The sequence below is a fragment of the Argiope bruennichi genome, chromosome 3, assembly GCF_947563725.1.
Source record: "Argiope bruennichi chromosome 3, qqArgBrue1.1, whole genome shotgun sequence".
NCBI lineage: Eukaryota > Metazoa > Arthropoda > Arachnida > Araneae > Araneidae > Argiope > Argiope bruennichi.
In genome coordinates this window covers 13,776,085-14,929,517 of record NC_079153.1, presented here as the reverse complement: position 1 = coordinate 14,929,517, position 1,153,433 = coordinate 13,776,085, and the positions used below count along the sequence as shown (strand labels likewise).

Sequence of the window (1,153,433 nt, the reverse complement as noted above, 5' to 3'; positions counted from 1 at the left end):
ATATGTATTTATTTTACCTCTAGATCATTTGTAGATAGATACCTTTGATCCTTATGCATAATATATTATATATATTACTGAAAAATACTTCTGCTGTGCAAAGCAGCTCTGACAATAAATGTCGTATTGATAAACCTAGATTGTTCAAATGCAGATTAAGTCTCTCTTCTGCTTTCTTCGAAATACTTTTAAGATGATTTATTACATCATTGTTTTAGTCAAATGTTGGAAGCATTTTCTTTCCTTAGATCACAACTGGTCGATTAGATGAGGTTATGTAATGTAACAATATATTCTGAAGTTTATGTTTCAAATTTACAATTATCTTATATACATTAAAAATACACATTACTCTTATATTTCAAATTTACATTTTTTAAACAATTTTGATATTAACATTCGTTTAAGACAACCAGAGCAATTCGGATTATTTCATATCGAAAAATCACAAATACAGAAGTATAAAGAAAATAAATTCTATCCAGAGGAAATTATAATCATGATCGGAGATATTTCTGAAAATTGCTAAAAGAAACACGGGGCAAGAAAAAAAGGTAAAGCGGCAATTACATGAAAGCAATTATTGTACATAATTATTTTCGATATCATAAGAAAAATAGAGCGAAAGAGATAAAGAGATAATCGAAGATTCTATCATTTGAAATTATGAATCTATGAAATCGATTAATATTAATTGCTTGTAAAGCACAACACGAATTTCTGGGACATAGAGGGTGGCGAGTCTTGTTATAAGATTCCATTTCGAGACAACACGCATTTGATAACAGTAACATTTAGAAATGCCTTGAGAACAGATTCAAATTGAGATAATTGAATTTCTATGGCATGAATCAAGTTGTCAAGCTGCATAGATCAAGCTGCAACATTTATATCCAAAAGACATCTTAAAATATCGCCAATTAGTTTTCTAAAATAAGTTAAAACCCAAACCGATACACACTTGTTGAAACATGAAAATAGTTCAAACAAAAATTATTCATCAAAATTCATAACTTTCTTGATATATATTCCTACGTCTGAGTATATATTTTTTAAACTTTTATATCAAAAGGTTAGCATAGTATTTATATCAAAAGGTTGTCATTATAATTAGACGTACACCGTTCCAAGGTTTGCATTTTTCTCACATAAAAAACGATGCATAGATCAAATATAGCATTTACAGTAAAGTTCCATCTTCTTCATCATTGATAAATTGTACCTTGTATTGCATTCTGCTGATGATTTTATATGTCATGATTTTACATTTCCTATTTCTTTTAATAATAATTATAAGAAATTAAATTGATTCTAAAATTCCGTATATTGATTATAGACCAAGAAATCAACTATTGATTTTATTTACATTTTCAAAAAAATCCAGAGAAAGAAATTCAAGTGAAGCCACAATAACACAATACACTAATACAATAACACGATACATTATATCGTATGCCATTATCAACTAGTTGTAACTTATTTTACTCTGAGCTGTGATGCCATATATTTTCTCCTTCTATAAGATGTAAATGAATAATGGAATCCAAAGTGAAGTTCATGAACCCTATTTTGCATGTAGCATATAAAGTTGAAATTATCTTTTGGCTTACGGTGACATTCAAGACCGTGAACGCTCCAATCACAATGCTCTCCCACAAATACTTATGGCATCATCATAAGTTTTTATTTATGTCTTCGTGACTGTAGTAATGCTTTCGTATATGTGTATAATAAATGTGTTTAAAATACATAAAGATTGTTGAAAACTTCTATGAGGGATAATAGTAGTTAATTTAGGCTTCGTCTTTGTTAACGGAATTTTTATAGCAAGATTTAGGAAAAATAATTAAATAGAAGGCAATTTTTAATATTTTTCAACTTGAACAAAATATTTTTTAATAAATTTGAAATAAATAAAAATACCAGCTTAATATTAAATAAAATGCATCTTAAATAATTTTTTGGAAACTTGTTTCTGTAAAGATGGAATTATGCTTGTCAAAAATATGGCATAAGTCATAAAATAAAAAGTATATAGATGTGAAGTGTAAATAGAAATGAAATATTGCCTTTGAAAAGCTTAATGAGAACATTAATATTTTGAGTAATAATTTTCATGATAAGATATTAATATTTAGGAAATCTAGAAACATTTATTTATATGTATGAATCCTAGCCGACATTATTAAAGTGAAAATATTAGAATAAATAAGTAACTTAAAAAATTACATTTTTCATTTAACTCATTTGAAAAAAAAAACTATTATTTTTGTAGCATTCTAAAATGATTTGATTTCTTTGTGTCTAAGAACTTTTATATCTAAAAAAAAGACGCTATTTCATTTTACACGAAATTTTGTCATCTTGGAATACTTTAAGAATTATGATTCTAAATTGCGCCTGTCTGTTGTGGTTTATTATGATTTATCTGTTTACCAATTACTGCTGAATTAGATTTGAAAGAAAAGTAATAAGAGTAATAAAGAAATAAGGAGCTATTTTCGAAAGCATTTATCTGAAAAGAAATAGGAAACAAGACTGTAAGAGATTTAATGATTCATGGACCATTTTTAAATGACAGTTTTCTTACGTTTCTTTGCCAAAAGTTTTAAAACATGATTCAGAGTGAAAAATGTTGCATTAAATTTGATATGATGTTTTTATGCAAATTACATCCATTTTAAATGATGTCTTAAATCAAATGATTTAATTCTTTACTTGATGTCAACAACCACATTAATTTTAGCCATTCTGAAGTTTATTTCACTTTAAAATCAAAACAATATTTTTAATAATTAAGTAAAAATATTATAGAATATAATTTATAAAAGTCAATTTATATTACCAATAACTCTTAAGAAAATAACGCATTATTTCAAAAACACTTAAAATCGGTTTGCCTCGTAATATAAGATAAAAATAGCTAATGGGCTGTAACGGAAGAGTTAATTCATTTGTTTTCATCGGTGTCTTCATAAGTTCCATACATTATCAAAGTATTAATTGAGGTATCTGATGGCAAGTTTATGTAATAAATTTCGCATACCTTATGAAATAATAATTCTTAAAACTAGTATATACTGATTTTCTTCTTTATAACTAATTGTATTTAAACAGGTTTAATATATATAATTAATTGCAGCATTTTATGTATTTTTATTATATTAATACATTTGAAAATCATAATTAAAAAAATTAGTTTAAAATACCATATTATAAAAATTTTCGAAATGATTGTATATTCGTTAAAAAAAACACTTTTGGGATGGAAATTCATGGCATTTGTTTATTTTTACTAATTAATGGCTCATTTTAGGCCTGAAAATATCTTTGCTTTTATTTTACTTACACTGACAACCAGAGAAAGTTTATCAATGAAAACTGACTCCCTAATTAATTCATACATTTTCTGTGACGTGTTTTCAGCTTATGAATAGAGCGAAAGTGTCGCACTGACTGTTATTGAAAGCCTAATTACAATATGAGGAAAATTTGATTTATTTATTTTATAAATTATTTGTAGTAATGTTATCTTAAGCATTTAAATAATATTTTTCAATTGATTCTCCTGAAATTCAATCAATATGCATCTAAGTAATTTTAAAAAGGTGATGTTATTTCATTAATTCAGAAATACAGTAACATTAATTTGAGCCCCTCAGGTACTATTCCAACTTTGTTACAGCATATGGAGTTACCAATACCATGAGGAAAATTTTAAGACAAAAGCCGGGATAAAGTCATTTCTGCAATAGAACAAGAGATTCAAACTACAAAGTTAAACGCATTTTTCACTTATAAATTGGGTAAATAAAAAGTATATACCAAATGAAATGCATAGTACTGCTTAAAAAATACAAATTTATAATGGCTAAACAACAGAGCTATATGAAGGGCAAGAGAGCTATATGAAGGGCAAGAGAGCTATATGAAGGGCAAGAGAGCTATATGAAAGGGTACAGTCTCCTACCATCAATCATGCTTTCATTCTGCATACGATTTTTAATGTCTTTCATACTTGTGGATTGTTATAAGGAGAAAATGGAGAATTAATCAATTATGACCATTTTTCATACTTTACTTTTGTTATTATTGTCTTTAAGAGGCAATTCATTAATTCAGAGGAAACATTTGAATTGGTAAACGTCTTTCTTCCCAGATAAATATTTCTAACGCCTATTTATTGCTTTTATTCTAAAATAAATAATATTTTATTTTCATAAATATATTAAATTCGTAAAAATTAAATAATGATAAAACTACAGGTAATGATTTTTTTATAATATTCAGGATTATTTTTAATAACATTCTGCATTGAAAATAATTTTGAAATATATCATTGCATTTACAATTATTATTTCATTTCATTTCATGTATTTCTAGTCTAATAACTCAATTACTTTTAAACAGAAATTTTAATCAAATTATTGTTTGTACAATACATTTTATTGATTATCAGCATTTTATATGAAAACATAAAAATAAAATTGTAAACGCTTTTGTTTATAACTTAAAACAAAGGTCGTTAGTTGAGATAATGAGAACAACTTTAGGTAACAGCGTTATTCAAATGTATGATTCCTTTAAAAATTTTGCATATTTTTTTCTAAAGGTGCTCTGTCATCGCAGTAAATATATATTTTCTTCAAAACTCTCTCTTTGCATGTTAATATAGTCTACAAAATGTTGTTTTTCTAAAAATATATTTAAAAGACAATACGTAACAAATTTCATACTTATAAAAGTTCGATACATTTATGTGAAAAAATAAGCATGTATTAAATGTAAGTAATAAATCATTTTTCTTTTCTCTGTAAACAAATTCGTAAAGAAGGAGATACGAATTCATCTTTCCTATAAAATCCTTTTTCGTTCTTTTGATTGATTGATTCCGTCATAAAAATATCGCATTGACAGTCGAATTGTTTAAATGTTTAGAGTGATTGTTCAAAGAAGTCAGTTCTTGCGTTCTTGTAAACGAATAATGAAATCACTACCATTAAAGAAGACTATTTTTCTTTTTGTTGAATATTTCTTTTCCTGCATTTAAAAAAAATATATATTATTTTAATTATTTGCAATTTTGTCAAGAAGGAGATGGGAAGATACGCATATTTTATTTTTGCCTCTTCTTGGCCAAAATAAAATTCCCCTTTTTGGCCAAATTTTATATTTAAAAGCCAATTAACTGAGTTAGTTAATTTTTAATTACATTCCTTAATTTGCAAAGAGCTAAATGCAACAATTAATATCTTACATTTAGTTTAAAGATTTCAAACTTTCACGAAATTTAAGTTTTTGTTCTTTTATCAATTATTAATTTAAATTTAACAAATATATTTAATATAGATTAAAATTCATTTAAATAATTTATATGACTGAAATAAAATCGTTAACAATCGAATGATTTTTATATTTTATTCTTTATTCTGATTATTGTAGGTTTTCATATGCAACAATTGAGAGTTTCTTTCGTTCTTCAAAATGCAACACGATAAATATCAATCAAGTAGCTTTTTGAGATATTTTAGAGATCTTTTAGTTAAAACCGCACATAAAATTTATATTTTATAGTGACTGTTCGCAATATTTTTTAAATATAAAGTGTTCAAAAAGGTGATAATATTTAGTTGAACAGTCAAAATAGATCGTTCGATAGTTTTTAGTTTTATTGTATTTGATTCCCGATGGCATTACTATGATTGTGTCGGCTGCTAATATTCTGTTTTGCCTTTTGATGGCCAGTTATTTTGTTTGGTGACTTCTTAACGGATCTAATGCCTTTTGATGGATTTTTTTAGTCAGTGATCATTCTTCCTGAATGTGGTTTGAAGCTTTCATATACATGATATTTTGATTATATAACTTTAATTAAAATATCCTAACAGAGGTATTTAAATAAAAATCAATTTTGAATGTAATCATGTATATATCAAATAACAGTATTAATTTTTTTCTTGAAATTTAATTTGCTACTTTTGCGGTTATTCTATATCAGTATCAATTTTGATATTTATTCGTTCTTGTTGAGAGGATAAATTAGAATGTGGTTCTTCCTGAATGTGGTTTGAAGCTTTCATATACATGATGTTTTGATTATATAACTTTAATTAAAATATCCTAACAGAGGTATTTAAATAAAAATCTATTTTGAATGTAATCATGTATATATCAAATAACAGTATTAATTTTTTTTCTTGAAATTTAATTTGCTACTTTTGCGGTTATTCTATATCAGTATCAATTTTGATATTTATTCGTTCTTGTTGAGGGGATAAATTAGAATGTGGTTCTTCCTGAATGTGGTTTGAAGCTTTCATATACATGATGTTTTGATTATATAACTTTAATTAAAATATCATAACAGAGGTATTTAAATAAAAATCTATTTTCAATGTAATCATGTATATATCAAATAACAGTATTAATTTTTTTTCTTGAAATTTAATTTGCTACTTTTGCGGTTATTCTATATCAGTATCAATTTTGATATTTATTCGTTCTTGTTGAGAGGATAAATTAGAACAATGCACGTTGAAAAGATCTTAGATGAAAAATAATATAAGTCAAAAGGAATGCATATTTATTTAGAATATTTATCCAACCATAATATTTTCTTCATGAGAAGTTTTCAGTATTATGGTTGGTTCCCGGCATCCTAGTTGATATAGTAATGGTGTGAGGTGGGCTTATTTTAACAGTGATGGAACGTGCCTCCTACGAGAATGGTTACAGTATGGCTCGATGATTGTTGTCCGAAGGAATCAATCATAACATCGGCCTAAACTGGCACGACGATCATATGGATATTCCATATGCCTTCGAGCGCATCTTCAAATATTCCATATAAATTTTTAATCTGGTGAATTGAAACATTTTAATAGGATTAAAAGGTTTTAATTCTTTATTTTTATGTTTAAACAAACTATATATTTTTATGTTAAAACATAAAAATTATTTTCTATATATTTTTATGTTAATCAGACTTTTGCCCTCGGGTGTTCAGGAGTTTTTACCTTTAAAAGCTACTGCACCCCCACCCCTTTCCTCTGTAATGCGGACACGACTTCATCATCATTTAATTTCATCATCATAAACTTTTTTAATATTATCCTACTCAATATTAAATTTCAGTTATTAATCTCATTCTAGATTTTTTTTATTTAATGCTTATAAATGATGATAAGAGTATGATATATTTAAAGTGATTCTAAGAGTATGACATATTTAAAGTTAACACATTAAATGTAAAATAATAGTCATTTCTTCTCAATTTAACAAAGTTTTAAAATCGATATTTGAAAATACTTTATTAGAAAAACTTTTGCATGCTTTTTCAAAAATGTAGAACGTTAAACATTTGTTTGAAAATCTATATTCTTTATTTTTTTTCAAACTAATTTTTATGTCAAACATTTAACATTTAATTTGACAAAGAAATATCTACTTGAAGAAGAAATTTAAAAAATAAAACATCAATTGCAGGATGGATAAATTACTACTGGTTGAAATTTTATAATGCAATAGAAATATGGTGGCATGCATTGCAAATAAAAGAGAAAAACATAGACATTTTTCATTACCAGCTTTAAATCCTTTTGCAACTCTGTCCTAAACAAATTATACAGAAATTGTATTTCAATTTGATATATACTGTTACTACACATATCAGTAATTTAAAAGCTCAATTATCGATTTAAATTCAATTTAATCAATATCTCAGTAAGGTTATTCAAAATGTATTACTCCAGCTATAAAAGAAAAGAAAATCTTTCCTAAAATAGTCCTTACTATTTTATATGCCTTCCACAACACAACTGTATCATCGCATAATTAAAAGGAATTTATTTGTCTAAATAGAGCAAATTTCTCTCCGCATTGTGTAAAACGTAATGTTGATATTATTATTTAAGCATTATTGTTAAGCATAACCCGTAGATTTGTGAATAATAATAAAAATGTTGACTGTCTTAAAATAAGGATATTCAGAGATTTATGATTCAGTCAGTCAGAGTTGTTCTCAGAAGAATGATACATGAGGCTGTCAAGATTGTTTTACTGAATATGATTTGCATGACTGCATAAAATTTAATCTTAATAAATATTTTCAGATATATATTTATCTACAATAAAATAAAAAAAATACTTACGGCATTTAAAACTTTTTAAAAGTAAAATTGAATTGTATGATGAATCAGAGAATTTTTTTCTTCAATATTTCTTTGTTATTGTTTAAATTATTAAAAAAAATTATATGTCATACTTAAAATTTTGATGTTGAAAGATTCAATTTTCAGTAGTTATATTTTTAAAAATTACGTTTGGTTTCAGCAAAAAGGTTTTTTATAAATTTTGAAAATTTCCTCACTTTTGTTTGAATTTCAAGTACAAATTTCACACAAGCTGACAGAAAATTAGAGATCTAAAGATTACAACAAACATCATACTGTAAAGCTTCTATATCAGTGTGAATTATATGACTATCAAAATTTGAAGCTTAAAAATATTTTGCTGAAATTTCTATTAAGAGACCAAGTTACATAAAATATACTGAAAATTTCATATAATACTAAAAATTAAATATATATATATATGTATATAAAAAAATTAGAGAACGTTTGTCATGGCAAACCAGTTGGTCGTCAAATGCGGCTACATATTATTATAATTTAATTCGTTCAACAGTATATTTTTTAAGAAAACATTGAATTTAATTATAAGCATTCAAAGTTGAAACCAGCAGAACTGATCTAGCAAAAATTTTCTCTCATGCTCTCTAATAAACGTATTTTTGTGTTATTAAATGTGTGGCATTAACGTATAACAATTAAAAAAAATTAGCTAGGTTTGGGGCGATTAATTACTTGGACACCGTTAATAAACCAACGGGAATGGTCTCGGAAAGTTTCTAGCATACTCTTAAAAAATGTCTTATCGTCCTTCCTAAGTATAAAATTGTGCCCCCTATTGCCTTACATACCGCAATTGTTTACCGCTGTTGCTATTGTCTTACCACTATTGTCGTATAAGGCAATCGAGTCAATAGAGCACTGGGGAACAATAATTACATAATACATATCTAGGGCATGAATCTAGTATTTTTAATGATTCTGGATGCATTTTTAGCTTCTTGAAACCGAACTTTCACATAGGAACTACAGTAGCAATCTATATACACTGAAATCAAGACTTTTAATGATTTCAATCAGTGCATTTATAAGTTATTTAGTTCAAATGCATGCAAAAGTATAGCCGATAACCGGACAACACTTTAACATCAACATTTGATAATAATCAATACTATAGATGCTAAAGTTATATACCAAATCTTATTCGCCTCTTTTATTTTTGCCAGTTAAAGAGGCAGACAGACAGACTTCCTTTAGTGCATTTAGTTCAAAGTTTTACAAAAATTTACAAATGTAATCTAAAGTTCGGAAACAAAATTTCATCCATTTAGCTCAAATCAATTTTTAGTTATTCTGTTCGTATAAAGATAGATAGACTTAATATTAAAAATATGTTTGTTTGTTTTTTCAGATTCAAGGAAGTCTGTGCGTAGAGAGTAGTCAAAATTCTAGAATATTCACGGTTAGTATACTTTCAGCTAAATAAATAGTTGACTATTTATTTTGATTTTAAGGAATCCTAAAGCATGAAATTACACTTTAAACAGAAAAATGACTAATCGTCTTATCTTATTTTAACTACTTAGACGTCTTCAATTAAAACAAAAATATATATGCTATCCCTCTACTGGTCCAACCAAGAATTCACAGAAATGTTAGGTGTTTGTAATGATCTATAGCCTTGTCACGAATTTAAGTAAAATAATACATTTTTTTACAGTAATCATACAGAGGTTAATTTATCCCCTGGTTTTCTCGACGTCGAAAGTACAGCTAAAAAAATTTTTAAGGTCACAAATTATCTCATCATTGGACCCGATTTATAAAGAGAATTTTTTATGAACAATAATATTTAAACGCAAAATACTTAAACAAAATATTTTTAAACATATATTTTTTAATTGAATGAAAATAAGGTTACTGAAGTTCTAATACACTTATAACAACGTCGCTAAAAGGAAACATTATTTTTTTTTTCCTTTTTTTTTTTACTTAGAACTTATTTGAACAACACGATGATCTTAATGAGCATTTCATAAAATAATTACATATTAATTGCCTAGCATTTTCACCTTCTTTTTATGTTTTATCAAAAGATGATCGTCAATTAATCATAGTTAAAATGTTCTTTTTAAGTTCATATACTGATATGCACTGTTAATTACTTTTTACGGGGAATGGAGGAAAGATAATTAATAGCTTTTAATACAGGATATTTAGTCAGTTTATAGAGTGTATGTCAACGAAATTCCTATTTTCCAACGATTAAAAATTTGTTCTTATGATTATTAGATATTGTATGATTTATATTTAATTATTTTAATTAAAATCCGGCATGCAATGAGTCGGTTAATAGTGTTAAAGGATATAATATATATGGTACAAAAAATAAATTTTCAAAATTTTAAGAAAAACAATAATTGTTTGCTCGTTTTAAATCCACCATATTAAAATAATTTTCTTTTGTATGATTTTAATGATAAAGCTGTATTTGGAAGTCTTTTATTTTATTATAGCAGTTATAACATATAAATTCAATTCAATAAAGTAAAAGATGTTAATGTTTGAAAAATATGCTTTTTAATGGAAAAACAATAAAAAAATTGCACATTAAATTCGCCACTGCCAAGCGTCCTCCTGGTGTTGAGAGGAAACTTGTGGAAGGTGACATGCCAGTTCAGGTGTCGTCCTCGTCATCTGACCGCGGTTCAAAATTACGAAATACGGTCCAAAATGGTCTTAGTGTTGCTTTAAAACTGAACTGAAGTGACTTTTTTTTTAAAAACTGAAACGATAGTAGAATAGAAATATTTAATGATGAAATAGAGAATAAAATAAAGATTTTTGAGTAGAATTGTATTGCAGATTAATTCCTAAATAAATAAAATTTATTATCTTATGAATTATTAAATTAATGAAATTGATTACTCAGCATTCAGTATTTTCAGTAACCATTTGCGGAATTAAAAAAAAGTATATTATTTTTAAAAAATGAGTTGAAATATCATTTTCATTAAAAATTGAAGTCTTTTTGCTGTCGAAGTAAAGTTGAAAAATATATTCTTCACAGTTTATTCAAATATATTTTAAACAACACTAAAAGAATAACAAATTCTTTTTCAAACTTATAATTGAGGATTATTGTTACGTAATCATGTAATTGTCGTAACATTTCATATTCATTGAACACTTTAGCATATTTTAACCTCTTCATTCATACTTTCTTTAATTAAGATTGAAAATCCACTACACAATTTACTTGTATTTATTTTACTTGTTATTTACTTATTTGTTGTTACTTATTTATTAGGCTTATATTACTTGTCTATTTTTTACTAGTTATTTTACTTATTGCATCATTGTATTGATACTTTCCTTAATTAAGCTTGAAAATTCACTACATAATTTGCTTGTACTTATTTTACTTGTTATAAACTTACTTGTTGTTACTTATTTATTATACTTATATTATTTATTTACTTGTTCTTACTTATTTTAGACTCTAAGTGAATGAACTTTCGGTGACACCGTAAAACAAACTGGAAGTTTCATTGATGCCTAAAGCAGTGAAGAAAGTTTAAATATATTTTGGATTCATCTTAAGATCTGAGTGAGCACGAAATACTTCCGTTTTTTTATTTATGAGCATAGTCAAAAATATTATTCCTATAAATGTAAAATTCAACTTCAAAGTGATACCAAAAATATTTTATCATGACTGTATTAAAAATAGATACACATTGCTATCTCAGCCTAATAATCTTGAACTTTTCCCTTTCGCTCTGAATTTTACCTACACCAAAATATTTTTGAATCACATAACACAATAGAAAGAGGCATGCTTCTATTTTCTGTTTTTATATATTCGTTGAAAAGAAAGCTTAAAAAATAAATAAGCAAACAAAATGTATGGAAGAAGTGTTCGAAAATAGAAAACCCGTATTATTCTTCTTCCAAACAAAACAAATTTGAAAAATATTTCATAGCAGAATGCTAAACAGATATCGCTGAATATCGGAACATCTTTATGGGTTTATTTATTTTTTTATTCATTCTTTTGCTTTCATTTCATTTTCTTTTCGAAAGATCTATTGATTTTGAGAACTCGTAGTTCAGAGAGAGGAATCCTTAGATTCTTCTTTTGAAGTTTGTGTTTACCCAAAGTCTGTTGGAGTTAAAGTTGGAATCTTTCGTATTCAATTTATTGGTACAATCGTAAACTAAGGTTGCTCGTTTTTTGAAGCTGACTTTCAAGATTAAATCGCTCATCAACATTTTTTTTATTTATGGTGCCAATTTCAGGAGGTTTTTATTATAATTATTACAAAGGATTTTGAAAAATAGTGTTTTTATATAATAGATTTAAAAAAAAAGATTCATATTTTTTAAAATTATATTATCTTAAAGATGTAAAAAATATTTATTTGGTATGAAATAAGAATGCTTTCTTTGTCAATTGGTTTTAACTGTAGTGGGCAAAATATTATAAAAAAGCATTTTGAACAAAAATACTATTTTAATGGTTTTTGACTATCACACCACTTCCCTCAGAGTATCTATCACCTTAACATTATAAATTAGAGATAAGAAAATTTAATCAAGATGATAAAAAAGTTAGAGGAATAATATTTTTTCCAAAAAATAATTTAAAAAAGGATTAAAATTGATGAATGATTAATTTAGATATTAAAAAATGGAATTGAATGATTAAAAAAGGATATTATTTCACGTTTATTATCAACTATAAAACATTTATCTTTGTGTACTCATTCTAATACAGTATCATAAAATACTGAAAATTTTAGAAAAATATATTTTTATATTTTGATTATTAATTATTCCCTTATATTGAAAGTAACAACCTCTAACACTTCATACTCTTATTGACATAATAGGAATTTGGTAATAATCTATTATATAGTAAACAATGTTTAAAATTGCAATTCTTATAATTGTAAGTTGCGTTAAATAATGTAATTTATAAAATGATCAATATTTAACAGCTGTTTCTGGTTAATGATGTCTCGAATTGTGTCATGCAATATTAAGCCTAAAGTTATTCCAGTTTCATTAAAAAATTATAATATGATTATCTTGAAACTAATTTTTACAGACATTTGAAATATTAAAAATATCCGAATGCGTTTGCTGCAATTTTCAGAATGGAAATTAGTTAAAATGAAATTGTGTGTTAGAAATATAAGAGCTTTTAAAATAATTTCAAGAAAAGTTGCATTAAATACAATGAAATACAAGTAAAAGAGCAATCGCAAACACCAAAAGAAAGGGTATGGCTAGCATCCACAACAGTGCGCAACAAAAGCAGAAGTAAGAAAGGGACGAAACATATGATCACTAGTCTTATATAAAATGAGATTTCCGGCCACGTGTCATTTCAATACTTGTGTTGACCTTGGAAAGGGCAACTGATGGAGCAGTAATTTTCACACATCTTCAGTTCAATTAAAAATTGAGAATGTGATCAGAAAATAATAGAATAGACTGACTTTAACATGGCTGAATTGGGCAAAAATTTAGGAAATTAATTTTGATAAATTAGATGCTAATATATATATATATATATATATATATATATATATATATATATATATATATATATATATAACCAAATTAGTAAAAATATCAAGTTAATATTAGCAAAAAGAATAAATATAGATTCGATATTTATTATTTTTGTTAATATTAACTTGGTATTTCTACTAATTTGGTCAAGCTCATCTGTATTTTATTAGAAACAGCATTAGCGATCTCTAAATACAATTGTATCTTTTTTTACTTTTACTCAGAAATAATCTTTATTTTTTTCAGAAATATATTTTAATTTTCATTATATTTCATGTACTTTTGATTTTCCTATTCCTGCTTTTAGTTGGAATTAAGCTGCATTTGCTCTTTCCATTATTTGCAAACTTTAAAAATATTTTTGGAATTATCTTTTTGAATTTTCTTTTTGGATTTAAACCTGAGATTCCCAATTTTTGAGGTAAAGGAGATATTTCTTCATTATATTAAATAAAATGAATTATGCAAGGGTCTAATTAAGAATTTATCATAGCGCATGGCCCTTCGCGCGTTTCACCAAGGGGCACTGTGGATAGCTTTGTATCCACGAATAAAAAGTTACTGGCAGAATTGTTTTATTCGAAAAATCTTAAAAATTCAAAAAAATATCGAGTCTGCTGAAACAAAAGGGGTAGGACCTGTCCATTAAAGAACAAATTAATAATGAAATTTCAAACTTACAAATATTCTGTAAATATAAAAATCTTATTCATCTCATAAATTGTATAGAATGTAAATTGAAAAGGTTAAACGAGCACTTAACTCAATTTAAGAATTAATAAACATTAGAATCTGAACTACTAATGAATTTCCCAGAAACTATTGCAATATAGAAGTTCTGATAAGAGAATAATTGATTTCATACTAATATTTTGGCACAGCAAAAAATAGTTTGTCAGTTACATTTCCACTAACTCAACAGATGTAGTTGTTACCCTACAATTATTTATTAAATTGAATGACGAAGTGATTTTATGCAGTAAGGACGCGGAAAACATGATAAAAGTCTTTTTTGTAGATATTTGTAGGTTGTGAACTTTCTTTTATAGTTTATATTATGTAATTATAATTTTCGCTGAAGTTCGAGATTGTAACTTATTGTTTTATTTCTGTAAAAAGTGGTTTATCTCTAAGGACTCAATTTCGAGGATTTTCGGCTTACGAAGGGTCAATATTGTTGGAGAAAAGTCAAACTCCTCACAGAAAAAAAATCCCTTGTTTGAATCCCTGCCTGAGGGTGACCCTTGAGAAAGTCTTTAGGCCGGATTCTTAATTTTTTTGTTTTTGCTAATATTAACTAGGTATTTTTACATAGCTGGTCATGTTCACCTGCCTCTTAGTGGCAGCAGCATTAGCGCTCTCTAAATACAATTGTATCTTTTTTAGTTTTATTCACAAATAATTCTTATTTTTTTAGTTTGTTTTCAGAAATAGTTTTTAATTTAAATTTTCATAATGCCTATATTTTTGATTATTTTTTAATATTTATACATATGATTTTAATAATAACTGAAATTATTTGCCATCTCCAGTGAAATTCTTTATATTATCTTATTTCAGAAATAGATTTTCTTTGTTTGTTGAAATTGTAATTTGCTGTAGAAAACAATGATATCGTATTACAACTTCTAAATCTATATTTAAGCTGTTATTCACAATTTTAACTAAAATGTTTTTTTTTCTTTATAATTTCTTAAAAAATTATTAATAATGTATGGACGAGATTGACCTTGTCTGATTTTTAAAAACCCAGTTTCATACTAATGATGCTCGCAGGTTTAACAGGAAAAACTTATGTTTATTCTTCAAATGTATCTTATTTAATTTAATGATAGAGTTATTTTTAATGATATACGAAAATGAAAAACTGTTTTAAAAGAAAAACTTTTAACTTAAACACTAATTCTTCAAATGTATCTATTCTATTGTAACTACAGAATTAGTTTCAATGATATTATAATAATGGAAAAGTGTTTTTTTTTTCTTTTGAAAAAGTAAAATTTTATGACTTTTAATTTTTAAACTTTACCACTGATATTAACATACAGACAATGAAATGTTAAGATGCTTTGGTATTTAATAATGATTTTCTCTGACTTAATTAATTAAAGATCGATAATAATTTTATTATCTCTAACTTGATTACGTAAAGATGGTTGAGACAGTCTCAGTTTACTTTTTTATAATAATATTTCTTATTACTTTTCTAATAATAATGGTATTAAAGTTTTTTAGATGATTTTGCTGTGCTAGTATTGTTTTGGTAGGATTAATTCTAATTTCCAAGATAAAACGAAAAAGAATTATCAATATTGAAACAATTTAATTAATTAACGAAATCATTAATTAATCAATTAAATTATTAATTGAATCAAATAATTTAGTCAAATATTTTTTTTGAAATCACTTAATTAATTAATGAAAAGAAATATCAATATTCGAAATTATTTTAAATGTAGATCAATAATGAAATTTAATCAATGCAGTAAATCAACTTAATACTAAAAAGTAATCAGTGCATAAATTATGACATAAATCGATGAAGAAATCATTCTACTCACATATTGAATATAAGTATAAAAAGAAAGAATAAAACCTCATTTTTTTATTAACTTTTAAACTATAAACTTAATAACTTTTAAAGTTCATTAACTTTTATTTACTTTAACTTCTCTATTTTTAATAACTTTTAAAATTTATAGCCAAGGAATAAAATTTAAATAATCATTAATGAATGAAAGAAGAAATATATTTCAACAAATCAAAAATATTAATGGCAATGATAAATAAAATATTAATAGTATATTAACAAACTGTGAAATGAAAAATGATATTTGCTCAGGAGCTATTTTTAGATCAACACAAGTAGACCAATAATGTTCCTGGTAACATATTTTATGCATTTTAATATCCTTTCTTAAGTTTTAAAGATTGGACGAGGATGAATTATGATTAACACTGTACGGTAACTTACATTTCAATATTTTATTCGAACGATTTATTAAATGTCTGCAATCTGCTCTATCCCCCCCAAGGGGAAACTAGTTAATAACATTGCTGTAATATAAAAGTTCTTTACTATAAATAAATTTTTGAAGGGTTTCATCTTCCACTGTCCAGTAAACAATTATTTTAACATCAGATAGTGTTAAAATAACTGGGAACGACATTTCGGAGATTAGAATAACCTGGAAAATTCTTCTTTAATCTGGGAACAAAATTCTGGACTTGTAATGTTCTTGTATTTGTACTTTTTTATGTTTGAATTAGAAATTGAATACTCCTATCTTAAATATTAAAATAAAAAAAAATGTTTAAAACAATAAACACATTTAAATAACAGCAATAATTGACTACTGACATCATTATTTTTTTTAAATATGCATATTATAAATTTGCCTTGGTAGGTCATTTCTCTCATTAATTCATTAAATTTTTTTTCAGAGACTGTTATAGTGTTGTCATTATTATTTCACATTAATTTCAAATATTATATTCAGTGTTTTATTTATCTTCGTACAGGAAATAACAACAATTAAAAAATCCTTTAAAAGAATATCCTCGCTAAGTAGGAGGACACACTTACTACTGACCCGGCCGAACCGACAGTGCAAAATTCTGTACGGCTTGCCCAGTTTCTATTACAAACAAGTGTTGCAAAATGTAAAACTGGTTATAATGAAATATATCCAAGTCCTACATCTTGCACTCCTCTTTTGAAATAGAAACTGGTAAAGCAGTGTATAATTTGCTCGGTCGGTTAGACCGGGTTAAGAGTGAAAGGATTAACGATTCTAATTTAGGTAATTCCATTTACTTGTAACCTATACAATCTTACAAATTCAGATGACAAAAGTAACAATCAATGTAAGGATTAACAGACTTTTTTTTTCCATGGCATTCGCACAACAAACTGCAATCTATCATCTTATGGTTTTTTTCCAGAGTGGTAAATTTCTAAAATCCTTGAACAAACTTTGCTTGTAGCCTAGGACTTATTTTGTTGGTCAAGTCAAGGTCGTATAATTGTGAGTACTTGTTACCCCTTTGAACTAGGAATTGTAATTCGATGTAAAATTTTTCAGCTAATGAAAAGACTTGCTTAATGCTATTAAAACAATATTCACTGTAGTTTTAAGTTGACTTTTACTGAAAAATTAATCTACATCTTCTTACTATTCTTTCAGTATTTTTTTTTAAATCAAAAGTACAAAAATAAATAAATAAAATGCCAAAATGATGCAACGTCCTGAATGGTAAGTGAGAGGCATCATCCGAATGCAAAGGGTTAATATTTGATTTAGACAATTAATATACTCCGAGCTTATATATATATATATATATATATATATATATATATATATATATATATATATATATATATATATATATATATATATATATATATATATATAACTAAAGTAAATAATAGCAATCATTACCTGTAGATATGAAATTTTTAAAATATAAATTATTTAAAGAAGCGGGAAACCAATTATAAGTTTTGGAAGTAGCATCCTGAAAACCTCTTAAAACTAGCAAAAGCAATAGGCAACAAAAAGAATAATCATCTTTTCATTCAAATATATATATAAATTATATAAATAAAAAAAGCATTTTTATTTGTTTAGATTATATTTAGAAAATAATGCTGCCTCAAACATTCGAACAAAAAATTGTTTGTTGAATTATTTTTGATCCCAAACGATATTTAAACGTTCTTTTTCTAAATCAATCATATCAGTGATTGTATGATAATGTTTTTATAGGCCTGGAACAAAAACATATTTGAAAAACCTTGGGAATAGGCAAAATAAAAGATATTGATTCTTTTTAAATGTTTTTACTGGCTTTCCATCAATTTGATCTTTCTTCAAATAAAAATTATATTTTCTTTATTTCAATAATCTGTTCGGTATAAAGACATCTGAAGGGATACAGTTAAGACAACTAAAAAAAAAAAGGAAAATGAATAGAATAGATATTTTTGTCTTCGCTGTGAAAAAGCTTCCGAACATAACAATGATTTTAATGTCAAAAGCTTAACTTCGTCTTCCGAATCCGACTTAACCTTTTTAGTGGATTTGGGATAATCGCGTTACAAAAAGAGTGGAGAAATTGTTTCTGCAATATTTAAAAGACATTCTTTTGTTTCTACAAAACGGTTTTTCTGGCCTCTCATTATTTGCATTTTATTGCAAAGAGAAATGATAAAAAAAAATATTATATTCATTCTCCCCTTAAAGATATGAAAGTGGATTAGCAGAATTGGGTTAACGCTGTTCTAAAACGCGATGTTTTTACTAGCCCCATTTTTTGTTCATAGCTATTGACTAAAAATGACGAGGACGGTATAAATATCTTAAATATAAAAAGTGGAATAATGTATGTGAAAATTAAAAAATGAAAATGTTTTAAATCTTTTCTCCACCAAAAATAAAAGAGTTTGATTATGTGTATAAAAAATCTTTTGTCTATATAACTGTATTTTTATGGCTTACTAATTCCAAAAGATGGCAATAAAATTTTTATTAGGATACATTTAGAGAAAAAAGGATATTCACAAACCGATAGTTAAAGTGAATTAATTTAGCGTTTCATTAAGAATATTAATTATAAAGTAATATGTAAATTAATGGTAAATACATATGTGTATTCATTCCTTTCGTATAATCGTTAATTTGTAATTTTCCAGTGTTATTGCGTATATTTAAAAAAGAATAATTGAGTTATAGTTATACTACCAAAGTTGAAGAAAACCGGCCGTATATTAAATTATGACAGTGTTATTTGTGTAATTGAAAAAATGTCAACTTTTTAGTCTGTTGATAATTTTTTTCTATAATTCATGTAGTAATGCGTTTTTAATAATTTTTATTTGTGTAAAAATTTTAAATGTTCTTTACTTAAATATATTTGTTAGAAGCATCATGTATAAGCACATGTATATGCTGTGTGAAAGTATAAAGAGAATAGCAGAAACCTACATCTAATTACATCGAAGAACTAAATGTTGCATTGAGAAAAAAATTTCCAAAAAAAAAATGTATTCACGTATCAAATATTTTAGTGATCATATTTAAAGTTATTTAAAGGTAGCAAAAAATCAAAAAATTCTTTTTTGATATTTATATAAATTTATTTCATTATTTTTTCCAAACTACGCTATTATGATGACCTTATAATTTTATGATGAAAAGAAAATTAATTACACCTTAAACACATTGATTAAAGAACACCTTGTATATGATAGTTCATGTAGTTAAAGGCAATAATATTTTATGACTTCACTGTTTGGAAGATATTTAATGCATCAAAGCAGTTTCAGGGGAAAGTGTACATCTGAAAGTGATAAAATTATTTAGGATAGAACGTAGATAATTTTAGAAAAAAAAAATGGATAGATATGCAAACAAAGAATTAACCAGAACAGTTTTTGAAATCTACTAAAATTACTGAAAATTTAATTATTTTTTTGGAATAACCAACAATCTGAAGTGAAAAGTTGAAACACATTAAAATGCAATTCAAAACCACATCTACTTCTACAAGTCAAATATTTATTTCTTTTTTTGCCCGACTTTTGAAGTCAATGTTGAATTTTATTTTAATGAAAAATTGTTACACCTCAGATATTTAAAAGTGATTTAAAAATCCGCTGAAAACAAATACAAATTTATAATTTGACATGAATAAACATTAATATTCACAAAACCATAAGATAATAGGAAGTTTATACGATGTATATGTGACAATATTTTACTTTTGGCATGAATTTTTAATAGGTTATGAAAAGACAATTTTAATAATCTTAACTATTTTTTATATTTAACTCACGTGTTTATTTTTAGTTCTATACAGCTTTTATAAGCTTAACGGTGGAGTTTATTTTTAGTTCTATAGTGCGTATATGCTTAAAGATAATGTTTATATCATAGAAATTTGATAATTTCCACAAAAAAAGTAGAATCTAGTAAAAATTATTATTTTTTGTTTGTTTTATTAACTGAATATTTAAAAAGATTTTTTAAAACTTCTTTCTTTCAAGGAGAATCTATAGAACAAAATTAGGTGGGTTTTTTTCTCTCATAATTTTTGAAATTTACAAAGATTGACATATCCTAAGAATGAAAATATTTTGAGAGTCGCCTATGTAAATTACTCATACAACAAGGCTCATAAAACGTTTGCTAATTGTTTTAGGGAAAATAGTTCAGACTGAGTTAAAAGTTCATAAACCGCTTAAATTAAAGCATTTATATATTGTATATTTGAAGTTATTAGTCTTAAAAATAATGCTTTGTTTTTAGAAATATACAGTCATTTTATGTTCAAACTATAAGACAGAAGTTCAGATCCTAAACAAATGGTTTTCATGGTTTTGAAACGAATATAGTTTAAATTTACAACAAAATATAAAATGTTTAGAAATTTCTGCCCTCAATTCTTCATATATTAAAAAAATAGACATATTTTGTGTGAAGTTATAAATTAATATATTTTCGCACCATTTCCAAAAATGTAAATCAATTTATATTTCAAATATTAATCATTGTTTTATTATACAATAAAATATTTTCTCCGGTATTTTTAATGAAACGTATGCATGCAATGAGTTGACATTACAATTGAAAAAATATTTCATGCATGATATTTGTTGTTGTTGCTGTTTTTGATCCCAGGTGGTATAGCTGCTCTATACCACCTATATGAAATCAAAGATCTCTAAAAAATCCAAAAACAAAAGCGGATCTCTTAAAATCTCAAAAATAGTAAAATTTTAATATTTAAGAATAATGATATTTAAATATGCAAAATTAAATTGTTTGAAGATTTAATATTGCATATTTAAGATTTTAATTTGTATTTGAATCAAGATTTGCTTCATTATGTATTTGATTAACAACAAAATTCAAAACGAGACTATAAATTTATTTAATTAAAATCATAAACTATTTCTTATCGATTCATTATGGTAATTTTTTTCTTTAAGCGAAAGGTAAACTTATTTTTCATTTCGAATTGGTATTGAAATTTGGAACTGGAAATAAATAATTAGTTTATTCTTCTGAAAATCACCGTGATATCGAATTGTATTAATTAGTTGATATACTAGTAATTATTTTCCAACATAAATTGTTAAAGTAATATATTGACTCATAAAATACGAACTTTCCAAAATTTAAAACTCTATTTTATCACAAAGTGTCTCCCAAAGTGTGTGGAATCATATAAATGGGGATGATAATTTTCCGATCTGGTAGTTGTTTCTTGCCGCCCTGAAATGTACATGATGACATATGGTCAACCAATGAAGAGACATGTCTCCTAAAGAAGGAATTATACCGCTTCCAATGATGACCCGTAGGATAACCATCTGTTGTTTTTATTCAATTTACCCGAATGCCTACATGCAAGGAGGCGTAGCTGGTAGTAATTATCAAAAAGTTGTTAAAATACCTAAGTAAAATCAATTTTTGAAATATCGAAGTTAAGTAAAACTGCTTACAAATTGACTTTTCATAATTTTTTTCAACAAAATTTAATATTAGATTTATTAGGTTACTTGTACAGTTGTTCGTGATTATCAGCAGCCTTATATGAGCTTTATATTCTCATTTTCTTTCATTTCAATAGATTTTGTTTCAAATGTCAGTGATAGATACAATCTGCCTATTAGGTTCTCATATATCTTTGTTTCACATAGAGATATCATTTATGAAATAATATGGAACTTCATACTTCTTAAAATTTATTTTGTGTATTAAAAATCTCATATTTCTGAAAAGGATAATTTCAATCTCGTAATTAAAATGTCATTGTCCGTAGGATTTAATACATTTTCTGCGCTATATTTTTGTTAGGATGACTGGAATATTAAAAGAAGAAGTGATATTAAAAGAAAAAAAATAAGAGAATAGTTTCAAAATAGTTCCAACATATATATATATATATATATATATATATATATATATATATATATATATATATATATATATATATATATATATATATATATATATATATATATATATATATATATATATATATATATATATATATATATATATATATATATATATATATATATATATATATATAATTTTAAATTATCAAATCAGTCGAACTGCAATCAATCGAACGAATCTGTAATCATTCATTTAATACCCGTTTAAGTATTTCAAAATAATGTAAAGAAGAATGCGTTTAGTTTTGTGGTTGTCCAAATTTTTCTTTCTTGGCATTTACAATACCAATCAATTGTGTTGTCTTATAGGGAAAGAAATATTTTACGTTAAACATGTATTAATATTACTGCTTTATAGTTAATTAATGTTTATTTAAGAGATGCGTCTAAAAGACAGAAGTAAAATCCATATGTATAATTAATTGTATAAAAACGTAATGTATTTAGATCTAAAAATATGTAAAATATAAATGTATAACTTTGTAGAGGTACAGACAAGAATTCAGGGCAGATATTCTTAAATAATATGCCGTAACTCGAAATGTGATTCTTACATTAGGATCACTTAATATTAGAGTCCTATAAGAGTTCTCAAGAAATATATCAATCACATATATTTTACATCTTATAAAAATATTGAAGTAAATAGAAATAAGTACGTAAAATTATTTTGTATAAGTTGTGTAACTGTATGTAATTCATATAAGCAATTAAATACTGATTATATGAATATGAGGGCATTTAGATTTTGTACTACCTCTTATGCAACAGATTAATAAAATATTATACTGAACGTTACATTTACTAATTTTAGTAAATGTAACGCTCCGTTGGGTAAGTGTTGTATATTGCAACTTAATTTTTTTTTTAATTTTTAGAAAGAAAAGTGCCATTAAAATGTCCTAAAAATTAAAAAAAAATACTTTTAAATGCATATATTCATGAGAACAATTAGGAATTTTTATCATGAGAGGGACACAAGGTAATAATGCGTTTTTGAAATAGAAAGTTCAATCACTTTTTAAAATGTATCTCAATTAGCTCCTCTTTTTACACCAATAAAGAATTCTTACATTTTTCAGCATAATATTTTAATATTTTAGTGCATGCTTAACTACCTTAATAAAGCCTGACACTTGCATTGTTCATAAAACTCTTAGAAAACAGTAAAGTAATTTCACATTTATTTAATTGAACAGGGAAAAAATGCAGACATTTAAATCGATCAAGTACTGACAGGATTTTTTTTCTTAATTGCGATATGCACATATATCGCAATAAATAAAATATATAAAATTTTTATAGATATGTAAATATTTTTAAACAAGGTAAACAGTTTTTTTTTAATTAAAAATATTCTTTCTTTATCTAAAACTGAACAAAAAAGAATATTGATAAAATTGAATGAAATCAAAATAGTAATTAGACACACAGAAACATAGTAATAGTATAAATATTTTTTAAAAAATAGCACAGATTATACATTACAGTTTTTTTTTATTTTACTTTTTAAAGTTTTTGAAACACGCAATCAAAAAGAATAGTTTTATTAAAACTTTAATAATAAATTACGAATTATATATTTTAAAATTTTTCTAATATTGCAAAGTGCTACATTACGATCTCTTATTTTATCAAATATAAATTGGATTACCAATAGTCAATTGTGTAAGAAATTTCATATGCTTCAATTTTTCTTATACACTCCACACACTTATACAAAAATCTGTTATAGAAAACAAGAAGTATAAAAGGTGAGTGTTTTTGCATGAATTCATTGCATAAGAAAAGGTTGCTATACAGAAATTGAAAGCCAACGAAGCTGGTTGCAACATATTTGGGATTTATATCCAGTTCCCATAAAGCATGAAATTCCTTTTTCAACTCATTCCGAATAACCAATATAAAAGCTATTTTCACGGGAATGCCGAAAATTATTTTTCATCATGAAGATTTCTATCTCGGAGGATTCCTATCCTTTCTTAATAATACCGATTTTTTTCTTTCATTTTGATATGTTACCTATCAAGATATATCTTTAAGCTGATTTACACAGTAAGAAAGGAAGTATGATTGAATTATCCATTCTTATATATTAGTCGAAGAAAACATCCAGAAAAGAACTAAAAAAAGATTATTTCGCAGTAAGTAAAGTCATTTTTTTCCCGCAAACTAACCTTCTATTTGGAGGCAGGATGATAAACAGATATCGATGAATATCGGAATATCTTTTTAGTTCTATTTTTCTTTTCTTTTCTTTCCCTTGCATTCGAATTCTTTCACAAAAAATCTATTGATTTTGGGAATCAGTAGTGGATAAAGAAAAATACTTAGGTTCTTTATCTGATTTGTTTGTTTAATAAAAAGCTTTTTTAGGTATAATTGGAATTTTGTAGTTTATATTTTTTAGCAAGAATTTAAGATAGGATAATTCTCTGATTCGGATAAATTAGGAATTTCTTCTCACAATTAAATGATCTTCAATTTGCTTTCATGCTTGATTCTTTTGTGAAGTTTCATATTTGTCTCGTTGTTTTAAACTTGTCTCTGTTGTGCACTTTCATATTTGTCTCGTTGCTTTAAACTTATCTCTGCTGTGTACTTTCATTTTTGTCTCTGTTGTTTTATACTTATTTATGTTTTGTACTTTCGTACTTGTATCTGCAATTTCATACTTATTACTATTGTGTACTTTCCTACTTGCTTCTGTTGTATACTTTCATATTTGTCTCTGCTGTTTCATATTTATTTCTGTTGTGCACTTTCATACATGTCTCCAAAGTGTACTTCTATATGTCTTTTCCTTTTAATGTAAATCAAAATGAATAGTAGTACTTTAAAGTAGTGTTGGTGATTGAATATAGTAGTTGAATGAGTAAAGTCATTTATCTTTCAGTGATGTTCATTTTTTATTGATGTAATTAGTATTTATCTATTTAGAATCAAGAAGATTCACCATTTTTAGTTTAAAAATATTGTATAAGTGTAATGATTCAAAGCTTGTAACCAAAATCGGTTAATATGTTTTTGAAAAAGTGTATTTCTGGAGTTTTAAAATGTTGATTCATTTCGTAATATTATAAATAAGCTGGAAGAAAATTTAATCAAGAAAGTTATATACCGGTGTGCAAAATTTCCGTAAAAATTTTAAAATCTGTAAAATTAAGCAAAATAAAATACGGTTTACAGCTTTAGCATCGATAAATCACATATTTTTTTTTAGGTAAGAAAAAAAAATAATTTAAAAAACAGCCGATAATTAGAGTTAGTATGAACGAATTAGTTTGAAATATCCAAATGAGAGAAGCGATTGTAAATACTTATGCTTTTGATCCAGAATCTGCTCTCTGTTGCATGCTATGTAAGTAAACGCGGATGCTATGTGGAAAAGATAAATCTTTGTTGCTGAAGCTGTTTTACCTGAACCAGTAATCAGCAACAGTTACACTGCGTAAATTCCGACTTCAAAAAAGTGTGAAGAATGGGAAATGACCTTTAACAGTGGCAGGCCCCATAAAGCTTGTTCAGCGATTTGAGGAAACCGGATCGCTGGATGATCGTGTAAGGTCCAGACGACCAAGTCTAAGGCAGACACGTTCAGCGCACGTTGCAGCTGAAATGAAAACAATAGCTTCCGAAACCGCGGCAGGGACTATCATACCCTTGAGATTACCAAAATCTTCGATACGCAACTTTCTTTAGGGAATTCTTAATCAGTATCCATACAAATTGCAGTCTTATCATAAGCTTTTAGCATCGGATACTGTAGAAAGAGAAGCATTTGAGAGGTGGGCACTCTCCAAAATTGAACGATACCTCCTGAGTCTTTAACATATTATGGACAGATGAAGCTCACTTTAACTTTATGGCGATGTTTACATATAACGGTCGCCTCTGGGCAATGTTAAATCCATGAGCGTACGCTGAGAAACCACTACATTCTCCCAAAGTCACAATGTGGTGTGGGTCCACAGGTTCCTTCATCAAAGGACTCTTCTCCTGTGAAACACAGTGTCCGGTAAATGGGTGGAAAATGCTGACAGCTCAGTGCTATTTAAAGCTTCTGCGCGAAAAGGTCGTTCGATGTTTGCGGGGAAAAGATGCGCTTTCTGCTGTTACGTTTATGCAAAGTAGAGCAACCAGTCACACTGCTATTCCAGTCAAGGAATTCCTGATACAGACGTTCGGGGAAGAGAAAATCATTAGTAGATGTTGCAAGTTTCCATGACCTTCTCGGTCACCAGATATGACACCATCAGACTTTTGGCTATGGGGAAATTTAAAATCCCGGCTGTGTCGATCCCGTCCATCCAATCTGTCGGAATTGAAAGATTCAATCCGCCGAGAGATGTCATGTATACAGCTGGGCATGCTGCACTCTGTCGTTGTTGGATTTGTGACAAGCTTGTAATGGGTAATCAATTGTTTTGGTAGACATGTTGAACACATATTGCAATAATAAATGATTTGATAAACGTTTGTTATTTCCGTTTCTATTCTTTCACTTATGTACGAAAAGCCACCTGTCGGCTATTTTTGTTAATATATATATATATATATATATATATATATATATATATATATATATATATATATATATATATATATATATATATATATATATATATATATATATATATATATATATATATATATATATACCTAAAACAATCCCGACAACTTATTGATATTAAATCTGCAAATCGTTTTTTATTTTGCTTAATTTTACTGGTTTTATGAATTTTTAAAGTTTTTATGAACTTTTTGCTCTTTCAGTAGTACATTTAATAAATGATTGTTTTAATTATTACTATTAATCTGGTATCTTTTTTTAGAATTTTTTTTTTCAAGGACCATACATGATTGTCAAATCACCAGTGATGTATTTGTTCTTTATTTATAAGTTTATTTTTTTACTCCTGTTTCTAACATTTTCCCAAATGAGTACACTTTACTTGTTTTTCCCATCATAGTATTTGCAGATCCTTTTGATTATGAGTTCAGTGGCTTTAAAGTTTTGTTGAATGCATTTCAAAAAGAGTACAATATCTTAGATGCCATAATTCACTTGACATGTTCTTCAAAATATTAACATTGCTTTAGAAAATATAGACGATTAGTAATTTTTGGGAGCGCGCTAATAAATTTTTCATGGCACATATTATAAATTAATTCATAATATTCTGAGATTCTTGCCATTATAGATGCACTTTAATTCAAACAAGGAAACAAATCATTAAATATCGGAAGAAGTAAAACGATTGATACTTTATTTTTAATTTCAGGTTAACTTCAAAAGTAAACTATATAAATACGATCAAAAGTTATAAAATTGATAATTGCATCATTAAAATTAAATAATAATAATAATAATAGATTTATAAGCTTTTATAATACAATTTTAGAAACAAAATTTATGGTTATCTGTATGCATTTAATGACATGACTATTAGATAAGCTGTTCCATTAAAATAGAAAATTTAATGTTCTTTTGTGTTGAATCTTCACCACAAAAATAATTTTAAAATGAGAGAACATGTATAAATTAATAAAAATTTATTTATCATCCTCAATCCAGACATTAAATTAGTATGATTTTTGGTATTAAAACATTTTTATAAGCTCCAGATTAATTATTTATAATTAAAACTGGCTGTTAATTTCCTATTTTTGCGCATATAATCTCTTAAATGGAATCTAAATCCATTAAAAGCATCATTTGGCGAGCATATTAATTCCTAATAAACGATTAAATATTCCCACACGAAGTTAAACTGTCTATTCATTTCAGATATTAAATAGCTACTTTTAATTCATCCGAAGGAAATTAGCTATTCCAAAACCAGGGAGCAGCAATAAAATAAAATGCGTTGACTTACTTTAAACATATTTTTTCTTGCCACTGATCAATCTCACCTTCTTTCAAGAACTTATTTTTTCTTCATTTTTCTATTGTGTCCGAACCAGAAACGTGCTGAAAATAGACAGAAACTGCTGAAAAAGAAAGGTGAATATAATAGGAATTTTTGCCTTTGGTGAGAAGTGGGCTTTTAAATAGGATAATGATTTAAGCATTATAAGAAAGAATGAAAGAGCTCCCTGCAGAATTTCGTTTCTCGAATAAGACATCACCTTTTTACTGGATTGGCGATAATCGCAATAGGTTAAAAAAAATTGTTTCTATACTTTCGGAGAACATTAATTTTTTTTTCTTCAGAAATATTTTTATTCCTTTATTTGCCTTTTTTGGCACAGAGAATGATAAAAATATGATCTCGTGTTATTCTGTTCTCATTTTCAAGCCATAATAGAAATTATTCAGTGAACGTATATGCTGTAACAACGTGATAGCGTGAAGAATATTAGATTTGCGCCCTTCAAAATGACGAATTATATCTTGAGCAAATGCGTTGCGTATCGTATATGAATACAAAGTCAAATTGAGTATTCAATTTGTAAGGGCGATCCTTTGTCTTTTTCTGCTCCATAGATCGAATGTTAATAATCCCAGATCATATTGTCTCCCGAAATATCGCTTAAAAAATTTGAATTTTTTTGCAAAGGCAAATAGCAAATATAAGAGCTAATTAAAACAAATATGAAGGAAAAATAGTTTTGTTGTTAATATTATTTAAAAACATTTCTTTGTTTGCGCCAGCTGCCGAATTTCACCAACAACATATCCTTATTTATATTTTATACATAAATTTCATATTTCCGTGTAAAAAAATCGTATTTTATGAATCGATATTTCGGAAGGAATAATGATTCATCTGAAAAATTTAGCATTAGGTCTATGGGGCAAAAAAAAAAAAAAAAAAAAAATAACGATCATCCTTGAAACATTTCTTGAAATACACCGCTCTTGTGCGAGTAAGCCTAGTTGGCAGCGCATTGTGCTGCAGGTCGAACGGTCTGTGTTTAAATCCCTCTGGGTCCATAACTGTCAGTCGAGACTTTTAGGTTTGCATAATTTCTGCAGATTTGGAAAAACACTTACTCATATTCGAATCCCTGTACGTATTCAAAAAATGAGTACATGCATTTCTCAATTTTAAGTCTATTGTACTCGGAGCTATTATAACAACATGAAGTACTCAAGAATGAGTACACTTTACGTATTTTTAAGTATTCTGTTTAATGTGCGCCTACCGGTCAATCTACCATTATCAAATCGGGCTTTGGCAAGGATTCCCAGCCACTTCACGAAATAGTCAGCCAAGTAGAATATATAATATTAATTGCAGATACTTATAGATGCTTACACACACACACATATATATAGACGTGTGTGTGTGTGTGTGTGTGTGTGTGTTTGCGTGTATATGTATATGTATATATATATATATATATATATATATATATATATATATATATGTTATAGTGCCTGTAATTATTATTTTAGCTTCTATACAGACTATTGACGCAACTGATTTTTTTTCTCTTCTGTTTGGGGAAGCTGTTTTTTTACTTGAAAGGCAAAGCAAAGGCAAAGAAATGCGAATTATTTGGGAATGACTTTAACTATAACTTTTCCATTAAGTCAGATATAATGATGTATTATGTCATATACATCATTATATCTGAGTATTTCCATTAAGTCGGAAGCAGAATCTGCGAGAATATAAATAAAGCTCTTCCTTTTAACACACACAAAAAAAATGGCTGAGACGTTGTAATTATATCTATCCCATATATCTACTTATATATTTTCATTGTCCGTTTTTTGATATTTCTGATAAATATTTCCTTCAAGAAATCCATTTCATAGACTTTTTTGCGCTTTCGTTTTACGTTAATTCAATTTTAGATACATGCGAAACAATAACAATCCAAAAAATATTTGCATTCTGAGATGAAAAGGTATTATATTTTTAGCCACGATTTTCAAAACTATTTCTTTAAAATGTACAAAGTAAAACAGCAATTCTTGGCTCATAAGATTTTGACAAGATGATAAAACTTTGAATTGCTTGAGTGCTACGTACCTAATTCAGGCTACAATGTCACTGACGGAGTTTGTTTGTATGCCGTTATTAAATCTAATTCTACAATTCCTTTCTTGTAGAGTTAGATAGAGAAATTAAAATATAGTTTTGTGAGCCAACTATCACTTTTTTTTCTACTGAATAAATATTATTCAATTTTATATTTAACCACTCAGATTATTTTATGCCAATTGAATTTAAGATTATCTAATGATTACATATGAATTCTAATCAAAATAATCAATCCAGTACTACTTACACGACCTACTACGACCTACAAACTTATAAATGTATTAGAATTTTAATAAATAATTTTAATTTAAACTCTTGCTAATAGTATGTCTCTAAAAGGTCAAGAAAATTAAAAATATGTGAGTGTTGTGACGTAAGCAATCTTGCAGATAAACAAAAAATTACTGACGGAGAATCTACTCTGCAATATGACCAACCAAATACCATGAACTCTTTTTTCATAAATGAATTTTATTGAAATTTACTAACAGTATTAATATTAATTTCAAGTACAATACATTGCATAAGTCATCAAATAAAAATAATCAGAAAATTTAAGTAAATTACTCAGCAAAAATCTAAATGTCACTTTTATAATTTATTGTGCAATTTGCTGACTTTTGATAGTTTTTGTTGTGATTCTGTGATATATTATTATTTTTCATTTGCATATTAATTCTTTCATCGTTTTTTTCTCTATTTACTGCATTGGCAAATAGGAAAAGTGTATTTTTTATATTTTTATTGTTGTCAATAATTAAAAGAATTTTAAAATAATTACATGTGCCTTTATAAGGATTATTTCTTTCATAATATATGCATCAACTAAACTAAACACTTAAATCTAAAAGTTTTTGAAATTTATAATATACTCATAGAAATTAATCATCATAAATCTGTAGCCAAGCATTTTTGTTGTTAACTTCCAAAATCATGAAGAGAAGAAAATAAAGTGAGAAATGTATTTTTGAAGTCAATATAATAAAAAAAAATTAATCGTTTACTAAAAATATAACATTTTTCATTTAACATCTTTTCTGTCATAGCTGATGGAAAAGTTCTCTCCAACCATGGTAACAACTAAGAATCACATTTATCAAATTTTCAATTAATTATATTCTACATAAAATGTGTGACAAATTCTGTTCTGACGATACCGTTACGAACTGTAGCTGTTTTATTAATAAATCATTCATCCCTTATCTCCAAATAAACCGATAAAATGTTTAGAAAATTAGAAATAAAATTTTAAATAATGTATGAAAACTACCAGCATAAGATACAAATAAATAATATGACGGAATCTTTCCATTGCATATCAAATCACATTTTACGAACATATTTTTTTTTTCTTTCTTCTTGCCAATTGATTTCATTTTTTCAAAGTAACATCTTCGAGTTAAATTTTGCCATTTGAATGACATGATTTGTTGTCCAAGAGAAATGAGTTGATGCTTTCCAGTTCTTTTCTCTTCTTTTTTAATTGTTAAATCTGAGCTTTAGAGATACATCTGGAATGTTCTATTTTTTTTTTTTTTAATCATGTGAGAACATGATGTTGTTTTAGTTACGGGGTTTTGAATAATTGAAGGGAACGAATAATTGACGCTCGAAATCGCGTAGGTAATGAATAAAGCATAAATGGAATTATTCATTTTCATCTGATTCACCTGTTTTCACCAGTATTACATTATTATTATGCATGCTTCTTTGAAAGCAGATGCGTTTTTAAAAGGTTGACCTGCTGTTTGAGTTTTGACCATAGTAATCCTACGGGGCTATAGAAGACCCCCATGGAGTTATCTACTGCTCATGCGCAGACGGTTTTCGTTATATCTCTTAAACTACATATGTTAGAGACATGGGGTTTTCACTTAAAAGTACCCTCGGAGTTTCTCTAAGCTCCCAAAATTTTGGATCCATTGCGCATGCGCAGTGAGGATTTTGCTTAAAATTAGTCAAATCAATGTTGGATTGCTACCATAGAGTTCCTATGTGTCTCGGGATGTCGATGACGTCAATTTCCGGTCGGACTGGAAGTTGTTATATCTCGGCTTCTATGCAACATAGAGATGAGTGCGACTAGTCGAAACATTCGTCTCTATGAATAAAGTCGAATGACACTTTTACCGAAACTCGGCTCTCGAAATTTACAAATTCGATTTACAGTGTATTTGCTCGTGTCGTTGGATAGTACTCGCCGAAATGCACGTAATCATACGAGTTTCACGTTGCTACTCTGAGTGATTCACGAGTTGCTGACTCTCAAAGTTGTAAAAATTTGAATTTTTGAGCGAGGTTTCCAACCTCATTTTTGCAAAAACTCTCTTTACGACTGACATCGATACACTCTAATCGATATCCTCTATCGAACGATGCCACATTTACGTCGCTTACATTATTAGAAGCTAAGAAACGGAAACGAGAACGGAAAAAGAACATGATGTAGTTTTGGTTGGGGAGGGGTGAAGCTCGAATTTGCTTAGGCAAAGAATAAATCATAAATGGGACGTCCTAAGCTTTCCCCCGATGAAGCCTTGCAAAGAAAAAAAGAAAGGATAGGAAAGAACAAACAGAGGCCGGAACAAAACCTTCAAAGACAAAATCTTCAATCAACAAAAACGAATGATGAAAATTTAAAATTAGAAGCTGATCGAATTAAACATGATTGTAAAATAGCTTTACAATGGGAACGAAGAAAGCTTAAACATATACAGTGAGGTGTAGATTCTCAATAACAAAACTCAATTTCAAACACAGAACGTGTTAATTTGGATTCTGAATCATAACCGTCAACGTTCAAAGCAAAACATCTTCATTTCGCTTTTGAGTTTCAAATATCGCTTTCTTGCTCTAAGCAATTCATTGAAAAAAATGTTCTCACACGATAACTTGAAATTTGCGATAGCAGATTTCATTTTTTTTTCTTTCGATTCTTATATATATTTTTTTTTTCAACTTTTCTTCATACCACTTTGTTCCTTTAATCATTTTATACTCAGAATTTTCAAATTCTCCCATTATAAATTTATGTCTAAGGGAAAGTATTCGACCTTAATTTTGTTTAAAATCAAATACGGTCAAATAAGGTCAAAATGGAAATTGCATTAAAACGATAACCATCCAAAGAAAATAACATTTTAGTTTTTTTTTTTTTTTAATAATTGTGAATGATTATATATTTATAAAAGCATGCAAGAACTCTTATCGTAAATTATAAGAAAAATTATCTTTCTTTATTTTATATTCTCATATACATGCTTTAATTAAATTATATAACGATTATATAACAAGACATTATCTAGATAATATATTGATTAAGTGAATTGTACTATAATGTGGGGAATGAATCCCCGCTAGGTAATTTGTTTCCCGGGCATCATCTAGGTAAAGAATATATTAGCATAATCCGAATTCTTTAAGTGGAAAAATTAATTTCTTTCATCTCTTTCCGCCCGAATTCCTCTTTATATTTTCATTTTTACTTTTTAAAGTGGTTGTGCGTATCACAAAAATCAAATGCTTTGTAATTCAATCAATTATTTTCACCAAAATCTTAAACCATAACTTTTTTCTTAAATGTTTTTTATCATGTTTGCGGAAATTCATTTACATAATTGTAATAATAATTTTAAGCCATTTAATTAATTATCTCTGTTTTATTTATCCAATAATTATTCAACTTTATTCTTTCGATTTTAAAACAATAAATAAAGAGTGTTATGTTTTATCTATTATTTGTATTTTTAGTACAACCTCCTAATTACTACTCTAAATTAATCCGATATATTACTTCGTTTACCTACCTATGAATTTAAACGATCATAAACCGCATCGTTACGTTGATATTCAATAATTTATAAACGTTAATATCATTGTTCAAGAAACGCTCTCATTTTCATTTTATAAATCAATTGTAAATTTATTTTTCAGATTATCCAATTAGATTAGTGTCAGTTAAACGGACTGCATTTTTCTGGAAATAATTGTTACAGAACTACATCGCGAGACTACATATCAAGACCAATCACTCACTGAAAATCACTGGATATTGGCAAGTTACGAATGTTAAATATTGTTTCTTCGGGCAAACAGTTTCATTTTAAGGAAAAGACTTTTACAGGCAAGTCAAACGCACGTTGAATGAATATTACGTCGATAGCTTCTAAGGTGGCAAATTGAATCTTTAGCAGAAAAGAAAAGTTATCGAATATGTTTGAATCTTGGCGATATCTTTATTAGCAGTCAAGATCTGGAACCATTTAGAGAATTCGATACACTATCCCACAAACTATAAAATTTCCAGAGACAGGGCTGGAGCCCTCAGTCGAAATGAATTTTCTTCTTGAATTGTTGTAACTTGTAACACTTTTACAAGTCCGCTGATGAACTGTCAGCGATTGAAGCCGAGTGCGCAGTAGCTTCTGTGGGCAAGGCCCCTGAGCACTCGAGGGGAGAAGTCTGACTTCCAGCTCATACGAAGATGACACACATATTATCTTGCAGAACCCCTATTTACAAGGGTGGCTCTTTCACACGTCTCACAAATAGAACAACCATGCTCGAACCAGGAGGCCCAGATCACGGAGAAGACGCGCTACCCCTATACCAGATCGCTGGCTTTTTGAGCTGTTGATATCTGGAGAAAGCTCTTTGTTGCATTCTGATTGTTTGATATTGATTACTTACATGCTGAGTTATGGGCTATCTTTGTGTACGCTTTGTATTACTACCTATGCTTAATGTTTCTACAATGAATAAATTGCCACTATCTGCCGTTAAGTCTATTGGCGTTTCCACTGAATTATTCGCAACTGATGGAAATTCGTTTCATGAAATACTATATTAATCATCTACTTCTTACTGCGCAAGAGGTATTTTTTTACTCAGTCTAAAGATTATTTATAGTATGATGTGCATTTTAGGTGAGATTGTAAATTTATGTCTATTTAATTTTTCGGCAATAAAAATTGATATTTCTATGAATGTTCAGTTTTGGATATAATTAAATTCTTTCGAACAGCAAGGTGAAGAATCGGGATTCAAAATTTACAGAGTAATACAAAATTGATCAATTATAATGTATAATGTCTCCTAATATCTATAGTGAAAGCTACAATTGTGTAAAACATGAATTTGTAGGTTAGATACACTTTCGTCAAAACAAAAGTTTATACTGATTATTTTTTTCAATCTTTTACAATCTTTAAAAATAAATTTGGTAATATAAGAAAGGAAACATGTAATTAACTTCGCAAATCAACACACATTTATTTACTACGAGCACGGAATGGATATTGATTATGGTTGTACATTAAATATGAAATAATGGCTAATTTTTTCAACTATTACTTTCTTTGTTTATTTAAAACCAATTTAATACAGCATTGCTTTCAAAAATTGTTCATTTAACAAGTTTAATATTCGATAACATTTAATCTTTACACTCTTGACACACATCATTTAAAATTACTTCACAAGCGAAAATTAATTAAAAATTCATATGTAATCCATAATCTAGGCTTCTGATGTGCTGTGAGTTTTTAGTATTTAATTATGATGCTAATCTCTTTGTAAGCTCTGAATTAATTATAATGAAATCTCAATTTATTTCCGCTTTATTTTAAAGCCCTTATCTCATGAAATTATTTTAAATGATGTGGAAACAATTTGCCCAGCATATTGCAAATCCTATCATTATTTAATCGATCTTACCCAAAATGAAATTTGCTATCTATATGAAATAGCAAATCGATTTTTTTTTTTTTTTTTTTTTTTTTTATAAATGAAAGTTTTTTCCTCCTAAACTTGAAAGAAATAGTGCAATAAAGGAAATATGCTCTTTCTAAATCATCAAAGATTTGATAAAATATTTTTGTCAATATATATTTATAATTAACAATCTTCAAATTATTTGTTCAATTACATTTTTTTTAAATTAATGTCATAATTTTTTTCAATCAGAAGCATCCTGGAAATAGATATAGCAAAGGAAGGAGGACGATGAAATGGTTAATATGACATCAAATGATGAGAATACTTCTTAGCTGGATAATTGAATTAATTAAAATTAATTAGTTAATTATTCGCAACAAAATAAAGATATCTACAGATCTTTGTTTTCCGAATATGCCATTGCTATTTTAGCGGATTAGTTTGAATCGGATTATAGAAAGGTTCAAATAGATGTTGTAGTTTCGGGCAGACTGTCTTTTGTTTTTATATAAAAAAAAATCCGCTTTACAGTATGTTTTATATTATTTGAGCAAGAATCAAAAACCTATAATCTACTCTTTCCTTACTATCTCAAGTATAGGATACGAAAATTTATTCTTAAATAATTGAAGTGGTATAATATCTAATTACTTACTACATATTTTGTATATCAAAACACGTTCAGGAATATCGATTAATGTATAAATAAACTCTTGGATGAATTTATCGTTTTAATTGATCCTAATTGATAATAAAACACTATTAAAAAACATGTCTTGCATAAACAAAATTGAACAAGATATTTGTCTTTTTGAATTATTTCATTTTCTTGGAACGTAAAGGGCATCAAAAGCAGATAGATTTTAAATAAGTATATGTTTGTTTTATTTCATCAAGAATAATACAGCAGCAAAATGTATAAAATAACATATACATTTACTTCATTTCCTTAAAATTACGCATATATAAGAAAATATAAAACCTTATTGCATCTGTGGAAATAATTCAAATAAGAAGATGAACTTATTTTTCTTATAGAATACTTTAAGATATTAACAATGTCGAGTTGTTACTTACAGCCAATTTTTTTGTCAAATCTTTATTCCTTTTGCAGAATTCAGTTCTTTCGATGAATCCCATATTTAAATTTTCTATTCGCTTACATTATCTCTGTATTATTTTAAAAATAGTTCAATTATTTTATACATTGCACGTTTAGAAAACATTTTATTTAATTGATTAAAGATTTACGATGAAAAAATCCATCATCTAAATAGTTAATATCTTAGGCCTTCTACTGTATCCATTCTTCTGCGATTTTGCGATATGCCAAGATATTATAGGAAAATATTCGATATTATTTTTTTAAGTAATTAATTGAGGCTAAGAAAGCATGTCTTGGTGTGGATATGATAGCGAAGTATGTATATAGTACTAATGGGCATATTGAATTTTTCAGCAGCTGATAATTTAGAGAGGATAAATGAGTGTCATCGGAATTACATTTAAAGTCAGTAGGAGTGGTCTGTCTAAAATGTTTTCGCACATTCTCTAATAAAGATATCATCCTAGTGAACGCCTTGCGTAGAATTGACATGAAATAATTAAAAAATATTGAACTTTTCCGTAAATTTAGCATTTTTATTCAATCTATTGTATAATTCTTCGCAAATATTTCGGCGATTAAATCATGCCATGTAGTTAATAGTGTCCGAAAAAGGAATTTGTGTTTTAGACACGTTTTCCAACCGACTGGAACAGAAATGTGATATATTGAAGTCATTTTGGTATTGAGTTATCACATTTCAGTGATTCTGAAAGTCCAGATCAACAGGTGGTCTACCTTTTGTAGGATTTTTTTATACTTTATCCTCGATACTTTAGATATAAATCCGTGTATCTAATTTTATTTATCTTGGTTACCTTGTTTTGTAGTATTTTGTTAACTCATACAGACAGACAGATTTCCTCCGAACGGATTTTGCTCAAACATTGTACAAATGATGAAATTCGATGAAAAGACCGCTTACCAAATTTTATCAGTTTAGTTGAAATCTTTCCTCAGTCATCATTGTTACATTGAGACCAAGCGCCAAAATGGTGTTTTTAAAACTAAGGGGAGGCTAAGACATGGGGAGTCCTCCAAATCTCTAAATCGAATTTTTTGAAGATTATAGTACTTTCTCTATATTTCACATTCGAAAACGTTTGAAAAAAAGCAAAACAGTGCATGCAAAGCAGATAGAAATGTCATGTACATGTCTTAATCCTTTGAGGGCATCATTTTTATTTATTATTTTATTCTAAACAATCAATCACATGATGAAGTTGCATCATCTGACAATAAAATATTTTACTCCTAGAGAATTTTTTCCTCCTCTTAGTTTTCTCACTACTGAGTAGTACCACTCCTTAAGAAATTTGAGTATCCTCGAATTCCCTTGGCAGTGTGTCACTTCTTGTACTTCTCGTTTACAGTAGTAGTATAAATTATATTTAATAGATCTTTTTTTTTTTTTTGTCATATGCCAGACAGATATTTGAAACTGAGATAGTAAAGAAATATTTTCGTACATTCAATCACCAAATTTGACATTATTTTACATTACTTTTTATGGCTATCATCCACTTGAAACTTTATAACAAAGCTGGCCTTCTGCATTCTACCAATAAAATCTTTGTGTCTTTCAAGGTTTTTAGTACAAAATAAACAGAAACTTGTTTTCGGTACATGTGTTTACAATTACTCAGTTGCTACAAAGGTACCAGATTGAAAAGTCCACTAGTGGACATTACGTTTAGTGAAAAATATGTTGTTTATAAATTATTCCACAGTAAAGCAATACGGATTTTCTTTGAACATTTCAGCACACCACTTACCCTGAGAAATACTCGGTAAATCTTCAAAAGCAACTGGAAATTGTAAAGTGAAATAGATAAATATTTCGAGAAAATGCAGTGCAATAATTGTTAAAAAAGGAAAAGATAAACAAATTAATAGCGTGATTTTGCATAAACTTAAACGTTGCAAAAGAAAGAATATATTAGCTTTCGATGAAAATAAACTCAGAATTGAAACATTCTTTTAAATATATCTGAATGTAAGTAGAATTATTATTTCTTATGAAATATATTTATTTTAATGTTCTGTGAAATATATATATATATATATATATATATATATATATATATATATATATATATATATATATATATATTAATTTGAGCTTATATTTAATCATTTTAGCATGCTAGTTAATGACAATTAAACATATTTACTTGAGCAAACTAATAATGAGAACTAAAAACAACATCTATAAACGATCTGTTTCCTACTGACTTGCAAATTTTTAAATAACGGTGGAATATTTTTTCCACATTTTTTTCCGATTTTAATAACGAAGGAGGAAATTGCATTTTCATGAATTTATTTGTTCTAAATATATTCTTTGAATCTTAAAGATTTCTTTTGCAATAAACATTTATTCATATATTTTTTTTTATTTCAATAAACGTTAAAAAAAATCATTGTTTGAAAAGGCCTGAATTTAAAGCAATTTTTAAAAAATAATCTAATTAATTTTAAATTTTACTCTTTTTTTATGAATTTAAGAAATATTCAAATGTATATTAAAATAAATTTTGTGATAAATTGACAAGAAAAAATTTATTAAAAAGATGTGGGATATATGTTGCCCCATTCTCCTTCAAAGTGTTAAAGAAGACAATTCACTTGTATAGAGTGTGGAATCAGCATCATTAGCAATGTCAGTACAAGATGAATATTAACACAGAATTTTTGCATTCTAGTTAGACTGGGTTTTTTGTTATTATAAGAATCTAATTCAAGTTCATATAAGAACGGCTAAGGCAAAAATAATTCTATTGGAAGATTTGACCATGCTGAAGATTGATAGAAGTGACTGTAATCATAGTCAATAAATCTGAATTTTATGGAGATGGCGTAAAAATGAATTTTATTTATTATAGTTGAAGTATTCAATATCTCCAGGGTGAAAAAAAAGACAAGGTATGTTCACTATAATATCAAAGTGATTCTGAACAATATTCTTTGATTCTAATGGCTTGGTCGCCCCAGTGGCATAGCCATTTCTAAGAGATGCTATCAAGAATTTCTTCATCGCCTTCTTGAAGCTTGAAGATGAAAACGATTAAACCTTTGGACTGCAGGCAGGCGGCAGCTCCATCAAGGTGACCGATCCTATTTATCAAACATTTAATGCAAAATTTCTTAGTTACCTGTAAAATGTGTGTTTTGCCAGGCTCCATAGTCTCTTCCAGTATTGTTTTTATGGTTTTTTCTAACATTTCCCGAAACTAAAAAAGAATCTCTTGAAAGGGACCTTTTCAGAGACGATATGTCATAGGGGCGGATCTACTGTTATCTCAAGGGAGTAATTCCAAACTTATTTCTGACTATGGTAAACTCATTGGTAGATGTGTATGACTGTTTAAGGATATCAGTGTTACCTACTAAGTACAGGGGTAGGTAGTAGGCATATCTACCAAGGGGAATAAATAAGATTGTTACATTTAAATAAAACCTTCTTTATGAACCCTGCCTTAAATGTTAAGTTCGAAAGAAAAGGGATATTACCAAAATGTTGGTTTCTTAAACTTACGCAATTTCTGAATTAGAATATAACATTTTGGCCAAATGATGTTACAGCAACTGCAAAGAGGTATTTTGGAGGCACCTTAGGTAAAAACTGATGAACGGAAGGCACACCATATTTATTATAAGTACCGTGAAAGATACGGGAAAATAAATACGATAAAAAAATATCAGATTATGCCTAAGCGATGTATTGTATGAAAGCACATTGAAAAAGATGCGCTCACAGCAGTGAAAATATTGAACTCGGTGCAGATGATCCTAAGGTTAATTTGTAAAATATTGTTTTCAGAGAATTCTATAAAGAATAACATTCCTTCCTTTGAGGTATTTTATTACTCGATTATAAACGAATTTTGCCTAACCATGTTTCTTGCTTTCAGTTCGCTCTAAACAATTCTAAAATCTCATCTAATGATATCTTTCTAATTAACCCTTTTGCAGAATGCATTTTTTCTAGCCTTCTATAATCTGCATATACAATTTCTATTTATTATGAGCATACGTGAAAATGAAAAATAAAATAATAAAAAAATAATGACTATTTTGTATATCTGTTTCTCTAACTCTGTGATGGCAACAAGAATTTTAATACCTGATGAATGCACGGAAATCGTCAACTTATCTCCATGAAATTTTTGAAACTTTATTATATATAAGGTTTTAAAATTTTATGTATAAAATGATACATAAAAATCATTATATATAAAGTTCAGTTTTATTATGCTAAATGTAAATGGGCATCTGTGGAAAGGGGATATCCCCAACTGACTTCAGCACGGAAAATACGGAAGCAAATTTGCATTCAATAATGATCAGTTACAAATGCCATCCTAGAAAAAGACAAATACGAAAAACAATAGAAAAAAATTACAGTGAATTAAAAAAAAATAATTTAATTCTTTTACAAAAAAATTAACGTTTTATATTATAATTTCCATTCTATTATAATTTTCCATTGGAAATTGGCTGACAAAAGGCAAGATACTCACAGTGAATAATTGGGTTTATCATTAACCAAGAACGGTAACTTTTGCAATTATTTTTATATATTATAGTCTGTGTATTTTCTGTAAGCGGTTCAAGGTCACTTTTTTACCGCGTTACTGGTACTCTACAACCAATAATAAGGTAAAAAAATGTGACCTTGAACCGCCTACAGAAAATACACAGACTATAATATAAGACGAATATATAAAATATAATGATATATTTATATAATTTATACGGAATTTCTATTATTTATATACATAAAAATATTAATAAAATATTTATATTTATAATTAATTATAAATATATATATTTATATTTATAACTAATTAAGATATAAATCTATTTGACAAAATTTTATTCCGAATTTGTTTTAAGTACCCTCAAAGAAAATTATTCATAACAAAATCCACATTTTCATAAAATATTATTTATTCAGTTTACATTATTCAATTACATATAACGAGATACGTAATTTACATATAACGAAAATTGTATGAAAAATAAATTAATGCATATATAAATTTATATATCTTCAATAAATTTGAATTATTTTGAATAGCTAATGAATATTGCACATTTAGTCTCTAAGGACAACCAAGTTGCTTGCTTATTGAAACGTTGGAATAAAAAAACAAGACAAGGAAAATTCCGTGAAAAATCTTCATAGACCTTTGAAGAAGAAAAGAAAAATGAAAATATTCTGAACGAATATTTTCTTTACATTTTTGTAATTACTTAGCCATCGTTCTATTGAGCTAATAAATGCATTTATTTTTTGTTTTACTTGTAGTATCAAGTGAGGGAAAACTATTGTGTATATTTCGTATTAAATAGCAAAGTATATTTTTATGTAGTTATCCTTTTGAAAGAGAAATTGTAGCAGGCATCGGCTCTAATCTCAATTTGATGATGATTGAATTGATTTTTTTAATGTATCTTTCAATTCCTTAATAATTTTCTTAATTTTTGTTTGAAATTATTTAAGTAAATTAAAGATGGAAGAATTCTAAATTTGAATATTTTGATATAACATAGTTAAGTATCTATCCATCATCTTCCAACATATTAGCCTTTATCATTTATTGCTTTTGCAGGCACATGAAAGTACAAATCAACAGCCAGTCAATATATTTTGTTCAAAAGTTAATAAAAAATTTAATTTTGAGATTATTAACTTGAATATCAAATTTTCTCTATCTAACACTTTCCATTTTGTAATTATCAGATTCATTTGTACTCAAACTACCAGACAAAAAAAAACTTTTTCATCATGGATTTTATTAAAAATTTGCTAAAAGATCTACAGATTTGATACAAATTCCAAAAACTAATTTCTTTATGTCTCTCTCAAAACTTTTTTAAGCTATCGAGGTCAAAAACAGAGAAACATAATGCCATAAAATACTTTTTAATCTCAAGAAACATGAATAAAAAAAAATTAGAAATGTTTCGGTTTTAACATATCATACTTTGAGTCCGATATTTAGGATTATTTTTTTCTAAATAGTTAAAGCATTATATCTAAAATCTATTATTTTTTCAAGTAAAAATAAATGAGTAAATGTTTTTTTTTTTTGGTAATTTAAACAAACTAGTAACAATTCCAAGTTAGAAATTTAAGCAATGATTAGTAATATAAACATTTATATTTTAGATTAATATTTAGAATAAATGGAATGTTTATATATATATATATATATGTGTGTGTGTGTGTGTGTGTGTGTGTGTGTGTGTGTGTGTGTGTGTGTGTGTGTGTGTGTGTTTTGTAGAAAGCAAAATTTCTTATACTTTAATGGTAAATAGATGTCACGTTATACTGATGGAGAGCTACACATATAAATATAAATTTTAACAGCTTCAGTATTTTTACCTTTTTAAATAAGGTTATCGAAAGGACGTTATTAATTATACTGATAGAATGAGAAATTTGTATTCTAAAATTTTACGTTAAAATTTATGTAACGCATATTTGATAGCCCATATCTGATCACATAATCCATATTTGATTATATTATATTAAAATGTAATATATTATTTGCTCGATTTAAGGATAAATTCATAATGTCTAATGCATATTTGATTCAAAAATTTGTCCCCATAAAGTAATATTCAACAACAAAATGTATATGAAATATCGTGTTTTAATATTCCATCTTGATCGAATAAAAATGCTGAACACGTATCCAAAACAAAAGTGATAAATCATTCTTCCTTTCCTTGTAAACAAATCAATAAATAGTCCATGAAATCTTAAATAAAGTTTTCGGAAAAATATAAAAAGCTCTTTGCATATACACATGAATAATTTGATAAAGTGTTCTCAATGCATATCAAATCATTTTTTTTTTCAGTTCTGACCTTTTGGGCGCATAGTTAAAAAAATCAAAACCTTGTCACTTATATATTAATATGGATTGCCATAAAGAATACAATTCATGCCGTTCCAGTTAAAGAATGAATATAATTTCTTGGAAAACACTTACCGTTGTAAATATTCCGACCCCTGCTCTCAAGAAAGTTTCAGATCGAAATTCTTTGTAATTTTTTCGTGAAGAAAAGAATATTTATTCTTGCATTTTTTTCATGGCGTCGATCATTTTATTTAATAGGCAGTTGGGTGGAATAATTTTTAGATGTCTTGTATTATTATTTTACTTTTATTTTGCTATAAGATGGAGATAACAACATAAATGGTTCTTTTTTACATAGGATCTGTTATTTTCTTGGAGCGATTTCTTTAGTTTACTGATGCTTTTTTTCCCTGCAGTCAGAATGCAGGCTTAACTTTTTTTTTTAATAAATTCTGAATTCTGATTCTGATTCCTCAATTTAGCATAATAATTTTTGAAGGACCGACACTCAAAACAGGAAAATTTGCATTAATTCAGGGAAATTTTATTCTTTTTATTGAAAGCACCAGTTTTTTTTCTGATAGGAATCAAAGATTTAATTTTTATGTTTCTTTATTATAATTTTTTTTTCTGAATTGCTAAGCAACACTATTTCACTAAGTGCGTAAAACAGTTGTCATTTTAGAAATATAAAAGACCCTTGATTGAAAGTAAATTAAAATTTCTCAGTATTTCCTTACTTGAATGATTTAGAAAAAAATGTAATAAGATACAAAAATTATAAGCATATTTTATTTTTTTAACATAGATATGTATATATATATATATATGTAATGATAATTTAAAATTTAATTTCATACTAATTAATTTCCAAAGTTTTACCTTAATCCAATCCATATTAACTTCATTCTAAATTATTCTCTTATTTCCTTATCCCATTCCACTTTTTCTGTTTAGTTAATTCAACAGAAGCTTTGTAAAAGTGCCTAAGTCAGCGGTTCCCACATACCGAGTGAAGGGATAAAAAATAGAAATTCATGTCAAAATCTCATGGAATATAATCACGTGGATAAATATTTCATTAACTTTTCCTCTATTCGCTCATGTGTTTTTCTGTATTAACGTGCCTCGTCACTCCTGCTTGAACATAAATTATGCCTTATGTTTACATATTTTACATAGGCTATTTGAAAATAAATTCCAATAGTCATACATTTTGGCTTCTTCCAATTTATTCATAAATCAATTGAATGAGAAAAGATGAAGATACGAAACGGAATTTTATATATTCAACTTTTCAACCCAATCTTGTCAATGCCAATGGAAAATTTGTAAAATATCATTTTAAGTAAATGAATTCAAAGAATATTGCTTGCTTAGTGCAAAGTTTGTAAAATTGAAATTTTTGTAAATTGTCACCTGGGATAGAGTTAGGATCGATAATATATATTTAATGATGACATGATGATTTGCAAAGCTAAATTTTGTTGAAAGTGTCAAATATAGAATAAACCATGACAAATACTTGTACTCAATTTTAAAACTGAATCAGAAAATAAAATAACGTCATTGTAGCAAAATGTTGAGTTTATGATTTTGTGACAAAATCATTGAAATATTCAGAACATTATACTAATAAATAAGAAATGAAAGGAAAATGTTTAATCGGAGAACTTTTAAAAACATTGTTGAGGATGAAAGGAAAAATAGGAATATGAGGGATTAAATTATAATTTCACCAAACATTATTTGGCGTACCAGGATATGGAACTAATTCAAATCATCAAAATTATTATATCTTTGTTCAAATTAACCCAGTTGATGATTTGTTTTGTTATTTATTAAATTGTAACTTTGATGTTCTTCTATGATCAATTTGATTGTTAATATGCTATGAAAATAGATGTTGGTCATTAAGATACTAAACTCATTACTTCATTCGATCATTTATTACCTTAATTGATAAATTATTAGATAAAAATTCATTAGTTATCAGAATGATATGACAAAAGTTATTGTGTTTGCCACCTTAACGTAATTAATAGTTTTGTTCCCATATCTATGTCTTTAAGTCTTACTCATCAATCTTCCATAATTTTTGAACAATAAAATGGTTCATCGTTTCATTTTTATCTAATTATAAAACAAAACGACAGAAGTCATTACTTCAAAAAATCGTCTTTCAAGATTTCTCTTCTAAAATTCCTTTGTCTTCATAAGCATGAACCATGGAAATTTAAAGGTACGATGTTTATGTGCTTCGAACTTTGTTCATCTAGATCAATGTCTAAAAATGATAATTAATGTACTGCTATAACTAAATTATAAAATATAAGGTAGTCTAATAAATAATTTAAATAAAATTTAGCAAATATATTTCGAATTCTAAGAAAATATTACTGTTATTTAAATTAGCTTCATTCTAATGATGGCACATACATGCTTTATTGTATTGCAAAAGAGTAACTATATGAAGCAAAATGAAACACTATGTTTAGAAGAAGATTACAGTCCTATTTTAAAATTTAAATTGTAAGATTGTATGAATACAGCTCGTTTGCTTCATTTTAATACAAAATAATGCTGAAACGAGACAAACATAGGAAAATGCATGCTTCCTTCCATACTGATGAAAAATGTTTCTGAAATTTGATTTAATGGAATCAAATCTAACGGAACTATAAAATATAAGCGCAATTATTTTTCACCAGATGTTATGAGAGCATAAATATGTAAATACATTCGAAATATTTGAGGATTGAATATTTTAATTTTGTTTTATAATACGATTAAAAATAACGCATGAGTGGTTATATGAAATGTCTGAAATAAATAAATGACTAAAAGGCATATTTGCTAATAAGTATTTTATCATCGCAGTTTTGATATAATAGTCCAAGAATAAAAAAATTAATTACTTAAGTGCTACAACATTTAATTAAGTCTAGACCTCTTCGCTTTAACTAATTCTAGAATTTTTCAAGTGTAAAATAAACTTAGATTTTCGCTTCAAACTTATGCAATACATTATGTATGAAACTTCCTATTCTTTTCACGGATGATAGTAATCTCAGGAAATAAATTATTGAAGTATAAAATGCACTGATATATTCAAGAAATTCTTTACTATATGCATATAAAAAAGAAAAAAAAAGAATTCAATTTTTGGGATCAGTGAAAAATCTATACAATACATTAATAAGTAAAAACAGCATAAGTATAGCATTTGTGTGAAGAAAAGTAAACTACAGAACAAGAAAATGTCTACTATTAAAGATTTCAACCAACGTTCTGTAAATGAAGTGTCTGGAAAGCGAAAATATATATTATTTTCCGTTAAATTGCCTCAGTATTAAAGAAAACCACATATTTTAAAGATTTCACTGAAACAAAGAATGGTTTCCCTGACAACTAAATTATATTACTATTATTTTAAGAAGTAGATGTATATAACAATCAATTTGTTGCTTTTTAAACAGCAGCTCTTTCGTTTCTGTTCTCTTTAAATTTTAATTTCTTTCTAAAATATATTTATAAAAGAAATTTTTGTTGATGATTTCTGCTATTATTGTAACATGGCCAACAATCGTATAAATTGTTTCATCACATTGTCATTATCTATTGTATTATAATTTAATTTTATTATTTAATAACCAATTTAAAGAATGTGAGTATGTATAAATGGCATTTTGTTAGCGTAATGAAATTTTTAAAAAAAAATTCGTTGCATTCCTTTTGTTAGTAATTTTACAATGAGGCGTTGTATGAAATATTTTATATTTATATTATTCAAAAAATAAATAAAACAATATCCTAAATAACTCATTCGTAACCTTTTCTTTATTCCTTTCGGATCCAATAATATGGACGACATCATTTCAGCATATTTTACTTTTTTTGAATAAGGGCTGGTGCTGACAGTTCTTTTATAAAACACTCAAGCCACTTTCATTCATGGATTAACCTACTTTGTAATAGATATTTAAAAGATTTCTTTATTTTGTCTTATTTTGTATTTTAATCAACATTCAGATAATTTTAATTCTTTGCATTATTTTATTACATCATGGATGGTGGATGATTTAATTTGAATTAGAAACGTATAATTCGGAAGAAATATATTTATTACAAAATATTAATTTCGTGCTTTTTAGTTTTTCTACTTTTTTAGTTTTTACTTTAAAATTATTTCCTGTAAGTATTTAGGAATCAAAATTCTCTAGAATCCATCATTTCGCAAAGCCACTGATGTGGATTCAAAATTTAATTAAATTAATCTATAAACTCTATACAATAATACTACAGTGTATTATTCCTCTTAAAATTTTCAAACTAAATTCTTCATAATTTAAATATTATTCATATATCATTTCAAATTATTTCTTCATAGCATAAATCATTCTATTGAATCCCTCATTCGTTTAGTAACATAGTTTAATATTGAGATGTTTTTAATATATTTATTAAAATAATATTTAGTTTCACGTTACTTAAAGTTTGCAAGCTTTGTTGCAGATGTTTGTGCTTTTTTATTCATTCAGTTGTATTAAATATTTTCTAAAAAATACATTCGTGTTAAGATTATTTCTATTGTTATAGTTCAAGTGTTTAAAAGAAAAGCGAATTAAATTTAGAATTTAAGAATGAAAATAAATTTATTGAACAATACTTTATAAAAAGAATCTAATTTAAATTTAAAAAGAATTTATAGGTTTAAATTTATGCAGGCTTTAAAAAATTATATTTTCCTGAATTCTTACATTATAAACTATTTTAATTTATAGAATCTATCTACTTTTTTTATCGAAGATGAAACTTTCGTTAAAATTTCCATATATCATTTTTAATGAATTAAAATCTTACCAATATTAGCATGAGTGGGAGTTCATAAATGAAACCAATCGATACGTTTCATTTTCTCACATGAGTGGATAAGTAATTTATTGTAAGAAATAATTCACGAAGTGAAATGCAAATCAGGAAACAAGCTAATTTCAAATGCAGAAAAAAATTAAAAAATGCACAATTTTACACTTAATGAAGTGAAGTGAACTCAGAATTTTAATTCTCCCTACGGTCAATTTACTGAACCCTGTTCATAGAAAAAATTTACATTATTCTTCTATTTTAACTATTTCATTTCTTTTTTAATTGATTTCTTCTACTTTTTTACTCTGAGTATTCAATATAGCAAGATATTTTTTTTTTAGAATTTTCTGCTAGATTGTTTATTTACCAAACAAGAAAAAGAAAAAGTATGAATATAAAAGATAAATAAATATTACTCGGGTGAATTAAATTTATTCGCTTGGCTGAAAGGTAACGGTGGAAATCGGGTTGTAAGGCGAATATCGGGATTTAAAAAGGAAAGAGAGGAAAAACAACCGAATAAAAAAAGAAATATGTAGTTTCCACATTTTGATCATGAAGTAAATGAAACGCGAAGTGAGAAATCAGGCTTTTACAATAAACAATTTATAAGAAATATGTAGATTTCGAATTGTAATCAGAACTGGTGCTTTTAAATGTGTATTTTTCAATCATAAAATCCTATACCTTTTTCAGTATAAAAGAGGAAAAAGAGGAATTGCTTTAATTTGCTTTGCAACATGCAGGTAGCGGATCACCAGCTTCTTATTTAAATATTCTAAAACTGCATTTATTTTTATAATTTTAAAAAATTAACAATAACATCTATTCCTTCCTTCAAAATAATTAAAACAATTAAGCTTAATGTCAACTAAACACCTAATCGACTGTTGGCCATGTTTGCCTAGTAGAAAACTTGACACAGTTCTTACCAGTTTAATAATTGGCTGCATAAGGCTCACGCATAAACATTGCTGTTGGGGGAATTTCTATCCCGATGTACAGTGTGTCAGTGTCCTATGACGGTTCTTCATAGTTTAATAGAAAGTCCACAATTTAATAACCAACACATTCGCTGCTTTCATTCTCCCCACATCAAATGAACAGGTGTTCTTCAAAAAGTTCCCCATCCCCATCTTTTTACCTATTAAAAATTGATTGGCTTTTGCTTTTAGATATGATTACTAAATAATTTTTAGATTGTATTTTGCCATGCGACTATTTTAAGCAAATTTTACAGGTTGGCAAATCTCGGAAAATGACACAATTTAGAAACGCTTTAAAATGAGATTAACTCCTACCTTATGTTTGGCGTTGTTTAATCATAAATGGTTCTTGCACCAATAAACCCAATCAAACCAAACCATCTTTCTGTGAAAAATTGTTATTCGATATAAGTCTTTTAAAGATAAACGTATAAAAACAGGGCGTGAATCGAATTGCTAGTCAAATCCTTAGCCCCATTTACCAGAGTGAAATACGTGAAAATTTCCCTGTTCATAATCTTTTAGAAATCACATTCCCACAATTTGGGCAAGATTGCTTTGGGTACATTGATTCCGAAAACAAAAATGTATATATTCAAAATTATTTTCCTCAAATGTTGAATGCCTTTTTTAGGAAAAGCTCCATGTTTACGTCTCTTATAGAAATAGGCCTAAAATGCAAATTTTATTTTAAAATGCAAACACTTAATCTAACATTCCACTACTAAATATTATTTGTAATTTCTTCTGCTTTTTAAATAATAAACATGATTATTTATCCAATATGAAAGTAAGTGTGAAATAGCAATTTGGTAAATATCTTGCATTATTTATAGTTTTATATGTATTTCTCTATTTTGCAAATTTAATTTTTTAACTTATGTTATTACTTCAAAAACATATTCGAACATTTTTAAGTGATTTCTTAAGCCATTCAATATAATAAATGTTCTAAGGAATCATACATATATTTTAAAATTTTTGCATGAAATCAACAATAACATAACGATATCAGTTATGAAGTAAATATTATCATTTTTAATGTTATGGTTACTTTAATTTTTTGTTCATTTATTTAAAAATCCTTAAATGAAGCTAAAATGCTTTTATCTCCTTAGAAAGAAGAAAAAAGAAGAGTGTGGAACGTTATTTCTCTCAGTGGATTTGTTTGACGCTTAGCTGCACCTGAGACCTTAGAAGTAAATGATGAAGGTTAAGCAAAAATTTTCATAGTTGTTGATCTTATATAATATTTAAATTGCTTGGTAAACAGTAGTTTATATCTTTCCTCTATCAAAGCGCAAAACACTGACGTTATCAAATTTATGAGTTTTGAAGAAACTGAAATTTATTTATAATCTTATTATATTTGGAATCGCTCCAAGTTAAGAAAAACGGAGAGAATATTTATTTTCTTTTAAAGCGGATATGTTGAAATATAATTTTCTTGCCACTGGAGCTAAATTGCAATTTGAATTCAGAATAGGGGAATAAAAAAGCTAAATAATAACGAAAAAAGAAAAAAAACTAATATTAAACAAGTCCTCTAAATAATTTTCTAATTCTCTCAGCGCACTTGGAGAGTGTTCTTTACTTTCTCATAACTATATTCGTTCATTAATCTCTCCGCATGCAGAATTATTTAAATCAATTGCAACAACTACAAATGGCTATAATTTTCTCATAAGCACCCAAAAGAAACCATTGGTTACAATATAAAAGTTAACTTAAAATTGTGCTTGCATAATTAATAATTGAACTTTGTAACTTTCTAGATAGCACAGACAGCGTTTTTGCATCTGTCCATTTTACCAGCATGGAAAGTATTTTCTGTGCAAAGTTTTTATCTTTAGTTCGTTAACTGTTTAACGTGAAAAAATAGGCTACCAAATAAGATGTTATATGTCAATCTAAATTACATCTCAATGAAATAAAAAAAAATATGAGGCAATTTCAGAAGATCTAAATAGCTACATGCAGAGCATGTATTTGTATATCAAACAAGCCTTAACGTTTGTACACATAATTAGTCACTGAATATGCCATTTTATCAATAGATATTACTTACTTTTGTATGCTGTTGCATAAGAATATGTGCATACAAATTACTTTATAGCCTGTAATCGGTTACCCGGACCCGTACAAAATTACATGGAAAAATTTGAATGACTGGAACGCGGCTACAGCATCACTGGCGGGAATTGTTGTTGAGTCCTTAGGGCCATCACCGGCCACGGTATAATCCTTCCTTCGGGAAGTAAGTCACGTCATCGATGGGAGGCAGTCGAACCCCAACTTTTTCTGTACCCACCAGGATGACGAGCACAAAGCCCCATACCGGAGGTTTTTCAACCTCAGTTACGAGCTGCGCCCGAGTGGGAACAAATTACTTTATAAATAAAGTTTTGAAATCAGATAGTATTAACAGCATTTTCACAAATATCAAAGTTAGAGTTTTTACAGTGAGAAACAGAATCTCTGTACGGAAAACAACATTTATTTACATAATAGGTTGCATTATTCTTATCTATAATTTCAGCAATTCAGAAAAAAATAAACTTCGATATATTTATCTTTATAATTGATGACTGCATGAGATGCATTCGTATTTTTGGCTCTTTGGAGATCAGAAAAATGGAAAATGGTGTTGTAATGTCATTCACATATGATGAAATTATTTTTTATTATGATCATTTTTCTGATTGTGAAGTTTACGTAGGAACTTTGATGAGGAATATAAAAGAGCAAAAAAGGAACAGAACATGATTTCTGCATCATTTGTAAACATTTTTTTCGAATAATGCTGATGTTATGCAAAGCGAAGAAAGAATCCTGAAAACAATTTGACCAATGACGCTAATGGGCCACTTGATACTCACAGCATTAGTTTAAACACTTATCAAAGCATATGTGTTCATCATTAAAAAATTTTTAAAAAAACTATTTAAAAACATTTTATGTAAATAAGAAAATTCTTTGTAACTTTAATCTCTTAAAGCAGTCTGTAGTATTTTTATCTTATAAATTTATCATTTTTAGCATAATTATTGAATTGAAGAAAACAGTGTTGGTATAAATGAATCTTTAAGAATTTTCAATACTTTTCAATGATATGTGATGATTTTTTATTTCCATTTCAATGATATGTGATGATTTTTTAAAAATAATTTTGGTTATTACAGGAATTGCAAAAAAATTTCATAACTTAACTATACATAACTTTATTTAACTATATAGAAATAAAGCCGATATTTACTTTCACTCCTGAATGTTGTTGTCCTTTTAAAAATATTGAACTTTTTTGTAGCATATTATGTTTTTTTTACTTCCACTATAACTCAATCTTAAATTGTATCCAAAGGTACTGACAAATGCAGTAAGTTAGCTTGAAGAGAATATTAACTTTCTTTACATGCAGCTATAGAGAGAGAAAAAAAAACTTCTTTTTTCTTTGACCAGACAAAATATAACATCGCAAAGTATTCCATCACATATTTATTTGGCTGAAAACAGAAGCTGTCATGTCTGAAGGAGACAGGAAATGTGTCTTAAATCTCAGCAAAAATCTGAATTGATTGATTTTTTTTTATTCGAGGACGCTAGATATTCTATCATATTCCCCACAATCATGAAGTTATCGGAAGATATAGTCTGAGCATTTTCATGGTTTGACAATCAGAAGTAGTTTGATAGAGCCAGGTGTTGTTTTATTTTTTTTTTGGATAGACAATAAATCAAAATAAAATTGTTTATAAAGCATTATTAGCTAAAAATATTAAAATAAAATTTTAAGTGTCAATTTTATATTATTATTTAAAGTTATTGTGAAACCTTCTTTCAGAAACCTTTCCAACAATGAAGTCAGAAAATGTTAAGTAAAGATTGTTTCGTTCAAAGTTATGTGTTTCTAGTTAAAAACTTATTATTGCCGTTGTATCTCGATTGCGAATTCTAAACATCCATTTGATCATAATGTCATGATTTTAGAAATTCAGGCAATGGTTTGATTGGTGTTTACACTTTGTTGAATTTCTTTTAGGCATTTGAATATTTTTTATTAAAAATGAGTAATTTATGATCCTTATTATAATGATGTTTGTGTTTATATTACAAGTGCTTGATTACTGAGATTATTCATTTAGTAACAAGAATACACTGAAAGTCTAATCTTTCAAAAAGTATTTAGAGAAATTTTTAATTTATAAATACAAATAATAAGAAAAAAATAATATGTTATTAAAATTTTAAGAAGAGCAAGAAGTACTGATAAATATTAATTTTTCAAATCTCAATTTAACCAAAACTATCACAATTTTAATTTCAAATAAGAATACCCTTATCACTTTCACGCACATTATGCTGGCTTTCTCAACATCATAATACCAGCCACGGTTTCATTTTTCGATCAATTTCTGAAATAGTGAATAAACGTTTGGAGCTCTTAATAATCATATAAAACCATTATTTTTTGTATTAAAAAATCAGCTGCAGATTTAAATTGGATTTTAATGTAAAATTTTATAAACACGAAGGCACAAACTCGTAAGCAAATAGGTATCAGACGATATTTTATGAAATTATATGTTGATAAAATAAATATAAAGTTTTACAAATACGACGGCACAAACTCGTAAGTTAATGTGCATCCCTCGATACATTTATGAAATTATATGTTTGTTAAATAAATATAATATTTTATAAAAATGACATCACAGACTCGTAAATTAATGTATATCTATCGATACTGTTATGAAATCATATTTTAAATAAGAATTCAAAATTTAGACTTTACCCCGAGAATATAAGTTGCCTTAAAATAACATTTTTAATAGTTTTTACAACATGATAGATTCTAGAGATGTTTCACAACACATTTTATTTCTTGGACTTAAAATATCGAATTCCAGCACTCATCATTCGAGGGTTCTGAGTATCTTACAAAAAAAATCATTTTAAATCCATACAAACTGAAGTCTCCCTGGAGGAAAATAAATATACGATCTTGAGAGCATTTATTATAAAGTACTTTTTAAAACATGAGATACGGAAAGAAAACAGAAACGTTTCATGTCTTCGGGGAAAGGAGTTTTGGAAAAGGAACTACTCACAAAAAAAATATCATGAAAAAGTGGATTTTGAGAAAAGAATTCGGAAGCTTCAACGTATTGTAGTTTTTTGTTTTTTTTCTTTTAAGTCATTGCAAAAGTTTCTATCATTTTTAATAGATGATACTAATGATGTTATTTGCATGAGATTTTAAATGACATAGTTGCTTGTAAAATACACTGCAAATACACTTTTAAAATGAGTAGATGATTTGTTGAAATATAAATAATATGTATCTTAATCTACTGAGGATCATAAAATTCAGAGAAAATAAAAAGTGAGCTTTACAGGAACAACTATATGCTACAGGATGTATATTACCGGAAGAGATTATAATTTTGAAGAAACTATAAATTCTCATTGTTTCTTTGAGGAAGTTTATGATAAATATTATTATACAGCTGTAAGTCTATGTTAAATTTTCTAATTCAATAAAATTGTAACAGAGGAACGAGAAGTTTATGAAAGAAATTAATTCTTTCTAAATTAACTTGTTATGCCTCAATGCATTAAAACCATTCAAAATCATTTTGAACCTTCTGTAAACTTCAATAAATAATAATTTTTTTAAAGAAAATACTTTTAAACATTTTATACTTCAACTTAATGACTAATAATAGCCTAATTAGGAAATATTGTACTAACGTTATATTAAATTTCTATCCGCAAGATGCATCAAAGTTAATGGTTACAGATTTCACATTACCCTGCGTATAGTTTCTGATATCGAAATTAAAAAATCCTTTACAGAAACTCCATAGTAAAAAATACAGGTAGTGTCTTTCGTTCGGTGGTGGTCCGCTGCACACATTAAGAAGTCACAAATATTGAAATCCGATGGGTTTTTTTTTCCGGAGTGTTAGAAAACCAGTAAATCAAAAACAATATATAAAAAAAATAATAAGAGTAATAAATAAAATTATAAAAATAATAAAAAAATAATAAAAACAATTATAAAAAATAATACAATAAATATATAAAATAAAATAAATCAGAGAAAGTGGTCTCCCTGGATCTTTCTCGAATACTCTCCAATAAAGGTCTGATCTTTTTCCCTCCCCTTATAAAATTGTGCACCTTAGATAAGATCGGAGATGCCTTGTATGTCATTGGCGAACATTAGTTACGAAATATAGATCTTTGGCGTGGTTCTAACACTTTTACTGAATCTACTGTGCTAATAAATATTTTGGAAAGCTTTCACTCGATCGATTGTCGCCAAAACTTGTCACGGAGTTACAGTTGTAGTTATAAGATCATATACCGAATGTCATTAAATCATTGCGCTTATGAGATAGTGCAATTACATGTATACGGAATTACGAACAGGCAGACTGTCAATCTTTGACATTTTTGCATCAGAATTGGATAAGAATCTACATTTTACATTGTACCAAATTTTATTAACGAAGCTCCTCCCATTTTGAAATTATCGAGCTCCCTTATATTTGAGCAGAGAGGCAGACTTTCTTTTAATGGATTCTATTCAAAATTTGAGGGAAGTCTGAAAATTTGGTCTAGAATCATTGTAGCGTTCTTCAGTTATTGTGTTCAAAGATGGATAGACTTAATATCGAAAATGTGTTTTCAAACACAGGTTTAGTTGGTTCGTTTTTTTTTTTTTTTCGAAGAAGGAGATATGCTTGATTAAACTGCACCAAGTATATCGAACTCAGGGAAACGTTATACGTGGTGATCTGACAAAACCATAAATTCTTATTTTTTGACAATTATATTTTTTTCCCTCTAAATTCACGATTCTAGAAAGTAAAATATAGTGAAAACAAATTTTCACTACTTTACTTTACCAAATGTAACATATCAGGTTATTAATATTAGTCAATGTCACAAAATAATATTATACAAAATTAATATTACTGCTTTGTAAGCTTCTCTTTCATTAACATCTGAATTTGGTTAAATTACTTTACTATATAGGAATTAGTTGCATCAATATTTATATGTTTATGATAATGTTTATTATTCAGTACACTTCTTTTTTATTTATATGTTGTAATTGAAACCGATCACGATTTGATGGAATTATTAAATGATAATTAACTTAATTATATTTATACAAGAAGCTATTTAACTATTTCCTCCAATACTGTGCAATTTTATAATTTTTTGGAGTCATCTATTTCAGCTTTTGAAATAGAACAAAGTAATACTTTGAAGTTTCAGCGGCATAATATATAATCATAATATACTGTAAAGTCTCGATCCAATAACAGGTAGCGTTATGATCAAATTCTTTATTTACAGCTTTATTACATAAAAACAACTCTTTCTCATCTAGGTTAAATGAATGATGCTATTTATAGCACGAAATTTAAACAAGAATAGTTCCTCGAACAAATTTGGAGAAAACGCCTTCACAAGAACAGCTAACAGGCGGTTGGCGTCTCAGGCTACTGCAGGGTTAGCCCTAGGAATCCACCGAATTTCCTTCGGCTTGAATTTTTCTCAGAAGTCCACTTCATACCAAGCTCCTCTCTCTTCTTCCGAAAAATTTCACCTTTTATCTTTCTCTCAGACTCCACCTTTCCTGTCCACTCCCTGTTACCCAATCACCGTTCAGAACAACCTGAATCGTCTCTGGTCGCCCGTGGGAAATGTCCATTGATGATCCACCCTCCACAATGGGAAAAATGAAGGACATCTGGACATCTGGAGGGTTTGACACTCTCGCCTTTCGAAGACACGATTTATTTCCCTGGGAAACGCACGCGTGGTTCCTTATCTGGATTAGCACTAATTGGCCAGACGACCGTACTTAAAAGGAGGGTCTTCCATTTGGCAATCTGGAGGCACTTAACACTGTGAGAGTTTCGTTGATGAAGAATGGCCCGGAATGTAAATTATCGAGTGTGGGAAAAAGGAATGTCACAGTAGTCACCCAGGGAAGAAGCTGAATCATTACAATACAGTATACTTGAATAGGGGAAAAAAACCAGTGACCCAATAAAATTGCACAATTCATAAGAACTCTGAAGATATAGATCAGAAAAAACAGCTCATAACTAAATAGTTTTCATGAAAAAAATAATTACAAAATAATCCGAAATTAAATTTCGAATAATATTAAAGCAGCGTTTTAATGAAATATACAAAATTTTATCAACATGTCAATAAACAAAATTTACTTTTTAAGATTATACAATATACCAAAAAGTGAGTCTATAAAATCATTTCATGATGCAAAAATCCATAAATTTTTTTCACAATATCTAGAATGTATTACTATGACTTATTACTTATCATAATATCATTTAGTCTTTCACGAGAGGGATGATCCAAAAAAAAAATTACAAGCAGCAGTATTTGGAAAATAGAAATTGTGGATGGGAATACAGATGGATATAGACAGATGGCGTTAGTTGTATTAGACTGGTCATTTGAGCAGATAGTGTTAGTACTGAGACCTGAAACAGCGACAGCAATGGCAAGACGTCTAGAGAAGTGGTCTCACATTAATTCCAACCGTTATTGAGGAGCCTTAACAAAATTGCGTGAAGCCATCCGACGCAAACATTCTGGATTTCTGACGGAAGGCGTCATTATCCTGCATGATAATGCCCGGCCCCATACAGCTCGCCAGACTTAGCGATTGCTGTAAACGTTTAGGTGGGAGATCTGGAGCCACACCCATACAGCCTCGATTTGGCTCCCAGTGACTATTTCATTTTTCTGGCATTCAAGAAATACTTATCCGAAATGAGGTTCATATCAGACGGTGATGTTCGAAAAGGTACCGAGAACTAGCTCAATAGCCAGGGGCCTGATCATTACTTCTTAATTATCATTTGTATCCTGTGACTATTTTTAAAAAAGCATTTTTCCTTTGCCTTGCAAACTTTTTTTGGATAACCCCTCGTAATACATGACAAAATATTATTCTTATGTAAAAGATAGTAAATTATCCAATGTTTTGCATAACCATTACTTTTTTTGTCTGGGCAATTTTATATTGTACTATTTTTCGGGAATATCAATCCATTTACAAATTTATCGACCAATTTTGAAAAGAGTAGGTTTTGGTAGAAATGCTCTTAACCCGTTTTTCTGTAAGTATATGCAATCAAGAAACATGAAAAACTAAGAGTACCTCTTAATCGACACCTTGAAATAATATGTAAAACCCCTTGCGAACATTGACTTATTTAATGGCATTTCACGACTCCATTCTTTTTCAATGTAAAATGTGCATATTAATATATTAAAAGTAACTGTGATAAAATTATTACCACTGATAAAATATTACCAGTGATTAATAATTACTAAGCAAATATTACCATTATGAATGGGTTTTATCGCATTTTTCTAAAAATATGATTGTGAATAATCATCGATAATTATACATAATCAACGAATTATGGATTTCAGAAACTAATCGGTAATTTTGGTAATATTCAATAATTTATCACATTTACCAAGTTTAGTGTTAACTACGAACAGTCACGGGTAAATATACATAATCACCGGATTAATCACAATTGCCATCACATTCACAGGACGGAATAAAATGTTGGCTCAAGGTCTTTTGAGATATGCACTCAAGAATCATATGAATAATAATGATTAAACTCTAACAGTTATGGTTATAGTGACAAAAAAATTTCTGATAGCAACACCAACTTTTTATGGTTGAAATTTTTCAGCACAGGCAAAAAACAATAAGTAGCGCAGACTACTTAGTTACGGGTTGTTTCTAAGGGGCTGTATTACTGGTACTCTTATGATTGAGATGTTTTTTACAGGAATCATATCATAATGGGTCATGAATAAATAAATTTAAAAAAAACAGAATTCTTTCTTTCAATTTGTGACAGTATATTTTTTTTTAATTTTGTGCTTTGTGTAGTTGTTATATTGTCATTAATATCAGACAACATAAGAAATAAAATCTCCATAAGGTAATATGAGAATATGGAAGGAAATTTTTAAAATTCTGATTTTGCAGAATCAAACAAATTTCATTAGGTAAATATAACATCTTCAGAAAATTATTATTATAATTGGTCCTCATGCTTTGTATAATTGTTATATTGCCAATAATATTAGGCAATAGAGAAAATTAAATCTCCATAAGGTAATATGAGGATATGGAATGAAATTTCTTAACATTTATTAAATTCTGATTTTGTAGTGTCAAACAAATCTCATTAGGTAAATATAACATATGTAGGAAATTATATATGTTCCTTATTTGTCCCTACCCAGCACATTTTGTAGTGACATCATTTTAAGGTAAAAATCTTTTCGGCTTACCAAGCTTAATTCTCAGGCCAAAAAAGAAATACTATACCAAGAAAGTCCATGGATTTATTTTCCTTTTATGATTTGATGCAAACATCACATGAAAACAAAACCTCGAAGAGGGAAACACCGAATGTTCATTTCATTCCTAAATGAAGACAACTTCAACCGTAAAACTTCAGTTTTAAAGTCAGCATGGCTTTCGCAATGAGCTTGCATAACGACTACAAATGCTGTTTATCTATCAGCTGGAAGGGAATAGCTGTTGTTTTCCAGAAATCTCCGTTGCTGTTGATTTCATGAAACGGGGCGCTTGTAAGGGTGGATCCAAAAAACAGAATAAAAAAAAATCAGCAGACGACAAATCAGAGCAACACCAGGAAAATAAAGAAAAAAAAAGACATAAAATAAGAGTAAAATAGAAAGAGTAAAAGGATTTTTCTAGGCGACAAGATGCTCAAAGCTCGAAAGTTCTGGAAATAGAAGTAGGTGAAGAAAAAAAAATTCGTCTGTATGAATCAGAAGAAAGGGGGTCTTTCGTTCTCGCTTTTCCAGAAACTAGGCCAGAAAACGTTCTTATTATCTCCGAAATCCATTATCAATAAACGTTCTTGACGAGCGAGGACAAATTCGATGAATCGATAGTTCTATCCTTTTCTTTCTCTTCATCGATTGGAAGCGCGCAAAGGGGAGTTTGCACCCGCGGAGAATTTTAGGATAAACTCGTTTATCAAGTTCTTACTAAATTTCTACCTGTGAAAAAGGGTGGAGGGCGTGTGGGAATGGTGCGATTTAGAAGAATTTCGCTGTGAGAGGGCCATGTCGAGCTTTGTTTATGGGCGAACATTTATCAAAACGGCATCTGCTATTTACGTTTCTGAAATCAATTATTCGAAACACCCCTGTGCCGTTTCCTCTTGTCTGACGCCTGAGCGATATGGTAGATAACCATTTGGAAGGATAAAAAATATCGCAGAAGCTCAGGGAAGGGTGTGTTTTATAAATATTCCGATAATTTGGGTATTTTATTAACTGCTTCGCACACTCAAAGTTAATCTTATTTTTTATGCAAATAAAGAGATGAATTGTGCATAAGTGGGTTCAAGAACACTTTTAACTTTTTTTTATTATTTTGAAGCATATTTTTCCTAATAATAAATTCCTTTTCCTGGAATGAGTTTATTGAGTCGGGCATGTGTCATTGAGATAAGAACTATTTTAAAAGTTTATCCTAAGGTTCTTTTCATCCACCTATTTTTCTTCATTGTCATTATTTATTAAATATGCAAATGTTATACTTTGTATAGTTATCAGGAACTTTTGTTGTATCTAAACTGCTGTTTTTGACATATTGCTTAAGTTAGTTTAATATATTTATAAACTTTTGTTATGAAAATATATTCTCTATAGAATTTACACTCACTACCCGCCTTTTACGACCAACTTGTTCTCCCAGATTATTGAATTCTTTAGGCTGTTAAATAATTAATATGAAATGCATTTATTTAAACAAAATTTCACCTTGTTTTTAGATAGGATTAAATTACATGACTTGCATCTGCTACTATACATCACTGTGGGGTCAAATTAAAAATTGGATTTTATTTCTTAGCTCAGTGGAAGTGATAATTCTGCAAGATTAATGCCTAAAACAAAGCAGTTTTTAAAAACATTTTAAGACATATTATCATAAATCAAATAGACGCGATTGAGTGGATCAGTTCCAATTTCATTATAACATTAAAACTAGACCTTAAGTAAATTATATTTAAAGAAATTATATTTAATAAATTTGAAATCTGCTATCACAAATTTCAAGTTATCGCATGAGAACATGATTTTTTTAAGTCACGTGATGTCAATCCGACAGATAAACAACATCATGTGCTTACATGACTCATATTTCGCATTTACCAACATTTAGAAAAGTAACAGTTTTGACCATCTCAAGCAATCGAGAACCAAAAAGGTTTTTTCTCGAGGCCAAAATTTATTTTTTCCTGAAACCCAAGTTCAAACCGGTTTCAAACAATCACTTGATTATCAGACTAAGTATTCGTCGATAGTTAGAAAAAAATTGGGTTTTTTTCACCTCAAAATCGTTTGAGTTCCAAACTCTTTTTAATTTCTTACGACCCTACCCTCTATTGGTCAGACATGAGAATCAGGTACATGGCGGACATTCCCGCCAAGTTGTAATTTTTTATTGGTGATAAGTCTCAATGTGTGGCAACCTTCTTTATCATTATATATTAACCCTAAAACCGAAAAGTTGATGCCTCGAAAGCGATAAATCTCCAATTTTCTGCATGTGCATTTAGAGGACTCAAAATCCTCAAACGAAATTTTTTTTACATGATAATAAAGAAAAAAAATCGCACATAATTAAATTTGATATCATTAAAAGCGCATTACTTCGAGTTTGAAGATAATGCAAAAATGTGTGTTTTAGTGTGTTCATAATTTTGAAAGATATGAATATCTTTTTGCATTGGCAAGTCTTACGATTATTCATCTCGATTTTGTTAATATTATTTTTCTCTCAACTGTTAAGCTAATTGCAATTTATGGTTAGAAATTGGCGTTTAGAGAAATCGATAACAGTGGACTTTATTTGAGTGATAAAATAATGAACATGAATAATATGGATTTGAATACTTTACTTCTCAAAGAATAATATTATGGATTTCACCTGGTTCTATTGTAATGGGTGTAGCATGTGAGAACACAATCAGCAGGCATCAGTAGAAAACAAGAACGATGTTTATTAAAGACAAAGACACAGACAACAAATACACAGACGACATGTACAGCCGAGACGATCACACAGGACAGCACACAGCAGAGCACTACAGCAAACATTAGCCCACAAGTCGTAATCAACCACAACACACAAAGGGCCAGACGGAATACAGCAGGAGAGGGTATCCTCTGAGCTTCACTGTATGGTCTTTCCAAACGGCTGCAACTCTCCACTGTCTCCTCGCTTTAGTTGCCAACTAGCTATTTCTCACAACTACACACGACACGACACGACGTTACTTTCACAGTAGACAACAGGACTCGGCACACAACAATTCAGCACTTGCCCCCACAACGCTATCACTCCGCCGTTGCTTTGCTATCCTCTCGAAGACTCGTTACTTGTCTACGACTGCGACTACGCTTTAAATTACCACCATTGCAGCTTGAGACTACCGTCTTTTATAGTTCCCGAGAGGTGGGCAGAGAACCCTCTGGGCCAATCAGGAGTATCTGGGTGTTTCTCAGTTAATATTGGATGGATCATGAGAATTCCCCAAGTTTCCAGCATTACCCATTTTGCCACCAAAGTCGCCGTTTTGTCGCCAATCTATAAGATAACTGACGCGTCACCTCATCAGCTTCCATAGGTAAAACGCGATGACATTATGCTGGGAAGCAAAATTACAGGTTCGTACCAGTAACTTTTAATTCAACGTTGCAGGATAAAAAAAGGTATTTTTGGTCATACAAGCAATTGAAACAGAATATGATGTGAATATGATGCGATGAAGTAACAAAATAATGGCTTGTTCTTTTTTTCAGACGCACTCGCACCACTAATTCTGAGTTGTATATTAATTTAACCCTTCAGCAGACGCACCTATATTTTGAACATCCCACGCGCGACGCGGGGTTATTTTAACCCCAAATTGTCAAGCATTTACTCATTATCTTATTGGCTTTACGTATAAAAATAAAATATGATCAGAATATATAAATGTTTTTCCATGGAAATATGTTCTTATTTAAGATACAGACCCGAGTTTTAATAAGAAAAGCCTAGCCCCTATTCACCATACCTTTTATGTATTAATTTCCATTTTTCCCTGACCATTCATATAAAACTTATTATTTTTAATGTAAGTAGATTTTCCTGTATTAAATTATTTAAATAATAAGAAAAATCTACATTTTACATTTGAAATCTTTTTAAATATGCCGTTTAAATATAAAAATTCACATTTCAAATTTTAAACATTCATATAGAAAATTCACTTTTCAAATTTTAAACATTCATATTGAAAATTCACTTTTTAAATTTTAAACATACATATTGAAAATTCACTTTTGTCTTTAGATTTTATAAACATACTTAAAAAAATACTTTTATTATTCACAATAAAATGAATTGATAAAATAAATTTCAAAATAATATATTCATATGATAAAAGAATTAATTTTATATAATGATTTGTTTCCTTTTCTTACTAGCAGGAAAGGATTCGGTCACATTTTCTAGAGTACTCTGAATCTGTGTTTTGTTTCAGTTCCGTATTACGATTATTTTCCAAAATTTCATAAATATATGGTGAATCAGAGCTATCATCATTGCGTCTATAAGTAGAAAGACTTACGGGAAGATCTCTGAATCAGTGCGGTTAGCTGAATTATTCAAAACATTAAAAAACGCTAGCATTCGTAGGAATCAATTTGACACCTACCCTCTTGTAAAAAATAAAATATATTGTTTCATTGATTTCTGTTGTTTTAATCTTCTTTTTCTAGCTTCTTCATGAAAGTATAGGAAGAAGAAAGCATAAACTTTTATAAATTACCAGAATTTCTAAACAAAAAAAGAATGAAAATTTCTAAACAAAAGCGTCAAAAAGTCCCTGTATGCGTGCTGACCGGTTAATAAAATTCTCAGAATATATCCTTTTGGAACACCATCACTAGAGTTATAATCTTATTCTCATAATATTCTAGAAGACAAAACTGGATATGGTACTTAAAGTGGGTAATGTTGTTGTCCCGTATTTTACAAAAAAGTGTCTGGTTGCCCACAGTTGTTCGATCATAATTTGTTTTGTTTCCTTTTTTTAATTTATGCAACTATAACAAATAAGAAAATTTAAAAAAAATGACCATTTTGTAATTTAAAAGTAATACCTTAAGCAATTTTTCTCGAAATAATTTATTTACAATAAATGCAATGTTAAACTGAATATTTGTATTATTCATTTACAAAAATTATCTTTCCATTTAGGATGGTTTTAGTGATAACTTTTTCTTGTATTGTTTTTATTATATGTTCTGGGATGAATGGCAAATAAAGATATTCATGTTTTTCCTTTGGAATTTTAACCACAGAATCAATAATAAACATGGACATATTTTGGCAAATATGTCCATGTTTATTATTGATTCCAGCTCCTATTATTGTATTTCGGCCATAAGAAAATAATGATGCATGAGCCACCATTACCAAGCAATCATCGTGTCAACGTCATGCTAAGCATTATCATGGCACCCCTTATGTACATACAAAGCACCTAAAAACTTATGTACATCAGATCATCATATGCATTGGATCGACAGAGGAATGCTGTCTTGATTTCGTGACCTTCAGATTTTGAAACTATGAATTTGACTAAAATAATACACACGTTCTCTTACAAATTGCAAAAGAAATGATTTGGATTTTTTTTTATTTATTTGAGATTTGTTTACAATTTTAACTAAAAAAAATGTTCTTTTTTTTTAACTCATATTAACCAACTATAAATATGTAAAAAACATATTTAAATGAAATTTCTAACTCTAAGCTTAAATTAAAGTCAGGTGCTTTATTAACATTAAAAGTAGATAGAAATGTATTTTTTTTTCTAAATATATAAATAATAGAAAAGTTTCAATAAATATTTTAATTTGAAATGAAACGATTATTTCAAAAAATGCATAATTTGAGTTTAAATTTTTGCTACATTTCAATATTTCAGAAAAAAAAACAAAGAATAATAGTTGTAAAATTTATGCAATGAAATTTACAAGCCGACATGTTTTGTATTTTTTTACCTAAGAACTTCTCAATTTTTTTAAATCAATAAAACATTTTCATTACAGCAGCTAGGAGAAAAATCTTTCACACTTAATTTGAAAGATAACGTCTAAATATTCTAAAGCTAATTTAGTAATATCGTGGAATTAACAGAAAAAAAGGACCAGAATGTTTTATGAATTGCATTTCTAATAAATGAAAAATTGGAAAGTGTGAAGAAGATGAATTAATATAAAGGATTTCTCCAAATATGAAATAAAACAAAGATTAGAAAATATTCAAAAATAAAAAATTATATGAGATTTTCGATATGTGATAATTAAATACTTTTGTAAAATATCGCGCGTGGAAGACGTATATAAAGAGAGTATAGAAAGAAGGCAATAATTATTCCGTTAATACTATATCCAGCATAATCCCTCAATTTCTAAGCCGTTAGAAATAAATATATGTAACTTAAAATAAGAAATGATTTTTAAAAAATTAGGAATTATATTTTAGATTGTTTAAACCCTTAAATGCATCCCTGGAAAGATTTCCTAAAGTTACGTCATATATTGTAAAACATATGTTAATGACATTTTATCTATATCTTAATAACATTTTAATAACTTTTTTTAACAAAAAAAACCTTTCCTTTTGATCAAAACTGGTACAGTTATAAACCTTTGGATTTCAAAACCTTTGCCTAATTAGCAATAGACTCAACGATATAGCTACTTCGAAGCATAAGTTAATATGAACTAAAATCGTTTAAGATAAGTCTATTCAAAATATTTTTAAAATATGGCCTGTATTAATCTAAAAAAATGGATAATTTTTTGTTTAAATTGTTATTTTGATAAGAATACTAATCTCTGATAAAGTAATAACATGTAAAAATTTATATTCGTAATTATTCAATAATGCATTCATTCGGTCAAACAATATAAAATATAATTCCTTATGCCATTTAAACTATTTCCCCATATGTAAATATATACGCATATCTAACTGTTTAGAAATTAAATGTTGGGTCATGATTAGAGTTGCAACACTAAATAATTAAAGTAATAGAATTTTATCACAGTGTTATTATTCTTATTTAGTTTGTGACATAATTTATTTCAAATAGCCTATTTCAGATCTTCAGTTCTTATAAAACATTCCAGCTGAAATTCTGAATTTCAGAATTTTAAACCCAAAGAATATTTCCAAGTTGGCGAAAAACTAAAACTTACGACAATTGTACAAAACAATATGCTGCTCTAACTGAAAACGAGAAAATTTAAAAGAAATGTGAAATTTATTCATAAATCTGAATACTTCTGGGCGCAGACGTTGGGAAATGGTTTATATACAAAAATATGAACTGTCTTTTCTAAAAATGGACAGGGGGTATATTGAGGGGAGAAACGCGATCAAATCACGGAACCTGGGTTGCTGACGAACAAGATTTCAGTTAACGGAAAATCCTACTTTTACTTGGGACGAAAACGGAAATTTTATGAATTTAAGATATTCCATAACTTTTGCAGGCTCTTCGTTCCCTGATATTTCATAGTGAATTTTGAGAAAACTTTCTACTATTTATGTTCAATATTTATACCCACATTTTGAACTCAAAATATATTTCGAGGCTCAAGAAAATTCTTGAATAAAATTGAATATATCTAATACTGAAAGTTTCCTACGTACAATCTGTCTAAAAATATGTGTACACCTTAAATTACTATTGCACAGTTACATATTACAATAATTATATGTAATAATGTTTCACACCTCAGGTTAAATAATACGAATTAGAATTCTATTGTTAAAAGTATCACGATTCTCATTAAGTGACAAAGTATTTTTTCTTACTGTAATTGAATTAAATTCTTTGAAGAAGGGTTACAAATTTCAAAAGAAAAACACAATCCAATTATTTCCATAATATTTTCAGAATCAATTTCTATTAAAGTCAATTTCTATCGTTAAATGGAATTTCGAAGTGTAAATATTTCTTCATAATTATTCATGATCCAAGAAAAAAAATATTTCCATGTAAAAATGATCGCTTTAAAAATTAATCCTGGATTATAAAAGATCAAATCCATTTTAATTAAAAAATATGCATTATTATGAAATGAATGATAAAAAAAATATCATAAAAGTTTGCACATATTAGCTGGGCTGCAATGTCCTCGTGTTAATGTTTCGACTGCGTAATTGGAGTGCACCAAATTCGAGACCTGATTCTGCTGAAGAACCGCTATGTAATCGAATCTGGTGCCCTTTAAATTTGTCGACGTCAAACTCTTCCCGCTGTTGTTGTGCTGAAGTGTTGCAAAATAATCTCAAATCAGACATCATCCTCGTCATCTGAGTGGGAGTCAAAATTAGAAGTGCCGTTCTAAAGTAGTCATAATGCTCCAATAAAACTAAGTGTTAAAATAATTAAACTAAACTAAGGTATATATTAGTAAGGTAAGTAATCGAGTAAAGTTATATATCTTCAGGTGCATCGTACTTTGCAATTGTGAGCCCTTAATTATTTAATTGTAATATATATATATATATTTGGGATGAATTTATCTTGTTCTTGCATTTTCAATTACAGAAATCCTTCCTGAGAGGCAACGCCAATATAAAGCTTTCATTATCTCAGCTCCTTTATTAATGAAATGGAATTAATAATGCAATGCAAAATAACAGTTTTGATTTAGAGAAACAGTTCCTACGTAAATTCGAATAACAAGAATGGACAGAATTTAGATGAAGATTTCTCAAGAATAACAGAATTTCAAAATTGAAATATAAACTGCATCACGAAATATATTTGTTTGATTTTTTTTTATATTTGTAGATATTCTATCAATCATTTTTAAAGTATGTGGAAACCCTATTCTCTAGAAAATGATAGATTTCCAAAATAAACAATGGAACTTTACCCCAATAGAAGCCCTTTAACATTGAAATATGCTTCATCTTAATACTTAGAAAGATGATTGTCTGTACATATGTTAGAAATCTATAAAATAAGCTACAAATATTGGAATGGATATAACATAACATGCACGTAAAACTACAAAATTTGGAACTGATATTCTTAGGAGACTGGCGAAGTGCACCAAGTAGTTCTTTATTCGAAAATTTAATTAAATTGTTAATTACTTAAAATTATTAAAATTTTGAAGTAATTGTTCTATAATTTCCGAAAGAATTATCTTGCAAAATTTTAATTTTGTTTTAAAATCATTTAAAACAAAATATAGTAGAGAAAATTTAGACATCTACAAGAAGAACAAAGACTCGACTTTTCAACACTACGTAAGATTGCGTAAAATTAATTGTTAGATGTTAAACGCAGTTGCATTTACTGTGATCACGGGACAAGTGAGTTGAATCCATTAGCAGTCAGTATAATTATTTTAGCCACAAGAAAAATTTTGATTAAATGAAATTATTTTCAATATGCGATTCATGTAACTTTCAAAAATGTCATGATATAATATTACTTTAAAAAATTTCTACAATTACCAACAATATCAGATAATCTCCAACAATAAATAAGAATTTTGAATATTTCTTGATTAAATTTCACTCCAAAAAGAACAAGTTTTTTTTTTTTTTTTTTTTTTTTTTTTGCCATCGTTAGCAACAATAATTTTAGTAAAAACATCGTTTGGCAAACTTTCATAATTTCATACTAAATCTTATGTAATTCTTGTTAAGCATATTTTATATCTAAAAAAAAATGTCATTAAAATAAATTTTAGAGACAAAAAAAATTAAAGCACTACATTCAAATCGAAAACAACAACTAAATGCAATTCCCGATTCAATTTATTCTTAGTAATTCACTATAGTGACATATTTTACCGATTTAAGGTAGTTTTTCTTTAATCCTCTGTTGTCATTATTTTTTCGACGAAGTAGGATTTCATTTTATTTTCTTCAAAACAATCTTTTCATAAAGCTCATATTGAAATTTTATTCATTTCATGGCGTTTAAGGATTTCGAAGGATATCAAATTAAACCCTTCTTACATTCATCGTTTACTAAATTGAATTTGTTTATGCATTTCTTAAAAGAATGGGGAGGGAGATGAGACAATGAAAAATAAAGTTCTTAAACCCAGTTTATCAGAAACACTGAGAATAAAAAAAATATTTATTTTTAGAGAATATTTAATCCGAATATTCTTTTAGCTACCAGTAAATGTTGCATAGGCGGATTTATCTCTTTATACCGAAAGATTAGAATGATTTTTTAACATTATTTTATATTTCGTTTTGAATTTTTCCTCAAACGCTTATCTTATTCACCTAACTTTAAAACTAAGATAGGATTTCTTACTCTAAACTAAAAAAGAACGCTATTTTATTACTTTGTGTTCGGGTGTTTATTAGAGAAATTTATTAAGAATGTAGGAAAGATTTCATGACAGAATAATAACTACGTTGGCTAAAGGGCTTAAGTTTTTCTCTAAAATAATTTGTTTTTAAAAAATACTTTCAAAACATAGCTGAAATGATAAAATTTTGATGCTTCACATGTTCTTTTTTTCCGACATTTTCATTAGCTTGTTAAAATATTCATAGAACAATGTTTTATCGTAATGCATTCTCTTGGTTTGGAGAGCAGAATAAAAATTAACCTAATTGGCTCTTTTAATCGATATTGTATAAATATATAAATTATCACCATAGATTAATAATGTTAGCCTGCTGAGCATTTTGAAAATCAATCACAATTATTATTTTAAGTTCAGTTATAAAATAACGTTATCAAGAGAGCATTATTTTTGTTACATAATATTGCTTCAACTAGAAATATAATTCTAGCTACAAAATTAGGAAAGCGGATTTATTTATTCCTGAAACGAAAATTGATTTAAAACGAAGATGCATTATTAAAAAAAATCTTTATTTGAAAATAATTAAAGATAGAAAATGATCTTTTAAAGTTATGCAGGGTGGTTATAATTAAACTTTCCCTTCACAATGCAAACGGATGAAAGGATTGTAACGAAATTTGATATATAGACTATACATGAGATGTGCTCACGGAGTTTCGAAAAAAAAAAATTGTTGGCGCTGCCGAGCTTTTTTAATTCTTATTTCTCATCAGAAAAATTAATAAGGCAAAGACTGCCCTTTTAGTAAATAAATGTAAACGAAAATAATTGGCATGACACCATATTTAAATTTTTTTGACAACATTTAACTGACTTAGGACGAAACATAACATATATGAACACTATTACAAAATTTAGTACGTGAATCTCATAGAGCTCTTAACATCCATCTCTCTCCTCTCTCGGCACCGTCTCTCCCCCCGTCCTTCTTCTCCACCCTCTTCCCTTCAGTTCGTTTTCTGGTTCTAATCATCCGCAGCGCCCTCACAAATATATTTCAAAATATCCACCAGAGGGGGCCTTTTCAGGAAAAACATTAAATTTAACACAACAAACGACCAAAACGGAATACAGAAGCATTATTAGCAATCCAGAACAAGAATTATGAGTAAGGAAATGTAAAACAGGGAAAATCTGTCAGCTCTAGGAAAAAATGTCGAGATTTGCGGAAGAGGAAGCTTTATGTAAAACAGGTTAGGGTAAGAAACGTTTACAGTCGTTGTCATGTTTTTTCTTTTTTTTGTTTTTTTTTGTCGATGTTTCCGGCTGTAATGACGACGGTATCTTGATGTGACAGTGTTGCGACGTTGAGTGACTTAAAGAACTCCAAAACACTTCATGTGCGAAGCACCACAGCTGATCATTTACGATCTGCTGTTGAAGACACTGCCCAGCGACTTCAAATTTAGTAGGTGAATGAGGGTGGTTACATGTAGCATCTTTCCCTACATCATCCTGGACACGATTAATAACTTCTCCTCTTGTGCAATTTCATCCTAATCTGTTCTTGTTTCTAATACACTGAACTGATTTTTTTTTTCTGTTTTCCCCTCTCAAACAGCTTACTGTTTTTCTTTTTTTTTTTTTCCTAACCTAAGCTTAAAGTGGTTCGATGACAAAGTAACCAGAAAATAATCAATAAATTTTAATATTGACAAGTATTTCTAAATTCCGTTTTGGTCGTTTATTGTGTTAAAATTAATGTTTTTCTTTTTAAAAGTGCCCTCTGGTGGGCATTTTGGAACTATTTTTTTTTTCGAAATTCTGTGAGCGCATCTCGTGTATAGTCTATATACCAATTTTCGTTGCAATCCGTTCACCCGTTTACGCTGTATGATGCTATTTATAGGAAAAGTTTAATTATAACCACCTTGCATGTTTCCAATTTAACGTTTCAAGTATAAAAGATGATGTTAAATATAATTGTTTTCCTTTTATAATTGCATAATTTACTGATTCAATTGTGTTATTTTATTTCTTGTCATAGAAAGTATTTAGAAACACTATTTCAAGTTAGTATATAGATTATGATGAGAAAGTAATCCTGATACGATAAGAACTTCATTTCGAGCACTCACAGTTAGATCATGAAAATGCTTCTAATGCATTGATATAGAACTTTCTATGTATTATAATAAATATTTTTATTAGATAATAGTCTCGACTTATTAGATAAAAGGGTGAACGATTATCATTATTGTACTTTTTTTATATTAATAATGAAATAAATGTTATCCTACGAAATAATTTCCAATGCAAATTTATGTGCATAATGGGATATCATTTTTAAGAAATCTGGCATATAAAACTGAAAATTTAAAAAAATGACTTCAATATATCAAATAATATATTTAAGAAAATTTAAATGACATTTGTTACTTTGGTGATAACAAAATTAATCAGCAATAAAATTCAATTACCTTAAGAATACAAAATATATATATGTTCTTCCGGAATTAATCGATTCAAACTTCAGAATTTTTAGTAAGTATATTAAATTTAGCGTTTAGAGAACTGTGAATGAATACAGTTATCTGAGGCATTTATTTAAATTCATTGTTAAACAATTTAAATAATTAAAAAAACATTTCAATTTCAAAACAATTTGACATAAAATGGAATAAAAGTATTATTTGAAATCAAGAAAAATGTACTAACCCCTATAAATCTAACCAAGGATTGAATGAAGAATAAAAATTGCTATCTTCAGCCAAGAAATATTGATAAAACCATGCATTTATAAAATAAAATGTTTTTCTGTACCAAAAATGTAAATCCCCTTTTAAAGTTAATATTTAATGATATGTTTCATTGATTTTTGGTAATCTTATTTAGTTTATAATTCAGCTTGATATGGCATATATTTTGAATATATAGATATGGTCATATCAAGTGTTTTTAACAGCTAAAATATATTCTGTAAAACTCCACATCATTACCAAACATTGTAAATGTTAAAAAATATGTCATGTAAGTTGGTTAGAAGGTTTTGATATCCTTTGGATTGTTTGTAAATATATCGCAGAGGCAGGACAATTATCACAATGAAATACGTTAAAGTTGTGATTTAAATAATGTCAAGATATGCATGACAATTAACACATTGAATAATGAGATAACTACCCCGAATTTCCAGTTATCACATGGATTTGTGACCTAAAATTTATATAAATTAATAAATGTTGGAATATTATGGATAGTAACTGTTTATGCAGAAAACGTATATAACTTTATAAGGGTCTTTTATTTTAATTTTAAGCTAAAAAACATCCATTATATTTTCCTCCCTATTAAACACGCAATTGAATCTATTATTACATTCATTTTTGATGATATTAGCCCAATCTGCTCAATCTTCAAATACATTATTGTAATGTATTCATATAAATAGAATGATACACACATTTACATCCAACTCTGCTATGAAAAATGAGTCTTGTTTATGTTATCGATTAGCTTTAATTCAATCGCAAACGTCCGCAATTCTCTGCAAATGCACTTATCTATTCAACTTTTATTGCGGACGTTTTTATCGCATTTCATTATTGTTTATTTTTATGTTCCGATAACGTCAGAGACGGAAGCTAATGGTCTCGTTTTTAGATAAATGTTTATGTTTCGCTTATAAGGCATGTTTTATGTATTATTCTTGTTTTGATTTTTCTGAGCAGATTTGTTACGATTTCACAATTCCGTTAGATTCTGTTTTTCCTGTTTAGTTGTTTCGTCGAATGTAGTATTTATTCAAAGAATTAAACTTGCACAATAAAAATTTAACTTTCTAATAATGAGCAATAATAGCTATGCATTGCAGTTCTACAGAATAAATAATGGTGGTGTTTATAATAGTCTGAATCGTAGTTTTGTTTAGTGATATTAACGCCCAGTTTGAAAGCTACACTAAAGCCGTATTGAGAGGGAACCTGGTAATTTTGAACACCGATCAGATGAAGAGGACATCACCTGAACTGGCACTCAATTCTCTAAACTTCTACACCACATCAACAAGCGGATGTTTGTCCCACAACGTCAGATTAATATGCATCAGGATTTAATACGCTATTGATCTTTATTGGATTTGGGTTTTGAATTTGAATCACTCCGTTTCCGTGATCAAGACCTTATCTGCGGCATTCAATAATTTGAATGATAGGGTACATATTAAATTAATGCAATACAATTTGCATTTGGCCCGATTGCCGAAATCTTTCAAATTTACTTAATTAATTATGTTGAAGTATAATGCATTTTTCTATTCTCTATTCAAAGTAAGGGCGATGTCTGGTGTTTTAAAACGACGCATATTAAGCCTTGAAGAGAGAGAAAGTAAGGAATATGTTATTGTTATGATCATGGTAAAATGTTCATAAAACTATCATTTCTTTCTATAGGATCAAGAAATTAGATATTTTCTCTTTAATGGCGGATTCCAAATCCATAAAAATGCATTACATTCCTTCATATAATATTATCCGATATTGGATTAATATTTGTTTAAGAGAATTAGAACTCAAAACCAAAATTCAATTACTTGGTAATTCTCGCAAAGTGCATACTCCCAAAAATGAGGAAATTATTAAAATTAGTTATTATGTCATTCCCGCATCTATGCTCAAATATATTTGGCGAAAATTTAATGCATAAGCGAAAATGAAATTTATTTAAAAGTTAAGCTATTCAGATGAGACAGGAATATTTAAATATTGTCATAATCCTATTTTATTTCTGTTTAATTGGATGAGACTTTCTGCATTGAAAATGCTATTTTCATTCCACTAAGCTTCCATAGAACTCTTCAGTTCCTCATGGCTTAACGGCAATTTTATATCGAATTATAACATCTGTGAATGATTTAATTTCAAATTATGAGTTTAAAATTATAATAATTTAATGCGCAAACTACATTCCGCACCCCAAATTTTGGGTTTTAATCTGAAATCAATCATTTAGTCAATGACTTTTCGAATCATCAATGGACCAATAATATATAAGGTATCAAACATAATCACTTCGAGCAACTTTAATTTTACACTCTATTAAATTTCGTAAAGATAGTTAAAAAATAATCATTTCAATGCTCCCAAAATTATTCTCAATCAAATAATTCAATTTTAATAATCAAGCCAATCAAATAATTTTTTTCAGATTACATCTAGAATTAAGAATACTGTTCTAACATTCTTTCTTTAAAAATTGTATTATTTCAAAAAATATCTCAAAAAAAAATTATCGTTACTTTTATATATATTGAAAAAAAATATCATTTCAGAAGACAAAAGGCAAGGATAAAAGAGACTTTACACATTCATCTATCGAATGTTCTATCATCCATGTTATCTACTTATCGATACAGATAAATGAAATTAGAAGAACAAATTTTAGAAGTAAAAAAAAAAAAAAATAATGAATGTACGGAAAATGAATTGACAATTTTACAACTGGTGATAAAAAATTTTTACATACTAAAAATCGTTTGGATAAAAAATTGTAGTAGCAATATAATTTTCTTAAAAGGAATGACTATTTCTATTCGCTTACATTTTCCATTACAAATCAAAAGACTGAAATTCGAATTATTTTAACCCAAGCTTTATACAAAGAATAATTTCCAGGTATAACAAAACGAGAACATTTAACTTATTATATGGTGACTATGTGGTGAATTTCGTATCGCAAATTTATTCATTTTCATATTACATTACGAATGATACAAGTACAAAAAACATTCTAGCTAGCACATCATTTTTTTTATTCATTCAGAAAATAGTTTATTTCTTCTAACAAATCTCTTATATCAGTAAATAAATTAAATTAAATTAATTAGATGTAATAAACAATGGTTTGAGGTGCAAAATGCAGAAAGTGCACATAAAATGCATAAGGTTATGCAGAAAATGTTTCATTTTATTGCATAGTTTTTAATATATTCAGTTTATTTCAGCATTTGACGGCACTAATTAATTTTTTTTTCTTAAAAAGAATATGGAAGATGACTTTATAAAATTAAAATTTTTCATAGCGTGAAAATGATTTTTGTCTATACGAAATTCTGTAATTTCAATTATTCTTTTAAAACAAATATTTTGCTCTAACCACAATAGAGTGATAGGAATGAAAAGATTAGAGTCAATCTTCCAAAACTGATCTGAAATACCCATATTCATTTTAACAGCAATCCATAGAGAATGCCATAATGCCTGCGAATTTATTTTTATCTTCTGTGAAACGATATACAAAGATTATTGATGACTTGGTTTGATACAATCCTTATACTTTCTCCATCACTTTACGATAAGATACTCTTAAATTAAGCTTCCATTCTGACTTTTTATCTATCAAAATTCATCAAACTTTTCCTCATCATCTTCTGCGGGCATTTCTTATATTCACTTTTTCAACCCACTCCTCTCAAAATACAGACGGATTTCTGGGCCGCCCATAAAGAGGCACTCAGGCCCTCTCCCATGACTATTTTCCCAGCTATCAACCGTCTTTGAGGATGGACTCTGTGGATATCATCCATCAAACGCTTGAAGGATAGTAAGAGATCATCCATTCTGTGGAGAGTGGGAGAGCAGATGGTGGCATAACTCATCCTGAAGAAGTCGTCCGCCTCACTAACATCTGGAATAAAAGGGACGGGAGGACGCAAATTTATGGTCCTCCCTCTCCCAGGAGACGGTTGCAGTGACAGTGGAGAAAAATATTGCGAATTATAATGCTTCCGCTGTCGATCCCCTCTGTCTGCGTCAGCTCAAAATGATAAAAGTGTAATTGTCAAAACCTGCCAAGCGCTAATAATAAAGATGTCGCCGGCGTCTGGAGACGCATCGGGATCTTTCATGGAGCTGACACTCTCGCTTTGGAACATCTTAATTAAAAGGGTGTATTAATATTAATAAGGGTTTATACTCATGATTGATGTAGCATTTTATATGAAAATTCCCCTGGTAAATATGTTTAAAATATTGAACTGGTGGCACTTCGTGGAATTCCGGGGGAAGTAAAAATGGAAGTTTGCTGTTCTGATCATTATTAAGACTTTTAGAAATAACATTTATCAATGGAAATATTTGGCACTCCTAGTCAAGGAAATGGAGATTTTATGGTACTTTTCGGTTAGCCGGGCGCAAGTGAAAAATAATTCAGAATTGCACCAAAAAATACCATCAAGTCCTTAGCCAACCTGAGTACAAGACCAGAGTAACAGTTTTTTGTTGTTGTTGTTGTTTGTTTGTTTTGGCGACGCTTTATTTGGCGAGTTTCCGCTGTGCTCGTCTAACCGAAAAATACCGATTAAAAAAAACATTTTACAAAACATAAAATTAATGGCTGAATTCTGCAGGAATCGTTTTTTTTCGAATATCTTTATGATACATAATTATGCTGCCACAATTTAATATTTATTTTAAATGCAACTTAAAGGGTCTTGCGGAATTTAAAACTTTTACCAATAGAACTATTTATTTTTATTTTATTTTACTTTTTGTTATTCAGATATTTATAGTCAAAGAATAAAAATGTTTGTAACTCAAAATAATTGATAAAATACCAACATTGAAGAGCAATTTATGCATTTAGACCATCATTCAAGCATCCCAAATGGGATGAAATATCGTTCCTATAATCTTACAATAACAGAATACTATATAGAATTTTGAAGAATGTTGTTAATATTTCCCATTCATTCTTAGTACAACTAAGGTTTGTTCTTTGAGGTTTGTTGAGGGTGCTGTATTGTTATTACAATTAGATAAGTACTGAAATACGCCTAGAAGACTAGCTATATTTAACCTATTGATAATTTTCAGTATTATCAATATAATTCCTATAATCAATTCATGATTATAGGAAGAACGTGTAAGTAACGTTTAAAATAATGTTTAGCAAGGTGGTTGCATACTGATGCTTATATGAATTTAAAATATTAATTCCACTCCAAATTTTTTGAAGGGTAATAACATTTAATAGACAAATTTGAAAAACAAAATATTTAATCATTATTTCTCCCACGATTGAGATTCTTTATATATATTTAATATAAATATATAATTTTTTGATAATTTTCTCTGGATGAATCTCGAATTTTTTGAAAGTTTAAGTACAACTTAAAAACAGACATATATTCTAAAAACGTATTGAGCTTAATGAGTTGAAAGTAATAAATTTATCATTACTTGTCTAAGGTAGCTGGTCTACGAAATAAATGAATCCCAGGGTAATTTTTTAATCATTCGTCCAGGATATTACTATCGTTATTTAGTTCTTTAAAAAACTGTTTCCTTGTATAACATTCCGTTTCATGAACACTACAATTATACACCCTGAGCAATAATCATGCTTTTAAAAATGGATCGCTTGGAAACGGCAGCAAGAATCAATCTCTCTATCACAGAAAGTATCATTTCGCCCTGCGTGACGTAAACAATTACTGTGACGTAAGATACATTTTTCAAACTTTCAACAGAATTTGGGAGTGACGAACTCATTAGGTAAGACATCAGAATGATCACAGAAGCATAATTTCGCCCTCAGAAATAATGGAGATGGGATTGCTACAAGGATTTTTCCGAGTATCATTAAGGGAATGTACGGACGCTTAAGCCTAGTATTTAATATGGTATTTTATAAATTAGTATTATAATTTTTGCTGTGTTTACATTTGTTTCTAATGATGCTATGATGTAATATGTTTATTTAGAGAGATTATAATCTATTCATTTGATTGATGATGCTTGAAAAATAAACACGAAATGGTTATGTTTGGAATTACTGTGGATGTTTACAGATTTTGAATGAATTCCTTCAATATATTCGTGTCTTTTGTGACAAACTAATATGAATACTGATTTTTTAATCACATTACATTTTAATAAAACTTTTTTTTATTTCTACTTTTTGCCATGGAAATGTATCATATATATATATTTTTACTTTTTTATTTAATATAAAACTAGTTTAATCATTACTTAGGAAATTTACTGAGAGGCATGGTAATATATTTTAAAGTAGATTCAGAACTGGTATTAAAAAAGTTCGTTTCTTTCGAAGTTCTTTTGTCTTAGTTGCCTTATTTGAAAATATGAAATAAATAAATAAATAAATAAATAAAATAAAGCAAACACATATTCGAGCGCGCGCAAACACACACACACACGCATACATATATATATATATGTGTGTGTGTGTGTGTGTGTTTCATGTCCATCCTCTTAATTCTGTTAAATTAAGTTTATATTAAATAAATAAATTTGAATGATCGTAGTACTTTAAATAAACAAATCATAATAGTGTATTTATATAGTTTACTTATACTTCCGTTTTAATAACTGTATTTTTTAAATAATTTTTCTTGATATGGGTTTATATTTACTTATTCTTATTTAAAGTTATCTACATTTAATTTCCACAGGTAATCTTTGCATATTATAGTCAAATATTGATTTGCTTGAAATTATTAAAAATAAATTTGAAATGATCGTAATGCTTTAAATAAATAGTTCTTAATAGTGGATCTATGTAGTTTACTTTTATACATTTAATTAAACATATTTTATAATAATATTTCTTGATATGGGCTTATACCTATTTTTTCTGCTTTTATGGTTATTTATCTTTATTTACCACCAATAATATTTCCATATTATTATCAAATATTGATTTACTTGAAATTATTACGAATGAATTCAAATTAAGTTTTATATTGCGATGTAAGCATGATTTTATGTTGATCTCATTTCTGATTATTATTTTCATCATTTCTGAAAAGTTCTTTTTTTAAAAATTTATCTGTAAATTATTCACATATTTTAAACTTTACCTTCCCAAAATATTATTATTTCGAGAAGATAAATGTTTATTTTTGTTGTCATAGGTAGATGTCATATTATATTTGCAAATCTAGGTAAATGTCTATTTTTGGTTATATAGGCAAATGTCATATTTTATCTGTAAACCTCGGCAGCTGTTTATTTTTGTTGTCATAGGGAAATGTTATATTTTATTATAAAGCTAAATTTTCTCTCATCTGCCATATCAACAATGAACTGCTGATAATTCAATTTTGGGAAGGCATACATTTGGAATCAATATCTTATTCCAAAGAATACCTACCATATATTTGGCCTATTTTAAAAAAAAAAAAATTTCCAGTATCTATGAAATGGTCTTTAGTTGTGCCTTAAAAATATACAGAGTGAGATGCTGGCTTCGGTGCCATTTAAGTCTTTTCAACTTGTGCTAGAATTACAAGCATACACAATAATTCTTATGTTCAAATAGTGTTAAGCTGAATTATTCTTAATATTTCTTCGTTAGTGGCCGTTCCTGAAATTGTAAATTGTACAATGTCAGCGATATCATATAACAATGTACGAACTGTGCAATATACTTTATAATACAATATAGCTTATATTCCTTCAGAAAAATAATGTTATACATTTTTTTTTATTAACACACCTCTAAGAATAGAACTCTGGAATAAAAATGGGCATATTCGTTAGTGGATGCTTATATTGTAAATTGTACAATATGTCGATGTCATGTGTTATTGTACGACCAGTGCAATATACAGTTTTACACATTCTATCAAAAAATAATATATACCTTGAATATTTTATCATACAAATTGATGAGAATCTCCATCTTATTTTACTCGAAACGGTAAGATTAATAACATGGCCAACCAATAAAATATTCTTGTCAACTGCTGTTGCTTCATTACATCAGCGGGATCATGTAACACGAATAAGAAATCCCACTTCTCCGAGGATGTCGTTTTATTTCCGTGTTTCCAGTTGCTATAACGATGTCCATGCGTCGACCTAACTGGTATTCGGTTTCTCTGATAAGCGAGGTTCTCTAAGTGCCCACGGCTATCGGAAATAGTATTCTTGGCCATCCATTAATCGAACGGCTGCACTTCACAACGACTCCCTCTCAAAGAAAAGCTCTAAGAGGCTTGCTTTGAGTTAGCCCCAATAAGACGGGGAAGCCCTTCACGCACAAACAAAAAGTCCATGTACATTTATTCCAGATTGCGTCGTTCCTTCGGAAGGGATACAAAAGGTACAAGTCATTTGAGGATCATCGCATTTCATTTTTATGCCTTCTTCTTACTTACCAATGCAGGCGCGTCAACAAATATTCATTATTTTTTTTCCATTTAATATAAGATGCAAGCAGTATGGAATAAGAGATATATAAATGAAATCTTCAATTAGATAAATCTTTACCTAAGATCATCTCAGATATCCGCTTCTCTTTTCGCTCTACGCAGATTAGAAAAATCTCTACTTTCTATAACCAATTCCGTAAAGTAATCTGTTTAACTCTTTCGCTATTAAAGCATTGAATTACGTAACTCTTATATGGTCTTGCATATAAATAATAATTTTAAAAGTTTCAAAAATATTAGTACTTATTTTATGCATTTTATATAGATAGTAAGTTTAAAAAAATATATATTTTTGGATCTTAAAATGTCATTCTTGACAGTAGAACAGAGAAATACTTTTCCATTTTAACCCGTAAATGGAGACACGAATTTCTTCACGTGGCCAGAAACACGGAGTCAAAATGACTCCATTGTCATTTTTTTTTCTTTTTGTCTTTTGTGAACAGCATTTGATTTTATTTTGGAAACTCAATACATTCTGGAAATTATGTAGTTACCAAAAACATTAAAAATCTTAAACGTTATAACATTAAATGTTGAAATGATGTTATTAAGAAAAACCTTAACAATCTTTTAATGAGTATCTACTTCATTTCGATATTATGGAATTACAATAATGTTAATAATCATTAGAATTCAACAAACAAAAATAAGGAATACAATATTTTAAAATATTATTTCAAGAATCTTCCTTTGTCGTTTTTGCACTATTCAAATTAAAAGCAGTTTCAGAAACATGGAGTCAATGCCTACATAAATAACAACAAAAACTCTGAAAAAGAAAACACGATTATTGGTGGCTATTCTTTGATACGCGGTTACACACGGTGTTCATACTGTCTTTTGCTAATATACTGATGAACGAACAACTTGAAGGTGCTGAGGAGATGATTGTATTCAAAGACAAAATACCACATGATAATCAGAATTAATGAACAACGCGGAGTCACTTTGACTCCTGTCTCCAGTTACGGATTAATCTCTGCTATATAGAATTATATAGAATATATTGCATTTTTCAGTTATCCACATGACTGCCTGTCATCATCTATCACAATGTCACCACACAATTTTCTTCATTAATAATTAATTATGTTTATCATACGTAAACAGATACCATAGAAAATGTTGAAAAAATTTCTTTAAGGGGTTTAGAAGCTTTGTAGATTTTTCCTAGGAATGATAAAAAGATTTAAAAAAATAATTTGTACAGAATTTGATAGCTGTTTCTTTTAGATTGGATTGAAAAATTTTATTTATAAAATGAAATTCACATACCTTACTTTCAAAAGAACTATTTAAATAAATAGTTATCTATTACAGATTTAATTAAATTGTCATGTAAACCCCTAGTATCAATGTTATGAATATTTTACAGTCCATATAAAAAACATTTGGATGTACTGCTGTTTATTCTTAAATTAATTATGGTACAATAAAACTGTAAATTCCCTGTCGCTCTAAAGATATATTCTTTTTAAATATATCATATATTTTGCCTCTAACTCACTCCAATTCAATTTTTTTAAAATAATAACACTCGATTTCGAATATACTTCTCCAAATTTCAATCGTTTCATTGCATTTTATAATTTATCGTAAACTGCTAATTAGTTAGTAGCAATTGAAATTTTGAATCCCTTATATTAAATGAAAATTGCCATTTTTAGTATATTTCTAGGTATAATGAATCTTTATCATTCTTACTTTACATTAAATTATTCAATAAATGAAAATGTATACATTTTTATTAATTTTCATATTTATAAATTGATTTTTTTAATATTTATTCACAAAAAATGTAATGTAAACAAGCTGCTCCTGATTGTATCCTTCTTTTTGAATTAGTTTATATGTAACAATAATCAAATGCTTTCATACGGCATGAATTTTTGCTCTGTTTGGGGAGATCTCGACTTAAAAAAAGGAATTTGCTGGAAGGAATTAGGAATTATTAAAAGAGTGTAGTAAACATACTATGTCTTTCACCCCTTTTTTAAGATTTTTTCATCTTTTAAAATAAATTTAAAACGACGAATAAAAATCTATACATGTGAAAAATTCTTTTCAGCTTCCATTTCAAAGGAAGTTTCTTTTGTAACAAACTATTATAATTATAAAAATAATTTCTGAAGTTTTTAATAAAGTACGAATCTATATAATGTTAATTCTATGAACAATGTGAATAAAATATTATTGAATAAATAAAAAATCAACTTCTTGTATTTGAAATATTCAGTGATACTAGACAAATATCTTTACAAAATACTCTCTTTTAAGAAAGGAAACAAATGATTTAAAATGTTTCAATAAATAAATTTATTTTATTTTTTACTCTTTCTGGAAAATGAAAAATTAAGTTGGTTAAAAAAATCTTCAAAATGAATAAAAATACCATGTGGTCGAAACATTATCGTGTAAATCTTCAGCATTTTGTTATTTCAGTTTTAATTATTAAGAAATGTTTCAGAAAATAGGCATGCATATTTTATTTTTTCTTATCTACAAAATATTTTTTTTTATTTAAGCATGTTTTGCTTATATTAATTCCAGAATTTATTCAGAAATTTTTAACATCCTTTTAAAAACACGATTGACATTGTTATTTATTTATTGAATAGCTTTCATTTAACTGAATGAAACTATTTAATTATTGAGTAGCTTTATGTAACTGAATATGCAAATAAAAGCATTCATTTTGAATTTTTATTTAATCATGTTTCATCTTTTCAAAGAAATGAATTAAAAAAAAACGTTTGTTTTTGCTTAGAGCAAAGTTAATGTTCTCACAACTGAAATAACTGAGTTCATTAAAATATTAATGGAGTGATCTATTTGCTACGTTTGCTAGTATTAAAGCATGCCCTAATTTTTTTCTTGTATGTTTCTGATTACCATGATGTGCCTAGAATGATTTAGATATTTTGGTCACTATACAAAATTTTTTACAAAACGGAAATTACCGTTTACATTTGGAAAAATATGAAGTTTATACAAATGTAATAATTTATCTCATCTATTATACGATTGCAGTGAACATATTCCATTGATGATTGCTTCCTTGCTGAATGATATATTTCGAATGCTTTTTTATAGATTACGAAACAGTAAGAGTTGATCAAAAACTTTCTTTTTATCAGAATATACAAGATGAGGTGATTGTATTCGAAATTAGCATTAATTTCGAACACACAGACAATAATTTGCCTCTAAATAATAAAGGAAGTACATAGTCAAATTTTAATCAATTACAGATACAGAAATACAATTTTTACAGAAAAAAGATAATTACAAAATTAACTAAGAGACGATTAATTCATTTTGTTATTATATCATATTTATTTATGGAAACATATCTAACCAAACCTAAATATAAATATAAATATATATATATATATATATATATATATATATATATATATATATATATATATATATATATATATATATATATATATATATATATATATATATATATATATATATATATATATATATATATATATATATATATATATATATATATATATATATATATATATATATAAACTCTGACTGTAAGGGCGACTTTTGCTTTTGTTACACAAAATTCTCCTTCTGAAGCAACATGAGAACAATTTTTGAGAGTTCGCCTTCACTACTCTGCGGCGACATCCCTTTTCTAATTTTCCACTCCACATCAGTGAAATAATGCTTTCCCCTCAACACAGGTTTAACTTCTCGAGACTAAAATGCGAGTAGTATTTATGGTGGCATTAGTTTGGAAAAATCAAGACCATGTTTCCAAAAAACTCCGGCCCTTTTGGTCTCTGCTGAAAATTCTGATACAAAAAAGTCGAGATGTGGTCCCAATATAAAGTCAAATAATTTGCGTTGTTTTAGTTAATAATTATGCTTCAAATCGATTCAAAATATCTGTGAGTTTATTGAAATTTATCTATGTTTCTCCTATTTATTGGATAAAGATACAATACCTTTATTTTAACAAATATAAGATTTAATAAATATATATGATATATAACCTGTCAAACTTATCACTAGATGTTGTGAAAATACTTATAGTAACTTAATGGAAGGCTATTATATTTTATTTATAATATAAGAGGATAATTCGAAGTGGTAGATTTTAACATATTAATTATTTGGAATAATGAAAATGGTAATTTTCACTATTCGCTGATAAATTAAAACTACTATTTTCAAATAGCAGTTTTAATTTCTATGCGAAATGTCGATAGAAACGAAATTAAACATTCCTGAAAATGTTCAAATAGTGTAAACAGCATAAAAAAGTGGGCTAAAGGTAAGATTCAATAAGATAAATTTTATACATTTTTACAATTTTTATGACTTATGTTACGTTTTTGGTGGTTTTTTAAAAATGTTTTTCACTATATTTTGAGGGATTCTGTATTATATTCTCGAGTTCCAATTACATCTATAACTCTTCTTTAAAAATTTCAATAACAGTGATGAAGATTTCAATTGGTTCATAATTTGTTTTTATATTCTATCATTCGTATAGATTTCAGCACCACTTTGCATAGGAAAAAAGGCATGTGTACTCATCAGTTTCATTTTTACATATTAACAGCATTAATTTTAGCATTTCATGTACTAAATATTGCCGTAACCATACGAGCATATGTAAAGAAAGTAGCATATTCACATCTTTTTCTATAGAGTTTCAGTCAATAATCCATTCATCCATTGGCATTTAACTATCCATAAAATGGCTTTTTTGCGAAACGAATATCATCTTCTTGGAAGTAAATAAAAATAGTGAATCTCAAAAAGAATCTATTTCATAGCAACAGATCAAAAATTAGTATAAGATCTATGATGTAACATGTATTATTTTTCTTTTTATTAATAAACATTTCTCTTTTAAATAATATTTCTTTTTAACTCTACTCTAATTTTCCATTAAAATACAAGAAATTTCAGAACATTATTACCATTCGCATTGTAATAAAGAAATTTCAGAACATTTAATACCATACGCATTCTAATCAAGAAAATTATTTCCATATTAATATTGCGTTATTTCTTGTTGTACCATTTTATTTTTGCTTTATTGAGTGATGAATATTTTCTCCACTGGTTCCATTAAGTTATATTAAGTGGTCCTCCAGTTGGCGATATTTAAAATTCTCATATAAATCCAATGATTGTAAAATTAAAGAATTTAAGTTCTGCAAATAATTATTCAACTTCAACGTTTTATTAGTCTAGAACGAATTGATGCACCGGCGTCCTGGCATAGGGGTAGCGCTTCTTTCCCGGGTTCGAGCATAGTTGTTCTTCTTGTGTGTTCTACCTGTGAGATGTGTGAATCTGCCCCTCCCTGTAAATAGTGGTTGTGCAAGCGAATGTGACGAATGAAGTAGCTAAATCGTATTCTTGGCCGTAGTTGGCGCTATTGAAAATATAAGAGACATTATCCCGTCTTAAATCGGTGACAGATAACTGCCAGTTCAATCTAGGTAAAGATCTTAGGCTTCAATTCAATATGTCACAACACAACAACAATGAGTTAATGTATAAAAATGTATTTAAATTATCCTGTATAAACAACAATTGATTAGGTAAAAAATACACTATATTGTATTTCATGAGTAATGCGGAACATCCAGCTGCTTGCAGGAAAACAAATAATTTCATTCAGAATAAAAGATGTAAAATAAATCATGTTGCCAATACCTTAACGATTAAGAATTACTTTATTATTATAAATAATCGTGATCATATTTCAAAAACAAAACTTCAAAATAATCGCTACCCGTGCAGCGTGTTTTCCCTAACACAAACGGAAAGATTTTTCCGTTGCGTCCTCCCACTCGTCCTCCCCTAATGAATACCCCTATTCCACCAGAGAAAACGAGCGTATTCTTTTCCGCGTCTGCCAACAAATGCACTTTTGAATGCACGGCATTCTGGCGATTCCGAAACGAATTCCGCCCTAAATAGGTTCGTTTTCCGCCAACTCCCTTCCCGGGGGACGAACTGTGCTTGTCGTTAAGGCGACGCAGATTTTGGAGTTATTTAGGAGCACCAGAGGAGTTTGCCGGAATAAATCAGCCAAGCAGAAATTCCCAAGTATTTGTCGCCGAATTAGGGACTTGTTTGGAGTTCGGAGGGAGCTGCAGTTGTTTCCTTTTCTGCGGACTCTGCGAGAAATCGAGTTTCGGACTTCAGTTGAATCTTGCAATGGATGGGGAATGCCTGTCATTTTAATCCCACCTGAGCCGGTTACCCTTAGTGGGGAGAGAGAGTTAGTGGGTACTCTGTGAAAGCAAGTGGACAGTTGTGCAATTGTTAGTATATTTAAATAGATTTCGGTTGGGTTGAGTGTGATGAGAATTTGTTGGGAGGCTCTCTATGGTTGAAAATTGTTCTTAATAGGATAAGTCTACAGACAAACAGAGTTAAAATTAAGGTCATGAGAGTCATGAGATGAAATTGATTAAGTATTGTCTGTTCCTGGAATCAAAATTGAATTCACAGTCAGCTAGAACTGACTTTCTAATGGAATATTGGATGAAAATTTAATGAATATTGTTGAAAAGTAATCCAATGTCAGATCTGAACTTTTCGATGAGTCTAGACATAGCAATAGGAAATTGCATTTCTATTATTTAATCATTAGGTTCTGCAACTTATTTTGAGTGTATCTTAGTAAATAAGTTTATGTCATAAATCTAATATAAAAGCAGAATTTGCATTCCTCATCAAATCATAAATTAAATTGTAATGTTCTCTATTGTCAAAAACTCCTACGCTTCTGTTAATCAGAGTTTAAAATAATACTTTAGCATGTTCTGATAATTCGTGAATTTCTCCCCATGCTTCCAAGTATGCTTTGTGATCAATAAAATTCTTTGTATTTAACTGATAACATGAGCTGCAATTTTTAAATTATCAAATCACATAATTTTGCGATGACAAAATTTAGGATTCATCTTTTTATCTCACTAATTTATTATCTCATGTTTATATGATATTTGAAGCCCTTACCTCAGTTAAGATTTCACTTGCTACCATTATTCTCTAACTTTAAATGCCCTTGAATGCTATGTCATAAAGTTAGTTAATGTGTTTAATCTAAATTGGTGAACGCATATATTTTTAATGGGTAAGTTTATAAATTAGTGAATAATTGTTTTTTTATAAATAATGTATGTAAAAGTTTTGGGTATTCCTCGTACAAGTTTATTTAATATTTGAATTATATCTCTAATGATTAATTAAAACAAATAGTAAATCTTATAAATTATGATTTAAATCAAATAAATCATTCATAATTTCATTCTTCTGTCCAGATTCAAAATTTTGTAATACATATATTTAATTTCTTTCAAAAGTTATTTTTGCAATTAAATTAGCATCCAAATTATATTCACATTGCAATAAATAATTTTGGAAGAAAAATAAATCATTAATTCTATTGTACTTGATAATTTTAAAATCAAAAATGTCTCGATAGTATTTTATTTTTTGAATTTTTCAGAAAAAGGAAATGGAATTAAATGTGTTTTTAAATGCCTAATATATACGATACATTATTCCAATAAAGCATTCACTTTGATAAATATTAAGGTTCATTTAATTATAGAAAATTAATATATTGACTATGAGAAAAGACATCTTTTTTTTACATTAAATAGTTTATTCAAATTGAATGATTACTTTACTAATACTTTATTAAGTTTGCATTATCTTTATTATAAAGTCATAAATTAAAAATGATAATTATATCAACATGTAGCTTAATAAGTTGAATAGTACATAGCTATAATAGTACAAGTTGTCCTCTGTATGCAGGCACAATTTCTTTAACAGTAATTGCTAGTAAAAAACCTTTTTAATCGTCAATTTAATGAGTTGTGCAGAATTAGTACTTTTTTTACAGTATTCGAATTTAAAATCTTCCTGTATGATTCTTATTCCTTATATGTCGATTGCTGTAGTTTTATGGGGTATGTTTTTCTCTTTTGAACTTTTCATATTAGTATAAGGTTTTCTTGATGTCTAAACAATGTTGCTCGGAATTTTGAATATGAGTTGAATCATATATAATTGTCTTGGTGAAGTATTTTTTTAAAAGTTATCATGATAAAGAAATAGCATTTCTTTAAAAATATTGGATTAAAACTTTCTCTTAATAGTATGTTAAGCTGATTTTAACATTTTTTTTATTCATCTTATTTTTTAATTTCACCATCTAGGAGAAACTTTGAACAGATTTGAACAATCATTCTTTTCGTTTTCCATAGTAAGTAGCAATATAATTTGTAATCATTTTTGCAAATATATGCTTCATCAAGAGTCACAATGTATTTCGATTTATCTCTGTTCAATATTTTCATAGAACGTTTTACAATCTGTTCCGTGGTTAGCCGGATGCCTCAGTAAAAGAAGACAAGCATTTTGTTTTTAAGTTCTAAAACTTTAATTTTTTTTTAATTATTGTTGTTACAGACGTTTTTAAAAAGTTTCAACTTGATTTCTGAGTTTGTAGATTTTATCTTGTTATAAACGATTTAAATTTAGAAATATTTGCAACGGTACATGCCTTTTCCGGGTTTTCGTTTGGATTCCTTTTTCCATCCAGAAACAATGATTGATGGCTTTTCCGTTTCCGATTAATACCGTTATTTATTTCACAATTTACCATTTTGATACCAAGTTATTCGTTCTTTTTTTAAATTATGAAATATAAACATTCTTCTTCGGAAAGCGCATAAATATATTCTTGAAACCCCTTTTTGTTTACAGGTGATATTTTGAAATAAGAATATATTTTAAAGTATTAGATAATATTTCTAATTTTAAATAAAATGTAATTAACAGAAATTTTTGTTTTAAATCGTCTATTTTTTTCAATTCCTTTATCATTCAAACAATTTATAAATACCCGTTATAGAGTCTAAAACTATATTGATATTGTGCAAACACTTATAATGAACGTGTGAATTAATTTCATTAATATCGATTCTGCAAAGTTTAATTCCGCATGGTGGATTATATTATGACTTTTCATTAAAATAATATGTAAAATGAATAGAATATGTAAAACACGTATTAAGTAAAAAAAAATATATAATCGTCTAATTCAAACCTCATCTACACAGGGAAGCATCGCCAGTACCTCAGCTGGGGTTAATCGACCTATGCTAACCAACAGATGCCACTGTGCACTGCATGTCGATGCTTCTCCATTATTAGGTGTTTCATCGGTGATTGGTTAATCCTCCTGCACATGATATTAATCTAACAGAATTATATTATATTGGAATTGCATCCGTGTAGAGTTGTAGAATTCATGTGTCTGTTGTATGCTAAATATGACAAAGTAACCACACACATTTGATATTCTAATACATTTCAATAATATTATGTGATTCTTTTTCAATAAAAATAATCTAGGGCTTGTGTTTTTTATAAATATGTGTTTTTCTTTTATATAGTGTTTTGTTTGAGATGTTTTATGGGCACCTAAATAGCGTAACGTGCTGCAAAATTTTGTATAATATTGCTTATTATTATGTAATATTATGTTATACAAGGAGACTTCAAAGGCCGTCTTTTTTGTCCATAATATTGGTTTGCTTTGTTTTGAACTATTAATATGGCTGGCTTAAAGTTGCTGTTTGATAAGAATGAAATAGGTTTTTATGGAAATTCGAATTTTATGAAATCTACAAATTATTGTGCATACGAAAAGTGCATGCAGTGTAAATGAAATGTTTTCTTAGGATTTAATTTCCATGGGGATAAATTTTTAACTTCAGTTTTAACATTGGCAAAATGTTTTTAAAAAACAACGGAATTAATTTCAGTTCCATCGAAACACTAAAAGCATCTTTACATAATTTTTATCATGTTAAATTTAAAAAAAATATTAAAAGGAAAAAACAAATTTTACTGAAAGGACAATGATATTATTAAGAAGATATTTGTTTTAGTTTGAAAACTACTTAAAAAATCATACTGTCAGGTAATATTTCAGGAAGATATAGCTGAAAACATTAAAATACTTGCTTGATTTTCAATTGTATTTAAAAAAATTCCTTTGAATTTCGAAAAATCGCCAATGACCATGCATTTGTTCGGAAGAGTATATGTTCCAAATTTCTTCAGGATCGGAAAAAAACTGTAAGTTTGTTTAAAGAAATATACAACCAAATATACCTCTTTATATAAATTGAATATGTAACGTAAAACGATATTGCAAATACACTCATATCCATAAATTAAGGAAAATTCAGAGTCACTCGGAAATCGAACTCTCTAATACATATATCACCCGTAAATCTTCAAAAATCATATGAAAATTGCAGGAAGCCACCAGATGACCCCGATAGCATCACAATGACGAGATTGGAAGAGAGTGATGTATAAGGAATACAGGCAAAGAAGTAAAATTGTTCGCAAGCGCTTCATAAGCCTTTCAGTGCAATAACCGCATAGTTATGACACAAAGAACGCATTTGGATGATTTTTTTACGTGGTAGAATTATCGGCCGTCTGGAATGTAGGCGTACCCAGCTGGAAGTATCTGAGGAACTTGGAATCGCCCAGAGTGTCACCTCCATGTTTCGACAACGATTCCAAGATGATAGCAATGTGAGAAGACGTTACAGTACAGGTCGTCCCCGAGTTACAAGGTCCAATGAGGACCGGTATTTGACAGTTACTGCCAAAAAACAGAGGAGCACAGCATCAGCCATTGCTACGACAGTTTCAAGGCAGACCGTATACAGCCGCTTAGGGCAGATTGGTCTAGGCCTGTCAGATGTGTTCCACTTTCTGCAATTCGCTGTCACCCTGGAGAAGAGAGCATGCATTGTGGACTCCACAACAGTGGACTTGTGTGATGTTTTCCGATGAGTTCAGGTTTAGATTGCAGTGTAATTCATATGGAGAGCGCCAGGTACCCGCTACCAACAAGAGAACATCATTGAACGACACCGTTACGGTGGTGCAGGATTGCTCGTTTGGGGAGGAATTATTCTAGGTTCCAGAACTGACCTGCATGTTCAAATTGGAACCATGGCAGGCCAAATATATTGGGTCGTCATTCTGGAACAACATGTACGTTTGTTTCGTGTTGCCATGGGTGCAGAATTCGTGTTTATGAAATAAGAACGCCCGTCCTCACCTCGCAAACATCATAAACGAATGACTTCGATCGGAGGATATTATCCGTATGGACTGGCCAGCATTCTCACCGGACTGGAACCCAGCAGAGCATGTATGGGACATGCTTGGCCGACGAGTTGCAGCTCGTCAACTACCTCCTATACGTCTACCGGAACTTCGGATGCTTGATGAGTGGTGTATTATTCCCCATAATCAGATCTATAATTTGATACTCAGCATACCTAGGCGTTATACGGACTGTATTGCTAATATTATGTATTAGCCATCATACCAAACCATGTAATATTGGTTTTTGTAAATAGAAGTGTTTTTTTTTTAATAATTTGATCCAGGGAGCAAAAAATCGCAATTTTTATTAATGATATCAAACATATAGCATCTTTTTTACTCTTTACCTGCTGTTTAATAAATAAGCTTTAGAAATAAGTCACATTTGTTCTGCTTCTGACTCTTTCTTTTCCTGAACTTGCATTATCCTTAATTTATGGACATGAGTGTATTTTTTGTTATCTTTCAGATCTTACAATATCTTAGTGTTCCTCGAAACCTGTATATGTTATTGCACTACCGATCTGTTCTCTTAAAGTAATACATTTGATTTTTGCGATGTCCTTCAGCCGAAAATTTTAAATCACTAGCTTTCAAAAGTGACATTTCCTTTTTGCATTTACACAAATATATATAATTTTGAATATATATTGTACATATTTTTGATTCCACATATAATATCACTTATTTAATATCTAATTTTAATGCTTTCTTTAACTAAAAAGTTACATTTGATATTTTCTATATTCGTATTACATAATTTAGATAAGTTTTGTAAAAAAGATAAAGGATAAAGAGCTTAGACTTATCATGAGGCAAATATTTTTTTTTTCTATTTTTGATGTGTACATAACACTAATTCCCAAACTTAAATATATATACTAACTTGATCCCCGAAATCTTCTTATTGAAGACAAAGGAATTTCATTTATTTTATTTTTTCATACTTTTCAGCTCCATATGATATTTGTTAGATAATATTGGTTGATATAGTTTAAAATTCTGGTAATTCTAATTATTATATTTTGTTTTATTATTTGTACATTTTTCCAGATTTTCAATACTTTTTGAATAAAAATTAATTTACAACTATATTAAATATTAGTCCCAAATTTAGCATGAATTTAAAAATTTATATTTTATTTAGAAGTTTTGGTTTTATGAAATATTTCGTCTTCACACCACTTAATTCATAAAAATAAATTTCAAGGTTCAGTGACAGGATTAATAAAAGTTTCAAAATTATTTCGGACATTTCAGTCGACATGGCTTACATTGCCATGTTAGAGCACTCTTGTAATTCAGGGAGGAAAATTAGAAATATATATCACCATTGATAAATGTGGGTAGAAAAGAAAATACTACTTCTCAAAATTATCTGGAAAATATATATTTTGTTTTAAGAAGTTGCTGTATGAGAAATTCATTTTACATGCCATCAATTCATAGTACAAAATAATGAAATAATGCAAGAGTATGAAAGAAAAATTCATTTCTTAAATATAATTTCTTTTAAATGATTCTCGTTTTTTTTAAAATCAAACATCATAGCGGAATGAATATAAGTTTTAATTAAAAATAAAATAATGGAATGTGTTTAGCTTTAAAATATTTTTGCATCAATTTTGAGTGCAGATTGTTAAAGATATTAAAAATGAAGAAAGTAAAATATTAAAGAAGCAGATATTGACTCATTATATGTTTAATCCCAAACACATACCTGAATAATTAGAAGTATGAAAATTTAATTTATAGGAAGAACAATTTAATTTATAGGGAAACAAATTAAGTTTGAGGATAATGTACTACTTACTGTTAAAAGTATTAAATTGATAACCTTAGAGAAAGGTATTTCAATAAAATTATCCAGAAAAATTACAAAATAAAACACAGTAACATTTAGCTTTATGTTTTATGTCTTATTAAAAATAATAATTGATTATGAAACTTTCCCTGTTTAGTTAATCTTTATATCCTCTGCAAAGTGCATCATCTTGTGTGCATCAAGGTGCTTCGCTCAAAGGTTAGATGAATCATATTTGTACCACAAAATAGCGGTTTTAAAAATCAATTCTGAAAAAGCTCAAGTAAAAAAAAAAAAAATAAATAAACTTATGAGAAAACAAAGTTGATAGAAATGAAATATCACTTCTTATGCTGGGACGTATTAAAAAATGATTTCATTAATTAATTCAGCTATGTTTCAGGTAATATTTTAATTACTGTCTTTATCTTAATTTTTTTTGAATTTAAAATTTATATTATTGAGATTTTTATTAAAAATAATTAATTTAAAAAAGATGAATATAGTTTTTATCATCTTTCGATTTGCTTACAATACTTTCGTTATAAAATTATCTAAAAGATGGCAGCACAAGACGAAGTATCTCCGTATCTCCGTTTATCGGGAAATGTTCAAGGATGGAATCCGGGAGATTCAGAGGAAAACGTAAATTTTATAAGATATCAAAATTAATTTAGTTTCAGGACAGTATATATATTTTTCCTCGTAATTATTTATAGTCTTATTACTCATTAAATGTTTTTGTTGATTTTTTTTTAAATTCTAATATCGCATAAATTTAGACTGAAATAATTTTAGAAACCAGAATTGGGCTAATCGCATACTAAAATATACTGCATAGTACTGCCATCTTTATTTCAATAAATGACACAAAGGATATTTATTCCGAAATGCGAAATTAAGAATCAATTTCTTTTAAAGCATTGTTTGATATACGAGTTATTTAACCTTTTTTTTTTAAAATGCATTCTTTCTTGAATGTTAATGATAGAAAAACCCGAATTTATATTTTTCCTGTGCAAGGAATTCACTAAATTCGAATACATTAATTCGTCATCAATGTTGAAATTTAACTTTTTATTCGTTAGTTTTTTTGTTGCCAATTACCCTAGGTGAAATTGTCCTCAATCATTAAGTTATTAAATCAGAAGATAAATTTATTAATATATTCTACAGGTAATCCAATTGTTTGGTTGATAAAAACCATCACATCATTTTATCCGCCTTAACTGTAGAATAAGTGGAAGAAAGGCACTAAAAACAATTGAAAAGAGCATATAATTTAAAAAGTTGATCCAAATGACTGTGAAATATTTCAAGACGTACCCATCAAAACAATATAAGAACGTTTAGCTTCATATACAGGGAGATTTGCATTAGACACACATCAATATAATAGGTAGAAATTTCATGAAATTGAGGAGGTTACTTGCGATATGCAGCAAACGAGAATTACTGAAAAGTTTCATAATATAGTAATAATGATTTCATAATGATAATGTAATAATAATATAGTTAAATAATTTCTCAAATAAATTAATAATCATTTAACTTTCTAAGCATGCATCTAATGATTATTATTCCAGTTTTTAGTCAAAAGATATAATGATTTTTCTTTTCTATTAAAAAAACTATATCAGTTATAATTATAACTGATATAGTTTTCTAATAGAAAAAAAAATTGATTGTATAGAACGATCAACTTTCATCTTCAAGGCTAAATTGTAAAGAGTAGATCAGAATTATGAATTAGATAATTATGAATTAGAATTAAGAATTAGATGCATCTAATGGTTATTACTCCAGTTTTCAGTCAAAAGATATAATGATTTTTTTTTTCTATTCGAAAACTATATCAGTTATAATTATAACTGATATAGTTTTCTAATAGAAAAAAAAATTGATTGTATAGAACGATCAACTTTCATCTTCAAGGCTAAATTGCAAAGAGTAGATCAGAATTATGAATTAGATAAAGTTTTGAAATAATAGATTGTAAGTAGTTTAATACTATATATTCATTTTAAAATTATTATGAATCAACTGCTGATGACTCAACATATTTAGGAGGTTGCCAGGAATGATATAGACTGGTAGAGGGAAATAACCAATTACATTTGTTTTAACAACTTCACAAATCTTTGTTGTTTGAAAAAAAAATTAAGTCAAAGTTTATCTATTTTTCTCAGATCTAAAAATTGACTTTTTTTTTTTTTATTGTCGGTTCTTTGTATTCTATCGTTTTGTGTTTCGATCTTTTTCTTTCTTTTTCCTTTATTAACTGATAAAATAAATAAACATTGATGTCTGCAATGATTGTGATAATAGATAAGAATTGTGATGATAAGGGATTATATTTATATAAATAATCCAACAAAATAATCCATTGCCAGGTGTAATGGAAATAAGATTTCTTCTCTTCTTTTTAGAATTTACTTTTATCATAAATCACGTATACACCTCTATAATAAGGAACAATAAAAAATCTTTTAAGGAAATATATTTTAAAGGCCTTTTTCATGTTTTTTTTTTTTTTTTCAAAATTTTGCACACTTTGCTTAAATATAGTAAATTTAACTATTTTTGTTGATATGTATAAGTATCACAAAAATGCTTCGCCATTTTTGATTTCTTCTTCTCTGCCCTAAAAATGTATGAAAAAAGATTTATATATAGAGAAATTTTAAACACTTTTTAAAGTCTAGATTTTTTATACTGAAGAAAGTATTACACTACTAAATCTGTTATTACTTGGTGATACGAAAAACAATAGATCTAAAATGTTACTTGACATTATTAACATTCACCAAATGGATATCATATCAGTATTTAGCAATCAAACAGTCAAACAAATAAACTTTAGAAATTAAGATGCAGATATTTTTAATTTTTTTATTTCTTTATATAATAATACAATTATTTTAAGATAAACTTTTGCTATACATCAAATTACCACTTCAATATTTTTAATCAGAAGAACTTATTTTTGTTATTCTTAAAACAAAATATTCTTCTAAACATTTATTTTCATGGTAATATATTGATGGGACAAGCATACATCCCTATCTTTAATTTGAGATTTATAAGAAAGATATAGTTTACACGAACATGCGAAATGAACTATTTGAAAGAAGAAGCCTTCAGAATGTTTAAACCCAAAAAGTTTACAGATGACTGAAAAAAGATGGATATAAGTAGCGAATTATTCATAACAAAAAAGAAATAGTTTAAGACATTATAAAATTGAATTATCATTTGTTAATAATCAAACATCGACCACTATGATCTGTCCTGAGGTACACGAAACACTCTGAATGACCGAACCGCCTAGTCAGCATTCGAAGGAACTAAGGGTTTTCACCAGCTAAAGTACACTTTTCCGGAGGGAAGTACGTCCCATCATTGGTAGGAGGTAGTTGACCCTACATCAGTATTACACCAACAAAGGTGGCGAGAAACAAAAGTTTTTCATCTTCAAATGTGAGGTGCAGCCCTGCAGAGATCAAATGTTGATAAAATGAATATTAAAATTGAGATAGTATAGAAGAATTAGGTACTGGAATCAGCATCCTCTTCATTCCAGTTTAAACCGATAAATTTTAATTCACGCTTTTGCAGCATATTGATACATTATCTTGTTTATAAACATCTACTTCAGTCTGATATACAACAAATGTTAAGACATAATTAAAAAGCATTTAGAATTAAAATAAACTTTCACTTGCGCCTATTTTGTTATTTTTTTTCTATAAAGACGTATAATGGATGAAAGCTAAGGTTTATTATGTTTTGACATCATTTGTAACAACAATTTTATCTTAATTTCTTCTGTGTTCTGGCAACTTTTCGAATATGATGTCAATAAGTTCATCATAGGAAGTCCAACAAATTAATCATGGTGTGAAATTGTTGTAATATATTGAATGATATATTTATTCAAACACTGAAAGAAAGCATGTATAAAATGACCGCTTTCTGTTTTATACTGTTCAGAAAGCCATTCAAATTGAAACGTCATCCACCAATTTCCAGAGCGTTTTATTAATAAATCGTGGCAGGTAGGCCATTTTAATATTATAATATACTTTTCTAGTTTCATCTTTTTTCTACGATTAATACTGCTAATAAAAATCAAATAAATGTTATTGAAATGATTGATATCGGAGTAGACATAGTTTCTCGTTAATTTCGCGTGCATAACATCATTTACAAGAAATTCTGTCTTATTTAATCTAGATTCTAATTCATTTATTTAAATCTTTATTCAGTGGTTTAAGCAAAACATGGCTTTTAGATATTTCGTCATACATTTATTAGTATTTTACGATTTTGTTTCCAGTATAATCAGCACCGGGAAAAGTTTTCCCGACTTTTTTTAATTAAGGTGTATGTACATACTTTAAACTTCAAAAATCGTTCAAAATATCGAATTTTTTTTTTATTGCTTAATATTGTTCTCTGATCCTTTATCTTTCAAACGATACCAAGATGTTGTCAATATTCGAAATATTTCTCGAGTTATAATTATTTTTCTTGTGGTGCTTTCATTAAAAACTCTAGTTAAGGTGTTTTTAAAACTCATTTTATGAATAATGATATTTTTACACTATGTTGCTCCATTCAAACAATCATAACTCAACAAGAAATTAACCAAATACAGTTATTTATATATCAAAATAACCTGTATAAAATAGCGGATGATTTGTGCAGCAATCAAAGTTATATTTATAGAATGAATAGCTGTTTTTAATAGCTGTTTAAATGTTAAAATTACAGAAAAAATCTCGCTTTTTCTATTCATCGTTGATGAAAAAATTGTTTTAAAAAAACTATACATTTTTATAACTTGATTGCGGCAGAAAACATGAAGACTAATATTAGGCATCATTTCCAACTAGAATTGTGTGTCTGTACAAATTAGAATTTAAGATATCATATTTCAAAAAATAGGCTAATTAGCGCATTAAATATTATTTAATTAATTAATATTTAGTTCAATATGGTTTTTTCTCACTGAAATGAGTTTAAACATATATTAATAACATACTGTGAAAAAACTGGATTTTTAAAGTTAAAATTAAAAAAAAATCTTCAAGTGTGTACGTACATCTTAATAAATATTCCGTCATTTTATGAAATCGAACCAGGCTGCACATTTTTACCTCCGAAATTATACAAAATCTATCTATAAAAATATTTTACAAAGTCTACCTTCTAAATTTAAGTCAAATAGAGTGTACCAGTGCGCATAAACCAACATTCGTCTTTATTATAAGTAGTAATTATTACATTAAAAAACTTTTTTTAGGGTAAGATTTATACTAACAAACCAGTTTTAAAATAAATTGATTCATGGTATTTTCTAAACATCTTTATAACTGTTTCATTTTTATTTTTATAAATTCTTTCAAAATATATGGTTTTGTGTTTTCAATTTTATACTCCTTCTTTTCACAATATATTTGGCATCGATTTAATAATATTTTAAAATTCTTTATTAAGCGAAATTGTTTTCAAATTTGTCTAACATTTAGGGAATTTTAATTAGAATAGCAACAAATATTCTGAATTGGATTAAGATTTATTGTATAATTCTGTCGTAAACAAGTGGCAAACATTTTTCAAAAATGTCCAAATTTTTTTAACATTTGGTATATTTTATTTTATTATTTTTATATCAATTTTAGAACGGATTTCATTAAGTTGACTATTTTATGAATTTATAGGGTACCAATACCGAAATATTTTGATTCCAAACTAAATTTTTCCATTTGATTATAACATCAAAAAATCTATTAAATATAGATAATGATTGCAAATTTTACGCTTTGATATAGCGAATTATCAATTTCCTCCACAGTTTCTTAAAAAAAATTATAGAAAGTATTTTGACTTTTTGAAGGTTTATAAGAATGAATTTTTAATTGCCTTCACTTCTTTCATCTATGCTTGAATATTACATTTTTAAGTACTCATTTTCTTCACAACATTATTAACCTTTATAGTCCAATCGAATTATCTTTAAAAGTATTATGACGAGAAAAAAAAATCGTAACAGTACTCTTGTTGTTTGAAATTCTTCAATTGACCATTAAAATTAGCCACTATGTGTGCCGGAGGATATTATATTGGATAAAGGAGAGAAAGGAGTAAAATCAATTTTTCGCGCTTATATAAAAGATTATTAATTTGATTGGAAATTAAAATGAAGTATTAAAGTTATTAAAATAATATATATAATAAGCTATTGAATGTCAATATAGCTTAATTGAGTAAAAAAGAAATTTTAAAAAGCTACTTTAAATATTTATTTAAAAAAGCTTAAAAAATTTTTTTCTTTAAAAAAAATCTTTTTATTTTTTAAAAATATTCTTCAAAAATTTAAATTTTTAAAGAATAAATTTGAAATCTATCTATCTATATCTATATATATATATATATATATATATATATATATATATATATATATATATATATATATATATATATATATATATATATATATATATATATATATATATATATATATATATATATATATATATATATATATATAATTTTCGAATTTTTTTAATAATTTTATTTAATTTTGAATTGGATAAAAGGAAACACATGGCAAAAAATTAAGATTTTTTTTTTTTTTTTTTTGCATAAATCAATCTTATAGAATTATAGAAAGTCCACGAAAAATGCGTGTAAGTACTTTTCTTTCAGCTCAAATTCGTGAATAGGATAAATCTTGTATTCTAAATATGTTATTCAGTTAATAGTAGGAGAACAATGTCTCAGGAAAATGTCAAAAAATACATTTTCGATTAACATTTTGTTTCAATTAAGAAGTCAATTCCTTTTCAGATACCTTACATTCGCGAATAAAATTATTTAAGGTTTCTCGACAATGAGAAACCGATGTCAGGTTTTCATTTCAAGCTTAATTTTTACAACTGTCTTAACGTTCCTTGACATATGGATTCGTACTGGTATATTTATGAATTCGAACAGATAAAAAAATGGTAATAGTTATTCTTTCGTTAGGTAAAGATGAATTTTTCGACAAACAATGCAAATGTCGTTCTCAGAAATTTTTATCTGGTATTTTCTTTTGTGTAACCCATTCTTAAATGGAATTACAAATTTTACTAATGTATATCAAAATTTAAATAATTTTCTAAAATTTATCCCTTTTTTATAAATTTATTTAAAATATCTTGATGTTTGTGGACTCATTATGAGAGAAGTTTAATACTTTTAATTTTTCCCTCTTACATTAATAGCCTCTGTATTTAAATGAGAAAAACTAATGTTATAATTTTCTTACCCACTCCCCCCCCCCTTTAACATTCTGATAATCTGGAGAAAATATAATGACCTCTTCTGGATGGCTAGCCAAACAGATTGCTGTTATGTATTTTTTCCCTTCCAAAGTAACAAAATTAAACTGGGCTATTACTTTGTAAATATAATTTATAAAAAACAAATTGTATGCTAATACCTAGTTTTATATAAAAATAAAATCAACACAAAAAGCTTTAAAAGTCTACACTTATTAGGTTTATGAGAAGTGCGTTTTATTTTTAGTTTAATAATTTTCATCATTTTATAGATTTAAATATAATTATTTTTTGAAAATATTTACAATTAATTATTTTTTCTTGCAAGTCAAAGTTTTTATATAACTGATGATTCATTTCTTTAAATATTAAACGAATTTTTGAAACCTATTTCTAAAATTTTAAATCTTTGGCACTTTAGAAAGTGAATGCAAAATATATTTTTAAAATCCCCTTTTACAAACAGGAGTTACAAGTTCAGTTAAATTAAACTCAAAATTAGCAAAAATAAAAATAATAGCTTTTATCAATATTGACATCTACCGTTATTTTGAGCTGCGTAAGAGTGGTTTGTCGTTAGAGGAATATCAATTGTTGCGAAAAAAATATCACAACTGTTTTACCTCCAGATCCATTACTAATAAATTAGCAAGTATTAAACGAGATTCGGTCCTCCGATATCTAATGTTTAAGTTCCGTATTTTAATAATACTATATAGGAGTATTTTAGTATAAATTTGATCTATTATTCTTTTAGAGGAAATTGGAATTAAAAGAGTATGTCGACTTGATTTATTTACACAATAAAAATAATTTATTTGCAAATGTATGCAAGTTGTTAGCGCTATCTCCTAGACGAGTTAACTCGCTAATATATCTCAAATTGCACATATTTGATGCAATAATTATTGATTTTCGTTTACTTTAATGAACTGCTTAAGAAATGTACAGTAATTAATTATTAATGAATATATATTTTGAATTTTAATTGTGTATATACTGCTATTGGAAGGAGAGTAATCATGATGATATATTTGTAAGTAATTTTGTAAGTGTAATTTGTAAGTAAGAAGTATTTTGTAAGTAATTTGTAATTAAGAAACTGTAAGTACTGTAAGTAAGAAACATAGTTACATTATTTTTTTTCTCTATTGCTGGTTCCGACATTGTGTATGGAACTTGAGATTTGTTTGGGAACGTTTGGATTCACCACAAATAAAACAACAACAACAAAAAGATCATAAAACAAAATTTTTACTATGCCTACAAATCAGGATAGTTTTCTCCTATCAGTGGGAAAATTAGGTACAAAATAAGTTTAAAAAAAACGTGACAAAGAAAGAAAGCAAGCAAAAAGAAATGTATAAAAGGAAAACATTCTTATTAGTGAGAGAAGAAACTTTATTAAATTTATTTCCTTTTTAAGTTTTTATTGTTTATTTTATTACTCATTATTACCAATTTTATGAAATCTTGAAATTCATGAAATTTTCATTTAAATAACTGGGAATTCCAGAAATACTAAAATAAAACATTAAATAAACGTAGTTGTGAAAATTTTAAGACACCTTCTTGAAAGGAAAATTGTGAATTTCGATCATTAATTTCCATTTTTAAAAACCTGAAACATGATAAATTATTTGTTAATAATACAATTCATTGAGTATGGAATTGTTTGTGAACTGGATGGTATATAAGGATACAATGTCAGCGTAAATGCCGTCATGGATTTAGACCTTGAGTTACATACTAGTTATGAGTATTTTTCATCCATTAATCTTAGCAAATGCCTTATTACATCAAGTCACACTTCTTTCCTTTACAAAATTCTATGATTCACTGACACGTTTTGATCACTTATTTGCACCTGAATTTACTATTATGTTTGTTCCTTTAAAATCCTTTCTAATTTAGGAGACCAAAAGCAGCTGTTATGCCACACACGTTCTTTATTATTTGTTTTGATTTTTATTATCATACCAGAACATGATGTTGTTTTGGTTTGGAGTTGATCGGGCAGAAAACTGACGGTTTATAGCATTTGAAGCATCTGTTTTTCGCTTTTAGGGTTATTAGAAAATGATAAAGAAGATTGTATGCTTCATAAGTTAATAATCTCCATAATTTTTTAAGAATTTTTTTTAATGTGCATGAATATTTTTTAATTCAGCATATTGTATGGATTTTTCTGTTTCTAATTGAAACGAATTAAAAATACGAATATCGTCATATAGTCTGTTTTTATAGACGCCATTATATTCATACAGAATACTTTTTTTTAAGTATTCCTGCTGTACTGATTATTCCAATGTACTGATCACTTTGACTTGATCCCAAAATAATCGTTACAAGTGCCATTCAGGGTAATTGCAGCTCGCGAATTGAGCTGAAAACTGCACGAACGACATGTAGTCTCTCTAAAGCGTACAAGTATTAATAGAACTTATAGGACGAAGACAACTAGTTGTATCACTGATTGCTGGTTGTAGAACCGCTGGTAAATGAAATGTCACCTTAGAAACTGCTCTCACGTCCATCATCCATTATTAGCTCATGAGACATATTAAATTTAAGTGTTATTTTGCAGTTATATTTTTAAAAAAAGAAGTGTGAGTAGAATCGGGGAAATAGCAAGAACGGCATATAAGAAAAAGATATAAGATAAAAAAAAAGATAGATAAAATATGTCGATTTAATTTTTATTATTCATAAAAAGAGATCGTTTTAGCAGTCCAGAAGTAAAGCTTATTTGGACGTAACTGAAGAAAAAGAGAATTCTTGGCACGGTTTTTGAAGAAGGCCATTTCAGAATTCGATTTCAATAGAAGAGCAAGGAAAAAATTCTCTAAAAGACACAATTATCTTAAATGATTCTACTCCTTTATGAATTTCGCTATTATTCATAAGCTGTTAGACCCACTGAGAGGTTCCTTTATAATTCTGAAACGATATAACCAGTCAGAATGCAACCAGTCGCGCAACCACTTGTTCTCGACTATTAGTCATTACAACCAGGATTAGGCAGTCTCTCTATTGATAACTGTTAGAACCAATTAAGATTATTAAACAAAACTGAATACATCCCGATTTTTTTAATGAGACAATGCAAAAATTTTCAATTAATGTGATGAAAAATTTATCATTTATAAAACAGAATAACTAAAATGATAAAACAAGAAATTTTATAAAAATATATAGTAAATTTCATCACCATTGTAATTTTTTAGATAATGAAATGATTTTATTTACACATAAGAGCTACAAATTATCTTTTTGTGAGGTACGCTTGTTGATTTAATAATATATAAAGCTTGTTTTAATATTTTCCCTATAAATAGAAGGCGTTAGATTTAATAAGAATGTCTTTGTGTATCCTATTTCTAAAAGAAATCTGTCCACCTTTAGCAAAATGCTCCATAAAAACTATGTTCGATTATTTCTCTTGAATATGTTTTGTCGTGCATGAGAAAGATCAACAATCTGCAAATTGCTTGATGTTTCTCTTTCACAGCATCGATTTCTCGCATTGATCCCTAGAATATGATTTTTTACAAAATTTAAGATAGAAAATATTAGATTTATCATTAAACTTATTATTATATTCTAACAGTTTCTGCAAAGAGAATTTAAAATGATATTACCAAAATCAATTTTTCGTGCCCGACTAAACCAAAGAGCGAATGAAAAAGCACATATTTGCAATAGAATCGATTTTTACCACTACACTTACCGAAATTAATATTTTTATCATCACTATAGCTGACAAAGATCCACCCTTCTTTTAAACTGTCTGAAAGCACAGCAAACACATTTCCCTACAAAGTTTTTTTAAGCTTTCATTTACCATATTGATAAAGAGTGATGCCAATCTTGAAAAAGGCGTACCCAATATTTGCAATAATAAACGCTTCATGTGCCATGAGGAAAAGCAGACTCATTTTTATTCTTTAAGAAAATACCGACTTCATTTGCTTCGTATTTTATCGGCGTTGGTCTAATTACTTAATTCGGTCGATAGTCACGCCTACGTATTAAGGCTTTTTCCAAACAATATTTTACATAGAAAAAAGGACGTTTTTCTTTGTTATTGTATTCATATGTTATAGCTGTTTTCCACTCTTTTTTTTATGTCAAAAGAGCAAATATAAAGAGAGATATTAGTTGTGATCGAGTGGCGATTTTATTTGCAGTTCTCTTGTGAACTCTAAGCACTCATTTTCAGCTTTTAATGTGATGAAATTAGTATTTTCATGTGAATATGTCCTTTTAACAAAAATTAAATTGTTGATTTATTTTAAATAATCATAAAGAAGATAAGAAAAATGTTGAATAAAAACATCTTTCAAGTTCATTCCACTATTTCTACAGGTTATTTTAAACCTCTCAGTAAGATTTGATTATAAATTCCTCGGAAAATGGAACATTATACATATATATCGTAGCTATATTCTATTCTAGAATATTTCCATAAAGCAAAATGGTGTTTTTTTTTTTCTTCGGGAAATATTATTCAAATGCATTTTCCTATTATTCTATTGTATTTATTTATCTATACGAGTTTTGCATGGACAAATATCTTTAATATTTGAACCAAAATTTGAAATAAACGCATATTTCTTTTGAGAAATGTTACTTTAGTTATCTTAAGTAAGGCATTTTTTTTTAATAATGACACCTAATTTTATCATAAATTTCAGATTAGAAAATTTTCTAATTCAAGCATTCAAAGCCATTTAGTGTAAATAGACTTCAATCTTATTTGAATTCACAGTTGCTAACATAATCAGTATTTTATTCTTTCAAACGTTTGAACAAATAGTTTATATTACAAATCCCCAGAAACTACAGTAATTCAAAACACATAATTAGATTTTCCTTTGATTCAAAAGAATCGTAGAATAAAAGAATTCTAATTAACTTACCCAATTCCTGAATCAGGCATAAAATAGAAAAAAAATCTATCATACGAAGATATTTTTTCTTATATTCTTTGCTTCGAAATTCATTTAGTAATAAACTGCTTTAACTCTTTATTTGGATATGCTCTTAATATTTAAAATTTGCCAATCTCAATAAATTATGTTCTTGCTTAATATTAAAATTTATATTCTTGCTTACTTTAAAAATTTTAATAATATGCTCAATAATTAAAATTTACATTTTTATATTCAAAACTTGTTTCAATTTTTTCTGATATTGTAGAATATTATTACAAACATTTTGTATGAAAGCTAGAGAGTGAGATTAAGAAAATTGTTTGAGAAAAATTATAGTTTTTGGGCACGATTATTCATAGTAACGTGAACAAAATTTATTAAATAATACCACTAAATTAGGTGCCGGGGTCCTGCCATAGGGGTAGAGCTTCTTCCTCGTGGCCTGGGCGTCCTGGGTTCGAGTCGCGGTTCGGGCATGGTTGTTCTTCCTGTTTTGTCTGTGAAGTGTGTGAATGTGCCCCACTGTAAAAAGAGGTTGTGCAAGCGAATGTGATGCGTGAGTAGCTAAGACGCACTCTTGGACCTAGTTGGTGCTAATAAAACAATAGACGCTCCCTTGGCTTAAAGTCACTGCCTTCGTCAGCGAGCTTGTCCATGGCAAGTGCCATTATAAACAACAACTAAATTAGGTAATAATAGAGTGACTGTGCTTTAAGGTTTTTAATTATACTGTGTTTTTATTTATGACTGTGCATTAAGGAATCAAAAGGTTTTTCAAACTGTGTGTTACTGGAGCTGTGAAAAAAGTATACATTTTTCGGTAACTGAGTTTAGATATATTTGATGAATATTAAACTTATTTTCTTTTAGTCGATTTACAGTCTTTAAACCACTATTTTTCAACTTACGTTATCAATTAATAGAAGATATGTCAATTAAGTGCCAATTTCATCGCTAAAAACACCAAATTCCTATAAATAAATTTGATACAACTAATGTTCTTAGTAGACAGCATGTTGCACAATAGAATGGAACGAAAAAAATCAACCTTTTATTTTTAATTTGTAATAGCACAGTAAAGTTGCCATTTGGTGTAAATAAAATAAATTAAAAATATGAAAAATATTGGAGTATTTTTGAGGTGCCGCAAGGACATTAAAGTTTCATGAAATTGAAATTTTTGCTGCATTTTAAAGGCTTTATTTTTTTGTTAAGAAATAATCAACTTGTGATTTTTAATTTGTAATAGGGCCAAAAATTAGACTTTTTGGGTAGATAAGATAAATTAAAAATATAAAAAATACTGGAGTACATATTGAGGTGACGCAAGGAAGTGAAAGTTTATTAAAAAATACACTTTTTGGAACTTTTTCAATGATTTTTGGATGTCACGATTATAAAATATTTTTAAATAGGTGTTTTAATATGAATAGAAATATAAAAAGAATTTTACTATTGCACTGTTCTGGCATCCAGGACACTTAGTCATCACCGGAGCGGATGTTATTGAGGGGAGGCGGATATATGTCTGGATGTGGTGACAATCTTAGAGCTGATGTCGGGCCAGCAACTTTGCCGTGTTAAATTGAGTTCGCGTCTCCGCTCCGCCTACTGTGTAACTGATTAACAAAACTGATTTATTAGTTTGTGTGCTTGTGCGCTTTATTGTGAATAAAAATAGGTCAAACTAAATTAGAGAAGAATGTCGACAAATGTCGAAATGTCCTATTTTTGGGAAATTTGGGGATTTGCTTGGAGTTGCGAACTGCCTACATACGAATCTGTTATGAAGTGCTTCTGTTATATTATAAAAAAAAACCTCAAAATTGCTTCAGAGAAGGATCCTTCTGAAATTGAAAACGTAAAACTCTGGGGGGGGGGTCATTTACCTCATTTTCAAACCATGAGATCATGTTGACGTAATATTTTGCATCAAGTTTTTCTTTGGGACTTTAAACTTCGTGAGTCCACCTCTACTTTCTGTTCTTGCTTTTAAAACACGTCATAATCCAAGTTCTCGTGGAATTTTATTTCATCACTTAGCATAGACAAAAGGATATTTTCTGGAGCAGCAAGTACTCAGTTCTTTAAATAATCGGGCCTATAACGTTCTTGAAATTGTCTTAGACATATTTTGAATATCAGATAAGGTTAAATAGATGTTTGGAACCGTAAATATATGAAGGTTTTAACTTAAACCGCACAATCACAAACGCTTTCACAATGTACTCAGCCAGAATATTAAGATATATTTGAAGGATCTAGTTGCTTTGACTTTTTTTGTAAATAACAGTGCTTTACTTCAGAGATGTCATTGTCGCCAGTAACCATTTCTGACATGCTAGTATTTTTTGTCCGTTCTTGATAAAATTTAATTATTTTTTTTTAGTTCTTTACTTTTCTTGTTTCTCTCCTCTTTAATACTCTTGTGGTAGCTAAATAAGTATCAATATACATCTAAAACCATCATTTGTAATGATATATATACGAAAAATTCATAAAAATATTTTCACAAAGTTTATAAGTTTTCAGTTTTTGTTATGAACTTTAAACTTTTTGCGACACCAAGGTATTATAGTATTGCAACCAATTCTTTTTGAATCTAAATGGCAACTTTTCTCCACTATTACCAAAATAAAAACTAAATAAATATTTTTAAACCCAATTTTAAAATTTGTCAATTGTTCAACGTTTTAACAAACTTTAACCTCTTTGATGCACCTCAAGATGTTGTATTGCAATCAAATTTTTCAAAATTCTTTTTTAACCTAAAAGGCAACTTTTCCCCATTTTTACCAAATTAGAATCTTAAAAAAAAAGAGTTAAAACCATTTTTGTTCTACCCTATTGCATTGGGACATTACATCATATTATTCAATATTGAACAAAATCATACAATATTGTATGGCTAAATATAAAAAATATATGTATCCCTATATGTATATATAGGGATACATATATGTATTCCCTATGTATGTACTAAGGAACACATATAGTTTAGAAAATCTTGCTTTTGTTTTATTTCTAAATAACATATACGAATATTGATATTCAGTTTTAAAAATCACATTCCATAAAGATTGTTAGAATGTAAGAATTTTTGTTAGTATATTTTATCATTTACAAAAAAGAATCGTACATTTTGTCTCATTATCATATATAATTTATTAGAATTCCTGACGATAAATTATTTTAAAAGTTTGAGGAGTTTTGGGAATTATCTGGAAGACAAAATAATATATAACGCCTTAAATTATTGGCGGAAATATTGTTTAGAACAGCTCTGAATAACACTTTTGGTGTTGGAAGATAAGAGTTACGATGCTAGACTAGACAGGGACAAACCAGACATAACAGAGTCAGCAAGACAGATCATTATAATATCAAACAAGAAAATATTGACAAATCAGCTATGAAAATAACGAAAACTTATTATGTTGAAATATTGAGATGATAGTTTGTTAGATAAAAAAAATGAAAAGAGTGAAAAATGAGGTTAACGTTATAAGGAACATAATTTATTCCTATAGTTTATGTTCATATTTTATATAATTCCTATAATTTATATGAAGTTAAAAATATTCTAGAAATGGGTGCTGATGGGTAAAATAGACAATGTTTCTATCACAAGTGTTTTAATTTGTAGTTTAGGAATAGTTTATTTAAATTGTTACAAAATTTAAAAAAATATAGAGAAATATAAAATGCCATTTATTTTTAGCAAAGTAAAAATAAAGAATTAAAGAAGAAAAATATTTCGACTAGCAACATTTTATTTTGACAGATTTCATTGTTAAAAATTCTTCCATGAACTGTTTACACAGTGATTGTATACAAAATAGTTTTCCTTAAATTAAAAAAAAAAATAATATTTAAAAAATACATTTTTTTTGTGTGAAATGTTTGAATATTTGAGAAGATAATAGATACGAAATACTTAAAAATGTGTAATAGAAATGGTTGAAAAAGTGAAAAGTAAGAACATTTATAATGAAAAAGTGTTAGATATGAATATTTGTCAACATAAAACAGACATAAATTATAGAATTTTGAATAGCTTAGGCAAAAATTTCACGTTCTAATTCCATGAAAATAAAAACTACTTTTGTATTAATCTTGATTTTCAAATAATAAACTTTGGTATTTTTCTTTCGCTGGCTTCGTCTCTGGTGTCTTCAAGAAAATTTCCATTTCAACATGCTTCGGCGGATTTTGGAGATTTTCATTCTGGGAATCTTAATTTGTCAGATGAATTTTGAACACTGAATGAGCTTTGAGAATCTTTGTCTGATTTTTTTGAAATCTTTTTCATTTTTTTTTCAAATGTTTGCTTCAGTATTCAAGAGAATGTCTCAAGTCGACAAATATGGAATAAATATGAATTTCTTATATGTCACTTTACTAGCATTATTGTTGAGTTCTTTTGGGAGAGTTTAAATACGGATCCATGTTTGAAATCTTGAATCATAATAGACGAAAATGTATATCAAAATGAGCTTAATTACCCACATAAATATTACAAATATAGAAATAACATTAACACAAAAGTAACAAGGGAAGGGTGATTTACAGAAATTTACATTTTCCAAAGCATATTAAAATGTTTATTGAAATAGTGATGTTAGTTACAACTGCAACGATAACAACATGCAAATGTTGGCTCAAGAAGAAAATATTTTTTGTCCTTCATTTCTCAATGAAATTTATAGACGCATATACACGGAGAATTTTAGTTACTAATTTTAGTCCAAATGTATCACTATTTAAAACAACTCATATTTCAGCAAATTCCTAACTAAATTACAGAAATCCGAAACTGCTCAAGATTTGTTCAAGTGATTACAAGTAGTTGAACAAACTTAACCTTATTGTTCACAACGTCAAACATAAGCATCTCATCTCAGTTAACTTTAATTTGAAACAAGTATTCTTCAAACGCATGAATCTTCTTTAATTCATTTAAGAAGACCTGGGGTGAATAAAAGTTTAATGAAGCAACTTCTCTCATAACGAGGCTTAACTTGTGACTACATCTGCATTTTGCAGAACGAGTTTAATGAGAGTAACGAATATAAAATACTTACCCTAAATTGGGAAGAAGTATGCATGTTTAATTGCATAGTAAATGCACGTTAAAGTCGCTTTATTTTAAAATTTTCTATTAAGATAAAGCAGGGCAAGAACGGTATTGTATAAAAGACTGGAAATATAGTGTAAATTTAGTAGAAACAGAGAGAATACAACAAATTATGTGGGAAAATATATATCAAATTTAGTTCAATTTTTTTATTAACGTCTCTGTTAAAGCAGGATAAGAGCTATTTCGGAAATGACCTCATAAGTTTAAACAGCTAGCAGATAACGACGTCACCATCCTTTGGCATATGATTTAGTAAGTTTCCGCGCCACACCAGCAGAAAGCATTGATGGATTTAACGCTCACGAACCTGACCTACATGATGGTTCTTCGGTGGAATCTGGTCTCCTATCTGGAATTTTCTGGACCTGAAGCCGAGATCTAACCACCAGGCCACCATGGCTTGAAGACCTGACATACATGACGGTTCTTCTGTGGAATCTGATCTCTTATCTGGAATTTTCTAGACGTGAAGCCGAAATCTTATCACCAGGGCACCACGGCTTGAAGACCTGACCTAAATGACGGTTCTTCGGTGGAATCTGGTCTCCTACCTGGAATTTTCCAGACGTGAAGCTGAGATCTAACCACCAGGCCACCGCGGCTTGAAGAGAATATTGAAATACAAATATCATTTAAAATCTTTAAACAAGCAAAACCAGAAACAAAAAAAGAAATTAGTTACTTGATCTACGAATATGGTTGGTAATTTATTTATATTTGGCTATACTTGGTTATTGGATGAAAGAAATTGTTAAAAGAAAATATGAAGCCACGATATCTGAAAATCGAATGAAATTTGATGCACAAGCAAAAATATGTTAAACAACTTATCGAAACTTCTATGTTGTTTTCTATTAAAATAAGACTAGAGTCAAATTTTCATATACTCGGCGCATTCTAGAATTTAGAAACCTTATACCGATTTATTCATTGTGTTTTGCATTCTCTTCAGTTTCTGTCAATGATTTTATGCATCCAATTGAAAAGAAGGCCCCTAAAAAATGTTCTTCATTGATGAATTCTGAAAATAAACCTTAATTTTAAATCAATCAAATTCCAAAAAAGTTATTAAACAATTGTCTTGTGCTAAAACTCTACTATTTAAGAAAAAAAATCAAGTCAACATATTTTCATCATAACATTTAAAAAAATCCGGTATGAAACAATGGCTTAAGCAGTACTAGTGATGTCTGCTTCACTTCAATAATGAAATGTATTGTTATGAATTTGGCATTGAATATTTAATAAAAATAATTTAAAATTATATAGTAAAAAATTATTTTGATTGAAAACACAGTTTTGATAATTTATTTCATGTAAAAATTAGTTTTGCAGTATAATCATTTTTGTATGAAATAATAGCGGAAAAAAAGCCCAAATTTAACTCAATTTTAATTAATTAAAATTCTATTCTAAATAGCACTCCATAGCTCAGATTCTTCTAAAAGAGTAGAAATAAAAGATTAATATTATCATGAAAAAGTGTTTTGTGTGAGAGTTTGATCATAGGAAGGACAACATAATAATTATTTATTCAAATATCATTTAAAAACTATTCGGGCGAAATACTTCCTAGATATTATCGGAAACTCATGCATAATTATATAAAACAATGTGTTACAAAATAATTATAATAACAAAAATAGTTTAATATATAATATTTTAATATTAAAATAATCAATATGATTTTTATATAAAACAATCAAATAATTTATTGAAAGAAGATATATCAGTTGATATCAGCATTCAATTAAAAAAATATCAAAAATATTCAAAATTCTATTTTAAGTCTACATATTGCCATTATTAGCTTTATTTATTAATTCTATATATCTTAAACTGACTTATAAAGTCACTATCTCATTTTTTTTTCATCCTGTGATTTCAAACTGTAATGGAAAATGGCAATTAATTTTAGCCCATTTTTCATATTTTTAAATGTCGTTCTTAATTTTATCTATAATTGGATATATATGAATAGATACCTAAGATAATATTCTTGGATATGATATACGTTTGTTTCTTTTGGTATGGCATTCCGATTCAGCGTGATTAGCAAACAGAATGTAAGAAAAAAAAAACTTTGTAAATTTGGATTATATTTTCCTGATTTCATAATGCAATAAATATGCTTCGAGTAAAAAAATTATTTTCGCAGATGAATTTGGTCCAAAGCTGATACATATCTAAAATTTCGATATAAATATCAGATGCTAAACTTATATATATATATATATATATATATATATATATATATATATATATATATATATATATATATATATATATTTGCATTTATGAAGTTACCGTTGAACATACATATAGGGAAATATAATAATAAATTAGAATAATTCTAAAACTTATATTTTTATTTTTGTAAATGGTAATATTAAAACGATCGAAATATTTAATTCGATATTTGTGACAATTAAAACACTGCCACTTTGAATATTTCCGAAACAAGGTAGAGAAGTCCCCCACCCCTTCCTCGAAACATACATTTATATTCTCAAATACATTTGTTTACCCCCTTCACCCACTTAAATGTGTTTACCTTGGATAAGGCCGTAAATAAACTGTATGGCAATGGTGAACAATTGTTTTAAAATATAAATCTTTGCCCAAAATCTAGTATTTTTACTGAAAGTATAATATACGTAATAATACATATAATAATAATAAGTATCTTGCATTCGTTTACAATGATGGTGTAACAACATTTCATTCGGAATTTCAGTTATAATCACAAGATGACATTCAAAAGTTGATAGTTTCAAGTACTTGGATTCATAAATGATCGCGTTTACATGCATGTGAAAGTACAGATGAGCAAACGGCTAATTATTTCACAGATTTAGCTCAAAATTTAAAAATATCTATATTTTAGATGTTAAATAATTATACTTCATTTAATGTATTTAGCGCTTTGATATTTTGAGTTATCGAATTCATTTGTATTCAAGCAACCAAACGGATAGACATCCTCTGAATGATTTAGTTCAAAATTTGATAGAAATATATAAATTTGGACAGAGACCATATATCATCTCTCTAGTTCAAAACCTTTTTGAATTGCCATTTTCACACATAGAGAGACGCAATGCTAAAAAATATGTCTTTTTGCAGGGAGTTTTAAAATGAAGGGATTCGTACAAATCATGAGTTCAAATATTTTCAAGATTGCAATATTTTTCTACACCTCTTATGCGAGAGAGTAAAAAAAGTAAAATAAAATCTTTCTTTAAAAGTTTAATTATTCCAAAACAACTGCATATTGGTGAGGGGAGATAATTTTCCGATGGGCTTCAAAAAATCATGCTTTAAAAGTTTAAGTATTCCAAAAGTATTGCATATTGCTGAGGGGAGAAAATTTTCCGATGTTCTTTAAAAAATCGTGCTTTAGAAGTTTAATTATTCCAAAACAACTGCACATTGCTGAGGGGAGATAATTTTCCGATGTCCTGTGACATTCAGCTTCGCATATAGAATATGCCAAAGATTGTTTCATGCACTTACATATGCGATGGAACTGAACTAACTGATTCAAAGTTAATGTGAACAACTAGAGTAACTAGGAATAACGCTAATTAAAGCCTGGAGGGGTAATTGGCTTTCCGCCTTCACCGGTATTTATCTGGCTTAACAATACATATCTACTTGCGCGTTCTGTATGCCATATCTGAACGCAACATTTCTCTGATTAAAAAATTGAGATTTTCCTTTATTAGAGAAATTTCAGACTTAACTTAAACGCCTTACTTTTATCCAACTTTTCTTATAATTTTGCTTCCCATTTAATATATTTTCCACAAGTAAGTTCTTAGATCCTTTTATATAATCTTATTATAACATTTGATCCAAAAGTAGAATAACCCTATTAGGAATTTCCTTCTCTTTGGCGAACACATACAAACAACATATATTTTCTTTTGTGAATGCCAATTTCTGAGAGCACTTGGTTCTAAAAGCATTTTAAGATGGTTCAATATCATTTTGATTAACTCTGTATGGCAAGATTACCTTAATATACGAGATAATTTATAAGACATGAAAATAAGAATTATATGCTTAATGAATTTCTTTTACTTCGAAGATGAATTATTTGATTTTATCATAGACTTGAGTAAAATATTAATTATTACAGGGTCAATACATTACCTATATAAATATTTTCGGACAAACTTTAGATTTTAAAATTATAATCAAATTAATCTTTAAAATAAACAATATATTAATCCTCAAAATCAATTTCTATCAAGAATTTATGAATATACGCAAACGATCCGCTACCACAATTTTTAAAATTCACATTTATTCATCGCATCTAGTTAGAAAAAAAAATATTATATTCTTTAAAACTGAAATTGCATAATTTACATTTTTTTTGTGCTTGTTATTAAATGTAAATCAAGTATTCAATTATTTAAGAAAAAAGAGAAAATTCAAGTTTGGAAATAACAGAAGTTGTTTAAATACTCTTTAAAAATATTTTCTATTTCTATTAGCTAAATATTAACATCGAAGATCATAATTTTATACAACAACATAAATCCATTATTAAAAATTATGGCTCATAAAAATGTTAAATATGCAGCATATGAATACTCTCTACATTTAATCAATTCAAATTAAATTTTTCCTTCGATTTAAAGTTGTTTTATGTAATAAGTTTTACATAATAAATTACCTAAATAATTCATAAAGACAACTTCTGATTGACGCATTAGTTTCTTCATAACAATAGAACATCATTTAATCATGATAATTCAGATAATTATATTATGTTAATTAATTTATACATCTTTTCATGTTTAAACACTTTGTAATTCTTTGAAAAGATTTTAATAGGAAATAATAATATTATTTTTTTTTACTACGCGCATAATTAATTACTAAGTATACACGATTTAAAGATAGTGATAAATAAGCTAAATAATAAAACCATTCATAAAATCAAAAAAAAAATTCTCATCAGTATAAATTAATAAGTTTAATTCTTGATTTCGTACATTTCCGAAACAATTCCAATAATTTTGTCATAAATATAAGAAATCAACATCTAGTTTTTCAATAAAAATGTAATATTAACTATGGAAATAATAAGTAACACAAACACTTGTTATTGTGTATCGTTTTAAATGACTTAACTTCTAATAACTTTCTGTTATTTGTGCTGATAATGAAAGAAATTTGTGTGTTAGCGTGTGTTCCTTACAGACTAAATTGTTCGATCTACAGATAAAATTCGGCTCAAATATAGCCTGGTAGAAAAAAATGTACACAATGAAGCTAATATTTTGAAATTTTAACTGCAGTTTAAATTAAGAAAAAAATCATTGCCTTTTATGGCAAAGTTTTCCAAAAGAATTTAAGGAATTTTAACCCTTTTTTAATTAATTTCCAAGTGAAATTACACAACAATGAAAGACAGAGTGTAATTTGAACGTAAATTATTGGAATAACAATGTTCTTATTGACATTATAATGGCACATCAATGTCATAGATATTTCTTCGAGGATTAAGAATATTAAATTATAATTGAAGCAATAAGAAATTTAATTTATTAAAGTTAAATAACATTTAATCCAAAAGTTTTTTTTTAAAATCAATTTTCTTAGTAAATAAGGTGGTTACCAAACATGGCTAGTAAAGAAATAAACTGTTTTAATGTACACAAATAAAAATAAAATTCATTTTAATTCTCTCTTAATAGAACTAAAAATACAATTTTAATCAATATTTTTTAACTTGATTTATTTTCCAAATTTAAGTAAGTAAGCAAAAATCAATATTTTTTTTCCGATATTTCAACATTCACCAAACAAAATCAAAATAATTTAATGTATTGCCATTTTCAGGTAAAGTATCTCATCAAAAATGTTTTTTCGAGTTAATTTGATAATAAAACCAATGAAGTTATCCTGTTTGTTAACTGTCTCTTGACCTTATTTTACTTCAATATAAATATTTTGATTGAAATTTTGTCTTTTAAAGTTAACGTAAGCAGTTTCTGTTATTCGTTTCAAATGAAATTCAAAAGGAAATTTCCATAATAACTCGCAAAATATTCTAATGCCGTGCCATACTTTCATAAACAATAATATATTTGAATCAAAAAACACCATTTTCATTTGCTTATTCTCATTTATTTTACATGGTGTCGTTAATTATTTATCCAAATCTGATGAACTGATGTGCATACAGCAATCTCTAGTAAATAGTTTTTTTTTTCTATTTTACTTCCACAGTTTGAAATTTTTATTTTCCTTAATTACGAATTTTAAATGCAAATACATTTTCTTTCAAAACGTATTAATATAATAAATCAAACTGATTTAAACACGTGAAGTTATGCAGATTCCTCCTTTCATGCTACGTTCGGCATTGTTGTCCACAATCTCCCGAATGCAATGCGTTGTCGCCTGCGAAGGTGAACACGTTGAAAACCTGTAATTATAACCTTCCATTCCAATAAAAGCTTTTTTTCTCTTTCCTCTCTGTGTTGTCATTAGTTCTTTATAATGCTCTTCTTTGCAAATGCTTTACGGAGGCAATTTTCGTCACACGCTAATCGTTCCAACGCCATTTGTGGTTTTTCAATACGCTGATCAATTTGAGCAAGGAAAAAGTGGGTGTTGCCATTCGAAAATTTCAAAATTCTCTCACTGTAACCGTAACCGTGAACCCTGCGTTGTTTAGAATCATCACAATCTCCAGCGCATACCTTCAAACAACCATGTCTGAAATTTTGGTTCGATTGGTTGAGCGGATAGGCCGCTAGGGCTTCATATATAGGGGAAGTTTTTTTTGGACCACCCTGCATATATATATATATATGCATTTAAAGTATTATAGGTTTTAAAATCTATATTGTCTTAGTTTCTGTTATCATAATTAAAAATACTATCGACATTATTTCCATTGAAAAGTATTCCTCTCATCACTTAATAAAACTTACCGAGTTATGGAACTCGTTACCCTGAGCCAAAGATTGCCTATATAAATGGCTGTGTGTTAGCCAGTGGATAATCTTTTATGCTATTATCGAAATCATTTATAAAATTTGAAATTCACATCTTCAAATTTATGTCAATTTTAATCTAAAAGCATGGAAGGTTTTCTTGTTCAAAAAATGTGTCAAATAGTAAGAAGGCAGGGAGACTAAATAATAATTTATATAATTGTCCGACTTAAATATATTGTCTTAAGCATAAAATTAGATTCTTTACGTCAGTAGAACATTTTCTTTGCAGGAACTATATGTCCTCCTTTACGGTGCATTAATTAGTTATTAAAACATGATTATAATGAATACCCTAAATATATCAATCTAGTACCTGTAACTGCTATGAAGTATCTCTGTGTAGCTATTCACCCATGATAGAATGAATATTCTGTATATTTCAATATAATATCTATAAGTACTAAGAAGTATCTCTATGCAATTATTGGCCTATGATTAGAATAAACACCTTGTATCGGCCAATTTATTTTCTGTAAAAGCTATGAAGTATCCTGTGTAGTTATTAGCCAATGATTAAAATGAACATCCTGTATATATCATTCTTTTATTTGTTAATGCCTGAAGTACTTTTGTGTAGTTACAAGTGTCTATTGCATTCAAGAAGAATGTCGAAAGATATTTAACATCAGTATCCTTGGCTGCGAGGTTTACGAGAAGAATATACAATTCATCCATTAATGTAATTTGCAATGCACAGTCGAAAAACAGAATCATTTTTATTGTTTAATATCGAAGCATAATAAACGCACTTATTTTAAATGTGAATCATTGTTATAAAAATATTTACTTCTGTAAAATGCTTATATTTATGATTCAATGCAACATTTTTCACCTTGAAACAAGATCAATAATTCCTCATTTTATCATTTGTTTCTAAACATTTCCATTTAAATGTTCCTTTTAAGAAAGATATATCATTTCAAACAAAAATCAGCATTGCGTGATTTAACTTCACAATCATATTATAGATCTATAATTGAATTTGTATTGAATGTTTTTAAATCTATATTAAATCATTAACAATACTTGGCAGGGATTCTTAAATCAATATAACTTTGTATTTTTTTCAGTTCATCCTTTCCATTCATTTTTCGGACCGCGTAAATTGTGAGAGAGTTTAATATAATTCTTCCAAATCTTTAAAATCAAAATTTTTCTGGAAAAGTAGAAAAAAAAATCCCATACGTTTTAAATATATTTGTTAATAACTACAAATTTCTTCATCTATCAGTATTTGTGAAATTAATATCAATATTACAAAAACACCAATTCATTTTTTTAGATGTCAACTTCTCCATATTTATATATCTATGATTGCCATTAATTTGAAAATTCTCACTCAAATGATTTATTTATAAGAAAGTCGCGTGTTTCAAGCAACTTAACTTTGCTTTCTGTTCTCTACAATCTGATGATCGCAATTTTTTTCGACATTCTCTATAGTTTTCTCTCCTTCAGGTCCATTTATCATTTTCAAATAGACAGCTTACGCTTATCGGCGGCATGTTTTCTTTCTATTTCTAAAGACAATAATTGTATTGAACACTTTTTGAAGTAAAAGAAAATAGACTTGTGATGATCCAGCAGAATCCCACAATGTCTTAAAGGTTACTTTTAACCCTTAAAAGTTTTGAAGTATTTCGTAATGTATTATTATTTTTTGTATTTCCAAAATTTGATTAAACGCTGCATGAGTTGATTCAGGAAGAATTTATATTCTTGGCGGTTTGTTGGTAGTATTGTATACGATCGCTAGGTAATGTGAAAATGACAAATTAGTTTTTCCCCTTTACAGGCGATTAAAAGAGAAAAATTACTCTTGTTCACAACAGCGGATTCTAAAGTGAAATTCGGCATACAAATTTGGAAAGAATACAGATGTGTAATCTCCTTTTTTTTTAAATTTAAATTTATATATATATATATATATATATATATATATATATATATATATATATATATATATATATATATATATATATATATATATATTGCTCAATGCTTGGAAAAATAAACGCAAAGGCGTTGAAAACATAATTTTCTATTTTCTTCACGTGTATTTCATACTTCTGTGCACCCTTTTTTCATGTTCATCTAGAAGGAATATTAAGCATTTTTTTTTACTAAGGTAATATAGTATTTACCATCTTAACATTTTTAAGGTTTAATGTTTGGAATTATATTTTAATTGAATTTAATGTAGTAGAGTATTCTATAATTGTGCTTTAATAAAAAAATGTGTGTTGTTTCTAATTTTTTTGCGAAATTTAAATTTAGGAAAAATTTAACTACTTTGAATTTTTTTAATTCTTTTTTAAATATGCAGATATTTCTACTATTTTTTTCAAGCAGCTGCTTTAAAACTTTCTGTAAAATTCCTCTATTTAAAGATTTAAGTTTTTATAATTTTTTTTATGTAAAATACATACAATAAATTCTGAAAATGCATTAATCCACCTTCCAAAGCACGTCTTAGAGCTAATTCCATAGAAAATTTGATAGAACATATATTTTAGAACTTTTCCAAAGAATTTCACACCATTATTTTAATTGTGTGTGTCTTTGAAAAATATTATATAAACAAAATCGCAAGTAAAAAAATGAATTTTAAAATTTCTTTAATCAATACTATGCTATAAAATCTGTCTAACTTGCTAGTAACCTTTATAAAATGTTAATTAATTTATTGTTTAAAATAAAAAAATCACAACAAATTATTGAAATAAAATGCCATTCTTGTGTATTAACATATAAAAAAGTCGATGAATGTTCCAGTATTTCACAAACATTTATCCTAAAAAAATAAACACATATCTCGCAGTTGTTAAAGGAATTATTATCGCTACAAACATAAATTAAAAACATATATTAAAAGATAAATATCTTTGTTTAAAATTCTGTAATGAGTCGAAAATTGCAAACTAAATATATATATATATAGCTTAGAACTTTGATTCTTATAAGGAAAATAGGATGTGGTTACAAAACTAAGTAACTTCCTTCATTTCAGTTTAACTATATAAGTTTGTAAATGATATAAAAAAAAATAATAATTCATCTTTTTTTATTGAGGTCTGTTTTAAGCAGATGATCTGACAAGTGGACGTGGCAATACTATTTTCACCCCTCGTACCAAAAATAATAATAAAAATTATTAAAATTAATAAAAAATCTATAAATTAATAAAAAATTCTGATGCAGCTCTGAAATTTTAGAGATTTGTTTAGAAAATATACTTACATGAGCCTTTCAAAAATGTTTCGATTTTTTTAAATAAATTTTTAGGTACTGTGGTGCTTTAAACTCTCTTTAGACTCTATGGGATCTACTGATTCGAATCTCTCAGGTTATCTACCAGCATTTCAACATTTTCCATTCCCATATATTAGTTTACCCATATATCTTAGCTGTAACCATAATTTGTATCTTTGTCTATATAAAAGACATATTGACAATAAACTTCAGTATACTCATGTCGACATGAAATAAAAGAGATTCGCTTTATCCATCATCTCATGCACCACAATGTGTTAGCATCTGACAGATTATGCAGGTATAATATGTTTCCCTAAAAAACAGGCCCATTTGAGTTAAAAAATAATTTGAATAAATTAATTAAAATAAATTTTAAAAAAATGAATACAAGAAAAATAAATTAATAAAATAAAAAAATAAGTGAATAAAAGCAAAAATAAAAAATAAAAAAAAAAACTATATGAACAAATATACAAAACTGGAGAAAAATTAAAATTAAATCTAAGATCGCAAATTTCAAGTCATCATGTCAGAACACTATTATTTTTAAGTCATTATTTGTCTTAATTAATTTAAGTCATTAACTAGTTTTTAAACCGATTTGAAACAATCACGAGACTTCTCTATCGGTCTCTATCCCCCCCCTCTCTCTCTCTTAAAAATATTGTCAATATATATATATATAATGACAATATTTTTAAACTTTCATTTTCAATTTTTCTACCTGGCAAACAAAGTTTTGGAGCTCGACCGATTTTGAGAGGAAATAACAGCTATGACGTCATAGTTCTTCAATCTTTTAGAAAGACATCTGCTTTCAAAGAAGCATGCATAATAATAATGCAATACTGGTAAAAGCAGGTAAAACATATATACGATTAAAAGATGATGATGAAAATTGACATTTTAGATTTTTATTCATTTCCTACGTGATTTCGAGCTTCAGTATTCATTGCTTAAGTGATTTAGTGCTTCAAAACCCACTTACCAAAACAACATCATGTTCTCACACGATAATAAAAGTAGAAAATTGAGCCATAATGTATTATTTTCAATTAAAAGTGAAAAGAAGAATTCTTGCATGATCTGTTTTCTTATTTTGGTTAGTGGATGGAAGAGGGGTGGGGGATGGCTTTTAGAACTTGCAATCACAAATTGAAAGTAAAAGCCGACAGGCATCCATTCAAAATTGGTTTATGTGAAACCAGATTTTCTGAAGTTGCCGCTTCGCAAACAGAAGAGCCTTTGCCAGGAAATCAGTTACAAGACTGCTGGACAAAATGCCTGAACTGTAACTACTCACCGTCAATGGGGCATCTGTCTCAGGTTCTTTTTCATTTTTTCTCTTTCCTTTGTTCTTGTGGTTCATTGAGTAGAATGCTGATTTCTTTGTCCGCGATCTTCGTTTTCTATTGGATTAAAAGCAGCCAGTCGGTCTGTTTTGACCAGATAAGCATCGGGTAGAGGTTGTAGTTTTTTTTTTTTTTTTACTTGTTTCATTCAAAGAACATTAGTGCAGTTTGAATGTATATCTTTTGTTTTGGCATCCAAATAAATGGTTTTAATTTTTTGTTTATTACAAATTTAAAATAAAACAGGGATTAGCTAAGGTAGTTTAGGGGAGTGTATGCTTCATTGTTTAAAGTATTGTTACTAATCTAAATTATAACAAGAATTAAATTTGGGATTTATTTTCAGGCAATGCTTGATTTTTTTTTTCAATTTTGAAGGAGTATAGAAATTGCCTTAATAAATGTTCATAAAAAGTAATATAGTTTTCATTGATAGCCAAGCATTTATAATAAAGTATTAATTATGTTTCATTCTGGCTCTTAAAATAAGCTTTTGAAACACCATGGTTATCATAATAAAAGAGTTTATTTGAATTTAAAGCATTTTTGCAGAATTTAAAAGAATTTGTTGTTATTGATTCAATATTTTAAGAAGCACATGCATATAAAATCATAATTTAAAATAACGTATCTGAAGGTTTATTCCTAAGGAGACAAATTATTTCTATGAAACAACCGAAAATACTTGCATATAAATAATTTTTCTCCACTTCTTACTATGTCTTTCTTCTAAGAATGTTGCTTGTAATAAATAATCTTCTGTCTACATCCATAACATCAAAATAAAGTAATTTTTTGATGGTTTTCTCTAATTGTATTCTTAATTTTTTATGTCTGGCATCTTTAATTTTAGAAAAAAAGATTTGGTTTGAGTAATTGAACACATCTTTCCAGAACATACTTGGTAGAGTTCTGTTCTGATGTTCGCAGCTAATGAAAATATAGTAAATTTTCGTTCTCTTAACCTCAATTAAATAAATAATATCGAAATTCTAATCATTGTTTAAAATGAAAATGCATAAACATATACTTTATTGCAGAAAAAGGAAATTGGCCAATGTTTGCAAATTATCTCATATATTAACAGATGAAAAATTATGTATTTCTTAACGTGACAAAAATAATTTTAAGTGTCTGCCTACATAGAAGACTATCACCAGATTTCCCCATCCTTCGCTTTGTATGCCATAACGCTTCATAATTTAATATCTTCACAGCGATGAATATTAGAGTATCATAGTTTTTGCACGTAAACATAATCTTGAATAAAAAAAAGATGATCAAAGTTGATACATATTTGTTTTAGACTCTGTAGACATTTAAAGTCATCCTCTTGCACAAATCGCAACAGAAACTTCGCTTTTATTTCAAGTTCATTTTGTAAGTACATTTTTTTTCTCTTGAGTATTTCCACAATGCAAAAGAAAGCGTCATATTGCTAAAAATAGTGAAAAAGGATAATTAATGCCTTTTCAAGCTCTGCTTAGATTTGATTTCGTAGAGCAATAGATGTTATAAATGTCCAACTTTCTAACATTCAATCTTTTGCACGAGTTGTTTTTTTTTTGTTTGTTTGTCTATTTTATTTGCTCCTAAAAATGATATTCTTCAAATTACCAGCACAATATCATTTAAATTAAAGGGAAAAAATACTTATTTTTGTTTAAAGAATATTATACGGACATTTGTGTGTGTGTGTAATGATATTTTAATATCTAATTTAATCCAAATTAATTTCCTAAATTTTTGTATAATTCGGACCATGTCGGGGTCATTCTAAAGTGTTCGCTCGTTTCCTGATCCCATTCCACCGTTGAAGCTTTGTAAAAATGATGTGCCTTCAGTTCCACGTGTCAAGTGAAAATGTTCCCTTTGGTGCCCTTATCCAAGGTCAACACGAGTATCGAATTGACACGTGGCCGGAAATCCAATGTTACATAAGACTAGTGATTATTTTTTTCGTCCCATCCTTACTTCTGCTTTTTGTTCCACCCTGTTGTGAACGTGGTCTGTCCACGCCTGCTTGTAAATAAATTGCTTTCCCGGTATATATATATATATATATATAATTATTATTATTATTATTATTATTATTTAAAAAAAATTCAGATTTTTTTTAATTAAAAAACTATTAAATAAATTATATGTTTATAATACAATGAATAAATGAATGCCATCTTCTCATTTTTAACACCTTTAATGACAGTTTAGACGGATTTGAATTATCATTTACGAATAAAATCGTTTCGCTTCTAAACGTCTAAAATATTATTATACTCAGGCATTATAATGATGTTTATGATGATAAAGTATACCGCCTTCTATGGTGAGAGGAGAAAAAGTATTGCTCTTTAGCGTTTCTAAGAGAATTCACTGAAAGATTTATGTGCTTCCTCAAAGAAAAAGGATATTCTTTTTCAGTTTAGAACTGAATTTTAAATTTACCAGGTAAATTTATATTATACTAAAGGAATCATAATTTCTGAATAAGGAAGAGTTAGAATGAAGCTTATAATAATGGCGTATATTCACTTTCAAATTATGGTGTAATTGTTCAATTGTTAATTATTAGATGAGTTAAAGGAGTACTGATTTGCGGACAGGTTTCATTTTCTTTATTTTCTACCAAATTTCGTAAGCATAACTTGGTGCTCATGGATGATTCCATAAAGCATTTTCAGGTGCAACATTATTGACGACATTAATATTGTGTTATTTTAACAGCTTTACTTATTCTAGTAATTGGGTACAGGACTTATCTTACAGGGATAAATATTATGATGGCTTCATTTAATACAAAAAAACCCATTAAAACAAATATCTAAGAAATATATTTCATTTGATCGTTTATTTATGGTTACGTAATTTCACTCTTTGAGTCTTAATGAAAATACGTCTATAATAAACAAAAACTTTCTTTCTTAGCTTTGAACAATGGAAGAAAATTAAGAAGAGATGTTTACTGAAACAATGATTATCGTTAAAATTATATTTGTACAATAAAATATACTGTTAATAACCATCCAAATAATAGTTTTCAAATTTTGTTAAAATTGAGGAAATTGTACAAGGTAACTAAAATGGCTTAATCAGAAAAACATTTCTTTGAGTTTTAAATTAGAGCAAGCATTAATTTATTGTATTTATGTATCCAAAATTTATGTCGATAAAAATTTTACATCTTCTGACTTAATTTTTAATTTTTTAAAATTGCGAAAAAATCCAAATGCACATCCCTAAAATCCAAAGTACATCTACGCAAAGTTTCGTAGCTCTGTCAAATACCACTACACACACGTACATTCTTTTTTATTATTAGCAGATAGGAAGTAGTTATTAAAAATTGATACCATTTGGAACCATTGTATAATTAGTTCAAAATCTTGAAAATAAAATTCATTTCTAAGGCCTGTTAAAATCCATTATAAATTGTTTGAAAATATTCAATTTTCAAATAATTTATAACTTTATGCCAGTGAGATATAATATAGCTGCTTACTTAATTTTTTAAAAATCACATGTTTAATTTATAGTACAATTAATTGAAATATATCAAGATTAACTAATCTTTGAATATCTCACAAACAATATCTTATTTCTATCGACATAAAATTTCATGTACGGGAACTGTCAGAACTCAGCACTTATCCATGTTGTCCGATACAATATCCGGTTCAGCCTTTGTGTGTCATTTCTATTATTTACGGAAAAGGCATTCTCAAAAGATCTAGGATATATTCTAGAATTTCTTTTTCTGGTTTCTGAAAGCAATGAAGAAAAAGTTTTGTTGCATCGAATACTTTGCAAACGCAGAAGCAAATCCTTTTATATTTCCAGATAGCTCCCCTGTCATACGATGTGAAAGTGCAAAAAGTAACAAAATTGCTAGTGTACTTTCATGAATAATTCTTTGTGTTGTGTGTGTATTATTTCCTTCTATGTACTATTGAATAGAAGCAAATTCAGAAGTTTTCAAATATATCTAATTCAAAATAGCATAAGTAATAAAAAGGAATAGCTTACTTTTTTTCTTTACTTTCGCGTATATTAAGTATAGAGGAAATATTGTAATTTTAGAAAAACACGAAATCCAGATTATGATGTCTCTTCATATTTCAGACCAACTTGATTCCAAAAATCAATTTTTGACACATTGTCTTTTTATCTGTTAGCAGAATAACTCAAAAACATTTGAACAAGATGGATCAAATTTGGTATATGGATTTCGGGCAAAATGTGAAGTTTTCTTTTAAATTTTGAGCGACATTTATTCACAGGAGATCTATTTGGTTGGTTGTTCGAGTACAAGTGTACTCGATAACGACAAAATGGGAGCGCGGTACATAAAATTTGGCACATCGATTTAGCATCTAAAACTACAGATTCCTCTCAAATTTTGAACCAAATCTTAGGTTGTCCATCTGTCTATTTATACTTAAAAGTATATATAAACGAAATAATTAATAAAGGAAGGGATTTAAATCAATGAAATTCTACTATAGCTATAAGTCCGTATCAATGGGTCGAAAAAAAAAACAACGTCCAAAATGCGTATTTTTGCGGTAGATTAAATAAAAATGCTTTACTAATGACAAAATTTTTTATATATCATAACTATAGTGCAACAATGCCATGCAAGATATTCGCATCCTTAACCAAGTTCCATAATTTTATGCTGGGTAGTAGGGATTAAAATATATATATATTGAATTTTCCGAGAAAATTTCGGGATGACCACTGCCACTGGTTTATAAAAGGTGTATTAAAATATATTTAAAACGATATCGACTTCAGGAAAGTAACAGTTACGCGCATTAAAAGTGGTGTATTATATCTTGCATGATTCACGAAAACAAATGTATCCTTACTATGAAAACTAGGTTAGAATGCGAATAAGATCAACATACAGTCGTAATGACTGAATGTTGTAACAAATGTTGTAATGACTGTATGTTGTAACAAATGTTGTAATGACTGTATGTTGTAACAAATGTTCTAATGACTGTATGTTATAACAAATGTTGTAATGACTGTATGTTGTAACAAATGTTGTAATGACTGTATGTAGCAAAAATGTCATATATATATAGACTACAAATAAAGAAAATGAGTTAATGTAGCATATCGGTGAAGCTTTTATAGCAATTAAAATTTAGAATATATAGGTTATTGATGATATCTTATGCTCTTTTGATATCAGAGCCATAAAAATATGCATACAGAATTGATATTTTAAAACGATATTGACTTCAGGAAAGTAACATACATGCATTAAAAGTGATGTATTATTATAGTATCTTGCATGATGCACGAAAACAAATGCATTCTTACTATGGAACCTACATTAGAATGCGAATAAGATCAACATGCAGTCATAATGACTGTATGTTGTAACAAATGTTGTAATGACTGCATGTAACAAAAATGTCATATATATAGACTACAAATAAAGAGAATGATTTAATGTAGTATATCGGTGAAGGTTTTATAGCAATTGAAATTTAGAATATATAGGTTATTGGTGATATCTTATGCTCTTTTGATATCAGAGCCATAAAAATATGCATGCAGAATTGATATGTTAAAACGATATTGACTTCAGGAAAGTAACATACATGCATTAAAAGTGATGTATTATTATAGTGAAAACAAATGCATTCTTACTATGGAACCTAGATTAGAATGCGAATAAGATCAACATTCAGTCATAATGACTGTATGTTGTAACAAATGTTGTAATGACTGCATGTAACAAAAATGTCATATATATAGACTACAAATAAAGAGAATGATTTAATGTAGTATATCGGTGAAGGTTTTATAGCAATTGAAATTTAGAATATATAGGTTATTGGTGATATCTTATGCTCTTTTGATATCAGAGCCATAAAAATATGCATACAGAATTGATATTTTAAAACGATATTGACTTCAGGAAAGTAACATACATGCATTAAAAGTGATGTATTATTATAGTATCTTGCATGATGCACGAAGACAATTGTATCCTTACTATGAAACCTAGGTTAGAATGCGAATAAGATCAACATACAGTCATAGTTGTAATGACTGTATGTTGTAACAAATGTTGTAATGACTGTATTTGACAAAAATGTCATATAGACTACAAATAAAGAGAATGATTTAATGTAGCATATCAACTTGGAGAAGGATTTATAGCATTTAAAATTTAGAATATATAGGTTATTGGTGATATCTTATGCTCTTTCAATATCAGAGCGAAAAAATATACATACCGAATTAATATCGTTCATCAGTAGAAAATTCATATATTTTTCTGATTCTCAAATTATTTTGATTGTTTAGTTACAAATTTGAAAATATTTGAATTTCTTTATTTTGAGATTTATGTTCATCAAACGGGATAAATAATTGGAAACTTGTTGATGATCCCTCGATATCTTGACAGAAGGGATTGTTCAACTTCCTTTTTTAACTGGCAGTGATCTTAACATTTGGATGGATTTCCTTAATCTTTCCAATAAAATGCCATCCAAATGAGTACCCATTACATCAATTTGTGCTTTTCCAACATAGACTGTTGATTTATCTCGACTAATTATAAAGGAGATTGCATGTATCTATCTCTCTGTGTGTTGGAGTTATACAGGAGAGACAGACATAGATATGGCTTACTTATATATTGGAAGACGGGATATATATTTCCTAGCATTGCTAAAAATAGTAATTAAAATTTTCCAATTGAAAATTAAGCTATATTTTGAAATTTTTCCCTGATAACTCCCTAAGTATTTCTGTACAATATAAATATCAAACCAATGAACTTTTTTTGAGTGATATCAATTTAATTTTGATGAAATTTATTTCAGTATTTCTATATATTTTTGTAATATTTTTACAAAGCTTAGAAGAATTCATTTTATTATTAAACTGAAATTAAAATAATCTTTTAATTTTTGAAAGCTAAAAAAGGAAGAATCGATTTAACATTAGCGTAGGCTTAATGCAAAAAATGTGAAGTTATAGTACTTCATATGTTAAATGAAGTATTATTCTGAGAGTCAGTTATTTAATTGCACTATCATGTCATGAAACTGACCTCTATTAGGTTAGGTTGTGCATACAATGAAGAGAATAGGTGTAAGGCTTTTAAAATAGCTTGGCTTTGAAAATTTATACGGCTTATACAATTTGAAGTCCACAAATGTTTTCTTACAGAAATTATAAAATCAAGTTATGAGGGAGTCAACTGAAGTAAACACAACATACATTCTCAGCAGAACAACTGGTTTAAAAAAGCGGCTACATTAAAGATAAAAAGCTGTGAATAATGACCCCCTCCCAGATCTTTCAAGGAAGTCCTTTCAATCTATCTCTACCACATTACAACCAGTTCTTACAATTGAATTCTTATATCATTTTGTTGTATCCTTTTCTTTTTTGAAATTAAGAAAATATTATCTTCTCAAAAGGTAAAATAATGGTCAGAAAAGGTGAAACTCAAATGGTCAAATGTCCACGGATACTTTTTTCATCTTCTATATCTTGTTTAAAATATCGCGAATTTTAGAAAAAATCAATCATGAGATACAGCAAGATATAAGCCATTCAACTAAGAAATAATTAACGAATTTACATAAATGTGCTTATGGATATTAAACATGAAGTGAAACATGCATGAAAGAAACAATGCGTTTTATATTCCACAGATCGCAATTCAATACATCGAGTAAATTCCGAAAACGAATAACTTACTGTGCATTTAGTTTATTTTGATTACCAACGAATGCAGAATGTAAACTTCTAATATTTTTAAAATTACGAAAAATACAAATCATTATGTTAATTTACTGTATTGAATTAATCAATTAAAATTGAAAATCTGAGGTTGCTTAGTAAAAATATCAAGAAATATAAAAAGATAAACATGATTTTAAGAAAAGAGCATTTAGTTTGGAAATTTTTTAATTTATTCCCACATACATTTTTTTTTCAGTGGAAGATTGTTTTCAAAATAACAGTGCAGACAAACATCATATTTGATTTTTCTGATTAACTCTGGCTTATTCCAGCTTCGAATTGTAGTCGCATTTCTGATATTTGCTATAAACTCGTACTGGAAATATCGAAAATAAATGCTTTACAGCACTTTAAATGTTTGTTGTCAATTTTCTTTTCACCGATTCATTTTCTTTTTTTTCAAAACGTATAGAAAAATAAAAAGCATTTGGTTTCAAAATATTATAATGTAATGAGTTGATGATAATTATAGATTGATGACTCAGAAAAACTTACTAAATATTAATAGATCCATGCACATTTTCTGAATTCTCTATTGATGGATTAAAGTTCCTTTTAGGAAGAGTGGTGGAAGTTGAAACACTTACAAAAAGGTTTCAGAAACCGCCTTTATTTGAAGATAATTCAGTTATCAGCATGCCTTTTTAAGTTTTTTGATGATTTTTGTGATTAAAAGACCAAGTAGCATTAAAAATGTAATATTTTAAAGAGCTGAAAAGCAATTAATTATGTAAAGTTTTATGATATGCTGAATCTCAAGAGCAGGAACTGATTGATAGCAGATAGTTAAAAAGGCACATCATTCGTATATAATAACAGTATATTCTTACAAGTAAGTATTGCACTTTTCAAAAACACCTTTAAATGCCAATATTTTTTTTTTTAATTTCGTTCTGGTAAATCCATGAAAACATTTTGCAACAAATTCATTGACTACACACGATTTGCAATTCTTTTAGCCCATTACATGGGGTAGGGGGTGTATCATCTTTAGAATTACCTAAATAGGAATTATTTCATAAAATTATTTGTACATGAATAGAATACTAACAAAAACATACAATAACTGAGATTAATAGTTTGAAGGTACTTAATTAATAAAGCATTTATTTATATTAATTAGTAGATAAATTTTCGGTATTTTTCTGTCACACACTCACAATTGTCATAAGAACTGACCATCATTACAATAATTAGCTCATGAGATTAATTTTAGTGGTTATATAATCAGTCACAGGACGATATCATAATATTTAATTTCAATTTGGCTAATTTATAACATTATTGTCTTTTGAGCACTGTATTCAAATAAATTTTATATGCAATTGAATTTCATCTAGGCCCCCACCTTTAGAATAAAAATTATGTTTAATTGCCAGATGCATTGTAAGGGTGCATCTGACAATTATGTATTGTAATTGTCAGGTTAGTGCCAATAATATAATTCTCGGAAAAATTCGGTTGTCTATAACAAAGAAGAAACTACAGAGAAAATTAAGAATAAACATTTTCATATCATAGTGACAATAAATATAGGATACCGGATATAAGAACAAAGTATTCAACTGAACATTGATTAGATAAGTCTTTCTGTTCGATATCATTTTATTCAAATAAAATTTGATGGTGAAAAGGTCACATGAAGATTATTCAACATAAATTTTGCCACGGATAGTTAAATAATTTAGATTAGGGTTTCATAACCCTAATTTATTCTTTATTACTTTCAAATTAAGTGTGATTAAATTTACCGTAAAGATCTCAAAGCTCGCAGTGATAACTCTCTAGAAAGTACTCGGAAATGTGACTTCGCTCAAATACTCTTTCACTTGACTGAACTATGCCTCTCATCTGTGTGCTCTCTCTCTTTTTATAGTTCCTGCGATAATGCATCGAATGTTCTAGACAAATATTGGAACTCGAGATTTAATGGAAATATTACCTAGATGCGCAAGTATTTCAGAACCTTCATTTTTTGTCGCTAAATAGTCTCCTAGTTTGTCACCAAGGTCGAGGATTATTGACTCAGTATACATCCATAATGCGTTAGAGTTACATGTAAATCTCATTGTCTAACATTTTAAATAATTACGCAGTTAATCAATATTACAAACTTGCATCAGTACTGAAGAATGAACCTTAAATAATAATTAATAAACCAGTCATCACGTACATGCTACTGAAAAAAAAATTAATTGTTAATTGAAATTTGTGAAGAATTTTTCTTTTATTTGCAAATAATGACAGATAAATTTATGCATTTGAACAATTTCACTAAATCAAAAAATATACAGCTGAAATACTTATTATCAATATAACGAAATATCAATAAAAGGAAAATAAATTAAAAATAATTGTAAGTAAATAGATATTTCATTTTATCTGAGAATGATAAGAAAAATAACTAAAGTTTTGGATTTAATTCTAAAAACAAATATGGTCTCAAAAAAAAAATTAAATCAAATCTCTTTCTTCGCAAACATTCATCAAAATATCTCTTTACAAGCGATAGTTTTATAACTCAAACATATTTTTCATAAGAGTTTTCTTACGACTAAAGTACATATCCTTGCCATCTAGAGAATTTTCAGTTTACTTACCATAATTTTTAAAAGATACATTCAAGCGCTTTTCAAAATTTTAGAAAATTTAAGTACCTTGAAGACAGAAAGAAAAAATGTTCAAAACTTGTTCTGAAAAGTAGTATTACATTCATCTCTATAACCACAATAAACTTATCATTCAAAACATATTGCCATTGACTTTTTATTTACCAAAAAACATCCAAATCTTGTTAGTTAGAAATCAAACAAGTTTCAAAAATTCAAAAAAATATGGGTTGTTCTGATAAGTTCATGAAACCTGCCAGATCTCTTTTGAATAATGGAATCCTATCATGCAAGGCAAACATTTACACTATTCAAACGAATGGCAGTGCTGTATATGGTTTTTTTCAAACATATTCAAGGTTTATTATTCCGAATTCACTCAAGCTCTTGCAATTCCAAAAATTGGAACCGAAGTTTATTACAGATATGTTTCGTTACATGAATTCGTCTTTATCAAATGCCCCCCAGGTCAAAGAGCGATGTTTACTGTTAAGGCTCTCGATATAACTCTTAAAACTATAAAAATAAGAAAAGCAAAGCATCTTACTTCAAACGAAATATCCTTTCATCGGTTCTCTTCAGTAAACGATGGCGTTCGAGCAGTTATGATTGCGGTGGAACTCTTGTCAAAGGACTCCAAAAGTTCGTTCCTCTAACGAATAAAATTTCTCCTGACTGTACTCTCCCAATACATAAACAATTTCTATTTTTTCCCTCTCTTTCTAAGTAAAAAGATGAAATACTTTCTGCCTTCACAATTTTTACACAGCAAACTCTTTTTTTATAGAAAGATCTCTCCAAATTTCTCTTTCTCGATATTTTTTTTAAAATGCTAAATTTAAAATTCTTTTCAGAAATTTTCCCTGCTATTGATTTTGTTTAAAAATTTTCTTTGATTTCATAAAATTCCTGATTTTTGCCAGAAAATAACTGGGAATCATGTTTTATAACTTTTAAATCTTAAAGAATAATTTAATTAAGAAAATGTAAGATTAAACGATTCAGTTCTAACTATCTATTTGAAACTTATTTCTTTTACTGTTCATGAGATAAAATTTTTAAGTATTAGCTTAGTCTTAAATTATATTTTTAATTTTTAAATGTAGCAAAAATATTAGAAAAGTAAAAACGTTGCTAGGAATTGCATCTATAAAAACCACTGAAAAGATTTTTTTGTTATTAAATTACCCTTTTATATTAGTCTTACTCAATTTAAATAAGGTTAGAGATTTTTGATATGAATAAAAAAATATATATCTTATCATGAGAGCATATTACAATTGTCTTACATCTTATAATAGTTAAAAACATTTTGTATTTAACTTTATTTACATTTATATTGTAAAGGAAAATAAATTTGCCAGCTTTTATTGAGAAAGTTAAGTCACAGAAAATGCATATATTTATGTATCCATTATTTTTATATGAAATGAGGACAACGAAGTGCATTCTATAAATTTGAAATTTAAATTTTATCTCTAAAATTCTCTCCTGAAAATTTTATGTTCTTCGAACATTATTATGTTTTTATTTCTAATGTTCTTTAACGATGTTTAAGGTTTTCTTAGACTCTATTAGAGTTTCAACTCTATTTAGAGTTGAAGAAAACTTTTGCGTTCTTCGATCATCATTATATGTCTGTGTATAAAATTCTTCAATGATGTTTAAAGTATTCTTTAAATATAGTTGATGCAAAGTTTTAAATTAACTATATTTAAAGAAATCCGTATCAAAATTTAACTATTACAATATCTATCACAGAATTCTCTATTCTAAAATATGAATTTCAAAAATGCATTGAAATTAATAATCTGCATATTTAAATTATGTTAAAAAATTGTAGAGGTCTTCAAGAAGTCACACATTTGAAAATTAGTATTTTAATAACTATTATGTTGAAAAATAATTAATTAATAAATTTTGATTACATATTTTCTACTTTTGTATTTGAACCTCAAATATTTCGAAATTTATTTCGGTTAAAGTCAATATTGCTACACCTTGAAAAAAAAAAAACTTTTTCCTATGTTTTTAAAATAATATGACATATGAAGAAATGCGATTTCACAAATATTGTTTGTAATATTTCATGCAATATGTTCTCTTTCAGCAAATAAATATACTTTAATAGAAGCTTACCTTTTTTCTAATTCTTCTTTTTATGCAGAAGAGATAGTAAAAGAAGAATTCTACTAGACTTTCATGGAAAGAGGATAAAAAAGAAGAATTTCTTTGAAGAATTTCAGAATTGAAGAATTTCAACTATATTAAAATACTGTATTCTTTTTTTAAGGTTTAACTAAAGAAAGCGGAAGTACCTACATAAAATATAAGCCCACCATTTAATATTCATGGAAAAAAATATACTAATTTCCTTTTCTGTCACATCAGCATTTATTTAGAATTAAAGCTGCCGCCCATGAAAGAAAAGAAAATTTAAGCGGAATAACTTAAATTTATTTCTTCTTCAACTTCCTGCATTATTTTGTCACTCGAAGGTCAATGATGCTCTTGGAATATATGGATTTTATTCAGATATCTGGATTACTCCTTTTCTTTTACTCTCTAAATTTAAAACTTCCTTCAACTGATTCAAAAGTAATTGAAAGTCCTTTTAGTTATATATTAGATTTTAATTGGTTCATTAAAATATGCTTTTAGAAAATTCCCTAAAAATGGCTACTTTGCAAAATTACCATGTTTTAGAAAATGAGAAGTATTAAAAGATTAATATTTAGATTTTGTTATTTTTTTTTAGTTTCAAAAAAATGCTTTTTTTTTTGTCATTTCTATTTTTATTATAATTGAATACCTACAAGAAGTTTCTCACAGGAATTCATTATGCAAACACCTTCTTATCACTTTGTTGAAGCTAAAATTGAATTACAGTTTGAATCGTAATGACAATTATCTTCGAGATATGTGGTTACTAAGTTTTTTGCAGTATTCAGCATCAGAACAACAACCTTTGGAGATAGGCCTATTTTTTCCCTTGGGAAGTGATCAGCTGGTCTTTAATGGAGCATATTGTTACGAATTTTTAATATTACTTCCCAGAAATGATAGTTTTATCACAAAGAAAACAGTATGGCAGATAGTTCTGTTGATTGCTGTATGGATGCCGGATCAATCATAATACATAACTCATTGATAACAAATTTGGCGACTTAGCGACTTTGGCGACGATATGGAATATTTTAGAATCGTCAGGAATCTTGGCGATAGGTCCATTAGGACGCAATTTAAAATAATCTTACTAAATTCTTCTCTATCCTGTATCGGGAAGTATAAAAAACATTGAGACCGTGCTAGAGTCAGTCATTTGTCTTCAGCTCTAGTTAATAGTTTAACGCATTCCACATTGATTATGCTGCTTGCTTTTTACTATTTGTTGGAAGTGCTCCTATTTATTGCTTGCGTATTTTATCTGCTATATATTTGTGTCTTCGTATTTAACTAACGTCCTTATTTGCCAATGAGGACTGTTGTCTGTGTTACCATTCCCCCACTGCAAAGAATTTTGCGGAATTTTTTGTGTAAAACTTTTCCATAAAAATCTATACATCATTCATTGAAAGAAGAGGAAAAGACGTTCACTGAACATTTAAAAATAAACAAATCTTCAAAAAGGAAAACACTGATACCAATGAAGTTATGAATTGTATAGCAGCTATTAAGCTATCTGATTTTAAGTACAAGATATTAATGATGCCTAGAAATAGGTACATTTTAATGAAATGTAAATAGTGAATATAAATAATCAGTTATGAAGTATGATTTAGGATTGAGGGAGGAAAATCACTGAAATCTAGCCTCTAAACCTGTAAGCAATTCAAAATTAAACTTTTAAATTGTTATAGCCAAACTTGCTGTTTTCCAAACGTTGTGAGCTTTACCCGAGTCAACGAAATTTGTTATAATTCAAAAGTGGTATTATAACATAATCTTTGGGAACAACAAATTTATAGGGAATTGCATGAAATTGTTATGTATAGAAAGTACATAACTTATTTATTTAAATTTTACAAGGTTTTTATTTATTTTTAATTTACTTCCGTTGCTCGCATAAAGGAAATCTTAATCTTAAGGGAATTTTCAAAATTCCCTTTAGTAGAGAAAGGATTTCTTACTTGCATAAAGGAAATCATACTTCATTTTCTATGTTGTCCTTTCAAACTTAGTAATAAACATAAATTTAGATGATTCTTCTAAGCAAATTTTAGGAATCTCAGATACAGCTTATGAGTACAGCATTCAGACATAATTTCTTTGAAAATTTCTGATTTAAATTCTGATTTCTGATTCTGAATATTTCTTTTTTTTAATTTCAAATTAAAACTTGAAATTTTGAAAATCCAACAAACATAACTTTGCTGTTTTACTAATTGTTATTTATATCATTACTGTTTTGCATATACTAATTATTATTTAAATAAATCATTTTTTCCCTGTAATACTTTTCTTCTTTTGATAAGTGGTAGTCTTCATTGACACAACATATTCAATATGTATTATTTTATTTATTACTGAATGTCTCTGATGAAAATATTGATTTTTGTTCCAGCATGCAGGTACTTATATTTTACTTGTCACGTTTTAGTAGTTGTATTTAATATTCATGTTATTTATAGGAAAAAGATTCGACTAACGTAGTCTAGAAACAGTTCAAGAATTTCGGATGGAATCCATATTCGTCGTGCTTGTTTCCTTTGCAACTGATGTTTCCTAGATGAACAGAACTTTATTCTTTAAAATGCTTCCATTCTTCGGCAGAAAAAATCCCCAATTTTGGATAAAAAATATTTTATGCTATTTTATAGTGTATAGAAAAATTCTTCCAACATTTCAAATACGTAAACAAATCTTATGTGATAGGCAACAAAATTTATATTTAAAATACATCATTTAAGGAAAATAAAGTTTTTCATACATCATTATTTTCTGTTATATATTTTAAATATGAGAGACCGAAGAACGTTGATATGTTGAACAACTGGACCAAGTAAATAAATGACTTAGTTTATTATCATATTATTCAAACATCAACACTTTGCGGCTATTACAACACTCCGCACTGCTAAATAATAAAACTTCGCTCAGTCAGTGTCAGCTCTTTTTTGTTTGTCAGATCGTGTTTGTGTATTTTGTAATAACATTTAGTTTTGAAACTTAAGATCTCATTGACTATTACGAAATATATTTGCCTATTTACGGTTACACAAGACTGTCTTAAGCAATATATTTTAAAATCATTTTTTATTGGTATTGTTTCCTTGCTATTCTTGTCAAAAAGCAACAATATTATTTTAACCTTTTTAATTGGCGTAAACAGACGATTTTATCATCTTATCTCATGTACTTTTTTTTTCGTTTATTGCCTATTTTGTGCTCTTTTCTTGACCAAACTAAGCCCATGTCTTTTTCGTCATTAAATTTATCAATCCATATTGTAAGTCGTATGGACCTCTAAATACATATAAAGAACATTTAAAACAACAAATGGTAGAGGTTCTGTATGCAAAAAAGGAAGAGTCAATAAGAAGCTGGAATTTATTTTCTGTCACTCATGAATTAAGTTGAAATTTCTTGAGAAAATACAATGCGGTTCTGTTTTTGCTATTTATCAGGACACTATTACGGAATATTACAAAAGCTACAAGCTATGTGTCCCAAAGAAATATTAGTTTTAAGAGAGTTATTTATTGTCAGAATTTAAATAGCAAAAAAATCGATTTTCATGAAATTAATTTGTTAAGAGATATAATTTTAAAAACAGTAACCGTTTTAATGCATATTATTCCAGAATACTAAACAACAATGATTAATTAATAAATGTACTATTTTATATCCTTTGAAAATAAATATATATTCGACTTTTATAAGATAGCATTAGAGTCCCAGGTTTTTTGATACTATGGTAAGATGACATTTTTGCATTATTTCATTAAAATAAATAAATATATATATATATAAATTGATTACATTGAAATAAATATTTATTCTACTAAGAACAGTGTATGAAAATAACAATCTAATAATATATGGCAAAAAAAAAAAACATTAACTGAAGAAACAAAATTTATTAAAAAATTTGCTTACTAATAGCTATGTAAGTTAGCTACAAAGTCGTCATAGCTACAATAGCTTTGTAGCTTACTATAACTATGTAAGTTACTTTGTAGCTATGACTTTTTTTCCCGCGCTTAAATACATCATGGAGAATGCTTTCATCGAATAGCTAGTTTTTTTAATGTTCTTTTTTAAGGCTTCGGTAAGAATATACTATGTTAACATGTATCACTTATGCATTAGATACAATTGAGCATTTATAATATACAGAGTCTAGACATGAAAGTAAAAATGCAATTATAATAAATGACGGACACCAAAAACGTCAAAATTAATTCTCGTGTTAAGGCACAAAATATATTACAGCATGCAACAAAGTTCTAATACCATGTATCAGGTTTTGAAGCGGTTACAGATAGTCCAAAGATAATAAATCACATGCAATAAATTACAACTTATTTTTTTAACTTATCACCTTGTAACGTCAATATTATGGGCAATATACTCTTAGATGCTTATAATAATAAAGAATATTGTAAAGAAAATATCAAATTATATGAAATGAAAAATGCTATTCTTAAATACTTACTTTTCATGGCTGAATTCCATTGTCGTAATTTGTCAGAATATTGTTGTATCAATAATTATAATAAATATTAATAATTGTTGTATCAATTATTTATCAGTCAGTCCCTAGTTGGTGCTATTAAAAGATTACTTTTCTCAATTAGCTTATTTATAAACATTTATTTTATTAAATGCATTTCATTATAAGATTTTTTCGTTCAATTTTAGTGAGTTCATTAGTAAACGAACATAAATTTTATTCCTCAAAAGTTTTAAATCAATACCACCTCAGAGGTATATTCATTTTGATATCTATCAAATTATATTTTTAAATTTTTATAATATATTTTATTGAGGAAAAGAAATCAATGTAATGTAAAACAATGGCACATGAATCCAAAGATTGTGACACATTTCTTATTATTTATATACATTTATTAAAATATTTCTATTTCTTAATGACTTTTGCCATCCGGGATGCTAGTTCTCTTTACATTGAAAGAGAAAAAAGTATTCGAAGTCAAGTGTTTTCAAAATAATTTAAAAGTATCTAATGTAAATTTAAAATAATCAAAAAGACATTAAAACAACATTTTATGTGAGTTATACAGCATTTTGAGCCATCTCACTGATACAACTTTTGATTTTTTTTGTGTAGCATATAAATTGTTCAAATATCACTTTTGTTCAAATATAACATATTGACTAAAAATTAATTTCTCTCCGCAGTATCAATCTGCATCTTTGTCGCGGCCTTGTAGAAGATCAAATAAAGCATAAATCAAAGAAGTTCTTTTATCTCACTTTTATAGACATTAATTGATTAATTACAGGTAAGTTTTTATAAGAGAAACATTCTTTTAGAAATAAACACGCTTCATCCGCCGTATTTCTTCAAGTAATAGCAATTAATTCTCCCCGAAACGTATTTAAATTCCAAAAGAAAGAAAGATTAACGGTCGGATAACATTTACCAAACAGGACACTCAAGGATAAAGAAAAAGGACTTATACTATTTAAATAAGCGATTAGGGAAATACGAAATAAATACTACGAAAGTTCTTCTTTTTTTTGGTTTGTTTAAGTGGTACACTAATAAATATTAACTTTAGCTTAATATTCGTCTTAGCCGATCTTTATTGAATTCCGATTTGTTAGTCGATTTCAAGTTTTATTCTATCTTGTTGAAGTAGGACAGTAAGAGCATTAACGAAGCATTGAGCAAAATATTAATTGAAGATTTTTTATAATTGTCTGGATAATTCAATACAGGCGGAACACAGTATTTCGAAATTTTAAGTTACAGTTTATTTCATATTTACATAGACGTTGCAATAATTAAAGCAAATACATTTCTTCATTCTAACTCTAAGCGCTCTCTTTAAGGTGTAAACTACGGTAAGATGATGTTCTATGCCATTATATTAAGCTGCATGCAAATAAACATTTTTTTTAATAAAATGTGTTTAGTTATGTTCATTTATGCCAGCAACTAATGCCTTGAATCGTTAATGTATAGATTTAAAGTTTCAGCAACTATTTTGAAAGCCACAAGACTTCCAAAAAATCTATGCCATCACGCTAAGAAATACGGAACTTTTCTTACGCAAATGATAATATGATGGTAATGATTGATTTTTTTCTCAATGTAATATAAAATTAAACCAAAGTGCGGACTTTTTTTTAAAATAATTTGTAAGATTTTATGTATATAATCAATTACAGCTAATGGAACAAAAATTAAGAAAACAAACTTTTCTGCTCTATTTTTTAAGGATGGAACTATAAATCACGTGAACAGGAAAATTCTAGAAGCTCATATTTAATTATTCAAAGAAGATTTCTTATCTGATATCCGTGAGATCTGTTTCAGCTGTTTCATAGAAATTTTGTTTTATATAGAATTTTAAAAAAGAAATTGATACAAGAATATGATTGACAGTACGTATTTAAGTAATCAAAATGATTAATCATTCTTTTTGTTGCAAGTTCCATATCTTCAATGCTTTATTTAGACAAAGAATAAAAAAAAAGTTGTAAATTGTGAGGGCTTTCATCTGAAGTTTAAAAACACGCTTATAGCAATCGATTTGTTGAGTTTTCAATTATTCTAAGAATTTGAAAATTTATTTTTCTTCTTGTGTACAACCAACCTCGCCACCACTGAAGTCGCAGTATCGACAAGATTTGTTGTGAACGACTGCTATCTTAAGCATACTCTGTCGATAACATAGACCGATTCACCAAACTGACATCCACTCCGAGGCAAATGGATCTAGTCACCAAGTGGTCAATCACTGACTTTCCTCCTCATCTTCCTGTTTACCAATTTTTCTATTAAACAAAGAACAGACCATCACTTAAAGGAAAATCTCCCCGAAATTCTCATTTCGAAACAACATAAATCCAAAATCTTTCAAACTTTCAAACAATTTTTAAAGCCTGACAATTTTTGACATCGTGTCCTTGGGAGTTTTAAGATGATCTGGTGCCAACAGTACTGTACTTAAGTCACAATTTTCAACTTTCAGATTCTTTCCTAATTCTGAGATTTCTATGCATTTCTTTAAATAATGCTAAACAGTAACGATTATTCCATAGATGCATTTATTTTATTGAATTCTTCCAAATCTTTGAAAATGTGCATCAAATCTCCCATGTCCTGGTATAATTTGGATTATCAATGGATGGTATCGTCTTATTTTTATTTCTGTTTTAGGAATAAAGTCAGAAGCTGCTCTTTCTTTTATGGACATATACCATCTGTCAAACTATTGTAGTTTTATTTCCTCTCTTAATTCTCATTTTAAGACACTATTTAATTTGGGCAATTATGTCAACACTCTGTTTACAACAAAATAGGAAATCTACAGTGTTCTGACAATCAAAAATTCCATCTATCAACGAAAGTTTCAGCAATTAAACACAAAGCAACCGACACAAACATGGAATAATTTCAAAATATGACGCAACAAATACAAAGGAAAAAGGATGTACTTGAAATACAAAACAGAAAGAGGGTAATAAAAATCATTGAGATCTTCCGTATAAAAAAATACAGCAATTAAACGTTAAGGTAAACCACATAAACACGGAAAAATTTAAAAATATTGATAGAAAATAATACAAAAATTTAAAAAAAAATCTGGATTGAAAGAACTGCAAAAGACCAACAAAATCCATTAAGACTGCCGAAATAAAAGTAAAAATGTTTTGTAATTTTCGCTACTCTAGACAAAATATATCCATCGGCTGCTTTTAATTTGACAGAAAAAAGACGAGGAGAAAGCAATCAGAGTGCTTTTCATTGATTCATAAGAATAAAAATAGAAAAAAGTGAAAATAAACCAGAAATAGAAAATAAATCAATAAAACTGCTGTCTCTTATGATAAGAATTTGATTTACAGTAAAAATTGTGCGTTTTTGTGATTTTAATTTTAATGATGAACCGTTTTTCGTGATTTATTTTCAAGCCAATCCATATCTATTTTAGTTCAAATCCCGAAATTAAAAATTGGAAATGGACAATTAAAAGTGTATTTCAAATTAGAGGAAAATAAGCAAATGTTAAGAAGTAACCGCCATTGGCGACCATGTTATTTAAAATGAATTTTAGTTATTCTCTTATATATTACTTGATAATTATATACTTGTATAAATTAGTCTCAATACCAAATACAGCAGCCATTATTTTATAACTTTGCAATTGTTCTATTCTTTTTGTATATATATGAAACTTTCCAAGAGAGTCAATTCTCATTATTACATTGCTTTATTAGAAATATAAATGACGATTCATCTCTCTTCTAATTATTAAAGACTTTAATTTTGTTTTTTTTATTCCACATGTGAACTGCTTAAAAGAATAAACAAAATACTTTTATATATATATCAACAATAGATGACAAACTTATGCAACAATGCTTCATTGCAATAGCGAAATATATAATCAGGAAATATTTTCAAGACATCTGTATTCGTATTATTAAAACGAACATTTTGAAATAATAAAATTCTCTAAAAATCCGATTTTTGCAATAATACTTTCCGAATTATAAAAGAAAAAACTTCAAATATTGGCTCAATTTTGAATTAATTAAATTTTGTTTAAATTTTTAAAACATTCACTCAGAGATATCCATTAACATTAACTGAATCATATATCCGTATTATTTGGTGATTCTATTTTAACCAGTCTATTCTGTAGAAAGGCAGCATACAGACACACACACACACACATGTATATATATATATATATATATATATATATATATATATATGCTTATAATAAAGCTCAATGTGTGTGTGTGTGTGTGTGTGTGTTGGCGCTCTACAGGTCAGATCATTTGACATACAGCTATCAAATTTGGTACATGTATACCTTAGAGGTCGGGAATGTGCACCTGGGGTCCCTTTTTTTGAAATTTTAATTTCTGTTTATTTTCTTAATGTTTTATGCATTTAAAATTAAACATTGTTAATTAATCCATGTTTCACATTCATTCTGAAGTACTTTTGAATTAAAATAACACAGAATAAAGGAAATTAAAAATGTATAATCTGCAAAGCGTTACCCCAAATGGCGTAGAAAAATTCACGCACTTGCGTTAACGTAACTGGCGAAGAAAATTCACGCATGCACATTGTTTTCTGACTGTTGACATGGCAACCAACGGATGATTTAAATTATTTTTAGGTTAGTTGCATGCTTTTTTAAGTAAATTGTATTTATGTTAGTTATATATTTTTTGTATATGCTTATAGTTTTAAGTACATCGTTTTTTAAGTAGTTTTTTTTAACCTATTTTCAATGATTTAAATTATTTTTAGGTTAATTGGATGCTTTTGTAATTAAATTGTATTTATGTTAGTTATATACTTTTTTGTATATGCTTATAGTTTTAAGTACATCGTTTTTTAAGTATTTTTTTAAACCTGTTTTCGACCGATTATTTTAAACGATTCATTTTATTTTTTTAGTGTTTGACGCATTTAAAATTAAACATTGTTAATGAATCGATCTGTTCATGATGAATCTGAGAAATTTTTGTTGACAAATTCTTGAGATATTACATAAATTAAGAAAGATATTCTTTAGTGCCCATAAAGTCTAAACGTTCAGTGACTCTATTATCAGTAATCATAGTATTAAAAATATGCTTTGTTTCAGTAAAAAATATTATTATATTAATTGCAGATTAATCATTTACACTTTAATTTAAAGCATAATTTCTACGAGGGGTAACAGAAAATTAGAGAGATACATATCAGGCTATGACTGAAGGCCCTTATAATATTATGAATGAATTATATGACTATCAAAATTTGAAGTTTTAAAATATTTTGCCGAAGAATCTATTAAAAGTTGGAATTGCGTAAAATATTTAATGGTACGACCGGAGTTTAATCTCCTGCTTGGAGCAATTTTTAAAAATCGCCAACAATGACCTTGCGAAATGTTCAAAAGCAAAGGAGCAGATGTTCAATTATAATGCATAATAAAGATTGCCAGCTTTGGAGCGTTATCGCAACTTGGCGAAGAAGTGGGTTAAACTCCGGTTCAACCTATTTAATTATTAAAATTTAAACGAACATTAAGATTGGCGAACCGGCTGGTCGCCAAAGGCGGCTAGTATATATATATATATATATATATATATATATATATATATATATATATATATATATATATATATATATATATATATATATATATATATATATATTGCATATCTAATTCATTTTATAATGAAATCCCATGTGAATACAATAGATAGCTCGAATATAGGGGATTGTTAAATAATATTAGCTTTAGATGACATTATATTTCACCTGCTGTCCTGTTAGCTGAGTTCTATATAGCCGTCAGCGGATTTCATTTAATTGCGAGATTTAATAAATCAAAATAATGTTGAGATATGTAATAATATTCTTCATCATTTGTAAATTTCATGTATTATATTCTAGATAGCAACAGTTAGCTTATTTTTTTGTATACGACATGATGTATTCATATTTTCTTTTTCTTCTTCTTCTTTTTTTTTTCTTGCTTTCTTTTTCTAAATGATGTAACATAAGTAAAACGATGTAACGCTAACATTCAATAGTAATTACATAAGGTAATCAAATATGTCTGAGCTGTCGCAAATGGAATGTCCCAAACTCCAGAATTAGTCGTTGCATGGAAACTGTGACTAGGTTGTTTAGAAATATCGAACTAAATTTGTCCACAACTATGATGGACCATTTAGAAGTCGTAAAGGAGAGGATCTAGAAGTCAAATGACTCGAATTTCGGAGCGATTGAGGCCAAAATGATCTTAAGAAGTATGCTAAAGCTAATATTTTCACCATGATAGTTCTTATGATTTGTATGACTAATGAAATGCTACAAAAGGTCATGAAACTGGAATTATTAGAGGTGCTTGGTAAAGCTATACAAGAGCTTCAAGAACTCATCTGTCACCCAGCAATATAATATTAACCAGCAGTATTTTGATTTTCGTTGGGGATATAAGGGCATTGCATCTTATCTATCAAAACTCAATTTGGAGAATGACCTAAACGGGAAACTTGGAAATGAGAGGGATAAGATATTTTCAGGAGCACCGCTAATATGCAAAATACTAGATACTCTTCGGCAAGTTGTCAGTTGTACGAGTTTAATTCTTGAGTGGCGGTAAAAGTATCTTATATATATGACTACGCAGATCGACACTCACTAAAGAGAAGTGAAGAAGGATTGCAATTCAAAAGCAAATAATGATCAAGGAACATTAGTTATCCATTTAGAATTCAAGTAAAGAACCAGGGATAAAAACAATATTAAGTGCATGCTGTCTTCAGAAAGAGCATTGGACCAGGATTTAGAAGAAATTAATGACAGTGGAAAACCTTAAAAGAGTCAAGTATTTCTAACTCTATAAAGGGAGAGATAAATCATTCATCTGGCAATATGACACTCTTGATTTCAACTGAAATAATTCAAATGATTGGCCCATGGACGTTCAGGCCTCAAAATGTTTGGCAAATAACTATGGGCATTTTTTTTTTATTTTTAAATGTTTATCTCATTGTTAAATAGTAGAAACGGAAAGTCATGCCATCCAATGGTAAAGAGGGCATCAAATCTTCTGCATTTGAAAATAAGAAAAGCAATTTAAACATCAAGGAAATGATGATGCGTGCTTCAAATCTGCAAACATTTGCTTTTTATTTGGTAGAAATCACGTTATTTACATTTTCTTAAAAGAATTGTCTCTTAAGAATGAAGGGGATACAGAATGTTGCTAGCTGCCTATTCAGGAGCTTATATGATGGCATTAGTTCCTCTAAATCAAGTCCATATAAACAATGACCGTAAGTGATATCCTCGAAAACTGAATTCCCTTAAATAAACAGCCTGTAAAATCCGTTTTAGAAAATGCTTTGAACATAAAAGTAAAATAATATTAAGAATTTTAGGAATCTCATGTATGTAAAGAGGAATCATTTTAATTTGAAGTTAAGGAGACGAATTGCAAAAACTGGAGAAATGATCTCAATGGATATTTGTAGTCCATTTTACCAGCCTCACAGAAAATTTAATTACTCTGCCGTTTTTAAAAACGACTTTACGAAATTAAATTATTGTACGTCGCTGGATAAAAATTTAGAAGTCAATGTTGCTCTTTAAAATTTCTTTGTGCACGTTAAAAATTTAGAATACAAGATAAAGGAAGTTCTCTACAATGATTATATAGATCTTGACGATGCAACCGTAAGACAGATATTCAAGAAGTCTAGAATATCGCGAAGGTTCATAACACCATAATCTCCACAGCAAAAAGGCTGCTCTGTAAACGACAATCCAACAGTTGTTGAAATCGCTCGAATTCTAAAGAAATTAAATGAGATTTTCATAATATATATGGCCAGAATTTGTCAGGGCTCCTGTTTATATCTTAAGCAGAATTTTCAAATCTTGATTTTTGGATTTGAGTCTCTATGAAGTATAAAATGTGAAATGCCTAATATAGAACATATGTATAAGCTAGGGTTTATATGCTAAGCGCGTACTCAATTTCAAAAAAGAAGAAAATTGGACAAAAAAGTAACTAAAGGTTGCCTTGGTTATGTTGTAGTTAAGAGATGTCTTATTCATATTTACAAAAATAGGGCGGTAATTTGTTCCTGCGTTTAAAAAAACGTCATCCAAGAGAGAAAACGCAACAACTTCACTATTTTGTGGAGTTAAAGTCAAGAGATCTCAAGGAGATGAAAGTTAACTTGTAGCAGCTGAATACTTCATAATGAAAATGGATACAGAAAACGAAAAAGAAAATCGACACTGGAAACATGTATCAACGCTATAATCATCAAAGAACTATCACATGGAAAGAATTTTAGGAAAATTCTGCAAAAAATACAAGTAAAAAGAATTCCAGTTGACTAATGTCGCTCAATCATGAAAAATTAAAGATTTCTGGAAAGTTTAGAAATGGCTTTAACCAGAACTGAAGCAGCACAATGGAGTTTAGCCAGGATAGGGAAATTAAAGAATTTTGAAAGGAACAATGATGGATTGTAATTCATATGCTAAAATAAAAACATAAAATGCAAATGGGTCTTCCAGAACAAGATAAAGAACAAATTCTGATCAGACAAAAACGAATAATTGCCAGGAGATAAGACAAAAATAGAAGAAATAGACTGCGCAATGACATTCTTTTTTAGGTGGAAATTTTGTTGTAGGTTTTTATGCGATTGATACATTTTCAATATCTAGTTTGAAAGCTGCCATCCTAAACGTTGTCAGCTCTAAAGCTATTTTTAAAGTTAAGGTTTTTGAAGAAATACATTATATTCTTTCAATCATAATTGAGAGGGGAAAGGGATAGCCCAACGATTCTCAACCAAAGTGCATGCTCTGAAAATCTGTTGCAATCAACTGGGATGTTGAAGTCTAAAAAAGTATCAACATTCTTGCATCGATTTATGAGAGGCATGCAGGTATCTGAAGGCAATATGATAAATACTTTTCCGGGTGTCAACCAAATGTAAGAGGAACTTTTATACCTAGTGGGCAAAAACCAAATACAAGATCAAACGGATTTTTGCTATTACCCATTTGAATCCATTCAACAACTGCCATTATAAATAACATAAATTTAGTGTACAATGCATATTTTAATACAAATACAAGAGACTAAATTAACTTTTCAAAAATCAGAGATGATTTTAAAAGCGCTCTGCTAATTGAACTGGCAACAAGAATGATCATTGATCGTTTAGTGATATGTCCGTTGCAAAGAACAAATATTTCTACAATAAAGGCAAAACGGTGTACTATATAGCAAAGAAAATCGATGATCAATGCCACTGAGGAAGCATTGGGGCTTTAAAATATTTTCCGCGAAATCTCGGGAGAATACTTTATAGCCATATTTACGACAATATAACAGATATTTCATCCCACAATTGTGACCAACTGGCGCTCAATAGTTTTGGAAATAAAACACATTACGTCACAGGGAAATAAATACTTATAACTGAGTTAAGTTTTTCTTGTATGAAAACCAAAAAAAGAGCTGATAGCATTATTGTGAAAGCTATCAAGTTTGACAAGGTCCGTTAACATAATTACAAAAAATTTTGAAGAGTACAGTTATGTTGTAACAGAAACATAGTGAGAGACTAATAGGAAGTGAACCAAGAGGGACTGTTTCATCTTGAGATTTGTAATTATATTTTTAATTTGCATATTTTTTGTATTAAATTTTATATTGCACTAGTTAATTAATTTATTTTTGATGTGTGAATTTTATGTTCATATTTTTGTTCTGCACAATCTTTTTTTTCCAAACAATGTAACTTATATTTGATATGAACTTTCATCATTAAATACTGAATGTTTTTCTAGTTCCTTATTTATTCTTTTAAATTATTGCCATGAGACAAATATTGTGGAGGATTTGAATTACATTTCAATGGAGTCAATTCGATTGAAAGGGCAGTTATGAATATAGTATGTTTTATAGCGGTATATATATATATATATATATATATATATATATATATATATATATATATATATATATATATATATATATATATATATATATATATATATATATATATATATATATATATCGAAACGCATGTTCTCTTCTAATAGTTCATATATTTTTCATTATATAAAGATACAGATTGAAATATTCAATTATGGATGCAAATTTTTTTGCATTACAAGAACATGAATTGACTCATTTGTAGAAAAACTCACCCAATGTATTCGATAAAAAGCTTTTAGTCAAGGAACCATTTTAATACTTAAATTATTGAATTATGAAACAGAATGTAATTACGTAACTGAAAATATATTAAAATAGTCAATTTAAAAACATTTTTCGATTGAATTATTTGATTGTTAAGAAACTCAATAATTACATTATAGTTTAGCTGAACGTTGTTATGGTGACTTATTGAGAACTTTCATTTTAGTCTCACAAGAGTATTTATGTGCTGAATTGTAAAAAGTAAAACAGAAATATTTATAGGAAAGCAGCCTTTAGGGAAAAAATAAATAGAAATAAAAAAATCGTTTCATAACTTCACTTATACATCATTAACTTGAAAACCATTTGTATTATGTATGCGCATAGAAAGGAGTAATACATTGATCGTTTTGTCATTTTGAAGGAAAATCCAAAGTCGAATTTTTTTTATCGATATCGACTTTTATTAATACATTTTTAATTTTCTATAAATATGAAAATTAAATCTACTTAAAAATAAAATTAGAAACCAATTTTAATGTTTATTGAGATAACAGCTAAATATATTTATTTTTATCTGTTTGTGTTCCAGGCTTATTTTCTTCTGAAAATAGATTCATTTGATTTAAATTTATATAAGTTGTAAAAAGGATATTTTCATTAAAAATATTTATGTTTAAAGCTTCGGTTATCATTTCAATGATTATGATGAACTATGTGATTTCGCTACAATAATAATTTGTTTGCTTACAGATATTTATATTCAAATATATCAACAACATTTGAAATATTATAGAAATCGCATCAAACGCATTTTCGGAGACAACTATGCATAAAATTTATAATAATGCATATAATATGCAAATATGCAATTATATATAAAATGCAGAAAAATCTTTATAATTATAGTTTTATTCATTTCATACTGTAGTATTTAATTAAAATTCCTATACAACTGAACGGTATCTGATGAAGATGAAATTATTTTGTTTTTCAAGTAAAATTACAATTTGTAATTTAAAGAAAAAGTTATATGGAACTCGGTATTCTAGAAATGTGTTATAATAAATCTTAACTAAGTCTTTAACTTTAAACTTCAACCTTAAGAAACGGAAATAATATGCGAGCATAGTTATATCCTTAAAAGAAATTAAGATCATTTTTGAATCCGTAATCATAGTTTAAAAATAAAAGATTAAGAAGAATTCCAGTTTGTTTTATCAATTAATTTACAAATATTCAAATTTCTTCATTATTTAGTAATTTAGGGCAATTAATGTTATTTAAACACCAATAAAATTGAAAACACATGCAAACAATTTCATTTGTCAACCTTTAAAATAATTCTTGTTTCTTTAGAAAATAAAGTAAAATTTTTAAGAATATGTTTTAAAAAAGAGCAATTAATATAAAGAAATTTATTCACATTTTGAACGCTTTTCCACAAGTATTACATTAAGTTATCCTTTAGCACTCATAGTAGCTTCATTTGTGGTAATTAGTAGGAAATTAAGCTAATTTTAGAATAATAAGAGAAATACATAATTATTTTAATATTCAAATAAATGAATTTATATTTTGCCATTTATGCGTAATTGAACAGTGTATTTAAACTTTAAAAAGAATTTGCACTTTTTAAAAATGTAATATTGCAAATGAAAATACCTTGTTTGATTGCAACATGATGTAATATAGTGCTAAGAAGCTGATAAGGTATAATATGAAAAAAAAAAGAACGAAAAACGCTTCAAATGAGGATGATAAAAGAATGATACATCCCATGATCGATAAATCAATTTTTTGCTTTGCATATATAAGGTATTAAGAGAAAAAGTATTATAATTTCAAATGATTTGAACTCGAAATTTTGTAATACAGCAACAAAAATTTATAATTATAATGTAAGATGATTTAGATTTAAGGACCAAACAGCAATCTAATATGTTGACTACAGACATTTATTTATAAATTTATTTCTTTACTTTTAAATTCTGCAAGACAATCCAGATACTTTTTATGACAGCAACAGCCAGTACTTGTTCCGGCAGATACTTTATTTAATTAAATTTTATATTATCATATCTCCGAATTTCAGGATAAAAAAAAATATCACTCTGTGAATTAGTTCTTAGGAGTATAACCTGGCATCAAAGGAATCATAAACCCGTTGTCATCAAAAAACTTGAAGAGAGCAAATTTCTAACATTTCGGACACTTGAAGCCTTCAAAAGTTTTCGAAAGTAATGCATCTTTTCACACACACACACACACACACACACACACACACACACACACACACACACACACACACACACACACACACACACACACACACACACATATATATATATATATATATAATTTACTAAAACTGCAAGAAAATAGAATTTTACATGTTATTGTCAAATTGATAATATACTAATTTTAATCTATCGTTGAGATTTTGTTAAATTACATGCTATTTTATTCCATGACACGCGTTTTAACATTGTCGTAGGGATTAGATATATTAATTTTTTTATTACAATTAAATATTTTTAATTTTTGATAGATAAATTTAATAGTATGCCTGAAATAATTCTGTATTACAATTTATAGATTATTCATTTAAATATAAAAACTTTTTATAAGTATTATTGTAAAACATAATTATAAGCATTTATTTCAAACTTAATAGTTTCCAATAACAATAACATATATTATAAATTATTAACATCGATTATATCGAGGAAATTCGTTAAAATGACAGGTCAAATTAAAAATTATACTTTTTTTTATATTTATATTCTTCGTATATGAGAATGTAAAAAGTTTTATTGTTCTTTTTTATGAAAATGTTAATATTTGCCATTGAGAATTCAGTTACATTAATTGCTTTCTAAAAACATAAAAACAGCAGCTTTTAAAACTTTTCTGCTTGTATTGTAAGTTTAAGTTCTCCAACACAAAATTAATTGGTCGATATCAAATTACTGATAATTATTTAGGGACTCAATATAGACACTCAAAAATGGAAAAAATTAAATACAATATTCTTTTTGAATTATGTAAAAATTTACTTTGGGAATTTTTATGCGATATTCCATTTAGAGAGAAATAACATTACGATGAGTTTGATTATCTTTAGCTTTCACTAATATTAGAAACTGTGATAAATTTCAGATTATTATTTACGCATCAAAATAATCCCTGTCTTAATGAAAGCTGAGAGCTGTCTGTCAGAATGATTTATTAACTGTAATTTTCTTTCAACTCTTAGTTCAGGATTTAATGCAGCTTATTTGAATAAAATATTTATGAATAAATTATCTTTTTATAACCCTGAGTAATTCATAAAGGCTTTATATGAAGAAAAATTATGATTAGTGTAAATATAAAAAGTGATTCATTCCCTTATTTGTTATCATATATATAAACTAAAAATAGTATTAATGCAACTTAAGTGTTAATTCTTTTTCAAAGAAAACCATTCCAATGGGAACGGCTTTCTCAAGTACTTAGCTAATATTTTCCTACATTACTATGAGAAAAAAATAATTAAATAGAATTTAATAAACGGGTGGAGATATATTGATGACCTACTTTAGATTAACTTCGACAATACTAATATTGCTACTAATTGCTATCCGAAAGATTTAATTCTAACGGAAACAAATAAAAATCAACTTGAGGCTACCTTTCTGGATTTAAAAATCGAAATTGCTAATGATAAAACAATAGTTGGTATATACGATAAAAGGGATGAATTCAACTTTAAAATAACAAAACTATGTAACTACCATTCCAATCTAAACTCTAAAATTTTCAAAAATCTAATTTTCTCACTAGTTAAGAGGATTAAAAGGGTTTGCAATAATAAAAATTCCTATATTGAAGCATCAAACAACCTCATTAAAAATTTAATTAAAAATGAATTTCCTAGAAATTACTGTAATGTCAATTTTTTAATTAAACAAGGTATGGTTTGGGATTAAACCTTTGGCTTAAATAAAAATAGATCTTTCCTTGCATATTAGATCACTCAGTAGATGACGCTGGGAGCCTACAATTTCTTACCTAATTTACCGTTAGTGTATTTTAAAAAGCGGGAATCACAATCGATAGCTTAAAATTTCCTTGACTGCTGATGGTAAGTGCTTGCCTTTTCGTTTTACCGTTAGTGCTATTTTATGATATTTTTGTCTATATTGTTATTTTTGTTATTGCATTTTTACTTTGTAGTGGTTATTTTCTTCTAATTTGTTGTTTTGTATTTTCCTTTCTGTTAAAATGGTATATCTCTTGGGCCTAATTTCAGGGGATTTTCGGGTCACGAGGAATCATTATTAGACCTTTGTCTGGATTTCCTCACAGAAAAAATCCCTTTCTTTGAATCCCTGCCTGAGGGTGACCCTTGAAAAGTCTTCAGGCCGGGTTCTTTTTTATTTGGTTTATTTTTTTTTTGGTTTATTTGATTTTCCTATTAACTTGATTTTAATACTTTTGTATCAATTCATCTGTGTTTTAGAAGTAGCTGCATTTGCGCTCTCTAAATACTATGAAGTTTCTTTCCTTTTCCGGTTTTAGTTTGAATAGGTAATAATTTTTAATTGCGATTTCGAAACTGTTTTGTTTTGTTTTCAAACTATTCTTACTTTAGATTGGTTACTTATATATATATATATATATATATATATATATATATATATATATATATCAATTTTTCATTTTGCTTTCGAATGTCGTATCAAATATTTTTTGGGTTTAGATTATTGCAGTATATATATTGTAGTATTTATTTTCAAGAAAAATTTAGACATAAAATTTGCGGAAAATATAGAAAGTATCTCCATTCTGGAATACGAAATATGAGGATGAAAAGATATGTTGCAATTGTCAGGAAATCAGTATAAATCATTCGTGCATATCTTTGAGTTTTAAACACAGCTCGAGTCCGATAAACAAAACTATTTAGAATTATGTTTGCCTTTTTTTAGGAGCAATCTGTCAAAAATGCAATAATTTAAAGAAGGGAATTTTTGTTCTCTATGCATTGAAGTTGCAAATTTCTTTCAAATTCAAACAGAAATTGTGTACAGGAGCTATTTCAGTCTGTTTGACCATTCTTAAAAATGAATTTTTCGTGTAAATTCTGATTTAGGATTGATCCACTTTTAAAATCAATGCAAACGATATAACAAATATTTAGTTTATTATACTGTATAAAACCTATATATATATATGTATGTCCAGAAACAACATTTTACATCCGTAGAAAAGTAATGAATTATAATTAAAATTCTTTAAGTTAAAAAATCTCACTAGTATTAAATGAGAAATAATACGTATAAATGAATACCAAATATTAAAAAAAATGTAAGTGTTAAATAAAATCAGAGAGTATTCATTTTTATGTTTAGTACTAATTCAAAAAAGACATAAATTAGGAGTTCCTTCTTTCTGAACTATCTATCAGTTGCAAAAACTCTTCAAACTTTATCATGCGATGATTCCTGAGAAAGTTTCCCATAATTTGTCATATAAAATCGATATAAATTGATCATATTAATAGTATCTTTGCATTAATATTATATTGATTACATCAACTGAACTAATATACAGAAACTACGTAGAAAATTCTAGTAAAGTAGCATTAAGCTCTTCTAGCTCTAGTGTGCTTTTATTCTCCAAAAAAAACTCAACAGCAAAGAAGAAATTCTCTAGTACTTTGCAATTCCGTATATTCTTTCTTCTTAGCAGTACGGATCATTTTTGGTATATGGCAGCTTTCTGCTTGGTAAATGCTATCGAACCATTAATAATTTTCACATCGAACTGAACAAAAAACGTAAGAAGATTAGTTAACAATACTAGGGGAAATAAAACGAAAGTAGCTCTTTCTTTCTGAAAGAATATTTCTTTGATAAAAGCTTGCAGATAATTAATGGCTATAATGTTGGAATGAAAGGAATATTTTGATTTGTGTATCCAGTATTATTCTCCAAATGTCTGGTATTTGCACAGTTAAAGTGTTAAATTAGAATGAAAGTTATCTATTAATCTGTGTATACTTTGAGACAAAAGAATTTGAAAAGTCTCTATACTGTAAATGTGTTTAATGAATTCGGATGACTGATTTTAAATAAGTTCATGATTCTTTTCACAGAAAATGAAAAATATTCTTTCAATAAGTCTTTGAAATGAAGAGATTATTGAAGCGTGTAAAAGAATCATACTACCTTTATAATTTCCAGAAGACATAGATCATCAAGCAATATTGTAAACATATTTTTAAAATTCCTTAACATTATTTCCGCATATTCTTTTCAATATATAAAGGATTAAACATATCTGTGAAAATAAGTTCATTTAAGCGAAATATGTAAATTTTCCTAAAAAGGAATTATTTTTAATCAGCGAATTGGAAAAGAAATTTAATTTTTATGAAAGTCATTTCAAAAAGATTTGTTAAATTGAAAGCTTTTTTCGAAAATTTAACAAGTGTTTTCATTCAATATCGTATATATGATGGATTTTCTAAGATGGCAAAAAATTTTATGTTTGTAAATTGTTAATTCGTCTAGAAATTACACAATATTGAGCAGATATTAATTGCTAAACATCAAATTAACAATTTCATTTCCCGGCTCTGTCCTAATTATTTTTATAAGTTGTAGAAGGGTTAAAAAAGGCTTATAAGAAGGGTTCAAACAATTGAGTCAATTTTTTTTTTCGCAGATCTTTTATTCAGATATTTAATTTTAAAGAAATGAGCTTTTAAAAGCGAATAGCATTTTTGTGAATGAAAGTGAATTTATATTTTTGAATAATAAATGATCCCATCCATGCATTCTAATACTTTTTAATAGATAGTTTTACATTCATATGTATAAATTCAATCTAATCCTCAGCTTTTGAATGAGCATAAAAGTTAGGATGCCTGTTTGATAGTATAAGGAAATTTTACCTTGAAAAAATATAGGGTGTTCATTAATTGTTGTCGGGGTTTCCGCACCTCATAACTTTCGAATAAAAAATATTACGCAAAAACCGATTTCGTATTCGTAAATTACAACTCAAAGAATTTTATTAATGATATTAAAGTGTAAAGCTTGCACAATTTGCACTTTGTAGGCATTCAGCTGAAGGCGATTATGTATTCGTAAATTTGCTGAACAAATTTTGACTTTTGATAATCGTGCGGGTTCTCCGAGCCCCATATTCTACAGTTATGTTTAATCACTTTTTCTGACACATGAAAAGTGGATTCGTCACTGAAGAACCATTTCCGAAGGTAATTTTCATCATCCTCAATTCGAGTCAAAATTTGTTCAGCGAATTTACGAATACATAATCGCCTTCAACTGAATGCCTACAAAGTGCAAATTGTGCAAGCTTCACACTTTAATATCATTAATAAAATTCTTTGAGTTGTAATTTACGAATACGTAATCGGTTTTTGCGTAATATTTTTTATTCGAAAGTTATGAGGTGCGGAAACCCCGACAACAATTAATGAACACCCTATACTGTGCATGAGAATTTAGGTAACATTCCTTTAACAGCAATACACAAGCATAAGATGCCTGTTTGATAGCATAAGAAAATGTTGCAGTAAAAAAACTGTGCACAGGAAATTACGATACACTAGCGTAGGGTATCTACTTGATAGCATAAGAAACTGTTGCAGTAAAAAAAAAATGCACACGAAATTTGAAGTGACATTTATTTCACTACGATGCACAAGCTTAGAATGTATGTTTGATAGCATAAGAAAATTTGCAATAAAAAAATGATGCGAGTGATTTGAGATGACATTCCTTTCACGACGACGCAGAAGTTGGGTAAACTTGAAACAATGGATATTCTTTGGTGCCTGATCTTTAATTTACGCCTATCCAGTCCTAAATCTCACCGTAGTGTACCTCAGAAATGAGGATAAGAAACTTCAGGCATGATGGTTGGTTCTCGTCAGTCCAGTGGATACAGAAATGGTGGGGGATGGTTACCTCCTGTCGATGAATCGACACACTTCCCTAGTGAAGGGTTGTAGCGTGTCAGTGATATCTCTTAAGATTCAACCACAGTTCCCGCCAGAATTGCTGTCGCGGTGGTCCGGTCATTCAGATTTTTTCCGTGTACCTTCGGACGGGTCGAAGTAGCCGGTTAAGGTTACCCTATCCAATTCCTAACCCGAGGCCCAAATATTTACAGGAGAAAAATATCGACTCGAACTCCAATGTGTTCTTGTTTAGCAACGTCTGCAGAAGTAATAGTTTTAAAATTTATTGAACTATGACTGAAAAATGAATGACAGGCATTATATGTAAATAAATATTGCAAATATAACACATCTCAATCTTCACGCAAGGTTATATCAGTATTCTTAGGCCATTACAAGAAGTGATGTCTTTTTAAATATTTAATCTATGGACTGCAATGTATTCACGTAAATTATGAGAGAAGTTGTGAATGTTAAAGTTATGAATTGAAAATGGAAGACGCAATGAGAGACACCATGAGAAAAATGCAATGGAAAATGGAAGACGCGATGAGAGAAACACCATGAGAAAAATGCAATGGAAAATGGAAGACGCGATGAGAGAAACACCATGAGAAAAATGCAATGGAAAATGGAAGAAGTTATGAAGGAATGGAACACGCTATGAGAAAAATGGAAGGGAAAATGGAAAAAGCTATGAGATAAATGGAATGAAAATTGGAAGATGCTATGACAGAAATTGAATGAAGAGAGGAAAGAAGCTATGAAAGAAATGGAATGGAAAATGGATCAAGATGTGTGAGAAATGGAATGGAAAATAGAAGAAATTATGAGAGAAATAGAATTAAAATAGAAGAATATTCAGATATAATCTCATATTTATTAGGTATTTTGAATTATATTGTGCAATTTCAGATTAAGAAACTTTTTATAAATTTCAATTTATGATGTTTTTTGAATTTTAGAAATAAATTGCTTATTTATCTTTAAAAACATAAACGATAATAATTAATAATCGGAAATGGTTTATTTAAGCAACAACATAATTCAAACGATATAAACTAAGAAACCCAACATATATTACCTGATAAAAATGATTATCAATGTAACATTCCTTCAACAAAATAAAAATCTAGATTTGTGAAATGAATTGAATTAACGAAATAATGCGTACATATACAATATACTCAAATAAAGTGAGTTAAAAAAATTCTAACTACTACTTTATTCGTCACTTTTCATGTAGTTTGTAATTTATATTTTCCAGTTACATTTATAGCGCTTTTTACATACATTTTTTTGTACGCTCAATATATAATTTGCTCAAACAAAAGGAATTAATGAAACTTATAATTGCTTCTTTATTAATCATTTTTCAAGTAATTAATATTTTTTTTTCAATTACATTTATGGAACTGTCTACAGAATTATTTTTTCTATGCTCAACATATAATGTCCTCAAACAAAATGAATTAAAGAAAACTTATAATTGCTTCTTTATTCGTCATTCTTCAGGTTGTTTGTAATTTCTATTTTCCAGTTACATTTATAGCGCTTTCTAAAGAAGTATTTTTTATGTTTTAACAATGGAATTTAAATGTAAAATGATTTAAAAAGAGCATCAATTTATTTTCAAATGCATTAAATCTTGAGTTTAATCATAATTGAGTTAATAATAATTGAGTTTAATTAATGAGTTTAAATCTTGTAAGATAAAAAAAATAGAATTTTGAATTTTAGAAAAATAATGACATATTTATGTTAAAAGTATTAAATATAATAATTAATGTTTAGAATTGGAATTTTTAAGTAACAACATGATTCAAATTATATGGACTAAAAAATGCAATGTATATTATCTGATAAAAAATGATTATCAATATGATTTTCTTTAAAACAAAATAAAAATCTAGATTTATGTACTGAATTTATAGAAATACATATATAATGAGCTCAAACAAAATGAATGAGTAAACTTCTAATTGCTACCTTATTCGTCACTTTTCAGATCATTTGTAATTTCTATTGTCCAGGTACATTTATGGCTCTTTCTAAAGAATTTCTTATAAGCTTTTACAATTGAATTGAAATGTAATATGATTTAAAAAGAGCACCAATTTTTTTTTCAAATGCATTGAAATGAGTTTAAATCTTTTAAGATAAAAAATTAGAATTTTGAATTAAAAAATAATTACATATTTATGTTAAAAGCATTAAATGTAATTATTAATGTCTAGAATTGGAATTTTTAAGTAACAACATAATATAAATTATATGAACTAAGAAATGCAATGCATATTATATGATAAAAATGATTATGAATATAATTTTCTTTAAAACGAAATAAAAATCTAGATTTACGTAATGAATTTATAGAAATACATATATAATGAGCTCAAACAAAATGAATGAGTAAACTTCTAATTGCTACCTCATTCGTCACTTTTCAGATAATTTGTAATTTCTATTGTGCAAGTAGATTTATGGCTCTTTCTAAAGAATTTCTTCTAAGGTTTTACAATCAAATTGAAATGTAATGTGATTTAGAAAGAGAACTCAATTATTTTCAAATGCATCGAAATGGGCTTAAATCTTGTGAGGTCAAAAAAGAATAAAAATCAAAACCCTTGCATCAAATCAATACAATTCAGAATATTCAATGAGATTCAAAAGTGAAGAATAATGTGAGAAATTCGGAGAAAAAGTAGCCGTAGTTTATTCAATCTAAATCTTCTTTTCTTCCACTCATGGTCGGTAACTTAAGTTCTAAATAAATGCTGATGTGTCGAGAAAAGAAAATTATTGAACTTTTTCCCATGCATATTGAATCGTAAGGTTTATATTTTATGTAGATGCTGCCATTTTCTTCAGTTAGATTTTAAGAAGGAGAAAAAAAGAATGGGAATTTTTAATATAGTAGGATTTATTTGCTCCCTCTCCTTCCATCTTCTTCACAATTCAAATCTCGAAAGATGAAACCAGAAGAGATAGGAAGGCGAGGAAACAGCTGGATAATATTTTAGTGGTTTCTGAATTTGAAGGAGATTAGCGGAGAACGTGACAGACTGTCTCTGTGAAATAAGATTTCGGCATCTGTGTAACAGAAGTGCTTTTATTTTATTCGTTGCGAAAGCAATGTTCGTGGACGGCGCAGAAATTTATAAATAAATCAAAATAATATTGTTTCGATCTTATATAAAATTCTAGAAAAGTAAATATAAATATGCTTTATTTTATGTGCCATTGTTTAAAATGCAACGTTAGCTATTTTTTTTTTAAATATAGTACAAGGATTTTGAAAATGACATATTTTAAAGAAGAATTTTGATTTAAATATATCCTTATTTTAGCAAATCGGGAATTTAAATAAAGCTTGAACTTTTATAACAAAACAGAACAATCTATTTTTTTTTTGCATTGTTTTCGTTTTCCCATGTTTTTCTTTGAATACATTTATTTATTTACATATGAATTTATATTTCTTCATGATTTTTAAATGTTTCTATTGTTTTGAAATACTTCCAACCGTTTTAATATAATTTAAATTTCTTTTCAGTGCCAAACAAAAGGATTTTACAAATCTGAAGTCCAGTTTCTTTATCATAAATTATATATTTAATGTAGCATCAGATATAATTTATGGTAGCGTACGTTTCCCTATCTACTTCAGAATAGAAAGCTTTTGGCCCTGAAGTTTATTTATGCAATTCGCATATTCTTCATAAATTTGCATTACACTCTATATAGGAATTTGTTACTCTTCTACTGTTGTAAGTTCCAAATAACAATATGTTACCCTTCTACTGTTGTAAGCTCCAAATAACAATATGTTACCCTTCTACTGTTGTAAGCTCCAAATAACAATATGTTACTTTTCAACTGTTGTAAGCTCCAAATAACAATATGTTACTTTTCAACTGTTGTAAGCTCCAAATAACAATATGTTACTCTTCAACTGTTGTAATCTCCAAATAACAATATGTTACTCTTCAACTGTTGTAATCTCCAAATAACAATATGTTACTTTTCAACTGTTGTAATCTCCAAATAACAATATGTTACTCTTCTCTGTTGTAAGGCTCCAAATTAAAATATGTTACTCTTCTATTATTGTAAGTATAAAATATATGTCTTTCAACCCTAATCAGTAAAATTTTCAATTATATTTCTATAATTTTGAGGAAATTTTAATAAATAGATTTCTTAATAGACGATTCCTATTTCGAAGTGATAGTTTTTTTTTTTTTTTTTTTTTTTATAAAAGTGATTCGTGTTTCTTTAAGATTGTGCGAATATAATAATTACAAATTCTTCCTGTTAATGATTCATCAGGAAGAAATCTGTGCGTTTGAAATATCTTTACTTTCTTTTCACCTTAAAATATGATGATCAATTTTTTTGGCACAGTCACTGGTTATCTTTCTTTTTTCGATCCATTTGCCATTTTAAAGCAAATGATTTCTGATAGTTGAAAGTCTTTTTTTTAGTTCTTCCTCGAAGGATGATAAATGTAATGAAAGTCTTTAGAAGATGGAAAATGGTATTGATAATCTTCCACAATGTTTCAAAAGATATTTTCATCTACAAAAATTCTAATCAAATATTGAAAATCGCATTTTGAAGAAAATTACTTTTTTTTTCTATTCTACATTTGTTCAAGAGATGAAAGAATTGCCTCTGAAAAAAAATTTGTCACGCTTTTGAAGTTTTGTTTCCGTTGCTATGTATGACTATTTCGAAATACCGAAACATCTTGATTCTAGTGCATTTTGTGAGAAACTTAGGTATAATTATTAAATAAATTTCGAATATTTCCATGTTTTTTTCCATAGAAAACATGGAAAGTATATTTTCTATATTTTGTAGTTTCGATTACGGAGAGTGTGTGGAATTATAGTATCTGATTTCTTGATTTGTTTTTCTTTTTTCTTCTCTCCTAAGATTTTGTAAGATGAAACGAAGTGTTTTTATAATATTATTTTGTGCTTCCTTTGTGCTTCTCTTTCTCACATCTCATTGTCTCCGTTCTTGTTTCATTAATTATTTGTAAGAGAAAGTATGTAATGATTACATTATATTCACATACATACTTTATTTATCCCTCGGGACCCTGATATTACTGTACATATATACGTTTTGAAAATCTTTGTGAAGGAAACATATTACAAGACATTTTTTTATGTTATTTTGCATTATTCAACTATTACTCATGATTTTAATAAATATTTCCATTTCTTTATTATTTTTCATCTTGTATTTTTTTTTTTTTTACTATGACACAATATAATAGCTTTGCAATTGCTTTATTTTGAAACTGGTGTCTAATTTCAAATCCAAATAAAACGTTGTATAATTTATTAATGAATCCTTAATTTTATCTTTCTTTCTAACCTTATTAATACTTTGATGACCTTTCAATGCACCCTCCTGTTTGATTATTGGGCGTAACCTAGCCATTTTTGGAAAGAAGGTGACATTCAAAATACAAATTTTAGCTCCTTATACCCTATATAAGAAAACTACTTAACATTCTTCACTCCATTTTTTCTACTTAATCGAAGGATTTTTTTCTTTGGCTTCTTTCATAAAAATTTTCAAATATTGTATTGATTTTTATTTGCTTCATTTAATGTAGACTGTATTGGCTGCTTTCCAAATATTATATGGATTTTTATTTGCTCATTTTAATGTAGTCTGTATTAGTTGTTTTCCAAATATTACTTTGATTCGTATTTGTTGAATTTAATATAGATTGTATTAATTATTTTTCGAATTGAATTCCATTGAACTTTATTTATTGAATTCAATAACACTGATAATGTTTTTTTTTTTTTAAATCTTTTTCAGTCTGCATTTTTTTTTTCTGAATTCCATTTAGGAAGTGAATGAATGGATATAATTTCCGAGAAGCAATTCATTTGATCAATATTAATTTCAAACTTTTATCTTTCCATGAAATATGTTTTTTCGCATTGCATGCTGCATTCTCGGAGATTAAAAATATATTAGAATTCATGAACAGCACTTTCGTTGAGCAGTCTCTTTATGAAATATTTTTGCAAAAACAATAATTGTCCAATGCTTCTTATAAAATAAAAGTTTTGAGAAATAATATATATCTTTCATTATAATGGAATAGATCTGATAAAATTGAGTGTGAATTTTGATAGTAAATTTATGGTAAATTTCTTTTGCAAAAACAATAATTGTCCAATGCTTCTTATAAAATAAAAGTTTTGAGAAATAATATATATCTTTCATTATAATGGAATATATCTGATAAAACTGAGTGTGAATTTTGATAGTAAATTTATGGTAAATTTCTTGTATTCATCTTTATGCAGGCTCGTTTTTGGAAAGCTTAAAATAGGTGAAAGATCTAAGAAAAAAAAAGACAATCACTTGATTAGTGCTTTAAAAATATAATCATTTGATAACTTTAAACCACTTTCTAGGTATGAAGGACATTTTTAACATAAAAATGTTAAAAATATGTTTAGTTAAGTTCTGAAAATGGATTTCAAATTTCAGAAAACAAACAAGAAATTCCTATTGTGGATTATCTGGAAAAGATCAAGAAGGCTAAAATTGCTTTATTTAAGATAAAAATTAGAAATGTTATGCTATAAAAGTTATACTATTCACTCAAGTAAACTTTTGTAACTATTTTTTTTAATTCTCTTTGCTCAATAGCTCACCATGCTATATTAATTCCAGCACTGATATTGTAAAAAATGGGCATTCATTGAAATTAGCTTATTATAAACGACCTTTTTGGGAAGAGCTGTCACAAAAGTGAGGCATCATTTATCAATAACCAATCAATTATATTAATAGAAAAGAACCGTAAATACTCACTTTTAATGCAGTATTTTTCTAGGGCACTCTTTTATTTTTTTTAGTTGTGCTTATTTGCTAGCACCTTGATTTCGTTTTCCACAGTGTTAGCTTAGTATTAGATTAGAGGAAGCAAACAATGATATAATATACAGATAGACTTCTGGCATGGCAGATAATTTTGACTTTTCTATTTCTTTTACATGAATTGATTTGATTGAACAAGTTCTCTCCAGTTTCCATTTAATGAGCTTGTTTGTTTCCAGCTTTCAAAACATGATTCTGTTTTTATTTGTCCATAATTTCCTGAATAACACTCTCGCTTGAGCTTCAAACAATTCTTTGTTAATTGAAATTATAATTACTTTATTTGTAAAAAAATATTATAATATTTATTTATATGAAATTATAATTTTTTATTTGCACTAGATATTACTGACATTTGTTTCGAGTGTGGATGGATAGCTATTTAATTTTCTCTAACATTTAAAACAGATTTGTTGATAAAATAAAAGAAACTACCCTATTTTCTTTATCTTATTTTATCTCACATTTTATTTCAAAATTGCATATTTTTGAAAATATTTTCTATCTTGTATGCAAGTGAAAACGACATTTTGGTTTATAATCTAATTTTATTTTAAAGTTACTACTTAGAAGAAATGATTCAACTTAAAAATTAGAAATAAAAAAATACCCCATTTCTTTATCCTATCTTATCTGACACTTCCTTTTCAATTTGCATATTTTTAAAAATATTGCATACCTTGTATCCAAGCGCAAACGATTTTTTTTATGAACTATAACTAATTTTATTTTTAAGTTCTGACTCAGAAGAAATTATTCAAGTTACAAATTAAAACATATTTTAAGCGATTAAAATAATATTTGTATAAAATCTAAAGTTAGTATTTATAGAAATTTAATTTAAATTTCGGTAAAATTAATATTTTAAAACTAAAAAAAAAAATATTCGCGAAAAATATTGTATTTATTTTATTCTCTGAAATGTAGTTTGTTTATGAAATACAAAACAGAGATCAGAGATTTACTTTGGAACTGCAATTTGCTTCATATAAAAGAAAATTGAAGAGTGAGAAGGAGTAGTCAGTTAGTTATAAGAATCTGGTCTTCCTACTGGAGTAATTGGTCATCTCTCCCGGATGAGAAAGAGTATGAAGAAACGGGCTCATTTTTTTTTCTTTCTATTTCGGGCGTAATTTTAACGAGTTGGATGATATTTCTTGAAGTTGCCTCCGTCAAATTAATAAATTTTAGAGAAGCCATTCTCACAATAATTAGTAGCTTGGAAGTTTAAAACACTAGTATATCATTAATTATTTTCACATACAATCTGCAATTAATGTTTGTTTTCGAACAATTATTTAATATTATCACAAAAATAATATAAGTATGAATTTGAATAATTTTTTATTGTTTATGAATTTTAATATGTTCCATTTTTTCCCCCTGAACGAACTCGAATTATTTGAAAGTCAGTTATTTTTAGGGATTTTTTTTTGAGGATTTTTATAAATATGCTTTTATTTAGTTTAAAACTTTTCTTTATTTTTATAGATTATGCAAAGACTAGAAAATAACTGAAATAGTCATTTGTGATTAAAGAATAATTGCCCTTAATCATTTTAGTTGTAAAAGATATTTATTAAAAAAATATTAACACAAATTACCTATACTCGTTTCGTGCATGAAGTAATTTTCACAAATATTACTTAACAGGCCATTGTGGGAAATCATGTAATGTTTCTATTTGGAATGTCATTGTTAAAGATAATGCCCCGAAGAAAAAAGTATGTCATTTTTATTCATTCCATAAATGATATTTAAAAAGATTAAATTAGTATAATAATATGACTGAAATGTTACTATGAAGCTGCTGTGATGTCATCAAAGTGCAGCCGAGTGAGTAGGCCAAATTTGTCTTTTAAATTTGTTTATTTATAACATCACAGTCGGACAAAACACATAACATAAAAAAAAACACATTCTCAACATATAAACAATGGGAAATTACAATATTTGTAATCATACATTACAATATTTGTAAATCCATTCCCACTACCATTATCTTACTCCACAAGATAGAACACCACCACAAGGCATCAATGCTTTTTACTTTCAACACCACATAACAACATCGCATAGCACAACAACACGCTGACTCTCACTGAAAAAAATCTTCCTCTGCCAAAGATACTACAGGTGACATGTCATCATATTTTTGATCTACACTACGGTGCTGACATCTATCTTCTGGTAATTTTCGAATCAAATTCTTTTCACTGCTAATGACACATATGATTTAGCATTAAATACTAAATTATTTTAATAAATGGCGGTTTATTCATTTAAATAAGGTTAATTTTGTTTTGATTAATGTTCCATTTTGAAATAACACTACTTTCAGTTAATCGGTAGTAATTTGGAATCTCTGCCAGATAATGAAGTTAGAACTATATCTGGTATTTGCCCTTTTCTAAATGAATATTCTTCTTTTCATTTTTTAAAAATCTAAAGTTGTTATAAGAAATGATTTTCAGAGTTTTCTTATTGAATATGTTACCGGTGCATGAATTCACAAGTCTAGAACAATTTCTGTTAGTAATCAGAATTTTTCAATGGAAATTATTATAAAGCTTTTTTTACAAGTATTGTTAATAGTCCATTTGGCAAATAAAAATTTTATTGAATACTTGGGAACACAAATTTCAATTAAAGACATATTTTTTTTTTATTGCATGTACTTTTATTTATTCAAAGGATTCACATTCCATTTCTGAAAAAGCGCTCAGAGTTTTACTCTTTCAATTATTCTATATAAAAAAGGACAATATAATGGCGATTTCAATAAAAACTTGTAAGAAGTACATAAATAAAGTATTTTTCATTCATCCAAGACTTAAATATATTTAATGTAAATTTAGTTAAACATAATAAATTTTCTATGTAAAATTTCGTTAGTATAAGATATCGTTGTAGCAGAAATTTCAATTACTTACATTTCTTGTTTCATTCGAATAAGGAATTTGCAATTTCCTATCAACTTTACATTTTTAATTCATAGAAATAAAATGAAATGAACTACCTAATATATGGAAACCTTTTCAAAATATATTTAAAGCAATAAAAAGTGTTTTAAAGTTTATCTATATAAAAAAATAGATTTATTTTGTTTCATACTATTCGAACCTCTTCCTTTATTTTACATATATATTCCCAATTAAAGTTCCCTTTTCGCTTGAGCGAACACACATTATTGTATGGTAGAACGTGTAACAATATAGATATAAAACTTTAAAAATATATTTTCAGAATAATATAATTAACAACAACTTTCGCAATTTCTATAGTCTTTGCTTCATTTCAATATGGTTCATGAATATGGGATTTTATTCTCATGATTTATTAAAAGATGTGAATGTTATATTTTGAGATTCATGAGAATCAGATTATTCGAGATCAGTCATACGAAATAATTTAAAACAAAAGTTTAGACGGTATTCAATTATCTTCCTTTAAAATTGAAAATGAATAAATACCAGTTTATATGTTTTTTTTTTAATTCTGTTGTAGGTTTTAAGCTCAAGGATTCTTGAAGAAGATCAACGAAGGCAGAAATCGAAACACTTCTTTAGATCCAGACATTAATTAATCACTGTTGAATTTTTATGAGGAGCATTCTTTCAGAAATGAACAAACTTCTTCCGCCCTATTTCTTCTTGTAGTGCTAATTAATTCTTCTCAAACTTATTTATTCTTTAAGAAAAGAAGATTGACGACTCGATAACATTTACCAAACAGGAGAATGGTGAATAAGAAAAATGGGCAGTTTGGCCAAAATGAATTATTTTGAATCTATGAAGTAATATATAATATGGTTTAGTTTCGGTTTGTGCACGTACTTGAATCATTAAAATTAACAGTAGCTTAAAACTCAGTTCTCGTTGGCTTTACCAGACATCTTTGAGTCAGGATTTGTTGGTAGATTTTAAGTAATATTTTCCTTTTGTTAAAAATTTATCAAATGGATTGTAAATATAGTTGACAAACTGGAATTTTAATGTTTGCTGATATATCTAAAAAAGGTTTCTATATGTTAAATTATGTTAATTTCCGTATTCTGAGACTTTTCAAACTTTAAAGCATATATATGCATTGTTTCAGAAAACATTTTATAATAATATTAATATTTGTCAAGTGTATGCGTTTTTTTTATACTAATGTGATGATATATAGTAATACACTTTTAATACACATAGTTTTTTCATGGTAAACTTTACAAGAGAACATATTTTAGCTAAGTAATGAACTAACTATAGAATAGAATGTTAATCTTTAGATAACAAACATGGATTTTTTTTCTTAAGACAAATATTTGTAAATAAAAGTATTTGCATTCAAAATTTATGCAATAATTTTAAAAAAAATATTTTTTAAAAAGATTTTACATATTACATTTATTACAAATTAAAAAATAACATATTAAAAACTACAATTTTAACTAATTAAATTGATATTATGAATGTTTTTTCTTTCAGAAAATTTGTAATTTGATTAAATATTAATTTTCCGAAATCTCATAGTGTATATATATATATATATATATATATATATATATATATATATATATATATATATATATATATATATATATATATATATATATATATATATATATATATATAATATTTTTCGCATGAGGCAGTGATTTAAATGATAAATTCAGATTTTTGTCCAATAAACAATGCTTTTAAATCAAAGTTGCGTACGCGCATTGAACATTTTGATTGATTTAAATGATAAATTCAGATTTTTGTTCAATAAACAATGCTTTTAAATCAAAGTTGCGTTCGCGCATTGAACATTTTGATAAAAGAAGAAGAAAACGTTTCTTTTAAAGCGTAAGATTCGTAAGGTTAGTTGAAAAGTTAGAAAGTAAAATTCTTTGATTTTTTCAAAACTGATGAATTATATTCAAAGAAATTGTATAGTTCTAAATAACCATATACTAATTCCAATATTCTAATATCCTAAATAAACATAAACTTACATAAATTAATTCGAATATTCAAAAGATTTTTTTTCACACCTATCATAATTGTTATTGTAAAACATATTATAATTGTAAAATAACGTAGCGCAGATTTTCGCAACAGTGCAACAGCGTAGACTTCCATATTAATTTTATGGAAAATATTGCTGTATATTTTTTGGTGGTGCTGTGAGTGAAAAAAAAAACTTATTGGGATAAAGAATAGTATTGGGGATTTCATCGTATATTATTGATAAAGCTATTATTTTTAAATTTGAATTGAATCATGTTTTACTTGCACATGCTCAACTTGTACCACTTGTGTGCAACATAATAAGATGCAATGAATTCTGTAATTTATTTTTTAAATTAGGATAAGCATTTACCGAAATTAGGATAGTTATATAATAAAATGGTTTTCCGAAGAATTCTTATATTAAAACATATGGTTATTAAAATGTTTCACTAAATTTTTCAAAAATAGCATCTTAAACAATATTTTTAAATAAACATTATTGAAGTCAGCAAAACAAATAATTCTTTAATTTCTAATCGACTTGAATATAGTTCTTTTTTAAGAAGCCAAGCTTGCTGATTTTTTTTAGTGTAAGAACCTTAAAAAAATAGAACAAAAAATATTTCCTATGATACGTGTTAAAATATTTATTTTCCTTTCAAAGTGTTCATCTATTAAATAAAAGGAAACGTTTAATATTTTTTGAATCTCAAAAGTCTAGCAAAGTAATTTAAAGAGCAAGATAAATCACTGAAAGGTTTTGATAATCAGAAACCATGATTTAAAAGAAGTTTTTATTATTCAATTCCCATCTCATTCTCGCTGTCAAGTAAAAAATAAAAAATAAAAACTGGATTGTAAAAAGCTCATAATAAATACAGAAACAAGGTATAATACAAGAATTACAAAATTGAAAGAGGATCATAAAAATCCAATTAATGGATCTGCATAAAAATGCCAAAAATCTGCAGTCTGCGCCAAATGCTTATCTGAACAAAACAAATTCATTGGTTGTTCCTAATCTAATAGAGAACAGAAATCGTGGACAAAGAAACAAACTTGTACGAAATGAGCCCCAAGAACCAAAAAAGGACCCAAGACAAATGCCCCATTAACTGTGAGTAGTTAAAGTACAAGTGTTTTCCCTATTGGTCTAGTAATTTGATTTTTTAAGTGTTTCTCTTTTTTAGAAACAGCGATTTCAGGAAATCTTGTTTCAAATAAACTAATTGTGAGGAGAAAATCTTAAAAGAAGAAAAAACTTTTTGAATATTGATCTCTTAATGTTACAAATCCGTCTCAACTTTTTTTGTGAGAACTTAACAAACGATAAATTAAGAAAAAAAAACAAAAAAAAAAAAAAAAAAACAAGGATTCAAGTAACGGTTTTTTTCCTTTTATTTGAATACATAAAATTAATAATATTTCGAAAAATGTGATAATAACACTAAAACACTTCTATCTTAGCTTATGGTGATTTAAATCATCTTTAAAAAACTCGATGTATTGCATTATTTATGAAATGATCATTGCCTTTTATCTAGTCATTATAAAGTCCATTTGGTTTGAAAAATCTGCCCAATTGGTGCTACGTTTTCTGAAGTGAGTGGGTTAGAAACTGATCGTGGAAGACTTATTGTAGGATATATGCCGGATTTCGCCGGACGGCTAGATAATAGATTTTCATATCAACATCAGTATCAAAAGCTATTGCTGTTCGGAGACTTTCTTCTCAATCGACATCTATATGACTTCCAAGGGAATTACTTTTTTTTATAACCACTTCAAACCACAGTTAAGCCCTTTCTGTCCTTTATATCACTTAAATGTGTTTTATGCTCCTCTCTGAAATCATTCATTTCATATAGTCATAGATTTTTTAAGATTTTAGATTAAGTAAGTTTCTACTCCAATCATTCTTCGCTCATTGTCTCAAGACACAATTTCAATTTTTAATACCTATATGCATGTGTGTGTTTGCGCGCGTGAGCGTGTGTCCGTGATTGTGCGCGTGTGTTTTGTGTGTATGTGCGTGCGTGCGTGTGTATGCATGTTTGTATTAGAATATTTCAATACTCTAGAAGGCTTTATGCATTAAGACCAGTAATATATTTCCAAAAAAAAAAGAATCTACCACCAATGCAAATAAAATTAATATTTCATTCTTCTTCTGGTGTACAAACTATTATCAAGGGAATATATAAAGCTTTTTTTTTTCCTGTTATTTTCCAACCTTCCCACTGAAAGCGCCCAATTGTGTTTGTCATACATTTGATTTATTTTCAAATCTATCTTTAAAAAAATCGTTTAAAATATTTAGGTTTTAAATATATTGTATGAGAATTATATTTTGTAAAAATAACGATTTAAAAGTATTTAGAAGATCAACTTTATTTAAGATTAAGATATTAAGATTAGAATAAGATCCATTAAGATTAGAATATGATTTATACATGCGTACACTGAGAAGAAAATTGTGCTGTAAAATTATATTGCTTCAATTTTTCCCATGTTATTAATATGTGTATCATGTAGTAATTCTATCAATAGATTTCTATTTTATTCTAAAACCAATCCAAGTATATTATTACCTAGATTAATTGCTCGTTAGAGCAAATAATATACCAGTCTTGATACAAAAAATACAAATTTTATGAAGCATAAAAATGAAAGCATGAGCTCTATTAAAGAATAAGTAATTTTATTTCTTGTTAAGAGTGCAAAGCATTAACTACTAAATAGCATTTCATTGACAAATTAATAGAAAATGATAGTAATCAGAAACAGTTTATGTTTGTAACTAAGCTTCTTAAATAGATAAGGAAAAAAAGATAATTCATCGTATTTTGCAATTCTATAATCACTATTTTTGGCACCATAAACCCTTTTTCTTTATACACCAACTTCTTGCATGGCAATTGTTATCAAATCTTTAATCTTCTTCTCCTACAAGAAACGTTTGGAAGAGTTAATTAGCATTACTGTAAGAAGTAGGACCGAAGAAGTCTGCTTATTTTTGAAAGGACTTCTCTTATAAAAAATTAACTGCAATTAATTTATGTCTGTGTAGTTGAGATAAAAGAAATACTTTGATTTATGTCTGTGTCACCCTTTTGTAGGTGTTTACCTGCAACAAAACTGCTGAATATCAAATATCAAAAAGAAACGATTTTATATGTGTACATTTTGAAGGAGAAATGATTTAAAAGTTTTCATTCTTGCGTCCATAATTATTCTATTTCACTTATTTTAAATATCCTCATAAAGTTTTGTGTACCTCAAAATTAAATATTTAAATATTTTAACAAAGCTTTAAAATTAAATTCATTACTGAAGTATAAGAGATGTATTTAAAGAGGGGAAAAAAACCTGAGTTTCAGATACTTGAAAACCATTGACCATTGCAGTTTTTTTAAACACAACTTTCAATTCATATTTTGCATTTTTGTTTATTAATCAAACATAAAAGCAACAATATATGCTGAAAAAAACGACCATTTAAACAAAATAAGCTAATGCTCCTTCATTTCTTAATGTGAAATTAATTATTTTAATCACATCGATGTAAAAATTAATTTTTTATAGAAATCATTTTATGGATTCTGTGGTTATTTTAAGAAGCATCTACAAGTGACACAATACTGTTCACGCTTTCTACAAAATTTTAGCACAATTTTAATTCAGTGATAAATATGGTAGTCAATGTTCATATGACTTCCAGAAGGATGCAGTGGTTTGGGAATAAATTCTGAATTCGTGATCGGAGAATTCTAGATTCGATGCCCGATTCCGCCGAAGAATGACTGTGTAAACTTATTTAGTGCAAGTTAAATCTATCGGAACCCAATGTCCTCCGGCTAATGTGATGGGGAAGATTGGAAAGTGGTACCAGCTCATGCCGTCCAATTCATCTGGCTGAGGTTCAAGATTACAAAGTTCTTCCAAAATAGCTCTTGCATTGTTTAAAAGGACACTTTAGTATAAATAAACCAATTACCTGACTTAGAATGGAGAATTAAACAATTGCAATCAGTGGTGAATTAAACAATTGCAAATCTTTAATTGCTATCGGAAAGTACTGTTTAAATTAAATATACAATATTTATCAATAACTCATTGCATTTACATCTCACCTTTTTGAATACCAGAAGGTGAAAAAAGTACTTGAAGATTTTATGGCTCATAAAGGCTCAAGAGCGGGAATCAATTTTTATTAGTTTGCTCCAATTCAATTGAGGAAATGTGTTTTAAACCAAATATTTATTGTATCTTACAACTTTTAAATCCGAAAAATGGGCTTTTAAAATAAAAAAAAAACTGACTGTCTTGATGAAAGATCTCATCTTTTTACTCGGAAATATTTAATCACATATAAATTATTTAATTTATTGTTTCTTTCAATAACCATCGAAATTTCAAATAATATAATATTATTATTTAAAAAATAATGATTCCGTAATATCTCGTTGGAACTGCAAAATCCGAAATTACTTTCCTTGTAATTAAAAATCAACTTGAAAACTGAATTATAGGGCGATTGTTTGCGTCTAAATTAAGTACTTTAAAAGTTAGCACAAACGAAAAAATAAACTCTTAAGAAATTAAATAAAGGTTAAATTATGAATCAAAGGAATGAATGAAAGATATTTTTCATATATAATATAAATTTAAAGGTTGCATTTATTATATTATTTATAAGCTCTGAAGTTACATTTATTTGTAAACATCATTCCCTACATTAATAAGTTTAAGTATTCTATGTCTTTAAGTACCTCTGAAACATATTTTTACGTAAGTTTTACAAGCTCTGTTGAGCTCTAAGGAATTCGAAAGAGTCAATACATTTAAGTATAAACTCAAAGCTTAATACATATTACAAAAAGTTGTAAATGAGGTTGTAAAAGTTGTAATTAAAAAAAAAAAGGAATTGACATGTTGAATACTGAGCCCTGATGAATTAGCAATTGACTATAGATTGTACAAGCTTTTTATACTCCTGTATGTATAACATAAAGTGCATGGCACACTCATGAAGTACTTTTGTCACAGATATACGCAATTGTATTCCATTGTGAATAATGACTTCTAAAGAATTCATTTAAAATATTTTATTCCACTGTCTCAAATTCATCAAAGAAAAGAAGACAAGTTATTGAACATTCACAGCATGCATGTAATAAAACTCAAAAACAATTGTAAGGTGTACAACTGAGGGATTTAAAAAAATATTTAAATTAATTTTTCATGCCTATAAATTTTAAAAAATGAATCATAACAAAGTTTGTTATTACTATGCATATTTATAATATCTATGCTGCAGAATAACTTCGTCCAGCTGAACTAAGATGAAATTCAAATTTCTCCTACGCAATAAAAATATTTATGTTTTACGATATTTTAACGAAAAATGTTTTTTATTCAGTTATACAGCGTACATTGGAACAAAAATGTAATAGGCGCAATCAAACATTATAAAAATCAAGTATTTAAGTATTACGTAACCTTTTTTGACACTTTCGGTAGCTTGTTATATTTCTGCATAACAGGCATTTTTATGAAATATTTTAGAAAAGATTTGTTTTTCATTTTTACTTTCCAATTTAAGTTTTTAATGTACTTTAAGGGATATTCAACAATATCCAATGCATTGAAATTAGCATACTCTTTGAGAAGACTATACTTAGAAACCAAGAGATCTGCATGAAATCAATATAATTCGAAAATATCCAATGACATTTGAGAGCGAAAAATAATGGAATAAAGAAAGAGAAGGAGTATTCATAGTTTATTTGGCCTGAATCTCTCTTTTTTTTCTGATTCAGTCACTAACGTAGGCTCTAGATAAATGCTGAAGTGTCAAGAAAAGTAACTTATTATGCATTTACCCATGCATATTAGATGGTGGAACTTATACTTTATGCAGATATTTCCGGTTTCTTAAATTTAAGAAGTGAAGAAAAAAGAATGAAAAATTTTAATACAGTATGATTTCTTTGATCTTTTCTTCTCCCGTTTCCACGATTCAAATCTCGTAAGAGAACTCAGCTCAAATAGAAATGTAAAGGAACAGCTTGATAATATTTTAGTGGTTTTTCAATTTGAGGTAGATTGCTACAAAGAGTGACACATTGGCTTTCCGAAATTGAGCGCTTTTAGAGGGAATATTATATATATATATATATATATATATATATATATATATATATATATATATATATATATATATATATATATATATATATATATATATATATAAATTTCCGTCACTGGGAAAACTATTTTTCTGCACTTTTCAATGGTTATTTATTAAATTAAGATAAATATGTTTCGAATCTAATGATGATGCCAAATTTTCGAATGGCAAGGGGATTCATTCTTGTCTTATATTTTATCTATAATATAACTAAATATAATTTTTTCATTTTTTTTTGGTATAAATGTATGCGACAAAATATATTTGTTCATAACATTTTTTTTCTTCATTTAACTGCTTACAAATGAATCAGTAATGATGTTAATTGCGCAAACAGTGAGTCATATTTGATATACATTTTATAAAATAATTTTTAAATGAATTATGAATTGTACTATATTTTATAATATATTATAAGTAAATATAATTTTTTGTTATTTTTTTTTCTATAAGTATTGTATGCGACATAAAATATTTGTTCATAGCATTTCTGCTTTTAAATGAATTTTCTTCGGAAAATCATGGATTTTAATTAATGAGGATTGCATAAATTTTCTGCTTTCTTATGCTTCTATATTTTTATTAATTTTAATTTAATTTTTATGTCTTTACCTTCACTTTCCTGCGATATTTTAATTTATTGTTTAATCATCTTTTTTTCTCTAAGTACTTTATTTCCATCATGAAAATATGTACATTATAAATTTCGGATTCTTTTAAAATATTTCTACCATATTTATTGTAGCAGAATTGTGAAAATATAAAATTTTAAAAGAGATTGAGAAACATGACGATAGTGATTTACTTAAACGAATAGCCTTGGAGATTTTGTTTGCCTGTTGGTACCAATGCACTTGTTTTGATGTCCTCTTTTTATCTTGAATTTTATAATATCACGTACACGATTTAATTTCCACCACCGAACTCAAAGACTTCTGGAAAAAAATGCTATTTATAATTTAAAGAAATTGATTCGAATTCTTTTTGAATATGTTAGTTTCATGAAAATTATTTTCTGGTAACTGTGAGCGGCGTTATTTATCACACAAGAAAATGCACCTAGTTCCCTATTAATCTTACATTTAAAAGAATTTGATGTTCCTGCATTCTGGTAACTAGAGAAGTTTCTTTTATAGTATCATTCCGATACTAAATGCTGATGCAACATACATTTATATTTGTTTGTCTTTAACGATTTACAATACGAATAATTCAGAGATAAGTGAAAATTTTCAAATAATTATGAACAAAAAATAGAGATTTTTTAGGTATATAAACATGACTTTTAAGTTAGAAAAATAATTTATTTCTTAAAATAATTAAACACAAATTTATGCAAAATATTTATCAAGCCAGTCGTTTGCAAGCAAGCAAGCATTTGTCCATCTTTCGAGCAACAAATGAATCATGCGAATTAAAAATTCTTGTTGTTTAAATGTAATCCAGTCACGAAGCCAATTCTTTATATTTGCCAGGGAATTGAACTACCCTTTCGATAAAGGGCTGCCTGCATGGAACAAAACCAATGGTAGTCTGAAGAAGCAACATCTGGCAAATATGGCGTGTTACGTAATACACCCTAATGAAGTGATTTAAAGTGTCTTTCATTCTTCAAACAACATGTAGTGAACAGTGGAAGTTGTTGGAAACAATTTTTTTCATATATCTTAGGATGAAAAGGATCTGCATGCTTCTCCTTCAAAACTATGTTCAAATTGATAAACTGTAGCTTGTATCAAGAATTATATATCAGAAAGAGCCATAAAACCTATCGTACTTGGAGAGAAAAAATGGTATCTAAATATTATTTCAAGTGGCAGCAATTAATTATAAGGACAGTAACTAAATATGATAAGTTTAGTTTTTCTATGTTTCAGACGTCTGTGACAGTTTTCATTTTATAAACTTTGCTTGGAATAATTTATTACAATGAAATTTACATTATCAAAGCATGCTTACTTTATTTTCTATTTACCATAAAAATTACTATTATATAACCATATTACCATTATATAAAACCCATTAAATTACTATTATATAAAAGTATTTAAAATTTTCGAAGCGTCAGAAATGATATTTGTCTTGATCCTATGGGATCTTTCACATTGTTGAATTGAAAATTTTCAACTATAAAACTCCTAACTTATTTTGAATAAAAATGCTATTTTTTCCAACATTTAATCAAGAGTTAAATGCGTTGGTACCGAAAGAGTTCATCACATCCTTGACGTTTCGTTTCTGGTGATGTAAACAACTGCGAGAAAACATCAAAACAAGTTACACAGCTTGTAGGAAAAATTGGTTCGCTTCCATATCGTGTACTTTTCAGAGAAAATTGAGTTTACATATTCATGGAGAGCGTGTGAAATTGTATTATTTCATTTCTGGAAAATATATTTTTTTTTGTTTCACAATTCTATTTTTGGAAAATGCACGCAAGTGTTATGAAAATTCACCATTCGCGATTTTCTTCAAGCTTGCCTTTTTTCATATATATTTGCCGTTATTTATTTTGTTCATAAAATATAATGATGAAATGTTTTTGTTAAACTCTTATTTTTACTAGATGTTTTTTTTTTTCAATTTTGCGATGCATTTACATATTTTTGAAAATGATTATTATAAAACAGAAACTATAAAAATAGTTATTGTGTTTGTTTCTTTCAAAAACTACATTCAGATTACAAAGGTGCTAAGGATTTTTTTTGCAAGTAATTTACTATATCTTAGCACTTATATTTGGTATTTTCTGTTTTTACACCAGTGAAAATATATATACTAATAATTATAAATTGATTATATAGATTGTTTTGAACCTAGTCAGTGATTTCGACACTTTTCTAAATTGAATTACGCAGATTAGATGAAATCATAGAATATCATAAATGGCATCATAATTATGTAACTTACAATGATTAACAATTATTTTCCTTCATTGTGTTTGTAATCTTTTTCGAAATTCTTATCAAATAACAAAGTTAAGAATATTATGAATCAGCAAATTATGCTTTTGTATAATATTTTATCAAAAATCATACACATGTTTCTTTATATCTTTCCTTTGTCAAAAAATGCATGAGGGACCCTCTATATGATTTTTGAAAGCTAGACACTGATTAATTCCGTTTCTAAATCTTAGGACTCTCTGGATTTATACAAGAAGTTTTTATTGCTGCCTTTCTTTTACTACATAAGTTTATTTTACTTTCTCTTCTCTCATTTCAAAATTTATTTAACTAATTCGCCACTATTTTTTTTTAATTTTTTTTTTTTTTTTTTTTTTTTTTTTTGCAAAAAGCAAAAATATAGATGAATTCTATCCCAAGAATTATTTTTTTATTATTATCTTGGTTTTCAAGGTATTTCAATTGGTAATTGGTTCCAAGTTAAACATGCGTTTTTAGGGCAAAATAATTTAAAAATAATAATCTTAAAATAACTTTTAGATGAAATTATCAAAAGTCACTGAAAATTGCTATTATAATGACTATTTTTGCAAAAATGTATAATTGTTATACAGAATGTTATACAGAAAGAATATTGTTACGAAACTTCCGGGGTTCGTTTGGATAGTGGGAGTTATATGGTGTGGAGAACGCTCAATCAGCAGTAGAAAAGAAACAACGACGTTTATTTACACGAAGACACACAGGACAGCACAAAGACGACAACTATATACAGCACAGAGAAGACAATTATCCATAGCCGCGAGACGTGCAAACAGCAGTACACAACAAGACTCTACTGCAGACAGTAGCGCACAGCTTAGTTCAGCCCTAGCTTGACTTTGTCGCTGCTCTGCTAATCCCTGGAAGACCAGTTCTTCATCGTCGATTCCGACTACTCTCCTCTGTCAATTCCGACTACACTTCACCGTCGATCCCGACAACTTTTCTCTGTCGCTTCGGACGACGACTACTCTGGCAGATGCGGCTGCCTCCTTTTATAGGTCTCAGGAGGCGGGGCTAAAAGCCTCTCAACCAATCAGGAACTTTCGAGGCGTGTCTCGGTTCCTACTGGACGGATCGGGAAAATTCTCGATGTTTCGGGTACCGATGTTCGTCGCCAAATCGCCAAATGGTCTCCAAGTTTGTTGTCAAGCTCTGGGGCCTCCGACGAGACACCCGTACTCCGTCCAACGCAGATGACTGTAAAACATTCTTTCTGATGATGGAGCCAACTATGGTGGGAAGCCGCATCACAGATTCGTAACAATATAATAGTTGAATACAATAGTTGTTGTAAAGAAAAATTCAAATTTGTAATGTCAGGGATTTTGTAATTTAAATAAGTAGAGATTACGGGAATTTGTTTAAAGTAAGTTTAAAATGATTGTTTAATATCATGTTTCATAAAATAATAAGAAAAACAAATTTATTATTATTATTTTATTATTTACTAAATATTTTAAAAACTTAATGATTCATAATTTTAGAAAAAAATTGAAAGGGGAAATCAATGCCATTAACTCAAAGAAGAAGAATTGTTTTTTAAAAAAAATGAAATAAATCCATAATATATCTTAAAATTATCAGATAGAAGAAAAAAAACTGTATAAATCGATATTTCCTAATCCAGATTAAAGTAATCTACTATTCTCATTTGCTCAGTGGTCATTTACGGAATTGTAATTTCCGGATTGATATTGTAAAGTAAAAACATCCATTGAAAATTAATTTAGACGAAAAGAAATTCCCTGAAATTGCTGTTTCAAAAGAAGTGCCTCATTTTTCAACAAACCAACTACTAGGCTAACAGGAAAGAGCCTTGCACTGTAACTATTCATTGTTAATGGAGCATTTGTCTCAGGTCCTTTCTAAAATTTCCCTCCTTTGTTCTTGTGGTCCGCTGATTTCTTTGTCCGCTGTCTTCTTTTCTATTAGATTAGAAGGGACCAATGGATCTGCTTTGTCTAGATAAGCATCCTATGGGATTACAGATTTTCCATTTTTTTTATTCAAAGAAGTTGAATGGATTTTGCTGATACTCCTATACCTTTGTTGTTGCTTTACTTCTTTCCTGTTGTGAGCTTTATAAAATTTAATTTTCGAGTTACTTCGTGCCTCGAAATATGTGGGTATCCTATATTTTTGATTTGCAACATTGTTAATATCCAAATCCTCTCAATACGATCATGAATTTTAATTATGGATTAAAATTCAGTTTTAACTTTTACTTCAATTTAAATGAATTTGCAGCATTTTTGTAAAGTTCTAATTTTTTATCCATTTTTCTGTCCTTTCTTATGTGATGTATTTTTGACTCATCTTACACTTCCTCTGGAGGAATATCATTCATTTTTGTTGAATAACATATTATTTTATTAATTCACTTAAATTATTTACCTGCTAATCGATGAATATAATTAAATCTTGATCCATACTCGAAACACTGCTCGGAAATCAATTTATAAATAAAATGATACTTATAAAATGAATTATAAATCAAGAATTTACAATGTAGAAAAATCTTTAAATAAACAAGAATGTTTTGTTTTAAAACACAATGTTAAAATTAACTGCAAGAAAAAAAAAGCGTTCATATTTAAAGATTATTTTTTCCTTGTATAGTAAACGAAATACAAACTATGCGTTTCTCCCATTTCAATTATTAATATTTCAAAGAATCATCTGGTGATATTTGTAACTAAATACCAGTTTTCAAATACCTGAAAGAATAGTTTAAAATTTGGGATACATTTCTGAATGCTTTTGCTGAAGTATGTGCAAATACATGCATCATTTCAAAATAGATAATTTTTTTTTTATCTTAGTACAATTTAGAGTTACTCTTTCACTTGAAACGAACAAAAATATCGTTTTTAATTATCTGCAAAAGATCAAAAATACTAAAATGGAATTAAGTCAGATGAAAAGTAAATATTTATGCTATAATAGTTTTACTATTCTTCCGAACAAAATTCTGTAGCCATTTTTTTAAAATTTTCTTTGCGCAATGACTCTTAATGAAATAATAATTCTAAGAAATTATAAACTCATGAGCATGCATCGAAATTAGCTTAATATAAAAGACTTTTCTCAAAGTACTGTCGCAAAAATAAGGCATCATTTATCAACAACCAATCAATAATACTGACAGAAAATAGCATTTGATGCAGAAATTCACAATTAATGCAGTGTTTCTCTCAGTTTTTTTCTTTTTTTTTCATTTCTGGTTACTTTTGTATTTGCTCATTTGCTAGAACCTTGACTTTTCACCACAGTATTAACTTGCTATATGATTAAAGGTAGCAAATAGATATATTGTTTCCAGATAGACCTCTAACAAGAACAGAGAAGTTTGATATTTTTATTCTTTTTACCTGAATAGATTTTGTAAAACTAGTGCTCTCTTGTTGCCACTTTGTAAGTTTATTAATTGTCAGTTTTACAAAAATGTTTTTTAAATGTTCCATAGTTTCTTAAATAATACTTTCGTTTGATCTTCAAACAATTCTTTATTAATTGAAATTTTATGTAATTACTTTATTTGGAAATCTTATACGTTTCATACAATTCGATTTTAATTTTTCTGACATTTTTCTCGAGGGTATATTAAGAACTATTCAATTTTAAATATGTAGTGAAGACTCCAAAACTTAAATAAACTTTCTCGATAAAATAACAGAAACTACCTTATTTTTGTATCCTATTATTTTATTTTTAAATTCCATATTTTTGAAAATATTAAGTATCGAGCATCTACACATTTCTACGTTCTGACTCAGAAGAAATAATTGTAACTTACAAATTAAATCTTGTTTTAAGCGAATAAAATAATAACATGCATATAAAATTTAATATTATTATTTTACATAAACTTAATTTAAATTTCTGTGAAATATAAAAGTAATATAAATGCTTATAACTTTTAAGGTTGTTCTAAAATATTATGATTTATCCAAATTACTCAAAGAACTCGAATTATTTGAAAGCCAGCTATTTTAAAAAGGTTATTTTTTTAAATTTATATATACAATTTTATTTACTTTATTTCCTTATTTTGATAGATTATACAAGGACTAGAAAACAGCTGAAATGATCCTTTGTGATTAAAGAATAATTGCGTTAAATATTTTAGTTGTAAAAGATATTTCCTTATTAAAAACATAGCACAAATTACCTATACTCGTTCCGTGAATGAAGTAATTTTCACTGATATAATTTAACACAACATTGTGGGAAATCTAAAATAATTATACTTGGAATATCTATGTTAGAAATGATGTACCAAAAGGAAAAAGTATGTCAATTTTATTCATATGAATTTAAGAATATTTAGAAGATCCTAAAAAAGGCTGAGATCTAAAGAAGAGATAGATCTTTTAAAATGAAAATTTTACATAAATATTATTTAAAAGGATTAAATTAGTATAATAATGTAATTGAAATCTTACTATGACGCTGTTATTGATACATGTGATTTAACATGAACTACTATATTATTTTAATGATTGGTTGTTTATTCATTTAAATAAGGTTACTTTCACTTAGATTAAAGTTCCGTTTTGAAATAACACTACTCTTAGAAAATCGGTAGTAATTTCGAATATCTGCTAGTCAATGAAGTTGGAACAAAGTCTGGCATTTCCCCTTCTCTAAATGAACATTTTTGGTTTGTCTAAAGTGGTTATAATAAAGGTTAAAGGTTATAATAAATGCTTTTAAGTGCTTTTTTATTGAATCTTGGTTGAATGAAATTATTACTGGTGCCTGAATTCGTCTAGAACAGTTTCTCTCAGTAATCAGACTTTTTTCAACGAAACTTATTATAAGTTTTTTTTGCAAGTATTTTTAATAGTCCAACTGGAAAATAAATATTTTATGAAAAAGTTGGCAAGCAAATTTCAGTTATAGACATATTTTTTTATTACATATACTTTGATTTATACAAATGATTCATATGTTGATACTGAAAAGCACTCAAGGTTTTATTCTTTCATTTATTCCTCATAAAAGAGGGTTATTTTATGAGGAAATTATTGAATTATTCATTTATTCCTCAAAAAGATGGCTCTAAGTTTTTATTGGCGATTCCACCAATAAAGCATTTTTCATTCAACCAAGATTCAAGTAAATTTAGTTAAAAATAACACATTTTCTATGTAATATTTTGTTAAAGAAAGACATCTTTCCAGAAGAAGTTTCAATTATTTGCTTTTTTTGTTTCTTTCAATTTAAGTCTTCATTATTTCATACAAATTCCAGATTTTTCATTTCTCGAACTAAAATGAAGTATACTATCTAATACCTGGAAAACTATTCAAAATATATTTAAAGCGATAAAAGGTCTTTTAAAATATATCTGCATTAAAAAATTCGATTTATTTTCTTATTTCGTTATTCAAATGCTGTCAGAGATTTATTCTGTCATTTATTTCTCGTGAAAAAGGGCACTATGTTGGTGATTCCTATAAAAACTTACAACAAATTCATCAATAAATTATAATTTGTTCATCCAAGACTCAATTATATTTAATATACATTTAATTATAAATTATTAGTTTTCAATGGAAAATTTTGTTAAAAAAGGTTATCGGTGAAGCAGAAATTTCAGTTACTTACATTTCTCGCTTCTTTCAATTAAAAACTTTATTTTTTCCTATAAACTTTACATTTTTGATTCCTGGAATTAATATTAAATATGCTACTTAATACTGGAAACCTTTTCAAAGTATATTTAAAGCCATACAACATGTTTTAAAATTAATATACCTAAAAAATATCTTTCATTATTTTACAAATATATGCCCAAGTAAATTTCTCTTTATTGATTAAACTAACATACATTATTATATGGCAGAAAATGTAACAATATAGATATATATATACAACAATATAGATATAGATAGTAACAATATAGATATATTTTAAGAATAATCTAACTAACATTGACTTTCACAATTTCTAAAGTATTTGCGTTGTTCCATTATGCTTCTCTAATATGGGTTTTTATTCTTATGACTTATTAAAAGATGTGAATATTTGATTTTGAAAATCACGGGAATTTATATGAGATTATTTGATATCAGCCATACGAATAATTTAAAACAAAGTTTAGAAGCAATTCAGTTCACTTCTTTTGAAAATAAAAATGTGTAAATACCAATTTCTTGTTATTATTGAATGTGTTTTTAGCTTTGTCGCAGGTTTTAAGCTAGTAGAAAGCTAGCAACGAAGACAGAAATCGAAGCACTACTTTATATTCAGACGTTAATTAATCACTGTTGAATTTTTATGAGGGACATTCTTTCAGAAATAAACAAACTTCTTCCGCCCTATTTCTTCTTCCAGTGCTAATTAATTCTTCTCAAACTTATTTATTCTTTAAGAAAAGGAGATTGACGACTCGATAACATTTACCAAATAGGAGAATGGTGAATAAGAAAGATAGGCGATTTTGTCAAAAAGAATTGTTTTAATCTATGAAATAATATATTATCTGGTTTATGTTATGGTTTGTTCAAGTAGCTGAATCGGAAAAGTTATTTTTAGTATCTACAATCCTCAGTTCTAGTTGGTTTTACCAGAGATCATTGAATTTGGATTTATTAATAGATTTAAAATAATATTTTGTTATTTGTTAAATTTAATAAAATGAAATTTATCAAATGTATTTTAAATGTAGTTTTAAATATAGAATATGTGTTAACTTGTTTAAAAATTCCGCTATATTTTAAATTATGTTGATTTCTGGTACCTTTTATTAAAATTGAATCATATGAATTGTCTCAAAAAGCACTTTACACTACCGTATATTTGTTAAGATTATTCCTTTTTGTTTTATTCTAATATGATGACATATCATAAGAAACTTTTTTGCTGTAAAACCACATAGCTTTTATGTTAATTTTACCAAACCTATTTATTGATAATATTTTTTTGGTAAAATATAAATCAAAAATGCAAACATTATGAAATTTAATTAAAAACATTTTTTTCTGAACCGAACTAATAAAAGATGCATTGTATTTAGACAACGCTAATGCTGCTACCACTAAAACACGATGAACTTAACCAAATTAGATATAAAAATTAAGTTTAATGCAAAAAGAAAGAAATGATGAATCCGGCCTGAAGACTTTTGCAAAGGTCACCCTCATGCAGGGATCCTTTTTCTGTGAGGGCTCTGATTTTCGTCTAAAAATATTCATTGCTTCTTTTTTTAATTATTTTTTGCATTAAAATTAATATTTATATCTAATTTGATATATTTTTGTAATATATTTATGTATAAAAAATTGAACTAATGCAATGAACTAATTATAACATAAAATCTTTAGATGACAAACATGTACAATGTATATTTACATTCAGAATATTTGCAATAATTTTTTAAATTACTATTTTTAAAATTATTCATTAAATTGTAACATATTCAAAATTACAATTTATAACTCACTAAGTTGATATTATGAATATGAATATTCTTTTAGAAATAAAGTCTCCGAAATCTCACAGTATATATGACAGTATTTTTTTTTTAATTTTTTTGCAAAAGATAGTAATTTAAAAATTAAATTCGGATGCTTATCCATTAAACAATATTTTTATATCAAGATTGTATTCACGCAATGAATACAACCTTGATTCGTTAAAAGTGAAAACTTCGGAATGTTTGTTGAAAATAAAATTCAACTTTATTCTCCTTTTGGAACTGTTGAATTACATTCAAATAAATCACATATTTCTTAAATTAATTCGGATATTCAAAAGAAATTTTTTCACTTCTGTTAAGTGACTGTAAAATGATATAGCATAGACTTTCATAGCGTAGAGATATCACAGACGTCTTAAATGCACATTTTTTTTTTTGGGGGGGGGGAACATTGTTCCTTTGTGTTTTATTTGTATTGCTAGGAGTGAAGAAAAAAAAAAACCTATTGGGATAAAGAATGTAAAGGAGGATTTCATCATATATTTCATAAATTAATTTATTTTTAAATTTGATTTGAAACTTTTTTCACCTATTCCCAATTCAATTATTTTCAGCCCAATATATTGCTGTTGTTTCTAATGGCTCTTGTCTAGACAAGCCCACTAACTTTAAGAAGTCAATTAAAACCCAATATACTAAAGGGATGATGATTCTGTCACTTTGTTTAAAATTATGAACAAAAAGTAAGACAGTTTTGCTGTAAACTTATATTCCGAGTAGCTCTTATATCAATTATTATTGTATTAATTACTCCTATAAAAATTACAAAAAATTATAATTTGTAATCAGATGCTCCTTTTTTTATGACCTATGAAAATAAATTGTTGCGTATTGAAATTTTTCACCATATTTTTCCAAAATAGTATTTGAAACAATATCTTTATTTAAATTTTATTGAAGTAGACAAATTATATAATTATTATTTATTTTATAAGCTCACGAAATAACTTGAAAATGATTATTTTTAAGAAACCATGCTTTCTTGACTTTTTATTTTAAGAATAGAAAGAAAATAAAACAATAAAAAATTTCTATTATGTATGATTCCTATAGTGTTTAAGTATTTATTTTCCTCTCATAGTGTTTATACATTAAATGAAGAGAAACTATTTATCTTTTTGAATCTCAAATTTGTTTAAAAACTAAATTATAGAGCAAGAAAAATCCATGAAAGGTATTAATAATAAGACCCCATGATTTTAACGAGGTTCTAATTTTTTAATTCCCATCTCATTCTCGCTGTCAAGGGGTAAAAATCAAAAATTGGACTAGAAAAAGCTCATAATGAACACAGAAATAAAATGGTATACTAGAACTGCAAAATCGGAAGTGTATCATAAAAATCAATTAATGGATTTGCTTGAAAATATAAAATTCTGTAGCTTCAACCAAACGCTTATCAGAACAAAACAAATCCATTGGTTGCTCTTAATCTAATAGAGAGCAGAAATTGTGGACAAAGAAACAAACTTGTATGAAATGAGCCCCAAGAACCAAACAGGACAAAAGACAAATGCCCAATTAACTGTGAATAGTTAAAGTAAAAGTGTTTTCCCTATTGGTTTATTAGTTTGATTTTTTTTAAGTGTTTCTCTTTTTTAGAATCAGAAAATCTTGTTTCAAATAAACTAATTGTGGATAGAAAAGCTTACAAAAAATGTTTGAATAATGAATTTTTTAATGTTATAAATCTGATTAAATATTCTTTTGAGAACACTTAACAGACGATAAATTTAAAAAAAAATCAGTACAAATGTTTTTGTTCCATTCATTTGAATATATAAAATTAATAATAATTTGAGAAATACGATGATAACACTGAAACACTTCTATCGGAGCTTGTGATTATTTAGATCTTTAAATAAGCTTTTAAAATCTAAATATATTTCAATACTTATGGAATGCTTACCGTCTTTTTTTTTCACTCATTATAAAGCCCATTTTGTTTGAAAAATCTGCTCAGTTGGTGCTACGTTTTCTGAATAGAGTGTATTAGAAATTGACCGTGGAAGACTTATTGTTGGTATAGACCAGATTTTGCAGGACGGCTTGATAATAAATTTCCATGTCAACATCAGTATCAAAAGCTATTGTTGTTCGAAGACTTTCGCCCTAATCGATATCTATATGACTTTCAATGGAATGACTTTTTTCTTTTATAGCCACTTCAAACCTTGATCTTTTATATCACTTAGATGTATTTCGAGTTTCTCTTTGAAATCTGTTTTCGTCGATTTCGCATTGTTTTATTTAGGGTCATAGATTTTTGAAGATTTAGAATTAAGAAATTTCTACAGAAATCATCAATCACTCATTGCTTCGAAACTCAATTTCTATTTTTATATTAATTAGTTTTATTTTGTGTTATACATTTTTTAAACTGTATATTTTTAATATGGTATAGTACAAAAAAAAACTTCATTTTAAACAAGAATTGGATCTATAGATTCTTTCTGGAATGAGAGTGAGCTTACAGGATTTAGGATTACATTTTAAATAAAATTGAACCATGTGAAGTATAAAGTCATGACAAATATTTTCATATGCCATCACACTTCTGTCAGGAAACTTTAATCAGGAGCGCCACATTGTTTATTAATTTTTAAAATGCCAATTAGATTTGAAAACTGATTCAGCTACTCATGCTTATGTTTAGCATGCGTAATAAGCATGAATTAAATCTACTTTATTATTCAAGAAAGGTTAGAAAAAAATTCTGGTTTGGGAAAATTTCTTCTTTTATTAATATTATATGAAAATTAAAATAATTAGCTTTCTAGGGACATAAATTTCAATTGTACTGGCTGGATCTCTAAATCAATAATCGCAGTTTCAATTAAGTTTAATTTAAAAACAATTTATAACAATGTCTTGTTTTTCTTTGAAACACTAAGTATATTTTATTGATTCGCTGTATCTATCATTCCCTGGTTTTTGTTTATGTCCATTACTACACCACTTTCCCCTGATCCTAATTAGTTTTTCAAATATAATTTTCATATAATTAACAACTATACAACTTACTAATACATGTATTCAGCTTTTTCTTAGGTACATATAGTTAAAGTAGACGTAAGCAAAGTCGTGAGTACAGCAGCTAGTAGGCAATAAATTCCAAACCTACATTTTTTGAATAAATTACATCATTACGTATACAAATTAAATACTACTTTTAAGTGCTTTCTAATTTTGCTATATTGATTGAATAAAACTTTTATTTCAGAATTGGATGTTTGAACGTCATAGCAAACTGAAAAAAAAATGTAATGACAGTTTTTTTAATAAAACTATTATTTAGGGAAAAATGAGACAGATGAAAAACTATAATTTACATGACCGCGCCTTTTTTAATTATGAAAACTCTTAACCATTGTTATTGCATCTGCTTGACATCATGGTTTTTTTTATATTTTTACTATGACTCACACTTAAAGGAAATATGGATTTTTATTTACACTCATTTTTCTTTCTTATAAATGTGAGCTTAATGTCTTCATTTTAAAAACATAAAAAATCCATACATAGAAAATCCATATCCATATATAAAAACATAGAAAATCCATATCCATATATAAAAACATAGAAAATCCATATCCATATATAAAAACATAGAAAATCCATATCCATATATAAAAACATAGAAAATCCATATTTCTTTTATAAAAATAGGTAAATGGATTTGTTTTCAGTTGTATTTGATCATCTATTAGATGAAAACTAATGCAACAATATTTTACTAAATGATAGAGAGTTAGTTACATGTTTTGAATTAATAAAACTAACATGCGGACATGTTTTCCTTACGCTTTTATATTTAAAGTTGCAATTTCTCTTAAAATGTTTCCTCTCAAACTTTTAGAGATATCTTCAAAAATTAAACTTTCTTATTGTATTCAATTATTTATATCAAATATTTATTATATGCAAAAAATTATAACTAATAAATATTACAAGAATCCGATGATCTATTGTTACTTTACATGAATTTTAAGAAAATAAAACGTCAACAATGAGAATAAGTTTTATTTTACTTTATAAAAGAGATATATTAATATGTCTGAATGATGACTTCAATCAAATAATACTTCTTTGAACTTGCAATTAACCCTTTTCACTCGAATGTCTTCTCTCAGAAACCATTAAAGAATATCTTCTCTCAGAAACCATTTAGTATTTTATTTATTTATTTATTTTATTTTAATTGTTAAAAATACCTACAGAATGTTAAAAAGATATAAATTCATTTTCCATGGAAACTCAAGTTAAAACAGTTGCCTATATTTATTTTTTGCTGTAATAAACAGGTCCATGTATTTAGTGAATAATTATGCATCGCATCATCTTTCCTAGTGCAAAGGGTTAAAGTTTGCTTTAAATATGTAGTAGAAACCACATTAGCGTTAATTGTCTTTCAAACCAAGCACTATGAAAAAAATTTATGTCAAGGATGTCTTTAAGGTAGCACCAGTAACATACTGAATTTGGACGAATCCGTATAATATGGCTTTGAGAAAATAGGTTTTCTTTTTGTAAAATTGGAGAAGAATTTAGCAGGAATGCACTAGTTCTAAAGGGCAACTAAAAGCAAAATTGGAATTTGCCACCATTCGTGCTATAAAGTGTTGGCAATCCTATAAAAAGTACATTTGATAGCTGATAATTTAGGGTTAGTAAAAATAGAATAACATAGTAGAGCAACGTGTTTTAATTGTTGAACAATATTTCAAAAACAATAAAAGCCTCTCGGCCTCAATTCGAAAATTTGAGAGTTAGTCCCCTAGATTTAACACCATTGGAATTTTTTTAAGGGTTTTGTTGAAGTCAGAGGTCTATTCCAACAAACCCCCAAGCGCGTGTGCATTGAAGAAGGAAATTCAAAGCTGCATCAACTATATTGCTGCCACTTTTCCCACCGTATAGTAATTCTGTCAATAGTTTTCTATTTAATTTTAAAATCAACTAGGCTAATTGCTAGATTAATTGCTTATTAGAACTGACACAAATAATATACCAGTCTTGATACAATAAGTACAAAACATGTTATGAAACAAAGAAATGAACGCGTGGAATCTATTAATAAATAAGTAATTTTATTTCTTGTTAAGAGTTCAAACCATTGGGTACTAAATAACAATTCATTGACAACTGCGCAGAAATTGAGTTTTAAATATCTATTCATGTTTGAAATTAAGCTTCTTAAACACATCAAGGAAAAAATAAATTCATGGTATTTAGAAATTCTATAATCACTATTTTTAGCACCATAAACCATTTTTCATTATCCACCAACTTCTTGCTTGGTGGATGTTATCGAATCGTTAATCTTCTTCTCTTGGAACTAAAGTAAGTGTTGGGAGAATTAATTAGCGCTACTGTAAGAAGTAGGCTGAAGAAGTCTGTTTATTTCTGAAAGGACTTCTCTTATAAAAATTAAGCTGTAATTAATTAATGTCTCTATAGTTGAGATAAAAGAAATACTGTGATTTATGTTTGTGTCACACTTTTGTAAGTGTTTACCTACAACAAAACTGCGGGTTAAAATATTAAAAAAAACTAGATGTCATTTTGAAGGTGAGATGATTTAACAGATTGTATACTTTTGTTCCCAATTATTTTATAAATTTAATTCTCATAAATGTTTTTTCATGTTTAAAAATCAAATATTTAGATATTTTAACAAATCTTTAAAATGCAATTCAGATAATTGAAGAATGAGAAAAAAAATTAAGTTTCAGATACTGCGAAAGCCATTCATCATCGTAGTTTCTCTTAAACTCAATTTTAAATGCGCATTCTGCATTTTTACTCATTAATCACACATTAAAATAGAAATATAATGGTGCATAAAAACGGTTGTCGAAAACACAATTATTTAAGCAAAATCAATCAGTTCTTCTTTGTTTATAATTAGGACCTTAAATAAATTATTTTAGTTCTCACAATGAAAAAAGGTTTATTTTTTATATAAATTATTTTAATTAGTTTTGATGTCATTTTAAGAATTATCTGCAAGTATCTAAAATACTGTTCACGCATTTAACAAATTTTTAGCACAGTTTTAATTCAGTGACAAATATAGTAACCGAGATTCATCTGACTCTGATAGGGTCGCGGTGGCATGGAGATAAGGTCTCGATTCGGGATCGGAGGATTCTAGATTCGATGCTTGATTTCGTCAAAGAATCGTCGTGCAAATGATTCTAGTCTTCGTTAGATCCATTAAATTCATCCATCAAGTTAAATCAATTTGGAGAGTGGATGCCAGTTCAAGTGCCTTCCTCATCATCTGACAGTGGTTCAGCTTTACGAAGTATGTATCAAAAAAGCTCTAATGTTGATTTAATGTAGCATTTCATTAATATTATTAAACCAATTTTGTGACTCCTTATGAAGTAATGGGGAATTAGTTAATGGATTACAAATCTTTATTTGCTTTTGAAATGTGCTGTTTAAATGAAATATAAAATATTTAATATTTATGCCACTTTATCATTCAAAATTCATTGCATTTATATTTCGTTTTCTTCTGAGAACTATAATACGAATAGAGCATTTGAACATTTTTGGATTAATTAAAACCCAAGAACATGAATCATATTTTATATGTTTATTCTGATTCAATTCCTTAAAGGTGCGTTAAGCCCAGATTTGCTGCGTCATTTTTAAATCCGAGCAATGTGCTTTTAAAATTGAAAAAATGAATATTTTATGTAAAGGAGATTTTTAATCATTTATCCTTATGAAGTCGAATCAATAGAGATTCAAAATCTAAACAAAGCACAAACACGCCTTTTCTGTGATGACTCAATAATCCTACAAAAAAAAATGTTACTCATCTCTCGATGTCACAGAAATTAAAAAAAAAAAAATGTCTCATCAAAATAGATTATAGAGTAATCAAATTTTGATCTAGCGACACTTCGACATCAGATTCAAAGCCAAATAAACAGAGGAAAGAAAATTGCTAATTCAGATTTAAACAAATTTTTCTTTCAAAACAACATCTGTAACAACAGCAGGCAGAAATATACAATTATTTGATTTTTAGTCCTTTATTTGTTGAGAATACATATAAATCATATCAGTTTTCCCATGGTATTGCAAACGTTTTGAGACCCACTGGGACTTGGAAGTTCATTTCTATGAAGTTTATTCTTCAATTGTTGGATAGCAGCAAAAGCTTATTTCCCTTTGGAAGTTTACTAGAGGCACGAATATAAGATGTTTTGAGAGCAAAATCGATTCCTAGAAATTGAAAATGTGTTTGAATTTATAAAATACTTCATTGTTTTGGATTTAGGTAAGCTTTTGTTTTTCTCTTTGTTTTATGTTTTTTATTACTTTTATGCACACAATTATTTTATAAAAAATATTTAATTTCTTTTCTTTGTCAAATCACGTTTGAAGTTTTAAATACTATAAAATAATGTATTATTATAAATTTAAAAAATAAGGCTTCCGTAATGTTCTGTTGGTAGTTCGAAATCTTTTTTCCATGCACTTTATGACCTTTCTGAAGACTTATATTAAAAATTGAATTATTAAGAGTTTATTTTCCTCTAAATAAAGTATTTTAAAAAGTAGCACATATTAAATAAACTTTTAGGAAATTCAGTAAAGCACTGTTAAACTATGAATCAAATGAATGAGGGAAAAATATTTTTCACATATAATATAAATATATAATGATTACATTTATTAATTCAAATCGTAAAATTCTTCTAGTAATATGTTTAAATATATTAAGATTTTATGTACTTCTGAAAAATATTTCTAAGAGAGTTTGGCGTGCTCTATTGAGTTGCATGGAACTCGAAAGAATTCATACATTTAAGGAAAAACTCAAAGAAAAATGCACATAACAAAAAGTTGTAAATGAAAGAAAAAAAAACTAAATAAACAAAGACAGAATAAACATGCGGACACTAAGCTCTGATGAATGAGCAATTGACTAAAGATGGTACTAACTTTTTAAACTCCATAGCATAAAGATCATGCAGCACTCAAGAAGCACTGCTACCACAAAAGTTTCGCACTTATATTCCATTGTGAATAATTATGCTTTCTTTTCTTCCTTTTAAAGTATTCATTCTAAATATTTCATTCTACTGTCATAAATCCATAAAAAGGAAACAAGGCAGATTATTGAACATTCACAACCTATATGAAATAGAAATTTAAATAAAAAGTAAAATATTCAGTTGTCGGATTTCAAAATATTTCAATTAATTTTGGATGCCTGTAAATTTTATAAATAATTATTACAAAGTATATTATTATTCATATTTCTAATATTTAGGCGACAGTATAACTTATACACCTGAACTAAGATGCAATTTTAAGTTATCCTAAGCAATTAAAATATTGACATTTTAATAAAGTAATTATGAGATTTTACAAATCGATTTTGTAAAAATATATATATTCTCAGTTATACAGCATAAATTGAAACAAAATGCAAAATGAAAATCAAACATTATTAATTTCATATAACTAAGTACTACAAAAAATTTTTGGCACTTTCGGTAGTTTGTTACATTTCAACCAAATAGTCCTTTTTATTTTTGAAATAATTAAAATGAGATTTTTTCATTTTTAAGTTTAAATTTAAGTTTAATGTATTTTATACATTAAACTTAATGATTCAGAGTTATATCCAATTCAATGAATTGGATATAACTCAGTTATATCCAATTCAATGAATTGGATATAACTCAGTTATATCCAATTCAATGAATTGGATATAACTCAGTTATATCCAATTCATTGAAATGAACTTAGATTCTGAGAAGACTATATTTAGGAACCAAAAAAATCTGCATTAAATCAATACAATTCGAAAATATCCGATAATGTTTGAGAACGGAAAACAACGGTAGGAAGAAAAAGAAAGATTATCCATAATTTATTTGGCCTGAATCTCCTCTTTTTATTTCTTATTCATTCACTAACTTCAGCTCTAAATAAATGCTGAAGCGTCAAGAAAAGTAAATTATTATGCATTTACCCATGCATATTGGGTTGTGGAACTTATATTTTAAGCAGATATTTCCGGTTTCTTAAGTTTAAGAAGAAAAGAAAAAAGAATTGAAAAATTTAATACGGTATGATTTCTTTGATCTTTTCTTCTCCCGTTTTCAAGATTCAAATCTCGTAAGATGAAACCGCATCAAATAGAAATGCAAAGGCACAGCTGGATAATATTTTAGTGGTTTCTCAATTTGAGTTGGATTGCTACAAAGAGTGACATTTTGGATTTCCGAAAAAAAGCGCTTTTAGCGGCACAATGCTTTTATTTTAGTCACTGGAAAAATAATTTTTTTGCTCTGGTCACTGATTCTTTATTAAATTAAAATAAATTTTTGAAAAAATAAAAACATGTCGAGTCTAATGTCGAGAAAAAAAGCGCTTTTAGCGGCACAATGCTTTTATTTTAGTCACTGGAAAAATAATTTTTTTGCTCTGGTCACTGATTCTTTATTAAATTAAAATAAATTTTTGAAAAAATAAAAACATGTCGAGTCTAATGTCGAGAAAAAAAGCGCTTTTAGCGGCACAATGCTTTTATTTTAGTCACTGGAAAAATAATTTTTTTGCTCTGGTCACTGATTCTTTATTAAATTAAAATAAATTTTTGAAAAAATAAAAACATGTCGAGTCTAATGATGATGCCAAATATTTAGATGGCGAGTCGTTTTTTGTTTTATATTACATCTATGATATAACTAAATAAAATTTTTGATAGTTTCTTTCTGGTACATACATAGTATGCGTCATAGAATATTTGTTCATGACTTTTCTTCAATTTACTGCTTTTAAATGTTGTTTTTTTTGGAAAAAAAATACACTTTAATTAAACATCACATAAATTTTGGCTTTTTATGCCTTTATATTTTTATTAATGCTAATTTATTTATTTATATCTTTGCCTTCAATTTCCTATCACATTTTAATTTATTATTTTATTTCATTTCGATCATAAAATATTTTTCATTATATTGAATATTTTTTTAATCTTTTAGAATAAATAAATTATAAGATATTTTGTGTTTACATATTAGTGAAAATATTGGAGATATGTTAATGGATATTAAAAAACTTGACGCTGGCATGTTTACTCAAACAAACTTATGTAGAGATTTATTTTGCATATTAACATCAATCTACATGTTTTAAAATCCGGTCAGACTTCTTTCCATTCAAACGAGATCCTGTAAATTAGACCACTGTTAAAATCTAGCTTAATCTTTTCATTTCCAAGTGGTTTACTGTTTGAATGAAACATAATTTCACATCAACAATGGATAATTTTGCCCGAATTTCTCCAATATAAGTTTATGATAACTTAACTGATTTTAGTTTATGATGACTTACCTGATTTAAGTTTATGATGACTTACCTGATTTAAGTTTATAATGACTTAACTGACGAAAAATTGGTTTTAAATATTTATGCATTGCTTTAATAATTATATTTCATTATATTTGTCCATTATATTAGAAAAAGATATTCGTTTTTTAAAACAATTAAAAAAATATTCAAAATATTTATCGAGATAGTCTTTTTGTATCAAACACTCATTTGTCCATCTTTCGGGCAACAAGCGAATCCTGCGAAGAAAAAAAGTCATGTTGTTTAGATGCAATCCAGACATCAGTCCACTTTTTGGAAATTGAACCTCTCACTCGATAAAGTGGATGGATCGAAACAAATCGTAGTCTGAAGCAGCAACATCTGGGAATATGTCTTGTGAAGCAACACATCCGAGTAAAATGATTCTGAAATTTCTTTCACCGGTCTGGTAACATGTAGGGAGCATTGTCTGTTCTGAAACAACTCTTTCATATCTTTCAAGCTATATTCAGGATGACTCTTCTAAAATGCTTCGTTCAAATTGATCAACTGTTGATTACAACATTCACCACAGATGGTTTTATCAAATAATACTTCCAAATCTACATTTTGAATTTTTTTTTATGGTTCACCATCTTTTCGGCAATGTATATTGAAATCGTTATTTTTAAATGAAATCACGGTTTTCAAGTGGAAACAACTCTTTGCGAGTTTTGTGTGATGAGACATGTTCACTATAAATTTTCACTCATAACCAATGTGTTTTTTCTGTATTCTGTAGTATCCTTTGTAAACAAATAATGTATCACGGCGTATTGCAAATGCAGCTTGTTTGACACACACAAAACTCAGCACACACACACACACATGACAATTATTTCTAGGCAAGCAGTATTGCCAATGTCACCTAGAAAAAATTATATTTAAATATCAAATATCTCTCAGAAAGAAACAAAAACCTATCAAACATGGAGAAAATAATGGTATATAAATTTTATTTCAAAAGACAACATTTATAAGGACAGCAACTAAATATAGTAAATTTAGATCTTCTATGCTTAAGACATCTATGATAGTTTTCATTTTATAAACAATCTTGGAATGATTTATTACAATGAAATTTACATTATCAAAGTATGCTTACTTTATTTTCTATTTCCCATAAAACCTAGTGATAGCAATTTTTCAAATGCCATTACCGTTTATCATTTTGAAACAGGCAACTTTATGATTGTCTCCACTTTGTTTTTTAACCATTCTCCAATAAAAAATAATAGTATTTAAAATTTTAGAAATGTCTCAAATGACGTTTATGTTGATCCAGTGAAATCTTCCACATTGTCGAATTGAAAATTTTCAACTATAAAAATTCTAACGTATTTTGAAGAAAAATGCTATTTTTTTCCAACATTTAATCAAGACTTGAATTTGTTGTTACCGAAATAGTTCATCACATCCTTGACGTTTCGTTTCTAGTGATGTAAACAACTGCGAGAAAACATCAAAACAAGTTACACAGCTTGTAGAAAAATTGGTTCTTTCCACCTATCGTGTATTTTTTCAGAGAAAATTGAGTTTACATATTTATGGAGAGCGTGTGAAATTGTATTATTTCATTTCTGGAAAATATATTTTTTGTTCCTCAATTCTATTTTCGGAACATGCACGCAAGTGTTATGAACATTCACCATTCACCATTTTCTACAAGCCTTACTTTTTTTCACATATACTTGCCTTTATTTATTTTGTTTATGAAGAAATAGTAATGAAATGTTTTTGTTAATCTCATATTTTTGTTATATGCGTTTCATGATCAAATGTTACATTTTAATAATTTTGGAAATGCTTATAATAATAGATGTTAAAAAAGTAGTATTGTGTTTATTCCTTTCACTGGGATTTATAATGCTTCTCCAAATATTTTATTAAATTATAACATTTCTCGTTTATATTTTGCATTTTTTTTAATTTTTACAGCAATCCATATATATATATATATATATATATATTGTTCCGCCTTAGAGACGCCTTTCCCCTATTCCAGCTGTAGTCATCAGGAAACCGGCGCATGCGCAGTTTCTGTTGAACTTTGATACGCTTCTTTTTTATTACTTTATGATTCAGAATTTGTAATGCCTAATTAGAGATGTAACGGATGTGTCTCCTGTTGCTGTGTGTGCGCGTGCTTTTGTGATGTTATGTTAATGTGCTTCAGATGTCTTCGTCAGTAGCTGCTTTAGGTATAATAAATAGAAAAAAGACAGATCAGGTCCCCTTTATTTGATTACCCACGAACATTTTGGCGCCCAACGTGGGGCCTGATCTAATGGAAAAGCAGCTAAGAAGATCGAAAGGAATCAGTAACCAGAAAGGTGAGCGAATATTTTCCTTTATTTAAGAGAAACTCGGACATTTAAAATAATTTAATTTCATGGATTGGAATGTCCGAAGTTAAAAGGAATGAATGTAACAATATAGTGAAATTTGATTTTTATATTTGAAGTTGAATTTTTGTTACATATTAATACTATATTCGCTTTAAAGATATTGGTTACTGATAGAATACTATTGAAATATTGATTGATAATGCATGAATAAATCTAAAATTGATATTGAAATTTGATGTATTAGAAATAGAATTTTAATTTTGGTGTTTTTGAATATTAAATATAAGAACGATGGATGAACCTTCTAAATTGAGAAAAACCAGAGGTCTGCATAGATCTTCAGTTACAAAGTACATTAACAAGATTAATAATGATTTGGAAGAGAAAATAGATTCTCTTACCACCAAAGATTTGCAAGAAGCCTTAAATTATTTGAATATATCGTCTACACAGTTAAAAGACTATGATAAACTTATACAAAATCTAATCAAAGATGATAAGGAATTCGAAACCGAAATTGAGTCCGCTTTCGAATACAATGAAAAAATCATAGTTTGTTTGTCCAAGTTATCAGCACTATTAAAATGTTTACAAGACGAATCAGAGCGCCAATCAATATCATCAAATGTTTCTTTATTAGGCGCTACAGGAAATCCTAATTTAGATGCAATAAACAACACTCAGGAAAGTTCAGCCATCGTACCTGTAAACGAATATAATTTTAAGACCATAAAATTGCCTAAACTTACAATTGAAAAATATTATGGAGACCCCTGTTGCTGGTTAGAATTTTGGAATCAATTTCAAAATTCTATTGATAATAACAGATCTCTGTCAAAAATAGATAAATTCTCATATTTAAAGTCACTATTAGGGGGTGCGGCCGCTATTGCGGTTAATGGCTTTGCGCTCTCAGACGAGAATTATGATCAGGCTTTAAAATTGTTGAAACAAAGATTTGGCAGAGAAGAACTGGTTATTAACGCACACATGTCAAAATTACTAAATCTTGTACCAGTAACTGATTCAAATAATATTTATGGTCTTAGGAAGTTATATGATACCGTAGAGATAAACTTAAGAAGTTTAGAATCATTAAAAGTTACTTCAGAGATGTATGGGCATTTACTCTATCCCATTTTAATTAAATTGATTCCCGAAGATCTTGTCCTTGAATTTAATAGAAAAAAAAGTTGATAATTCGGTGAAGTTCGAATTTAATGTAACTGAATTACTAAATTTTTTAAGAATTGAAATTGAATGTAGAGAATCCTCTGCGTTTATGCATACCGCAAAAGGCGATAAACGCAAAGAAAATTCGCTCCCGAAAGCGAAACAGAATCCTTTCAACAACTTCAGTCGAAACACAGCTAGCTCGCATGATATATTGCGAAGTCCAAGGTCAAGCGCAAAACCGAAAGATCTTCAATGTTTTTCCGCGTCAGCATTAAACGAAAATTGTTTATATTGTAAAGGAGAGCATCGATCGGAGTTATGCTCTCAAACCGACTTAGAAACGAAACTCGGTGTTTTAAAACAAGATGGCAGATGTTTTTTATGCTTGAAGCCAAAACATCGAGTTAATGAATGCCGCCAGAGAAGATATTTGACATGTGAAATATGTGGAAAGAAGCATAATAAATCTATTTGCTCTCAAGCAGAATCTAACATGTCCGATTTAAATAAAGATAATAAGAACGTAATTACCGCAATTTCACATTACGATAAAAACAAAACAAGCTTCTTTCGCGGTAATATATTTCTTCAAACATGTGCAGCCCTAGTACGCAATGATGAAACAAATGAATTTGAAACAGTACGACTAATGTTAGATAATGGAAGTATGAGAACATTTATAACACGTGAAGTTTCAGAAAAATTAAAGTTAAAAGTAATAAGAAAAGAATCTTTATCGGTATACTCTTTTGGCGCTAAACAAGCAAAGGAACATTCTTACAATATAGTGAGAGTAGAATTAAAAAACCGTGAGGATCCCTCTTTACGTATTGAAGTAGAAGCTTTGGTTACAGAAAACATTTCAGCCACTACTCTTCCTGCACCTAACAACAATATTACTAAAACGTACAATAAATTGAAGCATTTACAGCTAGCTGATATTATTGATAATAGAGGCAAGAATATCTCAATATTAATTGGTGTAGATTATTATTATGAAATCGTTTCAGGCAGAATAAAAAGATTAAATAACAAACTGGTAGCGACTGAAACAATTTTTGGTTGGTGCTTGCAAGGTCACGTAGGTTTATCAAATGATTTAATGACCATGAAGATTGTAGTAGATGAAAAGGATATTTCGGACCAACTTAAACAATTTTGGGATCTTGAGAATTTAGGGGTAGAAGGGGTTGAAGAGGATGATTTCGAAAAACATACTGTAGATAAAGAAATTATGAAACAATTTGAAGAAAATATTGTTTATCAAAATAAAAGATATACTGTAAAGTTTCCTTGGAAAACAAATATGAAAGAATATTTAGCTAATAACTTTGAAGTGGCTAAAAGGAGGTTTTCGCATTTAAAATCAAAATTTATTAAAGATAATTCGTTGTTTTTAGATTATAAAGCTGTTATTGAAGATCATTTAAAAGAAGGTATCATTAAGAAAGTTATAACATGTGAAGAAAAACCTTCATTCTATTTGCCTCACAGGGCGGTATTAAGGGAAGATAAAACTACCACTCGTTTGAGAGTGGTATTTGACGCGAGTTCTCATGCGAAAGGGCAGTTGTCGTTAAATGATTGTTTACATACTGGTATCAATCTCATTCCAGATCTTTTTGAGATTTTAATAGGTTTTAGAGAACAGGCTGTTGCCATAACTGCCGACATAAAGAAGGCCTTTCTGCAAATACAGATTGCCGAAGAAGATCAGAATTATACTAGTTTCTTCTGGACGGAAGATCCGGAAAAGGAAGAAGAGGAAATTTTCAAGATGACTCGAGTTCTTTTCGGTGTCAAATCAAGCCCCTTCCTCCTTGCAGCTACAATCCAATACCATCTAAAGAGGTATGTAGAACAATTTTCTAATACCTGTCAAATGCTAGAAAAATCATTGTATGTCGACAATTTAATCTGTAGCCAAAGAGACTTTGATTCAGCTTTTAAAATAAGCCTAGAATGTTATAACATCTTTAAAGAAGCGAGCATGGAATTAAGGAAATGGAAAACTAACTCAGTTGAGCTTCGTGATAAATAGAGAGAGGCAGGTTTAGAAATAGACGAAGAAAAATATTCAATTAATGATAACTCTGCTTTAACTCCTTGTAAAGTGCTAGGATTGGCCTGGGATTCCGATTTAGATGTATTCCAGTTTGACACTCGAAGCTTAGAGAAATTCCTGTCTAAAAAGATAAATTCCAAACGATATGTTCTTCAAGTAGCTGGACGCATTTTTGATCCAGTGGGGTTTTTAGGACCTTTTACCATCAAGATAAAATGTCTAATACAGGATATTTGGTGCTTGGGATTAGACTGGGATGACCCTCTCCCGAAAACACTGACCACTAAAATAAATGAATGGTGCGAAGAAATAAAAAATTTGCATCTTATTAAAATACCTAGATATTTTTTCGCCGAAGCGAAAACCAATGAAATAGTTGAAGCTCAACTACATTGTTTCTCCGACGCCTCTAAGAGGGCATATGGAACTGTAGCGTACATTAGAGTCTTATTGAAAAACGGGGAAACCAAATCAAATTTGGTCGCTTCAAAAAGTAGAGTAGCCCCTCTAAAGACACTTTCGATCCCAAGATTAGAACTAATGGGTGCTCTTTTAGCAGTAAGACTAGGCTGTAAAATAGTTAAGTGCATTAACTTTCCTGTTACACGATTCTTCTGGACTGACTCTTCAATTGTTTACTATTGGATGAAGGGTGACCCTGAAAGATTTAAAGTGTTCGTAAAAAACAGAATTAAAGAAATCCAAAATATAACCAATACCACTGAATGGAATCACACTCCTGGAACTGATAATCCGGCTGATCTAATATCAAGAGGGTTAACGGTACATGAACTGAGAAACGCTAACTTCTGGTGGCATGGGCCAAATTGGTTGTTAAAAAATGAATGTAAATGGCCTAAATTAGCTAAAATAAATAATGAGACAAATATCAAAGAAGACGCAGACAATTTAGAATTGAAAAAGAATGTTCTAATAAGTTCTACAATAGCAAAAGTAAATCCATTAAATGATGATTTGATTAAAAGATATTCTTCTTTCGGCAAATTAATAAGAGTAACTGCATGGTGTTTAAGATTCTTACATAATTGTAAATCAGCTCTGCAAAACAGAAAGAAAGATCATTTAAATGTAAAAGAATTACAAAATGCTACAAAATCTTTAATAAAAATTATACAAATGAGAGAGTTTGAATTTGAAATAAATTGTCTAAAAAGGAATAAAGTTCTTCCAAAGAATAATCCCCTTCTGAACTTAAATGTATTCTTAGATAATGATGAACTGTTAAGAGTAGGCGGAAGATTAAAATTTTCTGATCTTCCAGATTCACAAAAATTTCCTCTACTCTTACCAAAGAAACACCATTTCACAGATACACTTATAGAATACTTTCATAAAAAAGCACTCCACTCCGGTGTTCAAACTACTCTGTATTTAATTAGACAGCAATACTGGATACCAGCTGGTCAAGCCAAAGTAAAAAGTGTAATCAAAAGATGCTTAACCTGTTTTAGAGTAAAAAATAAAACTATTCAACAGATGATGGGCGATTTACCAAGAGATCGAGTTATCCCATCTCGACCATTTGAAAAGGTGGGACTCGATTTCGCTGGTCCCATAATTACTAAACCTAATCTAAAAAGATCTAGGGTGACTTTAAAATCATACATTGCAATTTTCATATGTTTTAGTACAAGAGCTACTCATTTTGAAGTAGTGTCTGATTTGACTACTGAGAGTTTTTTAGCTTGTCTTAGGAGATTCATAGCTAGGCGGTCAAAACCCTCAATCATATGGAGTGATAATGCCACTAATTTTAAGGGCGCAAAAAATATTTTGGATTCTCTGCTAAAAGCATGCAAATCGGATTCCGTGCAAAGATTTTGTGCCAAGGAAGGTATAGTGTGGAACTTCATACCTCCAGCATCTCCTCACTTCGGTGGATTATGGGAGGCAAATATTGGAGCTATGAAACGGATCTTCTTGAAGATGACTAAATCAACAGTGTTGACTTTTGAAGAGCTTACTACGCTGGTGACACAGATTGAAGCAGTTTTGAATTCAAGACCACTGTGTCCTCTTTCTGCCGATCCAGCTGATATTCAACCTTTGACACCTGGCCATTTTTTGGTGGGAGCACCACTGTTGTCAATACCAGAACCCAGTGATTCCTTGACTAACATTTCTTTATCTTCTAGATGGTCTCTCATCCAGTCTCTTAGATCCAAATTTTGGAAAAGATGGAGTCAAGAATATCTCAACTCCTTGCAGTCTCGAGCTAAATGGAAACTACCTGAACTGAACATCAAACCCGGACAGCTGGTACTCCTGAAGGATAATAGCAAGAGCCCCATGGAATGGAACTTGGCCCGAATTGAAAGGATATATCCTGGAACAGATGGACTAGTCCGTGTCGCAGACATCAGAACCCCTAAAGGAATTTTTCGGCGAAGTATCAACAGACTCTGCCCACTCCCTTTCGAAGAAGGTGTTGGACAACTGTCCAACGGGGGCCGGGATGTTCCGCCTTAGAGACGCCTTTCCCCTATTCCAGCTGTAGTCATCAGGAAACCGGCGCATGCGCAGTTTCTGTTGAACTTTGATACGCTTCTTTTTTATTACTTTATGATTCAGAATTTGTAATGCCTAATTAGAGATGTAACGGATGTGTCTCCTGTTGCTGTGTGTGCGCGTGCTTTTGTGATGTTATGTTAATGTGCTTCAGATGTCCTCGTCAGTAGCTGCTTTAGGTATAATAAATAGAAAAAAGACAGATCAGGTCCCCTTTATTTGATTACCCACGAACATATATATATATATATATATATATATATAATATTCAAATAATTATCGATTTATAATACAGATTGTTTTAGTTAATCTTTCTTATCGTTCAATAGCGTTTTCAAATTGATATTTCGAAAATTGAATCTTGGGATATCATAAATGATTATAGAGTTTATGGTTTTAGATCGTTATGGTTTTAATCTTATTGATAATTCTTATATTCTGTATCAACAAATCACATTTTTATATAATATTCTATCAGAAAACTTAAATACATTTCGCTATGTTCATCTTTTGTTGAAAAGTGCATGAGTTATTAATTTAAAAATTTCCTATTCCGCTATTAATTTCCAAAAACCAAGCATTTATTAATTCCCTTTATAATTCTAAAGCTTTAATACTGGTACCAAAAAAATAAAAATAAAAAAATAAACAAACAAAATAATCGATAATTTGAGGTAAACACAGCAGAGAGGCCTTCCCAAAACTTTCTCACGCATTCTCTAATAAATTTGCCATGCCAGAGAGCGCCTTACACGAAGAAGTGTACATTAGTGACGAAATATTTTCTGGCGTGAATGTAGTATTTTTATTGAATCTATCGTGTCATCCTCGGCGAGTTATTTGGCGATTAATCCTGACATGATTTTTTTTTAAATTTATGCATGTTTTTCCCATTTGATTGAAATAAAGATTTGACACAAAATTGCACAAGTAATCACAAAATCCCATACTCAGTTTAATACATTTAAATCAATGGATTTTTTTTAGTTCTCGTGTTTACATGTTTCCGAAAGTACAGATCGCCATACAATCAATCGTTTTTTGGAATTGATTCAAAAGTTGCCAAGTATACACACTATAGATTTTAAACTTATGTATCGAATTTTATCTCTCTATCTCTTTTCATTTTTTTTATTATCGTAGATTTAAAATTATCAAGATTTTTATTATCAAGATTTTAGTCCAAATCCTGATAGAAATCTACAACTAAGGTATAAAGACCGTACACCAAATTACGGCAGCTTAGCTGAAATCGTTTTGAAATTATCTTTGGTATAGAAAGACAGATATTTTTCAAAAAATGTTGTTTTTGAACTAATTGATAATTAAACGTGAAGATTCGTCAAATTCTCGAGCGAATTTTTTGACGATTAATATATTTCCTCTATACTACGTATATGAAAATATTAAAAAGAGAAAATTAGTGAAATAAACTCAAAACCAACAAAAAATTTAAAACTGTGATGAATCCACCAGATATTTTAATATTATCAAATAATAAAATAATTTTTTTAACGATATTTTCTTATCTAGAAAAAGTAATCCACTATTCTCATTTGTTCAATGGTCCTTTACGAAATTGTAATTCCCTTATTGAAATGTTAAACGTAAAAACATCCATTGAAAATTAGTTTACACGAAAAGAGATTTCCTGAAATTGCTGCTTCAAAAGAAGGGCCTCATTTTTCAACAAACCAACTACTAGGCTTACAGGGAAGAGCCTTGCGCTGTTGTTAATGGGGCATTTGTCTCAGGTCCTTTCTAAAATTTCCCTCTTTTGTTCTTGTGGTTCGCTGGTTTCTTTGTCCGTGATCTTCTTTTCTATTGGATTAGAAGAGACCAGTGGATCTGCTTTGTCTAGATAAGCATCCTATGGGATTACAGATTTTCCATTTTTTTATTCAAAGAAGTTGAATGGATTTTGCTGATACTCCTATACTTTTGTTGTTGGTTTACTCTTTTCCTGGTTGTGAGCTTTTTAAAATTTAATTCCCGAGTTACTTAATGTCTATGTGGGTATCCTATATTTTTGATTTGTGACATTGTTAATATCCAAAGCTTATCAATACGATCATAAATTTTAATTATGGATTGAAATTCAGTTTTTAACCATTTTTCTACTTTTATGGAATTTTCTTTATTTGTCTTTGCAAAGATTTAAGTTTGTAATCCATTTTTATTAGCTCTCTTATATGATATATTTTTCTTTCATCTTATACTTTTGATGAATAATACATTATTTTATTATTTCGTTTAATTAATGAATATAATTAACTTTTGAGTAATACTCAGAACACTACCAGAAATCAATTTGAAGATAAACTTATACTTATAAAATGAATTATAAATCAAAAATTTGAAATGTATAAAAATTCTTAAATAAAAAACATTTTAGTATTTCTAGTATTCTAATAATTTATTTTTAAAGACTGTTTTTATTAAATATGTTTTTTCTGCATTATAATTGGCTTGAAAAGTGAATGCCTACATAAGGCATGAATTTTGAGATAGATGTTTTGACTGAATTCAAATTTTAAAAGAAAGCTTAATTTCGATAAGTTCTCTTACTTTTTCGAATAATTTGTAATTTATTCTCGTTCCAAGTGCAAATCTCTTTGAGTCATCATCATATAGATCAATTAAGGAAATAACATAAATCTTAAAAATGTATGTTTAAACATAATAAATACATATTAATTATAAAGTCATTTCAGTCAGTATAAACGCATTTAATTTGTTCTTTATTAGGGGAAAATTAAAGCAAAATTCCAATTATAACTTCCGAATTTTCTGTTGTAGTGAAGCACGAAAATAATCCTCTGCAGTCAGGATTATCTTTCAATGTTACAAAATATCTGTAAGAAGAAAACCTTCCATATTCGATAATAAAATTATTTTTCTTCATGTATTGTAAGCGAAATTCGAATCCTGCCTTCTGGACATTAGATCTATTAATTATTCAAATAAAAAGGGCCGAATAATCTGGTGATGTTTGTAACAAATATCATACTGAATATCATTCTTAAAATACCTGGAAGGATAGTTTGAAACCCGAAATAGATCTGTGGATGCTTTATTCGAAATAAAGTGAGATTCTACGCATGATTTCACAATTATGCAGACAATTTATTTTTTAGAATCTCTACACAGCTTAATATTGTTCCTAAATTAATTACATTTACCTTTTACAAAAGCACATAATAATATTATTATATAAGATATACTTGCCTTAGATAATAACAAAATCCCCAAAATTAAACTGATATACTGATGATCAATGAAGTAAATAAAGTTTTCTGAAGAAACGAGAAAGAAGTTAATGATCTAAGGTTTCGTCTCCTCTTTGATTTTCCGAAGACTTTTAAAAAACGTTTCAAAATAACTAATTTTTGTATTATTTTGCTTTAAGTTTTGTATCCTAAAATCATTGCCTCATTTTTCACAGATAAGTTTTGCTTTCCAAAATGTGTGTAGAAAGAAAATTGTTATCGAATTAAATTTTAAAATATTTTCGAATATTTCGAATTTAAAGATTTTGATGATTTCATGATTTAATTTTGATTGATTCAGAAAAATGTGTTGGAAATTTATGTGTATCCCTTTCTTTTCAGCTGCCTATAAGCCAATATGTTTATGAAAAGATGACTGAAATACATCGGACAGGCTAATAATATTTAGATTGAGATTACAATATTAGTTGTTGACTTGTATCAAAAGCGAATGATTTCTCCACAATTTTTGTATTGGCGAAAATGCAATTCTTTTTCTGATTTTTTTTAAAACATATTATATAAAAAATATTTTTTTTTAATATTTTTTATATTTTTTTATAAAATATATTTTTTAAAAATATATTATGTTGTAAGAATTTGATTGTTTTTACTAATTAATTTTTTTAATATCCCATGGATTCTTTACTATTAGATTAATTTTTATATTTTATTTTTTCAAAAAATCATTCAAAGATAAATTTAATTGTTGAATTTTAAATTTCATTTTTAGGTATAAATATTAATAAAAGTGGGGACCTTTTATATGAAAATTAGAACAGTTAACAGAAATTACAGTTTTGACAACAATATTAATTTATTATTAGAACAATAATAATTAAGATGTAACGCTGGGCCAATATAAATCAATATTTAAAAAAAAATATTTTCCCAAATTTATTATAGAAATTTAAGATTACATTTTAAACTGCATTGATGAGTAAGATAAAAAAATCCATTGTAACGGTTTTTACTTTTTTCACATACTATATCTGTAATAGAAACTACATTTAAATAATTATTTTTTTAATATTTATATAATTATTTTGACATTTTGTATAATTTTTATTTAAATAAAATGTTTATATATTTAATATTTATAAAATTATTTTGAAAAAGATATATTTGAATATGAATCAATCTAAGATTATTTAGTAAGAAATTGTTACTGTAATTGTGAAATTTGATTTAATTGTAAGTAAAGTAAAAATAAAAAATAAAAAATGTTTAACCACAGGTTCTGAAATTTGTAAAAGACAATTTGTCGTTATTTTCTAGCGATTGACTTCATATTCTGAAACCTATAAAATATTGTAAATTATTTCTTATTTTTTCGTTTTGTGGCATTTGCATCGTGAAAATAGAAAAATATGAGAACAAAGAAACTTTAATAGAATAACATCTTCCTTTCTTTTTAAATTTAGAACTACTGAATCATCTATGTAAAACAAAGATCCAGGTTTCAAACTGCCTGGGGGGCCGACAAATATAATAAATTTTCTTTTTGACGCCTCAGACGTTTTTTAGAACTTTAAGTACCGACCATTAGTGTTAAACAGGAATTCATTTTGAATTATATTGAATTTAGGAATTTAATTGAAGCTTGAGCTACAATTTATGTTTTTATTAGCATTATTCTCGCTATCTAATTTCATTGGTTATTCTCAAAATATTTTGTCTTAAAGTAAATGTATTGCCTGTAGGGGCCGACTAATATAATAAATTTCCTTTTTTGAAGCCTCAGACTTTCTTTAGAACTTTAAGTACAGACCATTAGTGTTAAATATAATTTATTATGAGTTAAATTGAATTTAGAAATTTAATTGAAGCTTGAGCTACAATTTATTTTTTATTAACATTATTATCTCTATCTGATTTCAATGGTTATTCTCAAAATATTTTGTCTTAAAATAAATATATTGATTTATATTTTCATTTTCTTTGCCTTGAGCTCATTTCTATGCAGCAATTTCCATGCAGGTACCAATTGAATACAATTTTGTTCTGAATTTCGTTATAAAAGCAAAGAAATATTCTCTTTTTGAAAATTCTACAAAAATATACTTAGTATTGATATAAGACGTTTTAGGAAAGGTAAAAAATATATGATATTAATTAAATGAATTTTTCTAGTAATGAGCTTTAATCATTTATATTAGTTCATTGATTGTTTTCATTTACTCCATTCAGTCAGAAATGAAATATTTTCTACTTTATGAATAAAACGTTCAGTAATGTCGTTTTTTTTTATAAACACCTATAAGAAGTCAATCTTAAGGACATGGAATTTTTAATCAATATTTGCTTTTGATAAGATCATATGAATTCTATTTTTACTATAAATTAACATGAAATAGGAATTCTATTTTTCCAAAACAATCAATTTCATTTTTTGTTTTGTTTTGTTTTCTTAGTACCCACGAATTTTGAAGTAGTGATTTTAATTTCCAATTCAATTAAAAAGAAAAAATTCCTAAACTTTCAATAGTCTTCGATTAATTCAAGTAGAATTTTTTGAAAGATTAAAAAAAGTTCCTTTTTTTATTTAAAATAATGATAATTTTATATTTTAGAGACTATTGTGCTGAAATGAAGCAAATCTAATGAATATTTACGAATTGACATTGAATGAGAAGGATTATTTAGATATTATTTACACTTAGCGTTAAGGGGAACAAGAACAAGATGAAGATTTGAACAGTTGACTTTTATTAATAAATTTAAATTTTTAAAGTGTATCTCTTATATTATTTAAATGGATTTTTCTTTTATTTTACAATTTTATAGATTTTTATTTTAATATAATTAATATCAGTATATTATTTTAAAAATATAATGCAAAAATGACTGGTATTAAGGCAAAATAATTTTGTATTCCGAGCTAGATGTCAATCCTCATATTTTTTTTTTAATTCTTAGAAGATAAAAGGCAGTACACTAGTTACTTAAATATAATGAAGTTTGTTTCCTGAAATAGTATGTAATGGAGGTGGTATTTTGTTTTAAACTTTTTTTCGCAGTAAACTTATATCAGGGCGTTTTACTGACTATGAAAATTTGAACGGAAATTTCCCTCTTGTGTTTGAGCATCCCTTGTACTATCGTATGTAACTTTTGCGAAATTTTATCCATGTTTCCGGATGACAAATTTAAATAGATCATATACCAGGAAAGAATTGTTCTGTATTTTCTTATGAGAATTCAGCTCAGGTAAAGAAGCAAATTGCAGTTTCTTATTAAATGTCCTTATTTTTTCCATCACGAGATTGGTACTTCTTTTTCTTTAAATTGGCATATTTTCCAAGGATGAAATTGTTAAAATAAATCTGTAGGTCTGTGCGACTTGTAGTATGATTTGGGGGTTATGCTGATCAAGGAAATTGAATAAAAACGTAATAAATACAGATAAACTCCAAATGAAAAACAACAGAAACACTTGATTGCCAGGAGAAATTAAGTTAGTGTTAAGCTAAAAGTGAATTGTTTATCTGATATTGGTTGAAATGCTGTAACTGTCAATGTACTAAATTATTTTAATGTTGAATCTTTTTATTACTAAAATAGTGAGTTTCAGCTATATTAAATTACCATTTTAAAATTGAACAAAGATTTTTTTTAAGGGAAGGGATATTTAACAATCTTGACCGTTGGTTAAAAGACGGAGATTATGCACGATCCTTTATGCCCTCTTCTCAGTTTAAATAAAAAAATTACGTAAACGGCTACAACTGGTATGCTGTACATTTTTGAGGAGTTGAAGGACAGATATTGTAGTTATGCAATAATAGATTCAGTAGAAAAGTTACAGATGTGTGATGAAATGATTGCGGAATGAAATAAAAACAACCCAAATGAATCTGCATTTCCTTTGTTCTTCCTGCAAAAAAGAACTCATCGATTTTTGCTTACAATGAGATGTATTGTTATGAGTTGTTTGCATATGACTGACATGGATATGGACTTTGAGATATGATTTTGGATGGCAACTGACAGCAGATACTGATATCAAGAGTTTAGTAATAAATGCTAAAAATCTAATTGATAACATTGCACCGAAAACTGAAAGAAATTTTAACCGAAATTCATTATTCAAATTTTTTTTTGTTGGATACGTGTATTTTTGCAGATAAAAATGAAATTTAGAATAGAAAATTTATTTATGAGTGCAAACAAATAGAATTTTTAATTGAATAGAGCTTTTTTTTAAGAGGCTTAATATTCCAAAATAAAATTTCCATATTTCACACTTTAAAAAAGCGAAAGCTTCACATTTTATGTTTAAAATAACGAAAGAATATTCAAGTAACTTTTAAAAAAAATCAAATTTTAATTTAAAATATAATATAATTATAAGAAAGTTATATTATAATTAGGAGTTGAATAGATTTTCTAAAATACGTTATAATGCTTTATAATTAATATTGAGAAAAAGTAAAAAGTATTTCACGTAAGGGATCACAATTTTCTCAAAAATATTTTGTGCTTTTATTGTTCAAAAAGTATATACATTTTTTATTTTAAAAATGTATTTCCGCAACTAAAAAATTATCTATGATTTTTTAAAAATTTTTATTACTACGATTTTATTTTCATATTTAATTTCATATCACTATTATTCCTGGCTACGCTTTCATATTTAAAACTGTTAAAAGATATAAATATTTGACTTTTATAAACATGAAGACATATTCCAACTTATTTAATGATACGAAATAATCTAACACAATTTGTTACGAATAAAGATTTGTTTCTTGTTAGTATTTTATGCATTTTTTCTAAGCCGACTGAAGATCAAGAGAATGCCATCTCAGACATAATCCAAGATTTATTAAAAAATTTAAATTTAATTAATTATCATTTATTATTAAGTTATTGTAGAAAATATTATTTTCGAAATTAATTTTTTTCATTTTTTTTCTTTTAATAATGCTAATTAACTCTTCTAATTTATTTATTTTCAAGAACGAAATATTAAAAGTTTGATGGCGTTTCCAAAGTAAGTTTTAGGATAGAGACAAAAAAAAGTTTCTGCTGCTATAAAGAATATTTAAGGTGTTGCAAAATGTAATGAAAAACTTTCTTTCTTTTAGTTTGTTCAAAACGTTGATATATTTGTTATAAAAGCAATAAGAGAACAAATTAGTAGACTATGAAAAATAGGTTATAAATCCTTAGTGGTACAGTTGATTCCAATGTATCATAGAAGAATATCTGATAACTAGTTACTAATATCTCATCTGATTAGTTACTAATTTTATAATTATAAAATTAGTAACTAAAAATTTAAAATCGTAGGGGATTTACATACCCTGCCCTATACAACATTGATAAACAATAAATGCAATGAAAACCATCCATTCATTTTTCCCAAATGCATGAATGAATTATTCGCTAAAATTATTGTTACAGAATTTAATTAATTTTTTTTTCAAGGGGAATTCTAATTTAAGTCTTTGCACGCGGTTGACTCATCTCAGGCACCATTCAAAACGGTGTGTCATTTTCAAGTTTTATTTATTTATTTTTAATTTTGATTTTTAAAAATAACTACAGAGTAATAAGAGGATTCAAATTTATCTTGTAGAGAAATTCAACTTAAAGCAAATACATATATTCATTTTTCGGAGCTATAAACAATGTGTTAAGTGAATAATTGCGTATTGCTTCTCAGAGAAATATTTTTCACAATTATCATTCATAATAATATGCATCATGCATAATGCATAATATGCATATGTATCATGCATAATATGCATCGAATTACTTCTGAGAGGCTAAAGCATTGAAACTACAAGAACTCTATCGAAATTTATACTTGCTTTAAATATAGTACGTTTTCTATATTCCAGAAAAGTTTCATTTAATAAATATACTAAACACTAGAAGATAAAGGATTACTTATCGGAATTCAAATGTATACCTGAGTCTTTATTTCTCTCTTAATTTTATAACATTTTGTGAAACACACACACACACACACATATGATAAAAATGATTCAGAATTCCATTGGTGACTCTGATTTTATTACTTCTATTTGAATACAGAGAATATATTGATGTAATTCATTGGTGATGCATACAAATACAATACTCAAGTCCGAAATTCGAAGAAAGCATTCTCAATATCAAAGATTCACAAGTTATTATTGCTGTTTACCCAAAAGGATCTAGCCGACTTCCGGATTATTGAAAACTTCGGACGATTTCACAAACTGCACAGCTACCTCGTTTGATAGTCATTTTCATGGAAACTTTCCGTTCCCGGAACAATGGGTTACATATGTCAGGAGACAAAAGAATTCTAGCAGCGCATGGATATGCTTTTGTGACGTCGTAAATAGAAGGCTGCAATCCAGGAAAGAAGCAAAAAAGCTCCTCATGCCAAAAGGAACTGATCTGCCAAAGGAAACTGACTTTCAGCGAAGTCATTCCTTACAGAAAGAAGAAAGAAACCGTATGGTATATGGAGCTAATGTTTGTTAGAAATATAAGATTGTAGTCCCTTAAACTGGCATAGAAGCAAATTACTATTAGTTGTGACATTTAATGTTAGCAATGTAAAAATTAAGTGCAATCAATATTGTTGTATATATTATAAAATTAGAATAATAAATATAATAAAAAAATAAAGAATAATAAAGAAACCGTATGGTATATGGAGCAAATGTTTGTTAGAAATATAAGATTGTAGTCCCTTAAACTGGCATAGAAGCAAATTACTATTAGTTGTGACATTTAATGTTAGCAATGTAAAAATTAAGTGCATTAAATATTGTTGTATATATTATAAAATTAGAATAATAAATATTTAATATATAATATTTTTTTAGAATATTTATGTTATTTTTATTATTGGAATTACTAAATTACGAGGCTATTTTTCTCAAATGTCAAATTTTGAAGAAAAGTATTGGTTCAGTTATCCTTCCTCACGGTTGATTATTTACAAAAATATTTTTTTTTTTATATGCAGTCGCATCTTTAATGTTTTTTTCTACCAACTGTTAACGTTTTGGAAAATTAATTTTACTGATTAAATTGACGAATTTAATAATTATCTCCTTCAAATAATTTCTAAATCTTATTTAAAATCGATCATAAATTTTAAGGTTTTGCAGTTTATGAAGAACCCATGAAGTTTTGAATTTGGAAAACAATTATATAACTTATTTAGTTTTTCTTGTGAATATTTAATTTTTAAACTTTAAGAATATTAAATTTATTTACAAATATATTGATAAAATGTATTTATTTATTCTGCCGCTGCTTACTGATACATAAAATTTACAAATGAAAATCTGCTGATCAAACATTTCCAAAAGCGAAGTGAACAGATATTTCCAAGAAAATAGTTAATTTATTGAGTGGAATTAAATTACAGTAACTGTGTGAGCTTCTGTTATTTCATAGTTATTATAATTATTGTAAACCTGATTCCTTTTATATTAAAACCAAATAACGTTTATTTGCTATTGTAATAAATGGCGTGAAGCCGTATTAATGTTCTAAAATGTTAATAGCATTTTAAAGCTATTTTCGTCTTTTGCAAATTTTTCATGAATATAAATATTTAAGAGCTTTATATTTACTTCATAAATCATTAATAACTACCATACGAATCTGAATGAAGTTCCTTCTCTGAAAAAGAAATACATAACATTGAGATATCAGGTTATTAATAAAGAAAATTAATTCAGAGGAAATAAAAGTGTTCTTCTGATTTATTATTTTATTTGGATCTTCTAATAATTAACTAAAAAATTTATACAATTTGTGTTGAAATTTCTGAATTACTTCGGCAAACATTTCATTTCATACTTTCATTTGTTTATTTCAAACCCTCTGCTTATAAAAAATATTTGATAAACTGAACTACCATACAACATGATAATTAGAATCATTTTCTTAATGCTAAACAGTGACTTGCTTTTGTCTCTAAAGCCGGAAGTATTATTTTCAAAATAGGAAAATACAAAGCATAAAGGTTTAAAATGAAAAAAAAAAAATAGTTGTTCTGGTGAGAAAATAATTGTGCTAGTTCGACAACCTATTCTCTATATAAAAAAAAAAGAGATTAGATTGGATGATTGATTAATATTTGGTTTTATTCTGACCTGACTATCATATTTAATCAATAAGCATGAATTATTTATGTATTCACTAAAATTACAGCTTCTCTAGTCATCACCGATGCATGCTTTTTTTTAGGTTGATCATAAAGAAATAAAAAATCCTTAGTCCATTCAAATTTCTTTGTTTTTACTTTTTCATTTAAATCGCAATAAAAAGTGAACATAAAATCAAAGATCAATTTGAGCTGTCTTTTTTAAGCGATTTTATTTTGATGCTGTTGGATTTCTTAAAGTGGAATGCAGTTAAAAACAGGAAGTCTTAAAAATGCGGGAATTATCATTGGCCCTTATTAACAATAAAGTAGCTCAAGATTCATCATGAGACAAGGCAAAATTTTTGTGATGAAATCATATATTGGATTGTTCAGGTAAGAGTTGAATTAATGTTATTAAGGAATGTCAAAATATTATTTGGTCTTCCCAAAATGTAAAATATATGCTAACAAGTGTGTAAAATATGTATGTTTTAACGCGAGATATCGAATTTTTCCAAAATTACAGAGCATTGTTTCTGGTGCGATAATTACAAGTTGTAGAATGAGACCATCTTAACCAATGAGCCATTTAGAAACAAAGTATCCAATTAAAACGTTGTTCGTTTTCAAGATATCCAATAAAATTTTGCTCGTTTAGCAAGATACCCAATACAATTTTGCTCGTTTAGCAAGATACCCAATAAAAAAATTTGCTCGTTTTGCAAGACATCAAATTAGATTGTTACTATTTCTGAATACATTAAATTTACAATTATTAACAATTGTAATTGTATTGTACAATTATTGTAATTGTACAATTTACAATTATTACAATTATTATTAAATTAACACCATTTAAAAAATTGTTAGTGGCAATGGACAAGTTTGAATGAAACGTCTATGTTGAAGCCCGCGTGAAAATACCAAAGAGAAAATGATTAAAATATTCTACAGAATATTATATATTCCTATATAAATTATATCATAAAATCGTTTGGAAACTTGATTTTTCTTTACATTACTGTGGTTAAAAATGTTCACTGAAACTATGTCAAAAAATATCCATGCATAAAATATTACAATTTTTCAAAAAATTTTATAATGTCTAATGATAGTGAATCTATTATTTAAAGAAATAAAAAGGGTCGTATTTTTAATGCAGGTGGTTGAAGCCTGTCGTTTCGAATTTGTAAGCTCCATTTGTTATTTCTAGGCTTTTCAATGATAAAAAGATAGGAAAAAAAACCTTTTATTTGGTTATCCTTTCTCTAAAAATGTTCTGTTTAGAATATCTTTAATGTCATTTAGGGTAATTTTTGTGAAAACAAAACAGATTAAACTATTTTCTGTTTCCCTTAAACAATTTGGGGCTATTATTGAAAGAAGTGCTCATTCAATTTTCCAAAGCTGTGGATTTTATTGAGCTAATTAAACAAATGTCAGGTTCGTTGTCATCGTCAAGTAAATACGTGGGCAATCTACATACAATATTATTTTAATGCACGTAATTGAGGTGCCTTTCAGAAGAAAAGGCTCTCACAAGAATATTTGATTCGATGCATGATATTGAAAAGTTTATTTGAAGGACACGTTTTACATTAAACTCAAAAAAATCATGAAACTGAAGTTTGTAATGCATATTTAGCTGGTATATTTTAGAAATAAATATGCTCAACTTAGTTGCAGAACAATTCCTTTATTATTTTTTTTTGTGTGAACTGATAAATAGTAGAATATGATTTAAGAAAATAGATTTTTGGTAATCCAATACCAAGAAATATTAATTTGAAATTTCTGAAATGTCATGCCTTTTCTAAGTTTAAAAAGAAGTTTAAATTATCGAATGAAATTAAAAATAACATAACAACAGATTTTAAATAACTGAAATTGTCGTTCGGACAATATTTCGATGGATGGTACGTTGATTTTACATTCACTTAGTGAAGAATTGCAATGAAGCGGTACATACATATATATATATATTAAGTAAAATAATATATTCCTAGTATCTTAATGAAACAAACTCAAGAATGCAGTGAAATATTCTCCCTTTCATTATAAGCTGTTATTAAATTACTACGCTCATTAAGTGCAATATCGAATTATTTCCTAAACTTAAAAAAATGAATTGAATGTAAAATCATTGATAAACCCAATAAATGTTATTTAATTCCTCCAAACACTTTGATTCATGAGGTAAACTAATCTCTTATCGTTATTAATAAGTACACACGCATAAATAATTAAACTGGTGATGGATATAACGGTAGAAGTTATTCACAAAATGCTGCATAAAAAGACGTATCAGACGTAAGAAGGGATTATAGATCTTTTATATATGTGTACCTTCTACGCAGAGTTTTTTTTTTAATATACTCAGGAAATAAATACGTTAATGGATTGCAGGCGACATATGTACTTTTTATTCAGATTTATATATTCATTGTTAATATGCTCATAATATTTTATAACAAAGCTTGTTTTAATGGAAATTTGTTATTTTTAATGTAAATTTATTTTTTAATGTAATTAAATTATCAATATATATACTGATAGCTCCATTATTTAAAAACATTTTTTTTTGACTGTATAAATGTAAAACATGGCTGTATAAATGTCTTCAGAAAGAAATTTTTATTACCTAGTACCAGTAATTTGCTTTAAAACTATATATATTATAAAAAAGAATATATCAACGAAGAGTATCCCACCAAAATGTAAGATTTTTTTTTTATCTATAGAGTGCAGAACAAAAAATCTTACAATGAGTATATCTTTAATTTGCGTCTAAATAATTCATTTATCAATTCGTAAGCTTTTATTAAACAAAATAATTACTTATAAATTGCCTTTATTATTATGAATTATTTTGAACTTAAAAGTTGCTTACTCTATTTTAACTATAATGTAAATTCAATTTAAGTTTAATACAAACGAAATTTGACAGTATGGTTCGAATATTGGTAAAATAAATTGTTGTGAAGATTCATCTCATGAATGCCATTTCTTACTCCATTTTATTTATTTTCAAAAATTATTTAAGCTATTATAATTATCAAACTGTTCTTATAAAGACTAATTAATTTCTATTATTTTAAATCATCATAGGAAACTATGTATGTGTATTGTAATGATATTGACAGGCGTCAATTGCATTTGAAAAATTTGGTCGGCATAGGAAATATTCTTATGGGATAATGCAACGAATTTTTTTTTAATTAATCGCTTATGCTTTTTTATATTATTTAACAATTTTTCATATTAAAACAAAATTTAATTTTTATATCATAAAAACTAAATCAAATTAAAATTGACTGTAAGGTTTTAGCTATATTTATAAAATTATTTGCATTTTAAATGCTCAATTTTGACTTTAATAGCTCTAATGTTCAAAATATAAATATAAATTCAGTGTTCGTGCAAATTATTCCTAAATGTTTTTTGTATCATATTTATTTTTAAAATTTTCCTTTAATTAGAAAGAAAAAAAAAACATGAGGTGTTTTTTAAGAGATGTGGTTTTTTTTCTTCTAAGGTTTTAGAAAAACCTAAAAACTTTTTACTAAAATTTATTATTATTGTTATTATTAAACACCAGAACAGAAATGCGCACCTGAGATTACTATTGCTAGGTTTTTAAGAGCAGGTGATGTACAATATTCGGTGTACAATTTTGTTTCTTTCTTTTAAATATATTTTTATGTGAGAGCCTTATACATTTTTTTGAGATTTTTTTCGCATATTATTTTATTTTAGGTTATCAAATGCCTTCAACTACTGTAAAAAACAAATATTTTTATATGATTATAACTCCATAACACCATCTCCCTGTTTATATATATTTCCGTACCGAAATAATAATAAAAAAAAAGAGTTTATACTTAAAACCTGTTTGAATATATTTTTAAGACATTATGTAAGAAATATAGGAAAGTATTTAAAAATGAAATGTGTGTAAAAAAGATTTTCAGTCTTCATTGATTTTATATATTTGGCAATTTGAGCTCAGTAAAATATGCAAATTATTATCAACAGGTGCTCGAAGTGAAAACAATAAGTATAAGTTTATAACTGAAGTAATGTAAGCATTGCTAAGAGTTGTCATTGATATAGTAGTATCGTTTTGATTTTATAATTTTTCTATAGTGTTGAAAAGGTAAAAACTGTAATTCTACTAACATTTTTTTTTTCATTTTCTTTGGAGCAATTCAATAAAAAAAGTATTAATTATTATATTATCATTCGTACTCTTAAATTTCAAGAATATTTTTGTAAATATTTATTAAGAAAGAATACTCTTAATAAATTCTTATTATATTCTTAATTATTCTTAATAAATAATTCAAGAAATATTTATTAAGAAAAGAATGAAGTTTTTAATCATTTTCTTCTATTTTGTATGTTACACTTTTCTTAATTTTAAATATTGATAAAATATCTTATATTCCAAAGAATTTACAAATATCATGAAATTTATTTAGATTATATATATTTTATTCCGAATTTTAAAACATTAATTATCTTTTTTAAATAAACAAAGTAAAAGATTAATCATTGTTATTTTGTACTTTCAATGTTTCATTGTATCTTCCATGATTTACAAAAAATATATGTGTGATAGCAGAAAATTAAATTAAAGCATGCACATTTTTTATTTCATAAATTTGCTATTTATGCCTGATTAAACGCTTAGATAATATTTGTTTATCTCTTAATTATTAATTTAAAGCTTTATGTAAATTATGTTGAATTTACATTTTAATATAATTTCCCAATCTTGCGTTTGAATATCAAAGGAAAATCTAAACTAAATTTATTCTTATTCCTCTTGCTAATTATCAATTATAATAGTTATCATTATAATTTTGTTTGACAATTTAAATCTTTTTGAATTTATAAATTGCATCGTTTCGAAATTTTATTACTTTTTTTCATTTTATTTATACTGAAGATCTAGAGAGCACCTCTAAAATGAAGAGTTGAAATGAGATAACATTTTTATAATATATAAATATGCATATTCAATTTTGTGCAGTGTAAAAAATTGTGATTTTTTTTCTTATAATTCCTATATGACCTTTTCAATAAATTTCTAAGTTTCCTTATAGTACTATGAATTCTATAACCTGCATTTTGTTGAAATAGTTATTTTCATTAAATTTATGACTTTTCAATATTGGCGCAAATTATTCATTTCCAGTAATCAAATCAAGGTGCTTATCTCAAGTTGTTGACAATAACGTCAATCAAAAGCCTTTCATCTTTATTAATAATAAAGAATGTGTATATATTTGTGTTGGCTTTCTACTCACCAGACCGTTTGACCAAAAATTACAAAATATGGCACTTATATATGTCGGACGCTAGAACCTAGGGACTGTTTTTTGAAATTGTAATTATTTAAAGATTAAGCTGGATTTTGAAGGTTTCTAGTGACAAATTCAGAAAATAAATGTTACAAAATTTGAAACATTTTTTTTAATGATGAAATCGTCGTTATCTATGTCAATTTGATAGTCGTACAAATGTTGCCTGAATTTTGGTAATTAAAAACAAACATTTTTAGCTCAATTTTTAACAATCGTTTTTATTTTTGTACTGAAATTTGCTCCAACCTTTCTCTTTGAACATTTTTGTTTTTCTATCAAACATTAATCGCATGATTTTCTTCCATTGTTGAAAGATAAGGAAAAAAAGTTTCGATTTAATATTTGTATCGTTTACAATACAAATAAAAACTGAAATTTTAATATCACGATAGATAAGATAGATATCCAGATAGATAAAAAGGATAACTATATCTTTATAAAGCCGGAGTAGCCTGGTTGGTACGACGCTGAATTCGCATCCATTGGGTTGCGAGTTCGAATCTCGCCAGCCGAAGACCCTCCGTGTGTATGGTAGCTGGCAAACGTATAAATCTGTCGTAGTCACAGAGTCGTCCATATCGTGAGTAAGACCACTGGTGGTACTAGCTCAAAGATGATTGTTCCCTGATTGAGGTCTAAATTACGATCTGTGGATGAATGAATGAAGTTAGCTCCGTAAAAAGAGTTGTGACGTGCGTGTAGCTAAGTTGTACACTTGACCCTAGTTGGCTCTACGGAAAAAACAAGAGACGCTCATTCAGCGTGAATCTCTGACAGTTAATGTCAGCGGGCTTGTAAAGTATCATAAGTCACAACACAATAACGTATTTTTATAGACTTTGATATCTTGGGACAAGTCTCCTTTAGGAACGTTCATATACATGATGAACAAAACATATGCAAAATTAATAAAATAACTCGCATTTAATGAGTTGCAGTTTAATAGATTCATATATATATAATGTTTTGTATAAGTAATTTAATTGAAAATGTGCCAACCAATAACCCCGTAATCAATAGCGTATATATTTTAATCAAACAAAAGGTTATATTATAACTTTATCGCTGCAATCTGTTATGGCTGAAAGATTTAATATTAAGAATTTAAAGAATATATGGAATTGTTTTCGTCATTCTTTCAGGATTTTTTACTTTTTCCTATAAATAGGTTTATAGTTTCTTATTTTTTAAAACTTGATTCAATTATGCATTTGACGGCAGCCAGCGACTTTGTAAAAATGACTTACTGTCGTTTTGATTTATAGCATATTTTTCTTTGTCTACTATTTTTAGAGATAATTGATGTTATTTACTGTTTATGAAATTTATAAGGATATCAGCATTTAGATTAATATATCGTGTTGCATTTCTGTATTTTTAAGCAGGCTTTTATTTATTATTAAATGCAAATATTTAGAAAACTATTCAATCCTAAAGGGTATTTTAAGTTAAAATATTGCTCATTGTTCTATAAAATGTCAACAAGGTACTTTATTTCAAGATGCATTTATTTAAATGCAAAATTTAAAGAAAGAAAGGAACATATTTATCAATATATAGTAAAAATATTTGCTTGTGTTGTTCGAAACTGTAAGGATATAGCACTTTATTTTATGAAAATAGAAGTTCCCTCCATTCAAGCATTTCAGCAGTCACTTTATGAGACTCACTGATAAAAAAAAAAAAAAAAAAAAAAAAAAAAAAAATTATGTTCTTAAATTTTTGCTAAACATATTGTGATGTGCTCATAACCAAAAACAAAATTTTTAGAAAATCGCAGATGTCTAAAGTGCTCTAAAAACAAAATAATTTTGAAAAAAAATCAGATCACTATTTAGCTTGGAAAACTGGATTTCTTCTAAATTTATTGACAAACTCAGTCCTTAAGATTATAGCCAAGAATAAGCGTATTTACAGGTTCTTCTTAGTTCTAAATTAGAATCCAGAGGATGAAAACTGGTCTGAAAGAAGGAGCCTTAAGCAGTATCGATAGGATTTGTTGTTTTCTATTACTGACTTTATCATAATCAATCTATGTCCCTGGCCAATACTCTGAACTAGAATCCTCTTCGAGGTGGCTGACCTCTAGCCACTTGGTGGTCAATCTCTGATCTCCCTCCCCAACTTCAACAACACCTGCTATACTGTTCTACGAAGAACAGGTCACCACTTAGAGAAAATATTCTCAAAATTAACTATATTCCTTCAAATATACGTTCCACATCAGAAGAAAGGTAAACACTTTAAAATATTTGGTAAAAGACTCTCAGTTTTCAACATTATGTCTTTCAGTGTTAAAAGATTTTTTGGCACCGTTAGTACTGTGTTAGACATTATTTTTATCTTTTAGAATCTTTTTTAGTTCTCAGACTTCTATACATTTCTTCAAATAATGATAAGCTGTTCCTATTCCTCAACAGATGCATTTATTTTCTCTTAGGAGTCAAACGTTACCGGAAAAATCCTTCTAAGAAATAATTTGGAAAATCATTACTATGCGATTTTAAGGAAATCACTTTTATCATTAAAATTAAATCATTAAATCTTGATCTTTTAAATAAAATCACTCGGATGATTATTTCCTTTAGATCTTAAATCTCCCCAACTTTCAGAAACTTATTTTCTCAAGAAGTGTAATTATTAAAGAAACATCTTCTTTTTATCTCTAATATATTGCAAGACAGTTTGACAGGATTTCCATTAACTAGAGCTAGAAATAACATGATTAAATATAAATCAAAAGAAGTGCTCACCTTAAGAATTTCGTTTTATATTGAGCTTAGTAATTTAGAGAGGAAAGTTTCAATGAGTATTACGTTGGATTAAATTTTGAAACATTTTAAGGGCTCTATTTTGTTTTATTCGCGAATGTTAAAAAAAATCAATATGAGTCATTACACCAGCTACCAAAGTAGGATAGTCCTTAATATACCATATATCATAAGATTATTCATAATATTATAATATATCATAATATTATTCAGTTTAATTAGAACTTAATAGTGAAATTTATTTTCTTAATCATAATTTGTTTAAAATGTAAACATTATGCTTGCATTAAGATATTCATATTTCAAAATTTTAGCATTAAAATGACAAAGTAAAATTCTTTTTTAATCAGAAATATAAAATATTTAGCTCATTATTATGCTTTATTCGCTTCTTAGGGAAACACGTTCGTGCACTTACCCAAAAATAGCCACTGGCTTAATAATTATGATTTCATAAATATTGAAATAACTTTGAATATATATATATATATATAATATTTACTCTATGGATATATTGAATAAAGACATACGCTATGTTTGGACTCGGGTAAGATGCAAGCCTCTCGAATCCACTCTTATTTCAAAATAAGTTAATTACCAGGGAAGGTTGAAATGGGGCACCAGTAAGTTGCGCGCTCCATAAATCCATGCCTGCATTTTTTTTTTTTAAATAAACCCAAACCTGAAAATTTTGGAAAATAAAAATCCGTATTTTTGTCATATGAAAAAAATAAATATCAAAAATTTTAAGTTAAATAATGAGACATTTTTTCACCATTTTGAAATTTTTTGCGGTCATGTAATTTACTAATTTCAAATCAACTGTTAGACGTGCAAATTACCACTTTTACAAACTAAGATATGCAACTCATCTATACCTTTATGTTTGTACAATTTGTAACCATATTTTGTATATGGATACATCTATATTTATGATGTATACAAATAAAAAAACTGAATCACCAAAATATTTGGTACTCTATGGATATACAATCTCCTGAATTCATAATCTTCATATTTTGCTGATTAATAATATGAAAGATAAGTAAGGCTTTAGGGAAATTTTGTGATTAACAGTTATATTGATCCTTTTTTTTTTAGTTAAAAGTATGTAATTTCTTAACATTGTAAAAACAAATTATTCTGGGAAGCCCAAGCAAAATGTGTCTAGTGAAATGATGTTAAAGTAGAAGAGAGAGAGAGAGAGTTAATATAATGCTCTTTATTGATATTGAAAAATATTCGCAAAATTGGACATTTTTTTCTAGACTAGAAGTGACAGTAGTCTGTCGTCAAAAAGTTGCGATTTGTCCAAGGGAGAGAGGGATACTGTTTGCCAGACTCAATGGCTCGACTTTCTAAACGGGCAAGGGATGTGTGATTCCCTCAAATTTTCGTCCCATCTTTGATTCACTTTTAGTTCAACACTCCTTTAATAAAAATAAAAGTATTGCAGAAAAGATTTTATATGTATTGTTATATTTTTTGTGTGTTTCAAAAGATATAATCAGCACCATCACCGATAAAATCAGCCTCAAATCCTATAATTCTTCATTAGAGCAATTTTAAATTTGATTCTGACGCAAAAAAAATTCGAAAATATGAACCAGCGGTCAAATTAGAAATTTTTAAATTCATTTACGATAGCAATTATACCCCAGCAACATTTTTAACAAATATTTCAAAAACAACTGAAATTACTAGAGCTTATTACATCTGAGTTTATTGGAGCGTATTACTGGACATCTGAGATTACTGGAGCGTGTACAATACATTTAAATGTGGTATAAGCGTTTGATATAAATATATACAAATAGATAATATCATTTTTCATTTATTCCATGACATCAAATATAACATTTCGCATTAAAAGAGAGAAAAGAATTGTACTTTTAGATTATAATGTATATATATAATATATATTTTAAAACAAGTAGTCAAATGGACAGATTTATTCTCTTTAATTGGAAAATGTAAGAAACCAGCTGAGAATGCAGAAGGCTTTAATAACATTAGATAAACTAAATTCGACTTTTCGGATGCATTTTATCAAACTTTTCTTCTGTGTGCTGAAAGTTCCATTCTTTTGGCATGATTATAAAATACCTTATATTGACTATTACATCAATATAAGATAGTTTACGATGTAACTACGACGTTATTCCATAGTTTGAATATCGGACAATGTCATGAAGATATCGTCATATTGTTAAACATTCTGTGATGATAGGGTACATAGGGCTTTGAATCCTTTTCTGCAGAACCATAGTACTGCGCATATAATTTCTAATAGTTCAAAATACACATTTTCATGTTCATGTTAAAATTAATAGAGCGTATTAAATTTAAATCAATTTATTTATTTTCTGAAATGCATCAACAACTCGAAATACATAGTATTAAAGTTGTGATCTTGTTTTCGGTTAGGAAACATCTTGCTTCTAATCAAAAACCCGATGTATATTCTGCAAATGGATTTAAATTGCGGAATTTTGTATAGTACAACTTTCTTAGTAAGGCTTTTATGACTCAACATACTAAGGCATTACGTGGTTTAGTTCGACTCAGTTAACAATATGTGTAAAGTAAATTTCACAATATCTCTTGTAAAATGTAGAAAAAAGCTGTCAATAGGGTGAAATTGCAAAAGTTCTCCCTACATGATAATTTTTCCTCCAACAAGAAAGCGCATCATTCCTGACGGTAGGAGCATACGCCCTCCTACAGTTATTTAAATATATATATATATATATATATATATATATATATATATATATATATATATATATATATATATATATATATATATATATATATATATATATATATATATATATATATTTCAAACTTTTCGACTTATTTTATTGTTGCAAGTTTTAAGTCACTATTTAACATTTTTGCTTCCATATCCCGCGATATATTATCATTTACAAGGTTAAATTGAATTGCATTCTAGTTTTCAAAATTATCAATAAATTATAAAAACCTTTTATTTCCTTGGTTCATGAAAGTCATTTTGGATGGTCTATAGTGTTTACAGACACTATGGAAATATAAAAATTCTTAAATCTTGTGAAGTTTCTAATATTGATTTGAATAAAACTGCAGTCGATAGAAATTTATTTGTGTACGATGCAAAATTGCGTTAAAAAATTTCTCTGCATTAAGAGTTTTGATACGTGATAACTTTAGAATTTATTTTAAATATTTATTATTTTAGTAGTTTGTTATAAATTTATAAGTTCTCTAAATACTGATTTTTAAGAACGGTTTTAATGATGATATATTAATTAGTTAATTTTTCATGAGTAATAAGTATGAAAAAAATTGCATTCCAATTAACGCTTGGAAAAGTTGTTAATTAACGAGCAGTCTTTCAAAATTTCTTAAATAATTCATAGTTGTGGCAATTTTAATCTCTCTTCAACCAGTATAACTTGCCAAGTCCATGAAATTCTCGTACTTAGGAACATTTATATATTACTTAATATAAATATCATATTTAGCTGCAATAAATGGGATATTTATGTAAGGAGAGCATTTACGAGAATTTGGTTCACGATTGTGCTTCGCTCTCAAGTTTAATTACACCCCGCAGCCAATATGTCAGCAGGAGATGCAAGCTATCGAAATCACACATCAACCAAGAAGTACTTGAATAATTCTGTTTAAGTGTACAATCTTAGGATAGAACTCATAAACGTCTTTCTTCAATCTCTACGTTTTCAAGTATATCATGCCTCAAACTATTACGTCACTGATAGGTTTTATTAATTGTATATTGCGGGTCTATTCAATATATACTATCTCTAATGAAACTCGACACTATAAATACAAACTTGCATATTATTATGAGTAAAACGAAGGCAGAAAATTGGTTTCAATTTTAATTTTGTTTAATCTGTGAATATATTCTAGAAGAGGTGTATATATAGTTTTAAAATATCCAAGGAAACAAACACTGTGCGTGCGCTTCAAATATATTCAATATCCAACTGTTTAATGTTTACATTTTTCGACTCTTTCATACTTCCCGAGAATATAAATCGTTTAGATGGTCAGAGCAAAACATGAAAAAGTCTTTAATAAAATACCATGCTACGAAGAAAAAAGCACAAAGAAGATTTAAAAAGTCATAATAAATTTTCTCTTTATCAAGGAATGAAAAATTGCTTGAGCAAAAATGAAAAACTTTTACACCCATATGTCTTTTAGATATGCTGTAAATAAATCAAACCTAAACATAAATTATTATTTTTATATATATTCAGAAATATAAATGAAAACTGCATGAACATAAATTTTGTTTATCTGAGTCCAATGCATGACTTTTATGAAATAATATAGCATAAATTATTTCAAAATATTTATATACAAAATTTCTTATATATACTATAATATTTGTTTTTAATACACAGAATTCACTCTGATAGTAATGCAACAGTTATATCTGAAACCTTTGGAGATAAACACGTACTTCCAGTTGGAAAAATCCTCTGTATGACATAAAAAGTTGCATTTTATATAATTTAAATCTATGAAATTATGCTTGAAAAAATTTCGTAATTTTATTGAGTCGCCTTATCTTACTTGTGTCTTAGGTACGTAATATATAGGGATTGCAATACCGGACCAAAATTTCAATACCGGTATTCGGTATTTTTTAGATCTTAATACCGGGATACCGGTTTTAATACCGGTATTAGAAATTTTAGAAAAAGAAAAAAAAAACACTAGTTTTACGAGAGAGTGTAAATATCACAAAAAATAATATGTAACTTATAAATTATAACAGTATATAAAGAATCACAAAAAAGTAAAGGAACAACTTATTTATTTAAATCACAAAAAAAAGTGTAAATATCACTATTCAGTCTGTATTACTATTACAAATTTTTGAAATGGGATCTTAAAAAACACAATACATCAATTGTACTGTCATTAAGCCTGAAAATTATTTTTGTGTAAAAATTACCAGCTGTCGAAACGCTCTTTCGGCATCTACGCTAGTTGGTGATACTGTTAGCAATGCGCGATATATTTTTTTCAAGTATTTACCTCTAAATCAATCATCTTCAAATAAATCGATTTCTCATCGGATGCTTTTGGATATAGCTGATTTCTCTATTATATTTTGGCTCGTTGAAATTTTTTTATTTATCGCTCATTCTAATTTTTGTTCAAGAGACAATTCTTTTTCACTATCGACAGTAGTGACATCATAATCTTTGATAATTGGACCGAATTCTTCTGAATGTGGATAGGTTTGTGGGTAAAAAATTTTAAGAAAATTTACTCTAAACTTAATTAGATTTGAACTGGTTATTTTCTTTTTTTCTTTTTCATTTTCATTTTAAAAATCATTATAATTATGTAAATACCATAAGACATTTTCTATTTCGGTATGCCTTTCTTCTGTGCGATTTTTCAATGTAATATATAATTATATAGATAGTGATGTGTGCTGTTCTTTCAGTGACTGCTACATGAAATTTATTGTTACATTAGCTGTTATTAGAATCTCTCTGACATAATGCCTCAATAGTCAGTTTTATTGGAAGTAGAGCTGATATAGTTCTGGATATTAAGTCGAATTCACTATCTGAAAAAATAATTTACAGGTTTAAGTAAAAATAATTTACAGGTTACAGGTTAATAATTAGGAGTAAACTATTCCAACGTGTTTTAGAATCTAATATTAACATATATTCTGTTTTATTCTCAGTTAGTATTATTTTAGTAATATGTCCTTCTTTATAGGGGAACGTTTAAATATCTTAAAAATTTTTCAAACTTTATAAATTATAGGATGCAATTCTTGATGGGATAATATTTCAACCTCATTAGCAATATCTTCTTCAACAATTACATTGTCATTATCTTCATTGTCAATATCACTCTCACTCTAACTCTCTTCAATGTCGGAATCCAAAGTTTCTATACCGACAGTATTTGGATTCTTCTGTTCTTTATTTTTTTGGTATAATACATCTATTACTCCTAATTTAATTCCATGAGCATAGCACAATTGCTGATTTGCATCAATCCACTTTCTAACTTTTTTCATAACTGTTGCTGCATTAGTCATTATGGATACAATATCTTCTTTCAGGGATAATCCATGTTTCGCTAATTTAGATTTAAGCAATTAATTAAGCCATTAATTAGCTAATTAATTTCGCCCGTTAGGGAGACATAAAAACAAAAACGCATACTATTTTGTTATGTTGGCGATCCCTGAACATATAGTGCAGACAATTTAAAAAATTTCCAGTAAATACCGAAAAACCGGTATTTAAACTTGTGAATACCGGTATTACAAAACTGTACAAATGGCTCAAAATACCGGTATTCGGTATCCCGGTATACCGGTATTGCAATCCCTAGTAATATATGTCCTATGAATTACATCATATTATTATGCCTTAGTATTATGTGTCCTGTGTATATATGCACTGTGTTTTAGTGCCTCTTATTTAGTAAAAAAATTTAACACACTAATATTTTAAACAAAAACACGTCATCTACCTACCACTAAAACTGACCAACTATGAAGCTTTTAGTATCTCTATATCAGACGATTTAAAACCAATTTAATGACGGCTTTAAGAAAAACAATTTCTTCGAGGCAGCAAATGATTGGTGCTAAGTAACGAATTTCAAATCCCCACCATTTGTTAAGTTTTTTTTTTTTTTTTTTTTTAAATATTCGTGTGTCAAAATAATTTACTGAGAATTCCCGTAGGAGTTAGGAAGAATTGTATAAAAATATCGATTTTGTAATTTTTTTAATATGACATTTATTGATTGTCATAATTTAAATACTTTTCGTTATTCAAAGTATTTTTTTTTGTTTATAAGCAGATATTTATCTCTAATGGTTTATAAATTAGCTTTTAGGCACAATTATGGCTGTTCGAAATAATATACCTAATCTAATACAATTGATGCAATAAAATAGAGTACTACAATAATCTAATACATGCATTTCAAACAATTTGCAATTTGATATTTGAAATAAAAATACATCACAATAAAAGGAGTTGATTTTTATACATACCAAAAATTATGATTTTTTATTAATTATTAAATATTCATACTATAATATACTATTTTCTACTTTAAACTATATAAATGAGTAGATCGGCATGTTTGTGAATAAATGAATGAATTTGTTATTCGAATATAGTTATGAATGCAAAGATGCAATCTCATTGATTCTTTCTAAAACTATTTAGTGGCTCTTTTAGACTATTTCGAAATTTATTTAAATTATTTCTTTCAAAAATCCACTCAAAGTATTTCTTTTAAATCTATACAATCGGCGAAGCATTCTTAAAGTTTTCTGTTAATGCTTAATATATTTTCAAATCCAAATTTTAAGTATTCTAATTAAATGGAATCTACTTAGTTAAGAAAGTCTTTAAGAACACAGAACTTAAAATCATTATTGTAATAATTATTTACTTGAAAGTTAAATGAAAGTACATAAGGTTAATTAATTAATCAAATCAGAAGATTAAATGAATAAAACGTCTAAGCATTAATGCGTATGAAATCCCTTTGATTAAACAGCCGTTAGATAAATCCGGTAATTCTTAAATTAACTCTCATATGAATATTAGTCAACTAAGTAGATATTCTATTAATACTAATAAAGTGGAAATTAGAAGCTAAGACTCAGATAAAAAAAGAATATCAACATTTGCATTGATTTTTAAGGTTTGCTTTCGGTACAATATGAAAATAATTGTTAAATAATGAGCATCAAATGCTTTTAACATTTTTTTCGTTCAATTATTATAGAATACTAAACATTATTAAAAAGGTACAAAAGTCCTGTGGCATATCCAGTTTTGACAGATTTTATAATATTGAATGTGAAAATTTCATTTAATGGATTAGAATTTGAAAAAAATTACCATAAAAATAAAAATGAAAGATGTACTTAAAGTTAATAAAACTATTTTTATTATTAAATGCTTTTAAAACTGGGCTTCAGTAAATACTATTTTCCTTATTATATTATACTTAAAATTAATTATTGAATACAAAATTTCAATAAATCCTATGAGTATGTCATGGAAATATTCAAGATAAAAATGAAGATAAATTAAACATTTTGTACAATTTAATAAATATTTGAAAGACGAAAAATTGCTATATTAATTATAAAAGGAAAACTAAAAATGTTTCTCAAAACAGGACAAAGACCTATCTCAATATGTAAAAGGAAAAATTACTGATAAGTCAAAGTCACCTCCAAAGTTGTAAAGAATTTTCTTTTAAAATCCTAAGATGAAGTTTGCAGAATCAATTGAATAAGAAGGTTTCCATGCACATATTATAAAAATTAATTGTTAAAATTTTAGTTAATTTGTTCGCAAGCTTTTTCATGTTCTATTTTTCTTTGAATACTCTTTTCCTCAAAAAAAAATGGTTTATAATAATGTCGATAAAGTATATGTCAAAATCGATGCCATTCCAGACCAAAGTCTGCAAGTCAAATAAAATTGTTTTATAAGAATGTGATATATAGGGTGATCAAGAATAACTGGAGGTGTTCGGGCCCTGCAGTGTGTGATGTACTTGACGAAATGTAACAAAATTTGGCCACCATGCACATTAAAGTATGCGGTTTATATTTATCAAGAAAAAAACATTACCATAAAATACCGCAAGCGTATAATAAGTGGAAAAAAATACATAATTGCCAATAGAAACAGTAAATAGCAATACACCAATGAAAAACGTTTTTTCTAGCAACTTGGCTAGCAAATTTCAGGATCTTACGCAAGATCTTCTGCATCGTCGACAATTGAGTATGTGTTTGTCGTGATATTGAACGTGAATTGCTGATAACCTGCTTATTAACTATTGTCTGATCCATAACTGCAGTTGCAACTTCTTGAACTTGTCCCTGCTTGATAACTTTACTTGGCCTGGTTGCATACCATAAATTCCTGTTGATTCAAAACTTTTAACCATTCTTCGTAAGTTAGTTATGGTCATCGGTTCTCTACGTAACTGTTTGAACCGCTTTTTTAATGTCAGTGCTGCTCTTCGTGAATACCGCTTTTTTTCGCCGGTATTCACGAAGTACAGTGTCGGCGCTGCCAAGCTTTTTTATTAATTCTTATTTCTCATCAGAAAAATTAATAAGGCAAAGACTGCCCTTTTACTAAATAAATGTAAACGATAATAATTGGCCTGACACCATATTTAAATTTTTTGATAACATTTAATTGACGTAGGACGAAACATAACATATAAGAACACTATTACAAAATTTAGTACGTTAACATCATAGAGCTTTCCAACATCCATCTCCCTCCTCTCTTGGCCGCGTCTCCCCCGCCGTCCTTCTTCTCCACACTCTTCCCTTCAGTTCGTTTTTTGGTTCTAAACATCCGCAGCGCCCTCACACGCCGCCCCTAAGAGAAAAACTGGTCTTCAAACGGCAAAAGTTTTTCTCTGATTCCTTTGGACAAAGTTAATAACACATAAGGAAAAATAACTAAACGAAATAAGAACATCTCATCCACATATTGAAATAACAATGAAAGCTCTGAATATATATATATATATATATGAAAAATAATTAAACGAAATATGAACATAGCATACATATATTAAATAAAAATGAATACATATATTGAAAACAATTAAACACAATAAGAATATAGCGTACATATGTTGAAATAAAAACTGAACAAAACATACATTAACACAATGGATATTGAGAACTAATTTTAACAAGAAAAAGAACTAATGTTTAGTTTGTAGACGAGATAAAGCATCAGCGTCTTTGTTTAAGATTCCAGGACGATGAGTAATTTTGTAACTCCATCGTTGCAAAGCCAATGCCCACCTAGTTAATTTAGGGCTTTTTGGAGTTTTTTCAATTAAGTATTTTAATGGATTATGATCAGTTACGATTTCTACCGTAGTTCCATGCAACCATTTATCAAATTTTTTAAATCCAAACAAAATGGCATAAGCTTCCTTTTCAATGGTTGACCAATTTTTTTGAGTTTTGTTAAATTTTTGGCTTACAAATGCGATGGGTTTATAATTTCCCTTTCCATCTTTTTGGGTTAGACAACAACCAACCGCATAGTCAGAAGCGTCTGAGTGAATTTCGAAAGGTTTACCAAAATCAGGGGCATTTAACGCTGTCGCCTCACATAAAGCTTTCTTCAATCTAAAAAACGATTCTTCTTCGCATTTTCCCCAATTCACATCTCCTGATTTTTTTCCCTTTGGTTAGTTCAGTTAGAGGAGTTGCAATTTCCGCATAATTAGGAATATATGATCGATAAAAACCCATTAGTCCTAACACAGATCTTACTTCCTTTTTCGTCTTTGGCCTTTCTAGTCGTTTTATTGCCGCAATTTTTTCCTCGTCTGGTGCATGCTTACCTCCTCCTATCTTATGGCCTAAAAATTGTAGTTCTCGGGCCGCGAAAGTGCATTTTTTAAATTTTACAGAAAACCCTGTCTTTTCTAATTCCTGCAATACCTTTCTCAGATGAATTAAATGTTCGCTCCATGTTTTGGAGTACACTATTATATCGTCAATGTAAGCTTGAGCATAACTAGAATGGTTTCGAAGAACACTATTCATTATTTTTTGGAATGTACCCGATGCTCCCGATAGACCAAAAGGCATAACCTTCCACTGATATACTCCGTTATGAGTAGAAAAAGCTGTTAAAATTTTGTTCTCATCATTCATTTTAATTTGGTAATATCCCTTTAGCAAATCTAGACAAGATAACCACTGAGCCATTCCCGCAGTAAAAACTAATTCTTGTGTATCTTTCATGGGGTAATTAGGAACTTTTGTTACAGCATTAAGAGCTCTATAGTCAATACACATTCGAATGTATGCGTCCTTCTTTGCCACACATACTATAGGATATGTAATGTCTGCATTCGAAGGTTCAATCAAGTGTAAGTCCAACAGTTCTTTCACTTGTCTGTCAACCTCTGCTCTATAAGACATTGGAACACTGTAGGAATGCGGTTTCCGTCTAGTAATATTGGGCAAAAGTTCAATCACGTGCTCCCCTATTGCAACTGGTTGCACTGGTCTTTTGAATAAGGGTTCAAATTCTTTTAATAATTTCTCCAATTCTGTCTGCTGCGTAGTTAATAAGTCAGGTGAGGCTACGGATTTTACTTCCTGCCAAAAGGAGTCTTCTTTCAATGGAGTATTTTCGATGTCACCAAATTCTTCTTCCCCTTCGAATATGACATTCACACTTCCGGAGCTAGCAATAAATTCTCTCATTTTATTTTGATGCACATGCCTCAGACTACCATCAGGCATCTTCACTAAAAATGAATGTTCATTCTTTCGTGATTCGATGGTACATGGAACTTGCCATCTAGCTAAAAGCTTGTTTCTAGAATCAGGTAATAGAACAATTACCTTGTCTCCTGGATTAAATACTTTCTTCGTAGATCTCAAATTGTAATAACGAGCCATTCTTTCTTGCTGTACTGTTGAAATCAATTTTGCTTTCTCAGCTGCGTCTTCTAGCTGCTTCTTAAGCTTTTCCATGTAAAGAGGTACTGGAGTAGTATCCAACTGCAAACCCTCTTCATCTGCCACCCAAGTGTTCCTCAGAATAGATAAGGGTCCTTCTAGTTTTCGTCCATATAACAACTGAAAAGGTGCTACGCCGGTCGTGCTGTTGGGGACTTCTCGATAGGCCCACAAAATGAATGGTATTTTTGTATGCCATGTACGTGGCTCTTCCAAAATGACATGATGTAGCATGTGCTTTAACGTCTGATTAAATCTTTCTACCAGCCCATTCGACTCTGGATGCAATGGTGTCGAAAATCTTGGGCTGGATCCCATTCTTTTTTCAAACTCTTGTGTCAAACTAGCATTGAAATTAGTCCCATTGTCTGATGCTATTATATTAGGCACACCTGTCCGCATGAAGATGGTTAACAGTGCTTCACATGTAGCTTTGGCAGTTAGACTGGTCAGTGGTACTGCCTCAGCCCATCTCGTGTGTTGGTCAACTAGACATAATATATATCTGTGACCTTTTGCACTTGGCGGATCTATAGGTCCAATGATATCGATGTTTACAACTTGGAACGGCAATTCTGGTCTTGCCACAGGAGTAATTGGTACTCTGTCCTTTTGATTTATTCGCCTTGTCAACTGACACTCTTTGCACTGTTGAGAAAAAGCTCTGACATCTTTGGATATTCCATGCCAGTAAAAAGAATACCTTATTCTTTCAGCAGTTTTTCTTGCGCCCATGTGACCTCCAAATACCGAACAGTGAGCTAAATTTAGAACTTCAAGTCTACGCTTCTTAGGCAAAACTAGCTGAGCAACGGACTCCCCTAAAACTTTTTCTTTGTGAAACAAAAATTTATTATGGACATAATATCCTCCGGACTTTTCATTTGCACATTTTCTAGCATATTCCAAATCTGGACAATCCACTTGATCTTTAAGAAATTCGTCCGACCTTGATTGTTCTTTAGCATTCTTTTCTGAATTTTCCACAGATAATGCCCTTATTTCTTCACTTCCCAAGACTGGGTTATCATCACTTGTTTCATCGACGATTTCTCTATCTTTAATTGTCTTCGGTTCTGTGTCCTTTTCGGAAATATCAACGAAATAATTTTCTTGAACACCCTGCAGCTTGTCCCTTATTTCTGGGGGCAACAGTACATCATCCACCAGAGTAGGAGCAACTGCACACAGCACTTCTTGGTGAATCATGTTCCCGTCTTCGCCAACGATGACACCCATTGGAATATTGACAAGGGAACATTTCTCCGCTGGACCAAAAATGCCTTTTATATAAATTGAAGCCTTATCTTCAACAGGAAAATCAGTCAATATATCTCTTCTGACTACAGTTATTTCAGTGCCAGAATCAATTAAAGCTGTTGCAGGCTTTCCATTCACACTTATACGTATCTTTTCTAGATTACAAAGACCTTTATCAAGAGAAGGTCGTCTGTGAGACATCACTTTAGCCACTACTGCCGTTTCCTTAGTTACCGGTTCTGGGTCCACGACAGTTCTGTGAACATTTGCCTTTCTTCTACTATCTTGATCTGAGTTCGTCTTTAAAAGTTTGGGACAGAACTTCTTTACGTGACCATCCACTCCACAGAAATAGCAAGTAAACTTTGGACGGTTTTTTGGTTCGTATCTATTCCGTGTGAAACCTTTATCTTGCTTCATCTGTTTAGGACTATTATTATAGTCTCTGTTATCACGGCTAAAGGCGTTATTTCTAACATTTACTTGTTGATGTGCCTTGGGATTTGGATTCGACGGTCTCCGATAAGGTTTTCGAATACACTCGTACTCGTCTAGCTTGTCTGCTAAATCTTGGGGTTTGACTAATGTCCCCCATACGTCAACAAAATGGTCACGAACCTCTTGTGGAACTCTCTTCTTTACTTGATCCGTAATGATCAAATCTTTCAGTCCCTCCAAATCTGTGACATTCAAAGCACTTATCCAGCCTTGAAAGTAATTTGTAACTTCATAAATGAAATCTTTCCAACTCTTCTCTGGATTTCTTTGGTGCTGAACAAATTTCTGCCGAAAACCTTCAGCATTCAATTTAAACTTCTTCATCAAGATTTCCTTCACATGTTCAAAATTAAAAAAATTCTTCTTCTGGAATTCTTGCGATCAGTTCCACTATCTCTGCAGGCATGAGAGGTATTAAACATGACACCCAGTTTTCCTCGTCAATTTTCAACCTCTTGACTTGTCTCTCAAACAATGACATATATAAGACAATGTCACATTCTTTTTCGTCGACTTTCGGCATGGACTTGGAAATTTCTATCTGCGGATTGATATGAAATTGTCCAACACTAGCTGAACTAGCATTAGATGCAGCCATTCCTGCTTCTATTTTTTTCTTTTCCAATTCAAATTCCATCTCTCGCTCCCTTGCTTCCATCTCTCGCTTCCTTGCTTCCATCTCTCGCTTCCTTGCTTCCATCTCCATCTGCAATTTCAACTCGTTATCTTTCTTTGTTGCTTCCATCTGCAATTTCAACTCTTGTTCCTTTCTTGTAGAGATTATTGTTTCTAGTAAAGTTTTCACAAATTCTTCTTCATATACCTGACTGCCAGTGATTAATGTTTTTAGCCCATATACTGTCATATCAGATTTCGGTTCCTCCCCCATTTCAGTTGCCAACACTATAAGATCACACTTGATACCCTTTGCCAAAAACGCCATTATTAAATAATAATTCTGACCCGAAAATAGAAATTTACCCTGTTTCTTTTGAATTATACAAATTCTTTTTTTTTGTTGTTGTTGTTTTAAAAACGCGCAACAAGAATTCTGTTACTGCGGAGATACTCTTTACAATATTGAAAAAAAAATACTCAAATGAAAATAAAGTAAAATAATAATAATTGCTAACAATATTATCTTGATAATTTTTAAATTCATAAAACTTATTTTAACAATCTAAAATGCAAGTACATGTTCCAAATAATTTGTTTTATTTGAAACCATTTCTTAAAATATTAAACATAAAATGGTTTATGCACTTGCGACAAACTTTTTATAATGTAACACAAATTAACTTTTAACAACTTTTGTTGTTGTTCTATTTCACAACAATAAAATATAATCTCTAATACAGCACTCCCTTTATACTTATATCAATAAAAAAAGAAAATGCAAAAGTAATAAATCTTCCATTAATAAAGATCATTCATATTAAAATATTTAACCAGAATTATTTATTTGAGCTATAGTCCAATGTTACGAAACAATAACTGAAAGAATTTAGTACATAAACAATCAAAAAAATGAAGAGAGTATTAGAATGCTTTCCCGAATAACAGCAAATAGTATTAATTCTAAGAAATATCCTTTTAATAAAAAACACAAACGGCATAAATTAGATGATAAAAAAAAACCCAAAAATCTACTGTTTCCATTTACTTATTTCTTGTTTTCTTTTTTTTTTTAACTGCCGTCAACAGGATTCATAAAACAAGAATGATTTATCCGGAACACCGGAAATGCGTATATCAATCAGAAAAGTATTATTTTTAAAATATCTTTCGTTCGGAATCGAAACGAAAGTGTTACTGGTAATTATTTTTCAACTAAAATACAGAATTATCAAGCACAAAATTCAATTAAACATATCACTTATTTACTAGAATACAGAATAATCAAGCATAAAATTCAATTAAACATATCACTTATTTAAGACAACAATCAAAATAAATTCTTTAATGTCCAGAATATCTGAAAAAAGAACATAAATATCAAAACAAGTGAAACAAAAACTCGTAGAGCTTATTATTGTATTTTCCAAGAATTAATTCCTTGCAAGGTTTATGGAACAATTACTTTATTATATATTTAAAAAAATATATCAAAAGAACAACAGTTTTATTCTTATAAAAATAAAGAATTTATTATAAAATGATATACAATTATTTATGACAGCATTCACCCTTTCAAAACGAAACGATAGTGTGCACAGTTGTTCAGCTCATTTCTTGATAGAAATAAATTTTTAACACAGCATGTTTCAGTTTTATTTTTCTAAAAGGTACAATAATCAACTTTTTTTTTCTCTCTTTATTTTACTGACGTAAACTATATTTAATCATCGTAACCACTGACGCGGTATTATCACTGACGTAACAAATAAAATGGCAAGTTCCTGGCGGAACAAAGTATAAACTATAATAAATTAATACTTATTTGTGCTGTAAAGATATATTACCAACATGTTAGAAGGTGACACAACATGCAGAATTTAGAAATCTGGATATCACTGGCGTGATACAACAACTTATATTCCTGACGGAACAAAATCACTGACGTGATACAACAACTTATATTCCTGACGGAACAAAATCACTGACGTGATACAACAAATTATATTCCTGACGGAACAAAATCACTGGCGTGATACAACAAATTATATTCCTGATGGAACAAAACTATATCTTTACATGCGCACCAAATCAGTAAACATTTAGCTTACCTGAGTTCCTTTAGCTACTTCCGTAACTTCCTTCATTACATACCTGGATTCGGTGGGTTAGCTCGATTTCCTTCTGGATCAGCCGGAAATATAATAGACACCTTCATTAATCCAGATCCCGTTCGCTGCTAACAAGATGTCGGCGCTGCCGAGCTTTTTTATTAATTCTTATTTCTCATCAGAAAAATTAATAAGGCAAAGACTGCCCTTTTACTAAATAAATGTAAACGAAAATAATTGGCCTGACACCATATTTAAATTTTTTGATAACATTTAATTGACGTAGGACGAAACATAACATATAAGAACACTATTACAAAATTTAGTACGTTAACATCATAGAGCTTTCCAACATCCATCTCCCTCCTCTCTTGGCCGCGTCTCCCCCGCCGTCCTTCTTCTCCACACTCTTCCCTTCAGTTCGTTTTTTGGTTCTAAACATCCGCAGCGCCCTCACAAACAGCACTGGTATTTTCATCTCGTCGATAAAACAGCTTGACTAAAAAGGCGCCTTCATGTAGTGACAAGTGACCTTAAGAAACAAGATTGATAAACTGCTAAGCCTTAAATTATACAAAGTAAGAATATAATTAAATCAATCAAAGGAAGATATCTTTTTTAATGTTTCGACTTATTCGACTTGGCGCAACGTTTTTTTCGTGCAAGTCCAAATTATTTTGCGACCTTTTACTGACACCAGGCTGGTTGAAAAGTACCATTTTTGCATTAAATACTCTAAATATATATTTTAAACATTTCTTTTTAAAATACTGTGACTTAGCTTAGAAAAAAATAATCTATGTTTTCTGAAATACATAAATTTTTACATTTAGCAAAGATCAAATTCATTTCTTTAATGCTTAATTTTATTAAAATTCCCTTCATGTTTTTTTTAAAAGTAATGCAGATTATCTCATCGTAGAAACATGTACATTTCCATCTGTTTCATTTCTTTTTTAAAATAAAATTCAGACACGATGTTATGTTAACATGAGACATAATTATTTTTCTAAGAGAAAAATATTTCATCAGTTGTGTCTTTTCTACCAAAAGACCCAATAAGAAAATTGCTTCAGAACTATTTTTAAACAACAGCAAATAAAGATAACTTTGAAAAATATTTTTTTTCAAAGTAACTACTGTCGTTATTATAAAACTATTCTATTTTTTCTGGCAATTTAGCATGCCAATTTTCCTTAAAAGCAATATATTTCTTTCTATTTTAGCATTGCAATTATCGTTAAGATAAAAATAGAAGATGTTTGTACTTTTCTTGAACAAAATTTTCGAAATGTGAGCATTACTATTTTTCTTAACTGGATAAAGTTTCATGCTTCTCTGAATTTATTATTTTGAAATTATTTTCGATAAATAAGACGGCAAATCTACAAAAATAAATTATGCCGATTCTACGTTCTTTCTCTTTTCCACATTTTTAAGAACACTAAATGAAAGAAAATTGCAATTTAAAAGAGTTCTAAATTTGGAATCGTTTAGTTTTGTAAAATAATATATGATCCACTTGCTGTTTTAAAGCTTTAAGCGCAGCATTTATGCCGATGATTAAAATGTATTAAAATTATTCATAATAACTATTTGAAATTCATAAACTTTTCTTTTTATCAAATACATTACGCAGGGTTTTACAATGAAACTCTAAATGTATACTTTAATTTTATTTTTTGTTCGCTAATGATAATGTTCTGAGAAATTTGAATATTTATCTGTCCTGAAAATTCATATAATATAACAATTATGTAAATTTAGACATTTCTGAAATCTATGAAAATTATTATTAAAAATATGCATAAAAATAAGTTAAACGAAATTCTACATCGCATTTATTGATATGATCAGCAAGTATTCCAGAAAAGAGAAAGGCTTACCAAAGAAATTCCGAACTAGTAAATAAAATATTCTCATAAAAAAATAATTATTTAGTGAATATATTATTTATTGTTATAAGTACTGTTATAAGTACTGTAAGTTATAAGTACTGTACTATTAATGCTATAAGGGGTTTTTGGATTTTCTTCAAATAATTGAAATTAAATTACTCTATTTTAATATTTATCTGTCAGTCGAAAAAATCCTTAATTAAATCTTTTTTTCTCAGATCAATTATGAGAATTGTAATAGTAAACTTTATAGTATATTACGTTTTACAATTCATTTCCTGAAATTGATATTAGTATACTGAAGAATGTTTACTTTCAATAAATTTTGAAATGGCAAGAGTTTTTTAATAGGTTTTGAATAGATAAAAATTGGCAAATAATTGTATGAGAATGTAAAATATTTCTTAAGCAGTTTACCACTTTTTGTGACATTTTGATAGAAATATTTATGAAAGAAAGGTGCTACCAGAAAGGCTACGAAATCAGAATCAAGCATTCTCCCTACATATTCCAGTAGATATATACGTATTATGAAAATATATCTTCATTTAGTTTGAGGTGGCATATGCTCTGCAGTTATTGCAACTTAGATGTAGTAATAGTGAATGTTTTCTGACGTGTATGTCACAAAAGCCTTTACTTAGTTGACAATAACATAAAAAATCTGGATGAAGAAATGTATTTTTTTTTCTTTGCACAAAAGCCAAGAGACGAAATAGAACTATAGATTGGAATTTTCTGTCAACACGTCTTCATCAAAGTATTTCTTAACATTTAATGGAAATAGTCTGAAAAGTCTTCAAGTGTTAAAGGAAAAGATGATATTCTTGCAACATCGTAGAATGCTAAAACTTACTGTTTTTTTTTCCATCTCTCTCTGTTTTTAAAAGGCCATAAATGATACATCTTTATTTCCACTTGTATATAAATACAGAAACTCGGAAAACAGAAATATAATTTGTTTTTTCTCTTAATAGTTCAAATTTAAAATTTTATTCTCAATAGTAAATTGAGAAATATTGAAGATTAAGATCCAAATGAGATGAATACAAATCATTTTAAAGACGCTTATTTATTTTGCGATTAGTTATAAATTTACCATGTATCAAAATTTTAAGCTGTTGCAATTAAATTAGAATGTTCATCATTCATGCAGACTAGTTTTTTATCAATACAGCAGAAACAAATTCAAATCAGGAAGATTTTTTTTTTTTCGTATTTTATATAGGAAGTACTATGGGCTCCAAATGTACTCGTTAAACCGAAATTAAATAGTCCCAATTACATTTGATAACTTATAATAGGCTAATTAATTGATTTAAAATGAAAAATATATTTTCTCTTATGCTCTGCTATATCTCAATACTTATATTACGGAGTCAAAGGCATAACCACATTTAATTGCTGAAAAAACACTTGCAACTTTAACATGAATTTAATTTGCTAAAATCGAGTGAAACTATCAATTCAAATGTGAAACATTAAGAGAAGCGTACTGATCAATAATATTTGTTTTTTCATAAATTAACTGGATCCAAAGTAAATATATTGCATTTAAAATGCTAAAATTTATGAGAAACATATTTGTGAACGAAAAACTAAAGAAAAACCTTAGTCTCTATTGGTCCTAGAAAATCCTCTTAAAGAGTTCAAGAAAATTGACTCAAGTGCGCTATTGTATTAAAATATTTTCACCTGCCATTCTCGCTCGATGTTTTATCGTCTGTTAAATGTATGGCTACTTCATTTGTCTGATTATTGAGAGGAGTCTTTTCCCTCTTTGGAATTTATCAAAAATATAGTTTTTGAAGAATGAGACTTCAGTTCCCAAATCTTTTCATTCACGTACTTTCCTATCGAACGCGAGTTTGAAAATAACGTCACAGAATATACGGAGATGTTTGATAGTGCCCCCCCCCCGATTTCCTTCTTGGTTTCCTTCCTTCGGCTTTCTTAAGAAAACGAAGTCTAAAATACCTGACCATTTTTAAAACTGATTACATGAAAATAATACATTATGTAAAACTGACAGTTAAAATATATTACAATTATTTGCAAGAAGTATTTGTTTCTCGAGTCAGTTAATGTATTTCAGATATAATATTTATTAAAAAAATTATTTTATTATAATGACTTATTTGAACTTTATTGCATACTTTATTATAATTGCATTTGAAATATTATTTCAGTATATAATTATTTCTTTCCTTTCGATCCGTTTGTAGATAGCTGGTTACTAGGGATTGCAATACCGGTATACCGGGATACCGAATACCGGTATTTTGAGCCATTTGTACAATTTCGTAATACCGGTATTCACAAGTTTAAATACCGGTTTTTCGGTATTTACTAAAAATTTTTAAAATTGTCTCCACTATATGTTCAGGTATCGCGAACATAGTAATATAGTATACGTTTTTGTTTTTAAGTCTCCCTAGTGGGCGAAATTAATTAGCTAATTAATGGCTTAATTAATTGCTTAAACCTAAATTAGCGAAATATGGATTATCTCTGAAAGAAAATATTGTATCCATAACGACTGATGGAGCAACAATTATGAAAAAAGTTGGAAAGTTGTTTCGTGCAAATCAGCAGTTGTGTTATGCACATGGAATTCAATTAGGAGTAATAGATATATTATACCAAAAATATAAAGAACAGAAGAATCCAAATACTGTGGATATAGAAACTTCGGATTCCAACTTTGAAAAGAGTAAGAGTGAGAGTGATACTGACAATGAAGATAATGACAATGTAATTGTTGAAGAAGATATTGCTAATGAGGATGAAATATTAACCTATCAAGAATTGCTTCCTATAGTTTATAAAGTTCGAAAAATTGTTAGAATATTTAAACGTTCCCCTATAAAAAGGATATATTACTAAAATATATACTAACTGAAAATAGAACAGAATATATGTTAATATTAGATTTAAAAAACACGTTGGAACAGTTTACTCCTAATGATGGAACGATTTTTGAAACTAATAAATCAATTCCAAAAAGCAATAATCGGCTTAAACATGTAAATTAATTTTTCAGATAGTGAATTCGACTTAATATCCAGAACTATATCATCTCTACTTCTAATAAAATTGACTATTGAGGCATTATGTCGGAGAGATTCTAATTTATTAACAGCTAATGCAACAATAAATTTCATGTTGCAGTCACTGAAAGAACAGCACACATTAGTATCTGAAGAATTATATATTACATTGAAAATCGCACAGAAGAAAGGCATACCGAAATAGAAAATGTCTTATGGTATTTACATAATTCTAATGATTTTAAAACTGAAAATGAAAAGAAGAAAAGAAAATAACCAATTCAAATCTGATTAAGTTAGAGTAAATTTTCTTAAACTTTTTTCCCACAAACCTATCCACATTCAGAATTCGGTTCAATTATCGAAGATTATGTCACTACTGTCGATAGTGAAAAGAAATTGTCTCTTGAACAAAAATTAGAATTAGTGATAATATAATAATAATAGAATAGAAGTTTTGAATTTTAAAAAAATTCAACGAACCAAAATACAATACAGAAATCAGCTATATCCAAAACCATCCGACGAGAAATCGATTTATTTGAAGATGAGGGATTTAGAGGTAAATACTTGGAAAAAGTATATCGCGCATTGCTAACAGTACCACCCTCTAGCGTAGATGCCGGAAGAGCGTTTTCGACAGCTGGTTATTTTTACACAAAATTATATTCCAGGCTTAATGACAGTACAATAGACGCCTTATGTTTATTTAGATCATATTTCAAAAATTTGTAATAGTACCACAAACTGAATAGTGATATTTACACTTTTTTGTGATTTAAATAAATAAGATGTTTCTTTACTTTTTTTGTGATTATATACTGTTATAATTTATAAGTTACAAATTATTTTTTTGTGATATTTGCACTCTCTAACAAAACTGGCAAATAAACAAATTAACACCTGTGTTTTCTTTCTTTTTCCAAAATTTCTAATACCGGTATTAAAACCGGTATCCCGGTATTCAGATTCAAAAAATACCGAATACCGGTATTGAAATTTTGGTCCGGTATTGCAATCCCTACTGGTTACCAATCGGACAAGACTGGTCTGAGCTAACTTTATTTGCAATAGAAAACTTGTATATACAGAAATAAATATTTAAAAATAGTCTTAAGTATAAAACAAAAATACGAACAATGCGATTTGGTTACAAAATAATGGTAAGAATGTTTGCATTAAAAGTATTGGCAGGGATGTTGTGCTGCCACATAACCCCTCCCCCTCCTGGAGGAGAGAGAGTTAGGCGTGGAAAAAGTCAGTAAATCTTGCGTTTCGTCCAGAGCAAGTAGTAACACTGGATCTTTGAAGATCAGGCTTTTCAACAGGTGCTGCTGAACCTGGAGTGTCGTCAAAAATTATCTAAGTTGGCTTGATGCGATATACGTTTATGCGGACTTTCTTTGTGCCAATGCGCAGAAGGAATACTTTTCCCAGGACGCTACAAAAGGAGAGAAGGACCCGAGTAAGATGATTGCAAGGAATTTCAAAGAGAGTTATCACAGAGCATAATAAAATCGCAAATTCCTAAATCCTTGATGATAAACGGTGCACCACATATATGGCGGAAAGCTGAAACAGGATGTAATTTCCCATGCAAGTCCGGAGTCTATCAACGAAAGTGGATACGTTGATTGGCTGCATTTCAGTTGAGATGGGAGAAATAAATTATCATGTTAGTCATAAGGGTTTGCTATATGCAAGTCAGCAGATGATGTTTGAAGAACCTCCTTGTACAAGCTACTACCGAGCAAAACGACGTGTTGTGCTTCGAGCCAAGAGGAATCGGGATGGCGCATCAAAGATGCTTTGAGTTGCTTATGAACACGTTCGGCCATTCCATTTGGACACAGATGATAGCTAGGTGTCCGGGAACGCGGTAAAATTACCAAGATATTTGAAAAGCTAAGACTCGAATCCGTAGCCTTGATCAGTCTTGATGATATCAGGTCAACCAGAACTGCTTATCCAGCTGGTAAAGTTTGAGCTACCTCTTCTGCAGTTATGGATTTCATAGGCCATGTATTTTCCCATCCGGAGAAACGGTCGATGGCTGTCAGGCAGAAACGATAAAAATTTGCAGGAGGTGCGATGATGTCATGCGAACGTGATGGAATCGGACTGGGATTAGAGCAAACCTCTGAAGTGGAGAGGAGTCGAGTCTTGTAATTTTCGAGCGTTGGCAATGTAAGCAGGCACGGCATTCGCTTTGGACTCTGGTCTAGACAAAACAGGTGGAAAACTGAAGAGCAGTGGTACGTGAACCAGGATGGCTAAGCCCATGCAAAGAATGAAACACCTGACGACGTTCAGAAGCTGGTACAAAAGGTCTTGGGTGACGTCTGAACCAGGAACTTGAATTCCCTCCAGATGTAAAAAATTATTGTTCGTTTGCAAAAGTAATAGGTCTTGGTCGCTCGCCCTTTTGTGCCTCCGCAATGGCTTTAACGTTCACTGATGGCGAAGCAAAGTATACGAAATGAGAAAGAGCATCAGCAACTTCATTTTCAGAGCCAATAATATGTTGAATATCTGTAGTAAACTGTCCAATGAGTGACAATCGGTTGGACTGTACGTGTGGAAGCTGTTCACGGCTTTGAAGAGATGCGTAGTTGATGGGCTTATGATCGATGTAGATCGTGCAATGTTGAACGAATGTGAAAGATGTGACGAAAATGCTGAACTGCATTGTAGATAGCGAAAAGTGCTCTATAATAGGTTGGCCACCGAGACAGATTGTGTGAAAGTTTTTTTTTGGAGAAAAATGCAAGCGGCTTCCATCGGCAAATGAATAAGTGCTGCACCCACGCAATAGTCCGACGCTTCAGTGAAATGTCCGAAGAGAGCATCAGGAGACAGGTGCGATGAAAGCGTTACGCCGGTAGAATGCATCCTTGCACTTTGTAAATGCTGCATCAAGTTCAGGAGTCTAAGTCAAAGGTTGGGAGCTTCGGAGGCCTTAAAACGCTTCATGGAGCAAGGCTTGATAACTGGCAGAATCTGGTGAGAACCGGCGGTAAAAATTCACCATACCTAGAAAACGCCGTAAGTCCCCTGCAACTTTGGGGACTAAAAAATTCCGAAGATCCGCGATGCGATTTCGAAGGAGGCGTATGAGGTCAGCGGATACTTCACGGCCAAAGAAAGACACACTTGTTGTACCAAAGACACTTTTGGAAATAGTCAACAGGAGGCCATAATCCGACAGTCGTTGAAAAGGGATACGAAGGTGTTATCTGAGCTCGTATTCATTTGATAAGAAAACGAGTATATCGTCAACATAGGCAAAGCAAAAGTCCAAGTCGTGTAGTACTTTGTCGACGGAGCCCTGGAAGGTTTGTTCTTTCCAAACGCCAAAACTCAAGAACTGATACTGGAATAAGGAGGTAAAACTGATATAAGGAGAAAGGAGGTAATTTTGGCGACATTCGATAAACAATGGGCATATCCGTTGAATCGTTTTCGTCATTGGGAGCAGATGCATTTTGCAGCTGCTGAATTGTTTCTTGCACCTTCTCAATTTCTTTTTTCAAATTCTCCTCTTCATTCATGGTGAAATTAGAAGTAGTAGGCAAAAAATCGGACTGTTGCCTCGAAGCGAGACGAAGTTCAACTTTTCAGACTGTGAAAATGCCAGAGATGGTGACCCTGTAGGTTTAGATTACGGAATGACAGCGGCGTTAAGGAGCAAAACCACGAGCGAAGACTAGTAACGACATCTACAACGACAGGAACCAATAGCGACATCTACAGCAGCAGAGACTGGTAACTATATCCACAACGATAGGAACTAGTGGTGACATCTACAGCGGTGGAAAGTAGGAACATCCAAGAACGGGACACACGTCAGGCACCACATTCTTACAGCAGAAGCGGTTAACCATTGCAGGTAGCTGGTTACCAATTAAACAATACTGGTCTGAGCTGGCTAACTTTACTTACAATCGAGGCTTATATATACAAAATGAATATTTAAAAATAGTGGTAAGTATAAAACACAAATTATAAACAATACGATTTGGTTACAAAATAGTGGTAAGAATGTTTCCACATGTGTTATTCTTTTCAACCATTTTATTTTGTGCACGATAGAGCAGAATATCTATTTTATGTCCCTCTGCTAAATATTCAAATTTAATAAAATTTGTTTTGACATTTTTAATTCCTTTTGAATATTTTACTTTTCATACATTAATATTTTTTCTTAAAACAGATTTGCATTTACTTTTAATTCTATTATTTAATTAGCTTTAGTCATTTACAAAAATAGAAATAATCAATGGGTCTTAAATTTTTATATTGCATTAAAATATAACAAATTTGGCTGAAAAAAATGATGAATATGGGCTGAAGACTTCATCAATTATTCATCTTCAAACAGGTACTCAGAAGAACATGGATTATTTCTCTTATTTATGCTCAATAGATGGCGCTGAGATCGTTAAATTTAAATAGTATGATGCCGATGCAATTTGACAAAAAATGTGGGGCTTTTTCAGCTTTTAAGGGGGGGGGACTTCAAAATGGATAAATGCAACTGCATTCAGTGGCTAAGTTTCTTCTTCATCTTTTGATTTTAGTATACGTCATTTCGGAGAATAATTAAATTATAATTATATGTTCTGATGGCAATTATTATTATTTGGATTTGGATGTTTTTATTAGTTCATTCTTATTTCTTGTCTAATTTTCTCAAAGATGGTATTTTTCCTGTGACTGAATTTAGCTTTAATTTATTCGATTTTTATAAAAATTATTTGAACTAGTTTGTTCATTAAATTAATAAATTTGCTTATTTGAATTTACTATTTGTGTATTATATATATTACTACTTTTTTCTCTAAAAACCTCAATTTCTTGGGATTTTCGAGTCAGGATTTGTCAACGAAGGATTTGTTACGAAGGGTCACTTCAAAGTGACCCTTCGTAAAGTCTTCATGTCGGATTCATCATTTTTTCTTAACTCTATGGCTGTGTAATTCTTTAAAATCACTCTTTAGATGAGATGTTTGCAAATAAGCTCAAATATTTTTCAAAGAAAGTGAATTGATACTATATGTTACACGATAGTAATATAATAAAAATCTGTACTTTGTAATTTATTTTTTCTTAGTTTTAATCATAGGATAACTGAAATTTATTTTCGTATGAGTTAGGCTATCAACGCCTTTCACTAAATATGTCTAATAGAACAGTAAACGCGAGGAAAAATTTAGATTGTGTATAATTTTTTTCCAAGAGTATATGCAAAATTCAGGCAACATGAAATATAATTCTTTTCTTCACATAAAGCCTATCTTTTGCATTAAAAATTATTATCTCTAACGATTTAGAGGTAAGACATTGTACCTAAATTAAATTTTCCTGCTTACGGAGTTCTTTTCAAAATTATAATAAATATTAAATAAAAAATCCATTCCACACTTTACATTAAATATGGAATATATATAATTTTTTGTTATACGTGGCTTTGAAAACTTCTCTGCTATAAAAATGTGCTTTCAAAAATATTGTAATGAAATGTTTCTTTCTAAAGAATGACTTTACAATAAAGTCATTCTTTAGAAAGAAACATTTCCCTTTAACAATTCATTCCCTGGCATCAGTCCTTAATCACAATGTCATTTCTATCTAATTTAAGCTTGTACGATGCAATTATTTAACTCAATTAGGTTAGGTAAATATTTGGATCTAGTGGACTGTGACCCTCTATTTGTTCGCTCAGTTTATTGGCTAAATAATATGGAATGCGTTTGTTGAAAAAATCCCCCTTGATATTTGATTAGACTGAAAAACAGAAACTGATCCATTGACCACGCATAAGAGTTAAAAAAGTATGTAAGCTGCAAATTAATTAAAGTGGAAATGTTATCTTTTTTTTTGTTGAACTAATGTGTTTAAGAAAGTAACTTTTAACCTTAATTTTAAGATGACGAAAACACGTGACTGAACGCTTTGACCAATGATTTTGAATTTTGTAACATTAAAAAATATTCAAATTAAATTTTCAAAATGTATCGAAAGAGAGGAATAAAATTGCACGGAAACGAAACTGCCATGTTAAAGAAAGATATTGTTTCAGTTTTAAAACAATTTCAGTTTTTGTAAGACAATAATTTTGGAAGATGTAAACATTTTCACAAGATGGAAGATGTAAACATTTTCACAAGATGGAAGATGTAAGCATTTTAAACAATTTTCACAAGATGGAAGATGTAAGCATTTTAAACAATTTTCACAAGCTAGTCAGCGATTACCTATCTGCACAATAAACACGTTCACTGCCACGATTCGCCACTGATATTTGGACCGTGTACCTAATTAGATGCTCCATTCTTTGCTATTTTTTAACTAAAATAGGAACACACATAAGCTTTTGCGGTTATAGGAATCTTAAATTTGATTTCTTATCTGATAAGGAACCCTGTTTTATCCCAGAAAAATCCCTTAAACGATCTTTGCTCTTAAAACATAATATCTGGTAGCAAAAAAAAAAAAAAAAAAAAAAACCAGCTACAATACACATTCATGGTTCTGGCATTGGAGACATACGTCTTCTACGATCCTCCTTTGTGTGCAAAATGCAGGTTGTGAAAGGATAAGCTTTCTGCTCGTTGTTCATCGTTTCGTCAGTGTATAACGGATCTAAATTGTCGCCGTTGTTCCTGATTAGAACTGCATAGTACGTATAGTATTCATAAAATGTTTGTGGTGTATACTTGCTGATTTTTTTTTAAGTGTACCACAATGAATATTACAAAATTTAGTTTAAAATTAAAACAGTTTATATCCTTCAACTTACTTTTCTTCTAATATATTTTTGAAACACACAGTGCCATATATAAACTAAAAGTACAGAGCCTTCAATTTTAGCTAGTTACAGACACTGCTTTTATGACACTGCCGGTCCGCGTTCACATTCTATGTCGCTTGAGATAAATGGAGAACCTAGTACTCAATAAGAAGTGACATAACATAAAATACATAATACAGTGAGTTTACATAATACAGTGTAAAATACAGTGTGAGAAATACATAATACAGTGAGTTTTGGTGTAAAATCTTTGTATTCTGGTATTTATGCGCAAGGAAATGAATTCAAAGAACACCGGCCTATCTGGCTTTTTCGTTATCTGGTCTGTCCTTTTGCCAGATTAGGCCGGATACTCGGGAGTCTACTGTAAATAGATTTTTAAAAAAATACATGTGCATTTTAAATATAGGAAATTCATGTGAGAAATACCCGAATAAATATTTGTGATTCCTACTCCCCAGCACTAAAAAATATTGATGAATTTGTGGGGAATTGGGATGAGCGAGGATAGAACATGGGACCTTGTGGTTCGCAGCCGAGTAACATGACCACAATACAAAAGAAATTTCTGGTGTAGGATTCTTGTTAACTGGCTTATAAACTTTCACTACAGACTCGCCCTCCAGTGAGTCGGAGGTGAGACGAACGATATGGCTGTTGAGTGGTGATGTTTTAGCTGTTGATTCTAATGTGCCTGTACCTATTTGAGCACCACCAATCGTTATGGCGAGCGTGTGTAGGCGAGTGGTTGCTGTTTCTGCGTCAAAGGAGTCTGACGTCTGAGTGGGTCTGTGGGTAGATGGCGCCACAACAGCTGTACGAATTTTGAAGGTTCATTGTCCGAGGTCACCAATGTGGTGAATTGGAATGAGCGAGGATAGAACGTTGGACCTTGTGGCTCGCAGATGAGTAACAAGACCACAATATAAAAGCAATTGCTCTAGTAGTGTAGCTGTTAACTGGCTTATAAGCTTTCACCACAAAGTTATTTTTAATATGATTTTTAAAACTTTTAGTCTCTTGGTGGGAGATTTTAACTATAATTTGAAGAATGGGGCTTTGGACACCTAGAAGTACGTTTGATTTGAGTATTTAGCCATAAGCAATTTATCTATCTGTAATATAAGAAACGTATTACAATTTTTAGCTCTCCATATTATTTCGTGTTCCCCGGTTGAACTTTTATAAAATCAATGGTTAAATAGTGCAATGAAAAACTGAAGGCTTCTGGACATGATTATTCTCGGTGAACACAAATATGTTTTAATGGCATTAATTACTGATATTATTTTAGAAATTATCTTTTACTTAAAAATGAAATAAGATTTTGATTAATTTGTTTAGGGTTTAAGAGGCATATTGGAAAATTAAAAGTAAATTTAAATAAAATAAAATCAGCAAATGATCCAACAACATTTAAATTAATTTTATTGCTTTTGTTTATTAATGTGCTTTTAAGAAATTTCGAAACAAAACCACAGAAAACTGCTGGAAAATTTCAATTTCGGATGTGGGAACTTGGTGAACTAAGAAATAATTCCGAAAAAATTTATAAAAAAAATATTGACGCCCTGGTGATAATATGAATACTTTGCCGGAATTTTAAAAATTGCAGAATTTCAACTTGAGAGAAAATGAAAAGTGAATTATCGTCAATAACGATAATTTTGCTTAACATAATTGTTTTTTAATTGTGCATGATATTTATTATAATTGACAAAAAGTTATGAGGAATCAGAAAATATATATAAAATGTTTTTTTACGAAAACTCTTATTTAATTTCAGTATCCCATATATGTAATAATTTTTTTCAAATATCACCTGAAATTCGTAAAATAATTTGTTGTCAACGGATATCAGTTTAAATACTTTTCAGATTTATCCAGAAATCCTTTATTATTTTTTTTTACTGAGTTCTTTCTTTTTCATAATAATTATATTTATTGTTAATTCACAAGTAGCAAAAAAAAATTATTATAGCAGATACCGTTCAAATTTCAATTTACCACAATTAGACAAAATTATAATTTTTTGATTTCATGTTTTTTATGAAAAGTAATTAATTAGGGAACATCCATTTCGATTTCCAAAAATAAATTTCCGAAGAGCATATCCAACAAATGGCATTAGAAATCAAATGTTAAAAATGTTCTTTATCTTAATTTTTTTTTCCTGCTCACGATATTCGAAGGAAAAAAGGAAGAAGCAAAAAGAACCATTAAATAAAAGAATCAAAATCATTAATTAAAGCAAATATTTATGAAATAAAATTTAAATATTTGATATATTTATTTAAGTGACTGCTATATTAAAGGTCAAAAAAATTATTCAGCTCGAATTTATAATAAAATGAAAAGTTTCTTTCGATCATGTATTTCGAATGAGAAAATTCACACGAATCTCATTAATTTTAATTATGACCAGAGAAACACTAAATCCGTGATTTATGATGTCAAAAGGAAGAAAAAAATTATTTTCGAGTTACATTTATTTTCAGCCAGAAGTTATTTTTAAACAAGCTAAATAATGAACTAGAATGAAAAAAAATCGTTTCTGTTTTCACTGAGAGTTATTATGACTTCATTTATTACGACAGTTGCAGTTTTCAAAAAAGAAAAAAAAAAGTAAAGAAAACTCTATAAAAGTTTTTTTTATGAGTATTGGGAAAATGATTCGAAAAAGTTTTTTTTTAACTAGTCTGTTTTAAACTGCTTAAACTGAGAAACGAATTCTCTGATTTCGAACCAATTTACTTTTTTAGAAATAATTGAAATTTTAGTGCAAATTGGTTGAATTTACATTACTCAAAAACAATACGTCATTAATTGAAATGTTAGTTTCAGATCTTATATTGCTGGTAAGAAAATGTTAATAATAAATTGAAATAAATAATAAATAAGAGTTTTTAAAAAAATAAATGGGATACTGTTATACTGTTGTTAATTCAAATATTTTAAACCTATCTAATATATAAAAATGTATTTTTGTTTGTTCGCGTTTCATTTGCTGACTTACAGTTCATCCGATTGCGATGAAACTTGGTCTACTTACTGCTTGCGCTTGCTCGAAGGTTATAGGCATAATACAGTTATCATATCAAATATATAAAAATGAATTTTTGTTTGTTAGAGCTTTATGCGCTGCCTTACCTTCGTTCATACGATTGCGTACCGATCCGATATATATAAATATTTTCTATCCCAAAGAATTTGAATAATAAATGAAGGAAATAGAATAAATATAACTTATACTTTTCCTTTATGCAGTCCCTCGGGGGGGCACCTCGAAATGAGGATGAGATGCTTCCGGCATGGTGGTTGGATCGCGCCACCCTGGAGGGTACACTAATAGGTGGGGGGATCTGGCTCCTCCCATCGATGACGGGACGTACTTCCTTCGGGGAGGGTTGTACCGTGGCCGGTGACGGCCCTTAGGACTCAACCACAGTTCCCGCCAATTGCTGTTGCGGCGGTCCGGTCATTCAGTTTTGTGGTTTTATTCCAAAACCAAACTCTGATTTGACTTTACCTCAAAATTTCCGTCCCATCTCGCTACTTAGTAGCTTGAGCAAAGTGTACGAATCTGTGCTTCTCAAACGCCTGAATCAATTTCTCAGCGACAATAATATTTTAATTTCCGAGCAATTCGGATTTCGTAAAAATCTGTCGACGAATCACCAGCTAATTCGTGTTACAGAATTGATTCACAGTGGCTTTGTGAAGTCCCAAACCACAGGTGCACTTTTTCTGGACGAAGCCAAAGCCTTTGATAAAATTTGGCACGAAGGGCTTTTATTCAAGTGCATGCGACTTGGATTTTCGGCGCAATTTGTCAAAATTCTACGCTCGTACCTACTTTCTCGTAATTTTCGGGTACGAGTTAATGATGTAATTTCTTCCCCCAGACCAATCCGAAGCGGTTGTGCGCAAGGAAGTTTACTCTCTCCAACTCTTTTTAACATTTATGTTAACGATCTACCTAGAGCTAGCAATTGTCACTTAGCAATTTTTGCAGACGATACCGCCATTCTTACACAGCATAGAGATCCAAACATAGTCATAGCAAACATTCAACAGTACATGACCATTTTGCAGTGCTGGCTCATCGGCTGGAAAATAAAAGTCAACCCAAGTAAATGCGCGTGCCTCCTATTTACTAAAAAAGTGAATATGCCTGACCTAGCCCCAATCCAAATATTCGGCCAACCCGTCCCCTTTGTAAATGAATACAAATACTTAGGGTTAGTTTTAGACGCAAAATTAAGCTTTAATAGTCATATTAAAGCAGCCCTCTCCAAAGCTACCAAAATGAGTTGTAAACTCAACAGCTTAATTGCTCCATGGAGCCAGCTATCGATTAGGCTCAAGCTTCTGCTCTACAAAGCCATTTTAAGACCAATACTGATGTACGGCTCCCAAATATGGGGGGCGACATCAGCCACTAACATCAAGAGGTTGCAAGTTTTTCAAAACAGACAACTGAGGAAAATAGTTAACGCACCCTGGTACGTCAGAGGAAAAATAATACATAACGACCTCAAAATTGAACCTGTTTCGGAATTTATTAAAAGAACGTCAATTAAGTTCTTTGAAAAATTACCCCAGATTCGCAACGAGTTACTAAATCTACCTGCATACGATCCTGCTTTACCCAGCTCTAGGAAAAGACCTAGAGCTGCAATTGATAATATTTACATTAATTTCCCAGCCGTAAAAAAGCTGAGGACATCGTAACTCTGTTGCCAATTTGGTGGCTTAAAATTCTCAAAATTATTACTGTTTAGGCCCTAGATAGCTACGATGTGCTACACGCGTGAAAATTTTCTGTAATTTTTATTCAGCCCAGTTATGATCAGTCCCCCATAGAAAAAAGGCACGTGCAACGTAAATCCATTAAAATTATCTATTTACCCCATAAATAATCTTTTTTATTATTTTAATTAATTAAATGAGATCAAATATTGAAAAATATGTATAAATTAAATTAATTACCAAATTTCATGACGTTAGAGCTTTACTGCGCTCGTCTAAACTAGTTCAATTAAATTTAACTTTCCCTAAACTAACAAATTAAAGTAGCTATTCCAAATTATGATGTGGAGGTGCTCGTGACCACTTTGTCACATCGCGGAACTCCGAAACATCACGACGTTGCCGTTGCCGTTAAATCCGTGTGCCTTAGGGCGGGTCGGAGAGTTAGATGGTTGACTTTCCTTTATGCATCATTCAATTTCAATGAATGTATTCATTATCGACAAGAAAATAAATATCATTCTTTGTATCATTCAGATTTAAACAAGATAATTATTTCAAATTATATTTCCAAAATTATTTCTTTTGCAGCAGCAACGCACCGCATACCAATTAGTTCTTTATAAAAAAATGAATACCATTTAGTAAAAACAATTTGAATAATTTATTAATGATACGAATAATAGCGCGCAATGCATTCTGCAAGTGATGTATAAAATGTCTTTTACATGAAATTTAAAAACACATGATACGCATTATCACTTATATCTATTCATTATCATTGTAGGAGTTAGAATAGTAAGAAAAAGTTTACATTTTACAATTTCAAATGCAAAGCGGAAATAATTTAAATTGATGCGTACAAAAATAATAAAAAAAAAGAAGTATTATTTAAATTTGATTATATATTTTACTAGCCGCCTTTGGCGACCAGCCGGTTCGCCAATCTTAATGTGCGTTAAAATTTTAATAATTAAATATTTTATACAATTTCTACTTTAATAGCTTCTTCATCAAAATATTTTAAAACTTCAAATTTTGATTGTCATACTATTCATTCATAATATTATAAAAGCCTTCAGTCATAACGTAATATGTATATCTCATTTTCTGTTAGCACCCGTAGAATTTATGCTTTAAATTAAAGTGGAAAGAATTAATTTGCAATTAATATAATAATATTTTTTACTGAAACAAAGCATTTTTTTTATAATCTGATTACTGAAAATAGAGTCACTCAGCGTTTAAACTTTATGGGCACTAAAGAATATCTTTTTTAATTTATGTAATATCTCAAGAGTTTGTCAACAAAATTTTCTTAGATTCATTATGAGCAGATCGATTAATTAACAATGTTTAAATTTAAATGCATCAAACACTAAGAAAATAAAACGAATCGTTTAAAATAAACGGTTGAAAACAGGTTTTAAAAAAACTATTAAAAAAACGATGTACTTAAAACTATATGTATATACAAAAATATATAACTAACATAAATACAATTTACTTACAAAAGCATGCGACTAACTCAAAAATAATTTAAATCATCCATTGATAACGGTTGTCATGGCAACAATCAGAACAGAATACGCATGCGTGAATTTTCTTCCCCAGTTACGTAACGCAAATACGTGATTTTTTCTACGCCAGTTGGGGTAACGCTATGCGGATTAAAATTTTTTAATTTCCTTTATTCTGTTTTATTTTAATTCAAAAGTACTTCAGAAGGAATCTGAAACATTAATTAATTAACAATGTTTAATTTTAAATGCATCAAACATTAAGAAAATAAACAGAATCGATTGAAATAATCCGCCGAAAAATTTTAACCCTAGCCTCATTACTGTTGGGAGAAAAAAAAATTGAAGCCTTTCTCATTTGGAAGTGGGGAAAATGGAAGATTTTTTGGCGGGAAAGTTAGTTTTAATTAATAATTAAAATTCTAATTAAAAATTCGAAAAAAAGAACCCCAGGTGCACATTCCCAACCTCCAAGGTATACATGTACCAAATTTGGTAGCTGTAGGTCAAACGGTCTGGCCTGTAGAGCGCCAACACACACACACACACACACACACACACACACACACACACACACACATTGAGCTTTATTATAAGTATAGATTACTGTAGAGCGTCTAAATTGTAAAAAATAGAGAATTTATTTGTTTATCAGTATTTTTTAAAGGTTTTTGCTCCCATTTTTTTTAAAGCTGCAGCTCAAAATATTTACTACGGGGACAACTCCATAAAATATAGTTATTTTCTAACTTGAAAATATCTTTCAATTGGCCAAATTTATTAGAATTTAGAAAAAATACATTATATTTTTTATATACATTAAATACATGACATACATTTAAATTCACAAACATTTAAATACAGTAATTTTGCAAATTTTGAAAGCTGGCAATTAAATTTTATTCCATTGCCTTATAGTTTTTAATATTAACATGTATCTAACAATATTATATAAATGTTTCCCTCTACATGATAGAATTTGTTTTCCTGGATTCATTGTTTTTCCTCAAAATTAAAAAAAATAATTACTTAGACATGAATTATTATTTTAATCATTTATTTTTGAAAGTCCTTATGATCTGATTTCGTTGAAAATTCATCGTACAAGTCCTTTTGTATGGATCATATAATATGATTTGTTTGAAAAAAAATTCTTTTATTGTTGTTTTAATTTCTTAATTTTCACATTAAAAGGGTTCATTTTTTGTTGATTTTCTCCATCTTTAAATATGCAGGTATCAAACCTCCGGTTCTGCACTTTCTTGTTGTTGTTACTTATGGCACTTTAGGGGCCAGCTGACAAATATCTATCAGCGATTTAAGCCAAGTGAGTGTCTCTTGTTTTTTCAGTAGCGCCAACTAGGACCAAGCGTACGACTTAGCTACTTCATGTACCCCCTTCGTTTACACAACCCCTTTTTGTGGGAGGGCACATTCACACACCTCACAGATAGAACAAAGAAGAAGAACAACCATGCCCGAACCGGGATTCGAACCCGTGACGGCCAGATGGCGGGGAAGACAAGCTACCTCTATGCCAGAACGCTGGCACACATTTATTGTGATTCTATAAGGGATGTTCGGCTTGCTATATCACGCAGATAAAAATAATTGGAATATAAAATTAAGTAGGCGTCGAAATTTCAAGGAAATCAAGGAGGATCTACAAATAAAATTCATTCAATTGTGGACTAAAACTCCAAATAAAGACTAGGTTTCATGCAAAAACTATTTTGAGATCCCACGCCTCCATTTAAAGATGTTCAATGCATTAGCCTAAGATCGTGCAATTTTATAAGTTATTCATATTCAAATTCTTATAACTCCCCCATTTTTAGTCGCAATAGAATGGACATTTCATTTTATTTAAAATCATAGAGTCTCAAAGTCCTTTTTCTAATTAGGTCTAAAAAAACCGAGGATCTGTAGAAATCTATAAAATGTTTAATACGTCAGAGCGTAGATTGAAAAAAAAAATATTATGTTTTTATTTTCTTGAATGCGATGTCATGCAAGGAGAAAATATTGTAATCGTCCAGAATTTCAAACTCCAACTTTTTACATATCTCCACGAACAACACATTTTAAATATAACTGCATGTCGTTCTGTTAAGCTGTCTCAGCAAAATGATAACAAAGATTTGAGAAAGATGGATGAAATTTAGTATGTGTAATTAACACTACATTTGTAGATATTTATAAAATTTTGAAAGAAATCCCTTGAGATGAAATGTGCCATTCCAGCTGCCCCGAGTGCAAACGACCTCGGTAACAACTAAAAAGCATAAATAGCCAGATGTATAAAATTTTGTACACATATTTAGTATCCAAAATGTTATATACCTACATCTTTACCCAGATTTATACTCAAATCTTTCAAAGGGTTGACTGTATATTTCTATGTATTTTTGTATGCATTTTAGCGCATTAATTAACAAATGTCAAATTTTGGTTACAATACGTCAGAAAAAGGGGGGGGCGTAGAAAATACATCTCCCAGCATCATATTTAGTACACCAATGATAAATATTTCCTAATTAAAATTCGCCAATAATATATAAGTTATGTGTGCTTCTACAAAAGTTGCACGTAATTATGCAGGGTGAGATGAATATCAGCTTTATGAGAGAACGTGTGAGTGGGATTTACAGTGACCACTGCCTCTGCTTTTTATGTTGTCTGGTGATTCGAGTAATCTGGTATATGTAAGCCCACGGCCCTAGAAGTAACTTCTTCTGAATTTTCCAGCTTAGGATGAAATATTCGACCTATAGTGAAGTTTTGAATAATGTTAAATGATATACATATCGCTCTAATTATATGTATGCATAAACATTAACATGTTAAAAATGCAGAAATTAATGTTCAAGTATTAATTATTGGTTTCCTATAAAAAAATTCAAGTTAATGAAAAAAAATTAAAAAAATGATATCTAAGGAGTTTTAAAAGACGAAATAAAGGATCTTTATTGATATTACACGTTTGAGTAGCCTCTTAGCCGTTGCATTTCTAGTGAACTGCACCGTTGCCCGGGGAACACCACGTGGAGGTGGGCTACTTTCGTTCCCCACCCACCGACCCTCCCTTCATCGCTGCAGCCGGCAAAAGTTTTTTTTTTTTTTTTTTTTCTTCTTCTAATAATAACAGCATTGAGATGTTGGTAACATGCTTATTTCATAACTTTATATGACAGCCGACGACAGTTTTTGATGTTGAAAATGATATTATACAGCTTCCAGAAGCACGTGGGATTTTTTGAACTAGTATCCGGAGCAGTCTTTGAACAGTTGGCGACAGAGAATCTTTTCATCAGCCGAAAACAGTATTCGGAAAACTGCCTCTTAGCGCTGTTGGTATTCCACCGGCAAATCCAGTGCCAAGCAAAGTTGATAGATGGCATATGACTCCACAACTGGGACACCAATGGGAGCCAATCGGGTCGGCAAGTTCAATCCACAGCAGATTTTATAAACCGTGTATGATTTCACTTCCGGTGCATCAGCTTTCTGGACTTGAGTATTATCCAGTTCAGCTGGAATGTCCAATGCCTGACAAAATCGGAACACGGCATACGAACGCACCACGGCAACTCGTGGTTTAGGCTGTTCAGATGGTACTACCGCATTTGAATCCAAATCAGGATCAGAAACAAAATTCCCATAAGATGGTAAGCGGGGAAACAGGGAATATTTTATCAATTCCAAAATGATCACAAAAACGATTAATCCACCGACGGCCGTAGCCACAGTGAAACAGTCAAGAAACGCACTAAGCATTGCTCAGAATAAGAAAAAAAAAATACTCAACGATCGGTTGCAAAACAGTAAATGAATTTTAACAGAAAGAAATAGTGTATGCTTTCATTGTTACTTCTGCTACATTGTTTGCATCTTGTAATTTTGTTGAGTATTTAAACAGTTGCATTGCTGTTGACAATAATAACAGAAGTGACTGTTAAAATATATTTTTGTTCGCTAACAATTGAATGCGATGATAATTATTACCATCTTAACAATCGAATATATGCCAATAATCAAGCACAAGAATTTCGATTGGGGACTAAAAGTGAAAGTTTTTTTTCTAAAGGAATTATATGGATACAAATATAAATATTTATTGCAAGTATGATTAGTCATTAGAGTTTCTATGGACAGTTAAAATTATCTAATTTATCGAAAATGCACGTAAAAAATGAAAATAACATTTCTATTTCATTTTATGTAAGTAGGAAAGTAAACACCTTTCCCTAAGCCTCGGATGGACATAGGAAAATACAAGAATTAGGTAGTGAATAAGTGTGGGAAACAAATGAAAGAGGAATTTAGTGTTTAATTGAAAAAAGAACTACATCTTTTGTAAATTTTGATATAGCAATTTGTATGTCTTTAGTAATCAATTCTTTTGTTGGACAATAACTTATTAGAACTGAAAAGAAGCACAAATTTTACTTTAAAATAACATTTTTTTCATTTTATTGTATGCAGAGAGTCTCAAAAAAGTAAAACTATATATATATATATATATGTTCATAAAAAAAAATTTCATAGAGTCCTTCACGGAGGAAAAATGTCAGTGTTTAAAACATTTGTCCTCAATTTATCGACAAGAAAACAAATTTGTTTGTCTCTACCTATAAAATTTTCCGAGATATTAAAAGGCAAATATATTGACTTGCATCATTTATCCATAATTCTGACCAGTTTTTGTGCGAGGCTTTCTTTGTCGTTTCCAGGGATAATACGTCTTGCTTACGGAGGCCTGTGCCATTTTTTCCCCTCTTAATTCCAAAACTAGCCTTTTCATTGAAACCCTGGCTTGCATGGAATCTGTACAGCCGAGTTAATTTTATAAGCAAACTGAACGCATTCAGTCACACACACACACACACACACACACACACACACACACACACACACACACACACACACACACACACACACACACACACACACACACACACACACACACACACACACACACACACACACATTTTTATTATTGTCTAGTTTATTTTACAAGAATTTTTTAAATTCCAAATGGGTTCGCATTATATCAATATTATTTGCAATCCATTCAATCTTTATTTAAATTTTTATGAATTAAAGATCCTTCAACGAACTAGACATAAAAGAAAAAAACTTAAAAAATTGAAAGAAATGTTTTAACATGATATATTTTCCCACAAAGAACAGGCTTGGGCATAGAATGTTTTCAATAATTATTATTAATCTTAGCCCGTGAGGTTTTTACGTAGGTTACTTAGTTAATTGAAGTTAAATGATGCAAGTTATATTACAATTATCAGGTGTTCTATAAATTAATTTTGTTTTCTTATATTATTTGCTTAAGGATCAAATTTCAAAAATATAGGATTGATAAGATTTTATAGTGATATTTAGCAAATATTCAACAAAAACCTTTTTCAGTTTTTTTAAATGTTTTCATTAAAATATATCATAAATATAATGCATTTCGGAATTCCAAATAAAAATAATTTCAAACAATTTTGATGCGCCATTTTTAATATTTTCCTGCTTTAATATTTGCGTAATATTCAATAATGCTTATCCGATTGAGATTAATATGAATCTAAAATGCTCAGCTTTCATCTAACCACATTTATTTTCAATTAATTTCATTTTATCATAAGCAAAATAAATAGGCGGCCGAAGATATTAAATTACCCTCATTCTCATAAACATACCAAAGACATAACACAAATTATAAACAAATTAATCGTTGAACTTTTAAATAAAATTTTACAACTGTTACTTGCAACAGAGATAAGAAATAAAACAGCTTTTCCAACTTGAATTGGAAAAAAAAAATGAATACATTGGAATGGTGGCGTATGAAAAGGAGAGGCTATAAATTTATTTCTTAAAATATATAGTATACTCTTCAAATTAATTTTCTTTAAATGCCTTGCACTTCTGCCAATGTTTGCTTCAGTCATCATAACATGTCTTAAAGTTGCTTTGATGAAATCATTTCAGAAGACTTGGATAATTTTCTTCTGTACAATTAAAGACTCTGTTGTTACATATGGCCCGTTACGAGCTCGCTGTCAGTTATCTGTCAACAATTTAAGCCGAGTGAACGTCACTTATTTTTAAAGTAACGCTATCGTGGGATAAGAGTACGACTTAGCTACTCACGCGTCACAACCCGTTATATGGTGCGAACTTCATTCATGCATTCCATTCACTCCTGCACATACCGTAATTTGGATCTGAATCAGAAAACGATCACCTCAGAACCAGTACCCCCAGTAGTATTTCTCTTGTCATGGAGGACTTTATGATCTCGACGTATTTATATGTGCGCCAGCAAATACACACAAACAGAGGCTTCTGCCGGCGGGATTCGAACTCACAATCTAAGGGATTCGAATCCAACGCTCTGCCATCCCGGCCCATTAATGACTCTAAATAGTGACAACAAAATGTTGATTTCAACGAAGAAAAAATCACATGAAGCCTTATCAGGTGAATACGAAGTTTAAGGAGCCCTGTTTGATTATTGTGTTTATCAAAAATTCATGGATAACGCCGCAGTAAAAAAATTTTAATGCATTGTTATGGAAATGAATTTTACGAAACAGGTGAATTATTTATTCACTGTGTTTTGCAATTTTCGGCGCTTTTTCGCATAGGAACTTATTCAATAAACATCTGGCTGTTAAACAATCCATAATATCTAATTATATTTTATTAACATGTTGATAATCATACGGAGTGAGTAATCTTCTGTAGAGTGATTTATCTATGAGTGATTCTCTACCTTCTTTAGATATTATTTTCCACAAAAACATTCTTGTTTTTGATTAGTAGTTTTTAAAGGCTTTCACAACATTTCGTATATATTTGTCTTAAGAATTGCTTTACTCAAACAAATTTTTGTGTACATACTTTAATCAATTATGTTCATCATTTTGGAAAATCGACGAATTTAAAATTGGTGTAGCATTAAAGGCTAATAAATTAGATTTTGTATGTGTGCAGGCAACGAGCTTCATTTGATGGCAGGGAAAACAATTTGTTCCAATTGTCATTCAAGTATAAAGATGTTTCTTTTGCTTTGTATTGATGAATGAGATATTTAGTAAAGTCTTTTTCTTCTCTTACATTCAAACGAGACTATTATTTAAAATTTCAAAATGAAATTCATAATATTTTTAAGGCTTCTAGCTCCGTTATACATAAATGCAGTATGACTTTGTTAGAGCGATGAGCCATATGGAATGCCATATTGAGCTGGAATAATGATAATTCATTTGGACATTTGCCACTTTTAATTACCAGACATTTGTCCGAAAGATATCTCTTCTTTCTATAAAGCTTTCTGTTCCTTTTTGATTTTTATAAATATGTAGGTTGAAAATCTGTCAGTGACAGTTTTTTGCATCCACGGATATTCTCTCCAGTCAACCCAATGAGAGCTCTAAGGGACTCATACCCAAGTGCAGAAAAAAATTTACAAACACGTGACTCAATGTAGTAAAATAAAGATGCAAACTTTTGCCTTTATCAGTGTTAAAGGCAAATAACGTGCCATTCCATTTCTAGTTTTAACTTGAAATTCACTACGGTCTAGCAATATATTTTATATATGAGTATTTTAATCAAAATTCAGTCAAATTTAGATGACTTTATTCTATTATTTGAAATTAAATGTTGACATTCATTAAGAGACTAGACCATTGTGCGAAAAAGAGATAGTGTTCTTGATTCGTAAGATTATATTTTATGAGACAACAAAAATACATTTGTATCTAATACGAGCCACAATGATTTCATTTGCACTGTAGTCTGTTTAAGATGTATTAAAAGTTTTCAAATTCGCCCTTACAGCTTCCGATTTTACTTTACAAATGACACTGAATAAATAACATTTCATAAAAATATAATTTCTTTCTAAATTTTAAAAAAATATAATCAGCCATTTAATTTTCATTAATCTTTTTATTCTGGAATGTACTGAAGCTTTAGGTCCAAAGAAATTTGCAGTAAATCTGATTTTCATCATGTCCCTACATTTATAGCCACAAAATAAAGAAAATTTTATTAAAAGAATAATTGAAAGTTTTCTATCTAAAATCGATTCAAAAGAATGTTTGGATCGATTTTAGATAGAAAACTTTCAAAAATTTATTTTTATATTTCCAAAGCAGGTAAAAAATTTCAAAGAGTCTTCATGTAAGAAAGAAATTTTCAAGGCAACTTAATGTATGTTTAGTTTTCTTAAAAACTGAAAAACTTTGGATATGATAACGAACTTTTACAAAAGTAAGATTTATTGCACCTATACACGTCTGAGAGTCATCAATTTAAAAATCTTTGTTCGGGTAAATTATTGGAAAAGTGCGTTTATGAGGCATCTTTGCTTTGCATGAGGTCTACTTCCTAATCTAATGATTGCATTTTTTTTAACAATCACGATATATTTCTTCCTTTAAGTTATTTTTATAATTTTGAAAAATACCGTTTACAGTTGTCTTAAACTTATTTCCTTTCGAATTCGATGAAACGTAATTCTATTAAAAAGCTTTGAGAAAAAAAAAGTAAATGCTGCTTATAATGGATCCATTTGATCTTGCATTTCACATTGCTGATATTTTCAGCTCTTTCAAACTAATTGGAAGAAAGTTGTTAAAGTTGGCCTTCCAACATCTTCTTAAGACTTGCACGTTTCAGATGTAAACTATTAAATATTTGAACACCAATACGAAAATATTAAACAGCGATATGAATTAGAAAAAAAAAATATTTATCTATGCTTAGTAGCTTTATGTGCATTTAAAACTCAAGATTTCATCTTTATTATTAGTTTTTTTATTATAAAAATTAATCAATTTTCTTATTATCAATTGTTTTTATCTTTATTAGCGAGATAAAATGTAATCCGCATTTGTTACTGCAAGTTTTATTATTCAATAATTACTCCTGCTTAATCCTTATGTTCATTTTGAATAGTTATACCATACATTACAACTTTATAAAAATATACTATCACTATAAAATAAATATATATATAAAATATAAAAATATATGAAATATAAAATATAAAAAATATATGAAATATAAAATATAAAAAATATATGAAATATAAAATATAAAAAATATATAAAATATAAAAAATATATAAAATATAAAAAAATATATAAAACATAAAAATATAAAATATAAAAAAATATATATATAAAGGGTTAAATGAATCATCAAAGGTAATCCGAGGAAGAAATTGATTTACCTAAAGATGAAAGGTAGAAAAAAAAAGCAAAGAATGCACAAGATGAGAAGCAAAAATATATACTTTAACGTGGCAAGATTGCTTTTCAGTTTGTATAGTATACCATGCATACAACTTTATAAAAATATACTACCACTATAAAATAAAAATATATATAAAATATAAAAAATATATATAAAATATAAAAATATAAAAAAATATATAAAATATAAAATAAGCTACCTATATACAATTTTTTTTTTTTTTTTTGCTTTTCTTTAAAAAAGCAATTTTGCCACGTTAAAGTATATATTTTTGCTTCTCATCTTCTGCATTCTTTTCTTTTTTTTTTTTTTTTTTTACCTTTCATCTTTAGGTAAATCAGTTTCTTCCTCGGATTACCTTTGATGATTCATTTAACCCTTTTAATTTGTTCAAGGTAGGGGATTACGTTGAAAAGTCTATTTTTTGAGAAAGTATGAACTTTTCTTCATTTAATATTCATAGTGTTGGGACAGGTTTCTTTATAAAAACTTTAGAACTTTTTTCTAAGTCTGATTTTTATTTTTGCATTTACATATGTTTTAATGCTGTTTTAAATCTTTAGATGCTATTTTCTCGAATATAGAACATGATAGAATTTACTTACAAAAAACTTCATAGATAAAAAAATCCAATGCAGATTTTTGCTCACATTTAGCATAATAATTTCTCAGTATGTTCTGCAGATCCTTAACTAGAGAATAAATAATCCATTCCTTTAGAAATATTTTACAGTTGTTTAAGTTCTTTACAATGTAAAAAATAGTTGAAAATTTCATATTATTTATCAGTCGAATGGCAATATTAAAAAAGTGAACAGAAATACAACTATTTTTTTTTTAAATTCAGAACAAGATAATATATTCCTTAAGTTCTCTGCAAATTGTTTAGCAAATTATTTTATAAAACTCTAGCTTTTTTTTTTTTTTTTTAGTTTTGCTTTATACAAATTTTAAGACATAAAAAAGGCACTTTTTCCATTTTTTTTTAACTTTCGGCTCTTAACGTATATTTTGTTTTTATAGATGTTTTTCAATATTTTTTGTGCAAGTATTAAAAAAATATATATATACCAATTTTCGAACGTTTTTCAAAAAATCTCTTCCGAACATAGTTATACCTTAGTTCTTCGGATAACATTACTATTTTTTTAAATAATTTTACACATAAAAATAATTTAACTGACGTTCTTCACTTCTATTAATATATACGAATAATGTATGTCAACCAATATATCAAAGAAAGCTTTCTTGGTGTTTCATAACTGTTCCATCTCTTTTTTATAGCACCAAAAATCAAATATGCATTTGTTATTTTTGTGTGTGAATCATCATCAAGCCGTTATTCTTCTATCCTTCAAACTGAAATATGATTTCAAAGAATTAATTATTATTACTAAAAGAAATAAATAAGGCCGAACGAGTTCATTTATTTTCAAAATAATGTTTTTCTTAGAAAAATCTATAATTAATGCCTATGAAGATGAGAATAACAAAAATTTGATTTAAACTTGCGTTGATCCTCTTCGTTTCTCTGTATGCATCTACAACATGAAATAATACTATCAAGAGAGTCAATATTAATTCATTTGAATTTTAAATGAGAGAAAACTGTGCAATTATTCCGATGCATTTTTTCAATTATTTAATGTCACTTATTTTGGTAATAAACAAAATTTCTACATTTCTCAAAATCAAATGTTTCTTTAACGAGACATGTGACATTGAGAAATGATAGTCGTGGCCTATTCTTAGGAATGTCAGCCTTAGTAGCAGGAAAAGAAAAATATATTATTTTATAAACTGCAAAAGTCATTGATCATTTTATATTTCTGCAAATACATTTTTAAAATTAATTATTTTTAATACCATGTAGGTTTCTGAAGAAGCTAAAGGCCAAACATTTCTTGCAAAAAGAGATCATTTAAGCGAAATAATTATGCACAAACAACATTTCCATTATGAAACATCACATTATTTTCAAAACTCTTGCCCTGTAATTATATATCTTTTTTTAATGAGTAGAATTCAAACTTAAAATTTTTTTATGTATACTTTGCAATTCTAAAGCAACAGTCTGGAAGTTTATCTTTGGAGTTTTTTGCTGTTTTTTAATCATTATCATCTATCTGTAATAGCAGCATAAAAGAAGGAAATAGTAAGATCTATGTATATTAGGAATATTAAATATGGTAAAGTATAATTAATCATAACAGGAAATACAACTTCATATTCACATTTAATGCTGTCCTTTCTACATCTTCCTTTTATTTTCCATTTATCTATCACATATATTTCTGTTGTAATTTAAATTTATATGAGAATATCTTTCAATACCAAATTCTTATATCACATTATTTCAGATTGCATTAGAGTTCTGACAAATTTATTTTTATAATTTCATTATTAAATTTTATAGCATTTAATAATAAAATGTAATCCTAGCGAATTTAATTAGTGAGTTTATTGAGGTAATATAATAATGACTTATCTTCTTGTGTCTGAAATCGATATTCGAAACTAATCAGCAGTTATTATTAACAATCTGAATAAAACAAAACGTCAAAAATATGAATGCTTTAATTATTTGAAATTCTTAGATTCAGAAACAGACCGTTTACATTTAAAAGCATAAAATGATAAACTAGTTCTACGTGAAAATATTTATACATTGATGTGTTGACACGCACATACTTTTATGAGCAGTTTTTTTTTTTTTCGTAATGTAGGGCCAAGCAAAAGCAGTAATAAAATAAATAATGAACAAGCTCAGCAGATTTTTGTTTCAATCTTTCTTTTAAATTATATCAGTTTTAAGTTTGTGTAAATGATACAAATATTTGTTATTTAAATTATATAAAGCACATTTTTTCTCACAGATATTTAACTTATTAATATAAATATAAATATATCAAAATGTTAAAGTTTCTTTTATTTGTTCAATGTGCTTAGTATTCAGTCGGAGAGTAAAAAAAATATTTAAATATTGAATTTAAAATAAAGGTGCGAACTCAACCATGCAAAAAATTAAAGCAAAAAGAAAAGAATATGAAAGATGTTTTTCAAAAAACCTAGTTTCATAATAATAATAATAATAATAAAAACACCTTCATTTTGTCGCGTAGATGAAGTTAGCATAGATAAATCGTGTGATAACTAAAGTCAAAGATAGCGCAAACTTATCTCAAATAGATATTTTATTCAAGAAACTAAACTTTACATCTTTTTTTATCCACAAGACAAAACTATAACAACATTCTAGAACAAACGTGAAATAGAAGAAAGTAAATCAAAAACAAAGCAAATTCCAGGCAACTAGTGAGGTAGTCAGATACGAACTTGCGAACAGTCACTTTGTCTTCATAGCACTCTACTACGGAGCCATTTAGTCAGCGCCAAGATAGAACAAGTTTCGTTACAACAGAAAAGCTTTCGGATAGTCACAGGATTCTTTTTCGTATTCCATTTCTAGCTTAAATAACCTCGACACAAAATTGTTGATATTATCTGTTTGAAAAAAAATACCATAACACTTAATCAAAACATTATTTCTTTATTAGGAAGAACAGAAATGTAGAAACAAATGGAAAGTCCTAACAAAAATGGAAAATTATATCCTCAAAATTCTTGCCCGTCTTTTTTAAAACCTGAATAAAAATTGATTTTTTTTTCAAAGAATGCGATTATTTATTTCCAAATTCTCACCATAAATATGTATTCTCAATTTCTCACACACTACGCTATAGAATGCCCCACCCCACTCCTCTGTAGAATTCGTTATTTTCCCGTTTCCATTAGAAATGCACAAGAGAAGAAAGATAATTCCAAAAACATGATACATTCTTTCTGAACCAACGCATTCAGCTCTTAATCAAGTGGTAGGAGGAAATAAAGTGTTGCTGTTGAAAATGTGTTACAGTTGAAAATATTCCTTTCGACATTGTGGAAGATTTTGTAGGATCATCACAAGTACCATTTTTTTTAACTTAAAAAACTGTTGGACAAAATTACTGTTCATCAGACTAGAAAGAAAATAGTCCGGAGACAACCATAAGCCGAATGTTTTAAAATGATGAATGGAGCGAAAAGAAAGAAAGCTATGGTGACTGTGTCAGAAACAATGCAATTATCAGATGTTAGAATGAGTAAAAAGCAAAGGAACGATGTGGAAAACACGCAAATTCCTTTCTAATAAATCAGTTTTAAGAGTAAGTAATTTTGCAAAAAGAAGCATTTAACGGGTGTTTTTTTAATTGTCATACATAAATGGAAGAACATTTCCTTTAGTAAGAGTTATTATCGCCTTTAACAAGTAAATGTTATCAGTGAATATAAATGTCTTTAATATTTAACAAATGTTTAAGTTTTTTAAAGATAAATTTCTTTCTTCTTTTGGCTACTTGAAATAGATTTCTTTAGAAATAAAAATTGCTTTAAATAATATATTTATAAGTGTAATGCATTGTACAGAGTTATTTTAAAATCATGTAGAAAATTTTAAAAATAGGTCAAATATACTGAAATAAGTCATTTTTACTCTAGAATATACTGAAATTAGTCATTTTTACTCTAAAATATACTGAAGTAAGTCAGTTTTACTCTAGAATATACTGAAATAAGTCATTTTTACTCTAGAATATACTGAAATAAGTCAGTTTTACTCTGGAATATACTGAAATAAGTCATTTTTACTCTAGAAGAGCTACTTGCTATGCAATACATTATTCTACATACAATTTTAGAAATGCATTTACGATTCAACTAAATTTAACAAATCTGTTTTTAAATATATAATTCTTCATTTAGGACATTGAAATTTTGAACCAAAATATAAAGTCATATATGTATTACATGCTCATTTCCTCGGGAAAAAAATCATGAATTAAAAATTGTAATTTAAAATTGGTATTTGTTTACGTATTTTTAAAACATATGTTTTATGTTATTTCTGTGTGAAGCATTAATCAATGAGATAACTTATGGTTTTGGAAATAGAAATTAATATTTTCCTTTATAATATTTTTTGGCAAATCTTTTAGAAACGAATCTAATTTCTAAATGACCCCTTTCACAGCTGTACAGCTGTTCTAATGAATTCGAAACTTCTACTGATGTTCAAAAGTAAAAGAAAATTATATTGATGTTGGGAATTATGACAGAGACAAAAAAAGCTAGGATGCATTTTTGAATTCAAATAAAGGCTTTCCAAAATTTTGATCTTAGAAAAATTCTATATTTGTATGTGTCACATACTCAAAAAAGTGTGAATGTATTCTGTAGAATATCAAAACTAAATTCGAAATAAGTTTTATACCAATATTAAGAGATCAAGCTGAAATTTTAAATTTTTATTTTTCTCTAAATCTCGATAGAAACATAAACTTTTCAAACCATAAAAAACTGCATATCGATTATAAAAGAAGAAATATTTTTAAGATCGATTATTTATAATATTATATAACTAGCAAAGAAGTATGCACATTTTTAAAAACACAATTATCTTTACCATTTCAGTTTTCAAACGCATTCTAAGCTAATTATTCGAAATTACCCAAGCTGCAATTGCGAGAACAAAAATGAAAATAGAATTTTTCAAACATGTGTTTTGGAACTGGAATCCTCCTTTTATGAATAGCTCGGGGCCAAAGAGTGCTGCTTAGTGTTCAGGAACGTTATAAAATTTTCTAGGACTATGAAATAAATAAATAAAAGAGAATAAAATGAAAGTCTATTTACTTCAAACGAAAAGTTACCCTTTCATCGATTTCTTTTTGTCAGTGAAAATATTGGAATAGCCCTGATTACGATGAAATATTTGTTAAATGCTTGAAAAAAAAATTGATACAAAAACGATGAAAATTTTATCTAACAATTAAATTCTTAACTAGCGTTCGAACTCCATTCCTCCCCCCCCCCCCTTTCTGAAAGATAAATAACGACTATTTCCGGATTTAAAATATTTCTTAGTTTATAAATTCAAAGGTTAATTCTCTCAAATAAAGAATCAAAAATATTTCTATTCATCACTATTTTTGATATTTCTCAAAAGTAAAAAATATAATTTAATTCTTTTTAATTATATTTATGCATCTAATTACTTTATTTATCTATCTTTTATTTATATTTTTCTTTTTTGATCCTATTCTAAAAGGAAACGTTCAAAATATATTTGATTCATTCTTACTTAATTTGAAGTTTTATTTTTTAAATCCAAGCGTATTCAATGGTATAAACCTATTGCAAACTCATATACATAGTAATTTTAATTTTCTACTTTTTCTAATTTTCACTATTATTTTTAATCTATTCTTTTAAATTATCAATACTGAAAAGCGCATAAAATATATTTTATATGCAGTTTTGATGTTTAAAATGGAATACAGTCCAGAAAAATTCTATTGCATAAAATATTCAGAAGAAAGGAATATGGAAATATTGAATTATTTCTTTGATATGTAAAAATCCAGATTAAATGCTTTTGCAGTGGATAAAAGTTATCGATATTGGGGCGTACAGTGCCAATAATACAATCGTTAAAAAAATGTTTGCAAGATTATTTTGAATTTATAACTATAGTTGAATCATGCATCAAATATTACATTATTTTTCTCGCTAATGGTGAAATTTTACTACATTTTTTTCTTTACCTACTCAGTTTAGTTTTATTTAAATTAACGTTCCGTTTTGAAACCACCCAAAGGCTATTTTGGGATGGACCTCGAAATTTTGAACCACGGTCAGATGATGAGGACGACACTTGAGCTGGGAGCCCTACTCTTAACTTCCACACCACACCAGCGGAAGAACGATTGACTCCTACGGATTGAACGTGCACTGTACCCCCTATCACGATGGTTCTTCAAAAGAATCGGGTGTCGAACCTGAAAGCCTCCGAATACGAGAACTTCCCCCAGGCCACCACGACCCACTTTTAATTATTGAAGCAAACAAAATAAGAAAGGAAAACTGTATGGACGAATGACTAGACGAATAATGAAAAATCAAATTAAAAAAAAAAGAATTTTATTTTTTATCAAAATTTTTCTAATAGCAACATCTTTTATTTATAATGAAAAACAAAATATTTGTTCCCTTAAATTTTATAAAGTTTTCAATCTGCGCAAAAATAGAAATTATATTTAATTTCATATCTTATATTTTAGACTACATTTGTCATTTAAAAATTCTTTATTTAAAATATTAATTTCGAGGACCTAAAAGAACAAAATTCGCTTTTTTTACAATAAAATTCGTATATTTAACATCTTTAAAAACCTTTTTTAATCATATTTTTATATATTTACAATTATATAAGGGAACTATGTTGATCCATTTTTTTGAGCATTTCATTCGCAATTGCTTTCGTAATAATTGAATAGCTCAAAGAATAAAGGATGATTAAAACTTTTTTCTTAATTATACAGGTTATTAAAACATAACAATCAGACTAAAAATATTTAATTTAAAATGAGAAATGTTTTATAAATTTTTTGTTATAAAACTGAACATCTTATATTTTTAAATAAAGTGGTTATACCACTTATGGAAATACAGGGGAATAGCACCATTATCTCTCGTACCATTTAAACCAAACAATCTGCTATCATTTATTTGAAAATAAGCCTGGTATGCACAGATAGTTGAAAAAATTCCATTTAGCTCTTTTGAAAATGAAAATTAAAACGAGTTTTCCGATCAATATTTTTATCGATTCATTATAGTTCGTTTCTACAGAAGAAAAAAAAATGTATTAACAGAAACCGATATGTTTTTTTGACAAAAAAATTTTTAAGCAAAAAAAAAAAAAAAAATCTAAATTTTTATATCGGGTAACTTTCCAAATGCAGCAGCGGAATGGAAACAGTTTTTCTACAAAATAATTTTTAAGAAAATGGTGAGGTAATTATATTTAGATCTTATTCAACTTTTTCTTTTTCAGAAATGGTTCCTTATAAGCACTTTCTTCTGATTTTGTAATTTAAAATTCAACGTAACAACTACTGTTATTTAAATGAAAGAAAATATTCGTGGAAATTCCATTACAAAACAAATTTATGATATTTCTGGATTTTAATAAGCAATCGTATAAATTATTCCTAAAACATAATGATCAATACTTCTTAACAATTGATTTTTCATGTTTTATTATTGAAATCGAAGACATATTTTTAATTGATATTTATAATATTTACATTATGAAACAGAAGGCTTTTTATAAATTTTATTCCATAATATTGCATTTTTAGTTAATTATTTATTTTTATCATCTGTTTTAAAAATACTTTTATTTTTGCTCATTCATGTAAATTCATGCATATACATATATGGATTATTATAATTCAATTGAAAATCATTTTAAGATCTTATATTTACAAGAGCAAACATTAAAGAAATGATTATCAAAAGCAAGTCGCATATAAATCAAGTGATTATTTTTAAAGACTGAAAACAATAATATTTTATTCTGATAACATTTTAAAATAGATTATTTGATATTCACATTTTATATATTTCATTATTGTTTACTCAGTTTCATTTGTTTATCAATATTTTACAGTGATATTGCAAAATATTCATATTCGAAGTTGCAAAAGTGTTTTGTTCATTTCCATATATTTTAAACCTCCAATTCCATATTTAAACTAAATTTCAACTTCTTTTCCAAAATATACCTTTACACTTTTCAAATAATAACATTATATATGCCAGGAAATGGTTTTTGAAATATTATTCTATCATTTTCTGTTGCTATTTTGGTATTTTTTGATTCGAGGAATGTTAATGGAACAAGTTACAAACGATAATAATTTCGCTTCTTGGTATAAAAGAAAAAAAAATTAATAGAAATACTTGTAATAAATATATATTTATAAAATATATTTTATGATTATAAAATAAATTCTAAAATAAATATTTATCTTTAATGGAACAGATTAAAATTGTAATCGCGGAGATAATTAGCAAAACACTCCTTCATTTTCAATTTTGATTTTATTCCAATACAAACAAATATATTATATTATGAATAGTTGAAAACGAATTCAACAAATTGCAATAGTCTTTTTTTTAATTAAAAATTAAATTTACTTATTCGCGAATAAATGCTATTAATGTATTAATATGATACAATATTTTTTATTTTATATGGTATTATTTTAAATGCCACAAAATAGTTTAAAAAATTCTTTGAATGGTTTCCTTGTACAGTCTTAAACTATTACAGTTGCATTTGTATCACTAACAAATTCTCAAATTGATTTTTAAATTCCAGTATTAGTTTTTTGAATGTCATTGAATTAATTATATTCATGAAATTAGGATTTTTCCCGAGAACTAAGAAAATAAAAAAAAACCTTTTAAATTCAAAATTTTTAATTCTAAATATATATTTGAGAAGCTGAAGGACAATTCGCTTATTCCAATAAATATCCAATTAATTTAATTTTCATCTCATCACTACATTCATAAATTTAGAATAATGAAAATATTAACATAAGATAGAAAGTTTGAATCGAATTTAGAGAAATGAAAACTTTCAAAATTTTAGTTTGAACTTTTATCTAGAGGAAAAAAAGTAGAATGTTCAAAGAAAATTATTGCGTGTATAATTTTCTTAAATCCTGAGAGAACTTTGGAAATGATAACAGCTTTCACAAAAGTAAAATTTCTGTCATATGTGCATCAGTTTAAAAATGTTCGTTCGAATGATTTATTTTTAGGAGAAAAAAAATCGTGAGTTTGAAGCATCGCTAAGTGAGATGTTACATTCTATCTGCCTCAAAATCTAATTATCGCATTTTATTCCTCCATTCACGAAATATTTCTTTTTTCTTCCTGTCATAGTTGTCATTTTAAAATGGTTCTCTTATGGTTGTTCCCGACCTGTTTCGTTTCAAACAAGACGAATAATGATTGCATTGAATTGTCTTTGAAAAATGGGAAATTGCATTTGGAATGATCTCATACAATGCCACATATAATACTTTCATGTATGAATGATCTAAACTTTTTGGAAGAGAGATGCTGTTTTTATTCTTTTAATTGCTGATTATACCTGATCCAATTAAGCTCTTAATCTTTGAAATGCTTGCCATTTTTACTTTCTGATGTACAAAATATTGAAAGGAAAAATGTTATAAAAATAAAATTTGACTCCTAGGTTCTGATGAATCTCCACATTTCAGACAAACACGAGTCCTAAAACCAAATTTTTAAACTCTCTGTCTAAATGGCTGTAAGCATGATGGTTCAAAAGTGATTCGCATGGAAGAAAATCAATCAGTGGTGTTCTTTATACTACATTTGTACATTTATCTCACATTTTGAACGAATTCTATTTACAGAAAGTTAGTCCATCTGTCTGCCTGAGAGTAACTGAAATCAATAGCTAAGCAACGTGAAGAGCTTGTTGCTAGTTGAGAAAATAATAGTTGAAAAAACGAAATCCGTATAAAAATTTGAATCATGAAGTGTTGATCGCCTGACTCACGCACAAATATACACTATTAATCAAACACGCAACTACAAAATTAATAAAATCTGATATGTGATCTCGTTAAATCCAGTTTTCCGTCAAATGTCGATTATATTTGATTAAATAGAAGAAAAAAGTTCAAAATGCGTGATCCGGTTTCTTTAATGTGCTATGAAGCAATAAATGCTTATGAACGTGTGTCTTAAAACAGAAATCTGAGCTATCTTGGTGTTCGCAAGTGGGCCAGATTTGCAATTTTTAGCGGAGGGGGGCGACAATTGTAATGTCGAAAATATTTAGGCTGTATTGTCGATTTCTATGAAGGAAAACACTAAACGATGAGAGTAAATAATTTCTCTTTTTTTTTCATTGTATCAGAAATGGGGTATAGATATGAATAGAGGGAAATTTACATTCTCTAATTTCATTTTTCAATCATCGTTTTCCTTTCTTTCTTTAAATTTTGTTTAATTTTCAAATTTTTTTTTGAAAACCGAATTTTTTATATGTACTTTGTCTTCCTTCAATAATTAAGTTCAATAAGTGTTCTTATAACCCTTTATTTTCTTTCAATAATTTCAATATTGACCGTGTTAGGGATATTTTTACCCAAAGAATGATAGGACGCAATCCGCTTCTGAAATTGCAATCCCCATTATCTATTCATCACTTTAATTTTTTTTTTTCTTTTCTATTTGCTGTTTTCTCCCAGCTTTCTGTTTCATGTTTTTTAGAACTTCCTTGATCTTTGGATTTTATTTAAGATTTGTCTGCTCTTTTTAGACTATGTGATTCTTTAGTTTGATAAATAAATTGCTTGTATAAAGCTGCTTTTAGGATAATTAATCACCAAAGAATGTTCCGCTATGAAATTCTTTTTGAAAAAATATCCATTCATTATACTGAAATTAAATATGAAACAAAATTATTATATAAAATATTTAAGTATATAGTTATTTTGTTATAAATATACAAGAAATTGTTTATTCCAACTTTCAAAAATATAATTGCATCCTCTAAGTAGAAATAAAAATGTATTTCATTAATTTTATTTTATATTTTACAAGTAATTCTTTATATTTAAAATGTGTCTTTTGATATTTTTATCCGGAATATTATTTTGCAGATAATGACAATGTTTTACTGCAAAACGAATAATTTTAAACTTTTTTTAAGCACGCCCATTTAGCTTTAAATATAATATGTATTTACAGAATACATCACAGGGGTATTTTTTGCTCAAAAAATTAGTAGGTAAAAATATAAATTAAATATTATATGCTTAAATTTTTAATGTCAGATAATATAAAGTCTTAATTCAACTTGTATCTCTGAAAATATAATTCGAAGGGTATCTTATTTGAAACTATAAGCGCAAAGCGAGGTTTTTTGAAGTTAATTTTCAAAGGAAAAAGACCAACAACGAAACTATAACTGTCGAGCCTGAAGCCTTGGACTATAACTATTCCCAGTTAATGGGGGAATCCATTTCGATTTTTTTTTCCTTTATCCTCTTTGTTCTTGCGGTTCATTGGGTGGCGTGTTGATTTCCTCCTCTCTAGTCTCCTCTTTCTATTGAATTAGGAGTAGCCGATGGTTCTAATTTGCCCAGATCGGCATACGGTGGAAACCGCAAATCTGCCTTTTTTGTATGTAAATGAACCGAGCGAAGTTTGCTGATATCCCTTTGTATGTAACTATTATGTTGTCGAAGAGCATTGATTGTTTTTGTGAGGTCCTAAATTGAGTATTTAAAATTATTCTGTTGTTGACTATGAGCCTTTCGTCTGATATTGAGATTCTTGTTTGTTTGCTCAAAAATCCTATTATTTGTTTTAATTTTTTTCCCAGCATTTTGTAGCATTTTTTACAATTTTGCTTCATTTCAAGTAGGATGAATTCAAACTGTGTCCTCGCATGATTATTTCGAGACAGTATCTAATTACTTTAATGTTATTATATGTATTGCATTTGGTATGTATTTATTATGGCTTATAAGCAAGATTGTGCATATGGCTTATAAGCAAGATTTGAATAAGCTGTAATTCTTCGTTAAAAATATTTTCGATTTCTGATACTAACAATTTTCACAAACGTTTTTATTTATTTATTTATTTAACTGTAAAAATGATTATACTTCATCTATAACAGAAAATTTTATAAAATTCTTGAAAGTTTAACATCGTATAGGAAGTCATTATTATCTTAATATAATTGAATCGGATATTAAATTAATCTCCTTTTAATTAAACAAAACTTTAAAGCAACCTACTTAAAATTAAAAAAAGAAAAAAAAACCTTTATTTGGACATCGATTATTGGTACTACGAAACATTACAAAAGGATTAATAAAATGTAGATGAGAAAATTTTTTAAATTGTGTGGAGAACTTCATATCACGTTTTATACATTAATTTAGTTGCTGCAATATAGAAAATATATGCAAAATTCAGGATAATCTAATTTTTCCTGCATGGATATCGATCCTGATGATTTCGTTTTCAATCAATATTTAAATAATTTGATGAGCTAGTTTGATCCTAAAAAGTAGGTTATTAATAAGTATTTGTATATTTTGGTGAGTGTGACTCAAATGAATTTGTTTTTAATCAATAATTTGGTGCTGTCTTGAAAGTGTCAAGATCTATCCATTTCTTTCTGAAAAGGAATACTCCATTATCTTCGTAAAAATTAGTTTCTATCCGATTCCATAGATAGAAATCCGTATGGTATCCGACAAGCCAGGATACCATTTCTTCAGAATAGTATACTGGTCAATTTTTGAGATTCTCTAGCCTTGAATGAATCTGCTAGAAAGTTCATCAAAAACCTAAATGTCCATTGAGGGGCTTGTGCTAAATTAGTACTTTGATAAAAATTTAGTTATTAAATTAAAAGAACAATTCTTAAATAGAATTTAATCATTGAAAGCATTAATTATCTATGAATTATTTATCCAAAACATAAAACAGAGACATTACGCTATTTCATAATTTTACTCCTCCCTCTTTTGACCTTATTTGGGAATAATTTTAATATCCGCTAATCTTTTATTCACATTTTCTATAATTGTTTCACATTTATGTGATAATTTTTTAAAAAAATCGTAACTCTATTTTTGGATGCCAAAATAAATACAATTTTTTCAGAATTAGTTAAGCAACTAATAAACTAGTTGCTTAACTAATCTATTAGTTGCTTAATCTTATCTTATATCTTTACAATAAATGATAAGCTTTAAGACTAATTCATATTAAATTTAATATAGTTTAAAGTACGAATGCGTTGTTTCTCTTAATATCCTATCGATATTTTTGAAATAAAGAAAGCTGAAACATATGTGCAACCCATACTTTAAAAAAATAATTAATATTGTCATTTTTTCGTATTATATGAGATACCTTCCAATCTATTTGGCTTAATAAAGCAAAATTTCGTAAACAAATCTATATTTAAAAAAAATATATTATGAATGTTTGAAAGTGAGTTGATGTTTTTCATTAAATATTTAAATTTTTTACCGTTTATTTTCTCGTTTTAAAGGTATAGTCTCAACAAAAATAATCCCACACCTCTGTAACTTTGCTATTTATCATCGCATCTTTACAAAACTGGTGTCTTTGGAACGGGATTAAGAGGGCAGGTTTGTTTAGATAGATATTTCGATTAACTGGGCATATTAATATATGGCATATTTTTGCGCGTAGAGAGAAGCACGCATTAATAGATTTCTTTTTGTACATAGATAAATACACATTAATAACAAGTAATATATATATATATATATATATATATATATATATATATATATTTGCACATTTATAGATTTCTTTTTGTACATATATAGATGCACACGTTAATAGATTTATTTTTGTACATAGATAGATGCATACATTAATAGATTTGTATTTTATTCATCATTTTTAAGCACAAGTCAATACATAATATATGAATCACATTTAAAATCTAATAAAAATTGTAAAATATTATTCAAATATTCACGCAATGATAAAAAAAAAACATTTTTTTTTTTTATTATTATTTATGTTACATCCTTGTAAGTGGAAAACATTTAAAGTTTGGTTTAGTAAGAAATCTGCGTTCCAGACACCTGATTCCCAATATGTATAAAATGAAAATATAGTCTAAGAGATGCAACAATTTGATTTTAATGAATTGAACTGTCATTTTCTTGGGCGATACCTATCAAATTCCGAAAAAAACACTAAGATATTATTCAGATTATTTCTTGAATTTTTATCTTTCTAGCTTCATCGTATAAAATATGAATCGTAAAAATAATAAAAGAAGAAAATAAAGAGTATTTCGAAATTAAAACTTTCAATCTTTTTTCTTTAGAAAACGAGGCGGCAATACCTGCATAGAGAATAATTCCAGCCTTTCAAAGTGCCAAGATAAATTTATAATAATTCTCCTTTTTGGGTTATCAGCATATATTCGTAAGTAAAGTAACAGGTTATGAGAGAAAAAGATAAAAGTTATAACTAGAATAAATTGTGAATAGTTTCTCTCGTAGTGTCTTACATTATTTTTCTGTCACAAATATATTTCATTGAATTCATTATCTATTTTCGAATTCTATTGATTGAATTCTAAAATTATTGTTACATGTCTTTCCACTCAAAAACTTTGCTTATCACAATGCATTTGGTAATAACTGAATGATGTTTCAACTACCTGTAGAATTTCTTTCCGATCATAAAAAGAAAAATGAAGAATTCCTTCAAAAAGCTATATTTTTTTTAAAAAAAGAGGTTATATCAAAATTATCAAAATCAAAAGAGCATTTATATACACAGTGCATTTTATTGTATCCTGTTTGAGTCCTTTATATAAATTAATGACATTTCTACTATCATTTTTCCTCTATTGGAATAAACAGGTTTTGAAAATAATTTCTTGCACGGAATTTCAGTACGAGGGTAGCCCAAATGAAAAATGGACACTGGCGATTGCGTCAGAATGACTGAATAGCAGCATCACCAGACAGATATATAAAGGATGGTAGGAGGCACAGACTGCATGCGACATTCAATAGTGAAATCTGTTCGTATTAGAGGAAACTGTTTGAAAGTAAAGTCGTGCTACAAATAGATGCGCCCAGATTAGAAAAACGCGTGGTAGTACGGTTTCTGATTTTTCGATTGTCTTTGGCCACTCTTGATTGATTTCCTGCCCCAAGGGAGCACCATCAATTCCACATATTACTAGAGTCATTAGACGATCCTACTGAAAGCAATCAAAAGCAAATGGCCAGACCTTCTCACACAACAAATGATCATTCTCCATGGCAATGCCCATTCATACGTCTTCCATGAAACCAAGACGACAAAAAAATTTCATTGGGAAGCGTTGAAATACCCGCCAAACAATCCGTATTTATCACCCTGTGACTTCCCCATCTTTGGGCCACTTCAAAGAGCATTACAGGGGACACGTTCCCATTCTAAGGATGAAGTGAAGGAAGCTATGCGGGGCATCCTCAAGTTCCACCCAACTGTCTTTCTACAGCAAAGGCGTGAAACTGCTATCTAAAAGATGTGACCTTTGTTACAACGCCCATGGCGATTTGCTTTGATTTCCAATGAAAATATTCTTTACATTCAACATCTCCACTTCACATTTGGGAAACCCTTATATTATCACTCTGAAAGAATAGCCTGTTATTTTTCTAACGCGTATTTGAATTCTCATTGAAACGAAATTAAATTCTACCAGTATTCAAGACTCACTAATCGGTTACCTTAAGTGTGAAAAGTTATGGCTAGAAAAGAAGCTGACATGTATCTTGTTTCCAATTTATTACTGTATAAAAGTGTGTAAATCTTTCCCTAACATTTTTCCTTCATATTTTCAAAGCAATTGGTAAAAAGTAAATGTCCATTTTTTTTTTTTTTTTGAATTCTGAAATGATTTAGAAGTTAAAAAAACAAACAAACTACACGCTAAACTTCAGTTAGCATAATTGTTTTTTTTTTGGGGGGGGGGATGATATTAAGAGCAAAAAATAAAATTTTTCCTTACACTGAATTTACAAAGACAACTCTTGTTCTTCTCCAATAATCTATGTTCTTCCTTTTCAATGTTTGATTAGAAAATGTTTAGAAGATGTCATGCAATTTATTTTGAATTTTCACATACTACAAAAATTTTTGAAATTTCGTGAGAATCAAAGTGTTGCCCTTTCGTAATCGTTTAATGTTATTTTTAAATATTTTAATAATAGACCATATATATTTTAATATATGGAAAGAATTAATGAACGACTTATACCCTGACAGTAAAAAAAAAAAAAAAAAATCAAAGAAATATTTGTTGAAATTTGATTAACCATCCAGCTGCTTATCCCGCAATTTCCGCGGGTTGGCAATCAGTCCATTTTCTATTGCATCCCGCGTTTTTCGTGTTCATTTTTATGATTTCAGGTTTTTATTATAATATATTATTATCGTGTAACATATTATATCAGTTGGAATACAAACATCGCATCTAAATACTGATTTTTAAAAATTACGCGTCAGAGGGTTAATAATAAGGAATGAGCAGCAGATTATAGTGGTTCATGAGCCTGGTGGGCTATATGGCAATCACGCATTACAGACTGCTGAAACAGTTGACAAAAAATTCAGTTGTGGGAAGATAATGTCATTGAAATGAGTGGGCTAAAAACTTATATTATTATTATAAAACGTTATAGGAAACAGGGGGGCTAATATCAGAAGGAATTAAAATATATAAAATCTGCAAAACCTTACTTGAAACCTCAAAAAAAATTAATGCTTCGAAATATGTTAATAATCAATGAAAATTAAGTTTTTGCCTTATCTAAAAAGGAAAAATCTTTAAGAAAACAGTCTATTTTTTGTTTTTTTGGACTGCAAGATAATATTCTTTCAGTTTGATTTTTTCAATTTTCCATCCTGTAACAAAGCTATTGTAATATGTATCTATCTAATTGTCATTTAGCTAAAAAAAATGGAAATATTGAAACAGTGTGGCTATGTTCTGGATCTTATAAATGAATTCTTATCTAAGACAACCAATTTGACTGAAAAAGCGTAATGTAAACACACCTCAATTGATTGACGATTTCAGTAGGAGGCCACAGAAAAGGAATAGTCATAATCTCTTGTTGATTTCAAGTTGTTTATAAAAAATTGCAAAAGCTGCGAAGAACTGAAAAAATTCACAAATTTTTCACTCACATTTACAAAACGTAATCTATAAATATATTGCTTTTGACAAACAATAAAAAATTTCTTTTTACGTATTTTAAATATCACAAAGTTTAGTGGCAAAATCCTCAAATTTTAACCTGAATTCTGTAAGTTTAGTTATTTTATGTGAATGTAAGTTATCACAAGGAGCTTTACAAATATGTTTCTTCTGTCAAGACAATAGTAAAATTAAATACTTAAACGCTTTCAGTAATTAAAAAACAAACTCTCTTAATTTAAAACTTTATTATAATGTTTTGAAAGTTTAAACCAATAGCAGAATAGAAATTTTAATATAAAATTATTTTTAATATTTTCCTTTTTATGAAAATGAATATTAAAATTTTTGACTTCTATTAGAAATTCAAATTCCACAAAAAATTTCCCTTCAACATACAGTATGACAGAATATTATAGAATATTTCCATTTATAAAGAATCGTTGTCACAATATTTGTTTGTGTAAATATCGTATACTTTCAAACTGAAATAACTTATCAATACATATTCAAATTTTTGACTTCTGTTAGAATTTTAAATTCGATAAATCGAAATATTTTCTCTGATATTTTAACTTATAAAAGATCTTTGTCACAATATTTGTTTGTGCAAACATTGTATCAATTCAAATAAAAATAATTTATCAGCGTTTTCAAAACTTACGATGGGTGATAAAAATCAGAAATCGATTGTTGGCGAAAGTACTCGTATATCGAAGAACACTTCATTCAATATTCTTAATTTCTGAAATATGTCTCTGTAACCGAATTGAATTTTATTTCGACATTCTTTTTTGGGGAATTTACATTTATTTATATATTTCTATAATCTTTGTTTTTTTCATATTTCACATCTTTAAATTATTACATTTTCTAAAATTTAAAATCTTGGCTTCACACGAAAAATCTCATAACTTAAAATCTAATGCCTATTTTTTCTTTCAAATTTCTTTTATCAATTTTTAACGTCTAATACACATCCTAATACACAGAATTGCAATTTGTTTATTTTTAAAAATTCTGTTTTTTTAATGCTTCAAAATGTTAAAAAATAAAATTCTCACAACTTCTCAGACCTATACAAAATTAAAATATCTCGTAGAAATACAACTCATTTATAAATTTATGGAACAAATAATATTTTTCCCGAAATTTTTATTAGACAATTTAATAAGCTTATCAACTGAAAGAAATTTGCTGTATAATTCATTTTAATAAAAAAATATCAATAAAAAAATATTTTTACGATTTTTAAAATTCAAATGTCTTCTGAACTGACATGTTTTTATTTCGTGTATTTTCAAATGGTTATATGCAAAAATTCCAAAATTATGTTAAAATAGCAGCTTTTTCTTAGAAGAAAAATTGTCTCCTTTTTTTTTTTTTACTGAGGAATTTCATATTCGAAAACTGTTGACAATTTAGTGTCTATCAAAAAACAAAGAGCGCTCATTATTTGCATTCTATGTTCTACCTCAATCGTATGGCAGACAATTTATCATTAAAAAAAAGATTTTCTTCTGGCGAATTGCTTTTTATTGTTGAACAATATTAAATACCCTAACATAATACTAAAAGAATATAAACTATAATACGCTTTTGTGTTCTATCTGAAATAATACAATAATAAAAATATTTTACAGAAAATTATTCTAGTTTAATTTTTTAGTGCAAACAAAATGTTTAATTTTTTAATGAGTAAAAAGAAGAGGAAAAATGATAATATAAAGATAAACATTAAAATTGGATTTTCTTTGAAAGTAAAGAATTTATTATCATATTAGTATATAAATATTAAAATATGTTATAATATACAGTCTGAAATAATTTATTATAGAAAAATATTTTATCGAAAAATATTCCTGTTTAAGTTTTGAGTGTTACAAAATATGTTTCACTGATGAAGGAATAAAAATCAGAGGGAAAAAAAAGACAATTTATAGATGAACGTTAAAGCTAGATTTTCTATGAAGATGATCAATTTATCATCATAGATTCAAATAAATTTAGATTTTATTATTTTTTTTTTCCTATTATAGTTATATATTTAAATACGGAACAAAAAACGACAGCTGAAACATTAAAAGCAATATTCCATTTTAATATTATCAGATCTAACCTAAGCATAAAGCAAAAAAAAGGATTTTCAGATTCATAAAAAAATTCGCATAATTATACCCAAGTTCTTTCAAAAGTATTCTGCTGTTTCATAATTACGCATAAAGAAAACTTTCATTATTTAGCTTAAATAAACACATTTTGCAAGAAACCTTTGGTATTTTCTTTTCTGAAAACTATATAGAAATAAAGACATTTAATTTTAAAAAATTTATTCGCAGAACTACCCAATCATCAATGGATTTCGCTATTTTTAAAACGATGATTTCTTGTTTTCATGCTTCAATACTCTAGACTGCCATTTTATTGACTTGTTAAAAGACATAGCTTTTTTCATTTTGAAAAACATGAAAAAATTTATAAGTATTTTTTCGGGATCGGTGATATTAAATAATTGAAAAATATACTGAAATAACTACTCGGTTCTCATTTTCAAAAGCCAAACGAATAAAAAATAGTGTTTTTTTAAGCTGTAGGACGATATTGAATTCTGCAGAAGATCATCGCCAAGTATAAATCAAGGTATTTCTTTTTTATTTATAGATATTAATTAATTATACTTAAGCATTTATAAGTAAATGGAATATCTCCACTTTATTTCTGCTAATGCTTATTAAATCTTTTCAAATCTTATTTTAATTTTAAGCGGAAAAAATTACATTTTTGCATATATAGCTCTTCTCACGCAAGTCGAAAAATGTAAAAGTGATTTGTGGTTGTTTCACTTATCCTCTTTTTGACACAAGAAGAGTTTCTATGTCATCTTTGTTCAAGTTGCTAATTCATAAAGATTAATAGAAGCTTACTGCGCATTTTCGCTTGTTTCGGTAAGTTACAATTTGTAAGACGATTTAAAGTATTATGCTCATTTGTTGGAGAAACAGTTTTACTAGTGAAGGATTGGTTACTCTAATGGACTTCGAAAACTAATTACTACAAAGGGATGCTATATGACAATTGAATTCCTTCGAAAATGATAGGTGAAAGCAGAAAATGAAAGGAGTTTTAAATGATTATGTTTACAATTTTCTATTCTTGGTGATTTTAAGTTTTCTGGGGCGAAGAAAAATATTGTGAAGATGTATTATTTTATACAGAATTTGCCCTTTTTGGAAAATTATTTAGTCTCCTCTTTATATTAATAATCTTTTGTGTATTTTCATGCAATGAAGAGAACTATCAAATATTTTGAAAAAAATCACTTTCGAATTTAATTTATATTTCCTTTTAATAAATAATAATTGGATGTTTACTATCTTAATAATGTGTGCCTATTTTAAGCTAAATGGTATTCTAATTATGCATAGTAGTCAATTGAGATATCAAAATCCTATCTACCTGTATTCCTGCACTGATTATATAGTTTCGGATGCGAGTCATTTAAAACTCGAACCAAATTCTCTTACAAAAAGTAATCATTGCTCTATTTTAAAGTGACTTCGCGGATAATTTATATGCGATAAAATCAAAATTGTATTTATTCATTAAAGTGACCTGGAGAATAATTTGGAAGCGGAAAAATCATAACTCTATGGTAACATAAAAGCATAACTGTAACATATTCATTAAAGTGACCCGGGGAATAATTTGGATGCTATGAAAGCATAGTTGTATGAATTCAATATCTGTAACAGATTATTAAATTTTTGTCCAAAATTAAGTTTGCAAGCAAGAAGTATGCGATATTTTAAATAAAGAAGTGAATCCCTATCACTGAAATATTTTTAAACTTATAGCTCGATACTGTAAGAAACTGAATTCAATATTACAACATAAATTATATGACGTAAAAAATAAAATTTGTCCAAATATACAAATGAGAACAGAAATGACTGTAGAATGCCCCTCAATATTTCGTAAGATCTCCTGGCGTGAAAGAAGCGTGTCAATCCTCACGTAAATGTGCAAGCTTTAAGACAATCTTTATTGCTCTAAATAAGTTCATTATGCATGGTTTGCTGAAATAATTACAATTTTCTGGCATTAAAATAATTTAAAGCTAAATGATATTGAGAGAGTTTGAAGTTTTGTAATATCTTGCATCCAAAATGCATCTTATCTCATTGATTACACTCCTTCTTCTTAAATAATTCCTTCTTCATAAATAATTCCTTCTTCATAAATAATTCCTTCTTTAAAAAATTCCTTCTTCATAAATAATTCCTTCTTCATAAATAATTCCTTCTTTAAAAAATTCCTTCTTCATAAATAATTCCTTCTTCATAAATAATTCCTTCTTTAAAAAATTCCTTCTTCATAAATAATTCCTTCTTCATAAATAATTCCTTCTTTAAAAAATTCCTTCTTCATAAATATTTCTCCATAATCAGCAAGCATGAAATTAAACGTTAGTGTGAGAATACTCCCGTTTTCAAGTAATCATTAATAACTTGTAGTCGTCTGCAACAGTTCCCAAGGAATTCTTACAGAATATTAAATATACTGCCGTTTGAGACTATATTAGCAACAAAAAAGACAAAGTTTCTAACAATAATTCAACATGATGTCATCTCACGCAAGGAATCTTTCTTAAGCGAGAAAGAGGATACCTGATCCCAGGATCGTGCCAAATAAAAGCTCTTACAGAGTCACTCCATATACTAACTCTCTCCTCAATTGGGAAAGGGACACAGGACCAATCCTGTTTTCTGAAAAAGAAATATTTATTGCTCTCAAAAGGGTAAAGCGGTGGCTATTTTTGTGAGATATGTAAAGATGAAACCTTTCTGTTTGTTAACAGCATAATTGACGATTTCCACAAGTTTCTGTATACAGTTTGTCATGAAGCGATGTTCGAAAATGTTCACCAATATACTTATTTCTTAAATAACATTATTTAAAACAGAAATTTACTGAATAAAATATATTTTTCTGGTATAAGAAATAAAACATTATCAATACAGAAATAATTCTTATTTCATCATTTTTTGCATTTAAAAAGAAGAAACTTGGTGTTGTCTGTTTATCCGTTCTATTCATCACGATAGTCGAATATTGAATTTCAATTGCAATGTCGTATTTTCAAGGGCTTAAATACATTCATTAAATGTTAACACGCTGTGCTACATTTTATATATATTAAAATAAAGAGTTTTATTGATGATATTTTGAAAAATATGGAAAAGGAATTTGTACATAAATATAGTCTTTATCTGTCATGGTTAAATACTGAAAGTCTGAGATCCTGAATGGACGACCAATAGATTTCCCTAAACTAATTTAAGTTTCATATTGAAAATGGGATTTAATTGCTCCAAAGATAATTGTCAAATGTATCCTTTTCAGTGGTAGGATTGTAAATTCAAACGTTTTTATTGTGATATTTTCATGCAGCTTCAATTCGACGAGCTTGTCTAAAATATTATATATCTTCTCAAAAAATTCTAAATTTATCTACAAGATTGTTTATAATTACTAAATGGGTACTTTTTTCTTTGACAATTCATTTGATATTATTATGATTCAGTTCATTGTGGACGAAGTGCTTTTGTGATGATAGCTTACAATCATGGCAAATTTCAAAAAATAGCAAAGCATATTAAAAAATTTCGAAACAACTAGCATGATAAAGTATAGACTTTATTTCCCAATTTTATCTTTGCTTTAATTACATCAGCCTTTGTATTTATATAACACTTAATTTAAGAAAGGAAGGTAACCTGAAAATTAGTATCATGTAGATAAAAGCGTAACCGGTAAGAACCAGAAGGTAAGATTTGATGGAATAAAAAAAATTAATAGAATTTTATCATAAAATAAAAGACATTGTTATAATTATGTTTAAAATTAAAATTGGAAAATGTATTTAAATTAAAGAAAATAGAAAATGGAAATGAAATTGATAACATTGAAAGGTTTTTATTTAAAGGATATGTAAAGTTTACTTTTATGCCATAATATGTCCCGAATTTAATTGATAAGCAACAGAAAAGTTTATATTTATTTTAAAATAATTAAGAAACCAATTAAATTTAAATAAAAACTCTTATCGATAACCGAAAAATTAAATGTGATTGAAATGTGATTATGCAATATCATTTAATTGCAAAGTATTCTATGTATTTCGAATGTTTTGCCACGGAATTTACAGAAAGCTTGTCAGTCAAATAACGTTATTATTCTAAAAATTCTTTGCAAAACATATTAAACGAAAAAACAAAAAAAATCGTAATTTATAAATTCAAAAGAATATATGATATATTATCAATGAAAATATATTGAATGCGCCACTTTATATTGCATATTTTAAAAAAAATGTTGAAATTTAACTTCATTTTTTACGTCTTTTAAACCAGCTTTTTTTTCTGAATTTGTAATTCTGAAAGATTTATTTTTATTTAATGCTATATATAGTAATAAAAACAGAAATATTATAAACTTCAAGGAATGCAAATAAAATTTTCATTTTACTTTGTAAATAAAATTTTTTGAGAAGCATAACAGTCTTTTTTTCTAAATTGATTTCTCAACAGCAATCGTGTCTGTCAACATAAAATATTATATTCCCACATCTTATGAGCTTTAGAAGTCAAATGTTCTTTTGTCATGAAATACAAGATAAACTAAGTATACGAATGATAGATCATTTACAAATGTTCATTCAAATGAATTTTATGAAAATATTTTAACGATTAGATTATTTTATTCACTTATATGTGAAGACAGCTTTATTATAATAACGTCTCATTTAAATTAAATCACACAACGAATATTTAAATATATTTTCAAATCAAATTTATAATTATTTTCTTCTAATTATTTCGTGAAATAGAGATTTTCTAGTCTTTCTTGCTTTTTGAAGATCACTGTTGCAATGAAAATAAATTTTATTATCCTTTACAATATTGATGTTTTAATAGAATAGTGTGTTAAAGACAGTGAAGTTAAAACTTAAAGAATGAACTTTATATGCATGAGAGTATATACTAAATTTCTAACTTTGAATATGTTTGGATTTTAAAAGAATTTAAGACAGACAGAAAAGAATTCCGTTCGTTTCCTTTTGTTGTAACAAATGCATTAAGGAAATTAACAAAACACAATTATTAAGTATATGCAAAACGAAGTTTATAAGTAATTTTTAATTATAAAATATTAATAATTACAATGAATATAATTAATTATGATATTTTATTTAAAAAAATAATGGATAGACTAGTTAATGTTATGAATCTTCAACAAGGAGATATTCATTTCATTAAAAAAGCAAATTTTTTTCAGGCTTGTACAAGCATTTCGTCTAAATCATACCTATTCCAATACTGCACATACGAAAAGAAATCTGCGAAATGATAACGTGTCGTTTCCAATAAGGTGATTGATTTTTATCATGTGAAAACATGGTGTTATTTTGGTTTGGGGGGTTTGAAGCCTCCAAATGCATGTTCAGAAAATTGACGATTTATAGCTAACGAGGTATCAATTTTTCGCTTTTAGGATTATTAGAAAATTTTAGGATTATGATAAAGAAGGTTGCTCTATTTGGCGACTTAACGCCAACAAAAATTACAACTTGGTGCAAATGTCCGCCTTGTACCGATTCTCCATCTGACCAATAAAGAAGTTTCCGCCCGAAGAAGCACAGAGAAAAAAAATGGGAATAAACGCGAAACATTCACAATCTGATAGTCACATGATTGTTTCAAATCGGTTTAAACTGCCTTTTAATGAAAAGCAGTTTATTCTGGCACAGAGAAAAAAAAATTAGAACCCAATTGATTTTGAGATGGTCAAAAACCATCGCTTTTCCAAATGCGAAATATAAGTCATATATGAACGTGTTGTTTTTCTGTCGAATTAATACCACGAAATTTTAAAATAACAATCCTCTCACACGATAACTTAAAATTAGTTGCTGAAACTTGTTTTCCTTTTTTATAGTTTTAGAAATTTTATTGAATTTAAAATTTCTGTACAACTCTAAATGACCTCAAGCTAATCTTCAACAAGGAGGATTCAAGTTCAATTTATTTTTTATGTATTTAGACACCAATAATAAGATATTTCAAACTTGAACTTTAATATTGAAGGCAGTATATATTTAAAAGTCTTTTTGAAGTTAGTATTGACAAACTGCACAATACACCCACACTTATTTTGAAACTACGACACGAGCAACTGTAGAATTTTGTGAAGCAAAAAAATTCAGATCTGAATTAAAAATATATATTCTAACCATTTTTACTCCATCTTTATTTTTAAAATCATTATTTGCATAAAAATGGTTTCTTGTGACATCAATAAAAGTTTATAGTTCATTCAAATCACTCATGCTTTGAAAGCAGCCATTTTAGAAATTCAATTAATTTTTTCAAGAAATTCTTCAAAAGGAATATTAAAAAATTCCTTTCACGGAATGTCTTTCTTTTTTAAGTTGCAAATTTCTGCAAATTTGAGAATTAAAAAAAAGAATGAATACATATGTTATGCTTTTGAAAAAAAAAGGTTTCTTTTGCAGCAAAAATCAAATTAATTAGAGGATTTTTTTTTTTTTTTTTTTTGTAATTTATATGCTAATATATTTTCAAAGATAAAGGCAAAAAAAAAATCAATGATAATATTAGAAAAAAAAAAATTATAAAGAAATGGCTCAGTAATTTGAAATTAAATTATTAAAAATATCATTTAAATTATTAGTCTTTCTCTAATGATTAAAATACGATCACAAAGAAAAATTATGAAATTGTAAAAATTAAAACGATTTGAAATATTATGAAATTTTTTCTTCTTTAAAAAGAAAATAATTGTAAGAAGTCATCCAGGTCTAATAATTAATTCTCCTAATTTAAACATAAATAAATTCTTTGAATTTAAAAAGTTACTATCGTTAAATTTGTACTTTCATAGCTATGTATACGCTCGAGCTCAAAATAAGGTAATAGAAGCAAACGTTTATGAGCAAACGACGATGACTGAAGTAACTTCAGATTGTGAGAAAGAGTGCCAAAATATCACGAGAGGTAGAATGGAAAGACCAACGAGAATTTCTTCTACAACAAGTCCAAGAACTTTCTTAATAATACCAAATTCATTTCTGTGAGAATATTTCTTCAATTCTTACTAAATTTTGAAAATTTAATATATAAGCGAAAAGTTGCAGATAATGTTGAAATAAGAAAATTTAGATAATAGACTGCGAAGCAACCATGAGAGATGACTTATTATGCTTTTTTGTTGAAATTTCTATTTTATTTTATATAAATTCTTACAGCAAATTTTACTGTTTTATACAAAAATGAATTCTTCAGCTGATTTCATTTGATTAAAGAATTACTGTCCCTAAAATATCCTGACATTTTACTCGGAAGCATCTCCAATATGGGTGTGAGATGCTTACTCTTTGGCAATTTATTCTTGCCGTCCTCACTGGCACAGAAATGCTGATGAGTTGGCTACCCTCTATCGGAGACAGGACATGCTTCCTACTGGAGAGTTTGTACCGTGGCCGGTAATGCACTTAGGATTGAACCATAATTTCCACCTATGCTGTCGCACCGTCCCAATTTTAGGACTTTTCCGTATACTTCCAGGTAGGTTGGAGTAATCTCTAACCTGCCTCTTATACAAAAAGCTAAATAAAAAATATCGTATTATAGAACTATGAGCCGTGAAAAATTTCGAATACTGATTTGACGATACGTAAAAGAAAATATAATCGCTTTCAGCCAAAAAATTGAAACATTGACTTGAAAAGTAAAGATTTCATGACCAAAGGATTTCTTTTTATTATTGCTGAAGAATAAAAAACATACGGATAACACATTTTCTGAAAGGAACCCTTATAAGCAGCGATTAACAGTTCGCATCATGAACTATAATAGCTATATATTTTTATGTTTCTGTAAATAAAAAATAAAATTTAATTAATTGTCTCAAGACGTTCCTTAAAAATTTTCTTATATTCCAGCACTTAAGAAAAATATGGTAGTAATAAAACTTATAATTTCTATAGAAAATTAGCTTTTCGTGGCTTTTAAATTACTTTTGTTCAATTGCTATTATAAATTTAATTAAAACCTTTTCAGGTAATAAAAAGATTATTTTCTAAGTTATAATATTTTATGGGAAAGTAAGATTTTCTTTAAAAAGTCTTATGCATGAAAGAGTTTTAATCTTGAGCAGAGACGGGTAAATTAACTAATTAAAAAAATGTTTAAAGCATCAGTTAGTTGTTTTATGTTCATTACAGTATCTGATAAATGTATTTTTCTACTAAACAGAATCGCAACTGGGATTTTCTCTTTTTCTGGTTTCATTTATATTTTCAAAATAGTAAACTTATAGTTAAATTTAGATTACTTTCTCTCCCCTCCGATGAAGAATAAATTTATTAAACCATTTTTGAAGTAATAAATATTGTATTTCTGGTGATAATACAAAATCTTCCACAAGGTTGAATAGGATGTTTTCAAGTGAAAACAGATTCTTAGCAGCACTGCTTTTTTACCTTCCAATTTTTGATTAAGAGATGAATGCGCTGATTCAGAAAAAAAGAATTAATCGCATTCTTTGCAATCTATTTCTTCTGTTGTACATTTGTATTATTACCTTCAATTAGTCTTTGGAATTATTTAGTCCAGTTCCTGAAAAGAAATATTTTCATTTTATATGCACTATCTTAAAAATATGCCTAAGATACAGGTTTCTCTCTTCCTCACTTAAAACCTTTTTATCTATACGTGAACTATATTATTTTTTGAGCTGACATTTTGTAGTACTTCAATTAAATATGCATTAATTTAATTGTATTTAATTATAGAAGTTTTAATATAAGGCAGCATATTTATTTCTTAAATATATCATTTAGTTACAATTCATTCGATGATTTCCTAAGTTTGGATAAAAATGCTGTTGGTCAGTATGTTAATAAACCATGTTAATATTTTAGTAGAAAACTAATCAAAAGAATAAATATATATTAATTTTGCAGGTAGAAAACGTTTGAACTTAAAAATATTTATATTCTTTTTATAATAGTTATTGATCAGGGTACAGTTAGTAATAATTCAATCGACTTCTTTGTCAAAACATTATCTTCCTAAAAATATTTTCGAATATGATTTCATTTTAAAAATATTAAACAGCAATTTATATATTAGATTCAATATTATATAGAGAGAAGTATAGATATATAAGAAATTAAAGATATTATGTTATAAGAGACTTTTTCCAAACTATGAAAGCTTGAATAATTTTTATTATGACATTCACTTGTGAAGTGATCTTTTGTTAGAGAATTTTTTACTCATGAAAGATTTTCTGAAATTTATTACAGAGTAAATATAGGTTAAAATATAAAATTGAATAACTGATATGAAATGACATTGAACTTCCAATATATTTTAGAATATTTTAAGAGCCTTTTCCTTACAATATATTTGCTTTTAGTATCACATTTTTCGTTATCTAATATTTTATAGAATATTTAAAAAATGATAAATAAATATTCCTTAAATATCAAAGTTGAATGGTGAACACTTATGCAGTTTTTTTCAAATATATGCTGAAAGCGATTGGAAACTTCATGATTGAAGAAATCAAATGATATTTTAATCCACTACAATGTAATGACTTTAGTTTTGTATAATTAAATCCAAGATATCACATCCTGTTGCACAATATCATACAATATTATATTATATAATTTAATATTCAACAATATTATACAATATTGCGAATATTATTTATTATCATATAATATTGTACAATAAATATGTGCTTTTAGGGAAACACAAGAAATATTCAACTATTAAATTTAAAAAGTTGTGTTTTATTTCTTATTTTGCTCTCTCTCTTTGTAAATAGTTTATAAAAATGTTAAATTTCTTCTCAAAACTAATTAATGAACAATGATTTATTGCAATACTTGAAACTGATTCTACTGTATCTCATGCTTCACTAAACTATATTTCCTTTCTAAGAATAATTTAAATGTATAAAATATGAAAATTTGTATGACTTTATTTAAAATCATTAATTTGAAATAATTTGGAAAGACAAGCAAAAATATATTGATATCTGTTTAATCAAAATTAATTTCTATTATTATTTTATGAACAATTCTTTTCCGCTTGCTGCTCTGCAGAAGTTCAAGACAAACATAAATCAAAATATTTCTTTTATCTCAACTTCATACAAATTAATTAATTTCAGATTTTTTACAAGATAAATATTCTTTTGGAAATGAATGGACTGCTTCCGCCTTATTTCACCCAGTAATGCTAATTAATTCTTCCCAATCTTAATGCATTTCAAAAGAAAGATTAACGGTTCAATAACAGTTACCGAACAGGAAGCCAGCGAGTAAAGAAGAATGGTTTATGGTGCCAAAAAGAGAAAGAAAATTTTACACAATTCTATGATAATTCTTCTTTGTTTTGCTTTGTATAATTAGCTGCCTCGGAAAATTTGAAAATTTGCAGTTGAAAGTTGATTTTCATCGATTTCGTTGCTATTCCGAAATATTATGTTTCGCTGGAAATTAGACTAGTCAAGGTGCAAATTTATTACGCTGATAGTTTTGAAAAAAAAGAAAAGAAAAAAAGACGTTATGAAACCTGGCGTGATTCTGTTTCGAAAGATTCTCAAAATTAAAAAATTATTACTGAAAAATCACAATAATCAATGGGGTTTTAAGCGCATTCACATTTTACTTTTTTACTTACGATCACATTTCATATGTAATTAGAAGTTTGTGAACTGAAAAAGATGTGTTTTTTTTAAAAATTATTTACAAATTATAATTTGTAAAAATGCTTTAAATTTTGATATGAATAATTAAGAAAATGTATAGAGAAATGAATAAATAATTTGGATATATATTATTCCAAAAATCAAAAGCATAATTTTAGAATATAAATTAATTGATAAAAAATTGCATTTTTTTTTTTTTTGCTTCTAATTTATAAATTATTTAAATGTGTTTGTATATACCAAAATTCAAATTTTTTTAAACGATTTTTTTCTCAAATATACTCCCGGATTTTTTTTAATTGAAAAAAAAGTTAGTTGTTAGCAAATTAAAAAAAAAAATCAAACACTTTGTGTACATGAGAGCAAAAATCGTGAACAAATGTTTCGAAAAATCTTTAACAAATTGTGTTGCTGTTAGTGATCTCATCGCGTAATCTATTCAACAATCAGGAAAGAAAGAATTTTACGTATGAACATAATTTCGTAATTTTTCTGCTTGATTTGATGTATGAAATTTGTATTCCCATTATTTATTGCTTACTTTATAATTATAAAATGATAGAATGTATTCTATGACAACTTATGTTTAAAAAAAATAGGATTTATGATTTACTTCTATTTAAAATTTCCAAATAATTGAAACTCTTCAGAAAATTTTATGTTCAAATTATCATATTTTTCTAAGATTTTATTTATAACGTACTTTTCAGAAAAATAATTACGCATGTCATTCTAAATCTCAACTGGATTTATAAATGTATATGATTAAGAAACTAGACTCCTCATAGTTAAACTTGGTTGAATAAGAAGACGCCATCATGCAGTATCTTCAAGATTCATTTCACATTTAGAAAAGCTAATAAGTTTAAATATTAAAAACAAAAGTAAATAATTTACTTCTAAAATTGAATTAAAAATTTAAAAACTCAACTAATTCAAGATAAACTGATAACTTTTCAAAACAGATATTTTTATTTCAATTAATAGTTATAATAAAAATACTGAAAACTGCAACAGATAAGATCTTAATACCAACATTAATTAAGAAATACAAACAGTTTTTGCCTACAATGTAATAGCAAACTCTAACGATTAATTCGTACTCTCTATCATAAAACGGTATTATTTGCATTTAATTGAAAGAAGAATTGAAAACAATAATAAAATTATTTAAAAGCAATAACTTAGATGTAAAGGAATCTGCCTTTGTATACCAGCTTGCCTAGAGTTTTTTTCACTTTTCTGTGCATCAACTGAAGTGCACAAAAAATTATCTAAAGCGAATTTCACACTGTATTTTAAAATAATAATAGAGTAAATTATATTACTTTTACATTTTGTTACGATTGTTATTAAAAAATAAATAACGATTGTTATTTATTTTTTAATTAAAATATTTAAAAAAAGAACTCAAAAAAGTTAATTTTCTAGTTAAAATTTTAAAAAAATATTTTAAACTATTTTAATGCTATATATATATATATATATATATTCATAATGTAATTACTTTTGATTGTAATACTTATATGGGTGTGCAATTTACGACAGACATTTCTGATAGAAGACGGGAGCACGTTTCTTATTAAATTTAAATCCTTTGAGTATCTGTAAGATGAAAACTTCGTCGCGTCAAAATACAGGGAGGAAAAAAAGATAGTTTGATGATTGGTGGCATACAAAGTAATTTCATAAGACAGCATTGGCATATAAATGTAACATAATTTGAATTAAATCCATCCAAATAACTGCTTTGATTTTGATATTATCTTGTCCAAATTAATTTAATAAAATAATATTCATCTCTCTTAACGGTGAACTAATATCAACCTGAATGAAATTTTATTTCAGTCTACCTAATTCACATTCTCATCTTGAATAACTTACAATTCTGAACATTGAGTAAATTAAATTTCTTCTTAATATACAAATGAAGATGAAAGGACATTAGATTTATGCACTCTGTTTTCTAAGCTATAAATAATTTATTATAAACTTCATATCTTCATTAAATTTGCGGTGTATAATAAAATAATTTCGAAATAGGGAGTAAATTAAGAATGTAGTTTATTTCATTTATTTTGTAATATGTAAATATGTTTCGAAGTAATCATTCTTGAAAATAATTTATTTAAAATACTGAAATATAAACTAAGCTTATTTATTTTTCAGTTCTAAATAACGAAGTTTTCATACAAGTTGTGTGCTTCTTTACATAATTTCATTTACACTATATATAGGAAATATTTACAGTACATAGACATATTTATAAATTAACAGGCGATTGCTTAACCTTATAAAGCGGTTGTGTTGAATTCTAATGATTTTATAAATGGAATATCCCATGCGTCTAGCTCCAACTACCATTCCGCCTTCAAAATCTGTTTATTCACATCGAGCGGCCAAATTTTCGTCAAAAACCTTTTCACATGAATCACTTGAATATAAATGAAAGCCTACCTTACCAATGCGTTTCTCATTTATACATTTTTTACGCCATACCAGTGCTATCTGTATATCTGCATATTGTTATCTCGTGACTTTTGTCACGTCAGTGTAATAAGGAAACAAGGAATGTATTACATGTGTGTAGGTAAATAAATAGATAGATTGAATATACAAATAGAATTGTTAAACATACATAATAAAAACTTTTAATTTACAAACATAATTAATAACATTTGATTTATATAATAAAACTTTAAATTACAAACACAAGTATAATTGTTGAACAGATGTATTGAAAACTTTTATCTGAACATCCAACAAATAATTATTAACCTCATACAGTAGAAAAGATAAACTAGGAGTAATAACAAGTATCTGTTGGAAATTAACTAAAGCTTCTAAAAAATTAAGAGAAGATACTCTTTATTCAATTTAATTAGTAGTCACGTCAAATAACCATCAGTAGGATTGTAAGCAAACTCTGTATTTACAGGTAAATGATATGCTAGTAACTGTTCCGGTGTGCTGTTAATATGTTCTCTACAAAAAGGAGTCTTGCTCCTGAAGTAGACTGCCGTGAATGGAATGGGGCTACGGGCATACATATTATATTTTGAAATATTATATTTTTGCTTATTTACTTCGAAGCAGATCTGCAGTGAGACAGTTTTGCTGAAATATTTTTCATATTTCTCCTGGCAAATACCGATTCTTTCAAAATTATTTATCCTAACAGATATTTTTTTTCTAATCCAACATATAGAAGGCACTTCAATAACGGATGCATTAAGGGATGATAATTAATAGTCTTTAAATTGTAAATTCAAAATTCCTAATCTCACTTAAATATTTTATCATAAAATGTGAAACTCCTAGAAAGTCCTGTTTTAGGAAAGTTTCTGGAAATATTTTCTAATTCATTTGCTTCAATTTATATTCATTCGGCAAAAGTGCAAATAATATATTTATCCAAAACTTTCCATTTAAAGCTTCACATTAATGTTTGCGGAATTTCAAATTTAGTGAATGTGTATGTTTACTTTAATAATATAATTAGAAATTATTTATTTTCTTTAAGGTTCCAATTTTAAAGTATAATTTTGGAGAAAGGGAAAAATGTGTATGGTATTTCAAAAGTCTTCTGAGTATAAATGAATATATATATATATATATATATATATATATATATATATATATATATATATATATATATATATATATATATATATTAATTATTCTAAATATTCTCTTATTTCGTGATCCAATTCCACTTTCGGCTTAATTAATCCCTTTGTAAAAATAATGCGCCATCAGTACTACGTATTAAATGAAAGTGATACTTTTACCCTTCAAAAGGTGTCAAAGGTCACACGTGTATTCAATTGGCGCCTGGCCAGAAATCCAATGTTATATAAGGCAAGTCATCATCATCTGTTCGTCCCTTTTTTCCCTTTTCTTACTTCTGTGTGTGCCGCGCTGCGCTTTCTTTAATATAATCATGCCTGCCACTCGGAATAGAATAAAACGTACTTAAAAATACCAAGTCTCTTCACTGTTTCGAACCTGCATTCTACTTTAATCAAAATATGTTACATATTATTTAGTCGACAGAATTCGACGAAATTCATTATATATATATATATATATATATATATATATATATATATATATATATATATATATATATATATATATATATATATATATATATATTCGAGTGTGACTGCATTATCCTATATTATGATAATATGCATGCTTAAAAAGATCGCATTCCGAAATAAACTAAAAAATATTTTATGTATGAAAAGGAAAATTTTCTACCAGGATTGAAAAAAATATATACCAGTTAAAGAAATTAAATATAAATTTACTTTATATGTAATTCATTTTTTTCTTTCTTTCATTTTTCTTTGATGAAATTTTAAATGTCAGGAAAAGGGTCATTATTTATTTTAATGCGTCGTTATACATTTAATTAATACGTTAAATGATACTTAAAATAATTTATCAAGAAGCAAATTTTATTTAGTTCAAAGCGTAAATTTCGATTATTTCTTAAAAAGTAAAGTGATTTTCTTTTGCAATGCTGTAAAATGTATCAAAATAGTCATTTAAATAGGAAATTGCAACAAAAGACTTCAGTTAGTTAATTACATAAAATTTCTGAAGGCTTTTTATTTTGTAAGATGAAAAATCCTAATTATTAAAATAATTTTTCTAAAATATTAAATTTAAAAGCAATAACTTATTTCCACTGTGTTCTAGAAAATAATCCTTTTTTTTTCAAAGTTCAGGAAAATATAAAACATAAGCTTCTATAAAATGTATTATTTAGTTCATTTCTAATTAAAATTCTCAAAAATCTCGTACCTATTTTTATGTTTTTATTGTAATCATTCGGGTCATAATTTTTTTATTTAATAAAATTAAATGGAGGAATTATAAACCCCTCAGAGGCTACTACGAATTATGGTCTTAACCGGAAATGACGCAGATGACAAGTTTATATTTATGTTAGCAGATATTTGTTTCCTTGATGAGTGTGAAATTAATGTGATGTTGAATGATCTACTTCCCTTGTCGGTAGCTACCTCCTTCAGGTAGAAGTGGCCATATTCAATTTTAGCCATAAACACACCGAATCAATTTCTGCTTTTTCTATAATGGTCATTCTGACCATGTCGAGTCTCTTGGTCAAGCTGGAGCAATTTCATCAAGATAATGTCTTCACATTTTTTATACATTTGCTTTCAGCTTTAGAATCAAAGCTACATGGAGGAGAATAATTCATTTATCTAAATTTAGTTTTAAATATATTGCATTCCTTCCTTAGAAATTTTCAAGTATTTAAAACAAATATTTCTTTCTGTATATTTTATTCAAATTTCTTAGATTAATTAGTTAGACTATTATTGGAAAGGAATTACAGTTGATAAATTATTTTATAAGAGGTATGAAATTTAATAAGAATAACAGGGCATATATCCTTATTTTTTTGTAAATTGTTACTTGAAATTCCTCAATTTTCAGCGAAACTTAATATCTTACAAACTTTTACTTTTATACAAATACAAAATTTTTATTTATATAAAAATTAAAAATATCGCATTTTAAATTACAAATTGCTTAGATGAATATTAGATACATATTTGCTAAAGCTTTCCCCTAGTATGACATGTTTCTATTAGTAAACTAAGACAGAAATTTAAAAAAAAATATAGAACCACGTATTCTGGTCTCAAATATAGAGAAAAATAAAAAATGAAAGGAAAAATTATGTAAACCTATTTTTTTTTCAAATACAAGTATGAAATATTCGCTAATATCCTTGTTGCAGAACTTCAGTAAATATATATATATAAATGAATAATTCTAATTTAACTCTTTGCACTCGGATGCCTCCTCTCAGGCACCATTTAATATTGTGTAAGATTTTCAAATTTTATTTATTTATTTTTTTTTTAATTTTGATTGTTAAAAACATCTACAGAGTGATGAGATGATGTAGATTAATTTTTCGAAGAAATCCAACTTAAAACTAATATTTAAAGATTCAATTTTTAGAAAAATTAAGAACTCCTTGCATTGGGTGCATAAAGATGCATTGAATTACTTTTGGAATGAAAAGGGTTAAATCCACAAATTTTTTCTCCTATTAAAAATTTTTATAATTTCTTATTTTTTATGCTCGAATCAATTATGCATTTGACAGCGACCAGAGACTTTGTAAAATGGCTTATTGCTCTTTTGATTTATTGCTTCCTCTTCTCTTTCTATTATCTTTAGGGATAACTGATGTCATTTTTTGCTCATGAAATTGATATGGATCTCTGCTTTTATATTAATGTATCATATTGTATTTTTGTATCTTTGATCAGTCATTTTTTTAATATTAAATCCAAATATTTTGAAATCTATAAACACCTAAAGGATATTTCAAGTGAAAATAGTGCTCATTTTTCTATGAGATGTCGTCTACTTACTTTATTACAAAATACAATTTTTAAAAAAAGCAAAATTTAAAAAAAAAGTAAGGAATAAAACTGTCGATGTAAAATGAAAATGTTTGATTGTGTTATTCGAATGTGTAGGAATATAGTTCTTTATTTAATAAAAAAAATATAAATTTCTTTGATACAAACATTTCAGTCACATTATAAAAACTAAAGCACATTTAAAACATTTATTACATTATAACGCACATTTAAAAAAAAAAAAAAACTAATCTTATTTATAAATTTGTCTCAACATATTGTAAAATTCTCTTACAATAAATAAAATATATAGAAGGTCATAGATGTCTAAAGTCTTCTAAAAGCAAAATTACAAAAAAGAAAAAATCGGAATATAGTTTGGAATATCGGATTAGTTCTAAATTTATTGATACACTCATGTCCTTAAGATTAAATATCAAGGATAATAATATTTACTCTCTTTATGGCATTAAATTAGAACCCAAAAGAGGAGGGACGCTGTAAAAGAAGGAGCCTTACTCCTCTTCTTTTATACAGCCGATTACCTTGTCACTACTGAATGAAACAGCATCGACCGGATCTGTTGTGAGTTGTGACCGATTCCTGTCTTCATCATAATCTACCATATCACTGGTCAAAACTCTGAACAGGAATCCTGTTCAAGACGGATAGTCCTTAGCCACTAGGTGGTCAATCTCTTTCCTTCCTCCTCAACTTCAACTACACCTGCCATCCTGTTCGAAGGAGCAGACCACCACTTTGAGAAAAGATTCCCAAAAATATCTATATTCCTCTAAATGTGCGTTCCACATCAGGTGGAAGGCAAACACTTTTAAATATTTGTTAAAAAACTGTCAATTTTTAACATTGAGTCTTTTAGTGTTATAAAAATGTTTGGCACCATCAATACTGTGTTTGTCATTATTTTCAACTTTTAGATTCTGTCTTAGTTAGCAGATTTCTATATATTCCTTTAAATAATGATAAACTATTTTAATTCCTCCACAGATACATTTATTTTTCCGCAGGAGTCTAACACTACCGGAAAATTCTTTCTAAGGAAAAATTTGTTAAGTCATTACTGAATCATTGCAATTAAAACCACTTTGATCATTAAAATTAAATCATTTGAATAAAATCACTCTGATGATTATTTCTATTTGATCTCGAATCTCCCCAACTTTCGGAACTCATTTTCGCAAGAAATGTAATTATTAAAGAAACATGTTTTTTTTTTATTTATCTCTAGTATATTGCAAGGGTGTTTGACAGGATATCCATTAACTAGGACTGGGAACAAAATGATTAAATATAAATCAAAAGAAGTACTCACCTCATGAATTTCGTGTTATGTTTTGCTTAGTAATTTAAATAGATTATTTGAATGAATATTGCTCCAGATTGAGTTTTGAAAACTTTTCAGCGCTCTATTTTTTATTTTGATTCGCGAATATGATTAAAAATATTTCACTATATATGTAATTATAAAATATGTTATGAAAGTGTGAAATTTCTTAACGTATTGTCTTAATACTAATTAATTCAAGTGTAAATGAAAATGAATAGTGAAACTCATTTTTGCAAGCATAATTTACTTAAAATATTAATGTAATGCTTCCATTAAGATATTCAGATTTTAAAATTTTAGCATTCAGGTGACAATGTAAAATCTGCTTTAGATAAGGAACTTAAAAGATTTGTTGCACTGCGATGTTTTTTTTCATTTCTTGGGAAAATACGTCCATGCCTTTACAATAATATGTCAGTTAACATAATAATTCTGATTCCATAAACTTTCAAATAACTTTGAAAACAGCTTTAAACATAGAGATATATTTCTGTAAATCACTAAATCAATGTTTTGATTGTGATGCGTCATTTAATTATAAAAAATATATATTATTTACTTTATGAATATATGCAATAAAGATGTACATTGTGTTTGGATAGTGGTAAGTTGCTTGCTTCTCAAATCCCCACTTTTTTCAAAACCTGAAAGTTGCACCGGGAAGTTGAAATGGTATACGGATACACTTGATGTTTTTTTTTTTTTAATAATAAATTCAAACTTGAATGTTTTTGAAAATAAAAATCTCTATTTATGTCATAGGAAAAATATTTAATATCAATATTTTGTAGTTTAATATTGAAATTTTTAGACCATTTTGATTTTTTTGAGAAGTCATGGAATTAACTACAAAACATAGTTATGAAACTGACCTTTATCATTGTGTTTACATAAATTGTTCAAATAAATTTATATGAGATTCAAAAATCACAACGAATTTGCACTTACTTCCATTACTCTATCCTCTTCAAACCATGCACTGGCTTGAAGGCTTCCCCTAAACGGTCATTGCAATGAATGGCGAATTAATGTTAGCCCGATTTCCAATATTAGAAATATTAAATAAAGGAAACACTCTGTCGCATTCGTCAAAACGAATTAATTCTCTACTTTTTAGTTAATATCTTATAACATAAAAACATATGATTAATCTATACACATTATGATATAATCTATACATTATGCATTTAAATATAATTGAAAGACCTAAAAATTAAGTACTCTATAACTATCCAAACTCCTCAATAGATAATCTTCACATTTCGCTTATAAATCATATGAAACAAAAGTTTTTGAGAAGATTTCGTGATTATTAATTCTGTGGCTAATTTTTCTTAGTAATTGTATTCAGTAAATGTTCATAAATGTATTTAGTATTTAGTAAATATTCATACTTCCAATCATTGGTGAAAACAAACTACTTTGTGGAACCCAAATTTATGCCTGTAAAATTATTTTAAATAAATTAAAATAGAAGAAACATTATATATATATATATATATATATATATATATATATATATATATATATATATATATATCAGAATATTATTTCATTTTTAGTTGAATACCTCTTTGAGTTAAAGGATATAAAAGTATTATTAGAAACTACAGAATTTATTTTAGGTTTTGTTATGTTTACACATATAACAAAAGGAATAATCATCGCCATTACTGATAAAATCAGTCTTATGTCAAATAATTCTATTTTCTTTGTAAGAACAATATTACATTTTACTCGGGCTCAAACTTGGACACAAAAATAGGATTTAACGGTCAAATTAGAAATTTTCAAATTCATTCATGGTGGCATACGTTACTTTCACACCTCAGCAACTTATTTAAAGCAATATTTTAAAAACATTAATATTAATTAATTATAAAGGCTTGACATGTGAGATAACTTTTATTTTAAATTACAAATAAATTGTCTAGTTTCGCACTCATTCCAAGACATCCAATAGTACATTTCACATTACAAAAGAAGAAAGAATTATACTTTTAGATTATAATACATATAATATATTAAAAAATAGGCATAACCTCAAATGAACAGAGTTATTCCTTTTAACTGAAAAATATAATAAACTAGTTTATTGTAATAATAGGCTCTAATGATATTAGAGTAAATGAATTGGACTTTGTGGATACATTTTATCAATGTCTTCTACTATGTGATGCAAGTCCCATTCTTTTAACCTGACCGTAAAATATCTCATATTGACTACGCTATCAATATAAGATATTTTACGGTATCTCTACAATGTTATTCAATAATTTGAATAACATTGACAATATCATGAAGATATCGTAATAATGATGAACATTATGTGCTAATAGGGCTCAAATTAATTCATTTTTTTCTATTTATTTTATTGTTGGATATTTAAAGTCTCCATTCAAATTATGTGATTTCCTAATTTGAATGGTGACTAAATTGACATAATTTGAATACGTATAAGTACATATTTTAGTTATAATTTACAAGGTTTAATTAAATTATATCATTCTTTAAAAAAAATCAATTACTTATGAAAATCATTTCGGGGTGGTCTGCAGCGTTTAGAAACACTACGGAAACCTAAAACCTTTTTAAGTCAAGTAAAATTTCTAATATTGATTTGAATAAAATTGCAGTTGATAGCAGTATATTTGTGTACAATGTAAAATTAAGTAAAAGAAAAAAAATTGCATTAAAAGTTTTGATAAGTGATAAATTTAGCATTTATTTTAAATATTTATTCTTTTAATAGTCTAAATTTATAAGTACTTTAAATTTTGCATAAAATACCGATAAATAAGAAATGTTTTAAGTAAGGTTTTAATGAAAATATATTAATTAGTTCGTTTTTCATTAATAAGAAGCATCTAAACAATTGCATTTCAATCCGCAATAGCAAGCATCCGCTTGGGTTGCTTGCTATTTAAACGAACAATAGTTTATAAATTCTTAATTAATTCATGACTGTAACAGTTTAATCTCTGTTCATTCTGTATAACTTGCCAAGTCCATTAAAGTCTCGTGTTGAAGAGTAAGCAGAATGTCTTCTGTAGACCAAGATGGCTTTGGAATATTTAGATATTATTTAATTTAAATATCAGGCTTAGCTGCAATAAATGTAGTATTTATGTTAATGCAGGGCATTTAGAAGAATTTGGTTCACGTTTGTGTTTCGGCATCAAATTAAATTTCACGCCGCAGAGAATATGTCATCAACAGTCAGTTAGCTGTCCAAAGCGCACATCGGAGAAAGAATATTTGAAAAATTCTGTTTAAGTGCACACTCTTAGGATAGAACTCATAAATGCCGTTCTTCGATTTCTACGTTCTCAGACATACTATGTCTCAACTTTTTATGTCGCTGATAGTTTCCGTTAAATTTTATATTGAGGAACACATAAAATGTGGTTTATTGTTAACCAACCAGACACTATTGATAAAGTATTGAAAAGAATTTAGAGTAGAACGAAGACAAAAAATTGTTCTCAATTTTAATTTTGTTTAACATTGAATATATTTTCCTTTAACAACCCTATATACACTTCTTACGTATCTTCGGTAACAAACGTTCTGCGTGCGCTTCTAATATTGCAAATTCAATTGTTCGTTGCTCATACTTTTTTTGACCCTGTGATGGTTTCCGGGAATATTAATCTTTTAGATGATCATGGCAAAACATGAAAAAGTCGTTCATAAAATAATACGCTGCGTGGAAAAAAAATACATGGAGAAGATTGAAAAAATCGTAATAAATTTTCTCTTTATCAAGGAGTGAAAAATTGCCGAAGTAAAAATGAAAAACTTTCACACCCATATGTCTTTTAGATATGCTGTAAATAAATCAAACCTAAGCATAAATTATTATTTTTATATACATTCAGGGATATAAATGAAAACTGCATGAACATAAATTTTGTTTATCTGAATCCAATGCATGACTTTTATGAAATAATGTAGCATGAATTATTTGAAAACATTTATATACGAAATATTTTAAATACACTATAATATTTCTTTTTACTACATAGAATTCATTCTGATTGTAATGCAACAGTTATATCTAAAACCTTTGGAGATAAGCACGTACTTCCAGTTGGGAAAATGCTCTGTATGACATAAAAAGTTGCATTTTATATAATTTAAATCTATGAAATTATACTTGAAAAAATTTCGTAATTTTATTGAGTCGACTTACTTTATTTTTGTCTTAGGTATGTAATATATGTCTTATGTATTACTTATGTCTTATGTATTATGTATTACTTATGTCTTATGTATTATGTATTACTTATGTCTTATGTATTATGCATTACTTATGTCTTATGTATTATATATTACTTATGTCTTATGTATTATATATTACTTATGTCTTATGTATTATGTATTACTTATGTCTTATGTATTATTATGCCTTAGTATTATATGTCTTAGGCGTTTATGTATTAAATCTTTTTGTATGTGTCTTCTCTTATTCAGTAAAATTTTCGTCACATTAATATGTTAAACAAAGACAAGCCAATCAACTACCATGAAAAATCAACGAACTATGAAGCTTTTAATGTCTTCATTTCAGACGATTTTAAATCATTTTAATGGCGGTTCCAAAAAAGAATTTCTTCAAGGTGGCTATTAATTGAGGTAAAATAAGGAAATTCAAAGCACTAAAATTTGATAATTTTTTTAAAGAAATATCAGACTTTCTATTTGTTTAAAATATTCTTGTGTCAAAATAATTTACTAAGAATGGCCATAGGATTTTAGAACTGCAAAAAAAATATTCTATAATTTTTGTAATATTATATATATTAATTGATATAACCTAAATACGTTTCATCATTTCAATCATTATTTTGTTTGTAAGTACATACCTACCTAACGGTTTAGAAATTAGCATTTAGACACAAGTATGACTAACCAGACTCATCTAGCTAATCTAATACAATTACTAAAATAAAATACATTACTACAATAACATAATATAAGCATTTCGAAAAATTCAATATATGATATTTGAAATAACAATATATTAAAACAAAATTTGTTAATTTTTATACATATCAAAAATTACGATTTTTATTCAATATAAAAGATTTATAGGTAGAATAAAAAGAAGAATTAAATAGATCATACATAATGTTATAATATTTTCTGTTTTAAGTTGCATAGATGAATAGACTGGCAGGCTATAAATAAAATAATGAATTTGTTATTTGAATGTGGTTATGATTGCATAGATTCAATCTCATTGACTCTTCCTAGAACTGTGAAATGGATATTTAAAATAATTTCGCAAATTATTTTAATTATTTCTTTTAAAAGTTTATTCTAAGTTTCACTTTTAAGTTTATACAATCAACTAAGCGTTGTTAAAATTTTCTGGAAATTCTTAGAACACTTTCAAATTCAAATTCTGAAGGTTTTAACTAAACTTCGGCAGAATTGAATTAGCTGAGAAAGTCTTTAAGAATCCAATACTTAAAATCATTATTGTAAAATCATTTACTTAAAAGTTTAATGAAAGTACATAAGTTAATTAATTAATCAGATTGGAAGATTAAATGAATAAAATTTCAAAGCATCAATACTTATGAAATCCCGTCGATTAGGCAGTATCAGTAATACCTTTAGATAAATCCGGTAATTATTAAAATAAACTTTTACAGGAATATTAATCATCTAAGTAGATATTCCAACAATACTAATAAGTTGGAAAATAGGAGCTTAGACTCAAAGAAAGGAATGGCGAAGCTTGCATTCAATTAAGATTTATCAGAAAAGAATTTATCCAATATGAAAATACTAGTTTAATAATGACAAACGAATGGCATTTAACAAATGCTCATTGTGCAGTCTCTGTAGAATATTAAATATTAGTAAAAAGGTACAAAAGTCTAGTAGCATTCTCAGTATTGAATGATTATATAATATTGAATGCCAGAATTTCAATTAAGTGATTAGGATTTGACAAAGTATACATAAAAATATATGCTTAAAGTTCATAAAATTATTTTATTATTTTCTTTTAAAATTATAATTTAGAAAATAACATCTTCCACATTATATATGATTTGAAAATATATTATTTGTTGAATGCAAGACTTCAATAAATCTTATGGAAGTCTTATATGTCATGGAAATTACATGTCATGGAAATATTTATTGTAAAAATGAAAAATAAAATAAGTATTTTCTTTCACTTCAGTATTATAATTATTTCAAAATCACACAAATTGATATATTATTTATATAAGGAAAACTAAAAATATTTCTCAAAACAGGCTAAGCGTCTATTTCAATATGTAAAATAAAAAATATTAATAAGTCAAAGTCGCCTCCAAAGCTATAATTCAAATTATTTGGCAATCTTTCGCTTGATCTGGCTAATTGCGGCTAATCTAAAAGTATAATTTTCAATTAATATTCTAAATATGTATCTTAAACATTCATTTTTCGTTTCTTTTTAAGATACTGTGACATAGCTGATCAAAAAGAATATATATTCTATAAAATATAAGATTTTTTGCATTCAACAAAAATAAATTTATTCCTTTAATGTCATTACTTGCAAATTCATTAAAATTTCAGTTATCTTTTTTGAAATAATGCAGGCTGTCTCAAATTAGAAACATTTCCATCTGTTATATTTTGTTTTAAATATTAAATGCAAATATGATTTTAAGTTAATGCTTGATATATGCCATAAGTTCTAGAGAAATAATTATTTTTCAAAGAGAATCATTTTGGGCCAAAAGTGACTTTTTTATCAAAAGACTCAACAACAAAAAAAATTAGTTGCAAAACTATCTTTAAACAACAGGCCATAAAAATACCTTTGAAGAACATATTGTAATCAAAATAATTACTGTCGTGATTATAAAGCTGTTCTCTGGCAATATAGTATACAAATTCTTCTTAAATTACGATTTATTTTTGCATTGCAACTACCATTAAGATAAAAATTGAAGATTTTTTGAGCATTTCTTGAACTAAATTTAAGAAATGTGAGCTTTACTATTTTTCGAAACTGGATAAATTTTCATACTTGTCGGCATTTATTATTTGGAAGTATCGATAAATAACACACTACTACTTTTTTTTCTGAAAACCACAATTTCTTGAGATTTTTCGAGTCAGGACGTGTCAATACTTGGAAAAAATTCAGATTCCTCACAGAAAAAACAATCCATACTTCAAAGTGACCCTTGATAAAATTTTCATACAGGATTAATCTCTTAATCTAAATTTTTTCTTTAATTTTCCATTTTATTCTATTTTAATGCAGTATAAAATTCGCTGATTTTTTTTCCACTTTGGATAATTTTTATTTCTGTTTTAGATGCAGCAATATTGTTGTCTCTAAATGCAATATTCGTCTTCATGAATTTCATTTTTTCCTCGGGAAATATTTTCTTCATATGGTAGTCTCAAGAAATTACTTTTAAGCTTATAATTTATTTTTTCTTCGTTTTATTCATTTGATAATTGAAATTTAATTTTCGTGCGAGTTAGGGTATCAATATTTTTCGCTAAATTTCTAATATAGCTGTGGATATGAGGGATAATTTATATCGCATAATATTATTTAAGATTATATGACAACAGGGAATATAATTCTTTACTTCACATAAAGCATATTTTTTGTATTAAAAAATATTACCATCTTTAACGATTTAGAGGTAAGTCATTTGCCCTAAGTTAGATTCCCCTCCTTATGAAATTCATTTTAATATAATAAATCTCAACGAAAAAAAAAATTCTATTTCTTTTAATTATTTTATATTTTTATTCTATATTTATGTTAGAAAAGTTTTCAAAGTATCATCTTCTATAAAAATTTATTTTCGAAAAATTCTAAAGGCATTCTATAGATAGAAACAATTTCCTAAAATATGCCATTTAAGTACTCTGGTGCCAATTCTTAAACTCTATGTCATTCTATCTAATTTAAACTAGTACGATGCAATCATTTAACTCAATTTGGTTATTAAACATTTGAAACTAGTGTACTTTGATGGTAAACTTGTTCGCTCAGTTTATTGACAGTTTATTGATTAATAGTATATATATGTGTGTGTGTGTGTGTGATTTAAAAAAAAGTCTTCTTATTTGATAAATCTAAAATACAGAATTTGGATCTATTGAAAGTTACTGCGCTTAAGAGTTAAAATGCATGTAAGCTTCAATTTAAGCTGCAATGAATGTTTCTAGCGTTGAATTATATCTGAAGAAAGTAACTTCATTATCATAATTTTAGCATGACAAAAGTACGTGATTAAATGTTTTGCCGGATTTTGAATTTTATCATAACAGTGAAAACAATGTCGCAAATTGTGTTTAAATTTAAATATGAAAAAAATATATTTAAAATGAAGAAAGGAATTGTTTGGAAATGAAGTTACTATGATCAAAAAGGGAATTTTTTCAGCTTCAAGATAATGCAGAATAAAACTTGTAAAATTTGTTTTCAAAAATATGAAAATCAATTTTCGCAAGTGATGCAGCAATTACTTATCTTACAACAATAAATATGTTCACTTCTACAATTCGCTTTTGATATTCGGATTGTTTTCCTAATTAGATGCTTTTAATCTTTTAACTAAAATAGAGACATACCTAAGCTTCAGTGGTTATGGGGATCTTAAATTTGATTTCTTATCTGATCTGCAACCCTGTGTTGTATAAAAAAATTCCCTTAAACGATCTTTGTCTTAAAATATACATATATGGTAAAGAAAAACAGTTGTATAGATTCGTTTAAAAAAATACATCATTTAAAATTTAAGAAACTACTGTGTGAAATACCCTAATAAATAATTGCGCTGCCTACTTGCCACCAAGATAAAATATTGATGATGTCCTTGATAATATAATATGATTATAACAACCAGGCATAAGATTTTCAAACAAAAGCGCACACATCAAAATCTTTGCTTCTCTGGTTTCTGATGTCTCAGAACTAACAGTTAAGGAGAATCATGATTGCGTCATGATATGTCAGACTAAGATTTAGCGTAATGCTTAAAAAATTAAGAATTTAAATTCATTTTAAATACTTCAGATTCGCAATGAACTTCTAACGAAAGATTGTTACTTACAATGCAAGAATTCTTAATCCTATAAGAAACGATCTTGAATCAAACCTTCTTGAATTCTCTGTTAAAAAAAGGCGTAGGAGCTTTTATCTTCTGTTGTAAACCTGAAGAATTTATTTTTTTAAAACTGTGTCCGGTTTTAATTTAACAACCTACTACTCTCTATACGTTCTCATGAGCTTATAATTAATATAATCTTTTCCATTAATATTAATATCTGAATCACTTTCGGCACAGCTGTCAGTACATTGATTTTCGAAAAATTATTTTTTTCTAAACAATATGTTCAATCCAAATTTTATTGTTACCCATTTTTTCTGCCCCAGTTAGTACTTCTCCAGTCCTTCATTATTTAAATTCATTTTGTAAAGAAATGTCCCTTCCTAGAAAGAATGATGTTTTAATTTGCTTCTCTTTGACTATATATTTCAAAATTTCTATTGAAACTAATCACCATTCTGCTGAGTTAGTGACATAATTTTTCATAATCTAGTAATAAAATCTACTCCGTTGTCTGGCGCTTAAAAAAATTTTAATCTCTTGGTGAGAGATTTTAACAAGAATTTAAAGAATGGAGCCCCGGACACATATAGAAGTACAGTTTTATATGAGTGCATAGCCATAATTAATTTATCTATCTGTAACGTAAAAAAATATTACAATTTTTATCTCGCCCTGATATTTTGTGCTCCTCGGTTTTACCATAATTAAATCAATGGGTAAGCAATACAATGAAAAAAAAATGCAAAGTCCTAGGCATGATTATTCTCAGAGATCACAAATATATTTTTATGGTATTTCATATCGATAATATTTTAGAAAATATATTTTATTTAAAAATAAAATATGACTTTGATAAATTTCTACAGGGTTTAAGATCATACTTGGAAACAAAAAGTTAATTTAAATAAAATAAAACGAAAAAATTATACCACCAACATTTTAATTGATTTTACAGCATCTGCTTGGCCAACCTCGTAAACAAAGAAATAATTCCGGAAACTTTTTAAAATTATTGCCGTCTTAGGGATAATATTAGTAATTTGCTTGATTTTCGAAAATTTCGGGATTTCAACTTTAAGGAAATTGAATAGTGAATTATTAATAAAGATAATTTTGTATTACATTAATGGTTTTTTAATTGTGCATAATATCTACTATTAAAAACTAAAATTTTTTTAGGAATCGGAAAATATGTGATTTTTTTTTTGCAAAAAATCCTATAATTGCAGTACCATATATATATATATATATATATATATATATATATATATATATATATATATATATGTATTAAAATTCTTTATGGAGTATTTATATCAACTGAAATTCCTAAAATAATATGTTGTGAAAGGATACCAGGTTTTAAAAAAACATTTATTCAGAAATATTTTATTTTAATTGAATACTTTCCATTTCATAATAATTCTATTTATTGTTAAATATCAAGTTAAACACAAGTAGCAAAAAATTTATTACAACAGCAGCCGTTCAAATTTCGTTTTACCACAATTGGATAGATTTATAAAGCTTTAATTTCTTGCTTTTTGTGAAAAGTCATTAGTTAGAAAACATAATTTTCAATTTTTAAAAATAAATTTCCGAAGAACTTATCCAACAAATGGCATTTTAAATCAAATACTAAAAATGTTCTTTGTCTTAATTTTTTCTTGCTCACGATATTCGAATAAAAAAAGGAAGAAGCAAAAAAAAGGTCATTAAATTAAAGAATCAAAATTATTAATTAAAGCAAATATTTATCAAATAAAATTTAAATACTTGATATATTTATTTAATTTACTGCTATATTAAAGGTCAAAAAATTCTTCAGCTCGAATTTGTAATAAAATGAAAAAATTCTTCCGATAATGTTTTTCCAATGAGAAAATTCACACGAATCTTATTAATTTTAATTATGATCAGAGAAACACTAAATCCGTGATTTATGATGCCAAAAGGAAGGGAAAAAATATTCTCAAGTTACATTTATTTTCAGTAAGGAGTTATTTTAAATAAGCTAAATAATAAACTAGAATGAAAAAAAAACAACTTATTTTTTGCTGAAAGTTATTGTCTTCATTTATTACGACAGTTGCAATTTTTAAAAAATGTAAAGGAAACTCTATAAAAGTTTTTTTTTATGAGTATTGAGAAAATGATCTAAAAATTAGTTTTTTTATTTTTTCAAATTAGTCAGTTTTAACCTATTTGCATTGAGAAATGAATTCTCTGATTTCTAAATAAATTACTTTTTTTAGAAATAATTGAACATTTTAGTACAAATTGATTGAATTTTTATTTCTCAAAAACAATACGTTATAATTTAAAATTAGAATATATTAAGAGTATAAAATGCTGATAAGAAAATGCTAATAGTAAATGGGCATAAATAATAAATAAGGTTTTTTTTATAAAAGTAAATGGGGTACTGTTATACTGTTGTTAATTCGAATCTTTTAAAACTACCTAATATATAAAAATATGTTTTTGTTTGTTCGTATTTTGTCCTTCAACCGATTGGGATGAAACCTGGCCAACTTACTGCTTGCACTTCCACGATGGTTATAGGCATAGTGCAATTATTATATCGGATATATAAAAATGAATTTTTGTTTATTAGTATTCTGTGCGCTGCCTTACCTTCGTTCATCCGATTGCGATGAAACCTGGCAAACTTACTGCTTGCACTTCCACGATGGTTATAGGCATAGTGCAATTATTATATCGGATATATAAAAATGAATTTTTGTTTATTAGTATTCTGTGCGCTGCCTTACCTTCGTTCATCCGATTGCGATGAAACCTGGCAAACTTACTGCTTGCACTTCCACGATGGTTATAGGCATAGTGCAATTATTATATCGGATATATAAAAATGAATTTTTGTTTATTAGTATTCTGTGCGCTGCCTTACCTTCGTTCATCCGATTGCGATGAAACCTGGCAAACTTACTGCTTGCACTTCCACGATGGTTATAGGCATAGTGCAATTATTATATCGGATATATAAAAATGAATTTTTGTTTATTAGTATTCTGTGCGCTGCCTTACCTTCGTTCATCCGATTGCGATGAAACCTGGCAAACTTACTGCTTGCACTTCCACGATGGTTATAGGCATAGTGCAATTATTATATCGGATATATAAAAATGAATTTTTGTTTATTAGTATTCTGTGCGCTGCCTTACCTTCGTTCATCCGATTGCGATGAAACCTGGCAAACTTACTGCTTGCACTTCCACGATGGTTATAGGCATAGTGCAATTATTATATCGGATATATAAAAATGAATTTTTGTTTATTAGTATTCTGTGCGCTGCCTTACCTTCGTTCATCCGATTGCGATGAAACCTGGCAAACTTACTGCTTGCACTTCCACGATGGTTATAGGCATAGTGCAATTATTATATCGGATATATAAAAATGAATTTTTGTTTATTAGTATTCTGTGCGCTGCCTTACCTTCGTTCATCCGATTGCGTACCAATCCGATATATATATATATATACACTTTCTACCCTAAAGCACTTGAATAATAAAAGAAATGGAATAAATATTATTTATACTTTTCTTTCATAGATCATTCAGTTCCAGTGAATGTATTCAGTGTCGACAAGAAAATAAATATCATTCTTTCTATCATTCATATTTAAACAAGATAATTATTTCAAATGATATTTTCAAGATTATTTCTTTTTCAGCAGCAACGCTCCGAGTACCAGCTAGTTTTTTATAAAAAAATAAATACCCTTAGTAAAAACAATTTGAATAATAGATTAATGATATTATTAATAGTGCTCAATGTATTCTGCAAGTGATGTATAAAATGCCTTTTAATTGAAATATAGAAAACATATCTTGAGCATTATTACTTATATATATTAATTAAAAAAAACGGATATTTCCTTGTTTGTGTTTCTGCAGGGCAGATGGTTTCATTTACAATCTGCGAAATTCGACACATGTATATTTTAGAAGATGGGAGTTAGAGCAATGAAAAAAAGTTCACATTTTGCAATTTCCAATGCAAAGCGAAAAAATTTTTAATTGATGCCTACTTAAATAAGAAAAAAGAAAATAATATTCATAACATATATAATATTTTTATTAGCATGTATTTATTACCATATATATAATATCTTTTATTACCGTAGAGCGTCTAAATTATAAAAAAAATAGAGAATTTCTTTGTTTCTCAGTACATTTTAATGAACTTTTGCTGTCATTTTTTAATGATTCAGCTCAAAATAGTTACAACGGGGACAACTACATAAAATATAATTATTTTCTTGTTTGAAAATATTCTAAAATTCTTTAAAATTTCAAAAAAAAAAAAAAAAAATTGAAAATGTTTTCGTAAATTAAAAAAAACAACTGGTAATTACATTTTGTTTTATTGCTTTATGGTTTTAATATTAAAAAGTGTCTAACAATATTATATAAATGTTACTCTCCATACTATAGAATATGTTTTTGTTCAATGTTATAAAATGTTTCTGTTCGAATTTATAAAATAATTACTGACACATGCCTTATTGTTTTAATAATTTCTTTTTGGAAGACCTCATTATCCGATTTCTTTCGAAAATCAGTTTAATCTTTTGAATGGACAATGCAATCTGAAATTTTTGAAAAAATGACTTGAATGTCATTGTTGTTTCAATTTTGATTTCATAATTTTTAAATTAAAATTGTTCATTCTTTTTGTAGATTTTCTTTATTTTTAAGTATGCAAGACTTGCATCAAACCTTCAGGTTTGCACATTATTGTGATACAGGAATGGAGGTTCGGTTTGTTGGATGACATGGAAGATCACATTAAGCAAGAGAAGAAATTTTTAGAAAATCTACATGAATTGCAAAACATTTACAAAAAATGTGACTCAGTGTAGTTAAATAAAGAGGCAGCCTTTCTGCCTTTATCAGTGCTAAAGGCAAACAGAGTGCCATTTCATTTTCAGTTATTACTTGAAATTCACTATGGTCTAACAATTCGATTATATATATGAGTATTTTAGTCAGAATTAAGTCAGACTTAGATGACTTTTATTTTGTTATTTGAAATTGAATTTTGACATCCATTATAAGACTAGACCATTGTGCGAAAGGGAGACAGTGATTTTACTCCAAAAGATTTTATTTCATGAAGCAGCAAAAATACATTTGCATATGAGTGAACCATAGTGATTTCATTTTCAAGGTAGTCGGTTTAAAGTGTATTAAAATTTTGCAAATTGACCCTTACAGCTTTTTTTTTTAACTTACAAATGGCACAGAATAAACGACTTTAAGAAAAATACTTTTTCCATGAATAAAAAATTAAAAACCATTTAAATTCCATTATTCTTTAAATTTTTGGAAACAATTGAAATTGTGCATGTCCAGAGACATTTGCAATAAATCTAACTTTCATCATGCCCCTACATTGATATCCACAAAATGAAGATACTTTAATAAAAGAATAATTGAAAGGTTTTTTTTTAAATCCGAAATCGATTCAAAAGAATGTATGAATCAATTTTAGATATAAAACGTTCAAAAATTTATTTTTATATTTCCAAAGAGGGTAAAAAATTTCAAATAGACTTCATGTAAAAAAGAAATTTTCAAGCAATTTAAAGTATTGAAAAACTTTGGATGCGATAACGAACTTTTACAAAAGTAAGATTTATTGCACCTATACACTTCTGAGAGTCATCAATTTAAAAAATCTTTGGTCAGGTAATTTATTGGAAAAAATGTGCGTTTATGAGGCATCTTTGCTTTGCATGTTGTCTACTTCCTAATCTAATGATTGCATTTATTTTTTTCCACAATCACGATAGATTTCTTCCTTTATGTTATTTTTATAATTTTGAAAAAGACTGATTACAGTTGTCTAAAACTTATTTCCTTTCGAATTCAATGAAACGTAATTCTATAAAAAATTTCAAGGGGATGGGGACTAGTTATTGCGAATTCACTTGATCTTGCATAATGTTGTAGCGAATATTTTCATCTCTATTTAACTAATTTAAAGGAAGTTGTAAAATTTGGCCTTTCAACATCATCTTAAGAGATGAACGCACTGTTTCAATTGAAACCTCTTGAATAATTGAAAAGCAATGCGAAAATATTAAACAGAGATCTGAGTTAGGAGAAAAATTATTTATCCATGCTTAGAAGCTCTCATGCGAAAAAACTGATATACGTATGCATATAGTGCAAGTGAAATTTCAGATTTCATCTTTATTATTTTTTAAGAAATTAATCTATTTCTTTTATTATCAATTGTTTTTATCTTTATTATGAAGATAAAATGTAATCCGCATTTGCTTAAAGTATTTAATTTTGCTTCTTATCTTCTGTATTCTATGCTTTTTTTCCTTTTATGTTTAGATAAATTAATTTCTGTCTCAGATATCCTTAGAGAATTCATTTGATCCTGTTATTTTGTTTAAGGTAAGTGAGTAGGCTAAAAAGTCGATTTTTTGCGAAATTATGAATTTTTCTTCATTTAATATTAGTGGTGGAACTGATTTCTTCATAAAATCTTTAGAATTTTCGTTCTGACTTTTTCTTTGAGAAGTTACATTGATTTTTATATTTGCATTAACATACTTTTTAATGCTATTTTACATCTTTAGATTATATTTTCTCAAATATAGAATATGATAAAATTTTCTTACAAAAACACTTTTAAAATTAAAATCTAATACATATTTTTACTCAAATTCCTTATAATAATTTCTCAATATATTGTGCAGTTCCTTTACAAACGAATAAGTAATTCCTTCATTTTGAAATATTTCGCAGTTGTTTAAATGCTTCACAATGTGAAAAAATTGAAAAATTCGTGCTATTTATCAATCGAATGCAAGAATTAAAAAAATAATTTATAAGTTTATCTATAAAATGTTTAGAAAAAATATTTCATAATCCTCTAAATAAGAAGACTTTTGCTTTATTCTATTTTAGCCAAAAAAAATTGTTTTCCCAATTTTTTTTTCTTTAATTTTGCTTCTTAACTGGTATATTTTGATTTCACAGGTGTTTTTTCAAACTTTTTTATGCAAATATTCAAAAATATAACATTTTCTTAAAGTTTTCAAAATTTCCTCCCAAATATAGACAGATATCTTAGTTCTTCGGACGACTTTATTGTTTTTAAAAATAATTTTAATTTCAAAAAATAATTCAGCTGACGTACTACGCTTCTGTTAATATATACGAAACAAACATTTAAACTAAAATATCAAAGAAAACTTTTCATTTGAATTTTAAATGAGAGTTAAATTTTCAATTATTTTCAGGCATTATTTTAATTATTTGATGTCACTTATTTTGGCAATAAAACATTATTTCCACATTTCTCAAAATCGTATATTTTTAATGAGATATTTGACATTGAGAAATGTTAGCCTTGGCCTATTTTTAGAAATGTCAGCATTAGTTAATGTAGTAGGAAAACTAAAAAAATAATTATTTTATAAACTGCAAAAGTCATTGATCATTTGATATTTCATCAAATACATTTTTAAAATAAATTATTTTTAATACTACATAGGTTTCTGAAGAAGCTAAGGACCAAACGTTTCTTGCAAAAGGAGATCATTTAAGCGAAATAATTATGCACAAACAACCATTTCATTATGAAACATCAGATTATTTTCTAAATTCTTGCTCTGTAGTTAGATATCTTTTTTTTAATGAGTAGAACTCGAACTTTTGAAAATACTTTGCATATACTTTGTAATTCTAAAGCAACATTCTGGAAGTTTATCTTTGGGGTTTTGGCTGTTTTTTAATCATTAACAAATAACTGTAACAGCAGATAAAAGAAGGAAATGGTAAGATCTATGTATATTGGGAGTAATGGATATGGTAAAGAATAATTAATCATAACAGGAAATACAACTTTAAATTCACATTCAGTACTGTACTTCTACAGCTTCCTTTTATTTTCCATTTTACTTATCAAATATATTTCTGTTGTAAGTTAAATTTATACAGGAATATTTTTCAGTACCAAATTTCTTATATCACATTATTTCAGATTGTATTACAGTTCCGATAAATTTATTTTGATAATTTCATTCATAATATTTTTAAATTATTTAATAATAAAATGTAATTCCAACGAATTTAATTAGTGAGTTTATTGACGTAATTTATTCATGAATTATATGCTTGTGTTTGAAATCGGCATTCGAATCTAATCAGCAGTCATTATTAACAATCTGAAAAAAATAAAAAGCTAATAATATCAGTGTTTTAATTATTTGGAATTCTACGATTCATAAAGAAGCCTTTCACAGTTCACATAAAATGATAAATCAGTTCAACTTGAAAATATTTATACACTCATATGTTGATCATACATACTTTTATAAACACTAGTTTTTTTCCCTAATCACACTGTTTTTTTTTATCAATATATTTTATAGTATAGCTCCAGGTGAGTTAAGATAGTTAAAAGCAGTAATAAAATAAGCTGTAATAAATTAAATAATTAACAAACAGTAATAAAAATATTTTCAGCAGATTTTTATTTCAATCTTTCTTTTTAATTGCATCAATTTTAAGTTTGTGTAAATGATACAAACTTTTGTAATTTAAACTATATAAAAAACATTTACTCCCACCAAGATTTAGCATGACCTTACCTGATTTTCACCTAAATTCGGTACATTAAAATTTAGAACTTCTTTGATTTGTCCAATTTGTTAAGAATTCAATTCGAAAGTAAATATATATATATATTTAAATAATGAATTTAAAAAAAGTGTGAAATCAACCATACAAAAAATAATTTGAAAGATATTTGTCAGATAAACTTATTTCATAAAAAAAATTTAAATTGTCGCGTAAATAAACCGCTTGTTAACGAAATTCAAAGATAACACTCGCTAATCTCAACTCGAGACTTTATTCAAGGAACTATACCTTACATCGGTTTTTTTTATCCACAAGACCAAATGACTCGAATATTCCAGATTTAGAAAGATGCAGAAATTGTAAGAACATTCTAGAAAAAATGAGAAGTTACAAAGTAAATCGTAACAAAACAATTTTTAGGTAATTTGCCGACAGTCAGGTACGAAATTGCGAACTGTCGCTTTCAGTTCAGAGCATTCTACTACTGAGCCATTCAGTCTGCGCCAAGTTAGAACAAGTTTCGCTACATCGTGAAAGCTTTCGAATATTTACTGGTTTCTTTTTCATATTCCATCTCTAGCTTAAATAACCTCGGAACAAAATTATTGATATTAGAGTTTGAAAAAAAAATATCAAAGCACTTAATCAAAACATTATTTCTTTATTAAGAAGAACAGAAATATAGAAACAGATGAAAAGGCTTAACAAAAATAGAAAAATATATCCACACAATTCTTTCCCGTCTTTCTTAAATTCTGAATCAAAAATGATTTTTTTTCGCGGAATGAGATTATGCATTTCCAAATTCTCCCCATAAATATGCATTCTCAATTTCTCACATACTGCACTGAAGAATGCCCCCACCCCAACCTCCGCTGCAGAATTCGTTATTTTCCCGTTTCCATTAGAAGTGCACAACAGAGGAAACAGAACTCCAAGAACATGATACATTCTTTCTGAACCAAAGCATTCAGCTCTTAATCAAGTGGTAGAAGGAAATAAAGTGTTGCTGTTGAAAATGTGTTACAGTTGAAAATATCCACTTCGACATTGTGGGAGATTTTGTAGGATCATCACAAGTACCATTTTTTTAAACTTAAAAAACTGTTTGACAAAATTACTGTTCGTCAGACTAAAAAGAAAATAGTCCGGAGACAACCATAAGCCGAATGTTTTAAAATGATGAATGGAGCGAAAAGAAATAAAGCTATGGTGACTGTATCAGAAAAAAATGCAATTATCAGATGTTAGAATGAGTAAAAAGCAAACGAAACGATGTTTGAGACAAGAAAATTCCTTTCTAATAAATCAGTTTTAAGTGTAATTTTGCAAAAAGTGACATTTAAAGAGTATTTTTAATGGTCATACGCGCCCATAAATGTAAGAATATTTGCTTTAATAAGTGTTATTATCGTCTTTATCTGAATGAAAATTTATTTTATGAAAATATTATGTTTTCAAATGTTATGTTATCTAAAACATACTAATATTACCAGTGAATAAATCTATGTTTAATATTTTACAAATATTTTACTTTTTTAAAAGATAAATATCTTTATAAAATCTTAGTTTCTATTCTAATGAAGCAGGCATATTTGACAAAGTTTTCTTTATTTCTAATGGATTTCTTTAAAAATAAAAATTGCTTTAAATATTATACATATTGTAATGTATTATACAGAATTATTTTGAAATCAAGTAGATCAACATCAATACACAACAGATCAAATATATTGAAGGAAGTAAATTTTACGATAGAGCATATAGATCGGAAGCATAAAGACTGGTCTATAAAGATCTATTTTCTCCACAAATAATTTTAAAATTGGATTTACAATTCAAATAAATTTAACAAATCTGTTTGCAAATATATAATGCTTTATTCAGGAAATTGACTTTTTGATGCAAAATATGGAGTCACATATTATTACTCATTTCGTCGGAAAAAAGAATCATGAATTCCAAATTTTAATTTTAAAGTGAAATTTATTTTTATATATAATGTTGGAACATATGTTGTTTACATATTTTTAAAAACATATGTTGGTAATCAATTTCTACGAGAAACATGAATCAATGAGATGATTTATGATCTTGGAAATGTAATTACAGATGCATATTTTCCTTTAAAATGTTCTTTTGGCAAATTAAAAAAAAATGAATCGAATTTCTAAACAGTCTGTTTCAGAGCTGTTCTAATTCGAAACTTCTACTAATGTTCAAAAGCAAAAAGAAATGACTCTTACATTGATTTTGGGAATTAACATAGAGAAAAAATAACTAGAATACATTTTTCAATTCAAATAAAGGCTATCCAAAATTTTAATATTAGTAAAATTCTATAGTTGTATGCGTCACTAATTCCAAATAAGTTTGGGTTTATTCAGTAGAATATCCAAACTAAGTTCAAAATAAAGTTTATATAAATATTAAGAGATCAAGTTGAACTTCGAAATCTTTATTTTTCTCTAAATCTAGAAAGAAGCATAAACTTTTCGGACATTTAAAGAAACCGCATTTCAATTGAAAATGGAAAAGTATTTTTGCGATTATAAAGATTAAGAACATTTTTAAGATTAAGTTCAATTGTTTATAATGTTATATGACTATCAAAGCAGCATGCACATCCTTAAAAGCACAGTTACATTTAGAATTTTAGTTTTCAAACACATTCTAAGCTGATTATTCGAAATTACCCAAGCTGCAAGGATGGCGAGAATAAAAATGAAAATGAAATTTTTCAAACATGTGTTTTGGAACTTGAATCCTCCTTTTATGAATAGATCGGGGGCCAAAGAGTACTGCTTAGAGTTTAGGAACGTTATAAAATTTCTAAGACTATACAATAAATAAAAGAGAATAAAAAGAAATTCGATTTACTTCAAATGAAACATTACCCTTTCATTGACTTCTTTTTGTAAAGGAAAACAATGGAGTTGCCCTGATTAAGACTAAATGTTTGTCAAAAACTTGAAAAAGATTTGATTCACTAACGAAGAAAATTTCATCTAACAACAAAATTTCCAATAACCAATAGAACTCCATTCTGTTTTTTCTTTCCTGAAATGCAAGTAACGATTATTTCTGGCTTTAAAATATTTCCTAGTTTATAAATCCAAAAATTAATTCTTTCAAATAAAGTATCAACATTAATTCTTTTTTTCACTATTTTTGATATTTTCAAAAGTAAAAAAGTAATTTTATTTTCTTTAATTATATTTTTGCATCTAATTACTTTATTTATCTGACTTTTATTTACATTTTTCTTTTATCACGCTATTATAAAAGGAAACAGAAAGAATATATTTGATTTGTTCTAATTTAATGCCAGTTTTATTTTTTAAAATCCAAATATATTCATTGGTATTGCAATCTCATATACAAAGTAATTTTCATTTTCTACTTTTTTTAGTTTCACTGTTATTTTTAATCTATTCTTTTGAATTATCAATATTAAAAAGCGCATGGAATATAATTTATATGCAGTTTTGATACTTAAAAGGGAATACAGCCCAGAAAAATTCTATTACATAAAATATTCAGAAGAAAAGAATTATATTTTTGTTTGGAAATATTGATTTATTTCTTTGATATGCAAAAATCTAGATTGGATGCTTTTGCAGTGGATAAAAAGTTATCAATATTGGTGCGTACAGTGACAAAAATACTGTCGTTAAAAGAATTTCTCAAGCTTATTTTGAATAAATAACTACAGTTGAATCGTGCGTGACATATTAAGTGTTTTTTTTTTTCCTAATGGTGAAGTTTCACTTCATTTTATTCTTTACCTACTGAATATCGTTTTAGTTTTATTTATATTAAATACAAGGGCTATTTTGGAACGAACTTCGAAATTTTGAACCATGGTCAGATGAGGAGGATGACACCTGAGCTGATACATCCTCTCCTAACTTCCACCCCACACCAGCGGGAGAACGTTTGACTCCTACGGATTGAACGTGCACTAGACCCACTTCCACGAGGGTTCTTCGATGGAATCGGGTTTCGAACATGAAAGCATGCCGGTTCCGAAAACGAGACCTTCTCACCAGGCCACCGCGACCCACTTTTAATTATTTAAGCAAGGAAGGAAAACTGTATGGGCTGTAGGAAACTGTAGGAAAGAAAAACTGCATGGACAAATAATAAAAAATCAAATTAGAAAAAAAAAATTATTTTTATCAAAATTTTTCTAATAGCAACATCTTTTATTTATAATAAAAAAAAGATATTTTGTTAAATTTTGTTAAGTTTTCAATCTGAGAAAAAAATAGAAATTATATTTAATTTAATATCTTATATTTTAGACTACATTCGGCATTTCAAAATCTTCAAAAATGCTTTATTTCAAATATTAACTTCTAAGTCGTAAAACAACAAAATTCGCATTTTTTCAATAAAATTTACATTTTTAATATCTTCTAATCCTGTTTTAATCATCTTTTTAAATATTTACGATTACATTAGAGAACTTTGTTATTCCATTTTTTGCATTTCATTCACAGCTCATAACGTAAAATTTAAATAGCTCAAAGAATAAAGGATGATTACATTTTTTTAACTATACAGGTTATTAAAACATAATAATCAGACGAAAAATTTTAAAAATTGGAATCAATGTATCCAATATTTTGTTTCATATATAAATACTGGAAAATTATTTGAAAAGCTTATTGAAAATCTAAATTGTATGTGAAACAAATTAAACTTCTTTCCTCAAAACCTTAAAAGCACACCTTCTACAATCCACACCTTTCATAAGTTGAAAATGTAATTGCTTAATAATTTTTTTCTAAGTTTAAACATAATTATTTTAATTTAAATAAAAAATGACGAATATTTTTTTTCTTGGATTAAGAGGAAAGAATATGTCAGAAAGTATTGAATTATTACTGTAAATATTAATATTTCACCTTTTAACTTTCAACAATTATTTTTTTCTATAAAAATGACAAAAAGGATAACAAATGAAAAGAAATGAAGAAATAATAGGAATGAAATAAAAAATGAAAGATAAGAAAATAGAATAAGACAATAAGAAATGAAAAGCTATTTAAGAAATGAAAAATTTTTCTTATACTTGTCTTATAGCTGTATTAAATAATAATTTTATTCATACATTGTATAATGTATTGATTAATTAGCTATTGACCGTTATCAGTTTGAAAGTTATCATAAGAATGAAAAAAAGTAAAATAAATTTTGATAAATTTAAAATGATAATATTTCAATAAATTCTTTGTTATAAAACTAAACATCTTATATTTTTTAAAAATGAAATGGTTGTATTAAACATGAAAATGCAGAACTGGGCCATTATTCCTCGTACCATTTTACCGAAACAATCTTCTATCATTTATTTGAAAATAAGCCTGGCATACATAGATAGTCGAAAAAATTCCATTTAGCTCTTTTGGAAATGGAAATTAAAACGAGTTTTCCGATCAATATTTTTAACGATTCATTATAGTTCGTGTACATAGGAGAAAAAAATTGTATTAACAGAAACCGATATGTTTTTTTGACAAGGAAAGTTTTACGAAAAAAAGAATCTAATCTGTTATGTCGGGTAACTTTCCAGATGCAGCAGCAGAATGGAAGTAGTTTTTTAAATTATTTAACAATTTTTAAGAAAGGTAGTGAGGTAATTATATTTACATCTTATTCAACTTTTTTTTTCAGAAATGGTACATTATAAGCATTTTCTTCTGATTTTGCAATTTAAAATTCAACGTAGCAGCTACTGTTATTTAAATGAAAGGAAATATACGTAGAACCTCCATTACAAAACAGCTTTATTGCATTTCTGGATTTTCATAAGCAATCGTATAAATTATTTCTAAAACATAATATTCAATACTTCCTAACAATTGATATTTCATGTTTTATTATTGAAATCAAAGACATATTTTTAATTAATATTTATAACATTTTTCCATTATGAAACTGAAAATTTTTTATAAATTTTATTCGGTAATATGGAATTTTTAGTTATTGATTTTTATCATCTGTTTTAAATATACTTTTCTTTTTGCTTATTCATTTACTTCATGCATATACATATATGGATTATTATAAGGCAACTGAAAATCATTTTAAGATCTTACATGCACAAGAGAAAATATGATAGAAATAATTATCCAAAGCAAGTCGCATATAAATCAGGTGATTTTTTTTAAATACTGAAAGCAAAAATACTTAATTCTGATAATGTTTTAAAATAGATTATTTGATATTCACATTTTATATATTTTACTATTTTTCATTCAGTTTCATTCGTTTCTTAATATTTTACACTGATATTGTAAAATATTCATATTCGAAATGGCAAAAGTATTTTGTTCATTTCTATATTTTTTTAAACCACCAATTCCATTTTTAAACTGAATTTCAACTTTTTTTCCAAAATATACCTTTACATTTTTTTCAAATAATAACATTATACCTGCCAGAAAATGATTTTAGAAATATTATTGTATCTTTTTCTGCTGCTATTTTCGTATCTTTTGATTCGAGGAATGTTAATGGAACAAGTTACAAACGATAATACTTGATTAAACGATTTCGATTCTTGGTATAAAAGAAAAATTATTAATTGGAATACTTCTAATAAATATATATTTATAAAATTTTTTATAATTATAAAATTCTAAAATAAATATTTATATTTAATGGAGCAGATTAAAAGTATAATCATCGAGCTAATTAGCAAACCATTCCTTCATTTTGAATTTTAATTTTACTACAATCAAGCAAATATATTATATTATGAATAGTTGAAAACGAATTCAACAAAATGTAATACTATTTTTTTATTCAAAGTTAAATTTACTTATTCGCGAATAATTGCTATTAATGTATTAATATGATAGAATATTTTTTTATTTCTCAAGAATTAAAAAAAATAAAAAAATCTTTTGAATTCAAAATTTTTAATTCTAAAAATATATTTTAGAAGCTGTAGGACAATTCGCTTTTTCCAGTAAATTTGCAATTAATTTAATTTTCATCTCATCACTACACTCATAAATTTAGAATAATGAAAATCTTAACATAAGATAGAAAGTTTGAATAGAGTTTAGAGAAATGAAAACTTTCAAAATTTTAGTTTGAACTTTTATTTAGAGGAAAAAAGTAAAATGTTCAAAGAAACTTATTACTTGTATAATTTTCTTAAAACCTGAAAGCACTTTAGAATTTATAATAGCTTTCACAAAAGTAAGATATCTGACATCTATGCATCAATTTAAAAATGTTCGTTCGAATGATTTATTTTTAGAAAAAAAAATATCGTGAGTTTGAAGCTTCGTTAATCGAGATGCTACTTTCTATCTGCCTCTAAATCTAATTATCTTATTTTATTCTTCCATTCACGAAATATTTCTTTTTTCTTCCTGTCATAGTTGTCATTTTAAAATGGTTCTCTTATGGTTGCTCCCGGCCTGTTTCGTTTCAAACAAGACGAATAATAATTGCATTGAATAGTCTTTGAAAAATAGGAAATTGCATTTGGAATGATCACATATAGTATTTCACACATTGAAGCATATAATATTTTCATGTATAAATGATCTAACTTATCTGGAAGAGAGTTTGTGTTTTTGTTCTTTAAATTTCTTACTAATTTTTGAATTTGTTGGTTGAGATATAATTTATCAAATACGTATTATTTTTCCTATCTAGTATTTTTACTTACTAGAAAATAGTACAAAAATGAAATTTAATTTCTAGATTTTGACTACACTTCATTTTTCAGAAGACCATGAGCACTGAAATAACATGTTTGGGACTATATATGTCTCTAAATAAGAACGGTGGCTCAAAAACGATTCAAACTAAAGGAAAAAAAATCTATCTGTGATGTTCTTTATACTAAATATGTACATTTTCCTCAAATTTTGAAAAAAAATTATTTACAGAATGTTAGTCCATTAGTCTGTCTGAGAGTCTCTGAATTCAATAGCTAAGCAACGTGAAGAGCTTGTTGTTAGTTGAGAAATAGTTGAAACATCTAAATAATAAATCCGTATCAAAATTTGAATCATGAAGTTTTGATCGCCGGTCTCCCGCACAAGTAAACACTATTACTTAAAAACGCAACTACAAAATAATTAAATTATAATATGTGATCTCGTTAAATTCCAATTTCCCTTCAAATTTCGATTTCATTTGATTAAATTGAAAGAAAAAAAAAACTTTCAAAATGCGTCCTCGCGTTTCTTCACTGTACTTCATAGCACAGTGAAGAAACGCGAGGACGCATTTTGAAATCTAAAAGTGAGTCTTAAAAGAGAAGTCTGAGCTATCATAGTGTTCACGACCTGGCCAATATCTACAATTTTAAAGGGGGATGGGGTAATAGGACATAGTAATATCAAAAATATTTAAACATTATAGTATATTTTTAAACGAAAACACTAAACAATGTATTTCTCTATACATTCCTGTATTATATGAGAAATGTGGCATACATATCCATAGAGAGCAACTGAAATTCTATAAATTCATTGATTCTATTCTTGATAGAAATATCCATGTTTTCCTTCCTTTCTTCGGGTTTTGTCAAATAATTCCCAAATGTGTTTTTGAAAATAATTGTAGCTTTTGTCTTATAATTATATTCCTTAGTGTAGCAACAGAACTGTAATGTGTCATCGGATCTCTGCTTTAAGCGAGCATTCTGGCAACCCCTAAAGCCGAAAACAGAGTATTTCAGGAATTTTTCTTCAGTCTTTGTGCGGTTTCTTTGCTTGCATGTGAGGAACCCATGTTTATTTAAAGAATATAATTTTTATAGAATTGGTGAATTAAATTTTTTTTAAATTATTACTTGACTAATACCTATATTAGTTACTTATGTCTAGTGAGTGTTCCTATAACTCTTCATTTTACTTATCTGATATCAAGACTAAACAGTTATAGGGATATACAACGATATCTTCTTCTGAAATGATAAGTTCCATTACATATTGATCATTTCTGCTCAAATTAAAATTAATTATTTCCTCTATTTGTTGTTTTCTCTCAGTTTTTTTATTCATGACTTTGTGAACTTATTTGAACTTTGGGTTGTATTTAAGATTCACCCGCTATTTTCATGTTATTGGATTCTTTGGTTTGACAAATAACGTTCAAGAAACTGCTTTTAGGTTGATTAGTCATTATTCAAAGAATATTCTGTTATGTAATAAAAGAATCATTTTTTTAAAATATCCATTCCTTATTTTGAAACTAAATATGGAACACAAATATCTGCATAATTAGAAAGAAAAATTTATTTTTTAGTTTATAGTTTTCTATATTTCTTGATATTTAAAAGATTTTATAATATTTTTATTTGAAAGCCACAAAGTTTTATTGAGAAACTAGCAATTTTAAATTTCTTTAAGCGTGCCTATTCAGCTAAAAGTATCTGCATATACAGTTGTGGCCAAAAGTGTGGACATTTTTTGAAAGTTTCATGTTTTTCAAATTTGCGTGCTTGTAGAATATATTAATTTTCACTTAAATACAAATGTTTATATATCAAATTGAAGGTAATTTAATGTAAAATTTAATAACAAAAACAGTATTACAATATCTGTATTTCAAAAAAAGTTACGCTCATTTTAGTAAGATATATCTTAGATTTGCATTTTTTTAAAGTGATACTTACACAATCAATACTTAGTAGGATAACCCTTATTTTTTAAGACAGCTTCACAGCGTCTTTTCATCGAGTGAACGAGTGTTTGGAGTTCATCTTTCGTAATCACATGGTGTCAAGAATCAATTATAGATTCAATAAGTTGTCTTTTATAGGAGGGTCGTTTTTTAAGTACAAGAATTTTCAAACGTTGCCGCAAATTTTCAATTGGATTGAGATTAGGACTGTTTCCTGGCCATGGTAATACATCTATGCCTTTATTTTGAAACCATGCTTTGCATACTTTTGCTGTGTGGCATGGAGTTGAATTCTGCTGAAAAATAAATGGTGATTTGTTGGGGAAGAAATCCCTGATGGAAAGTATCAATTTTGGTTCCAGGACAGTTTCGATGTATTTTTTGGCATTCAGGATGCCATCAATCACTTGAATTCGGCCCACACTATCTGCAGAAATACATGCCCAAATCATTTGCTGTAGTTTTTATAGTTGCTTCAATGCAATCAGGATGAAGTCATTCACCTACTCTACGTCTCACATATTTTCTACCATCACTACCAAAGAGCGATATTTTAGTCTCATCGCTCCAGATTACTTGCTTTCGTTGATTTTCTGACCATTTAATGTGTTCTTTTCACTTAACTCGTTTTTCGCGTTGCTTTTGATTTAAATGTGGTTTTTTCCTTGGAATTCTAGCTTGTAGTCTAAATCCTGATAACCTTCTTCTTATTGTTCTTGAACTTACTGCAATACCCGCTGCATTCATTTAACATCTAATGGCATCTGATGAAATTTTTCTATCTTGAAGGCATAGCCGTTTAATTTTTCTATCTGCAGTAGCACTTGTGCACTTTTTTCGGCCTGATTTGGCCTTATTTTCCACTGATTTCGTTTTTTCATAACGTAAACAGAACTTTCGTACACCAAAACAAGTCACTGAACCACCAACTTGTCTTGCAATTTCAGCATAAGAGAGGACAATTTCTCTCAATATGACAATTCGGATTCTTTTTGTAGATGTCCAATCAGTTCTTCTTGTTGGTGACATTGTTTAAAATTAGTTTAATTAGAAAAAAGGACTTAAAATATTCCAAAACAGCAATACTCTATTTAATTGTACTTGTATGCATCATTCCGCAAAATATTTCCACAACAATAACTATTTTACATACCAAATAACCTAAACTATAGTTACAGACATTTGATGGGGTCCTCAGAACAGTGTTTGTGATTGGCTAGTACGCTTTTATTGCAAAACACGTCATTATTCAAAACGATTTGTGTTTGTTTGTTCTACTAAAATGAGCGTAACTTTTTTTGTAATACAGATATTATAATACTGTTTTTGTTATTACATTCTACAATAAATTACCTTCAATTTGATATATAAACATTTGTATTTAAGTGAAAATTAATATATTCTACAAGCACGCAAAGTTGAAAAACATGAAACTTCCAAAAAATGTCCACACTTTTGGCCACCACTGTATATTTGCCAAAATATATCGTTTTATTTACCATCGTAATTTCAGCTGATAAAATAGCAAAAAGTTTAAAGAATGAACGACTAAGATTTTTTTAAAGTGTTGTTAAACGATATAGTAATGAATAAAATTAAAGATGTAAAACCATGCTGCAAATATATATATATATATATATATATATATATATATATATATATATATATATATATATAATATTATGCAGAAAATTTGATAAACCATTAGATGAGCAGATTGAGGAACGCGGATTGCAAGTGAAGGAAAAATTAAATAATCAAACACAAGGATTCTAAATACAGTTTAAGTTGATTTAAATCAAAATTAATGATAAAAATTGATGTTCAGGACTATGCTTGGCTCAAAAGGTCGGCGGCTAATATATATATATATATAAGTAAACATAATTTTTCAAAAGCTGGATCGTGGCCGAAGGCAGAGAAGACTTTTTGAATTCTTGACTTCGTTTTATTTCCATCCCGGGAATCATGATTTATGTACAAGAGGTGATGACGGACTAGCGTCGGCTCATCAGCGATATTAGAGAAAAAGAGTGTAAAAGATGGGCAAATATTTTTCCCAGTGCTTATATGCAATGAGATTTTGATAGGGATTTCTTTACACGTTTCGACCCATTCAAAGGAAACATAGGGACCTTTTTAAAAAGAATTCGCTTGACTGACAGTTTTTTTTATCTCTTCACTCAAAGCGTGTGAACTGCCAATTTAAGTATTTTAGAATGCTTTTTATGAATTAATAAAATAAAAGAAGTGGAATGGGATCAGGAAATCAGAGAATATTTTAGAATAACTTTGATATGGGTCAAATCAAGATAAAACTTTGTTAATTAATTAAGGTTTAATTTAGATTTTAAAATATAATTATATACAGAGAGAGAGAGATGGGGGGGGGGAGATTAGTTACCGAATTTTTGAGCAAAGAATAATCCTAAACTTCAATTTTTATATGTTATCTATTTATATTTAATGTTGTATATAGATTTATATGTAACACTAAGCGAGACTTCTTGAAGTAACTTTTTCAAAGGAAAAAGGCCATTTTTCAATTACGAAACTTTCACTATCGAGCCAGAAGTCTTGGACTGTAACTATTCTCAGTTAATGGGGGAATCCATTTGGATTCTTTTTTCCCTTTACCCTCTTTGTTCTTGCGGTTCATTGGGTGGCGTGTTGATTTCCTCCTCTCTAGTCTCCTCTTTCTATTGAATTAGGAATAGCCGATGGATCTAATTTGCCCAGATCAGCATACGGTGGAGACCGCAAATCTGTCTTTTCTTTATGTAAATGAACCGAGAGAAGTTTGCTGATATCCCTTTGTATGTAACTATTTTGTTGTCGAAGAGCATTGATTGTTTTTGTGTGGTGCTAAAATGAGTATTTTAAATTATTCTGTTGTTGACTATGAACCTTTCGTCTGATATTGAGATTATTGTTTGGTATTCAAAATCGTTTGCTCAAAAATCTTAATATTTGTCTATATGTTTTTTCCAGCATTTTGTAGCTTTTGTTACAATTTTGCATGATTTAAAGAAGGGTGAATTCAAACTGTGACTTAGCATGATTATTTCGAGATAGTTTCTAATTCTTTTAATGTTGTAATATTTATTGAATTGGATTTGTATTTTTATTATTTATCGGTACATACGGCTTTTAAGCAAGATTTGAATAGGCTGTAATTTCTCATTAAAAGATATTTTTTGATTTCTCATATTAACAATTTTCACAAACCTTTTTTTTTTAATCTAACTATAAAAATGATTATATTTCATCTATAGCAAGCTTCTTGAAAATTTTACCTCGTTAATTAATATCTTAATAAAATTCAATCGGATATCCAACTCATTATCTTTCAATTTAAAAACAAACTTTATTTGGACATCTATTATCGATACTACGAAACATTACAAAAGGATTAATAATATGTAAATGAGAAAATACTTTAAATTGTGTGGAAAACTTCATATCACGTTTCATACATTAATTTAGTTGCTGCGATTTAAAAAATTGATGAAAAATTCAGAATAATCTCATTTTTCCTGCATGGATATTGATCCTGATGAGTTCGGTTTTAATCAATATTCGAATAATTTGTTGAGTTTGATCCTAAGAAGTTGATTTTAAAATCGGTATTTGTATAATTTAGTGAGTTTGATTCTAACGAATTTGTTTTTAATCAATAATTTGGTACTGTCTTGAAAGTTTCAAGATCTGGCTATGTCTTTCCGAAAAGGAATAGTCCATTATCTTCGTAAAAATTATTTCCAATTCGACTCCATAATGAACAAGCCATTATACTATTTTTTCAAATAGTATAACTGTCTAATTTTGAAATTCTCAAGCCACGAAGGGATCAATTCGAAATTCCATCAAAAACCAAAATGTCCATTAAAAGGGTGGTTCTGAATCAGTACTTTGATAAAAACATTAGAGATAAATTAAATGAACAATGATGAAATAGAATTTAATCAATGTAAGCACACAAGTTCTCTATGAAATTTATTTAATCACAACATGTAACATCATGTCGTGTCAGAGATGTTTTCATGTATAATATTAGTTTTCATAACTATATTTCTCCCTATTTTTTCCTTATTTGGAAATACTTTTAATATCTGCTAAATATTTTTCTAATCTTTTCTTTTTTTAAGATTTTTGTGATAAATGCTTAAAACTCTAAGCAACTCTAAATAGCAGAACTTAAACTTTGGATGCCAGTAAAAATAACAGTTTTTTTAGAATTGGCTAAGAAAAAAAACACTTTAGTGTTTTTTACAATAAATGATAAGCTTTAAAACGAATTCAGCATTTAATTTAAGTTTATTTTACATCCTTTTTTATAATTCAAAACACAAATGTTTTGTTTCTCTTAATATCATATCGATATTTTATAAATAAAAAAGTTGAAACGTAGGTGCACTTTAAACTTTTAAAAATAGTTCATTTCGTCATTTTTTCGTATTGTATGACATATGTTTCCTTATATTTGGCTAAAATAAAACAAGATTTCGCAAAATTCTAGATTTTCAAAAATAAATGTGAGTGGTTGAGAGTGAGCTGATCTTTTAATGAAATTTTTATATTCTTTAAGCATTTCTTATTTTCTCGTTTTAAAAATATAGTCTCAATAAAAATAATCGGACATCTCTGTAGTTTTGCTATTTGTTATCGCATCTTTACAAAATTGGTTTCGTTAGAAATGACACAAAAGGTCAGGCTTGTTAAAATAGATACTCTGATTAATTGGTCATATTAATAAATTTCTTTTTGCACGTACTTCCTTAGGGAAGGATTGTACCGTGGCCGGTGTTTGCCCTTAGGACTCAGCCACGGTTCCCGCCAGTGTTTCTGTTGCAGCGGTCCGGTCATTCAATTTTTTTCCGTGTGCGTTCCGGCGTGTCAGAGTAGCCAGATGCCCGTATTAATAGATTTCTTTTTACACATAAATAGATGCACATGTCAATAGTTTTCTTTTTATATAGATATATGCACACAATAATAGATATATTTTTTCCACATAGATAGATGAACACGTTATTAGATTTTTTTTTACTTAATTAAATTTATCTTTATTTGGGTGCAAAACAATACAGATTATACGCTTTTAAAATGTAATAAAAAGTTGTAAAAATATTGTTCAAGAACTTCCATAGTGATAAAAATTTATTTTTTACTTATGTTAGTCCTTCTAAGTGGAATGCATTCAAATTTTAATTTATTAGAAATATTCGGTCCAGACACATGCAATATTTCCGATAGGTATAACATAAAAATGTAGCCGAGATTTGCAACACTTAGATTTTAAGAAATCAAACTGTTATTTTCTCCTTCGATACCTATTCTAACACGAACAATCTCTAAATTATAGGCAAGTAAATTCGCTTAACTTTATTGTTTTGTTGGAATCTCTTTGTTTATATACATATTGTTTGTTTTCTGTTTGTTACTTATTAATATTGTTGTCTCCATCTGGTTTAGCTGAAAATCTCAAATTTCTAATTAGTGGCAGGTTTAGTGATTGTGACTTCATTAATACGGGGAACTTATCTTTAAGAAGAAGATTATTTAATAGCTACTTGATTACATGTTACATGATTAAGAATATATTTACAAGAGAATGAAGAAATGCGTTCGTTGGTTTGCCGCCAAAGCGAGAGCAAGTAAACAAACCCCTGGTAGCGGGAAGGGAAAGTTCTTTTCAATCAAAACTGGTTCCAGTGAAGTCCTTGTTTCAGACAATACCTTTAAAATTCCGAAAATCACCAAGATGTTATTTAGATGCTTCCCTGATTTTTTTATTATATTTTAAAAAATTAATTAACGAAATTTGATTCGTGAAAATAAAATAAGAAAAGAATTAAAAAAAAATGTTTCTAAATTAAAACTATCAATCTTTTGCTTAGGAAAACGAAACGGCAAATATCTGCAAAGAATATAATTCCAAACATTCAAAGTGCCAGGACAACTTTATAATTTTCTTTTTTGGACATATCAGCATTTATTCAAAAATAAAGCAACGGATCATGAGAGAAAAAGATAAAAGTTATAACTGGAATAAATTATGAATAATTTCTCTCGGACTTTCTCGTATCATTTTTCTGTCATTCATATTCATTCATTGAATTTATTATTTATTTTCGAATTATATTGATTGAATTCTTAAATGTTAATTACCTCTACTTGCAATCAAACCCTTTGCTTATCACAATGAATCTGAAAATAATCGAATGTTGCTTCGGTTACCTGTTGCATTTCCTTCTGAACATGAAAATCGAAGAATTCCATCAAAAGGTATAAAAATAGTTCTTTTAAATAATTGTATATCAAAATTATGAAAATCGAAATAGCAGTTACATTTATGATGTATTTTATTTTATCTTGTTTGAGTCCTTTATATAAATTAATAACATATGCATTATCCAATTTTTTCTCAATTGGAAGACACAGATTTCGAAAATAATTTCTCCTGCAAAGCTTGAGTATTATCTTACGGAAAAAACAGCATGATAATTTTTGAATCAGTCTAACGAGTAGTTGAATCCTTATTTAAACGAAAAGAAATTTTATCAGCATCTAAGACTCACTAATTAATCCTAAGAATGAGAAGTTATTATGTCTAGATATCCAACAGACATATCTTGTTTCCATTTCATTACTCCATAAAGAAGTGCAAATCTTTTCCCAACGTTCTTCCTTCATATTTTCAAAACAATGGGCAGACGATAAAAATCTGACTTTTTTTTTTTTTTTTGAATTCTGAAGGGATTTAGGGATTTAGAAGTAGAACAAAACTAAATTAAACTGAAGACGCTAATATTCAGTTTAGTAAAAAAAAAAAAAAAAAAAAAAAAAAAAGCTCAATTTTGTTGAAAAAAATCTAAGAGAAAACAAAAACAAATTTATATTAATTCTAAACCTACATGGAATAATATTGTTTGTCTCTAATATTCTAATTTCTTCCTTTTCAATACTTGATCAGAAAATATTTTTATACGATGTTATACACATTATTTCAAATTCATGCATTCTGCTAAAATTTTCATAATTTCGTAAAAATCAAAATCCTACTTTAATGCAAATCTATCCAATATTTTATTAAATGGCTACCTATATTTTAAGCCTATATAGAAATAATCATTGTAATAACGTATTTATACTTTAACAGCATATGATATTATTTCACAAAAAGTTATATGAGGAAATCTACTAAATAATAAGGAAATAGGAGTAGATTATTGTAGTTTATGAACCTGTTGAGTTATATAGCAGTCATCGCTCACCGACTGGTGAAACTAGTAGTGAAACAGCCAAGTACAAATTCATAGCAGGAAGATTATATCACTGAAATGAATGGGCTAAAAACAGACACTGGGTGGACATATGATGTTTCTTGTTACACAAAGTTAAATATTAATCATCAATTGCAGTGTTTAATTTGCTTTTTCACTTAAACAGGCTTCCACTCAGACACATATGTCATATCAATTATATATTACCAATCCTGGATAATTTCAGCCTTTGTTATAATTTTTTCAAAAGTTTAGACCAATAGTGGAGGAGTAATACTTCATATAAAATTGTTTTTAAAATTTTCCTATTGATAAAAATGAATATCCTATTTTTTTAATTATATTAGAAATTAAAATTCTATCAATAACTTTTCCCCTTCTCCTTACAATACGGGAAAGTGATATGAGAGAATATTTCCATTTATAAAGAAGCATTATCACAATGTTTGTGCAAATATCGTAAGCTTTCAAATGGAAATAACTTATCAATCGATATTCAAATTTTTGACCACTATTAGAATTTAAAATTCGATAAATTGAATTTATTTTTTCTTCACCTGGTAGTAGAATAGAGTTATAAGTTAAAATATTTACCTTTATAAATGATCGGTGTTACAATATTTATATTTGCCAACATCATATAATTTCAGATAGAAGTAACTTAGCATTAGCTTCTTCTAAACTTAAGATGTGTGACTAAATTGATAAATCGATTTTTGAATAAAGTTATTCAATATATTTTCGTTTAATAAAAAAAAAATATATCGATCGTTTCATTCAATATATTTTTTTAATATCTGAAAAATCCTCTTTATAAATAGATTTAATTTTTTTCTACTTTCTTTCTTTGAGAAGTTCAATTTATTTATATGTTTGCATAATCTATGTTTTAATATTATTTTCCATCTTTAAATGACATTTACTCAAATTTTAAATCTTGGCAATATCTTCATAAGAAAAATCTCATAACTTAAAATCTATTGCATATTTTTTTTCGATTTTTTAAATAAATTTTAATATCTAATTCAGATCCTAATACACAGAATTTCAATCGGTTTATTTTTAAAAATGCTGTTTTTATAATGTTTCATAATTTAAAAAAAATAAAATCTCTCACAACTTATCAGCTCAACACAAAATTTAAATATTTCATAGAAATACAACTCATTTATAAGTTCATGGAACAAATAATATTTTTTTTCTGAAAATTTTTTATCAGACAATTTAATAAATTTTAAAATGAAAGAATTTTGCTTTATAACTCATTTTAGTGAAAAAGATCAACGAAAAAATTTATTTTTACATTTTTAAAAATTTAAATGTCTTCATTTCGTGTCATTTCAAATTTCACATTTTCATTTCGCGTATTTTCAAATGATTATATGCAAAAATTCCAAAATAATTTTAAAATAGCAGCTTTTTCCAAAAAGAAAATTATTCTTTAAATTGCCTCCTTTTTTTTACTAAATAATTTCATATTTGAAAACTGTTGACAATTTAGTGTCTATCAGATATCAAAGAGTGTTCATTATTTTCCTTCTATGTTCTACCTCAATCATAGGGAAAAAATTTATTATTAAAATAAAAAGATTTTCTTCTGGAGAATTGTTTTTTTTATTGAACAATATTAAATATCCTGGCATAATATTAAAAAAATATAAATTATAATATTCTGTAAAAATATTTTACAGAAAAGTATTCTTGTTTAATTTTTGAGTACAAACAAAATGTTTTATTTTTTAATGAGTAAAAAGAAGTTGAAAAAGCATTAAAATAAACATTAACATTAAAATCGGATTTTCTATGAAGATGCACAATTTATTAACATAATATTATATAAATATAAATTACAATATATTACAATGTACAGACTGAAATAATAGATCATAAAAAATATTTTATCGAAAAGTATTCCCGTTTAAGTTTAGAATACAAACAAAATACGTTTGACTGATGAATGAATAAAAATAAAGGGCAATTTATAGATGAACGTTATGGCTGGATTTTCTATGAAAATGAACAATTTATCAGCATAAATTCAAATAAATTTATATTTTATTTTCTTTCGTTCTATTATAGTTATATATTTAAATACTGAACAAAAAACGACAGCTGAAACATGAAAAGAAATTTTCCATTTTAATATTATAAGATCTAGCCTATGCATGAAGCAAAAAAAGAATTTTCAGATTCATAAAAAAAATCACATAATTATACTCGAGTTCTTTTAAAAATATTCTGCTGTTTCATAATTACGCGTAAAGAAAACTTTCATTATTTCGCTTAAATGAACACATTTTGCAAGAAACCTTTGGTATTTTCTTTTCACAAAACTATATAGTAATGAAGACATTTAATTTTTAAAAAATTATTCGCAGAACTACCCAATCATCAATGGATTTCGCTATTTTTAAAACGATTTCTTGTTTTCATGCTTCAATACTCTGGATTGTCATTTCAATGTCTTTCTTCTTAAAAGATAGCTTTTTGATTTTGAAAAACGTGAACATTTTTATAAGTATTCTTTCGAAGTCAGTGATATGAAATAATTGAGAAATACATGAAAATAAGTACCTACTTCTCATTTTCAAAAACCGGACGAAAAAAAATTAAGTATTTTTTAAATTATAAAATTGTATTGAATTCTGCAGAAGGTCAACTTAAAGTATAAATCAAGATATTTCTTTTTTTCTTCAAAGAAATTAATTAATTATGCTTTAGCATATATAAGAGAAATGAAGCAAATTGTATTATTCCATTTATTTCTTCTAAGGTTAATTAAATCTTTTCAACCCTAATTTTAGCGGAAAATATTAAATTCTCTGTTCATTTTCCCACACAACATAAAAGAATATAAAAATTATTTGTGGTGTCAAAAAGAGAAAAAGTAAGATTTTCTATGTCATGTTTATTCAAGTTGCTAATTCATAAACATTAACAGAAACTTTCTGTGCATTTTCGCTTAGCTTCTGTTAAGTTGCAATTTGTTAAATAATTTAGAGTATTATGCCCTCATTTTGGAGAAGCATTTTTGCAAGTGACGGATTGGATTCTCTAATGGATTTCAAAAACTATTACTAGAAAGGGCTGCTGTATGGCAATTGAATTCCTTAGAAAGTGATAGATGAAAGCAGAAATTGAGAAGAGTTTTAAATTATTATGTTTACAATTTTCCATTCTTAGTGATTTCATGTTTTCTGGGGAGAAGCAAAATATCGGGAAGATGTATTATCTTAGGCAGATATTTCGAGTTTTAGAAAATTTAGTCTCTTATTTATATTAATAAACTCTTATGTAATTTCTGGAATGATAAGAAAAACATCGAATATTTTGAGATAAAATTCCCTTATGATTTAAATTCATATTTGTCATCAATTTATAATCGTTAGATATTTAAATAACAATTTGTGCCTAATTTACGTTTGATGTTTAAAGTCTGATTAATTTGTGCCTCATTTTAAATGTAAATCTAATTATGATTAGTATTCAATTGAGGTGACAAAAACCTACCTTCCCATGGTCTCACTCATATAGTATGGTTTCGGATACTTTTGATATAATGTATCAAATTCTCTTGCGAAAGTTCATGTCCCGATTCCACAGAAGAACCAACTTATAAGAGAATTTGGTGTACATTAAATCCATCGAGGCCAAAGGTGCTTCCGCTGGTCAAGAGGGGATAACAGCTCAGGTGTCATCCTTTTCATCTGTCTGCAGCTCAAAATTACGAGATCCGTCCCAAAATAGTTCCAGTGTTGCTTTAAATACGGGACGTTAATGTAACTGAACCGAATATACGTGAAGTATGCAATATTTTAAATAGGGAAATGAATCACTGCCCCTATTTTTTTTTTTTTTTTTTTTTTTTTTTTTTTTTTTTTTTTTACAAAATGCCCGATACTGCAAGAAATCTACTTCAATATAATGACAAAAATTACTTGTAGTAAACAATAAAATTTATCCTACTACACAAATGAGAACAGAATTGACAGTAGAATTCCCTTCAATATTTCCCAAGATTTTTAGTTGGTATGAATTGTGTCAATCTTCAAGTAAATATTTAAATTTTAAATCCTTCGTAATTGCTAAAAATAAGTTCATTATCCATGACTTATTGAACTAATTGAAATTTTCCGACATTCAAAATATTAAAACCTATATGATATAGAGAGTTCTGAAGTTTTTCAACAGTTTATCTTGCATCCAAAATGCCTCTTATCGGATTTAAATCTGGTGATCTCACCGATCACACTATTTGCATAATGCATTCTTAGTTCATAAATAATAAATAAAGTGTATCGATACCTTCTTTCACCATAATCCATAAACATGACACGAAGTTAGCGTGAGAATACTCATGGTTTCACATAATCCTTCATAACTGAAAATCGTCTGCAACAGCTCCCGGAAAATTATTACATAAAATTGAATAACCTGTCGTTTGTGGCTATTTTATCGACAAGAAAGTGAAATTTCTTTACACTCATTCAGCATGAAATAATTTCACATACGGAATCTTCTTGCTTAAGAAAGGAGATAACTGATCCTAGAGTCTCACCTGATAAAAGCTCTTACTGAATCACTCCATACGCTAACTTCCTACTCATTTGCGAAAGGAATACGGAACAAATCCTGTTTTTCCCACATTAAAATATTCGTTAATCTCAAAAAGCAAGGGGAGAGGATATTTTTATGAGACGCGTCTAAATGAAACCATTCTGTTGGTTAACAATATAAATAACAATAACAACAAATAATAACAATAAATAATATGTTAATAATAACAAAATCAGTTAACAATATAACTGACGATTTTCTCTAGTTTCTATATACAATATATTATGAGGTTATGTTCGAAAATTATTAACCAATATATTTATTTCTTAATTTACATTATTTAAATATCAATATTTGTTGAATAAGATCTTTTTATGTGGTATAAAAATTGATATATTCAGAAATAATTCTTATTCAATCATTATCTTTGCAGATGAAAAGAAAAAGCACGACCTTGTCTGATTACTACCCTTTCTACTGATCATGATAGCCGAATGTAGAATTCCGATTGCATTATCGCATTTTCAGGGGTTTCATGCTATCCAAAATTGATACTTTTTATGTATGTTAAAATAAAGTGTCTTATTACTGATATGTTGCTAAAATATGCAAAGAGGATTTCAATATTATCCTCTGGTCTTTATCTGGCATGGTCAAATACTGAAAATCTGAGATCCTCAATGGACGATCAATAGATTTCTCTAAACCAATTTAAGCTTTGCATTGAAAGGGGGTTTTGTTATTGCAAAGTAATTGTCAAATGAATCACTTTCAGTGCTTCATATTAATAAAATTTGATATGATTACAAAATTGAAACGTTTTTATTGCATTATATTCATGCAGCTTCAATTTCAAGAACTTTTCTAAAGCATTATATATCTTTTCAAAAAGTTCTAAATTTGTATACAACATTGTTTGAAATTACAAAATGGGTACTTTTGTCCAAGCCAAACCATTTGATATTATTATGATTCAGTTCGTTGTGGACGAAGTGTTTTTGTAATGATATCTTGGAATTATGCCGAAATTCAAATAATAACAAAGGAAATTCAAAAATCTAGTTCGAAACAATTAATATTGACTTTATTTCTCAATATTATATTTGTCTGATTTAGTTGCATCAGTTTTTGTATTTATAAAACACATAATTTATGAAAGTTATTAACATCACATTTTTATGTTACTTTTAATAAAAATGAAATCGAACATTTTATTTTGGAATAATAATCCAAAGAAAATATTTTTTATTACTTTAAATTTACCACAAGCACGCAAATGTAACATATGATAAAATAATAAAATTAATCGAATTTTATCAAATAAATGAAAAGCAATGTTATAAATAGGTTTAAAATTAAAATTGAAAAATATATTTAAATTGAAGAAAGGAGAAATTGGAAACAAAATTGATAAAATTCATTTTTTTAAGTTTAAAACAGCAATAAAATTGATTTTTGGACAATAATATGCCCAGAATTAATTGAAGATCAACAGTAATGTTTTTATCTATTTATTTTTTTAAAATTAAGTATCTTATTAAATTTAAATAATCTATTTCTTAATAGTATTTAAAACATTAATTTGAAATTATTATGTCCATATATTTACCTCGTAGAACTTTGAATTCTATACGTTTCGAATTTCCTATTATGTAATTTTAAAAAGTCTTAACAGTCGAATAACATTATCATGCTAAAAATGCTTTACACAAATTATTAAATTTAAAAACGTAATTTATTAATTTCAAAACCATTTATGACTTTTTCTCATTAAAAAATATATTAAATACTTCACTTTATTCTGCATATTAAAACAAATGACATTTAATTTCATTTTATATCTCTTTTAACCTGACATTTTTCAGGATTAGTAACTCTGAAAACTTGACTTTTTTCTAATGCTCTTTATTTTAATATAAACGAAGATATTATAAATTTCAAAAAAATGGAAATATAATTTTCTTTTTATAATGTTAATCAAAATGTTGCTAAAAAATTGTTTCGAGAGAGATGACAATCCTCCCCCCCTTCCCTTTTTTTGTAATTTACATTTTTAACGCCAATTTTGTCATTCAACCTTAAAGATTTTATTTCTAGAGCTTATAAGTTTTAAAAGTCAAAACCTAAAATGTACAAAAATTTCTTGTCTCAAAAAAAAAAAAAAAAAAAAAAAACTGAAAAAAAAATTATGCATTTGAATGATAAATCTTTAACAGATGTTCTTAAGAAAAATTTTTTTAAAACATTTAAACTATTAGATTATAATTATTCACTTATATGTGAAGACAGCTTTGTTGTAATGCTAAAGTTTCTATTTTAAATTAAATCATACGAAAAATGATTAAAAATATTCTCAAACAAAAATTAAAATTATTTTCTTCTAATTATTTCATGCATTTGAAGTTTTCTCATCTTTGTTCCCTTTTAAAGATCGCTGTTGCACAGAAAATATTTTTTAATATCCTTTACAATATTAAACCTTGAATGGTCTTAAGGACTGTGAAATTAAAAAAAATATAGAATTAACTTCATATGCATGAGAATATATACTAGAATAAGATTGAATTTTAAAAGAATTAAAAAAAATACAAAGGCATAAATGAAAGAATTCGGTCCATTTATTTTTGTTGTTATAAACGCTTTTAGGAAATTAACAGGTCATAATTATTAATTATTTATAATAAATGATAAGTTTGTAAGCAATTTTTAATTATTTAATATTAATAATCGTAATGAATTTAATTAGTTATGGTATTATATTTATAAAAATTTGAATCAATGGACTAGTAAATGTCTTTGAATTTGCAACAAGGAGAGATTCGTTTCGCTGGAGAAACACATTTTTTTCAGGCTTTGTAAAGAGTGTCCCAAAATTAACGCAAGATTTGAATTTGCTACCATTCGTGCAGAAAAGTATTGGTAACACTATTAATCAAATTATTTGACTACTGATAGTTTAGGGTTAAAAGAAATGGAGCGTTATACAGTAGAACAACGTGTTAATAAAAGATTGGACTTAAATAATTTTTTAAAGTTTTTTTTCTATTTAAATTGACATAATTTTTATTAAATATCGAAGTACACATGATAGGGTAATGTATGGAATAAGAAATAGGACATATGACTGCCTCCACTACTTTGTTGGCGAAATTTTCCATGATCATTTTGCATAAATGGGGCTGAATTTCGTTGAGATAGCGTTGAATTTCCTTCTTCAATGCACACGTTCTTGTGCGCTTGACGACATAGACCTTTGAGCTTTAATAATCCCATAAAAAGAAATAAAGTGGAGTTAAATCACACGATCTAGGCGGCCAATTTCCAAATTTTCGAACTGAGGGCGCCAGACTTTCATTATTTTAAAAATATTGTTCAGCAATGAAAACACGTTGTCCCCTAGTGTAACCCTCCCTTTTCACAAATCCTAAACTACAATCGGTTTAATTATTAAGGTTATCAACACTTTATAGCAAGAATGTTGGCAAATTCAAATCTTTCGTTAATTTCAGGAAGGCCTTTACAAGTGTTTCGCCTTAACCAGGTTAATTCCATTGCTTCATATACGAAAAGGGATCGACCAAACGATAACGTTTCGCTTAAAGAAAGGTTACTTCTTATTCTTTTCCATTTTTCCAGTTTTAGAAATTTTACTGAATTTCTAAATTCTATACTGTACTTTTTGGCCCTGAGCTATTCTTAAAAGGAGGGTTCATGTTCCGAAACACATGTTTGTAGGATTTCATTTTTATCTATTTTTATTTGATTGAGCACATTCAAATATCAACTGAGGTACCAAGAAGAAATGGTTAGGTAGAATGCATTCATGGAATAATTATTCCCGTTTCGACGAATTAATCCGATAAATGGTACAAATATATGTAACTTATTATGAATAGTAGAACGTCTCCTTGTTCTAAATTTACTCCATTTGAACTTTTCATCGGCATCAAGTTGAAACAATAGAAACAATAGACGGATCAAAAATCTCAAACCCATATTTATTTATTTTTGCATTTTTTTTGTTTAGACTTGAAACTCAGAATGCGTTTGACAAATAAAGCACTTGGAATTAAGATTTCAAAGATGTAAATATTCTGCTAATAAAATTTTGACCTCATTCGTCGAAAATTTATCTTAAAAATATCCCTTTTTTATATATTTAGAATAGTACCTATAAGATTCTGAAAACATTGTTATCCTTTTTTATATATTCAAGTACAAATAATAAGAGATATTTCAAAGTTTAGTCTGAATATTTATGGTAGCATTTTAAAAGTATTTTTTTTTTTTTTTGAATTAGTATTGTCAAACTGCTGAATACAACAAAACTTATTTTGAAACTAAGGCACTAGCAACTGTAGAATTTTATGAAGCATAACAATTCAGATTTGAATTAAAAAATGTATTCTAGCAATTTTTACACCATTTTTATTTTCAAAATCATTATTTGCATAAAAATAGTTTCTTGTGAACATCAATAAAAGTTTTTAGTTCATTCAACTAACTCATGCTTTAAAAGCGGCCGTTTAGAAATTCGATTAATTTTTTTTAGGAAATTCTTCAAAAGGAATATTAAAAATTCTTTTCACGGAATGTTTTTCTATTTAAAGTCGCAACTTTCTACAGATTTGAGAATAAAATAAGAATGAATATATATGTAATGCCTTTGAAAAAAAATATGCAATTTCTTTTGCCTCAAAAATTAAATTAGGGTGAGATATTTCTTTTTGTAATAAAATGCTAATGTGTTTTCAAAGATTAAAGTAAAAAAATGTATGGATAATTTTAGAAAAATAAATCATTAAGAAACGGCTTAATTATTTAAAATTAAATTATTGATTATTAAAACAATTTGATATATTAAGGTTTTTATGTTTAAAAGCAAATTAATTGTAAGAATTCATCTAGTTCTAATAATTCAATATCGTCATTTAAACATAAATTAATGCTAGGCATTTAAAATAATTACTATCGTTATTTTAATTGATACTTTCAAATCTATGTATGCAATTTCTTAAATTAATAACCCTAAAGTAGGCAATAGAAGCAAAACTTTTATGAATAAACGAGACAAACGTTTAATAACGGTAGCATCTTCAGGTTGTAAGGAAGAATGTCAAATATCTCGAGTGGTAGAAAGGAACGTTTTCTACAAATCCAAGAACTTTCTTAAAAATTCCAAATTTTTTTCTGCCCGAATTTTTCTGCAATTTTTATTAATTTTTCAAAATTAAATAAATAATTGAATTGTTGCAGATAATGTAGAAATAAGGCAATTTATAGATAATCCATTGCGAAGCAACAGTGAGAGTTAACCTATTATGCCTTTTTTTTTTTGAAATTTCTGTTTTATTTTATATAAATTCTCACAAAATATTTTATTGTCCTTAGATTAAAGAATTACTGTGCCTAAAATCTCCTGACATCTTTATCTGTAAGCACCTCAAGCATGAAGATGAAATGCTTACTCTATGGTTATTGATTCCGTCCTGGTTGGAACAGAAATGATGAGGAGTCGGTTACACTCTATCAAAGACGGGATGTGAATCCTACTGGAGAATTGTACCGTGGCTGGTGACACTTTTAGAACTGAACCATAGTTCTCAGCTATGGTGTTGTAGCGTCCCGATCTTTTGAATTTTCCGTGTACTTTCAGGTGGGTTGGAGTAGTCACTTACCTGCGTCTTATATCAAATGGCAAATAAGAAATAATGCATTTTATAATATAGAACTTATAGTAATGAAAAATTTCTAATGTTGATTTAACGACATTTAAAAGAAAATATAATCGCTTTCAACCTATTAAATTGAAACACTGACATGAAATGTAAAGATTTCATGATCAAATGATTTATTTTTATTATTGTTGAAGAACAAGAAACATACCAAGAACTATACCCGGAACACATTAACAACATTCTGAAAGGAACCTTTATAAGCAGAAGATTAACATTTCGTATCATGAACTGTAATAACTATATATTTTTATGTTTTTGTTAATAAAAAATATTTAAGTAATTGTCGCAATACGTTCCTTAAAAATTTTCTTATATTCCAGCACTTAAGAAAAATATGTAGTTGTATTATTACAAATACTAAAAACTTATAAAAAAAATTAGCTATTCATGGTTATTAAAATATTTTTAATTGCTATTATAAACTCAATTAAAACCTGCTCAATTGATAAAAATATTTCTTTTGCATTATAATTTTTTTGTAGGGAAGTAAGATTTACGTTGAAATATCTTATACGTGAAAGAATTTTAATCCTTAGCAACGAAGAGTAAATTAACTAATTAGAAATAAATTTTCATGCTTGAAGCATCGATTATTGGTCTTTATATTTTCTACAGTATATAATTAATACATTTTTCTCCGACACACTCAGAATAATACTGCATTTACTCTCAATCTATTTCATTCACCATTTTAAAATAATAGTCTTATGATTGCCTCTAAACTGATTTCTTTCTACTCAGATGAGAAATAAGTTTATCGAACAATTTTTGGAGTAATGAAAATTTTATTTTTGTGGATGCTAAAAGATTTTACACGGTATTGGATAGGATATTTTCAACTGTAACACAATTTTAGAAGCACTGCTTTCTTCCCTTTCAATATTTTACAAAGAAATGAATGCATTGGTTCAGAAGTTAAGAATTTATCGCATTCTCGGCAATCTATTTCTGATGTATATATCTAATACCGAAACAAAGAGATCAGAAAGGTGGGAAAATTTCTTCTGCATTTGGATGAAAAAAATTTGGAATACGTACTTTCAGAGAGCATTTGAAATTGTATATACCTGTTCCTTGAGAAGAGGTATTCTCGTTTTGCATCCAGTTTCTTAAAAAGTAAGTTTGAAATATTTAAAGATACAAGCTTTTCTTTTCTACACTCAAAACCTTTTTATCTATACCTGTATTGATTTTCTTTTTTGAGGGGAATCTTGCAGTATTTAAATTAAATATGTATTAATTTAATTGTATTTAATTAAAAAATTATGACAACAAGTTTATTTGGAAAATATTTAATACTAGTCTCTCTTCGTGAAAACTAGTTCAACAGGATTAATAGTCTTTAAAAGTTTTAAGTAAACATTTTATGTAATTTATCTTAATAGCTTCTTCAGTAAAATATTTTTAATCTTCAAATCAAAACTGACATATAATTTTATTTTAGAAACCTTCAGCTGCTCTTTTGATTTTACTATGTGTTTCCGTTATTTGAAATTCGTAAATAACGGAAAACAAAGACTAGTTTAAATAGCTTGCTTCTAATCTAAATAAATGAAAAAATTACATTTTTATGTTAATAGTATTATGGATATAAATTTACATCTTTTACCGATTGCATAAAGTATTAAATTATTATATCGCTATCTTTTCTAAAATCTGCTTTGATCGTAATGATTTCGTTTAAGAACAGGATAAAAATTCAGATTGTAAAAGAGGAACGAAAAAATATCTGCAACTGTAATGATGACTTTTTTCAATAACCTTCATACTTTTCTAAAATTCATATTTTTTTTCGTATTATCGATCTTGAGGCATTTACTATTTATTATTATTATTATTTTTATTTTATTTTTATTTTTACTGGAAATCGTGCTTAAAATATTTTTGAAAATTGCTTGGATATAGACAATAGATTTGTATAGTGAAAATGTATATCATAAAAAATATATTTCTTTTAAATTTTATATATTTTTAAAATTTATATTGAAAATAAAATTTATATTTACTCTGTAATATTTTAGAAAGTTATCGCAAAAAAAAAATCCGACATTTTACTAAGTTTTTTAAATAAATAAATAAAAAAAAATCTTAGAAAAATTTCTAAACTCTGTGGTGCACATCCCCCCACCAAAGCTTATATGTGTTAGGTCGTAAAATGTTATAAAATGTAGAGCACCAATAGACACACACATATCTTAATATTCACACATCTTATCTTATTACACACATCTTTATTGTAAATAAATATAAAAGTGAATATAAGAGTTGTGAAAGAGAAACCAATAAGTACCATAAAGTTTTCTTAAATATTTTTGCAAAGAAAATTTAATTTATTATGTTTCTTTAAAATATCTATTTTCTTCAAATTTTTAGCATTGTAAATATAGCATTTTTTTGCAACAATTTCGTATTTTAAAAAATGACATAATCTGTGATTCAATTCGTGTAAAATTTTTATTTAAAACTAGACAATATTTAATATCTTAAAAAACGTCAGTGTTTTGTTCATTTTAAAATTGAAAAATTGGAAAGTTGCGTAGATACTGATTATAAGATTTTCTCGTGACAAGGAAAAAAAAAGGACTAGGACCCCTTTCAAAATAAATATCCCATCATTCTGAACTTATAATGTCAATCATACTTACACCCATGCAAATACACCACTGGTCAAAGGGAAATGCGATATGACCCCGTTAGGTAAAGTTATATTTTCGTGGCAAAAATATAACTTGAATTTTGAATAGTACTCTACATGCCAAAGGTAAATCCTACCGTTTGCAAGGATTTATTACATTCAGTCATGGAGTGAAGAATGTTGTATTAACAAAAACCTACGTACATTTTAATCTATTTAATAATGCCGTGATCTTCGTTACATCATGTATTATATTTACATTGTATCATAAATAAAATCTCTCTTGAGTTCCCTGAAAATCGTCACATTGTAATGAAATAACAAACCAGCGGGAGTGGTCTCTCCAAAACTTTCTCGCATACTTCAAATTAACCTGTCATGCCTGAAAAAGCCTTACATAACATTGGTGGACAATAATTATAAAATATTAACTTTTGGTAAGAATTTAGCATTTTATTGAATCTATCGTATCATCCTTGGCGAGTTATTTAGCGATTAATCTATAGCATGCGTTAATAGTATCCTATAAAAAAAAAAAAGAGTTTGTGTTTGACACGTTTTTCTCAACCGATTGTAATAAAATTTTAAAAGAAAACTGTACTTATAGTCACAAAATTCCACATCAAATTTAATATATTTAAGTCATTCCATTTATGAATTTTCCCATTTACATGTTTCTGAAATCACAGTTCGACTGACAGTCAACCCGTTGTTGTATTTGGCTCAAAATTTGGCAGCTGTTTACATTATGGGTGCGAATTATGTGTACCGAATTTTTTCTGTCTCTATTCTTTTTGAAATTATCTTGTTAAATTATAAATAGACTTCCTCCAAATAGATTCTACTGAAAATTTGATATAAGAATCATATACCAAATCTCACTCACCTATCTGAAAGCGATTTTGTGCTATCGTGCTCACAGACAAACAGATAAAATGTCTCACAAAATGTGTTTCTCGAATACAGGGATTTCCAGAAAATTAAGATTCTTCAAAATGTCGACTTCGAATTTTTTGATAATTACTCTACTTACCCTATACTATGTATAAGGGAAAAGAATAACAGAGAGAGAGTATAAAATATGCTGCAATAAAATTGATTTCTTTTAACTTGTATTTTCATAAAGTTATTGCACTTTTACGTTACTTTTTTCATGTCTCGTCAAAATAAAAGTAATATTTCAAGTTCCAAACTATATAATAGAAACATATTTTCTTTATATTAAATTCTTTTCTTAAAAAATAGAAATGGTTTGAAATTCTGCATGAAGACTTTGCATTACTAATGAATCAAAAGTCAGTAAATTACCATTTCTTTAAATGTTTTATATGAACATACAATTATTTACCAATAACCTACATTCTTTATTTTGCAACTAATTTAATTATAATTTATTAGTTGAAATCATAACTTTGAATAAAGATTATTGTTCTGTATGTTAATAAATCCTATTAATATTTTAGTAGAGAAATTATCAAAAGAATAAAAATATATTCATATAGTGGACGAAGAATTTTTGACCCTGAAAAAAAAATTATTTATATAATAGTTATTGATCATGGTACAGTTAGTGATAATTCAATCGACATCGTTGTCAAAACACTATCCTCTTAAAAATATTTTGAATATGATTTCATTTTTTAAAAGGATTAAATTTATACAGTGGATTCTATACTTATATCGAGAAATATTATATATTAAAAATTAAAACTTATTATGTTACAGTAAACTCTTTCCAAACTAGAAGCCAAGACATGAAAAAAGGTATATTATGGCTCACTTTTGAAGTGCTCTTTTGATGATGATTTTTTTGCTCCAGTTTATTCGAAATTTATGGCAAAGTAAATATAAGTTAACAAATAAAATTGAATAACGTATATAAATTGACACTGCACTTCTAACATATTTTAGAATCTTTTAAGGGCCTTTTCTCTTCGCCATATTTGCTTTTAGTATTATATTTTTTGTTATCTATTATCTTTTTAAAAAATTTAAATTTTTCATAAATATAAAAGCTGAAAGTTGAGCCCTTGTGCTAATTATTTTGAAATACACCGGCCACTCCCGAGTATCCAGCCTAAAGTTTTGGATGGGTAGACCGGGAAATAAAAAAGCGGATATGCCAGAGTTTTATGAACTCATTCCTTTCTTTGAATACTAATATCTGAAGAAAAAAGTTTTTATACCAAAACTCACTACTGTATTACGTACTTTCTCACTTTTTATTGAGTACTAAACCCTCCTTTTTCTCAAGCCACGTAGAATGTGAACGCGGCTGCAGACCAATAAATCATAGAAACAGTGGCCGGTAACGTGTCGAGTCAACATAGAATATCCTGTACTGGTAGATACTCTACTGAACTGTATGTTTCAAGAATTTAATAGAGGAAAAATAATTTGAAGTATATAAGCTGTTCACATTTTAACATCAATTCTGTAATCTTCGCTGTGGTATAGTTAAAAAAAGCATAAATACACCCCAAGAGCAATTTAAGAATACTGTACGTACTGTATCCTCAAAAGAATCGCTGGCAGTACATGGGGAATCTCTCAGAAACACAGAAGAGCTCTTTATAAAACGGTAGTTGAGAGAATGATCTCCCGTGGCTCTTCAGCGTGGTGTCTAAATCCAACAGACAGAATGATGAGGAAACTCTCCACCATTCAGAGACCATTTCTTCTCTATATTTCAGGTGCATATCGCATAACTCCAACAGCAGCGCTACAAACAACACTCGGCATTCCTCCCCTGCACATGCAATTGCAATTTGAAGCCAGACTAATATCAATATATCACCTAAGAATCCCTTTTGAGCAACATAACGGTGATCCATCCAGAAAAATTAGCGAAGAAAGCAACTGATTGGTCAACTCACCCTTCGCAGCATCTTAATCCCAACTAAATCTCATTGGAAGATGAAGGAATAAATATATCTCAAATGAACAATATCAATATCTACACAGATGGCTACACAGAGTTGGAGCTGCGCTTTATGTCCTGATCAATGATTCCTGGTCCACTGGTCTGCAAAATTGAGTGAAAACAATACTGGTTTTCTAACTGAACTCACCGTATTTCATGTAACAATAAAATATACATCTCAGTTTTCAAACACTTTTTTCACTTTCAAGCAATTTTAAAATTCATGTAGACAATAGAGAAATATTATGGCATCATCTAATCCAAAGAGTGCAAACCAAATAGCAAGAGAAATTTTTGATGTCCTGCTTTCAAATCCATCAGTAAACGTATCATGGGTTAAAACACACGCATGCAATATAGGCAATGAATAAGCAGATTAGCTGGCAAAGGCCGCAACGCGAAATGGACAATTTTATATGCAAACAAAGCTTCCTAAACCACATGTAAAGGTCCTCCTCCGAAAAAACATGCTAGAGGAATGGCAAGGTTGTTGGAGCAATGGTCACACAGGCAGAAAAGTTTTTAATATCCTGCCTTCAGCCAAACTTCATCTCAATAACTGGGACCAGAGAGGATATTATTTTGTTCTCAGAACATGGCCCTTTTCCTACTTACCTCAAAACGTTCAATCTGTCTGAGAGTGACCAATGCAGTTGTGGTGGTATTGGCACAGTACTTCATTACGCTACAAAATACATCCACACAGTCTCTTGGCGTACGAAAAAACAATCACCAAGCCATGAATAAGAATGGCTGAAAAGAGTCGCAACTTCCTTTCCAGGCAAAATATCTACAGAATAATTAAATTTATAAGAGAAAATAGAGATCTTATTTGCCTCCCTGGCTCTCAATATCAAGTGTCATACTAAGGAAGACTAAGGGAAAAAACAAGCAACTCAGTCTCCTATCATACATTTCAATCAAACAAAGTTTCTCTTCGTTCCTATTAACCAAATTATTTTCTATCTGATTTTTATAACTGCATCCCCATCTACTATGTCATAAAAATAAGTGAACACTTAAAAATATATGTATATATTAGTATATCTTATCTCTCAGCATGTTATTATTTCAAATAATATTTCTAAGTTGAAAATCTTTGCAAACGGCTTTATCTCAATATCATTTCTTATATGTTTGTAAATTCAGTAGATAGTTATTTTTTTTTCTTCTGTAAATATTTTGGCACTTAAATAAAATTCCCTTAACTTGCCCACTTGACCAGAATGATCACGGATACTGGGGGCTGAGAAAGCGTTCTATTCTGTACATACTGTGTAGCTATAAACAAGAAAAGCGGCAGCAATTGTTGTCCGATACACACTCGCGAAACAATGAACAACATGCAGAACACTGCTCTTTTCCTGTCACAACTTGTAGTTTGCATATGAGATACAGATGGATCGTAGCAGACGCCCGCTTCCAATGCTTTGGCGATGCTGCCAATTCATCGCCTTCACTGAATTCCTCATTTAATTACTATAAAAGATAAATCAGGCCGGATAGTATGGAAACTGGATAGTCAGGAAACGGATACCGGAAATGTGCTGCACGTTTAAAGAGAATGAAAATTTTCATACGCATCTCTAAGAAACTAAATGAGATTTTAATACAATGCATTGAAATTACTTTTATTTTTTGTAATTAATTACACAAGAAATGTCCAAATATTAAATTTAAAGGTTGAAGTTTATTTCTTATTTTGCTCTTTTTTTTTGTTAAATATAATATCATTTTATAGTAATGTTAAATTTCATTTTAAAATTAACTAATGATCGATGATTTATTGCAACTGATTCTACTTTATTTCATGCATCACTAAACTGATTTTTCTTCGTAACAATAATTTAAATATATGAATACTTGATTTTAAGATATATGAAGATTTTTATGAGTTTATTTAAAATCATTAATCTGAAATAATTCGGGAAGACAAGAAAAAAATATTGATATCTGTTTAATCAAAATTAGTTCCTATTATTATTTTATGCTACACTTGCTACTTTACTGCAATTCAACACAGGCATAAATCAAAACATTTCTTTTATTTCAACTTCATATAAATTAATTAATTTCAGATTTTTTACAAGATAAATATTCTTCCAGAAATGAATGGATGGCTTCCGCCCTATTTCATTCAGAAATGCTAATTAATTCTTCCCAATCTTAATGCATTTCAAAAGAAAAAGATTAACGGTTCAATAACAGTTAGCGAACAGGAAGCTGGCGAATAAAGAAGACTGGTTTATGGTGCCAAAAGGAGAAAGAAAATTTTACACAATTCTATGATGATTCTTCTTTGTTTTGCTTTGTATAATTAGCTGCCTCGGAAAATTTAACCGTAGTTGAAAGTCGATTTTCATCGATTTCGTTGTTATTTCGAAGTATTATGTTTCACTGGAAATTAGTCTAGTCAAGGTGGAAACTTATTATGTTAAAAATTTTGAAAAAAAAAAAAAAAAGCAGACGTTATGAAACTTGGCTCGATTCTTTTTCTGAAGACTTTTCAAAATTAATAAATTATTTCTGAAACATTACAATAACCAATAGGATTTTAATGGCGTTTATGTTTTACATTTTTTAATTTACAGCCACATTTCATATTTAATGAGAAGATTCTGAAATTGACAGAGATGAATTTTTTAAGAATTTCAATTTCAAATGATAGTTTGTAAAAATGCCTAAAAGGTTGATATGAATATTTAAGGAAATATACAGAAAAATTAATTAACAACTTGAATATATATATATATTGATCCAGAAATTAAGAGCATATTTTTAAAATATAAATAAATAAATAAAAAAATTTGCATTTGTTTTTGCTTTTTTTTTAATTTAGGAGTTATTAAATTATATTTGTAAATACTAAAATTTGAATTGTTTTTAAGATAACACACTCGCCTAATTTTGTTGCAGGGAAAGAAAGTGCCCAAAATAAATAAATAAAAAAAAACCAGCACATGAGATTAGATATTGTGAACGAATCCTGCGGAAAATATATTTAGCAAAGTTTACTTGCTGTTATTGTTCTGATCATGAAATTTATATATCAATCTAAAAAAATCCCAACTATGAACAATCTTTCTTAGTTATTCTCTTTGATTAAATTCATGGAATTTTTATGTCCATTATTTATTTAATTTTTTTATTTATTAAATAATCAGACATATTTTATGTCCCCTTGTATTAAAAAAAATAGGAGAAAAGATTTATTCTTAACTATATCCAATGTTCCATAATGCAATTTATGAATGACTTAAATTTAAAATTTCCAAATAATTCAAAATTATCCGAAATTGTTGTGTTTAAAATCATAATATTTCCTTAAGATTTTATTTTTAATATATAGTTACATAACGGAAATAGGTTATTTTAAAATTCAGTTGCATATACAGTGGCTCCCAAAAGTTTTCGTACACTAAAGAAATTTGCAGAAATTTTGTTCTATACTTCTTAATAAAGCATTTTATTAGTTGGTTTTTTTTAATTAGCATCTTGAAATAGTTCTTAATAAAACTGAACAAATATTTTTATAAAAAATCAAGTAGCATTGTTCTAAAAAATAAATAAATAAAAAATGTCACAAAATTAGAACACAAGTCTTCGTACATCCAAACATTATTTATTTAAATTCACCATAAAAATATCTTTTGCGGCTTATTTTTCTTCTAATTGAAAAATGCACTAAAATCGTTTGATTTCAGTATTTAATATCACAATTATTTAATCTATTTACTTTATTCTTAGATATGACGCGCATTCGTAAAGAAACGAGTTTAGACGTACGAAAATTAATTATATTTCATTTTAAAGCTGGAAAATCAATTAGAGGCATTGCAACTATAACTAATCTACCTCATTCAACGGTGCAAAGTATAATAAAACGTTACAGAGAGGGAAAAAGGATTGCAAACAAGCCTCGTAATGGTCGCCCTCAAATTCTGTCAGCTAGAAATCAAAGAAATATTGTGAGTAAATTTCTAAAAAATCCACGTCTGAGTGCAATAAAATTTACTTCACAATATAATTTACTAACAATATAATGAATCAAATGGGACTTCTATTTCCTGTGAAACTATTCGTAGAATTCTTCGGAATGCTGGTATACATGGCAGCTCTACACGAAGAAAATTCTTTGTAAGTCAGAAGAACAGAATTGCTAGGCTTAAATTTGCCAAATCTATGATACACCAGCCAGAGAACTATTGGAATCGTGTCTTATTTGCAGATGAAAGTAAGTTTAACATCTTTGGGTCGGATGGGAGAATCATTGTAAGGAGAAAAAAAAACGAAGAACTGAATCCCAAGAATTTAGTTGGAACAGTAAAACATGGCGGTGGAGGTGTCATGGTTTGGGGGGTGTATGTCAGCGGCTGGAGTAGGCAATTTAGTATTCAGTGATGGTATAATGGATCATAGAGTTTATATAAATATTCTCAATAATAATTTAAAAGTGTCAGAACAAAAATTGGGCATTTTAAACAATGTGTATTACCAAGACAACGATCCTAAGCACACGGCCATGAATGTTCATCTTTTTTGCCTCTATCATTGCCCTCAAACCCTTAAAACACCAGCTCAATCACCGGATTTAAACCCTATAGAACATATTTGGAAAGAATTAGAGTTGAGAATAAGAAGTCACTACATGAAATCGAAAATTCAACTGAAAGCAGTAATGATCGAAGAATGGAACAAGATCGGTGCAGAAGTAACCGACCGTTTAGTTAAATCTATGCCCAAACGTTTAAAAGCTGTTATAAAGAATAAAGGATATCCTACTAAATACTAAACATTTATAAAAATTTAGAAAATTTCATATTTAGTGATGTTTTTTTAAAGTGTATGATCACTTTTGTGTCCTATTTTTGTGCAATTTTATTTATTGTCATTTTTAAAAAAATAATTTGCATCGTAATTAAAATTTATTCTTCACTGCTTTATTAAGAACTGTAAAAATATGCTATGAAAAATTTTTCATGTAAAAATAAGAATATATAATGGTAAATAATGAGGTTTTTAATTGATTCTTGTTGGTGTAGGAACACTTTTGGGAGCCACTGTCCGTAAATATACATGAATAACTACTCTCCTCATAGTTAATCTTAATAAGACATAATCTTGCAGGTTCTTCAAGATTTTTTCACATTAGATAAGCTAATAATTAAATTTCTAAATCAAAAATAAATAATATGCTTTTTAATTCAACTAATTCGAGATAAATTAATGACTTTTCAAAAGATATTTTTTTCATTCCAATTAATAGTTATAATAGAAATACTGAAAACTACAGCAGATAAGATCTTAATACCAACATTGATAGAAAAGCAAATAATTTCTGCCTACAATGTAATAGCAAACTCAAATGATTAATTCCTACTTTCTATCATAAAACTTTATTCAATGTATTTAGTTGAAAGTAAAATAACTACAAACGATAATAAAAGTAGTTGAAAACGATATCTGAAATGAAAAGGAGTCTACCTTTGCCTTCCAACATGCCTAGATTTGTGTGTGTGTGTATGTGTGACAACGACGAAAGTGCTCAAAATATCATCTAAAAGAAGTTTCACACTCTATTTTGTAATATTAATAGAGTAAATTATATTATTTTTACATTTTCTTACATTTTAATTACATTTTAATCTTAGAATAATATAAAAGGCAAAACTTAATAATGATTATTTTTATTTTTTAATTAAAATATATACAAGAAGATCATAATGGTTAGTTCTGTCATTAAAATTTTAAAAATGGTTTTAAGAATTTTTAATGGTGTAAATATATCTTCATAATGTAATTACTTTTGATTATAATATTTCAAAGGCTGGCTATACAATTTACGACAAACATTACTGATAGAAGATGGCAAACTTTTCTTATTAAATTTAAATCCTTTGAGTTTCTGTAAGATGAAAACTTCGGAGGAAAAAGATTGTTTGGTGATTGGTGGCATACAAAGTAATTTCATGCGACATCACAGACACAGAAATGTAGTATAATTTTAATTAAATTCATCCAAATGGCTGCTTTTATTTTGATGTTCCCATTTACAAAGTACTTTAATAAAATAATATGCATCTCTCTTAACGGTAAACTAATACCACCTTTAATGAAATTTTATTTCTGTCTATCTATCTCTCTCTCTCATTCTCATCTTAAATAATTTGCAATTCTTAAGATTGTGTAAATTAAATTTCTTCTTAATATACAAATGGAGACGAAACAACATTAGTTTTAGGCACTCTGTTTTCTGAGTTACAAATAATTTATTATGAACCACATATTTTCATTAAATTTAGGATATAAAATATTTTCTAAATAGTAAATAAATTGAGAATGCACTTTATTTAATTTATTATACAATCTGTAAATATGTTTCAAAATAAAAATAATTCTTGAAAATAAATTTTTAGAATACTGAAACAAACTATGTTCATTTATTTTTCAGTTCTCAATTACAAAATTTTTTCGACAAATTTTATATTTCTAATTTTAATAGTATAATTTAATTTAAACTATGTATACCGAGAAAAGATTTACAGTATATGGACATATCTTATAATGTTAACAGGCAATCGGTTAACCTTATAATCAGCCTATGTTTTATCTCCTAACTATTTCGGAAATGGAATGTCCCATGCATCTAGCTATAACTTCCATTCAGCGTTCAAAATCTGTCTATTCACGCCGTGCGACCATAATATCGTCAGGAACCGTTTCTCATGAATCACTTTAATATAAATGAAAGTCCATCTTGCCAATGCATTGCCCATTTATACATTTTGTACTGCTATCTGTATAACTGTATACTTATCCCATGACTTTTGTTACAGTGTAAAAAAGAAACTTTAACATATATTCAAGTAAATAAATGGATAGATTTAATACACAAGTAGAATTTTTGAACAGACGTAATATTTTTTTTTATCTGAGCATCTAAAAAAATTATAAATCTCACGCAGTAGAAGATACGAACTAGGAGTAACAAGTATCTGTTGGAAAGGATCAAAAGCTCCTAAAACAATTAAGAGGTGTCAGAAGATTCGTTTAATCCAATTTAATTAGTAGTCACGTCAAATAACCATCAGTAGGATTACTAGCAAAGTCTTTATTTGTAGGAATGCAATCTGCTGGTAACTGTTCCTGTGTGCTGTTAATATATTCTCTACAACAAGGAATCCAACTCATGCAGTAGACTGCCATGAACGGAATGCTACGGGCTTACATATCATAAACTGAAATATTACTTTTTTATATGTTTACTTCGATGCAGATCTGGTGTGAGACAGTTCTGCTGAAATATTTTTCTTGCTTCTTCAGGAAGTTGCTGTCAAATACCGATTCTTCTAGAATGATTTATCCTAATGGATTTTTTTGTTCTAATATATCATCTTGAAAGCACTGCCATACTGTCATTATGGAACTCTATGCAATTCCTTGATTCTTTCTTTCCCTGATTTTTCTCATCCTTTCATATTCTGATTAATTGACTGTTTTGTCGGATAAAAAGTTACTAATGTTTTTATCTACTTTCGGACTACACTACATCACAATAACTATTTCTTTTATACAATCCAGTAACTATTCTAGCCTTTTGGAGGTATTTTCGGTGCATTATGGTGATTTATTTCAGTTTCATCTTAATCCAGAAGAAATAAGTATTTCAATTTAAGCCTAAGTAGAATATTCTATAACATTTTCTTTTCTGATATTTTCAAATATTCTTCATTTATAAACATCAGTGTATATTCATAGTCATTACCAATGTAACCTATTTTGATCATTGGTACCCAATTGGTCATATTTTTAATATGAATGTTATATTAAAAGATATGACTTTTTAAGTCCAAAAGAGAAACTAACGCAAAGACTGTTTTGGTTTAGGGTGCTAACAGCATCAGGAATTTACTTACCCGAACATATGAAATTGCCTAAACAGTTGAAATTCTAGGATGTAAGTGCATTTTTGGATAGAGGCATAAAATATGACATGTGCTTATGTCTGCAAAATTGATATTGTTTTTTACGAACTATATCTTAAATATTTTTTAATATTACATATAGTTTTAAACTGCAAATACATGGCAACTTTATTAGTAGCTAGTCATGAGGTACCCTCTTGAATGCTATTTAATCAACTCAATAAAAGATTATGAAAAGCACATTTTTATATTTTTTCTCTTTTTAATTAAAAGATTGCTAAATTTAGTACGAAATATCTACATTTTCACTCTGATCTTAAAAGAAATAAGAAAAAATTATGCTCATTTTTGATGGTTTTGTTATTATTATATAAATAAATATTTAGACATATGATTAACCTCATGTTAATTAAGGACTTAATTTTGACATTGTGTGATTTGTCAAAATTTGTACACATTAAAATTTGTATTACCATTATCCATTTTCATCTGTTACCTTTTTATCATATTTTCTCTTGTATATATTAAGTGTCTCTTGTATATCATACATTACAGTACAGCACTCTCTAAAATTATTTTTTTTCAAATAGCATTATAATTTCTAATCAAATTTCTCTATTATTCTAGGATTGCCGACGGAAATGAAAAAAAAAAATCAGTAAAAACATAACTAACCAAAAAGGAAACAGGGGTCAACAAAAAAGAGAAATCAAAATAAAGGCTGTTCGGTGAACAGCCCATAAAGGAGTATATATCACTCACTGCTCATACAGCCTAGGGACTTTTTAGAAATTGAAAGTCACCCTTTCTGGCTTTAAATTTAAAGATATTAGAGTTGTAGTCAGACCAGTCTTAGGTAAACCTTCTTGTTTTTCTCAGTTCTTTTATCTGGTTTTTAAACAAATATACCGCATAAATTTAATGAGCAATTTTAAATTAAATTAATACTTAGCGAAGTAATTTAAATCTTTTATTTTCAAACAATGTAAAAAACGTTAAATGAAGACTAAGTTGGATATTTTGTTTAAATAAAGAATACAAATTTTTCAGCAAGCACGGAGTGTCAGTACAAGGCATTTCGGGTTCCAATGAAATGTTATTTACGTTTCAAACGATACAACAACACAGGAAAGAGTTTGTTTGTATTGTGAACAGAAACGACTGCCAAATGAGATTTTCTTTTTTCACCAGAAGAACAAACTTTTTTTTGTGATTTTTCACTAGAATTTCGCCTCAATCGGAACTGCTTGAGCGAATGCAATCAGAACTGCTTCATTTACGAAAAAAAAAGAAAACGATGAAAGGATAGCACTTTATTTATTGTACTGTGAATTTTTTCTACATTTTTTTCTAGTTTTTACAATTATATCAAGAGCATAAGTAATCAAAAGTATTCTTCAGTTTTGAAGCATTCTTGAAGATAAACTTCATGCATCGGAGCAGTTATTCATTAAAAGTATTTATGCTTTTTTTACGATAATTGTGAATTGGAGATATTCAAAATTAAAGTTTTGGAAATATTTCAAAAATAATGTCCTTTATGGTATTCTGATTTATATCGTGAAATCTTGTTATATATATATGCTACTAATTATTTCTTTATTCAAAAATAAATATAAATTAAAATTTTATAACAGTCTGTTACTTAAACAGGGAAAAAATGAACTTCAGTTTGAATTTAAATTCATATGCTTTTGTTCACATTCCGGATGGATTTAGAAAAAACTTTTAAGAAAGAGATAGGTCTGATTTGAATATTTCTCTATGTTTGAATTACCTTTTTAAATTCAATCTGATTTTAATCTTTCTCTTTCCTGATTCTTTATTATTCAGAGATAGTAATATCATTTTTCATGTTTGCATGGAATCTCTTTGTATTGCCATTTTGAAAAAACTTTCAGCTTATTAATTTTTATATTTTTGTTATAATCTATTTAGAGAAAAGAAGAATCTAAATTTGATTTGAAGGTATCATAATACTCTTTTCTTTGTTCAGATTTACAACCGTAAGCATTTATTAGAAAAGTAAATAAATTGCTTATAAATAGAATAATAAAAAATCAGCAAATAAAAATAAGTTCCAAATATGACCCAAAAGACCATCCATGAAAAATTATTTTCGATGTGATACAGTAGTTGTTATGAAAGACTATAGTATTTGCTCAGAAATTGCTCTAAACACTAGTGCTCTCTAAAAATTCGAAGTATTATCCTGAACTTAGACAGCAACCTATCTAACTAAAAGGGCTTTCTTTTTCTTTCAGAATGAAAAGACAATTTTCTTCTGTCTTCGAATTTCATTATTTTGGAATTCACTGGGTCTATATGAAGCCTATCCAAAATCAGAAATTTCCTTAAAACAGCTGATGTGGAATCGGCATCTTTATTAAAGAAATTTAACCAACAAAGAACAATTTTGGAAACTAAAATCTATTGTAAATGGTGTGTGCATTGAAGCGAGAGCCTACAATTTACACTTCCAGATTTTATAATAATTCCCCATCACTTTGATAAATGTGTATGAATTCAGGATTTCTTCGATAATATATGAAATGGTGGTTCTAATTTGGAACTAATTTTTTTTCTGTTAAGTTTCTCACTTCTTTGCTATGTTGCTGTTTCAATTCAAACTTACATCATCCACTATGCCATTGTAGTTCTCCTCTTGAAAAAATAAATTATTTTATTTTTAATTGAAAGGATTATTCTGTAACACAAGGTTTTAACATTTAAACGATTTTATGCTCTTTCCTTTAGCTTTTGTTTTTGTTTATTGTATACTTGTGAGGTGTTGGCATTTAAATCCTGTTTCGGTGAATTTGTTTCATTACTTGAATTTTTAGTAATTTGTCTATCCCATCGAACCTGTTTATATTAAATGCTTCGGTAAAGGCTTTTATAGCTGAATCCTGTTTAGAAAATGGACGATATAAAATGATTCATATTTTTCTAATCAATATTTACGGCTGTAGTATACGAAGAATGAGGTAATTTCTAATTATGGACAACCTGTATAAATAAAAATAAGTAATTTATTAAAAAGAAACATACAAATAAATTCTTATTTCCAGCTCATTAATAAAAATGTATTTTTAATAATATATATATATATTTTGCATTTTGTTTAGCCTATTTAGCCTATTGATAGTCTATTTTAAAGATTTGAAATATCATTCATTATGAGGTTCAGTACACTACCTAATTCAGTTGTATACAATTTTATCAACAAGTCTTAGTAGAAGTCATTTCTAATTCACAATTCAAGTATTTGACAAGCATTGACTTGCAAAAGAAGAAAGTTATTTATTAGATGGTTTTAATGTTTATGTCATTAATTTCAGCTTTTAAAATTCTGACATGTGTCAGTTTTTATATAAGAATATTTAAATCATCGTCACGTGTGCAGATATTCCTATACTATAATAATACTGACCCCCCCAAAAAAGAAAAATATTCGTTGTTTATTTTGATCAGGAAGATAAGAGCTGAATGTTGATCATTGAAACGGAATTATATGCAAAATCTATTTGAAAAAAAGTTTGTTGTCACATCCTGGACTAATCCAACCGAAAATTACGGTAAAGGAATGAGATGGAAATATAACAAAAGCAAGTTTCTGAGAAAGACGATCTTGTTTACTAAATGCAGAAGATAATTTATTGAGCATATGGAAGCGAAAACAAAATTTAAGATTCATGATACCTACATCTAAATACTAGAAAAAAAAATAATTTTCATTTACATCTTTTCCAATTGGGAATCAACTTGATGGACTATTCTTTCGAAGCTTTATACTCTTACAATTTCATTTTGAATTTCAGTTTTCTGATAAACATATTTACTTTTTTGTACACTAATAAAATCTTGATTTCGAAAACATTTTTTTAAATCTAATTCCAATAAGTTTATGTTTGTAAAAATTTCATTTTAGGATAAATTTTTTACAAATGTTTTTGCCTTCATTTTTAAATTATGTACGCTTGAATGTTTTTGATAAGAATACTCTATTTTAATATTCTTATCATTTAATTTTCAGTAAATCCATTAATTTAAATTTTTGTACTTACTAGCCCCCTGATAGTGAATTTGTTAAAAATTTAATTTAGAGGTTCCATAATTTTGCCCCATTGGAAAATAAATACATGTTACAATCTAAATAATTCCTTATTTCAAAAGGAATTAAATGCTCAAGGACTAAAATGTAATCGCTTGAAGAGAAATATTGAAATAAATAAAAATAAAATGGCAGAAACCTTTATAGGCAACAACATTTAAAAATTTATCAGAAAATTCCAGAAATAACATGCGTTTTATTTTTTAGTTGTAAATTTAATTTTTATATTGGAAGCGAGATTGTGAATGCTTATTTTTGTTATTATTATTTTTACTCTTAAAAACAAATTGGATTCTTTTCTTAGTTTATATTTTATATCTGACTATATTTATAATGCGGAGCTATTAATTATTATAATGTGACTATATTTAATAAGAGCAATTTAAAAATAATTTTTGTTCTTTGCAAAATATTAAATTTCTAATTATATAAAGTCTTATTCTTATATTAAGTTGTTTTTTTGGCGAGCAAAATAGCATCATAACTATTAGATGCAGATGATAATTTCAATATGTTCAATAAATTCTGCTTTTCTGTCAAAAATTATGGTAATAAGATTTTTTTTTCTTTTGTTTCTAGTTGCATCAAATTTTATTCCTCTCTAATTTCTAACAATAAACCTTTATAGGAAGCTTTAAAAATTTCAAAAATATCTGCTATCCATATTAAAGATTGAAAATATTCATTTCAATTCTGTAAAATACAATTGGATTTTGTTTTATACCATTAGAATCTCTTGTGCAAAGACACCTCTTTATAAAAGTAATTTCATTGTGATGAAATATTAGTCTTAGACATAGATTTTGGAATAAGATTTTACTACGAGTCATAATTTTAAAACAGAAAGATGTTACTCTTTATTAAGAAATTGTTAATTACATTAATTTCAGAGCATGAATAGCCAGAATTCTAACTATTGTTTGGAAATTATTTATAAAATATATCATGGAAAGTATATTCGATTAAGTATAAATTTAGTTGAAAAAATATTCAAATCCATAAAAAAAATGAAGCAATGGAATTATTTGTGAAATTGAAGCACATCTGAAATATCGATTCTGTAGTTATAAATATTTTCTAAGCTGAAACGAACATCAAAATTCATCATCCTGTTTTTAATATATTTATTATTAGAAATTATATTAATTTCATTATTTTATGTTTTAATACTCGAAATAAGTATTTCTAATGAAAACAATTTTTTTCTGAGAATTATCAACAATTGAAAGTCATTGTAAAAACTAACATTTTGGAAAATGCTGTAAGGAAATGTTATTAGTTTTGAAAAAATGACCATATGAGTAGAATACTTTTGAAATGGAAATTAATATACATCTCTCTTTATAACATTAATTTTCTAAAAGAACTGATTGAAATAGATTCTTTGAAATTACCAGAAGCGTAAGATTAAAGTTAATTCTTGGAAGTTGCCCTCAGATTAATTAATTAATGTATGAGAAACCAACTATTAAAATATTGTCTATAAATTAAAACTTATTAAAGTTCCAAATTATTTCTTCCTCCTACAAAGCGAATATATTCTTTTGGAAGTAACAACGTGTAAAATCTCCACTAATTTCAAAAAATAATGATATTTCTTTAAAAATTTAAGAAAAAAAAACTAATGTGGGAGGCTTTCGGAATAAGGTATGCAAATTTGGAATTAATAATTTTTTTTTCAATTTTTAAAATAATTTTTTTTACAAAATTAGGGCATATTAATTTAACAATAAATGAATATTTATTTCATTTTCAGTAATTATTAAATTACTCGTTATTTATTTAATGGAGGAATGTCTGAAAAAATGATATTGTCGACCAAAAAAAGAAGTAAAATTTAGAATTCATGAAGAGTACATATAATATGAATCAAAATACGTTATTCTTCATATTTGAATTATTTTGAAGTAAATATGAGCGTATAAAACGTTTACTGCTTTAATAGGTTAAGATTTATTATTCAAATAGTGTATATTGATAATAGCATTATACATAGATAAAATTCAAGGTATTGACGATAACTGCCGATTTTATGAGAAATTAATGCAGGACATGAATGATATTTTTAATCTTTTTTTCTTTTTTTCTGGCTATTGTTATTATTATTTTTCCATTTTCCAAAACAATTCAAAACAAATGATAATTTTTTATAAAAAATGTATCGTCATTTTAAAGTACTATATTAAATTGGTGCATTTTCCAATTTATTTTGTAATCAATAATTGAGAGAAGTAACAAGTTTTAACGACAACCGTAACTTTAAAAACAAAATAAAATCGTATCCTCATGATAAAATATATCCTTTCAAACTAAATATCTGTCAAACATTTATTTGAAAATAATTCGGGAAATAAACACACGCAAAAAAAAGTCCATTTAGGTGTTTTCTTAATGGAAATTAAAATGAGTTTTCTGATCAATAATTTTGAATCGATTCATTATAGTCCACGTTTATAAAGAAAAAAAAAAGGCATGTTAGCAGAAATCGATATTTCCTGCGACAGAAAAGCCTATGCCGGTAAATCCGAAAAGGTTAATTCATTTCTGTTTCCAGGTGTAGAGAGATTCAGCGCAAATTGTTTTTCTAATTAATAATTTGGAAGAAAACCAATAAAGGAATTGTATTTCTTTTATCCACCATTTTTCTAGCCTGAAAATTGCTTCATTATGAATATTTTCATTTTAATTTTACCTCTAAAAGTCCATTACGATAACAAATTCTATTCGATGCTTTCTTTGCTGTAAGCTTTCTTTAAAAGTACATTTTAATATTCTACTTTTGAAAATAGTTGTATAATTCATTGAAAAATCTCAGTTATGGACAGTTTAATGTACTTCATTTTGTATTTTGACTCATTTGCTCGAATTGCTCATCTTTGAGTACAATCTTTTCTATGAGTCATTATACGAAAAATACAAAATCATAAACCTACCAATTTAGTCCTACCATTGCTGATCAGATAGAAAGGTACGCATCCATTTAGTAAGATTACACATTCTATCTATATCTGGTTCATGTCAAGAAAATGTGTAGTTCAGTCTACACATGAGTAAAAGGTACTTTCTACCCAATAAAACGTTCATGCATTCTACAATTGAAGAAGAATTGAGAGATCATTTTAGCTTTCACAGGCATAAGACGAATATGAAAGAACAATCTAACTAGCATTAATCACATAGAAATTGCATTTAACTATTTCGCATTTTAATTATTCAAAGTTATTCTAAAACATATGTAAATTTTTAAATTCATATACAAAAACAGATTTAAAATAAAATGTATGTAAACAAACGCCATATTGTGGTGTTAGTAATGTAAATCGTAAAGTGTTAGTAATGTTAGGTAATATAAATCGGTCTTGATGAAACGATTTTTGCTTTGTCTAACCCCCACAACATTTTCTCCCCCTTATGGACCGATGATAATATAAACAACACGAGATCACATACTCGTCATGAAATTCTATCCATTAATATTTGGACTAGCATGGTGGGTACGTGTCTGTTAATAAGATCATAGTTCCTTCAATGATTTAGCATGACTAAATCTGGTTTCTATTCTGTATCAACCATGTATGTCTGAATCAGCCAGGAAATCGCAGATTCTTTCTTCTACCAATACTATTCTTCGTGTAAGTAGCTGAATACATATTTTTCTAGAAGATATGGTGCCGAAACTTATTTACAATGTTCTTCTAGCAGAATGAGTGTGGCGAAACCTAGCCAAAGATGACTTTTGTCTCATAAAAAACAAACAAATATATCCAAACGACTTTATTCATATATGTCACAATATGATCGAATTCTTGTTCACTTTATTATTTAGGATTTAAAAAATTCTGATGTTGTTTATGATCTCCAAAGAATGCAGTGGACGTTTCCTTAATCGCATAACTTGGCATGAAATGATTCTATAGTTTTCGTAGCACTCTAAGGGACTCGGCGTAAAGCTTGTGGAGTGAAATATGCCACTTCACCAACATGGTAACATGGAAATGTGCACAAAATTCTGGATTCTTTGCTAATATATACCTCTCCATCCACTTACGCCCAAATTTACTATTCATAATGTCTGTTGTTCTATAGCGAAACGTTGCGTAGTTAAAATTATTACTTTCAATTCATTTTGTATTTATTGTTTGTTTTCTTTACTTGCATTTATCGCTTAAGAGCTATAACAATATTTTGGAAATTTATTTCAGTTCTTGAAATTTGTATTCACAATTTTGTCAACTAATTCAGAATTATCTAGTGAATTAATTGTTCAAATCAGCAATTTATATTACATGTAAATCATTATATCTAAAGACTATATGCAAAACATTCACTGTAAAATATATTAATATGCAATTTTTATTTCAGAATCTTGTCTTATAAAGATTTATCAACCGAATACAGTATTATAACGCAATTAAAGAAAATCCCCTTAGTTTTTATAGTTCAAATTGTAAAAAAGTAAGCTTTGAATTTCTAATTCAATCGCAAGCTTACGTTGGTTTTTGCACTTACCTTTCATCAATTTACTCCGTTTCATATGCAGTATATAAAATATTTGGAATATCTTAATTCAATATAGTATCAATATTTTGTTGAAATACTGACTATGATGACGGCAGATAATTACAGTACTGACTTAACAAATTTCGAAGTTGTTAAAGAAGATTGTTAGAGCATAACAAAAAAAGGACAGTTACCAATTTCCTCATGCATGATGGTGAAGTTTCGAACCTGGAAATCAATTTATCCACTTTATCCTGTAAATGCACAAATAGCACTTTGCCATCATCTGGAAAAAAATATCTTCTTTCTGACCTGTTAATTTTTTTACTTAACTAATTTCAACAGCCTCAAAAAATTATTTAATTATTTTATTATTTTTGTTAAAAGCTATTATTCTGCATTCGAATCATGTGGCAGGGCGTATTTATATGCTTTACTGGGTCCTGTAATGTGTGAATTTTTTACATTCAGTTTTTAGAAATACTTTCAACTATGGCATCAGAATCAAGACTCTATATAAGTTACTTAAATAAACAAGTTAGGCTTATTCACTATATAAAGACATTCTCATACATACTATAACATGATCCATTTATTTAATTCCGAAATTAAAAGCTTCATTATTGCTTGATGAAATAAAATCTACAGTAGTCTACAGCGGACTGCAGCACATTGCAGTGATCTGAACAACATAAAAATGTTAGAGTATATATACAATGTGAATCTGTGCAGTATGATTGCAAAAGATGTTTATTTGGAGTAACTGCATAAGAATCATCAAAAAATCTATAGATCAAAAAGATTTGTGGGCTTCAAGGTTCAAGCCACTGGATTCAAAACTTACCTCTAGTAGAATGGTCGCTGCAAAGTTCTTCTAACATTACACGCAATGCACGTTAATTGTTTGATCTTGTTTCGTTCACAAATAGTAACTATTCACTGTTCCATTTTTCTGTCAATTCTTTTTTGTTTGAAAGCCTCTCTTTGATATTTCTAGCCCTTACCTTGGTAGATGAACCAAGAAAATAAAGATTTTAGAATTATTGGTTTCAGCATGTATGCGTATTCGATTTACGTCAACTGCCTCGTTTTTCTTACGAACGAAATGCAAAGTGAGATCAACTCGTATGCTATTTCTTCTAATAAGTGGACAACATTTTAATAGCGAATTCATTTTTTAAATCGGGTCACATGCTAAGCGAATAATTCGAAATTTGATTCAGTGTTATTACTAATATTTAGTAACTCAATATATTAGTGAATGTACATATTTACATCGGATTTTGATGGCTATGTAGAAATAAAAGTAAAAAGAAAAAGAAAGTATGGAATTCACTTGTATTTAAGATTCACAATATTCACGCACTAAGCAACTTTTATGAATAACGCTACTAGTTTAATTCTTTAGTATATACTACATTTAGTATATCTGTATGAAACTTTTACTTTAAAAAGGATTTTCCATTATGTCATTTCTGAAAATTTTAAAAATTTTAAGGCAATTATTATGTAATTCTAAAGTTTTCTGATGATTGATTCCTTTTACATCTGGAAAGCTACCTGTTGATTTTAGGTGGAAGAAATACAAAATTTCAGACTCGTTTAATTTTTATTTATTTAAGTCTTGCTTAAAATAGTTGAAGATCATTACATGGATCTTTTATACGAATCATGGAGCGCGAATATCATTTCCATTAGATCAAAATTAAAATTTGTGTTTAAAGTTTCATATTCATTTGAATTTCTCATTTTAATTGTTGAATTTGTAAGTTTTGATCGCTTATTATCCCCGAAATTGAGCATTTTGTGGTTAATATGTTAATTCTAATGCTTTAATAATTTTTTATTAAAAAAATCCGTGAATTACTTATTTTGTATTAAATAAAAGTGTAATGCAAATTTTTTCTAATTTTATATTTCCCATAAGAATAGTAACTCAAAAAAGGGATTATTAACGCATTTTTTTCACACTTGACAACATTTACAGCTCGGAATTGATTAGAATATTTCAAAGAATATACTTTCTTGCATTTATGCACGTACGATAGTCATTAATTTAAAATCCCTCATTCCAATGATTTATTAGAAAGAAATTCACGTGTTTCAAGCATCTTTACTTTTCTTTCAATTTTCCCTAAAATCTGATGATCGCATTTTTTTTCCAACACAGTGACAATAGCTTTCTTTCTTTCTGCTCCATTTATCATTTTAAAACAGACGGGATGTGTTTGTCGCCTTCCAGTCTTCTTTCTACTCTGACGAGCAATAATTTTATTGAACAGTTTTTCAAGTAAAGGAAAATGGTATTTGTGTTGATCCCACAAGATCTTCCGCATTGTCAGTGAGGATGTTTTCAGATGAAAAATCTCTAATGCATTTTGAAGAAAGTTGCAACTTCCTTTTTTTTTTTTTTTTTTTTTTTTTACTTTTAGCATTTGATTAAAAGCTGAATGCGTTGTTTTAGGAGATTTATAAAATCTTTGACGTTTTGTTGCAAGCATTGTCCTTGGGGAAATAGTGAAACAACAGATTTCCCAAAGCGAAAGAATTATTTATGTTTACCACTGTGGGTTGCGTGGGAAATTGAAAATTTATATTCGCGTGGAGCCTGAAGAATAATGTAATCTTGCTTCTTAAAAAAATAATTTCATTTTTTGTTCAGTTTCTGTAAAGCGTAAATGAGAATTTTGAGTTTTTCTTCACTTGTATATATCCATTTTTATTTATGCCAATGTTTATCTTTCTTCTGATATGTTATTACTATTTTTTGATTAAATTATCATCATAAAATAACTTACAAATCTCAAGTTCTTAATATAAGATTGCATCGGAAAGCAACAAATGACCGCAAAACATTATTTTCGATCACTGTTTATCCTACAATAACGAAATGTTTCATTTGGAAGGAAATATTAATCTCTAGATGCTTAGATGAGTAATAGATTGTTAGAAATTTGTCTATATGTCCAAAACTTCAATTGCAAAATCTTCATTCCCACAATCGATTTTGATGTAAAATAATCTCAGGATTGAAAAATGCAATGAATATAGAAATTTATCTTTATTAATCAATATTTAAACTGACTCGTTTTATTTAATAATTATGAACAAAAATTTCAGAATCTGCTTGGTAAACTCTAAGATTTTCTAGAATCATCACCCATGCTTATCAACTTAAAATATTTGTAAAAATTTAATTTTGTCATAATCCAAGAAGTTGTACATTCGATATTCATAAATTTAAAATTGAATAGATTTAAATTTCAGAAATATTTATATACTAAAATATACTACTTTTTTATATACTACTCATTAGTATATAAATTTTAAATATTTATATACTAAAGAGTTCAAATAAAATGAACAGCTGTTTGAAAGAATTTCTACCATAAAATCTTTCAGATAACAAAATATTCTGATTTCCTGTTTTTTCTGGGGGGGGGGGTATTTAATTTGGGAATTCTTCTATAAATTTCGAAGAATAACATTAATGAATGCCAATGAAACAGAACAAATATTTCCATTTGCAACAGATTATTTTAATTATGTTGATTTAATAAAAGAGTGTCAAAATAAATGTAGAATATTTTTTAAATGTTTCCAGGTTAAAATTGATTGTTTTATAAAAATCAAATATGGCAGGCTTTAAAATGCAATATTTTCAATATCCATGACAACGAACTTTAGGGTACATTTCTTTCAAATATATGGCGAGAATCACGGAAAATTTAAAAATTTTCTCACAAACCCGTTTTTGAATCCCAGTAGTTTGAAAGAAGTATTTCCTTTCGAATGTAAGTCAAAAATTTTATTAAATTGCCATGTCATCATAAACATAAATTTTCGTTATCTCAATATTTTTTTGTACATAGAAAATATTTTTCCATTGGACACGTCATGTAGGAGATACATTACATCATCAATTTTATCACGTGGTGTTTCAAAAGCACGACTTGGGCAGTTTTTACAGTTCTTTTTCAATGGACTGTTAGTCAACGTTTGACATTCGAGACGTCAATAGAACTCAGCGAATGTGCTATTTATACTTTGGAAATTCCCGCATCTGTTGAGGTAAATCTTTATTTTCTTTTCTATTATTTTTTTTTAAAAATAATGTCAACTTTCATTCAACAAGCAGTATCTAGAACAGAACTATCTAGGAAGAAATATCTACGATTGCTGATAAACACTCTTAGGGAAGAATTCGTTAAACGAAGTTTGCTTACAAATTTTCGAAGCGACAAAAGTTAAGTGTTGGAAAAATAACATGCTCGCTAGAATCATGAGTTTTAGATGTAATCATGACATTACATTTGCCAGAAATATATATGTATGGAGCCTTCTAAGCATGTTTGCGCTGATTGCAAAGATCCAATTAATTTAAAACTGGTTTCTGGCATTTTGAATTTAAATTTAGATTGTAGATTTTTGAATTTAGATTTTTAATTTAGAATTTGAATTAAATAAGCTTTATTTTCATTTTCTTTCTGCCTACTGGTATTACAAATGTAAATATTTCAATTTAAATATTAAGTATTTCATTTTTTCTTTATTATTTTTCACGCCTTTTCAACCTCTTCGGTCTTTATTTATTTATTTTTTTTGTAATTGTGTTTTATGTTTATATTTTTTCCCATCTCTTTTCCCATCTCTTTTTAAATAAAGCGTATTCAAATTGATTATATTTATTAATATTGGGTAGATTATAACATAATTGTAATAATTTACCAACTAAAAATTTATATTTTGTAATAACGTATCTAAAAAATGTGTACCACCTTTCAGGTTGAAATAAATGATGTGCCCTCTAGTAAGATATAAATCCTGCTTATTTATATTTCTGATATTTCACGTTTCATAAAAGCTACTTGATGTACTTCAAACATTATTTCACCAAAAGCCTTGAAACTCAAATGATAGTTTTTATTTAAATTATTGGATATGTTTTAAGAATACAATGCTCTTAAGATTTAAAATTCTAATGCATTCAAAGATGAGGGCTGCATTAGAATTTTTCGATAAATCATATTTTTTCTTCTAATATTTAATTTTGCTTTCTAGCATATTCTGATTTTGTAAAAACTACCTTTATTCTTTCTGGATAAAATAGGTAATTTTATAACTTTTGGAAACCATTCTTACTTAGGAATTAAAACAGATATTAATTATTAGTAAATATTAAAACCATAAAAACAGATATTAATTATTAGTAAATATTAAAACCATAAAAACAGATATTTTCATCTAATAGTGCTTAGTTTTATTATACAAAAATTAAATAATACATTGACACTGCTAATTTAATAATCTAAATACATTCAATTATCTTTATTTTTCTGTTTAAATCAGCATAATCAGATACAATATTTTTGAAACACAGAAATTCTGAGACCATTGAGCACTCAATATGATTTATTATAATACATAGCAAATTATAAAATTCATTCAAATTCTTTTTTTTTTTTTTGGATGACCCGAATTTTCTAACTGAGTTCTATGGATAGATTGTAGTATTTAGATAACTGAAAAATATTTATGTACACATGCAGATAAATCTTCATTAAAAACGTATGGGCTTTTAAGTTTGTTGTAAATAAGGCTAAAAGTGAAATAAAAAAATCCGATTTATGCTTAAAAATATGTCGATACTTCGTTCTACGCTATGTATTATAATAAATCAATAATAATTAAAGGTAAGTAAGAGATCCAAAAATAAGGCTTAAAGATGAAAAACTTCTATTTATCTGCAAATTATAACAAGATAAATAATACCAGATGGAGTATTAAGCTTAAAAATATAAACCTCAGAAAAATCTTTGACGTGAATCTGCCATTTTTACTGATTCTATCGTGATAATGCATGTATTCTGAGCGCGTTTTTTATAGGTAGATTGATACTAGAGTTTACACGAAACTGCAGTTGTAATTACAAGTTAAAATGTCGAATTTGATTGTTTAAAATTATTATGTTTGAGTATTTACGCTTACATGCATGCGAGAGTACAGACCAACAAACTATGAATGGCTTAATGGATTTGATTCTAAATTTGATAAGTACCAATATTTCAGATGCTTTATCTAAGTGTCAACTTTTATCTACCTTGTTTGTATTTTCTAGTTATCGAGCAAAAGCACTCAAACATCCAGACAGACAAGTTTACTGTGAAGGGATTTAGTTCAACATTTGATAGAGTTGGCGTAATTGCATACACGAAATTTCATCTATATCAAAGGATTTTTTAATTTTCTTTGCCACAGACAGACATACGGAAGTTTTCCAAAAATGTATTTTTCCGAATTTAGGGAGGTTTGAAATGTGGGGATATGTCAAAATCTAGAGTTTGAATTTTCTTTAACGATTACAATGATTCCTCTATACTTCGCATATGAGAAAATAAAAATGAATACGACGCTACGAGATTTCTTTAAATGGCTGGACATTTCAAAGTGGATTACTGGAAAGTGTATATTTTTTTTCAAATTTTTTTCTATATATTTGGAAAAGCAATTTCTTAGCAAATCTTTCCACTTCGGATACTTGCTCAATGGCCATTTTTTAAATTGTAACTTATAGGACTGAAATTATAAATCATTGAACCAATAATTTATTCAAAACAAGATGCCTAGAATTTTTCGTTTCTAAAATGAATACATATATTTACAATTTAGTCATTAAATTACTTTGAGTGTAATTACTCGCCGCTAATGGGACATCTGACTCTGTTGCTTTTCCTTGTTTTCCCCTCTTTGTTCTTGTGTCTCATTGCTTAGGCTTTTGGTTTCTTTGTATATTATCTTTGTTTTCTACTAAACTAGGTGCGGCTTGAGAATCTATTTTGTTCAGAGTGGCATAGGTAGGAATCAATTTTTTATTTATTTTCATTTTTATTCAAATAAAGTAAGATGATTTTACTATATATATATATATATATATATATATATATATATATATATATATATATATATATATATATATATATATATATATATATATATATATATATATATATATATATATATATATATATATATATATATATATAATATTGCTTATATGCACTGCTATATTTCTTGATATGACTCGAGATTTATAATTATTTTCAAAGTACTTCACACATATTTGAAATATTTTTTAAGTCTCTAGAAATCCTTTTATAACCGAAAGTTTTTGCGATCACATGATATGGATATATCGCCTCAGCTGAAACTGATTGTACTACTAAAATAATACTTCCTTATATAAAAATGGAGGAGTTTTGATTGAGTGACATTTACACGAAAATAAATATTTTTGATTTATAATATCTAAAACAAGATTTTTATAATCGCTTTATGATATTAAAGTACTTGAAACGTATTTAGATATAATAGTAAGATTTGTATTCTTTAATATTTCTAATGAAAGAACTAAGGTCTCTTTAGAATTATTTCATCTAAATATTAGAATGTGAATTTACTATCCTCTTTAAACTCTGATATTAAATATTTTTTTAAGTGTCGGATAATTATTGTTACTATGTTATCGAAAGAATTATGATTTTCGTTTATCATCTTTTCGATAAAAGTGTTTAACCAAACAAACATGGATCTTTCAGTTAGAGTACCATTATCAGTTTTAAAAAATAAATCTAACTCTGAAATTCTTTTGATTGATGCAATGACACTGAGCAATGTACAATGTACAACAATCATGTTAATCAGTATAAAAGTTTATGGATTCAATCAAAAACTGCACATTTCATTATTGAAAAAGTTAGATGCTTTGTAAAGAATTGTCGAGTTATTTTTCTTATGAAGGTAAAAGTTGTTTCCAGTAGATTGCTTTAGAAAGTTTATTTTCTGTTTAAATTCAAAATGGCATTGCATTTGCTATTATCTATGCTCTTGATTTCTTGTTTAATCATATCATTCCAAATGCTTTTTGCGAACATAGCTGACTGAATATTTGATGAAAGCAAACCTTTCAATTCAAAAACAATGCAATCAGATCAGCTCCCTTGAAGTGCAGCAAACTCCTTGTTTCTTTCTTTCACTTGCTTCCGCAATTTGCCTTGGTTTTCCCGGTATTTCTTTTATATATTACTGGTTGTTTACGAGTTTTTGTTTCGATTCTTGCATTAATTTATTTTATTAGATACTCGTATTCTTTAATTAAGGTCATTGTCAGAAAAAAGAAAAGTGCATGGATAACTTTCCAAAATGTTATTCAGATCACCATTTTTGTAAGTAGGCATTAATTTTTATTAATTATCACATGCAACAAGATAATTGAATATTACGAGAACTTTACATATCATGTAGTACACATCTTATTTTATATTCATATTTAAATGAAATTAATTTTCTATTGAATAAATACAAATAATTTATATCATATTCTAGTTATTTAATATTTAAAAACTCTTCTTATTTGACTTTGAAGTCATAAGTACCATTCTACTAATTGGTAAAGTAACTTAAAAAATTGCAATATCTTACTAAACATATTTTTCGGTTATACTATTGTTGGCAAGTGAACATGGACGGGTAAAAAAATATCATAATTTTAAATCATAAATCATTATCTTTTTGAAATTATTTATCAAAAAGGATTGATAAATAAAAAAGGAATTTTAAGTAGCAAAACACAATTTTTTTTTCGATTTAATGAAATTATTTTTATCTCTAGATTCTCTTTGAGCATTCTTGAATGTCAAAATGTTTTGCTGTTTTTCAAATCCTTTGCTCTATCAAAGGTTAACCTGCATTCAACATAATTTATAATAACTGAATAATGCAACTAACTTTGGCATAAATATTAGTTTTAAATTGAATCATAAGAAAAATATCTCCCTGGGATTTTTCGACAAAATGTTTACTTAATAAATGATGTATTTATGATTTTCCTGACTATCTAGATTTAATATGTTTTCATTGAAATAATAAACTCAAAGCCATTAAATTTTCTAAACCGTTCATCTTTTGCTTGCTATATTTATAATCGCTCTATTTTTATCTAATGCGAAATTCCATTCATAATTGTTTTTTTTATTATTTTATATTTATCAGATTCATCTATCGTTTGCAGATATTTTTGAAAATGTTAATTTTTTATCAAAAATAAACAGTTCTTTATTATATATTATTAGAATTATTACATTTTTCGAATTATATAATTTTGTTATAGAATGCAGCTGAAATGGTTCCGTTATATTTATATCACGTAAGTTTCAGAATGATATAGCAATTCCGAAAAGGAATTTGTCAATAATAACTTATGTATTTTCTACAAACAGGACTGCCAACCGTTCTAATATTTACAGATTAAGAAATTGAAAAATAAAATTTTCCATAACTAAATCCACAAATATTTTACTGGTCTAAATCATCTCTTTAAAATCTTGATTTTTTCAAACAATCTGGATTTCCATTTATTTTTAATTTGCATCCTTTTCATATGTAAAATATTGAATAAAAATGCCTATTAAGACTTTCAGAACATTAGATAAATTCTGGTGTTTCTCTATTTAAAATCATAAAAATGTAAACAAATTCTTCAAAGTTTCGTTTATCAAAATCTGTTTTTAAGTCCTTTATAGTAAAATAACTTTCGTTATTTGGTAATCATATATTTAACATATCCAATTATTTTACAAAAGTTAATACAATTTCTAATTATATTTTGTTTGTGTCAAGGAAATATACAGTAATAAGGATGTTGAATTTCAAAAATCAGTTATCAGAACTGCCTGAAGCTCAATGATTTTCACAATTTTTAAAGCCCTGCCCTGTTTCATCTTGCTTCAATAAACCGCGTTCCCATTTCTTTGTATTATTTAAACATGCGGATATTTGATTTAAAAAGCACGAAAACAGATATGAACTTATTTGAAACCAGTGATACGAAATGGATCGGAAAGAAAATCTTAAAAATTCCCCTTTCGCTCTATTTCAAACTTTAAACGCATAAACAGAAATTTCTTAGTATAAATATGAGCTGTTATTCTGCTGTTGCCAGATCCCTGAAGAAAGTCAAAGCAGCCACAAATACAAGGATTTCTTTCATTTTAACTTCATAGATATTAATTAAATGCAGTTAAGTATTTTTTTATAGAAGAAACATTCTTCTGGAAATAAATGAACATCTTCCACCCTATTTCTTCTAGAAATGCTAATTAATTATTCCCCATCTTATTTTAGTTCCACGGGAAAAAGATTAACAGTTCGATAGTGTTTACCAAGCAGGAAACTGGAAAATAAAGAAAAATGGTTTATCCGGCCAAAAAGAAAGAGTTAGTGCATAACAATATACTATGAAACAATTCCTTGTTTTGCAATGATTTTCAAGTAGTTGATTCAAATTGGGATTTCTTAGTTGTGTGAAGTGCTGCTTAAGTAAGGTTAGATTTTGAGAAATACATTAACTATAGCACCACAATGAAATATTTTTAAATTCAAGATATTAGAAGCTGATATAAACAAAAACATTTTTAACTCACATCTTTTGTTTTTTAAATTTATGATTTCTTAATTTCTTAAAAGTTACGAATGCTAAACCTGATGCATGAGCTCAGATAAATTTTTTTACAATATTTTTAAATTTTGCGTTTTTAAATTTTATTTGATAACATAGTAATTCCATAATAAACTGGAAATTTTATCCAGAAATGCCTAAGATAAATTTGTCTTAAACATTTTTGAATAAACTTCCGATTTAATGAACCGAAATTCATATATAAATGAACTTAAATTCAAAACAGTTAAAAATGAATGGAGAAATTTATACTTCAGTTATAATTATTTTGGGAAAAACTCCTTATAAAAAGATTACATCTGCCAATTTCAAATACAAGAAGTTAAACTTTATAAAATTAGATAATCTTGCCATAGAGCATTTCAAATACTTAAAAGTATATACTTCAGATCTTGAAGTATGTGTGTATGTTTGTATGTGAGTGAAGTGTATATGGTGTGTTATTATGTATACTTACATGCACTTCACTCGCACATACATGCACACCCAAACACACACATGCACATATATACTTATACACACACATGCACATATATACTTATACACACACATGCACATGTATACTTATACACACACATGTACATATATACTTATACACACACATGTACATATATGCTTATACACACACATGTACATATATGCTTATACACACAAATGTACATATATACTTATACACACACATGCACATATATATTTATACACACACATGTACATATATACTTATACACACACATGTACATATATAATTATACACGCACATGTACATATATACTTATACACGCACATGCACATATATACTTATACATACACATGTACATATATACTTATACACACACATGTACATATATACTTATACACACACATGCACATACACACTTGTACACACAAGCGCGCGCGCATGCACATACACACGTACACACACACCCATGCACATAAACACACAATAACTATCGGGTTTAAAATCAGAATATATCAGCTGGAGATTCAATTACTCATGCTTGCAAATATACTACTTAATTTTATCATCAGGCAGTTTCGGCATAATGAACAGGAATGCAAATTGAAATTATATTGATTATCAGTATACAAAATGTAATGCAATTTTAAAAAGTAGAAAATATTGCAAGAATATGAAAATTATTATACTGAAACGTAGTTCTTAATATGACATTTTACGATTCATAGGAATTTGTTACGATAAGATTTTGCTACAGTGAAACAGAGTCATATTCATAATCATACTATTAAAAGTGGTTTTCTGCAGTAAATCCTTTTTTTTTTAACTAATATCTTTGTAAGTGCTTTCGAATTCTAGGTAGCGGATGGCAAGCGAAAGCTTGTATGCCGAGGTAATTTATGTATATTTAGATGTGTGAAAATTAAATTCGGAAAAAAAAAACCTAAAAGATCTTTTGATAAACATCATGAGCTGATAGTACCCCCTCCACGAAGCTTTCCCCCCCTTTATACGTGCGTTATCATTCATCAAAAAAGATTACATATCATCTCGATGACCCACCATATCATGAAACTGATCTCAGGGACAATGTATAAGTGTGTATGGCAGTTTTCACAATACTTTCCTATACAAGTATGTGACCGTACATAGATAAATTATGTCGATTTTCTTTTGCTTGAACCCTTTTTACATTTGTAGCATATGGATTATTATTAGAAGACATGGAAAAGTCTTACATATAGATAAATAATAATCCATATATATACATCAATTTTGCAAAATTTCGATATGTAGCTAGGTAGAATGTATTTTATCTAATGGCTGCGTATAAAATCACGAATAATAATAGGATATTTGATACTTTAAACATTTATCATTAAATTTACTCAAGTCTGATAATATTTACCATTTATAGAATGAAAATTATTGATAAAATTTTCTACCTCAGTTATGGGATAAAATCGCTCTATAATTCTAATGACAATATTTCAAGAATTTACCCTCATTTTATTGAATGAGAATTTACTTAAACTTGTTTAACCATTGCCTCTTCTAATTGTGACTTCTGCGTTCAGATAAGTCTATGATTACTAGCTACCATTTTAATATTCCACTCACTGAATATACGATGTATGATGTTTTTCAAGAATTGCAAGATGCCCGATGTGGTAAAAGTTTTAAGTCTGGAGCCAGTTTCCTACTTATTATCTTATCATTAAAATAGCATATGCATGAAAAACTCGAGTTTTTATTGGTAAGCTGTCAAAATGTCAGTACATTTGATATTTTAATTTTAAAAAATTGGTCTTTTATTAGAAAAAAAGAATTTTTCCCCCGATATTTATTAAAATGGAACAAATAGTTGTATTTAAACATAAATGGTAAAAAGTACCACAGAAATGTACCAAATTAACAAACTTATAAGATGTCTTTTTAACTTGATTAAATATTTTCTTGCAATACAAATATTTGTTTATGTAGAAAAGATACAATAGGAGACAAGCATAAAGGAATACCAGTTGATATAAGACATCTGAGATATCTCAGGAAGTGAATAAATTCATCGTGAAAACTCTTTGACAATTATCGAAATATCTTTAAATATTAACAAAGTATTTGAAATATCTAGATCAAATATTTGGACAAAAACATCGCTATAAGTAATTTGTTCTAAACATTAAAAACAATGAACAAAAACTTTGAGAAAAGCACTTTGTAATACACCATTTTAGGCGCAAAAAAGGTTTCCAGACTTCATGAAATAGAGTTACAATCGAATTTGAAGTTATCTTAAAACTAATTGAGAAATCGAAATAAAAAATATCGAATAAAAATCGAAATAAAAAAGTTTCATTCTGTATCTAAACATTGCTTATAACATTTTTCAGTAGTAAGCGTATCAACCGCAAAGAATTTGTTCCAACACAGCAAACAAATGCTAGTGAATGTTTTTTTAAATGACTTGAAGCAATTGATAGTTAGAATTCATCGGATTCGTCGAGAATATTGGTGTAATAACTTTTGGTGTTTGTTGCATGACCTTGGAATTAGTCACAATTCATTAACTTTTTTTAGAATTTGTCAAAAATATATTGCCTCTCTATTGAATCGTTTAATGTATTTACTTGATTTACACTGAAATTTCTCTTTATTCCCCGAAGCTAAACTGGCGTTATTTTGATAACATTGCTCATAACATTTTGATAACATTGCTCAATAATAGCGCATGCTTGAGGAGCAATTCAAGAAGTGAATTAGAAAATAAATTTAAGTAATTATTTAAACTCCATTGCAGATGCATTGAAGCCTTAGAGGCTAATTTTGAATTAATAAATAGAAGTAAGTCAATTTTTTTTTAATTTGACATTTCATTTGGTAAACCCAATCTTAAAAAGGAAAGTTCAACATTAATAGCTGCGCTATTTTAAATCTTCAAACAACATTAAGTTCAAAGTCATTTTGTACGAATTTATACACTATTAAGACGATTCGGAGCAACCCCACATTGTGCAACTCTGTTCAATTGTGTGTGTGGTGGTGGTGGTGGTGGTGTAGAGAAGTTCCAAAATTGTTACAACATTTGTTATTATCTATTATTTTATCATTTCAAAATGTTTTTTGCATCTATAATGTTTTTTTTTCTTTATTGCAAAAATTTTCCTCTGAAGGGCCCAGAACATATGACATACAACATCTTATTAATAATAATTATGATATTATTCATATGATAATTATGTATTTAATGCTTATTATGTCAAAAAATTTGGTTTTTCTTTTGCAATAAATAAATAAACGAGTTTCTTTTTATGTTTATTTCAGATTATTTCTTTGAAATACGATTAAAAAACACTGCACTAAAGGCTTTGAATACTATTCTTATAATTATTACTTTTTGAAGTAATAAAAATACCTGAAATCATTGTAATGAAAACATTTTTCTCTCCGAAAATGCATCAGAACTAAGTCGTCTTCTATACAAACTATCTTTCTTCTTGAAAAGATTTTATATTTAAGAGAAAAATCTGCTATATTTGCACTTAGGGGATATAATCGTTTTTGGTCATTTAAAGATAAATGAAAAGCAAATTTTAAAACCTTTGTTATTCATATTGACGTGTATAAGAAAAAATTAATGTATAGATTATACATAAATTTAATATAATTTTTTTTCTGTACATAAAAATAATATATAATTTATTTCCTTTAATAACAATGCCATTTTTTTTTTCAAAAATATTGACATGTCGATATAATTTTTTTTAATAATGAAAGTTATAGCTTGTGTAATTTAGATAATTAGATCATGAGAGATTATTATTTTGTAACTTATTCTCCCTTCTGGCATTATTACTATGCATACTAAAATGTAATGCTTCAAGTAATTGGTTTCGTTAAATAGGAATTTTGCAATACGGCGATGTAAAATGTTTTATGAAACACATGAATAATTTATTAAGGGATAGATCAGGAATTTACAACACAAATTAAAATTAATAATTTGAAAATAGAATTAGATATATTTTTAATTTCAGATGTGTAGAAATATCATATTTGGTATAATTATCTGTAGCTCAACCAGATGGAGCTGCCTTTCCTATCCTATGACATAAACATTTCTACTCAGATCAATTTCTCACCTTCCTACCAAAATAAAGAAACACGTGACGATGTACACTAAGGTTTGACCACTCTGCTGCAAATACTAAAACTTTTCTTTTATACAATACATAAATTTAATTTTATACTTATCAAAACAATTTTTCTTTCATCTGAAATGTCCATCAAGTATGCACTTTCAATGCTGATTTTATCTTTGACATCCGATCCAAAACAATGTGGATTATAAAATATGTCTTTCTTATTTAAATAATCGAATTAATTATTTCTTATTCAGGCACCTTTCATAATATTTTGTTAAAGCTTCTTAATGATCAAGAATATTTTAATGGCTTCTTCCATTTTTTTTTCTTTGCTAAAAAATATAAAGAAAAGAATAATTCAGTTTTGAAATATTATTAAGTCATATTCTGTGGTAGGTTAAGATTTTAACGACATTTAATTACATAAGAAGTTAAATTTTTCACAAATACTTAATGCAAATTAGTTATATTTAATGCTAAATTAAGCAGTGAAAGGAAATGAAAGTTAATAAATCATTTTGATAGACACTCCTGTCAAGTTTTAATGAGAATAATATTATTCAGATGCAGAACACTAAGTGAATAATTATCTGAAATTTATCAAAGATCTTTTTTTTAAACTCAAGATAAACAAATTATCTTGAAAACATATTTTTTTCAATAGATTGTCACTTTTAATAGTCTTTTAAAAATTTTCATGAAAGAGTTAAATTATGAATTCGTATAAATTTCGTATATAAGAAAAGAAACATTAATTTTAATATTAAAAATAATTCATTTATAAATTAGTGTGTGAATATATCAAATAAAAAATATTTGCATAGTAAAAAATTCACATAATGATTATGGAATACATATTGTATTTTAAATGTAATAATTACATCGTCAAATACTTAATATTTTGAAAACATATAATTTAAAATAAATTTCGATTTACAATTTCATTATCATTTGCATAGCTTTTGAATATAGAAACTTGTTATTTCTTTAAAAGAATGCTTTATTTCAATCTTAATAGAATCCGCATTTTTTTTAATTTCATGTAATTTAACAGATATATCAGTATCCACATAGTTTAATTGTAAAAATATGGAATATCTGATGAATATTTCTACATATTCTTCAAAATTTTAAAAAGTTGGAAGTTTAATTTCATTTTTAAGTTTAATTAACTTTATTTTATGCTAATTTTATTCGATCGAAATACTAAGCTCTTGAATCATACTGTCTACAATCTACAGTTTTTTTTAATGAAATAATGAAAGTTAAACAAGAGGCTTTATTTTATAATGAACGATTTTTCTCATTATAGTTGCATTTCCTAAAAAAAAATAAAGTTCTTCACGTACTTTCTGCACAGGAAATTAATTTCAATATTTGCAGAGATTTTATTAGGGTAACCGTAAGGCAATAAAAAGGCTGTTTAATTTAGCTCTTTTTTTACAAAAAAAAAAAAAGTAATTAAGTTTGTAAATAATTATCGTGAGTGGATGCATGTACGGCTATTTTAATTGCTTCGTGCGTTTGAGATTATAACGTGGCCTGTATGCTTTTGCAAGTACTGCATGATTGATAAATAAAAGAAAATCCAGTGTCTTAATGAGGATTCGCCAATTCAATGAATTGATTTAAAACTAACGATGAGTGAATCCTTTCTATTGTATCAATTTTTAATATGAATCATTCAAATCTTAGACGATCATGCATTATATAAATTATTGTACACCTACATAATATTTTGAAATTTACTTGATAAAAAATATATATATATATATATATATTTTTTTTTATAATTGGGGAAATATTCAATATCAATGATTCCATATGCAATATACTATTCTACAGATCCAAACACTTTTTATTTTTCAACTGAAATTCATAATCTTAATTTTTATTTCTTTTTTCCCTTTTCTAAATTTGTATTATTAAATTAAATTTTTCTTCTTTATTTTCTAAATTGGATATCGTATCAACTTTTCCTCTTTTCTTTAAACTGTTATACAAATTTCATTTTGTTAAAATATTAATATATAATGTTGCTTTATCTTGTTTGTGTATCTCATTTTTAAGTAATATTTTCTTTCTACGCAATATATTCAAATGCTATATATGTTTTTCATATGTTTATTATGTTCTTATTATTTATTGTTCATTCTTTTATGTCTATGAATGCATTGCTTCTTCATTGTATGTATGTATGCATGTGTAAGATGTACTTTTTTTAAAGTTATGGAGTTTATTATTTATAGGAAATAGTCTGATATTAATCTTCTCTGAGAAATTCTTGATCCAAGCTATGACGAGTAGTGCAGTGTACCCAGTAGGAAGACAAAACGCAGGAAAGAGAGATCGTGAGAAAGTGTTTTCAACTTATACAATTTTAGAAAAGAATTTTCCAACATAGCCTATTGATTCAGTGAAAAAATGAATGACTCACGACATATATTTATAATATATATTACTTTATATATATTATGCAAGTAAGTTGTCTCGATATATTATGCGTGGTGCATATCTTAAATTGTAATGCCAGATCAGTTTGTCTTCATCACAGGCATTTCAGGAATTGCTGAATGAGAAAGCTAATCTCCAAATATTGTGATATGAAACAAGATTTCATGATAGCATTCTTCCAATTTAATATTTGTATACTAGAAATTATTTGCAAACTTCAATACAAAAATCGTTCACTATAAGCAACTAGACTAAAGGTGCCAAATTGAGCTGATAGTTAATTCTAGGGTAATAAATACTAATAAAGGGATTTTCAAAATTTTATTTAGATTTGTAATTAACTTAATAAGAAGTTGAGTTATTTTCTCAGTAATCCTGGGTCATATTAAACAAAAATCATATTTGTATTGTTTTAAAAATTTCAGAAAAATTAAATTTATAGTGGTGCCGATTTTAAAGAAGTAAAAGTTTGCTTTCTTTTCCATTAATTAAAAAAAATAAGTGCTTATTTAATTCTTACATTTATGCACATGCACATTAATCATATATACAATGTGTGCGCGCTATTGTTGTTATACAATTAAGAGTATCTTTTGAAAACAATATTGCAGTGAACGAATCAAGCTTAAAACTTTACCATGCTACCAAGTTTCGAAACTCAATAAACGTTTTTCTGAATCATGCATGAATTATGCATTTAGGTATCTGTTTACTCCGATAGAATGTTATCGAAAGAGACTGTTTGAAAACGTTCCAAGATTATTAACAACATACAAAAAAGATATATTAAACAATGTACTAGAGAGGAAGAAAAGCAGAGATTTGTTGCCCAAAGATATTGGTCAAGAAAGATATTTTAACTGTATTTACAAAGAAAAGATTAAAAAAGTGTTAAGTACATCTTCCAGAGATCCCTAAGGTGATTAATCACATATCTGCATTTTTAAGATGTTGAAAACAAGTGTTTGCAATCATAAAATGCTGCTTTGTTAGGACTCAGAGGTATATCTCTAAATCTGTGAAAGAACACGCAGAAACAAGACATTTTATGCGTAGTAACTTGTGTTAGTAACTTGCTTGAGTAGTTTGAAGGCAGATTTAAATCAATTAACTTCTTTCTGAAATTTTGTGAATAAACGCTTTTGTAGTCTTACATGTTATTAATTCATTGTAAATTACAAAAGTGCAGTATTAAAATACTGTAAGAAAAAATAACTATTTTTAATATTGGAATAAAAAAATCTATAAATTTTAATAATAAAAAGTTGTAATATTGTAACAGATAGATTCCCACACTGCACTTTTAAATTTTATAAAAAGAAAAATTATTAGAGCATCTAATAAATCATTTTTTAAAATTAAAACTAAAAATTAAATTTCAGACATTTTAAAAATTTACTATCAAATTTCATTTATATATATACTATGAATAAAAGTATATAAAAATCTAATATTTAATGAATCAAATATAAAAAAACTTTTTTTTTCAAGTGAAATCTAAATTCTTTTTTTCAAAGCCAGAACGTTGATGAATTTCGCGTGCTATTGATTATAATATTCTGCATTATATTTTTTAATTGTAGTTACTTTTTGTAATTATTTGTTGTAATTATTTTTATATGATACTTCAAAAACTTATATCTGCGATCATAGAAGAGATGCAAATACTTTGATGCAGTTCGAATTTCTAAGAAAAGCTTTCTCAATTTCGCAGACGCTCAGGCTACTCTATTGTTGTGCACACAAAGCGATGCAGCCGTCGTCTGGATTACTGCAAAACATCTGCCGATTTCGCAAACTGTGAAGTTGTTTCGATTGATGGCCACTTTTTGGAAACATCCGGCATCGGGAACAATGGACTACATATGTCTGGAGACAAAAGAAACGGCGCAGCGCATCGATATGCTTTTGTGACATAGTAAACAGCGATATAGACTTAAAGCTCCGAATGGAATGAAAAACGATGCAAAAACTTTCTCCTGTCGGTTATTTCTAGAAGGAAATTGACTTTCAGCGAAGCTATTCCTTGCAGCAAACGGAAAGAAAATATATTACATATAGAACTATGGTTTTAAGAAATCTCTGTTTTTATTGCTTTCTACTTGTAAAGTGTTAAACTAATATTTTGTTTCAAAATAAATATTTGCAAAAATAGTTGTCCTTGATTTAGGAGAATATTTGATGACAAGTAGTTATAAAACATTAAATTTCAATTTTCATCATTTTTTTATTTTATATATATATATTTAGTTTTTAAATTTTTAATTTAAAAAAATAATTTCAAATTTCAGATATTATAATTTTTTTTTGTTTTTTAAATATTTTTTTATATTATTAATGAACATATTTTATTTTATCATTATTATTCCATTTATTTTTGCATATAAATTTATATATCTGCAATGCATTTAGTTATTTTATAGCTGGAAAGTATCGTTTCTTTTCGCATTATGATTTCAAGTCGTCATGAGTGTAAGTTATTTTAATTTTTGTTTTTATTTGTATTTTGTAAGTAGGCATACAAATATGTTTTTCTGCAGTTCAGTCAGATGTATTAAAGCCTCAGAAAATAATTATCGAAACATAAAATTTATTATTTTACGATTTCTGTTTTTCTTGAAATTTAGTAACTAGTGTAATGTGATATTTTCTAGTCATGTAATGATGTTCTTTAAGACTTTCAAAAGACTCTTTTGTACTAATAACAAATGTATTTAAACATACTTCTAAACCCCATATATCAACGACAGCTAGATCATATTGATTGATTTAAATAAAAGAAGAAAAAAAAATTCCAGCACATTTAATTTCCTAGATAAAATTTCTAAAAGCAGAATGAAATAACCTCAATCATATTTTCATTATTAAATGAACTTGTAATAGTAATGTAGATATTCCAATGATATCCGTAAAGTAATATTTGATTCAAGGTACAATCTTAAATTTTTCTTTATAGTTTTGTAATAATTTGTATAGAAAATACTATAAGTTTAATTTTTTTTCTCAGAATTCATAGTTTCAGTCAAAAATGTTCAAGACAAAAGTAATAGAAATATAAATATCTCCTGAAAAGTCCTGCAATCGATGTTTATAGTCTTAATCAGAATAAAAATTAATATAATAATTAATTAATATAAAAACTTTATAAAGATTTATTATTTAAAGTTTATTAAAATATTATGTGGAATAGTTTTTCTTATCATAAATATTGTAATCCAATGTCTTGTTTAACTACGCATTCAAAAGTCTCGAGAAGTTTAATCTTTAAAAAAGAATGCATTTTATTTTAAAAGAGTACATTTCTTTCAAACTTTAAATTGCTACCCTCTCAAGGAATTTAAGAAAGAAAAATATACTATATTTTCTTACTTAATTTTAGCATTTTATAAATTTTTTTATGTATAATATAAATCTATTTATTGAAGGCCAGACAAATACTTTAAAGAAACTTCTACACAAGTAGTTGCAATTTATGTGAAATAAAGCTCTTACTTTATGTAACAACTCTTCAGAAATAACAACTCTCCTCTTTCTACTAATAGGGAACATTACATAAAGTCTATGATTTTCATATTTAATAATATATACTTCTCATTTCAGTGCTTGAATGTTAAAAAAAAATATGTTGTTCACATTTATTTTTAGTTGCTTAGTTTGCATCTAATACTGATACTATTAACTTAACTGGCGTAATAAACTATATTATATATATTTTTTTTCAGTTTCCACAATTCAGATTATTTTTCTGGAGCAGGAAGAATTATCTAAAAATGGAATCTGAGTTAATTTTGACTTCACTTAAAGAAAAAAAAAATATGTATCATTTTTTATTCCTGGTTATATTTTTTTACTTTATCTTTTTTTATGCATGGTAATATTTTCATCTTTATCTTTTTCTATTCATGGTAATAATTTATCTGTAAAAGGGGAATAATCATAAAAAATATTTATAAATATTTCAAAATGTATGCTGCTTGTATTATTTTTTTGATGTTGTTACTTTTAAAGATAATGCTTGGTAATTATCTCCACGATAAAATTCTATGATTGTTCAGAATATAGCTGTAGATTTTAAAAAAATCAATTCGATTTATTATAGTGGTTTGCTGACAGAGCTTTTTTAAGCCCGAATGAATATCGTAAAAAATAAAGATTAAAATATAATAATTATGGTTTTTTTTAAATAAATGATTTATTATTGTATTGAAAAAGAAAGAAAAGAAATCTGAAGGCGGAAACCAAATTCGCATTATAAACAGAGAAGTATGCTATAAATACACGACAAGCTGCGTAAGAACGGGAAAAATTCATAATATGTAAGCTAAAATACATTATGAATGTGATTACGATTCTAAACTATTTAGAATTTTTATGTCTGCGATTTATGCTTTTACAGCTTTTGTATTGACTTCCAAATTTTTGATAAAATAATTATTTTTCCTCTGACATAATTTTTCAATATGTATTATGTATTTATATTTTACGAGACTTTAACGTTTTTTCTCGATTATAGAAAAATTAGATGATTTTTGTTAATTCTTGATATCTTTATTAATTTTCTTTATTACTAAACTTAGATTTTCAAGTTTATTGAACTTTTTAATACTCTTGAAGCTCTTTAGATATGAAGCTTCGAAAAACACAGATTCATTCGAATGCCCTGAGCTTGAGTTTATTCAGTGAACTAAACAGTTCTTGTCATTTTCGTTTGAAAATGCGTCGTTTATTGTAATATGATTTTTATGACAATATATTTCCCATCTTTCTCATATATGCCTTGAAGAATCCTAGTTTACTGTGCAAGTTGATACATGTTATAATCCGTATTTATAAGTGTATACGAAATTATGAATTTCTATTTTGAAACAAAAAAAAACATTGTTTTTCTAAAGCCTAAACGGATCAAGTAATTGAAATAAGAATTATTATCATCTACTTTCCATGCTGATGCTTACTGAAATATAAATTAAGATCATGATGATAGATTACACATGAATTGATAATAAACTTTCTAAAGGAAGGCATGAACATTGGTAACATCTGTAAAATATCAAAAACATGAAAACAAATGAAATATCAAAAACATTTTTTAAAAAAAGCAATTGTATAAGCGAAAAGGTATAGTTTTCAAACCCATTTTTTTAGGTATATTAAAAACAATACGTTTAAGTTACCGGTTTTTATCTTGTGTATTGTCAGCGAAAAAATTGAAAACAGCGTGCAAATAAATTTTATTTATCTACAAATGGTGTCCAATATATGATCTTTACAAAACACTGTAGTATAAATTATTTCACAACATTCATTTCTGAAATGTCCAGCACTTCATATTATGTACACAATATTAAAATTTGTTTTCACACTATATAACTAATCATATACAATCATGTACATTAGAAAAAAATTAGTGTGATTTTAGCAATACCAGTGTATTACTGTACAATGCGGTTTGTTTATAATTCAATTCTTTGTTTACAAGAAAAAGAATAAATTATTACATAAATGGATATTTTCATTTTAGAAATAAAAATAAATACATTGTGATACTCGAATTTGTCACATAATAATGCATAAAGTCTCATGAAATACAGTTAAGTAACAAAATATGTAAATATAATACAACTCATTAATATTCTGTAAAGCCACATACTTTTGTGGCAAAGAAATTATGTAAATATGTTATCTATTCTGAAAATGTCTTGAAATATTATTTTCCAAGTATATTCTTTCAGAATATAATGGTACAAAGAATCTTAAGATAGGCTTACATGCCGAGAAAAATAATTAACGATGTTAATGAAATCTTCATATAATGCATGCACCGAAATATCTCAAAATTTTAATTGAAAGTAGTTTTCGGATTATATAGGACTCCACTAAAGCGAGGAAGTCATTACTGTAAATATTTCTTAATTAGAGAAAAAAGTATAAATCTAGAAAGTAAATTAATATACCAGATTAGATTAAATGGAAATAATTTCAGAGCATTCATCCTTTTTTTAAATCCTGAAGATGGAACTGAATCATTAAATATAGGGAGCAGAATCATTCATAATTTTTAATTTAAAAACATAAACGAATATTAATTATTGAGGTAGTTTTACCAGCAATTTATGCTGCCGAAGAACTTAAAAATGGAGACGTATTTTGCATAAAGTTTACTTTTAATTGAGACTGATAAATCTTTATTAATTTTATTTAATCAAAATTCAATTATGTACATTGAATTAACTTTGTTAATTCTCTATTTTTAGAATAATAAAATGAACTAAGGTATTCTAAATTTGTAATTGCAATTTGAATTTTTGTATATTAAATCGGGAATCTTAATTTTAGAAATTAAAAATGTTTGATGCCTTCAGATTTAATAGACGGATGATTTCTTTTAACAAATATTCCTAATGATTCAGATTTAGAAAATAATTAATCAATGACGTTTTAAACTAAATCTAATAATAATCATACATAAGCTACTTTGTGGATCTGAAAAAAACATAGTGGTGAGAAAAGAAAATTATAAGAAAATTTATTTTAAATATTTTTGACAAAAAAAAATTATTGAACTATAGTTTAATTGATATTTCTCAAACGTCAGAGAACAAAATTGACGTTATTATTAATTAGTGAGTGAAATTAAAATACTTTGGTGGGCAAATTGTGGGGCATGTTTAAATTAATTTTACAAATCTTAATTTATAAAATGTTGTTTTGGAGTTAATACGAAATTATAGTTCTTACTTTTAAATAAATCTAGTACTGTAATAACAAAAAGATTTAAAATCCATTTTACAATTTCGATTTCATTAAAAAAAGCATAAAACCAGTCAGAAAATTTGCCCATAGATTGGATTTGTAAAAATTCCTACCAATAATATGTCTTTGTTAAACAAATAAACAAAAGATAACTTTAAATTATGAAATGTTAATAAATATTTATTAGAAATACTCTTAAAAAATGCTGCAATGTATGATTCTTTCATTCAAAAACACATTTAGATAAATGAAATGTCATAAATGACAGATTGCGCAGTTCGCAAAGGTAATGACATACTTTTGTGGTCCTCAGTTAGATAATATATATATTTATAAAATAACATAAATACCTGTAAATGATTATAGATGTTTCTTGAAAGATTGCTGATTTTCTCTCAAAATCGCGAATTAAATGAAAATGAACAGGATTTTAGAAGTTTATATTCCTCTACATCCTGATATTAAAGATGGCGATAATTCAAGCGAAATCTCTCATCTGTTCACATACGATTTTTATTTAAGTATTATTTTTTCTTCAAATGTGGCTTCTTATGGTTTAAAATACAGTATATGAGTCAAAATTTATATGGCGACACTTATTTTTTCCATATCCTGTTCTTCATATCTCATTCTGTCCTAGCAAAGCGATGCAGTATATATTCTTTCATAAGCTCAAAACACTCTCTTGTAGCTCTCCACATGAATTTAATGAGATGCTCTTAATGTAGCATTTACATTGTTTTCAGTTAAGCATTGTTTTCAGTTAAGAAATCCATGTTCGCAGAACTTGACTTAGCTGCAGGCAGAAAACATGATTTGTGTAGCGTCCGCAGTTTTATTTTTAGAAATCATCATCCTGCAACAGATGATATAAATGCATTATTGAACAATCAATATATATGTCAATGTATATCAATGTATAATAAACAATCAATATATAAAAAAAAATAATTAAACACAGTTTTATAAACGGTTGAAAATATTTTAATGACTTACTTTTGTTAAATTTAGATAATACTATATTGTTACTAATTGTTATCCAAAAGATTTAGTTCTAAGTGAAACAAACGAAAATCAACTTAAATCTACTTGTCTAGATTTAAAAATTGAAATTTCTTATGGTAAAAACATTAGTAGACATTTACGATAAAATGGATTAATTAAACTTTAAAATGATTAAAATGAGTACTTATCATTTTAATTTAAACTTTAAAATTTTCAAAAGATTAATTTTTTCTCAATTTAACAGGATTAAAAAAATTGTAATAACAAAATTTCTTATATTGAAGCAACAAATAATCTCATGAAAAACTTAATTACTAAGGAATTCCCCAAAACTTTTGCAATGTAGAAGTTTTAATAAGAGAGGGTTTATCTTTATTCTATCATTTTTTCACAACTAAAAATAGGTTTCTAGTACATGTTAACTAAATGGAAGGCGCTGAGTCCCTCCAATTATTACTTAGAATGACGAAGCACATTACGGAGAGTGATATTGCAAGCGCATCTATTGACTTCTTCTAAGGCTTCAATGTAGTTTGGCGTGGTGGCTTTTTGTAGAGTAGTCTGGAGATTTATATGCTGCTGGTATGTGCTTTCCTTTTTGTTTTAAAGATATTTTTGATTGTGAGTGATCTTTTGTAGCATGTGTTTTGTTACTGTAATTTCGATTGGATTTGGAAGTTATAATTTATTGTTTTATTTCTGTGAAACTGGTTTATATCTAAGGCCTCTTTCGGGGGATTTTTGGTTCACGAGAGATCGATATTTTTGGACGCAGAATAGGAAAATTCCCTTGTTTGAATCCGTGACTGAGGGTGACCCTTTAGAAAGTCTTCAGACCGGATATATATATATATATATATATAGTGAGAGAAGGATAAAATGCTATTATACTTATTTTTCAGACAAAAGAAAGATCACTATGAACAATTCAACTTAAAGAATTTCTTCATCTTTCTCAGATATATCGTGCGGAAACAATCTTACAGAAATATCTTTTTAATAAATCTATTAAAAATTAAGCAATTATATTTTTTTATTTACTAATTATTATTTCCCTTTCCGAAAAATGTTCTCTCTTCTTGAATACACTAAGAGTGAAATATCTTTTATTGTAATGAAAAAACTCAAACTTTCAAGTGTACATTGTACTTTTTGTCATCCAATTGCTTGCTTTATCCAGTAATATAATAAGAATTAAAAAAAAATGTTTTATTTTTACATTAAATAAAAAAGAAGTTTTTAACTAATAAACAGGCATTTTTGACTTTTAAAATGGAATTTTAAATACTTGTATTTCCTTTAGATTATAATAAATACTTGTATTTCGTTTTTGTAAACTGTAAAATATTGTATTAGTATTGTTATAGCATAAGAACTGGTAAGATTGCATTCTAAGTGTACAAACTGATTGCTAAAGACGACTAGTATCAAATTACCCAACGTTCCAATGTTTCCTACATCCAAGTTTTGTTTTTGAACTTGTTTTCATTATCAAAATTGAAAAAGAAAAAAAGATTAAAATTTTAAAATATTGGATATGGTAGCTTACAAACATTGTTGATGTAGTCTTTCGCCAACTTTTCTATCTAAAATTGATATATTATCTAATCAAAATCGGTTTTGTTTCTTATTTCTCTAACATGTTCATCAACGGATACAATTTTAAGTAAAAAGTTTGTAATACTACTCTAATAAGCAACGAAAACTGTTGGTAGAAATAAAGCAAAGCAAAAGAAAGGAAGTCATTTATACTTATCTTAATACTAATCCAATATTTATCAAAATTTCAAAAAATAATAATAATAAATAATCTGCTAACACTTTCATTATTACAAAATATATTTCATCGTTGATTCAAATATTTAATTGGATATTTTTCTTCCAAGCTAAAGAATAATGGAGCTGAAAGCTAAGGAATAATGATTGATTATTTTTGAATATATGTTATTTTAAAAAGTAATTTTTTTATTATATCATATTATTCGGAGAATATGCAGATAAAGCCTTATAAAAATAACAAGCATATTAGAAAAAAAATATTTAAAATAAATGATTTTGGCCACAATTTTTTGCTTTTTATTAGCAGATATCAATTCATTTATCCTGCTATTAAATATAAAATGCGTCGCCTCACTTACTGGAGTTTATTGCATGTTTTACTTGAGAAATAAGCAAGTGCGATTGATTCTGATTACGTGAAATTAGATGTCAGATGGCGAGAATAATTACTTCATATAACTTGACGTTATCACGTATATCCATGTACACAATAAATGGATCTAGTGCAAGGCAAATAAAATAATTCAACTCAAATACATATCAATATTTGTGATTTAAGAATATGTTGCTCAAAGTGTTATGAATATCAATATTAGCATAAAATATCCAACTGATTGAAATACAAACATTATTTTCGTCGAACAAGTTGGTCGCCAAAGGCGGATAGTATTAAATAAATATTCAATACGAAGGTGACGCGAGGACTTATCTCGATCGGCGTTTCATTCTGCTTACATTTATGCCTTTTAATTCTATCAGACGTCTGTTTGTCTCGCGGACATGATGATAGGCTGTTTTGGTATCACAGTCGGCGGCGACGTTGCTGAGCTGACCACCGGATTCTCCTCAATCGTTGGCAGCGTGTGCATTGGCAAGGTTAGCCGAGGGTCCTGGCTACTGCTGTCCTCCGCTGGTCTGTGAAATTGCAGCTGGACTGCTTCCATGGACTGTGGAGGCCAGTCGCCGGACTGTTGGGGCCATGGACCTTTGGTGCTCTGAAGCTATAAATGCGAAATAATGTTAAATATATATTAAAAATATGTTAATACAACATAAATGGGTTTCGTTTCCTTTAAATCTAGTCATTTGATTTTTCTTTATCATATTTTTAGTGTCAAAAAGAATCTCATAATTGGCATAGCATCAGCGGGTATTGAGTTGCATTGTTAATACTATACAAAAATAAATTTTAATGAAATAATAGTAAATTTAGTCTTATATAAATATAATACATTACATGATAGTGTACTTAACATGTATCGTAAATTATGTTATGAGTTCTAAAATGTATTCCTTGTCTTATTACCATGGAAATATGAGGGGACCTTTATTACCAATGGAAACAAATACAACATTTTGTTGTTTTATGATGAATTTACTCGTCAGGATTAGTAAGTAATAACAATTTGAAGTTTGAATTACAATTTTAGTAAAAATTCAAACATATTCGCAAATTTCAAGATGTCTAAAATATTTTGAGTCCGAGTTGAAATTAAGGAAACAAATAAAAGATCATTATGTTATGTACCTTGTTTGCTCAATACCATTCCCGAACAGCAAATTAAAATAATAAATTGATTTTTTAAAGTTTCTTTTCGTTTATATGCAAAAAATGTTTGTTAGTTTAAATAAAGATATAAATGTGATTATTGAAATGAAAAAAATAAAAGTCATTTCACTAAAGCATAATTCGATATTACACATACTCTCTCTTTTACTTGTATACGTATCATCGCTAAATTTTTACGATACAATTTAGGCACTTTCCAAAGAGGTCGAAACATTTAACTGGTTAATGGAATATTCATTCTAACACTCTCTTTGTTTTTCAAAATATTTTTAAACAGTCGATATATTTTTATGATATATTTAATTTATATTGTGAGAATTAAACAAATGTAACCAACAATCAATCTTGCCTGTTGACTAAAATTTCATTGGAACTCCAAATACCATACAAAATATATTTCTACCAGTTAAATACTGAAATAGCGGAATATAATTTTAAAGAGGTAAAGGTGGATATCGCAAGATTAGCAGATGATTTATTTAAAACTAGCCGCCTTTGGCGACCAGATGGTTCGCCAATCTTAATGTTCGTTAAAATTTTAATAATTAAATATTTTATGCAATTCCAACTTTAATAGATTCTTCAGCAAAATATTTTAAAACTTCAAATTTTGATAGTCATATAATTCACTCATAATATTATAAAGGCCTTCAGTCATAACGTGATATGTATCTCTCTAATTTTCTGTTACCCCTCGTAGAATTTATGCTTTAAATTAAATAGTAAATGATTAATCTGCAATTCATATAATAATATTTTTTACTGAAACAAAGCATTTTTTTAATAATATGATTACTGATAATAGTCACTGAGAGTTTAAACTTTATGGGCACTGAAGAATATCTTTTTTATTTTATGTAATATCTCAAGAAGTTGTCAACAAAATTTTCTCAGATTCATCATGAACAGATCGATTCATTAACAATGTTTCATTTTAAATGCATCAAACACTAAGAAAATAAAATGAATCGTTTAAAATAATCGGTCTAAAACAGGTTTAAAAAAAGTACTTAAAAAACGGTGTACTTAAAACTATAAGCATATACAAAAAAGTATATAACTAACATAAATACAATTTCATTACAAAAGCATGCAACTAACCTAAAAATAATTTGAATAATTGAAAACAGGTTAAAAAAAACTACTTAAAAAACGATGCAGTTAAAACTATAAGCATATTTAAAAAATATATAACTAACATAAATACAATTTACTTACAAAAGCATGCAACTAACCTAAAAATAATTTAAATCATCCGTTGATAATGGTTGTCATGGCAACAATCAGAATGCAATGCGGATGCGTGAATTTTCTTCGCCACTTACGGTAACACAAATGCGCTAATTTTTCTACGCCAGTTGGGGTAACGCTATGCGGATTAGAAATTTTTAATTTCCTTTATTCTGTTTTATTTTAATTCAAAAGTACTTCTGAATGAATCTGAAGGATCGATTAATTAACAATGTTTCATTTTAAATGCATCAAACATTAAGACAATAAACAGAATCGTTTGAAATAATCCGCCGAAAAATACTAAACCTAGCCTCATTACTGTTGGGAGAAAAAAAAACGGAAGCCTTACTCATTTGGCGGTGGGGAAAATGGAAAATTTTTTTGGCGGAAAAGTTGGCAGTGGGGAAAATGGAAGATTTTTTTGGCGGGAAAATTAGTTTTTAATTAATAATTAAAATTACAATTAAAATTTTAAAAAAAGGGACCCCAGGTGCACATTCCCGACCTCTAAGGTATACATGTACCAAATTTGATAGCTGTATGTCAAATGACCTGGCCTGTAGAGCGCCAACACACACACACACACACACATTGAGCTTTATTATAAGTATAGATGACGCCCATTGAAATCTCAAGATAAGCGGTTAGAAGTATTAAGTATGTGATTTAAATGCATGACATATGTAAACTGACTGCAATAAAATATGTTTCGGTCAAAGAGATTTTTATGAAAAATCCGATTAAAGTAATTTGAAAAGTTCAGCATCCTCAGTAAGGGTAAATATACTTTATTTTACTCGAAAGACAGTAATAAAACACAGATGGAGCTGACAAAAAATAGACTTGCAAAACTTCGCCTCACACATGCAGCAAATAGTTATGAAACAACCTCAATAGCAAGAAGCGATGTAAAAGAAGTCACTGAAAATCAAAGCTCCAATAAGAAAATTCACTCAAATACTACTTCTAGTGTGCACCGCAACTTACATACATTCAGTAAAAAAAAAAAAAAAAAAAAAAAATCTATAATCTGAACTGAAATGTAACGTCTAACAATATGAACTGAAAATACTTATGGTGAGATTAAAAGGATCAGAAAGATTTAGTAAAAAAATCTCTCTTCATCATAAACAAAACATCATCATGGGAAAACGTATAAAAATTCTTAATTAGAAATATCTAGTATCTTATTTGGCAATCTTAAATGTTGATATCAGTTTTTTATAAAACATTTTATCTTTAATACTTGATATGATTCTGAAATAAATTTTTTATAAAATTTTATTAAGTTTATTAGAAGGATTATGAAATAAAAGAACGCATTCCAATTTTTATAAAATAAAACTTTTAATCTAATCTCTTTATAAATTAGAAATTTTTACATTTTTTTTACATTTCTATTCTAAAATACAAAATATATGTAATAATTTTATCTCTGTTAATATATATTATCTACCAGCGTTAATTTTAAATTAATAAAACCGAAAGTTTTTCTTCTTAAATTATATTTATTTACGTAAACAAGGTTAATTGATTTCAATATATTATTTCAAAATGGAAAATTTTTGTAGAAAAATTCAACAAATTTAATTAGAAGATTAATTTATTCCTAATTCAAATAAAATATCACTTTATTCGAAAAAGTTTTATTCAGTCCTATTAATATCAATATAATAATCATCGGTTACTCTTTACATGATCATTATTGAATTCATCAATTTGAAACTTCCCTTATATATTATTTGTCTCGTTAATACAACTGCTAGTTGAATATTAATATATCGGTTCCTTTTACATCACAGAGGATCATTTGCAGAAAGGCGAGTTTGTATATATATATATATATTGAAAGCAGGGAAAAGCAAATATTTCAATGTGGATCTGAACGTTTTCTGAAAAATTCAACTAACTATACAAGCTGTGTCATAAATTCGCATAAACTTTAAAATACATTATAAAAGAAGTGTTTCATAGGAAAAAAAGTGGATTTGCGTGAATATAGACAGGAGGACACTGGATTATTTGGATTATCTAAAATGATTCATAAAGCGACCCGAAAGGTAGGTATAAAACATCATATTGAGATGTTTTATTTAAATCTCTCTGACCATAAAACACCTGGAAGCAGATTCATCATTCGATTTCAGCAGCACATTACCGTTACGAGATAGAACGTTGGTAATTAAAACCCTGATTGCCATGGTGATCACCGGTGACCGGCGGTCTCATATAAATTGCACTCAAGTCCATAAATTAAGAATAATTCAGTGGAAATCGAACTCTAAAATACATATATCACCCGTAAAATGACGACACACATCTTCAATGTGTTTCAGTTACTGCAACTCACTGTCGCCTACTGTTAGCCTGGAGTAGAGAGCATGCATCGTGAACACCGCATCAGTGGACTTGTGAGGTGTTTTCCGACGAGTTCAGGTTTAGCTTGCAGTCTGATTCTCGCCGGAATTTCATATGGAAAGCGCCAGGTACCCATTACCATCAAGAGAACATCATTGAACGACACCGTTACGGTGGTGCAGGATTGCTCGTTTGGGGAGGAATTATTGTAGGTTCCAGAACTGACCTGAATGTTCAAATTGGAACCATGGCAGGCCAAATCTATCGGGACGTCATTCTTTAACAACATGTATATATGTTTCGGGACGCCATAGGCGCAAAATTCGTGTTTATGGATGACAACGCCCGTCCTCACCTTGCACACATCGTAAGAGAATGCCTTCCATCGGAGGATATTACCCGTATGGACTGGCCAGCATTCTCACCGGACTTGAATATAGTACAGCATGTGTTGGACATGCTTGGCCGACGAGTTCCAGCCCGTCAACCCCCTCCTACATGTCTACCTGAACTTTGGAGAGCATTGCTTGTTGAGTGATATAATATTCCCCAAAATCAGATCGATAATTTGATACCCAGCATGCCAAGGCGTTGTACGGACTGCATTGAATCGTCTGGGAGACATACTATGTATTAACCATCATACTAACCCTGTAATATTGGTTTTTGTAAATAAGTTTTTTTTGCAATTTGCTCCAGGGAGCAAAAAATCGCAATTTTTATTAATGATAACAAACATATAGCATCTTGTTTGCTCTTTACCTTTTGCTTAATAAATAGGCTTTACAAATAGGTCACATTTGTTTTGCTTCTGACTCTTTCTTTTCCTGAACTTGCATTATCCTTAATTTATGAACATGAGTGTACATTGCAAGAAATTCAACGAAGCACTCATCGTGTTAATGATCAAGAATAGTGACACCACAACTGTTGCATTGAAAATATTTTACACGAAGAAAAGATGAAGTCATAAATAGTCCCTATTTCCTTGAATTTGGAATTCAACAGAGCCATTATTGAAACGGTGAATTTGAAGTTTCGCCCATGAAGAAGTGACAGGTTATCCCTGAGATTAGGACGAGTCCATGTTGTAATAAATTATCATGCAAAAATTGGCAGTCGAAATATCAGTAAGGAGTATCAGGACTAGTGAAGCCAGAATAAATCGCGAGGATCCGGAATCATTGATTCGATGCATTCTGCACGAGATCTTGAATCTGTATATGTACAAAGTAAAGGTACAGCACTTAATTATTACCGGCAGATACAAATGAAAGATTAATCTTTTCCATATAGGCGCTGACACAAATGGTACGGATGCGGTACGACAGGTGGATGAATGAAGCCAACTTTTCACTTCATAATGACATCAATAAGCAAAATTATAGTATTTGAGCGACGTCGAATCCTCTTGAGTACCTAACCAAGCTACTACATTCTTTTTTACGTAATATTTTGGCGTCTTGCCATGGCGTCTTTCATTCCGGAGCCTTTCGGTTTTGGATAGCGTTGTCTTAGCAGATTTTTGTACCGTTGTCCCCAACAGCTTTCCTGCTACTGAAATATACTATTTGACAGACCATCGGTGTCATCAATGCCAATATATTGCACTAAACTGTAGTAGGTATAATGACACGCCTCGACATTGTGGTAGTAATCATGTTAAACATATTTCACTTAAAAATAAATGAACAGGGTTATATAATTATAATATATTTCACTGTCTATTCGCATTTTCCAGATTTGCATATAACGTCTTTGTATTTCGTGTAAGCTATTTTTTCCAGTTACTTTAGAATAATATTAATGCAGGAAAAAATCTGATGCTTCTCTGGTCATACTGATGCAAAGAGAAAATGTTCCGTGTATTTCTTACTTTATTATTTTTGAAGTCTTTTATTATTTTGAAGCTTCTTCGAATAACGCACTTTATATTTCGGAAAATCAAGAAATAAATTTCAATTAGCTAATTACTTTCATATAAATACTTGATTCCTTTATTTACAACAGAAATTTATAAAATAAAACAACTATTCTAAAATTTCTTTTTTTTTTTGAATTTCTACTCACAAGTATTTAAACGATAATTTCTTTAATTCATAGAGTCATTTGAGAATTCATATGTATGATCAGATAATATGCAAATTATTCTAGTTGAATTTTTCGAAATAATATTTATTTTGAATTGTTTTACTTTTCTGCGTTTTGTTAATAGTTTCATAATAAACTTTAAAAAAATAATGACTTTTATTTTGCTATTGCATCTTATTCTCTTGTATAAATAATTTAAAACTCAAATTTTAATATATTACTATATTATTATTATAATGTAGTAATAGTTTTTATTACTAATATATTACTACATCATATATTACTACAAATTTTAATATATTACTACATGTATATACCTAAATTAAAATATCAATTTTTCATACTTCTATATTAATATATTATCTAAATTTTCTATGAAGTTCTGAAGAAAAATTGTTATTTAATACTTCTCCAACTCTGTTCTGAAATAATTACTCGGATTCATTGAATGAACATTCATTTTAATTTGTGAGAAGACTTACAATAAATACTTTGCTGATTAAAAGTATTGGATGAAATAATCATAGAGATAATGTATTCAAAATCCATCTTAATTTTTTTTCAGTCAGTTTACTAGATTTTTTTTTTCGTCCGCATACCTATATAGGATCAAACAAGTTAGAAATCAAAGAATTTTAATAGCACTTGATAAGAGCTAAAATATAAGAATTTCCAAGTGGAACTAAAATATTTTGAATCTTCTAAAATCATTTCGATGAACATATATAAAATAAATCTAGAAGAATTCTACTCTCTTGCATTTATATTTTCAAAAAGACCTTTAAAAAGGAAAAAAAATCCGTTAAATTCAAATTCAGAATAGAACTTTCTTTCCATAAATGATGTCATACATTATCGAAAGATACCTTCATTTTAACTTGAGGTGATAAGTACTCTTCTGTTGGTGCTGCAGAAATACGGTTCCAGTGAACGTTTTCTGCGGTGTATGTGGCAAAAGCTTCTTCTTCACCAGGTTTCATTTTTTCGCTGAATACGACGACGTCTGAAAGTAGAGAAGGAAAATGAGGTTTGGAAATTTTTCTCTACATTAATTCTTAGAAGAATTGCTTAAAATTTGATGGCAGAAGTGTTTGGAAACAGTTTGAAACATTTTTAAAACTGTCGCCAAGAAAGAAATAAGTTACCGTCAGATTCTTTATATGGAAATGTAGATAGGAATATATTTATCATAAATTACATTAAAGAAAATTGATTAGAAGATTTGATGCTCGTTGTGTTCATGAGAAATACATTTTAAACAGATCAACTCATTTGAATATCTCAGAAAAAATATAAGTAAGCAAAATGGTATGAGAAATGTTTTATTTGTACATATAACGTTAGTATATCTTTAATTCTTGAAGTGCTCAAATATAATGCCAATCAAATTTTGTCTTTGACTGGCAAAATATTTTGGTGATAAGTACTGATCCTGAAAAAAAAATTCATGAATTATTGTTTCAGGATTTCCTAAATTGGTCTCAATATTCCTCTGGTTACCTCCATTTTAATTAGAATTGAGATACCCTTTTCAATGTTGCTGAAATCAATTAGTATTCGAAATATCATTTAAACTCGAAAAATCGGAGTTCGTAAAAAAGGAACATAAATTACAAATTAATAATTTCTGCCAGTGATTGGATTACCATCTGAAATTTATTTCATATTCACCAAATATCTTTCTTTTTTTTTCATTGCGGACAATTTAACTCGAACACTTTAAACTTTTATAAAAAATCGCCTATGGTCTTTGAAAAAGTGTAGTAAGTTTACTGTGAGAGCAGAACTTTTTTCGTATAAGACTTTGTTATTGTTTTTTCCCTTTAAAGCTCAATATTTAGCTTTGATAAGTGTCCTTAAATTCCATGTGGATTTGTTTCTCTATATATGTTGGAAAAAAATTCTGTTCTGTTAAATATGAAATAACTATTTGAAAAAACAAGAATGACTAATATTTGATACAAATCCAATCGTTACCGTTTATCAGAAATTGTAAAAGAACATTTTAATTATTTTAAAGAACACAAATTAAAACTTAATTCGGAATATTTGCAGCTCTTATGTATGCTAAACTATCTTGATGTTATGTAAAAATTTATTTAAAAAGTGTTATGTTCCATTCGAAACTTCCCCATTTAAATTAAAAACTATTTTTTCGTGTAGTTCACTCTTTTATGACATTATATTTTTTAAAACAAGTTTTATCATAATCAATTAAAATAATAAACTTTTTGCTGAAGAATTTTTTTTTTATTTCAACAAAAAAAAAATCATTACAAACCTAACATTTGCTGTTTAAAAATAATTTTCAAAACTTGCAACATAATAAAAAACTTTTGAAATCAAAGATAACAAAAATACATTTTTTTTCACGTATTTATTACTTTTTTTCACTTTTTACATTTGTTTTCTTCAAATTAAAAAAAAGCCACCAAATAAAAGTTTCAAAATGGTTAATTAAAAGAAAATATTTATCAAATAAAATTCATATTCCTGGCGCATTTATTAAAATGATCGGTGCCTTAAATGTCATAAATTTATTCAGTTTAATTCTGAATAAAATGAAACGCTTCTTTGGACCACGTTTTTGCAATGAGACTTTAAACGATTCTCATTAATTTTAGTTATTGCCTTGAAAATACTTAATCTCTGATTTATGATGTCAGAATTAAAAAAAAAACTGCAAGAGCTGCATTTCTTTCCGTTTAAATGCTATGTCTTTCTTTTAAGACAGAAGTTATTTTAAAACAAGTTTAATAATGAGCTAAATTGAAAAAAAAGTCGTACCTTTTTTAGTTTATTCTGTGAGCAATTATGACGTCATTTATTACAACAGTAACTCGAATAAAAAAATAAAATTTTCAAAAGTTCATTTATATAAACTTTTAACAAATGATTACAAAATAAATTGTTTATTAAACTAATCAGGATTTGATATAGAAATTAATAATTTCCAAGCTTTCCAATCAGCTTACATACTTCTAATAAATACTTCTTTATACTTCTTTAGTTCTAATAAATAAATATTTAATTAATTTGAGAAAAATTATGTTATTTTAATTTTATGTCCATTGAATAATTATTCTTGTATATATATATATATTTGTACTCACATTCTTTTTCTTTTATTTATGCCAGATTGACCAAAAAATAAAGAATTGTAAAGTGTGGGTTAAAATCAATTATAAATGTTATTTTGCTTGTGATCAATAAATAGATTGTCAAAATAATATAATTTATAAATAAAAATTAAAAAATACAAATTGATGATGCTCGGATTACTTCTTTAACTGTGAATTCCAAGTTTGTCCGATGATCAAAGTCAGAATGAAGATGCATTAATGAATAAAGGATTGTTAAAGGAATAAAATTTACAAATGAAAATAAAAAAAGCATTATTTATAATGCTTGATCACAATAACTTTAATTGTGAATTCCCTGTAAGTCCGATGATCAAGGTCAGAATGAAGATTATTTGATGAATAAAGACTTGTTAAAACAAAAAAATTTTCAAATAAAAATTTTAGAAAAACAAATTTTGATACTCGAATCAAAATCTCTTTAACTGTGAATTTCATGCTAGTCCGATGGTCAAGATCAGAATGAAGTAATGCGTTGATGAGTAATGGATTGTCAAACGAAGAAAATTTTGAAATAAAAAAAAATGATGATACTCGCATTAAAATAACTGTGAATTCCATATTAGTACGATGATCATGGTTAGAATGAAGATTCGTTATTGAGTAAGGGATTGTTAAGGTAAGAAACATTACAAATGAAAATAAAAAAATGCACAAATGGATGATATTCGGATTACAACGATTTTAATGGGAAATCCATGTTAGTCCGATGATCAAGGTCAGAATGAAGGTTGGTTAATGAGTAAGGGATTGCCAAAAAAAAAAAAAAAAAAAAAGATAATTTACAAATGATTTTTTTTTTAAGGAAAACAACATATTGACAATCAGATCAAAATCTCTTTAATTGTGAATTCCGTGATATTTCGATGATCAAGGTTAGAATGAAAATAAACCTTGATGAATAAAGGATTTTTAAAATAAGAAAATTTCAAATAAAAATTTTAGAAAAACGAAATGCTGATACTCGAATCAAAATCTCTTTAACTGGGAATTCCCTGTTAATCCGATGACCAAGGTCAAAATGAAGATTCACAGATGAGTAAGGGATTGTTATAGGAAGAAAATTTACAAATGAATTTTTTTAATTGATGATACTCTCATTAAAACAACTTTAACTGTGGATTCTGTGCTAATTCGATGATAATGAGCATTGCGATGATTCGCTGAAGGGTGTTCAAACGATCCTTTGTTCGAACTCACCTGGAATATTTTCTCGGATCTTCTCCTCTTCCCTTCCCGAGCAGTTGCAACCTTCGGAACAGTTATCTCCAGACTTCTCCGAGCTCGGAATCGACCTGCAAATGAATAATTATTCAGTCTTCATTTAAAGCTTTTAACATAATCGTCCTCCTCAATAGGAATCTACTTAGGGCGCAATCTTCTTCCGATTTGCCCGCCCCTGCCCGATAGCCCAAGGAAAACAACATCCTGATGCGACGAGAATTAGCAGCAACTGCCATTCGATAGCGTTAAATGGATCCGATTTATCAAGCACAAGACAGCTCGATATCGCTTACAGGGTATTTTCCATGTCGGAGGAGTTTTGACTTCAGACAAGTCAACGGGAGAGTTGTGTGTCATCGATTAGGGAAACATGCTTCCCTATTTGAAAAGGGTCCAAGAACGGAAAAGGACATCGATTCCAATGCGAGATACATAAACAGGGGTCGTTTCTTTAAATGGAACTTTTAAGGAAACGTCTCTTATTCCCTGCACTTTAAAGGATATGTCTCCATTAAAAGTTGTTTTTCCATAAGAAATCAATTTTGGATGACTCGACCTCGTGTAATACAGTATTGCCGATATTGGGGAATTTCTTCTGAGGCAATTAATAGCTTGAAGTTTTAAATATCTCATTTACTTTAAAAATAGCTAATATGGTGCTTGAAGTGGATTATTTAAGTCGTTCAATTTATGAGATATTTGGAAGTAAATGAAGTGAAACCTGGTATTTATGAAATTTTGCATGTGATTCTGTTTGATGTAGAAAATAGAATTCATCAATGGCATTTAAAGTAGTGTCATATTCCAGAAAATGCTTAGAATAGGAATAGGAAGAGTCTATTCGATTATTTAACTTTCAAAAGATAAAAACAACAAATATTAAAATGTCAAGAATACTAATATTTTTTTTTAAATTTTGATAATGAATTGTTTTTTTTATTTACTTTCATTTGCTGATATTTTTTTTAAAAAAATATTTTATCATATTGCTTAGTAGTAAGAAGAAGAGCCGCCCTTTGTTATTGTTTTTGTGATTTATCTTATTTCATTGTGAAAACACTACTTTTTCCGGTATTGAGTCTTGCAAATGTCACAATAAAATCATCAAAATATTCACTCTCGACTTGAAATTAACTGCTTTAAATTAGGAATAAAAAAATTCAAGAGATTGCAGGGATTCTTATTGTAATTAACGTAAAATAAACCATTCAATAATTTTATTATTTTTTATTGGCATAATGTTTATGATTCATACGAATATTATTATTAAAATTCTCATAACATTCATAAATATTTAGATCATAAAAATGAGCAACCCTGCTTTAATTTTTTATAAGATACATATTATCAAAAGGCAATCAAGGCCCTGCTCTAGAAAATTCTAAAAAAAAATTCCAATTTCCCCTGACACTGTTTGAAGCGATAAAAATGTATTTCAATAGTTTGATATTGAAAATGTCAAGCGTTAAGCAATAGTTATAAAATTGAGTTAATGGTGTTTACACAACTATCAAAAACATATTTTGAAACCTTGTTTCGATTTTATTTCTATGTTTCTCAAACTCGGTTTATATAAAAAATCTGTTAAATCGGCTTTATATATGTTTTAGACTTGTTTTTTGTTCAATATTTTATGTTCCTTGTTTTGCCAATAAAAAAAATTTTATTAATAATGACGGTATTAATATTAATACGTGTCTGAATTATATTTTGTATAAATTTATAGGCTTGAAAAAGGTTATGCAAAGGAGATTTTCTTGCTTGTTTCAATTTTTAATGTTAAAAAAATAGTTTTGTCAATAAATTATTTCTGCTTATTTTTAGAATTTTTTGAACAAGTGCAAATGCAAGAATTTATAAATTAAACGCTACTTGATTTTTAAAAAATTTCGTCAGTTTTAAAAGTTAATAGTTTTCAAATCAGAATAAATTTCTGCCTTTTAAGACAGAATCAACAACTGTTTTCTGCGCCGAAATAGTACTCTATTTTAAAATGCAATTTTTAATGTAAAGGAATTTGAAATTGTGGACAACTGTTTATATAACATTAATTGATACAATTTTAAACATTGTTTTTAAATTAAATTTCTTCTTCAAAATGTTATCATACATTTTTACATGTATTTTCATTATTAAAAACAGCATTAACCACAAAACTAAAATCATAACATGAATAATGACCTTTTTATTTTTATAATACAAAATCCACATAAATGTGGTAAATTTTCAAAAATTCTTGCATTAAAAAAAATGATATAATCATATCTTTATTTTAAAGATAAGATATCTTAAGTTGATAGATTTCCATTTGATAACCGTGTTAAGAAAATTAGTTCATTTATTTGGAAAACATCAAGGTAATTCTTGCAAACAAGCATTTAAATTCCAATGATATTATCGGTTTTTCGAAGAATCGGAAAAGTAATTTTTAGCCAAAACTGAAAATTACTAATTTCCCAAAAAAATGTCAAACTCCGGGCAAATGATAATTGCTGCTCATCAAACCAAACCTCCTTTGAAAATGGAAAAAAAAACTGATTTTGGATTTTCTGTAAAATGAAACGAATAAAATGTAAACGAAAAAAAAATGTGATTAATGCGTATATTGTTATAAGCTAACTCTTATATATTTATTCTTCTAAATGTAAAACATTTGGAAGATAGATAAGAAAATGATACATTATTGCTTTTGTTTCTTTATTCAAATGAGTTTAATAATTTATTATAAAGTGAAAAAAAAATACCAGTAGAAAGTTAGAATTTCTGATCTAAAAAAAGCAATTAACGAGGAAAAAACAATAGGCATTATACCATACGAAAGAAATAAAAGAGATAACTATTCACTGTAAAGAACTGTTTACTTTAATTACTTGTGAAAAAAACTATAGTTCGTATTTTGAGTTATTTAACCCGTAACTGGAGGCCGGAGTCAGAATGGCTCCGAGTTGTTCATTACCTCTGATTATCATGTTTTTTGCCCTTGAATACAATCATCTCCTAAGTTGTTCTTTCAGCAGTATGTTGGCAAAAGTATGGCAAAGTATAAGCACGTGCATATAACCAAGTTATTCTCTTTCAAAGTTTTTGTTGTTTTTTATGGAGTTGTTTTTTAAGGACTCCATGTTTCTGAAACTGTTTTTAATTTCAATAATGCAAAAAGAATAAAGATATATTTTAAAAATAATATTTTAAAATATTGCATTCTTCATTTTTGTTTGCTAAATTCTAACAGTTATTAACATTAGTGTAATTCCATAACATCTAAACAAAGTAAATTCACTTTAAAAGATTTTTTAGAACATTTAATATTATAATATTTAACATTTTTAATATTAATATTTTTAATATTTTTGGTGATACACAATTTCCAGAATTTGTTGTGTTTCCAAAATAAATTCCTATGATTTTTACAAAAGACAAAAAAGAAAAATAACAATGGAATAATTTTGATTCCATGTCTCTGGATGCGTGAGAAAATTCCTGTCTCCAGTTACGGGTTAAGTTAATAAATTCATATTTAGACATCCTTTGATTTATTCTAAGGAGAAACACATGAGGAAATAAAAATATAAAAAGGTGGACTTTACAATCATTTAAGAACATCAAAGAATGATGGGAGCCTTCGTAAATTTCATTATCAAGCAACTAGGTGTTTCCTGTTATTAAAGATATATCGTAAAGGATAATTTTTCTGTTTTTATTTTATAATTGATTGATTTTAATATAGAGAAAAAAGTACACGTTTTCCGATTACAGATTTCATTATAGGCGTCAACGTGACAATCTGAGCTGATTTTTTTTTTTTATTATTATTATGGTAATAGTTTCTCTTAAGACAGAATAACAAAGAATTTCTTTGATACCTAGCAAAAATTTCTTTTGAACTCATATTTACTGTTTGTTGATCGGTTGAATTCAGAATCAGTATTTTCTTATCTTTCCCTATTAGCAAAATTTATTACATATCATTTCTACGATGCTCTTCCATATTTTGAATACCAGATGTTATCTAGACGATTTCAAAACAATGTTATCGGAGCATTTTCTGCTAATACGGTTATGTTTGAAGGGATTATTCAATAATAAGAATCTTACTAATTGGAGTTGAAATCTAAACCTCGTGATGATATGTTTTATTTCTAATATAAGAACAACATACGTGGCTTGTTTTGGATCCCTTCCTAATTGCAATTTAAATCCGGATCCGATATCTTTGATTTTCTCTTATTGATTTATAAATATTTCATTTTTTCAAAAAAAAAATGGTTAGACAGACATGTGATATCGAAGAATATACTGATGGAAATATCGTTTTTTTCTTTTTTTGCTGATTGACTTACAGGGTATGACTAGAATTGATAGGTCTCAGAACTAGGTACTGAAATAAAAAATCTATTTGATATGTAAGAAGAAAGAAAATTCTTATACGACGCTACAGAAAACACAGACAGTTTGCCTAATATTGATATCTTGGATTGAAGTTTAGAAAATGAAGTTGACCAAAGACAAATTATTTTAGTAAAGATGAACCTCTGATCCTTTGTGAATTGAAAAAAGTGAAATTCTATGATTGGTAAGAGAAACAATTTTTATTTCAATTCATCATATAATAATATTCATCGAGAAGCTGTAATTACTCGAAAAATATTTGGAACAAATTGACCAATTTTTCGAGGCCTTAAGATATCCATTGTGCATTTCATGTTGCCAAAAGCATGAAGCAAACTTTTTTTGTTTACATTCATTTTACTTTAGTATTTTAGTAAAATAGTATTTAGTAAATATAGAATGAAGTTTTCCTGTATGATTACAAAGCATACTTTTTTTTATTTTATTAGAAGTTGGTTATTGTTACGAAAGACAAAATAATAATTCTTCGTAATAAGTTATTTTAATGAATTCTCGTTGTATTTTTTTCTGAAACCGAAGGTAAAAATGTTGCTTCTGCTTCTTTTTCATTAATTCATTATGACAAGAATAATTATTTTAGTTATTTCACACCCGTTTTTGTTTTTTTAGGTAAATAAATAAATAAAATAACTAAAATGTGTAAAAACATTTATTTTAAACCTATACATTGAATAAACTTTCAAAAAACAGGAAAAAAATACTTAATCTACCAAGTACATATCAATATATGATATGATATGGATTCGAATAATCATCTAGAAAAGACAAAACCCATATAAAATGCTCCCACATCTCAAATGGCAATAAAAAAAGCAGATCAAAGGTATCAATCGGTATTTACACGATCCGAATGGAAAAACTGAAAATGAATACCTGTAGATAAATGAAATATGAGTTTGTATTAATCAGCAGTTCTTTTTTTATTTTTTATGGTATATCGATCAGCAATGTAATTGTATCTTATGACAATCCCATACATATAATTTTAACTACGCTTAAAGAAAACCCGGCTTCTTTCACCCAGAATTCGACAGAAGTAATACGTTCATACATATTAACAATATCCACATCTTTCAAACTCGACTTTGATTATTCAGAATTTATAATGTTTGTTAATCAATAACCGAATGGAATTATTTTTTTTCTTTTATTGTAAAAAACCATTCACAATTATTTTATTCTTAATAACTTATTCGAAGGTGGGATTAAATTGTTTTAGAAAATCGAGCTTTAAAATCACTTTATTTTACGTTCTTCCAACTTTTGGAGCAAATTCACATTGGGCATAAAAAATAAATATAACATGAATTCCGAAATCAAGTTGTCAGAAAGTTAGCAGATTACAGAATAAAATCTTAAATGTGTCTTTCTAAGGCAGCGATTTGGTAAAAAAGCGTGTAAACATTCCTATTCTTTTTTATAACTGAATTTCCCGCTTTTTCGTATAACTGAAGATAGAAATGATCTCCTTTATTTACAGACTATTTATTATTATTTCTTATACTTATTGTCCTTAGTTAGCAATTAGGTTTGCTAACATATAAAAGATAAAGAGAGTAAATTAATTGTTGTTTATATAAATGTACTAAATTAACTACTTCCGAGAGGAGGGTTTATTAATACTAATTGACACAATAGTAACCATAAAAAATTCTCAGTTTAAACAAAAAATGTCCTCAAATGAAATGCTACACTCACATTAAATGAAACGGGAATTGACTCTTCCACCATGTTTTAAGAAGAAATGCAGTTTATTCTTCCTTTTATTATAATATAAACAAAGAATAATATCTGATAGACAATTCAGTAAACTTGCGTCATTAGCTGAATTTTTATGTTGTTGTTGATTATGTTGCATCAAACGTATAGTGGAAGCTACATCAGAAATTAAACTCTAAAATGTATTTAAGGTTTCTTTTATTTTATAAGGAATAAAAAAATTTATTAAGAAACAAAGATCAAGATAAGCATATATATATTACTCGTGAAGAAACGTTTTAATCTGAAAAATCAGGAATGATGTTATATTTTTGTGTATATAAAACTACCGTATCATTTGTGTAAGTTAAAATAAAGTACTTCTTGATAGGTTAGAGTTTATTCCTTTCACGTGTGCATGTGATTATGTAGATATCTAAATGAGCTGCCATGAGAAATGCAGGCAGTTTCATGTTTGGTAAATTAATCTCGGCCATTCCAAAGATCGAATTTCTTTAGGCGAAGTTTGAATTTCTAAAGGCAAAGCCGGTCCTTCAAAAGCACCAAAAGAAATATCTCTATCATCTCTGAAGAAATCCAGACTTTATTAGTCCACTTCTTTCCACAAAGTTTTCGAAGTCACTTTTTATATACTTTCATTTGTCACCAGAAGCATTCGAATTCTTTAAATTACCTCTTCCAAATCATGACTCCGGAATTGATTTCTGCTATCTTTTGACACTAGGTATTAACAATTAGAACTTCTTCAGAAACTTTGAACAATAAAGCGAGCTGTCAAGAAAGGGCCAGCCACTCGACACCGAAATTTAATTGCTTTTTTTGAGGGTGGAGGTGGAAGGTACTTCCTCTCAGAATTAAAGCAAGAAATCCATTAAGGCGACATCAAACAGTTCCCTAGCGAGGGCATTTGATAGCAAATCTAAGAAAAACATCTTGAGCCCTGCGATCGCAAAGTGATGATAAATAATTGGAAAAAAATTTATAAGCTTCATAATTTATCACCTTTAATTCCAAATCTGGCGAATCAATCTGAAAGTGGCAAAAGAAAGATAGAAGATGCATTATAGAAAGTTATTTTTCTGGATCAGGAATTGCAATTATTCCCACTGTTTGTTTAGGCCTCTTATACAAGTGTGGAAGTTGATGGGAGTTACTATTTTTTGGTGAGTAAATAAGAAGCAAAATTGTATTTCCACCGTCTTTGGAAACATTTTTCTTCTTTAGAACAGTTATTTAGAGAAAAATATATATTCTGGGGCTGAATCCACTAAAAGGAAGATACATGTGTTTGCTCAGAAAGAGTTAGAGAGAGACAGAGAGATAATCATAAAAAGAAATCTATCTTGAGTTTTTAAAATGATGAAAAATAACAGAATAGAGTGTAAAATATTAGTAATTTATCAATTTCTAGAGTAGATGAAAGAAATCAAAAACTTTCCTTATTATTAATGAAGAAAAATGTGAACGCAGCACATTTGAATTATATTTCATTATAAACATTAAGTTGATAAAATTCCACATTTGTTTTCTGTACTACTAAAGATTTTTTTGTTAATCTCATCAAGTACCAGCTTACTAGTATTTTAATTTAAAAAGAAATAAAATTTTTTCTTTGCTGTAAATATAAGCTAAAATAATAAAATTGTGTATTTTCTTAGAGATGCTTTTATATTTTGAAAATAATTACACCAAACTTTATTCATATATTATTTATCTATTATATAAGATTTTATATTATATATAATAAAAATATACCTTAATTTCTAAACTGCTTTATCTTTTAATTAGATGATATCGTCTATTTCAGAAATATTCTCTCCTATTGACGCAACAAAAAAAATCGATAGAATACTTGAGGTGTTTTGAATTTTGTATAACATTCATATGAATTCATATGAATCTCGTTCAATTATTTGATTTTACCTTATAAGTTAAAAAAATCGGTAATTCTGTGGTCGAATAACACGTGGGTTCGGCAAACAATTCATTAAAATATTTTGATGCACTGAATTTTTTTGATGAATTACTCATCTAATAATATTCAGAAATTTTCTATAATTATTTATAGTTTATTAGTTTCTATTCTATTCTATTTACGCTTTTTTAAAAATATTTTTTCACTACAAATAAAACACAATCAAAATCTCGATTATCATTTATTAATATAATTTATTTGATAACGTGATTAAGCAATTTTTCCTATTTATATATATATTTTTTTCAATTCATTAAAGGCACATACAATATTTTTCCTTTTTATATTGGAAAGCTCAGTTTTTTCGCTATTTTTATACTGAATAAAAATAATTCAGGCATTAAAAAAAGTATTATTTAATAATGCATTCAATAATCACAAAGCAATGATTTTTTTTATTCTTAATATTTTCTTATTTTTCTTAATATTTAGATGAAGAGCAAAAGCAGATCAAAGGAAACTGAAAAGCAAGAAATTTTAGTGGTTTACTAACTAAAGAACTATTTTCAAACCATTCCGAAACAGATTTCAAACTTTCAAGAATGAATACAAAAATTAAACCTCTATCTAATCTCAAACTTTAAAGAATAATTGTTGTTTTTAGTAATTTACATTTAGATGTATTATTGTGAACAGTAGTTTTTTTTTATTGATTTTATTCACCCATTTAACATAATTGGTTGAGAAATGCTACATTTCCCCCCTGCAATTAATTATATTAACTTTTTTATGTTAAACAAATGGATCATATAAATTTTTGATTATGATACATAAGAAGAGCATCCTATGGGATAATTACTCTCAGAATTATATATAATTATTTTTACACCACCCTTCAAATTTCTATACATATAAGTAGCAGAAAAATATGTGAGGACTAACATCTTAAAATGTTATCTGTCTCTGTTTGTAAGATTTTAGTTTTAACATTGAAGTTAAGAATATTTTAAACAACAAAAATATATTCGATTTTATTTCTTTTATCATACAACAAAATCTTCCATTTTGAAGCTTTCTGCCTAAAGGCGATTCAACCTTTAATCGCACTTTAAAAAAAAAAAAAGAATAAAAAAGCTCTCAATGCTTTTGGATATTTTTTCGGAGAAGAGTCAAAATATTACCAAATTAAAATCTGAAAATAAATATAAATTATCATGAATGGAATAACAGACAATTTTAGTATAAATACCGTAATTCCGTAGATGATTTTAAGGCGTCATAAAAATAAAAAATAAAACTATTCGCAATTTTATGCTAATACTATTAGCATAAAATTTAGATACAGAAATGTTATGCATTTAAATATGGAAATGATCCCTTAACAGAAAAATCAAATTTTGTATTCCAGCGAATTTTTTCATATGTAATAACTTTATGACATCAAAAATTGGTGTTGCTATTGGAAATTTTAAATATGTAGATGATCCTCTATAAAAATTTTAGGAGCAGAATCTTTTAGTTTTCCTTACAACCTTTAAAATGGTGCTTTTAATTTTTACATATAGTTGATCGATAGTAGAATAAAACTGAATAGCTGCTTTTTTTCCACGACTGTACATATTTTAAGTTGTACATATAAAAAATGAATTAGAATAAAATTAAAAAGTGAAGTCAAAATTCTTTATAAAGAGCACAAAATGTTCATCCATTTTTTTTTCTTTTTTAATATTCTTTAAAGTAACTGTTTGTGGTAATGTGTTCACTAAAGTCATTGACTGCGTTTTTAAGATTGCACTTTTTCTTCCATTTTTCTCTTATTATAAATTCAGATAATTACGCTTCAACTATATAAAAAAATTTGGAAATCTTTCTAAAATTATAAAGCTTGAATTTTAATATAATGAATACATTAATATAATAATCAAAACTTTAATATCTAATGATAAATTTCCTGCTTTTGAATAATTTTTCCTGCAAGAACATAACCAGTTTTGGTTAAATATAAATTTACATCTAATTTTGCTGAATTTTCCTTCCAAATCCGCATATCTATTTTCTACATTTACATACTTTGAGGCACTGGCAGACAATTAGGATTTTTAATTATTATGATTGCATTATAGTTTAAAAATCATTAAGTTCTAAATTTAAAATAATTTATTTGCCATGAACCCTCAATCGGAAAAATGTGTTGCCGCCGATTGAAAATACAATAACGTTCTTTTTTTTCATTGAATATTTAACTTATTTTTTAAAGAATTTTGTTACTTTTTTTATCTGATTTTTCGACAGATGTATTGGTTTCTATATATGATATCTGTCGTGAAGTATTTTTTTAAACAAATATAAAGAGTTTCGTCACTACCTTAGCATCAATGTATTCGCTATTTGTAGAACGTATGAAATAGTTCTAGACTCACATATTATGAAAATTCAGAATTCAAAGCAGTTAAAAATAGCTCGAAATAAATGTTTTGAAAGTCGAATTAGAATAAATGTTTTGAGTATTAAAGTTTCTGACTGATAGTATTTTGGGTTACTAAATTAGAAGCACAATTTGAGTCAGTGCTATTCTAAGAAAAGAAATTTCTAGATTTTTGTGTTTCCAGAAGAATCTAATAAATTATTGAATAGAATTGCATGCTCTTCTGAAGTCCTCAATTTATTTCCAAAAGTTGAAAACTATCTTGGAGTGAAAGATGAAAGAAAAACATATAAATACTTATGGGAAAACTATTTTTCTCCTATTGGAAAAACAGTTATAACTGTTTTTTTTTTTTTTTTTTTTTGGTTGTGGGTTAAACTGATAGGACAGCGCTTGGTTTTATCAGTAGGAACTTTATGTTACAAAAATAAATCTTTTTGTTAAGAAAAGTAATCTTTTATTTGTGATAAATTATGACTATGGAAAAAATATAGTGCAATTGAAAACGGAATTATGTGACTCCGAAATATAAAACAGAAGCCATTTATCTGTTCATCCAAAATTTTAGAAAGAAAAACAGGGCATTCCATCTTGATATTATACAGGAGATACAAAATATATGAGTTCAAAGAAAAATGTCATGGCTGCTTCGTTAAAATAATGATAAAAGATATGGTGTAATATATACGAGCGTGACAATAAATCATTCCAGTTTAGGATATGAACGCATCAATTTAATGCCGAGACAGTGAAATTTGAGTTGGCTATGATAATGGAAAAACTTTTTTTTCATTTGGTTCTAAAATTATTATAATTATTTATCTGTCGAGACTTTAAGCTATCATTTAAATAGAAATGTAATAACACTTGGTCTTTTTCTTAATCATTAATGTATAAAACTATTAATTCTTTTTTGCAACTGATTATCATGCGTTTAAGTCTCGTTTATAAAAGCAAGAATTTGCTTTTGTGCTGTTCTATGGATACAGTGAGACATTATTGCTGAATTTTATAAGTAATTTTATTGATTTTATTGCTGTATTTTTATAAGTAATTTTATTGATTTTATTGCTGTATTTTTATAAGTAATTTTATTGATTTTATTGCTGTATTTTTATAAGTAATTTCATTGATTTTATTGCTGTATTTTTATAAGTAATTTTATTGATTATTTGTTTTAGAAATGCAATACATGTTCTAATAAATTGCTTGTTTAATGGCATATTTATAATTTTGTAAATAATTTACTATGCTTATTTGATTACATTTTTTTCTCTGTATAATTTACATGCGATACTACCTTTAAGCATCACTATTAATTTATTTATGTTTTTTATACTTTAATATATACCTTCTCCCGTTGCCAGTATTGAGCAGACGATTATAATTAAGTTTCATTCCAATTTTCTTTTTTCACCTCGCACCTGTAAAATGCAAACTGAGTTAATATTAATTCGTTAATGAATCTTTGCTTCGCATTCGAAAAAGGGCAGTTCCTTTCAGCAATATGTGAATATATTGTGTAAATCAAAATATAATTTTTGAGCCAATCATCATTTTACTTAGAACATTTTTCACATATAAAACATCATCCAGAAACGCCCCGTATTAAAGGATTTATAGTTAATTTAAGAAAGTAAATTTATCAAAACTTGCATTAGATTTTATTAATTGGTACTTGAAGCGGAATTATCAATTATTCTATTTAAAGCGAATCGACCATTTTTGAAATGAATATCTTTTATCGAACCAATGAAATATCCCTCTACATTTTTAGAATCATGAAATTTGATTTATCAAAACTAGCTAACATAGGTAGATAAATAGCTATGAACTGTACTTAATTTTTAAATAAATACAGCTCATAGTAATAAAATACAGTACCAAAAGTAATGTGAATACATGTTACTTTTATTGCTGCATTTTTACATCTCACGTTCAAACAATATTTTTTACTCATTCTATAAGTGATGTTTTTTGATGAACCTATATTCATGTTTCGTTAAAAGTGCACACTAAAATATTAGGCCGAACAATAATTTAAAAAGATAAAAACGCTGCTCATAATTTTATTTTATTCTGTAAAGAACTGAAATTAAAGAACTACGCTGATATTAATATTTTTGCAGTTGTAACACTTTGTGTGACAATGAAAATTTTACCGTTTCTGGGTTTTGATATTAAGTGTTATATCAGAATTTATAATAACCATTATGCATCTTTCTTGATCAGAAAGAAAACGTTACTTTTTCAATTGAAAATTTATTAAAGATTGCAGTGGAAATTCAAATTAACAGATGAACAGGGATACCGAAGCTTTCCTTTTTCTTGTTAAAGTCAAATCGCTTGAAATATTTGAGGAAAAACAACATTTTATCTTGGCTTAATAGAAATCATCTCCGTAATCATTTAGACACTTTCTCTGACTGTCTATATTTTATGATCTGAAGAGGAAATCATGATTCCCGATAGGTTCACCTTCAATCGTAAGAAAAAGAGAGTAATCATCTGAATCAAATTAGAGATGATGGGACCACAAATCTCAAATGAAGATTTGAGTTTAGTGCAGTATAGAACCTGAAGCGTACTCGCGACATATTGTCTGCTGTTTCAGGTTCATCATAAACTTCAGTGATTTTGGGAAATGAAACAATTTCAAAATGTGAATTGGTTCAATGAATTCGGATTTTTCATGTGAAAATATGTACCCTAAATTAGTGAATCACGCTTAACACTACACTAGAAACGTATTTTCAACAATTTCGGCATTCCAATTGCTATAAGTTGTCTGAAGTTCAATGGACTATAACGATTCAATAGCTACTCTTAAACATGAAGCATGATTTGTTGTTTCTCTAAATAGAAGAATTGCACAACAAAATTATTTGCTTTGGAGTTATACAATTGTATCATTTCCTTCATTAATTAAAAATAGAAATTTGATTAATGAAAATAGAAATAATACTTTTTACATATTACTGCTCTTTCCTTTCATTTGTATATATAAAACGATTTATATTGATGACACCGTTTAAAGTCTGGAGATAAAAATTTTGAAACAAGAAGTTTTCCCTCCATCTTTCACTATAATTTCATAATACAGAACGTACAAGAATCGAATACGAGTTTTGGAATTACTTTCTGCGATCAAATCATTTCAACATTTAATGCAGTTTTAAAATTCTGACCATCTCAAATTAAAACCATTTGTATGAATTCATTTTAATTGAGTTCATTTTAAGCTATTGTGTTTCAATTTGGATTGTCATAAATGTCGTTACGGTTGTTGAGATCTAAATTTTGTCAAGGATCTGGAAAATTCGGCGACCACATTTAAAATTCCTTTATTATAGCTCGTTCTGTTTTCAAGTTATCATATTCACACACAAACAGTTGCAGGAATGAATTTTCGGACTAATTGAGATTTAAAAAGTGAAGATTAATCAGTTTCTAATAGCCGTAATTTTTGTTGATTTTAGTATCTTCCTAATACAGTATATCGTAACTTCATACATGTTCATACAGCAGAAAAAAAGCACTTTATACTAAGAAAAAATATATTTTATGATTGTCCTTATACAAGAAATTTTGTAAAAAAATAAAGAATGATTTGTTAAGTGATTATAATGACATTTCAAACAATTAGCAATTAACTACTAAGAATGGCATATAAATAAATAAACTAACGATTACCAAAGAAATATCATAACTGGTATATTTTTTTTTATAAATTTCTGTAATTATTTCAAATTCTCAGAGGAATTTATATAGTTAAAAGATGGATATCATCAGCAGTTTGGAATAATCTCCACCCATTTTTTATGCATAGTTGAAATCTGTAAAATTTTCAAAAAATGTTTCCCATTAACGCTCGAAGAGAAACATAATTATTGCTAAATACTAGTGATCGTTTCCGTTAATCGAATGATTTTTTTCAAACAAAACAGCAGAAACTTTATTTAAGGAGTAGTAATTAAGATACACGTGGGGACAAAATATGTTTACACATATCGAAGCAATTAGAACAAAATGAATTGGGTTTTCCTGCAACCATGATAGTACTGGCAAAAAAATCCTGGATCATTTGGAAAGGAACGACGCCATGAAAAAATAATTACAAAGAGACTTGAAATAAGCATATCGAAAGGATTCTTCTGCTTCTTAATTGGAAGGACAAATCAATTGTTCCCTTGAATACCCTCGAATAGATCCCTTTGCAGTTGTAATTATCGGAGAGAAGAAATTAAGGTCAGTGTATCTGGGACATTACTTAACTCGTAAAGATTCAATATGTTTGTTCTTTATGTTAGCGAATTTTTTTTAGGGAAATTGTAAAAATCCATATGCCTTCTTAAAATTTCCCTTTCCTCTTCAATACTTCATTTATATCTTTCTTTGATTACTGTTGTGCATCTGCTTCTTGGTTCTTTGATAGGAATAAATAAAACTAATAGAAATGATCACCTTAAAACTTGTCCCAGGTCAGTGTATCTGGGACATTACTTAACTCGTAAAGATTCAATGTGTTTGTCCTTTATGTTAGCGAATTTTTTTTAGGGAAATTGTAAAAATCCATATGCCTTCTTAAAATTTCCCTTTTCTCTTCAATACTTCATTGATATCTTTCTTTGATTACTGTTGTGCATCTGTTTCTTGGTTCTTTGATAGGAATAAATAAAACTAATAGAAATGATCACCTTAAAACTTGTCCCAGGTCAGTGTATCTGGGACATTACTTAACTCGTAAAGATTCAATATGTTTGTCCTTTATGTTAGCGAATTTTTTTTTTTAGGGAAATTGTAAAAATCCATATGCCTTCTTAAAATTTCCCTTTCCTCTTCAATACTTCCTTTATATCTTTCTTTGATTACTGTTGTGCATCTGTTTCTTGGTTCTTTGATAGGAATAAATAAAACTAGTAGAAATGGTCACCTTAAAACTTGTCCCAGGTCAGTGTATCTGGGACATTACTTAACTCGTAAAGATTCAATGTGTTTGTCCTTTATGTTAGCGAATTTTTTTTAGGGAAATTGTAAAAATCCATATGCCTTCTTAAAATTTCCCTTTCCTCTTCAATACTTCATTGATATCTTTCTTTGATTACTGTTGTGCATCTGTTTCTTGGTTCTTTGATAGGAATAAATAAAACTAATAGAAATGATCACCTTAAAACTTGTCCCAGGTCAGTGTATCTGGGACATTACTTAACTCGTAAAGATTCAATGTGTTTGTCCTTTATGTTAGCGAATTTTTTTTAGGGAAATTGTAAAAATCCATATGCCTTCTTAAAATTTCCCTTTCCTCTTCAATACTTCATTGATATCTTTCTTTGATTACTGTTGTGCATCTGTTTCTTGGTTCTTTGATAGGAATAAATAAAACTAATAGAAATGATCACCTTAAAACTTGTCCCAGGTCAGTGTATCTGGGACATTACTTAACTCGTAAAGATTCAATATGTTTGTCCTTTATGTTAGCGAATTTTTTTTTTTTTAGGGAAATTGTAAAAATCCATATGCCTTCTTAAAATTTCCCTTTCCTCTTCAATACTTCATTGATATCTTTCTTTGATTACTGTTGTGCATCTGTTTCTTGGTTCTTTGATAGGAATAAATAAAACTAATAGAAATGATCACCTTAAAACTTGTCCCAGGTCAGTGTATCTGGGACATTACTTAACTCGTAAAGATTCAATGTGTTTGTCCTTTATGTTAGCGAATTTTTTTTAGGGAAATTGTAAAAATCCATATGCCTTCTTAAAATTTCCCTTTCCTCTTCAATACTTCATTGATATCTTTCTTTGATTACTGTTGTGCATCTGTTTCTTGGTTCTTTGATAGGAATAAATAAAACTAATAGAAATGATCACCTTAAAACTTGTCCCAGGTCAGTGTATCTGGGACATTACTTAACTCGTAAAGATTCAATATGTTTGTCCTTTATGTTAGCGAATTTTTTTTTAGGGAAATTGTAATATGCCATATGCCTTCTTAAAATTTCCCTTTCCTCTTCAATACTTCATTTATATCTTTCTTTGATTACTGTTGTGCATCTGCTTCTTGGTTCTTTGATAGGAATAAATAAAACTAATAGAAATGATCACCTTAAAACTTGTCCCAGGTCAGTGTATCTGGGACATTACTTAACTCGTAAAGATTCAATGTGTTTGTCCTTTATGTTAGCGAATTTTTTTTAGGGAAATTGTAAAAATCCATATGCCTTCTTAAAATTTCCCTTTCCTCTTCAATACTTCATTGATATCTTTCTTTGATTACTGTTGTGCATCTGTTTCTTGGTTCTTTGATAGGAATAAATAAAACTAATAGAAATGATCACCTTAAAACTTGTCCCAGGTCAGTGTATCTGGGACATTACTTAACTCGTAAAGATTCAATATGTTTGTCCTTTATGTTAGCGAATTTTTTTTTTTTAGGGAAATTGTAAAAATCCATATGCCTTCTTAAAATTTCCCTTTCCTCTTCAATACTTCATTTATATCTTTCTTTGATTACTGTTGTGCATCTGTTTCTTGGTTCTTTGATAGGAATAAATAAAACTAGTAGAAATGGTCACCTTAAAACTTGTCCCAGGTCAGTGTATCTGGGACATTACTTAACTCGTAAAGATTCAATGTGTTTGTCCTTTATGTTAGCGAATTTTTTTTAGGGAAATTGTAAAAATCCATATGCCTTCTTAAAATTTCCCTTTCCTCTTCAATACTTCATTGATATCTTTCTTTGATTACTGTTGTGCATCTGTTTCTTGGTTCTTTGATAGGAATAAATAAAACTAATAGAAATGATCACCTTAAAACTTGTCCCAGGTCAGTGTATCTGGGACATTACTTAACTCGTAAAGATTCAATGTGTTTGTCCTTTATGTTAGCGAATTTTTTTTAGGGAAATTGTAAAAATCCATATGCCTTCTTAAAATTTCCCTTTCCTCTTCAATACTTCATTGATATCTTTCTTTGATTACTGTTGTGCATCTGCTTCTTGGTTCTTTGATAGGAATAAATAAAACTAATAGAAATGATCACCTTAAAACTTGTCCCAGGTCAGTGTATCTGGGACATTACTTAACTCGTAAAGATTCAATGTGTTTGTCCTTTATGTTAGCGAATTTTTTTTAGGGAAATTGTAAAAATCCATATGCCTTCTTAAAATTTCCCTTTCCTCTTCAATACTTCATTGATATCTTTCTTTGATTACTGTTGTGCATCTGTTTCTTGGTTCTTTGATAGGAATAAATAAAACTAATAGAAATGATCACCTTAAAACTTGTCCCAGGTCAGTGTATCTGGGACATTACTTAACTCGTAAAGATTCAATATGTTTGTCCTTTATGTTAGCGAATTTTTTTTTTTAGGGAAATTGTAAAAATCCATATGCCTTCTTAAAATTTCCCTTTCCTCTTCAATACTTCATTTATATCTTTCTTTGATTACTGTTGTGCATCTGTTTCTTGGTTCTTTGATAGGAATAAATAAAACTAGTAGAAATGGTCACCTTAAAACTTGTCCCAGGTCAGTGTATCTGGGACATTACTTAACTCGTAAAGATTCAATGTGTTTGTCCTTTATGTTAGCGAATTTTTTTTAGGGAAATTGTAAAAATCCATATGCCTTCTTAAAATTTCCCTTTCCTCTTCAATACTTCATTGATATCTTTCTTTGATTACTGTTGTGCATCTGTTTCTTGGTTCTTTGATAGGAATAAATAAAACTAATAGAAATGATCACCTTAAAACTTGTCCCAGGTCAGTGTATCTGGGACATTACTTAACTCGTAAAGATTCAATGTGTTTGTCCTTTATGTTAGCGAATTTTTTTTAGGGAAATTGTAAAAATCCATATGCCTTCTTAAAATTTCCCTTTCCTCTTCAATACTTCATTGATATCTTTCTTTGATTACTGTTGTGCATCTGTTTCTTGGTTCTTTGATAGGAATAAATAAAACTAATAGAAATGATCACCTTAAAACTTGTCCCAGGTCAGTGTATCAGGGACATTACTTAACTCGTAAAGATTCAATGTGTTTAAGCTTTATCTTAGAGAATTTTGTGTAGAAAAATTGTAAAAATCATATTCTTTCTTAAAATTTCCTAATCCTCATCAAAATTTCCTTTGTAAGTTCTTTTGATTACTTCTGTACTTCGGGTTTTTTTTTCCTTTCTTTTCCAGGAATAAATAAAAATCAGTGGGAATGGTTTCCTTAAATCTTTCTCGTATTCTCTCCAATAAAGACGAATTTGTGTTTTAGATATATTTTTCTGGCTGGTTGAAACAAAATTTCGAAACAAAATTCGACTCAAATTCCAATCACAAAATAACATATTAGAATTGATGAAATTAAATTATTGCATTTTTGAATTATCATTTTTACATGCTTTTAAAATTACTGATCGACAAATGTCCAGCCCATTTTTGGATTTGGCTAAAATTTTGACTTGTCTAAACTGAGCAGTAATTTACAGAAGACTAATTCTATTTAAACCGCATTTTTCTATCTTATTAAATAGCAAAGTAACACTTTAATAAATATAATCAGTAGTAATAATTTAGCTTTCAGAAATATCAAAGTTATGGGGATAAATCTGATCGCCAAAGGCGACTAGTTTTATTACAAACCTTAAGAATATAACTAAGATTATATTTAAAAATCTTTAATATCCACAGTTTTCCTGTAGATGTTAAAATAGAAAGATGTAAAAGAAATCTTTGAATTACTCGATTGGGGAATGCTATGTCTAATTTTATAAAAATAAGTGGTGTAAAATTGCCCCTAAAAGAAATTCCGTTTATGATTTAAACAAATGAATAGAATTGTATACAATCAGCTTGGATTTAGAACTAACTTAAGAGAAAATGCTCAAAACAAATTATTTTTATATGTAAAGGAGTTTCCTTTCTATCTATGAATGAAGTGAATTCTCTGAATTCCGTATTATGTATCCATTTTAAATGGACTTCTATCATGTTAATAGCAATTCGCCTTTTATTTTCACTGATTAATTAACAATATATATATATATATATATATATATATATATATATATATATATATATATATATATATATATATATATATATATATATATATATATATATATATATATATATATATTATTTGTAGCATCTATATTCATATTGCAGATTAGAATAAAATAAAGTTGTATTTGAATATTCTTTATCCAATATATTCAAGAATATTCAAGTCAAAATCGTTTTGAATCTAAAATAATAAAATTTGAGAACCTCAGTTCGTTAATTTTTGCTACAGTTTAGTTAAAAATTATAAATAAAATGTAAAATTTATGATCCCATTTTATTCTCGGCTTCATTCACACACAAATAAATAAACAATTTAACTATAAAATTAACCAGTTCAGTTGCTAAACACCAACCAGAATTTGAGATTTCACATAAGATAATGACTAAAACTGGGGAGATATTTTTAAGTTCGCGATGGACGATTGTCTGAACTGATTACTTGCCTGCCTGCTCTTAACTGATTGTATTATTTTCGGAACGAGAAAACTAAAGCAACCTTTCACGAACTGTAGCGGCCAATAAGTGTTGAATTTTAAATAAAATTATTTAACAAATTGAACCAGTTATAAAAACCTCAACATGTCTAACAACAACAAATTGAATAAGTTGCCAGAAGATCATTATCAAATAGATGTTCTGTGCTTTTTCATGTATGTAAATAAAATTTCAAAACTTTAATCCTATAATAGATCTTTAAAAATTTCCAATTCATTATTGTTCTTGATTGCTAAAATTCCTTTCTCATTAAAGTTTAACTCTTGTTATAAGCAACAACATTGTTTTGAATGTAATTTAATTTTTATTTTTTCAAATGTCAATAATGATTTTTTAAGCCATTACTTTTTAAATATCAATATTTATACGCTGACATTATCTTTTTTAAATTGCGACTTGCACAATGCAAAAATCCTCCAAAGGACATGCCAATTGCTGAAAATAGATCTGTCATATCTGGTTCGTAGTTATTTGTTGAAATGTAAGTATTCACTAAGAATATATTTTACAAAATTATATTTATAATTTTTCTTTAAAAAAAGATTTTAATAGAAATGGAATCGATTATTTTAAAAAAATCAAAGTTGTTTTTAAGCTCTATATTTATATCATCTTAAAATTAAAATAATATGTTATGAGCATTTTTTTTCTCTAATTTTAATGCACTTTTTTCAAAAATATGCCTAAATATATTTTACAACAGGATATTTCATTGTTTTAGCATCATCCTTTTTCTACGTGCATCGTTGAGACGATTTTAAATACATTTTTATGTGTAATATACCACTGCTTAATAAATAAAAGCTATTTATTACTGTTCAATGGAAAACAATTTAATAATAATCCAAAACATATTCATTTTGATATGAAATAAAAAAAGAACTGTTTTAACGAGTTTAAAATGTCTAGCAGCAAACGAATTATATTCTTGCAATTCATTCATTACATAACTTTTTTTCTAAATATTAACTAGCAGAACTTAACTTTTTCTAAATATTAACTTTTTCTTAAAATTAACTAGCAGAATAAAAGATTGTCCTCTTCAAAATGTTTAAAGTAAATAATTCAGCTTAATTAACAATTCTACTTACTTTTCATTTCCTGCTGTTGAAGCTATATCTGCAAAAAAAAGAAAAAAAAAAGTTTTAATCATTTAATACTTTCAATAAATTTTTCATAATTGTTAAATGAATATAAATCTCTAAATAAATTATTAATGGAAAATCGTATTCTATGATTTCCCAAGCTTAATTAGTGAATCGCAAGAAAGTTTTACCAGCTTTATTTTCAATTTCTTTTCCCTTGTTAGTATTTTCTTTTTTTAATATCAGTAATTTAAAACTTTATTTTCGATTAGAACATTAATGAAATATATGATACAAATTGTATAATATAGTATTTATAATTATGTAAAAGTATGAAATGCTTTTAAAATAATATGAAATTAGCGTGCAATAAAGATTTAAGCATGAGACTAATAAAAATAATTTGGTACTAATTTGTCTTATTTTGAATATCGGCTGAGGAATTATTCATCCTTTACTGTGCATATAAAATTAAACGATTAGATTTTTATGTCTTTCATTTTTTAATCATTCTTGTTTCGAAAGTTTCTGATAATGGCTACACAGTTTCACATTTGCCATTCGGTTTAATGTTGATTTAAAAACTATTAAAGAAGTTGGGTTTTTTTATTTCTATTTTACCCAACTATATTTCCCAAATGCCATGTTTATGCTATAAAAAATTATTCTTTGGCTATAGTATAAAATAATAAAAATTTAAATAATAAAGTAACTTATTATAATTCTTTTGTTTTAAAACATATTTAATTTTCCTGAAATTAGCATTTTTTCTCATTTTTTAGATTTTTTTATCCAGTTTTTCCATCAACATGTTAACATTCCATGAAGAGGATTCCATCACATCGTAAAATTAAATTAAGAAAAAAAACGACTTTCAATTAGTTAGAAGAACGCTTAATTAATTAAACTTTCTGGAAACACCATTGTGCACGCTCTTTAGTCATTAAAAAGGATTTGAATTTTTCTTTCATCCTCGCATGCAAAACTTATTGGCCTGAAGCTGCTAATGTAAATTTTCCATTTTATCTCACGCCTCTACATACCCTCAGGTTTATTGCTAAGTTGTCTTTGAGACCCCGGGCATGACCTGATTGATAATTAGAGAAAAAAAAAAAGGGATTTCTTTAGAGAACAAAAACGTTATTGTTGCAAGGAGCAACAAGTTTCTTGTAAAATTCGTTATTCTTCTAAAATAGTAAAAACTTTAAAAATATAAATTTAAACAAACTGTTTTCAAAATTGTTTACAGAAAATTACTCTCAAATTTCTGGAAAATTTCTCAGTTTATTACTAATTTTAATATACATTTCTGAATAAATACTTTCAACTGACCTAACAAACAAATTTATGCGCGTCATTTAATGACAAGTGGCGACTGAAAGATTTCTCATTATTTTATGTAATGAATTAATTTTTAAAACTTATTCTCGGTCCTTTCAACTTATTAATTGGGTAATAAATACTATAATTATTGAATCGAAAAAATTCAAAATAGCCATAATTTATTCTATAATGGCAGCTCCGGTTGTCTAGGATTTTTTTTTAAATTCTTCTCGGCTAGCTAGAAGGCAAAGGTAGATTTTTTACATCTAAGTTACTATCTGGCAACATAGATTTTTGATGTTACAAACAGTCAAAATTAGGCCTTGAAAATAACTTTTCCGACCTTAACTTTTAAGATATTGCAGTTATCGAAAAAATTTTAAAACAAAAGACGATAGTCTTAATAAGTGCTAATTTGGCTAATTGGATTTATTTTTCTATCTTAAAAATTAAGAAATTTATAGCGAAATGAAAATTTCCAGCTCCCACCATTTCCGTTCCCTTTGAGATAAATCGGCCATTAACCAACTTTCCGAGATTTTTATATTTCTAACAGTATATTCCAAGCTAGTTAAAATTCACAGGGTGGTTTTTTAGGTTCTAGAACCGTGATAGGCAAAGAAGAACTGAAGAAATTTTCCCGAAGCCGTGTCATGAGAACCATTGCAATAGATAGTCTTCCTTTAGGAATCTACCTGAAAATTTCATATAATGGTGAAGAAATTGTGTTTTTTGTCATGTGTTTGGTTTTGAAGGAATGTAGGATTCCAAGCCGCGTGCATGGATAAGCGCCTTCACTGCATTATTGGTAAATAATTTTCCTTCCACTTACCATTTGCATTAGACATGAAACAAAAATAACTTTCAAAGATAATCCCAGTTATATGACAGAAATCATAAAATAATCAATCAAAACTTATCATTTTGGAAAACGCAAAGAATTTGAAATGACTCTTGATTTCAGGGGTAATTTGCATTATCAAAATGAATAGATTTATTATAAAAAACTCTAAAAAGAGTTAAATTACTTTTATAGTTTTCATTAAAACGAAAAACTGTAGAAATTAAATTTCCTGTTTTAATTTTAAATAGGAAAAAAAAAAACATTTGCGATTGCTAATGTTTTAACCTCTTATTCTTTTAATTTAAATCCATATTGTAATCTTTTATCACTCCTCCCATATCACATTGCAAAATATTCTTTTAATTTATAAAACCGAAATTATGCTTTCTATTAGCTGTATGCATATACACTTACATTTAAAATTAAGTTCACAGACATGAAATCTATGAAAACTTTTTGAGTGAATTATGAACTTATGATAAACTTTTGATGAACTTTTCACTCTATTTCTACGAAATTTGGCACGTGATATGTTATCATAAGGGAAATAGTGTATCAACATAACAATATGTAAAGGATTTAATTCTTACGATTTTTCAAAGTGAATTAAGAAACAGCGAATATCAAAAAGTGTTACATCATGAAATCAGAGATAAAGCATTTAATATGGAGTGAGACCACCATGCACTGCTACACACGCTTCGAAACGATTACTCATACTTTGTATGAGGATGTCAGTAAAGGCTTGTGGCAACAAAGCCCATTCTTCCAAAAACGCACCTTTTAATTACTGAAGGGTGATGGGGGAGGCACAACGGCTACATAACGTCACTCCTACATTATTCCATATATATTCAATGGAATTGTCTGACTGAGGATGTACGAGGGTCAGTCCATGTAACGAATATCTTTCTCCTCAGGAAAATCGTCAACAATCTGAGTTCTGTATGGCCGCGCATTATCATCCATAAAAATGAAGTCCGGGGGAACTGCACCCGGGACAACCTCAAATAGGCTTCAAGCTATATAGCGATGTGCGGTGACAGTACCTACATTGAAGATGTGCAGAGGTGTATGACTACCTAACATTAAACCGCACCGGTAAAGAATCTTTTACCAACAAATCTACCGATTTCTTTTACGTAAAGTCCCATTCGGAAGACCTGTGCGCGCCTAGAGTCAAGCGCATTTTCCCCATCTTTCTCCTCTCTTCTGATTTTCCAGTGTTCTTTAATTTCTGTTCATTTTACCGACAATTTTCGGGAAGCTCCGGACCGATTTCCACAAGTGGGAGTGGTCCAACAATGGGTCAATTAGCAGATTTACGACCTTATCCTTAAGGCCACGGGTCTTTGGAAAGTGGCTAAAGACAGATGATAGCGAGCTCCTCGTTCCTGCCAGATGAAAATTGGATGAGAATCACTCTGTGTGGTGAATCCCAAGTCACCTCTGAAAAGAACACGCTCCCATTCAGTCCAAGAGTGATGCGTTCGGCTCCACAACAGCGGGGCTTTCCTTTTGGATGCATTCAAAGGGGCACACATGACTGGATGCAGGATGTAAAGGACCCTCTCTGCTAAAAGTCTATATACTGTTTGCCTGGAAATTCTTACCAGAGGAAGCAACAAGGTCACGAGCAAGCTGACAAGCCGTTGTCACCCTATGTCGTCATAACCTTAATTCCAAGTAGTGATTTTTTGCAGGTGCCGTTGCTCTCTAGTGACTTTGGACAATCTTTAATATATAGACGGTCCCTATGAAATTTTTAATTAAAAATCTTAGAGTACACTAATCCTTTCGAATGATATCTTTTTTTTTATGATTGATGAACGATGCCAGAATAAAACTGAGTGACTGGTGACTCCCTTTTTTCCAATCTTGAGATTGTAATACAAAAGTATGGTTGGAGGAGGTGATATGATAATTATTTACAAAAGTGTAAGTAATAGAGATATAAAAAAAGGTGAAAAGGATGTCTGATGGTGATTTAGATGTTGGTGAATTAGGTATTATTCACCAATATCTAAATCACCATTATGTATTATTTTATTTAAATGATAAACTTTAATTCATTCACGGGACAAATAAAAAGAAACACATTATTGTATAAAAATAAAAGTCAATGAGTCTATATATGTCTAATCCACATTTGCTCCTAACCAACTGCGCCAAATTTAACTTATTTTTTCATAATTTTTATATGACAAGAGAAAGAATGATGTCAACTTTTCAAAGCTCAGAAGTTATTTAATTATTCAATTAGTTAGAAACTAGTGACTTTTTTACACCTTGAACTACTCTATCACGAAGTTTTACAATTTATCGTTTATATTTGATGCGTTTTTTTTTTTTAAATAACGTTAAAACGTTTTTTTGACTGGTCTCAAAGTATTGGTCAATTTAATCATATTTAAAACTAAGCTTAAATAAATTGCTCAAACGGAATAATATATTTTATAATCCAGTATTTATGAATAAAATTGACTTATAACTAATATTGAAAACTGAATTATTGGCAAGAAAATTCGATATCGGTAAAAAATATTGGTAATTTTTTTTATTCATCTGATATCCTAATTTTAATTAAAAGAATACAATAAAAAGTTATGTGAATTTCAAATGCAAAAATATTTGGTAAATTATTCAATTTTATTTAAAAGAGTAGTTTTTATGTTATATTATATACGAAGAGAGTTTTTTTATATCGAGCAGTGCAGGGTGTATCAACTAGATGTATATAAAAGAAGAATCGTTGTAATTTGCACAGCTTCAATATTCAAATAATTTTAATCTTTAATAACATTTAATATCGCGTATTTTTGAAAACTTCTGTTGCATACATTACAAAATTCTTCAGTAGTCTAGATTTTCTTGACCAAACAATCAGTTATGAAATACATCCAGAATGGCTGTTTCCGTCTCTTCTTAATCCGAAATGGAATAGTTTGCATGAGAAATGATGAAATGAACTTTTATGTATACTCTTCTTACGTAGTTGCGCCATAATAATAATAAAAAAAATCAGATTAAATATTATAAATATTTTCAATTAAAAATTATTATTTTTTGACTTATGCAAAAATAGACGGAAATCTGTTTTGTGTGCGTGTGGTTTGTGTGACAAGACAACATAAGGCAAATTATTAAACTAAGCTCATTTCAAATGCTACTTACGTGGATTATATGATTCAAGTTCCAAATGTATTTACTTAAGGCGATTGTGCTTTTTTATCCCCTATAAAGAGACAAAATAACCTATCTTTTGCCACAATGGCACTATAAGAATTTAATCTTAGTAGTACCAAACTTGTAGTATCCAAGGGCATGTGAAGGATAGCGGGCGTGGTAAAGTATCTAGTGAAGCGTTATACTGGATAATTCATCACATAAGACTGATTACATTAGTCAACATGACCAGATTACCTTTGTTTCAACAGAAACCACGTGTTTCCAAGATTTATGGTGTTTTCTTAATGGATTATTGTGAAAGCTACTTGATACAAAGGTGACAGCAGGGCTCCACAGCTGGGTAATTCAGCATATAGTGAATATATGATGAACCATACATTAGCTTTGAAGTTAAAGCGCTTAATTTATTATTCTATGATTTATCCAAATCGTCATATTTATTGTTATATAACAGTTTAAAGAATACCTTCTGTGTTCTTCTTTTATCCTACAAAGTTTACTTCTTTAATTGTATTGCTTTTCTGCACAAATAGATACCATGACTAAAAATTAGTGTTTATTTTTTATAATTTTATGATGATAACAATATTTTATTGTTACTCGGATAGAGATATGCTGAATTATTGCTTTTAAATTCCATTTGAAGTTTTTTTTATATTTCAATTGTCTAGTCTTGCGATTAAAAAAGATGAAATTATAATCCAATTTTCACTTAATATTATATTGTTTACAGAACATAACTATACTTCAATAGATTAAATGAATTAAATTTTGATTCTACGTCTGATTCTCCACCTATTACTGAATTTGAGAGGGGGGGATCGAATATTCACTCACTTCCTTATACGCTACAATTTTAAAATTGCATTTATTGTTGGTGATAATATGATATTTTAACATTTTTCAGAATATAACTATACCTCACTTGATTAATTTAATTAAATTTTGATTCTATGTCAGAGGTACCAACTAGAAGTGAATTTGTGGGGGAAAAATATTTCTATAATATTTACAATAATGATATGTAAATAAAATACTGATAAATGAAGAATAATTAAAATGCGAAATTGTTTTTTAATACGTTAATAACTACATATCTTCAAACTTTTATTTTCGAAATGATCTTACTTTAAAATTGAATTTTATGACTTTATCAAAATTGAAATTTGAGGAATTTTCTCCAAAATTCTTAGGAAATTTACTGTCGTTTAATCTCGTATGTATGGAATTTTTAAATCCATAATTATCATATCTTCAATGTATTGTTCGCTGTCAAAAATATCCACCTTTTCACACTATTATTAAAATGTCTTTTGAAGCGAAGCGGCAAGAGTCATTGAATAATCTCCCAACCATCTGGCATTTCACCAATCCTACTCTTCTTGTTCCGGTGTTTACAGAAGGAGGAGTGAAGAATTTGGAAAATAAAACAAATCACTGCATATACAGTAACTGCATCGCAGTAATTTTAGCGCAGCAGAAACAATAAAGTGTTGCTCAAATTTTGCACTATTTAATATATACAAAGTAGGGAAACTAATATACAAAGAAGAGCATTCAGAACTGGCATAAGGACATATTACATATTATTACGAATCTGTGATGCCGCTTTCCAGCATAGTTGGTTCCATGGGAGGTCCCAGAGCTTGGCGACGAATTTGGCGACTTTGGCGCCGAAGTAGATTATACCCTAAACATCGAGAATTTTCCCGAACCGTCCAGTAGGAACGGAGTTACGCCTCGAACGTTCCTGATTGGCTGGGAGGCTTCTAGCCCCGCCTCCTGAGACCTATAAAAGGAAGCACCCGCAGCTGCTGAGCAGTGGTGAAGTGAGGAGAAGTCGGAAGCGACAGAGCAGAGTAGAGTGAACCAGAGTCGTCGCGGTGAATTGAGTCGTGACCCAGTAGTGGTAGAGTAGTCGGAAGCGACAGAGTGGAGTCGTCCGGATCCGGGAAGAACGAGTCTTCCAGCGAGAGTGGTGAATTGAGGAGAAGTCGGAAGCGGCAGAGCAGAGGAGTGGTGAATTGGGTCGTGGACCAGTGGAGTCGAAGAGTAGTCGGGATCGACGATAAAGAACTGGCCTTCCAGAGATAAGCGGAGCAGCGACGGAGTGAAGCTAGTGCTGAACTAAGCTGTGCGATACTGTCTGCAGTAGAGACTGTTGTATGCTGCTGTTTATGCTGTGTTGTATGCTGCTGTTTAAGCTGTTTTGTATGCTGCACGTCTCGGCTGAAGATAATCGTCTTCTGTGCTGTATATAGTTGTCGTCTTTGTGCTGTCCTGTGTGTTTTCGTGTACATAAACGTCGTTGTTTTATTTTCTACTGCTGCCTGGTTATTCACACCATATAACTCCCACTATCCAAACGGACCCCGGAAAATTCGTAACAATATGATATTTTATGTAATTTTGTAATGTCTTCAGGAGCGGTATGTTTTATTATAAAAATGTATATTTCTCAATAAAATCTATTGCTACTCGAAACATGCAATGGTGAAATTAATCGAGGTTCATTTGGAGCCTCTACCAATTGACCCCTATTGATAATCCGAGCTTCCACTATACATGCCCTTATTTTTGAAAGTCTGTTGTATAGAGAATATTTTATTTTAGATTACTGAAATTTATGATTTCATAACAAAGGGCAATTCTTCAATCATACAGATAATCTCCAATTGTCTAGACATCTGCAGGGAATTGAATAAATGAGCTACCTTCATTTAGTACATCGGCTACTGTTGCCGATGCTCTGTAATTCCAATTGTGAATAACACCTATAATTCCAATTATGAATAACACCTCTATAATTCCAATTATGTTGCTCAAATATTGCACTATTTAATACCTCTTATGCGAAGTATGACCTGCCAAAGACGAAAGAACCAGAGAGCAACATCATTCATTTCTGTACCCGATATGGAAGTGAAAATGAATAACACCTATAATTCCAATTATGAATAACACCTCTATAATTCCAATTATGTTGCTCAAATATTGCACTATTTAATACCTCTTATGCGAAGTATGACCTGCCAAAGACGAAAGAACCAGAGAGCAACATCATTCATTTCTGTACCCGATATGGAAGTGAAAATGAATAACACCTATAATTCCAATTATGAATAACACCTCTATAATTCAAATTATGTTGATCAAATGTTGCACTATTTAATACCTCTTATGGGAAGTATGGCCTGCCAACGACGAAAGAACCAGAGAACAAAATCATCCCTTTCTGTACCCAATATGGAAGAGAAAATGAACAACCATACAGAAATCTTCACATCCCCATATTTGAAGCAATCCTCGTAGGTATGCAAAGGTCATCCAAGGATGACTTTAGCAAAGTCAACGATGATGCGCCTAGAAATCAACATCATTCATTTCTGTACCCTATATGAAAGAGAAAATCAACCACCCTACTGACATCTCTTCATTCTCATTATATCCTTATAGGAATAAAATCACATCGAGGAATTTGAGGAAGAAGAGCTTGGAAAATAAGGTAAATGTATTCACGGATGAGGATACTAGTCAATTTCCGCCAAAGATGATATATAGAAAGCGAATATAGTTACATAAGAATAAACAGTTACAGGAATTGGTTTTAAAATTTTCATTAAATCATGCGCATGCGCGAGATTTAAATTGAGATATTGAGTTTTTGAAAGATTCAACAATAAAATGCAGCGAAATATTTTTTGTACATAATGCACCTAAGAAAAAGTAAATTATTACAAAATCTCCCAATTTCAAAATTTATCATTAAGTGGCTTGAAATAATCTGATAATGAGCATAAAATGATGTTCATAATTGCGTGAAGTTTGCACTATACGTCACAAAAATAACATATTTTAACACAAATTGTTCATCTACAGCAATTCCATAAAATGCATACATTTCCTGACTAAGCGTTAATTTAAAGCATTTGCAATTAACAAATTCTTACTTAGGAGAATGTAGTAAAAAATTAAGTTGCAGCAACTGTATAGTTTTACGAAATAAAATAAGAATTCAAATAATTTTAGATTAAAATTTATTCATATTATTTACAACAGTAATTTGTGGAACACATTAATTTTAATGATTTATTAAAAAAAAAAGATATTTAAACATTTTGCACATTCTCTATGGAAAGCAAATTAAGAAAATTTCGAATTCATTGTATATAAATAAATAACTAATTTCTAAAATTAATAATTAGTATTGTTTTATCCTTACTTACTATTTCATTTTATAATAAATTAGTATTGATGAAATATATTGCATTAATTTACAATAATTCGCCTTTTCAGTAAAATCCGAATGAATATAGAACATAAAATATCATTTTATGTAAGGATAAAAAAATTGAATCCATCAGATTTTATTGAAAAAAAAGAATGAATATTCTTACTCTGTCAACTTTCATATTCAATGTATAATTAAAATCAAAATAAATTGAATTTGTTCTTTTCTGAAATTTAATATGTTCATTAAGTTAAAAACATTATATTTCGTCAAATCTAATTTTATTTTCGTTAGACGACAGCAAAAAGACTACCAATACAGAAAAGGAACAGAACATTGCCATTTTTTTCTGCCGAAATTGGATTAATTACCTTGAGTTCTCTACTTTCCGATAACTTTTCCAAATGGAATTTTTTTCCGTTACATCTCTCTCTGCCATCTTGGCAAAATAAAAATGTCTCCGACTGAGCAAAAAACATACCTGTACATTGGGTCATTAATTTTTCTTCGTTTGAATCGCTTCCTCAACGGGTTGATTACCGGTTTATTTTATTTCTTCGCGGTTTTTCTTTTACTTTTGTTTCCTCTTGCTTTTCGGAGGGGTAATTTTTTACAGAAAAAACACATTTTCGCTTTTTACCAAAATAGTTTTTCAATTAAGTTTGGTTCTTTCTTAGAGAACATTGATTGCATTTTTTTTTTTCCTTCTCTCGTGTGCAAGAGAGATGAGAAAATAATAATTTCAGCCAGAACAAAAAGTATATATCTTCTCGGGACATCGCGCAGAATTTCGAAAGATAACTATTTTCTTACATAAAAAAAGGAAATTTTTAAAGATTTAATTCCTCCTGATAATTAGTTTTAGTTCACTTCTATCTTCTCGCTTCTGATTAAAATCATTTATAAGGATTTGGTCTCCGTAAATTGCGAAAGCGGAAAGATATTGTCAAGCAGAAAATGCTGGGAACTTAACATAATTCATTTTGCGCTTAGGGATTCTTTTGAAATAAGAATAACTGTGGAATTTATCCAAATAAACGTATTAAATTCATATCGTAGCGTTTTGTTGTATAAATAAATGAAAGTAGAAACAATTTCCTGAATTTGAAATTAAAATATTTCTAGCCGCCTTCGAAGACTATTCACCCGCAATATTAATAATATTAATTTAGTCTAATTTTGATGAATTGTGCCTTATTAAAACAAAAAAGCTTTAATTCAAAATTTCCTTTGCACTGGGATGTGTATATTTTTGAACTGGAAAAATTTATTACCTGAATCCCTCAAATTGACAAGGCTAAAAATTTATTTTAAGATATCTCTTTAAGCTGGAAGGAGGGGCTAGCAGGTTGAATGAACATTGGTGACGTATTTAGAGACCTTGAGTATTCACACTAAGTACAGGTTGGCGAGATAGAAACAATGGGAGCCGGAATAGTTTATTGGGTTTTCTTAATTCTTTAATATATATATATATATATATATATATATATATATATATATATATATATATATATATATATATATATATATATATATATATATATATATATATATATATATAATATTATGAGAACAAACTTAATAAATCGCTAGAAGGTCATTATTAAATAGCAGTATCAAAATAATAAATCGTTTCTTAATTTGAAAATTTAAAGCATAAAGCCAATGGAAAATAATATAAATACGATCACATCATTAATGAAAGTTTACCTTGAAATAATCTCTTTTAAATCATCGATTGCTTTACGATCGAATACCAAGACAAATCCTTGCTTCGCTGTGCGATTGCTAATTGTTTAAGTAATAATCTATCTCATTTACGTAAAATGTGAGCTTTCAGAGAATTTACATTACTGCGCTGTTTACCATTTACTTTACCCTCGAAAATCCCCGAAATGCAATTGTTGACAATCAAGATAAAATTAAGGCAAAAAGAATTAAAATTTATAGAAGAAAGTGGCCAAATTCTTTGATCAATATTGTATTGAAAACTGAAATGGATCCACGCCTTTGTTGATTTGGTTTGATAGAATAATGAAAAAAATTTGCTGAAAGATGCAATTATTTTTGAATACCCATATATGCCCGCATATGGCTATAAATTTAAAGCCTATTGGTTAAGTTTGTAACATTATATATTGAATTTCCCTTTTACTGGTGAACTTTAGAGGAAATTGTCTATTGTTTGACAATGTAGAATATATATGTGACACCAGAACACAATTCTTGTTCAAAAAACATTAAACATTTCGAAAGTTTTAAAGTATATCCTCAAAGTTTGAAGAATATACGATATCCTTTTTTTTATTACAGCAACGTACATTGCAAAATATCTTCCCTCTAGAAAATATGATTCTGAAAACATATTTTGCTTCCTCCTTTGCACAACCAATTCTTGCATCTTTGTAATCCTTTTGACACTTGTCAAACTTTGAATTTTTATTGTGCGATAAGGCCAAAAAACCCAACTCTTTCTTTATGATAACTTGTATAGATTTATGGCTTGCGTTCTCACACGCAGGCATTTGTTTGTAGAATGCTGTGCTATTCTAATTTTAATTTTTCGATAAGCTCATTTGCACGAAATGTGTGAACATATTCATATAGATCAATACAGATATAAGTCAGTATTTACATATTTTAGAATCAAAAATTAGTTTTTTGTTATATAAATAAATGTCTTATTAAAAACAAAGAATTTCAATTGCATAGAGAATTTGCTTGCAGAAAATCCGCGCTTCAAATTGCTCTTTAAACATTAACTTTTTTGTTTCCATTTTTTTAATAATTCTAACATCTTGTTGTATATCAAAAATCTTCTGAACTAATAGAAAGCTATCAATCGAAAAATAGAAAGGTAATTTTTTATCAAAATATTAAAATTAATTATTATTTTTTAAAGTATTATTACATTTAATAACCAACACGTATTTTCTTTTTAGTTCAATTCATATTATTGTTATAGTGACCCTTTTGTTTTGAACATTGCAACTTTAAATATAGCACGTTAAAATATTCTGTGCCAAAGAAAAAAATCAACAAATTTCAGAAATTAATTTGGCAATATTTTGCAACAGTTCTAAAAATTGATAGCACAAGATTCAAAATTAGGAAACCTAAAATATAGGCTATTTATATACGGATTCTAAAGCTAACATCATGATATTAAAACAGCTTATATTTTTAGAGTTAAAATAAATCTGAATGTTTGAAATATCTTACATATGTCATTGTTTGCAAATGATATAGGTGTTTTTAGAAAATTAAGTAACTTTATATGTTTAAAGAAATATAATATTAGAACATAAAACTGATCGAAATGCTTTGCCATGGGGGGGGAAGGGTAAAATATTTAAATCATGAAAGGTATAGTGTTAAAGGCAGGAGGAGACTTGATAGATGATTTTTATGTTTTTCAATACATATTTGAGATTTATTTTTACAAAAATACTTTAAGGACTTGTAGTCTCAATTTTAACCCAAGAAAAAAAAATATTGTCCACTTTTCACAAATTTATTTCTTTATGATCCAGAGGCTAAATAAAGAATAAAAATTAGCTCCATTAATCAGATTTGCTATTAAATTAATATCAAAGGAAGGCATAAGATCTCGTGTGAGATGAAAGCAGATACAGCAATTCAACTTCCTGCGTCCGCATAAGTTATTTAGTTTGTATACTTCCATATGAAAGCAAACTTCTTGAGTCATTGTTCACGTGAAGGGGGGGAGGGGAGAGCAGAACCGAAAGAATTTCTCAAAATCCATCCATTATTCGTGAAGAATTTTTCCGTCCTTGTTGGACGTGTTCATTCACAAAAAGGGTAGAAAAGCAGCAGTGATGGATGGAGGGGATCACATTAACAAAAAATAGTGTTCCCCGAGTACTGGACTTAACAAAAAAAGCATATTTCTATGACTATATTCATTTTTCTCTCGCCTAAGAAACATGTCACGGAAAATGGGAACGACCAGACACATAGATGGAATAGTTTAGATTTGGGAAATAAAATGATATAGGATTCTTAATCATAGTTTATCAAATGTCCAAAACTTTGCAGTAAGTAAAGAATAACATTCTATTGGTCTTACGATTTGATTCGCTTTGTTTTCAAGAAGTCTTTTACGCAGTAATCTGTTTTCTATCAATATAGAAGAGTGCCACATCTTTGACCGATTTTAAATGTGTTTTTTTTATTTGTTTGTATTTAAATTCACAATTCTGCTTCAAATATTGATCTTATAATTCCTTTACTTCGCATTTATTACATACTAGCCGCCTTTGGCGACCAGCCGGTTCGCCAATCTTAATGCTCGTTAAAATTTTAATAGTTAAATATTTTATGTAATTCCTACTTTAATAGCTTCTTCAATAAAATATTTCAAAATTTCAAATTTCAATTCACTCATAAAATTATAAAGACCTTCAGTCATAACGTAATCTGTATCTCTCTAATTTTCTGTTAGCTCCCGTAGAATTTATGCTTTACATTAAATTAAAGTGTAAATGATTAATCTGCAATTAATATAATATTTTTTACTGAAACAAAGCATTTTTTTAATAATATGATTACTGATAATAGAGTCACTGATCATTTAAACTTTATGGGCACTAAAGAATATCTTCCTTAATTTATGTATTATCTCAAGAATTTGTCAACAAAATTTTCTCAGATTCATCATGAACAGATCGATTTATTAACAATGTGTAATTTTAAAAGCATCAAACACTAAGAAAATAAAATGAATCGTTTAAAATAATCGGTCGAAAACAGGTTTAAAAAAACTACTTAAAAACGATGTACTTAAAACTATAAGCATATACAAAAAATATATAACTAACATAAATACAATTTACTTACAAAAGCATGCAACTAACCTAAAAATAATTTAAATCGTCCGTTGATAACGGTTGTCATGGCAACAATCAGAATGCGCATGGGTGAATTTTCTTCGCCAGCTCCGGTAACGCAAATGCGTGAATTTTTCTACGCCAGTTGGGGTAACGCTATGCAGATTATACATTTTTAATTTCCTTTATTCTGTGTTATTTTAATTCAAAAGTACTTCAGAATGAATCTGAAACATGGATTCATTAACAATGTTTAATTTTAAATGCATAAAACATTAAGAAAATAAACAGAATCGTTTGAAATAATCCTCCGAAAAATATTAACCCTAGCCTCATTACTGTTGGGAGAAAAAAAAAACTGAAGCCTTACTCATTTGGCGGAGGGGGAAATGGAAGATTTTTTTGGCGGAAAAGTTGGCGGTAGGGAAAAATGGAAGATTTTTTTGGCGGGAAAGTTAGTTTTTAATTAATAATTAAAATTCTAATTAAAATTTCAAAAAAAGGGACCCCAGGTGCACATTCCCGACCTCTAAGGTATACACGTGCCAAATTTGGTAGCCGTATGTCAAATGACCTTGCCTGTAGAGCGCCAACACACACACACACACACACATTGAGCTTTATTATAAACTAGCCGCCTTTGGCGACCAGCCAGTTCGCGAATCTTAATGTTCGTTAAAATTTTAATAATTAAATATTTTATGCAATTTCTACTTTAATAGCTTCTTCATCAAAATATTTTAAAACTTCAAATTTTGATTATCATATAATTCATTCATAATATTATAAAGGCCTTCAGTCATAACGTAATATGTATCTCTCTCATTTCTTGTTAGCACCCGTAGAATTTATGCTTTAAATTAAAGTGGAAAGAATTTATCTTCAATTAATATAATAATATTTTTTACTGAAACAAAGCATTTTTTTATAATCTGATTACTGAAAATAGAGTCACTCAGCGTTTAAACTTTATGGGCACTAAAGAATATCTTTTTTAATTTATGTAATATCTCAAGAGTTGGTCAACAAAATTTTCTTAGATTCATTATGAGCAGATCGATTAATTAACAGTGTTTAAATTTAAATGCATCAAACACTAAGAAAATAAAACGAATCGTTTAAAATAAACGGTTGAAAATAGGTTTTAAAAAAACTACTTAAGAAACGATGTACTTAAAACTATAAGCATATACAAAAAATATATAACTAACATAAATACAATTTACTTACAAAAGCATGCAACTAACCCAAAAATAATTTAAATCATCCAACGTTGTCATGGCAACAATCAGAACAGAATGCGCATGCGTGAATTTTCTTCGCCGGTTACGTAACGCAAATACGTGATTTTTTCTACGCCAGTTGGGGTAACGCTATGCGGATTAGAAATTTTTAATTTCCTTTATTCTGTTTTATTTTAATTCAAAAGTACTTCAGAATGAATCTGAAAGATTGATTCATTAACAATGTTTAATTTTAAATACATCAAACATTAAGAAAATAAACAGAACCGATTGAAATAATCCGCCGAAAAATTTTAACCCTAGCCTCATTACTGTTGGGAGAAAAAAAAACTGAAGCCTTTCTCGTTTGGCGCTGGAGATAATGGAAGATTTTTTTGGCGGAAAAGTTGGCGGTGGGGAAAATGGATGATTTTTTTGGCGGGAAAGTTAGTTTTTAATTAATAATTAAAATTCTAATTAAAAATTCGAAAAAAGAAACCCCAGGTGCACATTCCCAACCTCCGAGGTATACATGTACCAAATTTGGTAGCTGTATGTCAAACGGTCTGGCCTGTAGAGCGCCAACACACACACACACACATTGAGCTTTATTATAAGTATAGATATAGATATAGATTTTAAAAGACCACAAATTCAAATTTCAACACTTTTAATCATTTTTCAAGTAGATAACTACGTTAAAGGGTCGATTTTTTTTGAAAATTATGAAATACATAACAAATTTTAATATTTTTAATATTTGAATAAGTTTTTTTATGAAACCGTTGGAGTTTTGTTTCTAAGTCTATTTTTGGGTAGTTACACTGATTATTATATTTGCATTTACATACGGTTTATTGCTATTCTGTATCGTTAGATGCAATTTTCTCAAATTCTGGTCCTGGGTAGAATTTTCTTCAGAAAAACCTCATAAATAAAAATTTAAAGCATATTCTTAGTTCAAATTTTGTATAGTAATTTATCTACATGTTTTGCAATTCTTGAACTAGAAAATAAGAAATATGTTCATTTATAAATATCTGATAGAAGTTTTAGCGCACACCATAATGTGAAAAAAAATGAAAATTTCTTGCTATTTATCAGTCGAAACCCTGTATTTAAAGAATGGATAGAAATGCAATTTTTTTTTTTTGTTCAGGAACTAGACAATATATTTCTTTAGCTATCTAATTATGCTTAAGTAAATCATTTGATAAACCTCTAAACTAGAAGATTTTTGCTTTACATCTATTTTTAGTGAAAAAAGGCCCTTATTTCCCCTTTTTCTCTAAAAAAATTTCTACTTAACTGGTACATTTTGATTTCATAGATGATTTTCTAATCTTTTTGATGCAAATATTCAAAAAATATTACTATTTTCGGATATTTTTCAAAAAGCTCAAACCGAGTGTTGTTTTATACTTTAAAACCCCATACTCGTTGGTCAGTAGTACAACTTAATGTTGGACCTCTGACAGGAGGATGGTGTACTTTAGTTTAAGATTTATAATGAAAACAAACATAAATGTAAAAATGCTTTTTTTTCACATAAAAAGATTTTTATATATTTTTAACTATGTTTTATTTGATTTTTGATTAAATTAAGTGTTTATACATAAAAACAAATTACTTACTTGAGTTCATAGCTTTTAAAATATAGCAATATTCATTATGCTACTACTTAATGAATGAAAAGAATTTTAACTGAAATTTATTTTTTGAAAAAAATGTAAATCAATTTCCAGAATTCATCTTCTTTTTAGTCTTATTTGTTAAAGAAGCAGAGTTTCTTATTAATTCCCTTTCTAGGTTTTTAAGATTAGAGGAGCATTATTTGATTTCAATGCCGGATAGAGTTTCAAGACTGTTTATGGTAATCTTTGATTAAATTTTGGGTCCAGAATATATTTTGCAGAAAAGCTGCTACTTTAATGATTTTTTGCGATTTTTCGCTGCATAACGTTCGTTCTATTTCATATTTTTAAACTTTTATAAATGAGTACCTCTTCCGAAATATTTTTTTTATTGTGATTGATGCGCTCCTGTCATATAAACTTGGATTTTAAAATCTAAGTTAAAGAGAGGTCAATCTCCCTCATACGGTAATTTTTTGTAATAGCTGGTGGAAAAGAAGACGATTTTAAATTACTTCCCACCAAAAATCATAACTAATTTTTGTACTACTTATTTTCTTGCCAATGAATTCACTCCCTACTCTTCATCTATGGTGGAATTTATAAGTAATCTTGATAAGTAAAACCATTTACCGAAGTATATATTTTGAATATTGTTAAGTCGCTCCTTCCGGTTAAAAAACATTAATTAACTGTTCAAATGCATTAAAATTTGTTAAATATAACATATTCCGAGATTGCAAATACTTTTTATTAATACGTTTTATAAGCAATAAATATACTAATAATGAGTACATTAATATTAATAATGAATAATGAAATAAAAAAGAATATATTGCATAAAAAACGAAATAAACGCATAAAATTTTTTATGAAGATAGTATCAACGGATCGGCCTCGACATTTAAGAACTAAGATTATGAACTGAGCAACATAAATAGAAAACAAAGTAAGTGTCCCAGCTGAGGGAAAAAAATTTCAAACACCAATTTTATGTAAAAGTATCAAATGACTTGAAAAATTTACTAAGTCTTTTATACTTTATTACGTGACAAGCGTGTAAAAAACCTCGTAATTCTCTATATACTTCAAAAGAGCTTGCAACTCTTGTGGAGTTAGGGTGAATTATACTCTGAACAATTCACAAATATTTCCCTCTTTACATTTTTGTCCTTTACCACATGTATCTCAACTTTCAAAAGGTCGTATTATAATAATCTAACTAATAAAAAAAGATCAAATAATTATATCACTAATGTGAAATTCTTTCGTAATTAAGATGAAAAATGCTTTAAGATTTCTTGAATCTTTCCGTTTTGACACTTTTCCTTTACTACCTTTATCTCAACTTTCAAATGGTTGTATTGTAATACATAAAATACTTAAAAACATACAGACAAGTAATTATATCACTAATATGAAACTCTTCTCTAAATATTTTACAACACCGTGTAATTATATCACTAATGTGAAACTCTTGTGGCGTTAAGGTGATTAATGCTCTAAGAATTCGTGAATCTTTCCCACTTGACAATTTTGTCCTTTAGTACATTTATCTTACCTTTCAAAAATTTATATTGTAATCCTCTAAATACTTCAAAAGAGCAAGTAATTATATCGCTAACATGAAATTCTTATGGAGTTAAAGTTATTAATGCTTTAAAATGTCGTGAAAATATCTTGGCATTTTTGTCCTTTACTATATTTATCACAACTTTCAAAATTTTGTACTGTAATACATTAAATACTTCAAAAGGGCAAGTAATTTATATCACAAATGTAAAACTCTTGTGAATTTGTTGAATAATGGTCTAAGATTTCGAAAATATTTCGCTCGATACTTTTGTCCTTTTCTATATTCATCACAACTTCCAAAAAGCTCTATTGCAATCCTCTAAATACTTCAAAACAACGTGTAATTATATCACTAATATGAAACTCTTGTATATTTAAGATGAATAATTTCCTAAGATTTCTCGAAAATTTCCCTCTTGACGCTTTTATCCTTTATTATATTTATCTCAACTTTCAGAGAAAATATTGTAATCCTCTAAATACTTCAAAAGAGCAAGTAATTTTATCATTAATGTGAAACTCTTGTAGTTTCAGATGACTAATTCCCTAAGATTGAGCGAATATTTCACTTTTGACACTTTTGACCTTTGCTACATTTATCTCAACTTTCCAAAGGTTGTATTGTAACCCTCTAAAAAGAGGGTTTATTTGCATCATTAATATGAAACTCCTGTGGAATCAATATGAATAAGGCTTTAAAATGTCGGGAAAATTTCCCTCTTGGCATTTTTGTCCTTTACTATTTTTATCTCACCTTTCAAACCGTTTTATTGCAATCCTCTAAATTCTTCAAAAGATCGTGTAATTTCATGTGTAATATGAAATTCTTGTAGTTTAAGATGAATAATGCTCTAAGATTTCGCGAATATTTCTCTCTTGACACTTTTATCATTTACCATATTAAAATCAACCTCCAAAGGTTTGTATTGCAATCCTCTAAATACTTCGAAAGAGAATATAATTATATGACTAATACGAAACTCTTACGGAGTTAAGATGAATAATGCTTTTGAAACTTTTCTCAACTTTCAAAAGGTTGTATTGTAGAATTTTTTATTAAAGGAAAATAGTATATCCCGCAGTTTTTTTAAAGAATTTTCTGCTATAAGTGCACTAGTATATTCTCATTCTAACTGAAACAATGTCAAAAAAAAAAAAAAATGTTTATTCGAATAGAGCTCGCTACTGGATCAACACTCACAAATCCTTCACGAAATGCCAAACCCTAACATAATGCGCCAGCTACACCCTCTCTCACAAAGAAGAAACTACATTTCAGTTCAGCAAATTTTCTTTTTTCAAACTTTAAGTGTAAGTTACTTCTTGCTTGGAGCGTCAAGTGTTTGTGTTAGTTTTTCATTCCTTTGTCTTTTTTCAGTTTTTCTTCTCGATTTTTTTTCCTTTACTTTCTTAGTTTCCAAAAAAAAAAATGAAAAACAAGAAATCAATTCCAAAAGAATTATGCTTTCTTAACATTATCTTCAGTTATCTTTCAATCGCTGCCTTAAATAAATGAAAATCCCCCCCCCCCATTTCCATCTGTCATGATAACTTCTTGATTTTTCCAAGATGGAAAAGACATATTTTAAAACTTTTCGGAACAGAGAAGAGAGTAGATTTGAGAAAAATTTATAAAACAATGGTTTCAGAAGATTCCTGATTCCATTATCGTAAAAATAATTACTTTTCTTAGCTTAAGTCAACATTTTTCTAAAAGTCCATTACTTCAGCAAACTTTGTTCAAGATTTAAATTTTATTCATTTTATTTAATGTGTCCCTGAAAGGCGACGATTATTTTCCTGTCAAAGTATTTCCTTTCCCGTTTAAAAATATTTGTTTTCGACGTAATGAATCGCAAGAAATCCTTCTTATTCATAACAAATATCATTGAAAGGTGTTTTTCTTCTTGAAAATAAATAAACAATATATTAAATCGTTTTTGTTCAGAAGATAATATGCTATTGACAATAAGTGAATTGAATTCCTATTTTTGTTTCCTTTTGCCAAATTTAAAATATATTTAAATTCGTTGGAAATTGTGTAAGAATCGATAACAAAATGGTTACATTACCTTTTTTCCTAGACCTTACAATGTGAACTTTTATTAGAATAACGATGAGTAGAATGACAAATAGAAGACCCCCAACGGCTCCACATAAGATAAGAAGCATTGGATTTAAGCTTAGTTGCCACATGTCATCTGCAAATAAATAAATAAATGATCAAATAATGAAAACTTTATTTTAATACATGATTTTTATTTAATTCTGAAACATTCGAAATCAAGAATTAAGAACATGTAAAACTAAAATTTGTCCAAAACCTGGAAAATGAATTTGAACCAAAATTTAACATAATCAAACCAAAAAGATCATAATATTACCTAATACGCAAACATGCGCAATTTCGAGCGTAATCCATGTAGCAGAAAATGAAATTTAAAAATAGAAATTCATTTTTTAATTTTAAATAAAATGTTTTCTTTATTTTTCAACTGTATATTAAAAAAATATAATTTTTATGTGATTATGTTTTAATTGAAGTTAGAAAAAAGCACATAGTATAACGCAAAAAAATAAATAAGTTAAAAGCCTTTAGTGCTTTCAAAATTAGCAAAAAATATGACCATTTTTCTTTTTGCTTTTGGATAAAAAGAGGTGTAAAGAAAATTATTCTAGTTTAAAAGTTTTTTCTAACTAATTTGTTTAATATTGTTACGAATCTGTAATGCTGCTTCCCAGCATAGTTGGTTCCACCATCGGAAAGAATGTTTTACAGTCATCGGTATTGGACGGAGTCCAGTGTCGCGTCGGAGGGTCCCGGATCTTGGCGACGAACTTGGCGACCATTTGGTGACTTGGCGACGAATTTGGCGACTTTGGCGACGAAATAGATTATACCCGAAACATCGAGAATTTTCCCGATCCGTCCAATAGGAACGGAGATACGCCTCGAACGTTCCTGATTGGTTGAGAGGCGTCTAGCCCCGCCTCCTGAGACCTATAAAAGGAAGCGGCCGCAGCTGCTAGGGCAGAGTAGTCGGAATCGACAGTAAGAACTGGCCTTCCAGAGATTAGCGGAGCAGCGACGGAGTCAAGTGAGTGCTGAATTAAATTGTGCGCTACGGTCTGCATTAGTGTCTGTTGTGTGCTGTTGTCTGCACGTCTCGGCTGAAGATAATTGTGTGCTGTATATAGTTGTCGTCTTTGTGCTGTCCTGTGTGTCTTCGTGTAAATAAACGTCGTTGTTTCATTTTCTACTGCTGATTGAGTGTTCTCCACACTATATAACTCCCACTATCCAAACGAACCCCAGAAATTCCGTAACAATATTTTGAAGATAAGAAATATACTGCTATATAGTTCCTGGACCAAATTATGAAATATATTTCTATACAATCTTTAAATAATGGGACTCGACTAATAAACAGCATTTTTTTAAAATTTATTTCACATTATGAAAAATTAAAACAATTTCAAATTTTTTTTTAATTATTCTTTTTAAAAATAAATGTTAAAATAAATAAATAAAAATTAATAATAAAACAACACGATAATGAAAACTAGTTTTCCTTCGTCACATATAATGATCTTGTGAAGAAAATTTTATTTTGATTTCATAATTTCTCTATAGATTAAAGCAGTTTTGACCAATGATTTAAGGAATAATTGACACTGACCACACGCTGTCGAAGAATTCACTACAGGCTGTAAAACAATTTAAAAAAAATATCCTTAAAATATTTATAAAAAACATTTTGAAAGGTATTTTCACGTGCATTTGCTTTTAATGAGAATAAGTAATATTTCCAAAATTTAGATTATCATTATCTAAGACTATTCTTCTATTCTATCATAGGATTTAAGCTCTAGCAATAAATTTATTCATGAAGATAATAATTGGAAAGAATTCCTAATTCGACGAAATTTGCTCCTTCTGAAAGTTGAACTGACCAAATCATCAATTGAACGAATTTCAGTTCCAAAGAAGTAAATCAGCCTAAAATGTTCTGATTCCGACTGTAATAAGGAAAAAGAAATATATGACTGACTTAAGTAAAAAAAACCTTAACAGGGCCGCAAATACCGTTGAATATTGAGTCAAACAGATTTTTCATTTAGTGAGACTTAATGGTGAAAGATCCAAACGTGTCCAAATTCCGACAAAGAATTGAAACTATTTTTTTCTTTTATGGAAGATGAAAGTTTAACGCATTTTCTTTACAGTAAGATGTTAAAAACATGACAAACAGAATAAAATTATCAATAGAGTTTTATCTTTATATGCAACAGATAAATGGAATTCCTATGGCAAATTAAAAGGGAAAATGAAATCCAGTTTATCTTTAAAAAGTAAACATATGGGAATAAATAACATTGTAAAGTGCACTTTCAAAATAGATAGAAGAAATTTGAAAACAACCAATTCACAAATGTATGAAAGAAAACATATTTCAGAAAATATTTGACAAAAATGAGATCTGGTATATATATGTGATATTGGTGTCTCAACGAGTAATGTATTTGTGCTTATTAGAAACAATATACAAATAAACGGATTTCGGATTTAACATAGAAAACTGCATCTCCTTATAACTCTACCCCAAGGCATACGAAAATACTAAATGATTGGAACGCCACGACAACATAGGCGGGAACTGTAGTTGATTCCTAAGGGCTATCACGACCACGGTACAACGTCTCCCGTAGGAAGCACGTCCCATCATTGGCTTAGGGGGGGAGGGTTAGCTAACCCCAGACAATAGCTCTACTCACTAGGGGAGGGAATATCGGAAGTTTCTCATCCTCTTATCTGATGTGCCCTCCCCCGGATGTATATACTCACATATATCGTGTATCGTGTAAAAATTATCGTAGTATATCGTGTAAAAATTTGATTGAAATTCGTTTATTTACGAAATGTAATTTTAAACCGATAAATTCCAGTAAAGAAAAATTGATATTTCTTTCCTTGCATTGCATTACCAAAAATACTATATTTTAAAAAAATTGTTTTGGAGTTATTATATATTTACGTCTGATTTTATACACCCATTTACAATTTTGAGGTAAAAAAAATATCATGGATATTAAATTAAAATTTTATAGACAGACGAAGAAATTTTTAGGAAAGAATTTGCTTTATGTAAAATTCCTCTCTTTTTCTCATGATAAAATTTATTCTTGCCTTAAACACAACTAGAGATTTCAGATATTTTTTGAATTTTTTAAAAATATTTTTTCTTTTCTCGTACCAACAGGAATGACTCATAAAGAATGTTTTGAAAATGTGTCTGAGTTACGATACTAAAAAAAATTGTTTAGAAACTGAAAGCAATATGAACAGCAGTACTTTCCTTTCTCTGTAAGCAATTCAAAGAAAGGGAAGTACTAAAGTTCTTAGAAGTGGAAAAAACTGGATTCTGCTATGAATTGTCTGGAATATATTTTCCTTTTTGTTATTCTCCAAAAATAATGATTTTTGTACTATATTCTGTTAAACGTAAGACAAATCATAACATAATCAATACATAATTAAATGAAATTATTTTTTTAAAAAAATATTCGTTCTAATTTGATTTATGACTGCTTTTTTAATTGATATTCCCATTTAACAGGTTTGTGTATGAAGATCAGATATTGGCATAGTGACCATTGTAATACTGATCTTCATCTCTTTCTGCGTTTCTACACATTAGAAAAAAATGGAATTTTGAATCTTGCTTCAATAGAAACGTTCTTATTTTGCCAGATCTTCAAGGAAAAGAATGCAAACCAAAATATCAGAGTCAATCACATGAAAGAAATTGAGCAGACGATAAAAAGGAATACTGTAAAAGACTTAACAGCGTAGAACTGGAAAAAAGATGAGAAGGCAGACTTGAAGAAAAGACTAAAGGGGAAGATTATCGAAAAATGGAAAATAATCCAATATAATTCAGACTAAAAAAAACAAAAAACAAAAAACAATGCAATTATAATTACGCATGGCATTACGAATCTAAAAGTTCTATTAGCAATACTGTTTTTTAATAAATATTTTTTGTTTCACTTGAACTTTTGAAAATTCCATCTTCAGGCAAGATTTAAAAGGTTTAATCCCATGAAAAAGGATTCAATCTATATTTAATTAATAAAACCAATAGTAATAATTTTAAGAAAAGAAAAAGAGAGCATGGGAAAAAGTTAGTTGTAATGTTGAAAGATCAGTGTTCAAATAGTATTATTATAAACTTTTAACATTACAAATTTTTAAATTGAAAAAAATTATATAAAAATGACACTGCAAAAAGTTTTTCATCGTTATAAATTAGCGCCAAAATTTGTAAATCAAAGAAAATAAATTGCTTTCGTTCTTTGCTCAAAACTAATACTTAACATAAAGCAAAATGTAATATGTGATAGCAAAACAAAAATAAAATTAAATAGATAATGGCGTAAAAATCTGTTCTAAAAACACTTAAAAGTATTACAACTTTTTGAAAATAATAATAATAATAAAACAGAAATATAATTTGCAAGGAAACAAAAACATACAAAGTTTATAACATTATAAAATATGAACTGATGAAAATGCTTAGGATTACGTAATATTTCATTGACAGCAATAATGTGATTAAAGAGCTTATTTATTTAATTTTTCTTCATATTTTTATTAACTAATAATATTTTTTCTTTTATTTCATTCCCGTTTATATTATCTTTTTTATTATAAAATAATAGAAAGATAAAACAATATATACGTGAAATTAAGAAAGAATAAGACTATAAGAGAATAAAAAGAAAGAAAAGAAAAGAAATACCATTAGGTAATAAAAGATTAACAAAATGAAAATCTAATCTCTTCAATTAAGTTATTATAAACAATTAAATATTATGTGATTCGGGTCATTTATGAAAGATTGTAGTTTCTAATAATAAATAATTTTAATTTTCAGTAAGCAAACATCTTTATCCAATTAATAAATTTTATTAGGTAACATGATATTATCATAGATTATAATGTTTCAATTGTTCGGTTAATAACAAAGTTAAATATTTAATTATAAAAAATAAAATATTCAACATGGTTTAAACATTCTTTTCGTTTTAGAATTATTGCTAAATTAATAAATTTGTGTATAAATTTTAAATACTATTTAGTTGTTTAGATTGTTAAATATTTAGATTAATTATTAACAATAACAAAAAATATGAATAATGAGAATGGGATATTTTCGATTTGGCATCATATATTTAAACTTAATGCTTTCTTTGAAGCGTAATAAATATATGCGTAAAATAGTATACAACTGATTTCTTTTCTTGAAATATAACATTTTATTGAATTTTGAAAGCAAAATTATAACAAAACCTAAAAAACGTTTCAATATCAAGTAATTTTATTTAACATTTATTACTACTACAAAATGCATCATTTTAATTTTGATTTTTAAAACTTTCATGTGCTATTCTAACTATTTGGTAATACTGTAATCAAAAAGTATCAAAAATGCTTCATTTAAAATACATTTATAATGGATGCATTCTAAAAATTGTATTCCGATCTTCAAACTTTGATCAAACATTTTCGTAATTTCTATAAATATCTGGCAACAGTCAGGAATTTATTTCATTTGATCTTTCGAAAATACACTTGTTTTTAATGAGATATAATTGAGTAAAGAAATTTTTTCTCAAAGCAATTGCTACAGAATTATTTAAAAGGTTATGAAAAATCCTTAAAGAAATTACTTATCCAAAACAAGAGTGTCTGAGTGGAATGAAATGTTTAAAGAATATAGAGAATCTATCAAATATGAAGACAATCTGCACAATCCTACATTTCATCATATCATCGATATGTCTTTCAGATCGGAGAATTTGAACTTAATTGTAGTCATTTGAAAATTAAAGGCATTTTTGAACAAGTTCTTAGATGGAACGCGTCAGAAACAACAAAAGCTATAGTAGAATTACTCATAAGTTTCGCACCACTCTAATATGTTTTTATACAGTGCTATTATTAAGTACGGGTCCACAAGCTTCAAAATCACCAGATATGGAGAATAGTATATATTTTTTTCCATTCTTCCATTGAAATTGCCCCTTTCGGTCACCGTTTTTAGCCCAGCCATTAGATAAAATATTCAAAAAAGAGTTCAGAAAATTGAATTTAATTTTGATGATTGAAAAAAAATTGCATTGCTGTCAAATGATTACTTTGAAAGAGATACAATAAATTTTATAACAACATATAAGTTTTGTTTTTGATAATATTTCAAGTAATTTTGGATCTAAATATGTTATTTGATATGTTTCGATTGCTTCGAATAAATTTCAATCAATTAATACTTTGGTAATTATTAGGCAATTGCAACTTGTTATTATTCACTTTGTACTAATTGTCAAAATAATTTAATAAATTGTCAAAAACAATTTAAAAAATGCTTTCAAGCAGTTGAGAATTGATATACTTCTATAAAGTATAATGGAATGAAAAATCTGTAATAAATTTATTTTTCAAATGCATACATTGTAAAACTGTTAAAAAATTTCTTTAAAAAATTCAGTTAGAATAATACATTCGTTGCACAATAACATTTTGAATAAATACGTGTTATTGATCAGAGATTATCATTTATTTTATAAAGCTGAAATCTTAAAAGCTAAATAAATTTAAAATTTTAAAAATATACCTGAGCCATTAGCCAAAAAGCAATAAATTACTTAGGAATTCTAAAGATAATGCAAATTAAAAGTGATGAATATATTATTATAGTTTTGATATTAGTTTCGATTAACTAAGCAACCAATGTTATCTTAAAAGTGGGGCCACTTCTTTATTCCATAAATGAAGTGTTCAACGTTCTTGATGATTTTTCTAGCATTTGATTTTTTTCAGAAAGTACGTTTGGAGGCTATAAACAGACACAAACCAAATTGAAAATATGTAATGAAACACGTGCAGCTTTCTGTTTCATTATATGAATTCTTTTTCAATAGAATTACCAGAACTGAAACACATGCCATACAAAAAGACCGATTCTTTGTAAGTCGATTTTAAAGAATTTAAAGACCTGAAAGAAGAGTCAGCTTGTAACAACCTATGCCTGTCGTCACCACTAGGAATTTTTTTCCAGTCCTTAACCTTTTTGGGGTACTAAAACACGCACCCTGGGTGTAAGATTGAGAAGCAACAAAACGTTTTCAAATAAAAAGATCAGATTGAATATTGCTGTTTTAAATTTTTCATTCCTGTGAATTCATGTCCCTCAGAATACTGAGACTCCAGAACTCCTTTCTATCTTTTCCAAAGAAGAAAATTATCCATTCTCTCTCAAAAATCGCAATGACAGCCCGTGTCCTTTAGGAGTTGTTATAAGAATGAAGTTTTTCTTTGGCTGATAGCTATTAAGCAAATGTTTGCTCGGACATCCTTTGAGTGTTCTTAGATCTCCCATTTTCCTAATTCTATCTGGGCGGTCATCTCGAACGAACGAAGCACATGCCACAAATATTCAAACACACACACTTAACGAAATGGTGAGGAATTCTGTAGTTATATTCGGGCGACTCAGACGAGCTCTGTATCTCAATTAAACCGGCTTTTCCGACATTTCTGTATTGATTAGAATTAAGAACAAATATTATAAAATTATAGTTCATAACATCGGTTTAAAATAAATGGATGACAAAGTTAGAAATCATTGAAAACAATAATATGAGATATCATAAAATCAACAGGTATGCATTAAAGCCCTTAAAATAATAAAAGTACCTTGTCTCGTTTGGCTTTCTGGCGATGCAGCAGTCGATACTTGAATAACCACCGGTTTACTCTTGCCCCTGGCATTGTAAGAAAATATGGACACAGTGTACGTGGAACCTGCGAAAAGGCCTCTGGCAGTGAAATCTGCAGTTTGAGCGGACACGTTCTGTTGAAGTACGTTACTGGACATATCTCGGATTTCCATGAAGAAGTACTGAGGGAGACCACCATTCTTGCCTTCCATGCAGGACAACCGGAAAGAATTTTCCGTTTCCTCACTTACTGTACAGTTGTGGACAGGATGAGGTGTTTCTGAAAAGAGTGGACGAATTGAAATCAAAAACTTTGATTAGAGAATTTAGAGTCGTCTTAAAGCATTTTATATGCCAATAAATTTTCAAGCTAACATAAACATAAGTCAAAATACTGGTTCTCTATATCAAAAAGCTCATATTTGTATCATAATTTGATTATGAGATAAAAGAGCAAAATTGGAGTTTAGTTTAATTATACTAACGTTATTATATTAACGTCCCATTATAAAGCAACAACTAGCTATTTTGGGACAGAACTTGTAATTCTGACCTGCAGTCAGATGACGAGGACGACACCTGAGCTGACACCTCGCTCATCAAGCTTCGACTTCACATCACCTTAAATACATTTGGCCCTAGTGCACTAGATTCGCTTACACTACGATTGACAAAAAAAAAAAAAAAAAAAAAAAAAAACAAGCAATTCCTTTTTCATATTTATGATGCAAAATTGTGGAACAACAAGTAGCAAAGCCAAATTATTATTGGGTATTTGTAGAAACTCCAGAAGGGGAGCATTTCGGTTTAAGTCTCTAATAATCTCTAATTAAGTCTCTAAATAATTGAATTTCATTCCTGAGAGGGGCAAGTTTTATCATTTTTTTCTGCTAAGTGTTTACAAGTTTTAAGAATAAAGTTATTTCTTAATCTTTGCAAGCAATTATATTTCAAGCATCTTTGCTATTATATTTCATCTTAGCAAGCTTATAAAGAAGAAAATCAATTCCGTTGTATTTGAAAACAATCTTTTTACATTTAATAATGTCATCAAGTTAATTTTCGTGTGAATGCCCTTTTAAAAGTTTCTGAAAAAAAAATGTTAAAAAATTATTAAATTTAGTTTCGAATTTAAATACTTTAAACAGAATTTAAAAATAATTACTGTGGCATGTATTTTAAAGCTCCTAAAATATGTTCGCAATTCACAAACTATTGGGATATTTATTAGCTATAGAGATCTTGTTTATAATGGTAGATTCCTGGCTTAACCCAACAGCTGCTTATTTCGTTATTTCCGTGGGTTGGCAATCAGTCCGTGTTCTATCACATCCCGCGTCTTTTGCAGTTTAGTGCGTTTATTTCTACGATTACAAATTTTTATTATGTCAGATTGTTATTATGAAACATATGGTATCAGTTCAGTTGGTCTGAAAAATATTTTAACTAATTTGCAAACATCGCATCTAAATAAAGATTTTAAAAAATTATGCAGTCAGAGGGTTAAAATCATATATTTGGCAGATAATAGTTAAATAATATTCTTTCTCTAAAAAACGCTATGTGTATATATCCTTCCAACAGGAGCCAAAATGATTGTTAGAAAATCACGCACATGTTTAATCTGTATTTTTTTAAATTATATAATAAATTTTTGAAGTTAGTTTTAATGACAAATTAATTTATTAAATTCTAAATTATCGAACTAATCCATGTTATACTATTCAGCTTTACCTTAACAACGCCTACATGCGTGGTTAAAAATGTTTATTTAATAGAAGTATTGCTGTAAGAGTATAAATGTATTACATAAAATAATTAGATACCAGATGTCAAACATAAAACACAAACATAAAAGCATGAATATAGGAAGTTACCAGGAAAACAAATTATTAGAATTTAAGAATTAATTCTTGATGCCAAAGCAAAACTCATTCTATTTCCTTTCACATATCCAAAACAAAAGAAAGAATTATTGGTCTGGGAAATTAATATTTTAATCCCAAAACTACACTGAAACAAAATTACACTGAATATAAACAATTCACTGGAAGCCGGTTTTAACTAGTTTCCGGAAATTTCCCTGAAATAAATAGAAACGCTGGTTAAATCTGGCGTATTCTTTATTTCTTATTCGATGTAAATCGCAACCAAACCTTCCGATTGGTTTCTAGAAGGGGGGGGGGGGTAGCTGCATTTTTCCGAAACGCAGCAATAAAATAAGTTAATTAATTCATTTAAACAAACCCAAACGATTCCATTCAGTGACAAAGAACCGATGCCATTTCCCTTTTCGTATTGAATGTCTTAACACAAGAAAAGAATTCAACCGTTCCAAATTCATTACAAGATTCAAACATTCCAGACGATGCCGTCTTGCTGAAAAGGGAACAGCGTTTAGGAAGGTTCAATTCCCTCGGTTCGGTTGCGGTTGATTCGCGTTTCACTTTGATTAACATAAATCCATGAATTCGCAATAATGATTATTCGTATTGTCAGAAAACAGCCATCTATACAGCTGTATTACACTAGAATCGGTTTCCTCCGGCAAAACCATTAAGGAAACGCAACCGAATGGAGCTGGCCTAATTTAGAATCCGCCTTCTTTATTCTTTACTTTTTTTTTCGTTACTTTCCCGCCTTCTGAATCGCGCAGCTGCTATCGGAGGAATCGTTAGCAAGTTTAATAAACAAATGCAGCCGCTAATGCTGGTTACGTTGGACCCAAGATAATGAGGTGCTCGTAATGATGTTTTAAACACTAATGCCTTCATCTGAATGGAGCCCAGCTTCTTAGATAATTCGAATTCCTTTCCCATACAAAGCCATTTCGTTGAAAGCAATATCAGAATTGAGATCCGATAGCACTGGGGAGGCCTTATTATGTCTGCGTTTGATCATTATTAGTTATTAAAGTCAAGGTTTTTTATGGGGTTAATGGATTTATGTGACAACTTGTGAACATTAGTTAGGAATCAATCTACTGTTAGAATTCCATGATGAGTTTGTTTGAAGAATTTTATTTGGGACTAAGGCATGTTCGCTAACAAAGAGGGACTCTAAAAGCTCTGTGGATTCATTAGGGAGGAAGTAGTATGTTTTAAACAAGTTAATGGAATAAGGAAATGATTTCTAAATTTAGTATCTTGTTGCCTATTTTATTTTAAATATGTTTAGAGTAGTTTTGATCTTGGATATGCGTGGGCTTATTTTATTTAGAAATCCTACAGCCTTAGTTTCCTTTTTTTTCTTTTTTTCTTTCTTTCTTCTTTTTTTTTTTTTTTTATTGGAAGACTGTCTGAATAATTTAGGTATTCAATCGCTTTTAGCTCTTATAAATATTTCTTTATGATGTTCTAGGAAATTCATTTAATTCTCAACATGTTCTATATTGCATTATATTGTATTAAAGGGGATTTAAACTCGGCCAGTAAGACAATGCGTGTGCAGAAAGGGACTGATTTGTTGACCACAATTTCATAAGAAAGATTCAGGCATTCCATGCTTGGCTTTAAATTGTCGTTTTGGCACCCTTGATTTTTTCTTCTTCACTGCTTATCGTATTAAAATGATGGATATTAGCACAAAGGAGCAGATGGTAAAAAAAAATGTCACCATACCTAAATTTGGAAAACTATAAAAAAAAATGGTAAATACCATGAAGGAAAAAAAACGCAACCCTTCACATCAAAAAGAATAAAGAACAAAAAATGTCGGAATTAATCCATGATAAATGATGAATTTTTTCACGAAAAAAAAAAAAAAACGCCAAATTCTATAAATACATGCGCAGTAAGAAAAAAAAAATACAATACAGCGGTATGTTGTTCCATCGGGACATGTACTTGCCATGGACCGAACATTATTTTTCTGTCTTTCTACGCATGCACTTCTTACTAGCCATCTTATAACTGGCCGAGTGTAAACGTACCTTTATATCAAAGATTTTATCTAAACATTGCGTTTTATTTGTTTTGAAATTCGTAGTTAGCGAGTCACCTGGTCTATGCCATTTGAGGTTTGCTTTGCAGTATTGTTAGAAATATTTGATGAAAATTATTATTATGCCATAGTAAGAATTTATATTACACTTGATGGTGAAATGGTAACGAAAAAGAGAAAAGAAAAAGCTTTAATTAACACAAATTAACAGTAAATAAGCTTAAAATAATATTATTTGTTCATTCCGCTTTTGGGCACAACGTTTGTGGCGGCACTATTGAATAGCTTCCGAGTTTCTTTACTTCTTTCGAATAACGGAAATTTTTCATCTATCGGATAGCAAACGTCTGAACATCTAAGCAATTTACTTGTTAACTCTGCATTGTCTTTTTTTGAATTATAATAGGATGTGTAGCAATATCAGATGAAGGGAAAAAATGTGAATAAAGACCGAGTGGGAATCTGCCAATTGGAAATGAAAAGCTGATCTTGAAGCTGCTACGTTGATGGCAAAACGTGAAAAATTGAAACAATATTGGAGATATGTACAAATAAATTTCTTATTATGGGTCTTTGAGTACTGAATCGGAAATAGGCCGAACAGCAAACGTTTGCTGTCATCTTGGGAAGATTAAAGTTTCAACATTGAGCGATAAGCGATTGCCAGTGAAGTTATATATATATAACTTCACTGGCAATCGCTTATCGCTCAATGTTGAAACTTTATATAACTTCTTATATAACTTATATATATAACTTCACTGGCAATTCGCGATATATACATATTCAATGATATGTGTATGTAATGTTGAATAAGTCATTCCAAGATCTAAATTAATGTTTATGAAATCTCATCATAAACAATTGGCACCAATTTATACTCATTTCAATCTAAGCAAATACATATACTACATTTTTTTCCAATTTCTTTACTCAAATACCAAGCGAATTTTAAAAATAATTGATTGATAATTCTTATAATAACAAATGTGATAATTTTCAGTCATTAATTTTTTTTAAATATTATAAACAACTATTAGAGGCGTCACAAATGAAAAATGCATTTTATTTGTACTTTCGTTGAAAAAAATTAATTAAATTTTAAAGAACACATTTTTTTGAATAACAATGATAATTTTTCTAACAAATGCAATTATTTACTTATTAAGGCGGCTTTATTATGTAACACAAGAACAAAAGTTACTCCGTATAATTGCATAAAGAAGAATTATTTTTGTTCATGATCATTTCCAAATAATGTTATCTCGTTATTATCACGATTTCTGAATGGAGGTTAAATGCTCAAAATCTGATTCAACAGCAGATCCATTGTATAAGCACACCTGGAGTCCTTCAAAATTTGAAATGGATCTAAAGTTGTCCAACAAATGTTTGGCAGTTGAATGTTGGCTCAGGTAACGTCCTTTTCTATATGACAAAAGTTCAACATTAGAAGGTACCTCCTTAAAATTTTTTCTCCCAGCTTCAAACTCTAATTAATAATGGAAAATTAATTTACACTAATCTAATTAAACTAAACTGAACTCTCAGGAGCCTGTAAGCTCTCCGACTGCCCTTAGAGAGAACACATCCTCAGAGGGCTGGACTGGGGAATGTCTTCAATGGATTTCCCTTTGGGTAGCAGATGGGTAATAAAATACCTTCCATGGGCCAACAGGCAGAACTCTGGCATCCCTTTTTCCATGGGCAACCACATGGAACTCAAAATCACAAACTCCATAAAGCAAGTACTGAACTCTTCTTGAAACAGTACTTGGATACGCCATCCCAGTTTGAAAATAAAAGAGGGGGACACGAGAATAAAAACAACTAAATTGAAATGATGAAACAATATGGCGAATTATAGCTTAATTATATTAGTGATGCAATTTCAATCCACATGGACTTTATTTTAAGGTCATTTCGTAATTATGAATCATGATTCTGATGTAGAAAATTCAATGTAAGCTTGTAACCCAAACCACAGCATCAAAAGAACTAGAACTAGGCCTGAAAACAGGACGAATTCTCAACGACATCAGTATTCAAGTCTGAGGTTCCTTGCATTTCAAACCAAGAATATATTGGACTACACTTGATTGGTAGGAAGAAAACTATTCAATTAATTTTGCAATTGTCCGAAATTTCATTAGTTCTGAACATAAAATAAATATACGTAAAATGAGTTCTTTGATACTGGGTTAAGGTAATATCGAACTGCAAAAAATATCATTTTTCTCTATCATGTATTCTTATGATAAATAAATAACTTTTCATAAATTAATCGATATGTGGTACACTATGAACACATCATGCGAAATATTTGTAATGAAATGTTCCACAAATTTATAAAATAAGCAATGTATCCAATGTTTTCCAAAATTTCATTAGCGCTGAATATAATGCAAAGATATGTAAAATGTGGGCTTCGATACTAGGTTATAGTAATATTAAATTGCCTTGCAACTATTTTTCTCTAATGTGCAATCTTATAATAAATAATTTTACATGATTAATCGAAATATGCTACAATGTGAACAAACATATCATGCGAAATATTTGTAAATAAATGTTCTCAAGGTCTATAAGATAAGAAATGTTTCCAATGTTCTTCAAAATTTCACTAGTGTTGAATATCATATAAATATATGTATGGTTCGGTACTGGCTTGTAGCAATATGAAAATGCCCAGCAAAAATTTTTCTCAAGCATTCTTATAATAAGTGAATTCTTTTTCATAAATTAATCAAAATACGGAGCACTGTGAACATCTCCTACAAAATAAACCAAGGACGCATATACTGTAATACGTGAATATCTCAAATGTTAGAATGAGGAAAGAAATATATGAAGAGTAATTTCTTTCAAATGCTTTTTCTTCTAACGTAACTGTAATAAATACGCATTTTAGAGCCTTTCAAATTTCAAATAAGATAGACGTGGTATTGCAAATTTCAGAGCGACATAGTGAGAAAGTGTTAGACTCTAAATCATGAATAAATAAAATAGCAGTGGATATTCTCATGAAGTAAAAATAGAAAAGCACTCTTTTATCACGTTCCCGCAATTCATCCTTGTTACTTTCAAATGAGGGAGGTGATTCAGGTCATGAAATATTTTTTTCAAAAAATGTTATAAAATCGTAAAATGGAAAATATTTTTAAATAATATTTATTTTTAGCTTGCGATACATGAATTTTTATCCTCCTGAGTGTTTGTACAGCATTTGAACGTTTATTTTTTTCAAATAACACTTAAAAACTGTATATTTATTGCAAACTTTTACAAATATATTTTCTGTAGATTCTACTTGACTGTACATAACTCTCACAGAAAATCCATTAATTGGATTACGCAGAATGACTTGTAAGATATATTTATTGTAATTCTAAATCTACTACAAATTATTTTTAAAAGTAAAAAACGTAATGGTAAGAAAGCAATTACATTTAAAACAATCATATCGCGTTTGGTATAGTTAAGTTATAGTAGCAACACTAGGGCTATTTTGGGACAGACTTCGTAATTTTGAACCATTGGCAGATGACGAGGACGACACCTGAGCTGGCATCACTCTTCTACGCCACACCAGTGGGAGAACCTTTGGCCCCGACGGATTTAAAGTGTTCCAGACCCGCTTGCACGATGATTCTTCGATGGAATTGGGTCGCGAACATGAAACTCTCCGGTTCCGAAGCTGAGACCTTACCACCAGGGCACCGCGGCCAAGCGATTGCATCGCATATTTATATCAAGGTTAAGAAAAAACTGAATAAATTCTTTGAATTAAACAAAATAATCTCTAATTTATGACAAAAAAATTTCAGTATTAAAATATGTGCTACTAAGAAAATTAAAACAATAACGAAGGGGGAGGGGGGGAATGGAAAATAATGTGCCCTGAATTTACTTAAAAATGACATTGTGAATTTTAACTAATCAAAATTATTGAAATGAATCATTGCGATAATATTATATATAAAAATATATAATTTCTTTTTCTAAAATGACATTGAAAAGAAATTTAATGGATTGTGCTTTCAAAGTGAAAACTCTTAGATGAAATTTGACATAGGAACCTAGTCTGAAAAGAAATCTGCTCCTTGAAACTATTCTAAATTGAACAAAATCCTTTAAACTTTCAATAAAGATCGTTTACCAATGCTCTAGAACATCTAAGTTAGTTTTTGAATGTAAATGAAAACTGCAGAAAGTGTTACATTTACGCTAATACTAATTTTTAACAATGAAAATATGATCGTCAGTTCAGATATGATAGCTTGTACTGTATATTGCAAAAGGATAGAAGTGATGATAAACAATTTCTTTTTATAATCTCTCTTTTTGCCCGCATTCGCAGTGACATCTAGCGAGGTTTCAAGACATCATTTCAGCACAAATTTGTCAATAAATTAAAACTCATATTGTATATTTTCCAGGATACCTAAGCAATTATATACATATTCAACATCGTTATTATTATCATTAATTAACTGATGTGGTTTTTTTTTTTTTTTTGGATAATTTAGAATCAAGATTCGAAGCAAATATTTCCCGAATTTTATTTGAATTCCCGAATTTGTGATAAAACGGTTTATATGAATTTATGCATAAGATATCGATATCATTAATTTTTATGCATAAACAGATGACATTGTAATCTTTAAAAAAATCGATAATTTCAGATTTGAGGAACCGTCACGTTTCAAACTTAGCCTTTCTTTGGAATCAAGATCTTCTTTGAAGAAAATAGAAAAAGAAATTGGAAAGAGATATCAATGAAATTTGATATGTGAAGGTTGCTAAAAATTTATAGGCCTGTATAAAATATTGAACGAAATCTCTGAATGGAAAGTTTGGGACTCTATGTATACTATGTATACTATTTCGATAAATCAAATATGCAATAAGCTGGAAAGAAAAAAAATTTCTGTATGATTTAATTCCAGATATATATCAAATTTTGGAAACATTTCCCCAAATAATTTTCTGCGTGTGAATTCGAGTGTATGTGAATATAACTCAAAAAGATGTGATTAATTAAATTTGTTTTTGGATGCTGATACCAAACTAAAATATCTTTGTTTCATTTTGAATAATCTCAATCAAATGAAAGTAATCTAAACTGCATCCACAAACTTTTTCTTTACATTACGAAATTGATCAGAAATCGTCTTTTATTGGCCGTAACTATGCTATAAATTTGTGACTATATTGAATTTAACATTCATACATTTTATCTCAATATTTTTCCATAAATTCTATCCATTCTCTATGACTTAAAGATAATGAGATATTCTCATCATTTTGGTAAAATAAAAATAATTGCCTGTGTTTTAGACACTCAAACAAATAAAAGTAATCTGCGTCATCTATTATCTTTTCTACACTACAAAAATAAAGATAAAATGTCCCATATGAGCCATGACAACGAAATTAATTTGAGTAGATAATTCTCTCTCAGACTATTTTGAATTTCACATTTATGCATTTTATCTCAATATTTTCCATTGTCTCTATGACTTAATGATGTATTCCCATCAGTTTTGTAAAATAAAAAGAGTCTGTGTTTTATATACCCATTCAAATAAAAGTCATCTAAATTGCATCAGTTTTTGTCTTCTCTATATTACGAAATTAAATATAAAATGTCCCGCATGAGCCATAATTATACCACAAGTTTGTGCAGATAGTTCTCCCGATGACTATTTTGAATTCAACACTCATACAATTAATCTCAATACTTCTTTTTAAAAAATTTCTGTATTACTTCAATATAATGAAGTAATCACATATGTTTCGGAAAATAAAAATAATTGCCTGTATTTTAAGAAATTAAAAATTTGATATTTAACCATGAATTAGAAGAATTATCAACAAATGAAATAATTAAAAAAATATTTAAAGAATTATTTTTTATTAAAGTTTTCAATGTTATAATTATTCCATTATTATTTGCTTTGCAGAAGAGTACAATATATAGCAATAAGAGATTAATATTCTTTTCAAGAGAAGTATGCAGGTTTAAAAAAAATTCTTTTTGTACAGAACAAAGATTTTGTATTTATTACAAGATAAAAAGAGAAGACATTATGGATTCTCTCTGTAATCTTTTTTTTAATATTATTACACATTTTTAAGGTTTTATACTTGAAAACGTGGAATTTTATTAATCAATTTTTGAAATTCTTCCTGGTCCCTTACATCTTTGAAATTTTGTGCAACTTAGGGTTCTGTTTCAATTTTTTTTGAGAAATTAATTGCCAATCAATATATTTAAATCAATAGATTGATTGACAGCTATTTTCTGAAAAGATTAAAGCAGTATTTTGCATCTAAAGCTGACATGTTGGTTAAATTATTAATTTATGATGCTAGATATATTGCATGATGAATTTTAGAAATTATTTGATTTCAAGATTTAATAATGAATAGTAAATTAAAATTGAAAAATAGAAAACAGTTTTCAAAAATTTCTCTTTTTAGTAGTATGCTCTTTTCAGGAATAGCTCTTATTGAATTTATTTAATATTTTTGGAAATTGGGTCTGCTAAATTCAAAACATTTTCACACTCAATATTAAAAATATTACAATTTTTTCCTAGATTTTTTTATAAACTGTGGAAATGTGTGGATGCTTATTGATTTATGTCCTTTAGAAATAAATATTTTAAATAAAAATTTTAAAAAATCATCCGAATATCCATACAATCTTACGGAAAAAGAGGCAGTTTATTTGTATAAGAATTAAATTTAAAAATATCAAGCTTATTTTATCGCCAAAAAAATAAAATTATTTATTTGAAAAATATTCCAGATAAAATGATTACTCCCTTCGATGTGAGAAAAATATTTCTTGTTCTTGCTAAAGTCAATCATAATTTATTTTATCCTATTTAGAGTGACTTTATTTACGTCAATCAACGTTTAAGTTTGATGCAATTTAATTTTAGTTAATTCTCTTACGTTGCTTATTTTTTTTCGCATCGGTTATTTTCATTATTTAAATGATAAAAAGAGAATTGAAAATTCCTTGGAAATGAATGAATGCATTTTTATTTTCAGAAATTTAATTTAAATCCTTTCAAAGTGAAGGAAGAATTTATATCAGACTGAACTTAAATATGAATCGTAATTAATAATAAATGAGCAAGATAGTGATAAATTTTGAGCGGGAAATAGCAATCCGAAAAATCATTAAAGTACTACTTGGAGTATTATGAAAAACATTTAACGTTTTAATTTAATCGCGAAAACTATTCAGAATCCATGATTACAAGGAATTAGACGTTTTAATGAAAAATCTAGAAGCAGAGTTTATTTCACCATTCTTCATATATTAATTATTTTTCATTGTTCTCTTTTGTCATATTTTATGAAACAGAATACAGCAACAAATGTAATCTAAGAATATTATAACTTGGAAAATAAACATTGATCGAATATTATATATTAAATCCCACAGAATAATTTTATTAAAAAGACTGCTATCATATTTATCATGTTGGCAGTTGAAATGCCATTTATATCTTATGACAGATTTAATATTTGTTAGAAATTTTATCGCAATTACACGGAATAGATTGATTCGTTTAGATACTGTTTAGATCTTTATAAATTTATTCATTGTAATTATAAACCAATTTAATTTTTAAATGGCCTATTATTCGTTTCCTAATTAATTTTGTTTTATTTTTCAACTCTATGTTTATAATGGAAACCGAAGAAAGTTACAAAAATGAATGATTACAACTACAAGAAACTTCAATATCCTTCCATTTGTTCTAGAAAGCATCTAATGGTGTAGATCGTTTTTTTTTCTCATATTGTTGCCATTGCTGTATAAAACTTTTTCCGAAAGTTTATAGAAGGAACAAGAGTGTACAGACAAATCATAAAGAAAAATAATTCGGCATAACATTTTACATTTTGTTTGACTAGTTAGATTAGAGTTCATATTGGGATTGCACAGTATTATTATGGGACAGAACTTGCAATTCTAAATTATAATACGATCATGAGAATAATATCCTAGAGAGCATTTAAGCCGATAAACTGCAATGCCTCATCAAAATGAAGGTACATCGGCTAGGGAAGACAGATTCAAAATAAATATGGCAGCACGACAAAAACTTGACCTACAATCACCTGTAAATTTCACTAATTTCCTTTCAAACGAAAGAAGTCATCCTGACTGATCTGTTCTCTTGTATTAAAACCGTCTAATATCTTCAAGGTGGTTTTGATGGGCACAAGTTATCACACCACCCCTTTTTTACGAAGCCTTAAATTTCGGGCTTGTTTAAATAGGATGGGCAAAGTGATACTAGAAGTAACTTGGCATCGAATATTTCGATGTCAAATCATTGGATTATCCATCGAGAAATCAAGACTCTCTCATCGTTCTTTCTTATTTTTAGAAAGCAGCCAGTGAAATTCCTTTAAATGTCAATTTTATTGGAGGATGCCAAATTCATAGTACAAATTTAAGGTGGAGAGGTATTAGAACAAATATAAGAATAATACTCAAACAGGAAACCTAGCTAAAAATCCTATATGTTGGCCAATCTAAATGGATGAAATGTTTTTACCTGCAGGAACAACGAAGAACAAGCACGGCACCCTTTGCTGCCCCACGCTATTTCGACCCCAACAGAGTAGTGTTCCGAAATCACTTTCAGATCGAGGTATGTAGTGGACTTGACTTTTCGTCCCCGAAGTGAAAAGTGAAGTTGGCACAAGTTCCAGATTTCCTGATGAGCTATTGAATTCCCACCGGAATTTAACATCGTCTGGATCTGCTTCCACTTCGCATGAGATCTGAACCGGGTAATGAAGCATGGCACCGTAAGTAGTTTCTTGGTCCTTCTTACACACAGGGGAATCTGTAACAGGAAAAAGACAATCAAAATTTATATAAATGACAAAATTGAATGGTTTTAAAAAAGAAAAATTGAATGGCAATTTTTCCAGGAACAAACATTGAATCTTCGATTTTGTGGCTTTAAGTTTCACTTTTTAAAACTGCACCTAAGAGTATGTAGTTTGATATGCAGAACTAAACTAGTATTGAAAATTGTACAATTGATTACTTATAATGTACTAAATAATTCTAAAAACCTTCAGCGTTTATAATATTTTCCAACTTAAATAGAGTGACACAATTTCACTAATAACATTGTTACAGCCAAATTTAACATAGCAAATATAAAGATGGATAGGACTAAGTATATTCAATGAACCTTTCAAATACTTAAAATCAATGTTCAAAAATCCAGCAATGCAAAAAAAAAAAAAAAATAGTGCACAATAATTTATCTTTTATTTATGGAAAGAAGTAGAAATGATGATGCGTGTTTCTTAGATTACAATAATGTATACAATAAAATGTCTCAAATTCAAATGTGTGAATATTTGCGCTTATAAAACTCGAAACTTAATAGTAATAGAGCAAGAATTATAACAATGTAATTAGCATTAATCAAAGAGCTCCTTAATCTTTGTTGCATTTAATAGCTCTGACAAATTTGAAACTGAACTTCAGGGCAATTACTCTTTTTTTTATTGTCCAGCGAGGCAAAAATTTAAATTTTCTGGAAGATTCTCCTACCTCGAGTTTCTTTAAGCTTCAAATTTCAATTATAAAAAGCAGATACAGTTTCAATTCATTTGCGTATTGGGCATACCAGATTCACTCATCTTCAGGTTTTGCTTGGTAAATAACCACCGTAGTGTCCCCAATATGATTGTTAAATATCTGGCCAACATATACTGTCAGAATTTCCAAATTTCACAGCCCAGATTTTGCAAATTTTTGAAAAGCCCAGTATTCTATTATCTTCCTTACTTGATAAGAAACCTCATTTTCAACTCTTTGTCTTTTTAAGATCCATAAGGTTTTACCTACTTATTTAAACCTGCTAATATTTTAGAGTGTCTTTTTACATTTTTTTCGATGAATGTCTTACATTGATATCTTACTACTTGTGGCAACATTTTACATTGATATCTTATTACACCATAGTTCTTACTACAGAAAAACTTAAAAATATTTAAAGCAAAATGTCATTGCCAAATCTCAAAAATATTACCAAGAAATGTCATGAAATCTCCAAAAATTATCAAGTTAGATCTGCTTCAATATTTTTACTTCTCGACCTTTATAAATACTAGTTCCTATATGCCTCACAGAATGTTGCAAATTTGCCAATATTTTTTAATTTCTATGTTGAAACTGGTCATTTGCATAAAATATTATGGCAGTTTTAATGTCAGAAGTTACTCGATTTATAATCGGATTCCTCAGGGGAGGACGATTTTCATCATCGAAAGACTATCAAACGCATTATTACAAGAAAAGCTCACTGTAACAACTTCTAATGTTGACACAGCAAATTTGTACTCGGTGCTTTGTTTTATCAAAATTCCATTATCAACTCCAGAAGTTCTTGGTAATCCTAAGGTAACAGAAATGATTAAATTTTTTTTAATCCATTTGAAATAATTTGCTTATCATTTTTTAAAGTATAAAAGAAATAAAAGAAATCTTACATATTCTTATAACGGAACTTTATTAAGAAATATATTCATTTTAGAAATATATCACAAAGCGACTTTGTACTTTGTAGTCTTTTGAATATGTTGATGAAACAGAAAATAAAATAATTCTGAGGAGAATAAAAATATATTTCTTGAAATGTAAATAGTCTAAATTTCTGATAACCATAACCGTCTGCATTTAATTCTAACAATGTAAAAGGATTGTCATCATTTCTATGAATAATTTTCAGATTTAGAAGTAAAGAACTTAATTTGACGAAAAATGGGGATAATTCGATAAACAAATAAAAATTTATTTCCAGAAGATATAAATTTAATTTCAACTAACAATATACTTCTTAGACATCAATTAACAAATGTGATTCAACAATATACAGATAGAGAAAAGTAAAGCTCCGAATAAATTTTCATTTCTGAAATAAAATATTCAGACAGATGTAATTCGATTCCAAAAAATTTTCAGTATGTGGATTTGAATAGAAAAAAAAGTATGAAATTTTAAAACTCATAATATTTTCTCAAAGAATATGAATTTCATTTTTATAAAGTTAATAATGCATTTTCGTGCTTTCATTTCGTAGAAGATTTATAACTGGTTTTTACAGATAATTTATTAGATTCAAATTATTTTCAGAGTTGTAGATTTCATTTTGTTTTCATCCATCTCGCTTCTACAGGTAGAAGTAAAGGTAACAAATAATAACGGAAAATCATGCAGTTAAGAAGTTTTTGAAATCACTTCCGATAAATTACCTGTACTTTAATCAAATAATCAATTCTGTAAATCTTATTCATTTAAAATACAAAAAAAGTATTTTTGGAGAAAGCATTTTGGGTCGTTATTTTAAAAATAATACTAATAATGGAAAAGTGCATCATAAATTTGAACCATAATTTCAATTATTTCAATATACTAACATATCAGTTAGTTCTATCATCGTCTGAATATCTTTCAGAATATTATAAAAATCAGTTGAGTGAAGTATTGCAATAAGCTATGATTGATCTAAAATCTATGTAAAATATTGAACCAATTTTGTAATAACTGTTGTCTTCAATCCATGTAGTTTTGCGACTGATTTTTTTTAACTTGTATTACTGGCTTAACCTAAGGTTAAATCGATGACTCAGCTTTAAAACATATTTAATATTAAAATATAATATATTGTTTAACAGATCAAACAAGATATTATTATGAACTGAAAAAACATTTTCTAGTAATTCTTGTGATGAAGAAGAATTTAAGATGAGAAAGAGGAAGCTAATTAATATGTCCTACTCGTGATAAAATCACGATGGAAAATTAAAGCCATCCCATCATAGTTCACTATAGTTTTGCAACTCGATTTTAATATCAAATTCGGAATATTCAAGTTTAGTTCAAAATCTGCGTGTGAATAAAAAGGAATACATGAAACATTTTCTGGAAATGTTCAAAAAAATAATAATGCTATCCCAGTAGTTGATCATTATTACCCACAGAATAAGACTTGCATTCCGCTCAACGATTTTATTCTTCTTAAAAGTGTAGAAAACATATCATAGACAGAATGTTGACTAGAATAGTTAAAAAGTATCCTGAATTCAAATATATTTTCTTTATTGACACGAAAGACCGATACAAAAAATGATGTTGGTACTGAAGAAAATGTTTGACATGTAAAAATCAATTTAAAAAAATTTGTCACCGCAATAATTATTTAAAAACTGATAAGAAACATATCGAAATTGGCCAGGATTAAAATAATCAAAAAGTGCAGCTAATTTTTCTGTTTATTAAAGATTTGTTCATATTTCATTGTAATTATTGCTTGAAGTCACGGTTTGAACAATCTTGTGGAGGATTTTTTTTTTTTTTTTTTTTTTTTTTTTTTGCCATCTTTTATTTCATGTAACATTTTTAACTGGCTGATTCAGCTTCAAAAAATATATGCACTATGCAGATTATCGCTGCATATAGATTATGGTTTTCAGCTTAAAAATCCTTTCTGAACATTGCCATGTTGTAGAAATTTGAAAGAGGATGCAGTGATCATCTATCTTCATGTCACGTATCCACGATTCAAGAATATGAAGGCCTCCACAAAATAGCCCTCAGGTCACTTCAAAATGAAACATTAATTTAACAAAAACAATAGTTTCTTATTATTTTTTGGCCCAAAAAAATTTTTTTAACAGCAAATCAATAAAAAGAAAAGCAATTGGTGGAAAAGTCTTAGAAAATCATTTAAACACTTGATAGAAAAAGAATAATAAGCGTCGCAGTAGGTCATGATTACCACCCAAAGAACACAGCTAATTTTTGGAACTTTTCAACGCTCTCGAACAAACCTGAAGCCGGCAATCCCACCACTTTCCGCCTCATTTGAGCAGCACAGAGAAAAGATCTCCAAGTCATTTCCTCTTCCACAGACACACACTCATCCCCCCCCCCAAGACTAAACAAAGCCGCGCCGCTTTCGAGGGGACACTTCTCTAATATCCGAGCTTGTTTCCTTTTCAAAACAAATGAAACGTTGAAAAGTCATCCCACTCTATTATTCCACGTAATAAATGCAACCGCAAACTTCTTTGACAACAAGGCGGAACACTTCCGGCAATTTTCGGGTTTCCGTATTTGGCTTCATTCCCCCTCCTTTCGAATTTCGTTGCACGTCACTGGTGACAACAATTAAAACTTTTAAAAATAGTCGTCATCCCCCCCCCCCCCCGGCTGCATTGTTTGCCGCTCACCGTGTGTTGCTGAGTGAAGCGATAGATCAAGATAAAAGGGGATAGATTTGAGGTTCAATTTATAAAGGTTTGAAACAATGAGCAAATATATGAACCGAACGGCTTGATTTCCAAAGAATAAATAGTCATTTTATTTTATTCTTTCCTATTTGTAATGTAAATTATACCAAAACTTATTAGTAAATAAGAATTCTGATAGAGATTGTTGACATTAACTAGCGAATTAACTTCGAATTCGAAGACATTAGTGCTTACTGGCCAAATATTAATAGATACAAATATTAGCGTTACCAGTTCCAAATATTAAGTGTTAGTAACGAATTAAAAACAAATTTGAATAAAGAGACTAAAAATTGCTAATACTCTTTGTACTACTAAGTACACTGAATGGTGTATACTTTATTTAGTATGCAGATTTATCAATTTGTTTGGACACATTTATTGATTTACTACCAATACATATTAGGCATATCGTTTCTGGACAAAATGAAATAATTAATATTTTGAGATATAATGAAGGATTGGATATATAATGAAGATGTAATGAAGGATACGGATTAATTGATAAAATGTTTTTATTCAATAAATTTATATCTAGAAAAAATTCATCCAATATTTTTTTTAATTAACCAAAAAAGGAAATATAACAAGATAGTGCACATTTTAGTGCATTTGCTTGAAACTATCGGAAATAAAATATATTTCAGATTCAATGACAAATCTATCTGTAGGTTAAAAATTTAGAATAGATTTTTTTTTATCTATCTATCTAGCTACCTAGAATTAAAAGTGTTTCTATTTTTCTTTCTTTCTTTTCTATAATTGAGAGTTTAAAATATATGTATCGGATAAATACACCACACACACACTCATATATATATGGATGGACGGATTAAACACATTTCTGGCAAATGAAAAGGCGATGAATTTTTGAATAGTTGTTCCACGTTGTTGTTTTTTAATTACCACAGAAAAGGTTCAGTTTTGAGTTGCTTTTAAAACATTTCTTTTGAACATGATCAGGATGCTACAAATTCACCACAAGACCGAAACTAGAGTACGAGAACGAATTCGGAGGTCACATAGCTTTAAAAGGGGATTCTCCCTAAATCTAAATGATCCTTCTATACGCATATTGTTTATATGTAATGTAGATTCATATAGAATAGCTAATGTAGACTCTGCGAAGCAAGCACTCATCCAATTCAGAAATTTATTTATTTATTTTTTTTTACACATTTGAATTATATATTATATATATATATATATATATATATACCGGGTAATTACGAAATTTTGGATCAAGGTATTCTGAGGTATGCGTGCAAGAATTATATGAAAAATAACAATTAAACTCTAACAATTATGGTGTTAAGTCACAAATATTTTAAAATTTTGAAATGGCAACGCCAACTTACTTTGATTAGAATGTTTTCTCCATAGCAAAAAAAGCTTTCGAATGGTATTTGTAACTCGAAAATCATCAGCGGTTTACAGCCTAAGAAGAAAAGAGGAAAAACAGTGGTGTGTCTAACAGAAAAGTGAAGTTCAAATGATTTCGTTTTGCATGGTACGTGCTTTAGTTCCAGGTACCATCTGCCGGAAGTAAAGTGCCATCGTGCTTGAAGTAGATCAAGTAGAAAATTTTTGAAACGCAATACAAATGCTTTGCTTTCTGCTGCATCTCTGCTGTTATTGGTTGTTTTCTCTTTTCTTCTTAGTCTGTCTACCGCTAATGATTTTCGTGTTACAGGTAACCGTTACAAAGCTTTTTATTTTTTCTACTACATTCCGTTCTTTCACGAGAACACATTCCGTTCTCTTGAACACCAGGGTAGTTACGGTCTCATGTATCGTAATATTTTTTTTATAATGAACCAATTTATATAAATAATATTGTTTATTTGAGCAATTCGTTCGTATGAGTGTTCGTTTTGAGTGCCTTGTAGTAAGAAGCTGGCCATGAGGTGAATGTTCCCCAAATGCGTTGTCATTAGGAACCGGCTTTCTGTTCAAATAGTTCCAAGTTCGTACATGATCCTGCCAAAGGAAATGATCAAATAGTGGATGTGATGTACGCTAATCTTTCAGGGCTTTATGTGATTCCTCTGTTATGTTAAGGAAGTTTGGCCATGAGGTGTTATAAAATCTACATCAACTGCCAATGGTTCAAAATTACGAGGTCTATCCCAAAATGGCTTATATTAGCTTAGATGAGAACAAGTTAATGATGTTAAATTTCTTTCAGTTGAACTATTTTTAAATACATGTTTTTACAATAATTATGATGTAATAATGAATAATTCCCAAATTCAAATGATGCAAAAGATAAATTATTATTCAAAGATATTGTAAAAACTTATTATACTATTAAAATTCAATTATGTATTTTTACCGTGAAAACACTTCTAGAATTATATATTTGCAAGCAATCAAAGTAATCAAGTAGTGCAAAGCATTTACTTAATGAAAAATTAGTGTCTAATCATAATACTGAATCAAAGTCACCACGATTACTTTTTCTCCTAAGCTGACGAAAAAAGTAATCATATTTGCCTTATGAATAAGCAACGGAAATTAAACAATTAAGTGAGCTACGCTAACTAATTATAAAATTGGATTAGGTCCAAGAAAGACTTCTTTTTCTCCCAGTAGGATTAGCAGAAAATTTTGTTATTCATTAATGAATCTTGATGAAATAACTTACAAGAGCATGACACAATCAGTAATTTAACAAAATGAAAGAAAAGTGATAAATTAATGATTCATACTGAAGACAGATAAAAAAATATTTTCCATTAATAATTTTTCAGAATTTATTAATTTGATGAAATGTTTCATTAATCTGATAGTAAGTGTTGAAGGAAACCGTTATATTCCAGTAACGTCATGTTTAATTCTATATATGAGCAGTTTTAAGTGTAGGCAATGCATCAGAAATTCTAGATCACATCTGTTTGAGCATATTGCAAATATATATTTTTGATAGAAATAATAATACTTTTTTTTTGTATATTTGAAAATGTTACTGACATGTTCCTGATAATTAATTTCAGTAGTTTCTCAAGAAATAGCAAGAATGTTTGTTTTAGTTTTGATTAAATGTTTCATTAATCTGATAGCAAGTGCTGAAGGAAATTGTTATATTCCAGTAACATCATGTTTAATTCTATCTATGAGCAGTTTTAAGTGTAGACAATGCATCAGAAATTCTAGATCACATCTGTTTGAACATATTGCAAATATCTATTTTTGATAGAAATAATACTTTTTTTTTGTATATTTGAAAATGTTACTGACATGTTCCTGATAATTAATTTCAGTAATTTCTCAAGAAATAGCAAGAATGTTTGTTTTAGTTTACAAATATATTATTTTCCTCCAATTATAAATCAGCAACGAAACATGATAAAAGTGTTAAAATGTTACATATTTTAAAATAACAATTGCAACAAAATTATGTTAGCTTACCCTTATATTTATCTTCTAAATAATAAATAGGAAAATTCTAAAAGCATTACTCATAGAAGCAAAATCGAATTAATAAATTTCTATTTAGCGTTATTAGTAAAAGAAATGCTTCATTTCCAATGTTGTGCTTGGAATAGATGAATCAAAATGAAAAAAAAAAAAAAAAAAAGTGGCAGAGAGATTGAAAATTGCTCTTATTGTTGACTTAAAATTTATTGAGATACTTTAATTAATTATATATTAAAATATTTTAATTAATTAATTAATATTCTTTTATTAATTAAATAATATGCGTTTAGTAATTAGTGATTAATCTATATATTATTAATCACCATACAAATTTTTTCATATTTTAAATAATCTATTCTATTTTAGACATAATGCAAAGCCTTACAATAACTAATATGATTATATTATAGTACCATTTTTATAGCTACGTTTTAATAATAGAAATCTAAAAATACATAATTTGAATTAATAAATATTATTAGTTTCGTTATTTTGTAAAAGTGTTAGTTCTTATGAATTAAATTTACTTTTTCTTTTATTTTATTATTATATTCTTTAAACGAAACTTATGTAGCAAGATTAGAACAAAACTAACTTTATTCTACGAAAATAAGATGATTTAGTCTCTAAAGAAAAGCTATTATTCCAAATGGTAAAGAAAGAAAGAAAGCTAAAATTCATGATTCTTTTTAAGACTTTAAAAATAAAAAAGTGACTAATCAGATTGTAATATTTATTTTATATCAATTATATCCAAGTATGATTAAAAGAGAATAAATTCTATAGGATGAAAGGATTTACCAATTTATTTTCAAATAGAAAAATCTAATATATATTCATTATTAAGCAATTCCTTTACTAACGCTAATGTTACTTTCGTTTCGATGTTTTCATTAGATTCGATGTTTTAAGAAAAACAAATAATATCCTTACATAAAGTAATTAACCACAAAAAGATCGCAGTTTCTCCAAAAGTCATATTACGATTTTTAATTCTTCTTGTGTTGCAAATAATAAAAATTATAAATTGTATCCTCGAAAGAAATTAATTAGATAACCTAACAAGAAATTCATTACTCATTAATTTCTGTTTGTTATGCACTTTGAAATTCATTCATGCGAACGAAAATCAAAACTTGTTTAATATAGTTGCAGATCAGTTAAAACTGCCAAATAAGAAGGAATGTAATCACTTAAGTAGACGGAAATTAAATTTAAGTACCCGAAATTGGCAGCGGATATGAGACTTTTTTTTCTACCCACTTTTTTTTAATCCCTACACGAGGATATAATCGCATCAAAGAAATTCACTTTAGAGCCAAAAGCATAAACAAAATTGCCTAATTACTCATTATCCACTTAAGTAACTTGATTTTGATGGTTTTTTATGCAGCGATTATTTCCATGAGAAAGGAAATTGTTTTATTGCATTTCTGTAATTACTTCCTCGTTCCTTCGACAGTAAATTTGAAAAAAAAAAAAAAAAAAAAAAAAAAAATGTTATTCCCTACTTTGTTAAATGGCAAGAAGGATGGGAGAGATCAATAATCATTTTTATTAATCCATTATTTTGAGTTATAGTCTGAGTTATGAAAATGAAAGTGTGCCATTTTATTGAAGATCGTGAAATCGTTTTAAAAAGAGATTTCTGTCATTTTCTCTTCTTTTTTTTTTCTTTGTTAGAAAAGTTATAAATTAGTAAAAAAAATAATAATTAGTTTCCAATCCATTTCTTGTTTTTGATTTATAGAGTTCTAACGGAAAAGTATATTTGCTTTTTTTATTATGATAGAATGAAGCAACCCAATCATTTGTGAAAGAATTTGCTCTTTTATTTTTCTGGGATAAACAGAACAGTTATTTTTAATTTTTTTTTTAATTTTCCCATATACTTTGTATAGATAAAGAATAGTAATCGTCGAAAAAATTCGAATTCTATAGCAGTTGCATTTCTCTATCTTCTCTTTTGGATAATAGATGGCGATACTTATAGTCTGTGTATTTCCTGTAGGCTGTTCGTCACATTTTCTACCGCGTTACTGGTACCAGATAACCAATAACGAGGTAGAAAATGTAACCTTGAAACACCTACAGAAAATACACAGATTATAATTAGGTACGCATCCCATGGTGCACTGCGATTGTAAATATAATGAGATGAGATTATGTTCTGTTAAGGATGCGTGCGTTAATGTCTTGTCTTGCCTTTGTGTTTGTTTTGTGTGAAATGTGATCATTAAAGAAAGGTTGCCGAAAACATAGTCCTCTTGCTTCCACTGCACGGATCATAATGATCTTCATTCCACCACAACTCGAGATTTTGACGAATCTCCACTTTTGAGACTTCCTTGACTTCAAAAAACACATTTTTGAAAAATGTCTGTTTGTCTGTCTGTGACAAATATAATTTAAAAACGTTTTGAGCTAGACTGGTGAGATTTGGTATATGGTCTATATACCGAAATTGCAGATTTCTAACAAATTTCGAGCACATTTCGCTCAGAGGAAGTCTTTCTGCCCGACTCTTTGAATATAAGTTAGAATGATAACTACAGAACATCGACAATTAGATAAATAAAATTTTGTATAGAAATTTAATATCTATAATGCAGACACCGGTCAAATTTTGTGTCAAATCCAACAAAGGACGTTCTTTCGGTGTCTGTTTTCAGAAACCCGTTAAACGCGATAACTCAAAAGTGCAATGAGTTATATATATTTCAAATTTGCAATATGATTCGGTGACTACAAGAGTAGTTTTGTGCCAAATTTTTGTTTCAATCGGTTGGAAAAATGTATCAAAAACACAAATTCGATATTCGTATACTATTAACAGCATGGGAGTTATTAATTTCAGAAGAACTCGCCAAGTACCATATAATATAATTCAGTAAAAATGCTAAATTGACGCTAAAAGTAAATATTTCGTAACTAGTGTACGAAAATATTTTTATTATTGCAGCATTTTCCAGGATGACAAATTTACTAGAAAATATGCGAGACAATTTGGGGGGAAATCACTGCTGATGGTTTGTTAATAAAACACAAAATAACTTAACTGGTCAAAATATTTTTTTTTTGTTAATAAAAATTTTGTTTGTGCAATCTTTTTTTAAAATACTGTATATGCTAGCTAAAGAAATATGCGATCTTATAGCATGCTATGCAATTTATCTTATTTATCAATTAAACATTATGAGTTAATAAAGAAACAGACAAAAGAAAACAGATGGCTCTTTTAACTCGAAAATGGTATCCAATTTGTTCCACTTTTATCAAATATCTTCGTATTGCTTTGTAAAATCTATCGAGTAATGTTCTCATAAAAGAAAAGTCTTGAAGTCTGAGAAAAGTCTTGAAACATTTTTATACATTTCAAAATATTATATTTTTAATGCTCGACGGTAAAAAGTATAAACTGAATTCCTTAGAAAAATTCTATATTATATCAATCTTTCTTTTACTTTCCAAAATTCTATTCCAGACGCCAAAAATAGAATTTATCTCAATGAATAAGGAATTCTATACATTTTCTAAAATAAAAAATTATATTTTAGAGAAGAAAAAATATTAAAAAAATTATTATTTAGAGAAATTTCTGCTTTCTGAAGACATCAGTAACAATATTTAATTAATTACGTTTTACAACAATGCGATTAAAATTAATTGATTTAATTTCGGGATTAAATTCAGCTGTTTAAAGCCTGAATGTTATTGATGAAAATATCTTTTAGGAATGAAATTAAAATTGATTATTCCCATTTTGATGGATTCAATCGGAAATAATATTATTTCTTTTTCCAATTTTGGACTTTTGATTCATGTTAAAAAAAAGGAATATTATTAATAATTTTTTTCTAATTGGTATTCTTTAAAATATTTTTAATGAAAATTCTTGCAATAATTTTTCGAATATTAAATTAAAGGGACTTTTAATGGGTAGCAGCCTTTTTTCAGATGCAAACTTAAACAATTAGAAAATATAGCTAAAAATAATTTTGGAGCTTTATAGGCATAAAATAAACTGCGAAATTATCAAATATTTTAACTGCCAAAATTCTGAGAGAAGACATTGTTGAAAATACAACGTCTAATAAGAATCAATTCTCACGATTAGCTCAGAATTTACTACCTTAAATGGATCCCAACGCATTACAGATTATTACATTTTTTAATGGGAAGCTATCATAAAATGGGGGAACAACTGCAAATATTTGTTTAGCTTCATTCATTATAACTTAATCAGAAGGGTATGAAGATTCTTACATTGCACTCTTAAGTAGACGTGGTTACTTTCGCCTTGTCCTTCACTGTTGGTTGCCGTACAACTGTACCTCCCCCTGTTGCTCCTGTGGACCCTCTGGAGAACCAGCGATTGGTTGCTAACGATGACACCAGCAGATATATTGGTGACAAGTTCACGCCCTTCGAACTTCCAACCGGTTTCTGACACCCAAGGATTGGCCCTTATGTTGCATTCAAAGTATACATCGTTGCCTTCCAGAATGTTGGAATGACGGAGTTTGCTGCCAAGGCGGAGATTCAGTTGAGGAACATCTGGAAAACAAAGGAGTACGTTGTAAAAGGACAAGCAAAACAAAGGAGAATGTTGTATTTACTGACAACAGTGTTAGTTTTTTTTTAATTTAATTTTTAAGATGTGGTCCATAAGCTGGAGTGTAATTAAATACATGTAAATATATGATGCGACATGTATGTTAGAAAAATCTTTTAAACACTCTACAGAGCAAATCTTTGAACCTACATAGTTATTTCTTGGGTAGGAGAAATAGTACTTTGCATTACGTAGTACTTTAATAAATAAAAGTATTCCTCAATAAGTTAGGAGGCATATTATTGTAGAAAAGTCCGTTTTCAGACCATTTTTAAAAATATATAAACTTTTTTGAGGTATCAACTTTACTTCCATATAATGTTTTGCCTAATTTTAATGAATTTGTATAAATTATTATAGTATACTATTTGTATTATTTGTAACATTGCTTTCTATTGTTGCATTTTCTGATTTTATATTGACGCGTTTTGCAATGATATTAAATATATATTTCTTCTTAACGATATTAAATACATTATCGCTATTTTATAATGAAATGCAAATAAAATAAATAATGAAAATAAATTAAATATAAAATAAAGATTGGCCAATCAAGCCTAAAATATTATCATGTTAAGACGTTGAATCTGGAAGTCAAGAGGCTTCTTTAAATTATATTTATAAAAAGGCGTTAAATAATGTATTCAAAAATAAATGAAAAAATTTATAAAGGAGTAACCAATTATGAATATAATTTAAAGAACACGCATTTTTGATTAGGAGCAGTGTAAGATAAAATAATAATCAATGAAAGTTTAAAAGATTTCCCGAGTCTCTGTTGACATAGCATTAAACTTTGCCCTTCCTATTAAGGAAAAGAAAAGAATTATAAGAACATAAATGATACTAGCATATAAAGGAACTTAACTCTCAGTTATGTGATTATAGAAAATTCATTTAAAAAATGCAGAATTGTATGAAAATTTAAACATTATAAAGTGAAATCTATTTGAATTCTTAACTAAGAGATTAACTATTTTCAGTTGCCCAGGAGGAAAACGTCAAATACGAAATAAAAGGATCGAATAATATAAAGTTCGACTTCCCATCGTATAAGTTAGTCTGGGGCATTTAAGTGAGATTTCGTGGATGAAATTTTGCCTCCTTGATTTTGTGCAAAAATTCTGAAAGCTGAGTAACGTTTCACGTATCATCTACATCATTTGATCAGTGTCCAGATTTACAAGATCTCTCTCAAAATATTTGATATGTAGTTGGAAAATGGTACGTTAATGCAATATATCATTGAACTAGTCTCTTTATACATGCTCCACTGTAGAGAGACGATACTCTTTACAATTTTTAAAAAATATGAGAGCTGAAAGCAGAGTCGTTCGGCGTTGAAGTCTTATATGCTCTACAGAATAATTTTCATAATTTTTAATATCTCAAAAACTTATTCAACGAAAATTTCACAGACTCAATGAAAAATTCAGTTTTTAATTTTATTTTTAAAAGGATATAAAAGTTTACAATAAGAATATTTTATTTTTTTCATCTTATAAATATATTTCAAAAAATTATGAAGTTTAAATTTTAAAAAGTCATTTAGTAATTTGGAATCATATTCTGCAAAATATACTTGACTCTCCAACTATTAAATAAATAAACGTTCCTATTTTATGCGTTCAAATCTGACCGATTTATTTTGAAATTAAAAGATTAGAATGATCAACATTTTCATAATCTATTTCAATTACTCTTGAGAAACTCTGGGAGATGATTGGTTTCTTTGAGACAGTCGATGAAGTGATCTAAAATCACGCGCTTTTATAGAAGAGTGATATTGAAATTTTCATAAATTAGTTAGCTTTAGTGATTGATTTAGTTGATTGAAGGGCAACAACTTTTATTTAAAATATTAGCGTCTCAAGAATATTTTGTCAAATATCATTCACAGAGCAGAGGTTATATGTAAAAATTTTAAATTCGTAATTCATCAGCATTTATTGACTCAATTTACATAAAATATGATTATTTATTTCATTTAGACCATTTAGTTAGCAGATGGATGTCTATCACTAACGGTTTACAAAAAACTGTTAGACTTCAATTAGAGTAAACATTGTCACGTAGATACCTTAGTGTGGAACGCAATGCCAAACACAAGAAGTAGAGCTAAACCAATTTATTAACTCATCTCTGAACTGAGAATACAGTGACTGACAGATCTTCTGCTTTTATACTAGCAGGGAAAGTTCCAGAATACTTTTCTGGAGACAGTAAGAAAAGTCCAGAACACTTGTCTGGTAAACTAAAGAAATGTCTACAATCTTCTGGAACATGAAATAAAGGAAAACAGAAAAGCAAGGAATTAAATATTTACATAGACTGTGAATCGCATTGTCTCTAGCGGGATTCGAACTTACGATCTTCTGATTATGAAATCAGTGCTAGGACCATTCGACCATGGAGAGTCCACTACCTCTTTTCAATGCGGCAATATCTTGTACATTTTAAACCGTATTTGCCTTAAATAAAACTATTTCTTTTATTAGTAACAGATCATAGAAAACGTTTTCTTGCATTTACTTTTCAGAAAATATCATATTTCATATTTATTTCATTTCATACAGACACGTGTCGAAAATTACACTTTTATATTTTTAACTTGCAATAATAGTTAACTTATTTATATATTTTTAATTTGAGCTTTTGTCAATGTGATGACAACACATTGATAAAAGTTAATTTTCTCCTCATTGACGTGTAACGTGCTCGTGCAGCTTTAAATTTATTTTTATTTTATGTTGACAAATATAATTAAATTATATTTTAAAAATTCATCAAAAATAAAAATTTCATTTTTAGGTTAAACCATTAGTATCATTAAGAGGGATATTTTTTGAACTTCAATAAGATGTAAAATACAATTTTGTTCTGTAATGTTTTCGGAAACTATAGCGGAAAAATACCAACAGTTCGCTTAATTCTTAATTACTTAAAATTCTAATTAAAAATTGAAAAAAAATTGCCTTCAAGATGCACATTTCCAGCCTCCAAGTTATATGCGTTCCTGTTATATTAAAGCATTTTATCTTTAAAAAAAGTTGATTTATCGAATTACTAATATGGATATTGCAAACGATCATAGAAAACTTTGCTTTGCATTGATTTTTTTTAGAAAGTATCACATTTCTTATTTATTTCATTTTATACAGTTACATGATGAAAATGATATTTTCTATATTTAATTTGCAGTAGTAATTAACTTATTTTTTAATCAGAGCTTTTGTGAATGTGATGGCAACACGTAAATAAAAGCTAATTTTTTTCCATGCTCGTGCAGATGAAATTTTATTTTTATTTTTTGTTGTTAAATTGTTAAAAATATGATTAAATTATATTTTTAAAAAATCATTAAACATATATATTTAATTTACAGATTATAACATTAGTACCGTTTAAAAGATTATTTTTTGAACTTGAATATGATACAAAATTCAATTTTGTGTTGTAATATTTTCGGAAGTTGTAGCGTATAAACATCGAAATTTCGCTTAATTTTTTATTACTTAAAATTCTAATTAAAAATTCAAAAAAATTGCTCCGAGGTGCACATTCATGACCTCCAAAGCATACACGTGCCAAATTTGGCAGCTGTAGGTCGAGGCCTGTAGAGTGCCAACACACACGTACAAACATTGAGCTTTTTTATAAGTATAGATGACATGATTAATACTTCCTTGATACAAAGTAAATATATTACATCATTAGAGATTTAGCCTTTATTAAAACGTATCATAATTCATATGAAACTATTCGAACTAAAATGTCAGTTGTTGGTAGTTTAGATTAGTCGGTCCTAGTAAGAATATTTGTATAATTCAGTTCCATTGAGAAACTACTTCATTCTCTTCGAAACAGGATATAAATCTGACACTCAAAATGGCAACATTGTAGAGTGGAGTATATTTCTCCCCGTCCAAAAAGCAAAACACAAACCCCCTTCGCATGATGTGTCTATCTCGAATAATAAACCCTGCGTAGATTTCTCGTCTGCCTGCGAAAACACTGATTTCGCAACTGTGCCAAACAGAAAGGGAATGGGAAAGAAGCTGATAAAATGAATTATAAACCGAAGCAGACACCGAAAATTTCAGAAACTATCAATATAAAGCTGCTTCGAATGTGAATGCTGGCTGAATATATTTCCTGAGCTCGAAGTAGTAAAGGTAGTACATGGAATTGTGCTCCTTCTTCCCTATTCTTTATTTATGAAGGTGAAATTCGAGTTTAGCTTCTGCCTAAAAGTTCTTGGTGGGGGAATGAGATTTTTGGAAGAGATTCCCGGATATTCAATGAAAAGTAGGAAGGAACAATCTTTGCCATTCTTTTCCCTCTCTTAAATGAGTATCGATCTGTTTTATTTTTCAAAACACGGAATGGCAGCATCTAGAGAATCTAATTTAAGTTCAGCTAAAAACTCTTTCTTCAAATGAATGAATAAAATATAGCACGTGCTCTCGATACTTTTAATAAACTCGGTGTAAAAAGTATACGTATTTAAATAAAATTCTTGCCCTCTTCGTTAATATTGATTGCTCGCCAGAGCAATAATATTCTTATGTTAGTGAAAATTCCGAAGAAAGTCACGCACCAACAGAACATTAAAGCTTACACTTTATTCATTATTTATTTTTTTACTGAATTTTTAAGATAGGTAATAAAGAAAACCTGCTTATAAAAGGGTTTATTTAACTTTCTGAATGGTGCTTGGGATTCTTATTTCTGTAAAAAAATATGGTAAAAAAATATTATGGCTTATTCTGGGATTTATTTGATATGAAGAACATAAATTCATTGCTGAGAACTGAATTTTAAAATTTACAAGATATTCCCTTCATTCCTTTTTGATGTTTCTCATCTGTGTTTAAATAGGGTTTTCTTATGTATTCATGATTCTTGAAGTGTTTAGATTGTCTGGAAAGTTTTTTCTATTAAATTGAAATGTCAACAGTTTGCTTTAAATGGCATACATGCTACTATTCATTTTTCAAAGCCCCCAAACATTCTTTTACGAAGCATTTTCAGTTCCTTTTCGACTTTCTAGTTGCCTTTAGAATCATTATAAATACATATCTTGATAATAAAACTAAAATTTCAGAAAAGTCATTATTTTGAACCATTGAATGAAAGCTGAAATCCAGCATACCACTCAAATATCTACAGGAGAATGGGACATTTCTTAGAAAATAAAAATGAAATCTTCTATCGCAAATTCGAAGTTATCAAGTGAAAACATTATTTTTTTAAGTCACGTGGTGTCAATCCGATATAAAAAAACATCCTGTTCTCATATAACGCATATTTCACAATTACCAACAATTAGAAAAACAATGATTTTTGACCAACTCTAAAACAATCGCGTTCTAATTTTTTTTTTTTTTTTTTTTTCTCAAGGCCAAAATTTTTTTTCCGTCAAAAATTAATTTAAAACGATTTGAAACAATCACGTGGAAATCAGATTACAAATGCGCCGATAATTCGAAAACGATAGGTTTTTTCCATCTCAAAATCGTTTGAGCTCCAATATTTTATCTTTATTACGACCCTACTATTTATTGTTCAGACAGGAGAATCGGGTACATGGCGGACATCTGCGCCTATTGTAACTTTTTGTTGGTGATAACTCACCAAATGCGACAATCTTTTCATCATTTTGTAATAACCCTAAAAGCGAAAAAATGATGCATCAAAAGCGATAAATCACTAATTTTCTGCGCGTGCATTTTGTGGCTTCAAAAACCACAAACCGAAACATCATGTTCACAAATGATAAAAAAATACCTTCGTTCCTAACAAGAATAAATAATTTAATTGTTATAATTGAAACTAATAAGGAGAAATTACATGGTATTTGTTCTGCTGAAAAGATAAAATTTCAAAATTTCTTTTCTTGAACACGGAAAATAATTATTTTCTTCCGAACGAAACACAAGTTCTTCCACATTTTCACCTTTTACTTTGCAACCTATTACATCTTAATTCTTAGGGATAATCCTAAGATTACAAAAGGTAGTGACCAAATTACTAAAGAAATCATTGAGGGTTTGATCATTTTGACTGTAGTAGTACAATATATACTAATACCGGCTGTAATCATTGTTCCGATATATATCAAATTATTAAAATTGAATGGCTTGGATGTCTGTTGTAATTTGATGCTTAAATATAAACCCTTGGAGAAATCATAGTCATTATGTTATGCATAATGACAACATTAAAATGAAAGTAAAAAATACCTAATTTTCAGCTGAATCAGCTAGTCGCCAAAAGTTGCTAATATATTAATATATTTTCAAAACTATAGTGTTATCGAAATTAAGTGGATAGAAGATTTTTTTCCCTGACTGCACCGATGATAACGTATAAAGTCAGTTTATGCAGATAAATCTTTTTCGGAACTTACAATTGTTACGAATCTGTAATGTTACTTCCCAGCACAGTTAGTTCTATTGTAAGATATCGAAATACAATTTTATTTATAACTCTATTTCAAGCTCAATGGATATTGGATCAATAACCACTGGTCTTAGCAATAAACTTGGCGACCATTTGATGGTGAATTTAACGACTTTGTCTAGAAAAGAGATGATACTAGAATCTTCAGAAATTTTAGCGACAGGACCAATATGAGACGCAATATACTGATTCTTCGAGAACCGTCTGTGCCCTGTTCCGGAAGCTATAAAATGTCTGCAGACAGAGCTGGAGTGTGAAACGTATAGATAGTCAGCAACGAATCAGTTAGATCAGTCCAGGTCCACTGAGTGGAGCACAAGCGATCAGTGGATTGAAAATTGGGCCGTGCACCGAGTCTTGGAGACAAGTATACAAACAGCAGTGAGTTATGTGTTGAGTAGCCATGAGTAAGAATAGCACATGTTTGGAGAGATGTAAATAGTTGCGTGAACCCTTTCTTCCTGCTCTGTCTGACCGCTTTGTGTCTGTTGCATATTTAATACTGAGTAGCTACTAGTGTGTTGCTGCTTTTTGTGATTGCTGCTGTTTATTGCTTGTGTATTTCTCAGCTGTGTTTTGTCGTCTGTGTATTCATGTTTTTGAATTAATAAACGTCCTTATTTGTTATTGAGGCCTACTATACACCAAATACAGCAAGCTTAAATTAATGAAATTTTGTGTGCAGAATTTTTCTGTAACAGTACTATACAGTACTATAAACTAGAGTAAAAAGCCTGCATTAAAGTATTAAATAATTTTTATTATATTACAATAATGTTCGCAGTTCCCTGACGTGTTTCATTTTCTCGCTATGAGCATCAAAGACAAAATAATGTTGAAGTGGAAGATAATGTTAATGGAGTTGGAGCTAATATTATTTTAACTCCAACGTGTCAATTAATTAATGACGAATTTATTTTAGAATATTTTTTTTCAGAAACTTTCAAAATAAGGAACGAAAATAAGGCATAAATTTTGTAGTTAGGATAATGATAAATGGCTAATCAAAAGTTTAGTTAACCGTCCCCTAGAAGTTAAAATAATTTAAACAGAAAATCCCCAAACAATAACAATGCAAATTTTATCTTAATAAATTTTGGTTAAAAATAAATACCTTCAGTGAATCTTTACTGAAGAAAGTTTTCAAATGATTTATTTCACGTAGTTTAATTTAATTAAGCTTCTTCAGATCTTCGTTTTTGTTTGAAAATAGAGTTGTAGAGTTGGAAGAATAATTAGTGGCTTCTACTGTAAATCTTGCTCGCATTTTCATTGTTAATAGATAAAGAGCTTCAAAATTAAATTTTGCAAGTGAAAAATTAGTAGAATAAAACGAATAGAATATTTGTTTATTCTTATTTTATGTAATTTTAAATTATTACAACTATTATTATTATTATTATTTATTTTTCATTAAAAGAATAAAGATATTTAGAACATTTTTAATTTGTGTTTGAAAGTTTTAGAATTTTGATAAAGCACACATATATTTTCATGTATACATATCTCTCTATATATATCTACACATACATAGACACACACACACACACACATGTACACACATACACACACACACCACATTTAATAGTATGGAAAAAGAAAAGAGAATTAAAGTAAAAATATATCAAAAAAGTTGAAATAAGAAGTAAGCTGGTGTAAAAAAAATATGTATCAAAATATGAAGGGAAAAAAAAATGCGAAAAAGGGTAAGAACACATGAATTTTATATTCACTTTTACTATTAAACCATTATATATATATATATATATATATATATATATATATATATATATATATATATATATATATATATATATACTATTGCTATTATACTATTAGCTATAGTATTGCTAATTTGCTACTATTTGCTCTGATGTTTAAAATGTCATAAGATTTAATTACAAGTTTCTAAATACTGAAATAAATTAAAAATGTACGGTACCTTATAAGGCACAAGATAGTAACTGTTACTCACAATAGATATTATTAGTAAACCAGAGCAAAAATTTCGCACAATCGTAACACTTAGATTTATTGGTCGTCATTTGGAAATTTTATGAAAATTAATGTTTTCTTATTGATTTTAAGATTACATTTAATATTTATTTTTTACTAATTCTAATTCCTTAAAAGAAAATATTAAATTTTTGATAAAAGGAGCAATTAGGCATAAATTTTGCGCTTTATATGTATATAGAAATATATATATATATGTTACGGCTAAAGCCCAAAATCGGCCAAAACGCGAATTGGCCGGCCCAATTCGCGTTTTGGCCAACGTTGCTGTAAACTTACCGGCCAATGTCCGATCTTTTCTTGATTTCGGGCTTTGGCCGGCCAATTCGCGAAGTGGCTAGAGACGATCGGCCAAAGTAGTAAGAAAGAAATCAAGAACATATTGTTTTACACAATTTTAAAATGAAGTATTTAAAAATGAGTACTTCTGTGTACTGTTTTTTTTAAGTACAATTGTTTCGGAAACGAGTTCAAATATCAGTGACACCTCTGAGTTAAAAATAAGCCTTTAATATATAAAAATAAGGTCTCGTGTAATCCAGTGAACGTATATGATATAACAACGTGATAGCGTGAAGAAGATTAAATTTGCGCCCTTCAAAATGACGAATTTATCTTGAGCAAATGCATTGCGTATCGTGTATGAATACAAAAGCAAATTGAGTACTCAATTTGTCAACTACCTTTAAGAATGATCCTTAGTCTTTTCCTGCTCTATAGATCTAATGTTAAAGATCCCAGATCACACTGTCTCCCGAAATATCGCTAATAAAAATATGAAATTTGCCGCCTAGTGGTCAATTTACCATTATCACATCGGGCTTTGGCCAAGGATACACAGCCACTTCGTGAAATGGACAGACAAAGTAGAATATACAATATTAATTGCAAGTACTTCGACCAAACTTTGGTCAAACTTCTTGACCTATTCGCGAACTGGCAGAACTTCGGCTTTGGCCGCAACATATATTATTTAAAGAAGCATTTAAAGGAATGATAGAATGAGTTAGGCGATTCCAACATAAAGCATTTTGATTAATTTCCAAATTATACTCATTCTAAAATTCTTTGATTACATAATGCGCGAAAATAATAAACAAATCATTGCGCAACTGAACTTGCTCGTGAAACATTCTTAGACAATTCAAAAAATGTTAATAAATAAATAATGTCAAAAGAATTGAGGATAATTAATAAAAAAGAAATTAAAAACAGCTCTGATTTTTGAATTTTCATCTGATATACAAACAGTTATCAAAGAAATGTTTTCTAATTTTAATGCAGTTATAAATCATTCATTTTATTAAAAATGCGTATTTTCAATTGCTTTCTACATTTTCTCTTTAATATATTGGATGTTCATACATGATAATCTTAATTTTGCAGGACTATTTAAAGAATACAAAAATAAGTGCAACCTTGATGTTTATCAAAAATAAGAAAAAATAACAGTTTAAAGTTTAAATTCAACGAAGTTATAAATGATCCCTGAAAAATAAAGGATTTTAGCCATTTATGCATATCTACAGTCTTTAAAAGGTTTATATGAAACATGCAATAAAAGTTTGGAATGAGCCAAACTTTGGATATTCCCACGACACATTCATATTTCTAGAAAAGCTTATACGAAACCTGAGACTGTGTTGAATTTTAACATTCAACTGTTATTTTAGAATTTCAACAAATAACAAAGCTGTAGTTTGCTTTATTTTCTCTCAACAGCCCTGTAAATTTGGGATATTCATTTACAAACATCTTGTACTCCATAATTCATTATGGTTTGAAATAGATTTTCTTGGCAATTTACTATCGATTATAATTTTATATTGAATCAAATATATCTAACAATAATACGATTAATTGATAAGCATGTTTTAAACAATATTAAAATACTGCACTGCCATAGAATTAGAATAATTCTAGAATATTTCAGAAATCCAGAACATAAAAAATGAGTGAAAAATTCATTGTCATAAGCAATCATTAAAAACACGGAATTTTCAAATACCAGAGATATTAAATGTAAATGTGCTAAAAATTCTCAAGTGTAAACATGAATATTATATTATATTATACTAAATTATATATATAAAAAACTTTTCAAGTAGCATTTAATTTCAAAGTAAATGTGATAACTCCCTTTTACAGTTTTAAATTTCTATTTTATTTTTAACTCTCTTTTTATCTGAATCGGTCTTTTATGTTCAGTTAAAAAGCAAGTAATAGTATCCTCTGCACATAGTATACATTTCCATAAGCCACGAATAAATAAATTTTACGATATCAGAGATACGATTAAATACAAAGAAGTCCGTCTCATTCATTTTAAAAGCATATTTTTCTGATTTGAAATCAACAGGATCAAAATAGCTGTCGGAAGAATGCTGGTGATATTATATTATAATCTAATATTGGCATTAAATCCATTCATAGATTTATTGCTTAACTTTATTCTTTATTCTTTATATTATTTATAACTGCGTTTCTCATATTTCAATGGATCAACTTCTGAAAATTCCACTTTATTATTCAGCTTATTTATTATTCAGGAAACGCAATTCAGCAATTTTAATCAGTTCCCATTCTTTCCGATAATTATGTATGCAAATAATTTTTCCAAATACTACTGAATCTGTTGAATATATTGTTCACTTATTTCATGTATTACAATTAATTTGAAAAGAAAGAATTAGAGCAATTAAATATATAATAAAAAAGTCAAAATATTTATATGAAAAGCATTCAAATATCGCCTTTGTTTTAATTTATTATTTTTCTTCTGGCTCATACATAAGTTAAATTGTGATAATTTCTCAAAAAAAAAAAATAAAAAAATATGAAAATACTAGTATTTAGCACACATTGGAATTTGAATGTATGGCTTCAGAAATATTTAAGTAATGTAAAAATTCTGATATATCAGTTGCTGCTTTTCTTATTGACATCACAGTATTTATATGCTTCTAATCATTCATTTATTTTTTTAAAAAAATAATAAGTTCATAAATTAATTAATTAAAGTTTTAAGACAGTTTTTTCACATCAATAAAAACCTCGAAATTTTTCAAATTTAAATAAAAATTTGATGCAAATCAAGAATGTCTGTAATCGATTTGTAATAACTGGAAGCAGGTCGAAAAAGTAGCAAAAATTCATTTAGCATTAAGAGGCCTGAATGTCAGCTGCTCATAAATCAACTCTCATTTTTTGAAATGGAAAAGTTTAGCATGAACCCAGGATAATTTAAACTGAAGAATTTGAATTTGCATTACTAATCATTGTTACTAGTTAGAAAAATAAGACAATTTTTGGTAAAGAACCACATAAACGAAAAGTACACACACTTCTAGAAACCATTTTTCTAAAGTGACATCCAATTTTTATTTTCAATTGTGGTAATTAGCTCGTGAGTAACATGATGCGTTTGGGATTCTTTTAGGCGTATTGTAATCTTTCAAGCAACGTTTATTTTTCTGCTAGCAGTACTACATAAAACTTCTGGGAAACATTCTAATATCAACTATATCATCGATTGTGTAAAGGATTTATATATTCCTTCTATAAATGTAATAGCTTTCATATAAAGCATATCGAATTAAAACTCGGAAAAGATCTTCAGTTTCTTTTTTTAATAGAACCTAAACCAAATTGAGAAAAATGTTTTATACCAAATGCCGATTTGCAAAAATAAGGAAAAAAAAGTCACAATTCAACAGATGCTAAATATTTTTAATTGTTATTTTTTCCATCTCATTATTGAAAATGAAACTTCTTTGTATAAACTAATATCATTAATATTCAATATTCAAGAGGCATATGGATCATTTACCAAATCATTTCTGTGACAAAATAAGCAAGTACTAAACATAATGTATATGGGAGAAACTTTAGTTGCTTTACCTTGCTGAATCCTAAAGGAAGTGAGCCTCAGTTGTTTTCTTTCTTATCGAATATTATGTTGTTTTTGAGTTGAAATGTTTATGTTCTACTTGGGAGAGAAGTTGTATTGTTATTTCAAGAGAAAATTTTTGAGACTTCCTGTTGAGTTGTAATGTGCTGATGTTAACTGAAGTGAAGGAAGTGAAGACTTACATCATCATTATAATCCAAGTCAAATGGAAATTTTAGAACAATAGAGTTGGATTGGAATGTAGCTCAAAACTACCCCAATTTCAAGTTTACCTAACTTCCATTGAGGAAAAAAATACTCCACTTTCGTTGGAAGAAAGATGGAAAAAGGGGAAAGAAAACAATTCACTCCACTCTGATGGAAGAGTTTTGAATAAATAAATAAATATACTCTTGTATATTTTCCTGTGTATGTTATCCAGTATCAAATGTTACATACACTTGTTTAGTAAATACAAGAATGAGTGACTTTAGGATATGGTTTTATCTGAAATAATGCTTAATATAATTCTTTGCATGATGGCATTGGCAAAACATCATCCTCAAAAAGTTATTTTTTAAATAAAAGAGCTCTTCCCACCCACCCAGCCTCTTAACAAATCATTCGAAATTAAAATTTCTTTCAATTTTGGAGCCTATGGAATTATCTTCAATAATAATAAATCATCTCAGATGAGATGATACTATGCATTGGGATGAAAAAACTATCGACAAACTAATTAAGTGTGAGATATTTAAATCTATAACGAATCAAAAGAGTCTCAGTGGTATAAGTCATGATATGGCTGAAGAACATGAATCAGATTGAGCTCATGGACTATATCCATTGATTGTGCTCTTAGCCAGAAATCTCAAAAATCCGCAGACTAGTATATCTTTCAACCATGAATTGACCTCTGCAATCAGTCTAATTATTGAAAATTTTCCAATTTTTTTCCTTCAAGGGTTTATTGAAGGCAATCCATTTTCATACACTTGAGTATTTTAGAATATCATTGTTCATGAAAGGAACTCATATTGCGAGTGGCCACTGAATATCCCTTCATTTCGAATGTCCAATGACCTTAGAAATTTCAAAATGCATTTTTGACCAGTATGCCTTAAAATATGAGTGTCCAATAAATTGACCTTAGATTGTGAGTGTTCACTGATCTAACAATATCAGAGAGCAGTGTTCGCCAGTGTTCCTTGAAATTTTTCTAAGAATGCATTATGTCTCCATACATTGAAACTAAGAGCATTTAAGCTTTGGAGTACCTTAGAAGAACCTCAGGTAAAGTAGTTCCCCATGTTCTCCTACAGTAATTTAAAATGAAACTGAGGAGCAGTATCTGTCATCCATTCCTTTATCATAGGTTTATTATTCATGGATTTGACTTCATTTTCTACATCACCATTGTATCAGTATCAAAAAGAAGAGGATAAAACAGCAGATTTGTCAAGTACATCACAGTAAAAAAAAATGCATAAAAGTTGTTGAAAAATGCATAAGAATAAAATGTCTAGCAACTGATATTTCGAAGAAAACATTTTCCTTTAAAAATAACAATATATTTTTCTATAAAATCAGTTTCATTTTTACTTTAAGAAATCCTGTTGGTGTTATCGATCTGAGTAGTATCAAGTGCATCCTGAACAAAAAAAGGGAATAAGAAATCCCTTTTTAAAAAAGCACTTCCTAAAAATATCTCAACCTCAGAACTCCAAAGTAGAAAAGGAACATTGTTAAGGCTTCCAGGCACGCACCGGAACCCAAAATTAATCAAATAAAACTATTCATCAGAGGCCAAAAGTATTCCCCCCATCTTCCCAACTGCGGATGGATACTTCATGAAACTGCGGGGTAAGAAATATAAAGAGATCAGCATCAACTTTTTTTCTCCCTACCACCAGTCTCTTTAAAGAGAGCCATCGTTACATTACTCTTCCATTAGATACCAGCCGAAACTATTCCATCTTTTCTCCAATTTCCCTCATCATACCATCTCTACAATCTGCTCCCTTCTGAAAATTGCCCACTACAGCCTCGAGTCTCATTCATAAAAGAGAGATTTAGTTCTGAACAAAAACTTCTCATTATTCAGGCCTGCCCCTTCGCTGTAGCATCCCCAACCGCCGACCCTCCAAGTACAAATGTGGAAGTTCGAAAAAATGTCCTTCATAAATTCTTACGGGTCATAAAAAGGCTGGATAGAGGACGTGTCGTCTTTAAAACAACTCGGCCATTACTGGTGGAGGAGGAAAACCTTTTCATACGGCAGATCTGGTTGAAAAGGCACAAAAAAATCGCGTCAGTCTTTTTTCTTTCTCTTCATATACGTGCTTTTGAGAAATTCGGTCGTTGAGTTTTCTCCATTTGCTCTTCATTCGTCATTGAACGCTCGAGAGGTCTATCAACAGTTGATTTGAATTATACATATGCAGCTGGAAAAATGTAGTAGAATTTGGATTTCTAGTACCCTTTCCCCCTTCTTTTTTTTCTTGCTTAATGCATATTCTTTGCTTGATTTAACTACAGAACTCTTTCCATTTTTTTATTGTCTTAGAGCAATTAATTTACCTCGAGTAGAATTTGGTCTGCACCTCCCACAAAGAGTGCAAGCTGAATGAAATAAATTATGCACCTAACCTTTTTTACGTGATTTTTTTTCTTGTACTCATCAAAGGGTTAATAACTTTTTCGGTTATTAATTTTTAATAAAGGGTGAGAAAGTAGTCTTTTTGATGAGTTAGGAAATTCTTACATACCGAAATAAAACAGAAATGCTATATTTATTTTCTTCACTTTTTTAGGAGCTATATTTTTGCATACAATTTAATTTTATTGGTTTACATGTAGATTGGTTCGCTAATGTTATACAATAGTTCCATCAAGAATATCATTATGAAATACGCAAATTATTAATTACCATAATTAATTTCATCTTATTTGATTTTTATTGAATTGAAGGTCAACAACACATATTTATTCATATTTAATTAATTCGATCTAAAGTCCAAACAATAGAAAAAAATGTATTTCTGTTTACGTCTTTCGATGATTTTTCTTGTTTTAAATAAATCTTAGAATTAATTTTTAATATAATCAAGCTGAATATGAATTAATTTTTAATTTTATTGTTAGAACTTGAATAGTTTTTTGAAGTTATAGAATTGTTCTTCGCAGAAGACTTTTATAAAGGGCCTGTTCTATTAAACAACCCAATTAATTTGTGAAAATGATAGTTAATAAATCCTCTTTTACCATTGACGGTAAATTCAGGAATTTATTTATTTCGTTCTTAAGACCAAAAATATGGATTAAAGCTACATAATTTCGTTTTATGTATGTTTAAACGTAATATAAATTCTTTCTTTGAAAACGTTATATGAAAACGTAATATTATTTAATCTTTTGTTCTAGGAGTTATTTTTCTTCATTTGGAATAATAAAGAATGCATCCAATGTAAATTATTTTTCCTTTAAGAACTTTTTAAGTAATAAAGTTTTATTTTTTTTAGTTAGATACACCCTAACATTTATTGACTTTATTTTGATTAGTTCTAACCAGTCTAAAACAATATTGTAGCATTATAAAAATTATCTAAAATATTTTTCGTAAAAAAAAAATTCAATATTTTATCTATATTATATGTTTATCTTTTTAATTTTCAGAATAAAGCACATATTTTTTTGGCTTCTTGGTAACTTTCATAAAAGAATTCCCGCGTTCTGTCATCAGATCATTTTATCATTTTTTTTTTTATTTTGCTATGATTTCATCAGGATATTTTAGTTTCGTTTATTCTAGCCTTTATTTCAATATCATTCATACCTTAAGGAACATCACCATTTGTAGATGCACCAATAAACACAATAAAATAAATTTTCATAAATCAATATTCATAATCCAGCTTCTTCTGTACTATTTTCAATATTTAAACATAATTTTTGGACATGCATTCAAAATGTGTCCTTGGAGTTTTTTTTTTTCTTTGAGGATTTGTTCAAAGACCAAAATGTTCATTAAGTCATCCAATATATTTGCATGAATTTTTGAAATACATAAATTTTCCGGTTACATAACATTTACCACATGAGTATATTCACATTTCAGACACGCCCCATGAGCTACTGTGGAAGTTTTAAAATATAAATGTACCATCACTAATGATGATAAATTCATTAGAAGATAATTTTTTCGTACATTCCTTATATCACGCACCAGTTAGTAATTTAGTAGAAGGCAATTTATATAATAGTTCAGATTATTTAAGCTAACTGATAATCTAAATCATATCAGGACATGGGAGATTTCCCGCATACTTCCAAAGTTTGGAAGAATGCGAGAAAATAAATGCATCTGTGGAAGAAATAGAATTTTTTATCATTATTTAAAGAAATGCATAGAAATTGCGGAACCAAGAAAGAATCTAAAAATTGAAAATAATGACTTCAATACTACAGTATAATGTCACTAGAAAATTGCAAAAAAAAAAAAAAAAAAAAAAAAAAAAATCCTGAAGGACATGATGTTAAAAATTAAGATTTTTTTAACCAATTATTTGAAAATTTTAAAAAATGATTGGATTTCTCTAGTTGTGGAACGAGAATTTGGAGGAATATTGAAAACTTTGGGGAGATTTTTTTAAAATGATGACCTGCTCTTCATTTGACCGGATGAAAGCTGTACAAGAAGACGAGGAGGAAGATCAGAGATTGACCTCTTTGATGCTGAGACCAACCACTTCGAAGAGGATGTCAGTTCGGCGAATCGGCCTGTCTTATGGACGGGTTATCATAAAGATAGTAATAAACCACAACAATCCTATTGATACTGCTTTGTTCAGTGGTGGCTGGTTGGTCGGCTGTACACAAGGAGAAAAGAGATAATAAACTTATCGTGATGATATAAGTTTACTAAGAAACTTTAAAAAACACCACGGACAATTTATGTAGACCTTTCCATTTCTATTTTTTGGTAAGGCGTAATGATCGGTAAGGCGCTTTTAAACCTTTTTAAACTTACAACAGTGTCTTGTATAACGAGAAAAGTAACGTGCACCTAAAGCTAAGTGATCGTGATGAATTTATTGAGACATATTGCAGCGGCCCTAGTGCTGAAATAAAGAAGTTATTAAAAATAAACAATACAACAGATTCGCCCCACCACCCTAAAAAATTCCAAATAGGAAAATACATGCTATATTATAGTAAAAGAAAGAAGTTTCACGGAGTTATTTGTAAAATGGGTGAAGATATTTACGATTAAAATTATGAGCATTCCATGATTTAAAAAAAGGGCTCGCCTAAAAGTGAATATATATATATATATATATATATATATATATATATATATATATTCTCCGGTATTTGTAGTACAGTTTTATCGAGGAACGAAGAATGTAAGCAAAAAAGAATGTAAACAAAAATAATAAATAAATCTGAAACACCCAATTAGGGGGAGAGAGGGAATCTGAGGATATTTTTTAAATTTAATTTAAGTTATAATTAATTTAATAAATTTTTAAGACGAAATCTTTTCTTGTCAAATTCATCATTATAGTCCCAAATATCTCTGACAAATCTGTAGTTAACTTCATGATTTTTTTTTCTGTATTTTTATTATGGAATAGAGAGTATTTCTCTAATTTGACTTTTTGGCTGATGTCCTTTATTTTTTGTATCTTCCTTTTTCGCCGCTAGGGCTCTGCAACCTACCTCAATTAATTCCTCATAGTCATTTTATTATAAACACCGTTACTTTCCTGGCTATGCTAGATTCATTTTGAATGTAAAGGACTTTAAAAGACTTACCGATCACCTTGTATATAAAGTATATGTGAATGTGAGAATATGAATCAAACACCACTTTAATTTAAAAGCTAAATTGAAAGTACTTTTATTTCGAAATTTAGAGTACGTTGCAACTTGGCAATTTTTGGGATTGGGAAAACAAAGTAATATATATATATATATATATATATATATATATATATATATATATATATATATATATATATATATATATATATATATATATATATATATATATATATATATATATATATATATATATATATATATATATATATATACTAGGGGGATTCGCCTATTACTTGAATTCGGCCGCCAACCCCGATATTGCTTGATACTATACGCGATGCTCCTCAGTTCTAGTTAGCGAGTTTTTAAACTCCACCGGCCATTCATTCAATGTTGGAAGCTTAATCTTTCTATGATAAGAACATACATTTTCCGATCTGCTAACTCCCGATTCAAAACTCAAAACCCTCGTTCGGTTTTTATTTTTCCGATATCTTTGGAAGCTCATTACTATTTTTAAAAAATAATGCAGGGTTAACACGGCTCTAAGTAAACTGTATTGCTCAGATATTCAAGCCTTAGACGATTGCTAGACAAGAGACCTAAAAGATCCATACTCGAAAAAGTTAAACAACCTTTAAGTTATATATCAGTGTTGCCTCAAACGGTGTGTCTAAACGTAGAATAAATAAATATTGTTATTGTTGTATAAATATATATTATAATATTGTTTAAATCTCATTTGCTGTTAATTAAATCTTCACTTTTTCTTTTTTGTCACCATTTCCCCATCAAGTTCAATATCAATATTTATTACGACGTAATAATAACTTTAATTATTTCTAAAAATACTGGCAAAATAAATCTCAAATGTCATGGATAAGGTGACTCGCTATCTACCAATCGCAAAGCGAATAAAATGCAATGTTTACATAAAATTGTTTGTATAATATAAAGACAATGCTCGAGTGAATGTTATAAAAAAATATAAAGAAACTTACTCTAAACATTGAGTAAAATAATGTAAGTCGTAAAATGTTAGCTATGCTGCTTAAAATAGTAACGTAAAGGTCAAAGAATGGTTAGAAAGAAAATTATTGCCTGGGTGTAACTAGTTATTGGGAATAATTACTAAATTATTACTAAGAGGCATTGTTCCTAATGATGTGGTGGTCAATAGTTATAATTTTTCTCAACTTGATGACGTCTTTAATGGAGTTTACGTTATGATGGATAAGGTTTATTGTGGGCCTCATGGAAATTTCTCTTAAATGTCTTGGAGGAAGAAATCCCAAAATTTCAATATGTTGTTTGGCAATGATTATATTAGAATTCCCAAGAGACAGCTCCTATAGTAACACGCAAAATCGAAATTATGAATCAGATAAGTACTTATAGCATGCACATCAAATGTGGTTCACTTGAATGCGAACACTAAAAATGCAGCCATTAAATGGATTTTAGCTCACAACACATCAGCAGTCATATCACGGAAAAAAATCTCAAAAGTCCATTGGGAAATAATTAATTTATTTCAATAAACTATTTTATTTTTATCACAAGCTTCAATTTTTATAAATATACAAAACACCTCACTTTTTTTTAAAGAATTATCAATAATACTTAATAAAAAAGGAATGCTATAATATAAATCAATTACAGAACTAAAACGCATGACGGTATAAAGGGTAAAGAATATATAGGTTCTCTAGCCAAAAAGGCAACTGAAAGAGAAAACAGACGTCGGTTACTATTTTTATGGATATCAAAAGTACAAACCATTGCTGAAAAATTTCTTTCCAAATAATTATAGAACTATGGAGATTTTGGTATTAGCTCGACATAAGACTGAAAAAAATTGAGACAATCAAATAATATTGAAAGACGTTATACAAAGTTATTGAAAATTCTTTTGCATAATAACATTTAGAATTAGCATACTGAGTTTCGAGCCGTGTTATGTTTTGCTAAATATTTCACGTATTAATTCACATATGTTCCTTCTCCATATCATTATTAATAGAGTTTTTAATTATCTATTATGTATACTATTATTTCATAATAAATTTTATTATATATCCATTTTATATTTACTTATTTTATATTTTCTTTTTTATTTATGTTATATTTTTATTATTATAATTTTATATCCTATATTATTGTTTGTTAATTTGCAAATTGATTTATTATTTACATTTTTTTATTATTTAGATCGTGATATTACTTTTACATTTCAATCATTTAATATTTTCTGAATTCGAAACTAAGGAAATTTTCATATTTCTGTAGTTCTAATTTATTACGGGTACATTTTGTTTTATATTTCATTGATAATTTTTGAATTTATAATATACGACGAATAGGAAAATCTCTGCTTATCCTTTTGATTAAGGTTTCCATATCCTAGAAACGACCATTTCTCTAGATAAATCACAAATATTCTTCTGAAAGTATCAGGGAATGGTGGGAAATAATTTTGATATTTTTTCTTTAAATTAAAAATTATTCTTTTTCACTTTTTACGAAAACAAACTACACGTGGTAACGATTCAGATAAAAAAGGGACGTTGCATACTGTATTATCTCCAGACATTTCACTGAGTTAAGTATTTAAGTAAATTCTTTCTTGAAGATACCAATATATTAATAAATTGTTAAAGGAGAATAAAAAAATTCTTCATATTTTATTTAATTAAAATATTTGTAATCCATGCCTGTTACTGAAATCATTTGAATTTCTCATGCGATTTGTAGAATTCTTTTACAAGGCTGTTTTATAACAACCTACTTAAGTATATTTTCTATAATATTTATATTATATTATTTTCTTGTACGTGCGGGTTTTATATGCCTCGTGTTAGATAAGTTTATCCTCAGACCACTTAAACATTTTCTTTATATGCTACAGAATTTTTTTAAGTTACAGCTATAAAGACATATTTATTGTTGATTTTTTTATTTATATTTTTTCAATATATCTATCAATTTGTTGAATCTTTCGCCAAATTAGAAAAAAAGTACCAAAATAGTTCTGATGGTTTTATAAAATGTGGGATAAATTCAAGGACAGCTATTTTAATTTATATGATCCACTTTGTATTTCACAAGAACAACTGCATGAAATAGGAAATACATCGAATAAGGTAATACTAAAATTTTAAAAACTTCCAACCCTCATCGAAGCAATTTGTGAAATCAGAATTGCTTCCTGCATTTGCTGATTACTGACTAATGCTAAACTTCATCAATTTTCTCTTTAGCTAAATAGCTAAAAGAGTATTAACCATTGCCAACTGCTTTCAAGGATGAATATCAAGTATACTCAAACAACCTTTGGGATGAAGAGAGTTCGACGAAGGGCTATTCAACTTATTACATTTTTTATTTTCAAATTATAAGTAAAACTTGAGAGTCTAAAAGTAACGATATTTTTGGACGCATCCGAAACCACGCTTTTCAATTCGCGGATGATGCACCAATAAAACTTTTCCTCTAAGTAAAATCCTGTGCATCGGCTATTCCAATCATCATTTTTATCGTAGCAACATGCTATAGATGCGCAGTGCCTTCCGGAATTATATATGCAAGAGATATCTTATCAAATGTGGCACTCTACAAAATTGCAGTTGCAATCTGACTAAACGAGCACTAAATGTTCCTCAAGAGTGACGTCGTTTTTTGCCATATTTAAGATGGAGAACATTTGATATCATTTTGCAACACAAGTGATGAAACCGTACATTTATCTTCCAATAAGTATAATAAAGGATCGTGACTGAAACAGAATGAAATGGCAAGGATTGTCATATAGTTACACTCTCTTATTTACCCTTGTGCAATAAGCAAATTGATTGTTTACAAGAAAAAAAAAAACTAGAATAAAATTCCATAAAATGAATGCTTTTCCTTATACTTATTTGGATAAAGGAAAAAGCATTTTCATGTATTTAATTAAAATTTCCTGTCGTATTTTGTTAAGACAGGAATAGTTAAAAAGTTGCAGAATCTACCACTTTTACAATCTTTTGTTAAATGAAATTCTGCTTACATCTAAATAGAACTTGCCTAAGCTATATATCATAAAAATTGAAAGTAATTTCCAGCATTTTATGTATCCGGATTCACTCCAAACTTTTTTAAAAGATTAATTTATATTCACAATGTCTTTTAATACCGTCTGCAAATTTCGTAAACATATATGTAAATTTTTATCAATTATCAGGATTTCTCAGTAAGAGCCATGGCCAGCCAGAGATATTGTCCGAAGAGGAAGGCAGAAGACCGAAAGAAAAGAGAGAAATTATTTCGCTCTTATATAATTTTAGAAAGTAATTTGCTCGTTCAACGCTTTGAGTTCGTCGGAAATTGTTTAAAAAGAAAGAGCTTAAAGCCCAAACATGCAAATCAGAAATTAAAGTGAAACCAGGCATTGTGTAATTAGAAAATGATTATTTTCAAAACGCAGATAAATTCAAATTTTTACATATATATAACTAAAAAGGAAATAAAGAATTTACATAATAATATTTCATTTAAAATATTCTAAATTTGTGACTTTTTTTTTATAAAAAAACTTCACGAATTTGAGCATGCTTTTATAAACAAGAATTGTTCAAAGTTTGTAAATAATTTTTGATGAGCAATTTTATAAACATATTCTTCACGATTTAAATTCTACAAATTTGTAAAAATATACCTCACTGATCTTATAGTTGAACTAAACTTTGGAAATGGATTTGTTTAATATAACTTACCAAATATAGCATGAAAACAGAAAGAATAATATATAAAGAATATTTCTGAATATTTCACAGAAATAATCCATCGTTTATTCTCTTAAAATACAGAAGATATATTTTTTTTCAGGAAATAAAGGTTCAGTATTTAAAGGTTTAAAAACGAAGCCATATACTAACCAATTTTTATTTAAATTTATTCGATCAAATCTGAAAGTCATTTAATATTTAAAGAAAATGTTAGGAGAATGCATCTTCATATATTTATGATAAACAACATCTTAGTCCTTCATTTCTTTAAATATTTATATATTTAATAAGTTTTAAAATTTAAAAGAAATGAATAGTATATGAAAGTTGCAAAATAATAGGTTACGTACTTTGAAAATGCCAGTATGGCATATAGTCCTATAAATACCAAATATAGTTGATATTTAATATTATAAAATCCCAGCTCCACGAGGAATGCTATACATTAAATAAATATCTATGATTTAAGAAAAATATTGTATATTTATTTGTGCATTACGTTGTTGATAAATATGAAATAACATCCAAGATCCCGATGGAAGAATAAAGTTGATCGAAGTTTATATTCCCTCCCTTAATAAAATAAAAATGTTTTAAATTTTAATAAAAGAATAATAAAACTAAAAACATATTACTTATTTTACTATAAAGCTTCTATTTCAAATTTTAATAAAAGAATAATAAAACTAAAAACATATTACTTATTTTACTATAAAGCTTTTATTTCATTTGCCAAGACAAAAACGAACCATATCCATTTCATTATACAATGAGAACATACTTATGTAATTCACACTTGCGTGAACATTTCACATAATTCACAGCATTTCTTTTATTACAACTAGGTTTGTAATTCTAATAACTTAGAAGAAAGATTAATTTAAAGGAAAATGCACTGGATTTTAATTCAGAAATTTCATTAATAAGCACACTATCAGCTTAAGGAATGGAATTTTTGAAATAAACTAATACTAAAATCAGCTTTTTTTTTTCTCTCTTAAAACTTTCATTTAAGGTTCCCAAAGCAATATTTTTACCCAGGAAGAAAATTAAATTATCTCGCCAAGTCTCTAGCTAATAAAAATGGACAACTGTATTTGGCAATTATTCAGAGTTATTTTGCTCTGCAAATGAATATTAATTATTTTCTTAACTTAGCTGGCAATTCATTTGCTTTAATATTTTAGTAAAAATGTAAAATTTTGAAACTGTTATTTATTCTGTTTTCTAAAATAAATAATTGAAAAATATTGAACTAAGAATTATTTTCTTTACATCATGAAGAGCCTTGAACAGATCACAGATGTAAATGATGGAATATTCTCCTGCATTTTTATATTATTTTTAAGTATTGCAAAAGATATTCTGAAAAAAAAATAGCTGTTAGCATAGAAATGTGCAAAAGTAAACATATATTCTCTATGTTATGTAACATACGAAGAAATCGCTTACTAAGTTAGAATTCATACTAGTATAGTCACTTTGCATAAAAGATTGCAAAAAATAAGCTGTAAGAAAGATAAAGAAAATAGGATTTGAAAATTTTAAAGAGAAGGTAGGAAGGAAGAGGTTCCTGAAAGAGAAAAACAAGACAGCAAAAAATAGCCGTTGAAAAGTTTGAACTACAAAGAAAAAATATTACCAATAAATATGTAGTATATGTACTCTCAAGAAATATGTATGCAGTTGGTAGTATCATACCTTCCTCCTGTACATCCACTATATTTTTATTGAACAGTTCTGTTATATGCATACCTAACAGTAGATCAATATACGTTTCCTTGTTTTGCATGCTGTAAGAAATATTACAAAAAAATCGCAAAATGGATTTTTTGGATCATCCCACGCATTTTCATTGAAACCAGAAGAATCTATTCGATGGATGGCAGTTCATGAATAGTTCTATCTCCTCATGTATTATTTACTATTGAAATGTAAATTGATAATTGAATACATATCAGAATATAAACACAAAGGAAAATATTAATTTTACTATGAGTGCAAAAATTGAGAAGCTCAGTTTTCCAGTTCTGAATAATGTCACATAAAAGCTCCAGCGTTGTTGAAACTCTAACAATTCTAGAGTAGGGGGTTCGAACTTGAATACCACCAGTCATTCTGTCGGTCTTGTTTGGAGTCTTCTGTTGGAAATTCCATTAGGTTCCAACGATGGGTATTTATAAGAAGGATTCAGTAGGTGGCTTGAATCTGAATGGCCCTTGCCATTCTGTCGATCTAATTTTGAAATTTTCTGTTGGTAATTCCAATGAGAATTTATAATAAGGATTGAAGAATAACTATTTCTAGAAGCTCCGGATTTTGATCCCTTTCCAGGTTACTCTCACCCATAAACAGTGGTCTGCAGTATTTATGGAATTCGATGTATACGCATGTAAAGCAGTCTACAGTCATATATGCATTATAATTAATTGTTATAATATTTAAATTTAAATTAATTATTTTCTGCTTGTAAATAAACAATATAACTATCGTTGAGCAGAGTCTTATGATCATTTGGAAATCTGATCAATAAAACCACACTTCCTGATCTGATAAAACCACACTTCCAACTACAAAAATTTTGTTTGGTGTCATTGGGATGTTGTCGAGAATCATTCGCCACATTACAACGACTTTCTTCTGTGAATAAACGGACTCTAATTTTATGTTTTATATACCAACACCTAATCATCATCAGAATACCAATGTCAACGCTTACTATACGCCTTTCCAAATTAGGGGGAAATAGATTTGTGAAGTTATTTAGCCACAGTTGACCAGAAACATTATATCTTGATCAAGAACTGCAGAAAAAATCTTTTACATTTCTCCAGAAAATGTTTTTGTTTGAAATGCCATGAAACGTATATTATATTGATAGATGGATAATTACAAGCTCTTTGATCACTAGATCTCTGCTTTAGAAAGCTCAATATGTACCACTATCATTATTTTGCATGAAGTTCTTCTGTTATCTGATTAGAGTATCTTCATGCCATTTTCAAAAGATAGTTTTGGACACGTAAATAAAATGACCGATCACTGAAACTATTGTTTGTTTTTCTAAGTTGGATGTATGACAATAATCTAGTATCAACTGCGATTGGTTGTCTTATTTCATTTATACTTGTCTACTTGTTTTTGGCTCTACTATTTGCAGGTTACCTGCAAAGAATGCAGTTGATTGTTTATGTTAATATTAAACTTTGTTATTAAAACTTTTATGTCTTAACTGCTTGATGATTAAATTGCATTAAATGATATTTACAAAATAGCAAAATAATATTCTAGACATATTAATATCTTTCGATTGCAAATGATGAAATATTGTTACATAAACTTTGTCTTTAAATAAAATGAAACGAATTCCAAGAAAATTGAATAGAAATTATTCACTTTGAGTCATTCCCAAAATTTTATGAATGACCTTAATACTGGAAATGTACGTTATCAAAGTCTTTTTTTTTTAGGTTAGAACGGAAAAAGGTTCTCCAGATACATAGTACAATCTTATTCACCTTATCTCTCAACAGCAGGTAGTAATAATACCTGAGGCTAACATTTTGGATACGATTCATCTTCGAATTCAGAAACTAATATAAAACCGACTGCGAAAAAAATTATTCTTATGACTACTTGACGGGAAAGAAAGAAGAACTATTTCAAGGCTCGTCTCAAACGCTAGAAGAATATTTTTGACTAAAAATATTTTTCTATTTCTTGAAACGTTATTGAAAACTGTGTCAAATTATGGAATAAAAATGGTATAGCTATTTTTTCTCCTTTTTTTTGCATCTATTTTTTAGATGTGCATTTCACTGGCGAGGTAGATTTTTTTGAGAATTCCAAGCAAATGCGTTTCAGTTACGGTTTCCGTAACAGGAATTGATATAAAAGAAAATAAATTAAAACCATGCAACTGAAAAAACACACAAAAAAATTGCATTTAAAAAAATAAATATATGTAAGATCTTTTTAAATAATACTTATTCTAATATTAAAAAGTATTGATTTTATTTAGAATAGCATTATCATTCATATTCCAAAAAATTTAAGGTTGCATATACATTTGTTTTTAGAAAAAAAATCTAATTTATTTCTTAATTTTCAAACAAATTATCTGCCGACATTAAAAACGCGCTCTCAAAAATTATGGTGCAATTTTGCTACATAATAAGTCTATAATAAGTAATTGAATTTTCACAAATTAACAGACTTAAACATGAAAAAGAGAACTTTTGTACATTCAATTTTGAACAAATAAAGGTTCAAAATTGAACGTTTTCAGAAGAAAAAAAAGAACCATTCAATTATGCTAAATTCCGAAACATTTTTTCGAAGAAAAAGGATTAGATTTTTTCAGCTTTATATTGCATTAAATTAGATATACCTTAAAATTTTTGTTTTTCTGCAAAAGTTTTAATTCTAAGATATTTGAATAGACAAATAGAAAGTGTTGTTGGGAAGTTCGAATTTAATCAAGCATAAATTTGGAACCAGATTTTTTTTTCAAGTTGAAAATACTTATTAATGTTGTATTTAGATAGATTGCATATTTGGATTAAAGAATGGAATCTCTCTTTTGAAACACAGCATCTAAATTACTTTTCTTCTTTTTGTCATCAGACTGCCTTGCTAAGTATCGTCTTTAACTTTCAAGTTTGTTTCTAGAATAATCAGTTTTGAGTAGGAAAAAATGAGATATAGGCCGCAAATTTGTATCATCTTATACAATATCGATTAATATCCGTAAGCCTTTGTTGACTTCAGAGCATTCATTCTTCGCTAATAAGGAATTTTTTACTGTGGTCAGTACATTTTTAGTTTGCAAACTCAGAGGTTCTTGAAGTATAATATTGGAAATCATAGTAAAATCCATGGCTGCATCATCAATATTTTTACTTCATAGAACACTAGTATAAAAGCGGAATTTGAATGCATCTTATATTTTTAAATGCAAAATGAGCATATTCAGACTTATTTTTCTTAAAACAAGAAGATATATTTAAAAATGTCAACTTAAATTGGTATTAGCAGTAGCAATCAATATTGTATCTTTCCTTTAACTCAATCTTTAAATATATAGGATAATTATATCTAGTGGCTGGAATTAAATCATCCCTATTTAGTAAACTGTCCTGAAAAATCCAGAACTCGTATGAGTTCCAATTATATATAATAACAGAGAAATGGATTGCATCAAAATGCGTAAAGGTGATAAAAAAGCATGGTAGGGGAAAATACAAGGTGGAATCATCTTATCCTTGTTATCTTATTCTGTCTTTATTTTCCCTTTGTCCTCTTATTTCCCTCTCTTTTTAAAACCTTATTATAAGAAGTCATCGAATTATTAAATTACGTTCGTAACACATATTAATTTTAAATTTTTATAAATCTAGAAGGTTTAACAGATATTAATGATTATTGCAAACTCCAAAATGCTATTTTAATTCATATATACATAAAATAAAGAATTCTGCTGTTAAAATTGATAAATTTTATCATACAGTTCTTTTTAGCGAAATATTTCGTTTTTTTTATAGTTTTACTTTTGCATTTTTTTTTTAATACCAACCACAAGAATTAACTCTTCACAGCACTACTGAAAACGAATGATTCGGCTCTAACCATCCTGTACATTAGTATATCTCTTTTATAAGTATCATAAAGTATGCGAACACAAATATTAGCGCCCTTATGATATAAGTACTCCCAAGTATTCGAGTGTAAATTTTGAAAATGTAATAGGATAGAAGATCAAACTTTGATGTTACCTACAGTGTACTTCAAGTTTCCAGCTGTCCTCGATGGCACTGCCAGGAATCCGTACGTTGTCCGCTTGGCAGGAGATGAATTTGCCATTGTCCTCGCTCGTTGGAGTCAAGGTTAGGATACTGGTGGATACATTTCCTTGTGGGGTCATTTTATCCACAGAACTCTTGAGGCGTTGGCTGCCTTTTCGCCAAGTGATTACAGCTGGTGGCCTGGAACCTCTAGCTTCACACTCGAACTGGACGATCTTCCCAGCGGAGAGCCGTTTCCGTTTTCCTTTGACCGAAACAGTTACTGGTTTAACTGGAAAATAAGGTTATTTATAATTAGGATATTAAATTATTGAATATATCAAGTTAGAACATAACCTGGTTTATTTTCTAATTTTATATTAATAATATCAAATTAAGATAATACGTTAGTTTGACTAAGAGACAAAAACCACATTAAATTATGATATTAAATGGATTGGTTCAAATTGAGGAAAAATCAATATTATGGTTTATTTATCAGATTTTAGATTTCTTGTTCATTTTCTAAATCGAGGGTTCTAATATTAGACATTAAATATAAGATAATGCAATGGGATCGAAGACTAAAGATATACTAGCTGATTATCACATTAAATGGAAGAATAACATTTTAATGACATAGTTTTACTTTATCTTAATCGTCACTAAAGAAAAATTTATACGAAAGAGAGTATGCATGCAAATGTATTTCAGACGATGAAGGAAAGAAACACACACACACACACACACACACACACACACACACACACACACACACACACACACACACACACACACACACACACACACACACACACACACACACACACACACACACACACACACACACACACACACACACACACCAGTGATGAGGTTTCAGATGCAGCAACCGAACTTAACGGATCACAATCTCCGACGCATATTCTTTAAGTAATTGCTATTGATTTAACCTTATGATTGTGAATATTAACAATTATTTACTTATTAGAGATGTGCTAGAAAGGAATATTTTTATTAATATATATCATGATATACTCATACACACAATCATTCCCTCATCGTCTGATATACATTTGCATTCATACGCTCTTTCGTATAAATAAAAATATCAAACTTTTTGAATATTTGATGCCAATATATTTCAAAATGTCTAATCTCTGGACTCGTTATTATATTCCCTCTTTTTAAGTAGTTGGATAATGCATGTAATAAATTTGAGGAACTTAAATATAAAGATAGTTTAAAACTGATATTTCTAAATTAATCCCAACAAATGATAAATAATTAATAAATGTATAAAGGAAAAGAAATAGAAGTAATTGCAACAGGTTTTGTCTTTAATCTTGAACACAAAACATTTCAGCCCAGAACCAAAGCAACCAAAATATTTCAATAACTTGTTATAAACATAATGAGAAATAACAAATTTTTAAAATTATTTCTTAGGAATGGTGTTATCAAAATTTTTAAAGGTAGCAAAAATAAATAACTTAACATCCATTGTTAAGTTATAAAAATACATAAACAGTACCAAAAAAGTCTTATTTTCAGTGTTAATATTTCAAGTTGAAATTAGCAGAATACTCTAATGTAAGAATAAACTAACTTCCTATTGAACAATGAAAGGAATGGTAACAATTTTTTTAGAGTAAATCCAATGAAAAATTTCGACACAAAACGGTTAATGGTAAGTGAATGTATACAGCCCTAAAAACAAAGGTGTGCTTCCTTATCCCATGAACATGACAGTTCTTATTGTGGCCGAATTAAATTAGTGTTTTGCGAAAGCAGGAAGTCTAAACGAATAGAAAGAAAACAAATGTCCAATTTCTTGAAATTTGTGAAGAATGATGAAATATTTTGCTACCATTTTGTAAAATTTCCTTTGTAGGAATCATAAAAGAAAAGAAAATATTAAGAAAATAGCAATCTTTAGATAAATGTAAAATTTTCAAATCTCTTAGTTTAGTTAATAAATAAATAATCAAATAGTATTTCTACTAGCAGTGCTGGTCAAATCTTAGGTAAAATCTAAATACCTTATTGGTAGTATATCTACTAATCCTTATCGTTAATATTGCTACTATAAGCAAATGCTAACAGTTTAAGTGACTTTCTTCAAACGATGAAGATTTAACATTGTTTAAAATATACTTTATTAACACAGTTCTTTCAAGTTTTGTTGTATTTCCACGGTATGGTATGCTATTTGCTTACATTAATGCTGTAGCGTTCATTTTGGAGCAGAACCTGTAAATCAACCGATTTGAATAAAAATTCAATCGAAATTTAAATTATGATGGACAGATCAAGGAACTCATTTTATTTGCCTAGCGCGTTACATTTAATTCTAATCATATTCCTTAATAAACGGAAAGATAGATAAGGTATCATTTGATGGATTTGGTACAAAATGGAAGAATTTAATGATTGATGATTTGTTTTGATGTAGACTAGAGATTACTATCTGAAAATAGTGCTCAGCACGGCAGGATTTTTTTTTTTTTGAAAAATAGAATTTTTTTTTTGGAGAAAATATTTAGATGCAAATCACATACTGATTATATATGGAAAATTTTCAGTATTCCCTACATATGAACTGGTCAGTTAAACAAGAAAAATCATAAACTAATAGTCAACAGTTAGTTATAAAAAACAAGTTTGTGTGTGTGTGTGTGTGTGTGTGTGTGTGAAATAGCGTTTTTCCAAGGAAACACATCTATATAGATAAACTTAAAAAACAAAAATATTAAATATAAATGCATGTAAAGTAAAATTAAATGTAAATATAAATGCATGTAAAGTAAAATTAAATGTAAATATAAGTAAAATTAAAGCAAAAAGCGCGACTCAAACCGAGGACCAGAATGCACACGTCACTCATGCTGTTCTGACCTCTACATTGCAATGCCCAAACTTATAGCGGAATTGAATATACTTATTCAAATAGGTAGTTATGAAAAAGTATTTGTGTGTGTGTGTGTGTGTGTGTGTGTGTGTGTGTGTGTGTGTGTGTGTGTGTGTGTGTGTGTGTGTGTGTGTGTGTGTGTGTGTGTGTATGTGTGTGTGTGTGTGTGTGTGTGTGTGTGTGTGTGTGTGTGTATGTGTGTGTGTGAATTCTCTTTTTTTCAGGAACGACACCTATGTGGATATACTTAAAAAGGCAAAAACCTTTCTAAGCATAAAATTTCATCCAAATCATAAGAACGGTTTCCGAGATGCACAATATACATATATATATATATAAGAATTGTTCATTTTAGGTTAGAAGATTTTGTATCCTTTTGTATCCCATTCTATATTGCAGTGTGGGTTTGATAAAATTTTATATACACACTGAAAGAAAGCAATAAAATATTTTTAATATAATCACAAAATTATTTTTGTATTACACTCGTATGCCAGAACGTAAAATGAATAAGTCAAACATAGTAATTAAAATAAGCGAAATAATAAAGTTTAAAATTTTAAGATAATATTATTATTAAAAAGTTTATTACTAAAATGTTTATTATTATTATTTAATTCGTAAGTATTCCAATTCGAAATAGATATTTAAATGCGCTTCAACCCTTACAACTAGCATTTAATTTTAAAAGTGGAATTCCTCCTAAATCTTTGCCAATACAGATGAAAGAAATAATAATTTAAAAGCATCCGAGGAAATCTGTGACACAGTTTGAATTTTATAATACAGGAAAGCGGAAATTTAACTGTTTCTCCGGAACCTCTGGAGAACGAAATAAACTTCTTCGTTATTCCAAAAGTAAGAATTTAAAAATGTTAAGTCTCCGATGTTTAAAGTTCTATTGCTGGCATTTTATCTCACGATTTAAAGATGTTAATGGGATTGAATTCAAAACCTCAAGTAAAGTATGGACGCAGATTAAATAGAATTTTCTACAACATGGTTACACGCATTTTGTCGGGAATTAGTTTTAGATCCTCACCTTTTAAATTAGTTGAAATGCTTTCAAAAGAGGCCTCAGCGTTTAGCTTAATTATTTCAATGTATTTCTCAACAAATACGCAAGGAAACCGATTTATTTGAACTGGAAAATAGTTTCATTGTAAATATCATTTCATGAAGACATGAGTTTTATTTGCTCGAAACTGTTTCTAAAAACGACATTTTAAATATAATAAGAAATCGCAATAGCAATGGAGTTAAGTTGCACTTAAATATTGTTTACTCTAAATTTTAACCTCTTACTTTATGCGTATATAAAATATGTAAATAATCTTTCAAAACGAAGATTTGAACAAATAAAAAGCAAATTGTTTATCCACTTTCTGAAGCGTTAAAAGCGAAAGAATATTATCTTTATTTGATTATGTCTCAATGGTGTTTATTTTAAATTATAACTCTTTTGGATTATGGATGTAAGAAATAAGAAAATAATCTTTCAACAAAAAATTGGAAAAAGGCCTTCTTTATTTTAAAGACTCTAGAAAATTAGACCTGTAATCTTTTCAATTTACACTTACGTTTTAAATTTTTTTTTATTATTATTATTCTTTCAAACTCAATAACATTTATGAGTAAAGTAAAACAGAAGTATTCAAGAATAAATTTATATTTTCATTAATTGGAAAATGCATTTTCTGTACTAATTCTGTACCCGTATGCTAATCTTGTACGAATAGCAATAATTAAATAATTTATAGCTATAAAATCGAAAAGAGTGAACTGTGAAAAATGTAATCACGCTTAAATCCCATGAAGAAATAGTTGAATATCACAATTCTATTATCTTTAATCTATACTTTCTAAAATTTGAATATTTGGCACAATTATCACATGTAATACTTTAAAATAATTTATTATTTTAATTTAGCAAATATATCAACAAAAGTGAAATCAGCAGCAATATTCTTCCATCATTGTTTTTCGTGTATTTCAATGATGTGAAGCCTTTTGCATATATCGAGTTTAAGTAATTTGATTGATTGACCCTTTTAGTAAACCCAGACATTAAATTTTATTTAATTAGTTCATTAATTTTAAGGATTATTACGTTTACATAAAACACAAACCTACAGAAAATAAATCAACTAAAAGATTTTTATTAACATTTCTGTAAAAAAGGTTATGTTGGCGAAACTGAGTAAAAGAGTTAGATCTTAACGCATAAGGAGTTTAGTGAATGGCGAGGAAAGAGCTAGAGCAATTTGAGGGGAACGATTTATAGTTCTAATGCCCAATAGGCCAAAATGCGATTATTGCGTAACATTGTCAAGCCCTGTTCCGACGGCTTATTGCCTTTACGGATATGGACGTAAATCTGCCATCTGATTCATTGTAGGACCACCCCGTCTATGGACATAAGGGGGATAAGAAGTTTAGTGAATGGCGAGGAAAGAGCTAGAGCAGTTTGAGGGGAACGGATTATAGTTCTAATACCCAACAGGCCAAAATGCAACCCGCGTAACATTGTCAAGCCCTGTTCCGACGGCCTATTGCCTTTACGGATATGGACGTAAATCTGCCATCTGATTCATTGTAGGGCCACCCCGTCTATGGACGTCGATCGGAAGCTTCCCTCAAATTGTTCGTAAAATGGAAAGACATCAAAGAACCCCGGAAAACCAGAAGAGTGGGAAATATGTGCCTATTTCAATACGGGCAAGGGCCGTCGGAACGGGGCTATACTGTGCCCATCAAGGTAGAGAGAATATACCTCCATACTGGAAGTTTTTCATTCCCATACTTGAGAGGCCCCTACTAGGAAGGGACAGAACTGCTATTTTTGAGTTACCATCTTTACACCCACACGAACAAACAGATCGGCAAACTTATTAATTGAAGCATTATTAAGTATCTTTCTTTTGTCTATATCCAGTCTGTTGAAAATCAATTTTGTAATAGAACACACTTGATTTTTACGAATTTCTAAAAGAAAAATTTGGCATCATTATGCAATGTTTTACTGTATAATTGCTATTTATTTAAAATATTGAAGGCAATTAGAAATATTGCCGCATATTGGAAAGCAGTCGACTATCCATGGCCCAATGGTCATGACACTGATCTCATGGTCAAGAGATTGTGGGTTCGAGTCCCGCTAGAGACAATGCGATTCACAGTTTGTGTAAATATTTAATTCCTTGAAATTTATGTTTCCCTTTATTTCATGCTCCAGAAGATTCTGGACATTTTTTTAGTTTACCAGACAAGTGTTCTGGACTTTTCTTACTGTCTCCAGAAAAGTATTCTGGAACTTTCCCTGCTAGTGTAAAAGCAGAAGATTTGTCAGTCACTGTGTTCTCAGTTCAGAGTTGAGTTAATAAATTGGTTTAGCTCTACTACTTGTGTGTGTCATTGCGTTGCACACTAAAGTATCTACATAATAATATGATAGGTGAAAGCAGAAGTAAGAATTCATAGCTAAAATTGAAAGAAGTTTGTATAATTTTCTGATTTAAAATTTAACATTAATAATGTAAAGTAAAATTCTAAATTAATTCAGCTAGACATGATAAAAATGCCTTCATGATATTTAAGCTCGCAATCTCAAATGTTATCATCAAATCACCCAAGGAAATCTTCCCAATTATCAATATTCGTTGTTTCACCGGAATCTCAGAAAATGTCGTCTGCTTTCATCCAAATAATCATATTAGGATTTCTGAAAACACTGAATATGTTAAGCAAAACTATCTTTATTTTTCAGAAAATAAATCATAGATTTGAAACTTAACATGTCATAAATGGGAAATTTTAATTGTCTCATCGCAAACACTTTTAAAAACCAAACGAAATCTCGATTGATATCGATTGGCTATTCTAAAAGCTTACGCACAGATTCCGAAACCTTCTTTATGGAGCTGTTTTCCTGTCTCTCCTTAGCACTTATTCATTAACGGCCACGTGTATTTCCTCACAACACCAAACAGTACCGGCACTATCAAAGATCAATAGTTGGGAGTGATCACTCACAGCTCGCTTCCCGCAAAGTTGTACTATGAAAAATTGCTGGACATTTTAAAAATCATTAATGGGTGGAGTGACTGTGATGGCGATGAAGGACAGAGAAGCCTGTGGTGTTTTGACATTTCTCAAGACGAAAACCTATACTTCTTTTGAAAGCTTCACCCAAAACAGCAACTTTTTTTTATGGCTGCCTCCCTGGACAGTGGTACACAGCGAAATTTGATGTTAAAATCAATAAGAAAGTACATTTCCTTTTATTTTGAGACAAGCTCTCGGAAAGCAGATTATTGGAAATGCGCCTCATTCGCCTGCAAAAAGCAAAGCAAGAAAGCAGGACAGCGTGACTTGGCAACCTATGATTCCACTTTGGTAAAGTTTTCCTCGGAAAAATAAGGCTCTTTTCGATGAGTTTAGGGTGAACCAAATACTTCCCAATTATTAGCTTTCATCTGATTACTCTTGTTTTCTAAAAATATTGTATAAGATTTCGATGTTTGCTTTTCTTGTATGAATGAGCCAGAAATAGAAAAACTAGTTAGAAAAATTAAATTCGACATTTTTTTCTCTGGATTCTATAAAAAAAGAATGTGACAAACTTTTTCTTGGCCACTTATAGGTTGATGAATCCTTATCTCGTACCGTGAAGAAAAGATTTGTATTTTCTAGTAAATGAAAAGTTCTCAAATAGATTTCTCTTTCATCTTTTATGATATTTAATTTAAACTTTCAACAGGAAAGAAAATATTAGCTGCAGAATAAAATGGCAAATAGTAAGCATATATTAAATAAAAAAAAAGGAACACAATGCAAAATCTTAAATCCCTGTATATATAGTAGAGAGAGACAAAATGATAAGAAAGCAAAAGATAACTATTAAAAAGACATTAAAATATAACAACAGATATAACAAAATACAAGTTATAGGAACCGAAAAAAAGAGGAAATAAGGCTTTGAAAACATGAAAAAAGCAAAATAATATGCTAGTCGAATGCGCAAACTGCTACAATTCAAAGAACGATGCAGAAATAAACATTAAATCAGGATTAAAAAGCGAAAATAGAATGTGAAATTTATAAAATAACGCATTAATTGTTCACCAGGAGATCAAATTAATGCGGATTACAAATCGAATTATATCACTTTTCTGCAGACAGCGCGGGACGAATTTTGTGAAATCACATTTTCTTCAGCCCTAATGCCGTAGTACCAAAACAATAGATACCATCCCTAGTGTTTGGATTGTATTAAATGACATAACTTATGTAGCATATTTCTCAGGATTGCCAGTTGAAAGTTAAAATCTATTGGGAGTCAATGAAGATAACGATTATAGAATAAGCTGTACATGAAAAGTGTAAAAAGTTATTAATTAAAACTGGCTAGAGAGATATTGAAGAAAAAAATTAAATGAGAGCTGTCTCGAAGAAAAAAGAGTAATTATTTCAATATTTGGAAGCTGTTTATTAGGGTAAATGAATCATTTATAGAACTCGTACTATGCTATTCTTTTTGTCTCATTCGATATGAATTTGACAAAACAATTTAATTCTGAAACAACTATTATAAAAATTTTATACAGCAACAGAGAACACTCTTCCAGCAAGGAAATGGCAGCAACAAGTCTTTAAAAAATGTTTGTCATTGGCAGCATCAAAATAGCGCCATCCATGCTGGAGAAAGCTTCCTGCATTTTTGAATGTGCCAACACATCTTTGTTTATCTACATTTTCACTCAATATCTGATTAAGAATCTCCTATCTGCTATTTCTTGTGTAGTATTGTTAAAACGTCTTCGCGTCTCACCTATCTCAGGATTTACAGCAATGAAGCAGAGGATAAATAACTTGGACTAATTATAAAGGGATCTCCCATCACAAATGTGGCGATATCTGGGATATTGCATAGACATTGGCCGTGTCAACGATGAGACATGCAAAGAACAGCTATAGAAACTTGGATAACTCTAGTTCCCCGATAAACTTTATTTATTAAAATAAATTAATTACAGTACGGTTTATTTTGGTCCCATTCAATATACATCACCCTATATACGAGGGCTATCTAAAAAGTATCCGACCTTTAATTTTCCTGTGTAAGGTAATGATGCTAGGGCGGCGCCACTGTGCATAGGGGAAGAAGACAATTTAATGCGCATGCTTGAATTTTTTCTCCACATTTGAGAGTGTCAGTCGCTGCCTGCTGGAACTGAGTAAGGTGCTATCATAAGTGTTCGTCGGATGTTTTATTCTCGCAGGATGACGGAACGAGTTGAGTAAAAATACTGCATCAAATTTTGTCAATAGTTTGGCGATTCTTAAAGCGAGACAATTCTTAAGATTCAGCAAGTGTTTGGAGACGATGCTATGGGATTAACAAAAGTGAAGGTCTATTTAAGCTGATAAAAAACGGCCCCATATCAGTGAAGACGTTTAAGAATAAGCACCGGAAGGACAAACAGTGAAAAAAAGCGTACTATTAACATGTCAGTGACTCAGAATTCTAGTTCGGCGCAAAAGACCAGACCTCTGGACGACGAAAAACTGGCAGTTGTATCATGACAATGCTCTAGCTCATTCATAAACCTGATCCAGATTTTCTTGGCGAAACACGGAATCCCAGCGTCTCCAGATATGGCTCCTTAAGACTTCTGGTTGTTTTCACCATTGAAGAGACTGTTGAAGTAGTTCAGAGATAAGCAGATTTTTTAAGTAGAGAAGAGATAATGCAGAATTCGACTACAGAGATAAATACCATTCCAAAAGAAGCCTACCAGGATTAGTTCGGCAATGGAAGGATCGTTGGGTTAAGTGTGTGAATACGTAAGGTGCCTACATTGAAAGGGATCAGAATCCCAATTTCGTCATGTAAATATTAATTTCCTGGTCAAAGGTCGGATATCTTTTTGACAACCCTAGTATACATATTATATATATATATATATATATATACAAAAGTATTAAAATCAAGTTAATAAAAAAATCAAATAAAAAAGAATCCGGCCTGAAGACTTTTTCAAGGGTCACCCTCAGGCAGGGATCGTGACCAAAAAATCCCCTGAAATTCGGCCCGAGAGATATACCATTTTAACAGAAAGGAAAATACAAAACAACAAATTATAAGAAAATAACAACTACTAAGTAAAAATACAAAAACAAAAATAACAATAAAAACATTCATCTGTGTTTTAGAAGTAGCTGCAGTTGCCCTCTCTAAATACTATGAAGTTTTTTTCTGTTCCTTTTTTGGTTTTAGTTTGAATAAGAAATAATTTTTAGTTGCATTTTCGATATATATATATATATATATATATATATATATATATATATATATATATATATAGAGAGAGAGAGAGAGAGAGAGAGAGAGAGAGAGAGAGAGAGAGAGAGAGAGAATAAGTATGAACCTTTCTTTTGAAAAGAAAGAAAAACCTTTTCTTTTTGCTATCACTCAAAGTAGCGATTTTCATCCATCAAATTGACAAAGGATTGTTAATAGTATCATGCCCAAACTTAAAACTGATTCTTCCCATATATGAAGCTATTAAAAGCCATTGTATTTATTTAGAAGATTTTAAAACATAATTAACTTATCATTGTATTTCAATCAGATCATCCTTTAGAACAAAGATATTTTTTTCAGCAATCCATTCATTCATTAATATTTCATGTGAGATGACAATTTTATTTCCATTAATGATTTGTTAAAATACGCATTGTAGTAGATCGACTGCAATCGCTGCTATTTTTAGATTTAATGAAATCGTTGTTACTGTATTTTTTTGCTGCCTTGACGTCTACAACGCATCTGTATATTTCTTTTATTATAACTTCTCATAAGCTATAAATATTGCTAAGCTTTCAGCTTAGAATAATAAATATTTATTATGTATTCTCTTTTTAATGATTTTCTCTTTTATGTCAAATGGGATTTCATGTACAAATTACAAACTAACTTCAATTAATTAAATTTTGACATATATCTTTATAAATTTCAGTAGAGGTAACACAGTAAAGATATTTTGATATTTCCGCCGATAATCTGAAAGTTGAATAATTATAGTATCAACTGAACAGACATTTTAAATTTCAAATTAATCTCACTTTTAAGTGAAAGGTTTTCCTTAAATGAAGTAAGTAAAATTGTTTCTCAAAGATTAAACAACTTTAAATTCAGTCGAGAAATAAAGACATATTTTCAGCTCCTGTATAAGCTTTGAATACAAGTTCAGTTGAAAAGGATTTTATAGAATAGATTAAAATGTTACTATTATGAGTAAATAGCTTATAAGACATGATTTCTTCTTCTAGCTTATTATTATTTTCAATTATTATATAAATATTTTATCTTCTTACTAACAGTCACTTACTAACAGTCTTACTAACCAGTCACAAATTCAAGAAAATTTGAAAATTAATTATGCAAATTGTTCTAAACTTTAAAGATGTTTGAATCAAAAGAAAATATTTTGATATAAGAGATGTTAATTAACAATTTTTTGACTAAAATTAAATTATAAAATGATTTGAATGTTTGTTATTCTATTGTACCTAAAATTAATTTTTAAGCATTTTTTCCCTACATATCTTTAAACTGAAAAGCCATTTAAGAAAATACTTTAAATATTATATAATTATTGATAATAATTAATATTTTAGTGAAAACTTATTTTAAATTCTATTCAGATTAAAATTATAAAATCTCAAATGGATATTTAAAATGTTTCCTATAGATTCTTTTTTTTTTTTTTTTTTTTTTTTGTAAAACATAATTTTTAATGATATGGATAAATGCTGAGTGGAAGAATCTGATTTTGGGGATTTCCGAAACTGAAATTTAATTTCGATCAAGTTTCAAAATCAATTTAATTTTATAAGATCTTAAAAAAAACTTTAATATTAAATTTTTATGATATTTTTTCTATTGTAAATAATTTACAGTAAAATTATTTGAAATATGAAAAAAAAAAAAAAAAAAAAAAAACGAAATGACTTAACGATAAAGATTACATTACAGATTATAATATCTGATATGTACAGTAAAAAAGGATGGTATTCATCTGTTTCTAACCTATTCTGCTTTAGTTTAATATCGTTTACAATATAGAAAAGGAAAGGCAATAGATACAGAATCCAAGAAATGTCTATATATTAGATGAAGTCTATTTGCGTGACTTGTTTTGTAATAAGAACGAACCTTTTATTTACATTGTTTGAATAAATTAATGTCTTATTTTATTTCACAGATTTTTGAAAAACTGATTGAACAGATTTTACAAATATTTTGTACAAGACCATTCTATGAATTACATTTAAGAATTTTGAAAGAAAAACGTATCAAACAAATTCCGTTAGTTGCAATGAAAAAAATATTTTAAAATTTGTTTCTGTCATAAATATGTAGCTTCATAGAAATTTTGGGAAAAGATTAATTTTCTAGATTTTTCAAAGCATTACTTTATCTCCATATTCAGAATAAATTTCATTCAAAGAATTTCATATATCTGATAGTAGAAATTTTCTGGAATAATTTTTATTAAATTTTTTTCAAAATACTTCTTAGAAATGTAGTTATAATTTTAATAGAAAAGAAAGGCAAACTCCCTGTTGCAGTGAAAAATATAAATTTCAAAGTTAATATTTTATGAAAAATATAACATTTAATAAAGAAGTTTTTTTTTCAATTTTTTTCAATTCCTACATCACATAAGATTTAAAATAAATTTCATTACAAAAAGAATTTCTTATATATCCACCTTCTATGCATTATGAAAATATTAACATGGAATAAAATTATTTATCTTATTATAATTTCTTTTATTTCCTTCACTATTTATTTTCCATGAAAATTCCCTTCGTATTCCAAAATTATTTTTTAACTTCAGAAATTCCTTTGATAAAATTATTTTTTAAATTTTTCTTTAAGTCTCAGTCACTGAACCTATTTCTAGACAATACAACATGATAAAATGTTCGTCCTTAAGATAAATTTATCTTTTCATGCTCCCAAAATAAACATGTTAATTTTTTTTATTTTAATTTTCAGAATGCAAAACAAATAAATAATTCGTCCTTTTCTACAAGAAATGGAAAATAAAAATCACCATATTACGAATATTGCAATATTTATATAATTCAAACAGAAAAATGCACATATTTTCTGCTAATTTTTTCAGATCAAATTTCTTTGAATTTCTTTTAATCCTTGTGATATCGTGATTAAATTGAAAGAAATTTTTTTAAATATATTTGAAACATCTTTTAAAATCTAAATAATAATTTTTGAGTTTAAAATTACTAAAATGTTACGCTTTAAAAAAAATCAAATATCATAATTTACTGTAATATAAAGCTCTATAAATTTATATTATATTAGTTTTTTTCCTAAGTAACAAAAAATATGATCCTTAAAGTTACGAATATATTTTTATTTATCTATTTTATATGCAATTTAAAAGATAGGAAGCTTTGCATTTTTTTCTGGTAATTTTTTAAACAAACTATAATATTATTCTAAAGATATTGCTGTTTCTGCATATATAAAAAAATTAAGCAATGTATCTTAAACCAGTTTTTCCGATGATTTTCCTTTTTGTTTCTTAGTACCGAAATGTGAAGCTCTAAAATTCTAATTATTTTATTTATTTATTGCCTGTGATATAAAGTTTCAAAAAAGCATAAATAATATAATTTAATACATTGAGTTTTTTTTCTTATCAAAGCAAATAATCTTATTTCAATAAGATTAAAGATTATTATCATAAGACTTCAAACTATTAACGCAGTATTACAAAGTATTTCATTTTTTAGTGTATTTTTATATGCTTTTTGCTAACATATAAAATTTTCAAAAGTAATCCCATTTTAAGAAACTTTTTTTACATCAATATTTTTTTAGATTACCTTGAATTGATTCCTATGCATTAAATCTGAATCACAATATTGATATATATGCATCTAAAAAAATAGGAATTAATCTTTATTATATGAATTAGTTAAGAGATTTTTAGCCAAAATTATGAAATGATTAATTATGAATTTTTCCTACATGATGAAGTGCTATATACCCTAATACTAATATATATCCAACAAATCGCGTTCATATCTAAGAATAATTTCCTCTTTACTAAGTCAAATTAAGGATTAAAATCTTTTAAATCAAAAATCACTATATTTGTATAAAATATTTTATCCATTGTATATAAGTACTAAAAATAATACCTTCTTATGGTACCATTTTGTTAAAACGAGAAGTTTTCTTTTTATTTTATTAATAAAAAAGGAAGGAATGGCAGTGATAAAACATACAAAGAAAAAAATGGTTGGGTGACCCAAGGAAAAGAAAGACGTAACTACCGGAAAAATTGGTTCCCATGAAAATGTTTCAGGATTTAAAAAAAAATGTATCCAACAAACAGCCATTTTTTAAAATTCTCTATTATTTTTTATGCATTTTAAACTCATTTTGCAAATATTATGCATTTAAATCGGGGAAAGAAATACTTCCATAAATATTACATTTGTTGTTATGCGACTTTTTTTGTTTTTTACTCTGATTAAAATGGCGAAGGAGAAATTTATTGACATTATCATTATCATACATATTAAAGAACAGATAAAGGAATACTAACTTCCTGTCCACGATTTATAAATCTTTTACGAGGAAGGCATTTAACCTTATATTTATTCGAAACAAATATAATTTTTCTTATATTAATAACGGTAAAATGTTAAACCATCGTGTCATCAGATATTTAGATAGGACATTGGAAAATTAAAGTATTTTTGCCTCATATTATTTCAACAGAAAATATAAAAAAAATGAATATAATTAAAAATAAATGACTATATTTTCCTGGTAACATGATGGAAATTCACAAAATAGCTTAGCATATTTTTATAATATTTAAAATATAATTATGTTAGTATAACAGAAAGCTAATTTATTTGGAGATAAGTACTACTAAGAACACTGAATTTTGAAAAAAATAAATCGACTTCTTAGTGTATTTAGAAATACAATTTATTAAGTATATTCTTTGTTTCAACATTGAACTTCAATATAGATTTGAAACATGTTTCCTGAAAAATTTTAATAGCATATTATTAAACGCTGTCAGATGAAGAAAAGAGGCAATTTTTAGTTTATCAGAATAATGCCAAAATAATGAATTGTGCTGTAACAAAATATTCAATTGAGTCAAACATCAAGGTATTTTTATAAAAATAAGTTCTTTAGAGATTATATATCTTAAAAGAGTTTTTTTAATCCATTGAATTGATGATATATATGTTGAAAACAGTAAACGAAAGTATAGGTTCAACTTTTACAATTTATACATGAGGTTACTAATTTTTACATTTACTTAGGAAACCAAGCAAATAATAATGCTGACAAACATTTTGAAATGAAGCATGATATTCAAATGGATAGTGGTAGGGGTTTTGCATCATTTTGACTCTCAATTGAAAAAAGTCTGTGGCACAATATTGTGGAAGCTACTAGACATTTTATCTACAGGTAAGCAGATACGGATACTCGAAGGGAGATAAGAATAAATAAAGAAAATCCAAATACATGATAATAAATAGATTGTAAGGAATCTCGTTATATTTTCTATTTGGATATACACACAAAGCATTCTATGCACTTCCTGATCCTCTTAACTCTGGAATATCCAGAATGTGAAGGAGGAGAGTCTTCAGTTTCAAAATTTTCTTATAGATTAATGCATCTTCCATATCATGATCATAAATAAATTGTAAAGGATATCATTATATTTTCTGTTTGGCTATATCACACAACGCATTCTATGTACAGTCTGTTCCTGTCAATTCTGGAATATTCTGGGACACTGAGTGTGTGAAAGGGGGGGGGAGAAGGCTTCAGTTTCAAAATTTTCTAATAGATTGAAATATTTTCCATATAATTTTAAGATTTAAATTGAAATTGAATCGCTTTCCGTGGAGTTATATTGTTGATATTAAAATTGTAAAAATAGAGTACATCTATAATTATACATATTTTCTATTTATTAATCAAACTTTCTATAATTTCACCCTCTGCACTTAGCCGCCATTCAAACTAACACATGTTTTACCTCAAGGTTGAATCCACAGGAACTATCAGTAGGCAATCAAACGCTTTCCCACACAAAGGATGTATAAAACCTTCAATGGACATAAAAAGCAATAGCAGCTTAAGTTCAGACTGAGTTAAACGTAGGTTATTGGAAACACGCCCCGTTTCCCAGAAGAACTGCAGCAAAAGAATCAAACGTAAAGTCGTGACTTGGGAAAGAAGAACTTTTCAAACAGGCTACTTTATTCTGCTTTTTCTCCAATTTTTTTTCATTTCCTTTTCCGGAAATTTAATTTGTCCTCCGAATAAAAGAGCTTAAGAGTTATTGAGCCGAAAGAGAAGGTTGCGCCGCAAATTGGACGGGGCAGAAATGGAATTTTTTAGCAAGTGCTTCTGTCGTTTTTTCCCCTAGCCCTCTTGTAGCTATCTTTCCAAAGGTTAGGACCTGTTTTTATAAACCTTTGTAAGCTTTTCGCTTAAGCAGGGGTAAATTTAAGTGATATATTTACGCTTTAAGTGGTATTTCTGGTTCGGGAATGGCTTTTTATCCCCGAAAAGTTTAATACCTCTTAAATGAAGTTCGAAAGAGAAAGTTGTAAAACGAGAATTACTGTCAGTGCAAAATTTATTGGATGTGTCTGTTTTGGCCCAAAGAGATTAACTGCACTATTTTGGTATTCATTCGCTACACTAAATGCCTTATAAATATTGGATGATTATCCTGTTTTATGTACCTCATTATGCTTGTGACGAGCATACGTTGTGGTCGTTAAAGTTTATATTTCAATAAGCAGTTTTCTTTTCAGCAGCAATGAATCAGAAAAGTTGTTGTATTTTATGCTTCGCAAATCGCATATAATTTTTAAGTATCATATTGTATTGAAGTTGAAACAATATCAGAAAGAAATGTACAAAATAGAATAGACGATAAGTATCAAAAAGAAGGGGTTGAAAATAAACTTAATAGTATATGAGTATTGATAAAGTCAAAAATATTGCTAGGAAAATGGAACATAAATTGAAATGTCTACGCGCTAGAGATTATATCATTTTTGATTTGCATATTTTTTAAATTAAATATAGTTTTTTAATTTTTATCATAATTGCTTTAATCTGAGATTTTAATTCATAGCAATAACTTATTATATCCTTAGTTAATTTCTATGATCTATCGAAAGTTTCACTATTATCCTGAACTGTCATGTGTGGTTGCTGAGTTATTTGGAGGGGGGGGGGGTAGAAAAAAATGACCCCACCTCTGCCGAAAAGACTAATAGATTTATTTTTAAATTGTTCTTTGTAGTGAATGCCTTATAATTTCGCATAATTATTATCTAAAAGATTACCTAAACTATCAAAAATTAGATGTCAACTACCAGAAATTAGATATCAATTATAAAAAATTAGTATCGCGATTTCGCACATACACAAAAAAAAAATGCACGCTGTGAATTCAATCTTTTCGACATCTTCATCTCTTCAATGTATATTAAGTATTGTTGTTAATAGACCATACTGATGCTATCTGACAGAAAGCATCATGTTCAATTTAAATGGGTTAGAATAGCTGCTGCACCAATGAATGTTGGAGTGTCAATTCACTTTGAAATACATATAAGGTATCTGAGAATATAAGACTTTTTACCGACTTCAGCATTGACTTAAATTTAAAAAAAATCAAATATTATCCTCATCTTGAAAACAAAGCTAGAATGTTTCTGTATCAGCATCAACTGTTCTTAGTTTGTCCAGTAACCATTCCTATGTAAAAAGAAATTGGTGATTTTTATTGGCTATCTACATTAGCTTTCCAATGTAGTCTTTCTAACTTGGCATCGTAATTAATGAGCTTTATTCGAATAATTATTGAACTGACGAAATGTAATATATTGCGAGAGATAATATACTATAGAACCTGATGAAGATTTTAATACTTTTCAATCATGTATTATGAGTTTCTTCAAAACTTTTATGGTTTTCGCATATGAATCGAAGGAATTTCATAAACCTAACTGTAGAGAAATAAGATCACTAATAAATAAAATCCTTTTACAGTGTTATTCATCCAACCTGATGAAGATTTTAATACTTTTCAATCATGTGTTATGAATTTCTTCAAAACTTTTATGGTTTTCGCATATGAATCTAAGGAATTTCACAAACCTAACTGTAGAATAATAAGACCACTAATGATTCTAATCCATTTACAGTGTTATTCATCCAAAATTCAGAAAAGTGTTGTTCAAATATTCTATTTGTCTTATTCTGGTTTTAGTGACGGTTTCGAAATTCCGATTGTTTAAAAAATACAACATTCAAGGATTTCAAAAAACAAATTCTCAAAAAGTATTTGAATTAGTTAAATAGAAATAAAATTGTTCTTTGTATAAAAATAACTTTAGTTGGGTCTTTTAGTTATTTCTATTTTGCTTAATTAATATATAACTTAATAAATAGCTATATTAATTGAAGAAAATAGGAAAGTAGCCAAATTATCTATGTGGATCATATTACGAGCTGAAAAACTATTTTTAAAAATTTTAAATTTTAAAATTAAAACCAAAAATTCTTAATAAGAAAAATTAATGAAAATTCTTTAAACCAAAAAATCTTATATAAGCTTATATTAGTTATAAAAGCTTATGTAAGATAACCTCGGTTATCTTATATAAGCTTTTATCCTGATGTATCAGCGGAAACTTTAAACTTTCACTTAATTTAAGGTGAAATTCTTTTTAGTACCAGATTTCCTGTCATAATACATAACCGAAAGGTTACGACTTATCTTCTCTTATGTAACTTCAAGTTGATCTGCTTCTTATTTGTAGGGTGAAAAGTGAAGATGTTGATGTGGGTGAAATTAGTTAAAGATAGACCACACCAATCTGAATGAGTAAGAGGGCATTTATGGGGAGGAATGGCAACGGACATGGGAGTGTTTTGAACATACTATGTCCTGAAATCGAGAGGAAAGTGCTTGGTTTCTCCAAGAAGTTCTAAGTCTGTAGAATTGCCACATAGTGTCGCAGAATTGTAGTATGCACAACCGTCAATCACATCAGTTCTGCCAATATTGCACAGAATATAGTAGAGAACTGCTCATTTTGTTGCTTAAATAACGCATCTTCGATGCATCCGTTCTAAAACCATACGCTATTGTCAGATTTGCTGCTATAAAGGGAATACTAAACTCAGGATCCCAAATGTCACTGAAGGATATCTGATGCCCTCTCTCAATGATTTGAAAGTAGGGGACAATTATCGTTCCTCTTTCTCAAAATAAAAGTCTTAAAATAGTATTATAAATCTATGTAATAGTGTAAGACATTTGAAATAGGATAACTCTCGAGTCTATGGAATTAGTATATAGTATTGCTGGAGGCACTATGTACAATAGGGTGGAACGAAAATATCAATTTTTAACTTGTAATAGAGCGGAAAAGTTTCCGTTTGGTGTAGATAAAATAAATTATAAATATGAAAAATATTGAAGTATATTTTGAGGTGCCGCAAACACATTAAAGTTTCAAAAATTGAAATTATTGATAAATTTTAAAGTTTCTTTTTACAGAACAATCAATTTTTGATTTTTAATTTGTAATAACGTGAAAAAGTTACCTTTTGGTATAGATAAGATATATGAAAAATATTGGAATACGTCTTGAGGTGGCGCAAGAACGTTAAATGTTCATAAAAACACACTTTTTGCAACTTTTTAAGGATTTTTGTGTGCCTTGATTATGAAATAGAAAGCTTTAAATAGGCGTTGTTATATGAGTAGAAATATAAAAATAGTTTTACTATTGCATTGGCATGGTATTGAGTCATAGCTGGATTGGTTGTTATTGATGTAAGACGGAGATTTGTCTTCGTCCGGTGACAAGGACAGGCCTGGTTTCAAATCAGTAGATTTGCCTTGTTCAGTTGAGTTGGCGTCTCCGCTCCGTCTAATGAGCAAATGATTAACGTAACTGACCTGTTAGTTTGTGCGCTTGTGTGCTTTGCTGCAAGTAAAAATGGCTCAGTCTAAATTAGTGAAGACAAGACAAATGTCGGAGCGTTCTATTTTTGAGAAATTTAGTGATTTGCTTGAAATTGAACCCCCTACTTACGAATTTGTTATGAAGTGCTACTGTTATATTAGGCATACAGTTATATTAGGCTCAAAATTGCTTCAGAAAAGAATACTTCTGTAATTGAAGCATGTGACACTTTAGTTCCCATAATAGAACAAATACGGTCAAGAGCTTTTATTCTCATTGTTTCTAGCAAAAGAATTTCACAAATGATGAAAGCTTATAATGCTAAATACAGGAAATTATTTAAAGTCTAAGAGAAGAAAATGTTCAGATAAGCTTGATTCCACCCTCATAGAATTTAGAGAAGAAGCTATTTGATATTGCTGACATATAAAAGAAGAAAAAAAGTGCCAGTTATGGAACAACATTTTCTAAACGATCTATGCTCTAACAGGAAAATGGTTAAAGGCAATATTGATATGCTACCACAAGGGCTTTGAGGAAGAAAGAAGCAAGAAAAAGTAAAAAACTACAATGTATAATTAAGTTTAATCAACAACAGACAAAAAATACTATTGTGTCATAAACGGTTACTGACCACAATGACAGAGCTGAAGAACAACAGTGTTCTTTATAAAAAGAGGCAAACCAACCAGATCCATCAAATAGACATGAAGAGATAAAGCTAAAAGGTGCCTGTGTCTTTAATATTAAGTTAAAACCTTCATGTACGTATGGTTCCAAACATTTTTTAACCTTATCTCATATTTACGCTGTCTCTCGGACGATCTCAAGAACGTTATAGACCAGATCATTCAAAGAATTAGCAAGGACAAAATATTCTTTTGTCCTTGCTAAGTGGGGAAGGTAAAATTCAAAAGAACTTGGTTCATGACGTGTTTTAAAAGCAAGAACAAAAAGTAAAGACAGAATCAGGAAGTTTAATGATTCAAGGATAAACTTCGATGCAAATGATTACATAGACATGATCTCATGGCTTGAAAATGACGTAACAAATTTTCTTGTTAAAATATGTTTTCAGTGACTTTATGAAAAACTTTACACGGAAGGCATTTGAAACTGAAACAAACAGTATAGAGGACTCGGTTATGGGCTTTCCCCGACTTCCTTGTCTCACGGAAGCAGTGGAAAGATTCATGACGTTGGAAAATGGTTGAAACTGGTGGTCAAATCGGCTCAAAATGTCTGTGGTTCAATCGCAGGAGGAGGATACATTAGAACAAAAATTGACTCAAGTGTTAATAGGCCAAAATTCAATTAAAAAAAACAGTTTAATGTGGCAATGAAGTAAAGACAAACCTTTTGCAGCTGTAACATTTGTAATCATTAAAGATACAAAAGTAAGAAATGCAAAATTTGACATATAAACACTGACATTTTTCCAATTATTATATTTTGTATTAAATAATTTTTCTAGGTGTGATGCTTTTGTAACATTAAATGAACAAAAAATTCATAAAAATATTTTATCAATATTTATAATTTTCCCCTTTTTTTACAAACATTAAGTTCTTTGCAATACGTCGAGATATTGTTGTATTGCAACCAAATTTTTAAAAATACTTTTGGAGCCTAAAAGCTAGCTTTTCCCCATTATTGACAAATTAAAATCAAAAAAAAAAATTTAAAGGCCTATTTTAAAAATTTCAATTTTTTTTACAAATTTAAAGCTTTTTGCGGCACCTCAAGATAATATAATGTTGCAACTAAATTTTAAAAAAATTATTTTTGAACCTAAAAGACAGCTTTTCAGCACTTTTACCAAACTAAAATCTAAAAAAAAAAAAAATTAAGACAATTTTTTTAAAAATCCATTTTTTCACTTCTTTTTTTTTTAAATTGCTTTTGAACCTAAAAGGCATCTTTTCTGCATTATTGCAAAACTGAAATATATATTTAAAAAAATTAAGGTAATTTTCGTTCCACCCTAATGTACAACCGTCAGTCATATGAATTCTGCCAATGCTACAACGAAACAGGTAGTGGACTGTTCATGTTTCTTAAGTAACTCGTCTTTGGGGTATCAGTCCTAAATCCGTATATTGTTGTAGATTTACTGTTAAAGAGTGAAGACTAAACTTAGTATCGCAAATGTCATTGAAAGTGATCCCTCGTACTCTCTATTAATGATTTAAAGAGAGGTGGTAATTTTAATTTCTTTCTCTCAAACTAAAAGTCTCAAAATGATATTGGAAATATCTTTTAATATAATGGTGAATGCTATTTTAAGTTTTGATCTCTTTTTTTATCGCTAATCGATAAGATAACAGTTTTCTGAAAAGAAAGATATTAACAATCTTCATCTATAATAGTTAGTAATTTTAAACCATTCCGCCACGTGCGGGGCAATCATGATTTCATAATCAATAATGCAATCAATTATGCGAGACAAGCTCGAATTACATTATTTTGAGAAATAACATTAAAAGGTACATTTTCTTATCACTTACAATTCATGTCGAGAATAACAGAGCTTTGCACAGGCGGCGATATTTCGTTATTACTCGCTTGACACGTCAGTGTTGCCATCAGGTCTCGGCGTTGCAACTTCGAGATTACCAACTCGTTCCGTATTATCAAGGGTGACATTATTTCGTAGCTGTCATCTATCACTTTGCTGGGTCCTTTGTACCACAACAATGAAGGGGATGGCTTGCCTGAAAGAAAACACGTCAATAAGATTGATGGAAAGGCGACGTCATTCAATAATTTTGAATATAAAATCCTGCAGGAAAAAAAAATGACTTCAAAACAGTTATGATTGATGGAAGAGTGTGCTTGCGTTTATTTTTATCTTGGCTTTGTGACTTCCAATTAAAAAGATAATTTATTGAAAATGTTCTAGCAGCCTTCCAGTTTGATATCAGTCGTGTCATAAAATATGAAACTTGGTTACTCTTTTGAATGAAAAGGTCTGGCTTTGACATTTACTTTCCCTTATTGTGTATCAGGAGTGATTATAATGTATTTATTTTGTGGTTGTCTTAAGAATATAACGCAAAATGCCAGAAGAAAATGTTGAATTTCAATTTGAGCTTTTCATTGTGAGAAATTTTTCAATTAACTTAGAACTTGGAAATACCGACTTCCTTTTATCTATGGTTCCAGCTAATTATAAGATCTTTTTGAGTTATGAAATGATGAAAATTTATCAAATTTATTTAATGAATGTGAACATTATTTTGTCGTTTGTACAAATGATATTACTAACAATATATATCACATTTTCCCTCCTTCAATCTAACGATAAAAATAATTCCATGTTAAATGAAGAGACTATGTGCAGTCTGGATGAAAACTTTTGGTATGAATGCCTTTTATGTTAAAGCTATTATTGTCTTTATATTTGTTAATAATTATTAAAGATTTTTTTCATTATATTGAGTTTTAAGGTCTCTTGATGAATACTTATTTGATGATTTGAGGCATTTATATAAAATTTTAAAGCCATTTGATGAATATTTTTGTGCAGATTATGTAGTTTTGAATGATGTGCAGATTATGTAGTTTTGAATGATGTGCAGATTATGTAGTTTTGAATGATGTGCAGATTATGTAGTTTTGAATGATGTGCAGATTATGTAGTTTTGAATGATGGTAAAAACGGTACTGCACATTTAAATTTTTTTTTCTCAATGATAATAGTTTTAAAACCAGGCTATTAGAGATTATTTTTTAGTATGAATTAAAATGCAGAACTTTTCCTGTTTTTCCGTTTTTTTTAAATATTGTGCTATAAGCATGATTAAAATAGAGTTTTTACTATAATAATAACTAATGCAGTTTCAAAGGATTATGACACTCCTGCAAAATACAATTTAAAAATGCTTCTAATTCTAGTAAACAATTTTTATAACACTAGTAACTAGTAAACAAGCACTCGAAGTCTACAAGATATTTACTCAAATTAATTATCAAAGTAATGTACTTCATTAAAAAAAATATGTGAATAAATATAAATTTTCTAAAATTTATTTGAATACAACAAAACAATTTCAGTAAAAATTCCCCCAAATAAGCAGCACAATTTGTAGAAACGAAATTCAAATGAATTCTATTTGATTTGCTATGGTTTTACTATTTCAAGCTGCATTTATCTATTTCTCATACGAGATAAAATGGGATGATATGAAAATGGCGAAGTCATAACTCTTAAATAAAAATTTTGAGCAGAAAAAATGCAATCATTTCACAGAAATACAGCTTTCTTAACTACTCAAGAACGGTATTGTAAGATTTAAAGTGACTAGTAATAAGTTATAGTATTATTTTTCAGTAATAAGTTATAGTATATATTATTTATTTCGCACTTAAGAGCATAGAAGAAATTTATATCAGTTCTAACAATTATTTCTAGCACTGAAATTTACTAAAATCACAGAATATTATATAATAGGATTGAATTTAACCGTCAGCTAACATGTTTAATTCGGTTTTATGCATTCCAATCCATTTTAGTGTAATGATATGCCATTTGGCTTGGCAGGTACAATACTCGACAAGGCCAATTACATAGCTTTACTGAATTTAGGTAATCAGATTAAACGAGTAAACGCATTATCCAGAAACGTTTGACTCAGTTATATTAACGTCCTGTTTAAAAGCAATACTAGGGAAATTTTGGAACGAACCTCGTAATTTTGAACCGTGGTCAGATGATGACGACGACACCTAAGCTAGCACCCCTTTCTTCGAACTTTCGCACCGCACCAGTAGAAGGAATTTTGGCCTCGACGGATTTAACATGCGCCAAACTCACTTACACAACGGTTCTTCGGTGGAATCGGGTCTCGAGCCTGAAATCCTCTTGTTCCGAAGCCGACACTTTACTATCAGGCAACCACTGTTTAACGTTTCTTTTTAGTGTCTGTTAACATTTTTAATTTCTAAATATTTAGAATATTTATAGAAAATCCACTTTCTATACAGAGTACCAAAGCTTCCGAATGGAAGAGCATAGATTCGATTTCGGAATCGGAAAATCATTGTTCAAAATCAGGCTTTACCAAAAATCTAACTTTATATATATCTAGTACACATTAAATCAAAAGGGGCTTATCGTCTATTTATTGAATGGTTTGACAACTTATAAATTTGGATGCCTGCTCTGGTATCGTCCTCGTTTAAATAACAGACTTGAAATTTGCGACTAGAAAAACTTTGACCCTAGACACTTATACACAAAACTAAATAAAATTATTAATCATTCAAGAGTGAATGTATGTTTTAAATATCTTATAAGTGGCATTCCTGATGATACCATTCCTGTGATATGGAAGGCTCAGTAATAGACATTCATCATGCTAATCTAAATATTGTATGAACAGTCATAGGTTTCATAGGTTATTAAATACTTTCCAAAATTAATTCCGGTCGGTTCAGGACCAGCTTCGCTTCAACTAAAGAGTATCTGATGCGTGTAACCGATGTTAAATTTCAAGTGTAACTATGTTCTATAAGATAAAGAAAATATAGAACATAGAATGGAATTTGAAACAGAATTCAAGTGAAATAGAATAGAATTTCAGAATATAATTAATGTAAGTAATACAGAATAGAATTTCAGAATAAAAGTAACGTAAAGTAATATAGAATAGAATTTCAGAATATAAGGAAATTAAAGTAATAGGAATTTCAGAATATAAGTAAATTTAAATAATATGGAATAGAATTTCAGAATATAAGTAAATTTAAATAATATGGAATAGAATTTCAGAATAGAAGTAATGTAGAATAGAATTTCAGATTAGAAGTAAATTTAAATAATATGGAATAGAATTTCAGAATAGAAGTAATATAGAATAGAATTTCAGAATAGAAGTAATGTAGAATAGAATTTCAGATTAGAAGTGAATTTAAATAATATGGAATAGAATTTCAGAATAGAAGTAATATAGAATAGAATTTCAGATTAGAAGTAATGTAAAGTATCATAGAATAGAATTTCAGAATATAAGTAATGTAAAGTATTGTAGAATAGAATTTCAGAATAGAAGTAATGTAAAGTATTATAGAATAGAATTTCAGAATAAAAGTAACGTAAAGTAATATAGAATAGAATTTCAGAATATAAGGATATTAAAGTAATAGGAATTTCAGAATATAAGTAAATTTAAATAATATGGAATAGAATTTCAGAATATAAGTAAATTTAAATAATATGGAATAGAATTTCAGAATAGAAGTAATATAGAATAGAATTTCAGATTAGAAGTAATGTAAAGTATCATAGAATAGAATTTCAGAATATAAGTAATGTAAAGTATTGTAGAATAGAATTTCAGAATAGAAGTAATGTAAAGTATTATAGAATAGAATTTCAGAATAAAAGTAACGTAAAGTAATATAGAATAGAATTTCAGAATATAAGGATATTAAAGTAATAGGAATTTCAGAATATAAGTAAATTTAAATAATATGGAATAGAATTTCAGAATATAAGTAAATTTAAATAATATGGAATAGAATTTCAGAATAGAAGTAATATAGAATAGAATTTCAGATTAGAAGTAATGTAAAGTATCATAGAATAGAATTTCAGAATATAAGTAATGTAAAGTATTGTAGAATAGAATTTCAGAATAGAAGTAATGTAAAGTATTATAGAATAGAATTTCAGAATAAAAGTAACGTAAAGTAATATAGAATAGAATTTCAGAATATAAGGATATTAATGTAATAGGAATTTCAGAATATAAGTAAATTTAAATAATATGGAATAGAATTTCAGAATATAAGTAATATAGAATAGAATTTCAGATTAGAAGTAATGTAAAGTATTGTAGAATAGAATTTCAGAATATAAGTAATGTAAAGTAATATAGAATAGAATTTCAGAATAGAAGTAATGTAAAGTATTATAGAATAGAATTTCAGAATATAAGTAATGTAAAGTAATATAGAATAGAATGTCAGAATTTAGAATAACGTTGAAGAGAATTTCAATCAAAATCCAAAATAACATTGAAAATATTAAAAATCTCATAAATAAACTAATTTTTAATACGTTTCTAAATGTCATTACTAGTCAAACTATTGTAATAATTCGAATCAACAATCCATTATTCGATTTAAAATTAAATTAATAATAAAGTACATGAATTGAAATTCATAAGAATAAAAATAAGTCAACTTAGAAATAATGTAGCATGTTCAAACACAGAAGAGACCACAAAATATTATCTACAAAGTATATTTTTAACTAAAAGTGTATCATACGTGCACTTGAAAATTCAGCATACCTTTTGAAATAACAAATTTATTTTCTAATAATAGATTTAAGTCAAGCTTTCATGAACGTTTCATTTGTTCTTTTAGAAATTGACCGAATAGCAACCTTCTAATAAAATTTTTTCCTTTTTGAATTATGAAAGAACAAACTGCATGTCTAATTAAAAACGATAACAATTATTACTAACACAAATCCATAAATGCATTTCTGCTTAACTGTTTTTTACAAAAAAGTGAAATATTATTTTATTGAAAATTAATAAACTTTATTTCCCAGCTGTGCTTTTGTATCTTAAAGGAGTTGATGAGAACACCAGAGAGAAATCGATTTCTCTACAATCTATCATTTTTCAGGAGAACAATCAAAACTTCTACCTTTTGATTGATTATATTCCAACGACATAATAGTCCTTTGTTGGATGTTGCAATTTTTCGACGTCACTAATGGTTCGATAGTTAATTTATAGAAGATAGTTTATTTCCTGTTATGATTTATCCATTTAACCTTTTTATCAAATAAAAGCAATTTTTCTTTGTGAATAATAGGTCTATGCCAATTAATCAATGATTTATTAGAGATTATTATAAATCCCTGGAAATCGGGAGGATTGATCTAAATAACATAAAAAATAAATTGAAGTAGACATTAAAGTATAACAAAGATTTATTGCAAATATTTTCTGACAGACAGAAGGAAAATAGATATTTCTCAGCCAATTTATTTCGTATATTTGAAAAACAGAAAAAAAGGTCGACTTCAATTTATTTTATAAATCCCGTAATTTGTTTTGCTACTATTCATTTGCAACATAATCAATTTTCCAAACATAAATAATTCCTTAAAAAACTGTTTTTCGTAATGATTGGATGCAGCCAATTCAAGCCAATTTGGCATGATATATGTCAATATATCGCGCTAATTTAATTTAGGAATCATTGCTTTATCTCTTGTAGAAGAAAATGATGAAACAGATGAGAGCTTCAATCATATTTGTAGAATCTGTTATGAATTTTTATGACTCTAGAGAAAAGACTGTTTATATGAGCCAACATTAGGATAGAAGGCAAGCTTACGGAAGGTAAGAACCATACAATGCTACTACGTCCCGCCTATTTATAAGGCACACGGAAAAACTTGAATGACCGGACCGTTGCGACAACATTGGCATTAACAACGGTTGAATTCTAAGAGCCATTACTGGCTGCTTCACAACCCTTCCCGTGGGAAGCACGTTCATTCATCGGTAGAAGGTAGACTACCCATCCAGATGGCGAGAACCAACCACCATGCCGTAAGTTTCTCATTTTCATATCTTAGGTGCCTCCCAGTGGGGTAGAAGGAAATAACTATTAATTCAACAGTGAAATGATTTCGATGGATATAGGTAAGGCACTTATATAAATAAATAAACAATCCATGTAACAAAATACAAATGATCACTGTCATAAAGACATATTAAGTGAAAATACAAACAATGTGGCAGGCACGGAAACATGAACAAAATGAAATACATAGTAACGTACAAAATTTGTACAGGTAATAAAGCAAAGAAGTCAGATACAAACATATAAATATATAAACAGAAGATATAAATAATGGGAGAAAAATTCTAAAACTATGCAAACAAACACAAACAGAATTTGCAGTCAAAGTAATAAGGGAATGCCAGAGAATGTACAAAGCAACGAAAAGGTTGTTTTGCTTTGGACGAAAATAAAGAAAGCAGGAGACGCTGCTATAATATTATTTTGTATTCAATTTATCAGAAGATATCTTTCGTAAATAAATTTAGTGCATGTAAGTATTAAGTCTTTAGCATCCTGCATTTCATAAGGAACGTAGGCAACAAATCGAAATATTCGAAATAGGCTTTGAAGTTTCTGAGTTCATTTAGGAGGTGTGAAATGTCTATGATTAGAGAGAGATAATAAATTCTTTGACGGACTGTACTTTATAGAAAATTTGGTTTAAATGATTCCAGTTTCCAGTGAGATATAACATTCTTTCTAAAGACATTTTATTTTTGTGATGCGATTCTCAAAGAAATCAAATAAATTAGTTATGATGTTTCTTTAAAAAGTCATCTTCCTTGCAATTTATTCCAGTATAATCTAGAACGAAGGAAAAAAAGCATATATATCCTTGATTTGGTGAAACTCATACTGATTTGCGTTAATACTAAATCGCCAATAAATCGAATTTGGGAATTTGTGTTATTTAAGACCCATAAAAATAAGAGAGAGCCGCTGTAAATTAAAAAAAATTTCAAGACAATGTTACCTTATTAAGAATCCAAATTAAAATTTGATTTATGCAAAATATTGCTGTTTAGAAAATACTACATTAGTTTATATTGGTTTATTTTGATTCCTACTTTATCTTGAAAATTGCAATTAAAAAGTCAGTCTTGTTGTTGATTTTTCTGCAATCTGTAAAGCAACTAGTAGGAAGCCTTTAATCAAAGCTTTAAATTCAATTTTAAACTAATTAGAAACCATTCATCATTACAAGGGAGACATAGTTCTTCACTGCATTTATAATTAATTATATTGGGATCAATAATAGTATATCAATAATAGAAACCGGTTCAAAGATATCACTCCACTTCCAGAAACAACACAGAGGAGGATAATTATTTGATTTAATCCTAAATTCCGGCAGTTTACTTTCTTTTCCAAAACAGACCTCCAAATCCGTGAGGCATAATATATGAATGGGACAATATCCTTTTCCAAATATGGAACATAACTTTGGATTCGAGTCTCTTTTTATTTCTGGTAAGTCCTAGATGAATCTTCACCATTGTTAGGTAAATTAAAAATATACCACTTGCAACAAAATTTGCTATTAAGAACAACACCAAGGTACTTCCAAAAATGGAGGTTCTGTCTTGCAAGAAAATACAAATAATTATCGCTTCTATTAGTGAAGGTATTAGTTTCTTTCTGAAATAAAATTTTAAATTTTGGTATGGTGTCGTTAAATTCTGATTTTAAACATTTATCCAGTTTGACATTAGTCTAAAATTAAACTTTGCTTCTTTATTTTACGAAATTTTTTTTCTTTGGATTCTTTTTCTTTCGTTTCACAAATAAAAGAAGTTATAATCTGTCCACTAAATTATTGGTAACAATGTTTCAGAGCAAGACAACATAATCATATCTCCTGAGGCATCCTTTCAGCAAAATTCTTTCCATCGGATAATGCCTTAATGGTATTGCTAAAATCCTATCTTTCAAGAAATTAGAAATAACAGCAAATAAGCTAAAATTAACTATGGGAACTAAGGGATGTCAATACTTTTGGATAAACTTAGCAGGTTACCAGACATCATTTAATGTCCTTTCTCAAATGAAAAATAACAAGAATTTTATGCGTTCTTCCATTTCTTTTTTAAATCTTTGCATAGAATAGCATCAAAATGTATTGGGAGCATTTCTGTGCAGTGAACTAGGTTTAATATTACAGTGTAAATATTTTGGAAGAAATACAAATCAGTTTTGTTTGATATGAGTTTTTCAAAATATGTACTCATAATTAACTGCAAATAGAAAGAAAAAAAAAAACTGAAGAAATTTTTCAAGATGACGAAAACAATCAAAAAATTATTTTATTTTAATATAAGAAGGATCATTCATGGTAGAAGAAGGATCATTTTGTAACTGTATGGGCATATCAAGTCCCATACGGTTACAAAAAAGCGTAATTCTAATTCGGGAGCTCAGCAGCTGTTCTCAGTTTCAAATTTTTCTGCTAGTTGTAGTGATGCAAATCAACTTACTTGTAGGTAGTTACTTGTAGTGAATTATTTTCTAAATCAATATCATGTGAATTTGAAAGATTTCAAGAGAAGAATGTAATGTAAGGAAATCGGGATAGAAGGCGAACACATTAGTTTGTGGAAGTTGTAGGATTCAGCAAATATTTAAAAACTTCCAACATGTATAAATCATTGGATATACTTCAAGAGGGTTTACTGTACAGTCATAGTAAAAAAAGTTAGCACAACTAATACCCAAGAATTCGTTAATTTCATATTTCAGTAGATGAAAATTATGTAAGTATTTATCTTATCAATTGTTATTTCACGACACATTTGCACCATGATACATTTACTACATGATAAATGTACATGTCTCCTAACATTTATATTCATATTACTCTTTAATTTCATAACATTTTTCTTCTTAAGGTTACAACGTATTCAAAAATAAAATTACATTTGCTCATTTAAAAAAAAAAAATACTCTCTTCTTTTGCTTTCCTTTTGTATGGGACAAGGGGACATTGATATACCACAGAAAATACCAAGTACAACCTTTCATACTAATCTAAATTTATGCTTCAAAAGTCATTGATAATTTTGAAATATTATATCACTAAATTGGTAAAATTTCAAATTCCCTAAAAAAAGAAAAAAAAATAGAGAATAAAAATAGGTACTAATGAATAAAACTGACAAATCAAGAATGAAATTAAATCAATAAAAAAGAATTTAAACCAAACTTTTGTTGTAATTAGGTTTCTTAGAAGGAAGATCACATCCATTCTATCAAATTCGCCTTGGCGGAAACTTTACTACACAACAATCGGAACACATAGTTGGGTTCTACTTTCATTTTATTTCATGGAAATCATTGTTTGCTTTATTTGAACAAAGAAAGAGAGATCTGAATATTTTAAAGAATAATTGCACATCATAAGTTTTCGTATTTAAATAAAACAAACCTCCTTCTGTTTCGCAGATCAGATGCAGACCTTCCCCTTCATTGTATGGTCCTATTATCCCAGAAAGCACTTCGCCGTTTATATCTTTAACGATGGGCACGCCCGGAGGCACTGCAAAAGAAATAAACGATATGTTAGCTGAAATCTCTTTGACTCACAGATCTAGATAAATATTGATAAAGAAGAATAACAACTTCAATAAAAAAAAAAAGAATTTTTATTGAATCTTACAAAAAGCAGAAAATTCGATAGAACAATGGTATGTGTTCTTGATATACGCTTCATTCAAATTTTACGATTCCGTTTTATCTTGCTAGAGTAATCGCAGAAGATCTATTTTAACATAATGCTTGATTTCACTTTAACACAATACAAGTGAAAGAAACTGGACTAATAAAATAATAATATAAGACTAATAAAATAGTAATATATAATTTCATTTAAAAAAAATCAATAAAATTTTTGTAGCTTTTGAATATATTTTTAATTGATGGAGTCTCGGTGACATGTTTAAAAACAATTAAGAAGAAAAAAAAAACGATTTGAAGCAAACTTGCATTGTAGATACAACACAGCCTTGTAGTGTTGTACGTGAATGAAAATAAACCAGAATAGACATATTGTTCATTTATTTTTGTTTTCATTTATGACTATCTTTATCTGTTTGAATAAAACGTTAAAGTAAATGGTATATAATTGCTTTTATTATTTATTATCCAATGACAAGAGTCAAATGTGAAGAAACTAGCAGACTGCTTTTACATTGACACTAAATTCAGAGCTTCACTTGGCTAATTAATAGAGGCGTAAAATATTACTAGAAATGTTCTGGAGATGACTCGCTGCATTGCCAAAATGTGCATTCGGTGAAAGAAAAGAAACTGTAAAAAAATCAATGAATATATTTCAAGCACAAAATTTCATCAAACGCTAAAATATGTTTCACTGTCGCAAAATTTAAAATTATTATGAGTCATAATAAAAATTAATTTTCATATGCTTCAGAACAATAATGCTATAAAAGTGATATTTGACTTATCATAAACCTCAAAATATTATCTTTTTTAATGGTATCAATTTCATTTCCGTACATTTTTTCCCTCAATTTTAATACAATTTTAATTTTAGTTTGAAATATAATGTTTTTAATGCTATATTGAAATTCTAACATATCCATCAAAACTCTTAATAGCATACTTTTGCCAATTATTAACTTGATAGTAGGATTTAATTTAAGCTTTTATTTCTTAATATATACACTTTTTTAATTTACAGTGAATTGGTTTAATTTATTTCATATTTTTTGAATTGTATTAAATATGAAGGTGATGCTATTAAGTAAAATATATTCCATATTAGTTAATTAACAGCCTAAAAAGTCAATCTGAGCAAGCAAGCTGCTGACTAACGAACGGTTCCTTTTCAATATGCTTAATATCTTTAAAAAAAATTCTAATTAAAAAAAAGCAAATAAAGCTGTTTCAACTGTATTTGTAAAATTTATTGAATACCTTTTCGTAAATCGAGTCATTTGAGGTCAGATTATACAATGAAATGCAAGTGAATGTAACATTGAAATAAAATAATGAAATGTGGATAGAAAATATTAATTACTGTATCGGAAAGATAACAAAAGAATTTTCATTAAGGCAAAACAGAATAGATAACAATGAATAAATTCATAAATATATATTATATAATCAGTAATCAAAAGTATTTTCAATTAATGGATACCATTATCAGAATTTCTACATCAAAGAAAAGCGTATTTTATATTATTAAAATCCTTACTGCTTTTTTCCTTTCTGTCTAATTAGCTGCACCTTCAAAAGTGGGAATCAACTGTTCAATTGTCTATTCTCGCACATCAATTTAGAACAAAACAAGATGGAAATGAATATTTTTTGTGTGTTAAAATCACATTTCATTCTTTCTCCTTTCTGTGTTTTATTTTAATTATCGTGTTTACACGCAATAACACATATTTTGATCAAAATTAACCAACCAGGTTAGCGGCAGTGAATTTGATTTGGCTTTCAACTTAATGTAAGTCAAAGCGGAAAAAAACGATACACATTCAGTAAGCGTGTTGTTTCGATGAGTGCGATGCCACATCGAAGTCATTTAACCGAATCAAAAGCTTGGAGAGTTGTTCGCCGGTTAGAGGGGAGCCAAACACAAGCCGAAGTACCAGAAGCCATTGGAGTTTCACAAAGTGTGATTTCCAGGATCTGAAATCGTTTTTTGAGCACTGGAAATGCAGGCCGAAGATCAGGGCAAGGGTGCAGATGTGCAACAACGCCCAGTGAAGACTTATTTAACGCTAGCGGCTCAGAGACACCGAAATATAAATGTCATTCTTCTTCAACGACATCTTCACTCGCCTACTGGCACCACAGTTTCGATACAAACTGTCCGAATCACTTTCACGCTATAGATCTGTATGCTCGCCGACCAGTGATGTGTGTCATTTTAACAGCAAGACACTGTCGCGCCCGCAGGGAGTGAACGACAGAGCATATGAACTGCAGGAGAAATGAATGGTGCAATATTATTTTCTCTGACTAGTCCCGATTTTCTGTTCATCCTGATAAAAGACGTATTTTCATCTGGATGGAACGTGGCACTAGAAACAATCCTGCGTTCGTGCATTAAAGTGTAAGATATGGCGTCTAAGTGATAGTCTATGCTGGCATCTCCATTGATGGGCACATCGATCTCCATATGATTCGAAATGGAGCTCTGACAGGTCGCCGATATAGGGATGGGATCATGAGACCTACTGTAGTCTTATGCTGCAGAAATTGGAGATGATTTCATGTTAATGGACGACAATTGCAGACCACATCGGGCTAACTTGGTGAATGATTTCCTTTTGGAGGAAGGAATCATACGAATGTGTTTTCCGGACATGAACGCAATCGAGCATGTTTGGGACATTCTAGGCAGACGAATTACTGGGCGCCTCCCTCCAACACAAACTCTCCAAGAACAAGAAAGAAGTCTTCTGGAGGAGTGAGACAGAATGCACCAGCCCCTCGTTAATAGCCTCATTTATTTGATGCCTCAAAGGTGTTCAACTTTGCTGGCTGTCCGGGGAAACCATATCTTTTACTAAAAATGATTTTCTTTTAAAGAAACACCTTTTTTTATTTGTATTTCTCATATGCACTAATTGTGTTTTTTTCCCTTTTGTACCCAAAATCTCAATAAAACTCATTTTTTTCTGTCAAACAGGTGTCATTTTTATCTCATATAGCCTACTACGTCTGTCAATAATGTATCAATCATTCAAACAATTCACACTGGGCAAGATCAACCCACAACCTAAATATATTTTAATTGTTATGTACTATGAAGTTTCAATCAAAAGAATATTAACCCTCTGCACTCGAGAGGTGACTCATGGTCAAGACGGTGGATCCTTTTGATGTTTTATTTATTTATTTATTTAATTTTGATTGTTAAAAATACCTATACAATAGTAAAAAGATGTAAATTTACTTTTCGGGAAAATTCAACTTGAAACATTTACATTTATTTTTCGAAACAGTATAAACAAGCCCTTGTATTAGATGAATAATTTTGCATCGAATTAATTTTCCGAGTGCAAGGAGTTAAAGAGAATGAATGAAAAGACATTGATTTTGACTGCACTTGTTTCACGGAAAACTGATAATGATTTACAACTTTCATCAGTGGTTTTGTTTGATGTATGCAATGATTTTCGCGGGTCTTTCTAAAAGTAACTCTAATATCTGGTATATATTATTTAAAAAAATATCTAATCTAAAAAAAAATATCTATGTTTTTGTTTATAACGTTCAGTTTCTACCAAATTATCGGAAACTCATAGGAAATTTGACAACAAATCATCTGAACATTATTTAGAATGCAGAATAATTTTTTTTTTAATATTCAGGGAAATATGACAATTTTTAGTAAATAATGAGAAGAAATTAATTCTTCTCTTGCACAATTTCGAAGCGAGATATGTACTGTAAATTATATAAAAATAGTATAAAAAGAAAAATAATCAGAAATACACCACAAATTCAATGAGCTAAATTTCATATTATTATATTCAATCTCTAGAAAAGTTAAGTTTTCTATTAAATGAAAACTTTCTAACTTGAATGGTTGAATTAAATTAATAGAACGTCAGAGCTATGAGCTAAATATAACAGAATACTTATAAATAAAATATTTAATTTAAATTGTTTTAATTTAAATTAATCAATGATAAATAATAATAGCTCATTTTATTCGATTATGCCCATTAACTGATGGATTAGGCTTAAAATTTCGTACAGATATGCAATTCAGATGATAAAACTGTATACCAAATTTCATTTATTTAGCTTATGGAATTTATGAGTTATCTAGCACAAGAAGAGACGCAATTATTGCTGAAATTTTCCATTCAAAATTTGATAGAGATTGAAATATTTTGCAATGAACTCATACCAAATTTCAATCATCTAGTTTACTGTAGACTGCTTTACAGAGTTGACAGATAAACATAATTCTAAATAAAAAGGAATTTTTCTATCCTAGAAAGTTTATACTGTTCAAATTAAACAAATATTACTTTTTTTTAAACAAATATTTATATTATCATACTTCGTATAGGGAAAAGAAAAATACAATTAATAAGCACATGGTTGATACTTGGGAACGGCAGTTAAATTATTAAGTTATCTCTTTTAACTCTCTCTACGTCAGCAATATCTTCATTATACATTTATATCAAAGGTCATACAAAGTGGAATGAAAAAAAATTCCAAATGAGCAAAGGTCGAAGTAATGGATCAAAATTATTTACTTGTGAAAAAGGAAATGAAAAGAATTGCTGTTCAAAATACGGTTGCACGTGGGCGTTGGATAGGGGAGGCCTTTGGAGTGCAGCGGCAAAGATGATGAAGACGAATGGCCCAATCCAATTCGCAAGATTAAACGTCTCAATCATCCATTAACACCCTTGTTAATTTTGGCCTCTTGTCGACGTGTAATGCACGAATGTGAGCCAGCGTGCTAACAAAATTGGCAATTTAATTCAAAGGAAAGGCTAAGAAGATGATTAATAGGAAAGCATGAGGCGAAATTAGAATTTATTTGGAATAATACAAAGCTATTTCATCCTTATTGTAGGATTTTTTTTTTAAATTAATTGTCACTCAGAATTTTTCTCGTTGAATAAACTTGCAAACGAATTTTTACTATAATTTCTCCATGGAATTGTTTGAAGCTCATTAAAATGAAATAGATTATTTTAAGAAATTCCAGAATGTCGTAAGTTTATCTTTATAGCGCTTTTTTGTGTACTTTCAAACTTTACATTTTGTGTACTTTCAAACTTTACATTTTGTGTACTTTCAAACTTTTTTGTGTACTTTTAAACTTTTTTGTGCACTTTTAAACTTTTTTGTGCACTTTTAAACTTTTTTGTGCACTTTTAAACTTTACATTTTGTGTACTTTCAAACTTTTTTGTGTACTTTTAAAACTAAAAGTTCATTTTGAGATCTGGTTACAAAGAATTTTTTTGTCTTAAAAAGTTTTATATTTAAGTGATACATTTTCTTCTTTCAGTAAAAAAAAAAAAGCAAATAAGTATCATAAAAAAAATTAGGGAAAAAAAAGTAATTCTAAAGAACAAAATCAAAAAGAGTGAAAAATTATAAGTGAATGTTTTATATAAAATACCATATTATTTAAAAATACAGTTGCTTTACAAATTTTAACTTTTATTTTGAAAGGAAAATAAAAGTTTATTTTCAAAAGACTGAGATTTTAAAATCACATTTCTGAACATTTAAGTATTCCATAAGTATCTGTAAGTATAAGTAATAGTAATAAGTAAAATATATCCATCCGTTAAAAAAAAAGGCTTTTATAAAGCTTTTATTATTATTGGGAAACTAAAACGTATTGATTTTCTATTTTTAGTCTTTGACCCAATCAAGTTTTTTTCTCAAATTTTCTGCAAATTGGCACCACAAGTAGAGAATCAAAGTTTAATTAAAACAATTACTTTAAAGATATATAAATTCTGAAAGTATTAAATAGTGTATTTAAAAATCTAAAAATTTTCTTATTTTATTTTTCATTGAAAAGTTTAAAAAACTTTTTAAGCAGTTAAAAATCCACATGTTTCTGTAAGTATAAGTAATAGTAATAAATAAAAAGTGCCCATATATTAAAAAAAGGCTTTTCTTTTTTCTAGGAATTTATTTTTATTGAGGAAATAAAAATATATTACTGTTTTTTGTCTTTGATTCCATCATTTTTTTTAATAATTTTCAGCAAATTATCACCACAGGTACAGAATCAAAGTTTAATTAAAATAATTACTAAATTCTGGAAGTATTAAATAGTGTATTTAGAACATCAGATTAAAAAATTAAAAATAATTATGAAATTCTTTGGCTGCCTACAGGAAACATATTAAGTTAAAAGAAAGAGGCAGTTCCAAATACAATAAAATAAAGAACTCTATTATTTCATACTTCTTTCTCTTGCATTTATTTATTAAGTCTTCAAACTGTACAAAATCATAAATTGCCGTATAGAATTTTTATAACTCTTTTTTTTGCGAAATTCATAATATAAAAGGAGGAAAAAATCTCGCTCAATGAGGTAAAAGATAAGAATTTCTTTTCTATTTTTTCGGATTCCCGATTCTTCCGGAGATGACATTTGTGAACTAAATGGAGCGGAGAAAAGTGAAATTACTGTCATTAACGGAAAGAAATAGGTAACAGATGATTTTATACGATTCGGAAATACATTCTCCTGGAAGTTCAGCCAGAAAATGAAATATTTCAAGTCGACGGTAGAGAGATTCAAATAAAGATTAGATTTACTGTAGAAAAAACTGTTGAAAGAGCTCTGATATTTCGCTGATATAAAAAGTTTGTCCAGCTGATGGCTGACACAAATAGTTCTCATTTTTTAGCTCGAAGTGGTTCAAATGCGGTAACTTAGAAACTATTTTCTAGGAAAAGGACGGGAATTTGATTTTTTAAAACTTGCTCACGAGTGATATACACTGAAGCAATGCAATCGAAAAAATTTGATTTCTAAATTTTGAATAATTTCTATTACTTAAACTTAAATATGTAATTTTGAATTTCAAAAATAAATTTGTTAGTTATGCCGATATAAATATAAACACCATGCATTCAATCACAACAATATCTGTCCACTTTTGATCCATATCCATTTACAATAAGAGCTGTGACACATTTATACAAATTCGTTTCTATGAATGAATTGAGAAATTAGGGGTATTTTAATTTCATTTTTCTGTTATTTTAAAGATAATCAACTATACATTTGAGATAACTACCACCGATCTATGAATACAGCATTTTATGTTGATCAATGATTATTATATAAAAATTATAATTATTATTATAATATTACAATGACTATTATATACAACTTTAAAAGTATATTAAAATCTACCCATTCAACTTACAGCAATTTCAAGTATTTGCTTTGATATGCACCAGAATTAACAAGCCAACCAAAGTCAATCTTCAGATGAATTAGTTCTAAATATTGGTATATGTCTGTAAATTTCATGATAAAACCAATTTACCAAATTTAATCTGTCTAAATTATTGGGGTTTTGATTTAAACTATTAATTTTAATCACAGGGATAGGCAAAGTAATTAAAAAAACGTTTTTTGATCTCAAAAAGAATTAAATTATGTAGATTCATCAAAATTTCGAAATTGAATGTTTTAACAATTATATTTGTATATAACAGAGTATATATATTATACTTATTTTAAAAGAGTAACTTTCCGCAATAACCAGAATATTATAAGACTTTTTCATCGCATAATTTATTATTCTGCAATGCCATTTGACGGCAAGCACAATTTTATGTAAATTTGTCATTACTAACTTTATTTAAATGCAATCTAAAAATATTTCCATCAAAAATATTAATTCAATGCCTGGATTATAAACAGCTGAGTTTGATTGTTGAATTCAAATAAAGCTTTTGGCGATAATAGTTTAATATAAGTTATATTATATACTCTTATTACATTGAATTCAATAACTGTTCTACTTCAGATCTAATTAAATCTTGCGAGAATTTCTTAGAATGTATAAAAATTAATCATTATATATAATTCTTGATTTTTCATAGAATTCAATTTAAATTTATAATATCAAAATCCCAATTATTGATTACTTATACATAGAATAAAAGACCTGCAGTTACGTTATTTTGAACATTATTATGTATGCTTTTAAAATATTATTCGGATATCTAATTTGTCAACTCTTATAATAATCTACAGTTATTAACGTTATTTAGAACTTTATTATGTATACTTTTAGAATATTATTGAAATTACTAATTTGAATGCTGTTTTGCATAATACGTTGCTTTGTTTCGAATCTGTCCATAATCTGGGTCGATCCATTCGGCTAACACGAAACTTGCCGATTTTAGAGGCGTGTCATGAAGTTCTTGAACTCAAGGTTCTTTACGTTCAGATATAACAGGTGAATAGAGTAATGGCATGATAATGAGTTTACTCTATTCATTACTGTAGGACTAGATTCCATAGTCCAAAGACGGAATCAGCTCATAGATGGCCTTAGAATAGAGTTATATTAGAAGCAAAAAACAATCGGTTACTCAAATAATACGATGCAATAAGTAGTAAAACGTCCTAAATTGCAAATATGGGAAAATTATCCTATTACTCAAGATGAAAGGAATTTTATAGAGAGCATTTAACCATATAGGCACTTGGACAACCTTTGAAGAAGAGAGTCAAAATCTTCTGCGAGATCACAATTGAAAAAAAAAAAAACTTACAAAATTCTCACATAGGCAATTTGGTGAATTGAATAATATAAATCTAAAAATATAGTCAGGAATCCCGCCATGAGTAATAACAAAGATATTAGGGGTTAACTAATGTTTATAATTTAGATCAGAATGATTTTGATGTTAATCTTGGACAAAAATTCAACGTAACCAATTCTCAATGAACATTTTCAACTAGGTCAAGCGATTGTAAGCTTAACTGAAGATCACTCATTGAAGTCTAAACTTCCATAAATTGTGAGGTATCAAGCAAATTAGATGATACTACCACGATATTTAATAAGGGAATATTTCTTATTATATTAGAATAAAACAGATTATTCAAGGTTAATTTAAGATAACATACCCACTTCCTCTTTGGTTATCATGCTATAAACTTTATCTTTCCAAATCATATATACGTAAAGCGCCATTATTTGAATATTTTCCACTAACTTATACTAAGCGCAATATAAAATATACGATAAATGGATGCATATCAGGAGATTAATGTAGAAAACTTATTGTATTCACAGATTAATTGATTTTTGTAATAAGTACACCCAAAGGAGAGTAAATATGCATTTACTACGGTTTAAACAAGTATAAAACAAATAATATTATGTAAAGCATGCGGTTGTGACTACAACTCATATTTCAATTTTTTTTTATTACGTTTGTGATTTAGCTGTTGTTGCCATTCTCGCATTTCATTTCTTCAATAAAAAACTTAATTACTTAAAAATTTTACTATACTAATTTAAATAATTGTAATTATTTTTTTATTGTATTAACTTATGTCGAGACAAATTTGGATAAGTTGAGGCGAAAAGTTTCATAAAATTGCTATGAAAATCATCTACGAAAAATCTTTCTTCAGTTCCGAATTAATTATATGATGATATTTATAATATTTTCATAGCATCGAAGTCATATAATAGATGTTTTAAATTTTTAAGTTGTGAAGTTAAAAATCTTTAAAGCTAAATTATGGTTTAAATTATACGCTGATAATCAGAGTTACTGTGTTTCACACAAAATACAACTTCTAAAATTCTATAGATTTCCATACTCGTAAAATCAACGCTTCCTCAGCAGGAGAATCTGAGAAGAGACAATATTGGGTTTGTATTTTTGAGGTAACCAACTGTCCTGCTCTCAGTTACACTATCTGTAATTGTCGGTATATTTTTGTGCATTGCTTGCTCATTAGTTTCTTTAATACTCATTTTTCGTGCTTCTTATTTACTACAGAAATTAAGGAATATTTAATTAGTTTGATACGCAGTTGTACGCCCCTCTTATTAACTACAGCGTAACGGGTATTTAATTTGTTTGATACTCAAATGTACGCCCCTCTTATTTACTACAGAATAACGGATATTTAATTTGTTTGATACTCAGTTTTGTGCGACTTATTCATTACAGAAATTTACGGATATTTAATTTGTATGTTTGGTACTGACTTTTTATACTTCTTATTTACTACAGAAATTAATGAATATTTAATTCCTTTATTTGATACTCATTTTTATGCTTCTTATTTGCTATAGAATTTAACGAATATTTAATTAGTTTATTTGATGCTCCTTGTTCTTATGCATCCTATTTACTGCAATAAATAAATAAATAAATGAATAAAGAAAGAAAGAAAGAAAATATATTCATTTACAATAAGGAAATAGTTCCTGGAATTTTTATAAATTGAAAATGAAAATGAAGTTTGCGTTTGATTTTATAGTTCAATGTTATTCGGTTTTATTCATTTAAACAAGGAAGAAATTATGTTTTCTGCGTTCTATTTAAGTAATTAAAATATATCTTTTCATGGGTTTTTGCGGAAAAGATGAAAAGATAGCTTTTCTATAAGATCTGTCTACTCAAAATATGTGACAGCTTTCATCTTACATTGTATTAAAATAAAAAATTGTTTTTAAATAACACAAGAAGACAGGCATATTGTAGATGAAATACTTAGCTAAAATGCTTCGTCTTATCATTTGTAACACTTTGGTTTGATAAATGGTGTTTATTACATGATAGCATTTATTATTAAGTGGAATGATGTGTATAAATCATGAAATGATAGTGCTTGAAGTATTACAAATTTTGTTATCAAAGGAAAATATAATTTGATTTCGCTTTATTCTAAAAGTTCCTTCTAATTTTTAATGCTAAATAATGCATTAAAATTCCTATCGGGTCATTTCACAGAAAAGAGCTTATAAAACTTATTTTACCTGAGTTAACGAAAAGATAAACGTTGACTGTTTATGTTTTCTTTACAAGCAAGTTTATAGCTTTTCTTTTGTTACTTTCTCATTATTCAGTCTGCTTAGGGAAAATCGTAAATCACGGGAACTCTAAAGCCGCTTTAGATTAAGTGTTTCTCACTTGTTAATTAAAAGCACTGTTTTACACTAATTAAAATACCGACTCATGTTTTGACAAAGTAATTCGTTTTAGATGTTGTCTCGATAGACCTTAAATGTTTACTAAAGCTAATGTTAGCTGAGCAAATTGAAATATCACGTAATCTTAATTCCGCTTATTACAAAAATGAAACTTCACCGAACGCGACGATGGAGCACTTAATGCTTCCTCATTAGGTTCCATTTTATTTGTTTCCCATTTGCCCTTATTACTAAAGCATAAATGCAACTTAAGAAGGAGAGAGTTGGTTAGTTTTGTTCATAAATTATGTAACAAACTTGCATGTAATTATCTGAGTAATGATTCTGTTCTGATGACTACTTAAATAAACTGTTGTAATTCCCTGATCAACATCGTGAAATTAAGATGCTTACCTTTCCATTGCTTTAAATACGTAAAAGGAATTTTAAATAGGCGATACATTCGTTTCGAAGCAAAAATTGTTTTGGGTTCATGTTAATTGATATGTAAATAAATGTTTCAATACTGTATCAAAATATCTGAATGCCGTTAGATTTTTGAAGAAAAAAAATAATTAAATATTCTTGTAACAGATAATCCACGGTTCTACTAAGCTATTTCTAAAACGATGCCACTAAAATTACGATTCCCTTAACTTATAATTTCTTATACTAAATTTGTAAGGTATTCTTGTAACAAGTAATATATTCCAGGTATTCTTATAACAGGTAATCTACAGCTCTAGTAAACTAGTTGTTTCTTAGATAGTGTCAAAAAAGTGACAATATCTTAGTCACTATTTACTGCCAATTTTACAAATTTCTTATATTCCATTTGGCAGCTTTACTATTCAAGTCCTAGAATGTCTTTCTAAGTTTAAAAGGTTCTGCTCAATGCTTGAGATACTGCAAGTAGAGTGAGTTCAGTTTCTTTGACCTTCAAAGATAGTTTCTGCGATGTTGATAATAGAGCTCACTATATCTGAGATTTCACATGTGGCATCTTGCAGGATATTAACATAAAGTAAAATTGTATGACTTCGCTAGCCACAAGCGCCAAGACCTAGTAGATTCCCTAGAAAATAGAATGTGAGAAATTTACACAATTAGAGTCGCATTATTCAGAGTAACCATCTTAGAAGTATTTAATTAGAGTAGTAGATAGCTAACTGGATTAGTTAGGTTATATTAATCTTCCATTTTAAAGCAATATTAGAGTCATTTTGGGACAGGCTTGATGATTTTGAACTGGAATCAGAAGATGAAGATGGGATCTGAAATAGCACGTTCATCTCCTAATTTCCATGCTTATAACACAAGAGAATATTTGATACCGAGATATTTAGAGTGCGCCAAGCCGCTTATACAGCGTTTCATCTATATTATAGCTCTTGCAATCTCGAACCCTGCGGTTTCAAAGCCCAGATCTTACCTCTAGGCCTTGGTGGTCCCAATATTCTATTGGAAAAATACTTTTAATTTTTGGTATATGAAGTAAAACAGGGAGAAGATATCGTAATTATAAAAAGATTCGATCTCAAAATTATGATTGATCGTCAGGTTTTAAAACAATTTTGGATCAGTAATACATTTTAGAATTTCTGTTCGTCTCAGAATCTCGAGACTAACACTTTTGAATGATTGCACTTCGCTAAGGAGTAGTGCAAAAAAGATGGACGTTTATTACGTTTCCTAATTTTACGAATAATCTCAATTCACCCTATTGCTAAAATAAGTATCGCATCACATTTCATATCTCCCCTCACCCTTTTTTTTAAAGAAATAAACGCTTCCTTCAGAATGAGCATGCGGAATGTTTTCGAATCCGAGAGTCAACAGACTATCCGTTTTTGAAGAATGAAAGGAACTTACTTTGCTTTAATATCAAAATATTTAGGCTTGTAGAAACAAAATATTACCATGAATCTCAGAAGAAATCGCTTACAAGAAGTTCATCTGTCGATCAGTCCATTTGTATGTGAAAACATCAGAACTCAAAATATTAGCAAGTTAAACGGAATTACCAATTCCATAACTGATGTTTATTTTAAATTTTTGCATCTGTATGTAATTTTGAACCCATGAAACCCATAGAAAGATATTAACATTACATATTTGATTGACAGCATTATATTATCGAAATAAAGATAAAAATCTTTGTATTTTGTAATTATAGAGAATGTACAGAGTTCAACACTATCGATGTTTCCTTCTTCTATTAGAAATTATGTTTCACTAAGTTTAAATTTTATGGTTGAAATTAAATTCAGACAAATTGGCGGATTAATTACATCAAATTGGAGGCTAATAAATGTGCATTCTTTAATGATATATATATATATATATATATATATATATATATATAATATAATATAAATCTTTATAGACAGTCTTCATATGAACGTGAAAATTATGCATAACCCTTTGTCATACCTGAGTTCATGTCTTGACGGAACGCCGGAATAAAATGAGTAAGATTTTTGGTCTGATTAATCTTTGCATGATAATGCCTTAGGCTTAATTCTTCCATTTTTTTATTTTTAAAATTTAATTACATATTAATTTATTACAATATATATTATGTATATATTTGTGATAATGTGTTCGCATCAAAAGCATTTAACATCTTTACAACAAACTTACAAATAAATACTGAAGCTAAAAAATGTGAATAATCGTAATATATAAATGCAGTTAATCTGCTCATTAGCTAGCGAATCTGAACATTAACGGCTTTCGGGCTTTTACGATAACAGACACACATAACTAAGGTGAATATTAAATGACAATGGTCTTTGAATTTGGGGTTCTTTATCTCAGAGACCACAATTCTGCACAACTCCACAACCATTTTTTACCATCAATATTAACCGATTAACTGTTTTGCTTAAGTGCCATACGTTTATAGATTTATCTAATTTTGATAGTTGTAAGCAAAAATTAAACCATTCATAGCGGTCATAATTCAATATTAAATTACTTCGAATACATAGATAAGTCAAGTATTCCATGGATTTCCATTTAAATCAAAATAAGGAAATATTCCCAAAATAGAAAGTGTCATCTTATTAGATAATAAAAAAACTAAAGCAGTTAAGGGGATGACACAAATGGCAACAAAATAACTTCTATTTAAAAAAAATTATATTAAACACGATAAAAATACCAATTACGTACGATTTACAATGTTTAAAAAATCAATTCTCTGGATTTTTTTTCCTAGTATTTTGGATTGTCAGATATATGATAGACTTGCAAGAAAATGCGTATTCTCTGAATACCACTTCAAATAAGTTTAAAAGTCTATTTAGTCTAGAGCTATGTTCATTAATTCTGTAAGCACAGCAGTAAACAAAGATCCATGGCTCTAGATGTTTACTGCAAGCATTCCTAGAGAGCAGAATATAAATTATGCTGTTAATGGATAAACTAAATTTATTAAGAATCATTACTTCGCCTTAGTATATGTAAATCTATATTTCATATAATGCAAGGGGTATCAGATTCATTTCTAGTATATTCTGCGGGCATTCACACTAAGAAACTAAGATTAGAATCATTTATACTTATTTATCGTTAATTATAATTTAACCCTTAAAAGCACCCTTCTCCTATCAGGGCACTTTAAACTTACAATTAATTTTTATGAATTATTACCGCTGGTGCAATTCCAATAACGGATTCTAAGGTTACACGTAGTTGTTATCTGGCGAGATAATTGCTTTGACTGAAAAGGATGTCAATTAAAAATGTAACAAATCCTAAAGAGACAGAACAATGAATCTATTTTAATGACCGGAAGGGTTTAATGGAAATTACAAGATTTGTTTTAACAGAAACAACCTTGGATGATTCTTATTTAAAGAATTATTTTAAAGATCTAAACAGTGCTTTTAGCATAGATTAGCCTCGGGATAAAATGATAAGAGAAGAATTTCGAATAAATTTCCAATAAAACTACTTTCGAACTTTAAAATCTGCTTTTTCTTGAAACAAAATATTTGTTCAGCGCTTGTGTAAGTTGGAAAAAGTCAATACAAGTCGGGATTTCTTATCTAGAAGAGAAAGATCCAGTTTATAAGTAGAGACGATACATGTAAGTGAAAACTCAATAATGTTCTAGCAGCAAAATTCTCTTTAATTCTTAAATAATAAATCTTAAATAAAAATCGATAACTATGACGGCAAAAGTATTATAAATCCCTTATATGATAACAAGAATATATAAAACGAATTAAATAGGCAAAAAAATATACTTTAAGTAATATACAAAGTAAGTACGAATGTCTTAAATAATGAGAAAATATATTTCTTTAAAAGTTTTCTTGAAAAATTGGCGTTCATTTCCAAAATGAAATCGATAAATTAAAAACTGTTTTGAAAACTCGGTTTTTTTAGTGTAATAAGTAGGATAGTAATTACTTAATTAAAAGTATGGCAGCTAAAACCAAGTCTTAAAGGTGTGAGGTGCTAATGGAAATACTCTAAATTAATTAAATTTGAATCATTTTAGAAGCTATTTTTATTATTTAAAAAATATTTAAGATTTACCCTTTTTATTATATTCATTGCACTTTAATTTTTTCGCAGTGTTATATCCAGAAGTCTTTATAATATTTTTTTTATCATCGTGCTTTTGGTCAAAATTAATCTATTTCGATGTTTACTATTTAAAATTGTTTCAAAACTTTTTTCAAAACATTGTTTTTAATTTTTATTATTTTCTATTTTTAAGTTCATATTTAATTACATTATGAATTATCGCAAGCAATTTTTCTTATATCTACTCCCAGAAAGTTTTCTCATAAAGAATTACAATTTAATTTAAATGAAACAGTTATTTGATTGTTAAACTACGAAAATGTCTTTAACGTTTTTTGATCTGAAACAACGGAAAAAGATTAATTCAAAGAGTGGAAAACTAATATATTTTTAAAAAGCACACTTTTAATTCAGTGTCATGTTAAATGTCACTTCTTTAATCGTAATTATCTCGATAGTTATTAATTTGCCAGTGGACAAATATTTAGAAAAAAGTATCAAGAGCACTGTTACTCAGATTATATTTTTATTTTCATTAGAAATGCTCCTAGAACTTTAAACCTGATGTTTTCATTATCAGTAAAATAGTCAGAAATCAGGAATTTGTATGTGTCTACAATTTTTATGAAAACGAGTTTTAAATAAAATAAATCGTAGAAAAGGGAAACGATGAAATTAAATAGAGACTTCATAAAACACTCGTCTAATACCTGAAAGCTAAATAGTGCCTAAATAAACATCCTTGAAATAAAATTACATTCCCATGATAGTGTTCCTGCATAACATAATACAAACAAACAAAAAAAACATTGGAGAAACTTGCTACGTATATAACAAGAATTTTCGAGTCCCACTATTTTATTTAATAATATTTATTAATATTTTATAATATTTTATTTAATAATTATTTAATATTTTATTTAATAGTAATATTTTTTTACAGTTGATAAGATTTCAATGCAATGCTGAAAACATTAATCTCGTTATAGAAAGTTTGAATGCGTGATTTACATAGAAAGAGACCGGCTTCCTGGCCTACGGATAGCGCATCTTTCTCGTGATCTGGGCGTCCCGGGTTCGAGTCCTTGTTCTGGCATGATTGTTCGTTACCCTGTGTTCTATCTGTGAGGTGTGTGAAAGAGCACCCATGTAAAAAGAGGTTGTGCAAGCGAGTATGTGAATTTCATCTTCATATGAGCTGGAAGTTTGACTTCTGCCCTCGCATGCTCAGGGGCATTTACCCTCAGACGATTCTGCACGAAATCGGCTTAAAATCGCTTCGTCACAAAGCTTGTTTATAACAAGTACCATAAGTAACAACAAAATACAGAGATTAGAAATTTCACGCTGCCACAAAACATAAGTACTATCACTTCTGATTGCAACATCTATTTTTATATCTGATTAAGGAAATTATTTGTCCGTTGTAATATTTTTGGAAATTATGGTAGAAATCCATTGAATGACGGTTAATTTTTAATTATCTCAAATTTCTTTCAAGATTCGGTCCGAAGTACAATATCCTACTCACTAAAATAAACCCTTGCTAAATTTAGTAGCTTTAGGTACGTAACTGTCCTTGTAGGGCTTTCAACTACAAACACGTGCTTTCTCCTTTAATATTAGTTGTAGTAGTGATAGAAATACAGCGGAACCTCGCTTTGCGATCATAATTTGTTTCCGAATCTTACTCGCAATGCGAAACGCTCGCTAAGAGAAACAATTTCTTCCACAGGAATCCATGCAAAAAAGGATAATGTGTTCTATTTCAAATATATATATATACTAATTTATAATAATGTAACTTATTATTTATATTGCATACTTGTTTTATAGAGAGAAACTTAGCTAGAGACATTTGTGTTAGGCTAAGTCTCACATATTAATATCGTCTAATGAGACACAGCATTATCGTTAAATGAATTTTATAGTACATAGCTTTCTGACTTATTAGGGTGATGCTTTTACATAGACGTTGCACGATCTCCCTTATTTCACCAGAAAATTGTTGTCTATTATTTCTTCTTCTCAGGACAAAATCTATTCCACATTTTTTTTTTCAATGCAACAGAATGTACCTCCGTAAACTTTTCGAAGCTATGTTCTGGTTATGTTCATTCAGTAGCTCATCGATGTCCCTGATATACGCCTTTTGTCCCATACACTTGGCCAATGACAAAATTTGGACGATTAAAACAGCACAGGCACTTGTTCAAATCCCTTGAATTCGCTCTAGACAACACCGACGGATCAAAATTTTTTCCATGTAGATATAAGCTTTCTCTTCAAACAAACTCTTAAAGCAGAAGGACACATGCTAATCCAGCCAGTGTCGTCAAGGTGTTTCCACACAACTTCTTTTTCGAAACATCACTTGTTAAGCGAGTCACTTTTTTACTTTATTCTGCACATTATGCGCATCAATCGTTATACGAAGGTGTTTATTAAGCGAGGGTCGACTGTATACTGCGTTAAGATTCCCATAAAGATTATTTCTTCTACAGTGAATTACTGAATTTCTCAAATGGACAAATAATGTGATAAATTCTAACCAAATAATCTGACCATATCAAAGAATTCGTACTATTTCAAATTATTTGACATATTCTTGCATACGATATTACTATTTACACATGTAAACAGAAGTCTTATACAATAATTTATATAAATTTTTTTCAAGTTTTTCTTAGATTAAGTTTATTGGTCTCGCAATTAATTCTCTTAGCCCGTACTTGGAGATGAAAATCAAAATTATTCCGCGCTCTTCATTAGCTCAGATTATCACGTGGTATTTGGTCTTCGAATAAAATAATCTAGTTAGTACCTTCAAGTTGTTATTTCAACAGTATGTTAGCAAAATTGTTATGAACACGTGCGTATAACCGAATTATTCTTTTTTCAAAGATTTTGTTGTTGTTTATGGTGTCATTGACTTAATGTCTCTGAAATTGCTTTTAATTTTAATAATGCAAAAATAATAAAGAAACATCCTTAAAATAATATTTTAAAATATTGTATTCTTGATTTTTGTTTGTTAAATTCTAGCATTTATTAACATTAGTGCAATTCCGTAATATCTAAATGAAGTAAATACTCATTAAAAGGTTGTTTAGGGTTTTCTTATAACATCTTTCCAACATTTAATGTTTTTTATTGTTTGGTGACTACATGATTTCCAGAATGTATTGTGTCTCCAAAATAAATTCCAATGCTGTTTACAAAAGACAAAAAAGAAAAATGACAATTGCGTCATATTGACTCCATGTCTCTGACCGCTTGAGCAAATTCATGTTTTCAGTTACGGGTTAAACTCCTTAATATATTAGAATTTAAAATGTGTGTGACTAGAAACTCAATTTTAATAACATTTTAATTAAATAATAAAAGCTGTGTACTTTTACCATTTATAAACATAATTTTACAAATAAAATATCATTAAGTAATTCATAAGTGTTTGTTAACGCTCCACGATTTTTCAAAACAATCTACACAAAAGATTGAATTTTTAATCGTTTAATTCATTTTATGAAATGTCCTTGAAGTTTTATTAAATATTATTCATAAACATAGTCTCAATTGCTTCTTTCATAATATTTATCTTACCATCAAAGCTGATCAAGAGTAATAGGAAAAACATTCACATTTTAATTAAAAAATTCAAATTTCATTAATCTTAATAAGTGAAATAACTAAATAAATTATTGAACGCACTGGTGAAAACAGAAGATAAAAAGGATCCAGGAAAATAAATTTGAGATACATTTTCATTTACACGCAATTAATGCCAAATAAGACGCGATCAAAAAAAATTAATCTTCATACACACAGTAAAATTTTAAATTCATCATGCCTTTTCCTCATTAAAAACTTAACGCTCCCTCTTCAGAAAAAAAATCGATGTTCGTGAATTAATAAAAACTTCGTTCATCAACGAATAATACATGTGATATTTCAATTAGTTTGCGGGCAAAGTTTGAATCTTGCTCGACTTAAAATAAACAGCCCATATTAATGCTATTTTCTTGCAGTACTTCATCATTTTTTCTATCCTACAAGCTTCGGTTAGAGGAATGTAAAGAATGCTTTTCTTTCGTTCAGCGGTGATGGCGTTTTAATTAAATCCTGGTAGTAAATACTGCTGAGAAATATTAATCCTTCGTGTTTATTTTCGCTTCGTATAGATAAATATAGGATTTTTTTTCATACATGTTTTGTGCCCTTTGGCATTAATTTTTCATCCTATTGATCAAGTACGCGCAATGGAGAATTGATAGCTTGGATGTAATTTTCTCTTGCTTGAGTAAATATTTCAACAATTGGGGAGACAGTGGTAAATTTATTGCCATTACTTGCTTTGCATTTATCAGAAAAGCTTTACGTTTGTCTTGTTTCTAAACGAAGTTGATTTAATGAATGCATGACTAGCTAAAGATATCAATGAGTTAGGGTAAGATGTAGAAGAAATCTTATTACATTGTTATAATTATGACTTAACTATGCGTTTCTTCGTTGGCAAAATGGTTGACTCAGTTGTATTGTCATTCACTTGTACTGATTCACTTGTATTCTATGACTTATTTCCTAATTTACGAACAGCCTATATTTCTTACTGTAAATCAAGGCTCTAAATAGAGAAAATAACTAATTGATATAATGTTCAAATGAAATTGATAAGGTATCAACATTTCTTTTATCGCAATCTTTTTATAGTTGTTCTTTGCAACGTATTCTTTATATAGTGTATAGTATTCTTTATATAGTGTACTTATAAGTGCAACGTATTCTTTTATATAATGTATATCTGTATTATTTTCGTTTCAATATTATTTCTCTGTATAAAATTAGAATAAAGAAATAATATTGACTTACAGTAATATGATCTTGCGTTCATTTTTTAAGACTAGTTAAAGCGCTGTATCTTAGAAATTTAATATCTTTTTTTTTTTTTATAAAACTTGGGAGTTATAACGAAAAATGTCAATTGAAAATGAACTCGATTCGATATAAAATTACCATTTACAAACACCTAAATTTTAAATAAAAGTCAAATAATTGATGAAAAATGTGGACTTTTGTGCATGATACTGTCACAGTATAATAGAAGAACATCTTCTACATAACATTCTGCCTTTGTACTAAAATTAATGAAAATGAATCTGCATCCAGTTTAAAGTATTTTTACTCGCCTCACGAACTATTTAGAATGGTAAAAAAAAACTACCACAAGATAATTATTTCATGACTTTTAATAAATCATCTATATATGCATATAAATATCATTTAATAATAAATCAATAATATCTTATTCTTTAACACTAATTCAATTGCCATATCATAATCTTTGAAGTAAAATTTCAAGTTTCTGATTCGCTTTTGGAGAAACTACGATCAATTTCCAATTATTGAATTTGACAACTTTATAGGCATTACTTTCATAATTACAACACCTTTTGTAAGATTATTGTTTCAACATTCAATTTTACACTTTTTCTAGAAAATTCCTAGTTATATGTCAGAAAATATTAATTTTTTAATTGAAAATAGCAAAGGCATGAGGAGCCAAAAATTCATTTATAATTTAATGGCCTAAAGTATGTTGCTCTATTGTTGTTGTTATGTTGTCATCATTATTTGTAATAAATTTATCAAATATTCATAATTACTTTCAAACTGACATAACATTAGATAACAACGATTACTAATACGTGAATACTTACGTTGCCATAAACACAGTTGAGTTGGCAATAATTTCCCATTTTTAATGTCATCTTTTTTTCGTTATTTAGAAAAATGTATAATTATCTTTAGAAATACTGAGCTTTTAAACGTACAAGAATTAGTTTGAAAAATTTTCAACAGAAGAAAGTTTTTATAAATATTAGATTAAAAATAAATAACTGTTACTCAAACTTGTCTTGAATTCTAACCCTACTGATTATTATATTATTACATCATCTATCAGCTTCTCTCTCGTATGTATAAATACATAACTCCAAGCAGTTATTGATCTTTAGTACATTACGAATACGCGTAATTGCAAATAAATAATTGCTGGCAGCAATTTTTTTAATTCATGTTGAAAATTTCATCAATTTACTGGAGCACTGAATGTGCAGTAATATCATTAGTGTTAATTATCATTAAGTGCTACATAATATAGTTATTCCTGAATACCAAAAATAGACGCACATTATATGTAGCAACAATTCTTCGAAACGAATTATTTCATTAGGAATCGCATCAAGGTACATTGATGACACAAAAGGTAAATTGCAGTTATTAACTGTCTCATCTTTCACACGAGTGGCATTTCAAAACATCACACGATTATTACATTGTCGACAAAAAGCAATTAGTCGTTTGTCAAACATTTCAAAGGCGCAAAAAACGAATTGTAAGTTAATTATTGTGTGAAGAAAGTCATTTAAATAGCCTTGCAAAACTGTTTGTATGCAAGATGAAGTTACAATTAATTACAGAGCATTGTTAGTGCTCAAGGCTCTTTGTATTCTGGAGTGAATGGAAGTTAATCCTTATTAATGATCAAGGATAAAAATTACCACTTAAGGGAGCAATTTCCTGAAGAAATAAAGGTAGTGTGCTCGCCAGCAATTAATTGGGGAATCTGATCATTGCGTTGTCATAGTTACTACGGCTCTGCTCTTGCTGCAGCCATGCAAGGCAGCCATGAAAAATTCTCTCGTTAACTTTGGTATCCAGGGTATCTTCAGACTTAAACGCTCCAGTAATGGGCACCCACCTTCCCAACGATGAATAAAACTCACCTGGCCGTAGAATGCACTTTAAAGCATTCGTGCTGCAGCTTTCATTATTATTATACTTCGCATAAAAGAGGTCAGATTAAAACTTCTAGACAGTTTTCTTCGAAAAATGTTTTAAATTTTACAAATATTGTTTAGTCAATTATCTATATCTGTAATGAAAGTAGGTGTATCTAGAGAAATACTTAAAATTTATATAATTATTTTTAATAAACAACTTTCTTTGATCACTTAAATGATTTCCCGACGTTTGAAATCGCAGTGTTTTATTATTTGAATAACTGATTCATAACTTGATGTTCATTACACAAAACAGCTTACTTTGAATAATGATTTATATTTTGCAAATATTTCTTAGTGAACTATTATATCTAAAATGCAGGAAAGTATATCTAAAGGCATATATAATTCATGGTAACTATTTTTATTAAATAATTTCCTTTAGCCACTAAATGGTTCCAAGGAGATCAAAGTGGCTCTGTTTCATTTCATTTAAATCTCTCATGCAAGATTTAATGTGCATTATTAAAATAATATATATATATATATATATATATATATATATATATATATATATATATATATATATATATATATATATATATATATATATATATATATATAATATATAATATATATAAAGACTTTATAACAGCTTTCTTTGAAAAAATTATTTAGATTTTGCAAATATTGTTTAGTAAACTATTTATACCTAAAACGAAAGAAGGTGTGCCCAGTAATTTTCTAACATAGGATAACTAGTTTTATTAAATAACTGATTCCCTTTGTCAATAAATTGTTCTGAAATTTTGAGATGTTTGTGCTTAATTTCATTTTAAATCATTCCTCCACAACTTGATATTCATTATTTAAAAAAAAATCTTCATAATAGTTTTTTTTAAATGATATATATTTTGCAAGCATTGTTTAATAAATTATTTATATCTAAAATGTAAGAAATGCAAAATGCGCAAAGAGGTTTCTAATTTACAAAACAATATTTTTATTAAATGACATTCTTTAGATAGTAAATGTTTCCCAGAATTTCGAAGTGTTCTTTTTAAAATTCATTTAAATCATTTAGCATAATTTTGTCTTCATTATTCCTTCAACACAGTATTCTTAAGAACTAAAATCTAGCAATGCCATTATTATGCCACGTTGTGACATTAAAACATTATTATTGTGATAACTTTACACCTATTCTGTTTATTGCTCACATAAATTATCTGAAGGAAGTTTAATCCTATGATGTCACAGAATCATTAAAAAGTTACATGAGTAAATAATCTGCTTCAAATTAATCTTTGTCTCCTGAGGTAATAAAATTTCACTTTTTAATTCATTATATAAATTGCAATGATAATTAGTGGAATCTTTCTTGGCTTCGATCAATGGAAGAAAATATTATGATTAAATATAAGATCATAAATGAAAGTTTTGAATTTTATAGCAACAATGAAACTTATTATTAAAATTCATTCAAAAAATGTAGTAAAATTATTGCCAGAACTCAAGGCAAAAATTCATTTTAATTAAATTGATATAACAAAAAAGGCAACATTTTAAATCTTAAAATATTACAAATTTTAGTAAAAAAATAATTTTTGAAGTTATCCCAGAAATACGGCAACAACTCGTTTAATATTTAATAAATTTTTCAAACTTCAAATTTGATTGTACTGAATCAGACTGTAGAGAGAAAGTATCTTCTAGAGAGAAAGCACTCACGCACTCACATATAGAAGCAATCTCCTAATTAAAAGAGAAATAAATAGAGATTACCTCTTTTAAATTTATGTTAAATCTTTACAAAAAAATTACATATCACACATATTTTATTATATGAAATATCCATACGCAGCTTTAGAGACAAAGTGTTAGGAAATATATAAATAGTTAAAACATCTCCAAAAGTCCAGCTTAAAATCTTTTTGATGTTAATGGTAATAATATAACATTAGTTATAAACTAGTACATAATTTTTTGAGATAAGGAATCTAAAAAAAATTAATTTGAGCTGAATATTTTATTAAATATTTGTCATCATTTATTTAATAAAGCCTTTAAAAAAAAGAAATAACTCAGCAACAGTTATTTCATAATATGGTATTCCCTTTAAAATCCGATGAGTAAAGGAAGATAAATACCATTATTCATTTTAGAGTTTTTAAAATTTTTCATCCTACGTTTTACTTAAAACGTATATAGATAGAAAGAGACAATTTAGCAGTATCAAAATTTTACTGATTAATTAATTCCGATTGGTTTATTTATTTTACAGAATAAAGTAAATTAGAAAGAAAAATTCAACTTATTTAAGTACCAGTAGCATCATTTAATTTAAGGTTATACATATATACTTAAAAGATAAAATAATTTTTTTTTTATTTCCCTCTTTCAAAATCGAATAAAATATTTTAATATTTTAGAAAATTATTTTTATCGAAAATGTATCTTTGAGTTCTTTGCTTCTATCTAGTTCTATGAATCAATAAAAGAATGATGGATTTTATTATCTATACATTTGTAGTATTTTTGTCTTCAGATGAATTGTTTTAGTTCCATGTCATCATATATAAAATCATTTTTTGTTGACGAATTAGAAGTAGTTTTTAAAATTCTTATTCAAAACTAGGCATTTAACATAAATAAAAAATGAAAACATTTAGCAAACAACTTAGGAAAACAAATAGTTAAAAGCCAATGGAAAAAAGTCATTTTGATTTTTCTAGTTTTAAATTAGTTAGAAATTCTGTAGAATCATTTAAAAAAGCTTAATAAAGGCAACTGAATTGGGATATTTAATACCTGAATTTTAGTTTAAATTTTGAATTATTTTTTTCGAATAACGTGATTAATTAGAATATTTCCTCAAAATTTTCTAAATTATGTCAAATGTGTAAAATGAATTTCTTTAGAACGAAAATTAGTCGTTCTATTTTATAGTATATATATATACTTTTTAGCAATTACAAAAACCATACAAAGAGCATTTGAGAAAAATACCCCAAAACAATACAAACATTATATAAAATTATTTATTCATTAAGTTTTAAAAATTGGACATGGGAATCTATTGAATCATCATTACGAGTAATAAGACTGCAGTGAGTCAACAATAAGATATTTTATTGTTGAAAGTACGATAGTGTTGTCTACATAATGCAAACACACAAGCACGAAAGAGCATACAAACAAGTATGTGAGCGCCATTTTATAAATATAGATTTCAAATTTATTTGCAACCAAAAAATTGCATAAAACGGCAAGGAACACATTTAATAATGTTATTTACGCAAAATGAAATGGAAGTATAAAATATGAATATCAGATTGAAAAGTCCGATATCAAATTATAGGCTGAGCATTTAACGCAAATTAGCAAAAAATTTGTAGGAACGTTATAACAGTTTTTATTTCCTCTATACTTCGTATATAGGAAGTGTTGTAGTCCTTAAAAATTCAAACTTTACAAATCTAGTTCAGTTTAATACAATAGATTATGTTATAATGTTTGGCTACAAAGGTTCTCTTTGAGTAAGAAACTTTTGGATTCTTAGAAATTCAAGTATTTTTCAGTTTACAGAAAAATACAAGATAATTAAGTTTAACTATTTAAGAATTTGTAAATTCCTGTGTAAAAAGTAATTGCTGTTTGGAGCACATATTTAAGTATTCGCTCACTGCACAAACAATTACATTAAGAATTTGAGCCTTAGCTCAATTTAAACAATTCCCCATTGAATATGTTTCTACTATTTTTGTTTGTAATGTGAGTTTAAAAGTTGCAGGTGAGCGAGTTTGTTAAATCAAAGGATCACATTTATCTTAATTGCTAAACAAACATATATATTTGTTTGTTCTACCATTTTATATATCTCTTGGAATCATTTGCAGAATACGATATATTTTAAAACCACATTAAGACTTTTAAAAAACATTGTGTCTCAGAATATTCTGTAAATAAATCTTATTGTCTGCCACATCTATGTCTAAAATGCTATTTAATTCATATAAGGAATTTGAAGTAATTATCTAAAGTTAACTAGACAAATGCATATACGTATACAAATTTCTTTGAAAATAAATTTTTGAAATGGCATTTCTATATAATTTTTTAATGTTTGAATTTGCACCATAGATTTAAATTTATTTCAAATTATATATATATAAAAAAAAACTGATAGTGTTGTATAATTGCAATTTTGATAACATTTCTTTTAAACTATTTTAACATTGTTTATTTCAAAACTATTGCTGATTATAATGAAAAATTCGACTAAAATAAGACGATTAATTATAATTACTAGAGTTTGTACAAAACTCTTGATCGATATTATTTCAACAATGAAAGAGCCAAGGACATTGCAAAAATCTTTCATTGCATGTGAACCAAACTATAGAATTATTTGTAGTTTTTTTTCTTAACACAATAAAATTCTTTAGTGTAAATTATAATAATCTTTATGGTAGTATAAAAATTTTTATTTTACAAGTGAATTTAAAAAAAATTACTTAGCATATCACTTTATCATATTAATCTAAATATGTAGAGAATATGACACAAATATGGAACAGATTTTGATTTGACAAAAAATTGTAAATATTTGAAAAAATTTTCTTGCTAAAATTTTCAGCCAGCATCTCACTAACAGTAAACAAAATATTTTCTTTTCAACTTGGAAAAAATAAAAACTATTCAAAAATAACTTTTTTAGAGTAAGATTTTTAATTTTATAAAGAGTGAAAAAAAATAAATAATTAAATAACTTTAATAAAGATGGTGAGAAATACATAAAAAATTATTAATGAAATTATAAAGATTTATAATATAATGCTCTTAAAACAAGAAAAAAAAAACTATGATGAAAAAATATTACTTCTTTAATGTTTTTCTACATTCTATAGATTATTAAGAACATTGTCTAATCTTTATAAGAATTGCGTGAGCAACTTTTATCAATTAGCAAATTTTGTCTAAGGGCAATTTTTTCCTACATAAAACACCGCAACCATTCTTTTCTTTTGTTTTCTAGAAAGTTTTTATTAAAAAAAGAAAAAAGAAAAATTAAAAGAAGTGTTTATTACAGTTTCGGCTTATTTCAGAGTGGTTTGCATTTCAGATTTTATCTTGAACACCGCATAATCCTTGAGAATTCTCATCTGGTTGTTTTTGATACCATTTATTTTATTATTGTTTTTCAGGTGCTCATTTCAGAGTACTGGAAATTGTTTTAGTGTCAGAAATGCGGAATACCCTTCCATGTTTATCGCCTCCAGTTTCCCAAGTTAATTTGTATATTTTTCGTTCATTTTGAAATATCATAAATACAAATCCATTAATGAAACTCTAGATCGATTATTGTCAAAAATAAATCTTAAATTGTAGAATGTTAGCTCACATGAATAAGTAGCAGTAATAATAATAAGTAGAAGTAAAAAATAATATAGAAGTAATAATAAGTAGAATAATAATAAGTAGAAATAATAAGTAAAAATAATAAGTAGAATTAAAAAATAAGAACAGAAATGAAAAATAAGTTACCGAATTTCGAAATTTTTAAAAATCACAAATAGGTAATTACAAAATTTGGTCTAAATGCGCTTTAATAGATTTTTTTTTATCTTGTTGAAGCCAGAAGGGAAAAATCGCAACCTTGATGAAGGAAAAACTAACCTAATCCTCATTTGAACTCATATTTCGGGTATGAGTTTCTTTCTCTGCAGTTTTCCCCATGGGTTCTACATGTAAAATCTACAGGACCAAATTAGTAAAATATTAACTTAATATAAACAAAATTAATTTTTTTAAAAAAGGAAAAGAAATGTTGAATCCGACCTGAATACTTTCTCAAGGGTCACTATCAGGCAGGGCATGTAATTTCACGTGGATTTGGAAGTTATAATTTATTGTTTTATTTCTGTGAAACTAGTTTATCTCTAAGGCCTCAATTTCAGGGGATTTTCGGATCACAGGGGGTCAATATTTTCGGACGAATATCAGACCCCTCACATAAAAAATCCCTTGTTTGAATCCCTGCCTGAGGATGACTCTTGAGAAAGTCTTCAGGCCGGATTCACCATTTCTTTTCCTTTTTTTTAAATTCTGTTTGTTTATATTTATTTAATACTAGCCGCCTTTGGCGACCAGCCGGTTCGCCAATCTTAATGTTCGTTAAAATTTTAATAATTAAATATTTTATACAATTTCTACTTTAATAGCTTCTTCATCAAAATATTTTAAAACTTCAAATTTTGATTATCATATAATTCATTCATAATATTATAAAGGCCTTCAGTCATAACGTAATATGTATCTCTCTCATTTTCTGTTAGCACCCGTAGAATTTATGCTTTAAATTAAAGTGGAAAGAATTTATCTTCAATTAATATAATAGTATTTTTTACTGAAACAAAGTCACTCAGCGTTTAATCTTTATGGGCACTAAAGAATATCTTTTTAAATTTATGTAATATCTCAAGAGTTGGTCAACAAAATTTTCTTAGATTCATTATGAGCAGATCGATTCATTAACAATGTTTAAATTTAAATGCATCAAACACTAAGAAAATAAAACGAATCGTTTAAAATAACCGGTTGAAAACGGTAGAATTTATGCTTTAAATTAAAGTGGAAAGAATTTATCTTCAATTAATATAATAATATTTTTTATTGAAACAAAGCATTTTTTTATAATCTGATTACTGAAAATAGAGTCACTCAGCGTTTAAACTTTATGGGCACTAAAGAATATCTTTTTTAATTTATGTAATATCTCAAGAGTTGGTCAACAAAATTTTTTTAGATTCATTTATGAGCAGATCGATTAATTAACAATGTTTAAATTTAAATGCATCAAACACTAAGAAAATAAAACGAATCGTTTAAATTAAACGGTTGAAAACAGGTTTTAAAAAAACTACTTAAAAAACGATGTACTTAAAACTATAAGCATATACAAAAAATATATAACTAACATAAATACAATTTACTTACAAAAGCATGCAACTAACCCAAAAATAATTTAAATCATCCATTGATAACGTTGTCATGGCAACAATCAGAACATAATGCGCATGCGTGAATTTTCTTCGCCAGTTACGTAACGCAAATACGTGATTTTTTCTACGCCAGTTGGGGTAACGCTATGCGGATTAGAAATTTTTAATTTCCTTTATTCTGTTTTATTTTAATTCAAAAGTACTTCAGAATGAATCTGAAAGATTGATTCATTAACAATGTTTAATTTTAAATGCATCAAACATTAAGAAAATAAACAGAACCGATTGAAATAATCCGCCGAAAAATTTTAACCCTAGCCTCATTACTGTTGGGAGAAAAAAAAACTGAAGCCTTTCTCGTTTGGCGCTGGGGATAATGGAAGATTTTTTTGGCGGAAAAGTTGGCGGTGGGGAAAATGGAAGATTTTTTTGGCGGGAAAGTTAGTTTTTAATTAATAATTAAAATTCTAATTAAAAATTCGAAAAAAGAAACCCCAGGTGCACATTCCCAACCTCCAAGGTATACATGTACCAAATTTGGTAGCTGTATGTCAAACGGTCTGGCCTGTAGAGCGCCAACACACACACACACACACACACACATTGAGCTTTATTATAAGTATAGAATAGATTTTATTAACTGATTAAGTTCATCCGTGTTTTAGTAGTAGCAGCATTAGCGCTCTCTAAATACATTTGCGTCTTTTTTTAATTTAAAAAGTTATTATTTTTTTTTAGTTTGATCCAGAAATAATTTTGTAATTGAAATTTCATAATGTTTGTATTTTTGATTAATTTCTTAGAATCTACAAGAAATGTAATATCCCTTTCTTGTATAGTCTAGTAACAATTACAAAAGGTTGAATTAATCATTTGCTGATGAATGATTATTTAATAATAAGAGTGATGGAATAACAAAATTTTATATAAGTTTGCTATAAATATGAAATTTTTTCCATAAACTTTGTAGAGCATCCTACTTCTATTTTTTTTTTACTATCAATTCCATTTTGATTGAGGTGTAAGTTTTAGATTTCAAAAAAATTCTTTTTACACCTTATAATATTGTAGGATTGTACATTTTAGCAATAAATTTACTTAGAAATATGATATTATTTGAAATACAAATCAATATTTTAATCAATCATTAATTATTACATGATTATCCGAAGTTTCAAAATACTTCATATATTTAAATTGTATTTCAAGAAGAAACAATCTGAAGTAATAAAAAGACAGTGTTCTCATGTGAAAATTTCTCATGTGATAAAAGAGAATCCCAAAAAAATAATGTAAACCCATAAAGAAACAATTTATTTGAAAAACAGTAATATTGAACAAAGTAGCTTAAAACTTATAAAGTAAAAATACAGAATGTTAATTTTTATTTGAGAGATAACGAATTAAGAATTCACTTCACATTGTACTTTGATCAAATATCACGTTTTTAAAGGGCTGAATTATTCTTATCACCCATATTAATATCGACGATTTACACTTTTTGATACTTAATTAATTAATTTAATTTATAATTAATATGAATTTTAAATAACGAGTTGCATATAATGAACAAAAAATCATAATTTGTGAATAAATAAAGAACAATTTTAAGAAATAAAACTAAATAATTTGGAATGTGCTACTGTTTCAAAAAACTAGTGAGTAAAAAATGTTAATAGAACCTATCATGTGTGAGAAATGTAAATAGTAGCATAATGAATATACTAAAATAAATTTATTATTCAAGGTAAAAATTTTATGCAAATTATAATTTAAAAATACAAATGTCTTTTTAATTGTAAAGTTGATCTTATTATACATATATGCGTATATGATGAACGTAAAAATGCCACATAATGCCTAATTTCTGACTTGCAAGTTCTATATTTGCTTGAAAATATTTAAAAAAATTATGCTTACATTTATTTAAAAACAAATAAAAATTTGAATTTTTTTCAAAATGTTAGTATTTATATATTTATTAGGAGACTTGTACTCAATTATGTTTTTTAATATACTTTGTGTATTCTTGGTGACAATTCAAAATTTTTATATTTTCAGAACTGAATGAACAGAAAAAGTGAAAAAATAAATCAATGAAATTTAGCTCCATTTGCGATAACACATTTATCACTGAATTAAACAAAAACATAATTAAAATATTAATCCTTAACTATGGAGGTGAAAATTTAGGACCTTACTAGGCAGGTGCAGTCTTGGGGACCGCACTTTCTTTACACTCAAATTAAATTTTTCAATGAAAGTATTAATATGGAAATCTGTAAGTATATTCTGAAGATATTTCTCTTGAAATATAAATATGTTTTAGAAATGTTTCAAAACTTATTATCATTGGAAAAAGTAAATGCGTTGGAACATACATTCTCTTCTCAAATTACATGTTACAACAAATAATATTCTTGACAAAACATGTTACTTATTATTTTTAAAACATTTTTTTTCCTAGTATACAGAGGTATATAAAAAACAACATAAGGGAAAATTCTGCAATTATATGAAAAAAATGACAATGGTTAAAATTGACCTTTTTTTTTTTTTTTTTTTTGCATCATTGGTTTTCGAGGGTATTTTAAACAGGTTAAGTACGAGTATAAAAATTAGCCTATAAATTCTATAGCTATTCCATTTGGTATATTAATATGTTTTAGAAATTTTTCAAAATACATTATCACTAGAAAAATTAATTATATTTGAACATACACTTCAGAATCAGCAGAATGAGAACTTTCATCGAAAAAATGTGTGTACAATTATCCTCAGCACTAAAATAATTTTCCGCTGCATTTAAACATCTCTGGAGCTCAGCTTCATAACGAGGATCAGTAGGTTGGATGTTGTTTTGAGAATCAAATTTTAGAGCCATATGCCTTGTATAAAACCGAAACTCTAAAAGGGAGGTGCGGTCTCACAGACGTAGCGCTAAGGAATAACTGAAATATTTAAAAAAGCATTCTTTGAAACCGGCTGATAAAGTGCACATGTAGTGAAGGTCACGAAATAGGAATCTACAAGGTCAATCTATTCAAATGAGTTAAAAATAGAATAGGGATGACCGAAAGTCCATCTTTAGCTATCTGATAGACCACATCTAACCAGTTAAGGGTTAAATATTGAAAAGTAGAAATTATTGGATATAAAGGTTTTAAATCCTATAATCTTATTTTTAAAAGCTTTTAAAATCATATTTTTATCATCATATAAAAAAAAAATAGAAAATCATACTTTTTAAAAATCAGAGAACACAAACGTTTGAAGCCTGAAAATAATAATTTTTGGAAATAAGCCGCAAATGATTTCTTAACAATATTATTTTTGAAATATCCATAAAAACTAAAAATATGATAAAAAATAATAGAAATTCGGGTTTACTTGGAAATTTATTTGTTATTTTTAATAAAAAATATTTTTGTAAACTAATTAAACATATTTTAATAAAAAAATTTATTTTCAAATCAAAAAATAATGGTAATATTCTTTACTGGAGAGTTTTTTTTAAAGGTAGGTTGAAAAATGTTTCAGGTTTTAAGTAATCGTAATTTTCAGTTCCTTATTTGCTGCCCATATATTTTTACTCAAATCATGATTTTGTTGCCAAATGTTAAAGTATATTTTATATCTTATTATTACATTTGAAACATAACATGTATTCGATATGTTTTATACTAAATGTTATCATATTTCCATTTAATAATATTTATGACAATGCAGCTCCCTGTAAATTTACCAAAAAAAAAAGTTTTTTATTATGTTTAAACTATTATCAGATATTAACTGAAATAAAATCAGGAATGCTAAAACAAAATTTAAACCACATTATTACATCTAAAACATAAAAGGGGTGCTCAAATGAAAAAGTACGAAACTACACTGATATGAAGACTTTATAATGAAGTAATAAATGAAGACTTTATTCAAAGTATATACCATAGGCCTGAACACAACGGTCCCATTGATTAACGAACCGAAGGATTCCTTATTCTCAGAATTCTTGTGGCCGTGAGGACACTCAGCGTTCTTGAGTTCGTCGTTGAAGCGCTTCCCTTTCGGATGTTTTTTCAGGAGATCAAACACATGAAAATCGCAGGACAACATGTCCGGGCTGTAGGACGGATGGTCGAGCTTCTCCCACTTGAACTTGGCCAGTTCCCCGTGTGTGACCCTGTAGACGTAGGGACGCGCGTTTTCATGGAGATGAACCAGACCTTCCGTAAGTAGTCCCGGTCTTTTTTTTTTTTTCTTCATGGACTTGCTTAGTCTTCGGAGTGTCTGATACTACATATCAGAGTTAATGGTTCTTATATGCTCGCCATCCTGCCTTCACATGCATTGCCACGTCAATTGAACGGCGCTATTCTTATAAATAGCGCCGTTCAATTTGCTCTCTCCTGCGCATGCGGGCGCTCGCGCATGCTTCGATCTTGCATCCCTAGATGTACGTTTTCCCATAGTGGCATAAGCAAATATGTTACGTTGTTACGACGTTTCGTACCTTTTCATTTGAACACCCCTTGTAACATGTATTTAATATTTAAAGTTTTTGTACTTTTTTGTGATTCAACTATTTTTATTACAATTCAGTTCCGCTAATTTCACACAGAAAAATAAATTTCTTTCTTTTTTTTTAAATTAGCAAACAATTTTTTTTAAAACTTGAACTAGGGAATTAACTGAAGGAGAAATCAGGATACATTTCGCCGTTGAAAGCACATTTCGAAACAATCCCTATCAATAATTTGTTATTAAGCCAGCAAAGTATTCCTTCTCTGTAGCAATAATATAATTATAAATCAATTTGTTACCATGTTATTTCAGTCCTTCCAAGTCACAGCACGTCCCAGATTAAATCAAACCATCATCCAGTTTTCATATACACGCCCTCAACGAAAGCAGTACGCTTTCACAAACATCTCTTGAAGTATGGGGTTATAAAATTGATATGAAATGGATATTAGTAATTAGGAAAGGGCGAGTAAGTAATTATTCACAGTTGCAGTTACAAATTTCATTACGATTAGTTTAACACGGAAATAATAAGGAAAAGAAATGGGATCCATAAATTGGCTGCATTTATGGGCGGTTGTAACCTCGGTGCCGAGGCCCGATATCTAGCAGCGATGAATAATGTAGAAACTTGAGATAAGCATTTGAATAATTAAAGCTGCGACAAAATTAAAAGAAACTGGGAGCTGAAGCGATGTATAATTAAATGTTACAAGATAAAATATCATGTAGCCATGGGGATAGGAGCTTTTATTGTGATAATTTTCACCGTGCTTAAAAGTAAAATGATAAAAAAAAAAAAGGAAAGAGAGTGGAGTGGGTATCCATGAAAGATGGTGGTTTCGAGGAGGTTGCTCTCTGATAAAAGCTAAAGGACACCCTATGTTCAGATTCTATAATATGAGGTGCATTAATACTATCGAATAATTACTAATTTGGCAAAATAATGAATGGTAATTTCATTTTGAATATTCGATCTTTGCTCAGATTCGTCGTAATTCTTGAAAGCTGGATAGTTCTAAAAGGGGTATTACTCTATATATTATGGACCAGATGAAATCCTAAATATCCTCTGAAAATGGAAATACTAAAGTAAAATCAGGAAAGAATTTCTCCCCTTTTGTAGGGTTTTAAGCTTTTAACTCTTAACTGGGGAGTGAGGTATCTCAGACCGCAAGGGATGGATTTTCGGTCATTCCTATGCTTTTCGTAGCTCAATCGAATGGATTGACCCTGTAGTATCTTGTTTCGTGACCATCATTATACGTGCACTTTTTCAACCGATTTCGGTGGATGCTTTCTTAAATATTGCAGCTATTTCTTTGCGCGATATCTGTGAGCTCTCGCCTCCCTTTTAGTTTTCCAGTACTATACAAGGTTTACCAAGTGGTTCTAAAACTTGGCCCTCGAAATATCATCGAATCTACCTATCCTCGTTATGAAGCAGAGTTCCAGAAATTTTTAAATGAAGTAAAAAGTGATTTTAGTGATGAGGATAATTATACAGAAGACATTTTTGATGAAATTTCGCAGTTCACTGATTCTGATATGGTTGTTCAAATATAATTAATTTTTCTAGTGATAATGTATTTTGAAAACATTCTAAACTATAATAATATATCAAGAGAAATATCTACAGTATTTAGAAACTGATTTTTATACTACTTAAGCTGTATGTTTAATATGAGCTCGAAATTCATGCTACGAATGTTCACAAGTTCTGCGTAGAAATGATGCTGATAAAAAAAATTGGTCAATTTTACCCATTGCCGATTTTCTCTTTTATTTATAAAATAATTTTTGAATTTTCTACTATACTGTTGTAACTGTTGTAATATTCTTTGTTGTAACCTGAAATTTGTGAAGAAAATCTATGTTTAAACGCAATTACTTTTTTCAATTCTAAAAATAAATGTGTTTTAGAAATTTTTAAAAAATTCTAAAACATATTTTTATATTAAGAAAAATATCTGCAGGATATATTGGCTGATTTTCATACTAATACTTTCATTAGAAAATTTAATTTGATTATAAAGAAAATGCTGTCTCGTAGACCGAACCTCTCTAGTTAAGTCCTAAATTTTCAACTCCCCAGTTAAGAGTTAAGATTACTCGTGACCACATGTTTTTTTCTCCCTTCGTTTGGAATAATATCTGATATTACAAATGCAATCATGCACCGGAGAATAAATCAAGAGTCAAATCATCACACACACACACACACACACACACACACACACACACACACACACACACACACACACACACAAAAGACAAACTATTGTTGTACACATTTTTATCTAGAGAAATTCAGGTCAAGATGAAACTTGGTGTATTAGTATTATAATTTTAAGATTTTCAAGTATTAAAATATATGAGAGCACAGCCAAACAATTCTAAGTTTTTGCGAAGCTTATATGTGAGTAATTAGGCACTATCCATCCAACAGCAAAGCAGTATGAGTGGTAATATAGTTGCTTGCCAACCAGATGGTAAAGGTTCCTGCACTATTTTTTTTATCTATTTTTAAACAGATAATTGAAATTAAATTGCCTTCTAAAATATTTGTTTAAATATTAAATATGCTTATCCATAAAGTGGTAATTCATCCGTATTAAAATAAATGATGGATAAAATTCGATTTTTAAGAAGTTAAATAATTATGGAAACAATAATTATAACTACGATTGTCAATAAAAATTGAATAAAATGCTTATGTTATGGTATCAAAATAATTACAAAATTCCATTCTAAATTTACGGAACCGGTTAGAACCAAACGTGATGAACAGAGCAGCTGTTAACGTATTGAATGCTTAAACTGTTTGCTTGAAATTTTAAATTTGTTTCTCAACAGATCTTCTAATGGAACGATGTTTTGATGAATATACAAAATCACTGTTTATTTACCCTTTGCACTTGGATGGTGCTTCTCACTCATCATTCGAGATGGTGCAATATTTTGACGTTTTATATATTTATTTTTAATTTTGATATTTAAAAAATACCTGAAAATTGCTAAGAAGATGTAGATTACTTTTTTCGCTACAATTCAACTTAAAATTGTAATAAATATTATTTTTCCATAGCAGTAAGCAAGTCCTTATATTAGCTGAATAATTTAATTTGTGCTAAATGAAAAATGCTTTTTTTTTTGTTTCATGTATTCTTATTGCAATTATAATTCTGGTTTTTACATATAATAAAAAATTAATAGATGCTGAAGATTTTTAAAATTTACTGTTAAAAATTACACGCAGTCTTTTTCTTTCTTTCATGATGAGAGTCCCTAGCTACCATTATTCTGTTTCAAAATTAAATTTTAATTATGATTAAAATTTCATACAAATGAAAATTTAATTAACGAATTAGTATATTATTGTACTAATAAAGTATTTGTGAACTGTAAAATTATTAATTACAAAATTATAAAGAATTGAACTCTGATCAAATACTGGTGGGCAAGTACTTTAAAATACATACTGCCTTGCCACTGTATGAAAACAACAATTTACAAGCTTATAAACTACGCCAAAAGTTTCAAAGATATTTCCTTGGCACAGTATTTCGCTTTCATATTTTAATGCATGAATATCCAATAATATTGCATCAATATACAGAGTATTATACCAAAATGAATTTCCCAACTCGTATCTTCCCCTTATTAATATCGACAAACTCTAAATGACGTGTAATTCTGTATCGAAGCTGATGTACAATTTTGTAACAGACCATTTTCTCAGGCATTGTACAGTGTTTGAGAGTTTGTATTAAATTTTGAATGCAAAGCTGGAAGCGTTGTAATCTACTTGATCGTAGAGTATCTATATACCCTTCAAAATTTGACACCAATTTAATGGTTATGTCTGTTGGCAATAAAACACTGAGTACATGAGATTTAATTTAAAACATTCGATGTAACAAAAATATGGGAAAAAATGATATAAATTTATGATTATTAAATTCAAAACATACTTTTTATAATAATTAATCTTAAATTATTTTTTTATTCTGTGCTTTATTTTATGATTGAAATATTCAAATAGAAAAATTAATATGTGGATTGATAAATATAAGATAAATTTGCCTAACTTAGTTCATCTGATCAATTGTTTATTACACGTTGATGAATAACAATTTTAAATTTTTAAAAAATGAATTAGATTTTTTTATATTTATTTTTGCATTAATTTTTTGTATTTATTCTTAAATTAATGGAATTACTAAGAAATCAATTTGAAGCAGGAAAAATTGCATCATGAAATTATCTCATCAATCCAATTTCTAAATGTGGACAGCTAATTTCTTTAATCATAATTACAACAAATTAATTTGTAATTCACAATTTCGCAGATACATTTTTATTGTCCCAGTCATAACATTTGAGTTATTAGATCATTTCTTCTTCAGACTTTCACTCTTCATATTTTCCAGCATGATACAAAATCTTTAATTTTGGTCTTTCTCCATGTAGAAACATTGTACAAGCAACAGATGGTCAACATTGTACAATATTGTGTCATATTATTTTACATTATTCAATATAAAACAGTATTATACAATATTGTGAAATTCGCTTAATATCATACTAAATTCTACAATAATGTGTGCTACTGGAGTTTGATTCAAGATTTTGTGCCTTTCATTCCTTTTATCGTTTCTTTAACAGTTTTCTTTCACTTTCAAATTTATAAAGATTACTAGATATTTTAAATGTTTTCTGGCCTTTTCTATTTGAGACAATAATTTGTACTACAAGCTAAGCAACTTATATATTTATACAAAAATAGGTCCCAGTTTTTAACTATTTTAGTAAATTATATCCCAACACGTTTTCTCTCAAGAAACATTATAGAATATTTTTCAACTTACATTAAAATATCATTAGAAGTATTAATCTTTAGTTAAAATATTTGTTTGATGATATAAAACTGTAAACTTGCTAACTAGCTGAAGCTACATAGAGTTTTGTAATATAAAAACTTTCGCATACCACATTGTATTTTTATATTCTATTATCTTTATGTTCTAGTTTTATATCCCAAACACTTAATGAAACTTCCGGTACGATAGAAGATCCTATTAAAATAAGGCAACATTTCTCCTACATAAATTATGTAATATGGGATGGAGAAGCAGGCAAGATTTGTAATAATAATTTTCTAGATGCGCTCTGCAACTTATCAGCTCTATGAGAATGTATTTTTGTTAAAAGCAGAAGGCAATTTAGAATTATACATTCTTGTAATTCTTAGAATAATTCTTGCAGCCTTTGGAATTATAGAAATAACGAAACTCTAGTCTTTAAACATTCCATTACGCATAAATGTAGAATGTGATGGTCTAAACATTCATAATGAATAATATTTCTTCATGTAATTAATTTCAATTAATTTCTTTTTTTCAATTGTCATACGCACCTTGAATTGCTTAGAAAAGAATTTCAAAAACCAGCGTTGGGGAAAGTTTCCAAATTAACTTCGGAAATAGAAAACAAAAACCAGAGAAAAGTAACCCTCATCATACGAATAACTATTCTAAGAAACTTTTTAAAGCATATGAAATGAATGCATTCGAAAAGGTAATATATCTATAGAAACATTGTTTCCAATATTTTTCACGTTCTTCCCAATATTTTTCACCTAGTATCTAGCAGGCACATCTTCGGTCATAAACTCCAATTATCGGAGTTTGTTCAATTCCATCTGTCCCACCGGGGAAAAGATTTTTTTTTGTACTTGCATTCTATTTTTCGCCATTTCATTATTTTGTGATTCTCTTATTAATGTTTCTTCTTCTTCTTCTCTTTCTTTTTCTTTCTTCTTTTAACTTAGCAGTCGAGCTCAGTAACCCCAAGGGAATAGAAACTCTCTTTCTTTCCAAAAACTTTTTGAACCCCTTATCAAGCAATAACTCTTCAATGGAACACGATCCATTTCGTACCAGCATATTTTATTTAAAGATTGCTGCGAGTTCTTTTTTTTATATAAAAGTAGTTAATGGCATAAGTCACAGATGAGAGTAAGATGTTTTGATATTTTTTGGCTCCTTATTGCCGCGAAACTTCTATTAATTGTTATGGGTAAAGTCTTAAAAACTTTTCATTTTATTAATTAAGATGCTAAATTATTCTGATTTGCGTTTTTTGCAATCTTTTCTTAAGAAGAAGATGAAACTGTTTTATTGTATTTTTCAAAGAAGTTGTATCAGTTTTCTAAGCAGATAGTTTGTGTTATTTGTTTTATACAAAATATATTTAACCCTGAGCCGTGAGATAATTAATTGATGTGCGCCATTAAATAAAAGGGTTCCCTAAAAGAAAAATGGATTATTTCTTTAATTTATCTTACGGAAAAAGCAGTGTTTTGATTAAAAATTTTTTTTCTTAACTTATCTTAATAATTCCTAATTGCTGTCATCTGTATAATTTTATCTCATTTTATATTCGAAATAGAAGCAATTTTTCCACTAGCAATAAATTATATTACAACTGGAAAACGTATAGCATTTATTTTCTGAATGGATATTTTTAATTAATTGATCTTCATATATTTGTAATATAAATATGCATGATACAGTTTTTATCGTTATAAGCATATAATATTTAGTTGCATCCGAAAACTGGAATAGCTTTTAATTTCCAAGTAACTATTTATCTAAATTTAGTGTTGTTATTATATTTTTTTCCCTTTTTATGAACATGGCAGATCTGTAATAAAAATACATGTTTCATATCTATCGGATTGTATAAGAAATCATCAATTTCAAGCACATGAGTATATAGAAATTTATAATTTGTATATGATTTTTTTGTGTAAATTACTTCATTTATCAATTTATATAAAACAGTGTACATATTTACAATGTAGTAAATATCATAACAAAACATTATTCATATGTTCAGTATCAATTTATATACCAGACACATGGTAATTTATTATAATGGTATCAGGTACAATGATCTGAAATTGATGAAAGGTTAGCAAGATATATTTTGAAGCAATTTTGAGTGTTGGAGCAATTTCTTAGTTCATCAACTTGTACAATAATGTTAATGTTTTTAAGTACTTTTAAACTTTTGTCCATTGGAGGCGGTGCCGATTCATTCATCAATGATTCAGAATGCCTTATTTAACACAATTATTTTTTTCACATTCGCTTGCTTTTCCAAAATGAGTTCACTTCATATTAATTACATAATACCAGTAAATGTGAGAATACTTTGATTCGAAACTCAGGCTTATTTATCGTACCCTTTTCGAAATAGAATGAAATCTACCCTTCCATATGAGCAGATGGTCGCGAATTACCTTTCACCTCTAGATTGCAGCCATGTGCCTGAAGATGCCTGAGTCAAGGTTTAGTAGAATAAGGTGAGTTTCAGGCCCCCTTGAGTTAATAACATCACATAAGCCAATTTAGATGCGAAAGCTTAATATCATTTTACAAAATATCTTTTAAAGTGGAAGAACGTTTTCAACAGATGCTTGTTATAACTAAGGAAAAAATGTGCTCAAAATCTTTTAGTTTGTAGAGCGAATAGATGTATAAGCAAAAGAAAAGGTACTTCGATGGCAGTGCAAGTAATGCAGAAATATAAACCTATCTATAACAACATGGAAAATCAGAAACAGGTATTCTTCTAATCTCTTATTTTCCTCTTTTTTCTTTTCTGCTGTAGTAATGTCTTTATTTTTTCATCATTCCACTTTAATATTGTACAGAAAATAAACACTTGCTCAACCCTTTTTTTACTGAAATAAACTTACTGAGCTGTACCGAACTTCTAGAATAAACACTTGATGAATCAGAAATCAGCGTTATGGGAAGGAATACTTATTTAAGAGAGAGAACTGAGGAGGTTTGAGTTTCATTTTTTCGGTTCAACATTTTTGTTCTTAATTTTTAAGAAATTAGATATTTTAGTATTTGGCATAGATCGTAACAATGTGACATTGATAGAAGTAACAATGCATTAAAAAATCTTTTGCAACACTAAGTTGAGTTTTGCTATTGACAAGAACACATGAGAAGTAGGTCCTAGCTCAAAGAAAATGTTTGTTCCTTTGTTGCCAAATAATAACAAAACCATCAAATAATATACATATTTATTTCAACCGAAACCAAATGATTCCAAATTCTACTTACCTACAACTGTGACAAGTATGGCCGAATGTCTTGTTCTGGCCTTCTTGAAATCAACTCTACAACGGTATATGCCTTCGTCGTCAAGGGATATTCTATCAATCTGTAGGACGGCTGGGTGTTCTTTGGCACTGAAAAAAGATCTACCAGTCAGTTCTTCGGAGGAAGCATGCCTGGCCTGGCCTAGCTTTCCTCTTCTGGCATCCAGGCTGTAGATAGGCATGGCTATTTCATCCTTATACCACAATACAAGATAAACCTCGTCATCCGGTATTGTTGATTGTATGTCACAAGGTAAGTTCATGTGTCCTCCAGACACTGTTTTGTATGGTACAGGAATTTCTGAAAAGAAAATGCGTTTTTTTAAAACAAAATCGTAGATTAACATAAAGTTAATCTATGAAAATATAATTTTATAAGAATCACCGATGCTTATAAATAAAAAAGAAGTGATTCATTCATGATTCAAACTTTTTACTGAAAGTAAATGGTGTTACAAGGTTTTTAATTAGTAGGAAATGCAAATTATATACGTTTTAAAGATTCTTTTAATAATTGTAAATATATGATTTTATTATCTTACGCCTTAATCCTCATTGAGTACGGAGTGCACTAATAAGTCATGCTCCAAAATCTTTAAACCAATGTCCAGTTTATATATATATATATATATTCATAATTGCTCCCTTACATGATATTATTAAATATATCAGTCAATCGCGGTTCATGAAACAATTCTGGATTCTCATAAACTGAAATGCAATTACCGATTTTCAATTTTAGTTTTTTTTAAACAAAATGTTTTCTCTGTTCTGATATTAAGTGTTCAAATGTTGTGTTAGGTTTTCAGTTTTATTTTACAAAATTTCTATATTCTCTTCCTAACTACCTTGTGCATTTTGAATCTTATTCCAATACGGAGAGTTTAATTGAAATAATTCAGATAGTTTAATTAGCATTATGCAAATTTATCACACATAATATTATGATTTATTATGTTACCTATACATTTATACAGAAATTTATTTGAAAGTTAATACATACAGAGACCTACAGTTAATACATCTAGTTATATCTGTACAAAAAATTAATTGAAAGGTAAAAATATTTTTTTAAATCTTATGCGTTTCCAAGAAATAAGTATTTAAAGATCGTGTTACGATTCTTAGTTTCATTCAATAAAATTTCTATATTTTCTTATTAACTGTTTTGTGCATTTTGAACACTGATCAATATGCTAACATTAAGATTAATTTATCACATAATAATATTTATTGCTGTACACATATTTTGAAAGTTATTAATGTAAAATTTCAAATAATTTAAATATTTTTTTCAGAATATCATAATATTTATTTCATTGTGATTTTAAGTATTTTACTAACAGCAGTTATTTTGAATGCCAAAAATTATGCAAGATAAAAGTGCAAAATAGTTTTAAAATAATTACGTATCTTGCTTTTAATTATTAAATAAGAGATTAATCATTTATATTTTTTTTTAAATTTGTAATTTGTTTATAATATTTTTCCTAACAAAATACAGGTACTTAATACATAATATGTAAATAAAATTTACACCTGAATTATTTGCTAAATACTAATCCCTACTCTTTACCTCATCAGATTTAAACAACTAATTAACGTTATTTAAGGTTCTAATCACCACATTCAACATTTTTCAAACACACAATAGAATTAAAAATTCATTGGCACTTCAATTAATATATATTAATTACATGAATTTAATTAAGTTCCCAGGATGTCTAACTTGTACAAACATACACGAAAAATATAACTAGCCTATTTTTATCTTTAGCCATAAAATAAACTTTGGTTGAAGGAAAACTGTGCGTTATTTTTTTCTATGGCATAAAAGTGGATTACGCGGTTTAGCCATTAAAATTGATGACACAGCATCTGAGAGATAGCGTCGCGTCGATAAGACAAATTCTATCCCAAGAATAATTACTCAACCTTATGCTTTGGGTGAGGAAATGAGGGTTTTAAAAGTAGTCTGAAGATATAAATGATTGCCTGTCAGGCTAGAATATAATCCATAATTAATTGCGACAGGTACAAGCATTTGGATATAGATCTGGTTTCATGTTTCGGCTAAAAATAGATCGCCAAATCGTTAGCTAGAAGTATTTGGCTTTCATCGTAGACGAGAAGAGTGAAAAAAAATGGCTAAATATTATCCTCGGCCGCATGCTATTGTGGTGCAAGAGTAATGGTTATTTAATCACTCTTCCTGTGTGAGGAAATAGGGGGCTAGGATAATTTTTCTGAAATGTGTGGCATAAATATTCGAACAAAGTTACATGTCATTAATTTCTTAAATTTCTGCTAACAGATAAAAAAAAAATCTGAATTTATGGAGATTTAAAAGTTTCGATATAGTTTTCTGTAATGTAGCATTAAATTTACTTTCACTATATGGAATTATTCTAAAATTGTATTCTTTTTAATATGAGTGTTATTTGTTTTTTCGATATCATTTTAGCAAATATTTTTAACCAAAGATAGAAAATGAATGCAAGAAGTTTACAATATTTATTAATATTAATTAGAATAAAACTTGGCCACTTTTACTTATAAATTAAGTCTTCAAAAAATTTCTTTATAGCGATAATCAAATAAGGGAAAAGAACTGATCATTGCTGCTAAGTGCAAGTAAAGTTTTGTTTGAATTGGAAGAAAATTGACTTGTCGAAAAAATAAGTAAAGTAATGAATAAACTTACAAAAATGTTTTACAAACAATATTATATATCAATTCGTTTAATAAGAAAAAAGAATAATTAATTTCCTTCAATGATTAATTGAATAATTAAAGAAAATTATATTCATAATTAATTATAGAAATCAGCAATTAAAATATTTCCGCACATACATATCATTGAGAATTATTCTTTGATTTATAATGTATTAAAACAAAATAAAATCTCTTTTCAAAATTATTGTCAATTCTATATTCGAAACAAACCGAAGTCCAAAGATTTATCCATATTATAAAATACTATTTAATAAAGTTACTACTTTTTTTTTACTTTCAAAATTATCAAGGCATGATCTCAAATTTAAAACGCAAATATTTCAATTAACTCTAATTACAGAACTAAATATATAGTTATTTCACGAGTTTATTGAATAATGTTTTATCCGTAAATGAACATAAAGAAGAGAAATGACGTGGAAATGAATTTTATGGAATGAAACTAATTGCATATAACATTTATCTTACAGAAATCACAAATTTTGATTATTTGGAACATAAACCTTTATTAAGTTATAGGAATTAAAAACAAAGTCAATCAGACTTGAATTAAAAATCAGTTTCTGATAACTGAAAGCATTTAACATTAATAATATTGACGCAAGCACTTTTAAGCATTTTGTACTAATTCGAATGTTGCTAAAGCAACAAATCATCAAAACCTTTCTTAAATAAAACCTGAAAAATGATATTTCTAATTAAGAATTTTAGATAACATTATGGAAAGTTTATGTCAAATTTTGTATCATTTGTTAATTTTTGTATTTTTCTATCTTATTTAGTAACTCATATTTATAATTAATCTCTTTCTAGAAATCCTTTAGGCAGAAAATGTGTTATAAGTTAACTAGAGTAAAATAATTATCTCAAATGTTAATTAATCAATTAATTTCTAGGAATTCTTCGTCACTGAAATCTTAATTCATATTAAAAACTTGATTGTGTTAAGTAATATCAGCTGTTTTAGATTAAAATTATTTATATTCGTAACTAATAAAAACATATTTGTTTAGATAATAGTTTTCCTTCAACTATTTGAAGTTTATTTTGAATCTTGTATAGAATGAACAAATTTAATAAAATAAATAAATAAAACTCTTTTAGTTTCAATAAAATTTTATAAATTATCTATAAAGACAGGAATTTAAAAAAAAATATTTAAATTAAAAAAATATTAAATTGTAAATTTCAAACAGAATAAAGCATTATTATATGAAAAAAAATTAAAAATATGCATCTGCAAATATAAATTCGTAATATTCATAATTCATTTTCAGTACGTATGTGTTAAATTGATGGATTAGTGTCATATTTCCATTATTTTTCTGACATCAACACATCCGAAAAGATACTGTATTACTCAGGAACAAATTTTTGTAATTGTATCCTTTTAGAATATTGCTTTAGATTCATATTTAACATAAGTATTGAAATAATTTTTTGTATTAGTCAGTTTATAAATTTATTTTTTAATAGACTCACGCCACATCTATTTTCTAGTTGAAAACAAACTTATGTTAAACACGAACATTTTATGATCAATTTTAAACACTCTTTTTTTTTTTTTTTTTAATATTTTTTTCTGAGAACTCGTATAATTTATGTATAATTTTCATTGCAAAGTAGAAAATAGTTACAATAGAAAATGTTTCTAAGTAACTATGTACTAAATTTAAAGCGTTATATAACTATCATTTCAAAATGTTGGAATTTTTAATATATTATTTTATTACTCATAATTTTATACATTATAGGAAAGACAAGATAATTAGACAATAACCTGAATATATGGCAAATCTAGACTGCATATAATGTTTATGAAATTTTACATATTTCAATGAATATCAGTGAATAAATTTTATTCAATAATATATTTAATGAATAAAATGAATATATTTTATTTGCATAATATTGTATTACAAATGAAATAAAATGAATTATGCAATGATATTCATAAAGAGTGTGGCGTAATTTTATAAATAAATATCTGATGACCCATATTTCTCCGACTAACTGAATCAAGGATAAAAGCAACAAACTAATGTCTACATACTAAAATAACATACTCGTCTCATACTAACAGACTGCCTTAAATAGTGTATTTCTTACTGATATCAGTTACTGATAACCAAGATAATTTTTTTTATTAAATTTCAATTTCAGTAATTTATATTTTTGATTTATCCAAACTCCATTGGCTTCCAGTATTTTTTCGGGTTACCTAATTGTTATTATTTCAAATTTTGAAAATAATATAACTGCGAAAAATAATTAATTTTGAAAAGAATATAAACTGGCTATCCAATTATTTTAAATTTTTTAACGTATTTAAAGTATCATTTGATTTCTATATGATAAAAACACGACTAAGAATATTTTGTTTTATTATGATGGATTTATTTTGACAATAAGGAGAATTGCTTCAATTCCATAAAATATATAACAACTTATTGCTAATGCTACCTAATATTTTACACAACAAGCAAAATCAAATATTACATTTATACACACCAACATTTAATGAGATAGAAAAAGCATGCACTATTCTTTACAATGTGTATTTTAATCTATCCTAATGCAGGCTTATCTTTTCTATTTTAAATTACTTACTCCCTTTTTTATGCCTCATTTTTTACAAAACATTTCCAAATTAAAACGTTCGATAACAGCTAAAAAAAACGATAAAAATAGCATTTAATAATTGATGTTCCAGTCACATTTGTGTTAACATCGCATTACGGAATAAACTAAGCTTGCGAATATCGTCAATTAATTTCAATTCGCGATGCATACTGTCATTTAACTTCATGCCGTGGCAACCGTAAAGAAAAGAAGGGGGAAAAAAGTTGACCGACGTAAGCTTGGGGCAAAAAATTCAGACTAATTAAACCAAATGAATGAAAAGATTAGAATCATCCGTCTACATAAATCACACATGAAATTAACTTCTTTTGGTTTCAACTAGAAGAAGACGATGAAAAAAGAAACCACAAAAGAAATTTTCATTGAAAAACTACGGCAGGGAGTAAAAAGGAGGAAAAGGTTTAAAAAATATTCAAAAACTGTGATAGAACATTAAGCAGAAAGCATTTAGTTGCGGTTTGTGGCTGGAGGCAGAAAATAGTGAGGCGTTTTTGTACGAAACGAAACAAAAACTGTTCTTCCAAGTACATTGTATTGTCTAAAAAGACGATTCCATTATTGTTCTCGACTCAACAGAATCCATTAATGGAGTTTTTATTCACTTTTAGATGCCCGTTTTTGTTTCGTACAAGCGCAGTATATTTATTTATTTATTTTGTATTTCCTTTCATAAAATGGAAAAAAGATGCATTTATTTCTTTTGTAAAACGACGGGTTGTCATATTCTATAGCGTGTCTTTTTGACAATCATTCTGATACTGAAAGGAATTGCGCTATCTCTTTGATGATATTTTATTATCAGTTTCGTGTTCCATAATTCGAAAAATCATTCAGAGATCATTATTTTAAAAGATTTATGATAGAGGATATATGATGGAATGAAATATGATAGAAAAATGAAAAGTATTCTTAAATTAAATAAATATTCCATATTTTTCTTGCAAGAATTCTTACACAGAAATAGATTTAAAAAAACGATCTGCTAAAGGACAGATTTAGAAGCAAATTCTTTAAATGTTGAAAATGGTGGAATCTATGTTTTGCCTTTTTGTATTCTTAAACTGCTTGTTTATATCTTATATGCAAAGATTAATATTTATGTAATAAATTTAATCAATCTGCGACTTTTTAAAATATTTTTTTTTTAAATTTCTTATATTCAGATTCCCAATTTAACATCTGAATTCCACGAGTTTTCATTTTTTTCGGCTTCTCAAAGTATAATTTCTATAACTTTAAATATTCAAGATAAAAATTTAATATCAAGTAAAAATCATTCGTCTAAAATAAATGTTTTCTAAACTAAATTTCAGTAACTCTCTTCTTAAAGATATATAAATTCATGGTTTCCATCTGTTTCATTTTCTGATTTCTATTTTAGTAGCCAAAAATTTTACCAAGAACATTTAAATGCTTCTAAATAATTGAACATTTTACTTAATCATAAAATAAATAATACTAATTAAAGAGAATTCCTTTTCTTATATTTCGATAAAACGTATCTATATATGTCTATTATATATACATAGGAAATCAAATCCGTGAACTCAAGAAAATATTTCAAAAAATGTTAAATATTGAAAGATATTTGTGAATATCGAATTGAACAGAAAATAGCCTTTTTTATATAAAGACGATTCTAGTCTTCTCTAAAGTAAAAACAGAAAAAAAAAATACTTTGATCAAATCTAATTTTCCATAAAAGACAATGAAATTTAACATGAAAATATGTACTCCAAAATTTCTCAATTATCATGCGAGGGAAAATTTAAAAATTAATTGTACCATTTATTCAAAGTTATATTCTAAGCTTTTGGAAAGGCATGTTTTAAAATTTTCAATCGCAAAAGAATATTTTTACTAATAAGATAGAGTAAAGCATTTAATAAGTAAACAAAAAATATCCAGTTACTGATTTCTGATTAAGGAGACTATGCATCTATCTAGGTTCACTAAACTGAGAAGTGGAGAGCTTTTGGTTAGTTAAAAAAAAAAATTAATATCTTAGTTGCCAAATCAACAAATTGTTTAAACTATAACTGTTCAATGATTTATAAAAGATAAATGCAATATTAGCACTTCGCCAAATATAAATTATTAGTTCGTGTATGCTTAATCAAATTCACTTAGTTATTATAATATTTATAAAGTTCAAGCAGCTATTTAAATATAATTGAATTCATACATAGAAGCATTGCAGTCATAAGTTGTAATAAATGAACAGCAGAACTGTATGCAGACATAAATAGAAGCAGTTCAATCATGAATCGTAATAAATAAAGTCATAATTGTGTGCTTACAGACATAGAATCAATCCAACCATGAGTCGTAATTAATAGACAAAACCGTTACTGCAAACGTGCATGTATACATAGACGCAGTACTATCATGATTAGTTATAAATAAAAAAAGAAGCAAACTTGTATATATTTATATAGAGAGGGAACTTATGCAGTCATGAATAATAATAAATTTGAAAAAAAAGCATATATATTTTTTGTAAAGTTATTGAAATAGAAAAATAACATAAAATGATTACTTTTCAACACCTAAGAGAACTAGAACAACACTTTAGTTTTAGAGCATTAATTTGCCCTCTGATCTCCTAACAGGTACGCAAATTATAAGTATAGGAATACATGCATGTACAGAAAGTAGAGAAAATATGTATGTGCTTGCATAGAAACAAAGCATTTAATGTTCTCAGTAGTTTAAAAATGAGCTGCTTTCAGATCGATTAGTTTATTAAAGTTTAATTAGTTTATTAAAGAGGGTGCCCCTTAATATGTACTGCATAGGGCCGCAAAATGTCTAAATCTGCTACTGAAAATATTTTTAAAATATAGGAAAATGTGCTTCTGCAAACATTCATCTTCGTTTTTCAACAAAAATCTCTAAAGTGCTTTTTACTTTCTGGTAGCATTTTTGTATAAAGATCTGGTCAAGGGTATAAAGCTCATTACCCTTGGTCAGAAATAATTTTAATTTTAAGCCAAACCTTTTCGATTAGCACTAAGAGTTTTCGAAACGTAACGAAAATTTGTTTTTTTTCCCTACAAATATTTATCTTAAAACGCATAAATTTTTTTTTCATTAAAATCATAAGTTAAATGTATCAATAATAACATTGCACGCAACAAATACATTTAATATTTTCATATGATGTAATGACAGTACTTAACAATACAAATGCGATACAAAATTTTTATCATATTTTATTATAACGTGAATGGCAAAACGTAACAGAAAGATTTCAATTATTAGAGATATGTATAATGTGTTCATTTAATATGAAAGATATTCAAGGAAAACGATCCTTGAATATTGTAGAAGGACGAGACTCTTTATTACTTCATTATGAGGTAAATGAAAATAATAGATGATTTTTAGGAACATTTATTTAATTATTTTCTTAGTTTCACATTTCACGAGACCAACATGAATACGAAAATACACGACATCAACTTAGAGTACAATCTAATAATGGCCCCCAAGAAGAATCATGGGAATATACCTTGATGTTAATAAGGTAACGCCATCTATTATATTAAAACAGAAGGTAAAAGGCTTACGCAACCTCTACAATATACTTTTTCTAAATTTTTATTCGACAATAAAATAAGTAAACATATATGTATTCAAGAAAATTACTTATTCACTTTGATGAATTGTGTCCAGATTTCAATAAATATCTATAATGTTGATGTGAGAACAACTAAATTTGTTATCAATATTTTAATAATATTGGGAAAAAGATTTATAAGTTTTTTAATTATATAATATATAAATAGTTAAACTTATTTTTAGAGCGTATGCTTTTATTGATACTTTATTAAAAATTATTCGATAGAAATTTTTCTAATGTCATTATAAATTAATTTTATTTTTCAAATGTTTATCTAGTACATATTACACTTCTGAAGAATATTTGAATAAAGATTACTATTCAGAATAAATTTTTAAATAAATGAACTTTATTTATAAAGAAGAAAACAAATGCTGAATTCATTCTATATTAAAAGACAGTAATGATCATTCCTAACTTTATTTTTATTAAATAGTTTAGATTTCTTGATAAGTATCACTTTGGTGGACATAAAAACAAGCCGAGTCTCGAATTTCTAGTGCTATCTTTATGCGTGAAACATTTGTCCATCAACAAGAAAGAATACACGTACAATACTTATTCTTAACTCTTGTTTTCCTTTTCCTATGTGTCTTTTTTCCTCCCCCAAGTGCCTCGCAGAAAAAAAAATGGCGCAAGTTAACAAAAACGTAATGGGTGCGTTATCTATTCCGCCTTATGCCTGGAAAACTGCCAAGACAAATATTATCCAAGTGGCGTGGAAAGCTTCGAGATGAAGTCCGTCTTTTGTCAGTTTAGGGGCAGTGGCGTCATTAGGACTTCGCCACTGGAAAGAAACTTAGATGGCTGGAGCAACACACTTTTGCTCTGCTGAGTCTTGAGGCTTGTTCCAGCAAGGAATTTCGTAAATAATATTTTATGCTCTAGTACTTGTTTTGTTTCGTAACAGTAAATTGTTTTATAGCAGTTCTCGACAAAGAAAAACAAGAACAGCGCTTATTTTTATTTTGAAAATTGCTTTAAAATTATATCGAAATAGAAAAACAATCCTGAATATATATGCTTCACTCTACGAAATCTATTTGAAGAAAGCTATTATGAATAATATTTATAAACCATTGAAAAATCTTTAAAATTATTCCAAAATAGAAAAAAAACAATCATCGATATATATGTTTCATTCTATGAAATCATTTAAGAAAGCTATTATGAATAATATTTACTTCAAAATTATTTCAAAATAGAGAAAGAATCCTGAATATACATATTTCATTCTACGAAATCTTTTGAAGAAAATCTATTATGAATAATATTCATATAACATCGATAAACTGCTTTAAAATTATTTCAAAATAAAGAAACAGTCTTGAGTACATATGTTTCATTCTACGAAATTTTTTGAAAAAAGCTATGATGAATAAAAATTTTTAAACCAATGAAAAACTGCTTTAATTTTTTAAGTTAGAGCTACTTAATATTTTAAATTAGAGAAAGAATCTTGAATATATATGTTTCATTCTATGAAATCTTCTGAAGCAGGCTATTATGGATAATATTTATAAAACTACTTTAAAATTATTTCAAAATAAAGAAGCAGTCCTGAGTACATATGCTTTATTCTACGAAATCTTTTGAAGAAGCTGTTATGAATAATATTTATAAAACATTGAAAAACTGCTTTAAAATTATTTCAAAATAAAGAAACAGTCCTGAGTACATATGCTTTATTCTACGAAATCTTTTGAAGAAGCTGTTATGAATAATATTTATAAAACATTGAAAAAATACCCTGAAATTATTTCAAAATAGAAAAACAATCCAGAACATATATGTCTCATTCTACAAAATCTTTTGAAGAAAATTACAAATAATATTTATAAAACACTGAAAAACTATTTTAAAATTATTTCAAAATAAAGAAACAGTCCTGAGTGTATATGTTTTATTCTACGAAATTTTTTGAAGAATACTATAATGAATAATATATATAAAACATTAAAAAACTGCTTTAAAATTATTTCAAAATAAAGAAACAGTCTTGAGTACATATGTTTCATTCTACGAAATCTTTTGAAGAAGCTGTAATGAATAATATTTATAAAACATTGAAAAACAACCTTAAAATTATTTCAAAATAGAAAAACAATCCAGAATATATATGTCTCCTTTTACAAAAACTTTTAAGGAAAATTATTAATAACATCTATAAAACCCTGAAAAACTGCTTTAAAATTATTTCAAAAAAAAAAAAGAAAGAAAGAAAGAAACAGTCCTGAGTACTTATGCTTCATTCTACGAAATTTTTTGAAGACAATTATGAATAATATATATAAAACATAAAAATCTGCTTTAAAATTGCAATCCTAAATATATATGTTCCATTCTACGAAAGCTTTTGCAAGAGACTATTAAGAATAATATTTATAAAACATTGAATTCTAAGCACAAGTCTATTTACAATAATTAACTCAACCATTTCTTGGTTGTCTCATCCAAAAGATGAAAAATAATTAAAGCATTAAAGAAATATATTTTGTTGCTTCAGTTAGTGAAAAAAAGATTATAAAAATGTTACACAGTTATCTGTAATAACCGTTTTTATTCGCTTTAAGATAGTTGGTTTGTTACTTAATATCTGTTCCCTGAGGTTTCGATGTATTAATATAAAAAATTATCGTCTGCTTTTCTGAAAGTTCTTGCATATAAATTGCAAAAATATATAAAAACAAGCAAACAAAAATGAATTCATGGCTTAAGAGACTTTTTAAAAAGAAATGAAAGTCGTAATTAAGATTTATATTGTTCCGTTTAATTATGCCATTTTAATTAGTTTTTAATAGTTAGTGAGATTTTTCTTCCTCTCGTATCAATCAATAATTACCTTTCGTAGAATAGTTAACTAGTACTTTTTAAAAATAAAAACTGATAGTTTCGTTGCATAATTAAGCAGGCTACTTCAATATGTTGAAGAAACATTTCACATAATCATCTCACTACCTTTTCGGATTTTTTTCAGCGTGGACGGTTCATATTTATTTGGTTAAGTTTATTCATTTGCATTAAAACAAACAAATTGAAACTTTCAAATAAGTATTTTACACTGTATTAGCCCACGAATCTAATGTTCACCAGGAAAAACATAGAAAATAATTAACTGTAATCTTGTTTGCATTTCATTGAAAAAAATTATATAGAAATATAACCAAAATAATATTTGTTTAATAAACAAATAAAAAAAATCACTGATAAATAAAATATAAACTGAGGCAGATTAGGAAAATATTTTAACATTTTAGATTATTCTGTGTTTTAATAATAATAAATTGCCAAGGTACCTTTAATAGCAAGAAAAAATTTCACAGTACTTATCTAGACTGAAATACCTTACTAGACTTTGTAAGGTATTATAAATTAATTTGTAAATCAGTATTAGACAAGTAAAAAGAGTATGTGTACTGATCAAAATAAAAGAATCTAATTGATAGTTAAATAATGATTCTTTACCAATGGAAATAATGATGATGTAACATTAATAAAATTTCATATTTAAATTATCATAATGATAGTTAAATTATATAGATGATAGTTAAATTATATAGATGATAGTTAAAAATCATATAGATAGTTAAATTATCATAATGAATAATTTAAAAATCATCATTATAATAAAAATTGAATTATGATGATTTAACAATAATCAAAATTTTCTAGAAGTTGCCAAAAGAAACGTTTGTCAATCATTAATATATTCTCCATGATTCTTTTTTATCATACACGAAGTATAAAGAGATCATGTATTACAAACTACGTACCATATCTTTAAACATGAGGAGCCAGATAAATAAAATTTTGGACACAAGTTTGGTATCTGAAGTAAAGTTATATTTTTATGAAATTTTGAACCAAATATGACAAAGGGTTGACCGTTTGTCGTTCCGTATTTTTCAAGCATGTAAACGCAATAGTGCATATACACAATGGTTTAGGTCATTCAAATTCGATATGTGATACTATATCTGTAATTCTGTGTCAAATTTCGATTTCAATCTATCGGAAAAAAGGCTTCCAAACTATATGTTCCCACGATAGATTAAATAAAGAAAATCTAGAAAGCTAAAGAAGAAGATATTTTGTTTGTTAGATAATATGCAAGAAAGTTTAGGGAAGTCTTCTCAGGCTGATTCTACTGAGTGATTCTGTTATTTCATAATAATAAATTTAATGAACCAAAAGTTTTGTTAAATTCTGTAAACATTTTAAGCTTGAGCTTATTTAAAATAAATAAAAATATCACAGCTATGAAATTTCTCAATTTAAAACATTTTGAAATTTCTCCAACATTTCTTTATTTAACTTCAATTTCGTTTCCTCTGAAATAAGATTATATAATTAATTGATAACAAATGGATTTCCAGAATTTCAAGGAAAGAACAAAATCGATATAGAATAATTCGTATTTTATTATGCAAATTTCGATAACTTCCATACGCACTGATACTCATTTCTTTTTGTCTTTAACTTAAATATAGAGAATTTAATTATCTCTGCAATTTCCAGGAAAGATCATTAACTTATTTAAATGAAACTAGTACAATATTTTTGCGTCTACTCAAAGGTATGTTGACAAAAACTTTTGCACCTTACTTATTTAATTAAATAAATGGATTCTGCTTGTGAAAATTTAAGGTAATATTCTCTAGGAAAAACAAATAAAGTTTTCAAAATTCTGCTGTATGAAATGTTATTTTCTAAATGTTTTTAATGCGATAGAAAGTATTTCCTAGATTTCTCAAAATGCACAGTTATCTTAATTTTAATTTATTTTACTCTTGAAAACAAATAAGGTTGCATATTTTATCACCTGGAGAATGAATATCTTCTTAGATACCATAAATACAGATTTCTATAGTCATCCTATTTGTTTATTTTTTTGTACTTAATCCCAATTCGTTCTTTATTTAAATTCTTTGTTGTTATTCTTTGTGAAACTAAAATAAAATTTATTTTCATTTGTAAATCATTATTCAAGTAATATTCTAGATTATTTTTATATGATATGCTAAATAATTACTTGTTTGATATAATTGTATTGTATTTACAGTTATCGAATATGATAGACACATACCAGTGCTATCGTCATTAATACGTTCAGGTTTCCCACACTAATACACTAAGCATAATGCATTTTCATGTTTCACATAGTTAGTTTATAATGGAAAAATTCTTTTAAGTATAATTTATATTAAAATTTCTTCTTGTCAGACATTTATAATTTGAATGATTCTAAGCATTACTGAATTTAAGTGACGGAAATGAAGCAAGTGTTAATTGAAAGGATTTTTATAATTGCTAATACATAAGAGCGTAATATTATTGTTTTGTAAAAAAATAAAAAAAATAAACCAGTTTATTCTTAGGTCAACAACTGATGTTTTTAGGAGGGCAGAATTTTACAATGTTACTAATTTACTAATGAAGTATGTTTTCGTTTTATCTTATTGGTTGGTTGAAATTGTACAATACTTTTTTCGTCCTTCTCGATTTGTTCCTTGGATTTTACTCTTTTAACTACGAAATTCTGTTACCTACAATTGTTTTTCTTTTAATTTTTACAATTTCTTTGGCTTATTGAAGCTGTGTAACAGCATATGAATAAAATTCAAAAGTAACAGCATATGAATGAATTCAAATGATAATGTTCAAGTAAAATCGAATTATGTAAATCCACGCATGGCAAAAGATTATTTTACTCTCTGTATTGTATTTTTTGTCTAATTTGAAATTTGTATTTTAATTAATTACTAATCAATATATTCGACGTTCTGAAATGAAGTTTTAAATAGCATCCAAGTATTTTCTCTTTTCATAAACTCAAAATTCTCTATGCTTCTAGTTGAACACTAAGGAAGCATTGGCTTGAAAAGTAAGGGATTCAGATTTTGTATCCTGACTAAACCAAATAATTATTGCGAGTCTGGTATACTTTAAATATATATGATTTGGTTGAAATTAGTGTTAAGGAGTCGAAGTCGACTTAGGTGTTCAATTCAAGACTGTAATCATAATTTTGGTTCCAGATTGATGAAGTAACCTCTGAATTCATGTCTTATATAAACACGTAGAGTTTCCTCCGGGAAGAAATAAACTAAAACATTTTTTTTTTTACTTATAAGAATAAAATAGGAAAATTTTCTACAGCTATTCGGACTGCAATGAGAAATTATTTTCTAAAACAACAAAAACTTTACAGGCCATGTGCTCACAAATTGCATGTAAATAGTAGAACCCAAGCATTTCTGCTTTTGCTTCCATTTCCTTTGCAATGTCATGCTTTATATTATTAATTTAGACTGGAATTTCCTATGTAGTTTCAAAATTGTAGAGTATTAATTAGCTAAAGTAAAAATAAAAATATTTAATTAAATATTTTCTTAAGCAGCAATAATTGCATTTTTAGGTTATTATTACTATTATGCTATGGAAAATAGTAATGGTAGTCACTTTTCATAGATATATAAATAATATTGTATTTTTAGATATTATTAAAAGAGAGTCTATTCTATGCTATTTCATAAATAGTAGTCAAAACGGTGAGAACTCCCAATAAGAATAAAGAGTTCCTTTTTATGATGATATTAAAATTAACATGTAGAATGTACAGGCATATTAAAAAATAAGGAACAGATTGAAAATAATTATTTATAATAAATTACAATAGATATAGACACATTCATTCTTTCACTGGATCAAAAGTTCGTTTTATTTATTTGCATTTGTTTATTATTATTTATTTCAGATTATCTCTGTTAAAGCAGCCCTATTATTTTAAAGAGAAAATAGAAAATGAGAAAGCTCCCAATAAAGCATTTTTTATTACATACTGAAAAATGGAGTGAAAACGAAGAAAATTTCCCGTGGCATTGCAGACTGCATTTAGATGTAGGCTTTACAAAGATTGCCTCAGCATAAATAAATGTACAGCAGACGATGGTTGCGTAAGCGTAGAGAGTAGAATAGCCATACGTCTTGTAAAATTGTTGACATTATCCAAACTATTTTCGAATGTAAACGTAGAAAATCCAGAAGTAAATGAAATAAGGAACTTGGAATTTTGTAATCAATGCCATAATGTATGCTTAAAATGTATACCTGCTATTCTCAAAAATCTGTAGGATCAAATTGTAACAGAAGTGAATTCAATAACCTAGGCCTAGTTATTTCAGTTAAGGTGAGAAATAGACTTACAATTCGACATTTCCAACATAACAAAGGAAACTCATGTTGAATGTATGGAATGGAAGTTTGAATTTTTGTCTATAAAGTAATGCTTTTATCCATTATTAAATGTCTATTTTTTTCTAAATTCTGCAAAGTGGATTTGTGTTAGTATTAAATTCAATAGACCAGTTACTTCAAGTGCGGCGAGAAATTGATTTACAATTCGGCATCTGCCACATAACAAGGGAAACTCCTGTTGAATGTATACAATAGAAGTTTGAATTTTTCTCTTTAAAGTAATGCTTCTATCTACAGGGTGATCAAGAAATAAGGCGGTGTTCAGAGCCCTGTAGCGTGTTATGTACTAGACGAAATATAGCAAAATTTGGCCACCTTGCACATTAAAGTATGCGGTTTCAATATGTCAGGAAAAACAAATAAGTACTAAAAAACACCAACAGGGAAAAGTTTGGCGCTGCGCAAGGATTTACCCTATCGGCATTTTCTGTTTTTTTTTTTTTTTTTTTGGGGGGGGGGGCAAATTGAAGCCGCATACTTTAATGTTTACGGTGGCCAAATTTTGTTATATTTCGTCCAGCACATAAAACCCTACATGGCTCCGAACACCACCTGTTATTTCTTGATCACCCAGTATTATTAAAATATATGTGTGTTTCTTCTAAGATCTGAACGATCGAATTGTAACAGTTTTGAGTTCAATAACTAGAGACCAGTTACTTCACAGGTGGCAAGAAATAGACTTACAATTCGGTATTTGCCACATAACAAAGAGAACTCATGTTGAATGTGTAGGATAGAAGTTTGACGTTTTCTCTATACAGTAATGCTTCTATCTTTTATTAAAATATATGCCTGTTTTTCCTAAATTCTGCAAGATAAAATTGTAATAGTGAGTTCCATAACTACAGATCAGTTCCTTCCAGTACGACGAGAAATTGATTTTCATTTCGTCATTTGATGCATGATTAGTTTAGTTTAGTTATATTAACGTCCCGTTCTAAAGCAACACTAAAGCTATTCTCGTCATTTTGAACCGCGGTCAGATGACGAATTCGACATCTGAGCTGGCACCTCCTTCTCCACACCATACCACACCAGCAGGAGGACGTTTGGTATGACGGATTTAACGTGCAACAGACCCCCTTACACCACGGTTCTTCGGTGGAATCGGGTCTCACACCTGAAACCCTACGGCTCTCAAGCCGAGACCTTACCACCAGGCCACCGCGGCCTTGATACATAACTAAGGGAACTCATGATGAATGTGCAGAATAGAATTTTGAACTTTTCACTATAAATAAGGCATTGCATGTGTCTCATTTCTGTTCGTTAGAAATGAAAACTTTAAATATTCACTTACTTTTTGGATACCTCTATACTTGAGAAACAGAAATATAACACTTTTGTATGGATTTTAATGCTTTCTAAACTACACTTTTCAGTTATTAAAAACAGATTTCAAATTATGTTTAAAATTAATTATGTCCTTGCAATATTGGCATTTTCTTTTTTAGATATTTTACATCGTCGTCATGCTAAAGGTATTTCAATATTTAACATAAATATTCAACCATTTTTTATATAGATGGCATAGCAAAGAATTTGACTGGAGCGTTAAACATTTTTTTATTTTTTATATTTAACTGATTATTTTTAAGAGAAAAAATTTTTAAAAAAATGATTGAAAAATCAAGAGTCTTCCTTTATAAAAAGTTTATCTCACAAAAAAATCAATGACATTTATTTTATCATGACATTTTAGTGAATTTTATTGACTGTAAGAAAAAGTAGATAACCCTCTTTAAAGTCTTTTTCTGCATTTCTTTAAAAAGGAAGAAAAACTTTATGAAGTTCTCTAACTTCCTGAGTAAAAATTCTTCAGCCGTCACTTTGTGAAGTTTGATTCTTTTTCGAAACTTTAAGTTCCGCAGAAAAGAAGTGTTGTACTATATTGATAGTTAACGATGTATTGTGTATATTTTATTCTTGAATGAGCTTAATATCAGTAACTCAAGGCTAAGAATTTACAATAAATTGGAGTAAATCATTCCGGAAATTGAGTGGGGTGCCAAAACTGCAGAAATTCTGATTTTGATGTCAAATTACTTCCTGAAGTAATAAAAGTACATATTCTTGGATTTTTTTCTTTTGTATAATTATATTATATTTATAGTTATATTAATTATTTAATATAGTTATATAAATCGTTATGCAAATCTGTATATAGATCATATATATATAATAATATAATATTAATATAACATATGTGGCACAGAAATCGTCCTTACAACTTATCATTGTTTGGCAATAGTTAAATGCAAACCAACAATCGTACGAATCCAATCTGCTTCACTGAATGCTTTTACAGCTGCATTGAATCTAATGCTTCTCTTAAATATTTAATGGAGGTGAAGAACATTATTAGAAATGTTCGGGAAGTGTTTCGCCGTGTCACCAAAAATTCCATTTAGTCAGATTTAAGAAGATATAAGAGAAAAATATAAATAGCTTTCAAACAAAGATTAATCAGGCAGGAGTATACACTTAATTGTTACCATATGTGTAATAACTATGATTTAACTACGGAAATTAAAAGCATACCTTCCAAAAGAGTTATGTTACAAAAATGGTCTTTGTAATATCTTAAAACTTCAGAAATTTTTTTATTAATGATATCAATTTTATTTCCATGTATCCGTCCTTGTTTTAATAATATTTTTAATTCAATTTGACACACGTCTTTAAATGAGATGGTGGAATTCAAATTCCCCCGTCAAGATCTACAATTTTACAAATTATTAACTATGTAATATTATTTTCACTTCAGTTTTTATTTTTTAATATATATACTCTTTAATTTGCAGTAAATTGATTCAATTGATTTCATTTTTTCAGTCGCTAAAAATACCAAAATTAGTTTTAAAAAAATGCAAACTTCATTATTTATTTAATTGTCTAAAAATATTATATGGATGGACAAACTGGTCACCAAGGGCCGATAGTACAATAAAATAATTTTATCTAACTATAGATCTCATAGGATTTTTAATATAATTCTTTCAAAATATAATTCAAAAATTCTTATTTGGAAGTGTTACATTACGTATAGCAAAAACTCACTGAAGCGCCATCTGCAAAAAGTTTGTAAAAAAGAATCAGTCTACAAAATAGGGCACACGAAACGAGAAATAAAAGGGCTTAGCATTGCAGAAGATTTGTTAATCATCCAAAAAATACATTCCACATAATACGAAGAAACTGGAGTTACTATAATAACGACACAAAGGAAAGGCTTTACAACTTTATATCATTATAGTAATTTTGTTCACATGAAAATTCTGACATAGTAATTATGTTTTTAATAAAGGGAATTCATTTAATTTAAACTTTGTTACCATAGTTAAAAGTAAACATCATCCTATTTGCAGTTTAGTGGACTAATAATGTTTGTCTTGAGGAATTCATTACAGCAAAGATAGTTAAAATATTATGTATTATCACACTCTTGAATAAAATTTAGTTGGTCATTGGGTAAAAATATACTGATCTACAAATTCTGAAAACCAACGCATTTCTTTAAAGAAAAGAAAAAAATACCCAGACGTCACAGCACAATGCAATTCAAAATTGGACGGCAATGGTACTGATTTTCATCATTATATCGGAGTCACGTAAAATGAATTTATATTCCAATATTCTGAGATATATCAAATATTTTCTATATTTTTCATGCAAAAAACTGAACTGACGAATGTTTGCCATAGCATGGAACACAAACTTTCTATGAAATGCATATATTTATCTTTTCAATGGGCAATATCTGTAAACAAACTGATTATCAAGATATTCTCTCATTGCTTTTAATAATAGTCTAATAAAACTTTGATGACTCAACAATACAGTTTTTTATATTACTATAGAAATTATTCATTCTCACAACTTTTGGATTTTCGGGAAGTATAATCACGAAGAAATTGTTTACTTCATTTAAAATACTTAATTCTTTTGAATTCTTGCGCCTTCCATCTTATCATACAATGCTGCACATATGATTCTTAATTATTTCCAATCTAGAGAGATTCGATTATTAGAAGCTTTATGCAGTTCTTTTATTTTCTTTATAAAGACTACTTAAAAGCATTCACCATAAAACGTTTTGTTGCAATCGGTTTAGAAACAATTCCATATTTAACATTTTAGAATTACTTCCATAAATGCATCCACTTTTAACTAATGGTAATCATTGGTGCCCTTTAAGGCAAATTAAATAAGGAAAAAAAATAAATAAAGCTTTCAAAAGACATCAATAGATTTTTTTTATGAATAAATTATTTTTTTATTATTGCACTGATCTTTAAAAATTGGTCAGAATCCTTCATTTTGTTCATCAACAACTCAGCTGAGGGGAACTGATTATTTTCAAGTGCATTTGATATGTAAAATAATAGAAATAATATAATTAAATTTATTATTTCTATTGGAATCAAGACTATATAAATTTTCCATCTTAATATTAATCATATGAGGATTTTGCAAGGCGATTAACAACATTAAAAAATGAATAATTTAATATAATAAAAGGTTAATTTCAAATTTGTTTCGTATAACTTTTTGATACCATACTTAATCTGAGCAGTAAAATTCGAGTGGTTCTAAAAATAGATAATATTTGGATTGGTAGTACTTCATGCAAATGATCCAGTAAGATTATATTCTAAGTCTATTTAAAAAAGCAACATAGCCTGCAAATATTGAATGGTCAAAAATCGACTACATGGCCTGGGCAAAATAGACACTGAAATAAGCAGGGAAATTCTAGTTATCGCGGCTTCTGTATTCAGTTTAAAATGACGTAACAAGCCGGATTCGCCTGTTCAGGTTATATAACCTCCAGTCCCATATAAATTTCAGTGCAAATATGTTGAGCAAATAAATATGCTGTAAGAATTATTGTAATTTTAAGCATCTGCCTCATGATCAATAAAGTAAAACTAAATTTCCAGTCAATTTCAACGGTATTAAAAAGAAAGAAGTGGGAATCTTTAATAATCTTTATTAGATACTAGCCGCCTTTGGCCACCAGTCGGTTCGCCAATCTTAATGCTCGTTTAAATTTTAATAATTAAATATTTTATGTAACTCCTATTTTAATAACTTCTTCATCAAAATATTTTAAAGCTTCAAATTTTGATTGTCATACAATTCATTCATAATATTATAAAAGCCCTTATCCATAACGTAATATGCATCTCTCTAATTTTCTGTTAGCTTCCGTAGAATTTGTGCTTTAAATTAAAGTTGAAATGGTTAAATTTCAATTAATATAAGAACATTTTTTACTGAAACGAAGCATTTTTTTTTTTTAATATGAATACTGAACACAGAGTCGCTGAGTATTTAAACCTTATGGGTACTAAAGAATATCTTTCTTAATTTATGTAATATCTCAAGAAATTTTCTACAAAATTTTCTGATTCATCCTGAACAAATCAATTAATTAACAAAAAGAAAATAAACGTCATAGTTTGAAATGATCGGTCGGAAACATGTTAAGCCTTCAAACCCAAGTCCATATCTGTTGAAAATAGAGTTGTCAACAATCAGAACACAGTGCACATGCATGAATTTTCAACGTCAATTATGGTAATGCAAATAAATGTGTGAATTTTCTACACCAATTGAGGTAACACTACACAAATTAGAAATTTTTAATTTCCTTTATTCTGTTTTATTTTAATTCAAAAGTACTTCAGAATGAACCTGAAAGATCGATTAATTAACAATGTTTAATTTTAAATGCATAAAATACTAAGAAAATATACAGAATCGTTTGAAATAATCGGCAGAAAATATGTTCAGACTATCCTCGTTAGCGTGGGGGAAAAAACCTGAAGCCTTACTCATTTGGCAGTGGGGAAATGAAAAGATTTTTTGGCGGGAAAGTTAGTTTTTAATTGATAATTAAAATTCTAATTAAAAATTCAAAAAAGGGGCCCCAGGTGCACATTCTCGACCTCCAAGGTATCCAGGTGCCAAATTTGGTAGCTGTAAGTTGAACGATCTGGCCTGTAGAGAGCCAACACACACACACACACACACATTGAGCTTTATATAAGTACTAGCCGCCTTTGGCGACCAGCCGGTTCGCCAATCTTAATGCTCGTTAAAATTTTAATAATTAAATATTTTATGTAATTCCTACTTTAATACCTTCTTCATCAAATATTTTAAAGCTTCAAATTTTGATAGTCATGTAATTCACTCATAATAATATAAAGTCCTTCAGCCATAACATAATATGTATCTCTCTAATTTTCTGTTAGTTCCGTTAGAATTTATGCTTAAAATTAAAATGGAAATGACTAAACTGCAATTAATATAATAATATTTTTTACTGAAACAAAGCATTTTTTTAATAATATGATTACTGATAATAGAGTCACTGAGCGTTTAAACTTTATGGGCACTAAAGAATATCTTTCTTAAGTTATGTAATATCTCAAGAATTTGTCAACAAAATTTTCTCAGATTCATATATGAACAGATCGATTCATTAACAATGTTTAATTTTAAATGCATCAAACTTTAAGAAAATAAAATGAATCGTTTAAAATAATCGGTTGAAAACAGGTTTAAAAAACTACTTAAAAAACGATGTACTTAAAACTATAAGCATATACAAAAAATATATAACTAACATAAATACAATTTAATTACAAAAGCATGCAACTAACCTAAAAATAATTTAAATAATTGAAAACAGGTTAAAAAAAATCTACTTAAAAAACGATGTACTTAAAAGTATAAGCATATACAAAATATATATAGCTAACATAAATACAATTTACTTACAAAAGCATGAAACTAACCTAAAAATAATTTAAATCATCCGTTGATAACGGTTGTTATGGCAACAATCAGAATGCGCATGTGTGAATTTTCTTCGCCAGTTGGGGTAACGCTATGCAGATTATACATTTTTAATTTTCTTTATTCTGTGTTATTTTAATTCAAAAGTACTTCAGAATGAATCTGAAACATGGATTAATTAACAATGTTTAATTTTAAATGCATAAAACATTAAGAAAATAAACAGAATCGTTTGAAATAATCCGCCGAAAAATGTTAACCCTAGCCTCATTCCTGTTGGGAGAAAAAAAATTGAAGCCTTACTCATTTGGCGGTGGGGAAAATGGAAGATTTTTTTGGCGGAAAAGTTGGCGGTGGGGAAAATGGAAGATTTTTTTCGCGGGAAAGTTAGTTTTTAATTAATAATTAAAATTCTAATTAAAATTTCAAAAAAAGGGACCCCAGGTGCACATTCCCGACCTCTAAGGTATATAGGTACTAAATTTGATAGCTTTATGTCAAATGACCTGGCCTGTAGAGCGCCAACACACACACACATTGAGCTTTATTATAAGTATAGATAGATAGATAATTGGGGTGATTTTAGAATACAATCTTTTAAAGGAAATTGATATTTTAAATTATATAGCAAACAAAAATGCAAAAAAGAAAAATACATGAATGACCATCCCTCTTACCTCGTCTTTTATAGTCTCCAAAGTACAAATAATGGCAAACTTTTAGAATATCGAACAAATTAAAATTTAATCCAAAATACAATATATAAAAAATAAGATTTCTTAGGACAACGATGTATGAAAAATAAAAAAAAAGCATGCATCGTGAAAAAAAAATGGTTTTAGAATGCAAAGATGTTATAATTAAAAAAGATGAAAAATAAAATGAAAGTAAATGTTTAAGTAAATAGTCATTGCAGTGCTTAAAATTATTCATTTAAACCCAATTTTCGATATAGTAAAAACCTTTAAAAATGTGCCAATCAAGATTTTAATTATTTCATGAAAAAAATAGCAATACTCTGTGTATAATTGCAACAATTACAAACTGTGTCAAATATTTTCACTTGATCTCAGAGTAATCACAAGATAAAACATATTTGCGAAAATTGTCTTTTAAAATGCAATGTTTTGAGTTACCATATTCACATTATTATACAGACACAGATTATACGCACACACAATATCTGAAGTTTTGAAAATATTTTCTTTTAATTAATCTATTAATTATAAGCATGTATGTTTCAAAGTTTAATATTCATGAAAATATAAAATTAAAATTTTGACAAACACAGTACTTTTTTTTTTGTGTACTGTTTTGGCAACGAGGAAGTAAAAAGAAGTATGTTCAATATAAAGGTGGTGATTTAAGAAATATTTCTATCATTTGAAATATATTCCTGAAAAGGACATTTTCGACATCTGAAAGATATTTTTTTAAATATCTCTAAATGAAAAAAAAAATTGACTCTAATTGTTCTTTATGGTTAACACTTCCAATTTATAGAAATCACTACTATGCCAATACCTTACAAGAAGACAAGGTAGAGTTTGCCGTAGTTAAATTCTTCTTAAGGATAAAAATAACAGAACTGCAAAATTTGATATGCAATCAAATGCCAATTGGGATTATTTTTGGAGTTTCTACATTTACGGTAAAAAAAAAGTATTTCAGGTATAACTTTATTCATAAAGTGAATTAAAAGTCCAAAAATTTGTTTTGTAACAAATAAATATGTTTAATAGAGAATTTCAGTACTAATATATTTTAATTTAATTGCAATTTTAATAGATAATCATTGATTTGCTTAATGACACACAAATCTTTGACAATCCATTGCATAAATTTAATAATTTTAACATGTCATCATACAAGCTTTAAAAAAAGGAAAAAATGACACCATTAGAAAATATTTAATACCAATATAAATATATGCGTAAAATACATATGGATTGTGTTTTAATAAGTCATTATCATTTCGTATTCAGATGATTATTGATTTAGATATGATATTTTGGAATGCGAAATGTAAGTAATGATCAACCTATTTCGCCTTCTTTAAAAGCAAAATATACAAATAATCTGTAATATATTTTTTGCTGACAAATGTGATATGAACAATTACGGGGCTTTTAAAAATTATGCTTTAAAAATCATTCATTTGAAAATAACAATACAAAGTCATAAAATAATATCCAGTTTGGGATATTTTTTAATCAACCAGAATCGTTTATCATCATCTTTTAAAAGAGAATTGAAGATAAAGATTCAGAATGATATATTCAGCGCTTTAAAATCACACTTCATTAACTACCATGTGCTGTAATTTAAATTTTTATGGCTGATAATAGCGCACACTAACCGTAAAAATAATAATCACCATTTTCATCTGACGTTAAATTCCTTTGTTCAACGAAGACTAGAAAGGGGAGGGGAAAAAAAGGCAATTTTTATTGTAGCATTGTAGCCAAACTCATTGGACAATCCCTAATTCGTGCCGAGAAAAAGAAAAGAAAGAGGGAATAAAATATTTTGAAAGAATTACGGACACGGAACAACTCAACCCTAGAAAGTGCATCAGTTCCATTTGTTCCAAACTTTTCGTCTGGCAGTAGCAAATGTTCGAAATACTTAAATGCAAGCAGCAGAGATAAGACCAAAATGACGAAAACAATTTCAAGGAAATTTTAAATTGGTTGAGAACATTGTAAAGCGACTCCCAAACAAATAAAGCAGAAGAGATGGTATTAAGGAAACGATGTTTACTCTAACGAATTTGTTCCGACTTGTTGTCTGGTTCAGAAGAAAATTGAGATAGTGTTTAAGAATCTTGTGACTGGTACCTTTCTTCATCATTTTTACTATTCTTTTCGGCTTCCCTTCAGTAAATTTTAGAAGTTTATCCATTGTTGATTCTGGGATTTTTTTACCGTTTTTCCTCAAGTCTTGAAATGCTGTGAATAGCGTACCGAACCTCCATGAATATTTATTTAGGGAAAAACAAAGAATCTTTCGTATAAAGATCAGAATTCGATTTTTCATTTTCAACAGTGAAGGAGGTATTTTCTTCTATAATCCGACAAAGAAAATTTGGATTTGCAAGGTCTCAGACTTACTTTGAAATAAATCGCTGAATATTTGGGAAGAAAGGTTTTATAAATTCTATTTCAATCAAATGGTTGTTTTTAAGCCATTCCAGTGAAAGATAAGTTTCAAAGCTCTTCATGTAAGATGCATTTGTGTCGCAAATATCAGATTTATGTAAACGCGAGAAAGTCAATACGAGAAGGATTTACTTAGATATTTCTGAATTTGAACAGTTGAAGTGAATGCACAACAGCTGAAAGTAATAGAAAGAATATGCAGATCTGTCTCGCTTTTACAAGAATCATACATTGATTCAATCGAGAGATTTTGTGTTTCTTCATAAACATTCATACCGGTAAAAATATTGAATACTTTATGGAAACGACGTTATTTTCGGTTAAGTTTTTAAACTTTAAAATAAAGATTCTAAAAGAAATTCAAATAAATTGATAAAAAATTGTCAGGGTGTTAACTTGAAAGACTAAATAACACGTTTACTCCCTTTAGTATTGCATAGGAATAAATTTAGGAATAAATTTAGAAATAAATTATTTTATTTTTACCCAAGACGGAATTTAGATACCATATAATTTAGAAATACCATATAAAGCTACGCATTTAGAGAATTTTGTTTGAAAAGACATAAGTTTTAACAGCATTAGAGATAGAAGGACACTTAGGATGATATACATAATGCTTAAAATTATTTTATTTTTTCTGTGTTATGTACAGAAATAAAAACATGTTAAAAAATTTTTTGCCTTTTTTTTTTAATGAGTGGAATTGTTTTGGAGTTTATTCCTTAGGAGTATGTTTATCAAAATCCCTAATTAACAATTATAAATCAAATTGTATGTTTATTAATGAAAGATAATGGCATAATATTCATTTTCAATTAATAAGCAATCATATATAAAGAATACTCATTTACTTATTATCTTTGTGAGACATGTTAACTTTATTTAATTACTTATTATTCAATTTATATGTTGCTTTAAGCCGCTTATATATGCCAGTAATTTCTATATTTGTTTATTCACTAAGCCAAAACAAAACAGATCTTAGAACCCTAACGGCTGAATATTCGCTCTAGGTTTAGAGGTTCGAAAGTTCCAAATTCGATTCTAGTTGTTTGTCAAATGAGCACTCAAGTCTAGCTAGTTCAAAAATTTGTATGTCAGAATATTGGTTTAAAGCATATTTTTCAGTAAAGTCGCAACCAGGTATTTTTTCGAATAATCTCTTTTCCTGGTAGAAAAAGGAATCATACTTTCAAAAATATAATTGCTTAAAATATTATGAAATATCTAAAAAAACTATAACTTTTTAAAAACATATTATACCTAAAATTATATATATGCACCATAATCACAATCAAAAATTCTTAACAATACCGTTTGGAAAGATGACATTTTAAAAATAGATAATAACCTGAAATTCCTTTAATTTTGAGATAACCATTTTAATAATGTAATTTAATATAATGGTATAATACTGCGACGATATTTTATATTATTAACCAAATTTGCAATAGATGTAAAATGAGAGTGTTGGTTACTCCAAAAAAGCTTTAAATATAAAAATGGGCATCATTGAAAAATAGATAAAAGAAGAGATACCATATAATATATTATACATTTTGATATAATATTAATACTTTATTCAACTTGATTTATTCACAGTGATTGAATTTAATTCTTAAACATTTAAAAATTAATGCATGTATAACAGGACTACACCTGACTAGTTTGGTTATTATTCATTAAATAGTAAATAAAAACTAAAGTAAAAATATAATTAGCGCATCTTTATACATGATGAATACATGATACATGAGTTGAATTATCCATCGATGTATTTTTTTCTGAATTAGAAACATACCAATTTTTGATCCCCTTCCAAAAAACATATTGAAAATCCTACTTGTATGTGTACGTTAAAAATGTCCACGGGTTCAATAACAAATAACGATCATTTATTCTTCACGAAAGTAATGAATACCCAAAAGGAAAACACTGGTAAATAGGTACACTGTTTGTTCATGTCGCCAGATCTGTTGCCAAATCCGCCAAACTTGCAGACAAATCTACAAAGAGATTCACAAATTTGTTGCCAAATCTCCAGATTCACAATCTTGTTGCCAAATTTCCAAAGATTCCCAAACTTGTCAGATCTCCAAAGATTTGAAGAAATGTCAGAGGTGATTGACTGGACGTCTATTCAGTGTCTGTAAAACATTTTCCTCATGACGAAATTAGCTGTGCTGGGAATGGATATTACAATTCTAACACTGCTACACGAACATTTTGTTTCATTGTTAAGTGTTCGTAAAGTCATCAAGTAACATGGAAATATCATAAAATCAGATTTTATTTTTTTAACTGCATAAGATTTTAAATTAAAAAAAGCCTTTTAAAATCAAGAAATTAAATACGTAATTTGAATTTTTTTTTTTTTTAAATTTGTGCTAAAAAGTACTGTATCTATATAATAAACAAGTAAATAAAATAAATTGAATAGATTTTCTGCTTCTAAACATATACATATTTCGCCAAAGTTTAAGCGTCATTACTGTTTTTCTTAACTCTTTCATACAAATAAAATTTATAATGCCTAAAACATTTCTATAGGAAATTGGTATAAATACGCAGTATGTAGATATGTTATAAGATTTTTACTATATGTGGGGAATATAAATAATATTCTTTAAATAAAGAAATTTTGTTTCCTTTTTTTAATAATATATTAACACGATAAAATCGTGAAACACTTTGTGCGAAATTTATATATATAATTATATATTTACACAACTGAGAAAAAAAATCAAAAATTAAATTGGCTATTAACAAAATTCGAAAGAAAAGCAATAAATTGAACTCATTGTTAAAAAACAGACACAAAAAGTCATTTTTAGTAGAATAATGAAAATACTGCTAGTATTTTCACTATAGCTAAATTTATAATAGTACTCTTAAGGCACAAATATTCTAAAATAATATAATACTATTTTAATTTAATATACATATAAAATTCTACGCAAAGTTGTAAATAGATAAATTATTCAACATTATTTAGATCAATTGAGCAATAATTTTTAGAATTTAATTCACAATGCATATATACTTGTTTTAAATTAAAGAAATAAACAAAATATATTGAATTTTCATGTTTTTTTTTTTCTATTTTAATTGCATTTCTATTTTAGACAAAATGTAAATAGCGCTCTTTCAAATAAGTTTAGATATTTATTCTGCTGTATCAAAATATTTATAAATGAAACAATAAATAATCTTTCGAAATTGAAGCAAATGTTTTTGTTTCAGTCGTATTCTATAAGAAGAAATAACAACCAGTTTCAATATTTTTCAAAATCTATAATAAATTTAGCTGTAAAAAAAGTTTGAGAATAAAGAATCTCTTCGGATTTATTTAATACGTCGCAGATAATCAAAGAATAAACGAGTTTGCGCCACTTTTTCTCTAAGAAATTTACTCGAATCTTCAGCGGAATGAAAGCAATAACAATTGCAACGGAATATTAAGAGACGAAAAAAAAAATAATGCAAACGGCAATAATTTTTTGAGATGTTTTGCTGGAGAAAGCTTTTATCGCTTCGTTATTATTTAAATGTTTCAAGTGAAAAACGTTATTTATTTAATCCTCAAAGATTGTTTAATGCTGCAATTTTGTAAAGGTTTTTTCAAGTCAAGGCCATTGTTGATATTTATTATCGAAATAAATAATTCTAGAACACTTTTTAGATTTGGCTATTTACGGGAGTAGAAAATGTCTGCATTTTGGAAGTATTTTTGATAAAAAAAAATAATTGTTAAAATCTTTTTCTCGTTTATTTCTTTTTCTTTGTTTTTATGTCTGTAAAAAATATAAAAGTGTTGAATCCTTAATGCAAATGTTTGTATTTTTCAATTTAACAGTTTCTCAAGCACATTGTTGGCAGGTTTTCACAATAAGCGATAACAATTAAATCATAATAATATTTATCCTTAAGTATCTAAATTACCTTTTTTCGAGAATCCTTTTGTCAGTTTATATATCTTCTCTACTAAACTCTATCATTGCTAATGATAAAATGTATGTAAATGTCCATTCGTCCGTCGGTGAATGTAATTTCGTGCCTTCAACTCGAACAGTCTGACGTAAAAATTTCCAAACTTGGCACATATAGTGCTTGGAGGTAGTAACTTGCGTCTAGGATAACATTTTTTTGCATTTGAATTCGAATTTAAATTTGAGTCAAACTTAAGTATTTCCCGAGATAAATTCTGAATAAACGAAATGGTGTTAAAGAAACTTAAGATCATTTAAAAATTAAAAAAAAGAAATATATATAATTTCAATGACATCAGTTTTAATTAAAATACTTTCAGTTCAGATTTATTTTTAAAGATATTTTCAAGAATATAGAACAATAGTTTTTTCAATGCTTTTAATCTGGGGGCACGGCAGTGCCCCCACCAAGTCGAGCAAAAAAAAAAAAAAAAACAAGCGGCACGGCCGTACTATCCTTTTCTCTAAGCAGTTCAGGCCATTTTCAACCCTCTATAACTTCGTTGTGGATAACACTAGAAGCCTGAATTTTCAGTAACCAAGCAGGCATTATATAAACACGGTATATTTCAAATTTCATTAAATTTGAACCAGTAGTTTAAGAATTATAACTAGTCAAAGTTTGTGAATTTTGTCACTGACTGACTGACTGACTGACAGATCATCAAAACTCTAAGGCACTTCTAGCAGACATAGAAGCTTCAAATTTAGAATACAATTAGTGTTTAGTGTATAAATCAAGGAAAAGCTAAAATATCCATGTAATAATGGACGGATCGATAAATTTTTCGAAGTTTCGAGCATTATCCATTTTGTCGGCAAATTCGTCGCCAAGTTTGTCACCAAGCTCTCGTATCACTGTCTCGGCACCCGACAGCATCCAATTCAGATTACTGTAAAACGGTCTTTCTTATGATGACACTATTTGTGCTGGGAAGGTAAATTACAGGTCAAATTTGAAATAATTCAATTTGAAGCTGTAGAAACTGCAAACGCAACTGGTGACTTTCAGAGAATCAATCTGGTAGAAGAAGAGCAAACTGATCTTCAAAGTATGATCGCAAAACTTAATGCCGATTAAAAAAAAGTCGATATGATCACAAATAAAATGGACACAACTGATAATAACGCTGACGTTTTACGCTGTTTTGTGAGTGGAACTGGTGGCACTGGAAAGAGCTTTTTAACAAAATCTCTGAAAGTTTGGGTTAAGACGTATAGAAGCTTCAAATTTAGAATACAATTAGTGTTTAGTGTATAAATCAAGGAAAAACTAAAATATTTAGCAATTTCGTCTAGTTTTCTAGATACACCAACTGCATAAATAACTTTGCAATCCCATATAAATATATATAATATATAGGATGCCATGCCCCCAGATTACAAAGTTACATTTGCAGTGAATGACTCAGTGTACCAGTATATGTATAAATAATAATAATGAAATAATAAGTATATATATATATATATATATATATATATATATATATATATATATATATATATATATATATATATATATATATATGCGCTTATTATTATGAATACATGCATATATATAATGCATACTTATATGAATGTTTAATGAGTGTTGCCATGCCAGTTACGTACGTGCGTATTCATATGTGCTTAAGTAAGGTTGTAAATAGCCGCGCTCGCGCAAACGTGAATGCGAGCGCGGGGCGTGTAGAAGTGAATGCGCCCGAGCAACCACGCTCATACGCGCGAGCGACCTCTTGCTTTTGAATTTGCCTAGAAATCTTACTTATAAATTTGCGATTTTCGTTCATAATTTCAATTGCTATATTTGTTTGACGACTGAAAGGCTTACTCATTAGTTTACTGATATTATTTGCTTACGATTTGGACGTTGTTTGGATGATTTTAAAATATATTAATACGTTTTAAGTACTTAAAGTCACGTTTATCTATTAACCGTATTCTTACACAAAAAAACTCTTGCGTCCCAGTACTAGAAGTCGCAATGGATTCGGAAATACTGTATGTGAATGACCATCCTTGCCCACACTGGATTGTCCCTATACCTGGCGATGGTTCGTGTTTATTTCATTCTTTGTCATTCTCTATGTATAAGAATATTGAGTCGTCGTATGAGATTAGACTTGCTATAGCCGAGTATGTGGAAGCGCATTGGGATGAGTTACAACTGTATACTTGTGACGAGCGCGGAAACCCTTACATTAACGCTGATTTGTACAGGACGGCAATGGTAAAAACTACTACCTATGGTTCCGTGTCTGAACTTATGGCGGCCGCCGCTTTGTATCCGTATGCTTTCGAGGTTTACGAAAACGGCATTTTGAGAGGATCATTCGGTGGTGATTCTGGTAATCCGGTGAAACGTTTACGATTTTCTGGAAGTTTCTTAGGCGGTCATTATGAAGTACTCCTTCAAGAAATGCCTCCAAATGATGAAAATTCGAATAAAAATAATATAAACCTACCTAAAAAGGGCGGAAGACCTAAAAAGATTAATAAAGGAAGACCTAAAACTTCTGTGCTATCCCGTTCTCAACAAATCAAAGAAGCAGCGGCTCGTTATCGCAAGAACAACCCCGAAAAACGTAAGAAGACATTAAATCGTTACAGTTCTTCATGTCTGGAAGCTCACAGAGCAGCTGTAGCTTGTTACACTGCGTGTCATCCCGAAGTTCACCGAGAAGCAGTGTCACGTTATACTGCTTCTCATCCCAAAGTTCACCGAGAAGCTGTAGCTCGTTACACTGCATCTCATCCCAAAGTTCACCGAAAAGCTGTAGCTCGTTACACTGCATCTCATCCCGAAGTTCACCGAGAAGCAGTGTCACGTTATACTGTGTCTCATCCCGAAACTCACCGAGAAGCAGTGTCACGTTATACTGCTTCTCATCCCGAAATTCACCGAGAAGCTGTGGCACGTTATAAGGATTTACACCCTGAGCTAAATCTTAAATCTGTCTAAAGGAAAAGATCAAACAAAAAATTACAATTTCAACTAAACAATTTAGAAAAAATTACTCAAGCGCTAACAAATAAAATTAAAAACAGATTAGAAGCGGAGAAACTAATTAAATGGACAGTTCATAACAGGCAGCAAACATTAGGAAACTTTAATAAAACTATTGATAAATTGAAAGATAAATTTAAAGTATCGTTAGAAAAATTAAGTTCGTGCCCTCCAGATAGTTCTTTAAATGACAAGTTAGAATGTTTTCTTGGAAACTCACAGCATAGAAGTAACCAGGATCCATATTACGCAGAAGAAGTTTACAATTTATGTGAAAACAAGAACAAAGCCATCGAAATTGACGATACAGGAAAAGCGGTCTTTGGGAATGTAAAAAAACATGGCCATAGTTTAGTTTGGTCTTGTAATGATCTGTGTGCACTTGATGAGAATGTAATCATACAATTAAAAAACATTTTCGAAAGCTAGGTGAACAAAAGTGCAGCTCAGTACTACACATTAATTGAAAAAGAAAAAATATTAGAGTATTTAAATTATATTAACATTTACAAAGCGCATTTTCCTCGTCTAAGGACAATTTCAAGAGAAATATATCAAGTGCAGAGTATTTTTAACATTTTAAAAGATATTGATGAATCATTAGAAAAATCTGACGAAGAAAGAATTACAGAACACGGGAAACAACAAAAAGTTTGCAGTATTGTTGTGAAAAGTGAAGAGTCACATGAAATTATAGAGGATGAGGTCATAGATAAGCATAAGGCTGCGTTTAAATCTCTAAAACTAAAGTGTCTTGATACTCCAAAGCTTGAATGCATGTCCTGTATAAAACTTTGTTATTCAAGAGATATTTCATTCCTAAACAGATTAAGAAAAGCTATAGACACCAGTATTTGGAAAAATCTTCTCAATTATTATAAAACGAACAATCTAGATCACAGTCCATATATTTGTCACTTGTGTTTACAAAACATTAGAGCAAATCAACTGCCAGCAGCCTGTTTTCTAAATGATCTACATGTTAGTACTGTCCCACCTCAGATAACCGAGTTAAATGACTATGAAAAGATATTAATTCAACGCTCCAACGCATTTCAGGTAGTAATGCAAATGAATCCCGTTGCAAACAAACATTTACCTAATAGGCATATGGTGAAAAAAGTAAAAGGCAGAACATTCTACCTTCCTTTGCCTCTTGAAGAAACTTTGAAAAAGCTGCCTAGACCAGAACACCCGATTACTAAGCCTGAAATGTATATTATGGTACGAGGTACGCCAACAAAATCAAAAATAGTGTGGGAGAATATTGTAGATGTCAATAAGGTTTACAAAGCCTTACAATATTTAAAAAGTGTAAATGCGCTTTACTCTCAAATACAACTTCCATACTCACCTCAACAACTGATCGATTATATTAACGAAGAGGACAATATCCATCATATAGTTGACCAATTAGAATCTCAAGTAGATAACGTTGTAGAAGGAAACGATGGGCTACTAACACAAGTTACATCAGAAAAAATGGCTGACTATGAACAATACACTATTTACCCCTTGCATGAAAGAAGGAGAAACGCTCCTATTTCAGAACTCTACCAAATGCTCAAAGTCAACGCTGCTCCAATTGATTCTAGAGATAAAGATTTGGATGTAAAGTGCTTTCCTGATCTTTATGTTGAAGGTAAATATGGACAGTTTTATGCTCGGCAGCAAAAGTTAACATCTAGGGAATATATTAAAGCAAGACTAATGTCAAAACACTCTCAATTCCGCCTAAATCAACAATATTTATTTTTTCTACTTAATGATGTTAATATACGTCAAATAAATTCAGGCATATTTTATAAAATGAATTGCGTAAATCAAAAACAAAAAATTACAGCTGAACAGTATTTTGAGATGCTTAATAAAGATGAGTTAGAAGATGACTTAACAGCGATATTTGGTAGGTTAAGAAATACGGAACAGTTTTGGAAAAAACCGAGAAATGATGTCAACTGTATGACACAACACTACGGGCCAGCAACCTGGTTTCTCACCATGAGTCCTTCAGAATGGATGTGGGATGATTTAGGTGAGTACCTTAAGGAAGTTAATAGTCCCGAAATGGCGAACAAGAACATAAGTGAATTAGTTGCACTAGATCCTGTCTCCACTTCTCGATTTATTGATAACAAGTTTAAAGCTATGTTGGACTTCCTTATGTCATCCAATGAGCCACTTGGAAAAGTAATACATTACTTTTGGAGACGAGAGTATCAATCACGTGGCGTGCAACATTTTCATTTAATGTTATGGGTAAAAGACGCCCCCATACTTCGCGAGTCCTCACTTGATGAAGTTGCATCATTCATTTCAAAATACATAACTTGTGCTATACCTGACAAGAATATTTCACCAACACTCTATCAACGAGTTATGTCATATCAGACTCATAAACATAATAAATATTGCATGCGACAAAAGAAAACTAGAAGAGGTTTCGTAAAAGTTTGTCGTTTCGGATTCCCCCGCCCGGTCATAGAAGTACTTACTATTAGAGATATAACAGAATCAATAGCTGCAAGAAAAACATTGTCGCCTAATAGTAGACTTTACTATATTGTACGCAAAAAAGAATGGGTTATGGTTAATGATTATAATCCCGCGGTTTTGTTGGCATGGAATGGCAACACAGACATTCAATATGTAGGCGAAAAAACAGCAATTTTAAATTATTACGTCACTAAATATACCACCAAAAGCGAGAAAACTCACGTTGCTGATATGTTTCAAGACATAAACTCTACAAAACCTTTAAGAAGCCGCCTGTTTAACATTGGCCTTAGAGTTTTATCTAGTAGAGAGTGCGGGTCTTTGGAAGCCAGTGACACTCTACTTGGTATTCCTTTGTACGGTACAGATCCTACCACAACAATTCGATGGCTGGACGTCAACATTTTTCGCAACCGGCGCGTTAAATCTAAATTTGATATGATGATGCTAGAACCGGAGTCCACCGATATTTATTACGAGTCTTGGATTGATGACCACTATCCTAAACGGCCTAAAGAGTTGGAGACTACTAACTTGTACAGTTTCGCTCAAAATTACGATATTGTTAAAACACGCCCAGTCTGCTCTAAAGTCGAGTGCTACGAGATAAATAACGGTAAAAAGTTTCTGAAAAAGAAGAGCTAACCCATATTTGATCAATCACTATTTCTACGACGGCGAACAAGTACCAGAGAAATACTTCTTCTCTTTACTTCTTTTATTCAAGCCATGGCGTTCCTTAGATGAACTAAAAATAGGGTGTGATACTTACACGGAGGCCTTTAATTTGGAGAAAGAAGATTTAAAAGAAGGAGTCAATTATGGTAATTCAATGATAGAGTCAAGATACAAGATACAAAAAGCATTTGAAATGATAGAATCTAAAGTTGCTGAGATAAACGAAGAACGGGAAATTGTTGATGATGACGATGGTCCTGAAAATCCTTTAGACTTTGAAGCTGTGGAAGCTGCAAACGCAATGAGTGACTTTCAGAGAATCAATCTGGTAGAAGAAGAGCAAACTGATCTTCAAAGTATGATTGCAAAACTTAATGGCGATCAAAAAAGAGTCTTCGATATGATCACAAATAAAATGGACACACCTGATACTAACGCTGACGTTTTACGCTGTTTTGTGAGTGGAACTGGTGGCACTGGAAAGAGCTTTTTAATACAAACTCTGAAAGTTTGGGTTAAGACTTATTTAAACAAAAAAGTGGCAGTTAGTGCTCCAACAGGAATAGCTGCATTCAACGTGAATGGATTGACTATACATAGACTATTGCAGCTGCCTGTAGAACACAAGCAAACACCGAAGTACAAGCCACTTTCTGATGAAGTGCTCCAAGTTCTGAGATCAGATTTGAAAGAAGTAGTGTTGTTTATCATAGACGAAGTGTCGATGATATCCAATGTTACTTTAACATATATTCATTTACGCTTATCTGAAATATTCGACACAAACGACGATCAGAATGGGTGGTTTGGAAAAAAACATCTTGTAGTTTTCGGAGATCTCTTACAGCTTCCGCCGGTAAGAGAAAAGTCACCTTTTGAAAAACTATCAACTGCTGAAACTAACAAGTTATTAGGTTCCCTCACTATACCGAATCTGTGGATTGAACTGTTCATATACGATGAACTTACTATTAACATGCGACAGCTCAATGATTCTTTGTTGAAATGCTAAATAGAATAAGATTAGGTGTAACTACAGAAAAAGACCGCGACTTACTCTTGACTAGATTAATAACTCTCAAATCCAATTCAAATGAAAACAGATTAATTGAAATAATTGAACACCTCTCGAAATTTCCTGATGATACCGTTTGCTTATTACCTACAAAAAACATGTGTCAACAATTAAATACTGTAATGCTTAAATCTCTTCCACATCCCGAAATAAAACTTGCAGCTGTAGATAGCATAGATTGCCCCAGATACCTAACAAAAAGAGCTCGTGAATGCATAAAAAAATATGAAGACGATGCTTCTATGACTGCAGGCCTCGAAGAGAACATAATTATAAAAATAGGAGCAAAAGTCATGTTAAGGCGAAATATTGACGTGAGTTTTGGTTTAGTTAATGGTTCTATCGGTATAGTGCAAAGAGTAAAGGTTGATCCGGAAAATACAAAAATAATTAAGAAAATATACATCACATTTAATAAAGAACATGTTTACGAGCTTAGTCCGGTCAAAACTAAATTTGAAATTATTAATAGAGCTTATGTTCATCGCGAACAGTTTCCCATATGTATAGCCTATGCTATAACCATACACAAAAGTCAAGGCCTAAGTCTAAATAATGCACTGATGGATATAGGTTCTGCAGTATTCACATCCGGTCAAGCTTATGTGGCACTTTCGAGAGTTACAAGTTTGGATGGCTTACATCTAATTAATGTCGACTTTGGAAGCATTAAACCGCAGGAATCCTCAATTTGTGAATACAACAGACTAAGAAGCATTTACCGTCCAGACTTGTCAAAAATTGTGACATCAAAGCTTACGAGAAAAACCCATAGAGACAGGGAGTGGGCTTTAAGAAAAAATGTAGCTGAAGCTCAAGAAGTAGTACCGGAAAAGAAAAAGAGGAAGACTACATACAAAAAGAAATGAGATACCATCAAAAACATAAGTTGTAAAAAAAACCAAGTCTCGCAGCTCATTTCTTCTATCGTAAAAAGTTGTGAGATCCATGTAATACCAAGTCGGTCAATTTATTCAGTCCCTACTTAAGGGTCCTTCTGTCTTAAGTTATTACGTAATTAGCTAACTTAACAACATCGTATAGTAACCATATCAATATTAAAAATCTTTTATGGTTAAAATAAATAGATTGACTTGGCAATCGCACCAAACAATCTTATTTAATATAATATGTTAATGTAATCTAATTTAATGTATAGATACATTGTGATTTCATGCGATGGGGTCTCATCCCGAAGTTCACCGAGAAGCCAAGTCAATCTATGCGATGGCCAAGTTAATCTATTTATTTTAACCATAAAAGATTTTTAATATTGATATGGTTACTATACGATGTTGTTAAGTTAGCTAATTACGTAATAACTTAAGACAGAAGGACCCTTAAGTAGGGACTGAATAAATTGACCGACTTGGTATTACATGGATCTCACAACTTTTTACGATAGAAGAAATGAGCTGCGAGACTTGGTTTTTTTTACAAGTTATGTTTTTGATGGTATAAAATTTTGCCAAAATATTTCATCTAAATTTTTTTCTTTTCATTATTGACGTTCAAGATTTAAAAGATTCGAATTATTTTCCCATACTGAATGGATCTCTGTTTCATACTGATCGTCAGTAAAAGTTTTGAGCATTGTTGCAATTAAAACTAATGTTTAACTTCAAAACAAAGCAATGCAAATATATATTTAAGTTCCAGTAGAATCATGAATCGGTAAAAATTTGCCCGTTATCCAAAATATTACTAAAGGACTAAATGCGCCCTGCTGCAAATTTTCTTCTCATATTGTATAAGTTATATGTAAAGTACGATTTTCATAACATTTTTTTGTAATTATATGACAGTTACAATTTGGAAATGCTTAATTTCGGAATAAAGAATTTTTTTTGTAAGTTCATTTTTTAAAAAAAATGCATAACGTTTTGCTTTCTTCTTGCAATTAGCTCTTTTTTACTTTCTCGTATATGTAGCATAAAGAAAGCATACAAATCGGCAAAAAATTCAAACACGAGAGTTTGATTAATCTTCACATTTTAGACCTCTCTGAGTTCGAAAAACTCATTTTTGAAAAATATCTGTCCGTTTGTCTCGCTGTGACAAAAATAATTCAAAAACGCTTTGACCTAGACGGTGAAGCGGTACGTGGTGAGCTAAGGATGCTCGAAGGATAGAACCTGGGACCTTGTGGTTAGCAGTCCAGTAACTAAACCACTTTACCAAAACAGCTGTTCGGGTAGAAGCGCTGTTACTGGCTTATATGCTATTCACCACTACGGTTGAAATTTGGTATATGGTTTTTACACCAATTTTGCAGATTCTATGAAATTTGTTTAGAGCAAGTCCATCTGTCCGGTTGTTCGAATATAAGTTAACACGAAACAACAAAACGACCAGCTCTAGATATATAAAAATTAAGTGCACATATGTAACATCTATAGTGTAGACACCTGTCAAATTTTGAGCCAAATCCAACCATAGGTTGATTGTCTGTCGGTCTGTATTTTCAGGAAACATATAAACGCGATAATTCAAAAATGCAATGACTTAAATATATCGAATTTGTATGGAATTTTGTGATTATAAATGCAGTTTTGTGTCAAATTTTGTTTCAATCTATTGAGAAAAATCTATTTAAAACCCAAATTTGATTTTAGGATACTATTAACCGCATGCCAGGGATTAATCACCAAATAATTCGTCAATGTTTACACAATCAATTCAGTAAAAGTGTTAAATTCACAGCAAAAGTTAATATTCTGTAACTATTGTACGCCAATGGCACGTTAGATGTTCTCTGCCATGACAAATTCACTAAAGAGTATCCCAATAAGTTTTTGGGATCAATCCAGCTGGTTTTATTATTAAATCAGAGAATTTTTATTGAATAGCAATGTTAGCTATTGTTTTCAGTTATATGCTCTCAGTTATCTCTACAAGCTCGATGAGGAATGAGAAAATGAACTCACAATGTAGTGAAATTTGATGTAAAGTTAAAATATATATTAGCTGGACAGTTTAATGATATTATAAGACTTGACTTTTTTTAAGAAGGTAAATTAATACCATAATCTAAGCAACTGCGACTATCAAAATATCTCTAATACCCGTCACAGTTCAATGTTTGTAGCGGTTACATAATTTTACTACCTTCCCTTTTTTACACAACATATGGCGTTATCTTATTAACATCAAGGTATATTTCCCATGATCCTTCTTGGGAATCATTATTAAATTGTATTCTAGAGGAGAATGTTTGTGTGTGTGTGTGTGTGTTCGTATTTGTTTTGTTTTGTGAAATTTGGAATAATTAAATAACTGCTTCTGAAATTCGTCTATTATTTTCATCTACCTTATAGTGAAATTTTAAAAAAGAGTCTTGTCCCTCTAAATGCTTAAGAATATATATTTTATGTAGTTAGAAACAAAATAAAAGTTTTACATAACAGATTCAAATGAAATTAAAAACACAAAATATTTCTGACCAATCAAAGGATTAGTCAAAGATAACTAGCCTAAATTAACATTAAGTCTTGAAAAATCGACATGCTACATATTTTTTCAGAAAAGTTCTATTTTATTAATGGATAGTTAAATATCATATTGATGTGAATTTTTAATAGGAAGATTTAGAAAATTATTTCCTATCAAATAATAATAAAATAATTTCTATTGATGAAAAATATTTTCTCAATTCAACGGCCGATTTGCAATATTCTCTAAAATTAGCATTAACATTAAATATTACCTTTCAATTTAAAAAACATATATAATTTTTTTTCTTCCAAAATACATTTTGCATACTTAAAGATTTATTCTCTGACGCGGCATACGAATTATCCACCATTCCTAATTATTTCCTTCATTTTCGGAATTATTTTCACATAATTTTAAATCACTCTTATTTTTTATTCTATAATTTTAGCAGTTTTATAAAAATATGTTTCTTACTAAAGGAATAATAATATTTATAACTCATCTTCTGATACAGAATTAAATTCTTCCGCATTATTTTTAGATTTATTTTTATTCTCAAAATTTTGCTTATTACCAAAAATAAATTAAAGCTTAAGTTTCGGAGAATTTTATATCATTATATTAAATATTTGCAGAATTCTCTTCATCCTATTACCATACGCCATTTATGCTGTTAAACACATTTTGAAATATATGAAGTGATAAAAAATAATTAACTATACTGTGATGTTTTATATTGAATGAAGATACGGCGCTTCTCTGAGTCTAATTTTCTATGCACTAAACTGTTTTCCAGACAGTCGCCAGACAAAATTCTTCTAAAATGACTTGGTGAGAAATTCTTAGGTCTAACATTTGAATTTCTCTCGATAGATTTAGCCATAACGCATGAATTTAATCATCTATCTTCATATTTAGATCGTATAAATTCTACTGTTTAATAAAGTTCAATTTTCATCTTTTTTCCGCAATGTAATTGGTTACACGCCAAACGATTTTTAATAAATTTATTTCTTTTTAAACTTTTGGAACTAATGTTCGTTTTATTCTGATGAAATGTTAAACTACGAAACAAAAAGTGCTCAATTGCTTGTCTTAATTTGACTATAAATTAAGTAATTCCTATAATTATTTTATAAAAGTGTTTCCTTTATTGAAAAGTCTGCGTTAAAATCAAGGACATATTAAGACACCAAACTATAAAAGAATGTATTTTTGTACTTCTACAATTTTATGCGTACAATCGATTTTTGTGGGATACGTTTTGATAAGATCTTGTATTAATAATTTATTATTATTTGAAAGTCAGAAAATGGAAGGAATTTGGATTGTTCTTCTTGTAATATTTTTCTACTAATCCCCTTTCTTTCAATTCTTTTATTGTATTTAATAAAAGATTATGAATGATTATGACTATTAAGGTACGAGGACATCAATGTTACTGAGTTTGTGAATACAGAAATTTATGAATTTCTTGATTTGATAATTCCGTGTCATCATTTCTTTCAATTCTTTTATAGCATTTGATAAATAATTATAATTATAAAGGTATGTTGGCATCAATGATGCTGAGTTTGTGAATATAGAGATTAATGACTTTCTTGATTTGATAATTTCACATCCTTATTTCTTTCAATTTCTCTATTGTATTTGATAAAAGATTATAAATTTTAAGGTATGAGGACATCGATGATATTGAGTCTGTGAATATAAAGATTTATGACTTCCTTGATTTGATAGTCTCATATCATCATTTCATTCTGTTCTTTTACTGTATTTCATAAAAAAATTATGAATGATTATGACTATTAAGGTATAAGGACATCGGTGATACTAAGTTTGCGAATATAGAGATTTGTGACTTTCTTGATGTGATAATTTCATATCGTATAATATCATTAGTTTATATCATCAGAAAGCTTTGCGGAAATCACTCCGTTAGTTATTTTTGTAATCTTTGTCAGGAAAATAGAATAAAAAATATGCAATTAATATTTTATATCTTTCCATAATTGAAGGTATGTGACTGCGTTCTGAATGGATTTTTGAAAAGCTCTCAAAAATACCTATTAGCCATATTTATTTTAAATTTTCACATTAAAAAATTGTTTTGAAAATACATCTATTATACTAAAACATACCAGTTAAATGATAGAAATTAATTTTTAAAAAATATTTGAAATGGGCTTTGTAGTATTAAAAATAGGAACAAAGAAAAACCTTTTAGTTCAGGGGTTTATCAAATGATTTGCATGGAATTTTGCAGATAGCTTAAGAAATATATTACTCAGTTCCTGAGCTAAAAAATAGGCTGTATTTCAATCCACGTTTTAAACAGATTTGACTGGAAAGTATTAAGACAACTATAAAATATTTCCAATTTAATAAATTAATTATTTGCTAATTTAGAAACTGCAGAACATATTGAGATATATACCAAATTTTAATAGAATTGGAATTCCTCGAATTATTTATCTCTTGAAGAATTGTATTTGGAAATTCCTCAGCGTTTTGGGCAAAATTTGGCGCTTACCTTGCCTTTATTTTACTATTATTTTTCTAGATAAGCACATCTCTTCGTAAAATAAATCTTACTTTTTCAAAATCCACATTAAGATAAAATCTATCGTGTTCCATTAGTATTAAATTTCTAATATTCAAAAGAAAATTGTAACTAAACACTCTGACTCGTTTTAACCGAATCAAAGAATTTCAAACAAAAATGTATCAATATTTTTCCGCCTCTGTTTCTTCTTATCTCCTCGTTGGACTCGCAAACAGTATTAGCTATTATCACCTCGGGCTTTCAGTTTGATGAAATCGTAAATCTCTAGAAAAAAGGTTTATGGGAAGTACAAATGTTATCTCAAAATGCGAGACGGTTGAAACGTGATCGGAATCGTGAAATACGAAATATAAATCTGCGAAAGTTACTTACTGGAATGAAATGTAACTGCGAGGCTTCAATCGAAAGTGACAACTTAAATAACGGAAATAGCTTTCTTAAACGGATTGGACGGTTTAACACTTCTGCGAAAAATAACGAACTTTTAGCACTCCAGCATTCTCTGTTGGGATTAAACAATGTTTCTGGATTTTGTTTCTATCTGGGACGATTTCTAAGAAGAGTGAATTCTGTTGGATTACTGCATTGTTTTGGTTTCTAGTGACAGCAAAAAAATGGCTCTATCATCTATGGCTAATCTTTGATGTAACTGCTTAACTCTCTCTCTCTCTCTAACCAATGCTAGTAAAAAAGTAACAGCAAAAATAATCCTTAACCTTATTTTACGAATAAGTGATTTTCATATTTGTTATAGCTTTTAAACTTTATTAAATTGTTATTATTAACAGAAAACCTTTATTGCAAATCATTGTTGAAACTTACTTTATGAATGAATAAAATCTACTTTTATGCCTTGGAAACGATTATTATAATACTATGGAAGTCTTTCCTCAACTCTAAGTTTTTGAAAGCTTTGACTCACGGTCATCTTTTGATTTTCCGTAAGGTCACTCTGCCGGATTTTTCTTGCGTACTTTCATTTTCACCATATATTTCGGATAAATTGACGTTGTCTAAGCCCTTAATTTTTTTTTCTTTTTCACTTGCTTTTAAAAGTAAAGAATTTTTATTTTTAATTCTAAAATAAAGAATTCTTGTTTTTATTTAAATATATAACTATTTTTACTCTAATTAAAAGATTTTAAAATCTCTACTCTTATTTTAAATTTTTAAACTTAATTTTTGACTTAACAAGTAGCACAAACTTTCATTTTTCCCAAACCCTAATAAATTTTTGAATTAGCAAAAATGAAAAAAAAAACCCTTTTCGAAAATATTTAAATTTCAGACGTACGATTACTTTTTACTGTCCGTTTCAGCATCCTGAGACGACCTGTTTTAGACGATTCTATCACACTGAAGAGGTAGATGCGAAAGGTTGTGCGTATTTCTGGAATTTACTTTATTGCTAAATGTAAACATCTCTTTCTTTCATATTTCCTCTCATCCCTATTTTTTTTTATTAGATACGCTTGCGCAAATCTATTGGCAATGCGTTAGGATAATCCGTTTGTAATCCGTTATCAAACAATACGCATCGATTTGAGCTCTAGATTTAAACAAAGATCGTGATTTCGATTTATTTATACGAAAGTACTCATTTAACAAAAGCAAACATAATTAAAGACATCAAGAAAATGTCATTAGATTTCAACAACTACGACTCCATAAAATAAACTCTTCATCTCCAACCGAATGAAAGTATGCATATACTTAAAACATAGGAATTGAAAATCAAATTTTCTATACTTTGACTGATATACGAATTAAAAAACCAAGCGAGTGAATGAAAACGTTATTCGAGGTTTCATCGGTAATCAAATTTCTTCTATATTGAAACAAACGGGGAATGTCATATTTAGTTTTTGGTCTTTATGAAGTATAGAAATAGTATTGTAATCGCCAAAACTCCATTCTCCAAATTTGATGAATCTCCATCTCCATTTGATGAATCTCCATACAATAATTTAGAAACGCTGGAAGTTTGAAGTTTGTAGGTGGAATAATCTTAAAATTTGCAGATTTATATCAAATTTTGAACAAAATCAATTCACTGGAAATCTGTATGCCTCGTTGTAAGAGTACAAGTGAGCTTGACAGCTATAAATCACAGATATATATATATATATATATATATATATATATATATATATATATATATATATATATATAAGCACAATTGCACTAGATTAATGTATACTGTAAACTCCATATATTTCCAAATCCATCGACTTCTCCATTTAAACTTCTTTAATTCTTTTCATTCATTTGTGACCGCAAAGCAGTAATGCAGTGTGCATTGATAGGAGTTGATTGTTTATTTTATCTTCGTTTTACTTTTTGTTCGACTTTGGCCGTCACTTGCGCCCAGAAGTCGCGCCGCTCTGTCTTTACATGTTGTAACATGTCTGAAGTGGATTTGCTTATTCATAAATGAACTTTTTCTCTTTTTTATAGGTATCACTGCGATCATTGCCTAATAACGGCGTCGGTCGACGCTCAGCCAGCCACGTGGAATCCAACAGCTATACTTTCAGTACGTGTAAACTTTATTATTGTTCAGAACACCATTTTAATTCTTAATCACGGTGGGGGCCCTTCAGTTGCGTGGACGCAGCCCAGATGGCTGACCCTGCTTTCACTATCATTTCGTTATTCTATGTCTGTAACTGTTTTATATGGTTTTTTTTTGTTTTATTTTGATCATGTTTTTTTACTATATAATTCTACTTATTAATTGTCTTTGTTTGTGTGTGAGCAATTTTGTAATTGTTTCTGTATTTATTAATATTTGTGTATATCGTTAAGCTTTACCTTCTTTTGCCTTTTTATTTGTATAAGTGTTTGAAAATGTTCTATTTGAAACTTCCTTGAACCGTGTATTGAATACTGCCTTACTCAAAGCTTATATTTGTAAGTCTTATATTATACGTATTGGTACACGAATATAGCATGTTGGGAATTCCGACGGGAAGAAAAAATTGTTAATTTCAAAGCTGGTGATGACAGAAAATACGTTTTTGTATATGAAAGCAAGAAGAATACAATTTTCACTTTGTTAGTGTCTCGACATTTTAATCCATTAATACTTCTGATAAACAATATGTCATTAAAACAAATTAATTCAATCGCGGAACGATAAGTATTTTGAGTTTAATATGTTTCATATCTCACTTTTCCAAATTACAGCAGCTTAATATAGAAGCAAAACAATAGCAGAATGTTTCGTTCTGGAAAAGTTAAAATCCTGAATTATTTATAAATATTTATATGCATCTAATTTTTCACCGCATTTGTTATAAACTGCATCGATATATCAATATTTTTATTTGATATGAACTATAGCAAAATAGAAAGCATCATCAAAAAAGGACCCAGATTTTAATACTAGTATAAATATATTTAGGAAATAGTATTTGGGAACCAAACCCTGAGATATTAACAACAAGAAAGTCGTTATTCCTGAAAAAAATTAATATTTTTTCTTTATGAAATACATAGATATTATATTCACGAATAATTAAGTTCCCCATCTGCTTAAGTGCAAGATAATTGCCACTCGCTAATTCCAATACGAAAATTTTCTTTCAGTTTTATTTTTCCATGGAACAAGTCCATTAGCGAGTACAATTTTTTTACAGGAAAGAAAAAAAATGATCCAATATAAAAATTCCGAACGTCAACATTTGGTCTTCATTGATGAGTTTGACAGACAAAGCCATAAACTACGATACGAACATTTAAAAAAAAATACGTTACAAAATAATATTTCAAAAAAATTTGTTTGCTATATCTATGTCGTTGCAAAAGCTGCTGTTTCGGTGAAGAAAAATAATCCTCATCTATCTTCAAAAATTTTTTTGCCTCTAACTTCACCGGAATTCCCTGGTGTAATTCTGACCAAAGTGGTTGATCCAGTAACCTTGAAGAAAAGATCATGGAAGAACACCGCAACACATTTGCTCCTTTACCTCCAGCTTTATTATTTTTTCCAACTTCTTTTCAATCCATTTGATGATTTTCTCACCATTTTTATATTTGCCATAAGGTTATTTTTTTCAATTTTTTTGCACTTTTCGTTGCAGTACTTGACTTCCTACCGATTTCGAAGCCTTGCCGAAAGCAAATGTTTAAAGTTTCTTGGAGTTTGGGATCAAAATTTTACTTCCCTTTCTCAAACAGAAGGAAGGGGTGCCTTAATCTGTTTCTTTCTATTTTCATCTTGCTCTTGCCCTACTTTTTCCGTGGGTCAATATGCCTGGTATTATGTAGGATCACCGATGTTTTACGCGCGCTTTGACTCGGCGTTAACGTTTATTGAGTACGGCGCAGGGATAATAGAAAAAAGTTGGGGAGATTTGATTGCAGTTGAAAAAAAGTGAAGTGTAGATACATATCGAGTAAGTTAAAAATTTCCTTCTTCTTTTATATATATCTATAAAATCTTATAAGACATGTAACTTTGATCAAAAGTATTTTGGTGCTATTTTAACACGAACTATTTCGACTAAGATCGATTGCTTGAGAGATTGTGAAATAATTCAGGTTCGAAGTTTATATTCGAAATATCTGAGATCAAGGTCTCTTGACCTGTCTTTAAATATATCAAAAATATTTTGAATTTATTTTAAAGTTTATTTAACCGAAAATTTTTATTACAGATTAAAACAAGTTAAAGTTATTAAAATTAAATTTGTTATTTATAAATTAAAATAAGTTAAAGCTATTAAAGTTAAATTTGTAATTTATAAATTAATACAAGTTAAAATTAATAAAGTTAAATTTGTTATTTATAAATTAAAACAAGTTAAAATTATGAAAGTTAAATTTGTTATTTATAAATTAAAACAAACCACTTGAAATTTCTAAAATTTCCATTTACTAGCATTTCGCCAAAAGAATGTACAGATATCATAGGATGATTTATTAACAGTGCGATTAATTTACAAGAGGTGCACAGGGCACAATAAGGATTTGGAAACGTAATAGCACCGCAAGTGTTCGAAGTGACTTACGCGAGCTTCAGTTAAAAGAAGCAGGGAAAAAAAAACAGCTACACATTAATGTAAAAGCAATTTTTTAATGGCTAATTTTACATTGGCAAACAGCTACATGCTACAAAAGATGCTTAATATTTTTATTAGAAGCCGTCACAAAGACTTCACTACGTTGAAGCATGGAAATGGTTACATGAAGAGAGATTCCAAGCTTATGTAGTATTTCTACAACAGCTATGGGATTGAGTCACATGTATTAAATTGAATCAAAGGGTCTCGTATTCTAATGACCTTAAAATAAGAAACCCAGGTGTATTACAATCTGTCGATTTTGCAGGTTAATTATCTGGATCACGACTACTATCCAAAATTTTCCAAATGTATAAGCTTTTGGCAGAAGTCATTGGTCTAATGTGAGGTAGCCCCATCATTCTCGTACCAAACTAAACGTTTCTTCATTTTTCTTCAATAAATTCATAAGGAACTTGTTGTAGAACGATCGAATATGTTCTATTAGACGAGAGAACAGAAGGAATGGCTCAATACGTGAGGTTTTTTGAAACAATTCTAACCCTAATATTCTTATAAAAACGGTATTAAGTTGCAGGAGTTCAGTATCATGGGGTTTATCTAATGCATACAAATGGTTATGTTGATTAAATTGGTTTTTTTCAAAGAAACTTGCTTTATGGATGCAGAAATGCGCCCTCTGTTGCACTCTGCTAATAAAATCAAATAGCAGAAGTCCTATGGAATGAGTAATTCTCTGGCTACAATGCTTGAATTCGTTGCAGCTAACATGAGTGTATTTCGTTGGCAGAAAGTATCTTCCTTACATTATATTGGGAAAATCCGAATCGTTGCTTTAACTCATAAGTACTTGCACTCAGATTGTCTTCTGTAAGATGTAGGACACTTTCCTCTTTATCTGGCGTACTCGTCATTTATTCTTGATTCCTAATAACTCTCGTGAAACAACTAGCTGCACGTAACTTTCTATGCATACGTACGAAAGTTGAATGATGAAGAGTACTCATCTGCAGTAAGCATTCCTGGTACAAATGTAGGTTGGCGTGCCCGTTATTTTTCCTAGTGCCATATGAGAAATACAAGTTGGTCAGTTCAAAGCCTTAATACTCGTCTATTTTACAACCATAAGAACCAGTTCGCAAATGGTTACTTCCAGCAAAAACAGCTATTCACGTGACCTCTCACTCAATGTCCTCTATAGCATTTCCAATATTGCAATGTTCTATGATTCCTATTCATCTTCGTTCTTGCATCAGCTGCATCTTTGTAGTAAATCACCGGGTATATTATGCTCCTTTATTTGTATTGTTATTTTTTTATAAATTGATTTTACTTTCTTATTAAAATGTAGATGGCAACATATATATTATTATTTTACTGTTGGTTTTGTTATATCAAATATGAGTTCTCATAAATGCTAAGAAAAATGATGAACACCAGAAACGGTATTATGCAACCTTTAAATAATTATTTAGTGTAATTTTTGAGCACATAATTATACCTTTTGTTTTAAATGACAACCAAATATTTCTAGTTCAAAAATATTATATAATGTTGATGGTATCGAGAATAAAAAATGTTTTGTTTGAAATTTTTGCGCAAATTATGATCCGTTTATATAATTCATTCAATATTAAGTGAAAATAAATTTTTCAGGCTGTCATTTATTTCCTGCTGTTATTACTATACTCTTATTATTTAAAGTCTTGCCAAGCACATCATCTCAGACCGAATCTCTACAATCGGAAACCTTAAGAATGCAATGTCTCATTCCGAAGATAATCTCAAAGACGACTTGTTTTTATACGATTGCAACGATTCGCATTTCATTTCTTCATCTCTCTTTAAAGAACAGTTTGTTTCTAAGTAATGCAGCTTTTTAAGCTTGAATGACATAAGCAACCATAAATTATTAGGAAAATTAATGTCCAACAGATTTAACAATAATGGAAAATTGAAAAAATCTGCATGTTTTTCATTTTGTTTTAATCTACAGGGTGGTTATAAATAAACTGCACCTATAAACAGCATAAACGGATGAATGGACTGCAACGAAATTGGGTATATAGAATATACATGGGATGCGCTCACGGAATTTCAAAAAAAAAAGAAAAAAGTTCCAAAATGTCCTCCAGATGTGCCTTTTCCGAAGAAACATTAATTTTAACACAATAAACGACGAAAACGGAATTCAGAAACAATGTTAACATTTATTGACGTGTTTCTGTTCACCTTGTCATCGAACAATATTAAGTAAAGGTAAGTCAACCATCTAACTCTCCGATCCGAACGAAGGCACACGGATTTAAACCATAAAACTGAATGATCGGACCGCCGCAACAGCAACATTGGCGGGAACTGTGGTTGAGTCCTAAGGGCCGTCACCGGCCACGGTACAATCCTCCCCGAAGGAAGTACGTCCCGTCATCGATGGGAGGAGCCAGATCCCCCACCTATTAGTGTACCCTCCAGGGTGGCGAGATCCAACCACCATGCCGGAAGCATCTCATCCTCATTTCGAGGTGCCCCCCCGGGGGGATAGTAAAGGTAAGGGAAAAAAAATAATAGTACGTTGTTTGAGAAAAACAGTTCAGTTTGCAGAAAGAAGAACATATTAGGATGAAACTGCACATGAGGAGCAATTGTTAACCATGTCCAGGATGATGTCGGGAAAGGTACTCCATGTAACCACTCTCATTCACCTGTAAAATTTCAAGTCGATGGACAGTGTTCTTTCAGTCATTGAATGTCGAAACATGATACCGTCGTCATTAGAGCCGGAAACATCGACATAAAACATGACAACGACTGCAAACATTTCTTATCCTAACCTGTTTTGCATAAAGTTTCCTCTTCTTCGCAAGCATGCAAATCTCGACATTTTTTTTTCCATAAAATTGATAGCTTTTCCTGGTTTTACATTTTATTATTCATAATTCTTGTTCTGGATTGTTAATAATTTTTCTGTATTCCGTTTTGGGCATTTATTTTGTAAATTTATATTTTTCCGGTAAAGGCACCCTCTGGTGGGCATTTTGGGACTTTTTTTTTTCAAAATTCCGTGAGCGCATCTCAAATATAGCCTTTTATACCAAATTTCGCTGCAATCCGTTCATCCGTTTGCCTTGTAGGATGCTGTTTATAGGGGAAGTTTAATTATAACTACCCTGTAGGTATCTAACTTAATAATGTTTATGTGAAATATTATACGATTACTTAAATAAATTATGATTGTTTACAACATAATCATAAGCATACAATTCAGTTTAAGAAATTAATTCAAATGCAAACTCATGCATTAAACTACAAAAATTAATTAAAACACAGCCTTGGGCAATCATCAATTTTTGCTCCAGAGGCATTTAATCACAAATTAAATAACAGTGTTTTGATTTTTCAAGCAGTCCACTTTCAATTACTAGAATAACAACAGTGGTGGGGGTGATATTTGTACACAAATCGACTGCGCGCGTAAAGAAACCCCCCGAGAGAAATTGCCGTCTCGAAACACAAGTTCGCTGTTTCATAAAAAATGAATGCTGGAAACTTAGTATGAGTGGAAGCTTTGGAAAGTTAACAAATCTGTTGTGACCATAGGCACTAAATGCCAACACAATTACCAGACAAATTAGCTCTGCGCCTTCGTTAATTAAATAGAGCGCAGGCATTAATTTAAGAACTCCGGGAATCGGAATTTCTGTCCGATGGAAGCTTTTAATTACTGCCGTCTGCTTATTCACATGCCGGTTTTATTTGTTCGTCGCCGCCTTTGCTCTTTGCTTGGAAATGATAGCGTGAGGTTGGGGTCAATTTATAGGAACTTAGATAGGGGCAAGATTCGTGTTTTATCTTAGGAACCTTTCTTGCAATTCAAAAATTAATGACGATTTCTAGGAGCATGTAGTTTCCGGTACGGAACGTGTGCTTTATCTTTAAACTAGATGATAAGACCGTTGAAAATGGAAAATAATTAATTCCGTGAATAATTAGTTTCTCCTCAAACAATTATTATTCCTTGCCTAAATGTAAATCATAGCTCTAATGGAAATGTACTGTTCATGCGTGTTCTTTAAATAAATTTATTTTAAAATTTTAATTTTACGTAAGAGCTCATTTCAAAATTCCAAACCACAATTTTGGATCTTTTATTACGGGTAAAAAATGTGATCACATTTAAGAAGTAATATATTAAACGATGATAAATAGTTGAAAAGCCATTTTTCGTTATTACAAGAACAATTACCGTCAAGAACATTGGAGAATATGTGTTATTTAGATATATTTATTCATGTGTGTTATTTAGATATATTTATTTTAAAAGTTTATTTTTACGTAATGATTAATATCAAAATTTCAGACAACAATTTTGGATCTTTTATTACGAGTAAGAAATATGATCTCATTTAAGAAGTAATACAGTGAACGACGGTAAATAGTTGAAAAGCTATTTTTCATTATTACAAGAACAGTTACCGTTCAGAACAGTGATATATCCTTTGGGAATTTATTTTTGAAGTAGGCAAATATCTCGAAGTACTGACTCTTTTGAATTATTTTTCAAATAATGGTCTAGATTGTTTAGTCACTTTTATTATATATAAATAAAGGTCATTAGAAATAAAATTCATTTATAAGTAATAAGCTTCTGAATAATACGCTGTCTTAAATTTTATTAAGTCAGCATATTATTCATTTATGCAGCATGTTATTATTCATTTATATTATTTTAATTTTATGCAATGTTCCAGGATTTTTCAATCTTTATACCAATAAAAATTTATTCTATATAATGGATAAAATATAACTTATAACTGTTTCTCTTTTACAAATTTAAAATTACACATAGAAATAAAACATGCCGACAAAATATTTTGCATAATATGGAAGGGAACTGCTATGTTCTGAATGATGACATCTTGTATTTTTTTAATTTTATTGCTTTTTGTGTTTTTTTTCTTCAGATTATTAAAATGTTATGTCATATCATCGAGGTATTTAGGTCGCCGAAGTTATTTATTAAATTTGTACTATCTGTGTTGAGACAAGGCCTATTTTTTAGGCACACCGTTATTTTTGTTTTTACAGAAAAGAGGAAAAGTAAAATATATGAAAAGCAACTGAACAAAATGTTTTGTTAAATGATCAGAAGAATTTTAAAACAAATAGATTTGAAACTATGCAATAAATTATAAAAAATCCATTGAATTATTATCCAACTCATTATTTATAGTGTCAATTTTTCAGTCCTAAATCTATTATCTTAATTATTTGCTATATCTAGACAGTTTAATCGGTGTTTTTCCTTTTTATTTGAAAGTGGAAGAAAATAGTAGAAACATTCTCTTTCAAAAGTAATCTTCCGCTTCTTATTGTGTCAGAACATACAAAAATGTTCAAAAATGAAGGTACCTGTTTTATTTAATAGTGTAGAAATGAATTTACAGGATCCAGGTACATCATTGAAGTTATAAAATACAGATTTGATTTGTTAAGCAATACTGATGCAAAATTATTCTACGTATATTAAGAAGAAAACATTATGAAATAGCCTATAAACTGATGGCAAATATTCATTTAGAACTATATGTTAGTGCACAGTAATTTTATTATTTTACTATGCAAATTATTTTAACTTTGATTAAAAATGGTGAAATGTCTTTCTTTTCATCCTCCTCCCTTTTCTATTGATTTTCATAAAGTGAAATATTATACACGCAGTTTGTATTATTAAGCTTAAATTAATAGGGTGCAAAATTTTATAATTCATTCTGAGGGTGAAATCATGTAATGAGTTTCATATATCTAGTTCACTGAAATTTTGAGTCATTATACAATTAAATCAGAAATAAATGGATAGATGTATTTCTTTTTAATGAATCTTTTTCTCTGAAATTTCGAATAGTAAATAGTTTTGATGTAAAATAAGCCATGCTATAAATTTTTATTAGCCCGATTAATTTCCTATCACATTCCATTTTGAAGTTTACAGATAGACAGACAAACAGACGTAACTCCAAATTTTTTTCTGATTTATGAAGCTCTAAAATATCTACAATGTGTTGATTTTTTTATGATTATTAAATTTTCTGTGATTCGCAAGATAAAAAAAAGGTATCCGCGCTTTTTCTTTGTAAACCTGATGCATCTGAATATTTAATACTAATGTCGAATGTTAAATTTATCTCCATATCTGGTGAGATTAAACCCAATTTTCCATTAAAATAGCAGATAGAAAAGAAAACCATTTTAATCGTTGTTTACCTTTTGGCCTTTCTTTCTGGAATGAATCTATTGTAACTGTTTGGAAAAAACTAGTGAAATAATATTACATATTATTGCCTTCTTTTCACGAAAAAGAAAATATGTCGCTTTACTCAATGCCGAGAAAAATAGATCTATTAATACTTGTAAAAGTTTTTGTAAAGATTTTATTACCTTCTCACGACGTAAAAGGTAAGTATTTTTAATGAAATTGACAAAAATCCATGAATAGAAATCCATTAAGGCTTTAAAATATTTAATGAGGAAAATATGCATTTTGTTTGTATATGTTTACTTTATGAAAATTAAAAGTGTTCCATGAATCGATTTAGGTTTTAAAAGAATCGATTAAGATCCTCAAGGGTTTTATGGAACTTACTACTGATAAATACGAAATTTCTATTAATATTCGCCTGTCTATTAATAATCAACTCATATTATAAATACTGATACAATAATAGTTAATATTATAGTTAAATGCCATCAAATCTAAATTTAAAAGTAGATTGGAGGATTTCGGGTTGAAAATTAATAATTGACGCAAGCAATTTTCACAAATTTAAAATTCCTTAAGCATGTATATGTTTATTTTATGAAAATAAGAAGTGTTCCATGAATCGATTTAGATTCTAAAAGAATGGATTGAGATCCTAAAGGATTTTATGGAACTTTCTACTACAAAATACGAAATTCCTATTAATATTCACCTGCCTATTAATAATCACCTTATATTGTAAAATAATAGATAATATGAATCTCTATAATTAGTGTCGCGAAATCAAAATTTAAAAGTAGATTGGAATATTTCAGGTAGAAAATTAACAATAGATGCAAGCAGTTTTCACAAATTTAAAATTTCTAGAAAATGATAAAAAAATATTTTTTTCAGGGCCTTTGTTCGTCAATTGCGTATGAAGCGAATCACAAACAATCGCAGGTTTCTCTTCAAGTTACATGATGCGAGTAATTGATGCCAAAGTTTTAATAAAGTTGATGATGCAAAAGCTTTTACTTGTTTGCTTGATTAAAAGACTGCCAAGGGCTTAGTCGTTTAATTGCAAGAGGATTTTTTTAAACCAATCTTTAATTAGAAGACAGAATTTTTTAATACATCCTTGTGTTTGATTATCGTATAAAAACTTATCCGACAAAAAAGTTAGGGCTAAGGACTTGGGTATAAAAAAACGATGGAAAAAATGAATGAAGAAAAACCCTGATGAACTTTCAGTTACAGTAAATTACACTTTGTTTGTTGTATGAAACAGCGCAGATTACTTAAACGCGCTTGAAAAAATTTGTGAATTTAAATGAAAATTTTTTGAAAAAAATTATTTTTTAATTTAAATTACTATCCATCGATGGTTTAAGCGTCAATAAACAGCGAAGGAAGTTTTTCCTGCATAGAGTTTGCTATCAGTGGGATTAAAGTAAAATGGATTAAATACAAACTCTCCCTCTTTTTCTTTTTTACGCAAATAGAAAGCAGAGATTATCATTAAATTTTCTTAAGGTTTTACATCAATATTTAAAAAATGCGGAATAAATTTGTGTTCTTTAATGGAAATATTTTCACTGAAGAAACGCGGTGGTGTAGTGATAGCGCTTCGCGCTCCCAACGCACAGGTCCGAGTCTCGATCCTCGGGCTGAGCAAGATCGACTCAGCCTTTCATCTCTTCAGAGGGTCGATAAACTGAAGAACCAGCATGCGTGGGAACCAAGTACTAAGAATTACCCGTTAGGCTGACCACCTAACTGGGACAATTGCCTTGCACCTCTGGGCCCTTCGTCAAGAAAGCAGATATGGCCACTGTAGGCCTTGGCCCACATGGGTTGTCGTGCCACTGAGTTTAGTTTTATTTTCACTGAATTTATTTCGAACTTTGATTAAAATTCTGTGATATATATTTTTATTAGTTTTTAAATCATATATATGTATTAGTGACAAATAATATATTTTGTAAACATTTGAAAGCATTAAAATTGATACTGTATCTGTAATGAAAAGTATTCATATGATGTATCATTTTCTCAGAATCTAGCGAAACTTATATTAATTTTTAATTACAATACTGTGGTTTTCCTATCATTATTGATTTCAGGATAAATATTTTATTTTAGATTTTGACAAAATAAAAAATGTATTATTATATTAATTAAATAATATTTTGTATAAATATTCAGATATAAAATTTTTTAACATATTTAAATAATTTTTTAACATTTAACATTTAAATAATTTAACTCAGGTACATAAGAGGAATTTTTCGTGAAATCCAGATTATATTTTTTTAATAAATATCTAACTAAATAGCAACCATTTGAAAATGGTTGAAGAGAAAAATACTGTATGGTAGATAAATTTCTACAAATAAGCTATGACTTTTCTCTTTAAAAACGTAAGAACGGTAATAATGAATACTCAAAGACGTTGTGTAAAATAACTTGTATTCGTTGAAACTTTCTGAATAAGATTAATTTATTTCATAAGAAAATAAAAAAAAATATTTTTAACTGAGTCTTCTAAATTAATTTCCTGAAATCAGTTGTGAAAAGTGATATTTCCACAAGTGATGTGAAAAGTTGTGAAAAAAAAATGTTCATTTTGAGTGAAATGAATTTTTTTAGAATGCTCATATAATGTAAATAATACAAAAATAATTTCCAATTGTTTTTATTTCTCGAAATAATATTTCTGAATAATCTTATTTTAAATTATTTTTTCTGTTTATACATTTTAATACACTCTAGGTTTTTAATGTTCAAATCTGTCTCAATCACATTCTTTGAAAAGATTTTTTTCAGACGAAATGCTTATTAACTGAAAATGTATTCAAATAAAATCACTACAAAGAATTTTTAAAAATTCAAAAAGTAAGTGTAACAACCCTTTAACATATTAAACAGTGCAATTTCAAGAGAAAAACAGTCCTCTAATTTGATTACTCTAACCTGTGTAAAACTTCAGTATGCATAACTTCCATATTACATAGAAAATTGCATAAGAAGCATACACATTAAAAGTATTTTAATAATGTTAATGCTTTTTACTTTAACAAAGAAAAGGCTGCCGTTTTAGTCGGCTATTTCATAAACATTCTTGACATTTAAGGGATTTTAAGCATTTTTGATGGTAAACATAAAATGATTTAATCAAACATGAATAAATTTCTTAAAGTGTTTGAATAATTTTTGCTAAGGAAAGATATTTAAATATACTTCTTTTATATTTAAACATGAAGTGACGATACAGGTTTCAGCTTCATTCACTAATTATTAACTAAATTTTATTTTATACTTTAAACTTTTTGTAAGTTATGGTATCTAATCAGACTATGCTGTTGAATAAATAAAGCAGTTCCTAGATCACAAGATAAAAAAATAAAGGCATTTCTACAACTTGGAAAGTTTGTAACTGATAAAAGAAAAAGGATTTTTAGAGGACAAAGAAATTTAACAAGCTCTGTTATTCATGAACGTATTCTGCATAACAAGAAGTTTATTATTCAAGAAGTTATTTGCTTTCAGTTTTAAATTATCGATTTAATGAATAATAACAACAAATAACTGAGGTTACAAAGTAGTGTTTCAGTTTTTTCCCTATTTCTTTTTCTGTTTTATTTTTCTGAGGGAAAAGAAACTATAGAATATACACAACACGACTTAACAAATTGGTTTCAAAATTTACATTTCCTTTTTCAATTTTTTTTTCTTGAAATCAAATGTCTTAAAAATGATTAATTGATAATATCAGTAAATAGAATATTTTTAACTAATTATTTAAAACAGGCATTTATATTAGTTATGCAACACTGGAAATAAACAAAATAAAAAATAGAGTTTTGGTTTTTGTAGTTGATATCTTATATTTATTGTCGTATTAAATAATTTTTTTGTATTTAATAAATTTCTTTTTTAATAATTTCAGCTTTGAATTTTGAAACTCGTGTGAGGAATTAGCAGAATAGCTATGTACTTAGCATTGAGTCTCAAAAGCTCATGTTATTCAATTTAATTTTTTTAATTTATAAGAATAAAATTTATGGATATTTATTTTTTTATTTTTTTCTGCAACAAGTTTAAAAAAATTGAAATCTGCTTTTACAAATATCAAGCTATTATAGACTGATTACATTAATATTAATTAACTCATTCTTTACGATAACGTTATTTAAGTCACGTGGTATCAAACCGACAGAAAAACATCATATTCTCACAAGACTCATATTTCGCAATGACCAATATTAAAAAAACGCGATAGTTTTCGATAATCTCAAAATCAATCGAGTTGTATAAATTTATTCTAGAGGCCAGGATTTTCCTCGTAAATATCCAGTTTAAACGGGTTTGAAACAATCACGTCAATATCAAATTACTCATGCGTCAATATTTAGAAAACGATATTGACCCCCCCCCATCTCAAAATCGTTCGAATTCCAAAACTTTTCTCGCTAGAATTTCCCCCCAAAAATAGGTTTTTTTGCCAGATAGAAAATTGAAAAAATTAATTATATATATATATATATATATATATATATATATATATATATATATATATATATATATATATATATATATATATATATATATATATATATATATATATATATATATAAACTTTTGATACATCTCCTAGGTTTTTCGCGTTGATTTCCATTTTCTTCCTAATGCTTCTTCAAGCGATAACTTCTTACAACCCGTCCTTTATTTTTGGCTTGTGCATTTTGTGGCCTGAAAAATACCCAAACCAAAACAACATCATGTTCTCACATGATAGCAAATAAAAAAAAATCTAGGGGAAAAATTTTGAAGGGAACGATTAAATGATAAAACTATGATTGTACAAAAAAGGCTTTGAGGAATTTTTAAATAATAAATATTGACGATTCCAAAAATCACCTTAGACTATTGTTAGCATCATTCCATAATAAACTGTAGACAAACAATTTTAAATGGATTTCTTTCAAAGTAAAACCTAATTATAAACTTTTTAATATGTAATGGAACAAACCCAGAGCAGCATAAACGAATAAAATTTGAAATGCAAACGCAGGAGACTAATGTAGACGTATCGAATTTCAGCTGGCAAGTTGCATTAAAAATTCCATGGCAAGATACCTCTCCACCCAGCTTCAGTCCTATCATCCGTTCGCTGTGTCCGCCATAAAAGATTAAGGAGCAGATAAAGCTGTCACTTACAGATGCTAACACAGATAATGTAGCCACGGATTCCTGTTGCACCAGGAGTTAAAACAAAGCTGCAAACTATTGATTCATTGGAGCCGATTAATTTATCAATCGATCGCTGCACTATTTCATTAATCAGGAGGTAATATTATCTCGAGGAATTTCTCCCTGTATTCAATCTTGAAACTTGTCATTTTAGAAAGTGGAGATGTGGTGCGCCAATTCTTTTCGGGTTTCAAATGTAAGAGATTGATTCAATGTCATGGAACAGTTGTTAAATATTTATAAATATCGATTTTATTTCAAAGGGATGTTCTTTCCTATGTTAAACTGTTCTGACACATTCGAGAAATTTAAAAAAAAATGATAAATATATTTATGTGTAAATATATAAAACCGTTCCTTATTCAACAAACGAAGAATATCATGTGACTGATTAGCCACAGCGAGTATCATATAATTCAAAACAACACATCGTGTTTGTTTTTTAATTTGATTTTTTAAAGCCATAAATGTACCCTATGACTTCATTTTTTCCCGAATTATTCATTTAAATATTACCTTCTTGACATTGCTAAAAAGTACTTCATTAATAAAATATTGTTTTCATAATAAAATTACTTTTTTAAATAGTATTCATGAGATCACAAAAAATGAAATTCCTATATTAAGTAAAAAATGAGCTTGAAGTCACAAATCCTTTTCCTTTGAGATGAAGGCATTCTATTTTGTCATCCACATTTGGAAGGAATTTTGAATAAAATTGATCATGTATTTTTGTGAATTAATGAATTAACCCTAAAATGTGAATCAATTTAGAAAAGTATTTTTAACATATTTATTGCTAGCACAGCATCTACTTTTTAGTGTCAAATCTTTAAAATTAAACATATATATCAATGATTTAAGAATATATACAATGTTTTCGATAGCAAAAACATTAATCTGAATTTTAACATCATAGTTCTCCATTTATTTAATATTGTTTCTCTCAGTAAGTCTCTGAGTGAGGAAAAAAGTTGGCAAATAATTCTAATGGATATTCAGCTATTCCCGGTCTTGCCGACAATCTTAGCAATCATTTGATGACAAGTTTGATGACAAAAATAAAGGATCCCGATTATTCGAGAATCTTAGCATGTTCACATTAGGATGAAATTCCAGCGTCTGTTCTAGAAGATTCGATGTCTGTACTGGAAGCTATGAGAATGAAGAAGCTCAGAAGTGAAGATACAGTTGCCAAGTCGGGAGAAATCGCAGTGGAGTGAATGATCTCTTTCGAGTGTGCAACTTCAACCATTTTTCCTTGAGCGTTTCGAGCTGCTGCGTTTGTTCAATAGCAATTTGATGCTTGAATGTTCATTTTTGCAAGAGTTACTGAGTCCGTTTGGACTTTTCCCTGAACATCAACGAACAGATTATATATACACAGAACAATCATGATTAAATAAATAAAGTTGCTATCCTTCGCTGTTTGTGCTCATCTACAATCAAAAGAAATTAACGGGTTGAAACTAATTTTCATATGTAAAGGCATGAAAAAATGATTTTCGATTTAAAAAAATTAACCGGTAATTGCTGGAGCGTGAGAGCATGCAGAGAAGATCAAAGATTGAAAATGTTGTCCTTAAATTGAGATTTCGATGCGAATTTTGATTCAAATAAAAATTTGAGAATTGGCCTCCTAGATCGTGTGATTTAATACCTTTGAATTTTTTTATGTGGTTATTTGAAATCAAAGGTCTATGACAACAAGTACATAAGCATTGCAGGGGGAAATTCAATGTTGCATTAATGAAATTCAGCCACGCTTATACAAAATAGTGATGGAAAATTTCGACAAAATAGTGCATATATGCCAGCAAAGCCATGGAGGCCATTTGTCCTATGTGTTATTCCATACATAACACTATCCTTTGTATTTTACAAACCAATAAAAATATAAAATTTCTAGGAAAAAACTATGCTTTTCATTTAATTTAAATTTGGCGTTAACACGTTGTTCTATGGCGTAACTCTCCATTTTTTCTAACCCTAAACTATCAGCTTCCAAATGTTTTTGTTAATAGGGTTGCGAACACATTTCTGCTCGAATTCTGGTAAATTTAAATCTTGCGTTAATTTTGGCATATCCTTTATTTAATAGTAATTAACAGCCTTTGTTATAAATGTTCTAGGTGCTCTAAATTATACGAGAATTATCAAATGGTTTCTATTAGTTACTCTAAAGTGTTTTATGGAAAAGTTGGCAATACATTTTGTGGTTGAAACGGGAACTACAAATTGAATACATATAATATGTGAAAACTATTAAATTTTGGGCGAAATATCCTCCGATTTTGATATGAAATATTTTCATAAGTTTTTATATGCTTATATAAAACTTCAAGGAGTTTGAAAGAAACTTGAAGCGTCTGAGGTATTTCAACGTTGAAAAATTTTCATTTGCCATTTTGGGATAACAGTCATTTAATGAATAAATGCTTATAAGTTTGAATTTATTAAATGAAATTATTTCTATATACATTTAAACAATTCCCCTTAATTTAAAGCATAATATAAGTATTTCTGGAATATAATAAAAATATTCTTTAACTAATAAATCATCAGAAGAAACTTTTCGTCGTCAAAAAGTAAGCATGACACTTTAATCAAAAATTTAAATTTCTCATAACTCCGACAAAAAATATTAAAATGCATTTTTTAATATTTAATTACTGATGACTCTACTGTTTAAAATGAAAATTGAAATTTTTTTTTTTTCCTTTCAGGAAGGATTAGGGACTATTCGCTGGTTGTATTAACTTAGATTCTAATCTTAAAAAGAAAAAGAAAAGCAAATCTTGACATGCAATAGTATAATGAAGGATTTGAAGAAAGCGTGTAAACAGGATAATATTAACATATAATAGTTTGTGTAGATAGAACACAATACAAAGTTTTTCTAATAACCGAATAAAATAAATTATTAGGAATGTTTTAAATATTTTCTTTTGAATATTTCATGTACATTTTATAACTTTAGACATTTATTTTCAATTTAATATCTTCCTATGTTTCGTAATTGCTGGTTATATCCTGGATTTTCCTATATTTTTCTCAAGCACTTTATGATCATTACTTTACTGAAAGAACAAGATCTAACAATCCCTAGGAGAATGTTTAAGAAAATAAGTTAACTCATATTTTATACTAGGTTCTAGAAAAATTCTAAAGTAAGATGGTGAAATTTTTGCATTAATAAATTACATATGTCTACAACATATGCAAAAATAAATCTATTGTCTTAAATGAAGAAAAAATTATCGGTTCGCTTTACATATCTTCTACTTAGTGTAAAATGAAAAATATTTAAGTTAAGAGGCTTTATTAAATTAAGAAACTACGTTTAACAAGATGCGTTTACAAATTTATTATATTTAAAAAGCGAGTAGAACAAGATATTAGTTTCTAAATATGTAATAAATTTAATAACCGAATTTTCTTTATTTTTTAATTTTGCTACAAGATGTTTTAAGGAAGGACAGTATGTTATTGAAAATTCATTATGATAAATGGGAATAAAATTCTTTAAAAGATTGCATTTCAGTAAATTTTATTTTTATTAATGCAACAATTTATATTATTCATATTCTTCATAATTTTACTATTTTGATGACTGTATTTCTCTAGTTTATATTTTTCCTTTCATCTTACTGATTTTTCAATTGAATCTAAAAAAAAAAGAAAAAGACAGATGCTGCCAAGAAATTTTCTGAATTTATTTCTTTTGTTTATTTAAAAATTGAAGCTTCAAATTTCGATGATGAGAAAAATTTGTAATTTAGACAACCATATATGGGTAAATTATTGTTTTCCACGACTCACTTAAAATAAATATTAATTCATATCAAGAAGTGATTAAACTATTTCTTGAAAATCTTAAAATGACAACGGAATTTAATAACAACCATATGAAATGTATAGGTTCTGTTCATTTAGCATAATAATATAGCCAAAATAATTATTTCTCAAAAATTTAAGTACAATGCAACAGTATTATAATACATTGAATAACTAGAATTAATTCATCTTGAGTATAAAGAATAGACTAATTAGAATTGTAGCTAGAATTCAGAGTTCAAAAAGGTTAAAATTTGATATATATATATTAATGAAGTAAATTACAAACAAATTATGGATAATTTTTTTCTTCAACTGACTAAATATCATCCTGTCTTAATTGCACATAGGGATATAACTTCAAATCTCCCTCTACAACTCCACGTGATATTTACCAAAACATTTTATTAAAGCATAATCACCTATAAAAGTAAGTAAATGCATATTTTAACAAAAATATATTTTGGGTATTATTTTTTTTAATATTTCAAAATTCATTGTAGGGTATGGAATTCAATGGAAAATGGTAAACAAATGATGCTAGTATTGAAATTTTGATTATTAATATTAAAAGCTTTATAGCTACTCAAGTAGATATTAATTTCATGCATTTTTTTTTTTTTTAGATTTAAAAGCATATAACTATGCAAAAAAAAGTTTGCCGATTAAAAATTAATAATAATAATAAAAATTATAATAATTACTTAATAGAAAATAACGATTATTTAAAGAAATATAAGTCGTAGAATATTGTAGTAAATAAAGTACTTTTAGTTTTTAACAAATGCTAGAATTTCCGCTTTTCTCAAATTTTTAAATTCCGAGAAAGACATTTTTTTTTTTTCTAGCATTAATCTATTCAACTGAATTATAATTCAGCGTAAAATAGTAAAAATGAAATTTACAAAAAAAAATATGCTCATTCTTTGATTGCAAAATGTTCTATTTGGTAATTTAAATTAATTTACATTTTTCACCTTTTTCAATTACTGAAGTTTTAATTAAATGCCGCAAAACAAAACTTGTTTCATTAACAAGTATTTTACTTTTTCAAAAAATTCGTTTGATTATTGTTTACAATTAATATTTAAAAGTGAATTTTTCCTTCCGACTTTTCTTAATTACTATTCGGATTGCATTTTTCATCGAAATAAAGAAAACTAATGAATTACTGAGCTTTGAAAAGGAATCAAATATGGAGAAAAAAATGGGCTGCCGAGTTAAGTTTATCCATTAAAACTTTATTTATGGCGAATAATTTTATGTAGTGTATGATTATTTTTGTACAAATTTTAAATACTGAATTTTTTACTGCATCAGTTTAAATAATGTTGCATCGAGATTACTTGCAAATTGTATATAGCTGTATTACATTTCTGAGCATTTCTTAGAATGTAATATAGCAAAAATTAAGTAATTTTTTTATTAGTTGATTTTTTTTCTCAGGAAAGTGATAATAAATAAATATTAAAAATAATGTTTGATGCAAGTGTTGAAAATATTGAAACACCGCCTTTCATGTTTAAATATCTAAAGAGCAATTATTTATAAAATGATAAACTAGAAAACTACTTGGTAGACGTTCAAGAACATTAAAGTGGAAACGGCACTGAATTTTAATTAATTTGTTTAGTTATTTTTACGATTACCCAATGTTTTTGCTTTTGACGCTTTCAATGTTTATTCTTTTTAACTGATTGTAAAGATATCAGACATTCCAAAGTAAAAGACATATTCCCTATTTTTTAAGTTTTTGTTCCTGATTTATTACACATTAGATCTACCAGTTGTCATTTTTCTTTGATATTTATAAGCCTTCATTTTAAAAAAATGTAAAAATGCATTAAAGTTTTAAAGAAAGTAATTCTTTACGAGTTTTCTTACACAACTTTTATTTTCCATAGCATTTGCTTATGGAAAAAAATTGCTTAAATTATTGAGTACAAGCACATTAGACTATCTCTTTCTGAAATGTTCAATTATGGAACTATTTCATTATTAAATTCAGTTTTATGATTTTATGGAACATTTTATGGAAGATTCCATAACCCTCATCTTTAATTCACGTATAATGTTTCCGGTATTAAAAAAACCATGGGTGGAAACTCATATAACTTCATAAATTTAATCAGTGAATACCCATACTTGATTCATCGAATAATTCCCTTTATATTGTTTGAGCCAATTTCGAAGTTGTCGATTTAATCGAACTGAATTATATTATTTGCATTTTTGTAGTTTTCAACACAAATTCAATTCAACTATCTTCTTTTTTTTAACTTCAACTTCTTTTTTTTGTTGAGTTAGAGTCATGGTGTTGAAAATTTGGAGAGCGAAATCACCAGTTTTTGTCTATATTCACTTTTGTCAATCATTTTTGTATCTCAAAAACTGCAAGCAAAAAAAACAAAAAAAAAAACATTTTTGATGCCGGGAGAGAGACGAGAAAAAAGAAAATTTACGATTTCAAAAGCCGCTGAACTGCAAACATGGCCACTAGAAAAATCACTAAATTATTCTGTTGCCATTCGGTCTAGAAAAATAAAATAAAAAAAAGCAAAGCAAACATGGAGGGAAGGGAAAGAAAATATTACAAGGGAAAACCATTTATGAAGACTTTTGTTTATATTTTGATTGAGCAGCAAAACGTTTATGCTGGAAGAAGATGAATCAAGCAAAAGAAATAATAACCCACAGTATAAACATTAAACAGGATTATATTTCGATAAATAAAACTTTCGAAAACTTGCTAATGTGGAGTCTAATCGCTTTAGTTTTAGGCACGATAGTAACTTAGTTATTTCAATGCACTTTCATTTTATCAAATGAGGACTAAAAATAAGTAAAAAAAACAAAAAGACACGCAAATAGCTTAAGTGGGAAGTAATCCAATAATTGCAAGTCGTGTATTCATTTCCAAGGATCTAGACTTTATTTTTTTTTCAGGACATGATGATTTCGATTAAATTATCAAGACTACGTGACGTTTGGGACATTTGTGTTGAATGGATTTCATATTTTTAGATATTCAAAATGCTATTATAACTGCGACTGAATAATGCGAAGGTAAAATAGAATTATTATTTAAAAACCAAAAGAAGCTCGTGACTTTTTAAAATATTTATTTACGCATCTTTCGTTTTCATTTCTACGCTATATTTTGGCACGGTAGATAAAAATAACTTATATTTGATTAAATTAGTTTTCGAATACTCTCCCTAAGGATAAAATGAAAAAAAAATGATCTAAATTATTTTATTATTTGAGAAATAAAGGATGATTAGCTGCACAATGCTTTCTGCAAGAAATATAGTGGGCGAAAAATAATAGCAAATTACATTAAATATGCAAATTATTAAAAAAAAAATCCTTTTATTGAAGATAGAAATGAAAGTATTGTTTACATTTTTACAAGCGTAAAAAAAAAAAAACTAACATGGTTTTTTTAAAAAATATGTGTAATCTTTACCTTTATTGTTTTAGTGGAGTCAATTCAAATTATCGCATTTAAGGCGTAAAGAATAAAGAATTTTCGAATACACTGCTCTTTATATGCTTGAAAAGCGGCTTCAAGGAGAAGTTATATTACAGCAAGATGACGACAGGACAACAAGATGGTATCACATTGAAATCTTAAAAATTTAACTTGAAGGTATTTATTTTCAAGTTGTCGTGTTTTTTCAGTAAAATTCTCTGTATGCTAAATTGTTAATAAGTTGCTTATAAATTAAGTCTTTATTCAGTTTCTTATGAAATAAGATATAATAAGATAGCAGTGCACGAAGCTGTATTGAATCAAAAAGTGAATAGAAAAGTGAGTATATAATTGTGCGTTAGAAAAAATTGAATAAATCATATTAAAGTATAAAAATGAAAAATATAGAAATTATATTTATATGTAAGCACTATTCACTAGACTCAACTTATTCGAATTATTTTCATTTTAAATTATCTGTTATTTAATTATCTTTCTTTTTCTGACTCATTCCTTTCTCTGAAGTTTTAAATGTAAAATCTGCACATAAAATTAGTATTCTGGAAAAAAACGAATCAAACTTCTTGATTTTGTTAATGTAATCATAAATCACAGTATGTAAAAACCATAAATGGAAAAAAATACATATTTTTTAAAAAATAAACAAAATTGCAAGAAATGAATAAATTACGAAGCATAATGTAGCTTGCAATATTATGAGGTCTTCAACAAGATCAAAAATTGTACAAGTACCTAATGATTTCAAGTATTTAGTGGAAATACATTATGAAAGTAAGTTACGTCTTACTAGAATTTGTTATTTATTAAGTATATCTTCAAATTTATTTCATGCATAAAATAGATAACTCCATCTCAAATTGAATTTAAAAATCATTTAATTTTTGCATCTAATTTATTATTAGATACAACAGTATGATTCAGGTACAGCATAAGAGAATTAGACATGCTCCGAACTCTGGATTGATATAGAATGCATCTTTAGGAAGGAATAATTTAGTGAACTATTCCGCCTAACCTGTGATTTCGGTTATATTATTTAAATGTTCCTCAATAATTTTAAAATAATTCTCATTACCTATATGTTTCCATCTACAATATAAGCAGTATAAGCATTAAATTTGCAAATTTTATAGAACAAAAAAAAAAATAACTTAGTGAAAAACAACTCTTATACATTGCTTCAAAGATAGAGGTTATAAAAATAGATAACGAAATTAGAACAAGCGCATCTTTCTAAAATTTATAATTTTACAGAACTTTGCTAATAAATTTTAAATATCTTTCACGAAGTTCATTAAATAAAGGATCAGCAATTATTAATTCTTATATATTTAATTCCTCATTATTTTAAAATTAAAGAAAAGGGATTAGTGGATATTTTTTTTATTTAATTTAAATGTTGTAATACTTCAATGTTTGAAATAAAATCATATTCAAAACAACACAGAAATAATATTTTTCACACCTTAAAAAATTCTAGTTTACAGTTACTTTTTAAAGGTTATTTCACCTTAAATAGCCCCATAGTTCAGAAAAAAAAATCAAGGTATTGTGTAGAGTTCTGACATATGAATAACTCGCGTGAGCTTCATTCAATGGTCTTATCAAGAAATGTTGTTCTTGCTGATAAGGTACCGAATAAGAAATCCATAAGTTATCGGTTCAGACAGCATGACGTTTCTCCTGTTTCTTTCTTTTTTTTTAGAATGAATTATTTTGTTTTTATGATTACTTTTTATAGTTGCTTGTAGGGGATTATTTGTTTAAATACTGCTCTGATATATTGCATTCAATTTTATTTTGCAATAAATCTGCGTTAAATAAAACTAGAAATTAATAATAAAAGAAATAATATGATAAAAGATTTACTATAAATAATGAAAAATAGTTATCAATTTCAATTCAATATATTGGGTAGTAAATTAATTAACAATAAAGCTTAAAATTCTAAAAAAAATATTAAAATCGACATTTTGGTAAGTATATAATTTAAAAATCTACTTTTGATACTACACTTTGTTAATTATAATTCCCGTTTTAAAAAACATAAAAAGAAAATTTAAATTTGTGAGATTTTGCATTACTTGAATAGTTAGAAAGTAAGTATCTTAAAATAAATTATTTTCCAAAAGAATGATATAATTTAATATTTTTTTTAGTTTAATCTGAAATAAATATTTTTCTGTTTAATTTTTATTTTTTCATAAAAATATATAGCTTTTTGGTTAATATTACAGAAATTTTTTAAAAAGTATATGAAAATGTTGATAAAATTTAAAAACGATTTATATTTTCTTGTTAATCACTATTCTTATCAGCCAAATATATCGCCAAAAGTTTGTTATCATAAATATTAAGAAAAACAGCAAAAACGTCTTTTAGAATTTTTATATAAATTGTGAATATTACTGAACATAATACGAAAGATTCTTCTTTATGGTCGAACATTATTCTTCAGTTAAGCTAAAATTACTGAAATAAAATGAATAAATATTAAAATGACTTTACGGTTCAAAATAGTAATTTTTTGTCATTTCTCACGTAGAATAGCTAATAAACTATACATCTTCAGCGAATGGAAGCAAATTATTAAAACTGAAATTTTATATTTTATAAAAAGACACTTTCGAAAGTCATATTACTTCATTAATTTTTATTTAAAAAGATCGTATCAAAATTTTAAACGGACTAATGACAGCTGTTTTAATAATATGAAAGCGGAACGCCGCTAAATTGGTAAGTATACCGTCCTTCAAAAGATACAGCACTAGTTATGGTCCTATTTAAGAAAAGACAGTAAAAAAAAATGTCTGGAAGCTTAAATTAAGTTTATTCTAATTTCTCGACTTACTTTCGCTGAGAAGTTTCAAAACATGCTCTTTACTGTTGCGTGATTTCAAACTTCCAACATTTAACTTTCCTGTGCAGCCGTCACGTATGGAGAAAATGTTGCTTTGCATGAAAATTCTTCTCTTGATGTGAAAAATACACTCCGCTGATTAAAAAGTAAATGTCTTTCTGAATTCTCTCAAACACAGTTGCAGTTAAAATTGTCTCTGCGTAAATTTTTAATTACTCGGGAGGAAATTTAAACGCTGGGTAATAAATGAATCGGTAAAGATAACAAATTATTAACCAGATGAATTTTTAAAAAAAGAAAGTTAATATTTAATAATGTATTGGTGTGGATAAAGATATTTAACATACTTTTTAAAAATTTTTAATTATGATTTATATGTTTTAAAAAATATAAAAAAATGCATCGAATTGCTGAAAATACTTCAGGCGACATGTAAGTAAAAATTTTGTTTTCACATCCATCACATTTTTAATTAATATTGGTATTCAATTTATTATTTAACTAGCCGCCTTTGGCGACCAGCCGGTTCGCCAATCTTAATGTTCGCTTAAATTTTAATAATTAAATAGGTTGAACCGGAATACTCCGGTCGTACCATTAAATATTTTACGCAATTCCAACTTTAATATATTCTTCAGCAAAATATTTTAAAACTTCAAATTTTGATAGTCATATAATTTACTCATAATATTATAAAGGCCTTCAGTCATAGCGTGGTATGTATCTCTCTAATTTTCTGTTACACCTCGTAGAAATTATGCTTTAAATTAGAGTGTAAATGATTAATCTGCAATTAATATAATAAAATTATTTACTGAAACAAAGCATTTTTTTAATAATATGATTACTGATAATAGAGTCACTGAGCGTTTAAACTTTATGGTCACTAAAGAACATCTTTCTTAATTTATGTAATATCTCAAGAATTTGTCAACAAAAATTTCTCAGATTCATCATGAACAGATCGATTAATTAACAATGTTTCATTTTAAATGCATGAAACACTAAGAAAATAAAATGAATCGTTTAAAATAATCGGTCGAAAACAGGTTTAAAAAAACTACTTAAAAAACGATGTACTTAAAACTATAAGCATATACAAAAAAAATATATATAACTAACATAAATACAATTTAATTACAAAAGATGCAATTAATCTAAAAATAATTTAAATCATTGAAAACAGGTTAAAAAAAACTACTTAAAAAACGATGTACTTAAAACTATAAGCATATCCAAAAAATATATAACTAACATAAATACAATTTACTTACAAAAGCATGCTACTAACCTAAAAATAATTTAAATCATCCGTTGGTTGTCATGTCAACAATCAGAACATAATGCGTATGCGTGAATTTTCTTCACCAGTTACGTTAACGCAAATGCGGGAATTTTTCTACTCTAGTTGGGGTAACGCTATGCAGATTATACATTTTTAATTTCCTTTATTCTGTGTTATTTTAATTCAAAAGTACTTCAGAATGAATCTAAAACATGGATTAATTAACAATGTTTAATTTTAAATGCATAAAACATTAAGAAAATAAACAGAAACGTTTAAAATAATCCGCCGAAAAATGTTAACCCTAGCCTCTTTACTGTTGGGAGAAAAAAAAAAAACTGAAGCCTTACTCATTTGGCGGTGGGGAAAATGGAAGACTTTTTTGGCGGAAAAGTTGGCGGTGGGGAAAATGGAAGATTTTTTTGGCGGGAAAGTTAGTTTTTAATTAATAATTAAAATTTCAAAAAAAGGGACCCCAGATGCACATTCCCGATCTCTAAGGTATACATGTACCAAATTTGATAGGTGTATGTCAAATGACCTGGCCTGTAGAGCGCCAACACACACACACACACAAACACACACACATTGAGCTTTATTATAAGTATAGATTTAAAATAATTTAAAAAGTTAGTTTCCTAGTAGAAAAGGTAGAACTGTCTATCTATTTACTCTATTTTACAAATAGAATAGTTTTAAACATTTTACTATTTTTGCAGTTTTTAATATGCCTTTAATTATATATAATAATTAGCAGTAAATCAATATCTTATTTCATAGAGGAATTATTTTTACAAATACATCTTGAGAAATCGCATATGTTTGTATTGGACTAAATAAAAAAAAGAAAAGAAACAAGGTACCAGAATTTTTATTTTAACAAGATGACATAACTTGAATTTCTTTCAAAAGTATTTTATTAACAACTAAATATTTCTAAATCTTTAAAATCATAAATTGTAAGGCTGGAGCAAGTGGAGGGGAGATGCGTAATCGAAGTGCTAAACACTACTGATTAACTTTGCAAAAAGAAAATACTTTTTTTTTTTCATTTTAATTTGAGTCTACAAACATTTGAATATTGCCACATGATTTGTGCAAAATCCAAGAAAATATCAGTTGTTATGGATTGCTGAATTAGCAATGGTTATAATAAAGTGAATAATTTTTGTCATGATTTAATGCACCTTTATTTCTTTTAAAAGACATAGTATGACTTCCGAATACTTTTCATGAAATTATAATTAATCTTCCAATAGGCTTGAAGATTTAAATGCGCCTTTGCAAGACGATATTTATTTTATGAAACAAACATTGTGTATCTGAAAAACAAATAATAAATTGTGAATATCAAAAACAAAAATTACTATCGAATTTTGCTTTTGATATTCACATTTGTACAAACATTTACAATGTCTTATAAAATGATTTATTTGAGTCGCATTGAAATTTCGATGCCGTTTTGACAGTTTTATTGGATATAATTAACTATTTTTTCTGCAAAGAGACCTTTCTCAAAATTAAAATTAATAAAAAATCATTTGATATATATCATTATGCAGAAACGAATTATTTCATTCACATTATATCAAGTTAATCCAAAACTTTTACTGTTGTGATATTAGCAAAACATTTACTAGAAAATGTAAAAAAAAATGAAACAATGACACATATTTGTCATCTTCTTTCAGTAGTTAAATCCAAAGTACTCCAATTTTTGTAACATAATAAATAATAAAATGCAATAAATTATTTTGTTTTTCAGAAATTTGTTTCAAGAATCAGCGAGTCAGATTTGTGTCAGGGATCACAACTTTTTCCTTAATCCTTAACACCTCCCTTATTTAACTGGCCTAGCGCAATGCTTTGTGAGCATTAAAAGAGCTATTGAATTCTTTTATTATCAGTCACTAGTCGATATAAATTTACTGTAAGAACAAGAAATCGTGAAAGAAATCGTATTGATCTTGCTGTTTCTCTTTAAAAGTACTGAAACAATCATTCTTCCGTTATCAAATTCTCAAAATTCTTTTTCCTTATAGAAACAGCAACAGAAAGATTTCATCTCTAAACAGGGCCTTTAATTTAATTTTCCTTTTGGAATATGAAATTAATGATTTTTCAGTAAAAGTTTCATTTCAGAACATATATTTCTAAAATTGAAAGATTTAACTAAAACAAATGCTTATATATTAGGAATACTAAAAACTAGTTTTGTTTCTAAAGTTGCAATTTTCAGATGTGGTCATATTCTTTGCAACTTCTGTGTTTTTTCAGAGCATGCATTAACAGTAGCAGTAGAATTACTGGAGACACGCAACGAAAACTTTCCAATGTCAAAACTCTCATTGACAATATAAAATTATCTGACATAAGTATTGCAATATTCATCAATGTGCAGGTGTAATTTTGTAAAATTTTAGTTTATTTTTAGTTTTTAACACTAAAAAATTCATTTTAACAAAAAGTGATAAAAATGATTCTTACAACATCCTTATATTATTTTCATTTTTTTTTATACTTGAAAAATTTCTTTACACTGCTTAGTCTTAAAAAGAGAACTGTAATTTTTAAGTAACATATATAATTGTTAGAAATGAATATGAATATTTCCATATGTAAAAAGCACAAATAAACTGAAATGACTATTAAAAAAAAAATGTGCAATTTAATTTTTTTCTTAAATTTTTAGAGCAGAAGTAACGAATTAGGATAATTCTTTATCGTTTGCATATTTACATGTTTCACTTTAAAATTATTTTGAATTCTATCTACAAATATCAATATACAATTGAAGTTTTATATTGAAGCTTATTTCAAGTAACAAAATTTTCTTCACAAATTTAGTTTCACTAGTTAAGTGATAGATTTCCTCATGAAAATCAACAAATATTATAATTACATTAGTTGTTTAACCTTTTACATTTTTATTGCTTGGATAAAAAGTAATATACTAAAATCATTATAAGGATTCAGATTCTTCAAAGTATTTGAACTAAATAATCTGAATTAAAAAAAAATACCATCATTTATTCTTCGTATTGTTTATTTCTTTCATTATTTAAGTTCAAATTTTTTTTTCAAAAATCTTTTAAACCTCATAACACTGGATTTATATTCAATAACCCATTATCTCCTATGTGCGATTTATCGAACAATTGCACCCATCTATTAACATCACTCCAAATCAAATCGCAGAAGTGAAACAACTTCCTAATTCGATAATTAAGCAAATCAAGATATTCATCCGCAGCATTCGTGTAAGCCCCACTCTGGTTAACTCACAGTCACGAAATCATTGTCTGAATTGAGTCTTAATTCAGTCTATTTTCGTTCCAAATGTACAGCCATTCCATCCACCAAAAAAATATGGGTATTCTTGACATGGCCTCCATTAACCAAAGAAAGCTGAGAGTCGAGCCCTTCTTTTACTTTCAAAGAACCTTTGTTTCTCTAGTAGCCATTGTAAAATAAAGCCAGTCGAGTTACCTTTGTTAAGAATGGGGGCAAAGCGAAGAGTGACATATAGTGGGCGTGGCCTAAAAAGGCATGATTGAGCACATACAGAGGATTCTTTATGTCTTACTCAACTCTTAGTATGATAATCAATACAAGCCCTGTCTTCTAGTCACCATGTAATGGAAAAACCGTGGATTCAATTTAATTTTTTGCTTTTTTGTTTAATCTTAGGACGGCAATGAAAGTTTCTGCATAATTGTGTCCATGCTTACCAAGAAAATACTTTTTTCCCGTTCATCTTTTTAGGTCCAAAAATCTATATTCTACTTTTTTTTTTCAAAATTATAAGAGACAATCAATATTATTTTAGATGTTAGGTAAACGAATATTTTTTTTTTTTTTTATTTTTCTTTTGCAGTTTTTTTTTTTTTTTCTAAATTTTTTTCCGAGACTTAGGAATAAATTAAAATGGTTATGGCGAAACATTCAGAGTGTATTTTTTTAAGGAATCTTACAGGGAAAAAAATATGTTAGTAAAAAAAATCATGATTTAGTGTACAGTCAGTCAAACACACGCACAAAAAAAATATGAAATAAGAGGTCTTTAATTTTATTACTTCCCAACAATTTGCTTTTAGAAATTTATTCGCTGAAAAAAGATATTCATTGAATACAGTTTATCTCTATTTTTTTTAAGTATTAATCTTTCAATCGATAGATTCTTCGTAAAATCAAAAACAGGCATAACTAAATATATAATTGGTATCTTCGACTTCGAACCAGAAAATCTTATATTTGAGTATATATATTTTATCTTAATCTCTTCTTAAAATATTCATTCTTTTTTTTAACAATTTTTCACTGTGTCATATCAACGGAATTCTTCATTAAGTAAAGCGTACTTTTTGTGGTATGTAAAAAAAAAAAAAAAAAAAAAAAAAAAAAAATCACGATGAAAAATTAGAATATATAATTTATGAAAGAATGAAATAAGAAAAGTAAATTAAGTTTAATTAGATTAACGTCCTGTTTTTAAATTAACACTAAGGCTATTTGGAGACAGACTTCGTAATTGTGAACTGCGGTCAGATGATGGAGACGGTATCTGAGTTCTCCAAGCGTCCACACCACACCAGCGGAAGACGTTTAGTTCCGAAGCCGAGCCTTAAAATTTGGCCACCACGGCCCCGAGACAAATCCGTAAAAGTAAGTTAGAAGATAATTATTAATCTGAAATTATTTGAGAATTGCAAAACTCTGATAATTCTTTGAATTGTTATTAATCTCAATCTAATTTAACAAAATAAATCGTCATTACATTTTGATGAAAGGTGAAAAATATACATTAGATAACTGAATTAGATAGAAACAGATAAATTTTTATTTAAAGAAAATTAAAAGAAATTGAATTTATGATTTAAAATTTCCATGAGTAATTTTAGTTAAACTTATTCTAGACCCCTATTATTCCAGGATTAGAAAGAAATAAAAGGATGAAAAAATAATTAAGGTTTTAAAAAAAGACGAAACATTTTGATAAAAGGATTAAGGAAAATAGCCAAATGAATGTATTCGCAAACACAAAATAGCAATTTATGAGAAAAATTCCACAAAAAGAGAAATGTCGAAAAATAAAAAAATAAAAAGTGGGGCATAAATAATATATTTTGCCATTAGGTTTTTTTTAATTAATTTTTGTCATTACTTTTTTAATAAGAAGATCACATTTGAAGGACTACTGTTACGTATTAAATTGTGTTAGGTGACAATTCTTTTCTAAATTATTTTTAAAATTAAACAGAATTATTTCTCAAAAGCTAACTATTTACAAAATAAATAAATAATAATAATAATATTTAATAATTTATAGATAAATATAAATCAGAACAATCTCAGCTATTTAATTTTGATTTGGTGAAAATCAGAGCCATTTTTGCAATCGGGGCCAATTTCAAATTTTTGAATTATTATTTTAAGAAAATTATAAAATATTATATCTCCAAATATTTTTAAAAGAATTTTAGTTAAAGAATTTCAAAACCACCCAGCAAATATGTCAAAATAAAGCAGAAGTTTAACATTTGCCTTTGTTTTCTTTAAAATAACAGAAATCTCTCAATATCTGAAGAAAAAGTTACTACGTAACATCTTAAAGCATCCATCATTCTGGTTGATATCTAAAGCTGAAATCATTCAAACGATTGCATTTTTATTTGAACACATATAATACAGAAAGATTCTGCTGCCAATCTATTTGAAATAATATGCAAAGCGAAAAAAGGGGAAGTCACGCTAATAATTCATTCATTTTATAACTTTCTTCAAAGTCTAGGAGTTGAATATCGCCATACATAAGTTATTAAACAAATTATTTTATCACGCTTATCATTGTATTTCTCTATTTATTCATTATTTATTCTTATAATTCGATTTGTGGAAAGGACTTTATAGCTTCTAAAATAATCGTTTTTTAAAGTGTATTTTATTATTATATTCCCAAATAAAACTGTAAAATATTTCTTGTTTATTTTTCAAAACTCAATACAATTGAGTTACTTATCCGTAAACAGAAACGACAGACAAAAAAAAAAAAGATGTCGCTTGTGAAAAATAGCTTTGTGTAAAAGAATTGATGCTTGATCAACCGAAAATGTGCACTACACATGAAAAAAAGGTAATTAATAATGCACACGTACTATCCATGCATATTTAAATGACTCAATACGCCTCGAAAACGCAGGCAACATAGGAAGGAGCTGTGCACACGTTAATTCGCGTGAGGCGGGGCGTTTAACTTACGGAAAAGCGTGTCATTCCCTGCTAAAACATTCTTTTTTTACTTTTTTCGCGTGATAGAAACACTTAGCAGAGGTGGTTGTCGAGCTTTTCAGGTGCAGTGATATTCAACTTTTCTCAGCGAAAAAGTCGCCGAAAGTTGTTGACTGCTTTTTAGAGTTCCTGCAGAGTCGCGTGTATATAAGGTCTCGTATTACGCGGTGAAATTCATTAGGACCCACTCACAAGTTCTGGTCTTATCTTTCAGAATAGTTTCTGTAGTTTTGAAGTTTACCCACACGTTTATTTTTCAAAAATGCTCTTAGAATATGGTTTAAGTTAAGTGAAGTTAAAAATTTTCTGAAAAGTCAGTGGACTATTGTTTAAGAAAATTAAATCAACAGCAAGTTAATGTAGCAAGGAGTTAAAATTGTATTTTTTTAAATTAAAGTTTATGTAAGAGCAAATATAGTTTTTTTTAAAGTAAATGCTGATTTAACATTCAAATATGTGTATTATTTTCATCTTACACACACCTGCCTTTTAACACACACACATAATTTCATAGAAATTTTATCTTAGCATTCCTTGATAATCTTTTGATGAATCTATCTAGATTTTTGATAAAAGAATTGAATCGATTATAAAAGAAAATAATTCTAGACTAATATTCTGAATGTAGTATAATAAAGTTTTCATCTAGCATCCAAGTATTTGTATTTTTTCAATATTTTCTTCTTTCTTTTTTAAAATAAAATAATTTCACGAACATTTTATTTTGCCATTTCTTCATATTCTTTTAATTAATCTACCTGGATTTTTGATAAAAGAATTGTATCAAAAATAAAAAGAAAAGAATTCTAGTTTGATTTTACCAATGCGGTAAAATAAAGTTTTAATTATGAACACATCCTTTTTAAATATACGATTTAGATACTGAATTAACCTGATATTTAGTATCAGGCACACAAGAATATCAGATATACAAAACCAATGCAGAAAAAGTATATAATGTACATGGTATCAGTTTTTCAATTCGAATGGCATCGAATGACTCGATGTTTCTTTAATCGGGAGATACTATATAAATTGAATACTAAATATTATATAGATATAATCTAATTTGTTTCTATGCATTGGCGAGGCTATGAGCATGTATGTTTTTTTTAAACTAATTCATTTTTTACGCAGTCAATTCTGCCTTTTAACACGCACATAATGGTACACGTATCACTGAAGAATTCCGGCATTTTTCTATACTGTATCACAAAAGCCTTTCCTTTCCTCTTATCATCCATACTTCAATCATAGTCAAGATCATAGTTAGTAACACATCGTCACCAATAACTCCTCCTAAAAAGCAAATTTCCAAGTTTGAATCATACTGTTGTGAGTATTAGCTACTACTCTCGCCAACTGATAGTTATATTGTGAAAAAAAAAAAAATCAGCTACCGGTAGTACAAAAGTATCAATTACAATCGAGTATTAGTATTAACGTGTATCTGACACATCAAAACCTATATAAACCTAGCTCTAAATCATTCAGAATAAAACATGCCAGGAACTAATAAAAGAAATTTAATAATGTACTGTCCTTAGAATCTATAATGTTTCGATCTCCTTTTTCAAACAGAATTAATGGAAAAAAATGAATTTTAGCTTATACAGCTCTTCTTATTATATAGTTCATAATGAATATTTAACACTGATGTTATTTATATTAAGACTAAAAATATTATTACTATGCTAATTAGATAAAAATGAAAATATATTCAAAATAAGTTTATATTTTTAAATCTTGTAGCATATAGTTATTATTTTTTTAGGAATTTAAAAGATTTGTATAAACATGAGCTTTAAATTTTTTTGTTAACAGTATATATCTAACAACGATATTTTTTTTAATGCAACTAAGTGCAACCAATGGAAAAAAAATAATTAAAAACCACATTTTCTCAGCTAAAAAGATGCTAACTACTTTTTAGAATTTCAAAACTTTAATTTCACATTAAAATATAATTTTGAATCATATGGGAAATTAATTAAATCCAACTCATATGTCTAGTCATCCCCCTAGAAAAGTTTCTTTAATTTTAGAATTTGACTCGCTTCCACGATTTTCAAAAAAACTATTTGAGTGAAGTTAATTTGCCATGCGAATTCTTAATTAAAAACCTTTCGAATACAGAGTTAAATTCTGCTTAAAGAAGCTGAAACAACTTATGTTGCTGTCAGTTAAAATTTAATTTTTGTAAATAAGAGATTGCGCAAGTGTAAATATAGTTAAGAAAGGTAAAATGTTAATTTAGCAGCAAACGTACGCTGCATTAATTATATTTTCTATTTACGTCTTTAAAATGCTTTTAAGAAGCAATGGCACTTGTTTTAGACTATTACCGTTAATACTAACTACTAATCTTAACTAATTTACTCGAACTTTCGATAAAACTATTCATGATTAACATTTAACACGAATGTCGTTAAAATTATGCCTGCAAAAATTATTTTGCGTATTTGGAAATAAAACTGAATACACATATTAAAACTTCTAGTAGCGTAAATTTATTTTTTTTTATTATTTTCAATAATGTTTCGTTTCCTCATTTATTGAAACGAAAATCAAACGATTAAAACTATTCAAAATGCGATGAGAGAAAAAAAACGTTTTAAAATGCAGGCAAAAAAAAAAATGACTTAAAATTAAATGAGGAAAAAAAATGATTTAAAATTAAATGAGGAAAAAAATGATTTAAAATTAAATGAGAAAAATGATGATTAAAAATGCATTGAGAAAAAAAAATGATTTAAAATTAAATGAGAAAAATGATGATTAAAAATGCATTGAGAAAAAAAAAATGAATGAGAAAAAAAAACTATTCAAACAATTATAAAACGATTCAAAATGCAATGAGAAAAAAAAACGATTCAAACGATTATAAAACGATTCAAAATGCAATGAGAAAAATAAAAACGATTATAAAACGATTCAAAATGCAATGACAAAAAAGAACGATTATAAAACAATTCAAAATGCAGTGAGGAAAAAAAACGATTATAAAACGATTCAGAATGCAATGAGAGAAAAAAAAAACAATTATAAAATGATTCAAAACTCAATGAGAAAAAACAACATTCAAAATACAATATGAAATTTTATAACTAATTCAAATGTTGAACAATAATATATCTTAGGTTTTTATTAAATTCAATCAAGATTTTTTTTTTCTAAAAGGCTTAGAAAATACAATTTCTGCAGTTTAAATATATACAGATGCATGTAGCAAACATAAAACTGGAAGGTTGATAAATTGCGAATTCTTTTAAACTTAGTATATTTGTCAAACTTTCAAGTGAGTGATTTATCGAAACACATAGAGGGATGGAAGGAAATTTGTTGAATGATTTTCAGAATTCTTCAATTTACATTAAATAGGAAAGGTCTTGAATAATGTTTGAAATTTACCAAATCTTAATTAATTGCCTCATTTTTATCGTTTAGATCGCTTCTTTAGCTAGAATATTTAATTCTCAAAGTAAATAAATGGGAAAAAAAGTTAATTTTAATTTACTCAACTTTCGAATTTTGAGTTAAAAGGTCCCTCAGGAATAGAAAACGATGCTGTGAAAAAAAGGAGAATCATAGAAAATTTATGCTACTCGACCTCCAAATTACATCTTTTTTTAAAATTAAAATTACGTAGGTACAAATACAGTTAAGAGAAGCAAAATATTAATTTAGCATCCAAATATGTGAATTTTTTTATTTACTTTTCTCTTTTAAAGATCACTTTAATAACATTGGTAGCATTTTAAAACTCAAAGTTTCTTTTTAATGCAATTTTGGAATGTATTTGCTCTAACGTTTTTATGTACCCATAAGAAATGTACCTAAGCTTAATCCGAAAAGATTTAAAAGTGTTATTAAATGTAATTACAAACGGTTAATATTTGTTATGTATTAATCTGAAATAAAAATATATACATTTAAATATCAATTACTTTATTTTAATGTAGATAATTTGTTCAAATAATTTCAACTCTTTTTTTTTTTTTTTTTTTTTTTTTTTGCTGTTATGTTGCCAAAGTAGTGTAAAGAATTTTAGTATTTTTATAATTAATAACGCAACACGGTTTTTTTTTAGTTAGCTGCTACACTATTTAATCTAAAATAACACTTTCCTTAAAAGAAAATTATATTAAGAAATTCTGTATTTGAGAAATACAGAATAGTAACAACTGAAATAGTTACTAAAGCTAATTGGAATCTCAGTTGACAAAAATTTCTATATATCAATACAATAGAAATATCAAGAACAAAACTTAAAGCTAATTTAGATTTTTAAAAAAGCAATTCCTTTTAGACAAAAATCCAAAACAGTTAATAAAAGTTACGTATAATGTATGAAAGAGATACACATTTTTAAGGAGACGGTGGACTTTAAAATAAGCAAAAGTGGATAAAACGTGCAATTTTATGTTTATCGCTTCATCGCCAAAATATATGTTTATATTCAACTAAAATAGTGTTATAAAATGTATTTCTCAATAAAAAAATATTTGAAGGGTTAAGAGGTAAAAAAGTAAATCTTAATGACTTTTCTCAAAATTATATTGTAATTAGATTTAAATATCTTTGAAATGTTCGAAATTTTTGAAGAAATGAAATGAAATTGATAATAAATATTTTGACCAAACATTAAAAGAAAATGGAGTACGCAATTTATGTCTCGAGTTTTTTTTTTTTTTTTTTGTACATAAAAATATTTCTAAAAAATTAGCATTTAATTGGAATGACAAAAATCATACGAAATTTTGTACCAAATAAATTTACATTAAGTAATAAGAAAAAAATAACAGAAAAAAATTAAAAATTAAAACACCCGGAATGTTTTTTAAATTTTTAAAAATAATATATTGCGTTTTAAAATGCTTTTTTTTAAATTGACGTATTTATATTTTGATACATAAGCATAGAAGATTTCATAACTGTGACTGAATAATCCCCAAAAGTGTCTATTAGAGTCTATTGTCCCTTTAAAATATGTTATAAAAAGATATATTAATAATAACAGCGAATTCGAAGGAAAATTCTTAGCTAAATTTCAGAAATAATGGTTTCCTTGACTTTGGAAAGCCAACCAAGTACTTCACTAATAAAAATATCTCATTACAACATTTGGTAGTTTCCAGGCCAAATAATTATTTAACTGCCCGAGAGAACCCAATTTTGAAAAGTAAAGATGTGTTCTTGGAAGTTCTGGTTGATTTCTGCTTCTGCTCTGTTAGCAACCTGTTCCTGGAAACAAATCAAAGGCCAAAATAATAATACATCTACGAATGTTGTTGACAGAATGTTCACCAGGCATCTTTGAGAAGTTTCCACTCTAATGAAAACTGCTAGACGCCTTGTCAATAACGGCTGGTTCAAAATCCAGTCCATCGCCCAGTTGCGCCGAAGATCAACATATGCTCAGATCGAAAGTTTACAACAGCTGGATTTTAAATTGCGTTTTATCTCCCATCATGGATGTTATGGCTGTATATTTAGGCGATATTTTGGCATAGAAACATCTTTTACGGTTATTCTCTGTTGTGAAAATAATAGTGTGAGGATACCAAGTGAATGGTGGTATTTCTTCATAAAAGAGAATAAGTAAATAATTCGAAAATACGAAACGAAATGTAAAGAATATTTTACAACAGTATATATAATATATTACAACAGTATTATAATAACGTTAAGACATAATACATTCATATGAATACATATGCAATCAACAATTATATAAGGAAAATTTTATATAATTACATATTCAGTATAATGTTAGAAGACTAAATACGCATTTTTTATGTGTTATAGAAATATTTTAATAAAAAGAGATACTTTGAAAGAAAACCCTTCATTAAATTTCAAATATCGATTTCATGAACTTTTGAATTTATATTAAAAGCATTCAAAACCGCTTTTCTACAGAACATCGAACTTTCTAAAAATACGAAGCACAGAAATATATTTTTGTATTGAATATTTAATACGTTTGAAAGAAAATGTAAAACATAACAATAATTTCCATGGTTTATTATTCAAGGTTTCAGAGTTTTAGAATTTAGCATATAAATAAAAAATCCAAAAAACTTATTATTTTTTCAATGAAATTCTGATTAATACTAGACTGAATGTCTTCCATTTTTCAAACTTGCATCTGAGAATAAATCCACATGCAAATATTTCAAACATTCGAAACTGAACGGCTGAATTTCAAATGTGAATATATTAAAAATATTATTTTTAAAATCTGTTTCAGGGCAGCAGATTGAAACTTACTCATGAATATTCATCGACATCATCACAGATAATAGAAGAAGGATTATCCTGATACACTTCTCGTCAGAAAGGTATAAAAGACTAATATGGAAGAACATTCTAATTACAGGATTAAATTTCTAATTTTTCACAACGTGAATGACTTTTTTTTGCATTTGACGAAAAGTCATAATTAATTAAGTAATATTCATTCTTAATTAATTCATTTGATGTCAAAGATTAAAACTGGGAAATAATCTGTCTTAAATTTGTAGAAATCTTTAGATGTATTAAGTAGCTAATTTCAAATGATTGAATAAATATGTTTTTTAACTACTTTAGAGGACTTAATGACTTCTTTTCAACTTAATAGAATTATCGAAAGATTTATTTTGTCAGCTTTCAATGGAAAATAAAGAATTTCAATTATGGGTAGAAAAAAGGCTTATACTTCATATAAATTTGAGATTTTTTAGCATTATTGGCAGATTTAATATGAAAGATTACACATATAATTAAAATAAAATAAATTCCATAGCTCAAATACAAGTAATAGGAAATTGCTGTGATGTTTTAATTTTAAAAAAAATTCTTTAAACTCTTAATTAAATTTTTCTACAGAAATAAATTAGTTCAAACAAAACAAATAAGTATATTTGTTTCATCAAATTCAACCGAATATTTTTTTTGTACTCGTATTACAATTGGAGCTGACTTGAAATTCTAATGAAAATCATGTTTTGAAATATATTTGGGCATTGTTTTTAAATGTATATAATTCGAATCTCTTTCATTTAGATGAACTTCATTTAGATATATTCTGCTTTGTTGAGAAATAGAAATCTTCATGTTAAAAAAATTAAATTAGATTCTTTTTTTTAAATGTGATTTTAAATGCTTCACATAAAAAAGGATTGATGTTAATTGTTTCTTATTTTAATTAAAAAATAAAGTTTTTTATTGTAATATAAACTATTATGGGTTCATGGTTAAATTTTGTTATGAATTCCCAATATAGTTACCATGTTTTGAAAAACTCTACTGAATCGATGGTGCTTTTCAAAGCACGACAGGAAAATTATAACAAAAGAAATCATATAATCAATTTCTATTACGGCTGAAGATGAGGTGTATTTGTATATAAAATAGGAAAAAATAACAATGAAACGTTATTATAAATTTATAATTAAAAACAATTAAGAATATGATAATTTGTTGATTTCTTTTATTTAGATTCATTCAATAAAATTGCTAAAAGATTCTATATTTAAAGATAATTTACATTTTAATTTATATCATTAATAAAATTAGACTTTTTTTTAAATTTTAGCTTCATTTTTATTAAAATAAAGAAGCATCTAAATACTAATTAAATTGGAAAATATTAGATTTAAAAAAAATCAATAAATAAAAATATTTATAGCAAAGTAACTAACTCTATTGAATTGACAAAAAGAAAGTTAGTTAATTGAATATATCAAAAAGAAAAAATGCCTTTCAGGTTACATATCCATGAGGAAAATGTATACAGTATCATTAATAGAAAAACTAATAATTAAATTCATAACGTTGGTAATGAGATACTGCGAAAATATTTCAGAAATAATTATGCGTCAAATTACATTTTTTGATGAAGATGATAAGAAGCATTGAATTAGCGAACGAAGAATAAAAATGCCAATAATTTAATTTATTTCAAAATTTAATCTGTTTACAAATTTTCTTTTTTAATTATTTCAGAAGATTTGAAAAAAATATTTTCGCAGAAAATGATAAATTCTTTAGAGAATTCAATGAAGTAAAAATAATTTTGAAAAAAAAAATTAGCTTTAAAAAGAATTATGCAAATATTCATATTTTTTCTTTTACCGTATCTCTTCACTTTTATATATAGAACAAAAGCTAAGTTTATCGAATATCCCTCAAATGCTGCATGAAAGAATCCTAGAGATGAACAATAAATAAAATCTTCTAACTTGTACTAGACATTTATTTTTAAATTTTCATATCTTTCAGTTTTCATTTATACTAATCTTATTTGCGGAACAGAATTTTATTGGAAGAGACATATCCTATCAAAATAAAATCATGAGAATTTTTTTTGTAAGAGCATACCGATTAATGGATTTTTCTATATCCAACAATTTTAGGATGCTTTCTTTTATTTAAGTAAATATGTTTCAGTTTATCTTAATGAAAATTTTGTTGTATATATTTCTAACATTTTTCAGAAATCTACAAAAACAATTTAAGAATATGAATATATATAGTTTTTGCTGCTTAGGAATATTGAATTCTTTGTTATATTATCTTTAGCTTTTTATTATAGGTACAAATTTCAATTCCTACTGAATCATATTAATTGAAAGAAAACATCTAAGGTATTACACAATATTTAGTTCAAAATGTGTATAAAATGACTTATTATAAATAATATCTATTAGTTGCAGTACTTGTTACTTATGAAATCCGAAATAATTCAATATTCTGTGAATCTAAGAAATTATTTTTTTTTAATATTTCTTGAAAGCTCAATTCATAATGTGATTACAACAGGAATGGTATACAATAACAAATGGCTGAAGAACTCTGAGATAGGCAGCAAGTTTTCGTTCAATAAAAAAGAATATTTTTAAAAAAAACTTTATTAAATTTGTTTCTACTGTTCTTCTTGAGATTAAAAAAAGAACAAATAATTGATGATGTTACTTCAAAAATCAATTTTATAAGATATGACAAGAAAATCAATTACATAAATCTCTAAATTTCTGTTAATCATGCGCAAATTTTAATAGAATAATTTTTAAATCAGTTACAATTAATGAAATTTATTTATAATTTTGATTTACTGCAATCTGTGAGAAATATATTTAGTTTAGTAATATTAATGCTACATGGAAACGGGGTCCCGTGGCCTGGTAGTAAAATCTCCGCTTCGGAACAGGAGGATTACAGGTTAGAAACTCGATTCCACCGACGAATCGTCGTGTCTGCAGGTCTGGTGCACGTTAAACCCGTTCGGGGCCAAATTCCTCCCACTGGTATGGTGTGGATGTTTAAAGAGGAGATTCCAAATTAGGTGTTGTCCTCGTCATCTGATCACGGTTGAAAATTACGAGGTCAGTCCCAAAATAGCCCTAATGTTGCTTTAAAACAGGGCGTTAATATAACTAAACTAATTTGCTTTGTAAACAACGTAATATTGAACGGCAGTCAGTTGATGAGGACAACAATTGAGTGTACACTCCTCTTTTAAAACTTCCTCTCAGTACGGACGGGAGAACATTTAACCAAAAATGTCAGATTTAACGTGTATCAAGATACTCAATAAACGTTATGTTTAATTTACGTTTAACAATAAGGAAGTACATAACTACTTCCTTAGAAGTGCATAACCTTAAGATATCGAAAGGCTTTGGTAATATTATAGTAAATACTTGCTATAATGCTAAATGATCTCATGATCAAAACCCGATTCTTCCGAAGAACCACTATGTATATATTAATAGTGTAGTTTAAATAGATGTCAAGGTTGAAATTTCCTGTCACTAATGTTACATTAAAGTTCACAGTGGATTGATTCTGTTGGTTCAGATTAGCTTCAACATTTATCGTTATGCTAATTAAATGCTTTTATATCAAATATAAACGAGCTATACCTATATCAAAATATAAAATGTATGGAAAAAGTAATAGGTATCAAACAACCTGAAGATTACAATTGTTTTTTCTGATTGAATTTAAATATTTTGATATAATACAAACAATTTTAAATAAGATTTGTGTTTTTAGTTCCAGGAAGCAAACTGTCAAAGGACTATAGCCAGAATTGATCTGTTTAAATCCAAAAAGGCGCTAAACCTTATATTAAGGTAAAAACTTAACTTAATAGATATAACACAGATTTCTTAATTAGATATTATTAACTTAATTAGAGAATAACTTTATTAGAGACAACAACAACTTAACGTATACTTGTGGTTATAAAAAATCTGCTGTAGGATGATAAGCTAAAACTTTCGCACCCTTACATTATATGCAATTTAAATGCATATAATAACGATATCCTTAACATAAAATACGTAAGAATACTTTAAAAATAGCATTTATTAAAACAAATACATTTTTAGAGCATGTTTACATGCATAGGCAGTTCACAGTTGCTGCGGCACATAATGAAAATGTTATTTGTTATGGTTCTGGCGATTATGTATGGTTACCGGTAATTATTTATAATTTCCGGTGATTATTCATAATTACCGGTGATTTTTCATAATTACCGGTGATTTTTCATAATCACCAATAATTAATTATTCATAATCATCCACCTATTTACATTTACTATAACATAGTATATATATATATACAGCAAGCATTTAGTAGATCAACATATGTAGATCGTCGGTTATAGTACAAAATAAGTCATATATATATTTATTCCTATTAAATAGACGTGAATTTAGATGTTAAGTGATATAAATAGCTGAAAGCAAAGACGGAAATTCCTTTAGAAAGTAATATTTCGAATATTATAGTAAAAATGATGTGAGACTGTATGAATTTAGAAATGAATGCAAGTTATTTAATAACTTAAATGCAGAAATTCCTAACAATTTGATACATTTATTTTGATAACTTCGTTTTTATCCACCGCAGAAGAGTTATATGTGGTAATGTAAAACTCAATTTCACCTGCAACATTTCAGAATTTGGTCTAACCGGATACGGGATAAACAACCCAAATAGATCGTTGCAGTCCAATAAATGCTACTGCGTTTCAAACTTTTGATGCTGGAAAGGAGTTTTGAAAGTTTCCTCTCAATGCAAATAAATAGAGCGCATTTCGAGATGGATATACGAAATTGCCTGCAACTTCCCCGTTTTGTCTATTTTCCCTTTCTACCTCAGGACATACGAGAACTCACGAAATGTCTACAGAGTAACCAAAGAGAAGAAAAAATCCAGTCCGGAGGACTTTAAGGTTTGATGTGTGGAATTGATATTATGGAAATAGAGTTACAGGAAAATAGACGAAACCGGAATGGGAGTTTCATTGAATCGACTAAATCGATTCAATCTTTATGTCAACTAAAATAGATTCGACGTAATTTCGTAAAATAAAATTGATTTAGCTTCCGAAATTCGAATAAATGAACTATAGTTTTTGAAACAGATTATTTTAGAACTGAAAAATTAATTAGAATTAATGAATTAATGTGACATTTCATTCCTCTAGAAGATGGATCGAATGAATATTAATAAGATATTAATTCATTCAATCTCACTGATCTTTTATTTCTTAGTTTATTATATGAAATATTCTGTTTAAAATCGAAACAAAGACATTTTAGACGGACTCTGTAATTCAAAGAATTGCTTAGATGACAGTACTTATGGCCTCGCCAAATACCCACTCTATAACTCGCTTCTAGTGCGATGACTTCTCACTTTCGATGAGTCTAATAAACATCAGTCATAGATAAATAAATAATATTTGATAAAATTAGGCCTGGACTTTCAGGCCAAGAAGCCAAGATCAGTTCATATATAATGAAATAACAATTTTCTTCCCTGTCGTACATAAAATATAAAGGAACTATAGCAACCATCAGAAACTTAGAAGTTGAGACATTGTCGAATCTCGAGTTCGAAAAACACATTTTTGGCATTAAATCTTTCAGTCAGTATTTTCTGTCTCTCTTTTTGAGAGCAAAATAACTTAAAAACGCTTTGAGTTGGATGGATGAAAGTTGATGTATCGTTTTATGACCAAGTTCGTAGAATTCTAGATTCTGTAGATTCTTTTGAGTGAGAAGACCTTCCTTTCTCGATGGGTTTAATGAGCATCAGTCATAGATGGATGAAGAACATTCATTGAAATTAGGCCTGGACCTTCAGGTCACCAACCCATGAGTCTATATATAGAGGAATTAAAATTTCTTACTCTATCGTATGAGAAGTATAGAGGAAGTATTGCAACCGTGAAAAACTTTGAGGATTTGTTGAATATCGTGTCCGAAAAATACATTTTTGACAGTATATTTGTCAGTATGTGTGTAAAAATGGTTTGAGTTGTATTGCGGAAAGTCGGTACATTGTTTAATGACCAAGATGGTAGAATTCTAAATTATGTAGATTCTTTTTTTTTAATGCACTTAAAAAAATCAGAAGTGTGACTGTTTGAGTACTAGCAAACTCGACAACTACTAAATTTAAAATTTCGAGTAAATATAATTTGGTATAAAAATTTAGCATCTAAACTGTAGATACTTGTCGAATTTTAAACCAAATCCTTCAATCTATTAACTGCTTGTCGGTCTGTACTTTCGCATGCATATAAAGATAATAACTCATAAGCGCATTGATTATAATCAATGAAATTCGACATGTTATCTTGTGACTACGATAGTAATTTACGTCATAAATTGACTTCGATTGAATTGCAAAAAAGTGTCCAAAAGAGCATATTCGCGCGATAGATTCAGCAAAAATGCCAGACTCATGGCAAAGATCTATATTTCATAACTGTCGCAATGCCATATAAATTTTTCGGTGCTACCCAAGATCCAGAATTTAATGCGGAGGAAGCGAGATGAGATCTTTATCAGGGAGTGTTTGAAAAAGTTTCCGGGAGAACACTCCCCTCGGTTTTCATCTTGATGAGGAATACAAACTTTTGAAGAATACATGTTTATGATTTCAATCTGCTGATGGCATGATCAAAACTTATAAGCAGAAAAAATCACTAGTTTGAGTCGTTACTTTTAGCAAGGTTTTCTCTTATAATTGTTGTTATACTTTACAAAGAATAATATATTAAATTTGAAAGAGAAGTGTTGTTTCAGGTGTCACAGTTATCGTTTGACTTTCCATCATAACTTTTGTTTGTCTACAGGAACATAGATAATCTAAAGTGCGAGTTTAACTGATAAAGTAAAACAATTTAAATCCTTAAAAATATCTTTTTTTCACGGGTAACATATACAATGATTTAAGACAGGTCCTTCATAAAGATATTAGAAAATATTAAACCATGGTAAAAAGCTTCTTGAAATTAAAAGGAAAATCTATTTTAAGTGAAAAGTTTTTATGTCTCTTAAATTTATCTTACCAATGCAATATCTTAGACTAACTAGTGTTATTTGTAGAAATCAAAATGCATCCTTAGTTATTTAAATAAAAATTGAAATTAATTCTTGCATTATAGAATTGTTTTCGTGTATGAATGATATAATTTCTTTTCTAGTGAAAGAATTCTGTTGTGTGCTATATAATATTTGAAGTATAGCATTCGTGGATGCAATAAAACCAAAGCCTTTCGTTTCAAATCACTTGCGCTCATTGAGAATGATTTATATTTCAAGTTATCTCAAACTAAAAACATATAGCCCACTTAAACTTAATCTAGCTATATATATATATATATATATATATATATATATATATATATATTTATATATATATATATATATATATATATATATATATATATATATATATATATATATATATATATATATATATATATATATATATATATATATATATATAAATTTATAAACTTTTTTTGATTGATTCGTTTAAGAAAGAGCAAGTGGATTTCAAAAAATTCTATGGAAAGAAACATCATATGAATATAAAAAGAGATAAATGAAGCGAGCACCAAATAAAACTGAAAAGCTTTAACGAAAGCAAACTTTCATATTAAAATGCACAATGCTGTTTAATATAGTAATCGAGCAACATAAAGTACATATAAACAAATCGCCTATTGTAAACATTTATGTGATGAGTATGAAAAGCTCTTTGAGATTCCCCATCATTTTAACTATTAATATTAACAGTATTCACCACATTTAGTCCTCAATTACTTTGAGAAAAAAAAAATTATCACTTTATGTTTGAGATATAATCTTGCGAAAATGTAAAAATCAGAAACTTTGTAGATAATTCCAAATAATTATGTATTATTTTTTCAATGTATGTTATCATAGTAAAATCCGTCACGATTGTGTTTCTCTCAGTTCAAACATCTTTTGACGCCAACAAATTCGGAAGTAAGGATTGTTCTTCGTTGTTGTTGTTCGAATTTCTACTGTCAACACTTTTTTAGAATTTTTATAAATATTATTATAGGCAGCTGGAGTAGGGAAGAGACTCAGCAAGAGGGTAGGGTTCTATTCAAATATCCAAAACTTAAACACCACAGTGGTTGATTATTTCACACATACCGCCCTGATGTTATTACTCAGTATCCAAAACATGACACTTGCACTGACAGAAAATCTTTTTAAAACCAATATTATATATAGAAATATTACTACCAGTTCTGCTTTTAAAATCTAATCTAGATATAATTATTTGACAACTGATTGATTGACTTAAGCTCGTTGTCTTCTCTCATTGAGTTATGACATATGATATTGATAGTTTACTCTCATTGCTGATTCGAAGTGTTAGTATTTGAGATTAAACCTTTCGCGCACAATGAAGAATCTAACTTGTGTATTGAGTTACTGATATTTTAATTTTAATTCTACAATAAAGTAAAAGTATAAATAATTTAAAATTCAAAAAATCAATTACAAATTCTTCAATATCACCAATGAGCTTATGTTACTACTGAAATTAAAACCATAAAGATGTTCCAAATAGGATGTGTCATCTAATTAGGAAGTTAAATAAATGTGTAGGACAATGGGTTCAAGAATCTATTGCAAACATTCGTGCTTCATATGAAGCACACAAAAAAAGTGGTGAATATCAAATAGCTTAAATATTTTCCACTGGCGATCTAATTTTATTTTTCTAATTTTTAAGAGATAATTTGTACTACCGTAAAGCTAATGGTGCATGACTTAATAATATTAGTACCAACAAATAGCAGTCATTATTCTTCGTCAATATCACAATGCAGTGACGTTAATGAGAAATTAATGAATAACATTCAAGGAGATAGCAATACTGAACAGCCAATATTAAATTAAATGGGTTGTTTAAATGATACGATCTATAAAAGAGATTGAAAATTATTATAAATCATCCTTTTAATGATATTGTTTATAATATTGTTTATTTTTAATATAAATTATTTACTCACGATTAAAAAAAATGGGAAAATTTAGAAAAAATATCGGGCTACTTTTGTAGATAGAAAATTCAAAATCAGGATACGTGATTACTTTAGCTATCCAAAACTAATAAGCAAGCATTTATCTATTATGGGAGGTGACTTTGTTCCTGTGATCTACGCCAGATGAGAAATGGCTAATTAATTTTGAATCCTTTGCTCATCTTTTTGGCAAGAAGGTGTATTGCAAAGTTATATTAGAATTTTAAAGTTTTTCATCGGCACTTTTATTTGGTGCTACTTAAATTGACTCTATTATCTGCAGCAATTGAGAGCCCATCCCATCCAAATACAAAATTATTGTCGATACTTACGAGAGCAAGAGCAGAGTGCAAACACAGGGCAGGAAATTTAAAAATAAAATCTTTAATGAACTATAATGTCTTCATCTTGCAGAGTATACAGCTCACAACGTCGATGTCAGTTCCTTTTATTTAAAAGCACAAATATAACAACAATCACAATTAATCCGGAAGTACACCGTGCTTAAAGTACACCGATTACAAAATGATCTAACCAAAATTATCTTCTCTGGGTTCGATCAATTTTATTTGAATATCAAACAAAGATTGTACCGAAAAAATTCGAGCGGATGAAACAAATGCGAGAGTTTCAGTTCAGAAAAGCAAATTTATCAACAAAAGAGATTTTAGAAGGCAAAAGTGAAAAATAAAGGGAGTCAACATTTCAAAAATACTGAGCTACCTATTTTAAAACCAAAAGCTTACCGTTTTCTACAAACTTTTTTTTTTATTTTTTTTTTAAGAATCGAAATCTTGGAAAGTATGAAAAATATGCCTCAAGGGTTACTCTTTGTTCCAATCATCGCAGTCATTTTCCGCATCCCCTCATGCAAACCATGAAGATCAATAAAAAACGGCCCAGCCTGTCAGCAAGGCGCGTCTCTCTCCCTGTTTTTGGAGGAGAGAGAGTTACTGTTCCAATGAAACAAGTACTTCACGTGGGGCCCATTTTTCTTGAGCCCACCAGGATAAGCCTTTTTTTTTTCTTTCTTTCCTTCCTCTTTTTTCAGCCCTTGTCTTGAGTCCTTCATTACTTTCCCTTAAGGTAGCGCTAAGGCCAGATAGTTAGCTTGATGACGTCATAGGTTGTTAGGTCTTGAGGCCGAGTGGTTCCAGAAGGGGAGGGTGGGCGCTGGTTTCCGCTTTCTTCTCACCTCATTTTTCGCTGCGCCCCCCTCACAGCATTGGTGCTGATGGAGGCAGGTTTCATCACCGTATATCAAGTGATTGGTTTGCGGGTTGTTTTTCTTTTCGGCAAGGATAGGATTTTGTCGGATGTCGTACGGCGAGGAAAGCAGTTTCTTCACAAGTTGTACTTTATTAAATGAAGGTTTTGTTATGTTGCCCGCCAGTTTTATGACAGGAGATGAAAGTATACCGGTTGGTATAAGAAGTGGCGGAATGATATAGATTTTGTTTTTACTACAGAGTTTATTCCGCCATGTCAGGGAAGTGCGTAAAATCTAACGGACTGAGGTTATCCAAGCGTGAAAAGCTTCTAATATTTTAATCAAAATATTGTTTTTATATCTTTTTTTTTTTTTTTTTCCTTTTTCTCTTCAAGCACTTGTTATTTGTTTCATTTTCATTGATATTTTCAATTATTATTATTTGGATTCTTTAATTGTGTTGTTAAATTATAATAATTTAATTATAATAAACTGATTCTTTAATTATGATAAGTGAAATTATAATAATTTAATTATAATAAATGGATTTTTTTTCATGATGAAGTGTAATAAATAAGACAATTTTTATAATTGTGATAAGAGCAATTATAATAAACGAATTCTTAATTTATGAAAAAGTGTGCTGTGGACAAGCCGATGGATGAAGTAATGTCATGGTGCAGTTAAAATTATTTTACGTAATTCAGTTATATATATATATATCTTTTACTTGAAATTTACAACATATCCCTTCTAATGGAGTGATTTTTTTTCATGATAATCATTTAGCTCTGTCATGTTAACTTATGTGTCGAACTTATATAGAATTAGAGTATTAATGTTTTAAGAAAAAATAAAGTATTCCAAATTTCACACTGAAACAAGAAAATTAAGTTATCTAATGGAATTTCTATTGAAAATAAAATATATATTCAAAATATGAACTCTCTAATCAGATAGATAAAAAAAAACACCATAAGTTTTTGATTAATGAAAATTGGTTTGATTTGACTCTTAGCATCTTTATCGAGAATTGTGTTTGATTTAATGCAATAATATGATGAGTCAATATTTATCTAAAATTTAAATTTTGAAATTATGCTTTATCGGGTAGATCGTACCATACAGTGGAATATATATCTATGAAATATGCTACTAGGCATATTTTAATTAAATCGGTAAGAATATGCCATTATAAAAGATATCGAAAATGCCATTCCTATGTTGAAATAAAAAAAAAGAAAAAAAAACGAAAGTAAAATAAAATTTTTATAATATCTTTCTTTTTACGTTTTAATGGCGTCTATAGAAAATCTTTTTCAATATAAAAGACCTCTTGCTTTCTAGCTTTCATCTTCTGCATTTTAGTGGCCTCTATACAGATTCTGGCTTCATGATTAGAGGATCGTACGTTCGATACCTGATTGGCTCTTTGGTTTTTGAAAGTCTACCACGCGTAAAATCTTAGCACGTCCTTAGAATGCCATGAAATTTTAAAACTTTTGCTTAGGTCATAATTGCTTAACTTGTTCTCGACATCTGACCACGGTCCCTTAAGGTAGCGCTAAGGCCAGATAGTTAGCTTGATGACGTCATAGGTTGTTAGGTCTTGAGGCCGAGTGGTTCCAGAAGGGGAGGGTGGGCGCTGGTTTCCGCTTTCTTCTCACCTCATTTTTCGCTGCGCCCCCCTCACAGCATTGGTGCTGATGGAGGCAGGTTTCATCACCGTATATCAAGTGATTGGTTTGCGGGTTGTTTTTCTTTTCGGCAAGGATAGGATTTTGTCGGATGTCGTACGGCGAGGAAAGCAGTTTCTTCACAAGTTGTACCTTATTAAATGAAGGTTTTGTTATGTTGCCCGCCAGTTTTATGACAGGAGATGAAAGTATACCGGTTGGTATAAGAAGTGGCGGAATGATATAGATTTTGTTTTTACTACAGAGTTTATTCCGCCATGTCAGGGAAGTGCGTAAAATCTAACGGACTGAGGTTATCCAAGCGTGAAAAGCTTCTAATATTTTAATCAAAATATTGTTTTTATATCTTTTTTTTTTTTTTTTCCTTTTTCTCTTCAAGCACTTGTTATTTGTTTCATTTTCATTGATATTTTCAATTATTATTATTTGGATTCTTTAATTGTGTTGTTAAATTATAATAATTTAATTATAATAAACTGATTCTTTAATTATGATAAGTGAAATTATAATAATTTAATTATAATAAATGGATTTTTTTTCATGATGAAGTGTAATAAATAAGACAATTTTTATAATTGTGATAAGAGCAATTATAATAAACGAATTCTTAATTTATGAAAAAGTGTGCTGTGGACAAGCCGATGGATGAAGTAATGTCATGGTGCAGTTAAAATTATTTTACGTAATTCAGTTATATATATATATATCTTTTACTTGAAATTTACAACATATCCCTTCTAATGGAGTGATTTTTTTTCATGATAATCATTTAGCTCTGTCATGTTAACTTATGTGTCGAACTTATATAGAATTAGAGTATTAATGTTTTAAGAAAAAATAAAGTATTCCAAATTTCACACTGAAACAAGAAAATTAAGTTATCTAATGGAATTTCTATTGAAAATAAAATATATATTCAAAATATGAACTCTCTAATCAGATAGATAAAAAAAAACACCATAAGTTTTTGATTAATGAAAATTGGTTTGATTTGACTCTTAGCATCTTTATCGAGAATTGTGTTTGATTTAATGCAATAATATGATGAGTCAATATTTATCTAAAATTTAAATTTTGAAATTATGCTTTATCGGGTAGATCGTACCATACAGTGGAATATATATCTATGAAATATGCTACTAGGCATATTTTAATTAAATCGGTAAGAATATGCCATTATAAAAGATATCGAAAATGCCATTCCTATGTTGAAATAAAAAAAAAGAAAAAAAAACGAAAGTAAAATAAAATTTTTATAATATCTTTCTTTTTACGTTTTAATGGCGTCTATAGAAAATCTTTTTCAATATAAAAGACCTCTTGCTTTCTAGCTTTCATCTTCTGCATTTTAGTGGCCTCTATACAGATTCTGGCTTCATGATTAGAGGATCGTACGTTCGATACCTGATTGGCTCTTTGGTTTTTGAAAGTCTACCACGCGTAAAATCTTAGCACGTCCTTAGAATGCCATGAAATTTTAAAACTTTTGCTTAGGTCATAATTGCTTAACTTGTTCTCGACATCTGACCACGGTTCGTAGTTTAAGAAGTGCCGAGATATTCCTCATCGGACATCACTCTACTCCATCAAATATATATTATCTTTTTTTTAAATTTATTTATATTTTTTGAGTATAGAAATATTAAAAGACGCAGCAATTTGGGTCTAATTATAGCAATTTCCTCGAATTATTATTTTGCTTTCAGTTGCATCACTCTTAATATAAATTTGCTGGTTGATTCAAAATACAATAGTATTAATAATAAGAAAGTGAATCATTGTTTATTCTAAATTAAACAAAGATTGCATTTAATTAAATATATTTTTTTCTGAATCATATATAAGATGAATATTTTCAATACAAATATTAGTTTCTGAAAACTAAATAAAATGAATTTCAGTAATAATCAACTTCAATTTCAAATTCAAATAAAGAAATTACTGATAATATTTTATGACAACAACTGGCTCACTTTTCATTTAATGTTAATCTTGTGAAAAAGTATTAAGAAAAGAAAATCTGAAAGTTTAATACAGATGGTGAGAAAAATAGATTATATACTCTATTTTTTCACCCTCCCTATCTGCATTTTTTTCACCGTTAAATTTTTATTCTTAAATGAGCTAGACATTGAACAAATATTTACTAGCAATGATTTTCAGTTCATATTATTTAGCATCATATTTGACAAATACGCAGGTATGTTTAGACAAAAGCAACTAAATTTGGCAAGGGAAAAAAAAAACACAGTTAAAAACAGTTCTTGAATACTGTAAAGGAAGGAATTTTTAAACGCTTTTTTATTAATTTCGATCTTTTGTTCTTCGTTGTATTGAAAATAAGCGTAGTTTTTTTTTAATTACTTAGTTTTGGAGTAATGGATATGCGTTAATGCCTCCAACTTGTTTTCAGTTTCCGTCTGATTTTAGTAATATGAGGAAACCAAATAAAGAAAAATTTAATCTATCTTAAACTGCTATCAATTCTACAGTAATTTGCCCATTGATTTTTAAATATTTAATTATTGTTTTTACACATAGTTGCCTTAAAATATTTCGCTTCACTTTATTTTATTGTGATTTTTTTTTTTCCATTTTGGAGTTAAAAGTTAGCAGTCTTATATCTGAATCCTGTTTTTCAACCAACGCAATATATCTTTTCAAGAATGAATTTTTATACTTGAGTTTTAAAAATGTATCCTTAAATAAAACCACTGTTTTATGTGTTTCGGAATTATTTCTGATATGTGACAAATTTATTGAATTTCAAAAATAGAACTCAAGAGACTATAAAATACCATTTTACAAATTTGTGGAATATTCTGAATCAATTTAACTGACATGAATGTAATAATAACAAAATAAAAAAGTTTTTTTTTTTTTTTTTAAATATTAGGAATTTTTTTCTGATATTATTATAGGATTTTTGAAATTAAACTTCACCCATTTAGAGAAGCGGGAAAGGCGCTCTAATATTTTAGAAGAAATTATGCATTTACTGAGTTATCAGGACATTAATAGAAATACATTGTTTAGGCATTGTTATTGGGCAAAATTTTGACAATAATTATTTTTGATGATGTTCTCAGCAGATATTAAATTAGAAAAATATATATAAAAAAATATTGCCTATAGGAGGCGTTTTGCCATACGGAATACCAAAAAGTACATCAAAAATTATTATAGCAAAACAAGCTTATGGAAGAAGGGATTTAGAAATTCTCAGGCAAAAAAAAAAAAAATGGGAAGTTCTGTATACAATTACACTCATTGAAACAAAATACATTCGTTTATTTGCGATGTAAAAATCACATTACAAAAAAAAAAAAAAGAAAAGAAAAAAAAAAGGTGTTTTTTTTTTTTTTTTTTTTTTTTTTTTTTTTTTTTTTTTTTTTAAAGTGATTACTTCGACAAGCATACAAATCTGTGTCGTTATTGGAAAAAATATATAATGATCGTTTTGTTATCCCAGAACGTTAAAAATTTTGAATGCATTCAAAACACAATATAAATGGAGCAAAATACAGCTCCTCTGCATAATTCAAGATTTTCGGCATTAATTGCGATAAATTTTCATCTTTTGGGGTCCATTTTCAGTACTACTAGACATTACATTTTGGTCCAGTAGAACCACTTTCCAGTGACACAGGACATAACATTTTGATTGAATAGAGCCACTTACCATTGACACCGGACATCGTATTCTAAGTGAAGAGATTTATTGCCCAATACTAACTGAATATCATATTTTGGTTGAATAGATCCACTCTCTAGTGCCACTGGAGACATTAAATTGACGTACTTATAAGAGTTTTATCAAAGTTTCTTTTAAATTCCAGTCAGTCTAATGCTATATTTATAAACATGGATATATTTTCAAACTTATTCACCAGCACCCTAATAAAATCAATCAATCGCAAAGAGTCATGATTAGACGTTATTTCTCAACAGCTTTGCCTATTCGTTAATATGATGTCACCCCATACCATTTCTTGTAAATGGCATTCTTAAAAACACCAAGTTTATTAAGAAACCCTATTCCCTTACATTTTTTTTTCGAATTTTTATATTATAATTTTCTATTAAAAAAGTGTCAAGCAGGTCGTTTAAAAGTATTTGACCAGCTTTCCTGTCATTTGGAATAATAAGCCATCCTCACACAGCCTTTTAAATTGGCAGAGTTTAATTTAATAATCATGTCATTTAATATCGTTTAAATCAATTGACTGTAAAATTGCTTTACACAGTCATTTCCAGAGAAATATATGACAGATTTAATGAATATCAAAACAATAATAAAGCCCTATGAAATGAACGATTATTAATTATTATTTCTAGAACCCTTATTAATTATTTTATTTTATATCCTATGAGAAAAGGCATTTATTAAACATCCATCATGCTTTTATGACTGGCTTGGAATAAACATATCATATTAATATAATTGCCAGAATAGCAAATCCCTTTAGTTATTGCGCTGTCAGTTTTCGTCAATTCTCACAGACGGCCACTTCTAAATTAACTCCATCAAATCGTATAATTCGACCGCCTCAAGCGAGAGGAGATTCCTTTAGACAGACCGACCGACCCTATCTTATTTTTTTTTTTTATCGTCTGCTACCTCACTTCACTTCATAGGCCCACATGAAATAAAAATCTCGTCTTCCAGTTAGTACGTGTTGTAATGAGTAGTTAAAGCTTCTGTCGAATGTGATTAAGGTGCTATCTCATCTTTTCACTTTATTTTTTTTCTGTTCCATCATTCGCCATCCTTCTTCTTCCTCGTTAATCGAAGCATCAGAGCTTGGGGTAGCACGGAGTGATGAGCCGGTGTAGAGTTGCCGATTTTATACTCTCATTATACTCGTCAGAGGGTTTCTTGGAAAAAGCAGATTGCCAGATATTGGGCACCCCTTTTCTTCTTAAAAAAGAAAGTTTTTATTTCTTTCTTTTCTTCTCCCCCCCCCCCCTTCAATTTCCTCTGGGTGTGAGTGGAAATGATGGAACCTTTCGTTGAAAAATCGCCCAAGGGTGGATCTGATCTCGAAAAGGGGGTGTTTGTCGGAAGTGATTCTTGGTAGTTTTCTGTTTTATTTATGTCGATGGAAACGAGGGATTTGAAAGTTTCTAAAAGAAGTGACACTGATTGCGTAATTTGTTCTCTCAGTAGCTTATTCTATGTATTTTTGTGTCTAATTAATTTTTATGGTGGTGGGTGGCACATATCAATGGATATTTAGAATGATTACGATTCTCGTTGTTTAATGGTGTTAATGACCAATGATAAAGCGAAATTAATAATAAAATCTGATCAAAAAACAAATTATTTGTGTTTTGTAAGAGTGTGTAATAAATTTTTCTTGTTGTTAAAAGTAATTATGTTTTAGCCAATTAAAGGATTTTTTTTTTAAATTCTCGATGCATAAACTCCTTGTGTACCAGCAAGTATAATCCATCTGGCTTACAAACATAAGTCAGTACACAAATGATAGTGGAAGAAATTTCAAATATAAGGGATGCAAGCACAAATACGAAGAAAAATAGGGAAAACAAGAAAATAAAAAAAAACAAAATTAATCAAAATAGCTCCCATACCGACTTAAACATACAGTAAATGACATAATACAATTGTAGAAGTATGATCAAGTAAAAATAAAATATTCAAAATGTAAATACAAAAAGCATAAATGTATATATGGAAATATATTGGGGCAACCACACAGAAATAAAGTCTAAATAATAAAGGGAGAAATACTTTCAATACACGTACAAAAGGAGAAGAAAGAGAATTTGTTCTGTACAAAGGCAGATAAATGAGGAGGCCAAGCTATATTGTTCTTTAGAAGACAATTCCTCAGTTTACGCCCTTCAAGGATAAATTTGGTGCAATTAAATATCAAATGCTTGGCCTCCTGCACTAGTGTAGCACGAATACCTGTCAAACGACAACAAATTGAAGCATTTTAGATGTAAAATTTACTTTTTACCTTATAAGTTACCTGGAATTTGACTTGTCTAACTTATGCAACTTAAACTGACTCAAGTTAAAATGTATTATCACGGGGAAAAAGGCGGCAAAAACGAATGCTTTCTTGTCTAAATTTATTTTGAAGGCTGTACAAGTTCAGAATCCGATTTCACTCATTTTCTTCCGCTCCCCGCTTGTTCTAATGAAAGTGTCATTTAATGCTCATGGATTTACCAAATAACTTTTATTTATTTTTATGTGATCTAACAGAAGAATATAACTTAATTTTGCAGATGCGCCGCCGAAAAGAAGATAATTTTGGAACAAACTTCAATTTATTTTTTCACGGGAGGGTATAGTTTCTAAACAGGGCGAAGCAAAGATACGGGCCGGTTTTCACTGTGACACAAAAACAAAGTCAAAGAAATATTTTCATTAGCAATTTACTAAGAAAATAAAGTAAAAAGGTTGATTTTTTTTTTGCCCGTTTTGTGGTAGGAAAATTATGGGAACCTTTAAAATAATACCGTAACAATATTACGAAATTTATTACATATCTTTCTGTGGTAATTAAATGTTACTTATATTTGAACATTATTTTTTATGACTGAAAAGAAATTTTTGAATATTTACGGCCACTGAAACTAACAAAAATGAATTCAACATTTCAGACGAGGCACTTATATTTTCTTTCTTAAGTGCACAGGCTTTTGGAAACTATGTACTCTAGTCGTTAAAAATGTTTTGTTTTCCATGTTCCTTTAAATACACATTTTTTTCTATAGTTTATATCTTATAATCTTATTTAGTTTTTAATACTTTCAACCCGGATACGCGCGTGTGTGTAACATAATTTTCCCAGGTTAGTGGCCGAAAAGAAGACACATTTCTAATACAATTTATTTTTCACGGGAAGACGTGGTTTGTACATGAGGACAAAGGTGGGAAGCGTCTGTTCGTAGCAGAGCACAAGAGCAAAATATGTGACATTTTTCCCTTAGAGTTTTTACGAAGGAATTCTTATAGGGATATCTTGAACAATTGTCCGTTTAGGAAAGGGAAACATTGGTGACTTTAAAAAGAATACCGTAGGCGTTAGGATTTTTATCCCTTCTCTAAGAATGTCAGAAGTTTATACTCATCTAATTTTTAGAGCGCGTATTAGAAATAATTAATTTTTTTTAAAAAAATGAAATTTACATCAGAAAATAAGAGAAATTTTTAAAATAAAGTAATATGGGCAAATTTAAGATAAAAATTAGAATATAAATTAAATTAAAAATATCAATATATTATATATATATTGCCGCATTGAAAAGAGGCAATCAACTCTCAATGGAAGAATTATCATGGCACTGGTCTCTTAATCAAGAGATCGTAAGTTCGAATCCCGCTAGAGACAATGCGATTCACAGTTTGTGTAAATATTTAATTCCTTGATTTTATGTTTTCATGTTCCAGGAGATTCTGGACATTTCTTTAGTTTATCAGACAAGTGTTCTGGACTTTTCTTACTGTCTCCAGAAAAGTATTCTGTAACTTTCCCTGTTAGTATAAAAGCAGAAGGTTTGTCAGTCACTGTGTTCTCAGTTCAGATTTCAGTTAATAAATTGGTTTAGCTCTACTTCTTGTGTGTGTCATTGAGTTCCAAACTAAAGAATCTACGTGACAATATAAAGAAATCATACAAGAGGTAGGTGCTGGCGATAAAAATATAAAGTTATGCATATATATTTAAATAACATAGAACTGAAAAATAGATTTAAAGCTCCTTCTTAATATGTTTTGTTGAGAAATGCAAATAATTTTCAATTTAATGCAACTCATTTCATTAAATCCTTTCTTTTCTTCCTAAAACATGTCATCAGAAGAGCGGAACAATGTAATACGTTTCAAACCGTTTAATGTAAACAGAGTAGAATACTTAATCTTTTCCATTGAAAACAAAATTCAATTGTCAGAGTAATCTTTGACAGCCTCGAAAGTAAAACTAATTTAATGAGCTGCAGCGCAAACCATAGCTTAATTACAAACTTAAATGAAAATAACATATCATCCGCCATTATCTTATTTCATTTCATGTTGCGCAAGACTTCTTAATATTCCTTAATACGTGCCATTTAATTTTCTTTGCATTGTTTGTTTTAAGTCTGTTGTGAAGAGAATCTAAAATACTCTTTATTCAATAAAATAAAGAATGCACATTTTAAGCAAAAGGAAATTTAACTTTTTATTCTTCCTGTTTGATGATTCGAATAAACAAACTTATAATCAAGGATTTGCTTCCTTCTCCGTTCCATATTAATTTTCACTAGTATGAATTGAATTGAAATTAATTAATTAGTCACAATTTCCTGATTGTATCTAGTTTTTTTTCTCAATACAGCAGATTACGAATAATTGAATTTATTAATGTTTCAGGAAAACAATTCATTTGTAATAATCTGATTATAGGAATAAATTCGTGAAATGTTTGAATACAAGTGAAGGGTTTCGTATGAAAAATGAACTGAACTTGAAAAGATTTTAAAAGGTAAACATAACTATCTGTAAACAAATTTAACAGTATGGGAGTTCATATTTTCACATTCTTAAGCATAGAATTAGACTTATAAATTAAATTCCCACTCGAGATTTTAAAATATATTTTGGAAGATGTCAGTTCGAGCAATAATATTAAGAAACAGTTGCAATGAAATAAAATTTGCTATTTTATAAGTCTTGTCTTGGAAAATGCCAATATGCGAAAGGTAGGCAAAAACTAAATTTCGATAAACAACTGAAAAAAAAGATCATTATTAGAGAAACACTTATACTGTTTAATGAAGTAGAATGCTTAGATAATTTTCCAAAATAAATGCATTCAATAATGAAGCCTTTATCTTACTTAGCTGGGTACGAGTTTTTGTATGCTCTCGTCTTAGAATTAAGCCGTCTGCGTTGATGAAGAGGTTAATTTGAAATATGAAGAAAATGTATTGGCAATGCGTATGCCATAGTGAATCTTCTGCTCTTTTTAATCTTCTCTTCAACCACTATAAGCAAATCCTCATAAATCCGCCCATTTTTTTTCTCATCGTGCACATTTTTCACGCCTTCATTGAAAAATCGTCATCAGCTTCTTAAAATCGAATGCTTGTCGCTTTCTATCCGTTAACTTCAAAATTTAATCTGGGAATTTCATTGAATTTAATCTGCGAATTTGATTTTGTGCCCTATCATTAAGAAAATATTTTGTCGGTTATTCATTCAAAAAAAATTAAATGCTCAAAAAGGTGACGCAATATTAAGTCGTTTAAAAATAATGTTGTTTGCCATTGAACCAACAAAGCAGATGTACAAGAGTCAAATCTCAACATAGCGCTTCCGCAACAAAAATCGATAGCGAAACTTAGATTCTGCATACTCCTAACGATGAGAAGTTACCTAATTATAGTTTGTATTAATTTCAGGTAGAAGTTTTTTTTTTTTTTTTTTTTTTTTGAAAATCTATTTTGAACAGTTGTTATTTTGTGCAAGAAAGTTTTTCTAATTTTTGGCGGTCATGAAAACCTCAGTTGGCGATCATGAAAACCTTAGTTGACGATCATGAAAATCACATCTTTCATTGAAAAGTTAAGTGCAAATTATATATGCAAATATAACGAGCAAGGAGTATATTGCAGAAAATATTTAAACTCTATTTAATTTCGAAGATAAATCATTCAGCTCAAAGGGAAAGGAAAATAGAGAATTGATGTATCTATTTCTCTATAATCCCTAATTATTGTAGGTATCGAGATTATAAAAATTTGGCGAATATGTGCTTCCTCATGTTGATTATTTTTACATTAACATGCTATAGAAAGAAAAGTAATTGAATGACATAGCAGATAAATATAAAAAAGAAGAAGGAAATTAGATATATTCCGATGCATGAAAGTTTGAACACAGGCCAAATTAAGCTTCAAAGATCCTTTTCGAATTGATTTTGAAAAGACGTTTGATAACCGAAGCATACACAAGAATAGAGCTTGAAGTGAACAGCAACTTACGAACAGCAATTCAGTAATAAACAGCCATAATAATATGCCGAGATAGCATATTTTTATGGCTGTTACATAGCATATTTTTCTCAGCTACTCATATTTATCGACTTATTTGCTAGTCTTAACCACGACATCTCGACGTTTTATAGTTTCAATGACAAGGCAAATACACTTCTAGAAAGGCACTGTGAAATAATCACTGGGAATGATTATAGAAATATGTAATCGAGATATGGCCAAAATTCTTGATCATTCCTTCACTTTTGTCTCCAAATTTGTCATCAAGACTGAAGGTCATTGATTCGGCATCAATTCTGCTATATCTGTAAAACTATCTTCATTACATGGAGATTTACTGCAAAGGGAAGCAATATTGTAAATTCGTAACAAAGCATGTGGTTATTTTTATATTGAAAATCAATCCTAACTAAAAAGAAAATGATAATAATAGATTTGAAAACTATTATATGTGGTTGGGATGGGGGCAATCATTTCTCATTTTGATCGAAACAGACTTTAGCTTGAAACTGTGATCTATCTTAACACCAGATGACTGAGTAGAATACAGATTTGATGACAAAAGGTAACAGATTATTAAATGAAAATAAATAGAAAATATTAAAGGGGATCGTTAGTAACATAAACTCATTAATTTCTTTAATTTGACGCCATAAATACAGATTATTAAATTAAAATTTAATGCATAAAAATATAATAAAAGGAATAAGTACTAATAGGAATACACTAACACTTGGTGCAGAACACAAATTTGGCTAGAAAAAAAATCAATTTATTAAATAAAAGAAATTAATTTATAGTAAGTATTAAGAGGAATAATTAGTAATAGGAACACACTAATATTTTTGAAGATTCACTTTTATTTTTCCCGATTAATGAATGATCACTCTCCTTTGGAAATAAAATAAAATAAGAAGAATCTTCAGAAGAAGTTTATTTAAACGGCTGCACTTTTAGTTTATTCCTAAAAGACTTGTTCCTAAAAACCTAGAAAGAAAAAACAATTCATCAATTCCCTAATGTACATACAATGTCAATGTTAAACTTATAATTAAACTTACAAATACTTTCTTAATTCACAGCTCTAATTTAAGGCACCACTGAAAGAAATAAGCTTTAATGCCGTTTTTAATTCGAATTTATTATCCTCAAAAGAGACAACTCTAAGAGGAAAGTCAAGAAAATGAGAGTTCTTAAAGAGACATTACTCCAATTCATCTCGACAAGCATGTAATTTGACTCATTATTTGCCAATTATACTCTTTTGCCGAGCTCGTTAGCAGACCCCTTTCTGAAAACCACGAGAATATTCCACGTATTCATTATTTTCCGTCCAAATATGAGAAAATAATGGCATGCATATATTTTACGAATTCCCCCATCGTAATATATTTTCATTTAAAAGCCAAGGCTATTGCGATCGTGGAAGAAAAATTCTTCCCTTAAACGCATTTATAAAAGTTTTCTACGGCTTTAAAACGATTTGGATCAATGCAAATGCATGATAAATGCAGAAATCTAGTGAATGCAAGAGAGGGAAACAAAGAACTGAGAAATTACATGCCATTTATTCCGAAATTAGGGATAAAGAGGTGATAAGTGAAATAGAAACAATATATTAATTTATTGTTTATTGAAATCATTCTATTTTTGATTGTTTATTGAAATCATACACAAATAAAGGGAACAAAAGTAGATGATTAAACAGAAATTACTAGAATGCAAATTTCCATGACAAAAAACATGTCGAATGATTTATTGTTATGTATCTGGTAATTAATATAAATAGGTGAAGGCTGAAATAGAAACATATTAATTTGCTAAATTCTATTTTTGGGTATAACTAAATGGATTAACGACTAAAGATATTCAGTCAGGAATAATAGTAAATTAATTTGCTTAAAAGAAATCAATTAAGAATAATAATACTGATTGAAAATTATGCGGTTTTAATATATTTCAAATAAAGTTTTTTTTTCGAGAACTAAGACTAATAAATAAAATAATGAAAAATAATTCTTGAATTTAATTTTTGAAGAAATTATTGTTAAAACTACTATCACATTGACTAACCAACTATTTTAGTTGTATAAACATTCCATTTCAGAAACAATACTGGGATTATTGGAGCAGATCTCATTATTTTAAGCTACGATCATGTAATGAACTTGATATCTGTGCAAGTATCTCCCCCTCCCTTTCTCCTTCAAATTTATGCATTAAATTTTGATTACTTCAAATTCAACGTGCTCGGAACATACTTATATGGAATCGGGTTTCGTTTCCGAGTCGAACCCTAGATATTAACACCAGGTCACTGAGACTGTATTGAATATCATTAATTGCATATCAACATCATCACAGATATCAATAATCGTCTACCAGCATATGTCTGCATTTTTAAGAGGTGTTGCAAAATAAATCCGAGACACAGTTGTCAGATTTAAAAACTGGCCGTCTTCGCCAATTGATTTCACTACTTTGCAACCCCAGCAGTTAACCAATCAGAATGATCTATAACTGTGCAGCATAGTTTAAAACAGTATTTTATTATGTGTAATAAGATATAAATCACCAGAGTATCATTACTAACTTAAAACTATTATATCATGGCTTAACAATTAATCGCCAGAGGCAACAAGTTGTTGATTAAAACGATTGTCGATTGAATAAAAGTAAATTTAAATCAATGACCTTAAAATTTCTTATCTAATAAATTTCTATGGAAATTTATGAAGCTCTCAGTAAAGATATTCTTATTATAAAGATATTCACTTATTCTCTTAAGGAGCTCCATTCTGCAGTCTTGTAAGTAAATGTATTCCATCAGCATTCTTTCTAATAAAACCTTTTGTTCCCTTTCTGCAACAGCAGAAGAGATATTCCCTGATTCAGCACAAACTTGACAGATAAGGTAAACGACCGATTCCCGATTGCAGCACGAGCTAATGATTTTAGCTGCGAGCGATCTATGAATATTGATCGACTCCTGTCGGTCAACAAGTAGAACTGGTCGGGCAATAATACATTCTTTTATGACATTTCCCCCAAGAAAAGACTGCCGTCGAGGAAATCGAAAATAGATATTTATAAGGAATTGATTCAGCCAGAAAGTTAGAATGATCTGTGTTATGAAACTTCTTTTAAAGATAAGAGTCATTTGAATAAATGGGGAGTTAAGGGAAAAAGAATTCTTGAAGGTATAAATGAAAGTAAGTAGATCATAGCAGTAGCTATTGAACCGTGGAATTTACTGTAAATGGAAAAGTTGTTGTTTATTAAACGAATGGTTGAGTTTGTTTATATATAAATATGAAAATGTATTTTTTTTAACAAAAAGAATTGAGACGCAAATATTACGTTGTTTGACAATGAATACATTAAACGACCCAAATATTGTCAATAAACATTTTAGTGACTTACTGTTATTTATTTATAAGATGTTTTAAAGAAAAGTTATTTATTTTTTTTTTTACCAAAAGCAATTATTTGAGAAATAAAGCAAACGATTTATTTCTTATATATTCTAGTAAATGGAAACATATTTTTTATTTCGATTTTACGATTTTATAAAATAAGAACATTTACAAATACTAGATTTTTAAAAAATATAATCTGAAACATTTAAAATCATAATAAGGAAACAAACATATAAAATTATAATAAAGAAACAAACATAAAATCACAATAAAGAAACAAACATAAAATCATAATAACGGAACAAATTTATAAATTCATAATAAATAAACAAACTTATAAAATCATAATAAATAAACAAACATATAAAATCATAATAAATAAAGAAATATATAAAATCATAGTAAAGAAAAATCATTCGTATGTTTCTCGATGAAAAAAATATCTAATCTTCTTAAATAAAAGCTTTGAATTTTAAAAACAATTTGCATTGCTATAAACATTCGTTAAAAAGAAAAATATCAGAAGTTTTTCAAACTCCTTACTTAGCCTTTATTCTTTATATAGTTATACCAATACAAACAAATTTAATATCCTTATGTTTCAAAACAAGAACCTATTAATGGCTAGATTTTTTTTTTAATATGTACTGAGAAAAATTTTATTGTATTAAAAAGCAGCCAAATGTACTATTCTGGAGAAAGAGTAAACATTATTCACCTTTTGAATAAGTAATTATCAATGAAATACAACTATTATGAATGTTAATTTATAAAAGTACATTTATTTCTGTTCTTTAAATTTTTTAATATGCATATTTAAAGAAAAATCTTCACCATTATCTGTAAAAATTTCGACTAAATAAGAAAGTGAGAAACAATCCTATATAATTTTTTTCCTAATCTTTATACTCATTAGAAAATTCTTTAAATGTTATTATTTTGTAAAAAATTGAGAACTATTGTTAGAAACAAAAACACATTGATAATTTTTACACATCATATATTATAAAACGTTCAATATTCAATTATATATTAATGATGATTGAAATCAGATGCTTTTCTCAACCATTTTATTAAATCTTAAAATAAATTATTAAAATATTTGAGAAAAAATTATATTGAGTGAAGTGCAAAAGTCGCAGTGGATTTTACGAAATAACAAAAGCTACAAGAAAATCGCTATCAAATGGATTTTAATCTTACCGAAAGGGGCATTTTAATTGTCTAAAAAAATATTGGAACTTACCGACATTCTAAATTCTCATGATGATCGAGAATTCATATGTTCCGTCTAGAACAATTCTTGATTTATTGGATGCACAGTTGAACTAAATTCTGAATTTTTTCTTTAGATTTGTTGCCTCTTTATTTTATTTGAAAAGTAATAAATACACAACTTTATTACACCAAAAGGTTAAAATTAAATTCCAATATAAAATTTAGATATTTTTTGAAACAAAATTCTGTTTTTTGGATACAGATGTGTGTGTGTGTGTGTGTGTTTTGGATACAGATGTGTGTGTGTGTGTATTTTGGATACAGATGTGTGTGTGTGTGTGTGTGTGTGTTTTGGATACAGATGTGTGTGTGTGTGTGTTTTGGATACAGATGTGTGTGTGTGTGTGTGTGTGTGTGTGTGAAGAAACGCTTTCTCTCTGCCTTGTTCATGTGCATGCTTTCTCATTTAGTATTTCTTCAAGCACGGTTAAAACAGATGATATCAACAATCCAAGTAATCTATCTGTGCATATAAATAGAATCTCGAGTAAACATTTCAAAAAAAAATTACTACAGTTAATTATAACAACAATTTATTTATAGAGAAAGTATGAAAAAAAAAACACCATGAAACTGGAATAAGAATATCTTTACCAAATAATGCAAAGTCCCAAACGACTTATTTTTGATATGCCCATAAGCTGAATTCGGAATTGAAATGTTGCCATCTAAGGAATGTAAACTCTTCTTCAGATTACAAATAGGAAAAAAAAAGTAATTGTGCGACCATAATTAAATAATGCAGTGTCTTGAATCTAGCACAATCTTTAGAATCTAACAGAAAATCTTTCACCTTTATTAACCATTAGAATTTATTCTGGAATCTTTCACCATATTTGCTCTTCAAATAATCTGACAGTAATACCCTTTGATCAGATCTTGGTACATATGAAATAACTATGATTCAACGATTCATTTCCCAAATATTTTGAAGCGGTTACTCGAAATAAAATCGATGCGGGTATTAAACAATCGATTTCTAAATGCATCTGGCAATTAGTGCCAACGAGTCCAGACATGTGATCAATCACCAAAGCTTCAAAACTTTGTATCGCAACGTTTCAAGATTACACAAAGCTTTCAAATTTCTTAAGAAATATTCTCATCTAATTGGTAAGCTTCGAAATTGTATTGAGATCAAACTTGAGATGAGTTTGCAAATCGAAGAAATGTATATAATTTGTGTGGGAGTTGAATTTAAAATTTCTAAAGATTGGTTAAAATATGTTAGCAAATTCAGTTGGTATTTTCTGTTTAGAGTGAAAGACTGGTACTGGAATATTTAATGGTTACTAATGGTATTTTAAAATTTAATATTAATCTTTTAAAATGTTAAAGGATGTGATTATCAATATTGAAAATTTTTGCATGAATTAATTTAATCAATACAACTTGTAGACGTAGATTTTTATAAAATACATAGATTTTCATTAAAAAAAAATCAAATTAGTTGGTGGATTTTATTTTGGCGCTGACTTCATTGTTTATTTTATTTTTATTTATTTATTTTGTATGACATTAAACTATAAATAAACAGCGTCAAGATAAAAGTATAACTTTAGAAATTAGTAAAACTCAATGCGAAAGTTTTCAGTCGAGTCTGATTAGTTATATTAATGCCCCGTTTTAAAGCAACACTAGGGCTATTTTTGGATGGACCTCATAATTTTGAAACTCGATCAGATAACGAGGACGACACTTGAGCTGGCACTAGGGATTGCAATACCGGTATACCGGGATACTGAATACCGATATTTTGAGCCATTTGTACAATTTTGTAATACCGGTATTCAAAAGTTTAAATACCGGTTTTTCGGTATTTACTACAAATTTTTAAAATTTCTCCACTATATGTTCAGGTATCGCGAACATAGCAAAATAGCATGCGTTTTTGTTCTTATGTCTCCCTAATGGGCGAAATTAATTAGCTAATTAATGGCTTAATTAATTACTTAAATCTAAATTAGCGAAACATGGATTATCCCTGAAAGAAAATATTGTATCCTTAACGACTGACGGAACAACAATTATGAAAAAAGTTGATTGGTGCAAATCAGAAGTTGTGCTATGCCCATGGAATTGAATTAGGAGTAATAGATGCATTATACCAAAAAAATAAAGAACAGAAGAATCCAAATACTGTGGATATAGAAATTTCGGATTCCAACTTTGAAAGGAGTAAGAGTGAGAGTGATATTGACAATGAAGATAATGACAATGTTAATGTTGAAGAAGATATTGCTAATGAGGATGAAATATTAACCTATCAAAAATTGCTTCCTATAATTTATAAAGTTCGAAAAATTTTTAAGATATTTAAACGTTCCCCTATAAAAAGGATATTTTACTAAAATATATACTAACTGAAAATAAAACAAAATATATGTTAATATTAGATTCTAAAATACGTTGGAATAGTTTACTCCTAATGATGGAACGATTTTTGAAACTGAGAAGTCCAATCCAAAAAGCAATCGACATAAACCTGTAAATTAATTTTTCAGATAGTGAATTCGACTTAATATCCAGAACTATATCAGCTCTACTTCCAATAAAACTGACTGTTGAGGCATTATGTCGGAGGGATTCTAATTTATTAACAGCTAATACAACAATAAATTTCATGTTGCAGTCACTGAAAGAACAGCACACATCACTATCTGAAGAAATATATATTACATTGAAAAATCGCACTGAAGAAAGGCATAACGAAATAGAAAATGTCTTACGATATTTACATAATTATAATGATTTTAAAAATGAAAATGAAAAAGAAGACAAGAAAATAACCAATTCAAATCTGATTAAGTTTAGAGTAAACTTTAAAAAAATTTTTACCCACAAACCTATCCACATTCAGAAGAATTCAGTTCAGTTATCGAAGATTATGATGACACTAATGTCGATAGTGAAAAGGAATTGTCTCTTGAACAAAAATTAGAATTAGCGATAAATAAAAAAAAAAATTCAACGAACAAAAATACAATTCAGAAATCAGCTATGCCCAAAACCATCCGACGAGAAATCGATTTATTTGAAGATGAGGGATTTAGAGGTAAATACTTGGAAAAAGTATATCGCGCATTGCTAACTGTATCACTAACTAGCGTAGATGCCGAAAGAGCGTTTTCGGCAACTTTTACACAAAATTACTTTTCAGGCTTAATGACACTACAATTGATGCATTATGTTTTTTAAGATCACATTTCAAAAATTTGTAATAGTATCAGAGACTGAATAGTGATATTTACACTTTTCTTGTGAATTAAATAAATAAAATGTTTCTTTACTTTTTTGTGGTTATATACTGTTATAATTTATAAGTTACAAATTATTTTTTGTGATATTTGCACTCTCTAACAAAACTGGCAAATAAAACAAAGAAACACGTGTGTTTTCTTTCTTTTTCTAAAATTTCTAATACCGGTATTAAAACCGGTATCCCGGTATTAAGATTAAAAAAATACCGAATACCGGTATTGAACTTTTGGTCCGGTATTGCAATCCCTAGCTGGCATCCCCTCTCCACACGACACCAGCTGGAGGACGTTTGGACCAGACGGTTTAGCGTGCACCAGACCCGCTTCCTCGACGGTTCTTCGGTGGAATCCGGTCTCGAACCTGAAATCCTCCGGTTGCGAAGCTGAGACCTTACCACCAGGCCACCGCGGTTTTTAATCGAGTTTGAATAATAATTACAAAAGAGAATAACATACTATTAATTTTAAAAATGGAAAGAAAATGAATGTATAGAGTTTCTCAAATCATGCAAATAATGGGCTGATTTAGTTCTGAAAAAATGCAAGAATCGAAAATTAAATTTCTCTCAGTCTCCAGTATATGACTAACAGGCATAGTATAGTTGAATTGCGAGTATACTGATATCTGTTAACCAAGTAGTAAGTAAACGGTGATTAAATCTCGTTGAGCCAAAAGTATATAATTTTTTCTGTTTTTGTAAAGACGGCCAAAATTTTACAATAAATTTGACAGCATGAAGTATATCACGTTACCATTTTATTTAGGTAATTTGCAATTTAGTAGTAGGATATAAAGGGATACCTTTGTCAGAACTCCGAGTTTTTCTGCGTTTGCTTTCTTTGGATTGGAAAATATATTTTCGTCTCATTTATACGACTAGTCACATTTTAGTTCAATAAATATCAAATAAAATATATTTGCTGATGTTATACGTGTTCATAAGGATACTCCAAGGGTTTAAAATGGCCCAGAAAATCAAAGTAGTATATATACAGTAAACCAAAATATTTACTGTTTGATATGCGCTTATGTTGTTTGTAGGATTATGGATATAACTGTTTTGCATTAAAATCAATAGATGAAATAAATAATTATTTCGAAAGCGTAAATTACTATTTGTTATTAACAATCTAGACTTACGGCATATTATTCGAAGCGAATTATTTTCAAATTAACGCTATATTCAATAGTTAGCTACTCTTATAATAAATTAAAATGATATGTAGTAATCATTTCAGATCCAATCCAAGGCGATCACTGCATCCAAATGATCAGTACATCCAAACATTCCTGAAAATGCATACAATTCTAGAGATATATAAAGGCAAAGGAAACCAGCAGGGGTGGTTTCCGCGAAAAATTCTGACATTCTTTCCAATATGAGTGTTATCCTCCATTCTTCAACATAAAAGTGTGGACGTTGTAAAGCCGCTAAACCTTACATGACATCGGTGAACAATAGATAGGAAATATAGATAGTTGACGTAAAAGTATCATTTTTTCAGAATCTGTCACAAGAATATTGTTTTAGGCAACCGACAGACACCAGAATTTGATACGATACTACATTTCTATTCACAATATAACAAAGTACATGCACAATATACCAAATTTCATTACATTAAGTCATTGCGTTGATGGATTATTGCATTTACATACATGATAAGCTTCAATTATTAAATCATCGTTGGAAAAACCATTTTGCAGAATAATACAAAAAAAATCATCAGGGATCTTCTTAAGGTATGAAGGCCTTGTAGAGTTACGTAGTCTGGTTATGGCTTTTCTTCTCATTCCTCTTCATTGCCATTGTTCTCATGTTATATACCGTCATTTTTTGGTTTATCTATACGAAATAATTAATACCCTTCTCCATTTACTAAATATACATTGCACTCTCCAGTGGATCCCAGCTCATGTTGGAATTCAGTGAACGAATGTGCCCTTGCAAAGGAAGCACGCGACGAAGACCAACCTCGAGTAGTCACCTGTGCAGATGCGAATGCTGCCGCCAGGCGAAGGATCTACAACCAGCATTTTAGCAAGGCAACAATCCCCGATCTAAACTGTCCAAGAAACCTTTCCTCTACAATAGCTAGGCTACGTACTGGACATTTCAAAGGCATGAAGATCTCACGAACCAATATAAAATCCTATCCCATCTGCAAGTACTGTCCCATTCGCAACTAACTCCAGATCATGTTTTTGACTGCCAGGCCATTATCGGTTCCCTCTTTCAACTTGGAGCACCCCCAATCGAAATCATCCATAGCCATCGGGCTCCAGAACTTGCAGATCCTGTCACCAAAGCTTTTGGAGAACTCTAATTATTTGCACTAGCACTGTATGCATAGACACGACAACAACAACAACAACAACATCCATACGAAATAAATTGTTTCTTCTGTAATTTTTTTCTATTATCTCAGAATGGGTGTAGGAGAATTGGTGTTGATTCAAGTTTCATAATCTTTCAAAAAAGTCACTATTTCTGGCCATTCGACATTACAAAATTCATCACTGCAAATGAATTATCGATCTCTACTATTGTAGAACTCTATTTATTTAGATATAGAAATTCGTTCCACGTTATTTTGATTAGTGTAACCGATTGATCGTTATATCGGTAATCACTACAAGCGGCCGCTACTGTATCAACTTTAGAATAATGACCCCTGTACCTGACTTATTCCACCATCACATGAATAATTTTGAAAAACATCAGTTTCATTGCTTAGAACCTTAACTACTAAATTAAATAGGTTAATTTATTTTTATTCGAAAACTTAATTGTCCTTTTGCTATTAGTAATAAAGTTTGGTTGGAATAGTTCAGAAGCTGTCTGTTATTGAAACACGGAATAGATAATAACTTTAAACTTCCCCATAGAGGAATAACCAAACAATTTTAAATGAGCTTCCAAAAATTCCACAAGCGTTATTTGATTCATTCTTAATTAGCCTAACCCCGAAAGTAATTAGAGACATTTCTGACTCTCTTCGATCTGATTGGCCTTCAAGGATTGTATACCCAGCCCCATTTTTAAAGGACCCCTTTCTCTGCAATTGCACCTCTTCATATCCTATCCTCTTTCTAGATAAGCGTAAGCAATTATTTAAATGATCTAATTCAAGATGTGAAGGTGGCTTAACGTTTCTTCGATAATTGAGCGCCTGGAAGAGTCTTAGTGAAGTAGAAGCCTTACTTTTCAGCGCGCGCATCACTGAACTCTCCAGAATTCTGAATGGGTCCTGGCGCATTAAGGAAAAGGAAAATCAGTGACTGGAAACATATTTTAAAGGCCATTAAATAAACATCGGATTCTTTGTTATAAGTAATGCGCAACTGGAATTCCCTTCTTCTCCGAATTCCTTGCCAGAATTAACAATTTAATATTCAAATTTGTTTGGGTAGAATTGTTTTGTTTCGTTGAAAGCGAAGTTATTCTTTTTGAATCGCATAGTTCAAAGTGAATAATGTAAGCTTTGTATTCACTGTTTAAAATTTTGGCCTTAGAGAAAGTAATTTTATTGTGAATTGATGTCAACTATTACAGAAATGCATGGAATATATTTAGATATTGTGTATATTTTATTGACTTTTTGTCCTTGTTTTCTCGAATATAAGGCACTCATAATAAAGAATATTATAACCTATAGAAAATTCTATCTCGATTTTTTAATTCATTTGAAATGCATCTGTTTCAGTTTACGTGAACGTAGTAACTTGAAAATGAAGCGATTTAGATGGGTGAATTTGATATATTGTAATTACTTCACATTTTGAGATGTGTGTCATAGTATTGACAAAATCTTTTAACATGAAAACTTATCCGGGAGATATGATTTTACATTTTCTATCTCTTCTAATATTAACTAAAATATTACTAATTTTTTTTGTGTATTCTATCATGCAATCAACGAATTTTAAAATATATAGATATATTTAGTTGTTAGAGTCATGAGATTACGAAAATGGCATAAGAGACGACACACCCTTCTAAAAATTTTATACCGCGCAAAAGAAAAGAAGTAACAATTTTCCAATGGATATTCTAATTGAATTTACGAGTCTGAATATTTGCTGTAAACATATCCAGCCTTCATTATTTGTCATCAGTTTTTTAAAAATATATTTCATCAACATATCAATAGTTATTTCTAAATAATTAACAATTTTGAATCTTTTTCTTGCAATAAATTATTCACAATTTTATTCTCTCCAAAATATGTAAATATTTATCAAAATTTTTCAAATATATAGGAATTCTGTATCTATAGTATTTCACAATATAAAAATGAAAACTTAAAATCATAAAGGAGCATTTTATGTTAAAACACCTTAATAAAAAAAAAAAGATAAAAATTGTTTAAATCATAAAAATTAGAATTTTGTTTTAAAAGCTGTTACCATTCTTATGAATAAAAGGCTAGTTTCTTCATAAGAATTCATTTCATCATTCTTCATTTCATTTAAACATAATTAGTAATATTCAACGTAATAAGTCTTCATATTCCAGATAATTTCTCTAAACAAGTTTCAATGGATGAATAAAATTCAAACGAAACTGAATGCAGTATTAGTAATATCACATTATTATGAAGATTTCATACATAGAAACATAAACTGAATTTAACAGTTTTAACATTTATAAAAAAATATTATTTCCGAAAAGAAAGAGAAAATAATAAATGATAAATTTTCTATAAAGAAAAACAGCAATAAATGCACTTAGAGCATCAACGATGGACATTTAATTTAAAGTTATGATATCAGAAACTTCAGCTCACTATTTCTTTCAAATTTATTTATTCATTTTAATTTATTTTTCGCGAGAATTCCGACGAGAAAGACGAGACGTCTAGACTTTCACTCAGAAAAAAATAAAAGGAAATAAATAGTTGCGCATTATTTGAAAGAAAAAGTTAAGTAGTAAGCAAAATAAAACCCAATTGTAAAACATATTTGTATGAAACTTTAAATTAAATCAAAGTAAAGTGCGGAAGATAATTTAGGCACATATAGGAACCTTGAATTTTTGGAGTAATTTATTTCGGACAGCGAGAACTGAAGGGCATTTATTGCAAATGTTTCAATATTTTAATTTTTAATTATACTATAAAATAATAATGCGAATGATTAAAAAATAACTTTATTAGCGAAGTTAATAAATATTTACCTTATTAATAATGATCTATTGTATTAGTTTTATATTTCCTCCTGTGAAAATACAATCAAATCACTTATTAATAATCGTCCTCCATTCCGAACGAAACCTGTAGATACGAAATAACGTTTATTTGCCCCTTCTGGGAATTATTTATTGAATTGCGCCCTATTTTATATTTTTATCAAGTGGATTTTTAGACTTATAAAAAATAATGCAATATCAATACAATGCAGGCATCAATAATTATATGTTTTCTCTATTTTATGGCCCAGGAAGAAATACTTTCACCCCACTTTACAGCCCTCCAATCAGAGTAAAAACTGCAGTTCCGAAATATTGCTATAATGATTTCTTTTCTTTCTTTCTTTCTTTTTTTTTTTTTTTGGAAAGGGGTGTAAAAGTATTTATTGAAATAAGCACTGTTTTTTCGCCCATGTGAATTTTTTCACTTATTTAACAAAAATAAAATCTCTAATTAAAAAAAAGTACAGAAATGTATAAAGATATCAAAGTAATTTTATTGCGTCTGCCTAGACGTTTCCTTCTTTTTTCTAAGGTAACATTTCCATTTAAGTTTTCTAGTAGCAAAACAAAACTTAAATCCTTTCATCATATCACCAATTTTGGTTTAGTTTTAGTTATATTAACGTCGCATCTTAAAGCAACACTAGGGTTATTTTAGGACTGACATGGTAATTTTGAACCGAGGTCAGGTGACGAGGACGACACCTGAACTGGCACCGCCGTTTCCAAATGTGAATACTACATCAGCGGATCAGTTTGAAACTGGTTTAATTTGCACCAGACCCGTTTTTTTAGGACCCGTTTTAGTTTCCGTATTTTAGGACGGATCATATATTACGTGCTAAATAAAAACGATTGTTGTGAAAGATGACCATTGCACGATAGTAGCAAATTAAAGATTCTACTCTGTATTCTAAATATAACGTAATACATCTGGTCAAGGGAGAATTTCAGATTTCCAATTTTCATGTCAATATTCAAATGTATTAGTATTCAATCAATATTTTTTTTAATCCTTTCGCCAAATGAAATATTATTTAGCCGCATTACTCTGCTGATTTGAATGGCAAAATTTGCCATTGATCAAGATATGTAATAGCTCAATGGAAGGAGATCCAGACTATATGGTGGATATGGAAAAAATTCAGTTCCTTAAGATTCTTCTAAATGACATTGCGTTAGTAACGTTTGAAGTCTAAGGTTGTCCTTTTGGAGAATAATTGTATCTAAATGAAATATAACCATTAGTCGTTGTTTTTAAATTGCGTATATCATCCTTAGCAGTTCACAATAGAATACTAAAGAGATATATTGTTAATGGTAGGATCTCGAACTGGAGGGCTTGCTCATTAAGCCACCAAGGATCTATCATAAAAAATTTTTAAGCTGTTCTTACTTCACACCTGAGCTATCTGTTTATAGATATCCAATCATTATTTCCGATTATCCTGGTTTCCTGCTATATTTTGAATATTAATAAGAATGATATTAAAGCTCCAATGTCAATGTATGCCTCATTTATTTTCATTATTCTCATTAATTGATATGCATTTGAGTATTTTTAAAACACATTAATTATATTTATTTCAATTATTATTTTTATTAGAGCTTTTACATGAATGATAATCAAACTGACAAGGGAAACTAATAAAAATAATAAAACAGATAGAATTAATCATCTCTCGAACTCAAGATTTTCAAATATAACGTTTTATTCTATTTTATTTATTTACATTTTTTGTATAGATTCTATGCTAAAGATAGAAAAAAAGGAGATATCTGAAACCAAAAGATCTAATATAATCGAGTAATATCATCTGTGTTATATCCTATCTATGAAATATATGGTTTGGATCGAATTGTAGCGAGATTAGCTACTAACATGTACTACCATAATTTTACATACATTAATTACCCCTCGGAACTATCACTTGCCGAATAATATACAGATAATAGTGACCTCATGCAATGGTGGGATTGTGGCTTCCCATAACATATGAGGTGGCAGTCCATTAGTTAAGTTGAGGATGCAAACTATAGGTGATGACCTGGGATGGAAACGAGGTAAAGCTCTTAGGAAGCTTAATAAATCTCAATTCTCAATCTATGTTTCAATGTGATTACTTTAGCAATATGATAATTTCATGCTCATAATAAATACATATTTAGTAATTTACTGATTTTATTAAAAATGCTAGAAAATATTGTATAATGCATTATTGATATGCTTACCCTCATTTCAATAAATGTTTTGAATGAAGCTATGGATAACAAATGACACTGGAAGAAAAACCAACATAGGAAGCTTACCTGCAAAAAATGAAAATATGTTAAATATTACATAGGAATTGCATTTATACATGTTTAAATCTTTTGAAAAAGATAAAATAAACAATATACTTTCAAATGCTTTTTATTGTGTGTGTATATGCTACAGTAACTATAATAAAAAAATCTTGATAATGTCTAATTGTGTTTATGTATAATTAATTACCTGTGATTATTCATAATCACCAACAAGTTTAGTGGTGACTGTGAATAATCACAGGTAATTATACAGAATCACCGAATTAATCACATTTATCGTAACATATTTGGCAATTCTTTAAAAAGGCACGATAATTGAACTTATCATATATTCATGTGCACGTTTCATTTATGAACATTTCTGAACAAATGAACTGATATAAGTGCATCTAGTCGGTTTATATAACATAGTACAGTGTACAGTCATTTTATATTAAGATGAGACAGTCTTTGGTGCCATGCTAACAATACCATCTTTCTCTCCAAAGCGTATATCAGTTTTCATTTACTGTTTCAACATAATATAACATTAGGTACTTGTCTTTTCTCTCGTGAAAATATATAAATTATTACAAATACTAAAAGATTTTACCACTATTTTTTAATAATTACTTTTTTTTCGGAATTCATTAAATCCTAACCAACCACTTATTCAATTATGTTTTTCTGGTTGTATTAGAATATGATAATTCAAACATCAGAAATTACATAGAGGGGAAACTAAATAAATTCAGATTTTCTGCTCTATATCCAAAAGTTGAATCAAACTCAATAAAGTGAATACCCTTTATTTGTTTGCAATTAAATGAATAGTAAAAACACAAGAGTACGAGATTTGTAAGAGATTTATTACAAGCATGGAAAATATTGATAGCATGAAACAGCATGATTACAAGCATGACAAATATAAATATGTCCGGGAGATTTTGATTATCTTCACTCTTCAGACTGTATTGTTTTTAAACAAGCGTTTGCAAAATTAGGTCTTTTTTTTTTAAATCGGAAATACGAAAAGAGCAAATGGGATGAAAGTTGGTAAGTAATTAGTCCATTATTTTTCCTTTTTTTCAAACTTTGCTGGTCCTAAAAAGCATTTGCAAAATTAGGTCTTTCGCCTTTATTAGAAATAAGAAAAGCTCTAGTGGGATGAAATGAGTATGTAATCATTTCATCATTTTTAATTTTTTTTAGATCTTTGAGACCAAATACTTTAAAATGAGCATGCTTTGTCTACTAATACATAAATGTTTAGGTAAACTATAACTTAACTTCATGAAAAAAAATTGACTTATTATCATAAAATCTAAATTGTAGATATATATCGAATTTAGGATCAAATGTTTGAAGATTATATTGTGCACCTATCGATCCTCATATTTTAGAATCGAATAACTCAAGATTAGTAACTGAAATTCAGTGTGTCCTCTAAATACCAAGATTGTAGATATGCTTCCATATTTCCACAAATTTGTGAATTTCAATTGCAAATAAGAAAGGAAGTCAATTGCAAGAATTCGTACTTGATATACTTCATTAAACACGGAAGAGCCATATCTTGAAACGGCACGAAAATATTCCTAATTATTTCTACATCTATTGCACTGAAAATACTCTTAGGAATTCTTGAAATTTGCACTTTAAGTATATAGCTTTATGTCACTTCCTTTCTATATGGAATCTTTATTATTTCGTTTAATCTAATCACTTTCCCAAAGGACAAGTTGGACTTATTTCTGAGAATTATCAGCAGATTAAGATTTCATCATTAATCTACGAAAAAGTAATTATTATCTGAAAATGTCACATTATTGCTTTTATTTAAAGAAATTTAAATGAAGAATGTAAATATCAGCTGTTATAACTTTGATTTATAAAACGCATTACACAAGTATCAAATGTATCCTAAAACATGGATTCCTCCACGTATGAGCTAAGTAAATAAATAAATAATATAAAGTAAAATGAGAAAAAAAATCAATCATAACTTAATTCAAGTATTTCATAAATTATGTATTGCTATTTAAATCTGAGCCAATCTGTTAAATGAGATAAAATTGAGCGTCGATAATATTGTCCATTTCGTACAATTTTGTACTATATTATAAAACAGAAGATTTGTTCGTTCTTTATATATTTTTTATTATTTATCTATAATTATTGATAAATAGTAATCATTATGATGCGCTTTGATAAATAATATTATTAATAATATAAATGCAATAAAGCTGTTATTAAAGTTTTGCATAAAATACATAATTTATAGTAGTTTATTAAATATAATAAGCAATCATTTTGGAAAATGAAATTTACTATACCTAGAAAAATTAAGTCGGTTGCCTTCGTTCTCAAAGGAAACCATTAAAGTTACTTTTATGTGCTACTTTTACTGATTCATAGTAATTTGATTTATTCAAATATATTAAGTTACATCAAGTATTCTTACTGTATATCAAAATTATTTATGATAAAAAAAATGCTTCATAGATCACATTTGAAGTTTGATTTATCGAACATAATAATTTGCATCAATTATTTTTACTGCGTATTAAAGTTATTTTTGATAAAACATTGCATCATAGATCACATTTGAAATTTGATTTATTGAAACATATTAAGTTACATCAAATATTCTTACTGCTTATCAAAATTATTTTTGATAAAACATTATTTCACACCCCACATTTGAAATATAATTGTACCTCACATTGGAAATATAATTATACCTCACATTGGAAATATAATTATACCTCACATTTGAAATATAATTATACCTCACATTTGAAATATAATTTAGTGAAACATATTAAACTGCATCAGTTCTTTTTACAGCGCATTAAAATTATTTTTGATAAAACATTATTTCATAGATCACATTTGAAATTTGATTTATCGGAACTTAATTTACATCAACTATTCTTAAAGTGTATCAAAAGTATTTTTGATAAAATGTTACATCATAGATTACATTTGAAATTATTTGCAAGTCTTTTATGAATAAAGATACATCTCAGAGTGAATTAAATATTGCATCGCGTGCCGACACTGATAACTACTCAGAGGGAAAAAATAAGTATTTTGCTGTTTTCGTACAGTCTCATAGTCAAGTACCACAAAACACTAGTTCCAACCCACATGCCAAAATATCCAGCAAAGGATTTCAATTAGCCTGGTAATTTTAAAACTCAAAACGGTGACATTTAAACCGAAACGGTCCGTGCTTTCCATTACAAATCATAACCCGCCCATTTCTCAAAATAATGAATTCCAGTCAGCGGTCCAACCTCACGCATTTCTGACTCGAACGGAAACATTGTGTTAGAAGCCCGTATCAATGAAATTCCAGATTTACTGCCGCTTTCGTGATCCGTTGAGTGAAAGCTTCCACGCCTACAGTCTACCTCGATAGACCTAACACAACGCGCAAGTCTACAATTACGCCAACATTCATTATACCGGTGTCCATTCCTAACGACATTTGGTCTGTATAATCAATCTATGAACATCGCGGGGTATTGTTGATGACTGACCGCTCACGAGGGGGTCATAGGTGGGGAAAGATATGCCGGACACTCCACATTGACCTCCGTGCTTTGAAACTATTCGAACCGGAAGAGGATTCCGTGACGGACATTGCTCACTCTTGAGAATTGGTCGCTTGGGGAATGATGCTCTGCTGCCCTCTGGACAGGTCGTTTTATCGAAACAGATTATTGGGCAGGGCTGGAAGATAGTGGGTGTAGGTAGCGTATTTGCTCCGGTCAAGAGAGTTGTTGTGAACTAATTGTTGACGCAGAATCGTAGCAAACATTAATATGCATTTCCTAATTTATGCTTTAGAAATAGTGGGAGTTAACTGGCCAATTTATTACAGTTTTGTGTTGAATTTTTGTAATTAATTAATTGATTAATTTTTATCATTTAAAAATATTTTATATAATGAAAATAATTATATTTTCATATTTTTTGTATAGCCCTTTTATATTATAATAATGTGATTGTAACATATTGTTTTTAACATATTTATAATAATATATATATATATAAATATTATATTAAAATATTGTTTAACACATTTTTATTATTTTGTTTGATATATTTATATTATATGTTAATACTGTGATATTAACATACTTAAAAATATGTTGATATCCCATTATAAAAACATTTTTTAATATAATAAAGGGATAAAGTTTGTAATCCTCATTATTAAAGAAACAGAGTAGAAAATTAGGAAACAGCCAGTTATTAAAATAAAATTCATTAAAAATTTAATTTTTCTTTATTAGTTTTCCTGAAAAGTTAAGAAGAATTGGTCAGTAAAATTATACGTATTGAAATATTTTGTCAACATTTTAGAAAATCAAAACCTTTAAAAATTTTCTTTCATCTAGTTTCTACTAAATTTAAAAATAAAACACAATTCATAAGGTTACAATTAAGGAAATTTAATGCAGGAAAACCATCCTGTTTGTCTCCCAAAAATTTTTAATGAGACATTTTTTTATGAAAATTTCATACAAATTACATAAAAGAAGATAGTTTTTGTTTCTCTTCCTCGGTATCTTTGATCAAATATAGTGAAATAAAAGAAATATAGCTCCCGAATTTTGCTCTTATTATTTTAAAATATATAAACTGAAACGAAGCAGTGTGATTGAAAACTTCAGTGATATTGCATATCTTTTGTTTATTCATTTTTTTTTTTCATTATTGACTCTTTCTTTAATAAACCCTCATTATAACTTAGAACCCATCTCATTATAAGTAAGAACTAATTATTTCAAAAGCTTTTTACATTGCATACATTCTGTACCACTGAGTTAAATTAAATTGATTAAAAATCTTATTTTATTATAAAGGCTAGCACGTATAATAAAAACCATGGGTTTTAGAATGAAATTGTTGTATTATTTTTTATATATAATAAAAAAAATAAGTTTGAAAAAATAGGTTTTATATAATAATGGTTGAAAATTATTTGTTAGATAATAATTATGGTTTCTAAATTTGATCTCTGCTTTCTAATAATAAGATATGTAAATATGGTTGGGTATATTTTAAAAATTAAAATTTTGATGTTCAATAAAAGAAAAATTACTTTTGCTCTCAAACTCAATATGTTAAACAAAATTCAGTCGGTTAAATTTGCCACTTTCTTCTGAAATTAAAACATAAACACATACATGATAGGTTAATAAACATAAATGTTTGCATGGGTTTTTTTTTTATCTGAATTAATTATAAACAGAACAAGGAATCATCATATTTTATAGGAATTCGTTTACACTACATCGGGAATGCGAAAAATTTGATTCCATTTAATCTTTACTTATACTGAAGATGAATGTGAATGTGGTGCACACATGTGTATTTGTGCATGTGTGTGTTGTGCTCTGCAGGTTTGACTTACAGCTACTAAACTTGACATAAAATATTTTGGAGGATGAAAATGTTGAAGCGATTTTTGGAAGCGATTTTTTTTTTTAAAATTTATAGTTGTATATCGAACTGGGAATCTACAAATTTTAATTTCCTCTTACTTATCTTTACTGTTTTTCTTACGCCTTCTAAATCCAATAACTATAGCTTTAACTATCTGGAACTTCTCCTGATTTAACTCTTTAATTTTACTTTCCATTTTTGGAGTATGCGTTTTCTGAGTTGATAACAGTTTCTATTTCAATGCTAATGCTTTTTCGCATCAAATTTCTCTCATGATGTTTTCCATGCTGCATTTCTCTTAAATCTTTACTTATAATAAGAATGAATCGCGTGCAAGCGTGCGTGCGTGTGTGTGTTGGAGCTCTGCAAGCTAGAGACTTTGACGTACAGCTACCAAACTTGGCACATGCATACTTTGAAGCATGGAATAACACCTCAGAGCGAGTTTTAAAACTTTTAATTAGAATTTAAATAAAAAAAAGCTAAGCAAAATTATAGTATTCTTCCAGAATAACCTTCAAAAAATATCGCAGAAAAAATATTTTTTATAGCATTTTGAATTCCAGTATCTTGAATTCCAGAAATAATTACTTTTTCAATTACACCATTTTTTGCCGTGTAAATATATTCCCTATACTTAATATAATTTAAAAACATTTAAAGCTTATTTTCCAATGATATTTGCCAGAATTCTGAACGAATATATTAAATATCACGAGAGATAATACAAAAACTTAAGAATTCCGGAAGAACTCCAAAATTATTGATAAAAGTCATATGAAATTTGCAGACATTTTAATAGTCAGAATTATTATCCTATGTTAATATATTCATCATTATTGATAAAGCAGATTTTAGAAAAATAAGCAATAAACTCATTAAAGTCTGGGAAGAATCCGTAAAAGATTTAAATTTTTATGTAAAATAAAATTAACATGAAGAAAACTGCCGCATTTTGCATTGTTTTAGGTCATTTTGTTAAAAGGCAATAATAGCAAAATATATCCATTTTTTATGAATTTTAGAGGAGTTGACATCAAATACGGGAAATGTGCAGTGCAAAATAACTGAACGGCATAAGGCTTTTCAAATATTATAAATTATATATCTAACAAATTTTGAATCTTAAAACTATTTTGCTTATGAAGATTATGGCCAAGTTAATATATTTAATTAAAATTTTAAGCAACCATTAATCCCATCTAAACCACTGGTGACCAAAGGTGGCTAGTGAGAAATAAAAACACCACATGTAAGCAGAATTAATACTATAGCCCATTATTTTCCTTTCAAAGCATATTTTGTAGATGTGATTGATTCGTGATTAATAATGAGTAGTCGTCACTATAAACTTCCAAACTTCTAGCAATATTTTTTGAAACATTTTCTGAGTCTTAAAAGATCAAAATAATTTACTTAAAATTAATTTTTCGGTTCTAAAATCTGGCCCTCAATTGCTGATATATCAAAATGATTCGGCTCAAATATCATAACTCATAATGCATATTTGAAAGCATATTTTATAGATTCTTTTGATTCGTGGTTAATAGTGAGTGGTCATAATTATAAACTTCAAGATGTATAGCAATATTTTTTGAAATATTTTCTGAGTCTTAAAATATTAAAATTATTTGACCCCTATTTTCTGAAAAAATATTTGAGCTTAATCATTTTGGTAAAACTCAAAAATTATTTTTCATAGGCTCGAAAAAAAGAAATATAACTTTTGCATCTGAATTTATGAATAAATAAATCAAAATTTGAAAATATTTAAATATTTTTGTCCATAGGAAAGATCTAAAAAGTCCTTTACAAGCATTATTTACATAATTTTTTTAATATTCCATTCAAGGAAACATTCTTAATAAGCCTTTTTATATATTTACAAAGTTAGAATATTTTTTTAATGTTTTTATATTTTTACATATTTCATTTTACTCACCTAAGTATATCGGAAAACTTATTCACTGAAATTGTACTATTTACCATGTTACATTTATTTATTGACAAACAAAACTAAGATGTAAAGCATACTAAACCATATCCCTGTCACCAGATATGTTATTCTCCATAATTGTGTACCCCTGTAAAGGGAATTTTTATTGTCCCTTAACCCCCATAAACGTAGCTCATGACATGTAATCAACAAATGAACGTTCCATCATGCCATAGAAGCAATTCCGATCAGCATTCGATGACCAGGGTGGTGATAAAAACACCACAGCCAATAAAAACTAGAAATAAAGGGATATTTATAAAAGGAAAGGAGGAAAAAAGATAGAAAGAGTTCGTCCATTAGAAGGAAGAAGTTTATGCTCGGACAAATACCAGTGAAAGAACGTCTAACTGCAACCATGGGAATTCAGTTGAGTAATGGCCTAACCACTATTATACCTCCCTAGGCACCGGGTTAGGCTGGCTTGATTACAGAGCTCTGTGAGTTGTATTAATGCCGGATAGTTACAGACTTGCTAACTCCTCCACGCGCTAGGAATGCATTAGATTTCAATTAAAGTTTCCGTAAGGTTTCCCTCAACAATATTTTATCCTTTTTTTGAGCTCAGGGCTTTATCCTTCTTTCGTAGGGTGCGACTCGAAGTCAGCAAGTGCTTTTGAAGTGCAAGAGTGGGACCTTGTAATTGGGGCACGAAGTTTTTTATGGGTATTTAAGAGCTTTTCTATGGCAGAAACTATGGTAAGGTTTAGGCAGGAAGAATTCTAAGCGGGTCAAGTTTTGAAGGAAATGCACATTTAGATTTCTTTTGCCTGCATGCTAATAAAATGGAATATAAATTGATTTATCCAAATATATGGGTGTTTGTGAATTATATTATTGTAATCAATTCATTTAACCAATCTATTATAAATCATTCATGATGAAGTTTAAAGTAATACTTCAATTAATAAAACATGGCGTAAATGATAAAGAGTTTATTGCAACAATATTGCATTTTCTGCATTAATTCTGAAACTGGAGACAAGTGTTTTATAAATTTTTATTTAATTTCAATTGAAGATGGAGTTTTATATTCCATATTTCACTCATTTCTTAGTATGTTAGTGAGTCTAGAAATTTTATACTCGTATGTAATCTAAATTACAGCTTATTATTTAAATATTTCCAGAATTGATTTTTGCAATAAATATCAATTTAATCAAATTTTAATTCTATAAAAATGACATCATCTGAAAGTAAACTTCAGTAAAAATTAATTCTGTGATTCGACAGTAATTTCTACTTCATTATTGTAAATGAAAATAGAAAGTAAAAAAAACAAAAACAATTGGAATTATTTTTTTAAAACTTTTAATTCTTTTGTAAAAATGGGTTATTAAATTAATTTTTGTTAAAGATGTTTTATTAAATTTTTTACAACTATTTTCAATTTTTTATCATTGCCTTCGATTAGGAAGTTCTAGTGAACATCATTTACTGACAATACTGGATTCTAGTTCAAACAAATCATGTAATTATCATTTTAAAGTTTCATTGAAAAGCTCAAAACTTAAAATAATGACAGTAAAGAATCAAATATAACATTTATTGACTAAAATGTATATTTTACACTATGTAAGTGAAAATACAACTGTTGGATCCCGATATATCTTATCAAGTAGATTTTACAAGAATCTTGTAGCTTTATATACATATAATAATATATACTTATAATACATATAATTTATTATAAGTATACTTTATATACTTATAATACATATAATAAGTTTAAAAGTACTAGTACATTTTACTAGTAAATTTAAATCTAGAAATTCTAACTGATCATGCATGTGAAATTAGTAATACAAAATAATTCGGCCTATTTACCGTATATAATACATATAATAAAAGTGTAAATGGACTTATTTGAAGCAATATCTACAAATTATACAAGGACTTTTATTTTAGAGAAAACACATCATCAATCCATAAAAGAACATTTCTTTTCAATGACATGTTTATCTGATATATTCTGAAATCAAATATCAACCAAAAATAGTGCCTATTTATCAAATTCAAAGTTTTATAAGCTCTTCCCTCTTGGGATTCTATTTATTTTTGAATAATTGGTATGACTTCCCTAAGGCATGAGAATCAGCAAAAATAAATAAATAATCAATTACAATCAGTTAAAATATTCGGTACTTTACAATAAGAAATTGGTTTGTTGTGATGCTTTTTTCTTATAAATGTTGAAGAATTTGTATTTGTAAGTATTTTATAGATTATATCATATTTACTTGATACCACGAAATACCGTTTAGTACATCCTGGTCTAAAATGATTAAATTATCCTTATGAAATTCTGATACTGAAACGACGAACCTTAGAAGAAAATGATTAATAATATGATAGTTATGTGTCCTCTTAAGCTCATAGTTTAATTTTATTCTGTCAGTGATTTGTATATTTTTGTTACCTGCTTATCGAGTTTATTAACCCTCTAACTTCTTATCCGTCTTTTCCACGTGTTGGATGTCAGCCTATTTTTTTTCCTGTATCCAGCTATTTTGTGGGTTAATGCATCTTTTTCCTATCAGGGATTCTAGTTATATGATTCTAATATCAAATAACATATGATAACAGCTCTCTTCATTTTAAAAGACCTGAGCTTGATAACAAACTTTGTCACTAAATAATGATCTTAAATTAATCAGCAGCCAGAGTGTAAATATTCTCCTGCAGTTAATTATGTGTAATATTTAAAGACATTAGTTTCGGGTTTTGTTGATAAATTCATAATTTAATAAGATTATTAATTGTATTAAAGAAAGATCAAGATAGTACTGAAAGAATCGATGATTTTGCGATAGTTTCCTAAAAGATCACAAAATCTATGATAAAAGAAAGTTGTGTAATCATAGCTTCAAATCAAGAACAACTCCTCAACTAATTTCTGACACTCGAATGAACTCAATTACGGCAAACCCGAATCTTGCATTACAAGCCAGAAATAAAAAGTTCGATTCATCCACAACATTCCTTTACCGATCCAGTTGAAACAGATTACGTAAAGAATGATATATCTGTACATCGGACTTGCATTTGTTCATCTTGTCACGGAGTTTAACAACATGGCCCTTTCTAAACGAAACGCTCAATGTCCATGCCCTTTAAAAGGATGGAAGGCTGGAATATATCGGTTTTCAATTAAAGTTCTAAAGTATTTTAATGTTGTACGTGGAGCGGTAATTTATCAGAGTGAGTTAAGGCCTCGTGTTGGATGCACGATGAATGGTTGTTTAAAATTACGCCTGTTAATGAAAGCGAAGTTGTCCTTTCGGTATAGAGATTTTAAAAAGATAAGGAAATGCAGGTTGTACATTATAAAAGGTATTTATGCTGGATTTATGTTTGTTTGTGTTCTTTAATGGTTTCAGCTGAAACACTGACTCAGTATTTGTGGTTTTACAAATGCTGAGTCAATTTTTCAGCTGAATGAAATATACTTACTGCACTTTGTATGTTTTATTAAGTTCTCACAAAAATTGGATTTTGCTTTAAAGAATACTAATTATCAGTTGAATATTATCCAATGCATGTATGAAACCGTTATGTGAATGCTAGTGACTTTATGATAGTGGCATACTAAAAAGTGATATTTGAGTTTTAAGCAAAAAAGTATACTAAAAAAGTTAACACCAGTTAATAATGGGGGCAATGTTTACAGTTAAAAAAAGAGAAAAAATATTAAGGAGAAAATGAAAAAAAATTATATTTTATTTTTGTTCCAATGAAAATATATCAACATAGAAGAAATCTGACAATAAAGTACAAAAAAAATCGTAATTTCAACACAATTTTTAAAGTATAATTTTTACCATCAATTAAAAAAAATCGTTCAAAATGAAAAAAAAAAAATATTTAATGTGATTTAATGTGATGAAAAAAATATTTAATATTATGCTATGTTCACAGAGAGTATATAAAATGAATTAATATTCCATTAGGCATTGAGGGATTATTCTTTTGTATATTATTATTATTATTTGTAGTTACAGTTTATAATTTAATCTTTTGTGTATTACTCTTTTGGGTAACTGAAAGATGAAATTTCAAAATTTTCTTCCAATGTTGGAATTTTGTTGAAGAAATGTGAATATATTTTTATTTTCCTTTTGCATACACTTAAGAATAAGATTCGTACTCCTTTCAGATTAACACATTTGGAAACAAAACTGACCTCAGAGATAATAAATCGTGACAACATATATAGAGTGATATCTGTAAAAACTCATCTGAATCGCCCTAAAATACTGGTGACCACTGTGACGTCCCTGTTTCCCACACTCGATAATTAGCATTTCTGGCCAGCTGTACCATCAAGGGGTAAAACTCCCACAGTGTTAAGTGCCTCCAGATTGCCAGATGGGCAACCTCCTTTTAAGTACGGTCATCTTGCCAATTAGTGTGAGCCCAGATAAGGAACCAAGCGTGCGTTTCCCAGGGAAATAAATCATGTTTTCGAAATGGGACAGTGTCAAACCCTCCAGGTGCCAATCTTCATTTTTCCCACTGTGGAGGGTGGATCATCAACGGACATTCCCACGATCGAAAGGAGACCATTCAGGCTCTGAACGGTGATTGGGTATCAGGGAACCCAAGTGTACCAATGTGGACATGAGAGGTGGAGTCTGAGGGGAAAATAAAATGCGAGATTTTCGGAAGAAAAAGAGAAGAGAGGAGGAAAGGTCAGAGAAGCTAAGTGTGAATCTGATTTCTAAGTAAAATTCGACCCGAAGGAAATTTGGTGGATTCCGAGAGCTAGCCCTGTAGAATAGCCTGTTAGCTGTTCTTGTGAAGTTGTTTTCTCCGAAATTGTTCTACGAACTATTCTTGTTTAATTTTCGTGTAAATTGCATCATTCATTTAACCTAGATGAGAAAAAGTTGTTTTTATCTAAATAAGGCTGTAAATAAAGAAAATATATCTATACAGTGACTACAGAAGACGCATATTAGTTCCGTCAGATATAAAATCATAATAGTTTAATGGCATATCAGCTATATAACACATGATATATAATGAAGAAAGCTTCTGGGAAATGTTCCTGCTTCACACTATATTTATATATAAATTTCGAACTAGGAAAGTAGATTCCTTTTATCGATAAATATAAGGAAACCACACACATATTTATCTTCATATGTGAATATGAATATGTGCCAGAGCATTCCATCACTGATCTATGGTTTTACAATATCAATGCAGGGATTAAGCTTGAATCCTAATTTGACAGCACCCGATATCGATACAACCTCTGCTGAAAGTTGAAGTATACATTCCTCATAGAAATTGAAGTAATTAGATCTTTGTATATTCAATGGAAGAACTAGAACCAGTTACCATATCCGAAGTTTCTACACGAGTTGTCCACCAGTTGAATGGAAATATATGATAAAGGAAATATTACCACACTCCGGTATTCCCCAAATTTCAAAAAAAAATTGAAAGGCAGTGGCAGATATAACAACTGATGAGAGCTTTCTAACTCAGTTTTATAAATGTAGGGTCAGAAAGAAGTCGAAATTAAGGAGTTATAATCACTTTTCAGTACATGGTTTCTAAGATATTGTAGTTACCGAAAAAAAAAATATGTTTAAAAATTATTTGTAGCGAAAAAGTTAGGTTTTACTTAATTCGAATAACTTATCTATCATTGATCGTTAAATAGTTATAAGAAATAAAAATTTGAATTTATCTTTTTGCCATATGAATTATCTGCAAACTCCTCCAAGATTTTAGCCATTCCTTTAGCATATTATTGGCCAGTTCGATTGATGAAAATTTGTTATCGTTTTCAAAGATTTACACAGGCGTGGTTTTATATAGAGTTATAAGAAACTTTTATAGGTTTATAAAAGTTTCTAAGAAATTCGATATCTTATCTTGATAACATTTTAAATATATTGAATTCCCATATAAAATTTACCTAAAGTTTTACTTGCTTTGCATATGCACTATCCGTAAACAAAATGTGATATTATTCCTCAAGAAGCGAGCACTGAAATGATAGGTTTTATGAATACAAAGCGATATTTTTAGAGACAGCAAAACACGCCCAAAACATGTAAAGACAAGGACTACCACTATTAACTTGCGATCAGACAGTGCAAAGCTGTAAATGCCGGAAAGTGCATCGCGCCTCAAGAAGCCAGCTAGTGCGTTGCGATCGAATTACCAACGTTTGTTCTTTTATTCCATTAATGTTTCATCAACTTCCTTTTTTCGCGATCTACGTAACTTATTCAGTTGGATCATCTACACGGCAGATGAAACAATGTTTTATGATAATGGGTTTACTCCGTCGCGTGTTAGCGAAAATCGATGGTCAGCTTCAGCAGACATCAGCTTTTCTAATCGCGCGGGGAGCTTAAATGCCCTGGTAGACTGCCAAATTTAAATCCTCTAATAAATCATGACCCGACTGACGGTCAGTGGTAATGCACAGTCTTATCGGGGTATTAGGACATTTCAATGTAGAAGTGCCTCCTCTTTCTCTTGATAAGCTTCTAGGACCGATTCCTTGGCTATCGTGATTAATAGTGTTATTATTTAGTTTTTTGTAAATATTTTTGGACTCTACTTAAAAAGGGAATGATGTTAAAAGAGTTAAGCGATTAAGGAACTGATCAAGTACTTTTGTGTTGTAAAGGAGTTGCTTATGTTTGTATCAGATGCAATTGATAAGAGATTTAATGCAAGTGATAAATGGTCCTGAACGTTTACTTACTTCTTCTATATATCGACAAAACTCTTTTGGAGAGAAATAAAAATATAAAAATTCCTTCTCGAAGAATTTGCGTTTGTATATCTTATTAGTATCATGTTTCTACATAATTTCAATTACTGATTTTTTTTTGTTTACATGGAACAGTTTTATGTCGTTGTTATTGTTCTATTTGTATTTGTGCATATTCTCGTTTTACTTCCTTTTGATATGCATCTATGACTGCATCCTTTCCACTTAAAGTTTCTTCCATTACTTTTTGAGTATTGGTGTACATTTGCAAGTCTAGTATTATGCTTGTTGGCAAGCAAGAAGTTTATACCTAGAGCTTCAGAAAAAAAATGCTATTCATTGTATAATTATTGTTTAAAACTAATTATTCATTGAATAATTATTGAAGTAAGAAACCTTAGGCTAAAATAGATTTTGGAAATACAAATTGTTGTAAAATATAAGGAAATATAAAAAAGCAACCTCTAGAAATTGCCGTCAGTGGTATAGATTTGCAATAAATATACTATCATTCAAAGCCGTATATATAATGTTTTTCCAAAACATTTAACAGAAAAGAAATGATGAATACAGAATGCTGCTAAATTAATAGCCTTAGAACTCGAAAACTTTTATATGGAATCATCCTATAGATAGTTTTTGCAAAAAGGGAGGTATTAGAAGAGAATTTCAATAGTAAAAATGCCTCCCCCTCAATTTTTTTAATCAATAAATATTTGAAATCAATGTAAGAGGAAAACTTAAATAATATATTTATATTCATTGGATTTCATAAAATTGGGTTGCTCTTAAATGGGAGCTTCTTAAAAAATGTGCATGGATAAAAAATGAAATCATTTCCTACATTATCAAGGAATACTTATAAAGATGTAAGAAATTTGAGATAACTGAAGAATTCCACGAACTGTTTGCATATTTTTACTGATACTTCCTGATTTTTTTTTTTTTTTTTTTTTTGTGGAACTGATTATAACTGAAAGCAATGATACTTTAATGAAGAAGTTATCGCTATAATAAACTTATTATCTACTTTTAGTCTGACTTTTTTTGTGTGTGTGTGTATCGGTGACAAAGGATTTGAAGATATTTTAGTGTCAAAATACATCATCTTATTTCTTGTAAACTTTTGAGGTGAACTCCATTATTGCGATTATACTATCTTATTTTTGTATTTTTAAAAACATATAGATTATTTGGAAATTGACTTAATAATAAAATCATTGATGTTTTTAAAGATCAAGTGTTATTGCACCATAATAAACTTTTTGAGTTTATGGCAGATGCGCAGATGCAAGATTATAGCTTTAGTACATGCTTTCAAAATAAGAAAAATTACTATATTTTATTAATTACAATGTTTTATTAATTGAATAAAATTGGACTTTCAGAATTTTTGATTAAAGAATAATTACTTTGATCAAAATTGTTTTCGATCACAGAAGAATAAATTGTATAACTATGATTGATTAATCTTTGTTTCCACTTCGTTAGAAAGAAGTATTTATGAAAATAAACACTGTACGATGTGTGAATTGTGAACCAAAGTAAAAATAAATAAAGAAGAAAAGTGATGAATATTGAGCAAAGTAAATAAGAAATAAAATTATTGATGTTTCTTATGAACAATTAATAAAATTTAATTAATTATATTTAGTTCAGACATAACACGTAAACTCATATTCAGTTCAGACATTTGAACACAATGCTAGAAATGCGCAAAAATAATTGGGAAAATATTAATAATATTGTAAAAAAATAAATAATAATTTATTTTACAAAATTTTTTTAAAATATTGAAAATCATTTGATTGAAATAAATTAGAAAACGATAAAAATCGCTAAATTTATGTTAATGTTCAGCTTCGGAATATGAGTTTTACATCAGGTAAATGAGTTTACGTGTTTAATTAAGCGATTAAATGCATTTTTTGTACAATTTTTAAATAAGATAAGATTCTGTGTAGTTTTAGAATAAAATTTTAATACTTTATCAAAAAAAATATTTCAAGACATGAATTATTGTTAAAAGATAAAGCTGAATTTTAAATGACAAGTAAGGAAATGCAATGCCATACGAATTACTTACGTTTTTCAAAGACAAGTATATATTTATATGAGATAAGCAAGCAGCATCCGGAGAATAGTTTAAGTATAATTTAAGTATATAGTATCGTCCGAAAAATAATTTAAATAAATGGAACCAAGAAGAACTTTGCCACTAAAAAAGGCAAAATAATTGCAATACGAATAGCACGAATATATCAAAAACTGCTACATACAATTTAGCAATTGGCAAAACTCTATGCAATTGTTTTCAATTTATAATTTGGTTATATAATTCTAACCATAGAAGTAGATTTGATGATCTGCAGAAGGTTAAAAAATGTTTACAACGAGATTAAGAGAAACCTGAATAATGACAAAATGAAATAATTAAAAAAAATATGTATTCAATTTTTAGGCTTTTTTCTGAAACAAAATAAATATCTTCAAGAAGAAGCTAATTGAAACATTAAAAGATGAAAAATCGCTGTATCTAAAATTTTAAAGAATCATTAGTCGCGATTTGCGAGGAAATTTTAAAACTTTCTGTCTCTTCAAATAAAAATTTCAAAAAGCTATTAATGGTTCTTAGTATTTTTTCTTTACTTTTGTGCTTACGTATAGAAAAAAATAAACGCATTAGCCGATGGTAAAAATCATTTAATGCATCAGAGGTAATATAAATGCTTTTTATCTCAGTTTTCATTTTTTCAAGTATCATGCAAGTCAAAAAGAGGAAAAAAGTTTCCAGAATTACATTTTTTGTTTCATTTAAAAAAATTCCACTTGAGATTTTAATTCCCTCTCGATTTGTAACTTAGTACGAGTGGTTACTATTCCATTTAAAAATAAAGAAAGAAAGGAAACGAAACCGCAGAAATCTTCTATTTCACAAAATTAAAAAAAAAAAAAGAAAGAAATACACAAAAGAAAAATTACCAGAAAGAGATCCACAAAATATACTAGACACTTTCTTTTTGAGTTGTTTCAGTGGTCTCTTTGAGAACTTATAGCAAGGACACTCGAGCGAAAGCGAAATTACTCCGAAATCTCATCGCATTTTTCGAGATCTCATAACAAAAAAACTTTTTGTGGGGAGGGGGGGGGGAGAAATGTTCGTTAGAATCTCCAGCATCCAGAGCTAAGGAAGGAATCTTAGCCATTTTGGATGCATTTTTTCTTCTTCCTCTTTGCTACTCCTGGAACAAATTGTTCTGCAGAAGAAAACGAAAAGCGGTTCAATTAAGGGAAGGATTATGTTCTTATTCCGAAGAAGATAGGCACACACAGTCTTCTTTCCCCCCCCCCCTCCACCCTTCCCTATGAATGCCGGATAGCACGGAAACGCTCTTTATTGTTTCCTGTCCGGCTGGCTAATAGTAGGACGAGGCCTGAGTGGTATCAGTTGGGCAATGTTTGCGACTCTCTCCCCTAGAGAGAAAGAGAGAGGTTTATAGATCCCAAAGACAAGAACTCGGAATGGAGAGGCCGAAAGTGACCGATTAGTCTTTCTCCTGATCCCTTTTTCTTCACTTCTGAGATAAAAACAGAAAGGTTATCGATATCAGGTGTAGATTAGCTGGGGTTCTGGAGTTCTGGAATTAGAATTGAACTTTCCTAATCGGGTCTCCATTTCTCTGCATTCTTTGTAGCTTAGCAAAAGAATCCCTTAGGAGTTCAGTCAACAAACCTATCATGTTCCTACAAAACAACATTCAAATGGGTCTGGAATTTAAAATTCGATATAATACAAATTAATATATTGTAAGGACATATATATAAGCACAATTTACGATTTCTCACATTAGAAAAATCTCTGCTTTTGAACCATTGTTCGCTTTTGAGAAGAGAAAAAAGGCAAAGGCTATATGTTATGATCAATATGAGAGATAAAAAAAATTATTAGTACTAACTATAAGCATTATTAATAATTACTGGTCATTATTCATACTAACCAGTTATACTAATAATATTAATACTAAACAGTTGTTATTAATATTATTAATGTTTGTCAATTATTATTAATTATATTTAATTTTACCAGTTATTATTAATTCTATTATTGTTTACTAGTTATATACACTATTATGAATAATTATTATCATATTTACTTTAATATATTTATTTAGAAGATTTTTCACGTATAGAATAATATAAAAGTTAGACAAGTATTTGTCTTGGTTAAGACACATTCTATGATTCCGGAACTTAGGAGAAAAAGATATTCTCTAGAATAAATTTCTTTATTCTTGAGAAATAAGAATAACAAATATTTTCAAAAGTAGATAAATATTAAAGATATGTCTGTCGATTTGGAGTAGAGGGAAATTTAATTTGCTTATTCTATTAGATTTCATAATTTTAAGATCAAAATTAAAGAGTACTGAACAATTTCTTAAAACTATAAACATTATAAAAAGAAATTTCAAATGTCCAAAAATAATAACTAATACACGATATCAAAGACACTTATTTTTGACTTCAGGATAAATAATCAAGGTTTCTTTGTTCAGTAACAAATAAGTTTATTCCTACATTTCTAGTAAGTAGGAATTCTTTCGAGTAAATTCTTTAGAAACTATGTGTTTTTAATCCAATCCTTATTCTAAAGTTATTTGCAGCAAAAGGTATTTGATATTTATTAAGTAAATTCTACGATTTAATTTTTAGTTTCAATTTGATAACCAATTGATTTTGTGTTTTTTTTATATTCGCATTTGAAATTTTAATTAGGTTCTTTCGAAAATAAAAAGTTTGAAAAGTAACGATAAAATTTGCAGTAAATAACGAAATTTGCAGTATCACATTAAAGAAAAATTTGTCTATTATTTCGATATCTTGATAATACATTTTCTTTAAATGTACTTTAGAAATCTGAGAAGAATTTTTATAGTTATAATCTGTATTTATTGCTTTATATTGAAAACAAAAGTTATTTTAAAACAACATTTATGAATATTCAAAATCTTGAAAGAAAAGCAAGGTATTATGATACAAAATATGATTTAATAATAAAAAAAAATCATTTTTTAACCCTATATTTAAATATTTAACATCTCTGTCAGGTGCCACTAATATTTTTCTTGTGGTTGTAATTTTAAAAAGTTGCTTTTTTTGCATTAAATGGAATCTTCTTTCAAAATGCCAAATATTATAATTTTTTTTTTACTTTTTATGTTTGGTAAACTTATTTTTTCCCTTTTTCTTCAGTGATATAATATATTTTCTCTTTTCAACAATTGTCAATGTCATTTAAAATGCCATTTCATCGAATCTTGAAATGGGAAAAGAAAAATATTTTTTGTAATACCTATGAGAAAGAAAAAGAAGAAGAAGTTAAAAAAAAAAAGAAGAAGAAGAAACTAAAAATAAAAATAAAAAATAACAGAATAAACTGACAGAGCTAAAGGAATATTTCAACGTTTTAAGGAGAAAACCGAGAAAATCCGAAAATAATGCCATAAACAATGCGGGGGCTTGTTTGTCCTTCTTGCATAAAAATCTAGATACATATATATAGTATACAAAATTCTCTAAATCCCTGACGTAGTACTATTTTTAAACTTTAAAATAGCAAAGCTTTACGCATGAAGCTTACAGCAAGCAATCAGCAAAACACTGTTTCCCAAGTATATTTTAGTTTCAAAAAGATTCGAAGATAAAACACAAACCGGATGAAGCATGCGGTGGGTAAATCTTGTTTAAAAAAAGATAAATGAAACATTGTTGTTTATATCAGATTTTCCCGGTGTCTGAAACATACCAGACGCATATTCAGCTATATTTCCAAAAAAAGAGGAAGAAAAGTTACCAGTTAGAGCATTTGTAAAAGAAATAAAGTCAGTTCAGGTTTTTCTTTTTTTATTTATTCAGCTTAACTCAGTCCATAACTATTATTTAGCAGTTATTATTTACTGTCATTCGTATTTTAACCTTTCAAAATTTCGTCCTGAAAATATTTGTGAAAAAAATATGACGGAAAATCATTCATTATATAAAATAGACAGTGTATTTTTTTTAATTTTATATAAAACACTGAATGAAAGGTAAAAAAGTAAAAAACGAAGTGGTTATATTTGAAAACAATGTTATGAGAATGTAAAATGTGGTCAGATTTTAAAGCATAACTCTTTTTTTATAATTAAATATTAAATGATACTAAACAATGTCGAAAAAGACATAATAATAATAGCTCTATAAAGGATAAAAATTCAGTGTAACCTTTTAACAGGTTTTTTAGAAATGTTTTTATGTAAAAAGTGATCGATTATATTATTATTCCATATATTCAATTAATTTTTGTAGCAATCGACTGTAAAAAGTTTCTAAACTTACCCGTTTAAACTAGTTATTTTTTTCTGTTTCAATGTTGATTTTCTCAGAACAAATAAAGCTGTTATAAAAAAGTGTGCAAGATTTACTTTCTAGAACAGAAGGAATTTTTTAAATCGTTTATTTTGGGTCGGAACTTATTGCATCTTCGATTGAAGCAATTGCATTTCTAGGAATGTGAGTCGGGTAACTGTCCAGTGGCACGAAATATGCAAAAGTGGAATCTGTATTATCAGTAACTCTTATGTCATTTGCTTCTTCTGTTGAAATTGGAGTAATATCAATCTGTAATGTGGTTGAATACTAAATCTAAACAGAAAATTCTACCCAAAATTTAGATTGTTTTTCTGTATTGTGCTGTATTGTAAAATCGTTTTTTAAAATTTAATTTAATTTAAATTTTTGCCTTTCTATTTACTGTTATTTAATCTGTGTCACCCATGAATTCAGGACTTGGAGAATTTCTGAAATCACTCCGTTAATCGAAACAGAATTCAATGCTTTATTCGGATAGATGAAAAAAATCATATCTGATGGGTTTCTTGTTTATACGCTGTTAGGCGAAGAAATATTTGTGGATTACGCAATTTTCGGTAAGTTTTTTCTTTATTCTGTTAGTCTGGTGAGTTTTTAGTCTCTTGTGCGATTCGATCAAAAGAAAGAAATGCCAGTTCCTTAATTAATTGTTTTGCTCCTGATTCAGAGAAAGATCGTTTCAACTTTCATTTCCTGTATTCTTCTATCGGATCTATTACTGAGAACAGGAATATGAATTTGACTCATGCCACTACTAGCAGTTGAAACATTTATACACTATGTATTATGGATCTATGCACTATGTATTAAAATGTTTCGGTAAAGGACATCAACGACAAAAACATTTTTTACGATAATTGGATTTTGTGCGATTAAACTTTGGCTTTGGAAGAAACGCAAAGGACTTAGGACATACGAGCAGACTGAATAGTTAAAGTAACCAGCTTTGAAGTTGCGAGGAAATTGAATGTTACTACAAGTGAGTATAAATAGATATGGTATCTAACCTTTCATTTTTTAAGTGGAATTCTTATTACATTATAACAATATGGCCCGAAAAACCTTTCAAAATCTCGAATTCATAGGTGGGAAACAAATCAATTTGGAAAATAACTCTACTGCCTGAGTTGAGAATTTTTTGTGAAGTAATGTTCGTGGGAGATTCAAAAAGATTTTAGATGCAAAAAATGATTTCCTTTATCTCACTTAAGAGACAACTTTCATTAATTTCGGGACAATATGGCACAACAGAAAAATAATCAAATAAATAAATGAAAGCCTTCTGTCGCATTTATTTAAAATGACTGCCTATGTTCGAGACCATTTTTAAAGCTATTTTTTTAAAGTTTTATTTGATGTTTTCCAGTTAAATAATGTATGAAAACGATAAAAATTTAGAAAAAAAATCTATGAATATTTCATTCTTTTCATTGACTAATCTGATGTAAATTTTCACAAAATTTAATCAAACGGTTAACACTTTATATAAAATTCTAATGGGACAATTAAAATTTCCTTTACATACAACATACATAACATAGATATCTTCAAAATGATCCAAAATCTAAGATAATTAAAATGCAAAAATGTTATGAAAGTGCAATATGGACATTAGTCTAAATTTTCATGTTAGTTTCTAGCAAAAAAAAAGCTATGAATAACAAATTAATTAATATTCATCAAAACGTTTAATAACTTTTATTAACAATAGTATAAGCAAATTTTCCTGTAAATTTGACTAAACAATTTTAATTAGTATTGGAGATATGATAATGGTGGATACCTTGTTCAGAAAAAATTATTTTGAGAAAAATGCATTAATAACTCATATTTAATATAAAAAAGTATTCCCTCATTAGAAAACAATTTCAATTCTCCACACCAGATTGTTAAACCTTCTTTCCCTCCATATTGTTATTATCATATATTGTGGAATACCATACACTAAGTTTAAAAATAGGCATTGTTCATGGAAAAAGTATGAATTTTATTGAGTTTTTATAAGTTCACAAGTAATTTCATTTTAAATTCAATAATACCACACCTGAAATAATACCTTACTTGAAATATTATAAATTTGATTTTGATTCAGAGGATTATGTCTAAGTATTAATATATATATATATTTTTTTTTTTTGCAGAGATAACTTCTAATTTGGTTAACTTACTTTGGAAGCATTAATAAAATGTGTATTATGTAATTATATATCATAAGGGACTAACAGAAGCAAACTATCAACAGAAATAATTTGCCAACTATGCGACATATCGATTAAATAAAAGCTTTGCTAGCTTTGAAACATGTTGTTATATTCAACATTCTATAATATTGTTACGAACCTGCGATGCTGCTTCCCAGCATAGCTGGCTCCATAGGAGGTCCCAGAGCTTATCGACAAACTTGGCGACTTAGGCGCCAAAATAGATTATACCCGAAACATCGAGAATTTTCCCGACCGTCCAGTAGGAACGGAGTTACGCCTCGAACGTTCCTGATTGGCTGAGAGACTTCTAGTCCCGCTTCCTGAGACCTATAAAAGGAAGCACCCGCAGCTGCCGAGAGGCGGTGAATTGAGGAGAAGTCGGAAGCGACAGAGCAGAGCAGAGTAGAGTAGAGTAAACCACAGTCGTTGTGGTGAATTCAGTGGTGAGTCGAGTGGTGAATTGGGTCGTGGACCAGTGGAGTCGAAGAGTAGTCGGAATCGACAGGAAGAACTGGCCTTCCAGAGAATAGCGGAACAGCGACGGAGTCAAGTGAGTGCTGAATTATGCTCTACGGTCTGCATTAGAGTCTGTTGTGTGCTGCTGTCTGCTCGTCTCGGCTGAAGATAATTGTGTGCTGTATATAGTTGTCGTCTTTGTGTTGTCCTGTGTGTCTTCGTGTAAATAAACGTCGTCGTTTCATTTTCTACTGCCGCCTGCTGATTGAGTGTTCTCCACACCATATAACATCCACTATCCAAACGAACCCCCGGAAATTTCGCAACAATATTGTAAAGGAAATGCGTAATGTTTCAATATATCCGTGAATGAAATTTTATTGCTATAAGAACCGGATAAATATAAAATATTTATGTAAATATAATATAAAAATAATAAACTTTTTGCAAACTAGATATTAATACTTTATGTACACTTTATTAAGGCTGTTCTTATTATGATCAATATTATTTTTATATATTTTAAGACTCAGAAGAAAAAAGAGAAAGAAATAAAATTCAGTTCAGTAATAATTACAAAAACAATCCCAGTTTCATATTTCAAACGGTATATAGGAAAAGATTAAGTAAATAATGGTAGAAGGATAAAAAAAAAAAAAAAGCTTCTAAAAGAAATTTACATTCGCGATTCTTTTTTCAATCATTAGATACACATCTCTTCTTCATTTAGACTAAAATATTTTTAAATGGAATAAAGAAAAGATAAGAAATCTCGCTATCTTAATACTCAATTCAAACCACCCTAATAGTCTCATTGCGTTCCATCCAACTTTTTACGATTCATCAGTTTTCCATAATTTTTCAGTATTTCCCAGCTTTCTACAGCTCTATTACTTCAACGACCATCCACACACCTTTTTTCCTTCTTCTGCCAGTTTCACTAAAGCTCACAATACCCCCAAGATCAAATATTTATTCTCTAAAGCAACCAAAAAAAAGAGGGGCTCCAAGCCTTACAAGCTTGAAACTTTATGTTTGCTATCAAACTTAATAGCCGCGTTTAATGCTTAACAAACAGGGCTGGTGGCCCTATAGGGAAATTTTGTGAGAGGCAGCAATGTGGAAAATTCCACTTACGCTTCAAAGATAATGGCCTTTTAGAGAGGGAACCAGATGTTAGGGAAGGTAAATCTTTGTTCCTAATTCGAAGTGTTTTGTTGGGTATTGAATGTGCTTTTTATTAGAGGCCGAATCCAAAACCAAAGGCGTAATCACCTGGGACCGCAGATAAGCGTAATCTGTCCAGGTTACTTAAGTGAAAGGTGATTTACGTCACTTAAATTTCTTTTGCGAGAGTTGCAGAGTCTCTTATTAAGTAGGAGGTCTTGTTAAATTCCCTCGACACTTTACATTGTTTAATGGAACATCAACGCAATGTCTAACAGCAAGATCGTGTCTGATATCTTTAATAGAGTGAAATGTGATTTTTTTTTAATTAGTCAAAGATAACGCATTGTAGCAGATAATAACCAATAAAATCGAGGGTTTCTTATGCATTGCAAAAATATATATTTTTTTGTTATTCTTTCTAGCATAGGAAGTATACAGGATGTATTGTAATTTTAAAAAAAAAATTCGAAATGTAGATTTTGACGAATATAAAGCTGCCTGTCTATGATAAAGAAAACTCATAAAGCTCTCATCTAGAAGGATGAGATTTGTTATATAGTTTAACATGGAGTTTGTAGATAGAAGAAATTTATTCTATCAAATTTTGAGCAAAATATATTTAGAAGAAATATATTATTATTTTATCCTAATATTTAAATATAAATTAATAGGAAATATATAAGCATTTAACTTTATCAAATTTTGAGCCACATTCACCAGGGAGTTCATCTCCATTGGTTTATACTTTGAGAAGTCTGTAAACGAGACAAATCAAAAACATAATACTTGAAATATATAAAATTTTGCATGTAATTTTGTAGTAGACAAATGCATTTCTGAATCAAATTTATGTATATATCGGTTGGTAAACATGAATCTAATATACAATACTGTACTATTTACCACGTACCAGGGATTAATCAAATTCACAAAAGAACAAACGACAGAAACTAAACTCACGCCGAAAGTTAATATTCCGTAACTATTGTACACCAATGCCATGAAAGGAATTTTTATTTTGCACCGGCACAAATGCAAAACGTTCCTTAAAACCAGAACAAATATCTTATGACAGCGTCCTGGCATAGGGGTAGCGCTTCTACCTACCCCGTGATCTGGGCTTCCTGGGTTCGAGTCCCGGTTTGGGCATGGTTGTTCTTCCATTGTACGATGTGTGAATGTGCCCTCCTGTAAAAAGGAGCCGCGCAAGCGAATGAGTGGTGTGAGTAGCAAAGTCGTACTCTTGGCCCTAGTTGGCGCAGCTAAAAAAACAAGAGACGTTCCACCACCTGCTAAAATCGCTGTCTTCATAACAGTGGGCAAGTGCCGTAAGAAACAACAACAACAAATATCTTATAATTTAGAAATTAAGAAGGTCAGCACGATTTCCGACTTCAAAAGACCCCCTTCTCCTCACCCCTCTCGTAAATTTGCTTTCTTTTTGTGGATAGTAAATATTTTGTTTTAAATTTTTGATAAAGTTCATATAAAAAAAAACTTTGACTTTTCAATATATTTAATTTTAGTATCTGAGATTAATTAATTAAACTGTGTATAAAAAAAAGAAAATACGTCAGTCAATTACCTGAAAATGTGTGCGTAATTTCAGATCAATCCAGTATTTATAATCATCACGAATTTGCCTTTCTATTAAACTTCAACTATATATTCAGCTTGGCAACTTCTTACATTACCTGGAATTATTACTTTAATTAAGGAAGTCTTATTTATACGATGGAAGTAATAAGCTGCATAATAAGGATCATACTTTTCCCATACACCCAGAACTTGGATGTTTTAGCAAGTCCCTAATACCCAAAGGAATAATAAAATTCCTTTGAATAATTGAACACATGCGGTGAAAAGTAATTTGGTGCCAAATACGATAGTCAAGGGTCTTGGCTATTAAGAAGAATTTGCTAAATTCCCAGAGCATAATGCATTGTTTATACCTTGAAAATACGTATCATTAATAAAATGAAATGGAGATTTTCATTCTTAGTGCAACATTATGTGGCAAGACATTTAAGTTTTAACAAATCTGAAAATCTTACTATTTTTTTTTTCCAATTTTTCAAGATCTTTCAAATTTTTCAAATATTTCGGTTTAATAATAACAGTTAAGCTAGAAAATAGCCCCTAAAATGAAATTATTGAAAAACAATGACGTCGAAAATTATTTTTTTTAAATATGTAATACTATTATTTTTTAAAGTATTTTACTATTAGTTTAAAAGCCAATTTACAAACCTTTAGGATTTTTTTTTTTGAAATTTTGACTACTTGTATCAATAAAACAATTGATAATCATGCATATATTATGAGAGTCTAGTACCAGTTTATGATCTGTTGGCAAACATCAAAGATTAAATTAAAATGTATGGTCCGGTAATACATAAATCTTAAAATTATTGAAAGAAATAAACCCATCCCGAGCAATGTGTACAAGACCTTTTGAAATTCCCTATTTAACAAAGACATTCCTCTAAAATTGAAAAGAAAACATTTCAGGAATTTAAAAAACCTGTATGAGACTACTCCAATATTGCAATATTACACATGCAATACACAATATTTATTTTTCCCTACCAAATGAATGCAAATTCTATCGATTTTTTTTTGTAAGATTTGGTTTAAAAATATTTTAGAATAAAAATGCGCCATTTTAAAATTTTAAGCATTAGTTCAACATTTGCATTTAGAGTAAGAGAAATCTGTAATAGCTAATAATATATTAATAATAATTATATAATACAAAAAAAAATGGTGAAGGAATAGAAAAATGCTTTTCTTCCTTCTTTTTAAGTTCCTTGAAAATAAGATCATCATGTTTTATAACTGCCTTCAGTGTTAGATTTTTTCTGCCTTATTTTTTATTTGTGATCATTTTAAGTTTATTTAAGCTTTGGGAAAGAAATCATAAAAATGATGGTTATACTAGTTAGTAGTATGATTGTATGATACATGATAGTTAGTATAACTATTATATACATAGAAAAAAATGATCTGGTTGTATAGTTTTACCATATTTGAAAAAAATAGCAAATAACTCTGAAATATTAAAGAAATATATTTAGCTTATGTGAAAGAAGATGAATCAAATATAATTAAATATATGAACACATACTGGGAAAATATCTACACCCATCATTTGCTTGATTATATATATATATATATATATATATATATATATATATATATATATATATATATATATATATATATATATATATATATAAACTTAAGGATTTCGTAAAGTGTTGAATGTTTATAAGAAAAAAATATCATTACACAAGATTTAGTGGGATATACAAACTTTAAAAAAAAAACCCTGTGGGAGTTGTCTCCTTGAAATTATCTGGCATTTTCTGTAATAAAGATTTATATTCCTTCCTATCCCCTCATAAAATTGTGAATCTTGGAAATGGGTGTGAAGTCCATGTGTGATCATACTTTTCAGTCTCATACATGAGCAGTTTAATGCCTTGTAGTGTAGTAGAGAAAGTCAGTGCTTATGTATTTGTAATCGCATGCCACTGGCGGTTAATAGCAACAAAAGAGCCCAAAAACAAACGTGATATCTTAGGCAGTTTTTCTTTTTGGCGATTAATCGCTGAAATGCAATTAATATATAAATACTAGAAAACTGAATATGTATTATGAAAATCATTATTACTTCAGATTGAAATTAAAATTGGACAATTGCAGCCAGAAGATCTCATGCCAATTACATTTATTTATATTTAATTACACGCATTTGTGAGTTATCGCTTTTAGATACATGTAAAAATATGGACCTACAGACTGTTGACATTTTTTTTTTTGAAAAATTTCTTCCAAATTTTGATACAAATCTGCAATTTGAATTTAAATATGTGCACCAAATTGTATTTAAAAGTTTCTTCTCTTATAGCTGCCGTGTTCCCTTATATTCGAGAGGGCCGTGGTGGCCTGGTGGTAAGGTCTCGGCTTACCAGGTAGCCGAGGGTTTCAGGTTCGTGACCCGATTCCACCGAAGAACCGTCGTGTAAGGGGGTCTGTTGCACGTTAAATCCTTCATTACCAAACGTCCTCCCGCTGGTGTGGTGTGGAGAGGGGGTGCCAGCTCAGGTGTCATCCTCGTCATCTGACCGCGGTTCAAAATTGCGAGGTTCGTCTCAAAATAGCCCTAGTGTTGCTTTAAACGGGACGTTAATATAACTAAACCAAACCAAACCCTTATATTCGAGCAATTATATTTATTTTCAATGGATTTCTTCCAAAATTTGATAGAAATCTGCAAATTTGATGTAACGTTCATTTGTCAAATTTCATCTATCTAGATTAAAACGTATTTGAGCTATCATGTTCACAAATACATATACGAACAAAGTTTTAAAAAATGTGTTCGTCAAATGCTGAAATTTGTCAAAATGTCATTTTTTTTTTTTTTTTTTGACGATAGAATATTTTTCCTTTGTAAAAAGAGATGTACAAATAAAAAACAAAAAAAAAAAAGATTTTTTTTTTTTAAATTTTTCAAATGCGATACAAAGTATCAATGAAAGTTTTTACTTTGTTATGCCTTAAAAAAATTTAGGAAAATGCATTTTGATTAAAATATTTAAAAATTTGTCAAAAACCATTCAACCAAAGAAAAATGTGAAATTTTAGTTAAACATTTAATTTTTTTTTGTATATTTTAAAAAAAATAAGAGCTAAAAAAAAAGATCAAGACGGACTATTTTCTGTTTACATCCACCAGCCCGAGCAGTAAGTATAATACCGTTTTGAACTTGTTTTTTCCGAGTCTTCATTTGAATTTCTCTGTCTGAAATTCTTTGTCATCCATCACTGCAGTTATATAATCTGAATATCTTAGTCCATATACACTTTCTGCGATTCCTAACTATATGCGACTCAATTTTTTTAGGTTAACTATTACAGCAGAAGGGCATTTTTGTCATTTCTTTGTTCTTTTCAGTTTCTGTGAGCGGAATATTTCACATAACATTTTTCGTATTTCGGGAATATATAAGAGTGTTTTCTCCATCAACTTAAAAGTTTTGAATTCTGGCATTTTAAGCAAAATTCCTCTGAACTTCAATTAAACAGGATTCGTATATTCAATGTAAGATGCCAAACTAGAAGCATTTAAAAATCCGACTGATATAATTGGTTTCGTTTCAAGTTCGTGGCCTGTTTAATTTCTTGGTCGTTTTTTAACTTTTTCTTTGTGTTAGTTAGCTCATGAGAACTACCGAAAAATATATCCAAAGCAGTGCTTATAAGCTTTTATAAATACTTTACAGAAATGAATAATTCATCTGAATAATTATTTTGTAACATAAATAAAGAAAAAAAAATACAATAATCTCACCGTTGGTGAGCAGTTGGTAGTTAACGATGGCATTAATTTAGTAACCCTATTTTTTTTTTTCTTTTTATGAATTACATTTTATCTCACCAAATGAAATTACTAATTTAAATTTTAATGGCACATTAAACGCAGAGTGTTTTGTTTGAGTAAATATGCCTTGAAAGCAGTAAATTAATTAGAAAAATTCGACCTGATATTGAAGCTGGGGACTGACATTTTTTTAAAAACTTTTTTTATTTTGCAATATTTCCAGAAAACTGAGGACAGAGAGAATAGTCAAGCACTGATGGATTATTAAAATGTTACGAGTTTTCAAATGAATTTTCAAAATTAGATCAGCATTTGGAAATAATCACCTGGTTATTTCCCCTCAAATTTTAAACATAAAAATTTATCTCATATTAACTTCTCAGGGACATGGACACACATGTACGTTATAACTATTCTAAAATAAAAAAAAAAAATAAGATTTCAGTTAAAGAAAAATGATTAATCGGAAATCTGGTCTACCAATATGATAAATGCCCGAATTTTCATAACAATTATGTCGGAAAGTAACAATGATTGTACGTAACTTTCGATAATAAATTCATTTCGCTTTCTAGTGTCCCTTTTCTTTTATGTTTGTCAGATCTTGGAAAAAATAAATAAATTGCAGCCGTCATATGTAATGGATTAGAAAAATAGAGCCGTTAGCTTGAATGGATGTGCACATCTTTCATACGTTTCTTGATAACGAAAAAATAATCGAGCAAGCATTTTGAGGAAAGAATGACGAAGAGGAAATAGGAAAAACTGTACATGAAGATTGTACGCAGAGCAAGGAAGTTATATAAAACGAAACAGAAGTAGAATAAAGAAATTTCTTGTGATTTGCCGAGAAATGTCCATTTGTCTACACATAATAAGTAACGGAACTTTATAGCGTTAAGCATCATAAATCCATCGAAACTTTTCTAGTATCTATAAATCTCAATATTATTCCTATAATAATATCCGTTTTATTTTTTGATTTTATAATTCTGAATTATAAAAATACATGTGCGTGTTTTAATTTTTTGAAAAAAAATTATTATTCGAGGTATTGTTTGCTTAATTGTTACAGATGGATGGAAAATATGATAAACAAATTTTATACTTTGCAGTTTTTATAAATTCTAACATTTAGAGTGAAGAGGAAAGTTCTCGAATCATATAGTTAATTATCTGGACAAAATTTATTATTCGAAAGGAATGATGCCCCATTGATTCCAGTTAAGAAGCATGTTACTGTAATATAAACTTTTTCTTTATGCATATATGGATTTTTCGATGAAGTTAATGGATTACAATAATTTATACTTAAAAATCTGATTTTTCAAAAATTGACTTAGATTTGACTTTTTTTAATAAATTACAGGTGAAAAATTTTTTTTTAGTTTATTTTGCTTTAAGTACGGTTTATGACTAAAATACAGTTCGTTATCAATCGACAGCAGTTCAATCGACAGAAATTTAGTTTGGCAAAAAATGTTTAAATGATACATATAAAAATATCTTACTTTTCATATAAAAATTTCTACATTACAAAATAAATAATGGTATTCTCAATAACACAGGCAAAATTGGAAGAGCACACAGTTTCAAGTAAACAGAATCAATTTATAATTTATTTTTATGAGAACTGGTGCTAACAGCATACATGTAAATTGATTTATTAGCACATTTACTATATGCCCATATTTATTATATTGGCAACAACAAACATTAGAATTTCAGTCTTATTTTCAAAATATTTTAGAAGACAAAATTGGGAATGCCGCTCAAAGGAATCCTCGGCATTCAAGGTTTAAGTACAGCAGCGATTTAATAATTCATATGGGTTGATTATTATTATTTAATATGCGATAAACCTGCGTTTTTATAATCTTCTTTATCTTCTGTATAATTCTATCTATTTATAAGAAAGTGTTTATCTAAAATTTATAAGTTTTAGTTTGATTTATTTTTTAATTCCTTTAATTTAATTTCTTTAATGCATTTTTTAAAACTTGTAGTGGATGACACTTGATGTTAATACAGATTTTTCAAATATTAATTCATTAATTACTAAATTTAATTAATTTTTAATACTTCAAATAGAGTTTTAGCAGTTTGTAATGAAAACTGAAATCAACAGGCAGTAGCTCGATCTGTAAAATGCAAGGATTTCAGTATTTTTCACGTTAAGGTGAAGAATGCGAGTTCAATTCTTGCGAAAGTAGGAACTGACTTTATTATTTTTTTATATTACTTGTTATTGATCAGCAAGCACTTAATATGATATACTTTAAATTGATTGTCTTTTCTATTTTATAGCATAACGCGCAGTTAGAATAAAGACAATCTGGTCTTAAGAGTTATTTAATATAATATAAATTAAGTTGTTTGGAAACTTTGTGTTTTAAAAAAATACTATTAAATTTATATCGCATTAAATAATTTTTAAAGGCAGCTTATCTTTTATTAGAATATTGCGGACGTTATAAAATAAGAAGAGCAATTAATTTAAAGTATTTTACTTTGAAATGAAGAAAATATTAAGTGCTGTACAAAAAAATATTTCCTGAAAAATAATGGCTTATTTTTCAAATAACTATGCATTTTTATTGCTTTTGAGATGTTCTGCATTTATTCATTGCCGTTACATAAAAAAGTTACTTAAGTCTGAAAGAATTAAAAAAGTGACAAAAGAAAAATGCCATTAGCCTTTTTAGCATCACAATTAAAACATTTCATTAAATGAGAGAAAGTTAAGTTAATAGGTTTGTTTGGTTTATTTATTGACATTTTATTCAATCTAAAATTTTCCATCATTTCTCTGTTCAACTAATTCATAAAAGAGAATAATAGATAACAATGTAGGGTAAAAAAAAGTAAAATATTCTCTCTTATGATTGAAAACGTGACTCTTATTTAGATGCCAGTTTCCGCAGTAATTAAGATTTTAAAAGATTTTGTAGCTGTTTGACTGCAGTTGCTGCTATCGAATCTTAATGGACATATTCCTAATGGCATGCGCTTTCTTTGAAGTTTGGCTAAATTTATAAGCCTTTCATGTGATTTCATAAAATTCAAAGAAGAGAAAATGCACTCAGTGGAATTCTGAAGGTTTTCCTGTTCAATTTAAGGACGTTGTAAAAGTTTGCAAGAACCATAAGGCTTAATGGAAGCAACAGTATCCCTAGAAAATCATTGACCTAAATTATTCACTGAATTGAGAGGGGAAAAAACAGGAATACAAATGAATATATTAATATATTTTGTTTCCATTTAAATAACCAATTTAAATAAAAATATCCGATTAAAAATGGAAACTATTTAATAATGACCGAGTTTGATGAAATGATTGAAAGCATTAATAGTAAAAGACTTTTTAATCAAAAATTTATTCTCTCTATTTTTCCAGCATTAATTTCAGTGGATCTATAAATGTACATGATTATTTAAAATTCAATACTTAAATTGTTTGTAAGGGTAGAAAGTAAAATTTTAAGCCGATTTACATAGCAAGTATTAGACTGAATAAGCCTAATATAATATATAAGCCCAAATATATACTATATAAGCCCAAATATAATATTAATATTAGAAAGAAATTAGTCTTGCATTTCGATCCTGTTGGGTCAAAACGTGCCATCTAACGGGCGAGAATGTAAGTAATCTGTTCATTATTAGAGTTGATAATATTTGAATGCTAAATATACTACGGAGCTGCATGATTGTAGGAAACAATAAAGGCATCATCGACTTAATAGTGGTCAAAATTTGAAGCTGATTGATAGAGGCAGAAGATCATTGAAGCGGATTGCTTTCAGAAAACAGAAGACGACATCACCCCAAATAATATCCGAAATGAAATGCATCCGCATAAAATTGAATTATCAAAAACTATTCAGCATGAGATGCATGCTTCAAAATTCATGCTGGAGCGACTATTCGGCCCTCACTTATTGCGTTAGAAAATGCATTTAATTGACAGAAATTGGATGCAAGTAAACAAACTGGGCACAACAACAATAGAAGTATACAATCAGATTAGAAGATCCATATATAAGATACTGTTACTAAAAATTTTTTACAACAAAATACCGTCGATTAATCGTAATAACGTAACGCATTTAATCGCTATAGTTCAGCAGCTTTCTTGCTGTCTAATCCTCCAGTTTCTCTACGTGTCGGCGACTCCGACTCCTCTCACACACGACTTCTGACGATCCACACAACTTCCAACTTCAGCTTTAGAGTGCCTGTCTTTTATAGCTCCTGGAGGCGGAGCTAGAATCTTCCAGACCAATCAGGACGTATCTTGGTTCCTACTGGATGGATAGTGAAACTTCTCGAACTTTCCAGTATGATCCATTTAGTCGCCAAACTCGCCAAATTCGTCGCCAAGCTCTCAGGTCATTGACGTGGCAGCCGCTCAGCACAGATCTTACAAAGGTTTTAACGGTTTTTTCAGGATGACACTATTCGTGTCGGGTAGCAAAATTACAGGTTTGTAACAATACGTTTGGGGAAAGTTAGCAAAAGCGAATCAAATTGACTGCCTCTATCTTCCTATTAAACTACATAGCAGATATTCAGTATATGGTTGCGGAGAGTGACGCTGTAAGTGGTCTCGACCCACTTGTTATCCTATATGGATGTTTCATACGACAAGATTATGTCACTATTATAGCTGACTATCTTCAATCAATGATGCAAACGGTTCTCCTTACAAACAATTTGTGTATATATTCAGTCGATGATGAAATTCAATCACAGACCATAATGTAATAAGTTGTCCGAATCTATCTCAGTAAACATGATGACGAAAAACATTTCGTGGATTCTTCCATACTTTCCTAATCTGAGTGTAATTGAACTTGAGAGTCTGAGAATCTAATTTTGAACTTGAGACTCTGAATGTAATTGAACTATTGTGAGAATATCTGCAGGGACAAGAAATGCAATAGGGTTTCACCACCAGAAATATTTTTTTTTGAATTTGAGACATTTTCACAGAGGAGGGGGGAGTATATACTAATCCCTATGACTGCTATACCGGATGTTGGATACAGACTGTATTGCATACAGAAAAAGGGATATGAATCTATTAATAAAGATTTTGTATCTTTTAAAAGTTGCCCTTTCATATTATTTGCCTAACTCTTGGGAGTAAATAATAGATTACAGTAAAATCTGTAATCCCTATGACTACCGTAATGCAAAATAATGCATACAGAAGAAGGGATAGCAATCTTTTGATAAAGCATCTGTATCTTTAAAAAGTTTTTTATATTAGTTTGCTTAACTCTTATGAGTAAGTAATGGCTTACAATGTGCGCTGTAGTTGAATTTCATCTGGAGTTCTTGAAAGTTCAGACTGTATATGGAGAGCATGCAATAAATTGGGAACGCTATGATGGTATGTCTAACTTTTATATGCAGTAATTAGCAACAAAATGGCGCTAGCACACTGTCAACAAAATGGAATTGTGAACAATTTCCGAAAGGATTTCAACAATGAAGTTGTTGTGTACTGTTCAAATTTAAGGTATGTCGACATAAAAGATTCTTGCTTCAAATTAGTTTTTTTTTAATTTTATTTTTGCGTTATCTGGCCACTTTTAGCTATTCCAAATAGCATTTTCTATGATTCGGTCTTACATGACTCAATCTCTTTATTACGGCTTTCCCCAAAATCTTTTAGACAAAATCATTAATCAGCTTGTATAATATATAACAGAGGTAGTGACGACAAAATTCTATGAAATCAGGAAAGTAACTAAAAGTAAAAAAAAAAATCTAGTATTATTTGAAATAATTCAGAATATAAAATGGTGCACTTACAAATAAATAAACAGCATTAAAGTGCTATATGAGAATGTAAAGTATGCAGTTTGATAGGTGTTTTTAATAATAAGGTAATTACATTAAGGGTTTCAAAGAATTAAAAGAATTTTACGTATAAATGCTTTTGGGGGGGCATTTTTTTTTTTAATTACATGATGGAAAATTCATGCTGGTGCTTTTTGAGTACCTAAGAAAGGCTTTCCAAGACATCAATGAATTAAGCATAAATTGAAATTTTAAAATGTTTCTTTATTAAATTCAGAATATATCGTTACACAAAATAATATTTATATCACTCAAAAATTAAGAAAAAAATCACTTTCCAGCTACTCCAGTTTTATTTCCTTGCAATTTTCTACATTTAATAGATATATCAAAGTGAGCATTATGCACAATTTTTCAATTGTTGAACGGAAATTCATGTCATTCCATTGTTTCTTCAATTCCTTCATTTGTGAACTTTTCCTGTTTTAAATATTCATTAATAAATAGCAATTTAATGCTAATTTAATTCTAAAAACTACAAAGAATGTAATAGTTTAGTCTGGACATATAGATAGAGCTTTTTTGCAAATGATACATTTTCGCCAAAACAAATTTTGGAAACATAAACATTCTACGTATGTGTCAAAAATCTGCAAATTTCCTATTTAAATAACTGAAAACATACGAAATTTTAGTTTTTTCTAAACAATTATCAGCCTTTTAAAACCAAGAGAATTTAGAATTGTTCTATTAACAGACTATCTTCAATAATAAGCAGTTTAAAATATATTTAATTTAATTTCAGTCAGACTACACAAACATCGCATATTAAATGAAATTTTATCTCTGTGCCAAACATAATTGCTTTCATCAGGGTGAGTGCGCGAACATGTTGATGTCAGGAGTAGCTGTTTGTAATTAAGCGTTGATAACAAATTCGATCAATTTCAAGTTCATTTTGAAGAGCAATTATGAGTTGTAGTTTGAAGATGGCTATCAAATGCCAAGAGTTAATCAATAGATTATCTCCCGTCGTGCGAGTACTTCAAACGAATGTATATTCTGTAAATATGCGTCTTATAGGTGCTTCAAAATCAATATTAGTTTGATTCGTTACAGGACACGTCAAAGTTATTTATTGTTGTAATATCAAATCTAGGAATTTAGAAAATGATTAAACATTATATTGTAATGTTGTGACTTACGGCACTTTGCAAGCCCGCTGACAGTTATCAGTCAGCGATTTAAGCTGAGTGAGTGTCTCTTATTTTTTCAGTAGTACCAACTAAGCCAAGAGTACGAATTAGCTACTTCATGCGTCACATTCGTTTGCACAACCCTTTTTAAAGAGGGCACATTCACACACCTCACAGATAGAACACAGAAGAAGAACAACCATGCCCGAACCGGGACGCTCAGATCACAGGGAAGACGTACTATCCCTATGCCAGAACGCCGGAAAAGATCATATTAAATCTATAATAATTATTAAATGTAAACACAGAAATAATTATTAAGTGGAATTTTTAATTTAGTTTAGTTTAGTTGCATTATCGTCCCATTTTAAAGCAACAGTAAAGCTATTTTGGGACGTACCTTGTAATTTTGAACCGCGGTCAGATGACGAGGACCCCCTTATGAGATGTTACCCCTTCACTAAACCACATTACACCGTCGGGAGGACATTTGAGCCCTTCAGATTTAACCAGCACCAGACCCACGGATAATTTTTTAAAGAGCTATTACTGTTGTACAATAAAGTAGAAATAAATATTTTATTTTTACATTTGCCTACTTTTCAGTTTCTAATTTACAAATAATTTATATTTTTTACAAATATTATATTATACCACAATAATTAGTTTAAAATTGATTATTATTTGGCAACATACCCATGATTTTCAAATTGTAAAATTAATTGATTTATTGATAATCAAAATCTTTAAAAAATATTAAAATAGCTTAATTTTATCTAGAATACAAAGCCATGTTCAAAATAAAAAGACTTAATATTTCAAGAAATCTATGTAAAATTTATTAAAATTGTATAAACATAAAATAAAATTAAATGAAGGCATTTATAGAAGAACAAAATTGATGCACACTTCATTAGCTCTTTTATTAAGAGCTGTGCAAATATTGGATTGCACTTACTATGTTAGCTGGATAGAAATTATGTGCGTCAAAATCATTAGGACCCTACTTTTCCAACAATATTTATCCTTAATTTTCCAAAATATCCCTTAGAAAAATTTGCAACACCTGCTATTTGTATGATCTTACATGTGATGAATATGTCGCAGAATAGTATTAGATTAGTATGTTAATATGACTGAATTAGGCTTAGCCATATTAAACGTTCCGCTTTGAATAAACTTGAGAAATAGCTTGCGACTCGCAATTTTGAATTCTGGATTAAAATCTCCCCCCCCCCTCTAAAATTCCCCTTCTGCTGGAGAGCTTTGCTCTTCGATGTTAGTTTGTACTAAGCCTATATGAATAGTATTGAAATTCATGTGTATACCGAAACCTATACAATAATGTTACTGTTGCATATTCTATTAATAATGAAATCTGTAAATTCCCTGAAGGCTAGAAGAAAATACATGCATCCAATGAAGTATCGTGACAAGGTGAGGTATAATATTATCTGTTCATCAAAATGCTTGTTAGAAGTTCAACAGGGTCCGGAGAATTAAGGATTCATGGTCATGGCTAAATAATCCATTGATTATATGTACCAGGTGAATATATATATAAAAAAAAACTATCTAGCTATATAAGGCATTTACTATTATAGCATTCACAAGAACATAATAAAATTTTGGTTCAAGGTATTTTGAGGTAACGCGTTCAAGAATCATATGAAAAACAAAAGTTAAACTCTAACAGTAACAGTTATAATGACAAAATTTCAAAATTTTTAACTGGCTACATCAACATTTTTTATTGGTATATATTCTCCATATCAATCAATAGCGTTAAAGTGGTACCTGTAGCACGAAAATCATCAGATAAACAGACTAAGAAGAAAAAAGAAAACTGTGGTGTGCCTACCAGAGAGGTGAAATCAACAGATTCCTTTCGACATGGTATATGCTTTGGTTCTAGGCACCATCTACTGCATGCAAAGTTGAAGAAGTTACAGTAGGAAATATGGGAAACACAATAAAATGTTTTATTATTATTATTATTGCTTCTACAACGTTATTGGTTGTTGTCTCTTTTCTTCCTTGTCTGTATGGTGATTTTCGTGCTACAGCTATCATTCCAACACTATTAACTGCTTACCTGCTATGGAAAACACATTCCAATAAAACAAAATTGGTGTTACCATTTGAAAATTTTGAAATTTTGTCACTGTAACCATAACTATTATTATACATAAGATTCTTGGGCGCATACATTAAAATATATTGAACCAAAACTTTATTCCTTTCCTGTAAACGGTATGATAGTTATGAATTCATTTATTGGGATAGTTTTTTATAATAACTCGGTATTTTCATTACTACCTAATTGCTCTCCATGTCTTACTGTAGGAACCAGCGAAGTATCTGTTATGAGTTGGATAAAATTCCATATTTGACTAAAACCGTTATAATAATTAATCCATTTAAAGAGAAATATTAAATTATTTTATGTTATATTCAGCATTACAAAGGATGAAATTACTTCCATTTATTTTAATTATGAAATAGTTCTGTACAAATAATTGATAATAAAACTTTATTTAAAACTTTACTTATACTTCACTATTTTTGAGAATAATTTGAACTCCTTTTAACACAATAAGGTATTTACAATAAAGGTTAAAAGCTTTACATATAAAATCCATAATAGCAGCTATGTGATGTAACCATCGTTCGTCAGAAAGTAAATATATCAGGGCTTCAGTGTCCATTATTCCTGAAAAACCTCCTGTATCCCAAATGATATTTAAAAACAGAAAAAAATTATGGTTTCAATAAGTAAATAATAACATAAAAAAATCTTACAAAATCTGGGTCCAACATTGCAAGTTGCGAATGCGTATTTATGACATGGACATGAAAATAGTTATTTTCAGACTTGAAATTCAATCTCTATTCAACAATAAAAGTCAGTAACAAAGTTTTAAATCAGTTTTTAAGTAACATTAATAATTCAACAGTTTAAAATTTTAGATTATTGGTACTGAAAAATATTTCAAGTTAAAGAAATGCTTTTTAGTAAAGCAAAAACTTCCTTTTAAAAAATATCACTCATTTTCTCTGATTGTTGCTGTTTCAAATTAAATGTACCAGATCTTGGGCACTACTTTGTTTCTTGCTATGGTAATAATAGGGAAGGAAAAATAGTAATATATATATTTTTTTAATTCTAAGAAATGTTGTTGTTTCTTATGGCACTTGCCATGGATAAGCCCGCTGTTACGAAGACAGCGATTTAAGCCGGTAGGGGAGCGTCTCTTGTTTTCTTTAGTAGCGCCAAATAGGGCAAAGTGTACGACTTTGTTACTCACGCATCACTCATTCGCTTGCACAACCCCTTTTTACAGGAGGACACATTCACATATCTCATAGATTGAACAACGGAGGAACAACTATGCCCAAACCGAGACTCAAACCCATGACGCCCAGATCACGGGGAAGACGCCCAACCCCTATGCTAAGGACACTGGCAATTATAAGAAATAAAACATTTATTGAGTTACCATTAACTCTTCACTAGTACAGTTATAATTCTTCATACTATACGAAAGCAAAATTTTAAATAATCTATTCAATAGCTTTGAATTCTATAGAGCAAAAGAAAAAAAAAGAAATGTTTAAGTACGTTCACCTTTACGTTAACTTATTTAGCGTTTAAGTATGCTAAATTATGTTTACTTTTATTTATAAAAAGAACGATTAATTAGTGTCATATATACAATTTAATACCTAATATCACGTGCTAAAATTTTGAAATTCGTATAATCTAATTAAGTTTCTCTTTTACCTTAAAAGGACTTTGCCTTTTTCATCTCTCCAGAAAGATTACAAATGTTCCTTTTTAGAAGTCAAAACTGCTCCAAAATGCTGAAGCAACAGCAGAACTCTTTTTCTTTATTATAAAGACAATAACAGAAAATTATAGATCTGAGAAACTCTCTCTTTGCTATTCTGAGAACTTTGCCATCTGCCACAGAACGAGAGGACTGAGAAATACACACAAAAAGGAATGCAGAACAGAAAAAGAAGTCGATGGATGTTATAGACCTAATAAAGAGGCAGAGGTATTTTCATTTCGTTGAAGTTTTCGGGACGCTAAAATAGACTGAAAAGAGAGAGAGAGAAGAAAGTAAACTGCCCCCTCCCCAATTTCTACTTCTTTTATTTCATTTTCTTTTTGTCTTCTCTTCTGTAGGGGTGTTGGCGGTGTTATCAAGGGCAATATTTCCTCGGCGTTATCTCTTCACTCTTCGGTTCATTTCCCGACCCTTGTGATGTTGCCGCATTATCGGCGGGCAAATTTCGGCATAGTTAGGGAAGAAGACACCACGCTTTTCTTGGTAGGCAATGTGTTGCAAAACATTGCCCGCGGGCAAAGAAGACGTTCTCTTTGTTGCCTTTTTTCTTTCTCTCTTTCGTTTTAGTTGTTTTTTGGTTGCAAAAGAGCCAAATTTCAGCATTGGTGTCGGTTTATCTGTTTGTTTTTTCCTCTTTTATTTCCTGCTATGATGATGATGATGCAGAATGCTTGATGGCATATTTCCTTAAGATGAAATTTTCAAACGAATAATCTAATCTTTCATTCCATAAAGAAACACTTTCCTCGCAAATAACCCAATATATTTCTATATTGTCATTATCCATTCACTAATAGTAATTTACAACGGAATAATAACTTAGATTTTTATAAAATATTAATTATTCAACACTAATGAAAGGAAATATTCGGGAACAAAATTAAAGATCCAGTTAATTAAAAATTTATTTACATTAACAGCCCATTTTAGAACCAATATAAAGGTTATTTTGGAACTGTTGCAATTAATTTAAGTAGTGACCAACTAATAAAAGATAAATAATAAAGTCGCATCTCCGTACTTCCACAATCTAACAGCAGAAAGACGCTTGAGCAAATATAATTTGCAACAGGCTGTTTGATGAAGAGGATGTTTGATGAAGTAGAGTTTTGAATTTGAAACCTTTCCATACAAGGGCAAGACTATTATAAATCCAATAAGGCTTTAGTATTGAAATAATAAAACTGGAACATAAAAGTTTGTTTTGGGTTAAGTGAGAAGATAATTATTTGTAATAATTATGTAACGTACAGTTATTTATAAATATTTAATCTAATAATATTAACGCACTAATAAATACCTATTCAATCAAAAAGCTATGGAAATTCAAATAGATCTTTCAATATCTCAAAAGCTTTGAATAACAGTTTAAAAATTGTAATAATTTCTCATAACATGCACATTTTGATAAGGTTAAAGTTGTAATGTGAATGGCTAATTAAAAGTTAAACTAAAGTTTAAATGCATACCATATCACAGTTTCATTTTAAAAAATTAAAATTGCTTCGTAGGCGAAAGCAACTTTTATATCATTTTATCTCTTTCTATAATGATACGGATATGGAAATAATCAGCCTTGTCTTTTATTTCGACTCACGTAATTTAAAAATTTCTTTAAAAATTCAATAAATCTCTTTAAATCTTTAAAAATTCAATAAATTTGCTTAAATATGTCATAGAATATTGGTGTAGTTTGTCTTTTTTCCATAGAATAATGTACAAAAAAAATGTTTTTGTTAATTTATATTACGTGAAATAATCATTAAACTTCAATTGATTGTGAAAAATATACTAAAAAGGAATTTCCCAATCTGTTCTATAAAGCTCTTAGTGGTTGTAATATAATTTTTTACAATAGTGTTTAAATTTTAAACCTTCAATGAGTAAAACGCAATATTCTTTAGAATATAAATTATAATTTTTCCTGGCCCAACTTAAATAACTTGAATCATTCATTTAAATGACCAATATTTATTAATCCAAACTATAAATTAAAATAAGTTTTGAGTCTTAAATTTTAATAGTCTTTGATAAATAACTAGAAAATAAATCTGTAACTATTTTTTTTAATCGAAATGAATATGGAAAAGAATGAATGTTAAAGGATAATGAAGAAATGGATAGTGGATGGAGAAATGGATAATGTTTTAGAAACGAAAATTTTAAACGTAAGTTTGGAAGATGTACTTTTAAAGGTGGAAGGAATTTCCTATTATTCCTTCTCTTTGGATGGATTTTCACCAATATTTAATGAGGTTCTAAAAAATCATTTCAGTTCCAAACTTCAAATAACATTAAAACTCAATTATTCCAAATCCATTAAAATTTATTAGTTCTAATATTTGAATTGTACAGGTGCCTTCACACGAGGTCAACTATTGGGTGCAATAGAAGGTCAAGCCTACTCCAGGAAGATCACTAACTGCAATGAGACGATGAAAAATCACTGTCTTGAAGATATAGCCATTTGCCATTATCCCGTTGAGGTCACATGATATTCCTGAGGTAGACGTGGCCTTCCATTGCGCGCAATAGTTGACCTCATGTGAACGTTTTTCATAGCTACACTGCACGGAATTATGAAAAGCATATCAGGAGCATCCATTATCAGTGATTTAAAGTGGAAAGAGACGCCTGTAGCAAGACGCTATTTGTTCGCTATTTCATGATATTTTTCTTTAAGAATTCACATAAACGCATTTGGCATTTTACCCCTAGTGACATTTTATTGTACTGTTTACCACTATTTAAAGGAATGTATTGAAATCTCGGAGTTAAGAAAAAAATCTGAAAATTATAAATAATGACTTAAGTACAGTACTGATGGTACCAGGTAATCTTAAAACTCTGAAGGACATAATGTCAAAAATTGTCAGCTTTTTACCAACTTTTTGAGAGTTTGTAGATAAGGAAGAATGACAGTAATTGACCACTTTGTGGACAATTACCTCGAGGAGAATGTCAGTTTGACAAATCAGTCAATGCAAGGATGGACAATGCTCAAGATAGCAGTCGGCCACAACAAATCCTGTCGATACTGCTATGTTCAGTGGTGGCGGGGTGGTCGGCTGTACGCAAGAAGAAGTGACATTTTATTCAGAAGATGTCTTCTAAAATAGGCGTTCTGTGAATCTTACCCCCCGCTTACCCATCGGATAGCTACACTGACCATTATTATGCCATTACCCAAGTTAATGGCATAATATCGATATCTGAAATTATATAACTAAGAAAGCATCTATAAATAATCTGTGTATAATTTAAATATATTCATAAATGTCTTGTAGTCTGATACTTGCAATCGTTATTGTGTGTAGTAAAATTTTGCATTGGAAAAAAAAATTTTTACTTTATGGAATTTTTCCAGAAACAAATAAGCAGCTTAGAAGTATACACTATGTTTTCCCCTTTGGTGAGACTTCTTATAAATCACAATTGCGATTGTCTCTTTTGAAAACTCTTTCGGAGTTTATTTCTGCATACAGTTCATAAAGCTATAACAACTATTTCTTTATTCAGATTTTTAATATAAGATATGTAATTTAGCTACATAGAAACATCAATTGCGAGTATAGAAATTGCAGTGAAATTTTAATATTTTACTTTTTTAATACGTTTTAAAAATATTTTACTGTTAGTTTGATATTATATGACTCAGAGGTATAAAATTCTTATAAACTGCAACCTAATTAATCCTCCTTTAATTTCATCTTAATATTCAGACAACATTTTCCACATCTTTCTTTAACATGATTAACGGTAGTCGTTTGTATCTGATCATCTTTTAAATACATAAGTACAATATTTTTGAACTGCATATCTTTACTGAAAGTAGATTTCTCTGCATCACTGACCATAATTGTTAATGATATAAAATTTCTATCTGAATAAGAAATGGATGGATAATTTAAGGAATAAATGGAATAGTAAATGGAGATTCTAAGAAATAAATGCAATGAGAAATAAGTGGATGCAACATATATGAACTACGAATCAACACACACACATACACACACACAAAAATAGATTTCTATACTAACACAGATCATAAATATAACGATTATAAAATTTCTACCAGAATAAGAAATAAATGAATATTCTAAGGATTAAAGAAATGATAAATGGATATTTTAATGAATAAGAAATAAATGGGTGCAGCAGGTTTGAACTGTATATCAACATCGAAAATATATTTCTGTATTAGCACAGATCTAGGATATAAACGATGTAAAATTTCTACCTGAATAAGATATAAGGGGATAGTCTAAGGAATGAATGGAATAACAATTGACTATTTTAATGAATAATAAATAAATATGTACAATATATTTGAAATGCACAACAAAACTGAAAATAGATTTCTGTTTTAGCATTGATCACAGTAAAAAGAATATAAAATTTCTACCTGAATAAAAAATAAATGGATATTCTAAGGAATAATTGGAATATCAAATGAATATTCTAATGAATAAAAACTGCATAAATGGGTACAGCATATTTGAACTGCATATCAAATGTTATATTATATTATATTATATATATATATATATATATATATATATATATATATTATTACAGATAGAACACTATAAAATTTCTATCTGAATAAGGCTTTCCGATCAATAAATTTCCTATGTAGAAACCATTGTGTTATGCGTCAATATTATTATCAAAAATTTCAAGAAAATCGCCTAATTCCAGTACCATTTATAATAATATATCAATCACACAGAAATGACAATATAACATAAACGCAATTATGTACACGACAATATGTTTACCCGCAGTACAGAAAAACTGAGGCTATCACTCATTTTACAATGTAAAATTACATACCCATTTCTACAATATAAAATGTCTACCTAAATAAGGCATTTCTGATCAATATATCTCCAATATCAAAACCGTCTTGATATGCATCATTGTTATTATCCAAAATTTCGTAAAGTACAAATAAAGAATGCCTAATTCCCGTACCATTTATAATAATATATCAATCACGCAGAAATGACAATAACACATAAACGTAATTATGTACACGAAAATATGTTTACCCGCAGTACACAAAAACTGACGCTATCACCCACACGAATCGAACGAGAATAACTCAAGCGTATGATACAATATACTCGTGTCGAAATCAGCAGGAACAAATTTAGCCACGCACCTTCGACTCGGCAGTAAACTGATAGTGTTGGGTCGGGAAACAGCAGTCCTTATCAATCAGTGTTGTGCCCACGTCGTTCAGGACTATCAATTATTCCGTCATGCAGGACAGAAACAGAAAACAAGGGGAGTAAAAAGAGAGTCAGGCTATTAGGATGTCATTCTTTGGACAGTTCGTTCTTGTAGACTCCTTGAATTCCATTAACAACTGCTTGGGACTTGGCAACTAATGCTAACTATAATTCATATTTCGTTTTGTCATGAGATAAATGGAAATGTCATAATAAATGTTTTCATAATGGATAGTTCAAAAGTTTGACGGCAAGTGGGATTTTTGTTAAAAGTAAGGTAGTTTTCTATTTAGTTAAGTTGTCAGAAGAAATTTGATGACTTCATGGTAATATAGATATTTACTGTTATGGGGAAAGATGAATAAATTATCCAAATGGGTGTTTTTTTAAAATTATGTTAACTTTCCTATATCCTATATGTCTATATCCTCAGCACAAGATATTGCTTGACATCTATACAATGTTATTCGATATTTCGAGTCCCGCTCAATATCGTGAAGATTTCGCAATGATATTGTTAGATATTTTTTGTTAATAGGGTAGTCATAATATACAAGGGGGTCATAATAAACAAGGCGATGCTTTTGGAATCGGTTTGTGAAAAACTTCTTTTGTCAAATATAATTAAATATAGTCAGTCATTCTGATACATGCCCAATTACCAAATGCAATGTAATACTGTCTATGCTGTTCGCAAGCCAAGTAAACAAAAGGAAATATATTTTTCAACTAGAAATTTTATTTTGATTAAATGATTCAAGTATAATTCCAGGATTTGAATTCTTCATATATTCCAAAATTATATCCTTTGGATTATATGTTTTACCGCAATAAACAGTAACAATGATTGATCGGACTTGTAGATAAATTTAATTACTCAAAGGAAGTAGATTATCAGTGTTCCCTTTGTAAGTCACAATTTTCAGATTATATAATCTGAAAATTGTGAAAATTTGACTTAAATAACCAAAAATCACAAGAAGTGAGATCTGGGGAATGCGGAGATTCTTCAGGGAAATCCACGCCTAATTATATGTTCGCCTTTAAAATATTGCCATTGAACTTGATGAGTGCATAATTAATTGTGAAGAGATGCTCAGTCTTACAGAAATACTATAGAGAGGAGGAATATTTTTCAATGTGAGAAGTGTAAATTTACTGAATCTCATAAATGTATAATAATACGCATGAAATTACAGACTTTGTAACGGAAATTATGATTTTTATAATACTTTCAGCTAATTTACTTGGTAAATTATGTGTACAACCTCATTTTGCAATTGAGGGTGAAAATTGGAAATAATGCATATAATGTTTATCACATGAATTGAAATTTGATGGTTTAAAATTATATTGACCAAATTTGGCTACATTGGCTCAACATGAGTTTTACAATGGGGTTCCGAACATCCCATTATATTTCATGGCCAACCTGCATTTAACAAGGAAAAACTGCTTCTATAAATTCCTATTTCGTATTTCACAAAACAAATGGAAATATCACAATAAACGTTTCAAAATTTGACAGCAAAAGGAATATTTGTTTTTGAAAGTAAAATCATATTTTTGTGAAGTTCCCTGAAGCAAAACAATGAATCAATGGTAGATTTCGGTTGTACAGCGTTGTTTTGAAAATATAGAATTGATTTTCTAAAGATCGATATCTCTGAGCTATCTATTATGCATTATGACCCAGATAAAAAATGCAAAAAAACACACAAAAAATAATACTTTGAAAGATATTGCATTTTAGAGAAATAATTCTACATCTATATTTTCGCATAATCTTGAACTGGTATACATTACAAGTGATATTTGTATTCACATTTTTCTGAATTCATTTTAATTTTAAATTATGAAATAGCAACTAACGTAAACTACAGGACTTTCATGTAAATACAATGTTACAAAGATGTTAAGTGTTTAATAAGTCAAAAAAAGATTGTAGCAATCATGATTTTATTGCTTAGCTTAGCTTAGTTATATTAACGTCCAGTTTTAAAGGAACACTAGGCTATTTTGGGACGGACCTCGTAATTTTGAACTGCTTTCATATGACGAGTACGATACCTGAGCTGGCATCCACCTCTCCGAACATCCACACCATACCAGCAATAGGACGTTTGGCTACGACGGATTTAGTGTGTACCAGACCCGCTTACACGGTGGTTCATCTGTGGAATGGGGTCTAGAACCTGAAACCTTGCAGTTCAGAAGCCGAAACTTTGCCACCAAGCCATTGCGCCTCTCCATGTTTTTATTGCATAAGCCCTTTAGCTACCATGCTCGCGCATCATACGAGCATTGAATAATCCCTATTCAGTCTTATAAGCTGAAACTAAACTATTCGAAGAAGCGATGATTTTACACAAAATTTACTTATTATACAGAATAAATTTAAGTATTCTGCAGATTTGAACCGATAAAGCTGCCCATTTTCCGAAAGGGAAGCTGCCATCTAATTAGATGATTAAAAAAAGTAAAAAAATTAACAGTTAAAATGATAACTTTTGACCACTTTCTAATTTTCAAAAAACAAACACTATACTTGTACCTGTTGTATACTTGTAAACTATACTTATACTTGTTGTATACTTGTAAACTATACATTTACCTCTTGCATATTTGTAAACTATACTTTTATCTGTTATATACTTGCAAACTATACATGTACCTCTTGTATACTTGTAAACTATACATGTACATCTCGTATACTTGTAAATTATACTTGTAAACTATACTTGTACCTGTTAGATAATACATACCAAGATTAAAACCGAAATAAACTGACGGGTATATTTTGCATTAAACACTTTTTCTCCATAATAAGTATTATTTATTTGTTTATTTACAAATGTAATAAGATATCGCGACAAACTTCGATTAGAATAAAGAAAATGTCAATAAACATGAAAAAATTATTTCAAAAGATAAATACAAAATACTGCATAAGAATAATTAATTGTAAACAATTTTTGAATCATCAAATACACGCAAAACCGAGTTTTATATATTTGCAATGATTACAGAATCATGTTTGATTCGTTGGAAAAAAAATAAACTTACAGTCACGCATTTCTCTTCGTAAAATGAAATAAAATAATTCGTAAAGAATATGAAACAACAAGTAATATGGTAACACAATACAAATAAATGGGTTTCAGCAAAATACTGCTATTTACACAGAAAAAAAAATACTTCATTTTCCGAATGAAAAACAATGAAGCATTGTTTTAATGTTATGATCCTGTAGATAATTTTAAAAAAGAACAATAATCGCCTGTATTGAAGATTTTTGACGAAAGATGACATACCCACTTCATTATTTTTAGCATTTTTACCTATAATATATCTGAGACAATAAAATTGTAGAAATTCTGCTATAAAAAAATACAGAGAAAAAAAAACTACAACGATAAAAATTCCAATTTACCTGTGAAACATTGTATTAACTCTAGAAAGACCAATAAATTATGTAAAAACAACTTTTTTTAAGACGTATCGCTGACGCAACGCTTATTTTATCTATAGAATAAATGAGAGAAAAGCAAAATAAATGCATCTGGTGGGATTTGCTACATAAATGTATAAACGCTAGAAGGGCAAAAAAAATATAAAATAAAGACTTTAAAAAAATAATACCTTATGTTCCTCTGAAACAGGCAAAAGGCAACCAAACGCAAATGAACTCTGCAAACGAGTTTTCTCTTTTCCCCTGAAAAAGTTTTTAAAAAAATGTCGCAAGGGAATGGGGTTGCAAATTGAAATGTCAGAACATCAGGCTATAGTCGCGTGCTTTGTAAGTTTTTCCTTTGTTTGTTTCCCTGTTAAAGGACAGGGACCTATACATCGAATAGCAGTTTATTGTGTATGTATGATAGCTATAATGTTTCAAATGAATGTCTTGCTTGTATGCTTTAGTGTTAGCTTTTATTTGGTTATCATTCAGGCTACTTTTTTCGATTGTTAATTGTCCGATAGGGATTTTTTTCACCTTTCTGACACTTTTCTTCTTTTGTCTTAATGAGAATGTAGATTCAGGTGCATGAAGTTTTATGCTTTTTAGTATTAAGTGTTGTAAAAATTTAATCATATATAAAGGTAAAAAAGTGCAAATTGAAATTTTTTAGTATATTTCCGTAATATCTCCAATGGGATGATATAGAAGAAACTTATTATGAATCATCATTTGAAGAACTGAAGATTTGATTATAAATGCATTTTGCCTCAAATATTTTTTGATTGTTTTTTTAATTTGAAAAAACAATATTTCTAAATAAAAGGCGGTATTTAAATTTTTTGTCTATATGAATTTTAGCCAAATATGTGATATTTTTGCAAGCCTTTTGTAAAATGGCAATTCACCTGATAACAGAAATAATGATATTTGGCTAACTATCTTCAAATTTGGCGATATTATCTGGATCTAAAAAATGCTGAAAATAACAGAAAATCCCCGACTGCCTAAGATTTGGCTACATTATCTGGATACACGAAATGCTGAAAATGGCAGAAAATTATCAACTGTATAGTTTGTAGTTTCTTGCAGCATGCTTGAAATGTTTTGAGGGAATATGTTTTCAAAGCTGTGTTTTCTAAATCTAAAAATTTTAAATATTCAAAACTTCAACTTTTATATTCACTTCAGTGAGGTAAAATAGAAAAGTTGATATTGTAAGCTACAAAGATTGAATAAAAACTCAAATGTAAAAATTATTATATTTAATAGGTAATATAGAATCCTGCTAAAATCGGAAAGCAAATCATAGTTAGAACCCTAATCAAATAGATTAGAAGACTCAATTTACTGTTCCATTATTATGGAACAGTTTGTAATAGCTCTCATAGCACGTATGTTGATGTCGCCGCATTTTCACGCCGCTAATGATCTTGAAATGATCTTAGTTGTGAAAAATGCTGCTAAATAGACATTCGTCTGCAAAATGATCCTCATTTCTGCATCTTCAACTAGTCACTCAGAGTTATTCTTTTGGTATTTCCTCTGACACATTTCTATATGATTTCATCGATCTTTGAAACTGTATAATTGTCTGATAGTGTTGGTTTTATTATTTTGCTCTTATTTGGAAAAGTGTGTCTGGATGTTACATATATCTTCTTTTTCAATTATATCGTTTAATTCAAATTAGCTGCCTTTGGCAAAACTTGTTCCAGAGAATTTGCCTGTTTTGTTGGTTAACTATTGGTACACAATATCTTTATTAAAATTTCCAATAGATTTGTTCTGTTTGGAATATCTAATAGGTAAAGCAAGGTTCACACAAGGCCAACTATTGCGCGCAATTGAAAATCATGCCTACTTCAGGAAGATTACGTGACCACAATGGAACAATGGCAAATAGTTGTTGTGATGAGGCAACCATTTGCCATTGTCCCATTCGGGTCACTTGATGTTCCTGAGGTAGAGGCGTAGCCTTACATTGCGCGCAATAATTGGCCTCGTGTGAACTCCACTTTAGAATAAGCCCATTCTGATTCGTTGATCAATATTATTCACTGTTTTTTTTAAAAAAATTTTTTATTGGGTTGAAAACGACTTTTACGTTTGAATAATTCTCAATTTAAATATGACGATTGTTTTTTATTGGGAAGAAAACAACTCTTATTTGTGAATAAAGCTCAAGTTAGATATGATTGGAAAAAGTACGATTCTAGTCAAGAAAAGTAGAGTAGGTCAATTTAATTTTCTCTTAGTTTTAAATATCGATATGAATATTGATTCCTCAACTTAGATTTCATTTTATATTGTTTATTATACCAAGTCCGCTGCTTCATTTTATACCCTATTTCTCCGAAGAAAGATACAGTTGTAAAATGAATAGAGTTTTAAAAAAAATGAGATTTTATTGTATCAATAGAAATACAAATCAATAAAAAAAGTTAAAAAAAAACATTTCTTTCAACTTTCTTCAAACTTTCTTTTGGTAAAGAAAGTACTTTAATTAAAAAATATAATCACAAATAATCAATACACTTTCAAGCTTTTAGTTTCATAAGCACTTAGATTGAAGGGTTTTTGGAGTGTGCAGATTATTATAATTTCATTCAAATATCATACTGAAAGAATTTTAAGTGAATAACTCTAATAACTAAACTAAATTCGATTTCGTCACTTTAATTGGGTTATTATTCTAATAGCATATTAATTAGTGTATTTATTTCTCTACGAGAGCATAATCCAAACAAACGGTCGTAATTCCTGCTTTTAACTTGAGCTGCGAATCTTAATAGAGTTTTCAAGGAATTATAATATTTTAGCAGTCAGATAGGAAAGATAAATACAGATATTTAAGAAGATTATTGAAGATTTAATTCTTAAAATATTTCACAACCGTGAGTCTTATCTATTTTGATTTAAGTATCATTTCAGAAATGTTTAATTAAGATTCTATAACAACAATAATCATATTCATTAACTAATAAATTGCTGAAATGTAAACTATCAATTTGTAAGGACTTTCGTTAATTATGTTGTGCCTCAAAATATAAACAGTAAAATATTTGAGATTGAATTTTATATTAATTTCAAAACAGTTTCACTTTACATCAATTTTACAATATTTTTCTTATTTAAAATTCATATTTGTTTTTATGAAATTGACTGCTATAACACATAATATTTTTTATTGAAATCGTCTGTAATAGTAGATTTTAAATTACTGCTGCTGTTGAATATAGTCTTTTCTCACATAACTTTGAATTTTGAATTTTTCAATTAAATATTATTTTTTCTAATTTTCAATCAATCAATTTTAATTTCTAAAATATATTTGAATTTTATTACTCTAGGATTGCATTTTAGTAAGAAAACGTAAATGTAATTTTAAATTCTAATTATATGATATCAATTATTGTAATTTATCCAAGAAAAAGAAATGAATTTAAGAACAATTTACGATTATCATTTTTATAACTATCATATAATGATAAATAAGAATCTTTAAAAAAAAATTGAAGGAATGGAACTAATACGCATCCAGAAAATGAAACAATAACACAGTAAAAATGTAGATGCACTTTTAGAAATTCATAGAATTTTTTTTTTTTTTTTTAAATTACGTAGATCATTTTATGGAAGCCATTTATAATACCATATACTTTTGAAAAGGATTAGCAACAACAAAAATGAAAAACTGATTTTAACTTATGAACTGTTTGTTTGACTGCATAATTTTTATTTTACAAATTTTACATCGTTAATTGTATTGCTTTAACATCAACTTAACTGAGACCGTAATACAGAACGTTTTTAGTTTCTCCAGCTACGATTGTATTTTCATGCGTTCAATATTTTTCGGAAGCTGTTTAAAATAAATATTTCGTTATGGTTAAGACGACGGAAATGCAGTTTTCTTAACCCTTAACTGGGGACGTGCGGTCTGTGAGACCGCTAGCGATGCATTTTCTGTCATTCCTATTCTATTTTTAGCTCAACTGAATGGATTGACCCTGTAGCTTCCTGTTTTGTGACCTTCAATACACGTGCACTTTTTCAACAGATTTCAGCAGATGCTTTTTTAAATAATTCAGTTATTTCTTCGAACGCGGTCTCTAAGACCGCATCTCCCTGTTAGTGCCTCAGCAATAAACAAGGCTTGGCAGAGGGCGCTAAAACTTGGGCCCCGAAATATTATTCAGTTTACTGATCCTTTTATGAAGCAGTGCTCGAGACACTTTTAAATGAAGAAGAAAGTGATTTTTGTGACAAGGATAATTGTACAGAAGAGTTTTTCGATGAAAGTTCACATTCAACTGATTTTGATATGTATGTTCAAACATAATTAATTAATTTTTCTAGTGATAATGTTTTTTGAAAAATTTATAAAATATATTAATATACCAAGATATATATTATATATCTTAATATATATAAATTACATGTCACGTTGTTTGTCCGCGATGGACTCCTAAACTACTTAACCGATTTTAATCAAATTTGCACACCGTGTGCAGTTTGATCTAACTTAAAAGATAGGATAGCCCTTTTTTTGAATTTTTAATTAGAATTTTAATTATTAATTAAAAACTAACTTCCCCGCCAAAAAAATCTTTTCATTTTCCCCACCGCCAAATGAGTACGGCTTCAGATTTCTTTCCCCAACAGTCATGAGGCTAGGCTTAAGATTTTTCGGCTGATTATTTGAAACGATTCTATTTATTTTCTTAATGTTTGATGCATTTAAAATTAAGCATTGTTAATGAATCGATCTTTCAGATTCATTCTTAAGTACTTTTGAATTAAAATAAAACAGAATAAAGGAAATTAAAAATTTCTAATCTGCATAGCGTTACCCCAACTGGCGTAGAAAAACTCACGCATTTGCGTTACCGTAACTGGCGTTGAAAACGCATGTGCATTCTGTTCTGATTGTTGACATGACAACCATTATCAACGGATGATTTAAATTATTTTTAGGTTAGTTGCATGTTTTTGTAATTAAATTGCATTTATGTTAGTTACATATTTTTTGCATATGCTTATAGTTTTAACTGCATCGTTTTTTAAGTAGTTTTTTTTAAACCTGTTTTCAACCGTATTTTAAACGATTCGTTTTATTTTCGTAGTGTTTGATGCATTTAAAATGAAACATTGTTATATAATCGATCTTGTCATGATAAATCTGAGAAAAATTTGTTGACAAATTCTTGAAATATTACATAAATTAAGAAAGATATTCTTTAATGCCCATCAAGTTTAAACGCTCTGTGACTGTTTTCAGTAATCATATTAAAAAAAAAAATGCTTTGTTTCAGTAAAAAAATATTATATTAATTGCAGATTAATCCCTTCCACTTTAATTTATAGTATAAATTCTACGGGAACTAACAGAAAATTATAGAGATACATATTACGTTATGACTGAAGGCGTTTATAATATTATGAGAAAATTATATGACTATCAAAATTTGAAGTTTTAAAATATTTTGATGAAGAAGCTATTAAAAATTTTAACGAACATTAAGATTGGCGAACCGGCTGGTCGCCAAAGGCGGCTAATATATATATATATAATTTATAGATTGAGTTTTATATTAGTTCTTAACCTGTATGTTTAAAATGCCCTAGAAAATCGTGCTATGAAAGTCACACAAGCTGATAAAAAAAGGGCCAATTTTACCCACTGTCATTTTTTTTTATTTTTAATTTAATCGTTGAATTTTACATTATATTGCCTTCTATATACCTTCATATACTGTAAAAATAAATATGACTTAAAAAGTAAAAAGTAATATGCTTTTTCAAGAATATTATTTATTGTAACATGTAATTTGGGAAGAAAATATATGTTCCAACGCATTTACTTTTTTCAATGACAACATATTTTGAAAAATTTCTAAAACATATCTATATATCAAGAAAAATATCTGCAAAATATATTGGCAGTTTTTCATACTGATACATTTATTAGAAAATTTAATTTGAGTCTAAATGAAATGCGGTCTCGTAGACCGCACCTTCCCAGTTACGGGTTAAACAAGTTTATTACTCAGTATGCAGATTTTACGAATATAAAGTTTATGTTTAATGTTGAGATCTTACATATGCAAATTCGATACTTTGAAATTATTGATACTTAACTATCATTATCGTTGAAATTCATTGTACAGGGTGAGCACAAATGATGGACACGATTTAAAAAAAATCCTATTTTCGAAACTACTGCACATATTACAATAAGTGGTACATGAATTTAAAGAGAAATACACCAAGATTTTTTCAGTTACAAATGTTCGATGTGTGACTCTCTTGTTACACGGTATACGTCCAATCTGTAATCCAGTTCGTTCCAAACATTTTGTAGCATCACACTTTCAATGGTTCTGAATGCTGCACAAATGCGTTTCTTAAGCTCTGACAGGGTTTTTGGCATTGGTGGTGTATAAACAATGTCTTTGACGTAACCCCTCCCTCCCCCACAAAAAAAATCGGAAATTAAAGAACGCGTTTGTGCAGCATTCACAACCATTGAAAGTGTGATGCTACAAAATGTTTGGAACGAACTGGATTACAGATTGGACGTATACCGTGTAACAAGAGAGTCACACATCGAACATTTGTAACTGAAAAAAACTTGGTGTATTTCTCTTTAAATTCATGTACCACTTATTGTAATATGTGCAGTAGTTTCCAAAATATGATTTTTAAAAACAGGGTCCATCATTTTTGCTCACCTTGTATTAAAAAAGGATTTAATAATTATTAAGTAAATAAATACAAAACCTCTTTTTAAAGATTTTAACAATAAACAAAAATGGGAGTTTTGCTCTATATTTTTCAGTCAGATACAAAACAACTGTGCAAATCTTTATCCTTTATATCAAATGAAGAAAAAAAAATGATCACAATCTTGGGCAGTATTGATCAAGTGCTACGTAGACGTACGATAATTCATATTTATACCCGATAGTAAATCATTTCTTTCTACTAGGTTTAAGTCACTCATCAATCTTCCATTTTTTTTCCTTGTGCATTGCAATAACATCTTATTTCTTTTATTTGTTTATGAGACTATTGGCCGACAGTTTGCAAGTGAATTATCTAGCATTATTAAACTACTCCCGAATAAAAGAGATCTGAATGATGCATATTAAAGCGATATCGGCTCAATGATTGCCATAAGTAGAATTTTATGGAATAAATTTCTGAATTATCTCTTATATATCATTTATCGTAACTTGACAGTGTTCTTTGGCAGGTATTCTCTCTGTAAGTTGAGAGATGTGGTTCGCAGAGATTGCAAAGTTTCGTAATTTGAAGCTTTAATTTGACGTGTTCTAGGCAAATAAGTGCTCACTTAGAAATTTTTTCCTTTAATTTTAGAGTTTTAAATAGTTAAAATTAATCAGAAAATTTTTACAATATAACTTTGGAACACGTTTTTGAACAAAAATATTTTTATATCACTCTAAAATCCAAAAATATTGCAATTTTCATTTATAAACTTCATTTTTCCCCCCTTTTCACTTTTTCTTTACTTTTAAATAAATATATTTGTTTAACTGTAGATTATTTTTTCAGAGCATGGCTATTAATTCAAACGATAAGTAAATGAAAATTAAAAAAAAAAGTGTTATATTTTATAAATTTATTTCAGTATTATATTTCCAATATTGTTGAAGCATCTTAAATTTTGCATTAGTTTCATATAATATTATGAATTTGTAAACATGATTTAAACATTTTGGTGGGGTAGTACTATAAAAACGTAGCCTGTGAAATAAACAAACTATGTGATAATTTTCTTTATTTTGGTGGGGGTGAGGGGGTCATTCTTTCTGTAAATTTTTGATGGAAAAACCTATGTGAAAAATTTAGATTTAAAAGGATGATTAAAACAATCTAACAAACGAATTTATACCCAATGTAATTTTTAACTATGCATGTATATATAAAAATTAATTTATTTCTAATTTTCAATATTTGGTAGTAGTTTCTTGTTGTATGATTATGCAGTCATTTTAACCCTCCAGATGCTTATCCCTCGATTTCTGCGGGTCGTCAATCAACCCCTTTTCTAATGCAACCCACTTTTTTCGCAGTTTAGAGTGTTTATTTTTAAGATTACATATTTTTATTATATCATATTTTAATTTGGTAACATATAATATCAATTCACTTTGTTTGAAAAATATTTGAACTCATTTAGAAGCAACGCATCTGAATAGTAATTTTAAAAAATTACGCAGTCAGAGGGTTAACATTTGATACATTTACAATGGATTACAATGGATTCAAAATAGCAAATACTCCATTTTTTTTCTTTAAAATTTTTATTTTAAAACATTTTATCGAACACGTATAATGCTAGCAAGAATTAAGAAGAAAGTTGATTTCCAAACGTCATATTTGTTATACCTTTATATTTTTAAACCTTTAAAAAATCACAATTCTTTTATTTTATAAAATCTAAAATAAATATCCACAGATTAACTATCTATTCTTAATATCAATAGCAGAAAGTATTTTTTGCATAGTCACGTTTATTTATTTAGTAGCTAGAACTAAATGTCTAGAGGTAGAGTTTGAGTAAAAATACCTAAATACTAAAAATGGTTTTAAAAAAAAATCCCCTAATATTTTGTTGGGTATAGCGACGATAGGCACATGTATAAAACTTAAAAGACCTTATCTTTTATACACAAGAATTCATCTTAGCAATATACTTTTACCGCAATATTTTCATTACTGCAAGCATTTTCAGTTTGTTTATCACAACAATATCCAAGATAGAAGATGCAGTTTACCTTTGAACATTGTTGATACCATTAAAAATTCCCGGAAGAAAACAATATTTACAGAAATGCTTTAAGAAACAATTTCTTCTGCTACATTATTTGAAATTTCGGATTAATTTTAACCTCCGAGAGAGCAAAATCTTCGGTGTCAACAATCCCAAGATAAGGGAAAATGTTTTTTTTTTTTTTTTTTTTTTTTGCTTCTTCCTCTTCTTGCGGTAGATTTAGTTTCTCTTAAGACTCGAGAAAAGAGAGAAAAGGGTTTTCCTTGCAAATTCTGAAAAAGGGAAACAAGCTTACGTATAGTTTAATCTTTAGAGTAAAGTACGGAAAAGGATGAAACTTCTTACATCCGAAGAGGCCGCAGTTCCAACGAAATATATTCCTTTGGTATTTCGTGGAGATTTTCGTATAATTGATCTACTCTCTAAAAATGAATCCAGATGAGAATAATATAAAAGAAACTATTTAGTGAATGCGATAAATATTATACCTAAATACACTATGAAAGTGAAGAAATGTGTGTGTTGAAAAATGCAGAAACAAAGTAGTATGTTTGAAATTTGCTCTGCAGTAATTTGTAGAAACATAATAGTATATTTGAGATTTGCTCTGTAGTAATTTGTAGAAACATAATAGTATGTTTGAAATTTGCTCTGCAGTAATTTGTAGAAACATAATAGTATGTTTGAAATTTGCTCTGCAGTAATTTGTAGAAACATAATAGTATGTTTGAAATTTGCTCTGTAGTAATTTGTAGAAACATAATTGTATGTTTGAAATTTGCTCTGCAGTAATTTGTAGAAACATAATTGTATGTTTGAAATTTGCTCTGCAGTAATTTGTAGAAACATAATAGTATGTTTGAAATTTGCTCTGCAGTAATTTGTAGAAACATAATAGTATGTTTGAAATTTGCTCTGCAGTAATTTGTAGAAACATAATAGTATGTTTGAAATTTGCTCTGCAGTAATTTGTAGAAACATAATAGTATATTTGAGATTTGCTCTACAGTAATTTGTAGAAACATAATAGTATGTTTAAAATTTGCTCTGCAGTAATTTGAATATTTCCTTTTCAGTATTTACAGAAATGTAGTATTTACAGTATTCATATATATTCGTAAAATTGACTTTCTCTCTAAAAGTGAACCCGAATGAGAATAACATAATATAAAATATTTAGTGGATGCGATAAATCTTAAATATAAATGTTCTATGAAAGAGAATATATATACGCTTAAAAAATGTAGAAACAAAATAGTTTTTTGAAATTTGCTCTTCAGTAATTTATAGAAACATAACAGTATGCTTGAGTAATCAGAAAATGGGACGCAATTTTTTTTGTGTGTATTTTTATGGTAATGATTATTTACATCAAAATAAAGCCTATTCCTTTGAAATCAGAACTAAAGGATAACTGACCTTTATTTCACTCGCTGATGTGCTATTAAGTCTTATGTAAAAAAATTTCAGAATTGAATTTGTATGAACCTCTAGAGTATACTAGATGACCAAGAATAGTCTCTATCGCATGTAACCAAGATTGCTTCCTTGTTAAAGACATGAACGACGATCATTAATCATATTATATTTGACTTGCTATGCAGTGCTGAAAACGAAAAGCAGCATTAAATCACGTATGTTGAAAAAAATAGTTTAGTATTAGCTAAATTATATTAACTTCATTTTTTGAAGCAACGTGGCTGATGTCTTTATAATGGACTTTGCAATTTTGAACCGTGATCAAAATTGGAAAGTGTTGGATAAGTGCTGGATGATTGAAATATCAAAACGCTAGATAAGATGACGAGGATGTCAGCTAATCTTACCAGTGGGTAAAGAAGTAGGAGCCAGTTTGCATGAACTTGAAATTCACATCACAATAGTCATTGGAAATATGATCTGACATCAACTTCATATTATCTTACATTAGGCACTTCATTTCGTCCTTCATCTTCCTAACAAACCTTCCGCTATTTGAGATGAGCTTTTGACATGTATCACGTATAAATTGGAATTAATATCAACTAGCTGCTTTCGGAGATCAGAATTTTGCCTACTCATACTATAAGTTTCAATTTACTATCTTACTAAACGAAAGTATTAAAGAAATTTTACTTGCATAATAAATATAATATTGTGACTGTTAGCTATGTACTCAGAGTTCCACAATTTCATCAGCTGAGACTGATACTGCTCATAGATTCTATTTTACGAGCACTCATGAAATTAGAGATAATTCATAAAATTCATGAAAATGTAAAGAAGTTAGTGATTATATATCAGAACATCATTTCTGAGTTTTGTAATTTAAATAATTTAAGGAAATCATACAATGATTGTGAATGCGGGTTTCTGCTTTCTTTCTCTCCCCATAGAGAATGAAGTGAAACAGCATTCTTGAGATTTCTTTCGAGAGATAAATTGTGCATATATGAACAATCATTAATGGCTAACCTAGATATAGTGAACTTTCTTTTGAAATGAAGATTGTCGAAATTGGATCATTCATTAAAGATGGAAGATTGATTCTTCAATTTTCATAATTATTTAAAATATATTGATATTTTTGGATGTATATGATTATTGAAAAGAGAACATATAGAAATTTATTTAAAATTTCTTAGTTATATATTTTTGAACTTTTAATTATTTATAAATACTAATGCAAAATTTCTTTCAAAAGATTAATATTTTCCCTCAAAGTAAACAATCCTACACCTTTTAGCAAATACAAGCGTGAAGTATAAATTACATTGTGTTTTAATTGGATTTTCCTTAGCATTTATTTAACTTATGTTTATCAGAACAATATTAAAGAAATTTTTTTTGATCTTCATAAATTTTTGGTATGCTTAAATCTGCCAGAGAAAACAGCCGTAATTATCGAAATACCTTAAGGAGATATTTCTTTTCGCATCTTATTTAAATTTTCCGATTAATTTTAACTTTCCATCGAAATCTTCGATGTCAACAATCCTAAAATAAGAGAGAATGATTTTCTTCTTTTTTTATTCTTCCTTCTTGCGAAGTATTTAGCTTCTCCTAAGTCTCGAGAAAACAGTGAATGTTCCTTAAAAATTCCGAAAGAGAAAACGAGCTTTCGTATATTCTAATCTCTAGGGTAAAGCGTGGAAAAGCAGAAAATTACTTACATCAAGCATAAGACGCTGCTTCAAAAATTCTTTTTCCTTTTGTATTTTTCGTAGGATTTTCATGTTACTAATCAACTTTCTGAAACTGAAACTAAATACGAATGAAACAAAAGAAAGCTGATTATTAAATGCGAAGCGCTTTAAGTAGTATTCTGTATGTAGTTAATAAAATGGGGGAAAAACTGGTTTTATGAAATTTCGGATTCACTATTTTAGAAAATAAAAGTGTACAGTTTCTAATATGTAATTTGTTTATGATGCACAATTCATTTATTAATTTCGGGGAAATTAAGTGCATTTTTAGTTATGCTTAATAGAAACTGCTATATTTCAAAATTAAAACTTTGGTAATGGTTCCTCTTTGCACTTCTGCGCCTATTTATTATTGTCAAACAATAATACAGGTGGAAAAAGTGTAGATTTAGGAGTGCCATTCAAAATTGAATTCCGAAATAAAATTACAAATATAGTTTGATATAGCACAAATACATTTTACCAAATATAATTGCTTAAAGGCTACATTCATTACTTATCTATATATTTAAGGCAGAAAATAACGCATGTATGCATATATGTCATTAAAAAGAACTAATCCTAGTCATTGATCAGTAGCGATATGACATTTGCTCTTAATATGTATTTCTGGAATTGCCCTATAATTTCACGTCTTTATAGGTATGTGTGAACTAATCAGTTGTCCATATGGGCCATTTATCTATTTTATGGTACTTTTATGTTATTCTATTAATTGTAATTTTTTTGCAGATATTAATGTAAGTATTTTGCAGATTGTTTTTCTTATTTTCGATTTCTGTTTATTCTTCCGTCAACCATGAAAGTTGCCACAATTTCGGCTACGATTTGCAAAAACATACATTGAAATCCATTGCTAGAATAAAACTTATGGGCCCGTTAGCGTATTGTGCCATACCAAGTTTGAGGACGAATATATTTGGAATCTATTGCTAACAAGAATTTAAAAACTGATGCCACAAAAACATTTGCAAAAAAGGACACATTTTGATTTTTAAAAGAATAGAAAAAGGAGAAGTAATTTCTTGTTTCCTGCCAGAAACGACTAAAAACAACAAGTTCTATTAAAAGTGCTTTTTGAAAATTTTTCTTCTAGTTACACATAAATTTAATAAATGATATTTCATTAATATTTGGATATCTTCCAATGTATGAGGAAATTCTGAAAGGCGTTTTTATGTACTCAAGTGATTCTAAAGCTTGAGATGACATGAAGAGAGAAAACGTGATCTTCAGAACACGGACTGAATATTTGGCAACAAGTCAATTGTAGCAAATATTGAACCCTTTTTTAAAGTTCTTATTGATATATTTCAGATTAACTTTTTTCCTGAAAAGATACATTTAAATTTAGTAAGACCGAAAACTTTCAGGATAGCTTTGAATTTATTTAAATATTAGTTGAATACAGAATTGAAAGAAAAATTAAATTAGATGATATGTTAACGTTACTCAACAATACACATATTCATATCCAAATCTTAGAACTTTAAAAACTCATATAGCTTTTAAATGATGTATAATTTGATAATTTTTATTCAAACGCTCCCTCCCCCCGTGATCTGACCTCTATACTAGCAGCAAGACCTTTTTTTTGTTTCGATACTTTCTAGCACAAATGTAGAGATCCATTATTGTCATGGTATAGTAATAGCTTCTTCATTTCATGGTTTTTATTGTCATACCTTAACCATTAACTACCAATTTTTTGAGAAAGTTTTGGCCTTATAAGTTATATATATGCCCAAAAGTCATGTAATTACAAAATTATATTCAAATTATATTTTATTTTGAAAATATTTGATATTTTTCAAATAGGGTATCGTTATAAAATGATCAACAAAATCATTTCAATAAAAAAATACGAAAACTGAGTGAGTAATAGATCGATACAACGATCTGTAAATTACATATTTATGCATGGTAATCCATGATATATAAAAACAAAGCCACAAATATAATGTTTAAAATATGACAATTTTGTTTCGTTCAATTAGCTCATGAATTTCAAATTTGTTTCCTTGTTGTAAAGAAACGAAGCACAAAATACATTATTTCTGCTTCACACAATACTGACTGATATATGTTTATAAAATGAAACTACACTGTAAGGCGTACCAAATATATTTTTGGTGCCGAGTGGTGTATGTAAAATTCCAGAATCACAAAATATGGATTCTGACAGCCAATGGGTTAAAGTACTTTTTCTTTTTGGAATTTGTTGTCAAACCAGAAAAAAATATAAAGTGATTTTTTGAATTAGGTCTTCTTTCTTCGGAAATTCTGGAAATGACTAACGTTGAGTGAACGTACACAATGATTAGAAACATTAACAAATTTGTAGAAAAACAAATTAAATAAGTCATTATATAAAAATTGGACTACCTCTATTGCATCGCCGTGATTGCATTTTATGAAATATGAGTAAATATATCCATGCATCCTTTTTTGTGTAATCTTTCAAAAAAAACAATATTTTTATCACATTTTAATCAATTGGTGTGAGTAGTGGATATAAGTAACAGAAGAAAAGCTTCGTCGAGGTTTAATTACAATATTAAAAACAACGAACCAATTACTATTTTGAAAATTCATGAAGATAAAAAAATAATAAGGCAATTATACCAATAAAATTTTTAAAATGTTTGCTTTTTAAGATGGTCTAAGTATTATTTCCGTATAATAATTATTCGAGAAGCTATTGGCACAAAGACCAACCAGAAACGTTGAAATTCGGCTAGATTTTCATTTCTTATTTAAATATTTTTAAAATTAATCCATTTTGAAAATTGAAATAAAGCTATAAAATGAAACAATTTTAGTCATAGAAGAGTGGGGAATTTTTTATTGAAAATGTTAGAGTATAAAAATATTTTATCAAGTTTAACTAATGGGATGTGAGGACTATTTAAAGATGTAGGTTGTGTATGTATATCAGCTGAATGTTTAATGATCCAAAAATATAATTCCATATAATTCTTTATGATATAAATTCTTTATGTCAGTTGAAGCATTTTCCAAATGGAATATATGACTATCTTTAAGTCTGTTGGATTGAAATCAGTGTTGGCTGATATATAAATCTTCTCGGAAATAAATAATTGATGAAAGGTTTTAGAAAAGAAACTATATACACGATTATCAAGCAACCAATGGAATTAATTTAATGTATTAAATGTAATGTATTAAAAATGTTTAATTTGCTCTGCCTTAAATAAATATAAGTATTTGATGATTTCTATTCAAATGAATTCATAAATTTTTAATAATCTACAGCAAATGTATCTTCTTATTGATAATAATAAACAGGTTTCCTCTGCTGCAGATCCTTAAAAAATTGTTTTTTAAACAAAATGTTAGCAACAAAGAATTATTTAACCCTTTCGCGTAAAATGACGAATGTGACTCTCACATCGAAATACTGAATTTTTAATATGCGACAGAAAATATTAAATAATTTTAAATGAAAAATCACTTAAAACGTTTCATTTCCTCAAATGTCCTCATATTATTATAGGAATTAATAATAAATGCCTCAAATAGAATGTGCAATTTAATTAGGAAGCTAAGAAAATTCGTAGATCAGGCAGTTAAGCTGTAAATTAAGTTTTAGATATTTCTTCTTTGGAGATTAAATGTTCTTGAATATTTGATATTGGGACGAGCTTAAGTATATTCTTCATTTGATGATCATCATTTAAAATTATAAGACATGTCAAAATAAACGACCTCTTCAATTTCAAGGCATACAAAATTCATTGATTAAAAAGAATGAAATTCATACTACTCTCTCAACACTATTTCAACATTTTTGTCTTTAATATTAATTTGATATTAATTTTTTCTAAATGTTTAAAAAAAAAAGATAAACGACAATGTGCACCGAAATTTTTACAAGAAAATGAAAAGTTCAAAATTTTTGAAAAATATGACATTGGCAGTCATATTATATAGAATGCCTTGAGCATTGAAATGCTTTAAAAATTCAGAGTCATATTTTTAGATTATCGAAACAGAACCTTCAAGGCAAACAAAAATATTTATTGAATAATGTGTTTTTGATATCTGAAGATTTTAGTACTTTTATTCTCAAAAATGATTGTGAATTTCAAGAAGAAAATAGAAAATTCTTTATGCAGAAAGAAATATTCTTGTTTCGAAGAATAAGTGCTTATATGTTATTCATGCGTTAAGAATAATCAAATGTAAACTGCTCGAATAACAATGAAACAACTCTTACTTTAAAGAAAATAAATCTGAAGATTTAAGATAAGAAAATAGAATATTGTTGAAAATAAGGGGATGTTGAAATATAAGTTTGTATGGTGTGTTACAAATCTGTTTTCACCAGAATTTTAGTTACAGAAAGGAAATACTTTAAGCAATCACAAAGGATTTTTCTCGAATAATAATATCTTCAAAGATACAAACTTCGTTTATAATCTTCAGTTTTCTTCCCTGTATAAATATAATAACAGTTGAGTAAAACATGAGAAAGTGATCCAAGTTCAGTTATTTCCAGTATTTTTATAATTATCCTATTATTATTATTTCTAATATTTTTATTAATAAACAAAAAAAAAATCAGGAATGATGTTATCTCTCTAGAGAGTGACATTCGGTAATTTTGAAATTTCTATTTTCTTGACATATTGATTAAAATGAATATATTTTAGTAAAGTAGTTATAACAGAACAACGATGCTAAAAAACAGAAACTCATGTTTACGATCTTTGAGATTTTATTTCTCACCTGCTTTTACTTAACAGTTAATAAAGTAGATATTTATTATTTGAAGGAAGTTTAAAATTGAATTTTCTTTGACAAATAAATAACTGTGACGTTATGTTGCTGCATATCATATATACACTAGGATTCATTAGTTACTGGATAAACTTTAAAGATAGGTCAGTTATTTAGAAACAAGTCATTTTTCAAAAATTCGCAGAGTTGCATGTTGCATCAAAAGCAATAATACAAATGCCGTTATTGATGCAACAGTATTGTTGCATCGCAATTAAGTAGCATTTATTTAAATTTCTGTAATGCAGTTTATCTGGTAAAAAAGATTTTATTTTTGTAACATCAATATACAGCCTCCTGTAGCGAACATCTTTTTGCTTGGAACCCTTTGACATTTAAATACCTCATATGCTTATATTTTTATCTTATTTTAATTTTCAAGATTGTTACGAATCTTGAACTATATTATATATATATATATATATATATATATATATAAATTCAAGATTCTCAATAAATTTATATGTATATATATAATTCTTTATTGACCTTACAGTGGAATTTTTTTTATTTTTTTAAAATGTATTTTTTTAGAGTAATAATCGATATTTTAGAAATAATGCTGCTCAAAATTTTAAGAATGGAGAAAACAATGCTTCGGATATAGATCTTCTGAAAATTTCACAATTCTTCCCCAAGATTTAAAACAAAAGATAATCTAAATCTCTCAATTTACCAAGATAAAGATTTCACTATTTTCGGCTCCAATTAAGAGCATCAACGAGCAGGTTGAAAGAGTTTGGCCTTTCTCACCAGAACCCCCTCTCATACTGTTGAATAAAGTCATTATCTCCATTCCTCGCATAAAATTGTGGACCATGGATAATTGGAAACAGTATTCGAAATGTAAATTTTGGGTTTGGATCTTAGAATTTTAACTGCGATATTTGGCGATTTGACATACAGCTAATTCACAATTATCCGAAAATCGACTTCGTCTTTTAGACGCATTTTTTACAAACACTGAAAACTATCACTTGGTATAAATTTACAGCCATAGTCACAAGATCATATATAAATTTCATTTATTTAAGTTATTGCATAAACATGCAGGATAAAGAACAGACGGTGGACACTTTGAAAAATTTTAATCAAAATTTTATAAGAATCTGCATTTTTGATGCTAAACGTTTGTTTCAAATTTTACCTTTCTAGTTATCTGTTTTGCAGTTACTGAGCTCACTTGTTTTCGAATAACTAGTCATACAGATTTTCTTTGAATGAATTTCTTTCAAAATTTGATAAAAAATTTACAAATGTTATGTTAAATATGGCTTAAAGCCTTTTCTCGTCTTCGTGTGCACAGACAGACAGAATTAATGTCAAAAATGTGTATTTAAAAGTCAAAAAGATCTGAAATATGGAGATTTGCCAAAATCTAATGTTTAAATATTTTAGAGATTACAATACTTGTATACTTTGTATCCAAGGAAGTAAAAATATGTATTAGTTGAATTAATGCTTGAAAATAAAGTTGTGAAGGCACTATAAATTTCAGGTTGATTAATATATATATATGTAATGGAACAACTATCAAAGATGTCATAGTTTAATGCTATAATTTAATTCTTTTTTTAATTGGATGTCATATGAAATACTTAAAAACTATAATTAAAATCCTTCCTTCTCGCCAGGTTGTAAATTTTAATCCAAATAATTTACATTTTTATTTTTCCATGATGCAGAAACATTATAATCATGTAAATTTAATTCTCTTTTTCATTATACTTAAATTTAAAAAAAGTATAACATTTCTCCAGTTCAGTCTTTAGGCTGCAACAAATAATGATTTTTCAATCTATTCTTATTCCGTTTTCTTAGAACGTTACTTGAAACTCGCAATTAATCAACACCCTTAAAGTAAAAAAATGTGGAGGACTGAAATTAGAAAAATATCAAGTCCGAAGGATCTCATTCCAAACCTACCAGCAAAGACGTATTCTAATGACCATAGGACCTTGAAAAAAAGGAGGACGAGAAACGAAATCACTACCTCGAAAAATGTTCGCTTCGTTAAATTTTTATGGTCAGATAAATAAAGGATTACTTAAAGTTGTGTATATATATTTTTACCCCTACACCTTACCCGTGTTCTCTAGTCAAAATAATTTTACAGCCTTTCGCGAAATGTCCTCACATAAATGCGAGATAGAGCTCTAGAAGTAATTGTCCTGTGGTTTTTGCACTTTATGCGGGTATTCGGGGACGAAACTTCCAGGTTCATTATTTTATTTTTCACTCTTATAATAGACGATAATATCGCCAGGGATGGCGACCATAAATTTTATTGCCCGTGTTTAACGCTCTCCATGAAATCGAAGGAAATATGTGTATGTGTCTCGTCCCATTCTCTTGCCGGAAGGAACTTTTAATAGAGGGGTGTAATTCGCGGATGCAACGAAATCTTCGATTTCTCCATTAAAAAAGGGGAGAATGGCGTTGACTTCGTTGCACGTAAGTATAGCGAAGCCAGAAGGAAGACTTATTCGCAGCTAAGAGCAACTTATTATTGCAGTGCTGGAAATATATATTTAAATATGGGAAACTTTTTTTCTTTCGCTTACGAGTTTATCAAACTTTTGTTTTTATTTATATACATTTCATTATTATGGTATATTTAAGCAGATTTTTGAAAATATTTGGAAATTACTATGTAACCGTCCGGGAATCTATCTCATAAAGTTTACCTTTAAAAATCCTCCTGGTCCAAATAAGAATCTAGAATACACATGGGACAAAATAATAAATCTATGGTGAATGTTTTAGTGGCTAATGAAACCATTTAGGATTATTCTCAGTAAATGATGATATCATGCCTCATTTCTTGTAGGAGTTTCATAATCTTCTTTACTCGGGTCAAGAATCTTGTATTTTGAACAATAATTTCGCAGAAGTTCGGCAAGTATACTAAGCTGAACATGGTAAAATGTTAGATTTTTGTTATAATCAAGACAATACCGTAATGAATTTCATTTCTTTCGTCTTCACACATTCAACATTTATGAGAACATAAGCTAAATCTGAGGAGGTAAGTCACAAAGTGCTGAGAATATAAGCCGAGCCTGAGGAGGTAAGTCTCAAAGTGCTGAGAATATAAGCCGAGCCTGAGGAGGTAAGTCTCAAAGGGACCTGCTCTGTAACCAATAGATTAAATTAGAGTTTAAACAAGAGATGGTTAATATTGAGACGGAATAAGAATAGAGAAAAAAGTCGATGTTCTATTTCCAACAGATTCCATCTTTCTTATAAATTTCAAAAGAGCCTATTTTGAAACATATTTTTTTCTGCCTTAAAGCACAAATCTGTCTTGATGTTCACATGCTTCAGGAATAATTTCTTGTCAGGCTGCATGGTCTCTCAAAAGCCGCCTGACTGGCTAACTGATCAGCAACTTTAGAAATAACGAATTCTTTTAAATAAGAAGATGTCATTTTCAATTATTAAGGATGAAAGATGATATTGCAAAGATTTCTCAAGCAGTGGGTGAAACCGTGTGGAGAATTACAAAACTTTTTGGAGACGACTGATTGCACATGTGAATAATGCCTTTTGGCAGACTTTTGGAACTACCATCTCTTGGCTTCTTTCAGAACAACTATTTTCACCTGGGAAATAGCATATCTATCGTTAAGTTTGATACATCATTTACAATGAATAAATATGTGAAAACAAAGAATATAGCGGCTAATTTTCTGTCAATATTTCAACCTTCAATAAAAAATCTGGCATTCGTTTTAAATTGTGCGCCCTTATTTCGAATGAGAGCTGGGAAAAGACATTGATGCATGGAGGATTAAATAATTATTTTAAAATGTAATACTCAAAGTTAATGTTTTAAAATTCAGAGAAAAGCATTTTCCTAAAAAAAATTCTAACTTTCAAATCCAAGAATCACGCCTATGGCATCAGTTTCCAGCAAAATTGTGCTCTAACTGTCCACCTGCTCTGTAAACTGTAACTCTTAAACTGCATTTGGCGCAGGAAATTACTCATTTTGCCCATGTACATATTAAGCTCCTCTTAGATAATTACTAACAATTGTTTCGAGCATTTCTGCTATTTCCTATTTCATTCTGCAGTATCTATTTCACTTTACCATAACTAAAAAATTCCAGTATTTTAAAATGTAGTTAGTCCAGTATTTTAAAATGCAGGTCATAGTTTCTTCTTTCTTTTCTTTTTTGATAAACTTTATAAATGCTATTTTTCATTTATGTCTATTCTTGAAAAATACGGGGAACTTCAGAATATCTTTATGGAATTTCCGTTTTCCCTTTATTAAATATGATTGATTGAATACCAGAGGCTTGTATTTTGCTCGTTAGAATGAGTCACCCAGATGAAAGGAAGTGCCGAGACCATGCCCTTGAATGCATTCTTTTAATAGAAGCCGTTTCTCTTTTGTGTATAAATTCCTAAAGAATGTTAGTCATCACCGTGTTTCCATAGGAGGAAGGGGAGTACCTATATTATCTTTGAAAGAAGAAATCGGTGCTTCAATATTTTGAGGTGCTGTTAATTTTCGATTTTTTTGTTTTTTATTTTATGGTATCCTTTAAAAATACTATTATTAGCGATGAGAATAACTTGCGAAAAGTACGAGGATCACTTTTACAAAAATCTTTAAATAAATCTATGAAGTGAATATTTATATATTTAAAAATAGAAAGTAAGTACATGCACATCCTAGCCATCACTATGCCTAATATTAGAAGTACAAGTTTAGTTTAGTTTGGTTATATTAACATCCCATTTTAAAGCAACACTAAGGTTATTTTGCCTCGTAATTTTGAACTGCAGTCATTGACGAGGATGGTACCTGAGCCATCTCCCCCCCCCCCCTAAGCTTCCACATTGCACCATCTGGAAGACATTTCGCCTGGACAGATTTAACGTGCACCGGAAGCGCTTACACGGCTGTTCTTCACTGGAATCGGATCTCCAGCCTGGAACCCTCCTATCTCAAAGGCCAGACCTTACCATCAGCCCCCCCCCCCCCCCCCTATAAATACAATAGTTGCAGAGCCACGGTTAAAAATCTTGGGGAGACGATTTTACCTGTTGGTGGTAAATTTAAAAAAATATATTTCTCAAATATCTTCCACATCCTTACTGATTTCTAATAATGAGATTTCTAGAATAATATTTGCCTTGTAACTTTAAAATATGTTGTTATTCAAAATGTTTCAAACCTATGCGCTGAAATTTTCCTTATATGATAAATTTAAAATGTAAGTGAAGAACTCAAGCTATATATATGTGTGCGTGCGTGTGTGTTATCATAAAGTAAGTTTAGCTATATTTATATTTTTTGAAAGAAAAAACATTGCACAAATCATCAATTTACAAAGTATGATGGTAGTAAATACTTTTTAAAAAAGGAGTATGTCAACTTTTGCAGAAGAAATCCGGTAAAAACCACAACGATTGTTTTTATTTTATGTTTCGTCATTTTATGTTCTTTCATTTTTTAAAGAAAATTTATTTTGAAACTTTTACTATCAGAAATATTTGGAATGGAGTTTCGATGTCTGAAAATGTGAAATTGCTAGTTATTAAATATATATCTATCAGAAATTGAATCAAACATTCTATTTTTCTATACAAAATCAGCGTCAAAATTCAAGATTTCGAGGCCTATTTGTATAGAAATTAGCTTCGTTTTGGATCTGAAATCAAAATAAATTTTTTAGGTAAAATTGCTTTATAAAAATAATTATTTGGATAAAAACAATTATTGCAATTTACATATAGGAAGAAAAAGAATATTTAAACATAATCGTAATCGTATCTGTACCTTAGGTAAATCCAGATATCAAATATCAAAAATTCTTTTGAAAACAACATTAAAGTAGTTTTATTTTATCTGAAACAATTTTCATCTGTCTCAACACATAAATAAATAAGTATTATCGTTTGCGAAATACTATTTTTTCTATCTGGAATTCAAATTAGATTGTTTTGTATTTGTTAAACAATGTTTTGTTAAGAGCATATAGAGTGGCTGTAAAAAAAAATCTTTCACAAAGTTATCTGAAAGGAATACTTTAATCTGCTGTGAGTAACTCTTCCATTTTCTTACAAGTTTTCTAGAATATAAGTTATTTCAAAAAAGTAAATATTTACTTTTAGGTTCTTCAGGCAGATTATTGTGTAAGGAGAAATATTAAAAAAAAACAATCTAAAACTTGAATGTGTTTACTTTCCGTTAAAGGAAACATCAAGAATATTTTATATTTAACAAATAATAAAAAGTTTTGCTTACGAAAACACAATATGACAATAATACGGGAAATTCAGCTACAATTTTCTTAACGATGATTCTTGAATTAATAAATTTAATCTCGAAAATAAAGTAATATTTAAATAAATTAATCTATTTTGCTAATAAAATATATAATGAGTTTCTTATTATAATGAATTTTAGATAGAATAAATTTAAATGAAAATTAATGTTTGCATTCAAATAATAAATTTTATCAAAAATAGTTTGTAACTACCAAGAATTTAAAAATGTTTTATTATGTGTATGTTCTTTCAAAAATTTCATTTTCAAATATATTATAGAAACATTTTTATTCTGTATTATAGAAATTAAAAAAAAAATCTCGAAACAATTTTACAAATTATTCTTTTTATATTACTTAATAAGAATAATAATTCAGTGTTATAGCAATAAAAGAAGTCATTATTTAATTTGTTGAACAATGAATATCAAAAATGATTTGAAATAGAATCTATTCATGCAAGGCATGAAGTATCATTTAAATTTAATTTCGAAAGGAATTCAGGAATGAAACTGATACGAGATCATTAAACAGCATATAATAATTTTCAATTAGTTGTCAGATTGCGTTTCTATATTTCTTATATGACTTCTATATTTCTTATATGACTTCTATATTTCTTATATGACTTCTATATTTCTTATATGACTTCTATATTTCTTATATGACTTCTATATTTCTTATATGACTTAAAGCTAATGACGATTTCAATGATAGTATAGGACAACGAGATTTTCATTTTAATACAAGTCCAGTTTGTGAACTTTTGCACTTAATAAGGCAATGCATCGTGAATTTGTCTGGGATATTATATCGATGTTTGAGAGAATATGGTATTCATTATCAGAGGGCCATATAGCATTGAAACATACTCATGTGCAGCTCTTTGCAAGCAATGATATTCTTTACAGGCTAATAATAATTTGGATCAAAATATCTCGCAATATAGATTGTTACGCGCAACAAACGTTTTATGATTATGATTTGATCTTCAGGATTTGGCCGAAATTTTTGGCTTTACTAATTAATTCGTTATAGAATATTCAAATTTAGATATTTTTATTTTAATTAGTTTATAAAAGTGTTGCGCATGTTGAAAGTTTTAAAATAAAAGAACTGTTTCAAAAGATATTTAAATTAAATAAACACATACTAAAAATGTAATGTTTGTATTAATTGAAAGCCGAATGATCTGCGTATTTAATGAGTTAAAAAATTAAGAATAATATATTTTTTCCTTAAAACGTATTAATTCAATGCATAAAAATTGAATTAATTTTATTTTATTTATTTAAAATATGACTACTTGAACATTTAAGTACAATAAGTTGTTTCACCGTTATTAATATCTTTTATATATAATATTTTTTGACTGATGTCTTTTCTCAAATTTATTAAAGATAACTGCAGTAGTACTTTATAATTTCATAAGAACACGCTGCATAACTGATCAAAATGCAATATTTAAAGTTAATTAGTATCCTTCCCAGCTCATTTCCCAAATAAATAAATTACTTTTAATAAATTTACTCGCATTTTTGTTGATTATCAGAGTTATTTTGTCTAAGAAAGTAAACATTTCGATTAAATAAATAAAGCCAATTCAAATATAAATAATAGAACTTTATTAAATATTATATCTAAGCTTAATACATTGAATGAAGCACTAACCTAATTTAAATAAGCAATTCACCCTGATAAAGTCAGTTTTAAAATCTCGAAATTTTTCTTTAATTTTCTTTAAACATTTTAATCTCTTTTCGTTGTACAATTGAATTGTTAAAATAATTAATGAGTATTTTTAGTTAGTTTTTTTTTTTTTTTTTGAAAGTCAGGTCAAAATAATCTACATACTAACCTCTTTGTTTTTAAGAAGTCTGAGGATTAAACACATTTGTACAGATTTGAGTTATGGAAGTAATTTTTGATTTTCACTAAAAATTTAAGTTTAAAAACCCATCAATAATCCGGATTTAAAATTAACCTTTGAAACTATTAAAAGCCGCATATTAAACCAGCTTAAAATGAAAGCTATATGGATTATTCATTCAAAGTCACGGTCATGTATCATTTAATGAGACAGCTGTAATCCTCAACTGATGATTTTGCCGATCAAAAATTAAATTCTAAGTAATACTTGCAAAATCAATTCGACAGTTGCTACAACATTGTCAATTTTTTTTCTTTTTAATTATACTTGAATAAATTAAGGAACTAGAAAACACTTTTTGAAATGCTTGAAGTTAGGAAATAAGAAATATGGGGATACTTTCATTTATCATTTGATCTAAAAATCGAAACTTTCTCTAGATTTTTTGTAATTTAAATGATAAAGTGAAAGTTAAGATAATTTAAAAATAAGAATAAAGTAGAAAGATAATTAGAGGGCACGAGGAAAGGTTATCCTGACAAAGAACTTTACGATGTAAATAAAAAATCGGTAAGTGTCAAAACTATTTTTCTTTTGTTCTTAACTATTGATATTTTCGGAAGAATCTTCTAACAATTAATGTTAAAAGTTAACCCTTCGCCCTTGGAAAAATAATTCGGTGCAAAATTATTCACCTAATACAAGTCTTGTTTATTGCTCAGAAAAATAAAAATGTATAATTTTTTCGTTGAATTTCCCCAAAAGGTTAATTTACATCCTTTTATCATTCTGTAGGTATTTTTAACAATCAAAATTGAAAAATAAATAAATGAAATGTTAAAATGATGCACCTTCTTGAATTGTGACCATGAGTCACCTCTCGAATTTAAAGGGTTAATATTAAATTGAAAGTTACTCTATAAATCTTAAATTAAGGCATTTCATAAAAGGAAAGAGTTAGTCCTAGTTAAGAGTTAAATAATAGTACTTAGTTAAGAGTTAAATACTATTCCTATATATAGAGTTAATAATAAGAAAATGATTAGTCCGAGTTCAGAGTTAAATAATAGTCCTAAGTTAATAATCCTAGTTAAATAATAGTCCTAAATCCAGTTTAGAGTTAAATAATAATCCTAATAAGAGTTTATTTTACTTAAATTTTTGAAGTTAATTCACTACTGTAAACTATACAAAAATCACGTTTTGTGCATTTGCTCTTCGGTGTTTCAACGAACACCATTTCTGTTTATAGGAAAAACAGCAATCACGCGATGCTCCTTCTACAAACAATTAATTAAATTGACTCTTAAGGAGAAAACCGCCAGTGGAAATGTTATAAGCACTTCAATTCTGACTCCAGCAAATCGATACCCACTGACGGCTAATGGCATCCATAACGACCGCTCGACACTGCTTTATTTCTTCTGTGTTCCATTCTTCACTCTTTCTTTCCCGGAAAAAGAAACTAAGTGCTTCCACCAGACAAATTGCGAACGCCACTGGGGGTTGTTTAGAGGCTCGCGGATTAGATTAAAGTACGGTTTTGTATGAAGTAAAATATAAGTTGTTTCGGAAAAGTGCAGGCTATTTGTTGGAGTGACATTTGCTTTATTTGTTGCCATTTTCAACATGATAAAATTCGAAGGAAATTGAATTCTGGAGAATATTTCTGTGAAGGATGGAATTTGGGAATGCTATAAAGTGTTGAATTTCCTATTTGATGCCGAATCGTATTCATAAATTGCAAGGTACTGAGCAATCTTGCTTTTTCTTTGTTTAATGTCTTTGTTTGAGTTACAGACAATCTTTTTGTCTTTCTAGCTACAAAATGATACTATTCACTTGGATTATTTTGAAATACAAGTAGAAATATGAATACTTCAATTTCAGTGGTTTGTTGGCAATTATTTTTATTCAATTATCCTTTGTTCACGAAATCTAATTTTCCAGCAAAAGTAATTTCAGTTATTTATTTAATATCATGACCTACATGCAACACTGTTTTTTATGTCAATCATGTTTTGATTGAATGACCAAATTTTAATAATTAGCGTATTCATTTTTAAATCTTTTTTAATAATAATATCAGAATTTAGTAAGAGTACATTTCCATGAAAATATTTTTCGGCTTTTAAGACTATTGGCTTTTATAAATATTTAGTTATACCTTGATTTTTTCTGATAACATTTTTCATCTTTTTATCGAGTGGAATTCAGTATTTTAATATAATTTTTAAAAAATATCATTTGGTACAATTATTTTAACGTAGTTTCTTACCCACAATTTCCAATTCTTTTACCATACATATGGAGCAGTTTAGCCAAGGTTGGATCTTGCGCCATTAAAACTCACATTCAACCAACCAACAATCTCATATTTTTCACATTTTGTATGTATTTGTTTTCCACTTTAAATCGGGAAAATTTTATTTATTAAAGACTAAAAAAAGTGTTAAAAGCCTTGATAATTTATAAATCATAATGCTAATAAATAAAGAAAAAAAATAACATTTTCTCGGTATGGAAATGTTAGCTGATAAAAATATTTGTATTAGCCCAATTTTTATAATTGTTTCTAAATGAAAAGGTCAACTATTTCAAACCAACGTTTTTGAAATAAAGAAAAAGTTTAAATATATATGAAAAAAAAATAAGAAACATGGAAGAAACATACAAAGCGTAATGAAAAATTCCACATTGGATATTTTAATAGCTACTGACATCTTTAATCAATGACGTAACAGAATTCCTTTTCAAACTCCATTATTTTTGTCACGGATTGTTTTTAATTCGAGAAATGCTTTGACACTAAATCAATAAGTTTCCTATACGGGGATTGAAATGAAGGAATTTTGTTTTAGGGCAAATAGTAGTATATTAGTCTGAACCGTCAACACCGGCGTGTGTTGATGATGATCTTAACATAATCACAATCACAAGGCTCATGAGGGAATAAACTGAACCTGTGGTGTAAAGCCATTGAGGGCTCTTATCCAGAGAACCTTGAATAATTTTTATGAAGAATTAATATTTAACTAAGCAATTATTGCAATTAGCTAAACTATTATTGCTTTTTAGAGGAACTGCCTATATTTGGATAAGGATTCTCGATAAAATCTACCAATTGTTAATTTGCCAATATAATTATTGATTTCAAAATTTATTGGTTATTTAATTTAGTATTAGGTGCATTGGATTTGGAAGGATATATTTTTGTCATTTATAAAATTTTTTTTATCATTTGTGAAAAGTTTAGGAAATTTTTATTGATACAAATTAATCAAATGTTTTTTGGTTCCGGAAAATCCTGGTTATCATTTGTGAAAATAGCTTAAAAAGAAGCAAATTCTTTCTTGAATAATATTTTGATTATATTAAGCACACATGGGTCCAATTTTATCAAATTAATTCAGACATTAGACTCTTTCTTACTGAATTTTAATGATTATCATTTATATTATGAACATTTTAAGTTAGATAGGTACCTTGTGAATAAAATGAATACCCTTCCAAATATGCAGAAAAAAGATCTATCAAATATGTATTAACTCAAGAATATGTGTTTTGGAAATATTTACATTGTTAATTACGTATTAAGTAAACATCAAACCGTAAAACAAAGAATTTATTGAATATTTTGCATTAACTTAATCTCATGTATTTTTTTTTAAATTCTAAAATTGTTTACGCTTAAGATCACTGCCTCTTTTAAAGTGTGTTGATGATGATCTTAAAAAATAAAGTGATAACATGAGATTTTTTTAAATAAAATTCTGCCTCATTAATATTTTGCTAATATTGAATAGAAATTGTTAAATTTTACGTATTATTAAAGAATGGCTAATGGTAAATCTAAAAAAAAAAGATATTATTTTATTCAGCCCCTTTAAATTTTTAAAACAAATTTTATATAATTGCAATGAAGGCAATTATTATAAATTAAAAAATATTTAAAAGTACTGAATTAAAATATTTGATATAATCTCATTTTAATAAAACCTTATTATTAAACATTTGTTTCAAGCTATTAAGTGCAAAATTTTTTGGAAGATAAACTTTTATTATTTTATCAAATTACAGAATTCATTATATTAATTATTTTTTACTGTACTGGCTTTAATTTTTCAATAAATAATTTAATAGTGCGAAATTGGGAAATAATTTTTTTAAATGTTTATTAATAAATGATTGAACTGAAATAAAAACTTAAAAAAATAAATCGATAAACTAACAATTACACTCTGAAAGTATTAAACTATTATATGGTCATAAAAAACATAGAAATTGACAAAGTTCCAGAATCTAACTTGTCAGAAAGAGATTAACAGTCAACTGCAAATTTTCAACTAAACAAACATAATGTAAAAGAAATTAAATAAAATACTGAAAGATTGTCTTGCATTAATATCTTTTATAAATTAAATTTGAAATATTAAAGGATATTTAATAACATACAATAATTATATTGAGTTCAATCAGTCATTGCAGCTGAGATTAGAATTGATAATTTGATATTTATTAATCCTTTGAACTCGAAAGTTGACTCATGGAACCAATTGAAACTTGACAGATAAATATATACAGGGTGGTTATAATTAAACTTCCCCTGTAAACAGCATCCTATAACGCAAACGGATGAACGGATTGCAGCGAGATTCGGTATATATACTATACACGAGATGGGCTCATGGAATTTCTAAAAAAACCAAATAGTTTCAAAATGACACCAGGGAGCGCTTTTTCCAGAAAAACCTTACATTTAACACAATAAACGTCCAAAACGAAATAAAGAAACAATATTAACAATCCAGAACAAGAGTTATGGGTAATAAAATGTAAAACTGGGAAAAGCTGCCAATTATAGGAAAAAAATAATCGAGATTTGTAAGCTTGAGAAGAAGAGGAAGCTTTACTCAGAGCAGGTTAGTTAGTATAAGAAACGTTTGCAGTTGTTGTCATGTTTTAAGTCGAAGTTTCCGGCTGTATTGATGTTGTAATGTTATTGCGACATTGAATGACTTAAAGAACTTCCTTCATGTGCGAAGCATCACAACTGATCAGTTACGATCTGTTGTTGAACACACTGTCCATCGACTTGAAATTTTGCAGAAATTTGCAGGTAGATGAGGGTGGTCACATGGAGCATCTTTCCCTACATCATCCTGGACACGATGAACAACTGCTCCTCTTGTGCAATTTCGTCCTAATCTATTCTTGCTTCTGCAAACTGAACTAACTTTCCCCCCCTCTCAAACAGCGTACTGTTATTTTTTGCTTACTTTTACTTAATATGATTCGATGACTAGGTGATCATAAAATAGCCAATAAGAGTTAATAATGTTTCTGTATTCTGTTTTTTTAGGTTTATTATTTTAAAATTAATGTTTTTCTGTAAAAGGCGCCCCTAGTGGACATTTTTTTTAAAAATTACTTGAGCGCATCTCTTGTAAAGTCTATATACCAAATCTCGCTGCAATCCGTTCACTCGTTCGCGATGTAGAATGCTGTTTATAGGGGAAATTTAATCATAACCATTCTGTATATATAATACAGTGTAGCAAAAAAAAAAAAAGACTGGATGAAGTTAAAAAAAATTAAATTACACCTTGTATTTATACATTTCACCAATGAAGTGAGCTTTTACATTCTCTTAATAATCATGCATCTAATTACTTTTCCGAGAACACAGTATTAAATAAAATAGTTATTGTGAATATATCTCTTTCTTCACGGCATGTATCTAATAGCATTGTCCCTTTAATAAATATTAATCAATCACGTGGCTAATTTAATAATTGAAGAATTCATTAATATAATACTAAAACACTTGTGTCAAAAAGTTTTCTGTTTAAATAATAATGCATAATAGTGGCAACATAAATTAAACAATTTATTCTTATTTAACCATAATTCTAATATATGCTTGAGAGATGACATAAAAATATCAGGATTTTATTATTTTAAATTATTAGTGTTACATGTTAATTAATGGTAAATATAAAATCAGAAATATTTTCACGTGCGATTCTTTATTTTCAGATTCTTTTCACAAATTGTACTAACTCTGAATTTTATATTAAAGAATCTTTGAATGTTTTGAAGAATTAAAAATGATTTTGACTATTCTTCGTATGTTCGGATAGAGAAAAAAAATTATTTCTCCTCCCAACCAAAAAAGAAAGAAATAAATAAATAAGAAAAACAGTTTGATAAATAGACAAAAAAGCAAAATAATTTTTTTCAAATGTTCGTTCTGAAAAGCTTAACTATTCATTTAATTAGTAGCAAAACTTTTAAGACCACGGTATTAGTTAAATTCTTTTAACTATTATCTTGCATACTTTGTGATTCAATATAGAATTATTTCATTTTACAGGAATATTTCAGATATAATATTTGCCATGATCTAATAATAATTAATAAACCAATTGTTTGAAGAGTCTAAGAATTAGTTCTACTGTTATCAAGAAAAGAATTCAATTAGAAAACGACCACGAGAAACATGAAATTGTCATAAAAATTCTTTCAAATCCAAATTACAATATTTTTATTAAAATAAGCAGTAGTAAATCAAAAGTAGTTATTACAGCATATATTTATTAGCGCGGTTGTATTATTCAATTTATGAATGTACTCAGAAATTTATTAACTCAGTAAAGTAAATATTCAAGAACAAACAATACTAATATTCTTAACTGTAAATTGAAATTTACAGTTAAGAAAACATCTTAGTATTATTTGTCCTTGGATATTTGCTTTTCTGAGTTAATAAACATGGTCTTATTTCAGTTATTTTATCTAATATGCAGGAGCTCACTCAATTGCTGAATTTTCAAGTCATTACAGTTACTCCTTCCTATTTTAGTTCAAGTGTGTAATAATAATTTAAATCCTTTGTATCACTGTGTTTATCTTTAAATCTAATACTAACGAGAGAGAATAAGAATTCAGATTTGATTAACAAAAATTATCTTACTTTCAAAGGAAGGTTTTTAATTTTTTTCCCATATTAGATGATATATATGAATACGATATATCGCATTATGTACACCTGATAACAATAATAATAATTAATTTACTACAAGCTCCTTTTTTATGTGTATAACTGGCGTGAGAAAATATAAATAGAAATAATATAGTAATATGAAAATGAAAGAAAGTATTCCGATTTTGTTAATTTTAATGAAATAATTAAGTAATCAGAATCTTTTAGCTTTTAGATAATTAGTAAATTCTCAAAGACTTCACAGTGAAAAAGTTCAAATGACAGTAGATATCATAATATATTCAATATAACCTTGAAATATATATCACAAATGAAATGATTATTTTCGAAAGAACAACCGCTTGAAAGTTGAATAACATTGGATGATAGAGAAACCTTACCCATGAATAAACCATAACACAAGGTACATTGTAAATAATAATTAAAACTTTCAACTGCAATGATAAGATATTTTGTTCTAAGATATTAGTCGCTAAGATAAATCAAAGCAATTCTTTAAAAGTATTTTTAGATCTTTTTGCCTCATTATCAATATGGCAATGCTTTATAACTTTTTCAGATCTCTGTCCCTTGATGAATTCAAATTATTTCTGAGGCGTGTTTGGTCCAGCATGTAATTAAAATAAAATAATCAACATTCAAGTCACTTCAAAATATAAACGTTAAGTAAAAATAAATAAAAACATCTTCGGTCAAAAACTATTCGATAAAAAAAAACTCAATTAAACATCATGATTAGTTGAATCTATAAGCTTTTTGGATTAAAAATATTTTTTGAATTTTGTATTCCGAATTGAATCTTTGTTCTGATAAAATGTTGCTCATGGAATTAAAATTAAATGCGCCTTAACAAATAGGAATGGGTTTAATCTTTTATACAGAATAAAATCAAAAAATCTGAGGAATTATTTTGTTTTATTTTGATGAATTATTACAATATAACTTATTTAGATTCTTTTTTCTTCAAATAACTACTATACATAAGGGAGGGGGGGGGGGACATTAAAAAATTATACAAATATGTCTAGTTTATATTATAATTTTGAAATCATTTCTTTCCATTTGCTATTAATTCGCTCTAAATACGCTTGTTGTCCTAAATTGTAAATTTAAAATACATATAAAATTACAAAAAAAAAAAAATACATAATATTTCGTGGCATCTCTTTAAAAAAGTTATGAAGGACATCCATATTGAAAAAAGGCATTTAATTTATTTGTCTTAATGCTTATTTTAAGAAATATACATTGAATGCTCTTTCAATGATTTTATTTCCAAATATATCATAGATTTCATTTAAAATGACTAAGAATACCTTCAGAATGTCAGATAAACATCATGCAGCAACTCCTAAAACAATTGCTAATGCGAAATCAAAAACACCCAACAATTCTGACAGCGCGATTCGTAAAGAATAAATAACGAAATTTCCTAGCAACTTAACGTCACTCTTTTCTTTTCATATTTTCCCCACGAATTTATATGAAGCAGATCCTATTCGGCGTTAAACGCTGCACGAAGTTCTGTGATGAAAATTCGCAGTCTTTTTCCAATTTTCGCCGTGCAGACTCGGCGACAGGAATCATTCCCTTTGCTTTGCGAATATGTAAATACGTGACAGGAGACCTTGGAGCTAGATCAAAGACACTTATCTGACACACATACAGTCTGCTTCGACGCCTTTATCCGTTTCGTGAGGCAAAGGAAGCTTTTCTTTTCCTTTTTTTTTTTCTATCTATCCTTTCACGAACATACCAGGAAAGAAAATAGAATTCAACTCTTTAGACTGGATCGTTGCTATATTTTATTTATTTATTTATTCCAGCCAGCACAGTGCGTTCTTCGAGCTAAACTAGTGACTACTGTGCATGCAACGCGTTGGATAAAAGATTTGAAAGAAAGATGGAAAGTAAGAAATGACATCAGAGTATTCAGAAAAAAAAGAGAAAAATATATATATATATATATGTGTATGTATGCGCACGGTTTTGAAGGAAGGAAGGTGCGAAATGCTGGGTATTAAATTTGGCAGAAAACACCTTTCGTTCTGAGAATAAACAGGTTCAAGAAAGCAGAGAATGCTCCATCCGTATCTGTGAAATTCAATTTAAAAGATTCCAGGAAGAGGAAATTCTCGCTTCCTGGAATGATGTCACAAACTATAGATACATTTCAAAAAGATAATTGTTTAATGTAGGACTTCATCACTCGTTATTATAGCACTTACTCCTTTAAACTCTCTTTAATATGATTATATATTAAATTTAAAGCCGAAAAATCATTAATTTATTTGTTGTAGAACACAAGATATATTTCTAGGTGTCAATAAAGACATTTTAACTTAAAGATTGTAATACCAACACTCCAGCTGCGTATAACACGATTTCCGCGCGTTGGCAATCAGTCCTTTTTTTTTTTTTATTTTTTTATTTATTTTTTTTTTATTGCATCACGAATTTTTCGCAGTTTACGGTTATAGATTATGATTATAGATTTTTACGATTATAGATTTTTATTATATTATATTATTATCGTATAACATATAGTACCAGTTCACTTTCTTTGAAAAATATTTGAACTTATTTGCAAATATCGCATCTAAATAGGGATTTTAAAGAATTACGCAGCCACAGGGTCAAATAACTAGAAGAAAGTTGAAATTTGGAAAATTAAGAAAAATCCTATATTTCATAAATTTTTCAATATTTAAAAAAAAAAACAAATTATTAAGAAAATCTTTCAAATTGAAGGAATTTACCATTAAAATTCAAAGCGAATATCATTTAGATTGTTTTTCCTCTAAAATTATATCTCATAAACCTGTACCTTAATATGTAAATTTCGAATAATTAATATCTAAATTATCTATAATTAATATATAAATCAGCATCTGTAATTTATATCTAAGTTTCTAATAATGAATATATAAATTATTACTAATTATACCTGTATTATACTAATTAATATCTGCAATATCTAAATTTCGAAAATAAGATATTTTTTGGGCATAGAATGCAATAAAAATAGTTACAAGACGAAAAAAGTTTATAAAAGAAATGTTATAAATATTTGCCTTTTCTGCATTGCAATGAACATGAGTTCTCAGAAAAAACGATTTATGATCAATTTTGAAAGTTATGAATAAATAAAATTACCTAGACTCGTGCAGGAATTCAATAAAAACATTCGTGAATAACGATTATTTGCTTAAAAACCAAATTTCATGTAAAAAAGCAAAATTAAATATTTAATAATCTGGACACGATGAAATCATAATGGTTCTTTTGATGCACTGTAACTATTTTCTTTGAAATAATTGCAACTTCTCAACTGTTCCTGACTTCCATCTTTTATTAAGTTTACTTCAGATATAGTTGATATTGCGAATTTGTTGTAAAAATTTGTGTAAATCATATGTCTTTATTTCAGAAGTATCAAACCAATAAACATCGTTGTTAAAAGAATAACAATATATTCATTTTGAAAATTAAGAATTTTTCATTATCAAATGCCGTCTGCTAATTTAAATATGATTTATCAAAATGTTATTTAAAAAATTTACTCATTTGGAAAGAAAATAATAAGATATTATAGAATTTTGCATGAATGAAGTAAAAATTATAATACTATTTAACAGTGATTATGTATCTGAAAAATCAAATTTTAATCTTAATATTATTATTAAATTCCATTTTTTATTAAGGCTACTTGTGCTATAGTTAATAGCACAAATTCATTGTAAAAATTTGTGTAAATTGTATGTCTTTATTTCGGAGTATCAAATCAATAAACGTCATTGTTAAAAGAATACCAAAATATTAATTTTGAAAGCTAAGAATTCTCCGATTTGAAACACCTTCTACTAATTTAAATATAATTTAACAGAATCTTCAATAAAAATTTCTTCCTTCGGAAAAAAAAATTAATAAAATATTCTTGAATTTTATAAGAGTAAAATAAAAAATTAAAACACTACTAAAAATGATTATCTTTCTGAAAAAAAAATGTTAAGCAAAGAATATGAATGTTAAATTTCAAAATTTTGTTTGGCAATCAAATTAACAGCATTTTTTATGTGAAAGAATTTTATTACTTATTATAATGATGTATATATTTTGTTGCATGTAACTATCTTACTTTGAATACAATAAAAAAAAATTGAATAGTATAGAAAGTGAATAGTATAGAAAGTGAAAAAAAGTGAATAGTATAGAAATTAAATATACTTATTTTATTTGTATTCTTTAAACAATAGAATATTAATTTTATTTTAATTATGATAATGGACTAATATTTTAGCGCATATATATTTCAAAAGCTTTTATATATTCCCTTTTATTCTTAAAATAAATATCAATAAATCATCTTTCTGCCGATCATTCGACACGAAGCAGAAGAAAATTATAATTCAATAAGTACACAATAAAGGCTGGAAATTATAAAATTTCCATCCATGGCTATTCGTCCACTTCTCTTTGAAAACTCATTTACATTTCAAATTTACGTGTTTGATTTGCTCAGTTAAAACTGAAGTTTCCTTTCTTTCTTTTCTGGCCTGAAAAGACTGGATCTGGCAAGAAACTTGATTACAAACGAACATCAAAGAGAAAACGAATGCCGTGCGCAAAGAAAAATTCCCGCAGAATGGATCGATATGAAAGAAAAGGGCATTTTTGGAAAAAAAAATGAAACATTTTAATTTTTCTCGTTTCTATTGAGTTATGAAGGGGGACTAATCTTTTTGTTGGATGCATGTACCCTCGAGCTAGATGATCTTTTGGCTTATGCCCAACCTTAATATTCTCAGAAACCCTCCCACTGATATTTATTGCAATTTTTAAAAACTTTTCTGTTACGTATGCATTAATAAATTCTATTTGTCTGTTTTCTACTAATTTTTTTTTCTTGTCACGGAGTTACTTAAAGAATAAAAATGGCTGTGTCATGAGGCGGATGATTACTTGAATGTCTTTAAAGATTATTAGATGAAAAAGATTTATGATTGTCTTTTGTGAAATTGTAACTTTATATTTCAATTTTTATTCGATAGAAACGCCTATTTTCTACTAAGCTTATTTAATAACTGGTGAAGTTATTTATGTTTAGCTAGTTATGTGAAAAAGTGTTTTGAAAAATCTGCATCTTAACTCTATCTGCTTAAATAAATAAATACATGAAATTCTCAGATATATTTAAATTAAAAATACAGATTCAAAGATATCATTTTATTTTATTTTATCATGGAGTTATCACAGACATATTAAACTAAAGTATTTAGATAGACTCAAAGATATCAGTTTATTTTATTTTGTTAAGAAGTTATTCATGATTATGCCGTAATTATATACTGATTCAAATAATTTCACCAGTGAAGCGCCTTCAGAAATTCTTAACTGAAACTGACTTTCTATACAAGAAAATATTAATTCAGATTCGCTAATTCTCGTCTGAGGTTGTTTCGGATTGAAGTTATTCAATTATATAGCGAACTTGCAAATTATTAGCTTATTGCTACGGTATAATGTATTTAGAAATAACGCATATTTTAAGAATTTAGTTAGATGAAAAGTAAATGCATATCTTTCCCAAATATTTTAGAACAACAGAATCGTTATAATGAAATAATTTTATTTGAAATATTATCATATAGATACTTCCATATTTCCATATTTGATTTGTTATGAACGATATGTATGGTATCTAATCACTGTTTTCTTAAACTTTCATACAATAAATTTCTTTTGCTTTTTTATATCATAAATTTCTTACTTTTTATTTTTTCTTATATTCTATTTCCTCATGAAGCTGCTTAAATTATAAATATAAGTGTGTTATGGTGCAAATCGAGAATAAATGATATTTTCTTTTAAAAATTTAGAGCAAAATGACTATGATTTTTCTCTGTAGCAAAAGTGAATCGTTACTTTTTAAATATTTTCTTTATTAGAATATATATATATATATATATATTTCAATTGTTTCTTCAGTTGCATAATGAAGTTGTCGATGCTAATTTAATTACGTAATAATGAATACAAAAAATAATTGAATCCTGAAATAAAAGAATCCTGTGCATAACTTATACGGAGAAATAAATTCATACACATCAAACGAGATTTAAATCAAAAATTTATTTGAATATTACCATGCATAAAATATCATAATAGATTCATTGCAAACAAGCTATTATTTGAAATTTGTCCAATAATATATGGTTTAGAATTTCATACTTTGAATCTAATAAATTGAATAGAAATTAAAATTTATTTAATTTCCAAATTATGTCACAATACTATTATTATTACTGAAAAAATGTTTTTGAAAATATTAGTATAAATTTATATCAATTTAAGTGCATTTCCGTAAAATTTGCATGTATGAAAATCCATTTCATATAATGGAGCTATTTTTAATCGTTTGAAATGTTATTTGCTAATAGTTAATAATAATAATTATCTGCAAATAACGAAGACCATGAAATAAATTAATAATTCCAGATAAATGAATTCTACTTTAGTTTTATGTCTTTGTTAATAAATGAATTTTCAATTAGTCATTGTTTCGGTATTCTAATGATATACAAGGGAAACAACTTGAAATTTCCATAATAATAATTTAACTATCATTATTTGAAAATTTTTAAGAAAAAATAATAGATTTTAATAGCATTGATAATTTGCATTGTCTCTCAACGATTAACATGATAAAAAGAAATATTGGGTAACAAAAATCTGATTATAAAAATTCATATTCGAATTAGATAAACTTTATACAACATTATGTATTAATAATTTTTCAGTCTGCTACATCAATTTATTATTGTGAAGTCATAATTTTCTTATGAATATTCATTAGATTTTCATTGTAACATTAAAAAAATGCTGTCAGCTCATAAAAGGAAAGAAATTTCCTTGATTAAAAATAATAAAACTGAAAAGAGATATATACTGTATTTTATATGAGTTCATTGTAATTATAAAATGCATTAATTAAAGAACAAAATGCTAAAGAAAATTTGAATAATTCCATCTAAAATTTAAATATTTTTCCATGATGTAATACTAATAAGAAAAAAAATACCAAAATCAGTAATTTTATTCTTGAATTTTGGTTACTACGCTATTATTGTTTGGACTTTACTTTCAATATCCTATAGCATCTTCAAATTAATTTAGTTATCATAAATTATAACTGTTTTTAAAAATATCCAGGTTTTTTTTTCTTAGAATACAAAAGTAATGTTTACTTTCAAGACTAAAAATGAATAATTATAAAGTTTGAAAATTGGAAAAAAATGGTCTGTGTCGAGCAATAAAGAATATTTTGATGACAATAATCTTTACTTTGTTATAAGTTTTGTTTACTTTTTGATAATGAAGAAATTCAATTAGTACTTTTCAGCTTAAATCGCATGCAAATCAGAGGAAAGAAGAGTTTGCAGTATCTTTTGGCTAATTTCTTATATACATATAGGCTAATGGTCTTTTGGCTAATTTCTTATATAATTTATCAACACTTATGTAAATAAAAGCTCTCAAGAGAAAAATATAAATCCATATTTTTCTGAAAAATTAAAGCATAATCGTATTTAGCAGGATTTATGTATCTCCAATTTGATTGCAATGGCCCAATGTTAATTGTCAGTTGCATATCATATCCCCCATATTTAATTGTAAACTGTTATTGATCAGTTTGAATCAGCTATAGTAAAAGATTTAAATTATTTATTTTTTAAATCCAAAATATTTTTGAAATATCCAATGAAAAGCTACAAAAATAGGTTTAATATAAATTGGTTTATTAAAAAAATAAATTTAATTTTGCACTTAAAATGATGAAAGTTATTAAAACAGATTTAGTGACGAATAAGTATTTGAAATTATTATTTTTTTTCTTTTGGTTGGTTTCTACACTAGAAAAGGAAATAAAGACGAACTTATAAATCATCAGCCATGATAAAAAAAATACCTTGTAAATAGATTAATAATTAAATTTAGGAAAAAGAAAACTCTGAATAATAAACCACTACAAGAATACTAAATATTCCCATTAACAAATAAATTAAAATATGAACAAAAGCCTGAACCATAACTAAATCTCAGCTGACACTGCCTTTTCTGTTAGCTTCCATATATTAGCCACCACAAAAGAAAACTCGCTAAATATATCACCACGCAACACTAAACAAAGAACGCAGCCAACAACTCCAAATCTGAAACGTGTTCATTAAAGGTAACATCCGTTCTGAGGTGTCATAACTGGAGAGAGGAAAGTGACACGGGGAGTTGTCTCGCACGTTGCAAACTCCACCACATCCCCATTAAGTGACATTTATGTACCAGCCTAACCAATCCCCAAGCCGCTCCATTCCCACAATAAATGTTGCAACGCAGATCAACACCGTGAGCGTCGTTCGCGTTAAAGGCAGTTGCGCAATTTAGCCGTGGTGTTTGCCCCTACAAATCTTTTATTCACTCGTGCTTAATTAATGGGCCCATCCTGTCGGAAATTAGTCAACCACATTGTTACAGCTGACGCCACAATGTTCTAAATAATAGTTTCAATGTCAAGGGTTTAATTTCGCTGGCGTTCGCTGGAAACGTCAGACGACGAAAAAGGGGAAGCGAACGTGCTCGCAGATATGAAATATTTGCATAGATTATGCCTAGTGAAAGGAATAAAGCGTGGACGGCATTCCGATTAGTCGAGGATTTCGACGACGTTCTAACGAGAAAGAACGGAGGGGATGTCTTCCAATTCGCGGGGATTAGAATAAGAGGGTTTTCGAAGTTTTCGATCTTTGAATTTCACACTCCCTTCATTCAGAAAATTTAATTAGGAGATTCACTTATCTGCTTGTTAAATAAGCTGCCCCCGAGTTTCTGATTCCATTTTTCGCCTGCATTTGTGTAATCCGCGCTTTGTAATTCCATACTTCCTTGGAATTAAAGCTGGTATCAAGAACCATATGAATAGCATTTGCTCTTGTGTTTTCATTTGTTCGTTTGTTATTTGCCTTTCATTTGAATGGAGGTGTATTGTTTAAAACAGCGTATATATTTCGGAAGGAAAAAAATAGACTTGTAATAGGATATGCATTTTCATCCTTCTTTGTTTCGGGATTATTTTCCATACATGGGAGCTTGTTTATTGAAATATTTAAGTCGCTGCAAAGCTGACACAGATTCAAGTCATGCAAGAATTATGTATGTTTTCACAGTTGGGAGTTTATTTATTGAAACATGTGATACAGTGATTGGCATTGGGCTTAATTGTGGTTTCCGCTTACCATCTAACTGTATGAACCCTGTGTCTAATTAGATGATCCGTTATTTACCACATTTAAGAGGTAGCTATGAAGGGATCATCTAATAAGATATATGGCCTAAATATGTGTGAGTCGTGGCATGCGTAAGTCACATAAAAATTAGATACACTAAAATTTCGTAGAAATTTTACTATGTAAAACTCTTATGATAACAAATCTTCTAAAGTTTTGATTTACCATCGCCATAATTTTTCAATAAGTAAATAATCACAATTTCTGATAAAGTCAGTTGACTATATTGTTCCCTTTTTGAATAATAATGTTTGTATAGAAGCATACAGACATATATAATTACCTTAATGTTTAAGTAAAACGTCTAAAATGAACTTTCTTCAAAATATTCAAAATCCGATTTTTTAACTGTCATAATTATATTTGCTATTGAAATTAAATCCTCTTCGTATGCTTTATGTGATTTTGGAATAGAAAAACAATGTGTAAAAAACAAAATGGGCATGTATGCTAAATTGCTGTAACATAGTAAATGAGTGGGCTTAGAAAATTGTCACGAATATAGTAAAATTTCAAAATAAAATTTTAATGCAGTTTTAATTATACGTATATTATGTGTCTCAAGCTGTCTCAATTACTATCTCAAGATTTCGAGCAATCAAACCTGTTTCTAAACATTATAATGTTATGTGCAAACAGAGACTCTATTGGTAATGGGATAATGGAAAGTCCTGATTATAGTCCTTCGGTCTAATAACTATTCCCATTTACTGCTGTGTGCAATCCTGTCTTATCACTGATTAATAACGTCCATCAGGAGAATGCGTATTAAATGTTGGGTTGCTATTACATTCCAACCTAGTTCAAGACGTAAACAACCACATAAATGGATATAATCATATATGTCTTCAGACTGCTACAAGTATGTGACAGGACAAGTAAAAAGTGAAAGAAATTGGAATAAAAAAAACAAATTAAGTAAGCGAAAAATAGTATGAAACAATAATAAACACCATACTAGAATTGTCGCTTTTTTATAATGCCTAAATTAGCTTATTCAAAAATGTTTGGATATAAAAAAAATAATTGGATTAATTTAATACATCAATATGTGTAGCAACTTAATAGAGTGAATTAGTAACTATTGAATAAATTATAATTAGAAAATGGCATCTGATTTTTACAATATGTAAAGTGCGAGGATTTAAAATAACTTTTATTCCCCGTACTATCTCATGAGGATTATAACAACAATAATGTTTCAAAAGTGTGCTCGGCATTTTGGAAGATTTATAAACTCGTTAGATAAAAGGGTTAAAATTTCTTTTTATCTCTAATAAGGATTATTTTAGAAACAATAGCTTGATTTAACGATGATCTGATTTAAAGAACAATCCATTCAGCACTTCATTTCGCATTGTGACACACCAGGGTAAGGAGTTTTTGTTTTCAACAATGAATAGAAATTTCGCATGAAAGAAAACTTTTCATAAAACTGAGTATGGTATCTGTCAAGGTCCAAATGAGAAACTAAGGTTCTATCACGAATCTAAATTTATTGTGCATCTAATTTTAATTTTATAGATTAAACATAACCAATTTAATTAAGGAGAACACCTAAGTTTTCCAAAAACTGATAACCTGATGAAATTTCTAATATTAATTAGAAAATATGTTTTGTGAAATGGAATAATAATTGAGGAGGCATTCATTCAAGGATACTTTTAAGAACTAAGCACATGCTATATTATTAAATAAATATCTTCCACCGCACAGAACTCGTACTGTTCTCTACAGTGTCTAAAGCTCATACATTGCCTTAAAATGTACGGTCCCATGATATAAGTCTGTAAGTCACAGCTTCTATCTAATTGGATTATTCTGTCATAATTTCTCAACTAAGAACATTTGATAAGAAAAAAAGCTGGGAAGAAGGTCTGAACCAAATGGCATAAAATCTAAACATCTTATGTATTATTTCCATTGTATTTCATATATTGATGTATTTTCATCACTGGAAATGGAAATATATAAGATCTTATATACCGCCAATAATTTAACCAATTATTCGCTTTAAGTTTTATCTTGCAGAAAGATACATAATGCAGGAAATTAAATTTGCCACAAATTAATTCGTTTAGGTAAATGGAATCTTGAAAATATATGGCCTAATCTACTCTGTAAATCTTAAAAGCGAAATGGAAATCTTTAAAACATTAGTTGTATGTTATCATTAAAATAAAACTTCTACCGAAGAAGGCAATGGGTCAATAATAAAAATAATATTAAGATGAAAAAAATAAACTATGTTTTAAAAATCAGTTTCATAATATAAGATAAATTAGGAAAAGTATTTTATCAAAAATTTACAAATTAAATTAAAATTGAAAAAAAAGGCTTATATTTACAAAAATACTCTGATAAAATTAGAAATATAATGGTATTTACAATGTATTTAAAATTTTTGAAATTTTTTTAGCAATTCTCTATTTTATAAAATACACTGCTAGTTGAATTCATTAGTCGAGATTTCTTAATAACATTATATTCAGAAATCTATGAATTAATAATGTTGTACTGAACTAAATAATTGAGGTAAAAAATTATTTTTTTTATTTTTCAATATATTAATAAATTCTCCCTTGTTTCAAATCTCTTATTATTCTTAGTGTATTCTTTTTATTTTTGAAATATGCCACATTTCATTACCTTAACGAAATTCTAATCAAGCCTTCCAAAAATTCTCTTCCAAACTACTCTCCATTGATAGAATCCTAGTTTAATACAAATAATCGATTTACTAATATTTGTTCTCGAAAGGATCCAAATATTATATTTTCATTGGAAGCACTGTAGAAGATTTCAGCATTTAAGTACTAAGGAAGTAAATGAACAAATTTCAAAATTACATTTTTCTATACAAAACTTTACTTAACTTATACTTTACTTAAATAAAGTGTACAATGGGCATTTAAATCGCATTTTATTATAAAATATAATTATTTACAACCTTAGAAGGAAGCGTTTCAAGGGAATAAAGATTTCAATGCACTATCTAAGCAAATCGCTTTATTTTTCGAAACATGTTGAGATAGAGATATTTTTTATAGTACAGGAAGTTTTACCAAAGATCACAGAGCACATCAAAGGAAAAGAAAGAAGAATGTTACTACTTTGAACCTAACATGAGATCGAAGGAATCGTATCAAAACTGACAGAATTTCGAACATCTCTTACTCTTGTCTAGAGATGATATACATCGGGGATGTGAAACGATACCTTGAACAGATAAGAAAAAGTAGGAAACGAAGCTTCTGAAAAGGAATAGAGATCCTTTTGAGAAAATACAGCTGTGAAAATATTTTCCTGGAGACCGGGGATTTCTTGTCCTAATAGGGACGTTGGAAACTTGCATTCCCTTTGTTCAAAGGGAATTAATTTCTTTTCGGTATATTCAATTAATATGTAATATAAATTACTGATTACAAGTGGATCTTGATAAAGATTTGAAAAAAGTACAACATTGGATTTTTTTTTTGATAAAAATATCGACGAGGAAGAGTTAATCTGTAATTTTTTTTTGTATCTGTTCATTCTGAGAGACTTTAAATTATTCCAAATTAATAATAAACTTATAATCTTCATCGTATATCGTATATATAAATATTGATAGAAATGTACACTTACTTATCATAAGAAAAGATATCTATATGTATAAGAAAGAGAATGTGATGACTACTGGTGATATTGATGTATTATAATCCATTAATTATCAGATATTCATAAATAGGAACATCCATAATACACACTTTCTTATTGTAAGAAAAGATATCTATATGTGTAAGAATGAAAATTTGATGACTACCGTGGTTTAATCTGAGAATAAGGTGTCATAATCGATAAATATAAATGCAATCCATAATGTACACATCCTTATAGTAAGAAAAAAATATCTATATGTATATGAATTACAGTTTTATGGTTTCTGTCGTTTATTCTGAGAATGAGGTGACATATTCCTTAATAATAAATAAGATACCTAAAAAATATTATTACTATAAGCTTATACAAAGCATCCACTCTATTTTCTGCTCAGTAGCTAATACCTGACCCAATTGAAATATAATACACTTACGGTTTAAAAAATATATAAAGATGAAATGAATAATAACTTTTTCGTTTGTTTGAGTAAATAAATGCATTGCTGAAAAAATTACGAAATCTAAATTTGTAAACAGTCTTCCAGTCCTATTAGTCATATAAATTTAATAAAATAAATTATCACATTAGCGATTTTAAAGACAAACTATTCCCTTTTTCTTCAATAAAAATTGATCCAATTATAATAAAACTTGCGATTTCATTATTTTAAGTATTTTAGATACTTTAACCCTCTGGGTGCGTAATTTTTTAAAATCACTACTTAGATGCGATGTTTGCAAATAAGCTCAAATATGTTTCAAACGAAGTGAACTGATACTATATGTTATAGGATAATAATATGTTATAATAAAAATCTGTAATCGTAAAAATAAACACTCTAAACTGCGAAAAACGCGGGATGCAATAGAAAAGGGACTGATTGCCAAACCGTGGAAAGCGGGGGATAAGCAGCTGTAGGGTTAATGACTATCTTTAGAAATATCCTCTAACCAAAGAAATTCCGCTTTGTTGTGGCAAACATTGATAGGGTTAAAATAACAGAATTTAAAGTTTGATAGTTCAATCAATGTTAATTGAAAAAGAATGGATAATTTTGGAATAAAATTTCAATGAGCCAGGATTATTTTACTAAATATAATTGGTTGGACAAGAAAAATGCATAAAATTAGGTTTCTGATTAATTTAATTGATTTAACTGATCCCTGGCTCATTTAACTGACTCAAAAACATAATAATAAATTCTTTATTCCTTTTAGAGTTCCTAATTTGGTTATATCTTTATGTTTATAAAATGAGATTATGGGCTATATTAAAATGAAAACTCAGTATATTGTTTATGCATTAGGTTTTATTAGACAGAGATTAAGACATCTCAAAAATGCGTGGTTAGCAATCAGTGAATTGCAATTGCTTCAAACTATCAATAAATTCATATTCTTTCCAAATGAACATTTTTGACCAATGGATACTTATCTTCTTTAATTTTCTTTTTTTTTATAAAAATGATTTGAGTTTCTCCTTATATCAAGTAAATGTTTAATTTGAACTTTTTATGGGCGATATTAATTTAATAAAATAAAATAAGTTATTTTTTGCTAAAATTCTTTTGCATTTTTCAAGGGTCTATAAGGATCTAACTGTAAATCCTGAGATACCATTTACGTAAGTAAATGCGAGAGAAATTTGAAAAGACTTACATAAAGAGTTGTAAATGGAAAGAAAATGTTAAATATGAAAATACGATAAAGCCCATTCTGAAGATTATCCTTTGGCAAAAAATTGAATAACTGGCTGAATTTTATTAAATTAAATTATTTTAATGACAAGAATTCTATTAAAAATTTAAACTTACAGTGATTTTTTGAGTTTATTACATATGTGTATAAAATACAACAATGGAAACACTGATGCAACAATGTTTAGGTTGGTCTATGCAAGTCTAATCAGTTGTTTCATATGTATCAATATTTTTAAATATGTTATTTTTTAATATATATATATATATATATATATATATATATATATATATATATATATATATATATATATATATGCATTGCCTTGTTAACCCATGAAGTTCACTTTCCTATCATGTATAAAATAATTTTTAAGAAATTGAGAAACATGTTTATGACATTCTAATGAGAAAATATTTCTTTTTTTTAATAAATGAAATATTAGCCTCAAAATATAATTGAATACATGCTAAAATGCATTTTAATTCTTTAAAATTGCAAAAAAGTTGCAAAAGGTGCCGAGTTAAAAATATATTAAAGAAATGGAATGGAAAGGGTAAAAAAAAAAACTGTTTGTCGATAATTCATTTTTGTGCTAAATTCACTTACTTAACATGTATGTTTCATTTAAAAGTTTTAAGCTCTAGAAATATTTTATCTCAAAACTCGACTGATTTAAACAAAAGAATAAAGGCATTTATTTATTTATTTATTATAATAAGCCATCAATTAACTGCTGTTTCCTCCATCAACGAAGTATTTACAAAGATAAATAGCTTTAACGTAAAATGAAACATATCTTGGTGTCAAGTATTATCAGCAGAAATGACCAATCGATGCATATTTAAATTAAATAATACATACCCAAATTATTATAAATAAATGCACTGCATCGTTGCCTCCATTTAATTAGTGGAAGTTTGAACAAGAAACAAGTGGATTTGTCAGTTTAACGATTCGTTGCTATAAAACTAGTTTTCACAGATGTTCCACGCATAAATATTCTCATTAGCGTCATGAAAACGCATTTGTTTACAAAGCAAGAAATAATATTTTCTATCCCCGAAGTTGAAAATTCTGTCGAAATATATTAATTAATCAGGCTATTTAATTTATAGTCCATTATTTATTTAAAATCGAAGTAAATTAGCAATGTATTCATTTTCTCATGCAGTCAACTTGGAAATATGATATGCCTTATATGGATGGTTTGCAAAAATGGCGGAAATCACAAATCATTCCAAGAAAGACATTATAAAGCAAGACATTATTTATTTAAGTCTCTCTTTCCATTACGATCTGGCATGTATATCGCTGCATTGGTTGGACCATTTGATCTCTTTAGGACTCTAAATCATTCGACGGGTCTTAAAGTCATTTGAAAACGCCCAGCCATTAGGGACCCAAAAACAAAGAAGGAGAGCGATTAAACGTTGCTTTCTCTTTCAATAATAAATTATTGCATTAGTCACGAAGATAAAACGTTGACAAAATCTTAAAACTCGTTCGCATATATTTATAAGCCATTCTGGTACAATAAAAGCCTGGTAATGTTTTACCGCCACACCAATTCTGTTGGCATAAATAAAACATTTCTATGCTGATCCTAAATTGTATGTTATTATTAAGCTGTTTTATATTTTATATTGTTAAAAATGCCATAAATAAAACATTTGGTTGAGTAAGAACTATTCTGAAGTTCATTACGATAACAAAGGATATTTATTTCATGGTACATACTGTGAAAATATCATAACTATATGATCCAGGCAAACAATCTGATAAATTTAAATGTATTGCCTTTGAATTTACGATTTTCTGCCCGTACAAATAATCGATAAATTTGTGAAAGTGTTTTCATTAAGGAAATCATAAAATTTTATAATAATTCCTATCTTTATGTTATGAATTGTTTGATTCCGAGGAATTCCCATCAAAATCAGGGGGAAACATCAAAACTTTAGACGCGATGAAAAGCTTTGTCATTTAATGAATGATTATTGCAGATTTCGTAAACATATTCCATTCTTTTGTAACTAGTTTATAGAGTTATGAAACTTTGAATTTCATTATTTTAGATTTACCATCGCAATTTCCCCGAAACAGAATGCATTGATTGACGGTACTATTTGTAATAGCCATTCAAATATCCTGGAATTGTTAAATATAATGATAATTAAAGTTTTAGTCAGTGTTAGAAGCAGACGATTTCTGTTTAAAAATATTTTATAAGATATGGGTAACAGGATTAAAGACTGCATAAAATTTTAGACAATGCACCTTTTCGAAAAGCAAATGTATTGATCCAATTAATATAAAAAATAGGTACATTTAAAGTATTTATCGATTGACATACCAACTTCAATTGAATTTCTCTATGGTTGATATATTAACTACTAGGACATGATTAGAATATATATATATATATATATATATATATATATATATATATATATATATATATATTGTAATTTCTTTCCAATATTCCAGTTTTGTATGAAATGGCGAAATTCAGACAAATGAAAATTCACTAAAATAAATATAGCCAGAATTCGAGAAATCAAAATTTGAATTCTCGCCAAATTGTGTTCGTTAATTATTAGCGATTTCATTTTGTGATTTCAAATTTTGACTTAATTACTATCAGTCACTCTGTCTTGCTGTTCCTCAGAAAATAAATGGAAGGAAAATTTTAAAAAAAGGTTAAATAATTTTATATACCAGAATTTTTGAAGGCAAATGAATGTAAACCTAGAACCATAAATTCCATAGAGAGTTAAGGGTTCCTTTTCTCGGTCATTTCTGCTTTAGGAATTTTTTTAATGCCAGTTATATTTCTTTGAATTTTTAAATATTGTAAATATGTTTAATTTGTATTAAATCAATGAGTCATAAGTATCCCGAAAACAATAAATATATTATTTTTATCGAATAAATTTGTCATTTATGTTTAAAAAGTTTCGTTACAAAATCATATCATTAGCGATTGATATATTTAAAATAAACGCAATCGTTAACAAAAATTATGGTACACCTCCATAACTTTGCTTTTCATTATATCATTTTCACAAGATTAGTGGTCGAAGGAAATCGTTCAAGGAAGCAGATTTCTTTAGAAAGGTATATTGATTTTTAATTAAAATAATTTACATAGTTAATTAATTAATATCTCCAAGTATCCCCATATTTCTCCAAATAACAAAGCGATGGAGTAAGTATGAAATGTTTAAACTAGAGATGGAACTGTTAAGAAAAGTTTGTAATCATTCGTAATTACATGCGAATCTATTGATAAACGTTGTTCTTACGATAAAAAGCACTTCCATAGCTCTGAGGTTGAAAGAAATATAAATAGTTTCTTACATCTAAAAATAAAACAAAACTCATCACATACATATTTCTTTTCATTTGGGGCTTAAATCGGACGGAAATTCTCCGATTCAAGAGCGTGAAATAAACACTGAGAACGGAAAGAAATATTTATAACACTACTTCCTCGCATTTATGAGAAATGGTCCAGATTCGGTATGAGCATTCATCTTCACCCTGAACAATACGAAAAGGCAAGGAAACGTTAAAAGATATTTTATTATCTTCTTCACTTTCTTGTTCGCATTCCACATTTCTCATCATTTGCAAATGGGAATTCTTCGCCCATCGGGTGTTGCAACTTTCCACCTAATGAAGTCACTTCTCATGAATAAACGGCAAGTGACACGTTATACTAACAATTATGAATGTAACGTGGATTGCATAACTACATCTTATATCGGAAGAAACAATTCTATTATTAAATGACACAATTGGGATTTTTTTCATATTTTTCTTCCTTAATATAATTCCTGTTCTTAGATTGGAACAATTAAGACAGACATAGGAAACATCAATATTTTTATTGTTCTTAGAGAAAGTTTAATAGTTTAGTGGAAATTATATTAATGTTTTCTTAAGGTTTGCAATATTATTATTAAATTATATATAAATTACTTATATAATTAATTTCATTGAAATTAGTGAGTAAATGTATCCCGTAACTTTGACGGAAGTCAACATGACTCCGCGTTGTTCATTAATTCTGATTATCACGTGGTATTCTGTCCTTGAATACAATAATCTCCTCTGTAACTTCAAATTGTTCTTTCAACAATATGTTGCCAAAAGTCGAAGTACGAACACGTGCGTATAACCGAGTTGTTCTTTTTCAAAGTCTTTGTTGTTATTTATGGAGTCATTGACTTAATGTCTCTGAAATTGCTGTTAATTTGAATAATGCAAAAACAATAAAGAATTATTCTTAAAATAATATTCTGAAATATTGTATTCTTCATTTTTATTTGCTAAATTCTAACAGTTATTAACATTAGGGTAATTCCGTAAAATATAAACGAAGTAAATACTCATTAAATGATTGTTTAGGTTTATCTTATATTTCTAGCGTTTAATATTACAACATTTAAAATTTTTAATGTTAATATTTTGTTAAATATATGATTTCTTGAAAATTGTGTTTCCAAAATAAATTTCAGTGCTGATTACAAAAGACAAAAAAGAAAAATAACAATGGAGTCATTTTGGCTCCATGTCTCGCCAAGTGGGGAAATTCGTGTCTCCAGTTATGGGATATAAGTGTTATGATGGTCGGTATTCACAGATTTAAGTTTAAAAGATATATTCCTAAATCTTACGAAACATTATCTGGCCAAATATACATTCCTTATCTTAAAAGTTTCTATTAATCCTTAAATGAAAATTTGAAAAAAAAATTACTCGATAAAGAGAAATTTTATCCTTTTTTTAACTGTCAAAAATGTAATAAAATATTTTAACCTTCAAAAAATGCTAGCAAAAATTATAACCAAGGTGTATTTGATGTAAATGATATAATTATCCTTAATAAATGAAACAATTGCTTGTATACAAACAGATGAAGTTATGTTTGTCAGATGACTGCGATATTACATGAACTGATCATATTAAGAATATAAGTAGCCAATAAAAATTAACTAATACGCCCAGCTTAGAAGGGTGATTCATTCTTAGAGAAGAACGATTCATTTTTGTGAAGCTGAGCTGAACTTGGTGCAGAGATGGATGCATTAAAATTTATAAATTACTTTCTCTTTTCAGTTCCAAGTTTATTACTCTAACGTCATATCAAGTCATTAACTAAGAATTTAATAAAATATTCACGCTTTACTTTTATACCGAGATAGAACATAAATAGCAACCCACGCATATTCTGTTATACTCTCTAACTTCTAAATATTATGAAAACGCCCACCAAACGACAAAGTGAACCGACGAAGTGTGACATATAGCTTTCTCACAGTTTACTCAAGTACTGCATTCCAACGTTTTATTTAATTAGAGGAGGTGATAGTAAAAGGTGTTTATTCTTCTCACCATTTCAGAATGCGACTCCCCTGGATTTTATTTTCTCATATATATAAAATATGTAATAGAACACACTTTCATCGTCAAAAAGATTGTCTATTCAAAGTTAGATAAATTGAAAATTTATTTAAGTTTACTATTTTGTAAATAGGAGAAAAATCATTTTTGGCTTGCTTCTCCAAAAATTTGATTTACAAAATTGGAGATAAAATCATCACATCAAACAATAGTGATAAATCTGTCAAAATTTTCGATCAAAGTTGTCAAAAGAATTGCCAAGTGTTTATTATTTTTCCATTTCATATGTGACTCCCACGGCTTTAATGTCCTCATATATAAGATATATAATAGGAAAACGCTACAAAAGGATTGTATATTTAAAGTTCGACAAATTAAAATTTCTTTTATAGTTTACTATTCTGCAAAAAAGAAAAATTAAATATTTTTTGAATCTGGCTTGCTTTTTCATGAACACGATTTACGAAACTAGAAACAAAACCATCCCATCACATATTAACAATAAATTTGTAAAAAAATTTGATCAAAGCTATCAAAAGAATAGTCAACTGTTTATGCTTCTCACCATTTCATATGAGACTTCCACGGCTTTAACATTCTCATATATAAAATATATAATAGGAAAACGCTTTAATCGACAAACGAATTGTATATTAAAAGTTATATTAATTATTTTTTTGAATTTACTATTCTGCAAATAAGAAAAACGAATCATTTTTAGAATTAGGCTTGCTTTTTCAGATCAAGGATGTCAAAAGAATAAAATGTCAAATGTGATTCCCAAGGCTTTAACATTCCGGTATGCAAAATATATAATGGAAACATTTTAATTGAAAAAAGAATTGTATTGTATATATATCATTTTTGGAATCAGGGTTGCTCGCCAAAAACATGATTTACGAGATGGAAGATAAAATCATCACACTAAATACTAACAATAAATCTGTAATAAATTTTCAATAAAAGCTGTTAAAAGAATATCCAAGTGTTTATTCTACTCACTATTTGTAATCTGACTCCCACGCCTTTTTTCATATTCATATACAAAATATATGATGGGGAAACACTTTAGCTGACATAAGGACTGTATATTGAAAAATGTATTGTATAATGACATTATGTGCATATATATACATGTTGTATTGTATGTTACATCATGTGTATATATGTTGTATTGTATGTTACATCATGTGCATATATGTGTTACATTGTATATTGACATTACGTGTATGCATATATATATGTTGTATTGTATGTTACATCATGTGTATATATGTTGTATTGTATGTTAAATCATGTGTATATATGTGTTGCATTGTATATTGACATTACGTGTATTGTATATTGACAAAATCCTTTTGAGAATTATTCTTGATTCTTCATGAACACGTATTTATGAAATTGATGAAAAAATCATCACGCCAAATAATAAAATAAATCCGTAATAAATTTTTGATCAAATCTATCAAAAGAATTGTCAAAAAAAATTCTCCAGAATCTTTAAAGACAGATTCAACCCCAAAAGACATCAGAAATAATAATGCTTACGTTCTTTTACTGTGATGTAAGCAAAAGTTTATAAATTCCAATCAACGAACACTGCATGTCGTCCCATGATTTCTATGACGCTTGAAATATTTTAACACAACATTTTTGAAATTGAATAAAATATGAAAACCCTATTTTTGTCCCTGTCGGAAATATAAACACCTCCCCACAAACATTTTTCTTGCCGCTCCAGCATTTAAATCATTCGAAAACGCTCCAACCGTTAAGCGAGGCACGTAGAAAGATAGAAAACAGAAAAGGGAAGGGAGGGTGGTGGGGAGAAATATATATTCAACATTACTTTTCCACTTCCATGAGAAATGGTCGAAGCACACAATTCCACATTCGTCAGGGGCACAGAAGCGATTGGAGGACATTTCTCGCCATTTGTAGATGTGACTTTCTCGCCTTTCGTTATTGTGACTTCCCAAATCTTGAACCCAATTAATCTTCCGCAGTAAAGGAGATCACGCGAACATGCTTTATTCAGAAGGAGAGTTTGTATTTCTAGGGAAGGAGAAAAGTCCAAAAGCCCAGACATTCTACTAATGACACTCTCCGCTGGTGACCCGTTCCACTGAAAGTCTACGGGGTGGTGTGGGTGGGTATCCAGTTAAAGTGTCAGGCGAGTGTCCGTTTTGGCAATTCCTTTAATTAATTATACCCGTTGAAGGCTAAATTAAAACGTTATTTTAATCAATGGAAAGGGTATAATTAAGGATATTTGGAAATGGCCCAGATCAGGGTAATTTTCAAAACTAGGAAGGATTTTGAATTGCAAATATTTTAAAAATCGATGAAGGAAAGGCTATGCTGGTGAAAACATTCAATGCTTTGCAAATTTTAAAGCATATATGTAGAGAAACTTTTCTTTTTTTCGAAGATACTTAGAAAAATAACGCATGCGAAAGAACAATAGAAATTGTGAAATTCGCACTTTCAAGAGAGATTTCTATTATACTACAAACATACTGCAAGTTTCAGTATCTTGAGACTACCAATTTTTGACGATTCTACTTCGTTAAGGAGTGAGATACGAAAGAATGACCCTTTCCGAAATTTGTCATTCCTTGGCCTTGATTTTCGAACCATTCGATGCATTTTTGTTCAGTTTTTTTCTTCTATATAATCAATTTTTCTACTTGAGTGTGGTACCATTTAAGCCCCTACTGTTTTATTTTAACTCAAAAATTGCGTATTAATTGCTTATATGGTAAGTTTAAGTAGCAAAAAGCTTTCAGGTATGAACGAAGGATATTTTAAATAATGTAATTAAATGTGACTGAGAATGCCTACTGTTGTTAATCTCAAAATGCTATAAAATTTTTTAAAAAAATGTGTTTTATCATAAAAGTTATTATTATTTTGTAAAAAAAAAAAAATGAACTACCAAATTTGAAGAACAGAAAGCGTCTATTTATTCATTATGATTTAAAGTTTAGTAATTTGCAGTAAAAATTGCTCTAAATTATTTTATTATGAATATCCTTTTCACGCTATACATTACGCGTTGTCCACAGTTTTTTCGGATCACATGTCTGCGAATAATCTAAACTCACCTTATTGTTAAATATAAACATCTCCTCTCACCCCTATTGTGGTAAGTCAGCCATCTAACTCTCCGACCCGCCACGAAGGCACACGGATTTAAACCATAATACTGAATGACCGTACCGCCGCAACAGCAACATTGGCGGGAACTAAGGGCTGTCACCGGCCACGGTACAACCCTCCCCGAAGGAAGTACGTCCCGTCATCAATGGGAGTTGTCAGACCCCCCCCCCCACCTATTAGTGTACCCCTCCAGGGTGGCGAGACCACCATGCCGGAAGCACCTCATCCTCATTTCGAGGTGCCCCCCGGGGTGTCCCTATGGTGGTAAAATAAACGCATCCTGACACATACGTTTTCGAATCTAAGAGCGAACAGTATAACAAGAGTTTGTTATCGACAACAAAAAGATAAAGGCAATTTTATTTTGGGGTGGATATACATTTTTAATTTTCTTTCGTATTCGGAACATATGGATGGGGAAAGTTTCCAATTTTTTTTTTTTTTTAAGAAATGATAATTCAAACAGTGACAAAGGGCTATTTTATTCCCTTTTCAAGTTTTCAAAAGTTTTGTCGGTTTTTTTTTTTCTATTGGTGTCTTTCTATTTTGGTCATTATAGTTGACGCGTATTGCAGTTTTTTTTTTTTTTTTTCATTATTTGTCTTTTTTTATGAAAATCAATTTTGCTTTCTTAAATGAAATGATGCAATATTTCAGCACAGCAGAAATAGGATAATTAGTTTAGTTGTAGTGCAATTTTTTTTTATTTTTATACAAGTGAAAGCATTCTGTTGTTTTATTGTCTGTATCGCGCTCAAATGATATAATCTTCTTTCAAAGAATTTGTAGATCCCATGAATAAAAGAGAAAAAACAATCGATACTGCTATGATATAAATTAACTTACAAAAAAAATCACAAACTGGTATAATTTGTATCTGTTTTTGAAACGGGGTTTAGGATTTAATAGGATTAGCTCTGTTTAAAATGCTGAATATAGTTTTAACGAACGAAGAATAAATAATTATTACAATGGAACAGAGGGCTTAAAATGCTTTTACATTTAACGATCCATGCGAATATAAATTTAGTGGATATATAAAATTCAAAGACTTCCGCATAACCACTGCATTATATTTAACACATAATATCGGAACAAGCTGGACTCAAGAGAGCTTTTCTGGGAATCAAATGTAAGATTTATAATAGAAATTTAAAATGCATCCACATTTAAATATCCACCCTCTAATAAAAGCTGCAAATTATAAATGGTACGTACGCTAACAAATACGTACCTTAAAATTCTGTACCTTGATAACGATTAGCTTCAGACTCCTTACATTACAATTCTAAATAATTTCCTGCATAAGACAACCGACCACAAAGTACTTGATGTTTCAATAATAATCCACCCCTCTCAGTGGGATAATATCTTTCGATAGATCACAATTATATTTCCGCGAAAAGACTCCAGATGGTCATTTCCAACTCCAGAAACAGCAATTTCCGCCCAAGTGGCGGACCGAAAATGAGCGCGGCACCTTCTGATGTGGATTTTGGTGGTCTCAGCGCTCTCTCATCAATATGAGTTCAAGCGTGCAGGACACGAACGATTCAATTAAAAGTTCCCCGCCGCTTGAACTGACTTGGAATGGTATTTAATTGAAGGCTTGAACGGCTCTTCAGTGTCTGTCTCCTTTGCGGATTTTTGCTGAATGGACACTTCTACCTCGGAGCCAATTTCTCATATCACTCATTTTGCAGAATGTACTCTTAATGTTCGTACTTCTCGACACAGCGGAGTTTCAAATTTAATGAAAATCAGCGGATTATATTTAAGAAATTCGACTTTTCATTTGAGAGGAGCCTTCAGCGAATCCTTTAAAGGATTTTTAATGAACTTTATCTATGGATTTGGATATTAAAGTGAGGATTTGTGGTTAAGATTCAGATTAAAATTTTGACATTCAGTTAAAAGAAGGATAAAATTATTTAATAGAAGTAAGGCAATTTTTTTTATATGCGCAAGTAAAAATATATATATATATATATTAGGAAAATTATATACTCACAACAGAGTTCACTTTATTCAACTTTCCATTATTTTTATAATTTCAGAAGTTTTAATATTACTCCAGAACCCGAACCCACTAAATCTGGGGACCAGAATTCGGAGAAATTGAACACTAGACAAGCAATATGCGTCTGTTATGATAGTGTTTTTTCTTTAACTGTTTTGCAATTTTTTTTTTAATTTATAATAACTTTCAGAGGATGGGGAGTTTTCTCACAAGAGTTTTCTCACACATCCATCAATTAATTATGCTTCCATGTCGTGACACCAGTTTCCAATTATCAAAAGTAAACATTTTCCAGAAGATGTTAATTTTATGTATCAAATTAAATCACATCAATTTAAAATACTTGCATTTCTCCTCATTAGAACTTCATGTATAAATACAATGAGAGATGATATCCAGCATATATTGTTATCCAATCAGATTCTAAAATTTACACTTTTTTCTTTTCTTTATTTTTATCTTGTTGACGTTTATTAGCCCGACAAAAGGGAATGAGAATTCGTTTCCATTAAACAACTGAGTTTACAGGAATAAATGTTCTTAAATTTGTTGACTTAAAAATAAATGAAAACTTAAAAATAATGAAGTTAAACCATGATTCAAGTTAAGTTTAAGATTCGGAGTTAAGCCATTATAATCATGATTCATTCATGCTTATGTAATTAGTACAACTTAATCCATCAAAGGACCAGTTGTATATTTATTTTCACTGATTTATGAGGATAATTTATTTTTTAAAAAATATTTGAAGACAAAATATTAGTTTCAAAATTTTTCGACACAGATAATAATATTTCATTCTAATAATATTGAATCATAACAGGTATAGAAAAAAAGGATTAAACTAATATTCTTGGTAAAATAGTTGCTATACCGGGAAAACTCACACGCTTATTTAGATTAGAATCAATCAATCAAGTTTCGTGTAATTAGATACCGTTCTGAAAACAGAAGTCTATTTTCTGCCAGAATGTACTATATTTTAATGTGGGTAAATTAAAGGAACAAAATATTAGGTTTCATTTTACTGTAATAACGCCATGCAAATGTGAACTCTTTTAATCCATAGTGAAAAATTTAACGTTCAGAAAATCCATACTGATTATACAATTTCAGCTAAAGGGATATCGTTTCTTCTGTATTTTGAATATAAAACTTCTACCTCTGTTCAGCTTCGTCTCATACATTGATTAATGATTTCCTGAAATGTAAATTATTTATGAAATGGAAAAATCCTTGTCCTTTGTAATACAAAATTTTTAAACTATTGTTTATAACTTATTGCTCTAACTTATTATTTTATAATTGAAAAACAACAAATTCCTTTTTACTACTTAATTTCAAACAAAATGCTAAACACAAATATCTGTACGCTTAATAAAAACGTATTAGACTTTGAGCATTTAATTTTCCCCTTCAATTGCAAAATCAAAAGAGAAAAAATAAAATAAAAAACAGTTTAAATTATAAATAAATAAAAAGAAAAAATAAAGAAATTATTTTAACTTTCTTCGTTTCTTTTGATTAAAAAATGTATTCTTCATTTCAAACACAGAATTTTACGTTATTTTTTTTATTTCTTCATATTTGAAATGGTATGTTTGATTCTTAGATATGTAATTTGAAATTAACAATATCACCACACAGTTTTAGACACATTCATGTATTCAGAAAGATATGGCAACTATGCATTGAAATAAATGTACCTAGTTGAATTATAAGGAACATTTTAGTGTTATGATAGTAATAAATATAATGTGCTGTTCTTGACTGCTTTATTTATGTGTCTTTCCACCGGGTGTTTGAAGAATATTGGCAACGTAAATAATCCATAAATTTTGCCTCTAGGATAATGTATATCTTATCTTCGATTCAATACAACTTTTGTTTTACTGAAAGGGAAATATATATATCTTAACCGATAATAAAGGAATGGCGAAATACCTAATGAAGGTTATCAATTTTCAAATGTTTCTTAATTACTATAATTTACTGCAATTTTTTTTAGCTTAATGAATAAAAGAAACCAAATTTTTGCCCTTTTTGAGGTTAAAAATTGTAACAATAATTATGCAATACATTCTATTTTGCCATTTATACAGATATATCGTAATTTTTATATCGTGATATTTGGCATTTATACAGATGTATTTAAATAGTGATTATTTCAGAAATGAGTCCATAGAATTCTCCAACATAAAAAATTAGGTTAATCAGTTTTCTTACAATAAATATGATGCAAAGTTGGTTTGTTTTAACCATTTGAGTGTATTTCCTAATTTGACTATCATTGAATTTGATTATAAATTTCATTAAAAAGTATTTGAAAATTTTAATCCCTTTTTAGGAATTTTAGGACATAAAAATCTTGAAATAGAATATTCATTATAATAAGGGGTATGAAATTTCACTCAATTTAGTATTAAAGTTTTAATATTTTATACGATTTTAAAATAATTAAGCTGTTATCAAATTTTAATTTTTATCCGAATAACCAATCACACTTTTCAGAGTTTATACCATATGCTTCAAAACTGCACCATATGTTCTAAAATTGCACTAAGCCTGTGACATTTTACTTAGAAATCCTTAAAAGTCCAATATTTTATGTATTTCAATGTACGTCGTTTATTCATTTTCAAAACATTGAAGTTTGGCAAAAATAAATAAATAAATATATAGAAAATAAACAAAGATCTTGAGGTATCATTATGAACAGAAAAATTTCATTATGATTTCAAGAACTCACAATCACTTCTTCAAGAAATTTACAAATATCAGCATGCAAGAAATATATATATATATATATATATATATATATATATATATATATATATATATATATATATATATATATATATATATATATATATATATATATATATATATATATATATATATATATATATATATTTAACATTTAAAGTCAATGCGCCAAAAAATATTTGAATTTAATATTAATGTTTTTTGTGAAATCGATTGCAAATCTTATTGCAGGAAAATATTTGAAATTAGAATTAATGATACTTATGAAATTGGTTACAAATCTCAAAGCTTTCGATAACTGCCAATCTTTTTTAAAGAGGATGGTTTGACTACTATTAGTTTTCCTTTACACTTGAAAAATATAATTAAATATTTTTCATTCTTTTATTTGGAAAATAAACCGTTTACTTCATGGCATTCTAAATATTTTGTCACTTTCCCCTTCTATTGGTAAACTTAGAAAGTTCAAATATATGTTTGCAAACCCAAATAGATTAGTAACACTTAATAGTGAAATAGATTGTGTATTCCATAATGCAACTTTCTTCTAATAAATAAATATACTTTTTTAAAATTATTTTTATAAACTATGACAGCAATATATTATTTTTAATAGAATTTATTGAATATAGAGTCATAAAATGTAACTTAAAAATAAAATTAGAAGCAAACTGGTATAGTTCTAAGCAACATTTTACCACGATATGAGACAATAAATTTGAAATTTATCTTCCTGAAATAACAATTTTGAAACGACAAAAGCAAACTAATTAGCTTAGCATGACATATTGTTATAATTTATTTGGAGATGCATATAATTTTTAAGGACTTAGGAAAAAATAAAAACAAGCGTTAATTTAATTAATCGGGCAATAGAATAAGGTCATTTTTGAGAAATTTTTAAAAATGAAATATTGTTTTGGCAATATACAAATTTACAAAATTTTAGTAACTTCTTATTATTTTCCTTATCTTTTCAAATATAATGTATTTTTTTATAGTTTGTTATGAAATACGATTTTTGATTAGAATTGTACTTGTTTAAATAACTCACGGATACAGAAATTATTTTTATTTTTTGAAAGACTCTAATTGCTGGATTTAATTTCTAAATAAATATTCAAATAAATTATAGTATATATTATTTATACAAAGTAATTAAAAGTAAAGATATATAAAGTGCAGAAAAAATCTTTTTCAAAGCTTTTATTATTTAACATGATTCTTTTAGAAAATTAGTTAATAAGTTCTAATAATTTATAAACTATCAAATTTTGGCAAACAATTACATCTTGATTACATTGAAAAGTTAATAAAAACTCCATTATATTTAATGTTTAAATAGCGAACAAATGATTGGAATTCTAAGTATCAATATTTTTTTATAAATAAATAAGAATCAATTAGTCTTTCAATAATGAAATTAAAAATACAATGAAGTATAAAAGAATTATAAAAATCACAATCGATAGATTACGAGAAATGAATATTTTCTATAAAATATTAGTATCTATTTTTTTTCTCTGTATTAATTATTTTACAAATCAAAATATTTAAAAGTTAATTAAACGAGGAATTAAATGAGGAGAAGGGATACAATTTTTTTTGAGGCAAATTTATTTTACGTCAAATGCTGTAAGAAACGCCTAGATTTATAAAAAAATGTTATTATTATTTTTTTTACCTTTTTAATAAATTATTTATCTCTTTTCCAGGCATTTTTTTTATTCTCCGTTTGCAGACAAACTAATGCCAATGAAGCTAAATTAAATTGAATTTGTAAAAAATTATAAAATATCAAATGTCTGCGAAAATATGATTCAACTCATGTAAGAATTAATTACTAAGATTCGATCAAAAATAGAGTATTTATTTTTTTGCAAATGGCTGGATTTTAAAAATGAATTCATATCATCTTCAAATGAAAAACTTGCGATAATAAATTATTTTTTCTTAATAATTGTTTTATAATTCTGTGCTTAAATATTACTCTAAAAGAGATTCTCCAGAGTCCTAAAAGTAGGTTTCGTTTTTCATATTATTAGAATAGGTCACTATCTTTGACTTGTGACCTAATCCTTAATTATGTTTGGGTTATTCTCTACTTTTGACACACAGAAATGATAAATAAATAAACAAATATAGTGTACTTGAGAAAAAATGTTTTAAAACTTTCAAGTATTTTAAGTTTTTCGATTACTAATTCAGATTTTAATACGACAAATGATAACATTTTGATAAAAACAGTAATGTTTCTTCTTCTTTCTTAGAACTACTGTATTCGCAGCAATTGTTGAAAAATGTTGTTTTATAATATTATTTTTTGATTTCAAATGCTATTTTAAAAATATGTTAATAAATACTTAATACTTTAATATTTTGAATTATTTTATAATTATTTTTGGAAAAATGATACGAGGTTGATTGTTCTAAAATTTAAATCCAAGAAATATCCATGTTAATATCTCCTATTTTTATACACTTGATTTAATTGATACAAATCACTGTTATTTTACTATAATTAATGCAGGGAACCCTGAACAATAAAAATGTTCTACAATTTAAAATAAACATTGATTGTTTGAAATGCGTATTTCAATGTTTCTTTCAAATAAGATTCGTTTCTTAATTGACGATTGGGTATAATATAATTTTTCTGTCTTTAAGCATTGTGAAAAAACATTTATTCAAAGTGAATTAAAAAAAAAAAGAGAAACATAATTTACAAAGGAAAATTATTAAAGCAAATGTGGATTATTAAATAATATTTTATTACTATTTTTTGTAATAGTTATAAATCCAGTCTTGAAATATTTTTACATTTTAAAGAAATTAAAATTATTAAGATGTATGGCAATTTATATTAAGGCTTGCAGTGGTTCGTTGGATTGTTTTCTGTGAAAACAAAACTTTTCTTCTGTTTCTAACTTTTCATTTGGCTTATCTTCGATTTATGAATCATAATTTTCTAAAATACCTGAGCTGAAACATGTCATTTATCGAATTCATATATTATACGAAAATTATTGTGTTTTCTTATACTATTTTCAACACCTTGATTAGATATTTTAAGGGACCTAGAATTGTAAATAAATTTAAGATCTCAAAATTAAAATTTTGAAATTAACAAAATGCTCACGGAAAAAAACTAACAGTGTAGTAAAGAATATTTAGAATGCATTGACAAATAATTGTTTTACAAATCGGATATTGAGTCATTCAAAAATTTTCCTAAAGTGATTTTTCTTGTTTTGTTTTCTTTTCTATGTGTCTAAACTTTAATACGCTGTCAGACGCATTGTTAATTTAATTACTACTGATGCGTTGCCCTAAATAGATTCTTCGAACGGATATCACAAACGTGATGGTGATTCATTGCCACAAATTATTTCTAGGGAATAAATATGGCGTGAAAAGAAAATTAAATAAATAGATATGGAATTCCTTTTTTAAATGACAATGAATTTTCTTCTTGTGTGTCTGTGAAAAAAAAAGGGAAGATGAGTGGAAATGACATTGAAATGTCTTGGAAAAGCCTGCTTACTCACTTGTCAAGAATATGTGGTTTTACCACGATTGCGTTTTCCAGAAACACATTTAGAAAATAAGTTTTTTTATGTTTCGCTATATCCTTTATTATTTGCTAACCAACTCTGCGTCTATTGCAGCATGCATTCTTTTGCGCAATAAGGTGTTATATATTAAACATTATGTAACAATATATTCATACAATAAATGTACATTAAGTAAGCCAAAAGGAAAAATAATTTTTAAAATAATAATTATTCGGTTTTTCGTAATTTACATTCTTATACGCGAACAATTTAATTCTCATTGTCTGATGTATTTCAATAAGGGAATTAAATTACATATCATTAGCCTGAAATGAAGGACCATTTAAAGAAGAGTCGTATGAATTGTGTCTGCTTTAATTCTGGATCAACAGCGATGAAGAATGAAATACAATCGTATAATTTCACTTAAAATTTAATTGGTTTTTAATGGATGTCTTAAAAAATTATTTTTAAAAGTTAGATTGTATTAGATATTTACACCAATTGGTTTTAAAATCATACATTAGTTTTGTGCATTGCGCACTTGAATACTTTTAATGAAATTAGTCTCCATGGCACGATAATGGAATTTGAAAGTAACTATTTGGGTAATCTAATCTATTCAGGTAATTGTTTAAACGTTTTCTTTTGTGATATTGTAACTTCACTTTCTTATTTCATTTGAAAACTTTTAAGATAAAAAGCAAAATCTTTCAACTATAGAATAAAATTACGAAATTAAATAGATGATAAGACAATGTAATAACATGAAATTTCGGTGAAATAATAAAATGCTTAGTTAAAAATTTTAAAAAATATATTTTTAAACAAATACAAACATTTAGAAAATGACTGCACGTAGCTAAATTAGTATCATTAAAAAATATTTTTGAATCATAAAATCACATAAAAATTATCTTTTATGCTATAATATTTCTAGAAGGTTACACCTAAAAATAATTTAAAAATAAAACGTTTAAAAAACTCATACACACGTTTCTCCTAATCTACCGAGAATTTTTTTTAAATCTTGCAGAGAGTAATTCATATAAATGCAAAAGTTATAATTCCTTGTGTTCTGCAGAATATGTTGGACTGTTATTTATGCCTTGCATAACCAAGCGCATTTGCTCCAGAGTGTTTATAAGACTGAAAACTTTATTTTCACTTTTCTGCTTTCTACTAACTGACAATCATTTCTCTCTTAACAAAATTCCTATAAGAATAAAGACGTGTTTATAAAATTTGCATATTCCACGATAAATTGTGAAATATCATGATATTTATTATAAAAGCTTTCTAATCGTTTCAACTTAGAATTCGTTTAACAGCCTAATCAGGTTAAATATTGTCAGCAAAATATGCATTCTTATTTTAAACAATAAAATGATAACAGAGCATAAAATTTATTTGAATTTGTTAATCATGAACAACTTTTCAAACCTACCCGAAGGCATATGAATAAATCTGAAAGACCAGACGCCGTGATCTGATAAATCTGAAAGACCAGCACAGGTGATAACTGAAATTGAATTCTAAGGATCATCATCGGCTCGCCTAGGAAGTACATCCCGTCATCGGTAGGGGGTAACGTGTCCATTCCCACACTATTTCTGTACTTATTAGAGTTGGGATAACTAACCACCTTACCAGAAGCTTCGCATTCGCATATCTAAGGTGCCCCCGGAGGTTTATTGTTTATTTAAGTCAGTCTGTCTGATATATTTTTTTCTTTAAATAAATTGCTACATAGATTTAATTATGTATTTTAATATAAAACTCTTTCCTTCAATGCCAAAATGAGAGAATACATTGCACGTATCAGCATCGCATTAAACCAGGAAAAAAAATAAAAAAACATTCTTTAAAAAAATATTTTAGGAAATTTACATGCAGTTTTAAATTTGCATGACCATTGTTTGCTAAGGTCATTTCTATTTGAACCAATGTTACAATAATAAACAACTGATTTGACACCTTCTTTTCCAAATTTCTCCACCCCTTTAGTAGAAAACGTCTATCTTGAACCGATTTAACCCTTTACTTACCGAATAATTTCACCATCAATTTTTAAAAGTTATTTTTGAATTATTAGTTAAGTTTTGGTGCAATATAAACCCAAGAAGAAGAATTTTTTTAATTAATTAAAATAATTAAATTATTAATAAAAGATGTCAATTAAAAATAAACATTAAACATCTCCTGCTTTCTATTGGAAATGTGCGTTCTTCGTATTCTTTCGAATACTATTAGAAAATTAGTAATATTGTGAAGATATCAGCCGGATTGAAACTGTATTTTAAAGTACCGTCGATAAATAACAGGTTAAAGTGGATCAGACAACGATGCATGACATATATTCTGTCTACCTAAGCTTCGAAATATTCTAATCCATTCTCTTCAAGAACCTTAGTCTTAAGTGAATAAAAATGATAGAAAAAACAAAATAATTCCTTCTTTTTACTTATAAAATAATTTATTTTTCCTTTTAAGTGAAGTTTTGGAATTAATACATTGTTTGCTTTAAATGTCACTGATGATTTCTATAAAAGTCATAAACCTTAGAATTAAATAATATCATCTTGCAAAAAAAATGTAATGCCAAGCTAGCAAAATTTTATATAATATTGATTAGCGCCATGCGAAGTTACTTTCTGAAACGAATGAATCTTCGAAATATATAAAAATAAAATTTGATGCATTTTATATCGAATGGAATTGCGTATATTGAAACAAACAGAGAATTTCCATTATAAATTTAATTGAATTTCCCAAAATCGTCTAGACGGCTTAGTCTTTTCCGAATAAAGGAAAGAGTAATAAAATTAGATCTAGTTTCTTGGAGATAGATAATCCAGATACGTGAAACTATTCAAGGTATTTCGATTCTGAAGTAAAATAAATGAAATTTCTAGTCTAGTTTCCTTTCGTGGTATTGTTTCTTAAATATTTTCTTTAGCATAATAACTATCCAGTTTTTCAAATTAAATGCGATAGTTTGGCACTAAATAAATATTATCGAGTAATTTTCAATGAATTGAAACCGATTATTAAATATTTTAATCAATATATTTTTGCATTTTCTGGCTTTCACTTCATATTGATTCATTATGAGAAAATTTATTAAAATGAAATATTTATACATTTATTAAAATTTTATCTATTTTAAACAAAATTTCAACATATAATAAATATCTTGCTTTGTAAGTTACTATTATGGACGTTTCAGGTGCTCTATTTTGTTGTAAAGAAATGCTTATTTATTAACATTTCAAAAAATTACTCATTTACACTATACATTTTTTCACAATAATATGAATAAGAATGTTTCATAATTTTTGTAATCAACTCATTAAGTCTAAAATGAATTTTTCAGAATTAATCTTTAATTAAGTTAAGAAATTTTTCTTCAATAAAGTCTTAGGATTTTGATAATTAAAAATTATTTAATATGTATTTTTTATGGAAAATACAACACTCATCTAAATTGTTTATTCAATAATCCCCTATTTAGCTTGCAAAAAACGATTTTAAAAATTAAAAAAAAATATTTTATTCCGTAGTAGCAGCCTTTGTAAACGAGCTTGGCTTGTTGGATCTATTGGTTGATTTAATTTCAACTCAATATTTTATGAATAGCTTGATATTTCTATTTTCTCTGAATAAATTCATGTAAACCAAATGATGACAGCTATTTTAGCTATGTTATTTCATGTTTTAATAGTTTTACATTTGTTCCACACACTGTGTACATATGACGTCATAATACTATATAAAAGTACTAAAAGTACATAAACACAAATGTATGTTTCATTTAACATCTATCAAAGCATGTTTTCTTTCACTGAATGATAAATTCTTATTCCTGATGTAAAATGATTAATCCATTTCAACACTAATTTGAAGTTTATATCAATTGTATCAATTTATCATCCTTAAACATGTTGTTGAATTAAACCATAATGATAGAAATTAAAGCATGGGAAAAATAATTCCTGATGTAAAATGATTAATCCATTTCAACACTAATTTGAAGTTTATATCAATTGTATCAATTTATCATCCTTAAACATGTAGTTGAATTAAACCATAATGATAGAAATTAAAGCATGGGAAAAATAATTCCTGATGTAAAATGATTAATCCATTTCAACACTAATTTGAAGTTTATATCAATTGTATCAATTTATCATCCTTAAACATGTTGTTGAATTAAACCATAATGATAGAAATTAAAGCATGGGAAAAATAATTCCTGATGTAAAATGATTAATCTATTTCAACACTAATTTGGAGTTTATATCAATTGTATCAATTTATCATCCTTAAACATGTTATTGAATTAAACAATAATGATAGAAATTAAAGCATGGGAAAAATAATTTTTGTACATACCACATATATTTTCTAATACCATTAAATAACTTAGAAAGATATCTTTGTCTACATATTCATTAAAAGCTATGCGAAAGAAGAAAAGTGTGTAAAACTTCCTTGCAGTATTGTGGAAAATTATGAAGAGAAAAAATGAAGAATCTTTACTCCTTAGTTTTTAACAATGGTAGAGAAACATACGGCTCAAAATGTGAAGAAACAAAGAAAATTATTCCAATCTTATTACAATAATGAAAAATATTGTTAAAAACAATGTTTAAAAGTAATATAAATTAATGAAGATACAAATGTTTATCTCAGTTATATAAATGAAAAAACTTGTGCACTTTTAATGTGCTTTTTTCATTTTATCTAAAAGTAAAGATATGAATTAATTTGTTTCAATTTATTTAATAAAATATTCAACATTTGTGGCTCTTTAAGTTAATAATATTATTTCAAAAGCAATACAGTCTTAGCGCATACAATTTATATATTCTTTTCAAAATTCAATTTTACTTTAAAGATTTTCATGACATTACAATGTCATAGAAAAATATAAAATTAAGCTTTGAAGATTGCTAAATATTATCTTTAGTTGTATATAATCAATAATTGTTCTGAAAACATTTGAAATATTTTCACTCCTTATATTGCTAATCATTTGAATAATTATCAACATTAATGGGATAATACAACTAATAACGGTCTCGAATGAGAAATGTGGGTATTGTTCTGAAAATAGAAGCTTTTAATTGTAAATAATATCTCAAGAACTTAATGATTTTAAAATCTTCTGTTTGTTTTTTTAATTTATAAATTGATATTACTACTGAGGGACATTGGACTTGGATCTAGGATCTAAATTAACGAGGTAAAGACTGATTTTAAATTTGCTTTTTAAGATTATTTTCGTTATTATTTATTTTCTTATAATATTTCCATTTTAGTATAATTATCTTATTAATGATTGCTTAATTAATTAGCACAGATTTATAATCTTTAAGTTCAACGATTACAATATACAGCTGAAAAGGTTTGGTTTGATTAAACAATTCTAATAAAATTATCTTTGTAAAATAGATTAATGTTTTCAAAATTTTAATTGAATTCATGCAAAAAATCACTTGGTGAGTATTTCTAACATAAAAGCGTCTGACATCAATGCAAATTTCTAAAGAACTCTGTTTAAATTTCGCATTGTACAGAATTAATTTACCTCAGAAAGCCTCAACGACTGCAAATTTAACTTTAAATTACACAGAATCTCTGCTTACTTAAGACTTTATGAAACTTAATGCGTTCATTGTGCTAATAACTCTTAGTCAAATTTTAACAGAATTGTCTGCGTCTTCTATTTGAAAAGACTTGTTAACCCTTTATTCGGCACGAAGTTTAGAAGCAACTTGATTCATTTTCTCTTATGGGAGATATGCAATTCCAAAGCTTTTGTACGAGTATCTACACATATCTTTATATACAGATTTCTAAATACTAATTAAAGCAATTTAATACGAATTAATAAATGAATTAATTAAAAAAAAGAAATACACATATATATTACACATATCCTATTTACTAAATCCTTAATACCCTATATGCACAGAAAAAATATTTAATACAATTTACCGCCCCTTGCGGTTCAAGGGTTTATTTCACAGGATAATAAAATGCTAATAATTTCTGTTTGAAAGTTTAAAAAATAGGGGAAAATAAGAACTTCTTTAAGGAAATAAATTTTAATGACTTATGAGAATTAGCAATTCTGGTAAGAAATTTGAGAAATTAATCTGATTTTAATTGGCTTTTTATCTGAAACATTTCCCATTTCAAACCGCCATTTAGATATTTTTAATAAAGACTGCTGGTAAAAAAGTGCTCAAAAAATTGACTGAAATAACATTTTATAACAACTAAAAAATACATTGTGTTTCTAAAGATTGTTTAAAAAATGTGTTTTTAAAACAATTATGAAAGAAATTCATTAAAAAGAGAAATAATTAATATTAAATAAGATTGTTTACTTGTCGTATGGAAAGAAAAATAATGAAATAGAGTGATCAAATTATAAAATGAGTTTTAAAATCAATGAAGACATTAAATTAAATTTTAATTAGGAATTATGTGTACAATATTCTAAATTTCAATTGAACTATTTGTACAATATTCTCTCTATATATAATCTAAAAAAATTTATAGAATGTTTCGTATTGAAACATACTTAATTATATTCTTCTGTAATAAAAAAACAAGCATATTCTTATGTAAAGATCAGAGCCTTACTAAGACGGGGGCATACGGGCCCGTTGATCTGGGCCCCCACATAGGGAGCCCCCCAAATCAAATATAAAATTTATTTTACGTTTACTTCTTTAATGAACTTTTTTTAAACAAAATATATAAAAATGTACTAATATTTAGTTTATGAGATTTAGGAGTTTCTCTTATATACAGATGCTTAAGATAGTTATTGAAAGCAATCTAATATAAATTTTATCTTAGCATTTTGACCGACTGCATTTTAAATTTAATGGTTAAATGTGGTACTTTGAGTTAGAGTGTTTTTAGTTTTAAGTTTAAATAGCCTTTTGAATTAATGAAAAATACAATAGGCAAGTTGTGTAGCAAAGGGGTGCCCCAATGAAGTTTTCGCCCCGGGCCCCAATTAGGTTAAGTCGGGCCCTGGTAAAGATTGTGTTACTTTAATTTTTAATGTATATTTTTTCTACATATATACATTACATATATATATATATATATATATATATATATATATATATATATATATATATATATATATATATATATATATATATATATATACAAAAGTATTAGAATCAAGTTAATAGGAAAAACAAAAACCAAATAAAAATTAAACCAAAAAAATTATTAAAAAATATTAAAAAAGAATCCGGCCTGAAGACTTTTTCAAGGGTCACCCTCAGGCAGGGATTCAAATAAAGGGATTTTTTCTGTGAGGACATACAGACATTAAGTCTAATAATGATTCCTCGTGACCCGAAAATCCCCCGAAATTATGCTCAAGAGATATACCATTTTAACAGAAAGGAAATACAAAATAACAAATTAGAAAAAAACCACAAAGTAAAAATACAATAAAAACAATAACAATAAAAACAAAAACAGCATTAAAATTAAAATTAAAATTAAAAACGAAAAGGCCAAGACATACCATCCAACAGTGAACGAAACTTTAAACAATCGATTGTGATTTCCTGTTTTTGAAAGTTAACGGTAAATTATGTAAACAGAGGTAGGCACCCAGCGCCATCTATTGAGTGATCCAATATGCAAGTAAATTTCTATTTTTATTTAAGCCAAAAGATTAATCCCAAACCATACCTTGTTTAATTAAAAAATTGACATTACAGTAATTTCTAGGAAAATCATTTTTAATTAAATTTTTAAGGAGGATATTTGATGCTTCAATATAAGAATTTTTATTATTGCAAACCCTTTTGATCCTGTTAACTTGTGAGAAAATAAGATTTTTGAAAATTTTAGAGTTTAGATTGGAATGGTAGTTACATAGTTTTGTTATTTTAAAGTTGAAATCATCCCTTTTATCGTATATACCAACTATTGTTTTATCATTAGCAATTTCGATTTTTAAATCTAGAAAGGTAGCCCCAAGTTGATTTATATTTGTATCTTTTAGAATTAAATCTTTTGGATAGCAATTAGTAATAATATTAGTATTGTCGAAGTTAATCACAGCACTTGAGAAAGCTGTCCCAATGGGGACAGCTTTCTCAAGTGCTTTAGCTAATATTTTCCTGCATTACTATGAGAAAAAAATAATTAAATATAATTTAATAAACGGGTGGAGATATATTGATGACCTACTTTTGATTAACTTCGACAATACTAATATTATTACTAATTGCTATCCAAAAGATTTAATTCTAAAAGATACAAATATAAATCAACTTGGGGCTACCTTTCTAGATTTAAAAATCGAAATTGCTAATGATAAAACAATAGTTGGTATATACGATAAAAGGGATGATTTCAACTTTAAAATAACAAAACTATGTAACTACCATTCCAATCTAAACTCTAAAATTTTCAAAAATCTTATTTTCTCACAAGTTAACAGGATCAAAAGGGTTTGCAATAATAAAAATTCTTATATTGAAGCATCAAATATCCTCCTTAAAAATTTAATTAAAAATGATTTTCCTAGAAATTACTGTAATGTCAATTTTTTAATTAAACAAGGTATGGTTTGGGATTAATCTTTTGGCTTAAATAAAAATAGAAATTTACTTGCATATTGGATCACTCAATAGATGGCGCTGGGTGCCTACCTCTGTTTACATAATTTACCGTTAACTTTCAAAAACAGGAAATCACAATCGATTGTTTAAAGTTTCGTTCACTGTTGGATGGTATGTCTTGGCCTTTTCGTTTTTAATTTTAATTTTAATTTTAATGCTGTTTTTGTTTTTATTGTTATTGTTTTTATTGTATTTTTACTTTGTGGTTTTTTTTTAATTTGTTATTTTGTATTTCCTTTCTGTTAAAATGGTATATCTCTTGAGCATAATTTCGGGGGATTTTCGGGTCACGAGGAATCATTATTAGACTTAATGTCTGTATGTCCTCACAGAAAAAATCCCTTTATTTGAATCCCTGCCTGAGGGTGACCCTTGAAAAAGTCTTCAGGCCGGATTCTTTTTTAATATTTTTTAATAATTTTTTTGGTTTAATTTTTATTTGGTTTTTGTTTTTCCTATTAACTTGATTCTAATACTTTTGTGTCAATTCATCTGTGTTTTAGAAGTAGCTGCAATTGCGCTCTCTAAATACTATGAAGTTCCTTTTTGGTTTTAGTTTAAATAGGTAATAAATTTTAGTTGCGATTTCGAAACTGTTTTGTTTCGTTTTCATTTTAGTTTCGTTTTCAAACTTTTTCTTACTTTAGATTGGTTATATATATATATATATATATATATATATATATATATATATATATATATATATATATATATATATATATATATATATATATATATATATATATATATATATATATATTATATTATATATCAAGAATCCTTACTTTTGTATTGGATAAAAGATTCGCTTAATACAATTAATTACTTATTTTGAGATATAATCGGATAATAAATATATATAAAAAATGTATCTTTAATAAAATTTAAATTACATATTTTGAAATTTTATATTTTTAGATAATAACACAAAATGTATGAAATTATTTTAAGATAAACGTTTTTGTAAATTTCCAAGTCTGATCTTATTTTTAATTTTTATTACACTTTTAAAATAGTTTTAATATGCATATTGGTATGATAATTTACAAATTCCATTTTTTGTGAAGTTCAAATCTAAAAGTTCGGAATGGATTGCATTTACCTTAAATAATTCTTTTCAGCAATAACAACATATAACTTACGTATAAAAGGAATGCTAAATCTTTTCATTTCTTACCTATAAGAAGAAAAAAATAAGTATTAGAAACAGGAAAAAAAATGAAGACGATTTACAAACAATAAATAATTTTAATATCTTAATATATAATTAGATATAAAATAACACAATTTTAAGATCCAATTTCTAAAGGGGAAAATTCATATTGTATGTTAATGTTCCAAATATATGCATATGTATATTATATTCTATTAAAAGCTATGTATATCATAATATCATTAATAAAAACAATTGTCGTAATTTTCATTCCAAACATGGTACTTATCAATAAATTTTCTTATCAATAAATTTTCTTATCTATAATGTCTCAAAATTCCTGAACTTAATTTTGATAGTTTAAAACATCGATTTGTTTGAAGTAAATATTTAAATGATTAACACCATTTTTAGATATTGTTTAAGGGAACATGGGACATTTTTAATTAGTTTAAGGATAAAAATAGATTCTTTTCTCAATCATTTGTTTCTCAAATGGATCATAAGTAATGATTCTGAATAAAAACTAAAATATCTCCCTTACAGAACGAAAAAGAGAATAATAACATCGATATAGTTGTTGTGAATATTCTGGTACCTGTTAAAAAATTATATAAATTTGTTTATGCATGAGAATGTAAGAATGAGAGAGGGGCCGGGATAGCCTGGTTGGAAGGACGTTGGATTCGCGTCCCTTGAGTTGCGAGTTTGAACCCCACCGGGCGAAAACTCACCGAGTGTGTGGTGGCTGGCGCACTTATAAATCTGTCGTGGGTCACAAAGTCATCCATGTCGAGAGTAATACTCCTGGTAGTACTGGATTAGGGGCGATAAAGGTCAAAATTAAGAACTATGGATGAGTGAATGACGTCCGTCTCGTAAAAATTGTTGTGACGTGTGTGTAGCCAAGTCGTACTCTTGGCCCTAGATGGCTCTACTGTTAAAAAAATACGTCCATTTGACTTAAAATCACTGACTTCTAAAGTCAGTTTGCTTGTCTATGACAAGTGCCAGTAGAAACAACGAGAGTAATAAAAATGTATTTATGTAAAGAGAGTATCGAATATTTTAAATTTATTCTTTGAAGAATATATTTAAAAAGTAAAATTTGTATTAATATAGCAAAATTTATTTCATATATATATTGATTTCTCACAAAAGTTAAAATGAATAAAAAATATAATTTAAACGTCAATATTTTCATTTTTTAAATATTTAGATAATAAGCATTATGATTTTCGCCAAAACGTATTAAAATTATTTACTGGCTAGTAAAGATACAAATTTTAAATCCGTCAAATAGTATGTAAAACATTATAATCAAGAAACAACGAACAACTTCCAAAAATTCTTCAAATAAAAATAAATAAATAAACCAGAAAATTTGCATTATGAAGCCTTTTGTGATCCGTGATAATTTATTATAAAATACACTCAAGAGGCTAGACAATTTTCAATGCGTTAATTTGTATAGTTTCTATATTTACAAAGATATTTCTAAGTCCAAAGTAATTGCGAATTATTAACAAATGAGAATTAAAATATATAACAATTTCGTACTTTAAGTACCATATAAAATGCTCATAATATTCTCGCAAACACAATAGCTTACAGTTCAAGTACTTGAGTTACTGCTATGCTGAAACATTATTTAGATTTCAAAAACTATTACTTTATATACTGATAAATAACGCAATTGTTAATAAATTTATCATAATATATATTATGTTATAAAATTTACACACTGTCAGAAACTCTCTAGGCTGAATTATTATTATTATAATTAGACTATTATCAAACTATGAACTTATGGTTATATTAATTAATTTTCGTATCTATATGCATATTATAATTAATGAAATTAAATATAATACTTTTGAATCATACAACTAAATTAAAGTTGACTGATATCCATTTATTTTTGAATCTATTGAAATTATAATTATACTGATACTGATTATATTATACTGATAATTTATAAATTAATTAGTGTTGCAATATAAACGTATTCGAATATTCTCTGGATTTAAATGAATCACCTGGAAAAATATTTACACTTCTTGTCGTATCAGTTGAAGCATGCTCAGTTTAGAATTTATTCTTCGAATCTTGCTTTGATTCGAGAATTCTTTCCAAATAATTATCTACCTACTAAATTTATTTTTTCTGCAGAAAACAGAAAGGAATTGTTACGTTAAATAGTCTATTGCATCCTTCAGTTTCAGTTTCTATACAGTTAAAGTAATATTTTTAAAACTAAAGCAATATTTATTCTTCAAAATATGTATTTTGCGTTCTAAGGTCAAATTGTAAAGATGAATTTTAATTTTCTTCAAGAAATATTCATTTTTATTTATATTCATTTAATTTGACTCGTCTGATGTCTGATAAAGATAATACTTTTTTATTTGATTTTTAACTGACTTCAGAGATTACAATTTTGTTCGAATGTGTATTCTAAGTGAAAATATATTATATATTTTCAAAATTTAATTTTACTGTCTGTAATTGTAATAATTTAATAAAATTTTGAATGTATTTATCTGGCGTCATCTGACTGAAAATTTAAGAAAGAATTGGTTTTTTTTTTAGATTTTATAATTTTTATTACCAGGCTTTAATAAGTGAAAAAAAAGTAAAGTAGAAAAAAATAAGGCTTTGTCTCTTTTTACATGATAAAAAAAGTCCATTCCTTAAAACTGTTTATGTTAATTTTCATTTTACAGATATGGTATATGTCACAGGAGAAAAAAAAAAAAAAAAAAAAAAAAAAAAAAAATAGGCTGTAGCTTTTAAATCGTCATAAGATTCTTTTGGAACCTTTTTTCTTCTTCATCCATGAAGCATTTATTTTAAAAATTATTTTTGAGCAAACACAACTGTATCAGTTTAAGATTTTATAAAATTTAGTTATTCATTCCAATAAGCTGTAGTTAATTATAATGATATTGTATCTAAAAATATTAAAAGAATAAAATTAGAAACAATTACCACAATTAGATAAAATTAAGACAAATATTCGTCGTCATGGTAATAAAGAAATTTCACCAAAACTAAAATTTTTGACTTAAACTCAACATACACCAGCATTATGTAATATCGATAATGAAATGATGTAGACATATCGATAAATGTAATGATGTAGATTTACAGAAATTAAAATAAACCCATCTGATAATATAGCTTGCTCCATATTTATTATTAAATTTCTCATATAAACCATTATTGGAATGAAGAAATATTTCTGAACTGTATTAATATTTTTGATGTAATAATATTATATTCGAAACTATTCAACTTAAGGTTAAAAATACCCAATACAAAACTTTCCCGGTACATTGAACTTGAAATGTCATTAATCATAAATAGGGGATATTAATTACGAAAAAAATGTTCAATGTATAAATTATTTTGAATTGTAACCAGTAGTTTGAATTTGTGATCATTGATTGCAAGAAATTGATGTAAATTATTAAATGTCTTCTTCAGAGCAATTACGATTATTACATCCTGGAGGAATATCATTAATACGATGGCGAATGATACGTATAAAAGATATCGAGCTGGATGCAAGGGATGTTGCTAGTGATATATCTTTAATACAAATGCTTTTTTGTATATAAAGGAACATGTCCCTAGCACTCATTACATTACTCATAACATTTGTCTTTGGCCCATTTGGTAGAACAAAACTGATAAACTATGATAAATTGAGTTTTATTATTATCTCATCTCTCTTATGTCCCTACTGTACTTTCTATCTCATTAGGCTGCATTTCTTTGCAATATATTCTTATGATTAATTTTTTTTTACTACATTTCAGGAAGCTTATAAGAATAATGTGTATATTTCTGATAGGTTCTTTAACAAACTTATTAAGGTGTACGTACACACTTGAAGGTTTTATTTTTAATTTTAACTTTAAAAATCCAGTTTTTTCACAGTAGGTTATTAATATATGTTAAACTCATTTCAGTGCGAAAAAACCATATTACACTAATTATTAATTAATTAATTAATATTTAATGAGCTAATTAGCCTATTTTTTGAAACATGATATCTTAAATTCTAATTTGTACAGACACACCATTCTAGTTGGATATTATGTCTAATATGAGTCTTCATGTTGTCTGCCTCAAACAGGTTATAAAAATGTATAGTTTTTTTTAAACAATTTTTTCATCAACGATGAATAGAAAAAGCGAGATTTTTTCTGTCATTTTAACTTTTAAACAGCTATTAAAAATGTATTTCTATAAATATAACTTTGATTGAAGCACAAAACATCCGCTATTTCATACAGATTATTTTGATATATAAGTAACTGTATTTGGTTCATTTCTTGTTGAGTTATGATTGTTTGAATGAAGCAACATAGTGGAAAAATATCATTCTTCATAAAACGAGTTTTAAAAACACCGTAACTAGAGTTTTTAATGAAATCACCTCAAGAAAAATAATTATAACTCGAGAAATATTTCGAATATTGACAACATCTCGATATCGTTTGAAAGCTAAAGGATCAGAGAACATTATTAAGTAATAAAAAAACATTCGATATTTTCAACGATTTTCGAAATTTCAAGTGTGTGCATACACCTTAATTCAAATTAAATATTTCAAAGAAAAATTTATAGGACGAATAAATGAAAATCATTGGACCTTTTTAATGTACAAATAAAATTTTGGTGTTATTACAGCGTCTCAACTACGAAGACTCTAAGATTTCATAAAACGCAAGAAGGAAAAAAAAAAAAAAAAGTCCCAAGAGAGCTTATAAAATGTCGCCGTCGTGAATCTTCTTAAAACTCGTCAAGCTGAAATTTCCCGGTACAAGGCATTTGAATAAAAAATAGCATGAAATAAAGCTGTTTAAAAGAAGCTTGCACATATATTTTTGATGTTATGCTTCTTGAAAAATGATGCTACGTTATACGGTTGGAATGCAAAATTTATTACCTACAAATAAGTAAGCCGTGCCAAGAGGACAGTCCGTATACGTCATTTGGTTTTTGTCCGGGAGAAAAAAAGTCATCTTAAGGACCCTTTCTTATTTCTTTAAGCTTTGACAACAAGTTGGGACTCATTCGTTTCGTATAAGATTCCTTTTTATTCTTATCTTAATGAGAATTTTGAGCTTTTATTCAAAAGATGAGCATTCGTTGGCATTTAATTCAAGACATGTAAATCACAGAATAATTAGGATATATTGAATTCCTTCTTTTTACTAAGAGTAAAACAATGGCGGTATAGGAAAAAGGGTTTAAGAATAAAGTATTTTTTGAGAATTCATGATATTAATGTCGATAAAAAATTTTTACGATTTCTGATACTTACCATTATGAATATTAAATACGGAAGAAACATGAATTGGGTGCATATTTTCGGTATTAATTAATGGATAAGCAGGATGTTCTATTTAATGCTATTTATTAAAATGTAGTTGTGATTAATTTTTGAAGGAATTTCTATGGAATAAATAAGTTGATTTCTGAGAAATTGCAAAATAAAACCTTTCAAACCTAATTGAATTTTTTCCATTATAATTATCTTTCATTCGACTTGTAGTCTTTCATTATAGGATTAAAAACTAATTTAGTTCAAGACTTCACGAGTGTCTCGAAGGCAAATATTTAATTAATTATTCAGTTTTTCTCTCTATGGATAAGAAGAATATGGGGAAATTCCAGGATTTTAGATAGGCTGAATGGCATATTTATAAAATTCTAATTTTATTACTTTCTGCCCTAACTAACCATTTAGGGGAAATTTATATCTTATTTTAGCGTATTCTGAGAAATATTTCAATGAAAGAGAAAAAAAAACATATAGATGTATTTCCTAGAAAATAAAGTATTGAAACATTCTGGATTCTAAGAATTAAGCAAAACTGAAAATGATATATTTTATTCAAAGCGTAAAATTGGTTTTAATCCCTTATTTTTAAAGTAAAGAAACTTTCTTGCTTTTTCTAAGAAGTACTTTATTTCTCTTTTTTTAAAGAAAGAATTTTTAATTTCACAATATAGTTGGATAGTACATAATCAAAAATATCGTGGCTTATCCCCAATTTCTTATCAATTATCTTTCAATTTATTGTTTCTGTCATCGGGTTACCATTTGTTACTTTAAGCGAATTGGAGAAATATTTAGCGCTTCTAAGCAACTAATAATGGTCAGTCAAAAACGAAATAAAGCATCAGTATAATTAATTTCCACTCTTGTTCTATTATGATAATGATCTAAATATTATTCTGGGACAAGATCCTTTTGTTAGATATACTACATCGAAGCTTAATTTTCAGAATATAATTGTAATTTTTTTAAGAAAATAAATTAAAAACTGTGTACAAAGAATAAAACTAGATTTGGCACATGCTAAAAATGAATAAATTCAAGTAATAATAAAAATGAATACAATTAAAATAATAATAAAAATTGAATAATTGAATTAAAAAAATCAAATATCATGCAAAATACCCATTTCTTTTAAGAATGTAAATATGCTGTTATGTGTTCAATGAAATATGGTAAATTATAAATACCGGAACTAAAATGTTTCAATCGTAACAAAGTCAGGTCTGAAAAATCTATTAAAACATGTCATATTGTTAAATTTCCTCACAACGACAGCAAGATAGCGGAGATATCCGAGAAGAGCCAATACTTGTGAGTAAGCCTTGAATGACCAATTCTTAACCAGGTAAAGATGACTTCGTATATGCGGTTTAGAGAATATATTCATGGTGTCATTATAGGTTTTACTTTGCACAAGTTATTTATTTATTTGCGTTTTCCATCCACAAGTTTTGGCAATTTTGAAAAATCCTTTTCCGAATGTGTGCAGTATATAAGCATAATGAAGAGGGGGCATATGAAGTGCATTTGCAGGTTTCACTCTTTTGCGACACTATCAAGTACAGAAAATCATTGAATTGCAAGGAGCAATTAAATGATTTGTGCAATTTCTATCAAAACAAGATTTTTTTTATTCTTTTACCAGTATTGAAATGAAAATCATCTGAGTCTCTGAAAATGTTCTAACTGTCATTCTAGTATAAATGTATGATTGATGAAATCAATGGTTACAGGATGAATCTTCAGCAAATAGTCAAACAAATTCTTAACAATTCAGAGAGGAATATATTAGTAAGGAAGAATTGCTAAAACATTAAAAAAATATCTGTTTCTCAAAGAATGAAAAAAAGCGAATGAATCTTTCAACGTTTTTTTTTCAAAAACTGTATACAAATCGCTGTAATTTTCCTTCTCTAGAAAGAAACTTAGATTCTTAAATACATAATCTTAGGTGTCAATAATTTACCATAATACTTCTCACTAAACTAAAAGCCTTTACCACAAGTTTGAAAATATTAAACGAGTAACATAACAGCAAGCAAATATTTCGAATTTCATTTATTTTTATTAGTCTGGCATCTTTACTTTTCATGTCATATAACTTATTGAAACTATAACACAATAAAAAGAAATCGCTTGAATACATATTCTTAATTATTTATATTTCTTCTTAATTGTATGCCACAAAAAATTGCAGTTTCTCGTAAATATTATACGGTAGAGTTGCAAAACAGATTTCTTGTGAAAATTGTCTTTCAATATTCGGAATTCGGCAATTTTTAAAATTGTTATTCATCTGATGGATAAAAAAAACGTTTCTTTTCTTTTTTTTAATATAGTTGCAATATCTTCCTATTGACGGAATGCATTTATCTTAACGGAATTCGGCAAAGTTTGAGGCTCCCTCGATAAAAACTTATGATAAAAATTGGTAATATTATTAAAATTAGCTTTTTTTCCACATAAACACATTTTTCGATTGAAATTTGATGTTTATAATATTTTTAAAATTTACTCTTCATTATAGAGTAGTGATAATATATTCACAAAAATTGTTTAATATCGTTACTACATTATAGCGATTACAACGAAAGTTTTATTTACAAATATATTTAAGATATCTTTTAAAATTATTAAGATTATTCAAAAATTATATGCAGATAAAACTGATATAAATCAAAATTTTTTTAATGTATTTTAGAATGTTGAAACTATGATCTAAGAACGATTATAGATTCCGAAATTATGGAAAAAGAACTTTTAAGTTTTATTTGGTTTAATAAAACATTCATATAGATAAGATGTGAAAATCTCATTCTCTGTAAGTACCACATATTCAAGAAGAATCCACTTTCGATATTTTATTGATCGCATTACAAAATCTTTGATATTAAGAAATATCCGTGACAATTAACAATATTTCAAGGTTTAAAGTTGCCTGACGACCCGATTTTTGAATGCATTATACATTTATTGTATTTATTTTTATATTTTTATTTGGAATGTATTACGTCTTATATAACTTTGAATACAATTATTTGGAAACTTCTATTATTTCTATTTATTTCTATTGGCATTCTTCTATTTATTTCGAATGCATTATGCACTATTGTATTTATTTTGAATACATTTATATGGAATGCATTACACACAAGACGGTTTATTTTGAATTTATTAATTTGTTACACATTACGCACCATTCTATTTATTTAGAATGTATCTATTTGTACTATTTTACTCATTGTTCTATTTATTTGAAGCCCAATATGATTTATTTTATTTGTCTATAATACATTTATTGAGAATGCGTTACGTACCGTATACTAAGGAAAGGAGTATAAATACCACATTGCATGCAAATGGACGTCAGATAAATTACAATCTGTGATAATATTGCCATTTGAGTCAATTGTAAATAAAGCAGAAAAAAGCATTCTAAAGCCTTTTTATTATGTAACATATTGTATCAGTATAGTTTGAGATAAATATTAAATTTATCCTTCTCTGGAATCGTGCTTTATAGAATATGTTTAATTCTTCCTTTAATATGCTTGTAATGACAATAGTGTAGATTCTATATTTTACAAAATATTATGTCCCATTTATGTTTATTATTATTTTTTAATGTATTTTTTCTGAAATGGCCGAATAATGTAAATGAGTTTGTTCAAATTCTGCTTTTGATTCTTTTTCGCGATTTTTAGTAAACTTTTCTGTATTTTAAATTGCCAAGGAAAGAGAGATAAAGTAAATGAAAGTAAATTTTATAAAATTAGTTCGATGAAATCATCAAAAAAAATTCCTTTTGAAATCTCCTACATTCTAAATTTTAATAAATAATATGTTCGATGTTACATGGAATTTAAATATTTTTCTGTATAATATTTTTAATATAAAAACTACTTTTGTATAAATTATTATAATACACACATTCATTTTACTATATTCTTCTTTGATTCACTCTTTGGGCATTTATCACTTGTTATCGCTAGAATATGGAGGGTATATCAGTTCTTTTGGGAACAGGTAGAAAATTTCTTTAAACCAATAGGAATATACCAATAAATATGGACCAGAAATTTAAAAAATAGTTCCAATTTGGTTCAAACTGTACTGTTAAAGCTACTGTATTTCAAAATTGGTTGCGTCATTTTTTAAAGAATTAATAAAAATTAAAGAAAAAATCGCACAGAAAATAAACTGATTATAATTGAAAAAGTAAAATTTTGAATTTCCCGAGTTTGAATCTTAAGATCAGTTGTAAACGTATTGGTAAAATAAAAGATGTGTAGTAAATATTATCGGATGAAGAGTACTTAAGGGATGCTCTACAAAAATAAAAAGTTATGGTCATTTAGTTCAGTGCAGTGTAAATTAAACACAATATTGGGAACGTTTGTAACATCGGTAATATCGTCATTTCATACCAGGAAAATAGATAGTACATTTTTGACGTTAAATAATGAACAATGAAACAAAAGCATCACCATCTACGTCGTTGCTGTGTTGTAAAATTTACACAACATAATTTTTAAAAAATATTATAATATTGTGACCTACTTGTATATTCATGTAACATTAAATATTATTTATTGAAAAGAACTCTCCTTATTTCATATTGCTATTAGAAACTTCCTATATATTCATATTAGATCATTTGTTTTTATTATATACATATTTTAAATAAATTATATTTATTAACATGATGTGGCTTTTAAAGATGAATTCGTTATGATAATCTATAGACTGTAAATAAAGGGTTCAATATATAGTAAAAAAAATCTTAGCCATTTATTTTTTCGATATTTGAAGTACCTTGTTGATTTATTACACATATATATAAACACATTATCTACATAAAGCCTGAACTTATATTCTGTAGATTATTCTGAAATTTATTGGAAAAAATGCGCATTCTAAGAATTATGGTTTTCGAACTTTAATAATTACATATACTTTTATAAAATATCTTTTTTGAAATTTAAAAAAAAATTATGTATAATACATGCGTAAATAAAGATATGAATAGTGTTTTCGTGTATTGAATTTACACACAACTTTTCATCGTATAGTGCAAGCCGTGTCGATATATATACATTCAAAAATTTCATTTCTTTCTTTATGGGAAATCTGTCCACTTTGTTGGGCTTAAATTCTGTTTATGCTTACAATAAAACTAACATAAACTTTAATAAAAAAAAGCAAAAAAAAGCGAGCTAGTTTTTCAAAAGATACATCTTGGATTTCAAACTATTTTCTATTACAAAAACTTTTTCAGAGCTCGACGCAAAATGTTGGTATTAGTTACCCACTTATTTCACAGAATGCGTTCGCAAACTTTGGCGTCAAATTTCTCAAAGCTTTCCTCTGCTGCTGCCCTCTATTCATACCAGAGAAGTATGGTTTTCTTTCTTTTAAAAAAAACGAACCTGAGGAAAATAAAAGCGATATTAGAATAAAATGACCCGCCAGCTACAGAGAAATATGTTGGGAGTTCTTCTGTAGAAAAAAGGAGAAAAAAAAAAAACTTCAAAAAGTAGGTTCTCAAGGAGGTTTTTGTTGTTCGTTGGAGTTTTTTTTTTTTCTCTCTCTCTCGCCGAAGACTGGAAAAACTCGATGATGCTTGCAATATTTTTGCCACTTATTCGTGCGACAATTTTGACGAGAAAGAAGGGGAAGGTTTTGCACATCAGCGGACCGTAAGCTGAATATGGAAGGAAGGAGTTAAAAGCTTCGAAATATAAATGTAGTTGAAATGCGTTTCTTGTCAAGGTGCTTTTAGTCATTGATCACTAAATCCTGATGTTTGGTAAAAAAAAATGTTGAAGGGAAATTTCCCAACTGATGCACCTTTGTGAAAGAAGCAAAAATTCAGCATTGTTGATATTTGAAGTTAGTGAAAAGTGAATACATTTGAACTAGGAATGGTTAAAGTCATATTTTTTTAATGTTATATATGAAAAAAATCTTGGTTTAAAAGAAATAAAAGTATATTCAGCGTATTTATTCGTGGGAGTTTATTCCCTACATTCAGATAAAATGTATTCCAGATTTTCTATAGCTACTTTACTTTCTTTTAAAATGCATTACCGACGTCTTACGTTCAAAACCCTCCAGCTAGTTGAACCAGCTTTTTCCTTTCATTAGGTTCAGTTTTAAAATATTTTATTGATATTTATTTGTATATGTTATTATTATTTTTATTTTTTTGCATTTAAAAATATTTTTGAAGCATTGCAATCGTCGAAAAATTCGATACCGATATATAGATGAATATCAATGTTTTATGCCTGCATGAGTACCAGCGCAATATATATATATATATATATATAAGGTATGTTACTATTTGTCTCACAGTATATATGCGAATTGGATAATAAAAATATGACTATATCTAGATGAAAGAAATTGATTAATTGAATTCAAAACAGAATATAATTACAAATTTTCTATTACTTAATGAACCTTTAATAATTCATTAATCAGTCATGTTTATCAGATTTAAACAATAATTATTTCCCGAAGAAGATAATAATTGCCTCTCTCGAAGGAAATATTGCCTAGTCTGAGATAACATTGTTCAGTATTTAGGCACATTGCATATTTAAACAAACATATTTCTATCCCTAACATTTCTTGAAAGTTTAATCAAGCAAAAATGTCACACTTAATGCTATGCCAATATAATATACATATTGCCCAATTCACTATTATAATTAGTTTCGCTAAATAGTTTGTCTAAACCTGCACACTAGAAATAAACAATTTTAAATGTCTTCCACTAAAATCAAATATAGAATCCTTTTGAAAATTTGTCAGTAGAAAAATTCATCGGGTTTCATTAAATATAATTTTTGATGCACACGTTTATCTACACAAATTTTATCTATTCAAAAAGAAATAGTGCTATTTAGATTATCTAAGAAATTGATATAAGCATATTTAAAGTAATTTTTGCAGAAAAATTACTTATTTAAGTTGTAAACGGCATTACAGATATCAATTCTTGAGTAAAAAAATAATGATCTGAATCTTACCAGGAGAATAATTTTTATTTTATTTTAAAATTAAATATGTCTTACACATTACATATTTCCTTTTGTAAAATTTCATATTTTCTCAGAATTAATAATTTTAAAAAAAGTGAGAAAAATAGAAATGAACACTTCTAATTAAATTAATTTCGTTAAAAAAAATCCAGATTTTGTGTTTCATTTTATAAATAAGAAAAAAAGCCTATCATTGAAATAAAAAAAATACATTCATTTAACTAAACTCTGAATCAAACTTAAATAAGTTTGGAATCAAATCACAATGTATTAAAATTTAATTAATATATTTTCTATAAATTATTGATATGGCTGCTTGTAGTAATTGGGTTACAGGTTTCTTATTCGACTTTTTAATAATGGATTAAATGCATATGCTTGTACATATTAAATTTATTCTTGTCAACTCATTTTGAGATTTCATTTAGAATTTTTAGAAGGGATATAATTTAAATATCGTCCTCGTCTTACTACCACTGTTTAAATGTTAGATTTCCACCCCAAAATAGCTTCATCACTTTCAAAATGGAACCTCAATCATATCATTCTGAAATAAAAGTAAGGCAATTTTTATATCATAGAAAGTATTAACACATAAACATTAAAATTTTAAGTGACTTTTATTATGAACTTTTATGATCTTTATTATTGAAAAGTGACCTTTATTACGAGATAAAAATAATTCCGAAATAATTTGCAGTTTTATTTAATACTTCATGTATTATTAACTTTAATTAAAGAAAATTCCATAATGGGAAATGTTAACATGAACACTAATTGTAGTTAGTTGTGTAGTTAAATTATGCGTTAATTAGTATGTTATATTTAAATTAATTAATAGAGATAAACTTTGTTTGAACTTAATTTCTTTAAAAGTAATTAATTTACTTGAACAACTTATTCAATTCATTTCCGGTATAATCCTCGAGATATATAAGCAGGAGTTTAATTGTTTTCTTATTTAAATTCATAAAAAGTGCAATAATTAGAAATGTTTCAAAAATTATACATTATAAATAAGCATGCATTTAGTTAATTAATAAACAGTTTCCATTTTTATAATAATGAAGTGAAATATAAAGTTTTTAATTTAGGGCTATTCTAAAACGTTGCAGAAGAATAAAATTAATGAAACATAATTGAAAGTGTATTTGTACTAATTACTAATTTAATATATTTTGAATAAATATTGAAGATGAATAGTAATTTTATATGATTGAGCTTATTTTAAATGAGTGAAACTTCTTTATTTTTTTTTTTTAATTATTGAACATAATTCAAGCCTTTAGTTGTTTCTAAAAGGCAAATGAAATTCTAACATACTTTTTTACAAATTCCAAAATGAATATAAGAGTGGATTCAAATTTGCAGATCTGTCTGCATTAAATGTAATTTATATGCTTTATTCTCAATTTTTATTAATAAAATGAAATCTTTTGTTGCGTTACTTCGATTTTAAAATGTAAATAAAATGTCAATGTCATTTTTATAATTTGGCATAAATATAGTGAGATTTCTAGGTTCTATTCTCTTATATATAATACAATGACCGCTTTTATTCATTATAAATTAAAGTTTGATTAATTCAGCCCCATTCAAAATAAACATTTTATACGTCTTATTTGTATCTACAATGCATTTTTTATTATATCATACATTACCGAAATAACTGGATATTATTGAAATTTCTGAAATTTACTTTTTATAATGAAAGTCAATTATTTCATTGGATCAATATAAAACTATATTTTTCTTAAATAAAATATAATTAAAATATATTTTAATTTCAAAGGTAATAAATTGATAGTTGAAAATTAATTCATTAAATATAATTTCAATTTTTAATGATTATAATATATAATTAATAATATAACTGAAAATAATTTTCAAAGCCTTTTGATTCAGAGGGTGAAAGATGTGACGTAATTTTAAAATAATTTTTGAAGTAGATATTTTAAAACCAAATTTGATACTGCTGTTCAATATTGATTCAATATATTCATAATATAATATTATAATATTAATAATATTTCAATAATATAATATTCAATAATATAATATTAATAAAATTCATTTCTTATTATTGAGTGCTGCTACAAACAAACGTACATGTCACAAGCATATTTTTTTAAGCAAATAAACTTAAAAATTGTCATGTTAATTACAGAAAATTTGACTTGTACTTTAAATCAATTTTTACTAAAAATTACCTCAATGTTTGTATATCTGGTCTCGAAAAACCATTTCAACGACATTTTACTCAAACAATTAACTTTTATAACAATTAAATCCAGCTAATTGAGAAATAGTACAGACGCGTTAAGAATTTACAATAACTTCAAATAATTTACCCCACTTAATGCGATCCTGCATTTAACAATCCATTAGTCTCCGAAAACGAACGTGATTTGAAGATTGAATTCTCTGCTCCAATCCTGGTCAATTTAACATTCTTAAATTTAAAAAAAATAAAAAACGGCACTCTAAAACAATTTCGACTTAATCCTTTCCTAATAGTATGGAGATAGAAAAATCTCCTCTTTTTTTTTGGCATCCACACTCTGTTTTTCAAAGCAGTGTAAAAAATAATGCCTAAGACTTTTTAAGGAGGAAGTTTTGGGAACGAAATAAAAACGTTCCATCGGTTATATGAATAATGTAAGAGGCTCGGTTTATAAGAGCTTTTCTGAAGATTGTGCGAATCGCAACCCCTCTTTCGCGAGATCTTTACCAAGGCCGTGAATACAATTCTCTCCCAACGATTTAATGAAACTAAATTGGGAAGTAACCAAAAACAGACGCCCAAGAAAAGAAGATTCCGATGAGGTAAACACTTCGATCGCGAAAACGTCGAAATCGGATTTGTTTATCCGAGCTTCGTGCTTGTTTAGGAATTTTTATAAACCATTTCGTCTGGAAAATTGCCTGATTTGAATGGCTAGCGGAAGAACGCTGGTATGCTTATGCTCATGGGTAAGAAATAACGTTGCATATTTAAGGGTCCACAACGAATACAGAAATAACTCTTATGATGGAAATATGCAAAACGCTGTACAAATCGATTCGTGGTTTTTATCGTTAAATTCTAAGACCACATAGCTAGCCTTCAAAAGACTTTGAAATGCCTGAGGCTCTTTAATGATGGGCCTTATATTTGGTTGACTAAACGCAATTTGCAAGCTAAGGTATTCAGTCTAGTAGACCTTAAAGAAAAATACACACTGGAATTCCCTGCATTTTTTTTATATAATGGAACGGTTCCCTCCTATTTGTTGCTCATATTATTTCTTTGAACAAATTAAAAAAATGCACCTATACATGCTGGGAATTATTAAATGTCAAAAATTTGCACACGAAATGGCAGAAGAAAGAAAATGTCTACAGAAGAAGAAAAACAGTTATTCAAAATATTCACCCTAAATTGAATATCGAATTTAATAAAATCTTAAACCATTATGCATTTCTTTTTAAAAAAAGTAAGTATATGTATAATTCATCTGGAAAATCAAAGGAAAAATACATTCAAATAGAAAAATGCAAACAAATCTGTATTTCATTTATTTTTTAAAAAAATTAAAAAATATTTAGATTAAGAATTTAAAATCATTTATAAATAAATAAATAAATATACATTTGCCTATATGTTATAAAAAGTCTCTAATATTATTGTCACAGATTATTATAAAATGGTATCCAGTTTGAATTTCTTACAGTATGGGATAAATGATTGCAATTATACATATAAATTTCATTAATCAAATTAATTAATACAAACACATATTTTTCTTAATCATACTAAGATTCAGGATTCTAAGTAATTAATGCTTTAAGTTTCATTTTTTACAAACAAAGTATTTGGTATTAAAATAATATTTTTTTCATAAATGATCTCTTATTTAACCTTTAAATTTACAAATATTAAATCACTGATAATCTTCATTGGATACTAAAAAAAACTATACATTTTTTTAAGTCACCGGTGGGTTTTTTTTTTGGGGGGGGGGTATTGATTAGTATTCTTCTTGAGAATATCGTGACTCCTTATAACTTCTTAAATTTAAACAGAATTACTTTCCTGGGTGTATTTAAGAAATGTTTGAGAAAGAAGTTTGGTAGTTACTGCAGAAGAAAATCACTTATGCTTTATTATAACAATTTGAAGCCTTATTTTGATAGACTTCTTGTGAAGAAATGGTAGCACAAATCTCTTCATTCGTTCTCTAATTTCATATATGAGGGATTACGTTTTGTGGATTAATATTCTTGAGGAAATCGTGATTCAGTAAGCTTGCCTAAATTTTCAACAGAATTACATTGTGCAACAAATTTAAGAAATGTCCGAGAATGAAGTTTGGCAATTACAGCAGAAGTTTTATTATCACAACTTGAAGACTTATCTTGATAGTATTTTAGGATACAATGGTTTTATGGTAATTAGTAACACATTAAAATATTTTTTGAAATAGAGAATGATGTCTTCAACAGAAGAAAGCTTTTCCACATCATTATCGTAACAGTGACGACCTATCGAGAAATAATACAGGCGAAGAGTCTGTAGCTGAGACCCATTAAAATCAATGAATTGAGAACATCCAATAAAAATGAGCGCGTTATCAAGCCCTTTTACACAGTCAACGCCACTTGCAATGAAGCCAATTAGTTTTATCAGCGGCGAGTCTAAAATAATGATTAACAATTCGCGCATTTCCAATAATTGAAATCATTCAATATTTGCATGCATTAATTTGAAGTATGAAATATTTATATACCTGATTAATTGCTTAAGGTAATCAGAATCATTAGTGAGCCAAAATATTTTGATCTTGGAATTGCTTATAATATATTAACACATTATTAAATTGATTTGAATCCTTACAAAAATAAATCCAATTTAAAGATACGATGTGAAATCCTGATTTCAAAATCTGCTTTCTCTGTTTTTTAGGTGTGATGATCTAGAAATAAAACTTTTTAAAAATTAAACTTCATTGAAATGTTTTATTTTATTACAAGTCTTTTGCTCTGTTATTCCAAATTGTTAGGTGACCATGATAATGGTTTAAGTATTTGTAGTTGGATTGTAAGGAATGTACTGGAAATTTGCAATATTATTTTGTGTTCTTATTACCTAGGTATTGATGAATAAATTCATAAAGGAAAAAGTATTAGTTAACGTTTTAAGCATCAAACGCCAAATTGTCCTGCATGCTGTAATTGAATTGGAATAAATATTGAAATAAAAACTAAAATTGAAATAAAAACTAAATAAAATGGAAGGATTTACTCTATTTGTTAATATTTAATTGAAATTTTAGAGCAAAAGTATTTTTCAGCAGATTTATTTTTCTTATGCAGAAAAAGTTTTATGGAAGTAGACCAAGGACAATTTTTGTATTCTTGATTTTACACCTAATGCATTTTGGTTGTAGAATCATTTAAAACGCTGGGTACTTGGGAAATCTGGTAATTTCGGCCCTTTTAAAGGACTGTATAGCTTTATGCTGGACAGATCGATACTGACATGATACATTCTTCAGCCAATAGAATAAGAATAATCATGATACACATACTGACCATATTTTGTTAACTAAATCATAATAAGAAAAACGTAACAAAAATTAGGTTATTGTTTACTAAAATAACAAGTTACTTGTATTTATTTATGAATTCAATCAAAAAGTAAGAATAAATGTAACTGTAAAAATAATTTTGTGTAAAAATAACCATTAAGTTTTGTCCATCTGGTTAACGGTCGATTTCTACTTTCTCAGATACGACGTATATAAAGCGAAAATATTGTAATCATCAAAAAATTCAAATTTGACATTTTAAAGAAAATTCACAATTTTTTACCTCCCAGCTCGAACGTTTTTTGCACTATGTTTTACAATGACAATGATTAAAAACTCTTTGAGCTAGAAAGATTTGACGTATGATCTTTACATCAAATATACAGATTGTCAAATTTTGAGCAAAATCCGTTTAGAGAAAATATATCTGCTGAGATGTTCGAATATAAGTTAATGCTATAACCACAAAATGAAGAGAGCTAGATGGATAAAATTCGAAATACAAATTTAACATCTGTAGAGTAGACGCCAAATTTTGAGCCAACAGAATTGACCATCTGTTGGTCTATACCTTTAGAAACATGTAAACGTGCTAACTCAAAAGTTCAAAACTTAAATATAAAAAAATATGCCTGGATTTGTGACAACACGAAGTGTATTTCGATATTAAATTTTTATTTCAATCGGTTGAAAAAACATTTAAAACACAAATTCGATTTCCGGATACTATTACCTGTATGCCAGGGAACAGTATTCATTCACGTTAACTCATGGTGTGATCCTTGGAGAGACTTAATTGCAAAAAAACTCGCCAAGGATCACGCAATAGATTCAGCAAAAATGCTAAATTCACTCCAAAAATTAATATATATTTTTTAACTATTGTATGCCAATGTCTTTCAAGGCGCTCTCTAGGATAACACTTTTATTAGGGAGTACGCGAGAAAGTGTTTGGAAGATCACTCCCACTGGTTGTATTAGTAAGTAAATTTTATGTTATTCCTGGTGCAAAAACATGACTCTTTTCCTTATAAATCGATTTTCCATTATTTAAATAGAAAGAATTAAACAGAATGAAACAGTGCTCGAATTCTCTGTATAATGGAACTCTAAATACTTGTGTTATATTCAATACTATATGAATTAACTAACCCTATATTATTTATATAGAATTCGATTTTACTTTTTTTTGGAGAAATATCGCCTGAATCAGAATTCAAAACTCTAAAATAACAAATTGAAAATTAGTATACTATGTATAAATATATCATATTTGTTCATAAAGTATATATATCGTAAGGGCCTAAGGTATAAAGAATACAATTTATCGCATCGGATCCATTTAATATATCGAATTTAAAATGCTCGTGCAAATAATTCGAAAAGTTTTGACAAAAGAAACAACAACATTTTAATTATCGTTCATATAAAATTTTAATATCATACTGTAATAAATCATTAAAAAATATAAAGTAAACATGTATAATATTGTGTTACAACAAGCATTGCGTTCTGAGCTATTAAATTAAAATTTCAATATACAAAAATTATAAAATTCTATAATTTTCAAATGCAAAACAAAGAAATAACGAAAACGTTTTAAATTAGATCAAGATATTTACAATTTTGATAAATAACGTTTATTGAACTTCTAGTATTAAGAATTTTAATTTAATTAAGTAATTTATAGCAATTCATCATAAGCATAAATACTGAGGTACATGCAAAATGTTATTCTAGTGACCTGTTCCTAACCAAATGATGATATATCAACTGAATTCTGAGACGCAATTCAGAAATGTTATGTTATTCAATGCAGTAGACAATGATTTGTATCTACCAAGCATGTGAAATATATAAATATACAAACACATCCTCACTTCAGTATTGCAACTAGTATTTAATTGGACAACAGTGACAAATATTGACAAATGAAGAGGTGGGCGTCAAAATTACACATGAGAATAACGTACAAATGATTTGAATTAATGCTGACTGCTAGACATTCCATCTACATCGGTGGCAACAGGAAAGTAATTCTTGGTCGGCATGTGCTGTAAAGCATGTTCTGAATTTCAGCGACATGTACTGAATTTGATCAACATATTCAAAATGTTATTGCTATGTTGCTTTAAAGGTAAATGTTATTGTTCAAATTATGTTATAACATTTAAACAAAAACATGATTAGATAAAGGCATATACATTTTAAATGTTTGTGATATTAAAAAGATTATCATAAAGTTTAACTTAATGAGAAAAACACTGTAATTGAAATCAAGATAAAAAGCATAAAACTGTTTATATATATGTAATGATACTTTAAACTTTTAATTTCAATTTAATTAATTTCCAAGATTTTATCTTAATTTAGCTCATAGTAACTTCGTTCTAAAAATATTCTCTTATTTCGTGATCCAATTCCACTTTCTCTACTTAATTAATTCAAGATAAGCTTTATAAAACTGCTGAATCATCTAAACGCCGATACTTTCACACGCTCGAGGTGAAGGGGTAAAAAATGTCCAGTAAGCACAGTCTTTCTTAAAAGATCCCTGTGTTTCCCTGACATGTGATTGACATGCGTCAGAAATCCCTATCAGAATCTTAATAATATTGTTACAAAATTATTTTTCAACTGCAAATACCGTCAATTAATCTTAATGACGCAGCGCATTTAATCTCTAATAGTTCATTAGTTCAGCAGCTTTCTTGCTGTCTCATCCTCTAATTTCTCTTATTTGTCGGCGACTCCGACTCCTCTCTCACAACTTTTGACGATACACACACTCCTTCTGACGATATACACGACAACTCGGACGATCTACACAACAACAACAACTTCGTAGCTTCTGAGTGTCCGTCTTTTATAGTTCCGGGAGGCGGGGCTAGAATCTTCTGACCAATCAGGGCGTACCTGGCTGCATCTCGGTTGTTAGTGGATGGATCTTGAAAGTTCTCGAACTTTCCGGTACTATCCATTTAGTCGCCAAACTCGCCAAATTTATCGCCAAGCCGCCAAATGCTCGCCAAGTCTGTCGCCAAGCTCTAAGTTCATTGATCTCAGCACGTACAGGACCGATCGTACAACGGTCTTTCTTGCGATGACTCTATTCGTGCCGGGTAGCAATATTATAGGTTCGTAACAATGTATTAGCACTGTGAAGAAATATTTTCCCTATCAAAATCTAAGGTTATATAAGGCGAGGGATAATTTATTTCGGCCCACCTTCCCCACTTTCGCTTGTGTGTTGGGCTGTGGCGGACGTCTCGTCCTCGTTTCTGCTTGTAAAAAATAATGCTTACATATATATAAAAAACAAAGATATAACTTAAATTAAGGTTCGTCATTTAAAATATCAGTTAATCTTTCTTTGTTATTTAGATTATACTGTTTTTACATTATTCTTGCATTCTTTTTACATTAGTAGCGATGTAGCTATTTTGTCGTCCCAAGAACTGCATATTATAAGATGCAATTCTTAAAAATATGACCAATTTATTTCATATTTTAGCATATTTTTAAATTGTTAATAACTTATTTTAGGTTGATAATCCTTATTTTATTATCTTTATAAGAACGCATTTTCTTTTATTTGTCTATTTGGACCACGGACTAAAATGAATATACGATTATATGCAATATTATCGAAGAAGAAGCTCAATTTTATCAGTAATCTAACACGTAGTGAAATTAATGAAGCATATAGGAGCCTTCCTAATTATTCTTAATGAAGTGTTGTTATTAATAATATTTTATCAATATTAGAGTTTGTATTTTTCACAAACTTGGTATTACTGTGTTCAAACTACGAATTTAAAAAAAATCAATTTGCTTGAAGTCTGCTTTTAGTCTCGAAGTCAGGAAGATAGTTGCCTAGTCTATCTAGTAGGAAATCTCCACGCTATGCAATGGGTAATCTCAGGTGCTCCTCTCTTTTAAATGAGTTTAGGTGTCCAATCTTAGGTACTCAGAAATCTTTTTCTTCTTTGGGTGGTGGAAAAGTAGGAGAAACTCATTTGTTTTAAATCATGCCCCATAATTGGTTGAAGATACTGATCATTACGCAAGGATTGAAATTAGTTTTCTGTGGTTTGTAATCTGTCCTGGCCTTTAAAGAAGCTTATTAGATGTTTTGGTAAGGGAGTGATGTAATCAAATTTTGCAATTGTGCAAAATTTGGACTTAACATGATCTGTTTTGTCAGCGTTCATTGAAAGAAAGAAACAATTTCTCCTGGAATGTTTGAGAATAGTTGTTTCAAAACAATGTAATTTCTGGGACAACAGAATACATGAAACTTTATTGAGTTTTTTGAAAAGTTAAAAAGGGACGACGCCTAGAAGTAGAACTTCAAAGAATGGAGCATTGTTAGTAATTTTTAGATAATTACTAAGGGACAAGTCTCCTTGTTAGTCGGCTTTAAGGGTTTTTTTTTTTTTTTTTTTTTTTTTTTTTGTAATGTTGCATGTGTATTCTACAAAGTAGGATTTGCAAATCGACATTTGAAATGCAATGAATGCATAATACCAAATTGGCATTTTGTATGTAATGTGTTCAATACTTAAGTTATACTGATGATAACGAAGAACGGCTAAATGCTTTAATTAGGTGAAACAGAATAGCGCCACTCGATTGTTGAAGTGTTGATAATAATTAGTTTGGAGAGACTTTTAGGAGGTAGCTTTTGGACTTTATTTAGTCCTGATTATAAATCGTTGTACAGCAGTTTCGGAGTCATTCTAACATCTGATTAGGGACACCTAACATTGCCTTAGTTCAAAGGGCCTCTGCTTATTTGAAATTGGGGACATTCCTGCACTCACTATTTTGAACATCACGTGTTGGTGTAAGTGTGGGGAAATCGCATTCAACCAGCCGCTTTATAGCTGTGGCCAAACGCAGCAAATCAGAAATTCCATAAAATACAATTATTTTCAAAACATATATCTCTGGATAAGAATCAGGATGATTCTGACTTCTCCAAAGAGATTGTTAGGTTTAAGGAAGTAGCGAATGGAACTATTGGGTGATGTAATCTACACTGTCGACGTAGTGATCCTGCCGATACTACACAGCTTCTTTGAGACAAGGTGGTCGGTCGCATTTAATGGCTATAGTAAGTTTTCGACAACCCGATCATGTTAAAAAGTAAATTTCCTTAAATGAGAAATAATTCACTTTATCATGAAGTTGGAAAAGGATGTCTGGTATAATCCCCTCTCCCCTACCTCCTACGTATTTGTATGTAATGCAATCAAGACACTGACATCTACCATGAACTTATTTAAACACTGAAAACTGCGAGTCTTGTCTGTTGTCTTAGACTTAAATTTTCATATTAATGTAATCATTTATCAATAAAAAGTTAAATAGATTTATATAACTTTTTTAGTAATAATCTTACATTTAAAAGCGTTTGCATTCACATTAAAGATAATGATTTATATTAAGAAAAAATGTAATCATGCAAAGAAAACTATTTTTTTTTCCTTAAATAAGTCGAATTAGTTTAGGTAATAGCCTAATATTCTATTGGGAAAGTGTCGAGGCTGTGAATCTGTATCAATTTTTTAAAATATTATTAAGTTAAAAATATGTTTCATTAAAATATCATTAGGTTTCAATTCACTCAATTAATACTTGCATTATAATTAAAATTCGATTCTAAAATAGATAAATAACAATTAAATAATTATTAATGCAACTTTAAAATTGATAAGATAATTATAATTAATCTCATCAAAAAATATATTTTGCTAATTTCGAAAGCATATTTTTTTTTTTTTTTTTTTTTTTTTACATTTATTAAATTTTAACTACATGTGAAAAACAGACATGATAATTATCAAAAAATATTACAAAAGAAAAAATTGTAATTTTATATAGATAATAAATGAGGAATCTTGAGCAGGAGTAAATTTTCTCTAGGATTTCTCGGAAAACAAACACCGATCATGTTCAAAAAGACTGATCTTTCATCAGAAAATGCGCTGATCTACTAATGGATCATATTATTAAACCATCCAGAGTTGTCTCTCTAAAACTTTCTTCCATACTTTAGGAATGAAGTATGCGATGAAGGTTTCGTCTATTCCCACATAAAATTGTAAATTTTGTGACTTGCATGTTTCTAGCGACTAAAATTGCGAAATAAATCTTCGGTTGGAATCTAGCATTTTTACCGAATACGATGTCTGAAAATGTATTTTGGATGGCTTTTTGTCCATCTGATTGAAACTGAAATTCGGCACAAAGCTACAATTGTCGACACAAGATCATATACCGAATTTCATTCATTTTTATCATTGCTTTATATACATACGAAAATACAAACTAGAAGACAATCAATCTTTTCACATATTTGATTTAAATTTTGATTATAATTTACATTATAGATATTAAAGCTTTGAATCGAATTTTATAAATTTAGCTTTCTTCATGTTTTAGTTATATTAAATTATATTCGGGCAGATGGACAGATATTTGAATAGATTTGCCTTAAAATTTGACAGAAATCTACAAATTTGGTGAGGACAAAGGAAATTTCATCCATTTAGCATATTTTGAGTTATCATGTATATTGATAGACATAATCCTAAAAATGTGTTTTTGGAATTCCAGATGTCTGAGCTTTGTCATCTCGTACACGGACATCACATGGAGAATCGTCAATCTCGTGTACGAATTTTTTTTGTTAGTTACAAAATTTTCTCTACACTACTTATACGAGAAGGCTTAAAAAATTCATATTCGCAATTAATTTTGCACAATTAATTGTAAAAAATGCGCAATTTTTTGCACTTTTTATGTGAAGTATTTTTAACCTCCGTTTAAAATAAACGCTACAAGCTTGAATTAGAGGGGACATTTAGAAGTCTTTGGTTTGAGCAATTCGTTTTTAAAAACTGAAAGTAAACCATATTATATCATACTACTCATATACTAAACTTTATCCTACGACACATTTCATAAGTCATCGGGTTTCTTTTTGAAATGTACTTCAATTAATCTGAAAAATTATCTCAGTTTAAACGCAGATCGGGATTGGGTAAGTTAAAAAATGTTATTGAGAAACTTTTCTTTAATCACAATGCGACTGTGTATTTAAAATAGCATAGCTTGTACTATTCTACAACTTTGTAATTCTCGATTAATGTTGAATATAGTTAAAATATTAAAAAAATTAAATATACAAATGAAAACAAAAATTATCCTGTTGTATCTGAATGTTTGTCATTCCATATTAAAAATATTGTAATAATTTTTAAAAAAAATTGAAACGAATATTGAAAACTTGTAATAATTATATATTAATTATTGAAGAATACATAATTGACATTGATTTGTAATTTAAAATTATCAGTTGTTTGACTATTAATATTTGTTTCCATTTTTTTTCAGGATTTACCAGTATGTCGTCCTACAAAAAAGAAAGATGCAAAGCGCATTGCTTGCCAAGGGCTGTTTTCTTTTCAATTTTTCCAAAGAAAAGTTCGTTTCGAATCCATGCATACAATGTTATTGATGTTTACAAGAGCTGAAAGAAAATGTGCACAGATGACAAACGATCAGAAGTTTGAGGCTCATAAAAGTGCCAAATTCTCTATTATCCTCAGGGAAAAAACCTTCAAAATGCGAAATTCCCTGTTAACATATTGATCTATAAATTTCTTATCTTTCCTCGAAAAAGTCCCGTCGCCAAATTTGGCGAACTATTATTTATATGGCATTTTAAAATATCGCCTAGCGGGTGGTTAAAATATGATTCCTCTCAACGAAGCTCTGCTGACACTCACTATATATCACGAGCCAATTTCTAGCAGAGACAATTTTTCTTCAAGCAAATTGCGAATCTGTCAAGAGTTTTAAAGGCTCCAGTGTCGATTTTGCTAATCTATCGGGTTACTTTCAGTCACGGACGCAGTTACGGTTAGACTTCTTTTCTACTTATTTTTAATCTCCTAAACGATTTCAGATGTAAGTGTAGTGATTTTTTTTAGATGTCGATGTTTCAGGTTCAACTATTTGTATGTACTGGCAAACTACAGTGAATTTTAGATGACAAACCTATTTTTGTACGCTCTCTTTCCCTTTCTGAAACATAGATTTTACTATGACCTGATGAACTAGTTTGCTTTTGGCATTTGTGTATTTCTTTATCAAAAATTGCCTGGGGAAGATTAGGTAGCAATATTTTTGAATGATTAGATGGATAAAAGATTCTTGATTTATGAATGCTTTTAAAAGCTTACAGATTCAGATCGAATATGAATTTTAGCCATTTTGGTTTAAAAAATTTAGTAGAATATATACTCAGCTTGTTTAGTGTCAAATAGAGTCCAAACCTTTTTCACCTTTTTTTTTCCCAATGAACATAGAGTGCAATAATATAATTTTTTAAAAAGCCATGATGCTGTGGATGATAATGATATATAGATAATGATATAAGTTTAGTTACATGAACGTTCCGTTTTTAAAGCAACACTAGGGCTATTTCGGGACGGACATCGTAATTTTCAACAGCAGTCAGATGACGAGACAATGCAGGAGCTGACTCCCCCCTCTTCAAGCTTCCACACCACACCAGCGGGGGGACGTTTGGGCTCGGCGGATTTACGTGTAACAGATCTGCTTGCACGACCGTTCTTCGGTGCAATCGAGTCTCGTATCTAAACCTTCCCAGTTGCAAAGGCGAGATCTAACCTCCCGGCTGCCCACTATTGACATAAGAAAAAATTATTTCTCGCACACTATGTACTTAAATAAAATGATGTGCAATTCCTGTATTATATTACTTCGAAATTTTAATCCCTGCCTAGTAGCGAAATTGGCTATTAATTGAAATCACAAGAGGCTCCTGTACTTTTTGAAGTATCTTTTGCTTTCTAATATGACTGAAAAATAATAAATTCCGCAAATATGAAGTATCATTTAAAGAGACGACTGCATAAATTTACAAGTTAAGTTCAATTATATTAGCATTTAGTTTCTAAGTATCACTTTCCTAGAACAATTCTCTTAATTTTTAACATCGATTAGATAATTTTGGGATAAGCTCCTCTCACCAAACTTCTACACTACAGCAGCGAGAGTATATAATTCGTATTTTAAGAACTTAGTTAAATAAAATAATTTCACTTTAATTTAAAGCGTGTGGTTAGAAATATGCAGGATATTGTTTTAAACATTTTGAATAGTAGGTGGAATTTCTATAAAGAATATTAAAATATGCCTTAAAAAACCTGTTCAAAATGTAATATTTGGGGGAGGGGGTTGTCGCTATATAAATAAGCAAAACCTAAATAAATGAAAGCCTATATTTATACAAAAATAGAATTATATAAATATATCTATAAATTTAAACAAACGATCAATTCTTTATTTCTAAAAATATGGATAAAGAGAACATTCAATCATCAAAAATTTATTATGATTGAGCAGATAATATTTAATCATTGTTTGGGTGCATTCTTCGATATATTCTAAATCTATCTATTTCTAGCTTCTATTTATTTATAAATAGTTTCACAAATATGTATTAGATAAAAGGTAAGTCCAAAATGGAGTATGACTGGATATCTATATTTAATCGAAATTCAGACGCCTTCATTGACTTATTCATTATTTAATATTTTTCAAATATAACAAAACCTATACTTGTACATCGAAATGTTTTGCAAAAAAAAATTAAAAATTGTAAAATCACATATTTATTCATTGCAAATATTTAGATTTTATGTATAACAGATCTTTAAAAAAAAGAAAATATAGAAAATTAGAATGGTTCATAATGTAAAAATAAAAAATTCCAAATATTTAAATATCTAATATTGAGTTAGGGGATTTATTCTTTGCGCTTCACTTAAAAAAGTAATAAGATGCGTAATTATATATCTGTGAGTGTCAAGATTCCTTTTAACATTTAGGAAGTTCAAATATTGCTATAATTTGCTTTATTTCCTAAAATGCAATGTCAGAGTTCTTGTTATTATAGGCCTTTATAATAATCGTTATCTAACAAGAATGTGAAAACTAGGTATCCTTCAGAATGACAACAATCTCTACATATGAGTGCAAATGATTAAAAGTAGAATAAAGATTTATTTTACTTTAAATTACACTATTCAGAGTAATATTAAATAATTTTGATAACAGTACATTAGAAGTTGTCATTATGTTTTTTCATATATAATGAATCTTTAAAAAGTTTTGAAATATTTATAAAAACAACTATTTGTCGTTTTCAGAACTTGAAAACTTATGTAATTAAATAGAATAACATTGTGGTTACGCATAGTATCTGGTATGCCTACAGCTTTGGTATTTGTCTAAAGAGCAAATAAGATTGATGAAAAAGATTAATTAATGAAATTAAGAAAAGAAAACTTGATTTCGTTTCTTAATGCGTCAAAAATATGTATTCCCATTATGTTTTTTATATATATAGTGCATCTTAACTTCACTGAAACTTTTCGAATTCGTTGAAAATGAATATGGTATGTAAAATTTCGAAGTCTTTCCATAATAATAAAAAAAACTATCAAATAAGTAATTAATTTAATATTTAATTAGCAAATAATTAATTCTAGAAGTTACGAAAATGTGGCCCTAAAGTTAAAACTAAAATAGAATTATGCAAATCCAGCTTTTACTTAAAGACCGGTACTCACGAGGTTTTATCGTTCAGTATCAGAAATATGCAATATTTGCTATATTAAATGTTGTTTATTCTTTTTTTTTACATAAATATTTGTCAGAAACTACTATATTGAGAATGTTCCACATGGAATAAGATGCGAATATTTAGTACAATGCGATTATCTCCTATCATCCGCTTCTTGGCAATTTTAAGAATTGCGACAATTTTGTAATGAATGAAATAATCCGATTATTTCTTGACCTACTCGTATAAACAGGAATTTATAAAGACAACTTCGATTTTTTTATAGAATTTTTAAACTATAAAAGAATTTAAGGGACACATTGAATATAGATTTAGGTGTTTCTAGAAATAATTAATTCCTTTCTTTTATTTTTTGCATCGCAATTAATAATTTATAACAAATTCAATTACTAGAAATCGACATTTGTGTCGCCCAATTTTCTCTTTGTTTTATCTTGTCACTTTTCCCATGCTTTTGAATGGCGTATCACTGATTAATGAGAATATTAATGATTGCATTAATTACACTCATGGTATTTCCAGAGTACTTGGAACAGCAGAACCACCTAAATTTATCCTAACTATAATTTTAAATCAGATGTTGTCTTAAGTTTATTCCCATTAGGAATATGATGTAGCGACGGTCATATAAAATAATGCTTATAGAGACTGAATGATTCTGTTAATTACTAAAAAAGAAGTTCTGTTAAATTCTGTTAATTACTCAATTTTAATGATTTTTTTTCTGAAGGTAATTTGTAAGAATTATTCAAATGCCACTTTTAATATTACTGTTATTCCACCTACATTTACTTTTGTTCAGAATATCTAAATGAAAAAAAGTATTAATTGTGAAATTACTCAAAATATAAATTTAAAAATATAGTTTACATGTGAAAATAATTTCTTAATAAACTATTCTGGTTGAAAATAATCATCCAATGTTCATTGAATTTGTATTCTCAATCATTTAAACCAAATATACATTTCTAAATTCTAAATTTCTTAAATGAAATAACTTGAAATTTTTCCAAATGATTCTATCATAAATAATTTAAAGCACTTTGCTGCTACAATAATTAATTCATAAAATATTTTTTTTCACATTTACTATGGAAAATATTTTCCTAATTAAAAATATTTATAGAACAAAAATAAAGATATTTTAGTGTGTATTTTTTTTTTTAAATAGCGATGAAAATTTTATAATAAAATTGCATTCTTATTTCCTTATTATAACGGTGCGACATTTTCAATGAACGTCTTTGCAAGTAAAAGAATAATTTTTCACATATTTATGAATGCATCGTAAAATATTTCATCTAAACTTTTTTTGTCGATAAAACAGCAATATCTAAATTCAAACAATTAATTAGATTTCCTTTCAATAAGTAAAATAGCTAAATTTAATATCAAAATTTTTAGAGCACCACTTTTATTGTCCGAAAAAGCAAAATTACTTTTTTAATGAAATCATAATCTAATTCTGAAATTTAATATAAATATTCAATTATGTGTCATATTTAAATATTTAATAAAGCGTGTTTTTATGTTTTACAGCAAATCAGCATCTAGAAGAGAAATTTCTTTTAAAAGCATTATAAATTTTATGTTGGAAAATACATATAATAATTGAATGAATTTCTAACATAATAAATTTAATTACTACATTTGAAATCGCAACTAATCTTATTCTTGAAAGTAGCTACATAGTAAATTCAATGAATCTACTTTAGCTTTGAAAGAAAAAAGATTAGTTATTTATCCTTATTAATAAATATAAGAATACGAATTCAAACATTTAATCTTAGAAAATAAATAATTAAATGTATTTTAGTAAAAATTCTAAGCAATACTTGAGAATTAAAATTTATATTTTATTTTTATAAAATATCTTAATAAGAATCTTAATAATATCTTAATAAGAATCGCGACGACAAAGAAAGGCATTTCGTTATTTTTTTCATCAGTTTGCTTGTATTTCTTGTAAACTCCCTTGGATATCCAAATTGGATTAAAATCGAATTAAAGCGAAGCCGTTTTTCAGCAGCTTGTATAATCTGATTATTAATGTTAATTTTTCCTGCACAAATATTTGTTCATTCGAAATTCGAAATCAGAATTGTTAAAAAAAATATGGCAATGGATGGAATATCTGGTATTAAGAAACTGACATGCTAATAGCCATAAAATAACAGAAGATTCGAGACAGTAAAAATGCTTAAATGTTAATATATTAAATTACTTAGATTAAAAAATCATTCATGTTACGAAATGACCCTGCAAATGCTTGGATAATTAGTAAAAGTATAATTATACTATGTTTCAAATGCGAATTCACTGCCTTTCAAAATCCACACTGTTTAATGACAACCGAAATTCGATAGAAAATGACAAGTTGAAAAAATCAATGTAGAAAAAGGAAAATCAGCTAAAACACTGGTTCTATATTATTGACTGCTAAAAAAATTCTAAAAAATTACTACAATTTTAAATCAAAGGCAGTAAACAAAGGATATATTTCTGTTAACGCAATGAAATATTTTTAGTCATTTCAACTAATTTTTTAAAATAAAATCCTATTTCTCCTCTTTTTTTTTTCTTTTTTTGCAAGTTAGGTAACAATAATAAGCATATGAAAGTATGCAATTTTTTGCCATATGCCAACATTTGCGATATGCCACTTTTTTTAAAAAAATTTTGTTTATTTTTAATCTAATCCATTCTTGACTTTCTAATGACGGTATATTAAATTAGTGATTTAAAAATAATAAGTACACATTTTAAATACTTTGCAATCTAATTATCAATTAAATAATTCTCCCAACTTGATTGAATTTTGCACTATATATATATATATATATATATATATATATATATATTATTTTGTATATAATTCTCTTCTGCAATTCTTTTTTAATATTAGTCATTAGAAAAGAAAATATTTAACTCTGCTTTAAATAGTTTATTTTATCCCGAAAATTACTGAAAAATTTAAAGCATAATTTGATAGTAATGGATTATATTTTAAGCATAACTAGAATGAGGAAATGAGGGAGAAAGAACTAGTGTTTTGAGAAAAGAACGATTATCGTAGTGAGCAAGTAAAACATATCACATGAAAAAAAAAAAGCCCACGCTCTTGTCTGGAGCAAACAGATGAAATCTTTTTGGGTGGCTTCCAGAACGGTGAATGAAGTAGCGGCTGATATAATCAACTCTGGCTGTATTTGAAAGTGATATCGTGGACTGTTCCTTGACTTTGAACCCATGAATATTACAAGTTTAGTCTGGAAGCGACGGAAATGAAAAACAGAAAACGCTATTTTTAATTTGTTTTTGTTTTTCAATTAAAGTTCCTTTTATTTTCTTATTTAACTTTTTTAACCTTACCTATTCTAAGCTTGTTAACATAGGCAGAAACCATAGCATGTTTTCAGTGATTTCGAAAATAAACGAAAAATTAAGTTGCGAGTTATTCTAGAAATAAATAATTTTCATTTAAAAATATTCAAATGCAGTTGTAATATTTCGATGTTTATCTTTATAAAGTAATGTTAAAAGAACAATTATAAGCCGGTTTCAAACATAAAATTGTGCCTCAGATTTCAGAATTTTTATTTAAATCTCCAATTAAATCATAATATATAATTAAAAGACAAATATATAATTAAAGTAGTTAACGTTTTCATGTATCCCTTAATTCTTTATATGAATTGAAATGACTATACAAATCTAATAATATATATAAATCTGATGCACCTTCTAATTACGATGTGAAATACGAGGTGATTCAAAGGCATTAAGAAATATATTTTAAAAATTGTACTAAAATATTCAGAATTTGAAACAGTTTAAGGTTAAATCTCGATTTTGAGACAGTTTGGCTGTAGGAGAGAGATTATTTTTCCATTCATTCGTCTAAATGGCGATTTAGTTGAAAAATAAAGTATCCCTTTTAGAACGAATTTATGGAAAAACAGTCTTGTACCCTTGAAATCCACTGATGTTAAAGATATTTGAGCTGAAAAATGTGATGCAAGGGCTTAAAAAGACATGGGTTTTGACTAAACTGGCTTAAAGACATGAATGCTTTCGAAAATTACATTTTTGAATAAAAAAATGACCTATAACACATTTACTGCATCATGTCCTACCTGTGGTCCACTCTTTTTGTCCTAACTGTACAGAACCTTTTATCTAATTAGATGGCCCCTTCTCTATTAAGCTAAGCGATGGCAAAGAAGTGGGTCATCTAATTAGATAAGTGTTTCAAATAACAAGCTTGAGCCGTGGTAGTGAACATGTTAAACGATCTTGATTATAAATTTCAACTTCTTACTATCTTAACGCTTTTTAAATTTTATCCTGCATTCTCAAAAACATTACCGGATCTGACATTACGCCAATAAACCCAACTAACCAATCCAAAATAGCCTTAGTTTAGCTTATAGGCAAAACTGTAATGATAATTAACTACTTAACAGTTTTATTTTCTTTATTATCTAATAAGACGATACCTTCTATTTTGGGAATATTTTCTTATTTCGATTAAAATGGAAATCCATTAAAAACTTGACTTATCTATGTATTGGAAGTAATTATAATATTGAATTATAATCGTTATGAATGATTTTTTTTTCTTATAACTATCAAAACTCGATAAATCGATGCATGTATGGCATTCGGGCAAAACAGTTAAGTGGTTAAAATCATACGAGTCATAAATAAAATAATTGAAAATAGACGAAGATAATTTTAGGTAATTCCACGACTGCATAAATTTTCTTTCACATTTTTTTTTCTTTTACGGAAATAATAACCAGATTTTGTACATATATGTGTGATGGACTTAAGAGATTTCATATTTTTCATGATTATCCTAATATTTTACTGAAAAATTGAAAATAGATTTGATCGAACTGAAACAATCAAACATTCAGATATCTATTGAATAACAGAACATTTCAAGAAGCAATATCTTTATAACAAATTATAACTGTGCATTAAAAACTGGGATTAAATATTTTAGTATGTTTCTAAATGGCTTTTTTCTAATAAAATTGTATAAGGTATAAGTAATCAAAATATATAACAAAATAATATTTTGTAATGTATTTTGATTCTTCCTATAGAATTACAAGAATCATGCAATTTTTTTAAGCTCGTTCTAATCTAAAATTTTGTCTATTACTCATTTATTACATAGAAAATTAAGGAATTAAACCTTCTAAAGTGAACTTCATAATTCGATTTTTAGAAACAACGTCTGCAAATATGTTCATATACTTTGCAACGAAGTGAGATGTTGATTATACATTTGATACCAAATGCAAACATATCAATTCACGAAATTCCATGCGCAGAAAGAATGCTAAAGAGAGATCTTTTATTGACTTTCCAACCTGCGATTGGATCATCAAATGTTTATATTTAAGTGTACAATATTAGTTGATATCCAAAATTACATTTCCACTTAAAATATTCTGCAAATGTATGCCATCACAGAATGAACTTGATATTCCGGAGAAATGATGTTGCTAAAGGATCTCGGCACTATAAAAATATTATTTCCATGTCAAGAGACTAAATGGTATTTTACTCGCACTTAATATTTTAGAAACAAAGTATCTCTATAAAAGACATATTTTGATATCCATTATTATGTAATATTCTTTCATAAAGCACCGCATAAAAAGGCAAATGAAAAGATCATTATATAATCCAACTATTTGCTAGATAGCATCGCCATCACGGCAATAGATACCCGAAAATAGTGATATAATGTACCTTTTTAGATATTAAAGCATTAGACGGATATATTCAAGAATTTACAGGCCAATGAAACATTTTTTGAAGCGGCCTAATATCGGGCGGCACGAACAGGGCCGCAAGAGGAAAAAAAAATATATATATTTTGAGTTTATTCGCTCTTACCTCCTCTAAATGATATTAAAAGAGGAAACTAGTTGACTCGATCACGTCAAATGACTATTAAACATCCATCAGAGTAAAATAATGTCGTTTTAATGAGACAGAGAGCGTCCTGTGTATTTAATATCGCCGAGCTGTCACAGCAAAGCTTAATATTTCTTTTATTATACCAACGCCGAACGTGCGTCATTGTACTGTCGCTATGACTACAGTCACAGTGATTCTGAGCCATGTTGACCGTTTTATTTTCCGTAGTTTCGCTTCGGACTTCTGAATGCTGGGTAACACGATCCAATCCATTTCCCTACCTCTTTTTTCTTGGATAGAGAAAGAAGTGGCCAAAATATCCTTGTCCGTCGTATTTTATTTTATGCCATACGTGAAATCATACACATTCAATTTCGAAGATTGGTTCTGGTCATTTCTTGCACATATAAACCCGAGATCAATATTTTCAAAATGTTTGGACTACAAGAGATGGGGTGGGGTGGGGTGGGAGGGGTGGAAGCAATTCCAGGTGAATCCAGCAACGGGAATGGAATCAGGTGAATGGAAATAAATTGACCAGACGCTAGAATGGAATGGATATAAATTCAAAGTGGGATAAGATTAGCTTTGTTTACCAATCATTTATCAAAACTTTTGTAACAGTTGCAGTGCAAGCACCTATACAATATTTACACGAAACAGACTTTTAAAATATGGATAGTGGATATAATAAATTGTTTTTGCAAGGCATTAGTACAAAAAGGAGGGAACATTTATTTCAACTTAACTGGTATAAACCCTATTTCAAAACTCAGTAAATTGTGAAATGTTTGATATTTGATCCTGAAATTTATCAGCCATTTATTATGTGATTACATTGCGATGTAGAAATGTATATCTATGACATAGAATCAATGCTAAGTACATGATTTTAAATATTGTGTATTTCGGCAATTATTATATTTATGTTTTATAGTGCAGAATATTTGAAATGTATAATATTTGAATGCTTTAGAAAATAGTAGAATGTTTGAAATTTGATGCTAAAATTTAGCATTCATTTACCATGTGTTTATGATGTGATGTCGAAGCTTAAATCCATGACATAGAATCAATGCTAAGTAAATGAAGTTGTTTCAAATATTGTGTGTTTCGATGATTATTGTGTTTCACGACTAATAATGGAATATTTTAAATGTAAAATATTTAAATATTTTAGAAAATTGTTGAAAGTTTGATGTCTGATCTTAAAATATATCAAACATTTGCCATGTGTTTATGATGCGATGTCGAAGTGTATATCCATGATATAGAATCAATGCTAATGAAGCTGTTTCAATTATCGTGTTTCATGACTTATAATGGAATAATAGAATATTTGAAATGTAAAATATTTGAATATTTTAGAAAACAGTAAAATATTTTAAATTTGATGCTAAAATTTAGCATTTATTTAACATGTGATTATGATACTCATGAACATACGTACCTTTCAATGTCACATTAACGATAAATATTTAAGGCTGTTGTTGATAATATATACTTCGGTAATTATTGAGATAACAGTGACGATGTTTAACTTTATTTTCTGTTAAATAAGAGTCATTGATATTGACTTTCATTTCCCCAAATAATCTATTGCTTAAAAATAATATAATTAAACGATTATATTATATTTATAACTTCTTATAATAGGCTAAGCATGAATTATTTTAATTATTATGATAAAATTTCTATTTCATTATTCTAAACACTGTTAATCAAATCTTCATGCAAATTAATTGAATTGCAAAATAAGGGATTTCATTTTTCATGATATTGCAAATATACGTTCTTATATCTAGAAAGAATTATATGCATTAGCAAGATATATTTTTAATTACATTTTAATGCTGTTATCTGTTTGGAGATTATGGGTCAAATAACAAAAGACTTCTAGATCACTCACTCTAAGAGAAATGTATTATTATGCATGAATTATGATGTTAACTTTTCATTGGGATGACTAAAGTATTTCTGATGCTCTCATTCAGATTATTTGACAAACAAAATTTATTTAAATAAAAAAGCAATTTAAATCATTTAATGTTTTGAAAATCAATTATAATTAATTATCGCTAACTAACGGAAAAACCTAATTCACGCCTAATACATTTTCATTCGGAATCTGCACATTTCTTATCAGAACATTGCATTTATTTTATTCAGTGTATCTTCTCATTAGTGTTTAATAATTTCCCAAAGGTATAGCAGTTTCTCGCAGTATTGGAGAAATTTTATTTATGATTGCATTTAACTAATTTCCTTTGCTTGAAAGTTCATTAACTGTAAAATACTAAATCCCCTTGCGAGTAAAATTTCTTTCTATAAGATGATATATAATCTAGATTAAAGGAAATTTTTATAATTTTTATGAAAATATTTTATGTGTATTGAAACAACTTTTCGAACCATGATCTTTAAGAAATATGTTTTGAAGTCCTAATTGACCTTCTACTGCAACATACAGAATTTAAGTGAATCAAAAGATGTGTCAAGAAGAGAACTTCTTACATTTCCAACTAGGAATGCTTCTTAGAATTAATAAATGTTCGCTCTAAATAAACAGTAACTTAAAAGTAATATTTGGAAATTCTTTACAATTGTTGTCATTCAAGAAATATAATTAACTATACTTCAATGCTTAGATAAGTAAGTTTCATTCACGAATTTTCTAATGCAAACAGGTAAAGAAAAATTATTACAGAAAGCAACGTCTGTGCAATTAGATTCTTTGTTTTGCCTGTCTGCTAGAATTCCAAAGACATTAATGTTCTACCCACAAATTGTCTCATTCCAGATACTTGACATTCCTTACGTCTAGGCAATGTCTTTAATGTAAGACTCTGTGAGCTCATCCGGGAAATAAAACTAGTATAAGGAATGACATTATGAAAATTTCCCCCTAGCAAAATAAGGCAATTAGTAAACGGATTTGAGGCATATGCAAGGATAAGCAAACTATAGGAAAACAAATTAGCTTAGACACATAAGTCAATGAAAAAGTACCAGCAAAAGAATTCTCAGATTTTTCAAGTAATAGCTTCTTTCCCATTATGCCTAAATTAATTAATTACCTCGGAAATCACATCCCAAGTTTCTTCAGTTAAAAGATCCAGACAATAAATACGTACAAAGTTCGAGTTAAGCTAATTTAATATTAAATTATCAAAATTGTTATTATTTATTAGTTTTCACTCAAAATTGCAATATTATTTTAATTCTTGCTCTAAAGAAGGCAAAAAAGTTTTTAAAATCTAAATAGATTTTGATTGTTTAGTAAATAAGATGCTAATTAATTATATTAATGACAAAATTTCTACGATGCGTAACGTGATTAGAATGTCACTTCGTAGCCCTACAAAAAGAAATAATAATAATAAACACTGGAAGGAGATCCCTCCAGCATTTGGAGTGTAGTCTTATGACGAGATATTTAACGATGATACATGAAGACCAAGAAGAGTTGATCTATTTTTCGTTTACTTTAAATGAACTTAGTTAAAACATAGGAGATCTATTGAAAAAATAGCTATAAAGCAATTTGAAAACATTAAGTTAATGGGACTTATGGGAAACTATAAATCTTCTTGAAAAATTGGAGTAGATTATAAAGTTTTCTAATTTTATTTTAGTTAAAGGAAAATACATGATGCAATTATTTTCAAATAAATCCGAATTAATTCAAATAAATCCGAAATTAATTCAAGGAATCTTAGAACATAATTATATTCTGTATTTTCTACAAATTAATGTACTTTTAAACTATAACTTTTTCATTCAATATTTTCTAGAAATAGTATGAAAACAGCACCAAAATGAGTTAAATGCACACATTTGGAAGTTTGAAATAATTTAGGAAAGCGGATTCTTCAAAATGATAGTTCAGACTGTACTTAGTTTTAAATCGATTCAGCTCGTTTAACATCCAGTTGCAGATTAAAAGCTGTGAGAAGGAAAATTTAGAGATATTACTTGTAATTTCAAACTGCAATCAAATGACAATTATAACACTCAGTGAAAACTTTTTTCCCATTTCCAACTCTTATTATTACACAGAAAATGAATGTCATATTTGATGCATTTAACCATTCATTCACAAACATTCGTTTTAAAGTTCCTGGTCCGTAGAACAATATTTATAATTTAAGATCAGATATTTTTTTGGGTAAAGACACATTTGTATTTATGTGCTACGCTGAAATAGAAAGAAATGAGAGTACTGGCTATCAGAAATCATGGAATACGTCATAAAATTGAATTTAATTTCAGACTTCTTAAACTACCATACTTTAACCATATATTTTTTTTTTTTGAAATGAGTAACATTAACTTATCATTTTAATCCTTCCGCCGTCCTTTCCTATCCACGAAAATTTCTATTTTTCGCCGCATTAGAGCAAACAAAAATAAAAACTCAAACAAGAAAACATTTATGAAGCGTTTTAAACGTTTAAAGTTTTTAAAATGTAGAATACTGCTGGAAACGCGTTACGGCCGATCTGCAGAAGTTTCACTTGAACGTGCTAGACGCCTGACGGATGAAGGAAAGGTTAGTGCTACATGAGTGCTAATTTGGGACGGGCTTTAAAATTTGAACCGTCAGCTTAGAAAGATGACGAATGAACCAGCATTTTCCCATCCGAAATTCCATACCATACCAATAAAAAGATTGTAGACAGTTTCTACATATAATGGACCTTATACGCATTAGTTATATAGTGCAATTGAATCTCAATCTTGCTATACACAGATAAGGATATTGAGAATCTAATTTATGGTAATCAAGAATGGGAATACAATGGGTTCTTTGAAAGATATGTGTTCCAAACTCTCTGGAAAATAATTGCCTTCTTTTAGATCACATCTGCATAGTAATCCTCTAATTGCCAGTTTCTTAAAAATCATTATTTAAATACAAAGTTCTTAAACAAATTGACTCATTTTTTAAATGAAAATAATTATAAATTCTATACTACCCGATAATAGAATAGTGTAATTCAAATCTGTTATAAAAAATAAATATATATATTAGATCGCTAAATAGCCGATATGTAGCTATAAATAGTTTTAATTCAATCAAGAATCACAGGATGAGCACAGAGTCTAAAGAGAGCCAAACAAATTTACTTTATACTTTTTTTACTTCAAATCGTGAGTGAAAACTCGAAATAGTCATGTTTTACTCTACTTTAGAATAAAAAAAAGGAAAATTCTATAAATCTTAGATGAGAGGAAAAAAAAACGCATGGAACACACTTCCAGCATCCTCATAAACTACAGAAGCAGCGAAGCACTCGCGCTTGCCTCCGTGCTGAGTGATAAGGCCATCATCTGGGGCTCGTAGCTTTTAATTCCCATTAAAAGGAGAAGTAAAGATTTCAAACGTGAGAAATGTTCATCCATACTCGTCGTTGAACTCATCATTTACCTTTCGTTTTTTACTCAAGGATCCACGTCTAAAAGCAAAAAGGGCCTAAACTTCCCAGGGGTCTGAAAGGAAAGGCAGGAATGCAGTGGGAAATGACGGTAAGTGTCTGAAGGCCCCAGTACCCCTTTTTTCTCGGTTTTATGAGCACACTGACAAAAAGAAGAAACTCTGGGGTGGATGGAACATTAATAAACGCTCGGAGTGACTTTATATTTCGCTTGGGAGATCCGGGCGGCGTAGTCGCAAATGCCAAAAACATTTTTACAGGATATTCTGGAAAAGAGAAAGCTATGAGGTCGCGTGGGAACAATTAGGGGAATCTGGCATCCACGCAGGGATTCTGGAAGACGGGGTGGAGGGGAGGGTGCTCGTGTATAGATTTTGCTTGTTGCGTGCGGAGATTTTATTTTTAGTCCCTTTACCTAGTTACTGGCACTGTGAGGCTCCCTGAAGGATACAGTTGGTTGCGCTTTTAAAACAGTGGAGAAGAGCTCTGATTCAAAACTTATAACAGCAACTGGATAAAGATAATATTTGTGTTCTGAAAGCTTGCTTTTGTGGTCTCTGAAATAAACAGCGGAGAAACTTGCGTGAGACCCTGAGGAATGAGGAAACGGGAAGATGATTCTTAACGTTTTCTGTGCTTGAATGAATGGCTGCTTGTGCGTCTGTAATACAAAGATAACATTTTTAAATATTTAAAGAACTGAATAGTTCATAATGTTTGACTTTCGAATGTCAGCGAGATGATGAGCATATGAAGATTATTTCGCAAGTCTCCCTAACCACTTTGTTAAGGCGAATAATAGAATTAGTTTAGTAAAAACGATGTTCTGTATCAGCGTGTCATCGAAAGATGAAATATTTAAAATCTGCTGTTCAGAAATCATGACTTTCCCTTGGTTAATAAACATACAAATTTGTGGTTTGGTAGTTTGGTAGCAAGGGAAATTAAAAAAAATTAACTGTTTAACGATGCGTCATTGAATTTTGGAATGTTTAAAGAAGTATGTAGCTCGTAATACTTCTTTCCGAAATTTCATCAATATAAGTTGTCATTTCAATGATGCAGTGCTTAGAGGAATTTGTAAAATTCTCTATGTAAAGTACTGTGATTTTCAGATCATAAAATATGCATAGGAGCAAGTACCAACAATAAACATGGAATGAAATGTTGGTTAAAAATAATAAAGAACTTCGCTTGCAAAAATATAAGCGAACTATTCATTTCGTTTGAGCAGAAACTGTTGAATCAGTATTGCTGTCCTGTTTCATTTTATGCAAAGTTATTAATAATTAATTGCTAACATTTATTAGAAATTTTATTTTTATGCTTATTTTAACAAAATGCAAATGCTGTAGCATTAACAATGTGCAGTAGGAAATAGTAGATGAATAAATAGCTCACTTCCTTCACTGATTGAACGCTTAAAAAAAGCTTATTGCTTAAAAAAGAATATTGTGCTTGGAGAGAATTGCAGAATTTGTAACAAATACCGACATGCAAATGAGAGAATTTCGAAAGGAAAGTGATTTTTCGAATTTAAAATTCAATTTTGAATTTATGGCATAAAAATAAGTTTTGTCAACGATCTTTTTAGAAGATAATCGGAAAATTGAAATCCAGTCATGCTGAGGTTTCTGGGTTTAGTTTAGTTTAGTTATATTAACGTCCCGTTGTAAAGCAACACTAGGGCTATTTTGGGACTCACCTCGTAATTTTGAACAGCGGTTAGATGACGAGGACGACACCTGAGCTGGCACCCCCCCCCTCTCCACAACACACCACACCATACTAGCGGGATTGAGTAAAGAACTGCCATCATTGCAATAGCACTCTGGTGGGTACTATGATTAAGTTCTAATGGACAAGAGGTACGAATGTTGCACTTTGCTCAATGGGAAACAAACGCAGTGCAGTTAGATAAGATCTTAAATGATTTCATTCTAATATATTGTAAATGTTTATTTATTTATTTATTTTTGAAAATTTCTGTATGGTTGGGTGCTTTATTAACATAATTCAAACATTAAATCAACTTTTTCAGATTGTCTATACGCTGTCATACAAGTTTATGAGTTTTCAAAAACAAGTAATAATTTATCGGTAATTGAGATTCTCAAGAATTTATTTAATCTCTTGTCATTCAGTAATTTTCTTTTACAAAATATGTAATATATAAAACTTTAGTAATTAAAGAAGCAAGAACTATTTTCACAAAAGCTTTTCATATTCCCTGAAATTTATCACTAGGAAAATATTAGGTGACAAATATAATTATCCGATAGTAATAATTGTATAATATTAATAATAATGATAAATATAATATTAATAATAATGATAAATATAATATTAATAATAATGATAAATATAATATTAATAATAATGATAAATATAATATTAATAATAATGATAAATATAATATTAATAATAATGATAAATATAATATTAATAATAATGATAAATATAATATTAATAATAATGATAAATATAATATTAATAATAATGATAAATATAATATTAATAATAATGATAAATTTAATATTAATAATTGTCCGATAATATAATTGATATAAATATTATATTTAGTCATTCTTTGTTTTTAAAAAATTTCTTTCCTTTTCTTTCAATATAGAATTAGAGTTATGGTTGAGCTTCAATTAGTTATCACTTGAAAGAGAGCGCCAGGAAAACAATTCAGCATTTTTATTAAAATCCATTTAATCCATTTCTTCCTATTTATTCGTTTTTCCTTCCATAATTTCTGTTAAATGATTCAATTGAGATTTAACTTCATATAATTTATTTTCAGATTCAATTTTTGATAAGCAAACAAGAATTTGTAATTCATTAATCTGAAGGACATTTAATTGAAGTTTCTCATTTACACACATAAGCACATGGAAAAAAATTCGCTGTTAACACAATTAGGAAAGAGCGTAGGAGCATTCTTTCACGTTGGAGTGAACATCCAATTAGGATTCCCGAAAACTTAATAAAATATGCATGTCATTTATACCGATTGGAATTGCATAATTATTGAAATTGCTTTTCATAAATTCATTTTATGGAACATAATTGAAAATAAGGGTTTCGAGTAATTTAAATGCTGATTTGGTTTCTGAGTGTTTGCGATTTCGTTTTCACGAATTTTTATTATGATTTAAAAGATTAGATAATATTTTTGGTATAGATAATTATATTTTTCTTTATAATTAGATGTGACAATTCATGTGAAAGTTCATGGATACATGAACTTGTAATTTGTAACCAAACGAAATTGATTTTGTTTAACGGTGTAAATGAACGTTTCCGCTATCTGCCTCTTTTTTTATTCGTAAATGCTTTTAAGTTAGATTATGGAAGGCTAACAATTATGAAATGAATAATTCGTAAAGGAAAATTTAATATAAGATTCACCAGCTATTTCATTTTAAATTACTGTATTCAAGCAATCTTAATTTTTTTTTCCTAAATATGTAATGTAGTTATTTGTAAATTTATGAAATTGACTCTTCAGAATCGGAAGATTGAGAAGTTTTATTTGATAATCTTTTTAATGTTTCGCATCTAATTAAATTTACTTGAATTGAATATATAACTAATAATTTAGTATGTGTGTTTTTTTTGTTAGAAAAAATAATAGTTTACTTTTAATTCATTTTTCATATAAGTTTTCATAAATATACAAATTTTGTTGAAATAATTTACAATAACTAACCACTTTTCACAAGCAGACTTCACGCCCAGTTTATTGATTTTTTAAGATTATTAAAAAATTAATATAGGAAGCATTTCTTTTAAATTTCTGCTTATTTAATACGATTTCAAAACATTATATTAAATTGAAACAATCTGCGACAAATTAGTGTGGGTACAAATTACAAAATTGAAATACCATGAAATAAAAACAAAAGTGAAAATCTTATTTCGGATTTAATGTCAAAAATTACTTATTTTAATTCAAACATTGGCAAAACCTCTAGAATGAATATGTTGATGTCTGATTTTGAATTTCATAATATTAAAAACATCGCAGCATTATAAATTAAACTTGAAGAATTTATTAAAAGACTCAAAACTGTACAGAAATGAAATCGAGATGATTTGTGAATTTTAAGATAATGAAACAACATTTTTTGGGGAACTTAATAATTTTGGAAGTTATTGTCAATTGTTACAATATGTAAGTCATAGTGAGTGTCCAATCTAGTGACGGGTAGACTTACTTTCGTTCTCGATTAAACTTTCTATATGACGACTATTTATTGAATCCTTTTATATCTTTTGGCTGAATTAAGTGCTTGGAAACGGTAGGCAACATTCATAATATATTAATTTTATTTAATGAACGACATATTGAATAAAGTGCACATGTAAATGTTCGTATATCATTATATTTATATTTGACTGTTGCCACTACTTAATAAATAATAAGAGCAAGTTTTGTGCTACTTATTATAAATATATTTCATGATCTTAAATTGTGGAAAAAGCGATAATTCGATAACTTTTTCTTTATTACTTGCATATTATGTTTCTGCTACGCAAATAAAGTTAAAACAAAACATTCACAATAATGATGTAGGATTGATCCGTATGCCTTTCTTTTAGAAATTTCCTTTTAGTTACAGTAACAGCATGCACATAAAGCATTCTAATATCCTTTGAAACCCACGTGTGTATAAATACAGTTACTGAAATAATATAATTATTGTTATAAAATATATTGGAAATATTTTTGAAAAATATTAAAATCGGAGAAAAAAATTGTGCGAAAATAAAATTAATATCTCTGATTCTTTTTAAAGGAATTTGTACAATAATATGATCAGAACTTAACTTAGAACTTATCTCAAAATTTCAATTAATTATTTTCTCTTATATGCAGCACACACAGAAATATTATTGTAAACGTCGAAAAATTCAAACTCGAGAGTTTGACGAATCTGTACGTTTCAGTCCTTCCTGAGTCCAAAAGATGCATTTTTGGAATGAAGTTTGTCGGTCTGTTAACACGATAACTCAAAAATAGTTTCAGTTAGATAGTCAAATTTGGTACTTTAAATTTATACCAAATTTATCATTATCTGCCACATATTCTTGCAGATAAAGTTTGTCTGTAAGGCTATCCGAGTACAAATGAATTCGTTACCTACAAAGCGTAAAAAGCTAGATGAATATAATTTATAGTCTGCGTATTTTCTGTAGGCGGTTCCAGGTCACATTTTCTACCTCGTTATTGGTTGTCTGGTGCCACGCAATAGAAACGCAGTAGAAAATGTGACCTTGAACCAGCGACAGAAAATACACAGACTATAGTATACAAGTACTCAATACAAGTATACTCAATACAACTCATACAAGTGTACATACTCAATACAAGTTTATTGAGTATTATTTAGTATAGAAGTATATCGCAAATTTTGAGCCAAATCTATCAAATGTTTCACCGTTTTGCGGGTCTGTTCTTTCATATGCATCTAAATGCAATCATTCATAAACATAATGATTTAAATAAATGAAATATTTTGAGCGATATCTTGAGGCGACATTAGCAAGTCTGTGTCAAATTTTAGTTTTAATCGAAAGAAGAAAAAAAAAAAGCGACCAAAATACAGATTCGATTTTTAAATGCTTTTGTATTTACCACATGCTTGAGATTCATGACAAAAAAATCGCCAAATGTTCATTAAATTGCTAAATTCACATCAAAGATTCAGTAAAAATGCTACATTCAGACCAAAGATTTGCTTTTCGTAATTATTGTTTGCCATTGGCATGCAAGCCATTCACAACCTTACCCTTAAACACACAATTTTATGTGGGGCGGGAGAATGGGATCATATTCTTATTGCAGTACGGGAGAAAATGTTAGAGAGACCATCCTCACTGACTTTTAATTAAAGATTTTATCAAAACTCCTTCCCATTGAGCATCTGTTATTCAAGAAATAACTTCTTAAATATGATTGTATCAAGAATTTGCCCAATAGATCACTTGGTACGATTTTCATCACATAAGTCCCAATAAACAGATACCATGCAAGCTCATCATTGCATTAAAATAAATCAGCAATTAGAATAGATAGGAAATATTTAAAAATTCAGCAAATGTTATTATAATAGCAGAATAAATTGTTTAATTTTTAAAATATATATATATATATAACATTAAAATGATGGAAAAAAAATATATCAGTAATTAAAAAAAATTAAATTTCAAATTATTCATCAAAAAGTTTTAACAGGTAAGCAAGCTAAGCTTGATTATTTACATATTTAATGATGAAGGTAACTATTATTTAATAGTCTGAATAAAAAAGCATTCTATATAAGAAATTCCATTTGGGCAGATTTTTTTTCTTTTGGTGCATTGAGGTAGCATATTAATTATTATGTTTCGGTTTTAAATAGCAGCATGTAGGTATTTTTAAACTAGTTGTGTTGAGTTACCATTTTAATTAATAATTGAGAAAATATAAGTGTCTAGAAATTATATAATTTTGAATAGTCAGCGAATGTGATTTTGAAGCAAAAATATAATTATGTTTTGTCATTATTATACTAACCACTTATCAAATTTTTGTATAAAAATTGCTTGCTCTTGACATTAGAGTGTACTTCATGCAATTGAAACTAAAGCATTAATAGAAATTATAATTCTATTCGAAATTACGAAATATATTAAATTTTCTACGGATTTTAGCTGAGTTAAAGGGACAGTATATTTTTTTTCTATAGATCATGCTCGAAGTTAAGAATTGGGAAGCTAGCATAGCTCCAAAATCCTTATCTTCTTTCTTGCTAACAGAAATTCGACAAAATAGCCGCCTAAGGCAACCAGTTTGGTGGCACAGATTATTGATTTTTCTTGACGGTTAAATCATTTACGTAATAAATTTTAAAAAATTTCACCATGTTACTTGATGCGACTGGGAAACATCAATTGAATAAACCTATTGAGAGTTAAAATTTATACATATTACGAAATAAAAGATGAAGCAAAATTACTACTACGGAATTAATGTTTGGGGAAAACTGATGAAATGAATGATGTGATAAATCAGATTGAATTCCATTAAAACCCTGTAAAATCATTGTTACATACAGGGAATTATGTTAATTAAAAATGAAAAATTTAAGAAAATGGAAATGTTATCATTATAAGGGTAATTTCTTTAATCTTAAGATAATTTAATCGACTATTTTTTGTAAGATATGGACATCAATTGCGAAGTCATAATTAATACCCATCTGTCGACGGTTTTTGAATTTGATTAAACTTTCTGTTTGACACTTATTTATTGATTTGTTTTATATCTTTCTCTCTCACACTGATTGTACTTTTTTGGTGACACGGCGAGCCACTTCAAGAATATTTTTAATAATATTTCTCACTCCTATTAATTTAATAATGAGGCTGTAAATACGAAATAGTGTGAAATTCGGATGATACATACGGCAATAAGTAATAAGAGTAAAGTCTGTGCCACTGATGTAAGCATTTTACATACTTTAAGTAATGCGTACTTTTAATTTAGACTTTACTAACATTATTTGTGTTATTATGATTATAATATAATGATTTATGATTTAATTATTTATTTACTTCTCATATATGTTTACAAAGAGAAAATATTGTGAAAATCAAAAATTTGAAATGTTTGTCAGTGATACTATTACTATATAGCAGATAAAGCAGGACGAAAAAAATATTTTCTAATTTCAGTACCAAAAGTGGAAAATTTAAAAAAATAGTGTCGAAATCTGTTAAAGAAAATTTCATCTGCATGTTAGTGTGCGTGTGTGTATGATAATTAAAAAACGTAACGACTATGAAGGTTGAAATTTGTAGTATCATTTTATGACGAAAAGAAAAAAGGTCTACAGCATTTGGACATAATCTAACAGCATGTTTATTTTATCTATCGATAAAAAATGTATCGAATAATGTGCATCAAACAATATGGATGAATATTAGTTTGCAGCTTTCATATCCAAGCTGTAGACCCGTGTGAAATGTTGGAATTGGCAAAAAAATATAACCTGATTGCCCTTTCTTTCTGTTCTTTTCATCTATTTATTTATTTATTTATTTTTAATTTCTCTGTCTTTGCTTCAATATCACGAAGAATGAGATAAATGCCACTTAATTTATTGTCTTCATAAACAAATTGTAAATATCTATGTAATAAAATTTTTTATCTTGAAACTTCTATCTAGAAGGGTATAAGTATTGCTCTAAGTTGCATATTTAATCATAAAGGACAATACTAAACACAAAATGCATGTATTGGAAAAATACAAAGACTTCAAGGGCAGAAAATTCCAAATAGTTAATCATTTTATTATATATATGAAAAAAAATTGCAAGTCTTAACGTTTTAACCTTAACTTAGAATATATACAATATTTATCTATATAAACTTTTTCAAAGACTACCTCAACTTTCTTTTTAAATAACAAAACATGACTTTCATTCATTCTCGGTAGATATCCAGGAAGAATACAACTCTCACATCATTAATCACTTTCATGATTCTCTCATTGACAACTACAGAAAAAAACTGCATTATTTTTTCCCCTCCTCTCTTTCATAGAAAGCTTCCCAATTTGTTTCCAGCCATGCTAGAAAGTTACCAAGTATCCTAAACGAAGAAAAAAAATTTCTTAGGGTTCTAATTCCATTTCGTCAGGATGCGTGAAACGAGTTTTCTGTCGCGAATTCGTCATGCGGATTTAACGAGGAGGGAGGTTTACTGCAAGAAGCGGTAAACTTAGATGTCTAAAAGAGGTGCCCATGAAGTGGAGGGAAAGGGGGGAAAGAATGAGGAGAAGAGGGAAGGAAGGACAAGGAACATTTTAGGTGCCTCCCAAGGCGTTACATGAAGTCTTTGTGTAACTGAATACCACAGCCACGGGTTATCGAATGTTGACAGATGCAAGATAAGACGAGAAATGTGGGAAACGCTATTTTTATCGATTCGATCAGATATGGGAAAGAAAAGTCGTAAAATACTAAACTCGTAAACGAAAAGAAGTGAAATAAATCATCTTCGTTTTGTTAAAGTAATTACATTGGATTGTTGTATTCTTATGGGCAAGAATTTTCAGCGATAAAAATAAGAAAATATCTACAAGGAAATAGTTTCATCAATGCTTTTTTTTAGTGAATGCACTAAATTTAAATTTCACCCAAATAAAAAAAAAAAAATGAGGGTATGGTGTGCTATTAGGCAGGCAGTACCATTTCAAGAATTTTTTCTTAAAAGGTTTTCAGATAAAAAAAAAGTGAAAGTAAAACATAGATGTAATGTACAATTGTAAAATGTAAAAGTTAAAAAGACCTGCGATTTATAGCGAATTGGGATAAAAATGGAAAAATCTAAAATTTTAGAAGTTGTGAAAAAAAAACATACATTTTAAAAATTGGAAATGAGTTGAGTGAGGTTTCTCACCCACTCACCCATGCAGATTTAAAAAAAGATCGGTGAAAGTGAGTAATTAATAAAAATTAGGATACTGGGTCAGAAAATGGGTAACAGAATTGACCACACCACAATTTCTACAATGGGGTTGCTAGTTGTAATAATAGTTCTAAATTTTCTTATGTATTTGAATTATAATAGCTAATTTTTGCAAAAAAAAAAAAAAAAATGTTGAAAAATTTTATAACATCAGCAGTATACCGATAGAAATGCCGAACCTGTATATCATTCGCAGCACTAGATTTGCGTGGGAGGAGGATACATTCGCATCCCGCTTTTCCGTTCAATTAATATGGATTCTATTTGCCTTTGGTATAGAGGATATGGATAGACATTTCATAGAGGATATGTTTTATAAAAATTCTAATTCGGATGATTAAAATTGTAAATACAGTTGTAATCATCTTTTATAAAGATGATGATGCAATCATTTACAAATCTGCTACATCGCAACATTTAAATTTTCCTGATTAGTATTTTATAGCGTTTTGTTATTATAAAATATACAAAATATATTATAAATATTATGTAGTTGACGCCAGCACATTTTGTGTATTTTTATTTTATATAATTTTATGAATACTAAACTGTTTATAAAACTTCTTATTAAACTTTTTTTATGATTAATTTGCAACACAATAAACATATTACTTTAATATTTCCGAATCTTCCGCTATGACTGTATATAACCAAAGTGAGATGTGTCCTTTTTATAAACATTGAATAGAAAAAACATTGAATAGAAAGAACATTGATAGAAAAAAAAAATTGAATGCTGAACGATATTATAAATAGTTATTCTAATATACACTTTGCTGAATGTTAAACAATGCATAACTGCAATCGTTAGTTTTATAACTTCATAAAGTTCGGCATTCTAGTAACAATCGTATTTAGGGCTGAAAAAATACTTACAGCTGCAGTTGTTTGCATGAAAAATATATTCAAGTATAAATAATTATAGAAAAATCTTTTTGACGGAATAACACATATAAACAAGTGCATTTTTCATTGAAATAAGCAATTTTTTTCCTCTATTTTTGATGCAATATTATCTAGTTCCAAATGTGTTTTTACATAGATAAAATAAATCCTTCTGAAAAAATAAATTATTTCTAAGGTACCTTTGTTTTTCTCGCTTATGTACTACTCGAAAACTGAGCAAAATGAGCATTTGCTTACTAGCTGATTTTGCAAAAGATTTAAATCATATTATGTAATAAAATCAATAACGGTGATTGGCTGATGATTACATATTAACGAACATGTTTAAACCGAATTTTATAATTTTATGAAACTTTAAAAATCTGTATTATTTTTATAATTTTCAGTAATTAAACTTTACTGGGTGGTTAAATACTTGTTTAAAATTATTTAATTTTGATTAATCAAACATTCAGAATCCACTAAAGCACTCAATTTAATTCATAACTAAAATTGAAAGAAATATAAATAATTATATCAATGTATTGCTTTTCTTGCGAACAAAATAGAAAAAAAAAAACAATTAAATTCTATTTATTCGATTCCATTTATTTCTGACTTTCTATGTTTTCGGTAATCTAGGTATAGAGTTTCATTTAAAACAATTGTTGATAAAAACGTATTTTTAATTATATGCTCTTCATTAGCATTTTATTACATTGCTGCATTTTAGAAGGAAACTTTTCCTATGCTATTCATTTTTTTTGGTATATCACCTATTAAAAAGAGTATGTATTTTATTAGACTTTTTCCTTTTATTTCATTGAAAATATATTTTGAAGTTGAATAAATTGAAATGATAGCCATTAATATTACTTAATTTTTCGTAATAATAATAATGAAGGAAATTCAGAAGTTTATAAAAGTGCACTTATAATTATTAATAATATATTTCATATTAAACAGAGCTTATTTTTATAATTTAGCTTTAACAGCACAGTTTTTAACTGCTAGTTTCTTTCTTTCTGCTAGTTTCTTTTTGCTGGTTTCTTTTTTAAAAGAAAATTACGTTGGAAAAATTGAAAAAAAAAATATTATGAAAAAATTAGAAAGTGTTATATTTTTTATTCTGTAAATAAGTATTGTAAATATTCTGTGAACTTTTCTTAACTATTTATGGAAATAAATTTCTTTCCAAAAGTATATCAAACAATAGAAAAATATGTTTTGCATATTCAATTAATTTTGTTAAATTAAGCAATCTCAAAGTATACAAGGCTAAAATTCGATTTTACTTAAATTGATTGGAAATTTTCAACAAATAGTTGGCTCTGAGGAATTTTCTTCTTTGAATTATATATATATATATATATATATATATACACTTTAGGTCGTTTCTGAGTATTGGAAATTTCAATAAAAATACTTATTTTTTAGTCATTGTATAAAATTCCTAATCATCAAAATTGTTCCTGGAAATATAATTTTTCTCCTTCTATTTTGTTCCCCCACTATTTTGTAAAAAAGAGTTTTTAGAGAAATTTGATATTCAAGTAAAAGAAAAAAAAGTAAAATTACTTGTGAAGATTTTAGTAATGAAAAAAAGAAATCTTATAAAATAATGATTTTTTTTGTTATATTTTCTAGCGTCCTTATTTGAGATTCAGGATACATTAAGCAGGACATTTCAGCATTAATTGAATGTTTTGAGGTAAGTCAACCAACTGATTCTCCTACCTGCCACAGTTCCCGCACACGGATTTAAACCATAAGTCTTAACACCTCTCCATGCCCCCATAAGGCTGAATGACCGGACCGCCGCAACAGCAACAGTGGCGGGAACTGTGGTTGAGTCCTAATTGCTATCACTGGTCAAGGTACAACCCTCCCCGAATTAAGTACGTCCCTTCATCGGTAGGAGGAGTCAGATTCCCCGTCTATTTGTGTACCCTCCAAGGTGGCGAGATCCAACCACCATGCCGGAAGCATCTTATCCTCATTTCGAGGTGTCCCCCCCAAGGGTTATTGTTTGGAGGTAAAAATGCTCTACATAAAACAACAAATTCGAACAAATAAATAAATATTTTGATAATAAAATCTATATATATTAGAATAACAATAAATTCAATTAATTAAAATAATAATAAAAGCAAATTTGAATAACACAAATCTTTAAATATTAGAATTCTATGTTACATGGATTGATTACGCATTCTTTCCTATTACGTGATCAAACAAATGTTAGAAATGAAATCTGTATTTGCCTTTGAATACAGATCAGTTTATTTGTTTCATTTTATAAATTAATATTTATCTTACAGTTAACTCTCTAATGGAAAATAATTTTTATGCAGCAAAGTTCAAATAAAAGAAAATATTATTAAACCATTACTAAAAAATTTTTAATACCCTTAAAATTCAAAGCAGATTAATATTTTCGGTGAAATCAAATTTTTCAAAGACAAAGTATTATATGTTTATATAATAATATTATTTATTTATCATTATATTTACTAGAATTTAGTAAATACAAATAAAATATAATTATAAATGAGACAAATAATTAAGTAATAAATAAAAAATATATAATTTAATTTAGTATTTGTTCATGATAATTAGTAATATTTAATATATTAAAATGTTTAAGATTTTATTTTGCGTTTCACTTTTCAATATAAGATAATAAAAAAAAATAGTAAAGTGTTTCATAATATTTTTTATATAAGATAAAAGAACTATCTAAGTGAACAAAAAGTAATGAGCCATATTCTGATATTATTAATATATTGACTTTTATTAAATACATATATTTAATTTGTTTCATGTTAAAAGTTTAAGTAAGTTAAGTAAGATGTTTAATTTGTTTCAAGTTTTTAAACAGATATTTCATTTATTTTCTGATTTGCAAGAGTTTTTTTATTCTCCATTTGCGTGTCGTCAATAATTATACAATATTATTATATTTGTGTTGAATTATCAATAAATTAATTATTTTAATTGACATTTAATTCCGCAGTAATGATGCAATCTATCAATACATTTCAGATCAAAATAATCTCAATTTTTCATAACATTTATCACTAGGAATTCGAAGTTAAAGACTTGAAATAAGAAATAATAAAATAAAAGAATATTGTCTTTTTAATCACCAATAAAAATGATTTAAAAAAATGTTTTCATTCCTAAGCAATTTATTACCAAAATATAATTCTTGCACTCACATCATAAAATTATCTTTTGTTGTACATGAATTTTCTACAGGTATTGTACGAATTATTATTTCAATCTTATTTACAAAAGTTTGATGCGTGTCGAATTTGCAAATTAACTAATATTTTTCAACTGTATAGATACTGGTAGAAAATATTTTGATATATTTTTAAGATGTCAAACAAATAGCATGATTAATTTTCCAATGCAAGAAATAAATGTAATGTGTCAGTTCACGGTATTTAGCAAACGATATATAAACAAACCGGAACGGTGAAAAATAAACGATATATAGCATGTATTTTCTTTCACCCGCTTGACATAAACATTTAATTTCTCTTGACACATAAATATGCCTTTAAAATTTTTATCGCGACTTTTATGACAAGCAAAATACACGTATTAGTTTTTTTACAGCTGCGATATGAAGATTTTTTATGGGCTTCTAATGTCAACATCGGAAATTAAGATAACTTGCCCCCTTACCCTTCGTATTAGCTGCTGACACACATCACATCGCCTGCGAAGTATTTTTAGGAACCTCGAGTCAAGGCACTCATCATCTTTTAGGACGAGAATATAACAGATCCAACCGTTAAGGTACGTCAAAAAGTATCTTTTCTATTCTGGTGATTTCTTTTTCTGAGAAAAGAGGGGAAAAAAGGGAAAAATTCAGCTTTTTAATTTGTTTCGCAGCAGCTGCCGTTTTCGCGAACACCGTCGTACGTTGACTTTCCCGATTTCATTAGTTTGCGACTGATGAATCATCCATTTTCTACCGAAAGGCAGATTTTTTTCTTGTAGAATGCAAAACAATTTTTCTGCATGTGTATTTGTCTGTAAGCAAAAACTGCTTTTCATTCTCGCTTTGTAATTTGTCCCAAGTTGAAAAAAGAAATTGTTTTTTGTAATAACAGAATTTCAGATATTAAATTGATTGACGAATATAGGGTCTATGACTTAGTAAGAAATATAAATCTTGTATTTTAACACTTTATAGTTCTCCGGTATATATTTTTACCATTTGTAAAAGATTTTTTACGAGGGCACTAAAAAGAATTTTAAAAGGATGAATAGGATAATCAGATGGTTAAAATTCGATTTCAATACTTTAATAGCTCAGAAATACATTAAGTTAATAGTTAAACATAATTTAAATCCAAAAGTGGTAAATATGCTTAACACTGTCCGTTCACGGTATAAGAAATTTCATAGCGACATTAAGCTCTAGCGTTTGTCATTAAATTTTTACCCTTGAAAAAGTTTTTAGACATGAAGTAACATTGTGTTGTGTTCCTTATGTCTAAGATTTTCTTATATTTTATTATGATTATTTTTTATTGAATTTATTTAATTTAAAATCAACATTCATTTTTAAAAATGAACAAAAACTGTTGACGCAGTTGGAATTTCTTAAAATTTAGAATCTTCCTGTTAATGGTTCTATGTTTATTTTGACTTCTTTTTGATGTATTGATTATTTAAATACTGTAGTTTAAGACATTTTAGTTTATTTCTTAAAGAAAAATGTGACTAAGATGTTATGAATAAAATGTCATCAGATTGCAACAGTTTTATTTTTATGCAATGTAGGACTTCGGTCAGCCATCCTAGTAAATGAAAATGAACTTCAAACTTTAATGTAAGTCATTATTGAATTTGAATTTTATGATTTCTAAAAAAACCATATAAATTTGTTTCAAATTGAGTTGTAAGTATATTTACCAATGAACAATCGACGATATTTTTAACCTTAACGCTCAGTGGTAAGAATGCTTAACACTTTCAGTTTTCTCTGAACGATATCCGGTAAGTACATTTACCACTCCGTATTATATTAATCAAATCAAAGAAGTTCTGGTATTTTAGTATTTGCATCATCTATTTATCATGATCTAACCCTACAAATTTTATTTGTCAATGCACCGGAATTATGCCCTATAAAGAGTTAAGAGTCTTTTTTGTAAAGTAATGAAGGATTTTTTAAAGCAATTCCTCATATATTTATTGAATGTTCATAAATAATGCCAGCTATAACCAAATACTTTCTTGCATAGTGATGCCATCTGTCATCAAATGAGTAATATGCTTTCAATAGTCAACAGATAGCGTCAAGGAATCTAATGCGTTATTCTGACGATCCGGAGGCAAATGACTTGTAAATATTGTCAAATAATTAGAGTAACATCTATGAAATAATGTGAATTAAACCAAAAATGTAAGGTATTATATAATTTTACAAAATCAGAACTACTTTCCTTTTTTACTCCGCCTCCGGGACACCTCATAATTGAGGATGAGAAACGTCTGGCGTAGTGTTTGGTTCATGACACCCTGGAGAGTACACAGAATGGTGGAGGTCTGGCTCCTCCCATATATGACGGAACGTACTTCCTTAAGGAAGGGTTGTACCGTGGCCGGTGATGGCCCTTAGGATTCAACCACAGTTCTCACCAGTGTTGCTGTAGCGATGGTACGATCATTCAATTTTTATCCATATTTCTTCGAGGCGGGTCGGAGATTTAGTGATATGACTTCTAGTAATTTTTTTTCTAACAAATATTAAATCAGTCTAAAGAATGCTTTCGCTATTTTGCAGTTTGTTTTACATTTGCTTACTTGCCAAAATTTTTAATCATGAAAGCAAAGTTCTTAGTAATTTTGAATAAATTTACAAATCAGAAAAGAAAAGGTTGTTGATTTTATTTCTATGTAGTTGGAGAATACGTATCAGTTGAACTCATAAATTGAATTTCATTTTTAGTTGAAAAAGCGAATTCAGTTTAGTAAGAGTATGAAAGCGGCAGATGATTCATAAATATTTCAAACTGAATTAACATTAAATGAGTAAAATAAGGCAAACAAAAAATGAAAATTTGAAAAAAAATGCACATTATTGAATTTTTTTGATTAAGAAACAATTGTATCCATTTGAAACGCAACCAGAAATCCAAAAGTACATCTCAATATTTATAAAAGTATCAAAAAAGAATTCATATTAAAATAAATCTTATAATATGTATTTATATATTATACGATTTATTTTAATATAAAATTTCATATATATATATATATATATATATATATATATATATATATATATATATATATATATATATATATATATATATACGAATATGTTTGCGAACACATTTAGCAAAATATATTGCCCAGTATTCAAAATAAAAGAATTTTCAATATATCTTTAATACATTAATTTTCGAACAATGAATTTGTAATATCAATTCCAGTTACAATCAAAGTGTAAACGAATAAAGTCAGTAGTCCTTATCACTTCCTTTTGCTACAAAATGGCACCTTTTTCAGTATGTATCCAGAATTGGAGATATTAGATGAAATATAATATTTTTCTTGTTGGTGTTAACGTTCACCGATTTCAGAAGTACAAAATTTTTATTTGTACCAAGAGGGCATTTCAATCTATAAATCTGGCAACCACTTCTATCTCTTTCTGGATTAGAAAAAAATTGTGTGTTTGTTTTCTTTTTTAAATTCGGTTGAAATAATAACCTCCGAAAATATATTAATATAATAGATTTTAGGAAACATATTTGCATTTAGCTTTATGTAACGAAGAATTTGTAAGTGCATACTTTATATTTTAACGCAAATTCATTCAAATAAATTTTTAATTAATAACGGTTTTGATATATGTAAAATAAGAATCAAACAATTAGTCGTTAAAGAATTATTTAATGTTCAGATTTTAGAAACAGTTGAAATCACACATAACAAGATGGTAATCTGTGAAAAAGCATTTTTCAAAGACTTAATATTAATAAATTGTGAATGATATTGTTCTCACATGGAAAAGATGCGCCAATTTCGATTTGGAATTCATTTCATTGCAGAAAACAAAATCATTCTTTTTTACCATGCAGATTACGGTAAAACTGTAAATATAAATGTCATATTTGGGTTTTAAAATATCCATTAGCACGCGGAGTGTGAAAAAATGGTCATCATCTCTCGGTGATACGAGTTTTTGCAATAAGCCCCTTAGCAATGATCCGCCAGATCTGCTTCAAAATAATCAGACGGTTTTAGAAAAAAAAAAAATAATTCAGACAAAATAGTCGGTTTAACGTCATGCAAGAAAATCAATATTCTATGAGATAATATTTTTTCCCTGTATTTCCAACTTATTCACAATTGCAAAAGAAAAAAAAACCATCAAAAATATTATATGGACATTTTTATTCTTCTCTATATTCCAGAAAAGTTCTAATTTCTACTACTTTTACTAATCTGATTCAATATCTTACTAAACTAACTAAAAAGTCATAGTCAATCTATTCAAATTTGTTAGCCATTTTTATTTGCATATTTAACAGTTACTTTTTCGTGTTTTGTACTAAATTTCTATCGTTGATAATTCTACAAATTAATTATATAACGTCTACTCCAAATAATACAGAATTTAGTGAACTATTAAGCCATACATCACATGTATTTGATGATACTGAACGGATAATGAATAATAGATGAATGCAATCTTTGAGATATCATGCGATAAATTTGGGCTGATTAAATTCAACAACATGCCACTTAAAATGAGTCTACCAGACATTTTAATGCGTTCTTGACCATTTATATACTACACTGACGCACAACAACATGGAATTCTACTATTTTGCATTAAAATATATTCGTATTATCCTCTATAATATATGCTATTAAAACCTCTTTTAATTAATTTAAAACAGGCAGCTATAAACAAAATCTCATTAGAAAGAATAATTTATATACTTCTGCGATAAAAACTGTTATTTATTTCTGTGTCTTTACAATAAAATGAATTATTTAAAAAATAATTCAAAATTCAAATTAAAATAATGTCAATTATGTAAACGATTTTATCAATACAGTCTTATTTTCTTATATATTATTTTATTAGTCAATACATATATATATTTATTTACGGAAATCACTTCAACTATGGAAATAATGTCATTGCAAGATCCTATTTTAGTCTGTTTTTGATATAACATACTCATTTGCTTTTTAATGCCTATAAAAACATCATTAAAATATTAAGAGAAAGATTAAAACATCAAAGACATTGTGAGATTCTCTCCAGGTTGGATTTAGACTATATGATGTCCACGTCTATTTGATATATAAGGCCTTTTATAAATCTAATTAAGTAGTAAATTTATTATATATGACATTTTCACTTGACCACTTTTGTCAAGCCAAAAGTGGTTCCCTTCCAACAGTGTCCGGTAAAAAGGTGTCCTAAGTTGTGGCTAATGCAACTCATACTTAAACCGTCCCTGGATTCTGGATGCGTAGCTCTTTCGTATTTTTTTTACTTTCTCCTATGCTAAGTAATTTAACAGAAATCAATATAATCTTCGAAAAATTTCAGCTCAAGATTTTGACGAATCTCCATGTTTCAGAACCCCCCCCCCCCCCGAATCTGAAAAATACATTTTGGAACTATGAATGTCTATCGCTGTTTCTGTTTGCGAATACGTAAATTTAAAAACGGTTCTGCTAGATGAGTGAAATTTGGTAATCAGATCTCACACAAAGTTTGAATCTGGAAATTCTTCGATAAAATAAATTGAGAGGAAGTTTGTCTGAACTGGTGCTCGATTAAGAGTCTGATTAGAAAACATAAAAAAAGCTAGATAAAAATAATTTAGGGTCTAAAGTATAGATAAGTATCAAATTTTGAACTAAATCTGTCAAAGGAGTAAACAAAAAAATGTCAACGAGATTTGGAAACAGAATGAATCCCCATTAAGAAAAAAATATTTCTATTGCGATCCATTCTGTATCTATTAGAAGAGTGAAAATTATTTTTAAAGTGCATGTTGATTTACAGGAAATAGTTTAAAATTTGTATTTTCATACAAAGCAAATTAATTGAATCCATAAATTCTTCGAAAAGAATTGGCATTAGGTAAGTGTGTAGAGTTGAAGTACCATTTCTCTATAGTTAGAAAACATTTATATTATGAAAAAGGATGGTATCAACTGTTATGATCTCAATCGTTAAAATGTTATTTAAGAATGAAATAACTGTTGCTTAACTCGATTATTAGGTTTAATAATACAAATAACTGCTTACGATGTTTAATGGAATTCGTCGACAATTGAATATAACATCTTTGAACGTATGCCAAATGGCAAAAAATTTAATCATAGTATGAGTTAGCATTTATTTTATATTTTTAAACTGCTTTTATCGAAGGCAATTTAAAGACAGATAGAATGGATATGAATTGCCTCTTGTTGTTGATTGTTTTGTTCGGTTTTCCGTTAAATGAAAAGCGAAATAGGACTGTTTCCCCTAAACCTTTTTAATTAAAAGCAACAGTCCTCACATACAGACGCTGAGATATTCAATAAGCTCATACCCTGAAAGGTACACCGGCATATATTCAGTTTTATTTGAATCCGTCTCTTCAGCACGTCACTACGAATTCCAGACCAAGTAAGATAAGAACCACCACTATATTATCAAAGAAAAAAAAATAATTTGAATTTATTTCTAGTATTTGCAGAAAAAGAATCATGTCATGTAAGAAATTCAGTAAATGAATTTTTGAAACTGAAGATAAAAATATTACCATGTGGCTAAAGTCATGGTTATACATTTTTATTCCTTCGTATATAAAGTATACGGAGAAAAATATTGTAATAGTCAAAGTATTCGAATTCGAGATTTCGAAGTATCTCCTGCATGTTTCAGACTATGTTTCACCTCCATCAATGAGTTCGGATTTTTTTTTTTGGATTATGCTCACTTGTCTGTCAACACGATATCTTAAACTACTTTAAGATAGACGGATGAAATTTGGTATCTGGTGTATACTCCAAATTTGTAGATCTCTATAAAATTTTGAACGACCTCTATTTAGAGAAAATCCGTTTGTCTAATTCTTCGAATATAAATAATACAATAACTACTAAATGAAGGGAGCTAGATGGATAAAATTTGTTACACTGATTCAGCATCTAAAGTGTTGATATGCAACATGATTTGAACCAATTCTGTAAACGAATTGACCGTCTGGTGGTCTTTATTTCCACATGTATATACATTTGATAACTCAAAAAAGAAATTATTAATATTTCTGTAATTTGGTATATAATTTTGTGGCTACAGTTGAGTTTCGTGTCAAATTTGGTTTTAATTGATCGCAAAAAAAAAAAAAAAAAAAAAAAAAGGCGCCCAAAACACATAATTTCTGGTATTGGCATATTAAACGTATCCTGGATTCATCTTCAAAGATCGCATACTAATATGCTTTTTGTAACTATTCTTCTTACAATGGCGTGTTTTTAATAATGCACAACATTTATTAGTGTATTCAAGAAAATTTCTGATATACAACTCCGCTTGTTCCTTCTTCGAAAGATTAGTAAATAAAAATCACTGAATTTAGTCTAAATATAACCAACTGAATCTAAACCAGGTAACTATTTGGCAGATATCCATTTGAGATCTGCAGGATTCATCGAATTGCCCAACATTTTTCAAGTGTGAACATTTACATATGTTTTTTTTATTATGTTTCAATTTTTAAATAGTCTTGGCATCAAAATAATTAACTGTGACAACTTACATTTGAACATCAATTTTTATTCCCTTCAAATAAAACAAAATTATTCCATGAATCTGGATTAAATATAAAAGGAATAAGTGAAATTTCCAATTTCTCCATATCTTTATCTTATAAACAGAGAAGTAAATGAAAATACTTCATTCATAAAACCATGAATAACACCAACGCATGTGACATTCCATACGTTTAAGCCAAGATGACAAACGATTTTTATTTTGGACCATCCCCAATATTTTTTCGCGCTGCTCATTTAGCTGGAATAAACATTTTGATATTTTTAAAGCTCTTTCAATGTTCGGGTCTAGTAGATCCAATAGAAAAAGCCGACTGCCAAAAGGCGAATCACTTCAAGATGTTTAAAATTCAAAATAAATAACTTTAAGCTTTGCCGTATTTTGAATACAACTAACGGACAAGAAGAAGATAGCAGCTGTAAAGGTACTTGTTCTGCATGAAATAATAATATAAAAAAAGAACATGTAAGAAAATCTTGATTCATCATATTTTCTGGTCTACATATTTCCAAATAGAATCACGCAGAAAAGAATTGAAATTCCACGCAGGGAGAAACTACTGAAAAACGTTTTTTTTTTTTTTTTTTTTTTTTTTTTTTCATCCAACGCCGCGTGAAAAAAGAAGATTCAGAATGCACGGAGCGTTACAAAGATAACAACTTCAGGACATTCTGTCAGGAAATTCAGTGCATTTCCTGTCGTATAATGTAGAAAAAATGCAACCCCTTTATAGACATGAGCCCTCAAGAGAAAATATCACTTCACTACACACAACACGTAATACATAGATACATTTTTTTGAAAAAAAAAAAGATTTCAAGTAGAAAAAAATAAAAGCCGACACGTTGGATTGAATCCACCGCGGTTAGGTTCTAAATTTAGTGGAAGACTGATGTATACTTCAGAGAGTTATATACCTGAAAAGGATTACGTAAAAGAAAAAAATAATGAAGGATTCTTGAAAAAAAGAAATTTGTAGGAGCTTACTGTTTATACTTAGTGAACCCTATCACTGGGAATTTCGAAATTAACTGGCATAAGATACTTTGGGTGGATCAGTTACATCTGTAATGCGCGCTTATGATAGAAAGGCTCTGTCTTCATAGAGAAATATTTCCCGATTCATGCTAAAAATAATTTTTTTCAAAAAAAAAAAAGCTCAATCTTGTAAAGCAACACAGAAAAGGTATATTTTGTATTCCAAAGTGTCAATAATTTGATTAAGTATTTAATAGATAATTAACTACATAACTAAAAATTATGTTTCCCTCAATTTGGTCAGTAAATTTCATTAATAAAACATTTAAAATGATTATGGGTTCAGAAATTCTTTTGGTGATATCTTTTATACACTTCAAATATATAATAAAGGATTATCATTCAAAGACCACTTTCCACATACCTCATTTATTTATATGTAAGAAATTAGAATATTTTAATATTAAAATATTTCAAAATCGTCTGCACTTAATTTAAAAAAAATAATAATAAATATCGAAAAAAATTGGCATCATTGAAAAGCTAATTTTTTTCATTTTAAGGAGGTAAAATTTTTTTGGATTATTTTCGCTAAAGTTGCTGAGGAAAATATGCAAAATATTTAATTATTTTCCAAAGGCTAAAGCTGCTGTTGTAAACAAACATTTGCTTTGTTTGTTAATAGGTGTTTTACCTTTCTTGCATCCCGTTCAGCAATTGATTTATATCTATTTTTATTAGAACACTGCTTTAAAATAAAAGAAAAGTTGGTGAAAAGATATGAACTAATTTAAATAGATATTTGAAAAATAGTGGTTTAGTAATATAAAGTTAGCATTAATTTTAATGCGTTTTTATTTTTTAAGATATAATTACGCTTAAAAGAAGTATTGTGAAAAAATGAATTTGGTGTCATCGAAAAGATAAAATTTTGAATTTTAAGATAAGATTAAAATATTTTTTGTGACAGTATTCACTCCAATGTTATTGCAGAATTGAAAAATTTAAACGAAACTTTAATTAATTGAATATTTAATTAACTTTTGCACTTTGAAATTTTTGTTCTCTTGTCTTAAAAAATGAGTAAGTGTAGCTACGCTCAAATCTGTAAAGGCATTTAGACGGAGATGTGAAGCACACGCACACACAAATATTTGTGTGTATTCATATGTAGATAGCTACTATGGTTATCCTTCATATTAAGATTTTGTCCAAATTCGAAAATAAAACTAGGAAAATAATAAAATTTTACGAAAATAATACAAAATGGAAGATACTTTCATTAAATTTAAAAAAAAAAAGAAAAAAGAAAGGAAAGAAAATATAAGTTGACGTTTTTTAATTGAGAATTTACATATGTTTTGAATTGAAACTCTGATAGCCAACTTCACAATTATCTCCTTATTTTTTTTTTGAATATCTATTTAGATGGTTTCTTATGCTAGAGAAATGTGCTGCCTAATTGATTCGATAAAGTATCCATAGGATATTTGGGGTGTTTGTGGATTTTGTAAAATTTTTCTGTCTAATTGAACTATCTTTTTTTTTTACGTTATGTTTCAGAAGGGGTAATTCGTTGCCCATATGATACACAATTATGAAACAATTCTAAAATATCAAAAATCAGACATTTTTGATATTTCAGAATTGATAGCCTGGATGCTTGACAATGACCTTTCGATAATGACTTTGAAGACTCTGGTAAGTATTAAAAAAGAAATGGGAGCTGTTTAGAGTTAAAAATAACTATAATAACCTAAAAATTTCCATCTAATATAAGAACAAATATAACATAAAAGACTAGTGAAAATTAGATGCTCATTTTGCACTATGACTTTGAGTATAATGAAAACTAAACAGCGAAAAAAATATTTAATAATGTTCCCAATTTTATTGAAAAATAATAGTAATATAAAATTACTTCCCGGAAGTGTTAATAATTCATCAAATGAACCGACAATAAAATGTATGGCAGAAAGAATTAGTTCCTTATAATCAAGAATATTCAAAACCACAATATATGTATATATATAAACTGCATAAGAAAGTTCCGAAGCATCTATCGAATTATGGATTTTTTTCTTATGCTTATTTTTATAATTTTTATTTTTATGTATATATTTTTATAAATCGAAAATTGATCTTAAATTTAACGTAAATTAATTGCTTAAAGGCATTAAACTCTCCCGTAAAGTAAAAGAACATATGTGAAAGGCCTAAAAGCAGCTTTGTATAAAGAATTCTGGTAATGAGAAATTGAAACTCATTTCAGAAAGCATAAATACAGATGTGTTTTTAATTATTATGAATTATAATATTCATATCCATGCTTTACCATTTCCTCTGCTATCCTCACGTTCTCTTCAACTACGAAAGGGCTCATATTGGCAAAAATCAACTTATCGTCCATGTTTTCATGTACTCTGGTGGAACAGAGTTGAGTTGCTTTATATTGCTAATAAAATGTCTTCGAAAGTTTCAGTTGCACATAATGCCATCTAGTAACTATTTCGTTAGAGGAAATCCGTAATCAGTTCAAGGTTACCTTATAAGAAGTAAAAATGAATTGAGTCTTATTAGCTAAAGATATTTCATGATATTTAGATATTGTCCTTAGGTATTCTAATAATAATGTGAAGACATTTCAACAATGTTACTATTCAATATAAGAATATAAATCGCTTCCACCTGGTTCCATCTCTGAAATCTGCATATAGAATTATACAACACAGATGCTATCTTGTCTACTGCAGCTATAAATATTTCCATATTCGGATTTCTGATACCTTCCATCAAATAGAAAGAAGCTAGAGTTCCTAAAACGTTACATGGAAGGTTGTTGCTTACTAGCAGCTAGTCTTATGTAAATTATTTGTTTTCATTGCTATTTTACTCACTGAAAAAATTCATTACTTTCATCTGTCTTAATTAGCAGGTAAACAATAATTTAAAACAATATAAGAATATTCTTCTTTAAACATATTATTTTGGCCAATCATCACTAGACCCTTCGATAGAAATATGAAAGATTAAATTCTATGATAAGCTCCTTACCATATTTTCTTGAAAAAAAAAACACTCCACTCCAATATATTTATAACATTTTTGTAAAGATATCTTCTTATTTAACTCGAAAACAGAGCTTCAACGAAACGTAAAATCATGGTAAGGATTAAGTGAAAAAATGTTTTCTGTCATATTTTCTAAAAGATGTTTTTACTTCAGGGAATCGTATAGCCCTTTAAGTTAAAATACAATGTTTACCTATGCCGAAATGATTTTCGCAGGAATATCCTAGAATTTTCTTTTTTTAAATTTCTATTCCCTTATCAAAAATGTTTTTCCTCTTTTTTAAACGGATATTTTATAAGCAAAGCTGATTTTTGATAAAATAAATATAGTAATCAGATTTTTATATATTTTACTTAACTTCACAACGACTCATTTTAAAATATTAAATTAGCATCAGAATCTTCTTGCCATGTTAGCTCCCATTCTAATTATTAATCTTAAGTTAGTTTAAAAGAATTTATACGATGTCTGTCTTTGTAAAAATATGCTTAACTTCAGGGAATTTTCATAGCTGTTCTATTTATTTTATCATAAAGTTTAATGTTTATCTACGTTGATATGATTTCTGGGAAATTTTTCGGGATATTCTTTTAAAAATTCTATTTCTTTTCCTAAAATATTTTTTGTTTGTTTTTATTTTAATAAGCAGAATTACGTCATTAGAAAATCTAATTCTTCAAAGCGCCTCTATAGTTTATCAGATTAATACCATGCTTAAGATCAAGTAGACTCATTCTAAATATTAAATTAACATCAAGGCTTTTAAATTTACCATTAAGTTATCGATCTTGGATAAGAATTAAGAAATATTCTTACCCAAGAATTGATACGATGCAGGATAATGAGTCAAATTCTCTTACGCCATAATTAGCCAGTATAAGCATATTTCATTAGCTTGTTAGCATAAATTCTTTTGAATTTATGGTAACTGAATAAGGCGTAATGCAAGTTATGCAATGGTGAATAATTAAATTAATGTAACTAAGGGTGTTTCACGCCTGATTTATCTACATTCAAAATTGAGAAATAGCACTTAATCAAAGCTTTAACATGAAATTCAATTAAAACTGAAAGAAGATTTTGATTGAATTAACAAATGATGCTTCGAAACATTTACTCACAGAAATTTAAGATTATAACTAAGTAATAAACAAATCTTAAATTGATGCATTCTAATTAAGTGGCACGAAATTATATGTTGGGGTTGATTTTAGATGCATCATGCAGTAGAATGACAACATCTTATTAAGTATTTTAGAAAATCTGTAGGTACTACAAATATGTAAAAAAATAGTCTTATTATAGATTTGAAATCAAATTCTTCAAAAATCAAAGGAGGTACCAATCATCCAGAAGAGTGAGAGTTTATAACTAAGGCCCTTAAGTTGAAGAGTATAAAACATTCGTCATTTCTAGTATATGGTAAGATCTATAGTATGTTTAAGAATGCTTTTGCAGAGAATTATTTATTTGCATTTGTTAAGAATTCTGTATTTTAAAGCAATTGATTCTAAAACAAAAAATTGTAACATTTACAACAATTTCATAAGCTCAAGTATCCTATTATTTACCTTGAATATTCATTTACTTAATTGTGTTTAATTTATATTTTCTGATTTGTGTAACGTATCCTGAATATTAATGTGTGTGCGATTAAGAGAGTAAATCATGATACAATGATCCACTAATAACGTATTTCCGTTATGGCAGATCTAAAGATAAGACACTTAGTAATGAATTAACAAAGCTGTTATATGAAGCAAAAGTTTAAAAAAAGAAACGAAAAATTGAGTGGAAATGCAATTATCTTAGAGATACAAGAAGAGTATATAACTTTAGAGTGATAGACTGCTGAATATTATTTCTGTGCAATTTCTTTTATACGGCCCTTATCTACTTCACGGAGACAGGTTTGAATATGCCTATCTTTCTGGATTGACAGGTTCATTCTGTTCGTAGAGTTTTGTTAAAAAAAATACTGTTATATGTTACCGACTATACACTTATAAAAATTTAGAAATCTTATTATTAACCTTAAAAATTAAAATTTAGAAATCTTATTATTAACCTTAAAAATTAAAATTTAGAAATCTTATTATTAATCTTAAAAATTAAAATTTAGAAATCTTATTATTAATCTTAAAAATTAAAATTTAGAAATCTTATTATTAATTTTATTAGTAGATCAATATTAGTATTCAGTGTATAAGATATATAAATACTTTCATATAACCATTCACAAGTATTTTTTAGTAGGAGAAATTTTAACATGTGTAAACATGATTTGCATGTTCATTCCAATACTCACTCACAAGTAGTGTTTATTTGGAGCACACAATCTTAACATGTGTAAACATGAAGTACATATCCACTCCAATACTTACTCATAAGTAGTGTTTACTTGGAGCAGACAATCTTAACGTATGTAAACACAATATACATGTCCATTACCACAAATGATTGTTATTTAGTATTTATTTTGCAATGACGTGTGTAATTTCTAGTGTCATAAAGATTGTATAATATTCAGTTGTGATGAATAAATCTTGTTTAATAATAGTTTTTACACTAAAAATAAAAATATTTAAGATTATGCACCAAACATCAAGTTTTACATCACCCGTTAAAACACAAAAGCAGATATATATTTTCAGCAAAAGCAGGTATGCAACCAATATCTAGCTTTAAAGGGACGAAAAGTGCGATGAAAGTTAATTTAAAGTCCTTTAAAAGCGAGAGAAATATTAGTTAAAATTATTTAAACAATAAATTATACTTATAAAACAATGAATTATAGTTATATATATAGTTTTATACTAAAAATAAAAATATTTATCATTATGCACCATACATCAAGTTTTACATCACCCGTTAAAACACAAAAGCAGATATATATTTTCAGCAAAAGCAGGTATGCAACCAATATCTAGCGTTAAAGGGAAGAAAAGTGCGATGAAAGTTAATTTAAAGTCCTTTAAAAGCGAGGGAAATATTAGTTAAAATTATTTAAACAATAAATTATAGTTATAAAACAATGAATTATAGTTATATATATAGTTTTATACTAAAAATAAAAATATTTATCATTATGCACCATACATCAAGTTTTACATCACCCGTTAAAACACAAAAGCAGATATATATTTTCAGCAAAAGCAGGTATGCAACCAATATCTAGCTTTAAAGGGACGAAAAGTGCGATGAAAGTTAATTTAAAGTCCTTTAAAAGCGAGAGAAATATTAGTTAAAATTATTTAAACAATAAATTATACTTATAAAACAATGAATTATAGTTATATATATAGTTTTATACTAAAAATAAAAATATTTATCATTATGCACCATACATCAAGTTTTACATCACCCGTTAAAACACAAAAGCAGATATATATTTTCAGCAAAAGCAGGTATGCAACCAATATCTAGCTTTAAAGGGACGAAAAGTGCGATGAAAGTTAATTTAAAGTCCTTTAAAAGCGAGAGAAATATTAGTTAAAATTATTTAAACAATAAATTATACTTATAAAACAATGAATTATAGTTATATATATAGTTTTATACTAAAAATAAAAATATTTATCATTATGCACCAAACATCAAGTTTTACATCACCCGTTAAAACACAAAAGCAGATATATATTTTCAGCAAAAGCAGGTATGCAACCAATATCTAGCGTTAAAGGGAAGAAAAGTGCGATGATAGTTAATTTAAAGTCCTTTAAAAGCGAGGGAAATATTAGTTAAAATTATTTAAACAATAAATTATAGTTATAAAACAATGAATTATAGTTATATATATAGTTTTATACTAAAAATAAAAATATTTATCATTATGCACCATACATCAAGTTTTACATCACCCGTTAAAACACAAAAGCAGATATATATTTTCAGCAAAAGCAGGTATGCAACCAATATCTAGCGTTAAAGGGAAGAAAAGTGCGATGAAAGTTAATTTAAAGTCCTTTAAAAGCGAGGGAAATATTAGTTAAAATTATTTAAACAATAAATTATAGTTATAAAACAATGAATTATAGTTATATATATAGTTTTATACTAAAAATAAAAATATTTATCATTATGCACCATACATCAAGTTATACATCACCCGTCAAAACACAAAAGCAGATATATATTTTCAGCAAAAGCAGGTATGCAACCAATATCTAGCTTTAAAGTGACAAAAAGCGCGAAGAAAGTTAATTTAAATTCCTTTAAAAGCGAAAGAAATATTATTTAAATTTATTTAAACAATAAATTATAGTTATAAAACGTCTCATATTCGGAAAAAAAAATGGAAATCATCAGCGATTATTATTCAGAATTACAACACGCAATTTTAACTTCTAAACATCCTACTATAATAATACCTTTTAACCATTAAAAAACTCAGCATATGCTAATCATTGACTTTCACGTTTGTTTGCACAAAAACATAGGGAAAATAAACATATAGTTGAGATTTTAGCCATTTAAAAGTATTTCCTCAAAACACGAAACAACTTAAGAATAATTTCTTTAAAATGAATCGGGGTAATAGTTTCGTAAATTATTTATTTAAAAGATGCAAGTTCCATGAATAATATAAAATTCAAATCACTTAAGCTAGATCTGAGGAAAGTACTGATGCACAGCGCTTTTTTTTAAATGAAAAGCTAACGCATATTTGAAGAAGATAATTTTATGCGGAATTAGAATCTGAATGCGGCTTCAAATATTTAAATGCATTACACTCTATCCCTCTCTTTCTCTTTTGGAAAAATTAACAGTACAAAGAAACTAAAGAGTTTTAAGTGAAGAAAAGTGTTGAAGAATACTATTTTAATATACGGCAAAAATTTTTGAATTCGGAAGTTTAATCAGAAATTATCTTCTTTTTTTCTCATTTGCGAAATGAAACTTTTTGTATTCCAAAAATGCATTAAGGGCTTATAAAATAAAAGAAAACCGCTGCAAAGTGGGAATAATTTTTTTTCTTAACTAATCAAAAGTAAAGATTTCTTCTTCGAACTTTACGATTTATTTCGGTCCCTCGCGAAATGGTATTTCTTTTTTTCCATGATTTTAAGACCTATTAAGCATATTTCATCTTTTGAATAATTTATAAGAAACATTTCGGCGGGAGCATAATAGCAAAATAGATTACTGCATTTGATGCATAATTACATAAAAATAAACACTAAATTTGAAAAAAAAAAAAAACGTAATTACACAGATAAATTAATGTTAAAAGAATTATATACCAATTTATTTTCTTTCTAGTCTCAATCTGATGTATCCCAGACTTTAGTAAAAAGAAGTTTTAAGTACTTAATTGCACAGTTGCATAAATTAACTTTCATATTTCAAATTATTACATAAAAATGCACGCAGTATGAAAGTTCTTGGAAATAAAATGATTTTTTCTAAATTTTTAAATATAAAAAGAAACTTTTTTGTATTAAGTAATAATAAATAAAAATGTCTTTAATTATTGAAATATAGTGGTATATAACTGGTTTTTATAAATTAATTGTGGCAATGAAAGGTAAACACTAGAATAACAAATTAGCGGTAATGTTCTTCCTTCAACTTTTTTTATGTATTTATGCGATATGAGACGTTTTATTTTTATATTCGCAACAGCATGAATAGAATAGAGCATGCATGTATTTTAGAACTTTTTTCATTTAATCATTCGGTCAAAAGCAGAAATACATCAAGACGATATATCAAATTTCGCAAATTCATAACTAGGAAGTGACATGACGGATAAGTCCACAAGTTAAAATATATTTTTATTTCTAACATAAATACCATGCTCTAAAATTCAAGGATCTTACTTATCGCAGTAAGGTTACTATGTTATAACACTAATAGGAAGATAGACCAATACTCAAATATTCAAGAAATTTCTTCCAAATGTGATATGGCTCAGTAATTCTAGAAATGATTTATTAAACCTATATCTTCATACAAATAATTCTAGGAATAATATCTTTACCTAAATCATCTGGAAACTTGCTGCGTTGTTTTTAGCTATAATTTATATATGCACTCGGACGAACAAAACTTTTGCTAACGAATTGCGTTCAACATTTGGCAGATATTTTTGAATATAAACCTACATTCGTAAAGATCGCAGACAAAACATATCCATCTTAATTGTTTGGTTTGTCGTTTACCGCTATTAAACACAGCAGAGAGATAGACAGGTAAGATTTTCAAATTTCTTTTAAAATGTTTTTCCCACTCAGAAGGAGCTTAAATTTTGAAATCACCCAAAGCATCACTTCCGAAGTTTTTAATAATTTTTATTTTGTTGCAGGAAAAGTAGAAGAGGTACATTAATTTTCAATAATAGTAGGCATTTATTACAAATGTTGAATTTATAATAGATCTTGATCTGAGAATCGAAATTTGTTGTACTTTATACCTCAAAGTACGCTAAAGTTTCTCTGAACACAAAATATTAGGAATAGAAATGGATAAAAAGATATATAATTTTGTTTGTCCAAATCTGCATAGAAAGTAAAAACTATGTAATTCTGAAAACCTTTCGGAAAGCAGTAGTTAAAAGACTTGGAGTGAAAGCAATAAAATATTTTAAGTCATTTGCAAAATCATAACTTATGGAATTAATACATGTTGTTATGCATATTCATTAATAACGAATATACATGAGATTATATATTATATTATCTATTTTGAATGAAAAAATTGGAATAGACTTTTATTCCATTTGAGTACATCTTTATCATAGATTTTGAACTCTTATGTTAAAATAATGATAAATTGTTTTAATAGAACATTTGCATTTTTTAGGAGAAGGAATTAAAATTATAGTGTAAAAGTGAAATATAGTGTGATATTAAAAATAAATTCCACATATATTATTAAATTAGTTTGAGCAAATCTAAGGCCTTAAAATTTTAATAAATTCTTCATTGCAAAAAGAGATGATTGAAAAAGGAGGGGAGAGTTGAAAGTTGAGGGCATTTAAAATGAAAAATACTTAAAAGATATAGGAAGAAATGCAGATTAGGAACCGTTACTCTAGGTCATTGACGAGAAAATTACGATCTATTTAAAGGTTCTTTATAATTATCGTAGATTTTAAGATGGTAATATTATAATTTTAAATGTTAATATAATCGGTTCGAAATCTTTTATTATAAACTTATATCACAGCTTAAACCATTATTTAAAATGAATCAATTTTTAATACTTTTTAGTCTGCTTAAAGGCTCTATCCAGTTATCATAGATTTTAAGACACTAATATTATTATTTGAAATATTAATATAATCAGTTCTGAACCATTTATTAAAAACTTGTCCCAGTTTAATCCATTTTTTTAGAAATAAATAATTTTTAAAATAATATTGTTTCAGTCTTAAAAATTGTATAATAAATATAATTCACCAAGCAGCTCTTTCCCCCCTCATTCTTTTTTCTTTCTTTTCTATTCACATTTCAAATGATTACTGAATTCTGCACTCGATTGAAGTTGCTGATTTTGAAATTGATAAATGTTCTCGGGGAGAAATTTCAATTGAAATCGCTGGGTACAAATTAAAAAGAATTCTACTTCATTTTTATATTTTTTTTTTAAATTATCAAATGTTCATGAATCTGAAATTTATGTTCACTGATTAACCTTATGTATTTCAGTATTTTTTAAATTTTAATTCCAACTGTTTAAATTAAAATAATTAAAATTATATTCTGATAATAAAAGATAAACATTCTAAAACTTGTCTTTAGTCCTTCGATATTGAAATCAAAATATTACAATTCAAACAAGAGAGTTTTTCATTTAGAGTATAAAAGAGATAGTTATGATGTAGAAATAACATATTTCAAATACTAATATAAAATATTGCACATTTTTCAAATTTTATTAATTCTGATGGTTCAAATTATTAATCTTTTTCTGTTTTCAAAATTATATGAACAGTAAGTACCTTGTGACTACTTTTTGAATCAGAATTTTTGTACTGGTTCCGATTTAATTTTTGCATGTAATTTTCTACGTCATCAATATTAGTTGAGTTATTCAATGTTTCTGCCTTAAATATTAATTTTTATACTCAATAGGCAATTAAATAACATATTATAAATACACATTATCCTGTTTTGGAAAGGATAGCTACATTTCTCTACATTTCTCATATTGTTTAAGGGCTTTACAATTTATATTATGTAAATTACATTTATTGATATTTTAAAAATATTGAGAGGTGCTTTTCTGTCATCTCTTTATTCAGTATTTAGACCAATGCTTCTGAATTATTTCGAATTGCATTACTAATGAAATATTCCTTAATTTAGTATTTTATAATTAACTCAATAATATGTTAGCATTAAATATTTAAATTTAGGGCAAGTGCATATTGATCCTTGAAAAAGCAATATATAATCATCATCTGATACTTTTCAAAAACCAGTGGGCCTGGCCCTGCACAGTATTGACATAAAATAGTTACGAAATATTAACCGTTCGCATGAAATGGAAATTTTTACTGAAATTCTAGCGATTTTGTATGGGCGTTTAAATCCTGACATGCGGTTAATAATATCTGAAAATGTATTTTAGTGGCGTTACTCCCAACCTACCGAAACACAAATTTTACACAAAATTACACTTATAGTCACAAAATTCTATATAGAATTTAATATATTTAAATAATTGCGAGTTTTAGTTACTGCGGTTACATGTTTTTAAAAGTAAAGATCGACAGACAATCGACACCTCACTGAATTTAGTTCGAAATATGATAAATGTCCATATTCTAAATGTTAATTCTGTGCACCGAATTTTGCCCATGTTATCTTTGTCACAGACAGACAGATGGACGGAAGGAAATGTGTTTTTCCACCTCAGGGAGGTCCAAAACGTAGGCATTCTTTAAAATCTCGAGTTCGAATTCTTGGCGAGTGCAATACCTTCTCTATACTATGTGCGCGAGAAATTAAAAAGCAACCCTTGATAGAAAAAAAATATTGCCTCAAACACTTTCTAAAACATCACAAACAATAACTAAATATCCTATTCTGTATTTTTATGATTCATTCCTTTTTTATATTTTGGATATCCGTTGATCACACACAGCACTTTTTTCTTTTCTTCTATATTTTACATGCACTAAAGTGTTTCTTAAATTGTTTTTATCATCCATATGCCATATTAAATTTTATATTTCGTGTACATGATATCTTTGATTATTATTAATTGAAGAGCATTTTTTGCATAATATTTTATCACTTAATCTAAGAAACTTAATTTTTTTATTAAAGCTTTTAGTCATTAAAATTTCATTTTAATAGTCATTTAACTCTTTTTATTTTAATAATAAAAGAATGTTTCTTAGTTCAATTATTTTTTTATTTGATCATCCTCTTGAAATTCTTAAATAGATAATTATGATTTTTTTTATTATATGCGGCTTTGTAATTCGGATATTTAAGGTTATTTTCACTCGAATAAGAAAAAAAAAACACATTTGAATTACTTAAGCATGTCTAAGAAGTTAATAACACAATTGGTATATTTGAATTTGCAATAATTAATTATTCATATCCTCATTTTTCTTTTTGGAGCTCATATTACTATAATTCAATCTTTTATTTTTTATATATATTATACAGTTTTCCTCTTTTTATATATCACAGAAATAAATTTCAATATAATCCATTTCTTCTATGCCAAATCGTTCAGGGACCAAATCGCATTCTAAGAACGTGTGTTTGGTAATAAGATCTGAAAACTGTTGGGGAGAGAAGAGAAATCACATACGAGAAAACGTTTTCTATTTCTTGTACAAATTCGAATTCGAATTATTTATCTCTCATTTTAAATACAAAACTTTGTACTCGGTACGTTCTCTCTATATTTTATAATCTCTCTTAAGTACAAACAACTGAACAGAATTACAATTGGAAATTGCATCTTTCGCTACATTTGATTTCAAAGAATTCTCATTGCATTCATATTAATGAAAGAGATGTAAATCCAATTTAAATTAGTTCTTCTTTAGTCAAAAAGAACATTTTTATTTCTTTATTTTCATGACGAACATAGTTCAAACCATAACATCGATATATATTTTAAACATTAATACTTGGTGATCCCAGAATTCAACGCTACAACTATTATTTATTCAAAGGGAAGAAGGTAATATCATTAATAATTTCTCGATCCACTTTCACAGAAGAAATCCGACTGCAAATAAATAATGATATAGAATTTGAGGAGGAAGTTTTATTCTTTATTCATTTGCTTTGTTTTGTTTAGCTTATGTAATAGAAACCATGTATAGGAAGAGTAACCAAATGTTTCATTCCTAATCTAATTCAATTTAGTTAGGTATGTAATGTTAATTAAGAGGTGAATATCTATTCAATTTTATGTTGACTATTCTTTGCTAAATATTAAAAGATCCAACTTAAAATCATGAATATAAAAGATAATTCGTTCAAGAATAATTTTTAGAAGGATTTAATATTCCAAATGGTATTCCATGGAGTTACTCTGCTTTGAATTAAAAGAATACAGTGTTCAAATAGTTATTGTTATTTTATTATATACTCACTATGAACACTTTAGGTGATGTTATGTTTTATACGGATGGATAAAACGTATGATAGTGTAAGTCATGTTTTCTATGTTTTCCACGTACTAAAAAATCGCAATAATTACTATATTAAACTTGGAAATAAAATTTTTTGCAGTACTATTAATTTAATTTCATCACTTGAATGTATATATGTTGAATTGAATTAATTTATATTTTTACAACATAAATTAATTACAATTATAAACTTGGCAACTTTTTTTCGAAAGGCTATTTATACCACAGTAATTTTAACTTATTCATATATGAAGTGAATTATATATAAAATGTATATGTTAAAAACATATTTTTCACAAATATTTTCTTCAATGACAAATAGATGATAAAATAAAACTTACAACTGCTTTTATGAATAATAAAATTTCGCATTAATTTTATTGCTTATAGAATAAGATAATGTATTTTGGCTACAGCATTAAAGATTTTATTGAATACCAGTGTAAATGTAAAATATAACATTATAGAAATTTTAAATCATACTTGTAACTGCCATTTCCCAAATTTTGGCCACATAATTAGATACATCTTTTTTTGTTCGAAACCTTACTAATTATTTATCGTTATAAATAATGCAAACAATTTACAATTATGAAGCATTCTTGAAATATATATCAACATTTTAATGCATTATATTATCATAAACATTCTTTAAATACAGGACGTCCCACAAGGTGTACAGCGTCTAATATTTACAGATTCGGAGAGAACACGCCATGACGAGTATTTTGATGTATAACACGCGGAGTTCCGGAATATAGTGTCATAGTCTAATTTAGGTGTGAAGCTTGTGTCATGAAAACTTCAAGAAATGAGAAGGAGAAAAAAAGTGAAAAATCAATGTTTGTTGAGAATTTTCAATACAGAAGACTGTCGAAATGTCGGCCGTTAGAACAATTGACGCGCTGCATACCTTGGTGAAGTCAGGAATAGAAGTTGGCAACTGTTTTCTGCAAAACATCTGTTCCATTTTCCTTGACCTCAGTTTCAATTGCTGCTTCCAAGTCGTACGATGTTGAGGACTGAGTGCGATACACTGTCTTTCAGACGTCCCCATAAAAAAAGTTGGATGGGTTAAGATCCGGCGAGTAAGGTGGCCACTCTATACCATTGTCTGTTCTCATAACGGAATACAACCCGATCAATCTACCTTGAAAATGTTCAGCTAAATGATTGAAGTTTCGCTGAGTAAAATCTTACATAAACCAATAATCGCTTATCTTGTTCTTGCCATTCAAGAATAGGATAGCATCGTCATTCAGTACGTCAAAATAAGCTTCACCGATGACATTTTAGATAAAAAAAAATAACTGACCTAATGACGCCTTCGGAAGATAACGCACATCAATGCAATGATGAAAATTTTCAGTGGCTCAGAGCCTCCAAATCTGTTTGTTGATATAACCTTGGAAGTGGAAATGCGCCTCGTCACTGAACCAGATCCGACTAAAATCAATTTCGCCACCTTCAACCTTATTAATTATCGTGTTTGCAAAATCAAACCTCCTTCAATCATCCAAACCTGTCAATAGTGATTGGTTTTAATTTTGTAAGGGAACAGAGCTGCATAAGTATTTGCATATTCCCTTACAGACGCGCTTCGCCTCTCATTGGTTGCCACAAATATTCATAGTCACCTAGGGAAGATTTTATGTTGTGCAATCGTAGTATGCATCGTAATCTGGAATACAAACTGTCGGATTCGTAACTATCGTTCTTCGTGTAATTAGACTATGATGCTATATTCGGTGACCCCACATGTTACACATCAAAATACTCTTCTTGACGTGTTCTATCCGAATCTGTAAATATTAGACGCTGCACACCTTGTGCGACACCCTGTGTTATTAATGCAATAATTGCAATATTTAAATTTCTAAAGTATCTTCAATTTTTATGTTAATTTTTTTTAGTTTCATTTATTTTCTCGTTTGGAGTTTCATTATGCTTGTTTCATGCCATGTCACATTTTAAACAGAAATGTGTTAATGACTTTTTGGTAGTTGCACAATGTTCAAAATACTACATTAAATTGATGGGATGAGGTTTCATCCAAAGTAGAATTATAACGCAGTCATTGCTCTAACTATAGTAATTGTGCATGAGGATTTATAAGCAAACTGTTATTAGAGTATCAAACGGATTCTTAATATATTGTTAATTCAATAATTGCAATATTTTAATTTCTAAAATTTGCTCCAATTCTTAAGTTAATTTGTTTAACAATTTATTTTCACGTTTGAAGACTCACTCTGTTTGTTTCATGTCCAATATCGTAATTGTAAGCATAAATCTGATAATGGATATATGATCTGCTAACTAATTCTACATCTAATGGGAGGAGGCGTCATTCAAAGTAGAATTATAACGCAGTCATTGCTCTAACTATAGTAATTGTGCATGAGGATTTATAAGCAAACTGTTATTAGAGTATCAAACGGATTCTTAATATATTGTTAATTCAATAATTGCAATATTTTAATTTCTAAAATTTGCTCCAATTCTTAAGTTAATTTGTTTAACAATTTATTTTCACGTTTGAAGACTCACTCTGTTTGTTTCATGTCCAATATCGTAATTGTAAGCATAAATCTGATAATGGATATATGATCTGCTAACTAATTCTACATCTAATGGGAGGAGGCGTCATTCAAAGTAGAATTATAACGCAGTCATTGCTCTAACTATAGTAATTGTGCATGAGGATTTATAAGCAAACTGTTATTAGAGTATCAAACGGATTCTTAATATATTGTTAATTCAATAATTGCAATATTTTAATTTCTAAAATTTGCTCCAATTCTTAAGTTAATTTGTTTAACAATTTATTTTCACGTTTGAAGACTCACTCTGTTTGTTTCATGTCTAATATAGTAATTGTAAGTATAAATCTGATAATGGATATTTGATCTGTTAACTAATTCTACATCAAATGGGAGGAGGCGTCATTCAAAGTAGAATTATGACGCATTCTTTGCTTTAACTAAGGTCTCCAAATTGATACCGTTTACTAATGTCAAATCCGTAGACTTTCACATCAAATTGACGCATAATATAAACACTATTGACTATTAACCCTTAACTGGGGAGGTGAAATTTTAAAACTTAACTGGGGAGGTGCGGTCTACGGGACCGCATTTCATTTACACTCAAATTAAATTTTCTAATGAATGTATTAGTATGACAAACTGCCAATATATTTTTCAGATATTTTTCTTGGTATATAGATATGTTTTAGAAATTTTTCAAAATATATTATGATTGACAAAAGTAAATGCGTTGGAACATACATTTTATTCTCAAATTACATGTTACAATAAATAATATTCTTGAAAAGGCATATTACTTTTTACTTTTTAAGTCATATTTATTTTTACAGTATATGAAGGTATATAGAAGACAATATAATGTAAAATTCAACATTTATATGAAACATAAAAAAAATGACAATGGGTAAAATTGGCCCTTTTTTTTATCGGCTTGTGTGACTTTTATAGCATGGTTTTCTAGTGCATTTTAAACATACAGGTAAAGAACTAGTATAAAAATCACCCTATAAATTCTGTATATATATCTCTTGGTATATTAATATATTTTATAAATTTTCAAAATACATTATCACTAGAAAAATTAATTATGTTTGAACATACATATCAAAATCATTTGAATGCGAACTTTTATCGAAAAACTCTTCTGTATAATTATCCTTATCACTAAAATCACTTTCTGCTTCATTTAAAAGTGTCTCGAGCACTGCTTCATAATAGGATCAGTAAACTGGATGATATTTCGGGCCCAAATTTTAGCACCATCTGCTAAGCCTTGCTTATCACTGGGACACTAACAGGAGATGCGGTCTTAAAGACCGCGCTTGAAGAAACAACTGAAATATTTTAAAAAAACATCTGCTGAAATCGGTTGAAAAAGTGCACGTGTATTGAAGGTCACAAAACAGGAAGCTACAGGGTCAATCCATTCAATTGAGCTAAAAATAGAATAGGCGTGACAGAAAATCCATCGCTAGCGGTCTCACAGACCGCACGTCCCCAGTTAAGGGTTAACGAGGTTTCATTCAAAGCGTAATACATTTCATATTCTAAACATGGTATAACCATCACAGGTCTCGAATTTGCAATCCTCCATAACCGAAGGCAATATTGCGACTATGCCACCAAAAATCAAGGAAATATCGCATGAATTCCTTTACAGATTATTTTTACTTGAGAATATTATATCTCATATTTAAAAAGACCATAAAGGCTTCGAAAACAGGTGAAATCTTAATAAAGGAAACATGAGGTTAAAATTCAAGGCAAACATTATCAACTCAAAAATTATTCTTTTTCTATTGCTGAAATCATTCATTTTTGTTTGTGCAAGGAAATAACCTTTATCTTTCGCAAAGTATGTCGAGAAATTAAACCAGAGTAAAAATTTAAAATAAAACAAAAGCTTAAAGATAATGATAGAAAGTAAACACAGCTTGCAAGCAAATTCTACGAATGAAAACATTCTATAATTTTTAGAATTGCTATTAAATAGGTTTCCCGATAGTTTCGATCGAACAAATAGCTTGAAGTTGTTATGCATATTTCCACATCAGTTGATTAACAAAGTATTTATTTCTGAATTGTTTTATTTTCCTTTATTTACTTAGCCCTTGAAACTGTGTAAAGCATTTTTACTCAAAATATTAAGCATGATAAGTCTTTTAACATTCTCAAGAAATAAAAAAGGAATATTGAATTTTACTTTTTAAAAAAGGCTCGGATTAGAATTTCATTTCGATTTATTTCTTCTTCCAAATTTAAAGCTTAAACATTAAATATGTAATATTAAAAAAAAGGTTTCTGCACAAAGCAGTTCAATATTTAAACAACTGTTATTTTTAATTAGAAACTCTCTATATATTTTAAATCATAATAACATTTTGCTAATTTATTATGATATGCAATTTTTAAAAACCAACTCAATTCATAAGAAATTTTATTTATTAATCCCAAATTGTTTTTGTCAAATACAGGACGTTTAATAAGCTCTTAATTAAGTATATGTAGAATAGTATATCGTATATTAAGTATTACGAGGTCCGTCCCAGAATAACCCTATTGTTTCTTTAAAATGAGACGTAAATATAACTTAACTAAACGAAATCAATATATACCACTATTTTACTTGAAAGCCTATATGTTCACTCGTTTTCTTATTACAACTAATGAAACTTAATAATATAAACGTATTGTAAAGCATTCGAACGATTCCATGCTCTGTTGCCTTTGTATTCCAAATAGAAAAGCAGCAGAATTTTAAAACAGAAAACGAACTTACAAATTTTTTATATCAAATACAGGACGTTTAATAAGCTCTTAATGAAGCATATGTAGAATAGCATATCCAATATTCAAACTTCCACTGTGGAAAGTGGGTGGCAGCTCAGGTGCAGCCCTAGTCATCTGAACGTGGTTCAAAATTACGAGGTCCGTCTCAAAATAACCCTATTGTTTTTTTAAAACGAGACGTAAATATAACTTAACTAAACGAAATCAATATATACCACTATTTTACTCGAAAGTCTATCTGTTCACTCGTTTTCTTATTACATCTAAAGAGAGTTAATAATATAAAAGTATTGTAAAGCATTTGAACGATTCCATGCTCTGTTGCCTTTCTATTCCAAACAGAAATTCAGAGGAATTTTAAAACAGAAAATGAACTTTATGCTGTCAAATATTTTGTTTAATCTTATCATCTACGAAAGAACAAGGAACCATACAAAGTTTAAATTCGGTTTCGTAATGAAATTCTATAACAGATTTACTAATCTGCGAGAATAATCATAAAATATATTCACTTCGTAGCTTCCACGCGTCTGCCCTTTCAAATACACTTACAATGCATATACGCCCATTCTTAGAATGCATACATTTCAAGGTTCAATGCTATCAGGTTTTTTTAAACGCCAAAAATTTCATTTCCAGTTTTTCTTGATAAAAATTATCATGTTTCTCTTTTTTGAAATCTTTTGTCTATTAAATTTAAGTGAAAAAAAATAATAGATATTAAAAATTTGAAAAACGACCATGAGACGCTTTAAAAACAACGCTTCACCAATCTTGATAATAAAATTATAGGCATTTGAAAAAATGGCTAAAGTTTTTCTTTTATCAGCCGTTTAGCCGAATTTTCTTCTTTATTTACATAATATATTTGTAAATAAAGAAGACATTTGGTACCAATATTTCTGAAAATCCAAACGTAACTAAATTAAATCATATACATTTATATAATATTATATCTTCAAAACAACATTTTGTATTAATTTATAATTATCTATCTATATTATAAACATCTAATGTACATGGAACAGAAATCGTTCTTATTACAAACTGTTGAAAGGTAACAATCAAATGTGAGCAAATCACTCTATGAAAGACTTAGATTGCTTCATTACACGTATAGTGTTATTTTTCATTACACGTATAGTGTAATTTAACGCTTCATTACTTGATAGAGCTGCAAAATATTATTAGAAATGATTTGAATACGGATCACCAGATGTCATTCCCTCAGTGAAAGCAAGTAAAAAAAGATCTAAAAATAAGCGCCAAACAATGATTTTAAAGACTAAAATATACTTGGACTATTGTATTGTTAAAATATATTTTGTAATTTCTATGCCTAACCATTGGAATTTGATGATCACATCTTCCAAAACAATCATTTCATTAAAATGAAGTTTGCTTGTCTTAAAATAAAAAAATATATATATATCTTTTTAAAGATATCAATTTTATCTCCATCTGAAGTTTTTTTAATATTTTTATTAAATGTTTTTTTAGAAAAAATCAGAATGTGTAACAATTTTTAATGGCATGATGAAATTCAAGCTCCTCCGGCAAAATATTCAGTCGCGTGATCTAGCAAATGTTAAAATTAAGATTTAAGAAAAGGCATTATTATTTTCATTTCCGCTTTTATTTCATAGTTTATAAACTTGTATAATTTGTTTTGATTTATACAGTTCATGTTTTTCTATCTTCTCAAATTCAAAGTGAATTTTTATTGCCAAAATATGCAATTCTCATTCATATTTAGAAGTCTAAAAATTTAATAACCTAGATAAACAAACTGGTCGTTATAGGCGGCAAGTTATAAATTACGACAAATAAGACAGAGGTTTTGAGGATTAAATCCAAGAAATCACTTTATTATATTTTCGTGATTTTTTAAAGAATCTCTTAGCTTTCTAGTAATAAAACTTATCGCACCCAGTATCGAGAAAACACGTTATGCCGAATGAACCAAATCGAAATAAATGTGTGAATTCTTTGAAATTCCTTCGTATAAATGTCAGCAAGAAAAAAGCAGAAAATCGCTTAGAAATAGCTTTCCCAGAAATCTTTCTTTTCTTTCTCTCTCTTTAACCATAAAGCCAAAAAATCCACTGCCACATCACAGCGATATTTGCGAATATTCGAGCACAGATGGTGATAAATATATTCTGCCATTTATTTATTCTCAAATTTTTTTCAACCTTTTCGAAACATCGGTTCTTGATGACAGCTTTGGCATCGAAACGTCCTCTCCGCGTGACGCAAGGACGGGTTGAAGAAGAAAAAATGAGCCAATCATAGCTCACAGATTCGGACGTAAAATATGATGATGATATTTCAGAGTGCAAGCCGTTGATGGGATTCGCTCATTGCTTTCTCCGATTTGTGAGCTGCTAATAAAGGAGAAGGCGAAAATTGTCGCCAAATGAGCGCCGATTAACGCAAAATGAATGAGTTTCCGATTCGAGTTTGTTCGAGCAATTTGTTCAGTTTCGAGTTTAACCCGCTTTCGTAAATGGCATCCGTATCTTCTCGGACTTGAACTTCTTATGAGAATCGGGTTACTGAAAACAAAGATAAAAATAGTTATTTAAGAGCATGGTATGGTTAGGTTGAAAGTATCTGTGTCACGAGACTATAAGAACAAATGTAAGTGGTGGTAAGCACGCCAAAATCGTGGTCAAGTGCGTTTCAGAAACGGAGAACTAAGACATGAAACGTGGAGTAGGAAGTATGAAAAAGAATGAACTGGACAAAACCACATTTTTTAAAACCTGAGAACCCTTAAACACACCCACACACACAAGCACGCACACACATGGTGATTATATTAGACATTTTTTTTTTACAATAATTAATATTTCTCGTATTTTCCTACGATTGCACTTCAAAATCATTATGAATTAATTCTGTGATAAGTTATCATACAATTAAGAACAATGTTTATATAAGAGACTAGATTTAACATAATTATGCTTATTTTTCTTCTATCTATTTTTCTCCCTGTATTCCTGAAATATTTCGTATCATTCAGGTTTCTATATTAGAAAACCAATCTATGTTCTAAGTATATTTCTCTTAGTTTTTTTAACAGTTTTAAGTGCATAGATTCTACAATTCTAAATACCTGAAATTTCTAATTGAATGTTTAGAAAATATTTCTGCTGCAATCAAAAGGCAGAAGAGTTTTTGTTTTGCTTTTCTATGCACATGTATACTCATCATTTACACATCGCATATTTGTGATAATGATTTTCCATTTTATAGTCTCTAATCCAGAAACCAACATTCTACCATGAAAACACATGGTGCGCTAATAACAATAAAATTTAATCGTACATTGCAATGTTTTAATCTATGAGAAGGATAATCGATCCATTTAAATCCTGGATGATATCAGACACTTCTAATATAAAAATTGTCCATTGCAACGAATCAGTCACACCTGGGAGCACCTCTGAAATGTGGATGAGAGAAGCACCTGACACTGTTGTTGGTTCCTTTTTCCTGATTGCGTATATTAAGGTGATAGGTTCAAATTACCTCATCGTCCACCAGGAGAAGTATCTTTTAAAGGTGGGATTGTATTGTGGTTTGTGATGGACATTTTTAATCAACTTTAATTCTGCTCTCTGTTTAGATACGACAAAGGTCATTTAAGTACTTCACACGCTTCGCCAGGTTTTTGTTTAAATAAATTGGGTTTAAATAAATGATTCTGCATAATTTGAAAATTGGTGTTTTGTCAGCGAATTAAACTCATAGAAAGCTATCCCCTCATTTAATTTCTCCACAAAATTATCAGTTTCTATATATAGGACTTATGACATATTTCTACTTCAGGTCATAACCAAGTGTTCCCAGGAGCTATGGCTATAAGAACTTACTATACTTCTACTTCACCAGGATTAGAGCAATAAACAGGGTTGTGGAAATTTAATCATATGTAACTTTAGGCTTAAAACAACCTTAAAAATTTCCGCGGTATTAAAAAAAAACCTGGGTTTTTTTAGCCAGTTGAAATCAGCGATGAAAAAACACTTGTCGTCAATGGCCATATTTTATTATGTCGTGCGAATTGCAATGTTCGTCCATGCAACCTTTTAATGAATGGATGATAGTATTGATTCTAATGCATTAATTAGCCTTAAAAAGGTTGATTTTATTCCAAGCGTAAATACTCGAAATTATCATTTTCATCAAATCTTTATAACTTTCAGTGGAGAAATTCACACCGAGAAGAATTCTTCCACGCTTTCAACAGTGCCATCATTCCTGTTGATAAAATAGTGAATGTAGGCGGAATAGGAAATATTTGATAAAAGAATTCTTAGAGTGTCTTTCTAATGCATTGAGATATTCTCCGGCATTTTATGAATGTTTGAAGATATTTATATGCTATTAGAGTAAGAATGGGTATTAAGACAATGTTCAGTCTTCATATGTCTAGCACTCAGGAGAGTTCCAAAACAAATCAGGAAATCCACAGATTGAAAACCATATCCTCCTATTACTTGAAAAGGGGATAAGCGTTCGCCAAATGTTGTGGAAAATGTTGGTCGTACACAATATACCAGAATAAAAATTAGGAAATTCATGGATTGAGAGGTTGAATATCTTATCCTCCTACTACTTAAAAAGGGGAAAAGCATTTACCAAATATTGTTATGAAATTTGGTGGTGCACAATAGTCAAGAACAACAGCTCAGAAAATTCATGGATTGAAATATTGAACATCTTAATTAGATGCACTGAGAAGGATCGAAATTCACGGATTGAAAAGTTGAATATCAGCTACTTGAAAAAAGGATAATCATTTACCTAATGTTGTGATGAAATGTTGATTGTAGAGGAATGTATTACATGAGAATTCTTAGAGTGATCAGTCTGTTGTGCAAAGATATTTTTTGGTATCATGTGAACGTTTTTAGATATTTCTGTGCTTTTAAGGTAGGAATCAGAATAATAACTTTATTTTATGATTATTACGAATTATAACTTTAATTACGAAAATATTTATGATTTCGATTGTTAAATGATTTTAGTTTTTGATAGGAAGTTTAATAATTAAAAAAATCTATTAAGTGAAATAATTTAGACAATTATCTATGTATTTATCAAACATCTGATTATTCCAAGCCCTTATAAGTCAACTTTATTTCAAACCACTTACTTATATTATTATACATATGTGTATCATTTAAGTACAAACAATAAAGAAATGAACAGAAATGAAAAATACGCCGGGGATTTTCCAAAATAATAAATACAATATTTTTTATTTATTTTCATTTTATTTTTGACTTAAAATGTTAACTAATAACAGTTAATTATATATACTTTAAAAACAAACTCTACAAGTAGTTAAATTCATTGTATTATTACTTAAAAGTAAATAATTGTATTTCATATTTCATGCTACAATGTAAAATGACTAAAGAAAGCAAAAGTTTTAGATGAATAGTTTAATAATATATTTAAAAAGACCTAGACTCAATGATTCTAAAAAATTGTCAACGTATAAATGCTCAACTTCCTTTTAGAAAAGAATAATAAATGACTTGCTCTTCCTGATAATTCTAATCTCTAACGTATTAACTTTAATCTTTTCAATTAATTACAGTTCCATTCGTATTTAATTAACCTTAAATGAAATGGAATTAATTAAGATGGAACGCTGTATCTATTTTCCTTAATGGTCTCTTTGTAATGGTATTCATTAAAAAGTAGCAGCTGAATTATCAGTTGCTGATTTGCATTAAAAACTTCCAAGGAGCTTAAGCTGAAAACTTCTAAAAGATTAAATTTTTCATTTCTAATTGCATCATTAATAATTCCATTTGCTTCAAAGTTAGATTAATTGAGTTCATTAAGAATGTTAAAAAAATAAGGATAATCAATAGAATGCTTGATTGATATCCAAATTATTTTTCCTATTTACCTGAAACTACCTTACCTGCACAGACAAAACTCCATATATATTTTTTTTTCATATTGGTGTACCAATACGATTCTCATACAAGCAATTTGTTAATTATCAACTCTCTCTGGAACATATTTGCGGGAAATTATAATTGTGGTACAGATTGTTGTGTATTTCTACACTAGTGCATCAACACATGCAAGATAGTCAAAGCATTCAGCTAGGAAGACAAAATTCCTTTAAATGATTTCTTCTAAAATCTTATTCAGATCTAAACTCTTGACTTAAAAATCCTTTTTATGTTTTCTATTGGTCAAACTCAGTTAGAAATCTAAGAAATATAGAAAAACTTAGGGAATGCCTCTCTTCTTTCACCTTCATTTCCATTAAATGGTGATTTTTTTTTTTTTTGCTTAATCTCATTTTATAATGAAATGTACCAAATCTGCATTTATAAATAATATTTTTTCCTTTCCTAAAAAGAATTACAGAGTTTTGAGATCACAAGCATAATCTAATTTTCATTTATCTAGTCTGCTGTATTTTTAAGTTGTCGAACTAATAAATACACATTAAAGTGAATAAAGGGTATATTCGTCAGAAATATATTAGAGTTTTTCAGTTATAATGTAAAGACTACATACAGAATTTCATTTACTGTTTGCAATAGACATTTAAGTATAGACACAAGGATGTCAAGATCACAAAAAAAATTCCTTTACACTTTGCAATAGACAATTAAGCATAGACAGGCTGAAAGACAGATACTTATTATCAGATAAACAGTCATAAAGAATTCCCAAAATAATTTTTCAATCTAAAGTATGATGATTTATCAGAAATTGGAGATTGAATTTTTCGATTATAATAATATATTCTCTTTTTTCTGCCTTGCATACTAAGAAGTTTAAAGAAATCAGGGAATCCACGGATTGAAAAGTTACACCTTTTCCTCCTATTACTTAAAAGTAAGATAAACATTTTCAAATTTTCTAACAGAAATACTTTTAATATTATCATTAAAATATTTAATATTAAATTATTAAAACATTATATTTACCTATTTTTTTTTATCTTAACATGCATTTGAGGAATTTCTTTAGTTTTAATATACATATAAAACAAAAATAAATATCAATTTTACATTTTACAAATTCTTAGAATGTAATTTACGAATAAAAAAGCTTTGGTTGATTGTTTCAAGATTTATTATGTAAATATGAGTAAAGTTCTAAGAGAAATTTGCTTAGTAAAATTAAAAGAGATGATTCACTTTCCTTTCTTTTAAAAAAAAAAATCGTTTAATCAGTGAAGCTTTTTTCGCAAGTGTTTTTATTTTTTGTCTCTTCAATATTTTCTTTTCTGATTGTAATATTGTAGCAAAAATGTGTAAAAGACAGTGATGCAAAAATGAGAATAAAATTTTCTGTGTTAAGAAAATTGAAACTTTAAAAAAAAAATACTTATATTACATTTCTTATATTTTCTAATAAAAGAAAGTAAAAAGCGAAGTCAGAGAAATATATTCATTTAGCTAAATAGTTCAAATTAGAAATTTCATAGTTTTGAAAGTTATTTCTATTCAAAATTTAGGCTAAATACGCTACCTAAAGAAAAAAAAATGTAGTTTAAAAGTAATTCAAATATGTTCTTACATTAGAATCACTCCTATACGTTTCCAAGTTCTTTACCTGCAAGATATCACATTTTAAGGGCATATTTCATACAGTATCAACCTCCTTCTAAAATTGGCCTGCAGCTACAAGTTGACGGCGCTGATACTGCCTTTTCGACAACGTTAAATTGAAGTTTGAGTGTTTTTTAGAACCGAGATTCAAAAAAGTAATATAAAAACACCAAAAACGGAAAATAAAAGGATTTCGAAGAAAAAAAAACAACCATTTTAACATTTGGCGGTAAAATGAACAGCCAAGCACTGCCTGAATTTATTTCTGTGCATCCGCTGCAGGCCGTTTTATTCTAACTGCTTGTCAGCTTTTACATATAGTCACTTTATTATCTTTCAAATGTGCTGAGCCTCCTGAAATAAAACAGACGTTCGAAAACAACAACTCGGAAGGAATTTTAAATCGATTTTTTATCATTCGAAGACAATATTTAGATGCCAACTAAAAACATTTGTAATTCCTAGCATCAAGTATTTAAAAAAAAATGCCTTTTCATCTGTATTTTTTTAATATTGTGTTTTTAATTATTTTTATTCTAATTAAATCTTTGTTATCTTTTATGGTTATCTTAATTAAACACTTTTATTTAATTCGAACAGTTCCAAGTTAATGCGGATGGAATTTTATCATCAATTTTCTCACATTTAATTATGAATTAGAGTACTTAATTTTGGTATATTTGTGTTTTCCTTAGATAGAATATTTTAATACTTTAAGAATTACTTCTTAACTCATAATTAATAAAATCAAAATTTGATTCAATACGAGTGACGCCAAATAAATTTGAACAAGAAAATTTAATGATATTCTGCTGATTAAAACGCTATTAAAATTATTTTATTTCATTTCTAATTTTTTTAATGTTTTTTTTACAATATATATTGAAGAGATTTTCTGAGTTTTTATATCTAAACTTATTTATGATTTCACGTATTGAATTTTGTATTGGTGTTACAAAATAGAATCAATCACGCCTACCAGCATCACAAATATTAGTAATTCTTGAACAATATATATTTTTTAATAAAATAATGACATTTAATTCAGATTGAAGATTTTCAGATTCGATTTTGAAAATTTCTGACAATGAGTCAAAACTATTTATCACAGTTTTGATAGACAGTTTTTTAAAGTATTAGAAAGTGAAACTCTTCATTAATACCTTTATATATAATGTTAATCTTTTAATTTCTTAGTAGGACAAATACATAATATTCATTTAAATTACAGGATACTGGTAGACTGATTTTTGGGAGCATTAAAAATACCATTTATTTGTTTCTTTTTCTAGTTTGTTTTAAAGTACAATTTAGTTTCGTAGTTCCATTTATTCCTATAATTGCGTAGACTCTTTAACATGTTTTGAAATCCTACAAATTTTATATTAGGAAAATAAATAAGAAATATTTTTATTTTCACATTATAAATTGACATTTATTTTATTATATATTTGAACTATTTTTATTTTTCCATATATATTTCTATTTGAAATGAAATTCTTGTAAATTCCATTAGTAAAAACAGAATTTTAATTTAGTTGTGAACAAATCATATTTTGTCACAGAAACTTATATTAAATCATTTATGAGTAATGTTTGAAATAGCTCTAATTTACAAGCTTAATTGCAAATTTTATTACAATTTATTAGAGCATTTTATTTAAAAAATTGCATTGCATATGATTTTCTTATTTCTTTTTTAATAATGAAGGATATTCAAAAAAGCATAAATATTTGTAAAATATTAAACAGATTACAAAAATTTGAAAGGAAACTGCTTCAACGAAATAAGGGAAAAAAATCAATATTAAATATCAGAACCAAATAAGACTTTTAGTCGGAAAAAAATGTCACTTGATAAGGAAAAAAATCGAAATGATTTTCAAAATATATATATATATATATATATATATATATATATATATATATATATATATATATATATATATATATATATATATATATATATATTCTGCACACTGAGATTAATATATATATATATATATATTAATTTTGACTGAAAGCTGTTAAAAATAAACAAAACCATTTTCTATTTATAAACATTAAAAACTTCCATGTAAACAAAATTTATCATTATAGAAGAGTGAAAATATTTTCGTTCAAATAATGTCATTCAAAAACCGTTCAATACTATGTTAAAGTAATGTGCTACTTTCTAAATATTTTTTTTTTATTTTAACAATAAAACAAATTATATAAGGAAAAAAAATATATTATTTTTATCATATTGAGCATGATTTAGTTCACAGACAGTAAATAAAATAATTCTTTTTTTAAAAAAAATTAATTCTTCACATTTGAAAATTTTCTCGATTTGAACAATTTCTGTCCCCATTATTCTTAATCTTAACTACCTTTAAAATAATGTTTCATTATATTTTCCATTAAATCCTATTATGTTCCGTAATGAAATAGTGCAGGTTAATCAATATACATTTTATACAAGCATATATTTCACTGTTCTCAAAATAAGTTTAATTAAAGGAAATTCTTTGTTTAAAGTTTTATATTACGAAGGAAAGTGGATACTTGCTCAATTATAGTCAAGTAATACGTATTTTGCAGTAAATCGATTATCTAACTCTCTATATAACCTAGTGTAACTAATTATACATGGGTACATTATCCGATAGTTAACAATATTCCTATTGAAGCACATTTAATCTATCGTGAAATACCGTTTGATTTCCTTTTGTGGCACATAAATTACCTTAAACTGTTTTGGTCCATATACTCATTGAGATATATGTTTATTTTCTACAGCCTTCTTCTTTACTTTGCGAATTTTAGATTACGCCTAAATCGTCAAATAAATGGGTTTACCTATAAATTTTCAGATTACTCGAAGATTACAAAACATAGTTGTTAATCTCCAAATTTGAGACAACGTTGCATTTATCGAAGAGGCCGTAAAAATAAACAAATTCAATTGTTGATTAATGATTTTAGATAAAAAGTTGATTAATATAATATTGTGTCGTGTCATTAAAAGAAACGTCTTGATCAAGTTAATAATATTAATAATCCAAAAACATTGGAAAAAAACCTGCCTGCAAAAGTTTTCAGTAATTGTTCGGAAATGAGTTGAGATTTATTTTTGCTTTTAGTGCATAACTTATTTCTTGTTCCATACGTGTTCCCAAAATATTTTGAAATGCAGAAATTTCGAAATATTTTGGGCCTGTTAATCTAGCTTTTCATACCAGATTTCTAAATTATCCGTTACATGCATGCCGTGTTCAGTCAAAATCTTTTAGAATTAAGGGTTATAATTATTTAGAAGTGGATGTTTGAATAAGAGGTGGCCTATACTAGTGTCATTCTTGTCATCCCGGGCCGAGATAGTCTAGTCGGTAGGGCGTTGGAGTCGCATGTCTTGGGTTGCGAGTTTAAACCCGGCCGATGGAAGACTCTCCGTGTGTGTGGTTCCTGGCCCACGTATACGTATAATCTGTCGTAGTCACAAATTCTCCATGTCGACAGTAGTACCACTAAGGGTACTGGTTTAGAGGTGATTGTTTTCTTATTCAGGCCTAAATTACGATCTGACGTAAGGAAGATGAGTGAATGAAATGCATGAATGAAGTCCGTCGGTAAAATGGGTTGCGACGTGTGAATAGCTAAGTACCTAATTGGCGCTACTGAAAAAATAAGAGACGTTCATTTGGCTTAAATCGCTGACAGATAACTGTCACAACAACAACATTCTTGTCATCCCCCCAAAAATTCAAAATTACAACTTATATCTCCAAATTGCCCAATGTTTCTTCAAAACTCGATATCAAGCAAGCAAGGAAGGAATTTCGCATACGATTCAGGTAAAATGTATGTCAATTCAGATAATAGAATAATTTTCTTGGTCAAATTACCGATTCAGGTGTCATACAATTCAGGTAAAATATCAAGTGAGCATGATTAGGAAAGAATTGAATGTCTTAAATACATTCTATCCTCTCCAATATTTTCAATATTTTTAGCTTTATATCGAAAGTTTTAAAAGAGGGAAGAGTTGAAATTTTTCTATTTGAAATTTAATAAATTTAATAAAAGCCTCTTTGTATAATTGAGGAAATACTACACATCTCTGCACATGTAATTGATTTTGGTATCTTCTAAGAAGAAAAAAAGTCGTTAGCGATTTTTCTCTCTTAATTTTTCTCTTTAGAAATTTTTCTTTTGTTTTCTAACAAAAATTATTTTAACTTAATTTTAATTTTATAAATTTTTCTTTTTACACATCAAAAACATTCGTTCGAGATTTAAATCCAACAGATTGTTGAAATATCTTCATCAATTATATTTTTGCCAAAATTTTATCTTGATTACCGATTTACAACCACTGATACTCTTACTCCGAAATTTTGTTTAGTTTAGTTTACTTATTTTAAAGTCTTATTATAAAGCAAAAATAAGGCTATTTTGGGAAGGGCTTCGTAATTTTATACCGTTGTCTGATAACGAAGATAAAACCTGAGCTGGCACCCTGTCTTTAAATTCCTGCAACTCACCAGCGAGAGAAGAGTTGGCCCCGACGAAATTAGTATGCATCCGAGTCGCTTACACGACAGTTTTTCGGTGAAATCGAGACTCGAACATGGAAAATTCTGACCCGAAGCTGAAACCGTATCTCAATGCCAACTTGGTCCTACCCTTATTCCTAGAAGCGAGAGATGTAGCGAGCGTACCGCGATTGTAGTTCTATTATTAACGGAAAATATGACACAGAAATTAAAAAGAAAATATGGAATTTTATTTCCCCATGCCCCTGTGTAATTAGAAAACTATGCAAGTCCGAAAAACTGTAGAGGAGCAGTAAAAGAAAAGTATTAAGAAATTCTATAAAGTTAAAAATATATTTGATTACAAATATATTTGATTTACTTGCAGAGGAGCAGTAAAAGAAAATTATTAAGAAATACTATAAAGTCAAAAATATATTTGATTACAAACACACATATCTTGTGGGATGAAAACACTAATCTTTTGCTAAAATTAATAACAGATATCGCAATAAGATATTAGCAGCTCGAAGTGTGAGATAATATCTGTTTTCATTTCCACTTAATTTTATAGCAATCAACTGCATAAACAAGTGCAATAACAGCATTCATATTTTCCTTCACTAAAATATTTGGTAATCGCTTCGAGTATTATTAGTTTCATTATGTATGAACGTTGGATAATTCCATTTCGGTTTTCTACTAGGAACTAATAGCATTATAAAAATGGATTAAATTAAAAAAAAAATTAAGATAAAATTAGATAAGATTAATTAAGATAAAAAGATAAAATTAACAGATATTACGAAGCTAATTCAAATCGTTTGATTTTTACGCTAAATTAAACTCTTAACATTAATAATAAAAGCTTCCGTATACGAAGTAATAAACTGGGACGTATGGCATCATGGAGTACTTTAAAATGAAAAGGCAAATCCAACTGTACTAATATAAGCTGATAGTTAAATATTCTTGATTAAATTTTGAATTAAGAGAGGGATTTATTTTTAAAAAGAGATCAAATGATTGCACAAAGGTTTTAACCCTATTTGGTCTAACATATCTGACAAAATCCCTGAGGCAGCAAAATATATGTATTACATATTTTGTTGATCAAAACGACACATCAAATAAATTTCTGATTTAGACTGTATAAGGATATATTCCTTTCTTGTAGAGTTTTCATAGGGACAATGAACCACATTTATGCTTCGCTTGGAAGAAAACGAAAGAATCTGCCATATTTAATCCAGCATTAGAGAGTAATTAATAGATAAACTAAGTTATAGGTCTATCTTTGTTAAACGATAACGCATGTCAAACGATAAAACCCTTAATTTACTTCTTCGAACATATAAGAATAACTTAATCATTGATATTAACTGTTATATTCCATTACAAACAATTTTTCCGCTTAAACAATTTAGTCAATTCAATAAAATTTATGTTCATAACAAACACCTCTATTTTTGAAAGTATTTCATAAGGAAATAGTATGTTCATTGAATACTTTTTATTAAACAAAAATATATTATCTTGATACTTAAAACGAACTAGGATGCAAAGAATAAAAATCTTGTTTCAAAAATTATATAATTTTTTTTCTCGTTTAAAATCAAATCAGTTTTTTAGGAAGTATAAAAATATTAAGAATCTCGGTTGTTTGATCTTGATAGAAATTTGAAAATAAGAACAAAACTAGAAAGGAGAATTCTCAAAGGACATTAGATATTTCAAAAACAAACAAGTAATATCATATACGATTGAAGCCTCAATTTCCTTTCAGTCTTTATTTTCAGTGATATAATGCCTGAATATAAGAAAAGACAAATCCTTTATCTTATTTTTAGTATATTATTAAATCAAATAACATTATTTTTGTCTTTTGTTAAAACTTGTTTATTCTATACTAGGTAGATTAATATGTCAAAAATTTTTAAAATATGAGTTCCGTTTTTAACTGGAATAAATATATCGTATTAACATATTTTTCATCTTTAATAAAAAGCAAATATCACCTCATCTGTTTTAAAAATTGGAATTTAATATTTAAATAATCTCATAAAAATAATGAATAGTAGTTGAAAATATATCAGATTTAAATTCTTTTTTTCAGAAATATGACATATATTTTTTACTTAACAGTGCTTTTGAAAATCTAAGTGCATTAAAAATTTCTCTTATAAGTCATGTTTGTATTGATTCTATGAAACATTTATATATTTTTTTTGAAAAAGATTCAATTGTTATGATAAAAATTGTTAAATGTTTCTTTTTCAAATATGAATTTTGAATAAAAAATTTTACAAAATGTTATTAAACATTATCATGTTATTGGAGAATATGATACTTATATAATTTAAGAAACTTAGATTTTGAAATGCATGATTTTATGTGAAAATGGCTGTTTTATGATACATCAATATCTAAGTTGGAAATTTCAAGAAGAAAATAAAGTTTGAGGCAAAAACTTTTTGCAAACATTCATAAACACGATATATTATACTGATATATTTTCACTACCAATTTTTAAGATTTGAATTTCAAAAATTTCCTCGAAGTAGCTTTTATTTCATGATACAAAACTGTTGCATTGGATTTAATTCATTTTTATATAAAGGACTAAGGAAACAGTAGTAAAGCCAAGTTTCAGATTCATAAAATCAAACTTGTAGACGTATAAATATTTTTCATGCGATAAATTGTCATTATATATATATATATATATATATATATATATATATATATATATATATATATATATATACAGGAACAGAGAGAAGTTTATAAGCAAAAGAGAAAATACAAGTAATAATATAACAATCAACAATATATAAAAATATAAATTACAAATAAAGTGAACACCTAAAGAAAATTGGAGAAAGAAAGGAAAAATGTGAAACATATGAAAAAGGGAAAAATATTTATAAATATAGGGCAATATTTTTCTGAACATAAGCGTCCAAAGGTTTTTCTACCTCTCCCAGTTCTTATATTTGTTATATTTTTCTTCATTGTAAGACGGTTTATAAAAATTGCACTGAACAATATTAAAAATTCGTCATTGAATTATAAACAATGATTTTTAATCTATTTATGTAAATTTCCAAAAGATATCAATATGTATGACATAAATATTTTATTCTTTTGCTTATATGAATTCTACTTAACAAATTTAAACAATAATCTGTGTTTTCCCAATTTTTCTGATTGAAATCAATTATATAATCACCTCTGTAAGAAAAAAAAAGAATGATTTATTATTAATTCGCTAAATTATATTGCACATCATCTCTTATGATATTTTTCGATATTTTCAATTTTGCCTTATATTATATTGTAAAATTTGAATACAGTTTTCCGTCTTCTTTTAATATTCCATCATTACAAAAATATAAGTACGGATTGTATTATTGTACCTACAGTCACTATAGATTATTTTTCCGTGATATCATCAATTACTTTTTTTACAAGTTAGACAGAATTTTGGTCATCTAATAATAAGGTGCCTCAACAACTATTAAAAATACCGCTTCCTTTATATAAGCAATGTCCACGTATCCGTTTATCAAATTAATCAAAATTTTCCCTCATTTCGTAAACTGAGCTTAGATTTGTAGTAGCGATTGTTATTCAAAGTTCTCATTTATTTCCTCACTTCAAACGCTTCTAGCATTGACGTAAGACGATTGACATATGAATGGCATGCGCACAGCGATCTTAATGATATCTTCACGGAACGATTTTCGCACAGTGGAAATTAACTTCCTCGAGTTACCTAAAAATGATGATAAGGCATAAATTATGTTAGAGCTCAAATTTTAGTTCTTCATTTGAACAAACAAAAACTGTTAATACATTCAAATGACATTCATGAAGTGATTTTAGTGATAATATTATGGAACGATTTTCGCACAGTGGAAGTTAACATCATTTTTAGGTGACGTAGGAAGTTAAGATAAAAATTATGTTAAAGCTGAAGTTTTAGGTTTCCATTTACGATTGCACAAACCATCAATACATACCAATAGCATTCAGGAAATGATTTTTAATAGTTTTTTCACGGAACAATTTTCGCACAATGGCTTATTTCGCACTATTCTTAGGCAACTATAGGAAGTTGAGACTGACGTATGCAAGAGCTCCTGTTTTAGTTCTTCATTTACACTAAAGCAAATGGTCAATATATACTGTTAAGAAATTTTCCGGGTTCGTTTGAATAGTGGAAGTGATATGGTGTGGAGAACGCTCAATCAGCAGGCGACAGTAGAAAAAGAAACAACGACGTTTATTTACACGAAGACACACAGGACAGCACAAAGACGACAACTATATACAGCACACAATTATCTTCAGCAGAGACGTGCAGACAACAGCACACAACAAGACTCTACTGCAGACAGTAGTGCACAGCTTAATTCAGCCCTAACTTGACTCCGACGCTGCTCCGCTAATCTCTGGAAGACCAGTTCTTTACCGTCGATTCCGACTACTCTTCTCTGTCGCTTCCGATTACGACTCAATTCACGACGACCCCGGCAGCTGCAGGTTGTTCCTTTTATAGGTCTCAGGAGACGGGGCTAGAAGCCTCTCAACCAATCAGGATCGTTCGAGGAGTATCTCGGTTACTACTGGACGGATCGGGAAAATTCTTGATGTTTCGGGTATAATCTTTTTTGGCGCCAAAGTCGACCAAATGATCACCAAGCTCTGGGACCTCCTATGGAACCAACTATACTGGGAAGCCGCATCACAGATTCGCAACAATACAACTGATGTTCACGAAGCAATCTTAATGATATTTTTAAGTTACAGTATATGCTTTTTACATAAATGACGTCGATGCCATTCTTAGACGATTGTAAGAAATTAAGTTATAATCTCAGTTGTGTTAGAATTGCTATTTTGGTTTTTCATTTACGCCGATACAACGGTGATACATACAAATGTTATTCATGAAGTCTTAATGATATTGACGATTTTCGTACAGTATAAGTTAACATTTTTAGGCGATTGTAGGAAGTTAAGGCATACATTATATTAAAGCCGAAATTTTAGTTCTTCATTTACAGTGACACAATGGCATTCCTGAAATGATTTTAATTATATTATCATGGAATGACTTTAGCACAATGAAAGCTAACACCATTTTTAGGTAATCGTAGGAAGTTAAAACATAAATTATGCTAGAGTTACTATTTTAGGTCTTTATTTATGCTAGCACAAAGCGTCAATACATACAGATAGCATTCAAAAAATGTTTTTAAAGCATTTTCATGTAACAATTTTCGCACAGTGGCCATTGACACTATTCTTACGCAACTGTTGGATGTTAAGACCGAAGTAATGTAAGAGCTGCTGTTTTAATTCTTCATTTATACTAAAACAAAAGATCAATATATACAAATGATATTTTCACAATTTGGTTTTAACATAGATGAAGTAGTTACCATTCTTAGGCGACTTTAAGAAATTAAGACGTAAAAGTTATGTTAGAGCTGGTATTTTAATTCATCATTTACTCATTTCTGGCACAAATGATTAATACATATAAATGTCATTCATAAAGTGATCTTAATGATATTTTCAGGGCGCGATTTTCGAACAGTGGACGTTAACATCATTTTTGATGACTGTAAGAAGTTTAATCAGAAATGATGTTAAAGCTGCTGTTTTATTTCATTTACTCTGATACAAAAGGTCAATATATACAGATAGCATTCATGAAATGATACTAATGGTGTTATCACGGAACGATTTTTGCATAACAATTGCAGGCATTATTCTTAGATTATTGTAGGAAGTTAAGACAAAAGATATGTTAAAGCTGCTTTATTGTCTCTTTGTTTGCATTGACACTATCTGTTTATACAAGCAAATGGTATTCATGAAGTGATCTTAATCCTATTTTCAGGAACGAATTTCGCACAGGAGACGTTAACACCATTTTTAGGAGACTATAGGAAGTTGAAACAGAAGTTATGTCTGAATTGCTATTTTACTTCTTCATTTACGCTTAAAGTATCAGTTATTATCTTGTCCTATCTATAGGAGGATTTTGTTTCTCCACTGAATGTTAATATTTGGTTTCAAATTCTTTTCATAATCTATGAACTACAGAAGTACCTATATTTAACTACTTAATCACTTCTGAGTTATTAGCATTTAATTTGTCAGTGGTCCATCGCCATAGTTGAATCCTCATTAGTCAGTCTCACTGTCTCAAAAGAGAGTATCTCAAAGTCATTGTAAAGATGGATAATGCTAGTGTTTTTTTCTATCCTAACATCATAATGAAAACTGTACGTATCCTCACACGAATATTTTTATAATATTAGTATATCATGGATTTTGATTGCTGCGAAACCAATCTCTAAATTTCATTTTATATTCATCGCTTTACAAAAATATAATAAAATTCATATTAAGTTAAATGAAATTTATGGCACTTTTTTTAAACGTTATAAACCACTAAATAATAAGAAATCATCAGTATCACTAAATAGTAGAAAACTAATGTTATATGATTTAAAAAATTATCCTTATCTTTTACTTAAGAATAAAAAAATGTTTAAGGTGTTTGCTGCCTATTTTGAACGCATTTCTTTTTCATAAAAATCCTCTTTATTCTGAATATTTTCCTAGACATATTTGTCATTTTTGATTTTCTAGATTCTACGAAATATGATTATATATCTAAAAAAATAGTCCGCACACATATCTATTGATAACATCATATAATTCAAATATCAAAATTCAATATTCTTGTATTTATATAGAGAGATCGAGAAGAAAAGGCAGAAACACAAATATTTTGTATGGCTGCATATAATATGCTTTGAACGAAAATGTATGAAATATGCCTGAAAATTGCATAGAATATTATCGAGATTTCCTTTCATTATAAAAACCAGTGAATTTTCAGGAACTGAAAAATTATAACCTAATAATATTAGAAGAATCATATTTTATCTCCCAAGATATAATAAAACCCCTTTTACTTCTAGAATGATGTCGGTGGAAGTCATTATAAGTGATCATATTATTATTTATATCGATTCTGCCTTGACATTAAGAGTCATTTGTGGCACTTAAGGTACAGATATCGGTATGATTTATATGACGTGTACAAATTGCACTGATACCAAATAAATATAAATAACACATACAATATCTTTATTATTAGGATTCTTAATGTATGTGTTATTTAACAATATATATATCAGTAAGCTCTCATGTATTTCCAAAAAAACTAAAGGATGTTCGTAAAACAGCAGCAATGTTTTAGACCCAATTCCTCTATCATGATTTATTTTTAAAATTGGTTACATAACAACCATAGCAGGTTACTACCAAAAATATAGGTATATTACCTATAAGCAGCAGGTATAATTCTAAAAAAAATTAATAGAAAACTTAGTCCAAAATATGCTTCAAATGCATTTAAAAATTTATTGAAATGAAATAAAAACATAGCATTAAAATAAAATTGGTTCAGTAAAAAGCTTCCTTATAGATTTTAAAGCAATTTGAAAACAGTGTCTGTGCAATAAATAATATGCACCGAAATTGTTAATGAAATTAGTTTAAATTTTCATTCAATGGTTTTAATAAATTTTACAGAAAATTTTTAAAACCCATTTTTTTATAGTGGCCAGATAATACATAAGTAGTAACTGTGTGCAAAATTTAGAAATTTTATGTTCAACAATCTGCCCATTAGTGATTTTTAGACTTTTTATATCCTGTAGAAGTACATGCATATATGAAGCTAGTATGAAATTATGAATTTGCTTTGGTTTCATGGACAAATTGTAAAAAATGCTTTTGTAAAAGTGTCAGGATAAGAAATATTTAAGGTGTACGTACACATTTGAAGATTTTTTTTTTAAAATTCTAACTTTAAAAATCCAGTTTTTTCACAGTAGGTTATTAATATATGTTTAAACTCATTTCAGTGAGAAAAAAATTATATTACACTAATTATTAATTAATTAAATAATATTTAATGAGCTAATTAGCCTATTTTTGAAACATGATATCTTAAATTCTAATTTGTACAGACACACAATTCTAGTTGGAAATGATGCATAATATTAGTATTCATGTTGTCTGACTCAAACAAGTTATAAAAATGTATAGTTTTTTTAAAACAATTTTTTCATCAACAATGAATAAAAAAAGTGAGATATTTTCTGTAATTTTAACTTTTAAACAGCTATTAAAAATTTATTTCTATAAATATAACTTTGATTGAGGCACAAAATATCCGCTATTTCATACAGATTATTTTGATATATAAATAACTGTATTTGGTTCATTTCTTGTTGAGTTATGATTGTTTAAACTAAGCAACATAGTGGAAAAATATCATTCTTCATAAAATGAGTTTTAAAAACACCGTAACTAGAGTTTTTAATGAAAGCAGCTCAAGAAAAATAATTATAACTCGAGAAATATTTCGAATATTGACAAAATATCTGTATCGTTTAAAAGCTAAAGGATCAGAGAACATTATTAAGCAATAAAAAAAAAATATTCGATGTTTTGAACGATTTTCAAAGTTTCAAGTCTGTACATACACCTTAAAGAAAACATTTTTTTAAACTAATCTTAAAACAATCCGAGAAAATATACAATTACTTATTTTGAGAAAATAAAATTATTTTTCTGAATGGCAGTTAAATTTATATTTTTTGAAATTAAAAAAATAATAACATCTATTAGTTTGAATACATATTTATAAAAATTATTTTCTGTTTAATTTCCTTTAAATTATTCACTTTTGTTTCAATGTATGATACGCCTTCATACTCGATCCTTCTTCAAACTACTTATTCAACATTCTGAACACACGGGGGAAAATTCGTGAGATATAGCAAAAAATTTTCCTTTTCTATTTTTATTGGCAACTTACATATTTCTTTACTTTCTACCTGGAGTCGTTTGTCATAATGCAGATACTCTTCAGGATTTTCATGCATTTCTATTTCGGTTCCTCGTATAAAAGAGATAAAGTAGTGCAAATATTAAAAATTTGCCTCAAGATTTTGACATCTTTACGTGTTAGAGTTACCTGAACCTTCCCCCTCCCCCAAAAAATGTTCTTGAAATCATGTATGTCTATTTATTAATAGATAGATTAAAAATGCAAAAATCTATATAGATAATATTTAATAGGCCTTCAGAATTATAGTAAATAATGTTAAATGTTGGACATATTTCTAAAAAGATGGGTCATTTATTGGTCTGTAAATTCGCTTGTATGCGAAAGGGATAAGTTAAAAAGAAGATGAATGAAATATTGTATGCTGTCTGGAATTCAAAATTATAAGCAAGAGTCATCTGTTGAAATAAAGGCACCCAAACAATTCACTCAGTTTTCTTCATTATATTACGAAGCACAAAATGCATCGTATTACGTCACTCCATATGGGAGAAGGCACTCGATATTACGAATTATGCTAACCCTTTATATGTTAAAAGGATGCAGAGGTCATTTAGAAAAAACAATTTCTGATTATTTAATATATATGAAGGTGAAGATAAGAGTCAATTCCACTAGTTTTTCTATTATGGATATTATATATCAAGTAAGTTCAAGTTCACTCACTTAAATGTTTTACCATTTTCAACTTACCCTTCAACCATTTTCATCTTATTTTCCCAATTCAGCTATGAATTTAAAGAATGTAGAGGAGGATACAAAAAGAGCATAGGAAAATGTGCTGATTGCATAAATATACCAGAAAGAGAAGAAAAAGTCAACTTTTATTATTATCATCATCATCATGAAGAGTGCGTTTCAATATAATAAAGGTGAACTATTTGAAATTTTTTTGCAGTAATCTTAACATTCGAGTTTTTCTGCCTCTTCCTAACAATATTGGCCCTCATATAAAAACAAAAAATACAAGGGAAGATAGAAGATAAACAAAGAAGAAGGTGTTTATTCCCTATGTATAGAAGAAAGGGAAAGGAGAAACACGTCTTTTGCTTTCTTATTATTATAAAGAACGAATTTAAGATTGATCTTTGAAAGTTTCGAAGTTTGGACATTGCAGTCTTAACTTGTCGAATATCTCCCGTCTCTCCTTATAGAAGCTAACTTTGCTAAAAGTTCAAAGGATGTAGAGATGGATAGCATGAGAAAAAATAAGAAAATGTTGATTGCCTAAGTATAGGAGAAGGAGCAAGAAAGAAGGACCGATGCTTATTATTATTCTTACAAGGAATAAGTTTTCAACGGAAGTAAGAAGAGTCCATTTGTAATTTTCGAAAATTTTTGTAACTTTAACTTGGAACACTGAACTACGTTTTTTCGCATTCTTATCGAGCATAAGCTTTAAATTTCCGTATACAAAGAACGCTGATATACCAGGATATCTTAAATATGAAAGACTTTTTATAGTTATCCTTTAATACTACTAACGACCCCGTTTTGTTAAATTTTACGCATTGTGACTACATATTATTTTGTAAAAAGGATTTGCTATTGCATTTTTGGCACACCCTTAAATTTTCATCCATGATTTCAGATACAATTAGAATTCTACATTTATAAATAGATCCATTTCGCAAATATGAGGGTCATGGTACTTTTTAAGACCATCAGTCTGAAACTTTTGGAAAAGTTGAGTAGTGTACTTGTGGGAATGCAGTGATTTTGGATTTCACTTATTATCAGAGAATGTTAGCTTTCAAATAATCAAAATAAAGAACAGATTTCTATTTTCTAACTTATTGAAATTTCCTCTTGATTGCTGAAAAACTACTAACTGACAGAAAAAAAGTTACTGACTGAAACTACTGACTAAAAATTTGACAATGTTTTGCTAATAACATTGTTATATAACATTTTGTTTTATTCACTTACTTTTTTTTACTTCTTCTACTTTATTTTCCCCCTTCCATTTCTGATATTTGTCACTCTGAACGATTTTCGTTAAAATTAATCGACAATCGGTCCTCGATTTTGCTCTTTGGAGACTTGTAATTATCTACGGTGCTTTTCTATCAAATAAATTGTTTCTCGAGGGCATGTATTTTTCCATTTGAAGTCTGCTTTTGGCATATATTTGAACAGAAGACTCAGCTTTTCAGAGAGATTTTAATCTGAGATCTATATTTGAAATGCATCTTAATGCTACGTTGAAAAATTAAGGATTCGTTTCGGAAGGTTTGGTAATTTAATTCTCCCATCGAGGTGGGACCTCAGACATATCAGGAATGTTGTTTCATTCTCGCAGTTCTAGTGAGTACAAAAATAGTGTGGAGTCAACTACTTCTTACCGATGACAGGACGTGCCTCTTACTGGATGGGGAGGGTTATAAAGCGAACCGGTGGTGATCCTTAGAATTCTACTATTTGGTCCGATAATTCATACTTTCCCCTGAGACGAGACGGGTCGAATTAAAATTGATATGGGGTCAACTAATCTCTATCGATGTCTGAACGGGCTTCCTGCAGGAACGGATTGTAAAGTGACTGGTGATAATCCTAAGGACTCAATCATAGTTCCCGGAAATGCTATCACGTCGGTCTGGTCATTAATTTTTTTCCTTTGCGCCTTCGAAGCGGATCAGAGTAACTGATGTTGGTGTCAGTTACCCCCTATCGACGACAGGAAGTGCTTCCAGCTGGAGAGAGTTGTAGAGTAGCCGTGATAACCAATGGGACTTAACCATATTTCCCGTCAAAGATTTTGTGGCAGTCGAGTCATTCATATTTTTCCGTGTGTCTTTGAGGCGGATCAGAGTAACTGTTTATGTTTACTCTAACCATAAACAGTTAAAATAACTCGTAATGGAATGATTTAAAGCACAAATTTCTCTCAATAGACCGGTATAGCTATATGGTACGTTTTACGTCGTTTAGACTCAATATATCTCATTCTTTCAATGTTCTGCAGAGTCAGTTCGAAATTATCTCCGATGAGAAAGGAATGCGTGCACGTTCTCTACCTCTACCCCGAAAACGAAAAAGAAGTTGTTTCAAAACTTTCGAAGAGAGAGAAAAAGAGAGAGAAGCGATTGCTTTAATTCTCCAAAAACTCATTCAAAAGTTAATGACTCTTTACTCAAAGAGGACTGAAAATGAAAAACTTGACTGTGCCGCGGAGAACAAAGGACAGTTCGAGATAAAAGAGGAGCGCTTAAAAAATCAATTAAAATTGGAACGAAATGACAAAGTACTGTTAGAAGCTGATAAAACAAAAAGCAACTGAGAAGGAAAAAAAGGAGAAAATTCTCTTCTGTGTGCCTGGGCAGATTAATGAGGGCAAAAATATTTAAGTTAGTTGAGGATAAAAACAGATAAATGAATAAGGTTTTTTGAGACTTTGAAATTAAATGCTTTGTCTGAGCAAATAGTTTTTCCCCAACTGTTAGGGATTTTTTTTTTCTTTGTTTCGGCACATTGTACAATCATTAGTTAACGCCATTGCGCTTATTTGTAACGTAATGATATTTACTTATCTACGTTTGTTTTGTGTTTGAAACATAATATATTTCGTTTTGTTTCGTTTACTTTATTTTTCTCTGGGATAGTATTCGATTTCGTTCATAAAGCAAAATTGAGGATTATATATTTTTTCGCTTATATTCAGTTGCTGGAGGCAATCTTATCTATTAAAATGTTTTTAAGCAATATGTTTTTGGAACTAGATTGAAAAGTTTTTTTTTCTAGTCTGAAGTTTTGAAAATTTATAGAGAAGAATTACAAAAATAAAAGAAATAAATTCCAATATTTTCCATTTAAATTTTTCCGATTTTGATTTTCAGAATGGAATTCAGCACATGACAAGGATTTTAACTACGTTCCGGAGAAATATATCAGTTATGTCATCTCTACTCAACGCGATTTCTTAAATTTATTTGTCTCTCCCTGCGCCAGAAATATAATTTATTTCTTCTTTCATTGTTCGCAAAATGGTTTCTTATCACATCATTTTTGAAAAAAGCGAAAATTTTAATATGCAATTAAATTATGAATATTTAAAATAAAACAAAATGAATATAATGACTTTAAAGGGGGAAAAAGTAAAGTAGTGAAATAAATAATATATTTAGAAATTTGAATTCATAATTAAATTTAAACACTAAATCTAAACCAGATATTGAATTTATATTGACAATTAGAATTCATTATAATTCTAATCTAAGTTTTAATTTTATTCTTGCATGCGGTGCCTGCCAAATAATAGATATATACCAAACCAAATTATGGTTGGATATGAAAATACACATCAACCTTACAAAAAACAAGAATTTACAATCAAATAAGAATGAAAAGATGCTGCATTTTATTTTTCTAAACAATAATTTATTTGTAGAAAAGTTTAAAACTTAAAATAGTATCTCACATAACTCAGCGTCATAGAAGCTCAGAAGCGGCCACTGTCGACTTTCAAAGCCTTTACAATCTTTCATCCTAAGTTCGCGAGCAAATTCACCTGATAAGGCATTTCAATTTTTGAAGCATTAGCGTTTCAGGGCTTACGATATCTATTGGTTCGTAGGAGCAGTATACTTTTTTTTTATAAATTTCTACTCTTAATTTACATTGAAAAGATTTTGATGAGACATATATGGTAACATGATCTAGATACAAATGAATAATAATTAAATGAATTCAGCTAATTCATCTGGATTCAATTAGGAAATACTTGAATTAATGTTGAACAAATGAATTATTTTAAACTTAAGGTACTTCTAAGTTTTTGTTTTGACTTTATGATTCTGTCTACTAGCAAATAACAATTTTAAGCGGAAAAAATTCCACTATAAATGAATAGTGTCAAAATTTTAGCAGTAAAAGTATTGCTTGATACCTTAAAAAATACTACCCATCACCATGTTGTAGCGCATTGAAAGGAGAGCAACGAAATAAAAGTCGCTGTTTCAGCCATTGTTTGAACAATTGCAAAAATATTGGAGGTTTGCATTCTAAATTTAATAGTTTGCGATATTATAAATTTTTAAAATTCGCTATAGACGTTTTAATAATAAATTCTTATAATCAACAATTAATAATAAATTTATATAATCAAATTCCTGATTTTTATAGAAATATTCATAAAAATTATTATTGAAAAAAATGAAATCACAAACTTTGTCTTTTTATTTATTAGCGTATATTAAAAATGCTTTAAAAAATAATTTTTCCATTCATTAAATAATCAACAGACGAGCAATAATTAAAGATTCGCTAAATTTACAATAAAAAAGTAAATTTTAGAATAAAAAATTATTAAACTTAAATCAACATTTTAAATTATTTAAAGAATAATCGAACAAAAAGAAATTTTAAAAAATTAAGAGTGTCATTTAAAAAAAAAAGACTTAAATGTCAAATGAATACTACAATAGAAAACCGTCTATTGCAGTAGAGTCCACCAAAATTTTATTTTTGACTAGCGAAAGTCAAATTCTTAGAATATTTCGCAGAAAATAATGCTCGAACATACTTGTTAGTATTTTAAATGGGATAGCTCCTGTGCATTTTAGCCAAACTGGCATGGCTCAAAATCGAAGAACGGGAACAATTCGAGTTCATGCCGGAAAACATTAAATTTTTCCATTATTTGCAGAATACTTCTTGAATCGATGCTTACTTTCTGTCTATATCCATGCGAAACGCCAAAAGCAGCATAGAAATCTCCTCTTTATAACTTTCACTAACTGTACATTTTGCCAATATCTCAAAGTGCCATAATATATCGTAATTTAAACATGCCATGCAGTAAATTCTATTTATCATGAAATAAAAATGGAGATTACATCGATTTCTAAAATTTGTAACCATCAAATCATAGATTTGAAGGAAAATTGATCGATTTGAAATCAAAGAAACCATCGATTTCTCAAAAAAAAATTAATTCTACAAAAATTATTTTTTAATATATATTTCTTTGTAAGAGACCGATTTAAATAGATAAAATGTAAAATTAACAAGCATAATTATAATTCATATTAGAAATTTAAAGTTCTTTGTGGATTAAAAATCTAAAATAATTGCAAATAAGTTAGATTTAATGTGTACATGTACGTATGTATTTAATACATTTTTTTATACAATTTCAATGCATGAAACAAAACGTATGATTAAACACCAACGTATTATTGGAACGTATAAAATTTATTAAAAATTATCATGCTTTTAAATCTTGTTGCAATATTATACACCTTTTTCACATTTTCATAATAATAATACTTTTTTTTATTTTTCACTTGCATTTTAGTAGAATTTAGGTTTAAAAATTTATGTAGCCAAGTTTTTCTTGACTAAAAATTAAAAAAATAAATAAATATTGAGATTACCAAGGAATCCTAATGTATACAGATGATATTCATTTAAACTTTCATGCATTTAATGAGAACCTATCCGCTAGAAACCTAACATCGTAAGCTGTATTGCAGCTGAAAAGTATGAACTTAAGGGAAAAGCTTACAGGTTCTATCTTGAGTCGTGATATTAAACCAGAGTTATTGAAATTCAAACATAATACTTTTTCGTAACAAGTTTGATGTAAGATTTTACAATAAAAAAAGGCGTGTGACCAGTTTAGTGGTTCTTCATCTGAGTGAAACAGTCTTAGATGTCAAAATTACTTGGAAATAGGATGATTACGATATCTTATATAATGGAGTTTAGTTATTTGTGCACATCAGGTGGTACCAAAGGGCGCCCAAGTCACAGATGCCAACTGGTAATGCAAACCTTGCCTATATCTTAAAGTCTTTGATTATAATTTCGGAAACACGTTAAGATTTTCAGGTGAGGAATTTGTAGTAGAGCGGGAAAATCATTCATGGAATGAAAGTGTTCTATTTGTTTTGCGTGAGATCTGAAATGTGAATAAATTTACATGTGAGATTTTTGGTTATTTATTATTTTTTTAAAATTATTATTATCAATATCATGAAAATACTTTTATGATGCACAATAATTATAAAAATTTTGATTTGACCAGAAAAATAGAGTTTCAGTGAATGTATAGTCAGTGAGTTAGCACTGATTGAGATTCTGTATTTTATCATATTATCAGATACAGAATTAAATTCTGAATTCAGTATTTACTCTCAACATTTAAAAATATATCCAGAATTCTGAAAATTTGGAATGTCCTGTTTGCAAAAGTAAAAAATAATAATAATAAAAGCAAGCTTTAAAACAAACATTTATAAGTGTATTAAAAAAGAAATTTCCCTTTATTTTTTTAACTTTACATTCTGTAATTTATGATTCATTATAGTAAAATTATGGAATCGAGAAAAAATGTTTTCTGAATTTCCAAAGTAGATGGCATATACAATCATATGCAATCAAAACTTCATAAAATAAAATGATTAATGAAGAACAAATATACAAACAATTTAAAATAGTACACTTTCATCAAGAATACAAAATATCAAAACATAACGAGGGCGTTTAAGAGGCAGTGTAATGTGAGACAATTGCAAACTTCTGTCTTCACATACAGGAAATATGTTAAACGTTCATGAAATGGATTGCAATGATTAATATATCTGAACATAATCTTCCTTGCTATGAGATAATAAAATATACATTAATATCTATTCCAGTGGCGTTATTATTACATAAAATATATTTCAAAGACATGATCATGTTATAAAAAATTTAATTACATGTAGACTTAAACTATGCAAAGATAGCACGCTTGTTTTGGACGTGAAAGACGGACATTGCATTTCAAAATTAATTTTGTACAGAGAATTTGTATTGTATTAGTTTGAACATAAATCGGCTCTATTGAAATTATGCTTTTCCTGGAAATAAGTATTTCTCAACATTTATTATGGAAAAAAAATTCCTTTTACAAATATTCTACTGTAGAAAGTTTGAAATCAACAAATTTAAAACCTTAATATTGTAGAAAATTAAATATTTAATAAAGTATAAAAATATCACAAGCACTTAAAACGTGTAAATCATCAAGTTTATATTGATATATGTCAGCACCAAAACACCGATATAAAACGTCATCATTATTTGTAACAAAGAAGATCTTCAAGAACGATAATAATAATGAAATTACCGAACAGATTGAATCTAATCAGATTATTAATAAGTAATACTTACGTTATATTTTGTAAGGAATATTTATATAACTTATTAATATAACATCTTGACATGTACTGTTTCATGTCTTCGGTTTTTATTCTTCTTGACAAGAAGCATTAATCAAGATCAAGTATTTTTTTTTTTAGTTACCCAGAAAATAAGATATTTGAGTTTCTCCAGGATGTAAGAGTGTTTTAATCAAAGAAAAATATTATGTATGGTGGAAGAGGTTGCAAATATGTTAAGATATTAAAATAATTATATTCATATGCATTTTATTAAAAATATCAGTTTTCCTATTGCTTTAATTAAATTCTAATTAAAAAAACAAAATCTATATAACTTAATATTAATTTTATGGAGGTTGAACAAAACCATAAATTAATTACAAAATGTTTTCCAAGAATAAGATTAAAATATTTGTACTATAAAATTAATCAAATCACATATAAAGGAAATATTTTTGTGAAACATGAGGGACATTTTGAGATAAATCTAATAATTCTTAATATTGGTCAGATCACGAGGATACCGCTGGAATAAGCAAGTCATTTCTGAACCCTTTACGCGTAAGTATGGTTTATTTCGTGCAGCGATTATGAATTGTTAAACAGTAGGTATAAAAAAAAGGCATCAAATCTGCCATTATTTAAAACTCTAATTAGTATTTTCTTACTTGATTAGAAAATTCCAATTTCCCTTGAATCAATAAGTTAGGTCCAATCAAACATGCAAGTGCATTAAAAGTACTGTCGCATATACTCATGTCGAGAAAGTCAACATCGAAAACTATCATCCCTCCCAGTGCAATATACTGATGTTTTAGAAGAATTAACCCTTTAAAACAGTGATTTTTTTCTAGTAACAGTATATGAAATTATTTTTTGATATCAAGATTAATTTTGGAAAAGTGAAACTCTATACTTTCTTTGTATGATTTTTTCTATATTTATGAAATGAATCAGGCTGATATAATCCATGCCCTAGATTAAATAAAAAATGTTTAAAAAGTCCTACTATAAATATATAATATAAAATAATTTTAAAAAAGTGTGATGGAAATATCCATCATCATGCGAATTTGCATGATAAGATCAGTACAAAATCTTCGAAATCCCTCTTTCCTAAATTTCTACACTCATTATTACTTTTATTAGCGAAAAAAATCTCAGATAAGTTATACAAGAAAAAATTATACAAGAAATCGCACGTTTCTTCCAACAACAACAAACAGTAGAATGACAAGTTCAATCTCGCTATAGGTATTGTGACTTTTGATTTTCTTTGATAGCTACTTTCCTTAATACGCAATAGCCGCGAAAGAAAAAAAGTTGCTAGCAGCAACCAATTTACAGTACACCTGGTTTGAGTTCAATCTTTTGTTCATCAAAGGTTTTGATGGAAATTTTCATCATCATGCAACGAAGAGCTAAGCTTATGTTATTAATGCTTAACATAACTCACAAAAGCAAGCGTAACACATTATCGTTATAGGCCACAAGTGCAACATATTAGTCTATACAGGCCACGAAGATAAATTCGATACACAATTCTAAAACGTGATGTCACTGGAAAAACAATACAGAAGTTGATGTTCAGCACCAGGTCGCTGCAGGTTTCAAGATGGCCGAGAAAATAAACAGGATATTTTAACTGCGATAAATGTATGCTCCTTTGAATATTGAGGGAATGATTACTCGAATTCTGTACAATCTCTTAAATACACATGTATCCATCTAACCATTAAATTCATTAACATAGAAATGAAACATTCACGTTTTTTTCATTTTATTTTTTCTTTGTTTATTTATACTATTTCAAAAGTCTGGTTATTGCACTGTTATTGCCAACTTCAACAGCAAATGCAAATGAGAAATCATTTTTCCAGCAACAAAATTTGCATATGATTACTGTATTTACACGGAAGACCTTATGAACCTAGACTTCACAATAAATATATGAATGAATAAGTAAACATACACGTGAAAATTGAGCTCCTTTTAGCAGGACAAAAAAAACAAACAAATAAACTACGGTGACTTGTTCGGAATATCAACAATTTGCATCTAAAACATATGTAAACACTGCGAAATATTCATCTAAAACATGCAATGAATCTCAAATGCCAAGTGGTGAAGAGTGAAACGAGTAAATGTATATTATAATTTTATCTCATTCATCAGTTAAATATCCATATGTATTTTAATTCACAGTTACGGCAGTTTAATAAGCTCATGCATTTCATATAGTGATTTTTGAGTTGCATATTTGATGCTAATACATTTATCAAGTTCTCCTATTTGTAAGATTTGTAAATTTGAAAAATGCAGGATTAGCAAGGAATAATTTCTCCACTTCAGAGGACTCAAGAATGTATTTTATAGGTTCAGATGGGGTAAAATTTGAACTGCATGTAATTAAAATATTTCTCTTGTCATAAAAAATTGATAAAAATTTCTGTTGATAGCTGGTATTAGCGCACATAGACATATAATGGGCTTTATAAATGCTAGATATTTAAAAAATAGCATTAAAATGCTCCCTATGTGTTCAACAATGTTCTCTAATAGCAGAAACGTATTTTTTAAAGCTGACAGGAGTAAGTATGCCGAAGTATCCAGAACATGGCACCTATTGCTTAATTTCAGATCTGGCACAGAAAATTTCAGATCCGGTGCATGATAAAGAAGTGCTTTTGATAAATAACGGCTGACTAGCATTGAATTTTTGAAATATTGTTTTAGCTATTGCTTTACAGAATAATCATTGTGAAGAAGTGTGATCTCCTGCATGAAAATGATGCTCTGAAATCATCAACGCTGTTGAAGTTGTGAACTTACAACATCCCTCAACATATTATGATACCATTGTTGTGACAGAACAGGTCTGTGTTCCATTTACAAATCTATCTTAAAAAGATAGATAGATTAAAAAGATTATGGCTTAATAATAAAATGAAACCATGAAATAACATCATACTGTCACTATTTCAAGATGCAAATGTTTTTTTCTGGATATCTTAAGCGTTTTTCGCTTTTCATGTCTTCAGTTGTAGGTTTTAGTTATCCATTGAGGAAAAAGCAATCTTCGTCTTTCCACAAAAAATTGCACGAGGAAGTGATTTCAACCAATATTCGAGCAAGTAAGTGATGTGCAAAAGTTTTACAAATCTCAAAGTTTGCGTTTTGAGTAAAGTGCACAGGCTTCATTCTGTAGAGATAATAATGAAAATCCGTCTTAAAATTTGTCGTTCAATGGAATTTAGCATTGCCAATACAAAGGGACCAACTGGCACACTCACACTATCATACGGCTTTGATTGTTGGCTTCAACGGCCATTGTAGTAACATTTTCGAAGTTAGTAGATGGGATTTCCTTTCGTTCTCAACCTAAAAAAATGACATATTTACCACTTTTTTCAAATTTCCGTATCATCTCGCATAGAGAACATGGAAAGTTGGGATATATTCGTATTTCTTCATACGACAGAATTACTTTGCAGATATGACAAAGTTCTACTGATTCTGACAGAACAATCTTACAAATAGCGCTCCTTCTTGCAATATAGAAAATTGAGCAGAAAATAAATTAATGCTGGTACAAAATCCGCCTTAATTTTAACCAAAGAATAATACTAACAGGCATATGGTGTAACATAAATGATATTTCAAATTGTGAATTAATGCAAATGAATACCATTTATGTTGTAGAGCCATCTATTAATAAAATATGGTACTAATTTTTTATCTCATACATGCTGAGCTCATAATTTGAATTATATAAAAGTAAATTGTATCTCATTTGGATCAATAAAAAGTACTCTAGAGCCTTCTAAAAGAAACTTATTACTTGCTCATCCTATGTATAAGCATAGGCATATTTTAGTTGCATATTAGAAATAAAAAAGTATATATTTAATACATTTATTTTTTATAGTATCTTTATACATTACTTGCCAAGGCTAATTTATATATGTTTCATGCCAAGAAATAAAGATAATATAGAGTTAAACTTTATAATGTGAATTTTAAGTTAATTTAAGGATAAATATCTTTACACGTGCATCATCTGTCCATCCAATTTTAATATGTTATTATATGTTAAAATATAAAAAATATATGTAATAAATAAGTATGAAGCAAGCATATTAGAATTTTAAAAAAACAAATATGGGATCTAAAATGCTTCAACTAGTACGAATGCTCCACGAAAGTAATCAAGGCGGAAAAAGTTAACTTCCTTATATAGAATGCTGTTGTCAGATTTATCATATATGAGGTTCACATACATGGAGGATGTTTGCTGCCATTTAATTTCGAACTTAGAATTCTATTCTAAAGTTAATCCTGAAGATATCCCTCATTTAAAGTGATTTATGTAAATTTCAACGTTTTATATGTAAGTTGTAGCAAGTGAAAAGTTGACATTGGCGCTATAATAAGCATATAGAGAAGAAAAAAAAGCTGCACTCCCAGTACATAATGTTAAAAACCTGCACCATAGTGCATAGTGTTAAAAACATTGCACAGAACAGAGTTCTGGAGCTGCATTTCCAAAGTTGGCTTATATTTACATCTTAAGTAATAAATGCAGTAAACAGTAAATCTACAAAAATTTAAATACATAAAAATGCTTAATTAAGTGCGTAATTATGTGATGCTTTAGGTTTCTGTGGAACTACTTCAAAATGTACTGTGAACATTCAAAAGGTTTAACAGCTCTGTTTTACAGTACTGATCGCTTAAAAGTTTTAACATGAATTTTTGATTTTCTATTAAAAGAACTCAAAAAATTATCTATGTAACGTATTAATTTTTATTATAAGTTTATGTTTTCCTAGTAATATAGTTTTACAAATATTATATATAATAAAAATTACAATATATTCAAACCTTGTAGTATAATTCAAAATTGGTTAAGCGGATTGTTTTTTAACTATAAATTTACATTAATCATTTTATCAAATAGAGCTTGTTTAAAATTATAATGATAAAAAATTGTATATTCAAGAAACAACTTATCAACATTTTAAAAACAGAATTCAAAATATTTAACCATTTTTTAAAGGTATTTATTTTTAAGCGAAATTTCAGCGAAACATTATTTTAAATAAACGATGCACAGTACCATCCTTGACAAAAAAGGAATTGTATGGAAAAATGACGAATTTTATGCAACTGAAAGAATCGCATAAAACTCAAAAGAATATGCATAAAAGTTTCGTAAATTTGTTCAAGATCATTTCCTCTTTCTGATTTATGTTCCAATGACAAACTCACTCTGAAATATATGACTTGTTGTCTACTAGTTATTTCTCATTCTTTTCTTGTGAATTCAGTTATTTTTGGCAGATTTTCAGAAAATTTAATCCCACTTATTCTGATTTAGAGCATTTTTCTAGAGCATTCAGTAAACAGTTATATTTCAAGGTATTGTATGAAAGATGAGTGGATGTTTGAATTTCCTTCGTTAGAACAAAATTGCTCCAAAGAAAGACACTTAAGAAAAATAAACAACATATATTTTCTGAAAAGCATTAGATTTGATCTATATTACCATATAATACCATGTTTTCTTACTTGGAGCTGTATTTGAAAAGAATTTATATAAGCGAATAGTATAAATAATTTATAGTGCTCATAAGTTTTCTTAAAATATAGAAAAGGAAGTTCTGGGAACTAGAAGTTTTTCAACAATAATTTATTTCGCTACTAATGGCGTGTCACGGAAAACTTTAAAGAATATTCCTATATTTCATGAATTTAAATATAATATTATTTATTTATTCATTATTAATGCATCGTAATATTTCTAAATATTGCACCGTATGAGAGAAATTTGTAATCCTGGTATAATCATATTATTTACCAATTATTTATAAACGAAACCAAAAAATTAATAAAATGGATACCAATAAAAAGTAAGAATTTTTGTAATAATTTTACAAAACTTTTGTTAGTATATAAAATGTCCAAAGTTTCCTGTCATTCCAAATTTGCAGCTTTCACCTTTTTCAGATAATTTAATTAAAAATGACATCTAGTAAATGTTTAAAAACTTTATAGTTTCTAAAATACACCTGAATAATAGAATCAAATTTAATTATTTAGAAACAATCAAAACAAACAAATTAATAACAAAATTATATATTAATTATTATCTTCATTATTTAAAAGAAATCTCTAACCTTCGTTCGGAGATTAAAAATAGATTCTTTCATTTCGAATTATGAAAGAAAGTATCAAATATCAACAAATCTTGAAATTAACAGAACACACATAAGTAGAGAGTTATACAAAAAATTTTAGTATGAATTATTTTATATCCACAAGAAGTAAAACTGGATAAAAATAAAGTAAAATGAAAAAATATCGTTCCTAAAACATTTTAGAATAATCGATTCAAAATTTATTTGGAAACAATCAAAAACTAATAAATTCATCAAAAAAGCATATAATAATTTTTATATTCATTATTTAAAAGATATCTCTAACTTTTGTTGGGAGATTAAGAGAAAGATTAAGAGAAATAAACGTTTTACAAACCAATAAAGTAGACATTTTACAAAAGTAGAAATTTTACAAAAATTTTAAAAAGTATTATTTTATTTATTAACATTAGAAGTAATATTGTCTGATTAATATAAACAATTTTTAATGATTCTATTCAGATTTTTCAGTAACTTCTACAAATATCGTTGTTTAAGGCAAAACTCTTTAAATGATTATAAAAGACTTAATGGTGACGGATTTGAAATGATGCATTTAAGCTGGGGACAGATTGACAAGGAAATATAACAGACTACATACTATCCTAGCATATAATAAATGGTTAATGGTATCGGCGGATTTACCTAATGATACTCATTACGCACGCTTATCTTACAGGAAAGTGTTGAGTTTCACATTTGTAAGCTATTACAAATGACAGTTTTATTGAGGAAATCGTGGCACATATTACGAGATATGCAAATAAATAGGAAATATGATGATGTAATGTGTATTAAATAATTCACCTGTTTTCATACGCTGTATATTATGAATTTACTTTTCATAAGATTTCATTTTCATATCTTCAATATTTGTTTAAAATTCGTTTATGAATTAAATTAAATTATGATAAGATTTCAATTATTCATTGCGGAAACTTATAGAAACAGACTTTTATATATAAGTGACTATAAAAATATTGGTCCATAAATTTAAAATGTTTGGTTTTTGCTTATTAACACTTTATCAGAATATCCCAAATAATAAATTTACCTTTAATTAAAAAAATCGGCATACATTTTACCTGTTCACAAAATACTAAGATTAATTTATTTGTATAAATTATTTAAGAAGTTGGTTAATGTTAAATGATTTCATAATTAGTATTAATGTTAAATAAATAATGCTTATTATTTTAGCAAGAAAGTTGCATATGCAGAATAATTAAACAAAATACCATAAATCAAACGTTGAATAAGTAAAGAGCAAAAAGATTCTTGAATAATTAAAATATTCTTTTTTACTTATGTATCAGAAAGAAATAAAATCGGAATATAAAAATCTATCAATAAAATTCTATCACAGTGAAAATTTTCCATTAAATTGTAAAAATGCTATAAAGAAGTAATAAAATAAGGAGTCATAATATAAATACATATTTATAACTTTAAATAATTTCACTTTCTTTACATGAAAATATGATACAAATTATTATTTAAAAGATAGTAAATACTATAAAATTATTGGAAATAAATTAACATTTATATATTATTTCATATAATAATAATAATATGAAAAGAAAAATAGAATGTGCACAATATATTAAATTAAAATCATTGTGATAAACTTTCATTATATCTTTTTTTAAAGATTAAATATATTCTGGAATATGGCGTGCGTATTTTTTTTCATTTATATGTTCAATCATTCATTAATAAACAAAAGTAATTTTAAACAGTTAAAAAGTGCTCAGAAAAATCCTTGGTATAACGATATTAATTTTCTGTTAGACACCATTGTTATAAAAAGAGCATTTTCATAACATTATTTAATCATATAGAAATATTCCATAACAACATTTGTCCTTTCTATAAAAACACAACACGATAAATATTATTCTTTTCTTTAAACGAGATATTAAATGCGCTTTAAAAATGTGTATTTTATGGAAAAGAATGAAAAGCGTTTTCTCACGTAAGTGTTTTTCTCGTAAACACTGCTTCAGATAAAAGGTTGCCTCCCAGACTGCATTTTATGTTGCTGCTCTTTAATCTATTAGATCCAAGGAAGAATTTTATGTGATGTAAGAAATGCCGAATATTCGGAAGAATGTTTTTGATGTTTTTTAAACTATGCTTGTGATATGAAAAATTTATCTATCTTGTCTTAAGTTATATAAATTACTTGTCTCAATAGAAGGATATAACAAGTCTAAAAGTTAAAAAAAAAACATTTATTTAAGATTAAATTGTTATCAGATGAGTAAGACCGCATTTTTTTCCAGTTTAGATTTTAAAATGTAAGTTTTCAACATCGATTATTTTTAAACAGCTTTTTCGCATCAAAATAAATATAATACTGTATTGTAATATTACCTGCAAATAATAGAAATAATTTTAAAAGAAAAAATATCTAATTATATACAGCACCTTAATACTATAATAATTATTATATAATTAATTTAAATCAATTTTAAAAGAGACGAAGGAATTTACTTGAAAATTGGAAATAATTTTTATTCTACTTGATACCAGATGTGATATCTAAAGTTTTTAATTTAATTTTTTAAAATATGTATGCTCTGAAATAGGAATTCACATGACGAAGTATCATCGAATAAATATTAATTAAGAATAAATATTAATTTACATTCATTTATTTGAATGTAAAAAATCACATGTGTGAAGAGAACAATTAATATAAGATAGTTTTGCAATTATTATAATACTATTTGAACATTTTTGGCTTTCAGAGAAAAATTATGAGTTATATGAAATCAAATATCAACTAAACAGAAATATATGTATTTACTTATGCAATACTAACTATTTTTTAAGCTGGAGAATATATGTTCTTTTTTTAATAAACCAAAACGAGATGAATTTCACGATAGCTATACGTCATGAATTTTTAAGATATCCTAAATGCATAAAATATAACTGCATTATATTTTTTTTTAAAAATTGTTATTAACTACGTATATTGAGTTTGATAAGTTAATAATAATGTAATGCATTATCTTATGTTACTGGCCTAATGAGCTACAAAATATTTTTTTGCAAAATGCGGACTGAAGAAAACGAAGAAAATATATTTATGCGGAATATTGAAAAAAGAAATCACATATAACCATTGACTTTGAATTCAATTTGTATTGCTGCAAGATATTCTTATTTGATAAAAAGATTCAATGGTCAAGTTTAAATTTTCAAAGTTTTTAAAAATATGCTAATTAATATAATTTAAAATTTAGCGATGAAGTTTAATTTTGTATATAACTTTTCATCTTTTAATTTTTGGAAACTTACTTAAATCGCATAACATTTCATCAATCATATATTAATGATTTTATAATAACATTTTCAATATAAAAATGATTCATCGCGATATTTATCAAATGCAGAGTTAGAAATAAAATTATTGAAATTTTTTGCATGATCAATTATTTATACAAATGCATTTCTTATATTAAATGCGTATTATTATTATTTTACATGAAATTCCTTTTTACAAATTATTTTATTTGATATTTTGAAAATAAAAAATAATAACTGTTTCCTCTAAATTTATACTAATGGATGTAATCGAGAAAATAAATTGTCAAAAATAAATTGACACAATCTGTATCTTAGTAACTTTCTAATAAAAAAAAATATTTGTACAATTAGTAAAAGCGAAATACATTTAATATTAAATCAGTGAATTATTTTTAGTGTATAATAGAAAAAATATTAACACGTTTTCTCAAGATATTATTTCTTCAATAAAATATTTAAGTAGTCTCTAAAATGCGTCCTAAGCCCACAAATTTGGTTATCATTCAAGCATCATGTTTATGATTGAAATAGTTTATATAAACTTTGCAATATTTTTGCAGGAATATCTAACTATTTGCAAGAACAGTTATCATTTAAACATATTTTAAAGGAAAGATTTAAGAAATCTAACCTGTATCCTCAAAAATGGGGTCTTCATTTTCAGTGTGATACACCTCCTGCGCCAACGCACACCACACAATTAAAAGTAACAAACACACTGTTTTTATTTCTTCCGACATCCTTAGAAGTTCTCGTCCAAAGTACCGAAGTTTGAAGAAAACTGTTTTTTTAAGTCTCCCTCTTCGATAAAAGAAACGGTCCTTGTCGTAACTCCAAGAGCAAAAAATAAAAGCGAAGAAAACAACATGAACCTAAAAATAAAAAAAGGGGGAAAGGTACGGACAGAAGGAAAGAATTAGTGATTCCACGGAGAAATGATCTCTTGTATCCCGAAAGTTTGGGATCCCAAATACACGTCCGCTTACAGCAGTCGCCTCTCGGTGAAATGGTATCACAGAGCACGCATCAATCAGGGTTGCAACTATCTCCCCTGTTGGCGAAACTTCAAACTTATTTTGCGAAGTGAAATCTCGCCAAGACACTTAAAAATCGAAGCAATGCGGGCACTTTTAAGTTTCGGAAAAGTCTCTTCAGCGTAAAATGTATTTTAGGTGTCCTGTGGGAATGAACTTTTAGTATGTTTGGTTGTCCCAGATAACTCTGGAAAAATGGTTTTTAAATCCGGGATTTCGGAATGGACTTGGAGAAATGTACATATGGGAGTGTATATGCTCATTTCGTTTATAAAGATTAGAATCTGTACAGATGTTTAAAGTGTACATTTTTCCAATCTTGTCTTTTTCGTATAAGTTAATTTAAGAGAAACGAATATATTTTATTCGTAGAATATTTTAAATTTTATTGACAGATAGATTTTTATTTATTTTTATTTTCTTTAAGTTTTTAAACAATTATGTTCATAAAATTTCGAAATATCTTTATATGAATGAGTAATTAAATAATTGTTCATGAATGGAATATATTAATTCATAACTGTATTTAATTTGTTATCATCAAATGCTAAATAAGAGTATGACTGTTTTTATTACCATTTCAATCGAAATTAGAAGTCCATGAACAAAAGAGAATTAAAAAAAAACATAAAAATTAAAAAAAAACATTTGTAGAAATAAAATAAATGCAAAAATCAAAACAAAATATGTATAATATTTTATTACCATTATCCGTACATCAAAATGATTAATTATCTAGAGATGGTTGCAATTTTATATCACTAAAATCAGATAAATTTTCCTAAATGACAATATTTTTATTCTTTAGTTCAATAGTTACAACTAAACATTTTCATATTTTTTATGCATTTTAAATTATTGGCTATAACACAACTATTTTAACATTCTCTTTTTAAAATTTTTACTACTAATAATAGAGAATACGGATGAGTGTTAGCGACATTTAGGTACTCTTTGACATTGTGCTACCAATCTCGGTGCATATACTTTGAAAAGTGGAATAATGCAACTCAAAAGGTTTTTTGAAATATTAATTAGAAATATTTAAAAATAAAGCTAAGTTTTGGGGTTTTTCTGTGATAATGTCGAAAAATATAAGAGCACAAAAATAATTTTTACGCCATCTTAAAATTATATATATATATATATATATATTATATTATATATTTAAATAGCATTATTCTTTATCCTGTAATTTTTTTTAATTATTTTTTTAATTCAATTGTGCTACAGTTCAATCAATAGTTAAATAATAATTTAAGTATTTTATAACAGCATATTTAATTGTTCAAATGAAACACAAGTCATTTTTATTGTTACCACTAATACTACGCCCTGTTATTTTTTTTCCATTGTTGATTATTAAGATATAAAGAATGAGCTTATTGTTCTGTGATAAGCAAGTTTCAGATTCCTGCATCGTATCAACATATTTTAAAGCAGTTGTTTTTTTAAGTTTTATTTTTTTTGGTCGTATAAGGTTTAGTAGATGTAAGATTTAACAAAACTAAGCACTAATCCAATTTTTTTATTGTATCTATATTTAAAAAAAACTGCTGTTTTTGTATAACTTGGATGATTGAAAATATGCACAGAAAATTTTGAAAACTCATAGAACAATGATTAGAACACTCAACGGTTTTAATACTTCAAAAATAGGATTAGTTTTATTAAGATCAAGTGTTACAAACTAATTTATTCATTCAAATTTCGAAATTTGTCAAAACTCTTTATACAAACTACAAATATATGTCAGGAACTAAAAAAAAAATCAAGTCGATTTTGAAAATAAAATATGTGGGCATAATTGCAGTGATAGACCGTTTTGGAGGACTTTTTGCTAGTGAATTTACTAAAAGATAAAATAGCATCAGATAAAAAAATATACCACGAATTTACAAAAGTACAAATTCACAATAAAAGTGATAATGTAAAATATCATTACATCATTTCCATAGCATGATAGATGTCATGGCAAGTAAAACTGTGACAATAAGGCAAGTAAAACTTTATGCAGGCTTGATATACTATTTATATAAAGGCTTTGGAGTACTTGAAATAAATATTTGAAGACTGTGTAAACTCGAAAATATACATACATCTCATTTTATCATCAAAGCAACTACTGGGTTGATATGATATTATAAATTTTTATTCCATTAATAGTTGCTATTATTGAGTAATAATTGAAGTGTTTGTAGTAAAAAGGATGTAGCTCCAATTACACGAATTTGGAGTTAAAAGGAATATCATGTTGTAAAATAAAAACTTGTTCGTTTGATGTCAGAAAGATATAGCTCCTATCTTTAGTTCTCGCTTTTACTCAAGCGATGGAGCTGTTTGTCTCATTAGTTTGTTGCAATATAAAGGTAGCTCCTGGTGCTACCACCGGTTTTCTTGCAAACTTGAATAATTGGAGCTACCTCCTTTTTGCAGCAAACCCTTCAATTCCTGATACTTATTCACTCAAATAGACCTCCCCCGGCAACTATCGCCTTTCTCGTATATGTTCCCATTTTTAATAGAAAAAAAAACTCATTCCTACAGGCGTGATCTACGATTTAAATTTGTTTGAGGACTTCTGAAACCCCCTGTACATAGATAAATTTCAGACATAATAAATATTTATCATTTTATTTTTATACACTTCTTTTATAAAAATGCTTTATCAATAGGCTGAAAGATATTGAATTTGAAAATTACTATTATACACTGCAAGTTACAATTCCATTCTGGTTTTAGTAATCTTCTTAAGAATGAATCCCTGCCATCATTATGACATAAATAAGAATAAAATAAATTTATTTTATAGATAAATTTTGAAAGCAAGTGCACAAGGTTCAACGGATTATGGCAATGCATTTATATAAGTATGGAAGAACATGAATAGATTTTCGAAACAAGAATTTTCTTTTTTTCAAATACGTCTTAGCAATCAAATACGTCGTTGTGACATAATTAAAATTATCCTAAATGCTGACTAAAGATATATTTTATGAAAACATATAGAGTACATCGATTTAAAATGTCTCATTGATAGCAACAACGATAAATATATATTTCATATGGTTTATCATTCATATATATTATCATCAATGGCCATTTTATATGATTTCAACAACAATAAAGAGATATTTCATATGGTAAGATTAATATCTTGTAAAAATATGTCTTCAATTTATTCGCCTCATTTTTTTAGTAAAATCTAAAATAATACCGGAATGAGAAGTAAAAGCAATAAATAAAAATAAAACGAAATAAGGGATTCATTTAGAAATAAAACAAAAACAATTATTGATAATAGAAAATATGTTTACTCTATAATTCACATTTATTAAACAAGTTTTAGTTTAGTTATAAAGCAGCCTGAGGACTTTTTTGGGACGGACCTCGTAATTTTGAACCATGATCAGATGACGAGGACGACACCTAAGCTGGCATCCTCCCCCTCTCCTCACCACACCAGTGGGAGGACGTTTGGCCCTGACAGATTTAGAGTGTAACAGACCCCCTTACAGGGCGGTTCTTCGGTGTAATCGGGTCTCGAACCTGAAACACTACGGCTCAAAGCCGAGACATTACCACTACAACACCGCGGCCTGATTTATTAAACAAATAAAATTGTAGTGTTTGATATTTTTCTCAATTAAAATTAGTCACATATTTGAAACATTTTATCCAAAAGAAGGTTTTAACTGTACCCAAAAGGTCAATTAGACAATAAAATCAGTAAAGAGTCTGACAATAAAATTTTTATAGCATGACAAATATTTTATGGTGATTTTATTGCTCTTATTTTTAAAATTCATTTCTCGCAGAAATTTATTAAGAAAAAGTGTAATAATAAGAAATTATCAAATTGATATTAAAACATGACAATTTATAATATTTGTAAATAAAAAATTGTGAGTCATAAAACAAAACAGTAATAAAAGAAATGGAAGAATAATTAAATTAAAAAATCCTCTTAGTTATGCTCTCATTTATTATTTCTTATTCAAGAAATTCGTTATTACCTCAGTTAACCATTGTTTTTAAAATTAATTATTTTCACTCGCTAATTCTGTAATCTTTGTTATGATTTGCTCATATCTTGCGAGAGGGTGGAGGTACATTATGATAAATTATGCCAACACAATATTTGAAAATGAAATTGAAATAAAAACAAAATTATCGCAATTTTTTCATGGCTTTGTGCAATTCTGGAAAGTAAAATAGTGATCAGTAATTATGAAAATCAGTGCAGGGATATCTTAACAATGCATACCACTAAGATCAAATGCATTATTTAAAATTTTAAATTCCGAAATGCTAAAAGGAAAACATGGTATTTTAAAATTTTAAAGCTTTCCGCTTTTGTAAGGTGTATCTATAAAAATATGTATTTTTTGTTAAGAATTTTATTTTTATACACGGTATTATCAGGAGTACCGTTTTGAAAGAATTGTCATAAAGATTTATAATTTTATTTCAATACTTTCTTTACATTGTTCATCGTATTTTTCAATAAGTAATCAAATACTTGATATCCAAATAAAACATATAAACTTTTGTCTTAAAACTACAAAAATTTAAACTAGCCCGAATAATGTTTTAGATTTTATTTGTCTGTTCCGCCTGGTTTCATACCATCTGTATTTGCTTTCTGTGTGGAATAAAATTTTTTCATCACAATATCCAGGATAAATACTAGCTGAAAACGTTACCATATTCATAAAAATAAAATAAAGAAATTCTTACTTAGAAGTGAATCTGCAAAAGAAACACTTTATAATCCAAACTTTAACAATCAAAAACGCCCGTATGATAAGAATTTTGAAGAAGCAATAAAATTAGTTTGAATTTCTTGTAACAAAATATATTCTTAAAAATTCTGTATAGAATTGTGTTTGAAAAAGTATTAAATTTGGAGAAATACATGTATGGAAATGAAATCGGCATCAGATTAAAGCTCATTTTTAAATTAATTTTTTTTAATATTGCATACATTTTGTAATAATATGCTCAGAAGTTACTATAATAAAATATTAAATTTAGATTAATTTTTTATGTAATTAAAATGTAATTGATATTTTGATTAAATATATCCCAGTAAGAATTTATTACCTAATAAATAATTAGTGCTAAATTTGTTAGTTTTTCTTTTAACGGTATGTCTTTCAGGTTCCTTCACATTGTACATGAAATCACATAATTTATGGAGGTGTTGATGTTATCAAAAATTTCCTTGATCCAATGGTATATTTTAAGATTCAACTTAACATTTTATGCCCGAGAAACGTATTTTTTTTCTTTCACAATTTGATTATCGCAAAAACATGCAAAAGAAAGATTCTGTAGAACAATAAAATGGTCTTTATGTCATATAAAATACTTTTGCCACAGTTATATTTTTAAAAAAATATGAAAAAAAAAATTATACAAAAATTAAATTTGCCTGATAAATAACTATTTTTTTTTAAGTTTAAGATTTTATAAAAATTGATTTTCCGTATAATATGAAATAATTAATGTAAAACACTATAATTTCAATCGATTGTAGTTAAATAAAAAAATTAATAATTTAGTAATCAATAGTTAATATTTTTTTTAATCAAGACGAAAACCTTTCTTATTAAGCATTTATTACACAAAAAGTAATAAATGCTAAATGTGGTAGGCGAATGATTGTGTATTGCACTGGATGCATATATCATGCAATTTACTGTAAGTATTCCAGCATAAAATAATTTTCACCTTAAAAACTATCATAAAATGCATATAATCAGCGACTGAAGACAAATAACATACTCTTTATTCTGTATAGCAGAGCATATCTATAGAAAAAATGCTCACAAAGATAATTTTCTCTATCTCTATTTTAAAAATCGAACTATTTATACCTTATAAAACCGAGAAAAAGCAGACTTCTCAATCTTCATTAAGAGCTCAAACTTTCTGTGATCAAAAAAACCCACTTTTTTTACTCCCATTTTCTTGGCCTATGTCTCGAGTGCTCTACGAAATGAAAGATCTGTAAAAGTAGTTTTTCCTTTAACGCAATGTTGTAACAAGAAAAGCAACCTCGTCTCGTGTCTAACCATGTAGTGCAAATATTTAGCTTCGCTAATGCACTCTTCTTTAAACAGTAAAGCTATGATTTCTCGTCGAAGAAAGTGCTAAAACGAATATAATGAGTGGCAACAGTGATATTTAAGGGGAGAGGAGGGGGGGAGTGAATGTTTATCTGGAAATAGGCTGGAGAGGCAAGTAAACAAAGAAATTACACTTAAAACCGTTTTCTTTGGAAAGTTGTATAGTTATGGTATAGTTAAGGTTTTCTGGCACAAGGTCCAATTTAGTTCTTTGGAAAGAGACGGCAAAATAGTTGATTATAAATTTGAAAATAAAAATATTTATTTAAAATAAGTTTATTTTACTTTGCAGACAAGAAGATACAAGGGTTTCAGATTATTTTAATGATAAAATGTAGCGAACAGACTTCTAATTATCTAGATAGTTTATTTAGTGTTTTATATTTATACAAAAAAAAGCGTTTTGCTACAAAATCTACAATGTTTGTCTCTTTATATATAATGCATATGTATATATTTCAAACAATATAATTATGTATTCAAATAAAAAATATTTGAGATAAAAACTGCTATTAAAATGATGAATTTCACTGTTTTAAAAGCTTACTTTAGGTAACTTTTTTGCTTACATTGCTATACGAATATAATAGGGCATGCATAATACAATAAATCTTTTTCTTCAAAAGAATGAATGCATAGATAGCCTGGATATTAGGTGATCATTTTTTTTATCACAAGAATAAATAATTTCTAAATTTATGTTGAGAAAATTTCTTGCTGCAAGCTATGAACGTAGCGCATTCAATCGATTTCCTAATTGCCTTAAGTATACTTTATTTTGTAGAAATATGAAATTCGTGTTTTATATATTGTAAAACTTTTATCTTAAAATTCATCAAATATGTAACATGCCACAAAATTGTAGCTGTATTTTAAGTGCATTGTATTTTATTTTGTTACATAAAGTATATGCATTTGTATATAGTGTATAAATGCAAAGTAAATTTTGAAACAAAGTTTAAATGAGAAAAAGAGAAATTAAAAATAAAGCACTCAGCTCACATGCCAGAATTAAATACCTATCTCTCTATGTATTATATATGCTTAGAGTTTCAATCCACAAAGAGGAATATGCAGAATTTAAATTTACATCAACTATATTTTAATTTAGCATATTAAATTAAAATATAGTTAATGTAAAAAATTAAAAGTTTTAGCTTTTGTTTGTATTGATATTAATATCTAATCTTAGTATTAATACATTTTTAATGAAAATTTACTATTTAATTTATTAATAAATATGCAGAGTTTCTGATTTTAGGTTATTAATTTAAAAAAAAAATATTATTTTGAAATTATAACGAAAATGAATTTAGGACTCATATGAAAACCAATCCAAGGAATTTATATTTTAACTCTATGCGCTTTTAAATCTTACTTCATGAAGAACATAAAAAGATGCGACTAACAATACAATTCAAGAGAACATGCGTGAAGACGTCTGTCATGTGAACTATGATGCCACATATGTTGACGCTATTTGATTATTACATCACCAACATTAAAAACGAACGAAATGATTAGAATATGAGTAAAGAAGTTCTTCTCAAAGCTATTTTTTTATCTGTCCATATATATCGAAGAAATTATGTTTTAATAATTCTGATAATTCGGTTAGACATTCAATCAGTTAATATTCGGTTAACGATTATTTAATAAATCAGTAATTCTAAATATTAACCAGCTAATTTTTTCATCCTCTACGGAAAATGCCTATCCAAAGTGTGTCGCAAAAATTTAGAGATGAGGAATATAATCATTAAAACACAGAGTATGTATAATATGAAATTATGTGGTAATTAAATAACTACTTTTTAAACTTTTTTTTTATTTCAGCAATAACATTTTTTATTTAAAACTTAAATACTTTTTCTGCAAATGAGCAAAAAAATACATAAAAAAATGATGACAAAGCAACACAGTGAGAAATTTAAGAAAAATATTTCATATTACATGCGGTCTTTTTTATAATAATTATTAATAATCATTTATTTGCTCCTCTGATTTGGACATGGCCTAAAAATATTTTAAATATTTTGAAATTTACAAATAAGCTTAAGTTTTTACTAAAATTGTTCAGTAAAATTCAAACTGCAAACTTCTACTATTTATTACTTTTGACGAATAAACTCGTCATACGCAAAATGTTCTATTTTTTCCATGACGAGTATAGTCGCCAGAAACAGTAAACTGGTGAACTATGATTAATATTAATAACAGGTGTATGTGATAAAGCAATTAATCATTACTACCAGTTAATTCTAAGCGATTAATCATAATTAGTGCCATAGATATAAAAAATTACGTAAAATAATGAATTAAATTTTCGTTTATATTAATTTATGAGATATTTTATTTCTCTTGCGTATTACATTCCATACAAGTTAATTATTATCATAACAATGTTATAAAATCTCCTGAGTGTAAAATATCTTAAGTTATAATAATGCATACATGAATTGCTTCCTCCACTGTTTTAAAAGTATTTTGCTAGAAATAATTAATATTAATGGTGAAGCCACTTACCAAGAGGAGGATACCGAGAACACATATTCGTGATCTCTTGTCTAAAATTGGAGTGTAGTCAATTTAGAAATAGAGGATGCGGCACCTTTTGATATAAACTTATGATTTAGTTAATACTGGCGTAACGAATTCAGAGTCTCGATCTATGAAATATTCTAAATGAGTCATAGAAAATTCAATTGATAATTTTATAAATTCATTGATCAAACCTGAAGATAGATAACTGTTGATTATTTATTAAATACTGCACTATATTATGAGATCGTTTATATTAACATTCTCTGTATTTTACTGCTAATGTCTCCGATAATATACTTTTTTTGTTTTTGTTTTTCCTGAGTTTTTTTGTCAAGAGAGCAAAATAAAGTTAAATTACACTAAATGTCGTAGATTAGGAGTAGTTTCTTTTAAAAGTGCGTTCTTAATGTCAAATTTTAAATGTTATGTATCAGGTTAATATCCCTTACATATTAAAAAATCTGTTTGAACAAAGGTTTTACTTCGAAATCATGTTTTAACTTAACGATTGCTTTGAAAGTGGTTTTTGAGAACTAAAATTTTGTAATTATGGCAGAATGCTTTAATATATAAACCACTTGTTTATTAATGTGTAAAATATCAAAAATATAAGAAAAACAGGCTAAGAATGTGTCTTACAAATACCTATTATTTGAGATATATTCTTATATTATTATGAAATTTATCTCTGTGTCTTATAATATAAAGGAAAATTGTGTGTGTGTGTGTGTGTGTGTTTGTGTGTGTGTGTGTGTGTGTGTGTGTGTGTGTGTGTGTGTGTGTGTGTGTGTGTGTGTGTGTGTGTGTGTGTGTGTGTGTGTGTGTGTGTGTGTTGCACTATGTATGAGATTGTATGACCCCCAGCTTTAAAATTTAGCAGGGATATACTTTGGAAGGTAGGAATGCGCACTTTTTGAATTTTTGGAGTTTTAATCCTAATTTAAATGATATATTAAGCAAATTTTCGACGTTCCTCAACGATAATTTCCGAAAATGTTCTTTTACCATAAAGGTTTTACATAGTTTTAAAGTTTACAAAATTTTCCGTTCCTTAATACTAATTTAATTGATGCAAAATTATTTGATCTAAATTAAATTAATTTTCAATCATATTATTAAGTATTAATTGCACATTTTTTTCATTATTTTAAAATACCCAAACTAAATAGTTTTATTTTTTGTTTAATCAACTATTTAATCGTGTAATTTCATTTTATTATTGAAAGCTAAGAAAGAAAATTCTATTCAATATCTGTCTAGTTTAAATGACGAATAGAAAAGTGAAGTTATAGTAACGAGAAAATTAGAAAATAGATAAACCAGAAAATTACATTTTAATAATAATTTGATGGATTTAATTCCATTAGAATAATTTAAATACATAATGAATAAAAAACTCTATTAACCTTCCGACCGACTCCAGTAGGTCATTAAAACATTAATATAGTTTCTGGATGTTTTTTATATGTGGAATAGTGAAGTAGACTCGTCCGCTTTCTGTTTCCTACTATCACTTTATATGATATAAGCCACAATAAACTCAATCTATGGATATTATCAATTACTAATTGATTGATAGTATCCATAGCTGAGCTTTAAAAAGTTAAATTTAATTTAGATATGAAACGGGTAGCAAAGAAAAGGAGAATACTTCAGGGAAAGCCTTTAGAATCATTTAATGCGTTTCTGAATGGGCTGTGGACAATGAATTTTCCCATAGTATTCTTGATGATAATTTGTTTTAGGTCCTACACCCCAAGTTTAAAATAGAAACTAGCTTACCATTATAGAACTTGCACTGTGAATTTGATCCGATTGGGGCTTAAAAATATGCATTTCTGGTGTATATGCGAACATTATGAATAAGTGATTTAGTTGGAAATATGTACAGCCAATATTTTTGGAGAACCAGTTGGTTGCTATAGATAGGTGAAGATTATAATATCATTCGAAAATATTTCTGAAACAAGATGTAGAATCAGCATAAAATGTTAAAAGACTGCTTATTAATTCTGATTATGATATATTTTATAGGCCTGCTGAACATAAGTAAATGGAACAAATTCTTACTTTGATATTTTTCACTTATAACTCTTGATATTTTTCACTTATAACTCTTGATATTTTTCACTTATAACTCTTGATATTTTTCACTTATAACTCTTGATATTTTCCATTTATAATTTTGGCTGCTATAGAGATTATTTCTATAATAAACTAATAACCAACATAGTAAAAATGCATTCAAAATCAAATTGATATTTGGCTTATATTTTCAATCTAAGAATAAAACTAGTTGTTTAAAATTTCCTATTCTCTTCCTATCAAATTCTACAGCGTCAAAAGTAACTTTATTATTGGAAATTGTGTTTTAGTTCGGTGAGAATGAGAAAGGCTTAGAAAAAAATATACTCATTTTTCTTTGCTTATCTCACATCTGTTCATTTAACACTTAGGAATTTTAAACTTTGTTGGTAAACAAACCCTCATCACCATGCTAATCTTGAAAGTATATTTTAATTCAACAACTTCTCAGAGGATTCCCAGTTGATAAAAGCCAATCACTATTAGCAATACATGTGTTAAGATAACTTAGATAAATATTGCTATTACTTACTTACCATAGTTGGTGTACAATATTCTCTCACAGTTAACTGTTTATCAAACACAGCTTTTCAGGAAGCATGAGATTTCCGATTGTACAAAATATCTTGTTTAATATATCATTTAAGAATCGGTTGAATAACATTGATGAATTCTTAACAAAGAATCATGGATCTCTCTTAATGGGATGCATTTCCATCTGCACTAGGATCATAGTGTAATTTTTACGAAGCTCCAGTTCGTGAAGCTAAATATCTCGCCAATTAAAGAAGAGTTTCGGTAGTTGATGGGGTTCCAGAATCGCATGAGATTCCTTTGGTTAAAAATCATTGGGATCTTTTGAATGATTTCAAGCGCTTGTGGCTAGCTAACTATATATACCAGGGGTGGCGAACCTTTGTGGATCAACGTGCCTTTTTTTCTAAAGAAATGTTTAATCAGGTGCAGAAGTGCCGTCAAATAATTTTGATTTGCTGCTATTCTGAAAATAATAAAACTAAATACTAACAACTCAAAACTCTTTATTTACTACGAAAAAATACACTTTGTACTGAATAGTAGTAAATTTTTTAGTTATACGTGTAATTAAAATTAAAGTAACATTGGTGCGACTTCTGTTGTCTGAGATTAGATGACAAATACTTTTATTAGGAATGTAAGATATTACTTTTAGCAGAATGAATGTTGAATTTCAGTCATCTGCCAAAGATTTCTCAACGAGTCTTTAACGTTATTTATCTCTGAAAATAACGACTCGCAGGCATAGGTAGATAAAAGTATGATTAAAATAGCATGAGCGAGCTTCTTCAAACGGTTAAATGTGCCTGGAATCGAATTCCATGTTTCCAAAATTTCGTTACTGGTATTTTTATTCTTATTGCCATTAATCTTTCTGTATCAGTCAATTCTAACTTTTTTCCTGTTTCAATAAATTTATGAATCCATATTGAACTAGATTGGAAATCAATCAGTTACATTTCAAATTCATCAATTTCCAACCAATCGAATTGGATAAGTTCAGTTTATGAAATGGAGTCACATCAGGTTACATAATAAACTTGAACGTTTCCGATAATTCTTTGAACTGTGAAAATCTCTCATTCCTTGATTGAAGAATCAATTACGGAAATAAATTCTTCAATAATGTTTTCTTCATCTGGTTTTTCATGTGCATCTAAATCTTTGATATTTTTTTCAAGTTTGGGAAGTACTTAAAGTTTCTTGTAATAATATTGTTTCTGAAAATATACAGTTTAGCGTCAAAAGCGCGAATGATATTCATCATGACGATAATTGTTTTATATATGCCTTGAAGCTTTATGTTCAATTCATTGAAATGTTGGCATATATCCATAAAAAAAATCAATTTTGAAAGTCACATAACATCCAATAACTGGGTATTTTCCCCTCATTTTACAGAAACAGTCCGATTTCTTCTAAGCAGTCAACAAATCTTTGAAGTACGTTCCCGTGGCTCAACCAGTGAACATTATTATGACATTAAGCAATTATACACCAAATTAACTTCATCCACAAAGCATGAAACTTTCGCTTATTTAAAGCCTTCGACGATATGAGGTTGACTATTTTTGTGACTAACACCATTACATTATCAAGAGTTGTAAAACAACTCTTTTAGTACACAATAGTAGGGAATAGAATATGAGCACTGCGACTGATCACTCGCGTTGTTAATTTTGTTATTTTGAAATAAAATGCAAATAGTTTTGATCGCCGCTTGCCCAAAATATTGTGTCACGTGCCATCAATGGCACGCGTGCCACTAGTTCGCCATCCCTGATATATACAATCATTTGACAAAATCCACTCATCCATGTCTACATTCCAACTGATAAAGTGAGTTATATCAAGAAAATTAAAACGCTTGAGATTCCGAACTTTGCAAATAGTCTAGTGGAATATGTTCCAACTGATAAAGTGAGTTATATCAAGAAAATTAAAACGCTTGAGATTCCGAACTTTGCAAATAGTCTAGTGGAATATGTTCCAACTGATAAAGTGAGTTATATCAAGAAAATTAAAACGCTTGAGATTCCGAACTTTGCAAATAGTCTAGTGGAATATGTTCCAACTGATAAAGTGAGTTATATCAAGAAAATTAAAACGCTTGAAATTCCGAACTTTGCAAATAGTCTAGTGGAATATGTTCCAACTGATAAAGTGAGTTATATCAAGAAAATTAAAACGCTTGAGATTCCGAACTTTGCAAATAGTCTAGTGGAATATGTTCCAACTGATAAAGTGAGTTATATCAAGAAAATTAAAACGCTTGAGATTCCGAACTTTGCAAATAGTCTAGTGGAATATGTTCCAACTGATAAAGTGAGTTATATCAAGAAAATTAAAACGCTTGAGATTCCGAACTTTGCAAATAGTCTAGTGGAATATGTTCCAACTGATAAAGTGAGTTATATCAAGAAAATTAAAACGCTTGAGATTCCGAACTTTGCAAATAGTCTAGTGGAATATGTTCCAACTGATAAAGTGAGTTATATCAAGAAAATTAGAACGCTTGAGATTCCGAACTTTGCAAATAGTCTAGTGGAATATGTTCCAACTGATAAAGTGAGTTATATCAGGAAAATTAAAACGCTTGAGATTCCGAACTTTGCAAATAGTCTAGTGGAATATGTTCCAACTGATAAAGTGAGTTATATCAAGAAAATTAAAACGCTTGAGATTCCGAACTTTGCAAATAGTCTAGTGGAATATGTTCCAACTGATAAAGTGAGTTATATCAAGAAAATTAAAACGCTTGAGATTCCGAACTTTGCAAATAGTCAAGTGGAATATGTTCCAACTGATAAAGTGAGTTATATCAAGAAAATTAAAACGCTTGAGATTCCGAACTTTGCAAATAGACTAGTGGAATATGTTCCAACTGATAAAGTGAGTTATATCAAGAAAATTAGAACGCTTGAGATTCCGAACTTTGCAAATAGTCTAGTGGAATATGTTCCAACTGATAAAGTGAGTTATATCAAGAAAATTAGAACGCTTGAGATTCCGAACTTTGCAAATAGTCTAGTGGAATATGTTCCAACTGATAAAGTGAGTTATATCAAGAAAATTAGAACGCTTGAGATTCCGAACTTTGCAAATAGTCTAGTGGAATATGTTCCAACTGATAAAGTGAGTTATATCAAGAAAATTAAAACGCTTGAGATTCCGAACTTTGCAAATAGTCTAGTGGAATATGTTCCAACTGATAAAGTGAGTTATATCAAGAAAATTAAAACGCTTGAGATTCCGAACTTTGCAAATAGTCTAGTGGAATATGTTCCAACTGATAAAGTGAGTTATATCAAGAAAATTAAAACGCTTGAGATTCCGAACTTTGCAAATAGTCTAGTGGAATATGTTCCAACTGATAAAGTGAGTTATATCAAGAAAATTAAAACGCTTGAGATTCCGAACTTTGCAAATAGTCTAGTGGAATATGTTCCAACTGATAAAGTGAGTTATATCAAGAAAATTAAAACGCTTGAGATTCCGAACTTTGCAAATAGTCTAGTGGAATATGTTCCAACTGATAAAGTGAGTTATATCAAGAAAATTAAAACGCTTGAGATTCCGAACTTTGCAAATAGTCTAGTGGAATATGTTCCAACTGATAAAGTGAGTTATATCAAGAAAATTAGAACGCTTGAGATTCCGAACTTTGCAAATAGTCTAGTGGAATATGTTCCAACTGATAAAGTGAGTTATATCAAGAAAATTAAAACGCTTGAGATTCCGAACTTTGCAAATAGTCTAGTGGAATATGTTCCAACTGATAAAGTGAGTTATATCAAGAAAATTAAAACGCTTGAGATTCCGAACTTTGCAAATAGTCTAGTGGAATATGTTCCAACTGATAAAGTGAGTTATATCAAGAAAATTAAAACGCTTGAGATTCCGAACTTTGCAAATAGTCTAGTGGAATATGTTCCAACTGATAAAGTGAGTTATATCAAGAAAATTAAAACGCTTGAGATTCCGAACTTTGCAAATAGTCTAGTGGAATATGTTCCAACTGATAAAGTGAGTTATATCAAGAAAATTAAAACGCTTGAGATTCCGAACTTTGCAAATAGTCTAGTGGAATATGTTCCAACTGATAAAGTGAGTTATATCAAGAAAATTAAAACGCTTGAGATTCCGAACTTTGCAAATAGTCTAGTGGAATATGTTCCAACTGATAAAGTGAGTTATATCAAGAAAATTAAAACGCTTGAGATTCCGAACTTTGCAAATAGTCTAGTGGAATATGTTCCAACTGATAAAGTGAGTTATATCAAGAAAATTAAAACGCTTGAGATTCCGAACTTTGCAAATAGTCTAGTGGAATATGTTCCAACTGATAAAGTGAGTTATATCAAGAAAATTAAAACGCTTGAGATTCCGAACTTTGCAAATAGTCTAGTGGAATATGTTCCAACTGATAAAGTGAGTTATATCAAGAAAATTAAAACGCTTGAGATTCCGAACTTTGCAAATAGTCTAGTGGAATATGTTCCAACTGATAAAGTGAGTTATATCAAGAAAATTAAAACGCTTGAGATTCCGAACTTTGCAAATAGTCTAGTGGAATATGTTCCAACTGATAAAGTGAGTTATATCAAGAAAATTAGAACGCTTGAGATTCCGAACTTTGCAAATAGTCTAGTGGAATATGTTCCAACTGATAAAGTGAGTTATATCAAGAAAATTAGAACGCTTGAGATTCCGAACTTTGCAAATAGTCTAGTGGAATATGTTCCAACTGATAAAGTGAGTTATATCAAGAAAATTAAAACGCTTGAGATTCCGAACTTTGCAAATAGTCTAGTGGAATATGTTCCAACTGATAAAGTGAGTTATATCAAGAAAATTAAAACGCTTGAGATTCCGAACTTTGCAAATAGTCTAGTGGAATATGTTCCAACTGATAAAGTGAGTTATATCAAGAAAATTAAAACGCTTGAGATTCCGAACTTTTCAAATAGTCTAGTGGAATATGTTCCAACTGATAAAGTGAGTTATATCAAGAAAATTAGAACGCTTGAGATTCCGAACTTTTCAAATAGTCTAGTGGAATATGTTCCAACTGATAAAGTGAGTTATATCAAGAAAATTAAAACGCTTGAGATTCCGAACTTTGCAAATAGTCTAGTGGAATATGTTCCAACTGATAAAGTGAGTTATATCAGGAAAATTAAAACGCTTGAGATTCCGAACTTTGCAAATAGTCTAGTGGAATATGTTCCAACTGATAAAGTGAGTTATATCAGGAAAATTAAAACGCTTGAGATTCCGAACTTTGCAAATAGTCTAGTGGAATATGTTCCAACTGATAAAGTGAGTTATATCAAGAAAATTAAAACGCTTGAGATTCCGAACTTTGCAAATAGTCTAGTGGAATATGTTCCAACTGATAAAGTGAGTTATATCAAGAAAATTAAAACGCTTGAGATTCCGATCTTTGCAAATAGTCTAGTGGAATATGTTCCAACTGATAAAGTGAGTTATATCAAGAAAATTAAAACGCTTGAGATTCCGATCTTTGCAAATAGTCTAGAGGAATATGTTCCAACTGATAAAGTGAGTTATATCAAGAAAATTAAAACGCTTGAGATTCCGAACTTTGCAAATAGTCTAGTGGAATATGTTCCAACTGATAAAGTGAGTTATATCAAGAAAATTAAAACGCTTGAGATTCCGAACTTTGCAAATAGTCTAGTGGAATATGTTCCAACTGATAAAGTGAGTTATATCAAGAAAATTAAAACGCTTGAGATTCCGAACTTTGCAAATAGTCTAGTGGAATATGTTCCAACTGATAAAGTGAGTTATATCAAGAAAATTAAAACGCTTGAGATTCCGAACTTTGCAAATAGTCTAGTGGAATATGTTCCAACTGATAAAGTGAGTTATATCAAGAAAATTAAAACGCTTGAGATTCCGAACTTTGCAAATAGTCTAGTGGAATATGTTCCAACTGATAAAGTGAGTTATATCAAGAAAATTAGAACGCTTGAGATTCCGAACTTTGCAAATAGTCTAGTGGAATATGTTCCAACTGATAAAGTGAGTTATATCAAGAAAATTAAAACGCTTGAGATTCCGAACTTTGCAAATAGTCTAGTGGAATATGTTCCAACTGATAAAGTGAGTTATATCAAGAAAATTAAAACGCTTGAGATTCCGAACTTTGCAAATAGTCTAGTGGAATATGTTCCAACTGATAAAGTGAGTTATATCAAGAAAATTAAAACGCTTGAGATTCCGAACTTTGCAAATAGTCTAGTGGAATATGTTCCAACTGATAAAGTGAGTTATATCAAGAAAATTAGAACGCTTGAGATTCCGAACTTTGCAAATAGTCTAGTGGAATATGTTCCAACTGATAAATTGAGTTATATCAAGAAAATTAGAACGCTTGAGATTCCGAACTTTGCAAATAGTCTAGTGGAATATGTTCCAACTGATAAATTGAGTTATATCAAGAAAATTAAAACGCTTGAGATTCCGAACTTTGCAAATAGTCTAGTGGAATATGTTCCAACTGATAAAGTGAGTTATATCAAGAAAATTAAAACGCTTGAGATTCCGAACTTTGCAAATAGTCTAGTGGAATATGTTCCAACTGATAAAGTGAGTTATATCAAGAAAATTAAAACGCTTGAGATTCCGAACTTTGCAAATAGTCTAGTGGAATATGTTCCAACTGATAAAGTGAGTTATATCAAGAAAATTAAAACGCTTGAGATTCCGAACTTTGCAAATAGTCTAGTGGAATATGTTCCAACTGATAAAGTGAGTTATATCAAGAAAATTAAAACGCTTGAGATTCCGAACTTTGCAAATAGTCTAGTGGAATATGTTCCAACTGATAAAGTGAGTTATATCAAGAAAATTAAAACGCTTGAGATTCCGAACTTTGCAAATAGTCTAGTGGAATATGTTCCAAATGATAAAGTGAGTTATATCAAGAAAATTAAAACGCTTGAGATTCCGAACTTTGCAAATAGTCTAGTGGAATATGTTCCAACTGATAAAGTGAGTTATATCAAGAAAATTAAAACGCTTGAGATTCCGAACTTTGCAAATAGTCTAGTGGAATATGTTCCAACTGATAAAGTGAGTTATATCAAGAAAATTAAAACGCTTGAGATTCCGAACTTTGCAAATAGTCTAGTGGAATATGTTCCAACTGATAAAGTGAGTTATATCAAGAAAATTAAAACGCTTGAGATTCCGAACTTTGCAAATAGTCTAGTGGAATATGTTCCAACTGATAAAGTGAGTTATATCAAGAAAATTAAAACGCTTGAGATTCCGAACTTTGCAAATAGTCTAGTGGAATATGTTCCAACTGATAAAGTGAGTTATATCAAGAAAATTAAAACTCTTGAGATTCCGAACTTTGCAAATAGTCTAGTGGAATATGTTCCAACTGATAAAGTGAGTTATATCAAGAAAATTAAAACGCTTGAGATTCCGAACTTTGCAAATAGTCTAGTGGAATATGTTCCAACTGATAAAGTGAGTTATATCAAGAAAATTAAAACGCTTGAGATTCCGAACTTTGCAAATAGTCTAGTGGAATATGTTCCAACTGATAAAGTGAGTTATATCAAGAAAATTAAAACGCTTGAGATTCCGAACTTTGCAAATAGTCTAGTGGAATATGTTCCAACTGATAAAGTGAGTTATATCAAGAAAATTAAAACGCTTGAGATTCCGAACTTTGCAAATAGTCTAGTGGAATATGTTCCAACTGATAAAGTGAGTTATATCAAGAAAATTAAAACGCTTGAGATTCCGAACTTTGCAAATAGTCTAGTGGAATATGTTCCAACTGATAAAGTGAGTTATATCAAGAAAATTAAAACGCTTGAGATTCCGAACTTTGCAAATAGTCTAGTGGAATATGTTCCAACTGATAAAGTGAGTTATATCAAGAAAATTAAAACGCTTGAGATTCCGAACTTTGCAAATAGTCTAGTGGAATATGTTCCAACTGATAAAGTGAGTTATATCAAGAAAATTAAAACGCTTGAGATTCCGAACTTTGCAAATAGTCTAGTGGAATATGTTCCAACTGATAAAGTGAGTTATATCAAGAAAATTAAAACGCTTGAGATTCTGAACTTTGCAAATAGTCTAGTGGAATATGTTCCAACTGATAAAGTGAGTTATATCAAGAAAATTAAAACGCTTGAGATTCCGAACTTTGCAAATAGTCTAGTGGAATATGTTCCAACTGATAAAGTGAGTTATATCAAGAAAATTAAAACGCTTGAGATTCCGAACTTTGCAAATAGTCTAGTGGAATATGTTCCAACTGATAAAGTGAGTTATATCAAGAAAATTAAAACGCTTGAGATTCCGAACTTTGCAAATAGTCTAGTGGAATATGTTCCAACTGATAAAGTGAGTTATATCAAGAAAATTAAAACGCTTGAGATTCCGAACTTTGCAAATAGTCTAGTGGAATATGTTCCAACTGATAAAGTGAGTTATATCAAGAAAATTAAAACGCTTGAGATTCCGAACTTTGCAAATAGTCTAGTGGAATATGTTCCAACTGATAAAGTGAGTTATATCAAGAAAATTAAAACGCTTGAGATTCCGAACTTTGCAAATAGTCTAGTGGAATATGTTCCAACTGATAAAGTGAGTTATATCAAGAAAATTAAAACGCTTGAGATTCCGAACTTTGCAAATAGTCTAGTGGAATATGTTCCAACTGATAAAGTGAGTTATATCAAGAAAATTAAAACGCTTGAGATTCCGAACTTTGCAAATAGTCTAGTGGAATATGTTCCAACTGATAAAGTGAGTTATATCAAGAAAATTAAAACGCTTGAGATTCCGAACTTTGCAAATAGTCTAGTGGAATATGTTCCAACTGATAAAGTGAGTTATATCAAGAAAATTAAAACGCTTGAGATTCCGAACTTTGCAAATAGTCTAGTGGAATATGTTCCAACTGATAAAGTGAGTTATATCAAGAAAATTAAAACGCTTGAGATTCCGAACTTTGCAAATAGTCTAGTGGAATATGTTCCAACTGATAAAGTGAGTTATATCAAGAAAATTAAAACGCTTGAGATTCCGAACTTTGCAAATAGTCTAGTGGAATATGTTCCAACTGATAAAGTGAGTTATATCAAGAAAATTAAAACGCTTGAGATTCCGAACTTTGCAAATAGTCTAGTGGAATATGTTCCAACTGATAAAGTGAGTTATATCAAGAAAATTAAAACGCTTGAGATTCCGAACTTTGCAAATAGTCTAGTGGAATATGTTCCAACTGATAAAGTGAGTTATATCAAGAAAATTAAAACGCTTGAGATTCCGAACTTTGCAAATAGTCTAGTGGAATATGTGATTTCAGAATCAACCGCCAGTTTGAGTCCCATTAATGTTTCCTAAAGAAGCACATTGGATATCTTTTGATGAAATGCATTTTCATCTGTACTAGCACCGGGAAATAACTCCATATTCCTATTCCATGAAGCTAAGGTTACAGTATTCTAATAGAAAATTTCAGCGTTTGGTGGGGCTACAGTATCGTCTGTACATGCTGGATATGCGAATCAATAACATTGGACAAAATGTGCTCATCCATGTTTACACATCCGCTAATGTGTTGAACCATACCAGAAAGATTACCAGGATTGTTTCTACACGGTTAATACAATTTTGTACAAGTGTTAAGATCATTGTATAATAGGGTTAAATAATGTCATTTTATGCTTTGTAATGGCGTGCAACATGTTATCGGAGAAATCCAAACTTTGGAAAATTTGTAAGATTTTGAAACCGTCCCAGAAGAGGGTAATGAATCCAGAATGATTCCAGAAGATTGAATATCAGAAAGTATGATATGCATTTTTTTGACTGCAGTATGTTAACTGTAGCATTTTGAAGTCTTGCCTTCCATATATTTGCAGTCATTCCTTACCAATTGCCATGAACCAAGCGGTAAATTGATGCTGTAATTTTCCTGGCACATGGGTATAATAAAAAAATAAAAGACTTAAAATAAAATATTTAAGTAAAGAAATAAAAAAAAGATAAATTATTTACTTTAATATTTAGGAGGGAAAATTTACTTCATATAAAATATCATAACGAACTCAATAAATAATTGCAAATGGAATGTGAAATAATGCATTAATGATATAATAAAAAAAAAAGTTATCATACTTTTCATGACAAGATGACATTTCTGCATTATCTGAATAATTTGTTTTTATGTTAAGAGAAAATAAAATATAGTTATTCCAGAAAAAAATTACGGATTTTATTATAATTAGTGTTTTTATATTAATTTATTAGTGTTTTTATATTATAATTTAAGTCACGTTTTATATCAACAGTTTTATATATTTTGTTATTTTACTAAAAGCGAATATGAATTTAATAATTTCAAATAAAATAACATATTTTCACTTAAATTGTGTATTTATTTAATTTAAATTTGTAAATTTTAAGGTATGATAAGTAATTTATGAACATAAATAATTTTCTTAACTTTTTATCAAACAATCCTTTAGGACTAGTGTATATAGCAAACAAATATATATTTCATAATGGAGCTGGAATAAAAAACCTTCAAAAATTCTTGATTTGAAACTAGAGTTAATATCAGCAATAAAAACTTCGAATAAAAATTTTCAACGTCATTTTACATAATAATAATTTGTATGTAGCAATAAAGTAAATGGAAGAAAGCACATTTAGACTTTCATAGAATACTAATCCCTACAAGACAAAAATCTTAAAATATTCTGCTAAAAGTACCATGAAATTAGAGACTGCATCTCAGAGAAATGTTTAGAGGCACTCAAAAAGTGGTAAATAACTTCTCAGAGAGAAATCAAAATCTATCCAAGTACCGTTTTAACAACCCAGAATTTAACGAGAATCACAGAAGAATCCTAGAATCTTTTCTTTGGACCAGACACGCGGTGAGAGTAATTGAAAAGCCCAGTTTAACGACTTCACTTTAAGTCGAATTTCGTGTTTACGATAGTAATTTTCCCTTGGACTCGATGCTTTACACAGAGTTTAATGATGGCGCCACGTGTAACGGTTTTTATAGAATGCAACCTTTTTGGAATTGTGAATTAAAAAAAAAGTTATTGGCGACAATAATAAAAGTTGCTGGAAAAAAATATGAATGGAAATGCTAATGAGTATTTCGACAATTTTTATTGCTTTTAGCATATGTTAGTTGAATGAGAACATTTCTTCAATTCCAAACAATTTATGGAATTAGTAAAATGTTTTAATATTTCCTAGCAATTAGGAAAAGAAAACTATTTGCTTAAAATGAAATTCTGCATTCAAAATTTATGACTTGTTTCTATATATGAAAAGAAGAAATATTGTTATTAAATAAACAATGCCGTCAACGCAAAATAACATTTCTATGGATAAATAATTCAAAATTGATCACTATATTTTATTTTATATATTATGTACTAATTTAAATACTATGTTATGCTAAAAACTATAAATTCTGAATAATATTTTTTTGTAAATAATAAACAAAAAATATTAAATTTTATGAACTCAAATAAATAACAATGATTGATTTAATTGGAAATCTTCTAATGTCCCGTTTCAACTGATGTGATCTATTGCATACACGTTATTGGGCAACAAACTGCACAAATTATTAAGAACTCCTGAGAACATGTACAATAAATTGAATATTCATTGCATAATCAGAAGAATATCTGCAAAGAGAATTCTGTAATTTCAAATTTACGTGCAACATCAACATGAATTCATGAGACAAAGATGCCAAATTTTCAGTGAAATTTTTTCCGATACTACACCTTCATGGGTTTTATATACCAATGGAAACTTCCAAGAAAAAAAAAAGAATGAACCTCTGGATAAACATAACGGTTGAAAACTAGTAGGTATCAATGAATATTTGCATGTTAATTCTTTTCTGGCATAATTTCCATGACAGTTAGTTGGATAATTGTGAACGAAATAAGGATTTGTTTCCTTGCTTACCAAGTAGCAAATTATATTTTGCTCGCAAATGTATTTATACATTTTTGCAAGCAAGTCAAAAAAACAATCATCTTAACCTTATAAAATCCTTAACAATCATCTGAATAAGGAATGAGTTTGAAAATCCTAACATGACTAAATAAATTTTAATAAATTGTAAGATAGTTTCTATTTATTAAAAATACGTAATTAAAAAAAAGCTAAGATTATACACAAAATATTTGAAGATAATGTAGTGCCTTCGCAACACATTCTTAAAGCCAGCAGGAGTTGCCTTTAAAAAGCTTTCTCGCGTACTCTCTAAAAAGAGACTGTAACCAAAAGGACGCCTTGAATGGCACTGGCGTACAATATTCATGAAATGTTTATCTTTTGCGTGAATTTAGCATTTTTTTCTTCATCTTTCATGTGATTTTGGAGATTAATTCCTGGCATGGGGTTAATAGTATCTGAAAATCGTATTTGTGTTTTAAGTGCGTTTTCGCAACAGATTAGAATAAAAATTTGACATGGATCTTCAATTGCAGTTAAATAATCATATATCAAATTTGATATATTTAAGTCATTGCTTTTCGAGTTGTCGTGTTTACATGCTTCTGAAAATAAAGATTGACTGACTGTTAACCCATTATCAGATTTGACATAAAATTTGAAAGGTTTCTATACTAAAGATATTAAACCTATGTACTGAATTATATCTATCTAGCTCTCTTCATTTTGTAGCTGTCGTGTTAGCCTATAATCGAACAGCCAGGCAGACAGACTTTCATTGAATGTTTCTTTCTCTAAAAGTTTGATACAAATCTACAAACTGGCTATAGATTCAATTTATCAAATTCCATCCAACTAGTTCAAAAAGTGTTTAAATTATCTTCGTCACAAACAGATGACATAATGTTCATAATGGGTTTTTTGAACTTAGGGAAATCTAATATGTGGAGTTTCATTAAAATTTCGAGTACGAATTTCTCGATGATTACAATACTTTCTCTAATGTCGAGTGATTCATATTGAATGAAACAAAATTAAATAATACCTATGGGCGCTATAAGTAATAATTTTCACGATTCAAAATTGCTTCGAAACTATAGCATTCCAAGTTTCGATAGCTATTTCATTATGCATATATCTTTGATGACACGGCAAACGTCTATGAGGTACTTTATTTCGGGCTACATTCGTGATAGAACATATTCCCTTTTAATGAGTCCAATTTGTCAGTTATAAACTTCTTCAGTTATTGTAAAATATGGGGAAGCGAGGATATAGATACGTTGTCTTTAATGAAATCGCGTAGGAAAATAATCGCAAGGATGTAGGTCTGGGAATCGATTCTTTACCAAATATCGTGCGTAAATCAAACAGTAATGTGCCACTAAATGATATTTTTTGGCATATTCTAAAACACAGAATGCTTTTTCCTGTATTGATGGTATAATTTTGAAATGGCAGGCGGCGAAAGCTGTACCCTACCGCTCTCTAACGGCGAGTTCATTACAACAGGTGTTTCTGCTGGATTAAAGTCGTATAATTGTAGTATAAATATCAATGTGCTTCTGCCGAATAAATCAATTAAAGATTTTGTACTGTTCAATCGTTTGCATTCCTCTTCAATATGAAACACCTTGTACTATTGCTGCGTTTTTTAAAGAAGTAATTTATTGCATTATGCGTTTTCTCTGTTTAACAATTTATTACCAGTTTTCGTAAAAATACTTCTTAATTTTTCTTTTAAAACCATTCAACTTACTTTATATATAAAAAAATTTATTTTCTGAAATTGCCAAAGTTTTGGAATTTTATCACTTTACATATTAAGACATAATATTACTTTAATGCTTTCAAAAATTATCAGTCATTGTAATTTACAATGAATTATGATTTCACACTAGAAGCGTCATTTGGTAATGAGTTCTAGAAATAAATCTCAAGATTAAAATGTAAATAATAATCGAATTAAAAAATACCTTTATATAATAAGCTAATAAATTTGTATTTTTAAAGTGTTTTTAATTAGATTTATTTTGCCAATAAGAATCTCAAATACATTAAATATTTATTATTATTCAAATTAAATAGCATAAAATACCTTTCGGAATTCACGAGTTTAAAAATAGTGTAATATTTAAAACAATTTCTTAATATATTCTTTCAAAAATGGAATAGAAAATAAATAAAATTCTAAAATCAAGCGACTTGATTTTAAAAAAATGGAGAGAAACTCAGGTAAATATTAAATTTCATATTAAAAATCAAAAAGTATTCATAATTTAATTGAAAGAATAAAATTATGCTGCATAGGTTGTCATTGATATTCTAAAAATAATTTAATTAAATTCATTTAACAATGTTTATATACATATGAAGCTTATGAATAGTGTCAGATTCTTAAAACCTTAGTGGAAAAACAAGCTTTCCGAATAAGTATACTTGGAAGGTTACAGGCGAATTATTTTCCGTCTGCAGTGATAAAATTAATGATTTCAAGGATTTGTACATATCATAAATATTAATTATTATATATCACTAATATATACATATGTTATATAAATTAAATTTGGATTCACATGTTAATTAAATATGAAAATTAAATCAAGAACAAAAAGTATAATCACAAATTGATAAAGTATAATCACAAGTGACTTTTCAATACAAATTTCACGCAATGGAACATTTCCATGACTTTATAAATTTCTCATTTGCCTAGATCTACAGATTTAAAAACATTCACAATATTGCTCATACCGAACCTCTTATATCATATCTTGGTAACTAAAAATGATTTTATTCTGAATTTCATTTCAACATTCTCTTCCTCTTTACTTCTTGATTTCGAGAATTTTACTTTGTTGAAATTCCGACCACTTTTGACGTCATCTTATTTAAAATTTATTTTGCTTTAATTATATTATTTTTTGTTTGCATTTTCAGAGTGTTAGATAATTCATTTTGCATAATGAACTTCTTTTTTGCAACATATTTTATTTTTGGTTATGATTTTAATTAATAGAGTTAAACTTTTTATTCTTCAGATTTCAGTAGATTTCATTAATTTATTTCATGGAATTTTTCTCTTCATTCCAGCCCACACAAACTAAAAATGTTTGATATATTCTAACAATTCTTTCTCCATTGTTCTTTCTTTCCTTCCTACATTTTAATTAATTCGAGGAACTTAAAAGTAAGAATGAACGAATTATTGTAAGTTCTACAGATAATTATTACGTCCAAGAGATTCTATGTAACTTCTATATTTTTTCCCCAATTTAAAAATACTTTAAAAGTATATAAAGTATAATTTTAGAGGCATAGATAAAGACATTCTAGATTTGAAATCTGATCCCACCGAAGATACGTATTCTGTGTATACGTACGCTTATGCATGTTTAATCTCACATCGAAGTTTAAATGTCTTTCCAAGGTTATGATATGTGTGCCGACTCAGGGAACTTCTTTGTCTTCTATTCATAGCTCTGCATTACAGGGGCTGTCCAAAAACATGTCTTGTATTATTTCAAAACAAAATATTAATGAAAATTATAAGTACATTGCAAGTAGATTGGGATTTATTATTTTACAGAATTAAAAGGAATTTTACTTAACTTCCGGTTATTAGAGATAATAACAGAATTGTAGAAAATTGTAGAGAATTGTAGAAATATTAGACATAATCAGAAACAGTGTTTTTATAAATATCGGGAACTCCCACCGTAAATGTATTAACGGATGAAAGTGGTATCATTTTAATGTGAAAATATAATCTGGGCCGAAATGTTCTCATATTGCTTAAAAGTTGTTAACATAACCGCTACCTTAAAGATATCTGCATTTTTTGCCATTAAAAGCATATGTGCATACATTTTTTTATGCCGAATCCTATATGCTTTCTACCAAGAACGTACGTACTTATAAATAGTATATATTTATATATATGCTTGTTATTTATTTGAGTATATTTGTTTATGTGTTTGTTTGAGTGTGTGTGCACGTGTTTGATTGTGTCCGACTCTTTGTGTGTGTTTCTCTGAGTGTCTGTATATGTCTATATGTTTGTGTGAGTGTTAGTATATGTGTACGCGTTTTTTTGTGTGTGTGTCTCAGTATGCCCTTACATGGATTTATAGACCATCTTCCTTTGTGATGTATTGTTAAACCTACTATTACGCCCATTATTTTGAAATGCAATAAATTAGCCTTCAACAAGGTTTCGCAAAAGGCATGATCAATGGATTGAGAGGGGGGGGGGAGAACGCGACTGTAAAAGAGATAATACATGTGTATCGTGAAGTACCAAGAGACACTGGCTAGAAAATTTCGAAAGATTTTTAATTCAGGTGATAATCTTTAGCCCTATTCTCGCAAGTATTTATTTACTGCAATTCATGTCAAGAATTACAATTAACTTAATTAATGATATATATATATATATATATAATTTGTAATGTCAAAAATAACCTGTGATTTTCGAATGACTTTACAAAGTATTTTACTATTTCTTCATCGGAATTCACATTTATATAATGATTATTCACACAACATGTATGCGATAGCCGAAACAACTGTTAGTGTCCACTCACATAACGTGGGTGATGATTGGGGAACGTAAACAAGTCTTTGAAATTAATTCTTCAAAATATTGTCAATCCTAACGACATTTAGCTGCTTAGATGTGCGTTCATTAAAGTCCTAAAGGTTGTTTTGAGATTTTATCCGAGTGCAATGTAACGGCTAACATAGAAGACTTCGGTATTTATTTGACAAAATGCTTTGATTGTAAATAAAGTCACTGATATAACTTGTCATCATACACTTGCTGCTTTGCTACATCTTTGCAGGAACATAGCAATTCAAGAACTTAATACCATCTTTTATTAAAACTCCCATAATAAAATATTAATCATGAATAAAGCATTCAATTCCAGTCTACCATTAAAATTATCTTCCGTCTCTGTCAACGAATTTCATATTTACTAATGCATTTCTTTACACTTCCATCATTAACAGACATTTCAACGAGAATCATATATTACAGCTATTATAATGGTCAGTGAATTTTTAATGACCAAAATGTTGCATTATGTCAGCATAAAGTAAATACAAAATTATTATTTTTTTTATTTTCTTTGTTTCTCTATTAGAAGAAAATATACCAAACACCATTATTTTTCTTCTACACCTTTTAAAATAAATGACACATTTCACGATATAATTCTTTTAAAAACATATTAAATTAAGGCTATAATGTTTAATTTTCCACTATGTAAATGTTCGTTTAGAATGAATACTACATCAAATTTTAAGCTATATTTATTTAACAGAAATTGTCTTTAAATACTTAATACTTAGTATACATAACGAATAAACAGTATCATGGCCAAGCAAATACGAAATAATATTTTGTAATAATCGTTAAGGTAGCTTAAGACGTTGTCAATGTTTCATACCAGGCGTTTCAATATGTTAAGGTATCCGACTAGGTTTGGAGGGGAATAAGAAAAAAGAAATTAAGGTTTATATTGTTTTATATTTTAATTCCGTGACAATTTTTCATTTTTCTTTGTAACGCTACGTGAGTAACATATTTCAGAGTGTAACTATTATGTAAAAAATATATTCCAAATTAAAAGTTTTATGTTTAGTATATGAAATTATCAAGGGCATTTGGTATTTTTTTAATAATGTTTACATTAAATAATCATAAATTCACTTCTAGAGCATTCAACATCAAATCTATAATTCATTAAATTCTGCATAATCTAATGATAATTAATTACGAATTTTATTATGATACCTTGATTATTTTTTCAGATACGAAAATACTCTTACAGTAGAATTATGGAAAATAAACTCGTTCTTCAAAAAATGCTTTTAAAGTTTTTTTAAATACTTAAAAATAAGCATGATTTACATTAAGTTATTTGCTATAACTTGGCTTCTAATTGATATAGATAAAACAAAGATATCACTGGAAACAGAATAGTACCTATTTTTTAAAACTCAAAAAAATAGCGAATTTTTATCCAAATTCATGTTATTTTAACTAATCGGATACCATAAGTCATTTAATTACTATAATGTCATAGTCTAGAAAGTTTAGAAACATAATAATTAATGGAGGTCTTTATAATGAAAATTCAAATTCTCTTAAATGTGTTTTATACTTTTAAAAGTGTTTTATTATAGAGCTCAATATATATAATTTCTTGAAGTTTATATTTCATAATAATATTGAAATAACATTTTTATTTGTTTCAAATTTAATTGCTACTAAAAGCAAAACATGGTTACTTAGAAATTATTTAAAAATGCTTTAATTTCTTTTTCTTCCTAATGTGTAAGAAAAATATGTGCTCTTAAAATCTTACATATTGTTTATGGAAAATAGCTATTAAGATTTAAAATTAAATTTATTGCTATCTTAATTCTATATCAATAATATGAAACAAAATTATAAAATAACGTTGTACTGAAAAATGGCGCAGTTCCATTACGCTATTGTGATGTCATGTAAAATGATGTTTAATTTAAACGCATAAAAATAGAGTAAAAGTAAAATGGCTACTTAAAATTTCATATTATTCCTATTTTAATGCTATCGATAATTTCGCTTTAAAATTTTAAAAAATAAGCTTACTTCCTCATTTATTTTCATTTTTATTTTCCGGAATACGTATTTCATCATTAATCTATTTTCGAATAATGAAGAAATAAGCATTCCATGTTATTCATTTTTCCATTTAAAAAAAAGTATTCGCAGATATCCAATATAAGGTAAAAAAAATATGTCTTATTTTTTGGATTATAAAAGTTAAGTAAAAAAATTTATTCTTATAATTAAAAATGTAAATATTAATTATATCTAGATTCGCTTTTGAAATCCACTCAAAGTTATATTGAAAACAAATAGAAAATGTTAAACTTTATAGTTCTACCTAAAATGCAAAAGGAAAAGATTTCTAAAGTAATTTCTATTTCTGTATATTCATTTTTCACATTCTAAATTAAAGTTTAAATAATTTTCTTTTTGATTAAAAATGTATACCGATTATTTTCAAAATCCTCCTTTTCACAACTATGCAAAAAAATTATCGTTTCAGTGTTACATCCATTTAGTGTCCCTGAAGCCGAAAATAACTTTTATACTTAGAATAAATTGCCAACTTCAAATCTTGCTTCAATTACCAACATCTATCGCTGCTAATGAATTCAAACTAATTTGTAGTAAATTAGAATTTCAAAGCAGCATGTAAGATTTATAATTTCATTGCGCATTCTCATTTAACTGCAACAACAATTTATTCATAAAAAAATATTTCGGAGTAATTCATTAAATAATCTCAAATTATATTTTCTTAACTTTATTATTTCTTGCATTATTGATAATTGACATCAGTGCTAAGAATACCAGCTGGAGTGGTTTCTCCAAAACTTTCGTTTGTACTCTCTAATAAATTTCATTTTGTATTTTAGATGCGTTGCTCCCAACCGATTGAATCAAAATTTGTCACTGAACAATTGTAGTCCAAAACTCCCATTTCACATTTGATATATTTAAGCCACTGTGTTTTTGAACTATCATTTTACATGATTTTGAAAGTACAAACCGACAGCTATCCAACCCCTAGTAGGATTTCGCTAAAAATCTGATAAGTGCCTACAATATAGATTATAAATATATGTAGCAAATTCCCCCTGCAGACACTCTTGGTTTTGTAGTTATTACAGAACACTTATTAATTTCAGGCTGTGCTATTTATTAAAATTAGTGAAAATTTTGCGGCAATAGAAAATTTTGAACAATTCATTCGGCTAAGATTACGGCTCGATAAACATATAAAAAATTGCTGATTTTAAAAGCTAAATAAATCATCATATATCAAGAATGATGAATAAACAGCAATTTTAAACTGGTATATCAGAAGTGATGAATAAACAGCAATTTTAAACTGGTATATCAGAAGTGATGAATAAACAGCAATTTTAAACTGGTATATCAGAAGTGATGAATAAACAGCAATTTTAAACTGGTATATCAGAAGTGATGAATAAACAGCAATTTTAAACTGGTATATCAGAAGTGATGAATAAACAGCAATTTTAAACTGGTATATCAGAAGTTGTGAATAAACAGCAATCTTAAACTGGTATATCATAAGTGATGAATAAACAGCAATCTTAAACTGGTATATCATAAGTGATGAATAAACAGCAATCTTAAACTGGTATATCAGAAGTGATGAATAAACAGCAATCTTAAAACAGTACATAAAGAGTGATGAATAAACAGCAATCTTAAACTGGTATATCAGAAGTGATGAATAAACAGCAATCTTAAAACAGTACATAAAGAGTGATGTATAAGCTGTCATTTAAACGCAGTATATCAGGAATGGTGAATAAACAGCAATTTTAAAACAGCACATCAGGAATAGTGAATAAACAGCAAACTAAAAACTTTACATCAGGAATAGTGAATAAACAGCAATCTTAAAACAGTACATCAGAAATGGTTAAATAGCAATCTTAAAATAGTACATCAGGAATGGTGAATAAACAGCAATCTTAAAAAATATATATCAGGAATGGTGAATAAGCAGCAATCTTAGACAAGCAGGAATGATCTATACAAAAATATCTCGCATGCTTTCTAATAAGGATGCATCAGTTTTTCATCAAACGATTGAAACAAAAGTTTGACATAGAGCTGCAATTGCAGTCACAAAATCTGAACTTTCTGTTTTTGAGTTATGACTTTTACAGTTCCATTTTTGAGTTTTTAAATAATTTTTTGTGCATATCGGTAAGCCCATAGTAGAATTTGGCTCAAAATTTTGGATATCGTCTACACTATAGATTATAAATCTGTGTACTAAACATTACCCATTTAGCTTTCTTCAATTTGTAGTTATCGTGTTAAATATATTTGAAAGGCCTGACAGACTGACTTTCACCGAATGGAATTTGCTCAAAATTTCCTAGAAATCTACAAATTTGGTGCCGAAATCATATATCAAATATTATCAATCTGGCTAAAAATCAATTTTGAATTATCTTCTTTAAACGCAGACAAACGTTTTCCAAAAAATGCGGTTTCCGAACTCGAGGTGATCGAAAATTTGGGAATTCTCCAAAACCGTTCGAATTTCTTGATGATTACAATACTTTCTTTATAATTAGTATACGAGGAATAAATAAATCATCCACAAAATATGTTTAATTTTAAACTGCATTCACTAAAATAATCACAGTTTTCATTATTTAATCCAAATTAGAGCGAACAATGCTTAAATCACCTTTCCATACCAAGAATATTCAGTTAGCATTCATTGCATAGTTGAGAAAATTCATCAAAACATAAAGCGTGCGTGGTTGCTGGTCAAGAGAACACTTTAAGACCTCGCGGAAACACCCTTTGTCATGTTGTGGCGAATATTTAGCCTAATTCATTAAAATAAGAGAATGTAAATGGTTGGTAGAAGCCGCAGTTTAAATAACTTCGTCGAGGGGCCTTCTAGTAATTGTAGTTATCAACTGATTAAATTCTCAGAGTCCACTTTAGAAATGCCACTTCCCATTTGAGTTTGGAGTTTCGAATGGAAACACTCTGAAATGCCTCAATTAGATGGAATTTGTAAAATTTCGAGTAAATGGCGTGTTTTAAGGATTGGGTGGAAGACGGGGAAGTTTTAAAATGCGCATATGAAATCCATTTGATTATTTCTCGTGAAAGTACTGAGTCTTTTCATATATATTATTAATCATTTTGGGTGTGGTGTAGGTTGTTATCTACATCTATACTGATATTTTTTATAACAATGTTAATATTCCAACTCTGAATCTATTATGAACAATTTTGGGTGACATTTTTCATTGTGATTTCAAAATCTTTTTATGTTTCAATGAAAAGCCAAGATTTTTTTTTAAATCTTAAATATTCCATTCAAGTTTTAATTTATGTTATTATTTATTTGATATACCAGAATAAAAGATCTTGGCTCATAGACAATCACAAATTGACGACTCCTACCCGCCAGAAGGCCTACGAAAAACCGAGAATGACAGGACTGCCGTAACAGCAACACTGGCGGGAACTGTGTGTGGTTGAGTCCTAAGAGTCATCACCGACCACGGTATAACCCTTCACCCTAATGAAGTACGTTCCGTCTTCGATGGGAGGAGCCGAAACCCCTGTGGGGTTTGGCTTCTCCCTCGAAAACAAAAAGAAAATTCTACAAAAATCGACAGAAAATTTCAATTAGGGTGCTGACAGTACAAAAGCATATCAAAAATAAATGTAAAATATTTTATAAATTTTAGCTTTTTTTAATTACTTGATATTCTAATTTCTTTACTAATTTTTTTAAATATAAGTTAAGATACTAAAAGAAAAAGTAATAAAATATAAGTATTGATAAAATATTAAATTATTTTTAATAATATAAGTTTCATAATTGCAAGAAATTTTTATATTGTTTTTCTCTAATATTTGTTACCTTGATATATTTTTGATGTTTTGTTTCTACATTATATCGTATATATTCCGTTCCCTGCTCTATTCTCTTTATATTATTTAAATTATTTTTATTACCTATTATTTATTATATTTAACGTTGTATTTATTAATATGTATTAATTATTTTCATGTTTTTCTTTTTCTTTTATATTATGTGTATCGTGTGAAAGTGTATTTGTGCATATTGATCTTTTATTCTTTTTCATTGTGCAGTTCGTATTAGATGATATTTTCTGTGTCAAATGATTCTCATTGTGCCAGATTTACTCTTTTTAGTATAATACAAGAGTAAGAAAAATAAGAGCCCATGTATACAAATGTATACAATCACATAAAATCCTCTATTATACAAGCGATAATGCAATATAATTTAACATTTAAGCAAAATAAAATTTATATTCTGCAAGAACAGAAATTTACTCTACTTATAAAATATATATATGAATAAAATAACATATCTATAAGAATTATATAAAAAAAATATTGATTTATAAACAAAATAATAACGAGAGGCCCAGGAATTTGAATGTAGCATATGTATTATTAAAACTAAGTCGGCAACAATGTTTTTCCTTGTTGCCTATGCGGTCGAATTTTTTATCGGCTGCAAGGGGACAAATAATCAGTATAATTTGTCCATCTGACAGCTGTCAAAATTTCTTCTGAAAGGATAAAAGAGCTTTGCGTTTCTTTAAATCCTTTTTTTAAACTACGCTATTGTTTGTAATGTTTTCTTATGCAAGTTTATTTTTTTATTGTGGATACACACATTTACATTTTTATGAGAAAATAAATTTAGCAATAACCTCACAGATTTTTTTATATACTAAAATTAAAACTTATTAAAAAATTAATAATTATTAATTTTTTTATTTCATTGTTGCAAACATTACTGGATAATTTTTCATAAACTCACTAATTGATGGGTCACCATAAAGAAATCATAACTGATTTAAATTGAATTTTTACAAACGCGAAACCAGGCAAATTAAAACAAAAGTGAGTAACATGCAGAAAGTGAGAAATATTTGCTACAAACCATATTGTAGTAAAAGTTTATTAATATATGAAGAATTTTAATATTCATTGTTGAATAAATATGTATTCACATTTGTTATTATTCATCTGTATTATATAAATAAGCTTATGCTATTCACATATGTTTCTTTTATTTCAGAACTAGCTAGCCTCCTTTGGCGACCATCTGATAGCCTGGATTAGGGATGGATAAAATTTTCAATTAAAGACTTTTTTATAACTTAATCTCTTAATAGCTTATTAAGCAAAATATTTTTAAAGTACTTAGGTCCTAAAAGCTTGGCATTGAAGCCTTGTGTACATAAAAGTACAATTTTAATAAGTTATGCAATATCTCAAAAATTACTCAAAAAATGTAATCGATTAATATTAAAACTCAGTTTGTATCTTTACTTTCTATAAGATTTAAATAATGTAAGTAATATACCTCAAATAAAAAAGAAAACATTTCTGTTTTCTGCGATCAAATTTGAACGAATTATGAGTTTTCTACTATTATAATTTTAGAATAATCAACATTTTCATAATTTTAGGCCAATCAGCATTGGGGAAACTCTCGGAACTAAATGACGTATTTACTTTTAATTAAAAGTGCTCGCCTTTGACAACCAACTGGTTCGCTGGGAATATTGGTTATATTCAATTTTCTTTAAGACGTGTTAGTATAACTTCATGTACATGCTTCCACCAAATTAAGAGACATTAAAGCCGTGATACATTAATTGTTAAACACATTAAATTAAGAAACATTAAAGCAGTGTGTAATTGTGATTGTTATATAAGCTAAATTTATTCTATACATAAACAGATTATTCTGTGCATAGGCATACTCGTATTATGTACTTAACATTTAAATAATATATTTTCGAATGGAGATCAGTCCTATGACATTATGTCGCTATTAAAAAAAGTAAGCATTCGATAAATCTATCTTCTAAATGCTGCGATACTGTAATTTCCTTTCTTATACGTGTAGTAATTACACAGAATACGTGTAGTAATTACACAGAAATTAAACGCATACCTTGTTTTTTAGCTTTCAACAATGAAATTTATCACGAATAGTTGAAAAAGTCAGATGATTGATGAAACAATAAAAATGGTTTGAATTTTAAGTCAATACAGTAATCTCTTGTGAGAAAATAAAAAAACGAAATTTTTGCAAACATTTTACAACTATTAGTATGAGGAAAAAGATATGTATATATATTTGAATTTTGAAAATGCGCAAAAGGGGGTTTTCTGCTTTAATATATTCGGAATTCTTCCCAGGAAAATCGAAATTCATCTTAATTTTTTGTAATTAAAAGTTTAATTAAAAAATATCACTCTCTTAGGTACGTCAAGATATTTATGGCCAAATTTTATGCAAAATTGTGTAGTTATAAGTCATACAATTTTATCTGTAGAACACCTACAGAGATAAATTCTTCTTTATTATAAGTATAAGGCAATATTATGAAGGTAAAATATTCTCAAATAAAGATAAATAAATTGTTAATTTACCACTGAATATCTATATAAAATTTTTAAATTATTATTTTAATTTTCAAAATTCATCCTATATTAGGTGTGTAAAAATCTGATTACTTATACGATTCTAAGTATTGAAATAAATTTATACTATGAAAATAATCAATTTATTGCAATAAAATAATAAATGTAATGCAATATAATATAGAGAATGAATGGAAGAGTTAATAGTTAAGTTAGTTAAATATAAAATTATGTATTTTAAACATTACCATTTGGCAACTTCTTTCTGGGAAATATGTAGCACTAATTAATATTTAATGTATAATAACTTAGTTTCGAAGAAAAGTTCTTTATGTATATATTTACTAACTATTTTAAAACCTAATTATTTTAACAAATCATCTCTGAGATTTTCAGCTATATCGACGTCAAGAATTCAACAAAGAGAATTCTACATTATTCACAAATAAGCATTACTAAATCAGTATCTCATCGCTTTACACATAATTTATTATTTTTAAAAGTTTGTTATTCTAAACAATTATCATTTAAAAATGCTTTTCACTAGGTAAATGCAATCTGTCCTTTAAATGTCGATTGATCAACACTATTAAATGATGCAAATAAAGTCTTAATTTCAGAAAACAATTAGCTAATTAGAAACTGTTTTTCACAGAACAAAAGCCCTGAGGTGAGATGTTCCCGATTCCTAGAAACCTTGTTTTACTCATTGAATGATAAATTAGAAGAGTTCCGAATCAAAAGTGGTATCATTATCTTTTCTGCTAATAAAGAGAAAGGTAATGCTTCTACTAAACATAAAAGCACTATTTAATTAGAGTGCATTATCACTGCAAAATCCCAAATTTGTTCATTGTTTTATTTGACAATATATTCTGACATATCTTTTATCCAATCATTTTTAAACAAATATGATTGCAAATAGTTTAAGCATTTTAATGTTTTGAATCTTGTTCCTGAATTCAATCGATGATTTATAAATGGTTTCCTGTTTTGATTGAAATGTTTGAATAACAATATTTCTAATGGAACTGAGATACCTAATTTTTTGTAAAATATAATATTTGCATTTTTATAATGTTTCGAGTGTTTGCATTTTTTAATTAAATAATTGAACACGCTATATATGTTAGAGGCTTCATAAAGGATTAGAATGGCAGTAAAAGTTACATTGAAATTATATGTAATTTGCAGATTTTTAATTTAATTTTTGTTTTGTTTTTTAAAGATAAATTTTGTATGACATTTCACAATCACTTGTACTTTACTAGAATTCGAAAAACTATTCTAGAAACTATTGTAATATGCCACTGCAATATTTCAAAATTTAATTATCAGTTTATCTCTAAATCTTATTAAATTTTGGTTCAATATAAGTAGCGTTATCTGGTAATAAAATAAAGAATAAATTGATTTCAAGATACCTTAATATTTCTGATACTCAATTACAAATTAAAAATTAAAGAGTAAAGATAATTGAAATAAAAAATAATTTTCAGTACACTAATAAAAATATAATTTGTAGAATGCTTTTATTAAAATTATTATTTATGAGTTCAAATGTGCTTCCATTTTGAATGATAATACAAACACATAACCAGTATATCTCCAAGATGAATGACATATTTGAAACAAATAGGAAATGGAAGTGGAATTTGCTTAGTAATTTCTATAATTTCAAAACGAAATTTGTGAATTCATCAAGGATAAATATTCTCTTTGGACTATTTATTTTCTAATACAGCAGTGGTTATTTTCACAGTTGCATTAACTGTATTTAATTTTTTAAAAGTTGAAATGTTCATTCAGTTTATTTAAAAGAAATCTCGTGGATAAAGTCTTAAATTGTTATTCTTAAACAACTCTAAAATCTTTTTAGAATTAATCACTCTTATTTTTACCACTATGAAATGCATATCTAATAAAACCCAAAATAAAATGGATGCCAATGTATACAAAATTTAGGCTTCATAAATTAAATATCAGTCTTCAAAATAAGAAGTCTATATTTATGCGGAACTAAAATAAAAATAGTACTTTTAGATGTATCAATTTAGAAAAGTATTACAGAAAAAACTGTATTTACGGAAATCAATTAAAGCACCAAATTTTATTTATTGCTCTATATATATCTATACATTTAATATATTTTTGCTTTATATATTATATTTGTTCCCTTTTTTCTTTAAGGCGTATGTACACGCTTGAAACTTCGAAAAACGTTCAAAATATCGAATATTTTTTTTTTATTGCTTAATAATAATCTATGATTCTTTAGCTTTCAAACGATACCAAGATCTTGCCAATATTCCAAATATTTCTCGAGTTGTAATTATTTTTCTTGAGGTGCTTTCATTGAAAACTCTAGTTACGGTGTTTTTAAAACTCATTTTATGAAGAATGATATTTTTCCACTATGTTGCTTCATTCAAACAATCATAACTCAACAAGAAATTAACCAAATACAGTTATTTATATATCAAAACAATCTGCATGAAATAACAAATGTTTTGTGCTTCAATAAAAGTTATATTTATTGAAATAAATTTTTAATAGCTGTTTAAAATTTCAAATTACAGAAAAATCTCTCTTTTCCTACTCATCGTTGATGAAAAAAATTGTAAAACTATATATTTTTATAACTTGATTGAGGCAGACAACATGAAAACTAATATTAGGCATCATTTCCAACTAGAATTATGTGTCTGTACAAATTAGAATTTAAGATATGTTTCAAAAAATAGGCTCATTAGCTCATTAAATATTATTTAATTAATTAATAATTAGTGTAATATGGTTTTTTCTCACTGAAATGAGTTTAAACATATATTAATAACCTACTGTGAAAAAATGGATTTTTAAAGTTAAAATTTAAAAAAATTCTTCAAGTGTGTACGTATACCTTAAGAAATTATATGAACTAAGAATAATTTTCCCCTAACATACCCGAAATTTAGAAAATAGAATTGGATCCCAGGTGCATAACATTATTTAATGAATAATAACCCTGATGTCATTAAATATTTAAAAATTGTAAAGAAAGTAAAATCTGGTAAACTGAAGAGCCTAATTCCAAAAAGAAGATTCTGATGTTCATACATTCTGCATTGCATTTCTTATTTAAAACGAACCAGTAAAAAAAAAAAAAAAAAAAAAAAAAGTGCCATTTTTTGCCAAATTCCTTCCCTAATATAAATTGCCGTCACTCATAATTAGCCGCACAATTGTGATGATTGAGAAATCATTCTGCGGCAAAAGTCTGCCAAAGTAGCCAAAAGAAAGCTCTGAACTTTGCTTTCGACTCTCTGGGGCATCTCCTCTTCCCTGCTCGGACAAAGGAAAACCTCCTACCCCTCTTCCCTCGAGCAAAATAAGAAGAAAGAAAACTATCTGTGTGTCTTTGTGTTTCAATGTCTTCTCTACCTCGCTATTTCGATCTTTCTTTTGTACAGACCGTTTCTTTTTTTTTCTCTATCTCTCTCTTTTTACTCCCTTTACATTTTATTCCCATCAAGCGCATGCGATTTCCTACCCTTTTTGCTTTATTTTATCTTCATTGCAGTGGAAAGAGTAAATAAATAAAATATATAAAATGTATTTTCTCTCCAGTTATGTGTATTCGCCTTGGTACCCGCTGTCTATCTGGTGTTGTTTTTTTAGTTCGGGGTGCACGAAAGGAAAGATGCCGCGGGGAAGCGGGGTGGAGGGGGACCCATGAAGGAGTAGTGGAGGTGGAAAGTGAAAATCCCCTCCTGACGTCATATAAGTAGCTTTGATCTTCTGGTTGGGAGGATCTCTGTCACGCATTTGCATATTTTGTGCCTTTACACAGGTAATCGTATCTGCCTCCGTCTAATAGCCCGGTGTAGACAAACAAAACACGTTTCTCTTGTTCCGGGGCATGTACTTTGTATCGAAAGGTAAACTGTTTTATCTGATGATTGGCTCAAATGAGCCATTTTGTAAATAACTTAATGATGGGCGCAGGTTACACGACGAAGGTAACTTTACGATACTGCCCAGAATAATTTTTTAGGCGAAAAATATAGCAAAAACTTACGGTAAACATACAAAGAGTTTCTAATGGAAGCGTAAGCTAGGTCTGATTGTTCTTATTAAAATATTTTCTTACAAAATCAAACGAAGTCTTTAGTTTTAAACTATTGTGATAGTTCCGTTTTGAATTAATTGTCCAAAATGAATTTTTGTTTGTTCGTATTTTACGTGCTGTCATACCGTACATCCGATTTCGATAAAACTGTGCCAACTTATTAATTGCACTTCACGGAGGGTATAGGCATAGCAGAAATATTAGCATTTATTTTGAACACAATACAATTTTCAAACAGATCGTTTTATACGTTTCTATTATTTAACATTATTTTTAAATTGGCAATCGACAAAAGAAAAAGGTAAATGGCAAACGGCACATGTCATTCGGAGTTATCGCAGATGTATCCAAAAAATAAAATTATTATCATCTATGCAAATCATTGTGAGAGAAATGAAATCGGAAATAGTGCAAGCGTTTTTTTTTTTTTTTTTTTTTTTTGTCAATGAATTGCTATGTACAGAAGATATTGTCTTTCAACCTGTATATTTTGGCTGAGGCAAACCACACATGTTATTTAGAGATTAACTCACACATACAAAATATAATTAGTGTTATCCATGCCGATCAAGGTAAGTAATATATAATGAAAATTTTCCAAAGGAAACATTTATTTTATTCAGTGAATCGACAAACGATATTTCGGTTATACAAGCATATATAGTATTAATCACTTCGTCAAAAATTATGCCTCCCAAGGTTCATCACTTTATACATCTACCTGTGCAGCATATAGAAATATTCGGATTCTCGCTTCTCAAACAAACGAGGAACGACATTCAAGCAATGAAGCAGATCGTTTACGAATTGCAAATTCTTATGCTTCAGAATCTCAAGATCGTGATGCGGCAAGAATCGGAAGATAACGTTTATATGATAGCCGATCATTCGCATCAGATTCTGAAGACCTGCATGCAGCAAGAATCGATGCAACTATTATTAACTGAAATTCGAATGTAGAAGATGTGCTCATTCCACATATTCCCATTATTCCCACCGAGATGCCATTTGATTTCAAATGACTGCAGTTCCTCTACAGTTGAATTCATTCTTCAAGTGTACGGATTGAACCTAGAAAATCTTTGTTTTCCACATGGCCAGTTGTATGTTGGATGCTCATGAGTTGGACTGTCAAGAAATTTATTTGTGTTTGCTGAAGACGGAAAAACAAAATATTGTCAACCCTAGAGCACTCGAATAATAAATTTTAAAAAAAATAATAAAATAAATATTATTCATACTTCTCCTTTATATATCATTCAATTTCAGGGAATGTATGTATTGATTGTCGACAAGAAAATAAATATCAATCTTTGTATCATTCCTAATTAAACATGATAGTTATTTCAAATTTCAAAATGTATTTCCAAATTTATTTCTTCTGCGGCCGTAACTCGCCGAATACCATTTAGTAATATATATTTTTTCATCTTTTCGGAAAATCAGAGGGAATAGTCTCCACAAAATTTTCTGCCTAATTCTCTAATAAAGTTGTCATGCTAGAGAGCTCCTTACATACAGTGCCGTTACAAAATATCAACTTTTGGCTTGAATTTCAGCATTTTTAATGAATCTATAGTGGCATTCTTGGCGAGTTATTTGGCGAATAATCCCTGGTCGGAATTAAAAGTATCCAAAAAGTGAGTTCGTAATTTACATAAATTTTTCTCAATCGACTGTAGCAAAAATCCCACTACACTTGTGGAAATTTTGTGGATTTTGTGACCACTACTACACTTGTGATCACAAAATCCTGTACCAAATTTAATGAACTTAAGCCTTGCGGTTTTGATTTATCGCGTTTACATGTTTCTAAATGCACAAATAGAATGGCAATCAACATGAAATTGGATTTGGATCAAAAGTTCATTTCTACACTGTAGATTCTGAATATGTGTACCAAAATGTTATCTATCTAAATTTCTTCGTTTTGTAATTATCGTGTAATTTATAATCGAACAGCCGGACAAACAGACTTCCTCCGAATAGATTTTACTCGAAATTTTATAGAAATCTGTAAATTTGGTGTAAGTTGAGTTATCTTTATCACAGACAGGCATACAGATGGTTGGACACTTTCCAAAAATATTTTTTCGAACTCAGACAGATCTACACTACGCATAAGAGAAAGTAAAAAGTTGCGTTAAAAATTGAAAAGGAAACATAATTCTTATAAATTTCATATCACATATAATATTAAATATTTATTTAAATAAAAATACAAGAATAAAATATCTAAAGAGAAATAAAATTAACAATTTCTTCTCCACTTGAGAAGAAAAAAAAATTATCCACTTGAGACGAAATTCCACTAATTTTTATTCTTCCATAATTTTTTTCTTAAATCTTTTCTGTGTTCATATTATAAGCATGACTGAAAAAAAATTAAATATACTTTTCCCAAAGTTCAGTTCACTGCATTATTTAACCAGAACAAATGCAGGTTTTTTTTTTAATGGTACATTCATTCTAACTTCAATGCTACATTCGGTAGATTTCAAAATATACTTTAAATTTATAGAATTTTCTATTTTAAAACTTTTCGAGGAAAAATATCTTTGAAGTCATCCCTTTACAAAAAAATTTATTTTATTAATTGAAAAGCAAATTTTTTCGCTATACCTTATCACAAAGAATAGAAAATATTTGTTTGTTTTATTAATTTTAGTTCAGTTTTCCTGTTAGGGTGTAAAAATTTTCTACCAATGATTTTTTTAAAATTTTGTATTCTAGAAACGTCATAAATCAAATTAAATCTTTGAAAATTTAGCATTTAAAAATTCCTTGCGAAATAATTAGGAATTAATTATCTATCTATAATATGTAATAAAGTGAACGGTTTTTATTTATAGAATACTTCAGATAAATATGCTGATTTAAATATTTTTGATGAAATATTATTTTGTTAAAATTTATACATATACGTAGTAAAGTGTTGCAGTTTCATAAGCAAAGACACTTTACAGATATTTCAAAATTTATTAGAATTATATAATTACAACTCTTTTTATACTAACTAAATATTAAATATCTCATAAAACTGTTCTGCTCTTTTTCAAGTATTTTTTCAACCAATTGTTGATTAAATCAATTGATTTATTTTATAGAATTATCCTGTTATAAATTTTTAGTATTTGAATTTGCAGAATTTATTTGACTTAATAACTGTTAATTTTGCAAAGAGGAAAATTAAACAAATAATGGATCTCTATATAGAAATCTAGCCCTCTTTGATAACCAGTTAAGTCAGAATATTGGCAATCTTGGCAGTTAAATTATTAAGACAAAATGTTTTAAAAAATTTATTTTTTGATATGAATAGAAAAATATTAAATTAATGAAATTAGTTTACTACAAATTACTGCGAGTGCAAGTTAAAAGCGTATATACTTCAAGTGAAAGTGAAAGTAAATATCCTCTTCGGAATTAATGCTCAAAGAAAGTTTGAAAACTAGCAAAAATAGACGATTGAATATTTTGGTACTAAAATTAAATTAGAAAGAGTAAAATCCACCATAAAAGTGAAAAATATTGTATCAAATTAAAATTTTGAAAAATTAAAATTATTAACAAATTTTATAGGAATTGAACTGAGAATATCAAAATAGCAAATTTTAAAGTTTTAAAATAGTGTAAAACTTTTTTGAAAGTCTACAATCTTGGAGGATATAGTCAAAAAGCAATTTTTTTTATTAATTAATATTTTTATTAATTCATGGTTTAGAATGATGCTCCTCTTTTCTGTTTGATAATGTATGAAAAATTTCATGAATATCAGACTGCATATTTGTATAAAAATAAATGAAAAAATATATTCATTTCTTACATAGACAAATGAATTTTATTTCAATAATTTTTTTTAAACAATAGTTATTTAAATACTTCTTTAAAAATACAATTGAAGTGTGAAGAAATATCATATAAAAACTATTTGAAGGAATTTCGATAGTTTCATTTGAATATTACTTCCAATAAAATCAACAAATAAATCCTCACGCATGTTACATGGAAAACATCAAATCATTTACCGTGACAACATGTGTTTAGATGCAAATTTTTCAAATAATTCCAGTATTGAAATTTATTTATAGATGTAGAACAAATTACTACAAATTGTCTTCAGTAGGACATCTGTAGCGGAATTAATATATTGTTATCTCAGTTCCCTTTATAATATATACATCATCAAACCGGACATTGAATTCCTCTCCAATGCTATGTCATACTACTCCCTAACAACCCCTGCCTATGTAGGAAGTCAATGTGCTAATGGTAGGAAGTACAATGGACCTTGTGCGCATAAACTCGCTTTTGCCACTTGTGTTTCAAGCGACATAATTGCCTTCTGAAATCGGTACTTGGCTTTGCACACGAAACCTATATTTCATCTACGAACTCTCTCGGTTCACAAAATGCGATTTAATCACGCAATTCTCTCTAAATGAACGATGATTTAAACTGATTGGAGCATAAAATTCGTCCAATCGCTATTGTAAAAAGAATATCTTCAAAACTGAAGGTATCTTTCAGTATAGTATTAACTATTCGATATAATATCTAGGTATAGTATTAACTAGATGATTAGGTTAGCACTCCAGCATGACAGCTTCTTTTTATTTTCTCGTATACGAAATAAAGAAAAAAGGGATAGCCTAAAAATTTGAACTCAAGATTTTAATGAATCTCCAATTTTCTGACTTCCCCGAGTTAAAAAACATTTTTTGGTATTATATCCAACATTCTGTGAGAGCGATGACTCAAAATTTATTTGAGCTAGAAGAATGAAATGTTGTTTATGGATTTTTACATCAAATGTGTAGATTTCTATCAACATTTTAGCGAACTTCATTTAGTGGAAGTCTGTCTATCCGACTGTCCAAATATAAATTAACAGGACTGCTACAAAAAGAAGAATGGAAGAATTTGGAATGGATCTCGTAATTTTGAACCGCGATCAGATGACGAGGACGACACCTGAGCTGGCACCCCCCTCTCCACACTACGCAACGCCACACCAGCGGGACGACGTTTGGCCAGGACGTTTAACGTGCACCAGACCCGCTTACACGACGGTTCTTCGGTGGAATCGAGTCTCTAACCTGAAACCCTCCGGTTCCGTAGCCTTACCACCAGGCCACCATGACCCTACAAAAAGAAGAGAGATAGATGGATAAAGTTTGTCACGCTAATTTAATATCTAAAGTGTAGATACTTATCATATTTGAAACCAAACGACAAGGAAATGACAGTATATCGGTCAAAATGTTCACAAGTTATATGGATAGCTCAAAAATTAATTATTTTAATACATGAAATTCCGTATGCGATCTTAAACTTTAGCTCTGTGACAAATTTTGGTTTTATTGTATCAGAAAAAATGAATCCAAAATAAATAATCGCATGGTGTATTTATATAAAAATCGTAGATTCATATCAAAGTTCTATGTTTCATAACAAATATTCGCCAATGCCATGCAAAGCATTCGTTCGCCAATGACCACAGCATCGTCACAAAAGGACGATCATTTTGTGAGGGAGAAGAGGGAGATAAGACCCTTATTGGAGAGAATGTAAGAGAATAAGTATTCGGAAGACCACTCCATTTGTTAATTCCGGAACTCATTTCACATCTTGTATAGTAATGAAGATCATAATGTCGAGACCGAGCTTCATAGAGACCGAAGCATTGCATAGTAGATGACTTTTGTAGTTATGTAATTCATGTAATTGAGAATCAGTTTCAATGTACTTAATATAAAGTTAAGAGATTTATTGAAACAGTGACGCAAAACATTGCTTAAAGTTTTAACGTAATTCAGGATTTACTTACTAAAACTTGTTGGGCAACAATACCTTTAATTTATAAATTTCGATAAGATTTCATTAATACTTGAAGTTATCTTTAAAGTTCATTTAATTATTTGATACAGCAGAATGGTTCTCAATTTGTTGAAATATCTGAATTTAATAAATTAAAAAATAGGGAATTTTTTCAAACAATCATTCAAAATGTTCTGTTTAAATGAAAATTTTAATTTTTAATTAATAGAAGTATTTAATATGTATGTATTTCAATACTTGTCCTCTAAGGAAGGCATCTTAAAACCGATAACTTCAATGTTATTGAATAGGATGGTCCCAAACCCATCTTTTCTAAAATTCGATTCCATTCACTGGTGGAAAGATGCCTCTAGGCACCAAGATTGTCAGAGCATTTTTTTAAAGGTTTTTCTTTTTTAAATGTGTTGACATAACACAACTGGCAATTGGACTGTCTTGAAGTTTTCACTTCATTTCCAGCTGCCAGTTGGAATTGGATGTTAAAACTATAGTTAATCCAATGGCGGAGACTTGGCGGCTGGTCTGTATGCAACAAGGGATACAGGTAATAATAATAAAAAAAACCTCCAAATATAGATTCACATATAAAAAGCCCTTATATAAAATGTATGATATTGAGATACAGATATTTAGTGCTTATGAAAGGAAAGTTTCAGACTATTTTTATGCCTTTAAGATGTTTAATCTTTATTGACAATAAAGGCCAATAAGAGCTTTGCCATGCAATACTTAGTCCCATTAGATTTTTCTAACGAACAAAAGTTATAATCTTCAAAATATGCAAGGCCAATATATTGTTTTATATTATTCTTTTTTATCAAGATTTAACATTTCAGAATTCCATGCGATCAAGTGAACTCAAAGAATTGATTAAAGAATATAGCATTTAATTTTAGAATACAGTTTCTTTAATTACGAGGGCAGACTTAAATTGAATCAGGCAATAAAAGAATGCAATGAATACCCTTAAAAATTATTCAGTATCGATGAGTATATTTTTAAATTTCATTAGAAATTTTTCAACAGTTATAAATTTATTGAAAGTTGCATATACAGATAGCAACTAATATATCTAACATCCAGTTAAAAAAGAAAATTGAATTCAAAATTAATTTTGGAATAAGTTCATTATTTAACACATAATGCACGTTAATAAAAGTTTCAATGCAACGAAGCAAATAGTAATCCCTAAATTTAAATTTTCTTTAAAATAAGATGTTAATAAAATCAATAAATTTTAATGTATTGGAACAATTTGTAAAAAGTACTGTTTAATTCTCAGAAAAGTTTCCTCTTGAAGATGAAAATATTGAATATCTGAAATTTTTGCGAACGAGGAAATGGATGAAATTTTGGAATTGAATTAACAAAAATTGCGAGGTAATTTAAAGTAACTGTCAAATGCTAAAGCATTATCACTTGATCCAATCATATACACCAAAAATTATTTTCTAACTCGTTAATATGAGATATAATAATATCCAACTAATAGGAATATTTGATGTAAAAATCGCTGAATTTCAGCAACTTTTACATAAAAGGCTGTTACTCATTTTTACATCAACTTATTCATTTAACTTTACAACCGTTTTAAATTGATTATGATATGGATGAAATATAATAAATCATTCGAGATCTGTTAACTTAATCTGTTAAGATTGCAGAATATTGCAACAGTGGAAGTTAGTTATTTTAAAATTATTTCAGATAGTTCACTGTTCTTTTCAAACATAGAAACTGATTTCTAACTTAGCATTTGAAATAACAGAGCATATTGGAATTTCTTCAAAAGTTTTTAATTTCCTTTTATTCCTTAAAATGTTATATAATTATTATAATTTTATTAAAGATGTTAAAAATTTTTGAGATATATCTTTTTTCAACACAGATTGATGGATGGGCAGGAATAATTATAAAAAAATTAATAATAATAAAACGTACTTTTTTATCATATTTTTAATTTCAAATGAAAGGCATTGGTATTCGGATTAAGTTCGGTAATTTTAATATTATTCTTCGAAATAATTTGAAGACAAGTGTTTTTAAGAAATCTTATTTATGCCATTATAAATAATATTTAAAAAATTAAGGACTTTATTATGCATGTTTTCCTTTTTAAGAGGTTTAGAAGAAAATTGAAACTGTACAATGTGAGCATGTTAAAACCAATCATCAAGCGTTTTACAATGTAGTAGTGATTCAGGTTTTATTGCATTAATCGCTTGAGTTAAAGTCCATTTTGTTTATCTAATAATCAAAGTCGGAGGGGGAAAGATCTTTGAGAAGTCGCACTAGTCTACTAAACGTAATTGTTGATTTGGGTAATTGAGTTAATTTAGGGACGTCGACGATGTCTAATAGACGTAATTAATGAGATTAAAGCTGTTAAACATTAGCTATACGATTTTTATTCCATTCTCAGATCACTGGAATGCACAAAGATAGATGGTTAGGGACAGTTTCCTCACATCCATTTTAGGTAGGTGGCATTCTTCAGTCCCATCCCCATTGACAGACTGCAGAATGTGGGTGACTTCTCATATATTTATAACGGCATAAATAATGTTCGTGCAAAAAAACTTTGGTCGAAAATTATTGCAATGAAACATCTATTTCGTGCAGTTAGTTACTGGACCTCAAAGTAAATTTTGTTCTTATTTCATAGAACATTCATTGAACAGATTATTATTATTCTAAATGGCGAAAAGATATTATATTTTAAAGACATTATATACTGCATATTTTTATATGCAGTTGATACACTTTTCTTTGTAAATGTTTGGCAACCGTTCAGGAGACCTAAGTGATTCTAATTAAATATATTACAGGACTCGAAATTATAGCTTTTTTTTATTTCAAAATATCCGAACCAGATCTTCGATGCTTTAAAGTAGGGTTTCTTTAATTGCAGCTTGTAATATCAGAATATGTATCATTCAACATTACTTTTATTCAGAACATTTTCCGGGCCAGATTTATCATCATTTGTAAGAAAAAGCGCCACTATTCGTTAAAAACTCTGTAGCACAAGAAGTGAACCAATCATCCATTAAATTCTCTAGAACAGCTTCTAAAATTTAAATTTCCGTCTATTTAACTTAAACTATTACTCTAATTTTGATCCGATTTTTAATCTGCACCATGTCTTGAGAGTTCGTTTCCAAATGTTTTATCCCACCGAAAAACAATTCGGAATAAAAATATCTTACGAAGTGTGCCTTCATGAATGTATACCCACTTGTTTTGTAAGGCCCAAGTTCTATCGATTAAAACATTAGAATGCAAACACAATCTATCATCATCAAGTATACTTAGGGTGCAACCGAAACAGCATATTATACTATTTTCCAACACTAAATGAACGTTCCTACTCACTATTGATGTCTCTTTAAACAAAAACAGGATGTTTGACGAATTCATTTTTTTACACTGAGCTAACTTTTGCAACTAATCTGTCAACATAAATCGATATGGTAGTTAACTCCACTTGCATTAAAATAAAAGCATTGCACAATCGCAACCTTGGCTGTATATTCCGTGTTTCCCCATTCTCTTAAAATAAAAGACTCGGTCAAACTTTCTCCCGAGTCACCCTCTGACATTAAGATAAATTGGTAAGTCCAAAATTGTTTGTGTTTTTCCTTCTTTTTTCCAGTTTCTTCTGGGCACGCTTTTCCTGAATGCCTCTCCCGTTTCTTCTCGTTCACTTTTATTTCTTCCAAGAGCGATTCTTTCTTTCAACAGATGGCGTGTCCTTTCTTACAATCAGGTGTCTTCAAGTCTTTTTTCCAAAAGTTGGAACTTCCAAGTACAGAGCAGTTTGGTTTGAAGTTACCTACATTTAAAGCATTTCTCGTCGTATTTCTTATATTTCTTCTCAGTTTAAAAAAGTTTTCTATGGTTTTGGTTTGGTATTTAGATAACGTAAGATTCCTGGAGCAAAAATGTACAGGCATTTTTTTTATTCTTAATTTAAAATTTATAACACCATGGCCTAGCAATTGCTAGAGATTTAATTTCATCTTTTATTGAATTTAAGTCAAACAAAGTTGAAAAATTAAAAGACAAAATTTTTGATAACTCTGTTAAAGATATTTATTTTAGAAATTTATTTTCTCTTGAATAATTTCAAAATTCGGAGGTACTTTATTTTTTGTTCATGTTAAACATCTTTATGCAAATGTTTTTATTTTCTTCAGTTGCCGCAATATTGATATGAAAACTATACCGCATTATTGTGTTTTATATTTTCATGGATTTGTTTATTAAAATGAAAAAAAAATATCAAAAAAGAGAAAAACAGTTAAAAATACATATAATTTACCCACAAAATTTAGAATTAAATGTTGCAACCAATTTCATGATATATAACTTCTTATGTAAGAAAATATTCTATGGACTAGAATAAAAATTGTCGAAAAAGTTGAATTTTAGAACCTTATGCTAAAAAGTTAATTTTTATTAAAACATTGTTTAAAAAAATAATTTTCTGTTAAAAACTTACAAATATGTCTTAGCCTTCCTAAAACGATTGGCTTTTATGTAATTTAAAAATATATAAAACATTTAAACCAATCACTTGATATTTGATAAGTATGTGTTTATTGTTTCTACAAAGATAAAACTATAAATATTTGCAATTATCATTGCATTATTTCGAAATATTAATTGATAAGTTTATCTAAACGAATAATTACATAAAGTTTTAATGCAATTATTTTCGAGCTTCTGTGTGTACATAAAAATTAATAATGGTTTTTAAAAGACAAATTAATTGAATATTGAATTTTATGATCATTCTTTTATTTTGCTGTATGAGAAAAAAAATCTTTCAAAAAAATCCTTCCTATAAATGAAAATTTGTCGTTGCAGACTAAGAAAAAGCATTTATTAAATTTAAGTAAACAAAACTTTTACATGACTTAATTTATTTTTTTAATATCTGTTATAAAGTTCAAATTTTATAAAAATTATCTTTGAAAGTATAATAATTTTATTACTATCATTGTTTTTTCTCAATAATGTAGAACAACAGCAATATTTCTCCTTTTAGAAAAATAAATGCTAATGTTAATGTCTCAAATGTTACGTAATGAGAATTTAACTTTCATGTTAAGAATATATCTCGAATATTCAAAAATAATTTATTTTACCAATAAATTTAATAGAAAAATAACCCAACCAAAAAAATTACCATGATAATTTGAATGTATCAGATGTAAAGTAATGTAATTTTATCATTCATGTTAAGAATATATCTCGAAGATCGAAAATGTGTTCTGCGAAGTACCGATACATTTTACCATAAGAAAATAACAGTACTATTTAAATAACTGAATTATATATCACCGTTGAATTAACTTGTCAACATAGAATTAGTTTCTCCAGGAAAACGCGACACTTTATCCTTAAATATTATACGTTATTAGATTCATTAAAGAAAACAACTTATATTATCTCGAACGCCTACACACATAAATTTATAACTCATTTAGTATATAATACCAAAACTATAAAACAATGATGCCACTTGGTTGTCTTCTATTTCGCCGTCCCGTATCCATATTTTTCCAACATTACTGCGCTCTTAGATCTGTTAATATTCTGCCGAGCTTAGATCATAAGTCTTAGATACATTTGCTTTCAAAATTAGTTTAGGGTTTAGGGCTAGAGTTCATGATTCAAACAAATAATTCATATCCAATATCAGTTCTAAATAACCAACAAAATAGCAGCTTCAACTAATGTATCTTCAAATAGCAGCTTCAATAATCCCATAACAGATTTTAAAATTGAATAAGCTTAAAGAACCTTATTAAGTTTATTGACCGACCTATACTCTTCCCTATTTAGACTCAGGGAAAATATATTACGTGAATAGTAGGTTTGCTCTAGATATACAAAATTAAATGCAATAATACATGCCGTGAAGAATTTTGAAATGTATTCAGGAGTGATTTAAAATTTTGGAAGCTATTTGCCCATCAATGAAAACCATATGCGAAACCAAATTTTATTCTTCCAATTAAAAATGTAACTCATACTTTTTGCCAAGATATAAAAAACAAACAGTGAAAACAGTGCAGTGAAAATTCAAGATGTATATTCATGGATTCTAGAGTGAAATAAATTATGGAAACCCTTTTCCATCATTGAAATCCACATCTGACTCCAACATTATCCTTTAATTATAAAAGAACAAATCACTGATTCTTAGGTGGGAATCAAAATTTGTATTTTTTAGCGATTATTTTTTTTTTATTTAAAACAATAATAAACACCCCATAAAGCTTTATTATTAAGGAAAAAAAATTATAATAATGAAAATTTAATATAATAGACTAAAAAAAATCGAATGAACTGCATTTTATTACAGAAAAATAAAGTAATAATGCGAAATTAAAAAGAAAAAATCATTACAGGAACAAGTTATATAGCAATGAAAATTATATTATAAAAGGATTAACTCATATGTTACTAAGCTAAAAAAAAAGCTTTATAGATAATATGACAGAAAAACGATTTTTATATCGATATGTATTTAGGATGTTTTTGCTATGTTGATAGTATATGGCAAATTTCAGAAAAACACACGATTTTGCACAAATTTTAATAAATTAAAATATTAAAAAGGATTTCGATTAGCAAATCGCCTTGTAAATATATGTTTGAGCAAAATTTGATAGTTTTAACTTTAAAATTCTACTTAGAGAATGTTAGCACTCGTGGTACAGATAGACATAATAGTAGCTATTATTAGCTTATTGATTTACAAAACTATATACATTAGTCAGTTTCATTAAATAATGCATGATTTTTGACAAACCGATATTCCCTAAATGATTTTTTTATTTGTTAGTATAAAAATTCCATTCATGTCACCATATTGAGTGTTAATTTTTTTATCAATTTATTTATTTATATGTAGATCATATGAACGATAATTAAAATTGGAATATTTTTTTGAACTTTTATGTAGATGTAGAAATACATCACTTATTATTTGCTAGGCATTTCTTGCTTTTAAGATGCAAAACAACTAAAATAAAGTTTTTTAGTAAAATAGTCGAATGTCTTTAATTTAAAATAATGATAACTTAAAATATTAATAAAAATATTTTGATGCTGAAATATTTTTCACAGTTGAAAAAGAATTTTCAACATCAAAAATAACTACATCAAAGAAGAATCTTTAATAAACTATCGGTGAATATTTTTTCGGGAACTTTATTTCTAATAAAGCCTAATTTAACCTAGAAACGCTAAATATCACAAAAAAATTGTTATTAAAAATACCATTTTCCTTTATGTGGTGTTTACACTAAAGAGAAAAAAAAATATTTCGATAAAAACAGATTAAAAGATCCATGCACATAGTGTTTCTCCGACTAAAGTTGTAAAGACTTAAGGATATAAATAGGAAGAATTTATTTCACTTTAAAGGATATATTAAAGAAACGTTTGAAGAAGCTTCGAAAAATCGCGGAATAAAAATGCTAGTTCAAGCGGATGGATGAATGAAATAGATAGAACAACATCTCGTTAAATGAAGAAAGAATGCCAAAACTAAATTCAGGGTATCGGAACTTTTACTTAGTAACTCAAATAACAAAATTTTGGAGGTAAATGAAAATTCAAGTAAGACAAAAAAAAACAATTTTAAAAAATAGCCAATTTGTTGCCTAAGCATTTTGAGGTTTCAAATACCTCAAACCAAAACAACATCATGTTCTCGCATGATAATAAAATGTTGTAAAACGTAACTAAATGTAATGAAGAATTATTTTATAAAAATACGGAAACTAGAATTAAATCTTAAATATGAATGTTTCTAAAATATTTCAAACTACTGAGTGTTAAATAATTTTCTTTATTACTAAGCTTCTTTTTTACAGCATTATCATCAGCCAGTATTCGACATTTTTTAATCAACAATTTTCCTCGCTAGTTTGATGATAAAAACAAGTTTTAAACTTTTTTTCATTTTTTCATTTAAGTCCTGAATGTATTTTATAATTTTCAATACAGTATTATTTTCAACTGAAACTTGCAATCAATTTTTTTCTCATATTCTTAACAAATATGTCTTCGTATTCAACTAAAATTATTCGAGTTGTATAACTAAGCCAAAGTCAGTAAATTATCTCAATATCATTAAAAGACAGCAAACGTAAAAAAATTCATCTCTTAAATAAAGCGTGAATGAAAGATTTTGCTACCAAATTCATTCTTTGCAAATATAAAAAAATAAAAACCTATAAAAGTTTTGTACATTTTAAAATTCTATGCATTTTTCTATTATTTCTGTTTTTTATCACATCCCACTGAGGGGTACTTAAAATATGAGGACTGGATTCTCCCTGAATGGTCATGGAATCGCCTTCCGGGTGGGTACGGAAATGGTGTGGGGTCAATTACCCCCCCCCCCCCACACACACACACACACTGAAGACACGACGTTTTTCTCATGGGAAGGGTTGTACTGAAAGGTACCACAAATATGAGGATAAGAAGCTTCTGGCATGGAGGCAAGGTGGTCTGCCAGGGTGGGCCACCTGGTTGGATACATAAATGGTGTGGGATCGAATACCCTCTATTGACAAAGGGACATGCTTCCCGCGGGAATGGTCTTACCATGAACGAAGATGGCCCTTAGGTCTCAGCCTTATTTCCTGCCAAAGCTGTCGCAGCAATCCGGTCATTCAGAATTTAGCAATGTGCCTCAGTTCGAATCGGAGAAGTCAATGTGCGATTGTATCCAATCAGAAAGATTTGTCTGAGTATCCTTTGAAAATCATGAATACTTTACTACATTTTTAAAAATATGTTATTGCGTTTATATGTATTCAGCTATGATTCAACACAACAATAATATAAATAGAACCTCCAAATTAATCCTATAGAAAACAAATTTGTTGACTTATATATCACCTGCCCGAGTTTAAAGGGCAAGAACTAAAAATAGTTTTCATTTTTTAATCTTGTATCCAACACTTTTCAACGAGGCGCCGATTCTTAAAGAAAAATACCTTTATAACACTGGTTTTTAGAATTGTCTGGCAAATATTGTCATTTTCATAATGTATAAATTATCGAAATTTATTTTTACACTCACATATTTGGAATTTTAAAACTTCCCAGGTTTTTGGAAAAAACATTTCATTAAATACTTTAGACGGGAAGATTTTTTTTATATTTAGCAGTTTTCAAAAGTAATCCAAAGTAATACTTTTAAAAAAAATATTTTTGTTGGCAAAACTTCAAAATACAAGAAATTCTGAAAAATGAATTAAAAAGCAACACTTATTCGGTGTCAATTTTTTTAAAATGAGTTAACGCAGACAAGAAATCAAAAAGTATTTGAAGAAATTTTAATCTGAATGTAATTATTATAACATTTTAATTAATCTATAATTTTATTTTTTAAACTATTTTTGACTTGTTTAATTCTGTTGTTTAAATGTTTTATTAAGGATAATTTGAAATTCGAAATTTTGCTGTGGAACTCAAAATGGCCATTGTGACAGAAAATCCATGTAATTTTATTCAATGCCACGCGTTCTACAGATCAAATCTCAGAACATTTTGATACCTACGAATAAAAGTGTGTAATGTTGTCATCAGTCGGACTAGCATCAGGAATTTTGTGAGGTTCCTATACTTTCTATACAGTTTTATTTAATATTTTTGCATCATTTATATACAATTGAAATATATAGTGGAAAATATTGATAATGAAAGAAAAGAGCATGGTGACAAATGCTGATTTTTAAATAATGCAGCCTTCAACAAAATTTTCAAGATCCTAGAATAAAATGTCAGATTACTTTAAAATCCAAAAAAAATTTCATTATCTTTATTAATTTGAAATAAGATGTAGATTATGGAAGTGAGTTATTATTTTAATTTTGTAACATGATTTAATATCTTCAAAACTAAAAAAAAAAAATCAATGGATTAAAATGTAGCAAAAAATATTGTAGAAATATGGTAGATTAAATCTCCGTCTCTTATTATTTAAAAGTGTAAACTCACAAAAAAAACATTCATAATCCTCATGATAGAATAAAATAAAGTACTTCTAAAATCTATTTTTTTTTATCTTACCATATTATTTTTAGATTTTTAAATATATGGCTTAAAGATATTTTGAAGAATTCAATATGAAAATTTATAATACTAAATTATGTCAAATCATTACAAGTACCTTTTAATGGTACTCTAGAGTAATTTTATAATAAGTAATGATATTTTTATAGTTAAATTAATTTCAAAATTCTTGATAAAATGTCATAGTTAAAGTTAATAAACAATTTTATAATTAAAAGATTTTAGTCTTCTATATTTTGCTTTATACCATTTCACTATTGCTCATGATAAAATATACATTTGTAAACTAAGGAGTAATTTTCAATTCTACAACTTCTCAGGAAATCGCCTAAAACATTGTTAATAACACTGTAACTGTAATCTATACTATATATAAATTTTTACGTATCGAATCGTTGAATGAAAACAGGTTATTGCAAGAAATAAAGTCTGTGGATAATATGACGGCTCAAAAAAAAAAAAAAAAAAAAAACTGACGTACAAAGATGCAATAGGTCAAGAAAAGGAAGTTTAAATAGATGTATTTTTATAAATAATATGCTTCATTGACCTTTGTCTAGAACATATTAAAAAAAATTTGTTGTTCTTGCTTAAAAATTCCTGAAATTGTCTTAAAATATTCCTTTTGATTTCATTTTGCTGCATTTTTTAAAATTAAGTGAAAGGCCATTTAAATCTTTTTCACAAAATAAAATGAAACAAATCAAACAGTATCGTTTCGAAACAAAATCAAAAATTTCTTTTAAGAACACAGAAAAGAAATTTATTTATGTGCATGAAACTCATGAATGTATTCTGGAATAAGCTATATCACTATATGAGAACCGATTCTCTGCTTGTCTTTATCATGTCTGAACGTCAAAAGTAGGTACTTCATGTGTCAAGATCTGAGAGCAAATCAATCAGATGGCAAGTGAAAAGAGACATCATCGATAGAGAGTGTTCTATGAGAATAGAAGTGTCAGTTAAAGATACGTTTCTTTTACCAATATATATTTTACTTTTTACCATGCCCCATTTTGCAAGTGCATAGAACGAAATTTTAAAAATAACGAAGTAAATTATTTTTATTTAAGAGAATTTTAAAGTTTCTGAACTTAGACAAAAACTGCAATTCGAGGTATATGAGACCAGGATGTTCTTGCAGTGATGAAAAGGAAAATGCACGATTTCGAAGTTAGTGGTACTTGAAACTACGTTATATGCTTATGGAGAATCTGGAATTCTGTATTTTCATAGAGAATTCATAGAACCATGTTTCATTTAATTATATTAAAATCTCATTTTAAAGCAACACTAGGGGATATATTTAATTTTAAATCATGGCAAAATGACGATAACGATACCTGAACTGTTATACATGGACTCCAAATTAATACATTACATCAAAGGAGCGGCATTTATTCCCTAAGAGATTTTACACGCACCGGATCCGCTTACACAGCAGTTCTTCAGTGAAGTCCAGCTTCGAACTTGGAAATAATCAAGTATTGAAGCTGAGATCTTAACACCAGAGTATCCGGCACCCAACTTTTTTTTGATATTTATTCATGCTTTCTGCACTTAGAAGAATTAACTTTTATTTGCACCCAAATACATTAAGAAAATAAATGTGATTCGGTTATAAAAGTGAAGAGAGGTTTAACTTTAATTGAAGGTATTTAAAGGGTTGGTAGTCCCTGCTCTACTGAACGGATCCATATAAAATTTAAATCAGTGTTTCATTTGAGTTAATTTTAGATATCGTAAATTATAAGGCCAATTTTACACTAGACAATTTATTTGAAATGACGCCAAGAGATGGTACTGTAATGAAAAAAAGAAAGATAACGAAAAAAAAGGTTATATAAACATGCATGATTTAGATAACACATATCTGAAGTTTTTTTCCGAATGTATGATAACCCGTCAGAATCGGAGTTGTGACTTCTCGGTACCGTCAGTTCAATTTCAACCACCTAATATTTTGATTCAAAGTGGATTAATGTTTTGAGCATATAAATCGAAACAGAAACTCATCTGTGTGCATGATATTAACATCACTAATGATCTAAAGAAATTAGCTACCTGGATTGAACGTTTAAAATTTCAAATTTTACCGTCTTGGCGATTTTTTTTAACTAAAACTCTCAATGGAAAACATTATATTTAAAATTAGCATCTTTTAAAAATTCTGCAAAACTAGAAATAGCTATATATAATATGCCAGCTGAAATATTCAGCATTGCTCAGGTGGTTGTTTCTGCTTTTTAGGAGTGCAAAATGTACAGTTTAATTAATTGTATAAAATCTTCATTCATACCTTTGTTATATTTCAGTTTTTGCGAGCAAAGTTTTAACTATGGGCTGTATGCAAAGTAATAAGAATATATTTATTATTAGGATACGTCGGAATGCTAGCAAATTTGTAACTGAAGCAATTTAAATAAATTTATTCAAATGAAAAAGCTTATTTTGTAAAAAATATAATAATAAGTAAAATTTCTCTAATATCTGTAATTTTATATTTAATAATTATAATTCAGAATTTCTTAAAAGTTTGAAAAATATTTTAAAGAACAAAGATGAAATATTAAAAAAATATAAATGCATTACTTCCAATATTATGCCTAGCAACGGAATATTTATGGATTTTTATTATTTCAAAATCGTCTGCACCTATTCAATTATCTTTTAAATTAAATATGCAAAAGCAATAAATAAATAAATAAAAATATAAAAAATAATATTTAAAAAATTGCACCAAAGGAAATTTGCATGATTGAAGATATTTAATTTTATGTTATTTAAAAATATTTTGGATGAGCATGAATTTTAATCGGGATGAGTTTCTTGAAATTTATTGTAGGAAATACAATATTTCGTCTGAGAATAAATCGAATATTTATAAATTGTTGCTCTTTAAATATTTAACAGTTTTCTTTCTCTTATTTTAAATAAGAGTGAAACTTTTGGCTGAATTCATTTCATTATTAGGAGAAGATAAGCTTACTTGTACACATGCAAACTTATATACCCTCAATAATCTTTATTTTATTATGACAAGAGTGATAGTTTTGAACCATTACATTTCTTAAGTAGAATCAATTTGATATACATACATCCAGTCCGTTTTATTCGCGAATTTAGTGAAAGACGTTTGCTCATATAAAATTAAAAAAAAATGATGGAAAAAAGATTTGAATCAACCCAATTGACCTTAAATGTCTTTCCATGCCAACATAAGAGTGTTTCAATCTTCAGAAACAAATTATTCATCAGTCTTGAACGTGTGAGAGGTTTACACGAGCGATTAACCAACATCACGTGACACCAATGTTAGACGATGATATAAAAGTGAATGTCTTTAAGTAAATGCCTTTAATCATTTAATCATGCCTTTAATCAGTGTTACAGCGTATTTTGGTGGCATCCAGTTTTTCTACTGCAAGAATTTACGTTGTATTCAACAATGAACTAACAAAATGTGGTGGCATTCCTTATACAAGTATTAAGTGACCCCATTACCGCACTTAGTTCTTTCCCAATTTTATTATTATTATTTTTTTAAATTTTAGTTCCTCGTTGACGAAAAAAAATATAAATAAAAAATTAATAAATACAAAGACTAAATATTAACAATTCGAAAACAATTCGAAATCAAGAATTTCCACGTTCCATATCTATTAAAAACATTTTTGGAGCCATTTTCGTCTTTGTATACACATGATAAATTAAATCGATTAATCAAACCCTGATAAATATACCGTATCGATAAATCAATATCACGATGAATATCTTAAATTGATATGATTAAAATTTGCTAATTGGTAATGGTAAAGTTTGGTAAAATTTCGCTTAATATTCACGCTCAATCGATCAATCTTTGAACGAATCAATCTTTGAACAAAAACCGTTCGCAGACAAGCTGTCTATTTATCTGAATACAAGTAAGTATAATAACCAATTTTTTTTTAAATTAGTTATATTTTGATTCACGCTTTAGTATTTAATGTATAAATTCAAGTTAAATTTTGAAAACCTTTCCACAGCGAATCAGTCACTTGTTGATCGATACTTTAGCATGCATGTAAGAGTGATAATTAAAAAAAAATATCGCCGATTTTAAACAGGGAGTTTGGTATGTAATCTTGATATTTTTTTTCCTGTAAATTTTAGTTTCAATCGGTTTACAAAAAGTCATCTAAAATTCATTTTTAAGTACAAAACGTTTATGTGTGTAATTCTGAAAATAAAAATATGAGCACTCGTAGCTTAGTTATATTAATTTCTCATTTTAAAACAACACTGGGGCTAATTTGAGTCTGACCACGTAATTTTGAACCGAGATCAGATGACTAAGACGACACCTGAGCGGACAGTCCCTCTCCGAATTTTATACCACAACAGCGGGAGGACGTTTGACACCGGCCGATTAAACGAGCACCAGACCAGCTTACACAGTGTTTCCTAAGTGGAATCCGATCTCAAACCAGAAACCGTCGGTTCCGAAGCCGAGGCCCCCAGGCCACCGCGGCCCATAGGGACCTCGTGGTATTAAAGGCTTTGTTAGATGACAATATTTTTTTCCCTGGTAAAAGAAGGAAAATAAGATTTTTATTAGGACGTATCTCGTAAGTTTAAGGGCAACAACTCTAGTGGTTTCCGGATATTTTTACTATGTAAAAGCTGGTATTTAATCTTACTCCATCAACAAACGTTATTACTAATATAATTTTAATATGAAGTTTTTAATTAAAATATATTATGAAGTATATTTTTATTTCAAAAAATACTTTAATAACATTGAAACAGAAACTGATATAAATATCTCGGAATAATGAAATGCTAGCAATATATAATTGTCATTTGTGAACCTGAAATAAATAAAGCTTATAAAATATTTTTTAGAAGAATCTACACATTTGATCATTTAAAATCAGAAGTAATCTTCATTTGATTAAGTTGATGTTCCTTTTCATTCATTTTAAAATATTTCTTTCTCATTAATTATGTTTAGTAATTAATTCTTTTTGCAGTGTACTATCATTTTTGTTTGTTGTTTGCCAATTTTTTTCATGTTAATATAAATGAAGACGTCATTTTTTGTTATAATTACTCTCTAACTTCATTGTATCATTTTTTTCAATTTAATTTATTATGATGATGATTTGAATAAATGCACATTTGATAAAATAAAATAACTTTAATTCAAAAATAAAAACCGATGATATTGCCATGCATTTTTTACTTATTTTTAAAAAATTGTAAGCATTTAGTTATAAAAATGCACTTCATTTTATTGCTACTTTTATTAAAGCAACCACTGGCCAGATTACCTAATCATTTAATCATTGCCGTCTTCTCTTTACACTTTAATTGAATCGTTTTTTTTTTTCTTCATGTTGAAACATGAAATTGCCATTCTAAATGTAACCAACATTCTTTTTCCTGTAATTTTAATCAGTAAGAAAATGATAGTGCTAAATATGTAAAGATTTTTGTTTGATCTTTTCAGATTTTACTATAAAATAGCTGATATATTAGACTTGTTTTTGGATAAAAATATTTTGCAGTAAAATGCTTTTTATGCAGAAACTCCTTTTATAAAAATTAGTTAGAATAATTGAAGAAGAATTTAAGTTAGAATAATTGAAAAAGTGAACTTTTTAATTATGATTATTTTTAATAATGACACTATGATCGTGTAAATTTTTTGGTTTAAATTCCTCCGATATTTCTGCCCCAATAGTTGTTAGTCTCGCTAAGATTCTTAGACAAAGATTCTTAAGTAGAATCAAGTTTCCAAACCGGGATCTCTGTCCCGAAGCCTGATCTTACCCTTAAATAGTGATAAGATCAGGCTTAAATCTAATAATATCTATTAAAATCTATGATCTATAATATATCTCAACAAAACTACACATGATTGAATTTAAAACAATTAAAGATTTCTTAATCCACAATTTTATCCTTGATCAATTAATCAACCATCTATTATATATAATAATAATAGTAATTTTTTCATACATTTTATCCACTACTTCCTCATTTGCTGTATATCAATCACGAAAGAGAAAGACAAAGCTAAAAATGCAGGTATAAAGTCGCAACAATTTCCTGAAATAATGTCACTAGAAATTATTGGCTCAAATAGGAGTGACATCATAGTCTGTAATTTTCTGTAATAAATCTTGTAGTGATTGATTCTCAATTTCATATCATTCAATCCTGATTCTAATTCGGTTGTTATTAGCAACCATTCATCAGATTCAAATTATTTCAACAACTGAATTGAATGTTCATATTTCCTTTTGGTGCCAATATTATGTCTAACTGTCTCCCTCATTTCCTAGAAAATTTTTCCTAGAAAATCAGATTAAACCAATAAAGAAGTTTTAAAAGTATGCCATATTGTTTCGAAGCTTTTTAAGAATTAATCTTCAGCTTTTAAAATCAGAAGTTAAAGATTGATTGGTAGTAGGAGTGATCTCTCCTGAACTTTCTCTCATATTCTTAAGCTGTTTTCATTTAGATAAGTAAATAGATGAATAATTATTCATTTAATTCATGAACTTATTCATTGCTCCTAAAAATAAGTAGATATAATTATTTTAAATTAATTTTTCCCAAAAATTTAATCTATCTTTTTACCAATCTTTAGGTAACACTCAAAATTTTATATTATATATAACGTCAAAATGATATACTGTGCAAACAGTTGATAAAGGTAATCCCAACCCCCTTCTCTTATATAAAAGACGCGAGAGCCACCTATTTTCAGATTTTTTTTCCTCAGAATCACACATAAATTTTATTTTTTTAATTTTTTAGTATTTATTTATTCTAAATTTAGTATTATTTGGTGCTCCTTTCTTTCAATTGATCAAAACGAAATTCGATACAAAACTCCAATTTAAATAACAATATCATATAATCATTTTCATTTATTTAAGTTGTTTACATTCTACTCATTTGCATATTATATGCTAAGTCATTAACATGCTATTGTAGGTTTACATGCTATACGAAAGTACCGGTCAAATAACAGCCAATACTTTATTAGATTTGATGTCCCACTGGAGGAAGGAGGTACCTCGTAATTGTGGATGGGAAGCTTCTGACATGATGTTTGGTTCTCTCTACCCTTGTGGGTACACAAAAATGTGGGGGTCTGGCTTCTCCCATTGATTATTTGGCATATCTATGATTATGTACTTCCTAAGTGAAGGGTTGTAACGTGGCCGGTGATGGCCCTTAGGACTCAACCACAGTTACCGCCAGTGTTGCTGTTGCGGTGTCCCGGTCATTCAAGCTCTTCCATGTACCTTTCGGCGGGTCGGAGTAGCCAGCTTGTGATTTCTGAAATTTCGTACAAAGTATGATACTGATTTGTACATTAAATCCTAAATCAGGAGACATTTTTTTTTCCGTACAGCAATTTGCATTTGTAGATTCTGTTTCATTTGCAGTCGAATAACCAGATAGATAATCATCCTCTAAATGAGTTTCGCTCAAATTTTGACAGACATTTTCAAATCTGGTTTTGTCTACATACTGAATTAAATTTGCTTGTCTCAAAGAGTTTTCAGTTATGTTCACAAACCCATAATCTAAGGGGATTTGAAACATGGAAATTCAATGAAATATAGAGTTCGAATTAATTGATGCTTGCGATATGTCTTTGCATACTTCTTATTCGAAAGTAAAAAGCATTATAACATTTCGAAATAAATTTTAAAATATAATTTAGTAAATAAATTGCTAGTGTGGCTTTATAAAGTAGAAAAATAAGTTTTCTCAACTTATAGTACCTTATTTTCTATGCTGTTGTTAAATCGATATGTTTGTACAAGTAAGGTAATTCTGTTCATATACAGAATTTGTGTGGGTTTCCTTTGAATGCTGCATTAAACACATTAATAACCGTTATTCTTATTCATTGGTGATATTTCGCTTGATGCAAGGATTTTCAATATATTGGGCAGCCATATAAGTAATATTTCGGTGAAGGGTGTTGTACCATATTAAATGCTAGTAAACAGTTGGAAGTATTTGCTATAAACTTCTATAATGCAGTCTGGAATTTCAAACATATACTCGACAATACATTTTGCCATTTTAAGTAGTTTTATACATCTTATGGATTAGTATTATTAGGAATAAATTGAGTATTATTTGGTATAATAGTAATTGAAAATATTTTCTCTAAACGAAATTATATTCACAGTTCAAAAATTATTTATCAGTCAGTTTTTTTCTATTCCTCCTGTATGGCATATTTAAAATAAAAGGTGTAATTATTCTATTTTTAAATGTTTATCAATAAGCTTTAATTAATATGTGATTAATATTATCATTCCTTTTACTCTCTCTCTCTATCTTTATATATATATATATATATATATATATATATATATATATATATATATCGCAATAATCTTGATTTATTATTTCGATAATAAAAATTTGAAGTATTAAAATTGTAACGATTTCTGCATTGAAAAATGAATTAGCACATGTGCATGATAAGAAATATAATATAAATAATTAATTCATATTTATTGAATTTTGTTTAGTTTAATTATATAACGTCCTGTTTTAAGGCAACTCTCGGATTATTTTAGAACTCTCTTCGTAAGTTTGAACCGCAATCAGATGACGAGAACAACACCTGAGCTGGCACTACATCAACGAGTGGATATTTCGCCCTGTGGATTTAACGCGAATTAAACCCTCCTATATGACGGTGCTTTTGTGGAATCGTGTTTCGAACCTAGAACCATCTAGTACCGAAGATAGATTTATTAAATTAACCCTCTGACTACATAAGTTTTTAAAATCACTATTTAGATGCTATGTTTGCAAATAAGTTCAAAAAATTTTTAACAAAGGAAACTGATACTATACGTTACACGTTAATAATATGATATAATAAAAAAATCTGCAATTGTGAAAATAAACACTTTAAACTGCGAAAATGTGGGATATAATAGAAATTAGACTGATTGACAACCCACGGAAATAGTAGGATACACAACTGGAGGGTTTACCTATTTGATATTCGTAATATTTTAGTTCATATGATTATGGCGAGAGTGGTGATTTTTCGAATTATTGAACGATGCTAGGAAAATTGCATGGATTTTACAAAAAGAAAAGCATTTTTATATAGCCAATCATAGCTTTATAATAAAAATAAAATCTTTAAAAATGATTCATCTTCTTTTATTCGGCAATAAAAGCAATCAGCTTTCAAAGATGATATCTGGTTCTCCTTATTCTTTATTTTAGTTTTATCATTGCATTTTGAAGAGTAATATTTTCTTTGGGATTGATTTTCAGTTAGATATGGATAGCCCAGCACGTTGAAAGACATTAACGTACTGAGCAGAAAATTATCATATAATCAATATCCGGATCCTAACGAGCATCTAGTTAAATCCTCTCCGCGTATTGTTAAAAATGTTGATTATCATTGGCAATCAGGAAATTCCAGACTTTAGAATCAACTATGCAAACATTTCCCCGGGAAAGACATTCCTTCGGCCGATTATCATGAGGAATAATATTTGCTGTTACATGTCCGTTCGGTGCATTAAATCATTCCAAATATTATGCCTTGTGTGTGGATAAACAAAAAAAAAATGTCATAAGGGTAATGCCATCTGAAAATATTAATAAATGGATTTAAGTTACGAATGCTTTTGAATAGCCTTAAACCAGTTTCAATATTTATTGTCAACGGACTCAACTTAGAATAATATATGTGACAATTTATTTGTCTTCGGAGACAAATATACGTTGTTTATTCATTTGAACTTTTAAATTCATTCAAATATTTGGAATATTTTACATCCCTTGAGGTTCTTTAGACAGCTAAATTGTACGTGTTAAATAATATGTTATAATTTGAGCACATGCAGGTAGATTCTGAATATTTTGCTAATTCATCAGTTATTGGCTATTATATTGCAATGTTAGATTATATTCAAACGAATAGAAAAGGTAGATGATTTATTAATTTTCAAATTTAAATCATATACTTCAAGAATTGAATATTAAAAGACCAAAATTATCTAATTTTTAAAAGGATTTAAGTTTTTACAAAAGATGAAGTCGGCTCTCTGATAAAGACAAATTATTTGCCATTTTTTATAAATCATCTTCTTATACAGGATGTCTGGGAATACCATTTTGTTGAATCGTTTCAAGTATACATAAATATAGAAATTACACCAAATACAAAATCACAAGGTTTCAGTAATGCAAAATTGGAAATTTGTTAGGTTATTTGTCAAAGAATTCAGCAAAAGAAAAATGTATTTATGTAGGTAAAAAGTCAGAAAAATATAGATATTAGAAACGACAAAATTTTTGCAATCGCACAGTACTCCCAAAGGTATCAGTAATAACATGCATATCGAATGCCTTCTCAGACGGAATATCCTTTGAAACTTATGATATTCCAAAAGTATACTTGTGATAATGCATCCAATTTACTATAATAATATTTGTCTTGATAAGTAGAATTTGAAATGTTGGAATTGTTATATTGTAAAAGAATTTATATAAGTAGATTGTTACTTTCTCGTATAAAAAAAATACAGCAAAAGTATTGCAGTCGCCAAAAAAGCTAAGCTCGAGATTCTAATGATTCTCCACATTTCATACCTCTCTGAGTTCGAAAAAACATGTTTAGAACTATATCTGTTTATCTGTCTGCAAGTCCACGCGTGACAAATATAACTCAAGAATGTTTTGAGCTAGAATAGATTAAATTTAGCATATGGACATTAGACTAAATTTGTAGGTTTTTATCAAATTTTGAACGAAATGTTTTCAGAGGAAATCTGGCTGGCTGTTTGAGTACAAATAAACACGAAATTTACAAAACATAGCAAGTTAGATATAATTTGGTACTCAGATTTAGCATCTAAAATGTAGATTATTATCAAATTTTGAATCAACCTCATAAATGCAGTGACAATTCAATATAATTTGGAATGTAATTCTTTGAATATGACTACAGCTCTCTATCAGATCGTTGAATAAATAATCTATCATAAACATTACTTCAATGTATATAGTGAAAATAGTAGATTCACTCAAGTTTCGCAATTTTATGAGGTGGGGGAGGGAGGAATATAATACCTTTATTAGATAGTATGCTAAAAAGTATCGGGGAGAACAATAGTGCTGTTTTTAAGAAACTACATACAACAATGACTATCATGATGATCTCATGAAAAATTATGCATAGTTTCTTCAATAGTTATTCCCAGAACTATAAACTGCACCTCATAAAAGGTTTTTATTAGATATAATTATATAATTAAAAAACACCTATCTAATATACTTAGATTTTTACTTAGAATAAAAATAAAGAGTACTCGTATTAAATCGGCATTTCACTTAAAAACGGGAAATAAATGATTCTCCAAGAGCTAAATTTCCAAAAAGATAGGCAAAAATAATCCGAGGCTAATGAGTTTTGAACATGGAATAATTATTTCAAACTGTGACATTACAAATTTATATCTATTAAACAATTATTTTTTAATTAATAATTATTCTGTTAAAACTCTCAAAAACTAAAAATTACATCAACGGCGTTAATGAAGGAGTGTTGAAGAACTGGAGAATAGTGAATACAAATATCTAGCTTGATTGTTTGAGATTGTTCCGAAACAGAAAATTGATTCGAATCACAGAACTTTAATTAGCTGAAAAAAATCTAAGCTGTAGTGCATAATATAATTTACTTATATAAACTCTTGTTTCTGAATCTTTTTTTTTTTTTTTGTAGGATTATGTATTTCTGTTTAAATAGATTTAGTGCTCACTCACCTGACTTTCTAAATATGCCTTAAATTAAAAATCATTTATAATTAATTTATTGAACATTATAGTATATCAAATTATTGTTTAAATAAAGATGAGATATCAGAATTATTTTCACATCTATAATATATTTCCAAAGTCACTCATGATAATGATTTCTAGATTGGGATGGAAACACTTTCCAAGAACTACATACTTCGGTCATTTTTTGAGAAAAACTTAAAAGTTTAATTTTGACTGAGTTTATACTGACGATAGATATTATGTAGGAAATGGAGAAATTATCCCATGATCAAAGCTGGGCCATCCAGGCTGAAAGAATTGAAAACGACAGAGAGAAAGGATTTTCATTCCTCTTTATATGTTCTTTACTACTAATTCTAGTAATTATAATTATTACTCTTATCGATCTCTTTCTCTATGATCAGTAGTAAAGGAACTAGCAATAAAGAAAAATGAAAAATTCAACCTTTCCTCCACCCTTTCTGAGCCTCTTCAATTGGAGGTCTATCTACGAGCTCGAAACTTTCTCCCAATTTACGATAACATAGGATGATATTTCTAATGAGGAGAATTTTCATCTCATCTCTATCAACAAGTTCCGTTTTCGGTAATTTCAATCCCTTAGAAGTTGAGATTGAAAAATTGAGTTATTAGTTTTAACTGGGTTTTAATTTAAGTCTGTGACGCCATCCATACCAGTACACTCTCAAACATTGCATTCCATATTATCTCGTTTTCATATTTCCAACTTTTATTATATTACATGCTTAAACAACTGAGGGCCGGAGGTGAGATTTTTTTCTCTTATATCACCACGCCCACTGTCAAACACAAAATTCATTTTCCAGCTTGTGAACAAGATTTATTTTCATTTTTATCCTTACGAATAAGATCATGCAACTATTTTTAAACAAGACTGGCTGCATTTTTAATTTCAATCATAATATAATTAATTCATCTTTTAATTTTGGTCGTCGCAGACACAATACCAGTAACTATTTTTACCATGTACTGATAGGTATAGCAATCGTATCACGAAATATGTAATTTTTAAACCATCTTCTTGATTTTTGACATTCTTTTCCTAGAATAGGATTCCCTAGTTGATAATTAAATCTGTTGGTATAAAAAAATCAGTAACATTAAAAGCAGTTAAAATAAACTATAAATATGTATTCAGATGATTTTAAAATAAGTTTCTCTATCACAATATACGTATTGATGAGAATTTGAAACACTCGAATTTCATTATTTGAATATGCAATAATATTAATTTGCAAACATATTGGCAATTATAACTTGAGTTCTGTAAAATCGGTTAAAATTCTTTTCTAATCGAGTTATTAAATGAGCTGCATAATTTTATTCTGTTGTTACTTAATAATATTAATAAAATACTAACGTTCTATTTAAGACATGGTTACCTGAAGAATATGAATTGGAGGATGAAACATATGGTTTCAATTCTCTATATAGGATTTTAACTACATATTTTCCAATATCAGTAGTAGACTGATGTTTGATCTTTTCAAGTTTTTCCTTTCATGAAAGCACATTTGAGATCCAATTATTTCCAAAATTTTACAATGAAGACAAATACAATGTATATAAATCAGAATTCTGTTTGAGGCCCCCTTGAAGCGCTTCAAAGATGCTGAGATTGCATCCCTTTAACAAAAGTCGTTGACTCATGAGCTTGTCTAGACATCCTAGATCTAGTGGGATTAAAACCAAAAAGAAAGCTTTGACTTAAATAGCTCATTTTCATTTTAGTAAGAAAAAAAATCTAGAATAAAATACTCAAATATATTCTTGTCTTTACTTGAATAATTCATACTAAGAAACAAATTAACTGTAAAAACGACTCACTTAATTACTTTAAAATATTTAAGAATATTTTGCTTAATAACTTTGAAAAACAAAATCAAATTCTTTCAGACACTTGTTCTATCAAGTATGCAATAGTAGATGACAGAAAGCAGACGAAAATTTTCTATTTTTATTTCATGTGACATAATATATATTTATGATCACTGAAAACAATTTTTTTCCACACATCAAGTATAATGTTTAAAGGCGTGTTTGCTACATATTATTATTCCTTAAAGTTAATTTGACCTGAGACATGTGGTATTATGGAATTGGTTCAGAGTCCTTTAAAGATGATATGTTCAAAACAAATATATTTTGTTTTGAACATATCATCTTTAAAAGACTCTGGCATATTTGGGAACAAAAATTAAAAGTTCTACCGTCTAGTAAATAATGTTTTCAAAATAAAACACTAAAAGTCAAATGGTGCTATGGTACTTGTTTTCGACTAATATGATGATTAGACACGAAGTGTAATCATTTTTAAATTGCGTTTTTTCGAAAACAATCTTGTCAATGTAAAATTACTAATTAAGAGTAATAAACACACGGCTTTAAAATTGTACCATTATTAACCATCCAACAACGTATTCCTTTGGATTGGAAATCATTCTATAATTGAACTTATCGTATGCCGTTATATCATTGAATCGAATTATGCCATTATAAGATTGGATAGGAATAACCTTTCCTTTTTAAAATATTTGCAATTGTTAACAAATGCAGCATCTAAATTGCGATTCTTCTCCCATTCTTATAATTTTAGATAGAAAAAATCAATAACTCATGCAAATAATTATTTTCTTCTAATGGCGCAAGACAATTTTGGAAGAAATTACCAATTGCTTCAGTAGTATTATTTTTATAGTAATTTAAAGATAATTCGTGATTTGGGCATTCAACAAAGTTAAGAATCTATAATAAGTAAATTTTTTTATTAAATTACTACTACTAGGTAAAATCTATTGGTTTTATATTTTTCAATACATTTTTATATAAATCAATAATAATTTCTATTCCACTTGCAAGAAAAATAAATGTAATTGTTTAAATGGAGCAATTTTACAATCAATTTCAGTTTATAGTATCTTTAGCATATTCCCTATTTTTTTACTACAAATTGCCAAAACATGAATTTGAAATATAATGATTAAGCAAAATATCAATTCGTGCACATGAATTCAGCATATAAGACTGACTAATGGATTGAAATTTTGGTTCTTTGATTAAAATGTCTTTTTTAATAGGACTTCTAATTTGGGAAAAGTGACAAAAAAAGGCGAAGTTATAGATAATAAAAACTGGAAACAGAACATAAAAGTTTTATGATGGAATATATCCAGTGAATAATACATTTTTATTTTTATTAAATCTTGCTTTCAATTTTTTTAAACATTGAAAAATAATTGAAATTTAAAGGAGATAGCTTAGAAACTTTGTGTGCTATTGAAAATGGTTCTAACTTGGACGATACTTCTGATGGAAAGATTTTAAAAAAAAATGGAAAACTTAAAATTTATTCTTTTAGTCCAGAATTTTGTTTTAAAGAATGAATATAAAAATCCTTTATTTCTTAGAGTAAATATTGTTCCATGGCTTTACAAGAAAAATTAAAGCTTTACAAGAGAAATTAATTTTGGGTAACTGAAATAAATCTATTATAGCTTTACAATAAGATTTGCAATTGGGAGAAAATAAATGAAGCACTTCTCAGATATTATATGTATAAGAGGATGAAAAATTTGAAACAACAAGTTTTTGCCAACTATAGACAACAATGTGTTGACAAAAAAAATTAACAAAGGCTATAAAAATAAATTTTTAGAGAAAATTAACAACAAAAAAAAATACTGTTTAATTCTTAGACTCTTTTATTTACAAGTTCTTCAAGTTTCTTCAAGTTCTTCAAGTGGTGTCACAAATAACAGATCATAAGTTAAGAATTATTTTTGTTGCTACAATTTTTGGTGAAATATTCCAATGAATATAAAATAACTTCCACTGTGATAGCTTGTTTTATTCTTTATTAACCCGGTTAATACTATATACTTTCTTTACTTTTCAATGCTAAAATTTAGAAAATGAAACCAGGACAAAATATTTATTTCCCATTTTGGATATGGTGCGATATATTCTTTCAAATCACGAAAGACGTTTGGATATATCATATGACAAAATCTTCATGATGGATTTCAAAATGTAATTCCTGACATTTTTTATTTAAATTAAAGAGACAAATATGTTTCCTACAAAGTTATAAAATATTTAATTCTTTTCACCATATCATAATTTAATGAAACTAAATTGTTAGCCATTATATTAATTAAGAATGAATAAAGAATATGATTTCAACTTGAACCATTATTTCTGAAATCAGAACAGGAAACAGATCGAGACAACACACTATTTCATATCAAAAATATATTTCATTACTTATTACAATATAAAAATATCTATTATTTATCACATTACATTTATGTGTTATTGTACTGTAAAGGTTTCAATTACGATTATAATTAAACTATAAATTTGGAATATTTTTCTACGATTTTAAACACTCTAATTAGGGAGCCTTTATTTTTAATCGAGATAATTTTTATTATCTCGATATATTTTAATATCTCGATATATTTTTTTCTTATTTATGTAAAACAAAACTAAAAACGTTATAAAATTATTCTAGAAATATATTGTGAATAATTTCCATTAAAATAAATACAGATATTACTTATCTTAAAATATATGTAAAAAGTAGTACACAGTATAAGGAAAATATAACAATTAAAAGCAAAACAAAATTCCATATACAAAATTTATAATTAGATTTTATTTTTTAATTTTCTTAAAATATATTTTTGCAAGAAAGCAAAGCGATTAAAATTTATTACCTTGTAAAAACAGCATCTCCTTTTTTTTAAAGACATTTCCAGAACTATTTATTTTTACGAAGAATACTGTTCCACATAGCTCTTTTATTCTCCCTTTATCTCTCTCCTATATATATCCATGAAATGTATTTTAAAATTTGTATCTTTTTTATAATTCTTCTTTCTTTTATTTATGTTATTATATTCTTCACTATGTTATTATGATGAAAAATGTTATTTTATATTAAAAATGGTATCTTACTTTAAGTATTCAACTTTTATCTTCATTTTTCATTTTAATATAGTCTGTAATTGACAAGCACATATTCTAATATACTATGCAATGCAGTGCAGAAATAATGCTAATTATAAAAGCATCCAATTTAGGAGTATATTTCTATCCATTTTATGTTTTGCGAGATATTATGCATTTGCTTTTCCCACATACAATTTCTCATTCCTCAGTTTATATTTTCTTATGAATTTAATACACAAAAAGCAATCATCGGAAAACGCATCACAAACATTTGTTGACTCTCAGTCTTTTGGACATTATCTTTCATTTCATTCTCTTATGCCAGTCTCTGAACGCGATAGTAGAAACGGCATGAATTGCATAAATGAAATTTGGCAAGTACATATATTTACGTTATAATCTCTCTCTTATATGCATTCCTGAATATCTATATATAACAGTAACGTATGTGGCTCAGGAATCAAGCTTATTACTTATTATCAAATATCCACTAGCAATAATAAAAACAAATCATCGAACAAATTGCAGAATTCTTCAGCGAACATTTTTACAGCAGCAGTGAATACAATGCTTCGAATGAGCTGCAAAATATTATTACAAATGTTCTGGAGAAGGTATATCGTGATGTTGCAAAAACCCTTGAGTTAAAGGAAAGAAGATGTAAAATAAATATTCAAACATAATATTTAATCGATCATAAAAATAGACTAAAGCGTTGCCAGATGGGAAAAGCTATGTTATCTGCAGAAATGGATGTTCTTGTCTTTTAAATTGTATTAAAAAAGATATTTTTATTATTTTAAGAACCAAAAATTATTTTTCTAATAATATCAATTCCATTTCTGGAAAGTTACCCCCTAATTCTATTCTAATAACATTTTCTTGTTTAATTTGATGCACTATCCGCAATAATGTTATGATGGTATTCAGACTCACGCATCAAAACATGCAATCCAAGGCTTTTGCAAATCATTAAAACTCAATAGTAGGATTTCATGTCGTAATATGTACATGTTCTTTCAGTTTTCAATAAAAATTATTCAATTGAATTCATGCTTTTCAGTCATATATAACAGAAATGTGAATTAAAAAAATGCCTTCCATATTAATCATTTAACAGTGTAAAATGTCAATCAAGGTGAATAAACTGGTCGTCAAAAGAATCAAGTTTTAGACATATTCCAATCACCTTTCAAGCGAAATACATCTACACAATTTCAATTTCACATGCTTGCAGAAATGATTGCTAATAATCAAATGCGTAGCATTAAAGACGGATGGACCAGGCATATTATTTTCTCAACAGGATGTAAATTATAAAAATTTGAATGAATGCATTTAGTACTGGTGTGTCATACCCATGTGTGAACAAAAATAACCTCAAAAATACAACAAGCTAGATGGTTGAATTTTAGTATGTGATCTTCATCCAAAAATTATAAATATATCTGAAATTATGGTCCAGTTTTGGCAAAAAAAAAAAAAAAAAAAAAAAAAATACAATCTGCCTACTCAATTTTCTTCACAAACTACGAAACTATGAATAAACCACTGCATCTCGTGTGCTTATATACAAATAAGCTCAGCTTCTTTGTTTTTTTTAAAAGCTTCTTTGTTTTCTCAGTTTTTTTAAAAGACAAACATTACTTTTTTTACTTATTCTCTAGAAATTTTAATGCTAAAAGATATACTTAAGTATGTAAATATGGTTCTTATATAATTATATTGCTTTTTATCTAATATTTTTATGTATTGTTTACGCATGTATTATTTTATAATATATATTTTTTTATGCTTTGCCTGTCTGATGTCTTGTAGTGATATAGTTTACGCACATGTAATCAGATAACTCTCAACATTATGTTACTTGTTTTGAAATACATCATTAATGAACATATTTATAACAACTATTGAAAAAAAAAACAGAAACTTTGTAATTTTTCTAAAATTTGTTAAATTTTATAGAAGTTATTGGCTTTTAGGGGATTATATTTTAAATCCTAAATTCTGAAAATCAGGTGGCATATCAGATTTAATTTTCCATTTACATTTCAAATTCAATTAAATTGATAATGGATCTAAATAAATTGCATTGATTATCTTAAATGCAGCAAATAGATAAAGAAATAGTTTGAAATTTTTCTTTATTCATATGCTGAAATTTTTATACAAATTTTAATTCGAATAAAATATTTAATCATGGATCTTCTTTCTCTTCAAATAAATCTACCAATTTCCCTAATAATATCAAAATATTGATAAATTTTACGAAAAGTATTACTAATGTAAGTCAACCAACTGACTTTCCGACCTACAACGAAGGCATACGAATTTATACCATAAGGCTGAATGACCGGACCGCCACAAACTCAACACTGGCGGGAACTGTGGTTGAGACATAAGGGCCATTGCCGACCACGGTACAATCCTCCCCGAAGGAAGTGAGTCCCATCATCGATAGGAGGAGTCAGATCCCCACCTATTTGTGTACCCTCCAAAGTGGCGAGATTCAACCACCATGCCTGAAGCATCTCATCCTCATTTCGAGGTGCCCCTGGGGGGGGGATGTATTACTAATGTAAATAGAATACAACGTACTTAACTAGATAAAGTTAGATATTTTTAAAAACTGACGTTTCTAAATCTATAATTTTGGAATCGATACAAGCGATGCATTTTTGATGATTAATGACAAGTATATAGCGTTGATTTGATCTAAAGAAATAAAATTATTTTTAGAATACTGCTGGATAATTTGATTTTAGTACAAAAATTCGTAAATTCAAAATTTTTATTTATTATTCGCTTTCTAATTTATTAAGTATATAAGGCACTTGTAATTCACAAATAAAATCATATTTTGATATAAACATATAGTTAAAATCTCTCTGTCTTTCTCCACACACACACACATATATATATATATACACTCATGTCCAAAATTAAGGTCACAAACATAAAATCTGCGAAAAATGAAAAACTATTAACTGTGTTGCCACGAAATTTTGCACAGAGGTACACTACAATGGAAGAAAGAATATAGACACATAACTACAGGGAAAAGATTTTAATTGGGAATTAAGAAACAGGATATATCAAAAAGTGTTACATTAGGAATCAGAGATAAAGGGAGGATAATCCATATTTATCGCACAAAATCCACATTTATCTCGGGAAAAGCCTGTCTAATTTGGAGTGTGACCACCATGCACTACTATACAGGCTTCACAACGAGCTTTCATACTGTTTATGAGGGTGCCAATAAATGTTTGGGGCAACAAAGCCCATTCTTCCAAAAGCGCGGCTTTTAACTCTTGGAGGGAATTAGGTGGGGGGTTACGATGTGTAATGGCTCTTCCGAGACCATCCCAAACATGTTCAATAGGATTGAGATCCGCAGACCTCGAGGGCTAGTCCATACGTCGAATATCTTCTTCCCCAAGAAAATCATCAACGATCTGGGCTCTGTGTGGACGCGTGTTATCGTCCATAAACATGAAGTCTGGGTCAAAAGCACCCCGGAACAACCTCACATAGGCTTCAAGGATCTCATCTCTATAGAGATGTGCATTGACAGTACCCGCATCGAAGACGTGCAATAGTATACGACTGACCAACATTATTCCACCCCAGACAAAGATTCCTCTGCCACCAAATCTGTCGATTTCTTTAACGTAGGAGGGATGTAGCGAGCTCCTCGCTCTCTCCAGATGAAGATTCGACGAGTGTCACTCTGTATGGTAAATCTCGACTCATCACTGAAAAGAACGCGCCCCCATTCTTGCTGTGCCCAAGACTGATGTGTTCGGCACCACAACAACCGGGCTTTTCTGTTGGATGCAGTCAAATTGACGCACTCAACTGGTTGCTGGGCATAAAGGGCCCTCTGCAAGACGTCTGTATACTGTTTGTCTGGAAATTCTTATTCCAGACGCAGCAGCAAGGTCACGAGCAAGTTGAGGAGCCGTTGTCAGCCTATGCCGTCGTGCGCTTAATGCCAAATAGCGATCCTGTGCAGGCGTCGTTACTCTGTGACGGCCTTGGCCGGCCTTCCTGGTTACAGTACCACTTGTTTGGAATTGATTCCACAACCTGGATACCACTTTCGGTGCCACTTGTGACCATCGAGCCACCTCCGCATGAGACAGCTCAGCTTCAAGCCTGTCAATGGCTCTCCATCTCAAGGAATCGTCTAAACGATTATGAGAACTCATTCTCATCGGAAACTGGTTAAATTTTTTGTTTTAATGCAATATTCAGAAAATTACAGGCAAAAATCCCAGATGCCTAAACTTTCTAATTTCAGTAGTTCCTCAAAAACTAATGCTAAACAACATTTTTTCCCACAACAAAGGTTAATATCGTGTTACCAGTCCTTCACAATATATAAAATATAATTTGTTTAAATTTTACTGGTAGCCATTTAGAATTATTTTGAAAAACCTTTTTGTGACCTTAATTTAGGACATGAGTGTATATATATATATATATATATATATATATATATATATATATAAAGAATGAGAGAGAGAGAGAGCAATTAAATTTTTTTATAAATATGTTATTAAAGTATATAAAGAACAATTAATGTTTTTTAATAAAATTTTGAAATTTAAATGAAATTAGCTTATTTTTCTGAAAATAATACTTATTCTGTTTTCTCGACAGAATTTTTTATTATTTTAATGAAGAATTTATTCAAGTTTTTTTCCCTCGAAGATAAAATATAATTGGTAGATAAGGAATCTCATTAAAATAAGTTTTAAAATCCATTTAATTTTGCTGAAAAATAAAACATAATTAGAGCTTATGATTTATTCAAAGAGAAAATGTAAATTCCGCATAAAAATACTTTTTTTACCATCTTCTTTAAAAAATGTCTAATTTAATATAATCAAAAATATATATATTTTTTAAAAATGAAAGTTAAGTTAAGCCATTGATTAGATATTATTCATTTATGCAATTAATTTTCTGAAAATTTTCACGCATAAAAAGAAATTAAATTTAGTAATGATTTATTTTCTATAAAATATTTAATAAAATCGTATAAAAATTAAATGTTATTATTTGCTTATAGTCATAAATTTATGGAATAAAATGCGTTTTTTGAACTCAGTGAAATTAATATAAAATAATATTGGAATTTCAATCACATAATTAGGGTATTGGATTTCAATCACATAATGAGGGTTTAAACTTCATACGGAAACGTGTGAAGTTTGAACCCTCATCAGACATGGTTGTAATTTTTGTGTAAATGTAGTAATGGATTAATAAAATTCATTATAACTATGTAAGTATATATGTATATTTTTACATATGTTCCACATCTTCTTCTAAAGGATGAATCGATTTCAAATTCTTTACGACAAGAGAAAGAGTGATGTTAGCTCCTCAAGGCGCAACAATTCTTTTTTTTTTATTTCGAATCAATTAATTAGAAAATTACTAAAATTTATCCATTTGCCTGAAATAATTCCGGAGCAAATTATCTTATTAGATATATTTTTTTTACCATCTTAAATTCTAAATTTCATAATTTCATATACACCAATTTCATTTATGCACAGTATTTCTTTAAATTGTTATTATTTTTCCTAAAAATTGAATACATTAAAATTAATGTTAATTTTGAACTACTCTATGACTATTTCTTAAAATTTCTCTTTTAATCGATACCTTTTTACTAGATTTTCCTTTATTTCAAATTAGCGATTAAGTATTGCTTAAAATAACTCAATCGGTCAAACGGTGGTAACAAAAGTAAAGTCCTTACCAGCAAATCAAACAGAAGTCTGATGACTGCAGCCGCTTTAAGTTATGAGAAAATAACGATTGCATAATATTCTGGGGGATTTTTTAGGTTGTCAAATTTTATATGAAAATAGCTATTTAAAAAGTTATAAATAATTTAAAAAATAAATTTTCTACCTAGTGTGATAATTTTAAAATAAAATGATTACATGAATGTGGTGAACGGAGCGCCATCCTGGCGGCACTCGCGTCATCTCTCAACAGCCAATAAGAAGCTATCTGATTCCCGCCATTAAAATTGTATTCAGTGATGTAATAGCGTTCATCGATGTAAAATGGCCCAGCCGTTCGTCCTGTTCATTAAATTCGTTTATGTTAAATCAGTGTGTGATTCTTGTAATATGAACCATCTCTAAGCATTAATATCAACCGGGCTTTCCCCTAGGGCCTGTGAGAGACATTTGATTCGATATAAATTCCGATTAGTGGAGGCCTGTTTTTCGAGCCAGACTTAACATGTCTCTACATTAATTGCTTCATGTATTAACGTTCTCTCTCACCTTGTGTTTCCGAAACTAAACTTTTAATCAGCATGAATTGTTTAACTATTAATGCTAAATATAGCTCCAATGAGTGTAAGTGGTGCAGCTAATCCTTCTGAGGTGTGGAATAAGATAAGTCTTTAATTCGTTATGTATTATATTGTTCATAATAGACCCAGTACTGAAACACTGATACGCTAATCCTTCATAATCACAGAACTTACTTGATTATTGTAACTTACTTATCGAAACGACTAAAATAATAATGTGATAATCATGACCATCCATCCTTAAACTAATCAGTGAATGTCGCCACTTGGCAAAGGTCTATTTGGTTCATTCAAATTTTATTACAACAAGGCTATAAACTCATATGTTAGTCCGCAGATGACAGTAGCCAACCTATTAAAAATATGAAGAGGTTAAATTGGTTGGGACTGTTTTTACTAAATCCGTATCTCCAAATAATATCGTAGAAAGATTCAGTATGACAGCTTTTTCGCCCTTTAATGCAAATATTTTTACTTGTCATATTCTTCCTTCTTCTGCAACACAAAGTGTGATGATTCATCCAGACTTTACAGATAAGGTTCATCAGCAAAAATTCTAATCCTACGAGTCTAAATATGCTATACAATTCTTTCCCGTGAATATAGAAAAGGGATTTCCTTTTCCAATTTAAAGTAGGTTTAGAAGAGAAAGGAATCAAGGAAAGACAATTCGAAAAGCAAATGAAAGTTTGACACAGGCAGCTCTGAAAATTAGGCCTAAAATTTAAAGCAGATTATAGACAGAGAAGCTAGGAAATGTTGCTATTTTAACAAAAAATGCAAGAAAATCGCTTTTCAATGCATTTAGAAGAGAATTAGAAAGAGGTAATGGAGTTATTAGACTATAAATTTCTGTAAAGGTTTTCTTTATTCATTAAACAGAACTATTATGAATAATGTTTAAAAATTATTTAACCAGAAAAACGACACGCAGAATCCAAGATAATTATCTTAATGTTTCATATGATTAAAATCTTATTTCTCATTTATGTTTGTTTTTATAATAAACCCAGTTCAACACACCCCAGTCAGACTATTCAACACCGCGAAAGAGATTTTCTTAAATGATTAAATATATTAAAATTATTTTTTTAAATTATGTAATAAATACAAATTAAATCAAATTTAAGATCAGAGTTAGCAACCTAATTAATTAAGAAGAATCAATTTCAATAAAAGTGAACAGGGCTCTTTTGAAATATCGATACTTTCTTAATTTGACGAAAAAACACAAATATTTTTCTCTTTATTTTTATTATTTTGTATAAAAATAATAAATTTGTAATAATTTTTACTTTGCGTATTAGTTATAAGTGTTTGTGTTTTACTTGAGTACTTACTTTTATATGTTAACGAGTTTTATATTGTTATATTCATCATGTCCCTCATTAGTACCTATTTTTCCTATATTATCCTATTTTTGTAGATTATTATGGATTTTTCTCATACAAAAATAATTACTTAATTAATTTCTTATAAATACAGTTTGGCACAGTATAAATATATCAGCCTTTTATGCCTTTATTTAATACTAAACATGCCAACATTTCATTGATACATTAAAGATGTAATTGGAGTACTGTAATAAAATCATTACAAGTAGGTTTAATGTTAAACTCATGTCCAAAAGTTATGTTGCAAATACAGCCAATACAAACTAACCATATAAAGAAATAATACCAATTATTTTTATGTCATATTTATAAAACTTCCAAAGCTTCAGGGAGAAAAGAATAATTTTTCAATGCATTTTCATTACAAAAAACAGTCAAGTTAATTACAAGATTAAAAAAAAAAAATATTTTTTTTTATATCTTGATTATGTTGTTAGAACAAGTATTTTTCGTTGATTCAGGTCTCCGAAAGCAAAAAATAATCACTTTCCCAACCTTCGTTCCAACAGAGTAATATTCCCCCCATTGGTTCCCTTCTACGATCCCAATTAGTAGAGAATTCCGAGGCTTCTGCAGGAAACGGGACAGATCATTTCATTCCACCGTAATCAGCTCCGTTGCCATTGTTATAAGCTAAACTTAAATACAGGTTTCAAATATTTACTGCGTGAAACGTGGACGAAACGCAGATATTGTACTTTGGACGTAATTAGAGAGGCTTTTCCGTGTTCTGTTCGCCGTTGTGGCGCGAAAACATAATTATTCGTCTATGGTCATCTGGTTTGGCGTGATAATCTGATCTGCAAGCGAGAGAGCAAAGACTTCGGATGGCTTTAAACATTGTATGGCAACGCCGGCAATTCGATTATAATGATTTTGCTCGTATATCTATAAACAGGCGCGCTTTCGTATCTCTTGGCGATGAAAGCTGGCACAGTTCTGTCCGACATACCAGCAATGTCTATCATTCGACGAATCATGCCTGCGCTGTTTTCTGTAATATGATTAGGTGTGATAACGTCATCTAGGCAAGAGGGAAAAGTTTCGCAAAAGTTTTCTGTATTTAATGGTTAATTCATTTTAAATGCGATATGAACTAGCATAGATTCGCTTGTAAATTTTCGTTAGATATGCGTACGAATGTGTCTTGACTGATGAACTCAATTACATACTGTTTTGAAAACCAAATATGGTGTAAGCAATAAGAAATAATTAAGAATTGGATTAAAATTACGTTTTACAAAAAAAATGTATTAAAGTTAATCATAAGAGTAGGTTTCGGCAATCTTTCGTCAAGAATCTTTTAATATCTTTAAAATCAATATTCCTATGCAAATTATAGGGCGTTCATTAATTATTGTCGGGGTTTCCGTACCTCATAACATTCGAATAAAAAATATTACGCAAAAACCGATTACATATTCGTAAATTACAACTCAAAGAATTTTATTAATGATATTAAAATGTAAAGCTTGCACAATTTGCACTTTGTAGGCATTCAGTTGAAGGCGGTTATGGAGAACGTTCCATATCGTCGTATGTACTCGGTCTTCCCGCTCCCTTTCGGTGTAGAACGCTACCAGTTTCCTGAAATTGTGTTAACCAGCGTCTGATAGAATTATCCGAAAGAGGATCTTTCTTGTACGTGGTCCTGAAGCGACGTTGAGTAGTTATACTGATTTAGTTTCGAAAAACCACGATACACACATTGCTTTTTCTTGCACGGTTGCCATTTTTATTTATGACGTCATAATTACCCAGACTGCAAATACGCTAAGATCGCATTGTTGCCACGTAAAATTCTTTGAGTTGTAATTTACGAATACGTAATCGGTTTTTGTGTAATATTTTTTATTTGAAAGTTATGAGGTACGGAAACTCCGACAATAATTAATGAAAACCCTATATTTTCATATATGTATAACTACTGATACAATAATTTTGACCGTGGGACTTCTCATACAAAAGTGAAACATATTTACTTTAGTCTTTCAATAAAAAAATAAAAAAAAAAAAAAAAAAAAAAAACGCATCAAGTGAAATTTGAAAATTTCCATATTAGATTTATTTTATTAACATTTTGCCAAAGTTTCTACATTTCATAATGCATAATTTAACTTTCAAGTAGAAAAAGCAAGCAATTATATTATTGCTGTTTGAGAAGATTCTTTAAATAAAATTTTAAAGAGATATATGAGATAAATAAAAATCTTTAAGAAGATTTTTATTTATTATATTAATAAGTAATTTAAAGGAAATTTAATCAATTTTTATAATATTATATTATTAATAGGAAAATGATGAGCTATCACCTTTTAGAATTAAAACACCATAGAAGGCAATAAAAATATTATATAAACAGCTCAATTTTTATTTTTATAACATTAATTGAATAATCGACTTCATCAACTAGTAAGTTAATTCAAATTATTAGATATCCTTATATGAAATACTTTTAGACTATTGTCGAATGATATTTTGTTAGACTATTTATCTGGAATACTTTTTTTTAATATCTGTTGGGTGTGTTGACATTCAATATGCCAGACAGTTGACCTAGTGCAATATCAAACTTTTCACAATATAATTTTGAAGATAAAAATGTGCGCCTAGAGACCATTTATTGAAATTTTAATTAATTAAAAATTAAGCGAAACGTTGGAGTTTTTGCACGTTAGCATCCTAATTTATAATAGTAAAAATGATTTTTACATCATCTTAATATACACAAAAATTATCTTTCCAATCATACCAATTTTTAATCCAAAATATATTTTTTAAATGCATTTATATTAATATTTAAAAAAATGTGCTTTAAATATATTTTCCAACAATTTATTTCACATAAAGTTTAAATAAAACTTAACCTGCACTGGAGTATTACACATACATAGGAAAAATTGCCTTAATAAACTTAATGCTATTGCTTTGATAAAGACTCAAATTAAAAGAATAATTAAATTTTTAATGAAAATTAAAACTACAACAGTGAAGGTTTCAGCACGTGCCTGTCGGAAATGAAATGAACATAAAACATGATTGTCCCAAAATCATTAATTGAACGATAAAAAGTTATTTCGGTGAGTTTTTAAAAGATATATATGTAATCAACCCAATATTTCTGTAAGGTAAACATGATTTATATGTATACAAGGTGTCCGCTGTCAGTAAGTCTCAATTATTAATTTCGAAACAGTTGTTACTAGACATATATATCTAATAGAAAAAAAATGGTCCAAATGATATAAGGAATGCTATTTAATACAGTTCGAATCAATAAATTCTCTGATGAATTATGAATTTTATTATTTTTTACAGACCCTCGGTCATATAAAGAATAATTATCAAAATATTCTTGAAATGAAAGGGTTCATTGTCCTAAATTACTGCTATTTAAAAGTGCAAATTTGATCACAGAAAACTGAAACTTGCTTTCTTCTTTTTTTTTTTTTTTAAATTTAAATGTTGGGGGGGGGGGGTCAATGAACTGTATAAAAGTCTGACTTCATAACTTTTTTTAAAAGTAAATTTATTATCTGAAACGAAATAAAATATTATTATTTACATTATTTAAATCCTTTTGGAAGTAAAATACAAAGTAAATTTGATGATGAACAGAGAAATTTTGATTGAATAATTCCTTGAGATATTGCACAGATTATAATTATAATATTTTGTAGTGCACATAAGATGTCAATGTTGAATGATTCTGTTTATAATATTCATATTTAAAAACACTTTTTTTCTGACGAGAGGTTTTTGTGTCCCTTTTACTTCAATTTAAAGTTCAAAGTTTATTGGAGCTGACAGAAAATTAACGATGTACGTAGCACAATAAAAGAGCAGAGTACGATTTCAATAAATTATAATATTATCAAAATTTGAAGTTTAAAAATATTTTGCTGAAAAAAATGGTTAAAATACCAAATTTTCAAATACTGCATATTTTATGCATATTTAATTGATTATTTGTAGCGAACATTACTCCATAAGTAACGAAGCTTATCACCAAAAGCGGCAAGTATATAGTAAAAATGAATGTGTATGTCTTTATTTTTGGCTCAGAATACAAGAATATTTGACTTACGGCTACAGCTACTAACTTGGCATATACAAACTTTGGTGAATGAGAATATGCATTTCGGAACGATTCCTATGATATTTAATTTGGATTTTTATTATTTTCATTAATTTCATTAATTGGGATTTTCATTAATTAAGTTCAACTAAAGTGTCCCTTTTACTTCAATTTAAAGTTCAAAGTTTATTAGAGCTGACAGAAAATTAACGATGTACGTAGCACAATAAAAGAGCAGAGTACGATTTCAATAAATTGTAATATTATCAAAATTTGAGTTTAAAAATATTGTGCTGAAAAAAAATGGTTAAAATACCAAATTTTCAAATACTGCATATTTTATGCATATTTAATTGATTATTTGTAGCGAACATTACTTTATAAGTAACGAAGCTTGTCACCAAAAGCGGCAAGTATATAGTAAAAATGAATGTGTATGTCTTTATTTTTGGCTCAGAATACAAGAATATTTGACTTACGGCTACAGCTACTAACTTGGCATATACAAACTTTGGTGAATGAGAATATGCATTTCGGAACGATTTGTATGATATTTAATTTGGATTTTTATTATTTTCATTAATTTCATTAATTGGGATTTTCATTAATTAAGTTCAACTAAAGTGTCCCTTTTACTTCAATTTAAAGTTCAAAGTTTATTAGAGCTGACAGAAAATTAACGATGTACGTAGCACAATAAAAGAGCAGAGTACGATTTCAATAAATTGTAATATTATCAAAATTTGAGTTTAAAAATATTGTGCTGAAAAAAAATGGTTAAAATACCAAATTTTCAAATACTGCATATTTTATGCATATTTAATTGATTATTTGTAGCGAACATTACTTTATAAGTAACGAAGCTTGTCACCAAAAGCGGCAAGTATATAGTAAAAATGAATGTGTATGTCTTTATTTTTGGCTCAGAATACAAGAATATTTGACTTACGGCTACAGCTACTAACTTGGCATATACAAACTTTAGTGAATGAGAATATGCATTTCGGAACGATTCCTATGATATTTAATTTGGATTTTTATTATTTTCATTAATTTCATTGATTGGGATTTTCATTAATTAAGTTCAACTAAAGTTTGGCATCGGATTTCGGCAATTTTTAATAAAATGTTTTTTATACGACTTTAAACAATTAATTTAATTTTTGTATTGAAATTAAAACTATTTTCATTATTTCATAAAAATGTAATCGCTCGAATCTTTCTCATTGTTGAATGCGAATGAAAAACAAATGTTTTTAACTTTTCGAGGCACACAATTTTAAAGAAATTAAGAATTTTTATTACACATAGATTTTTTAACTACATAAAAATGAAAAAAAAATATTCGTTTCAATTATTTCATTTAAAGCAATACTAAAGATAAGAAAAAAAATATAACATTTTTAAGGTGGAACATATATAATCCCATCACTTCACATCTTCAAAATTAGTATAAAACACTAAATATAATTTTTTAATTATAAAACAATTTATTAAAGCTCATAATAAACAAACACAAACCGTTTTGTAGAACAAAAATTCACTGTAGCACACAATGCACTGATGCGTTTTGATATGCGTAATTTTTTCGCTTAATTAAGCATTTACTATTGGTGCATAGAAATGTCAAATGAATGAAAAATTATTTAAAATATTGAAACTATAACTATGAGTAACGTCAAATTTTTGAAGTGTCTTAAAATGTACCCCACCATGTATAAAATGCTTGGCAGAACAAATGAATAGCTTTTAACCCACCTAGCTCCAAAGATTTAATATCTGTGCAGATAACACCTTATCAAATTGCACCCTCTTAGTTCGTTGCATTTTTGAGTGAATATGTTCACAGAAACATACAATTTAAAGGGACTGTTTCCCCCAATCTCAGAATAAAGTTTCTTGACGATTAAGAAAATTTTTCTCTTTTTAAACCTTGAGAACGGAAAAATAAAACACTTATAAATTATAATTTTTCAGAAGAAGGTAAATATAGAAAACAACTTAAATCCTATGCTATAATAAATATGGTAAAAAATTGTTACTTAAATTGTTCTGGTAAAGCTTACGTCTCTTTTCAGTGAATTTCCAAGTCTTATCTTTGAAGTTAAAAGAAAAATGGAAAACAAAGACTTCAAAAATTTATAGAATAAGGAAAGATAAAAGAACACATATCTATATTTGTAGCGCCTTTCCTCTCGTCGGTAGAACCGGAAAGGAAAAAAAAAAATGTAACAGTATTTCATGTTTAAAATCTGGGCTCAACTCCAAAAGAAAAAAAAATGCATTTTGCCTATCTTGACGCGTATGTAAGGAAATGTTTTATATCTGAGATGAAAATATAAGGTTTGGTGAGTTTTAGTATCTCGCAGAAAACGCTGTCCAGATGGTATGTTTTAAAAGTAAAATATATATGCTACACGTGTGACGTATCCAGGAGAAAAGTTTTGTTCGGACATTGCTTTCTTTTTAAGAAAAACCTATGTCTCGACGCAAGACCATACATTACTTATACTTTCGAAATACCAGTGGGATCGTTTTCATGGAGACCACTAGATAAAACTCGGTAGAAATACGAAATGCATTTTTCACCGGTTGTTTAGCCCTTCGAATTGCATTTCGGAATAGATGTTTTGGGTAACTTTGGAGTTGCCAGAGGCTTTTCAGGGGTATTACAATATTTTAAAAGGAATGTGAAGCTTATTTTCAGCAAATTTTATGCGTTAGTAAACATTTGTGAATTACACGTTGGAATCGATGGTATATTTGAAGCTTGAAGAAACTGTGATGTTTTCATGATCATATTATGAATTTAAAATCATATCGTCAGCTCGGTAAAAAAACACTGCAAATAGAAAAATATAAATTTTTCAGGGGCCCATAATACTTTTAAAAAATGTACATTTGATATATTAAGGATTTTAAAATGCTTAGGAGAATTAATTCGATTAATTGGCTTATCAGTGTGTTAAAACATTATTTCTTGAATTTTACTTTTCACACACTAAGTATAAAAAAAAGCTGTAATCATTAAAAAAAAAATGAATTCAAGATTTTAATCCTCTCTGAGTTTAAAAAACACACTATTTGCATTTTTTGCTTTCTTTCCTGTTTGTCTGTCTGTTGAAACGACCGCATCCAAAATTGCTTTTAGTTAGACCGATGAAATTTAGTACATAGACTTTACACAAAATGTGTATATTCCTATCCAATTTTGTCAAAATCTTTCCTTAAGTAGGTTGCCTTCCTATATAAGTACAAGCGAACTCGATAACTAGAAAAATGCTAGTTATATGAAATTAGGCGCATAATGTTTAGCATTTAAAATGTAGATGTTTATTTAATTTTGAACACGTTCTTTCAAAGTGTTGGTGGGTTACCATTCTGTACTTTCACTTGCATGCAAATGTATGAGGGATGATCTAAAAAAAAGTTTACAAGGAAAAAAAAATGATTTATTAGCAATAGACACAGGATATAAATAGTAATTAAGAGACATATGTGGTGACCATTTCTCGACATAATGACCAAACCTGTTGAGGCATTTATCACATCGCTGGACCCATTTGTTTAACACGTCTTTGTAATAATCAGGTCCCTGGCTATTGAGCCAATTTTCAGCACCTTTTTGAACATCACCGTCTGATATGAACTTTGTTTCGGATAAGTGTTTCTTCAATGTCGGGAAAAAGAAATAATTACTGGGAGCTAAATCGGGGCTGTATGGGAGTGCCTGCAGATCTCCTGCCTAAACGTTTACAGTAATAGCCGAGTCTGGTGAGCTGTATGGGACCGGGCATTATCATGCAGGAGAATGACGTTTGCGTCTTATGGCTTCAAGCAATTTTGTTAAGGTGCCTCAGTAACGGTTGGCATTAATGTGAGACCACTTCTCTAGACGTCTTGCCATTACTGCCGCTGTTTCAGGTCTCAGTGTTAACACTATCTGCTCGAACGACCGGCCTAAGACAACTAGCGCCATCTGTGAACGACCGGCCTAAGACAACTAGCGCCATCTGTCACCACTCTGGGTAACAATATTCCCATCCACAATTTCTACTTTCCAAATGTTGCTGCTTGTAAACTTTTTTTTGGATCACCCCTCGATATTTTACCTTTTGATAAATACAATGAATAAAATGACTTATATCGATGCAATTTTGTATGCAATCTTGTGACAGGATCTGTGATTTCGTTTCAAATTTCTGTTTCAATTGACCCGATGAAATATATACAAAATGAAAATCAGTTCGATAGACACAGTGAAAATTCTAGACCCTTGTGCCAAGGATCTATATTCCACAAATATTGTCTACTTGCGCCATGCAAATCCTTCTCAGTCTTATCCAATGTCCACAATTTTATATGACTAGAAGGGTATAAGATTTTAATTGGTGAGTATCCGAGAACATTTTGAGGAGACTACTCTTCACTGTTTTCTATTAGAATCGAAGTAAATATCTTTTCATTAAAAATTTGACTTACAAAATTTTGAAACCTAGTCAACAATATTATGCAACTCACAATGAGTTGTTGAGATTTGTATGAAAAAAATAAAAATCATATACACTATATTAATTATACAATATGGTATGTCTATAATATATCTGATATGCATTTATTATATAATATAATATTTAATATTATTCAAATTAATAATTAATAATATTCGTATGTTCAATTTGCTTCACTAAAACCTAGTAATGTCTATTTATGATCGCTTGACTTCGATTAATTTGCCACAACAGTATAATTATGGGAAATATAGCGAATCTTGAAGGGGGGAAACGAAATTAATTGGCAAGATAACGAAATATACTTACTTGATTACATCGACAGTTAATTTTCTCTGACCTTGGCATTAAATGAGTTGACTTAATTTACATCTAATTTTTGTTTAGAAAAACATGAAAACCAACTTTGCTATGTCTGTTTATTATCAGTCAGTTTTTCTTCTCAAACTTTCTTTTCAGTCAGTTAAATTTTAGTTCTTTGTGGTATTGCCAATTTATATTAATTCTGTAAATACAAGTAATTAAATAATGTAATTATTTTATATAACATTAACTCGTTAATAATTAATGAGAAAATTTCCAGTATTAAATCGAAAAAAATAATATATATTTTTAGATAAAATTCTTTGTAATATTAAAATAAGTTTGAAAACAAAAAGAGTAATTTAGAATTAACTTGTAAAATTGTATTAAAATTTATACCTTAAGAGGAAGATTGAGATTCATAATTTGAAAACTGTTTTCTTCTAAAAAGACTTTTTTTATTGTGCAGAATATTATTTTTTTTTAATTTGAAATATCTTCTACTTTTTAAATTTTTAATTTAAAATTCCTTTTAAAAATATAATCTGAAATAATAATTATTTTTATTTTCGTCAACACTGGTTTAGAATTAAAATATAATAAATTAATAGTTTAACTGACGAGAATATAAAATGTCATCAATTTACTGAATCTAGAACAGAATAAAAAATTTATCTTAAATTCCATAGAATTATATTAATACGAAGCAAATAATAAAGTGGCAAATAAAAGGTTATGAAAAGAATTGAAAGACACTAATATTTATTGTCAATAATACCTTTGTTCTATGAATGGGCACGATTCATTCACAATATTCATCTGGCCGATTGAAACGAAATCACAGATTTAGTTGCATAATCGCTAACATAATTTCATTGATTGCATTTATCCGATGGTATAACACATTTCATTGGTTCTATTTATCATCAAGTATCACTCCTTTCATTGATTTGTCATAAGGTATAAGTCATTTGCCATAAGGTATATTTGGTAAGGTATATAAGGTGTTTTCGTCATAAGGTATAAGTCATTTCATTGATTGCATTTATCATAAAGTATAATAATTTCATTGATTGTATTTTTCATTAAGTACGACTCCTTTCATTCATTGGATTTTTCATAAGGTATAAGCCGATTCATTGTTTGTATTTAAAAATTATTACATTTCCATGCAATGAGCTTCAAAGTTTGGGATGGAATTTTTTTAATAGTATTTGAAAGCTTTTTTTAAATTGCCTATCTCCTTCAATAACTTTTATGACTTGTTATATATATAATTAATAATTAAAATTATTTCTCCAAATAACAATTTCGGTTTTATTCAGCTGTTTATGTAAAAGAATTAGAAATCTTGCTACAAGTGAACAATGAAGAACATGACATTTTTTTATATATGCATCATATTCATTTGCTGCAAATATCTATTTTTCGCTACGATTAAAGAAAAAAAAATAGACAAATAAATTTTTTTTCTGCTCCAATAATTTGACGAAAATATATGAAACTTCCTCAATATTTTAAAGAAATAGTATTTTTCAACATAAAATGCCTGCTGGTTTATGTTCCATTTCATATTTTGAATATTTCCAAAGATACCTATTCTCATAATTTTAATAAAACAGTTATATTATTATTATTTAATAATTACTATATTTAAATATTACAATGCTTTTTAAATATAACTATTAATAATTGATCATAATAAACATTTTAAAATCTTTAATGATATTAGAAATAAGACCGAAAAAATAATACGAATTTTATAAATTTGATAGCATTCATTTGATTTTTTTTTAAAATTTAGTTGTGAGTGCTTAAATACGGAAATGACACATCATTTCATAAAATTAGCTTTAATAGTTGCGGATGAAATATCACAGTTAATCTTTGGGAAATATATCGAAGATTTACTATATGAATACATATAACCCATCAAACTTGACGTATACATTTTACGATTAATGTAGTTAATCCATTATTATTATTTGTAACAGTAAAAATGATTAATTGATTCTTCACATTGATTAATTATTATTAATAATGATATATAACCACGTTGAATGTAACCTACTTGCGTCATATCCAGATAATAAATTCAAACGAAACGATTGAATTCCATTATTAATTCATCATAAATTATAAAATTAAATTAAATAAAGAAAGATAGAATATTTTATAAAGGAAGTAATTGAATCACAATAAATAAAAAATTATATATATATATATATATATATATAAATGATGCATGATCCAAGATTTTTTTTTCTTTACGAAAGATCCCGTAAAATCTTTTTACCAGAGAAAAGATGTAATAGCTGCTATTTTAGTAAATAACTTTAAAGGAATAAATTTTAAAAGAGCACTTAACCCATTAACCGCTGGTGTTGCGTTGACGGAACGGTCAATATAAATAAATATAAAAAAATAACAATTAAACAAATTTTTGAATAAATTACAGTTTTATGTTAAAGAATAGCACTACTATCAAATCAGTGAAAAAATTGACTGAAATAAATTATTTTACACCTAATAATCGATGTTTTACTTTAAACATTTTTTTTGTTGTTGTTGAAATTTCCAAACACATTTTTTCTTAGAAAAAATAAAAATTAAAAACAAATTGGGGTTTGGCTGTGAAATACATTAGCCAAGGTCACTCTTTGTCAGTACATTCCACAAAGCAGGTGTTTCAGTGGGGGAGGAGGGGAAAGTAAAAACAGGTGTTGCGTTCGCGCAACGTCAGCGAAAAGGGGGTGGACTGTTATCCTTCTTGAAAGATTTCATTTGAGTACTGTGCGTCTTATTGGTAGCAACGTTTTTATCCTCTGTGGTTTAAAATGCTTAGAGCAAGATATCTTACGTTAGAAGAAAAAGATATCTTACGTTAGAAGAAGCTTTGGAAAAAATTTTCGAACAAAATTCCGATGACTTAGATGCAGATGAGACCGATATTGTTGTCGTAACTCCAGAAACAGCAGATGCTAGTGATGAAGAAGAAGATATGAAAATATTTTAAATAACGATAATGAAGTTTTATCTAGAGATACTGCAGGTGAAGTCGAAGTTCATGTAAATAAGAAGTTAGATCCTCCCAAAAGTTTTGCTAAAAAAACAAAAACAAAACAAAAAAACGGAAAAAGGAAGAATTACGATGGACAAGAAAGGAACCAATTGATACTCCTCAACCAAAAAATGAAGAAAAAGCTTCAATTGATCGTATAAAACAAATCATAGAAGATAAAACTAGTGCAGATATTTTCAATCTTTTTTTTTTTTTTTTTTCAGTATGAAGAAAACAAAAATATACTTGTTTGGTGGAACGACAACTCTGTTGTGACAATAGGGTCAACGTTTGGAAAAATTGAACCACTAAAATATTTTTCTCGATACTCTAAAAATCAGAAGAAAATATTAGTAGCCCAGTCTCACTGCATTTAGCAATATAATCAGAAAATAGGTGATGTAAATTTGTGTGACAATTTTGTTTCCAATTACAGAGTTAGGGTCCGTGGCAAAAGATGGTGGTGGCCGATATTTTCAGATTTCATCGATGTTGCACTAACAAATGCTTGGAGAATATCAAGATTTTCTGGAGGAGGAAGTAAAAAGTCACTGTTGGATTTTAGACGAAAGGTCGTGCTTCATCTGTTACAGGCGCACTTGTATAGTGAGATAAATAAGAAAAGTTCAGCTACAGGACATCCGAGCAAATTCAGTCTTACAAAACCAATATCCTAAGGACATTTTATTGTTAAGTCTACAGACAGTACAAGAATACGTTACAAGTATTGCCACAGCCAAACTATTTATCGCTGCAATGTTTGTGAAGTTGCTTTACGCCACAATTGTATGAAGCATATCATACTTGAAATTTATATCACCTTATTCTTACATAACAAGCTTGTCAACTACATTTATTTGTTAGTTTTTAACAAATTAAAATTTTTAAAGAAGTGTTTTGACTATTTTACACCCTTTAATAAGCTCACAAAAATGTCTAGTCTTTAAAACGTGAAGAAAATGCGGCGTAGTGCTCGGTGATAACGACCAACATTCGTACTTCTTTTCCGCTGACGTTGCGCCAACGCAACACCTTATATTTTTAAACTTAAATGCAATTTCCTTATTTTTACATTAAATTACTATTATAAGTGGTCAAAATAATAACTTGTATTGTTTGCATCGAAAACAAATAATGATTTTGAGTTTTGGCGTTTAATGGGTTAATTTACATGGTATTTGTGTGTCCATCCTAGAATTCCCAAAATACTGCTAATTGTTTAATATCCATGGTTCAATACAACAGGCCAAAGGGATAAAATATTATGTAAGGTTAATATATTAAAGACAAATAACTACAATTTTCCAAGCATTTGATTATCATTGTCAAAATTTACTTGTTGAAGGCTTGTTTTTCAAATATGCCTGAAGTAACTACACATCTTAAAACTTAATAGATGAAATCGATAAACTCATTTAAAAAATCATAAGAACCTTCAAGTGTCTTTCCATTTGAGAATAACGATTGATTCATGCGACATTACCATTTAAAAGTCACTTTTTTGAAAAAAAGACTACTTATTTCATAAAATTTGAATACATTCTGTCACGTCATTTAGAAAATGCCGTGCCTCGACAAGGCAAGGTTCTATTACATTTGTCAAAAGTTTATAATGTGGAGTGCATCCGCTAAAATTGCAGCAAGACTTTATTATTATTTTTAATTCTTATTTTAATTAATTATTTTTAATTATTATTTTTTAAAATCATATCAGGAAGTCTTGCTCTTAGAATTCACATGATGTAAATGTACATTCAGTATGAAGTGGGGAAAAATTCTATTAGTCTATATCTTCCATCTATACTTATAATAAAGCTCAATGTGTGTGTGTGTATGCTGGCGCTCTACAGGCCACGTCATTTGACATACAGCTATGAAATTTGGTACATGTATACCTTAGAGGTCGGGAATGTGCACCTGGGGTCCCTTTTTTAGAAATTTTAATTATTAATTAAAAACTAACTTTCTCGCCAAAAAAATCTTCCATTTTCCCCACCGCCAAATGAGTAAGGCTTTAGTTGTTGTTTTTTTCTCCCAACAGTAATGAGGCTTGGGTTAACATTTTTCGGCAGATTATTTCAAACGATTCTGTTTATTTTCTTAATGTTTTATGCATTTAAAATTAAACATTGTAAATTAATCAATGTTTCAGATTCATTCTGAAGTACTTTTGAATTAAAATAACACAGAATAAAGGAAATTAAAATTGTCTAATCTGCATAGCGTTACCCCAACTGGAGTAGAAAAATTCACGCATTTGCGTTAACGTAAGTGGCGAAGAAAATTCCCGCATGCGCTTTGTGTTCTGATTGTTGCCATGACAACCATTATCAACGGACGATTTAAATTATTTTTAGGTTAGTTGCATGATTTTGTAAGTAAATTGTATTTATGTTAGTTCTATATTTTTTGTATATGCTTATAGTTTTAAGTACATCGTTTTTTAAGTAGTTTTTTTTAAACCTGTTTTCAATGATTCAAATTATTTTTAAGTTAGTTGCATGCTTTTGTAAGTAAATTGCATTTATGTTAGTTATATATATTTTTTGTATATGCTTATAGTTTTAAGTACATCGTTTTTAAGTAGTTTTTCTAAACCTATTTTCGACCGATTATTTTAAACCCTTCATTTTATTTTCTTAGTGTTTGATGCATTTAAAATCAAACATTGTTAATTAATAGATCTGTTCATGATGAATCTGAGAAAATTTTGTTGACAAATTCTTGAGATATTACATAAATTAAGAAAGATATTCTTTAGTGCCCATAAAGTTTAAACGCTCAGTGACTCTATTATCAGTAATCATATTATTAAAAAAAATGCTTTGTTTCAGTAGAAAATATTATTATATTAATTGCAGATTAATCATTTTCACTTTAATTTAAAGCATAAATTCTACGAGGGGTAACAGAAAATTAGAGAGATACATATCACGTTATGACTGAAGACCTTTATAATATTATGAGTGAATTATATGACTATCAAAATGTGAAGTTTTAAAATATTTTGCTGAAGAATCTATTAAAGTTGGAATTGCGTAAAATATGTAATGGTACGACCGGAGTTTAACCCCCTGCTTTTAAAAATCGCCAACTACGGCCTTGCGAAATGTTCAAAAGCAAAGGAGCAGATGTTTAATCATAGTGCATAATAAAGATTGCCAGCTTTGGCGCGTTATCGCAACTTGGTGAAGAAGGGGGTTAAACTCCGGTTCAAGCTATTTAATTATTAAAATTTAAACGAACATTAAGATTGGCGAGCCGGCTGGTCGCCAAAGGCGGCTAGTACTTATAATAAAGCTCAATGTGTGTGTGTGTGTGTGTGTGTGTGTTGGCGCTCTACAGGCCAGACCGTTTGACCTACAACTACCAAATTTGGTACATGTATACCTTGGAGGTTGGGAATGTGCACCTAGGGTTCCTTTTGTCGAATTTTTAATTTGAATTTTAATTATTCATTACAAACTAACTTTCCCGCCAAAAAAATCTCCCATTTTCCCCACCGCCAACTTTTCCGCCAAAAAAATCTTTCATTTTCCCCACCTCCAAATGAGAAAGGCTTCATTTTTTTTTTCTTCTCCCAACAGTAATGAGGCTAGAGTTAAAATTTTTCACCGGATTATTTCAATCGATTCTGTTTATTTTCTTAATGTTTGATGCATTTAAAATTAAACATTGTTAATTAATCCATGTTTCAGATTCATTCTGAAGTACTTTTAAATTAAAATAACACAGAATAAAGGAAATTAAAAATTTCTAATCCGCATAGCGTTACCCCAACTAGCTTAGAAAAAATCATTTATTTGCGTTACGTAACTGGGGAAGAAAATTCACGCATGCGCATTCTGTTCTGATTGTTGCCATGACAACCGTTATCAATGTATGATTTAAATTAGTTTTGAGTTAGTCGCATGCTTTTGTAAGTAAATTGTATTTATGTTAGTTATATATTTTTTGTATATGCTTATAGTTTTAAGTACATCGTTTTTTAAGTAGTTTTTTGAAAACCTGTTTTCAACCGTTTATTTTAAACGATTCGTTTTATTTTCTTAGTGTTTGTTGCATTTAAATTTAAACATTGTTAATGAATCGATCTGCTCATAATGAATCAAAGAAAATTTTGTTGACAAACTCTTGAGATATTACAGAAATTAAAAAAGATATTCTTTAATGCCCATAAAGTTTAAACGCTGAGTGACTCTATTTTCAGTAATCAGATTATAAAAAAAATGCTTTGTTTCAGTAAAAAAGATTATTATATTAATTGAAGATTAATTCTTTCAACTTTAATTTAAAGCATAAATTCTACGGGTGCTAACAGGAAATGAGAGAGATACATATTACGTTATGACTGAAAGCCTTTATAATATTATGAATGAATTATATGGCAATCAAAATTTGAAGTTTTAAAATATTTTAATGAAGAAGCTATTAAAGTAGAAATTGTATAAAATATTTAATTATTAAAATTTTAACGAACATTAAGACTGGCGAATCGGCTTTTCGCCAAAGGCGGCTAGTTTATAATAAAGCTCAGTGTGTGTGTGTGTGCGTGTGTGTGTGTTGGCGCTCTCCAGCCAGACCATTCTATATACAGACACAAATTTGCATGTGTATATTTTGAAAGCGGAAAACGTGCACCTCGGAGCAATTTTGTTTTAATTTTTAATTAGAATTTTAAATAATTTTTAATTTTTAATTAGAATTTTAATTTTTAATTAGAATTAATTAAAAATTAAGCGAAATTTTAGCGTTTTTCAGCTACAACTTCCGAAAATATTACAGAAGAAAATTGAATTTTACATCGTGTTGAAGTTTAAAAAATAATCTTTTCAGTAATACTAATGTTTTACTGAACAAATTAAGTTTCTTTTTTTAATGAATTTTTAAAAAAAAGTAATTTAATCATATTTTTCAACAATTTATTTCTTGTAAAATAAAAATAAAATTTAAGCTGCACTAACCTGTTTCACGTTAACTGGGAAAAAAAAAACTTTTATCAACGCGTTGCCATCATATTAACAAAAGCACATATTAAAAAATAAGTTAACTATTATTTCAAATTAAATATATAAAAATGTAATTTTCAGTACAAGTCTAAGTATAAGTTAATAATATGACTATCAAAATTTGAAGCTTGAAAATATTTCGCTGAAAAACCTATTATGAGAACAAGTCACATAAAATATTAAATGAACATTTTAGAGAGCAATAATACTGGCGAACCGGCTGGTCGCCAAAGGCGGCTAGTTTAAAATAAATTCCAGAAAGATATATGGTTATTTTTTACAAGTATTCCATTCCATTTCTTAAATATTCTACCACAAATCAAATCTATTAAAAATGTGATTTCTTTCAAAGGAATGAATGAAATATTACGTTAGTAGATATATTGCAATTTCTCGAATAATGTTTACTATGGTATTTATGTAAAGCTGATCATGTCAAAATTCTTGCTCATCACTGATTAGTAACTTTATTTATACATATAGATAGTAATTTTAATTAAGTGCTCTAAATCAGTGGAAAAGTTCTTTGTAATTTAATTAATTATAATTACATAAATATATGTGATGTAGACATGACTTTTTGGTGTAACTAAATATTTATGTCTAACTTATTCTGCGTTTAATTATCAAAATAATTTTATATTTTTATACCATGATATTCATAATTAAATTATAGGCTTTGGAGAATTTGCATCATTGAATTCGTAATCTCTTTTCTATCATTCATTACTGCATAAAATTTTAATGTACTGCATGAAGAGAAAAAACAATTATTAGCTTAAATTTTTAAATAAATAAATATTAATTCATAAATATTACCAATTCATATTTTAAAATAGAGAAACTTCATTTAAATTACAACAATAGTTTCTAACTATCTATCAAAGATTTAAGCTATAAATACTATCGGTAAGCATTTTTTTTTTTTTTTGAAAATTCCTGTAAAATACTAATATTTTTGCAAAAAGATAGATTGAAAAATTTATCAAGGAAGTAAAAATAGTGAAAGCTAGATGTCTTTTTAATTTACAGAAATATAGGCGGGGGGAGCGGAAATGAAGTATAAAATAAAAATACATTCTAATTTGAATATATATTGTTACGAATCTGTAATGCTGTTTCCCAGCATAGTCGGTTCCACCATCGGAAAGAATGCTTTACAGTCATCGGTATTGGATGGAGTCCGGTGTCGCGTCGGAGGTTCCCGGAGCTTGGCGCCAAATTTGGTGGGCATTTGGCGACTTGGCGACGAATTTGGCGACTTTGGGGCCAAAATAGATTATACCCGAAACATCGAGAATTTTCCCGATCTGTCCAGTAGGAACCGAAATACGCCTCGAACGTTCCTGATTGGTTGAGAGGCTTCTAAGCCCCGCCTCCTGGGACCTATAAAAGGAGGAGGCCGCAGCTGCTAGGGCAGAGTAGTCGGAATCGAGAGTAAAGAACTGGCCTTCCAGAGATAAGCGGAGCAGTGACGGAGTGAAGCTAGTGCTGAACTAAGCTGTGTGCTACTGTCTGCAGTAGAGTCTGTTGTATGCTGCTGTGTATGCTGTTGTATGCTGCACGTCTCGGCTGAAGATAATCGTCTTCTGTGCTGTATATAGTTGTCGTCTTTGTGCTGTCCTGTGTGTCTTCGTGTAAATAAACGTCGTTGTTTTTATTTTCTACTGCCGCCTGGTGATAGAGTGTTCTTCACAACATATAACCCCCACTATCCAAACGAACCCCGGAAATTTCGTAACAATATCTTATTCTGTAGCACAGAAGTTGCAGAATATATTATGAAAATTTTTATTAAAATGTGATCTACTCTATCAAATTCTATTAGGAAATATAAATTATACTTTAAAAGTTTTCCGTTAAAATAATTTTTAAAAGATTAGAATTCGAGGAAATAGTATTTAAAGATATTAAATAACATTAAAGAGTGTGCTATGCAAATATAAAAATCATTTTAACTTCCCTTAGAGCCATCTCAGAAACAAAGTTCAAGAGATTTTAAAATAGAAATTGTGCAAGAAAATAAATATGAAATTAAAATATATTTGTTATTTATTTCTCCAAAACTAGACTTTTCGACGTAGTTATCTACCTTAAACATATAGTTAAATCATCATTCTATAAAACTTTTTTAGGACTTATAGTTAAATCATGTTAAACCATATTTATTGCATTTGCAGAATTAAGAAAATGTCCTCCCTAATATTGTTCTATAATTTTTGCCAAAAATATATGTGCCAAACAAATTCCATATATCTGCAATAGGAAATATCAATTTGGTTGATTATCTTTGCAATAATTTGAATGATGGAGTCTTGTTTTTAAAATGTGGAAGATGTAACTGTAGAAATTTATAAATATCTGATATCTAATAATTAATAATATCTAGATATCTAATTACAATGCAACTATTTATAAATGATATTTTTGAAAGAAAAAAGACGAATTTTAAATGTTATAAGAAAGAATGTATATTCCTCTTTTACTCCGATTATATTAGAATTTGAAGAGAACCAATCATTTCGCAAATCTGCTAAAATGAGTATTATTTTTACAAAATGAGTGATGGTATTTAGTTCACTAATGCCACAAATTATAATCTAGAAGAGTTCATTTAGAAAATGTCACAACATGTCTTTGACCTACAACTGAATAGCATTGGTGAAATGCGCAATTATAACCTGAAATACCTATACCAAAAAGTGCAAAAATATGTTTAAATTTTAAATTAATATCATTGCTAAAATTTCAAGTTATTGCTCGACAAGTTTTTTTTTTTTTTTTTTGAAATAACTAATTGTTTTTTTATATGTATACCTCGAATAAAAAGAACATTCGTTTTGTCTTCACTGCAAGTACTTCAGTTTGAAAACCATTCAAATATATTTGAACACCATTCAAATCAAATAAAACGATGGATGTACTCTCATTCACTTCTAGTATCATATATTACGATTAGGGATTGCAATACTGGACCTAAATTCCAATACCGGTATTCGGTATTTTTTAAATCTTAATACCGGGATACCGGTTTTAATACCGGTATTAGAAATTTTAGAAAACACAGGCGTTTCTTTTTTTTTATTTGCCAGTTTTGTTAGAGAGTATAAATATCAGAAAAAATAATCTGTAATAAATTATAACAGTATATAATCACAAAAAAGTAAAGAAACATCTTGTTTATTTAAATCACAAAAAAAATTGTAAATATCACTATTCAGTCTGGGGTACGTTTACAAATTTTTGAAATGTGATCTAAAAAACAATGCATCAATTGTACTGTCATTAATCCTGAAAAGTAATTTTGTGTAAAAGTTGCCGAAAACGCTCTTTCGGCATCTACGCTTGTTGGTGGTACCGTTAGCAATGCGCGATATACTTTTTCCAAGTATTTACCTCTAAATCCCTCATCTTCAAATAAATCGATTTCTCGTCGGATGGTTTTGGATATAACTGATTTCTGTATTGTATTTTGGTTCGTTGAAATTTTTTTATTTATCGCTAATTCTAATTTTTGTTCAAGAGACAATTCCTTTTCACTATCGACAGTAGTGACATCATTATCTTCGATAATTGAACCGAGTTCTGAATGTGGATAGATTTGTGGGAAATTTTTTTTAAGAAACTTCACTAACTTAATCAGATTTGAATTGGTTATTTTCTTTTCTTCTTTTCATTTTCATTTTTAAAATCATTAGAATTATGTAAATACCATAAGACATTTTCTATTTCGGTATGCCTTTCTTCTGTGCGATTTTTCAATATAATTCTTCAGATACTGATGTGTGCTGTTCTTTCAGTGACTGCAATATGAAATTTATTGTTGCATTAGCTGTTAATAAATTAGAATCTCTCCGACATAATGCCTCAATAGTCAGTTTTATTGGAAGTAGAGCTGATACAGTGCTGGATATTAAGTCGAATTCACTATCTGAAAAATTAATTTACAGGTTTAAGTCGATTATTGCTTCTTGGATTGGATTTCTCAGTTTCAAAAATCGTTCCATCATTAGGAGTAAACTGTTCCAACGTGTTTTAGAATCTAATATTAACATATATTCTGTTTTATTTTCAGTTAGTATATATTTTAGTAATATATCCTTTTTATAGGGGAACGTTTAAATATTTTAATAATTTTTCGAACTTTATAAATTATAGGAAACAATTCTTGATAGGTTAATATTTCATCCTCATTAGCAATATCCAACAATTACATCGTCATTATTTTTATTGTCAATATCACTCTTACTCTCTTCAATGTCGGAATCCGAAGTTTCTATTTCCACAATATTTGGATTCTTCTGTTCTTTATATTTTTGGTATAATATATCTATTACTCCTAATTGAATTCCATGTGCATAGCACAATTGCTGATTTGCACCAATCAACTTTCCAACGTTTTTCATAATTGAGGCTCCATTATTCGTTATGGATACAATATTTTCTTTCAGGGATAATCCGTTTCGCTAATTTAGATTTAAGCAATTAATTAAGCCATTAATTAGCTAATTAATTTCGTCCGTTAGGGAGATATAAAAACAAAAACATATACTATATTGCTATGTTCGCGATACCTGAGCATATAATGGAGACAATTTTAAAAATTTCTAGTAAATACCGAAAAACCGGTATTTAAACTTGTGAATACCGGTATTACAAAATTGTACAAATGGCTCAAAATACCGGTATTCGGTATCCCGGTATACCGGTATTGCAATCCTTAATTACGATATTCATTATTCTTGAAACAAGAATGAGAGGCGACTGCTTTATTGAGAAGTGCGTGTGTCGTTGGTTTACAAATGAACACCATTAGAGAAATGAACAATTTTTACATGTAATACCTCTGCTAAAAAGTGCATTTTTTAAAATTTAAATTAATATTTTTGCTGAAATTTATACAATAAGTTGCTTTTGAAAATAAAATGATGGAGCTAATTATTTTAAAAAAATATAGCAGGAAGAAAAAAAGAACATATATTTCATCTTCATTACAAGTGTACTCCAATTTGAAAATAACCAACACTATTCAAATAAACTAAAACAATGGATGTACGCTCTTTCCTTTTTTTGTATATTCCGACATTCATTATTCCTGAATAAAGAATGAAAGACGAATGTTTTAATGTCTGGGGGGAGTGCGCTTCATTGGTTTAAAAATAAATAGTATTGGCCAAATGGTGCCTGTGCCAAAAAATGCATTTTTTTAAAAAAATTATATTAATATTATTGCTGAAACTTAGCACAACAAGTTTCTTTTGTAAATAACAAGATGGAGCAAATTTTTAAAAATATAGCCCGAAGAAAAAAGAACATACATTTCTAATTCATTACAAGTATGCTCAAATTTGAAAATAACTAACACCAACAAATCTACTAAAGTGTTGGATGCATTCTCCTTGTATATTCTAACATCCATTATTTATGAATAAAGAATAAGAGGAGACTGCTTTTTTTATTGGATATTGTTCTTCATTAGTTTACAAATGAACAATATTGGTAAAATGAATAATTTTAACCTGAAGTATCTATGTCAAAATTGCAAAATATTTTTTTTTAAATTTAAATTCATATTGTTGCTGAAATTTACACGATAAGTTCTTTGGAAAATAGCAAAATAGAACCATTTTTTTTAATATAGCACGAGGAAAATGAGCATACATTTAATGTTCATTTCAAGTGTATTCCAATTGAAAATAACACCATTCAATGAACTAAACCGATGAATGTACTCTCCGTTCTCTCTTCTTTATTCTGACATTCATTATTTCTGACTAAAGAATGAAAGGAGAGTGCTTACCAGTGCGAATAAAATGCCTATGCCAAAAAATGTTTTTTTTTTAAATTTAAATTAATGGGATTGCTGAAATTCACGCGTTGATTTTGAAAATAAGATGCTGGAGTTATTCTTTTAAATATAGCACGGAAAAAAAGAACATACATTCTGTCTTCCCTACAATTTGAAAAGGACCAACACCATTCAAACTTACTAAAGCGATGAATGTACGCTCTTCCGCCTTTTGCATATTCCAACATTCATTATTACAGAATAAAGAATGAAAGTTGACTGCTATGGGGGGGGGAGATATATACTTCATTGGTTTACAAATCAAGAGCATTCGCCAAATGAGCACTTATAACTTAAAATACATATGAAAAAAAATGTAATTTAAAAAAAAATTAAATTTATATCATTGTTGAAATTTGCACACGATAAGTTAATTTTGAAAGCAACACGATGGAACTATTTTTTTATAAAATAAAGCAGGAAGAAAAAATGATAGCAATTGTTCAATCCCGGGAGGGGGTGGGGTGATGCGCTTCATTGGTTTACAGATGAACAGCATTGATGAAATGAACAATTTTAACCTGAAGTATTTATGTCTTAAAATGCTTAATATATATATTTTTAAAATTTAGAATAATATCATTGCTGAAATTTACACAATGAATTGCTTTTGAAAATAACCTGATGGAGGTAATTTTTTTAAATATAACACGAGGAAAAAGAAAATATATTTCGTATTCATTATAAGTGTAATCCAATTGAAAATAATAGTATTATTCAAATGAACTAAAACGATGAAAGAACTCTCCTACCCCTCTTTTATATTCCGACATTCATTAGTCCTGACTAAAGAATGAAAGGCGGCTGCTTTACTGGAGGGTTGCGCTTCATTGGTTTACAAATGTACAGTTATAACCCAAAACACCTATACCAAAAAATTATTTAAAAAAAAATATTCTAATATCATTGTAGAAATTTACACAAGCTGTTTTTGGAAATAACATGATGGGGCTATTTATATATATATATATATACATAGCATGAAGAGATAAGAACATTCATTCCGTTTCCACTATTTCAATTTGAAAATAACCGAGACCATTCAAATCTACTAAAACGATGGGTGTATTCCCCTTCCCCTCCTGTACACTCCGGCATTCTTTATTCCTGAATAAAGAATGAGAGGCGACCGCTTTATTGAGAGGCGGGGGGATCCCCACTTGACTTTCAGGAACCATCGGGAGTCAAACATGTATGAATTTTGCATGATCCGAGGATAGTTGTCAAGAACAGGCTGTATCATCAATAGTTCGTGGCCCTACAGAAATCGATTGACAAAATAATCGATATAAAGGGAAAAACGACTCAACTGAGGCGACATCATTTGTCCTTTCCAGTTTTTCGCTCCGTCTTTTCTCTTTTTTTATTTGCATTTTATTTCCGGTCACTTTATAAAGGTTCCGCTAGCCTTCTGTTTTTTTTAAAGCTCCCCTAGGCCATAAACAGTTCTTTGCTTTTGGGTGCAAAATTGCTCTCGGTGAGAGAGGGAAAAAAATACGGATAAATCTGTGAGTCAAATGCTTTTTCCAGAAACTGTTGACTGAAGATTTATTTTTCGGAGCGAAAAAGGAGAGAAGTTAAACAATAATGAAAAACGTTCGAACTAACGCTTTATTGGATAGTTGGGATAACAGTTTCTCTGGGAGTAATTTCTTCGAGCAAAAGCTGCTTTTAAAAATAAATGTCACAGGGAGTGTAATAATTCTTCGGAATTAAAGAATGGTATTGTTGTTGTTCAAGATTGAGTTACGACTCTTTTCTTGAAATGGTTTAATTTGTTGCGATCTTATTCTTTTCTCTATTGGATTGTGTACTTTTAAAGATGTTTCAAGTAATTCTCTTACAAATTATATTGATTGTTAAACATTAATTATAATTTAAGCGATAAACGTACACATGAAAACGGGAAAATAAATTTAAAAAAATGGTTTAAATTTATCGAAACAAAACAATTAATAAATTTTTAAAGATGATTTATAACTTTGACCTCATATCTACCTAAGCAACATTGTTATTAATCTTTAATATTATGTTAAAAATAAAGAATACAGTAAATTATTGATTCGGAATTTATAGATGAAAATGTAACTGAAAATAAATTTAAACAGTTGTATTCAGAGTACATTTAAAAAAAAATTCATTTGCTATAGAATAAAAAACAATTCTCCAACCGTACTAAAATTTTTCTGTAATAAATATAAATAGATAAGGTGATATTTTTACATTATATATAAGGTACGGTGTAATATAATTATTATATAAGTTATAATTTTTCCATGTTGTTCACATCAAATGGTTATAAAAATAATTATTATAAATATAAATAAAGGTACAGGAATATTTCAAGTGTAGGAATTGTGGTACCAATAGAGATTTTCATTATTTCTTTAATAATTAATTAAAATGACTTTGCTTTTAATATATAAATCAATCAATAAACTAATGTTATTTCCTTTTGTAGTAAAATCTGCAAAACCTGAGGAACTTTTTTTTTTGCATGAGTAAACTCACAAGTGATAAAAACATGGTCAATCTAATGTAGATACAGAGAAAACTAGAATATTCTGGTGAATATTCTAGTGAAATCCTTATTCGGATATAAGGGATTCACTTTATCTCAAATCTTTTCTAAAACACAAAGCGGATATATTCGTAAAGATAAAATCACTCGTAGTTTTCGGCATTTTTTTCTGGTTTTTAGTTTCAAATATGTATTGCCAGGAAACAATATAAAAGGAATGCAAGAGAATTTAACTATCAATTTTTAAAACTATTGAGGATAAATTCGAATGGATTTTTTTTGTTTTTGTAATTAAAAGGATTTTCTAGAATGTTTTTGTACAAGAGTTGGAAAATAAGTGTGTCAAAATAAGTGCTTTTAAAATATCTGCAATTCCAACATTATAAAGGCATTATTTATTATCCAACTGACAATTATACGAGCAAGGCCGGGGAGGCCAGGTGGGAAGGTCTCGGCTTCAAAATAAGTAAAATATAAAATTCGTTTACTTATTTGGAGTATAAATAAAATAACAAGAATGTAAGCGTGTCTGAAAGTCTGGAGAGAGGAGGACTAACTCAGATATCATCCTCGTCATCTGACCGAGGTTCAAAATCACGCGGTCCGCCGAAAAATGGCCTTAGAGTTGCTTTAAAATAATACGTTAACATAACTAAACTCAACGATTATACAAAAGAATCTCTTGATTTAGAATAAATCAGGAGACGTTTTAAAAATATAATTTTACAAAAAAAGCACAAAATATTCAGATTCTTTTTTTGTATTTTGCATTATTTATGTTGAATAAAATACTAACTAGAATTAAAACAATTTTTGTAAAGAAACGCAGCAATTACTCTGAAAAGTATCAAAGCATCTGAGATATATATAAAATGTTATAAATTAACAACGGGATTTCATTTTTTCCAGTTTGAATTATAAAAAAAAGATTCTTTGAAATGGCCGAATTGTTTCAAATATAATCGCAAAGACATTCTGCCACAATATAATAACGCTTCTAGTCTTAGAGTGATAGGATATTATTTTTAATCCCTATCCGTCTTTCTAAAAAAATGAAATTATGTCTGCCAGTCTTTCTGTATATGTATACTTATTAAAATGCTAAGCTGAAGTTTGATACTCTGTCTTAATACCATAAATTTGGATCATATATGCCTTTATCTCATATTCTTCGAATAATATAGAAAGCATATTTGATTCCTTCGCTTCAAACATAACCAGATGAGTAGGCATTATACAGTTAGATAATTAAGATAGTTTATTGAAAAAATTTTAACTTTATATTTAGTATTCGTGTATATTAATTGCCCGCAAAAGTAATATATAGTAACCAATTTAAGTAAGAAATAGTTTGAAAACGAAACTAAAATGAAAACGACACAAAACAGTTTCGAAATTGCAACTAAAATTTATTACCTATTCAAACTAAAACCAAAAAAGAACTTCATAGTATTTAGAGAGCGCAATTGCAGCTACTTCTAAAACACAGATGAATTGATACAAAAGTATTAGAAGCAAGTTAATAGGAAAATAAAAAATAAAAAATCAAATAAAAATTAAACCAAAAAAATTATAAAAAATATAAAAAAGAATCCGGCCTGAAGACTTTTTCAATAGGGTCACCCTCAGGCAGGGATTCAAAGAAAGGGATTTTTTCTGTGAGGAAATGCATACATTTGTCTAATAATGATTCCTCGTGACCCGAAAATAACCTGAAATTATGCCCAAGAGATATACCATTTTAACAGAAAGGAAAATACAAAACAACAAATTAGAAGAAAATAACCACTACAAAGTAAAAATACAATAACAAAAATAACAATAAAAACAAAAAATAGCACTAAAGGAAAAAACGAAAGAGCCAGGACATACCATCAACAGTCAAGGAAATTTTAAGCTATCGATTGTGATTCGCGCTTTTTAAAAAACTAACGGTACAGAATATTTGTAATTTTGAGTTTTCATTTTTGATCTGTTCCTTATCTGCTAATGGACATGTCTTACTCTTTCCGTTTCCACATTTTTTTTTTTTTTTTTGTATTTTTAAGATTTTTTAAACAAAACAATTGTGTCAGTAATTTTTTCTACGTGAATGCTCCGGACACAAAGCTATCCACAGTGCCCCTTGGTAAAGCACGCGACGGGCCATGCGCTATGATAAATTCGTTATTAACTTCTTGCATAGTTTAATTTATTTATTAAATGTATACTTAACATTGGAAAAAACGATTTACTTTTTAATAATAAAAATAATGTTTACAAAGAATACTGTGTTATTAAATTCTTGGATATTTACTTCGAATATCTAAAATTACCCAAAATTATACATAATAATAATATATTTTTTCCTCTTGCAGATAAAACAAGTGTATCAATAGCGTTTAGTTACACTTCAACTTTAAAGGAAAAAAATTGTAATTATAATTACTATAGCAAAAATTTAGATAAAATAAATAAAACAGATTGTTACTGTAACAAAGAAAAATATAAAGATTTTATAGATATTGATAAAGGTCATATTATTACAGGTAATTTAAAAATTATTGAATCCAACTCTTTAAGAGATTTGATGGGAAGAGGAACAAAATTTAGATTAAGAGAAAAAATAAACCATAACAAAATTTTGATTTCTATTGGTAATGATTTGGATGTTTTTATTGCTAAATTATCTGGAAAATACCATTGGCCTGCGGAAGGTTTCGGTGAATGGAGAGTGAGAATTTTAAAGGAAATTAAAATAAAAATGAATACTGATTTTGACAGATCTAAAGAACGTGGGATTCATTTTAGTAAAACATTAAAAAACGAAATAAAAAACTTAAAAGAAAAATTTGTTATTACAGTAATAGATAAATGTGCAAATAATTTATGTTTAATTTGTAAATATTATTATAAAGAACTTTAAATTAATGAATATAACTTTAATGCAACTTATATGTTAAAGAACACCGGGAAAAAGGAATAAGATAAAAGAATGCTAGCTTTCGCAAAAAAAACCAAAACTAAGACTTGCTCTCTTAACTATCCTTATTTATTCCCAACAGTTAAATTTCATAAAAATCCATTAAAATTCCGATTCGTAACCTGTAGCACTGGCAGTTATAATTACTATACGGGTAAACATTTCTTTAAATACTTAAAAATTATCCTGGACAAAATAAAAAATGAAGACAACTTTATTATTTCTGGTAACAAAGAAGTACTGGATTTTCTTAAAGATAACAACATTAATAAACTTAATACTTTTGATTTCGAAAATTTATACACTAATCTACCTCATGAAAAATTAATAAAGGTCTGCACTTTTATATATGACGAATATTTAAATGAAAATATCATTCCTAAAAATAACTGGCTTGAGTTATGTAATTTTAATATTACTGAAAATTACGTTTTTAATGGTATTAATTTTTATAAACAAGTCAAGGGCATTCCAATGGGAACAGCTTTCTCTAGTGCTTTAGCTAATATTTTCCTACATTACTATGAGAAAAAAATAATTAAATATAATTTAATAAACGGGTGGAGATATATTGATGACCTACTTTTGATTGACTTCGACAATACTAATACTGCTACTAATTGCTATCCAAAAGATTTAATTCTAACGGAAACAAATAAAAATCAACTTGAGGCTACCTTTCTGGATTTAAAAATCGAAATTGCTAATGATAAAACACTAGTTGGTATCTACGATAAAAGGGATAAATTTAACTTTAAAATAACAAAACTTTGTAATTTTCATTCCAATCTAAACTCTAAAATTTTCAAAATTCTCATTTTCTAACAATTTAACAGGATCAAAAGGGTTTGCAATAATAAAAATTCCTATATTGCTATATCAAATAACCTCATTAAAAATTTAATTAATAATGAATTTCCAAGAAAATACTGTAATGTCAATTTTTTAATTAAACAAGGTATGGTTTGGGATTAATCCTTTGGCTTAAATAAAAATAGAACTTTCCTTGCATATTAGATCACTCAATAGATGGCGCTGGGAGCCTACATTTGTTTACATAATTTACCGTTAGTTTTTTAAAAAGCGTGAATCACAATCGATAGCTTAAAATTTCCTTGACTGTTGATGGTATGTTCTGGCCTTTTCGTTTTTTCCTTTAGTGCTATTTTTTGTTTTTATTGTTATTTTTGTTATTGTATTTTAACTTTGTAGTGGTTATTTTCTTCTAATTTGTTGTTTTGTATTTTCCTTTCTGTTAAAATGGTATATCTCTTGGGCATAATTTCAGGTTATTTTCGGGTCACGAGGAACATTATTAGACAAATGTCTGCATTTTCTCACAGAAAAAATCCCTTCCTTTGAATCCCTGCCTGAGGGTAACCCTTGAAAAAATCTTCAGGCCGGATTCTTTTTTATATTTTTTATAATTTTTTTGGTTTAATTTTTATTTGGTTTTTTCGATTTTCCTATTAACTTGATTCTAATACTTTTGAATATATATATATAATATAGTTTGCGAATTAATATTTAAAAAAGATATTTTAAATTTAGTTTCGTATTGCATGCATATTTAAATATATTATTCAATAGGGACGAATTTAGTTATGAGGTTGTAAAAATTTGTTAAAATGATAAAAAAAAAAAATTCATATCAGCACCAAAGTAGAAAATGTAAATCCAAATAATCTAAATAAATAATCACGAGTGGCAAATTATTTGTTGCAGAACAGGAATGCGATTTAAATAATAGATTAAAATTGGTGCATGTTTAAAAGTCCCTGAAAGTTAGAATAAAAATTCATAAATAACGAAAACATTCTTTTTAATGTCAATATTATTTATAGATTTTTTTAATTCATAAAAGATGATATAGAAATCGAAATAATTTATTAATTCGATTCAAAGAATTTGTTAATTGAAATACAAAAAATCGAAAGAAGAAATAGCATTCCAAATTTTTCTTTAGACATGTGAATAAAAAAAATATATCGAAACACTAAAATGAACGAATGCATACAAAATTAAGAAAAGCTAAAATTTATAGCTTGTATTTAATCACCTTCAAATGTAAGAAATGGAATCAAAACCAAAATAAAGCCTTTTTGAAATGAACATGTATATTGTGTAATAATGTGGATGAACATGTAGAAGTGTAAAAATATGGATGAACATGTGGACATGTAAAGATCTGGATGAACATGTAGAAATGTAAAAATGTGGATGAACATGTAGAAGTGTAAAAATGTGGATGAGCATGTGGACGTGTAAAAATGTGGATGAACATGTGGGCGTGTAAAAATGTGGATGAACATGTGGATGTATAAAAATGTGGATGGAAATTAATAACTGATATTATACATTAAACATTAATTTATTTACCAATAAAATTTTTGAAGTTTTTCGTCATCAGTTAAATAAAGCATTTGATATACAGAGAACATAATAAAAAATTAAGAATTAAAGAAGATTACTTATGTTATAAAATCTTAACTAATAATAAAGAATAATTTGCGTGTATATGCATTGATGCTCTACAAGACAATCTGTTTGAATCAGAGTTACTAAACATGGTACATATATAATTTGGAGGATGAGAATGTGCACCTTAAATCGATGTAGGTTTTTTTTTTGAGATTTTAATTAGTATTTAGAAATTTATAATTTTATTATTTTTGAAATTTTTATTAATATTTAAAATTTAAAATGAAGTGAAATCTTGTCTTGCCGACAAGAAGCAACGACAAAATTGTCAAAATTTACGAAAATATTAAAAAGCAAACCTAATTTTTATATCAACTTAAAATTAAAAAAAAATATCTATACAAGTTTGCCATTTTAACATACATAAATTATTTTCCGAGTTAAGCAAGTTTTTTTTTTTTTTTTTTTTTTTTTTTTTTTGCTAATTTCCAACTATTGATTGAATTTTTGCTCTGAGATTCGTACCATTTTCATTCTTCCATTCAATATCTAATCGCGTGATTTTCTACCATTACTGAAAATTAAGGAAGAAATTTTACTTTTTCCTTTTAATACAAAAATAGAACAGGAATAAAAAAGTAAAGCTACAGTACTCCGGAAGTTAGAAGCTAAATGAACCGGAATATTTATGTTTTTAATAGATCTATGATGTCAATTAAAATAACAGGCTTTTATGTATGAGAATTTGATGGAATCACGGTCATGATTTAAAAAAAAAAATAACTGAAAGGAAATATAACCAAAATTTCACCTGGCTGCCAAAGGCGATTTAGTATTGAATATAATAAATAAAAAAATATATTTTCTTTGTATAACATTATAGTAACAGCGTAACTATTGAACAAATTACAACATTCCATAAAGAGCTTGTGAACATCAATGCTTAAACTAATGTTGGAACCAAGAAAAAATAAGTCTATAAATATTTTCAGAAAGAAACTTGATAAATGTTGTTTAGATTGCCAAAATTAAATTTCTCTATCCACTATTTCCAAACAAAGCTAATAGAAGAAAAATAAATTGAACAGGAAAAAACAATAAAAAAAAATACGCAATCATATAGATCTAAAAATCGAATACACTTTTGATATATTAGTATTCTACTGAATTGTAAAATTAGAATGAGAGAGGGGGAGTTACATCATTATTTTTCTAACATGCGATAACAAGAACTTTGCCATTTTTGATTCCCACGGCATAGTCCTAGAAAGGAACAGACCCAGAAACTCATCAAGTTCGTGAGAGGACACAAGAAGGATAAAAACGAAAAAAAGAAAGGAAAAAAACAATGGTAAGTTAAGAAAAACCAATACATTTTCCTCTTGCGTGCCATGTGTGGGACCAGATAAGAGACTAATAATAAAAAAAGAGAGGGAAAAGGAAAAGATGGAAGGACATAATCCCGTTTTCCTTTCCGTTCTTTCTTCTCTCTCTCTTGCAAGTTTAGAATCGAGTTGTGGAAGCCTTTTTTAGGGCAAAGCGGACATGAATTTTCCATGGCCTAAGCAGTTGGGTGTCAGAAGCAGACCTTTTCTCGAGACCTTCCAGACATTGTGCATACAATCGATTGAATGATCAATAGATTTGGAAAAGAAAAATGATGAGAAACGATTCAGTTCCAAGCGGGGTAATTTGTCCGCGAGATTTTGGAATTTCGTTCTGAGGAATGGCATCGAGAAAAAAGTGAATCCTTTGCCACTTCCTTGATAAAGTAAATGTGTATTCCAGGATTATAATAGCCGACTGAACCAATTGTTGAAAGAAGTTTACAACAGTTTTAAGTTTATCAATAGAGAATTTTTTTTATAGAAAAATTCAAACAGGCTCTATTACAGACGAAATTTCTATGTCACTCCTTTGATAAAGTAAATATGTATTCCAGGATTAAGCTGACTGAACTAAATGTTTAACAATAGTTTTAAGCTTAGCAATAAAGCATTTTATTATATAAAAATTGAAACAAACTTTATTACAAGCGAAATTTCTATGCCACTCCTTTGGTAAAGTAAATGCGTATTCCAGGATTATAACAGCTGACTGAACCAATTGTTGAAGGAAAGTTAAAACAGTTTTAAGTTTAGTATTGGAGAATTGTATTATATAAAAATTCAAACAAACTTTATTACAGGCGAAATTTTTATGCCACTCCTTTGAAAAATTAAATGTGTTTTTCAGGATTATAATAGTTGATAGAACCAATTATTGATGGAATTCTATTTTACATAACACAATTAAAAATAAGTGAGAGGTAGTGAATCCGAAATTATTCAAGCAATGGCTATGGATGATAATGATATCTGTATCTACTTATAGTTTATGAGAGTAAAAATTAGGAAACATGTGCAATTTTTTGAATTTTTTTATAGAAATCTAGACAATGACTTTTGTTATTTTTATATGTTATCATAATACATTTTAAGCCAATCTTTTAACATTTTTTTACGTGCATAAATATTGAATAGTTGAGATCTATTTAGTAATCAGAACCCAATGCCAGAAGAAGTATTTCATTCACAGTTATTTCGAGATAAAACTAAGTTTCTTTTCTGAACTTTTTGAGGTTTCAGAAACTGTATGTCCATATGACCAATAAGCAATCCACTTATGAACATGAATGAACTTTGTTTTAAAATAAAATTTTGAGAAATTTAAATTTTAGTTAACTTAAAAGCCTAATCAGTTCTAAAATACACTTTTATTAATTAACTAAAAGCTAAATTCTTTTATTTTAATTATTTCATTAATTTCATTAACTTTTCTTCGTTAATAAACTGAAGGTTTAGGTAAAACTTGGATTAATTCAAAATTTTTTTAAGTTATGTAATCATCTGTAAAAACGCATTGTTATAGAAGCTTGTAATCCTTTTTTTCTAAAATTGTTAAAAAACAAAAATTAATTAAAATAATTATGTAATTAAACTTCCGAGAGAATACAGGATTATCATGTTGGGAAGAAAATGGGTATGCATACTGGTTTCAACACAACTGAAATTTGGCTGTAGATGAAATTCTGTTCCGTTAATTTGAAAACAACATATTCTGAACAAGGAGAAATTTGTCAACTCTATCAGACAATAAAAAGGCGCGACAATTCGATTTTTAAACTTTTTTCTTTATTAACATGGAATCATTCAGTTTAATTAAATAAATAATTAATTTAGGAAAATTTCAAATGAAGAAGAAATCTAAATTCCGATATCTGTAAATACAATTAATTTCCAACATAAGTGCAGTTTTCTCAAATGATCTTTGCTATTTTACTTATTTCTTTGAACTATGAGAATATTATTTTCAAAATAAAACTGTAAAGCGTTTTCAAGATTTTAACTACGCATTACAAAATTTAATTTAAACTGATTTTTTAGCAGCAAAAAAAAATATATATAAATAAATAAACCTGAATGCAATAGAATGAAAGTTCTTTTTTTTAAAATCATATATTGCTTCTAGTTAATATCAATATTGTTTTCCTTATATGAAAGAAAGTGAGAATTTAATTATTATAGCTTCGACTTATTTAAAGCACAACTTATATTTTAAGAAGAAAGTTAAAAGATTTTAACTATTACTCTTAACTAAAATCTCTTCAATACATTGAATTATTTTTTTTTAAAAATGAACTCGTGATTTTTAATATCTGTATAGTACATTAGGTATATATACGCATTATCTTAGCATTTTTATATTTTATCACTGCTACAGGAGAAAAAGACCATAAGAAAAGACGATTTTCTTTAATAAAATTTCTCTTTTTACCATTAAAAATCGTAAAAAAATGAGGATAATCAAACAAAAAAGCTGTAGAATCCTAGGGTAGAATAAAAAATCATATTAGCATTTATAAGCTAAAGGAAATATATTTTTTGCAAAGAATGTAGCAATTTGATACTTTATCATAAGAAGCTCTTTACTTTACTATAATTTTTTTTAAGCAAACTTCTTTGAGAGATTTATTTTAGCTTTTAGCATACTAACCTTTCTCCGTGATTCTATCGGCATTTAAAAAATCCTTTTTGCGTGAAGATTATTTTAGAAATAAGCATTACAAGCTCTTTGATGTGGCGATCATTCTTTCACTCCTCACTTAAGTAGCAACTTTTCTTCTTTTTTTTTTTAAATTTCGGAATTTTTATTTAATAAAAAGATATCATTGAAGTTTTTTTCCCGTAAAATTTAGTTATAAATTTGAATAGATAAGAATATGCTTAGTTAAAAGAAATAAAATTAAATTAAGTGCATTTTTTTTTTACTTTATGCAGACGGTGACAATTACAAGTCTTGTGAAACAAAAACAAAAATGTCATTTTCGATTGCATTGACAATAAAATATTAACCGCAGTATTTTATACAGGATGCCCCAGATTCCATAAGATAATCATTAGCAATTTCATCTAAAATATAGAAATTTTGCCTTTCCCTTGAAGAAAAAGTGCAAAAAATCCCTAACCTATCTACCAGAAATGTGTCCCCGTGCTTTAAAATATTTACTATCATGGATAACACCTGTGATTCCTACTTACTAGTTAAAATACTAGTAAGTATGAATACTAGTATGTACTTCTGTACTATTTTCGAACGGATTAAAAGGCAAAGTCATTAATATGGATAGTGGGTGAAAATCACACTCATGTATCAATTAGATGTCATTGATCGTCAACATATCGAATCAGATATTATGATAGAAACCCTCAAAAGAAATATATCCCTTTGATTGAAGTCAATAAAGATAATCTACGAATATCAATACAACTCTTAACAAAAGTAAGGCATATCTCCATATTTTGAAACTTTTAATAAGTGACTAAACAATTTCAATTAAAGAAAACATTAAAAAATAAACTATATTAATGTTTATATTTGTATAAAAATAAAAGTCAATCCTTTAATACTAGTTTATCGTGATGAATAGGAACAGAAACATCTTATTTATAGCTCTCAGAAGAAACAACACTAGATAAACTATTAAAAAGCTCCCAATCATCAATCCTGATTAATAGACTAACACTCATCACCTTACGGCTTCAGTGATAACTAATTATGTTTACATAATATAGAACTTATTTCTTATCTGTACTCTATGCTTCAGTGACGTCTGTAAGAAACTATACATCTCTAAGGAACATAATAAGTCGTATATAATCGTATAAATATCCTTCAATCAAATTAAAGGATATTTTTGCCATTTCTCAGATTTATGAATCGTCGTTATATTTATTTATTTTAGTTTATCGGCATATATGAATATGAATTAGAATAACAAATATCTATAAAAAAGTATTTATTTAATTTAGTTTAGCATATAGTATGTTCCTATAGTGTAGACATAAAAAGAAACATATTATTACAAAATATTACTACTTCTGCATTAAATAGATAATACTCAGCAGTTTTGATATAAAATAAAATGTTGTTTTGAATATGTTATTATCGATTTCTGACGATTTTTTTGGATTTTAAATATTGCAAAGAAAATGCATAAAATATCAAAATAGAAATAAATTCATGTACAATTTTGGAATACTGAATGCTATGATGAAAGTAATAATTCATATATCATAACTAAATGGCTGATACATATAGATGTTCATACTTTGTTGAGATTTGATTACAATTTTGAGTTATTTTTTGGTTGAAGTGTTAGTTCAAATTTCATTTCTAGGAAATTCCTACACCATATTAAAGCAAATTTCAATGACACTATATAGAAATAACAAAAGTAATTTTTTTCTTAGCTAGTTTTTAGATTATGAGGTAAAAGAAATCTAACTTACTAAAAGAATTTGGAGTAAGAAATAGTAAGCTGCTTTCTTTTATTTTATCGGCCGTCCCTCAATAAATTTACCAGACATTAGTTTAATCAACGAATTTACTATTTATTAGCCCTCAAACTGATTAGTTAATCAAAAATTTTCTTAATAAATAATGAATGGATAAATTGATTATAAACATTGAAGGAATGAAAGTTTAATTAGCTGCTACAGAGCATGCGCAGAAGAAAAAGCTTCTGCTGGTGCAGCATCGGTACTATATATGTATATAAAGAAAATACTGAAAACCAATATGATTTTAAAGATGATTGATTCAGAATTTTGACTAGTGAAAGCTGCCTTTGACAGAAGTTCCCCGATTGTCTAACGCGTTGATCGTCTCGACTTGTGATTGAATAATGGCATCATCATAGGAAAACCTTAGTATGATTTCAGAATGCTTTTCGAATATATTTTCGATTATCATATCTTCTGCAGCCATCTCTACGCTCCAAAAATATATTCCATGGAATATTAAACTAAGCCACCCATGCATTACAAAGCTTCATTCGAATACTAGAAAAGATCCTTCCCCATTTTCGACCATGGCATTTTCCCCTACAAAAGCATATTTTAAAACTCAGACTCTATCATGCAGTTATAATGCCGATCTATCTTTAGTTTACGCTGCTCGAATTTTCAGGGCAGAATGCGGAAAGAGAACCTCAAGACAGAATATCACTTTAACACCTAGTCCACCGGCGATACACCAGGACAGGAATATTTTCCTTATCCAATTGAAAGCCCCCGACTCCAGTCCCCGCGGGTTTGTCCGCCGCCTAGCCATCCGTGCATTATGAGCGACGTGATTCGGCGCTCCGTGGAGGACTGATTGGTATGCGTGTTGCCGTATCATCCGGCATTAGTTTTCGATTTACACTTCGGAAAATATTCAAATGGGATCCCCTAGATGGGGCTTAATGTCAATTACTCACGTTCTTTGGCGGTAAAGAATGTCTAGGCTGTGTTGCCTTTCAACCGGTAATTTGATAATGACACGCGATGGTAATTTATTACTTTTGTTAAATAAGGTGAAAGAGTTTGCGAAGACAGTAACAAGAAGAAAGTGTTAAACTAACGTGTGTTTTGATTGTTAAGTTTTTGCTCGTTTTGTTTACCAAAGATTTGCTTTAACTCTCATTTGTAGATATATATTAATTTAATTCGAAGGCACAATTCCCTACCTACACACTTTTATGGCAATATTTTTATTGTTTTCAGTATATTAGTCGACATTGTAGAAAAAAGGAAATTGATTTAGCTCTTTGCTTTATGTAATGAGTAATAGAGGTAACAGTAAATGTTTAACTAGTTATATACAATAACATGCCTGAATCGTGTTTCGAATAATAAAAATTTTTAATGTTTAAATTTTCAGTTAAGTCAAAGTTGCAAATGATTTGAAGGATTAATATTTCTTAGAAACTTACAAGCATTTCATATATCTTTTGACTAAAAGTATCAAATATATTACTATTGATATAAATTATACTGTTATTATTGATTAGTATATTACTATTGATATCAATTATACTATAGTTATTGATTATTATATTACTATTAATATCAATTATACTATTATTATTATTGATTATTATATCACTACTGATATCAATTATGCCATTAATATTGATTATTATATTACTATTGATATCAATTATAATATTATAAATGATTATTATATTACCATAGGTATCAATTTTATTATATGATTAAAAATATCAATATGTGCTAAAAATAGAATGTGCCATCTCAAGAAATTGTAGACGGCTATTGTCGTCCGATTTTTAATAATTTATATTAATAATGAGGTAAATGACGGATATAGCCGTCCTGGATTCGATTGACGCTCATTTCATAAGGCAGTCATAAGCAATTGAAATGAATGTATTTCTGAGCACGATCGTCAAATTAAAAGTGTGAGGTAACGTGTTAATGTGTTTATCTTATATTTATATAATATTAAAAATCTTTACAGAGTTTCAGAGAGATTCTATAATATTAAATCTTCACAATATATAGAAGCAAAGTACAAATTCGCAAGGTGATAAAATAAAAATATCGAAATATTTTGATTTGATATAATTTTTTAAAAATGAAAAAATTGCTTGAAAACTTTAACGTGATAAAAAAAAGAACACGATTTTGGAATAATTCTTGAAAATTAATTAGAATTTAATGATCAATTTTAAAGAACTTTCAAAAATATATTTATTTCAGACCTGGATCATCTAGGACACATCCAGTTCATACAAACATACATACGCTTTCTGAATATTAAGATGGACACCCCAATTTTATTGAAATTACTTTATGACACTTTTTTGTTCGGACTTTGATTTTAAATCTGAACTATACACTTGTTTCCAAAATAAATAGATACTTCATATGCCTACATGGATAAAGTTACTTCATTTCAATGAATTCCCCTTCGATGACGAAGACATACTAACTTCCTTGATAAGGAAAGATGAGAGTGGGTTTCCTTTAAAAGTTAATTCGATAATGACACCCAAAAGTAGTTATATTAGCTTAATCTGAAGAAGTGAAAGACTTGATGGAAATTTGATAAATTAAATAGCAATAATTAAATCTATGGTTTGTTTGTAAGCCATAATTAATTTGTTGTTTTTTGTATAGAAAAAGAGAAAGGTAAAATTTAATTAGATGCAAAAGAAGTTCATATAACATTTTTTTTTTCTTTTTGGAAAACAATGAATAGCACTGCTGCTATTGTCGCTTTACATCAATGAGAAATACATATTAATTCCTAAAAGATGAATTAATATTAAATATAATATTACAGCATCCATGTAAATAATTGGGTTGTTTATATATATTCTGAATATGCATGATTTAAATCCCTAAAGCTATTTCGTTATTTGCTTCATAATTAAAGTTTCGGACTTCAGTGTTTAATTTTCATATAAACATTAAATTTACTTCATTCTTTGCTATTAAACAATGCTTTATTTTACTCCACAGTAGCTTTTGTGTTTATCCTTTAATTCTACTTATCATGCCTGATGAATCCTTGATAAATGCTTGTATCAGTTACTTTTTAAAAATAATTCTCATATTATTTCAATGACAATAAAAAATTAGATGACACTTCAAACATTATAAAAGCAATGTGTGTGTGCGTGCGTGCTTGTGTTAAATCAGACTGATTGGATTGTTGGATTGGATTGGATTGTTAGTTTTAATGGCACAAGAGCCAAAATAGTCTATACTGCGCCATACATATGGCCAAAAAGATAACTAAAATTGTATGGAAAGTTCAAAGAGCGAATAACAACGTAAAAGGTGCATAAAGTTCAGTGATAGAACTGTAGAACAATGCGGTGATGTGTTTGATAAAAATTAATAAAAAGTTTTAGATGCAGTGGAAAAAACCAGTTGCTTTTAAAAACTTAAATCAGACTGATTGCATGCATTAAACAATCAGACTGATTGCATGCTTTTGTATATAGAACAAGATGAGAATGAAGAAGACTATTAATTTATTAAATACTCTCCCCCCCCAAAAAAAACAGCGAAGATAGTTGAACCTACATGAACAAAATATTGTATAAGCGTGTTTAACAAGGAATGAATGTTCATCTGTGGTTAACACTTCCCTTCTAAATAACATTTTAAAAATATGACTTTAAAAAAAAATATTTCAGTTTTCGAATTCGAAATTATATTTACACACTAGTAATGGTACTTTTCAATACAAACTAAACTACAAATTCAATACATCTCGAAGTAGATACATTATAAATATGTAAATAATGCAATATTGTGATAAATGTTTTAATATGTGAATCTGAAATTACTGGGCAGTTAATTTCATATTAAGGAAGAGAGTTTTACAGATAGCTCTAATAGATGCTGCGTCAATCATCTCTGGTCTTGGTGACTATTTGGCAATAAAAATAAAAGCTGCGCAATATTCCAGAATTTCGGTTATAGATCCATTACGACTTGCATTTAGCACTAAATAAGCAGATCAGTGCAAAGGAAAGGAGTAGTCAGTCATTTGAGACGGATTATTTTTTCCTTTTGAGTTGTCTCTGTGAACATTCTGTGGGGGTTTCGTGCTGTTGCGATTTATTATTACTGAATTGCTGCTTGTATACTGTTGTTTATTGTACGAGCTATTTTGTGTACATTTCGTCTGTGCATGTTGTTATTTCTGCATGCACACAAGTACTTGAGCATGGTATTTTCGTATATAATATGTTATCTTTACCTGTTATTGAAAAAGTTACGCTATTCGCCAGCCGAGATTAATTTTTCCTTATAACTTATTGTATGCGTCTAATTCACCTCGCTAAGAAAAATAATCTTTCATTAGAAATAATCTTTATTGCACCAACAAAAATAAACTTCTTGAAATTAGAAAGTTTTTAATATTTTCTAATTTTAAGAAGTCTAGTGTAATGATCTCTTTTGATTAAAAAAGATTTAAACAGATTTGATAGCAAACAAATTGCAAATACAACGGTTTACCTAATCATTACCTCACACTCACAGAATGAATGCATTCTACCTTAATGCTTGTCTTGAAAAGAGCTATAAAAACTCTTTACGTTCGCTTAATCATGCTATAATTCCTAGATTTAATGGCTTATAGCATGCTTACAAAAGTAATTGGTAATTGGGACGCACACCTACGAGTTCTTAACCTGTGACTAAGGTTCGAATGGTATGTTTGATGGAATTGATTAATTAAGAAAACGGGATTCCTTCTAAAGGCAATGTTCAATAAATTTTATGGGATGCGCTTAGTAATTAATTTAAACAGTAATGAAAAGAAAAATATTTGTATATATATGTATTTTTCTTTTTATCTACAAAAAGCAATTTAAAAATCTTTCAGACATGCTATGGATGTTTCGCAATCCTAGATTTACAGAGAATGAATATTATCTAGGATTATTTTGAGATTTTAATAACTTGATTTCTTTCACCTTAACACAGATGGGGTTTGTTAAAAGGTATTTTGTAATTAGTTTTTATCTTTTACTTTTTAATGTGTTAGGTTTCTGAAGTATGTATAGTGGTGCCAATAAGTATACGACATTATATTGTAATCATGCATATATATATATATATATATATATATATATATATATATAGAGAGAGAGAGAGAGAGAGAGAGAGATAAATAGATAGATAACATATTAGCATCATAAAATGCTATTTAGAGCTTTTTTATAAACTTTTATTTAACTTGATTTCTTTCGCGTTAAGAAAAATGGAGATTGTGTAATCAGTTTTTTCATGTACTTTTTAACGTACTAGTGTTATTTGTAGTTGTGTATTGTGATGCCAATATGGTATACGATATCATCTGTAAATGAACGATCAGAAACACAGTTTCATATAGAATTTTTGAGAAATTTCATTTCAGTATTACTCATTAATGATTAAGGAAATATAATTAAGGATAAAGGATAGAATATTATAAAAGTAAATAATATTTTTAATAATACGGTGTATTAAATGGTTAGTAAAAGTAAATCCTAATTGAGTTTAGTTATGTGCATATAAGTTCCGTTTTAAGCCACTACGTATCTATTTTGATTAGATAACGTTATTTTGTATGAAGCACTAAAAATTGAAAATATAAATTTAATTTATAAATTGCAAGTTCTATCCAAGTAAATGTCATGGAAAAAAGGCCCCTATAATGCTACAATCGCTTAGGAAGATACCAAAGCATAATTTAAGCCATCAAAGGTCAAATAATGAATTGATAATCGACACAATCACATTAAAGCTCTCTGGAATGTTAACTGAAAGAATGAGCATCAATGGAAGTACATATAAAGATTAAAATGTAAAAATTGAGAACAAATATATTTATCAAAAAATTGGGAACAGAATATAAAATTGTAAGATCACCAAAGCTGAAAATAATTATCTAAAAGAACTTCATCTTAATGATTGTAATGCCATTTTATTGGAATGCTTTTGTAAACTATTTCTCATTTTATTATTTTACTTTAACTTATAATGCTGATTTTAAAAAAAAAAATTCTACTTCCTATGTATTAATAAAAACATATTTTAAAAACGATATTCATTTATTGATTTATTTCAATTACTAGATTAACATTTTAACAATTATTCAAACAGACTCAAACGATAATGCCACTAAATAAGAGTACCTTAAATTTTTCCTTCGAAATTCGTTTTTAATTAAAAAAATTCTGCGATCTCACTTTTTGTCTAAATGTTTTTTGTTGACAAAACTGATAGATAATTACGATAAATTAATGTCAATTAATAAAAACAATTCATTTTAAAATAGTTATTTATAGAAAGTGTCTAAGTTATCAATTGAAAAAATGATGAATGAAGCTAAGTTATCTGAGGCAAGAGAATTCTTTATATTTTCTCTTGATTCAGATTGCTTGCATCGCCTGTTTTCAATCATTATAGTCGCGATCGTGAATTTATTATATTTTATATTGTATGTATAACGTGAGTATATATTATATCTTATATCTACGTTATAATATAAAATAATATATTTGACTGTAATACCCAAAGCCAAACTAGCACACATTTGGCGATATTAATATAAACTACCCTTACGGAAAGAAGATACTCTAAAAATGTTCTCTGGACTTCACATGGCATAAAGCAAGGTGAAAAATGGACAAGTGGATACATTAACTGCATTTTCAAGAAAAATTACATTTTTTTTAAAGATGACATCATCGAATAACACAACCGTTTGAGGGTTTTTTTTTCCCTGAAAAAGTTATGATGTATTTTTAAATTTGAAAATGGATTTATTTTTCGGAGTAGTTTTCATTTGCCGAATAAAATACATCGAAGAGAAGACTTTCAGACATTTAATCGAAATATATTTCACACGTGAAAAGATTTTATTCTTTCTTTGTAGTTTAAAAAATATTAAATTTCAGTATATAAAATTAAACTAGAATATATTAAGTGACAGCAACTCTTATATCTTCTACTGGGTGATTAAACATTTTATGGGCAGTTCAAAAAAATTCTAAAGTACTGAAAATTAATCGGATTGAAAATAATTTACCCAGAAAACATTCAATGTAAATAGGGATTAAAAAAGATAAATGCAAAATATCTTCATTAAGGTCACATTGTATAAGCGTGTACAAAGGTATACAAAAAATGGCAATTTTAACATTTTAATCAGAACAATACTACTCAAGGGTATTTGTTTTCTAATCTATTCAGGTCTTCTTTTTTTTTATCAGAAGCTTTTTTTTAGCTGTTCCTGAAAAACAATGATATGACGTTGTTTATTATATATTTCGTGATTTTTTTTATTAGTAAGGATATATTATTTCTTTTGAAAAATTCTACTTTTATTCATATATTTATTTTGTATGTTTTGTATTTTATTTTGCATTTTTTTCAAATTGTTTTAATGAAACATTTCAGCCAATGTAATCCAATTCTCTTTTCTTTTAATTGTACTTCAATCCTTCCACTGTTCCTGTAAATTCCATCAGTAAAACAAAACAACAACAACAAAAAAGAACTCCTGAAAAGTACTCATCTTAGTAATGAATCAATTTCTCAACAAAACCTTTACATTGATAAACTTCTTTCTATTCAGAAACTTTGCCAAAACAAATATGGCCAGCAACCCAGCCAATTTTTTTTTCAATATAAGAATATTACAGACAACAGGCAATAATTTTTTTTTCGCTTGTTCATCGCACAAACCAACTAAACTATATAAATTTGGAATTAGCATACTTCATTTATGTGATAAGGAACCAAATTTTCTAAAAGAAACAACATGGTGTTTACGCTAGATATTATCCCTATTCAAAATTACAGAAAAAATAATCAAGGCCTGTGAGTATTATAAATGGAATTAATAAATAATATAATGAGATTAAAAATAATATAATCATAATAGGACAAATTAAAGGATACAACAGAACATGTGATAGCTTCGCTTTTTAAGACTTTTTCTGAAATGAAGTATTACTATGGCTTGTATTATTAGAAAATTAAACCAGAACTTTCTGATCAAATGATAAACACCGAGAAATTTAGCTCAAGCTTTTACTTTATAAATGATACGACTGCTGTTAGCATTAATTATAAGAACAATACTAGCATAGACACAATATTTCCCGAACAATCAATTTATACAATAATATCCAAAAAATTCCATTTATGATATTAGATTATAACACCAGTAAATAAGATGTGACAAATTTCCAGACAGAAGTGCAAACTCTAAAGATGGCTATTGAATATTGTGAAAGGATGGAGGACGGACAGAAATGTTCAATTCTCTGTCAGTCTGCAAGCCATGCAATCATCTCACAATTGTAATAGGGAAATATGGACGATAAAAGAAAAGATAAAAAAATGTAAAAATTAACAAGTGGATAGCGTTGAATTGGGTTAAGGCCCATATTGGGATGTATCGTTATGAAAAGGCGGATCAATGTGCAAAGTTGGCGGCACAGAATGAGAGTGTTGATATAATTGTCCCCAAATCAAATAGTGTCTTAAAATGGGAATTAAGAGAAGAAATAAAGTTGCAATGGTTTGACAGATGGTATATGTCCAAAAAAGGAAGAGTAACTTAAGACTTTATTCCTAACCCAGAAATAAAAGTAAGAAAATACCATCCACTGGCAATCCAAATTATATCAGAACATGGGTGATTTCCCGCATATTTCCAAAGATCTGGAAGAATGCCGGAAAATAAATGCATCTGTGGATCATTATTTATCTTTATTATTACTGTTTATCATTATTTAAATCATTGTATAGAAGTATCAGAACTCAAAAAGAAACCAAAAGCTCAAAAAAAAAATGACTTAAACTCTGTACTAATGGTGCCAGAAAATCTTAAAATACTGAAAGACATGATGGTGAAAATTGAGTTTTTTGCCAATTATTTAAAAGTTTAAAAGTGTTTGTCTTTCTTTTGTTGTGCGACGCACATTTCGAGGAATACAGAAGATTTTTCCGAAGTGTTGACTTGCTGCTCGTAAAACAGAATGGCAAATGTAAGAGGAGATCAGAGATAAAAAACCAGTGGATTAAGGCGAACCACTTCGAATAGGATGCCAATTCGGAAATTTTGGCAATAATATGGTTGGATTATGTTTAAGACAGCAGTAGGTAACAACAAATCTTGTCGATACTGACTACTTCAGTGGTGGCGAGGGGGTCGGCTCTTAACAAGAAGAAGTGAATAAGATGTGGAGGCCCTTGATCAACTATTGAGTACATACACTTTTAGCAGGAAAGCGAATCGCCGTCTTATGATTAACTTTCATTAACTTTCAGTAATCAGTGTTGGTGACCACATGGGTCGACCGGAAAATAGGTTGCATTATTTCAATTAAATTTTATGTCAATAATGATATCTCCAATAAATTATTGTTATTATACAGACGCTATTCATAATATATATATATATATATATATGTGTGTGTGTGTGTGTGTGTGTGTATAAACATTATTTCTTATTTCTTATGAACAGAAGGCAGGTACGAAGACATTGAAGAGACATTTTACATTTTTAAATTCATTTTAATCCATCCCGCGGAGGCAATTTTATTTACAAGCAGAGACGCGGACAGAACACGTCCGCCACAGTGAGGCACAAAAGCAGAAGTAAGGAAGGGCGAAACAAATGATCATTAGTCTTACATAACATGAGATTTAACATGAGATTTCCGGCCACGTGTCAATTGAATACTCGTGTTCACCTTGGCAAGGACAACTGATAGTGTAGTAATTTTTACACAGCTTCAGTTGAATTAATTAAACAGAAAGTGGATTTAGATCAGGAAACAAGAGAAGATTTTAGAATGAAGTTACTGTGGTCAAAATTAAAATAAAACCTTGAAAATTAATTAAATTGAAATTAGAGTTTAAAATATCATTACATATATATATGTTTTTAATAACGCAATTGTCAGATTCATTATTTAGCTATTGCATCTTAACTTCTTTATTTATTGTGTAATCTACTTAAATCATAAATAGAATGCCCATTCCTTAGCTTAAAACAATTAAAAAAATCACGTGATTAAATATATATTGAAACGACGAAAACATTTTGTAGCTCAGGGTGGTAATGTAATCTACTGTTGAAAACTGGACAAAAAGAATTTTTATAACATTGCCAAAATTCATTAAATATGTGCACTTAAAACAGAACATTTATAATTTTAAGGTTATGTTAGGAAATAATATTTGTACTGTAATATTTGAAATTATGACAAAATAAAATAAAATATTTTGCTTATTTTTTAATTAAGTGTTTATTAAAACTTCAAAAAACTCTTACCTTTCAAAGTAAAACGAGCAAATTTGATTATATCTAGGTTTAAACGAACTCAGCATGTACAGTGACGGCTACGCATACATGCATTTTTATTGTTAATAGAAATAATAGTTCTCTTCGTTGTTTTATTTCCAACATGCATTTATTCTGCGAATGTCAGTAAATACTTAATTAACTGAAAACAAATTAACCAAAATAAGTCTATTTTTCGAATATTTAGCAAGTCAAATGTTCAGGCAAGACAATATTTCTGTAGAAATGAAAATCGCGTAATGTAGTAAAAAAACAAAATGACTTATGGTAACCTTCCAATATTATCCACAATTGAGTAACACTTTGAACTTTTTATATTACTTTTATCCATCAAACGATAATTATAAGATGAATTTATAAAAGTCATATTTACAATAATTCTAAAAGTCATATCTGTAATATTCATGCTGTACAGTTTTGTCCAGATAGAAATTATAAAGGAAGAAAGATTTAAAAATTGCTCTAGCATCTTTTAGTTTCAGATACATACAATATTTTTTTCAGATTCAATTTTGAGATAAATTTTTTATTCTATTAAATCATTTATCTCAAAATACAATATTTTTCTGAAAACCTAAATTACTGAAGTCTGTATTAAATGCTCTTATCACTTGACTGGAATGTTAAACTATATAATAAAATCAGAGTTGAGAAAAATATATCCTTTTTTCCACTGAGGTACTTCTATTGTGAATCAATTCCGATTGAACTCGAAATTATTTTTTCAAAGACTCATAATACAAAGTAAATCATAACTAAATTGTTTACGAACGAACAATTGATTTTTTTCTTCTTTTATTTTCTTACAAAAAGTCGATTCTCACTCTTAGAAAAGCAATTTAATATATTATATATTGTTATTGCTGCTATTTCAAAAAGCATCATTTAATAAAGCACCATATAAAACACTTTAACAAAAGCGAACTTTGAAGTTTATCGAATGCTTTTTACATAGCCCCCCCCCCCCCAAAAAAAAAGAAACATGAATGGGCTGTTGCCAAAACGCTTTAAAATACTAGCCACTAGAAAAAAAAACTTTTCTGTTACATTTATCACGTTCTATGCTATCTTATTAAACGAATTATTTAATGAGAATTATTTTATTTTCACATTTTGACAATGGCCAAGATTTTTCCCATAATAGCAAGCATTTATATTTTGCATAATAGACTTAGACAAAAAAAAATTAACAGAATCAACTTTTCTTTTGGTTAAACTATGTGGATCTTAAATTTTAATTGAAATTTAATACTGAGATAGACCTTTGTAAATATTCGGTTAATTAATGATAGAATTGGTATACCTAGAAATAATGCGTTCATTATTCTCCGTCTAAGCTAAGAAAAAATGTGGAATTTGACCTTTAATTACTTCAGTCTGCGTAGCATTTTTTTCCCCTCTCTATTTTTCTACATCCCTTTATTTTTTAATCCGACATTTTTTTTTCTTTTCTCCAATCAGAGTTGCCATCAGATGATATATATATATTTAATTTGTAGGCTCTTCATTTCAATACTCGTAAGGTCATTACTAATTTTTTTAAACTTTTACACAGATACATTGTTTATTTTCCGGATGAAAAGACTACTTATAACACTAAATTCGTAATATTTTACTTAACATTAATATTTTTTTCTTGCAGAATAATCAAAAATATGGACTCTTTATATATAGAAAATTGTCGTAATGAATAAAAATATATTACGACATTTTTTTAATTATTATATATAATTTTATAATTGTCGATTTATAATATCGATTTGTAATATAATTGTCGATTTATAATATATATCGACACATTTTATAATTGTCGTAATATATAAAAATTTTGCTTGATAAAAATTTTAGTGTAAATATTTGCATTATAAAATATGTTAAAAATGTCTTATCGAATTTACATCAGAACTTTTCCTTTTTTAAGTCTTCTACCTAATTTGGCCTTAATTTGTATCAATGGTTATTATTCATTTTCCTTTAATATCTGCTGAAGCTTGTTCACAATAATATTTCAAATCAAATCAATGACACAAAAATATATTTAGAGTTGGATTCTTACAAAGCTATTTTACCTTTTTATACTTAAATTTCCAATGCTATATATGCATATCGTTTACTTTTATATCAATTCATTTCCATTCGTCATAGAATTCTCTCTAATAAAAAAAATCATTAAATCTGAAGAAATCTTAAAATTAATGTCACGTTAAATATTGACCAGCGAAACAAAATGAAATCATTTTTAGAATATATTACAATTAATTTCTAGAAACAATACTTAATTATTAAGTAATTCAAAATATCAAACTATGGATTTAAACGAAATAATCATTTTTCATAGCCAACCATTTGCAATACAATGTTATATTTCTAAATAGATGACATATTCGCTTTTTTTAGCATTAAATGTTATTTAATCCTACTATGTCAAAGGATATTTGAGATATTTACCAATCTAACTGGATATTTTAAGGTTCAGAAGCTAATTCAATTCAATTACATTAAGTGCCTGAGGGATAATTTGTAGTCGGCATCCTTGATAAAATCACTAACTATGATTATCGTAGTTTGCAATCATTGTTTTAGGCAGATATAAGTAATTTAATACTTTCAACTTTACTACTATTCCCACTTATATCAGGATTATAAGTTTGTATATTATACAAGATGATAGGCAATGTCCTTTTAAGACCTTTAAATTCAAAACTCGTCTCATATATCCAGGAAATAAATGTGTATCTACATTAAAGTGAATATGCTAAATTTATTGAGACAGCTTACAGTGCTCCAAATAAGAGAGTTGCAAAAAGTAATTGAAAACATAAAGGAGATCTACCCAGAAGTCCAACTAAAAAAATGTAATCTGTATCATGATATTTGTTATTATAATTATGAATTTTCTATGACTTGAAAAAGAATTCGTCATAAAATTGAAAAATGTATCCATAGATTCTCACCTCACCAAATGCGTTTTTTTAGGCATTTTTCTTCTCTTATTTTTGTTTACTTTCTTCTTTGCTTACTTTGGTAGAACTACATGATGAATATCAGATAATACATAATACATTTTCAATTTTTGATCAATCATTTTTTGAAATCACGGAGTGTTTATAAATTTAGACGCAAATATATTTGCCAATTGTACGGATAACTTCAAAAAATGATTTCTGTTTTTTATTATGGTATAGTGTATATTTTTTCAAGTGGATGCTTTGGACAATCTCCTTTATTTTTATTTTATTTATTTTTCATTTGTTTAAAATTTACTTATTTTGTTTCTAGGAGCGTTATAAGAGGTTACACTAAATTCAGCATACCCATTTTACTACAGCTATACATCACTTCTCTGTCTAAACTAGACACCGTTATGAGGTTACTTTTCCAAAACTCTTCATATTTATTTAAATTCTTTTACTTCACAAATTAGATAAGAAAATTCAAAAGGTGCAATGTAACTGATAGATTTAAGAGCCTGCGGTGGATTTCACTCCCATAATGGAAACTATTTCTTGCGAGGAAACGTTGGGTCGTGACCATTTTCGCTATTAAAACACCGCTGTCGATTTCTGCTTCATTGTTGCATTTACGATCGTGCATATTAGATGCCTAAGCAGAATGAAGAACGTTTATTAATGGCAGTGTTTAGCCTTATTTTTATATGTTATTTGTCTAAGCATTAGAATCTAATTAAAGTAGTACACAGAGTTGGAAAATCAGATATATATATATATATATATATATATATATATATATATATATATATATATATATATATATATATATATATATATATATATATATATATATATATATATATATATATATATATATATATATATATATATACTTTTTCAAGGGTCACCCTCAGGCAGGGATTCAAAAAGAGGGATTTTTTCTGTGAAGGAAATGCAGACAATAAAGTCTAATAATGATTCTTGGTGACCCGAAAAGTCTTCAGGCCGGATTCTTTTTTTATATTTTTTTATTTGGTTTAATTTTTATTTGGTTTATTAGATTTTCCTATTAACCTGATTTTAATATTTTTGTCTCAATTCATCTGTGTTTTAGAAGTAGCTGCATTTGCGCTCTCTAAATACTATGAAATTTTTCCTGATCCTTTTTTGGTTTTAGTTTGAATAGGAAATAATTTTTAGTTGCGATTTCGAAATTGTTTTGTTTCGCTTTCATTTTAGTTTCGTTTTCAAACTATTTCTTACTTTAGATTGGTTACTTATATATATATATATATATATATATATATATATATATATATATATATATATATATATATATATACAGGGTGTTTATAAAGTCCCAGACCCATTTTGATATTTAATAACTCATAAAATAATAAAGATAGATTAAAATTAATGACAGAAATGGTTAAATAGACTCAAAAAGTTTCATGACCCTTGTCAATGAACTTAAACGTGTGCCCCCTTCGTCGCACGGAGAATATCAAGTCGATAGTCAATTTCACGCCAGGTAGCGACAAGCATGTCGACATCCACAGAGCCATTTGCGCACATTATGGCGATTAACAATGCCAGAAACATGAAAGGATGCTTCATCGAAGAACATTATGCTCTTCAGAAAATCAGCAGCATCTTCTATCCTCCTTAGCATATCTGTTGCAAAGGCCATCCTCCTAGGCCTATCGTTCGGTTCCAAAACTTGAACAATTTGAACTTTGTATGCATTCAGTCTTAATTTTTTCTTAATAACCTGGTACACCGTCGAAATTGGCATATCCAATTCTGTTGCCGCTGATCTCACAGATATTCTAGGATTGTGTAAAAATGTCTCTCTGACACGCTCAACATCAAAATCACTTGTCCAAGGACGTCTGGAACGTTTCTTATCTTCGATACTTCCAATTTCTAGAAAATTCTTTTTCCACCGCAAGATGCTGTTTTTGGATGGAGGATCTTTTTGGTAAATTCTTCTGAAATTTCTCTGTGCTTGCACTATCGATTTCATTTCTATGAACCACCATAAAATCTGTGCTTTCTCTTGTGGTGTACGCATTCTCCTTAATATCCACTCGAATAAAACATCACATACAAAAGTACTACATAGAACAAACACATCAAAAGTAAACATAACATTGCAATAGTTGCCAAAAACAAAAGAGAGAAAAATGCAATTAATAAGCAGACAATATTTAGAAAAGTACAGATATTTAGACTGGAAAATGAAATTATCTGAAAATAACCACACGTGCAGACGATATTTACAAAAGTAAAAATATTCAAACCTGAAAAGGAAAATATATGAGTTATTCCATCAATAAATGCCATAAGTTTGTTTATATCTTTATTATTTTACGAGTTATTAAACATTAAAATGGGTCCGGGACTTTATAAACACCCTGTATATATATATATATATATATATATATATATATATATATATATATATATATATATATATATATATATATAAACTCTTGATGTGGCTTGTTATTTATCGATAACATTTCTGATGAAATGTCAGGGATATTTTTTTCTATATAATCTAGGAAAATCAGGTCGAATTTTTTAATTGTCATTTTTTGACATAAGGCAAGTTTGGTTTACATGCTTCGATGCTTGAGACAATGCTAATTTTTTTCTGCCTGATAATCCGAAAAAAATTAGTTCAAGTCCGGTAGCTACGATTATAAATCGAAATGGCTGAAAAAGAGAAGTTAAGCCACACGAACGTATTGAAGAATCATTCGTAACAAGAGGAATGAACTACAGAAGCATTGCGAATTTCCGCCACCAATTAATCCCACAACTTTGAAGTGTAGCTATACAAATATCCTATCACTGTTGTTCAAACATAATTTAAAATAATATAGTATTGTTAAAATAATACAATATTGTTAAAATAATACAGTATTGTTAAAATAATACAGTATTGTTAAAATAATATAGTATTGTTAAATAATGCAATATTGTTAAAATAATACAGTATTGCTAAAATAATATGTGTAAAAACATGTTAAATAATATTGTTAAAATATAGTATTTCTTTTGTGAATAGATGTAAATAATCAAAGTTAATTAACATGATTAGATTACTTTTATTTATACTCTCAGTTTCGGCGATTATTTCAATGTTAATACCATTACGTTAACCAATTTTAGGAAATGAACCTCATCATAACAGTGCAAAATAAGTAAATTCAAATTTGATTTTTAAAAATCTTTGTATTATATACTCTTACTTTCTAAAAATTATGTGTGTGTGTGTGGGGGGGGTGCGTGTGCATGTGTTATCAGAAAATATTAATTTTAGAAATTGATGCTTTAGTTAATAATAGATGAAAATTAATGTTTACAGATTCCATCAATTTTAAAAATTCAATTTTACTATTAGTAATTAATATATTTTATTCCTTATTTACGATAAAAAATATATAACCACATCATAAGCAATCGAAACCAGCTGGATTCACGTGGGGGTCCCAAAATAATCATACAGTTATTTTTGGAGTTTGAGGAGTGAAACAAACAGGATCTGTGACTCCCTAGTTCCGTATGTACAAATACCAAACTGATTGTAAAACATTAGACAATTAATAAATATTTTAATTTCAAATACTTTATTTATTTATTTATTTTTTGCTGTACATTCAAACAAATTATTGGAGATACAGGATGGGAATTGATACATATTCCTGTGAGATACACATTTCTTTTGAAAAAAAACATAAGAAAGCAGAGAATATAGACACCATGTCATGCAACGGTATAATAAAAGATATGTTACTTTTTTTTCTCATTTCTAATGATCTGGCACTTTTCAAACAAATCGGAAGTAAAAGCCCACTTTCATTTTAATCCATCTCCTAGCAGAAAGTTGGAAACCAATATTTTGTTTCCAGGCTCGTGATTGGATAATGTGTGTCGGCACACGAAAGAGAAATGCCAAGCTGCCAATCAAAGAAGCTTTTTGGAGGGCAGGGAAATGAAGGCGAATTATTGATGAGCTGACATGGAGCACGTACTCAGTAACACCTTGCTTGCGTTCCATTCTGACCGAAAGGGTGTTAGGCGGGAAGATCTCCAAGGGGCATGTAAAAGGGAGTGAAGGTTAAAAGGCAGACGATAGAGCTCTTTGTCAGCCACGGACGATATGTAGAAGCCGCTGAATTTGCTTTCGCTAGACCTGGTTGAGAATGTTGTATAAAAGGAAGTGTAGGGAAAAGTCGGTAATGGAAAAGCTTCTCTAAAAAAATAAAATGCAAGTTTTTGTGGTTGGAATAAAGAAAACAATTTCTCTGGCCATTTGAAAGGTTATTTCTCTAGAAATTACATATTAATGGTCAAAAAATGCTGATTTTAAAAGTAATTAGTTTTAATTCAATCAGTAACAAGCCATGCTAACAATATGATGTATTTTAAAAAAACTGTAACAACATTATTATAAATTATTACTTATTTGATCAAATTTGGAATTAATATTAATTTGTTTTTTCACGAGAGAACATGATTCGTACACGAGAAGAAGCAATGAATCGCGTCTAATTTAGGAAAGAACATCTTAGATATATTTGGAAGTGGTCTTAGGTGTAAGAGTTTGGTGAAAGAGAAGTCAGTAATTGGATTTGATAGTCTGAAACACAAAATCATTCAAAAATTTTGCCATTTATGTTTAAGCATTTACTTTGTCTAAAGTTTGATATTAAAATAGTTGTATTCTGAAGCCGGCAGAGAAAATTCTTCTTTGTTTTATTCAAAATGAGCCTCTTGATAAAGAACTTTGAAACTGCAATAATATTCCTCAATATCGTTTTCACATCAAAATATGAATCAAAAGATTGGAAGTATTTTATAATATGATCAAAAGTTTGAAATATGTGCTATTTTAGAATCCATATCCCTACCCTTTCCTCATAGCTGCTCAATCTGTGAAATAAAAGAAGAATATAAAAATTCAAAATGTGAAATAAAAGTAGAATATCGAAATTCAAAATGGTCTTGTACAATTACTACTTTCAGTTACATCAGTGATTTCAAAATGATCTTGAAGACAATCCAGTTCCTACTGAGACAACTAAATAAATATTCGAAATATCCTAGCTTCATTTCCTTGTGGACTACTAAGGCACACAAAAGTCATTGGGCTGAAGAGAAATGGCCTATATAAGAAATTTTGATTGCACATAGATCGACCATTAGTTACCAGCAACAAGATAATTTTCCATTATTTCATCTAAAAATATCGATAAAGATACTGATTGTTTTCAATGTATCCGTAAAGCATCTTTTAGACTGAGATAAGAAAAGCTAAAAGCAGAAATTTTTAGTTCTCCTAAAATTTTTAAATTTCTTTAAGCTTTGACATTTTCAGCATCTTCAGATATAAATCAAATTTTCGTTCTGGTAAATTTTATTCTTTGTATTCTATTTATTTATTACAAATTTTATTCTCAGAAATTCAGAATCTTTTCTTTCTTTTCGTTAACCAGAAGAACAAAAGACCATGAAAAATCGGAGGAAAATATGCTTTAAAATATGCTTTTTGTTTAATGATTTTAAAAAGTATAAACAGCATTTAAATTAACTACTATTTCGACTTAAATACAAAATTAATTTTTTTTTTAAAAATCTATAATTTGATACAAAGTTAAATAGTCATTAAAAATTGATAGTAACGAATACATACAGCAATAATTTTGAAATTTCCAGAGTCAATTATTATACAAAACAAGATAAATTGCCTGATCAACGATTATTTAAAACAAAATGGCTTTAGAACCAAAATGTGAAATACAAATTCTAGTTCTTATGACATATTCTAAACTTCATGACCAGAAATATGGAGATTCGAATTTGGATCCTACTGACATCTCACAACGCATGCAAGTTCCGTACTTGTGGAAAGGTATCCAAGACTAAACATCCTCACCTAAATGCGGCATGGAAATGCCTAGTAGTAGCGTGCCGCTTCCATTACTCACTAACGTTCTATGTTACGAGATCGCATGAAGCTACGAAACAAAGTTTGAACATAAGAGATTAAATGCAACAAATACACTCTGGAGTGGATAGTTTAAGCGGCGGCTTTAAGGACTTTAGTTAAACTTGAGCTTTGTATATTTCCTGCTTAAAAGGCTGGATTTTGTTATGAACAATGTGCCTCTTGTATTTAATATCAATTTGTAAAGTGAGAAAGAGCTGCTAGCAATTAAAGTGACGCTTTAAAAATTTTATTTAAATTCTGGCTACAAAATGCAAATTGTATGACGCGTCATATGAAACGCATGTTATAAATGTTGCTCAAAATGTTACTCTGATTAACGCTTATACCAATAATTTTCATATTTAGTATGTAGTTACTTCTTGAGTAGTAGATGCCCACTAATAAAGGGCTATTTAAGAAAGGATACAATAATTCCGTCAAGTCCAAATGTCATCCAGCTGTGTCATGCGTACGTGTCAATCAAAACAGAGGGGATGTCAATTATGATTCCATCCTCGTTTTTTAACTCTGGCTTAAAATAACAAGATTTGTCCCAAAATTACCTTAGTGCTTTTATAAAATGAGATGTAAATTTGACTAAAACAGCTCATTGAGAAAGGGTCTTAAAAATATTCTTAAAAAAGATCTTATTAATCTTTTAATTAATTAAAACAATCAAAATTTTAACTTTTTTTCCCGCAAGAACATCGTAATTGCGATTTCTTCATTTTATAGTATCAAACCATAAGAGTTTTATTTTCACGAATTTTTTACTGATCATCTTAAATTTTATAAAATATCTAAGTATATTTTATAATAACATTTTCAATGTTTTAGAGATTGCATTTCTACACATGCACATAATAAACCCGTACTTGTGTTATCTTTTTTGATTAGATGAAATTCTCTATTCTGTGAATATGTTGTGACTTTAAGTGTCAATAGTGCATTTTAACTATCTATAAGTTGTTGTCACTGTATCTAATTATCCCGTATGAAAATGACTTTGTTTTTAAATTATAAATTTTAAATTGTAATAATTTAATGCGCGGACTACACCACCATAATAAAAGAGTTAAACTATTCTTTTATATGAACATTTTCCTTGCTATAATTAAGAGTAGATTGGTAACAATATAGACTAAAAAATTAATAAATAACGAATCAAGTCTGCAGCATTTTTATGTTACATTGTTCCGAAGTAAACACTCGATTTTGCTTTAAAACCTTAATGATTTTGTTATCTCTACTGTTTAATTATTGTAGATAGCACCTTCCTTTTTTAGTAATGTACTTATATTACTGATTAAATTAAGGATAATTATTTGAGGCATATATTGATTACGTATATTTTTTGTATCATATTTTAGCATCTTTGATTTAACATCACCATTTAAGTTTGAAAACAGATAAATCTATGCTCGAGAATGACGATCGAGGAATAATTCAATTTTCCCTTTTAAGTTTAAGAGATTGCACCGAGAAATTTCATGTACTTCGCGCATCAATCAAAAAATGAAAATAATGCAACAAATAATCAAAAAATAAAATAAAAAATATATTTTAATGTAATCAAACACATATAGAAGAAATTTTTTCTTCTTCCATCCCCCCTACTCCCGAAATTTTTTTAGAGAACTTTTAGACAGTAAAGTATACTAAAAGTATAAGTAAAAATAGTTAAGCATTCTTTGAATCAAATAACCTAGTATGAATAAAATCAGAAAAGTTAATATGAAATAAGAAATAGATGGGAAAAGTAACTACAGTATTATAGCAGATTTGAAACCTTAGTAACTTGCGAAGCATGTTTAATCTTTAAGGCACTCTCGAGGTAGAAACCTAAAATTTCTCGCTTTCCTCGGGTTATTTTCTAATGTTTATTTACTTAAACTGCAATAAATAGTTATCTCAAGTGGTTGCATTTTTATTAGGTAGTTTAATGGTGCTGAATTACTACTTATATTGTTATTGCTTATGTATTTGATAGCGTAACAGTTTATTTTTGTACGTAAATTTATAATAAATATTTAACTGAATCTTAAATGGATATATGTATGAATGCTTATGAAACAAAGTATATTTTATTATTACAAGTATATTGTAGATTATATTGCTTTGATATGTATTATATTGATCTGCCTTGTATTGGTATAACTTGTTAATATTTGATGAACCCTTTCTAAATTTTATGTTTTTCGTTCAGGGTGAAAATGTTTTTAAAGGAATATATCTATGAAGCCTGGATCTATTTGACTGTTGAGGTCTGTATGATACTGTGGGAGTTTCTTGCCACGGATATCTGCTGGGTATCATTACTTGTGAGGTTCGTGGCAATTGGCACCGATAATATTTTTCACTCGATGTGTTTTACGAAAATGAGTTACTTTTGAAATTTAAATTGTAATCGAGTTTCAGAAATAGGAAATCAAAGCTTTCCTAAGTGCCATTATTCATTTAGTACATAATTATTTGCAAAGCAGGTTGAAAAGTTTTATATTTCTAGAATTTGAAGTATATAACGATTATGAGTAAAGTTTAATTTTCATTCTGGATATATTTTTTTTTAGAAATAGGAATATGTTCTTAATTGCTCCTTACATTTTTTTATCGTAGGATAGTTGAGAACATAATTTTATTATAATAAAAAGCTATATTTTTCATGTATTTTCATGCATGAAATGACATTAAATATATGAAAGTAGCAACGTTCTTCCCATAAAGAATGTTTATTTTATTTCAAATTGAAAATTGGCATTTTAAAAGACTGCGATGTGAACCAGATAAATATTTTTTTCATGTATAAAAGTTGGCTATTAATAAGGACTTGAATATGGAAGAAAACAACAAAAAGTGTATAAGCGAGGAAGAATGGAACGTGATGTTGGTGGAAGAATTTTAAAATGATGACTATGATTTTTTTCAGCAAGAAACGCGTCATCGAAAGAGAAGAAAACGTGATATTGGTGGATGAATTTTAAAATGATGACGATGACTCTTTAACAAGAAATAAAAGTTGTGGAGACAGAAGAAGCAACTTATCAAGAGTCATCCATGGCTGGTTTTTGAATGAAATGGTTCATTTTGATCAATTATGTTGAAAGTACCGAAATGAAAACACATTATTATAACTTTCAGGAATTGATGGAGTTGAGATTAGCCAAAATGACTGTTATAAGTCTGAAAAGCAGCAATTTTATTAAATTATTATTAATTTCATGATAAATAGAATTTGATAGTTATTTGTGATTTTTGAAATTATGATAATAATTATTCAATTCGATCCTACTGTTCATTTAAATATATTAAGTAAACAATTTCGAATACCTCATACAGAAAAAAAAATAGAAGATTGAATATTTCATTTGAAGTGACAGCTGTAATTTTTACTATTAAACTTAACTGCTAGTCTCACTCATTTTAAAGAGCTTTTTAAGTTATAGATATTTTCTTCTTAAGACTCAAAAAATTAAATCTTTTTTTATAAAGTTAATTTCTTGACAAAAAATAGGAATAGAATCGTTATAAATTACTGCAGCTTGAATGTATTCCATAAAATAGAATATATTTTATCAGAAAATAGTAAAATGCAATACTTTCGGACAGTTGAGAATGGATGATGAAATGAGGTCTGAGGTAATAAATTGCATCATTTCAAATATATTCTCTTCGAATTGATTCATTACTGTGATTAGATGCCAAAACAAGTGTTCCCATTTACTAATTAATAAATTAATTTGAAATATAAGCATTCTTTTATGTGTTCTTCAAAATATGATTATATACTCACATAAATTATAGCCCCATTCACCACAAATTTCAAACAATCATTACAAATTGAAGAAAGTTGAAAAGTCTGCAAATTTTGCTCCTAAATACTCCAATTGATGGTAAAGGTATATATATATATATATATATATATATATATATAAGTACGCGCTGGCAACGCACAAGGTCAAGACTACGAATCCCAGCCAAGTCGTATTAATTTAAAGGTTGAACTTTAATTTGGATTTCTTCTTCTTATTATTTATTTGTTAATGCTCTAGAAACTTCTTGAACTTTCTATAGCCTTCTTTATAATTATAGATTATTTTGTAAAGGTATGAATTCTGAGTTCCACGAGCAGGGAAATCAGTTCTTCGCCTGCATGTTACGTGTTGTTTAAAGCTAATAAACTTGATTTAGTGTTACTTTGTGACTTGTTAATGTTTGCATCTTCGTAACAAGATATATATATATATATATATATTGTCAAGTTATGCTCCTATTTTTCGACTTTTGCATTAATTAATTTATATATACTTTTTAAATTAATAATGTAAATTATTTGAATGAAACATCCGCATTTTTTAAATCAACGAAACTAACCAACGTCAACAAACATAATATAAACAAGCATTATAAATGATAAAATATGATACATTTAATTTGTTTATTTTAATTTCAACAATCAATTAAAATGTTCAAAAATTATGATTCATAAGAATATTTAGTGCTGTCGATTTGATAGAAACTAAACTTTCTATCTTCAATCTTAATAAATGTAAATGACATTAGGTTCCACTTGGAAATCCTATAAAAAGCAATACATATTCTACCACTTCAAAATTTCAATAAAGAAAGAAATATGCTAGAAAATAATGAGCTTCCTTTAGTCTATCTTTCCTCAATTCATTTTATCTATTCTTTTGCTTTGTTATCTTATTTTTTCAATAAATGGCAACGATTTTAGAATGAAAACTAAGTACCAGATATCTTTAAAACCGGAAGCAATTTACCTTCCGTCATGTTTCCGTCCAAAACAACCTTTACATCTTATTAGAAAAAATGCGATGAAGAAGTATGCAGTCGTAGCATATTTGCAATCAGATGTCGCAATCCTAAACTATTCCTGTAGAGCAGCCTCCGGACACACACAAAAATAACTAACTTCAATTTCTGAGGCGCTAGCACGTAAAGCTAGAAGAAAATATTGAAATATAAATAAAAAGACTTTCTAAAAAGGAATGTTATCTAGAACGAAAAAAAAAGTCTAAAAATAAATAAATAAAAAGTAGAAATCAACCCCCTATGAAAGAAAAATCTCATTCTGGGGATTCCGCATCCAATTTCTGGGACGTTGAAAATCACATCCCTACTGCCTCTGGGGCAAGGGTGTAGGAATCGGAATATACCGGGATGGTACAGATGTATCAGGTACCTGCCTATTCCACTCCACCCCCATCAACCCCTCGACCCCTGAGGGGGGGATGGTTGCAGAATGGTGGCTACGTGCTTCAAAGGCGACGTGATTTACCCAATATCCAGAGATAGCGAAGAACGAATGAGGTGGGGGGTTGGGGGAGAGAACCCGGAATGAAATAATCACATCACCCCTCACGCCCACCTTTCTGATGATAGAAGTGGAATCGATTCCTAAGGGGGAGGGAGTCAGGTGGGTGGAGAGGGAATTGCAGGTAATGGAGTACGTCACGTGACACCTAGTGAGGTCACGTCCCTCAACTTGTTGGGCGGAGAACGGCAAAGTACGGCGGGGGGGGGATGGGAACGGGTTCATGACTCGTGAAAATTATCGTTATTTTTTCTCCTTTTTGGTGACAGTGGATTCTGGGGGTTTCCCATGGGGAGGAATAACTAATAGGGATATTTGAAAGTGAAATGTCGGCAGAAATGATTATAAGGTGATATAACCACGAATTGAAAAGAATAAAGGAAAAAAAACACAATTGATCAATTAGTTCGTTGTTATCCAAAAACCAATATGTCTATTAATAATAATAAAGGAGAATGTATTTCTAGAATCTATTTATTTGATTTTGTTGTTCATTGTTTTAGCCAGAATTATCAACAGTGGGGAAAATGTACTTTGGGGCATAGTAATGTGCAGCTTAGAGTGGTTTAAGTAATTCAAAATAAAAAGAGATTTTAATACTTTTAAGTGAGACATTTCATAAATGTCAATGCACAGAAAATAATTTTTATTTATTACCATTTCTCGATAATATCAAATTATTTGTTATATGTTTTCCCCTGAATTTTAATAAGTTTAAAAATATTTGTATGTAACATTTGTAAATTTATTTCCTAATGTTGAAATGAAATAAGGACTGTTTTCAATTTTTTCATCTAAGAATTAATAGCATGCTTTTCTACCATTTTTGAACTAAAGAAATAAAATCTGAATTGAACGAATCAAATAAATAAACTGGATGAAACAAATAAAAGTAGAATGAAGTTATATAAATCATTAAAGTAGTGGATTTAGCTTATTTTTTTATACTGAAATTGTGATTTTTTTTTTTTTTTTTTACTCTTTCACTTCTGTCTTTATGTTTATATTCTGTTCAATTTAAGTGGGATAAGTAATTGAACTTTTAGAATCATGAAAAGCAATATGCAATAAAGAGTTAACTTACAAGGGTAATAATAATACTTTTAATGACATTATGAATTGACTGCATTGGAAAGGTTCATTTACGTCGTATGCAGACCACGTGTAAGGTTATTAAAATAACATGGCTTAATGTATGTCACAATTTAATCGTCAAATAACGTAAGCTTAGAAATCAAATGAGTCATTTATACGTACTATTTCGAGGTAATTATGGATGCATTCAAAGTAAAGAATGATTATTTTAATGTCTGTAACAGCCATTATCTGAAGGAGCACTTGCTAAGCACATCTTAAGCATTAGATACAAACCCAATATGTCTACATGGACAACATGTTAAAGACCATGACTAACATAAGATTAGTAGTGAAAATAGATAATTATGATTTTTGCGCCAAAACACATACATGCACAATATCCTATATTAATGATCATGGTCCTTAGCAAAGTTGTAGCTACATATATACATTTTATAATTTTGCTAAAATAGCTTGTAATATATATTTAAAAAGATATATAAATATAATTATTTATATATTACTTTAAATTTAATATATAATTTTATTAAATATTATTACATTATTAGTATCCAGATAATAAAATCATATTAGAGCTTTTTATTGATATTCATATAATAATTTATAGGGTCCCTAATTACTTATTTTAACTTACTACAAAAATTTAGCTTATCCAAAGGGTGTATAGCTCGTGGGAGTCGGTGGCTAGAAAACATAATAACAAAAAATAAAATACAATAAATACATATGTATGCATAAAGGAGAAGGACTATAAACATTAAAAAACAAATAAAGAATATAATATAAATACATTTTCACAGTTCATGTGTGCGCTTCTGTCAAATCCTGGTGAACAAAAATTAGATATTGAGAAAACAGTATCTAAATTAAAATCGCCCAAAAATACTACAACTTTAATGAAACGTAAAGAAAGCATATAAATAGCGATTTTAGCATGATTAAGATTGCGTTGCCAAAAAGTACTTAATTATGCATATCAAAATATATTTATAGTTATTAAAAGGGAAAATATTTAAAATTATTTCCAGCCGCACTTCGCAGTACCGATGCATGCATTTTTGGACGAACTTAAACTGAGAAGTAAGTGTGGTGCCCTCAGATTTCACCAGCCTGTATATTAAACCAATCATTACCGCTAATTAGGTATTGGAGAACATACTGCATGGACAATATAATCGCCGAATCTGAACCTTTTGGATTTCTACCTGAGGGAACACTTGAATCTCATGGCATGTGATATCGCTAGGAAGAAATGTCGTCTCTTGAATTACTTGAATAACTAACTCTATCAGAGTCGAAAGGTAGCAAACGCCCATTCAACGGAGCTACAAAAGTTGTCATAGTCATCCGAATATCATTGCAGAATCCCCTTTCCACTTTCGTTAAGTGTTTCGTAAGTGTTTCATAACTCATTAGAGACGCTCATCCAGATGAATTCAGGAGATAAGAAGGGTTTCTAAGATCATTCAAAGGATGTCGAAGCATATATCTGTTTAATAGTTATAAGCTGAGGGGTAGATTTTGTATAACAAACCTTGATAACATAGGGTTCCCATTGTTGAAAGGATGGTTTTTGAGGGGGATAAAGAATTTTTCTTATCTCTGAGAAATATAGAACCTCGGATGTTTCAGTATTCTGAGACACTTGAGCTAAAATAACTTAGGGCGAATAAATGGATTAAACCGGTAAACTATTACATGCTACGACGCTGTGAAGAATAAATTGTGAGGAATAGAATGATTTTTGAATGAATTTTAGGATACTGCAAGGAACATTTATTTCATTTGCGTATTAATTTTGGTTTTCTTGTTAACATTATTATCATCTTTCTGTGTGCGTGTGTGCTTAGCAAAACAAGTTACTATGAAGCTGCCTCAATTTTATTTCAGACGCAACTTACAGTGCACATGATGGCCTGACAGACAAACATATAACGGTATTTTGGAACATCCTGCTTATTAAAATGCACACATTAAATATATATACTCATAACATTATTAGACTCTAAAAATGGAAAAAAATTGAGTAAATGTGCAGTTTAAAGTCCAAACTCTATGATGGTGAAGCTCATGAATTTGAAATAATTTGTTAGCTAAATATTAGCCATGTTAAATTTTTAAATTTTAATATTGAATAAAAATTATATTAGGAAGTACTGATAATCAAATTCTAATAGCAATTGAATTAAAATTTAATTTGAATATTACAGATTTTACTTATACACGTAGTGTGAAAGTCACTTGATTTCTTTAATTGCCTTTGTCATTGTATATTTTTATTATGGTAATTATAGAATGAAAATTATTTGTTCAACATTATATTAACAAGCCATACATCTTGGTGTTAATATGTTATATAACTTCATTTTTTTAGAAATTTTGAACGAATAAGGCAATGCCAATTTTAACACTTTCAAACAATAAAAAGATATAATTTCCATCATATACTGGCAGAAAACTATTCATATGGACAGCAAAAATGTATTGTTTCATTTTTGCAATCATTAGATGGTAAAGAAAGAAATGCAGGCTTTGTTGCAGTGCAATATTACAGCCACTTCTCAGGCATCTATTAAAAATATATCAAACCATTCATTGCATTTCGCTCTGATTCATACCTTTTCCATTTCGGTGGTTGTATTCAAAAACGTACAATACCGTAAATGATCCGAAACGGGCAATATCATTCCATTTGATGTAACATATTTGAATTACAATTTTTTCCGTTTGTTTTATAATCTGAGGAATTGGTTTTATAAAAGGTTTTTACGATGAATGGGATTGCAGGGAGAAACAAAACAATCTGCAGCAGATATTCATTTCGGACTAATGGATCCTTACACGAAATCATGCGAAACAATATCGGAGCTATATGCTATTAGTATTTCCATATACATACTCAGATTCATCAATATTTTGAACAAAATACGATCAGAGAACTTAATAAGTATATTGGAAAAATCTGAAAAAGCGAAGAGCACCGAAGCAACCAAAAACATTTGCACCCAGTTTTATCCTTAAATCCACTTTTAACGAATTCCTTTGTAGTAAAAAGTCTAAATAAATCTGTTGATTATCTAATTAAATAAATCACACTTTTTTACTTGTTTAAGAATGATTTAAAGAACTATTATTATCAATTTGATTTGAAATTTGTTTTATTTTTATAGTTACAAAACACCACGACTTTATTTGTTGCTCCTATATATAATTCCATTTTTATTATTTTAATGAATCTACATGAAGTAAAAAAAAATTCATATGCTTAATATAGCTTCTCCAAATATGTCAATATTACTGCCATTTCTAAAGAAAGCCACTTTCTTCACAAGAATGAATCTATGGATTCCACAAATAATCATTAAGCAAATGGATTTCTAAAATAAATTTCTCCTTCCTAGAATAGGGATAAAATCCTATTCAAAGAATTTAAAAGAGAAAGAGGTCAATAAATGAATGGCTTCGTGCAACATTGCCTTTTTATTTTGTTGCGAAATAATCTCTTCTTTAGATTTTATGGGATAATAATCTACTATTTATGTAAAGATTGAAAGCAAATTGATTTAAGAAATTTTTGCAGAATTTTTTTGGTTTCTGAAAATTTTATTCTGAAAATTGAAAAAAAAAATGTAATAAAATAAAAATAAAAGGTAGAACATAGCCTTGTAAAACCTGTAGGGAATATTATCTTGATTTGTAGTTAAGAATCTCATCTGTTTTAAATAAAAACTTACTTAGTGGGCTTTATAAATAAAATTGAAATATTCCTTTCAGAGTTCAAATGCATATGCACTGAATTATAGGATCATAATATTCTGTTTAACTTATAGGTTCTTTCTTTTAACTTATAGATGACCAACAATTTTCTCAACGGATGATGTTTCGACCCCCCCCCCCGCTTCTATTCAAATATTCAGATATATTTAGCAATTTCCCTTTAAAGATCTTTGTATTGCAGTTGGGATAAGCTACAGTGAATCAGCTTATTGCATAATTAATTTAATAATTAAATAAATTAAAAAATAGTGTTGAAATTCTTCAGCAATAATTGTTTAAATTTTATCCCGTTAGACGGGTTTTTTTTCTTTTTTTTGCCAGCCTTTTAAATGATCTTTAATATTTTCACCGAGTTTCGTCCGATGATATGCTCATCAATCACGTGAAAAGTGAAATTAAGTTGTGAATTTAACTTTGAAATCCACCTTCGTGTAATCCAATTGTATTAATTAAAAAACATCTCTTATGTTTGTAATATTTCTTATATATTGTTCATTGTCCTATTCGAAAACCCTTCGCACTTTCATGCATGTATCAGTGTGCATTTATTTAGTCAAAATAATGGTGTGAAGAGATATGAAAGGAGGGGATGTTTATATTTAACAAAAGTGTGAATTCGGATTTATTCGCAAACTGAAGAAGCATAAAAAACTGCAGATAACTTATAAAATTCTTGAAAGATGATGCCAATTCAAAATAAAATACTTTAGAGAAATTTTTATTTGCTGTAAGGGCATCAACATTAAAAGTAAGTAATGAATAAATGACCACTTTATTTTTTAAAAAATTGATAATACACTTTTTAAAAAATAATAATAATTTTATGTTAACACATACCTTTTTTATTTGTTATTAGATTTTTTATAAAGTTTCGAGACATTTCGGTCACATTTAATCATATTATATAGAATATACTTTGTGCTACTCTTGAAAGCTTTATTGCCAATTAGACATATAAGCAATCAATACGCAACTTTGATGAAGATCAAAGAATGCAGAAAAATACAGGAAATTTCTCATCCTTCCATGTCTAGTCTCTTACAGAGGCAGAATTGTAGAAAATTTGTAGTCTAGGGTACTGAAACAAACATTCATTATTTATTCATTATTGCTAAATGTTTTCTATGGAATTGACATTTAGATCTTACAACAAAAATTTACCTGAATTTTCAGGTTTGATCATTAATCCGATTTTTTTCTTTATTATTATTATTATTTGCTTACCTGAGAATAATCCACATTTGTTAACAATATTGTATATGAGATAAATTATATTGATAGTTTCAGTTTATTGTAGAAAAGAAAGTTCGTACTTTCGATTTAAAAAAAAAAATTGGTCTTTAAAAAATTTTATGATTTATTATCATAATTATTAAGAGATATTTTAATTATTTTCGTCACAATCATAATAGGATAGCATATTTTATATTGAATCCTAATTTAATAAATTAGGTGATTTATTGGAAAATAAGTTTTAAGAATATTAAATATTAGATTCTATGCGAGAAACATATATCGTATAATTTCTTTTTTAAATTCTTAACAGATTACGAAGATATCGATTCGATATATATATATATATATATATAATTTAATTAATTTCCTAGTTTTTTGCTTAATTTAGCCCATATTAATTTTATTCTAAAATTTTCTCTTTTTTCCTGATCCAGTTCCACCTTTTTTATTGAATTAATTCAACACGATTTCTGAATGCATATTTTACTGTTCCTGCTTTTGTTAAGCGGAAATTTGAAATTATTTTTTTAACTATTGTTGTTAGGGTTTCAGCTCGGTTCAGATCTGCCATATTGACCTGGTGTACTGAGATAATGTGGAGTTGAAGTTTGAAAATATTGGAAATACAAATAAATTGATTGACCTCTGAAATGTAATCTGATTGCTTTTTTTTCTCTGCGAGAGAGACAATAATAGAATATAACTAATATTACTAATATTATCGCATCTTATTTATGTTATTTGCGAATTTGGTCTTTTATCTGCAAGAGAACCGTATATTGTAAAATTCGTTTCCTAAACTTATTTTCCAAAGCTTATATTTTATTTTAGAGTGTGGCATTTAATTTCCTTACAGATACTCACAATATACTCATAATAAAAAATATATCGGCTTGTGTACCCTCTTTATCGTTTGGCTGTTTCTCAAAATTACGGCAACTTCTCTGAAATAGCTTTTGTATACCTTGAAGATTGAAAGCCAATGTAACAAAAATAGATGCATACTTTCTACTTTATTTAACTTTGGCTTTAGGGGAAATCTTCCCGTATTTTTACAGAACTTTTTATCACATCGGACCTTCAGAGTTCGTGTTGGGAACTTTTATTCAAATAATTTTATTCAATCTGAGGGGGTTCCACAAGGAAGTGTCCTCAGTGTCACCCTTTTTATTGTCCATCTTAGCCAGATTTTAACTCATTTGCCTTCATCCGTACAAGCGAGTGTCTACGTTGATGATCTGCAGATCTCATGCCAAGGAAGCAATATGAATCTTATTGAGCGACAATTACAAAATGCCGTTAACAAAATAGTATCTTGGTGTAATAACAACGGTCACAGTATCTCGCCGGAGAAGAGCCGATGTGTGCACTTCTGCCGAAAGAGAAACATCCACTCAAATCCAATTATTAACATTGGAAATGTACCAATCCCTGTAGTGAATGAAATACGGTTTTTGGGAGTGATCTTCGATCGCAAGTTGACTTTCCTTCCGCATATTTTACACCTGCGGAAGAAGTGCGAGAAAACATTAAATATACTGAGGGTGCTCTCCAAAACATCATGGGGTGCTGATCGAACCTCCCTGCTCCGTATCTACCAAGCACTCATCCTTTCCCGAATAGATTATGGTTGCATGGTGTATGGCTCCGCACGTCCTACGGTTTTACGGCGATTAGATACCATTCACCACACTGCTCTACGGATATGCTCCGGAGCATTTCGAACTTCTCCAGTAGAGAGCTTATATGTTATTTGCCACCAGTTGCCACTTCATTTGCGGCGTCAGAAATTGTCTACATTATTTTATTTCCGTTCAAAATCTATCCCAAATCATCCTATTTGTCGCACGGTACTTCCTGTTTCTCTTCGAAGGATTTATGAGTCGCGACCTTCTCATATTCTCCCTTTTTGGGAAAGAGTCAAAAGTTTCCTACATGGTTCGGACCTTTATAGTATTGCCATTAAGTCATTTGACTTTTATTCCTTTTCCCCTTGGGATATCCCGCAATTTTCTTTTCTGAACCCTTTTTTGGGATTCGATAAATCTTCAAATAATCCTGTTATTTTCCAAAAATTGTTTTATCATCATCGCTGTCAGTATTCTTCTTTTACACCAGTTTTTAAGGGTGGCTCGAAATCAGATGGACATGTTGGTTGTGCAATTATAACTCCATCTGATACACTGAGCTATCGTTTGCACAACAGTAGCTCTGTATTTACGGCTGAATTAGTAGCAATTTTCTGTGCTCTACAAGAAATCTCCTCTTCTACTCAGCGTAATTTCATCATTTATACTGACAGTATGAGTGCTTTAGAAATACTTTCTAATTATCAGATTCAGATGCACCCAGTTCCAGTCCAAATTTTATTTACATTAAGAATCCTACGAAATAAAGGATTTAAAGTCATTTTTTGCTGGGTTCCGGGGCATGTAGGTATTTACGGCAATGAAAGGGCAGATTTTGCTGCTAAAGCTGCATCAACTTTTCTAACGCATTCACTTGTCTATTCTGATGCCAAAAGTTCCTTCACTAGTTCGCTCTTTACTAACTGGCAGCAATCATGGGATCTGCAGATCCACAACAAATTACATTCAATTAAACCGACAATTAGTTTGTGACCTGTCCATCCTATACGAGAGGTTGATGTCAAATTGACTCGCCTCCGTATAGGACATGCTCGTTTTACACACAAACATCTCCTTTTTGGCCAGGCAACACCAAAGTGCTCCACATGTCGTGTAGATTTTAGCATTAAACATATTTTAATCGAGTGCGCATCTTTTAATTCCTTTCGTTTACACTTTTTTAAATCATCGTCATTAACTTTACAAGACCTGGTGGGTTAAAAATTTTTAAAAACCGTTGGTTTTTATAGTTGTATTTAGCATTTTTTAACTTCTGTTCACATTCGACAATTCATTGTAACGTTCGTTTTTCGAATCAGTATTTCATTTATAAATGCATTAACCTTATATATTTCTGCACTTTCATTTTTCCCAGTTTTTGATACATTTGGCTTTTATATCTTAACATGTGTGTTTATATAAATTATTTTTGTTTTTTTACCATCTGCTTGGCGCAGCATAGCCAAACATGGCTCTTGCGGCAAAAAACCCGACCAACCAACCAACCAACAGTAACAAAAATAAATGCAATAAATAAGACTCTTTTTTTTTTTTTTTTTTTTTTGAAAAAAAGAGCTTTATACTTTTTAGGTAAGCTATATCGTTATGGAAAATAGAAAAAGAATTGTTTATTGTATATAAAATAATTCATTCTAAAACTCATAATTCTACTCCTGCTATCTTTCATTTTCAACGTATTATCTATTTATTTTCAGTAACGCTAACATTTTAATCCACTAACATTTAGAAACAGATGAAATTTTAGTCATGGCAGTTGGATAATAAAATTTCATCTGCCACCGGAAAAAAAATGTAGGGATATCGTGCTTTCTTGTAATCTATAATGGAAATTTACCTTTAGTATAAGCTCACCTATTCCTCGTCGAGCGAAACGATAAAGGATGTTTAAGAGGAAAAAAATACAAGCGAATTACATTCTTTCGGAGGCAATACATATGATGAATCGCTTGATCATGCCATTGCAAAGAGCTGTCCCAGAAAAATATTTTCCAGTCTCTAATCCAAAATAAGCGCATTTCTTAGCATTTAATACATTTTCGCATCAATGGGATCAGGAAAGAAGAAAAGCCGCTTTTTGATCTTTTCGAAAACCTGATGGGCAGGTATGAACTTAATCTCTTTATATATCGGTAATAAGCCCGTTCTGGCGCAAGCGGTAAAAGCGGTTCAGCTCTGTATCATCTAACAACCTAACAAAGGGTCCGGGAGGGAATGGACCTCCCCTCGAAAGCGATCCACTTTCGCAAGAAAAAGTGAACTTTGGAGAAGCGGGAGAGTAATCCTTTATTCTCTTCTTAAAAGGAGAAGCACTTGGAAGAAGCGAGGGCTGCGCTCCAAAAACGAGGGGCAGAACTTTGTGTCCACTTGAAGAAATGGCCAAGGGCATAAGAATCCTATATTTACTGATAAAACGATTTTTCTGCTGCGAGCGATCCTTCCTTATCATCCAACTTTAGTAATGGAAGGTGGGTGGAAAATCTCAAAAATTGTCTCCCTCAGCGGAATTTGTTACCTCTCTGCTGGTACCTTTACCACCCCATTTTTTTTGTTTTCGAAGTCAGTAGTTGATAGTGACTTTTATTAGAGATAAAAAGTTCCTTTTATTAGTCAAGTGTTATTGAAGGAGACATGAAAGGGTTCGGATACAGGAAGAATGGTCTTATTTCTGGTTGATTTTGGTGGTTGGTTTATAACCAAGGGGATACGTGCATTGAATTGAATTTAGATTGAATAGATTTATAAAGCTTTATAAATATATATAGCCGTACAACTTTTTTTCCCAAAAAGATTTTATTGTGGTCTTTCTATAGATAAGGCAGTTTTATTGTGGTTTGATAATACGTTTTGCAGTGTATATCGTAAAATTTTACAATAAAATGCTTTGATAGAAAGAATATTTTGATTTATTATAAAAAGTAAATATTTATTTTCTTTTAAAATTCACATAATGTAAACATATGATTTATTACATTTATTAAATCAAATATCAATATTATGAAAAACAAATAATAAAAAGCAATATAGAATTTTTCAACACAAAAATCAAAAGAATTTTCTTCTGTTTCCTGCTTGAATGATTTGATTAAGAATGCACAAGAATATCCACAATATTCATTACCAGCCACCTTTGGCGACCAGCTGAATCGCTAGGAGTAAATCTCTCTTAAATTTTCAACTAAATATTTATGTACTTTTATTTCTTAATAACTTCTTCGACAAAATATTTTTAAGCTTCAAATTTGGATAATCACATAATTCATATTATTACAGGAGCCTTACGATATTTTGTTCATTGGACCACATATCTCTCTAATCTGCTGTTAGCTCCAGTAAGATATAAATTTGAATTTGAAATGGATAAGATAAAACTTCAATAAATACGAAAAAATTTTAGTTGAAATCAAAATATATTTTAAAACTATGACGACAGAAAATCGAATCCTTCAGCACTGTAATCATATGTGCGCTGCAGAATTGTTTATAATTTGTGCAAAATATCAAAGAATTATCCAGCAATAATATTTCAGATTTATTATAAATACCGTCTTACCTATAAAAAGTTTTAAATGTGGCAAATAATATTTTATTTTATTTCAATCAATAAATTGTGAAGCAATTGTGAAGCTTAAATTTTATGCAGCCCTTCTATCCTAAAAATCATATTTAGTAAAATTATCTTGACAATCTAACACTTCACTCTTCTGCGTCTAAGCCTGATCAAGTTATATAGCTTTGAATAATATTATTTCAGGGAAAAAGGCCTTTTTCTATTTTATTTTAGCCAATCAGTCTTGATATAAGTTTAAGTGCTGATTGGTGTATTTTTTTTTAATTTTTAAATCTATTTCAACAAATTATTTCTAAGTTGATATTTTATTCAACGCTTCTTTAAAAAAATTCTAAAACCCTGGGAAATGTAAACAAGGTGAAATGAATAGGTTCAAACAAAATTGTTTCTTAAAAGAAATGATAAAAAGAAAGTGAATACTAATTTTAAACGGTTTGTAATGCGCTTTTCATGTAATTTAAGTTATTAATTGCTCTATTTAGGATAAGATTATTAATTTTTGCATTTAAAAGTTTGTTAAGAATTTTAAGAAAAATTTATTAAGAACGAATTCTTAAAACGATATCAATTTTTATGTACTTAAAGAAACATAATTTCTTATACGGTTCTCGTCATTTCAATTGAAAAATAAATGTCTGATAAAACTACTTTAACGATAAATAATAATTATAAACAAAACTTACATTTTAAGTTCAATCAATTTTCAAAAAATAAGACCATTTATGGTAAGTAAGTGGTTAACAATTTAGAAGTATAAAACTATTTAATGATGATGTAAAAATAAAATAAATTAAAAGGTAAGTGAATAAAAATAAAGGAAAAATAAAAAAGAAGTACAATAATTCTCATTGTAATTCTTAAGTAGCTTATAAGTTATAACTCAAATGTTTAAAACTAATAAATTCGCGAAATTTCAAATTAGAAACTTTTAATTCATCGTACATGAAATCACTTTGCGATATTAGAAACACATAGTCGACTAATGTGACTGGTAAGATGTCCAGGCTACAACCAATTAAATACTTATCTTCAGAATGACAACGGTTTTAGGTTGGTATGCTATCTGAGTGTGCAATGAAAAAAAATCATTCAAAACATTCTGCTAAGCAGATCAATGGGCATAGAGAAATATTTTCGATTCATTTTCTTTTTGTACGATAGGTGTATAAAGGCAAGGGATTTTCTTCATTTTAATTAATTAAAAATTAATCAAAATGTTAAAGCCTTTCTCCATCCAGAGCATATTGTATTTCAAAAACCGTTCTCTTTTTTTATAATTTTATAACTTAAACAATCATTTTTGATTATATAAAATAAATTTCAAGGTAATTTTTTATTTATTTTTTCAAATTTAATTTTAAACAAAAAGTGCATAATTGATTTTAATTGTTGTAAATAAGCTTTGAGCATAAATCCTGTTATAAACTAATAAAGTGAAAACAGAGAACAAAGTGGACATGTGACTGATCTTTGAATATTTATATTTACTGGAAATGTATTTTCTGGCGGCCTAAGCACTAATGATATTTTATATACATTCTTTCAAGGTAATATTTTCGAGATTGCAGACTTTTTATGAACTGCCTGATTAGTGATTCAAAAATCATACGGCAATTGGACACAGAAATACATTCTTTCTGCAAATAATGTATTACAAAAATCGCTATTTTCAGAAGAAAACGGCTGATGAAATCAAGTAAAAAAAAAAAAGACAAATTGGAAACATTATCTTATCACAATATTATGCTGTATACAGGTTAGAAATTGTTTTTATTTATTTGGTATTTAAATTTATTTCGAATATTGTTCAAATTTCATTGCTCCTTTAAAATGAAGAATAGTCCATACATTCTGTGTCTTTTGTGTTAATTATTAATTTTCGAACGAAATCCTCCTCCATTTTGTATTACAAGAACTTATTCAATTGGAAACATAACTTAACTAATTATTCTAGATATTTTCCTTATGTTTTGTTTCAGGAAACTACTTATGGAATATTTAAATCAATAGCTGTAAACTCATTTTATCAAACATTTTTGAAAAGCGGTTTTTGTTTCATTCTTTTCAATTAAAAATGAGTTTTTCACAAAATTATTTTTTTAGAAATATAAACAAAGAAGTTCTTCACCTTGTTAGACTGAAATATTCTTTGTCATATTTTCTGTAACGTATTCATTTGGTTTAGATAAAGGCATTAAAGTTAAATTCAAACAACGATTTTCCAAACAAATTAAAAATGCTTTAAGTACTTTCATATAATAATAATTTTTCAATCAATTGAAAATGTGTTTTTTTTTCAATAATCTTCAATTCCATTGCTAAAAAGAGACACCTAAAACAATTGAAAAGAAGACACTTTGCCAACAAAAATTCCTTTTTCGACACAAAACAAAACAAGTTAATTACACTTTTCTGAATTCAATCATAAGAAAGCGAATGATTAGAAACAAGCGACAGATGCATTTTAACAACGTGAAAAGAAAAATCGATAATAATTAGATTCTAGAGTGCTTTTCAGATGTGAAATTACGTACTTAAGACTCAGGATTTGCAGCTGCTTTTTTTTCAGCTGCAAAGATAAAAGACACAAAGCTTCAAAGACAAGAGAATATGTAATCGTGGCTGCAACAACTGAAAAAAGACACCGAAGAAATTCCAGTATCATCCTCAAGTAATTATTTCGCTTTACTGATCCCAGTGCCTCTCCAGGATGCTCAAGAAGGCGAAATAATGATTTTTCATCGTCTGCCCTCCTTTTGGAATTTGAATAAGTATAGGTGAAATTTAAATAATTCTGCTTCTTTATTCTTTTGAATGAACAGTGAACTTTGTGACAGGGGATTGATTGGTTTTAAGTTTTATTCATAATTTTAATCCACAAGAATTTTCAATTCGTAGAATATTACAAAGACGTGCAAGAGAGTGTTGTATATTTCGATTATTATTGAAGCAAATTATCAAGTATCTATATAAAATTAATAATCTTTTCATTCCCATGATCCAAGAAAATAGCATACTTAAAGAAAAATGAATTGTTCGAATAAAAAAAGTAAGAATCATTATTTAGAGTATGTAATTCAGTTCATTCGAATACACGGAAAAAGTATTTTTGTACATGCATGCTTCCTTGATTTTTTTTTTTTAATATGAGAATTTTGTATTTGTGACCATAAGGCCTATAACGAAGAAAGACATTAACGAAAGGCCTATAACGAAAAAAATCAGACATTTTTAGATTTTCAAACAATGAGAATCAAATTATCTTGGAACAAGGTTCAATTTAAAACCGGATTACAAATTAAAATCAGGTTCATATTTAGAAAGACTGCTTTTAGCTTCTACATTAGATCATACAATGTATATTGACCGTAACAGGAGACTGTATTTGATTATTGCAAATTTAAGGGATTGTTCTTCTACTTTATTAATAGTTGCTGTGAAAGAGAATGGTCAGCAATTTGAAGGCGTTCATAAACGAACTGTGTATCACTTGCGATGGAGTAAAAAGAATTTGAACCATCTTTCCACTACTATTATCTATATGGTCTATTATCTACATGAATTCATTGGGTTATTGATGCATGTAATGTATGTATAGGATTTCATTAGGTTACTGATGCATGTAATGTGTTTCATCACATTACATGGATTTATCTGAATTCCTGAGTAATGCGATGGCCGAAATGGCTTATAAATCCAATGTGTGTAATGGAATTCTAGGTGGATACAAAAAATTAAAAAAAATATACGCTACGTTGTAAACAAATTATATTGTATATATCATAATATCAGCAGATATATTTCACATTTATGTAAAAATTTAATACAAGTGAGAAATAAACATTTGACATATATTTGTAAACATTTGCCAGAAATTTATAATTTTTACCTTAAAACAATGAACCAAACTTTAATTATTGTTTGTTGTGTTTTTGAATTATCCTAATCAAAGCACAGATAAACAAACAGGCAATAATTTATTTAATGCAATATGTAAAAAAAATTATAATATATGCGTAAAACTGACATTATTTAGTTCATTTATTTAGTTTACTGTATTTTAAAGTTATTAGAATATCAGTCACAGGAAGAGAAATATAGAGCATTTATTTTGACTTAATTGGCCGTAAGTTTGACACAAGCATAAAGTTGTTTGTATAAGGATAATATAACTAATTATCATCCATTTCGCTCGTTCCGAATTTCAAATTCAGAGATATACGGACAGAACTCTAAAAGTTATCTTTTGGGCTGAGAGATGTCTCATTTCAAAGTGTTACAGTCGATTTTTTTTCGACAATTAGTTCATATGTGAAAATATGATTTACTTTTTATAATTTTTTTCGATTGCATTAGACATTCAAATACATTTGTTTTCAGAAACGTGTTATGTTGAAATAACTATCTTCCAAATTGTGAAATTAGTTTCGTAAAGAAAAATAATAAACTGCGAGAATAAACATTATGTCTTCTATACAGCGGATTTTTGTTGAAAAGATCTGAGCGAGTTTGAAATAACGAGTTGAGATTTGAAATATTTGCCCATAGTCATTCTCATTGAAGATTGGTTTTGAATTGGTGGTGTATTTTGACTTTATTTAGTCACATTTTGCTGCAAATTTTAGGGCTTTATTCCCTAAACTACCACGTTATACTTTGATAACGGCTCTCAATTAACATGCAGCAGATCCAGAGATAGGATGAGTTTTCAACAAAATTGGACTTCAAATCTACGCCCGATCTTAAAGTAAAGACTATCATCGTACAATAAATTTTATAATTGATATGGAAAAAACAATGTCACTTACGATGTATCGCCACTCATCTCTGTTTCCCAAATTCTGTAGTACTCTAAAATTTCCCGAATTCGATAAAACTAAATCTTCCACAGTCAGTAATGAACAGTTCAAATTTATTTGACATCTAATTTGTACTCGAAATCTTATCATGGTAGATAATGAGAAAAAAGTCAGAAATATTGGTCTTGAAAAATTTAGTTTCTTCTTACTCTTATGTCGTTTTCTGCAGTAAATGTATTAAAATAAAAAAGATAATGAGTGTAGATGATTTTCATGAAATTAATATTTCGAATCAAGATGAAAATTTTTTAGGCTTAATAAAATTATGGATTTATAATTCTTTTAGGAAACCTTAGTTTTATCGGAAGACTGCCATGTAAAATCTTTTAGCATCCGTATTAAAAATGTAGAAATGTTAAAACATGAAATTGAGAATTTACTTGAAATGTAAGGATATTTTTTTTGCGATTTTCTTATATCATACAACTTATAGATTATACAAGATATCTATACTTATACTAGCCTGAAGGCTAACTTTTTGAAAAGGTTGAGTATAGACATTAACTTTCCAGTTAGAAAAATCTTCCATATATATATATATATATATATATATATATATATATATATATATATATATATATATATATATATATATATATATATATATATATATATATATATATATATATATATATATATATATATATATATATATATACTTCTCCTAGATAAATATATGTTACTATTGAAAAATTTATAATGTAAAAACTTTTTTTCAGTACTGGATCTTATTAGTCATGTATCTTAAAATATTTTATTCGCTCTAACATCTTATACATAATAAAGAATTATATCTTTTGCTATCGAAAATGACATCGAAGTTCTTATAAAGATTATAATTTCTCCACTTAGTAAAATTAATAGCTGCCTCTTGTTTTGAAGACCATTTAAATTACCTACTTCTGTAGAAAATAGCGATACTTAAAATTTTATAAATCGGTCAGTTTGATTTGTAGAGAATTGAAGCATTTTTTTAAATTACATAAATATTTTGATTTATGATTTTTAGTGGTACATTTACCGCTCAATTAAAATAAAGTGCATTAGTTTTTTTACCCGAAGAGAACATTATTCTGATTTGAAAAATATCCCTATCCCAAAAATTTTCTCTTAAGTCATGTTCAGAGAGAAAATAACTTACATATTTAAAAATAATTCTCATACAAAAATAAAGCAAACTTAGATAAGGAAACTTCACATTAATTGTAGTTACCATAAGTAGCTTTGAGATTCAAAAGCATTTCAGGCATTTTATATCATGTATCTTCTGTGCTGAACAAACTTTAAATGCAAAAACTCCATATGCAGTAAAATAAATGTTATGAAAACGTGCATATGGCATTGTATAAGTAAATGGTAAGCATTTCCATTTTAAATTAACGATTTCAAGTATTTTGTTTTGTTTTACAATTCGTTCTTTTTTTATTTTATTAAGAATTTTCCCTTGATTTATATATCTTCTATATTTACAGAAACCGGCAGATATTATTTTATATCAAAAGTCCTATATATATATATATATATATATATATATATATATATATATATATATATATACGGTGATATGCAAATTTTATCTAAATTTGCACCGTATACTGTGTAAAACTGAACTAATACTCAATAATTGCGTTATGTATTGAACTATAATGAAATAATTAATTTTAGAAAAAGTATCGTTGCAATTATCTGCGCCTCTTATCAAAAATAAATTGTTTTTGGGAATTGGAACTTAAAAAAATTCATTTTAATGTATATTAGAGTAATTTCAGGTATATTAAATTTAAATTAATGAATAAATTAAGCATTATAAAAATCAAAATATAAATTAGAAAGCAACTGCGTAACAGATTCGAATTTATACCACCATGTTTTTATTCGGATTTTCAAAAGAGTATCGAGGGAAATTGCATTTATTTTAAATTATTAATTATGCATTCATCTCTAAGATTTTTAATTTATATACTTACTGCCTGTTAATTCATACATAATTTATGAGAAACATGTCCCTCCTAAACGGAACTTTTACCTAATTTAAAAACAGAAGTTAGTGTAGTTTCTGATAAAATGACTGAAAATTGTTTAATTTATGCTCTTAAATAACACTTAGTTGTGACATTTTTTTCAGTGCAAATTACGCTTGAAAACCGTTATAAATCTTGCATAGAAGCTTAAATTCATAGATGGAATTGGACGAAGAATTAATGCTAATTTGTGGTAATTTTACATTTTTTTTTTAAATTCTGTATTCAACAGATATGAAAAGTTATTTTTACAGACATTAGAGAGATGCTTTATGCTACCTCTCAATTTGTTAATTAAACAGTAATAAATAAAGCGAAATGGCAAATACATCTGGTATCTAAGCATTGAAATATATTAAAAACAAATAAAAAATTACTTACTTCAAAAATGTGCTAATAGGTTGCTTTGCATTTTGCTAAATTAATGAAGCGCGATAATAATGGAAGGTTTTAACATAAAAAAAGCGATGCTTGCTTTTATCTTATGTGTTTTTTATGTACATTTGGTTTCATAATATATTCTTTTCTTTTTATTGCAAGATCTCACACAACCGTATCTTCATCACTAAAGTAGGTTTATCAGTAGTTAGTCTTAATTTGGGAGGTGAAGATAATAAACTTAATGCAAATAATATGAATACTATTCTTTTTTATTACTTTTTGCATTGTATAATCAGTTGAGTGATTCATAAGATTAGGACTTTTTGTCTTTAAAAACATGGAAAAAATTGTAAGCTTTAGTTAATAAATATTTCATTCCATTTAATTATTCTTTCTAGGCAGTTTCTGAAAATTATATGAATGCTATAATAGTTTGTTTTTCAAAAATGGAAATTTACACAGCGAAATATCAGTTAATAGTAATTTATAATTTTAATTATATAATATAAAGTTTAAGTAATAATCGTTATAATATAGATGATTGAAATAAATAAAGCAAATATTATTTTTTTAAAAATACATTGCAATTTTTAAGTGCGTAATTTAGTGTTAGTATATGACATCAATGTGCGAAATAAAGCAAATATTGCTTAAATTTATAAAGTTAATAATACATTATAATATAAGACACGGAATTCCATTGTCATAGATGACATAAAGGAACTAAATGAAGAAAATATTGTTCATATTTATAAAATTAAAGCATTACATTATAATGTTTAGACATGGAATTCAATTTTTATTGATGTCATCAATGAATAAATAAAGCCAATATAACTATTCCATATGTGATATTTTGAGTAAAAATTTTTGATTTATTTACAATCTTGGATAATTTCTTTTATTTTTGAATGGTGTTCTATATTATAAAATGTTAATTTTAATCAGTACAAACTTTTTCAATCAAATAACTTCATAATTCTCTTCAGAAATCCAATTTACAATACGAATTTCATTGTTTCTAATAATCTTGTTGCCAAATAAATGTTCTAATTTAGTAGGCGATTAAATACACATACACTGCAACTTGTTTCTCTACAGAATGTAATTCGCATGTTCAACAAGCAGTGCCAAACAAACACCATTGGTCACTTGGAATATTTAACAACAATCATTTGCTTCCCACAGTTTGAATGCTTGTGTTTTGCAAGTGAAAATTCATAGAGTAAAACAGCAATTGATATAAATTTATAATTTTGATAATGTTTAAGTACATAATTTAATTTACATTGATGGCTTCAATGAATGAATTAAATCAACTATTATTATTTCTTATGTTCTATTTTGAGTGTAAAAATTTTGATTTATTTACATTTTTGGAAAATATCATTTATTTCTGAATGATAATTTGTACACTAAAATGCTAAGTTTAATAAAGACAGACGTTTTCGATAAAATACTTTCACAATACACATCAGAATCCAATTTTCAACACGAATTTCATTATTTCCCCACTATCTCATTCCCACAGAAATTTTCTAATTTAGTGGAACGATTAAATGCACATATACTGCAACTTATTTCTCTACAGAATGTAATTCGCATGTTTAACAAGCAGCACCAAACAAACACCATTGTTCTACTTGGAATATTTAACCGCAATCATTTGTTTCCCATTATCCTTTGCACTTCACTGATACTCGAGTCGCTTGAATAATTACGAATGCGAACATCATGAACCCTGTCCTTTTCCAGAAACGAGTGATTAACCCTAAGTCCAGCTACACTCTTCTTTAATACTCATCACAAAGTCCAGAAACATTCTGCTCTGCTAATGATGTTCCCCAACGCTAATATACTAAGAGCCTTCTAACGACGTTCTCGTTCCCCTATCCATCGTATCTAAGATCGGGTTTCCGGCAAGTTATAAATCCTATCTCGCTACTCGTTAGGGCATTTCTAGAGGTACACATGTCTTTGGTATTAGATCTGGCCAGCGATGTCCTCCTTCTTTTCTTTTGCTTCATCATCCCCCTTCATTCTGCTGCGGAAATCGTTACAGGATCTTCTGACAGGAATTCATGCTCCTTTACTTTTAACGGATACTCCTTTACTCCCTCTTTCGTCCTATATAACAAGGACATCACTGATATATGGGTAAGGATAAAGTTGCCAGGGAGCCCAGTTTCCTTTGAGCCCTTAGTGCCAGTTCGATTCATTTTCAGTTATGGATGGGAGCTCATTGAGAAAACGTCAAGATGCAATCAATATTTGATCGAAGTAATTCGAGGGGGGTAATAATTGGTTTTGCCATCGAGAGTAGCTAGACTTGTAATTTTATTATTACCATTTCTCTGTCTTTGTATGGAGTGGTTGGGATTGCGGTTTCTGTAGTTCTAAATTGCATTATTCATGAAGCCCAAGGGGAGGCTCCTTATGACTGTGATTGCCTTTGTTGGAATTAGTATCAGGCTTCAGGCTTCGTTACGACAAGTCGAGCAAATTTTAAAAGCTTACCGTAATTTAATGTTATATGCATATTTGATTTCCATATCAATATTGTTTATTTCAAGTAATTTTTTTTATTAAATTAAAGCAAATTGGCAAATTGTTTTGGTTTCTCTTAAATTGTATTGAGGAATTCAGGATTAATATTTTAGTTCATTTAATGTAACAAAAAATCTTTCTAAAATACTTTGATAATGTGCATGTTAAGGAGGAAACTAATTAAGTTGATTTATTTTTTAATGCATTTGATAGACTCAAAGGAAAAGAGTAATTTCAATGATTTTAATGAATATATTTAAATTTCAGGAGAGCTTGTGAATTATTTAGTAGAAATATTAGCTTATATCGACTGAAAATGGACATCTTTATTTTTGAAAACGTCATCATTATCATATTGATTTTTATTTAGGTTGCATTTTTTTCTCTCTAAATCTTTAAATTATATTGTTATGTCTTTTAAAGATTATAAACAATTTATTTTAAAACTAGAACTTTTCTCTCCTAACATTTCTCTTTGGTTTGTTTGGGCTATATTTTGTTTAGTTTCCACTGCATTATTTTCATCACATGGCTGCATTGAATATAATATGCGAAAATAGTTGTGTACTTGCATTATAAACCTACACTACAAATTCACAAGCACAGAATCTATAATAACATGCGAAATATTTTTTTTCAAAGAAATTACGCAAAGAGAGATAATATAAGGAAATTATAGTACATTCCTAAATCCAAAAAAAAAAAAATTAATAAAGTGAACTATTGAATATACTGCATATTTTTTTAATATGGCATAGTCATCTTCTTAATTTTTTTAGCTCTATATATCGTATGACTATGACAGAAATAGTGATTTTACATTCGACCATTTTCAAAATAGAGTCAACGAAGAAAATAATTCAATTTGTTCATTCTTCCATGGATTTTAGTCGGAATTCACTGTTCAACTTCAATTTTTGGATTAAATAAAGAATTGAAAGTTTGTAACGCCAACAAAATATTGATGCACTCAAATTTAGCATTAAAGATGCTGAGCCTAGTATGACAGTTGAAAAACTGGGCAATATGTGGCGAAAATTAGGGTATCGCCTCGACATTCTCCGAACTATCAAAAATGTTCATATTGAAATTTCAAAAGATATTTATTGAAACCTTTATAAACCTCTTTATGATATGAAGAAAACTAATATGCCAAATTACAGTAGTTTTTCACCATAATTCTTTTGAATCGACGGACGACATTGGGACAACTCTACACTATGGGGAAAACATCTAGCAAGAAAACAATATGAAAAAGAGGTGAAATATAGATTAAGATAAAATGTTGAATTATATCTCTGAAAAGATACAAGGAATATTAAATATTATCACCGTGTATTACTACCATGAACTATACTATACAAACCTCGAAATTTATTTGTATACTGTTATTGAAATGAAATTGTTGAAAATTGCTTGCGGCATTGAAAGCCATTCTTCTAAAGGCACCACTTTGAAAGCTTGGAAGGTCCAGACATTTTTGGTGCTTCAATGGCTCATCCTAAATCATCCAAAACATATTCTATATGATTAAAATAGGAAGATTCCACAGAGCAGGCTATAAGGTGAATACCCTCTTCAAGTAAATCACCAGCAGTATGAGTTTTTTGAATAATCGTCTACGAAAAGGAGTCAGTAAATGCTCCCCGGCTACAAACATCTTATACCTCTAATACTTTTCTGTATCATCAACCGCATCTAAATAGATGTCTATATAATGTTTGTATAGAAATTCCTTTACCAAACGCAGCAATAACGATAGAAACAGCTCTGTAACCATTGTCTGTCTTAGTTGTCATGCACTTCATATTAGGTATTGATCTTATTCAGAAGTTATCGTTATTGGAAGACCCTTGTGGTTCCTGTTAATGCTAATACCACATTTTTGTAACTGAATCCATAAACTAGATACTAGTGCCAGTTTTAGTTATCGAATCGTCCCCGTCTCAGCCTATCGAGCTACAAACCAGTCAATGGTTCTCCATTTCATTGGATCATCTAAATGATTATGGGATCTTCTTCTCATTGGAATCAGTCAAACTTATGGGTTTTAGAGCAATATTTAAAGCACTGTAGTCAAATTCCAGGAGGTTTAGTACCGTCAAGCTTCGTTTGTTTGCTACGAAATGTGTTAAATATTATTTTTTTAAATCTAGTGATATTTATTTAAATCTATTTTACCGTCTTTTATTCAAAATATATACAATACAAATACTATATATATTACATGTAGCAGCTTTGAATTATTGGAATTAAGAATTTTAAATAAGAGTTTGAATTTTTGTAATTGGATCTGTCTTTGTGACATTCAATTTGGATTATATTGGAGTTCATGTATTTAATATACCCACTTGGTAGCTTCAGAACGGCAATAAAATGAAATAACTTCTAAAGAATTTAGCATACAAACAACGGAGATACAACTGGTATGTGGGTTTGTAGAATGAATACTTCTTTTAATAATGTCAAGGTATGAATATGATAAGATTGCAAACTTAATTACATATATTGCAATGGTAACATCTTTAAGGATAACAAATTAAATTTTATATAAATGGACACACTTGACTAAAGAGGATAGCTAAAAATGTTCTCTTACTTCTTTTCAGACTGTAACAGTGCATCTAAAAAAATGAGCGTTTAAATATATTTTGGATAATTTTGAATATCTGATTTATTTAAATTACTTAATAAAAATATTATTAATTTGAAACATGACGGATATAAGCAAGTGTCAAGCAATTTCTATATATAAAAATTTATCTTTATTTGTTTAGAGTTGAAAAAGTATAATAAAATCAAATAATATAGTATGCATTCACATTTTGATGAAAAAACAGTCTTTGTAACAATGAACAACTAACTGATACTAAGAAGCTTGATTTTTTTTAATATTTTGAAAGTCAATTGCCTGTCTATTTTCGCATTAAAACATGTATCAATGAAATTTTTATTTGTGAAATGAACTCATCTGATATCCGAATATTAATAAAAATTACATGTGTCTGCTCTTATAAGAATTTTCATAATTCGTTTCATTAAATATCAACTTATGCCTGAATTTTCAAAAAGGCAGTTCTAATCCAAATTCACGATTCATTTTTTTCAACTTAAAAATTAACATATATAAAATCCTCATTTTTTAAAATTCTTTTATTTAAATATAATTACAAATAATTGTTAATAAAATGAGTTACAAAATATCCATGGCTAAAGTAAAGGATAATCTTCCAGCTACTGGTGATTTGCTTGGAAATATCCAAACTATTCTTTTTTTTTTAAATGTGTTGTTTTTCACAATTTTATCTATATCCAAACTATTCTTTTTAAAAAAAATGTGTTGTTTTTTACAATTTTATCTATTTTGCAGAAAAATTTATTATTCAAAAAGATAAATTTGAACTTCAAATAAGAAATATGTATTTAGATGGATTTTTTCCACCTTCGGAAGTTGATTTATTGTAACAAAACATCAATAGCGATGAGAAATGTTTTCAGTAATCGAATTCTTTTTATTGCAAGAACATTTTGAATTTTCAATTTAAAATTTCGAAAATGAGGAAAATATATAATTTTTTTATAAATATATGCAATTTAAATTAATATATGTAATATTATAATTATTCTAAAATAATTTTTTTTTAAGTATTGAAGATCATAAGCTTGTCTATCAGGAATTTAAGGAAACAAGTACATTAGCATCGGTAGAATCTCGATTTTTGAATTCAAAATTATCTCTTGACCTTTAACAAATTTCTCTGAAAATCCCAAAGCAATAGAACTAATATTCGGCGAGATATTAAGCATATTTCCACTATTTCATTATATATTTTTACAATTTAGCAACAAATATTTGATTTTGAAATAAAATGAAATAGTTTTCTGAAATAATTTATTTCTTATTACATGTTTGCAGTTTTTACTATTCTTTCTGTGCCCATTTTTATCCATTCATTTTGGACACCAATTTTGAAAAGAAAACCAGTTTTTTTCAGGCTTAATTTATTTTTTTCTTTAAGTCCCACAGATTTGTAATTGCTGAGAGTTAATAGAAAGATTTACAGTTTTATTACAAATTGCAAGAGGTGTAGGGCACGTGAGTTGAATTTACCAAATAAAATTACTCAAAAACATTTTTAAATTTTGCTGTCAAATTTAAAATAAATGGCACAATGGATGAGAATATTTAAATTTCAGTAAGGTAAAGTTTAAAACTTTTTTTAACAGAATAATTTTCTTTCGCATAAAAAAATAATGATGAAATTTTTTTTATATATTTTTTAAAGTTATTTTCATTTATTTCAGTTCTTAGAAGTTCTGTCTGTTTTGTGATCGTTTCTTTGATTGATATTTTATTTAAATAGTCTAGAGATATTTATGGAATGTAATGGAACTTGTAATCAATGGGAAAAACAACTTAAAGTGTGATTTTATAAATATGTGACTCAAAAAAATTAATATATAAAAATAATTAATTTTTCAATTTTTTTTAACTATAGCTTTTTAATTATAACTAGATATATATTAATTAGGAAAGTAATTCAATTTTATCAAATTTTAACTTTTTCTCGTACATATGTTTAGTTTTTGTTGATAAAGAAAGATTTAATCATGACATTTTTGTGCTGTTATTTTTAAACCCACTTCCCTCAGTTTTCTTTTCTCTGAAATCACGTCAATGCAAAATGCTAAAAATCAAACATATTTTATTCAAATTGCTTAAATTTCTTTTCATTTTAACTTATTAGTATTATAATATTATTATTTTTATGAAAATTTATTATTTTATTTATATGTGTATATTTTTAAAGTAATGTTGGAAGTGAAAATTCCCATATTTTCAGAAAACATTTTCGATATATAATCTCTCTAAAACTAGTAAAAATATCCACAATCGGATCCATAAGTCTTCTTAGTCCATTATAATGGTTCTTCAAAATAATTCTATAAATAATGAAAATTTAATGGTAAAAGACATTAAAAATACGAAAGATCTTAAGGAAAAATATTAAAAAAAACTTTAGAATGTAATAAAAAGGAAATTCTAACACTTTAAAATATAAGTTTCTAAATAATTTGCATTCAACTTACGAAAAGCAAAGCTTTTCTTGTGGAAACTGCAGGAAAATGCTTTTTGAATACTGAGTTACTTTTAATACAATAATGAAAATCTGTACCAGAATAAAAATTATTGCTGACATATTTTTTAACTGTTCCAATTAGGATTTATGTTCTAAATTTGACATTTATATAACACATTTATTATGTAAAAAATATTTAAGACAAAGTGAAAACATAACTCAAAAAGCAAATTATTATTAGAAATTTTTCTTTAGTCTATTGTTACCTCAAAAGCGGAAGAGAGGAAAGAATAATATACAGACATCCAGTGGTCAAATGGTTGCATGCCTGACCGCAGTTTTGAAGGTTTGGATATTGTTTTGAATAATTTATGTGCAACTTCACAGAAAAGGCACTTACACAAAGGCAGATTGTACAAAAAAAAATGGCTTTGTGCTTGTGAAAGCGATGGTTTGTCTGTGTTTTCTTATACATAATAAATTAGGGAGGCATAGTCTCATTACAAACTAGAGAATTTTCTCATTCTTAACCCTTCCTGCACTTTAATAAATTAGTTACAAAATTATTGATTTTTTTTTGCATTCAAAACTAAAGTGGGAACATGTAGCAAAGAAAATTCCCATTTTTGCAAGTCAAAGTTTTAATTTTCATGGAGAAAAATAAGGAAATCATGTAAAATAAGATTATATATAAAAAAAGTAATATATAAGAAAGAGAGGACTCTGTAGTAGCAACATAATTTTTGTTTGATACTTTATACCACAATGACACAAAGATTATTAATGCAAATTCTCTTTATAATCTTTAATAATCTTTATTTTAATATGTCATTTTGACGTTGTTCTCAGTATACCAAACATCGTGGTATCAAAAACGTGCATGTGAAGCATTTAAAGTACTGAATCCTCTTTGATTGGCGAGTTATGCAAAACGAATTGGGATTTAAGAAACAAACCATAAACTTTGGGCAAATAGTCAAATAATTTGCATTACTCAATTTCCAATGTCATTTATTAATTTTTAGCCAATTGGTCTATTAATAAATTACTCATTTTTTATTTATAACTACTTCATTTATTATTTTCGAAGATTAAATTTGTAGATTTTTTTGTAGTAAGTAAAAAAATAATCGTGATGAACTTCTTCGATAAATGGTTTTATACTGTTCCTAGACCATAATTGTTGTTTTCATTGTATGGCTGAATGTCAAATATAGCAATTATTATTTGGATTTCAAGGGAAGAAGTTGTAAGCTTTCACTAATTGGTAAGTAACTTAATATTAGATAAAAAATATTTCTTTTTAAATACAATTTACTACCCATAATGTATCTTCCCATTTTTCTCTTTTGGTACAAATTAGCTCTCTCTGGCTCGTGAAAAATTAATACTTTTTATCCATCTAATCAGCAGTTCCTTATCCAACTTTGTTCTCAAGAAACTATTAATCCTGAAGAGAATTCTTTAGAGGATATATTGAAACTTATTGTACTGAAAAGACATGTATTCTAATGTTTTCAAATTTTTTAAGGATCTTTGCAACTGCCTTAATCAAAACTGAATTTTCTTTTCTTTTACCTGTTGTATATATTCTAAATGATAGACAGTGGATAGTTATCGTTTTCATAAATTATATGCAATGAAATATTATGTTAATTCTGCCTTAATGTGAATGGTTGACAGACAATGAGTAATTATCATTTTCTTAGATTTTGTGCAAAATAATATTATGCCATTTTTGCCTTACTGTGAATGGTTGATAGGCAAAGAGTAGTCATCGTTTTCTTAAATTATCTGCAGTTAAATATTATACAATTCTTGCCTTAATGATTGATAGACAATGAGTCGTCATCGTTTTCATAAATTTTGTGAAATGAAATATTATGTCATTTCTGCCTTAATGTGAATGTATGATAGACAATAAGTAACTGTCGTTTTCTCATATTATGTGCAAAATAATATTATGCCATTTTTGCCTTAGTATGAATGGTTGACAGGCAAAGAGTAGTCATCCTTTTCATATCATATGTGCAATGAAATATTATGCAATATTTACCTTAGTGTGAATGGTTTTACAATATGTGAAACTATGCATCTTAATAAAATAGGGTCAATTATTTCATTTTTTCTTGAACATTCCTCTTGCAGAATAGATTGAGAATAAAAGTTGATAATAAAAGAGTTTTAAAAAGTGGGAAAGAAGTATCTCTCTTCCATTCATAATCATTTAACAAATTACATATTACACAATATCACATAATATCGTATTTTGTTGAAATAAGTATCGTAAAAATACATATTATAGATCAACTTATTTTTCCCCCAAATCTAGATATTTAAATAAAATCCTTTTGAAAAGATATTTTTAAAGTTCATTCACCCCTGTACTTAAATTCTGGTATAAAATTCAAGGAATTACCAAGGCGATATAACTTAAATAATAAATATTTACGTCTTTATGTAATTGAATTTCATCGAAACGGAAATAAATGAAAACATTTATACAAAAACTCTGATATCTAAATAAATTGCTCCAAAGGTGCAATCCACTTCACAAAAACAAGAGCCCATTAAAGTGTCACTTTAATTAGGCTCGGTTTTCGGTTAAAAAAGCCCCTTAAATACTATTCATCTGACGAAAGTTAATGGCGCCTACTAAGAAATACTTTGTTCTCTGGAAAAAGCCGCTTTCACGGATCATTAATATTCCAGTACGGGCCCCGGGTTCTCAAATAACTATTCGCTCGAATATTTCTTGGCCCTTGGGTAAGAAAGTGTAAGCCTTTCCTGTTTTTAGTGCCCTTGTTACAGAGGGTCGCAGCATATATTTCTGGCCACCCTTTACTGCTCTTTCTCTTGTAAATGGATCAGCTCATTCCGTCTTATATCTTACGTAAAAGAATCCCTCGCAGATAGATAAAACGAAACTGATTGCTTTTTTTTTAGACTTCGCTTGAGCTGAATAGTGAATGTTTCTTTATGTTTCAATTAAAGTATATTTAAATATTTGCAAAATAAAATCGAGCATTTTTTTATATTTTTGTTAAAAAAGTGTTTAAAATTTATTTGTATAAAATTTAAGATGGGATTTGATTTTTAATAAATCTTTTATAATTCTTTATTTTTTATAAAGATTGATATAGATACAGAACAATGAATTATTTTTTATATCTGCATATCATCTAGTATATATAATGCAATATTAAATGATTTATACTTCTTTTACTTCATCTTATTAATATAATGATCTTTAATTCTATTACTATGAATTAAAACTAAATTCATTGTTTTTAGACTTCGCTTGAACTGAGTAGTGAGTGTTTCTTTTTGTTTTAATTAATGTATATTTAAATATTTGCAAAATAAAATAAAAATTTTCATATATTTGTCGTTAATAAAGGTTTAAAAAAATGTTTGAATAAAATTTGCTGAAATGGAATGTCATTTTCCATAATTTTTCATTTTTTCATAAAGATTGATACAGATTATTAATTATCTGCAATGTTTAAATCTCATAAAACCTCGAGTATTCAATGCTAAATGTTATCATCTCCTCCTTTCACCCCTATTTTGTTGAATTAAACCCATCCTAACAAATGCGCAAAAGTGCGGAGGATTCTACAAGCCATTGTCAAACAGTATTTTATCACTTCTGTTGATTGCACAATGCAACTTTGTATTCACAGTCTAATTAATTTCGTCCATTAGGGGGACATAAAAACAAAAACGTATACTATTTTACTATGTTGGTGATCCCTGAACATATAGTAGAGGCAATTTTAAAAATTTCTATTAAATCCCGAAGAAACGGTATTAAAACTTATGAATACTGGTATTACAAAATTGTACACACGGTATTACAAAATTGTACAATTGTACAAAAATTGTACAAAATACCGATATTCGGTATCCCGGTATACCGGTATTGCAATCTCTATACAGGCCAATGAATTATTTTTCTACCCGCATATCATCTAGTACATATAGTGCAACAAGTGGTTTGTATTTCTTTTATTTCATCTTATTAATATAATGGTTATAACTATAAAATAAAACTAAATTGATCGTTTCTTAGACTTTGCTTTAGCTGAATATTGAATATTTCTTTATATTCCAATTGAAGTAAATTTAAATATTTAGTATATTAAATATTGAATAAAATCAAGCGTTTCTTATATGTGTTGTCAATAAAGTTAAAAAAAAATATTTGTATAAAATGGAATGTGATTTCAATAAGTCTTATACAATTCTTCATTTTTTTGTAATGCAGATTGATATAGATACTAATCAATGATATATTTATATCTGGATATCATTTGGTATCATTAAATGATCTTGATTTCTTTCATTTCATATTATTAATTTAATAAATCTTTAACACCTTGCACTCAGAAAAGTAATTCCATGAAAAATCATTCATCTAATATAAGGATTTGTTTGTTGCAACGAAAAAAAAATTATATATGATTAGTTAATATGAGTTTCCACGAATAATTAATCTACTTCATTTTACCACTTTCTGGGTATTTTTAACAATCAAAAGTTTAAAAAAATAAATGGAGGAAAATGATTCATTCTCTTAAATGGTGGCTGAGAGGCTCTTAAATGGTGGCTGAGAGGAGACATCCAAGTGCAAAGGTTTAAGCGGCATTGTTTACTTCACTGTTTAATTTTTCATGTAAATTGTGCATGTATGAGAGGCTAATAACTACACATGAAAAATTACATCCGTATTGATTTTTTATATTGCATGATGAATATGCTGATCATTAATGAAAGCAGAATGGAATTCTTAACCTTATATGCTAAAAGGCCAAGATCTACTAATGGCTTGAATAAAGTAAAATCACTTTTATATCACTTATTTTGAAAGATACCATAGCTTTCGCACTTACCTGAAATAAAGGTTGTAATATTTAGAATTTTACTATAATATATGAATTACTGTAATTATACTATGATATGAATATAATGTAATATAAAAAAATTCTACGTTATTAGAAATATATAATATAATAATATATTTTCCATATGATGCATAAAGTAAAATATCATCTAGAAAATTTGTATTTAGAGAATTATCAAATCTTTGAATTCATAGCCAATAAAACAATTATAGAGGTAACGGTTTATCAATTTACTTTATTCATAAAAGGGAATGAAATTCAAACTTTCAAATACTTTATTCAAAAAGGGAATGAAATAAATGCTTACAAGTAGGCCAATAAGAATAATCAACAACAATGTAGCAATTATGAAATCATGATCATCAATGGAATAATGAAGTATTTTGCTTCAAAAACAAAGATATGTTTGATTCTTGCATAGAAACTCTGGCCATTTTATCTCAAGTGCATTTTACCATCTTGACTGTTCTGAAATGGCAATGAACTTGTCAACTAGAATATGTCTTCTATTTAGAAACTTAAATAAACTTTTAGATTAATGGATTAAATATACAATTTGCAATGTTGATTTTATATAGAAAGAATTTCATTTAAAATAACATAAAAAAATTTTCTGAGATTTTCGTAAAAATTTGAATAATAAATGGATGCCAGAAATGGAAAAATGGAAAGGGTACTGATTTCTAACATATTGAGTTTCTGAGCTAAATTTTCTTCGCATTGTGAAGGGTAAATTTATAGATAAGACGAGCCACATCAAAAACAAAAGTTTTTATTTTATGTCGAAATGAGGAAATTGGCGCTGAAAGTTATTGCTAATCTTTTATACATACACAGATGCATATCACAGTTACAGCTAACATATGGGTATGAAAATGCTAGTTATAATGCTGGTGGGTAACAGGTGGATAATCACCAAGATTCGAATCCTTAAATCCCAACAGAATGTATAAAATTTGTCTTTCATTTCATTTGAACAGATAATAGTTGTTAAAAATAAATTAATACGATTCAATTGCATAATTCTTTTGCTTTTAAAAAATAAGTAAATTTTTTTTCTGATGATTTCTGTATAAATTTGCCAACGCTTTTGAAATTTTCAATTGCAAACAGAATGATAAAAAATAAGCTATTTTCCTGCATCAAGTATTTTATTGGAAGGATAAATACTTTTCATAAATGTTTTACCAAATTATATTTTATTTATTTATTTTTATGTCAACAAAAGGACGTTGGTACTGGAGGTTATTGTTTGACTTTTATATATGCACAGATGCATATTACAGTTACAACTGCGATGTACGATTACAGTTAAAATGTACTTGGAATGATGGTGGGTGACAGGTGGATAATCACCGAAATCCGAATCTGTAGTGCGGGCCGCGGTGGCTTGGTGGTAAGCTCTCGGCTTCAGAACCTGAAGGTTTCAGGTTTGAGACCCGATTCCACCGAAGAACCGTCGTGTAAGGGGGTCTGTTGCACGTTAAATCCGTCCTGACCAAACGTCCTCCAGCTGGTGAGGTGTGGTGTGGAGAGGGGGTGCCAGCTCAGGTGTCGTCCTCGTCATCTGACAGCGGTTCAAAATTACGAGGTCCGTCCCAAAATAACCCTAGTGTTGCTTCAAACGGGAAGTTAATATAACTAAACCAAACCAAACCGAATCTGTAGATCCCCCCAGTATGTATAAAATTTCTCCCTCACTTCATTTGAACAGATGATAATTGTTAAAAATAAACTAATGCGATTCCATAACTTTTAGCTTAATAAACTTTTTTTTCTTATTTTTTTTTCTGATGATTTTTGTATAATTTTGTCAATGCCTTTAAAATTTCCTATTGCAAATAAAATAATAATAAAAAAATAAGCTACTTACCTGCATCAAGTATTTTAATGGAAGGATCAATACTTCTCATGAATGTTTTAGCAAGTTATACATTTTGCTTTACCATAAAAATGTACTAGATCGACAAATAAGAGCGATTCACAAATGAGCTAATTAACAGCACATCGCCATCGACAATTACCCCATTTTATTTTAAAACCATATCGTCGCTACTTACTTTTAATGCGTCGCTGAATGTTTACTTAACACTATGCAAAACTATGCAGTGGAAGATCCAAGGCTGGGACATGGAACTTTGTAAACTTTTCGCGGCTAACCTAATTACGAGTTCATTACAGCGAGGCCTTAAGTGAACCCAAAAACAACGCTTCCTGATGGGCTAAAACTATGCTACCTCGACTCATCATTTTCAGAGCCACGTCCGTTCCCCTGTGGTTGGGAGATCGCTAATGGTGTTGAAAAGAAGGATACTTTTAGGACAAAAGCAACAGGGTGGAAGAGCCCGCCTGCCCAAAACGCAATTTTGGTGTAGGTGGTCGGCTAAAAGTACTGTGATGATAGTGATTAATTACAGATGTGTGGGAGTTTACAGACAGCAGCAGCGAGGGGGAAAAAAAAATAAGTGGGAAATGATGTTACAGGAGTCATTAGTGTTATCTGACAGCGGCCGAAAGACATTTACAAGCCTTTCCGCGAGGCTTTTAACAGCTAGGCAATCTCCGCTCGATTTAAACTTTGTTTTTTGGCCCAAATAATGCTGGATATTTTGTCTGGCATTGATGGTATGGATTTTTTGGTAAGCTCAGGAATGATGGATATCCTGGAAATAATAATAATTTGATTAATTGAGAAACGATATGAATTAATCATTTTATTCTAAATGATAAATATTCTATTTTTTTCCATCCGATTTATACTGACTTACAAATATTTCAGATCAACTTGATATGCAAATATTTCCCCAATGCATTTTCGCTTATTAATGGATTTAAAATATATTGAAATTTTATCTTATGTCTTTTTTATCAAAAAGAAGATGACATTATAGAAGGTAAATGAAGGTAGAACGTGTTGAAATTGTTTCTGTAGATGTTCTTTACAGAATATTTTTAACTTTAAAACTCACACAAACCATACCGTCATGCTTAAGAATCGAGACATATGAGATAAGGCAGGTAATCTTGAGAATTTCATCAATTGGTTTGAAAATTTTAATAATTATCTTGGGAATCAAAGGAAATAAATATGAGACATTTCGTTTCTATCCAGTTCTATTTATGCTTATGTGTTAAAATAAATTTATATATATTAAAGAAATAGGCTCGAAGATATTATTCTTGATAATTCACGCTATTCATGTAAATAATACATATGTAAATGTACATATTTTTATTTTTAGAAATTAATAGCCAATATTATTCTACACAAAGAATTAAATATTTCATACATATATTTTTATAAAAGCGCAACGATATATATATACTATTTGATAAAATTATAAAAAAAGAACTGAAACTTTATAATGCGATTCCAAATAATAAAATCGTCAATTTTCAGTTTGCAAGTGTGAAAAAACTAATGATGAAATATCTGTAAAATCAATGAAATTCGATGAATTTCATTGAACAATAAAAAGAATTATTGCAAAATGTGATAAAAATACTTCAAAAATGTCAAAATCAAATGAAAGAAAGTACGATAAACAAATAATACTGAAGATATTGTTATTAAAATGAATTGTGCATTATATTTTTGTCAAAATTAATTGCTGAGAAATCAATTGTGTAGATATAATATTTCCCGAGGATATCAACTAATTATAATTTTTTAAAAATATTTATATTTTGTCTAATTTTTGTTTAAATTTGATTTAGTTGTTTTAAATTTCAAGAAAATAATTTTTTCTATGTGTATATTGTCGCTCGTCAAAATATGTTATAACAAATTTAGATGCTTTAAGTCAAACAATCGGTTCTCTGGACTTTGCAACAGACATATACAAACGTAATTATTAATTTTTGAGAGGTCAGTAAGTGAAAATACACAATTAATTATTTCTATAACTTACTGAGAAATATATGGCTGTAAGTATTTCATTATGTGAGAAATGTTCATCGAAACCTCTTATTTTTCTTTCAAACAAATTTTTAAATATCTTTAACATGCATATCGTCCCTACAGAGCTAAGTATCGAATATTAAAATTCCAGTTGGATAAATAACATAAATTGACATCCCTTCCTATAGCTAAAACTTGTCAAGTTATAATGTCATCTTACATTTTTAGCATTGAGATTTGTGATAATATATATATATATATATATATATATATATATATATATATATATATATATGGGACCTGCATTGTAAGAAATACTATATCTTAACATTTAAGTAATAACTTTTCACAAATACAAAGACAGAGTAAATATTTTTGTCACCAAGTGAAGATAACTATTCTTTATGAATATTTACTATTAATACCAAAGGTAAATAAATAATTACGTGTTAAATAATTATGATGAAATTTTATTTAAAAATATAGTTTAATATATATTCTGCGTATTATTAAATCTTGCAAAATAGACAAAAAAAATCGATTCTTAATTTAATTTAATTAACTAAATTTACCAGTACTAATAAATTTTAATATCAAAGAAATATGAGGGTTTAAAGGATGAAAACTTTTTGAATCAATATATGTAAATATTATGATGCATTATACTATAAAAGCATCAATAACATTTGTCGAAATTCATTTCCAAATTTACTTTAGTCAATAAATGTATTCCTTAGAACAAACAGCTATTATATTTTGTATTGAAAACAAATATAGGCTTCTTTACATATTTGTAATTCAACCTAAACAATGCACGGAATTAAATACATCATTATTTGTAGTATAATCGCTACTGAATTTTTTACAAGCTAAACTTGGTGTCCATATTACATATCACCCAACATAGTAATTCTACATAAAAGGGGATGAACAGAGTCATAATATTTACTTTAATTAAATTAATTGAAATTCATTGCAAGGTTCGATAAGTAATAAGAATTAAAATATATAACTTAGGGAAAACTGGCTCATTTCCAATTAATAAACACTAACAAAATCAACATATTTACAAATATATTATATATTACATGAAACTACTTCAATATCGCGTTCAATAATGGCAATTATATTATTCTTTCTTTTAATAATAATATTTTAGGTAAACAAATATTCCATCGTTTGCACTTTCGGGGAATTAAAAGAATGCTGACGCAGATATTTAATTAACGGCGCAGAACGAATATTTAAGGGCGGCGGTTTGAAAGCAGGTAATGATTATTCATCTGCATTCTTCCTTTATACTAAATTAATTTGAAAAATTGTTGTGGCAGTAATGAATTAATCGTTTTCAGCATTTCATGCATCGTGCTTCAAATACTTCCGATGAAATTATGCATTCGCTCGCCGTTTCTCGAAATGTTTATAATAAAAGCAAAGGAATGAAGTTGATGTATGTGTGCGCACTGCTAAAATATTAATTTAAATATTTTCTTACATTATTATTAATTCCTTCTGACAGTATCCTTAAGTTATTATACAATGCTATGACGACTACTGGAGACCTTGTAGAGAAATTGGTGAAAGTAATTTTCAGAGATGATTTATACATAGGAAAAGTTTTATTAGTATATATATTGAAATGAATGTATTAAATTAAATTTTATATTTATCATCATCATTATTGTTTCCATAAGTTGATTACTATAATAATAATTGTCTTATTGCATAAGATTCCGTCTCATCTTTCAAACAATAACAATAATTTAATGTTTCCATAACAGAGGCTAGTATGCAAAATTCCTTTAGAAGTACGGTGAAATCCCAGATCTTGATTCATGAATAATCTTAAATCTTAATTATTAATTGCTAATTAATAATTAACTCTTTGGCTGGGAATTATTTTCGAGCTATAAATAAGCAGTCAATACTTAAATCTTTATGTATAATTCACAAGAATATTTGTGAAATATGGTGATATATAGTGGACGGATCATAAGTTGAATCTTTTATTGCTTGTTATTTGTTTCGATTGAATTTCCAAATATAGATTTTCTGTGAGGAAATTTTGCAAATATATATTGTTTTGTTTATAGAAATTTAAAAAAAAAATCTATAACTTGATTATAGATAGTCATGGAAGTCACTGACAGAAGTAAAGAAACTACCAAGCAAAAATTATAGCCAATTTTATGAAATTAATTCAAAAGTAAATATTTCCTGAATCCAAATTATTCCAAGGATGAAACACTGTATATAGATCGCGATAATGTTACTACATCTAAAACACTAATGAACTAAATTAGAAATAAATATTGTTTAAATAAAGAAAAAAAGAATAAACTAGAATAATAAAAAAAAAGAAGGAAACGATTAATCCGGCCTGAAGAATATATTAAGGGGCACCCTTGGTCGAAAGTCAAGCTTTTCACAGAAAAAATCCCTGGCTTGAATGCCTACCTGATTGTGACCTTTGATAAAGTCTTAAGGTCAGATTCCTTATTTCCTTCTTTTTTTATTATTCCATTTTATTCTTTTTTTTTGCATTGAAACATAATGGTTTTATTTTGCATTTTAACATTTTGTATTTAAACTAATTGGATCAGAAGTTAAATCATGGTCCGTGTACAGTGTTTTAGAAGTAAATTCCTTGATCAGAGTTAGTGTGGCGAACTGAATCACGAGTTAGTAGTTCAAGGTACATAAAATAAACATCTATTAACATGTTACTCTCAGAAAGAACAGTTTTGAAGTCGTTTGAAAGTTGCTTAAACTAATATTCAATATATAGTTACTAAAAGTGCAAAAGGTTGTATTGCAGATTTCCATTTGGGTGAAACCAACAAATCGATAGTTTTTCTTATTGGCAATGCAAATCAAATTGCCGATACAATAATGTTGCTATGGTAAGCATTGCAATGAAATGAGAGTATAACGGTAAAGTTTAAGCGAATTTTCAACTTTATCTCACCATTCAATGATTTTTTTTTTCATTTTTAAATGATTATGTTAGTTCTATTCATGTAATACAATATTTTAATCTTGCATAGCCGTTGTTTCTGCTTCAATCATTGCGTCTAAAAATATGCAGTTCATTTAAATACTTAAAAAGATGCAATGAGAAATGAAACCCCATATCAAAAAGTTTGTGAATTTTACAACATGAAAAGAAATCAAACTTCTGCATTTACTTTCATTTCTGAATTTGACTAGATGAAATTTGACCAAAATTTAGTAGGTTAAATAAAATTAATTATAATTGGATAAATGAGCAGAAAGATTTATATGAAACATTATATAAAAATATCTGGTTTTAGTAAATTCCAAATGATATAATCTAATATAAAAAAATGAATTTTTGTTTCTTCCTAATTTATGTGCTGCCGTACCGCCCAATTGCGATAAAACTTTGCCAACTTATTGTTTGCACTTACACTAAGGCTATAGGCATAGTACAAGCATCATATCTATTATTTAAAAATGAATTTCTGTTTGTTCGCACCTTATGCGCTGTCATACTGATCATGCAATGGCAATAAAACTTTGCCATTTTATTGCTTTGAACTAAGAAAATCCATGTTTTGCAATTGAACAGTTGCATGTCGGATGCTCATGAGTCAGGCAGCCAAGAAATTTGTTTTTGCTGAAGACGTAAAAATAAACAAATAAAAAAAAATATTGCCTACCCTAAAGTATACTTGAATAATAAAGTAAAAAAAAAGAATAAATGTTATTGATACTTCTTCCTTATATATCATTCAATTTCATTGAATATATTCATTGTCGGCAAGAAAATAAGCGCCATTCATTCTATCATTTCTGATTAAAAAAGATAGCTATTTAAAATTTAAAACGATATTTCCAAAATTATTTCTTCTTTGGCAGCAACGCTCCGAGTACCAGCTAGTCATGTATAAATTTAAGTACGTGATATAGTTTTATCGAGTGCAATTTATTATAATTTTTGTTTTTGAGAATATTTCATTTTTTCCCCTTTAATCTACTTTTTGAAGGGAAAAAAAACTGAATAATTTTTTACATATAAAGAAAGTTGTTGTTTTTTTTAAATATATGAGTACGTATGAGATGACCATGACCTCTTAATGATAATTTGCACGTAGATAGTTGTAATAATGTCTCAATAGCATTAAAATCTGAAATTAAAAAATCTAAAATAGATATTTTTGTTTGAAATTCTGCATGATTTTTACATGTATTTACTTATATTATCTTGCACATTCATTGCAAACCCTTCTGTGAACCGACAAGAAGAGTAATTGTCCTTCTAATTATTATTTTTTTCCTAACTTTGATGTTATTTACTAAACTTTGAGAATGTTTTTTAAAATCATTTTTACAAAAAATGTTTACAATTATTTCAAAAAGGTTTTGTATCCCCTTTTTATTTCCGTTATCTTTTTTTACAAAAAACTCTGGTAAGTAGAGCAATCGAAAATTTCTTTTTAATTCAAAACAGTAATTATAAAAAAATCATTATTCATTGACTTTAACTTCTTTTATACGAAGTACAGAGAAAGCATTGTAATCGCCAAATTATTCGAACTCAGTATTTTGGCGAACGCCTAGAGTTTGGAAACCCCATTTATTGCCATAATGCCTGTCTATATGTGCACCAATAACTCAAAAACTTTTTCACCTAAGCACAGGATATTTGGTTTATGGATATACCAACAAATTGGCAGATCTCTGTCAAATTTCGAGCGAAATGGATTCAAAATTCATCTGTCCATCTCGTTCAGAGCAAATAAACTCTATAGCTACAAAAAGTAAGAAGCTAGGCAAACTAGCCTTGTTTATAAAATGTAGATTCTATTCTAATTTTGAACCAGTATGGCAAAGTTTTGGCCATCTATCGATCTGTAATTTAACATACATGTAAATGGCAATGACATATCAATACCATGATTTAAATCAATGAAATTCGGTAATTCATCTTATGATTGCATTTGTAGTTCCATGCTAAAATATTGTCTCCTTCGGTAGCAAAAAGGTATCCAAAACCTATACAAATGCATATTTGCACGATAGATTTAGTAAAAATGTTAGATTCTCGCCAAAGTCATTATTGTTCGCCATTGTCATGCAAGGCATTCGTGTCCTTACTCAAGGTTTACAATTTTATGTGTGTTGAGGGGGATAAGATCTTTATTGAATAATATGCAAGATAGTTTCGGGGAGACTATTTCAACTGGTTAATTAAATGTTTTGATATTGTAAAAAGATTATTCAAAGATTAGTTCGCAAACCCAAATATAATCCGGTGTGGGGAATTATTTCCTCGCTGATTTAGTAAGGGGACCTAATTAGGAAGCCAAAAAACAAATGTATAATTTATTTTAATAGAATTTAAAAAAATGATCTGGTGATTAAACGACCGAATCTTCATATTATAACCGGTTCTTCACATAACGGCCGGATCACCATAATATGGTAAGTCCTTAATTGGAAATCCATGTCATGATAAGATTTTAAACAAATCTTCATTATGCTTTCAGTTTCTATTTGAACCTGATATAATAGACATGAAGGAAAATAAATGAACAATATCAAAATATACAGTGGCTCTCAAAAGTGTTCGTACACCAACAAGAATCAATTAAAAACCTCATTATTTACCATTATATATTCTTATTTTTACATGAAAATTTTTTCATAGCATATTTTTACAGTTCTTAATAAAGCAGTGAAGAATAAATTTTAATTACGATACAAATTATTTTTTAAAAAATGTCAATAAATAAAATTGCACAAAAATAGGACACAAAAGTGATCATACACTTTAAAAAAACATCACTAAATATGAAATTTTATAAATTTTTATAAATGTTCAGTATTTAGTAGGATATCCTTTACTCTTTATAACAGCTTTTAAATGTTTGAGCATAGATTTAACTAAACGGTCGGTTACTTCTGCACCAATCTTGTTCCATTCTTCGATCATTACTGCTTTCAGCTGAATTTTCGATTTAATGTCGTGACTTCTTATTCGCACCTCTATTTCTTTCCAAACATGTTCTATAGGGTTTAAATCCGGTGATTGAGCTGGTGTTTTAAGGGTTTGATGGCAATGATAGAGGCAAAAAAGACGAACATTCATGGCCGTCTGCTTAGGATCGTTGTCTTGGTAATACACAAAGTTGTTTAAAATGCCCAATTTTTGTGCTGACACTTTAAAATTATTATTGAGAATATTTATACCATCCATTATACCATCAATGAATACTAAATTGCCTACTCCAGCCGCTGGCATACACCCCCAAACCATGACACCTCCACCGCCATGTTTTACTGTTCCAACTAAATTCTTGGGATTAAGTTCTTCGTTTTTTTTTTCCTCCATACAATGATTCTCCCATCCGAACCAAAGATGTTTAACTTACTTTCATCTGCAAATAAGACACGATTCCAATAGCTCTCTGGCTGGTTTATCATAGATTTGGCAAATTTAAGCCTAGCAATTCTGTTCTTCTGACTTACAAAGAATTTTCTTCGTGCAGAGCGGCCATGTATACCAGCATTCCGAAGAATTCTACGAATAGTTTCACAGGAAATAGAAGTTCCATTTGATTCATTATATTGTGAAGTAAACTTTATTGCACTCAGACTTGGATTTTTTAGAAATTTACTCACAATATTTCTTTGACTTCTAGCTGACAGAATTTGAGGGCGACCATTACGAGGGTTGTTTGCAATCCTTTTTCCCTCTCTATAACGTTTTATTATGCTTTGCACTATTGAATGAGGTAGATTAGTTATAGTTGCAATACCTCCAATTGATTTTCCAGCTTTAAAATGAAATATAATTAATTTTCGTACGTCTAAACTTGTTTCTTTACGAATGCGCGTCATATCTAAGAATAAAGTAAATAGAATAAATAATTGTGATATTAAATACTGAAATCAAACGATTTTAGTGTATTTTTCAATTAGAAGAAAAATAAGCAGCAAAAGATATTTTTATGATGAATTTAAATAAATAATGTTTGGATGTACGAAGACTTTTGTGTTCTAATTTTGTGACATTTTTTATTTATTTATTTTTTAGAACAATACTACTTGATTTTTTATAAAAATATTTGTTCAGTTTTATTAAGAACTATTTAAAGATGCTATTTAAAAAAAACCAACTAATAAAATGCTTTATTAAGAAGTATAGAACACAATTTCTGCAAATTTCTTTAGTGTACGAAATTTCATAATTTTATTTTATTATGGGTTTAATTTCTCCTATACTTCTTTTTGAATTATTAAAATCTTGGGAATTAAAACGCCAATTTCAACTAACATGTAAAGCATCAATTAAATAATGGACCATATTACTAATATTTGTATCATTTAAGATTTATGACATGCATAAAATATATTATTCTTTGTGTATTTTTGTTGAGTTGGTTGAGTTACCGCAATAATCTATGCTAAGATTAAGCAAAGCCATTCTTACAGCAAAATTTATAAATGTTTCAAACATCGTTAATCTAGAAATTTGGTATTTTTTATTCACAATCTATCGTTTTTATAGTTAAAGTACTTCAACTTACATTCCATTTTTTTTAACTTGAATTTTATTTCATTAATAAAGCAAATGACGAGAAGCATCACATAGAAGAAGGAAAGGAAGTTATTTATTAAGAAATTTTCATAAAATAAATAATACTTAAATGTCCCAAACAATTTCGGTATTTATCCAAACTGACCAAATACAATCTTAATTCTTCGAGAATCTTTTTCATTGAAAAATACTCGATAAACCAAATATAATTCCAAGTTGTTTTATATCATAAAATATTAAATTATAATAAGAACAAATGTAATTTTATGTTGAATTTATTAGAATTTATATATTCTAAAGTAGAGAATTTTCTTGTCATATGAATTTTTAAAAAAAACAATTTCTTTTATTCATACGATCAGGAAGTTCTCTATTTTAGAATTTACGCTCGCTCCCTGTTTAGAATAGACATGAATTAAAGAAAAACTACATGATTTCTTACAACATATAGCTAAGATACACTCTTAAATTCAAATGGAAGAAAATATGTGAAACTATTAATGAGATTATTCATTGAAAAAAGGGCTTTGAAACAAGAGAGCTATTGAACAAGAAGGTCTCCGTGCCAGAAGTTGAACAGGCGAAATTATGAAGACTCTTTAGGTACCTCGAAACATATCGATTCACGAGAAGTAAGTCCTACTATTTCTCAACCATATTTAAATCACTTTTCTGATTTTGTGAATTTCAGACTTTCATTGAGATTTTTTTTTGTCACAGATATGAAACTAACAAGGGGATTCAGGATAGTTTCTCCTAAATTATTTTAATATTTAGAATTTTTTATTTAATAATTCTACTTAATAATCAATAAATATATGAAAATTACTGAGAAATAAATGGTTTCAAGTTTTACAAATCTTAGTTTTCTTTTAATTCAAAAATAGCAGGAAATGATGTCAATTAACAAAAACAAATAAATAGTAATTATTTACAAAATTGTATGCAAAAAAATAATCGCAAAATGGTAATGTGAAACTTCCACCACGCATCCAGAAAAAAAGAAAAAATAATAATTTCAGGACTAACGTAGTCTCTTTGACTCTGAAAGTCAATATATTACATCTATTATTAAGGTGAAATAATCAAAAATATTTCTAGATTAGGTATCTGTCTACGTCTAAAAGGCCACTTTTGGTCAAAATTCACAATTTTTTTTATATATTTCTTATTTTAAAGTGCATTTATTTAGCTTTCTAAATCTGTGTTTATTTTTCTCCTAAGATTGATAGAAATGGAGATATGAAGATTTATGTAATTCAAAAGAGTCGAAAACGGAACCGGAAGTGCTTACCGGAAGTTGAATGTTTTTCGTCATTTCATCAAATATACGCTCCTAAAATCATAAATTAATTATTTTTTTTAATTTATACAAAATTATTTGCAAGCCACCTAAATTTGAATTAATTTTCATCTCTTTATATACAGAAAAGATTGGCAACAGCTGCTTCTCGAACATTGTTTACGTTTGAAAACATCTGCTTGAGCTACAGACTTTATGGGATGACAGCCTTTGTAGCTAAAAATCCCTAAATCCCCCTCATTCAAACAAACAAATTCAAATACAGACTTTACGTTTGGGAGCATCAATAACTGCAATAATTTTTAATGATGGATTTTATGGTCTGTTGGCAATTTTTTTTGAACTGGGAATATCTCCTGGAGATTATACCCTGAGACACTTCCTTTCTTTCGATAAAGAAAGAATCATCACGTCAAAAAGGCAGTCATTAAGTACAACAAAAGTTACCAGGAAAAAATTTAGAGCTATTAAAAAGAAGAAAACAGATAAAATTGTTAACAAAGAAGGTGTATCATACAAATGTGGTGAATATTAAAAAAAATAGAGAGAGATTTTTCATAAAACACAATTAAAAACTTTAAATGCATTTTTCGAGGAACTTTAATTTTGTAAAAATTTTGATACGCAAAACATGATATCTCAAAATATTATGAATATTTTTTAATGAAATTTTGTATGTATGTTATTTATACTATCCTAAAGGCAATGAACTAGGATTATATTTCTGAGATGAATAGTTTTTTATTTAGAGCTCCTTAATGTTGTTTATGCATAAGAATTTTGATAAATTTTCAGTTAGGAAATACTCGAACTGCTATAACTTTCTTATAAATGCAAATATTTCTTAGATCCTAGTTCATTGCCTTCACTAAAGCTGTAACTATATTTTGTAGAAAAAGAATTTGAAAATTTGGTTAGAATTCTTGTTAGGATGCTTTGCGTTTTACACCAATTTTCACAGTTTTTTACCCAAATTTCCCCATTTGACTGAATCGCAAATTACATAAAACTTTTTAAATGGTATTATTCATTGTTTTGAATTACAATGACCTAAAAAATAAACTAAAAATGAAAATTGAACAGTTTTTTCAAAAATTTGTCTTCGCACGTAGACAGATACCGTGACAACATTCGAAACAAATTGTTGGAATTTTATTTTTTATTTTTAAACTTTTGAATAAAATAGTTTGAAAAAGCATATATAGAGCAAAAATACACAAGAATCAAATAATTTGCTCAAGCTCTTACATATAATTTAAGAAGCGTATCTCCTTGTTTCTGAACTAAGATATAAGTATCATATTTTTCTGATCTTTAAATAGTAAGGTTAAACTAATTAATAAAATGTAATTTGTAATCGTATTTTCTTTAGAAGGAAGCATACAAAAAAAAAACAATAATTATTTTTTCATAGAAGCGTATTCCTTAATCAGTTGTTCAAGATCTGGAGAACTTATTAAGAAATTATACAAAATTTGACTGAAGATTATACATTATATTTTAATGTAAAATATTTTCTTCGCAAAATATTTTATCAAAATCTATAGTATGAGAAATTAGCATTAAAACATAAAAAAATATGTAGATATAAGATTAATCTATTTTTCCAAAGGATTAACGTAGAAATAAAAATCAAACGACTCTACATTGAAAATTGTTCAGACTTGAAATATATTTGATTTGTATTGCTTTGATCATCTTGTTGTTATTATGATTATATGCGAATGGTAGTTATGCTAACACATCCTTGCATGTGTCAAGCGCTGGCATAGCTATAAAGCAGCGTTCACTCGAGGTAAATTATTGCGCGCAATGGAAGGTCACGTCTACTTCAAGATTATCACGTGATCTCTAATGGGATAATAGCCAATGGTTGTCTCGTCAGTACAACTATTTATAATTTCCCCATTGCGGTGACATGATATTCCTGAAATAGACATGACCTATTGCGCGCAATATTTGGCTTCGTGAGGACGCTGCTTTAGGATTCCCCTCTGCTCACGTATTTAATATTTGGGAAGTCTAATTAACCCTTTGTAAGATTCGTTTTCCTAATTCATTTTTACACAGTATTTCAGCCAAGTCACTATAAGCTACATAGAGAATCTTAGACAATGGATCTTTCGCTTCCTCCTTTTCCAAAACTCTATAACCAGACATTATTCCATAAAGAATTCTAATAACGAGATGAATATGTTTTAGATGATAAATGTTCTTCAAATTTGACAAAAAAGAAACACTTTCGGGTTTCCTTCAACTGTATTCGTTATTGTATTTCAAGTGTAGAAACTTTTAAAGCATAAAACTGTTTCTAAATTAAACAGTGAAAAAAGTTACAAATTTTTAAAGCATTTTAAGTACATAAACATAGAGATTTTCAAGGTTGAAATGAAAAATAAAAAGTGAAAGTGATGTCTGATACAAGCATAAATTTACAGAAATTTCATTTTTTAATCTGTAATTATGGAAAAGTATCATTTTCAAATACGAAATACACTAAGAAAAACTTCTTCAATATTTCAAATGTCCGTTATATTATTACAGGAATTAAAATAACAGTAAATGCCTTAAATAAGATGTGTCATTTAATTAGGAAGTTAAGAAAATTCATAGGTTAAGGGTTATATATGTCCACATACATGATCCGTGTAAAGAAAAATTAAAGAAAAAATTAAATTAAGATACGTAATTGAACTCGGGATGAAAGAGTTCAAAAGTAATGTGAAACTGTAATAAACAATTGCATGACATAAATTGCAAAAACATCAATGAAAACCAAAATATAGCAGTTAAATGTCATTTTTTTAAAAAACTGGAAACACTATAATTTTCATTGAAAAAAGAAGTAGGAACTTTTTAATTAAAACCTTTTCTACATGATGGAAAAAGATCTAGTAGATAGTTAAAAATAATAGCTCAAAGTCCAGCAGATAGCTTAATAAATATATAATTTAGTTCCAGAATGTTTTTTTAAAAAATTGCTTTTCTTTTATAAAATCTTTAAATCCCGGACTCGATTGATAAATAACGTGAAATGTTATTGTTATTTTTTTTTCGTATTCTGAAACATTAAAACAACTAAAGAATATTTTTAGCACGACAGATTATACTCTAAATCTGAAATGGCAAAACATATTGGAAAACTATTATACCGAATTTGAACAAAAAATATGCATTAGACTTTAATATGCAATGTTTTTATTAGAAAATTCTACCTAAATTTAGAATTAAAGAAAATGACACTTAAAGATTTAAAATACAATTAAAACATGCATAATACAAATATAAAAATCCTCGTAAGTTCCTAAAAAATAAGCGTAGGAACAAAATTGAAATGGCTTTATGAAATAGACTATTCAGATGTTAAAATCATTTATTACTTTTGCAAAACGGTACACTTCTAACATAGTCACCAACCTTAATCTGAAAATACCTTAATCAAACGTGAAGCCTTGTGCCCCCTATCCAATGTCGTAGCACAACTAGACATACTTTGTCCAATCCTGTACATATCAAAAATAGATGCATTTCTCATTTAAAAGAAATCATGAACAATTAACTCCTTAAAATGAGAACAAATATTTTGCATCCCAATGACGTGAAAAGATGCAAAAATATGTTTCTTTTTCTTTACTAAAATCTTCATTTATGGTGATTTTATGTTGTAGGCATAAATTAATATGCATCATAACAATAAATTGGTAACACAAAAGACAAAATAAATGCTTTTTGGTAAAGTTTAATGTATAAAATTTGGAATAATAATAATAATAATCGAAAAATATCATTATAAACGAATTAGTGAAGATGCAAAACTAAAATTTAACCATATTTACCTGCTGAGTTAAAAAAAAGAACATTAAAAAATTCTCAGTTTTCTCCGAGAGAAATGTTTTTCATCTACAAGAAATTAAAGTTTCTTAACCCTTTGAAGTAACAATTTATTGATCTTCTAATTAGATGGCACATTTTATTTGAGACATTTATTATTATTTGAATTCATGTAATGACGTAAATGATGCTTTAAGTAACTAAGTGCACGAGAAACATTATGAACTTTTTAAATTCTCTCTTAATATCTAGAAATGAATTAAATATATATTTTTTTAAATATAAGATTTGATTTAAAAACATCTATTTTAATGGGTAAATACTATTGTGCGTTCACAAAAATCGATTGCTAACGAAAAACGATATTTTTAGTAAGGCAGGATTAGGCGAGCATTTGTCGAACTATTTCTATGCATTTTTATCTTCAGAATGAATTGCATGGAATCCAGTTTCAACTCCATTTAACCATCCTATAGAGGCACTATCTCCACTTTTTTTTTTACCACTATTCCTCTCTCCCATGAAATTATCTGAAACTACATTAGTCAGAGCATCAGTCAAACACCACTAAAAAGAATGATAACTGCAGGGGAAGAGAAAGAAAAGGTGAAGCATTCACGCTGCTCGGAATCAATGAAGAGATTCCGAACAGAAGATTTCCTCTTCCCATTCCTCCACAAAACGCATAGAAATGCACTCCATTATCCTGGAGAAGAAGGAAAAAAAACAAGGAAAAAAGCATCGGGAAAAACGGGAAATCCAGGATCCGGGAACCACCTCCCATCCTTTTTTCCTGCCCGAGCGCTTTTTGAGGTTTTTCAGTTTGACTTCGGTGTCACAGTGCCATCCATCACTTAACCACAACCCGCGTCATAAGGTGGCCTTCACTTATCCCTTTTATCATCTTGACAGGACTTTAATTTCTCGTTTTATATCGGGGATATTTTTTATCGACCTCCCTAGAGATAAAATCTTTAGGTAAAAACCACTTTTTTTCCCTCAATCCCTTCTTCTTACCTCCGGTGAAAAAATAAATGTGAGGGAAAAAAATATCACCGAAGAAGATTGAGGAAAAATTGCCCCGTCTCTTGTGAATGGTTTGACCCGTAAACATTCTCCATCGTACATCGAAGCGTTTTGTTCTTTTTAGCACTGAGACTCCCTTTTATGTATTTTTTACCTCAACAAAGTTGTTGATAATGAAAAATAGGACGCTCTGATAAAAGAGTAAACGATTCAAACTGAAAGTTAGGAAATTTTTATTGTTTACGTCTTTTAGGTGTTGTATATCATGTTCGGCTTTTCAGAGGCTCACAAATCAGTACCAGCTTAAGGGATATTGGTTTTCACAACTAATCATAAGCCTGCTTAAAGGATTCATACAATGCAGCCATTAAATTAAGAATTTATTTAATATCCTAATTAGATGATATATCCTATTTTGGTAATTTACCATTATTTGTATAATATCCGAAAGCCATTTAAGAATTGATAAATTAAAATTTATTGCACAACCAAATTACTAAATAAGAATTAATATGAATGATTAGACTATAAATTAATGCATAAAACAGTTTTTCGAATTCAAACTCTAACAAGACTCAAAAGTTGCATATTTTGATAATAATCAACAGGAAAATATTGAAAAAAATATATACATTGAATCTTATTCTTGTGCAAAGGGTCTAAATTTTGAAAAATATGACAAGAAACACCAAACTTTGCCTGCATCCAAAATTTATACAGAATTATATTTTGTGTTTATAACAGTTTCTAAACATTTTATTACATTTGCTAAATACATTACCATGCATTGGGGTATATACAAAGACCCCAAATTTTAAAATTCACGAGAAAAATTGATTTTTTCACCATTTTATCAACATATACATCGTGATATTCTAATCATAAAAGTCCATCGTTATGGTAAACAGTTAATATGAGCAATTACCTTTATAAATTTTCCTTAGACCTACCATTTTACAATTTCTAACCAATTTCGTAACTTTGTATGAAATGACCTGGGACTCATCATGTGAAGGAAAATGCAATTCAACTTTCATCTTCATTCAATTTGATGATATAAGATGTGTTATATTATATTTATCTTGTCAAAAATATTGTTTGGATTTCATGTTTATTATTACATCCTGGCACTATGCATCTTAGAGTTGATAAAATAGTTTCTCTTGTTAAGTTCCTCATCATCCCATCATTTATGAGGGTAACATTATATATTTTATTTAATTAATTGGCTCATTGCAGTCCATATCATCATAGTTATAAGGGATTCACTACTAAATTATATTCGCTGCCAAGAATTACTCCTGAGACTCATATTCACATACTTATAGATAATTCTCCTGCGACTCATATTCACATACTTATAGATATAGACTCTTCTCTACTATCTCGTTACTATAATAGAGATAAGAGTAATTTTATTGGATTGTTGGTGTAAGTCAAATGCCAGTAGCGGCAGATGGCATCTAATAGATTTAAATATCAAATATTTTGAAATCAGATATACGAATCAGAGACATTATTGTGTGCAAAGAAGTAAATGAAGAGGTCTATTTGAAATTATTGTTACACTCTGTTTGAAATTTTCCATTATTGAATATGAAGAGAAAAGCATTTAAAACCATTGACAGCAGTAGCGTGGATATTAACTCGTTGACTGCCGTGATTCACCTGTGATTCACAGCTACAATCTAATTGTACCAAACCATCTGCATAATTAGATGATCTACTATCTAGTTAACAGATAGCAAAGGAGGGAGAGTTCATTCAATCATCAAAGTCTAAACTATTATATTTCCACTGAAATGTGGTCTTTTCCTAAATTAACTTCAATCCTCTGTTCTCTATAGAAGTTATGTAACGTCTGAGGAAATACACATAGATGTATGTGAGCTAATTTGAAAATTCTTTGTGGAAATTCTTGAATTATATTCAACATTTAAGCTTTTGTCTAGACGCAGTTTAAAAGTTAAACTGTGAAGTATTGTCATTAGATCCTCATCGCGTCTTTTAAAAATGTCGTTAACTTTCTATAAGCGTTAAAGAATCCTTTTGTAAGATATAGTTTGCATCAGATGAACAGCTGATACAAACTATATCTTATGTTTCGGTAGACGGTGTTCTGAATGACTCTATTCCCTGTTACATAATAATAACTCTATTATGAGATTTTGTATTTATCCACAGACAAGCATTCTAAAATTTTAACGACTACGCAGAATTTTGCTACAACTTTTCAAGATACTTATTACTAGAGAGTATCTTTTATATTTTTATTAAGTTTAAGAGTAAATTTAGAAATCATAATATTTTAAGGAATTCAAGCATGGCCTACTGATATTGCCTTTTGCTTCGCTACTTAATATATATTATATGCATGCATGAGTCATTTTTTCTTCTTTAAATTTGCTGTTTAAATTATGTTTTTGAATATTTATTCATTCATTGTTCATTTATTTCATTAATTTTTCCCAACAATGTGATTTTGAGTTACTCCATAAATGCTTTAGACCAATTCCAATTCCCTTGTGCCTTATATTACTTTATGACTTCACCATTTAAGCCTGTTTTTGTATTGCAGATGTTAAATTGATATGCCGTCTAAAATTGCAATTATATTAATTATATTATCAACTGCTATGAAGAAGTTCCAAGAATTTGTTGTAATTGTCCAATACTTGCAAGTAGATTTCCAGCCAGCCCTTTGCAATTAAGAATTTTAGACATAAACTAGCTGACCCGGCAATTGTTGTTCTGCCTTATAAATTATTTCTATTGAATATCTTGGTTTTTAACGAATGTATTGTAAGTTTGTAGAAATGGATCTATGAAAGAAAGAGGAATGGAGCACTGTAGAAGATGATCGCAGATAAAAACTAAAAAACACCAACCCTTCATTTTCTCATTACAATGTATTTCATTAACGTAACGAACATATATATTGTTTGATATCTTAAAAGCTAAACGTAAAGTGAAAAAAGTAATATATTTTTTGTCCTAAAGTATAAAAATAAAATAAAGAAAATCAATATTCAGTTCGAAGAACAATTGAGTGTACGATATTTTTTTCAGTCCGTCTTTAGCCAACACAAATAAGCTCATAAATTATAAAATAAGACATAAATTATAAGACATAATTAGACAAATAAGACATAAATTAACAAATAAGACATAAATTATAAAAGATACATTGCACAACAGAAATAAATTAACATGTGTTATCTTCTCATCCATATATTATCATTGAATCACATGCTTTGTGTGTAAATCAGTAATGCAAATACAAATCATTTTCACAATAGAATTTAAAGTTACAAACATAAATAACGAAGATAAGAAAGATTTTTACTATTTTTTATTATTAAATTTATCATTTTTATTATTATTTTATTTATTATTTTATTAATTATTTTTTTATTATTATTTTATTAGTTATTTTTTATTATTATTATTTCATTAATTATTTTTTTATTATTATTTTTATTTTTTAAAGATTTTAAAGACTAAAAGAAGATTTTTGCTGCGAATCAATTAAACAACAGCGGGAGTGGTCTGCCCCAAACTTTCCGAGGTTCTTTCTATTAAAGGCATTATCTTCTCGGTCCCGCATAAAATCTTGAACCTTCAGAAAGATAGGGAACAACAGTTGTAAAATATGAAATTTTGGCCTGAATATAGTAATTTTTAAGGAACCTATTTGCAATAATTTATGAATTAATAATGATTAATCTCTAAGGTGTCAAAAAATCTAACATGTACTTTTCAACGGTTTGTTTTCTGGTCGGCTGAAACCAAAATTTGACATAGAATTATAATTTTAGTCACAAGATAGTATATCAAATTTCATTTAGTTACGTTTTTCACTCATAGCGTTCCCATGTATACTAAAGTACAGACCGACATACGATCAACATTTTGATAGCTTTAATCAAACAATCAGCAGAGATAAACATTTTAGATGTTAAACCTGTATATTTAATTTTATCTACCCAGATGTTTACTTTTTTTATCGTGTTCATATGAAATTGGATTCCAGTACAAACAGACTTCATCTGAATACATTTCTTTCTAATTTGACAGAAATCTGCAAAATTATTACAGGTTCATGCATACTAAATTGATACTCATACTCAAACACTTCCGTTCATGCCTCATTTGCATTTGTATTTCAGAAAGAAATATGTAGGTCTTAAGATCCGCTATTTATGTCCCATCTTTACGGCAGAAAATATTTCGACTATGCTTGTCCTGGTTCCAAAAGGACATTTTAGTAGTTATATCATCTACATTGATTCATTGAGTGTTTCACAGTCAGTGAAATCATTGAACCATCAAAGCCATTGTTTGGTTTTTATGGTTTTAAAACTTTATTAAAAATTTAATTCTCTAGATTTTACAGCTTTATTTTGCTGAATATACTATCCCATGTGAGAATGAGCAGAAATGAAAAGCCGCAAAATGAGCAGCCAACTATCTCAATATGGTTATTTATGTGAACTGTGAATTTAATAATGGGGGAACTACCCCCCCCCCCCAAGTGCCCTCATTGTGATAACGTGTCATCTGTTTTTCACATTTTCGCGCAATGTTCATTTTTAAACACTCAAAGATTTCATAACTTTCGGAAATTTCTATTATTTTTTTGTCATATGTGGTAAAACTCCACATAATCAGTGTTTTTCCTTCAGTCCCACATAATCAGTGTTGACATTCATACAGCTTTTCTTTTTTGATCATTTTGTCATCATTTTACTGCTGCCAACTTTTGGCGCAATTGACTTTTAAACAAAGGCAGGCTCAACCCTAAGTCTGGAGCATTATGGTTAAGGTATGGTTGTTGCGTTAATAAAATACAAACAAACCAAAACCAAATAACATTCATCTAATTCAAGCACTTATTAGTTATCTAGTAAAATATGTTTTTGGACTAAAAGAGATCAGAAACATGGAGACTTGTCAAGATCTACAAGAAAATATAACAAATATTCAAAATAATGTGAATAACCTACATTTAATGGATCAAAAATTATCGATAGTATAACAACATAATTACATAAATAACAATATAAAGAGCTATATGGATCATGACAAGCATTTTGATAAGTACGATGCAGTGCAAAACATTTAGGATTCTCAACTCGGAATTTAAAATACTTTTTATGAGAAGATGAACGTGCTGAAATCGATGTATGAGAATTACCGTATCAATGTACTATTTTAAATCCACATTCTATGAAACTTATGTTGCAAACTTTATCTGGTGTTTCCTTTTCTTTCACTTCATTCATTTATAAAGATCCCACTGCAGAAATTGCTTTTTGTTTGCAATTTAAGGTTCTTTTACAAAAACGACTGCATTTTGCATTCTTGGTCTATTCTTAAATATTTATATAGCATTTGAGGCCCCTGTATGTACTGCTAATTTGTAAACCTTCATTTTTTCATTCATATGAATTGCATCTAGAAAACATATTGAAATTCTCAAAAAATTCAATTACGAAATTGTAACCAATCTACTCAGCATGACCTTTCTGAGTCCTAAAACTGATTTTTGTAATTCATGCCTGCCTGTTTGTAAATATGATGATTCAAAAGATATTTGAAAAAAAAATTCCTATGAAATTTAGTATCATTCTAATCTTTTACCCTTGGTAGGAAGTCTTTATACCAAATTTGCAGTTTTTAAACAAACTTTAAATAAATTCAATCAGATGAAGTATTTATACCAAATTTGCAGTTTTCAAACAAACTTTAAATAAATTCATTCAGATGAAGTCTTTATACCAAATTTGCAGTTTTTAAACAAAG

At 28.1% G+C, this 1,153,433-nt stretch overlaps 2 protein-coding genes across 2 annotated transcripts; both read right to left on the bottom strand.

The window, feature by feature from the left end:
* Window positions 1-225,101: 225,101 nt before the first annotated feature.
* LOC129962568 (uncharacterized) lies at window positions 225,102-240,095 on the bottom strand. Its single transcript, XM_056076334.1, has 4 exons — window positions 239,573-240,095; window positions 236,622-239,361; window positions 234,593-234,782; window positions 225,102-225,218 (listed from the first exon to the last, which is right to left on the bottom strand). Exons 1-4 carry the CDS (start codon window positions 240,093-240,095, stop codon window positions 225,102-225,104), a joined length of 3,570 nt encoding a protein of 1,189 aa, XP_055932309.1.
* Window positions 240,096-398,898: 158,803 nt separating this feature from the next.
* Window positions 398,899-956,628, bottom strand: LOC129963375 (nephrin-like). The gene is made up of 14 exons (XM_056077710.1): window positions 956,275-956,628; window positions 591,337-591,675; window positions 549,109-549,219; window positions 539,600-539,806; window positions 517,089-517,385; window positions 488,000-488,290; window positions 475,552-475,845; window positions 462,996-463,298; window positions 455,308-455,436; window positions 434,370-434,397; window positions 413,238-413,332; window positions 409,764-409,900; window positions 402,381-402,646; window positions 398,899-399,717 (listed from the first exon to the last, which is right to left on the bottom strand). The coding sequence occupies exons 1-13, from the start codon at window positions 956,381-956,383 to the stop codon at window positions 402,401-402,403; spliced, it is 2,586 nt and encodes an 861-aa protein (XP_055933685.1). The 5' UTR covers window positions 956,384-956,628; the 3' UTR covers window positions 398,899-399,717; window positions 402,381-402,400.
* Window positions 956,629-1,153,433: the final 196,805 nt, after the last annotated feature.

Bases quoted from the DNA above. Each gene is read 5' to 3' on its own strand.
- LOC129962568 (XM_056076334.1), bottom strand. From the start codon at position 240,095: ATGGCGTTTTTGGCAAAGGGTATCAAGTGTGATCTTATAGTGTTGGCA. The intron at 239,362-239,572 runs GTTTAATACCTC...ATTACTTTCAAG, and splicing joins CGAGGAAAACTGGGTGTCAT to GCTGGATAAGTGCTTTGAAT. The intron at 225,219-234,592 runs GTTTTTCATTGG...TGTTCTTCGTAG, and splicing joins GCCAAGTTGCTAGAAAAAAC to AACAGTATAGCAGGTGTTGT.
- LOC129963375 (XM_056077710.1), bottom strand. From the start codon at position 956,383: ATGTCGGAAGAAATAAAAACAGTGTGTTTGTTACTTTTAATTGTGTGG. The intron at 549,220-591,336 runs GTAAGTAGAATT...TTTCTTTTGCAG, and splicing joins CATACTTGTCACAGTTGTAG to TGCCTCCGGGCGTGCCCATC. The intron at 475,846-487,999 runs GTAAGAATCTTC...TTCCTGTTACAG, and splicing joins CGTCTACTTAAGAGTGCAAT to ATTCCCCTGTGTGTAAGAAG.